At 50.4% G+C, this 1,128,706-nt stretch overlaps 42 protein-coding genes and 9 pseudogenes across 51 annotated transcripts; 26 read left to right on the top strand and 25 right to left on the bottom strand.

Annotated features, from left to right (window-relative positions):
- The first annotated feature begins 10,977 nt into the window (after positions 1 to 10,977).
- LOC311216478 (olfactory receptor 14C36-like) lies at positions 10,978 to 11,906 on the top strand (annotated as a pseudogene). Its single transcript has one exon. The product of its transcript is annotated as an olfactory receptor 14C36-like (transcript).
- A 9,427-nt stretch (positions 11,907 to 21,333) lies between these two features.
- On the bottom strand, positions 21,334 to 29,938 carry LOC311216477 (antigen WC1.1-like; the record flags this gene model as incomplete). The annotated part of the gene is made up of 12 exons (XM_084298010.1): positions 21,334 to 21,353; positions 21,998 to 22,150; positions 22,854 to 22,949; positions 23,619 to 23,759; positions 24,429 to 24,784; positions 25,313 to 25,670; positions 25,796 to 26,110; positions 26,191 to 26,517; positions 26,626 to 26,931; positions 27,167 to 27,475; positions 28,996 to 29,093; positions 29,586 to 29,938. The coding sequence occupies 12 exons, from the start codon at positions 29,936 to 29,938 to the stop codon at positions 21,334 to 21,336; spliced, it is 2,832 nt and encodes a 943-aa protein (XP_084154136.1).
- Positions 29,939 to 30,029: 91 nt separating this feature from the next.
- Positions 30,030 to 33,976, bottom strand: LOC311216476 (scavenger receptor cysteine-rich type 1 protein M130-like; the record flags this gene model as incomplete). Its single annotated transcript, XM_084298009.1, has 6 exons — positions 30,030 to 30,385; positions 30,466 to 30,792; positions 30,901 to 31,206; positions 31,442 to 31,750; positions 32,986 to 33,368; positions 33,969 to 33,976. The coding sequence occupies 6 exons, from the start codon at positions 33,974 to 33,976 to the stop codon at positions 30,030 to 30,032; spliced, it is 1,689 nt and encodes a 562-aa protein (XP_084154135.1).
- A 28,677-nt stretch (positions 33,977 to 62,653) lies between these two features.
- On the bottom strand, positions 62,654 to 63,601 carry LOC311216571 (olfactory receptor 6E1-like; the record flags this gene model as incomplete). The annotated part of the gene is made up of 1 exon (XM_084298104.1): positions 62,654 to 63,601. One exon carries the CDS (start codon positions 63,599 to 63,601, stop codon positions 62,654 to 62,656), a length of 948 nt encoding a protein of 315 aa, XP_084154230.1.
- Positions 63,602 to 73,052: 9,451 nt separating this feature from the next.
- On the bottom strand, positions 73,053 to 88,726 carry LOC311216475 (olfactory receptor 14C36-like; annotated as a pseudogene). The gene is made up of 2 exons: positions 88,478 to 88,726; positions 73,053 to 73,773 (listed from the first exon to the last, which is right to left on the bottom strand). The product of its transcript is annotated as an olfactory receptor 14C36-like (transcript).
- A 20,678-nt stretch (positions 88,727 to 109,404) lies between these two features.
- Positions 109,405 to 114,832, top strand: LOC311216474 (olfactory receptor 14J1-like; the record flags this gene model as incomplete). The annotated part of the gene is made up of 2 exons (XM_084298008.1): positions 109,405 to 109,574; positions 114,067 to 114,832. 2 exons carry the CDS (start codon positions 109,405 to 109,407, stop codon positions 114,830 to 114,832), a joined length of 936 nt encoding a protein of 311 aa, XP_084154134.1.
- Positions 114,833 to 123,437: 8,605 nt separating this feature from the next.
- On the top strand, positions 123,438 to 124,370 carry LOC311216582 (olfactory receptor 14C36-like; the record flags this gene model as incomplete). The annotated part of the gene is made up of 1 exon (XM_084298115.1): positions 123,438 to 124,370. The coding sequence occupies one exon, from the start codon at positions 123,438 to 123,440 to the stop codon at positions 124,368 to 124,370; it is 933 nt and encodes a 310-aa protein (XP_084154241.1).
- A 6,001-nt stretch (positions 124,371 to 130,371) lies between these two features.
- On the top strand, positions 130,372 to 131,334 carry LOC311216473 (olfactory receptor 14A16-like; the record flags this gene model as incomplete). The annotated part of the gene is made up of 1 exon (XM_084298007.1): positions 130,372 to 131,334. The coding sequence occupies one exon, from the start codon at positions 130,372 to 130,374 to the stop codon at positions 131,332 to 131,334; it is 963 nt and encodes a 320-aa protein (XP_084154133.1).
- Positions 131,335 to 141,150: 9,816 nt separating this feature from the next.
- On the top strand, positions 141,151 to 147,344 carry LOC311216472 (scavenger receptor cysteine-rich type 1 protein M130-like; the record flags this gene model as incomplete). Its single annotated transcript, XM_084298006.1, has 10 exons — positions 141,151 to 141,340; positions 141,742 to 142,056; positions 142,165 to 142,491; positions 142,572 to 142,886; positions 143,012 to 143,326; positions 143,945 to 144,253; positions 144,921 to 145,061; positions 145,719 to 145,814; positions 146,532 to 146,684; positions 147,325 to 147,344. The coding sequence occupies 10 exons, from the start codon at positions 141,151 to 141,153 to the stop codon at positions 147,342 to 147,344; spliced, it is 2,181 nt and encodes a 726-aa protein (XP_084154132.1).
- Positions 147,345 to 220,072: 72,728 nt separating this feature from the next.
- On the bottom strand, positions 220,073 to 221,089 carry LOC311216471 (olfactory receptor 14C36-like; annotated as a pseudogene). The gene has a single exon. The product of its transcript is annotated as an olfactory receptor 14C36-like (transcript).
- Positions 221,090 to 245,686: 24,597 nt separating this feature from the next.
- LOC311216470 (olfactory receptor 14A16-like) lies at positions 245,687 to 246,643 on the bottom strand (the record flags this gene model as incomplete). The annotated part of the gene is made up of 1 exon (XM_084298005.1): positions 245,687 to 246,643. One exon carries the CDS (start codon positions 246,641 to 246,643, stop codon positions 245,687 to 245,689), a length of 957 nt encoding a protein of 318 aa, XP_084154131.1.
- Positions 246,644 to 265,321: 18,678 nt separating this feature from the next.
- Positions 265,322 to 294,041, bottom strand: LOC311216469 (scavenger receptor cysteine-rich type 1 protein M130-like; the record flags this gene model as incomplete). Its single annotated transcript, XM_084298004.1, has 20 exons — positions 265,322 to 265,326; positions 265,861 to 265,953; positions 266,820 to 266,972; positions 267,676 to 267,771; positions 268,444 to 268,584; positions 268,853 to 268,888; positions 269,252 to 269,560; positions 270,171 to 270,485; positions 270,611 to 270,925; positions 271,006 to 271,332; positions 271,441 to 271,755; positions 271,986 to 272,294; positions 274,432 to 274,746; positions 274,872 to 275,186; positions 275,267 to 275,593; positions 275,702 to 276,016; positions 276,247 to 276,390; positions 277,422 to 277,547; positions 285,720 to 285,863; positions 293,963 to 294,041. The coding sequence occupies 20 exons, from the start codon at positions 294,039 to 294,041 to the stop codon at positions 265,322 to 265,324; spliced, it is 4,179 nt and encodes a 1,392-aa protein (XP_084154130.1).
- A 4,639-nt stretch (positions 294,042 to 298,680) lies between these two features.
- On the top strand, positions 298,681 to 299,637 carry LOC311216468 (olfactory receptor 14C36-like; the record flags this gene model as incomplete). The annotated part of the gene is made up of 1 exon (XM_084298003.1): positions 298,681 to 299,637. One exon carries the CDS (start codon positions 298,681 to 298,683, stop codon positions 299,635 to 299,637), a length of 957 nt encoding a protein of 318 aa, XP_084154129.1.
- A 25,831-nt stretch (positions 299,638 to 325,468) lies between these two features.
- On the bottom strand, positions 325,469 to 326,404 carry LOC311216467 (olfactory receptor 14A16-like; the record flags this gene model as incomplete). Its single annotated transcript, XM_084298002.1, has 1 exon — positions 325,469 to 326,404. The coding sequence occupies one exon, from the start codon at positions 326,402 to 326,404 to the stop codon at positions 325,469 to 325,471; it is 936 nt and encodes a 311-aa protein (XP_084154128.1).
- A 13,401-nt stretch (positions 326,405 to 339,805) lies between these two features.
- Positions 339,806 to 345,248, bottom strand: LOC311216466 (antigen WC1.1-like; the record flags this gene model as incomplete). Its single annotated transcript, XM_084298001.1, has 9 exons — positions 339,806 to 340,062; positions 340,292 to 340,444; positions 341,148 to 341,243; positions 341,907 to 342,047; positions 342,715 to 343,155; positions 343,633 to 343,947; positions 344,073 to 344,387; positions 344,468 to 344,794; positions 344,903 to 345,248. 9 exons carry the CDS (start codon positions 345,246 to 345,248, stop codon positions 339,806 to 339,808), a joined length of 2,391 nt encoding a protein of 796 aa, XP_084154127.1.
- Positions 345,249 to 354,955: 9,707 nt separating this feature from the next.
- LOC311216465 (olfactory receptor 14C36-like) lies at positions 354,956 to 355,907 on the bottom strand (annotated as a pseudogene). Its single transcript has one exon. The product of its transcript is annotated as an olfactory receptor 14C36-like (transcript).
- Positions 355,908 to 380,222: 24,315 nt separating this feature from the next.
- Positions 380,223 to 385,623, top strand: LOC311216464 (olfactory receptor 14J1-like; the record flags this gene model as incomplete). Its single annotated transcript, XM_084298000.1, has 2 exons — positions 380,223 to 380,516; positions 384,982 to 385,623. The coding sequence occupies 2 exons, from the start codon at positions 380,223 to 380,225 to the stop codon at positions 385,621 to 385,623; spliced, it is 936 nt and encodes a 311-aa protein (XP_084154126.1).
- Positions 385,624 to 394,557: 8,934 nt separating this feature from the next.
- LOC311216463 (olfactory receptor 14C36-like) lies at positions 394,558 to 397,784 on the top strand (the record flags this gene model as incomplete). The annotated part of the gene is made up of 3 exons (XM_084297999.1): positions 394,558 to 395,341; positions 396,338 to 396,493; positions 397,744 to 397,784. 3 exons carry the CDS (start codon positions 394,558 to 394,560, stop codon positions 397,782 to 397,784), a joined length of 981 nt encoding a protein of 326 aa, XP_084154125.1.
- A 14,362-nt stretch (positions 397,785 to 412,146) lies between these two features.
- LOC311216462 (olfactory receptor 14C36-like) lies at positions 412,147 to 425,189 on the top strand (the record flags this gene model as incomplete). The annotated part of the gene is made up of 2 exons (XM_084297998.1): positions 412,147 to 412,440; positions 424,536 to 425,189. The coding sequence occupies 2 exons, from the start codon at positions 412,147 to 412,149 to the stop codon at positions 425,187 to 425,189; spliced, it is 948 nt and encodes a 315-aa protein (XP_084154124.1).
- Positions 425,190 to 435,928: 10,739 nt separating this feature from the next.
- LOC311216461 (antigen WC1.1-like) lies at positions 435,929 to 441,369 on the bottom strand (the record flags this gene model as incomplete). The annotated part of the gene is made up of 9 exons (XM_084297997.1): positions 435,929 to 436,185; positions 436,415 to 436,567; positions 437,272 to 437,367; positions 438,031 to 438,171; positions 438,836 to 439,276; positions 439,754 to 440,068; positions 440,194 to 440,508; positions 440,589 to 440,915; positions 441,024 to 441,369. The coding sequence occupies 9 exons, from the start codon at positions 441,367 to 441,369 to the stop codon at positions 435,929 to 435,931; spliced, it is 2,391 nt and encodes a 796-aa protein (XP_084154123.1).
- A 9,707-nt stretch (positions 441,370 to 451,076) lies between these two features.
- LOC311216460 (olfactory receptor 14C36-like) lies at positions 451,077 to 452,028 on the bottom strand (annotated as a pseudogene). The gene has a single exon. The product of its transcript is annotated as an olfactory receptor 14C36-like (transcript).
- A 24,320-nt stretch (positions 452,029 to 476,348) lies between these two features.
- Positions 476,349 to 483,701, top strand: LOC311216459 (olfactory receptor 14A16-like; the record flags this gene model as incomplete). Its single annotated transcript, XM_084297996.1, has 4 exons — positions 476,349 to 476,642; positions 481,118 to 481,717; positions 482,410 to 482,548; positions 483,670 to 483,701. 4 exons carry the CDS (start codon positions 476,349 to 476,351, stop codon positions 483,699 to 483,701), a joined length of 1,065 nt encoding a protein of 354 aa, XP_084154122.1.
- Positions 483,702 to 491,055: 7,354 nt separating this feature from the next.
- Positions 491,056 to 491,988, top strand: LOC311216580 (olfactory receptor 14C36-like; the record flags this gene model as incomplete). The annotated part of the gene is made up of 1 exon (XM_084298113.1): positions 491,056 to 491,988. The coding sequence occupies one exon, from the start codon at positions 491,056 to 491,058 to the stop codon at positions 491,986 to 491,988; it is 933 nt and encodes a 310-aa protein (XP_084154239.1).
- An 11,145-nt stretch (positions 491,989 to 503,133) lies between these two features.
- LOC311216458 (olfactory receptor 14A16-like) lies at positions 503,134 to 504,093 on the top strand (the record flags this gene model as incomplete). Its single annotated transcript, XM_084297995.1, has 1 exon — positions 503,134 to 504,093. The coding sequence occupies one exon, from the start codon at positions 503,134 to 503,136 to the stop codon at positions 504,091 to 504,093; it is 960 nt and encodes a 319-aa protein (XP_084154121.1).
- A 16,512-nt stretch (positions 504,094 to 520,605) lies between these two features.
- Positions 520,606 to 1,088,965, top strand: LOC311216457 (antigen WC1.1-like; the record flags this gene model as incomplete). The annotated part of the gene is made up of 12 exons (XM_084297994.1): positions 520,606 to 520,609; positions 520,869 to 520,924; positions 523,738 to 524,000; positions 1,083,375 to 1,083,685; positions 1,083,794 to 1,084,120; positions 1,084,201 to 1,084,515; positions 1,084,641 to 1,084,955; positions 1,085,442 to 1,085,882; positions 1,086,548 to 1,086,688; positions 1,087,353 to 1,087,448; positions 1,088,153 to 1,088,305; positions 1,088,946 to 1,088,965. 12 exons carry the CDS (start codon positions 520,606 to 520,608, stop codon positions 1,088,963 to 1,088,965), a joined length of 2,442 nt encoding a protein of 813 aa, XP_084154120.1.
- Positions 565,254 to 566,186, top strand: LOC311216648 (olfactory receptor 14A16-like; the record flags this gene model as incomplete). Its single annotated transcript, XM_084298176.1, has 1 exon — positions 565,254 to 566,186. The coding sequence occupies one exon, from the start codon at positions 565,254 to 565,256 to the stop codon at positions 566,184 to 566,186; it is 933 nt and encodes a 310-aa protein (XP_084154302.1).
- On the top strand, positions 567,969 to 568,912 carry LOC311216647 (olfactory receptor 14C36-like; annotated as a pseudogene). The gene has a single exon. The product of its transcript is annotated as an olfactory receptor 14C36-like (transcript).
- On the top strand, positions 578,156 to 579,115 carry LOC311216646 (olfactory receptor 14C36-like; the record flags this gene model as incomplete). The annotated part of the gene is made up of 1 exon (XM_084298175.1): positions 578,156 to 579,115. One exon carries the CDS (start codon positions 578,156 to 578,158, stop codon positions 579,113 to 579,115), a length of 960 nt encoding a protein of 319 aa, XP_084154301.1.
- On the bottom strand, positions 587,315 to 601,521 carry LOC311216645 (olfactory receptor 14J1-like; the record flags this gene model as incomplete). The annotated part of the gene is made up of 2 exons (XM_084298174.1): positions 587,315 to 587,817; positions 601,080 to 601,521. 2 exons carry the CDS (start codon positions 601,519 to 601,521, stop codon positions 587,315 to 587,317), a joined length of 945 nt encoding a protein of 314 aa, XP_084154300.1.
- On the bottom strand, positions 623,565 to 624,524 carry LOC311216644 (olfactory receptor 14A16-like; the record flags this gene model as incomplete). The annotated part of the gene is made up of 1 exon (XM_084298173.1): positions 623,565 to 624,524. The coding sequence occupies one exon, from the start codon at positions 624,522 to 624,524 to the stop codon at positions 623,565 to 623,567; it is 960 nt and encodes a 319-aa protein (XP_084154299.1).
- On the top strand, positions 631,413 to 632,357 carry LOC311216643 (olfactory receptor 14C36-like; the record flags this gene model as incomplete). The annotated part of the gene is made up of 1 exon (XM_084298172.1): positions 631,413 to 632,357. The coding sequence occupies one exon, from the start codon at positions 631,413 to 631,415 to the stop codon at positions 632,355 to 632,357; it is 945 nt and encodes a 314-aa protein (XP_084154298.1).
- LOC311216642 (olfactory receptor 14I1-like) lies at positions 641,330 to 642,262 on the top strand (the record flags this gene model as incomplete). Its single annotated transcript, XM_084298171.1, has 2 exons — positions 641,330 to 641,623; positions 641,984 to 642,262. 2 exons carry the CDS (start codon positions 641,330 to 641,332, stop codon positions 642,260 to 642,262), a joined length of 573 nt encoding a protein of 190 aa, XP_084154297.1.
- Positions 649,148 to 650,122, top strand: LOC311216641 (olfactory receptor 14I1-like; the record flags this gene model as incomplete). Its single annotated transcript, XM_084298170.1, has 1 exon — positions 649,148 to 650,122. The coding sequence occupies one exon, from the start codon at positions 649,148 to 649,150 to the stop codon at positions 650,120 to 650,122; it is 975 nt and encodes a 324-aa protein (XP_084154296.1).
- Positions 697,359 to 698,306, bottom strand: LOC311216576 (olfactory receptor 6E1-like; the record flags this gene model as incomplete). Its single annotated transcript, XM_084298109.1, has 1 exon — positions 697,359 to 698,306. One exon carries the CDS (start codon positions 698,304 to 698,306, stop codon positions 697,359 to 697,361), a length of 948 nt encoding a protein of 315 aa, XP_084154235.1.
- On the bottom strand, positions 722,789 to 787,959 carry LOC311216638 (antigen WC1.1-like; the record flags this gene model as incomplete). Its single annotated transcript, XM_084298168.1, has 11 exons — positions 722,789 to 722,886; positions 723,511 to 723,663; positions 724,368 to 724,463; positions 725,127 to 725,267; positions 725,933 to 726,373; positions 726,851 to 727,165; positions 727,291 to 727,605; positions 727,686 to 728,012; positions 728,121 to 728,435; positions 728,837 to 728,974; positions 787,902 to 787,959. 11 exons carry the CDS (start codon positions 787,957 to 787,959, stop codon positions 722,789 to 722,791), a joined length of 2,397 nt encoding a protein of 798 aa, XP_084154294.1.
- Positions 795,606 to 796,568, bottom strand: LOC311216637 (olfactory receptor 14C36-like; the record flags this gene model as incomplete). Its single annotated transcript, XM_084298167.1, has 1 exon — positions 795,606 to 796,568. One exon carries the CDS (start codon positions 796,566 to 796,568, stop codon positions 795,606 to 795,608), a length of 963 nt encoding a protein of 320 aa, XP_084154293.1.
- Positions 828,071 to 829,003, top strand: LOC311216636 (olfactory receptor 14A16-like; the record flags this gene model as incomplete). The annotated part of the gene is made up of 1 exon (XM_084298166.1): positions 828,071 to 829,003. The coding sequence occupies one exon, from the start codon at positions 828,071 to 828,073 to the stop codon at positions 829,001 to 829,003; it is 933 nt and encodes a 310-aa protein (XP_084154292.1).
- Positions 837,680 to 838,644, top strand: LOC311216635 (olfactory receptor 14A16-like; annotated as a pseudogene). Its single transcript has one exon. The product of its transcript is annotated as an olfactory receptor 14A16-like (transcript).
- LOC311216634 (olfactory receptor 14C36-like) lies at positions 840,465 to 841,407 on the top strand (annotated as a pseudogene). The gene has a single exon. The product of its transcript is annotated as an olfactory receptor 14C36-like (transcript).
- Positions 850,659 to 851,618, top strand: LOC311216633 (olfactory receptor 14C36-like; the record flags this gene model as incomplete). The annotated part of the gene is made up of 1 exon (XM_084298165.1): positions 850,659 to 851,618. The coding sequence occupies one exon, from the start codon at positions 850,659 to 850,661 to the stop codon at positions 851,616 to 851,618; it is 960 nt and encodes a 319-aa protein (XP_084154291.1).
- LOC311216632 (olfactory receptor 14A16-like) lies at positions 858,771 to 859,706 on the bottom strand (the record flags this gene model as incomplete). The annotated part of the gene is made up of 1 exon (XM_084298164.1): positions 858,771 to 859,706. One exon carries the CDS (start codon positions 859,704 to 859,706, stop codon positions 858,771 to 858,773), a length of 936 nt encoding a protein of 311 aa, XP_084154290.1.
- On the top strand, positions 874,096 to 875,043 carry LOC311216631 (olfactory receptor 14A16-like; the record flags this gene model as incomplete). Its single annotated transcript, XM_084298163.1, has 1 exon — positions 874,096 to 875,043. One exon carries the CDS (start codon positions 874,096 to 874,098, stop codon positions 875,041 to 875,043), a length of 948 nt encoding a protein of 315 aa, XP_084154289.1.
- On the bottom strand, positions 886,890 to 892,169 carry LOC311216630 (scavenger receptor cysteine-rich type 1 protein M130-like; the record flags this gene model as incomplete). Its single annotated transcript, XM_084298162.1, has 9 exons — positions 886,890 to 886,987; positions 887,607 to 887,759; positions 888,464 to 888,559; positions 889,220 to 889,360; positions 889,803 to 890,117; positions 890,444 to 890,758; positions 890,839 to 891,156; positions 891,265 to 891,570; positions 891,980 to 892,169. 9 exons carry the CDS (start codon positions 892,167 to 892,169, stop codon positions 886,890 to 886,892), a joined length of 1,932 nt encoding a protein of 643 aa, XP_084154288.1.
- Positions 902,546 to 903,508, bottom strand: LOC311216629 (olfactory receptor 14A16-like; the record flags this gene model as incomplete). Its single annotated transcript, XM_084298161.1, has 1 exon — positions 902,546 to 903,508. One exon carries the CDS (start codon positions 903,506 to 903,508, stop codon positions 902,546 to 902,548), a length of 963 nt encoding a protein of 320 aa, XP_084154287.1.
- On the bottom strand, positions 911,552 to 913,359 carry LOC311216628 (olfactory receptor 14A16-like; annotated as a pseudogene). Its single transcript has 3 exons — positions 912,722 to 913,359; positions 911,882 to 912,137; positions 911,552 to 911,569 (listed from the first exon to the last, which is right to left on the bottom strand). The product of its transcript is annotated as an olfactory receptor 14A16-like (transcript).
- Positions 937,522 to 938,469, bottom strand: LOC311216575 (olfactory receptor 6E1-like; the record flags this gene model as incomplete). The annotated part of the gene is made up of 1 exon (XM_084298108.1): positions 937,522 to 938,469. The coding sequence occupies one exon, from the start codon at positions 938,467 to 938,469 to the stop codon at positions 937,522 to 937,524; it is 948 nt and encodes a 315-aa protein (XP_084154234.1).
- On the bottom strand, positions 947,475 to 948,452 carry LOC311216627 (olfactory receptor 14C36-like; the record flags this gene model as incomplete). Its single annotated transcript, XM_084298160.1, has 1 exon — positions 947,475 to 948,452. The coding sequence occupies one exon, from the start codon at positions 948,450 to 948,452 to the stop codon at positions 947,475 to 947,477; it is 978 nt and encodes a 325-aa protein (XP_084154286.1).
- Positions 979,308 to 980,243, bottom strand: LOC311216626 (olfactory receptor 14A16-like; the record flags this gene model as incomplete). The annotated part of the gene is made up of 1 exon (XM_084298159.1): positions 979,308 to 980,243. The coding sequence occupies one exon, from the start codon at positions 980,241 to 980,243 to the stop codon at positions 979,308 to 979,310; it is 936 nt and encodes a 311-aa protein (XP_084154285.1).
- LOC311216625 (olfactory receptor 14A16-like) lies at positions 993,821 to 994,531 on the top strand (the record flags this gene model as incomplete). Its single annotated transcript, XM_084298158.1, has 1 exon — positions 993,821 to 994,531. One exon carries the CDS (start codon positions 993,821 to 993,823, stop codon positions 994,529 to 994,531), a length of 711 nt encoding a protein of 236 aa, XP_084154284.1.
- On the bottom strand, positions 1,006,425 to 1,012,103 carry LOC311216624 (scavenger receptor cysteine-rich type 1 protein M130-like; the record flags this gene model as incomplete). Its single annotated transcript, XM_084298157.1, has 9 exons — positions 1,006,425 to 1,006,522; positions 1,007,147 to 1,007,299; positions 1,008,004 to 1,008,099; positions 1,008,764 to 1,008,904; positions 1,009,570 to 1,010,010; positions 1,010,488 to 1,010,802; positions 1,010,928 to 1,011,242; positions 1,011,323 to 1,011,649; positions 1,011,758 to 1,012,103. The coding sequence occupies 9 exons, from the start codon at positions 1,012,101 to 1,012,103 to the stop codon at positions 1,006,425 to 1,006,427; spliced, it is 2,232 nt and encodes a 743-aa protein (XP_084154283.1).
- On the top strand, positions 1,065,342 to 1,066,031 carry LOC311216623 (olfactory receptor 14J1-like; the record flags this gene model as incomplete). The annotated part of the gene is made up of 1 exon (XM_084298156.1): positions 1,065,342 to 1,066,031. The coding sequence occupies one exon, from the start codon at positions 1,065,342 to 1,065,344 to the stop codon at positions 1,066,029 to 1,066,031; it is 690 nt and encodes a 229-aa protein (XP_084154282.1).
- Positions 1,088,966 to 1,128,706: the final 39,741 nt, after the last annotated feature.

Below are 1,128,706 nucleotides of genomic sequence, written 5' to 3'. Positions count from 1 at the left end.
TGGTGAGGTGACTTGTGTCTGGTTGGCTGACAGGCTGCAAGGAGCCTGATGAGTTGGGATGCCTACTTTAGGAGTGGTTTCCGCCGAGATGGAGGTTTTTTTTGTGGTAGGAAAAGGCAGGAGAAAAAACTTCCACAGAGTGCACCTTGGAAGGTTGGCTCTGGCCATGAGGAGGAAGAAATGTCCCTCAAATGGTCATGTTGTGGTGCCAGAGGTCACCCAAAGAGTGTGTTTAATCAGACCCTAGCTTTGTGTTTCAAGGACCAAGTGGTGAGGGTTGATGAGACATCGGTGAAATGATGGAAATGCTGGGAGGAGAGCAGGGTGGTGAACAGAGATAGGTGTCTGAAGACTTCAAGGAAATAAGACAAAGTGTTGGACAGAATGGGAAAGCCTGCAGAGGAGAAGCAGAGGGTGCTTTTAAAAATGAAAGACCCCAACAAGGGTCCCCTTTGCTAGAACTTATGAGGAGATATTTTATATTCACTGTGATGAGGCTTCATTGATTCCTTTCAACCCCGTGCAGCACCTCAGAGCTGTCATACCACTGTTCTTGTGGCATCACACTGCCCACCACATCCCCCAGACCCCAGGAAGAACCTTGAACTGGATGTGGGGGTGCAGGATCTCCCCTCCAGTGGCTGGGGTCAGGCCTTGGCTCTTCTGCTTCACCAAAACCAACCAAGACTTTTCTCAGCACATTGCTTTGCCTGTCTGCAATCATGGCCTCCAATTGTCTGCCCTAACAAGTCCCTGAGGAGAATCTCTTGGTAACGGCCCTCAGTGGGGCCCATTAACACTCCAAGTCACTTCAACTTCTCCTTCTGACTTTACTTGATCAAGCGGTTACGCATTGGGTGCTGCCATGTTCTGCCTGCTGCTGCGCCCAGGCCCGCTGTCCCGCGGGCCTCCGCTCACCCACCGCCGCCACTGCTTTCCCCCCCGCCAACCTCCACCCCTGGGCGGCCCCCCCTCAGCCCGCCGGCCCCTCTGCTGGTGCTGCGGGCCACTGCCAGCAGCTCGGCCAAGGATGTGGGTCGATCCCCTGAAAAGGCGGACACAGATCTCAGCAGTGAAAACAAGAAACTCAATAAATGTCAGCAGCTGAAAAAAGTTTTCAAAGAGTGTGGTGTTGTAGGGGTCTCATTCCATGTTGGAATTTCATTAGTATTTCTAGGAATCTTTTACCTGACTGTATCAAGTGGTGTGACATAATTATTTGCCATTATATCACAGAATAAAAACAGAATGGATGACATTCTGTTTTGTAGGCCAGAATGCTTCCAGGATTCAGATCTAAAGTTTATTCAGAATACGCTAGAAGCAAAACAGTTGAAGTTAGCCCCAGAGAAGGTTCAACGGAAACAGCCATGGCTATACTTAGGATGGAAAATATCAGACTTTACCATTCGTCCACAGAAAGTTGATATATCTACAGTGTAACTTAATTTGACAGATGCACAAACGTTCCTGGGTAACATTCAGTGGGGTTGCCACATTGTATGGATTACTAATGACGACTTAGCTATATTATTACATCTATTGTGAGGAAGAAGTGCAGAGCAGGAGGTTAAACTAACAAATGAGCAAGGGCAGGCTCTTTCACAAATAGTTGCTAAGGTTGCAGCTGGCGCTGCTTACAGATGTATAGCATAAGTTGCACTCTCCTTACTAGTTAGCAATCATGTGTCTTGGTCAGTGGCAAAAAGAAAAGGGGGAGAGTAAGTTGCGACACAGACAGAAACAGTATCAGGAGGTTGCCACTGACACTAACAGCACTGGTAATAGGAATAGCATAAGTGAAACAGGAGATAGCAAGAGTGGAATGATAGGACAGGATTTTTGAGTCCTGGAGTGGATTTTCTGGCTGATTCAGCCAAAAACGAGTGCTCAAACATGGGCAGAAGCTATTGCAGAGTTAGTACGTAAGGGTCGTTCTCGGAGTATTGAGATCAGCAGGCAGGAATCAGGAGACATTAGTCTGCCAATGACTCAGGATCTTTTGGAATGGTGTTTACAGTAGTCCATACCGCTACAAGAAGCTGTGTTAGGTTATCCGGGATTGGTGCATTCCTGAACTTCAAAGGGGCCTCTCTGGCAAGTTATAAGATCATATAAATGGCAGGTAGTACCACGACTCTCATCCCGACCAGTGGTGGGCCGCACTGTATACACTGATACAGGTGCAACAAGTAGGAAGGCTGCGTGTGTGTGGTACAAGAATGGGAGTTGGGAAAAATACTTAATTCAGGGCAGACAGGGGATTCATTACAAACACTGGAATTGTCAGTAGTTGTTTGGGCTTGTCGGTGCTGGATGCATGAGCCGATCAATATCGTCTCAAACTCTCTGTATGTTGTCAACATGGTAAGCCGGATAGAGGATGTCTTGATATGGCAAACTAAGAGGGACATATTGTTGTCATTATTTCTGCAGCTGTGAGATGCCATTCAGGGGAGAACTTCACCTTATTGTGTTATCCATATACATAGTCATCAGTTCTCGATTGGGTTAGCGGAAGGTAATGCACAAGCAGATAAGTTGGTGAGTATGGTCACAGTGGGGCCAGAGAGTGATTTTGCACGTGCGCGAGTGTCGCACGAAATGTTCCATCAGAATGCAAAGGGTCTTCGGAGGTTGTTTGGACTTACCTGGACAGAGGTGAAAGGCATAGTAAGAGCGTGCCCTTCTTGTAGTCACCATGGACCAGGGTTAGGTTTGGGTATTAATCCATGGGGTGTTAAGGCACTAATGTATGGCAAATGGATGTAACACATGTAATGGAATTTGGTACTAAAAGGTATGTGCATGTGAGTATTGATACTTTTTCAAGATTCATGCAGGGCAACTGTGCAGGGGGGAGAAAGAGCACTCCATGTGTGTACACATCTGACGGTATGTTTTGCCATTATGGGAGGGCCACAGCAGGTCAAAACGGACAATGGTCCAGCGTATGTTAGTGAAGAAGTTAGAAAATTTATGAAAATGTGGGGAGCAAAGCATATCACATGTATTCCATATTCTCCCATGGGCCAAGCAATTGTCAAACAATCACATCAGGTTTTAAAGGAACAATTAGTGAAATTAAAAGAAATCAAGGACATGGGTGTGAGGACTTTGAGGGAATGTGCTGTTTGAACCTTTCTGATCATAGTGAGTCAATTCACAAATCCATTACTTTCCTGAAGGAACACATGAGAAAGATTCAACACGATATTAGTCCTTTCGATCAATGGCTCACTGATTTGTTTGGGATGATACCTAGATAGTTACAGGGATTAATCAGAGGGATTAAGGCTTCTGTTTATTGTGGTGTTAATCATCATTGCGTGTTGTATTGTAGTAAATGTGGTTAAAAGGTTACTTGCAAAAATGTTACATCAGGCTTGAATTGCTCAAAAAGAAAAGGGGAATTGTTGAGGGATTTTTGAAACAGCAAGGAGGCCGTGACTTGCTGCAGCTGAGCAAACCAAGGTACCAGGACAACTACGAGAAGTTGCCATAACGATGTTCTTCTATCGCCCGATTGAGGAATTAAAAAAATTGTTGCAAGCAGCTGGCACTGCTTCAAGGACAAGATCTACGTGACTGCTAATCACAAAGGGGGTTGTTTTCTTGCAGGTGGGGTTATTTTCTTGTAGTTGTATGTTTGAGTGATTTAACCATATGATTTCACCACATTGGTGTATGTCATGTCTTCGGCCATCCTTCCTGCAACACTTCTGTTGGAGTCTGACAGCAGCAGCGGTGGGTATGCCTGTGGGAGGTGTGCACAGGCTGAAGAATTGCTCGGCCCAGTGGCGAAGCTTTGGGAGGAGGTGAACAGGCTGAGGAGCATCAGGGAGGCAGAGAGGGAAGTTGACTGGTGGAAGCATACTCTACCCTCCCTGAGGCAGACTCATGAGCCAGCCACAACACAAGTAACAAAGGTTCCTCTATCCCACCAGGCAGCCACCACACAAAAGACAAAAGTTCCCCCATCTTGCCAGGCAAGGAGGGGACCTAGGCCAAGGGGGGGAATGGAAGCAGGTTCCTGCTTGGGGTGGTAGGCGAGCCTTCTCCCTGCCCACCTTTCCTTCCTGACTACCCCTTTGTAACAGCTATGAAGCTCTAGAACATGGCAGTCAAAACAACGATGTAGACAAAAGCCCATCCCAGTTGGAAGGGGTGCCTAAGGGAAGGCAACCTACCCCTTGCAGGACTACATCTTCTGTCAAGAAAGAAAGAAGGCTTATCATCATGGGGACTCCCTTCTGAAAGGGACAGAGGGCCTGATATGCCATCCAGACCCAACCCACAGGGAAGTCTGCTGCCTCCCTGTGGCTTAGGTAAAAGGTATTGCCAGGAAAGTCACTCACCTGGTACAGCTGTCTGACTACTACCCACTACTGCTTTTTTTTTCAGGCTGGTAATAACGATGTAGCAAGGAGAAGTATGAGATCAATCCAAAGGGACTTTAGGGCTTAGGAGAGACTGGTTAAAGGATATGGGGCACAGGTCATATTTGCCTCTTCCTTCCAATAGGAGGAAAATATGTTGACAGGCAGACTCGGCTCATCAATACGTGGCTCCGAGACTGGTGCCACCAGCAGAACTTTGGGTTTGTTCATCACGGGAAGGTCTATGCAACACCAAGCCTCCTGGCATGAGACGGGATGCACCTTTCTCAGAGGGGGAAAAGGATTTTTGCCCAGGAATTATTAGGGCTGATAGACAGGGCTTTAAACTAGAGTCAAAAGGGGAAAGGGATAAAACCAGGCATGTCAGTGATAAAATAAGGGATGGAGTGCCAGAATTAGAAGGAATGTGTGCTAGTGAGGTCCTTCGGGCTTCTCCACCAGGTTCTGCATGCTATGAGGTGCATTTGAAGTGTTTCTACACAAATTCACACAATATGAGGAATAAACTGGATGATCTAGAATTCTTGGCCCAATTCTGGAGCAATGATATCATCAGCATAAGCGAAACCTGGTGGGATGAGTCCTGTGAATGGTGTGTTGCAATAGATGGTTACAGGCTCCTCAGTAGGGACAGGCAGGGCAGGCAAGGCGGTGGGGTGGTGCTGTATGTAAAGGAAAGGCTGGACTGCATGGAGCTTGCAGTTGATGATGGCAATGTTGAGATCCTCTGGGTTAGGATTAAGGGAAAAACAAAGAGGATGTCATTGTGGGAGTCTATTACAGATAACCCAGCCAGGATGACAACACTAATTATTCTTTGAGGAACTAAGAAATACATTGAGATTGATTGCCCTTGTCCTTATAAAGGACTTCAGCTTGCTTTGTTTTCTCCCTTTCTTCATAGGGAAGATGCTTCAGGCTCCATATCATCTTTGTGGCCCTCCGCTGGATTCTTTCCAGGAGATCCCTGTCTTTTTTTTTGTACCGCGGAACCCAGAACTGCACACAGGATATCAGAAGTCAATAAGAAGCATAGAATCACAGAATTTCTAGGTTGGAAGAGACCTCAAGATCATCGAGTCCAACCTCTGACCTAACACTAACAGTCCCCACTAAACCATATCCCTAAGCTCTACATCTAAACGTCTTTTAAAGACTTCCAGGGATGGTGACTCCACCACTTCCCTAGGCAGCCTGGCTCACTGGCTCGAGGTGCTCGCATAACCCTCACCTGGCGACGTGAAGAGAAATCTGAGGTCACAGGTTCGAGACGCAGCATGGGGGTGCAATGTCCCTCCTTACTAAAAGGACTGTGGTGGTTTTACTCAGGTGGGCAGCCGAGCTCCACCACAACCGCTCTCTCACTCCCCCTCTCCTCAAAGAGGAAGGGGGAGAAAATACAACACAGAGAACTCGAGGTTTGAGATGAGAAAGGTTTAATTAAAGGGAAAGGGAATGGGGAGGAAAAACAGAAACAAAAGAAATAATCAGTCCGCGCGGAAGCACAGAGAGAGAGAAAAAAATTATTCTCTACTTCCCATCAGCGAGCAGTGTTCGGCCACATCCTGGGAAGCAGGGCCTCAAACGCGTAGTGGTTGTTCAGGAGGAACAGCCCCCTCCCCCACGAGAGCCTCCCTTTTTATTGCTGAGTGTGACATCAGGTGTTATGGAATATCCCTTTGGTTGGTTTAGGTCAGCTGCCCCGGCAATGTCCCCTCCCCATCACTTGCCCACCCCCAGATTGCTGGCTCTTGGGGGCTTGGAAGGAGTCCTGATGCTGTGCCAGCACTACGCAGCAATAGACACAACACTGGAGTGATATCAGTGCTGTTCCAGCTACGAGTGCAGAGTACAGCACTGTGCGGGCTGCTGCAGGGAAAAGGTGACTCCAGCTCAGACAGACCCAACACAAGTGTCTAACAACCCTTTCGGTAAAGAAGTTCTTCCTAAGATCCAGCCTAAAACTCCCCTGGCGCAACTTAAGCCCATTCCCCCTCATCCTGTCACCAGGCACGTGGGAGAACAGACCAAGCTCCACCTATCTACAGCCTCCCTTGAGGTACCTGTAGAGAGCGATAAGGTCGCCCCTGAGCCTCCTCTTCTCCAGGCTGAACAAGCCCAGCTCCCTCAGCCGCTCCTCGTAGGACTTGTTCTCCAGGCCCCTCACCAGCTTCGTCGCCCTTCTCTGCACCCACTCAAGCACCTCGATGTCCTTCTTGTAGTGAGGGGCCCAAAACTGAACACAGTACTCGAGGTGCGGCCTCACCAGAGCCAAGTACAGGGGGACAATCACCTCCCTAGCCCTGCTGGTCACACTGTTCCTGATACAAGCCAGGATGCTGTTGGCCTTCTTGGCCACCTGAGCACACTACTGGCTCATATTCAGCCGACTATCAACCATCACTCCCACGTCCTTCTCTGCCTGGCAGCTCTCCAACCATTCCTCTCCCAGCCTGTAGCTCTGCTTGGGGTTATTGCATCCCAGGTGGAGGACCTGGCACTTGGCCTTGTTGAACTTCATGCAGTTGACCTCAGCTCATCGGTGCAGCCTATCCAGATCCTCCTGCAGAGCTTTCCTACCCTCAAGCAGATCAACACACGCGCCTAGCTTGGTGTCATCTGCAAACTTACTGAGGGTGCACTTGATGCCCTCGTCCAGATCATCGATGAAGATATTAAAGAGGACAGGCCCCAGCACCGAGCCCTGGGGAACACCACTAGTGACTGGCCTCCAACTGGACTTGACTCCATTCACCACGACTCTTTGGGCCCGGCTATCCAGCCAGTTTCTAACCCAACGAAGCGTGCGCCAGTCCAAGCCAAGAGCAGCCAGTTTCTTGAGGAGAATGCTGTGGGAGACGGTGTCAAAAGCCTTGCTGAAGTCAAGGTATTTCCTAACATTCTGCACACCATCAATAAAAGAAAAAACTTTTTTTTTTTTTTCAGTGTTGCTTAATTAACTCAATAAACACATATTTTTTACTTAGTTCTCAGCTCAGCCTCAACTTTGTCTTCCAAACAAAGACTTCTGTAACATCTGCTGTCTTCCAAGACTTGGTCACATGTTAAAGAAAAGATGAAAACAAAACAAACACTCTTCAAGACAGCTGTTGCACAGGGTTCTCCAGGGATGAGGTGTTTTAGTGCAGGGGGTAACTGGCTTTGAGAAGGTTTAGAAACAGTCATAGAGTGTGTCTACACAGCATCAAGGGTTTCTGATTCTAATACCGCCCCTCATGACATGTAGGTTGGAAGTGTGCAGGACATTGCGATGGGACACAGCCAGGAGAGCTAACTCAGAGTGATCAAATTGATGTTCCTCATCATCCAGCACCCCCTGCAACCTACCACCTGACTACCAAAAGCATGCCATGCACACCAAATACATGTCCTGTGAAGAGCAGCTGAGAGAGTTGGGATTAGCCTGAAGAAAAGAAGACTCCAGGAAGCATTATTGTGGTCTTCCAATACACAAATGGGCCTACGCACGTGTGTAGTGACTAGACTAGACAAGACTAGACTAGAACAGAATGGTTCAGTTGGAAGAGACCTTCAAAGGTTGTCTGGTCCAACTACCTGATCTCTCCAGGGCTAAACAAAAGTTACAGCATATCAATGAGGGCAATGTCCAAATGCTTCTTGAACACTGACAGGCTGGGAAAAAAAAAAAAAACAGGTCTCAAGGAAGCCTATTCCAGTGTCTGACCACCCTCACAGTACAGACAACTTTCCCACTCTCCAGTCTGGACCTCCCTGGTGCATCTGTGTGCCGTTGCACACTTTCTCTGATCATTTACCAGTGAGAAGAGGTCATCATCTCCCTCTCCACTTGCCCTCCTAAGACAGTGGCTGAGAAAAATGAGGTTGCTCCTCAGCTTTCTTTTCTCCACACTAGACAACCCAAGTGTCCTCAGACTCTCCTTATAGGACATCCCCTTTTACCAGTATTCCCTGTTTTCCCTTGGTTTCTCAACTGACAAGAAACCTGGTCAGATAAACTCGCTGGAAGAAACATCCTCTCATACTCTCACCAGTCAGTGTGACTGACCACGTCTGGCTCCCTCACTGCCTCCTTTATCACTTGTTTGTCAGGTTTGTGTCCCCAGATGTGTTGTGCTTTATCCCCAGGAGGTAGCCAAGCACCACACAGCCACTCTCTCCCTCCCTACTCTTAAGAGAACAGGGGGAGACACATAGGATAAATATCTGGAGAGATTGTATCAGGGAGTGTAGTGATAGGACAAGGGGCAGTGCTTTTAAGCTAAAAGAGAGCAGATTTAGATTAGATCTAAAGAAGAGATTCTTCACGCAGCGGGTGGTGAGGCTCTAGAACAGGTTGCCCAGAGAAGTGGTGGATGCCTCATCGCTGGTAATGTCTAAGGTCAGGTTGGATGGGACCTTGAGCAAACTGGTCTAGTGGGACGAGACTCTGCCCATTTCACGGGGACTGGAACTAGACCTTAAGGTTCTTTCCAACCCCAAATATTCTATGATTCTATGAGCTTGCTGGGTTGTGTAGTCTGTGTATACAGAGGGATTTCATTTGCAGTGAAAAAGATTTGTTCTCCGGAATATTAACAGGTGCTTGAAAGAAATGGAGTAAAATTTGTGGGTGTCTTAACTAATAAAAGGACAAGAAAAGATGATTCCCATATCAAACATTTATTTTGATTTAAGAGAAAAGATAGCACTGGAAATAGGTGTCTCTCCCTAGCTGACAGCAGGAAGAACAGTGATTGCATTGGTTTCATTCCGAGCTGATTCCCCTGGAGGACCAGGGACTTTCCAAGAGCTCCCTGCGCTGTTCACAGTAGAGGCAGTGAAAGGTCACTGCGTAACATAGCCAGGGCAGTTTCCAAATGTGAGTCACAGGAGAGAGCAGGGTAATACATCTGGATTACATTAAGGTATCCTCCTAGCCTCTGGACAGCAAACAAAGAAGGAGGTGCCTTGGTTGGCTCAGTTGTAACCTTTCCATCAGCAGGGAGAAGGAAGATCCATCCCTGTCCTTGCAGGAGTGTCCTGCCTAAAAACAGGGCATGGAAAGGTGATCCTTAGACCTCATCCATTTTCTGAATAAGGAAGGACAGTGCTGAAAATGAGATTCCTTCAGCAGCTGATGGAAGGAACATCAGGGATTACTTCAGTGTGTTTCAAAGCTGATTCCCCTGGAGGCCCAGGGACATCTCAAGGGACATGAGAGAGGGGAGAGACAGAGAGGCATTAGACTGGAGCTGTGCTGCTGAGCTGGGCCAGGCTCCTGGGCCCAAGGGCAGCTCCTGGCAAGCGGGCAGCACTGCAGAGAGACGGCTCTGCCCAGGAGCTGCTCCTCTGCACAGCGCAGCAGGGCTGGGGGCACTGCCTACAGGGGACAAGGGCAGCTGAGAGAAGGGAGGGAGATGTTAAAGGCAGTGTGGAAGGGGGGATGCTGAGAGCTCACTGCAGGAGAAATCTTCAGAGCCCTGAACAGGGTAAGTCTGTGGCTGCAGGGCAACATAGCAGTTGTTCCTGTGCCATCTCCAGATTTGCTGGCAAATCCCACAGCCTATGGGATCTTTCAGGAGAACTCTTTGGATATTTATCTTTGGAGAATTCTCTTTGGATAACTCTCAGAGTTTCTTTGGATAACAGAAGAATGACAAGCTCCAGAGCAGGGATTACCTACCAAAGCTATCAGTGGGACAGGACATGAGGGTTCCTTCTCACAGGACTGGCTGCAGGCTGTGCAAACAGGGTGCAAGCAAGGGTGCCCAGGGCTGTGGTGCAGAGCAGGGTCCCTGCTGTGCCCCAGGGGCTGTGTTCCAGGGCAGAGCCTCTCCCACCTGCGAGGCTCTGCACTCAGCCTGCCTGGGGAGCTACCCAGGACACTGTGGGGAGAAGCTGTGGCTGGAAGGACCAGAAGGCCAGGGCTGGACAGGTTCCTGCTGCTGGCATGGGGCTGCTACATGGGCCAGGCTCCTCATATCTCCCCAGCACCCCCAGGGCATTTCTGGGGGAGATTCTTGAAAGGGAAGAACAACACCTGCCATAACTGAAGGGATGGCACTCTCTGAGGTCTCATTTTTCAACTTCCTGCTTTGGACTGCAGTCAGGGAGATGATAATGGTGTTGTTAGGATTGTAGAAGGGACCTAAACTCATAGAGCATTATGGTTAAAACAGATTTGTAGGTCTTTGAGGAAACTCATATATTCACTCCACACCATTTAACCTACAGGCAGCACCAGCGCAACCTTCTTTGTTTCTTGTGGGATTGGTGGATGTCCCTTTCATCACTTGTAAATAGGGAGATGCCTCTGGCCAGTGGATACCTGACATGGACCCCTGGTGTTCTTTACCAGCAGCACTGATTACTGCTGAGATTACAGAGGATCTTCATGGTCTCTGTGGCATCCTTAGGCAGAGAGATGCAGAAATCCAGGCAGGAGCAAGTCTTCTTGAGATGAAGATGCAGTGAGGATACAGCCTTGGTGAGGATGTTTTCTATGAAATAAGGTTTAGTTTTTGCTCAGAAAAGTCTCTCTAACATGTCACTGTCTATTCCTCCATGGACAGGCAACCATGCCCTGAGGCAGCAAATGTCCAACAGCAGCTTCCCCACAGAGTTCCTCCTCCTGCCATTCGCAGACACACGCGAGCTGCAGCTCCTGCACTTCGCGCTCTTCCTGGGCATCTACCTGGCTGCCCTCCTGGGCAACGGCCTCATCCTCACAGCCATAGCCTGCGACCACCGCCCCCACACCCCCATGTACTTCTTCCTCCTCAACCTTGCCCTCCTTGATCTGGGCTGCATCTCCACCACTGTTCCCAAAGCCACGGTCAATTCCCTGTGGGACACCAGGACCATTTCCTCCTATGGATGTGCTGCTCAGATTTCTTTTTCTTTTTCATTTCAGCAGAGTTTTCTCTTCTCACCATCATGGCCTATGACCGCTACATTGCCATCTGCAACCCCCTGCACTACGGGACCATAATGGACAGCAGAACTTGTGTCAACATGGCAGAAGCTGCCTGGGGTAGTACTTTTCTCTACGCTCTGTTGCACACTGCCAATACCTTTTCCCTCCCCCTCTGCCAAGGCAATGCCCTGGACCAGTTCTTCTGTGAACTTCCCCAGATCCTCAAGCTCTGCTGCTCAGATGCCTACCTCAGAGAAGTTGGGCTTCTTGTGGTTAGTGCCTGCTTAGCATTTGGATATTTTATTTATGTTGTGCTTTCTTATGTGCAGATCTTCAGGGCAGTGCTGAGGATCCCCTCACAGCAGGGACGACACAAAGCCTTTTCCACATGCCTCCCTCACCTGGCTGTTGTCTCCCTGTTTCTCAGCACTGCCATATTTGCCTATCTGAAGCCCCCCTCTGTATCCTCCTCCTCCCTGAATCTTTTGCTGGCAGTTTTATATTCAGTGGTGCCTCCAGCAGTGAACCCCCTCATCTACAGCATGAGGAACAAGGAGCTCAAGGATGCAGTGTGCAAATTGGTAACTGGATATTTTCAGAACCAATAAACTGCTGTTCTGCCTCTGCATATCACTTATAATGTAGCTCATTACAGGCCTAGAAGTTGGAAATTTGTGTGTGGTTGTGTTGCATTAACTTATATTTGATTTATTTGTGATAGTGTTTCTGTTGAACACAGAAAATGTCATTATTCATTCCCTTCCATTTCAGTATCTACCTGTCCATGTGATTCTGAGACATAGAGTAAACGAGAAGCCAGGCTCTCTGTGTATTTCAATAAAAGAAAGAACCCTGCTGTGATTTGCTTGCCTGAGATCCTTCCTCAGAGACCTGTGGTGGAGCTGCAGGGGCACATGGATGTGTGGAAAGGTGGAGGGAAAATGAGCCCTGGCACAGCAGCACTGCCAGGGAGCCCCAGGAGTTATTTATTTTATTTTATTTTATTTTATTTTATTTTATTTTATTTTATTTTATTTTATTTTATTTTATTTTATTTTATTTTATTTTATTTTATTTTATTCATTTTTTTTTCCAAGCTACTCTCTTTCACCTCCCACATTTTTTTCGGAGTCCTTCTGTTACTGTGAGGACTGATTCTTCTTGTTGCTGAAGAGAGTAAGCAGAGCATGGAACATACAGAACTAGTCTGTCCAACGTGGAGGCACCCGGGTGCTAAAGCATTCAAGATGCTAAATCAGGGCAAGGAGAGCTCTGCAACTCCAGGAAACACAGCAGGCATAGGGAAAACAATCTGTTGGATTAGTTGTTATACCTCTGGTAAAATTTCATAGACTGAATACAGTGAACCACCCTGTTATAAATGAAGTCTCAACTCTGAATTTAATAACATAAAAGAATATTTATAAAAGGCAAGTAAATAGCGCTGGGTGCACAGGGAGTCTATGCTCTACCAACACACACACGCACCCGTCGAACTTTCCAAATATATATAGGACATTGCTGTTACATATTTACAAGAAACCCGAGTACACCTATACATATGGATATCCTATCCCCGCTTCATATTATAATTCTCTTTGTGGTGGTCTTTGTGGGTGAAAGGCTCATGGTTTCCCCATCACCATTAGCAACCTTTTGTTCCAGAATGCAGGAGTGGCTTCGACTGTCTCCCTTTTCTTCTGCACATGCTCTGCCCACCACAAGGTTCCCGAAAGCAACAAAACGTGATTGCTTTTCCCGCGTTTCGTTAACCCTTGAAATCACACTAATAATATTATTATCATATAACATTAAACAATAAATGTTAACAGTTCTAACCAGCAACCCCCCCAGCAACTTCCGTGCCTTAACAGAGGGGAAAACAAGCAATCCCAGATGGCAGGGTGTCACCTCAATCACCCTTCTTTGTTTCCTCTAAACTCTTTCCATTCCTGATGACCTCATCATTAAGAGTCTGATGTTATCACCAACCACTAGGCTTTCCAATCCCCATTGCTACATTCCCAAATCTCCCCCTTCTTTATTAATATCAATCATTTTTCTGACATGAATTACCACTCCATATATAACAACCCCAAAACATCTAATGACATTGGAAATGAGTTGGACTTGATGATCCTTGTGGGTTCCTCCTTGTCAGGCTATTCCATTAGTCTCTGACTCTGAAGAAGGTGATCTGTCTGTGTGTACCCTCCACGGCCAAAATCCACTTGTGTGGGAGGCAGTCAGTGGCAGTGCCCCCCATCAGCTGGCTCTGCCTTCCCTGCCTGATCAGTACAGCCCTGCAGAGTGCCCCCAGGGCCCCACACACCACAGCCCCCTCGCTCTGCAGAGCAACACCGCCAGCTGGGGGGGCTGTGGGCAGCATGGGCAGAGGCTGCAGGAATGGCTGCTCAGGCCAGCCCAGACGTACTGGACTGGGACAAGGCTGTGCGGGACATGGGGTGTCCCGGGAGCAGAGCAGGGTGCTGTGTGTTTACAGTGGTTCTGCCTGAGGAGCCCCAGGGGCAGCAGTGTGGTGCTGTGCTGTGCTGGGGAGCGGGGCTTGCCTAGGGGGCTGCAGGCTGTCTGAGAAGGTGGTGCGGTGGGGTTTACATCCTGCAGATGGCAGCAGCAGGGACACTGCTACTGACGTCCTCTTCTCCATGTCCTGTTTGTGTGCCATCCCAGCATGGGCTGTTCTGCTGGTCTGGTCTGGGATGGGCTGGGGAGAGGACAGGGAGGTGTGGAGAGCTCAGGAGGGTTTGGGCTGGGGTGGCCTCCTGAGAGGACAGCAAATGTCCAATAGCAGCTTCCCCAATGAGTTCCTCCTCCTGTTGTTATATATGGAGTGGTAATTCGTGTTGAGAAAATGGTTGATATTAATAAAGAAGGGGGAGATTTGGGAACGTGGCCATGGGGGTTGGAAAGCCCCATGGTTGAGATAACATTAGACTCTTAATGACGAGGCCATCAAGAATATAAAAGAGTATAGAGGGAACAAAGGAGGGTGGTTCAGGAGACTCCATGCGGTCTCTGGTTTCTTGTTCTCCAGATGGTTGTCTTGTTCTCCAGCCCTTAAAGCATGGATGTTTCTGGGTGTTTGCTGTTGTTGTTACATTCAAAGTTGTTTGACCAATGAAAAGTTGTTTTGAAAAGAACTGCTGTGGAGAGAAGGGTATAAGAGGGGAGCCTGCCCTCAAGATAAAAAAAAAAAAAAAAAAAAAAAAAAAAAAAGGAAACACAATGAAGTTACATCATCAATAAAGAAGCAGAAAAAGAAGTGAAGAGGAACAGGCTGGCAGAGTGGAGACCAGGATGGGAACAGGCATTTTGATTGCCTCATGAAGATAGGTTTGGCCAGACTCAGCAAACCGCTCAGAGAAGCTCGTCGCTGGAAATAGGCGCACTGGAGCTGGAGAGAAGCTCGAGCTGAGAGAAGTGGACCTGTGCACACAACTGCCTCTCGCTGGTAAGCAGTTGCGCATTATGGGGAATCATACGTCCTTAGGAACAAAGACTGTCCTGGTAACCTTACAGTTCATTCTCCTTATTAACATTGGACAGTTTATGAGCCTGAAATATGGGACCAAACTGAGGTCAAGGTGTGGGACTCTGCAACTAAAAATGACAACGTTGCAGTGGGATTGCTTGGCACCTGGCAAGCAATCTCTGAGGCCTTAAAGAGCCATGTGGAGCCACAGTCACAAACGTGTGGCTTGCCAGATAGTGAGGGAGCTGCGGGCTCCTTTACTGATCCAACTGCTATGCCACAGGCCACTCTGCTGCTGCAGCCATCGAAGGCCTTTGCTATTATGCCCCCTGCTGACCTGGATGTGCCTTTTGACCCAGGCCTCATTGGCCTTGCAAAGGAGATGGATATGTTTTTCTTCGATCCGGGAAGAACGGGATACAAAAGGCCTGAAGACTGAGTTGCTTGACAACTTAACACGAGACATATTGTTCAGAAGCAATGGAAAATAGACACTTGCTAGTAATCAAGTAAAGGAATGGAAAATGGAGACTGTTAAGTCATGGAACTTAAAGCATTGTTTGTTACCTTTCCTGAGTGTATGTATGTATAGGCATACTCAGGTTTAGTATGTAAAGCAATGTTCTGTATATTTAGAATGTTTGATGTTCGTGTGTGAATGTTGGTGGAGCGTAGACTCCCTGCACACCCAGTGCTGTTTACTTGTCTTTTATACCTTTTAGAAATATTTGTTTTATAAATATTACAAAATTCAGATTGAGTTGAGACCTCATTTATAACACTGCCATTCACAGACACACGCGAGCTGCAGCTCCTGCACTTTGGGCTCTTCCCAGGCATCCACCTGGCTGCCCTCCTGGGCAACAGCCTCATCCTCACAGCTGTAGCCTGAAACCACCGCCCCCACACTCCCATGTACTTCTTCCTCCTCAACCTCGCACTCCTCGACCTGGGCTGCATCTCCACCACTGCCCCCAAAGCCATGGCTAATTCCCTGTGGGACACCAGGATCATTTCCTATGCAGGTTGTGCTACCCAGGTCTTTTTCTTTGTTATGTTTGTAGCAGCAGTTTTCTCTTCTCACCATCATGGCCTATGACTGCTACATTGCCATCTGCAAACCCCTGCACTATGGGACAATAATGGACAGCAAAGCTTGTGTCAACATGGCAGCAGCTGCCTGGGGTAGTACTTTTCTCAATGGTGTGCTGCACACGGCCATATACCTTTTCCCTTCCCCTCTGCCAAGGCAGTGCCCATGGCCAGATCTTCTGTGAAATTCCCCAGATCCTCAATTCTCTTGCTCAGATGTCTTGATCTGGGAAACTGAGCTTGTTGTTTTTACTCCTTGTTCACTTTTTGGGTGTTTCTTTTTCATTCTTTACTCTTATATGCAGATCTTCAGAGCTGTAAAGAGGATGCCCTCTGAGCAGGATCGACACAAAGCCTTTTCCACGTGCCTCCCTCACCTGGCTGTGGTTTCCCTGTTCATCTGTACTGGATTATTTGCCTACCTAAAACCTCCATCCATGTCCTCCTCCTCCCTGAATCTTTGGCTGGCAGTTCAGTACTTAGTTGTACCTCCAGCAGTGAACCCCCTCATCTACAGCATGAGGAACCAGGAGCTGAAGGATGCCATGTGGAAAGTGATGACTGGACATTTTTCTGTAGCAATAAACTGCCCATCTTTTACATATAGCTAAGGTAACTTCTTACAGCTGCAGACCAAATATATTTTGTGTTTCTTTTTTTTTTTTTTTTTTTTTTTTTGTTAATTTTATGTTTTAAAATTCATTTCCTTTATTCACGATGGAATAAGAAATGTATTTTTTCATACTCTTCCATTTCAGTATCTACCTGTCTCTTGTGACATAGAAACTTGGTGTGAAGGAGCCAGGCTCTCTGTGCATTTGCAAGATAGAAAGGACGTGGCAACGAATCGTTGCCTGAGATCCTCCCTCAGAGACCTGTGGTGGAGTTGCAGGGGCACTTGGCTGTGTGCAGAGGTGCAGGGAAACAGAATCCTGGCACAGCAGCAATGCCTGAGAGCCAAACAGCTTGGTCTGCCCAGAAGTGCTTTCCTTCACCACCCACATTCTCCTATGGAGCCCTTGTGTTGCTGTGAGGACTGATTGCTCTTGTTGCTTGCTCACCGTGCTGCTGTGTGGCAGTCCTGTGTCCACAGGCAGGGACAGGCCAGTGGCACTTCTCTAACACAAACAGCTCCGTACTAGCATCTCCAGCATAAAAGGGGATCTGCTGAGGGCAGTATCTTAAGGCTCAGGTCTTCTCCAAGAGCTGTTGTCATGGATATTGCAAAGGAGTAGACTTGAAGGAGGCTCCTTGCTTAGCTTATTTCTCTTCTATGAGTCTCTGACTCTGAAGAAGGCCAGCTATCTGTGCGCACCCTCCATGGCCAAGGAACCACTTGTGTGGGAGGCAGTCAGTGGCAGTGCCCCCCACCAGCTGGCTCTGCCTTCCCAGCCTGACCAACACGGCCCTGCAGAGTGCCCCCACAGCCCTGCGCACCACAGCCCCCTCACTCTGCAGAGCAGCACCACCAGCTGGGGGGCTGTGGGCAGCACGGGCAGGGACTGCAGGAATGGCTGCTCAGGCCAGCCCAGATGTGCTGGCCTGGGACAAGGCTGTGTGGGACATGGGGTGTCCTGGGAGCAGAGCAGGGTGCTGTGTGTGCAGTGGTGGTGCCTGAGGAGCCCCAGGGCCAGCAGTGTCATGCTGTGCTGCGCTGGGGAGTGGGGCTAGCGTACAGGGTTGCAGAATGCCTGTGGGAAGGGAATTTCCTGCAAATTGCAGCAGCAGGGACACTGCGACTGACCTCCCCTTCTCCATTTGCTGCTTTGGGGCCTTCCCAGCCTGGTCTGCTGGACTGGGCTGGGCTGGGAAAAGGAGAAGTAGGTGTGGAGAGCTGGGGATGGGCTGAGCTGGGCTGGCCTCCTGGGAGAGACAGGGAGGACCAGCAGATCAGGGGCTGGGCTGGGCTCTTCTCTGGACACCCTGGCAGATGCTGTCCCAGGGGGTCCTAGATCAGCCCCGTGCAACCACCGTTCACAGCACTGGGCTCCAACCCCAGCTCACACAGGCGGTTTCTTTCTTTCTGTGAGAAGAATCCAGAAGTTGTCCCATCTTATATAAGGGGCCTGCTGCTGGTCAGAGCTGAGCCAATAAGCAATGTTGTCTGTGCTTCTCTGAGAGAATATTTAAGGAAATAGTTAAGGAAAGGGAAAATAACTAACTAACTAACTAACTAACTAACTAACTAAATAAATAAATAAATAAATGCTGCTACATGGCAGCTGGGAGAGAGAGGAGTGATAAATAGCCAGGCAGAGGCCAAGTGAAGGAGGGGAAGGAGGTGCTCCAGGTGCCAGAGCAGAAGCTCTCTTGCCACCTGTGTTGAGGACCGTGGTGGAGCAGGCTGTCCCCCTGCAGCCCACGGAGTACCACGGTGGAGCAGATCTCCATGCTGCAGTCCATGGAGGAGACCACAGTGGAGCAGGTGGACCTGCACTGATGGAGGCTGCGGCCCATGGAGAACCCCCACCAGAGCAGATTCCAGGACAGAGCTGTAGCCCATGGAGAGTACCCCACACAGGAACAGGTGACCTGGCAGGAGCTGCTTCCCACGGGGGACCAGGTTGGAGCAGTTTGCTCATGATGAATGGAACCTATGGTTCGGAGCCATATCTGGAGCAGTTCTTGAAGAGCTGCTGCCTGTGAGAAGCCCACTTAGGATCAGTTCAGGAAGGACGGCATCCCATGGAAGGGACCCAACCTTAGAGCATGGGCAGAGAGTGACTGAGAAGGAGCAGTGGAGACAAAGTGCTACAGACTGCCCATAAGCCCCATACCCCATTCCTCTGTGCCACCTAAGTGGAGGAGATAAAAGAGGGTGGATGGGGGGAAGGCGTTTGGGGTTTCTTTCCTTTGTTTCTCACTTTTCTAGCTTGTTAGTAGTAGACAGTAAATTTTAATATTTTCCTAATCTGAGTCTGTTTTGCCCATGTTGATAATTATTAAGTGATCTCCCTGTCCTTATCTTAACCTTTGAGCCGGTTTCATCATATTTTCTCCTCCTTTCCCTTAGAGGAGGGGGAGTGATAGAGCAGCTGTGATGAAGCTCAGACGCCCACCTGTATAAAACCACCATAGAAGGCTGCAGAAAGTGGAAGCAAGGATAGGTAACCTGAGAGGAATGCAGAGACATCACCTGAGCAGCCAGGGATCAAGTCTGGAAAGCTAAGGCTATGGTAAAATTGAATCTAGATAGGAAGTTCAAGGGCAACAAGAAGGGCTTCTATAAGTACGTCAGTGATAAAAGGAAGACTAGGGAAAACATGGACCCTCTCCAGAAGGAAACAGGAGACCTGGTTACCCAGGATGTGGAGAAGGCTGAGGTACTCAATGACTTCTTTGCCTCATTCTTCACTGGAATAGCTCCAGTTACACCATCCAAGTCCCAGAAGGCAAAGGCAGGGACTGGGAGAGAGAAGAACCACCTACTGTAGAAGATCAACTTTGGGAGTATCTGAGGAAACAGAAGGTGCACAAGTCTATGGGACTAGGTGAGATGAATCCCAGAGTCTTGAGGGAACTGGCAGATGAAGTTGCAAAGCCACTACTCATCATATTTGAAAAGTGGTGGCTGTGCAGTGAAGTTTCTACTGATTGTAACACAGAGAACATAACCCCGACTTTTTAAAAGGGAATAAAAGTAGGCCCAGGGAAGTCTATCCCAGTCAGACCCACCTCTGAGCCCAACAAGATCATGGAACAGATCCTCCTGGAAACTTTGCTAAGGCACATGACAAATAAAGAGGTGATTGGTGACAGCCAACACTTCTTCACTAAGGGCAGAGCGTGCCTAACATATCTGTAGGCCTACTGCAATGGTGTTACGGTGTTTGTGGGTAAGAGAAAAGTAACTGACATCATCTACCTGATTCGTGCAAAGTATTTGACACATCCCATGTGGCATTCCTGTCTCTAAATTGAAGAGACATGGATTTGACAGATGGACCACTCAGTGGATATAAGAAATTGTCTGGATGGTCACACTCAAAGGATTGTGGTCAACAGATCAATGTCCAAGTGGAGATCTGTTACGAATGGTGTTCTTCAGGGCTTGGTACTGGGACCGGCACTATTTCACATCTTTGTTGGTGACATGGGCAGTGGGATCGAGTGCACCCTCAGCGAGTTTGCTGATGACAGCAAGCAGTGTGGTGAGGTTGACGTGCTGGAGGGAAGGTGTGTCATCTAGTGGGGCCATGACAGGCTTGAGAGGTGGGCCTGTGTGAAACTCATGAACTTCAACAAGGCTGAGTGTAAAGTCCCACACATGGGTTGAAGCAGTCCTATGCATAAATACAAGCTGGGTGGAGAAGGGAGTGAGAGCAGCCTTGAGGAGAGGGTCCTGGGAGTATGGTGCTTCAAAAACTCAACGTGTGTAGGCAATATGCACTTGTAGCCCTGAAAGCAAAATCCTGGGCTGCATAAACATAAACACAATAAACATAGCCAGAAGGTCAGGGGAGATGATTCTCACTTTCTCTTCTGCTCTTGTGAGACCCCACTTAAAATAGGGTGTTCACCTCTGGGATCCCCAACGTGAGAAAGACATGGACCCATTGGAGCAAGTCCAGAGGAGGGCCACAAAAATGATAAGAGGGTTGGAGCATCTCTCCTATGAAGAGGGAGAAGAGGGGGAATTAAGAACAGAAGGCCCTGGGAAGAACGTAGAGCAACCTTCCAGTAGCTCCAGAGGGCATAAAGGAAAGCTGGAGAGAAAGAATTTATTAGAGGATGTAGTAATAGGACAAGGGGAAATAGCTTTAAACTCAAAGAAGGTAGATTGAGATCAGATATTCAGAAGAAATCATTTACTCTGAGGGTGGTGAGGCACTGGAGGAGGTTGCCCAGAAAGGTTGTTGGATGGTGTCCCATCCCTAGAAGCATTCAAGGCCAGGCTGGATGGGGCTTTGAGCAACCTGATTTTGAGGAAAGTGTCCCTGACACAGCCAGGACAGCTGACCCAAATGGATCAAACAGACGTTCCAGGCCATCCAGCACTCCCTGCAGCCCACCACCCTACTACCAAAAGCATCTCTAAGCCTGCAGCGGAGGCACCTGCTGGGAAAGAGCTGGGGAGGACCTAGCAGCAGGATCAGGGAGGGCAGTATGGGTACAAAGTCCTGCCCAGGGGTCCAACACTTCTTGCCACTCGGATCCTGCAGGAGAGGTTGCTCTGTCGTTGAGTGCTGGGCAGGAATCCTTGGGTTCCACGGGGGCCCAAGGCTGTAGAAGATGGGCTCTACCAGCGAGTGCATCATGGGGCATCACACAGAGCCACTTTTGCTGGAAACTGCCTGTGGCTGGCAGGACAGAAATGTCTCTGTCAGTAGGAATAGTGTCTAGGCACTGGGGGTTCTGGCAGCCCCACAGCCTGATCCCAACCCTGTTGGACCCAAGAAATGACCATTCCCCACTATTGCATCTTTGAGCTCTACTCCAATTGGTTAGCCTCAGAGAGACACCCCGACACCTGGGCGAGGAAGCACTGGATCTGGGACAAAGGCCCCCCAGAGGGTTTTAATATAAACATTTGCCAACACAAAGCACAAGAACAGGGGAATACCAAGAGGGGAAATACCCATGTGTGTCTGCTGCCTGCTGGAAAAGGGAGACCGTTCCCTGGCACTCACAGCTCTCCCAGTGGCACTGAGCTCTCCTCCCTCCCGGCTGCACCCAGCTGCTCGGCAGGGCTGGGCTCTGCTGGCCTGGGGCTCTGGGACCCTTGTGCATGGGGCTCCAGTGACGCATCCTCGGTGTCCTCATGGGGACATGCCAGAGACACCTCTTCAGCATCGTCATAGCACATGTGTACCAGAAAAGGGGACAAGGTGTCTCCCTCAGCTCCAGGGTCCCCAGCACTTCTCTGGGAGTGCAGGCTTCCCCCTGTAAGCATCAAGGCAGGCTGTTGTGGTTTGGCCTGTGGGGTGCTCCTCAGGGCTGTACAACACCCTCCCCCTCCTCACCAGCCCTGAGACATTCAGCACATCCTCCAGCCCCCCAAAATAGCTCAGGACAGGTTTTCCATGTCGGGAGATCAGGCTCTCAATACAGCACAGACCCATCTGGCCCTGGGGTTGGCACCTAGGAAGTGGCAGTGCTGCATTGCCCTCTCACCTGTGGCTGCATCCTTGGGCCCATCTCTTTCCTCTGGTGTCCTGGACACTTCCCAGTCCCTCTGCCTAGGGACAGAATCCTCACCAGGGTCAGAAACCTCCCCTGCATCGTCGTAGCCATCTGCTGAGTCACCTCCAGGCAGGGCAGGGACATCTGAAAGGAGAGGGAAGGTGGTGGAGTGAGAAGAGATATTCTACAGAGCAGAGGATGGAAGGGTGTGTGGGGACACAGGGCTGACATGCTGCTGGTGTCAGGGCCAAAGCAAAGCCCTTGTCCTTCCAGCTCTGATGGTGGCACTCAGTGGCACTGTAGTCTGTCTGTCTGAAGGGAGGAGAGATGGAGCCCTTCCTCTCCGTCCCCTTCCGATCCCTGCGGCTGGCCCCAGACCATCCTCCTCCTCTCTGTGCCTGGGGTAGGGCTACAGTTGGGTCAGGGACCCCTCTGAAAAGGAACCTGCAGAGAGCTGCAGTGGGTGCTGTGGGATGAGCCCTGCTGCCCTGACTGGTAGTCAGCACTGCTGGGGATGGGCACCCACAGAGCTGGGACAGAGTGGGGAGGAGACCACCCCTGCTACCCTGGGATGAGCCCATCTCATAGGGGCTCCCAGAGCTGCCCTGGGACAGCCACTTCACTCAGCTTTTGGCTGTTCCCAGGGTGCAGGGCCAGGCAGAGAGGGGCTGTCCCCTCTGGGATGGGCAGAGCTGGTGGGGAGGAAGCTCCTCTGTGGGGGCCAACACCTGGATGCTCTCCCACAGAGCCCATGGCCCAAGCAGTTCAGAGACCATAGGCAGGAGCTGCAGGGCACAACCCTGGTCTGGGGCAGGGAGAAAGTGCTCCTCCAGGGACATACACCCACCTGAGAGACTGAACCTTGCCTGCTTCTCCCACGCCAGGCTGTAAGCAATCTCCTCGTACACGGCCTCAGGGAAGGGCTCCCCAGCTCTCCCGGAGCCTGGGAACAGAGGCAGGGCTGGTCTGGGCATGGGCAGAGAGGGACAGGACCCCACTGGGCTCCCCCAGCCCCATTCCCTGGCCCATCACAGGGCTGTCCCCACAGCACAGCCCCACTGTGTTGTGTTGGCACTGCAGCCACATCCCCAGGGAAGGCAGCATCCCAATGGGATGGTCTGGGGCAGAGTCAGCCTTGCACCATCCCTTTGGAGACAGCCCTTGTGCCCCTTTGGTCCCCAAGTCACGTCTCAGTGCAGACCCTGCACCAATTCCCACATTTCTCCTCCCCATGGAGCTGCTCCATCTCTGCCCCACACATCAATAGCACAGCCCACGCCCTGCTGGGGGGTGGCTGTCACTATGGTGACGGACTCCGCTGCCCCATGCTCCTCCTGCCAGTGCTGCCCAGAGCACTGCCAGCAGTGCATCCTCCCCTTCTCACCCAGCCCAGCTCTCACATTTCTCTCCTCACCCCAGAACTGATGCCCCAGGGTCTGGGCTCTCTCCACCCCTTGATGTTGGTGCCCCATGGTCTGTCAGTCAGTGGGGCAGCACATGGGGCAGGAGGCAGCACACAGCTCTGTTTCTGTGCTCCAGAACACCAACACCCCCAGCACCCCCAGCCCTGCCAGGAGGCATCTCCCCCCAGGACCACTGGGGAAGGACCCACCTCTGCGCCGAGCCCTGGCGCTTCGCACCTGCCCAGCCAGGAGGGCCAGGAGCAGGCAGAGGAGGGCCCCCAGGATGATGCAGATGACGACAGGCACCGAGAGTCTCTCACTGCTGGTGGTCGGACGGCTCCGTGGGGGATCTGCATGGGCAGGAACATGGCAGGGGCAGCATCAGACAAGGGAGAGGCTGGGGGCAAGACATGCCACTCCTGACCACACAAGGCAGCAGGGGGTGGGGGGCACAGGGCTGGGTAATGGGGTAGCTCCCACCCTGCTCCCACCCCAACTCCCCCTATCACAGACTTCTGCCAGCTCCCTCAATTTCACAGCCCAGCAAGGAGCCCCTTTCCCTGGCTGTGGGTCACAGCTTGTCCATGGACAGACCCAGCCCCAGGGGAAGGACAGCTTACCTGCTTGTGGGGGGAGTATTGCTGTCCTGGGTGCAGCTGCAGGGGAGCAGAAGGAGAGCTGGGCTGAGAGGCTGGGGCTGTGGCACCAGGCAGCCTCCCTGGCAGATGGCCCCAGCATGTGCCACCTGAATTGTCCCTCCTGTGGGGCTGGGCAGGGTGGCAGGGACAGGGCCCAGCACCACTGCTCTGGGCTGCTCACAGGACAGTGCAGGCAGCCCAGGGGATGTGCTGGCACATCCAGCCCCACTGAGGCTGCTCCCCACCCAACACCAGCCTCCCACTCTGCAGGAACCTCCTTGACTGTGAAAACTCTGGGGCTGTGCAAGTATCCAGCAGGGCAGACACCCAAGCCAGCTCCTTGCCAAGCCCCCAGCCATGTCTCCCAGCCCCACTGCTCACCTGAGCAATGCACAGCCGCATCTGCCTTATGCTGGCAGGCACCGCTGTCCCCTGGCTGGGCCCAGCAGTCCTGCAGAGACAGCTCCGTCCCCCTGCACTCCATCAGCCACATGGGGCCCGTCCCCTCTCCAGCAGCAGCCTGGCCCAGGGCATAGACTGCGGGGCCACAGCTCAGCTGCCTGCACGCCACCTCGGCGTCCCGCATGTCCCAGGCATTGTCACACAGCGTCCCCCAGGTGCCGCGGTGCCAGATCTCCACTCTGCCCGAGCAGCCGTCCTTGCCTCCCACAGCGCGGATCTTCTCCCTGTCTGGGGAGGCAGCGATGTCCCATGGCACCGGGACAGCTGGGACAGCCCTGCCAGGTAAGGGGGGCACGTGCAGGGGCAGCTCCCTACCTGTGCAGCTGGTGGAGTTGGGGCATGCAGCCACCTGCGGCCTTTCTGTCCATGTCCCAAAGGAAAGAGAAGTTGAGCTGAAAAGGGCTGCTCTAGGGGTTGTGAAGAAGACAGCAGGGCTGACCTCTGCTTGCATGTCCCCATGCTGACTGGGTAAGAGCAGGAGCAGGCTCCTGTTCATTCAGGGGACATGCATGGCACTGTGGCGGGGACCTGAATGTGCATTCCCACAGGGTCCCTCATTCACAGAGCAGCAGTCCCCTGTCCATGGAGGGGAAAATCCTGACCCTGCCCAGCATGGTCTCCTCTGAGACCTCTCCTGGAAAAGCGTATGCCTCTCCAGCGCAGATAGCAGCCCGTCTGTTCACTCCTACTGGAATGCATGGGTGGCTCTGAGAGCTGAAGTCACCTTTGTGCCACCAGCAGCAATAGGGTCTAATGCAGGAAGTCAAAGCCCCTCTGGGTTCCTTCTCTGCATTTCACCATACCCAGTGGGGAACAGGACCTGGTGCCTTGATGGCTCAGTTTTACCTTTGCAGGTGATGTGGGTCTCTTCTCGGAGGTCAGTACACGACTGTGGATGCCAGGGAGCAGAGGGACACTGCCAGAAGGAGCTGTTGCTCTTCCCACACTCCACGTGATCCAACCACGCGATGCCAGACAGCTTGGCATAATTAGAACGTGTTTCCAGTTCCCCTTCCTTCCCGCAGCCCAGCTCCTTGCACACCAGTGACACCGTCTCGGTGGTCATGGAGTTGGAGCAAATGCTGCCCCACGTCCCGTTGTAGAAAATCTGCAGGCGCCCGGAGCAGCCGTCGCTGTTCTCCAGCCTCAGGGCCATGAACTCTGGAAGGAGGAAAGGCCCCAGGGACATCCTTAGATGTTAGTCACAGATGGCCTTGGCCCTACCTGGCTCTACCCTCGCCCCAGCCTCACTGGCCCCAACGCTCAGCTCCACTCCCAGCACAGACCTGAACAGATGACTCCCGCGTCCTCCTTGTGCCTACAGTCCTGCTGCCCCCAGGCCTTGGCAGGGCAGTCCCAGAGAGCAGCTTCGGCCCCGGAGCAGTTGACGCCATCCAGCCAGATCTGCCCGGAGCCCTCCCCAAACCGAGCAGAGCCGGCTGCCTCCAGGGCCCCTCCGCAGCCCAGCTGGTGGCAAACGACGGCGGCGTCGGCCAGGTCCCAGGCGTCGTCGCAGACGGTGCCCCAGCGCCCCTGGTAGTAGATCTCCACTCTCCCGGCACAGCGCCCGGCCCCGTCCACCAGCCGCACCTGCCGGCTCCCTGCAGCGGCGAGAACCCTGGCCGTCAGGGGCTGGCTGCCTTCCCAGCCCCACACCTGGGGGACGTGCAGCACCACTCACCCTGGCACACGACCCCCACGTCCTCCATGATCCCTGCTGCCGGTGTGCTCTGAGGCAGGGAGGTGTTGCAGAGGCTCAGGTCAGCCTCGTGCCCTGCACACCGCACCCCACGCAGCCCCACGGGGCCCAGCCCTCGCTCGGCCCTCACGGGGGTGTAGGCTGCCTCTGCCTCTCCGCACTGCAGCTGCCGGCACACCACGCTGGCCTCCTGCATGTCCCACTGCTCATCCAGGACTCTGCCCCACGTCCCGTGCTGGAAGACCTCCACGCGCCCATCGCACCGGCTCCCTCCGCCCACCAACCGTACGGACACTTGGCGAGCCGGGCCTGGTGAGAGGAGAAATTCAGCCAGGCACTGCCGTGGGGTGCAAAGCTGTGGGTGGCCGTGTCACACACCAGGGGCAAATGGACTTTGCAGCACTGCCCAGCACTCACCTGAGCAAATGACAGCAGCAGCGTTCTCCTGGGAGCACGGCGAGGCCCCCAGGGCAGTCACCGGGCACTGCCCCAGGTGGGCTTCAGTCCCGTCACAGTGGAACGAGTCTCTCCAGACGGGGCCGGTTCCTCTCCCAAAATGCCCTCCTCCAGGAATGGACTCAGCAAAGCCACAGCCGAGGTGCCGACAGAGAACGTGGGCGTCCGAGAGGTCCCAGCGGGAGGCACACAGGGTCCCCCAGCTCCCCAGCACCTCCACCTCCACCCTGCCCTCACACGCTGTGCTGCCATTCACCAGCCTGAATCCTGTGTACTCAAGGACAAAGGAGGGTGAGAGAGGCCACATTTGTGCTCTTGGTCCCACAGGAGCTGCAGGAGAGGCCAAAGGGACAGCGTGCCTGTCTCCTGCAGCACTCTAATTTTGGGGATGCAGACCACCACCTCACCCCACCTGTCTCCCAGCCAGCACAGCCCAGTGCCCACCCTGCTCTCCTTCCCCCACCACAACCCCAGTGGCCATCATTCCACCCCAAGTCCTTACGTGTGCAGGTGACATGAGTGCCATTGCTGTGGGTGCAGGCCTTGTCCTTGGGGGCCCCCCAGGGGCAGAAGAGGATGGTGGATTCATTCCCCACACACTGCAGCTCTCTGTCCCAGACAGGACCGGCCCCTTCTCCCACGTGAGCTGCCCCATGGACAGACAGGGCTGTGCCACACTGCAGCTCCCTGCACACCACCTCGGCAGCTTTGGCACCAAAGTGGGAGTGACAGACAGCTTTCCACTGGTCCCTGTCGTAGACCTCCACACTTCCTGAGCAGGGGCTGTCCCCTCCGACCAGCCGCACAAATCCTGGAGCAACCAAGGAGACCTGTGAGTTCCCAGAGCCCTCTGGCACTTCTGTGCCCACCTCCCACCTCATCCCTGAGGTGGCCACATGCAGAGCCCCAGAGCCAGCCCAGCAGCTCTCCATGGGTGCTGATGGCAGAAAGAGGTCAGGGCCCCACTGCAGCTCCTCATAAACCACCCCAGCCCCCAAGGGTGCCCTCTCTCCCAGCCCCCAGCCACAGGCACCACTCAGAAAAACTGCTGCTCCCCAGAGTTCCTGGGCTGCCCAGCCCCAGACCCAGCACTACAGCACCGGCCGCACGTGGGCCCAGGGAAATGGGCCCAGGCACTGGGGGCTATTGCAGCTGGCTCTGCCCCACCCGGCTCAGACCAGGCTGAGGAACCCTTGGAGCTGCCAGAAAAGCCCCCTGTTCCCAGGGGTGCTGGGGCTCTTGGGGAGCTGCTCTTAGATGGGGCACATCTGGGGAGCAGGTAAAGGGGGGTCTTCAGGCAGGGACAAAGTGTGGTGCTGGGCATGCTCGACCCCAGCCACCAGCCACACATGGAGCAAAAGAGCAGGCAGAGAGCAGCCCTGGGTTGACACGAGCTCCTGGTGTGAGGGCAGGTAGAGGGGAGAGCCAGGAGGTGCTGGCACAGCCCCTGGGGCACAGAGCAGGCAGGAGAGGCTGGGCAGCGGGTCAGCATTGCCTGGGGGGGCTGTGTCCCTGGGTTCTGTCTCTCATTAGATGTCCCTGGCTCAGGAACAAGGTGCTGCTTGCCATCCTGCTCCTCTCTGCAAGCCCAGTGCTCCTGCCCTCTGAGCAGCCCCTCTGCTTTGGCTGACATTCTCTTGTCTGCTGGGGGTACAACCCCAAAATCCTGGGCCATTGCACACCCTTCCCTGAGGCTGCTGGTGGCTGGGGGAGCTGCTCTAGATTCCCCTGGCATAGGGACCAGCCTGCCAGACAGGGCCTGGGCAAATGGGAGGAGAAAGATGGGAACCAGCCAGCACAATGGGGAAGGGTGAGGGCTTTCCTCTCCTAGCACGAGCCACCTCCCCAGGCTTGGCTGCTCCAGCTTCAGGGCCAGGCTGGGTGTGCCCCCAGGGACAAGGGCCACCAGCAGCAACAGACCCAGCTCAGAGTGCAACTTGACACACACAGCCATGTTCTAGTGTCCACTTGTTGCTTCCTGAGGTCACAGCCAGGTCCTTTAAAAAAGTCCTGGACCCAGAGGAAGGGAACAAGTTCAGTCCTTACCTGAACATGTCACTCCAGCGTCCTCACTGTGATAGCAGCCTGTTTGACCCCATCCCCTGTGGGTGCAGTCAGACAGGGCAGACTCAGTGCCATTACATTCAACTTCATCCATCCAAATGGAACCAGATCCTTGCCCAAAGTGCGCTTTCTTAAGAGATTTGAGAGCAATCCCACAGCCCAGCTGCCTACAAACCACTGCAGCATCCGTCATGTCCCAGCGGTCATCGCAAACGGTCCCCCACTGGCCCTGATGTTTCACCTCCACTCTTCCAGCACAGCGCTTACCGCCATCCACCAGCCTCACGTCCACAGCCCCTTCAAACACCAGCACAGGAAGGGTCAGGAGAGCTTTGAGCCCCACAATGTGGGTCTGCGAGTGCCCACTGCGCACACAGAGTCACAGGCCCCAGGGTGGGAGCCCTGTCCCCACAGACTGTCACCGGGGTGTTTCAGGGGGTCATTCTTCTGGCCATGGGCTGCACTGGTCTGGGGGTGCCCAACTCCAGCCCTCCTGGGCCATTTGCTGCCCCACAGCCCTCATAACCCCCTCTTCCCACCCCAGTGGCCCCCTGCCCATGCCCATGCCCACCTACACACCACCCCCAGTCCTGCACAGGGTTCCCACTCCTCCCCTGACCAGCACCCTCTCCAAAGCCCTGTGACTCTAGCCCCATATTCTTCCTGTCCATCACCTGCCCTAGGCGCCTCTTGAATGCACCAAAACCCCAGGAGCTGATGGCAGCCTGGCCGTTGACTGCTGCTGGTGGACATGGGTGGCTCTGAGAGCTGAAGTCACCTTTGTGCCACCAGCAGCAACAGGGTCTAATGCAGGAAGTCAAAGCCCCTCTGGGTTCCTTCTCTGCATTTCACCATACCCAGTGGGGAACAGGACCTGGTGCCTTGGTGGCTCAGATTTACCATTGCAGGTGATGTGGGTCTCTTCTCGGAGGTCAGTACACGACTGTGGATGCCAGGGAGCTGAGGGACACTGCCAGAAGGAGCTGTTGCTCTTCCCACACTCCACACGATCCAGCCACGCGATGCCAGACAGCTTGTCATAATTAGAACGTGTTTCCAGTTCCCCTTCCTTCCCGCAGCCCAGCTCCTTGCACACCAGTGACACCGTCTCGGTGGTCATGGAGTTGGAGCAAATGCTGCCCCACGTCCCGTTGTAGAAAATCTGCAGGCGCCCGGAGCAGCCGTCGCTGTTCTCCAGCCTCAGGGCCATGAACTCTGGAAGGAGGAAAGGCCGCAGGGACGTCCTTGGATGTCAGCCACAGATGGCCTTGGCCCTAACTGGCTCTGCCCTTACCGCAGCCTCACTGGCCCCAGCTCCCAGAAACACACTCCCAGCACAGACCTGAGCAGATGACTCCCGCGTCCTCCTTGTGCCTACAGTCCTGCTGCCCCCAGGCCTTGGCAGGGCAGTCCCAGAGAGCAGCTTCGGCCCCGGAGCAGTTGACGCCATCCAGCCAGATCTGCCCGGAGCCCTCCCCAAACCGAGCAGAGCCGGCTGCCTCCAGGGCCCCTCCGCAGCCCAGCTGGTGGCAAACGACGGCGGCGTCGGCCAGGTCCCAGGCGTCGTCGCAGACGGTGCCCCAGCGCCCCTGGTAGTAGATCTCCACTCTCCCGGCACAGCGCCCGGCCCCGTCCGCCAGCCGCACCTGCCGGCTCCCTGCAGCGGCGAGAACCCTGGCCGTCAGGGGCTGGCTGCCTTCCCAGCCCCACACCTGGGGGACGTGCAGCACCACTCACCCTGGCACACGACCCCCACGTCCTCCATGATCCCTGCTGCCGGTGTGCTCTGAGGCAGGGAGGTGTTGCAGAGGCTCAGGTCAGCCTCGTGCCCTGCACACCGCACCCCACGCAGCCCCACGGGGCCCAGCCCTCGCTCGGCCCTCACGGGGGTGTAGGCTGCCTCTGCCTCTCCGCACTGCAGCTGCCGGCACACCACGCTGGCCTCCTGCATGTCCCACTGCTCATCCAGGACTCTGCCCCACGTCCCGTGCTGGAAGACCTCCACGCGCCCATCGCACCGGCTCCCTCCGCCCACCAACCGTACGGACACTTGGCGAGCCGGGCCTGGTGAGAGGAGAAATTCAGCCAGGCACTGCCGTGGGGTGCAAAGCTGTGGGTGGCCGTGTCACACACCAGGGGCAAATGGACTTTGCAGCACTGCCCAGCACTCACCTGAGCAAATGACAGCAGCAGCGTTCTCCTGGGAGCACGGCGAGGCCCCCAGGGCAGTCACCGGGCACTGCCCCAGGTGGGCTTCAGTCCCGTCACAGTGGAACGAGTCTCTCCAGACGGGGCCGGTTCCTCTCCCAAAATGCCCTCCTCCAGGAATGGACTCAGCAAAGCCACAGCCGAGGTGCCGACAGAGAACGTGGGCGTCCGAGAGGTCCCAGCGGGAGGCACACAGGGTCCCCCAGCTCCCCAGCACCTCCACCTCCACCCTGCCCTCACACGCTGTGCTGCCATTCACCAGCCTGAATCCTGTGTACTCAAGGACAAAGGAGGGTGAGAGAGGCCACATTTGTGCTCTTGGTCCCACAGGAGCTGCAGGAGAGGCCAAAGGGACAGCGTGCCTGTCTCCTGCAGCACTCTAATTTTGGGGATGCAGACCACCACCTCACCCCACCTGTCTCCCAGCCAGCACAGCCCAGTGCCCACCCTGCTCTCCTTCCCCCACCACAACCCCAGTGGCCATCATTCCACCCCAAGTCCTTACGTGTGCAGGTGACATGAGTGCCATTGCTGTGGGTGCAGGCCTTGTCCTTGGGGGCCCCCCAGGGGCAGAAGAGGATGGTGGATTCATTCCCCACACACTGCAGCTCTCTGTCCCAGACAGGACCGGCCCCTTCTCCCACGTGAGCTGCCCCATGGACAGACAGGGCTGTGCCACACTGCAGCTCCCTGCACACCACCTCGGCAGCTTTGGCACCAAAGTGGGAGTGACAGACAGCTTTCCACTGGTCCCTGTCGTAGACCTCCACACTTCCTGAGCAGGGGCTGTCCCCTCCGACCAGCCGCACAAATCCTGGAGCAACCAAGGAGACCTGTGAGTTCCCAGAGCCCTCTGGCACTTCTGTGCCCACCTCCCACCTCATCCCTGAGGTGGCCACATGCAGAGCCCCAGAGCCAGCCCAGCAGCTCTCCATGGGTGCTGATGGCAGAAAGAGGTCAGGGCCCCACTGCAGCTCCTCATAAACCACCCCAGCCCCCAAGGGTGCCCTCTCTCCCAGCCCCCAGCCACAGGCACCACTCAGAAAAACTGCTGCTCCCCAGAGTTCCTGGGCTGCCCAGCCCCAGACCCAGCACTACAGCACCGGCCGCACGTGGGCCCAGGGAAATGGGCCCAGGCACTGGGGGCTATTGCAGCTGGCTCTGCCCCACCCGGCTCAGACCAGGCTGAGGAACCCTTGGAGCTGCCAGAAAAGCCCCCTGTTCCCAGGGGTGCTGGGGCTCTTGGGGAGCTGCTCTTAGATGGGGCACATCTGGGGAGCAGGTAAAGGGGGGTCTTCAGGCAGGGACAAAGTGTGGTGCTGGGCATGCTCGACCCCAGCCACCAGCCACACATGGAGCAAAAGAGCAGGCAGAGAGCAGCCCTGGGTTGACACGAGCTCCTGGTGTGAGGGCAGGTAGAGGGGAGAGCCAGGAGGTGCTGGCACAGCCCCTGGGGCACAGAGCAGGCAGGAGAGGCTGGGCAGCGGGTCAGCATTGCCTGGGGGGGCTGTGTCCCTGGGTTCTGTCTCTCATTAGATGTCCCTGGCTCAGGAACAAGGTGCTGCTTGCCATCCTGCTCCTCTCTGCAAGCCCAGTGCTCCTGCCCTCTGAGCAGCCCCTCTGCTTTGGCTGACATTCTCTTGTCTGCTGGGGGTACAACCCCAAAATCCTGGGCCATTGCACACCCTTCCCTGAGGCTGCTGGTGGCTGGGGGAGCTGCTCTAGATTCCCCTGGCATAGGGACCAGCCTGCCAGACAGGGCCTGGGCAAATGGGAGGAGAAAGATGGGAACCAGCCAGCACAATGGGGAAGGGTGAGGGCTTTCCTCTCCTAGCACGAGCCACCTCCCCAGGCTTGGCTGCTCCAGCTTCAGGGCCAGGCTGGGTGTGCCCCCAGGGACAAGGGCCACCAGCAGCAACAGACCCAGCTCAGAGTGCAACTTGACACACACAGCCATGTTCTAGTGTCCACTTGTTGCTTCCTGAGGTCACAGCCAGGTCCTTTAAAAAAGTCCTGGACCCAGAGGAAGGGAACAAGTTCAGTCCTTACCTGAACATGTCACTCCAGCATCCCGCCTGTGACCGCAGTAAGGTAACTTCCGTTTAAAAGTCTTGCAGTTAGATAGGGCAGACTCCATGCCTTTACACCCAATAGTATCCACCCAAATCAAACCAGATCCTTTCCCAAAGTATTCTTTCTGGTGGGCTTCGAGAGCAATCCCACAGCCCAGCTGCCTACAAACCACTGCAGCATCGGACATGTCCCAGGAGGCACCACACACAGTCATCCACTGTCCTCGGCGTTTCACCTCCACTCTCCCAGAACAGCGCTTGCCACCATCTGACAGCCTCACCTCTTCAGCCCCTTCAAACACCAACATGGGAAGGATCAGGAGAGCTTTGAGCCCCACAATGTGGGTCTGCAAGTGCCCACTGCGCACACAGACTCAAAGGCCCCAGGGTGGAAGCCCTATCCCCATAGGCTGCCCCTTGGTCAGTTGGGACCCAGTCCCTCTCCTCCCCATGGGCTATGCTGGGATGAGGGTACCACGCTCCAGCCCTCCTGGGATATTTGCTGTCCTACAGCCCTCAGCACCTCCTCCCACCCTAGTGGCTCCCTCTCCCTGCTAATGACCACCCCCACACAACCCCCAGCCCTGCAGAGGGCTGCCTCTCCTCCACAGCCCAGTGTCCCTCAAATATCCCCCTGCCCTTGAGCATCTTCCATTGCCCATTGTCTGCCACAGGCACCTCCCAAACCCACCGTCAAACACAGGACCTCCTGTGTGCCTACAGAGCACAGAGTTGTTCACAAGGATATCAACAGTCCACATCCCTTCCCCGTCCCTGCTGTCAGACCTGTGCCTCTCCCACAAAGATAGACACAGGTTAAATCATTGGGCTGGGAGATTGAGAACATTGTCCCTCTCATTTCAGTGGTGCCTGGAAAACAACCTCAATCCCAGAGGGATCCCGATGACCCCACTGCTGCCCACTGGCCCAAAGCTGTGAAACAGACAAGCTGGCACTTACCTCTGCATGGCTTAACCAAGAGGAGCAGACACAGAACCCAAGGGGACAGGAGTCCCTCTGTCCCCATCCTGAGGCTCCTGTCCTGACAGCACGACCCTGCTGCTGGAGCTCCTGGGGACCCACAGTGCAATGGCAATGATGGGAGGGCAATATATCTGAGCAGATGCTGTCCCAGCTGCAGGAGGAGCCAATCGAAGCAGCAGGCACCTTTTTAGACGTTATCGGCACTTATCTCCCCTCCGACGCAGCCCAGCTCTCCAATGAACTTCTCCAGCGCTCTTCATGACCATATATGAGGGACGGCTCCGCTGCGGCTCTCACGTCACTGCGGTGGGAGATCATCGTGGGGTAGGGCTGGGTGTGGGGGCAGCTGGCTCTGACACCCCTTGCAGCCTGCTGTGGGAGCACGGAGCATCTCCTAAGCTGTAGCATCCAAGAGCCCAAGGTGCGATTGTCCAGCCGTCCCTGCGCCATGGGATCCAGGGGACTGGTCCTGCAGCAGGGCTGTGTCAGGCTGTGAAGGGACCAGCCTCTGCCCCTGCTACAGCCCCCACTGTGCTGGCAGCAGCAGCTGGGAAAGGCCCTTGGGCAGGGCCAGAGCCCCATTATGGGGGTGCTGGCTGTCCCGTCCCTCCCCAGGGAGCCTCGTGTGGGGTCCCGGCAGCAGCCAGAGCTGGTCCAGGGCCTGCCCTGGCAGCAGAGCTGCAGCCCAGAGCCTCAGGCGTCTCCCTGGCTCTCAGCGTGTCACCCAGGGGCCGTTATTCCCCGCGGCGGGTCAGGAGCTGGAGCCTGCCTGCCACTGCAGGTGCACAAACCGCAGCCCACGTGACATGGCGCCCGGGCAGGAAGACGGTGGTTTCCTCCTGGCCCCGTGCCCAGGCATGGCCCTGCAGTGCCTCCCAGCTTCCTCACAGCTCCAAGCCTGGCAGGGTTCAGGAAGTGTTGGGACAATGCTCTCAGACACGTAGTTTAATATATATATATAAATTATTTTTAATAAAATATATATTTTTATAAATGTATACAACATATATATTTTAGATACACATATTAATTATCATATATTAGATTATATATTATATATGTATTATTATGTATTACGTATTATATAGCATATTATGTATATTAAATATATATTATAGATTATATAATTTTATATGATATATATTTATATTACATACTGTATAATGTTATATTATACAGTATCATATTATACAGTATTATATTATACAGTATATTTTATTATATTAATTATAACGTATTACATTATATTACATATTTTATTTTATTTTATTACATTTTATTACATTTTATTACATTTTATTATTTTTATACATACAATATATAAAATGTTCATTTTTTACAAGTTTATATTATATTTTTAATATTTTTAATATATATTTATAGGTTTCATAGATTTTTTTTAATTTTTTTGTCTGGTTGCTGGAGTTGGACTCACTGATCTTCAGTTCTTTCCAATGGGGGATATTTCATTATTCTGTCCAACCCAGCTCCAGGTGATGCCATAGCATCCTCACCTGCCATGGGCCTGCTCCTGGCCTGTAGTCAGGCAGCAATGACCTCACAAACACCTACACAAGTTCTTGGCCTGTTTCAGCCCTGCCAGTTCCTCAGGCACCAGTGACCTCACAGCTACCTGTACAATCCGTGGACCTTGCCCTGACCTATCAGCTAATTGATCACCAGTGACCTCCCCACAGACCCACAAAAGCCACGTGCTTATTCCTGGCCTCCTGGCTTCTCAGGCACCAGGGTCCTCCCAGCATCTAGCACAGGCCATGTTTGCTCTCAGCCAGTTAGTTACACAGGCACCACTGGCATCCAAATGACATCCACAGGCCAGGGGTCTGCTCTTGGCCTGTAAGCTGATCCCAAAACAGAGACCTCATAAGAACCTACACAATCCATGGCCATTCTGGTATGAGTGACCTGATAATCACAGACACACAGCTGAGGCCTGCTCCTGGCCTATCAACTCCTCAGCTGACCATGACCTCATAGGCACATGTTGCCTAATGGAAGGTGTCCCTGCCTGCAGCAGGGGGTGTGGACTAGATGGTCACTAGGGTTCTTACAACCCAAACCATTCTATGATTCTGTGATTCTCTGATATCCGTGCAGCTGATTCATACTCGCCATGGAAGTAGTCAGGCTCCAGTGACCTCCCAAGAACTTATCTGGCCATGCACCTGCTCCTGGCCTATTGGCTACTCAGCCAAGAGTGGCATCAAAAGTCCATTCCCCAGGCATGGGTCTCCTTCCTGCCTGTCATCTTCTCAGGCTCCGGTGACCTCACAAGCTCTTACGAGAGCTGTGGGCCTGCTGCTGGTCTGTCAGCTCCACAGGCACCACTGACCTGAGCACCACATAGACACCTGTTTGGTTTCCGTTCCCAATGAAGTAGTGTGATGCACCAGTAGACAGGTGCCTGGGGTTTCTGTTGGATTTCAGGAGAAATCAAGCATGGGGTGCCATATCTGACATGACATCATAAGCTCCCAAAGACCCACACGAGCCATGTGCTTATTCCTGGCCCGCAAGCTTCTCAGGCACAAGGGTCCTCACAGTATCTAGCACAGGCCATCCTTGCTCTCAGCCTGTCAGCTACTCAGGCACCACTGTTATCACAGGAATATTCACCTGCCATGGGCGTGCTCGTGGCCTATCAGATCTTCAGCTGACAGTGACCTCGTAAGCACATATGAGCTATTGGAACATGTCCTTGCCTATGATGGGGTTGTGTGTGGGGCTGTGGTGGAACTACATGATCGTTAAGGTCCCTTCCAACACAAAACATTCTATAATTCTGTGCCATGTACAAAGGGAACAGCCACTTCCCTGGTCCTGGCCACTCTGGTTCTGATGCAGGCCAGGATGCCATTGGCCTTCCTGGCCACGTAGTTACACCACTGGCTCACATTCAGCTGGCTGTAAACGAGCACTCCCAGGTGCTTTTCTGCTGGACAGCTTTCCAGTCGTTCTTCCCCAACCCTATGCTGCTGCATGGGGTTGTTATGACTCAAGGGCAGGACCCAACACTAACCATTGTTGAATGTCATGTGATTGGACTCAGTCCATCAATCTAGCCTTTCCAGATCCCTCTGCAAAGCTTTCCTATTCTCCAGAAGATCAACTGTCCCAGCTAACTTGTTATCATCTGCAAATGTACTGAGGGTACACTTGTTCTTCTCATTCAGATCATCCATCAAAATAGTAAACAAACTGGATCCAGTACAGAGGCCTGGGGAATGCCACTGATACTATCCACCAACTGGATTGATCTCTCTTCACGCAGACTCTGTGAGCATGGCCTTGAGACAGTTCTTCAAGCAGCAAACTGTACACTTGTCCAAGCCATGAGAGGCCAGGTGGGTTGTCATTCTGCAGGATTGCTGCTGCTGAGTCCACACTGCGAAGATGTAACTCCTTCTGTTATGTTTTGTTTGTTTGTTTGTTTGTTTGTTTGTTTTGTTTTGTTTTCTAATGCCCTGTGCTCAGTCCTTTCAAACCAACTAAGCATGAATCTGGGGCTTGTGATGAGCTGGTACTCATCTCGTGTTCCATATACTTGCTAGCATGTGTCATTGTTCTTGAGTTTGCACAACAGTGGCATTCTTGCACTCCCTTTTATCTCTGTGTGCTTGAGTCTTCAGCACCAATGGTAGTTCAGGAAGACTGGGAGGAGTGGCTGCAGGGAAAGCATGAGGTTGGATCTGTCATGGTGGGACCTAGGTCAGCATTCAGAGGGCAGTGATTCAAGCTGTGACACAGCCAGGAGTTCCACACTTTGAGGAAATCCCAAAGGTAGCTCCTTCCTGAAGGGCTATGCCATCCTGAATCCTGTTCTTGCAAGTGCAGCATCTGTCAGAGTTGACATAAGTTCGTCTTCAGAAGAAAGGCCCCATCCCCAGAGGCTGCCTAGAGCTCTCCACAGTTCTGATGTAGAGTCTTCTCCCGAGGGGCCTCTCCAAGGGCTGCAGCTTCTTCAGGCCACATCCACCTGCTCCAACACGGGGTCTTCCATCAGCTGCAGCTTGGAGATCTGCTCCAACATGGTACACTACAGGGGAACTTCTTCTCTAGCACCTGGAGCACCACCTCACCCTCTTTCTTTACTGACCTTGGTGTCTGCGGGGTTGTTTCTCTCACATTTTCTCACTCTTCTCTCCCAGCTATTCCTTCATGTCATTTTTTCCCCTTCCTTGAAAATGCTCTCACAGAAGTGCAACCAGCATCACTCATGGCTGAGCATTGGCCAGCAGCATGTCTATATTGGAGCCAGCTGGAACTGGCACTTCCCTAACAAGGGGCAACTTATGGACGCCTTACAGAGACCACCCTTGCAGCCCCCCCACTACAAAACCCTTTCCATGTAAGCCCAGTACAACTTCCAACCTGCAAAGTAAAAACAGAGCCCAGACAAGCACCAGCAGACCCATGAGCTGGCAATGGCAAGGCACTGCTGCTGCTTTGGGGCTGCTAGCAGATGAAAACCCTGGCAGAACTGCTCAGAGATTTTTTATTATTATTTTTTTTGTCTCTGTCTTCCATGGATGAGATAAAACAAGGAGGATGTTGGCAGGGGATGAGCTATTCCACACTTGTGCTTAGGTGGGAGATTAGAAACCAGCCCAGGTGTTTTCACCAAACCAAACACACACATATACATCCCAGAGCAACAGGGACCACACTATCATGGCGCAGCTCTGCACACCCATGCATTTCCCTACAGGACACACTGGGTGACACACACACTGGTGATTCCAGGACCAAGGGGACTCCTCACAGATATTCCAGCTTGGCTCAGGGCATGTGCTTACCCTACTCTGAGCTGGAAAGCTCCCCAAAGTGTTCAGTGCAGTATTTCCAGCCTGTGGAATTCAAGTAATAGTCATACAAGCTTTGAGAATGTGTCCCGACACACACCTGTACAGTCATGGGCTTCCTGCTGCCTCCTGAGAGCCTGAGGCACAGCTGACCTCATCAGAGCATCCCCACCCATCTCCTCCTTGAGTACTGTGACCTGACCACATCCATGTCACCTCACCTGCCTCCTCCAAGACTAAGAGATTGCTGTAGGATCTCTCAAGCCCTGCCCAGCCTCATGAGGTCAAACAGCTTCAGTTAAGTGTCTAGACTACAGGAATGCAGGATCTGGGGATTAGGTGTTCAGGTTAGGCTTTAGGGATTAGATCTTGCCTTCCAGGGTTAGTGTTTGGGCAGAATATTAGAGGGAGGCCTCTGCTTTCTGCTTTGGGTTCTAGTCTGTGTCTAGTTGTCCTGGTTTCAGTTAGAACAGAATTAATTTTCTTCCTAGTAACTGGTAGAATGCTATGTTTTGGCTTAGGATGAGAAGAGTGCTGATAACACCTCGATGTTTTAATTGCTGCAGAGCAGTGCTTATACTAAGCCAAGGACACCTCAGCTTCTTACTCACTCCTGTCAATGAGCAGGCTGGGGGTGCAGTAAGAGCTGGGAGGGGACAGACCCAGGACAGGTGACCCAAACTAGCCAAAGGGGTATTCCATACCATCTGACGTCATGATAAATAATATATAGGGGTGGCTAGCCGGGGGAGGGGCGCCAGACTGCTCGGGGTTAGGCTGGGCATCGGTCAGCAGGTGATGAGCAATTTCATTGTGCATCACTTGTTTGTACACATTATTATTAGTAGTACTATTATCATAATTGTATTATTATTATTATTATTATTATTATTATTATTATTATTATTATTATTATTATTATTATTATTATTATTATTATTATTATTATTTTATTGTCTTATTAAACTGTCTTTATCTCAACTCAAGGGCTTCACTTTCCATTTCTCTCCCCCGTCCCAGAGAGGGAGGGGGGAGGGTGAGCGAACGGCTGCGTGGTGTTTAGCTGCTGACAGGGTTAAACCACAACACTAGTGTAGAGACTATGTTATCTGTTGGGATTTTCATCAGAGCTCTGTTGAGGAAGTTAAGGCTGGAATGTTAAGGCTGGAATTCAATGATAGGGTCAAAAGGCTGAGGAATAGGGTGAGAATTGAGCTGAGTGTATGGTAAGGCCTTATGGATTTAGGATTTGCTAACCCATGACAGGTGAGGTTTGGGGTTAGGAGTAAGAGTAGTGGATTCCTTATAGAGAGAGGGATAACATTTAGATGTAGGGGTAGGGCTTACGGTTACTGCTTCAAAATATTGCCAGGGCTTGACATGGATGTTTTCCTAGTAAGTATTGCAGCAACACAGCCTTGCCTGATCCCCTCTCACCTCTTCCAGATCTTTCCTTTCTGTTAGCCTAGTCCCTCTTATCTCCCCCAGATTTCCTACCTTTATTCACCCAGCTTTCCCTTGGCCTCCCCAAATGTGTCACCCTGTCGGGGGCAGCTTTCTGAAGGCCTTTATGACCTCAAAGGCTCTGCCTCCCTGCTGTTGGCCAGACAGGGGATGGGACAGAAGTGACCTCACAGCCAGGATCCACAGGGTCACAAGGAGCTGTTGTGCTCAGGAGGCCTCTTTCCAGCCCACCCAGGAGCACCAGGTGCATGCCCTTCACAGTCCCTTGGGTACTCTGCCTGCCAACCAGCTCATGCTTCAGAAGGTCTTCTACATGTCCAGACTCACATTTCCTCATTCAGTCTTTAGCAACTCCATTGCATCCTAAAGGAAATGCCCACCCATGTGTGGAAAAGTGATTCAAGAACTGAATATATACTTTAGGAAAACATATATTTTAGGCAAACTCTGCAGAGAAAGAGCTGGTGTGACAGTTAACGATGACTAGGATTGCTTTATTCAGATGGTATTCTAGGGGACCGTACCGCCAATGGGAAGTGAACTTTAGACTCTCTCTGTCCCACTGGAATTTATGGCACCCTTAGGGAACAGCTTATGGCACTTGGGCTCATTCAGGTTCATCTCACCACACCCACACCGGATGCAGTCTCATATGGACAAGGGAAATATGGACTCCTGATGTAGTCATTTAGTGTCCATATCCAAAGGAAGAAACCATCTGTGTGAGCTGGGGCGAGAGCCCAGTGCTGGGAATGGTGGTTGCAAGGGGCTGCTCTTGGACCATTGGCCTGAGGCAGCATCTGCCAGGGTGTCCAGAGAACAAGGTCCAAGCCCAGCCCCTGCTCTGCTGGTCCTCCCTGACTCTCCCAGGAAGACAGCCTTTCATGCTGTGGATACAGGCCGGTGAAGTCAAAATCTCATGGGTGCTGGGCACGAACAGGCAGGAATGGAATCATCTCTCCCTGCCTAAAATATGGTCCTGGGACTCCTATCTTATCTGCCTGAGCCCACAGAGAAACAAGCAAAGCCAGAAGCCTCTTTCAAGTCTATTCCTTTGAAATATCCATGAGAGCATCTTTGGCAGAGAAGCTGAGCTTTCAGGCACTGCCCTGAGCAGATCCCCTTTTATACTGGAGATGCTGGTACAGAGCCAGCTGTGTTACAGAAGTGCCCCTGGCCTGTCCCTGCCTGTGGATACAGGACTGCCCCACAACAGCACAGTGAGCAAGCGACAAGAGCAATCAGTCCTCGCAGCAACACAGGAGCTCCGTAGGAGAGTGTGGGAGGTGAAATGGAGAGCTGATTTGGACAGACCAAGCCTTGGGGCTCCCTGGCAGTGCTGCTCTGCCAGGACTCTTTTCCCCTCAACCTCTGCACACAGCCAAGTGTCAGCACCTTTCTCTGAGGAAGCATCTCAGGCAAGCAAGTCACTGCAGGAACCATCTTTTTATTTAAATACACGTTCAATATTTAATTGCCCATTAAATGCACCTCTTTTATACCAAGTCTCAGAGTCACGTGAGACATTACATAGTGAACTGGATGGGGAAGAAAAAGGATTTTTTTTTTAATTTTTTAAAATATATCACTACATAAGTAAATCAAAAAGAAAAAGAAAGAAAATAAAAGAAAAAACACATAAGATATGTCCTGGCCTTCAATGAGTTACATTATAAGTGATATGCAATGGGCATGCAGTTATTTGCTTCTCAGAAACCTCCAGTCACCACTTTCCACACTGCATCCTTAAGCTCCTGCTTCCTCATGCTGTAGATGAGGGGGCTCACTGCTGGAGGCACCACCGAATAAAGGAATGCCAACAAAAGGTTGAGGGAGGAGGAGAACATGGAGGGGGGCTTCAGGTAGGTAAATGTGCCACTGCTGATGAACAGTGAGACCATGGCCAGGTGAGGGAGTGTACTGGGTCTGGCTGGAATGTTAACTTTCCCGGCAGCAGCCCATACAGTGCCGTACTCTGTACTTGTAGCTGGAACAGCAGTGTTATCACACCAGTGTTGTGTCTACTGCTGAGCAGCAGTGGGCCTTTCTCTAACCCTCCTAGGGGGTGGGCAAAAAGTGAGGAGAGAAACATCACTAGGGCAGCTGACCTAAACCAATCAAAGGGATATTCCATACCATGTGATGTCACACTCAGCAATAAAAGGTGGAAACAGGAAGAAGAGGGGAGGGGTGGGCTCTCGTTGGGAAAACGTTGGTCCTCCTCTCGAACACCGGCTGCGTGCGTTGAGGCCTTGCTTCAAGGACGTGGTCAACCATCGCTCATTTGTGGGAAGTAGAGAGTAATTTCTTTCCTCTGCACTTCCATATAGCCTTCATTTATTTTGTTTGTTTGTTTTCCTCCCTTCTTTTTATTTTTCCCTTTTCCCCTTTCCCCTTTTATTTCCCCTTAGTTAAATTGTTTAGTTCATGGTAGTCTTTATTTAATTATTATAATTATTTCCCTTTAATTAAATTATCCTTATCTCAACCCGTGAGTTGTTCTTTGCTTTACTTCTCCCCCTCCTCATCTAAAGGAGGGGGAGTGAGAGAGCGGTTGTGGGGTTTAGCTGCCCAGCACGGTAAAACCACCACAGGGAGGCATGTGGAAAAGGCTTTCTGCCGTCCTTGATGGGAGGGGATCTTCAGCACAGCCCTGAATACCTGCTCATAGGACACCACAAGGAAAACAAAACACCCAGATAATAAACAGACACTAACCACAATAAGTCCAACTTCTCTGAGGTAGGCATCTGAGCAGGAGAGCTTGAGGATCTGGGGTATTTCACAGATAAGTCCCTGGGCCTCCAGGGGAATCAACTTTGAAACAGACTGAAGTAATCACTGATGTTCCCTCCCACTACTTCAGAAGGAAATTTTTCCAGCACTGTTATTCCTCATACAGAAAAACTATGAGGTCCAAGAATCACTTTTCCATGTCCTGGTTTTAGGCAGAACACCCAGGCAAGGACAGGGAGGGACCTGCCTTCCCCCTGCTGAGAGAAGTGTTTCAGCTGAATAAAACAAGGCATCTACTTCTTTATTTGCTGTCCAGAGGCTACAAGGGGACTCAGCTTCCTCTCCCGTGCCTCAAACAACCCACACGAGTTGGGATTCCTCTTGACCTGGTTCAGGTGGGCACAAACCAGGCAGCTGCATGTCAGCTGCCCGTCTCAGCTCCCAGCATATTGAATAGAGACAGAGAGCAGAAGGGAGCTGTTCAGATGCAGACACTGGGTGACATTGGAGGTGCCAGGGTGACATTTGAGTGAAGTGCCAAATTCCTCTGGGCCATAAGCAGAGATTTTATTGATGCATGTCCATTATAATATAGCTCTAGCCATTGTTCAATAGCAAAGAAATGAAAGGCAAGCTATGACTTGGTTGCCATCACTGAAAGGTGGTTGGACCACTCCCATGACTAGAGTACTGCAATGTCTGGCTATAAGCTCTTCAGAAGGGACAGGCAGCACAGAAGGAGTGGTGGCATGGCTCTATATATTAGAAAGTGTTTTAATGTTGTGAAACTCAAGGCTGAGAATGATAATGTTGAGTCCCTGTGGGTTAGAGTCAGCGGGAAGGCCAACAAGGCAGGCATCCTGGTGGGGATATTTTATAGACTGTCAAACCATGATGAGGTGATGGATAAGGAATTCTACAGGCAGCTGGGAAAAGTTGCAAAATCATCAGCGCTTGTTCTCATGGGGAACTTCAACTTCCCAGACATATCCTGGAAATGCAATATAACCCGGAGAAAGCAGTCTAGGAGATTTCTGGAGAGTGTGGAAGATAGCTTCCTGACGCAGTTGGTTAGAGAGCCTACCTGGGGAGGTGCCCCGTTAGACCTTCTCTTCACAAACAGAGAAGGACTGGTGGGAGATGTGGTAGCTGAGAGCTGTCTTGGGCATAGTGACCAAGAAACATTACAGTTCTCTGTTCTTGGTGAAGTCAGGAGAGGGATCAGTAAAACCACAGTCTTGGACTTCCGGAGGGCAGACCTTGAGCTCTTCAGGACACTGGTTGTCAGAGTCCCTTGGGAGACAGTTCTGAAGGGCAAAGGAGTCCAGGAAAGCTGGGCAGTCTTGAAGAAGGAAATCTTAAAGGCTCAGGAGCAGTCTGTCCTTATGTGCCCAAAGACGAGCCAATGTGGAAGAAGAGTGGCTTGGCTGAACAGAGAGTTGAGGCTTGAGCTTAGGAAGAAAAAGAGGGTTTAGGACATTTGAAAAGAGGGCAGGCCTTTCAGGAGGGCTATCAGGATGTCATGAGGCTGCGCAGGGACAAAATTAGAAAGGCCAAAGCTCATCTGGAGCTCACTCTGGCTACTGCTGTTAAGGATAACAGAAAATGTTTTTATAAATACAGAAACACAAAAAGGAGGACTAAGGAGAATCTCCATCCTTTACCGGATGTGGGAGGAAACTTAGTGACAAGAGATGAGGAAAAGACTGATGTACTTAATGCCTTCTTTGCCTGAGACTTTAGCAGCAAGACCGGTTGTTCTCTAGATACCCAGTACCCGGAGCTGGTGGAAGGAGATGGGGAGCAGAATGGGGCAATCATAATCCATGTGGAAATGGTTGGTGACCTGCTACAGCACTTGGATGTACACAAGTTGATGGGGCTGGATGGGATCCACCTGATGGTACTGAGAGAACTGGTGGAAGAGCTGACCAAGCCATTTTCCATCATTTATCAGCAGTCCTGGCTATCAGAGGAGGTTCCAGTTGACTGGCGGCTAGCAAACTCGACGCCCATCTACAAGAAGGGCTGGAGGGTGGACCTGGGAATCTATAGGTCCGTCAGTCTGACCTTGGAGCTGGGGAAGCTCATGGAGCAGATTATCTTGAGTGTCATCACATGGCATTTGCAGGGTAACCAGTCAATCAGGCCCAGTCAGCATGGGTTTATGAAAGGCAGGTCCTGCTTGACGAACCTGATCTCCTTCTGTGACAAATTGATGCACTTGGTGGATGAAGGAAAGGCTGTGGATGTGGTCTACCTTGACTTCAGTAAGTCTTTTGACACTATTTCCCACAGCATTCTCCTGAAGAAACTGGCTGCTCTTGGCTTGCACTGGTGTATGCTTTGTTGCGTTAGAAACTGGCTCGATAGCTGGGCCCAAAAAATCATGGTGAATGGAGGACTCCACTAGCTTCCAGTTGGAAGCTGGTCACTAGTGGAGTCCCCCAGGGCTCTGTACTAGGGCCAATTCTCTTCAATATCTTTATCGATGATCTGAATGAGGGGATTGAGTGCACCCTCAGTAAGTTTGCAGATGACACCAAGTTAGGTGTGTGTGTCAATCTGCTCAAGGGTAGGAAGGCTCTGCAGGAGGATCTGGATAGGCTGGACCAACGGGCTGAGGCCAACTGGATGAAGTTCAAGGTCAAGTGCTGGGTCCTGCACGTGGGGCACAACAACCCCAAGCAGAGCTGCAAACTGGGAGATGAGTGGTTGGAAAGCTGCCAGGCAGAGAAGGACCTGGAAGTATTGGTGGATAGTTGGCTGAATATGAGGCAGCAGTGTGCTCAGGTGGCCAAGAAGGCTAACAGCATCCTGGCTTGTATAAGAAGTGGTGTGGCCTGCTGGACTGGGGAAGTGATTGTCCCCAGTCGTCTCTGGTGAGGCCAAACACTCAAGTACTGTGTTCAGTTTTGGGTCCCTCACTACAAGAAGGACATGGAGGTACTCGATCATGTCCAGAGAAGGGCGATGAAGCTGGTGAGGTGTCTGGAGAACAAGTCCTACAAGAAGCAGCTGAGGGAGCTGGGATTGTTTAGCCTGGAGCAGAGGAGGCTCAGAGGCGACCTTATTGCACTGTTCAGGTATCTTAAAGGAGACTGTAGCAAGGTGGGCGTTGGTCTATTCTCCCATGTGCCTGGAGACAGGACAAGGGGGAATGGGCTAAAGTTGTGCAGGGGAGGTTTAGGTTGGATGTTAGGAAAAAATTCTTTACTGAGAGGGTTGATAGGCATTGGAATGGGCTGCCCAGGGAAGTGGTTGAGTAACCATCCGTGGAGGTTTTAAAAGTCATTCAGATGTAGAGCTTAGTGATACAGTTTAGTGGAAGACATTTTAGTGTTAGGTCAGAGGTTGGACTAGGTGATCTTGGAGGAATCCTCTAACCTAGATGATTCTGTGATTCTGTGGTTCTGTGATAATGTCAGTTATTACAGGAATGGTCAGTATTCGGTGTGTCTGTGTATGTCTATTACAACCTTTCCCTATTTTTAATTCAGCTGATTTTGCACATTATAATTGTATTATTCATCCCATTTCCATTTTAGTATCTACTTGTTGAGCATAGTTCAAAGACCCTGCACACAACGAGCCAGGCTCTCTGTGAATACAAACAAAATAAAGGAGCCTGCACTAACTTCTTTGACATCCTTCCTCTGAGACCTACTCTGGATCTGCAGGGGCAGTGCCTATGTGCAGGGGTGCTGAGGAAAAGAGCCCCATCCCAGCAGCACGGCCAGGGAGCACCAGTGCTTGGTGCATGCAGAGCTGCCACTGCCGCCCTCTCCTGCTGAGCCCTGCTGGTGGGGTCAGGCCCGGCTGCTCCTGGAGCTTGGTGCCAGTGCTGCTGTGGGGCTGTGCTGGGACTGCAGGCAGGGACAGGAAGTAGGCACGGCAGTGGCACTGCTGGCCTCCACTGTGTTATAAGTTGCCCCTTTAATTAATTTTCAGAGAGCATCTCATTAATAATAGAAAGGAATTTATTGAGTAAGCCACAGCAAGCAAAACAGCGCTGGGCGGCCGGGGAGTCTCGGCTCCGCCAACGGCGCGCGCAGTCACAGAATACACCAGGATGTGCTGCATAATCCTGAAATCACCAAGATATAAAAAGGGACCGTGGGGGGGGGTGAGGTGCGCGCCGTTGGTGGAGCCGAGACTCCCCGGCCGCCCAGCGCTGTTTTGCTTGCTGTTGCTTACTCAATAAATTCCTTTCTATTATTAATGTGATGCTCTCTGAAAATTAATTAAGGGGGCAACTTATAACAAATTTGGTGCCGTGACTTGGATGAAGGCAATCTGATTGAAAGACCTTCGGAGGGGGCGCCCCGCTGATTTCAGCGGCCTTCGCTAGGATTACTTTCATTCAAATCCTTCACCGACGAACCCTAAATTCGGCAGCAAGCAAATAAAGCCGGCAACCCCTAGTAATCTTTGTGCACGAAGACCGAACGAAGACTCAGGAGTGAGTAAGTATAGGCCGGTGATCCGTTCGGTTGGGGTTGGGTATCCTGGAGCGTGTCGTTGTGAGACGTCCAATTGCGGATGAAGCGAGTGCGGACCCCTCGGTAGTGTGGTTCCCACATCCCGCGAGGGACTGGGCCACGAAAAGGGGGAAGCGATTTGTGTGTGTGTGAAGGCGCTCCAGAAGATGGGACAGAAGAAGAGTAAGCCTTCTGGTCCCATGGGCGGGGTAACGTCTGATGTTAGGTTACCCCGGGATTAATGATTAAAAATTGGGAAGATTCCCCTTTTAGGCGGGGAAGGAATAATGTAAAAATGATACATTATTGTGTTGAAGTTTGGGGTGGTAAACAGATTTGAGAAGACCACCTTTACTGGCCTGTATTTGGGTCCTTTGAAGATTGGGTTTGCCAGGCCCTAAATATTCATGTAAACTCAAAGGAACCTTTTAGTTTGGAAGAAAGTGAATATGCACATTTGTGGATCAGCTCGGAAACTCAAGCCAATTTATATCCTCTAAAAGAAAAAGGAGGGGATGGGAGGCACAAGATAAACCAAGAATTAGAGATCCCAGCCCCACTGCCTCCCTATATTCCACCACCCCCACATGCAGCCCCTCCGACTCCCGGGCTTCTTTATCTGCAACCCAGGGAGATGCCAATAACAACTCTGATTCTAGCACTCAGGGACCAGTGACTAGGAATATGTAGCCGTCCCCATTAACTCCGGGGACGTCCGAGATTTTAAGAAAAGGACAGGAGGAGGGTAAGCGAGATTTAACGGCAACTGGCATAATGTTTCCAGCTGCTGAGGAATAATTCTAACTGGAATAATAACTGTACATTGTATATTGTATATATAAAAGCCCGGGCATTTTTGTTAAAGTGTTCTTTTATACAGAGAAGAAAAATGATTATATATAGCGAGCTCTCTACTACCCATTTTTCTGCATTGTTAAGGAAATTTATTGCCTGTCTCAAATAAATTTTAGCTTAGGGATATGGTTTAGTGGGGACTGCTAGCGTTAGGTCAGAGGTTGGACTCGATGATCTTGAGGTCTCTTCCAACCTAGAAATTCTGTGATTCTGTGATATGTTAATATGTAAATAGGTAAATTTAAGTACTGCCATTGAGGTGTATGTCTAAGGGAACAAAATTTGCCCAGGCATATTATCGGCTCATCAGGTTTAAATGTCCTCAGTGTAATTGTCTACAGGCAGTTAATTTACAGTGGTCTGGTTTTACTTGTGTATCTGCATATTGTGGATTTTGGAGGGATTGGGATTGACTAGTAAAGAGCTTCTAGGAAAACGGTGGAATATTAACCACTGTAGATTACAATAGGAAAAGTTCAAAGCAAAGAAATCCCGTGGAAAAGCCTCCTAGGATGTATACTAACACATTGGAGGGATATAGTGGGGTGAGAGGGTACAGAGAGTAAAAGAACCCTTATCAAATATTGTAATCAGTGGTGGCCACTTTATAAACTAAAGGATGAAGTGGAGTGGCCCCTAAATGGAACTACTAATTATAACACCATATTACAGTCAATGTTGTTTTTGTGGAAAGAAGGAAAACAGGATGAAATGTTGTATATTGATGTTGTTTCAGCATCTTGGAGGGAAAAGGTACGGAATTAAGTTGGCCCCTGACTGAGCCTTTGATGTCAGCATTGGAAAAGTAAAGGCTAGAGAAAGATAAAGGAAGTGTTAAAAGGTTTGTTGAAAGTGTTAAAGGTATTCGAAGTTGAATGAGCAGGGAAAGGTGATGTAGGCATTATCTAAGTAACAGTCTAGAAGTTTTGGTATATTTGCATATTTGCTGTGGTGTTTGGTCAGTTTCCCAAGCATCGGGGAGGGGGGAACAGCTTGCTCCACCAGGGGCCTCTCCACCGGCCGCAGGGGGGCTTCGGCTCCAGCGCCTGGAGCGCCTCCTCCCCCTCCTTCTGCACTGACTTTGGTGTCTGCGGGGGGGTTTCTCGCTCTCCCAGCCGCTGTTGAGCAGCAGGTTTTTGTTTGTTTCTTTGTTTGTTTGTTTTCGTGGATGTGCTCTCACAGAGGCACGGACTGTGTTGCTATGGCTTGGCTCTGGGCAGCAGTGAGCCCCTTTAGGGCCAGATGAAATTGTCCCTTATCTACCACGGGGAGGTTTCTGTTTTTGTTTTGTTTTGCTTTGTTTTGTTTTTTCACGGGGGCTGCCACTGCAGTTTCCCACCCCCACACCCCTCACACCCCCCGAACCTTGCCATCAAACCCATTACACTGGGGCAGCTAAGTCATTACTGACTTGTAAAGTATCAGGGATTAAATTAACTAATGAAACCCTAAATGTGATGGGGGTAGAAGGGACTGGGATAACAGTGCCAATTTTGGGGGATACCAAGCTGAGACCAGGGGATAAAATGATCACTGGGCAATTATTGTATGTATCCAAGGCGGATACTAACTTGTTGGGAAGGGATTTGATGATTAAATTGGGCATTCAAATAGTAAATTGTTAGACTCGAATAACAGTGTTATGAATGGAGTGCTCTCTGGCCCTGAGAGCAAACATACATGTATATTCACCTCTGACTGGAAAGACCCTGAAATGGGGGCGGAAGCAACAATATAGGTGGACAATTTTACCTCAGGGGTTTACAGGGCCACCTATCTATTTGGGTAAATTCTAAAAAAGATTTTGGAGCAATTACAACCTCCCAAGGAGGTATTATTGTTACAAATATGTGGATCATTTTAAGGAAAATCGATACTCCCTGATGGGAGAGAAATGCTGAATAAAGTGATAATGAGGCAAATATTAACTGTTTTACATCAGAAGAGTCATTGGGAGGTGCAAGCAATGTGTGATGTTGTTCTAAGAAAGCATGTCTGTGTAGAAATATATACTTTAGGGAAGCACAGATGCAGAGGATGTACTATATGTCAAAGGGTAAATAAAAAGGTCATCTGTAACCTATCTAGAGGGGGACGGGAGCCAGGGCTTTGACCTTTCCAAAGTATACAGGTAGACTTTACTGAGTTACTTGTTTGTCCTAATTGACCACGTGACTGAATGGGTGTAAAGCTTTACTGCAAGAATTAAAGCAGGCGTTAGAGATTGAGTAGGATTTTCACAGCCCCTGGCACCCCTCCTCTTCTGGAAAGGTAGAGCGAATGAATGGTGAAATTAAGAAACAACTAACAAAACTTGTGCTGGAAACTAAGGCTTCTTGGGTAAAATGCTTACCTCTTGCACTGTTAAACATATGGACACAGCCCAGAACTGATGTAGGAATTTCTCCTTTTGAAATGCTATATGGTATGCCCTATGACTTGGAATTGCCACTTGATCACCCTCAATTCTAATTAAGACTTGGAAAGAGACTTTTTTTTTAACACCACGATGGGGAAGGCCCCTATGTTGTTTTGCTTACTACAGAAACAGTCGTCCAGACTGCAGAGAAAGGATGGACGCATGCCAGCCATGTTAAAGGACCCATCTGTGACGAGAAGTGGGAGATCGCTCCAGGAAACAAAGACCTGGAGCTCACATTGCGACGAATTCGATAGGTACCGTGGGTTAAGGTAGAGGCTCTCCCCTGAAGAACACTGCTGCTGCCAAGAAGAACCGATACCTTGTAGTTCGCTGCAACCGAACTGACAAGCAAGGCAGAGAAGTGAAAACGGTGGGGGACGGAGGGGCCGACAATTTAGATGGGCTCCGACCACCTCTTATGATACATGGGAGTCAGTATCATCGTTTTGGTCAGCTATGGGTCTGCGCATCCCCACCAGCCTTTTAAATGGAGCTTAATCAGATGGGAGGATCAATTCATCATCCAGCAAACAATGACAGCGGGTGCTCCCAGTTTCCGCATCACGTTATGTGACCTGGAGTCAGTGCAGCCATGCTTTAACCAATCAGGATTTTATTTCTGCCCAAGTTCTAACCCAGGAAAGGTGTACTGTAATTATCCAAACGCATATTATTGTGCATACTGGGGGTGTGAAACCATTGCTACGGACTGGACACTCGGGGCTGGTCGGAATAAATTCTTACAAGTGGGATATGGGCCACAAGGTTGTAACTGACAAGTGGATCCCCGTTACAGGTGGCAAGGGCATGGTATAGGGTATACAGGAACCTTCCATGAAATAAAGAAATTTGCAAGGTTCTATATATAAATATAACAAACTTGGACGATACTAGCTGGGTACTAGGAAAAATGTCAGATTTTACGAACAAGGAACAGATAGGGGAGGACTCATACTAATAAAAAGAAGGATGCTGATAGGCTCAGGCAGTAGGACCAAATGAGGTATTGTCAGAAAGTGTCCAGGGAATCCAGCCTGCGGAAAATACTACAGTGCCAACCCTCAGCAGCCCTATGAGCTCAGGTAAAGCCAAGAATGATAACGTAGCTGAGAATAACATATGGGGGGGGGTCATGAATGCTAGCTACCAATTATTAAACAAAACAAACCCAAATGTAACAAAACACTGTTGATTATGATTTAGTATAAGGCCTTCATATTATGATGCTATCAGGGATCCTGGGGAGCCCACCCGCACAAACAAGAACAGCCCTCTACATTGCAGTTGGGGAAAAGACATAAGGGTAACACTAACACAAGTCACTGGAGGTGGTAGGTGTGTGGGCACGGTTCCTAGTGGGAAGTGTCACCTATGTAATATCATGGAGAATGGAAAACAATCAACCGAGTGGCTAATCCCAGCCAACAACGCTAGGTGGGTTTGTTTGTGAGTGGGCGTAACTCCTTGTCTATCACTAAAACTCTTTAATGCGTCTCGTGATTTTTTGTATACAGGTGATAATTATACCAAGGATTCTATACCACCCTGAGGATTGTATGTATACCCAGCACACAGTGGCAAGTTATCATCTGGAAAGACGGGAACCATTCACGGCTCTAACTTTGGCCACCCTAATAATCCTGGGAGGAGCTGGAGTGGGGACCAGGGTAGCCTCATTGGTTAAACAAAATCAAGAATTTACTTCCTTACACATTGCTGTGGACGAGGACCTGACCCGAATTGAACAATCCATCTCGGCCCTGGAAAATCTATCAGGTCACTTCAGAGGTAGTGTTACAAAATCGTAGGGGATTAGATTTGGTATTTTTCAACAGGATGGGCTGTTTGCAGCCCTGAAAGAGGAATGCTGTGTATGCTGATCACACTGGAGTGGTAAGAGATACAATGGCAAGACCCAGGGAAGGGTTAAAAAAAAAAAAAAAGGAAACGGGAGAATGAAGCCTGACAGAGCTGGTACAAATCTTGGTTTAATTATTCACCTTGGCTTACTACTTTATTATCAACAATAGCAGGACCTTTGTTGTTATTAATAATAGCACTAACTTTTGGACCATGTATTTTTAATAAATTGATTGCGATTGTAAAGGGATGTTTAGAAACGGCACATCTAATGCTCATACATGCCAAATACGAGCCAATAAGTACCAACAAAGGAATCAAGGAAACATTCGTTCTTAGTAGCCAGGCATTGCAGAGATTCAATGAACAAAATGAGTAACTAAAAGAAAAAGGAGGGATTGTAATACACAATAAATGTTTGTTCATTGTCTTTTGTATTATAAAAACAAGGAGTTCTGTTTGAGGAACGGGAGTTGTGAAAACTCCCTGCTGAAGTAAGGAGCTGTATAATGCTTTGCTAGACACTATGAAAATTCTTTTGCTTAATGTAACAAAATAGAGAACCCCCTCCCCTTCTCTCCTTCTGCATCTCAGTAGCCTCTTTTGTTAAAAAAACACTGCTGCAAAGTTCATGTAACCATCTCCTGATAAGTTGTTAAACTAGTGTATCAACATCTTGCCTTCCTGTCTCACGCTGGGCCAACATGACCAAATAAAGAAAGAAGTTGAGCCACAACGCTGAGGAAGACTACGGCCTTCATCTTCATGACCACCAGAGGGACAGAGACGACCCCCTAGCAACAGTGCGCGCAGTCGCAGAATACACCAGGATGTGCTGCATAATCCTGAAATCACCAAGATATAAAAAGGGACCCTGGAAGGGGTGAGGTGCGTGCCGTTGGTGGAGCCGAGACTCCCCGGCCGCCCAGCGCTGTTTTGCTTGCTGTTGCTTACTCAATAAATTCCTTTCTATTATTAATGCAATGCTCTCTGAAAATTAATTAAGGGGGCAACTTATAACACACTGCAGCACTTCCCTCCTAAGAGGGGATCTCCTCCGGGCACTGCCTGAAAGCTGAGGCCTTCCTGCAGAGTTGCTGTCAAGAACAAGCCCAAGGAAGAGACTCCAAAGAGGCTCCATGCTTTGTTGCTTTCCACAAGGGCTTGGTGTGGTGAGAGCAGAGTCCCAGCATGGACTTTTAGGGATCTGGGGCTGGTTCACAAGTTCCCTGTTAGTTGTTAGTGGCCATGAAGCTGATGAATATTTCTAATTCCTAGACACTCGGGCTCCACAGAACATGATGGCACTGATGGCAGATGAGATTCCTTTCCTTTCCTTTCCTTTCCTTTCCTTTCCTTTCCTTTCCTTTCCTTTCCTTTCCTTTCCTTTCCTTTCCTTTCCTTTCCTTTCCTTTCCTTTCCTTTCCTTTCCTTTCCTTTCCTTTCCTTTCCTTTCCTTTCCTTTCCTTTCCTTTCCTTTCCTTTCCTTTCCTTTCCTTTCCTTTCCTTTCCTTTCCTTTCCTTTCCTTTCCTTTCCTTTCCTTTCCTTTCCTTCTTTCTTTCTTTTTTCTCTCTCTCTCTCTCTCTCTCTTTTTTTTTTTTTTTTTTTTTTTTTTTTTTTTTTTTCTTGCCAGGAGCTTCCAGGAGACCCTGGTGATCTGCAGGGGCAATATGAGCCTGGAAGACAATCGCAGAGCATGAGCCTGTCCAAGGTGGACTGACCAACTGACTAGAGCTCAAGCGCTCAATCTGGTGTGAGCAGACAGAAAAGAGCTCTGCAGCCACATGGCATGTAAAGGAGGCTGACGAGTGACTTGTTGCAGCCCTGGGGCAATGGCAGTGACCCCCTGAGCTGGGTCTATCAGCCGGTACAGCATGGCCTGCAGAGTGCCCCCATGCCTTGGGCACCACAGCCCCCTCACTCTGCAGAGCAGCACCGCCAGCTGGGGCTGAGGTACGAGCTGGGGCTGGGAGGGCGCTTCCCCTGGGTGTCTTCTAGGCCAGCTTCAGGCACATGGCTTCTGGACATGAGCGTGATCTTCACTGTGCACAAGGAGCTGAGAGACTGCCAACAGGCACAGGGCTGGAACGTTGCCTGCAAGGTCCCTCCTGCCCAAGTACCACACAGGAGTGGCATGGAACTGGCTCCTGTGCGTCAGAGAGGCTGGAAGTCCAGCAGCAGTGCCATGGGCTGGAAGGATCACAACGAGCTCACTTCAGCTTGGGCAGATTCTTGCCCAAGAAGGGGGTATTTTGTAGCTATGGTATTAAAAGGGCACGTGCCACAGAAGCTCTAAGTTCAGTAGGAAGCAAATGGCTGTTAAACAGCCTGTGAGTTGACTTCTTTCTGAAGCAGCTGACAGGTCATCCCTTGACTCCTGGCTGGGATCTGTGCCTTTAGGTTCACCTCTGGTGGTCTCCATGACAGGCCAGAAGATGCAGCTGCTTTGCACATAGTTTGTGAGATCCTCTCTTCCTAAGTCCCTGGCAGGCCCCATAAAGGAAGAGGTCTCGAAGAGGTTTTGTCACATCAGAGGTTTCAGCTTTTGCCTAATTCATCCTTCTGGGCTGCTTTCAGTTTTTGATACAGAGGGGGCCACTGCCTCCGAGATGCCTGGGGGATCACAAAGCCTTCATGAGGGCAAGGAAAAAGTTACCCTGGGTCCATAGGAGCCATTCTGGAACCAAAACATGTAGGCAGGAAGCGCACTTTTGTGGTGTTGCAGAGCTGCTGGGCACATTGCACGGGGTGCTCCGACAGCCTTTGTGTCCTTCTCCATGCTGCCTTAGGAGCTGCTTCTTTCTCAGGATCACAGTAGCCAACAGAGGTGAGACAGATACTCTGAGTTCATGAAAGCCATCAGAAAGCTGCCACTAAGAAGATGACTGATATGGGGAAGGCAGGAGGAGCCTGGCCAGGAGAGATGTGAGATTTGGGGGAGGAAAGAAGAGCTTGGATAGCAGAAGGTAATGATTTTGGAGAAGTAAGAATATTCAGGTAATGTTGATCCCACCATAAAGCTGACTTAAAGCAGTCATGTGAGGCCCTTACCCTTTTTTAACCTGTTCCATTAATACCTAAATCTAAATGCCACCCTACACGCTGACAGGAATCCACTGCTCTAATTTTGACCACAATATCCCTTGAATCCAAAACTAGCCCATAACCCCTTTCCATTACCTTTCCTGTCTTGCTCACCCTGATTCCTTCCCTTAACACAAAGCATGTTCCACACTAGCACTGTGTTGAACTTCAAGTTGGTGATGGCAAAGTTGAGAGCCTCTGAGTAAGGATTAAGGAATGAACAAATAAAGGGAGATTGTTGTGGGAGTCCAGTTGGAGGAATGTGACTGTGGAAGTGACTGTGAGGTCACTTCTGTCTCTGCAGTTGATAGGAGAGCAGCAGGAACATGTCACGGAAAGGGACTGTGAGGTCACTTCTGTCTGAAGTATCTGAAAGGTCACACTTCTACCTTGGATCTGTACTTTTCAGCTGACATCTGCCAGTGGTCCTGGTAGGCCAGCAGAAGGCACCTGTTTGGAATGCTGACTGTGGGATCCCCTCTGCCCACATACCCAGGAGGACCCAGACAGGAAGAAGGCCCGCATATGGGCTGTCCCTTCTACTTGAGTCCATGACTGGACAGCAGCAGGCACAAGTCTTGGTTGTGTCTACAGAAAAAGCTGTAAGGTCAGCAGATGGACCATGGCTTAGAAGATGCTGGTGAGGTGACTGCTGTCTGGTTAGTTGACAGGCCACAAGAAGGCCGTTGGGTTGGGATGCCTACTTTAGGAGTGGTTTCCACCCTGATGGAGCTTTCTTTGGTAGTAGAAAAGAGCAGGAGAGTAAAACCTGCCAGAAAATGCACCTTAGAAGGTTAGCACTGGCCATGAAGAAGACAAAATGTCCGTCAAAGAGTTGTGCTGTGGTGCTAGAGGTCACCCAAAGAGTGTCTTTGATCAGCCCATGGCTTTGTGTTTGAAGGAACAGCTGGTGAGGGTTGATGAGACATTGGTGAAACCAGAGAAATGCCAGGATGTGAGTAAGGTGGTGAACAGAGATGGGTGTCTGCAGCCTTCAGGGAAATAGGACAAAGTGTGGGGCAGCACAGGGAAGTCTGGAGGCAACAAGGAGGTGGGTGCTGGAAAGAAGAGAAGGCACCAGCAGCCCTGACTTTTTTGTCTCCTTCGATACAGCTTATGAGGAGATGAGATACAGTCATTGCAAGGGGGCTCATTGCTTTCTTGAGACCCTGTGCAGAGGCAGGGAGGTGTCATACCATTGTTCTTCTTGAGGCATCACACTGCCCACCATAGCCCACAGACCCCAAGCAAGAGCCCAGAGCCAGACATGGGAGTGCAGGACATTCCCTTCCAGTAGCTGGAGTCAGGACCTGGCCCTTTTACTTCAGCACAACAAACCCAGACTTTTCTCAGCACAGTGCTTTGCCTATCTGTAATCATGGCCTCCAATTATCTGCCCTAACAAGTCCCTGAGGAGGACCTCTTGGTAACGGCCCTCAGTGGGGCCCATTAATACTCCAAGTCACTTCAACTTTTCCTTCTGACGTTACTTGCTCAAGCAATTGCATCATTCTCCTGTCATTACCTCAGGTTCACAGACAGCACCAAAATCCACCATGGAACTCATTAAAATGCAGAAACACCTAAGGAACCGTGTCTTCCATAGTTTTATTCAAGTCTTCAAGACTGGGACAACTAATTGGGGAGCTTTCATAGTGTAGTTAAGGAAGATGATTTCAGAAAGCACCTAATAAAAATCTTTTCTCATTTTAAAGGGTGAATTTTGTTGCATTTCAGTTTTGAGCATCTTTCTTCAATTGATATTAACCCAGGACTTCTCCTATGCAGACACCCACAGGAAGGAAAAGCAGACTCTTGAGGTCTGACAGTGCATGGACAACCTTGCTCCTCACCACCCCAACCCTGACACTTCTCTCATTGACCACCTGGTGCTTGCATCACTTTTCCTTAGACCACGCTTCTGCACTGAAGTCTGCAGCTGGATGTTAGAACCCCTTTGCAACAGCTCCCACCTGCTTTCCTTAGAGATCTGGCTGCACACAGGCACACAAGGGTTTTTCCTTCTTTTAAAACAAACAACAAGAAAACATGCAGCAATTTTCCAAACAGCAAAGCAAGCTCCTCATCTTGTATGTCTCCAGTCAGGTTTATCTTCCCAAAAGGATGACTGTAAATTAAGTATTTTATACCGATTGATAGGAAATTATAGGTATTAAGATTAGTATTATTCCATATGATTTTAATTCAATGATAAATGATGAGGATCTTGCTACAGAAACAATTAGGCAGACTGCTAATCGATGGGCAAGCTTGAACTCAATGAAGCTCAAAGCAGTATCTGGGTCAGCGAGAGCAGTCTGAATGATCAAAGAGTAAGGGGAGGGCAAAGCAGGAGAACCAGGGGAAGTGCATAGGTCCAGACAGGCATCTGGAAAGGGGACATTCAACAGGGTTTGTTTATTCAGGATGGGTGGAAGTACGTGGAAGATGAGGGAGTACACCATGATGGAGAAAGCGATGACAATGCAAGTACAGGTGAACATAAGTACTCTCCTGTGATGAATAGAGATCCTGAAAATTCACCTGAAGAAGGATATAGGTCACTGGTGAAGGAAGTGTCTTTTTGTGCCATCACCAACATGGATTACAAAAACACTTCCACATGTAATGGTAATACATCCCACCCCATGTATACCATCCTGTGGGGAAGCAGAGAGGGAGATGACAGCCAAGGGACACATTTGGGTTGGGAAGTTGCATCCCAGCAGAGACAAGGAGTCAAGGCAGTGGGGTGGGGGAGGCCAGGAGAGGCAGCCCAAGGAGTGGTGCTGCTTGTGAGGACACATTTGTGCTGCCAGCCTGAGTGGGCAGCGGCTGTCTGGAGGCGAGGGGAGGCCAGGAAGCGCATGTTAAGAGGTCTCCTGCCAGTAGAGACTAGGTCAGGGCCGAGGCCAAGAGGCGAGGCAGGCCCAGGGCAGGGGTTTGCAAGGGCCGTGATGAGCTCCTTGCCGGGCTGGGGTCAGCCATGGCTCAGGAAATGGAGGACCCTGAGTGGTGCTGCTGTGCAGAGCCAGGGGACTGTGGTTCCTGAGGACCCCCAGAGGATTCTGCCCTGCCTATTTTTCTCTGGGTGGTCAGCAGACCCAACTCCATGGGGACGGAAGAGCTGCCAACGCTCTCCAGGACAGGTAAGATCGCCCCAACCCACGCCCACCACTGTCCACAGTAAGCAGGAAGGTGACACGATCAGGCTAGCATGGGAGTGACCACTCCATCGGGACGATGGGACATGGACAGCCTTGATGAGTCTTTGGAGACCCTCGGGCACCCAGGTAAGCACTGCCCATGGTTACAGGGGGATGCTGCTCTGTTTGGTGCTTTTCCTCTTTCAGACAGAAACATCTCTAGCGATGAGACCAGACCATGGCACACTGCTGGCCTCTCTCGCTTTGAGAACTCAGCCAGAAAAGATGCCAACGCTTTACAAGAAATAAGATAGCCCCAAGCCATTCCCCACCACGGTGTCACCAGGCTAAGTTGGAATACGACACATTTAAGCTACAAGGAACATCTCCTGGACATCAGGAAGATACGAGATGGACAGCCTTGGTGTGCGGCTGGGAGAACCTCAGTGAATCGCTACAGACCCTTGAGCACAGAAGTAGGGGCAGCCTGTGCTCTCAGGGAGATGCTGCTCCATTTTGTGCTTTTCCTTTTGCAGACAGATTTACACAGCGATGGGAGCAAATTACAGCACACTCCTGGCCACTCTCCCCTTGAGAAATCATCTGGAAGGAAGAGCTCCCAACGCAGTCCAGGATAGGTAAGATCCCCCCAACCTACATCCCCGATGGTCCACAGCAAGCAGGAAGTTGACAGAATGGGGGCAGGACGGCAGTGAATGCTGCATCAAGAAAACAGGACACAGACAGCCTCGGTGAGTCGCTAGATACTCTTGAGCAGAGAGGCAGGGGCTGCCCATGGTTGCAAGGAGGTGCTGCTCCTTTTCACAGAATCACAGAATTTCTAGGTTGGAAGAGACCTCAAGATCATCGAGTCCAACCTCTGACCTAACGCTAACAGTCCCCACTAAACCATATCCCTAAGCTCTACATCTAAACGTCTTTTAAAGACTTCCAGGGATGGTGACTCCACCACTTCCCTGGGCAGCCTATTCCAGTGTCTAACAACCCTTTCAGTAAAGAAGTTCTTCCTAACACCTAACCTAAAACTCCCCTGGTGCAACTTTAGCCCATTCCCCCTTGTCCTGTCACCAGGCACATGGGAGAACAGGCCAACCCCCACCTCGCTACAACCTCCTTTAAGGTATCTGTAAAGAGCAATAAGGTCGCCCCTGAGCCTCCTTTTCTCCAGGCTGAACAAGCCCAGCTCCCTCAGCCACTCCTCGTAGGACTTGTTCTCCAGGCCCCTCACCAGCTTCGTCGCCCTTCTCTGCACCCGCTCAAGCACCTCGATGTCCTTCTTGTAGTGAGGGGCCCAAAACTGAACACAGTACTCGAGGTGCGGCCTCACCAGAGCTGAGTACAGGGGGACGATCACCTCCCTAGCCCTCCTGGTCACACTGTTTCTGATACAAGCCAGGATGCTGTTGGCCTTCTTTAATATCTTCCTTAATGATCAGGCATTGGAATGGGTTGCCTAGGGAAGTGGTGGTGTCACCGTCCCTGGGGGGGTTTTAAGGAGAGGTTGGACCTGGCACTTAGTGACATGATTTAGTGGGTGACATTGGTAGTATTGGCATCTTTGGACCAGATGACCTTGGAGGTCTATCCAAACTTAATTATTCTATGATTCTATTCTGCTCAGTTGCTGTACATGTATGAGCTTCAGGGAGTTAAAAAACTGCCACCTCTCCCAGAACTCTCATGAACTCCTTTACAGTATTTTTCTTTCTATGGTCTGTTTTTCTAAGACTTTTCTTGTGCAGATAGCCCTTAGATGCAGCATGGTCATGGCAGGCATTTCTTCTGCACTATGGGCCTGTGTCTTGGTTGTGGAGAAACTTTCCCAAGAGGTCCACCAACTCAAAGAGCATATACTTTCCTCGCTCTACATGTATGAACCAGTACCTCAGCTGTTAGGAGTAAGCATGCCTCTGCTCAAGAAAGGGGTATGGTGGGTCCACACAACATACCACTCTGTGGTTTTACCCATGTGACCATGAAGGAGACATGAGAAAATGGGCTGGGAAAACTACCTCAACCCTAGAGGCATGGGTATGTAAGTTACAAGGAAAAACAATTGCAAAAGGGGGTGGAGGGGGGGGGGGGGGGGAGCCGGGGAATGGCTCTTCCAGGAAAATTGCTGCTCCAATTTCCATGAATACTCTGACCAGAACTAGAGGTGCTCTGCCTCCAATCGGGTGGAGGGACAACTGTGTTTATTGGACTGTGTGGGTTCAATGGTCTGACACATCAGACCAACAGAAGTTTAAGGCTCTTGTAGACACCAGCGCACAGTGTACTGTGATGCTATCCACCTATAAAAGGGCAGAACTCATTTTCATTTCTGGATTGACAGGGAAATCCTGACAGTTAACTGTATTAGAGGCTGAAGCAGAGCTACATTAAGATGATGACATTAAACAGCTGTTTACCTTGCCTGGTTTCTTGGAGAATCCTTCTGTTGTGGGGTTGCTGAGGGTCAAAGAGCAGCAGATGCTGATCATTACCCCAGTGGTGCACAGGGAGCAATATTGCACTAACTGAGACTCCCTGATTCAAATTCATGAGTTGGTTTATTGACTGGAGAGACAAGAAGTGATCAGCAAGACTTGCTCACCCTTTAATAGTCCCATATGGCTAGTGTGAATTCTTGACAAAAAGTGGAGACTAACAGTGGACTATCATGGCCTGAATGAAATCATGCCAGTACTGAGTGCTGCAGTGCTGGACGTGGTAGAACTCCAATATGAACTAGAATCAAAGCCAGACAAGAGTTATGCCATGACTGATATCACGAATGTGTTTTTCTCAATCCCTTTAGCAGCAGAGTGCAGTCCACAATGACACAGGACACGGGTGAATGCAGGCAGGCACACTCAGCATTCACACAAACACGAACAGCACCAGTAGCATTATCCTGATTGCCTCTTTGGCTGAGCAAGATGGAGGCCCATTAGTGAGAAATGTAAAGTGCTGGTGTGTGCAAATGCATGTGCAATGTATGTGTGCAAGGTAGATCCCTCCAGCAGTTGGGATCAGATACTCAGCTTGCCCAGGACAAGTTCCTGGCTCCCAGTCTGCCCAGATGAAGACAGTTGGACATATGAGCCCCCATAGGCGCAGCCCCACTGTAGCTGCTGGCACACACCACCCCAATCTAACACACACTCACAAGGGCACAGGCACACACACATTAAGTCCACACACTCCCATCTCTCCTGTTACTGACTACAATGACACATGGGCCCTCTGATGCCCTGGTTCTAGTCCAGCTGCTGCACTTACCCCTATGTATGACCATCAGGTGACCTACAGCCCTTGGCAGCAATCCCATTAGTCCAAATGGTGATGTGGAGAGCTGCTGCCAGTGATGCATCTGGATTGGTTTCTGCCTGGACAGTGGGGTGACATCCCTCCCAAGACAGTCCTGGAAGGAGCTGGGACAAGATCTTGGTTCCACAGGAGCCAGTGACTTGGATTCCCACCTGCCATTGTGCTTTGTGCTCCTCTGGGTTCATGGAGATGGGCTTTTGTTGAGCTGAGGACTCTCCTGTGATGGGCCTGGAAGCAGTCAGAGCAGGGCATGAACTGAATTATTCATCCTGACATCATTTCCTTAGGCATTTATTTTGTTTGCAGATGTGCTTCTTATCACACAGCCTAATATAATCCAGCAAGAACATAATCCTCTGGAGGCATCTGCATGTGGAGGTCATATATGTATGATTGTGGTATTACATAAGATATGACAGCAGAGAACTCAAGTTGCTCTTCAGAAATGCATCACGGTTAGGGGAAAAGCTGTGCTGTTGCACGGGCCATGGCTTCCTTCAGGGCCAGCATCACGGCCTTGTTTCTAAGACTGTAGATGAATGGGTTTAAGAATGGGTACAGGACAGTGTTCAGCAAAGCTACAATGCTGTTGGTCTCCAAAGAAACATGTCCTGACGAGGGTGCGTAGAGAGCAATGCAGCTGCCATAGGCAATGGCCAAGGTGGTGAGATGGGAAGAGCACGTAGCAAAAGCTTTTCTCCTCGCAGAGGCTGCTGGCATTTGTAGAATACAGAAAAAGATACACGTGTAAGATGTCAGAGTTAAACACAAGGAAGACAGCACAATAAACAATATGAAAACTGATTCTGTTTTCCAAAGCAGGGTGACATCAGAGCAGGACAGTTGGAATAAGGGGGTGTTGTCACAAAAAAAATGCTGGATCTTGTTCAAACCACAGAAAGTGAGCTGGGAGAGCAGCACTAGGCGGTAAATCAAGAGTATGAAGCCCGTGACCCAAACAGCAGCAACCAGGTGGATACAGAGCTGATGCTTCATGATGGCAGCATAGCGCAAAGGCTGGCAGATGGCAACATAATGGTCAAAGGACATGACAACAAGGAGAACAAACTCTGTACCACCCAGGGCAAAATAGAAGGAGGACTGGGCAAAGCAGCTGCCTACTGAGATTGTTTTCCTGCCAAAGCTCAGAATCACTAACAGTTTGGTGCTTGTGGAGGATGTAAACCAGATTTCCAAGAATGCCAGATTGCCAATGAAATAGTACATGGGGGTTTGCAGGCGGTTATCCACACACACCAGGAAAATGATGGCTGCATTCCCCATCACTGTTGTCAGGTACATGAGTAGAAGGACCAGGCAGAGAAATAACTGTAGCCTTTGATCAAGCCTTGAGAAACCTGTGAAGATTAATTCAGAAACAACAGTTCCATTGCCTGTTCCCATGCCCAATTTCCATTCATCCTGCTGAGGCAGGAACATGGCAAAAGTACAGGTACAATAATTTCATGGTCTGGACAGGAGGCTATCTCCTTCCTTCTCTCTTTCCTTGCTTGCAGGCTTCCAATACAACAGAGAGAGGGACTTTTGTGTTTCACATATCAAGAAGAGCCCTCAGGGAATTTCTTGTTTTCTTTCCACCTTTGTCCATCAACCACAAATGATTCTTTCTCAAGAAAAATGGACCAATAAGGGGTTGTTAGCGATTGCACCCTGTTCCTGGGAAAGTCCACATTCACTCAGAACAATTGCAAACATCCATCATAACCATATTTTAAAAGGAAATCTCATGTCCTGAACAAATACATAGGTGCTAAACCATCAGTTCAAATATGTACATTGAAAGTTATTCTCTCTCCTCTTCAGTACTTGCCTTTTTGGACTAGCAGCAGCTGAGGATCCCTTGATTTCAAACTGAGAAAACTTCAAGTACCTCTTTTGTAATGCCCTGCTTTCTTCTACATCATCTTCCTTTGCTTCTTTAGGAAAGAGGGAATACCAGTAGTAAGTGTAGTTTGCCTTTTTTAGTACTGTAAATTAAGGCCAAAATTCATTGTGGTCCCGCCAGATCAGTGGAAAGGGATCTGTCACACAATCTCATCTGACCTCATTCTGTGTGGAAATGCAGTTGTTTCCAAACAGTTGCTCTTCTATCTTACCATCAAACATCCTCACCTAAATGCCTTATGTTTCCGAGAGGTGTAAAAATCTTGTCATCTTTAAAAGTTTAAGGACAGTCCTTGTTGTACGAGGAGGAAGCGCCTAAAAAGAAAAAAGAAAAAAAAAAAAAAAAAAAAGCAAAGTGCCATGTACTACTGTGTAGGTTTATATTTCAATTGTCTAAAAGTCACATCCTTCAGGTTGAGCAATTTAACTTACCCCCGTCCTGTCAATGCTGAGATAGAGAAGAGCATCTGAAAGAGATTCCTCACCTTTGTTTGTCATGACAGTTCTAGGCTGGGACGACCCAGCCACGAGCACTTTCTCTTGTCTCCATTGACTGCTGGGGGAGCCTCGGGAGAACAAGTTATTACAGGCACCAGGAATGAAGTAGGTGAAACTCATTACTGAAGTCTCAAGTCTCTGATGATTTTAGTAAATTATTCTCTTCTGTAAATCAAAGTACTCCTCAAACAGGAAAACAAACAAACAAACAAACAAACAAAAACTTATTCAAGAAAGAAAGACAGACATTTTCTCCTTCATCTTTCCCTGTGTGTTTAGAAATAGAAAGGATCAGAGCAGATGACTACAAAAAGAGAACACCTCAAAATGCAAGGGTGGAGGAGGAGGAGATGATGGATTTGAGGCAGAAAAGTAGTTTCTCAGTGGGCTGTATTGTACCCTCAGGACCTGTCCCAGGGCAGAATGGGTGCACTTAGGCAGGAAAATGGGAAGCTCAGAAGTGGAGAGTACAACCATGTTTACGTGGACATTTCAGCCTGGGGTTTGGGCTGCTCTTAGACCCCAGATAACCTGCCTTGGTCTTTGCCTCTAGACTGGCAAAGGGGAATCTGTGCACTGGCTTCATCTGGAAAACTTCTTCAGATTAAACCATTGGCTGTAATTGTTTTAGCTGAAGATTGGCCCAGTCACCAACAGCAATATGTTGTGGTTTAGACCTGACAGGCAGCTAAGCACTGAGGGGATCTGGTCAAGGACCTTTTCCCCTACAACAAGGATATTTTTTACCCGTGGGAGGTAGTGATGGGAAACAAGTCTGGTCAGCCACATTAATCATAAGATCACAAAAACATAGAAAGATTTGGTCTCAAAGGTACCTAAAACATCACCTAGTTTCAACAGCCCTGCAGTAGGTAGGGGTACATTGCATCAGACCAGGTTGATCAAACCCCATTAAACCTGGTCTTGAGGAATTCCAGGAATGGGGCACCCACAGCTTCTCTGGTCAACCAGTTACAGTACCTCACCGCCCTCAGAGAAATCAATTTCTTCTTAATATCCACTCTAAAACTAATCTCTTTTAGTTTAAAAGCTACCGCTGTCTTGAATGGAAATGCAGGACAGGGAGACCCACTGGGCACAGTTGTTTGTGCTGCTGCTGCTAAGGACAAGAGATATGCATCCCAGTCTGTCTCAGGAGCCTCACACTGAAATGTAGGTGCACAGGGTTCACGTGCAAGCCTGATACATGAACTCCTCATTCTGGTAGAGATAGTCAAGGAAGAGGAACACTCTTTTGTAAGCACCCAGGAAAGAAGTGCACAGCATCTGTCCCAGTCCATGTCTTTTCTACCTTGTGCAGCTACTGAAACGGGGGACAGTCACCTTAAAGGTCTATGTCATGCTTTTCTGATCCATGCAGAATTATCAGATACCCAAAGGAATCAGAAATGACCCCAGAAACCAATGTTTGGGTTATCTCATCTATTTTTATTCACAGGCCCTCATCTGCATGGTACCTCTCCTCCAGCTGGATCCCTTCCTTCACATCTAATTCCTTTGCCCCCAGTGGGCTGCATCACCTCAGTACTTTGGCAACTTGGTTGTCCATGTTGCACCTGGGCTATTGCTCATGGTGGGGGTTAAGAGAATCTCCTTTCCTCTTCTTGTCTCACACCTGGCTTTCTCGTCTGGAAGAAATCTCAGCTTATGAGCTACAGACTTCAGAAAAATGTTGTCTCTGTGAAACTCCAGAGAAATATCCTCATCAATCAAAGTGTTCATCAAGCAAGGATCAGTGTGGGTTGTGTTTGCTGGAAGTTGAGAAGCAGACAGTCCTGGAATTGTGATCATTGTTGGGCTAAAGCAGCCCTGTGTTTCAATTCTCTTCTGTGCTGAGGAAGGATGCTGCCAGCTGACACTGAGCAAACCAGAACCTTGGTAAGGAAGCCTCTGAGACATGGGTAGAGAAAGGAGTAAAAGTTTTATTCATTCACCCCTGAATTTTGATAGAGGGAACTTGATTTGATTAAGGTACTCATTAAAGGTGCTGTTTATATTTTTTGTGTGTGAAGGTATTGTTTGATATGTTACAAGAAAGATGCATGATATTGTTCAATATACAAGAAAAACATGGTAATATATATATGGTAATATACATAGGCTAAATGTAGTAATATATGTATCATGTATAGTTCTTTAAGTTATAGGATGTTCTAAGGAAAGTAGGAGGGATTTGGGACAAGGGAACTACAAGATGCAACTGCAGACTTGAGTGGAGAAGTCTGATGTCAGGAGAAGTGATGCAAGTCCTAGGGGATCAATGAGAGAAATGGTGCAATCTGGGGAGGTGAGGAGCAAGGTTGTCTCCACAGAGTCAAACTTCTCCTACCTGTCCAGACCTCCTTAAGAGACCTCTAGGCCTTTCTGTGTCTTAATAAGCCCCAAAGTGTAGTTGATGCTAAGTCTATCAACTTCAGCTCCTGAGAGCAGACTGATGAAAACTCTCAGAAATTCAAAGTCAGAAGCCAAACCCCAGAGTTCTTCAAAGCATTGATTGGTCGCAATGAGGGCCATTTCTGAAAAAGCCCCATGGACACCTTAGAGCACTGTGGTGGCAATTGGAGGCCATGATCAGAGGTAGGCCAAGGCCCTGTGCAGGTGGCTCTGAGGCTGAGAAAATGCTGGCATCCTTCACACAGGCATCCACACCCATCAGCTTTCATGGGGCCTGTCAGATGACCAGACACAAGGAACCTCACCATGATCTTCCAGGCTGTGTGACCTTCCTGATGGACTTTCAGCTCCTCAGATAGACACAACCAAGCCACACGACTGTCTCTCTCCAGTCATGTACTCAGGCACAAGACATTTGACAACCCACTGCCAAGGCTGCTTCTGAATGGGCCTTTCAGGTACTTGGGCAGAGGACATCACAGAAGCACCAGGTGCCTTCTGCTGGCCTGTGAGAGATGCTGGGAGATGTGAGCCTACAAGTCCATCTGGCAGTCCTGAGGTGAAGGTTGACCTGGCAGCTACTTCCGAAAGATGGGACCTCCCAGTCCCTTGCCCAGCCATGCTCCTGATGCTGGCCTCTCAGCTCCAGAGGCAGAAGTGAGATCACAGTCCCCACCAAAACCAATTGCTTCCTGCTGAAGTCAGAGTTTCTAAGGCACAATTGACACCCTATAAGAACATCCAAACCCGGCACCCTCCTTGACGCCTGGCACCTAGCAAGATAAAGGCAAGGTCGTTTTCATCTTCCAAGGCCATATACCTCCTAATGGCCTTTCAGCTTCTCTGATGGACAGAAGACCCCTGTGTGCAATCTCTGTTAGGTACTAGGTCAGGACTGACCTTGAAATAAATATTTACACTAGCTTCATGTCAGCATCTCCTCAGTTACTTATGACAGCTAAAATGATAAAAGTATACACTGGCCATGTTATTGAAGGTGGCACATGATATCCTCAGTCAGAAGTGCCCTGACACCCACCTGCATGGCCATGGGCCTCCTGCTGCCTCTAGAGATCCCTAGGCACAGCTGACCTGAGCAGTTCATCCCCACCAGTCTCTGGTTAGGGTTTTATTATGTGCTTTGTTATGGGACAAGGGTTGGTGTTAAGGCTGGCAATTTAATGCTAGCGATTAAGGGCTAGGGATGAGTGTGAACAATTGGTTAAGACTAATGGTAATAGGTGATGTGTTTGGGGGTTTAAGATAAAGGTAGGATTTGAAGTTGGGGATTAGAGCAGTGGATTCTTTCCATGGTGAAGCATAGTAATTAGGGTAGCACTAGGTTTTAATGTTCCTGGTTACAAATGTTACGAGGGCATAACATTAATATTTTCCCTGTGAGTATTGCAGAACCATCAGCCTTACCTGAACCATTGTCACTTCTTCAAAATCTTTCCTTTCCATTAGCCAAGCCAATCTTCTCTCCCCCAAATCTCCTAGCTGTATTCTCCCAGATTTCCCCTGACCTCCCTAAATGTGTCACCCTTTTGGGGGCAGCTTTCTGATGGCCTTTTATGACCTCAGAGGCTCTTCCTTCCTGCTGTTGGCCAGCCAGGTTCTGGGACAGAAGTGACCTCACAGCCAGCATCCACAGGGCTACAAGGAGCTGTTGTGTTCAGGAGGCCTCTTCCCCTCACAGCCAGGAGCACTGGGTGCAGGGGATGCCCTGCACAATCCCTCAGGTACTCTGCCTGCCAACCAGCTCATGCTTCAGAAGGCCTCCCACATGTCCAGACTCACGTTTCCCAATGCTGCCTTTAGCAAGTCCAGGTCATACTGAAAGAAATGACCACCTCTTTGTGGAAAAGTGAATCAAGAACTGTATATATAGTTTAGGAAAAAAGTCGAGAACTCTGCAGAGAAGGAGTTGGTGTGAAAGTCATAGAATCATAGAATCATAGAATCATAGAATCATAGCATCATAGAATCATAGAATGGCCATGTGTTGAAAAGGACCTTAAAGATCATCTAGGTTCAGCACTGCTGCTCTGGGCAGGGTTGGCAACCACTAGAGCTCGCTGCCCAGAGCCGCATCCAGCCTGGCCTTGAATGCCTCCAGGGATGGGACATCCACAGCCTCCCTGCGCAACCTGTTCCAGTGCCTCACCACCCTCTGAGTGAAAAACTTTCGCTTACTTCCTAACCTAAATCTCCCCTGCCTTAGTTTAAGGCATTCCTTAAACTCATCACTTAGTTAAAAGAGATGAAGAAAAGGCGGAGGTGCTCAATGCCTTCTTTGCCTCAGTCTTTAGCGGCAATACCGGTTGTTCTCTGGATACCCAGTACCCTGAGCTGGTGGAAGGGGATGGGGAGCAGGATGTGGCCCTCACTATCTATGAAGAACTGGCTGGTGACCTGCTACGGCACTTGGATGTGCACAAGTCGATGGGGCCGGATGGGATCCACCCAAGGGTACTGAGAGAACTGGCAGAGGAGCTGGCCAAGCCACTATCCATCATTTATCAGCAGTCCTGGCGATTGGGGGAGGTCCCAGTTGACTGGCAGCTAGCAAACGTGACGCCCATCTACAAGAAGGGCCGGAGGGCAGACCCGGGAAACTACAGGCCTGTCAGTTTGACCTCAGTGCCAGGGAAGCTCATGGAGCAGATCCTCCTGAGAGTCATCACGCAGCACTTGCAGGGCAAGCAGGTGATCAGACCCAGTCAGAATGTGTTTATGAAAGGCAGATCCTGCTTGACGAACCTGATCTCCTCCTATGACAAAGTGACGCGCTGGGTGGATGAGGGAAAGGCTGTGGATGTGGTCTACCTTGACTTCAGTAAGGCTTTTGACACCGTCTCCCACGGCATTCTCCTCAAGAAACTGGCTGCTCTTGGCTTGGACTGGCACACACTCTTCGTTGGGTTAGAAACTGGCTGGATAGCCGGGCCCAAAGAGTCGTGGTGAATGGAGTCAAGTCCAGTTGGAGGCCAGTTACTAGTGGTGTCCCCCAGGGCTCGGTGCTGGGGCCGGTCCTCTTTAATATCTTCATCGATGATCTGGATGAGGGCATTGAGTGCACCCTCAGTAAGTTCGCAGATGACACTAAGTTAGGTGCGTGTATCGATCTGCTTGAGGGTAGGAAAGCTCTGCAGGAGGATCTGGATAGGCTGCACCAATGGGCTGAGGTCAACTGCATGAAGTTTAACAAGGCCAAGTGCCGGGTCCTGCACCTGGGGCGCAATAACCCCAAGCAGAGCTACAGGCTGGGAGGGGAATGGTTGGAGAGCTGCCAGGCAGAGAAGGACCTGGGAGTGATGGTGGATAGTCGGCTGAATATGAGCCAGCAGTGTGCTCAGGTGGCCAAGAAGGCCAACGGCATCCTGGCTTGTATCAGGAACAGTGTGACCAGCAGGGCTAGGGAGGTGATCGTCCCCCTGTACTCAGCTCTGGTGAGGCCGCACCTCGAGTACTGTGTTCAGTTTTGGGCCCCTCGCTACAAGAAGGACATCGAGGTGCTTGAGCGGGTGCAGAGAAGGTCGACGAAGCTGGTGAGGGGCCTGGAGAACAAGTCCTACGAGGAGTGGCTGAGGGAGCTGGGCTTGTTCAGCCTGGAGAAGAGGAGGCTCAGGGGCGACCTTATAGCTCTCTATAGGTACCTCAAGGGAGGCTGTAGCGAGGTGGGGGTTGGCCTGTTCTCCCATGTGCCTGGTGACAGGACAAGGGGGAATGGGCTAAAGTTGCACCAGGGGAGTTTTAGGTTAGGTGTTAGGAAGAACTTCTTTACTGAAAGGGTTGTTAGGCATTGGAACAGGCTGCCCAGGGAAGTGGTGGAGTCACCATCCCTGGAAGTCTTCAAAAGACGTTTAGATGTAGAGCTTAGGGATATGGTTTAGTGGGGACTGCTAGCGTTAGGTCAGAGGTTGGACTCGATGATCTTGAGGTCTCTTCCAACCTAGAAATTCTGTGATTCTGTGATTCTCCCTTGTCCTATCACTATCAACACATGTAAACAGTTGTTTCCCCTCATGTTTATATGCACCATTTATGTACTGGAAGGCTGCAATGAGGTCTCCCCAGAGCTTTCTCTTCTCCAAGCTAAACAAGCCCAGTTCCCTCAACTTTCTGCATAGGAGAGGTACTCCAGCACTCTGATCATCTTTGTGGCTCTCCTCTGGACGCCTTCCAAGAGCTCCACATCCTTCTTGTGCTGGGGGCCCCAGGCCTGCACGCAGTATTCCAGGTGGGGTCTGACAAGAGCAGAGTAGTGGAGGACAATCACCTCCCTCTCCCTGCTGGACTCCCCTTTTTTTTTAATGCTGCCCAGGACATAGTTGGCCTTTTGGGCTGCAAGCACGCACTGCCGGCTCATGTCCATCTTCTCATCCATCAGGACCCCCATGTCCTTCTCCACAGGACTGCACTCAACTTCTTCTTCTCCCAGTCTATATGAATACCTAGGATTGCCCCAGCCCAAGTACAACACCTTTTACTTGGCCTTCTTGAACCTCATTAGGTTCCTATGAGCCCACTTCTCCAGCCTGTCCAGGTCCCTTTGGATGGCATCCCTTCGGTCTATTGTATTGACTGCACCACTCAGCTTGGTGTCATCTGCAAACTTGCTGAGGGTGCACTCGATTCCGTCATCTATGTCGTTGATAAAGATGTTGAAAAACACTGGGCCCAAGACTGGCCCCTGAGGGACACCACTTGTGACTGCATGTCATGATGACTAGCATTGCTTTATTCAGCTGGTTTTCCAGAGGGCCATACCTCCAATGGGAAGTGACCCTGAGACTCTGTCTGTCCCACTGGATATGATGGCACCCTTAGGTAACAGCTTGTGGCACTTGGGCTCATTCAGGTTCGTCTCACCACACCCACACCATGTGTACTCTCATATGGACAAGGCAAACATGGACTCCTAATGCAGTCATTTGGTGTCCATAGCTGGAGGAACAAACCACCTGTGAGAGCTGGGGCGAGAGCTCAGTGCTGGCAATGGTGGTTGTGAGGGGCTGCTCTGGGACCGTTGTCCTGGGGCAGGATCTCCCAGGGTGTCCAGGGTGTTTCCCAAGGGTCCAGACCAACCCCTGCTCTGCTGGTCCTCCCTGTCTCTGCTAGGAGGACAACACAGCCCAGACCCTCCCCAGTGCTCCAAAATTCCCTGACCTCTTCACAGCCTAACCCAGCCCAGCAGAACAACCCAGGCTGGGCTGGCCCCACAGCAGCAAATGAAGTAGGGGAGGTCAGTGGTCGTGTCTCTGATGCTGCAATTAACCTTCCCTCCTTTCCCTCCTGCTTCCAACCCTTTTATCTCCCCCAGGTATTCTGCAGCCTTCCAGGCCAGTCCCGCTCCCCAGCAAAGCACACCCAAACTCTGCTGGCCCTGAGGCTTCTCAGACAGCACCACTGCACACACACAGCACCCTGCTCTGCTTCCAGGACACCCCATGTCCCACACAGTCTTTCCCCAGCCCAGCACGTCTGCGCTGGCCTGAGCAGCCATTTTTACAGCCCCTGCCCATGCTGCCCACAGCCCCCGAGCCGGCAGTGCTGCTTTGTAGAGTAAGGGAGCTGTGGTGCTTGGGGCTGTGGGGGCACTCTGCAGGGCTGTGCTGGTCAGGCTGGGAAGGCAGAGCCAGCTGGTTGGGGGCACTGCCTCTGGCTGCCTCCCACACAAGTGGTTTTTGGCCATAGAAGGTGCGCACAGATAGATGGCCTTCTTCAGAATCAGAGACTTATGGACTGGCCCGATCTGGAAAGGACCTACAAGGATCATAAAGTTCACCTTTTTTTTTTTTTTTTTTTTTTTGGACTGATTCACGAAATGCAGTCTATGAAATTTCACCGATTGGGTAACTAATAATTAATGGACCCCTTTCGTATTGCCTGATGTTGCAGAGCTCTGCATTGTCTATGGAACACAAATAATGATCTTCTTTCTTTCTGGACCGCATTATCATCAGTAAATCAAAGTAAAAATAAAAGGAAAACAAAATGAAAAAAATATCTTGGTCTGTAATGAATTACATTATCAGTGATATGCAGAAGACAAGCACTTTATTGCTTGTGAAAAATGCTCAGACATCACTTTCCACACTGCATCCTTGAGCTCCTGGTTCCTCATGCTGTAGATGAGCGGGTTCACTGCTGGAGGCACCACCGAGTACAGAACTGCCAGCAAAAGATAGCAAAAGATTCAGGGATGGGGATGACATAGAGGGAGGTTTCAGATAAGTAAATGTGCCAGTGCTGATGAACATGGAGACTACAGCCAGGTGAGGGAGGCACGTGGAAAAGGTTTTGTGTCGGCCCTGCTCTGAGGCAATCCTCAGCACAGCCCTGAAAATCTGCACATAGGAGTAAAGAATGAAAAGGAAACACACAAAAAGTGAACAAGCAGTAAAAACAACAAAACCAGTTTTCCGGAGAGTGGCATCTGAGCAGGAGAGCTTGAGGATCTGGGGAATTTCACAGAAGAACTGGTCCAAGGCATTGCCTTGGCAGAGGGGGAGGGAAAAGGTATTGGCAGTGTGCAGCACAGCATAGACAAAAGTGCTGCCCGAGGCAGCTGCTGCCATGTTGAGACAAGTTCTGCTGGTCATTATTGTCCCGTAATGCAGGGGTTTGCAGATGGCAATGTAGCGGTCATAGGCCATGATGGTGAGAAGAGAAAACTCTGCTGGAATAAAGACAGCAAACATAAAGACTTGGACAGCACATCCCGATGAGGAGATGGTCTTGGTGTCCCAGAGGGAATTGGCCATGGCTTTGGGGACAGTCGTAGAGATGCAGGCAAGGTCAAAGAGTGCAAGGTTGAGGAGGAAGAAGTACATGGGGGTATGGAGGCAGTGGTCGTAAGCTATGGCTGTGAGGATGAGGCCATTGCCCAGGAGGGCAGCCAGGTAGATGCCCAGGAAGAGCCCAAAGTGCAGGAGCTGCAGCTCGCGTGTGTCTGCAAATGCCAACAGGAGGAACTCTGTGGGGAAGCTGCTGTTGGACATTTGATGCCTCAGGGCATGGTTGACTGTCCATGGAGGAAAAGACAGTGACATGTTAGAGAGACTTTTCTGAGCAAAACCTAAACCATACTTCACAGAAAACATCTTCACTGAGACTGCATCTTCACTGTATCTTCATCTGGAGAAGACTTGCTCCTGCCTAGGGCTCTATATTTCTCTGCCTCAGGGTGCCACAGACACCATTCAGATCCTCTTTGGGCTCAGCAGGAGTCAGTACTGCCTTTCAGTATATGGTAAAGAGCAGCAGAGATGGATCTCAGGCTCCCACTGACCAGAGGAATCTTCCTATTTGCAGGTGCTGAGAAGGACATCCAACAATCCGACAAGAAACAATGAAGGTGTTAGTGGTGTTTTCTGTCAGCTAAAGGTTGTGGGGTGAAATTGTGATGTTCCTCAAAGACTTAAAAATCCATTTCACTGTAATGCTCTGTGAGGTTCAGTCCCTTCTACAATCCTGACAACACCATTATCATCCCCCTGACTGTCCTCCAAAGCAGGAAGTTGAAAGCAGAGACCTCAGAGACTGCCTTCCCTTCAGGTACAGCAGGTGTTGGTCTTTCCCTTTTAAGAATCTCCCCCAAAGACGGCCAGCAGGACCTTACCCTGATGGGGGGATCCCTCCTCCCACAGCTTCTCCCCGCAGCACCCTGGGCAGCTCCCTGGGCAGGCTGAGTGCTGAGCATGGCAGGCAGCAGAGGCCCTGCCCTGGCACATAGCCCCTGGGGCACAGCAGGGACCCTGCTCTGCACCACAGCCCTGGCCACCCCTGCCTGCACCCTGGCTGCACAGCCTGCAGCCAGCCCTGTGAGAAGGAACCCTCATATCCTTTCCCTCTGACAGCTTTGGCAGGTAATCCCTGCTCTGGAGTTTGTCATTCTCCTCTTATCCAAAGAAACACTGAGAGTCTTCCTGAAAGATCCCATAGGCTGTGGGATTTGCCAGCAATTCTGGAGATGGTACCAGGAACAACAGCTGCACTACCCTGCAGCCACAGACTTACCCTGTTCAGGGCTCTGAAGATTTCTCCCACTATGAGTTCTCAGTGTCCCCCCTCCACACTGCCTTTAACATCTCCCTCCCTTTTCTCAGCCGCCCTTGTCCTCTGCAGGCAGTGCCCCCAGCCCTGCTGTGCTGTGCAGAGGAGCTGCTCCTGGGCAGAGCTGTCTCTCTGCAGTGCTGCCCGCTTGCCAGGAGCTCCCATTGGGCCCAGGAGCCCAACCCAGCTCATCAGCACAGGGAGATCTTCCCTTGGGCCTCCAGGGGAATTGACTCTGAAACTTACTGATGCAATCACTGATGGTCCTTCTGTCAGCTAGAGAGAGGCACCTACTTACAGTGTTATCTTTTCTCCTAGTTCAAAGTATGAGGTCTTTATGGTAATCATTGTTTTGAATTTAATTCATGGTAACCCCCACAAATTGCCAGGCATTTGCATCCCATCTCTTCCAAGCATTGGTTGATATGCAGGTGGAAGGAAACGTTTTCACAGCAACTGAAATCATTTTCACAGCAACTGAAATCCTCCTGTCTACACCAACTGCGTCATTTATTTTCTTCCCCACTTCTTAACATATTTTCCTTATCTCAACTCACTAGGCCTAAGACATATATATATGTATTTGCAGTTCTCTCCCCCATCCTCCTCACAGGAGGTGGGGAGGTGAATGAACTCTTGTGGTGCTTATCTGCCTGCCAGGTCCAGACACACCACAGGGAAACTCAACAAGCAGAAAACCCCTTGAATAAGTGTAAGCACTGTTCAGTAATAACCAAAATGTTGGTGTGTTATCACTGCTCTTTCCATCACAAATCTAAATAATAGCATCATAAGAACATCTGTGAAGTAAATTAACTCTATTCCAGCCAAAACACACACACCAACAACCTAAAACAAAGGTAGGCATAATTCAATATAAAATACATGACATTCCTCTGCAGAGCATGAGGGTAATTCTGCCTCTACTGATGTCCACTTCAAAGCTTTCAACCTATGGAAATTATATTTGTTTATCTTTCTTATTCCAAAGCAGATCCCAAGACCCGCAAAATTCCCCCTGATGCCAGAAGGGACGAGCGTGATCTTTTCTAACATGCCACAACTTTCACTCAGTTGCCCAGACTTCTCTTTCTAGTCAAAGGAGAGAAATCAGATGTCTCATCTGAGATGCCTTGGACTACCCCACTTCTTCACTACCTTCGTCCTTCAGAAAGGTTCCTGTAAGTGCAAGGTCATATTCCCCAGTCTTATTGGAGGGCTTCAGCTGCCCCAAGAGGGCAGAGTCTCTCTCTGGGTGGGCAACTGAATCAAGTATGCCAAATGTAGGCCAAAAAGTTGGCTGTTCAGTAACAGCACATCTGGGAAGCAGTAGCCCTTTCTGTTTAGATAACTGAATCAACCCCTACATGAAGATGTTAGGCAAAAGTGGAACCATATGGAATAATATGGAATAAGAAAAGACATTGTTGTGATTGATGTGTAAGAAGTCTTCATCTTCACAGTTTTGAAGGTTGTCTACAAAATCATTCTCGTGACTTCTTTCATAGGCTGTGGAGATGTAGTAGCAGATGATGACACTTTCCCTCTATGCAAAAATGCATTTCCTCCCAATACTTTGAATGGAGAAACTGTTCCAATAGCATGTTTGTACTGGCATATTTCACACCTACATTTCATATCTAAATGGATCTGGGAGCAATAAAGTCTTGTGAGGTTGTATGGATCCTGCCTTTACTTCTTTGCTCTGAAGCAATGGCTAGCAGTTTCCTCCTATCATCTCTGTTTATGACACAGACAAATTTTATGGGATATCCAATAGCATAACACCATAGCTTTTCAAAAACCAGACCCCAGATTCTACACAGAGGCCCAGTGCTTCTCGAAGTGGATCACTGCTTGTGCCACCACATCTGTGAGCTGCAACTGCCTCAGGCAGAAAGCGTCCTCTGCAGAGGGAGATCGTCACTTCCACTGCTCATACGGCCCGCAATATCATTGGACTGCTTTGCTGGTGGCTACTGTTTTGTTCAATGTAAGCTAAGGCTCACCTGGGAGTTTTCTGCAGAGTTTTCTGCAACATTTTCTGCATCTGCTTGAGGGTAGGAAAGCTCTGCAGGAGGATCTGGATAGGCTGCACCGATGGGCTGAGGTCAACTGCATGAAGTTTAACAAGGCCAAGTGCCGGGTCCTGCACCTGGGGCGCAATAACCCCAAGCAGAGCTACAGGCTGGGAGAGGAATGGTTGGAAAGCTGCCAGGCAGAGAAGGACCTGGGAGTGATGGTGGATAGTCGGCTGAATATGAGCCAGCAGTGTGCTCAGGTGGCCAAGAAGGCCAACGGCATCCTGGCTTGTATCAGGAACAGTGTGACCAGCAGGGCTAGGGAGGTGATCGTCCCCCTGTACTCAGCTCTGGTGAGGCCGCACCTCGAGTACTGTGTTCAGTTTTGGGCCCCTCGCTACAAGAAGGACATCGAGGTGCTTGAGCGGGTGCAGAGAAGGGCGACGAAGCTGGTGAGGGGCCTGGAGAACAAGTCCTATGAGGAGCGGCTGAGGGAGCTGGGCTTGTTCAGCCTGGAGAAGAGGAGGCTCAGGGGTGACCTTATCGCTCTTTTTAGGTACCCCAAGGGAGGCTGTAGCGAGGTGGGGGTTGGCCTGTTCTCCCACGTGCCTGGTGACAGGACGAGGGGGAATGGGCTTAAGTTGAGCCAGGGGAGTTTTAGGTTAGATGTTAGGAAGAACTTCTTCACTGAAAGGGTTGTGAGGCACTGGAACAGGCTGCCCAGGGAAGTGGTGGAGTCACCATCCCTGGAAGTCTTCAAAAAACGTTTAGATGTAGAGCTTAGGGATATGGTTTAGTGGGGACTGTTAGCGTTAGGTCAGAGGTTGGACTCGATGACCTTGAGGTCTCTTCCAACCTAGAAAATTCTGTGATTCTGTGATATGGGGGTTTGCAAGCGGTTATCCATACACACCAGGAAAATAATGGCTGCATTCCCCATCACTGTTGTCAGGTACATGAGTAGAAGGACCAGGCAGAGAAATAACTGTAGCTTCTGATCAAGCCCTGAGAAGCCTTTAAGGATGAATTCAGTAACGACAGTTCCATTGCCTACTCTCATGCCCAATTTCCATTCATCCTGCTGGGGCAGGAACATGGCAAATATACAAGTCCAATAATTTCATGGCCTAGACAGAAGGCTATCTCCTTCCTTCTCTATTTTCTTCTTGACGGCTTCCTATACAATAGAGACTGACTTTTCTGTTTTACATATCAGGCAGAATCCTCTGAGAATTTCTTGTCTTCTTTCCAACTTTGTCCATCAGCCACAAATGATTCTCAAGAACACAAGACTAACAAGGTGTTGTTAGCGATTGCACCCTGTTCCTGGGAAAGTCCATGTTCACTCAGAACAATTGCAAACATCCATCATAACAATGTTTTAAAAGGAAATCTCATGTCCTGAACAAATACTTTCTATTACATAGGAGCTAAACCATCAGTTCAAATATGTACATTGAAAGTTATTCTCTCTCCTCTTCAGTACTTGCCTTTTTGGACTAGCAGCAGCTGAGGATCCCTTGATTTCAAACTGAGAAAACTTCAAGTACCTCTTTTGTAATGTCCTGCTTTCTTCTACATCATCTCCCTTTGCTTCTTTAGGAATGAGGGAATACCAGTAGTAAGTGTAGTTTGCCTTTTTTAGTACTGTAAATTAAGGCCAAAATTCATTGTGGTCCCACCAGATCAGTGGAAATGGATCTGTCACACAATCTCATCTAACCTCATTCTGTGTGGAAATGCAGTTGTTTCTGTAGTTGCTCTTCTGTCTTACTATCAAACGTCCTCACCTAAATGCCTTATGTTTCTGAGAGGTGTAAAAATCTTGTCATCTTTAAAAGTTTAAGGACAGTCCTTGTTGTATGAAGAATAAATGTCTAAAAAAAGCAAAGTGCCAAGTACTACTGTGTAGGTTTATATTTCAGTTGTCTAGAAGTCACATCCTTCAGGTTGAGAAATTTAACTTACTCCCATCCTGTCAACTCTGAGAGAGAGAGAGAGAGTCTGAAAGAGATTCCTCACCTTTGTTTGTCATGACAGTTCTAGGCTGGGACGACCCAGCCATGAGCACTTTCTCTTGTCTCCACTGACTGTTGGGGGAGCCTCGGGAGAACAAGTTCTCAGAGGCACCAGGAGTGAAGTAGATTAAACTCATTACTCAAGTTTCTGATGATTTTAGTAAATTACTCCCTTCTGTAAATCAAACTACTCCTCTAACAGGAAAATAAGCAAAACTAAAACAAAAACCACAAGAGAAACTTGTTCAGCAAAGACAGACATTTTCTCCTTCACCTTTCCCTATGTGTTTAGACATAGAAAGGATCAGAACAGATGACTGCAAAAAGAGAACAACTCTAAATCCAAAGGTGGGGAAGGAGATGATGGATTCAAGGCAGTGAAGTAGTTTCTGTGTGGGCTGTATTGTCCCCTCAGGACTTGTCCCAGAGCAGAATGGGTGCACTTAGGCAGTAAAATGGGAAACTCAGAAGTGGGGAGTACAACCATGTTTGCATCGACATTTCAGCCTGGGGTTTGGGCTGGTCTTAGACTCCAAATGCCCTGCCTTGCTCTTTGCCTCTAGACTGGCAAAGAGGAATCTGTGCACTGGCTTCATCTGGAAAACTTCTTCAGATTAAACCATTGGCTGTAATTGTTTTAGCTGAAGATTGGCCTGGTCACCAACAGCAATATGTTGTGGTTTAGACCTGACAGGCAGCTAAGCACTGAGGGGATCTGGTCAAGGACCATTTCCTCTGCAACGAGGGTAAATAATCATGGGAGGCAGTGATGGGAAACAAGTCTGGTCAGTCACATTAATCATAAGATCACAAAAACATAGAAAGATTTGGTTTCAAAGGCACCTTAAACATCACCTAGTTCCAACTGCCCTGCCGTAGCCAGGGGCACCTTCCACCAGACCAGGTTGCTCAAACCCCATTAAGCCTGGCCTTGAACACTTCCAGGGATGGGGCACCCACAATTTCTCTGATCAATCTGTTACAGTGCCTCACCACCCTCAGAGAAATCAATTTCTTCTGAATATCCAGTCTAAAACTACCCTCTCTTAGTTTAAAAGCTACCTCTGTTCTGAATGGAAATGCAGAAAGGGAAGACACACTGGGCACAGTTGTTTGTGCTGCTTCTTCTGCTGCTAAGGACAAGAGTTATGCATCCCAGTCTGTCTCGGGAGCCTCACACTGAAATGTAGGTGCACGGGGTTCACATCCAATCCTGATATATGACCTCCTCATCCTTGTGGAGATGGTCAAAGAAGAGGAGCAGTCATTTGTAAGCACCCAGGAAAGAAGTGCACAGCATCTGTCCCAGTCCTTGTCTTTTATACTTCCTGCAGCTATGGAAATGGGGGACAGTCACCTTAGAGGCCTATATCGTGCTTTTCTGATCCATGCAGAATTTTCAGATAACCAAGGGCATCAGAAATGGCCCCAGAAACTCATGTCTGGGATATCCCATCTATTTTTATTCACAAGCTCTCATCTGCATGGTATCTCTCCTCCAGCTGGACCCCTCTCTTCACATCTAATTCCTTTTCCAAGGAGCCCCCAGTGGGCTGCAGCAGCTCAGTACTTTGGCAACTTGGTTGTCCATGTTGCACCTGGACTATTGCCCATGGTGGGGGTTGGGAGAATTTCCTTTCCTCTTCTTGTCTCACACCTGGCTTTCTCATCTGGAAGAAATCTCAGCTGATGGCTTCAGAAGAATTTTGTCTCTCTGTGAAACTCCAGAGAAATATCCTCATCAATCAAAGTGTTCATCGAGCAAGGATCTGTGTGGGTTGTGTTTGTTGAAAGTTGAGAAGCAGACAGTCCTGGAATTGTGATCACTGGTGGGCTAAAGCAGCCCTGTGTTTCAGTTCTCCTCTGTGCTGAGGAAGGACGCTGCCATCTGACACTGAGCAAACCAGAACCTTGGTAAGGAAGCCTCTGAGACATGGGGTAGAGAAAGGAGTAAAAGTTTTATTTAATCACACCTGGAATTTGATTGAAAGCACTTGATTTGATTAAGGTATGCATTAAAGGTGATGTTTATATTTTTTGTGTGTTTTTGGGGTATTGTTTGATATGTTACAAGAAAGATGCATGATATTGTTCAATATACAAGAAAAACATGTTAATATATATATGCTAATATATATAGGGTCAACATGGTAATATATATATTATGTTTATTCCTTGATCTTATAGGACATTCTAAGGAAAGTAAGAGGGATTTGGGACAAGGGAACTACAAGATGCAACGACAGACTTCAGTGGAGAAGTCTGATGTCAGGAGAAGTAATGCAAGTCCTAGGAGATCAATGAGAGAAATGGTGCAAGATTGGGAGTTGATGGTCAAGATTGTCTGTACAGTGTCAAACTTCTACCTCTCCAGACCTCCTTAAGAGACTCTTAGGCCTTTCTGTGTCTTAATAAGCCCAAGGTATAGTTGCTTACAAGTTTATCAGCTTCAGCACCTTAGAGCAGACTGATGAGATCTCTCAGAAAGCCAAAGTCAGAAGCCAAACCCCAAAGTCCTTCAAAGCACTGATTGGTCCCAATAAGGGCCATTTCTGAAAAAGCCCCATGGACACCTTAGAGCAGGCAAATGGAGGCCATCATTACAGGTAGGCCAAGGCCCTGTGCAGGTGGCTCTGAGCCTGAGAAAATGCTGGCTTTGTTTCATCAGGCAGAAAGGCCAAGGCCTCCTGCCAGCCCTGGGCAGAGAGGTCCTGTCCCTCACGTGTTGCTCCGGTCACTTCCTTGGGCAGTGGGTTGCGGGGTATGCAGTGCCAAGTAACACACATTGGTGTGACGCCTCCTGGCCTCCTTCAGGAGGTGCAAAGAGGAAATAAGGATCCAGTTGTATTGTTTTCTCACAGTACAGCATCTCCTCCAGGACCTTGGTGGCAGAGAAACCTGCCGTAGCCAAGGGGACAAGAACTTGGCTTTATTTCATAGAATCATAGAATATCCCGAGTTGGAAGGGACCCATAAGGATCATCAAGTCCCGCTCCTGGCACTGCACAGGTCTAACCAACAGTTTAGACCATGTGAGTAAGTACACAGTACAATCTCTTCTTAAATTCAGACAGGCTTGGTGCAGTGACTACTTCACTGTGGAGCCTGTTCCAGTGTGCAACCACCCTCTCGGTGAAGAACCTCTTTCTGATGTCTAGCCTAAACTTCCCCTGCCTCAGCTTAACACCATTCCTGCGGGTCCCATCACTGGTGTTTACAGATAATAGGTCACCTGCCTCTCCACTCCCCCTCGTGAGGAAGGTGTAGACAGCAATGAGGTACCCCCTCAGCCTCCTCCTCTCCAGGCTGAACAGGCCCAGTGACCTCAGCTGCTCCTCATATGTCTTCCCTCTAGGCCCTTCACCATCTTTGTCACCCTCCTCTGGACGCTCTCCAACAGTTTAATGTCCTTTTTGTACTGTGGTGCAAAAACTGCACACAGTACTTGAGGTGAGGCTGCACCAGCACAGAGCAGTATGGAATTTGCAAGGTCTAGCCTTGCCTGTGCCCACTGTCCATCTCCACCACTGTCTTTCCTATGCTGTCCCACACCTGTCCCTGTTTCCCTTCAGGGAAACAGATTCTCTTTGAGTTGGTGGAACTCTTCAGAAAGTTTCTCCACAGCTGAGACGCAGGCCTGTAAGGAAGAGGAGAGACTTCCTTCATACTGCCGAAGTTGTTTAGCTACTTCGTCCGCTGTGGGTTCCTCATCATCTTTCCAGGCCATTATTGCCAATGAACTGGCATATGATGATGGTGCACTCTGTACAAACTTCCGCCACATGGGTCATGTACACCTGACTTCATCTGGATCTTTGGATGTTTGTCTGAGGTCTGAATCCTCATAAATCACTTCCCTTACGGCTAATTCCCTCAGGTACTGGATTCCCTTCTCCACAGTGGTCCACTTGCCTGGTAGACATAAAAGTTCTTCCTTGAAGGGATACCTTTCCCTCACAGCTGAGAGGAGACGCCTCCAGAGGCTGTGAGATTGTGCTCCATCTGCAATTGCTTTGTTAATGCCTGTGTCTCTAGCAAGGGATCCCAGTTGTCTGGCTTCCCTGCTGTCTAATTCCACACAATTGGCTCCAGTGTCCCAGCATCAGAGCAGCCAGGTGACAAGCTGCTCACCTATACAGCGACCAAAATCTTTTCGCACATCTTGTAGCTCACGCTTGTATAGGTTTTGGGTAGTTACTGTTGATTTTTCGGCATCCTCATCTTCCTCCTCCCTGAATGCAAACATTCATCTGGCTTTCCCATGTTGCTCCCATGTTGACATTTCCGTGGCTTCATTGATGTCTGTACCTGCTCCAATTGTGTCCTAAAAAACAAATCCCTGGACTCATAACAGATTCCCTTCAGGTAACTTCTGACATAGCACATCCCTTCCACTACCTTATCTTCCCTCTCTTCCCCACCCCACCACCCAAAGCTTCCCTTTGAGGCAGGTTTTTTCTCAGATGCTTTTTCCCATGACCAAGGAAAGTTCCAACAACTCAGAAACCATCCTTCACACAGGCATCCACACCCATCGGCCTTCCTGGGGCCTGTCAGCTGACCAGACACAAGAAACCTCACCATGATCTTCCAGGCCATGTGGCCTTCCTGATGGTCTTTCAGCTCCTCAGATAGACACAACTAAGCTGCATGCCTGCTGCACCCCAGTCATGTACTTAGGCACAAGACATTTGACAACCCACAGCCAAGGCAGTTTCTGCATGGGCCTTTCAGGTACTTGGGCAGAGGGCATCACACAAGCACCATGCCGGACAGGTGCCTTCTGCTGGCTTGTGAGAGACACTGGGAGATGTGAGCCTAAAAGCCCATTTGGAGCCAGGAGATAAGGGTTGACCTGGTAGCTACTTCAGAAATATGGGACCTCCAAGTGCCTTGCCCAGCTGTGCTCCTGCTGCTGGCCTCTCAGCTCCAGAGGCAGAAGTGGCCTCACAGTACCCACCAAAACCGATTGCTTCCTGCTGCAGTCAGAGTTTCTAAGGCACAATCGACACTCTATAAGAACATCCAAACCCAGCACCCTCCTTGAGGCCCAGCACCTAAGAAATGAAAGCAAGGTCGCCGTCATCCTCCAAGTCCATGCACCTCCTGATGGGCTTTCAGCTTCTCTGATGTACAGCAGACACCTGTGTGCAAGCTCTGTTAGGTACTAGGGTAGGACTGACCTTGAAATAAATATTTACACTAGTTTCATGTCAGTGCCTCCTCTGTTACATATGACAGCCACAATGATACAAGTATACACCAGCCATGTTTCTGAAGGTGGCACATCATGGCCTCAGTCAGAAGTGCCCTGACACCCACCTGCAGAGCCATGGGCCTCCTGCTGCCTCCTGAGATCCTGAGGCACAGCTGACCTCAGCAGAAAATCCCCATCCATCTCCTCTTTGAGCCCTATGACCTGAGCAGATCCATGTCACCTCCTCCAAGACCAAGCAATCGCTGCAGGACCTCTCAAGCCATTCTTAGCCTCATGGGGTGAAACCGCTTCAGTTTTGTGATAAGAGTGCAGGAATGAGGGATTTGAGGTTTTAGTTGCTCAGGTCAGGGTTTAGGAATTAGATCTTATCTTCTAGGTTAGGGGTTGAGCAGTGTCTTAGAGGGAGGCTTCGGTGTAGTGCTTTGGGTAGACAGTCAGTGTTTAGGGTATGAGCTAGATCTCTGGTTAGGGTTACATTATGTGCTTTGTTACAGGACAAGGGTTGGTGTTAAGGATGGCAATTTAATGCTAGCGATTAAGGGCTAGGGATGAGGGTAATCTATTGGTTAACACTAATGGTAGTGGGTGATGTGCTTGGGACTCTTTGATAAAGGTAGGATTTGAATTTGGGGATTAGAGCAGTGGATTCCTTCCATGGTGAAGAATAGTAATTAGGGTAACACTAGGCTTTAATGTTCCTGGTTAGAAATATTACCAAGGCATAACCTGAATATTTTCCCAATGAGTATAGCAGAACCATCAGCCTTACCTGAACAATAGTCACTTCTTCAAAATCTTTCCTTTCTGTTAGCCAAGCTAATTTTCTCTCCCCCAACTCTCCCACCTTTATTCTTCCAGATTTCCCCTGACCTCCCCAAATGCGTCACCCTGTTGGAGGCAGCTTTTTGATGGCCTTTATGACCTCAAAGTCTCTGCCTCCCTGCTGTTGGCCAGACAGGTATGGGACAGAACTGACATCACAGCCAGCATCCACAGGGCTACAAGGAGCTGTTGTGCTCAGGAGGCCTCTTCCCAGCCCCTCTCCTCTTCCCCACCCCCCCCCCCCCAAAGGAGCAGTGGGTGCAGGGGATGCCCTGAACAATCCCTCAAGTTTGTTCATGATCTGGTAGGCCTGCCTACCAGCTCATGCTTCAGAAGGTCTTCCCCACATCGAAAGTCATGCTGCCTCTAGTTCCTGCAGGGAATCCTGAAGGGAATGGCTATCTCTGTGTGGAAAAGTGAATGAAGAACTGAATATATATTTTAGGAAAATGTTGAGAACTCTTCAGAGAAGGAGTTAGTGTGAAAGTTATAATGACTACCATTGCTTTAGTTAGCTGGTTTACTAGGGGACCACAGCTCTAAAGAGAAGTGACCTTGAGACTCTGTCTGTCCCATTGCACATGATGAAACCCTTCGGAAAGAGCTGATGGCACTTGGGCTCACTCAGGTTCATCTCACCACACGCACACCATGGGCAGTCTCAGATGGACAAGGCAAACATGGACTCCTGATGTAGTCATTTAGTGTCAATAGCTGGAGGAACAATAAACTCTGTGAGGTGGGAGGAGAGCCCAGTGCTGGGAGTGGTGGTTGTGAGGGGCAGCTCTGGGACCATTGTCCTGGGGCAGGATCTCCCAGGGTGTCCAGAGAAGAAGGGCCCAGACAAGCCCCTGCTCTGCTGGTCCTCCCTGACTCTTGTAGGAGGCCAACCCAGCCCAGCCCCTCCCTAGCTCTCCACACCTCCCTGTGCATCAAATGGAGGAGTGGAGGTCAGTGACAGTGTCTCTGCTGTTGCCATCTGCAGGAGATTCCCCTCCCACAGGCATCCTGCAGACCCCCAGCCCAGCCCCACTCCCCAGCACAGCACAGCACCACACTGCTGGCCCTGGGGCTCCTCAGGCAGCAACACTGCACACACTCAGCGCCCTGCTCTGCTCCTGGGACACCCCATGTCCCACACAGCCTTGCCCCAGCCCAGCATGTCTGGGCTGGCCTGAGCAGCCATTCCTGCAGCTCCTGCCGATGCTGCCCACAGCCCCCCACCTGGCGGTGCTGCTCTGCAGAGCGAGGGGACTGTGGTGTGCGGGGCCATGGGGGCACTCTGCAGGGCCATGCTGGTCAGGCTGGGAAGGCAGAGCCAGCTGGTGGGAGGCACTGCCACTGACTGTCTGCCACACAAATGGTTCTTTGACCATGGAGGGTGCACACAGATAGCTGGCCTTCTTCAGAGTCAGAGACTCATAGAAGAGAAATAAACAAAGCAAGGAGCCTCCTTTGAGTCCGTCCCTTTGCAATATCCATGAGAGCAGGTCTGGGAGAAGTGCTGATCCTTCAGGCACTGCCCTCAGCAGATCCCCTTTTATGCTGGAGATGCTGGTACGGAGCCAGCTGTGTTAGAGAAGTGCCCCTGGCCTGCCCTACCTGTGGACACAGGACTGCCCCACAGCAGCACAGTGAGCAAGTGACAAGAGCAATCAGTCCTCACAGCAACACGAGATCTCTGAAGGAGAATGTTGAAGGTTAAAGAGAGTATCTCAGGAAAGACCAAACCCTGGAACAACCTGACACAGTGCTGCTGTGCCAGAACTCTTTTTCCTTTCATCTCTGCACACAGTCAAGTGCCAGTGCAGCTTTCACACGGGTCTCCAAGAAAGGATCCCAGGCAAGCAAGACACTTCAGAATCTATTCCTTTATTTAAAGACTCAGAGATCCTGGATCCTCATTTAACCAGAGGCTGAAATCATAGGAGAAAGGTAGATAATGAAATGGAAGGGGATGAACAATCAAATTTCTTCATATTGTATTGTGTTAAATTATGAGTGAGATACAGAAGAAGACAGGCAGTCTATGGCTTGTCTTAGCAAAAAAATACTCAGTCATCAGTTTCCACACTGCATCCTTCAGCTCCTGGTTCCTCATGCTGTAGATGAAGGGGTTCACTGCTGCAGGCACCACTGAGTACAGAACTGCCAGAAAAAGATTCAGGGATGAGGAAGACATACTGAGTGGTTTCAGGTAGGAAAATATAGCAGTGCTGATGAACAGGGAAACCACAACCAAATGAGGGAGGCATGTGGAAAAGGCTTTGTGTCGGCCCTGCTGTGAAGGGATACTCAGCACTGCTCTGAAGATCTGCGCATAAGACAGCACAATGGAAATGAAACAAACAAATAATAAACAAGCACTAACCACAATAAGTTTAGCCTCTTTGATGTAAGCATCTGAACAGGAGAGCTTGAGGATCTGGGGAATTTCACAGAAGAACTGGTCCAGGGCATTTCCCTGGCAGAGGGGCAGTGAAAATGTATTGGCAGTGTGCAGCAGAGAATAAAGAAAAGCACTGCCCCAGTGTCCTGGTTTCAGTTAGCACAGAATTAATTTTCTTCCTAGTAGCTGGTGGAATGCTGTGTTTTGGCTTAAAATGAGAAGAGTGCTGATAACACCCCGATGCTTTAATTGTTGCAGAGCAGTGCTTATACTAAGCCAAGGACATCTCAGCCTTTGCTCTGTCCTGCCAACGGGCAGGCTGGGGGGTGCAGTAAGAGCTGGGAGGGGACAGACCCAGGACAGGTGACCCAAACTAGCCAAAGGGGTATTCCATACCATCTGACGTCATGCTAAACAATATATAGGGGTGGCTAGCCGGGGGGAGGGGGCCGGACTGCTCGGGGTTAGGCTGGGCATCGGTCAGCGGGTGGTGAGCAATTGCATTGTGCATCACTTGTTTGTACATACTATTATTACTTTCGTATTATCCCCATTGTATCATCATTATTATTATTGTTATTATTATTTTTGTTATTTTTTTTTTCCTGTCTTATTAAACTGTCTTTATCTCAACTCACGGGCTTCACTTTCCATTTCTCTCCCCCGTCCCAGAGAGGGAGGGGGGAGGGTGAGCGAACGGCTGCGTGGTGTTTAGCTGCCGGTCGGGTTAAACCACGACACCCAGGTAGCTGCTGTCATGTTGACACAAGTTCTGCTGTCCATTATTGTCCCGTAGTGCAGGGGTTTGCAGATGGCAATGTAGCGGTCATAGGCCATGAAGGTGAGAAGAAAAAACTCTCCTGTGACAAAAGCAACAAACATAAAGACCTGAATAGCACAGCCTGCATAGGTAATGGTTGTTGTGTCCCACACAGAATTGGCCATGGCTTTGGGAACAGTGGTGGAGATGGAGCCCAGGTCGAGGAGGGCGAGGTTGAGAAGGAAGAAGTACATGGGGGTGTGGAGGTGGCGGTTGCAGGCTATGGCTGTGAGGATGAGGCCGTTGCCCAGGAGGGCAGCCAGGTAGATGCCCAGGAAGAGCCCGAAGTGCAGGAGCTGCAGCTCGCGTGTGTCTGCAAATGGCAGGAGGAGGAACTCTGTGGGGAAGGTGCTGTTCGACATTTAATGCCTCAGGATTTGCAGACCTGCTCTAGGAGAATAAAAAAGTGACAAATTAAGTAGACATCTCTGAGCAAAACCCAGTCCTCCTCTCACAGAAATTACTTTTCCCTGAGCTGAATGAGGAATGTGTCAGCTCCTTCTCCAACTCTCCCAACTGGATGACAGTGTGCCTGACAGTTTAAAATGAAGCTTGGGCAACTTGTTCCCAAGAAGACACCCTCAGGGCAGGGCCCAGCAGTCCATGTCAGAACACAACCTTACACCCACCTGCACCCCTGACAAAGAGAGTAGGAGAGCCACTAACAGCTTTATAAATAAGAAAGAATACTAAAAATCCCCAAACAGTTGACAGAGAAAAAGGCTGATGGGCATGCAGGGAAGCCTTCAGTTTACCAAGGTTGCATGCCACCTATGGAAGTGACACTGCACAGCAGGTACTCTTAGCCTCCTCATTGTGTATCACCTTGCAGGACACATGTTCCTCTCCTGTTCTGGAGGTCCAGCTGAGGAGGAGGTGGCTCATGCCCTAAGGCCCCTGAGGGCAGAGGCTGTGCTGGGTGGCAGAGGAGAGCAGGGGGTTGCTGCAGAGAAGGTGCCCACACTGCAGGCCTGGCAGGGAGTGTCTGAATCCTCCCTCCCTTGGTGTTTCAGGCAGCAGCTCCCTCTCCATCCCTGCCCAGGTCTCTGCTGCCTGGAGCTGTCTCTGCTGGCAGCTGCTTCCCTGTCCCCACATCTCCTCCCTGCCATGGCTCACAGACAACATTCCACCCGCTGTGTGCTCAACTCTGTCTTGCAGACACCACCTGTTCCTGTATAATTTTCAGGAATATCTCCATGTGTTCACTGGTTATGGAGTAGCTCGTACCTATCAAGAGCTAAGAAGAACTTGGCTCTCAGGGTCTTCATCAAACTGTAGAAATAAATTCCCATCTCCCACTGCCACCCAGGAAAGCAAGAGGAGAGAAGTCGAAATGCAAACACCTTCCCTTCAAGAATTCCTTGCTCTGATCTTCCTCCTGAGGAGTCTCCTCCAAAATGCCCTCAGGGTGCTCTGGAGCCTGACTCATAGAGCAGCATCTGGACAGGAGGAGAGTCCTGCTGAGTTATGAGGTTCCTCATAGACCTACAGATCTCTTTCCGTGTAATGATCTTGGAGCTTGTTTTACTAATACAAACCTGAGAACTTCATTATCATTCCCCTGACTGCCTTTCAAGGAAGAAAAGTTAAAGCACAGACTCCAAAGAGTGTCTTCCCTTCAGGTAGTCCCTGCCTTGGTTTTCACTGTCAAGAATATCCCTAAATATGCAGTGAGGGTTCTGTGAAGCTGTGAGCAGCCTGCCCCAGGCAGAAGCATCTGGACACCAGCAGGACCCTGCCCTACCCTGTCCTGCCAGGGGACCCCTTCCACCCACAGCTTCTTCCCGCAGCACCCTGGGCAGCTCCCCAGGCAGGCTGAGTGCTGAGCCTGGCAGGTAGCAGAGGCCCTGCCCCAGCACACAGCCCCTGGGGCACAGCAGGGACCCTGCTCTGCACCACAGCCCTGGGCACCCCTGACTTCACCCTGACTGCACAGCGTGCAGCCGGCCCCATATGAATGAACCCTCATGTCCTGTACTTCTGACAGTTTTCACAGGTGAGCCCGGCTCTGGATCTTGTTCTTCTCCTCTTATTCAAAGAAGCTCTGAGAGTCCTCCTGAAAGATTCCATAGGCTGTGGGTTTTTCCAGCAAATCTGGAGATGGCACTAGGAACAACAGCTGTGTTGCCCTGCAGCCAGAGACTTACCCTGTTCAGGGCTGTGAAGATTTCTCCCACAGTCAGCTCTCAGCATCCCCCCTCCACTCTGCCTTTAACATCTCCCTCCCTTCTCTCACTGCCCTTGTCCCCTGCAGGCAGTGCCCCCAGCCCTGCTGCGCTGTGCAGAGGAGCTGCTCCTGGGCAGAGCTGTCTCTCTGCAGTGCTGCCCACTTGCCAGGAGCTCTCCTTGGGCCCAGGAGCCCGGCCCAGTTCAGCAGCATAGCTCCAGCCCTAGGCTTTGCTGCCTCTTTACTTCTTGTTTCCCTTGAGATGTCCCTCGTGCTCCAGGGCTGACACCTCCTGCAAGGCAACAGTCACCTCTGCAGAACATACTTTGAAGTCAACTGAAATAATGAAGTCATCTGAAATAATTACCAAATATCCCTTTGAAACAGCAGAGAGAGGCTGAGTACAGAACTATGGTTAGTCCTAAGAGAGTTTGATTGTCACTGAGAGGTGCAAACAATCCCTCTGGAAAACTCTGTTTATGGCCAATAACAGATAGGACACACAGGCAGGGATGGGAAGGTGCTAGCTACCCTTGTGCGGGGCAATGATCCATGTGAAGCATCTCATCCCCAGCTGGACACTCTTGATCCATGTGGTGATCCTTGTGTGATGAAGCTCCCCTCACACGCCCCACCAACCCATGGGAGCTTGTTCAGTTGGTTCAGTTCAGTGTGACCTCTATGTGAGTGAGCAGCTGGAGTGCATGGAGCCCTGCTTGGGGATGAGTGAGGATCTGACAGTGAGCTGATTGGTCAGGAGAAAGGGAGGGTAGGGACAGGGGACATTATAGTGGGAGTCTGCTGCAGGCTACCTGATCAGCAAGACCAGTAGATGAGGCCCTCTGTAAACACATAGAAGCAGCTTCACATTCAAAAGCCCTGGTCCTCAGGGGGGACCAACCACCCTGGTATCTGCTGGAGGGACAGCACAGCAGGGCATAGTCAATCCAGGACGGTCCTGTTATGCATTAATGATACCTTCCTTCTTCCACTGATAGCAGAGAGAAGTGCTATGCTGGACCTCGTTCTCAGCAACAAGGAGGGGCTGGTGGGGAATGTGAAGCTCAAGGGCAGCCTGGGATGCAGTGGCTGTCAAATGGTGCAGTTTAGGATGCTAAGTGCAGCAAGGAGGGAGCACAGCAGGCTCACTACCCTGGACTTCAGGAAAGAAGACTTGGCCTCGTTGGACATCTCTTTTGCAGAGTCCCATGGGACAAAGCCCTTCAGGAAAGAGGGACCAAAGAGGATAAAGCTGCTTGGTCTTCATGGATCACCTCTTCCAAGCTGTGGTGGTTTTACTTGGGTGGGCAGCTGAGCTCCAACACAACCACTCTATCACTCCCCCTTCCTCAAAGGGAAAGGGGAAGAAAATACAATGCAAAGGGCTCAAAGGTTGAGAGAAGGACAGGAAGACTGCTCAAAAGCTATTGTGATGGGCAAAACAGACTCAGAGTAGGGAGATAGTCTGTAAAATTTATTGCCTATTAGTAGCAAGCTAAAGATATGAGAAACAAAGTAAAGAAAGCCCAGAACACTTTCCCTCATCTACCATCTTCCACCTCCTCCTCCCAAGCAGCAGAGGGGAACAGGGGAAGGGGGTCTGTGGTCAGTCTATAGCACTTTGTTTCTGATCTTCTTGGTCACTCTCTTCCCCTGCTCCAACGTGGGGTCCCTCCCATGGGATCACATCTTTCCCGAACTGATCCTGTGTGGGCTTCCTACAGGCAGCAACTCTTCAAGAACTGCTCCAGATATGGGTCCGTACCACGGGGTCCATCCCTCAGGTGCACACTGCTCCAACCTGGGTCTGCCACGGGCAGCAGCTCCTGCCAGGTCACCTGCTCCTGTGTGGGCTCTTCTCCATTGGCTACAGCTCTGGGCCAGAATCTACTCTGGTGGGGTTCCTCCACAGGCTGCAGCCTTCTTCAGTGCAGGTCCACCTGCTCCACCATGGTCTCCTTCATGGCCATTTCTCTAAGGAGGGAGTTGGTGCAAGGGATCTACAAGGTGCAGCTGCAGACTTCTGTGGAGAAGTCTGATGTCAGGAGAAGTGATGCAAATCCTGGTGGGACAATGACAGAAATAGTGGGGTTGGAAGGTGAGGAGCAAAGTTGTCCATAAAGGGTCAGACTTCTCCTACCTGTCCAGACCTCCTTAAGAGATGCTCGGGGCTTGCTGTGTCTTAATAAACCCCAAAGTATAGCTTCTGCAAAGTCCAACAACTTCAGCTCCTGAAAGGAGACTGATGAGTTAATTAGAGGTCATGATTACAGGCTGGCCAAGGCACTTTGGAGGTGGCTCTGAGGCTGAGAGAATGCTGGCTTTGGTTCATCAAGCATAAAGACTTGTCGTGGTTTAACCCGGCTGGCAGCTAAACACCACACAGCCGTTCGCTCACCCTCCCCCCTCCCTCTCTGGGACGGGGGAGAGAAATGGAAAGTGAAGCCCGTGAGTTGAGATAAAGACAGTTTAATAAGACAGGAAAATAATAATAATAATAATAATAATACAATGATGATAATAGTACTACTACTAATAATATGTACAAACAAGTGATGCACAATGCAATTGCTCACCACTCGCTGACCGATGTCACACGGGGATGCTGCTCTGTTTGTTCTTTCTCTTATTAAAGCCAGAAACACACAGCGATGGGAAGCAGACGACGGCACAATTGTGGCAACTCTCCCTTTGAGAAGTCATCTGGAAGGAACATTCAGCGCTATCCAGGACAAGTAAGATGACCCCAACCCACAGCCACCAGCCTCGAACAGCAAGCAGGAAGGTGACATGATCGGGTGAGAATGGGAGTGACCGCTCCATGAGGATGATGGGACAGGGACGGCCTCAGTGGGTCACTTGAGACCCTTGGGCACAGAGACAGAGGTGGCAGGGGTCACAGAGGGATGCTGCTCTGTTTGGTGCTTCTTCTCTTTCAGCCAGAATCCAGCAGCGATTGGACCAGACCAAGGCACAATCCTGGCCGCTCTCCCGTTCAGCAGTCAGCTGGAATAAGAGCTGCCAACGCTCTCCAGGACAGGTAAGATTGCCCCAAACCACACCCGCCGGGTTCTATTAGCAAGCAGGACGGTGACACGACCAGGCTAGGATGGGAGTGACTGCTCCATCAGGACGAGACACAGACGGCCTTGGTGACTCGCTGGAGACCCTCGGGCACAGAGGCAGGGGCTGCCCGTGTTCACAGAGGGATGCTGCTCTTTTGGTGCTTCTCTTTTGCAGCCAGAATCACACAGCGATGGCACCAAAACACAGCACACTCCAGGCCACTCTCCCCTTGAGATATCAGCTGGAATAAGAGCTGCCAACACTCTGCAGAACAGGTAGTATCCCCCCAACCCACACCCACCAGGTTCTAACAGCAAGGAGGACAGTGACATGATCGGGGAAGGACGGGAGTGGCCGCTGTATGAGGACACTGGTATAATGACAGCCTTGGTGAGTCGCTGGAGACCCTCGGGCACTGAAGTAGGGGCAGCCTGTGCTCTCAGTGGGATGCTGCTCCGTTTCGTGCTTCTCCTTTTGCAGCCAGATTCACACCGCGATGGGACCAAAACACAGCAGACGCCTGGCCACTCTCCCCTTGAGAAGTCAGCTGGAAGGAAGAGCTCCCAACACTCTACCTGACAGGTAAGATCGCCCCAAGCTACACCCCCGATGGTCCACAGCAGGCAGGAAGCTGTCAGAATGGGGGCAGGACGGCAGTGAATGATGCATGAGGATGATGGGACACAGACAGCATCGGTGAGTCGGTCGATACTCTTGAGCAGTGTCGTGGTTTAACCCGACCGGCAGCTAAACACCACGCAGCCGTTCGCTCACCCTTCCCCCTCCCTCTCTGGGACGGGGGAGAGAAATGGAAAGTGAAGCCCGTGAGTTGAGATAAAGACAGTTTAATAAGACAGGAAAAAAAAATAACAAAAATAATAATAACAATAATAATAATGATGATACAATGGGGATAATACGAAAGTAATAATAGTATGTACAAACAAGTGATGCACAATGCAATTGCTCACCACCCGCTGACCGATGCCCAGCCTAACCCCGAGCAGTCCGGCCCCCTCCCCCCGGCTAGCCACCCCTATATATTGTTTAGCATGACGTCAGATGGTATGGAATACCCCTTTGGCTAGTTTGGGTCACCTGTCCTGGGTCTGTCCCCTCCCAGCTCTTACTGCACCCCCCAGCCTGCCCGTTGGCAGGACAGAGCAAAGGCTGAGATGTCCTTGGCTTAGTATAAGCACTGCTCTGCAACAATTAAAGCATCGGGGTGTTATCAGCACTCTTCTCATTCTAAGCCAAAACACAGCATTCCACCAGCTACTAGGAAGAAAATTAATTCTGTGCTAACTGAAACCAGGACATCTATCCACCCCTTATTCCATACCATTTATGTCATGCTCAGGTTACACTCTTTTCCATACATTCTAATTAGTCACCTATAGTAATCATGGTAGTGATAACATACAGTATAATATACTATTTAACATGGTGCAATTCAGTTCATGGGCTATTCTCACCCAGTATTAAATCTCCTTGAGGTACACACCGGACCTCTCCGTTCTTTTGCATCACCCACCAAGTATATCCAGGTCCCTGAGCGAAAACAATTCCACGAATAGGTTTGCCTTTTCCTGAGGCAGGAGTAGCCCAGACTGTTTTACCCAGCATATTTTTTACATGCACTACAGGAACTTTATCCCCATCTACAGTACGTAACAGGTTTGATTGGGCAGGTCCAGCTCGGTTGGTAGATCCCCTAGTATTGACTAACCAGGTGGCCTTTGCCAAATGCGTATCCCAGTTTTTGAACGTCCCAGCGCCCATTGCTTTCAAGGTAGTCTTTAACAGGCCATTGTATCGTTCAACTTTCCCGGAGGCTGGTGCATGATAGGGGATGTGATACACCCATTCAATACCATGTTCTTTGGCCCAAGTGTCTATAAGGTTGTTTCGGAAGTGAGTCCCATTATCTGATTCTATTCTTTCTGGGGTGCCATGTCGCCATAGGACTTGCTTTTCAAGGCCCAGGATGGTGTTCCGGGCGGTAGCATGAGGCACAGGATATGTTTCCAGCCATCCGGTGGTTGCTTCCACCATTGTAAGTACGTGGCGCTTGCCATTGCGAGTTTGAGGGAGTGTGATGTAATCAATCTGCCAGGCCTCTCCATATTTATATTTCAGCCATCGTCCTCCATACCAAAGAGGCTTTGACCGTTTGGCTTGCTTGATTGCAGCACATGTTTCACAGTCATGAATAACCTGTGCTATAGCGTCCATGGTCAAGTCCACCCCTCGATCACGAGCCCATCTGTATGTTGCATCTCTACCTTGATGGCCTGAGGTGTCATGGGCCCATCGGGCTATAAATAATTCACCTTTATGCTGCCAATCCAGGTCCACCTGAGCTACTTCAATCTTAGCAGCCTGATCCACCTGCTGGTTGTTTTGATGTTCTTCAGTAGCCCGATTCTTGGGCACATGAGCATCTACGTGGCGTACTTTCACAGCCGGGTTCTCTACCCGAGCAGCAATATCTTGCCACAATGCAGCAGCCCAGATGGGTTTGCCCCTACGCTGCCAGTTGTTTTGCTTCCATTGCTGTAACCATCCCCACAGGGCATTTGCTACCATCCATGAATCGGTGTAGAGATAGAGAACTGGCCATTTTTCTCGTTCAGCAATGTCTAAAGCCAACTGAATGGCCTTCACTTCTGCAAACTGACTCGATTCACCTTCTCCCTCAGCAGCTTCTGCAACTCGTCGCGTAGGACTCCATACAGCAGCCTTCCATCTCCGATGCTTCCCCACAATACGACAGGACCCATCAGTGAACAGGGCATATTTCTTTTCATTTTCTGGTAACTGGTTGTACAGTGGGGCTTCTTCAGCACGACCCACCTCCTCCTCTGATGATATCCCAAAGTATTTACCTTCTGGCCAGTCCATAATCACTTCCAATATTCCTGGGTGACTGGGGTTTCCTATTCGAGCCCGCTGAGTAATCAGTGCAACCCACTTGCTCCATGTAGCATCAGTTGCATGATGCGTAGAAGAGACCCTTCCCTTGAACATCCAGCCTAGTACCGGCAATCGGGGTGCTAGGAGGAGCTGCGCTTCAGTACCGACCACCTCTGAAGCAGATCGAACTCCTTCATATGCTGCCAATATCTCCTTTTCAGTTGGAGTATAGCGGGCCTCAGACCCTCTGTATCCCCGACTCCAAAACCCCAGGGGCCGACCTCGAGTTTCCCCAGGTTCTTTCTGCCACAGGCTCCAGGTGGGGCCGTTCTCCCCGGCTGCAGTGTAGAGCACATTCTTTACATCTGGTCCTGTTCGAACTGGCCCAAGGGCTACTGCATGGACTATTTCCTGCTTGATTTGTTCAAAGGCTTGTCGTTGTTCAGGGCCCCATTCAAACTCATTCTTCTTACGGGTTACTTGGTAGAGTGGGTTTACAATCAGACTGTAATTTGGGATGTGCATTCTCCAAAACCCCACAACACCTAGGAAAGTCTGTGTTTCTTTTTTGTTAGTTGGTGGAGACATAGCTGTTATTTTGTTGATCACATCCATTGGGATTTGACGACGTCCATCTTGCCATTTTATTCCTAAAAACTGGATCTCTCGTGCAGGTCCTTTGACTTTATTTTGTTTTATGGCAAAACCGGCTTTCAGAAGGATTTGGACTATTTTCTTCCCTTTCTCAAAAACTTCCTCTGCTGTGTCACCCCACACAATAATGTCATCGATGTACTGCAGGTGTTCAGGAGCTTCCCCCTGCTCCAGTGCAGACTGGATCAGTCCATGGCAAATGGTAGGGCTGTGTTTCCACCCCTGGGGCAGTCGATTCCAAGTATATTGGACTCCCCTCCAAGTGAAAGCAAACTGTGGCCTGCACTCTGCTGCTAGAGGGATGGAGAAAAATGCATTAGCGATATCAATTGTGGCGTACCACTTGGCTGCCTTCGATTCAAGTTCGTACTGAAGTTCCAGCATGTCCAGCACTGCAGCACTCAGTGGTGGTGTCACTTCGTTCAGGCCACGATAGTCCACTGTTAGTCTCCACTCGCCATTAGACTTTCGCACTGGCCATATGGGACTATTGAAAGGTGAATGAGTCTTGCTGATCACTCCTTGGCTCTCCAATTGACGAATTAGCTTATGGATGGGAATCAGGGAGTCTCGGTTAGTGTGATATTGCCGCCGGTGCACAGTTGTGGTAGCGATTGGCACTCGCTGTTCTTCGACCCTCAGCAACCCCACAACAGAGGGGTCCTCTGAGAGACCAGGCAAGGTAGATAATTGTTTAATGCCTTCTGTCTCTAAGGCAGCTATACCAAAAGCCCACCGGAACCCTTTTGGGTCCTTGCAATATCCTCTTCTAAGATAGTCTATGCCAAGGATACATGGAGCATCCGAGCCAGTCACAATGCGGTGCTTTTCCCACTCATTCCCAGTCAGACTCACTTCAGCCTCCAATACAGTCAACTGCTGAGATCCGCCTGTCACTCCACAAATATAGATGGGCTCTGGTCCTTTATAGCTCGATGGCATTATAGTGCATTGTGCACCGGTGTCTACTAAAGCCTTATACTTCTGTGCGCGTGATGTGCCAGGCCATCGAATCCACACAGTCCAATAAACTCGATTGTCCCTTTCCTCCCCCTGGCTGGAGGCAGGGCTCCCCTAATCCTGGTCAGAATCTTCTTCATTTCTGTGTTTGAAGGACTGTCTGCTGGAAGTTGGAGCAGCAAACTTTTCAGAGAATCCCTTTTTCTTGATTGTTTTCTTTTGCAACTCACGTACCCGTGCCTCTAGGGTCGCAGTAGATTTTCCATCCCATTTTCTCATGTCCTCTCCATGGTCTCGTAAGTAAAACCACAGGGTGGCACGGGGTGAGTACCCACCATATCGTCTTCCTTGTGTGGATGAACGCCTACCCCTGATAGCTGAGACACTGCTCTGTACAGGTGCGGAGGAGAATAATCTCTCTTCAAGTTGGTGAACATTTTCAGAAAGTTTCTCCCAAGTGTTCTCTTTTGGTCGGTGGACACTGGTTGGTTCAGGTGGGGAGGATGATAGATTCTCTTCAAGTTGGTGAACCTTTTCAGAAAGTTTCTCCACAGCTGAGACGCAGGCCTGTAAGGAAGAAGAGAGACTTTCTTCGTACTGCCAGAGTTGTTTAGCCGCTTCATCCACTGTGGGTTCCTCATCCTCTTTCCAGGCCATTATTGCCAATGAGCTGGCATATGATGATGGTGCACTCCGTACAAACTTCCGCCACATGGGTCGTGTACACCTGACTTCATCTGGATCTTTGGATGTTTGTCTGAGGTCTGGATCCTCATAAATCACTTCCCGTACGGCTAATTCCCTCAGGTACTGGATTCCCTTCTCCATAGTGGTCCACTTGCCTGGTAGACATAAAAGTTCTTCCTTGAAGGGATACCTTTCCCTCACAGCTGAGAGGAGACGCCTCCAGAGGCTGTGAGATTGTGCTCCATCTGCAATTGCTTTGTCAATGCCTGCGTCTCTAGCAAGGGATCCCAGTTGCTTGGCTTCCCTGCCGTCTAATTCCACACAATTGGCTCCAGAGTCCCAGCATCGGAGCAGCCAGGTGACAAGCTGCTCACCTATACAGCGACCAAAATCTTTTCGCACATCTCGTAACTCACGCTCGTTTAGGCTTCGGGTAGTTACTGTTGATTTTTCGGCATCCTCATCTTCCTCCTCCTGAATCCTTGATGGCCCAGTGTCGTCGTCGTCTCCGTCGTCTCTATACCTAGATTTGGCAGAAGACTCTCTGCGTTCTAAACGACCTGAATCTCTATACCATTTTTTCACCTTCTCTACAGGGGCAGCTTGCACTGCTACTGCTCGTTTCTCTGACCTTGTTACAGGGTCTGCCACAGAGGTTGGAATACCCTCCGCAGGGTCAACTTGCACTGCTACAGCTCGTTTCTCTGACCTTGTTACAGGGTCTGCCACAGAGGTTGGAATACCCTCTGCAGGGTCAACTTGCACTGCTACAGCTCGTTTCTCTGACCCCGTTACAGGGTCTGCCACAGAGGTTGGAATACCCTCTGCAGGGTCAACTTGCACTGCTACAGCTCTTTTCTCTGACCCAGCCACAGGAGCCGGAGCGGCTGCAGGAGCTGGAGCAGCTGCAGGAACCGGAGCTGGAGTGGCTGCAGGAACTGGGACTGAAGCGGCTGCAGGAGCTGGGACTGGAGCAGCTGCAGGAGCTGGGGCTGGAGCGGCTGCAGGAGCTGGGACTGAAGCGGCTGCAGGAGCTGGGACTGGAGCAGCTGCAGGAGCTGGGGCTGGAGCGGCTGCAGGAGCTGGGACTGAAGCGGCTGCAGGAGCTGGAACTGGAGCGGCTGCAGGAGCTGGAACTGGAGTGGCTGCAGGAGCTGGAACTGGAGCATCTGCAGGAACTGGGACTGGAGCGGCTGCAGGAGCTGGAACTGGAGCGGCTGCAGGAGCTGGAACTGGAGTGGCTGCAGAAGCTGGGACTGGAGCGGCTGCAGAGTCCACCGTAAGGGTCACAGTGGCCGTTGGATCTGTCACAGGGCTTGGAGTGGCCGCAGGGTCTGTCATTAAGTTGATAGCAGTATCAATGGCAGCTCGATAAGCATGAGCCAGGCCCCAGCATGTTACAATGATTTGTGTTACTTTGGAACTGCCAGAATCATGACACCTTTTTCTCAAGCATTCTGCCAGTTTTTGAGGATTTTGCAGTTGTTCAGGGGTGAATTTCCAAAACACTGGGGGTGCCAACTGCTCTAGATGCCTGCCCATATCCTCCCATACTCCCTGCCACCCACAACTATACTGCCTCCGGGCAGATCTCCGGATGAGCTTCCTAAGTAGTTGTTTAACTTTAAGCAGAACCTGAAGTGCATTCAGGAGGCAGAACAACAAGACGATGCTGGTCTGAGTATCCCAAGGATATTCAATATCTTGGAGAGCTATTGTAGCAAGCTCGGAGGGTAAGAGGGTGGTGAAGGAGGAAGGCAGAGTGATCCAGGAGGATACAGGGGTGGTGAAGGAGAAAGGGAGAGTAATCAAGTAAGAAAAAATATCTTCCCCTTTCCCCTCCACAGATTGACTCCCTAATGGAAAAAAACAATAGGTATAATTGCTAATAGTTTCCAAGATACAGTTTCCAAAATACAGAGTCGACGATGTTACTGAGTACAAATACCAAGTTAGAGTCATGACCAGATATCTCATCGTCTCATAAGCCATTGCTACAACACTCAGTACCATAATGATCTGAAACCAGGGCCCGGAGAGGATAAACAACATGACAGAGAGCACATACGGAAAATAATGTGCTATAATACTCAATTTGGAAAACAGGCGCAGCAGAGTCGAGATTAAAGCAATCAGCATTATGACAAGTGACTATTAAGCAGGTCTAATACTTACACCAATTTTAGTTTAACACACTGTGGTCAGATCTGCCGTTATCTCAACCTTTCGGGCCCCACGTTGGGCGCCAAAAAGACTGTCGTGGTTTAACCCGGCTGGCAGCTAAATACCACGCAGCCGTTCGCTCACCCTCCCCCCTCCCTCTCTGGGACGGGGGAGAGAAATGGAAAGTGAAGCCCGTGAGTTGAGATAAAGACAGTTTAATAAGACAGGAAAATAATAATAACAAAATAATAATAACAATAATAACAATAATGTTACAATGGTGATAATAGGAAAATAATAATAATATGTACAAACAAGTGATGCACAATGCAATTGCTCACCACCCGCTGACCGATGCCCAGCCTAACCCCGAGCAGTCCGGCCCCCTCCCCCCGGCTAGCCACCCCTATATATTGTTTAGCATGACGTCAGATGGTATGGAATACCCCTTTGGCTAGTTCGGGTCACCTGTCCTGGGTCTGTCCCCTCCCAGCTCTTACTGCACCCCCAGCCTGCCCGTTGGCAGGACAGAGCAATAAGCTGAGATGTCCTTGGCTTGGTATAAGCACTGCTCTGCAACAATTAAAACATCGGGGTGTTATCAGCACTCTTCTCATTCTAAGCCAAAACACAGCATTCCACCAGCTACTAGGAAGAAAATTAATTCTGTTCTAACTGAAACCAGGACAGCCGGGGACTGCTGGCACTTGATGGCCGAAAGATTTTTCCGTTTAGGTGAGGACGAAGCTATGTGTTCATCTAACCATTGGGACAGTTTCTCCACAGCTGAAATGCAGCCCCGTACTGGGGGAGAGAGATTTTCTTCATATTTATGAAGCTGGTTGGACACGGTATCTACAGTTGGCCCCATCCCCTCGTCCCAACCCATGACTGCCAGTGTGCTGGCATGTGTTGGGGGTGCAGCTCGTACAAACTTCCGCCACATGGACGCTGTGCATTGCACTTCATCGGGGTCTTTAGGTGCCTGGGCGTTGCTTAAATCACTATAAAGCATCTCCAGCACAGCTAATTCCCGCAGCTGCTGGAGGCCCTTGTCCATAGTGGTCCATTTGTTTACTTGGTAGACAATATCCTCTTTGTGGGGATACCTTTCTTTCACAGCTGTTAGGATTCGCCTCCAGAGGCTGATAACTTGTGCCTCTCTTCCAATTACTCTATCAATGAGTCTTTCTCTAGAAAGGGATCCCAGCTGCTTGGCTTCGTTGCCTTCTAGCTGTTGGGTATTGGCCCCACTATCCCAGCATCGAAGCAGCCAAGTGAGGATGTGCTCACCTGGATGGCGACTGAAGTCTTTCCATATTTCTCGCAGCTCACTCAGAGATAGAGACCGAGTAGTTTCTGATTCATCTATGATTTCAGTCTCTTCTTCGCGATGTTGCTGTGATAACGCTGCTTTAGAGCCACTTGCCTTTTCCTCTTCTCCCTCATCCGTAGAAGGAGCTTCTTCCCTTACTAAACGACCTGATCTCCGTTTCCACTGTTTCGTCTTTACTACAGGGGCGACTGATACCATAGATGGTCGGTCCTCTAGGGTGGTCACAGTGTGTGCTGTCTCATTATCAAATTCAGGAACCTCCCTATCCCCTTGAGGGTGCTGGGCAATGTTAATTGACATCTGATAGGCGTAAGCCAGACCCCAGCAGAGTGCAGCCAGCTGGTGGAGTTCTCTAGTATTGCCAGGGTCAGGGCATACGTCTTTCAAACATTCCACCAGTTTTCTTGGATTTTGTACTTGTTCAGGGGTGAAATTTAGAACCATTGGAGGAGAAAACCGTGATAGGTACCTGCCCAAATCCCCCCACACACCTTGCCACCCACAACTTTGTCTGGGGACAGGTCCTTGAATAATATTCTTAATAAATTGCTTTACTTTGGGGAAGATGACAAACACTAGACCTAGTGATAGGAGGATAATATCTGACCAGGGGTATCCAAGATACTGAAAGGCTGCTGTAATTAGCCCACAGGGAGAAAAGTAGAAGGCACTGTAATTCCTAATATTTTCAATAAGATAATCTCCAGGAGACCAGGAGGATAACAATGCCGGGTTTGAATACCAAACAAAACTGAAGGCCAGTATGTTACAGCACAACATGATAAAAAAAAACAAGCACAGACTTCAACACTTTCTCCGATCGGATGTAAAGGAAAAAAGAAAACAGAGAGTGGGCTATATACAACATATCCACACAGAAAAGTATTACCAGAAAACCGAGCATTATGACTACCAATATGTTAGTTGTAAATACTTCAATCAGTGCTATTGTTATCTCAACCCTCGAGCCCCACGTTGGGCGCCAAAAAGGACTGTGGTGGTTTTACTCAGGTGGGCAGCCGAGCTCCACCACAACCGCTCTCTCACTCCCCCTCTCCTCAAAGAGGAAGGGGGAGAAAATACAACACAGAGAACTCGAGGTTTGAGATAAGAAAGGTTTAATTAAAGGGAAAGGGAATGGGAGGAAAAAAAACAGAGACAAAAGAAGCAATCAGTCCGCGCGGAAGCACAGAGAGAGGAAAAATTATTCTCTACTTCCCATCAGCGAGCAGTGTTCGGCCACGTCCTGGGAAGCAGGGCCTCAAACGCGTAGTGGTTGTTCAGGAGGAACAGCCCCCTCCCCCACGAGAGCCCCCCCTTCTATTGCTGAGTGTGACATCAGGTGTTATGGAATATCCCTTTGGTTGGTTTAGGTCAGCTGCCCCAGCAATGTCCCCTCCCCATCACTTGCCCACCCCCAGTCTGCTGGCTCTTGGGGGCTTGGAAGGAGTCCTGATGCTGTGCCAGCACTATGCAGCAATAGACACAACACTGGAGTGATATCAGTGCTGTTCCAGCTACGAGTGCAGAGTACAGCACTGTGTGGGCTGCTGCAGGGAAAAGGTGACTCCAGCTCAGACAGACCCAACACACCCTCCCTTCTCTCAGTCGCCCTTGTACCCTGCAGACAGTGCCCCCAGCCCTGCTGCGCTGTGCAGAGGAGCTGCTCCTGGGCAGAGCTGTCTCTCTGCAGTGCTGCCCGCTTGCCAGGAGCTCCCCTTGGGCCCAGGAGCCCGGCCCAGCACAGGGAGCACAGGGAGCTCTTGCCAAGTCCCTGGGCCTCCAGGGGAATCAGCTTTGAAACAGACTGAAGCAATCCCTGATGCTCCTTCTGTCCATTTCCAGCAGTGTTTTTCCTCATATCAGAAAAAAAATTTGAAGTACAAGAATCTCTTGTCCATGTTCTGGATTTAGGCAGGACACCCAGGCAAGGGCAGGGATGGATCACCCTTCCTTCTGCTTAGGGAAGGGTTTCAGCTGAGTCAAATAAGGCATCTCATTCTTTGCAGTCCAGAGGCTACAAGGGGCCTCAGCACACTCCTATGTCTCATACAAGCCCACAGGAGTTGGAATTCCTATTGCTTTATTTCAGGTTGGTACAAACCAGGCATCTGCATGTAAGCTGCTTATCTCAGCTCTCAGAACATTTAATGGAGACAGAGACCAGGAGAGAGCATTTCAGATGAAGACCCCTGGTGATCTTGGAGGTGCCAGAGCTGGTCAAGGACATATCTAGCTATCTCCACACTCTGATGAATTAATTCTCAGAGTCAGAAAACATCTGGGGACACCATTTTTAAGTGTAGGGAGATTTTCATAGGGAAATGTGAGCAGATGCCTACATTTAGGACCATTGAATCTTTTACTGCTCATTAGTATTTTTCTGAGCAGCAGACAAAATTGAGTCATGTACCATTGTCCTGGTTTCAGTTAGGATAGAGTTATTTTTCTTTCTAGTAGCTGGTAGAATGTTATGTTTTGGCTTAGGATGAGAAGAGTGCTGATAACACCCCAATGTTTTAATTGTTGCAGAGCAGTGCTTACATCAAGACAAGGATGTCTCAGCTGCTTGCTCTGTCCTGCCAATGGGCAGGCTGGGGGTGCAGTAAGAGCTGGGAGGGGACAGACCCAGGACAGGTGACCCAAACTAGCCAAAGGGGTATTCCATCCCTTCTGACATCATGCTAAACACTATATAGGGGTGGCTAGCTGGGGGAGGATCAGCCAGGTCTCTCGGAAGTCTGTTCCAGTGTTTGACCAACCTCACAGTAAAGAAGTGTTTCCCAATGTCCAGTGTCTCCCTTGTGCAGCCCTGTGCTGTTCCCACACATCCTGACAGTTACCAGGGAGAAAAGATCATCACCTCCAACACCAATTCCCTTTCTCAGGAGCTTGTTGTCCAGAGTAATGAGGTCACCTCTCAGCCTACTTTTCTCCAGACTAGACAACCCAAGTGTCCTCAGGCTCTCCTCACAGGGCATACCTTCCAGCCCTTTGACCTATTATTTTTTATTTTTTTCCCCTATATGTGGTGGTTATACTCAGCTGGACAGCTGAGCTCCACCACATCTGGTCTCTCAATCCCCCTCCTCAAAGGGAAAGGGGGAGAAAATACAATGAAAAAAGGCTAAAGTGTTATGGTAAGGACAGAAATATCACTCAGCAATTATTGTCACGGCCAAAACAAGCCAAACAGACTTTTCCTCAGGGAAGCCTGGTAACCAGTGCCCACTATCTCATGTATGCCAAATCTTCAGAGCAGAGACAGGCCAGAGTAAACAGAAGATGGGAATTTAACCATGAAAAGGGCTGCCAACAGAGTGAGCAAACCTTGCTGTTTGCAAGGACAAATAGAAAGAGAACTGGGATGGGCAGCCCTGGCAAGAAATGGGTTTGCTTTCAGTCTATCTCTGCAGCCCCGGAGGGCCATTGGTGGAGGTTACACTGTTCTTCAAGAATCACAATGTATTGCTGACAGGCACACTCTGGAAATAGTTGGTCTGTTCCTTGACAGATACACCAAGGGATAAGTAAAGGAGGGAGGAGAGAAAAAACAGGAATTTGAGAGTGTAGGCACGTGAGCGGACTGCCCTACATCTACTAAATTAGGAGGCTCTGTCAATTCCCTTGAGGGTAGAGAGGCCTTACAGAGAGATCTTGATAGACCAGAAGACTGGTCAGTCACCTACCGTATGAAAATTAACAGAACTAATGTCAGATTCTGCACCTGGAGCAGTATATTTCTGGATGTGACTGGAGGACACGTGCTTGGAGCATAACCCTGCAGAAAAAGATCTGGGGGTTGTGGTTCATGGTAAGTTCAGGAAGAGTTAACAATGTTCCCTGCAGTGACCAGGAGATGGTGGAGTTGATCCTGTGGGAGGACAACATAGCTCAGAAAAAGCAAGAAACATTACTTGCAAAGGCAAATGCCGTATTTCCTAATGTTCCTCACACCATCAATAAAAGAAAAACACACTTTTTTTATGTGTTGTTTAAATAGCTCAATAAACACATATTTTTGACTTATTTCTCAGCTCAGCCTCAACTTTGCCTTCCAAACAAAGCCTTTTGTAGCATCGTCCATCTTCTAAGATTTGATCATATGTTAAAGGAAAGATGAAAGCAAAATAAACACTCTTCAAAAAAGCTGTTGGACAGGGGTTCTCCAGGGCAGAGGTATTTTAGTGCAGGGGGTAACTGGCTTTGAGAGGGTTTAGAAACAGTCATGGTGTGTGTCCACACAGCATCAAGGATTTCTGTTTCTCATAATACCCCCAACGCCATTTATGTTGGAGGTGTGTAGAATATTGTGATGGGACACATCCAAGAGAGCTAACCCAAAGTGATCAAACTGAAGTTCCTCACCATCCAGCACCCCACTGCAGCCTACTACCTGACTACCAAAACATTCAATTCACACCAAATACATGTCCTGTGAAGGGCAGCTGAGAGAGTTGGGATTGCTTAGTCTTGATTAGACAAGACTCCATGAGAAATTATTGTAGCCTTCCAAAAAAAGGGGACTTGCCAATGTGTGTAGTGTTGAGAGAAGAGGTAAGGCAAGAAGAGGCGAAAGGAGACGCGAGGCAAGGCGAGGCGAGGTGAGGCGAGGCGAGGAGAGGACAGAGAAGGGCGACAAAGCTGGTGAGGGGTCTGGAGAACAAGTCTTACGAGGAGCAGCTAAGGGAGCTGGGCTTGTTCAGCCTGGAGAAAAGGAGGCTCAGGGGCGACCTTATCGCTCTCTATAAGTACATTAAAGGAGGCTGAAACGAGGTGGGGGTTGGTCTATTCTCCCATGTGCCTGGTGACAGGACGAGGGGTAATGGGCTAAAGTTGCACCAGGGGTGTTTTAGGTTGGATATTAGGAAGAACTTCTTTACCGAAAGGGTTGTTAGACATTGGAACAGGCTGCCCAGGGGAGTGGTGGAGTCACCATCCCTGGAGGTCTTTAAAAGACATTTAGATGTAGAGCTTAGTGATATGGTTTAGTGGAGGACTTGTTAGTGTTAGGACAGAGGTTGGACTAGGTGATCTTGAGGTCTCTTCCAACCTAGATAATTCTGTAATTCTGTGATTCTGTGAAAAGTTACAGAATATTAATGAGGGCAATGTCCAAATGCTTCTTGAACACTGACAGACCTGGGGCAACAACCAGGTCTCAAGGAAACCTGTTCCAGTGTTTGATCACCCTCAGAGCACAAAAAAATTTTCCCTGCTGTCCAGTCTGAACACCCCCCAGTGCATCTATGTGCCATTCCTACATATTCTCTGACCAGTTTGCAGGGAGAAAAGATCATCACCTGCCTCTCCACTTGCCCTTCTCAGGAAGTTGCTGAGAGCAATGAGGTTGCCCTTCAGCTTTCTTTTCTCCAGACTAGACAACCCAAGTTTCCTCAGTCTCTCCTCATAGGACATCCTCTTTTCCCAGTATTCCCTCTTTTCCCTTGGTTTTCCAACTGACAAGGTTTCTGGTCAGATAACCTTGCTGGAAGAAATATATTCTCTCTCCCATGCTCTCACCAGTCAGTGTGACTGACCAGGTCTGGCTCCCTCACTGCCTACTTTAACACTTCTAGGTCAGGTTTTGTCCTCAGATGTGGTGTGTCCCAGGAGGCTCTCTCCCTCCCCATTCTTAACAGAACAGGGAGAGAAAAATGCGAGCAAGATGTGGAGAGACTCTACCAGGGAGTGTAGTGGTAAGACAAGGAGCAGTGCTTTTAAGCTAAAAGAGAGCAGATTTAGATCAGATCTATAGAAGAAATTCTTCAAAGGCAGGTGGAGAGACACTGGAACAGGTTGCCCAGAGAAGTGGTGGGTGCCTCATCTGTGGTAGTGTCCAAGGTCAGGTTGGATGTGACCTTGAGCAAACTGGTCTAGTGGGACTAGACTCTGCCCATTTCATGGGGACTAGAACTAGACCTTAAGGTTCTTTCCAACCTCAAACATTCTATGATTCTATGAGCTTGCTGGGTTGTGTAGTCTGTGTAGACAGAAGGATACCATTTGCTGTGAAGAAGATTGCTTCTCCTGAATATTTACAGGTTCTCAAAAGAGATGGAATAAAATTTGTTGTCCTAACTAATAACAGGACAAAAAAAGGTGATTCCCACAATGAACACATATTTTGATTTAGGGGAAAAGATAGCACTGGAAATAGATGTCTCTTCCTAGTGGAGAGAAGGAAGAACAGTGATTGCATCAGTCTGATTCAAAGTTAATTCCCATGGAGGTCCTGGGACTTGTCAAGAGCTCCCTGTGCTGCTTAGCTGGGCCGGGCTCTTGGGCCCAAGGGGAGATGCTGGCAAGTGGCAAGATGCTGAAGAGAGACAGCTCTACCCAGGAGCAGCTCCTCTGCACAGCGCAGCAGGGCAGGGGGCACTGCCTGCAGGGGACAAGGGCGGCTGAGAGAAGGGAGGGAGATGTTAAAGGCAGTGTGGAGGGGGGATGCTGAGAGCTCACTGTGGGAGAAATCTTCACTGTGAGCTCCTTCCAGACTGCAATCCCTCCCATAGCAGATCTGCTTTACCTGATGGAGAAGTGCAGAAATCCTATGGGCAGGGAAAGGCTTTTGGGGAGGTGAAAGGAACTCCTGGGCTAGCACTGGGGTGGTGAGACCTTGCTTAGGTTCAGGTACCTGGAGGCAGTGTGAGGCACTCAGAGGTGTTTGGTTTCTACTCAGGGGGACACAGGACATTAATCCCCCTCCTTCTGCATCCAACTGTCTTGGAATTGGGGGTGCAGATGCTGACAAACTTTGCTGTTTTCAGAGGGATTTCACCTGGGAGATCTTGAATATCAGATCTGGCCTCTGCATCCCTTCTGTTCCCAGGTACCACAAAATCAGAGCATGACCAACACCTGGGGAGTCTATGGGAAGAGGCCCTGCTCCTCGTGGCATGCTCATTCATCAGAAAACAGAATTCCAAGGAAGGGAACTGCATCAAGGTCCTGCCAAAAGGGACTAAGGATCAGAATGTTTTGAGGGGGAGTCTATGAGGAATTGCTTTGACTTTTTCTGCAGAGAAGTCTGTTCTAACTTTTCCCTGTGTTTTCCTCCTGGGACAGTCATCAAGGCCCACAGGGAGAAAATGTCCAACAGCAGCTTCCCCACAGAGTTCCTCCTCCTGCCATTTGCAGACTCACGCGAGCTGCAGCTCCTGCACTTCGGGCTCTTCCTGGGCATCTACCTGGCTGCCCTCCTGGGCAACGGCCTCATCCTCACCGCCATAGCCTGCAACCACCACCTCCACACCCCCATGTACTTTTTCCTCCTCAACCTCGCCCTCCTCGACCTGGGCACTATTACCACCACACTCCCCAAAGCCATGGCCAACTCCCTGTGGGACACCAGGACCATCTCCTACTTGGGATGTGCTGCACAGGTCTTTCTACTTGTTTTTTTGATTGGAGGAGAGTATTTACTTCTCATTGTCATGGCCTATGACCGCTACGTTGCCATCTGCAAACCCCTGCACTACAGGACCCTTATAAATGGCAAAACTTGTGTCAAAATGGTAGCAGCTGCCTGGGGCAGTAGTGCTCTTAATGCCATGGTACACTCTACCAATACCTTTTCCCTCCCTCTCTGTCAAGGCAATGTCTTGGACCAGTTCTTCTGTGAAGTTCCCCAGATTGTCAAGCTGTCTTGCTCAGATGCCTACCTCAGGGAAGTTGGGTTTCTTGTGGTTACTGCATGTTTCCTCTTTGCTTGTTTTGTTTTCCTTGTCATGACCTATGTGCAGATCTTCAGGGCTGTGCTGAGTATCTCATCTGAGCCTGGACAGCACAAAGCCTTTTCCACGTGCCTCCCTCACCTGGCCGTGGTCTCACTGTTTATCAGCACTGCCTTTTTAGCTTACCTGAAGCCCCCCTCCATGTCCTCCTCCTCCCTGAATCTTTTGCTGGCAGTTCTGTACTCGGTGGTGCCTCCAGCAGTGAACCCCCTCATCTACAGCATGAGGAACAAGGAGCTCAAGGATGCAGTAAGGAAACTGATTTGGGGGATGTTTTTCAGTACTCTTAAGGATCCCTTCACTCTCCAATAATGAATCCCAGTACATCACCTTCCAAGCTTTTGTTTTGGTTGCTCTTATTATAATAATTATTATTTTCTTATTAACATTAGAACAGCTTGTGGTACTTGCATTCCTACATAAATATTTGTATTCTCCCTACTGCTAAGATTGAATAAAACCTGCTCTGTCCTATATGGAGGCTGTATAAATGTGCATCTAACACTGCGAGTGAGTCAGTGAAGACTCTCTTATAGCATCTCTGTAATAAAATGGCATCACCCCAGTGCAGTGCCTGAAGGCTGGGATTTCTTTCCCAAACCAGTGCCGAGAAAAGCCCCCTAAAATTGTTACTGTATTCCTTTGGTTCAGGAAGGCATGGCTCGTTGTCACATTATGACTTCTGAGAGACCTAGGGCCAGATATAAGACTCACGCATGGGTGTCTGCTGACAGCAGAGGCAGATCCCATTGGGCCCAAGAGCCCGGCCCAGCACAGGGAGCACAGGGAGCTCTTGACAGGTCCCTGGGCCTCAAGGGGAATCGACTTTGAAACAAACTGAAGCAATCCCTGATGCTCCTTCCCTCTACAGGATAAAGAAACTCTTTTCCAGTACTGTCATTCCTCATACAGGAAAAGTATGCAGTCCAGGAATCACCTTTCTGTGCCCTGGTTTTAGGCAGGACACACAAGGACAGAGAGGGATCTCCATTCCCCCTCCTGAGGGAAGAGTTTCAGATGAACCAAGCAAGGCATCTTATTCTTTGCAGTCCAGAAGCTAGGAGGGGGCTCTGCTGTCTCCCATGCCTCACACAAGCCCACAGGAGTTGGGATTCACAGAATCACAGAAACGTCTATGTTGGAAGAGACCTCCAAGATCACCAACTCCCACCTGTGACCTAACATTAACAAGTCCTCCACTAAACCATATCCCTAAGCTCTACATTGAAATGTTTTTAAAATGTTTTATTTTAATGTTTTTAATGTTTTTTAAATACCTCCAGGGATGGCGACTCCACTACTTCCCCACTCAGCCCATTCCAATGCCTAACAACCCTTTCAGTAAAGAACTTTTTCCTAATATCCAACCTAATATCCAACTGGCAGAAGAGCTGACTAAGCTACTCTGCATCATTTATCAACAGTCCTGGCTATCAGGGGAGGTCCCAGATGGCTGGCAGCTAGCAAATGTGACACCCATCTACAAGAAGGGCTGGAGGGTAGACCCGGGAAACTATAGACCCGTTAGTTTGACTTCAGTGACAGGAAAGCTCATGGAACACATTTTCTTGAGTGTCATCACGCGGCACTTAGAGAGCAACCAAGCAATTAGGTCCAGTCAGTATGGATTTATGAAAGGCAGATCTTGCTTGATGAACCTGATCTCCTTCTATGACAAAGTGTTGTGATTAGTGGATGAGGGAAAGGCAGTGGCTGTGGCCTACCTTGACGTCAGTAAGGCTTTTGACACCGTTTCCCACAGCATTCTCCTGAGGAAACTGGCTGCTTATGGCGTTGGCTGTCATACGCTTTGTTGGGTTAAAAGTTTTCTGGGTAGCCACGCCCAGAAAAAGAGTCAAAAGAGTCATGGTAAATGGAGTTAAATCCAGTCAGAGGCTGGTCACTAATGGCGCCCCCAGCGCCCAGTACTAGGGCCATTTTTATCAATGATCTGGATGAGGGGATCGAGTGTACCCTCAGTAAGTTTGCAGATGATACCAGGTTAGGTGCATGTGTTGATCTGTTCGAGGATAGGAAGGCTCTGCAGGAGGATCTGGATAGGCTGGACCAGTGGGCTGAGGTCAACTGGATGAAGTTCAACAAGGCCAAGTGCCGGGTCCTCCACCTGGAGCACAACAACCCCAAGCAGCATTACAGGCTGGGGGAAGAGTGGGTGGAAAGCTGCCTGGCAGAGAAGGACCTGGGAGTATTGGTGGATAGTCGGCTGAATATGAGCCAGCAGTGTGCTCAGGTGGCCAAGAAGGCCAACAGTATCCTGGCTTGTATCAGAAACAGTGTGGCCAGCAGGACTAGGGAAATGATTGTACTCGGCTCTGGTGAGGTCACACCTTGAGTACTGTGTTCAGTTTTGGGCCCCTCACTACAGGAAGGACATGGAGGTGCTTGAGCGAGTCCAGCGAAGGGAAATGAAGTTGGTGAGGGGTCTGGAGAACAAGTGTTACGAGGAACGGCTGAGGGAGCTGGTGTTGTTTTGCCTGGAGAAGAGGAGGCTCGGGGGTGACCTTATATCTCTCTACAGATACCTTGAAGGAGGCTGTAGCGAGGTGGCATTTGGTCTATTCTCCCTTGTGCCTGGTGATAGGATGAAGGGGAATGTACAAAAGTTGCACCAGGGGAGGTTTAGTTTGGATATTAGGAAAAAATTCTTTATTGAAGGAGTTGTTAGGCATTGGAATGGGCTGCCCAATTAAGTGGTTGAGTCACCATTCCTGGAGGTCTTTAAAAGTCGTTCAGAGGTAGAACTTAGGGATATGGTTTAGTGGAGGACTGGTTAGTGTTAGGTTGGAGTTTGGACTCGGTGATCTTGGAGGTCTCTTCCAACCTAAATGATTCTGTGATTCTCTGATTCTGTGAAAAGCTTGTGTGTTGAGATAAAGACTGTTTAATAAGACAGAAAAGGAAGAGAAATTATTATTATTATTATTATTATTATTATTATTATTATTATTATTATTATTATTATTATTATTATTACTACTACTACTACTACTATTATATCCTCCCACAATCCCTGCCACTCCTAACTCTCCTGCCTCTGGACAGATCTCTGGATGACATTCTTAAATATTTGTCTGATGTTAAACAAAAGCTGAAACACATTCATGAGACATAACAATAGGAACATGCTGGTTTGACAATTCCAACGATATTCAAAGCTTTGGAGAGCTATTGTGAGTATCCTGGAGCAGCCCCTCCCTGGCCTCTCCCCTCTGGGGCTGTGGGGTACGCATGGCCAGCACAGCAGGCAGAGACCAGATGAGGAAAAGCTCCCAAGCTCCTTTTGGCTGAGAGCTTCTCCTGGAGACAAGGTGAGGATTCGGTCCAGCTGCACTCGGACTGGGGCTTCTCTGCTCTAAGCTGTCTCCAGTTTCTTCTCAGGAAAACGCCTGAGTGTGATTGTGCTGCAGCTCACAGAGGGGTAATACAGGGCAGCTGAGAGCAGGACTGGTTGGCAGGTCTGCTCTGCTCAGTCTTCACCAAGGCACAGTCCTGTTGCCTCCTGGAACCCACAGGGTTTCACTAGGAGTGTACATGAACTGTCAGGCCATTCAGCCGTCTCATACATCTCCTAAGCATTATAAGGGCAACTCTGATAAAATAAACCAATAAAATATCTGCAGCTCTGCTCATCATTCAGATGAGGTGTTTGCAACAGCACTGCAAAGCTCATGTCTTATTTGTGGACTGAACATGAGTTTCCCTTACTCTCCTCTTTCATTTCCAGTTTTTCTCATTTAATTCTGCTTTAACTTTTTTTTTTTTTTTTTTTTTTTTTTTTTTTTCCTTCCTCTCCTCTTCAACAGACAACTGGGTCCAATGTCAGAAAATGTCCAACATCAGCTCTGTGAGTGACTTCCTCCTCCTGGCATTTGCAGACACACGCGAACTGTAGCTCTTGCACTTCGGGCTCTTCCTGGGCATCTACCTGGCTGCCCTCCTGGGCAATGGCCTCATCCTCACTGCCATAGCCTGTGACCACCGCCTCCACACCCCCATGTACTTCTTCCTCCTCAACCTCGCCCTCCTTGACCTGGGCACTATTACCACCACTGTTCCCAAAGCCATGGCCAATTCTCTCTGGGACACCAGGGCCATCTCCTATGAAGGATGTGCTGCACAGGTCTTGCTTTTTCTTTTCTTTCTCACAGCAGAGTATTCCATGCTTACTGTCATGGCCTATGACCGCTACATTGCCATCTGTAAACCCCTGCACTATGGGAGCCTCCTGGGCAGCAGAGCTTGTGCCCAGATGGCAGCAGCTGCCTGGGGCAGTGGCTTTCTCAATGCTGTCCTGCACATGGCCACTACATTTTCCCTGCCCCTCTGCCAAGGTAATGCCCTGGACCAGTTCTTCTGTGAAGTCTCCCAGATCCTCAAGCTCTCCTGTTCAGATGCCTACCTCAGAAAAGTTGGGGCTCTTGCGTTTAGTTTTTCTTTAGCATTTGGGTGTTTTGTTTTCATTGTGGTGTCCTATGTGCAGATCTTCAGGGCTGTGCTGAGGATGCCCTCTGAGCAGGGCCGACACAAAGCCTTTTCCATGTGCCTTCCTCACCTGGCTGTGGTCTCCCTCTTTGTCAGCACAGCCTTTTTTGCCTACCTGAAGCCACCCTCCATCTCTTCCTCATCCCTGGACCTCGTGGTGTCACTTCTGTACTCGGTGGTACCTCCAGCAGTGAACCCCCTCATCTACAGCATGAGGAACCAGGAGCTCAAAGATGCAGTGAGAAAACTGTTTCTATATGTGCTTCTCAAGCATAAGTAATGATACCATAATTGTGATTAGTATCATATCGTTTTTCTCATTAGCAACATTACCATAATATAACCATTAATAATAACCCTGTCAAGATATTTGAGAAACTGACGTGCCAATAAAGAATCCATCAGAAATTCATCGATCTCATCTGCCATCTCTTCCCATCCCCTCTGGAGCTGGGAGAGCAGCCCCAGTACACAGGAGGGGCTCAGGGCCAAGAGCCCAGCTGCCACACGAAGGAGCAGCCCTGCTGGCCCTTGGGGCTACCCCTCACTGCCCGCTGGGCTCTGCCTCCCTGCTGCATTCAGGTCAGGGCTGCTGCTTCCCTGGAGCCATGGCCATGGCCAGCAGCAGGATGTGGCCTTTTCACTGCTGCTCTCTTTTGGCTTCCACATTGTTCCTCTGTGCTCTTGCATTTCTCTTAGCCCTCAGATCTCATGCACCTTGGTGACAGTCCTATTGTCTCTGCAGTGGCATCCCTGTGGCTGCAGGCAGCAGCAGGCAATGTGCAGCCACAGCTGGCCTCCCTGCTAGCACCACAGTAACAAAAGGGCTTAGGGCAAACCCAGAAGCCTGGACACCTCTTCCAAAGTTGCTGTAAGACATACAGCCAGGGAGTTACTCCCTGCTTCCCTGTTTTCTGTGATTTTTCCCAGAATGAAGGACACAGGCTGAAAGTCCCAGCATGGTCTGTGAGGAACCAAGGGCTGGACCAAGATCCCCCTTTGTGGTGGCACATGCCCAAGCAGACAGCAACTGGTCTTGGAATCATCTACATTGGAATGTGTCCCTGCAGTGGGGCAGATAGCCAATGCCTTCCTGGAGAGGAATCTGGAGCTGCCAGATGGAAGGGGAACCCAGGGAAAATGTGCTTATTGGATAGTGATTAGAATCTCATAAAAGGAGTGACCAGGAAGTGTCTGGGAAAGGAAAAGGAAAATGTGAGGTGTCCAGGGGCTAAGGAAGACTCTGCAATTCCTGCTGAGGTGGTGAAGAGCCAGCAGGTGAAGGCCCATAAGAGTAATTGAGGACACCCTCCTTGAAGACTCATGGGCCAGGTCTGGTACAGCACTCCCCTGCCCTTTGTGCCCTTAGAGACATCCCATGGCCTTACCAAGCATGGCCCTATAGTTCTGAGCCATCAGGGCAGGTGGAAAGGGGCTCAGCAGCAGAGATCCCCATGGAGTTGGGGCTGATGACCACCTGGAGCAGAATGGGTGCGGCAGAGTCTTCTGGAAGACCCTGGGCACCACAGCCCCCTGGATCTGCAGAGCAGAATCACCAGCTCAGGACGCTCCATTTCCTGAGCCATGGCTGGTCCCAGCCCGGGGGCTGCTGGGGAGGCCCAGAGCCGCCTTTGTCCCAGCAGCTGTGGTACCTTGCAAAGGGCTGGGGCTGTGGTGGCCATGCCCAGAGCCCTACAGCAGGCTGCAGTGGGAACTGCCCTGGGGCTAGCCCATACTGGGCTGATAGGCTGGGATGCTGGGGTGGGCTGGGAAGATGGCAGGGTGGTAGGGGGAGGTGGGCAGGGGCTAGGCTGCGATAGGCAGTGCCCGGCAGAGGGCAACAGCAGCATCAGGGAGTGGTGGGAGCATGCAGGGGAGGGCTCCCAGCAGGGCTTGGTGCTGCAGAGCCAGGGATGTGCAAAGGGAGCCCAGAGCTGGAGGGGCAGGGGAGAAGAGGCCGCTCTAGGCCTTTGCTGGCCTGGGCAGAGCAGGAAGGGGGCCCAGGGCATTCGTCCCCTCACCATGGCCTGCCAGAACCTGCAAGGTGGTCATGGAGCGTCCAGGGCCAGGCTCTGCACTGTGGCAGTGAGTCCTGCCTGTCCTCGTCCTGACACACTCCGTGCGGTGGCTGTAGCAGAGGAGACCCCTAGCCAGTCCCTGCATGAGCCTCTGCCCCCCGCTTTGCCCCAGCCCTCTCCAGCACCTTCCTTGCTGCTCTCTGATGCACACCAGGACCTCCCAGTGCATGCCAGCCAGCACATCTGCTGAGGGCCAGTGCAGCTGCTGCAGGGGCAGGAAGCTCAGCATGGCACATGCAGTCACCTGGGCCTGGGCCTGCCTATCCCCTTGGCCTCGGCCCCAGCCTTGTCTCTGCTGGCAGGAGCTCTCTTGGCATGCACTTCCTGGCCTCCCCTCACCTGCACACAGCTGCTGCCCACTCAGGCTGCTGGCACAAACATGTCCTCACAAGCAGCACCACCCTGTTATAAATGGCTCAGGATTCAAATTAGGATTAAATAAAAAAATAGGATTTATTAAAAGAATATAAAGGAATAGAGGTAAGCAAACAGCGCTGGGTGCACCGGGAGTCTCCGCTCCACCAGGATGCACACCAGTTACATCAAGCAGCTGATTTTTATGCTTCTAGACTAATACATATTCATTACTACTTCTAAAAAAATAGATTATTATAATTAGCTTCCGGGGTCCAGTCCCTCCTACTGGAGCATGCGCAGTCTCCTCTGGGGGTCTCTTCTGGGGGTCTCTAGGGGTCTTTCATGATGAAGGCTCGTAGTCTTCCTCTCCCCCTTTGTACTTACTTGGCACCATGCCAAGTTTATAGAACATTCTCTGCAGGTCTTGTCTCCCAGCCGTCCTTCAGCTTCTTTTTCCTTCCTCTTAATCTCTCGGCCCCCCTAACCAGATACCAAAGATCCGCATAGTATCCCATAACAGTCACTAGTTGTTATCAGTTGTTCTGAAACTCCCAGACGTCAAACACAAACAGCTTTCTTATTTGACGCTTCACGAGTAATTAAAACATTCTTCCCCAGCCATTCACGGACACATCTACAGCAGTGTTAAATTAATCTCGAAGAAGACAGGAAAAAAGGCTGTAACTGTTAGAAATAGAAGTCCGGAATAACAAAAGCAAACAGGTTCATAAATTCGAGGAGTGTTTTCTGAAGACGTGATAAATTGACTAGAATGAGGGGGAGACTGGGACACACTGCATCTGTGGTTCAAGAATTAAATTGCCAGTGCAGGGCCCAGAGGCAGACAGGATTCAAACAGAGTTGTTCTTTATGGACACGAATTGTTAAAACATTCCTCACAACCCCTTGGGCTGCTTCTCCTGGCCTCCCCCACCCCACTGCCTTGACTCCTTGTCTCTGCTGGGCCCCCTCATTGACACCCAAATTTGTCCCTTGGTTGTTGGCTCCATCTGTCCTGCCCCACAGGATGGTATATATGGGGTGGGACATGTTACTGTTACATGTGGAAGTGTTTATGTAATCCTAATTCGTGATGGCACAAAACCACAGTTCCTTCACCAGTGATCTACATCCTTCTTCAGGTGAATTTTCAGGATCTATATTCATCACAGGAGAAGAAATACTGATGGTCATGAGCACTTGCATTTCATTTCTTTCTCCATCATGGTGTACTCCCTCATCTTCCAGGCACTTCCACCCATCTTGAATAAACAATCCCTGTTGAATGTCCCCTTTCCAGCTGCCTGTCTGGACCTATGCACTTCCCATGGTTCTCCTGCTTTGCCCTCCCCTTACTCTTTGATCATTCAGACCACTCTCACTGACCCAGTTGCTGCTTTGAGCTTCATTGAGTTCAAGCTTGCCCATCGATTAGCAGTTCTGCCTAATTGTTTCTGTAGCAAGCTCCTCATCATTTATCATTGAATTAAGATCATACGGAATAATAGTAATCTTAATACCTATAATTTCTTATCAATGAGTATAAAGAACTTAATCTACAGTCATCCTTTTGTGAGGATAAGCCAGTGAGGTAAACCTGACTGGAGACATACAAGATGAGGAGCTTGCTTTGCTGTTTGGAAAATTGCTGCATATTTTCCTGTTGATTGTTTTAAAATAAGGAAAAAACCTTCTGTGTGCAGCCAGGTTTCTAAGGAAAACAGGTGGGAGCTGGTGCAAAGGGGCTGTAACATCCAGCTGCAGACTTCAGTGCAGAAGTGTGGTGTAAGGAAAAGTGATGAAAACGCCAGGTGGCCAATGAGAGAAATGTCAGGGTTGGGGTGGTGAGGAGCAAGGTTGTCCATGCACTGTCAGACCTCAGTAGTCTGCTTTCCCTCCCTATGGACGTCTCCATAGGTTAAGCGCTGGATTAATATCAATTGAAGAAAGATGCTCAAAACTGAAATGCCATAAAATTCACCCTTTAAAATGAGAAAAGATTTGTATTAGGTGCTTTTTGAAATCTTCCTCCTTAACTACACTATGAAAGCTCTCCAATTAGTTCTCCAAGTCTTGAAGACTTAAATAAAACTATGGAAGACATATGTTTGCTTAGGTGTTTCTGCATTTTAGTGAGTTCCATGGTGGATTTTGGTGCTTAGTCCGTGAATGTCAGATACTGAGAGAAGAATGATGCAACTGCTTGAGCAAGTAAAGTCAGAAGGAGAAGCTGAAGTGACTTGGAGTATTAATGGGCCCCACTGAGGGCCGTTACCAAGAGATTCTCCTCAGAGACTTGTTAGGGCAGATAATTGGAGGCCATGATTACAGATAGGCAAAGCACTGTGCTGAAAAAAGTCTGGGTTTGTTGTGCTGAAGTAAAAGGGCCAGGTCCTGACTCCAGCCACTGGAAGGGAATGTCCTGCACTCCCATGTGATTCTGTGATTCTGTAATAGAGGAAAGGTAATGGAAAGGGTTGTGGACTAATCTTGGCTTCAAGGGATATTGTTGTAAAAAATTAGAGCGTTGGATTCCTGTCAAGGTGTGGAGTGGCATTTAGATTTAGGTATTAATGTAACAGGTTAAAACAGGGTAAGGCCCTTACATGACTGCTTTAAGTCAGCTTTATGGTGGGATCAACATTACCTGAATATTCTTGCCTCTTCAAAATTGTTAGCGTCTGCTGTCCAAGCTCCTCTTTCCTTCCCCAGATCTCACATCTCTCCTGGCCAGTCTCCTTCTGCCTTTCTTGTAAAGAAGTTTTTCCCAATATTCAACCGAAACCTCCTCTGGTGCAACTTTAACCTATTCCCCCTTGTCCTATAAAAGGCCATGTTGGAGAATAGACCAATGTCCACCTTGTCACAGCCTCCTTTAAGGTATCTATAGAGAGACATATGGTCGCCCCTGAGCTTCCTCTTCTCCAGGCTGAACAATCCCAGCTCCCTCAACCGCTCCTTGTAGGACTTGTTCTCCAGACCCCTCACCAGCTTCATAGCCCTTCTCTGGACTCGCTCAATCACCTCGCTGTCCTTCTTGTAGCGAGGGACCCAAAACTGAACACAGTACTCGAGGTGCGGCCTCACCAGAGCTGAGTACAGGGGGACAATCACTTCCCTAGCCCTGCTGGCCATACTGCTTCTTATACAAGCCAGGATGCTGTTGGTGTTCTTGGCTACCTGAGCACACTGCTGGCTCATATTCAGCCGACTACCCACCAATACTCCCAGGTCCTTCTCTGCCAGAAAGCTTTCCAACCACTCATCTCCCAGCCTGTAGCTCTGCTTGGGGTTATTGCTCCCCAGGTGCAAGACCCGGCACATGGCCTTGTTGAACATCATACAGTTGGCCTTAGCCCATGCATCCAGCCTATCCCGATACTTCTGCAGAGCCTTCCAAGTGCTGCATGATGACACTCAAGATAACCTGTTCCATGAGCTTCCCTGGTACTGAAGTCAAACTAACAGGCCCATCGTTTCCTGGGTCCACCCTCCAACCCTCATTGTAGATGGGTGTCACATTTGCTAGCCACCAGTTGACTGGGACCTCCACGGGTAGCCAGGACTGTTGATAAATGATGGAAAGTGTCTTGGTCAGCTCTTCCACCAGTATCCTCATGTGGATCCCATCTGACCCCACTGACTTGTGTACATCTAAGTGCTGTAGCAGGTCTCCAACCATGTCCTCATGGATTATGAGGCCCACATTCTGCTCCCCATCTCCTTCCACCAGATCAGGGGGATGGGTACCTGGAGAACAACTGGTCTTGCTGCTAAAGACTGAGGCAAAGAAGGCATTAAGCACCTCAGCCTTTTCCTCATCTCTTGTCACTAAGTTTCCTCCTGTATCCAGTAAAGGATGGAGATTCTCCTTAGTCCTCCTTTTTGTATTTTTGTATTTATAAAAAAACATTCTGTTATCTTTAACATCAGTAGCGAGAGTGAGCTCCAGATGAGCTTTGGCCTTTCTAATTTTGTTCTTGCACATCCTCAAAAGATCCTTATAGTCCTCCTGAGTGGCCTGCCAAAGGGTTTAGGCCTGAGTGCCCTTTCCAAAGGTCCTAAACCCTCTTTTTTCTTCCTAAGCTCTAGACACAACTGTCTGTTCAGCTCTCTGTTCTTCCACACTGGCTGGACTTTGGGCACGTGGGGATGGACAGTCTGCTCCTGAGACTTGAAGATTTCCTTCTTGAAGAATGTCCAGCCTTTCTGGACTCGTCTGCCCTTCAGAACTGCCTCTGAAGGGACTCTGCCAACCAGTGTCCTGAACAGCTCAAAGTCTGCTTGTAGAATGCCTCATCTGTCTCCTCATCCTGGTTTGGCGGTCAATAAGATATCCCCACCAGGATGCCTGCCTTGTTGGCCTTCCTACTGACCCTGACCCATAGGGACTCAACAATATCATTCCCAGATTGAAGTTCTGCAACATCAAAACGCTCTCTAATATAGAGAGCCACACCACCACCCCTTCTATTCTGTGTGTCTCTTCTGAAGAGCCCATAACCACTCATTGCAGCACTCCAGTCATGGAAGTGGTCCCACCGCATTCCAGTGATGGGAACCAGGTCACAGAGTGCCTTTTATTTCTTTGCTATTGAGTAATGGCTACAGTTATATTATATTGTACATGCAATAATAAAATCTCTGTTTATGGCCCAGAGGAATTAGGCACTTCAAATGTCACTCAGAGGTCACTCTGATATCTCCAATATCACCTGGTGTCTGCATCTGAACAACTCCCTTCTGCTCTCTGTCTCCATTCAATATCCTGGGAGCTGAGACAGGCAGCTGATATGCAGCTGCCTAGTTTGTGCCCACCTGAACCAGGTCAAGAGGAATCCCAACTCGTGTGGGTTGTGTGAGGCACGGGAGAGGCAGCTGAGCCCCATTCTAGCCTCTGGACAGCAAATAAAGAAGTAGATGCCTTGTTTTACTCAGTTGAAACACTTTTCTCAGCAGGGGGAAGGCAGGTCCCTCCCTGTCCTTGCCTGGGTGTTCTGCCTAAAACCAGGACAGGGAAAAGTGATTCTTGGACCTCATAGTTTTTCTGTATGAGGAATAACAGTGCTGGAATAGTTTCCTTCTGAAGTAGTGGGAGGGAACTGAAGTGATTACTTCAGTTGATTCCCCTGGAGGCCCAGGGACTTGTCAAGAGCTCCCAGTGCTGATGAGCTGGGCCGGGCTCCTGGGTCCAAGGGCAGCTCCTGGCAAGTGGGCAGCACTGCAGAGAGACAGCTCTGCCCAGGAGCAGCTCCTCTGCACAGCACAGCAGGGCTGGGGGCACTGCCTGCAGGGGACAAGGGCAGCTGAGAGATGGGAGGGAGATGTTAAAGGCAGTGTGGAGGGGGGATGCTGAGAGCTCACTGCGGGAGAAATCTTCAGAGCCCTGAACAGGGTAAGTCTCTGGCTGCAGGGCAGCACAGCTGTTGTTCCTGGTGCCATCTGCAGATTTGATGGCAAATCCCTCAACCTATGGGAGCTTTTGGGAGGACTCTCAGTGTTTGGATAAGAGGAGAACAACAAGCTCCGGAACAGTGATTATCTGCCATAAATTACTGAAGGACAGGACATGATGTTTCTTTCTCACAGGGCTGGCTGCAGCCAGGTTGCAGTCAGGGGTGTCCAGGGCTGTGGTGCAGAACAGGGTCCCTACTGTGCCCCAGGAGCTGTGTGCTGGGGGAGAGCCTCTGCTGCCTGCCAGCCTCAGCACTCAGCCTGACTGGGGAGCTGCCCAGGGCACTGCAGGGAGAAGCTGTGGGTGGAAGGAGCACCCATTCCCCTGGCAGGCAGGGCAGGGTCCTGCTGTTGCCCAGACGCTGCTTCCTGGGGTAGGCAGCTCTCAGCTCTACAGCACCCCCAGGGCATCTCTGGGCGTGATTCTTGACAAGATGGACCAACTCGTGCACTACCTGCATGGAAGGCACTCTCTAGAGTTTCTGCTCTCATTTTCCTGCCCTGAAGAGCAGTCAGGAGAACACTAATGGAGTTGTCTGGTTGTGTCAGTCAGTGAGGCTGTTAGATTATTCCACTGAAAGAGATCTGTAGGTCTGTGAGGAATCTCACAGTTTTTCTCCACACTCTATAACCCTACATAGTTCATTGTTTTGTGACAGATTTTTAGATGTCCTTCTCAACACCTAAAACACTGAGACACCTGTGTCCAGTGGGCACCTGAAATCCATCCCCACTGGTTTTCAGCAGACGCTGTAGGGCAGTACTGACTCTGGCTGAGCCCACACAGGATCTGTCTGGTCCCTCTACACCCCTAGGAAATAAAACTGAGAGCTAGATGCAGGAGCACATCTTCCTCAAAGGGAAGGAATAGTCTGCCTTGCTGAGGAGGTTTCGATGAAACATAACATATAACTATAGGTATTGCACAGAAAAATATCTCTAACTTGTTCCGTGTCTTTTCCACCACTGACAGCCATCCATGCTCTGAGGCAGCAAATGTCCAACAGCAGCTTCCTCACAGAGTTCCTTCTCCTGCCATTCGCAGACACACGTGAGCTGCAGCTCCTGCACTTCGCGCTCTTCCTGGGCATCTACCTGGCTGCCCTCCTGGGCAACGGCCTCATCCTCACAGCCATAGCCTGCGACCAACACCTCCATACCCCCATGTACTTCTTCCTCTTCAACCTTGCCCTCCTCGACCTGGGCACTATTACCACCACTGTTCCCAAAGCCATGGCCAATTCCCTGTGGGACACCAGGGCCATTTCCTATGCAGGCTGTGCTACCCAGGTCTTTTTCTTTGCTGTCTTTGTCACAGCGGAATTTTACCTACTCACAATCATGTCCTATGACCGCTACGTTGCCATCTGCAAACCCCTGCACTATGGGACAATAATGACCAACAGAACTTGTGCCAACATGGCAGCAGCTGCCTGGGGCAGTACTTTTCTCTACGCTGTGCTGCACACGGCCAATACATTTTCCCTTCCCCTCTGCCAAGGCAATGCCCTGGACCAGTTCTTCTGTGAAATTCCCCAGATCCTCACGCTCTCCTGCTCAGATGCCTACCTCAGAGAAGTTGGGCTTCTTATGCTTAGTGTCGCTGTAGCATCTGGCTGTTTTGTTTTCCTTGTGCTGTCCTATGTGCAGATCTTCAGGGCTGTGCTGAAGATCCCCTCACAACAGGGACGGCACAAAGCCTTTTCCACATGCCTTCCTCACCTGGCCGTGGTCTCCTTATTCATCAGCAGTGGCACATTTGCCTACCTGAAGCCTCCTTCTATGTCCTCCTCCTCCCTGAATCTTTTGCTGGCAGTTCTGTACTCAGTGGTGCCTCCAGCAGTGAACCCCCTCATCTACAGCATGAGGAACCAGGAGCTGAAGGATGCAGTGTGGAAAGTGATGACTGGAGTGTGTCAGAAACAATAAATGGCCTGTTTTCTTCTGCATATCACTCATAATATAACTCATTATATTCCCAAATGTTTGTTTTCTTTGAGTGTGCCTTGCTGTTTTTTCCTTTTTCTTTTTTTTTTTTTTTCTTTTTCCTTACTTATGGAAAAGACATAACATTTTTCCTCCCCTTCATTTTCATATTTGCCTGCTTGAGTGACTCCAAGACTTGGTGGAAACAATGAGCCAGGCTCTCTGTATGTTTAAATAAAAGAAAGGACCCTGTAGTTACTTTCTTGCCTGAGATCCTTCCTCAGACACCTGTGGTGGAACTGCAGGGGCACTTGGCTGTGTGCAGAGGTGGAGGGGAGAAGAGTCCTGGCACAGCAGCATTACCAGGGAGCCTGACGGTTTGGTCTGTCCTGAGGTGCTCTCTTTCACCTCCCACACTCTCCTTCAGAGCCCTTCTGTTGCTGTGAGTTCTGATTGCTCTTGTTGCTTGCTCATTGTGCTGCTGTGGGGAAGTCCTTTGTCCACAGGCCAGGGTCTCTAACACAGCTGGCTCCGTACCAGCACAGCCAGCATGAAAGGGGGTCTGGCACTGAGGGCAGTGCCTGAAGGCTCAGCTCTTCTCCCACATCTCTTCTCATGGATATTGCAAAGGAACCGACTCAAAGGAGGCTCCGTGCTTTGCTTGTTTCTCTGTGGGCTCAAGGCGACGAGATCAGCTGATCACCAAGGATGAATCCTTCCTTTTAGGCAGGAAGGGCTGATTTCAGAATTGCCAGCTGGTGTCTGGCACCCATAGAGATGGTGACTTCACTTGCCTGTATCCACAGCATGCAATAGGTGTGAAGGTGGGCAGGTGTCTTTCTGGAGGGAAGTGGAAGTCACCAGGAGAGCCCAGGGGATTGGCAGGGACAGTGTGTGCCAGGGAGTCAACAGGGCATGGAGCCCACAGAGCATGAGCATGTCCAAGGTGGAGGCACCCAGAGGTAAGATGCTAAACCTGGGATGGAACAGGCAAAGGAGAGCTCTGCAACTGCAGGGAACACAGCAAGCATAGAGAAGGCAGTCTGCTGAATTAGTTGTTAAACCTCTGGTGAAATCTCAAAGACTAAATTGAATGAATCACCCCAAAATGTCTCTGCCATTGGAAATGAGTTGGACTCTATGAGCTTTGTGTGTCTCTTCTACAAGGGGAAGGCGAGGAGGTGAGGTAATTTGCAGATGTCAGCAGCAGGGACACTGCCACTGCCCTCCACTTTTCCACTTGCTGCTTTGGGGGCATTCCAGCCTGGGCTGTTCTGCTGGGCTGGACTGGGTTGGGGAGAGGACAGGGAGGTGTGGAGAGCTGGGGAGGGTCTGGGCTGTGCTGGTCTCCTGGCAAAGACAAGGAGGAGCAGCAGAGCAGGGGCTGGAATGAGCCCTTGTTCTCTGGACACCCTGGCAGATGCTGCCCCAGGACAATGGTCCCAGAGCAGCCCCTCACAACCACCTTTCCCAGCACTGGGCTCTTGACCCAGCTCACACAGGTGGTTTGTTTCTACATGGAAGGACACCAAATGATTACATCAGGAATCCACGTTTGCCTTGTCCATATGACACTGCCCATAGTATTGGTGCAGTGAGATGAGCCTGAGTGAACACAAGTGCCAGAAACTACTCCCTAAGGTTGCTATCATGTGCAGTGGGACAGACAGAGTCTCAAGGTCCCCTCTCTTTAGAGGTATGGTCTCCTAGGAAACCAGCTAAATAAAGCAAAATTAGACATCATGACTTTCACACCAACTCCTTCTCTGTAGAGTTCTCACCATTTTCCTAAAATTCATTTCTTGATTCACTTTTCCACACAGATATGGGCATTTCCTTTAGGATGCACTGGTGTTGCTAAATGCTACATGGGGAAACATGAGGGACTGTGCAGGGCATCCCCTGCACCCACTGCTCCTTTGGGGGGAGGACGTAGGCTGGGAAGAGACCTCCTGAGCACATCTACTCCTTGTAGCCCTGTGGATGCTGGCTGTGAGGTCACTTCTGTCCCAGCCCCTGGCTGACCAACAGCAGGGAGGCAGAGCCTCTGGGGTCATAAAGGCCATTAGAAAGCTGCCCCCGGCAGGATGACACGTATGGGAGGCCAGGGGAAAGCCAGGAAAATAAAGTGGCAGGTTTGGTGGAGAGAAGACTGAAGTGGCTAAGAGAAAGGAAAGATTTGGAAGAGAGAAAAGGGTTTCAGGTAAGGGTGCTGGTGCTGGAAAATATTCAAGTTAGCAATATTTCTAACTTGCAACCTTAGGACATACATGTAGTCCTACCCGAAATGCCATCCCTCACCCTGAACAAATCCACTGCTCTAATCCCCAACATCAAATCCTACCTTGAACTCAAAGTCCAAACACATCTCCTGTTACCATTAGTCTTAACCTATTGATCACCCTAATCTCAGGCCTTTAATTTCTATTATTAAATTCACAGTTTTAATAGCAGACCTCATCCCCGAACAAAGCAGATAATAAAACCGTAACCAAAAATCTAGCCCATACCTTAAACAGTGACTGGCTACCCAAAGCGGAACACCAAAGCCTCCCTCTAAGACTCTGCCAAATCCATAAACCTGGAAAGCAAGATCTAATCCCTAGACCCTAACCTGAAGACCTAACTCCCAAATCCCTGCACTCTGATCATGTAATCAAATCAGGTTGGCCCCAAGAGGCTGATATAGATCTGGCCAGGTCAGAGGGCTCAAGGAGATGGGTGGGGATGTTCTTCTGAGGTAGGTCACCTGTGCCTCAGGATCTCAAGAGGAGGCCCATGGCTGGGCAGGTGGGTGTTGGAGTATTGTGCCTAAGGGCCTGATAGGCCGCCTTCAGGCACATGGCTGGTGTATCATAGAATCATAGAATATCCTGAGTTGGAAGGGACCCATAAGGATCATCGAGCTCAACTACTGGCACCACACAAGTCTACCCAAAAATTCAGACCGTATGACTGAGAGCACTGTCCAAACCCTTCTCAAACTTCAGCAGGCTTGGTGCTGTGACTATGTCCGTGGGGAGCCTGTTCCAGTGGGCGACTACTGAAAATAATAAAATAATAAACAAAGAAAATAATTCGGCGCCTGCTCCTCCACTCTCCCTCGTGAGGAAGCTGTAGACCACGATGAGGTCTCCCCTCAGCCTCCTCTTTTCCAGGCTGAACAGGCCAAGTGCCCTCAGCCGCTCCTCATACGTCTACCCCTTAGGCCCTTCATCATCTTTGTAGTCCTTCTCTGGACGCTCTCCAACAGTTCCACAAAGAAACCCATGTGAGCCTCACCCATAACCTAGATCTCCCCTCTTTTACTTTAAAACCATTCTCCCTTCTCCTGTCATTAAGTGATTGAGAAAAAAAAAATGCCCTCCATCTTTTTAATAAGCTCTCTTTAAGTACTGAAAATTTGCAACGAGGTCACCCCGGAGCCTTCTCATCTCCAGGCTGAACATCCCCAGCTGTCCCCCAGGAGTCAGTACTGGGTCCAGTCTTGTTCAACTTATTCATCCTAGACAATGCAACAGAGTGCAACCTTAGCAAATGTGCTGGATACAAAACTGGGAGGAGGGGCTGATACTCCAGAAGTCTGTGCCGCCATTCGGAGGGACCTCGGTAGACTGTAGAGCAAGGCAGTGAGGAACCTCATTAAGTTCAAGAAAGGTAAGTGCAAGGTCCTTCTCCTAGGAGGAATAACCCCATGCACCAGTAGAGGTTGGGCGGTGACCTGTTATAAAGCAGCTCTGCAGAGAAGGACAAGGCAGTCCTGGTAGACAGCATGTTAGCCATGAGTCAGCAATGTTCCCTTGCACCAGCAATGTTCCCTTGGCCAAGAAGGCCAACGGTATCCTGGGGTGCATTTCAAAGAGTGTTGCCAGCAGGTCAAGAGAGGTGATCCTCCCCCTCTACTCAGCCCTGGTGAGGCCTCAACTGGAGCATTGTGTCCAGTTCTGGGCCTCCCAGTACATGGAACATGGAACTGTCCCAGTACAGGGACATGGAACTACTGAAGAGTCCAGAGGAGGGCTACAAAGACGATGAGGAGACTGCAGTATCTCTTATACAAGGATAGGCTGAGAGAGCGGGGCTTGTTTAGCTTGGAAGAAGAAGTCAGAGAGGGGATGTCCCTTAGAGGGGGATGAGAGAGATATGTTATAGGGGAGTTTTATATATCTTTTTAGCTAAAGGTAAAGATCCCATGTTAGGGAAAAGGCAAAAAGGAAGGCAATATTTTTAGGAGACATACCCTGACAAAATGCTAATACTTACATTTCCAGTCTCTGAAGTTCTCATGGAATCTATCTTATACAACGTCTGGCACCTCAGAAGTGCTGTACTTGAGAAGAAGTTAAGAGAAATCCCAACTTTTTGTATTGAAAGTTCTGGGCCCCATTTGAGCCTTAAGACAACAAACTCAGGATGAGATGTCTCAACTGAGTCCTTGTGATCTCTTGCCTCAGCTTGGGAAAATGGGATTCCTGCCAGTCACAGTCTGGGTGTTCTGCCTAAAAGTGGAAGAGGACAAGGTGATTCTTTGATGCAACTCCTCCTGATAGGAGAAATGACACTGCTGAAAGTAAGTATCACTCCTCGTCTGACGGAGGGATCATAGGGGATTGCATCAGCCTGTTTCAAAGTTGGTTCCCTGAAGGCCCAGTGACAGACATCTCAAGGGACACAAGAGAGGGCAGGGAAAGTGAGGCCTTGGGATGGAGCTTTGCGGCTGAGCTGGGCTGGGCTCCTGGGTCCAAGGGCAGCTCCTGGCAAGCGGGCAGTGCTGCAGGGAGACAGCTCTGCCCAGGAGCAGCTCCTCTGCACAGCACAGCAGCAGGGCTGGGGGCACTGCCTGCAGGGGACAAGGGCAACTGAGAGAAGGGAAGGAGATGTTAAAGGCAGTGTGGAGGCGGGATGCTGAGAGCTGATTGTGGGAGAAATCTTCACAGCCCTGAACAGGGTAAGTCTCTGTCTGCAGGGCAATGCAGATGCAAGTATCCTGGGGGTCTCTTCTACAGTTGTCAGTTCCATGGCTGGTAGTCCCGAGGGATGTGTGGCTCTAAACTACAGTAATATAGGTTTCCTGGCTTATATACTGGCTTCTCCAGTGCAGAGGATGGGGCTGTTTCCTGGATCAATGATTTCCTGCCTAAACTGTCAGAGGGGCAGGACATGAGGTTTCCTTCTCACAGGGCTGGTGGCAGGCTGTGAAGCCAGGTTGCAGGCAGGGTGCCCAGGGCTGTGGTGCCGAGCAGGGTCCATGCTGTGTCCCAGGGGAGTGTGCTGGGGCAGGGCCTCTGCTGCCTGCCAGGCTCAGCACTCAGCCTGCAGAGGAGCTGCCCAGGGAGCTGTGGGCTGAAGCTGTGGCTGGTAGGAGCAGGGCAGGGTCCTGCTGGTGTCCAGAGGCTGCTGCCTTGTTCAGACTGCTCACAGATCCACAGCACCCCAGGGGCAACCTTAGGCGAGAACAAAAGGTAAGGCTAGCACATGCACTAACGGAAGGGAAGGAAATCTCTGGTGTTTCTCATTTCTTTTACCTGCCTTGAAGGAGAGTCATGGGGCATGATAATGGAGTTGTCAGGCTGTGTCCTTCACTGAGGCTTTCAGAGCATGACACTGAAAGAGAACTGTAGGTCGATGAAGAGCCTCAGAATTTCTCTTCATACCCCTCTCCTTACAGAGAACACCAACACCACCTTTAGTGTTCCTCATGGGATTGCTGGATGTCCTGCATGGAACCTGAAAATAGAGGTGCCTCTGGCCACTGGGCACCACAGATTCATCCCAGTGCTCTTCACCGGATATTGTAGGGTAGTACTGACTTCTGCTGAGCCCTCAGAGGATCTGCCTGGACATTGAGGCACCTCAGAGAGAATAAAACAGAGCTCATAAGGAAGACACAGTGTATCTTGTTGAGGAGGAATCTCTGAAACACAGTAGCAGTTTTACTCAGACAAGTCTCACTAATGTGACTATTTTTCCTCCAGGGAAAGGCATCCATACCCAGAGGCAGCAAATGTCCAACAGCAGCTTCCCCACTGAGTTCCTCCTCCTGCCATTTGCAGCCACACGTGAGCTGCAGCTCCTGCACTTCGGCCTCTTCCTGGGCATCTACCTGGCTGCCCTCCTGGGCAATGGCCTCATCCTCACAGCTGTAGCCTGCAACCACCACCTCCACACCCCCATGTACTTCTTCCTCCTCAACCTCGCCCTCCTTGACCTAGGCACTATTACCACCACTGTCCCCAAAGCCATGGCCAATTCCCTCTGGGACATCAGGGCCATTTCCTATGCCAGCTGTGCTACCCAGGTCTTTTTCTTTGTTGTCTTTGTCACAGCAGAATTTTACCTACTCACGATCATGGCCTATGACCGCTACATTGCCATTTGCAAACCCCTGCACTATGGGACAATAATGACCAGCAGGACTTGTGTCAACATGGCAGCAGCTGCCTGGGGCTGTACTTTTCTCTATGCTGTGCTGCACACTGCCAGTACCTTTTCCCTACCCCTATGCCAAGGCAATGCCCTGGACCAGTTCTTCTGTGAAATCCCCCAGATCCTCAGTCTCTCCTGCTCAGGTGCCTACCTCAGAGAAGTTGGGCTTCTTGTGATTAGTGTCTGTTTATTATTTGGTTGTTTTGTTTTCCTTGTGCTGTCCTATGTGCAGATCTTCAGAGTTGTGCTGAGGATCCCCTCCCATCAAGGACGGCACAAAGCCTTTTCCACATGCCTCCCTCACCTAGCTGTGGTTTCTCTGTTCATAAGCACTGCCACATTTGCGTACCTGAAACCCCCCTCCGTGTCCTCCTCCTCCCTGAATCTTTTGCTGGCAGTTCTGTACTCGGTGGTGCCTCCTGCAGTGAACCCCCTCATCTACAGCATGAGGAACCAGGAGCTGAAGGATGCAGTGTGGAAAGTGATGACTGGAGGTTTTTCAGAAGCAAATAACTGCATATCCATTGCATATCACTCATAATGTAACTCATTAAAGGCTAAGGAAGATCTTTTTTTTTTTTTTTTTTTTTTTTTTTTTTTTTTGCTTTTTGCTTTAATTATGTAGTGATATATTTAAAAAAAATAAAAAAATCATTTTTCTTCCCCTTCCAGTTCACTACTGAATGTCTCATGTGACTCTGAGACTTGGTATAAAAGAGGTGTATTTAATAGGCAATTAAATGTTTAATGTGTATTTAAATAAAAAGATGGTTCCTGCAGTGTCTTGCTTGCCTGAGATGCTTCCTCAGAGAAAGGTGGCGGCACTTGGCTGTGTGCAAATTGAGGGGAAAAGAGTCCTGGCACAGCAGCAATGCCAGGGATCCCCAGGGCTTGGTTTGTCCAAATCAGCTCTCCATTTCACCTCCCACACTCTCCTATGGAGCTCTTGTGTTGCTGCAAGGACTGATTGCACTTGTTACTTGCTCATTGTGCTGCTGCAGGGAGTCCTGTGTCTACAGGCAGGGACAGGCCAGCGGCACTTCTCTAACACAGCTTGCTCCATACCAGCATCTCCAGTATAAAAGGGGATCTGCTCAGGGCAGTGCCTGAAAGCCCAGCTCTTCTCCCAAAGATGCTCTCATGGATATTTCAAAGGAATGGACTTGAAAGAGGCTCCTGGCTTTGCTTGTTTCTCTGTGGGCTCAGGCAGATAAGATAGGAGTCCCAGGATCATATTTTAGGCAGGAAGAGATGATTCCATTCCTGCCTGTTAGTGCCCAGCACCCATGAGATTTTGACTTCACTGGCCTGTATCCACAGCATGAAAAGCTGTCTTCCTGGGAGAGTCAGGGAGGACCAGCAGAGCAGGGGCTGGGCTTGGACCTTGTTCGCTGGACACCCTGGCAGATGCTGCCTCAGGCCAATGGTCCAAGAGCAGCCCCTTGCAACCACCATTCCCATCACTGGGCTCTCGCTGCAGCTCACACAGATGGTTTCTTCCTTTGGATATGGACACTAAATGACTACATCACGAGTCCATGTTTCCCTTGTCCATATGAGACTGCATCCAGTGTGGGTGTGGTGAGATGAACCTGAATGAGACCAAGTGCCATAAGCTGTTCCCTAAGGGTGCCATAAATTCCAGTGGGACAGAGAGTCTAAAGTTCACTTCCCATTGGAGGTACGGTCCCCTAGAATACCATCTGAATAAAGCAATCCTAGTCATCATAACTGTCACATCAACTCCTTCTCTGCAGAATTTGCCTAAAATATATGTTTTCCCAAAGTATATATTCAGTTCTTGAATCACTTTTCCACACATGGGTGGGCATTTCCTTTAGGATGCAATGGAGTTGCTAAAGGCTGCATGAGGAAACGTGAGTCTGGACATGTAGAAGACCTTCTGAAGCATGAGCTGGTTGGCAGGCAGAGTACCCGAGGGACTGTGAAGGGCATGCATCTGGTGCTCCTGGGTGGGCTAGAAAGAGGCCTCCTGAGCACAACACCTCCTTGTGACCCTTGTGGATGCTGGTTGTGAGGTCACTTCTGTCCCAGCCCCTGTCTGGACAACAGCAGGAAGGCAGAGCCTCTGAGGTCACTAAGGCCTTCAGGAAGCTGCCCCCAACAGGATGACACATTTGGGGAGGCCAGAGGAAAGCTGAGAAAATAAAGGTGGGAGATTTGGGGGAGAGAAGAGGGACTTGGCTAACAGAAAGGAAAGATCTGGAAGAGGTGAGAGGGGATCAGGCAAGGCTGTGCTGCTGCAACACTTACTAGGAAAACATCCATGTCCAGCCCTGGCAATATTTCTAAGCAGTAACCGTAAGCCCTACCCTAACACCTAAATGCTATCCCTCTCTCTGCAAGGAATCCACTACTCTTACTCTTAACCCCAAATCTCACCTGGCGTGGGTTAGCCAAGTCCCAAATCCATAAGGCCTTACCATACACTCTTAGCTCAATTCTCACCCTATTCCTCAGCCTTTCATCCCTAGCATTGAATTCCAGCCTTAACATGATTCCTCAACAGAGCCCTGAAGAAAATGCCAACATAACATAACATAGTCTCTACACTAGACACAGACTAGAAGCCAACGCAGTAAACACAGGCCTCCCTCTAATACTCTGCCCAACCACTGACCCTGGAAGGCAAGATTTAATCCCTAAACCCTAACCTGAACACCTAAGCCCCAAATCCTGCATTCCTGTGGTCTAGTCACCTAACTGAAGCAGTTTGGCCTCATGAAGCTGAGCAGGGCTTGAGAGGTCCTACAGCAATCCCTTGGTCTTGGAGGAGGCAGGTGAGGTGACCCTGGTGGATGTGGTCAGCTCACAGGACTCAAGGAGGAGATGGGTGGGGATGCTCTGCTGAGGTTAGCTGTGCCTCAGGCTCTCAGGTGGCAGCAGGAGGCCCATGGCTGTGCAGGTGGGTGTTGGGGCACATTCTCAAAGCTTGTTTGACTATTACTTGAACTCCATAGGCTGGAAATACTGCACTGAGCACTTTGGGGAGCTTTCCAGCCCAGAGCAGGTTTAGCACATGCCCTGAGCCAAGCTGCAATATCTCTGAGGAGTCCCATTCGTCCTGGAATCACCAGTGTGTGTGTCACCCCATGTGTCCTGTCAGGAAATGCATGGGTGTGCAGAGCTGGGCCATGATAGTGTGGTCCCTGTTGCTCTGCGATGTGTGTGTGTGTTGGGTTTGGTGCAAACACCTGGGCTGGTTTCTAACCTCCCCCCTAAACACAAGTGTGGAATAGCTCACCCCCTACCAAAACCCTCCTTGTTTTATCTCATCCATGGAGGGAAGAGCCAAAAAAAAATATCTCTGAGCAATTTTCCCAAGGTTTTCGTCTGCTAGCAGCCCCAAAGCAACAGCAGTGTCTTGCCCTTGCCGGCTCATGGGTCTGCTGGTGCTTGTCTGGGCTCTGCTTTTACCTTGCAGGTGGGAGGTTGTATTGGGCTTACATGGAAAGGGTTTTGTAGCGGGGGGGGCTGCAAGGGTGATCTCTGTGAGGTGTCCATAATTTGCCCCTTGTTAGGGAAGTGCAAGTTCCACATGGCTCCAAAATGGACACACTGCTGGCCAATGCTCAGCCAATGAGTGATGCTGAGCATTTTCAAGGAAGGGGAAAAAATGACGTGAAAGAATAGCTGGGAGAGAAATGTGAGAAAATGTGAGAGAAACAACCAAGGTCAGTGAAGAAAGAGGGTGTGGTGGTGCTACAGGTGCTGGAGAAGAAGTTCCCCTGTGGTGCACCATGTTGGAGCAGATCTCCATGCTGCAGCTGATGGCAGACCCCTTGTTGGAGCAGGTGGATGTGGCCTGAAGGAGGCTGCAGCCCTTGGAGAGACCCCTCGGGAGAAAACTCCACATCAGAACTATGGAGAGCTCTAGACAGCCTCTGGGGATGGGGCCTTTCTTCTGAAGACAAACTTATGTCAACTGTTTGACAGATGCTGCACTTGCAAGAACAGGACTCAGGATGGCATAGCCCTTCAGGAAGGAGCTACCTTTGGGATTCCCTCAAAGTGTGGAACTCCTGGCTGTGTCACAGCTTGAGTCACTGCACTGTGAATGCTGACCTAGGTCCCACCATTACAGATCCAACCTCATGCTTTCCCTGCAGCCACTCCTCACAGTCCTCCTGAACTACCATTGGTGCTGAAGACTCAAGCACACAGAGATAAAAGAAAGTGCAAGAATGCCACTGTTGTGCAAACTCAGGGACAATGATACATGCTAGCAAGTAACTGGAACAGGAGCTGAGCACCAGCTCATCACAAGCACCAGCTTCATGCTTAGTTGGTTTGAAAGGACTGAGCACAGGGCATTAGAAAAAAAAATAATAAAATAAAATAAAATAAAATAAAATAAAATAAAATAAAATAAAATAAAATAAAATAAAATAAAATAAAATAAAATAAAATAATAAAATAAAATAAAATAAAATAAAATAAAATAAAATAAAATAAAATAAAATAAAATAAAATAAAAAAGTGTTACATCTTCTCAGTGTGGACTCAGCAGCAGCAACTCTGCAGAATGACAACCCATCTGGCCGCTGATAGCTTGGACAAGTGTGCAGTTTGCTGCTTGAAGAACTGTCTCAAGGCCATGCTCAAAGAGTCTGCGTGAAGAGAGATCAGTCCAGTTGGTGGATGTTACCGGTGGCATTTTCCAGGCCTCTGTACTGGGTCCAGTTTTGTTTACTATTTTGATAAATGATCTGACTGAGAAGAACAAGTGCACCCTCAGTATATTTGCATATGATAACATGTTAGCTGGGACAGTTGATCTTCTGGAGAATAGGAAAGCTTTGCAGAGGGATCTGGAAAGGCTGGATTGATGGACTGAGTCCAATCACATGACATTCAACAAAGTGTTGGGTCCTACCCTTGAGTTATAACAACTCCATGCAGCAGCATAGGCTTGGCGAAGAGTGGCTGGAAAGCTGCCCAGCAGAAAAGCACCTGGGAGTGTTGGTTGACAGCCAGCTGAACGTGAGCCAGTGGTGAACCCAGGAGGCCAAGAAGGCCAATGGCATCCTGGCCTGCATCAGAACCAGGGTGGACAGCAGGACCAGGGAAGTGACTGTTCCCTTTCTACATGGCACAGAAATATAGAATATTTTGTGTTGGAAGGGACCTTAACGATCATGTAGTTCCACCACAGACCCACACACCACCTCCTAATAGGCAGGGACACGTTCCAATAGATCATATGTGCTTACGAGGTCACTGTTGGCTGAAGATAGGCCACGAGCAGGCCCATGGCAGGTGAATGTTCCTGTGATGCCAGTGGTGCCTGCATAGCTGACAGGCTGAGAGCAAGGATGGCCTGTGCTAGACGCTGTGAGGACCCTGGTGCCTGAGAAGATTGTGGGCCAGGAATAAGCACATGGCTCGTGTGGGTCTTTTGGAGCTTATGATGTCATGTCAGCGATGGCACCCCATGCTTGATTACTCCTGGAATCCACCACCAAAAACCCCAGGCACCTGTCTACTGGTGCATCACACTTGTTCATAGGTGAGCAGGTAGCAAATAGGTGTCTATGTGGTGCTCAGGTCAGTGGTGCCTGTGGAGCTGACAGACCAGCAGCAGGCCCACAGCTCTCATAAGTGCTTGTGAGGGCACTGTTGCCTGAGAAGATGACAGACAGGATGGAAACCCATGCCTGGGGAATGTACTTCTGATGCTACTCTTGGCTGAGTAGCTGATAGGGCAGGAGCAGGTGCATGGCCATATAAGTTCTTGGGAGGTCACTGGAGCCTGACTACTTCCATGGCGAGTATGCATCGGATGCAAGGATATCAGAGAATCACAGTCATAGAATGGTTTGGGTTGTAAGAACCCTAGTGACCACCTAGTCCACATCCCTCTGCTACAGGCAGGGACACCTTCCATTAGGCAGCATGTGCCTATGAGGTCATGGTCAGCTGAGGAGTTGATAGGCCAGGAGCAGGCCCCTGGCCTGTGGATGTCATTTGGATGCCAGTGGTGCCTGTGTAACTAACTGGCTGAGAGCAAACATGGCCTGTGCTAGATGCTGGGAGGACCCTGGTGCCTGAGAAGCCAGGAGGCCAGGAATAAGCACATGGCTTGTGTGGGTCTGTGGGGAGGTCACTGGTGATCAATTAGCTGATAGGTCAGGGCAAGGCCCACGGATTGTACAGGTACCTGTGAGGTCACTGGTGCCTGAGGAGGTGGCAGGCCTGGAACAGGCCAAGAACTTGTGTAGGTGTTTGTGAGGTCATTGCTGCCTGACTACAGGCCAGGAGCAGGCCCATGGCAGTTGAAGATGCTATGGCATCACCTGGAGCTGAGTTGGAGAGAATAATGAAATATCTCACGTAGGAAAGAATCAAAGATCAGTGAGTCCAACTCCAGCCACCAGACAAAAAAAAAACTTACATTTATCTAAAAAAACTCTAAAAACTATAAATATATAATAAAAATATTAACATACATATTTATAAAATAAAATTTATACATAATATGTACAAAATAATATAATAAAAATAAAATAATATAGTAATATAAAATAAAATAAAAAATAAAAATAAAAATAAAAATAAAAAATATTATATAATACAATATAATTAATATAATAAAATATACCATAAAATATAGCATAATACTCTATAATATCATACTGTATGGAATATAAATATCACATAAAATAATATCATATAATGCATGTATTATATATAATATATTATATAATATGCAATATAAAATAACAAATATTTAATATTAATATATGATGTAATGTAATATATCCTAATATAATATAATAATGTGTATGTAAACTGTATATTTTGTATATATTTATAAAAAATATATATTCTTTTAAAAATAAAAAATATGTATATATATACTTATGTGTCTTTGTATATATATATATTGTCCAACACTTCTTGGACTGTGCCAGGCTTGGAGCTGTGAAGAGGCACCGCAGGGCCATGCCTGGGCACGGGGCCAGGAGGAAACCACCGTCTTCCTGCCCGGGCGCCATGTCACGTGGGCTGCGGTTTGTGCACCTGCAGTGGCAGGCAGGCTCCAGCTCCCGACCCGCCGCGAGGAATAACGGCCCCTGGGTGACACGCTGAGAGCCAGGGAGACGCCTGAGGCTCTGGGCTGCAGCTCTGCTGCCAGGGCAGACCCTGGACCAGCTCTGGCTGCTGCCGGGACCCCACAGGAGGCTCCCTGAGGAGGGACGGGACAGGCAGCACCCCCATAATGGAGCTCTGGCCGTACCCAAGGGCCTTTCCCAGCTGCTGCTGCCAGCACAGAGGGGGGCTGTAGCAGGGGCAGGGGCTGGTCCCTTCCCAGCCTGACACAGCCCTGCTGCAGGACCAGTCCCCTGGATCCCATGGCGCAGAGACAGCCGGACAATCGCACCTTGGGCTCTTGGATGCTACAGCTTAGGAGATGCTCCGTGCTCCCACAGCAGGCTGCAAGGGGTGTCAGAGCCAGCTGCCCCCACACCCAGCCCTACCCCACGATGATGTCCCACCGCAGTGACGTGAGAGCCGCAGCGGAGCCGTCCCTCATATATGGTCATGAAGAGCGCTGGAGAAGTTCATTGGAGAGCTGGGCTGCGTCGGAGGGGAGATAAGTGCCGATAACGTCTAAAAAGGTGCTTACTGCTTTGATTGGCTCCTCCTGCAGCTGGGACAGCATCTGCACAGATATATTGCCCTCCCATCATCTCCATTTCCTTGTGGGTCCCCAGGAACTCCAGCAGCAGGGCCTTGCTGTCAGGACAGGAGCCTCAGGATGGGGACAGAGGGACTCCTGTCCCCTTGGGTGCTGTGGCTGCTCCTCTGGGTGCAGCCTTGCAGAGGTAAGTGGCACCTGCTTTCTTCAACACATTGGGGCCAGTGGGCAGCTGTGCGGTCATTGGGATCCCTCTGGGAGTGGGGTTGCTTTGCAGGCACCACTGAAATGAGAGGCAGAAGGTGCTCGGTCCCTCATCCCTGTGTTTTAATCTGTGCCTGTCTGGGTGGGAGAGGGTAATCCATTTTCACATCTCCCATGTTTTTGGCAGCCCACACCTGGCTTCATTTCTAGACTCCTTGTCCTTGGGTACCTTTTTGCGACCCCTTGTTCCCCAGCTCGGTGTCTCTGGGTCTGGAGAAGGCCCAGACAGTGAATGGCCCTCAGTGATCTCCAGGGCACAGCCAATGTCTGGGATGTCCCGGAGGGGTTGTGTGCTGTTCCCTGCCCCTGGGATCTGGGGAAATACGGACTCCAGGAGTGCAGGTTGTGTCCCAGTAACAGAAGGGACTGGAGCATCTGCACCCAGAAGTGGTAGAGAAGTGTCCTTCCTGGGGCCCTGGCTAAGCACAGGGACTGGTCTGACAGCAGGGACGGAGAAGGGACGCAGTTTGTTGGTATCCTTGTGATCAACTCAGTGCCCTGTGGGCACCCTAGAGATCCTGGGTGGGAAAGTGTTATTGGGAGGTGCCTGTGGCAGGCAATGAGCAATGGAAGCTGCTCAGGGGCATGGGTCTGTCTGTGGGACACTGGACTGGGGAGGAGTGGGAGCCCTGAGGAGGGCTGGGGGCTGTGTGGGGGTGGGTGGGGGCAGGGGGCCACTGGGGTGGGAGGAGGTGTTGAGGGCTGTGGGGCAGCGAATGGCCCAGAGGTCTAGAGCTGGGTATCCCCAGCCAGCATAGCCCATGGGGAGTGGAGAGACACCCTCACACACTGCCCCAGGGACCGCACGTGGGGCAGGGCTCCCACCCTGGGGCCTGTGACTCTTCCTGGGCAGGGGTCTCTCACAGACCCCCAGTGTGGGGCTTGAAGGTCTCCTGACCCTTCCTGTGTTGGTGTTTGAAGGGGCTGCGGAGGTGAGGCTGGCGGATGGTGGCAGTCGCTGTGCTGGGAGAGTGGAGGTGAAACACCAGGACCAGTGGGGGACCGTGTGTGATGACTACTGGGACATGTCCGATGCTGCAGTGGTTTGTAGGCAGCTGGGCTGTGGGGTTGCCCTTGAAGCTCCTCGGAATGCACACTTTGGGCCAGGATCTGGTTCCATTTGGATGGCTGAAGTTAAATGTAATGGCATGGAGTCTGCCCTGTCTGACTGCACACACGATGGATGGGGTCCAACATACTGCTATCACGATGAGGACGCTGGAGTGATATGTTCAGGTAAGGATTGAACTTGTTCCCTATCTCTGGGACCAGGACAGTGAAAGGGACCTGGCTGTGAGCTCAGGAAGCAACAAGTGGACACCAGAACATGGCTCTGTGTGTCAAGTTGCACTCTGAGCTGGGTCTGTCACTGCTGGTGTCCCTTGTCCCTGGGGAAAGCCCAGTGGGAGCACACTGAGCCTGGCCCTGAAGCTGGAGCAGCCAAGCCTGGGGAGGTGCCTGGGGCTGGGAGAGGAAAGCCCTCACCCTTCCCCACTGTGTTGCCTGGTTCCCATCTTTCTCCTCCCATTCACCCAGGCCCTGTCTGGCAGGCTGGTCCCTATGCCAGGGGAATCTAGAGCAGCTCCCCCAGCCACCAGCAGCCTCAGGGAAGGGCGTGCAATGGCCCAGGACTTTTGGGTTGTACCCCCAGCAGCCAAGAGAACGTCGGCCAAAGCAGAGGGGCTGCTCAGAGTGCAGGAGCACTGGGCTTGAGCAGAGGAGCAGGGTGGCAAGTGACACCTTGTTCATGTCCTGGGGTCACCCCATGAGAGCCAAAGCCTGGAGACATGGCCCCTCCAGGCAGTGCTGACCCACTGCTCAGGCTCTCCTGCGTGCCCTGTGGCCCAGGAGCTGTGCCAGCACCTCCTGGCTCTCCTCTCTGCCTGCCCTCACACCGGGAGCTCGTGTCAGCCCAGGGCTGCTCTCTGCCTGCTTTCCTGACCCATGCATGGTAGCTGGCTGGGGACGTGCATGCCCAGCACCACACTGTCCCTACCGGAGGACCCCCCTTTGTGGAGGATCCCCTGATGTGCCCCATCTAGCAGGAGCTCCCCAAGAGCCCCAGCATTCCCTGGGAACAAGGGAGCTTTTTGGCAGACCAAAGATTTCTTCTAACTGGCCTGAGCCTTGTGGGGCAGAGCAGGCTGAAGTAGCCCCGAGTTCCTGGGCCTGTTTCCCCGGGCCCACGTGCTGCGGGTGTTGCTGTGCTGGGTCTGGGGCCAGGCAGCCCAGGGACTCCAGGCAGCAGCAGTTTGAGCGGTTCCTGCGGCTGGGGGCTGGGAGAGAGGGCAGCCCATGGGTACTGGGCTGGATTCTGAGGATCAGCAGCAGGGCCCTGACCTCTTTGTGCCATCAGCACCCACGGAGAGCTGCTGGGCTGGCCGTGGGGCTCTGCATGTGGCCACCTCAGGGATGAGGTGGGAGGTGGGCATGGAAGTGCCAGAGGGCTCTGGGAACTCACAGGTCTCCTTGGTTGCTCCAGGATTTGTGCGGCTGGTTGGAGGGGACAGCCCCTGCTCAGGAAGTCTGGAGATCTACGACAGGGACCAGTGGAAAGCTGTCTGTCACTCCCACTTTGGTGCCAAAGCTGCCGAGGTGGTGTGCAGGGAGCTGCAGTGTGGCACAGCCCTGTCTGTCCATGGGGCAGCTCAGCTGGGAGAAGGGGCTGGTCCTGTCTGGGACAGAGAGCTGCAGTGTGTGGGGAATGAATCCGTCCTCTCCTTCTGCCCCACGGAGACTCCCAAGGAAAAGGCCTGCACCCACAGCAATGGCACTCATGTCACCTGCACACGTAAGGACTTGGGGTGGGAGGGTGGGATGATGGACACTGGGGTTGTGGTGGGGGCAGGGTGGGCACTGGGCTGTGCTGGGTGGGGGACAGGTGGGGTGAGGTGGTGGTCTGCAGCCCTAAAATTAGAGTGCTGCAGGAGGAGAAAGGCACGCTGTCCCTTTGGCCTCTCCTGCAGCTCCTGTGGGAACAAGAGCACAAATGTGGCCTCTCTCACCATCCTTTGTCCCCAGAGTACACAGGGTTCAGGCTGGTGAACGGCAGCACAGCGTGTGAGGGCAGGGTGGAGGTGGAGGTGCTGGGGACATGGGGGACCCTCTGTGCCTCCCGCTGGGACCTCTCCGACGCCCAAGTTCTCTGTCGGCACCTCGGCTGTGGCTTTGCTGAGTCCATTCCTGGAGGAGGGCATTTTGGGAGAGGAACCGGCCCCGAATGGAGAGACTCGTTCCACTGTGACGGGACTGAAGCCCACCTGGGGCAGTGCCCGGTGACTGCCCTGGGGGCCTCGCCGTGCTCCCAGGAGAACGCTGCTGCTGTCATTTGCTCAGGTGAGTGCTGGGCAGTGCTGTAAAGTCCATTTGCCCCTGGTGTGTGACATGGCCACCCACAGCTGGGGACCCCACTGCAGCACCAAGCTCAATTTCTGCTCTTACCAGTCCCGGTTCACCATATGTCTGTACGGTTGGTGGGCGGAAGAAGTGGGTGTGACGGGCGCGTGGAGGTCTTCCAGCACGGGACATGGGGCAGAGTCCTGGATGAGCAGTGGGACATGCAGGAGGCCAGCGTGGTGTGCCGGCAGCTGCAGTGCGGAGAGGCAGAGGCAGCCTACACCCCCGTGAGGGCTGAGCGAGGACCAGGACCTGTGGGGCTGCGTGGGGTGCGGTGTGCAGGGCACGAGGCTAACCTGAGCCTCTGCAACACCTCCCTGCCTCAGAGCATGCCAACAGCAGGGATCATGGAGGACGTGGGGGTCGTGTGCCGGGGTGAGTGGTGCTGCACATCCCCCAGGTTTGTGGCTGGGAGGGCAGCCAGCCCCTGAGGGTTGGGGTTCTCCCTGCTGCAGGGAGCCGGCGGGTCCGGCTGGTGGACGGGGCCGGGCGCTGTGCAGGGAGAGTGGAGATCTACTACCAGGGGCGCTGGGGCACCGTCTGCGATGACGCCTGGGACCTGGCCGACGCCGCCGTTGTTTGCCGCCAGCTGGGCTGCGGAGGGGCCCTGGAGGCAGCCGGCTCTGCTCGGTTTGGGGAGGGCTCCGGGCAGATCTGGCTGGATGGCGTCAACTGCTCCGGGGCCGAAGCTGCTCTCTGGGACTGCCCTGCCGAGGCCTGGGGGCAGCACGACTGCAGGCACAAGGAGGACGCGGGAGTCATCTGTTCAGGTCTGTGCTGGGAGTGGGGAGGGGAGCTGGGGCGTTGGAATATGGGGTGAGGGTAGAGCCAGTTAGAGCCAAGGCCATCAGTGGCTGACATCCAAGGACGTCCCTGGGGCCTTTCCTCCTTCCAGAGTTCATGGCCCTGAGGCTGGAGAACAGCGACGGCTGCTCCGGGCGCCTGCAGGTTTTCTACAACGGGACGTGGGGCAGCGTTTGCTCCAACTCCATGACCACCGAGACGGTGTCACTGGTGTGCAAGGAGCTGGGCTGTGGGAATGAAGGGGAACTGGAAACAGATTCTAGCTATGCCGAGCTGTCTGGCACTGCGTGGCTGGATCGCGTGGAGTGTGGGAAGAGAAACAGCTCCTTCTGGCAGTGTCCCTCTGCTTCTTGGCATCTGCAGTCGTGTACTGACCGCCGAGAAGAGGCCAACATCACCTGCAATGGTAAATCTGAGCCATCAAGGCACCAGGTCCTGTTGCCCACTGGGCATGGTGAAATGCAGAGAAGGAACCCAGAGGGGCTTTGACTTCCTGCTTTAGACCCTGTTGCTGCTGGTGGCACAAAGGTGACTTCAGCTCTCAGAGCCACCCATGTCCACCAGCAGCAGTCAACAGCAGGGCTCCCAGCAGCTCCTTGGGGGATGCAGAGGCAACTGCAGGCAAGGTCTGAGAGGAGACCATGCAGGGCTTTCAGGAGTCCCCCCTCCTGGGACAGCCTCCTGCTGCTCTGTGAACCAGGGACCCTGTGGGGCCGAGCACTTGGGCCCCCCCTGCAGTGCCGTGTGTGTCCCCTGAGTGAACAGGGTTCTGCTGCTGCCCTGACCCAGGGAGCATGGGGACGTGTGAGCAGAGGTCAGCTCTGCTCTCTTTTGCACGACCTCAGAACAACCCTTTTCAGCCCAACTTCTCTTTCCTTTGGGACATGGACAGAAAGGCCGCAGGTGGCTGCATGCCCCAACTCCACCAGCTGCACAGGTAGGGAGCTGCCCCTGCGCGTGCCCCCCTCACCTGGCAGGGCTCTCCCAGCTGTCCCGGTGCCACGGGAGGTCTCTGCCTCCCCAGACAGGGAGAAGATCCGTGCTGTGGGAGGCAAGGATGGCTGCTCGGGCAGAGTGGAGATCTGGCACCGCGGCACCTGGGGGACGCTGTGTGACAATGCCTGGGACATGCGGGACGCCGAGGTGGCGTGCAGGCAGCTGGGCTGTGGCCCCGCGGTCTATGCCCTGGGCCAGGCTGTTGCTGGAGAGGGGACGGGCCCCATGTGGCTGATGGAGTGCAGGGGGACGGAGCTGTCTCTGCAGGACTGCTGGGCCCAGCCAGGGGACAGCGGTGCCTGCCAGCATAAGGCAGATGCGGCTGTGCATTGCTCAGGTGAGCAGTGGGGCTGGGAGACATGGCTGGGGGCTTGGCAAGGAGCTGGCTTGGGCGTCTGCCCTGCTGGATCCTGGCATGGCCCCGCTGCTGGCCTGAGCAAGGGTGTTTCTGAAGGGTGGGGGGCTGGTGTTGGGTGGGGAGCAGCCTCAGTGGGGCTGGATGTGCCAGCACATCCCCTGGGCTGCCAGCACTGTCCTGTGAGCAGCCCAGAGCAGTGGTGCTGGGCCCTGTCCTTGCCACCCTGCCCAGCCCCAAAGGAGGGACAATTCAGGTGGCACATGCTGGGGTCATTTGCCAGGGAGGCTGCCTGGTGCCACAGCCCCAGCCTCTCAGCCCAGCTCCTCTGCTCCCCTGCAGCTGCACCCAGGACAGCAACACCCCCCTTGCAAGCAGGTAAGCTGTCCTTCCCCAGGGCTGGGGCTGTCCATGTCCACGCTGTGACCCACAGCCAGGGGAAGGGGCTCCTTGCTGGGCTGTGAGACTCCCAGAAAGCCGAAGCAGCTGGGAGAAGTCTGTGATGGACCCAGCAGGGTGGGAGCTGCCCCATCACCCAGCCCTATCCGTCCCCCCAACCCCTGCTGCCTTGTGTGGTCAGGAGTGGCATGTCCTGCCCCCAGCCTCTCCCTTGTCTGATGCTGCCCCTGCCATGTTCCTGCCCATGCAGATCCCCCACGGGGTCGTCTGACCACCAGCAGCGATAGAATCTCGGTGCCTGTCGTCATCTGCATCATCCTGGGGGCCCTCCTCTGCCTGCTCCTGGCCCTCCTGGCTGGGCAGGTGCGAAGCGCCAGGGCTCGGCGCAGAGGTGGGTCCTTCCCCAGTGGTCCTGGGGGTAGATGCCTCCTGGCAGGGCTGGGGGTGCTGGGGGTGTTGGTGTTCTGGGGCACAGAAACAGAGCTGTGTGCTGCCTCCTGCCCCATGTGCTGCCCCACTGACTGACAGACCATGGGGCACCAAAATCAAGGGGTGGAGAGAGCCCAGAGCCTGAGGCATCAGTTCTGGGGTGAGAAGAGAAATGTGAGAGCTGGGCTGGGTGAGAAGGGGAGGATGCACTGCTGGCAGTGCTCTGGGCAGCACTGGCAGGAGGAGCATGGGGCAGTGGAGTCCATCACCGTTGTATCAGCCACCCCTAAGCAGAGCACGGGTTGTGCTATTGATGTGTGGGGCAGAGATGGAGCAGCTCCATGGGGAGGAGAAATGAGGGAACTGGTGCAGGGTCTGCACTGGGATATGACCTGGGGACCAAAGGGGCATAAAGGCTGTCTCCAAATGCGAGGCTGACTCTGTCCCAGACCATCTCCATTTGGGATGCTGCCCTCCCTGGGGATGTGGCTGCAGTGCCAACACAACACAGCGGGGCTGTGCTGTGGGGACAGCCCTGTGCTGGCCTAGGGAATGGGGTGAGGGAGCCCAGTGGGGTCCTCTCTGCCCATCCCCAGATCAGCCCTGCCTCTGTCCCCAGGCTCTGGGAGAGCTGGGGAGCCCTTCCCTGAGGCCGTGTACGAGGAGATCGCTTACAGCCTGGCGTGGGAGAAGCAGGCGAGGTTCAGTCTCTCAGGTAGGTGCAGGTAACCTGTGGGGGCACATCTGCTGTGTTCATTCTCCCTGTCTCAGACCAGGGCTGTGCCCTGCAGCTCCTGCCCATGGTCCCTGAAATGGTTGGACCATTGGGTCTGGGGGAGAGCATCCAGGTGTTGGCCCCCACAGAGGAGCTTCCTTCACACCAGCTCTGCCCATCCCAGAGGGGACAACCCCACTCTGCTTGTCCCTGCACCTTATTGAGAGCCAAGGGCTAAGCAAAGGGCTGTCCCAGGGCAGCTCTGGGAACATCTCTTGGAAGTGCCTTGTCCCAAGGGAACTGGTCTCCTCCCCATGCGCCCCCAGCTCTGTGGGTGCCCATCCCCAGCAGTGCTGACCACCAGTCAGGGCAGCAGGGCTCATCCCACAGCACCCACTGCAGCTCTCTGCAGCCTCCTTTTCAGAGGGGTCCCTGACCCAGCTGCAGCCCTACCCCAGGCACATGAGGAGGAGGATGGTCTGTGGCCAGACCCAGGTATAAGAGGTGGTGAGGGGGGGAAGGGCTCCATTTCTCCTCCCTGCAGACAGACCAGATGAACAGCAGTGCCACCGAGTATTATCAACAGAGCTGGAAGCATGAAGGCTCTGCTGTGACCCTGACACCAGCAGCACGTCAGCCCTGTGTCCCACACACCCTCCCATCCTCTGCTCTGCAGGACATCTCTTCTCATTGCCACCACCTTCCCTCTCCTTTCAGATGTCCCTGTCCTGCCCGGAGGTTACCCAGCAGATGGCTATGATGATGCTGGGGAGGTTTCTGACCCTGGAGAGGATCCTGTGCCTGGGCAGGGGGACTGGGAAGTGCCCAGGACACCAGAGGAAGGAGATGGGCGCAGGGATGCAGTCACAGGTGAGAGGGCAATGCAGCACTGCCACTTCCTAGGTGCCAACCCCAGGCCTAGGAGAATCCATGCCATATTGAAAGCCTGACCATCCATGGAGAACCTGTCCTGGGATATTTTGTGGGGGCTGGGAGAATGGGACAAATGTCTCAGGCTGGTGAAGACGAGGAAGGTGATAAACAGCCCCGAGGGGCACCCCACAGGCCCCACCACAACAGCCTGCCTTGATGTTTACAGGGGGAAGCCTGCGCTCCCAGAGAAGTGCTGGGGTCCCTGGAGCTGATGGACACACCTCATCACCTTTCCTGGGGAGCACGGGCTATGACGATGTTGAAGAGGTGTCTCTGGCATGTCCCCATGAGGACACCCAGGATGTGACACCGCAGCCCCATGCACAAGAGTTCCAGAGCCCCAGGCCAGCAGAGCCCAGCCCTGCTGAGCAGCTGGGTGCAGCCGGGAGGAAGGAGAGCTCAGTGCCACTGGGAGAGCCGTGAGTGCCAGGGAATGGTCTCCCTTTTCCAGCAGTCAGCAGACGCACATGGGTATTTGCCCTCTTGGTATTCCCCTGTTTTTATGCTGTCTGTTGGTATTTCCTCATATTAAAACCCTCTGGGGGCTTTGCCCCACGTCCAGTGCTTCCCTGCCCAGGTGTCAGGGTGTCTCCCTGAGGCTGATGGAGGGGAGAAGAGCTCAAAGATGCAGCGGTTGGGAAGGGACACATCTTAGAGCCAGCAGGATCAGGGTCTGGCTTTGGGGCTGACAGAGCCCCTGGTCTCTGGACACTATTCCTACTGACAGAGACATTTCTGTCCTGCCAGCCACAGACAGTTTCCAGACAAAGTGGATCTTTGGGAAGGCCCAGAAGACACTCACTGGCAGTGCCCACCCTCTGCTGCCTTGGGCCCCCATGGAGCCTAAGGATGCCTGCCCAGCACCCACAGGCAGGGAAAGATCAGGTAAAAGAGCTGAACAGGGAGATGTCTTGGACCCTTGGGCAGGACTTGGCACCAGCTCCTGCTGGTGGGTCCCCACAGCCTTCCAGCTCTTCCCCAGCAGGCTCCTCTGCTGCAGGCTGGGAGGTGCTTTTGGTAGTGGGATGGTGGGCTGGAACACCTCTTGGAGCATCTATTTAATCCCTTTGGGTCATCTCTCATGGCTGTGTATAGTCTTCTCTGGGTGAAGAACTGGCTGGAGGGCCATGCCCAGTGTGTTGTGGTTAATGGAGTTAAGTCCAGTTGGTGTCCCTTTACAAGTGGCATCGCCCAGGGGTTGGTACTGGGGCCTATCTTGTTTAATACCTTTACTAATGACCTAGATGAGGGGATTGAGTGTACCCTCAGTAAGTTTGCAGACGATGGCCTGAGCAGCCATTCCTGCAGCCCCTGCCCATGCTGCCCACAACCCCCCAGGTGGTGGTGCTGCTCTGCAGAGCAAGGGGGCTGTGGTGTGTGGAGCAGTGGGGGCACTCTGCAAGGCCGTGCTGGTCAGGCTGGGAAGGCAGAGCCAGCTGGTGGGGGGCACTGCCACTGACTGCCTCCCACACAAGTGGTTCCTTGGCCATGGATAGCCGGCACAGATAGCTGGACTTCTTCAGAGTCAGAGACTCATGGAATAGCCCGAGCTGGAAGGGACCCACAAGGATCATCGAGTCCAACTCACTTCCAATGTCAGGATATGTTTTGGGGTGATTCACTGTATTCAATCTATGAAATTTCACCAGAGGTATAACAACCAATTCAACAGAGAGCTTTCCCTATGCCTGCAGTGTTCCCTGGAGTTGCAGAGCTCTGCTTTTCCTTTTCCCACCCAGATTTAGCACCTCAGGGTGGCTCCACCTGGGACGTGCCCGTGCTCTATGGGCTCCACGTGCTATTGACTCCCTGGCACACACTGTCCCTGCCGAGTGCTTGGGCTCTCCTGGCAGCTCCCTCTTTCCTCCTGAAAGAAGCCTGTCTGCCATCATCCCTCTCATCCACTGTGTACAGAGGCAGGTGAATTCACCATCTCTGTGGGTGCTGTCCAAGAACAGGGAACAATCACAGGTTCAGCCTGGCAATGCTGCACCCTGGCAATGCTGCTGTGGCAGGACCCTTCTCCCCTCCACCTCTGCAATCTGCCACATGCCCCTGAAGCTCCACCACAGGTCTACAAGGAAGGGTATCAGGCAAGTAATTCAATGCATGGTCCTTTCTTTTGTTAAAATACTCAGAAAGCCTGACCCACCATTTATACAAAAACTTGGAGTCACATGAGACAGATACATACAGTGTAGGAAGGTATGAACAATGGTATTTCTTTGTGGGAAACACTATGAGGAGTAAAGCAAAGTAAAAAAGGAAAAAAAAATAAACAAATAGAAAGATTTCTGGGTATGTATACAGTTAAAATTAAGAACACAGACAGTTTATTCCTTCTGAAAAATCTCCAGTCATCACTTTCCATACTACATCCTTGAGCTCCCGATTCCTCATGCTGTAGATGAGGGGGTTCACTGCTGGAGGCACCACCGAGTCCAGAACTGTCAGCAAAAGATTAAGGGAGAAAGAGGACATAGACGGGGGCTTCAGGTAGGCAAAAAAGGCAGTGCTGAGAAACAGGGAGACCACAGCCAGGTGAGGGAGGCATGTGGAAAAGGCTTTGTGTCATCCTTTGTGTCATTCCCCTAGAAAGGGGCTTAGCTGCCTCCCCGTGCCTCACAGAATCCCACTGGAGTTGGGATTCCTCTTCCTTGGTTCAGGTGGGCACAAACCAGGCAGCTCTATGTAAGCTGCTTGTCTCAGCTCCCAGCACACTGAATGCAGACAGAGGCAGGAGGGAGCTGTTCAGAGGCAGACACCAGGTGATATTGGAGATGGCAGAGTGACATCTGAGTGACATTTGAAGTGCCTAATTCCTCTGGGCCATAAACAGAGATTTTATTATTGCAGGTACAATATAATATAACTGTAGCCATTGCTCAATAGCAAAGAAATAAAAGAAATAAAAGGCATGCTGTGACCTGGTTGCCATCACTGGAACGTGGTGGGACCACTCCCATGACTGGAGTGCTGCAATGACTGGTTATGGGCTCTTCAGAAGAGACAGACAGAACAGAAGGGGTGGTGGTGTGGCTCTTTATATTAGGGAGTGTTTTGACATTGCAGAACTGGAATCTGGGAATGATAATATTGAGTCCCTATAGGTGAGGGTCAGAGGGAAGGCCAACAAGGCAGGCATCCTGGTGGGGATATCTTATTGACCGCCAAACCAGGATGAGGAGACAGATGAGGCATTCTACAAGCAGACTTTGAGCTGGTCAGGACACTGGTTGGCAGAGTGCCTTGGGAGGCAGTTCTGAAGGACAGAGGAGTCCAGAAAGGTTGAGCACTCTTCAAGAAGGAAATCTTCAAGGCTCAGGAGCAATCTGTCCATCCCCACTGTCGTGGTTTAACCCGGCCAGCAGCTAAACACCACGCAGCCGTTCGCTCACCCTCCTCCTCCCTCTCTGGGACGGGGGAGAGAAATGGAAAGTGAAGCCCGTGAGTTGAGATAAAGACAGTTCAATAAGACAGGAAAATAATGACAATAATAATAATAATAATAATAATAATAATAATAATAATAATAATACAATGGTGATAATAGTACTACTACTAATAATATGTACAAACAAGTGAAGCACAATGCAATTGCTCACCACCTGCTGACCAATGCCCAGCCTAACCCCGAGTAGTCCTGCCCCCTCCACCCAGCTAGCCACCCCTATATATTGTTTAGCATGACGTCAGATGGTATGGAATACCCCTTTGGCTAGTTTGGGTCACCTGTCCTGGGTCTGTCCCCTCCCAGCTCTTACTGCACCCCCAGCCTGCCCGTTGGCAAGACAGAGCAAAAGGCTGAGATGTCCTTGGCTTGGTGTAAGCACTGCTCTGCAACAATTAAAACATCGGGGTGTTATCAGCACTCTTCTCATCCTAAGCCAAAACACAGCATTCCACCAGCTACTAGGAAGAAAATTCTGTTCTAACTGAAACCAGGACACCCACGTACCCAAAGATGAGCCAGCATGGAAGAAGACTGGCTTGGCTGAACAGAAAGTTGTGGCTAGAGCTTAGGAAGAAAAAGAGGGTTTAGGACCTTTGGAAAAGAGGGCAGGCCACTCAGGAGGACTATAAGGACCTTGTGAGGATCTCCAGGGACAAAATTAGAAAGGCCAAAGCTCATCTGGAGCTCACTCTCACTGCTGCTGTTAAAGATAACAGAAAATGTTTTTATAAATACAGAAACACAAAAAGGAGGACTAAGGAGAATCTCCATCCTTTACTGGATGTGGGGGGAAACTTAGTGACAAGAGATGAGGAAAAGGTTGAGTTGCTTAATGCCTTCTTTGCCTCAGTCTTTAGCGGCAAGACCAGTTGTTCTCCAGGTACCCATCCCCCTGATCTGGTGGAAGGGGATGGGGAGCAGAATGTGGGCCTCATATTCCATGAGGACATGGTTGGAGACCTGCTACAGCACTTAGATGTACACAAGTCAGTAGGGCTGGATGGGATCCACCTGAGGCATCCCACCCCTCATCCTCCTGTAGCGAGGTGGGCATTGGTCTATTCTCCAACGTGCCCTTTTATAGGACAAGGGAGAATAGGCTAAAGTTGTGCCAGAGGAGGTTTAGGTTGGATATTGGCAAAAACTTCTTTAGAACGAAGGCAAGAGGAGCCTGGCCAGGAGAGATGTGAGATTTGGGGGAGGAAAGAAGAGCTTGGATAGCAGAAGCTAACTATTTTGAAGAGGTAAGAATATTCAGGTAATGTTGATCCCACCATAAAGCTGACTTGAAGCAGTCATGTGAGGCCATTACCCTATTTTAACCTCTTACATTAATACCTAAATCTAAATGCCACTCCACACCCTGACAGGAATCCACCACTCTAATTTTTGACCATGATATCCCTTGAAGCCAAAATTAGTCCATAACCCCTTTCCATTACCTTTCCTCTCTTGCTCATCCTCATCCCTGCCCTTAACAATACCACTAAAATGCTCTATTTATCCCTAGTCTTCTTGCAGATCTAAAAAAAACCCTCAAAGAGCTTGCCCATACCCTAACCACAGACCTGACACCACAAGCAGAACACCAAACCGTCCCACTAAACATCTGCTTAATCTCTCACCCAGAAAGGTTTGCCATAGTCCCTAATGCCATACATGAATAAGTATCATCCAAAGCCTATCTTCCTGTGCATTAACCTTCTCACCTTTAACCCTTTTCCTAATCCTAAACATAGGTTCTTGTTCCCTTGGGTCAGGTCAGGAACGGTGAGATTGCTGTGCAGTCACATGGCATTCAAAGATGAATGTGAGGGGCCATGGATTTGATCAGCTTGTAGGCCACAAGGAGGAGATGGGTGGGAATGCTCTGATGAGCTCAGCTCTATCTCAGGATCTCCCAAACCAGCAGGAGGAACTGGCCTGTGAAAGGGACTGTGAGGTCACTTCTGTCTGAAGCAGCTGACAGGTCACACTTATACTCGGGAACTTTAGTTTTCAGCTGACATCTGCCAGTGGTCCTGGTAGACCAGCAGAAGACACTGGGTTGGCATGCTGACTGTGGGATCCCCTCTGCCTACATTCCCAGGAGGACCCAGACAGAAAAAGGCTCAGATATGGGTTGTCCTGTCTCTTCTGCTTGAGTCCATGACTGGACAGCAGCAGGCACAAGGCTTGGGTGTGTCTGCAGAAAAGTCTGTAAGGTCAGCAGCCGGACCATGGCTTGGAAGATCCTGGTGAGGTGACTGCTGTCTGGTTAGTTGACAGGATGCAAGAAGGATGACAGGTTGCGATGCCTACTTCAGGAGTGGTTTCCACCCTGATGGAGCTTTCTTTGGTAGTAGGAAAGAGCAGGAGAGAAAAACCTGCCAGAAAGTGCACCTTGGAAGGTTGGCACTGGCCATGAAGAAGACAAAATGTCCCTCAAAGAGTTGTGCTGTGGTGCTAGAGGTCACCCAAAGAGTGTCTTTGATCAGACCATGGGTTTGTGTTTGAAGGAACAGCTGTTGAGGGTTGACGAGACATTGGTGAAACCACGGAAATGCCAGGATGAAAGCAAGGTGAAGAACAGAGATGGGTGTCTGCAGGTTTCCAGGAAATAGGGCAAAGTGTGGGGCAACATAGGAAAGTCTGGAGAGGACAAAGAGGTGGGTGCTGTCAAGAAGAGAAGGCCCCAGCAGCCCTGATATTATTGTCCCCTTGGATAGAGCTTCTGAGGAGATGAGATACAGTCATTGCCAGGGTCTCATTGCTTTCTTAGACCCTGTGCAGAGGCAGGGAGGTGTTATACCATTGTTCTTCTTGAGGCATCACACTGCCCACCACAGAATCACAGAATCACAGAATTTTCTAGGTTGGAAGAGACCTCAAGGTCATCGAATCCAACCTCTGACCTAACGCTAACAGTCCCCGCTAAACCATTTCCCTAAGCTCTACATCTAAACGTCTTTTGAAGACTTCCAGGGATGGTGACTCCACCACTTCCCTGGGCAGCCTGTTCCAGTGTCTAACAACCCGTTCAGTGAAGAAGTTCTTCCTAACACCTAACCTAAAACTCCCCTGGCTCAACTTTAGCCCATTCCCCCTCATCCTGTCACCAGGCACGTGGGAGAACAGGCCAACCCCCACCTCGCTACAGCCTCCCTTGAGGTACCTATAGAGAGCGATAAGGTCACCCCTGAGCCTCCTCTTCTCCAGGCTGAACAAGCCCAGCTCCCTCAGCCGCTCCTCGTAGGACTTGTTCTCCAGGCCCCTCACCAGCTTCGTCGCCCTTCTCTGCACCCGCTCAAGCACCTCGATGTCCTTCTTGTAGCGAGGGGCCCAAAACTGAACACAGTACTCGAGGTGCGGCCTCACCAGAGCTGAGTACAGGGGGACGATCACCTCCCTAGCCCTGCTGGCCACACTGTTCCTGATACAAGCCAGGATGCCGTTGGCCTTCTTGGCCACCTGAGCACACTGCTGGCTCATATTCAGCCGACTATCCACCATCACTCCCAGGTCCTTCTCTGCCTGGCAGCTCTCCAACCATTCCTCACCCAGCCTGTAGCACTGCTTGGGGTTATTGCGCCCCAGGTGCAGGACCCGGCACTTGGCCTTGTTGAACTTCATGCAGTTGGCCTCAGCCCATCGGTGCAGCCTGTCCAGATCCTCCTGCAGAGCCTTCCTACCCTCGAGCAGATCGACACACGCACCTAACTTGGTGTCATCTGCGAACTTACTGAGGGTGCACTCGATGCCCTCGTCCAGATCATCGATGAAGATATTAAAGAGGACCGGCCCCAGCACCGAGCCCTGGGGAACACCACTAGTGACTGGCCTCCAACTGGACTTGGCTCCATTCACCACGACTCTTTGGGCCCGGCTATCCAGCCAGTTTCTAACCCAACGAAGCGTGCGCCGGTCAAAGCCAAGAGCATCCAGTTTCTTGAGGAGAATGCTGTGGGAGACGGTTTCAAAAGCCTTGCTGAAGTCAAGGTAGACCACATCCACAGCCTTTCCCTCATCCACCCAGCGCGTCACTCTGTCATAGAAGGAGATCAGGTTCGTCAGGCATGACCTGCCTTTCATAAAGCCATGCTGACTGGGCCTGATCACCTGCTTGCCCTGCAAGTGCTGCGTGATGACTCTCAGGAGGATCTGCTCCATGAGCTTTCCTGGCACTGAGGTCAAACTGACAGGCCTGTAGTTTCCCGGGTCTGCCCTCCGGCCCTTCTTGTAGATGGGCGTCACGTTTGCTAGCCGCCAGTCGATTGGGACCTCCCCCGATAGCCAGGACTGCTGATAAATGATGGATAGTGGCTTGGCCAGCTCCTCTGCCAGTTCTCTCAGTACCCTTGGGTGGATCCCATCCGGCCCCATCGACTTGTGCACATCTAAGTGCCGTAGCAGGTCACCAACCAGTTCTTCATGGATAATGAAGCCACACCCCACAAATCCCCAGCAGGAGCCCAGAGCCAGACATGGGAGTGCAGGACATTCCCTTCTAGTGGCTGGAGTCAGGACCTGGCCCTTTTACTTCAGCACAACAAACCCAGACTTTTCTCAGCATAGTGCTTTGCCTATCTGTAATCATGGCCTCCAATTATCTGCCCTAATGAGTCCCTGAGGAGAATCTTTTGGTAACGGCCCTCAGTGGGAGCCATTAATACTCCAAGTCACTTCAACTTTTCCTTCTGACTTTACTTGCTCAAGCAATTGCATCATTCTCCTCTCAGTACCTGAGTTTCACAGACTGAGCACCAAAATCCACCATGGAACTCATTACAGTGCAGAAACTCCTAAGCAAACACATGTCTTCCATAGTGTTATTCAAGTCTTCAAGACTTGGAGAACTAATTGGAGAGATTTCATGGTGTAGTTAAGGAGGAAGATTTCAAAAAACACCTAATAAACATCTCTTCTAATTTTAAAGGATGATTTTTGTTGCATTTCAGTTTTGAGCACCTTTCTTCAATTTATATTAATCCAGGGCTTCTCCTGTGAAAAAAAGGTGGAAAAGCAGACACTTGAGGTTTGACAGTGCATAGACAACCTTGCTCCTCACAACCCCAACCCTGACACTTCTCTCACTGCCCACCTGGCTCTTGCATCCCTTTCCCTTACACCAGACATCTGCACTGAAGTCTGCAGCTCGATGTTACAGCCCCCTTGCACCAGCTCCCACCTGCTTTCCTTAGAGACCTGGCTGCACACAGGCACAGAAGGGTTTTTCCTTATTTTAAAACAATCAACAGGAAAACATGCAGCAATTTTCCAAACAGCAAAGCAAGCTCCTCATCTTGTATGTCTCCAGTCAGGCTTACCTCACTGGTTTTAAAATTAAGTAAATTTAGTGTTTTATACTAATTAATAGGAAAGTATAGGTATTAAGATTACTATTATTCCATAAGATTTTAATTCAATGATAAATGATGAGGAGCTTGCTACAGAAACAATTAGACAGACTGCTAATCGATGGGCAAGCTTGAACTCAATGAAGCTCAAAGCAGAAACTGGGTCAGTGAGAGTGGTCTGAATGATCAAAGAGTAAGGGGAGGAAGAAGCAGGAGAACCATGGGAAGTGCATAGGTCATGACAGGCATCTGGAAAGGGGACATTCAATATGGATAGTTTATTCAAGATGGGTGGAAGTGCCTGGAAGATGAGACAGTACACCATGATGGACAAAGAGATGACAATGCAAGTACAAGTCACCTTCAGTATTTCTTCTCCTGTGATGAATAGAGATCCTGAAAATTTACCTGAAGAAGGATGTAGATCACTGCTGAAGGAAGTGTCTTTTTGTACCATCACCAATGCAGATTACAAAAATACTTCCTCACATCATGGTAATATGTCCCACCCCATCTTTACCATCCTGTGGGTCAAGGTAGAGGGAGCTGACAGCCAAGGGACATATTTGGGTGACAAAGAGGGGACCCAGCAGAGACAAGGAGTCCAGGCAGTGGGGTGGGGGAGGCCAGGAGAAGCAGCCCAAGGGGTGCTGCTGCTTGTGAGGACACGTTTGTGGCAGCAGCCTGATTGGACAGCAGCTCTGTGGAGGCGAGGGGAGTCCAGGGAGCACATGCCAAGAGCGCTCCTGCCAGCAGAGACAAGGCCGGGGCTGAGGCTAAGGGGAGAGGCAGGCCCAGGGCAGGGGGCTGCAGGGGCCATGCTGAGTTCCCTGCCCCTGCAGCAGCCGCACTGGCCCTCAGCAGATGTGCTGGCCGGCAGACACAGGGAGGTCCTGGCATGCATCAGAGAGCCACAAAGAGGACACTGGAGAGGGCTGGGGTGATGTGGTTGTCACTGTCCCATGAAAGGGCTGTCTGGGGGTCCCCTCTGCTACAGCTACCGCATGGAGCATGGCAGGAGGAGGGCACGCAGGGCGTGTGACCACACTGCAGAGCCTGACCCTGGACTCTCCATGACTGCCTTGCAGGTCCTGGCAGGCTGCGGTGAGGGGACGAGTGAGCGCCCTGGGCCCTCTTCCTGCTCTGCCCAGGCCAGCAAGGGCCCAGAACGGCCTCCTCTCCCCTGCCCCTGCAGCTTTGGGCTCCCTTCATGCAAGCCCTGGCTCTGCAGCACCAAGCCCTGCTGGGAGCGCTCCCCTAAATGCTGCCACCACTCCCTGATGCTGCTGTTGCCCTGTGCCAGGCACTGCCCAGCCCAGCCCAGCACCTGCCCACCTCTCCCTATTTCGATGCCCTCTCCGCAGCCCAGTGCAGCCCAGTCCTGCCCATCCCAGCCCAACAGCCCAGGCTGGGCTGGCCCCAGGGCAGTGCCCACCACAGGCTGCTGCAGGGCTCTGGGCATGGCCACCACAGCTGCAGCCTCTCGCAAGGCACCACAGCTGCTGGGACAAAGGTGGCTCTGGGCCTCCCCAGCAACCCCAGGGCTGGGGCTCTTAGTTGCCCAGTTAAGTTGCCCCCTTAATTAATTTTCAGAGAGCATTGTATTAATCATAGAAAGGAATTTATTGAGTAAGCAACAGCAAGCAAAACAGCCTTGGGCGGCCGGGGATTCTCGGCTCTGACAATGGCGCGCACCTCACCCCCGCCAGGGTCCCTTTTTATATCTTGGTTATTCCGGGATTATGCAGCACATCCTGGTATGTTCTGCGACTGCGCACACTGTTGCTAGGGGGTCGTCTCTGTCCCTCTGGTGGTCGTGAAAATGAAGGCCGTAGTCTTCCTCAGCGTTGTGGTTCAACTTCTTTTTTTATTTGGTCATGTTGGCCCAGCATGATACAGGAAGGCAGGATGTTGAGACACTAGTTCAACAGCTTATCAGGAGATGGTTACATGATGGTTACAACAGTGTCTTTGAACAAAAGAGGCAACTGAGATGCAGAAAGAGAGAAGGGGAGGGGGTTCTATTTTTTTGTTACATTGAGCAAAAGAATTTTCATAGTGTCTAGCCAAGCATTATACAGCTTCTTACTTCAGCAGGGAGCTTTTGCAACTCACGCTCCTCAAACAGAACTCCTTGTTTTTATAATCTAAAAGACAATGAACAAACATTTATGGTGTATTACAATGGGCACCCCCTGCCTTTCTGCTCACCTGTATCTAGCAAATCACTGAGGCTGTCCATGTCCCGTCGTCCTCATGGAGCAGTCACTCCCGTCCTGGCCTGATCGTGTCACCTTCCTGCTTACTGTGGACAGTGGTGGGTATGGGTTGTGGCAAACTTACCTGTCCTAGAGAGCATTGACAGCTCTTATTCCAACTGACTTCTTAAGGTGAGAGCAGCCAGGATTGTGCTGTGGTCTGGTCCAATCGCCGTTTGATTCTGGCTGAAAGAAGCACCAAATGGAGCAGCATCCCTCTGTCAACACGGGCAGCCCCAGTCACTGTGCCCGAGGGTCTCCAGCAACTCACCAAGGCCGACCTTGTCCCATCATCCTCATGGAGCACTCACTGCCCTCCTGGCCCGAGCGTGTCACCGTCCTGCTTGCTGATAGAGGCTGGTGGGTGTGGGCTGGGGAGATCTTACCTGTCCTGGAGAGCATTGGCAGCTCTTCCGTGCAGCTGAGTGCTTGAGGGCAGAGAGGCCAGGATTGTGCCGTTTCTGGCTGAAAAAGGAAAAGCACCAAACAGAGCAGCATCCCCCTGTAACCATGGGCAGCGCTTGCCTGAGTGCCCAAGGGTCTCCAGCGACTCACCGAGGCTGTCCCTGTCCCGTCATCCTCATGCAGCGGTCACTCCCATCCTGACCCAATCGTGTCACCGTCCTGCTTGCAGTTAGAGCCTGGTGGGTGTGGGTTGGGGTAATCCTACCTGTCCTGGAGAGCGTTGGCAGCTCTTCCTCCCAGAAGTCTTCTCAAGGGGAGAGAGGCCAGGATTGTGCCGTGGTCTCATCCCATCGCTGTGTGTGTCTGGCTTTAATAACAGACAGAGCAAACGGAGCAGCACCCCTGTGTGACCACAGGATGACCCTGCCTCTGTTCCTGAGCTTCTTGAGCATCTCACCAAATCTGACCACCTTCCATCGTCCTGTTGGAGTGCTCACTGCCATCCTGGACCAATCGAATCACCTTCCTGTTTGCTGTGGCCTTGGTGAGTGTGGTTTGGGGTGATCTTACCACTCTGAAGAGCATTGGAAGTTCTTCCTTCCAGCTGACTTCTCAAGGGGAGAGAGGCCTGGATTGTGCTGTGGTTTGGTCCCATCGCTGTGTGAATCTGGCTGCAAAAGAGAAGCACCAAATGGAGCAGCATCCCCCTGAGAGCACAGGCTGCCCCTACTTCTGTGCCCGAGGGTCTCCAGTGACTCACCGAGGCTGTCATTGTTCCGTCGTCCTGATGCAGCGACCACTCCCATCCTACCCCGATCATGTCACTGTCCTTCTTGCTGTTAGAACCTGGTGGGTGTGGGTTGGGGCAATCTTACCTGTCCTGGAGAGCGTTGGCAGCTCTGATTCCAGCTGATTTCTCAAGGGGAGAGTGGCCAGGAGTGTGCTGTGTTTTTGTGCCATCGCTGTGTGATTCTGGCTGTAAAATAGAAGCACCAAATGGAGCAGCATCCCTCTGTGAGTATGGACATCCCCTGCCTCTCTGCCCGAGGGTCTCCAGCTACTCACTGAAGCTGTCAATTTTCCGTCATCCTGATGGAGCAGTCACTCCCGTCCTACCCCGATCATGTCACTGTCCTGCTTGCTAATGGAACCTGGTGAGTGTGGGTTGGTGCAATCTTACCTGTCATGGAGAGCGTTGGGAGCTCTTCCTTACAGCTGACTTCTCACGGGGAGAGCGGCCAGGATTATACCGTTGTCTGGTTCCATCGCTGTGCGTTTCTGGCTGAAAGAGAAGCACCACGAGACAGAGCAGCATCCCTCTGTTAACACGGGCAGCCCCTGCCTCTGTGCCCGAGGGTCTCTAGCAACTCACCAAAGCTGTCCCTGTCCCATTGTCCTCATGGAGCGGTCACTGCCCTCCTGGCCCGAGCGTGTCACCTTCCTGCTTGCTGTTAGTGCCTGGTGGGTGTGGGTTGGGGAGATCTTACCTGTCCTGGAGAGCGCTGGAACTTCCTTCCACCTGACTTCTCAATGGGAGAGAGGCCAGGATTGTGCCTTGGTCTCATCCCATCTCTCTGTGTGTCTGGCTTTAATAACAGACAGAACAAACGGAGCAGCATCCCTCTGTGACCATAGGCAGTGACCTGACTCTGTGCCCAAGGGTCTACCAGGTCTCACCAAAGCTGTCCCTGTCCCATCGTCCTGATGGAGCAGTCACTGCTGTCCTACCCCGATCGTGTCACCTTCCTGCTTGCAGTTAGAGCCTTGCGGGTGTGGGTTCGGGCGATCCTACCTGTCCTGGAAAGCGTTGGCAGCTCTTCCTTCCAGTTCAGTGGTCGAGGGCAGAGAGGCTAGGAGTTTGCTATGGTCTGGTCTCATCGCTGTGTGTGTCTGGCTGCAAAAGAGAAGCACCAAATGGAGCAGCATCCCCCTGAGAGCACAGGCTGCCCCTACTTCTGTGCCCGAGGGTCTCCAGTGACTCACCGAGGCTGTCATTGTTCCGTCGTCCTGATGCAGCGACCACTCCCATCCTACCCCGATCATGTCACTGTCCTTCTTGCTGTTAGAACCTGGTGGGTGTGGGTTGGGGCAATCTTACCTGTCCTGGAGAGCATTGGCAGCTCTTCCTTACAGCTGACTTCTCACGGGGAGAGCAGCCAGGATTGTGCCGTGGTCTTGTTCCATCGCTGTGCGTTTCTGGCTGAAAGAGAAGCACCACGAGACAGAGCAGCATCCCTCTCTGAACACGAGTATCCCCTGCTTCTGTGCCCGAGGGTCTCCAGTGACTCACCGAGGCTGTCCCTGTCGCATCATCCTCATGGAGCCGTCACTGCCCTCCTGGCCCGATCATGTCACCATCCTCCTTCCTGTTACAGCCTGGTGGGTGTGGGTTTGGGAAATCTTACCTGTCCTGGAGATAGTTGGCAGATTTTCCTTCCAGCTGAGCGGTCGAGGCCAGAGAGGCTAGGAGTTTGCCGTGGTCTGGTCTTGTCGCTGTGTGTGTCTGTTTCTGGATTGTGCTGTTTCTGGCTGAAAGTGGGAAAGCACCAAACAGAACAACAACCCCCTGCAACCATGGCAGTCCCTGCGTCTCTGCTCAAGATTATCTAGCGACTCACCAAGGCTGTCAGTGTCCGTTTGTCCTCATGGAGCGGTCACTGCACTCCTTGCCTGAGCGTGTCACCATACTGCTTTCATTTAAAGGCTTCTGGGCATAGGTTGATGAGGTCTTACCTGTCCTGGAGAGTGCTGGAAGTTCCTTCCAGCTGACGTCTCAAGGGGAGAGAGGCCAGGATTGTGCCTTGGTCTGGTCTCATCGCTGTGTGTGTCTGGCTGAAAGAGAAGAAGCACAAAACAAAGCAGCACCTCCCTGTGACCATGGGCAGCCCCTGCCTCTCTGCTCAAGAGTATCTAGCGACTCACCGAGGCTGTCTGTGTCCTGTCGTCCTCATGGAGAGGTCACTGCCATCCTGGCCCAAGCGTGTCATCATCCTGCTTGCTGTTACAGCATGCTGGGCATAGGTTGGGGAGATCTTACCTGAACTAGAGAGTGTTGGCAGCTCTTATTCCAGCTGCTTTCTCACGGGGAGAGTGGCCAGGAGTGTGCTGTGTTTTTGTGCCATCACTGTGTGATTCTGGCTGAAAGAGAAGAAGCCCCAAACACAGAAGCATCCCTCTCTAAGCTTGGGAAGCCCCTGTCTCTGTGCCCGAGGGTCTCCAGCGACTCACGGAGGCTGTCGGTGTTCCGTCAACCTGATGGAGCGGTCACTCCCGTCCTAACCAGATCGTGTCACCGTCCTGCGTGCCACCGAACCTGCTGGGTGTGGGTTGGGGCAATCTTACCTGTCCTGGAGAGCATTGGCAGCTCTTCCTTACAGCTGTCTTCTCAAGGGGAGAGCGGCCAGGATTTTGACATGGTCTGGTCCAATCGCCATGTGATTCTGGCTAAAAAAGAAGAACCAACAAATGGAGAAGCATCCCCCCGAGAGCACAGGCTGCCCCTACTTCTGTGCCTGAGGGTCTCCAGCGACTCACCGAGGCTGTCATTGTTCCGTCATCCTGATACAGAGGACACTACCGTCCTACCCCGATCATGTCACCGTCCTCCTTGCTGTTAGAACGTGCTGGGTGTGGGTTGGGGCAAAATTACCTGTCCTGGAGATGGTTGACACCTTTTCCAGCTGACTTCTCAATGCGAGAGAGTCCAGGAGTGTGCCATGGCTTCATTCCAGCACTGTCAGTGTCTCCAGCTGTAATAGAGGAGGCGACAAACCGAGCAGCCACCCCCTCTCAGCACTGGAAGCCATTCCTTCCTCCTTGCACGAGACTCTCCCAGCCTTACACCAAGGCTGTCCATCTCGCATCTTCCTGATGCCCAGGAGATGTTTGTTTGTTGTAGCTTAAATGTGCCATATTCCCACTTAGCGTAGTGACACCATGGTGGGGAATGGCTTGGGGCTGTCTTATCTGTCCTGGAGAGCGTTGGCATCTTTTCTGGCTGAGTTCCCAAAGCGAGAGAGGCCAGCAGTGTGCCATGGTCCGGTCTCATGGCTAGGGACGTTTCTGTCTGAAAGAGGAAAAGCACCAAACAGAGCAGCATCCCCCTGTAACCATGGGCAGCACTTGCCTGAGTACCCAAGGGTCTACCAGGACCCACCAAGGTTGTCCCTGTCCCATCGTCCTGATGGAGCAGTCAGTGCTGTCCTACCCTGATCGTGTCACCTTCCTGCTTGCATTTAGAGCCTTGTGGGTGTGAGTTGGGGTGATCCTACCTGTCCTGGAGAGCGTTGGCAGCTCTTCCTTCCAGCTGAGCAGTCGAGGGCAGAGAGGCTAGGAGTTTGCCGTGGTCTGGTCTCATCTCTGTGTGTGTCTGGCTGAAAGAGAAGAAGCACAAAACAAAGCAGCACCTCCCTGTGACCATGGGCCGCCCCTGCCTCTCAGCTCAAGAGTATCTAGCGACTCACCGAGCCTGTCTGCGTCCCGTCTTCCTGATCAAGCATTCACTGCCGTCCTGCCCCCATTCTGTCAGCTTCCTGCTTGCTGTGGATGATCGGGGATGTGGGTTGGGGTGATCTTACCTGTCCTGGAGAGGGTTGGCAGCTCTTATTCCAGGTGATTTCTCAAGGGGAGAGTGGCCAGGAGTGTGCTGTGGTTTGCTCCCATTGCTGTGTGAATCTGGCTGCAAAAGAGAAGCACCAAACGGAGCAGCATCCCTCCATGACCATGGGCAGCCCCTGCCTCTCTATCCGAGGCTCTACCACGACTCACCGAGACTGTCATTGCTCCATCATCCTGATCCAGTGGTCACTCCCGTCCTACCCCAATCATGTCACCATCCTGCTTGCTAATAGAACCTGGTGTGTGTGGCCTGGGGAAATCTTGCCTGTCCTGGAGAGCATTGGCAGCTCTTATTCCAGCTGATTTCTCAAGGGGAGTGTGGCCTGGATTGTGCTGTGGTTTGGTGTCAATGGCTGTGTGATTCTGGCTGCAAAAGAGAAGCACCAGAAGGAGCAGCATCCCCCTGTGACCATGGGCAGCCCCTACCTCTGTGCCCGAGGGTCTCCAGCGAGTCTCCAAGGCTGTCTGTGTCTCGTTGTCCTGATGGAGCGGCCACTCCCGTCCTACCCCGATCATGTCACCATCCTTCTTGCTGTTAGAACCTGGTGGGTGTGGGTTGGGGCAATCTTACCTGTCCTGGAGAGTGCTGGCAGCTCTTCCTTACAGCTGACTTCTCAAGGGGATGGCAGCCAGGATTGTGCCGTGGTCTGGTTCCATCGCTGTGCATTTCTGGCTAAATCAGAAGCACCACGAGACAGAGCAGCATCCCTCTCTGAACACGAGCATCCCCTACTTCCGTGCCTGAGGGTCTCCAGTGTCTCACCAAAGCTGTCCCTGTCCCATTGTCCTCATGGAGTGGTCACTGCCCTCCTGGCTCTATCATGTCACCGTCCTCCTTCCTGTTAGAGCCTGGTTGTGTGGGTTTGGGAAATCTTACCTGTCCTGGAGAGCGTTGGCAGATTTTCCTTCCAGCTGAGCGGTCGAGGCCAGAGAGGCTAAGAGTTTGCCGTGGTCTGGTCTTGTCGCTGTGTGTGTCTGGCTGAAAGAGAAGAAACACAAAACAAAGCAGCACCTCCCTGTGACCATGGGCAGCCCCTGCCTCTCAGCTCAAGAGTATCTAGCGACTCACCGATGCTGTCTGTGTCCCGTCTTCCTGATGCAGCATTCACTGCCATCCTGCCCCCATTCTGACAGCTTCCTGCTTGCTGTGGACCATCGAGGGTGTGGGTTGGGGTGATCTTGCCTGTGCTAGAGAGCATTGGCAGCTCTTCCTCCCAGCTGACTTTTCAAGGGGAGAGCGGCCAGGATTGTGCCGTGGTCTGGTCCAATCGCTGTGTGATTCTGGCTGAAAGAAAAGAAGCACCAAACGGAGCAGCGTCCCTCTGTCTACACGGGCAACCCTTGCCTCTGTACCCGAGGGTCTCTAGCTACTCACCGAGGCTTTCCGTGTTCCGTCGTCGCCATGGAGCGGTCACTGCCATCCTAGTCTGATCGTGTCACCTTCCTGATTTCTGTGGACAGTGGTGGATGAGATTTGGGACGATGATACTCGTCCTGGAGAGTGCTGGATGTTCCTTCCTGATGTCTTCTCAAAGGGAGAGTCTCCAGGATTGTGCCGTCGTCAGATTCCTATCGCTGTGTGTGTCTGGCTTTAATAAGAGAAAGAACAAATGGAGCAGCATCCCCGTGTGACCAGGGGCTGACCCTGCCTCTGTGCCTAACGGACCCGAGCGTCTCACCACGTCAATCCGTCTCCCGCCATCCTGATGGAGCGGTCACTCCCATCCTGGCCCAAGCGTGTCACTGTCCTGCTTGCTATGAGGCCGTTGTTGGGTGTGGGTTGGGGCGAAATTACCTGTCCTGGAGATTGTGGACACCTTTTCCAGCTGACTTCTCAATGCGAGAGAGTCCAGGAGTGTGCCATGGCTTCATTCCAGCACTCTCAGTGTCTCCAGCTGTAATAGAGGAGGCAACAAACCGAGCAGCCACCCCCTCTCAGCACTGGAAGCCATTCCTTCCTCCTTGCACGAGGCTCTCCCAGCCTCACACCAAGGCTGTCCATCTCCCATCTTCCTGATGTCCAGGAGATGTTCCTTGTAGCTTAAATGTGTCATATTTCCACTTAGCGTGGTGACGCCGTGGTGGGGAATGGCTTGGGGCTGTCTTATCTGTCCTGGAGAGCGTTGGCATGTTTTCTGGCTGAGTTCTCAAAGCGAGAGAGGCCAGCAGTGTGCCATGGTCCGGTCTCATGGCTAGGGATGTTTCTGTCTGAAAGAGGAAAAGCACCAAACAGAGCAGCATCCCCCTGTAACCATGGGCAGCACTTGCCTGAGTGCCCAAGGGTCTCCGGTGACTCACCGAGGCTGTCCGTGTCCCATCATGCTCATGCAGCGGTCACTCCCATCCTAACCCGATCATTTCACTGTCCTGCTTGCAGTTAGTACCTGGTGGGTGTGCGTTAGGGCTATCTTACCTGTCCTGGCGAGCATTGGCAGCTCTTTCGTCCAGCTGATTGCTCGAGGGCAGAGAGGACAGGATTGTGCTGTTTCTAGCTGAAAGAGGAAAACACCAAACAGAGCAGCAACCCCCTGTGACCATGGGCAGCCCCTGCCTCTCTGCTCAAGAGTATCTAGTGTCTCACCGAGGCTGTCCGTGTCCTCTCGTCCTCATGGAGCGCTCACTGCCATCCTGGCCCGAGTGTGTCACCGTCCTCCTTGCTCTTACAGCCTGCTGGGCATAGGTTGGGGCGATCTTACCTGTCCTGGAGAGCACTGGAAGTTCCTTCCAGATAACTTCTCAAGGGGAGAGAGGCCAGGACTGTGCCGTGTTCTCGTCCCATCGCTGTATGTGTCTGACTTTAATAAAAGAGATAACAAACGGAGCAGCACCCCCGTGTGACCACAGGATGACCCTGCCTCAGTGCCCGAGGTTCTCGAGCATCTTACCAAGTCTGACCACCTCCCATCATCCTGTTGGAGTGCTCACTGCCGTAAAGACCAATCGAATCATATTACTGTTTGCTGTGGACCTTGGTGAGTGTGGTTTGGGGTGATCTTACCTCTCCTGAAGAGCATGGCAAGTTCTTCCTTCCAGCTGACTTCTCAAGGGGAGAGAGGCCTGGATTGTGCTGTGGTTTGGTCCCATCGCTGTGTGAATCTGGCTGCAAAAGAGAAGCACCAAATGGAGCAGCATCCCCCTGAGAGCACAGGCTGCCCCTACTTCTGTGCCCGAGGGTCTCCAGTGACTCACCGAGGCTGTCATTGTTCCGTCGTCCTGATGCAGCGACCACTCCCATCCTACCCCGATCATGTCACCGTCCTTCTTGCTGTTAGAACCTGGTGGGTGTGGGTTGGGGCAATCTTACCTGTCCTGGAGAGCATTGGCAGCTCTTCCTTACAGCTGACTTCTCACGGGGAGAGCGGCCAGGATTGTGCCGTGGTCTTGTTCCATCGCTGTGCGTTTCTGGCTGAAAGAGAAGCACCACGAGACAGAGCAGCATCCCTCTCTGAACACGAGTATCCCCTGCTTCTGTGCCCGAGGGTCTCCAGTGACTCACCGAGGCTGTCCCTGTCCCATCGTCCTCATGGAGCCGTCACTGCCCTCCTGGCCCGATCATGTCACCATCCTCCTTCCTGTTACAGCCTGGTGGGTGTGGGTTTGGGAAATCTTACCTGTCCTGGAGATAGTTGGCAGATTTTCCTTCCAGCTGAGCGGTCGAGGCCAGAGAGGCTAGGAGTTTGCCGTGGTCTGGTCTTGTCGCTGTGTGTGTCTTTTTCTGGATTGTGCTGTTTCTGGCTGAAAGTGGGAAAGCACCAAACAGAACAACAACCCCCTGCAACCATGGCAGTCCCTGCGTCTCTGCTCAAGATTATCTAGCGACTCACCAAGGCTGTCAGTGTCCGTTTGTCCTCATGGAGCGGTCACTGCACTCCTTGCCTGAGCGTGTCACCATACTGCTTTCATTTAAAGGCTTCTGGGCATAGGTTGATGAGGTCTTACCTGTCCTGGAGAGTGCTGGAAGTTCCTTCCAGCTGACGTCTCAAGGGGAGAGAGGCCAGGATTGTGCCTTGGTCTGGTCTCATCGCTGTGTGTGTCTGGCTGAAAGAGAAGAAGCACAAAACAAAGCAGCACCTCCCTGTGACCATGGGCAGCCCCTGCCTCTCTGCTCAAGAGTATCTAGCGACTCACCGAGGCTGTCTGTGTCCTGTCGTCCTCATGGAGAGGTCACTGCCATCCTGGCCCAAGCGTGTCATCATCCTGCTTGCTGTTACAGCATGCTGGGCATAGGTTGGGGAGATCTTACCTGAACTAGAGAGTGTTGGCAGCTCTTATTCCAGCTGCTTTCTCACGGGGAGAGTGGCCAGGAGTGTGCTGTGTTTTTGTGCCATCACTGTGTGATTCTGGCTGAAAGAGAAGAAGCCCCAAACACAGAAGCATCCCTCTCTAAGCTTGGGAAGCCCCTGTCTCTGTGCCCGAGGGTCTCCAGCGACTCACGGAGGCTGTCGGTGTTCCGTCAACCTGATGGAGCGGTCACTCCCGTCCTAACCAGATCGTGTCACCGTCCTGCGTGCCACCGAACCTGCTGGGTGTGGGTTGGGGCAATCTTACCTGTCCTGGAGAGCATTGGCAGCTCTTCCTTACAGCTGTCTTCTCAAGGGGAGAGCGGCCAGGATTTTGACATGGTCTGGTCCAATCGCCATGTGATTCTGGCTAAAAAAGAAGAACCAACAAATGGAGAAGCATCCCCCCGAGAGCACAGGCTGCCCCTACTTCTGTGCCTGAGGGTCTCCAGCGACTCACCGAGGCTGTCATTGTTCCGTCATCCTGATACAGAGGACACTACCGTCCTACCCCGATCATGTCACCGTCCTCCTTGCTGTTAGAACGTGCTGGGTGTGGGTTGGGGCAAAATTACCTGTCCTGGAGATTGTGGACACCTTTTCCAGCTGACTTCTCAATGCGAGAGAGTCCAGGAGTGTGCCATGGCTTCATTCCAGCACTCTCAGTGTCTCCAGCTGTAATAGAGGAGGCAACAAACCGAGCAGCCACCCCCTCTCAGCACTGGAAGCCATTCCTTCCTCCTTGCACGAGGCTCTCCCAGCCTCACACCAAGGCTGTCCATCTCCCATCTTCCTGATGTCCAGGAGATGTTCCTTGTAGCTTAAATGTGTCATATTTCCACTTAGCGTGGTGACGCCGTGGTGGGGAATGGCTTGGGGCTGTCTTATCTGTCCTGGAGAGCGTTGGCATGTTTTCTGGCTGAGTTCTCAAAGCGAGAGAGGCCAGCAGTGTGCCATGGTCCGGTCTCATGGCTAGGGATGTTTCTGTCTGAAAGAGGAAAAGCACCAAACAGAGCAGCATCCCCCTGTAACCATGGGCAGCACTTGCCTGAGTGCCCAAGGGTCTCCGGTGACTCACCGAGGCTGTCCGTGTCCCATCATGCTCATGCAGCGGTCACTCCCATCCTAACCCGATCATTTCACTGTCCTGCTTGCAGTTAGTACCTGGTGGGTGTGCGTTAGGGCTATCTTACCTGTCCTGGCGAGCATTGGCAGCTCTTTCGTCCAGCTGATTGCTCGAGGGCAGAGAGGACAGGATTGTGCTGTTTCTAGCTGAAAGAGGAAAACACCAAACAGAGCAGCAACCCCCTGTGACCATGGGCAGCCCCTGCCTCTCTGCTCAAGAGTATCTAGTGTCTCACCGAGGCTGTCCGTGTCCTCTCGTCCTCATGGAGCGCTCACTGCCATCCTGGCCCGAGTGTGTCACCATCCTCCTTGCTCTTACAGCCTGCTGGGCATAGGTTGGGGCGATCTTACCTGTCCTGGAGAGCACTGGAAGTTCCTTCCAGATAACTTCTCAAGGGGAGAGAGGCCAGGACTGTGCCGTGTTCTCGTCCCATCGCTGTATGTGTCTGACTTTAATAAAAGAGATAACAAACGGAGCAGCACCCCCGTGTGACCACAGGATGACCCTGCCTCAGTGCCCGAGGTTCTCGAGCATCTTACCAAGTCTGACCACCTCCCATCATCCTGTTGGAGTGCTCACTGCCGTAAAGACCAATCGAATCATATTACTGTTTGCTGTGGACCTTGGTGAGTGTGGTTTGGGGTGATCTTACCTCTCCTGAAGAGCATGGCAAGTTCTTCCTTCCAGCTGACTTCTCAAGGGGAGAGAGGCCTGGATTGTGCTGTGGTTTGGTCCCATCGCTGTGTGAATCTGGCTGCAAAAGAGAAGCACCAAATGGAGCAGCATCCCCCTGAGAGCACAGGCTGCCCCTACTTCTGTGCCCGAGGGTCTCCAGTGACTCACCGAGGCTGTCATTGTTCCGTCGTCCTGATGCAGCGACCACTCCCATCCTACCCCGATCATGTCACCGTCCTTCTTGCTGTTAGAACCTGGTGGGTGTGGGTTGGGGCAATCTTACCTGTCCTGGAGAGCATTGGCAGCTCTTCCTTACAGCTGACTTCTCACGGGGAGAGCGGCCAGGATTGTGCCGTGGTCTTGTTCCATCGCTGTGCGTTTCTGGCTGAAAGAGAAGCACCACGAGACAGAGCAGCATCCCTCTCTGAACACGAGTATCCCCTGCTTCTGTGCCCGAGGGTCTCCAGTGACTCACCGAGGCTGTCCCTGTCCCATCGTCCTCATGGAGCCGTCACTGCCCTCCTGGCCCGATCATGTCACCATCCTCCTTCCTGTTACAGCCTGGTGGGTGTGGGTTTGGGAAATCTTACCTGTCCTGGAGATAGTTGGCAGATTTTCCTTCCAGCTGAGCGGTCGAGGCCAGAGAGGCTAGGAGTTTGCCGTGGTCTGGTCTTGTCGCTGTGTGTGTCTTTTTCTGGATTGTGCTGTTTCTGGCTGAAAGTGGGAAAGCACCAAACAGAACAACAACCCCCTGCAACCATGGCAGTCCCTGCGTCTCTGCTCAAGATTATCTAGCGACTCACCAAGGCTGTCAGTGTCCGTTTGTCCTCATGGAGCGGTCACTGCACTCCTTGCCTGAGCGTGTCACCATACTGCTTTCATTTAAAGGCTTCTGGGCATAGGTTGATGAGGTCTTACCTGTCCTGGAGAGTGCTGGAAGTTCCTTCCAGCTGACGTCTCAAGGGGAGAGAGGCCAGGATTGTGCCTTGGTCTGGTCTCATCGCTGTGTGTGTCTGGCTGAAAGAGAAGAAGCACAAAACAAAGCAGCACCTCCCTGTGACCATGGGCAGCCCCTGCCTCTCTGCTCAAGAGTATCTAGCGACTCACCGAGGCTGTCTGTGTCCTGTCATCCTCATGGAGAGGTCACTGCCATCCTGGCCCAAGCGTGTCATCATCCTGCTTGCTGTTACAGCATGCTGGGCATAGGTTGGGGAGATCTTACCTGAACTAGAGAGTGTTGGCAGCTCTTATTCCAGCTGCTTTCTCACGGGGAGAGTGGCCAGGAGTGTGCTGTGTTTTTGTGCCATCACTGTGTGATTCTGGCTGAAAGAGAAGAAGCCCCAAACACAGAAGCATCCCTCTCTAAGCTTGGGAAGCCCCTGTCTCTGTGCCCGAGGGTCTCCAGCGACTCACGGAGGCTGTCGGTGTTCCGTCAACCTGATGGAGCGGTCACTCCCGTCCTAACCAGATCGTGTCACCGTCCTGCGTGCCACCGAACCTGCTGGGTGTGGGTTGGGGCAATCTTACCTGTCCTGGAGAGCATTGGCAGCTCTTCCTTACAGCTGTCTTCTCAAGGGGAGAGCGGCCAGGATTTTGACATGGTCTGGTCCAATCGCCATGTGATTCTGGCTAAAAAAGAAGAACCAACAAATGGAGAAGCATCCCCCCGAGAGCACAGGCTGCCCCTACTTCTGTGCCTGAGGGTCTCCAGCGACTCACCGAGGCTGTCATTGTTCCGTCATCCTGATACAGAGGACACTACCGTCCTACCCCGATCATGTCACCGTCCTCCTTGCTGTTAGAACGTGCTGGGTGTGGGTTGGGGCAAAATTACCTGTCCTGGAGATGGTTGACACCTTTTCCAGCTGACTTCTCAATGCGAGAGAGTCCAGGAGTGTGCCATGGCTTCATTCCAGCACTGTCAGTGTCTCCAGCTGTAATAGAGGAGGCGACAAACCGAGCAGCCACCCCCTCTCAGCACTGGAAGCCATTCCTTCCTCCTTGCACGAGACTCTCCCAGCCTTACACCAAGGCTGTCCATCTCGCATCTTCCTGATGCCCAGGAGATGTTTGTTTGTTGTAGCTTAAATGTGCCATATTCCCACTTAGCGTAGTGACACCATGGTGGGGAATGGCTTGGGGCTGTCTTATCTGTCCTGGAGAGCGTTGGCATCTTTTCTGGCTGAGTTCCCAAAGCGAGAGAGGCCAGCAGTGTGCCATGGTCCGGTCTCATGGCTAGGGACGTTTCTGTCTGAAAGAGGAAAAGCACCAAACAGAGCAGCATCCCCCTGTAACCATGGGCAGCACTTGCCTGAGTACCCAAGGGTCTACCAGGACCCACCAAGGTTGTCCCTGTCCCATCGTCCTGATGGAGCAGTCAGTGCTGTCCTACCCTGATCGTGTCACCTTCCTGCTTGCATTTAGAGCCTTGTGGGTGTGAGTTGGGGTGATCCTACCTGTCCTGGAGAGCGTTGGCAGCTCTTCCTTCCAGCTGAGCAGTCGAGGGCAGAGAGGCTAGGAGTTTGCCGTGGTCTGGTCTCATCTCTGTGTGTGTCTGGCTGAAAGAGAAGAAACACAAAACAAAGCAGCACCTCCCTGTGACCATGGGCCGCCCCTGCCTCTCAGCTCAAGAGTATCTAGCGACTCACCGAGCCTGTCTGCGTCCCGTCTTCCTGATCAAGCATTCACTGCCGTCCTGCCCCCATTCTGTCAGCTTCCTGCTTGCTGTGGATGATCGGGGATGTGGGTTGGGGTGATCTTACCTGTCCTGGAGAGGGTTGGCAGCTCTTATTCCAGGTGATTTCTCAAGGGGAGAGTGGCCAGGAGTGTGCTGTGGTTTGCTCCCATTGCTGTGTGAATCTGGCTGCAAAAGAGAAGCACCAAACGGAGCAGCATCCCTCCATGACCATGGGCAGCCCCTGCCTCTCTATCCGAGGCTCTACCACGACTCACCGAGACTGTCATTGCTCCATCATCCTGATCCAGTGGTCACTCCCGTCCTACCCCAATCATGTCACCATCCTGCTTGCTAATAGAACCTGGTGTGTGTGGCCTGGGGAAATCTTGCCTGTCCTGGAGAGCATTGGCAGCTCTTATTCCAGCTGATTTCTCAAGGGGAGTGTGGCCTGGATTGTGCTGTGGTTTGGTGTCAATGGCTGTGTGATTCTGGCTGCAAAAGAGAAGCACCAGAAGGAGCAGCATCCCCCTGTGACCATGGGCAGCCCCTACCTCTGTGCCCGAGGGTCTCCAGCGAGTCTCCAAGGCTGTCTGTGTCTCGTTGTCCTGATGGAGCGGCCACTCCCGTCCTACCCCGATCATGTCACCATCCTTCTTGCTGTTAGAACCTGGTGGGTGTGGGTTGGGGCAATCTTACCTGTCCTGGAGAGCATTGGCAGCTCTTCCTTACAGCTGACTTCTCAAGGGGATGGCAGCCAGGATTGTGCCGTGGTCTGGTTCCATCGCTGTGCATTTCTGGCTAAATCAGAAGCACCACGAGACAGAGCAGCATCCCTCTCTGAACACGAGCATCCCCTACTTCCGTGCCTGAGGGTCTCCAGTGTCTCACCAAAGCTGTCCCTGTCCCATTGTCCTCATGGAGTGGTCACTGCCCTCCTGGCTCTATCATGTCACCGTCCTCCTTCCTGTTAGAGCCTGGTTGTGTGGGTTTGGGAAATCTTACCTGTCCTGGAGAGCGTTGGCAGATTTTCCTTCCAGCTGAGCGGTCGAGGCCAGAGAGGCTAGGAGTTTGCCGTGGTCTGGTCTTGTCGCTGTGTGTGTCTGGCTGAAAGAGAAGAAACACAAAACAAAGCAGCACCTCCCTGTGACCATGGACAGCCCCTGCCTCTCAGCTCAAGAGTATCTAGCGACTCACCGATGCTGTCTGTGTCCCGTCTTCCTGATGCAGCATTCACTGCCATCCTGCCCCCATTCTGACAGCTTCCTGCTTGCTGTGGACCATCGAGGGTGTGGGTTGGGGTGATCTTGCCTGTGCTAGAGAGCATTGGCAGCTCTTCCTCCCAGCTGACTTTTCAAGGGGAGAGCGGCCAGGATTGTGCCGTGGTCTGGTCCAATCGCTGTGTGATTCTGGCTGAAAGAAAAGAAGCACCAAACGGAGCAGCGTCCCTCTGTCTACACGGGCAACCCTTGCCTCTGTACCCGAGGGTCTCTAGCTACTCACCGAGGCTTTCCGTGTTCCGTCGTCGCCATGGAGCGGTCACTGCCATCCTAGTCTGATCGTGTCACCTTCCTGATTTCTGTGGACAGTGGTGGATGAGATTTGGGACGATGATACTCGTCCTGGAGAGTGCTGGATGTTCCTTCCTGATGTCTTCTCAAAGGGAGAGTCTCCAGGATTGTGCCGTCGTCAGCTTCCTATCGCTGTGTGTGTCTGGCTTTAATAAGAGAAAGAACAAATGGAGCAGCATCCCCGTGTGACCAGGGGCTGACCCTGCCTCTGTGCCTAACGGACCCGAGCGTCTCACCACGTCAATCCGTCTCCCGCCATCCTGATGGAGCGGTCACTCCCATCCTGGCCCAAGCGTGTCACTGTCCTGCTTGCTATGAGGCCGTTGTTGGGTGTGGGTTGGGGCGAAATTACCTGTCCTGGAGATTGTGGACACCTTTTCCAGCTGACTTCTCAATGCGAGAGAGTCCAGGAGTGTGCCATGGCTTCATTCCAGCACTCTCAGTGTCTCCAGCTGTAATAGAGGAGGCAACAAACCGAGCAGCCACCCCCTCTCAGCACTGGAAGCCATTCCTTCCTCCTTGCACGAGGCTCTCCCAGCCTCACACCAAGGCTGTCCATCTCCCATCTTCCTGATGTCCAGGAGATGTTCCTTGTAGCTTAAATGTGTCATATTTCCACTTAGCGTGGTGACGCCGTGGTGGGGAATGGCTTGGGGCTGTCTTATCTGTCCTGGAGAGCGTTGGCATGTTTTCTGGCTGAGTTCTCAAAGCGAGAGAGGCCAGCAGTGTGCCATGGTCCGGTCTCATGGCTAGGGATGTTTCTGTCTGAAAGAGGAAAAGCACCAAACAGAGCAGCATCCCCCTGTAACCATGGGCAGCACTTGCCTGAGTGCCCAAGGGTCTCCGGTGACTCACCGAGGCTGTCCGTGTCCCATCATGCTCATGCAGCGGTCACTCCCATCCTAACCCGATCATTTCACTGTCCTGCTTGCAGTTAGTACCTGGTGGGTGTGCGTTAGGGCTATCTTACCTGTCCTGGCGAGCATTGGCAGCTCTTTCGTCCAGCTGATTGCTCGAGGGCAGAGAGGACAGGATTGTGCTGTTTCTAGCTGAAAGAGGAAAACACCAAACAGAGCAGCAACCCCCTGTGACCATGGGCAGCCCCTGCCTCTCTGCTCAAGAGTATCTAGTGTCTCACCGAGGCTGTCCGTGTCCTCTCGTCCTCATGGAGCGCTCACTGCCATCCTGGCCCGAGTGTGTCACCGTCCTCCTTGCTCTTACAGCCTGCTGGGCATAGGTTGGGGCGATCTTACCTGTCCTGGAGAGCACTGGAAGTTCCTTCCAGATAACTTCTCAAGGGGAGAGAGGCCAGGACTGTGCCGTGTTCTCGTCCCATCGCTGTATGTGTCTGACTTTAATAAAAGAGATAACAAACGGAGCAGCACCCCCGTGTGACCACAGGATGACCCTGCCTCAGTGCCCGAGGTTCTCGAGCATCTTACCAAGTCTGACCACCTCCCATCATCCTGTTGGAGTGCTCACTGCCGTAAAGACCAATCGAATCATATTACCGTTTGCTGTGGACCTTGGTGAGTGTGGTTTGGGGTGATCTTACCTCTCCTGAAGAGCATGGCAAGTTCTTCCTTCCAGCTGACTTCTCAAGGGGAGAGAGGCCTGGATTGTGCTGTGGTTTGGTCCCATCGCTGTGTGAATCTGGCTGCAAAAGAGAAGCACCAAATGGAGCAGCATCCCCCTGAGAGCACAGGCTGCCCCTACTTCTGTGCCCGAGGGTCTCCAGTGACTCACCGAGGCTGTCATTGTTCCGTCGTCCTGATGCAGCGACCACTCCCATCCTACCCCGATCATGTCACCGTCCTTCTTGCTGTTAGAACCTGGTGGGTGTGGGTTGGGGCAATCTTACCTGTCCTGGAGAGCATTGGCAGCTCTTCCTTACAGCTGACTTCTCACGGGGAGAGCGGCCAGGATTGTGCCGTGGTCTTGTTCCATCGCTGTGCGTTTCTGGCTGAAAGAGAAGCACCACGAGACAGAGCAGCATCCCTCTCTGAACACGAGTATCCCCTGCTTCTGTGCCCGAGGGTCTCCAGTGACTCACCGAGGCTGTCCCTGTCCCATCGTCCTCATGGAGCCGTCACTGCCCTCCTGGCCCGATCATGTCACCATCCTCCTTCCTGTTACAGCCTGGTGGGTGTGGGTTTGGGAAATCTTACCTGTCCTGGAGATAGTTGGCAGATTTTCCTTCCAGCTGAGCGGTCGAGGCCAGAGAGGCTAGGAGTTTGCCGTGGTCTGGTCTTGTCGCTGTGTGTGTCTTTTTCTGGATTGTGCTGTTTCTGGCTGAAAGTGGGAAAGCACCAAACAGAACAACAACCCCCTGCAACCATGGCAGTCCCTGCGTCTCTGCTCAAGATTATCTAGCGACTCACCAAGGCTGTCAGTGTCCGTTTGTCCTCATGGAGCGGTCACTGCACTCCTTGCCTGAGCGTGTCACCATACTGCTTTCATTTAAAGGCTTCTGGGCATAGGTTGATGAGGTCTTACCTGTCCTGGAGAGTGCTGGAAGTTCCTTCCAGCTGACGTCTCAAGGGGAGAGAGGCCAGGATTGTGCCTTGGTCTGGTCTCATCGCTGTGTGTGTCTGGCTGAAAGAGAAGAAGCACAAAACAAAGCAGCACCTCCCTGTGACCATGGGCAGCCCCTGCCCCTCTGCTCAAGAGTATCTAGCGACTCACCGAGGCTGTCTGTGTCCTGTCGTCCTCATGGAGAGGTCACTGCCATCCTGGCCCAAGCGTGTCATCATCCTGCTTGCTGTTACAGCATGCTGGGCATAGGTTGGGGAGATCTTACCTGAACTAGAGAGTGTTGGCAGCTCTTATTCCAGCTGCTTTCTCACGGGGAGAGTGGCCAGGAGTGTGCTGTGTTTTTGTGCCATCACTGTGTGATTCTGGCTGAAAGAGAAGAAGCCCCAAACACAGAAGCATCCCTCTCTAAGCTTGGGAAGCCCCTGTCTCTGTGCCCGAGGGTCTCCAGCGACTCACGGAGGCTGTCGGTGTTCCGTCAACCTGATGGAGCGGTCACTCCCGTCCTAACCAGATCGTGTCACCGTCCTGCGTGCCACCGAACCTGCTGGGTGTGGGTTGGGGCAATCTTACCTGTCCTGGAGAGCATTGGCAGCTCTTCCTTACAGCTGTCTTCTCAAGGGGAGAGCGGCCAGGATTTTGACATGGTCTGGTCCAATCGCCATGTGATTCTGGCTAAAAAAGAAGAACCAACAAATGGAGAAGCATCCCCCTGAGAGCACAGGCTGCCCCTACTTCTGTGCCTGAGGGTCTCCAGCGACTCACCGAGGCTGTCATTGTTCCGTCATCCTGATACAGAGGACACTACCGTCCTACCCCGATCATGTCACCGTCCTCCTTGCTGTTAGAACGTGCTGGGTGTGGGTTGGGGCAAAATTACCTGTCCTGGAGATGGTTGACACCTTTTCCAGCTGACTTCTCAATGCGAGAGAGTCCAGGAGTGTGCCATGGCTTCATTCCAGCACTGTCAGTGTCTCCAGCTGTAATAGAGGAGGCGACAAACCGAGCAGCCACCCCCTCTCAGCACTGGAAGCCATTCCTTCCTCCTTGCACGAGACTCTCCCAGCCTTACACCAAGGCTGTCCATCTCGCATCTTCCTGATGCCCAGGAGATGTTTGTTTGTTGTAGCTTAAATGTGCCATATTCCCACTTAGCGTAGTGACACCATGGTGGGGAATGGCTTGGGGCTGTCTTATCTGTCCTGGAGAGCGTTGGCATCTTTTCTGGCTGAGTTCCCAAAGCGAGAGAGGCCAGCAGTGTGCCATGGTCCGGTCTCATGGCTAGGGACGTTTCTGTCTGAAAGAGGAAAAGCACCAAACAGAGCAGCATCCCCCTGTAACCATGGGCAGCACTTGCCTGAGTACCCAAGGGTCTACCAGGACCCACCAAGGTTGTCCCTGTCCCATCGTCCTGATGGAGCAGTCAGTGCTGTCCTACCCTGATCGTGTCACCTTCCTGCTTGCATTTAGAGCCTTGTGGGTGTGAGTTGGGGTGATCCTACCTGTCCTGGAGAGCGTTGGCAGCTCTTCCTTCCAGCTGAGCAGTCGAGGGCAGAGAGGCTAGGAGTTTGCCGTGGTCTGGTCTCATCTCTGTGTGTGTCTGGCTGAAAGAGAAGAAACACAAAACAAAGCAGCACCTCCCTGTGACCATGGACAGCCCCTGCCTCTCAGCTCAAGAGCATCTAGCGACTCATCGAGGCTGCCTGTGGCCCGACTTCCTCATGCAGAATTCACTGCCATCCTGCCCCCATTCTGTCAGCTTCCTGCATGCTGTGAACCATCGGGGGTGTAGGTTGGGGCGATCTTACCTGTCCTGGAGAGGGTTGACAGCTCTTATTCCAGCTGATTTCTCAAGGGGAGAGTGGCCAGGAGTGTGCTGTGGTTTGGTGCCATTGCTGTGTGAATCTGGCTTCAAAAGAGAAGCACCAAAAGGAGCAGCATCCCTCTGTGACCACGGGCAGCCCGTGCCTCTCTGCCTGAGGGTCTCCAGCGAGGCACCAAGGCCGTCTGTGTCTCGTTGTCCTGATGGAGTGGTCACTCCCGTCCTAGCCTGATCGTGTCACCGTCCTGCTTGCTAATAGAACCCAGCGGGTATGGGTTGGGGCAATCTTACCTGTCCTGGAGAGCATTGGCAGCTCTTATTCCAGCTGACTGCTCAACGGAGAGCGGCCAGGATTGTGCCTTGGTCTGGTCCAATCGCTGCTGGATTCTGGCTGAAAGAGAAGAAGCACCAAACAGAGCAGCATCCTGCTGTCAACACGAGCAGCCCCTGCTTCTGTGCCTAAGGGTCTCCAGTTACTCACCGAGGCTGTCCGTGTCCCGGCATCCTCATGCAGCGGTCTTAGCCCTCCTGGCCCGATCATGTCACCGTCTTCCTTGCTCTTACAGCCTGCTGGGCGTAGGTTGGGGTGATATTACCTGTCCTGGAGAGCGCTGGAAGTTCCTTCCAGATGACTTCTCAAGGGGAGAGAGGCCAGGATTGTGCCATGCTCTCGTCCCATCGCTGTGTGTGTCTGGCTTTAATATCAGAAAGAGCAAACGGAGCAGCACCCCCGTGTGACCACAGGATGACCCTGTCTCTGTGCCCGAGGTTCTCGAGCATTTTACCAAGTCTGACTCCTGCCATCATCCTGTTGGAGTGCTCACTGCCATCCTGGACCAATCGAATCACCTTCCTGTTTGCTGTGGACCTTGGTGACTGTGGTTTGGGGTGATCTTACCTCTCCAGAAGAGCATGGCAAGTTCTTCCTTCCAGCTGACTTCTCAAGGGGAGAGAGGCCAGGAGTGTGCCGTGGTCTGGAGTCAATTCTGTGTGTGTCTGGCTTTAATAAGAGAAGGAAAAAGAGGAGCAGCATCCCTCCATGACCATGGGCAGACCCTGCCTGTCTGCCCAAGGCTCTACCACGACTCACCGAGGCTGATATTGCTCCATCATCCTGATCCAGTGGTCACTCCCATCCTACCCCGATCATGTCACCATCCTTCTTGCTGTTAGAACCTGGTGGGTGTGGGTTTGGGAGATCTTACCTGTCCAGGAGAGCGTTGGCAGCTCTTCCTTACAGCTGACTTCTCAAGGGAGAGAGGCCAGGATTGTGCCGTGGTCTGGTTCCATCGCTGTGTGTGTCTGGCTTTAATAAGAGAAAGAACAAATGGAGCAGCATCCCCGTGTGACCAGGGGCTGACCCTGCCTCTGTGCCCAACAACCTCGAGCGTCTCACCACGTCAATCCGTCTCCTGTCATCCTGACCGAGTGGTCCCTCCCATCCTGGCCCAAGTATGTCACTGTCCTGCTTGCAAAGAGACCATGCTGGGGTTTGGGTTGGGGCGAAATTACCTGTCCTGGAGATCATTGACACCTTTCCCAGCTGACTTCTCAATGCGAGAGAGTCCAGGAGTTTGCCATGGCTTCTCAAGAGGAGAGCGGCCAGGTTGTGCCGTCGTTTTTTTCCATCGCTGTGTGATTCTGGCTGCAAAAGAGAAGCACCAACTGGAGAAGCATCCCTCTGTGAACACGGGCAGCCCCTGCCTCTCTGCTCAAGAGTATCTAGCGACTCACCGAAGATGTCTGTGTCCCGACTTCCTGATGAAGCATTCATTGCCGTCCTGCCCCAACTCTGTCAGCTTCCTGCTTCCTGTGCACCATCAGGGGTGAGGGTTGGAGCGATCTTACCTGTCCTGGAGAGCGTTGGCATCTCTTCCTCCAGATGAGTGCTCGAGGTCAGAGAGGCCAGAAGTTTGCCATGAGAGCACAGGCTGCCCCTACTTCTGTGCCCGAGGGTCTCCAGTGACTCACCGAGGCTGTCATTGTTCCATCGTCCTGATGCAGCGACCACTCCCATCCTACCCCGATCATGTCACCATCCTTCTTGCTGTTAGAACCTGGTGGGTGTGGGTTGGGGCAATCTTACCTGTCCTGGAGAGTGCTGGCAGCTCTTCCTTACAGCTGACTTCTCAAGGGGATGGCAGCCAGGATTGTGCCGTGGTCTGGTTCCATCGCTGTGCATTTCTGGCTAAATCAGAAGCACCACGAGACAGAGCAGCATCCCTCTCTGAACACGAGCATCCCCTACTTCTGTGCCCGAGGGTCTCCAGCGTCTCGCCGAGGCTGTCCCTGTCCCATCATCCTCATGGAGCGGTCACTGCCCTCCTGGCCCGATCATGTCACCATCCTCCTTCCTGTTACAGCCTGGTGGGTGTGGGTTTGGGAAATCTTACCTGTCCTGGAGATAGTTGGCAGATTTTCCTTCCAGCTGAGCGGTCGAGGCCAGAGAGGCTAGGAGTTTGCCGTGGTCTGGTCTTGTCGCTGTGTGTGTCTGTTTCTGGATTGTGCTGTTTCTGGCTGAAAGTGGGAAAGCACCAAACAGAACAACAACCCCCTGCAACCATGGCAGTCCCTGCGCCTCTGCTCAAGATTATCTAGCGACTCACCAAGGCTGTCAGTGTCTGTTTATCCTCATGGAGCGGTCACTGCACTCCTTGCCTGAGCGTGTCACCATACTGCTTTCATTTAAAGGCTTCTGGGCGTAGGTTGATGAGGTCTTACCTGTCCTGGAGAGTGCTGGAAGTTCCTTCCAGCTGACTTCTCAAGGGGAGAGTGGCCAGGAGTGTGCTGTGTTTTTGTGCCATCGCTGTGTGATTCTGGCTGCAAAAGAGAAGCACCAAACGGAGCAGCATCCCTCTGTGAGCACGGGCAGCCCGTGCCTCTCTGCCTGAGGGTCTCCAGCGAGGCACCAAGGCCGTCTGTGTTTCGTTGTCCTGATGGAGTGGTCACTCCCATCCTAGCCTGATCGTGTCACCGTCCTGCTTGCTGTTAGAACCCGGCGGGTATGGGTTGTGGCAATCTTACCTGTCCTGGAGAGCGTTGGCAGCTCTTCCTCGCAGATGAGCGGTCGAGGGCAGAGAAGCCAGAAGTTTGCTGTGGCCTTGTCTCGTCACTGTGTGTGTCTGGCTGAAAGAGAAGAGGCACCAAATGGAGCAGCACCTCCCTGTGACCACGGGCAGTCCCTGCCTCTCTGCTCAAGCATTCACTGTCAGCTTCCTGCTTGCTGTGGACCATCAAGGGTGTGGGTTGGGGCGATCTTGCCTGTGCTGGACTGCGTTGGGAACTCTTCCTTCCAGCTGACTTCTCAAGAGAAGAGAGGCCAGGACTGTGATGTATTCTGGAGTCAATTCTCTGTGTGTCTGGCTTTAATAAGAGAAGGAAAAAGAGGAGCAGCATCCCTTCATGACCATGGGAAGACCCTGCCTCTCTGCCCGAGGCTCTACCACGACTCACCGAGGCTGTCATTGCTCCATCATCCTGATCCAGTGGTCACTCCCGTCCTACCCCGATCATGTCACCATCCTGCTTGCTCTTAGAACCTGGTGGATGTGGGTTGGGGCGATCTTCCCTGTCATCCCTTCCCTTCCCTTTTAGCAAGAAATTGCTGTGCATTTCTTGCTAAAAGAGAATCACCACAAGACAGAGCAGCATTCCTCTCTGAACACAAGCATCCCCTGCCTCTGGGCCTGAGTGTCTCTAGTGACTCACCAAGGCCGTCCCTGTCCCATCGTCCACATGGAGCGGTCACTGCCCTCCTGGTTCAAGCGTGACACCATGGTGGGGAATGGCTTGGGGCTGTCTTATCTGTCCTGTAGAGCGTTGGCATCTTTTCTGGCTGAGTTCCCAAAGCGAGAGAGGCCAGCAGTGTGCCATGGTCCGGTCTCATCGCTAGGGATGTTTCTGTCTGAAAGACGAAAAGCACCAAATGGAGCAGCATCCCCCTGTAACCATGGGCAGCGCTTCCCTGAGTGCCCAAGGGTCTTCTCACCGAGCCTATCCGTGTCCCATCATCCTCATGCAGTGGTCACTGCCATCCTGACCTGATCCTGTTACCATCCTGCTTGCAGTTAGAGCCTGGCGGGTGTGGGCTGGGGCGATCTTACCTGTCCTGGAGAGCACTGGGAGCTCTTCCTTACACCTGACTTCTCAAGGGGAGAGTATCCAGGATTATACCGTTGTCTGCTTCCATGCTGTGCATTTCTGGCTGAAAGAGAAGCACCACGAGACAGAGCAGCATCCCTCTGTGAACACGAGCAGCTCCTGCCTCTGTGCTCAAGGGTCTCTAGTAACTCACCGAGGCTTTCCGTGTTCCGTCGTTTCCATGGAGCGGTCACTGCCATCCTAGCCAGATGGTGTCACATTCCTGCTTTCTGTGAGCAGTGGTGGATGCGGGTTGGGGAGATCTGTGTGTGTCTGGCTTTAAAAGAGAAGGAAAAAGAGGAGCAACATCCCTCCATGACTACGGGCAGCCCCTGTCTGTCTGCCCGAGGCTCTACCACGACTCACCAAGGCTGTCCGTGTTCCATCATCCTGATCCAGGGGTCACTGCCCATCCTACCCCGATCGTTTCACTGTCCTGCTTGCTGTTAGAGCCTGGTGGGTGTGGGTTGGGGAAATCTTACCTGTCCTGGAGAGTGTTGGCAGCTCTTCCTCCCAGATGAGTCATGAAGTGCAGAGAGGCCAGAAGTTTGCCGTGGTCTGGTCTTGTCACTGTGTGTGTCTGGATGAAAGAGAAGAAACACAAAACAAAGCAGCACCTCCCTGTGACCATGGGCAGCCCCTGCCTCTCTGCTCAAGAGTATCTAGCGACTCACTGAGGCTGTCTGTGTTCCGTCTTCCTGATGCAGCATTCACTGCCGTCCTGCCCCCATTCTGTCAGCATGCTGTGGACCATCGGGGGTGTAGGTTGGAGCGATCTTACCTGTCCTGGAGAGCGTTGGCATCTCTTCCTCCAGATTAGTGCTCGAGGTCAGAGAGGCCAGAAGTTTGCCATGAGAGCACAGGCTGCCCCTACTTCTGTGCCCGAGGGTCTCCAGCGACTCACCAAGGCTGTCATTGTTCCATCATCCTGATACAGAGACCACTCCCATCCTACCCCGATCATGTCACCGTCCTCCTTGCTGTTAGAACATGGTGGGTGTGGGCTGGGACAATCTTACCTTTCCTGGAGAGCATTGGCAGCTCTTCCTCCCAAATGACTTCTAAAGGGGAGAGCAGCCAGGATTGTGCCATGGTCTGGTCCAATCGCCGTGTGATTCTGGCTGATAGAGAATAAGCACCAAACAGAGCAGCATCCCTCTGTGAACAGGGCAGCCCCTTCCTCTGTGCCCAAGGGTCTCTAGCGACTCACCAAAGCTGTCCCTGTCCCATCGTCCTCATGATGCACTCCTGGCTCGAGCATGTCACCTTCCTGCTTACTGTTATGGGTGGTGGGTGTGGGTTAGGGCGATCTTACCTGTCCTGGAGAGTGCTGGATGTTCCTTCCAGATGTCTTCTCAAAGGGAGAGTCGCCACGATTGTGCCATCATCTGCTTCGCATCACTGTGTGTGTCTGTCTTTAATAAGAGAAAGAAAAAACAGAGCAGCATCCACGTGTGACCAGGGGCTGACCCTGCCTCTGAGCCCGACGGACTCGAGCGTCTCACCATGTCAATCCATCTCCCGTCATCCTGATGGAGCGGTCACTCCCATCCCGGCCCAAGCGTGTCACTGTCCTGCTTGCTATGAGGCCGTTGTTGGGTGTGGGTTGGGGCAAAATTACCTGTCCTGGAGATTGTTGACACCTTTTCCAGCTGACTTCTCAATGCGAGAGAGTCCAGGAGTGTGCCATGGCTTCATTCCAGCACTGTCAGTGTCTCCAGCTCTAATAGAGGAGGCGACAAACCGAGCAGCCACCCCCTCTCAGCACTGGAAGCCATTCCTTCCTCCTTGCACGAGGCTCTCCCAGCCTCACACCAAGGCTGTCCATCTCCCATCTTTCTGATGCCCGGGAAATGTTCCTTGTAGATTAAATGTGTCATATTCCCACTTAGCGTGGTGACACCGTGGTGGGGAATGGCATGGGACTGTCTTATCTGTCCTGGAGAGCGTTGGCATCTTTTCTGGCTGTGTTCTCAAAGCGAGAGAGGCCAGCAGTGTGCCATGGCCCGGTCTCATCGCTAGGGATGTTTCTGTCTGAAAGAGGAAAAGCACCAAACGGAGCAGCATCCCCCTCTAACCATGGGCATCCCCTGCCTGAGTGCCCAAGGGTCTCCAGCGACTCACCGATGCTGTCCGTGTCCCCTCATCCTCATGCAGCAATCACTCCCTTCCTGACCCGATCGTGTCACCGTCCTGCTTGAAGAGAGAGGAGAAAGAAGATGACTCCCTCTGGTTGAGTTTGTGTCTGGAGCGGACACTTGAGCGGGAGGAGCAGGCAGCCGAGCAGCCTCCCCGTCAGCACGGGCAGCCGGTACAGGCCTGCCCAACCGCCCAACCGCCCTTGGGGCCAGCATTCCGCAGCCATGGCCGTCCCCAATGCTTTGTGTTGTGCCAGCCTGGGCTTTGCTCTGCCCTTGCCCCTCAGGGTGCAGCAGCCTGGGGGTTGCCATGTTCTTCAGCTTGCTCTCTGGAAAAAGGCATGTGTGGCTAGAAGCATGCCTGCTGTTGTAATCCAGTTACATTTAACTGGAGTTAAAGCCACTTGGAGGCCGGTCACTAAACGAGTCCCCCAGGGCTCAGGACTAGGGCCAGTACTCTTTAATATCTTTATCGATGATCTGAATGAGGGGATCGAGTGCACCCTCAGTAAGTTTGCAGATGACACCAGGTTAGGGGTGTGTGCCTTTGCCTGAGTGTCCAAGGGTCTCCAGTGACTCACCGAGGCTGTCCATGTCCCATCATCCTCATGCAGCGGTCTCTCCCGTCTTGACCCGATCATGTCACCATCCTGCTTGCAATTACAGCCTGGTGGGTTGGGTTGGGGCGATCTTGCCTGTCCTGAAGAGCATTGGCAGCTCTTCCATCCAGCTGAGTGCTCGAGGGCAGAGACGATTGTGCCTTTTCTGGCTGAAAGAGGAAAAGCACCAAACAGCATCCCCCTAAAACCAGAGGCTGCCTCTACTTCTGTGTCCGACGGTCTCCAGTGACTCATCGAGGCTGTCATTGTTCCGTCAACCTGACACAGCGACCACTCCCATTCTACCCCGATCATGTCACCGTCCTCCTTGCTGTTAGAGCCTGGTGGGGGTGGGTTGGGGCACTCTTACCTGTCCTGGAGAGCATTGGCAGCTCTTATTCCAGCTGACTTCTGCAGGGGAGCACAGTCAAGGTTTTGCCATGGTCTCATCCAATCGTCGTGTGATTCTGGCTGAAAGAGAAGAAGCACCAAATGGAACAGTATCTCTCTGTCAACACGGGCAGCCCCTGACTCTGTGCCTGAGTGTCTCCAGGTACTCACTGAAGCTGTCCATGTCCCATCATCCTCATGGAGCGGTTACTGCCCTCCTGGCCCGAGAGTGTGTACTGGGTCTGGCTGGGATGTTAACTTTCCCGGCAGCAGCCCATACAGTGCTGTACTCTGCACTTGTAGCTGAAACAGCAGTGTTATCACACCTGTGTTGTGTCTACTGCTGAGCAGTGCTGGCACAGCATTGGGACTCTCTCTAACCCTCCTAGGAGGTGGGCAAAAAGTGAGAAGAGAAACATCAGCAGGTCAGCTGACCTAAACCAACCAAAGGGATATTCCATACCATATGATGTCGCACTCAGCAATAAAAGGTGGAAACAGGGAGAAGAGGGGAGGGGTGGGCTCTCGTTGTGAAAACGTCGGTCCTCCTCCTGAACACCGGCTACGTGCATTGAGGCCCTGCTTCAAGGACGTGGTCAATCATCGCTCATTTGTGGGAAGTAGAGAGTAATTTCTTTCCTCTGCACTTCTATATAGACTTCATTTGTTTTATTTGTTTGTTTTACTTCCTTTTTTTTTTTTTTATTTTCCTTTTCCACCTCCCTTTTCCCCTTTCCCGTTTTATTTCCCTTTAGTTAAATTGTTTAGTTCATAATAATCTTTCTTTATTATTATTATTTCCCTTTAATTAAATTATCCTTATCTCAACCTGTGAGTTGTTCTTTGCTTTACTTTTTCCCCTCCTCATATAAAGGGGGGGAGTGAGAGAGTGGTTGTGGTGTTTAGCTGCCCAGCACGGTAAAACCACCACAGAGTTTCACCTTCCTGCTTGCTGTTAGAGCCTGGTGGGTGTGGGTTGGGGCGATCTTACCTGTCCTGGAGAGCATTGGCAGCTCTTCCTTCCAGCTGAGCGGTCAAGGCCAGAGAGGCTAGGAGTTTGCCTTGGCCTGTTCTCATCACTATGTGTGTCTGCCTGAAAGAGAAGCACAAAACAAAGCTGCACCTCCCTGTGAGCATGGCAGCCCCTGCCTCTCTGCTCAAGAGTATCTAGTGACTCACCAAGGCCGTCCCTGTCCCATCATCCTCATGGAGCAGTCACTGCCATCCAGGCCCGAGCATGTCACCATTCTGCTTACTGTTACAGACTGCTGGGCGTAGGTTGGGGGAGATCTTACCTGTCCTAGAGAGCACTGGAAGTTCCTTCCAGATGAATTCTCAAGGGGAGAGAGGCCAGGATTGTGCCATGGTCTCGTCCCATCAGTGTGCGTCTGGCTTTAATAACAGACAGAACAAACGGAGCAGCACCCCCGTTTGACCACAGGATGAACCTGCCTCTGTGCCCGAGGTTCTAGAGCATTTTACCAAGTCTGACCACCTCCCATAATTCCTGTTTGAGTGCAAACTGCCATCCTGGACCAATCGAATCACCTTCCTGTTAGCTGTGGACCTTGCTGAGAGTGGTTTGGGGTGATCTTACCTCTCCTGAAGAGCATGGCAAGTTCTTCCTTCCAGCTGCGTTCTCAAACGCAAAGAAGACAGGACTCTTCCGTGGTCTGGAATCAATTCTGCGTGTGTCTGACTTTAATAAGAAAAGGAAAAAGAGGAGCAGCATCCCTCCATGACCACGAGCAGACCCTGCCTCTCTGCCCGAGGGTCTACGGCGACTCACCGAGGCTGTCTGTCTTCCGTCATCCTGATCCAGCGGTCACAACCGTCCTACCCTGATCGTGTCACCATCCTGTTTGCAGTTAGAGCCTGGTGGCTGTGGGTTGGGGCGATCTTACCTGTCCAGGAGAGCGTTGGCAGCTCTTCCTCCCAGATGAGTGGTCGAGGGCAGAGAGGCTAGAAGTTTGCCATGGTCTGGTCTCATCGCTGTGTGATTCTGGCTGAAAGAGAAGAAGCACAAAACAAAGCAGCACCTCCCTGTGACCACGGGCAGCCCCTGCCTCTCTGCTCAAGAGAATCTAGCGACTCACCGAGCCTGTCTGTGTCCCGTCTTCCTCATGCAGCATTCACTGCCGTCCTGCCCCCGTTCTGTCAGCTTCCTGAAAGCTGTGGACCATCGGGGCTTTAGGTTGGGGGGTTCTTACCCTCATGGAGCGTGCTGGGAGCTCTTCCTTCCAGCAGATTTCTCAAGGGGAGAGTGGCCTGGAGTGTGCTGTGGTTTGGTGCCATGGCTGTGTGAATCTGGCTGCAAAAAGAGAAGCACCAAATGGAGCAGCATCCCCCTGAGACCACCGGCAGCCTGTGCCCTACTTCTGTGTCCAAAGGGTCTCCAACGAATCACCAAATCTGTCATTGTTCTGTCATCCTGATGCAGCGACCACTCCCGTCCTACCCCGATCATGTCACCATCCTCCTTGCTGTTAGAACCCTGTGGGTGTGGTTTGGGGCGATCTTACTGTGTCCTGGAGAGCGTTGGCAGCTCTTCCTTCCAGCTGAGTGCTCGAGGGCAGAGAGGCCAGGATTGTGCCATTTCTGGCTGAAAGAGGAAAAGCACCAAAGGGAGCAGCATCCCCCTGTGACCGTGGGCAGCCCCTGCCTCTCTGCTTAAGAGTATCTAGCAACTCACCGACGCTGTCTGTATCCCTTTTCCTGATGCAGCATTCACTTCTGTCCTGCCCCAGTTCTGTCAGCTTCCTGCATGGACCATCGGGGGTGTGGGTTGGGGTGATCTTACCTGTCCTGTAGAGTGCTTGGAGGTCTTTAAAGCAGATTTCTCAAGAGGAGTGTAGCCAGGAGCATGCTGTGGTTTGGTCCCATCGCTGTGTGAATCTGGCTGTAAAAGGAGAATCACCAAATGCAGCAGCATCCCTCTGTGAACATGGGCAGCACCTGCCTCTGTGCCCGAGGGTCTCCATTGACTCACTGAGTCTGTCCCTGTCCCATCATCCTCATGGAGCGGTTACTGCCCTCCTGGCCCGAGCGTGTCACCTTCCTGCTTAATGTTAGAAGCTGGTGAGTGTGGGTTGGGACATTCTTACTGGTCCTGGAGAGCATTGGCACCTCTTCCTCCCAGATGAGTGGTCGGGGGAAAAAAGGCCAGAAGTTTGCCGTGGCCTTGTCTTGTCGTTGTGTGTGTCTGGCTGAAAGAGAAGAAGAACCAAATGGAGCAGCAAAACCCTGTGGCCATGGGCCGCCCCTGCCTCTGTGCCTGAGGGTCTCCAGCGACTCACCGAGGCCGTCCCTGTCTCCTCATCCTCATGCAGCGGTCACTCCCGTCCTGACCCGATCGTGTCACCGTCCTGCTTGAAGAGAGAGGAAAAAGAAGATGACTCCCTCTGGTTGAGGTTGTGTCTGGAGTGGACACTTGAGCGGGAGGAGCAGGCAGCCGAGCAGCCTCCCCGTCAGCACGGGCAGCCGGTACAGGCCTGCCCAACCGCCCAACCGCCCTTGGGGCCAGCATTCCGCAGCCATGGCCGTCCCCAGCGCTTTGTGTTGTGCCAGCCTGGGCTTTGCTCTGCCCTTGCCCCTCAGGGTGCAGCACTCTGTTGGTTGCCATGTTCTTCAGCTTTCTCTCTGGAAAAAGGCATGTGTGGCTAGAAGCATGCCTGCTGTTGTAATCCAGTTACATTTAACTGGAGTTAAAGCCACTTGGAGGCCGGTCACTAAACGAGTCCCCCAGGGCTCAGGACTAGGGCCAGTCCTCTCTAATATCTTCATCGATGATCTGAATGAGGGCATCGAGTGCACCCTCAGTAAGTTTGCAGATGACACCAAGTTAGGTGCGTGTGTCGATCTGCTCCAGGGTAGGAAGGCTCTGCAGGAGGATCTGGATAGGCTGCACCGATGGGCTGAGGCCAACTGCATGAAGTTCAACAAGGCCAAGTGCCGGGTCCTGCACCTGGGGCACAACAACCCCAAGCAGAGCTACAGGCTGGGAGATGAGTGGTTGGAAAGCTGCCTGGCAGAGAAGGACCTGGGAGTATTGGAGGATAGTCGGCTGAATATGAGCCAGCAGTGTGCTCAGGTGGCCAAGAAGGCCAACAGCATCCTGGCTGGTATCAGAAGCAGTGTGGCCAGCAGGACTAGGGAAGTGATTGTCCACCTGTACTCGGCTCTCGAGATTCTTTTCTGAAGGGGAAGCCACAGTATCTCTTATCAAGTGTTCAGAAATTGTACTGATACAGAACGGATCATTTCCACATCAACTCTTAGAAATACGAAAAATCCTGCAAAGAAGCAATTGACATGATTATGCTTTTAGTGCTGCACAAGCTAACAGTAGTCAAGTAATCTTTGGCACTGATGCTATGGTATTTTGCAAGTTAAAGTCCTAAGTTAGGTAAATGCATGTTTTTAAACACAGTTTTCTTAGTGTAATCATGTTTGCACTCTCTATTACTCATCTTTTACGTCTGTATTCTTAATCTATTTCTACAATCGTTTTGTGTAATTTTGTTTAGTTTCTTCTCCTACATGCATTCACTTGCATTCTGAATGACCTTTTTCCTCTCTTATGCTGTCATACACTTTTTCCTCTCTTGGACTGTTTCTTCATTGCTCTGCTGATCTAGACATAGTTCTTCAATATCTCAATTTGTTCTTATTTCAGCCCACAAATAATTAGATTCCATTTACTTCTGAGCAAGATATATCTCACTGCAGAAAGAAAGGAGTTCTCCAAGTAGCAAATAGATTACACAAGAGCTAGCAAGGTCCACCCTATCTATCAGTCACTCCTGAACTAACTAGTGATGCACTGCTTCCCATGCTCGCTATCCCATGATACAGCAAAATAGAACCACTTCCACGCATCAAAGGCTCATCTCCTACAAACAGGGATCAGTGTTATTTATGGTTCATGTGTTCAGTCATGTGTCAAACACGAACATCTAGATTCCAAGATCTGTGTCCACGCTGATGGGTTCACACGGCACTCTCAGTCTTACCATCTGTTCCATAAATCCTGAGAGCTCTCTGAAGTATGAGGCCCTCACCCTCAGACTTCGAAGTATATTCCAATCTGGATAAACACATATTGCCTAAATCCACCTCTCTGCACTGTGTAGTTTTACTGTGATATAATATGGTTATTTTATTATTATTATTATTTTTCTTAATGGAAGGCTTAGAAGCAGGTGTTTTACTGACAGGAAGAATGAAAAGACGTCCCAGGTTTTCATTCCCTCTACAGCAGGTCAATCTTCATCAGCTGGCAGAATCATAAGAGCTCATGCAGCTCACAGAACTGCAGTGAAATATGTCTCCGGTTAGCTAGACAAGAGAAGGTTGGTGTGCAGATGTTATAGGTAAATATATCAAAAGCAGTGGGAAGCAATAGCTGTAAAATAAGGCAACTGGAGAGGAACAGCTGACAATAGGACATAGTGAAAGTGAGAAAGGAGGAAAGGAAGAGCGAAGCTATAAATCTGAGTTACGGAAGAATCACTTTTTCTTCAGGCTTTATTCAACTAAGAAACACATAGTTTTGAACTGCGCTTTTCACAGATTAGGAAAAGTGGTAAATCTATCATTTAATCAGCCATTTGGATAGTTAAGGTGCTGCCCTGTGTTTAGGCAGAAGCAGCTGGAGTGAAGATTAGACTGGTTCAAAACAGAACAGGGTGTAATTATTTCAGCCCTCTGAGCCCAGATTTCTACTTTCCAAGGGCAGCTGCAAGATAGCTAGAGAGCAGCTCTCTGCCATTTACAGGTAGATAAGTGATTGTTTTCCATTTCCAAAATTCGATTTATTTTTGATTAATAAGCATCCAAACTCTTCTGTATCACCCTATCTCTCTTAAGAGAAGGCTTAACAACCCTTAAAATTACGCCAAAAAGTAATGTTTTTAATGCCATGGAATCTTGTGCAATCTTTATGACTTCTCTACGGCTTTCTTCCTGCCTTCTCTGTTTTTATTTTGATAGTTGCCTGAATATTTACCTGGGTGAGTTACGTTGCCCTACTAGCATTAGCAAGATTTGATTATGTGCTTAAAATTTGATTCGGATTTTGTATCTGTCCCATTTTTCTGTGATCAATACCCACTTGTTTTGAAATACTGTTGTTGATGTTTATGAAAAGACTTATATATTGACAAATGGTACTCCACTGTGTCTAAGGACTTCCAGAATGCGTCAGCCTATGTTTCTTGAATAATGTTTTTATTTTAGACTATTAGAAAGCTCTATAGCACATTATCATTCATTAATGGAAACAGCATCCAGGTGCATTTTATTAAATAAATATTTTGTTTATTGTATTTATTTGAGTCATATATCAAAATTCTGGAACCTATAATGTTACAATGCACACATGCTACTTGATCTCCGCCTACTATATTTTACCACCAGCAGTTATTGGCATGAATACTGCACCAAAAATACAAAAGAGTTGCATGAACTCTATCATACAGGAAAATTAAATATTATATTTTCTATTTTAGAAGTGTATCTGATTTTAAGCGGCACTTAGGCACTCACTCTAAGAATTTTTTAGTAGGAAGAGTGTGTGCTGTAAAGCTTTAATAGGATGTAAAATGCTTCATTAAGCATTATCTAACATGTCTAAAACAAAATGCAGACTAAAGACGTGGTACTTTGGATGTTATTATAATTTCCCCTAGCATCATATGTAGAATTACAATCCCAAGTGATTAATTTCCACACTTAAATGTCAGCAGAAAATGAAGCTCTAAGTTTGATTTTAGAATATAAATATACTGCGGTAGTGGAGAATAATTAAGGGCTTGATGTTCTCGTGTACTTTCTTGCAGATGGTTGGAGTCCTGTTAACTGAACCCTAGGCTCCACATGGGAGAATAGGTCTGCCCAGGCAGACTGTAGTGCTCATGTCTAAGGCCTTCAAATGCACTGGTGTTCAGACCTTTAGGACTGCCTTTGTCACTATTTCATAATTCTTTGGGGATAAGGAACAGAGTTTAAAAAAAGACTGGATTTAGAGACATGGCATTTTTCAGGCTCAAGACTGGCGAACTATCCCTGATTAAACTGGTGTTTTTCAGAACTATTTTCCAACTTTTTTGCCATTTGACTTACTCGTTGTTGGAGAAAAATGTGTGAATGGTAATCCTGTCTAATAAGCAATAAAATGAGAAGAGATAATGTGTTATTCAGACTCTCAAAAACAAATCTGAAAGTTGTTTTTTTGTTTGTTTGTTTGTTTGTTTTTTTCCTTGATGTTTTGTCTCAGTGCTAAGATGCTTGAAACAGGGTCTAATCACATTCCCTGCATGGGTATGATCTCCCATGTTTCTGTTCAGATTTTTTAAAATCATATCACAGAATCACAGAATCACAGAATTTCTAGGTTGGAAGAGACCTCAAGGTCATCGAGTCCAACCTCCAACCTAACGCTAACAGCCCTCCACTAAACCATATCCCTAAGCTAACAAGGGTCATTGCAAACATCTACTGACAGTATCCATTTAGAACATTTCTCAGATCTTTCCTGTACTGATAATTATTTGGCAGGGACCAGTACTTGCTACTACAAGACTGTTGTATACTAGGGTGAGACTACTATCAACGGAAGGAGAAATTTGTTGGATTATCGGAAATCCAGAGGAAACCAGCTGTGAGGCCTACCATTGAACACTGCTCTGTGAATGCCAAGCAACATCTAAAATGTTAAAAATAGGCTTCAGTCCTTAGAACCATAGGCTTTCAAACCTCAACGTTTGTTCTAATTGTCTTGGTGTGAGAAAGCTACTGATACTCTCATTTCTTGAGTAGTTCCAGGAAGAGAAAGTCTGAGCCTCTTGCTGTGTCATGGGTTTACGTGGCAAGGTTTTGGTGTTAGGGGGCCACAGGCGTGGCTTCTGTGAGAAGGATCTAGAAGCTGCCCCATGTTTGGCAAGGGCCCCACTGCTGGCCAGAGCTGAGCCAGTAAGTGATGTTGTTTTGCGCCTCTGTGAGAGCAGATTTAAGAAAAAATAAAAATAAAACACAGCACTGTGCCACACAGCAGCTGGGAGAGTGAGAGGAGTGAGGAATGGCCTTGCAGGCGCCAAGGTCAGTGAGGAAGGAGGGGGAGAGGTGCTCCAGGCGCCGGAGCAGAAGTCCCCTGCGGCCTGTGGCGAGGCCCATGGTGAAGCAGGCTGTCCCCCTGCAGCCCATGGAGTACCACGGTGGAGCAGGGTTCCACGCTGCAGCCTGTGGAGGAGCCCACGCAGGAGCAGGTGACCTGGTAGGAGCTGCTGCCCGTGGGGGACCTGTGCTGGAGCAGTCTGCTCCTGAGGGATGGAGCCCATGGTATGAAGCCATGTGGGAGCAGTTCTGGAAGAGCTGCTGCCTGTGGGAAGCCCACGCCAGGTCAGTTCAGCAAGGCCTGCATCCTGTGGGAGGGACCCCACAGCACAGGGGACAAGAGGGATTGAGAAGGAGCGGTGGAGAAGCGCTATAGACTGACCATAACCCCCATTCCCCTACTCCCCTGCGCTACTCAGGGGGAGGAGGTGGAAGAGGGTGGATGGGGGGGGATAGGTGCTTTTGGTTTTTTTCCTTTGTTTCTCGCTTTTCTAGCTGCTTAGGAATAGGCAATCAATCTTACTGCTGAGTCTGTTTTGCCAGTCACAATAATTACTGCACATTCTCCCTGTCCTTATCTCAACCCTTGAGCCCTTTTGATTGTATTTTCTCCCTGTTCCTCTTTCAGGAGGGGGAGTGAGAGAGCGGTTGTGGTGGAGCTCGGCTGCCCACCCGAGTAAAACCACCACACTGTGTAAGGAGAAAAGCAAGGCAGAGTACACATACCCACACTTCAGGTGACATAGCAATCCAGCTGGCCATACTGTGACCTGTGATGTTTATGCATGTATCTACTCCTTGCTATTTTTCTCCTAAAATACTGTTCCTTTCAGGGAAAGGATTACAAACTGCTTTTTCTCTTTAATCATCAACTTGGTGATGGGCTTAAGACCTTGAGAAGCTACTTAGAGAACCAAAATTTTATATCAAAGTTTGACTTAAAAGTTGGACATGCAAAATCTACAGATCCAAAGGCAGATGCAGGGATAAAACTGTATGGAAACTGATGTTTAGATCAATAAAACTCACACATGCTTTGTTGTTGTTATTACTAAAAGTCCATGCAATGGCCAGTTGTACAAATTGTCAACTGTCAATTGTAGAAAACGGGAGAACAGCTAAAACTGAGCCATACAACGAAGTAAACTTCTGAACAATAAATGCAATTACTTTTTATAAAATGAACTTTTCTATTTTATTTTATTTTATTTTATTTTATTTTATTTTATTTTATTTTATTTTATTTTATTTTATTTATTAAGAAATAGCTTCCTGAGTCCAATCTCTGTTATCCAAAATATGGTCTTGAATCTAGGTTCCTCACATTGGTGTGAGTGTCTGCCTGTAATGTGCTGTGGAGGTTGGCTATTAGGCTTTGTGCATGGCAGCAAGGTCATTTGTGAACCTCTTTCACTGGAAACAGGGAAATGTCAGAGAAGCTATTTATACATGTAGCATTTCTCTCTTCACACCTAGTCTCTACTTTTCATCTGCAGTCCCTTCTCATCTGCTCACATTTTTCTTCCAGCACCAGTAGCAAAACAGATGGGCTCACAGGTCATGGGGAATTTATGGGAAATGCTGTTTCAAACGTGTTACTGGCCACAAGATCCTTCTTTTCCTCTTGTTCAGTGAATGGGACTAGATAAAGCACTACACTTCCCTGATAAAATTGCAGTTTTTTTTTTTTGTTGTTATTGTTTGTTTTTTTTTTTTTTCTGGCTTCATCCCTGATGAATTACTTGTATTTTGAAAATATGTTCTTAAATATATCTCAGATTTTTCCCTGCATTTCCTGTGGTGAAGCTTGATTCTTTTGGGCTACTTTTAATTTATTTAATGTTCAGTAAGGGTCTGATTTTATGTAACATGCAAGTGCAACTTACCCCCCCAGTCTTAATGGCATTGCAACCACATGTACTGCACTATACATTTATTGTAATACTCCTCCCAGCTTTCACTGTATTCATCGTGTCTAGTTTATTTCTAGTCACTATATCCACATTACCCTTTACCTGTGGCCTGAGTGGCTTTTGAGCATATGCCATAAGGAAGCAATCCTGTTATTACTCTTATAATCATGCTTGCCTGGTAATTTTTCCCACTAACATTTTCCTAGGAAATGTCTAGGTAATTGAACTCCTCCACTGGATCATTACGCTGGATTCGATACAGACTTCCTTCATCTGTAAAAACGTTTCCTGATATGCTTTCTCATCCTCTCCTGAAAGTCTCTGGCAAGGTCCAAGGACTAACTTTTTCCATATCTCATTCTTCAGTTTACTTCCAATAGTCCCTGTAGTGTCAGCCAAAATCCTAGTGTCATTTATTTCTGTTTATTCAGTATTCTCCCTGTATGCAAATTACTCCCTCCCTCATTACTTTTGTTTTACCTCACCCATCCGCAAACTTTACACCTTGGTAATTTTATCTCCCACTTGATAGCATGATTTAACCGTCTCTGTCATTCCAATGTAATCATAATTTTCCCTCAACATACGTTTCTAATACAGCAATCTTGTTACATACATGTATGTTTCTAGCATTTGTAAAACACATTCATCCTGTTCTTTGTCCTTTATGGTCACTTTTTTTTTTTTTTTGAATGTGTAGAAAGAAAGGGTTTCCACATTGACTTAATTTACAAATTCAGTGCCCCTTTCTCTAAGCGTTAAAGTCCTTATCTTTTTTGTCTATGTGAACTCTGGCTTCTGAGCAATAAAAGAAAATTAAGACTCTTTAAATTACTTTTCTCATCTCAGTCTGAAAGTGTTTCTGCAAAGTCAGTCTCTTTTGATTTTGAAGGGTTGTTAAGCCTTCTCTTTAGGGAAGAGACCTCAAACTTCTCTTCACAGAGGATTTTGAACCAGTATAGCAGTAGTTAGCCTATAAGATCAATCCTTTGCTTCCTTTATTCAGATTGCCCTTTGAAAGTTTCATAAAAGGTAGGCCCATGTGATTAGTTCTTTCTTTGTCCAGCAGACACTCATGCTGTCAGTCCTCTCTGGGTGCCAATACCTTCAGTGTGGACTAAAATTCCTGGAAGCTTTCTGACACCCTTTCAGTATTTTGAACTTTTGTCTGGTTGAGAATTGGAATATTGATTTACTTGTCTGGGTTGCTTATACCACGTGTCGTCGTTCCCCCCCTTTTTATTTTCTTCATTGTTCTCCTTTTCTGACAGAGATAGGGTGATACAGAAGAGTTTGGATGCTTATTAATCAAAAATAAATCGAATTTTGGAAATGGAAAACAATCACTTATCTACGTGTAAATGGCAGAGAGCTGCTCTCTAGCTATCTTGCAGCTGCCCATGGGAAGTAGAAATCTGGGCTCAGAGGGCTGAAATAACTCCACCCTGTTCTGTTTTGAACCAGTCTAATCTTCACTCCAGCTGCTTCTGCCTAAACACAGGGCAGCACCTTAACTATCCAAATGGCTGACTAATTTATAGATTTACCACTTTTCCTAATCTGTGAAAAGCGCAGTTCAAAACTATGTGTTTCTTAGTTGAATAAAGCCTGAAGAAAAAGTGATTCTTCCGTAACTCAGATTTATAGCTTCGCTCTTCCTTTCCTCCTTTCTCACTTTCACTATGTTCTATTGTCAACTGTTCCTCTCCAGTTGCCTTATTTTACAGCTATTGCTTCTCACTTCTTTTGATATATTTACCTATAACCCATGTCTACATCTGCACACCAACCTTCTCTTGTCTAGCTAACCGGAGACATATTTCACTGCAGTTCTGTGAGCTGCATGAGCTCTTATGATTCTGCCAGCTGATGAAGATTGACCTGCTGTAGAGGGAATGAAAACCTGGGGCGTCTTTTCATTCTTCCTGTCAGTAAAACACCTGCTTCTAAGCCTTCCATCAAGAGAAATAATAATAAAAAAAATCCACCATATTATATTACAGTAAAACTACACAGTGCAGGGAGATTGATTTAGGCAATATGTGTTTATCCAGTTTGGAATACTTCGAAGTCTGAGGGTGAGGGCCTCATACTTCAAAGAGCTCTAAGGTTTTATGGAACAGATGGTAAGACTGAGAGTGCCGTGTGAACCCATCAGCGTGGACACAGATCTTGGAATCTAGATGTTCGTGTTTGACACATGACTGAACACATGAACCATAAATAACACTGATCCCTGTTTGTAGGAGATGAGCCTTTGATGAGTGGAAGTGGTTCTATTTTGCTGTATCATGGGATAGCGAGCATGGGAAGCAGTGCATCACTAGTTAGTTCAGAAGTGACTGATAGATAGGGTGGACCTTGCTAGCGCTTGTGTAATCTATTTGCTACTTGGAGAACTCCTTTCTTTCTGCAGTGAGATATATCTTCCTCAGAAGTAAATGGAATCTAATTATTTGTGGGCTGAAATAAGAACAAATTGAGATATTGAAGAACTATGTCTAGATCAGCAGAGCAATGAAGAAACAGTCCAAGAGAGGAAAAAGTGTATGACAGCATAAGAGAGGAAAAAGGTAATTCAGAATGCAAGTGAATGCATGTAGGAGAAGAAACTAAACAAAATTACACAAAACGATTGTAGAAATAGATTAAGAATACAGATGTAAAAGATGAGTAACAGAGAGTGCAAACATGATTACACCAAGAAAACTGTGTTTAAAAACATGCATTTACCTAACTTAGGACTTTAACTTGCAAAATACCATGGCATCAGTGCCAAAGATTACTTGACTACTGTTAGCTTGTGCAGCACGAAAAGCATAATCATGTCAATTGCTTGTTTGCAGGATTTTTAGTATTTCTAAGAGTTGATGTGGAAATGATCCGTTCTGTATCAGTACAATTTCTGAACACTTGATAAGAGATACTGTGGCTTCCCCTTCAGAAAAGAATCTCGAGGGCCGAGTACAGGTGGACAGTCACTTCCCTAGCCCTGCTGGCCACACTGCTTCTTATTCCAGCCAGGATGCTGTTGGCCTTCTTGGCCACCTGAGCACACTGCTGGCTCATATTCAGCCGACTATCCTCCAATACTCCCAGGTCCTTTTCTGCCTGGCAGCTCTCCAACCACTCATCTCCCAGCCTGTAGCTCTGCTTGGGGTTGTTGTGCCCCAGGTGCAGGACCCGGCACTTGGCCTTGTTGAACTTCATGCAGTTGACCTCAGCCCATCGGTGCAGCCTATCCAGATCCTCCTGCAGAGCCTCCCTACCCTCGAGCAGATCGACACACGCACCTAACTTGGTGTCATCTGCAAACTGACTGAGGGTGCACTCGATGCCCTCGTCCAGATCATCGATGAAGATATTAAAGAGGACTGGCCCTAGTCCTGAGCCCTGGGGGACTCCACTAGTGACCGGCCTCCAAGTGGCTTTAACTCCAGTTAAATGTAACTGGATTACAACAGCAGGCATGCTTCTAGCCACACATGCCTTTTTCCAGAGAGCAAGCTGAAGCACATGGCAACCCGCAGGCTGCTGCACCCTGAGGGGCAAGGGCAGAGCAAAGCCCAGGCTGGCACAACACAAAGCGTTGGGGACGGCCATGGCTGCGGAATGCTGGCCCCAAGGGCGGTTGGGCGGTTGGGCAGGCCTGTACCGGCTGCCCGTGCTGACGGGGAGGCTGCTCGGCTGCCTGCTCCTCCCGCTCAAGTGTCCGCTCCAGACACAACCTCAACCAGAGGGAGTCAGCTTCTTTTTCCTCTATAACTGCAAGCAGGATGGTGACACGATCAGGGTAGGATCTCCATCACACGATAGGACAGGGACAGCCTCGGTGAGTCCTGGTAGACCCTAGGGCACAGAGGCAGGGGCTGCCCGTCTTGACGGAGGGATGCTGCTCCGTTTGGTGCTTCTTCTCTTTCAGCCAAAATCACAGGGAGTGTGGACCAGACCACGGCACAATCCTGGCCGCTCTCCCCTTGAGATGTCAGTTTTAAGGAAGAGCTGCCAACGCTCTTCAGGACAGGTAAGATCGCCCCAACCGACATCCAGCAGCCTCTAACAGCAAGCAGGAAGGTGACACGCTCGGGCCAGGAGGGCAGTGACCACTCCATGAGGACGATGGGACAAGGACGGCCTCGGTGACTCGCTGGAGACCGTCGGGCACAGAGGCAGGGGCTTCCCGTGCTCACAGAGGGATACTGCTCTGTTTGGGGCTTCTTCTCTTTCAGCCAGAATCACACAGCGATGGCACAAAACCACAGCACACTCCTGGCCACTGTCCCCTTTAGAAATTACCTTGAATAAGAGCTGCCAACCCTCTCCAGGACAGGTATGATCGCCGCAATCCACACCCCTGATGGTCTACAGCAAGCAGGAAGCTGACAGAATAGGGGCAGGACGGCAGCGAATGCTGCATGAGGAAGACGGGACACAGGCAGCCTCGGTGTGTCGCTAGATTCTCTTGAGCAGAGAGGCAGGGGCAGTCCATGGTCACAGGGAGGTGCTGCTTTGTTTTGTGCTTCTTCTCTTTCAGCCAGAATCACACAGCGATGAGACCAGACCATGGCAAACTTCTAGCCTCCCTGCCCTCAACCACTCCTCTGGGAGGAAGAGCTGCCAACGCTCTCCAGGACCGGTATGATCGCCCCAACGCACATCCACCAGGCTCTAACAGCAAGCAGAAAGGTGACACGATCGCAGTAGGATGGGAGTGACCCCTGGATCAGGATGATGAAACATGGACAGCCTCGGTGAGTCGCGGTAGAGCCTCGGGCAGAGAGGCAGGGGCTGCCCGTGTTCCCAGAGGGATGCTGCTCTCTTTGGAGCTTCTTCTCTTTCAGACAGATTCACACGGCGAGTGGACCTGACCATGGCACAATCCTGGCTGCTCTACCCTTGAGATGTCAGCTGTAAGGAAGAGTTGCCAACACTCTCCAGGACAGGTAAGATCGCCCCAGCCCACAGCACCAGGTTCTATTAGCAAGCAGGACGGTGACATGATCGGGGTAGGACGGGAGTGGCCTCTGTATCAGGATGACAGAACAATGCCAGCGTCGGTGAGTCCCTGGAGACCCTCGGGCACCGAAGTAGGGGCTGCCCGTGCTCACAGAGGGATGCTGCTTAGTTTGGTGCTTCTGTTTTGCAGCCAGATTCACACAGCGATGGGACCAAACCACAGCACGCTCCTGGCCACTCTCCCCTTCAGAACTCAGGTGGAAGGAAGAAATTCCAATGCTCTTCTGGAAAGGTAAGATCACCCCAAACCACACTCACCAAGGTCCACAGCAAACAGGAAGGTGATTCGATTGGTCCAGGACGGCAGTGAGCACTCCAACAGGATGATGGGAGGTGGTCAGACTTGGTGAGATGCTCGAGAACCTCGGGCACAGAGGCAGGGTCATCCTGTGGTCACACGGGGGTGCTGCTCCGTTTGTCCTTTCTCTTATTAAAGCCAGACACACACAGCAATGGGACGAGAGCACGGCACAATCCTGGCCTCTCTCCCCTTGAGAAGTCAGCTGGAAGGAACTTCCAGCACACTCCAGGACAGGAAAGATCACCCCAACGCACACCCACCAGGCTCTAACAGCAAGCAGGAAGGTGACATGATCGGGTCAGGATGGCAGTGACCTCTCCATGAGGAAGACAGGATACAGACCACCTCGGTGAGTCGCTAGATACTTGATCAGAGAGGCAGGGGCTGCCCATGGTCACAGGCGGTTGCTGCTCCGTTTGGTGTTTCTTCTCTTTCAGCCAGACACATAAAGCGAAGAGACAAGAGCACGACAAACTCCTAGCCTCTCTGCCCTCAACCACTCATCTGGGAGGAAGAGCTGCCAACGCTCTCCAGGACAGGTAAGATTGCCCCAATGCACACCCACCAGCCTCTAATAGCAAGCAGGACAGTGAAATGATTGAGTTAGGACGGGCGTGACCGCTGCATGAGCATGACGGGACACGGACAGCCTTGGTGAGTCGCTGGAGACCCTTGGGCACTCAGGCAAGTGCTGCCCATGGTTACAGGGGGATGCTGCTCCCTTTGGTGGTTTTCCTCTTTCAGACAGAAACGTCCCTAGCGATGAGACCGGACCATGGCACACTGCTGGCCTCTCTCGCTTTGGGAACTCAGCCAGAAAAGATGCCAACGCTCTCCAGGACAGATAAGACAGCCCCAAGCCATTCCCCACCACAGTGTCACCACGCTAAGTGGGAATATGGCACATTTAAGCTACAAGGAACATCTCCTGGACATGAGGAAGATGCGAGATGGACAGCCTTGGTGTGAGGCTGGGAGAGCCTCGTGCAAGGAGGAAGGAATGGCTTCCAGTGCTGAGAGGGGGTGGCTGCTCGGTTTGTCGCCTCCTCTATTACAGCTGGAGACACTGACAGTGCTGGAATGAAGCCATGGCACACTCCTGGACAGTCTCGCATTGAGAAGTCAGCTGGAAAAGGTGTCCACAATCTCCAGGACAGGTAATTTCGCCCCAACCCACACCCAAAAACGGCCTCATAGCAAGCAGGACAGTGACACGCTTGGGCCAGGATGGGAGTGACCGCTCCATCAGGATGGCGGGAGGCGGATTGACGTGGTGAGACGCTCGAGGTTGTTGGGCACAGAGGCAGGGTCAGCCCCTGCTCACACGGGGATGCTGCTCTGTTTTTTCTTTCTCTTATTAAAGCCAGACACACACAGCGATGGGAAGCTGATGACGGCACAATCGTGGCGACTCTCCCTTTGAGAAGACATCTGGAAGGAACATCCAGCACTCTCCAGGACGAGTATCATCGTCCCAAATCTCATCCACCACTGTCCACAGAAATCAGGAAAGTGACATGATCAGACTAGGATGGCAGTGACAGCTCCATGGAGACGACGGAACACGGAAAGCCTCAGTGAGTTGCTGGAGACCCTCGGGTACAGAGGCAAGGGTTGCCCGTGTAGACAGAGGGATGCTGCTCCGTTTGGTGCTTCTTTTCTTTCAGCCAGAATCACACAGTGATTGGACCAGACCAAGGCACAATCCTGGCCGCTCTCCCCTTGAGAAGTCAGCTGGGAGGAAGAGCTGCCAACGCTCTCTAGCACAGGAAAGATCACCCCAAGCTACACCCCCGATGGTCCACAGCAAGCAGGAAGTAAACAGAATGGGGGCAGGATGGGAGTGATCACTGCATGAGGATGATGGGACACAGACAGCATCGGTGAGTCGCTAGATACTCTTGAGCAGAGTGGCAGGGGCTGCCCATTGTCACAGGGAGGTGCTGCTTTGTTTTGTGCTTCTTCTCTTTCAGTCAGACACACAGCGATGAGACCAGACCACGGCAAACTCCTAGCCTCTCTGCCCTCAACCACTGAGCTGGAAGGAATAGTTGCCAACGCTCTCCAGGACAGGTAAGACCACCCCAACGCACACCCACCATGTTCTAACAGCAAGGAGGACGGTGACATGATCGGGGTAGGAAGGGAGTGGTCTCTGTATCAGGATGATGGAACAATGACAGCCTCGGTGAGTCGCTGGAGACCGTCGGGCACAGAAGTAGGGGCAGCCTGTGCTCTCAGGGGGATGCTTCTCCATTTGTTGGTTCTTCTTTTTCAGCCAGAATCACATGGCGATTGGACCAGACCATGTCAAAATCCTGGCCGCTCTCCCCTTGAGAAGACAGCTGTAAGGAAGATCTACCAATGCTCTCCGGGACAGGTAAGATTGCCCCAACCCACACCCAGCGGGTTCTATTAGCAAGCAGGACGGTGACAGGATCTGGTTAGGACGGGAGTGACCACTGCATCAGGTTGACGGGACACCGACAGCCTCGGTGACTCACTGGAGACCCTCGGGCACAGACGAAGGGGCTTCCCGTGCTTAGAGAGGGATGCTGCTCTGTTTGGGGCTTCTTCTCTTTCAGCCAGAATCACACAGCGATGGCACAAAACCACAGCACACTCCAGGTCAATCTCCGCATGAGAAATCAGCTGGAATAAGAGCTGCCAACCCTCTCCAGGACAGGTAAGATTGCCCCAACCTACACCCCAGCATGGTCTCATAGCAAGCAGGACAGTGACACGCTTGGGCCAGGACGGGAGTGACCGCTCCATCAGGATGACGGTAGATGGATTGACGTGGTGAGACGCTCGAGTCCGTTGGGCACAGAGGCTGGGTCAGCCCCGGGTCACACGTGGATGCTGCTGCGTTTGTTCTTTCTCTTATTAAAGCCAGAATCACACAGCGATGGGAAGCAGACGACGGCACAATCGTGGCAACTCTCCCTTTGAGAAGTCATCTGGAAGGAACATTCAGCGCTATCCAGGACAAGTAAGATGACCCCAACCCACATCCACCAGCCTCGAACAGCAAGCAGGAAGGTGACATGATCAGGTGAGGATGGGAGTGACCGCTCCATGAGGATGATGGGACAGGGACAGCCTCAGTGGGTCACTTGAGACCCTTGGGCACAGAGACAGGGGTGGCAGGGGTCACAGAGGGATGCTGCTCTGTTTGGTGCTTCTTCTCTTTCAGCCAGAATCCAGCAGCGATTGTACCAGACCAAGGCACAATCCTGGCCGCTCTCCCGTTGAGCAGTCAGCTGGAATAAGAGCTGCCAACGCTCTCCAGGACAGATAAGATTGCCCCAACCCACACCCGCCGGGTTCTATTAGCAAGCAGGACAGTGACACGACCAGGCTAGGACGGGAGTGACTGCTCCATCAGGACTAGACACAGACGGCCTTGGTGACTCGCTGGAGACCCTCGGGCACAGAGGCAGGGGCTGCCCGTGTTCACAGAGGGATGCTGCTCTTTTGGTGCTTCTCTTTTGCAGCCAGAATCACACAGCGATGGCACCAAACCACAGCACACTCCAGGCCACTCTCCCCTTGAGAAATCAGCTGGAATAAGAGCTGCCAACACTCTGCCGAACAGGTAGTATCCCCCCAACCCACACCCACCAGGTTCTAACAGCAAGGAGGACAGTGACGTGACCGGGGAAGGACGGGAGTGGCTGCTGTATGAGGACACTGGTATAATGACAGCCTTGGTGAGTCGCTGGAGACCCTCGGGCACTGAAGTAGGGGCAGCCTGTGCTCTCAGTGGGATGCTGCTCCGTTTCGTGCTTCTCCTTTTGCAGCCAGATTCACACCACGATGGGACCAAAACACAGCAGACACCTGGCCACTCTCCCCTTGAGAAGTCAGCTGGAAGGAAGAGCTCCCAACACTCTACCTGACAGGTAAGATCGCCCCAAGCTACACCCCCGATGGTCCACAGCAAGCAGGAAGCTGTCAGAATGGGGGCAGGACAGGAGTGATCGCTGCATGAGGAAGACGGGACACAGACAGCCTCGGTGAGTCGCTAGATACTCTTGAGCTGAGAGGCAGGGGCTGCCCATGGTCACAGAGAGGTGCTGCTTTGTTTTGTGCTTCTTCTCTTTCAGCCAGACACACACAGTGATGAGACAAGACCAAGACACAATCCTGGCCTCTCTCCCCTTGAGAAGTCAGCTGGAAGGAACTTCCAGCACTCTCCAGGACAGGTAAGACCTCATCAACCTATGCCCAGAAGCCTTTAAATGAAAGCAGTATGGAGACACGCTCAGGCAAGGAGTGCAGTGACCGCTCCATGAGGACAAAGGGACACTGACAGCTTTGGTGAGTCGCTAGATAATCTTGAGCAGAGACGCAGGGGCTGCCATGGTCGCAGGGGGTTGCTGTTCTGTTTGGTGCTTTCCCACTTTCAGCCAGAAACAGCACAATCCAGAAACAGACACACACAGCGACAAGACCAGACAACGGCAAACTCCTAGCCTCTCTGGCCTCGACCGCTCAGCTGGAAGGAAAATCTGCCAACGCTCTACAGGACAGGTAAGATTTCCCAAACCCACACCCACCAGGCTGTAACAGGAAGGAGGATGGTGACATGATCGAGCCAGGAGGGCAGTGACCGCTCCATGAGGACGATGGGACAGGGACAGCCTGGGTGAGTCGCTGGAGACCCTTGGGCACAGAGGCAGGGGATACTCGTGTTCAGAGAGGGATGCTGCTCTGTCTCGTGGTGCTTCTGATTTAGCCAGAAATGCACAGCGATGGAGCCAGACCACGGCACAATCCTGGCCGCCATCCCCTTGAGAAGACAGCTGTAAGGAAGGGCTACCAGCGCTCTCCAGGACAGGTAAGATTGCCCCAAACCACATCCACCAGGCACTAACAGCAAGGAGGACGGTGACATGATCGGGGTAGGACGGGAGTGGTCTCTGCATCAGGACGATGGAACAATGACAGCCTCGGTGAGTCACAGGAGACCCTCGGGCACAGAAGTAGGGGCAGCCTGTGCTCAAAAAGGGATGCTGCTCCATTTGGTGCTTCTCTTTTGCAGCCAGATTCACACAGCGATGGGAGCAAACCACAGCACAATCCAGACCACTCTCCCCTTGAGAAATCAGCTGGAATGAGCTGCCAATGCTCTCCGGGACAGGCAAGATTTCCCCAGGCCACACACACCAGGTTCTATTAGCAAGCAGGATGGTGACATGATCGGGGTAGGACGGGAGTGACCACTGGATCAGGATGATGGAGCAATGACAGTCTCGGTGAGTCGTGGTAGAGCCTCGGATAGAGAGGCAGGGGCTGCCCATGGTCATGGAGGGATGCTGCTCCTCTTTTTCCTTCTCTTATTAAAGCCAGACACACACAGAATTGACTCCAGACCATGGCACACTCCTGGCCTCTCTCCCCTTGAGAAGTCAGCTGGAAGGAAGAACTTGTCATGCTCTTCAGGAGAGGTAAGATCACCCCAAACCACACTCACCAAGGTCCACAGCAAACAGGAATATGATTTGATTGGTCTTTACGGCAGTGAGCACTCCGACAGGATGATGGGAAGTGGTCAGACTTGGTGAGATGCTCGAAAACCTCGGGCACAGAGGCAGGGTCATGCTGTGGTCACACGGGGGTGCTGCTCCGTTTGTTCTCTCTTTTATTAAAGTCAGACACATACAGCGATGGGACGAGAACACGGCACAGTCCTGGCCTCTCTTCCGTTGAGAAGTCAGCTGGAAGGAACTTCCAGCGCTCTCCAGGACAGGTAAGATCGCCCCAAGCAATGCCCAGCAGGCTGTAAGAGCAAGGAAGACGGTGACATGATCGGGCCAGGATGGGAGTGACCGCTGCATGAGGACGAGAGGACACAGACAGCCTCGGTGAGACGCTAGATACTCTTGAGCAGAGAGGCAGGGGCTGCCCATGGTCACAGGGGGTTGCTGCTCTGTTTGGTGTTTTTCCTCTTTCAGCTAGAAACAGCACAATCCTGGCCTCTCTGCCCTTGAGCAATCACCCTTGAGCAATCAGCTGGACGAAAGAGCTGCCAATGCTCTCCAGGACAGGTAAGATAGCCCTAATGCACACCCACCAGGTACTAACTGCAAGCAGGACAGTGAAATGATCGGGTCAGGACGGGAGTGACCACTGCATGAGCATGATGGGACACGGACAGCCTCGGTGAGTCGCTGGAGACCCTTGGGCACTCAGGCAAGTGCTGCCCATGGTTACAGGGGGATGCTGCTCCGTTTGGTGCTTTTCCTCTTTCAGACAGAAACATCCCTAGCCATGAGACCGGACCATGGCAAACTTCTGGCCTCTCTGACCTCGAGCACTCATCTGGAGGAAGAGATGCCAACACTCTCCAGGACAGGTAAGATCGCCCTAACGTACACCCACCAGGTTCTGTTAGCACGCAGGATGGTGACATGATCAGGGTAGGATAGGAATGGCCACTGTATCAGGATGACGGAACATTGACAGCCTCGATGAGTCGCTGGAGACCCTCGGGCACAGAAGTAGGGGCAGCCTGTGCTCTCAGGGGGATGCCACTCCATTTTGTACTTCTCTTTTTGCAGCTAGATTCACACAGAGATGGGAGCAAACCACAGCACACTCATGGCCACTCTCCCCTTGAGAAATCAGCTGGAAGGAAGGGCTCCCAGCGCTCTTCAGGACAGGTAAGATCGCTCCAACCCTCACCCCTGATGGCGCACAGGAAGCAGGAAGCTGACAGAGTTGGGGCAGGATGGCAATGAATGCTTCATCAGGAAGTCGGGACACAGACAGCCTCGGTGAGTCGCTAGATACTTCTTAGCAGAGAGGCAGGGGCTGCCCGTGTTCACAGAGGGATGCTTCTCCAGTTGGTGCTTCTCTTTTGCAGCCAGAATCACACAGCGATGGAAAAAAACGACGGCACAACCTGGCCGCTCTCCTCTTGAGAATCCATGGCAGACTCCTGGACTCTCTCGCATTGAGAAGTCAGCTGGAAAAGGTGTCAGTGATCTCCAGGACAGGTAATTTCGCCTCAACCCAAACCCCAGCATGGTCTCTTTGCAAGCAGGACAGTGGCACACTTGGGCCAGGACGGGAGTGACCGCTCAGTCAGGATGACAGGAGACAGATTGACGTGGTGAGACGCTCGAGGTTGTTGGGCACAGAGGCAAGGTCAGCCCCTGGTCACACGGGGATGCTGCTCTGTTTGTTCTTTCTCTTATTAAAGCCAGACACACACAGCGATGGGAAGCAGACGATGGCACAATCGTGGCGACTCTCCCCTTGAGAAGTCATGTGGAATGAACATCTAGCACTCTCCAAGATAGGTAAGATCGCCCTAACCCACACCCACCAGCCCATAACAGCAAGCAGGAAGCTGACATGATCGGGGTAGGACGGTAGTGTCTTCTGTATCAGGATGACAGAACAATGACAGCTTCGGTGAGTCGCTTCAGACCCTCGGGCACAGAGGTAGGGGCTGCCCGTGTTGACAGAGGGATGCTGCTCTGTTTGGTGCTTCTTCTCTTTCAGCCAAAATCACACGGAGTGTTTACCAGACCACGGCACAATCCTGGCCACTCTCCCGCTGAGATGTCAGTTGTAAGGAAGAGCTGCCAACGCTCTTCAGGACAGGTAAGATTGCCCCAACCCACACCCACCAAGCTCTAACAGCAAGCAGGACGGTGACACGATCGCAGTAGGATGGGAGTGACCGCTGGATCAGGATGATGGAACACGGACAGCCTCGGCGAGTCGCAGTAGAGCCTCGGGCAGAGAGGCAGGGACTGCCTGTATTCACAGAGGGATGCTGCTCTATTTGGAGCTTCTTCTCTTTCAGACAGAATCATACGGCGAGTGGACCAGACCACGGCACAAGCTTGACCGCTCTCCCCTTGAGAAGTCATCTTTGAGGAAGAGCTGCCAATGCTCTCCAGGACAGGGAAGATTGCCCCAACCCACACCCACCAGGCACTAACAGCAAGGAGGACGGTGACATGATCGGGGTAGGACGGGAGTGGTCACTGCATCAGGATGACAGAACAATGACAGCCTCGGTGAGTTGCTGGAGACCCTCAGGCACAGGGGCAGGGGCTGCCCATGTTCACAGAGGAATGCTGCTCCGTTTGGTGCTTCTTCTCTTTCAGCCAGAATCCAACAGCGATTGGACCAGACCAAGGCACAATCCTGGCCGCTCTCCCGTTGAGCAGTCAGCTGGAATAAGAGCTGCCAATGCTCTCCAGGAAAGGTAAGATTGCCCCAACCCACACCCACCAGGTTCTAACAGCAAGAAGGATGGTGACATGATCGGGCTAGGACGGGAGTGACCGCTGAATCAGGACAACGAGACACAGACAGCCTTGGTGACTCGCTGGAGACCCTCGGGCAGAGAGGCAGGGGCTGCCCGTGCTCAAAAAGGGATGCTGCTCCTTTTGGTGCTTCTCTTTTGCAGCCAGAATCACACAGCCATTGGCACCAAACCACAGCACAATCCAGGCCACTCTCCCCTTGAGAAATCAGCTGGAATGAGCTGCCAATGCTCCCCAGGACAGGCAAGATTTCCCCAGGCCACACACACCAGGTTCTATTAGCAAGCAGGATGGTGACATGATCGGGGTAGGACGGGAGTGACCACTGGATCAGGATGATGGAGCAATGACAGCCTTGGTGAGTCGTGGTAGAGCCTCGGATAGAGAGGCAGGGGCTGCCCATGGTCATGGAGGGATGCTGCTCCTCTTTTTCCTTCTCTTATTAAAGCCAGACACACACAGAATTGACTCCAGACCATGACACTATCCTGGTCTCTCTCCCCTTGAGAAGTCAGCTGGAAGGAAGAACTTGCCATGCTCTTCTGGAGAGGTAAGATCACCCCAAACCACACTCACCAAGGTCCACAGCAAACAGGAAGGTGATTCGATTGGTCCAGGATGGCAGTGAGCACTCCAACAGGATGATGAGAGGTGGACAGACTTGGTAAGATGCTCGAGAACCTCGGGCACAGAGGCAGGGTCATCCTGTGGTCACATGGGGGTGCTGCTCCGTTTGTTCTCTCTTTTATTAAAGTCAGACACATACAGCGATGGGACGAGAACACGGCACAGTCCTGGCCTCTCTTCCGTTGAGAAGTCATCTGGAAGGAACTTCCAGTGCTCTCCAGGACAGGTAAGATCGCCCCAACCTACGCCCAGCAGGCTGTAAGAGCAAGCAGTATGGTGACACGCTCGGGCCAGGATGGGAGTGACCGCTGCATGAGTATGACAGAACAATGACAGCCTCAGTGAGTCGCTAGAGACCCTCGAGCACAGATGCAGGGGCTGCTCGTGTTCACAGAGCCATGCTGCTCTGTCTCTTGGTGCTTCTCTTTCAGCCAGAAACGCACAGCGATGGAACCAGACCATAGCACAACCTTGCTGCTGTCCCTTTGAAAATTCAGCTGTAAGCAAGATCTGCTAACGCTCTCCAGGACAGGTAAGATTACCCTAAACTACACCTATAATGGTCCACAGCAAGCAGGAAGCTGACAGAATGGGGGCAAGATGGCAGTGAATGCTGCATCACGAAGACGGGACACCGACAGCCTCGGTGAGTCGGTAGAAACTCTTGAGCTGAGAGGCAGGGGCTGACCATGGTCACAGGGGGTTGCTGCTCCATTTGGTGCTTCTCTTTTACAGCCAGAATCACACAGCAATGGGACCAAACCACTGCACACTCCTGGCCACTCTCCCCTTGTTAAGTCAGCTGGAATGAGAGCTGCCAACCCTCTCCAGGACAGGTAAGATCGCCCCAATCCATTCCCCGATGGTCCACAGCAAGCAGGAAGCTGACAGAATGGGGGCAGGACGGCAATGAATGCTTGATCAGGAAGACGGGACACAGACATCCTCGGTGAGTTGCTAGATACTCTTGAGCAGAGAGGCAGGGGCTGCCCATGGTCACAGGGAGGTGCTGCTTTGTTTTGTGCTTCTTCTCTTTCAGCCAGACACACACAGGATCGACTCCAGAGCACTCTGCCCTTGAGAAGTCAGCTGGAAGGAACTTCCAGCGCTCTCTAGGACAGTTAAGATCTCCCCAGCCAACACTCTGCAGGCTGTAACAGCAAGCAGGATGGTGACACGCACGGGCTATGAAGGCAGTGACCGCTCCATGAGGATGACTGGTCACAGCATCAGTGAGTCGCTAGAGCAGAGAGGAAGAGGGTTTATGAACAAACCATAAATGTTTGTTCATTGTCTTTTGTATTATAAAAAACAAGGAGTTCTGTTTGAGGAGCGGGAGTTGCGAAAGCTCCCTGCTGAAGTAAGGAGCTCTATAATGCTTGGCTAGAGACTATGAAAATTCTTTTGCTTAATGTAACAAAAGAAGAGAACCCCCTTTCCTTCTCTCTTTCTGCATCTCAGTTGCCTCTTTTGTTCAAAGACACTGTTGCAAAGCTCATGTAACCACCTCCTGATAAGTTGCTAAACTAGTGTCTCAACATCCTGCCTTCCTGTATCATGCTGGACCAACATGACCAAACAAAAAAAAAAAAAAAAGAAGTTGAACCACAACGCCGAGGAAGACTAAGGCCTTCATCTTCACGACCACCAGAGGGACAGAGATGACCCCCTAGCAACAGTGCGTGCGGTTGCAGAACATACCAGGATGCGCTGCGTAATCCTGGAATTACCAAGATATAAAAAGGGACCCTGGCGGGGGTGAGGTGTGCGCCGTTGGCGGAGCAGAGACTCCCTGGCCGCCCAGCGCTGTTTTGCTTTCTGCTTGCTTACTCAATAAATTCCTTTCTATGATTAATACAATGCTCTCTGACAATTAATTAAGGGGGCAATTTATAACATTGGTGAAGAAGAATGCAGCCTAATGTCCGTCCATTTCCTGAGCCATGGCTGGCCCCAGTGTGGGGGCTGCTGAGGAAGCCCAGACTTGCATTTGTCCCAGCAGCTGTGGTGCCAGCAAATAGTAGCTGTCCTTTTACTGGCCTGGGAGTGTCCCAAAGGTGCTGGGACTGATGGCAAATGTCATCCTGGAGGGGAATCTGGAGCTGCCCTGTGCCTTGTGCTGGCCTGGGGACTGGGGCTGGCCCTGCGGGACACAGGCACTCTGTGCTGGGGATCTCCCAGGCAAGAGACCAGGACTCCTACAGCTTCACGGACCTCCATTTCCTGAGCCATGGCTGCCCCCAGCCCTGGGGTTGCTGGGGAGGCCCAGAGCCACCTTTGTCCCAGCAGCTCTGGTGCCTTGCGAGAGGCTGCAGCTGTGGTGGCCATGCCCAGAGCCCTGCAGCAGCCTGTGGTGGGCACCGCCCTGGGGCCAGTACAGACTGGGCTGTTGGGCTGGGATGGGCTGGGATGGGGAGAGGGCTGGGAGGTGGGGGGAGGTGTGCAGGGGCTGGGCTGGGCTGGGCAGTGCCCGGCACAGGGCAACAGCAGCATCAGGGAGCGGTGGCAGCATTTAGGGGAGGGCTCCCAGCAGGGCTCGGTGCTGCAGAGCCAGGGCTGCACAAAGGGAGCCCAGAGCTGCAGGGGCAGGGGAGAGGAGGCCGCTCTGGGCCCTTGCTGTCCCGGGCAGAGCAGGAAGAGGGCCCAGGGCATTCGTCCCCTCACCATGACCTGCCAGGACCTGCAAGGCAGTCATGGAGTGTCTAGAGCCAGGCTCTGCACTGTGGCCACAAGCCCTGCGTGCCCTCCTCCTGCCATGCTCCATGTGGTGGCTGCAGCAGAGGGGACCCCAGGCCAACCCCTGCCTGGGGCTGTGCCACCTGCCTCACCCCAGCCCTCTCCAGCACCTTCCTTGATGCTCTCTGATGCATGCCAGGACCTCCCTGTGCCTGCCGGCCAGCACATCTGCTGAGGGCCAGTGCGGCTGCTGCAGGGGCAGGGAACTCAGCATGGCCCTTGCAGCCCCCTGCCCTGGGCCTGCCTCTCCCCTTGGCCTCAGCCCCGGCCTTGTCTCTGCTGGCAGGAGGGCTCTTGGCATGTGCTCCCTGGCCTCCCCTCGCCTCCAGACAGCTGCTGCCCACTCAGGCTGCTGCCACAAACGTCCTCACAAGCAGCAGCACCCCTTGGGCTGCTTCTCCTGGCCTCCCCCACCCCACTGCCTGGAGTCCTTGTCTCTGCTGGGTCCCCTCTTTGTCACCCAAACGTGTCCCTTGGCTGTCAGCTCCCTCTGCCCTGCCCCACAGGATGACAAGAATTGGGTGGGACATATTACCATGGCGTGTGGAAATATTTTGTAATCTGCATTGGTGATGGCACAAAAAGACACTTCCTTCACCAGTGACCTATATCCTTCTTCATTTGAATTTTCAGGATCTCTATTTATCACAAGAGAAGAAGTACTGATGGTCACCTGTACTTGCATTGTCTTCGCTCTGTCCATCATGTTGTACTCCCTCATCTTGCAGGCACTTCCACCCATCTTGAATAAACAATCCCTGTTGAATGTCCCCTTTCTAGCTGCCTGTCTGGACCTATGCACTTCCCCTGGTTCTCCTGTTTTGCCCCCCCTTACTGTTTGATCATTCAGACCACTCTCACTGACCCAGTTGCTGCTTTGAACTTCATTGAGTTCAAGCTTGCCCATCGATTAGCAGTCTGCCTAATGGTTTCTGTAGCAAGCTCCTCATCATTTATCACTGAATTAAGGTCATATGGAATATTACCAATCTTAATACCTATAATTTCTTATCAGTCAATAGAAAATACTTAATTTACAGTCATGCTTTTGGGAAGGTAAACCTGACTGGAGACATACAAGATGAGGAGCTTGCTTTGCTGTTTGGAAAATTGCTGCATGTTTTCTTGTTGTTCATTGTAAAATAAGAAAAAACCCTTGTGTGCTTGTGTGCAGCCAGGTCTCTAAGGAAAGCAGGTGGGAGCTGGTGCAAGGGGGCTGTAACATCCAGCTGCAGACTTCAGTGCAGAAGTGTGGTGTAAGGAAAGGTGATGCAAGAGCCAGGTGGCCAATGAGAGAAATGTCAGGGTTGGGGGGGTGAGGAGCAAGGTTGTCCATGTACTGTCAGACCTCTACTTTTCCTCCCTATGAATGTCTGCATAGGAGAAGCCCTGGATTAATATCAATTGAAGAAAGATGCTCAAAACTGAAATGCAATAAAATTCATCCTTTAAAATGAGAATAGATATTTATTAGGTGCTTTTTGAAATCTTCCTCCTTAACTGCACCATGAAAACTCCCCAATTAGCTGTCCAAGTCTTGAAGACTTGAAAAAAACTATGGAAGACATATGGTTCTTTAGTTGTTTCTGCATTTTAATGAGTTCCATAGTGGATTTTGGTGCTCAGTCTGTGAACGTCAGGTACTGAGAGGAGAATGATGCAACTACTTGAGAAAGTAAATTCAGAAGGAAAAGTTGAAGTGACTTGGAGTATTAATGGGCCCCACTGAGGGCTGTTACCAGGAGATTCTCCTCAGGGACTTGTTAGGACAGATAATTGGAGGCCATGATTGCAGATAGGGAAAGCACTGTGCTGAGAAAAGTCTGGGTTTGTTGTGCTGAAGTAAAAGGGCCAGGTCCTGATTCCAGCCACTAGAAGGGAATGTCCTGCACTCCCGTGTCTGGCTCTGGGCTCTTTCTGGGGGTTTGTGGGGTGTGGTGGGCAGTGTGATGCCATAAGAAGAACAGTGGTATGACACCTTCCTGCCTCTGCACAGGGTCTCAAGAAAGCAATGAGCCCCCTTGCAATGACTGTATCTCATCTCCTCAGAAGCTCTATCCAAGGGGACAAAAAAGTCAGGGCTGCTGTGGCCTTCTCTTCTTGCCAGTGCCCACCTCTTTGTCCTCTCCAGACTTTCCTATGTTGCCCCACACTTTGCCCTATTTCCTTCAAATCTGCAGACACCCTTCTCTGTTCACCACCTTGCTCACATTCTGGCATTTCCGTGGTTTCACCAATGTCTCATTAACCCTCACCAGCTGTTCCTTGAAACACAAAACTGATCAAAGTGTCTGATCAAAGACACTCTTTGGGTGACCTCTAGCACCACAGCACAACTCTTTGAGGGACATTTTGTCTTCCTCATGGCCAATGCCAACCTTCCAAGGTGCATTTTCTGGCAGGTTTTTCTCTCCTGCTCTTTCCTACTAATAAAGAAAGTTCCATCAGGGTGGAAACCACTCCTAAAGTAGGCATCCCAACCCATTGGCCTTCTTGTGGCCTGTCAGCCAACCAGACAGAAGTCACCTCACCAGCATCTTCCAAGCCGTGGTCCGGCTGCTGACCTTACAGACTTTTTTGCAGACACACCCAAGCCTTGTGCCTGCTGCTGTCCAGTTATGGACTCAAACAGAAGGGACAGGACAACCCACATTCAGGCCTTCTTTCTGTCTGGGTCCTCCTGGGTATGTGGGCAGAGGGGATCCCACAGTAATATGCCAACCAGGTGCCTTCTGCTGACCTACCAGGACCACTGGCAGATGTCAGCTGAAAAGTACAGATCCCAGGTAGAAGTGTGACCTGTCAGCTACTTCAGACAGAAGTGACCTCAGAGCCCCTTTCTGTGACACGTTCTTGTTGCTGCCCTATCAACTGCAGAGGCAGAAGTGACTTCACAGCCACTGCCACAGGCCAATTCCTCCTGCTGGTTCAGGAGATCCTGAGGCAGAACTGAGCTCATCAGAGCATTCCCACCCATCTCCTCCTTGTGGCCTACAAGCTGATCAAATCCATGGCCCTTCACATTCATTTTGAATGCCATGTGACTGCACAGCAATCTCATGGTTACTGACCTGCTCCAAGGGAACAAGAACCTAAACTTAAGGGTTAGGAAAAGGGTTAAAGGTGAGAAGGTTAATGCACAGGAAGACAGGCTTTGGAAGTTAGTTGTTCATGAATGGCATTAGGGACTGTGGTAAACCTTTCTGGGTGAGAGATTAAGCAGATGTTTAGTGGGAGGGTTTGGTGTTCTGCTTGTGGTGTCAGGTCTGTGGTTAGGGTATGGGCAAGCTGTTTGTTTGAGGGTTTTGTTTAGGTCTACAAGAATACCAGGGTTAAATAGAGCATTTTAATGCTATTGTTAAGTGCAGGGATCAGGGTGAGCAAGAGAGGAAAGGTAATGGAAAGGGGTTATGGACTAATTTTGGCTAATTTTGGAAAAATTAGAGCAGTGGATTCCTGTAAGGGTGTAGAGTGGCACTGAGATTTGGATATTAATATAACAGATTAAAAAAGGGTAATGGTCTCACATGACTGCTTTAAGTCAGCTTTATGGTGGGATCAGCATTACCTGAATATTCTTACTTCTCCAAAATCGTTACCTTCTGTTATCCAAGCTCCTCTTTCTTCCCCCAAATCTCACATCTCTCCTGGCCAGGTTCCCCCTGCCTTCCCCATATCAGTCATCTTCTTAGGGGCAGCTTTCTGATGGCTTTCATGAACTCAGAGTATCTGTCTCACCTCTGTTGGCCACTCTGTTCCTGAGAAAGAAGCAGCTCCTAAGGCAGCATGGAGAAGGACACAAAGGCTGTCGGAGCACCCCGTGCAATGTGCCCAGCAGCTCTGCAACACCACAAAAGTGTGCTTCCTGCCTACATGTTTTGGTTCCAGAATGGTTCCTATGGACCCAGGGTAACTTTTCCCTTCACTCATGAAGGCTTTGTGTTCCCCCAGCCATCTTGGAGGCAGTGGCCTCCTCTGTGTCAAAAACTGAAAGCAGCCCTGAAGGATGAATTAGGCAAAAGCTGAAACCTCTGACACAACAACACCTCTTCAAGACCTCTTCCTCTATGGGGCCTGCCAGGGACTTAGGAAGAGAGGATCTCACAAACTATGTGCAGAGCAGGTGCATCTGCTGGCTTGTCATGGAGACCCGCAGATGTCAGCCTAAAGGCACAGATCCCAGCCAGGAGTCAAGGGATGACCTGTCAGCTGCTTCAGAAAGAAGTCAACTCTGAGGCTGTTTAACAGCCATTCACTGCCTACTGGACTTAGAGCTTCTGAGGTACACTGCCCTCGTAATGCCACACGTACAAAACAGCCTGTTCTTGGAGTAGAATCTGCCCAAGGTGAAGTTAGCTGGTTGTGATTCTTCAAGCCCATGGCATTGCTGCTGGACTCCCAGCCTCTCTGATGCACAGGATCCAGTTCCATGCCACTCCTGTGTGGTGCTAGGGCAGGAGGGAGCTTGCAGGCAATGTTCCAGCCCCCGTCTGTTGGTGCTCTCTCAGCTCCTTGTGCAGAGTGAAGATCACGTTATTATTCAGAAGCCATGTGCCTGAAGCTGGCCTAGAAGACACTCAGGGGAAGTGCCCTCCCAGCCCCAGCCCCAGCTCCAGCCACAGCTGGGGGTGCTGCTCTGTAGAGCAAGGGGCCTGTAGTGCCCAGAGTATGGGGGCACTATGCAAGGTCATGCTGGGCAGTCTGGGAGGCAGACCCAGCTCAGGGGGTCACTGCCATTGCCCCAGGGCTGTAACAAATCACTTGCCAGTCTCCTTCGGTGGGGCTGCTGTGTGCCCGGGGGCTGCAGAGCTCTCCTCTGCCTGCTCACACCAGATTGAGCACTTGAGCCCTAGTCAGTCCGCCTTGGACAGGCTGATGCTCTGTGGTTGTCTCCCAGGCTCATATTGTCCGTGCAGATCACCTGGGCTCTCCTGGAAGCTCCTGGCTCCCTCCAGGAAAAAAAAAAATAAATAATAATAATAATAAAAAAAAAAAGGAAAAAAAAAAACTCATGTACCATCAGCACCATCATGTTCCGTGGAGCCTGAGTGTCTAGGAAATAGAAATATTCATCAGGTGCATGGCCACTAGCAACTAACAGGGAACTGCCTGTCCCTGCCTGCAGTCCCAGCACAGCCCCACAGCAGCACTGGCACCAAGCTCCAGGAGCAGCCAGGCCTGACCCCACCAGCAGGGCTCAGCAGGAGAGGGCGGCAGTGGCAAGAGAGCAGCTCTGCATGTACCAACCACTTGTGCTCCCTGGCCGTGCTGCTGGCATGGGGCTCTTTTCCTCAGCACCCCTGCACACAGGCACTGCCCCTGCAGATCCAGACTAGGTCTCAGAGGAAGGATGTCAAAGAAGGCAGTGCAAGCTCCTTTCTTTTGTTTATATTCACAGAGAGCCTGGCTCCTTGTGTGCAGGGTTTTTGAACTATGCTCAACAAGTAGATACTGAAATGGAAATGGGATGAATAATACAATTTTAATGTGCAAAATTAGCTGAATTAAAAATAAGAAAAAGTTGTAATAAACATACACACACACACACAGAATACTGACCATTCCTGTAATAACTGACATTATCACAGAACCATAGAATCACAGAATCATCATCAACACGTGCACCTAATTTGGTGTCATCTGCAAACTTACTGAGGGTGCACTCGATTCCCTCATTCAGAGCTTTGATAAAGATATTAAAGAGAATTGACCCTAATACTGAGCCCTGGGGGATGGCACTAGTGACCAGCCTCCAACTAGATTTAACTCCATTCATCACAAGTCTTTGGGCCTGGCTACCCAGACAGTTTTTAACCCAATGAAGAGTACACCAGTCCAAGCCATAAGCAGCAAGTTTCTTGAGAATTCTTCAGGAAACAGTGTGGAAAGCCTTACTGAAGTCAAGGTAGACCATATCCACAGCCTTTCCCTCATCCACTAGGCACGTCGCATTGTCAAAGAAAGTGACCTTTCTATTAGTGACCAAAGAACCTGGTCGTTCTCAAACCTTTAACTAAGTCACTGTTTCTATTGTCGCAGATTCTGTTGGAACCATTCTGTTACATTGGTTGATGATTACATGTTGATTCAATGCACTTACAAACCTTACCATCTAACTTTGCTATTTACCTTCAAAGTATAAAATAAATCATAAATGTCTGCTGCATTCAAGTTGTATAAAGTCTAATTTGTGACAACCCCCAGGAGCTAGAGAAAGCCCCTCGGGCACATGCCTGGAGTGCTCCTTCTGCAAGCAGCACTCCATCCCCTGGGAGTTTGCCCGAGCAGAGAGTCACCCAAAGACTTGCTTTCAGGAGACTTTGCAGTCCTCTCCTGCTCTGCACATCCCTTTCCAACAGGTTAGCAGCTGGTCCCAAGACAGTAGGAAACAGCCCTTCCTGCCTTGGTCATTTGCAAAGCCAGCTTCCCCAGCAATGGAAATGTAGCAAGTCTGTTGACAACACCGAGCTGTGTGGTGCCGTTGACACGCTGGAGGGAAGGGATGCCATCCAGGGGGAACTTAACAGGCTTGAGAGGTGGGCCTGTGCAAATGTCATGAAGTTCATCAAGGCCAAGTGCAAGGTCCTGCTCCTGGCTCAGGGCAATCCCAAACATCAGTACTGAGTGGACAATGAGCAGATTGAGAGCAGCCCTGCAGAGAAGGATTTGAGAGTACTGGTGGATGAAAAGCTTGACATGAGCCATCAGTGTGTACTTACAGCCCAGAAAGCCAACCAAATCCTGGGATGCATCAAAAGCAATGTGACCAGCAGGCTGAGGCTCTACTCTGCTCTCAAGAGACCCCATCTGGAGTACTGCATCCAGCTCTGTGGCTCAAGCACAACAGATGTGTTAGACTTAGGACAGGACTTCTGGTGTGAGTCCAGAGAACGGCCCCAGAAATGATCAGAGGGCTGGAACGCCTCTCCCATGAAGACAAGCTGAGAGGGTCATTCTGGAATGAATTTCAATGTTTCTGAAAACTTTTCTGTAGTTTTCTTGCACCCATTTTACTGCAGGTTCCCACGGAGCAGAGATTCATTTTGGAAATTACCCCACTCACCAGGTAACCTTGAGGACCATGGATTACAAACACCAGCTTCAAAGGCCTCAAAACATAGGATTTTCATGCACTCTGACTGCGCTGTCCTGCGCCTACTTCCCTGAATCAGAACGGACCTCTGCAGTAGTCCACTACCATCATCTTCTCTAAGCACGGATAGTTTTACAGGCAGATGATGTTAGTCAGTGCTTTCTGCAGCTGGGTTTTGAAAATTTCTGGGCCCATGACCCAGTGTTGATCCACTGTCTTGGTGTCTGTTCCCCCAGTATAGACACTGATGCCAGAAGGAGGATGGAGCTGGTCAAATTTCAAAGATCAGCTCCCCTTGGACAGTGGGGAATGGCGGTCCCTGTGCTCCCCACATGTGATCCCCAAGCTTTGGTACTGATTTGCAAAGCAAATGGTCTGTGTTCTGTGGGATAAATCTGCATGGCCGTGTTAGTCAGAGTGGGAAGCAGACTCAGCCAGGTCCGGATCACTGGGCTGGACCAGACAGAGGTACTTCATGAAGGGGAAAATGATTAACTCCCTAGCTCCCCTTCCCTCTGTCTTGCAAGTGCCCACTCTCTTCTCTCAGACTGCAGAGTCACAGGTTCCCTGTGAATACCTGGCTTTAGTTCTTTCCCTGTGACTGAGCCCATAGTGGGAGATCTCTCACTTTCTGAAGGGCTGCAGTCACTGCCCACACCAGGCTTCGCTGTCCCTGGAGGTACCCTGGGCTCTGCAGGCAGCTTCAGATTCCCCTCCTGACATCATCATCTACATGTGGGAACAGCCCTGCCTACATAATACAGTGACCATTCGCTGCCTCTGCTGTGAGCAGACACCCGTGGGTGAGTATTAAATCTAGCCCTTGGTGTCTGACAGGTCACAATGCAACAATAAGCCATTCCCTCCATAACCAAATCAGGAACAGACTCTTGTAGGGAGCAATTCTTTGGGCCTTTTCTTAGCACTGATTTGGGAAGGAAAGCCCAGCATCCAGGCATGGCATTGGGGTAATTCCGTTTTATTACAGAGATGTCATGAGAGAGTCTTCACTGACTCAGTGTTAGACACACATTTATACAGCCTCCATATTGGACAAAACAGGTTCATTCATTCCTATTCATTGGGGGGTGGGGAATCCAAACTCTTCTGTAGGAATGCAAGAAACACAAGCACACAAAATGACCAAAAAATAAATTAATTAATTTTAATTTTATTTTTAATTTTAATATTAATATTAATTTCAACTTAAATTTTAATTTTAACAATTTGAACAACCAAGACACAAGTCGGTAAGGGGATGTACTGGGGTTTGTTGTTGGTACTGGAGACTGAAGGGATTTTTGCGAGTACTGAAAAACATCCCCCAAATCAGTTTCCTAACTGCAACCTTCAGCTCCTGGTTCCTCATGCTGTAGATGAGGGGGTTCACTGCTGGAGGCACCACCGAGTACAGAACTGCCAGCAAAAGATTCAGGGAGGAGGAGGATACAGAGGGGGGCTTCAGATAGGCAAATGTGGCAGTGCTGAGAAACAGGGAGACAACAGCCAGGTGAGGGAGGCATGTGGAAAAGGCTTTGTGCCGTCCCTGCTGTGAGGGGATCCTCAGCACAGTCTTGAAGATCTGCACATAGGACAGCACAAGGAAAACAAAACACTCAAATAATAATCAGACACTAACCACAAGAAGCCAAACTTCTCTGAGGTAGGCATCAGAGCAGGAGAGCTTGAGGATCTGGGGAATTTCACAGAAGAACTGGTCCAGGGCATTGCCTTGGCAGAGGGGGACGGAAAAGCTATTGGCAGTGTGCAGCACAGCATAAATAAAAGTGCTGCCCCAGGCATCTGCTGCCATGTTGACACAAGTTCTGCTGTTCATTATTGTCCCGTAGTGCAGGGGTTTGCAGATGGCCACGTAGCGGTCATAGGCCATGATGATGAGAAGAGAAAACTCTGCTGCAACAAAGAGAATGAAGAAGAAGATCTGGGCAGCACAACCTGCATAGGAAATGGCCCTGGTGTCCCACAGGGAATTGGCCATGGATTTGGGGACAGTGGTGGAGATGGAGCCCATGTCGATAAGGGCGAGGTTGAGGAGGAAGAAGTACATGGGGGTGTGGAGGTGGTGGTCGCAGACTACGGCTGTGAGGATAAGGCCGTTGCCCAGAAGAGCAGCCAGGTAGATGCCCAGGAAGAGCGCGAAGTGCAGGAGCTGCAGCCCACGTGTTTCTGCGAATGGCAGGAGGAGGAACTCTGTTGGGAAGCTCCTGTTGGACATTTGCTGCCTCAGGGAATGGTTGGCTGTCCATGGAGGAAAAGAAGATGCATTACATAGACTTCTCTGATCAAGAAGTAAGCCATATTTCATAGAAAACATCCTCACCAAGACTGTATCCTCACTCCATCTTCTTCTGAAGAAGACTTTCTCCTGCCCAGAGCTCTGGGTTTCTCTGCCAAAGAGTGCTTCAGGGAAAAGGAGATACTCTGTAGGCTCAGCAGGAGTCCGTACTGCCTTACAGTATTTGGTAAAGAGCACCAGGGACAGATCTCAGGCATCCAGTGGCCAGAGGCATCTTCCTATTTCAAGTGCTGAGAAGGACATCCAACAATCCTACAAGAAACAACAAAGGTTGTGCTGGTGCTGTCTGTAGGCTAAAGGGTGCGGAGTGAAGTTGTGAGGTTCCTCAAAGACCTACACATCTCTTTCAGTGTAATGCTCTGTGAGTTTCAGACCTTTCTGCAATCCTGACAACACCATTATCATACCCCTGACTGCCCTCCAAAACATGAATTTGAAAGCAGAGATCTCAAAGAGTGCCTTCTCTTCAGGTACTACAGGTGTTCCCTTTCAAGAATGTCCCCTAGAGATGCATTGGGGGTGCTTTGGAGCTCTAAGCAGCCTGCCCGAGGCAGCAGCCCCCTGCCAGCAACAGGACCCTGCCCGGCCCTGCCCGGCTGGGGGAGCTCCTTCTACTGACAATTTCTCCCCGCAGTGCCCTGGGCAGCTCCCCAGGCAGGCTGAGTGCTGAGCCTGGCAGGCAGCAGAGGCCCTGCCCCGGCACACAGCCCCTGGGGCAAAGCAGGGACCCTGCTCTGCACCACAGCCCTGGCCAGTCCTGCCTGCACAGCCTGCAGCCAGCCCCTCTAGAAGGAGCCATCACGTCCTGTCCCTCTGACAGCTTTGGTAGGTAATCCCTGCTCTGGAACTTGTCATTCTCCTCTTATTCAAAAAAACTCTGAGAGTTCTTCTGAAAGCTCCCATAGGCTGTGGGATTTGCCACCAAATCTGGAGATGGCACCAGGAACAACAGCTGTGCTGCCCTGTAGCCAGAGACTTACCCTGTTCAGGGCTGTGAAGATTTCTCCCACAGTGAGCTCTCAGCATCCCTCCTCCACACTGCCTTTAACATCTCCCTCCCTTCTCTCAGCCACCCTTGTCCCCTGCAGGCAGTGCCCCCAGCCCTGCTGTGCTGTGCAGAGGAGCTTCTCCTGGATAGAGCTGTCCCTCTGCATCACTGCCCTCTTGCCAGGAGCTCCCCTTGGTCCTAGGAGCCCGGCCCAGCTCATCAGCACAGGTCCTTGCCAAGTCCCTGGGCCTCCAGGGGAATTGACTCTGAAACTGATGCAATAACTGATGGTGATTTCTATCAGCTAGAGAGAGACACCTACTTCCAGTGCTATCTTTTCTCCTAGTTCAAAGGAAGAGTTCATTATGGGAATCATCTTCTCCTGTCCTGTTAGAGAGGACCCCCACAAATTGCCAGGCAGATGCATCCCATCTCTTCCAAGTACTTGTTGTTATGCAGGGGGAAGAAAGATTTTCACAGCAACTGAAATCCTTCTGTCTACAGCAGCTGCAACACCAATTGTTGGCCTGCAGGCTCATACAATCATCGATTCTTCTCATCTTTCTCCTTTTGTTCTGTTAAGAAGACGAGGTGTGGGGTGATGGGTGTGTGTGTGTGTGTGTGTTGGGGGAGGGGGTTAGGGTAGGGGGAACCAGTCCTTGCCAGTCACGCTGATGTTTCTTCCAGTGAGGTTATCTGATCAGGGACATTGTCAGCTGTGAAACCAATGGAAGGGGGCAATGCCACTGGTGTATGGGGATGTCCTGTGGCAACAGACTGAGGACCCCTTGGCCATCTGGTCTGGATAAAAGAAGGCTGAGGTGTGACCTCATTTCTCTCAACAGGTTCCTGAGGAAGGGAAGAGGAGAGGCAGGTTCCAGTCTCTTCTGCCTGGTAACTGATGACAGGACTCGTGAGAATGGCACATAGCTGCACCAGGAAAAGTTCACATGGGGCATTACGTAATAAATCTGTACCTTGTTAGTGCTCAAACACTGGAACAGAATTCCTAGAGACTTGGTTGATGCCCCAGGCCTGTCAGTGTTCAAGATACCTTTGGAAATTGCCTTTATTAATATGCTGTAAATTTTGTTTAGCCCTGAAGAAGTCAGGCAGTTGGACTAGATGATCTTTGAAGGTCCCTTCCAACTGAACTATTCCAGTCTAGTCTAGTCTAGTCTAGTCACTGCAGACGTGGGTAGGCCCATGTATTGGAAGGCCACAACAATGCCTCCTGGAGACTTCTCTTCTTCAGGCTAAGCAATCCCAACTCTCTCAGACTCTCTTCACAGGAGGTGCTTTCGGTGTTCATGGAATGCTTTTTGGTAGAGGGGGAATCATGAAACGTTTTGAGTTGGAAAGGACTATTAAAGTTCAGCTCTCCTATCTACCATGGGATTCCACTAAACCAGGATGCTCAAAGCCCCATGCACCTGGTTTTGAATACTTCCAGAGATGGGGCACCAACCCACAAGTTCTATGGGCAACCTGTTCCAGGGTCTCAACACCCTCAGAGTAAACAATTTCTTCCTTATATCTAAACTAAATCTACCCTCTTCCAGTTTAAAGCAATTACCCCTTGTCCTGTCACTACATTCCCTGATAAAGTGTCTCACCTCAGCTTTCCTGTAGCCCTCCTGTGGGTACTGGAAGGTTGCTGTAAGGTATCCCCAGAGCCTTCCCTTTTCCAGACTGACTACAAATAAATAAATAAATAAATAAATAAATAAATAAATAAATAAATAAATTCTCCCAGACTCTCTCTTCATAGCAGACATGCCTCAGTCCTCTAACCATTTTTGTGGCCCTCCTGTAAATGTGCTCGACTATGTCCATATGCCTATTGTGCACAATCACCTCCTTCATCTTGCTGGCAGTACTGTTGGTGCTGCCACTCCCATTAGATGCTGGGGGCAAGAGGTGGTGGGGAACTGTGTGGCACAGTGCTCTGAAGACAGGGATGGAGAAATGAATACACAGATAGATGCAGGCTGTGACTGCTCTTGTGGCACCAGGAAGGGAGGGTGGGAGCTGACTGGGGTTTGTCAAGGCCGACATTGTGGAAAAATCAAGACCAAGAGAGAAGTGAAGATCCCCTCTCACACCTCAAGAAAGCTGGACGCAGTGTGACTGTTCCTAAACTCTCTCAAATCTCGTTTCCCTCTGCATTAAAACACCTCTGCCCTGGGAAACCCCTGTACAACAGCTGTCTACAAGAGTGTTTGGTTTGTTTTAATCTTTCCTTTAACATAGAACAAAATCTTAGAAGACAGAATAGGCTACAAAAGACTTTGTTTGGAAGACAAAGTTGAGGCTGAGCTGAGACATAAATAAAAAATATGCATTTATTGTACTATTTAGACAACACTAAAACTAGTTTTTGTTTGTTTGTTTGTTTGTTTGTTTTCCTCACTGCTCTAGCTTGTTAGTAATAGGCAATATTTTTTTTGATCTTCATATACTGAGTCTGTCATAATGATGATTTTTGAGCAATCTCCTTCTTCTTATCTTAACCCTTGAGCTAATTTCATTGTATTTTCTTCCCCTTCCCCTTCGAGGAACGGGGGCCAAAGAGCCGTTGTGGTGGACCTCAGATGTCCAGTTGGGTAAAACTGCCACATGTATTTATTCATTAATTTTCTTTCCCACTTCCTTTCTTACTACATTTTCCTTATCCCAACTCACAAGTCCTTGCGTATATATATATATGCATATATACATTTATTTATATTTACAGTTGTCTCCCCTGTCCCACAGGAGGTGAGGAGGTAAATGAACAGCTGTGTGGAGCTTGTCTGCCTGCCAGGTGTAGCCACACCACAGGGAAGCCTGAGAAGCAGAAAACCCCTAGACTAAATGTAAGAACCACTTAGCAATAACAAAAATGTTGGTGTGTTATCACTATTATTTCCATCACAAATGCAAAACGTAGCATCATGGGAACCTCTGTAAAGTAAATTAACTCTATCAGAGCCAAAACACACACACACCAACAACCAAAAACAAAGGTAGGCATAATTCAATATAAAAGACATGACATTCCTCTGCAGAACATGATGGTAGTTCTGCCTCCACTGATGTCCACTTCAAAGTGGAAAGCTTTCAACCTATGGAAATTATGTTTGTTTATCTTTCTCATTCCAAAGCAGATCCCAAGACCCCCAAAATACACCCTGATACCAGAAGGGATGATCATCATCTTTTCTAACATGAAACAACTTTCATTCATTTGCCCAGACTTCCCTTTCTTGTCAAAGGAGAGAAATCAGATGTCTCAACTCAGATGCCTTGGACTAACCTGCTTCTGCACCACCTTCAACTTTCAGAAAGGTTCCTGTAGGTGCAAGGTCACATTCCCCAGCCCCATTGGAGGGTTTCAGCTACCCCAAGAGGGCAGAGTCTCTCTCTGAATCAAGTATGGCAAATGTATGCCAAAAAGTTGGCTGTTCAGTAACAGCACATCTGGGAAGCCATGGCCCTCTCTGTTTAGATAACTGCCTCAACCCCTGCATGATGTTAGGCAAAAGTTGAACCATATGGAATAATATGGAATAAGAAAGGACATTGTTGTGATTGGTGTATAAGAAGTCTTCATCTTCACAATTTTGAAGGTTGTCTACAAAACCATTCTCATGACTTCTTTCATAGACTGTGGAGACGTAGTAGCAAATGATGACACTTTCCCTTTATGCGAATATAAATTTACCCTGCCATTTCAAAAAATGCATTTCCTCCCAACACTTTGAATGGAGAAACTGTTCCAATGACATGTTTGTATTGGCATATTTCACACCTACATTCCATATCTAAATGGATCTGGGAGCAATAAAGTCTTGAGAGGTTGGATGGATCCTGCCTTTCCTTCTTTGCTCTGAAGCAATGGCTACAGCTGCTAGCAGTTTCCTCCTATCATCCCTGTTTATGACACAGACAAATTTTATGGGGTATCCAATAGCATTACACCATAGCATTTCAAAAACCAGACCCCAGATCATACACAGAGGCCTGGTGCTTCTCAAAGTGGATCACTGCTTGTGCCACCACATCTGTGAGCTGCAACTGCCTCGGGCAGAAAGCGTCCTCTGCAGAGGGAGATTATCAATTCTGCTGCTCATACAGCCTGGAATATCATTAGACTGCTTTGAAGGTGGCTCCTGTTTTGTCCAATGTAAACTAAAGCCCACCTGGGAGGTTTCTGCAGAGTTACTATCCATCTGTAACATTTTTAGCCGTGATCTGAGTGCAGGAATGAAATGCATCCTCAGCAAGTTTTCAGATGAACTGAACTGAGACATGCTACTGACTTCCTGGAGGGATGAGAAGCCTTGAAGAGAGGTCTAGATAGATTGGAGCATTAGGTGATCAGCAATGACGTGAATCACAGAATGGTTTAGGTTGGAAGGGACCCCTAAAGATAATCCAGTCCAATCCCTCTGCCTAGCAGGATCACCTAGACAATGCCAGGTGCTGCACCTGGGATAAACTAATGCTGGACACAGGTCCAGCACAGACTGGGAGACAAGTGGCTAGAGAGAATCTCAGCAGAAAGGGCTCTGGGGGTGCTGCTTGACAGCAGGCTCAACATCAGCCACCAGGGTGCCCTGGCAGCCAAGAAGGCAAACTGCATCTTAGGATGCATTAAGCGCAGAATTCCCACATGGTCAAAAGAAGTAAGTCTTCTGCTATATTGAGCATTGGTGCAGCCTCCCCTTGAATCATGCATACAGTTCTGGGCTCCACAATAGAAGAAAGATGTGGAGTTTGGCTTCCCAGAGACATGGTTGATGCCCCAGGCCTGTCAGCGTTCAACAGGCAGTTGTACATTGCCCTCATACGTAGTCTCTAACTTTTGGTTAGCCCTCAAGAGGTCTGGCAGCTGAACTGGATGACTTTTGAAGGTCCCTTCCAACTGAACTATTCTGTTTCATTTGACTGAATTTGTTGCTATCCATTTAGATTCTATTATATAAAGCTCTACTGTCCCTAACCTGTGTCATGGTACGGCAGTTGTCCACTTCAGGGGCACAACTTGGGATCTGTCCTTGCTGAATATCAGGGAGTTTCAATTGGTCTCTCCTGCCTAAAAGTGGAAGAGGACAAGGGGATTCTTTGATGAATCTTCTCCCAGTAGGAGAAATGACACTGCTGTGTCTTTCCATATGGGGAATGTCTCTCCCCAGCTCAGAGAGGGAACATCAGGGATTGCTTCAGCCTGATTCAAAATCATTTCCCTGGAGTTCCCTCGTGTCAAGAGCTCCCTGTGCTGCTGAGCTGGGCCGGGCTCCTGAGCCCAATGGGAGCTGCTGGCAAGCACGCAGCACTGCAGAGAGACAGCTCTGCCCAGGAGCAGCTCCTCTGCACAGCACAGCAGGGCTGGGGGCACTGCCTGCAGGGGACAAGGGCGGCTGAGAGAAGGGAGGGAGATGTTAAAGGCAGTGTGGAGGAGGGATGCTGAGAGACGATATTTTTTTTTCTCCCTGGTAACTGACAGGGTGTGTGGGAATGGCACATAGGGGATGGTCAGACTGAACATTGGGAAAGATTTCGGTACTGTGAGGGTGGTCAACTACTGGAAGAGGTTTCCCAGAGACATGGTTGATGCCCCAGGCCTGTCAGCATTCAACAAAGGGAGAAATCTTCGCAGCTCTAACATGGAGCTCTAACATGGTAAGTGTCTGTGAGAGAGCAGGCAGATGCAGAATCCTAGAGGGTTCTTCTATAGCTGCCACTTCCCATGGCCGATAGGACATGTCACAGGGGCTGTGCGGGCTTCTCTACTGTGGAGGACAGGGATGTTCCCTGGATTAATGATTACCTACATAAGCTGTCAGAGGGATAGAACATGAGGGTTCCTTCTCACAGAGCTGGCTGCAGGCTGTGCAGTGGTGGTGCCCAGGGCTGTGGTGCAGAGCAGGGTCCCCGCTGTGCCCCAGGGGCTGTGTGCCGGGGCAGGGCCTCTGCCGCTTACCAGGCTCAGCACTCAGCCTACAGGGTGCTGACTGGGGTACTGCGGGGAGAAGCTGTGGGTGGAAGGGGTCCCCCCAGCAGGGCAGGAAAGGGTCCTGCTGGTGGGAGTCTGCTTCCTGGGTGTCCTGGTTTCAATTAGGATAGAGTTAATTTTCCTCCTAGTAGCTGGTAGGGTGTTGTGTTTCGGCTTAGGATGAGAAGAGTGGTGATAACATGCTGATGTTTTAATTGTTGCAGAGCAGTGCTTACACTAAGCCAAGGACTTTTCAGCTTCTCACTCTGTCCTGCCAGCAGGCAGGCTGGGCATGCATCAGGAGCTGCTCGGGGACAGACCGAGGACAGCTGACCCAAACTAGTCAAAGGGGTATTTCATCCCATCTGACATCATGCTGAACAATATATAGGGGTGGCTAGTGGGGGTGGGAGGGCTGGCTGCTCGGGGACAGGCTGAGCATCAGTCAACGGGTGGTGAGCAATTACATTGTGCATCGCTTGTTTCATACACATTATTATTCACACTATTATTGTCATTATTATTATTATTAATTATTTTCTGTCTTAATAAACTGTCTTTATCTCAACTCACAGGCTTCATTTTCCTGTTTCTCTCCCCCATCCCAGAGTGGGAGGGGGGAGGATGAGCGAACAGTGATGCTTAGCTGCCACCTGGGTTAAACCATAACACTGGAGCCGGCTGCTCACAGCTCAACAGAACCCCCAGGACATCTCTGGGGTTGGTTATTGATAGGGAAGACCAAGGCAGAGAATACCTGTAGGGAAGGCACTCTCAGAACTCTGCTTTCACTTTCCTGCCGTGAGGGACAATTATGGAGATTACAAGGGACTTACCAGGTTTTTAGAAGGGACTGAAGATCCTAGAACATTACAGTGAAATAGATTTGTATGTCTGTGAAGAACCTCCTAATTTCCCCTAACACCTGTACAGATTGCACAGGCTATGTCGGCAAAATGGGCAACTGAAATCCATTTCTGGTGCCCTTTACGAGACAGTACTGACTGCTCCTAAGTCCACCAAGGATTTGCCTGGTCCCTATTGTACTCTTCGACAGCAAAACCCAGAGTTCCAGGAAGGAGCACATCCTCCTCACAAGGAAGTGACACTGTGTCTTCCTGAGGAGCTTTCTTTGAAATATAACTTACGCTCAGAGAAGTCTAACTTGTCTCTCTCTTTTCTTCCATGGACAGCCAACCATACCCTGAGGCAGCAAATGTCCAACAGCAGCTTCCCCACTGAATTCCTCCTCCTGCCATTTGCAGACACTTGGGAGCTGCAGCTCCTGCACTTCGCGCTCTTCCTGGGCATCTACCTGGCTGCCCTCCTGGGCAACGGCCTCATCCTCACAGCCATAGCCTGCGACCACCGCCTCCACACCCCCATTTACTTTTTCCTCCTCAACCTCGCCCTCCTCGACCTGGGCACTATTACCACCACTGTTCCCAAAGCCATGGCCAATTCCCTGTGGGACACCAGGACCATTTCCTATGCAGGTTGTGCTGCCCAGCTCTTTATGTTTGTTGCATTTATTACAGTAGAGTTTTATCTTCTCACCATCATGGCCTATGATCATTACGTTGCAATCTGTACTATGTACAATCTGCACTATGGGACAATAATGGGCAGCAGAACTTGTGTCAACATGGCAGCAGCTGCCTGGGGCAGCACTTTTCTCTATGCTGTGCTGCACACTGCCAATACCTTTTCCCTACCCCATTGCAAAGGCAATGCCCTAGACTAGTTCTTCTGTGAAATTCCCCAGATCCTCAAGCTCTTCTGCTCTGATGCCTACCTCAGAGAAGCTGCGTTCATTATCTTTTGCTTTTGTTCAGGTGTTGCGTGTTTTGTTTTCCTTGTGCTGTCCTATGTGCAGATCTTCAGGGCTGTGCTGAGGATGCCCTCAGAGCAGGGCTGGCACAAAGCCTTTTCCACGTGCCTCCCTCACCTCGCCGTGGTCTCCGTGTTCATCAGCAATATCATGTTTGCCTATTTGAAGCCCCGCTCCATCTCTTCCTCCTCCCTGAATCTTTTGCTGGCGGTTTTGTACTCGGTGTTGCCTCCAGCAGTTAACCCTCTCATCTACAGCATGAGGAACAAGGAGCTCAAGGATGTTGTTAGGAAACTGATTTGGGGGATGTTTTTCAATACTCAGAAAGTTTCTTTCCCTCTCCATAAATGAAAATTGTGTAACCCATTCTTTGGCTTCTTGCATCTTTGGCTTCTTGCATTTCTGCATAAGTGTTGGGATTCCTCCCACTGCAATTAATGAGTGAAACTACACTGTTTTATATGGATGCTTTATACATACTCATGTAACAGTAAGTCAGTGAAGACTCTCTGTCCTGGTTTCAGTTAGAACAGAATTTTTTTCCTAGTAGCTGGTGGAATGCTGTGTTTTGGCTTGGGATGAGAAGAGTGTTGATAACACCCCGATGTTTTAATTGTTGCAGAGCAGTGCTTATACCAAGCCAAGGACACGTCAGCCTTTTGCTCTGTCCTGCCAACAGGCAGGCTGGGGGTGCAGTAAGAGCTGGGAGGGGACAGACCCAGGACAGGTGACCCAAACTAGCCAAAGGGGTATTCCATACCATCTGACGTCATGCCAAACAATATATAGGGGTGGCTAGCCGGGGGGAGGGGGCCGGACTGCTCGGGGTTAGGCTGGGCATCGGTCAGTGGGTGGTAAGCAATTGCATTTTGCATCACTTGTTTGTACATATTATTGGTAGTAGTACTATTATCACCATTGTATTATTATTATTATTGTTGTTGTTGTTGTTGCTGTTATTGTTGTTGTTGTTGTTGTTGTTGTTATTTTCCTGTCTTATTAAACTATCTTTATCTCAACTTACGGGCTTCACTTTCCATTTCTCTCCCCCATCCCAGAGAGGGAGGGGGAGAGTGAGCAAATGGCTGCGTGGTGTTTAGCTGCCGGTCAGGTTAAACCACGACACTCTCTCATAGCACCTTTGTAATAAACAAGATAATCATGGGATATCACAGCACTGGGGTATGATTCTTTGTTGTTTTTGGTGAACTCCACCACAACCTCTCTCTCACTCACCCTCCTCAGAAGGGGAGGGGAGGAAGAAAGTATGCTGGGAAAAAGAAAAGAAAAAATAAAAAAGAAAAAAGAAAAAAAGAAAAAAAAAAAAGAGGGGAGGCGAGGGGAGGCGAGGGGAGGCGAGGGGAGGCGAGGGGAGGCGAGGGGAGGCGAGGAGAGGCGAGGCGAGGAGAGGCAGGGAAGGGAAGGGAAGGGAAGGGAAGGGAAGGGAAGGGAAGGGAAGGGAAGGGAAGGGAAGGGAAGGGAAGGGAAGGGAAGGGAAGGGAAGGGAAGGGAAGGGAAGGGAAGGGAAGGGAAGGGAAGGGAAGGGAAGGGAAGGGAAGGGAAGGGAAGGGAAGGGAAGGGAAGGGAAGGGAAGGGAAGGGAAGGGAAGGGAAGGGAAGGGAAGGGAAGGGAAGGGAAGGGAAGGGAAGGGAAGGGAAGGGAAGGGAAGGGAAGGGAAGGGAAGAGAAGAGAAGAGAAGAGAAGAGAAGAGAAGAGAAGAGAAGAGAAGAGAAGAGAAGAGAAGAGAAGAGAAGAGAAGAGAAGAGAAGAGAAGAGAAGAGAAGAGAAGAGAAGAAAAGAAAAGAAAAGAAAAGAAAAGAAAAGAAAAGAAAAGAAAAGAAAAGAAAAGAAAAGAAAAGAAAAGAAAAGAAAAGAAAAGAAAAGAAAACATGGGTTGAGATAAGCGTAATTTAATTGATGGGAAAAGGAAGAGGGAAAAATAAAACAAAACAGCAACAACAAGCAAACAAGCAAAGGCCGTGTGGAAGCATAGAACGAGAGGAAAGAAATTAGTCTCTACTTCCCATCAACAAGTGATGCTTGACCATGTCCTTGAAGCAGGGCCTCATGTCCTTGAAGCAAGGCCTCATAGGCAAGGGCCTATGTCCTTGAAGCAGGACATAGGATATCAGAAGTCAAGAAGGTGGGGCACAAGGCCAGCTTGGCTGACCAGGGATCTTCCTCTGGAGCTTAGGCATAAAAAGAAATTGTATGGGTGCTGGAAACATGGTCAGGCAATGTGGAAGAACTACAGGGACGCTGTTCATGTTTTTAGGGAGAAAATGCATGCAGCCAAAGCCTGGAGCTTCAAAGAGTTGAAGCTGGCCACATCTGTGGGTGACAATAAAAAGTTTTCTTTTAAATATGTGAACAGAAAAAGGAGGACTAGAGAAAACATATATCCATTACTTGATGGGGAAGGTCACCTCACAGACAAGGACATAGGCAAAGCAGAGATGTTTAATGCCTTCTTTGCCTCCGTCTTTAATGCCGAGGGTGGGTTTCAGGACCCCTGGGTGCTGTGAGGATCATAACAGTAGGAATGATAAACTCCCAACTGACCTTGAATGTGTGTGCGATTTGCTGCGCCACATGGATCCATACAAGTCTATTGGTCCGGACAGTGCTCAGAAAGCTGGCTGACATTATCACAGGACCTCTCTCAATTAATTTTCAACAGTATTGGGAATATGGAGAGGTCCTAGTTGGCAAATGTTGTGCCAGTTTCAAGAAGAACAAGAAGACACTGCTAACTAGGGGCCTGTCAGTTTCACATCAGTGTCTGGTAAAATTATGGAGAAGACTGTCCTTGTAGATACTGAAGTGCACTTGGGGGACAATGCAGTCATTGGTCCAAGTCAACATGGGTTCATGAGGGCTAGGTCCTCTTTGACAAATTTGATTTCCTCTTATGATAAGATCACCCATTTAGTCGATCAAGGGAAACTAGCTGATGTGATCTTTTTGGATTTCAGTAAAGCTTTTGACACAGTTTCACAGAGGATACTACTGGACAAAATGTCCAGCATATAGCTGGACAAAAATATCATACATGTTGCAGGAAGAACGGCTGAAAACACAACACACACTACTGTGGTCAGATCATGCAGCCCTTTATTACCCGAATAGCCTGAATTTTATAGTAAACTTAACAGGGATAGTTAAGTTTACTTAACTTGTGTGGATAGTGTCTCACACAAGATTATTGGTCAAAAGCACTCAGACAAACAACTACACGAAAACAACCCCACCTGCAAGAAAATTGTGAATAGCAGTCACGTAGATCCCGTCCTTGAAGCCAGCTGCTGGCAACAATACTTTTCTAAATTCCTCAATTGGGCGATGTGGGAACTTCTCATAGTCATCCTGGTAGCTTGGTTTGCTCAGCTGCAGCAAGCCATGGGATCTTTGCTGTTTCAAAAATCCCTCAACACATACATTGGGTGAATATCCAGTTGATGGGTAGGCTCCATTTTAGGGCCAGTCCTCTTCAATGTCTTTATAAATGATTTGGAGGTAGGACTAGGTATTTTGAGCAAATTTGCTGATGACACCAAACTTGGAGGAGTTGTGGAGTCAGCTGAGGGTGGAAAGTCCTTGCAGAGAGATCTGAACAGATTGGAGAGCTGGGCAATCACCAACCGCATGAAGTGTAACAAGAGCAAGTACCAGGTACTGCACCTGGGATGGGGCAACCCTGGCTCTACATATAGACTGGGGGACGAGAAGCTGGAGAGCAGCCCCACAGAGGGATCTGGGGGTTGTGGTTGATAGCAAGCTGAATTTGAACCAGCAGTGTGCCCTGGCAGCCAGAAGGGCCAACCGTATCTGGTGGTGAATCAAGCATGACATTGCTAGTCAGTCGAGGGACTAGATTGTTCTGCTCTACTCTGTGCTAGTCTGGCCTCACCTCGAGTACTGTGTGCAGTTCTGGGAACCACAGTAAAAAAAGGATGTAAAACTATCGGAGAGTGTCCTGAGGAGGGCAATGAAGATGGTGAAGGTCCTAGAGGGGAAGACATATGAGGAGCGGCTGAGGTCATTTGGCCTGTTCAGCCTGGAGAAGAGGAGGCTGAGGGGGCACCTCATCACAGTCAACAACTTCCTCACAAGGGGGAGTGGAGGGGCAAGTGCTGACCTATTCTCCTTAATCACCAGTGATAGGACCCAGGGGAATGGATACCGTCCAGTTGGACTCTGGACGAAGACGACTGATTCGTAAGATACCGTCCGGTTGGGTAAAGGTACGGTTGCCCGTGTTTGTGTGTGAGAGTGTAACTGAGGCTTCTAAAGTCTGCGTAGAAGTCTTTTTGTTTTCTCACTGGTTCTAATCTCCTGTCGGGGGGGCTGGGCTGGTGAAGAGAGGGATACGTGGGTGGGTGATAGGTCCTAAACCCCCTGCAAGACACTCTCACTGGGGGCAACCAAGGGCTGTGGGAATTGCCACTAGTAAAATTCCCGGATGGGTCAGATAAAATCGAAGACCAAGGACCAGAAAGGGAGCAAATTACCAGATATATGACCAAAAAGTCCATTATGAATAATTAGAGATTGGAACAATAGGGACCCCAGAAAATTAAAGAGTAAATTAAAAATGATCCAGTATTTTATGATAGAATGACCAAAAGAACCCTTAAGACCCCATGTATTTTGATCCACGGAGGACGGGGTCTGTCAGGCTTTGAACATTAATAGTAGAATACCTGTGGATCCGGAAAAGAGCAAGCTGAAACATTGGAATTAGAAATTAGAGAGCAATTGATTAAGAATGAATATGTGCTACATTTGTGCCTGTGCTGCACTTATACCACCAGATAACAGGAGCCTCTCGGACCCCGAGAACCAGATCAAAAACAACCTCATGGTTCAGACTTTAATCAAGGGGTCTGAGATAAGGAGGACTGTTCACAAAGGGACAGGTTAGGAATATGTATATGTATAGGAATGTTCATGTATATGTAACTCTTTACTAAAGCAATTTGCCACGTTAGGCGTGCACGACTCTGGTGGGACTACCTGCCCCGTGCTGCATGGAACTGAGTAAACATACCTACTTTACAATCTTACTGATTGTGGAGTCAGCTTTCTGTGAGTCATTTTGGAGAGCCAGGCAGGAGACACTCTGCTCGGCTGCAGGATCGGCTGCAGCGCGGACGCCCCTAGGTGCACCCTGAGCGTTTTGCTCGGAGGGGACTCCACTCTCAGCTGCTCACCGCAGGAGCAAAGATCTCCTGAAACTGCAGACAAACGGTATGTTTTCAGCTGCTGGAGGGATACTAACTGGAGTGTTAATAATTGTATGTGTTTTTATGTATGTATTTTGTGTTGAAAGTATTTGTGTAAGGGTTTGAAACAAAGTGTTACAAGTCACTTCACGAAGAACACAGTCAGAGACAATACTTGTTTGGTTGGTTATCATTCTAAGTTATATTCCTGTGGTATGAATGAGATGTGCTGGAGGCCTCCGTGTGCGATTGTGCTGTGTGAGTGAGACGCAGCGTTGCTGCAAAGCGAGTGCAGAGTTCCGATCCATGGTTCCGTACTCTCTGCAAGGGGAGTGGGCAGAGACGAATGAAGTGCTTGACAGACTGAAAAGAAGTGCTGTTTTATCCAAGTTTTGAGTGGTGGTGCCTGGTGTATCTTGTGTATCTTGTGTATCCTATTTTTTTTGCTCTTAAATGTTTTGACCGTGACAAGAAAAAGGCAGGAGCATGATATGACATGCTTCCTGCAACATATGAGGCCCACACAGGCCGAGACCTGGACTCGCTGAGACCTGAACAGGCCGAGAGACCGGAGCAGCGCCGAGAGACTGGAGCGGCGCTGGGAGACCAGAGAAACTACGGAGGGACTACCGCTGGACGGAGAGAGCCCTGGGACGCTGCAGAGCCACTGCCGGCTCTGAGAGACACAGAATAGACCTGACAGAAGCTGCAAAACGCGGGGAAATTGAAGTAATTGCGGAACATCCGAGATCGAGTTGCTACGGGAGATCAGAGGCGTCAGTAGACACCGGCAGTCGACTCTCACCATGAGGCGAGTCGGCACAGAGCAGAGGGGCGGACATCAGGACCCTGCAGCCTGTCTGACGTAACCATGGAGGCAGCGGCAGCAGCGGCTGTGCTGCTTCACTCTAGCATTCTTTTTATAAAAGGTTTATCTTGCAATGCAGAAAAAGACTATTAGTCCCCAGATTGGTGTTATAACCATTACTAATGACGACTTAGCTCTATTGCAGGGCAGGAGTGCAGAGACGCAGATTACACTGCCAAATGACCACCGGCAGGCTCTTTCACAAACCTAAGGTTGCAGCTGGCACTGCCTGCAGCCGTATAGCAGACGTTACACTCTCTTTCCTAACTAGTAATCATGTGTCTCATCCAGTTGTGGTGAATGGTCAGTGGCAAAAAGAAAAGGAGGATGCCACTGACACTAACAGCATGGGTAATAGGAGTAGTATAAGTGACACAGGTGACAGTGCGGGGCGCTCTGCCTGCTGCTCGCCTTCACCTGCCTGTGCACTGCTGCCGACGGTGCGAGAGTAAAATGTGAAGACTGCTCAGATGGCAGTGATGAGAGTGCTTGTGTAGAAGATGTGTGCTGAATCTGACTTTGTGTGCAACAGTGGTCACTGTGTGCTAAACAGATGGCAGTGTGATGGGGACCCGGATTGTGAAGATGGGTCTGACGAAAGTGCTGAGCTGTGTCATATGAGAACAGTGTCATGGAAATGTGATGGTGAAAAAAGACTGTGACAGAGGAGAAGATGAAGAGAATTGTGGCGATGTGACAGAGATCCTTATTGTAAGGATGGAAGTGATGAAATTAACTGCCCTTCCTGGACCTGCAGGCCAGACCAGTTCAGATGTGAAGATGGGAACTGTGTCCATAGGAGTAGGCAGTGCAGTGGTGTGAGAGACTGTCTGGATGGCACTGATGAAGCAAACTGTAACAATGTTATTCAGTGCTCTGGACCTGGCAAATTCAAGTGCAGAAGTGGAGAATGCATAGATATCAATAAAGTGTGTAACCAGCAGAGAGACTGCAAGGACTGGGGTGATGAGCCCCTGAAGGAATGCATCATAAATGAGTGTGACTGTCCAGCTGGGTTTGAGTTTATAGACAAGAGAAACTGTGGAGACATTGATGAATGTCAAAACCCTGGTATCTGTAGTCAAATCTGTATCAACCTGAAAGGCTATCAGATGAATCCTGCTACAGGAACCTGGAAAGGGCCATACGGCAAAGCAAATTAGATAACTGTTATTTAACTTGTCAGAAGATAAAAAAGAAAGTGTTTCAACAAGCAGCCACGAGAGGAAAGAATCACTGAACCTCCGATGTGAGGGACTGTACCTTGTTTTACTGACTACTGAAACAGCTGTGAGAACCGCAGAAAGGGACCCATGCATCCAGAATAAAAGGACCAGTAACAACTGAAACTTGGAGGGTTGAGTCCACTCCTGGGGAACTGAAATTAAAGCTAAAGAAGAACTAATATCCTGGCAACGAGGCTCTGCATGAATTAAGGATGCCAAGTAAAGGGGACAAGCCTGAAGGGAGGAAAGGGAGAAGGCAAGACCGGGGCAGGACCCTCCACTGCGGTGTGTATGGTCTACCGAGGGAGGCAACCCCTATGGGTATTGACTGCCGAGTGAGAGGGCCTCGACCGGACTTCTCCCACACTAAGATCAGGTTGTCCAGGTTGTCCTGAGAAAATAACATAAGATCCTTTTTAAACCTATATAAAATTGTGATTCGTTTTCCAGGAGCTGGATCACCCTGACAGGCCGAACGGTAACACAAGCCTGAAGTGACCCTGAAAGCGGGCCTAACTCCTTGACTGAAGGCGTTTGCCTAATATGATCCAGATACGTGGGACACGTATCTGACAGACAGATCCTGGGACTATAGGACCCCAGTATATATACTTAATAGAATAATTAGGTTATTAGCTGTAATAGAAATAGTTATAAATGATGAGAACTGATCTAAATGAGTTATAAAGATGAGAACTGCTTTGTATCAAAATTGCCTAGCTTTGGATTATTTACTAGCACAAGAAGGAGAAGTCTGTGGAAAATTTAGCTTTAGTAATTGCTGTTTAAAGATTGATAAAAACGGTGTTTCTTCCTAGTAGCTGATAGAATGTTATGTTCTGGTTTAGGATGAGAAGAATGTTAATAATATGCTGATGTTTTAATTGTTTTTAATTGTTACAGAGCAGTGCTTACACCAAGCCAAGGACCAAGCCAAATTCAGCTTCTCACTGTCCTGCCAGCAGGCAGGCTGGGAGGAGGGCCGGACTGCTCGGGGTTAGGTTGGGCATCGGACAGCAGGTGGTGAGCAATTGCATTATGCATCACTTGTTTCCTACACATTATTACTAGTAGTACTATTATCATCATTATTGTTATTATTATTGTTATTATTTTCTTGTTTTTATCTCAACTCACAGGCTTCACTTTCCCATTTCTCTCTCCCATCCCAGAGAAGGAGGGGGGAGGTGAGCGAGCAAACACAAACCTGGAAGGATATGGAATGGGATTTATTTTCATGGCTGCCTGGTGGACCATGGGTTAAAAGAGTGTTATTTTTATTGTCATGTGGTGTAATTATGTTATTGTATATACCTTGTATGATACCTTGCCTTAAGTTATTAATACACCGGGTGATAAATAGTACATTTGTAATAACTTCATTAAAAAAGGAAGGGGATATGTCAATTATGATGTTTAAGAATTGGACCCTCCAAGAACGGACTGATGAAATCCAGTTATTAACAACAGAAGTGACACGAATTGTTGATATTAAAAAGAAGATAAGGGATTGTGAGGAATGTTTTAACAATTCGTGTCCATAAAGAACAATTCTGTTTGAATCCTGTCTGCCTCTGGGCCCTGCACTGGCAATTTAATTCTTGAACCACAGATGCAGTGTGTCCCAGTCTCCCCCTCATTCTAGTCAATTTATCACTTCTTAAATTTATGAACCTGTTTGCTTTTGTTATTCCGGACTTCTATTTCTAACACTGCTATAGATGTGTCTGTGAATGGCTGGGGAAGAATGTTTTAATTACTCGTGTGTCTGGGAGTTTCAGAACAACTGATAACAACTAGTGACTGTTATGGGATACTATGTGGATCTTTGGTATCTGGTTAGGGGGGGCCGAGAGATAAAGAGGAAGGAGAAAGAAGCTGAAGGGCGGCTGGGAGACAAGACTTGAAGAAGATGTTCCGTAAACTTGGTATGGTGCCCAGTAAGTACAAAGGTGGAGAGGAAGACTACGAGCCTTCAGCATGAAAGACCCCTAGAGACCCCCAGAAGAGACCCCAGAGGAGACTGCGCATGCTCCAGTAGGAGGGACTGCACCCCGGAAGCTAATTTTAATAATCTATTTTTTTTAGAAGTAGTAATGAATATGTATTAGTCTAGGAGCATAAAAATCAGCTGCTTGATGTAACTGGTGTGCGTCCTGGTGGAGCGGAGACTCCCGGTGCACCCAGCGCTGTTTGCTTACCTCTATTCCTTTATATTCTTTCAATAAATCCTATTTTTTTATTTAATCCTAATTTGAATCCTGAGCCATTTATAACAGTGTTAAGCTGAGGCAGGGGAGGTTTAAGCTAGACATCAGGAAGAGGTTCTTTACTGACAGGTGGTTGCACACTGGAACAGGCTCCCCAGGGAAGTAGTCACTGCACCAAGCCTGTCTGAATTTAAGAAGAGATTGGACTGTGCACTTAGTCACATGGTCTAAACTTTTGGGTTGACCTGTGTTGTGCCAGGAGTTGGACTCAATGATCCTTATGGATCCCTTCCAACTCGAGATATTATATGATTCTCTGATTCTGCGATCCCTCTTTGCGAGACTGCTCTTCAGCCTCTCATCCCGTACGTAGTCTGTACGCATAGCCAGGGTTGCCCCATCCTAGGTGCAGGACTCAGCACTTGCTCTTGTTAAACTTCAGGAGATGTTTACAATACTAATGCAGGAGAGATGGGATCACTTTTCTTAAGAGCTCTGAAAGTTATAGGCAGGTCTTAATTAAGTGTGAACTCTCTTTCCCTTCAGTTTTCCATCTTAATTTGAGGTTTTGACCACCTCATTGAATATCTCAACCTTTTGGAAGAGCTTTGATGCTTGAGGACAAGGTGTCTTTATAGTTTTTAATTCCCTTCTATCTTTTTCATAACTATGCTCTCATGTCTCCTATCTGTTTCTCAGCGCCGTGGGTTTGACCTGTACAGCAGGACAGTTGGCATTAGTAACCAGGAAGAAGTGATTTGAGGATCAGGTGTTCAGGTTAGGGTTTAGGGATTAGATCTGGCCTCCAGGGTTAGGGATTGAGCAAGGTCTTAGAGGGAGGCTTTCGTGTTCTGCTTTGAGCTGACAAATTATTGTCAGGGATTAAGGACTAGGGATTAGCAAAAGGAATAGGTTAAGACTAATAGTAACAGGTAATGTGTCTGGGGTTTGACTTCCAGGTAGCAGAGGAGGCTGGGGATTAAAGCAGTGGGTTCCTTTCTGGGTGAGAGGGGCCATTTAGGATAGCACCAGGATCTAAGGTTCCTGGTTAGAAATATTACCAGTGGTCTAACATGAATGTTTTCCCAGTGAGTGTTGCAGCAGCAGCAGCCTTACCTGAACCTCTCTCACCTCTTCTGAACCTTTCCTTTCTGTTATCAAGACCCTCTTCTCTCCCCCAAATCTCCCACCTTTATTCTCCCAACCTTCCCCTGGCCTCCCCAAATGTGTCACCCTGTTGGGGGCAGCTTTCTGATGGCCTTTATGACCTCAGAGGCTCTGCCTCCCTGCTGTTGGCCAGCGAGGGGCTGGGACACAAGTGACCTCACAGCTAGCATCCACAGGGCTACAAGGAGCTGTTGTGCTCAGGAGACCTCTTCCCAGCCCACCCAGGAGCACTGGGTACAGGGGATGCCCTGCACGATCCTTCAGGTACTCTGCCTGTCAACCATTTCCTGCTTCAGAAGGCCTCCCAGACATCTAGACTCACATTTTTCCTGACAATTTTTCAGAAACCTCAGGGCATCCTGAAGGGAATGTCCACCTCTATGTGGACAAGTGAATCAAGACCTGAATGTATATTTTAGGAAAATGTTGAGAAAACTGAAGAGAAGATTGGTATAGTTTGTGTGATAGTCCTGACATCTATCCTTCCTTTATTCAGGTGTTTTCCCATAGTTTATAGCACATGCTCTCTCAGGATCATTTACCACAGCAATACTATGGGGAATCTCATATGGACAAGAGAATCACATCCTTCTGATGTCATCCTTTGGTGTCCATTCCTGAAGAAACAAACCACCTGTGTGATCGGGGGTGAGAGCCCAGTGCTGGGAATGGTCATTGCAAGGGGTGGCTCTGGGACAAATGCCCTTGGAAAAAATCTGCCTGGGTGTCCAGACAAGAAGGACTCAGACCAGCCCTTGCTGTGCTGGTTCTCCCCGTCTCTTTCAGGGGGCCACCCCAGCCCAAACCCTCCCCAGCTCTCCACACCTCCCTGTCCTCTCCCCTGCCCAGCCCAGCAGAACAGCCCATGCTGGGATGGCACACAAACAGGAAATGGAGAAGGGGAGGTCAGTAGCAGTGTCCCTGCTGCTGCCATCTGCAGGATGTAAACCCCACCACTCCACCTTCTCATCCTGCAGCCCCCCAGTCCAGCCCCACTCCCCAGCACAGCACAGCACCACACTGCTGCCCCTGGGACTCCTCAGGCAGCACCACTGCAAACACACAGTGCCAGCTCTGCTCCCAGGACACCTCATGTCCCGCACAGCCTTGCCCCAGCCCAGCATGTCTGGGCTGGCCTGAGCAGCCATTCCTGCAGCCCCTTCCCATGCTGCCCACAGCCCCCCAGCTGGTGGTGCTGCTTTGCAGAGCGAGGGCTGTGGTGCACAGGGCCATGGGGGCACTCTGCAGGGCCGTGCTGGTCAGGCTGGGAAGGCAGAACCAGCTGGTGGGGGGCACTGCCACTGAGTGCCTCCCACACAAGTGGTTCCTTGGCCATGGAGGCTGCGCACAGATAGCTGCCCTTCTTCAGAGTCAGAGACTCATGGAATAGTCTGAGCTGGACAGGACCCACAAGGATCATCAAGTCCAACTCATTTCCAATGTTGGGAGCTGTTTTTCGCTGTATTCAGTATATGAAATTCAACCAGAGGAATAACAATAAATCCAGGAGATTGTTTTCCCTATGCCAGCCGTGTTTCCTGGAGTTTCAGAGCTCTCCTTGCCTGGGAAAAAAAAAATAATAATAAAATAAAATAAATAAATTTGGCAGTGCTGCTGCGCAGGACTCTTTTTCCCTCCACCTTTCCACACATCCAAGTGCCCCTGCAGCTCCACCACAGGTCTCTGAGGAAGGATCTCAGGCAAGCAAATCACAGCAGGGTTCTTTCTTTTATTTAAATACACAGAGAGCCTAGCTTCTCGTTTACTCCATGTCTCAGAGTCACACGGACAGGTAGATACTGAAATGGAAGGGGATGAATAATGATACCTTTGTGTGCAACACTATCACACATGAGTCAAAGATAAGATAATGCAACACAACAACACACACATTTCCAACTTCTAGGCCTGTGATGAGCTACATTATAAATGATATGCAGAGGAAGAACAGCAGTTTATTGGTTCTGAAAATATCCAGTTACCAAATTTCACACTGCATCCTTGAGCTCCTTGTTCCTCATGCTGTAGATGAGGGGGTTCACTGCTGGAGGCACCACTGAATACACAACTGCCAGCAAAAGATTCAGGGAGGAGGAGGATACAGAGGGGGGCTTCAGATAGGCAAATAATCCAGTGCTGATGAACAGGGAGACCACAGCCAGGTGAGGGAGGCATGTGGAAAAGGCTTTGTGTCGTCCCTGCTGTGAGGGGATCCTCAGCCCTGCCCTGAAAATCTGCACATAGAACAGCACAAGGAAAACAAAACATCCAAATGGCACTAACCACTAGAAGCCCAACTTCTCTGAGGTAGGCATCTGAGCAGGACAGCTTGAGGATCTGGGGAACTTCACGGAAGAACTGGTCCAGGGCATTGCCTTGGCAGAAGGGAAGGGAAAAGGTATTGGCAGTGTGCAGCACAGCATAGACAAAAGTAATGCCCCAGGCAGCTGCTGCAGTGATTACACAAGTTCTGCTGTCCATTATGGTCCCATAGTGCAGGGGTATGCAGATGGCAACGTAGCGGTCAGAGGCCATGATGATTAGAAGAAAAAACTCTGCTGAAATGAAAAAGAAAAAGAATAAAATCTGAGCAACACATCCATAGGAGGAGATGGCTGTGGTGTCCCACAGGGAGTTGGCCATGGCTTTAGGAACAGTGGTGGAGATGGAGCCCACGTCGAGGAGGGCGAGGTTGAGGAGGAAGAAGTACATGGGGGTGTGGAGGTGATGGTCGCAGGCTATGGCTGTGAGGATGAGGCTGTTGCCCAGAAGAGCAGCCAGGTAGATGCCCAGGAAGAGCGCGAAGTGCAGGAGCTGAAGCTCACGTGTGTCTGCGAATGGCAGGAGGAGGAACTCTGTTGGGAAGCTCCTGTTGGACATTTGTGGCCTCTGGGCATGGTTGCCTGTCCATGGAGGAATAGACAGTGACATGTTAGAGAGACTTTTCTAAGCAAAAACTAAACCTTATTTCAAAGAAAACATCCTTAACAAGGCTGTATCCTCACTGCATCTTCATCTGAAGAAGACTTGCTCCTGCCTGAAGCTCTGCATCTCTCTGCCTAAGGATGCCACATAGACCATGAAGATCCTCTGTAGTCTCAGCAGTAATCAGTGCTGCTGGTAAAGAACACCAGGGGTGCATCTCAGGTATCCAATGGCCAGAGGCATCTCCCTATTTAAAAGTGCTGAGAAGGACATCCAACAATCCCACAAGAATCAATGAAGGTTGTGCTGGTGCTACCTACAGGTTAAACCTCACAACAGGTTAAATGGCGTGGAGTAAATATATGAGCTTCCTCAAAGACCTACAAATCTCTTTTAACTGTAATGCTCTATGAGTTTAGGTCCCTTCTACAATCCTAACAACACCATTATCATCTCCCTGACTGCCATCCAAAGCAGGAAGTTGAAAAATGAGACCTCAGAGAGTGCCATCCTGTCAGTTATGGCAGGTGTTGTTCTTCCCTTTCAAGAATCTCCCCCAGAAATGCCCTGGCCATGCTGGGGAGATATGAAGAGACTGGCCCATGTAGCAGCCCCCTGCCGGCAGCAGGACCCTGCCTGGCCCTGGCCTTCTGGTCCTTCCACCCACAGCTTCTCCCCGCAGTGCCCTGGGCAACTCCCCGTGCAGGCTGAGTGCTGAGCCTCGCAGGCAGCAGAGGCCCTGCCCTGGTACACAGCCACTGAGGCACAGCAGGGACCCTGCTCTGCACCACAGCCCTGGCCACCCCTGCCTGAAACCTGGCTGCATAGCCTGCAGCTGGTCCTGTGAGAAGAAACCCTCATGCCCTGTCCTCTGACAGCTTTGGTAAGTAATTCCTGCTCTGGAGCTTGTCATTTTTCTGTTATCCAAAGATACTCTGAGAGTTCTCCTGAAAGATCCCATATGGTATGGGATTTGACAGCAAATCTGGAGATGGTACCAGAAACAACAGCTGTGTTGCCCTGCAGCCACAGACTTACCCTGTTCAGTGCTCTGAAGATTTCTCCCTCACTGAGCTCTCATCATCCCCCCTCCACACTGCCGTTAATATCTCTCTCCCTTCTCTCAGTCACCCTTGTCCCCTGCAGGCAGTGCCCCCAGCCCTGCTGTGCTGTGCAGAGGAGCAGCTTCTGGGCAGAGCTGTCTCTCTGCAGTGCTGCCCGCTTGCCAGGAGCTCCCCTTGGGTCCAGGAGCCCAACCCAGTTCAGCAGCACAGCTCCAGCCTAATGCCTCTCTGTCTCTCCCCTCTCTCATGTCCCTTGAGATGTCCCTGGGCCTCCAGGGGAATCAGCTTTGAAACACACTGAAGTAATCACTGATGTTCCTTCCTTCAGCTGCTGAATGAATCTCATTTCCAGCACCATTCTTCCTCATTCAGAAAATGGATGAGGTCCAAGGATCACCTTTCCATGCCCTGTTTTTAGGCAGGACACTCCTGCAAGGACAGGGATGGATCTTCCTTCTCCCTGCTGAGGGAAAGGTTTCAACTGAGCCAACCAAGGCACCTCCTTCTTTGTTTGCTGTCCAGAGGCTAGAAGGGGTCTCTGCTCTCTCCCATGCCTCACATTTGGAAACTGCCCTGGCTATGTTACGCAGTGACCATTCGCTGCCTCCACTGTAAGCAGACACCCATGGGTGAGTCTTAAATCCAGCCCTCGGTCTCTGACAGGTCACAATGTGACAATGAGCCATGCCTTCCTGAACTGAAGCTTGAACAGACTCTCGTGGGGAGCAATTCTTTGGGCATATTCTTGGCACTGGTTTGGGAAGGAAAGCCCAGGCTTCGGGCATTGTACTGGGGTAATTCAATTTTATTACAGACACCTTATGAGAGAGTCTTCATTGACTCACAGTGTTAGATGCACATTTATATAGCCTCCATATGAGATGGATCAGTTTCATTCATTGATAGCAGAGAGGGGAATCCAAATATTTATGTAGAAATGTAAGGAACACCAACAGTCATAATGACAATAAGGAAAAAATAATAATAATGAGAATAACGAAAAGACAAGCTTGGAAGATGTACTGGCATTCATTATTGGAGAGTGAAGGTATCTTTATTAGTGCTGCAAAACCTCCCCCAAATCAGTTTCCTAACTGCATCCTTGAGTTCCTTGTTTCTCATGCTGTAGATGAGGGGGTTCACTGCTGGAGGCACCACTGAATACAAAACTGCCAGCAAAAGATTCAGGGAGGAGGAGGACATGGAAGGGGGCTTCAGGTAAGCTAAAAATGCAGTGCTGATAAACAGGGAGACCACGGCCAGGTGAGGGAGGCATGTAGAAAAGGCTTTGTCCCGTCCCTGCTCAGAGGTCATCCTCAGCACAGCCCTGAAGATTTGCACATAGGACAGGACAAGGAAAACAAAACATGTAAAGAAAAAACATGCTGTAACCACAAGAAGCCCAACTTCCCTGAGGTAGGCATTTGAGCAAGAGAGCTTGAGGATCTGGGGAACTTCACAGAAGAACTGGTCCAGGGCATTGCCTGGGCAGAGGGGAAGGGAAAAGGTATTGGCAGTGTGTATCATGGCATTGAGAAAGCCACTGCCCCAGGCAGCTGCTGCCATGTTGAAACAAGTTCTTCCAGTTATGAGTGTCCCATAGCGCAGGGGATTACAGATGGCAACATAGCGGTCATAGGCCATGAGAATAAGAAGTAAGTACTCTCCTCCAATGAAAAAAACAAAGATAATGACCTGTGCAGCACATCCAGAGTAGGAGATGGTCCTAGTGTACCACAGGGAATTGGCCATGGCTTTGGGAACAGTGGTGGTAATAGTGCCCAGGTCAAGGAGGGCGAGGTTGAGGAGGAAGAAGTACATGGGGGTGTGGAGGTGGTGGTCGCAGGCTATGGCGGTGAGGATGAGGCCGTTGCCCAGGAGGGCAGCCAGGTAGATGCCCAGGAAGAGCGCGAAGTGCAGGAGCTGCAGCTCGCGCGTGTCTGCGAATGGCAGGAGGAGAAACTCATTGGGGAAGCTGCTGTTGGACATTTGTTGCCTGTGGGCCCTGATGACTGTCCCAGGAGAAAAAGAAAGAGAAAATTTAGAACAGACTTCTCTGCAGAAAAAGTCAAAGCCATTCCTCATAGACTCCCTCTCACAACACTCTGGTCATTAGTCCTTTTTGGCAGGACCTTGTTGCAGTTCCCTCCTTGGAGTTCTGTTTTATGATGAATGAGTGTGCCACAAGGAGCAGGGCCTCTTCCCATAGACTCCCCAGGTGTTGGTCATGCTCTAATTCTGTGGTACCTAGGAGCAGAGGGGATGCAGAGGCCAGATCTGATATTCAGAATCTTCCAGATGAAATCCCTCTGAAAACAGCAAAGTTTGTCAGCATCTACAACCCCAATTCAAAGACAGTTGGGTGTAGAACGAGGGGTATTATAGTCCTGTGTCCCCCTGAGAAGAAATCAGATACCTCTGAGAGCACAGGCAGATCCTTTGCAAATGACTGAGTGCCTCATCCTGCCTCCAGGTACTCTCAGCACCCCTCTGCTAGCCAAGGAGTTCCTTTCACCACCTTGACAGCGTTTCCCTGCCCATAACTTTTCTGCACTTCTCCATCAGGTAAAGCAGAGCTGCTATGGGAGGGATTGCAGTCTGAAAGGAGCTCACAGCTTGGAAGGACATTTCAAGGACTTATCGAGTGTCCTAATGAGGATATATCTAGTGAAGGATATATCTAGAGTCAGATCTTTTCCCACCCCCGCTATCTGCATTGCCAAAGTCCCACAGGTTAGAGGAATGCTGGGACACCACAGCCCCATGGACACATCCATGGGATGGGAGCCACAAGGTTAGTGCCTGACTCTGAAGCTGAAACTGCCAACCCCAGAGGGCCAGACAACAATGACAGGAGCAGCACAGACAGCTGGAGAAATGAGAAGAAATACAATGATTTGGTAGGGGAGAGAGGTAAGGAGATAAAAGCTGGGTACTCAGGCAAGGCTTCCCCTTTCCTAGCTGGACTGGGAAGGAGAGGGCGGTTGCTCAGAGGAAGGGATCTGCACTGCATGACATGGCATGAGGTGCCTCTATTGCCCTGACACAGGATTCTGGTCAAATATTTCCTTAGTGCCTGCCCTTGTCTCTGCTGCTTGGAGCTCTCCCTGCTGCTTCTCTGTCCCCATGTCTGTGCCCTGCCATGGCTCACTGACCCCACGCCCTGTGCTGTTTTCTCAGCTCTGCCTTGCAGACACTACCAGGAGCAGGGAACAGCCCAGGGGCACTGCCAGGTGTTGTGGTTTAGCCCTGCAGGCAGCTCAGCACCACTCAGCTATTCAGTGTCACTTTCCCACAGTGGGATGGGGGAAAGAATCAGAAACAACTAAACAAATAAACAAATAAAATACAATGAGGGTCAAGATCAGGACAGTTAAGAGGGAAGTAAAGGGAAAACAAAAACAAAAGCAACAAAAAAATATTAACATTGTCCCTGAGCAAATGTAACAACCCAAGAGAACCCCTCTGTTTTCAGTGCTGATCATGATGTGATATGCTATGGAATATTCCTTTGGCCAGTTTGGGTCAGCTGTCCTGGCTCTGTCCCCTCAGAGCTTTTTGTGTACCCCTGGCCTGCTCACTGGGAGGGCAGCAACAGAAGCTGAAAATTCTTGTCTCTGTGTAAACACTGCTCAGCACAATGTTATCAACATTCTTGCCATCCTAAATCCAAAGCACAGCACCATAACAGCTCCTAAGAAGGAAATTTACTCTATCCTAGCTAAGACCAGGACATTATGCTTGCAGTCAGCTCACTCATACCATGATGAAACTGGGAAGGTAATATTATTCTTACCTGCAAGTGGATGGGTGCTGAGGTTCTCAAAAACCTCAGTGTGATGCTTAGGGAAACTGAGCCCTTACTCTAAACCTGTAAAATGTATTTCCATTCCCATCAGCATGAGCAAACAAAAAAGCAGAAAAGAAAGATTCAGAAAAACACAGACTTGAGCTGGAAATGTCTGCCTTGATCATATACGTGAACAGTCCCCTCTAGAGGTATCAGGGCTGTGTTGTGGAGCTGTGAGAAGCCAGACACAGGCAAAAGCTTCTGGGCACCAGCAGGACACTGCCCAGTCCTGCCCTGCCTTGGGGGTTCCTTCCACCCGCAGCTTCTCCCTGCAGCACCCTGGGCAACTCCCCGTGCAGGCTGAGTGCTGAGCCTGGCAGGCAGCAGAGACCCTGCCCCAGCACACAACCCCTAGGGCACAGCAAGGCCCCTGCTCTGCACCACAGCCCTGGCCACCCCTGCTTGCACCCTGCCTGCACAGCCTGCAGCTAGCCCTGTGAGAAGTAACCCTCAAGTCGTGTCCCTCTGACAGCTTTGGTAGGTAATCCCTGCTCTGGAGCTTGTCATTCTTCTGTTATCTAAAGAAACTCTGAGAGCTCTCCTGAAAGCTCCTGTAGTCTGTGGGATTTGTCAGCAAATCCGGAGATGGCACCAGCCAGAGACTTACCCTGTTCAGGGCTGTGAAGATTTCTCCCACAGTGAGCTCTCAGCATCCCCCCTCCACACTGCCTTTAACATCTCCCTCCCTTTTCTCAGCTGCCGTTGTCCCCTGCAGGCAGTGCCCCCAGCCCTGCTGCGCTGTGCAGAGGAGCTGCTCCTGGGCAGAGCTGTCTCTCTGCAGTGTTGCCCTCTTCCCAGGAGCTCCCCTTGGGCCCAGCAGCCCGGCCCAGCTCAGCAGCAAAGCTCCAGCCCAAGGCCTCACAGTCTCTGCCCTCTCTCATGTCCCTTGAGATGTCTTTGGGTCTCCAGGGGAATCAACTTTGAATCACACTGAAGCAATCTCTGATGTTCCCTCCCTTAGCAGAGAAGCAACACTTAGTGCCAGCAATGTTATTTCTCCTACTGGGAGAAGTTTCATCAAAGAATCCCCTTGTCCTCTTCCACTTTTAGGCAGGACACCCAGACCGTGACTGTCAAGAATCACATTTTCCCAAGCTGAGGGCAATGACCACAGTGAGTCAATTAATGCATCTCATTCTCAGTTTGATGTCCCAGGCCTGAAACGGGGCACAGAACCTTCCTTATCAGCCACAAACCCACACATGGGTGATGTGATTTCTCTCACCTCTGTTTGGGTATGCACAAAATACTCTAGCCTAAGCTCCTGTGCTACTAAGCACAGTAATTACAAGAGATAGAGAAGAGCAGTGCGTTGTTCAAATGCAAACACCATTTGACATTTGAGGTGCCAGAGGATGTCCAGGTTAGCAGTCATTAGGACTTCAGAGATTGGGAATATAGGTATTGGCATTTTGTCAGTGCATACTGCCTAAAATTGTTGCCTTCCTTTGTGCCTTGTCACTAACCTGGGAGCAGTCCCTTGGCAGTTAGCTAAATCATATAAAACTCCCCTATAGCATCTCTCTCTCCTCCCCAAAACTGGGAGAAAATTAATGGAGAAAGATTTATTATCACTTATTTTGAAGTGACGTAAGAGTTATCTGCAGACAAACATGCACAGACATGCAAAAGCATTGGACAGATTGTGGTGGGAATAGCTGAGGGCTCTGGCGTGGTTGGGACCTCCACCAACAGAACTGAGGTCCTTGTCCTCTCAGCTATCTAGGGCTGCCATCCCTTCCACTGAGGACCACAAGAGGACACCAGCCCAGGGCTTTATTGCCTCCTCACCCCTGCACAGAACTTGTGAGGCATCCAACCACTGTTCTGCACTTGTGTGCTGCTCACCTGGGATCCCTACTAAAAGTCTTTTATTTCCTTTCTCACACCCCTTGGGATCTGGGACCCATCAATTTCAGGGTCATGACAGCCAGGGCTGACACAGATCATCACATCCCTGACCAGCTCTTTCTGGCATGCAGGTATCAGATCCAGTTTTGTATTACCTCTGTTGGACTATCTGGAAGCTAGACAAGGAAGCTATCCCAAGACACTCCAGAAACCACCTGGACTGTTTGCACGCAGCTCTGTTCCCCTTCTGGAAAATGGCAGGGACAATAAAAAACCCTCAAGGAGACCCAGACTCTTACTCTAAGAGACTTCTTCGGGGTTCTTAACAATGACTATGTCCACTTCCTTGCCCTGGCTGCAGGTTATTTTCTCCCACCATGATAGCACCCTTAGTGACCCCTTCTCTGATTGGCACCCACAAGTGCTCAGAGAACTTTTCACAGGTCACATAGAGGAGCTCCGTATATCCAAGCAGCTTCCATGAGGAAATCTAACTCTGGATCATTCCAGTCTGACTGTCCTAAAGTCTGTATCCACCCATTGCAGCATTCCAAGCTGCATGACTTGTCCCACCATGCCTTGGCAGTGACTTCATGAACATCAAAAAGCACAGACTGCAGCTTCTTCTGATCTGTGCTCCTGGTTGAGGGCGTCGATACATTTTTGGGTTGTCATACCTCAGCTGTGGGATCATGTCAAACTATGCTTGGTGTCTCCATTGACAATGAGAAACAAAACAAATAGCAAGCCCGCATCCCTGGTCTTTGGCATCTTCAGCCATCTGCTTGGAAGGGTCCTACGGGATAAGGCTCTGGAGAGAAGAGCAGTCCAAGAAAGGTGGTTAATATTCCAGGATCACCTCCTCCAACATCAAGAGCAGTCCATTCTAAGAGAGAGGAAGTCAGGTAAAATTACAAGAGGCCTGCATGGATGAATCAGGAGGTCCTGGCAAAACTCCAACACAGAAAAGAAGCACAGCGACAGTGGAAACAAGAACAGATAACCTGAGAGGAATACAGAGGCTTTGCCCAAGCACGTAGTGATGAGTATTGGAAAGCTAAAGCCCAACTCTGATGGAATTTGGCCAAGGATGTCACAGGCAGTAAGAAGGGCCTCTAGAAGTATACAGGTGGCAAAAGAAACACATGGGACTATGTGGACCCACTGTTGAATGAAGCTCAGGATCTGTTGACACAGGACAGGGAAAAGGCTGAAGTGCTGAATTCCTTCTTCACGTCAGTCAGTATAGGCAAGAATGGCATTTGGGAAAACCAGGCCACAGAGAATGGGGGAAGGACAGGGGCAAGGAAGATGGTGGGAGTGGGTCAGGTCAGGGCACACTTGACCTAATGGGATATACAAGCCTATTGGACATGATGAGAATTACCCGTGAGAGCAGAGGGAGCTGGCTGATGTCCTTACAAGGCCTCTCCTAGCTGCAAGAAGCATTACTTGCAAAGACAAATGCCATATTTCCTAACATTCTGCACACCTCCAATAAAATAAAAATCTTTTTTTTTTCTTTTTTTTTTTTTTTTTTTTCCCAGTGTTCCTTAATTAACTCAATAAACGCATACTTTGTACTTATTTCTCAGCTCAGCCTCAACTTTGTCTTCCAAAGAAAGACTTCTGTAACATCTGCTGTCTTCCAAGACTCGGTCACATGTTAAAGGAAAGATGAAAACAAAACAAACACTCTTCAAGACAGCTGTTGTACAGGGTTCTCCAGGGATGAGGTGTTTTAGTGCAGGGGGTAACTGGCTTTGAGAAGGTTTAGAAACAGTCATGGAGTGTGTCTACACAGCATCAAGGGTTTCTGATTCTAATACTGCCCCTCATGACATGTAGGTTGGAAGTGTGCAGGACATTGCGATGGGACACAGCCAGGAGAGCTAACCCAGAGTGATCAAATTGATGTTCCTCATCATCCAGCACCCCCTGCAACCTACCACCTGACTACCAAAAGCATGCCATGCACACCAAATACATGTCCTGTGAAGAGCAGCTGAGAGAGTTGGGATTAGCCTGAAGAAAAGAAGACTCCAGGAAGCATTATTGTGGTCTTCCAATACACAAATGGGCCTATGCACGTGTGTAGTGACTAGACTAGACAAGACTAGACTAGAACAGAATAGTTCAGTTGGAAGAGACCTTCAAAGGTTGTCTGGTCCAACTACCTGATCTCTCCAGGGCTAAACAAAAGTTACAGCATATCGATGAGGGCAATGTCCAAATGCTTCTTGAACACTGACAGGCTGGGAAAAAAAAAAAAAAAAAAAAAAAAAAGCAGGTCTCAAGGAAGCCTATTCCAGTGTCTGACCACCCTCACAGTGCAGACAACTTTCCCACTCTCCAGTCTGGACCTCCCTGGTGCATCTATGTGCCATTGCACACTTTCTCTGATCATTTACCAGTGAGAAGAGGTCATCACCTCCCTCTCCACTTGCCCTCCTAAGACAGTGGCTGAGAAAAATGAGGTTGCTCCTCAGCTTTCTTTTCTCCAGACTAGACAACCCAAGTGTCCTCAGCCTCTCCTTATAGGACATCCCCTTTTACCAGTATTCCCTGTTTTCCCTTGGTTTCTCAACTGACAAGAAACCTGGTCAGATAAACTCGCTGGAAGAAACATCCTCTCTCATACTCTCACCACTCAGTGTGACTGACCAGGTCTGGCTCCCTCACTGCCTCCTTTATCACTTGTTTGTCAGGTTTGTGTCCCCAGATGTGTTGTGCTTTATCCCCAGGAGGTAGCCAAGCACCGCACAGACACTCTCTCCCTCCCTACTCTTAAGAGAACAGGGGGAGACACATAGGATAAATATCTGGAGAGACAGTATCAGGGAGTGTAGTGATAGGACAAGGGGCAGTGCTTTTAAGCTAAAAGAGAGCAGATTTAGATCAGATCTAAAGAAGAAATTCTTCACGCAGTGGGTGGTGAGGCTCTAGAACAGGTTGCCCAGAGAAGTGGTGGGTGCCTCATTGCTGGTAATGTCCAAGGTCAGGTTGGATGGGACCTTGAGCACTACTGGTCTAGTGGGAGATGACTCTGCCCATTTCACAGGGACTGGAACTAGACCTTAAGGTTTTTTCCAACCCCAAATATTCTATGATTCTATGAGCTTGTTGGGTTGTGTAGTCTGTGTAGACAGAGGGATTTCATTTGCAGTGAAAAAGATTAATTGTCCGGAATATTAACAGGTGCTTGAAAGAAATGGAATAAAATTTGTGGGTGTCCGAACTAATAAAAGGACAAGAAAAGATGATTCCCATATCAAACATTTATTTTGATTTAAGAGAAAAGATAGCACTGGAAATAGGTGTCTCTCCCTAGCTGACAGCAGGAAGAACAGTGATTGCATCGGTTTGATTCCAAGTTGATTCCCCTGGAGGACCAGGGACTTGCCAAGAGCTCCCAGTGCTGTCCACAGTAGAGGCAGTGAATGGTCACTGCGTAACATAGCCAGGGCAGTTTCCAAATGTGAGGCATGGGAGAGAGCAGGGTAATACATCTGGATTACATTAAGGTATCCTTCTAGCCTCTGGACAGCAAACAAAGAAGGAGGTGCCTTGGTTGGCTCAGTTGAAACCTTTCCCTCAGCAGGGAGAAGGAAGATCCATCCCTGTCCTTGCAGGAGTGTCCTGCCTAAAACCAGGGCATTAAAAGGTGATCCTTGGACCTCATTCATTTTCTGAATAAGGACGGACAGTGCTGGAAATGAGATTCATTCAGCAGCTGAGGGAAGGAACATCAGTGATTACTTCAGTGTGTTTCAAAGCTGATTCCCATGGAGGCCCAGGGACATCTCAAGGGACATGAGAGAGGGGAGAGACAGAGAGGCATTAGGCTGGAGCTGTGCTGCTGAACTGGGCCGGGCTTCTCAGCCCAAGGGGAGCTCCTGGCAAGCGGGCAGCACTGCAGAGAGACAGCTCTGCCCAGGAGCAGCTCCTCTGCACAGTGCAGCAGGGCTGGGGGCACTGCCTGCAGGGGACAACGGAGGCTGAGAGAAGGGAGGGTGATATTAAAGGCAGTGTGGAGGGGGGATGCTGAGAGCTCACTGCAGGAGAAATCTTCACAGCCCTGAACAGGGTAAGTCTGTGGCTGCAGGGTAACGCAGCTGTTGTTCCTGTGCCATCTCCAGATTTGGTGGCAAATCCCACAGCCTATGGGATCTTTCAGGAGAACTCTTTGGATATTTATCTTTGGAGAATTCTCTTTGGATAACAGAAGAATGACAAGCTCCAGAGCAGGGATTACGTACCAAAGCTATCAGTGGGACAGGACATGAGGGTTCCTTCTCACAGGACCGGCTGCAGGCTGTGCAAGCAGGGTGCAAGCAAGGGTGCCCAGGGCTGTGGTGCAGAGCAGGGTCCCTGCTGTGCCCCAGGGGCTGTGTTCCGGGGCAGGGCCTCTCCCACCTGCGAGGCTCTGCACTCAGCCTGCCCAGGGAGCTGCCCAGGGTGCTGTGGGGAGAAGCTGTGGCTGGAAGGACCAGAAGGCCAGGGCCAGACAGAGTCCTGCTGCTAGCAGGGGGCTGCTACATGGGCCAGGCTCCTCATATCTCCCCAGCACCCCCAGGGCATTTCTGGGGGAGATTCTTGAAAGGGAAGAACACCTGCCATAACTGAAGGGATGGCACTCTCTGAGGTCTCATTTTTCAACTTCCTGCTTTGGACGGCAGTCAGGGAGATGATAATGGTGTTGTTAGGATTGTAGAAGGGACCTAAACTCATAGAGCATTACAGTTAAAAGAGATTTGTAGGTCTTTGAGGAAACTCATATATTCACTCCACACCATTTAACCTACAGCCAGCACCAACACAACCTTCTTTGTTTCTTGTGGGATTGTTGGATGTCCCTTTCATCACTTGTAAATAGGGAGATGCCTCTGGCCAGTGGATGCCTGAGATGCACCCCTGGTGTTCTTTACCAGCAGCACTGATTATTGCTGAGATTACAGAGGATCTTCATGGTCTCTGTGGCATCCTTAGGCAGAGAGATGCAGAGCTCCAGGCAGGAGCAAGTCTTCTTGAGATGAAGATGCAGTGAGGATACAGCCTTGGTGAGGATGTTTTCTTTGAAATAAGGTTTAGTTTTTGCTTAGAAAAGTCTCTCTAACATGTCACTGTCTATTCCTCCATGGACAGGCAACCATGCCCTGAGGCAGCAAATGTCCAACAGGAGCTTCCCAACAGAGTTCCTCCTCCTGCCATTCGCAGACACACGCGAGCTGCAGCTCCTGCACTTCGCGCTCTTCCTGGGCATCTACCTGGCTGCCCTCCTGGGCAACGGCCTCATCCTCACAGCCATAGCCTGTGACCACCGCCTCCACACCCCCATGTACTTCTTCCTCCTCAACCTCACACTCCTCAACCTGGGCTCCATCTCCACCACTGTTCCCAAAGCCATGGTCAACTCCCTGTGGGACACCAGGGCCATTTCCTCCTATGGATTTGCTACTCAGGTTTTTTTCTTTTTCATTTCAGCAGAGTTTTCTCTTCTCACCATCATGGCCTTTGACTGCTACATTGCCATCTGCAAACCCCTGCACTACAGGACCATAATGGACAGCAGAACTTGTGTCAACATGGCAGAAGGTGCCTGGGGCAGTACTTTTCTCTATGCTGTGCTGCACACTGCCAATACCTTTACCCTCCCCCTCTGCCAAGGCAATGCCCTGGACCAGTTCTTCTGTGAAATTCCCCATGTGATAAATTAGTAGGGGGTTTGTTCATTGTCCTTGAGAATTCAAAGAATCTACTGAGGAAGATACCACACACCCACCACAAGACATCCTGTTTTGCCCTCACCTGAACACAAGCACAACGCGTGATCATCAGAGGAAGAATAACGACCCCCAACAACAGACTGCGCAATCTCAGAACAGGTCTCGACAAGTCAACAGGTCGACAAGTCTCGACAAGCCGGAACTTCAATGCTATAAAACAGCAACACTGGAAAGGGGAAGTTGCGTGCCGTGGTGGAGCGGAGACTCCCCAGCCGCCCAGCGCTGTTTTGCTTGTGTCTGCTTACTTGATTAATAAAATAATTTCAATAGACCAGTAAATTGTGTGGTCTAACTTATAACACCCAGATCCTCAAGCTGTCCTGCTCAGATGCCTACCTCAGAGAAGTTGGGCTTCTTGTGGTTAGTGACTGCTTAGCATTTGGATGTTTTCTTTATGTTGTGCTCTCTTATGTGCAGATCTTCAGGGCAGGGCTGAGGATCCCCTCACAGCAAGGACGACACAAAGCCTTTTCCACATGCCTCCCTTACCTGGCTGTTGTCTCCCTGTTTCTCAGCACTGCCACATTTGCCTATCTGAAGCCCCCCCTCTGTATCCTCCTCCTCCTTGAATCTTTTGCTAGCAGTTTTATATTCAGTGGTGCCTCCAGCAGTGAATCCCCTCATCTACAGCATGAGGAACAAGGAGCTCAAGAATGCAGTGTGTGAAGTGATAACTGGATATTTTCAGAACCAATAAACTACTGTTCTTCCTCTGCATATCACTTATAATGTAGCTCATCACAGGTTCAGAAGCTGGAAATTTGTGTGGTTGTGTTGCATTATCTTATCTTTGATTTATTTGTGATAGTGTTGAACACAAAAAATGTCATTATTCATCCCCTTCCATTTCAGTATCTACCTGTCCGTGTGATTCTGAGACATGGAGTAAACGAGAAGCCAGGCTCTTTGTGTATTTCAATAAAAGAAAGAACCCTGCTGTGATTTGCTTGCCTGAGATCCTTCCTCAGAGACCTGTGGTGGAGCTGCAGGGGCACTTGGATGTGTGGAAAGGTGGAGGGAAAAAGAGCCCTGGCACAGCAGCACTGCCAGGAAGCCCCAGGATTTATTTATTTTATTTTATTTTATTTTATTTTATTTTATTTTATTTTATTTTATTTTATTCATATTTTTTTTCCAAGCTGCTCTCTTTCACCTCCCGCATTCCTCTTCGGAGTCCTTGTGTTACTGTGAGGACTGATTCTTCTTGTTGCTCAGGAGAGTAAGCAGAGCATGGAACATACAGAACGAGTCTGTCCAATGTGGAGGCACCCAGGTGCTAAAGCATTCAAGATGCTAAATCAGGGCAAGGAGAGGTCTGCAACTCCAGGAAACACAGCAGGCATAGGGAAAACAATCTGTTGGATTAGTTGTTATACCTCTGGTAAAATTTCGTAGACTGAATACAGTGAACCACCCTGTTATAAATGAAGTCTCAACTTCGAATTTAGTAACATAAAAGAATATTTATAAAAGGCAAGTAAACAGCGCTGGGTGCACGGGGAGTCTATGCTCTACCAACATATACACGCACCCGTCGAACTTTCCAAATATATATAGGACATTGCTGTTACATATTTACAAGAAACCCAAGTACACCTATACATACGGATATCCTATCCCCGCTTCATATTATAATTCTCTTTGTGGTGGTCTTTGTGGGTGAAAGGCTCACGGTTTCCCCATCACCATTAGCAACCTTTTGTTCCAGAATGCAGGAGCGGCTTCGACTGTCTCCCTTTTCTTCTGGACATGCTCTGCCCACCACAAGGTTCCCGAAAGCAACAAAATGTGATTGCTTTTCCCGCATTTCATTAACCCTTGAAATCACACTAATAATATTATTATCATATAACATTAAACAATAAATGTTAACAGTTCTAACCAGCAACCCCCCCAGCAACTTCCGTGCCTTAACAGAGGGGAAAACAAGCAATCCCAGATGGCAGGGTGTCACCTCAATCACCCTTCTTTGTTTCCTCTAAACTCTTTACATTCCTGATGACCTCATCATTAAGAGTCTGATGTTATCACCAACCACTAGGCTTTCCAACCCCCATTGCTACATTCCCAAATCTCCCCCTTCTTTATTAATATCAACCATTTTTCTGACATGAATTAACACTCCATATATAACAACCCCAAAACATCTAATGACATTGGAAATGAGTTGGACTTGATGATCCTTGTGGGTTCCTCCTTGTCAGGCTATTCCGTTAGTCTCTGACTCTGAAGAAGGTGATCTGTCTGTGTGTACCCTCCACGGCCAAAAACCACTTGTGAGGGAGGCAGTCAGTGGCAGTGATCCCCACCAGCTGGCTCTGCCTTCCCAGCCTGACCAGCACGGCCCTGCAGAGTGCCCCCATGGCCCCACACACCACAGCCCCCTCGCTCTGCAGAGCAACACCGCCAGCTGGGGGGGCTGTGGGCAGCATGGGCAGAGGCTGCAGGAATGGCTGCTCAGGCCAGCCCAGACGTGCTGGACTGGGACAAGGCTGTGCGGGACATGGGGTGTCCCAGGAGCAGAGCAGGGTGCTGTGTGTTTGCAGTGGTTCTGCTTGAGGAGCCCCAGGGGCAGCAGTGTGGTGCTGTGCTGTGCTGGGGAGCGGGGCTGGCCTAGGGGGCTGCAGGCTGTCTGAGAAGGTGGTGCGGTGGGGTTTACATCCTGCAGATGGCAGCAGCAGGGACACTGCTAGTGACGTCCTCTTCTCCATTTCCTGTTTGTGTGCCATCCCAGCCTAGGCTGTTCTGCTTGTCTGGTCTGGGATGGGCTGTGGAGAGGACAGGGAGGTGTGGAGAGCTCAGGAGGGTTTGGGCTGGGGTGGCCTCCTGAGAGGACAGCAAATGTCCAATAGCAGCTTCCCCAACGAGTTCCTCCTCCTGTTGTTATATATGGAGTGGTAATTCGTGTTGAGAATATGGTTGATATTAATAAAGAAGGGGGAGATTTGGGAATGTGGCCATGGGGGTTGGAAAGCCCCATGGTTGAGATAACATTAGACTCTTAATGACGAGGCCATCAAGAATATAAAAGAGTATAGAGGGAACAAAGGAGGGTGGTTCAGGAGACTCCATGCAGTCTCCGGTTTCTTGTTCTCCAGATGGTTCTCTTGTTCTCCAGCCCTTAAGGCATGGATGTTTCTGGGTGTTTGCTGTTGTTGTTACATTCAAAGTTGTTTGACCAATGAAAAGTTGTTTTGAAAAGAACTGCTGTGGAGGGAAGGGTATAAGAGGGGAGCCTGCCCTCAAGATAAAAAAAAAAAAAAAAAAAAAAAAAAAAAAGGCAACACAATGAAGTTACATCATCAATAAAGAAGCAGAAAAAGAAGTGAAGAGGAACAGGCTGGCAGAATGGAGACCAGGATGGGAACAGGCATTTTGATTGCCTCATGAAGATAGGTTTGGCCAGACTCAGCAAACCGCTCAGAGAAGCTCGTCTCTGGAAATAGGCACACTGGAGCTGGAGAGAAGCTCAAGCTGAGAGAAGTGGACCTGTGCACACAACTGCCTCTCGCTGGTAAGCAGTTGCGCATTATGGGGAATCATACGTCCTTAGGAACAAAGACTGTCCTGGTAAACTTACAGCTTATTCTCCTTATTAACAATTGGACAGTTTATGAGCCTGAAATATGGGACCAAACTGCGGTCAAGGTGTGGGACTCTGCAACTAAAAATGACAATGTTGCAGTAGGATTGTTTGGCACCTGGCGAGCAATCTCTGAGGCCTTAAAGAGCCATGTGGAGCCACAGTCACAAACGTGTGACTTGCCAGATAGTGAGGGAGCTGCGGGCTCCTTTACTGATCCAACTGCTATGCCACGGGCCCCTCTGCTGCTGCAGCCATCGAAGGCCTTTGCTATTATGCCCCCTGCTGACCTGGACGTGCCTTTTGACCCAGGCCTCATTGGCCTTGCAAAGGAGATGGATATGTTTTTCTTCAATCTGGGAAGAACGGGATACAAAAGGCCTGAAGACTGAGTTGCTTGACAACTTAACGCAAGACATATTGTTCAGAAGCAATGGAAAATGGAGACTTGCTAGTAATCAAGTAAAGGAATGGAAAATGGAGACTGTTAAGTCATGGAACTTAAAGCATTGTTTGTTACCTTTCCTGAGTGTACGTATGTATAGACATACTCAGGTTTAGTATCTAAAGCAATGTTCTGTATATTTAGAATGTTTGATGTTCGTGCGTGAATGTTGGTGGAGCGTAGACTCCCCGCACACCCAGTGCTGTTTACTTGCCTTTTATACCTTTTAGAAATATTTGTTTTATAAATATTACAAAATTCAGATTGAGTTGAGACCTCATTTATAACACTGCCATTTGCAGACACACGCGAGCTGCAGCTCCTGCACTTTGGGCTCTTCCTAGGCATCCACCTGGCTGCCCTCCTGGGCAACAGCCTCATCCTCACAGCCGTAGCCTGCAACCACCGCCCCCACACCCCCATGTACTTCTTCCTCCTCAACCTCGCACTCCTCAACCTGGGCTCCATCTCCACCACTGTCCCCAAAGCCATGGCTAATTCCCTGTGGGACACCAGGATCATTTCCTATGCAGGCTGTGCTACCCAGGTCTTTTTCTTTGTTATGTTTGTAGCAGCAGAGTTTTCTCTTCTCACCATCATGGCCTATGACTGCTACATTGCCATCTGCAAACCCCTGCACTATGGGACAATAATGGACAGCAAAGCTTGTGTCAACATGGCAGCAGCTGCCTGGGGTAGTACTTTTCTCAATGCTGTGCTGCAATCTGCCAATACCTTTTCCCTTCCCCTCTGCCAAGGCAATGCCCTGGGCCAGTTCTTTTGTGAAATTCCCCAGATCCTCAATTCTCTTGCTCAGATGTCTTGATCCGGGAAACTGAGCTTGTTGTTTTTACTCCTTGTTCACTTTTTGGGTGTTTCTTTTTCATTCTTTACTCCTATATGCAGATCTTCAGAGCTGTAAAGAGGATGCCCTCTGAGCAGGGTCGACACAAAGCCTTTTCCACGTGCCTCCCTCACCTGGCTGTGGTTTCCCTGTTCATCTGTACTGGATTATTTGCCTACCTAAAACCCCCCTCCATGTTCTCCTCCTCCCTGAATCTTTGGCTGGCAGTTCAGTACTTAGTTGTACCTCCAGCAGTGAACCCCCTCACCTACAGCATGAGGAACATGGAACTGAAGGTTTCCATGTGGAAAGTGATGACTGGACATTTTTCTGTAGCAATAAACTGCCCATCTTTTACATATAGCTAAGGTAACTTCTTACAGCTGCAAAGACCCAATATTTTATTTTATTTTATTTTTTTATGTTTTAAAATTCATTTCCTTTATTCATGATAGAATAAGAAATGTATTTTTTCATCCCCTTCCATTTCAATATCTACTTGTCTCTTGTGACATAGAAACTTGGTGTGAAGGAGCCAGGCTCTCTGTGCATTTGCATTATAGAAAGGACGTAGCAATGAATCGTTGCCTGAGATCCTCCCTCAAAGACCTGTGATGGAGTTGCAGGGGTACTTGTCTGTGTGCAGAGGTGCACGGAAAGAGAATCTTGGCACAGCAGCAATGCCTGGGAGCCTAACAGCTTGGTCTGCCCAGAAGTGCTTTCCTTCACCACCCACGTTCTCCTACAGAGCCCTTGTGTTGCTGTGAGGACTGATTGTTCTTGTCGCTTGCTCACTGTTCTGCTGTGTGGCAGTCCTGTGTCCACAGACAGGGACAGGCCAGTGGCACTTCTCTAACACAGACGGCTCCATACCAGCATCTCCAGCATAAAAGGGGATCTGCTGAGGGCAGTGCCTTAAGACTCAGATCTTCTCCTAGAGCTGTTGTCATGGATATTGCAAAGGAGTAGACTTGAAGGAGGCTCCCTGCTTAGCTTATTTCTCTTCTATGAGTCTCTGACTCTGAAGAAGACCGGTTATCTGTGCCGGCTATCCATGGCCAAGGAACCACTTGTGTGGGAGGCAGTCAGTGACAGTGCCCCCCACCAGCTGGCTCTGCCTTCCCAGCCTGACCAACACGGCCCTGCAGAGTGCCCCCACAGCCCCACGCACAACAGTCCCTCACTCTGCAGAGCAGCACCACCAGCTGGGGGGCTGTGGGCAGCATGGGCAGGGGCTGCAGGAATGGCTGCTCAGGTCAGCCCAGGCGAGCTGGGCTGGGGCAAGGCTATGTGGGACATGGGGTGTCCCGGGAGCAGAGCAGGGTGCTGTGTGTTTGCAGTGGTGGTGCCTGAGGAGCCCCAGGGCCATCAGTGTCATGCTGTGCTGTGCTGGGGAGCGGGGCTAGCCTACACAGTTGCAGGATGCCTATGGGAGGAGAATCTCCTGCAGATGGCTGCAGCAGGGACACTGCCACTGACCTCCACTCCTCCATTTGCTGCTTTGGGGCCTTCCCAGCCTGGGCTGCTGGGCTGGGCTGGGGAAAGGAGAAGGAAGTGTGGAGAGCTGGGGATGGGTTGCGCTGGACTGGCCTCCTGGGAGAGACAGGGAGGACCAGCAGAGCATGGTCTGGGCTGGGCTCTTCTCTGGACACCCTGGCAGATGCTGCCCCAGGGGGTCCTACATCAGTCCCGTGCAACCACCGTTCACAGCACCGGACTCCAACCCCAGCTCACACAGGCGGTTTCTTTCTTTCTGTGAGAAGAATCCAGAAGTTGTCCCATCTTATATAAGGGGCCTGCTGCTGGTCAGAGCTAAGCCAATAAGCAATGTTGTCTGTGCTTCTCTGAGAGAATATTTAAGGAAAGGGAAATAAAATAAATAAATAAATAAATAAATAAATAAATAAATAAATAAATGCTGCTACATGGCAGCTGGGAGAGAGAGGAGTGATAAATAGCCATGCAGTGGCCAAGTGAAGGAGGGGAAGGAGGTGCTCCAGGTGCCAGAGCAGAAGCTCTCTTGCTGCCTGTGTTGAGGACCGTGGTGGAGTAGGTAGTCCCCTTGCAGCCCATGGAGTACAAGGGTGGAGCAGATCTCCATGCTGCAGTCCATGGAGGAGACCACGGTGGAGCAGATGGACCTGCACTGATGGAGGCTGCGGTCTGTGGAGAACCCCACCAGAGTAGATTCCAGGATGGAGCTGTAGCCCATGGAGAGGAGCCCACACGGGAGCAGGCGACCTGGCAGGAGCTGCTGCCCACGGGGGACAAGGTTGGAGCAGTTTGCTCATGATGAATGGAACCCGTGTTTCGGAGCCATATCTGGAGCAGTTCTTGAAGAGCTGCTGCCTGTGGGAAGCCCACTCAGGATCAGTTCAGGAAGGATGGCATCCCATGGAAGGGACCCAAACATAGAGCATGGGCAGAGAATGACTGAGAAGGAGCGGTGGAGACGAAGTGCTATAGATGGCCCACAATCCCCATTCCCCCATTCCTCTGTGCTGCCTAAGTGGAGGAGATAAAAGAGGGTGGATGTGGGGAAGGTGTTTGGGGTTTCTTTCCTTTGTTCCTCACTTTTCTAGCTTGTTAGTAGTAGACAGTAAATTTTAATATCTTCCTAATCTGAGTCTGTTTTGCCCATGATGATAATTATTAAGCGATCTCCATGTCCTTATCTCAACATTTGAACTGGTTTCATCATATTTTCTCCTCCTTTCCCTTAGAGGAGGGGGAGTGATAGAGCAGCTGTGATGAAGCTCAGATGCCCACCTGTATAAAACCACCATAGAAGGCTGCAGAAAGTGGAAGCAAGGGCAGCTAACCTGAGAGGAATGCAGAGACATCACCTGAGCAGCCAGGGATCAAGTCTGGAAAGCTAAGGCTATGGTAAAATTGAATCTAGATAGGAAGTTCAAGGGCAACAAGAAGGGCTTCTATAAGTACGTCAGTGATAAAAGGAAGACTAGGGAAAACATGGACCCTCTCCAGAAGGAAACAGGAGACCTGGTTACCCGGGATGTGGAGAAGGCTGAGGTACTCAATGACTTCTTTGCCTCATTCTTCACTGGAATAGCTCCAGCTACACCATCCAAGTCCCAGAAGGCAAAGGCAGAGACTGGGAGAGAGAAGAACCACCTACTGTAGAAGATCAGTTTTGGGAGTATCTGAGGAAACAGAAGGTGCACAAGTCCACGGGACTAGGTGAGATGAATCCCAGAGTCTTGAGGGAACTGGCAGATGAAGTTGCAAAGCCACTACTCGTCATATTTGAAAAGTGGTGGCTGTGCAGTGAAGTTTCTACTGATTGTAACACAGAGAACATAACCCCCACTTTTTAAAAGGGAATAAAAGTAGGCCCAGGGACGTCTAGCCCAGTCAGACCCACCTCTGAGCCCAACAAGATCATGGAACAGATTCTCCTGGAAACTCGGCTAAGGCATATGACAAATAAAGAGGTGATTGGTGACAGCCAACATGTCTTCACTAAGGGCAGAGCGTGCCTGACATATCTGTAGGCCTACTGCAATGGTGTTACGGTGTTTGTGGGTAAGAGAAAAGTAACTGACATCATCTACCTGATTTCTGCAAAGTATTTGACACATCCCATGTGGCATTCCTGTCTCTAAATTGGAGATACATGGATCTGACAGATGGACCACTCAGTGGATATAAGAAATTGTCTGGATGGTCGCACTCAAAGGATTGTGGTCAACAGATCAATGTCCAAGTGGCGATCTGTTACCAATGGTGTTCTTCAGGGCTTGGTACTGGGACCGGCACTATTTCACATCTTTGTTGGTGACATGGGCAGTGGGATTGAGTGCATCCTCAGCGAGTTTGCTGATGACAGCAAGCAGTGTGGTGAGGTTGGTGTGCTGGAGGGAAGGGGTGTCATCTAGTGGGGCCATGACAGGCTTGAGAGGTGGGCCTGTGTGAAACTCATGAACTTCAACAAGGCTGAGTGTAAAGTCCCACACATGGGTTGAAGCAGTCCTATGCATAAATACAAGCTGGGTGGAGAAGGGAGTGAGAGCAGCCTTGAGGAGAGGGTCCTGGGAGTATGGTGCTTCAAAAACTCAACGTGTGTAGGCAATATGCACTTGTAGCCCTGAAAGCAAAATCCTGGGCTGCATCAGAATGAACATCGCCAGCAGGTCAGGGGAGATGATTCTCACTTTCTCTTCCTATCTTGTGAGACCCCACTTAACATAGTGTGTTCACCTCTGGGATCCCCAACGTGAGAAAGACATGGACCCATTGGAGCAAGTCCAGAGGAGGGCCACAAAAATGATAAGAGGGCTGGAGCATCTATCCTATGAAGAGGGAGAAGATGGGGAATTAAGAACAGAAGGCCCTAGGAAGAACGTAAAGCAACCTTCCAGTAGCTCCAGAGGGCATAAAGGAAAGCTGGAGAGAAAGAATTTATTAGAGGATGTAGTAATAGGACAAGGGGAAAAAGCTTTAAACTCAAAGAAGGTAGATTGAGATTAGATATTCAGAAGAAATCATTTACTCTGAGGGTGGTGAGGCACTGGAGGAGGTTGCCCAGAAAGATTGTTGGATGGTGTCCCATCCCTAGAAGCATTCAAGGCCAGGCTGGATGGGGCTTTGAGCAACCTGATTTTGAGGAAAGTGTCCCTGACACAGTTAGGACAGCTGACACAAATGGATCAAACAGATGTTCCAGACCATCCAGCACCCCCTGCAGCCCACCACCCTACTACCAAAAACATCTCTCAGCCTGCAACAGAGGCGCCTGCTGGGGAAGAGCTGGGGAGGACCTACCAGCAGGATCAGGGAGGGCAGTATGGGTACTAAGTCCTGCCCAGGGGTCCAACACTTCTCACCACTCTGATCCTGCAGGAGAGGTTCTTCTGTCTGTGGGTTCTGGACAGTCATCCCTGGGTTCCACGGGGGCCCAAGGCTGTAGAAGATGGGTGCTACCAGCGAGTGCATCATGGAACATCACATAGAGCCACTTTTGCTGGAAACTGCCTGTGGCTGGCAGGATGGAAATGTCAGTAGGAATAGTGTCTAGGCACTGGGGGTTGTGGCAGCCCCCCAGCCTGATCCCAACCCTCTTGGTCCCAAGAAATGACCATTCCCCACTATTGCATCTTTGAGCTCTACTCCAATTGGTTAGCCTCAGAGAGAGACCCCGACACCTGGGCAGGGAAACACTGGACCTGGGGCAAAGCCCCCAGAATGTTTTAATATAAACATTTGCCAACACAAAGCACAAAAACAGGGAATACCAAGAGGGGAAATACCCATGTGTGTCTGCAGACTGCTGGAAAAGGGAGACCGTTCCCTGGCACTCACGGCTCTCCCAGTGGCACTGAGCTCTCCTCCTTCCTGGTTGCAACCAGCTGCTCGGCAGGTCTGGGCTCTGCTGGCCTGGAGCTCTGGGACACTTGTGCAGGTGGCTCTGGTGTCACATCCTGGGTGTCCTCATGGGGACATGCCAGAGACACCTCTTCAGCATCGTCATAGCACATGTGTACCAGAAAAGGGGACAAGGTGTCTCCCTCAGCTCCAGGGTGCCCAGCACTTCTCCGGGAGCGCAGGCTTCCCTCTGTAAGCATCAAGGCAGGCTGCTGTGGTTGGGCCTGTGGGGTGCTCCTCAGGGCTGTACAACACCTTCCCCCTCCGCACCAGCCTGAGACACTCGGCCCATTCTCCCAGCCCCCCAAAATATCTCAGGACAGGTTCTCCATGTCAGGAGATCAGGCTCTAAATATTTCATGGATTCTCCTGGCCCTGGAATTGGCACCTAGGAAGTGGCAGTGCTGCATTGCCCTCTCACCTGTGGCTGTATTCCTGGGCCCATCTCCTTCCTCTGGTGTCCTGGGCACTTCCCAGTCCCCCTGCCCAGGGAAAGGATGCTCCCCAGGGTCAGAAACCTCCTCAGCATCATCGTAGCCATCCACTGGGTCACCTCCAGGCAGGACAGGGACATCTGAAAGGAGAGGAGAGGTGGTGGCAGTGAGAAGAGACGTTCTGCAGAGCAGAGGGTGGGAGGGTGTGTGGGGACACAGGGCTGACATGCTGCTGGTGTCAGGGCCAAAGCAGAGCCCTCGTCCTTCCAGCTCTGATGGTGGCACTCAGTGGCACTGCTGTCTGTCTGTCTTCTGGGAGGAGAGATAGAGCCCTTCCTCTCCCTCCCCCTCCAATCCCTGGGGCTGGCCCCAGACCATCCTCCTCCTCTCTGTGCCTGGGGTAGGGCTTCAGCTGGGGCAGGGACCTCTCTGAAAAGGAGCCTGCAGAGAGCTGCAGTGGGTGCTGTGGGATGAGCCCTGCTGCCCCATCTTGTGGTCAGCACTGCTGGGGATGGGCAACCACAGCACTGGGTCAGAGTGGGGGGGAGACCACCCCTGCTACCCTGGGATGAGCCCATCCCATAGGGGCTCCCAGAGCTGCCCTGGGACAGCCCCTTCGCTCAGCCCTTGGATGTCCCCAGGGTGCAGGGCCAGGCAGAGAGGGGCTGTCCCCTCTGGGATGGGCAGAGCTGGTGTGGAGGAAGCTCCTCTGTGGGGGCCAACACCTGGATCTCTCCCACAGATCCCATGGTCCAACCATTTCAGGGACCATTGGCAGGAGTTGCAGGGGACAGCCCTGGTCTGGGGTAGGGAGAAAGATCCCCTTCATGAACATACACCCACCTGAGAGACTGAACCTCGCCTGCTTCTCCCACGCCAGGCTGTAAGCGATCTCCTCGTACACGGCCTCAGGGAAGGGCTCCCCAGCTCTCCCAGAGCCTGGGGACAGAGGCAGAGCTGGTCTGGGCATGGGCAGAGAGGGACAGGACCCCACTGGGCTCCCCCAGCCCCATTCCCTAGGCCAGCACAGGGCTGTCCCCACAGCACAGCCCCACAGTGTTGTGTTGGCACTGAGGCCACATCACCAGGGAGGGCAGCATCCCCATGGAGATGGTCTGGGGCAGCATCAGCCTTGCACCATCCCTTTGGAAACAGCCCTTGTGCCCCTTTGGTCCCTGGCTCACATCCCAGTGCAGACCCTGCACCAGTTCCCTCATTTCCCTTCCCCATGGAGCTGCTCCATCTCTGCCCCACATATCAAAAGCACAGACCGTGTCCTGTTGGGGGGTGGCTGACACCACAGTGATGGACCCCGCTGCCCCATGCTCCTCCTGCCAGAGCTGCTCAGAGGACTGCCAGCAGTACATCCTCCCCGTCTCACCCAGCCCAGCTCTCATATTTCTCTCCTCACCCCAGAACTAATGCCCCAGGGTCTGGGCTCTCTCCACCCCTTGATGTTGGTGCCCCCATGGTCTGTCAATCAGTGGGGCAGCACATGGGGCAGGAGGAAGCATACAGCTCTGTTTCTGTGCCCCAGAACACCAACACCCCCAGCACCCCCATCCCTGCCAGGAGGCATCTCCCCCCCAGGACCACTGGGGAAGGACCCACCTCTGCGCCGAGCCCTGGCACTTCGCACCTGCCCAGCCAGGAGGGCCAGGAGCAGGCAGAGGAGGGCCCCCAGGATGATGCAGATGACGACAGGCACCGAGAGTCTCTCTCTGCTGGTGGTCGGACGGCCCCGTGGGGGATCTGCATGGGCAGGAACATGGCAGGGGCAGCATCAGACAAGGGAGAGGCTGGGGGCAGGACATGCCACTCCTGACCACACAAGGCAGCAGGGGCTGTGAGGGACAGGGCTGGGTGATGGGGCAGCTCCCACCCTGCTGGGTACATCACAGACTTCTCCCATCTCCTTCAATTTCCTGGGAGTCTCACAGCCCAGCAAGGAGCCCCTTCACCTGGCTGTAGATCACAGCTTCTCTGTGGGCAGACCCAGCCCTGGGGAAGGACAGCTTACCTGCTTGTGGGGGGGATGTTGTTGTCCTGGGTACAGCTGCAGGGGAGCAGAAGGAGAGCTGGGCTGAGAGGCTGGGGCTGTGGCACCAGGCAGCCTCTCTGGCAAATGACCCCAAAATTTGCCACCTGAATTGTCTCTTCTTTGGGGCTAGGCAGGGTGGCAGGGACAGGGCCCAGCACCACTGCTCTGGGCTGCTCACAAGACAGTGCAGGCAGCCCAGGGGATGTGCTGGCACATCCAGCCCCACTGAGGCTACTCCCCACCCACCACCAGCCCCCCACCCTTCAGAAACACCCTTGCTCAGGCCAGCACTGGGGCCATGCCAGGATCCAGCAGGGCAGACGCCCAAGCCAGCTCCTTGCCAAGACACCAGCGATGTCTCCCAGCCCCACTGCTCACCTGAGCAATGCACAGCCGCATCTGCCTTATGCTGGCAGGCACCGCTGTCCCCTGGCTGGGCCCAGCAGTCCTGCAGAGACAGCTCCGTCCCCCTGCACTCCATCAGCCACATGGGGCCCGTCCCCTCTCCAGCAGCAGCCTGGCCCAGGGCATAGACCGCGGGGCCACAGCCCAGCTGCCTGCATGCCACCTCGGCATCCCGCATGTCCCAGGCATTGTCACACAGCGTCCCCCAGGTGCCGCGGTGCCAGATCTCCACTCTGCCCGAGCAGCCGTCCTTGCCTCCCACAGCACGGATCTTCTCCCTGTCTGAGGAAGCAGCGACCTCCCATGGTACCAGGCCAACTGGGACAGCCCTGCCAGGTGAGGGGGGCACGCGCAGGGGCAGCTCCCTACCTGTGCACCTCGTGGAGTTGGGGCATGCAGCTACCTGTGTCCTTTCTGTCCATGTCCCAAAGGAAAGAGAAGTTGGGCTGAAAAGGGCTGCTCTAGGGGTTGTGCAGAAGAGAGCAGGGCTGACCTCTGCTTGCATGTGCCCCTGCTGCCTGGGTCAGGGCAGCAGCAGAACCCCATTCATTCATGGAACACACACGGATAGATCTGAGTGTGCATCCCCACAGGGTCCCTGATTCACAGAGCAGTAGGAGGCTGTCCATAGAGGGGAAACTCCTGCCAATGCCCACATAGCCTCCTCTGAGACCTCTCCTGGAGATGGCTCTGCCTCTCCCAGAGGCAGATGGCAGCCCAGCTGTTGAGAGCTGCTGGTATGCATACGTGGCTCCAAGAGCTGAAGTCACTTTTGTGCCACTCACAGCAACAGGGTCTAATGCAGGAAGTCAAAGCCCGTCTGGGTTCCTTCTCTGCATTTCACCATGTCCAGTGGGGAAAAGGACCTGGTGCCTTGATGGCTCAGATTTACCATTGCAGGTGATATTGGCCTCTTCTCGGCGGTCATCACACGACTGCGGATGCCAGGGAGCAGAGGGACACTGCCAGAAGGAGCTGTTGCTCTTCCCACACTCCACGTGATCCAGCCATGCGGTGCCAGACAGCTCGGCATAGTTAGAATCTGTTTCCAGTTCCCCTTCATTCCCACAGCCCAGCTCCTTGCACACCAGTGACACCGTCTCGGTGGTCATGGAGTTGGAGCAAACGCTGCCCCACGTCCCGTTGTAGAAAACCTGCAGGCGCCCGGAGCAGCCATCGCTGTTCTCCAGCCTCAGGGCCATGAACTCTGGAAGGAGGAAAGATCCCAGGGACGTCCTTGGCTGTCAGCCACTGATGGCCTTGGCCCTACCTGGCTCTGCCCTCACCCCAGCCTCACTGGCCCCAGGTCCCAGCCCCACTCCCAGCACAGACCTGAACAGATGACTCCCACGTCCTCCTTGTGCCTGCAGTTGTGCTGCCCCCAGGCCTCGGCAGGGCAGTCCCAGAGAGCAGCTTCGGCCCCGGAGCAGTTGACGCCATCCAGCCAGATCTGCCCGGAGCCCTCCCCAAACCGAGCAGAGCCGGCTGCCTCCAGGGCCCCTCCGCAGCCCAGCTGGCGGCAAACGACGGCGGCGTCGGCCAGGTCCCAGGCGTCGTCGCAGACGGTGCCCCAGCGCCCCTGGTAGTAGATCTCCACTCTCCCGGCACAGCGCCCGGCCCCGTCCGCCAGCCGGACCCGCCGGCTCCCTGCAGCAGGGAGAACCCTGACCCTCAGGGACTGGCTGCCCTCCCAGCCCCACACCTGGGGGACGTGCAGCACCACTCACCCCGGCACACGGCCCCCACGTCCTCCATGATCCCTGCTGCTGGTATGCTCTCAGGTAAGGAGGTGTTGCAGAGGCTCAGGTCCGCCTCGTGCCCTGCACACCGCACCCCACGCAGCCCCACAGGTCCTCGTCCTCGCTCGGCCTTCACGGGGGTGTAGGCTGCCTCTGCCTCTCCGCACTGCAGCTGCCGGCACACCACGCTGGCCTCCTGCATGTCCCACTGCTCATCCAGGACTCTGCCCCACGTCCCGTGCTGGAAGACCTCCACGCGCCCGTCGCACTGGCTCCCTCCACCCACCAGCCGCAGGGGCATGGGGTGAGTTAGGCCTATTGAGAGGAGTAATTCAGCCAGGCACTGCCATGGGGTGCAAAGCTGTGGGTGGCCGTGTCACACACCAGGGGCAAATGGACTTTGCAGCACTGCCCAGCACTCACCTGAGCAAATGACAGCAGCAACATTCTCCTGGGAGCACGGCGAGGCCCCCAGGGCAGTCACCGGGCACTGCCCCAGGTGGGCTTCAGTCCCGTCACAGTGGAACGAATCTCTCCAGACGGGGCCGGTTCCTCTCCCAAAATGCCCTCCTCCAGGAATGGACTCAGCAAAGCCACAGCCGAGGTGCCGACAGAGAACGTGGGCGTCCGACAGGTCCCAGCGGGAGGCACACAGGGTGCCCCATGTCCCCAGCACGTCGACCTCCACCCTGCCCTCACATGCTGTGCTGCCGTTCACCAGCCTGAACCCTGTGTACTCTGGGGACAAAGGAGGGTGAGAGAGGCCACATTTGTGCTCTTGCTCCCACAGGAGCTGCAGGAGAGGCCAAAGGGACAGCGTGCCTTTCTCCTCCTGCAGCACTCTCATTTTAGGGCTGCAGACCACCACCTCACCCCACCTGTCCCCCACCCAGCACAGCCCAGTGCCCACCCTGCTCTCCTGCTCCCACCACAACCCCCATCAGCATTATTACATCTCAAGTCCTTACGTGTGCAGGTGACATGAATGCCATTGCTGTGGGTGCAGGCCTTGTCCTTGGGGGCCCCCCAGGGGCAGTAAAGGATGGTGGATTCATTCCCCACACACTGCAGCTCTCTGTCCCAGACAGGACCGGCCCCTTCTCCCAGCTGAGCTGCCCCATGGACAGACAGGGCTGTGCCACACTGCAGCTCGCTGCACACCACCTCGGCAGCTTTGGCACCAAAGTGGGAGTGACAGACAGCTTTCCACTGGTCCCTGTCATAGACCTCCAGATTTCCTGAGCAGGGGCTGTTTCCTCCAACCAGCCGCACAAATCCTGGAGCAACCAAGGAGACCTGTGAGTTCCCAGAGCCCTCTGGCACTTCCATGCCCACCTCCCACCTCATCCCTGAGGTGGCCACATGCAGAGCCCCACGGCCAGCCCAGCAGCTCTTCGTGGGTGCTGACGGCACAAAGAGTTCAGTGCCCCCCTGCTGATCCTCAGAAACCTGCCCAGACTCATGGGCTGCCCTCTCTCCCAGCCCCCAGCCACAGGCACTGCTCAGAAAAACTGCTGCTGCTTAGAGTCCCTGGGCTGCCCGGTCCCAGACCCATCAATGAAGCACCTATAGCTCGTGGGCCCAGGGAAATGGGTCCAGGCACTGGGGGCTGCTGCAGCTGGCTCTGCCCTGCTGGGCTCAGGCCACGCTGAGGAACCCCTTGGAGCTGCCAGAAAGCCCCCGGTGCTGCTGTTACATGGAGCACATCTGGGGAGCAGGTAAAGGGGGGTCCTCAGGTAGGGACAAAGTGTGGTGCTGGGCATGGACGACCCCAGCCACCACCACACATGGAGCAAAAGAGCAGGCAGAGAGCAGCCCTGGGCTGACATGAGCTCCCGGTATGAGGGCAGGCACCGAGGAGACCCAGGAGGTGCTGGCACAGCCCCTGCGGCACAGGGCAGGTAGGAGAGGCTGGGCAGCAGGTCAGCATGGCCTGGAGGGGCCATGTCCCTGGGGGCTGGCTCTCATGGGGTGACCCCGGGATAGGAACAGGGTGCTGCTTGCCACCCTGCTTCTCTGCCCAAGCCCAGTGCTCCTGCCCTCTGAGCAGCCCCTCTGCTTTGGCCGAGGTTCTCTTGTCTGCTGGGGTTACAACCCAAAAGTCCTGGGCCATTGCACGCCCTTCCCTGAGGCTGCTGGTGGCTGGGGGAGCTGCTCTAGATTCCCCTGGCATAGGGACCAGCCTGCCAGACAGGGCCTGTGTGAATGGAGGAGAAAAATGGGAACCAGGCAGCACAATGTGTAAGGGTGAGGGGTTTCCCCTCCCAGCTCCGGGCACCTCCCCAGGGTTGGCTGCTCCAGCTTCAGGGCCAGGCTCAGTGTGCTCCCACTGGGCTTTCTCCAGGGACAAGGGACACCAGCAGTGACAGACCCAGCTCAGAATGCAACTTGACACACAGAGCCATGTTCTGGTGTCCACTTGTTGCTTCCTGAGCTCACAGCCAGGTCCCTTAAAAGTGTCCTCATCCCAAAGGTAGGGAAGAAGTTCAGTCCTTACCTGAGCATGTCACTCCAGCATCCTCCGTGTTATCGCAGTCTGTTTGACCCCATCCGTTGTGCATGCAGTCAGACAGGGCAGACTCAGTGCCATTACAGTGAACGTTATCCATCCAAATGGAACCAGATCCTTTCCCAAAGTGTGCTAATTGAAGAGCTTCAAGAGCAACCCCACAGCCCAGCTGCCTACAAACCACTGCAGCATCGAAGATGTCCCAGGAGTCATCACACACGGTCCCCCACTGGCCATGATATTTCACCTCCACTCTCCCAGCACAGCGCCTGTCACCATCCGCCAGCCTCACCTCTGCAGCCCCTTCAAACACCAACATGAGAAGGGTGAGGAGAGCTGCGAGCCGCACAATGTGGGTCTGTGAGTGCTTCCTGCCTAGGCAGAGTCACCGTCCCCAGGGTGGGAGCCCTGTTCCCAGAGACTGTCACTGAGGTGTTGAGGGGGTCCTTCCTCTGCCCATGTGCTGCACTGGTCTGGGGGTGCCCAATTCCAGGCCTACTGGGACATTTGCTGCCCCACAGTCCTCATAACAAACTTTTCCCACCCCAGTAGCCCCCTGCCCCTGCCCATGCCCACCCACACACCACCCCCAGTCCTGCACAGGGCTCCCACTCCTCCCCTGACCAGAACCCTCTCCAAAGCCCCATGACTCTAGCCCCATACTTCTTCCTATCCATCACTTTCCCCAGGCACCTCTCAAAGGCACCAAAACCCAGGAGCTGATGGCAGCCTGGCCGTTGACTGATGCTGGTGGACGTGGGTGGCTCTGAGAGCTGAAGTCACCTTTGTGCCACCAGCAGCAATAGGGTCTAATGCAGGAAGTCAAAGCCCCTCTGAGTTCCTTCTCTGCATTTCACCATACCCAGTGGGGAAGTGGACCTGGTGCCTTGATGGCTCAGATTTACCATTGCAGGTGATGTGGGTCTCTTCTCGGAGGTCATCACATGACTGAGGATTCCAGGGATGAGAAGGACACTGCCAGAAGGAGCTGTTGCTCTTCCCACACTCCACGTGATCCAGCCACGTGATACCAGACAGCTTGGCATAGTTTAAGAATATTTCCCAATCCCCTTCATTCCCGCAGCCCAGCTCCTTGCACACCAGTGACACCGTCTCGGTGGTCATCGAATTGAAGCAAACGCTGCCCCACGTCCCGTTGTAGAAAACCTGCAGGCGCCCGGAGCAGCCATCGCTGTTCTCCAGCCTCAGGGCCATGAACTCTGGAAGGAGGAAAGATCCCAGGGACGTCCTTGGCTGTCAGCCACTGATGGCCTTGGCCCTACCTGGCTCTGCCCTCACCCCAGCCTCACTGGCCCCAGGTCCCAGCCCCACTCCCAGCACAGACCTGAACAGATGACTCCCACGTCCTCCTTGTGCCTGCAGTTGTGCTGCCCCCAGGCCTCGGCAGGGCAGTCCCAGAGAGCAGCTTCGGCCCCGGAGCAGTTGACGCCATCCAGCCAGATCTGCCCGGAGCCCTCCCCAAACCGAGCAGAGCCGGCTGCCTCCAGGGCCCCTCCGCAGCCCAGCTGGCGGCAAACGACGGCGGCGTCGGCCAGGTCCCAGGCGTCGTCGCAGACGGTGCCCCAGTGCCCCTGGTAGTAGATCTCCACTCTCCCGGCACAGCGCCCAGCCCCGTCCACCAGCCGGACCCGCCGGCTCCCTGCAGCAGGGAGAACCCTGACCCTCAGGGACTGGCTGCCCTCCCAGCCCCACACCTGGGGGACGTGCAGCACCACTCACCCCGGCACACGGCCCCCACGTCCTCCATGATCCCTGCTGCTGGTATGCTCTCAGGTAAGGAGGTGTTGCAGAGGCTCAGGTCCGCCTCGTGCCCTGCACACCGCACCCCACGCAGCCCCACAGGTCCTCGTCCTCGCTCGGCCTTCACGGGGGTGTAGGCTGCCTCTGCCTCTCCGCACTGCAGCTGCCGGCACACCACGCTGGCCTCCTGCATGTCCCACTGCTCATCCAGGACTCTGCCCCACGTCCCGTGCTGGAAGACCTCCACGCGCCCGTCGCACTGGCTCCCTCCACCCACCAGCCGCAGGGGCATGGGGTGAGTTAGGCCTATTGAGAGGAGTAATTCAGCCAGGCACTGCCATGGGGTGCAAAGCTGTGGGTGGCCGTGTCACACACCAGGGGCAAATGGACTTTGCAGCACTGCCCAGCACTCACCTGAGCAAATGACAGCAGCAACATTCTCCTGGGAGCACGGCGAGGCCCCCAGGGCAGTCACCGGGCACTGCCCCAGGTGGGCTTCAGTCCCGTCACAGTGGAACGAATCTCTCCAGACGGGGCCGGTTCCTCTCCCAAAATGCCCTCCTCCAGGAATGGACTCAGCAAAGCCACAGCCGAGGTGCCGACAGAGAACGTGGGCGTCCGACAGGTCCCAGCGGGAGGCACACAGGGTGCCCCATGTCCCCAGCACGTCGACCTCCACCCTGCCCTCACATGCTGTGCTGCCGTTCACCAGCCTGAACCCTGTGTACTCTGGGGACAAAGGAGGGTGAGAGAGGCCACATTTGTGCTCTTGCTCCCACAGGAGCTGCAGGAGAGGCCAAAGGGACAGCGTGCCTTTCTCCTCCTGCAGCACTCTCATTTTAGGGCTGCAGACCACCACCTCACCCCACCTGTCCCCCACCCAGCACAGCCCAGTGCCCACCCTGCTCTCCTGCTCCCACCACAACCCCCATCAGCATTATTACATCTCAAGTCCTTACGTGTGCAGGTGACATGAGTGCCATTGCTGTGGGTGCAGGCCTTGTCCTTGGGGGCCCCCCAGGGGCAGAAGAGGATGGTGGATTCATTCCCCACACACTGCAGCTCTCTGTCCCAGACAGGACCAGCCCCTTCTCCCAGCTGAGCTGCCCCATGGACAGACAGGGCTGTGCCACACTGCAGCTCCCTGCACACCACCTCGGCAGCTTTGGCACCAAAGTGGGAGTGACAGACAGCTTTCCACTGGTCCCTGTCGTGGACCTCCACACTTCCTGAGCAGGGGCTGTCCCCTCCGACCAGCCGGACAAATCCTGGAGCAACCAAGGAGACCTGTGAGTTCCCAGATCAGGCAGAGAGCAGCCCTGGACTGACACGAGCTCCCGGTATGAGGGCAGGCACCGAGGAGACCCAGGAGGTGCTGGCACAGCCCCTGCGGCACAGGGCAGGTAGGAGAGGCTGGGCAGCAGGTCAGCATGGCCTGGAGGGGCCATGTCCCTGGGGGCTGGCTCTCATGGGGTGACCCCGGGACAGAAACAAGGTGCTGCCTGCCACCCTGCTCCTCTGCCCAAGCCCAGTGCTCCTGCCCTCTGAGCAGCCCCTCTGCTTTGGCCGAGGTTCTCTTGTCTGCTGGGGTTACAACCCAAAAGTCCTGGGCCATTGCACGCCCTTCCCTGAGGCTGCTGGTGGCTGGGGGAGCTGCTCTAGATTCCCCTGGCATAGGGACCAGCCTGCCAGGCTGGGCCTGAGTGAATGGGATGACAAAGATGGAAACCAGGCAACACAATGGGGAAGGGTGGAAGCTTTCCTCTCCCAGCACCTCCCCAGGGTTGGCTGCTCCAGCTTCAAGGTCATGCTTGTTGTTGGCACCTGGGCTGTGCTTTTCCCAGGGACATGTGACAGACTGAGCTCAGAAGTGCCCTGACCCATGAGCTGTTACCCTTTTCCCTTGTCCCAGTCTCAAAAAGTGGGTAATAGGCTTAACCCATACCTGAACATATCACTCCAGCATCCAGATTGTGAGAACAGTAGGATTCACCACGTCCTGCATGACTGCAGTCAGACAGGGCAGACTCCTTGCCATTACACGCAACAGCAACCATCCAAATGGGCCCAGATCCTGGCCCAAAGTGTGCTTTGTGAAGAGCTTCAAGAGCAACCCCACAGCCCAGCTGCCTACAAACCACTGCAGCATCGGACATGTCCCAGTTGTAATGGCACACGGTCCCCCACTCGTCATGGAGTTTCACCTCCACTCTCCCAGCACAGCGCCCGTCACCATCTGCTAGCCTCACCTCCGCAGACCCTTCAAACGCCAACACAGGAAGGGTCAGGAGAGCTTCCAGCCCCATACTGTGGGTCTGTGAGAACCCCCTCCCCAGGCAGAATCACAGGCCCCAGGGTGGGAGCTCTGTCCCCATAGGCTTTCCCAGGGGCAGTGTGGGGTCCCTGTTTTCTCCATGGGCTATGCTGGGATGAGGGTACTCAGCTCTAGCCCTCCTGAGCCATTCGCTGCCCCACAGCCCTCAGCACCTCCTCCCACCCCAGTGGACCCCTGCCCTCGCCCATGCCCACCCCCACACAGCCCCCAGCCCTGCACAGGGCTCCCGCTCCTCCCCAGCCCAGTGTCCCCCATACAGCCCCATGCCCCTGAGCAGCTTCCATCGCCTATTGTCTGCCACAGGCACCTCCTAAAACCACTGTCCAACCCAGGAACTCTAGGGTGACCACAGGGCACTGAATTGATCACAAGGATCCCAAAAAACTTTCCTCGTCCCTGCTGTCAGATCAGTCCCTGTGCTTGGACAGAGCCCCAGGAAGGACACCTCTCTACCACTTCTGGGTGCAGACACCCCAGTCCCCTTCTGATAATGGGACACAACCTGCCCTCTTGGAGTCAGTGTTTCCCCAGATCCCAGGGGCAGGGAACAGCACACAAGCCCTCTGGGGCACCCCAGACAGTGGCTGTGCCCTGGAGATCACTGAGGGCCACTCTCACTGTCTGGGACTCTTCCAGATGAAAAGGTACAGTGCTGGGGAAGAAGGGCTCACAAAAGGGTCCCCAAGGACAAGGAGTCTAGAAATGATGCCAGGCATGGGTTGCCATAATCATGGGAGCTGTGGAAATGGATTACCCCCTCCCACCCAGACAGGCACAGATTAAAACACAGGGCTGAGGGACTGAGAACCTTCTGCCTCTCATTTCAGTGGTGCCTGAAAACCACCCCACTCCCAGAGTGATACCATTGATCCCACTGCTGCCCACTGGCCCCAGGCTGTGGAACAGAGAAGCTGGCACTTACCTCTGCAAGGCTGCACCCAGAGGAACAGCCACAGCACCCAAGGGAAAAGGAGTCCCTCTGTCCCCATCCTGAGGCTCCTGCCCTGACAGCAATGCCCTGCTGCTGGAGCTCCTGGGGATCCACGAGGCAGTGGATGTGGTGGGAGGGCAATATATCTGTGCAGATGCTGTCCCAGCTGCAGGAGGAGCCAATCGAAGCAGCAGGCACCTTTTTAGACATTATCGGCACTTATCTCCCCTCCGACGCAGCCCAGCTCTCCAATGAACTTCTCCAGTGCTCTTCATGACCATATATGAGGGACGGCTCCGCTGCGGCTCTCACGTCACTGCGGTGGGACATCATCGTGGGGTAGGGCTGGGTGTGGGGGCAGATGGCTCTGACACCCCTTGCAGCCTGCTGTGGGAGCACGGAGCATCTCCTAAGCTGTAGCATCCAAGAGCCCAAGGTGTGATTGTCCGGCCGTCTCTGAGCCATGGGATCCAGGGGACTGGTCCTGCAGCGGGGCTGTGTTAGTCTAGGAAGAGACCAGCCCCTGCCCCTGCTACAGCCCCCGCTATGCTGGCAGCAGCAGCTGGGAAAGGCCCTTGGGCAGGGCCAGAGCCCCATTATGGGGGTGCTGCCTGTCCCGTCCCTCCCCAGGGAGCCTCCTGTGGGGTCCCGGCAGCAGCCAGAGCTGGTCCAGGGCCTGCCCTGGCAGCAGAGCTGCAGCCCAGAGCCTCAGGCGTCTCCCTGGCTCTCAGCGTGTCACCCAGGGGCCGTTATTCCCCGCGGCGGGTCGGGAGCTGGAGCCTGCCTGCCACTGCAGGTGCACAAACCGCAGCCCACGTGACATGGCGCCCGGGCAGGAAGACGGTGGTTTCCTCCTGGCCCCGTGCCCAGGCATGGCCCTGCGGTGCCTCCCAGCCTCCTCACAGCTCCAAGCATGGAAGAGTCCAAGAAGTGTTGGGACAATGTTCTCAGACGTATAGTTTATTATATATATATATATATATATATACACACATATATATATACACACACATATATATACATATAATATTTTTAATGGATCACAAATTTTTATAAATACATACAAAAGTATATATTTTACTTATACACTATTATGTTATATTATTATGTATTTCATTAGATTACATATTATTAATAATATTTTATATATTATTATATTTATAAAAATATATAAATAGATTTTATATTATATATATTTATATATATATTTATATATTTTTATATATAATAATATTTTATATATTATTTATATATAATAATATTATTTATACATAATAATATAAATAATAATATTTGATATTTTATATATTTAAATAATATTTTATATTTTAATATTTTATATTTCATATTATGTGTTATGTATATTACCAATAATATATATCATATTACATTATGTTATTTGATATATCTTTATATTACATACAGTATTCTAGTATATTATATAGTATTATGTTATATTATACAGTATATTATATAATAATAATTATTTTATATATTTTATTTTATTTTATTTTATTTTATTTTATTTTATTTTATTTTATTTTATTTTATTACCTTAATTTTATACACATTACATATATATAATCTTTATTTTATATATGTATTATACTTTTAAATATTTTTTTATTTATTTATAGCTTTTATAATTATTAAATATATATATATATTTTTTTTTGGTCTGGTGGCTGGAGTTGGACTCTCTGATCTTCAGTTCTTTCCAACTCGGGATATTTCATTATTCTGACCAATCCAGCTCCAGGTGATGCCATAGCATCTTCACCTGCCATGGGCTTGCTCCTGGCCTGTAGTCAGGCAGCAATGACCTCACAAACACCTACACAACTCTTGGTCTGCCAGCTCCTCAGGCACCAGTGGCCTCACAGGTACAATGCATGGGTCTTGCCCTGACCTATCAGCTAATTGATCACCAATGACCTCCCCACAGACCTACACAAGCCATGTGCTTATTCCTGGCCTCCTGGCTTCTCAGGCACCAGGGTCCTCTCAGCATCTAGCACAGGCCATGTTTGCTCTCGGCCTGTCAGCTACTCAGGCACCACTGGCATCGCAGGAACATTCACCTGCCATGGGCCTGCTCGTGGCCTATCAGATCTTCAGCTGACAGTGACCTCATAAGCACAGATGATCTATTGGAAGATGTCGGAGTCCCTGCCCATGACAGGGGGTGGGTGCTCATGATCAGCTGGCTGTTGACCAACATCCCCAGGTGCTTTTCTTCTGGACAGCTTTCCAGCCACTCTTCCCCAAGCCTATGCTGCATAGGATTGATATGATCCAAGTGAAGGAGCTGGCACTTAATCATTGTTGAATGTCATGTGATTGGACTCAGTCCATCAATCTGGCCTTTCCAGATGCCTCTTAAATGCTTTCCTTCCTCAAGAAGATCAACTGTCCCAACTAACTTGTTATCATCTGCAAATGTACTAAGGGTGTACTTGATCCTCTCAGTCAGATCATCCATCAAAATAGTAAACAAAGCTGGACCCAGTACAGAGGCCTGGGGAATGCCACCCACGACCATCCACCAACTGGATTGATCTCTCTTCACTCAGACTCTTTGAGCATGGCCATCCAGACAGTTCTTCAGCCAGCAAACTGTACACCTGTCCAAGCCATGAGCAGATGGATAGGTTGTCATTCTGCAGGGCTGCTGCTACTGAGTCCACACTGAGAAGATGTAGCTCCTTGTATTAGGCTTTTTGTGATGCCCTGTGCTCAGTCCTTTCAAATCAACTAAGCATGAATTTGGTGCTTGTGATGAGCTGGTTCTCAGCTCTTGTTCTAGTTACTTGCTAGCATGTATCATTGTTGTTGAGTTTATACAGCACTGGCATTCTTGCATTCCCTTTTGTCTCTGTTTGCTTGAGTCTGCATTGTCAATGGTCGTTCAGGAATACTGGAGGGGTGGCTGCGGGGAAGCATGAGGTTGCATCCGTCATGGTGGGACCTCGGTCAGCATTCACAGTGCAGTGACTCAACTGTGACACAGACAGGAATTCTATCCTTTGAGGGAATCCCAAAGGTAATTCCTTCTTGAAGGGTGATGCCATCCTGAGTCGTGTCCTTGCCTGTGCAGCATCTGTCAAATGGCTGATATAAGTTTCTCCTCAGAAGAAAGTCCCTATCATGAGGGGCTGTCTAGAGCTGGGCTCCTCTCCACAGTTCTGACACAGAGTCTTCTCTTGCAGGGGCTCTCCAAGGGCTGCATCCTCCTTCAGGCCACATCCACCTGCTCCCACATGGGGTCTTCCATCAGCTGCAGTGTGGAGATCCGCTCCAACATGGTGCACCACAGGTCTCACGGAGAACTTCTCCAGCACCTGGAGCACCACCTCACCCTCTTTCTTCACTGACCTTGCTGTCTGCAGGGTTGTTTTCTCTCACAGTTTCTCAATCTTCTCTCCCAGCTATTCCCTCACGTCATTTTCAACCCCTTTCTTTAAAAAAGTTCTCACAGATGTACAAACAGCATTACTCATTGGCTGAGTTTGGCCAGCAGCATGTCCCTTTTGGAGCCAGCTGGAAGTGGCTCTTCTCTAAGAAGGGGCAGCTTCTGGACTCTCCTCACAGACACCTGCTCTGCAGCTGCCCCTGCTAAAAAACCCTTTCCGTGTAAGTCCAATACAACCTCCCACCCACAAAGTAAAAACAGAGCCCAGACAAGCAGCAGCAGACCCATGAGCTGGCAATGGCAAGGCACATCAAGGCCTTCTAGCAGAGGCAAACCCTGGGAGAACTGCTCTGAGTTTTTTTGGCTCTGCCCTCCATGGATGAGATCAAACAAGGAGGGTTTTGGCAGGGGTTGAGCTATTCCTCACTTGTGCTTAGGTGGGAGGTTAGAAACCAGCCCAGGTGTTTGTACCAAACCCAACACACACACACATATCCCAGAGCAACAGGGACTGCACTACCACAGGCCACCTCTGCACACCTGTGCATTTCCCTACAGGACACATTGGGTGACACACACCTTGGACATTCCAGGATGAAGGGGCCTCTGCAGAGATACTGGAGCTTGGCTCAGGGCATGTGCTAACCCTGCTCTGGGCTGGAAAGATTCCCAAAGTGCTCAGTGCAGTATTTCCAGCCTGTAGAATTCAAGTAATAGTCAAACAAGCTTTGAGAATGTGCCCCGACACATACCTGTACAGCCATGGGCCTCCTGCTGCCTCCTCACACCCTGAATAACAGCTAACCTCAGCAGAGCATCCCCACCCATCTCCTCTTTGAGTCCTGTGACCTGACCACATCCATGTCACCTCACCTGCCTCCTCCAAGACCAAGCGATTGCTGCAGGACCTCTCAAACCCTGCCCAGCCTCATGAGTTCAAACAGCTTCAGTTAGGTGTCTAGACCACAGGAATACAGGATTTGGGGATTAGGTGTTCAGGTTAGGGTTTAGGGATTAGATCTAGGCTTCCAGGGTTAGTGTTTGGGCAGCGTATCAGAGGGAGGCCTGTGTTTACTGCTTTGGGTAGTAAACACAGTCTGTGTGTAGTGTAGAGACTATGTTATTTGTTGGGATTTTCTTCAGGGCTCTGTTGAGGAATCATATCATCAGTGCTAAGGATGAAAGGCTGAGGAATAGGTTGAGAAATGAGCTAAGAGTGTATGGTAAGGCCTTATGGGTTTGGGACTTGGCTAACCAATGCCAGGTGAGGTTTGAGGTAAGTAGTGGATTCCTTGCAGAGAGAGGGATAGCATTTAGATGTAGGGGTAAGTAGGGCTTACGGTTACTGCTTCAAAATATTGCCAGGGCTTGACATGGATGTTTTCCTAGTAAGTGTTGCAGCTCAAAGTCTTACCTGAGCCCCTCTCACCTCTTCCAAATCTTTCCTTTCTGTTAGCCAAACCCCTCTTGTCTCCACCAGATTTCCCACCTTTATTCACCCAGCATTCCCCTGGCCTCCCCAAATGTGTCACCCTGTTGGGGGCAGCTTTCTGATGGCCTTTATGACCTCGGAGGCTCTGCCTCCCTGCTGTTGTCCAGACAGGGGCTGGGACAGAAGTGACCTCACAGCCAGCATCTACAAGGCTACAAGGAGCTGCTGTGCTCAGGAGGCCTCTTCCCAGCCCACTCCCCCCAGGAGCACTGGGTGCAGGGGATTGTGCCCTGCACAATCCCGCAGGTACTCTGCCTGCCAACCAGTTCCTGCTTCAGAAGGCCTGCCACACATCCAGACTCATGTTTCTCCCTTTGGACCTTCAGCTCCTCCAGGATTGCTTTAGAGGAAATTGCCACCTTTGTATGGACAAGTGAGTCAAGCACTGAATGTGTGTTTAAGAGAAACATCAAGAACTTGTCAGAAAAATGTTGTAAGAGCTGAAAAATTGCTTCAGGTCCATTCTCAGGGGACAGAATCCTCTAAGGGAAATGAAACCAAGAAACCGTTTGTCCCAGAGGAAATGATGGCACCCATAGTTTATAGTCTATGGCACTTGTGCTCACATAGGTCCATCTCACTGCACCAATACTATTGTCAGTCTCATATGGACAAGGGAAACAAGGATTTCTGATTTAGCCATTTGGTGTCCTTCCATGTAGAAACAAACCACCTGTGTGAGCTGGGAGAAGAGCCCAGTGCTGGGAAAGGTGGTTGTGAGGGGCCGCTTTCGGACCACTGCCCTGGGGCAGCATCTGCCAGGGTGTCAAGAGAACAAGGGCCCACCCCAGCCCCTGCTCTGCTGCTCCTCCCTGTCTCTCTCAGTAGGCCAGCCCAGCCCAGCCCCTTCCCAGCTCTCTACACCTCCCTGTCCTCTCCCCAGCCCAGCCTAGCAGAGCAGCTCAGGCTAGTCTGGCCCCAAAGCTGCAAATGAAGCCGGGGAGATCAGTGGCAGTGTCTCTGCTGCAGGAGATGCCCTGCCACTCCCCTCCACCCCCCCCCCCAGCTTGGCCCTGGGGCTCCTCAGGCAGCACCACTGCACACACTCAATGCCCTGCTCTGCTCCTGGGACATCCCATGTCCCACACAGCCTTGCCCCAGCCCAGCACATCTGGGCTGGCCTTAGCAGCCATTCCTGCAGACCCTGCCCATGCTGCCCACAGCCGCTGAGCTGGCGGTGCTGCTCTGCAAAGTGAGGGGCTGTGGTGTGTGGGGCCTTGCATTGAACTTGTGTGATTACCTTTTATTGCACAGATGCTATGAGAAAGTCTTCACTGACTCACTTAAAGTGTTGTTGCACATTTATACAGCCTCCATATGAGACAGAACAGTTTCACTCATTCGTAGTAGTGGGGGGAATTAAAATATTTATGTAGGAATGCAATGAGCACAAGCAGTCATAATGACAATAAAAAAGGAAAGGAAATGAAAGGGAAAGGGAAGGGAAGGGAAGGGAAGGGAAGGGAAGGGAAGGGAAGGGAAGGGAAGGGAAGGGAAGGGAAGGGAAGGGAAGGGAAGGGAAGGGAAGGGAAGGGAAGGGAAGGGAAGGGAAGGGAAGGGATAAACATAAGCCTAGAAGGGGATGTACTAGGATTCATTATTAGAGAGTGAAGGGATCTTTATGAGTATTGAAAAATATCCCACATACTTGTTTCCTAACCGCAACCTTGAGCTCCTTGTTCTTCATGCTGTAGATGAGGGGGTTCACTGCTGGAGGCAGCACTGCCAGCAAAAGGTTGAGAAATGGCAAAGAGATGGAGGGGGACTTCAGGTAGGTAAATATAGCAGTGCTGAGAAACAGGCAGACAACAGCCAGGTGAGGGAGGCACGTGGAAAAGGCTTTGTGCCGGCCATGCTGTGAGGGGATCCTCAGCACAACCCTGAAGATCTGCATATAGGACAGCACAAGGAAAATAAAACAGCCAGATGCTAAAACAGCACTAACCACAAGAAGCCCAATTTCCTGGAGGTAGGCATCAGTGCAGGAGAGCTTGAGGATCTGGGGAATTTCACGGAAGAACTGGTCCAGGACATTGCCTTGGCAGAGGGGGAGGGAAAAGGTATTGGCAGTGTGCAGCACAGCATAGAGAAATGTACTGCCCCAGGCAGCTGCTACCATATTGACACAAGTTCTGCTGTCCATTACTGTCCCATAGTGCAGGGGTTTGCAGATGGCAATGTAGCGGTCATAAGCCATGATGGTGAGAAGATAAAACTCTGCTGAAAGAAAAAAGAAAAAGAAAAATACCTGAGCAGCACAACCTGCGTAGGAAATGGCCGTGATGTCCCACAGGGAATTGGCCATGGCTTTGGGAACAGTTGTGGTAATAGTGCCCAGGTCAATGAGAGAGAGGTTGAGGAGGAAGAAGTACATGGGGGTGTGGAGGTGGTGGTTGCAGGCTACGGCTGTGAGGATGAGGCCGTTGCCCAGGAGGGCAGCAAGGTAGATGCCCAGGAAGAGCCCGAAGTGCAGGAGCTGCAGCTGGCGTGTGTCTGCAAATGGCAGGAGGAGGAACTCAGTGGGGAAGCTGCTGTTGGACATTTGCTGCCTCTGGGCATGGTTGGCTGTCCATGTTGGAAAAGATATAGACAATTAGGACAGGGTTTTTGAGCAAAACCCACTTCATTTCTCACAGACCCTTTGCACACCCACTTTCATTCTCCCCATCTCAGGATGGTATAGTTATAGCTACCCAGCTGGCAATATGCTCTGTGTTAGTTGAGTGCACTGTGAGAAACCTGGAGGCTTCCTCACAGAAAGCCCCCCACTTCTGGGGAGGTTCCTGTTGGTGGATGGCCTGAGATCTGAGAAGGGAATTTGTAGCTTTGTCCATGTGGCACTAATCTCCAAGCCCAGCATTCAGCATTTCTGTTGGCACCCATGGCCATCTGCCCCTGAGACAAGATCACTGGGAGGGATTCTTCTGCTTACAATCATAGAATCATTAAGGTTGGAAAAAACCTCCAACATCATCTGGCCCAACCATTCTCTTATCACCAATATCACCCACTAAACTATGGCCTTAAGTATTACATCCAAGTTTTCCTTAAACACCCCCAGGGACGGTGACTCCAACACCTCCCTGGCAAGCCATTCCAATGCCTGACCACTCTTTCTGGGAAAAACATTGCTCCTAATTTCCAAACTGAACCTCCCTGGTGCAACTTGAGGCGATTCCCCCTTGTCCTACTGCTGGTTATCTGTGCGAAGCGGCTGACCCTCAGCACCCCACAACTTCCTTCCAGGTAGTTGTAGAGTCCTTTCTCTTCACCTTCTTCAGTGACCAGGTGACAGAGCCAGTAACCACTGAGACAAAGCCTGTTCTCACCTCAGCCTGTCCTCTGCTCTTTCTCTCCAGGCATGAGAATTGGAGAGGGCAGGCTGGAGGAAACAAGAGTCACTGTGCTGTGTGCCCTTGGTGAATTGTACACATTGTACAGAAAGGCTGTGCAGTAGCTTCATGCTCATTCTTCAGAAGATGGGCTGTGACACGGGGTCATACTGATGCCACTCCATAGGGCTTAGCTTCTCCCACTACACCTGTGCAATGTTCTCAAAGGGGTAACCATCCTTGTCTTCGGGCCGATGTGAAGTGCCCTAAGGATCAGTACTTGCGAAGGCAGAGCCAGATCATTTCTCAGTCCTCTTGACTGCCCTGCCAGGAGCTCCACAGGTTAGAAGGGCCCTTTGGCACCTTGTTCCCCTGCAGACACCTCCTGAACACCAGTGTCTGATCCTCAGCTGAACTCCTCCCCACCACTCCAAGGAGCTGACACACCCAAGAGCCCCAGCTGAAGAGAAAGTCTGAAACAGGCAGAGGGAGAAGGACAAGCAGCATGACCGAGAGAGGGGAGGGGAGAGACAGATGAGCAAGCAGAAAGGGGTTGCCCTGCCAAGCCATGCCTGCTGCCTGCCAGGCAGCACCATGGCAGAGCAGTGGCTCTCAGCCCATTGCTGAGCACTGGGACAGGGCACATAACAGGAAAGGAAGATCTGCCTTCTTCTGGGGCTCTGGCTACACAGGAGGCAGCTGCTACCCAGGACCCCCCAGCCCAGAGGGCAGTGGCTCTGCTGGGTGGGAGAGGAGAGCTGAGGGGGGTTGCTCAGGGACGGAACCTGCACTGCAGGGGATGGCAGGAGGTGCCTATATGTCCTCTGCAGCAGGGTTTCCCTTTGCAGTTCCCTCTCCCTGCTGATCTCTGCTGCCTGCAGCCGTTCCTGCCAGGAGCTGCTTCTCTGTCGCCACATCTGTGCCCTGCCAGTGCTCCCAGAACCCATCCCATCTGCTGTGCTCAGCTCTGCCCTGCACCCTCTCAGTGTGTGCATGTGCTGAACAGCAGGTCACAAAAGCCCTGATGAAACTGGGAAGGTGGTGCTGCTGCATTATGAAGGACTCTTGGTACTGAATGCTCTTTCTGAGGTTCCTCATAAAATCTGGGGTGACATGAAATCTCTACTCTGTACAGCTCTGTTTCCATTCCCATCCTGACGAACCAAAGCGAGGTGAAAGCACAGCTTCAGGAAAGCCTCAGACTTGACCTTCCTTTTAAGAGTCTGCTCTGACATGGTCTGGGGGTGCCATGGAGCTGTGAGCTGCCTAACCCAGGCAGAAGTCTGAAGGCATCAGCAGGACCCTGCCATGCCCTTCCCTGCCCAGGGGCCTCTTTCCACACGCAGCTTCTTCCCGCAGCACCCTGGGCAGCTTCCCAGGCAAGCTGAGTGCTGAGCCTGGCAGGCGGCAGAGGCCCTGCCCCAGCACACAGCCCCTGGGGCACAGCAGGGACCCTGCTCTGCACCACAGCCCTGGCCACCCCTGCCTGCACCCTGCCTGCACAGCCTTCAGCCAGCCCCATATGAATGAACCCCCATGTCCTGTACTTCTGACAGCTGTGCCTGGTTAACCCTGCTCTGGAGTATGTCATTTATACAGTAGAGACAATAGAGTCCTTCTGAAAGATCCCATAGGCTGTGGGAAATGTCAGCAAATCTGGAGATGGCACCAGGAACAACAGCTTCATTGCCCTGCAGCCAGAGACTTACCCTGTTCAGGGCTGTGAAGATTTCTCCCGCAGTGAGCTCTCAGCATCCCCCCTCCACACTGCCTTTAACATCTCCCTCCCTTCTCTCAGCCACCCTTGTCCCCTGCAGGCAGTGCCCCCAGCCCTGCTGCGCTGTGCAGAGGAGCTGCTCCTGGGCAGAGCTATCTCTCTGTCTCGCTGCCTGCTTGCCAGGAGCTCCCCTTGGGCTCAGGAGCCCAGCCCAACTCAGCAGCACAGGGAGCTCTTGACAAGTCCTTGGACCTCCAGAGGAATCAACTTTGAAACAGGCTGATGCAATCACTGATTTTTTTTCTCTCAGCTGGGAATGATCACTTATTTCCAGTAGTGTGTTTTCCCCTAATTTGAAAGAAGGGTTTGGCGTGAGAGTACTCTTTTCTTGTCCCATTATGAGATCAGACACCCACAAAGTGACAGGGAGGCTGCATCCCATCTCTTCCAAATGTTTGTTGATATTAAGTGGGAAATTTTTTGACATAAACTGAAATCCCTCTGTGCACATAAGCTACACAACCAATTGCTGACCTGCAGGATCATTGTATGCTAGAATCCTTTGGGTCTGAATGGACCTTAAAGACCATCTAGTCTCAACCCCCGTGCCATGGGCAGGGAAACTTCTCCTAGGCCAGGTTGCTCAAGGTTCCGTCCACCCTGATCTTTGGCCAGTTTGGTTAGGCTTTGGAACAGGTTGTTCAGGGACGTGGTGAACTCACCTTCCCTGGGGATGTTTAAGGAAAGCTTCATGCCTGGGACACTGTTTTGAGCGTAATATCGATGGTTGGGTGATGGTTGATTTGGAGGTCTTTTCTAACCTTAATGGTTCTATGATTCTATGAATTGTAGGCCTCCAGGATCTAAGAACCATAGAATGCTTTGGGTTAAGGACATTAAAGACCATCTAGTTCCAGCCCCCTTTCCACGGGTAGGGGCTAATCCCACGAGATCGGGTTTTTCAAGCTCTCATCCACCTTTATGTTGAACACTACCAGGGAGGGGGCACCTACAACTTCTTTGTGTAGTCTTTTCCAGTGTCTCACCACCCTTTGTGTGAATAATTTCTTCCTTAGATCTGATCTAAATCTACTCTCTTTTAATTTAAAACTTGTTGTCCTAGCACTACACTCCCTGAAAAAGGGTCTTTCCAGCTCTCTCCTATTTTTCTCCATCTGTTCTGCTAAGGAGGGTGAGGGCGAGAGTGGCTGTGGGGAGCTTGGTTACCTCCTGGGGATAAAGCACAACACATCCAGAGACACAAACATGACCAACAAGTGATAAAGAAGGCAGTGAAGGGAACCAAACATGGTCAGTCACACTGGCTGGTGAGAACATGCGAGAGAGAGAAAACACTTCTTGCAGTCAGGGTATCTGATCAGGGACCTTGTCAGTTGGGAAACCAAGGGAAAATGGGAAATGCTGGTAAAAGGACATGTCCTATGAGGACAGCCTGAGGACCCTTTGGCCATCTAGTCTGGAGAAAAGAAGGCTGAGGACTGACCTCATTGCTCTCAACAACTTCCTGAGGGGGAGAAGTGTTGAAGGAGGGGATGATCTCTTCTCTCTTGTAACTGATCACACAACATGTGGGAATGGCACATAGATGCACCAGGGGACATTCAGATGGGGCATTAGGAAATTTTTCTGTACTTTGAGGGTGATCAAACACTGGAACAGGCTTCCTAGAGACCTGGTTGATGCCCCATGTCTGTCAGTGCTCAAGAGGCATTTGGACAATACCCTCATACATAGTCTCTAATTTTTGTTTAACCCTTAAGAGGTCAGGAAGTTGGACTAGATGACCTTTGAAGGTCCCTTCCAACTGAACTATTCTGTTCTAATCACTACAGACTTGGCTAAGCCCCATTTGTGTATTGGAAGGCCACAATAATGTCTACTGGAGTCTTCTCAAGGCTAAGCAATCCTAACTTTCTCAGGCTGCCTTCACTGGAGGTGCCCTTCTTGTGCATGGCATACTTTTGTTAGCGGTGTAGTGGGCTGCAGGGAGTGCTTCAGTTAGTTGTCCTTGCTGTGCCAAAGAATCATAAAATGGCTTAGGTTGAATGGAACCTAAAAGATCTTCTTGTTCCGATGTCCGTGCCTTAAGCAGGCATGCCACCTACTAGATCAGGTTGCCCAGGGCCTTCTCCGGTTTGGCCTTGAACACCTCCAGGGACGGGGGATCCATAGTTTCTTTGCACAACCTCTTCCAGTGACTCACTATCCATGCAGTCAAGAATTTCCTCCTAACATCTAGTCTAAATCTATCCTCAGTTACTTGAAGACCTTTCCCCTTGTCCTATCATTATCAACTCGAGTAAAGAGTCCATCTCCATCCTTTTTTAAGAGCCCTTTAAGAACTGAAGGGACACAATGAGGTCTCCTCAGAGCCTTCTCTTCTCCAGGCTGAACATCCCCAGCTCTCTCAGCCTTTTTTCATAGGAGAGGAGCTCCAACCCTCTGATCATCTTTGTGGCCCTCCTCTGAACTTGCTCTAACAGGTCCACATCTTTCTTGTGCTGGGGTCCCCAAACCTGAATGGAGTACTCCAGGCGGGACCTCACGAGGGCAGAGTAGAAGGGGACAATCACCTTACTCGGTCTGCTGGCCATTCCTCTTTTGATGCAGCCCACGATGCAAACTTCACAATGTTTTGCACACCCCCAACCTACATGTCATGGGGAGCAGGATGAGAAACGGAAACCCTTGATGCTGTGCAGACATGGTTCATCGATATGTGAGTATCTAATATTTAATCTAAATCTACCCTTTTTTACTTGAAAGCTTTTGCCCCTTGTCCTATCACTACATTCCCTGGTAATGAGTCCTTCCCCAAGTTTCCTGTAGGCTCCCTTTATGTACAGGAAGGTTGCTGTAAGGTATCCCCAAAGCCTTCTCTTTTCCAGTAAATAATAATGATAATGATAATGATAATGATAGTCGTCATCATCATCATCATAGTTCTCCCAGTCTCCTCTCTTAGCAGACGTGCTCTAGGTCATTTTTGTGGTCCTCCTCTGGTCCTGCTCTACTAAGTCCATGTGTCTACTGAGGTGAGCTGAGACATGAATAAAAAGATAGGCATTTATTTAACTATTTAAGCAACACTAGCGAAATCTGTTTTTGTCTTTTATTGGTGGTATGAAGAACATTGCAAATGGCTACACATCTGCCTGTCAATGGCAAATGGTGAATAATAAAATAATAAGTTCTGTTCTTTGTTTGTTTGTTGGTTGGTTGTTTTGTTGTTGTCGTTGCTTGTGTGCACATCTAGCTGTTAAACTGTCTTTTTTCCAGCCCACTTTTTTTTTTTTTTTCACTTTTACCTTCAGTTCTTTTCAAAACACCCCACTAGGTAGGAGGAATGAGCTCGTAGCCCTGTGGTGCTTAGCTGCCTACCAGGTTTAATCCACCACAAAACTTTACTGAAGTCAAAGTGTATCGATATCCACTGCTCTGCCCTCTTCTGCCAGGCCTGTTATTTCATCAGGGGCATTTCATGTCCCAGTTGGTCAAGAGTGACTTCCCCTACATGAAGATATCACAACTGCTCGTGATGATATTATTGTTGCTCCTGTGCCTGGAATAGGGTTCCAGGATGAGCTGGTCCATCACCTTTCCTGGGATGGAGTGGAGCCTAAGCAGCCTGCACTTCCCTGGGCCCTCCTCCTTGCCATTCTTGCAGCAAAGATGGACATTTGCTTTCCTCCAGTCTTGGGGCACTTCTGCTATTCACCAGGATTGATCCAAGATGACCAAGGATGGCCTTGAAAGGACATCAGCCAGCTCCTTCCACTCTCATGGGTGAATCCCCTCAGGTCCAATAGAATCACAGAATCTTAGAATGGTTTGGCTTGGAACGGATTTTATACATCATCCAATTACAACCCCCCTGCCATGGGTAGGGACACCTTCCACTAGATCAGGTTGCTCAAAGCCCCATCCAATCTGGTCTTGACCAATTCCAGGGATGAGGCATCCACAACTTCTCTGGGCAATCTGTTCCAGTGCTTCACCCTCCTCAGAGCAAAACATTTCCTCCTTAAATCTAATTGAATCCTACCCTTCTTTAGGTTAAAACCATTAGTCCTTGTCCTATCACTATACTCCCTGACAAGGAGTCCCTTCCCAGCTTTTTGTAGGCTTCCTTTGGGTATTGGAGGGCTGCTATACAGTCACCCTGGAGACCTCTCTCCTCCAGGCTGAACAACCCCAACTCCCTCCCAGCTCTCCTCTCCAATAGGAGAGGTGCTTGAGACTCTTAATCATCTTTGTGTCCCTCCTCTGCACTCATTCTAATACTTCCATGTCCTTCTTGTGCTGGGGACCCCAGAGATGAATGCAGGACCCCAAGTGAGTTCTCACAAAAGCAGAGCAGAGGGGGAGAATCACCTTCCTTCACCTGCTGGCCATGCTTTTGTTATAAATGGCTCAGGATTCAAATTAGGATTAAATAAAAAAAAATAGGATTTATTAAAAGAATATAAAGGAATAGAGGTAAGCAAACAGCACTGGGTGCACCGGCAGTCTCCGCTCCACCAGGACGCACACCAGTTACATCAAGCAGCTGATTTTTATGCTCCTAGACTAATAAATATTCATTACTACTTCTAAAAAAAAATAGATTATTATAATTAGCTTCCGGGGTGCAGTCCCTCCTACTGGAGCATGCGCAATCTCCTCTGGGGTCTCTTCTGGGGGTCTCTAGGGGTCTTTCATGCTGAAGGCTCATAGTCTTCCTCTCCCCCTTTGTACTTACTGGGCACCATACCAAGTTTATAGAACATCCTCTTCAAGTCTTGTCTCCCAGCCGTCCTTCAGCTTCTTTCTCCTTCCTCTTTATCTCTCGGCCCCCCCTAACCAGATACCAAAGATCCACATAGTATCCCATAACAGTCACTAGTTGTTATCAGTTGTTCTGAAACTCCCAGACACACGAGTAATTAAAACATTCTTCCCCAGCCATTCACAGACACATCTATAGCAGTGTTAGAAATAGAAGTCCGGAATAACAAAAGCAAACAGGTTCATAAATTTAAGAAGTGATAAATTGACTAGAATGAGGGGGAGACTGGGACACACTGCATCTGTGGTTCAAGAATTAAATTGCCAGTGCAGGGCCCAGAGGCAGACAGGATTCAAACAGAATTGTTCTTTATGGACACGAATTGTTAAAACATTCCTCACACTTTCTTTGATGTAGCCCAGGATAATGTTGTTTTTCTGTGCTGCAGGCACACATTGCTGGCTCATGTTGAGCTTCTCATCCACCAGCACCCCCATGTCCTTCTCCTCAGGGCTACTTTCGATCCTTTCTCTACCCAGCCTGTAAATATGTTTGGGATTGCCCCAGTCCAGATTCAGGACCTTGCACTTGGCCTGGCTGAACTTCATGAGGTTCACACAGGTCCACCTCTCAAGTCTGTCAAAGTCCTTCTGGATGGCTTCCCTACCCTCCAGCATGTTGACTTCTCCACATAGCTTGCTGTCATGAACAAACTTGCTGAAGGTGCATTTGATCCCACTGGCCATGTCACCAACAAAGATGTTAAACAGTGCCAGTCCAATACTGACCTGTGAGGAACACCACTCGTTACTGATCTCCACTTGGACATTGAGTCATTGACTGCAACTCTTTGAATGCAACTATCCAGCTAATGCCTTACCCACTGAGTGGTCCACTCGTCAAATCATCGTCCAATTTAGAGACAAGGATATCATGGGGGACAGCATCAAATGATTTCCACAGTTCCAGGTAGATGATGTTAGTCCTTCCTCTATTCGCCAGTTCTGTAACCCTTTTGTAGAAGTCCAGATGATTTGTCAGATATCACAGATTTGTCAGGCAATCCATAGACTTGTATATATCCCATTTTGTCAAGTATGCCCTGACCTGATCCACTCCCTCCAAGTGCCCATGCCCCAGACCTTCCTACGTTCTCTGTGACCTGGGATTCCTGAAGGTCAGTCTTGCCAGTAATAACTGAGGTGAAGAAGGAATTCAGTACCTCAACTTTTTCCCTGTCTCATTTCAACTGGTATTGGGCCTCATTCAGCAGTGGGTCCACATTTTCTGGAGCCTTCCTTTTGCCACCTATATACTTTCAGAAGCCCTTCTTACTGCCTTTGAAATCCTTGGCCAAGTTCAATTACAGGTAGGTTATAGCTTTCCTAAACTCACAGGATTCTTCCATGCAGATAGGTGAGGAGGCCAAAGACGGCTCTCCTGATGGCCAAGATTTTGAGCTTGCTATTTGTGAGCTATACTACCCTCCCCTCTGAATCAGCTCCACCATCTCATGGTCGCTGAAGGAAACCATGATGCAATTAGACAAATATGACCTAACTGCTCTCATGGAAACGTGGTGGGACGGTTCACACAAGTGGAAGCACTGAGGGTTACAAGCTCTTCAGAAGAGATAGACAGCGAAGAAGGGGAGGGAGTATTGCCCTGTATGTTAGGGAAAGGATTGATTGCAAAGAGATGCCTCTGAGAAACAGCCATGGACAGGTCGAGAGCTTGTAGGCAAAAGTTAAAGACCGCACCAATAAAGGACACCTTCTGGTTAGGGTGTTCTCCAGGTTACCTGATCAAGAAGAGCTTGTGGATGAGGCCTTCATGCTTCAACTACAAGAAGTGCCATGCTCACATGCTCTCATCCTGATGGGAGAATTCAGCTACTCGGGTGTCTGATGGAAAAGCTACAAAACATACTGTAAGCAATTCAGGAGACACATAGAGAGTGTTGAGGACAAGTTCCCAGTCCAGGTATACAGAGCAACTAGAGAAGTGTTACTGGCACTGGTGCTCACTAGTGCTGACAAACTCATGAAAGAGGTTAAGATTGGAGGCAGTCTGGGCTGCAGTGACAATGTCCTAGTTAAGTTTGTGATCTCAAGGAATGTGGGCCTGGCGAAGAACAAAGTCAGGACCTTGAACTTCTGAAGAGCCAACTTCAAGCTACTTAAAGACCTTGTGGACGAGATCCCCTGGAATACTGTCCTTAGGGACAAAGAAGCTGAACAGAGCTGGCAACTCTTTAAGAATGTTCTCCTTAGAGCATAGGAACTCTCCATCCTCCTGCATAAGAAAGTGGGCAGGGAGGGCAGACAACTGGGGCATCTGAGCAAGGACCCGATGGTCAAACTGAGGCACAAGAAGGAAATGCACAGGCAGTGGAAATGGAGACACGTGGCCAGGGAGGAGTACAGGGATGCAGTCTGGATATACAGGGATGGGATCAGGAAAGCCAAGACACAGACAGAACTGAGCTTGGCAAGGGATGCAAAGAATGACAGGAAGGGATTCTAGAGGTACCTTGGCCAGAAAAGAAAGGCGAAGGAAAGTGTGTCCCTTCTGACGGATGAGAAGGGTGAACTGGTAATAGCAGATATGGAGAAGGTTAAGGTACTCAACAATATCTTTGCCTTGGTCTTCACTGCCAGTCAGGCTTCCCGAGTCTGAACTTTTGTTTCCTTGAACCTGTAAATGGAGGCTGAGGGAGTCAAGTCTCACCCTCTGTAAGTGAAGAGCGAGTTTGAGACCACCTGATGAAAGTAAAGACATACAAGTCTATGGGGCCTGATGACTTGCACCCCAGGGTCCTGAAGGAACTGGCTGATGCAGTGGCCAAGATTCTTTCCATCATATTTAAAAAGGTCTGGCAGTCAGGTGACTGGGAAAAGGGAAACATCATTCCCATTTTTAAAAATGGTAGAAAAAATACACTGGGAACTACAGACTGATGAGCACCACCTCTGTGCCTGACAAGATCTTGGGAAAGATCCTCCTGGAAGCAATATCAAGGCAGGTGCAAGAAAAAGAGAAACAAAGGCGTGATCCAAGACAACCAGAATGGCTTCACTAAAGGTAAATTGTGCCTGACCAATCTGCTGGTTTTCTATAATGAACTGACTGCATCAGTTGACAAGGGAAGACTGACTGATGCCATGGACTTCTGTAAGGCATTTGACATGGTCCCACATGACATCCTGGTCTCCAAATCGGTCCAAATGTCTGGACCAGAAACTTATCCTCAACATGCTCTAGGAGTTTCTTGAATTGCTTGAGCGTTGGACCGCTCAGTGGGTAAGGAATTGGCTTGAAGGTCACACCAAGAGAGTGGTGGTTATTTAACTCCATCTCCAAGTTGGAGGCAGGTGAAGAGAGGTTTACCTCGGGGGTCTCTCCAGGGACTGGGACTATTGAAAATCTTTATCAATGAAATGGACAGTGGGATTGAGTGCACCATCAGCAAGTTTGCAGATGACATCAAGCTGAGAGTGCAGCTGATTGAACAGAAGGAAGAGAAGCCACTCAAAGGGACCTGGACAAGCTTGAGAAGTGGGCCCAATGTTCACATAATGATGTTCAACAAGTCCAAATGCAAGATTCTGCACCTGGACCAGGGCAATCTCAGCCATGAGTACAGACTGGGAGAAGAAATCATTGAGAGCAGCTCTGCAGAGAAAGGTCACTCACAGAACTAATACTTTTTCAGATATGAGGTACGATAGTGCTGGAAAAGAGTTTCCTTCCTCAGTGGAGGGAAAAAATATTAGTGAATGTTTCAGTCTGCTTCAGGCTGGATTCCCCTGGAGCCCCAGGGACTTCTCAAGAGCTCCCTGTGCTGCTGAGCTGTGCTGGGCTCCTGGGCCCAATGGGAGCTCCTGGCAAGCGGGCAGCACTGCAGAGAGACAGCTCTGCCCAGGAGCAGCTCCTCTGCACAGCGCAGCAGGGCTGGGGGCACTGCCTGCAGGGGACAAAGGTGGCTGAGAGAAGGGAGGGAGATGTTAAAGGCAGTGTGGAGGGGGGATGCTGAGAGCTCACTGCGGGAGAAATCTTCACAGTCCCTGAACAGGGTAAGTCTCTGGTTGCAGGGCAGCACAACTGTTGTTCCTGGTGCCATCTCCAGATTTGCTGGCAAATCCCACAGCCTGTGGAGCTTTCAGGGCGACTCTCAGAGCTTCTTTGAAATAGATGAGAATAACAAGGTCCAAAGCAGGGATTCCCTGCCACAGCTCTCAGAGGGACAGGACATGAGGGTTCGTTCTTAAAGGGCTGGCTGCAGGCTGTGCAGCCAGGGTGCAGGCAGGGGTGTCCAGGGCTGTGGTGCAGAGCAGGGTCCCTGCTGTGCCCCAGGGGCTGTGCACTGAGGCAGGGCCTCTGCTGCCTGCCAGGCTCAGCAGTCAGCCTGCCCAGGGTGCTGTGGGGAGAAGCTGTGTGTGGAAGGAGCCCCCTGGCAGGACAGGATCCTGCTGCTGGCTGGAGGCTGCTGCCTGGGGCAGCCTGCTCACGGCACCACAGCACTTCCAGGGCACTTCGGAGTAGACTCCATGAGAGAAAAATCAGAGCAAGGTATTCTTGAAGAGAAGCATTGTGTGCTTTGATATTTCTCCTCTTGCTTTGCTGGGTGGCCTTGGGAAATGGGAGTTTATTTCTACATTACTATGAAGGCACTGAGACCCCAGTTCTTGTTACCTCTTTTTACAATAGAAAAACTCCCAGTTTTTCTGGGACACAGAAAACACAGGGAGTTGTCCCTGAAAATCTGCCTGCAGGTGTCTGCAGGCAGAGCTGAGCACACAGTGGGTGGGACGGGGTCTGTTAGCAATGGCAGGGAGGAGATGTGGGGACAGGGAAGGAGATGCCAGCAGGGACAGCTCCAGGTAGCAGAGACCTGGGCAGGGAGCGAGAGGGAGCTGCTGCCTGAAACACCAAGGGAGGGGGGATTCAGGTACTCCCTTCCAGGCCTGCAGTGCAGGCACCTTCTCTGCAGCAACCCCCTGCTCTCCTCTGCCACCCAGCACAGCCTCTGCCCTCAGGGGCTTTAGGGCATGAGCCACCTCCTCCTCAGCTGGACCTCCAGAAGAAGAGAGGAGCCTGTGTCTTGCAAAGTGATACATAACGATGAGGCTAAGAGTACCTGCCCTGCAGTGTCACTTTTATAGCTGAAATGCAAGCTCAGAGAATGGTGATTTCTGTGAAAGAAGCAGGGGATTTTTTTCAGAGAAGTTTCGGTAACTCGTCTCTGTTTTTCTTTGTTTGTTTGCTTGTTTTTGTTTGTTTGTTTTTGTTTTGTTTTGTTTTGTTTTTTTGTTTGGTTGGTTTTTATTTTGTTTTGTTTTGTTTGTTTTTTGCTTTTTTTTTTTTTTGTCCCAGAGGCAGCAAATGTCCAACAGCACCGTCCCCACAGAGTTCCTCCTCCTGCCATTCGCAGACACACGTGAGCTGCAGCTCCTGCACTTTGGGCTCTTCCTGGGCATCTACCTGGCTGCCCTCCTGGGCAACGGCCCCATCCTCACAGCCATAGCCTGCAACCACCGCATCCACACCCCCATGTACTTCTTCCTCTTCAACCTTGCCCTCCTTGACCTGGGCTCCATCTCCACCACTGTTCCCAAAGCCATGGCCAACTACCTCTGGGACACCAGGATCATTTCCTATGCAGGTTGTTCCACCCAGGTCTTTATGTTTGTTGTCTTTGTCACAGCAGAGTTTTCTCTTCTCATCATCATGGCCTATGACCGCTACATTGCCATCTGCAAACCCCTGCACTACAGGACAATAATGGACAGCAGAACTTGTGTCAACATGATAGCAGCTGTCTGGGGCAGTGGCTTTCTCAATGCTGTCCTGCATACTGCTAATACCTTTTCCCTATCATTCTGCCAAGGCAATGCTGTGGACCAGTTCTTCTGTGAAATTCCCCAGATCCTCAAGTTCTCCTGCTCAGACACCTACCTAAGAGAAGTTCAGCTTCTTGTGGTATGTGCCTGTTTATTTTTTGTGTGTTTTGTTTTCCTTGTGCTGTCCTATGTGCAGATCTTCAGAGCAGTGCTGAGGATCCCATCTGAGCAGGGCCGTCACAAAGCCTTTTCCATGTGTTTCCCTCACCTGGCTGTCGTCTCCCTGTTTCTTATTACTGTCACATTTGCCTACCTGAAGCCTCCCTCCATCTTTTCCTCATCCCAAAATCTTTTGTTGGCAGTTCTGTACTCAGTAGTGCCTCCAGCAGTGAACCCCCTCATCTACAGCATGAGGAACCAGGAACTGAAGGATGCAGTTTGGAAAATGATGATCTGGATTTTTTTCAGTACTCATAAAGACCCCTTCACTCTTCAGTAATGAGCCCCAGTACATCCCCTTCCAGGACTGTGTTTTGGTTTTTCTTATTCTTATTCTTCTTATTGTTATCATCACCGTCATCATCATCATCATCACTATGAGTTCTTGTGCGCCTTGCATTCCTACATGTGTTTGCATTTCTCCCATCCCTCCTTCCACTCCACTCCCCGCTATAAATGAATGAACCTATTCTGTCTCATATGGAGGCTGTATAAATGTGCATCTAACATTGTGAGTCAGTGAAGACTCTCTCATGACATCTCTGTAATAAAACAGAATTACCCCAGTGCAATGCCTGAAGTCTGGGCTTTCCTTCCCAAACCACTGCCAAGAATAGGCCCAAATGATTGTTCCCCACAAGGATCTGTTCCTGTTTCAGTTCTGGAGGGAATGGCTCATTTTTGCATTGTGACCTGTCAGAGACCAAGGCCTAGATTTAACACTCATCCATGGGTCTCTACTGACAGCAGAGGCAGCAAATGGTCACTGCATTACATAGCCAGGGCTGTTCCCACATGTGACCCGTAGGTGATGAACTTGAGGAGGGGAATCTGGATCTGCCTGCAGAGGCCAAAGTACCTCCAGGGACAGCAGAGCCTGTGACTGCAGCCCTTCAGAAAGTGAGAGATCTCCCACTGTGAGCTCAGCCACAGGGATAGAACTAAAGCCAGGTATTCACTGGGAACCTGTGACTCTGCAGTCTCAGAGAAGAGAGTGGGCATCCAGCAGGCAGAGAGGAGGTGTCGTGGTTTAACCCGGCCGGCAGCTAAACACCACGCAGCCGTTCGCTCACCCTCCCCCTCCCTCTCTGGGACGGGGGAGAGAAATGGAAAGTGAAGCCCATGAGTTGAGATAAAGACAGTTTAATTAAGACAGGAAAATAATAATGATAATAATAACAATAACAATAATAATAATAATAATAATAATAATAATGCAATGATGATAATAGTACTACTAATAATAATATGTACAAACAAGTGATGCACAATGCAATTGCTCACCACCCGCTGACCGATGCCCAGCCTAACCCCGAGCAGTCCACCCAGCTAGCCACCCCTATATATTGTTTAGCATGACGTCAGATGGTATGGAATACCCCTTTGGCTAGTTTGGGTAATCTGTCCTGGGTCTGTCCCCTCCCAGCTCTTACTGCACCCCCAGCCTGCCTGTTGGCAGGACAGAGCAAAAGTCTGAGATGTCCTTGGCTTGGTATAAGCACTGCTCTGCAACAATTAAAACATCGGGGTGTTATCAGCACTCTTCTCATCCTAAGCCAAAACACAGCATTCCACCAGCTACTAGGAAGAAAATTAATTCTGTTCTAACTGAAACCAGGACATCCGTCTTCCTGATTCAGCATTCACTGCCGTTCTGCCCCCATTCTGTCAGTTTCCTGCCTCCTGTGGACCATCAGGGTTGTAGCTTGGGGTGATCTTACCTGTCCTGGAGAGGGTTGGCAGCTCTTATTCCAGGTGGTTTCTCAAGGGGAGAGTGGCCAGCAGTGTGCTGTGGTTTACTCCCATCGCTGTTGGATTCTGGCTGAAAGAGAAGAAGCACCAGACGGAGCAGCATCCCTCTGTGACCCCTGCCACCCCTGTCTCTGTGCCCGAGGGTCTCAAGTGACCCACTGAGGCCGTCCCTGTCCCATCATCCTCATGGAGCGGTCACTCCCATCCTCACCCGATCATGTCACCTTCCTGCTTGCTGTTCGAGGCTGGTGGATGTGGGTTGGGGTCATCTTACTTGTCCTAGATAGCGCTGAATGTTCCTTCCAGATGACTTCTCAAGGGGAGAGTCACCACGATTGTGCCATCGTCTGCTTCCCATAGCTGTGTGTGTCTGGCTTTAATTAGAGAAAGAACAAACAGAGCAGCATCCACGTGTGACCAGGGGCTGACCCTGCCTCTGTGCACAACAGATTTGAGCATCTCACCACGTCAATCCGTCTCCCGTCATCCTGATGGAGCGGTCACTCCCATCCTGGCCCAAGCGTGTCACTGTCCTGCTTGCTATGAGACCATGCTGGGGTGTAGGTTGGGGAAATCTTACCTGTCCTGGAGAGCGTTGGCAGCTCTTATTCCAGCTGACTGCTCAATGGGAGAGCGGCCAGGATTGTGCCTTGGTCTGGTCCACACTCCATGTGATTTTGGCTGAAAGAGAAGAAGCACCAAACAGAGCAGCATCCCCCTGCAACCATAGGCAGCGCTTGCCTAAGTGCCCAAGTGTCTCCAGTGACTCACCGAGGCTGTCCTTGTCCCGTCATCCTCATGCAGTGGTCACTCTTGTCCTGACTTGAACTTGTCACCACCCTGCTTGCTGTTAGAGGCTGGTGGGTGTGCATTGGGGCAATCTTACCTGTCCTGGAGAACGTTGGCAGCTCTTCGTCCCAGATGAGTGGTTGAGGGCAGAGAGGCCAGAAGTTTGCCGTGGTCTGGTCTCATCGCTGTGTGTGTCTGGCTGAAAGAGGAGAAGCACAAAACAAAGCAGCACCTCCCTGTGACCATGGGCAGCCCCTGCCTCTCTGCACAAGAGTATCTAGCAACTCACCAAGCCTGTCTGTGTTCCGTCTTCCTGATGCAGCATTCACTGTCAGCTTCCTGCTTGCTGTGGACCATCAAGGGTGTGGGTTAGGGTGATCTTTCCTGTGCTGGACTGCTTTGGGAGCTCTTTCTTCCAGCTGATTTTTGAAGGGGAGAGTGGCCAGGAGTGTGCTGTGTTTTTGTGTCATTTCTGTGTGATTCTGGCTGCAAAAGAGAAGCACCAAACGGAGCAGCATCCCTCTGTACGTACGGGCAGACACTGCCTCTCTGCCTGAGGGTCTTCAGCTACTCACCAAGGCTCTCCGTGTCCTGTCATTCTGATGGAGCGGTCACTCCCGTCTTACCCCGATCATGTCATCTTCCTGCTTGCTAATAGAACCTGGTGGGTGTGGGTTGGGGCAATCTTCCGTGTCCTGGAGAGCGTTTGCAGTTCTTATTCCAGCTGACTTCTCAAGGGGAGAGCGGCCAGGATTGTGCTGTGTTTTGGTCCCATCACTGTGTGATTCTTGCTGCAAAAGAGAAGCACCAAATGGAGCAGCAACCCCCTGTGACCACGGGCAGCCCCTGCCTGAGTGCTCGAGGGTCTCTAGTGACTCACCGAGGCTGTCCGTGTCCCGTCATCCTCATGGAGCGGTCACTGCCCTCCTGGCCTGAGCGTGTCACCTTCCTGCTTTCTGTGGACAGTGGTGGATGTGGGTTGGGGCCATCGTACTTGTCCTGGAGAGCACTGGAAATTCCTTCCACATGACTTCTTAAAGGGAGAGTCGCCATGATATTGCCGTGATCTGGTCCCATTGCTGTTTGTGTCTGGCTTTAATAAGCGAAAGAACAAACAGAGCAGCATCCCTGTGTGACCAGGGGCTAACCTTGTCTCTGTGCTCAAGACTATCTAGCAACTCACCGAGGCTGTCTGTGTCCCGTCTTCCTCATGCAGCATTCACTGCCATCCTGCCCCCATTCTGTCAGCTTCCTGCTTCCTGTGGACCATCAGGGGTGTAGCTTGGGGCGATCTTACCTGTCAGGTAGAGTGTTGGGAGCTCTTCCTTCCTGCTGAGTTCTCAAGGGGAGAGTGGCCAGGAGTGTGCTGTGCTTTGGTGCCAACGCTGCGTGTGTCTGGCTGCAAAAGAAGAAGCACCAAACGGAGCAGCATCCCCCTGAGACCACAGGCTGCCCCTACTTCAGTGCCCGAGGGTCTCCAGTGACTCACCGAGGCTGTCATTGTTCCATCATCCTGATGCAGCGACCACTCCCGTCCTACCCCAATCATGTCACCATCCTTCTTGCTGTTAGAACCTGGTGGGTGTGGGTTGGGGAAATCTTACCTGTCCTGGAGAGCGTTGGCAGCTCTTCCTCCCAGATGAGTCATGGAGGGCAGAGAGGCCAGAAGTTTGCTGTGGTCTGGTCTCGTTGCTGTGTGTGTCTGGCTGAAAGAGAAGAAGCACAAAACAAAGCAGCACCTCCCTGTGACCACGGGCAGCCCCTGCCTCTCTGCACAAGAGTATCTAGCGACTCACCGAGGAAGTCTGTGTCCCGTCTTCCTGATTCAGCATTCACTGCCATCCTGCCCCCATTCTGTCAGCTTCCAGCTTGCTGTGGACCATCGGGGGTGTGGATTGGGGCGATCTTACCTGTCCTGGAGAGGGTTGGCAGCTCTTATTCCAGGTGGTTTCTCAAGGGGAGAGTGGCCAGGAGTGTGCTGTGGTTTGGTGCCATCGCTGTGTGATTCTGGCTGCAAAAGAGAAGCACCAAACGGAGCAGCATCCCTCTGTGACCACGGGCAGCCCGTGTCTCTCTGCCTGAGGGTCTCCAGCGACTCACGGAGGCTGTCTGTGTCTCGTTGTCCTGATGGAGCTGTCACTCCCATCCTAGCCTGATCGTGTCACCATCCTGCTTGCTAATAGAACCCAGCGGGTATGGGTTGAGGCAATCTTACCTGTTCTGGAGAGCGTTGGCAGCTCTTATTCCAGCTGAGTGCTCAATGGGAGAGCGGCCAGGATTGTGCCTTGGTCTGGTCCAATCGCTGTTGGATTCTGGCTGAAAGAGAAGAAGCACCAAACAGAGCAGCATCCCTCTGTGACCCCGGCCACCCCTGCCTCTGTGCCCGAGGGTCTCAAGTGACCCACTGAGGCCGTCCCTGTCCCATCATCCTCATGCAGCGGTCACTCCCATCCTCACCCGATCATGTCACCTTCCTGCTTGCTGTTCGAGGCTGGTGGATGTGGGTTGGGGTCATCTTACTCGTCCTGGATAGCGCTGAATGTTCCTTCCACATGTCTTCTCAAAGGGAGAGTCGCCACAATTGTGCCGTCTTCTGCTTCCCATCGCTGTGTGTGTGGCTTTAATAAGTGAAAGAAAATGTGCAGCAGCATCCCTGTGCGAGCAGGGGCTGACCTTGCCTCTGTGCCCAACAACGTGGTGTCTCACCACATCAATCTGTCTCCCGTCATCCTGATGGAGCCGTCACTCCCGTCCTGGCCCAAGCGTGTCACTGTCCTGCTTGCAGTTAGAGCTTTGTGGGTGTGGATTGGGGCAATCTTACCTGTCCTGAAGAGCGTTGGCAGCTCTTCCTTACAACTGACACCTCAGGGAGAGAGCGGCCAGGATTGTGCCGTGGTCTGGTCCACACTCCGTGTGATTTTCTCTGAAAGAGAAGAAGCACCTAACAGAGCAGCATCCCTCTGTCAACACGAGCAGCCCCTGCTTCTGTGCCTAAGGGTCTCCAGTTACTCACCGAGGCTGTCCGTGTCCCATCACCCTATTGCAGCGGTCATTGCCCTCCTGGCCCGATCATGTCACTGTCCTCCTTGCTCTTACAGCCTGCTGGGAGTAGCTTGGGGCGATCTTACCTGTCCTGGAGAGTGCTGGAAGTTCCTTCCAGATGACTTTTCAAGGGGAAAGAGGCCAGGACTGTGCCGTGCTCTCGTCCCATTGCTGTGTGTGTCTGGCTTTAATATCAGAAAGAGCAAACGGAGCAGCACCCCCGTGTGACCACAGGATGACCCTGCCTCTGTGCCCGAGGTTCTCGAGCATCTTACCAAGTCTGACCACCTCCCATCATCCTGTTGGAGTGCTCACTGCCATCCTGTACCAATCGAATCACCTTCCTGTTTGCTGTGGACCTTGGTGAGTGTGGTTTGGGGTGATCTTACCTCTCCTGAAGAGCATGGCAAGTTCTTCCTTCCAGCTGACTTCTCAAGGGCTGAGAGGCCAGGAGTGTGCCGTGGTCTGGAGTCAATTCTGTGTGTGTCTGGCTTTAATAAGAGAAGGAAAAAGAGGAGCAGCATCCCTCCATGACCATGGGCAGACCCTGCCTGTCTGCCCAAGGCTCTACCACGACTCACCGAGGCTGTCATTGCTCCATCATCCTGATCCAGTGGTCACTCCCGTCCTACCCCGATCATGTCACCATCCTGCTTGCTGTTAGAACCTGGTGGGTGTGGGTTTGGGAGATCTTGCCTGTCCTGGAGAGCATTGGCAGCTCATTCCAGCTGATTTCTCAAGGGGAGAGTGGCCTGGATTGTGCTGTGGTTTGGTCCCATCACTGTGTGAATCTGGCTGCAAAAGAGAAGCACCAAATGGAGCAGCATCCCCCTGAGAGCACAGGCTGCCCCTACTTCTGTGCCTGAGGGTCTCCAGTGACTCACGGAGGCTGTCATTGTTCCATCATCCTGATGCAGAGACCACTCCCGTCCTACCCCGATCATGTCACCATCCTTCTTGCTGTTAGAACCTGGTGGGTGTGGTTTGGGGCAATCTTACCTGTCCCCGAGAGCGCTGGAAGTTCCTTCCACCTGACTTCTCAATGGGAGAGAGGCCAGGATTGTGCCGTGGTCTGGTTCCATCGCTGTGCATTTCTAGCTAAATGAGAAGCACCACGAGACAGAGCAGCATCCCTCTCTGAACACGAGCATCTTCTGCCTCTGTGTCCGAGGGTCTCCAGTTACTCACCGAGGCTGTCCCTGTCCCATCGTCCTCATGGAGCCGTCACTGCCCTCCTGGCCTGATCATGTCACCGTCCTCCTTCCTGTTACAGCCTGGTGGGTGTGGGTTTGGGAAATCTTACCTGTCCTGGAGATAGTTGGCAGATTTTCCTTCCAGCTGAGCGGTGGAGGCCAGAGAGGGTAGGAGTTTGCCGTGGTCTGGTCTTGTCGCTGTGTGTGTCTGTTTCTGGATTGTGCTGTTTCTGGCTGAAAGTGGGAAAGCACCAAACAGAACAACAACCCCCTGCAACCATGGCAGTCCCTGCGTCTCTGCTCATGATTATATAGCCACTCACCAAGGCTGTCAGTGTCCGTTTGTCCTCATGGAGCGGTCACTGCACTCCTTGCCTGAGCGTGTCTCCATACTGCTTTCATTTAAAGGCTTCTGGGCATAGGTTGATGAGGTCTTACCTGTCCTGGAGAGTGCTGGAAGTTCCTTCCACCTGACTTCTCAAGGGGAGAGAGGCCAGCAGTGTGCCTTGGTCTGGTCTCATCGCTGTGTGTGTCTGGTTGAAAGAGAAGAAGCACAAAACAAAGCAACACCTCCCTATGACCATGGGCAGCCCCTGCCACTCTGCTCAAGAGTATCTAGTGACTCACTGAGGCTGTCTGTGTCCTGTCGTCCTCATGGAGAGGTCACTGCCATCCTGGCCCAAGCGTGTCATCATCCTGCTTGCTGTTACAGCATGCTGGGCATAGGTTGGGGAGATCTTACCTGAACTAGAGAGTGTTGGCAGCTCTTATTCCAGTTGCTTTCTCACGGGGAGAGTGGCCAGGAGTGTGCTGTGTTTTTGTGCCATCACTGTGTGATTCTGGCTGAAAGAGAAGAAGCCCCAAACACAGAAGCATCCCTCTCTAAGCTTGGGAAGCCCCTGTCTCAGTGCCCGAGGGTCTCCAGCGACTCACGGAGGCTGTCGGTGTTCCGTCAACCTGATGGAGCGGTCACTCCCGTCCTAACCAGATCGTGTCACCGTCCTGCGTGCCACCGAACCTGCTGGGTGTGGGTTGGGGCAATCTTACCTGTCCTGGAGAGCGTTGGCAGCTCTTCCTTCCAGCTGAGTGGTCAAGGCCAGAGAGGCTAGGAGTTTGCTGTGGTCTGGTCTAATCGCTGTGTGTATCTGACTGAAAGAGAAGAAGCACAAAACAAAGCAGCACCTCCCTGTGACCATGGACAGCCCCTGCCTCTCTGCTCAAGAGTATCTAGCGACTTACCGATGCTGTCTGTGTCCCATCATCCTCATGCAGCATTCGCTGCCATCCTGCCCCCATTCTGTCAGCTTCCTGCTTGTTGTGGATGATCGGGGGTGTGGGTTGGGGTGATCTTACCTCTCCTGGAGAGGGTTGGCAGCTCTTATTCCAGGTGATTTCTCAAGGGGAGAGTGGCCAGGAGTGTGCTGTGGTTTGGTGCCATCGCTGTGTGAATCTGGCTGCAAAAGAGAAGCACCAAACGGAGCAGCATCCCCCTGAGACCACAGGCTGCCCCTACTTCTGTGTCCGAGGATCTCCGCCTACTCACCGAGGCTGTCATTGTTCCATCATCCTGAAACAGAGGACACTACCATCCTACCCCGATCATGTCACCTTCCAGCTTGCTGTTAGAGGCTGGTGGATGTGGGTTGGGGTGATCTTACCTGTCCTAGGGAGCGTTGGCAGCTCTTCCTCCTAGATGAGTGGTCAAGGGCAGAGACGGCAGGATTGTGCCGTTTCTGGCTGAAAGAGGAAAAGCACCAAACGGAGCAGCAATGCCCAGCCTGCTGGGTGTAGGTTGGGGAGATCTTAACTGTCCTGGAGAGCACTGGAAGTTCCTTCCAGATGACTTCTCAAGGGGAGAGAGGCCAGGATTGTGCAGTGGTCTCGTCCCATCACTGTATGTGTCTGACTTTAATAAAAGACAAAACAAATGGAGGAGCACCCCCATGTGATCACGGGCAGCCCCTGCCTCTCTGCTCAAGAGTATCTAGTGACTCACTGAGGCTGTCTGTGTCCCGTCGTCCTGATGGAGCTCTCACTCCCGTCCTAGCCTGATCGTGTCACCGTCCTGCTTACTGTGGACAGTGGTGGGTGTGGATTTGGGCAATCTTACCTGTCCTGGAGTGCATTGGCAGCACTTATTCAAGCAGACTTCTAAAGGGGAGAGCGGCCAGGATTTTGACATGGTCTGGTCAAATCGCCGTGTGATTCTGGCTGAAAAAGAAGAATCAACAAACAGACAAGCATCCCTCTTAGACCACAGGATGCCCCTACTTCTGTGCCCGACAGTCTCCAGTGACTCACCGAGGCTGTCATTGTTCCATCATCCTGATACAGCGGCCACTCCCGTCCTACCCCGATCATGTCACTGTCCTGCTTGCTGTTAGAACCTGGTGGGTGTGGGTTGGGGCAATCTTACCTGTCCTGGAGAGCGTTGGCAGCTCTTCCTCCCAGCTGACTTCTCAAGGGGAGAGCGGCCAGGATTGTGCCATGGTCTGGTCCAATCGCTGTGTGATTCTGGCTGATAGAGAAGAAGCTCTAAAAGAAGCAGCATCCCTCTGTGAACACGGGCAGCCCCCGCCTCTCTGCCCGAGGCTCTACCATGACTCACCGAGGCTGTCCGTGTTCCATCATACTGATCCAGGGGTCACTCCCATCCTACTGCGATCATGTCACCTTCCTGCTTGCTATTCGAGGCTGGTGGGTGTGGGCCGGGGTGATCTTACCTGTCCTGGAGAGCATTGGCAGCTCTTATTCCAGCTGACTGCTCAACGGGAGAGCGGCCAGGATTGTGCCTTGGTCTGGTCCAATCGCTGTGTGACTCTGGCTGAAAGAGAAGAAGCACCAAACGGAGCAGCATCCCTCTGTCTACACGGGTAACCCTTGCCTCTGTACCCGAGGGTCTCTAGCTATTCACCGAGGCTTTCCGTGTTCCGTCGTCTCCATGGAGCGGTCACTGCCGTCCTAGTCCGATCGTGTCACCTTCCTGATTTCTGTGGACAGTGGTGGATGAGGTTTGGGGTGATGTTACTTGTCCTGGAGAGTGCTGGAAGTTCCTTCCAAATGTCTTCTCAAAGGGAGAGTCGCCACGATTGTGCCGTCGTCTGCTTCCCATCGCTGTGTGTGTCTGGCTTTAATAAGAGAAAGAACAAACAAAGCAGCATCCTCTTGTGACCAGGGGCTGACCCTGCCTCTGTGCCCAACAACCTCGAGTTTCTCACCACGTCAATCCGTCTCCCAGCATCCTGATGGAGTGGTCACTCCTGTCCTAACCCAAGCGTGTCACTGTCCTGCTTGCTATGACACATCTGTGGGGTGTGGGTAGGGGCGGAATTACCTGTCCTGGAGATTGTGGACACCTTTTCCAGCTGACTTCTCAATGCGAGAGAGTCCAGGAGTGTGCCATGGCTTCATTCCAGCACTGTCAGTGTCTCCAGCTCTAATAGAGGAGGTGACAAACCGAGCAGCCACCCCCTCTCAGCACTGGAAGCCATTCCTTCCTCCTTGCACGAGGCTCTCCCAGCCTCACACCAAGGCTGTCCATCTCGCATCTTCCTGATGCCCAGGAAATGTTCCTTGTAGCTTAAATGTGCCATATTCCCACTTAGCGTAGTGACACCATGGTGGGGAATGGCTTGGGGCTGTCTTATGTGTCCTGGAGAGCGTTGGCATCTTTTCTTGCTGAGATCTCAAAGCGAGAGAGGCCAGCAGTGTGCCATGGTCCGGTCTCATTGCTAGGGATGTTTCTGTCTGAAAGAGGAAAAGCACCAAACGGAGCAGCATCCCCCTGTAACCATGGCAGCACTTGCCTCTGTTCCTGAGGGTCTCCAGCGACTCACCGAGGCCGTCCCTGTCCCCTCATCCTCATGCAGTGGTCACTCCTGTCCTGACCCGATCGTGTCACCGTCCTGCTTGCAGTTAGAGCCTGGCGGGTGTGGGCTGGGGTGATCTTACCTGTCCTGGAGAGCATTAGGAGCACTACCTTACACCTGACTTCTCAAGGGGAGAGTGGCCAGGATTATACCGTTTTCTGGTTCCATGCTGTGCATTTCTGGCTGAAAGAGAAGCACCACAAGACAGAGCAGCATCCCTCTGTGAACACGGGCAGCCCCTACTTCTGTGCCCGACGGTCTCTAGCGACTCACTGTTCCATCATCCTCATGGAGCGGTCACTGCCCTCCTGGCCTGAACATGTCACCGTCCTTCTTGCTGTTAGTGGCTGGTGGGTGTGGGCTGGGGCGATCTTACCTTTCCTGGAGAGCATTGGCAGCTCTTCCTTCCAGCTGAGTGCTCGAGGGCAGAGAGGCCAGGATTGTGCTGTTTCTGGCTGAAAGTGGGAAAGCACCAAACAGAACAGCAACCCCCTACGACCATGGCAGCCCCTGCATCTCTGCCCGAGGCTCTATCGCGACTCACCGAGACTGTCATTGCTCCATCATCCTGATCCAGGGGTCACTCCCGTCCTATCACGATCATGTCACCGTCCTGCTTGTGAATAGAACCTGGTGTGTGTGGCCTGGGACAATCTTGCCTGCCCTGGAGAGCATTGGCAGCTCTTATTCCAGCTGACTGCTCAACAGGAGAGCAGCCTGGATTGTGTCGTGTTCTGGTCCACACTTCGTGTGATTTTGGCTGAAAGAGAAGAAGCACCAAACAGAGCAGCATCCCTCTGTGAGAATGGGCAGCCCCTGCCTCTGTGCCCAAGTGTCTCCAGCAACTCACCAAGGCTGTCATTGTTCTGTCATCCTGATGCAGCGACCACTCCCGTCCCACCCCGATCATGTCACCATCCTTCTTGCTGTTAGAACCTGGTGGGTGTGGGTTGGGGCAATCTTACCTGTCCTGGAGAGCATTGGCAGCTCTTCCCCCCAGTTGACTTCTAAAGGGGAGAGAGGCCAGGATTGTGCTGTGGTTTGGTCCCATCGCTGTGTGAATCTGGCTGCAAAAGGAGAAGCACCAAACGGAGCAGCACCTCCCTGTGACCACGGGCAGCCCCTGCCTCTCTGCTCGAGAGTATCTAGTGACTCACCGAGGCTGTCCGTGTCCCGTCATCTTGATGGAGCGCTCACTCCTGTCCTAGCCTGATCATGTCACCGTCCTGCTTACTTTGGACAGTGGTGGGTGTGGATTTTTGCAATCGTACCTGTCCTGGAGTGCGATGGCAGCTCTTATTCAAGAAGATTTCTCAAGGAGTGAGCGGACAGGATTGTGCCGTGGTTTGGTCCAATCGCTGTGTGATTCTGGCTGAAAAAGAAGAACCAACAAATGGAACAGCAACCCCCTGCGACCATGGCAGCCCCTGCCTCTCTGCTCAAGAGTATCTAGCGACTCACCGATGCTGTCTGTGGCCAGTCTTCTTCATGCAGCATTTACTGCTGTCCTGCCCCCATTCTGTCAACCTCCTTCTTGTTGTGGACGATCGGGGGTGTAGGCTGGGGAGGATCTTACCTGTCCTGGACTGCATTGGGAGCTCTTCCTTCCAGGTGATTTCTGAAGGGGAGAGTGGCCAGAAGTGTGCTGTGGTTTGGTCCCATTGCTGTATAAATCTGGCTGCAAAAGGAAAAGCATGAAACGGAGCAGCATTCCCCATAGACCACAGGCTGCCCCTACTTCTGCGACCGAGGGTCTCTAGCGACTCACCGAGGTTCTCCCAGCCTCACACCAAGGCTGTCTATCTCCCATCTTCCAGATGTTCCTTGTAGCTTAAATGTGCCATATTCCCACTTAGCGTGGTGACACCATGGTGGGGAATGGCTTGGGGCTGTCTTATCTGTCCTGTAGAGCATTGGCATCTTTTCTGGCTGAGTTCCCAAAGCGAGAGAGGCCAGCAGTGTGCCATGGTCCGGTCTCATTGGTAGGGATGTTTCTGTCTGAAAGAGGAAAAGCACGAAACGGAGCAGCATCCCCCTCCATGATCATGAGCATCCCCTGCCTCTGTGCCCAAGGGTCTCCAGCGACTCACCGAGGCCGTCCCTGCCCCCTCATCCTCATGCAGCGGTCACTCCCTTCCTGACCCTATCGTGTCACCATCCTGCTTGAAGAGAGAGGAAAAAGAAGCTGACTCCCTCTGGTTGAGGTTGTGTCTGGAGCGGACACTTGAGCGGGAGGAGCAGGCAGCCGAGCAGCCTCCCCGTCAGCACGGGCAGCCGGTACAGGCCTGCCCAACCGCCCAACCGCCCTTGGGGCCAGCATTCCGCAGCCATGGCCGTCCCCAACGCTTTGTGTTGTGCCAGCCTGGGCTTTGCTCTGCCCTTGCCCCTCAGGGTGCAGCAGCCTGGGGGTTGCCATGTGCTTCAGCTTGCTCTCTGGAAAAAGGCATGTGTGGCTAGAAGCATGCCTGCTGTTGTAATCCAGTTACATTTAACTGCAGTTAAAGCCAGTTGGAGGCCGGTCACTAGTGGAGTCCCCCAGGGCTCAGGACTAGGGCCAGTCCTCTTTAATATCTTTATCGATGATCTGAATGAGGGGATCGAGTGCACCCTCAGTGATTTTGCAGATGACACCAGGTTAGGGGTGTGTGTCGATCTGCTCGAGGGTAGGGAGGCTCTGCAGGAGGATCTGGATAGGCTGCACCGATGGGCTGAGGCCAACTGCATGAAGTTCAACAAGGCCAAGTGCCGGGTCCTGCACCTGGGGCACAACAACCCCAAGCAGAGCTACAGGCTGGGAGATGAGTGGTTGGAGAGCTGCAAGGTGGAGAAGGACCTGGGAGTATTGGTGGATAGTTGGCTGAATATGAGCCAGCAGTGTGCTCAGGTGGCCAAGAAGGCCAACAGCATCCTGGCTGGTATAAGAAGCAGTGTGGCCGGCAGGGCTAGGGAAGTGATTGTCCCCCTGTACTCGGCCCTCGAGATTCGTTTCTGATGGGGAAGCCACTGTATCTCTTGTCAAGTGTTCAGAAATTGCACTGATACAGAACGGATCATTTCCATATCAACTCTTAGAAATACAAAAAATCCTGCAAATAAGCAATTGACATGATTATGCTTTTAGTGCTGCACAAGCTAACAGTAGTCAAGTAATCTTTGGCACTGATGCCATGTTATTTTGCAAGTTAAAGTACTAAGTTAGGTAAATGCATGTTTTTAAACAGATTTCTTGGTGTAATCATGTTTTCACTCTCTATTACTTATCTTTTACGTCTATATTCTTAATCTATTTCTACAATCGTTTTGCGTAATTTTGTTTAGTTTCTTCTCCTACATGCATTCACTTGCATTCTGAATGACCTTTTTCCTCTCTTATGCTGTCATACACTTTTTCCTCTCTTGGACTTTTTCTTCATTGCTCTGCTGATCTAGACATAGTTCTTTCTATATCTCCATTTGTTCTCATTTCAGCCCACAAATAATTAGATTCCATTTACTTCTGAGCAAGATATATCTCACTGCAGAAAGAAAGGAGTTCTCCAAGTAGCAAACAGATTACACAAGAGCTAGCAAGGTCCACCCTATCTATCAGTCACTCCTGAACTAACTAGTGATGCACTGCTTCCCATGCTCGCTATCCCATGATACAGCAAAATAGAACCACTTCCACGCATCAAAGGCTCATCTCCTACAAACAGGGATCAGTGTTATTTATGGTTCATGTGTTCAGTCATGTGTCAAACACGAACATCTAGATTCCAAGATCTGTGTCCACGCTGATGGGTTCACACGGCACTCTCAGTCTTACCATCTGTTCCATAAATCCTGAGAGCTCTTTGAAGTATGAGGCCCTCACCCTCAGACTTCGAAGTATATTCCAATCTGGATAAACACATATTGCCTAAATCCATCTCTCTGCACTGTGTAGTTTTACTGTGATATAATATGGTTATTTTATTATTATTGTTATTTTTCTTAATGGAAGGCTTAGAAGCAGGTGTTTTACTGATAGGAAGAATGAAAAGACGTCCCAGTTTTTCATTCCCTCTACAGCAGGTCAATCTTCATCAGCTGGCAGAATCATAAGAGCTCATGCAGCTCACAGAACTGCAGTGAAATATGTCTCCAGTTAGCTAGACAAGAGAAGGTTGGTGTGCAGATGTAGACATGGGTTATAGGTAAATATATCAAAAGCAGTGGAAGCAATAGCTGTAAAATAAGGCAACTGGAGAGGAACAGCTGACAATAGGACATAGTGAAAGTGAGAAAGGAGGAAAGGAAGAGCGAAGCTATAAATCTGAGTTATGGAAGAATCACCTTTTCTTCAGGCTTTATTCAACTAAGAAACACATATTTTTGAAATGTTCTTTTCACAGATTAGGAGAAGTGGTAAATCTATCATTTAATCAGCCATTTGGATAGTTAAGGTGCTGCCCCATGTTTAGGAAGAAGCAGCTGGAGTGAAGATTAGACTGGTTCAAAACAGAACAGGGTGTAATTATTTCAGCCCTCTGAGCCCAGATTTGTACCTCCCATGGGCAGCTGCAAGATAGCTAGAGAGCAGCTCTCTGCCATTTACAGGTAGATAAGTGATTGTTTTACATTTCCAAAATTAGATTTATTTTTGATTAATAAGCATCCAAACTCTTCTGTATCACCCTATCTCTGTCAGAAAAGGAGAACAATGAAGAAAATAAAAAGGGGGTGGGGGGAACGACGACACGTGGTATAAGCAGGCCAGACAAGTAAATCAATATTCCAATTCTCAACCAGACAAAAGTTCAAAATACTGAAAGGGTGTCAGAAAGCTTCCAGGAATTTCAGTCCACACTGAAGGTATTGGCACCCAGAGAGGACTGACAGCATGAGTGACTGCTTGACAAAGCAATTACTAATCATGTGGGTCTACCATTCAAGTAACTTTCAAAGGGCAATCTGAATAAAGGAGGCAAAAGATTGATCTTATAGGATAACTACTGGTATGCTGGTTCAAAATCCTCTGTGAAGAGAAGTTTGAGGTCTCTTACATAAAGAGAAGGCTTAACGACCCTTCAAAATCAAAAGAGATTGTCTCTGTAGAAACACTTTCAGACTGAGATGAGAAAAGTAATTTAAAGAGTCTTAATTTTCTTGTACTGCTCAGAAGCCAGAGTTCACATAGACAAAAAAGATAAGGACTTTAACGCTTAGAGAAAGGGGCACTGAATTTGTAAATTAAGTCAATGTGGAAACCCTTTCTTTCTACACATTCAAAAAAAAAAAAAAAAAAAGTGACCATAAAGGACAAAGAACAGGATGAATGTGTTTTACAAATGCTAGAAACATACATGTATGTAACAAGATTGCTGTATTAGAAACACGTGTTGAGGGAAAATTATGATTACATTGGAATGACAGAGACTTGGTTATATCAAGCTATCAACTGGGAGATAAAATTACCAAGGGATAAAGTTTGCGGATGGGTGAGGTAAAACAAAAGTAATGAGGGAGGCAGTAATTTGCGTACAGGGAGAATACTGAATAAACAGAAATAAATGACACTAGGATTTTGGCTGACACAACCGGGACTGTTTGAAGTAAACAGAAGAATGAGATATGGAAAAAGTTAGTCCTTGGACCTTGCCAGAGACTTTCAGGAGAGGATGAGAAAGCATATCAGGAAACGTTTTTACAGATGAAGGAAGTCTGTATCGAATCCAGCGTAATGATCCAGTGGAGGAGTTCAATTACCTAGACGTTTCCTAGGAAAATGTTAGTGGGAAAAACTATCAAGCAAGCATTAATATAAGAGTAATACAGGATTGCTTCCTTACGGAATATGCTCAAAAGCCACTCAGGCCACAGGAGAAGGGTAATGTGGATATAGTGACTAGAAATAAACTAGACACAATGAATACAATGAAAGCTGGGAGGAGTATTACAATAAATGTATAGTGCAGTACATGTGGTTGCAATGCCATTAAGACTGGGGGGGTAAGTTGCACTTGCATGTTAAATAAAATCAGACCCTTACTGAACATTAAATAAATTAAAAGTAGCCAAAAAGAATCAAGCTTCACCAAAGGAAATGCAGGGAAAAATCCGAGGTATATTTAAGAATATATTTTCAAAATACAAGTAATTCATCAGGGATGAAGCCAGAAAAAAATAAATAAATAAATAAATAAACCTGCAATTTTATCAGGGAAGTGTAGTGCTTTATCTAGTCCCATTCACTGAACAATAGGAAAAGAAGCATCTTGTGGCCAGTAACACACGTTTGAAACAGCATAAATTCCACATGACCTCTGAGCCCATCCGTCTTGTTACTGGTGCTGGAAGAAAAATGTGAGTAGATGAGAAGGGACTGCAGATGAAAAGTAGAGAGTAGGTGTGAAGAGAGAAATGATACATGTTTAAGTAGTTTCTCTGACATTAAGTAGTTTCTCCCTGTTTGCAGTGAATGAGGTTCACAAATGACCTTGCTGCCATGCACAAAGCCTAATAGCAAACCTCCACAGCACTTTACAGGCAGACACTCACACCAATGTGAGGAACCTAGATTCAAGACCATATTTTGGCTAACAGAGATTGGACTCATGAAGCTATTTCTCAATAAATAAATAAATAAATAAATAAAATAAAATTTAAAAGTTCATTTTATAAAAAGTAATTGCATTTATTATTCAGAAGTTTACTTCCTTGTATGGCTCAGTTTTAGCTGCTCTCCAGTTTTCTACAATTGACAGTTGACAATTTGTACAACTGGCCATTGCACGGACTTTTAATAATAACAACAACAAAGTATCTGTGAGTTTTATTGATCTAAAAGTCAGTTTCCATACAGTTTTATCGCTGCATCTGCCTTTTGATCTGTAGATTTTGCATGTCCAACTTTTAAGTCAAAGTTTGATATAAAATTTTGTTTCTCTAAGTAGCTTCTCAAGGTCTCAAGCTCATCACCAAATTGACGATTAAAGAGAAAAAGCAGTTTGTAATCCTTTCCCTGAAAGGAACAGTATTTTAGGGGAAAAATAGCAAGGAGTAGATACATGCATAAACATCACAGGTCACAGTACGGCCACCTGGATTGCTATGTCACCTAAGTGTGGGTATGTGTACTCTGCCTTGCTTTTCTCCTTACACAGTGTGGTGGTTGTACTCGGGTGGTAGCCGAGCTCCACCACAACTGCTCTCTCACTCCCCCTACTCAAAGAGGAACAAAGAGAAAATACAATCAAAAGGGCTCAAGGGTTGAGATAAGGACAGGGAGAATGCGCAGTAATTATTGTGACTGGCAAAACAGACTCAGCAGTAAGATTGATTGCCTATTCCTAAGCAGCTAGAAAAGCGAGAAACGAAGGAAACCAAAAGCACCTATCCCCCCCAGCCACCCTCTTCCACCTCCTCCCCCTGAGTAGCGCAGGGGAGTGGGGGAATGGGGTTTATGGTCAGTCTATAGCGCTTCTCCACCGCTCCTTCTCAATCCCTCTTGTCCCCTGTGCTGTGGGGTCCCTCCCACAGGATGCAGGCCTTGCTGAACTGACCTGGCGTGGGCTTCCCACAGGCAGCAGCTCTTCCAGAACTGCTCCCACATGGCTTCATACCATGGGCTCCATCCCTCAGGAGCAGACTGCTCCAGCACAGGTCCCCCACGGGCAGCAGCTCCTACCAGGTCACCTGCTCCTGCGTGGGCTCCTCCACGGGCTGCAGCGTGGAACCCTGCTCCACCGTGGTACTCCATGGGCTGCAGGGGGACAGCCTGCTTCACCATGGGCCTCACCACAGGCCGCAGGGGACTTCTGCTCCATGCCTGGAGCACCTCTCCCCCTCCTTCTTCACTGACCTTGGCACCTGCAAGGCTCTTCCTCTCTCCTCACTCTCCCAGCTGCTGTGTGGCGCAGTGTTGTGGTTTTTTTCTTAAATCTGCTCTCACAGAGGCGCAAAACAACATCACTTACTGGCTCAGCTCTGGCCAGCAGTGGGGCCCTTGCCAAACATGGGGCAGCTTCTAGATCCTTCTCACAGAAGCCACGCCTGTGGCCCCCTAACACCAAAACCTTGCCACGTAAACCCATGACACGGCAAGAGGCTCAGACTTTAAATTCCTGGAACTACTCAAGAAATGAGAGTATCAGTAGCTTTCTCACACCAAGACAATTCGAACAAACGTTGAGGTTTGAAAGCCTGTTGCTCTAAGGATTGAAGCCTCTTTTTAACATTTTAGATGTTGTTTGGCATTCATAGAGCAGTGTTCAATGGTAGGCCTCACAGCTGGTTTCCTCTGGATTTCCGATAATCCAACAAATTTCTCCTTCCGTTGATAGCAGTCTCACCCTAGTATGCAACAGTCTCGTAGTAGCAAGTACTGGTCCCTGCCAAATAATTATCAGTACAGGAAAGATCTGAGAAACGTTCTAAATGGATACTGTCAGTAGATGTTTGCAATGAATTTAAAAAATCTGAACAGAAACATTGAAGATCATACCCATGCAGGGAATGTGATTAGACCCTGTTTCAAGCATCTTAGCACCACTGAGACCAAACATCAAGGAAAAAAAAAAATAAAAAAAATAAAAAAAAAAACTAAAAAAAAAAAACAACCTTTCAGATTTGTTTTTGAGAGTCTGAATAACACATTATCTCTTCTCATTTTGTTGCTTATTAGACAGTATTGCCATTCACATATTTTTCTCCAACAATGAGAAAGTCAAATGGCAAAAAGGTTGGAAAATAGTTCTGAAAAACACCAGTTTAATCAGGGATAGTTCACCGGTCTTGAGCCTGAAAAAATGCCACGTCTCCAAATCCAGTCTTTTTTTTAAACTCTGTTCCTTATCCCCAAAGAATTATGAACTAGTGACAAAGGCAGTCCTGAAGGTCTGAACACCAGTGCATTTGAAAGCCTGAGACATGAGCGCTACAGTCTGCCTGGGCAGACCTATTCTCCCATGTGGAGCCTATGGTTCAGTTAACAGGACTCCAACCATCTGCAAGAAAGTACACGAGAACATCAAGCCCTTAATTATTCTCCACTACCACAGTATATTTATATTCTGAAATCAAACTTAGAGCTTCATTTTCTGCTTACATTTAAGTGTGAAAATTAATCACTTGGGATTGTAATTCTACATATGAAGCTAGGGGAAATTATAATAACATCCAAAGTACCACATCTTTAGTCTGCATTTTGCTTTAGACATGTTAGATAATGCTTAGTGAAGCATTTTACATCCTATTAAAGCTTTACAGCACACACTCTTCCTACTAAAAAATTCTTAGAGTGAGTGCCTAAGTGCTGCTTAAAATCAGATACGCTTCTAAAATAGAAAACATAATATTTAATTTTCCTGTATGATAGAGTTCATGCAACTCTTTTGTATTTTTGGTGCAGTATTCATGGCAATAACTGCTGGTGGTAAAATATAGTAGGTAGAGATCAAGTAGCACGTGTGCATTGTAACATTATAGGTTCCAGAATTTTGACATATGACTCAAATAAATACAATAAACACAATATTTATTTAATATAATGCACCTGGATGCTATTTCCATTAATGAATGATAATGTGCTATAGAGCTTTCTAATAGTCTAAAATAAAAACATTATTCAAGACACATAGGCTGAAGCATTCTGGAAGTCCTTAGACACAGTGGAGTACCATTTGTCAATAAAGAAGTCTTTTCATAAACATTAACAACAGTATTTCAAAACAAGTGGGTATTGATCACAAAATCTGAATCAACTTTTAAGCACACAATCAAATCTTGCTAATGCTAGTAGGGCAACGTAACTCACCCAGGTAAATATTCAGGCAACTATAAAAATAAAAACAGAGAAGGCAGGAAGAAAGCCATAGACATGTCATAAAGATTGCACAAGATTCCATGGCTTTAAAATCTTTTTTTTTTTCAGTAATTTTAATTTCTGTATTAGAATTTACCATGAGGAAAAAAAAGCGTTGAGTCACCTGACCCAAACAGTTCATTCCAGAAATATCTTCAGCAACTGTGATTTGATCAAATTTGAACTAACTATTGGAAGTGTTGAAAGCCCCATCCTTAACACTAGATAAACTTACTGACGAATTCCAAGTGCTTGATCCAAACACTAATTTTGTTGGAGAACAGTTCCAACCTTAGAACAGTTTTTCTACCTCCGTTCTTGTAAAAAGATGCATTGAAACTTTCCGGACGCTTCAGCTATAGGTATATATAGGTATACCAACCTAGTATGTTTCAGCCTAAATTATTGATATTTTAAGATACTAAAACAAGGTTCTTACAGTATGGTGATAACCATAGATGTAATTGTGACCATATGTGTCTATTCTACTGGGAGAAATAAACTGTAAAAGTTTACTACTATCTTTGCCACAGCTGTAATAATAAATGGTAAAAATCATCATCTAAGCATCAAAAAGTTCTCTTGATAAAGTTCTCTTGATTTAAAGATCAAAGCCAAAATTTCCTTAAGTGGTATGTTCTTTATTGCAGCGCTGGATGCACGGGGGATCCTTCCACCTATCATGCATGTTCGAAGTGACAAACTATCTCGTATTTATACAGCGAAACAATGAATATTCAATTAGCACCTATACATATTCATTACCTAACCCCACCTACCCTCGTTTCGTATGCTAATTAGCTTATCAGTCCTTGCGCTTGCGCAAAGCCTTCCAAGAGTTGTGGGCCAGGGTCTCCAGGATGTGGGCAGTGGTCTTTGGGAGGAAGGCCGTAGGTCTTCCTTGTAATGCACTTTCTTAATCAGTTGTTTTCCAAGCTGTAAAAATCAAACAAAATCACAGAATCACAGAATTTCTAGGTTGGAAGAGACCTCAAGATCATCGAGTCCAACCTCTGACCTAACGCTAGCAGTCCCAACTAAACCATATCCCTAAGCTCTACATCTAAACGTCTTTTAAAGACTTCCAGGGACGGTGACTCCACCACTTCCCTGGGCAGCCTGTTCCAATGCCTAACAACCCTTTCAGTAAAGAAGTTCTTCCTAACATCTAACCTAAAACTCCCCTGGCGCAACTTAAGCCCATTCCCCCTTGTCCTGTCACCAGGCACATGGGAGAACAGACCAACCCCCACCTCGCTACAGGCTCCCTTGAGGTACCTATAGAGAGTGATAAGGTCACCCCTGAGCCTCCTCTTCTCCAGGCTGAACAAGCCCAGCTCCCTCAGCCGCTCCTCGTAGGATTTGTTCTCCAGGCCCCTCACCAGCTTCGTCGCCCTTCTCTGGACCTGCTCAAGCACCTCGATGTCCTTCTTGTAGCGAGGGGCCCAAAACTGAACACAGTACTCGAGGTGCGGCCTCACCAGAGCTGAGTACAGGGGGACGATCACCTCCCTAGCCCTGCTGGCCACACTGTTCCTGATACAAGCAAGGATGCCGTTGGCATTCTTGGCCACCTGAGCACACTGCTGGCTCATATTCAGCCAACTATCCACCAATACTCCCAGGTCCTTCTCTGCCTGGCAGCTCTCCAACCACTCATCTCCCAGCCTGTAGCTCTGCTTGGGGTTATTGCGCCCCAGGTGCAGGACCCGGCACTTGGCCTTGTTGAACTTCATGCAGTTGACCTCAGCCCATCGGTGCAGCCTATCCAGATCCTCCTGCAGAGCTTTCCTACCCTCGAGCAGATCGACACACTCACCTAACTTGGTGTCATCTGCGAACTTACTGAGGGTTCACTCGATCCCCTCATCCAGATCATCGATGAAGATATTAAAGAGGACCGGCCCCAGCACCGAGCCCTGGGGGACTCCACTAGTGACTGGCCTCCAACTGGACTTGACTCCATTCACCACGACTCTTTGGGCCCGGCTATCCAGCCAGTTTCTAACCCAACGAAGCGTGCGCCAGTCCAAGCCAAGAGCAGCCAGTTTCTTGAGGAGAACGCTGTGTGAGACGGTGTCAAAAGCCCTGCTGAAGTCAAGGTAGACCACATCCACAGCCTTTCCCTCGTCCACCCAGCGCGTCACTTTGTCATAGAAGGAGATCAGGTTCGTCAAGCAGGATCTGCCTTTCATAAACCCATGCTGACTGGGCCTGATCGCCTGCTTGCCCTGCAAGTGCTGCGTGATGACTCTCAGGAGGATCTGCTCCATGAGCTTCCCTGGCACTGAGGTCAAACTGACAGGCCTGTAGTTTCCCGGGTCTGCACTCCGGCCCTTCTTGTAGATGGGCGTCACGTTTGCTAGCCGCCAGTCAACTGGGACCTCCCCCGATTGCCAGGACTGCTGATAAATAATGGACAGTGGCTTGGCCAGCTCCTCTGCCAGTTCTCTCAGTACCCTTGGGTGGATCCCATCCAGCCCCATTGACTTGTGCACATCCAAGTGCCGTAGCAGGTCACCAACCAGTTCTTCATGGATAGTGAGGGCCACATCCTGCTCCCCATCCCCTTCCACCAGCTCAGGGTACTGAGTATCCAGAGAACAACCGGTATTGCCACTAAAGACTGAGGCAAAGAAGGCATAAAGCACCTCCGCCTTTTCCTCATCTCTTGTAACTAAGTTTCCCCCCACATCCAGTAAAGGATGGAGATTCTCCTTAGTACTCCTTTTTGTGTTGATGTATTTATAGAAATGTTTTTTGTTTTCTTTAACGGCAGTAGCCAGATTGAACTCCAGATGAGCTTTGGCTTTCCTAATTTTGTCCCTGCACAGCCTTAGTCCTCCCTAGTGGCCTGCCCACTTTTCCAAAGATTATAAACCCTCTTTTTTCTACTAAACTCAGGCCACAATTCTCTGTTGAGCCAGGCTGGTCTTCTTCCCTGCCAGCTCGTCTTCGGGCACATGGGGACAGACCGTTCTGTGCCATTAAGATTTCCCTCTTGAAGAGCGCCCAGCCTTCCTGGACCCCTCTGCCCTTCAGAACCGCCTCCCAAGGGACTCCACCAACCAGTGTCCTGAGCAGCTCAAAGTCAGCCCTCCAAAAGTCCAATACAGCGGTTTTACTGGTCCCCTTCCTGGCCTCGCCAAGAATAGTGAACTCCACCATTGTGTGGTCACTCTGCCCAAGACAGCTCCCGACAATCACATCCTCCACCAGTCCTTCTCTGTTTGTGAAGAGAAGGTCTAGCGGGGCACCACCCCTGGTAGGTTCACTAACCAGCTGCGTCAGGAAGCTATCTTCCACGCTCTCCAGAAACCTCCTAGACTGCTTTCTCAGGGCTGTGTTGTGCTTCCAGGATATGTCAGGGAAGTTGAAGTCCCCCACGAGTACAAGAGCTGAAGATTTTGCAACTTCTGTCAGCTGCCTGTACAATTCTTCATCCGTCTCCTCATCCTGGTTCGGCGGTCTATAGCAGACCCCGACCAGGACACTAGCCTTGTTGTCCCTGGCGATCCTAACCCAAAGGGACTCGACCTTGTCATTCCCAGCCTCGAGTTCTACAACCTCGAAAGACTCTGTAATACAGAGAGCCACACCACCACCCCTTCTGTGCTGCCTGTCCCTTCTAAAGAGCTTATAGCCAGGCATTGCAGTACTCCAGTCATGAGACTGGTCCCACCACGTCTCCGTGATGGCAACCAAGTCGTAGCCTGCCTGTTGCACGATGGCTTCCAGCTCCTCCTGTTTGTTACCCATGCTGCGTGCATTGGTGTAGATGCACTTCAGCTGGGCCATTGCCTTATCCTCCGGCCTTGCCATTGTTAACCCTGGCACAGCCCCAACAATCCTAGCTTCAGCCCCATCCCCCTTCCTACCTAGTTTAAAGCCCTCTCAATGAGCCCTGCCAGCTCCTGGCCCTCCTTTCATGAAGGTCAACAAGGGCACGTGCAGGGTCCTGCCCTGCAGAGGAATAACCCCAAGCACCAGTACAGACCACTGAAACTGGCCACCCACAGAGGTTTCGGAGTCTCTTTCCTCGGAGATACTCTAAGCATGTATAGATGCAGTCCTGGAAATCCTGCTCCTGCTAATGATGCTTGAAGGGCTTTGACTGGACTCTTCCAGTCCTAATTATTGGGTGATTCTGTAATGACAAACAGCTTTACTGAGAATTTTTCTGTGGGACACCATGCTAGTTTGGTTCCTGGAGCCCACGTAGCAGAGCCTCGGGTTGTAAGGGTTTTTAGGGTTAGGGCTTTAGGATTTTTAGGGTTAGGATTGTAAGGGATTTTAGGGTTAGGGTTGGAAGGGTTTTTAGGGTTAGGGCTTTAGGGTTTTTAGGGGGCAGAGCCAAGTAGCCTGCCTCTCTTGCTGAGTCTACGCCCAGCACTGCAGCCAGCAGGATGGGGTTGTGCCTGTGTGATCCCATTCCCTCCCGCTCCTGCCCTTCCTGGCCCATTTCCTCCTGGGTACCAGCTCATGAAGGCATTTTCAGCGGGTCAAAGCATGTCACCTCCTCACAGGAGCTTCTTTCCTGGGCCAGGCTACAGCACCTTTGAGTCGCAGACCTCTCATCAGCACTGACTTCTTGCGCGAGCTGCTGGAAATTGTCTAAGAAGCAAGGAAAGCCCAGACGGGTTTTGTTTCCCTCTGGAGGAGGGGAACAAATTTTTTCCTGCCGGAGGTTATGGGACTGTGGCTCTGTGCTGGGGTGCCGAGGACCTGCTGAGCCTGCTTGCTGTCACTTTGCTTTACCTTCTTTGATCCCGTTGGAAAACTTGCCACCACCCAGAGGAACAGCACGGTTGTGGGAAGCAACACAACCTGACCACCTGCAGCCCCTTCTCCAGGGACATCCGTGCGATGTGTGGCTGTTGTAGGAGTTCAGGGCAACCACAGGGAATTTCAAGTGGCTCAGACCATGTCCTTAGATCCCAGCTATGGCTCTTCATTGAAGGGGACGTGAGTCATTCCTCAGGCTCCCTTCCCTGCAACCTCTGTGTCTCTGCTGCCTGTCATTGGACTACAGAGCCCTAATTAGCCCAGGTAGTTTTCCACTTAGCCCTTTGGGTGACGATCTGAAGCTGCATTTGCTGCCCACCCCTAGAAACGGGCTGTCTGTGAATAATCCCTGTGCTCTCCTGGGTTCAGACATCAGCATCTGACACGAGTCCTGTCACATGCTGGACACCCCTGAGCAGATATGTCCTGACCAGTCCCATCTCCAGTGGCTCTGGGCACCCACAGATGAGAGCTGAATCCATCCCAAAATTCCCTATAAAATCACCCGATGATCTCATCCGCACATGGAGAACACAAGGTTAACAGCAGGCCCTGTTAGGGTGCAATTTCTTGAGCGTATTCTTGACTCCATCAAATGGAAAAAAGTCTCGAACTTCAGACACAGCACTGAAGACATCCCCTTTTATTACAGAGAGGTGGAAAAGGAGTACAGCTCTGACATAAATACATTTAAAGATGGCGTCTGGGACAGAGGGACTGGGCTTGTGCCTCTGGAGGAGTGAGACAAATCCAGACATTCATGCCCAAACAGGGTAGTCAGAGAAAAATGTCCAAAGCACAAGAAAACAAACAAACAAACTGCAACAACAACAAAAAATGTGCATAAATATGGGTGGCTTAGTCCTGCTGAAGTACTGCCAACAGAATCAGTTTTTTCAGGGAATCCTTCAGCTCCTGGTTCCTCATGCTGTAGATGAAGGGATTCAGCGTTGGAGGCACCACCGAGTACAGGACTGCCACCACCTGATCCAGGGATGAGGAGGAGATGGAGTGGGGTCTCAGGTAGGCAACTGTGCCAGTGCTGATGAACAGGGAGACCACAGCCAGGTGAGGGAGGCACGTGGAAAAGGCTTTGTGCTGGCCCTGCTCAGAGGGCATCCTCAGCACAGCCCTGAAGATTTGCACATAGGACAGCACAATGAGAACAAAACACCCCAAAGCTAAACAAAGACTAACTGCAATGACCCAAAGTTCCCTGAGGTAGGCATCCGAGCAAGAGAGCCTGAGGATCTGGGGGACTTCACAGAAGAACTGGTCCAGGGCATTGCCTTGGCAGAGTGGTATGGAAAATGTATTGGCCGTGTGCAGCAGGGAATAGAAAAAACTTCCGCCCCAGGCAGCTGCTGCTGTTTTCATACAAGCTCTACTGCTCATAAAGGTCCCGTAGTGCAGGGGCTTGCAGATGGCAACGTAGCGGTCATAGGCCATGACGGTGAGAAGGGAATATTCTGCTCCAAGCAAGAAGAAGAGAAAAAAGACTTGGGCAACGCATCCTGAATAGGAGATGGTCCTGGTGTCCCAGAGGGAATTGGCCACGGCTTTGGGAACAGTGGTGGAGATGGACCCCAGGTCGAGGAGGGCGAGGTTGAGGAGGAAGAAGTACATGGGGGTGTGGATGCAGTGGTCGCAGGCTACGGCTGTGAGGATGAGGCCGTTGCCCAGGAGGGCAGCCAGGTAGATGCCCAGGAAGAGCCCGAAGTGCAGGAGCTGCAGCTTGCGTGTGTCTGCGAATGGCAGGAGGAGGAACTCTGTGGGGAAGCTGCTGTTGGACATTTGCTGGCTTTGGGTGTATTAGTCTGTCCATTGAGAAATTTAAAGAGGAATTTTAGATAGTGTTTTCTGAGCAAAACCTAAACCAAATTTCCCTGAAACCTTCTCAGCAAGAATCACAGTCTTTTCCCTGTGAAGAATACATGCTACGGCTTGTAAAATATTTAGTTTTTATTTTTATTTTATTTTTTTCCCTAGGGATACAATAATCATCAGGTTAATCCTCTGTGTCCTCTGTGGGCTTCGGAAGTGTCAGTACTACCCTGCTGTATATAGTAAAGAATATCAGGGACTGATCCATTACAATTCTCCTTACTGTCCTTCATGGCAGCAAAACAGAAGCATAGACTCCTGAGAGTGCCTTTCATTTAGATAGTGTAGGCGTTGGTGCTCCCCATCAAGAATCTCCCCCAAAGATGTCCTGGGGGTGCTGTGGACCTCTTAGCAGCCTGCCCCAGGCAGCAGCCTCTGGGCACCAGCAGGACCCTGCCTGTCCTGCCTGTTTCAGGGGGCTCCGTCCACCCACAGCTTCTCCCCGCAGTGTCCTTGGCAGTTCCCTGGGCAGGCTGAGTGCTGAGGCTGGCAGGCGGCAGAGGCCCTGCCCTGGCACACAGCCCCTGGGGCACAGCAGGGACCCTGCTCTGCACCACAGCCCTGGACACCCCTGCCTGCACCCTGGCTGCACAGCCTGCAGCCAGCCCTGTGAGAAGGAATCCTCGTCTCCTGTCCCTCTGACAGCTTTGGCAGGTAGTCCCTGCTCTGGAACTTGTTCTTCTCCTATCTTAGGAACTCTTAAGTGTCCTCCAGAAAGATCCCATGTGCTGTGGGGTGTGCCAGCAAATCTGCAGATGGCGCCAGGAACAACAGCTGTGTTGCCCTGCAGCCAGAGACTTACCCTGTTCAGGGCTGTGAAGATTTCTCTCGCAGTGAGCTCTCAGCATCCCCCCTCCACATTGACTTTAACGTCTCCCTCCCTTCTCTCAGCCGCCCTTGTCCCCTGCAGGCAGTGCCCCCAGCCCTGCTGCGCTGTGCAGAGGAGCTGCTCCTGGGCAGAGCTCTCTCTCTGCAGCGCTGCTTGCTTTCCAGGAGCTCCCCTTGGTCCCGGGAGCCCAGCCCAGCTCAACAGCACAGGGAGCTCTTGACAAGTCCCTGGGCCTCCAGGGGAAACAACTTTGAATCAAACTGATGTAATCACTGCTCTTCCTTCTGTCAGCTAGAGAGAGACACCTACTTCCAGTTATATTTTTTCTCCTAAACCAAAATAAGAGTTCATTATGGGAATCATTTTTCCTGTCCTTTTATTATTTAGGGCACCCACAAATTGACTGAGAGCTGTATTCTGTTTCTTCCAAGCACTTGTTAACGTTGAGGAGAAGGAATCTTTTTCACAGCAAATGAAATCCCTCTGTCTACACAGACTACGCAACCAATTGTTGGCCAGCAAGCTCATGGAATCATAGGATGTTTGGGGTTGGAAGGGACCTTAAGGTCTAGTTCCAGTCACTCTTAAATGGGCAGAGTCACTTCCCTCTAGACCAGTTTGCTCAAGGTTTCATCCAACCTGACATTGGACTCTACCAGGAGAGAGGCATCCACCACTTCTCTGGGCAACCTCTTCCAGTGTCTCACCACCCACTGCGTGAAGAGTTTCTTCTTTATATCTGATCTAAATCTACTCTTTTCTAGCTGAAAATCACTGCCCCTTGTCCTATCATTACACTCCCTGATAGAGTTTCTCCAGATATTTCTCCAATCTTTCTCTCCCTGTTCTGTTAAGAGAGAGGAGGGAGAGAGTGGATGTGTGGTGCTTGGCTACCTCCTGGGGATAAAGCACAACACATCTGGGGCACAAACCTAACCAACAGGTGATAAAGGAGGCAGTGAAGGCAGCCAGACCTGGTCAGTCACACTGACTGGTGAGAGCATGGGAGAGAGAGAAAATGCTTCTTCCAGAGAGGTTATCTGACCAGGAATCTTGTCGGTTGGGAAACCAAGGGAAAACAGGGAATACTAGTAAAAGGGGATGTCCTATGATGAGAGGCTGAAGAAACTTGGCTTGTCTAGTGTGGAGAAAAGAAGGCTGAGGAGTGACCTCATTGCTTTCAGCCACTGTCTTAGGAGGGCAAGTGGAGAGGGAGCTGATGACCTCTTCTCACTGGTAACTGATCAGAGAAAGTGTGGGAATGGCACATAGATGCACCAGGGGAGGTCCAGATTGGAGAGTAGGAAAAATTTCTGTACTGTGAGGGTGGTCAAACACTGGAATAGGATTCCTTGAGACCTGCTTGTAGTTCTAGGCCTGTCAATGTTCAAGAAGCATTTGGACATTGCCCTCATTGACATGCTGTAACTTTTGTTTAGTTCTGAAGAGGTCAGGTAGTTGGACTAGATGATCTTTGAAGGTCTCTTCCAACTAAACTACTCTGTTCTAGTCTAGTCTAGTCAGTCTAGTCACTACACATGTGGGTAGGCCCCATTTATGTATTGGAAGACCACAATAATGTCTCCTGGAGTCTTCTTTTCTTCAAGGTAATCCCGTCTCTCTCAGCTGCTCTTCACAGGTGTATTTGGTGTGCACGGCATGCTTTTGGTAGTCAGGTGGTAGGCTGCAGGGGGTTGCTGGATGGTGAAGAACATCAGTTTGAACACTTTGGGTTAGTTCTCCTGGCTGTGTCCCATCACCATGTCCTGCACAATTCCAACCTACATGGCATGGGGTACAGTATGAGAAACAGAAACCCTTGATGCTTCGTAGACACTCTCCATGACTGTTTCTAATCACTCTCAAAAACATTTACCCTCTGCACTAACACACCTTATCCGTGGAGAACACCAGTGCAACAGCTGTCTGGAAGAGTGTTTTGTTTTCATCTTTCCTTTAACATGTGACCGAGTCTTAGAAGACGGAAGAGGCTACAAAAGTCTTTGTTTGGAAGGCAAAGTTGAGGCTAAATGAGTCTGGAAAAAAAAAAAAAAAAGTCCGAGACATAAATAAAAAGATATGCATTTATTGAGCTATTTAAAAAACACTAAATTTTTTTTTTGTTGTTTTACTGATGGTGTGGAGAATGTTAGGAAACATGGCATTTGCCTTTGCAAGTAATACTTCTTGGAGCTAGGATGGACATTCTGCTACTCACCAGGAATGATCCAAGATGACCAAGAGTGGCCTCGCAAGGACATCAGGGAGCTCTCTCTGCTGTCATGGGTGAATCCCGCCAGGTCCCATAGATATGTGTATCCCATTTGGTCAAGTATGCCCTGACCTGATCCACTCCCACCAAGTGTACATCTTCCTTCCAGACTCTCCCCATTCTTCATGACTTGGGATTCCTGAAGGGCAGTCTTGCCAGTACTGACTGACGTGAAAAAGGAATTCAACACCTCTTGTCTTTTCCCTGTCCTGTATCAACAGATCCTGGGCCTCATTCAGCAGTGGGTCCACATATTCCAGAACCTTTCTTTTGTCACCTGTGTACTTCTAGAAGCTCTTTTTACTGCCTTAGACATCCTTGTCCTAATTCCACTGGAGTTGTGCTTTAGTTTTCCGATATTCTTCCTTACATGCTCAGACAAGGCCTTTGTATTCCTCTCAGGGTATCTGTTCTTGTTTCCACCTTGTCTATGCTTCTTTTCTGCGCTGGAGTTTGGTGAGAAGCTTCTGGTTCATCCATGCAGGCCTCTTGCTGTTTTTACCTGAGTTTGTTTTTCTTGGGTTGGACTGCCCTTGATGTTGGAGGGGGTGGTCCTGGAATATTAACCACCTTTCTTGGACTGCTCTTCAATACAGGGCCTTACTCCAAAGGACTCTTCCAAGCAGATATTGAAGGGGCCAAAGATGGCTCTCCTGAAGAGCTATGCTGCCCTCCCGCAGGATCAATTCCACCATGGTCCCTGCAGGGAACATTGTTAACTTATCCTGAGCTTACCATGAACCACAGCCCCCAGATCCCTTTTTTTCAGAGGTATGCTCCATCCACTTGTCCCTCAGTCTATATGTACATTCAGGAATACATGGTCTGATGTACAGAATCTGGCATTAGTTCTTATTGAATTTTATATTGTAGCGACTGACCAATGTTCTGATCTATCAAGTTGTCTCTGTAAGGCCCCTCTACCCTCAAGGCAATTGATAGAGCTTCCTAATTTACTAGATGTAGGGCAGTCCACTCATGTGCCTAAGCTCTCAAACACCTTTTAGAAAGTACTGTCTCTAAATTACCACTTCTCCATTAATCTACTCCCAATTATGGGGAGGAGAGAGATATGTTAAAGGGGAGGTTTATATTATTAAGAAGGTTTATATTATTAAAAATTTATATTATTATCATTTACAAGAAGGGCCGGAGGGCAGACCCAGGAAACTACAGGCCTGTCAGTTTGACCTCAGTACCAGGGAAGCTCATGGAGCAGATCCTCCTGAGAGTCATCACGCAGCACTTGCAGGGCAAGCAGGCGATCAGGCCCAGTCAGCATGGGTTTATGAAAGGCAGATCCTGCTTGATGAACCTGATCTCCTTCTATGACAAAGTGACGCGCTGGGTGGACGAGGGAAAGGCTGTGGATGTGGTCTACCTTGACTTCAGCAAGGCTTTTGACACCGTCTCCCACAGCATTCTCCTCAAGAAACTGGCTGCTCTTGGCTTGGACTGGCGCACGCTTCATTGGGTTAGAAACTGGCTGGATAGCCGGGCCCAAAGAGTCGTGGTGAATGCAGTCAAGTCCAGTTGGAGGCCAGTCACTAGTGGCCTCCCCCAGGGCTCGGTGCTGGGGCCGGTCCTCTTTAATATCTTCATCAATGATCTGGACAAGGGCATTGTGTGCACCTTGTAGTGGGTTTACATGGCAAGGTTTTGGTAGCAGGGAGCCATAGGGGTGGTTTCTGTGAGAAAGATCTAGAAGCTGCCCCATGTTTGGGAAGGGCCCCATTGTTTTCCAGATCCGAGCCAATAAGCGATGTTGTTTTGCGCCTCTGTGAGAGCATATTTAAGACAGGGAAAAAACGCTGCTCTAGACAGCAGCCGGGAGTGAGAGAACAGCCTTGCAGGTGCCAAGGTCAGTGTAGAGGGAGGGGGAGAGGTGCTCCAGGCGCCGGAGCAGAAGTCCCCTGCGGCCTGTGGTGAGGCCCATGGTGAAGCAGGCTGTCCCCCTGCAGCCCATGGAGTACCACGGTGGAGCAGGGTTCCATGCTGCAGCCCGTGGAGGAGACCACGGTGGAGCAGGTGGCCCTGCACCGACAGAGGCTGCCGCCTGTGGAAGACCCCTGCCGGAGCAGATTCCGGGCCGGACCTGTAGCCCATGGAGAGGAGCCCACGCAGGAGCAGGTGACCTGGCAGGAGCTGCTGCCCGTAAGGGAGCCAGGTTGGAGCAGTTTTCTCCTGAGGGATGGACCCCGTGGTACGGACCCATATCTGGAGCAGTTCTGGAAGAGCTGCTGCCTATGGGAAGCCCACGCTGGATCAGTTCATCAAGGACTGCATCCCGTGGGTGGGACCCCACAGCACAGGGGACAAGAGTGACCGAGAAGGAGCGGCAGAGAAGAAGTGCTGTAGACTGACCATAACCCCCATTCCCCCGTTCCCCTGCGCCGCTCGGGGGGAGGAGGTGGAAGAGGGTGGATGGGGGGGAAGGTGCTTTTGGTTTGCTTTTTCCTTTGTTTTCTTACTTCTCTCGCTTGTTAGTAATAGGCAATAAATCTTACTATCTCCTTATGCCGAGTCTGTTTTGCCCGTTACAATAATTACTGAGTGATTTTCTCGTCCTTATCTCAACCCTTGAGCCACTTTTCACATATTTTCTCCCCATTCCTCTTTGGGGAGGGGGAGTAAGAGAGCAGCTGTGGTGGAGCTCGGCTGCCCACTCGAGCGGAACCACGACACACCCTCAGTAAGTTCGCAGATGACACCAAGTTAGGTGCGTGTGTCAATCTGCTTGAGGGTAGGAAAGCTCTGCAGGAGGATCTGGATAGGCTGCACCGATGGGCTGAGGTCAACTGCATGAAGTTCAACAAGGCCAAGTGCCGGGTCCTGCACCTGGGGCGCAATAACCCCAAGCAGAGCTACAGGCTGGGAGATGAGTGGTTGGAGAGCTGCCAGGCAGAGAAGGACCTGGGAGTGATGGTGGATAGTCAGCTGAATATGAGCCAGCAGCGTGCTCAGGTGGCCAAGAAGGCCAACAGCATCCTTGCTTGTATCAGGAACAGTGTGACCAGCAGGGCTAGGGAGGTGATTGTCCCCCTGTACTCGGCTCTGGTGAGGCCGCACCTCGAGTACTGTGTTCAGTTTTGGGCCCCTCGCTACAAGAAGGACATCGAGGTGCTTGAGTGGGTGCAGAGAAGGGCGACAAAGCTGGTGAGGGGCCTGGAGAACAAGTCCTACGAGGAGCGGCTGAGGGAGCTGGGCTTGTTCAGCCTGGAGAAGAGGAGGCTCAGGGGTGACCTTATCACTCTCTATAGGTACCTCAAGGGAGCCTGTAGCGAGGTGGGGGTTGGTCTGTTCTCCCATGTGCCTGGTGACAGGACGAGGGGGAATGGGCTTAAGTTGCACCAGGGGAGTTTTAGGTTAGATGTTAGGAAGAACTTCCTCACTGAAAGGGTTGTTAGGCATTGGAACAGGCTGCCCAGGGAAGTGGTGGAGTCACCATCGCTGGAAGTCTTCAAAAGACGTTTAGATGTAGAGCCTAGGGATATGGTTTAGTAGGGACTGCTAGCGTTAGGTCAGAGGTTGGACTCGATGATCTTGAGGTCTCTTCCAACCTAGAAATTCTGTGATTCTGTGATCATTTATCATTGAATTAAAATCATATGGAATAATACTAATCTTAATACCTATAATTTCTTATCAATCAGTATAAAATACTTAATTTACAGTCATGCTTTTGTGAGGATAAACCAGTGAGGTAAGCCTGACTGGAGACATACAAGATGAGGAGCTTGCTTTGCTGTTTGGAAAATTGCTGCATGTTTCCCTGTTGACTGTCTTAAAATAAGGAGAAACCCTTCTGTGTGCAGCCAGGTTTCTAAGGAAAGCAGGTGGGAGCTTGTGCAAAGGGGCTGTAACATCCAGCTGCAGACTTCAGTGCAGAAGTGTGGAGTAAAAAAAAGTGATGCAAGCACCAGGTGGCCAATGAAAGAAGTGTCAGGGTTGGGGTGGTGAGGAGCAAGGTTGCCCATGCACTGTCAGTCCTCAAGAGTCTACTTTTCCTCTGTATGGATGTCTCCACAGGAGAAGTCCAGGATTAATATCAATTGAAGAAAGATGCTCAAAACTGAAATGCAACAAAATTCACCTTTTCAAATGATAAAGGATTTGTATTAAGTGCTTTTTGAAATCTTCCTCCTTAACTATACAATGAAAGCTCTCCAATTAGCTGTTCAAGTCTTGAGGATATGAGTAACACTATGGAAGACATACGGTTCCTCAGGAGTTTCTGCCTTTTAATGAGTTCCATGGTGGATTTTGGTGCTCAGTCTGTGAACATCAGGTACTGAGAGGAGAATGATGCAACTACTTGAGAACATAAAGTCAGAAGGAAAAGTTGAAGTGACTTGGAGTATTAATGGGCCCCACTGAGGGCTGTTACCAAGAGATTCTCCTCAGGGACTTGTTAGGGCAGATAATTGGAGGCCATGATTACAGATAGGCAAAGCACTGTGCTGAGAAAAGTCTGGGTTTGTTGTGCTGAAGTAAAAGGGCCAGGTCCTGACTCCAGCCACTGGAAGGGAATTTCCTGCACTCCCGTGTCTGGCTCTGGGCTCTTTCTGGGGGTTTGTGGGGTGTGGTGGGCAGTGTGATGCCATAAGAAGAACAGTGGTATGACACCTTCCTGCCTCTGCACAGGGTCTTAAGAAAGCAATGAGCCCCCTTGCAATGACTGTATCTCATCTCCTCAGAAGCTCTATCCAAGGGGACAAAAAAGTCAGGGCTGCTGTGGCCTTCTCTTCTTGCCAGTGCCCAACTCTTTGTCCTCTCCAGACTTCCCTGTGCTGCCCCACACTTTGCCCTATTTCCCTGAAGGTTGCAGACACCCATCTCTGTTCACCACCTTGCTCTCATTCTGGCATTTCCATGGTTTCACCAATGTCTCATCAACCCTCACCAGCTGTTCCTTCAAACACAAAGCCATGGTCTGATCAAAGACACCCTTTGGGTGACCTCTAGCACCACAGCACAACTCTTTTTTTGGGACATTTCTTCATCTTCATGGCCAGTGCCAACCTTCCAAGGTGCACTTTCTGGCAAGTTTTTCTCTCCTGCTCTTTCCTACTACCAAAAAAAGCTCCATCAGGGTGGAAACCACTCCTGAAGTAGGCATCGCAACCTGTCATCCTTCTTGCAGTCTGTCAACTAACCAGACAGCAGTCACCTCACCAGGATCTTCTAAGCCATGGTCTGGCTGCTGACCTTACAGACTTTTTTGCAGACACACCCAAGCCTTGTGCCTGCTGCTGTCCAGTCATGGACTCAAACAGAAGGGACAGGACAACCCACATTCAGGCCTTCTTTCTCTCTGGGTCCTCCTTGGTATGTGGGCAGAGGGGATCCCACAGTCAGCATGCCAAACAGGTGCCTTCTGCTGGTCTACCAGGACCACTGGCAGTTATCAGCTGAAAAGTACAGATCCAGGGTATAAGTGTGACTTGTCAGCTACTTCAGACAGAAGTGACCTCACAGTCCCTTTCACATGCCAGTTCCTCCTGCTATTTTGGGAGATCCTGAGGTAGAGCTGAGCTCATCAGAGCATTCCCACCCATCTCCTCCTTGTGGCCTACAAGCTGATCAAATCCATGGCCCTTCACATTAATCTTTGAATGCCATGTGACTGCACAGCAATCTCATGGTTCCTGACCTGCCCCAAGAGAACAAGAACCTATGTTAAGGGTTAGGAAAAGGGTTAAAGTTGAGAAGGTTAATGCACAGGAAGACAGGCTTTGGAAGTTAGTTGTTCATGTATGGCATTAGGGACTATGGCAATCCTTTCTGGGTGAGAGATTAAGCAGATGTTTAGTGGGAGGGTTTGGTGTTCTGCTTGTGGTGTCAGGTCTGTGGTTAGGGTATGGGCAAGTTGTTTGGTTGAGGGTTTTGTTTAGGTCTGCAAGAAGACTAGGGATAAATAGAGCATTTTAGTGGTATTGTTAAGGGCAGGGATGAGGGTGAGCAAGAGAGGAAAGGTAATGGAAAGGGGTTATGGACTAATTTTGGCTTCAGGGGATATTGTGGTCAAAAATTAGAGTGGTGGATTCCTGCCAGGGTGAGGAGTGGCATTTAGATTTAGGTATTAATGTAAGAGGTTAAAATAGGGTAAGGGCCTCACATGGCTGCTTCAAGTCAGCTTTATGGTGGGATCAACATTACCTGAATATTCTTACCTCTTCAAAATACCTAACTTCTGCTGTCCAAGCTCCTCTTTCCTCCCCCAAATCTCACATCTCTCCTGGCCAGGCTCCTCCTGCCTTCGTCGTAAAGAAGTGTTTACCAAAATCCAACCTAAACCTCCTCTGGAACAAGTTTAGCCTATTACCCCTTGTCCTATAAAAGGGCACGTGGGAGAATAGACTACTGCCCACCTCTCTACTGGAGGATGAGGGTTGGGATCCCTCAGGTGGATCCCATCCAGCCATACTGACTTGTGTACATCTAAGTGCTGTAGCAGGTCTCCAACCATGTCCTCATGGAATATGAGGGCCACATTCTGCTCCCCATCCCTTCCACCAATCAAAGGGATGGGTACCCAGAGAACAACTGGTCTTGCCGCTAAAGACTGAGGCAAAGATGGTATTAAGCACCTCAGCCTTTTCTTCATCTCTTGTTACTAAGTTTCCTCCTGTATCCAGTAAAGGGTGAAGATTCTCTTTAGTCCTCCTTTTTGTGTTTCTGTATGTATAAAAACATTTTGTTATCTTTAACAGCAGTAGCGAGAGTGAGCGCCAGATGAGCTTTGGCCTTTCTCATTTTGTCCCTGCACAGCCTCATGACATCCTTATAGTCTTCCTGAGTGGCCTACCCTCTTTTCCAAAGGTCCTAAACCCTCTGTTTCTTCCTAAGCTCTAGCCACAACTCTCTGTTCAGCCAGGCCAGTCTTCTTCCATGCTGGCTCATCTTTGGGCATGTGGGGATGGAAAGTCTGCTCCTGAGCCTTGAAGATTTCCTTCTTGAAGAGTGCTCAACCTTTCTGGACCCCTCTGCCTTTCAGAACTGCCTCCCAAGGCACTCTGCTAACCAGTGTCCTGACCAGCTCAAAGTCTGCTTGTAGAATGCCTCATCTGTCTCCTCATCCTGGTTTGGCGGTCAATAAGATATCCCCACCACGATGCCTGCCTCGTTGGCCTTCCCTCTGACCCTAACCTATAGGTACCCAACAATATCATTCCAAGATTGAAGTTCTGCAACATCAAAACACTCCCTAATATAGAGAGCCACACCACCACCCCTTCTGTCCTGTCTGTCTCTTCTGAAGAGCCCATAACCAGTCATTGCAGCACTCCGGTCATGGGAGTGGTCCCACCACGTTCCAGTGATGGCAACCAGGTCACAGCATGCCTTTTATTTCTTTTATTTCTTTTTTATTTATTTTATTTATTTATTTATTATTTTATTTTTATTTTATTTATTCATTGCTATTGAGCAATGGCTACAGTTATATTATATTGTACATGCAATAATAAAATCTCTGTTTATGGCCCAGAAGAATTAGGCACTTCAAATATCACTCAGATGTCACTCTGCCATCTCCAATATCACCTGGTGTCTGCCTCTGAACAGCTCCCTCTTGGTCTCTTTCTCCATTCAAAGTGCTGAAAGCTGAGACAAGCAGCTTACATGCTGCCTGGTTTGTACCCACCTGAACCAAGGCAAGAGGAATCCCAACTCCAGTGGGATTCTGTGAGGCACGGGGAGGCAGCTAAGCCCCCTTCTAGCCTCTGAACTGCAAACAAAATATGAGATGCCTGGTTTGACTCAGCTGAAACTACAGGACAATAATGGACAGCAGAAATCGTGTGTACATGGCTGCAGCTGCCTGGGGCAGTGGTTTTCTCTATGCTGTGCTGCACACTGCCAATAGCTTTTCCTTCCCCCTCTGCCAAGGCAATGCTTTGGATCACTTCTTCTGTGAAATTCCCCAGATCCTCAATCTCTCCTGCTCAAATGCCTACCTCAGAGAAGTTGGGCTTCTTGTGCCTAGTGTGTGTTGAGCCTTTGGGTGTTTTGTTTTCCTTGTGCTTTCTTACGTGCAGATCTTCAGGGCCATGCTGAGGATCCCCTCACAGCAGGGACGACCCAAAGCCTTTTCCACATGCCTCCCTCACCTGGCTGTTGCCTCCCTGTTTCTCAGCACTGCCTTTTTTGCCTACCTGAAACCCCCCTCTATGTCCTCCTCCTCCCTGAATCTTTTGCTGGCAGCTCTGTACTCGGTGGTGCCTCCAGCAGTGAACCCCCTCATCTACAGCATGAGGAATCAGGAGCTCAAGGATGTAGTATGGAAAGTGATGACTGAATGTTTTTCAGAAGGAATAAATTGCATATGGTCTTAATGTTAACTGTATACAGACCCAGAAATCTTTTTATTTTTTTTTCTATTTTTTTCTTTTTTACTTTGCTTTACTCCTCATAGTCTTTCCCACAAAGAAATACCATTGTTCATACCTTCCTACACTGTATGTACCTGTCTCACATGACTCCAAGTCTTTGTATAAATTGTGGGTCAGGCTTTCTTTGTATTTCAATAAAAGAAAGGACCATACATTGACTTACTTGCCTGATACCCTTCCTTGTAGACCTGTGGTGGAGCTTCAGGGACACATGGCAGAGGTGGAGGGGAGAAGGATCCTGCCACAGCAGCATTGCCAGGCTGCACCTGTGATTGTTCCCTGTTCTTGGACAGCACCCACAGAGACAGTGAATTCACCTGCCTCTGTACACAGTGGGTGAGAGGGATAATGGCAGACAGGCTTCTTTCAGGAGGAAAGAGGGAGCTGCCAGGAGAGCCCAAGCACTCGGCAGGGACAGTGTGTGCCAGGGAGTCAGTAGCACGTGGAGCCCATAGAGCATGGTCACGTCCCAGGTGGAGCCACCCTGAGGTGCTAAATCTGGGTGGGAAAAGGAAAAGCAGAGCTCTGCAACTCCAGGGAACACAGCAGGCATAGGGAAAGCTCTCTGTTGAATTGGTTGTTATACCTCAGATGAAATTTCATGGACTGAATACAGTGAATCACCCCAAAACATATCCTGACATTGGAAGTGAGTTGGACTCGATGATCCTTGTGGGTCCCTTCCAGCTCGGGCTATTCCATGAGTCTCTGACTCTGAAGAAGGCCGGCTATCTGTGCCGGCTATCCATGGCCAAGGAACCACTTGTGTGGGAGGCAGTCAGTGGCAGTGCCCCCCACCAGCTGGCTCTGCCTTCCCAGCCTGACCAGCACGGCCCTGCAGAGTGCCCCCACGGCTCCACACACCACAGCCCCCTTGCTCTGCAGAGCAGCACCACCAGCTGGGGGCTGTGGGCAGCATGGGCAGAGGCTGCGGGAATGGCTGCTCAGGCCATTGTCTGCAAACTTACTGAGGGTACACTCAATCCCCTCATCTAGGCCATTAATAAAGGTATTAAACAAGATAGGCCCCAGTACCAACCCCTGGGCGATGCCACTTGTAACAGGACGCCAACTGGACTTAACTCCATTAACCACAACCCTCTGGGCATGGCCCTCCAGCCAGTTCTTCACCCAGAGAAGACTATACACAGCCATGAGAGATGACCCAAAGGGATTAAATAGATGCTCCAAGAGGTGTTCCAGCCCACCATCCCACTACCAAAAACACCTCCCAGCCTGCAGCAGAGGAGCCTGCTGGGGAAGACCTGGAGGGCTGTGGGGACCCACCAGCAGGAGCTGGTGCCAAGTCCTGCCCAAGGGTCCAAGACATCTCCCCGTTCACCTCTTTTACCTGATCTTTCCCTGCCTGTGGGTGCTGGGAAGACATCCTTGGGCTTCATGGGGGCCCAAGGCAGCAGAAGGTGGGCACTGCAAGGGAGTGTCTCATGGGACTTCCCAGAGATCCACTTTGCCTGGAAACTGCCTGTGGCTGTCAGGACGGAAATGTCTCTGTCAGTAGGAATAGTGTCCAGGGACCAGGGGCTCTGTCAGCCCCAAAGCCAGACCCCGATCCTGCTGGCTCTAAGATGTGTCCCTTCCCAGCCATTGCATCTTTGAGCTCCTCTCCACTCCATCAGCCTCAGGGAGATGTCCAGAAACATGGTCAGGGAAGACTGGATCTGGGGCAAAGCCCCCAGAGGGTTTTAATATGAACAAATTCCAACATGCAGCATAAAAACAGGGGAATACCAAGAAGGCAAATACCCATGTGCGTCTGCTGACTGCTGGAAAAGGGAGACCAGACCATTCCCTGATGCTCACGGCTCTCCCAGTGGCACTGAGCTCTCCTCCCTCCCGGCTGCACCCAGTTGCTCAGCAGGGCTGGGCTCTGCTGGCCTGGGGCTCTGGAACTCTTGTGCAGGGGGCTCTGGTGTCACATCCTGGGTGTCCTCATGGGGACATGCCAGAGACACCTCTTCAACATCGTCATAGCCCGTGCTCCCCAGGAAAGGTGACAAGGTGTCTCCCTCAGCTCCAGGGTCCCCAGCACTTCTCCGGGAGCGCAGGCTTCCCCCTGTAAGCATCAAGGCAGGCTGCTGTGGTTGGGCCTGTGGGGTGCCCTTCGGGGCTGTTTATCACCTTCCTCGTCCTCACCAGCCTGAGACATTCAGCCCATTCTCCAAGCCCCCACAAAATATCCCAGGACAGGTTCTCCATGGATGGTCAGGCTTTCAATATGGCATGGATTCTCCTAGGCCTGGGGTTGGCACCTAGGAAGTGGCAGTGCTGCATTGCCCTCTCACCTGTGGCTGCATCCCTGCGCCCATCTCCTTCCTCTGGTGTCCTGGGCACTTCCCAGTCCCCCTGCCCAGGGACAGGATCCTCCCCAGGGTCAGAAACCTCCCCAGCATCATCATAGCCATCTGCTGGGTAACCTCCGGGCAGGACAGGGACATCTGAAAGGAGAGGGAAGGTGGTGGCAATGAGAAGAGATGTCCTGCAGAGCAGAGGATGGGAGGGTGTGTGGGACACAGGGCTGACATGCTGCTGGTGTCAGGGTCACAGCAGAGCCTTCATGCTTCCAGCTCTGTTGATAATACTCGGTGGCACTGCTGTCCATCTGGTCTGTCTGCAGGGAGGAGAAATGGAGCCCTTCCTCCCCTCACCACCTCTTATCCCTGGGTCTGGCCACAGACCATCCTCCTCCTCATGTGCCTGGGGTAGGGCTGCATCTGGGTCAGGGACCCCTCTGAAAAGGAGGCTGCAGAGAGCTGCAGTGGGTGCTGTGGGATGAGCCCTGCTGCCCTGACTGGTGGTCAGCACTGCTGGGGATGGGCACCCACAGAGCTGGGGGTGCATGGGGAGGAGACCAGTTCCTTGGAAAGAGACAATTCTCAGAGGGACTCCAACAGCTGCCCTGGGAAAGCCCTTCACTTAGTCCTTGATTCAGGGACAAGCAAAGAGGGGCTATCCGCTCTGGGATGGGCAGAGCTGGTGGGGAAGAAGCTCCTTTTTGGGGCTCAGCACCTGGATGCTCTCCCAAAATCCCCACAGCCCAGCGATTTTGAGGACCATGGGCAGGAGCTGCAGGGCACAGCCCTGGTCTGGGGCAGGGAGAAAGGGCCCCGCAGATGTGCCTCCACAGGGACCTGCACCCACCTGAGAGACTGAACCTCGGCTGCTTCTCCCACGCCAGGCTGTAAGCGATCTCCTCGTACACGGCCTCAGGGAAGGGCTCCCCAGCTCTCCCAGAGCCTGGGGACAGAGGCAGGGCTGGTCTGGGGATGGGCAGAGAGGACCCCACTGGGCTCCCTCACCCCATTCCCTAGGCCAGCACAGGGCTGTCCCCACAGCACAGCCCCGCTGTGTTGTGTTGGCACTGCAGCCACATCCCCAGGGAGGGCAGCATCCCCATGGAGATGGTCTGGGACAGAGTCAGCCTCGCACCATCCCTTTGGAGACAGCCCTTGTGCCCCTTTGGTCCCCAGGTCATATCCCAGTGCAGACCCTGCACCAATTTCCCCATTTCTCCTCCCCATGGAGCTGCTCCATCTCTGCCCCACACATCAATAGCACAACCCGTGCTCTGCTGGGGGGTGGCTGATACAACGGTGATGGACTCCACTGCCCCATGCTCCTCCTGCCAGAGCTGCCCAGAGCACTGCCAGCAGTGCATCCTCCCCTTCTCACCCAGCCCAGCTCTCACATTTCTCTTCTCACCCCAGAACTGATGCCTCCGGCTCTGGGCTCTCTCCACCCCTTGATTTTGGTGCCCCATGGTCTGTCAGTCAGTGGGGCTGCACATGGGGCAGGAGGCAGCACACAGCTCTGTTTCTGTGCCCCAGAACACCAACACCCCCAGCACCCCCAGCCCTGCCAGGAGGCATCTACCCCCAGGACCACTGGGGAAGGACCCACCTCTGCGCCGAGCCCTGGCGCTTCGCACCTGCCCAGCCAGGAGGGCCAGGAGCAGGCAGAGGAGGGCCCCCAGGATGATGCAGATGACGACAGGCACCGAGAGTCTGTCGCTGCTGGCGGTCGGACGGCCCCGTGGGGGATCTGCATGGGCAGAAACATGGCAGGGGCAGCATCAGACAAGGGAGAGGCTGGGGGCAGGACATGCCACTCCTGACCACACAAGGCAGCAGGGGTTGGGGGGGCGGATAGGGCTGGGTGATGGGGCAGCTCCCACCCTGCTGGGTCCATCACAGACTTCTCCCAGCTGCTTCGGCTTTCTGGGAGTCTCACAGCCCAGCAAGGAGCCCCTTCCCCTGGCTGTGGGTCACAGCGTGGACATGGACAGCCCCAGCCCTGGGGAAGGACAGCTTACCTGCTTGCAAGGGGGGTGTTGCTGTCCTGGGTGCAGCTGCAGGGGAGCAGAGGAGCTGGGCTGAGAGGCTGGGGCTGTGGCACCAGGCAGCCTCCCTGGCAAATGACCCCAGCATGTGCCACCTGAATTGTCCCTCCTTTGGGGCTGGGCAGGGTGGCAAGGACAGGGCCCAGCACCACTGCTCTGGGCTGCTCACAGGACAGTGCAGGCAGCCCAGGGGATGTGCTGGCACATCCAGCCCCACAGAGGCTGCTCCCCACCCAACACCACCCCCCCACTCTGCAGGAACCTCCTTGACTGTGAAAACTCTGGGGCTGTGCAAGTATCCAGCAGGGCAGACACCCAAGCCAGCTCCTTGCCAAGCCCCCAGCCATGTCTCCCAGCCCCACTGCTCACCTGAGCAATGCACAGCCGCATCTGCCTTATGCTGGCAGGCACCGCTGTCCCCTGGCTGGGCCCAGCAGTCCTGCAGAGACAGCTCCGTCCCCCTGCACTCCATCAGCCACATGGGGCCCGTCCCCTCTCCAGCAACAGCCTGGCCCAGGGCATAGACCGCGGGGCCACAGCCCAGCTGCCTGCACGCCACCTCGGCATCCCGCATGTCCCAGGCATTGTCACACAGCGTCCCCCAGGTGCCGCGGTGCCAGATCTCCACTCTGCCCGTGCAGCTGTCCTTGCCTCCCACAGCGCGGATCTTCTCCCTGTCTGAGGAGGCAGAGACCTCCCATGGCACCAGGACAGCTGGGACAGCCCTGCCAGGTGAGGGGGGCATGTGCAGGGGCAGCTCTTTACCTGTGCACCTGGTGGAGTTGGGGCATGCAGCCACCTGCGTCCTTTCTGTCCATGTCCAAAAGGAAAGAGAAGTTGGGCTGAAAAGGGCTTCTCTGGGGGTCATGCAGAAGAAAGCAGGGCTGACCTCTGCTTGCACGTCCCCATGCTGGGTCAGGGCAGCAGCAGGTCCTCATTCATTCCTCCCACACATCACTGCACGGGGGACCCGAGTGCTTGGCCCCACAAGGTCCCTGGTTCACAGAGCAGCAGGAGGCTGTCCCAGGAGGGGCAACTTCTTAAAGCCCTGCATGGTCTCCTCTGAGACCTTGCCTGGAGTTGCCTCTGCATCCCCCAGGGAGCTGCTGGCAGCCCTGCTGTTGACTGCTGCTGGTGGACATGGGTGGCTCTGAGAGCTGAAGTCACCTTTGTACCACTAGCAGCAACAGGGTCTAATGCAGAAAGTTGGAACCTCTGGGTTCCTTCTCTGCATTTCACCATGTCCAGTGGGGAGCAGGACCTGGTGCCTTGATGGCTCAGTTTTACCTTTGCAGGTGATGTGGGTCTCTTCTCGGAGGTCAGTACACGACTGTGGATGCCAGGGATCAGAGGGACACTGCCAGAAGGAGCTGTTGCTCTTCCCACACTCCACGCGATCCAGCCACGCAATGCCAGACAGCTTGGCATAATTAGAACGTGTTTCCCGTTCCCCTTCCTTCCCGCAGCCCAGCTCCTTGCACACCAGTGACACCGTCTCGGTGGTCATGGAGTTGGAGCAAACGCTGCCCCACGTCCCGTTGTAGAAAACCTGCAGGCGCCCAGAGCAGCCATCGCTGTTCTCCAGCCTCAAGGCCATGAACTCTGGAAGGAGGAAAGGCCCCAGGGACGTCCTTGGTTGTCAGCCACTGAAGGCCTTGGCCCTAACTGGCTCTGCCCTCACCCTGGTCTCACTGGCCACAGCTCCCAGCCCCACTCCCAGCACAGACCTGAACAGATAACTCCCGCGTCCTCCTTGTGCCTGCAGTCGTGCTGCCCCCAGGCCTCAGCAGGGCAGTCCCAGAGAGCAGCTTCGGCCCCGGAGCAGTTGACGCCATCCAGCCAGATCTGCCCGGAGCCCTCCCCAAACCGAGCAGAGCCGGCTGCCTCCAGGGCCCCTCCGCAGCCCAGCTGGCGGCAAACGACGGCGGCGTCGGCCAGGTCCCAGGCGTCATCGCAGACGGTGCCCCAGCGCCCCTGGTAGTAGATCTCCACTCTCCCGGCACAGCGCCCGGCCCCGTCCACCAGCCGGACCCGCCGGCTCCCTGCAGCGGGGAGAACCCCAACGCTCAGGGGCTGGCTGCCCTCCCAGCCTGACACCTGGGGGACGTGCAGCACCACTCACCCCGGCACACGACCCCCACGTCCTCCTTGATTCCTGTTGCAGGGTGGCTCTGAGGCAGGGAGGTGTTGCAGAGGCTCAGGTCAGCCTCGTGCCCTGCACACCGCACCCCACGCAGCCCCACAGGTCCTTGTCCTCGCTCGGCCCTCACGGGGGTGTAGGCTGCCTCTGCCTCTCCGCACTGCAGCTGCCGGCACACCACGCTGGCCTCCTGCATGTCCCACTGCTCATCCAGGACTCTGCCCCACGTCCCGTGCTGGAAGACCTCCACGCGCCCGTCGCACCGGCTCTCTCCACCCACCAGCCGTACAGACATGTTGCGAGCCGGGCCTGATGAGAGCAGAAATTCAGCCTGGTGCTGCAATGGGGTCCAAAACTTTGTGTGGCCGTGTCACATACCAGGGGCAAATGGACTCTGCAGCACTGCCCAGCACTCACCTGAGCAAATGACAGCAGCAGCGTTCTCCTGGGAGCACGGCGAGGCCCCCAGGGCAGTCACCGGGCACTGCCCCAGGTGGGCTTCAGTCCCGTCACAGTGGAACGAGTCTCTCCAGACGGGGCCGGTTCCTCTCCCAAAATGCCCTCCTCCAGGAATGGACTCAGCAAAGCCACAGCCGAGGTGCCGACAGAGAACGTGGGCGTCCGAGAGGTCCCAGCGGGAGGCACAGAGGGTGCCCCATGTCCCCAGCACCTCCACCTCCACCCTGCCCTCACACGCTTTGCTGCCGTTCACCAGCCTGAACCCTGTGTACTCAAGGACAAAGGAGGGTGAGAGAGGCCACATTTGCGCTCTTGCTCTCACAGGAGCTGCAGGAGTGGCCAAAGAGACAGCGTGCCTTTCTCCTCCTGCAGCACTCTCATTTTAGGGCTGCAGACCACCACCTCACCCCACCTGTCCCCCACCCAGCACAGCCCAGTGCCCACCCTGCCCCCACCACAACCCCAGTGTCCATCATCCCACTCTCCCACCCCAAGTCCTTACGTGTGCAGGTGACATGAGTGCCATTGCTGTGGGTGCAGGGCTGGTCCCTGGTGGCCGCCGTGGGGCAGAAGGAGAGGACGGATTCATTCCCCACACACTGCAGCTCTCTGTCCCAGACAGGACCGGCCCCTTCTCCCAGCTGAGCTGCCCCATGGACAGACAGGGCTGTGCCACACTGCAGCTCCCTGCAGACCACCTCGGCAGCTTTGGCACCAAAGTGGGAGTGACAGACAGCTTTCCACTGGTCCCTGTCGTAGACCTCCACACTTCCTGAGCAGGGGCTGTCCCCTCCGACCAGCCGGACAAATCCTGGAGCAACCAAGGAGACCTGTGAGTTCCCAGAGCCCTCTGGCAATTCTGTGCCCACCTCCCACCTCATCCCTAAGGCAGCCGCATGCAGAGCCCCATGGCCAGCCCTGCAGCTCTCAGTGGGTACTGATGGCAAAAACATGTCAGGGCTCCCCTGCTGTTCCTCAGAAAACTGCTGAGCACCCATGGGCTGCCCTCTCTCCCAGCCCCCAGCCACAGGCACTGCTCAAACTGTTGCTGCCCGGAGTCCCTGGGCTGCCCAGCCCCAGACCCAGCACAGCAGCACCCGCAGCACGTGGGCAAAGGGAAACAGGCTCAGGAACTCGGGGCTACTTCAGCCTGCTCTGCCCCACAAGGCTCAGGCCAGTTAGAAGAAATCCTTGGAACTGCCCAAAAGCCCCCCTGTTCCCAGGGAATGCTGGGGCTCTTGGGGAGCTCCTGCTAGATGGGGCACATCGGGGGATCCTCTGCAAAGGGGGGTCCTCCGGTAGGGACAGTGTGGTGCTGGACATGCACGTCCCCAGCCAGCTACCATGCATGGGTCAGGAAAGCAGGCAGAGAGCAGCCCTGGGCTGACACGAGCTCCCGGTGTGAGGGCAGGCAGAGAGGAGAGCCAGGAGGTGCTGGCACAGCCCCTGTGGCACAGGGCACGCAGGAGAGCCTGAGCAGTGGGTCAGCACTGCCTGGAGGGGCTGTGTCTCTGGGGGCTGGCTCTCATGGGGTGACCCCAGGACATGAACAAGGTGCCACTTGCCACCCTGCTTGTCTGCCCAAGCCCAGTGCTCCTGCCCTCTGAGCAGCCCCTCTGCTTTGGCTGAGGTTCTCTTGTCTGCTGGGGGTACAACCCAAAAGTCCTGGGCCATTGCACGCCCTTCCCTGAGGCTGCTGTTGGCTGGGGGAGCTGCTCTAGATTCCCCTGGCATAGGGACCAGCCTGCCAGACAGGGCCTGGGCGAATGGGAGGAGAAAGATGGGAACCAGGCAGCACAATGGGGAAGATTGAGGGCTTTCCTCTCCCAGCCCCAGGCATCTCCCTAGGCTTGGCTACTCCAGCTTCATGGCCAGGCTGGATGTGCCCCCACTGGGCTTTCCCCAGGGACAAGGGACACCAGCAGTGACAGACCCAGCTCAGAGTGCAACTTGACACACAGAGCCATGTTCTGGTGTCCACTTGCTGCTTCCTGAGGTCACAGCCAGGTCCCTTAGAAGTGTCCTCGTCCCAGAAGTAGGGAACAAGTTCAGTCCTTACCTGAGCATGTCACTCCAGCATCCCAGCTGTGATAGCAATATGTTTGACCCCATCCACTGTGTGTGCAGTCAGACAGGGCAGACTCGGTGCCACGACAGCCAACATAACTCATCCAAATGTGCCCAGATCCCGGCCCAAAGTGTGCATTCTGATGAGCTTTGAGAGCAACCCCACAGCCCAGCTGCCTACAAACCACTGCAGCATCGGACATGTCCCAGTTGTGATGGCACACGGTCCCCCACTGGTCCTGGTGTTTCACCTCCACTCTCCCAGCACAGCGACTGCCGCCATCCGCCAGCCTCACCTCCGCAGCCCCTTCAAACACCAACACAGGAAGGGTCAGGAGAGTTTTAAGCCCCACATTGCATGTCCGTGAGGACCCCCTCCCCAGGCAGACTCCCAGTTCCCAGGGTGGGATCCCTGTCCCCATAGGCTGTCTCAGGGGCAGTGGGGGGTTCCTCCTCTCCCCATGGGCTATGCTGGGCTGGGGATACCCAGCTCTAGCCCTCCTGGGCCATTTGCTGCCCCACAGCCCTCACCACCTCCTTCCACCCCAGCGGACCCCTGCCCCCACCCATGCCCACCCCCACACAGCCCCCAGCCCTGCATGGGGCTCCCACTCTTCCCCATCCCAGTGTCCCCCAAACAGACCCATGCCCCTGAGCAGCTTCCATTGCCCATTGTCTGCCACAGGCACCTCCCAAACCCACTGTCTGGGTTGACCACAAAAATATCGACAGCCCACATTCCTTCCCAATCCCTGTTGTCAGACAGGCCCCTGTGCTTGACCAGGGCCCCCAAGAAGAACACCTCTTGGTGCAGATGCCCCAGTCCCCTTCTGTTAATGGGACACAACCTGCCCTCCTGGAGTCTGTGTTTCCCTAGATCCCAGGGGCAGGGAACAGCACACAACCCCCCTGGGGCACCCCAGACATTGGCTGTGCCCTGGAGATCACTGAGGGCCATTCACTGTCTGGGCCTTCTCCAGACCCAGAGACACCGAGCTGGGGAACAAGGGGTCGCAAAAAGGTACCCAAGGACAAGGTGTCTAGAAATGAAGCCAGGTGTGGGCTGCCAAAAACATGGGAGATGTGAAAATGGATTACCCCCTCCCACCCAGACAGGCACAGATTAAAGAACAGAGCTGAGAGACTGAGCACCTTCTGCCTCTCACATGAGTGGTGCCTGAAAACAACCCCACTCCCAGAGAGATCCCAATGGTCCCACTGCTGCCCATTGTCCCAAGGTTGTTGAAAACAGAAGCTGGCACTTACCTCTGCATGGCTGCACCCAGAGGAACAGCCACAGCACCCAAGGGAAAAGGAGTCCCTCTGTCCCCATCCTGAGGCTCCTGTCCTGACAGCACAGCCCTGATGCTGCAGCTCCTGGGGACCCACAGTGAAACGGTGATGATGGGAGGGCAATATATCTGTGCAGATGCTGTCCCAGCTGCAGGAGGAGCCAATCGAAGCAGCAGGCACCTTTTTAGACGTTATCGGCACTTATCTCCCCTCCGACGCAGCCCAGCTCTCCAATGAACTTCTCCAGCGCTCCTCATGACCATATATGAGGGACGGCTCCGCTGCGGCTCTCACGTCACTGCGGTGGGAGATCATCGTGGGGTAGGGCTGGGTGTGGGGGCAGCTGGCCCTGACACCCCTTGCAGCCTGCTGTGGGAGCACGGAGCATCTCCTAAGCTGTAGCATCCAAGAGCCCAAGGTGCGATTGTCCGGCCGTCTCTGAGCCATGGGATCCACAGGGCTGGTCCTGCAGCAGGGCTGTCAGGCTGGGAAGGGACCAGCCCCTGCCCCTGCTACAGCCCCCTCTGTGCTGGCAGCAGCAGCTGGGAAAGGCCCTTGGGCAGGGCCAGAGCCCCATGCTGGGAGCGCTGGCTGTCCCGTCCCTCCCCAGGGAGCTTCCTGTGGGGTCCCGGCAGCAGCCAGAGCTGGTCCAGGGCCTGCCCTGGCAGCAGAGCTGCAGCCCAGAGCCTCAGGCGTCTCCCTGGCTCTCAGCGTGTCACCCAGGGGCCGTTATTCCCCGCGGCGGGTCGGGAGCTGGAGCCTGCCTGCCACTGCAGGTGCACAAACCGCAGCCCACGTGACATGGCGCCCGGGCAGGAAGACGGTGGTTTCCTCCTGGCCCCGTGCCCAGGCATGGCCCTGCGGTGCCTCCCAGCCTCCTCACAGCTCCAAGCCTGGCACAGTCCAAGAAGTGTTGGGACAATGCTCTCAGATGTACAGTTTATTATATATATATATAAATATAAATACACACATATATATACATTTTATATTTTTAATAGAACACATGCTTTTATGAATATATACAATATATATATATTACTTATACATTATTATATTTTTTATATTTTATTAGATTAAATATTATTCTTATATATTTCATGTATTATTATATAGTTCATATTATAATATATAATTACCGATATTATATTATAGATTATATTATATTTTTATTTGATAAATATTTTTATTACATAAAGTATTCCAGTATATTATACTGTATTATGTTATATTATACAGTATAATATATTATATTAATTATATTATATATTTTATCTTATTTTATTTTATTTTTCATTAAATTAATTTTACATGTATTATACACATGTAAAAGGTTTATTTTTTATAAATCTATACATTATATATTTTAGTATTTTTAAAATATATTTACAGTTTGTATAGTTTTTTAGATACATATATAATTTATTTTATTGTCTGGTTGCTGGAGTTTGACTCACTGATCCTTGATTCTTTACAACTCGGGCTATTTCATGATTCTGCCCAATACAGCTCCAGGTGATGCCATAGCATCTTCACCTGCCATGGGCCTGCTCCTGGCCTATATTCAGACAGCAATGACCTCACAAACACCTACACAAGTTCTTGGCCTGTTCCAGGCCTGCCACCTCCTCAGGCACCAGTGACCTCACAGGTACCTGTACAATCCGTGGGCCTTGCCCTGACCTATCAGCTAATTGATCACCAGTGACCTCCCCACAGACCCACACAAGCTATGTGCTTATTCCTGGCCTCCTGGCTTCTCAGGCACCAGGGTCCTCCCAGCATCTAGCACAGGCCACCCTTGCTCTCAGCCAGTTAGTTACACAGGCACCACTGGCATCCAAATGACATCCACAGGCCAGGGGACTGCTCCTGGCCTATCAACTCCTCATCTGACCATGACCTCATAGGCACATGTTGCCTAATGGAAGGTGTCCCTGCCTGTAGCAGAGGGATGTGGACTAGATGGTCACTAGAATTCCTACAACCCAAACCATTCTATGACTCTGTGATTCTCTGATATCCGTGCAGCTGATGCATACTCGCCATGGAAGTAGTCAGGCTCCAGTGACCTCCCAAGAACTTATATGGCCATGCACCTGCTCCTGCCCTATTGGCTACTCAGCCAGGAGTGGCATCACAGGTACATTTCCCAGGCATGGGTCTCCTTCCTGCCTGTCATCTTCTCAGGCTCCTGTGACCTCACAAGCTCTTACGAGAGCTGTGGGCCTGCTGCTGGTCTGTCAGCTCCACAGGCACCACTGACCTGAGCACCACATAGACACCTGTTTGGTTTCTGTTCCCAATGAAGTAGTGTGATGCACCAGTAGACAGGTGCCTGGGGTTTCTGTTGTATTTCAGGAATAATCAAGCATGGGGTGCCATCGCTGACATGACATCATAAGCTCCCAAAGACCCACACAAGCCATATGCTTATTCCTGGCCTACTGGCTTCTCAGGCACCAGGGTCCTCACAACACCTAGCACAGGCCACCCTTGCTCTCAGCCTGTCAGCTACTCAGGCACCACTGTTATCACAGGAATATTCACCTGCCATGGGCCTGCTCATGGCCTATCAGATCTTCAGCTGACAGTGACCTCATAAACACAGATAATCTACTGGAAGATGCTAGTGTCCCTGTCCAAGACGGACGGTGGCTGCTCATGTTCAGCTGGCTGTTGACCAACATCCCCAGGTGCTTTTCTTCTGGACAGCTTTCCAGCCACTCTTCCCCAAGCCTATGCTACTGCATGGGGTTGTTATGATCCAAGTGCAGAAGCATTGTTGAATGTCATGTGATTGGACTCAGTCCATCAATCTAGCCTTTCCAGATCCCTCTGCAAAGCTTTCCTACCCTCAAGCAGATCAACTGTCCCACCTAACTTCTTGTCATTTGCAGATATACTGAGGGTGTACTTGATCCTCTCATTCGGATCATAGATCTAAATATTAAATAAAACTGGACCCAATCCCAAGCCCTGGGGAATGTCACTGATGACTAAGCTGAACATCTGGTCAACTGACACCAACTGGACTGAACTCCCTTCACTCCTTCACTCTTTGAGTATGGCCATTTAGAAAGTTCTTCAACCAGCAAACTGTACACTTGTCCAAGCCATGAGCGTCCAGATGGGTTGTCATTCTGCAGGGCTACTTCTGGTGAGGCTGAGTGAATACTAAGATGTAGCTCCTTCTTTTATGCTTTTTCTAATGCCCTGTTCTCAGTCCTTTCAAACCAACTAAGCATGAATCTGGTGCTTGTGATGAGCTGGTGCTCAGGTCGTGTTCCAGTTACTTGCTATATCATGTATCATTGTTGTTGAGTTTGTACAGCACTGGCATTCTCGCACTCCCTTGTATCTCTGTTTGCTTGAGTCTGCGGTGTCAATGGTAGTTCAGGAAGACTGGGAGGGGAGTGGCTTCAGGGGAAGCACGAGGTTGCTTCTGTCACAGTGGGACTTTGGTCTGCCTGCACAGTTCAGTGGCTCAAGCTGTGACACAGCCAGGAGTTCCACACTTCAAGGGAATCCCAAAGGTAGTTCCTTCCTGAAGGGCGATGCCATCCTGAGTCCTGTCCTTGCCTGTGCAACATCTATCAAAGTGTCGATACAAGTTTGTCCTCATAAGAAAGGCCCCATCACAATGGGCTGCCTAGAGCTGGGCTCCTCTCTACAGTTCTGACCTGGAGTCTTCTCCTGCAGGGCCTCTCCGTGGACTGCATCCTCCTTCAGGCCACATCCACCTGCTCCCACGTGGGGTCTTCCATCAGTTGCCATGTGGAGATCTGCTCCAACATGGTGCACCATGGGCTGCAGGGAAACTTCTGCTCTGCCACCTGGAGCACTTCCACACCCTATTTCTTCATTGACCTTGGTGTCTGCAGGGTTGTTTCTCTCAGCTTCATGAGGCCAAACTGCTTCAGTTAAGTGACTAAACCAAAAGAATGCAGGATTTGGGGATTAGGTGTTCAGGTTAGGGTTTAGGGATTAGATCTTGCCTTCCAGGGTTAGTGGTTGGGCAGAGTATTAGAGGGAGGCCTGTGTTTACTGCTTTGGGTTCTAGTCTGTGTCTAGTGTAGAGACTATGTTATGTTACATTGGGATTTTCTTCAGGGCTCTGTTGAGGAATTATGTTAGGGCTGGAATTCAATGCTAGGGATGAAAGGCCGAGGAATAGGGTAAGAAATGAGCTAAGAGTGTATGGTAAGGCCTTATGGATTTGGGACTTGGCTAACCCATGCCAGGTGAGGTTTGAGGTTGGGGTAAGAGTAGTGGATTCCTTGCAGAGAGAGGGATAGCATTTAGATGTAGGGGTAAGTAGGGCTTACGGTTACTGCTTCAAAATATTTCCAGGGCTTGACCTGGATGTTTTCCTAGTAAGTGTTGCAGCAGCACAGCCTTGCCTGAACCCCTCTCACCTCTTCCAGATCTTTCCTTTCTGTTAGCCAAGTCCCTCTTCTCTCCCCCAAATCTCCCACCTTTATTCTCTCAGCTTTCCCCTGGTCTCCCCAAATGTGTCACCCTGTTGGGGGCAGCTTTCTGAAGGCCTTTACGACCTCAGAGGCTCTGCCTCCCTGCTGTTGGCCAGCCAGGTGCTGGGACAGAAGTTACCTCACAGCCAGCATCCACAGGGCTACAAGGAACTGTTGTGCTCAGCAGGCCTCTTCCCAGCCCATCCAGGAATAGCCGGTGTAGGGGATGCCCTGCACAATCCCTCAGGTACCCTGTGGGCTGAGCAACTCATGCTTCAGAACACCTGCCACATGTCTGGACTCACATTTCCCTGGGAGTTCTTCAGCTCCTTCAGGGCATCCTGAAGGAAATGACCACCTCAATATGCAAAAAAATTATCAAGTACTGAGTGCACATGTTAGGGAAGTGTTCAAAACTCTCTGTGGTAGGTGGGAAAGTCTTCATGTCTAGATTTGTTTCATTCAAGTGCATTCCCAGGGCACATTGCCATCAAAGGAAAGTGACCTTGCGTCACTGTCTGTCCCACAGTATACTCCTAGGGAATATCTTATGGAACTTCTGCTCACTGGTAGTCATCTCTCCATGCCCACATCTTGTGCACTCTCATATGGAGAATAAAGACATGGACTCCTGATACATTAATTCGATATCCCTCAGAGGAGGAAATATAAACCACTTGTGTAAGCTGTGGCAAGAGCCCAGTCTGGGAATGGTGGTTGCAAGGAGCTGTTCTGGGACCATTGCCCTGAGGCAGCATTTCCCAGAGTGTCCAGAGAACAGTGGTCCATCCCAGCCCCTGCTCTGATGGTCCTCCCTGTCTCACCCAGGAGGCCAGCTCAGCCCAGACCCTCCAAAGCTCTCCACACCTCCATCTCCTATCCTCTCCCAACCCAGCCCAGAAGAGCATCCCAGGCTGGGCCGACCCCAAAGCATCAAATGGAGAAGTGGAGGTCAGTCGCAGTGTCCCTGCTGCTGCCATCTGCAGGAGATTCCCCTCCCACAGGCATCCTGCAGCCCCCCAGGCCAGCCCCACTCCCCAGCACAGCACAGCACCACACTGCTGGCCCTGGGGCTCCTCAAGCAACACCATTGCGCACCCAAAGTGCCCTGCTCTGCTCCCAGGACACCCCATGTCCCACACAGCCTTGCCCCAGCCCAGCACGTCTGGGCTGGCCTGAGCAGCCATTCCTGCAGCCCCTTCCCATGCTGCCCACAGCCCCCAGCTGGTGGTGCTGCTCTGCAGAGCAAGGGGGCTGTGGTGCGTGGGGCTGTGGGGGCACTCTGCAGGGCCGTGCTGGTCAGGCTGGGAAGGCAGAGCCAGCTGGTGGGGGGCACTGCCACTGACTGCCTCCCACACAAGTGGTTCCTTGGCCATGGATAGCCGGCACAGATGGCCGGCCTTCTTCAGAGCCAGAGACTCATGGAATAGCCCGAGCTGGAAGGGACCCACAAGGATCATTGAGTCAAACACATCTCCAATGTCAGGATATGTTTTGGGGTGATTCACTGTATTCAGTCCATGAAATTTCACCAGAGGTATAACAACCAATTCAAAAGAGAGCTTTCCCTATGCCTGCTGTGTTCCCTGGAGTTGCAGAGCTCTGCTTTTCCTTTTCCCACCCAGATTTAGCACCTCAGGGTGGCTCCACCTGGGACGTGCCCGTGCTCTATGGGTTCCATGTGCTACTGACTCCTGGGCACACACTGTCCCTGCCAAGTGCTTGGGGTCTCCAGGAAGCTCCCGCTTTCCTCCAGAAAGATGCCTGCCTGCCATCATCCCTCTCGCCTATTGTGTACAGAGGCAGGTGAATTCACTGTCTCTGTGGTGCTATCCAAGAATAGGGAACAATCACAGGTACACCCTGGCAGTGCTGCTGTGGCAGGATTCTTCTCCCCTCCACCTCTGCCATGTGTCCCTGAAGCTCCACCACAGGTCTACAAGGAAGGGTATCAGGCAAGTAAGTCAATGTATGGTCCTTTCTTTTATTAAAATACACAGAAAGCCTGACCCACCATTTATACAAAGACTTGGAGTCATGTGAGACAGGTACATACAGTGTAGGAAGGTATGACCAACGATGTTTCTTTGTGGGGAACACTATGAGAACTAAAGCAAAGTAAAAAAGAAAAAAAAATAGAAAGAAATAAAAAGATTTCTGGGTCTGTATACAGTTAACATTAAGAACACAGGCAGTTTATTCCTTCTGAAAAACCTCCATTCATCACTTTCCACATGGCTTCCTTCAGCTCCTGATTCCTCATGCTGTAGATGAGGGGGTTCAATGCTGGAGGCACCACCGAGTACAGAACTGCCAGCAGAAGATTAAGGGAGGAGAAGGACATAGAGGGGGGGTTTCAGGTAGGCAAAAAAGGCAGTGCTGATGAACAGGGAGACCACGGCCAGGTGAGGGAGGCATGTGGAAAAAGCTTTGTGCCGGCCCTGCTGTGAGGGGATCCTCAGCACGGCCCTGAAGATCTGCAGGTAAGAAAGCACAAGGAAAACAAAACACCCAAAGGCTCAACACACACTAGGCACAATAAGCCCAACTTCTCTGAGGTAGGCATTTGAGTAGGAGAGCTTGAGGATCTGGGGAATTTCACAGAAGAACTGGTCCAGGGCATTGCCTTGGCAGAGGGGGAGGGAAAAGGTATTGGCAGTGTGCAGCACAGCATACAGAAAGCCACTTCCCCAGGCAGCTGCTGCCATGTTGACACAAGTTTTGCTGGCCATTATGGTCCCGTAGTGCAGGGGTTTGCAGATGGCAATGTAGCGGTCATAGGCCATGATGATGAGAAGAGAAAACTCTGCTGAGATGAAAAAGAAAAAGAATAAAACTTGTATAGCACATTCCGAGTAGGAGATGGTCCTGGTGTCCCAGAGGGAATTGGCCATAGCTTTGGGAACAGTGGTGGAGATGTATCCCAGGTCTAGGAGGGTGAGGTTGAGGAGGAAGAAGTACATGGGGGTGTGGAGGCAGTGGTCGCAGGCTATGGCTGTGAGGATGAGGCCGTTGCCCAGGAGGGCAGCCAGGTAGATGTCCAGAAAGAGCGCGAAGTGCAGGAGCTGCAGCTTGCGTGTGTCTGCGAATGGCAGGAGGAGGAACTCTGTGGGGAAGCTGCTGTTGGACATTTGCTGCCTCAGGGAATGGTTGGCTGTCCATGGAGGAAAAGACTGTGTCAACTTAGAAAAACTTCTCTGCACAAAACCTCATTTGTGTTTCACAGAAACCCTCCCCACAAGACGTACTGTCTATTCCCTATGAGCTCTGTTTCTTTCTGTCTAAGGGTGCCTAAGGGATCAGGTGGATCATCTGTGTGATCAGCATGATTCAGTACTGTGCTACGGTATGTGGTAAAGTGCATTGCACACGGATATCAGATGCCCACAGTCCAAAGGCATGCTCTTTGAGCTTCTGCCCCTTCTAATAACCTGACAAGTCTTATCATCATTATCATCCCCATGATTCACCCTCATGGCAGGCATGAAAGCAGAGAGTCCAGAGAGTGCCTTCCCTTCAGGTAGCTTCTGCCTTGGACTTCCCTGACAAGAATCTCCCCACAAAATTCCCTGGGGGTGCTGTGGAGCTCTGAGGAGCCTTCCCCAGGCAAGAGCCTTTGGGCACCAGCAGGACCCTGCCCTACCCTGTTCTGTAAGGGGGCTCCTTCCACCCACAGCTTCTCCCCATAACACCCTGGGCAGCTCCCTGAGCAGGCTGAGTGCTGAGCCTGGCAGGCAACAGAGGCCCTGCCCCAGCACACAGCCCCTGGGGCATGGCAGAAACCCTGCTCTGTACCACAGTCCTGGCCACCCCTGCCTGCACCCTGGCTGCACAGCCTGCAGCTGGCCCTTAAAGAAGGAACCCTCATGTCCTGTCCCTCTGACAGTTTGGGCAGGCAATCCCTGCTCTAGAGCTTGTCATACTCCTCTGCAATATAGAAATTCTGAGAGTGCTCCTGAAAAAATCCATAGGCTCTGGGATTTGCCAGCAAATCTGGACATGGAATCAGGAACAACAGCTGTGTTGCCCTGCAGCCAGAGACTTACCCGGTTCAGTGCTCTGAAGATTTCTCCCGCAGTGAGCTCTCAGCATCCCCCCTCCACACTGCCTTTAACATCTCCCTCCCTTCTCTCAGCCGCCCTTGTCCCCTGCAGGCAGTGTCCCCAGCCCTGCTGTGCTGTGCAGAGGAGCTGCTCCTGGGCAGAGCTGTCTCTCTGCAGTGCTGCCCGCTTGCCAGGAGCTCCCCTTGGTCCCAGGAGCCCAGGAGCCCAGCTCAGCAGCACTGGGAGCTCTTGACAAGTCCCTGGGCCTCCAGAGGAATCAACTTTGAAAAACACTAAAGTAATCATTTATGTTCCTTCCTTCCATTATAGAGGGAGAACTGTCCTTTTTCATTTCAGAATAGGTATGATGTCCAAGGATCACCTTTCCATGTCCTGGTTTTGGGCAAAACACTCACCCAAGGGTCTCCCTCCCCCTGCTGAGGGAAGGGTTTCAACTGAGTCAAACCAACCATCTCATACTTTTTTTTATCTCTTTTAGCAGTTCAGAGGCTAGAAGGGGGCTTATCTTCCTCTCCCATGCCTCACAGAATCCCACTGGAGTTGGGATTCCTCTTGCCTTGGTTCAGGTGGGAACAAACCAGGCAGCATGTAAGCTGCTTGTCTCAGCTCCCAGCACTTTGAATAGAGAAAGAGACCAAGAGGGAGCTGTTCAGAGGCAGACACCAGGTGACATTGGAGATGGCAGAGTGACATCTGAGTGATATTTGAAGTGCCTAATTCTTCTGGGCCATAAACAGAGATTTTATTATTGCATGTACAATATAATATAACTGTATTTCATTGCTCAATAGCAAAGAAATAAAAGAAATAAAATAATTAAAAGGCATGCTGTGACCTGGTTGCCATCACTGGAACATGGTGGGACCACTCCCATGACTGGAGTGCTGCAATGAATGGTTATGGGCTCTTCAGAAGAGACAGACAGAACAGAAGGGGTGGTGGTGTGGCTCTCTATATTAGGGAGTGTTTTGATGTTGCAGAACTTCAATCTGGGAATGATATTGTTGAGTCCCTATGGGTCAGGGTCAGTAGGAAGGCCAACAAGGCAGACATCCTGGTGGGGATATCTTATTGACCGCCAAACCAGGATGAGGAGACAGATGAGGCATTCTACAAGCAGACTTTGAGCTGTTCAGGACACTGGTTGGCAGAGTGCCTTGGGAGGCAGTTCTTAAGGGCAGAGGAGTCCAGAAAGACTGGACTCTCTTCAAGAAGGAAATCTTCAAGGCTCAGGAGCAGACTGTCCATCCCCACATGCCCAAAGTCCAGCCAGTATGGAAGAACAGAGAGCAGAACAGACAGTTGTGGCTAGAGCTTAGGAAGAAAAAGAGGATTTATGACCTTTGGAAAAGAGGGCAGGCCACTCAGGACGACTATAAGGATCTTATGAGGATGTGCAGAAACAAAATTAGAAAGGCCAAAGCTCATCTGGAGCTCACTCTGGCTACTGCTGTTAAAGATAACAGAAAATGTTTTTATAAATACAGAAACACAAAAAGGAGGACTAAAGAGAATCTCCATCCTTTACTGGATGTGGGGGGAAACTTAGTGACAAGAGATGAGGAAAAGACTGAGGTGCTTAATGCCTTCTTTGCCTCAGTCTTTAGCAGCAAGACCAGTTGTTCTCTGGGTACTCATCCCCCTGATCTGGTGGAAGGGGGATGATCTGGTGGAACTAGCTGCTGTGCGTCAGAGAGGCTGGGAGTCCAGCAGCAGTGCCATGGGCTGGAAGGATCACAACGAGCTCACTTCCACCTGGGCAGATTCTGGCCCAAGAAGGGAGTGTTTTATAAGTATGGTATTACGAGGGCAGTGATGCCTCAGAAATTTCAGTAAGTTCACAGTGTCCAGTAGGAAGCAAATGGCTGTTAAACAGCCTGTGAGTTGACTTCTTTCTGAAGCAGCTGACAGGTCATCCCTTGACTCCTGGCTGGGATCTGTGCCTTTAGGCTCACCTCTGGTGGTCTCCATGATAGGCCAGCAGATGCACCTGCTTTACAAATAGTCTGTGAGATCCTTTCTTCCTAAGTACCTGATAGGACCCATAGAGGAAGAGGTCTTGAAGAGGTGTTGTCATGTCAGAGGTTTTTGCTTTTGGCTCATTCATTCTTCAGGGCTGATTTCAAATTTCTACACAGAGGAGGCCACTGCCTCTCAGATGTCTGGGGGAACACAAAGCCTTCATGAGGGCAGGGAAAAAGTTACCCTGGGTCCATAGGAACCATTCTGGAACCAAAACATGTAGGCAGGAAGCACACTTTTGTGGTGTTGCAGAGCTGCTGGGCACATTACACGGGGTGCTCTGACAGCCTTTGTGTCCTTCTCCATGCTGCCTTAGGAGCTGCTTCTTTCTCGGGAACAGAGTAGCCAACAGAGGTGAGACAGATACTCTCAAGTTCATGAAAGCCATCAGAAAGCTGCCACTAAGAAGATGACTGATATGGGGAAGGCAGGAGGAGCCTGGCCAGGAGAGATGTGAGATTTGGGAGAGGAAAGAAGAGCTTGGATAGCAGAAGGTAACGATTTTGGAGAGGTAAGACTATTCAGGTAATGTTGATCCCACCATAAAGCTGACTTAAAGCAGTCATGTGAGGCCCTTACCCTTTTTTAACCTGTTACATTAATACCTACATCTAAATGCCACTCTACACACTGACAGGAATCCACTGCTCTAATTTTGACCACAATATCCCTTGAAGCCAAAATTAGTCCATAACCCCTTTCCATTATCTTTCCTCTCTTGCTCACCCTGATTCCTTCCCTTAACACAAAGCATGTTCCACACTAGCACTGTGTTGAACTTCAAGTTGGTGATGGCAAAGTTGAGAGCCTTTGAGTAAGGATTAAAGGATGTACAAATAAAGGGATGTCGTTGTGGGAGTCCAGCTGGAGGAATGTGACTGTGGAAGTGACTGTGAGGTCACTTCTGTCTCTGCAGTTGATAGGAGAGCAGCAGGAACATGTCACGGAAAGGGACTGTGAGGTCACTTCTGTCTGAAGTATCTGAAAGGTTACACTTCTACCTTGGATCTGTACTTTTTGGCTGACATCTGACAGTGGTCCTGGAAGGTCATCAGAAGGCACCTGTTTGGCATGCTGACTGTGGGATCTCCTGTGCCCACATACCAAGAAGGATCCAGGCAAAGAAGACCCGCATATGGGTTGTCCTGTCCCTTCTACTTGAGTCCATGACTGGACAGCAGCAGGCACAAGGCTTGGGTGTGTCTACAGAAAAAGCTGTAAGGTCAGCAGCTGGACCATGGCTTAGAAGATGCTGGTGAGGTGACTGCTGTCTGGTTAGTTGACAGGCCACAAGAAGGCCAGTGGGTTGGGATGCCTACTTTAGGAGTGGTTTCCACCCTGATGGAGCTTTCTTTGGTGGTAGGAAAGAGCAGGAGAGAAAAACCAGCCAGAAAATGAACCTTGGAAGGTTAGCACTGGCCATGAAGAAGACAAAATGTCCCAAAAAAAGAGTTGTGCTGTGGTGCTAGAGGTCACCCAAAGAGTATCTTTGATCAGCCCATGGCTTTGTGTTTGAAGGAACAGCTGGTGAGGGTTGACGAGACATCGGTGAAACCAGAGAAATGCCAGGATGTGAGCAAGGTGGTGAACAGAGATAGGTCTGCAGCCATCAGGGAAATAGGACAAAGTGTGGGGCAGCACAGGGAAGTCTGGAGGTGACAAGTAGGTGGGTGCTGGCAAGAAGAGAAGGCCACAGCAGCCCTGACTTTTTTTTCCCCTTGGATAGAGCTTCTGAGGAGATGAGATACAGTCATTGCAAGGGTCTCATTGCTTTCTTAGACCCTGTGCAGAGGCAGGGAGGTGTCATACCATTGTTCTTCTTGGGGCATCACACTGCCCACCACACCCCACAGACCCCAAACAAGAGCCCAGAGCCAGACACGGGAGTGCAGGACATTCCCTTCTAGTGGCTGGAGTCAGGACCTGGCCCTTTTACTTCAGCACAATAAACCCAGACTTTTCTCAGCACAGTGCTTTGCCTATCTGTAATCATGGCCTCCAATTATCTGCCCTAACAAGTCCCTGAGGAGAATCTCCTGGTAACGGCCCTAAGTGGGGCCCATTAATACTCCAAGTCACTTCAACTTTTCCTTCTGACTTTACTTGCTCAAGCAATTGCATCATTCTCCTCTCATTACCTCAGGTTCATAGACTAAGCACCAAAATCCACCATGGAACTCATTACAATGCAGAAACAACTAAAGAACCATGTCTTCCATTGTTTTATTCAAGTCTTCAAGATTAGGACAACTAATTGGAGAGCTTTCATAGTGTAGTTAAGGAGAAAGATTTCAAAAAGCACCTAATACAAGTCTTTTCTCATTTTAAAGGATGATTTTTGTTGCATTTCAGTTTTGAGCATCTTTCTTCAATGGATATTAATCCAAGGCTTCTCCTATGGAGATGTCCATAGGGAGGAAAAGCAGAGTCTTGAGGTCTGACAGTGCATGGACAACCTTGCTCCTCACCACCCCAACCCTGACACTTCTCTCATTGGCCACCTGGTGCTTGCATCACTTTTCCTTACTCCACACTTCTGCACTGAAGTCTGCAGCTGGATGTTACAGCCCCTTTGCACCAGCTCCCACCTGCTTTCCTTAGAGACCTGGCTGCACACAGAAGGGTTTTTCCGTATTATAAAACAGGCAGGAATAAACGCAGCAATTTCTGAAACAGCAAAACAAGTTCTTCATCTTATCTTCAGTTAGGTTTACCTTCCCAAAAGCATGACTGTAAATTAAGTATTTTCTACTGACTGATAGGAAATTTTAGGTTTTAAGATTACTATTATTCCGTATGATCTTAATTCAATGATAAATGATGAGGAGCTTGCTACAGAAACAATTAAGCAGACTGCTAATCGATGGGCAAGCTTGAAGTCAATGAAGCTCAAAGCAGCAACTGGGTCAGTGAGAGCAGTCTGAACGATCAAAGAGTAAGGGGAGGACGAAGCAGGAGAACCATGGGAAATGCATAGGTCCAGACAGACAGCTAGAAAGGAGACATTCAATATGGATAGTTTATTCAAGAGGGGTGGAAGTGCCTGGAAGATGAGGGAGTACACCATGATGGAGAAAGCAATGAAATGCAAGTGCTGGTGACCATCAGTATTTCTTCTCCTGTGATGAATAGAGATCCTGAAAATTCACCTGAAGAAGGATGTAGATCACTGGTGAAGGAAGTGTCTTTTTGTGCCATCACCAATGCAGATTACAAAAATACTTCCACACTCCATGGCAATATGTCCCACCCAAATCTTGTCATCCTGTGGGGCAGGGGATAGGGAGCTGACAGCCAAGGGACACATTTGGGTGACAAAGAGGGGCCCAGCAGAGACAAGGAGTCAAGGCAGTGGGGTGGGGGAGGCCAGGAGAAGCAGCCCAAGGGGTGCTGCTGCTTGTGAGGACACGTTTGTGGCAGCAGCCTGAGTGGGCAGCAGCTCTGTGGAGGCGAGGGGAGGCCAGGGAGCACATGCCAAGAGCCCTCCTGCCAGCAGAGACAAGGCCGGGGCTGAGGCCAAGGGGAGAGGCAGGTCCAGGGCAGGGGGCTGCAGGGGCCATGCTGAGTTCCCTGCCCCTGCAGCAGCCGCACTGGCCCTCAGGAGATGTGCTGGCCGGTAGGCACAAGGAGGTCCTGGCATGCATCAGAGAGCAGCAAGGAAGGTGCTGGAGAGGGCTGGGGTGAGGCAGGTGGCAGAGTCCCATGCAGGGGCTGTCTCGGGGTCCCCTCTGCTGCAGCCACCGCATGGAGCATGGCAGGAGGAGGGCACGCAGGGCTTGTGGCCACAGTGCAGAGCCTGGCCCTGGACACTACATGACCACCTTGCAAGTCCTGGCAGGCTGCGGTGAGGGGACAAATGCCCTGGGCCCTCTTCCTGCTCTGCCCAGGCCAGCAAGGGCCCAGAGCGACCTCCTCTCCCCTGCCCCTGCTGCTCTGGGCTCCCTTTGTGCAGCCCTGGCTCTGCAGCACCAAGCCCTGCTGGGAGCCCTCCCCTAAATGCTGCCACCGCTCCCTCATGCTGCTGTTGCCCTGTACCGGGCACTGCCCAGCCCCTGCACACCTCTCCCCACTTCGATCCCCTCTCCCCAGTCCAGCACAGCCCAGTCCAGCCCATCCCAGCCCAACAGCCCAGTCTGGGCTGGCCCCAGGGCAGTGCCCACCACAGGCTGCTGCAGGGCTCTGGGCATGGCCACCACAGCTGCAGCCTCTCGCAAGGCACCACAGCTGCTGGGACAAAGGTGGCTCTGGGCCTCCCCAGCAACCCCAGGGCTGGGGGCAGCCATGGCTCGGGAAATGGACGGACATTAGGCTGTAGGAGTCCTGGTCTCTTGCCTGGGAGATCCCCAGCACAGAGTGCCTGTGTCCCGCAGTGCCAGCCCCACTCCCCAGGCCAGCACAAGGCACAGGGCAGCTCCAGATTCCCCTGCAGGATGACATTTGCCATCAGTCCCAGCACCTTTGGGACACTCCCAGGCCAGTAAAAGGACAGCTACTATTTGCTGGCACCACAGCTGCTGGGACAAATGCAACTCTGGGCTTCCTCAGCAGCCCCCACGCTGGGGCCAGCCATGGCTCAGGAAATGGACGGACATTAGGCTGCATTCTTCTTCACCAATGTTATAAGTTGCCCCCTTAATTAATTTTCAGAGAGCATTGTATTAATTATAGAAAGGAATTTATTGAGTAAGCAAGCAGAAAGCAAAACAGCGCTGGGCGGCCAGGGAGTCTCTGCTCCTCCAACGGTGTGCACATCACCCCCGCCAGGGTCCCTTTTTTTATCTTGGTAATTCTGGGATTACACAGCACATCCTGGTATGTTCTGTGACTGCACGCACTATTGCTAGGGGGTCACCTCTGTCCCTCTGGTGGTCATGAAGATGAAGGCCGTAGTCTTCCTCAGCATTGTGGTTCAACTTATGTTTTTTTTTTTTTTATTTGGTCATGTTGGCCCAGCATGAGACAGGAAGGCAGGATGTTGATACACTAGTTTAACAACTTAACAAGAGATGGTTACATGAGCTTTGCAACAGTGTCTTTGAACAAAAGAGGCAACTGAGATGCAGAAAGAGAGAAGGAAAGGGGGTTCTCTTTTTTTGTTACATTAAGCAAAGTAATTTTCATAGTGTGTAGCCAAGCATTATACTGCTCCTTACTTCAGCAGGGAGCTTTCGCAACTCCCGCTCCTCAAACAGAACTCCTTGTTTTTTATAATACAAAAGACAGTGAACAAACATTTATGGCTTGTTCATAAACCCTCTTCCTCTCTGCTCAAGTGTATCTAGTGACTCACTTAGGCTGTCCGTGTCCTGTCATCCTCATGGAACGGTCACTCCCGTCCTAGCCTGATCCTGTCACCTTCCTGCTTACTGTGGACAGTGGTGGGGGTGGGTTGGGTTTAACCCGTGGATGTCGTGGTTTAACCCGGCTGGCAGCTAAATACCACGCAGCCGTTCGCTCACCCTCCCCCCTCCCTCACTGGGACGGGGGAGAGAAATGGAAAGTGAAGCCCGTGAGTTGAGATAAAGACAGTTCAATAAGACAGGAAAATAATAATAACAAAATAATAATAATAATAATAACAATAATGTTACAATGGTGATAATAGGAAAGTAATAATAATATGTACAAACAAGTGATGCACAATGCAATTGCTCACCACCCGCTGACCGATGCCCAGCTTAACCCCGAGCAGTCCGGCCGCCCTCCCCCCGGCTAGCCACCCCTATATATTGTTTAGCATGACGTCAGATGGTATGGAATACCCCTTTGGCTAGTTCGGGTCACCTGTCCTGGGTCTGTCCCCTCCCAGCTCTTACTGCACCCTCAGCCTGCCTGTTGGCAGGACAGAGCAAAAGGCTGAGATGTCCTTGGCTTGGTATAAGCACTGCTCTGCAACAATTAAAACATCGGGGTGTTATCAGCACTCTTCTCATCCTAAGCCAAAACACAGCATTCCACCAGCTACTAGGAAGAAAATTAATTCTGTTCTAACTGAAACCAGGACATCTATCCACCCCTTATTCCATACCATTTATGTCATGCTCAGGTTACACTCTTTTCCACACATTCTAATTAGTCACCTACAGTAGTCATAGTAGTGATAACATGCAGTATTATATAGTAATTAACATGGTACAATTCAGTTCATGGGCTACTCTCACCCAGTATTAAATCTCCTTGAGGTACACACCGGACCTCTCCGTTCTTTTGCATCACCCACCAAGCGTATCCAGGTCCCTGAGCGAAAACAATTCCACGAATGGGTTTGCCTTTTCCTGAGGCAGGAGTAGCCCAGACTGTTTTACCCAGCATATTTCTTACATGCACTACAGGAACTTTATCCCCATCTACAGTACGTAACAGGTTTGATTGGGCAGGTCCAGCTCGGTTGGCAGATCCCCTAGTATTGACTAACCAGGTGGCCTTTGCCAAATGCGTATCCCAGTTTTTGAACGTCCCAGCGCCCATTGCTTTCAAGGTAGTCTTTAACAGTCCGTTGTATCGTTCAACTTTCCCGGAGGCTGGTGCATGATAGGGGATGTGATACACCCACTCAATACCATGTTCTTTGGCCCAAGTGTCTATAAGGTTGTTTCGGAAATGAGTTCCATTGTCTGACTCTATTCTTTCTGGGGTACCATGTCGCCATAGGACTTGCTTTTCAAGGCCCAGGATAGTGTTCCGGGCGGTGGCATGAGGCACAGGATATGTTTCCAGCCATCCGGTGGTTGCTTCCACCATTGTAAGTACGTGGCGCTTGCCATTGCGAGTTTGAGGGAGTGTGATGTAATCAATCTGCCAGGCCTCTCCATATTTATATTTCAGCCATTGTCCTCCATACCAAAGAGGCTTTGACCGTTCGGCTTGCTTGATTGCAGGGCATGTTTCACAGTCATGAATAACCTGTGCTATAGCGTCCATGGTCAGGTCCACCCCTCGATCACGAGCCCATCTGTATGTTGCATCTCTACCTTGATGGCCTGAGGTGTCATGGGCCCATCGGGCTATAAATAATTCACCTTTATGCTGCCAATCCAGGTCCACCTGAGCTACTTCAATCTTAGCAGCCTGATCCACCTGCTGGTTGTTTTGATGTTCTTCAGTAGCCCGATTCTTGGGCACATGAGCATCTACGTGACGTACTTTCACAGCCACGTTCTCTACCCGAGCAGCAATGTCTTGCCACAAAGCAGCAGCCCAGATGGGTTTGCCCCTACGCCACCAGTTGTTTTGCTTCCATTGCTGTAACCATCCCCACAGGGCATTTGCTACCATCCATGAATCGGTGTAGAGATAGAGAACTGGCCATTTTTCTCGTTCAGCAATGTCTAAAGCCAGCTGAATGGCCTTCACTTCTGCAAACTGACTCGATTCACCTTCTCCCTCAGCAGCTTCTGCAACTCGTCGTGTAGGGCTCCATACAGCAGCCTTCCATCTCCGATGCTTCCCCACGATACGACAGGACCCATCAGTGAACAGGGCATATTTCTTTTCATTCTCTGGTAACTGGTTGTACAGTGGGGCTTCTTCAGCACGACCCACCTCCTCCTCGGATGATATCCCAAAGTATTTACCTTCTGGCCAGTCCATAATCACTTCCAATATTCCTGGGCGACTGGGGTTTCCTATTCGAGCCCGCTGAGTAATCAGTGCAACCCACTTGCTCCACGTAGCATCAGTTGCATGATGCGTAGAAGAGACCCTTCCTTTGAACATCCAGCCTAGTACCGGCAATCAGGGTGCTAGGAGGAGCTGCGCTTCAGTACCGACCACCTCCGAAGCAGATCGAACTCCTTCATATGCTGCCAATATCTCCTTTTCAGTTGGAGTATAGCGGGCCTCAGACCCTCTGAATCCCCGGCTCCAAAACCCTAGGGGTCGACCTCGAGTTTCCCCAGGTTCTTTCTGCCAGAGGCTCCAGGTGGGGCCGTTCTCCCCGGCTGCAGTGTAGAGCACTTTCTTTACATCTGGTCCTGTTCGAACTGGCCCAAGGGCTACTGCATGGACTATTTCCTGCTTGATTTGTTCAAACGCTTGTCGTTGTTCAGGGCCCCATTCAAACTCATTCTTCTTACGGGTTACTTGGTAGAACGGGTTTACAATCAGACTGTAACTTGGGATGTGCATTCTCCAAAACCCCACAACACCTAGGAAAGTCTGTGTTTCTTTTTTGTTAGTTGGTGGAGACATAGCTGTTATTTTGTTGATCACATCCATTGGGATTTGACGACGTCCATCTTGCCATTTTATTCCTAAAAACTGGATCTCTCGTGCAGGTCCTTTGACTTTATTTTGTTTTATGGCAAAACCGGCTTTCAGAAGGATTTGGACTATTTTCTTCCCTTTCTCAAAAACTTCCTCTGCTATGTCACCCCACACAATAATGTCATCGACGTACTGCAAGTGTTCAGGAGCTTCCCCCTGCTCTAGTGCAGACTGGATCAGCCCATGGCAAATGGTAGGGCTGTGTTTCCAGCCCTGGGGCAGCCGATTCCAAGTATATTGGACTCCCCTCCAAGTGAAGGCAAATTGTGGCCTGCACTCTGCTGCTAGAGGGATGGAGAAAAATGCATTAGCGATATCAATTGTGGCATACCACTTGGCTGCCTTCGATTCAAGTTCGTACTGAAGTTCCAGCATGTCCGGCACTGCAGCACTCAGTGGTGGCGTGACTTCGTTCAGGCCACGATAGTCCACTGTTAGTCTCCACTCGCCATTAGACTTTCGCACTGGCCATATGGGACTATTGAAAGGTGAATGAGTCTTGCTGATCACTCCTTGGCTCTCCAATTGACGAATTAGCTTATGGATGGGAATCAGGGAGTCTCGGTTAGTGCGATATTGCCGCCGGTGCACAGTTGTGGTAGCGATTGGCACTCGCTGTTCTTCGACCCTCAGCAACCCCACAACAGAGGGGTCCTCTGAGAGACCAGGCAAGGTAGATAATTGTTTAATGCCTTCTGTCTCTAAGGCAGCTATACCAAAAGCCCACCGGAACCCTTTTGGGTCCTTGCAATATCCTCTTCTAAGATAGTCTATGCCAAGGATACATGGAGCATCCGAGCCAGTCACAATGCGGTGCTTTTCCCACTCATTCCCAGTCAGACTCACTTCAGCCTCCAATACAGTCAACTGCTGAGATCCGCCTGTCACTCCACAAATATAGATGGGCTCTGGTCCTTTATAGCTCGATGGCATTATAGTGCATTGTGCACCGGTGTCTACTAAAGCCTTATACTTCTGTGCGTCTGACGTGCCAGGCCATCGAATCCACACAGTCCAATAAACTCGATTGTCCCTTTCCTCCCCCTGGCTGGAGGCAGGGCTCCCCTAATCCTGGTCAGAATCTTCTTCATTTCTGTGTTTGAAGGACTGTCTGCTGGAAGTTGGAGCAGCAAACTTTTCAGAGAATCCCTTTTTCTTGATTGTTTTCTTTTGCAACTCACGTACCCGTGCCTCTAGGGTCGCAGTAGATTTTCCATCCCATTTTCTCATGTCCTCTCCATGGTCTCGTAAGTAAAACCACAGGGTGGCACGGGGTGAGTACCCACCATATCGTCTTCCTTGTGTGGATGAACGACTACCCCTGATAGCTGAGACACTGCTCTGTACAGGTGCGGAGGAGAATAATCTCTCTTCAAGTTGGTGAACCTTTTCAGAAAGTTTCTCCCAAGTGTTCTCTTTTGGTCGGTGGACACTGGTTGGTTCAGGTGGGGAGGATGATAGATTCTCTTCAAGTTGGTGAACCTTTTCAGAAAGTTTCTCCACAGCTGAGACGCAGGCCTGTAAGGAAGAAGAGAGACTTTCTTCGTACTGCCGGAGTTGTTTAGCCGCTTCATCCACTGTGGATTCCTCATCCTCTTTCCAGGACATTATTGCCAATGAACTGGCATATGATGATGGTGCACTCCGTACAAACTTCCGCCACATGGGTCGTGTACACCTGACTTCATCTGGATCTTTGGATGTTTGTCTGAGGTCTGGATCCTCATAAATCACTTCCCGTACGGCTAATTCCCTCAGGTACTGGATTCCCTTCTCCATAGTGGTCCACTTGCCTGGTAGACATAAAAGTTCTTCCTTGAAGGGATACCTTTCCCTCACAGCTGAGAGGAGACGCCTCCAGAGGCTGTGAGATTGTGCTCCATCTGCAATTGCTTTGTCAATGCCTGCGTCTCTAGCAAGGGATCCCAGTTGCTTCGCTTCCCTGCCGTCTAATTCCACACAATTGGCTCCAGAGTCCCAGCATCGGAGCAGCCAGGTGACAAGCTGCTCACCTATACAGCGACCAAAATCTTTTCGCACATCTCGTAACTCACGCTCGTTTAGGCTTCGGGTAGTTACTGTTGATTTTTCGGCATCCTCATCTTCCTCCTCCTGAATCCTTGATGGCCCAGTGTCGTCGTCGTCTCCGTCGTCTCTATACCTAGATTTGGCAGAAGACTCTCTGCGTTCTAAACGACCTGAATCTCTATACCATTTTTTCACCTTCTCTACAGGGGCAGCTTGCACTGCTACTGCTCGTTTCTCTGACCTTGTTACAGGGTCTGCCACAGAGGTTGGAATACCCTCCGCAGGGTCAACTTGCACTGCTACAGCTCGTTTCTCTGACCTTGTTACAGGGTCTGCCACAGAGGTTGGAATACCCTCTGCAGGGTCAACTTGCACTGCTACAGCTCGTTTCTCTGACCCCGTTACAGGGTCTGCCACAGAGGTTGGAATACCCTCTGCAGGGTCAACTTGCACTGCTACAGCTCTTTTCTCTGACCCAGCCACAGGAGCTGGAGCGGCTGCAGGAGCTGGAGCAGCTGCAGGAACCGGAGCTGGAGTGGCTGCAGGAACTGGGACTGAAGCGGCTGCAGGAGCTGGGACTGGAGCAGCTGCAGGAGCTGGGGCTGGAGCGGCTGCAGGAGCTGGGACTGAAGCGGCTGCAGGAGCTGGGACTGGAGCAGCTGCAGGAGCTGGGGCTGGAGCGGCTGCAGGAGCTGGGACTGAAGCGGCTGCAGGAGCTGGAACTGGAGCGGCTGCAGGAGCTGGAACTGGAGTGGCTGCAGGAGCTGGAACTGGAGCATCTGCAGGAACTGGGACTGGAGTGGCTGCAGGAGCTGGAACTGGAGCATCTGCAGGAACTGGGACTGGAGCGGCTGCAGGAGCTGGAACTGGAGCGGCTGCAGGAGCTGGAACTGGAGTGGCTGCAGAAGCTGGGACTGGAGCGGCTGCAGAGTCCACCGTAGGGGTCACAGTGGCCGTTGGATCTGTCACAGGGCTTGGAGTGGCCGCAGGGTCTGTCATTAAGTTGATAGCAGTATCAATGGCAGCTCGATAAGCATGAGCCAGGCCCCAGCATGTTACAATGATTTGTGTTACTTTGGAACTGCCAGAATCATGACACCTTTTTCTCAAGCATTCTGCCAGTTTTTGAGGATTTTGCAGTTGTTCAGGGGTGAATTTCCAAAACACTGGGGGTGCCAACTGCTCTAGATGCCTGCCCATATCCTCCCATACTCCCTGCCACCCACAACTATACTGCCTCCGGGCAGATCTCCGGATGAGCTTCCTAAGTAGTTGTTTAACTTTAAGCAGAACCTGAAGTGCATTCAGGAGGCAGAACAACAAGACGATGCTGGTCTGAGTATCCCAAGGATATTCAATATCTTGGAGAGCTATTGTAGCAAGCTCGGAGGGTAAGAGGGTGGTGAAGGAGGAAGGCAGAGTGATCCAGGAGGATACAGGGGTGGTGAAGGAGAAAGGGAGAGTAATCAAGTAAGAAAAAATATCTTCCCCTTTCCCCTCCACAGATTGACTCCCTAATGGAAAAAAACAATAGGTATAATTGCTAATAGTTTCCAAGATACAGTTTCCAAAATACAGAGTCGACGATGTTACTGAGTACAAATACCAAGTTAGAGTCATGACCAGATATCTCATCGTCTCATAAGCCATTGCTACAACACTCAGTACCATAATAATCTGAAACCAGGGCCCGGAGAGGATAAACAACATGACAGAGAGCACATACGGAAAATAATGTGCTATAATACTCAATTTGGAAAACAGGCGCAGCAGAGTCGAGATTAAAGCAATCAGCATTATGACAAGTGACTATTAAGCAGGTCTAATACTTACACCAATTTTAGTTTAACACACTGTGGTCAGATCTGCCGTTATCTCAACCTTTCGGGCCCCACGTTGGGCGCCAAAAAGACTGTCGTGGTTTAACCCGGCTGGCAGCTAAATACCACGCAGCCGTTCGCTCACCCTCCCCCCTCCCTCTCTGGGACGGGGGAGAGAAATGGAAAGTGAAGCCCGTGAGTTGAGATAAAGACAGTTTAATAAGACAGGAAAATAATAATAACAAAATAATAATAACAATAATAACAATAATGTTACAATGGTGATAATAGGAAAATAATAATAATATGTACAAACAAGTGATGCACAATGCAATTGCTCACCACCCGCTGACCGATGCCCAGCCTAACCCCGAGCAGTCCGGCCCCCTCCCCCCGGCTAGCCACCCCTATATATTGTTTAGCATGACGTCAGATGGTATGGAATACCCCTTTGGCTAGTTCGGGTCACCTGTCCTGGGTCTGTCCCCTCCCAGCTCTTACTGCACCCCCAGCCTGCCTGTTGGCAGGACAGAGCAAGAAGCTGAGATGTCCTTGGCTTGGTATAAGCACTGCTCTGCAACAATTAAAACATCGGGGTGTTATCAGCACTCTTCTCATCCTAAGCCAAAACACAGCATTCCACCAGCTACTAGGAAGAAAATTAATTCTGTTCTAACTGAAACCAGGACAGCCGGGGACTGCTGGCGCTTGATGGCCGAAAGATTTTTCCGTTTAGGTGTGGACGAAGCTATGTGTTCATCTAACCATTGGGACAGTTTCTCCACAGCTGAAATGCAGCCCCGTACTGGGGGAGAGAGATTTTCTTCATATTTATGAAGCTGGTTGGACACGGTATCTACAGTTGGCCCCATCCCCTCGTCCCAACCCATGACTGCCAGTGTGCTGGCATGTGTTGGGGGTGCAGCTCGTACAAACTTCCGCCACATGGACGCTGTGCATTGCACTTCATCGGGGTCTTTAGGTGCCTGGGCGTTGCTTAAATCACTATAAAGCATCTCCAGCACAGCTAATTCCCACAGCTGCTGGAGGCCCTTGTCCATAGTGGTCCATTTGTTTACTTGGTAGACAATATCCTCTTTGTGGGGATACCTTTCTTTCACAGCTGTTAGGATTCGCCTCCAGAGGCTGATAACTTGTGCCTCTCTTCCAATTACTCTATCAATGAGTCTTTCTCTAGAAAGGGATCCCAGCTGCTTGGCTTCGTTGCCTTCTAGCTGTTGGGTATTGGCCCCACTATCCCAGCATCGAAGCAGCCAAGTGAGGATGTGCTCACCTGGATGGCGACTGAAGTCTTTCCATATGCATGGAAAGACATATGAACTGCATGAAGTTCAACAAAGCCAAGTGCCGGGTCCTGCACCTGGGGCGCAATAACCCCAAGCAGAGCTACAGACTGGGAGAGGAATGGTTGGAGAGCTGCCAGGCAGAGAAGGACCTGGGAGTGATGGTGGATAGTCAGCTGAATATGAGCCAGCAGTGTGCTCAGGTGGCCAAGAAGGCCAACGGCATCCTGGCTTGTATCAGGAACAGCGTGACCAGCAGGGCGAGGGAGGTGATCGTCCCCCTGTACTCAGCTCTGGTGAGGCCGCACCTCGAGTACTGTGTTCAGTTTTGGGCCCCTCGCTACAAGAAGGACATCGAGGTGCTTGAGCGGGTGCAGAGAAGGGCGACGAAGCTGGTGAGGGGCCTGGAGAACAAGTCCTACGAGGAGCGGCTGAGGGAGCTGGGCTTGTTCAGCCTGGAGAAGAGGAGGCTCAGGGGTGACCTTATCGCTCTCTATAGGTACCTCAAGGGAGGCTGTAGCGAGGTGGGGGTTGGCCTGTTCTCCCACGTGCCTGGTGACAGGACGAGGGGGAATGGGCTTAATTTGAGCCAGGGGAGTTTTAGGTTAGATGTTAGGAAGAATTTCTTCACTGAAAGGGTTGTTAGACATTGGAACAGGCTGCCCAGGGAAGTGGTGGAGTCACCATCCCTGGAAGTCTTCAAAAGACGTTTAGATGTAGAGCTTAGGGATATGGTTTAGTGGAGGGCTGTTAGCGTTAGGTTGGAGGTTGGACTCGATGACCTTGAGGTCTCTTCCAACCTAGAAATTCTGTGATTCTGTGATTCTGTGATATTTCTCGCAGCTCACTCAGAGATAGAGACCGAGTAGTTTCTGATTCATCTATGATTTCAGTCTCTTCTTCGCGATGTTGCCGTGATAACGCTGCTTTAGAGCCACTTGCCTTTTCCTCTTCTCCCTCATCCGTAGAAGGAGCTTCTTCCCTTACTAAACGACCTGATCTCCGTTTCCACTGTTTCGTCTTTACTACAGGGGCGACTGATACCATAGATGGTCGGTCCTCTAGGGTGGTCACAGTGTGTGCTGTCTCATTATCAAATTCAGGAACCTCCCTATCCCCTTGAGGGTGCTGGGCAATGTTAATTGACATCTGATAGGTGTAAGCCAGACCCCAGCAGAGTGCAGCCAGCTGGTGGAGTTCTCTAGTATTGCCAGGGTCAGGGCATACGTCTTTCAAACATTCCACCAGTTTTCTTGGATTTTGTACTTGTTCAGGGGTGAAATTTAGAACCATTGGAGGAGAAAACCGTGATAGGTACCTGCCCAAATCCCCCCACACACCTTGCCACCCACAACTTTGTCTGGGGACAGGTCCTTGAATAATATTCTTAATAAATTGCTTTACTTTGGGGAAGATGACAAACACTAGACCTAGTGATAGGAGGATAATATCTGACCAGGGGTATCCAAGATACTGAAAGGCTGCTGTAATTAGCCCACAGGGAGAAAAGTAGAAGGCACTGTAATTCCTAATATTTTCAATAAGATAATCTCCAGGAGACCAGGAGGATAACAATGCCGGGTTTGAATACCAAACAAAACTGAAGGCCAGTATGTTACAGCACAACATGATAAAAAAAAACAAGCACAGACTTCAACACTTTCTCCGATCGGATGTAAAGGAAAAAAGAAAACAGAGAGTGGGCTATATACAACATATCCACACAGAAAAGTATTACCAGAAAACCGAGCATTATGACTACCAATATGTTAGTTGTAAATACTTCAATCAGTGCTATTGTAATCTCAACCCTCGAGCCCCACGTTGGGCGCCAAAAAGGACTGTGGTGGTTTTACTCAGGTGGGCAGCCGAGCTCCACCACAACCGCTCTCTCACTCCCCCTCTCCTCAAAGAGGAAGGGGGAGAAAATACAACACAGAGAACTCGAGGTTTGAGATAAGAAAGGTTTAATTAAAGGGAAAGGGAATGGGAGGAAAAAAAACAGAGACAAAAGAAGCAATCAGTCCGCGCGGAAGCACAGAGAGAGGAAAAATTATTCTCTACTTCCCATCAGCGAGCAGTGTTCGGCCACGTCCTGGGAAGCAGGGCCTCAAACGCGTAGTGGTTGTTCAGGAGGAACAGCCCCCTCCCCCACGAGAGCCCTCCCTTCTATTGCTGAGTGTGACATCAGGTGTTATGGAATATCCCTTTGGTTGGTTTAGGTCAGCTGCCCCAGCAATGTCCCCTCCCCATCACTTGCCCACCCCCAGTCTGCTGGCTCTTGGGGGCTTGGAAGGAGTCCTGATGCTGTGCCAGCACTATGCAGCAATAGACACAACACTGGAGTGATATCAGTGCTGTTCCAGCTACGAGTGCAGAGTACAGCACTGTGTGGGCTGCTGCAGGGAAAAGGTGACTCCAGCTCAGACAGACCCAACACACCCTCCCTTCTCTCAGTCGCCCTTGTACCCTGCAGACAGTGCCCCCAGCCCTGCTGCTGTGCTGTGCAGAGGAGCTGCTCCTGGGCAGAGCTGTCTCTCTGCAGTGCTGCCCGCTTGCCAGGAGCTCCCCTTGGGCCCAGGAGCCCGGCCCAGCACAGGGAGCACAGGGAGCTCTTGCCAAGTCCCTGGGCCTCCAGGGGAATCAGCTTTGAAACAGACTGAAGCAATCCCTGATGCTCCTTCTGTCCATTTCCAGCAGTGTTTTTCCTCATATCAGAAAAAAAATTTGAAGTACAAGAATCTCTTGTCCATGTTCTGGATTTAGGCAGGACACCCAGGCAAGGGCAGGGATGGATCACCCTTCCTTCTGCTTAGGGAAGGGTTTCAGCTGAGTCAAATAAGGCATCTCATTCTTTGCAGTCCAGAGGCTACAAGGGGCCTCAGCACACTCCTATGTCTCATACAAGCCCACAGGAGTTGGAATTCCTATTGCTTTATTTCAGGTTGGTACAAACCAGGCATCTGCATGTAAGCTGCTTATCTCAGCTCTCAGAACATTTAATGGAGACAGAGACCAGGAGAGAGCATTTCAGATGAAGACCCCTGGTGATCTTGGAGGTGCCAGAGCTGGTCAAGGACATATCTAGCTATCTCCACACTCTGATGAATTAATTCTCAGAGTCAGAAAACATCTGGGGACACCATTTTTAAGTGTAGGGAGATTTTCATAGGGAAATGTGAGCAGATGCCTACATTTAGGACCATTGAATCTTTTACTGCTCATTAGTGTTTTTCTGAGCAGCAGACAAAATTGAGTCATGTACCATTGTCCTGGTTTCAGTTAGGATAGAGTTATTTTTCTTTCTAGTAGCTGGTAGAATGTTATGTTTTGGCTTAGGATGAGAAGAGTGCTGATAACACCCCAATGTTTTAATTGTTGCAGAGCAGTGCTTACATCAAGACAAGGATGTCTCAGCTGCTTGCTCCGTCCTGCCAATGGGCAGGCTGGGGGTGCAGTAAGAGCTGGGAGGGGACAGACCCAGGACAGGTGACCCAAACTAGCCAAAGGGGTATTCCATCCCTTCTGACATCATGCTAAACACTATATAGGGGTGGCTAGCTGGGGGAGGATCAGCCAGGTCTCTCGGAAGTCTGTTCCAGTGTTTGACCAACCTCACAGTAAAGAAGTGTTTCCCAATGTCCAGTGTCTCCCTTGTGCAGCCCTGTGCTGTTCCCACACATCCTGACAGTTACCAGGGAGAAAAGATCATCACCTCCAACACCAATTCCCTTTCTCAGGAGCTTGTTGTCCAGAGTAATGAGGTCACCTCTCAGCCTACTTTTCTCCAGACTAGACAACCCAAGTGTCCTCAGGCTCTCCTCACAGGGCATACCTTCCAGCCCTTTGACCTATTATTTTTTATTTTTTTCCCCTATATGTGGTGGTTATACTCAGCTGGACAGCTGAGCTCCACCACATCTGGTCTCTCAATCCCCCTCCTCAAAGGGAAAGGGGGAGAAAATACAATGAAAAAAGGCTAAAGTGTTATGGTAAGGACAGAAATATCACTCAGCAATTATTGTCACGGCCAAAACAAGCCAAACAGACTTTTCCTCAGGGAAGCCTGGTAACCAGTGCCCACTATCTCATGTATGCCAAATCTTCAGAGCAGAGACAGGCCAGAGTAAACAGAAGATGGGAATTTAACCATGAAAAGGGCTGCCAACAGAGTGAGCAAACCTTGCTGTTTGCAAGGACAAATAGAAAGAGAACTGGGATGGGCAGCCCTGGCAAGAAATGGGTTTGCTTTCAGTCTATCTCTGCAGCCCCGGAGGGCCATTGGTGGAGGTTACACTGTTCTTCAAGAATCACAATGTATTGCTGACAGGCACACTCTGGAAATAGTTGGTCTGTTCCTTGACAGATACACCAAGGGATAAGTAAAGGAGGGAGGAGAGAAAAAACAGGAATTTGAGAGTGTAGGCACGTGAGCGGACTGCCCTACATCTACTAAATTAGGAGGCTCTGTCAATTCCCTTGAGGGTAGAGAGGCCTTACAGAGAGATCTTGATAGACCAGAAGACTGGTCAGTCACCTACCGTATGAAAATTAACAGAACTAATGTCAGATTCTGCACCTGGAGCAGTATATTTCTGGATGTGACTGGAGGACACGTGCTTGGAGCATAACCCTGCAGAAAAAGATCTGGGGGTTGTGGTTCATGGTAAGTTCAGGAAGAGTTAACAATGTTCCCTGCAGTGACCAGGAGATGGTGGAGTTGATCCTGTGGGAGGACAACATAGCTCAGAAAAAGCAAGAAACATTACTTGCAAAGGCAAATGCCGTATTTCCTAATGTTCCTCACACCATCAATAAAAGAAAAACACACTTTTTTTATGTGTTGTTTAAATAGCTCAATAAACACATATTTTTTACTTATTTCTCAGCTCAGCCTCAACTTTGCCTTCCAAACAAAGCCTTTTGTAGCATCGTCCATCTTCTAAGATTTGATCATATGTTAAAGGAAAGATGAAAGCAAAATAAACACTCTTCAAAAAAGCTGTTGGACAGGGGTTCTCCAGGGCAGAGGTATTTTAGTGCAGGGGGTAACTGGCTTTGAGAGGGTTTAGAAACAGTCATGGTGTGTGTCCACACAGCATCAAGGGTTTCTGTTTCTCATAATACCCCCAACGCCATTTATGTTGGAGGTGTGTAGAATATTGTGATGGGACACATCCAAGAGAGCTAACCCAAAGTGATCAAACTGAAGTTCCTCACCATCCAGCACCCCACTGCAGCCTACTACCTGACTACCAAAACATTCAATTCACACCAAATACATGTCCTGTGAAGGGCAGCTGAGAGAGTTGGGATTGCTTAGTCTTGATTAGACAAGACTCCATGAGAAATTATTGTAGCCTTCCAAAAAAAGGGGACTTGCCAATGTGTGTAGTGTTGAGAGAAGAGGTAAGGCAAGAAGAGGCGAAAGGAGACGCGAGGCAAGGCGAGGCGAGGTGAGGCGAGGCGAGGAGAGGACAGAGAAGGGCGACAAAGCTGGTGAGGGGTCTGGAGAACAAGTCTTACGAGGAGCAGCTAAGGGAGCTGGGCTTGTTCAGCCTGGAGAAAAGGAGGCTCAGGGGCGACCTTATCGCTCTCTATAAGTACATTAAAGGAGGCTGAAACGAGGTGGGGGTTGGTCTATTCTCCCATGTGCCTGGTGACAGGACGAGGGGTAATGGGCTAAAGTTGCACCAGGGGTGTTTTAGGTTGGATATTAGGAAGAACTTCTTTACCGAAAGGGTTGTTAGACATTGGAACAGGCTGCCCAGGGGAGTGGTGGAGTCACCATCCCTGGAGGTCTTTAAAAGACATTTAGATGTAGAGCTTAGTGATATGGTTTAGTGGAGGACTTGTTAGTGTTAGGACAGAGGTTGGACTAGGTGATCTTGAGGTCTCTTCCAACCTAGATAATTCTGTAATTCTGTGATTCTGTGAAAAGTTACAGAATATTAATGAGGGCAATGTCCAAATGCTTCTTGAACACTGACAGACCTGGGGCAACAACCAGGTCTCAAGGAAACCTGTTCCAGTGTTTGATCACCCTCAGAGCACAAAAAAATTTTCCCTGCTGTCCAGTCTGAACACCCCCCAGTGCATCTATGTGCCATTCCTACATATTCTCTGACCAGTTTGCAGGGAGAAAAGATCATCACCTGCCTCTCCACTTGCCCTTCTCAGGAAGTTGCTGAGAGCAATGAGGTTGCCCTTCAGCTTTCTTTTCTCCAGACTAGACAACCCAAGTTTCCTCAGCCTCTCCTCATAGGACATCCTCTTTTCCCAGTATTCCCTCTTTTCCCTTGGTTTTCCAACTGACAAGGTTTCTGGTCAGATAACCTTGCTGGAAGAAATATATTCTCTCTCCCATGCTCTCACCAGTCAGTGTGACTGACCAGGTCTGGCTCCCTCACTGCCTACTTTAACACTTCTAGGTCAGGTTTTGTCCTCAGACGTGGTGTGTCCCAGGAGGCTCTCTCCCTCCCCATTCTTAACAGAACAGGGAGAGAAAAATGCGAGCAAGATGTGGAGAGACTCTACCAGGGAGTGTAGTGGTAAGACAAGGAGCAGTGCTTTTAAGCTAAAAGAGAGCAGATTTAGATCAGATCTATAGAAGAAATTCTTCAAAGGCAGGTGGAGAGACACTGGAACAGGTTGCCCAGAGAAGTGGTGGGTGCCTCATCTGTGGTAGTGTCCAAGGTCAGGTTGGATGTGACCTTGAGCAAACTGGTCTAGTGGGACTAGACTCTGCCCATTTCATGGGGACTAGAACTAGACCTTAAGGTTCTTTCCAACCTCAAACATTCTATGATTCTATGAGCTTGCTGGGTTGTGTAGTCTGTGTAGACAGAAGGATACCATTTGCTGTGAAGAAGATTGCTTCTCCTGAATATTTACAGGTTCTCAGAAGAGATGGAATAAAATTTGTTGTCCTAACTAATAACAGGACAAAAAAAGGTGATTCCCACAATGAACACATATTTTGATTTAGGGGAAAAGATAGCACTGGAAATAGATGTCTCTTCCTAGTGGAGAGAAGGAAGAACAGTGATTGCATCAGTCTGATTCAAAGTTAATTCCCATGGAGGTCCTGGGACTTGTCAAGAGCTCCCTGTGCTGCTTAGCTGGGCCGGGCTTTTGGGCCCAAGGGGAGATGCTGGCAAGTGGCAAGATGCTGAAGAGAGACAGCTCTACCCAGGAGCAGCTCCTCTGCACAGCGCAGCAGGGCAGGGGGCACTGCCTGCAGGGGACAAGGGCGGCTGAGAGAAGGGAGGGAGATGTTAAAGGCAGTGTGGAGGGGGGATGCTGAGAGCTCACTGTGGGAGAAATCTTCACTGTGAGCTCCTTCCAGACTGCAATCCCTCCCATAGCAGATCTGCTTTACCTGATGGAGAAGTGCAGAAATCCTATGGGCAGGGAAAGGCTTTTGGGGAGGTGAAAGGAACTCCTGGGCTAGCACTGGGGTGGTGAGACCTTGCTTAGGTTCAGGTACCTGGAGGCAGTGTGAGGCACTCAGAGGTGTTTGGTTTCTACTCAGGGGGACACAGGACATTAATCCCCCTCCTTCTGCATCCAACTGTCTTGGAATTGGGGGTGCAGATGCTGACAAACTTTGCTGTTTTCAGAGGGATTTCACCTGGGAGATCTTGAATATCAGATCTGGCCTCTGCATCCCTTCTGTTCCCAGGTACCACAAAATCAGAGCATGACCAACACCTGGGGAGTCTATGGGAAGAGGCCCTGCTCCTCGTGGCATGCTCATTCATCAGAAAACAGAATTCCAAGGAAGGGAACTGCATCAAGGTCCTGCCAAAAGGGACTAAGGATCAGAATGTTTTGAGGGGGAGTCTATGAGGAATTGCTTTGACTTTTTCTGCAGAGAAGTCTGTTCTAACTTTTCCCTGTGTTTTCCTCCTGGGACAGTCATCAAGGCCCACAGGGAGAAAATGTCCAACAGCAGCTTCCCCACAGAGTTCCTCCTCCTGCCATTTGCAGACTCACGCGAGCTGCAGCTCCTGCACTTCGGGCTCTTCCTGGGCATCTACCTGGCTGCCCTCCTGGGCAACGGCCTCATCCTCACCGCCATAGCCTGCAACCACCGCCTCCACACCCCCATGTACTTTTTCCTCCTCAACCTCGCCCTCCTCGACCTGGGCACTATTACCACCACACTCCCCAAAGCCATGGCCAACTCCCTGTGGGACACCAGGACCATCTCCTACTTGGGATGTGCTGCACAGGTCTTTCTACTTGTTTTTTTGATTGGAGGAGAGTATTTACTTCTCATTGTCATGGCCTATGACCGCTACGTTGCCATCTGCAAACCCCTGCACTACGGGACCCTTATAAATGGCAAAACTTGTGTCAAAATGGTAGCAGCTGCCTGGGGCAGTAGTGCTCTTAATGCCATGGTACACTCTACCAATACCTTTTCCCTCCCTCTCTGTCAAGGCAATGTCTTGGACCAGTTCTTCTGTGAAGTTCCCCAGATTGTCAAGCTGTCTTGCTCAGATGCCTACCTCAGGGAAGTTGGGTTTCTTGTGGTTACTGCATGTTTCCTCTTTGCTTGTTTTGTTTTCCTTGTCATGACCTATGTGCAGATCTTCAGGGCTGTGCTGAGTATCTCATCTGAGCCTGGACAGCACAAAGCCTTTTCCACGTGCCTCCCTCACCTGGCCGTGGTCTCACTGTTTATCAGCACTGCCTTTTTAGCTTACCTGAAGCCCCCCTCCATGTCCTCCTCCTCCCTGAATCTTTTGCTGGCAGTTCTGTACTCGGTGGTGCCTCCAGCAGTGAACCCCCTCATCTACAGCATGAGGAACAAGGAGCTCAAGGATGCAGTAAGGAAACTGATTTGGGGGATGTTTTTCAGTACTCTTAAGGATCCCTTCACTCTCCAATAATGAATCCCAGTACATCACCTTCCAAGCTTTTGTTTTGGTTGCTCTTATTATAATAATTATTATTTTCTTATTAACATTAGAACAGCTTGTGGTACTTGCATTCCTACATAAATATTTGTATTCTCCCTACTGCTAAGATCGAATAAAACCTGCTCTGTCCTATATGGAGGCTGTATAAATGTGCATCTAACACTGCGAGTGAGTCTGTGAAGACTCTCTTATAGCATCTCTGTAATAAAATGGCATCACCCCAGTGCAGTGCCTGAAGGCTGGGATTTCTTTCCCAAACCAGTGCCGAGAAAAGCCCCCTAAAATTGTTACTGTATTCCTTTGGTTCAGGAAGGCATGGCTCGTTGTCACATTATGACTTCTGAGAGACCTAGGGCCAGATATAAGACTCACGCATGGGTGTCTGCTGACAGCAGAGGCAGATCCCATCGGGCCCAAGAGCCCGGCCCAGCACAGGGAGCACAGGGAGCTCTTGACAGGTCCCTGGGCCTCAAGGGGAATCGACTTTGAAACAAACTGAAGCAATCCCTGATGCTCCTTCCCTCTACAGGATAAAGAAACTCTTTTCCAGTACTGTCATTCCTCATACAGGAAAAGTATGCAGTCCAGGAATCACCTTTCTGTGCCCTGGTTTTAGGCAGGACACACAAGGACAGAGAGGGATCTCCATTCCCCCTCCTGAGGGAAGAGTTTCAGATGAACCAAGCAAGGCATCTTATTCTTTGCAGTCCAGAAGCTAGGAGGGGGCTCTGCTGTCTCCCATGCCTCACACAAGCCCACAGGAGTTGGGATTCACAGAATCACAGAAACGTCTATGTTGGAAGAGACCTCCAAGATCACCAACTCCCACCTGTGACCTAACATTAACAAGTCCTCCACTAAACCATATCCCTAAGCTCTACATTGAAATGTTTTTAAAATGTTTTATTTTAATGTTTTTAATGTTTTTTAAATACCTCCAGGGATGGCGACTCCACTACTTCCCCACTCAGCCCATTCCAATGCCTAACAACCCTTTCAGTAAAGAACTTTTTCCTAATATCCAACCTAATATCCAACTGGCAGAAGAGCTGACTAAGCTACTCTGCATCATTTATCAACAGTCCTGGCTATCAGGGGAGGTCCCAGATGGCTGGCAGCTAGCAAATGTGACACCCATCTACAAGAAGGGCTGGAGGGTAGACCCGGGAAACTATAGACCCGTTAGTTTGACTTCAGTGACAGGAAAGCTCATGGAACACATTTTCTTGAGTGTCATCACGCGGCACTTAGAGAGCAACCAAGCAATTAGGTCCAGTCAGTATGGATTTATGAAAGGCAGATCTTGCTTGATGAACCTGATCTCCTTCTATGACAAAGTGTTGTGATTAGTGGATGAGGGAAAGGCAGTGGCTGTGGCCTACCTTGACGTCAGTAAGGCTTTTGACACCGTTTCCCACAGCATTCTCCTGAGGAAACTGGCTGCTTATGGCGTTGGCTGTCATACGCTTTGTTGGGTTAAAAGTTTTCTGGGTAGCCACGCCCAGAAAAAGAGTCAAAAGAGTCATGGTAAATGGAGTTAAATCCAGTCAGAGGCTGGTCACTAATGGCGCCCCCAGCGCCCAGTACTAGGGCCATTTTTATCAATGATCTGGATGAGGGGATCGAGTGTACCCTCAGTAAGTTTGCAGATGATACCAGGTTAGGTGCATGTGTTGATCTGTTCGAGGATAGGAAGGCTCTGCAGGAGGATCTGGATAGGCTGGACCAGTGGGCTGAGGTCAACTGGATGAAGTTCAACAAGGCCAAGTGCCGGGTCCTCCACCTGGAGCACAACAACCCCAAGCAGCATTACAGGCTGGGGGAAGAGTGGGTGGAAAGCTGCCTGGCAGAGAAGGACCTGGGAGTATTGGTGGATAGTCGGCTGAATATGAGCCAGCAGTGTGCTCAGGTGGCCAAGAAGGCCAACAGTATCCTGGCTTGTATCAGAAACAGTGTGGCCAGCAGGACTAGGGAAATGATTGTACTCGGCTCTGGTGAGGTCACACCTTGAGTACTGTGTTCAGTTTTGGGCCCCTCACTACAGGAAGGACATGGAGGTGCTTGAGCGAGTCCAGCGAAGGGAAATGAAGTTGGTGAGGGGTCTGGAGAACAAGTGTTACGAGGAACGGCTGAGGGAGCTGGTGTTGTTTTGCCTGGAGAAGAGGAGGCTCGGGGGTGACCTTATATCTCTCTACAGATACCTTGAAGGAGGCTGTAGCGAGGTGGCATTTGGTCTATTCTCCCTTGTGCCTGGTGATAGGATGAAGGGGAATGTACAAAAGTTGCACCAGGGGAGGTTTAGTTTGGATATTAGGAAAAAATTCTTTATTGAAAGAGTTGTTAGGCATTGGAATGGGCTGCCCAATTAAGTGGTTGAGTCACCATTCCTGGAGGTCTTTAAAAGTCGTTCAGAGGTAGAACTTAGGGATATGGTTTAGTGGAGGACTGGTTAGTGTTAGGTTGGAGTTTGGACTCGGTGATCTTGGAGGTCTCTTCCAACCTAAATGATTCTGTGATTCTCTGATTCTGTGAAAAGCTTGTGTGTTGAGATAAAGACTGTTTAATAAGACAGAAAAGGAAGATAAATTATTATTATTATTATTATTATTATTATTATTATTATTATTATTATTATTACTACTACTACTACTATTATATCCTCCCACAATCCCTGCCACTCCTAACTCTCCTGCCTCTGGACAGATCTCTGGATGACATTCTTAAATATTTGTCTGATGTTAAACAAAAGCTGAAACACATTCATGAGACATAACAATAGGAACATGCTGGTTTGACAATTCCAACGATATTCAAAGCTTTGGAGAGCTATTGTGAGTATCCTGGAGCAGCCCCTCCCTGGCCTCTCCCCTCTGGGGCTGTGGGGTATGCATGGCCAGCACAGCAGGCAGAGACCAGATGAGGAAAAGCTCCCAAGCTCCTTTTGGCTGAGAGCTTCTCCTGGAGACAAGGTGAGGATTCGGTCCAGCTGCACTCGGACTGGGGCTTCTCTGCTCTAAGCTGTCTCCAGTTTCTTCTCAGGAAAACGCCTGAGTGGGATTGTGCTGCAGCTCACAGAGGGGTAATACAGGGCAGCTGAGAGCAGGACTGGTTGGCAGGTCTGCTCTGCTCAGTCTTCACCAAGGCACAGTCCTGTTGCCTCCTGGAACCCACAGGGTTTCACTAGGAGTGTACATGAACTGTCAGGCCATTCAGCCGTCTCATACATCTCCTAAGCATTATAAGGGCAACTCTGATAAAATAAACCAATAAAATATCTGCAGCTCTGCTCATCATTCAGATGAGGTGTTTGCAACAGCACTGCAAAGCTCATGTCTTATTTGTGGACTGAACATGAGTTTCCCTTACTCTCCTCTTTCATTTCCAGTTTTTCTCATTTAATTCTGCTTTAACTTTTTTTTTTTTTTTTTTTTTTTCCTTCCTCTCCTCTTCAACAGACAACTGGGTCCAATGTCAGAAAATGTCCAACATCAGCTCTGTGAGTGACTTCCTCCTCCTGGCATTTGCAGACACACGCGAACTGTAGCTCTTGCACTTCGGGCTCTTCCTGGGCATCTACCTGGCTGCCCTCCTGGGCAATGGCCTCATCCTCACAGCCATAGCCTGTGACCACCGCCTCCACACCCCCATGTACTTCTTCCTCCTCAACCTCGCCCTCCTTGACCTGGGCACTATTACCACCACTGTTCCCAAAGCCATGGCCAATTCTCTCTGGGACACCAGGGCCATCTCCTATGAAGGATGTGCTGCACAGGCCTTGCTTTTTCTTTTCTTTCTCACAGCAGTGTATTCCATGCTTACTGTCATGGCCTATGACCGCTACATTGCCATCTGTAAACCCCTGCACTACGGGAGCCTCCTGGGCAGCAGAGCTTGTGCCCAGATGGCAGCAGCTGCCTGGGGCAGTGGCTTTCTCAATGCTGTCCTGCACATGGCCACTACATTTTCCCTGCCCCTCTGCCAAGGTAATGCCCTGGACCAGTTCTTCTGTGAAGTCTCCCAGATCCTCAAGCTCTCCTGTTCAGATGCCTACCTCAGAAAAGTTGGGGCTCTTGCGTTTAGTTTTTCTTTAGCATTTGGGTGTTTTGTTTTCATTGTGGTGTCCTATGTGCAGATCTTCAGGGCTGTGCTGAGGATGCCCTCTGAGCAGGGCCGACACAAAGCCTTTTCCATGTGCCTTCCTCACCTGGCTGTGGTCTCCCTCTTTGTCAGCACAGCCTTTTTTGCCTACCTGAAGCCACCCTCCATCTCTTCCTCATCCCTGGACCTCGTGGTGTCACTTCTGTACTCGGTGGTACCTCCAGCAGTGAACCCCCTCATCTACAGCATGAGGAACCAGGAGCTCAAAGATGCAGTGAGAAAACTGTTTCTATATGTGCTTCTCAAGCATAAGTAATGATACCATAATTGTGATTAGTATCATATCGTTTTTCTCATTAGCAACATTACCATAATATAACCATTAATAATAACCCTGTCAAGATATTTGAGAAACTGACGTGCCAATAAAGAATCCATCAGAAATTCATCGATCTCATCTGCCATCTCTTCCCATCCCCTCTGGAGCTGGGAGAGCAGCCCCAGTACACAGGAGGGGCTCAGGGCCAAGAGCCCAGCTGCCACACGAAGGAGCAGCCCCGCTGGCCCTTGGGGCTACCCCTCACTGCCCGCTGGGCTCTGCCTCCCTGCTGCATTCAGGTCAGGGCTGCTGCTTCCCTGGAACCATGGCCATGGCCAGCAGCAGGATGTGGCCTTTTCACTGCTGCTCTCTTTTGGCTTCCACATTGTTCCTCTGTGCTCTTGCATTTCTCTTAGCCCTCAGATCTCATGCACCTTGGTGACAGTCCTGTTGTCTCTGCAGTGGCATCCCTGTGGCTGCAGGCAGCAGCAGGCAATGTGCAGCCACAGCTGGCCTCCCTGCTAGCACCACAGTAACAAAAGGGCTTAGGGCAAACCCAGAAGCCTGGACACCTCTTCCAAAGTTGCTGTAAGACATACAGCCAGGGAGTTACTCCCTGCTTCCCTGTTTTCTGGGATTTTTCCCAGAATGAAGGACACAGGCTGAAAGTCCCAGCATGGTCTGTGAGGAACCAAGGGCTGGACCAAGATCCCCCTTTGTGGTGGCACATGCCCAAGCAGACAGCAACTGGTCTTGGAATCATCTACATTGGAATGTGTCCCTGCAGTGGGGCAGATAGCCAATGCCTTCCTGGAGAGGAATCTGGAGCTGCCAGATGGAAGGGGAACCCAGGGAAAATGTGCTTATTGGATAGTGATTAGAATCTCATAAAAGGAGTGACCAGGAAGTGTCTGGGAAAGGAAAAGGAAAATGTGAGGTGTCCAGGGGCTAAGGAAGACTCTGCAATTCCTGCTGAGGTGGTGAAGAGCCAGCAGGTGAAGGCCCATAAGAGTAATTGAGGACACCCTCCTTGAAGACTCATGGGCCAGGTCTGGTACAGCACTCCCCTGCCCTTTGTGCCCTTAGAGACATCCCATGGCCTTACCAAGCATGGCCCTATAGTTCTGAGCCATCAGGGCAGGTGGAAAGGGGCTCAGCAGCAGAGATCCCCATGGAGTTGGGGCTGCTGACCACCTGGAGCAGAATGGGTGCGGCAGAGTCTTCTGGAAGACCCTGGGCACCACAGCCCCCTGGATCTGCAGAGCAGAATCACCAGCTCAGGACCCTCCATTTCCTGAGCCATGGCTGGTCCCAGCCCGGGGGCTGCTGGGGAGGCCCAGAGCCGCCTTTGTCCCAGCAGCTGTGGTGCCTTGCAAAGGGCTGGGGCTGTGGTGGCCATGCCCAGAGCCCTACAGCAGGCTGCGGTGGGAACTGCCCTGGGGCTAGCCCATACTGGGCTGATGGGCTGGGATGCTGGGGTGGGCTGGGAAGATGGCAGGGTGGTGGGGGGAGGTGGGCAGGGGCTAGGCTGCGATAGGCAGTGCCCGGCAGAGGGCAACAGCAGCATCAGGGAGTGGTGGGAGCATGCAGGGGAGGGCTCCCAGCAGGGCTTGGTGCTGCAGAGCCAGGGATGTGCAAAGGGAGCCCAGAGCTGGAGGGGCAGGGGAGAAGAGGCCGCTCTAGGCCTTTGCTGGCCTGGGCAGAGCAGGAAGGGGGCCCAGGGCATTCGTCCCCTCACCATGGCCTGCCAGAACCTGCAAGGTGGTCATGGAGCGTCCAGGGCCAGGCTCTGCACTGTGGCAGTGAGTCCTGCCTGTCCTCGTCCTGACACACTCCGTGCGGTGGCTGTAGCAGAGGAGACCCCTAGCCAGTCCCTGCATGAGCCTCTGCCCCCCGCTTTGCCCCAGCCCTCTCCAGCACCTTCCTTGCTGCTCTCTGATGCACACCAGGACCTCCCAGTGCATGCCAGCCAGCACATCTGCTGAGGGCCAGTGCAGCTGCTGCAGGGGCAGGAAGCTCAGCATGGCACATGCAGTCACCTGGGCCTGGGCCTGCCTATCCCCTTGGCCTCGGCCCCAGCCTTGTCTCTGCTGGCAGGAGCTCTCTTGGCATGCACTTCCTGGCCTCCCCTCACCTGCACACAGCTGCTGCCCACTCAGGCTGCTGGCACAAACATGTCCTCACAAGCAGCACCACCCTGTTATAAATGGCTCAGGATTCAAATTAGGATTAAATAAAAAAAATAGGATTTATTAAAAGAATATAAAGGAATAGAGGTAAGCAAACAGCGCTGGGTGCACCGGGAGTCTCTGCTCCACCAGGACGCACACCAGTTACATCAAGCAGCTGATTTTTATGCTCCTAAACTAATACATATTCATTACTACTTCTAAAAAAATAGATTATTATAATTAGCTTCCGGGGTCCAGTCCTTCCTACTGGAGCATGCACAGTCTCCTCTGGGGGTCTCTTCTGGGGGTCTCTAGGGGTCTTTCATGATGAAGGCTCGTAGTCTTCCTCTCCCCCTTTGTACTTACTTGGCACCATGCCAAGTTTATAGAACATTCTCTGCAGGTCTTGTCTCCCAGCCATCCTTCAGCTTCTTTTTCCTTCCTCTTAATCTCTCAGCCCCCCTAACCAGATACCAAAGATCCGCATAGTATCCCATAACAGTCACTAGTTGTTATCAGTTGTTCTGAAACTCCCAGACATCAAACACAAACAGCTTTCTTATTTGACGCTTCACGAGTAATTAAAACATTCTTCCCCACATTCACAGACACATCTATAGCAGTGTTAAGTTAATCTCGAAGAAGACAGGAAAAAAGGCTGTAACTGTTAGAAATAGAAGTCCAGAATAACAAAAGCAAAGAGGCTCATAAATTTAAGGAGTGTTTTCTGAAGACGTGATAAATTGACTAGAATGAGGGGGAGACTGGGACACACTACATCTGTGGTTCAAGAATTAAATTGCCAGTGCAGGGCCCAGAAGCAGACAGGATTCAAACAGAATTGTTCTTTATGGACACAAATTGTTAAAACATTCCTCACAACCCCTTGGGCTGCTTCTCCTGGCCTTCCCCACCCCACTGCCTTGACTCCTTGTGTCTGCTGGGCCACCTCATTGACACCCAAATTTGTCCCTTGGTTGTTGGCTCCATCTGTCCTACCCCACAGGATGGTATATATGGGGTGGGACATGTTACTGTTACATGTGGAAGTGTTTATGTAATCCTAATTCGTGATGGCACAAAACCACAGTTCCTTCACCAGTGATCTACGTCCCTCTTCAGGTGAATTTTCAGGATCTCTATTCATCACAGGAGAAGAAATACTGATGGTCATGAGCACTTGCATTTCATTGCTTTCTCCATCATGGTGTACTCCCTCATCTTCCAGGCACTTCCACCCATCTTGAATAAACAATCCCTGTTGAATGTCCCCTTTCCAGCTGCCTGTCTGGACCTATGCACTTCCCATGGTTCTCCTGCTTTGCCCTCCCCTTACTCTTTGATCATTCAGACCACTCTCACTGACCCAGTTTCTGCTTTGAGCTTCATTGAGTTCAAGCTTGCCCATCGATTAGCAGTTCTGCCTAATTGTTTCTGTAGCAAGCTCCTCATCATTTATCATTGAATTAAGATCATATGGAATAATATTAATCAGAATGGTGGATAGTCGGCTGAATATGAGCCAGCAGTGTGCTCAGGTGGCCAAGAAGGCCAACGGCATCCTGGCTTGTATCAGGAACAGTGTGACCAGCAGGGCTAGGGAGGTGATCGTCCCCCTGTACTCAGCTCTGGTGAGGCCGCACCTCGAGTACTGTGTTCAGTTTTGGGTCCCTCACTACAAGAAGGACATGGAGGTGCTTGAGCGGGTCCAGAGATGGGCGACGAAGCTGGTGAGGGGTCTGGAGAACAAGTCCTACAAGGAGCAGTTGAGGAAGCTGGGATTGTTCAGCCTGGAGAAGAGGAGGCTCAGGGGCGACCTTATCGCTCTTTATAGGTACCTCAAGGGAGGCTGTAGCGAGGTGGGGGTTGGCCTGTTCTCCCACGTGCCTGGTGACAGGACGAGGGGGAATGGGCTTAAGTTGAGCCAGGGGAGTTTTAGGTTAGATGTTAGGAAGAACTTCTTCACTGAAAGGGTTGTGAGGCACTGGAACAGGCTGCCCAGGGAAGTGGTGGAGTCACCATCCCTGGAAGTCTTCAAAAGACGTTTAGATGTAGAGCTTAGGGAAATGGTTTAGTGGGGACTGTTAGCGTTAGGTCAGAGGTTGGACTCGATGATCTTGAGGTCTCTTCCAACCTAGAAATTCTGTGATTCTGTGATTCTGTGATTCTGTGAATACCTATAATTTCTTATCAATCAGTATAAAAAACTTAATCTACAGTCATCCTTTTGTGAGGATAAGCCAGTGAGGTAAACCTGACTGGAGACATACAAGATGAGGAGCTTGCTTTGCTGTTTGGAAAATTGCTGCATGTTTTCCTGTTGATTGTTTTAAAATAAGGAAAAAACCTTCTGTGTGCAGCCAGGTTTCTAAGGAAAACAGGTGGGAGCTGGTGCAAGGGGTTCTAACATCCAGCTGCAGATGTCAGTGCAGAAGTCTTGTGTAAGGGAAAGTGATACAAGCGCCAGGTGGCCAATGAGAGAAATGTCAGGGTTGGGGTGGTGAGGAGCAAGGTTGTCCGTACATGATGCAATTGCTTGAGCAAGTAAAGTCAGAAGGAGAAGTTGAAGTGACTTGGAGTATTAATGGGCCCCACTGAGGGCCATTACCAAGAGATTCTCCTCAGGGACTTGTTAGGGCAGATAATTGGAGGCCATGATTACAGATAGGCAAAGCACTGTGCTGAAAAAAGTCTGGGTTTGTTGTGCTGAAGTAAAAGGGCCAGGTCCTGACTCCAGCCACTAGAAGGGAATGTCCTGCACTCCCATGTGATTCTGTGATTCTGTAATAGAGGAAAGGTAATGGAAAGGGTTATGGACTAATTTTGGCTTCAAGGGATATTTTTGTAAAAAATTAGAGCGGTGGATTCCTGTCAGGGTGTGGAGTGGCATTTAGAATTAGGTATTAATGTAACAGGTTAAAACAGGGTAAGGCCCTTACATGACTGCTTTAAGTCAGCTTTATGGTGGGATCAACATTACCTGAATATTCTTACCTCTTCAAAATTGTTAGCTTCTGCTGTCCAAGCTCCTCTTTCCTTCCCCAGATCTCACATCTCTCCTGGCCAGTCTCCTTCTGCCTTCCTTGTAAAAAAGTTTTTCCCAATATTCAACCTAAACTTCCTCTAGTGCAACTTTAACCTATTCCCCCTTGTCCTATAAAAGGCCATGTTGGAGAATAGACCAATGTCCACCTTGTCACAGCCTCCTTTAAGGTATCTATAGAGAGCGATAAGGTCGCCCCTGAGCCTCCTCTTCTCCAGGCTGAACAATCCCAGCTTCCTCAACTGCTCCTTGTAGGACTTGTTCTCCAGACCCCTCACCAGCTTCATCGCCCTTCTCTGGACTCGCTCAATCGCCTCCATGTCCTTCTTGTAGCGAGGGACCCAAAACTGAACACAGTACTCGAGGTGCGGCCTCACCAGAGCCGAGTACAGGGGGACGATCACCTCCCTAGCCCTGCTGGCCACACTGCTTCTTATACAAGCCAGGATGCTGTTGGCGTTCTTGGCCACCTGAGCACACTGCTGGCTCATATTCAGCCGACTACCCACCAATACTCCCAGGTCCTTCTCTGTCAGGCAGCTTTCCAACCACTCATCTCCCAGCCTGTAGCTCTGCTTGGGGTTATTGCTCCTCAGGTGCAAGACCTGGCACATGGCCTTGTTGAACATCATACAGTTGGCCTTAGCCCATGCATCCAGCCTATCCAGATACTTCTGCAGAGCCTTCCAAGTGCTGCATGATGACACTCAAGATAACCTGTTCCATGAGCTTCCCTGGTACTGAAGTCAAACTAACAGGCCCATCATTTCCTGGGTCCACCCTCCAACCCTCATTGTAGATGGGTGTCACATTTGCTAGCCACCAGTTGACTGGGACCTCCCCAGGTAGCCAGGACTGTTGATAAATGATGGAAAGTGTCTTGGTCAGCTCTTCCACCAGTATCCTCATGTGGATCCCATCTGACTCCACTGACTTGTGTACATCTAAGTGCTGTAGCAGGTCTCCAACCATGTCCTCATGGATTATGAGGGCCACATTCTGCTCCCCATCCTCTTCCACCAGATCAGGGGGATGGGTACCTGGAGAACAACTGGTCTTGCCACTAAAGACTGAGGCAAAGATGGCATTAAGCACCTCAGCCTTTTCCTCATCTCTTGTCACTAAGTTTCCTCCTGTATCCAGTAAAGGATGGAGATTCTCCTTAGTCCTCCTTTTTGTGTTTTTGTATTTATAAAAAACATTCTGTTATCTTTAACATCAGTAGCGAATGAGCTCCAGATGAGCTTTGGCCTTTCTAATTTTGTTCTTGCTCATCCTCATAAGATCCTTTTAGTCCTCCTGAGTGGCCTGCCAAAGGGTTTAGGCCTGAATGGCCTTTCCAAAGGTCCTAAACCCCCCTTTTTCTTCCTAAGCTCTAGCCACAACTCTCTGTTCAGCTCTGTGTTCTTCCACACTGGCTGGACTTTGGGCACGTGGGGATGGACAGTCTGCTCCTGAGCCTTGAAGATTTCCTTCTTGAAGAGAGTCCAGCCTTTCTGGACTCGTCTGCCCTTCAGACCTGCCACCCAAGGGACTCTGCCAACCAGTGTCCTGAACAGCTCAAAGTCTGCTTGTAGAATGCCTCATCTGTCTCCTCATCCTGGTTTGGCGGTCAATAAGATATCCCCACCAGGATGCCTGCCTTGTTGGCCTTCCTACTGACCCTGACCCATAGGGACTCAATATTATCATTCCCAGATTGAAGTTCTGCAACATCAAAATGCTCTCTAATATAGAGAGCCACACCACCACCCCTTCTGTTCTGTGTGTCTCTTCTGAAGAGCCCATAACCAGTCATTGCAGCACTCCAGTCATGGAAGTGGTCCCACCGCATTCCAGTGATGGGAACCAGGTCACAGAGTGCCTTTTATTTCTTTTATTTCTTTGCTATTGAGCAATGGCTACAGTTATATTATATTATACATGCAATAATAAAATCTCTGTTTATGGCCCAGAGGAATTAGGCACTTCAAATGTCACTCAGAGGTCACTCTGATATCTCCAATATCACCTGGTGTCTGCATCTGAACAACTCCCTTCTGCTCTCTGTCTCCATTCAATATCCTGGGAGCTGAGACAGGCAGCTGACATGCAGCTGCCTGGTTTGTGCCCACCTGAACCAGGTCAAGAGGAATCCCAACTCGTGTGGGTTGTGTGTGGAATGGGAGAGGAAGCTGAGCCCCATTCTAGCCTCTGGACAGCAAATAAAGAAGTAGATGCCTTGTTTTACTCAGTTGAAACACTTCCGTCAGCAGGGGGAAGGCAGGTCCCTCCCTGTCCTTGCCTGGGTGTTCTGCCTAAAACCAGGACAGGGAAAAGTGATTCTTGGACCTCATAGTTTTTCTGTATGAGGAATAACAGTGCTGAAAAAGTTTCCTTCTGAAGTAGTGGGAGGGAACATGAGTGATTACTTGTCTGTTTCAAAGTTGATTCCCCTGGAGGCCCAGGGACTTGGCAAGAGCTCCCAGTGCTGATGAGCTGGGCCGGGCTCCTGGGCCCAAGGGGAGCTCCTGGCAAGAGGGCAGCACTGCAGAGAGACAGCTCTGCCCAGGAGCAGCTCCTCTGCACAGCACAGCAGCAGGGCTGAGGGCACTGCCTGCAGGGAACAAGGGCAGCTGAGAGAAGGGAGGGAGATGTTAAAGGCAGAGTGGAGGGGGGATGCTGAGAGCTCACTGCAGGAGAAATCTTCACAGCCCTGAACAGGGTAAGTCTCTGGCTGCAGGGCAACACAGCTGTTGTTCCTGGTGCCATCCCCAGATTTGCTGGCAAATCCCTCAACCTATGGGAGCTTTCAGGAGGACGCTTAATGTTTGGATAAGAGGAGAACGACAAGCTCCGGAACAGTGATTATCTGCCATAAATTACTGAAGAACAGGACATGAAGTTTCTTTCTCAGATGTCTGGCTGCAGCCAGGTTGCAGGCAGGGGTGTCCAGGGCTGTGGTGCAGAGCAGGGTCCCTACTGTGCCCCAGGGGCTGTGTGCTGCGGCAGGGCCTCTGCTGCCTGCCAGGCTCAGCACTCAGCCTGCCTGGGGAGCTGCCCAGGGTGCTGCGGGGAGAAGCTGTGGGTGGAAGGAGCACCCCCTCCCCTGGCAGGGCAGGCAGGGCAGGGTCCTGCTGTTGCCCAGAGGCTGCTTCTTGGGGTAGGCAGCTCTCAGCTCTACAGCACCCCCAGGTCATCTCTGGGGGTGATTCTTGACAAGATGGGCCAACTCGTGCACTACCTGCATGGAAGGCACTCTCTAGAGTCTCTGCTCTCATTTTCCTGCCCTGAAGAGCAGTCAGGAGAACGCTAATGGAGTTGTCTGGTTGTGTCACTCACTGAGGCTGTTAGATTATTCCACTGAAAGAGATCTGTAGGTCTGTGAGGAATCTAACAGTTTTTCTCCACACTTCCTTGTTTTGTGACAGGTTTTTGTATGTCCTTCTCAGCACCTAAAATACTAAGACACCTGTGTCCAGTGGGCACCTGAAATCCATCCCCAGTGGTTTTCAGCAGATGCTGTAGGGCAGTACTGACTCTGGCTGAGCCCACAGAGGACCTGTCTGGTCCCTCGACACCCATAGGAACTAAAACTGAGTGCTAGAGGCAGAAGCACATCTTCCTCAAAGGGAAGGAGTAGTCTGTCTTGCTGAGCAGGTTGTGATGAAACATAATATATAGCTATAGGTAATGCACAGAGAAATTTCTCTAACTTGTTCTGTGTCTTTTCCACCAATGACAGCCATCCATGCTCTGAGGCAGCAAATGTCCAACAGCACCGTCCCCACAGAGTTCCTCCTCCTGCCATTCGCAGACACACGCAAGCTGCAGCTCCTGCACTTCGCGCTCTTCCTGGGCATCTACCTGGCTGCCCTCCTGGGCAACGGCCTCATCCTCACAGCCATAGCCTGCAACCACCGCATCCACACCCCCATGTACTTCTTCCTCCTCAACCTCGCCCTCCTCGACCTGGGCACTATTACCACCACTGTTCCCAAAGACATGGCCAACTCCCTCTGGGACACCACGGCCATTTCCTACGCAGGTTGTTCTGCTCAGGTTTTTTTCTTTTTCTTTTTCATCTCAGCAGAGTTTTCTATTCTCACCATCATGGCCTATGACCGCTACATCGCCATCTGCAAACCCCTTCACTACAGAACAGTAATGAAGAGCAGAGCTTCTGTGAACATGGCAGCAGCTGCCTATGGCAGTACTTTACTCTATGCAGTACTGCACACTGCCAATACCTTTTCCCTCCCTCTCTGCCAAGGCAATGTCCTGGACCAGTTCTTCTGTGATATTCCCCAGATCCTCACGCTCTCCTGCTCACATGCCTACCTCAGAGAAGTTGGGCTTATTGTGGTTAGTGCTGTTTTAGCATCTGGCTGTTTTGTTTTTCTTGTGCTGTCCTATGTGCAGATCTTCAGGGCTGTGCTGAAGATCCCCTCACAGCAGGGACGGCACAAAGCCTTTTCCACGTGCCTCCCTCACCTGGCCGTGGTCTCCCTGTTCATCAGCAGTGGCACATTTGCCCACCTGAAGCCTCCTTCTATGTCGTCCTCATCCCTGAATCTTTTGCTGGCAGTTCTATACTCAGTGGTGCCTCCAGCAGTGGACCCCCTCATCTACAGCATGAGGAACCAGGAACTGAAGGATGCAGTGTGGAAAGTGATGACTGGAGTGTGTCAGAAACAATAAATGGTCTGTTTTCTTCTACATATCACTCATAATGTAACACATTATAAGCCCAAATGTTCGTTTTCTCTGAGTGTGCCTTGTTCTTTTATTCTTTTTTCCTTTTTTTTTTTTTTTTTTTTTTTTCCCTTACTTATGATTGTGTCCACAAAGGCACAAAGACATAACATTTTTCCTCCCCTTCATTTCAGTATCTGCCTGCTTGAGTGAATCCAAGACTTGGTGGAAACAATGAGCCAGGCTCTCTGTATGTTTAAATAAAAGAAAGGACCCTGCAGTGACTTTCTTGCCTGAGATCCTTCCTCAGACACCTGTGGGGGAACTGCAGGGGCACTTGGCTGTGTGCAGAGGTGGAGGGGAGAAGAGTCCTGGCACAGCAGCATTACCAGAGAGCCCGAGGGCTTGGTCTGTCCTGAGGTGCTCTCTTTCACCTCCCACACTCTCCTTCAGAGCCCTTCTGTTGCTGTGAGTTCTGATTGCTCTTGTTGCTTGCTCATTGTGCTGCTGTGGGGAAGTCCTTTGTCCACAGGCCAGGGTCTCTAACACAGCTGGCTCCGTACTAGCACCTCCAGCATAAATGAGGATCTGTTGAGGGCAGTGCCTGAAGGCTCAGCTCTTCTCCCACATCTCATCTCATGGATATTGCAAAGGAACCAACTTAAAGGAGGCTCCTTGCTTTGCTTGTTTCTCTGTGGGCTCAGGGAGACGAGATCAGCTGATCACCAAGGATCAGCTTTTAGGCAGGAAGGGCTGATTTCAGAATTGCCAGCTGGTGTCTGGCACTCATAGAGATGGTGACTTCACTTGCCTGTATCCACAGCATACAATAGGTGTGAAGGTGGGCAGGTGTCTTTCTGGAGGGTAGTGGAAGTCACCAGGAGAGCCCAGGGGATTGGCAGGGACAGTGTGTGCCAGGGAGTCAACAGGGCATGGAGCCCACAGAGCATGAGCATGTCCAAGGTGGAGTCACCCAGAGGTAAGGTGCTAAACCTGGGATGGAATAGGCAAAGGAGAGCTCTGCAACTCCAGGGAACACAGCAAGCATAGAGAAAGCAGTCTGCTGAATTAGTTGTTAAACCTCTGGTGAAATTTCAAAGACTAGATCGAATGAATCACCCCAAAACATCTCTGACATTGGAAACGAGTTGGACTCAATGAGGCTTGTGTGTCTCTTCTACAAGGGGAAGGCGAGGAGGTGAGGTAATTTGCAGATGTCAGCAGCAGGGACACTGCCACTGCCCTCCACTTTTCCACTTGCTGCTTTGGGGGCATTGCAGCCTGGGCTGGCTGCTGGGCTGGGCTGGGGAGAGGACAGGGAGGTGTGGAGAGCTGGGGAGGGTCTGGGCTGTGCTGGTCTCCTGGCAAAGACAAGGAGGAGCAGCAGAGCAGGGGCTGGGCTGGGCCCTTGTTCTCTGGAAACCCTGACAGATGCTGCCCCAGGACAATGGTCCCAGAGCAGCTCCTCACAAAGACCATTCCCAGCACTGGGCTCTTGATCCAGCTCACACAGGTGGTTTGTTTCTACATGGAAGGACACCAAATGACTACATCAGGAATCCACATTTGCCTTGTCCATACGAGACTGCCCATAGTATTGGTGCAGTGAGATGAACCTGAGTGAACACAAGTGCCAGAAACTATTCCCTACGGCTGCTATCATGTGCAGTGGGACAGACAGAGTCTCAAGGTCCCTTCTCTTTAGAGGTATGGTCTCCTGGGAAACCAGCTAAATAAAGCAAAATTAGACATCATGACTTTCACACCAACTCCTTCTCTGTAGTGTTCTCAACCTTTTCCTAAAATTCATTTCTTGATTCACTTTTCCACACAGAGATGGGCATTTCCTTCAGGATGCACTGGTGTTGATAAATGCTACATGGGAAAACATGAGGGATTGTGCAGGGCATCCCCTGCACCCACTGCTCCTGGGGGAGGTGAGCTGGGAAGAGGCCTCCCGAGCACAACAGCTCCCTGTAGCCCTGTGGATGCTGGCTGTGAACTCACTTCTGTCCCAGCCCCTGGCTGACCAACAGCAGGGAGGCAGAGCCTGCGACCACCGCCTCCACACCCCCATGTACTTCTTCCCACTCAACCGTGCCCTCCTTGACCTGGGCTGCATCTCCAACACTGTCCCCAAAGCCGTGGCCAACTCCCTCTGGGACATCAGGGCCATTTCCTATGCAGGCTGTGCTACCCAGGTCTTTTTCTTTGTTGTCTTTGTCACAGCAGAATTTTACCTACTCACGATCATGGCCTATGACCGCTAACGTTGCCATCTGCAAACCCCTGCACTACAGGACAATAATGACCAGCAGGACTTGTGCCAACATGGCAGCAGCTGCCTGGGGCAGTACTTTTCTCTATGCTGTGCTGCACACTGCCAATACCTTTTCCCTTCCCTTCTGCCAAGGCAATGTCCTGGACCAGTTCTTCTGTGAAATCCCCCAGATCCTCAAGCTCTGTTGCTCAGATGCCTACCTCAGAGAAGTTGGGCTTCTTGTGATTAGTGCCTGTTTATTATTTGGTGGTTTTCTTTTCCTTGTGGTGTCCTATGTGCAGATCTTCAGGTCAGTGCTGAAGATCCCCTAGGAGCAAGGCAGGCACAAAGCCGTTTCCACGTGCCTCCCTCACCTGGCTGTTGTCTGCCTGTTTCTCAGCACTGCTATATTTCCCTACCTAAAGCCCCCCTCCATCTCTTCCCCATTCCTTGATCTTTTGCTGGCAGTTCTGTACTCGGTGGTGCCTCCAGCAGTGAACCCCCTCATCCACAGCATGAGGAATCAGGTGCTGAAGGATGCAGTGTGGAAAGTGATGACTGGAGGCTTTTGAGAAGCAAATAACTGCATGTTCATTGCATATCACTCATAATGTAACTCATTAAAGGCCAGGACATATCTTGTGTGTTTTTTCTTTTTTCTTTTTTTCTTTTTATTTTTGCTTTACTTATGTAGTGATATATCTAAAAATAAATAAATAAATAAATAAATCCTTTTTCTTCTCCTTCCAGTTTGCTACCTAATCTCTCATGTCACTTCTAGACTTGGTATAAAAGAGGTATATTTAATGGACAATTAAATATTGAATGTGTATTTAAATAAAAAGATGGTTCCTGCAGTGACTTGCTTGCCTGAGATGCTTCCTCAGAGAAAGGTGGCGGCACTTGGCTGTGTGCAGAGGTTGAGGGGAAAAATAGTCCTGGCACAGCAGCAATGCCAGGGAGCCCCAGGGCTTGGTCTGTCCAAATCAGCTCTCCATTTCACCTCCTGCACTCTCCTACGGAGCTCTTGTGTTGCTATGAGGACTGATTGCACGTGTTACTTGCTCATCGTGCTGCTGTGTGCACAGGCAGGGACAGGCCAGGGGCACTTCTCTGACACAGCTGGCTCTATATCAGCATCTCCAGCATAAAAGGGGATCTGCTCAGGGCAGTGCCTAGGAATCTACTACTCTTACTCCTAACCTCACCTGGGGTGGGTTAGCAAATCCTAAATCCATAAGGCCTTACCATACACTCTTAGTTCAATTCCCACCCTATTCCTCAGCCTTTAGACCCTATTATTGAATTCAAGCCTTAACATGATTCCTCAACAGAGCCCTGAAGAAAATCCCAACAGATAACATAGTCTCCACACTAGACACAGACTAGAAGCCAACTCAGTAAACACAGGCCTCCCTCTAATACTCTGCCCAAACACTAACCCTGGAAGGCTAGATCAAATCCCTAAACCCTAACCTGAACAGCTAAGCCCCAAATCCTGCATTCCTGTGGTCTAGTCACCTAACTGAAGCAGTTTGGCCTCATGAAGCTGAGCAGGGCATGAGAGGTCCTGCAGCAATCCCTTGGTCTTGGAGGAGGCAGGTGAGGTGACATGGATGTGGTCAGGTCACAGGACTCAAAGAGGAGATGGGTGGGGATGTTCTGCTGAGGTCAGCTGTGCCTCAGGCTCTCAGGAGGCAGCAGGAGGCCCATGGCTGTGCAGGTGGCTGTCAGGGCACATTCTCAAAGCTTGTTTGACTATTACTTGAACTCCACAGGCTGGAAATACTGCACTGAGCACTTTGGGGAGCTTTGCAGCTCAGAGCAGGGTTAGCACATGCCCTGAGCCAAGCTGCAATATCTCTGAGGAGTCCCCTTGGTCCTGGAATCACCAGCGTGTGTGTCACCCAATGTGTCCTGTCAGGAAATGCATGGGTGTGCAGAGCTGGGCCATGATAGTGTGGTCCCTGTTGCTCTGCGATGTGTGTGTGTGTTGGGTTTGGTGCAAACACCTGGGCTTGTTTCTAATCTCCCACGTAAGCACAAGTGTGGAATAGCTCACCCCCTGCCAAAACCCTCCTTGTTTTATCTCATCCATGGAGGGCAGAGCCAAAAAAAAAAGCTCTGAGCAATTTTCCCAGCGTTTTCATCTGCTAGCAGCCCCAAAACAGCAGCAGTGTCTTGCCATTGCTGGCTCATGGGTCTGCTGGTGCTTGTCTGGGCTCTGCTTTTACCTTGCAGGTGGGAGGTTGTATTGGGCTTACATGGAATTGGTAGGGCACAGGGATAAGTGTTTTCAGATTCTAAAGGGGGTTAGGCAAAATTCTCTGAAATTGTCTTTCTCACAGGGGAGATGCTGTCTGTTTCTCTAACTGGAAAGCTCTTCAAGACTTGAAGGAGGATGTACAGCCGCTGGGGTGGGTTTCAACCTCCCTCAATTTACTTATGTTTAGTTATAAACACCTAATCCCCACTCACTCCCAGGGAGCCACTCAGCCTGTCTATTTTCCAGGACAATCCTGCTATATTATTAAGCTGGAACAGAGCTTCCCTTTGCAGCTCTCTGTGGAGCCTCCATGTGCCTGACATTACTGGCATGGTGGCTCAGCTTGAGCTGGAGGACTGAAGCATGCTTTCTTCCCTTGTTCAAATTCAAGTGCTTGTGAGGAATGCTTTACATGTGCTTGATGCCTGAGTACAGCCTTGGGCTCCTGTCTCCTGGTAGGACGGTCACATGGAAGTGGGCAGGATCTTTAATTCTCTCACAGATGGATTTTGTTGTAGGCCTTGCAATGGGACATGGTCAGAATAGAGGCGTCTCTTTGCTTTTACTTAGCTTAGATAGATGAAAGAAAGGAACATTTTCACAGCCTACTTTGGGTATGAGAGCCTAGGAAACATTTAGATGAAGTAGGATGTACTTCAAGGAATGTAAGCAGGCCTAGAAAGTGACCTATTGACTGGACTAGCTATGTGCAGCTTATGAGTGTTGTAGCTGTTTACATGCCAGCTTCAATCAGGCTCATGAGGCTTCATCTATTTTAACATTTCTTGTGCACACCAGAGCCTCATCTGAACCGGGAACCACAATACCATCCTCCCTCCTCCTCCTCTTTTCTAAACACTAGCCCAATATTTCTTAATGAGGATAATTTTTTTCCCCTTTTCCTTTTCCTCCTGTTCTCATGTATATTTATGAAACACACAAACAAAACAAACCTATCCCTTACCAAATCATTTAACAAAACAAAATATATTTTTATCCTTCAGTTCTGATCTGCTCAAGCTGGTACTATAATTATGATGATTGACTGTGCATTGACATAAGTTGATCTGTTTTCCGTTTTGGAAAGAAAATGCTACTGACTGGAGCATTTTTTTTATTTTTTTTTCTACTCTTGCAAGAACAGCTTATTTAAAGAAGCATAACAGCTCTTTCTCTGAGCATTTAATGAGAGGCAGTCAGTTGAATCACTTCAATCAGCCTGAAGCTCTGATTCCTGAACTTTGCATGGAAGTCCTTCATTGCATTTTTGCTTGAATTTGAGGGCAGTGTCACCGCAGATGAAGACACTGAATGAAGAACAGTAATGCAAGCATACAAAGGGAAGATACAATGAAATGGCTTCTGGAGACTGACTGGTCAAAGACTCATACAAATGTTCTGCACTAGAAATCAGTTTTGACAGAGAAATTAAACCTGAAAACACCTTCACTCTGTCTTCATTAGAGCCCAGTCACAACATTTATTTATTTTTATTTATTTATTTATTTATTTATTTATTTATTTATTTTTGAGATGAAACCTCAATAGGATCCTCATTAAACTGTCTGGTTGTTTTTTCCTTCCTCTGCTGCAGCTGGCACTGACCTCCACTGGACACAGGATATGAGACCGGATGAATCAACAGTTTGACTGTGGTATTGTGGTGGTTGTTATAAAGTCGTTGCCTCCATGATTATCCCCTTATGGCTCAAGAGATGTTCATTCCCACATTAATGAAAGGTAATATGGCTGAGAAGCCTGTTTATTCTAATGAGTCTGTTTATTATTGAAGTGTTTTAGAGCTCCCTTCTGAGCTCTACTTTTGAAGGCTTAATTCTATAACTAGATATAACTATGTATGGGCAGATTCAACTTTCAGGATTTGGATGCACTATACCAGATCACGTCCTTGATAAAGGTGGAATTATTTCTATGAACTAAAACAGGAGGAGGCTATCACAGTTTATCACTTCAATATAGGCCTTATGTGCTACATAGCCTTGTGCCAGCTCTTTGCCTCTGGCTAAATTGCACTTCAAGCCCTGAGGCAAATATGCAAATTGAAAGCTACCTTGAGAGTCAGGGTTGGAGAATGTTCTGCTTGACTGGGGATAAAATAAAACTTAAATAACATCTTTGGATTTGGTTAAAAATGAGCTGGTTAAGCAGCACTGGGTGCTTTATCATAAGAAATGACAGTATTTGCTGTAAGTGGTGCCTAAAAAAGACATGAAACTACTTGATCTAATTGGAACCATTTCATAATATGTTCATTTTAAACATGGGCAGCAAATTCTATCGGTATGGCAAGAGCACTTTATCAAGAGAACTTTGTGATGCTTAGATGATGATTTCTACCATTTATTATTACAGCTGTGGCAAAGATAGTGGTAAACTTTTACAGTTTATTTCTCCCAGCAGAATAGACACATATGGTCACAATTACATGTATGGTTATCACCATACCGTAAGAACCTTGTTTTAGTATCTTAAAATATCAATAATTTAGGCTGAAACATACTAGGTGGGTATACCTATATATACCTATAGCTGAAGTGTCCGGAAAGTTTCAATGCATTTTTTGACAAGAACGGAGGTAGAAAAACTGTTCTAAGGTTGGAACTGTTCTCCAACAAAATCAGTGTTTGGATCAAGCACTTGGAATTCGTCAGCAAGTTTATCTAGTGTTAAGGATGGGGCTTTCAACACTTCCATTAGTTACTTCAAATTTGATCAAATCACAGTTGCTGAAGATATTTCTGGAATGGACTGTTTGGATCAGATGACTCAATTTTTTTTCTTTTTTTTTCTTTTTTTTTCTCATCGTAAATATTAATATAGAAATTAAAATTATGGCAAAAAAAAAAAAAGTTTTTAATGCCATGGAATCTTGTGCAATCTTTATGACTTCTCTACGGCTTTCTTCCTGCCTTCTCTGTTTTTATTTTTATAGTTGCCTGAATATTTACCTGGGTGAGTTACGTTGCCCTACTAGCATTAGCAAGATTTGATTATGTGCTTAAAAGTTGATTCCGATTTTCTATCTGTCCCATTTTTCAGTGATCAATACCCACTTGTTTTGAAATACTGTTGTTAATGTTTATGAAAAGACTTATTTATTGACAAATGGTACTCCTCTGTGTCTAAGGACTTCCAGAATGCTTCAGCCTATGTGTCTTGAATAATGTTTTTCTTTTACACTATTAAAAAGCTCTATAGCACATTATCATTCATTAATGGAAATAGCATCCAGGTGCATTATAATAAATAAATATTTTGTTTATTGTATTTATTTGAGTCATATATCAAAATTCTGGAACCTATAATGTTACAATGCACACATGCTACTTGATCTCCACCTACTATATTTTACCACCAGCAGTTATTGCCATGAATACTGCATCAAATATGCAAAAGAGTTGCATGAACTCTATCATACAAGAAAATTATATATTATGTTTTCTATTTTAGAAGTGTATCTGATTTTAAGCAGCACTTACACACTCACTTTAAGAATATTTTAGTACAAAGAGTGTGTGCTGTAAAGCTTTAATAGGATGTAAAATGCTTCATTAAGCATTATCTAACATGTCTAAAGCAAAATGCAGACTAAAGATGTGGTACTTTGGATGTTATTATAATTTCCCCTAGCATCATATGTAGAATTACAATGCCAAGTGATTAATTTCCACACTTAAATGTCAGCAGAAAATGAAGTTCTAAGTTTGATTTCAGAATATAAATATACTGCGGTAGTGGAGAATAATTAAGGGCTTGATGTTCTCGTGTACTTTCTTGCAGATGGTTGGAGTCCTGTTAACTGAACCATAGGCTCCACATGGGAGAATAGGTCTGCCCAGGCAGACTGTAGTGCTCATGTCTCAGGCTTTCAAATGCACTGGTGTTCAGACCTTTCAGACTGCCTTTGTCACTATTTCATAATTCTTTGGGGATAAGGAACAGAGTTTAAAAAAGACTGGATTTGGAGACGTGGCATTTTTCAGGCTCAAGACTGGCAAACTATCCCTGATTAAACTGGTGTTTTTCAGAACTATTTTCCAACCTTTTTGCCATTTGACTTTCTCATTGTTGGAGCAAAATGTGTGAATGGCAATTTTTTTTTTTGTTTTTTGTTTTGTTTTGTTTTTTTTCCTTGATGTTTGGTCTCAGTGCTAAGATGCTTGAAACAGGGTCTAATCACATTCTCTGCATGGGTATGATCTTCAATGTTTTTGTTCAGATTTTTTAAAATCATTGCAAACATCTACTGACGGTATCCATTTAGAACGTTTCTCAGATCTTTCCCGTACTGATAATTATTTGGCAGGGACCAGTACTTGCTACTACAAGACTGTTGTATACTAGGGTGAGACTGCTATCAACGGAAGGAGAAATTTGTTGGATTATCGGAAATCCAGAGGAAACCAGCTGTGAGGCCTACCATTGAACACTGCTCTATGAATGCCAAGCAACATAGAAAATGTTAAAAATAGGCTTCAATCCTTAGAGCAACAGGCTTTCAAACCTCAACGTTTGTTCTAATTGTCTTGGTGTGAGAAAGCTACTGATACTCTCATTTCTTGAGTAGTTCCAGGAAGAGAAAGCCTGAGCCTCTTGCCGTGTCATGGGTTTACGTGGCAAGGTTTTGGTGTTAGGGGGCCACAGGCGTGGCTTCTGTGAGAAGGATCTAGAAGCTGCCCCATGTTTGGCAAGGGCCCCACTGCTGGCCAGAGCTGAGCCAGTAAGTGATGTTGTTTTGCGCCTCTGTGAGAGAAGATTTAAGAAAAAAAAAACACAACACTGTGCCACACAGCAGCTGGGAGAGTGAGAGGAGTGAGGAACAGCCTTGCGGGTGCCAAGGTCAGTGAAGAAGGACGGGGAGAGGTGCTCCAGGCACAGAGCAGAAGTCCCCTGCGGCCTGTGGTGAGGCCCATGGTGAAGCAGGCTGTCCCCCTGCAGCCCATGGAGTACCACGGTGGAGCAGGGTTCCACGCTGCAGCCCGTGGAGGAGCCCACGCAGGAGCAGGTGACCTGGATGGAGCTGCTGCCCGTGGGGGACCTGTGCTGGAGCAGTCTGCTCCTGAGGGATGGAGCCCATGGTATGAAGCCATGTGGGAGCAGTTCTGGAAGAGCTGCTGCCTGTGGGAAGCCCACGCCAGGTCAGTTCAGCAAGGCCTGCATCCTGTGGGAGGGACCCCACAGCACAGGGGACAAGAGGGATTGAGAAGGAGCGGTGGAGAAGCGCTATAGACTGACCATAACCCCCATTCCCCCACTCCCCTGCGCTACTCAGGGGGAGGAGGTGGAAGAGGGTGGATGGGGGGGGATAGGTGCTTTTGGTTCCTTTCCTTTGTTTCTCGCTTTTCTAGCTGCTTAGGAATAGGCAATCCATCTTACTGCTGAGTCTGCTTTGCCAGTCACAATAATTACTGCGTGTTCTCCCTGTCCTTATCTCAACCCTTGAGCCCTTTTTATTGTATTTTCTCCCTGTTCCTCTTTGAGGAGGGGGAGTGAGAGAGCGGTTGTGGCAGAGCTCGGCTACCACCCGAGTAAAACCACCACAGTGTGTAAGGAGAAAAGCAAGGCAGAGTACACATACCCACAGGTCAGGTCACATAGCAATCCAGGTGGCCATACTGTGACCCGTGTTGTTTATGCATGTATCTACTCCTTGCTATTTTTCCCCTAGAATATTGTTTATTTCAGGGAAAGGATTACATACTGCTTTTTCTCTTTAATCATCAACTTGGTGATGAGCTTGAGACCTTGAGAAGCTACTTAGAGAACCAAAATTTTATATCAAACTATGACTTAAAAGTTGGACATGCAAAATCTACAGATCCAAAGGCAGATGCAGGGATAAAAGTGTATGGAAACTGACGTTTAGATCAACAAAACTCATACATACTTTGTTATTGTTATTATTACAAGTCCATGCAATGGCCAGTTGTACAAACAGTCAACTGTCAATTATAGAAAACTGGAGAGCAGCTAAAACTGAGCCATACAAGGAAGTAAACTTCTGAATAGTAAATGCAATTGCTTTTTATAAAATGAACTTTTTTATTTTATTTTATTTATTTATTTATTAAGAAAATGAGCTTCATGAGTCCAATCTCTGTTAGCCAAAATATGGTCTTGAATCTAGATTCCTCACATTGGCGTGAGTGTCTGCCTGTAAAGTGCTGTGGAGGTTTGCTATTAGGCTTTGTGCGTGGCAGCAAGGTCATTTGTGAACCTCATTCACTGGAAACAGGGACATGTCATAGAAACTATTTAAACACGTATCATTTCTCTCTTCACACCTACTCTCTATTTTTCATCTGCAGTCCCTTCTCATCTACTCACATTTTTCTTCCAGCACCAGTAGCAAAACAGATGGGCTCACAGGTCATGGGGAATTTATGGGAAATGCTGTTTCAAACGTGTTACTGGCCACAAGATGCTTCTTTTCCTATTGTTCAGTGAATGGGACTAGATAAAGCACTACACTTCCCTGGTACAATTGCAGTTTTTTTTTCTGGCTTCATCCCTGATGAATTACTTGTATTTTGAAAATATGTTCTTAAATATATCTCATTTTTTTCCCTGCATTTCCTTTGGTGAAGCTTGATTCTTTTGGGCTACTTTTAATTTATTTAATGTTCAGTGAGGGTCTGATTTTATTTAACATGCAAGTGCAACTTACCCCCCCAGTCTTAATGGCATTGCAACCACATGTACTGCACTATATATTTATTGTAATACTCCTCCCAGCTTTCACTGTATTCATCGTGTCTAGTTTATTTCTAGTCACTATATCTACATTACCCTTTTCCTGTGGCCTGAGTGGCTTTTGAGCATATTCCGTAAGGAAGCAATCCTGTATTACTCTTATAATCATGCTTGCTTGGTAGTTTTTCCCACTAACATTTTCCTAGGAAATGTCTAGGTAATTGAACTCCTCCACTGGATCATTACGCTGGATTCGATACAGACTTCCTTCATGTGTAAAAACGTTTCCTGATATGCTTTCTCATCCTCTCCTGAAAGTCTGCGGCAAGGTCCAAGGAATAACTTTTTCCATATCTCATTCTTCTGTTTACTTCCAATAGTCCCTGTTATGTCAGCCAAAATCCTAGTGTCATTTATTTCTGTTTATTCACTATTCTCCCTGTACGCAAATTACTCCCTCCCTCATTACTTTTGTTTTACCTCACCCATCCGCAAACTGTATACCTTGGTAATTTTATCTCCCAGTTGATAGCTTGATTTAACCAAGTCTCTGTCATTCCAATGTAATCATAATTTTCCCTCAACATATGTTTCTAATACAGCTATCTTGGAGTCACCATCCCTGGAAGTCTTCAAAAGACGTTTAGATGTAGAGCTTAGGGAAATGGTTTAGTGGGGACTGTTAGCGTTAGGTCAGAGGTTGGACTCGATGATCTTGAGGTCTCTTCCAACCTAGAAATTCTGTGATTCTGTGATTCTGTGATTCTGTGAATACCTATAATTTCTTATCAATCAGTATAAAAAACTTAATCTACAGTCATCCTTTTGTGAGGATAAGCCAGTGAGGTAAACCTGACTGGAGACATACAAGATGAGGAGCTTGCTTTGCTGTTTGGAAAATTGCTGCATGTTTTCCTGTTGATTGTTTTAAAATAAGGAAAAAACCTTCTGTGTGCAGCCAGGTTTCTAAGGAAAACAGGTGGGAGCTGGTGCAAGGGGTTCTAACATCCAGCTGCAGATGTCAGTGCAGAAGTCTTGTGTAAGGGAAAGTGATACAAGCGCCAGGTGGCCAATGAGAGAAATGTCAGGGTTGGGGTGGTGAGGAGCAAGGTTGTCCGTACATGATGCAATTGCTTGAGCAAGTAAAGTCAGAAGGAGAAGTTGAAGTGACTTGGAGTATTAATGGGCCCCACTGAGGGCCATTACCAAGAGATTCTCCTCAGGGACTTGTTAGGGCAGATAATTGGAGGCCATGATTACAGATAGGCAAAGCACTGTGCTGAAAAAAGTCTGGGTTTGTTGTGCTGAAGTAAAAGGGCCAGGTCCTGACTCCAGCCACTAGAAGGGAATGTCCTGCACTCCCATGTGATTCTGTGATTCTGTAATAGAGGAAAGGTAATGGAAAGGGTTATGGACTAATTTTGGCTTCAAGGGATATTTTTGTAAAAAATTAGAGCGGTGGATTCCTGTCAGGGTGTGGAGTGGCATTTAGAATTAGGTATTAATGTAACAGGTTAAAACAGGGTAAGGCCCTTACATGACTGCTTTAAGTCAGCTTTATGGTGGGATCAACATTACCTGAATATTCTTACCTCTTCAAAATTGTTAGCTTCTGCTGTCCAAGCTCCTCTTTCCTTCCCCAGATCTCACATCTCTCCTGGCCAGTCTCCTTCTGCCTTCCTTGTAAAAAAGTTTTTCCCAATATTCAACCTAAACTTCCTCTAGTGCAACTTTAACCTATTCCCCCTTGTCCTATAAAAGGCCATGTTGGAGAATAGACCAATGTCCACCTTGTCACAGCCTCCTTTAAGGTATCTATAGAGAGCGATAAGGTCGCCCCTGAGCCTCCTCTTCTCCAGGCTGAACAATCCCAGCTTCCTCAACTGCTCCTTGTAGGACTTGTTCTCCAGACCCCTCACCAGCTTCATCGCCCTTCTCTGGACTCGCTCAATCGCCTCCATGTCCTTCTTGTAGCGAGGGACCCAAAACTGAACACAGTACTCGAGGTGCGGCCTCACCAGAGCCGAGTACAGGGGGACGATCACCTCCCTAGCCCTGCTGGCCACACTGCTTCTTATACAAGCCAGGATGCTGTTGGCGTTCTTGGCCACCTGAGCACACTGCTGGCTCATATTCAGCCGACTACCCACCAATACTCCCAGGTCCTTCTCTGTCAGGCAGCTTTCCAACCACTCATCTCCCAGCCTGTAGCTCTGCTTGGGGTTATTGCTCCTCAGGTGCAAGACCTGGCACATGGCCTTGTTGAACATCATACAGTTGGCCTTAGCCCATGCATCCAGCCTATCCAGATACTTCTGCAGAGCCTTCCAAGTGCTGCATGATGACACTCAAGATAACCTGTTCCATGAGCTTCCCTGGTACTGAAGTCAAACTAACAGGCCCATCATTTCCTGGGTCCACCCTCCAACCCTCATTGTAGATGGGTGTCACATTTGCTAGCCACCAGTTGACTGGGACCTCCCCAGGTAGCCAGGACTGTTGATAAATGATGGAAAGTGTCTTGGTCAGCTCTTCCACCAGTATCCTCATGTGGATCCCATCTGACTCCACTGACTTGTGTACATCTAAGTGCTGTAGCAGGTCTCCAACCATGTCCTCATGGATTATGAGGGCCACATTCTGCTCCCCATCCTCTTCCACCAGATCAGGGGGATGGGTACCTGGAGAACAACTGGTCTTGCCACTAAAGACTGAGGCAAAGATGGCATTAAGCACCTCAGCCTTTTCCTCATCTCTTGTCACTAAGTTTCCTCCTGTATCCAGTAAAGGATGGAGATTCTCCTTAGTCCTCCTTTTTGTGTTTTTGTATTTATAAAAAACATTCTGTTATCTTTAACATCAGTAGCGAATGAGCTCCAGATGAGCTTTGGCCTTTCTAATTTTGTTCTTGCTCATCCTCATAAGATCCTTTTAGTCCTCCTGAGTGGCCTGCCAAAGGGTTTAGGCCTGAATGGCCTTTCCAAAGGTCCTAAACCCCCTTTTTTCTTCCTAAGCTCTAGCCACAACTGTCTGTTCAGCTCTGTGTTCTTCCACACTGGCTGGACTTTGGGCACGTGGGGATGGACAGTCTGCTCCTGAGCCTTGAAGATTTCCTTCTTGAAGAGTGCTCAACCTTTCTGGACCCCTCTGCCTTTCAGAACTGCCTCCCAAGGCACTCTGCCAACCAGTGTCCTGACCAGCTCAAAGTCTGCTTGTAGAATGCCTCATCTGTCTCCTCATCCTGGTTTGGCGGTCAATAAGATATCCCCACCAGGATGCCTGCCTTGTTGGCCTTCCTACTGACCCTGACCCATAGGGACTCAATATTATCATTCCCAGATTGAAGTTCTGCAACATCAAAATGCTCTCTAATATAGAGAGCCACACCACCACCCCTTCTGTTCTGTGTGTCTCTTCTGAAGAGCCCATAACCAGTCATTGCAGCACTCCAGTCATGGAAGTGGTCCCACCGCATTCCAGTGATGGGAACCAGGTCACAGAGTGCCTTTTATTTCTTTTATTTCTTTGCTATTGAGCAATGGCTACAGTTATATTATATTATACATGCAATAATAAAATCTCTGTTTATGGCCCAGAGGAATTAGGCACTTCAAATGTCACTCAGAGGTCACTCTGATATCTCCAATATCACCTGGTGTCTGCATCTGAACAACTCCCTTCTGCTCTCTGTCTCCATTCAATATCCTGGGAGCTGAGACAGGCAGCTGACATGCAGCTGCCTGGTTTGTGCCCACCTGAACCAGGTCAAGAGGAATCCCAACTCGTGTGGGTTGTGTGTGGAATGGGAGAGGAAGCTGAGCCCCATTCTAGCCTCTGGACAGCAAATAAAGAAGTAGATGCCTTGTTTTACTCAGTTGAAACACTTCCGTCAGCAGGGGGAAGGCAGGTCCCTCCCTGTCCTTGCCTGGGTGTTCTGCCTAAAACCAGGACAGGGAAAAGTGATTCTTGGACCTCATAGTTTTTCTGTATGAGGAATAACAGTGCTGGAATAGTTTCCTTCTGAAGTAGTGGGAGGGAACATCAGTGATTACTTCAGTTGATTCCCCTGGAGGCCCAGGGACTTGGCAAGAGCTCCCTGTGCTGATGAGCTGGGCCGGGCTCCTGGGCCCAAGGGGAGCTCCTGGCAAGAGGGCAGCACTGCAGAGAGACAGCTCTGCCCAGGAGCAGCTCCTCTGCACAGCACAGCAGGGCTGGGGGCACTGCCTGCAGGGGACAAGGGTGGCTGAGAGAAGGGAGGGAGATGTTAAAGGCAGTGTGGAGGGGGGATGCTGAGAGCTCACTGCAGGAGAAATCTTCACAGCCCTGAACAGGGTAAGTCTGTGGCTGCAGGGCAGCACAGCTGTTGTTCCTGGTGCCATCTCCAGATTTGCTGGCAAATCCCTCAACCTATGGGAGCTTTCAGGAGGACGCTTAATGTTTGGATAAGAGGAGAACGACAAGCTCCGGAACAGTGATTATCTGCCATAAATTACTGAAGGACAGGACATGAAGTTTCTTTCTCAGATGTCTGGCTGCAGCCAGGTTGCAGGCAGGGGTGTCCAGGGCTGTGGTGCAGAGCAGGGTCCCTACTGTGCCCCAGGGGCTGTGTGCTGCGGCAGGGCCTCTGCTGCCTGCCAGGCTCAGCACTCAGCCTGCCTGGGGAGCTGCCCAGGGTGCTGCGGGGAGAAGCTGTGGGTGGAAGGAGCACCCCCTCCCCTGGCAGGGCAGGCAGGGCAGGGTCCTGCTGTTGCCCAGAGGCTGCTTCTTGGGGTAGGCAGCTCTCAGCTCTACAGCACCCCCAGGGCATCTCTGACGGTGATTCTTGACAAGATGGACCAACTCGTGCACTACCTGCATGGAAGACACTCTCTAGAGTCTCTGCTCTCATTTTCCTGACCTGAAGAGCAGTCAGGAGAATGCTAATGGAGTTGTCTGCTTGTGTCAGTCAGTGAGGCTGTTAGATTATTCCACTGAAAGAGATCTGTAGGTCTGTGAGGAATCTCACAGTTTTCCTCCACACTCTATAACCCTACATAGTTCATTGTTTTGTGACAGATTTTTAGATGTCCTTCTCAGCACCTAAAACACTGAGACACCTGTGTCCAGTGGGCACCTGAAATCCATCCCCACTGGTTTTCAGCAGACGCTGTAGGGCAGTACTGACTCTGGCTGAGCCCACAGAGGATCTGTCTGGTCCCTCTACACCCTTAGGAAATAAAACTGAGCGCTAGATGCAGGAGCACGTCTTCCTCAAAGGGAAGGAATAGTCTGCCTTGCTGAGCAGGTTTCGATGAAACATAACATGTAACTATAGGTATTGCTCAGAGAAATATCTCTAACTTGTTCCGTGTCTTTTCCACCACTGACAGCCATCCTTGCTCTGAGGCAGCAAATGTCCAACAGCAGCTTCCCCACAGAGTTCCTCCTCCTGCCATTCGCAGACACACGTGAGCTGCAGCTCCTGCACTTCGCGCTCTTCCTGGGCATCTACCTGGCTGCCCTCCTGGGCAACGGCCTCATCCTCACAGCTGGAACCTGCGACCACCGCATCCACACCCCCATGTACTTCTTCCTCCTCAATCTCGCCCTCCTCGACCTGGGCACTATTACCACCACTGTTCCCAAAGCCATGGCCAATTCCCTGTGGGACACCACAGCCATTTCCTACGCAGGTTGTGCTGCTCAGGTTTTTTTCTGTTTCTTTTTCCTTTCAGCAGAGTTTTCTATTCTCACCATCATGGCTTACAACCGCTACATTGCCATCTGCAAACCCCTGCACTACAGAACAATAATGGACAGCAGAGCTTGTGTCAACATGGCAGCAGCTACCTGGGGCAGTGGTTTTCTCTATGCTGTGCTGCACACTGCCAATATATTTTCCCTACCCCTCTGCCAAGGCAATGCCCTGGACCAGTTCTTCTGTGAAATACCCCAGATCCTCAAGCTTTCCTGCTCAGATGCCTACCTCAGAGAAGTTGGGCTTCTTATGCTTAGTGTCGCTGTAGCATCTCGGTGTTTTGTTTTCCTTGTGCTGTCCTATGTGCAGATCTTCAGGGCTGTGCTGAAGATCCCCTCACAACAGGGACGGCACAAAGCCTTTTCCACATGCCTCCCTCACCTGGCCGTTGTCTCCCTGTTCATCAGCAGTGGCACATTTGTCTATCTGAAGCCTCCTTCTATGTCCTCCTCCTCCCTGAATCTTTTGCTGGCAGTTCTGTACTCGGTGTTGCCTCCAGCAGTGAACCCCCTCATCTACAGCATGAGGAACCAGGAGCTGAAGGATGCAGTGTGGAAAGTGATGACTGGAGTGTGTCAGAAACAATAAATGGTCTGTTTTCTTCTACATATCACTCATAATGTAACACATTATAAGCCCAAATGTTCGTTTTCTCTGAGTGTGCCTTGTTCTTTTATTCTTTTTTCCTTTTTTTTTTTTTTTTTTTTTTTTTTCCCTTACTTATGATTGTGTCCACAAAGGCACAAAGACATAACATTTTTCCTCCCCTTCATTTCAGTATCTGCCTGCTTGAGTGAATCCAAGACTTGGTGGAAACAATGAGCCAGGCTCTCTGTATGTTTAAATAAAAGAAAGGACCCTGCAGTGACTTTCTTGCCTGAGATCCTTCCTCAGACACCTGTGGGGGAACTGCAGGGGCACTTGGCTGTGTGCAGAGGTGGAGGGGAGAAGAGTCCTGGCACAGCAGCATTACCAGAGAGCCCGAGGGCTTGGTCTGTCCTGAGGTGCTCTCTTTCACCTCCCACACTCTCCTTCAGAGCCCTTCTGTTGCTGTGAGTTCTGATTGCTCTTGTTGCTTGCTCATTGTGCTGCTGTGGGGAAGTCCTTTGTCCACAGGCCAGGGTCTCTAACACAGCTGGCTCCGTACCAGCACCTCCAGCATGAAAGGGGATCTGGCACTGAGGGCAGTGCCTGAAGGCTCAGCTCTTCTCCCACATCTCATCTCATGGATATTGCAAAGGAACGGACTCAAAGGAGGCTCCTCGCTTTGCTTGTTTCTCTGTGGGCTCAGGGCGACGAGATCAGCTGATCACCAAGGATCAGCTATTAGGCAGGGAGGGCTGATTTTGGAATTGCCAGCTGGTGTCTGGCACCCATAGAGATGGTGACTTCACTTGCCTGTATCCACAGCATGCAATAGGTGTGAAAGTGGGCAGGTGTCAGGGAAGTGCAAGTCACCAGGATCCTTCCTCAGACACCTGTGGGGGAACTGCAGGGGCACTTGGCTGTGTTCAGAGGTGGAGGAGAGAAGAGTCCTGGCACAGCAGCACTGCCAGGGAGCCCCAGGTCTTGGTTTGTCCAAATCAGCTCTCCATTTCACCTCCCACACTCTCCTACGGAGCTCTTGTGTTGCTGTGAGGACTGATTGCACTTGTTACTTGCTCATTGTGCTGCTGTGTGCACAGGCAGGGAGAGGCCAGGGGCACTTCTCTAACACAGCTGGCTCCATACCAGCATCTCCAGTATAAAAGGGGATCTGCTCAGGGCAGTGCCTGAAAGCTCAGCTCCTCTCCCAAAGATGCTCTCATGAATATTTCAAAGGAATAGACTTGAAAGAGGTTCCTGGCTTTGCTTGTTTCTCTGTGGACTCAGGCAGATAAGAGAGGAGTCCCAGGATCATATTTTAGGCAGGGAGGGATGATTCCATTCCTGCCTGTTGGTGCCCAGCACCCATGAGATTTTGACTTCACCGGCCTGTATCCACAGCATGAAAGGCTGTCTTCCTGGGAGAGTCAGGGAGGACCAGCAGAGCAGGGGCTGGGCTTGGACCTTGTTCTCTGGACACCCTGGCAGATGCTGCCTCAGGCCAATGGTCCAAGAGCAGCCCCTTGCAACCACTGTTCCCAGCACTGGGCTCTCGCCCCAGCTCACACAGATGGTTTCTTCCTCTGGATATGGACACTAAATGACTACATCAGGAGTCCATGTTTCCGTTGTCCATATGAGACTGCATCTGGTGTGGGTGTGGTGAGATGAACCTGAATGAGCCCAAGTGCCATAAGCTCTTCCCTAAGGGAGCCAGCCATGAATTCCAGTGGGACAGAGAGAGTCTAAAGTTCACTTCCCATTGGAGGTACGGTCCCCTAGAATACCATCTGAATAAAGCAATCCTAGTCATCATAACTGTCACACCAACTCCTTCTCTGCAGAATTTGCCTAAAATATATGTTTTCCCAAAGTATATATAAAGTTCTTGAATCACTTTTCCACACATGGGTGGGCATTTCCTTTAGGATGCAATGGAGATGCTAAAGGCTGCATGAGGAAACGTGAGTCTGGACATGTAGAAGACCTTCTGAAGCATGAGCTGGTTGGCAGGCAGAGTACCCGAGGGACTGTGAACGGCATGCATCTGGTGCTCCTGGGTGGGCTAGAAAGAGGCTTCCTGAGCACAACAGCTCCTTGTGTCCCTTTGGATGCTGGCTGTGAGGTCACTTCTGTCCCAGCCCCTGTCTGGACAACAGCAGGGAGGCAGAGCCTCTGAGATCACAAAGGCTTTCAGGAAGCTGCCCCCAAAAGGGTGACTCCTTTGGGGAGGCCAGGGGAAATCTGGGTGAATAAAGGTGGGAAATTTGGGGGAGAGAAGAGGGATTTGGCTAAGAGAAAGGAAAGATCTGGAAGAGGTGAGAGGGGTTCAGGCAAGGCTGTGCTGCTGCAACACTTACTAGGAAAACATCCATGTCAAGCCCTGGCAATATTTCTAAGCAGTAACTGTAAGCCTTACCGCTACAGCTAAATGCTATCCCTCTCTCTGCAAGGAATCCACTACTCTTACTCCTAACCCCAAATCTCACCTGGCGTGGGTGTCGAGTTAAGGGGTGTAGCTGATTAACCGTTACGGGCCCGGTCAGATTCAGGGTACTGAACCAGTTGGACATTCACCAAAAACACATTAACCGTCTGGGGGTCCAGACAGACATTCACCATCAATGCATTAACAGTCTGGGGGTCCGTTCAGACATTCACCAAAAACGCATTAACCGTCTGGGGGTCCGTTTGGACATTCACCAAAAATGCATTAACCGTCTGGGGGTCTGGTTAGATTCAGAACACTGGACTATCATGGATAACCACCCTCACCCTCGTTGCATTAATGAGAGCTATTACAATGCAATCAAGTATGGTTTATTACAGCAACAGATAATCAGGTTCTTTTGGATTGCCGGTGATAGGGACTGTCTGCAAAAGCAAGCTAGTATGCATGAAATACACAGGTGTTATAGGTGTTACAGATGTTACAGGTGTTATAGGTGTTGTAGGTGTTACAGATGTTACAGGTGTTATAGATGTTATAGATGTTACAGGTGTTACAGGTGTCACAGGTGCGCAGCCTAGAAATAAACGCGTTAAAAGGATCAAAGACTCTATAGAGATTTATAAGCAAGTATTCAGATGTCACCCAAAGGTGTCCCAATGGGGGGGGGAAGAGAGGCTCAGCCCGTTGACTGATCCCAGGAGTCAGGAGGTCCTAAGGATGTTGTATTCCCTCGGGATGGTATCTCCCCTGACGGTGGTATCTTCCCTAACATCCCCTCTCTCTTGGGCCAATTTATATTATTTTCTATGTTTTAGGTGGAGCTTGAGTGGCTCTAGTCAAGCATATCTTAGTTATGATTGGTGTAAAGTTTTCCCGTCTCCGTTTAAAGTAATAGGCTCCGAGAAATTCAGAGTGCATGCTCAGTGAGGGGTGGTTGCACCTTGGAGGCGGGTAGCTTTTGGGATGGAGGTGTGTTTTGGTATTATAATGATATTATAATGAGCAAAAAGTACACTAGGGTCCAGCATTTGTCAAAACATGACAGGTCTTTGGCTTAGGGTGGCAAAAAGTGCAGCTTTGTGCACAAGAACAATTGAGGCCCCACCTGATTACAGAGCCTAGCCGTGGTGTCTCCACTCCACTCTATGCTCCGTGCTGTTCCTTGGAGCTGGTACACCAAGTTTCCCCAGCGCGATAGCATCTAAGGTTGGGAGCCCAGGAAACGCTCAGTTATGCCCTACCCGGAAAGCCTCTTCAGTGCTGTACCTTTTCCTTAAAAATGTGAATGTTAGTTTTATTTTCCTAGTTACTTCAGGCATTTACACCACAGGCAGTCCACTCATGTGCCTAAGCTCTCAAACACCTTTTAGAAAGTACTGTCTCTAAATTACCACTTCTCCATTAATCTACTCCCACTTTTGGGGAGGAGAGAGATATGTTACAGGGGAGGTTTATATTATTTAGCTAAATGACAAGGGACAGCTCGCAGGTGAGTGACAAGGCACAAATGGAGGCCACATTTTTAGGCAGTCTGCACTGACAAAACTCTAATACCTACATTCCCAGTCTCTGAAGTCCTAACTTAAAGCATTACCGCTAAGACAGACACCTTTGTGCACCTCAAATGTCAAGTGGTGTTTACATTTGAACAACTCACTGCTCTTCTCTATCTCCTGTAATTACTGTGGGAGTTTAGCCTATATTATTTTTTACATATCTGAGCAGAGGTGAAAGAAATCCCAAATTGTGTGGGTTTGTGGCTGATAAGGAAGGTTCTGGGCCCCATTACAGGCCTAGGACATCAAACTCAGAATGAGATGCATCAGTTGACTCCCTGTGATCACTTCCCTCAGCTTGGGACAATGTGATCCCTGCCAGTCACATTCTGGGTGTCCTGCCTAAAAGTGGAAGAAGACAAGGTGATTCTTTGATGAATCTTCTCCCAGTAGGAGAAATGACACTGCTGGAAGTAAGTGTCTCTCCCCAGCTCAGAGAGGGAACATCAGGGATTGCTTCAGCCTGATTCAAAATCATTTTCCTGGAGTTCCCTCGTGTCAAGAGCTCCCTATGCTGCTAAGCTGGGCCTGGCTCCTGGGACCAAGGCGAGCTCCTGGCAAGCGGGCAGCACTGCAGAGAGACAGCTCTGCCCAGGAGCAGCTCCTCTGCACAGCGCAGCAGGGCTGGGGGCACTGCTTGCAGGGGACAAGGGTGGCTGAGAGAAGGAAGGGAGATGTTAAAGGCAGCGTGGAGGGGGGGATGCTGAGAGCTAATGTCGTCTACCTGTAAAGCTATCACTGCTCAGAGAAGACGATGGTAGTGGACACCTCTAGAGGTCCCTTCTGACTCAGGGGAGAAAGGGCTGGACTGTGCAGTCAGAGTGTATGACAATCCTGTGTTTTGAGGCCTTTATGGTGTTTGTAATCCCTGCTTCTCAAGGTTACCCAGTGAGTGGGGTAATTCTCAAAACAATGTTCTTCCCCAAGGGAACCTGGAGTACAGCTGGTACAAGAATACTACTGAAAACTTCCCAGAAACTCTACCAGGCATTCCAGAATAAAGAAATCACAAACTTGTGATCACAAATAAGGAGATCGGTTCCAGGGCAGATGTGTTCTGTAGCGGAGAGGGCATTGATGCAGGCAAGGCTCTTTCCTGCACTGAGGCCACTCGGGAGCCACCGGGAGCCAGAAAGGACAGCAGGAAGAGGTTCTTCACCAAGAGGGTGGTTGCACACTGGAACAGGCTCCCCAGGGTCGTAGTCACTGCACCAAGCCTGTCTGAATTTAAAAAGCGATTGGACTGTGCACTTAGTCACATGGTCTACACTTCTGGGCAGACCTGTGCGGTGCAAGGAGTGGGACTTGATGATCCTTCCAACTCGGGATATTCTATGATTCTATGATTCTATGACTTCCTTCTGAAAGAGACAGAGGGTCTGATATGCCGACTGGACCCAGCCCACTGGGAAGTCTGCTGCCTCCCTGTGGCTTGGGTAAAAGGCATTGCCAGGAAAGTCACTCGCCTGGTACAGCTTTCTGACTACCAGCCTTTACTTTTTTTTCAGGCTGGTAATAAGTAGCAAGGAGAAGTCCAAGAGCAATCAAAAGGGACTTTAGGACTTTGGGGTGACTGGTTAAAGAATCAGGGGCACAGGTTGTGTTTGCCTCTGTCCTTCTGATAGGAGGGATCAGTGTTGACAAACACACTCACCATATTAATTTGTGGCTTCGGGACCAGTGCAACTGGCAGAACTTTGTGTTTGTTGATCATGGGAAGGTCTATGTGACACTGGGCCTACTGGCATCAGATGGGATGCGCCCCTCTCAGAGGGGGAGAAGGATTTTTGCCCAGGAGTTAGCGGGGCTGATAGACAGGGCTTTAAACTAGAGTTGAAGGGGGAAAGGGATAAAATAAGGCCCGCCGGTGATAAGCTAAGTGATGGAGTGCAAAACCTTGTCAGATGTCAAGTGGAAATATCACAAGGCTGACACAAGCAGGTCCAGGAGTTTCCTAAAGCACCGCGATGATAACTTCTTGGTGCAAGTGTTAAGGGAGACAACTAGGAAAGGTGCCCTCCTAGATCTGTTGCTGGAGTACACAGAGAGTGTTGTGGGGGCTGTGGAAATTGGTGGCTGTCTTGGTCATAGTGACCATGAAGTGGTTGAGCTTAAAATTTTTGTGACAAGAGAAAAACTGCTACCAAAACTTCAGCCCTGGATATGGGGAGAGCAGACTTCAGGCTGCTCAGAGGACTAGTTAGCAAGGTCCCCTGGGAAACTGCTTTTGAAGGTGTCGGCATCCATCAGTGCTGGTCAGTCTTTAAACACTGCATCCTAAAAACACAGATAGTCAAGAAGGTGGGGAAGAAGGCCAGCTTGGCTGACCAGGGATCTTATTCTGGAGCAGAGGGATGAAAAGAAAGTGTATGGCTGTTGGAAGCAAGGTCAGGCAAAGTGGAAGGACTACAGGGATGCTGTTCACATTTGTAGGGAGAAGATTCCTGTGGCCAAAGCCCAATTAGAGTTGAAGCTGGCCACATCTGTGGGTGACAATAAAAAGTTTTCTTTTAAATATCTGAATAGAAAAAGGAGGACCAGAGAAAATATAGATCCTCTACTTGATGGGGAAGGTCACCTCACAGACAAGGACATAGGAAAAGCAAAGATGTTTAATGCCTTCTTTGCCTCCATCTTCAATGCCGAGGATGGGCTTCAGGACCCTGGGTGCCCTGAGCTGGAGAACCGTGACAGTGGGAAAGATGAACGCCCAACTGACCCTCAAAGTGTGTGTGATTTGCTGCTACACCTGGATCCATTCAAGTCCATGGGTGTCCTGGTTTCAGTTAGGACAGAATTAATTTTCCTCCTAGTAGCTGGTAGAATGCTATGTTTTGGCTTAGGATGAGAAGAGTGCTGAGAACACCCCAATGTTTTAATTGTGGCAGAGCAGTGCTTATACCAAGCCAAGGACATCTCAGCTTCTTGCTCTGTCCTGCCAATGGGCAGGCTGGGGGTGCAGCAAGAGCTGGGAGGGGACAGATCCAGGACAGGTGACCCAAACTAGCCAAAAGGGGTATGCCATACTATCTGACGTCATGCTAAACAATATATAGGGGTGGCTAGCTGGGGGAAGGGGTGGGACTGCTCGGGGTTAGGCTGGGCATCGGTCAGCAGGCGGTGAGCAGGTGCATTGTGCATCACTTGTTTGTACACATTATTAGTAGTAGTGCTATTATCATCATTGTTATTATTATTATTATTGTTATAATTATTTTTCTTGTCTTATTAAACTGTCTTTATCTCAACTCATGGGCTTCACTTTCCGTTTCTCTCCCCCATCCCAGAGAGGGAAGGGGGAGGGTGAGCGAATGGCTGCGTGGTGTTTAGCTGCTGGCCGGGTTAAACCACGACAATGGATCCGGATGGGATTCATCCCAGAGTGCTCAGAGAGCTGGCTGACATTATCACAGGGCCTCTCTCAATTATTATAAGAGTCGTGGGAATGTGGAGAGGTCCCAGTTGTCAAATGTCGTGCCAGTTTCAAGAAGGACAAGAAAGAAGACCCTGGGAACTACAGGCCTGTTAGTCTCATGTCAGTGCCTGGTAAAAGTATGGAGAAGATTGTTCTGGTAGCTAATGAAGTGTGCTTGGGGGACAATGCAGTCATTGGTCCCAGTCAACATGGGTTCATGAGAGGTAGGTCCTGTTTGACAAAAATGATTTCCTTTTATGATAAGATCACCCATCTAATTGATCAAGGGAAACCAGCTGATGTGATCTTTTTGGATTTCAGTAAAGCTTTTGTCACAGTTTCACATATGATCCTACTGGACAAAATGTCCAGCATATAGCTGGACAAAAATATCATACCTTGGGTGAATAACTGGCTGACGGGTAGCACTCAAAGGGTTGTGGTAAATGGCTCCGCATCAGGTTGGCAGCCAGTCACCAGTGGGGTCCCTCAAGGCTTCGTTTTAGGGCCAGTTCAATTAAATGTTTGTATAAACAATTTGGATGTAGGACTAGAAGGTGTTTATAGCTAATTTGATTATGATACTAAACTGGGAGGAGTTGTTGACTCTGTTGAGGGTGAAAATGCCTTGCAGAGAGATCTGGACAGATTAGAGAGATGGGTGATCACCAGCTGCATGAAGTTTAAGAAGACCAAGTGCCGAGTCCTGCTGGTCACTAAAAAGAATAGATCAGCACCTGCCCCTCCACTCCCCCTCGTGAGGAAGCTGTAGACTACGATGGGGTCTCCCGTCAGCCTCTTCTTTCCCAGGCTGAACAGTCCAAGTGACCTCTTCCGCTCCTCATACATCTTCCCCTCTAGGCCCTTCACCATCTTCGTTGCCCTCCTCTGGACACTCTCCAACAGTTTCATGTCCTTTTTGTACTGTGGTGCCCAGAACACACACAGTACTCGAGGCGAGGCCACACCAGCGCAGAGTAGAGCAGGACAGTCACTTCCCTCAACCAACTAGCAAAGCCATGCTTGATGCACCCCAGGATACGGTTGGTTCTCCTGCCTGCCAGGGGACTCTACTGGCTCATATTCAGCTTGCTGTCAACCACAACCCCCAGATCTCTCTCTGTGGGGCTGCTCTCCAGCGTCTCGTCCCCCAGTCTGTAAGCATAGCCAGGGTTGCCCCATCCCAGCTACAGGACCCAGCACTTTCTCTTTTAAAACTTCATGCAGTTGGTGATTGCCCAGCTCTCCAATCTATCTCTGCAAGGCTTTTCCACCTTCAATGGAGTCAACAACTCCTCCAAGTTTAGTATCATCAGCAAATTAGCTCAAAACACCTTCTAGTCCTACATCCACATTGTTTATAAAAACATTTGGGTAGACCTGTGTGGAGCTAGGAGTTGGATTCAATGATCATTATGTGTCGCTTTTAACTTGGGATAGTCTATGATTCTATAGTAATATTCATAGTTATGAATATAAATATACATAACTATGGGCATATATATAGGAAAAAAAAAATCCGTGATTAATTTCTGGCAATTTCCAAATGCCTCTTGAACACTGACAGGCATGGGGCATCAGCCAGGTCTCTAGGGAGCCTGTTCCACATTTAACCACCCTCACAGTACAAAATTTTTTCCTGATGTCCCATCTGAACGTCCTCTTGTGCAGCTTTGTGCCATTCCCATACCTTCTGTGGTCAGTTACCAAGGAGAAAAGATCATCACCTCTCTCACCACTTCCCCCACTCAGGAAGATGTTGAGGACAATGAGGTCACCCCTCAGCCTTCTTTTCTCCAGACTAGACAACCCAAGTGTCTTCAGCCTCTTCTCATACCCTTTAACCAGCATTCCCCCTTTTCTATTGGTTTCCAGACCAACAAATCCCTGATCAGATAATCTCACTGGAAAAAATATTTTCTCTCTCTCCCGTGCTATCTTCAGTCAGTGTGATTGACCATGTCTGGTTCCCTCACTGCCTCCTTTATCAATTGTCAGTCAGGTTTGTGTCCTCAGATGTTTTGTGGTTTATCCCCAGCTGTTAGCGAAGCACAACGCAGCCACTGTCTTCCTGACTCTCCTTAACAGAACCGGGGGAGAAAAATAGGAGAAAGATAGGGATAGAATCTTTATCAGGGATTGTAGCTCTAGGAAAGGGGCAATCCCTTTAAACTACAAGACAGTCCATTTACATTAAATCTAAAGAAGAAAATCTTCACTGGGAGGTTGGTGAGGGACTGGAACAGGTTGCCGAGAGAAGTGTTGGATGCCCCCTCCCTGATAGTGTCCAGGGCCAGGATGGATGGGACCTTGAGCAACACTAGTAGGATTTGTTCCTGCCCATGGCAGGGGGGACTGGAACTTGATGGTCTTTGGGGTCCCTTTAACCCAAAGCATTGTATGTTTCTATGACTCTGTGGGCTGACAAGAGGTTTTGTAGCATATGTAGACAGAGAGATTTGAGTTTCTGTGGAAAAGTCGTGTCATCTCTTCCCCCACACACACTCCACAGCATCCCAGCAATATCTACAAGTGCTTGGAAGAGGTGGTATTCACCCTGCCTTTCACGTTGAGGGTGTCTGGTCACATAATGGGACAAGAATAGATGATTCTCCTGCCAACATCTTCTATGGAATTAGGAGCAAAGACAGCACTGGAAATAAATCCCGATCAAAACTTCAGAGAAGTGATTGTATCCCAAAAGACTGCTTGAGTGTGATTCAAAGTTGATTTCCCTGGAGGCCCAGGGACTTGTCAAGAGCTCCCTGTGCTGATGAGCTGGGCCGGGCTCCTGGGCCCAAGGGGAGCTCCTGGCAAGTGGGCAGCACTGCAGAGAGACAGCTCTGCCCAGGAGCAGCTCCTCTGCACAGCACAGCAGGGCTGGGGGCACAGCCTGCAGGGGACAAGGGCAGCTGAGAGAAGGGAGGGAGATGTTAAAGGCAGTGTGGAGGGGGGATGCTGAGAGCTCACTGCAGGAGAAATCTTCACAGCCCTGAACAGGGTAAGTCTCTGGCTGCAGGGCAACACAGCTGTTGTTCCTGGTGCCATCTCCAGATTTGCTGGAAAAACCCGCAGCCTATGGGAGCTTTCAGGAGGACTCAGGGCTCAGGAGGAGTTTTTTTGGATAAGAGGAAAATGACAAATTCCAGAGCAGGGATTACCTTCCAAAGCTGTCAGAGGGACAAAACACGAGGTTTCCTTCTTGTGGGGCCAGCTGCAAGTTGTGCAGCTGGGCGTTTAGACGGGGTGTCCAGGGCTGTGGTGCAGAGCAGGGTCCCTGCTGTGCCCCAGGGGCTGTGTGCCGGGACAGGGCCTCTGCTGCCTGCCAGGCTCAGCACTCAGCCTGCCTGGGGAGCTGCCCAGGACACTGTGGGGAGAAGCTGTGGGAGGAAGGAGGCCACCCAGAAGAGTAGGGGGGAGTCTTTCTGCTTCCCAGAGCCTGCTACCTGGGGCAGGTACCTGTCTCAGAGACCACCACCAGTCCCTGGTGGTCTTTATCATGTACCTACAGGGCAGTACTGACCCTTCCAGAGAGCAAAGTTGACTAACCTGATCTCTTAGGCATTCTTAGGCAACCAAATCAAAAGCTCCAGGCAGAAGCATGTATTCTTCCCTGGAAAAGGCAGTGTGTCTTGTTGAGGATGTTTCAATGAGATATGGCTTAGGTTTTGCTCAGAAAACACTATCTAACTTGCCTCTTTAAATTCCTCCATAAATAGGCTGCTATGCCCAGAAGCAGCAAATGTCCAACAGCAGCTTCCCCACTGAGTTCCTCCTCCTGGCATTTGCAGACACACGCCAGCTGCAGCTCCTGCACTTTGGGCTCTTCCTGGGCATCTACCTGGCTGCCCTCCTGGGCAACGGCCTTATCTTCACCGCCGTAGCCTGTGACCACCGCCTCCACACCCCCATGTACTTCTTCCTCCTCAACCTTGCCCTCCTTGACCTGGGATCCATCTCTACCACTGTTCCCAAAGCCATGGCCAATTCCCTGTGGGACACCAGGGCCATTTCCTTCTTCGGTTGTGCTACCCAGGTCTTTATGTTTGTCACATTTGTCACAGCAGAGTTTTCTCTTCTCACCATCATGGCCTATGACCGCTACATTGCCATCTGCAAACCCCTGCACTATGGGACAATAATGGACAGCAGAACTTGTGTCAACATGGCAGCAGCTGCCTGGGGCAGTACTTTTCTCTATGCTGTGCTGCACACTGCCAATACCTTTTCCCTTCCCCTCTGCCAAGGCAATGCCCTGGACCAGTTCTTCTGTGAAATTCCCCAGATCCTCAAGCTCTCCTGCACTGATGCCTATATCAAAGAGGCTAGGCTTATTGTGGTTAGTGCCTCTTTATTATTTGTGTGTTTTGTCTTCCTTGTGCTGTCCTATGTGCAGATCTTCAGGGTTGTGCTGAGGATCCCCTCACAGCAGGGCCGACATAAAGCTTTTTCCACATGCCTCCCTCACCTGGCCGTAGTCTCCCTTTTCACCAGCACTGCCATATTTGCCTACCTGAAGCCTCCCTCCATGTCCTCCTCCTCCCTGAATCTTTTGCTGGCAGTTCTGTATTCGGTGGTGAGTCCAACAGTGAACCCCCTCATCTACAGCATGAGGAACCAGGAGCTGAAAGATGCGGTGTGGAAAGTGATGAATGAGTGTTTTTCAGAAGGAATAAACTGCCTGTCTTAGAATCATAGAAACATAGAACTGCCTGGGTTAGAAGAGACCTCAAAGATCATCTAGTTCCAACCCCCCCACCCTGGGCAAGTATGCCACCCACTAGATCAAGTTTGCCAGGGCCCCATCCACCCAGGCCTTGTAGACCTCCAAGGATGGGGCATCCAGAAGTTCTGTGGGCAACCTCTTACAGTGCCTCACCACCCTCTGAGTGAAGAAGTTTAAAACCATTCCCCCTTGTCCTGTCATTATTTGATTGAGCAAAGAGTTGTTCTCCATCTTTTCTTATGCCCCCTTTAATTACTGAGAAGATGCAATCATCACAGACAGCCCCTCGTAACCACCGTTCCCTGCACTGGGCTTTTGCTCCAGCTCAGACAGGTGGTTTGTAGGCAATGAATTCACCCTAAAGCCTTCTCTTCTGCAGGCTAAACCAACCCAACTCTCTCAGCCTTCCTTCAGAGGAGGGGTGCTCCAGCTCCTTGATCATCTTTGTGGCCCTCCTCTGGACCTGTTTTAACAGATCAACATCCTTCTTGTGCTGGGGCGCCAAACCTGGATTCAGTACTCCAAGTGGGGCCTCACAATAGCAGAGTAGAGGGGAACAATCACCTCCCTCGACCTTCTACCCACTCATCCTTTGATGAATCCCGGGATGCAGTTGGCCTTCTGGGATGCAAGCTCGCACTGATGGCTCATGTTGAACAGTTCATGTCCATGAGAACAAGAATCTTCTCTGCAGGGCTGCTCTCAATGCGTTCTTCTTCCAGACTGTCCTCGTGTCCAATTGCCCTGAGACAGGTGTAACGCCTTGCACTTGGACTTGCTGAACATCTTCAGTTTCTCATGGACCCACTTCACAAGCTAGTCCAGGTCCCGTTGGATGGCATTCCCTCCCTTCTATTGCATCAACTGCACCACTGAGTTTAGTGTCACCTGCAAACTTGCAGAGGATGCTCTCGAACCCACTGTCTAGTTCTTTTTCTGCATATCATTCATAATGTAACTCATTAAAGGCCAGATGCAGGTTTGTTTGTTTTTTATTTTGTTTGAGGATATATTTTTCTTTATATTGCTTGTGAAATTATTGTCCACAAAGAAATGTCTTTGTTCATATTCTTTCATTTAAGTATCTACATGTCCCATGTGACTCCCGGACTTGGTGTAAACAAGGAGGCAGGCTCTCTGTGTATTTAAATTAAAAAAAACGACCCTGCAGTGATATGCTTGCCCGAGATCCTCCCTCAGAGACCTGCAGTGAAGCTGCAGGGGCACTTGGCTGTGTGCAGGGGTGGAGGGAAGAAGTGTCCTGGTACAGCAGCACTGCCAAGGAGCTCCAGAGCTTCTTCTTTCCCAAGCTGCTCTCCCTTTCACCTCGTACTCTCCTACAGAGCCCTTGTGTTGCTGCGAGGACTCATTGCTCTTGTCTCTTGCTCACCGTGCTGCTCTGGGGCAGTTCTGTGTCCACAGGCAGGGACAGGCCAGGGGCACTTCTCTAACACAGCTGGCTCCGTACCAGCATCTGCAGCATAAAAGGATCTGCTGAGGGCAGTGCCTGAAGGCTCAGCTCTTCTCCCAAAGCTACTCCCATGGATATTGCAAAGTAAAGATAACTTTTTGAAGTATAGATATAGTGCTAAATCTGGGTGGGAACAGGCAAAGGAGAGCTCTGCAACTGCAGGGAACACAGCAGCTACAGGGAAAGCAGTCTGCTGCATTGTCATACCTCAGTTGACATTTTGTAGACTGAATACAGTGAATCACCCCAAAACATCCAATGACATTGGAAATAAGTTGGATGCAATGATCCTTGTGGGTCTCTTCCATCTTGGCTATTCCGTGAGTCTCTGACTCTGAAGGAGGCCAGCTATCTGTGTGCACCCTCCATGGCCAAAGAACCACTTGTGTGCGAGGCAGTCAGTACCAGTGCCCCCCACCAGCTGGCTCTGCCTTCCCAGCCTGACCAGCACGGCCCTGCAGAGTGCCCCCACAGCCCCGCTTACCACAGACCCCTCGCTCTGCAGAGCAGCACCGCCAGCTGGGGGGCTATGGGCAGCATGGGCAGGGGCTGCAGGAATGGCTGCTCAGGCCAGCCCAGATGTGCTGGGCTGGGGCAAGGCTGTGTGGGACATGGGGTGTCCCAGGAGCAGAGCAGGGCTCTGTGTGTGTGCAGTGGTGGTGCCTGAGGAGCCCCAGGGGCAGCAGTGTGGTGCTGTTCTGGGGAATAAGGCTGGCCTGGGTGGTTGCAGGCTTCCCTGGTGAGTAGTGTCCTGGGGTATCTCCTGCAGATGGCAGCAGCAGGGACACTGCACTGACCCCCCACTTCTCCATTTGCGGCTTTGTTGCCATCCCAGCCTAGGCTGCTCTGCTGGGCCAGGCTGGGCTGGGCTGGGCTTAGCTGGGGACACTAGAGGCAGGTGTGGAGAGCTGGGGAGGGTCTGGGATGTGCTGGCCTCCTAGGAGGCACTGGGAGGACCAACAGGGTGGACACTGCCACTGTCCATTTCCACATGCCTCCCTCACCTGGCTCTGGTCCCCCTGTTTGTGAGCACTGGCTCATTTGCCTACCTGAAGTTCCTTTCATTCTCCACCCCATCCACGCACCTGCTGGTGGCAGTTCTATACTCATCCCTGAAACTTTTGCTGGTGGTTCAGTACTCAGTGGTGCCTCCAGCAGTGACCTCCCTCATCTACTTCATAAGGAACCAGGAGCTCAAGGGTAAAGTGAGGAAACTCTTTGAATACATGCTTTAAGCAAGTATTTGCAGACATTCTTCTTCTACATTAATCATGTGCCTACAATAGTTTCAGGACACTGACGTTTTCTGAAATAAACTGTTAGGACAATTTTCTTTAATTTTTATTTATTTATTAATACAGTCTAAAGCTGGTGAATTTGACTTACTTTTATTCTTAGTGTCTGCTATGTTTTTCTTTTTTTTGTTGTTTTTTTAAGTTTTGACCCAATGCTCTAATGTACTTATAGAACTGGGCTTCTTGTGCAGATAATGCCAATAAAGAAGAGAGCAGAATTTTACTGGTCTCATGTCCCATCTCCTCCCATCTCTTCTGCACCTGGGGGAGCAGCCCCAGCATGCACAAAGAGCTCAGACCAAGAGCCCAGCTGCCACATGGAGGAGCAGCCCCAGTGGCCTTTGGGGCTGTCCCTCACTGCCCACTGGGCTCTGCCTCTCTGCGGCCTGCACGTCGGGGCTGCTGCTTCCCTGGAGCCATGGCCATGGCCAGCAGCAGGAAATGGCTGTTTCCCTGCTGCTCTCTTTTGGCTTCCACTTTGTTCTCTTGTTCCTTTGCATTTCTCTTAGCCCTCAGATCTCGTGTACTTTGGTGACAGTCCTGATGTCTCCACAGTGGCATCTCTGCCACATCTCTGCACTCGTCTTCCAAAGATAGTGTCAGAAATACAACCCAGGACACCTTCCCTGGACAGGCCTGTTACTTTTCTGGGCTTCACCATGGATCAGAGTCCCCTAGAGATCACTAAAAGACTGTGAGATGTCTTCTTGGTTGCACATAGCCTAGCAAATAGTAGCTGGCCTTTCACTGGCCTGGGAGTGTCCCAGATGTGCTGGGACTGATGGCAAATGGTATCCTGGAGGGGAATCTGGAGCTGCCCTGTGCCTGGGCCAGGTCTCTTGTGCTGGCCTGGGGACTGGGGCTGGACCTGCGGGACACAGGCACTGTGTGCTGGGGATCTCCCAGGCAAGAGACCAGGAGTCCTACAGCTTCATGGACCTCCATTTCCAGAGCCATGGCTGGCCCCAAAGGATCTACATCCTTCAGGTGAATTTTCAGGATCTATATTCATCATAGGAGAAGAAATACTGATGTTCACCTGTACTTGCATTGTCAACGCTTTCTCCATCATGGTGTACACCCTCATCTTCCAGGTACTTTCACCCATCTCGAATAAACAATCCCTGTTGAATGTCCCCTTTCCAGATGCCTGTCTGGACCTATGCACTTCCCATGATTCTCCTGCTTTGTCCTCCCCTTACTCTTTGATCATTCAGACTACTCTCACTGACCCAGTTGCTGCTTTGAGCTTCACTGAGTTCAAGGTTGCCCATCGATTAGCAGTCTGCCTAATGGTTTCTGTAGCAAGCTCCTCATCATTTATCATGGAATTAAGATCATATGGAATCATACTAATCTGAATACCTATAAATCTGACTGGAGACATATAAGATGAGGTGCTTGCTTTACTGTTTGGAAAATTGCTGCATGTTTACTTGTTGTTTGTTTTAAAATAAGGAAAAACCCTTCTGTATGTAGACAGGTCTCTAAGGAAAGCAGGTGGGAGCTGGTGCAAAGGGGCTGTAACAGCCAGCTGCAGACTTCAGTGTAGAAGTGTGGTGTAAGAAAAAGTGATGCAAGCACCAGGTGGCCAATGAGAGAAGTGTCAGGGTTGGGGTGGTGAGGAGCAAGGTTGCCCATGCACTGTCAGGCCTCAAGACTCTGCTTTTCCTCCCTATGGACGTCTCCATAGGGGAAGCCCTGGGTTAATATCAATCGAAGAAAGATGCTCAAAACTGAAATGCAACAAAATTCATCCTTTAAAATGAGAAGAGACTTTTATTAGGTGCTTTTTGAAATCTTCCTCCTCAACTACACTATGAAAGCTCCCCAATTAGTTGTCCAAGTCTTGAAGACTTGAATAAAACTATGGAAGACATGGTTCCTTAGGTGTTTCTGCATTTTAATGAGTTCCATGGTGGATTTTGGTGCTCAGTCTGTGAACATCAGGTACTGAGAGGAGAATGATGCAACTACTTGAGAACATAAAGTCAGAAGGAAAAGTTGAAGTGACTTGGTGTATTAATGGGCCCCACTGAGGGCTGTTACCAGGAGATTCTCCTCGGGGACTTGTTAGGACAGATAATTGGAGGCCATGATTACAGATAGGCAAAGCACTGTGCTGAGAAAAGTCTGGGTTTATTGTGCTGAAGTAAAAGGGCCAGGTCGTGATTCCAGCCACTAGAAGGGAATGTCCTGCACTCCCGTGTCTGGCTCTGGGCTCTTTCTGGGGGTTTATGGGGTGTGGTGGGCAGTGTAATGCCATAAGAAGAACAGTGGTATGACACCTTCCTGCCTCTGCACAGGGTCTCAAGAAAGCAATGAGCCCCCTTGCAATGATGGTATTTCATCTCCTCAGAAGCTCTATCCAAGGGGACAAAAAAGTCAGGGCTGTTGTGGCCTTCTGTTCTTGCCAGTGCCCACCACTTTGTCCTCTCCAGACTTTCCTATGTTGCCCCACACTTTGCCCTATTTCCTTCAAATCTGCAGACACCCTTCTCTGTTCACCACCTTGCTCTCATCCTAGCATTTCCGTGGTTTCACCAATGTCTCATTAACCCTCACCAGCTGTTCCTTGAAACACAAAACTGATCAAAGTGTCTGATCAAAGACACTCTTTGGGTGACCTCTAGCACCACAGTACAACTCTTTTTTTGGGACATTTTGTCTTCTTCATAGCCAATGCCAACCTTCCAAGGTGCATTTTCTGGCAGGTTTTTCTCTCCTGCTCTTTCCTACCAATAAAGAAAGTGCCACCTGGGTGGAAACCAGTCCTAAAGTAGGCATCCCAACCCATTGGCCTTCTTGCGGCCTGTCAGCCAACCAGACAGATGTCACCTCACGAGCATCTTCCAAGCCATGGGCCTGCTGCTGGCCTTGCAGCTTCTTGTTTAGACACACCCAAGCCTTGTGCCTCCTGCTGTCCAGTTATGGACTCAAACAGAAGGGACAGGACAACCCACATTCAGGCCTTCTTTCTGTCTGGGTCCTCCTGGGTATGTAGGCAGAGGGGATCCCACAGTAATATGCCAACCAGGTGCCTTCTGCTGGCCTTCCAGGACCACTGGCAGATGTCAGCCAAAAAGTACAGATCCAAGGTATAAGTGTAACCTTTCAGATACTTCAGACAGAAGTGACCTCACAGTCCCTTTCTGTGACACGTTCCTGCTGCTGCCCTATCAACTGCAGAGACAGAAGTGACCTCACAGTCCCTTTCACAGGCCAGTTCCTCCTGCTGGTTTGGGAGATCCTGAGGTAGAGCTGAGCTCATCAGAGCATTCCCACCCATCTCCTCCTTGTGGCCTACAAGCTGATCAAATCCATGGCCCCTCACGTTCATCTTTGAATGCAATGTGACTGCACAGGAATCTCATGGTTCCTGACCTGCCCCAAGAGAACAAGAACCTATGTTAAGGGTTAGGAAAAGGGTTAAAGGTGAGCAGGTTAATGCACAGGAAGACAGGCTTTGGAAGTTAGTTGTTCATGTTATGACATTAGGGACTATGGCAAACCTTTCTGGGTGAGAGATTAAGCAGATGTTTAGTGGGACGGTTTGGTGTTCTGCTTGTGGTGTCAGGTCTGTGGTTAGGGTATGGGCAAGCTCTTTGAGGGTTTTGTTTAGATCTGCAAGAAGACTAGGGATAAATAGAGCATTTTAGTGGTATTGTTAAGGGCAGGGATGAGGGTGAGCAAGAGAGGAAAGGTAATGGAAAGGGGTTATGGACTAATTTTGGCTTCAGGGGATATTGTGGTCAAAAATTAGAGCGGTGGATTCCTGCCAGGGTGTGGAGTGGCATTTAGATTTAGGTATTAATGTAAGAGGTTAAAATAGGGTAAGGGCCTCACATGGCTGCTTCAAGTCAGCTTTATGGTGGGATCAACATTTCCTGAATATTCTTACCTCTTCAAAATAGCTAGCTTCTGCTGTCCAAGCTCCTCTTTCCTCCCCCAAATCTTACATCTCTCCTGGCCAGGCTCCTCCTGCCTTCGTCGTAAAGAAGTGTTTACTAAAATCCAACCTAAACCTCCTCTGGAACAAGTTTAGCCTATTACCCCTTTTCCTATAAAAGGGCACGTGGGAGAATAGACTACTGCCCACCTCTCTACTGGAGGATGAGGGTTGGGATCCCTCAGGTGGATCCCATCCAGCCCTACTGACTTGTGTACATCTAAGTGCTGTAGCAGATCTCCAACCATGTCCTCATGGAATATGAGGCCCACATTCTGCTCCCCATCCCTTCCACCAATCAGGGGGATGGGTACCCAGAGAACAACTGGTCTTGCCGCTAAAGTCTGAGGCAAAGATGGTATTAAGCACCTCAGCCTTTTCTTCATCTCTTGTCACTAAGTTTCCTCCTGTATCCAGTAAAGGATGAAGATTCTCTTTAGTCCTCCTTTTTGTGTTTCTGTATGTATAAAAACATTTTGTTATCTTTAACAGCAGTAGCGAGAGTGAGCACCAGATGAGCTTTGGCCTTTCTAATTTTGTCCCTGCACAGCCTCATGACATCCTTATAGTCTTCCTGAATGGCCTGCCCTCTTTTCCAAAGGTCCTAAACCCTCTTTTTCTTCCTAAGCTCTAGCCACAACTCTCTGTTCAGCCAGGCCAGTCTTCTTCCATGCTGGCTCATCTTTGGGCACGTGGGGATGGAAAGTCTGCTCCTGAGCCTTGAAGATTTCCTTCTTGAAGAGTGCTCAATCTTTCTGGACCCCTCTGCCTTTCAGAACTGCCTCCCAAGGCACTCTGCCAACCAGTGTCCTGACCAGCTCAAAGTCTGCTTGTAGAATGCCTCATCTGTCTCCTCATCCTGGTTTGGCGGTCAATAAGATATCCCCACCACGATGCCTGCCTCGTTGGCCTTCCCGCTGACCCTAACCTATAGGTACCCAACAATATCATTCCCAGATTGAAGTTCTGCAACATCAAAACACTCCCTAATATAGAGAGCCACACCACCACCCCTTCTTTTCTGTCTGTCTCTTCTGAAGAGCCCATAACCAGTCATTGCAGCACTCCAGTCATGGGAGTGGTCCCACCACGTTCCAGTGATGGCAACCAGGTCACAGCATGCCTTTTATTTCTTTTATTTCTTTTTTATTTATTTTATTTATTTATTTATTATTTTATTTTTATTTTATTTATTCATTGCTATTGAGCAATGGCTACATTTATATTATATTGTACATGCAATAATAAAATCTCTGTTTATGGCCCAGAAGAATTAGGCACTTCAAATATCACTCAGATGTCACTCTGCCATCTCCAATATCACCTGGTGTCTGCCTCTGAACAGCTCCCTCTTGGTCTCTTTCTCCATTCAAAGTGCTGAGAGCTGAGACAAGCAGCTTCCATGCTGCCTGGTTTGTGCCCACCTGAACCAAGGCAAGAGGAATCCCAACTCCAGTGGGATTCTGTGAGGCACGGGGAGGCAGCTAAGCCCCCTTCTAGCCTCTGAACTGCAAACAAAATATGAGATGCCTGGTTTGACTCAGCTGAAACTACGGGACAATAATGGACAGCAGAAATCGTGTGTACATGGCTGCAGCTGCCTGGGACAGTGGTTTTTTCTATGCTGTGCTGCACACTGCCAATACCTTTTCCCTCCCCCTCTGCCAAGGCAATGCCTTGGATCACTTCTTCTGTGAAATTCCCCAGATCCTCAATCTCTCCTGCTCAAATGCCTACCTCAGAGAAGTTGGGCTTATTGTGCCTAGTGTGTGTTTAGCCTTTGGGTGTTTTGTTTTCCTTGTGCTTTCTTACGTGCAGATCTTCAGGGCCATGCTGAGGATCCCCTCACAGCAGAGATGAAACAGAGCCTTTTCCACATGCCTCCCTCACCTGGCTGTTGCCTCCCTGTTTCACAGCACTGCCTTTTTTGCCTACCTGAAACCCCCCTCTATGTCCTTCTCCTCCCTTAATCTTTTGCTGGCAGCTCTGTACTCGGTGGTGCCTCCAGCAGTGAACCCCCTCATCTACAGCATGAGGAATCAGGAGCTCAAGGATGTAGTATGGAAAGTGATGACTGGATGTTTTTCAGAAGGAATAAATTGCATATGGTCTTAATGTTAACTGTATACAGACCCAGAAATCTTTTTATTTTTTTTTCTATTTTTTTCTTTTTTACTTTGCTTTACTCCTCATAGTGTTTCCCACAAAGAAATACCATTGTTCATACCTTCCTACACTGTATGTACCTGTCTCACATGACTCCAAGTTTTTGTATAAATGGTGGGTCAGGCTTTCTTTGTATTTCAATAAAAGAAAGGACCATGCATTGACTTACTTGCCTGATACCCTTCCTTGTAGACCTGTGGTGGAGCTTCAGGGACACATGGCAGAGGTGGAGGGGAGAAGGATCCTGCCACAGCAGCATTGCCAGGCTGCACCTGTGATTGTTCTCTATTCTTGGATAGCACCACAGAGACAGTGAACTCACCTGCCTCTGTACACAGTGGGTGAGAGGGATAATGGCAGACAGGCTTCTTTCAGGAGGAAAGAGGGAGCTGCCAGGAGAGCCCAAGCACTCGGCAGGGACAGTGTGTGCCAGGGAGTCAGTAGCACGTGGAGCCCATAGAGCATGGTCACATCCCAGGTGGAGCCACCCTGAGGTGCTAAATCTGGGTGGGAGCAGGAAAAGCAGAGCTCTGCTACTCCAGGGAACACAGCAGGCATAGGGAAAGCTCTCTGTTGAATTGGTTGTTATACCTCAGATGAAATTTCATGGACTGAATACAGTGAATCACCCCAAAACATATCCTGACATTGGAGATGTGTTTGACTCGATGATCCTTGTGGGTCCCTTCCAGCTCGGGCTATTCCATGAGTCTCTGACTCTGAAGAAGGCCGGCCATCTGTGCCGGCTATCCATGGCCAAGGAACCACTTGTGTGGGAGGCAGTCAGTGGCAGTGCCCCCCACCAGCTGGCTCTGCCTTCCCAGCCTGACCAGCACAGCCCTGCAGAGTGCCCCCACGGCTCCACACACCACAGCCCCCTTGCTCTGCAGAGCAGCACCACCAGCTGGGGGCTGTGGGCAGCATGGGCAGGGGCTGCAGGAATGGCTGCTCAAGCCATCGTCTGCAAACTTACTGAGGGTACACTCAATCCCCTCATCTAGGCCATTAATAAAGGTATTAAACAAGATAGGCCCCAGTACCAACCCCTGGGCGATGCCACTTGTAACAGGACGCCAACTGGACTTAACTCCATTAACCACAACACACTGGGCATGGCCCTCCAGCCAGTTCTTCACCCAGAGAAGACTATACACAGCCATGAGAGATGACCCAAAGGGATTAAATAGATGCTCCAAGAGGTGTTCCAGCCCACCATCCCACTACCAAAAGCACCTCCCAGCCTGCAGCAGAGGAGCCTGCTGGGGAAGACCTGGAGGGCTGTGGGGACCCACCAGCAGGAGCTGGTGCCAAGTCCTGCCCAAGGGTCCAAGACATCTCCCCGTTCACCTCTTTTACCTGATCTTTCCCTGCCTGTGGGTGCTGGGAAGACATCCTTGGGCTTCATGGGGGCCCAAGGCAGCAGAAGGTGGGCACTGCAAGGGAGTGTCTCATGGGACTTCCCAGAGATCCACTTTGCCTGGAAACTGCCTGTGGCTGTCAGGACGGAAATGTCTCTGTCAGTAGGAATAGTGTCCAGGGACCAGGGGCTCTGTCAGCCCCAAAGCCAGACCCCGATCCTGCTGGCTCTAAGATGTGTCCCTTCCCAGCCATTGCATCTTTGAGCTCCTCTCCACTCCATCAGCCTCAGGGAGATGTCCAGAAACATGGTCAGGGAAGACTGGATCTGGGGCAAAGCCCCCAGAGGGTTTTAATATGAACAAATACCAACATGCAGCATAAAAACAGGGGAATACCAAGAAGGCAAATACCCATGTGCGTCTGCTGACTGCTGGAAAAGGGAGACCAGACCATTCCCTGATGCTCACGGCTCTCCCAGTGGCACTGAGCTCTCCTCCCTCCCGGCTGCACCCAGTTGCTCAGCAGGGCTGGGCTCTGCTGGCCTGGGGCTCTGGAACTCTTGTGCAGGGGGCTCTGGTGTCACATCCTGGGTGTCCTCATGGGGACATGCCAGAGACACCTCTTCAACATCGTCATAGCCCGTGCTCCCCAGGAAAGGTGACAAGGTGTCTCCCTCAGCTCCAGGGTCCCCAGCACTTCTCCGGGAGCGCAGGCTTCCCCCTATAAGCATCAAGGCAGGCTGCTGTGGTTGGGCCTGTGGGGTGCCCTTCGGGGCTGTTTATCACCTTCCTCGTCCTCACCAGCCTGAGACATTCAGCCCATTCTCCAAGCCCCCACAAAATATCCCAGGACAGGTTCTCCATGGATGGTCAGGCTTTCAATATGGCATGGATTCTCCTAGGCCTGGGGTTGGCACCTAGGAAGTGGCAGTGCTGCATTGCCCTCTCACCTGTGGCTGCATCCCTGCGCCCATCTCCTTCCTCTGGTGTCCTGGGCACTTCCCAGTCCCCCTGCCCAGGGACAGGATCCTCCCCAGGGTCAGAAACCTCCCCAGCATCATCATAGCCATCTGCTGGGTAACCTCCGGGCAGGACAGGGACATCTGAAAGGAGAGGGAAGGTGGTGGCAATGAGAAGAGATGTCCTGCAGAGCAGAGGATGGGAGGGTGTGTGGGGACACAGGGCTGACATGCTGCTGGTGTCAGGGTCACAGCAGAGCCTTCATGCTTCCAGCTCTGTTGATAATACTCGGTGGCACTGCTGTCCATCTGGTCTGTCTGCAGGGAGGAGAAATGGAGCCCTTCCCCCCCTCACCACCTCTTATCCCTGGGTCTGGCCACAGACCATCCTCCTCCTCATGTGCCTGGGGTAGGGCTGCATCTGGGTCAGGGACCCCTCTGAAAAGGAGGCTGCAGAGAGCTGCAGTGGGTGCTGTGGGATGAGCCCTGCTGCCCTGACTGGTGGTCAGCACTGCTGGGGATGGGCACCCACAGAGCTGGGGGTGCATGGGGAGGAGACCAGTTCCTTGGAAAGAGACAATTCTCAGAGGGACTCCAACAGCTGCCCTGGGAAAGCCCTTCACTTAGTCCTTGATTCAGGGACAAGCAAAGAGGGGCTATCCGCTCTGGGATGGGCAGAGCTGGTGGGGAAGAAGCTCCTTTTTGGGGCTCAGCACCTGGATGCTCTCCCAAAATCCCCACAGCCCAGCGATTTTGAGGACCATGGGCAGGAGCTGCAGGGCACAGCCCTGGTCTGGGGCAGGGAGAAAGGGCCCCGCAGATGTGCCTCCACAGGGACCTGCACCCACCTGAGAGACTGAACCTCGGCTGCTTCTCCCACGCCAGGCTGTAAGCGATCTCCTCGTACACGGCCTCAGGGAAGGGCTCCCCAGCTCTCCCAGAGCCTGGGGACAGAGGCAGGGCTGGTCTGGGGATGGGCAGAGAGGACCCCACTGGGCTCCCTCACCCCATTCCCTAGGCCAGCACAGGGCTGTCCCCACAGCACAGCCCCGCTGTGTTGTGTTGGCACTGCAGCCACATCCCCAGGGAGGGCAGCATCCCCATGGAGATGGTCTGGGACAGAGTCAGCCTCGCACCATCCCTTTGGAGACAGCCCTTGTGCCCCTTTGGTCCCCAGGTCATATCCCAGTGCAGACCCTGCACCAATTTCCCCATTTCTCCTCCCCATGGAGCTGCTCCATCTCTGCCCCACACATCAATAGCACAACCCGTGCTCTGCTGGGGGGTGGCTGATACAACGGTGATGGACTCCACTGCCCCATGCTCCTCCTGCCAGAGCTGCCCAGAGCACTGCCAGCAGTGCATCCTCCCCTTCTCACCCAGCCCAGCTCTCACATTTCTCTTCTCACCCCAGAACTGATGCCTCCGGCTCTGGGCTCTCTCCACCCCTTGATTTTGGTGCCCCATGGTCTGTCAGTCAGTGGGGCTGCACATGGGGCAGGAGGCAGCACACAGCTCTGTTTCTGTGCCCCAGAACACCAACACCCCCAGCACCCCCAGCCCTGCCAGGAGGCATCTACCCCCAGGACCACTGGGGAAGGACCCACCTCTGCGCCGAGCCCTGGCGCTTCGCACCTGCCCAGCCAGGAGGGCCAGGAGCAGGCAGAGGAGGGCCCCCAGGATGATGCAGATGACGACAGGCACCGAGAGTCTGTCGCTGCTGGCGGTCGGACGGCCCCGTGGGGGATCTGCATGGGCAGAAACATGGCAGGGGCAGCATCAGACAAGGGAGAGGCTGGGGGCAGGACATGCCACTCCTGACCACACAAGGCAACAGGGTCTTGGGGGGACAGGGCTGGGTGATGGGGCAGCTCCCACCCTGCTGGGTCCATCACAGACTTCTCCCAGCTGCTTCGGCTTTCTGGGAGTCTCACAGCCCAGCAAGGAGCCCCTTCCCCTGGCTGTGGGTCACAGCGTGGACATGGACAGCCCCAGCCCTGGGGAAGGACAGCTTACCTGCTTGCAAGGGGGGTGTTGCTGTCCTGGGTGCAGCTGCAGGGGAGCAGAGGAGCTGGGCTGAGAGGCTGGGGCTGTGGCACCAGGCAGCCTCCCTGGCAAATGACCCCAGCATGTGCCACCTGAATTGTCCCTCCTTTGGGGCTGGGCAGGGTGGCAAGGACAGGGCCCAGCACCACTGCTCTGGGCTGCTCACAGGACAGTGCAGGCAGCCCAGGGGATGTGCTGGCACATCCAGCCCCACAGAGGCTGCTCCCCACCCAACACCACCCCCCCACTCTGCAGGAACCTCCTTGACTGTGAAAACTCTGGGGCTGTGCAAGTATCCAGCAGGGCAGACACCCAAGCCAGCTCCTTGCCAAGACACCAGCCATGTCTCCCAGCCCCACTGCTCACCTGAGCAATGCACAGCCGCATCTGCCTTATGCTGGCAGGCACCGCTGTCCCCTGGCTGGGCCCAGCAGTCCTGCAGAGACAGCTCCGTCCCCCTGCACTCCATCAGCCACATGGGGCCCGTCCCCTCTCCAGCAACAGCCTGGCCCAGGGCATAGACCGCGGGGCCACAGCCCAGCTGCCTGCACGCCACCTCGGCATCCCGCATGTCCCAGGCATTGTCACACAGCGTCCCCCAGGTGCCGCGGTGCCAGATCTCCACTCTGCCCGTGCAGCTGTCCTTGCCTCCCACAGCGCGGATCTTCTCCCTGTCTGAGGAGGCAGAGACCTCCCATGGCACCAGGACAGCTGGGACAGCCCTGCCAGGTGAGGGGGGCATGTGCAGGGGCAGCTCTTTACCTGTGCACCTGGTGGAGTTGGGGCATGCAGCCACCTGCGTCCTTTCTGTCCATGTCCAAAAGGAAAGAGAAGTTGGGCTGAAAAGGGCTTCTCTGGGGGTCATGCAGAAGAAAGCAGGGCTGACCTCTGCTTGCACGTCCCCATGCTGGGTCAGGGCAGCAGCAGGTCCTCATTCATTCCTCCCACACATCACTGCACGGGGGACCCGAGTGCTTGGCCCCACAAGGTCCCTGGTTCACAGAGCAGCAGGAGGCTGTCCCAGGAGGGGCAACTTCTTAAAGCCCTGCATGGTCTCCTCTGAGACCTTGCCTGGAGTTGCCTCTGCATCCCCCAGGGAGCTGCTGGCAGCCCTGCTGTTGACTGCTGCTGGTGGACATGGGTGGCTCTGAGAGCTGAAGTCACCTTTGTACCACTAGCAGCAACAGGGTCTAATGCAGAAAGTTGGAACCTCTGGGTTCCTTCTCTGCATTTCACCATGTCCAGTGGGGAGCAGGACCTGGTGCCTTGATGGCTCAGTTTTACCTTTGCAGGTGATGTGGGTCTCTTCTCGGAGGTCAGTACACGACTGTGGATGCCAGGGATCAGAGGGACACTGCCAGAAGGAGCTGTTGCTCTTCCCACACTCCACGCGATCCAGCCACGCAATGCCAGACAGCTTGGCATAATTAGAACGTGTTTCCCGTTCCCCTTCCTTCCCGCAGCCCAGCTCCTTGCACACCAGTGACACCGTCTCGGTGGTCATGGAGTTGGAGCAAACGCTGCCCCACGTCCCGTTGTAGAAAACCTGCAGGCGCCCAGAGCAGCCATCGCTGTTCTCCAGCCTCAAGGCCATGAACTCTGGAAGGAGGAAAGGCCCCAGGGACGTCCTTGGTTGTCAGCCACTGAAGGCCTTGGCCCTAACTGGCTCTGCCCTCACCCTGGTCTCACTGGCCACAGCTCCCAGCCCCACTCCCAGCACAGACCTGAACAGATAACTCCCGCGTCCTCCTTGTGCCTGCAGTCGTGCTGCCCCCAGGCCTCAGCAGGGCAGTCCCAGAGAGCAGCTTCGGCCCCGGAGCAGTTGACGCCATCCAGCCAGATCTGCCCGGAGCCCTCCCCAAACCGAGCAGAGCCGGCTGCCTCCAGGGCCCCTCCGCAGCCCAGCTGGCGGCAAACGACGGCGGCGTCGGCCAGGTCCCAGGCGTCATCGCAGACGGTGCCCCAGCGCCCCTGGTAGTAGATCTCCACTCTCCCGGCACAGCGCCCGGCCCCGTCCACCAGCCGGACCCGCCGGCTCCCTGCAGCGGGGAGAACCCCAACGCTCAGGGGCTGGCTGCCCTCCCAGCCTGACACCTGGGGGACGTGCAGCACCACTCACCCCGGCACACGACCCCCACGTCCTCCTTGATTCCTGTTGCAGGGTGGCTCTGAGGCAGGGAGGTGTTGCAGAGGCTCAGGTCAGCCTCGTGCCCTGCACACCGCACCCCACGCAGCCCCACAGGTCCTTGTCCTCGCTCGGCCCTCACGGGGGTGTAGGCTGCCTCTGCCTCTCCGCACTGCAGCTGCCGGCACACCACGCTGGCCTCCTGCATGTCCCACTGCTCATCCAGGACTCTGCCCCACGTCCCGTGCTGGAAGACCTCCACGCGCCCGTCGCACCGGCTCTCTCCACCCACCAGCCGTACAGACATGTTGCGAGCCGGGCCTGATGAGAGCAGAAATTCAGCCTGGTGCTGCAATGGGGTCCAAAACTTTGTGTGGCCGTGTCACATACCAGGGGCAAATGGACTCTGCAGCACTGCCCAGCACTCACCTGAGCAAATGACAGCAGCAGCGTTCTCCTGGGAGCACGGCGAGGCCCCCAGGGCAGTCACCGGGCACTGCCCCAGGTGGGCTTCAGTCCCGTCACAGTGGAACGAGTCTCTCCAGACGGGGCCGGTTCCTCTCCCAAAATGCCCTCCTCCAGGAATGGACTCAGCAAAGCCACAGCCGAGGTGCCGACAGAGAACGTGGGCGTCCGAGAGGTCCCAGCGGGAGGCACAGAGGGTGCCCCATGTCCCCAGCACGTCGACCTCCACCCTGCCCTCACACGCTTTGCTGCCGTTCACCAGCCTGAACCCTGTGTACTCAAGGACAAAGGAGGGTGAGAGAGGCCACATTTGCGCTCTTGCTCTCACAGGAGCTGCAGGAGTGGCCAAAGAGACAGCGTGCCTTTCTCCTCCTGCAGCACTCTCATTTTAGGGCTGCAGACCACCACCTCACCCCACCTGTCCCCCACCCAGCACAGCCCAGTGCCCACCCTGCCCCCACCACAACCCCAGTGTCCATCATCCCACTCTCCCACCCCAAGTCCTTACGTGTGCAGGTGACATGAGTGCCATTGCTGTGGGTGCAGGGCTGGTCCCTGGTGGCCGCCGTGGGGCAGAAGGAGAGGACGGATTCATTCCCCACACACTGCAGCTCTCTGTCCCAGACAGGACCGGCCCCTTCTCCCAGCTGAGCTGCCCCATGGACAGACAGGGCTGTGCCACACTGCAGCTCCCTGCAGACCACCTCGGCAGCTTTGGCACCAAAGTGGGAGTGACAGACAGCTTTCCACTGGTCCCCGTCGTGGACCTCCAGACTTCCTGAGCAGGGGCTGTCCCCTCCGACCAGCCGGACAAATCCTGGAGCAACCAAGGAGACCTGTGAGTTCCCAGAGCCCTCTGGCAATTCTGTGCCCACCTCCCACCTCATCCCTAAGGCAGCCGCATGCAGAGCCCCATGGCCAGCCCTGCAGCTCTCAGTGGGTACTGATGGCAAAAACATGTCAGGGCTCCCCTGCTGTTCCTCAGAAAACTGCTGAGCACCCATGGGCTGCCCTCTCTCCCAGCCCCCAGCCACAGGCACTGCTCAAACTGTTGCTGCCCGGAGTCCCTGGGCTGCCCAGCCCCAGACCCAGCACAGCAGCACCCGCAGCACGTGGGCAAAGGGAAACAGGCTCAGGAACTCGGGGCTACTTCAGCCTGCTCTGCCCCACAAGGCTCAGGCCAGTTAGAAGAAATCCTTGGAACTGCCCAAAAGCCCCCCTGTTCCCAGGGAATGCTGGGGCTCTTGGGGAGCTCCTGCTAGATGGGGCACATCGGGGGATCCTCTGCAAAGGGGGGTCCTCCGGTAGGGACAGTGTGGTGCTGGACATGCACGTCCCCAGCCAGCTACCATGCATGGGTCAGGAAAGCAGGCAGAGAGCAGCCCTGGGCTGACACGAGCTCCCGGTGTGAGGGCAGGCAGAGAGGAGAGCCAGGAGGTGCTGGCACAGCCCCTGTGGCACAGGGCACGCAGGAGAGCCTGAGCAGTGGGTCAGCACTGCCTGGAGGGGCTGTGTCTCTGGGGGCTGGCTCTCATGGGGTGACCCCAGGACATGAACAAGGTGCCACTTGCCACCCTGCTTGTCTGCCCAAGCCCAGTGCTCCTGCCCTCTGAGCAGCCCCTCTGCTTTGGCTGAGGTTCTCTTGTCTGCTGGGGGTACAACCCAAAAGTCCTGGGCCATTGCACGCCCTTCCCTGAGGCTGCTGTTGGCTGGGGGAGCTGCTCTAGATTCCCCTGGCATAGGGACCAGCCTGCCAGACAGGGCCTGGGCGAATGGGAGGAGAAAGATGGGAACCAGGCAGCACAATGGGGAAGATTGAGGGCTTTCCTCTCCCAGCCCCAGGCATCTCCCTAGGCTTGGCTACTCCAGCTTCATGGCCAGGCTGGATGTGCCCCCACTGGGCTTTCCCCAGGGACAAGGGACACCAGCAGTGACAGACCCAGCTCAGAGTGCAACTTGACACACAGAGCCATGTTCTGGTGTCCACTTGCTGCTTCCTGAGGTCACAGCCAGGTCCCTTAGAAGTGTCCTCGTCCCAGAAGTAGGGAACAAGTTCAGTCCTTACCTGAGCATGTCACTCCAGCATCCCAGCTGTGATAGCAATATGTTTGACCCCATCCACTGTGTGTGCAGTCAGACAGGGCAGACTCGGTGCCACGACAGCCAACATAACTCATCCAAATGTGCCCAGATCCCGGCCCAAAGTGTGCATTCTGATGAGCTTTGAGAGCAACCCCACAGCCCAGCTGCCTACAAACCACTGCAGCATCGGACATGTCCCAGTTGTGATGGCACACGGTCCCCCACTGGTCCTGGTGTTTCACCTCCACTCTCCCAGCACAGCGACTGCCGCCATCCGCCAGCCTCACCTCCGCAGCCCCTTCAAACACCAACACAGGAAGGGTCAGGAGAGTTTTAAGCCCCACATTGCATGTCCGTGAGGACCCCCTCCCCAGGCAGACTCCCAGTTCCCAGGGTGGGATCCCTGTCCCCATAGGCTGTCTCAGGGGCAGTGGGGGGTTCCTCCTCTCCCCATGGGCTATGCTGGGCTGGGGATACCCAGCTCTAGCCCTCCTGGGCCATTTGCTGCCCCACAGCCCTCACCACCTCCTTCCACCCCAGCGGACCCCTGCCCCCACCCATGCCCACCCCCACACAGCCCCCAGCCCTGCATGGGGCTCCCACTCTTCCCCATCCCAGTGTCCCCCAAACAGACCCATGCCCCTGAGCAGCTTCCATTGCCCATTGTCTGCCACAGGCACCTCCCAAACCCACTGTCTGGGTTGACCACAAAAATATCGACAGCCCACATTCCTTCCCAATCCCTGTTGTCAGACAGGCCCCTGTGCTTGACCAGGGCCCCCAAGAAGAACACCTCTTGGTGCAGATGCCCCAGTCCCCTTCTGTTAATGGGACACAACCTGCCCTCCTGGAGTCCGTGTTTCCCTAGATCCCAGGGGCAGGGAACAGCACACAACCCCCCTGGGGCACCCCAGACATTGGCTGTGCCCTGGAGATCACTGAGGGCCATTCACTGTCTGGGCCTTCTCCAGACCCAGAGACACCGAGCTGGGGAACAAGGGGTCGCAAAAAGGTACCCAAGGACAAGGAGTCTAGAAATGAAGCCAGGTGTGGGCTGCCAAAAACATGGGAGATGTGAAAATGGATTACCCCCTCCCACCCAGACAGGCACAGATTAAAGAACAGAGCTGAGAGACTGAGCACCTTCTGCCTCTCACATGAGTGGTGCCTGAAAACAACCCCACTCCCAGAGAGATCCCAATGGTCCCACTGCTGCCCATTGTCCCAAGGTTGTTGAAAACAGAAGCTGGCACTTACCTCTGCATGGCTGCACCCAGAGGAACAGCCACAGCACCCAAGGGAAAAGGAGTCCCTCTGTCCCCATCCTGAGGCTCCTGTCCTGACAGCACAGCCCTGATGCTGCAGCTCCTGGGGACCCACAGTGAAACGGTGATGATGGGAGGGCAATATATCTGTGCAGATGCTGTCCCAGCTGCAGGAGGAGCCAATCGAAGCAGCAGGCACCTTTTTAGACGTTATCGGCACTTATCTCCCCTCCGACGCAGCCCAGCTCTCCAATGAACTTCTCCAGCGCTCCTCATGACCATATATGAGGGACGGCTCCGCTGCGGCTCTCACGTCACTGCGGTGGGAGATCATCGTGGGGTAGGGCTGGGTGTGGGGGCAGCTGGCCCTGACACCCCTTGCAGCCTGCTGTGGGAGCACGGAGCATCTCCTAAGCTGTAGCATCCAAGAGCCCAAGGTGCGATTGTCCGGCCGTCTCTGAGCCATGGGATCCACAGGGCTGGTCCTGCAGCAGGGCTGTCAGGCTGGGAAGGGACCAGCCCCTGCCCCTGCTACAGCCCCCTCTGTGCTGGCAGCAGCAGCTGGGAAAGGCCCTTGGGCAGGGCCAGAGCCCCATGCTGGGAGCGCTGGCTGTCCCGTCCCTCCCCAGGGAGCTTCCTGTGGGGTCCCGGCAGCAGCCAGAGCTGGTCCAGGGCCTGCCCTGGCAGCAGAGCTGCAGCCCAGAGCCTCAGGCGTCTCCCTGGCTCTCAGCGTGTCACCCAGGGGCCGTTATTCCCCGCGGCGGGTCGGGAGCTGGAGCCTGCCTGCCACTGCAGGTGCACAAACCGCAGCCCACGTGACATGGCGCCCAGGCAGGAAGACGGTGGTTTCCTCCTGGCCCCGTGCCCAGGCATGGCCCTGCGGTGCCTCCCAGCCTCCTCACAGCTCCAAGCCTGGCACAGTCCAAGAAGTGTTGGGACAATGCTCTCAGATGTACAGTTTATTATATATATATATAAATATAAATACACACATATATATACATTTTATATTTTTAATAGAACACATGCTTTTATGAATATATACAATATATATATATTACTTATACATTATTATATTTTTTATATTTTATTAGATTAAATATTATTCTTATATATTTCATGTATTATTATATAGTTCATATTATAATATATAATTACCAATATTATATTATAGATTATATTATATTTTTATTTGATAAATATTTTTATTACATAAAGTATTCCAGTATATTATACTGTATTATGTTATATTATACAGTATAATATATTATATTAATTATATTATATATTTTATCTTATTTTATTTTATTTTTCATTAAATTAATTTTACATGTATTATACACATGTAAAAGGTTTATTTTTTATAAATCTATACATTATATATTTTAGTATTTTTAAAATATATTTACAGTTTGTATAGTTTTTTAGATACATATATAATTTATTTTATTGTCTGGTTGCTGGAGTTTGACTCACTGATCCTTGATTCTTTCCAACTCGGGCTATTTCATGATTCTGCCCAATACAGCTCCAGGTGATGCCATAGCATCTTCACCTGCCATGGGCCTGCTCCTGGCCTATATTCAGACAGCAATGACCTCACAAACACCTACACAAGTTCTTGGCCTGTTCCAGGCCTGCCACCTCCTCAGGCACCAGTGACCTCACAGGTACCTGTACAATCCGTGGGCCTTGCCCTGACCTATCAGCTAATTGATCACCAGTGACCTCCCCACAGACCCACACAAGCTATGTGCTTATTCCTGGCCTCCTGGCTTCTCAGGCACCAGGGTCCTCCCAGCATCTAGCACAGGCCACCCTTGCTCTCAGCCAGTTAGTTACACAGGCACCACTGGCATCCAAATGACATCCACAGGCCAGGGGACTGCTCCTGGCCTATCAACTCCTCATCTGACCATGACCTCATAGGCACATGTTGCCTAATGGAAGGTGTCCCTGCCTGTAGCAGAGGGATGTGGACTAGATGGTCACTAGAATTCCTACAACCCAAACCATTCTATGACTCTGTGATTCTCTGATATCCGTGCAGCTGATGCATACTCGCCATGGAAGTAGTCAGGCTCCAGTGACCTCCCAAGAACTTATATGGCCATGCACCTGCTCCTGCCCTATTGGCTACTCAGCCAGGAGTGGCATCACAGGTACATTTCCCAGGCATGGGTCTCCTTCCTGCCTGTCATCTTCTCAGGCTCCTGTGACCTCACAAGCTCTTACGAGAGCTGTGGGCCTGCTGCTGGTCTGTCAGCTCCACAGGCACCACTGACCTGAGCACCACATAGACACCTGTTTGGTTTCTGTTCCCAATGAAGTAGTGTGATGCACCAGTAGACAGGTGCCTGGGGTTTCTGTTGTATTTCAGGAATAATCAAGCATGGGGTGCCATCGCTGACATGACATCATAAGCTCCCAAAGACCCACACAAGACATATGCTTATTCCTGGCCTACTGGCTTCTCAGGCACCAGGGTCCTCACAACACCTAGCACAGGCCACCCTTGCTCTCAGCCTGTCAGCTACTCAGGCACCACTGTTATCACAGGAATATTCACCTGCCATGGGCCTGCTCATGGCCTATCAGATCTTCAGCTGACAGTGACCTCATAAACACAGATAATCTACTGGAAGATGCTAGTGTCCCTGTCCAAGACGGACGGTGGCTGCTCATGTTCAGCTGGCTGTTGACCAACATCCCCAGGTGCTTTTCTTCTGGACAGCTTTCCAGCCACTCTTCCCCAAGCCTATGCTACTGCATGGGGTTGTTATGATCCAAGTGCAGAAGCATTGTTGAATGTCATGTGATTGGACTCAGTCCATCAATCTAGCCTTTCCAGATCCCTCTGCAAAGCTTTCCCACCCTCAAGCAGATCAACTGTCCCACCTAACTTCTTGTCATTTGCAGATATACTGAGGGTGTACTTGATCCTCTCATTCGGATCATAGATCTAAATATTAAATAAAACTGGACCCAATCCCAAGCCCTGGGGAATGTCACTGATGACTAAGCTGAACATCTGGTCAACTGACACCAACTGGACTGAACTCCCTTCACTCCTTCACTCTTTGAGTATGGCCATTTAGAAAGTTCTTCAACCAGCAAACTGTACACTTGTCCAAGCCATGAGCGTCCAGATGGGTTGTCATTCTGCAGGGCTACTTCTGGTGAGGCTGAGTGAATACTAAGATGTAGCTCCTTCTTTTATGCTTTTTCTAATGCCCTGTTCTCAGTCCTTTCAAACCAACTAAGCATGAATCTGGTGCTTGTGATGAGCTGGTGCTCAGGTCGTGTTCCAGTTACTTGCTATATCATGTATCATTGTTGTTGAGTTTGTACAGCACTGGCATTCTCGCACTCCCTTGTATCTCTGTTTGCTTGAGTCTGCGGTGTCAATGGTAGTTCAGGAAGACTGGGAGGGGAGTGGCTTCAGGGGAAGCACGAGGTTGCTTCTGTCACAGTGGGACTTTGGTCTGCCTGCACAGTTCAGTGGCTCAAGCTGTGACACAGCCAGGAGTTCCACACTTCAAGGGAATCCCAAAGGTAGTTCCTTCCTGAAGGGCGATGCCATCCTGAGTCCTGTCCTTGCCTGTGCAACATCTATCAAAGTGTCGATACAAGTTTGTCCTCATAAGAAAGGCCCCATCACAATGGGCTGCCTAGAGCTGGGCTCCTCTCTACAGTTCTGACCTGGAGTCTTCTCCTGCAGGGCCTCTCCGTGGACTGCATCCTCCTTCAGGCCACATCCACCTGCTCCCACGTGGGGTCTTCCATCAGTTGCCATGTGGAGATCTGCTCCAACATGGTGCACCATGGGCTGCAGGGCAACTTCTGCTCTGCCACCTGGAGCACTTCCACACCCTATTTCTTCATTGACCTTGGTGTCTGCAGGGTTGTTTCTCTCAGCTTCATGAGGCCAAACTGCTTCAGTTAAGTGACTAAACCAAAAGAATGCAGGATTTGGGGATTAGGTGTTCAGGTTAGGGTTTAGGGATTAGATCTTGCCTTCCAGGGTTAGTGGTTGGGCAGAGTATTAGAGGGAGGCCTGTGTTTACTGCTTTGGGTTCTAGTCTGTGTCTAGTGTAGAGACTATGTTATGTTACATTGGGATTTTCTTCAGGGCTCTGTTGAGGAATTATGTTAGGGCTGGAATTCAATGCTAGGGATGAAAGGCCGAGGAATAGGGTAAGAAATGAGCTAAGAGTGTATGGTAAGGCCTTATGGATTTGGGACTTGGCTAACCCATGCCAGGTGAGGTTTGAGGTTGGGGTAAGAGTAGTGGATTCCTTGCAGAGAGAGGGATAGCATTTAGATGTAGGGGTAAGTAGGGCTTACGGTTACTGCTTCAAAATATTTCCAGGGCTTGACCTGGATGTTTTCCTAGTAAGTGTTGCAGCAGCACAGCCTTGCCTGAACCCCTCTCACCTCTTCCAGATCTTTCCTTTCTGTTAGCCAAGTCCCTCTTCTCTCCCCCAAATCTCCCACCTTTATTCTCTCAGCTTTCCCCTGGTCTCCCCAAATGTGTCACCCTGTTGGGGGCAGCTTTCTGAAGGCCTTTACGACCTCAGAGGCTCTGCCTCCCTGCTGTTGGCCAGCCAGGTGCTGGGACAGAAGTTACCTCACAGCCAGCATCCACAGGGCTACAAGGAACTGTTGTGCTCAGCAGGCCTCTTCCCAGCCCATCCAGGAATAGCCGGTGTAGGGGATGCCCTGCACAATCCCTCAGGTACCCTGTGGGCTGAGCAACTCATGCTTCAGAACACCTCCCACATGTCTGGACTCACATTTCCCTGGGAGTTCTTCAGCTCCTTCAGGGCATCCTGAAGGAAATGACCACCTCAATATGCAAAAAAATTATCAAGTACTGAGTGCACATGTTAGGGAAGTGTTCAAAACTCTCTGTGGTAGGTGGGAAAGTCTTCATGTCTAGATTTGTTTCATTCAAGTGCATTCCCAGGGCACATTGCCATCAAAGGAAAGTGACCTTGCGTCACTGTCTGTCCCACAGTATACTCCTAGGGAATATCTTATGGAACTTCTGCTCACTGGTAGTCATCTCTCCATGCCCACATCTTGTGCACTCTCATATGGAGAATAAAGACATGGACTCCTGATACATTAATTCGATATCCCTCAGAGGAGGAAATATAAACCACTTGTGTAAGCTGTGGCAAGAGCCCAGTCTGGGAATGGTGGTTGCAAGGAGCTGTTCTGGGACCATTGCCCTGAGGCAGCATTTCCCAGAGTGTCCAGAGAACAGTGGTCCATCCCAGCCCCTGCTCTGATGGTCCTCCCTGTCTCACCCAGGAGGCCAGCTCAGCCCAGACCCTCCAAAGCTCTCCACACCTCCATCTCCTATCCTCTCCCAACCCAGCCCAGAAGAGCATCCCAGGCTGGGCCGACCCCAAAGCATCAAATGGAGAAGTGGAGGTCAGTCGCAGTGTCCCTGCTGCTGCCATCTGCAGGAGATTCCCCTCCCACAGGCATCCTGCAGCCCCCCAGGCCAGCCCCACTCCCCAGCACAGCACAGCACCACACTGCTGGCCCTGGGGCTCCTCAAGCAACACCATTGCGCACCCAAAGTGCCCTGCTCTGCTCCCAGGACACCCCATGTCCCACACAGCCTTGCCCCAGCCCAGCACGTCTGGGCTGGCCTGAGCAGCCATTCCTGCAGCCCCTTCCCATGCTGCCCACAGCCCCCAGCTGGTGGTGCTGCTCTGCAGAGCAAGGGGGCTGTGGTGCGTGGGGCTGTGGGGGCACTCTGCAGGGCCGTGCTGGTCAGGCTGGGAAGGCAGAGCCAGCTGGTGGGGGGCACTGCCACTGACTGCCTCCCACACAAGTGGTTCCTTGGCCATGGATAGCCGGCACAGATAGCCGGCCTTCTTCAGAGCCAGAGACTCATGGAATAGCCCGAGCTGGAAGGGACCCACAAGGATCATTGAGTCAAACACATCTCCAATGTCAGGATATGTTTTGGGGTGATTCACTGTATTCAGTCCATGAAATTTCACCAGAGGTATAACAACCAATTCAAAAGAGAGCTTTCCCTATGCCTGCTGTGTTCCCTGGAGTTGCAGAGCTCTGCTTTTCCTTTTCCCACCCAGATTTAGCACCTCAGGGTGGCTCCACCTGGGACGTGCCCGTGCTCTATGGGTTCCATGTGCTACTGACTCCTGGGCACACACTGTCCCTGCCAAGTGCTTGGGGTCTCCAGGAAGCTCCCGCTTTCCTCCAGAAAGATGCCTGCCTGCCATCATCCCTCTCGCCTATTGTGTACAGAGGCAGGTGAATTCACTGTCTCTGTGGTGCTATCCAAGAATAGGGAACAATCACAGGTACACCCTGGCAGTGCTGCTGTGGCAGGATTCTTCTCCCCTCCACCTCTGCCATGTGTCCCTGAAGCTCCACCACAGGTCTACAAGGAAGGGTATCAGGCAAGTAAGTCAATGTATGGTCCTTTCTTTTATTAAAATACACAGAAAGCCTGACCCACCATTTATACAAAGACTTGGAGTCATGTGAGACAGGTACATACAGTGTAGGAAGGTATGACCAACGATGTTTCTTTGTGGGGAACACTATGAGAACTAAAGCAAAGTAAAAAAGAAAAAAAAATAGAAAGAAATAAAAAGATTTCTGGGTCTGTATACAGTTAACATTAAGAACACAGGCAGTTTATTCCTTCTGAAAAACCTCCATTCATCACTTTCCACATGGCTTCCTTCAGCTCCTGATTCCTCATGCTGTAGATGAGGGGGTTCAATGCTGGAGGCACCACCGAGTACAGAACTGCCAGCAGAAGATTAAGGGAGGAGAAGGACATAGAGGGGGGGTTTCAGGTAGGCAAAAAAGGCAGTGCTGATGAACAGGGAGACCACGGCCAGGTGAGGGAGGCATGTGGAAAAAGCTTTGTGCCGGCCCTGCTGTGAGGGGATCCTCAGCACGGCCCTGAAGATCTGCAGGTAAGAAAGCACAAGGAAAACAAAACACCCAAAGGCTCAACACACACTAGGCACAATAAGCCCAACTTCTCTGAGGTAGGCATCTGAGCAGGAGAGCTTGAGGATCTGGGGAATTTCACAGAAGAACTGGTCCAGGGCATTGCCTTGGCAGAGGGGGAGGGAAAAGGTATTGGCAGTGTGCAGCACAGCATACAGAAAGCCACTTCCCCAGGCAGCTGCTGCCATGTTGACACAAGTTTTGCTGGCCTTTATGGTCCCGTAGTGCAGGGGTTTGCAGATGGCAATGTAGCGGTCATAGGCCATGATGATGAGAAGAGAAAACTCTGCTGAGATGAAAAAGAAAAAGAATAAAACTTGTATAGCACATTCCGAGTAGGAGATGGTCCTGGTGTCCCAGAGGGAATTGGCCATAGCTTTGGGAACAGTGGTGGAGATGTATCCCAGGTCTAGGAGGGTGAGGTTGAGGAGGAAGAAGTACATGGGGGTGTGGAGGCAGTGGTCGCAGGCTATGGCTGTGAGGATGAGGCCGTTGCCCAGGAGGGCAGCCAGGTAGATGCCCAGAAAGAGCGCGAAGTGCAGGAGCTGCAGCTTGCGTGTGTCTGCGAATGGCAGGAGGAGGAACTCTGTGGGGAAGCTGCTGTTGGACATTTGCTGCCTCAGGGAATGGTTGGCTGTCCATGGAGGAAAAGACTGTGTCAACTTAGAAAAACTTCTCTGCACAAAACCTCATTTGTGTTTCACAGAAACCCTCCCCACAAGACGTACTGTCTATTCCCTATGAGCTCTGTTTCTTTCTGTCTAAGGGTGCCTAAGGGATCAGGTGGATCATCTGTGTGATCAGCATGATTCAGTACTGTGCTACGGTATGTGGTAAAGTGCATTGCACACGGATATCAGATGCCCACAGTCCAAAGGCATGCTCTTTGAGCTTCTGCCCCTTCTAATAACCTGACAAGTCTTATCATCATTATCATCCCCATGATTCACCCTCATGGCAGGCATGAAAGCAGAGAGTCCAGAGAGTGCCTTCCCTTCAGGTAGCTTCTGCCTTGGACTTCCCTGACAAGAATCTCCCCACAAAATTCCCTGGGGGTGCTGTGGAGCTCTGAGGAGCCTTCCCCAGGCAAGAGCCTTTGGGCACCAGCAGGACCCTGCCCTACCCTGTTCTGTAAGGGGGCTCCTTCCACCCACAGCTTCTCCCCATAACACCCTGGGCAGCTCCCTGAGCAGGCTGAGTGCTGAGCCTGGCAGGCAACAGAGGCCCTGCCCCAGCACACAGCCCCTGGGGCATGGCAGAAACCCTGCTCTGTACCACAGTCCTGGCCACCCCTGCCTGCACCCTGGCTGCACAGCCTGCAGCTGGCCCTTAAAGAAGGAACCCTCATGTCCTGTCCCTCTGACAGTTTGGGCAGGCAATCCCTGCTCTAGAGCTTGTCATACTCCTCTGCAATATAGAAACTCTGAGAGTGCTCCTGAAAAAATCCATAGGCTCTGGGATTTGCCAGCAAATCTGGACATGGAATCAGAAACAACAGCTGTGTTGCCCTGCAGCCACAGACTTACCCGGTTCAGTGCTCTGAAGATTTCTCCCGCAGTGAGCTCTCAGCATCCCCCCTCCACACTGCCTTTAACATCTCCCTCCCTTCTCTCAGCCACCCTTGTCCCCTGCAGGCAGTGCCCTCAGCCCTGCTGCTGTGCTGTGCAGAGGAGCTGCTCCTGGGCAGAGCTGTCTCTCTGCAGTGCTGCCCGCTTGCCAGGAGCTCCCCTTGGTCCCAGGAGCCCAGGAGCCCAGCTCAGCAGCACTGGGAGCTCTTGACAAGTCCCTGGGCCTCCAGAGGAATCAACTTTGAAAAACACTAAAGTAATCATTTATGTTCCTTCCTTCCATTATAGAGGGAGAACTGTCCTTTTTCATTTCAGAATAGGTATGATGTCCAAGGATCACCTTTCCATGTCCTGGTTTTGGGCAAAACACTCACCCAAGGGTCTCCCTCCCCCTGCTGAGGGAAGGGTTTCAACTGAGTCAAACCAACCATCTCATACTTTTTTTTATCTCTTTTAGCAGTTCAGAGGCTAGAAGGGGGCTTATCTTCCTCTCCCATGCCTCACAGAATCCCACTGGAGTTGGGATTCCTCTTGCCTTGGTTCAGGTGGGAACAAACCAGGCAGCATGTAAGCTGCTTGTCTCAGCTCCCAGCACTTTGAATAGAGAAAGAGACCAAGAGGGAGCTGTTCAGAGGCAGACACCAGGTGACATTGGAGATGGCAGAGTGACATCTGAGTGATATTTGAAGTGCCTAATTCTTCTGGGCCATAAACAGAGATTTTATTATTGCATGTACAATATAATATAACTGTATTTCATTGCTCAATAGCAAAGAAATAAAAGAAATAAAATAATTAAAAGGCATGCTGTGACCTGGTTGCCATCACTGGAACATGGTGGGACCACTCCCATGACTGGAGTGCTGCAATGAATGGTTATGGGCTCTTCAGAAGAGACAGACAGAACAGAAGGGGTGGTGGTGTGGCTCTCTATATTAGGGAGTGTTTTGATGTTGCAGAACTTCAATCTGGGAATGATATTGTTGAGTCCCTATGGGTCAGGGTCAGTAGGAAGGCCAACAAGGCAGACATCCTGGTGGGGATATCTTATTGACCGCCAAACCAGGATGAGGAGACAGATGAGGCATTCTACAAGCAGACTTTGAGCTGTTCAGGACACTGGTTGGCAGAGTGCCTTGGGAGGCAGTTCTTAAGGGCAGAGGAGTCCAGAAAGACTGGACTCTCTTCAAGAAGGAAATCTTCAAGGCTCAGGAGCAGACTGTCCATCCCCACATGCCCAAAGTCCAGCCAGTATGGAAGAACAGAGAGCAGAACAGACAGTTGTGGCTAGAGCTTAGGAAGAAAAAGAGGATTTATGACCTTTGGAAAAGAGGGCAGGCCACTCAGGACGACTATAAGGATCTTATGAGGATGTGCAGAAACAAAATTAGAAAGGCCAAAGCTCATCTGGAGCTCACTCTGGCTACTGCTGTTAAAGATAACAGAAAATGTTTTTATAAATACAGAAACACAAAAAGGAGGACTAAAGAGAATCTCCATCCTTTACTGGATGTGGGGGGAAACTTAGTGACAAGAGATGAGGAAAAGACTGAGGTGCTTAATGCCTTCTTTGCCTCAGTCTTTAGCAGCAAGACCAGTTGTTCTCTGGGTACTCATCCCCCTGATCTGGTGGAAGGGGGATGATCTGGTGGAACTAGCTGCTGTGCGTCAGAGAGGCTGGGAGTCCAGCAGCAGTGCCATGGGCTGGAAGGATCACAACGAGCTCACTTCCACCTGGGCAGATTCTGGCCCAAGAAGGGAGTGTTTTATAAGTATGGTATTACGAGGGCAGTGATGCCTCAGAAATTTCAGTAAGTTCACAGTGTCCAGTAGGAAGCAAATGGCTGTTAAACAGCCTGTGAGTTGACTTCTTTCTGAAGCAGCTGACAGGTCATCCCTTGACTCCTGGCTGGGATCTGTGCCTTTAGGCTCACCTCTGGTGGTCTCCATGATAGGCCAGCAGATGCACCTGCTTTACAAATAGTCTGTGAGATCCTTTCTTCCTAAGTACCTGATAGGACCCATAGAGGAAGAGGTCTTGAAGAGGTGTTGTCATGTCAGAGGTTTTTGCTTTTGGCTCATTCATTCTTCAGGGCTGATTTCAAATTTCTACACAGAGGAGGCCACTGCCTCTCAGATGTCTGGGGGAACACAAAGCCTTCATGAGGGCAGGGAAAAAGTTACCCTGGGTCCATAGGAACCATTCTGGAACCAAAACATGTAGGCAGGAAGCACACTTTTGTGGTGTTGCAGAGCTGCTGGGCACATTACACGGGGTGCTCTGACAGCCTTTGTGTCCTTCTCCATGCTGCCTTAGGAGCTGCTTCTTTCTCGGGAACAGAGTAGCCAACAGAGGTGAGACAGATACTCTCAAGTTCATGAAAGCCATCAGAAAGCTGCCACTAAGAAGATGACTGATATGGGGAAGGCAGGAGGAGCCTGGCCAGGAGAGATGTGAGATTTGGGAGAGGAAAGAAGAGCTTGGATAGCAGAAGGTAACGATTTTGGAGAGGTAAGACTATTCAGGTAATGTTGATCCCACCATAAAGCTGACTTAAAGCAGTCATGTGAGGCCCTTACCCTTTTTTAACCTGTTACATTAATACCTACATCTAAATGCCACTCTACACACTGACAGGAATCCACTGCTCTAATTTTGACCACAATATCCCTTGAAGCCAAAATTAGTCCATAACCCCTTTCCATTATCTTTCCTCTCTTGCTCACCCTGATTCCTTCCCTTAACACAAAGCATGTTCCACACTAGCACTGTGTTGAACTTCAAGTTGGTGATGGCAAAGTTGAGAGCCTTTGAGTAAGGATTAAAGGATGTACAAATAAAGGGATGTCGTTGTGGGAGTCCAGCTGGAGGAATGTGACTGTGGAAGTGACTGTGAGGTCACTTCTGTCTCTGCAGTTGATAGGAGAGCAGCAGGAACATGTCACGGAAAGGGACTGTGAGGTCACTTCTGTCTGAAGTATCTGAAAGGTTACACTTCTACCTTGGATCTGTACTTTTTGGCTGACATCTGACAGTGGTCCTGGAAGGTCATCAGAAGGCACCTGTTTGGCATGCTGACTGTGGGATCTCCTGTGCCCACATACCAAGAAGGATCCAGGCAAAGAAGACCCGCATATGGGTTGTCCTGTCCCTTCTACTTGAGTCCATGACTGGACAGCAGCAGGCACAAGGCTTGGGTGTGTCTACAGAAAAAGCTGTAAGGTCAGCAGCTGGACCATGGCTTAGAAGATGCTGGTGAGGTGACTGCTGTCTGGTTAGTTGACAGGCCACAAGAAGGCCAGTGGGTTGGGATGCCTACTTTAGGAGTGGTTTCCACCCTGATGGAGCTTTCTTTGGTGGTAGGAAAGAGCAGGAGAGAAAAACCAGCCAGAAAATGAACCTTGGAAGGTTAGCACTGGCCATGAAGAAGACAAAATGTCCCAAAAAAAGAGTTGTGCTGTGGTGCTAGAGGTCACCCAAAGAGTATCTTTGATCAGCCCATGGCTTTGTGTTTGAAGGAACAGCTGGTGAGGGTTGACGAGACATCGGTGAAACCAGAGAAATGCCAGGATGTGAGCAAGGTGGTGAACAGAGATGGGTCTGCAGCCATCAGGGAAATAGGACAAAGTGTGGGGCAGCACAGGGAAGTCTGGAGGTGACAAGTAGGTGGGTGCTGGCAAGAAGAGAAGGCCACAGCAGCCCTGACTTTTTTTTCCCCTTGGATAGAGCTTCTGAGGAGATGAGATACAGTCATTGCAAGGGTCTCATTGCTTTCTTAGACCCTGTGCAGAGGCAGGGAGGTGTCATACCATTGTTCTTCTTGGGGCATCACACTGCCCACCACACCCCACAGACCCCAAACAAGAGCCCAGAGCCAGACACGGGAGTGCAGGACATTCCCTTCCAGTGGCTGGAGTCAGGACCTGGCCCTTTTACTTCAGCACAATAAACCCAGACTTTTCTCAGCACAGTGCTTTGCCTATCTGTAATCATGGCCTCCAATTATCTGCCCTAACAAGTCCCTGAGGAGAATCTCCTGGTAACGGCCCTAAGTGGGGCCCATTAATACTCCAAGTCACTTCAACTTTTCCTTCTGACTTTACTTGCTCAAGCAATTGCATCATTCTCCTCTCATTACCTCAGGTTCATAGACTAAGCACCAAAATCCACCATGGAACTCATTACAATGCAGAAACAACTAAAGAACCATGTCTTCCATTGTTTTATTCAAGTCTTCAAGATTAGGACAACTAATTGGAGAGCTTTCATAGTGTAGTTAAGGAGAAAGATTTCAAAAAGCACCTAATACAAGTCTTTTCTCATTTTAAAGGATGATTTTTGTTGCATTTCAGTTTTGAGCATCTTTCTTCAATGGATATTAATCCAAGGCTTCTCCTATGGAGATGTCCATAGGGAGGAAAAGCAGAGTCTTGAGGTCTGACAGTGCATGGACAACCTTGCTCCTCACCACCCCAACCCTGACACTTCTCTCATTGGCCACCTGGTGCTTGCATCACTTTTCCTTACTCCACACTTCTGCACTGAAGTCTGCAGCTGGATGTTACAGCCCCTTTGCACCAGCTCCCACCTGCTTTCCTTAGAGACCTGGCTGCACACAGAAGGGTTTTTCCGTATTATAAAACAGGCAGGAATAAACACGCAGCAATTTCTGAAACAGCAAAACAAGTTCTTCATCTTATCTTCAGTTAGGTTTACCTTCCCAAAAGCATGACTGTAAATTAAGTATTTTCTACTGACTGATAGGAAATTTTAGGTTTTAAGATTACTATTATTCCGTATGATCTTAATTCAATGATAAATGATGAGGAGCTTGCTACAGAAACAATTAAGCAGACTGCTAATCGATGGGCAAGCTTGAAGTCAATGAAGCTCAAAGCAGCAACTGGGTCAGTGAGAGCAGTCTGAACGATCAAAGAGTAAGGGGAGGACGAAGCAGGAGAACCATGGGAAATGCATAGGTCCAGACAGACAGCTAGAAAGGAGACATTCAATATGGATAGTTTATTCAAGAGGGGTGGAAGTGCCTGGAAGATGAGGGAGTACACCATGATGGAGAAAGCAATGAAATGCAAGTGCTGGTGACCATCAGTATTTCTTCTCCTGTGATGAATAGAGATCCTGAAAATTCACCTGAAGAAGGATGTAGATCACTGGTGAAGGAAGTGTCTTTTTGTGCCATCACCAATGCAGATTACAAAAATACTTCCACACTCCATGGCAATATGTCCCACCCAAATCTTGTCATCCTGTGGGGCAGGGGATAGGGAGCTGACAGCCAAGGGACACATTTGGGTGACAAAGAGGGGCCCAGCAGAGACAAGGAGTCAAGGCAGTGGGGTGGGGGAGGCCAGGAGAAGCAGCCCAAGGGGTGCTGCTGCTTGTGAGGACACGTTTGTGCCAGCAGCCTGAGTGGGCAGCAGCTCTGTGGAGGCGAGGGGAGGCCAGGGAGCACATTCCAAGAGCCCTCCTGCCAGCAGAGACAAGGCCGGGGCTGAGGCCAAGGGGAGAGGCAGGTCCAGGGCAGGGGGCTGCAAGGGCCATGCTGAGTTCCCTGCCCCTGCAGCAGCCGCACTGGCCCTCAGGAGATGTGCTGGCCGGTAGGCACAAGGAGGTCCTGGCATGCATCAGAGAGCAGCAAGGAAGGTGCTGGAGAGGGCTGGGGTGAGGCAGGTGGCAGAGTCCCATGCAGGGGCTGTCTCGGGGTCCCCTCTGCTGCAGCCACCGCATGGAGCATGGCAGGAGGAGGGCACGCAGGGCTTGTGGCCACAGTGCAGAGCCTGGCCCTGGACACTACATGACCACCTTGCAAGTCCTGGCAGGCTGCGGTGAGGGGACAAATGCCCTGGGCCCTCTTCCTGCTCTGCCCAGGCCAGCAAGGGCCCAGAGCGACCTCCTCTCCCCTGCCCCTGCTGCTCTGGGCTCCCTTTGTGCAGCCCTGGCTCTGCAGCACCAAGCCCTGCTGGGAGCCCTCCCCTAAATGCTGCCACCGCTCCCTCATGCTGCTGTTGCCCTGTACCGGGCACTGCCCAGCCCCTGCACACCTCTCCCCACTTCGATCCCCTCTCCCCAGTCCAGCACAGCCCAGTCCAGCCCATCCCAGCCCAACAGCCCAGTCTGGGCTGGCCCCAGGGCAGTGCCCACCACAGGCTGCTGCAGGGCTCTGGGCATGGCCACCACAGCTGCAGCCTCTCGCAAGGCACCACAGCTGCTGGGACAAAGGTGGCTCTGGGCCTCCCCAGCAACCCCAGGGCTGGGGGCAGCCATGGCTCGGGAAATGGACGGACATTAGGCTGTAGGAGTCCTGGTCTCTTGCCTGGGAGATCCCCAGCACAGAGTGCCTGTGTCCCGCAGTGCCAGCCCCACTCCCCAGGCCAGCACAAGGCACAGGGCAGCTCCAGATTCCCCTGCAGGATGACATTTGCCATCAGTCCCAGCACCTTTGGGACACTCCCAGGCCAGTAAAAGGACAGCTACTATTTGCTGGCACCACAGCTGCTGGGACAAATGCAACTCTGGGCTTCCTCAGCAGCCCCCACGCTGGGGCCAGCCATGGCTCAGGAAATGGACGGACATTAGGCTGCATTCTTCTTCACCAATGTTATAAGTTGCCCCCTTAATTAATTTTCAGAGAGCATTGTATTAATTATAGAAAGGAATTTATTGAGTAAGCAAGCAGAAAGCAAAACAGCGCTGGGCGGCCAGGGAGTCTCTGCTCCTCCAACGGTGTGCACATCACCCCCGCCAGGGTCCCTTTTTTTATCTTGGTAATTCTGGGATTACACAGCACATCCTGGTATGTTCTGTGACTGCACGCACTATTGCTAGGGGGTCACCTCTGTCCCTCTGGTGGTCATGAAGATGAAGGCCGTAGTCTTCCTCAGCATTGTGGTTCAACTTGTGTTTTTTTTTTTTTTATTTGGTCATGTTGGCCCAGCATGAGACAGGAAGGCAGGATGTTGATACACTAGTTTAACAACTTAACAAGAGATGGTTACATGAGCTTTGCAACAGTGTCTTTGAACAAAAGAGGCAACTGAGATGCAGAAAGAGAGAAGGAAAGGGGGTTCTCTTTTTTTGTTACATTAAGCAAAGTAATTTTCATAGTGTGTAGCCAAGCATTATACTGCTCCTTACTTCAGCAGGGAGCTTTCGCAACTCCCGCTCCTCAAACAGAACTCCTTGTTTTTTATAATACAAAAGACAGTGAACAAACATTTATGGCTTGTTCATAAACCCTCTTCCTCTCTGCTCAAGTGTATCTAGTGACTCACTTAGGCTGTCCGTGTCCTGTCATCCTCATGGAACGGTCACTCCCGTCCTAGCCTGATCCTGTCACCTTCCTGCTTACTGTGGACAGTGGTGGGGGTGGGTTGGGTTTAACCCGTGGATGTCGTGGTTTAACCCGGCTGGCAGCTAAACACCACGCAGCCGTTCGCTCACCCTCCCCCCTCCCTCACTGGGACGGGGGAGAGAAATGGAAAGTGAAGCCCGTGAGTTGAGATAAAGACAGTTCAATAAGACAGGAAAATAATAATAACAAAATAATAATAATAATAATAACAATAATGTTACAATGGTGATAATAGGAAAGTAATAATAATATGTACAAACAAGTGATGCACAATGCAATTGCTCACCACCCGCTGACCGATGCCCAGCTTAACCCCGAGCAGTCCGGCCGCCCTCCCCCCGGCTAGCCACCCCTATATATTGTTTAGCATGACGTCAGATGGTATGGAATACCCCTTTGGCTAGTTCGGGTCACCTGTCCTGGGTCTGTCCCCTCCCAGCTCTTACTGCACCCTCAGCCTGCCTGTTGGCAGGACAGAGCAAAAGGCTGAGATGTCCTTGGCTTGGTATAAGCACTGCTCTGCAACAATTAAAACATCGGGGTGTTATCAGCACTCTTCTCATCCTAAGCCAAAACACAGCATTCCACCAGCTACTAGGAAGAAAATTAATTCTGTTCTAACTGAAACCAGGACATCTATCCACCCCTTATTCCATACCATTTATGTCATGCTCAGGTTACACTCTTTTCCACACATTCTAATTAGTCACCTACAGTAGTCATAGTAGTGATAACATGCAGTATTATATAGTAATTAACATGGTACAATTCAGTTCATGGGCTACTCTCACCCAGTATTAAATCTCCTTGAGGTACACACCGGACCTCTCCGTTCTTTTGCATCACCCACCAAGCGTATCCAGGTCCCTGAGCGAAAACAATTCCACGAATGGGTTTGCCTTTTCCTGAGGCAGGAGTAGCCCAGACTGTTTTACCCAGCATATTTCTTACATGCACTACAGGAACTTTATCCCCATCTACAGTACGTAACAGGTTTGATTGGGCAGGTCCAGCTCGGTTGGCAGATCCCCTAGTATTGACTAACCAGGTGGCCTTTGCCAAATGCGTATCCCAGTTTTTGAACGTCCCAGCGCCCATTGCTTTCAAGGTAGTCTTTAACAGTCCGTTGTATCGTTCAACTTTCCCGGAGGCTGGTGCATGATAGGGGATGTGATACACCCACTCAATACCATGTTCTTTGGCCCAAGTGTCTATAAGGTTGTTTCGGAAATGAGTTCCATTGTCTGACTCTATTCTTTCTGGGGTACCATGTCGCCATAGGACTTGCTTTTCAAGGCCCAGGATAGTGTTCCGGGCGGTGGCATGAGGCACAGGATATGTTTCCAGCCATCCGGTGGTTGCTTCCACCATTGTAAGTACGTGGCGCTTGCCATTGCGAGTTTGAGGGAGTGTGATGTAATCAATCTGCCAGGCCTCTCCATATTTATATTTCAGCCATTGTCCTCCATACCAAAGAGGCTTTGACCGTTCGGCTTGCTTGATTGCAGGGCATGTTTCACAGTCATGAATAACCTGTGCTATAGCGTCCATGGTCAGGTCCACCCCTCGATCACGAGCCCATCTGTATGTTGCATCTCTACCTTGATGGCCTGAGGTGTCATGGGCCCATCGGGCTATAAATAATTCACCTTTATGCTGCCAATCCAGGTCCACCTGAGCTACTTCAATCTTAGCAGCCTGATCCACCTGCTGGTTGTTTTGATGTTCTTCAGTAGCCCGATTCTTGGGCACATGAGCATCTACGTGACGTACTTTCACAGCCACGTTCTCTACCCGAGCAGCAATGTCTTGCCACAAAGCAGCAGCCCAGATGGGTTTGCCCCTACGCTGCCAGTTGTTTTGCTTCCATTGCTGTAACCATCCCCACAGGGCATTTGCTACCATCCATGAATCGGTGTAGAGATAGAGAACTGGCCATTTTTCTCGTTCAGCAATGTCTAAAGCCAGCTGAATGGCCTTCACTTCTGCAAACTGACTCGATTCACCTTCTCCCTCAGCAGCTTCTGCAACTCGTCGTGTAGGGCTCCATACAGCAGCCTTCCATCTCCGATGCTTCCCCACGATACGACAGGACCCATCAGTGAACAGGGCATATTTCTTTTCATTCTCTGGTAACTGGTTGTACAGTGGGGCTTCTTCAGCACGACCCACCTCCTCCTCGGATGATATCCCAAAGTATTTACCTTCTGGCCAGTCCATAATCACTTCCAATATTCCTGGGCGACTGGGGTTTCCTATTCGAGCCCGCTGAGTAATCAGTGCAACCCACTTGCTCCACGTAGCATCAGTTGCATGATGCGTAGAAGAGACCCTTCCTTTGAACATCCAGCCTAGTACCGGCAATCAGGGTGCTAGGAGGAGCTGCGCTTCAGTACCGACCACCTCCGAAGCAGATCGAACTCCTTCATATGCTGCCAATATCTCCTTTTCAGTTGGAGTATAGCGGGCCTCAGACCCTCTGAATCCCCGGCTCCAAAACCCTAGGGGTCGACCTCGAGTTTCCCCAGGTTCTTTCTGCCAGAGGCTCCAGGTGGGGCCGTTCTCCCCGGCTGCAGTGTAGAGCACTTTCTTTACATCTGGTCCTGTTCGAACTGGCCCAAGGGCTACTGCATGGACTATTTCCTGCTTGATTTGTTCAAACGCTTGTCGTTGTTCAGGGCCCCATTCAAACTCATTCTTCTTACGGGTTACTTGGTAGAACGGGTTTACAATCAGACTGTAACTTGGGATGTGCATTCTCCAAAACCCCACAACACCTAGGAAAGTCTGTGTTTCTTTTTTGTTAGTTGGTGGAGACATAGCTGTTATTTTGTTGATCACATCCATTGGGATTTGACGACGTCCATCTTGCCATTTTATTCCTAAAAACTGGATCTCTCGTGCAGGTCCTTTGACTTTATTTTGTTTTATGGCAAAACCGGCTTTCAGAAGGATTTGGACTATTTTCTTCCCTTTCTCAAAAACTTCCTCTGCTATGTCACCCCACACAATAATGTCATCGACGTACTGCAAGTGTTCAGGAGCTTCCCCCTGCTCTAGTGCAGACTGGATCAGCCCATGGCAAATGGTAGGGCTGTGTTTCCAGCCCTGGGGCAGCCGATTCCAAGTATATTGGACTCCCCTCCAAGTGAAGGCAAATTGTGGCCTGCACTCTGCTGCTAGAGGGATGGAGAAAAATGCATTAGCGATATCAATTGTGGCATACCACTTGGCTGCCTTCGATTCAAGTTCGTACTGAAGTTCCAGCATGTCCGGCACTGCAGCACTCAGTGGTGGCGTGACTTCGTTCAGGCCACGATAGTCCACTGTTAGTCTCCACTCGCCATTAGACTTTCGCACTGGCCATATGGGACTATTGAAAGGTGAATGAGTCTTGCTGATCACTCCTTGGCTCTCCAATTGACGAATTAGCTTATGGATGGGAATCAGGGAGTCTCGGTTAGTGCGATATTGCCGCCGGTGCACAGTTGTGGTAGCGATTGGCACTCGCTGTTCTTCGACCCTCAGCAACCCCACAACAGAGGGGTCCTCTGAGAGACCAGGCAAGGTAGATAATTGTTTAATGCCTTCTGTCTCTAAGGCAGCTATACCAAAAGCCCACCGGAACCCTTTTGGGTCCTTGCAATATCCTCTTCTAAGATAGTCTATGCCAAGGATACATGGAGCATCCGAGCCAGTCACAATGCGGTGCTTTTCCCACTCATTCCCAGTCAGACTCACTTCAGCCTCCAATACAGTCAACTGCTGAGATCCGCCTGTCACTCCACAAATATAGATGGGCTCTGGTCCTTTATAGCTCGATGGCATTATAGTGCATTGTGCACCGGTGTCTACTAAAGCCTTATACTTCTGTGCGTCTGACGTGCCAGGCCATCGAATCCACACAGTCCAATAAACTCGATTGTCCCTTTCCTCCCCCTGGCTGGAGGCAGGGCTCCCCTAATCCTGGTCAGAATCTTCTTCATTTCTGTGTTTGAAGGACTGTCTGCTGGAAGTTGGAGCAGCAAACTTTTCAGAGAATCCCTTTTTCTTGATTGTTTTCTTTTGCAACTCACGTACCCGTGCCTCTAGGGTCGCAGTAGATTTTCCATCCCATTTTCTCATGTCCTCTCCATGGTCTCGTAAGTAAAACCACAGGGTGGCACGGGGTGAGTACCCACCATATCGTCTTCCTTGTGTGGATGAACGACTACCCCTGATAGCTGAGACACTGCTCTGTACAGGTGCGGAGGAGAATAATCTCTCTTCAAGTTGGTGAACCTTTTCAGAAAGTTTCTCCCAAGTGTTCTCTTTTGGTCGGTGGACACTGGTTGGTTCAGGTGGGGAGGATGATAGATTCTCTTCAAGTTGGTGAACCTTTTCAGAAAGTTTCTCCACAGCTGAGACGCAGGCCTGTAAGGAAGAAGAGAGACTTTCTTCGTACTGCCGGAGTTGTTTAGCCGCTTCATCCACTGTGGATTCCTCATCCTCTTTCCAGGACATTATTGCCAATGAACTGGCATATGATGATGGTGCACTCCGTACAAACTTCCGCCACATGGGTCGTGTACACCTGACTTCATCTGGATCTTTGGATGTTTGTCTGAGGTCTGGATCCTCATAAATCACTTCCCGTACGGCTAATTCCCTCAGGTACTGGATTCCCTTCTCCATAGTGGTCCACTTGCCTGGTAGACATAAAAGTTCTTCCTTGAAGGGATACCTTTCCCTCACAGCTGAGAGGAGACGCCTCCAGAGGCTGTGAGATTGTGCTCCATCTGCAATTGCTTTGTCAATGCCTGCGTCTCTAGCAAGGGATCCCAGTTGCTTGGCTTCCCTGCCGTCTAATTCCACACAATTGGCTCCAGAGTCCCAGCATCGGAGCAGCCAGGTGACAAGCTGCTCACCTATACAGCGACCAAAATCTTTTCGCACATCTCGTAACTCACGCTCGTTTAGGCTTCGGGTAGTTACTGTTGATTTTTCGGCATCCTCATCTTCCTCCTCCTGAATCCTTGATGGCCCAGTGTCGTCGTCGTCTCCGTCGTCTCTATACCTAGATTTGGCAGAAGACTCTCTGCGTTCTAAACGACCTGAATCTCTATACCATTTTTTCACCTTCTCTACAGGGGCAGCTTGCACTGCTACTGCTCGTTTCTCTGACCTTGTTACAGGGTCTGCCACAGAGGTTGGAATACCCTCCGCAGGGTCAACTTGCACTGCTACAGCTCGTTTCTCTGACCTTGTTACAGGGTCTGCCACAGAGGTTGGAATACCCTCTGCAGGGTCAACTTGCACTGCTACAGCTCGTTTCTCTGACCCCGTTACAGGGTCTGCCACAGAGGTTGGAATACCCTCTGCAGGGTCAACTTGCACTGCTACAGCTCTTTTCTCTGACCCAGCCACAGGAGCTGGAGCGGCTGCAGGAGCTGGAGCAGCTGCAGGAACCGGAGCTGGAGTGGCTGCAGGAACTGGGACTGAAGCGGCTGCAGGAGCTGGGACTGGAGCAGCTGCAGGAGCTGGGGCTGGAGCGGCTGCAGGAGCTGGGACTGAAGCGGCTGCAGGAGCTGGGACTGGAGCAGCTGCAGGAGCTGGGGCTGGAGCGGCTGCAGGAGCTGGGACTGAAGCGGCTGCAGGAGCTGGAACTGGAGCGGCTGCAGGAGCTGGAACTGGAGTGGCTGCAGGAGCTGGAACTGGAGCATCTGCAGGAACTGGGACTGGAGTGGCTGCAGGAGCTGGAACTGGAGCATCTGCAGGAACTGGGACTGGAGCGGCTGCAGGAGCTGGAACTGGAGCGGCTGCAGGAGCTGGAACTGGAGTGGCTGCAGAAGCTGGGACTGGAGCGGCTGCAGAGTCCACCGTAGGGGTCACAGTGGCCGTTGGATCTGTCACAGGGCTTGGAGTGGCCGCAGGGTCTGTCATTAAGTTGATAGCAGTATCAATGGCAGCTCGATAAGCATGAGCCAGGCCCCAGCATGTTACAATGATTTGTGTTACTTTGGAACTGCCAGAATCATGACACCTTTTTCTCAAGCATTCTGCCAGTTTTTGAGGATTTTGCAGTTGTTCAGGGGTGAATTTCCAAAACACTGGGGGTGCCAACTGCTCTAGATGCCTGCCCATATCCTCCCATACTCCCTGCCACCCACAACTATACTGCCTCCGGGCAGATCTCCGGATGAGCTTCCTAAGTAGTTGTTTAACTTTAAGCAGAACCTGAAGTGCATTCAGGAGGCAGAACAACAAGACGATGCTGGTCTGAGTATCCCAAGGATATTCAATATCTTGGAGAGCTATTGTAGCAAGCTCGGAGGGTAAGAGGGTGGTGAAGGAGGAAGGCAGAGTGATCCAGGAGGATACAGGGGTGGTGAAGGAGAAAGGGAGAGTAATCAAGTAAGAAAAAATATCTTCCCCTTTCCCCTCCACAGATTGACTCCCTAATGGAAAAAAACAATAGGTATAATTGCTAATAGTTTCCAAGATACAGTTTCCAAAATACAGAGTCGACGATGTTACTGAGTACAAATACCAAGTTAGAGTCATGACCAGATATCTCATCGTCTCATAAGCCATTGCTACAACACTCAGTACCATAATAATCTGAAACCAGGGCCCGGAGAGGATAAACAACATGACAGAGAGCACATACGGAAAATAATGTGCTATAATACTCAATTTGGAAAACAGGCGCAGCAGAGTCGAGATTAAAGCAATCAGCATTATGACAAGTGACTATTAAGCAGGTCTAATACTTACACCAATTTTAGTTTAACACACTGTGGTCAGATCTGCCGTTATCTCAACCTTTCGGGCCCCACGTTGGGCGCCAAAAAGACTGTCGTGGTTTAACCCGGCTGGCAGCTAAATACCACGCAGCCGTTCGCTCACCCTCCCCCCTCCCTCTCTGGGACGGGGGAGAGAAATGGAAAGTGAAGCCCGTGAGTTGAGATAAAGACAGTTTAATAAGACAGGAAAATAATAATAACAAAATAATAATAACAATAATAACAATAATGTTACAATGGTGATAATAGGAAAATAATAATAATATGTACAAACAAGTGATGCACAATGCAATTGCTCACCACCCGCTGACCGATGCCCAGCCTAACCCCGAGCAGTCCGGCCCCCTCCCCCCGGCTAGCCACCCCTATATATTGTTTAGCATGACGTCAGATGGTATGGAATACCCCTTTGGCTAGTTCGGGTCACCTGTCCTGGGTCTGTCCCCTCCCAGCTCTTACTGCACCCCCAGCCTGCCTGTTGGCAGGACAGAGCAAGAAGCTGAGATGTCCTTGGCTTGGTATAAGCACTGCTCTGCAACAATTAAAACATCGGGGTGTTATCAGCACTCTTCTCATCCTAAGCCAAAACACAGCATTCCACCAGCTACTAGGAAGAAAATTAATTCTGTTCTAACTGAAACCAGGACAGCCGGGGACTGCTGGCGCTTGATGGCCGAAAGATTTTTCCGTTTAGGTGTGGACGAAGCTATGTGTTCATCTAACCATTGGGACAGTTTCTCCACAGCTGAAATGCAGCCCCGTACTGGGGGAGAGAGATTTTCTTCATATTTATGAAGCTGGTTGGACACGGTATCTACAGTTGGCCCCATCCCCTCGTCCCAACCCATGACTGCCAGTGTGCTGGCATGTGTTGGGGGTGCAGCTCGTACAAACTTCCGCCACATGGACGCTGTGCATTGCACTTCATCGGGGTCTTTAGGTGCCTGGGCGTTGCTTAAATCACTATAAAGCATCTCCAGCACAGCTAATTCCCACAGCTGCTGGAGGCCCTTGTCCATAGTGGTCCATTTGTTTACTTGGTAGACAATATCCTCTTTGTGGGGATACCTTTCTTTCACAGCTGTTAGGATTCGCCTCCAGAGGCTGATAACTTGTGCCTCTCTTCCAATTACTCTATCAATGAGTCTTTCTCTAGAAAGGGATCCCAGCTGCTTGGCTTCGTTGCCTTCTAGCTGTTGGGTATTGGCCCCACTATCCCAGCATCGAAGCAGCCAAGTGAGGATGTGCTCACCTGGATGGCGACTGAAGTCTTTCCATATGCATGGAAAGACATATGAACTGCATGAAGTTCAACAAAGCCAAGTGCCGGGTCCTGCACCTGGGGCGCAATAACCCCAAGCAGAGCTACAGACTGGGAGAGGAATGGTTGGAGAGCTGCCAGGCAGAGAAGGACCTGGGAGTGATGGTGGATAGTCAGCTGAATATGAGCCAGCAGTGTGCTCAGGTGGCCAAGAAGGCCAACGGCATCCTGGCTTGTATCAGGAACAGCGTGACCAGCAGGGCGAGGGAGGTGATCGTCCCCCTGTACTCAGCTCTGGTGAGGCCGCACCTCGAGTACTGTGTTCAGTTTTGGGCCCCTCGCTACAAGAAGGACATCGAGGTGCTTGAGCGGGTGCAGAGAAGGGCGACGAAGCTGGTGAGGGGCCTGGAGAACAAGTCCTACGAGGAGCGGCTGAGGGAGCTGGGCTTGTTCAGCCTGGAGAAGAGGAGGCTCAGGGGTGACCTTATCGCTCTCTATAGGTACCTCAAGGGAGGCTGTAGCGAGGTGGGGGTTGGCCTGTTCTCCCACGTGCCTGGTGACAGGACGAGGGGGAATGGGCTTAATTTGAGCCAGGGGAGTTTTAGGTTAGATGTTAGGAAGAATTTCTTCACTGAAAGGGTTGTTAGACATTGGAACAGGCTGCCCAGGGAAGTGGTGGAGTCACCATCCCTGGAAGTCTTCAAAAGACGTTTAGATGTAGAGCTTAGGGATATGGTTTAGTGGAGGGCTGTTAGCGTTAGGTTGGAGGTTGGACTCGATGACCTTGAGGTCTCTTCCAACCTAGAAATTCTGTGATTCTGTGATTCTGTGATATTTCTCGCAGCTCACTCAGAGATAGAGACCGAGTAGTTTCTGATTCATCTATGATTTCAGTCTCTTCTTCGCGATGTTGCCGTGATAACGCTGCTTTAGAGCCACTTGCCTTTTCCTCTTCTCCCTCATCCGTAGAAGGAGCTTCTTCCCTTACTAAACGACCTGATCTCCGTTTCCACTGTTTCGTCTTTACTACAGGGGCGACTGATACCATAGATGGTCGGTCCTCTAGGGTGGTCACAGTGTGTGCTGTCTCATTATCAAATTCAGGAACCTCCCTATCCCCTTGAGGGTGCTGGGCAATGTTAATTGACATCTGATAGGTGTAAGCCAGACCCCAGCAGAGTGCAGCCAGCTGGTGGAGTTCTCTAGTATTGCCAGGGTCAGGGCATACGTCTTTCAAACATTCCACCAGTTTTCTTGGATTTTGTACTTGTTCAGGGGTGAAATTTAGAACCATTGGAGGAGAAAACCGTGATAGGTACCTGCCCAAATCCCCCCACACACCTTGCCACCCACAACTTTGTCTGGGGACAGGTCCTTGAATAATATTCTTAATAAATTGCTTTACTTTGGGGAAGATGACAAACACTAGACCTAGTGATAGGAGGATAATATCTGACCAGGGGTATCCAAGATACTGAAAGGCTGCTGTAATTAGCCCACAGGGAGAAAAGTAGAAGGCACTGTAATTCCTAATATTTTCAATAAGATAATCTCCAGGAGACCAGGAGGATAACAATGCCGGGTTTGAATACCAAACAAAACTGAAGGCCAGTATGTTACAGCACAACATGATAAAAAAAAACAAGCACAGACTTCAACACTTTCTCCGATCGGATGTAAAGGAAAAAAGAAAACAGAGAGTGGGCTATATACAACATATCCACACAGAAAAGTATTACCAGAAAACCGAGCATTATGACTACCAATATGTTAGTTGTAAATACTTCAATCAGTGCTATTGTAATCTCAACCCTCGAGCCCCACGTTGGGCGCCAAAAAGGACTGTGGTGGTTTTACTCAGGTGGGCAGCCGAGCTCCACCACAACCGCTCTCTCACTCCCCCTCTCCTCAAAGAGGAAGGGGGAGAAAATACAACACAGAGAACTCGAGGTTTGAGATAAGAAAGGTTTAATTAAAGGGAAAGGGAATGGGAGGAAAAAAAACAGAGACAAAAGAAGCAATCAGTCCGCGCGGAAGCACAGAGAGAGGAAAAATTATTCTCTACTTCCCATCAGCGAGCAGTGTTCGGCCACGTCCTGGGAAGCAGGGCCTCAAACGCGTAGTGGTTGTTCAGGAGGAACAGCCCCCTCCCCCACGAGAGCCCTCCCTTCTATTGCTGAGTGTGACATCAGGTGTTATGGAATATCCCTTTGGTTGGTTTAGGTCAGCTGCCCCAGCAATGTCCCCTCCCCATCACTTGCCCACCCCCAGTCTGCTGGCTCTTGGGGGCTTGGAAGGAGTCCTGATGCTGTGCCAGCACTATGCAGCAATAGACACAACACTGGAGTGATATCAGTGCTGTTCCAGCTACGAGTGCAGAGTACAGCACTGTGTGGGCTGCTGCAGGGAAAAGGTGACTCCAGCTCAGACAGACCCAACACACCCTCCCTTCTCTCAGTCGCCCTTGTACCCTGCAGACAGTGCCCCCAGCCCTGCTGCTGTGCTGTGCAGAGGAGCTGCTCCTGGGCAGAGCTGTCTCTCTGCAGTGCTGCCTGCTTGCCAGGAGCTCCCCTTGGGCCCAGGAGCCCGGCCCAGCACAGGGAGCACAGGGAGCTCTTGCCAAGTCCCTGGGCCTCCAGGGGAATCAGCTTTGAAACAGACTGAAGCAATCCCTGATGCTCCTTCTGTCCATTTCCAGCAGTGTTTTTCCTCATATCAGAAAAAAAATTTGAAGTACAAGAATCTCTTGTCCATGTTCTGGATTTAGGCAGGACACCCAGGCAAGGGCAGGGATGGATCACCCTTCCTTCTGCTTAGGGAAGGGTTTCAGCTGAGTCAAATAAGGCATCTCATTCTTTGCAGTCCAGAGGCTACAAGGGGCCTCAGCACACTCCTATGTCTCATACAAGCCCACAGGAGTTGGAATTCCTATTGCTTTATTTCAGGTTGGTACAAACCAGGCATCTGCATGTAAGCTGCTTATCTCAGCTCTCAGAACATTTAATGGAGACAGAGACCAGGAGAGAGCATTTCAGATGAAGACCCCTGGTGATCTTGGAGGTGCCAGAGCTGGTCAAGGACATATCTAGCTATCTCCACACTCTGATGAATTAATTCTCAGAGTCAGAAAACATCTGGGGACACCATTTTTAAGTGTAGGGAGATTTTCATAGGGAAATGTGAGCAGATGCCTACATTTAGGACCATTGAATCTTTTACTGCTCATTAGTGTTTTTCTGAGCAGCAGACAAAATTGAGTCATGTACCATTGTCCTGGTTTCAGTTAGGATAGAGTTATTTTTCTTTCTAGTAGCTGGTAGAATGTTATGTTTTGGCTTAGGATGAGAAGAGTGCTGATAACACCCCAATGTTTTAATTGTTGCAGAGCAGTGCTTACATCAAGACAAGGATGTCTCAGCTGCTTGCTCCGTCCTGCCAATGGGCAGGCTGGGGGTGCAGTAAGAGCTGGGAGGGGACAGACCCAGGACAGGTGACCCAAACTAGCCAAAGGGGTATTCCATCCCTTCTGACATCATGCTAAACACTATATAGGGGTGGCTAGCTGGGGGAGGATCAGCCAGGTCTCTCGGAAGTCTGTTCCAGTGTTTGACCAACCTCACAGTAAAGAAGTGTTTCCCAATGTCCAGTGTCTCCCTTGTGCAGCCCTGTGCTGTTCCCACACATCCTGACAGTTACCAGGGAGAAAAGATCATCACCTCCAACACCAATTCCCTTTCTCAGGAGCTTGTTGTCCAGAGTAATGAGGTCACCTCTCAGCCTACTTTTCTCCAGACTAGACAACCCAAGTGTCCTCAGGCTCTCCTCACAGGGCATACCTTCCAGCCCTTTGACCTATTATTTTTTATTTTTTTCCCCTATATGTGGTGGTTATACTCAGCTGGACAGCTGAGCTCCACCACATCTGGTCTCTCAATCCCCCTCCTCAAAGGGAAAGGGGGAGAAAATACAATGAAAAAAGGCTAAAGTGTTATGGTAAGGACAGAAATATCACTCAGCAATTATTGTCACGGCCAAAACAAGCCAAACAGACTTTTCCTCAGGGAAGCCTGGTAACCAGTGCCCACTATCTCATGTATGCCAAATCTTCAGAGCAGAGACAGGCCAGAGTAAACAGAAGATGGGAATTTAACCATGAAAAGGGCTGCCAACAGAGTGAGCAAACCTTGCTGTTTGCAAGGACAAATAGAAAGAGAACTGGGATGGGCAGCCCTGGCAAGAAATGGGTTTGCTTTCAGTCTATCTCTGCAGCCCCGGAGGGCCATTGGTGGAGGTTACACTGTTCTTCAAGAATCACAATGTATTGCTGACAGGCACACTCTGGAAATAGTTGGTCTGTTCCTTGACAGATACACCAAGGGATAAGTAAAGGAGGGAGGAGAGAAAAAACAGGAATTTGAGAGTGTAGGCACGTGAGCGGACTGCCCTACATCTACTAAATTAGGAGGCTCTGTCAATTCCCTTGAGGGTAGAGAGGCCTTACAGAGAGATCTTGATAGACCAGAAGACTGGTCAGTCACCTACCGTATGAAAATTAACAGAACTAATGTCAGATTCTGCACCTGGAGCAGTATATTTCTGGATGTGACTGGAGGACACGTGCTTGGAGCATAACCCTGCAGAAAAAGATCTGGGGGTTGTGGTTCATGGTAAGTTCAGGAAGAGTTAACAATGTTCCCTGCAGTGACCAGGAGATGGTGGAGTTGATCCTGTGGGAGGACAACATAGCTCAGAAAAAGCAAGAAACATTACTTGCAAAGGCAAATGCCGTATTTCCTAATGTTCCTCACACCATCAATAAAAGAAAAACACACTTTTTTTATGTGTTGTTTAAATAGCTCAATAAACACATATTTTTTACTTATTTCTCAGCTCAGCCTCAACTTTGCCTTCCAAACAAAGCCTTTTGTAGCATCGTCCATCTTCTAAGATTTGATCATATGTTAAAGGAAAGATGAAAGCAAAATAAACACTCTTCAAAAAAGCTGTTGGACAGGGGTTCTCCAGGGCAGAGGTATTTTAGTGCAGGGGGTAACTGGCTTTGAGAGGGTTTAGAAACAGTCATGGTGTGTGTCCACACAGCATCAAGGGTTTCTGTTTCTCATAATACCCCCAACGCCATTTATGTTGGAGGTGTGTAGAATATTGTGATGGGACACATCCAAGAGAGCTAACCCAAAGTGATCAAACTGAAGTTCCTCACCATCCAGCACCCCACTGCAGCCTACTACCTGACTACCAAAACATTCAATTCACACCAAATACATGTCCTGTGAAGGGCAGCTGAGAGAGTTGGGATTGCTTAGTCTTGATTAGACAAGACTCCATGAGAAATTATTGTAGCCTTCCAAAAAAAGGGGACTTGCCAATGTGTGTAGTGTTGAGAGAAGAGGTAAGGCAAGAAGAGGCGAAAGGAGACGCGAGGCAAGGCGAGGCGAGGTGAGGCGAGGCGAGGAGAGGACAGAGAAGGGCGACAAAGCTGGTGAGGGGTCTGGAGAACAAGTCTTACGAGGAGCAGCTAAGGGAGCTGGGCTTGTTCAGCCTGGAGAAAAGGAGGCTCAGGGGCGACCTTATCGCTCTCTATAAGTACATTAAAGGAGGCTGAAACGAGGTGGGGGTTGGTCTATTCTCCCATGTGCCTGGTGACAGGACGAGGGGTAATGGGCTAAAGTTGCACCAGGGGTGTTTTAGGTTGGATATTAGGAAGAACTTCTTTACCGAAAGGGTTGTTAGACATTGGAACAGGCTGCCCAGGGGAGTGGTGGAGTCACCATCCCTGGAGGTCTTTAAAAGACATTTAGATGTAGAGCTTAGTGATATGGTTTAGTGGAGGACTTGTTAGTGTTAGGACAGAGGTTGGACTAGGTGATCTTGAGGTCTCTTCCAACCTAGATAATTCTGTAATTCTGTGATTCTGTGAAAAGTTACAGAATATTAATGAGGGCAATGTCCAAATGCTTCTTGAACACTGACAGACCTGGGGCAACAACCAGGTCTCAAGGAAACCTGTTCCAGTGTTTGATCACCCTCAGAGCACAAAAAAATTTTCCCTGCTGTCCAGTCTGAACACCCCCCAGTGCATCTATGTGCCATTCCTACATATTCTCTGACCAGTTTGCAGGGAGAAAAGATCATCACCTGCCTCTCCACTTGCCCTTCTCAGGAAGTTGCTGAGAGCAATGAGGTTGCCCTTCAGCTTTCTTTTCTCCAGACTAGACAACCCAAGTTTCCTCAGCCTCTCCTCATAGGACATCCTCTTTTCCCAGTATTCCCTCTTTTCCCTTGGTTTTCCAACTGACAAGGTTTCTGGTCAGATAACCTTGCTGGAAGAAATATATTCTCTCTCCCATGCTCTCACCAGTCAGTGTGACTGACCAGGTCTGGCTCCCTCACTGCCTACTTTAACACTTCTAGGTCAGGTTTTGTCCTCAGACGTGGTGTGTCCCAGGAGGCTCTCTCCCTCCCCATTCTTAACAGAACAGGGAGAGAAAAATGCGAGCAAGATGTGGAGAGACTCTACCAGGGAGTGTAGTGGTAAGACAAGGAGCAGTGCTTTTAAGCTAAAAGAGAGCAGATTTAGATCAGATCTATAGAAGAAATTCTTCAAAGGCAGGTGGAGAGACACTGGAACAGGTTGCCCAGAGAAGTGGTGGGTGCCTCATCTGTGGTAGTGTCCAAGGTCAGGTTGGATGTGACCTTGAGCAAACTGGTCTAGTGGGACTAGACTCTGCCCATTTCATGGGGACTAGAACTAGACCTTAAGGTTCTTTCCAACCTCAAACATTCTATGATTCTATGAGCTTGCTGGGTTGTGTAGTCTGTGTAGACAGAAGGATACCATTTGCTGTGAAGAAGATTGCTTCTCCTGAATATTTACAGGTTCTCAGAAGAGATGGAATAAAATTTGTTGTCCTAACTAATAACAGGACAAAAAAAGGTGATTCCCACAATGAACACATATTTTGATTTAGGGGAAAAGATAGCACTGGAAATAGATGTCTCTTCCTAGTGGAGAGAAGGAAGAACAGTGATTGCATCAGTCTGATTCAAAGTTAATTCCCATGGAGGTCCTGGGACTTGTCAAGAGCTCCCTGTGCTGCTTAGCTGGGCCGGGCTCTTGGGCCCAAGGGGAGATGCTGGCAAGTGGCAAGATGCTGAAGAGAGACAGCTCTACCCAGGAGCAGCTCCTCTGCACAGCGCAGCAGGGCAGGGGGCACTGCCTGCAGGGGACAAGGGCGGCTGAGAGAAGGGAGGGAGATGTTAAAGGCAGTGTGGAGGGGGGATGCTGAGAGCTCACTGTGGGAGAAATCTTCACTGTGAGCTCCTTCCAGACTGCAATCCCTCCCATAGCAGATCTGCTTTACCTGATGGAGAAGTGCAGAAATCCTATGGGCAGGGAAAGGCTTTTGGGGAGGTGAAAGGAACTCCTGGGCTAGCACTGGGGTGGTGAGACCTTGCTTAGGTTCAGGTACCTGGAGGCAGTGTGAGGCACTCAGAGGTGTTTGGTTTCTACTCAGGGGGACACAGGACATTAATCCCCCTCCTTCTGCATCCAACTGTCTTGGAATTGGGGGTGCAGATGCTGACAAACTTTGCTGTTTTCAGAGGGATTTCACCTGGGAGATCTTGAATATCAGATCTGGCCTCTGCATCCCTTCTGTTCCCAGGTACCACAAAATCAGAGCATGACCAACACCTGGGGAGTCTATGGGAAGAGGCCCTGCTCCTCGTGGCATGCTCATTCATCAGAAAACAGAATTCCAAGGAAGGGAACTGCATCAAGGTCCTGCCAAAAGGGACTAAGGATCAGAATGTTTTGAGGGGGAGTCTATGAGGAATTGCTTTGACTTTTTCTGCAGAGAAGTCTGTTCTAACTTTTCCCTGTGTTTTCCTCCTGGGACAGTCATCAAGGCCCACAGGGAGAAAATGTCCAACAGCAGCTTCCCCACAGAGTTCCTCCTCCTGCCATTTGCAGACTCACGCGAGCTGCAGCTCCTGCACTTCGGGCTCTTCCTGGGCATCTACCTGGCTGCCCTCCTGGGCAACGGCCTCATCCTCACCGCCATAGCCTGCAACCACCGCCTCCACACCCCCATGTACTTTTTCCTCCTCAACCTCGCCCTCCTCGACCTGGGCACTATTACCACCACACTCCCCAAAGCCATGGCCAACTCCCTGTGGGACACCAGGACCATCTCCTACTTGGGATGTGCTGCACAGGTCTTTCTACTTGTTTTTTTGATTGGAGGAGAGTATTTACTTCTCATTGTCATGGCCTATGACCGCTACGTTGCCATCTGCAAACCCCTGCACTACGGGACCCTTATAAATGGCAAAACTTGTGTCAAAATGGTAGCAGCTGCCTGGGGCAGTAGTGCTCTTAATGCCATGGTACACTCTACCAATACCTTTTCCCTCCCTCTCTGTCAAGGCAATGTCTTGGACCAGTTCTTCTGTGAAGTTCCCCAGATTGTCAAGCTGTCTTGCTCAGATGCCTACCTCAGGGAAGTTGGGTTTCTTGTGGTTACTGCATGTTTCCTCTTTGCTTGTTTTGTTTTCCTTGTCATGACCTATGTGCAGATCTTCAGGGCTGTGCTGAGTATCTCATCTGAGCCTGGACAGCACAAAGCCTTTTCCACGTGCCTCCCTCACCTGGCCGTGGTCTCACTGTTTATCAGCACTGCCTTTTTAGCTTACCTGAAGCCCCCCTCCATGTCCTCCTCCTCCCTGAATCTTTTGCTGGCAGTTCTGTACTCGGTGGTGCCTCCAGCAGTGAACCCCCTCATCTACAGCATGAGGAACAAGGAGCTCAAGGATGCAGTAAGGAAACTGATTTGGGGGATGTTTTTCAGTACTCTTAAGGATCCCTTCACTCTCCAATAATGAATCCCAGTACATCACCTTCCAAGCTTTTGTTTTGGTTGCTCTTATTATAATAATTATTATTTTCTTATTAACATTAGAACAGCTTGTGGTACTTGCATTCCTACATAAATATTTGTATTCTCCCTACTGCTAAGATCGAATAAAACCTGCTCTGTCCTATATGGAGGCTGTATAAATGTGCATCTAACACTGCGAGTGAGTCAGTGAAGACTCTCTTATAGCATCTCTGTAATAAAATGGCATCACCCCAGTGCAGTGCCTGAAGGCTGGGATTTCTTTCCCAAACCAGTGCCGAGAAAAGCCCCCTAAAATTGTTACTGTATTCCTTTGGTTCAGGAAGGCATGGCTCGTTGTCACATTATGACTTCTGAGAGACCTAGGGCCAGATATAAGACTCACGCATGGGTGTCTGCTGACAGCAGAGGCAGATCCCATTGGGCCCAAGAGCCCGGCCCAGCACAGGGAGCACAGGGAGCTCTTGACAGGTCCCTGGGCCTCAAGGGGAATCGACTTTGAAACAAACTGAAGCAATCCCTGATGCTCCTTCCCTCTACAGGATAAAGAAACTCTTTTCCAGTACTGTCATTCCTCATACAGGAAAAGTATGCAGTCCAGGAATCACCTTTCTGTGCCCTGGTTTTAGGCAGGACACACAAGGACAGAGAGGGATCTCCATTCCCCCTCCTGAGGGAAGAGTTTCAGATGAACCAAGCAAGGCATCTTATTCTTTGCAGTCCAGAAGCTAGGAGGGGGCTCTGCTGTCTCCCATGCCTCACACAAGCCCACAGGAGTTGGGATTCACAGAATCACAGAAACGTCTATGTTGGAAGAGACCTCCAAGATCACCAACTCCCACCTGTGACCTAACATTAACAAGTCCTCCACTAAACCATATCCCTAAGCTCTACATTGAAATGTTTTTAAAATGTTTTATTTTAATGTTTTTAATGTTTTTTAAATACCTCCAGGGATGGCGACTCCACTACTTCCCCACTCAGCCCATTCCAATGCCTAACAACCCTTTCAGTAAAGAACTTTTTCCTAATATCCAACCTAATATCCAACTGGCAGAAGAGCTGACTAAGCTACTCTGCATCATTTATCAACAGTCCTGGCTATCAGGGGAGGTCCCAGATGGCTGGCAGCTAGCAAATGTGACACCCATCTACAAGAAGGGCTGGAGGGTAGACCCGGGAAACTATAGACCCGTTAGTTTGACTTCAGTGACAGGAAAGCTCATGGAACACATTTTCTTGAGTGTCATCACGCGGCACTTAGAGAGCAACCAAGCAATTAGGTCCAGTCAGTATGGATTTATGAAAGGCAGATCTTGCTTGATGAACCTGATCTCCTTCTATGACAAAGTGTTGTGATTAGTGGATGAGGGAAAGGCAGTGGCTGTGGCCTACCTTGACGTCAGTAAGGCTTTTGACACCGTTTCCCACAGCATTCTCCTGAGGAAACTGGCTGCTTATGGTGTTGGCTGTCATACGCTTTGTTGGGTTAAAAGTTTTCTGGGTAGCCACGCCCAGAAAAAGAGTCAAAAGAGTCATGGTAAATGGAGTTAAATCCAGTCAGAGGCTGGTCACTAATGGCGCCCCCAGCGCCCAGTACTAGGGCCATTTTTATCAATGATCTGGATGAGGGGATCGAGTGTACCCTCAGTAAGTTTGCAGATGATACCAGGTTAGGTGCATGTGTTGATCTGTTCGAGGATAGGAAGGCTCTGCAGGAGGATCTGGATAGGCTGGACCAGTGGGCTGAGGTCAACTGGATGAAGTTCAACAAGGCCAAGTGCCGGGTCCTCCACCTGGAGCACAACAACCCCAAGCAGCATTACAGGCTGGGGGAAGAGTGGGTGGAAAGCTGCCTGGCAGAGAAGGACCTGGGAGTATTGGTGGATAGTCGGCTGAATATGAGCCAGCAGTGTGCTCAGGTGGCCAAGAAGGCCAACAGTATCCTGGCTGGTATCAGAAACAGTGTGGCCAGCAGGACTAGGGAAATGATTGTACTCGGCTCTGGTGAGGTCACACCTTGAGTACTGTGTTCAGTTTTGGGCCCCTCACTACAGGAAGGACATGGAGGTGCTTGAGCGAGTCCAGCGAAGGGAAATGAAGTTGGTGAGGGGTCTGGAGAACAAGTGTTACGAGGAACGGCTGAGGGAGCTGGTGTTGTTTTGCCTGGAGAAGAGGAGGCTCGGGGGTGACCTTATATCTCTCTACAGATACCTTGAAGGAGGCTGTAGCGAGGTGGCATTTGGTCTATTCTCCCTTGTGCCTGGTGATAGGATGAAGGGGAATGTACAAAAGTTGCACCAGGGGAGGTTTAGTTTGGATATTAGGAAAAAATTCTTTATTGAAAGAGTTGTTAGGCATTGGAATGGGCTGCCCAATTAAGTGGTTGAGTCACCATTCCTGGAGGTCTTTAAAAGTCGTTCAGAGGTAGAACTTAGGGATATGGTTTAGTGGAGGACTGGTTAGTGTTAGGTTGGAGTTTGGACTCGGTGATCTTGGAGGTCTCTTCCAACCTAAATGATTCTGTGATTCTCTGATTCTGTGAAAAGCTTGTGTGTTGAGATAAAGACTGTTTAATAAGACAGAAAAGGAAGATAAATTATTATTATTATTATTATTATTATTATTATTATTATTATTATTATTACTACTACTACTACTATTATATCCTCCCACAATCCCTGCCACTCCTAACTCTCCTGCCTCTGGACAGATCTCTGGATGACATTCTTAAATATTTGTCTGATGTTAAACAAAAGCTGAAACACATTCATGAGACATAACAATAGGAACATGCTGGTTTGACAATTCCAACGATATTCAAAGCTTTGGAGAGCTATTGTGAGTATCCTGGAGCAGCCCCTCCCTGGCCTCTCCCCTCTGGGGCTGTGGGGTACGCATGGCCAGCACAGCAGGCAGAGACCAGATGAGGAAAAGCTCCCAAGCTCCTTTTGGCTGAGAGCTTCTCCTGGAGACAAGGTGAGGATTCGGTCCAGCTGCACTCGGACTGGGGCTTCTCTGCTCTAAGCTGTCTCCAGTTTCTTCTCAGGAAAACGCCTGAGTGGGATTGTGCTGCAGCTCACAGAGGGGTAATACAGGGCAGCTGAGAGCAGGACTGGTTGGCAGGTCTGCTCTGCTCAGTCTTCACCAAGGCACAGTCCTGTTGCCTCCTGGAACCCACAGGGTTTCACTAGGAGTGTACATGAACTGTCAGGCCATTCAGCCGTCTCATACATCTCCTAAGCATTATAAGGGCAACTCTGATAAAATAAACCAATAAAATATCTGCAGCTCTGCTCATCATTCAGATGAGGTGTTTGCAACAGCACTGCAAAGCTCATGTCTTATTTGTGGACTGAACATGAGTTTCCCTTACTCTCCTCTTTCATTTCCAGTTTTTCTCATTTAATTCTGCTTTAACTTTTTTTTTTTTTTTTTTTTTTTTTTTTTTTTTTTTCCTTCCTCTCCTCTTCAACAGACAACTGGGTCCAATGTCAGAAAATGTCCAACATCAGCTCTGTGAGTGACTTCCTCCTCCTGGCATTTGCAGACACACGCGAACTGTAGCTCTTGCACTTCGGGCTCTTCCTGGGCATCTACCTGGCTGCCCTCCTGGGCAATGGCCTCATCCTCACTGCCATAGCCTGTGACCACCGCCTCCACACCCCCATGTACTTCTTCCTCCTCAACCTCGCACTCCTTGACCTGGGCACTATTACCACCACTGTTCCCAAAGCCATGGCCAATTCTCTCTGGGACACCAGGGCCATCTCCTATGAAGGATGTGCTGCACAGGTCTTGCTTTTTCTTTTCTTTCTCACAGCAGAGTATTCCATGCTTACTGTCATGGCCTATGACCGCTACATTGCCATCTGTAAACCCCTGCACTACGGGAGCCTCCTGGGCAGCAGAGCTTGTGCCCAGATGGCAGCAGCTGCCTGGGGCAGTGGCTTTCTCAATGCTGTCCTGCACATGGCCACTACATTTTCCCTGCCCCTCTGCCAAGGTAATGCCCTGGACCAGTTCTTCTGTGAAGTCTCCCAGATCCTCAAGCTCTCCTGTTCAGATGCCTACCTCAGAAAAGTTGGGGCTCTTGCGTTTAGTTTTTCTTTAGCATTTGGGTGTTTTGTTTTCATTGTGGTGTCCTATGTGCAGATCTTCAGGGCTGTGCTGAGGATGCCCTCTGAGCAGGGCCGACACAAAGCCTTTTCCATGTGCCTTCCTCACCTGGCTGTGGTCTCCCTCTTTGTCAGCACAGCCTTTTTTGCCTACCTGAAGCCACCCTCCATCTCTTCCTCATCCCTGGACCTCGTGGTGTCACTTCTGTACTCGGTGGTACCTCCAGCAGTGAACCCCCTCATCTACAGCATGAGGAACCAGGAGCTCAAAGATGCAGTGAGAAAACTGTTTCTATATGTGCTTCTCAAGCATAAGTAATGATACCATAATTGTGATTAGTATCATATTGTTTTTCTCATTAGCAACATTACCATAATATAACCATTAATAATAACCCTGTCAAGATATTTGAGAAACTGACGTGCCAATAAAGAATCCATCAGAAATTCATCGATCTCATCTGCCATCTCTTCCCATCCCCTCTGGAGCTGGGAGAGCAGCCCCAGTACACAGGAGGGGCTCAGGGCCAAGAGCCCAGCTGCCACACGAAGGAGCAGCCCTGCTGGCCCTTGGGGCTACCCCTCACTGCCCGTTGGGCTCTGCCTCCCTGCTGCATTCAGGTCAGGGCTGCTGCTTCCCTGGAGCCATGGCCATGGCCAGCAGCAGGATGTGGCCTTTTCACTGCTGCTCTCTTTTGGCTTCCACATTGTTCCTCTGTGCTCTTGCATTTCTCTTAGCCCTCAGATCTCATGCACCTTGGTGACAGTCCTATTGTCTCTGCAGTGGCATCCCTGTGGCTGCAGGCAGCAGCAGGCAATGTGCAGCCACAGCTGGCCTCCCTGCTAGCACCACAGTAACAAAAGGGCTTAGGGCAAACCCAGAAGCCTGGACACCTCTTCCAAAGTTGCTGTAAGACATACAGCCAGGGAGTTACTCCCTGCTTCCCTGTTTTCTGGGATTTTTCCCAGAATGAAGGACACAGGCTGAAAGTCCCAGCATGGTCTGTGAGGAACCAAGGGCTGGACCAAGATCCCCCTTTGTGGTGGCACATGCCCAAGCAGACAGCAACTGGTCTTGGAATCATCTACATTGGAATGTGTCCCTGCAGTGGGGCAGATAGCCAATGCCTTCCTGGAGAGGAATCTGGAGCTGCCAGATGGAAGGGGAACCCAGGGAAAATGTGCTTATTGGATAGTGATTAGAATCTCATAAAAGGAGTGACCAGGAAGTGTCTGGGAAAGGAAAAGGAAAATGTGAGGTGTCCAGGGGCTAAGGAAGACTCTGCAATTCCTGCTGAGGTGGTGAAGAGCCAGCAGGTGAAGGCCCATAAGAGTAATTGAGGACACCCTCCTTGAAGACTCATGGGCCAGGTCTGGTACAGCACTCCCCTGCCCTTTGTGCCCTTAGAGACATCCCATGGCCTTACCAAGCATGGCCCTATAGTTCTGAGCCATCAGGGCAGGTGGAAAGGGGCTCAGCAGCAGAGATCCCCATGGAGTTGGGGCTGCTGACCACCTGGAGCAGAATGGGTGCGGCAGAGTCTTCTGGAAGACCCTGGGCACCACAGCCCCCTGGATCTGCAGAGCAGAATCACCAGCTCAGGACGCTCCATTTCCTGAGCCATGGCTGGTCCCAGCCCGGGGGCTGCTGGGGAGGCCCAGAGCCGCCTTTGTCCCAGCAGCTGTGGTGCCTTGCAAAGGGCTGGGGCTGTGGTGGCCATGCCCAGAGCCCTACAGCAGGCTGCGGTGGGCACTGCCCTGGGGCTAGCCCATACTGGGCTGATAGGCTGGGATGCTGGGGTGGGCTGGGAAGATGGCAGGGTGGTAGGGGGAGGTGGGCAGGGGCTAGGCTGCGATAGGCAGTGCCCGGCAGAGGGCAACAGCAGCATCAGGGAGTGGTGGGAGCATGCAGGGGAGGGCTCCCAGCAGGGCTTGGTGCTGCAGAGCCAGGGATGTGCAAAGGGAGCCCAGAGCTGGAGGGGCAGGGGAGAAGAGGCCGCTCTAGGCCTTTGCTGGCCTGGGCAGAGCAGGAAGGGGGCCCAGGGCATTCGTCCCCTCACCATGGCCTGCCAGAACCTGCAAGGTGGTCATGGAGCGTCCAGGGCCAGGCTCTGCACTGTGGCAGTGAGTCCTGCCTGTCCTCGTCCTGACACACTCCGTGCGGTGGCTGTAGCAGAGGAGACCCCTAGCCAGTCCCTGCATGAGCCTCTGCCCCCCGCTTTGCCCCAGACCTCTCCAGCACCTTCCTTGCTGCTCTCTGATGCACACCAGGACCTCCCAGTGCATGCCAGCCAGCACATCTGCTGAGGGCCAGTGCAGCTGCTGCAGGGGCAGGAAGCTCAGCATGGCACATGCAGTCACCTGGGCCTGGGCCTGCCTATCCCCTTGGCCTCGGCCCCAGCCTTGTCTCTGCTGGCAGGAGCTCTCTTGGCATGCACTTCCTGGCCTCCCCTCACCTGCACACAGCTGCTGCCCACTCAGGCTGCTGGCACAAACATGTCCTCACAAGCAGCACCACCCTGTTATAAATGGCTCAGGATTCAAATTAGGATTAAATAAAAAAAATAGGATTTATTAAAAGAATATAAAGGAATAGAGGTAAGCAAACAGCGCTGGGTGCACCGGGAGTCTCTGCTCCACCAGGACGCACACCAGTTACATCAAGCAGCTGATTTTTATGCTCCTAAACTAATACATATTCATTACTACTTCTAAAAAAATAGATTATTATAATTAGCTTCTGGGGTCCAGTCCCTCCTACTGGAGCATGCTCAGTCTCCTCTGGGGGTCTCTTCTGGGGGTCTCTAGGGGTCTTTCATGATGAAGGCTCGTAGTCTTCCTCTCCCCCTTTGTACTTACTTGGCACCATGCCAAGTTTATAGAACATTCTCTGCAGGTCTTGTCTCCCAGCCATCCTTCAGCTTCTTTTTCCTTCCTCTTAATCTCTCAGCCCCCCTAACCAGATACCAAAGATCCGCATAGTATCCCATAACAGTCACTAGTTGTTATCAGTTGTTCTGAAACTCCCAGACATCAAACACAAACAGCTTTCTTATTTGACGCTTCACGAGTAATTAAAACATTCTTCCCCACATTCACAGACACATCTATAGCAGTGTTAAGTTAATCTCGAAGAAGACAGGAAAAAAAAGGCTGTAACTGTTAGAAATAGAAGTCCGGAATAACAAAAGCAAACAAGTTCATAAATTTAAGGAGTATTTTCTGAAGACTTGATAAATTGACTAGAATGAGGGGGAGACTGGGACACACTGCATCTGTGGTTCAAGAATTAAATTGCCAGTGCAGGGCCCAGAAGCAGACAGGATTCAAACAGAATTGTTCTTTATGGACACAAATTGTTAAAACATTCCTCACAACCCCTTGGGCTGCTTCTCCTGGCCTTCCCCACCCCACTGCCTTGACTCCTTGTGTCTGCTGGGCCACCTCATTGACACCCAAATTTGTCCCTTGGTTGTTGGCTCCATCTGTCCTACCCCACAGGATGGTATATATGGGGTGGGACATGTTACTGTTACATGTGGAAGTGTTTATGTAATCCTAATTCGTGATGGCACAAAACCACAGTTCCTTCACCAGTGATCTACATCCCTCTTCAGGTGAATTTTCAGGATCTCTATTCATCACAGGAGAAGAAATACTGATGGTCATGAGCACTTGCATTTCATTGCTTTCTCCATCATGGTATACTCCCTCATCTTCCAGGCACTTCCACCCATCTTGAATAAACAATCCCTGTTGAATGTCCCCTTTCCAGATGCCTGTCTGGACCTATGCACTTCCCACGGTTCTCCTGCTTTGCCCTCCCCTTACTCTTTGATCATTCAGACTGCTCTCACTGACCCAGTTTCTGCTTTGAGCTTCATTGAGTTCAAGCTTGCCCATCGATTAGCAGTTCTGCCTAATTGTTTCTGTAGCAAGCTCCTCATCATTTATCATTGAATTAAGATCATATGGAATAATATTAATCAGAATGGTGGATAGTTGGCTGAATATGAGCCAGCAGTGTGCTCAGGTGGCCAAGAAGGCCAACGGCATCCTGGCTTGTATCAGGAACAGTGTGACCAGCAGGGCTAGGGAGGTGATCGTCCCCCTGTACTCAGCTCTGGTGAGGCCGCACCTCGAGTACTGTGTTCAGTTTTGGGTCCCTCACTACAAGAAGGACATGGAGGTGCTTGAGCGGGTCCAGAGATGGGCGACGAAGCTGGTGAGGGGTCTGGAGAACAAGTCCTACAAGGAGTGGCTGAGGAAGCTGGGATTGTTCAGCCTGGAGAAGAGGAGGCTCAGGGGCGACCTTATCGCTCTTTATAGGTACCTCAAGGGAGGCTGTAGCGAGGTGGGGGTTGGCCTGTTCTCCCACGTGCCTGGTGACAGGACGAGGGGGAATGGGCTTAAGTTGAGCCAGGGGAGTTTTAGGTTAGATGTTAGGAAGAACTTCTTCACTGAAAGGGTTGTGAGGCACTGGAACAGGCTGCCCAGGGAAGTGGTGGAGTCACCATCCCTGGAAGTCTTCAAAAGACGTTTAGATGTAGAGCTTAGGGAAATGGTTTAGTGGGGACTGTTAGCGTTAGGTCAGAGGTTGGACTCGATGATCTTGAGGTCTCTTCCAACCTAGAAATTCTGTGATTCTGTGATTCTGTGATTCTGTGAATACCTATAATTTCTTATCAATCAGTATAAAAAACTTAATCTACAGTCATCCTTTTTTGAGGATAAGCCAGTGAGGTAAACCTGACTGGAGACATACAAGATGAGGAGCTTGCTTTGCTGTTTGGAAAATTGCTGCATGTTTTCCTGTTGATTGTTTTAAAATAAGGAAAAAACCTTCTGTGTGCAGCCAGGTTTCTAAGGAAAACAGGTGGGAGCTGGTGCAAGGGGTTCTAACATCCAGCTGCAGATGTCAGTGCAGAAGTCTTGTGTAAGGGAAAGTGATGCAAGCGCCAGGTGGCCAATGAGAGAAATGTCAGGGTTGGGGTGGTGAGGAGCAAGGTTGTCCGTACATTGTCAGACCTCAAAAGGCTGCTTTCCCTCCCTATGGATGTCTCCATAGGTTAAGCGCTGGATTAATATCAATTGAAGAAAGATGCTCAAAACTGAAATGCCATAAAATTCACCCTTTAAAATGAGAAAAGATTTGTATTAGGTGCTTTTTGAAATCTTCCTCCTTAACTACACCATGAAAGCTCTCCAATTAGTTCTCCAAGTCTTGAAGACTTGAATAAAACTATGGAAGACATATGTTTGCTTAGGTGTTTCTGCATTTTAATGAGTTCCATGGTGGATTTTGGTGCTCAGTCCGTGAATGTCAGATACTGAGAGAAGAATGATGCAATTGCTTGAGCAAGTAAAGTCAGAAGGAGAAGTTGAAGTGACTTGGAGTATTAATGGGCCCCACTGAGGGCCATTACCAAGAGATTCTCCTCAGGGACTTGTTAGGGCAGATAATTGGAGGCCATGATTACAGATAGGCAAAGCACTGTGCTGAAAAAAGTCTGGGTTTGTTGTGCTGAAGTAAAAGGGCCAGGTCCTGACTCCAGCCACTAGAAGGGAATGTCCTGCACTCCCATGTGATTCTGTGATTCTGTAATAGAGGAAAGGTAATGGAAAGGGTTATGGACTAATTTTGGCTTCAAGGGATATTTTTGTAAAAAATTAGAGCGGTGGATTCCTGTCAGGGTGTGGAGTGGCATTTAGAATTAGGTATTAATGTAACAGGTTAAAACAGGGTAAGGCCCTTACATGACTGCTTTAAGTCAGCTTTATGGTGGGATCAACATTACCTGAATATTCTTACCTCTTCAAAATTGTTAGCTTCTGCTGTCCAAGCTCCTCTTTCCTTCCCCAGATCTCACATCTCTCCTGGCCAGTCTCCTTCTGCCTTCCTTGTAAAAAAGTTTTTCCCAATATTCAACCTAAACCTCCTCTAGTGCAACTTTAACCTATTCCCCCTTGTCCTATAAAAGGCCATGTTGGAGAATAGACCAATGTCCACCTTGTCACAGCCTCCTTTAAGGTATCTATAGAGAGCGATAAGGTCGCCCCTGAGCCTCCTCTTCTCCAGGCTGAACAATCCCAGCTTCCTCAACTGCTCCTTGTAGGACTTGTTCTCCAGACCCCTCACCAGCTTCATCGCCCTTCTCTGGACTCGCTCAATCACCTCCATGTCCTTCTTGTAGCGAGGGGCCCAAAACTGAACACAGTACTCGAGGTGCGGCCTCACCAGAGCCGAGTACAGGGGGACGATCACCTCCCTAGCCCTACTGGCCACACTGCTTCTTATACAAGCCAGGATGCTGTTGGCGTTCTTGGCCACCTGAGCACACTGCTGGCTCATATTCAGCCAACTACCCACCAATACTCCCAGGTCCTTCTCTGTCAGGCAGCTTTCCAACCACTCATCTCCCAGCCTGTAGCTCTGCTTGGGGTTATTGCTCCTCAGGTGCAAGACCTGGCACATGGCCTTGTTGAACATCATACAGTTGGCCTTAGCCCATGCATCCAGCCTATCCAGATACTTCTGCAGAGCCTTCCAAGTGCTGCATGATGACACTCAAGAAAACCTGTTCCATGAGCTTCCCTGGTACTGAAGTCAAACTAACAGGCCCATCATTTCCTGGGTCCACCCTCCAACCCTCATTGTAGATGGGTGTCACATTTGCTAGCCACCAGTTGACAGGGACCTCCCCAGGTAGCCAGGACTGTTGATAAATGATGGAAAGTGTCTTGGTCAGCTCTTCCACCAGTATCCTCATGTGGATCCCATCTGACTCCACTGACTTGTGTACATCTAAGTGCTGTAGCAGGTCTCCAACCATGTCCTCATGGATTATGAGGGCCACATTCTGCTCCCCATCCTCTTCCACCAGATCAGGGGGATGGGTACCTGGAGAACAACTGGTCTTGCCACTAAAGACTGAGGCAAAGATGGCATTAAGCACCTCAGCCTTTTCCTCATCTCTTGTCACTAAGTTTCCTCCTGTATCCAGTAAAGGATGGAGATTCTCCTTAGTCCTCCTTTTTGTGTTTTTGTATTTATAAAAAACATTCTGTTATCTTTAACATCAGTAGCGAGTGAGCTCCAGATGAGCTTTGGCCTTTCTAATTTTGTTCTTGCTCATCCTCATAAGATCCTTTTAGTCCTCCTGAGTGGCCTGCCAAAGGGTTTAGGCCTGAATGGCCTTTCCAAAGGTCCTAAACCCCCTTTTTTCTTCCTAAGCTCTAGCCACAACTGTCTGTTCAGCTCTGTGTTCTTCCACACTGGCTGGACTTTGGGCACGTGGGGATGGACAGTCTGCTCCTGAGCCTTGAAGATTTCCTTCTTGAAGAGTGCTCAACCTTTCTGGACCCCTCTGCCTTTCAGAACTGCCTCCCAAGGCACTCTGCCAACCAGTGTCCTGACCAGCTCAAAGTCTGCTTGTAGAATGCCTCATCTGTCTCCTCATCCTGGTTTGGCGGTCAATAAGATATCCCCACCAGGATGCCTGCCTTGTTGGCCTTCCTACTGACCCTGACCCATAGGGACTCAACAATATCATTCCCAGATTGAAGTTCTGCAACATCAAAATGCTCTCTAATATAGAGAGCCACACCACCACCCCTTCTATTCTGTGTGTCTCTTCTGAAGAGCCCATAACCACTCATTGCAGCACTCCAGTCATGGAAGTGGTCCCACCGCATTCCAGTGATGGGAACCAGGTCACAGAGTGCCTTTTATTTCTTTTATTTCTTTGCTATTGAGTAATGGCTACAGTTATATTATATTATACATGCAATAATAAAATCTCTGTTTATGGCCCAGAGGAATTAGGCACTTCAAATGTCACTCAGAGGTCACTCTGATATCTCCAATGTCACCTGGTGTCTGCATCTGAACAACTCCCTTCTGCTCTCTGTCTCCATTCAATATGCTGGGAGCTGAGACAGGCAGCTGACATGCAGCTGCCTGGTTTGTGCCCACCTGAACCAGGTCAAGAGGAATCCCAACTCGTGTGGGTTGTGTGTGGAATGGGAGAGGAAGCTGAGCCCCATTCTAGCCTCTGGACAGCAAATAAAGAAGTAGATGCCTTGTTTTACTCAGTTGAAACACTTCCGTCAGCAGGGGGAAGGCAGGTCCCTCCCTGTCCTTGCCTGGGTGTTCTGCCTAAAACCAGGACAGGGAAAAGTGATTCTTGGACCTCATAGTTTTTCTGTATGAGGAATAACAGTGCTGGAATAGTTTCCTTCTGAAGTAGTGGGAGGGAACATCAGTGATTACTTCAGTTGATTCCCCTGGAGGCCCAGGGACTTGGCAAGAGCTCCCTGTGCTGATGAGCTGGGCCGGGCTCCTGGGCCCAACGGGAGCTCCTGGCAAATGGGAAGCACTGCAGAGAGACAGCTCTGCCCAGGAGCAGCTCCTCTGCACAGCACAGTAGCAGGGCTGGGGGCACTGCCTGCAGGGGACAAGGGCAGCTGAGAGAAGGGAGGGAGATGTTAAAGGCAGTGTGGAGGGGGGATGCTGAGAGCTCACTGCAGGAGAAATCTTCACAGCCCTGAACAGGGTAAGTCTGTGGCTGCAGGGCAGCACAGCTGTTGTTCCTGGTGCCATCTCCAGATTTGCTGGCAAATCCCTCAACCTATGGGAGCTTTCAGGAGGACTCTCAGTGTTTGGATAAGAGGAGAACAACAAGCTCCGGAACAGTGATTATCTGCCATAAATAACTGAAGGACAGGACATGATGTTTCTTTCTCACAGGGCTGGCTGCAGCCAGGTTGCAGTCAGGGGTGTCCAGAGCTGTGGTGCAGAGCAGGGTCCCTACTGTGCCCCAGGGGCTGTGTGCTGCGGCAGGGCCTCTGCTGCCTGCCAGGCTCAGCACTCAGCCTGCCTGGGGAGCTGCCCAGGGTGCTGCGGGGAGAAGCTGTGAGTGGAAGGAGCACCCCCTCCCCTGGCAGGGCAGGCAGGGCAGGGTCCTGCTGTTGCCCAGAGGCTGCTTCTTGGGGTAGGCAGCTCTCAGCTCTACAGCACCCCCAGGGCATCTCTGACGGTGATTCTTGACAAGATGGACCAACTCGTGCACTACCTGCATGGAAGGCACTCTCTAGAGTCTCTGCTCTCATTTTCCTGACCTGAAGAGCAGTCAGGAGAATGCTAATGGAGTTGTCTGCTTGTGTCAGTCAGTGAGGCTGTTAGATTATTCCACTGAAAGAGATCTGTAGGTCTGTGAGGAATCTCACAGTTTTCCTCCACACTCTATAACCCTACATAGTTCATTGTTTTGTGACAGATTTTTAGATGTCCTTCTCAGCACCTAAAACACTGAGACACCTGTGTCCAGTGGGCACCTGAAATCCATCCCCACTGGTTTTCAGCAGACGCTGTAGGGCAGTACTGACTCTGGCTGAGCCCACAGAGGATCTGTCTGGTCCCTCTACACCCTTAGGAAATAAAACTGAGCGCTAGATGCAGGAGCACGTCTTCCTCAAAGGGAAGGAATAGTCTGCCTTGCTGAGCAGGTTTCGATGAAACATAACATGTAACTATAGGTATTGCTCAGAGAAATATCTCTAACTTGTTCCGTGTCTTTTCCACCACTGACAGCCATCCTTGCTCTGAGGCAGCAAATGTCCAACAGCAGCTTCCCCACAGAGTTCCTCCTCCTGCCATTCGCAGACACTCGCGAGCTGCAGCTCCTGCACTTTGCGCTCTTCCTGGGCATCTACCTGGCTGCCCTCCTGGGCAATGGCCTCATCCTCACAGCCATAGCCTGTGATCACCACCTCCACACCCCCATGTACTTCTTCCTCCTCAACCTCTCTCTCATTGACCTGGGCACTATTACCACCACTGTTCCCAAAGCCATGGCCAATTCCCTGTGGGACACCACAGCCATTTCCTACGCAGGTTGTGCTGCTCAGGTTTTTTTCTGTTTCTTTTTCCTTTCAGCAGAGTTTTCTATTCTCACCATCATGGCCTATGACCGCTACATTGCCATCTGCAAACCCCTGCACTACAGAACAATAATGGACAGCAGAGCTTGTGTCAACATGGCAGCAGCTACCTGGGGCAGTGGTTTTCTCTATGCTGTGCTGCACACTGCCAATACATTTTCCCTACCCCTCTGCCAAGGCAATGCCCTGGACCAGTTCTTCTGTGAAATACCCCAGATCCTCAAGCTTTCCTGCTCAGATGCCTACCTCAGAGAAGTTGGGCTTCTTATGCTTAGTGTCGCTGTAGCATCTCGGTGTTTTGTTTTCCTTGTGCTGTCCTATGTGCAGATCTTCAGGGCTGTGCTGAAGATCCCCTCACAACAGGGACGGCACAAAGCCTTTTCCACATGCCTCCCTCACCTGGCCGTGGTCTCCCTGTTCATCAGCAGTGGCACATTTGTCTATCTGAAGCCTCCTTCTATGTCCTCCTCCTCCCTGAATCTTTTGCTGGCAGTTCTGTACTCGGTGTTGCCTCCAGCAGTGAACCCCCTCATCTACAGCATGAGGAACCAGGAGCTGAAGGATGCAGTGTGGAAAGTGATGACTGGAGTGTGTCAGAAACAATAAATGGCCTGTTTACTTCTGCATATCACTCATAATGTAACTCATTATATTCCCAAATGTTTGTTTTCTATGAGTGTGCCTTGCTGTTTTTTCTTTTTCTGTTTTTTTTTTTTTTTTTTTTTTTTTTCTTTTTCTTTACTTATGGAAAAGACATAACATTTTTCCTCCCCTTCGTTTTCATATTTGCCTGCTTGAGTGACTCCAAGACTTGGTGGAAACAATGAGCCAGGCTCTCTGTATGTTTAAATAAAAGAAAGGACCCTGCAGTGACTTTCTTGCCTGAGATCCTTCCTCAGACACCTGTGGGGGAACTGCAGGGGCACTTGGCTGTGTGCAGAGGTGGAGGAGATAAGAGTCCTGGCACAGCAGCATTGCCAGGGAGCCTGAGGGCTTGGTCTGTCCTGAGGTGCTCTCTTTCACCTCCCACACTCTCCTTCAGAGCCCTTCTGTTGCTGTGAGTTCTGATTGCTCTTGTTGCTTGCTCATTGTGCTGCTGTGGGGAAGTCCTTTGTCCACAGGCCAGGGTCTCTAACACAGCTGGCTCCGTACCAGCACCTCCAGCATGAAAGGGGATCTGGCACTGAGGGCAGTGCCTGAAGGCTAAGCTCTTCTCCCACGTCTCATCTCATGGATATTGCAAAGGAACGGACTCAAAGGAGGCTCCTTGCTTTGCTTGTTTCTCTGTGGGCTCAGGGCGACGAGATCAGCTGATCACCAAGGATCAGCTATTAGGCAGGGAGGGCTGATTTTGGAATTGCCAGCTGGTGTCTGGCACCCATAGAGATGGTGACTTCACTTGCCTGTATCCACAGCATGCAATAGGTGTGAAAGTGGGCAGGTGTCAGGGAAGTGCAAGTCACCAGGATCCTTCCTCAGACACCTGTGGGGGAACTGCAGGGGCACTTGGCTGTGTTCAGAGGTGGAGGAGAGAAGAGTCCTGGCACAGCAGCACTGCCAGGGAGCCCCAGGTCTTGGTTTGTCCAAATCAGCTCTCCATTTCACCTCCCACACTCTCCTACGGAGCTCTTGTGTTGCTGTGAGGACTGATTGCACTTGTTACTTGCTCATTGTGCTGCTGTGTGCACAGGCAGGGAGAGGCCAGGGGCACTTCTCTAACACAGCTGGCTCCATACCAGCATCTCCAGTATAAAAGGGGATCTGCTCAGGGCAGTGCCTGAAAGCTCAGCTCCTCTCCCAAAGATGCTCTCATGAATATTTCAAAGGAATAGACTTGAAAGAGGTTCCTGGCTTTGCTTGTTTCTCTGTGGACTCAGGCAGATAAGAGAGGAGTCCCAGGATCATATTTTAGGCAGGGAGGGATGATTCCATTCCTGCCTGTTGGTGCCCAGCACCCATGAGATTTTGACTTCACCGGCCTGTATCCACAGCATGAAAGGCTGTCTTCCTGGGAGAGTCAGGGAGGACCAGCAGAGCAGGGGCTGGGCTTGGACCTTGTTCTCTGGACACCCTGGCAGATGCTGCCTCAGGCCAATGGTCCAAGAGCAGCCCCTTGCAACCACTGTTCCCAGCACTGGGCTCTCACCCCAGCTCACACAGATGGTTTCTTCCTCTGGATATGGACACTAAATGACTACATCAGGAGTCCATGTTTCCCTTGTCCATATGAGACTGGATCCAGTGTGGGTGTGGTGAGATGAACCTGAATGAGCCCAAGTGCCACAAGCTCTTCCCTAAGGGAGCCAGCCATGAATTCCAGTGGGACAGAGAGAGTCTAAAGTTCACTTCCCATTGGAGGTACGGTCCCCTAGAATACCATCTGAATAAAGCAATCCTAGTCATCATAACTGTCACACCAACTCCTTCTCTGCAGAATTTGCCTAAAATATATGTTTTCCCAAAGTATATATAAAGTTCTTGAATCACTTTTCCACACATGGGTGGGCATGTCCTTTAGGATGCAATGGAGATGCTAAAGGCTGCATGAGGAAACGTGAGTCTGGACATGTAGAAGACCTTCTGAAGCATGAGCTGGTTGGCAGGCAGAGTACCCGAGGGACTGTGAACGGCATGCATCTGGTGCTCCTGGGTGGGCTAGAAAGAGGCTTCCTGAGCACAACAGCTCCTTGTGTCCCTTTGGATGCTGGCTGTGAGGTCACTTCTGTCCCAGCCCCTGTCTGGACAACAGCAGGGAGGCAGAGCCTCTGAGATCACAAAGGCTTTCAGGAAGCTGCCCCCAACAGGGTGACTCCTTTGGGGAGGCCAGGGGAAATCTGGGTGAATAAAGGTGGGAAATTTGGGGGAGAGAAGAGGGATTTGGCTAAGAGAAAGGAAAGATCTGGAAGAGGTGAGAGGGGTTCAGGCAAGGCTGTGAGCTGCAACACTTACTAGGAAAACATCCATGTCAAGCCCTGGCAATATTTCTAAGCAGTAACTGTAAGCCTTACCGCTACAGCTAAATGCTATCCCTCTCTCTGCAAGGAATCCACTACTCTTACTCCTAACCCCAAATCTCACCTGGCGTGGGTGTCGAGTTAAGGGGTGTAGCTGATTAACCGTTACGGGCCCGGTCAGATTCAGGGTACTGAACCAGTTGGACATTCACCAAAAACACATTAACCGTCTGGGGGTCCAGACAGACATTCACCATCAATGCATTAACAGTCTGGGGGTCCGTTCAGACATTCACCAAAAACGCATTAACCGTCTGGGGGTCCGTTTGGACATTCACCAAAAATGCATTAACCGTCTGGGGGTCTGGTTAGATTCAGAACACTGGACTATCATGGATAACCACCCTCACCCTCGTTGCATTAATGAGAGCTATTACAATGCAATCAAGTATGGTTTATTACAGCAACAGATAATCAGGTTCTTTTGGATTGCCGGTGATAGGGACTGTCTGCAAAAGCAAGCTAGTATGCATGAAATACACAGGTGTTATAGGTGTTACAGATGTTACAGGTGTTATAGGTGTTGTAGGTGTTACAGATGTTACAGGTGTTATAGATGTTATAGATGTTACAGGTGTTACAGGTGTCACAGGTGCGCAGCCTAGAAATAAACGCGTTAAAAGGATCAAAGACTCTATAGAGATTTATAAGCAAGTATTCAGATGTCACCCAAAGGCGTCCCAATGAGGGGGGAAGAGAGGCTCAGCCCGTTGACTGATCCCAGGAGTCAGGAGGTCCTAAGGATGTTGTATTTCCTCGGGATGGTATCTCCCCTGACGGTGGTATCTTCCCTAACATCCCCTCTCTCTTGGGCCAATTTATATTATTTTCTATGTTTTAGGTGGAGCTTGAGTGGCTCTAGTCGAGCATATCTTAGTTATGATTGGTGTAAAGTTTTCCCGTCTCCGTTTAAAGTAATAGGCTCCGAGAAATTCAGAGTGCATGCTCAGTGAGGGGTGGTTGCACCTTGGAGGCGGGTAGCTTTTGGGATGGAGGTGTGTTTTGGTATTATAATGATATTATAATGAGCAAAAAGTACACTAGGGTCCAGCATTTGTCAAAACATGAGAGGTCTTTGGCTTAGGGTGGCAAAAAGTGCAGCTTTGTGCACAAGAACAATCGAGGCCCCACCTGATTACAGAGCCTAGCCGTGGTGTCTCCACTCCACTCTACGCTCCGTGCTGTTCCTTGGAGCTGGCACACCAAGTTTCCCCAGCGCGATAGCATCTAAGGTTGGGAGCCCAGGAAACGCTCAGTTATGCCCTACCCGGAAAGCCTCTTCAATGCTGTACCTTTTCCTTAAAAATGTGAATGTTAGTTTTATTTTCCTAGTTACTTCAGGCATTTACACCACAGGCAGTCCACTCATGTGCCTAAGTTCTCAAACACCTTTTAGAAAGTACTGTCTCTAAATTACCACTTCTCCATTAATCTACTCCCACTTTTGGGGAGGAGAGAGATATGTTACAGGGGAGGTTTATATTATTTAGCTAAATGACAAGGGACAGCTCGCAGGTGAGTGACAAGGCACAAATGGAGGCCACATTTTTAGGCAGTCTGCACTGACAAAACTCTAATACCTACATTCCCAGTCTCTGAAGTCCTAACTTAAAGCATTACCGCTAAGACAGACACCTTTGTGCACCTCAAATGTCAAGTGGTGTTTACATTTGAACAACTCACTGCTCTTCTCTATCTCCTGTAATTACTGTGGGAGTTTAGCCTATATTATTTTTTACATATCTGAGCAGAGGTGAAAGAAATCCCAAATTGTGTGGGTTTGTGGCTGATAAGGAAGGTTCTGGGCCCCATTACAGGCCTAGGACATCAAACTCAGAATGAGATGCATCAGTTGACTCCCTGTGATCACTTCCCTCAGCTTGGGACAATGTGATCCCTGCCAGTCACATTCTGGGTGTCCTGCCTAAAAGTGGAAGAAGACAAGGTGATTCTTTGATGAATCTTCTCCCAGTAGGAGAAATGACACTGCTGGAAGTAAGTGTCTCTCCCCAGCTCAGAGAGGGAACATCAGGGATTGTTTCAGCCTGATTCAAAATCATTTTCCTGGAGTTCCCTCGTGTCAAGAGCTCCCTATGCTGCTAAGCTGGGCCTGGCTCCTGGGACCAAGGCGAGCTCCTGGCAAGCGGGCAGCACTGCAGAGAGACAGCTCTGCCCAGGAGCAGCTCCTCTGCACAGCGCAGCAGGGCTGGGGGCACTGCTTGCAGGGGACAAGGGTGGCTGAGAGAAGGAAGGGAGATGTTAAAGGCAGCGTGGAGGGGGGGATGCTGAGAGCTAATGTCGTCTACCTGTAAAGCTATCACTGCTCAGAGAAGACGATGGTAGTGGACACCTCTAGAGGTCCCTTCTGACTCAGGGGAGAAAGGGCTGGACTGTGCAGTCAGAGTGTATGACAATCCTGTGTTTTGAGGCCTTTATGGTGTTTGTAATCCCTGCTTCTCAAGGTTACCCAGTGAGTGGGGTAATTCTCAAAACAATGTTCTTCCCCAAGGGAACCTGGAGTACAGCTGGTACAAGAATACTACTGAAAACTTCCCAGAAACTCTACCAGGCATTCCAGAATAAAGAAATCACAAACTTGTGATCACAAATAAGGAGATCGGTTCCAGGGCAGATGTGTTATGTAGCGGAGAGGGCATTGAGGCAGGCAAGGCTCTTTCCTGCACTGAGGCCACTCGGGAGCCACCAGGAGCCAGAAAGGACAGCAGGAAGAGGTTCTTCACCAAGAGGGTGGTTGCACACTGGAACAGGCTCCCCAGGGGCGTAGTCACTGCACCAAGCCTGTCTGAATTTAAAAAGCGATTGGACTGTGCACTTAGTCACATGGTCTACACTTCTGGGCAGACCTGTGCGGTGCAAGGAGTGGGACTTGATGATCCTTCCAACTCGGGATATTCTATGATTCTATGACTTCCTTCTGAAAGAGACAGAGGGTCTGATATGCCGACTGGACCCAGCCCACTGGGAAGTCTGCTGCCTCCCTGTGGCTTGGGTAAAAGGCATTGCCAGGAAAGTCACTCGCCTGGTACAGCTTTCTGACTACCAGCCTTTACTTTTTTTTCAGGCTGGTAATAAGTAGCAAGGAGAAGTCCAAGAGCAATCAAAAGGGACTTTAGGACTTTGGGGTGACTGGTTAAAGAATCAGGGGCACAGGTTGTGTTTGCCTCTGTCCTTCTGATAGGAGGGATCAGTGTTGACAAACACACTCACCATATTAATTTGTGGCTTCGGGACCAGTGCAACTGGCAGAACTTTGTGTTTGTTGATCATGGGAAGGTCTATGTGACACTGGGCCTACTGGCATCAGATGGGATGCGCCCCTCTCAGAGGGGGAGAAGGATTTTTGCCCAGGAGTTAGCGGGGCTGATAGACAGGGCTTTAAACCGGAGTTGAAGGGGGAAAGAGATAAAATAAGGCCCGCCGGTGATAAGCTAAGTGATGGAGTGCAAAACCTTGTCAGATGTCAAGTGGAAATATCACAAGGCTGACACAAGCAGGTCCAGGAGGTTCCTAAAGCACCGCGATGATAACTTCTTGGTGCAAGTGTTAAGGGAGACAACTAGGAAAGGTGCCCTCCTAGATCTGTTGCTGGAGTACACGGAGAGTGTTGTGGGGGCTGTGGAAATTGGTGGCTGTCTTGGTCATAGTGACCATGAAGTGGTTGAGCTTAAAATTTTTGTGACAGGAGAAAAACTGCTACCAAAACTTCAGCCCTGGATATGGGGAGAGCAGACTTCAGGCTGCTCAGAGGACTAGTTAGCAAGGTCCCCTGGGAAACTGCTTTTGAAGGTGTCGGCATCCATCAGTGCTGGTCAGTCTTTAAACACTGCATCCTAAAAACACAGGTAGTCAAGAAGGTGGGGAAGAAGGCCAGCTTGGCTGACCAGGGATCTTATTCTGGAGCAGAGGGATGAAAAGAAAGTGTATGGCTGTTGGAAGCAAGGTCAGGCAAAGTGGAAGGACTACAGGGATGCTGTTCGCGTTTGTAGGGAGAAGATTCCTGTGGCCAAAGCCCACTTAGAATTGAAGCTGGCCACATCTGTGGGTGACAATAAAAAGTTTTCTTTTAAATATCTGAATAGAAAAAGGAGGACCAGAGAAAATATAGATCCTCTACTTGATGGGGAAGGTCACCTCACAGACAAGGACATAGGAAAAGCAAAGATGTTTAATGCCTTATTTGCCTCCATCTTCAATGCCGAGGATGGGCTTCAGGACCCTGGGTGCCCTGAGCTGGAGAACCGTGACAGTGGGAAAGATGAACGCCCAACTGACCCTCAAAGTGTGTGTGATTTGCTGCTACACCTGGATCCATTCAAGTCCATGGGTGTCCTGGTTTCAGTTAGGACAGAGTTAATTTTCCTCCTAGTAGCTGGTAGAATGCTATGTTTTGGCTTAGGATGAGAAGAGTGCTGATAACACCCCGATGTTTTAATTGTTGCAGAGCAGTGCTTATACCAAGCCAAGGACATCTCAGCTTCTTGCTCTGTCCTGCCAATGGGCAGGCTGGGGGTGCAGCAAGAGCTGGGAGGGGACAGACCCAGGACAGCTGACCCAAACTAGCCAAAGGGGTATTCCATACCATCTGACGTCATGCTAAACAATATATAGGGGTGGCTAGCCAGGGGGAAGGGGTGGGACTGCTCGGGGTTAGGCTGGGCATTGGTCAGCAGGTGGTGAGCAGGTGCATTGTGCATCACTTGTTTGTACACATTATTATTAGTAGTACTATTATCATCATTGTTATTATTATTATTGTTGTTATTATTATTTTCCTGTCTTATTAAACTGTCTTTATCTCAACTCATGGGCTTCACTTTCCGTTTCTCTCCCCCATCCCAGAGAGGGAAGGGGGAGGGTGAGCGAATGGCTGCGTGGTGTTTAGCTGCTGGCCGGGTTAAACCACGACAATGGATCCGGATGGGATTCATCCCAGAGTGCTCAGAGAGCTGGCTGACATTATCACAGGGCCTCTCTCAATTATTATAAGAGTCGTGGGAATGTGGAGAGGTCCCAGTTGTCAAATGTCGTGCCAGTTTCAAGAAGGACAAGAAAGAAGACCCTGGTAACTACAGGCCTGTTAGTCTCATGTCAGTGCCTGGTAAAAGTATGGAGAAGATTGTTCTGGTAGCTAATGAAGTGTGCTTGGGGGACAATGCAGTCATTGGTCCCAGTCAACATGGGTTCATGAGAGGTAGGTCCTGTTTGACAAAAATGATTTCCTTTTATGATAAGATCACCCATCTAATTGATCAAGGGAAACCAGCTGATGTGATCTTTTTGGATTTCAGTAAAGCTTTTGTCACAGTTTCACATATGATCCTACTGGACAAAATGTCCAGCATATAGCTGGACAAAAATATCATACCTTGGGTGAATAACTGGCTGACGGGTAGCACTCAAAGGGTTGTGGTAAATGGCTCCGCATCAGGTTGGCAGCCAGTCACCAGTGGGGTCCCTCAAGGCTTCGTTTTAGGGCCAGTTCAATTAAATGTTTGCATAAACAATTTGGATGTATGACTAGAAGGTGTTTATAGCTAATTTGATTATGATACTAAACTGGGAGGAGTTGTTGACTCTGTTGAGGGTGAAAATGCCTTGCAGAGAGATCTGGACAGATCAGGGAGATGGGTGATCACCAACTGCATGAAGTTTAAGAAGACCAAGTGCCGGGTCCTGCTGGTCACTAAAAAGAATAGATCAGCACCTGCCCCTCCACTCCCCCTCGTGAGGAGGCTGTAGACTACGATGGGGTCTCCCGTCAGCCTCTTCTTTCCCAGGCTGAACAGTCCAAGTGACCTCTTCCGCTCCTCATACATCTTCCCCTCTAGGCCCTTCACCATCTTCGTTGCCCTCCTCTGGACACTCTTCTATAGTTTCATGTCCTTTTTGTACTGTGGTGCCCAGAACTGCACACAGTACTCGAGGCGAGGCCACACCAGCGCAGAGTAGAGCAGGACAGTCACTTCCCTCAACCAACTAGCAAAGCCATGCTTGACGCACCCCAGGATACGGTTGGTTCTCCTGCCTGCCAGGGCACACTACTGGCTTATGTTCAGCTTGCTGTCAACCACAACCCCCAGATCTCTCTCTGTGGGGCTGCTCTGCAGCGTCTCATCCCCCAGTCTGTAAGCATAGCCAGGGTTGCCCCATCCCAGCTACAGGACCCAGCACTTTCTCTTTTAAAACTTCATGCAGTTTGTGATTGCCCAGCTCTCCAATCTATCTCTGCAAGGCTTTTCCACCTTCAATGGAGTCAACAACTCCTCCAAGTTTAGTATCATCAGCAAATTAGCTCAAAACACCTTCTAGTCCTACATCCACATTGTTTATAAAAACATTTGGGTAGACCCATGTGGAGCTAGGAGTTGGACTCAATGATCATTATGTGTCCCTTTTAACTTCGGATAGTCTATGATTCTATAGTAATATTCAGAGTTATGAATATAAATATACATAGCTATGGGCATATATACAGGAAAAAAAAAAAATCCCTGATCAATTTCTGGCAATTTCCAAATGCCTCTTGAACACTGACAGGCATGGGGCATCAGCCAGGTCTCTAGGGAGCCTGTTCCACATTTAACCACCCTCACAGTACAAAATTTTTTCCTGATGTCCCATCTGAACGTCCTCTTGTGCAGCTTTGTGCCATTCCCATACCTTCTGTGGTCAGTTACCAAGGAGAAAAGATCATCACCTCCCTCACCACTTCCCCCACTCAGGAAGATGTTGAGGACAATGAGGTCACCCCTCAGCCTTCTTTTCTCCAGACTAGACAACCCAAGTGTCTTCAGCCTCTTCTCATACCCTTTAACCAGCATTCCCCCTTTTCTATTGGTTTCCAGACCAACAAGTCCCTGATCAGATAATCTCACTGGAATAAATATTTTCTCTCTCTCCCGTGCTATCTTCAGTCAGTGTGATTGACCATGTCTGGTTCCCTCACTGCCTCCTTTATCGATTGTCAGTCAGGTTTATGTCCTCAGATGTTTTGTGGTTTATCCCCAGCTGTTAGCGAAGCACAACGCAGCCACTGTCTTCCTGACTCTCCTTAACAGAACCGGGGGAGAAAAATAGGAGAAAGATAGGGATAGAATCTTTATCAGGGATTGTAGCTCTAGGAAAGGGGCAATCCCTTTAAACTACAAGACAGTACATTTACATTAAATCTAAAGAAGAAAATCTTCACTGGGAGGTTGGTGAGGGACTGGAACAGGTTGCCGAGAGAAGTGTTGGATGCCCCCTCCCTGATAGTGTCCAGGGTCAGGATGGATGGGACCTTGAGCAACACTAGTAGGATTTGTTCCTGCCCATGGCAGGGGGGACTGGAACTTGATGGTCTTTGGGGTCCCTTTAACCCAAAGCATTGTATGTTTCTATGACTCTGTGGGCTGACAAGTGGTTTTGTAGCATATGTAGAGAGAGAGATTTGAGTTTCTGTGGAAAAGTCGTGTCATCTCTTCCCCCACACACACTCCACAGCATCCCAGCAATATCTCCAAGTGCTTGGAAGAGGTGGTATTCACCCTGCCTTTCACGTTGAGGGTGTCTGGTCACATAATGAGACAAGAACAGATGATTCTCCTGCCAACATCTTCTATGGAATTAGGAGCAAAGACAGCACTGGAAATAAATCCCGATCAAAACTTTAGAGAAGTGATTGTATCCCAAAAGACTGCTTGAGTGTGATTCAAAGTTGATTTCCCTGGAGGCCCAGGGACTTGTCAAGAGCTCCCTGTGCTGATGAGCTGGGCTCCTGGGCTCCTGGGCCCAAGGGGAGCTCATAGCAAGCGGGCAGCACTGCAGAGAGACAGCTCTGCCCAGGAGCAGCTCCTCTGCACAGCACAGCAGCAGGGCTGGGGGCACTGCCTGCAGGGGACAAGGGCAGTGAGAAAAGGGAGGGAGATGTTAAAGGCAGTGTGGAGGGGGGATGCTGAGAGCTCACTGCAGGAGAAATCTTCACAGCCCTGAACAGGGTAAGTCTGTGGCTGCAGGGCAGCACAGCTGTTGTTCCTGGTGCCATCTGCAGATTTGCTGGAAAAACCCGCAGCCTATGGGAGCTTTCAGGAGGACTCAGGGCTCAGGAGGAGTTTTTTTGGATAAGAGGAAAATGACAAATTCCAGAGCAGGGATTACCTTCCAAAGCTGTCAGAGGGACAAAACATGAGGTTTCCTTCTTGTGGGGCCAGCTGCAAGTTGTGCAGCTGGGCGTTTAGACGGGGTGTCCAGGGCTGTGGTGCAGAGCAGGGTCCCTGCTGTGCCCCAGGGGCTGTGTGCTGGGGCAGGGCCTCTGCTGCCTGCCAGGCTCAGCACTCAGCCTGCCTGGGGAGCTGCCCAGGGCACTGTGGGGAGAAGCTGTGGGAGGAAGGAGGCCACCCAGAAGAGTAGGGGGGAGTCTTTCTGCTTCCCAGAGCCTGCTACCTGGGGCAGGTACCTGTCTCAGAGACCACCACCAGTCCCTGGTGGTCTTTATCATGTACCTACAGGGCAGTACTGACCCTTCCAGAGAGCAAAGTTGACTAACCTGGTCTCTTAGGCATTCTTAGGCAACCAAATCAAAAGCTCCAGGCAGAAGCATGTATTCTTCCCTGGAAAGGCAGTGTGTCTTGTTGAGGATGTTTCAATGAGATATGGCTTAGGTTTTGCTCAGAAAACACTATCTAACTTGCCTCTTTAAATTCCTCCATAAATAGGCTGCTATGCCCAGAAGCAGCAAATGTCCAACAGCAGCTTCCCCACTGAGTTCCTCCTCCTGCCATTCGCAGACACACGCCAGCTGCAGCTCCTGCACTTCGCGCTCTTCCTGGGCATCTACCTGGCTGCCCTCCTGGGCAACGGCCTCATCCTCACAGCCATAGCCTGCGACCACCGCCTCCAAACCCCCATGTACTTCTTCCTCCTCAACCTCGCCCTCATCGACCTGGGGTCCATCTCCACCACTGTTCCCAAAGCTATGGCCAATTCCCTGTGGGACACCAGGGCCATTTCCTTCTTCGGTTGTGCTACCCAGGTCTTTATGTTTGTCACATTTGTCGCAGCAGAGTTTTCTCTTCTCACCATCATGGCTTATGACCGCTACATTGCCATCTGCAAACCCCTGCACTACAGGACAATAATGGACAGCAGAGCTTGTGTCAACATGGCAGCAGCTGCCTGGGGCAGTACTTTTCTCTATGCTGTGCTGCACACTGCCAATACCTTTTCCCTTCCCCTCTGCCAAGGCAATGCCCATGGCCAGTTCTTCTGTGAAATTCCCCAGATCCTCAAGCTCTCCTGCACTGATGCCTATATCAAAGAGGCTAGGCTTATTGTGGTTAGTGCCTCTTTATTATTTGTGTGTTTTGTTTTCCTTGTGCTGTCCTATGTGCAGATCTTCAGGGTTGTGCTGAGGATCCCCTCACAGCAGGGCCGACATAAAGCTTTTTCCACATGCCTCCCTCACCTGGCCGTAGTCTCCCTTTTCTCCAGCACTGCCATATTTGCCTACCTGAAGCCCCCCTCCATGTCCTCCTCCTCCCTGAATCTTTTGCTGGCAGTTCTGTACTCGGTGGTGAGTCCAACAGTGAACCCCCTCATCTACAGCATGAGGAACCAGGAGCTGAAAGATGCGGTGTGGAAAGTGATGAATGAGTGTTTTTCAGAAGGAATAAACTGCCTTAGAATCATAGAAACATAGAACTGCCTGGTTTAGAAGAGACCTCAAAGATCATCTAGTTCCAACCCCCCCACCCTGGGCAAGTATGCCACCCACTAGATCAAGTTTGCCAGGGCCCCATCCACCCAGGCCTTGTAGACCTCCAAGGATGGGGCATCCAGAAGTTCTGTGGGCAACCTCTTACAGTGCCTCACCACCCTCTGAGTGAAGAATTTCCTTCTAACCTCTAATCAAAATCTCTGCTCTTTTAGTTTAAAACCATTCCCCCTTGTCCTGTCATTATTTGATTGAGCAAAGAGTTGTTCTCCATCTTTTCTTATGCCCCCTTTAATTACTGAGAAGATGCAATCATCACAGACAGCCCCTCGTAACCACCGTTCCCTGCACTGGGCTTTTGCTCCAGCTCAGACAGGTGGTTTGTAGGCAATGAATTCACCCTAAAGCCTTCTCTTCTGCAGGCTAAACCAACCCAACTCTCTCAGCCTTCCTTCAGAGGAGGGGTGCTCCAGCTCCTTGATCATCTTTGTGGCCCTCCTCTGGACCTGTTTTAACAGATCAACATCCTTCTTGTGCTGGGGCGCCAAACCTGGATTCAGTACTCCAAGTGGGCCTCACAATAGCAGAGTAGAGGGGAACAATCACCTCCCTTGACCTTCCAGCCTCTCATCCTTTGATGAATCCCGGGATGCAGTTGGCTTTCTAAGATGCAAGCTCGCACTGATGGCTCATGTTAAACAGTTCATGTCCACGAGAACAAGAATCTTCTCTGCAGGGCTGCACCTGTGCGGTGTCAAGAGTTGGACTTGATGATCCTTAAGGGTCCCTTCCAACTCAGGATATTCTATGATTCTCAATGCGTTCTTCTTCCAGTCTGTCCTCGTGTCCGATTGCCCTGAGACAGGTGTAACGCCTTGCACTTGCACTTGCTGAACATCTTCAGTTTCTCATGGACCCACTTCACAAGCTAGTTCAGGTCCCTTGGAAGGCATCCCTTCCTTCTATTGCATCAACTGCACCACTGAGTTTAGTGTCACCTGCAAACTTGCAGAGGATGCACTCAAACCCACTGTCTAGTTCTTTTTCTGCATATCATTCATAATGTAACTCATTAAAGGCCCAGATACAGGCTTGTTTGTTTTTTATTTTGTTTGAGTATATATTTTTCTTTATATTGCTTGTGAAATTATTGTCCACAAAGAAATATCTTTGTTCATATTCTTTCATTTAAGTACCTACATGTGACTCCCGGACTTGGTGTAAACAAGGAGGCAGGCTCTCTGTGTATTTAAATAAAAGAAACGACCCTGCAGTGATATGCTTGCCCGAGATCCTCCCTCAGAGACCTGCAGTGAAGCTGCAGGGGCACTTGGCTGTGTGCAGGGGTGGAGGGAAGAAGTGTCCTGGTACAGCAGCACTGCCAAGGAGCCCCAGAGCTTCTTCTTTCCCAAGCTGCTCTCCCTTTCACCTAGTACTCTCCTACAGAGCCCTTGTGTTGCTGCGAGGACTCATTGCTCTTGTCTCTTGCTCACCGTGCTGCTCTGGGGCAGTTCTGTGTCCACAGGCAGGGACAGGCCAGGGGCACTTCTCTAACACAGCTGGCTCCGTACCAGCATCTGCAGCATAAAAGGATCTGCTGAGGGCAGTGCCTGAAGGCTCAGCTCTTCTCCCAAAGCTACTCCCATGGATATTGCAAAGTAAAGATAACTTTTTGAAGTATAGATATAGTGCTAAATCTGGGTGGGAACAGGCAAAGGAGAGCTCTGCAACTGCAGGGAACACAGCCGGTACAGGGAAAGCAGTCTGCTGCATTGTCATACCTCAGTTGACATTTTGTAGACTGAATACAGTGAATCACCCCAAAACATCTAATGATATTGGAAATAAGTTGGATGCAATGATCCTTGTGGGTCTCTTCCATCTTGGCTATTCCGTGAGTCTCTGACTCTGAAGGAGGCCAGCTATCTGTGTGCACCCTCCATGGCCAAAGAACCACTTGTGTGGGAGGCAGTCAGTGGCAGTGCCCCCCACCAGCTGGTTCTGCCTTCCCAGCCTGACCAGCACGGCCCTGCAGAGTGCCCCACAGCCCCGCGCACCACAGTCCCCTCACTCTGCAGAGCAGCACCGCCAGCTGGGGGGCTATGGTCAGCATGGGCAGGGGCTGCAGGAATGGCTGCTCAGGCCAGCCCAGATGTGCTGGGCTGGGGCAAGGCTGTGTGGGACATGGGGTGTCCTGGGAGCAGAGCAGGGCTCTGTGTGTGTGCAGTGGTGGTGCCTGAGGAGCCCCAGGGCCAGCAGTGTGGTGCTGTTCTGGGGAATAAGGCTGGCCTGGGTGGTTGCAGGCTTCCCTGGTGAGTAGTGTCCTGGGGTATCTCCTGCAGATGGCAGCAGCAGGGACACTGCACTGACCCCCCACTTCTCCATTTGATGCTTTGTTGCCATCCCAGCCTAGGCTGCTCTGCTGGGCCAGGCTGGGCTGGGCTGGGCTTAGCTGGGGAGACTAGAGGCAGGTGTGGAGAGCTGGGGAGGGTCTGGGATGTGCTGGCCTCCTAGGAGACACTGGGAGGACCAACAGGGTGGACACTGCCACTGTCCATTTCCACGTGCCTCCCTCACCTGGCTCTGGTCCCCCTGTTTGTGAGCACTGGCTCCTTTGCCTACCTGAAGTTCCCTTCATTCTCCACCCCATCCACGCACCTGCTGGTGGCAGTTCTATACTCATCCCTGAAACTTTTGCTGGTGGTTCAGTACTCAGTGGTGCCTCCAGCAGTGACCTCCCTCATCTACTTCATAAGGAACCAGGAGCTCAAGGGTAAAGTGAGGAAACTCTTTGAATACATGCTTCAAGCAAGTATTTGCAGATATTCTTCTTCTACATTAATCATGTGCCTACAATCGTTTCAGGACACTGATGTTTTCTGAAATAAACTGTTAGGACAATTGTCTTTAATTTTATTTATTTATTAATACTGTCTAAAGCTGGTGAATTTGACTTTTATTCTTAGTGTCTCCTATGTTTTTTATTTTTTAAGTTTTGACCCAATGCTCTAATGTACTTATAGAACTGGGCTTCTTGTGCAGATAATGCCAATAAAGAAGAGAGCAGAATTTTACTGGTCTCATGTCCCATCTCCTCCCACCTCTTCTGCACCTGGGGGAGCAGCCCCAGCATGCACGAAGAGCTCAGACAGAGAGCCCAGCTGCCACATGGAGGAGCAGCCCCAGTGGCCTTTGGGGCTGTCCCTCACTGCCCACTGGGCTCTGCCTCTCTGCGGCCTGCACGTCGGGGCTGCTGCTTCCCTGGAGCCATGGCCATGGCCAGCAGCAGGAAATGGCTGTTTCCCTGCTGCTCTCTTTTGGCTTCCACTTTGTTCTCTTGTTCCTTTGCATTTCTCTTAGCCCTCAGATCTCGTGTACTTTGGTGACAGTCCTGATGTCTCCACAGTGGCATCTCTGCCACATCTCTGCACTCGTCTTCCAAAGATAGTGTCAGAAATACAACCCAGGACACCTTCCCTGGACAGGCCTGTTACTTTTCTGGGCTTCACCATGGATCAGAGTCCCCTAGAGATCACTGAAAGACTGTGAGATGTCTTCTTGGTTGCACATAGCCTAGCAAATAGTAGCTGGCCTTTTACTAGCCTGGGAGTGTCCCAGATGTGCTGGGACTGATGGCAAATGTCATCCTGGAGGGGAATCTGGAGCTGCCCTGTGCCTGGGCCAGGTCTCTTGTGCTGGCCTGGGGACTGGGGCTGGACCTGTGGGACACAGGCACTCTGTGCTGGGGATCTCCCAGGCAAGAGACCAGGAGTCCTACAGCTTCATGGACCTCCATTTCCAGAGCCATGGCTGGCCCCAAAGGATCTACATCCTTCAGGTGAATTTTCAGGATCTATATTCATCATAGGAGAAGAAATACTGATGTTCACCTGTACTTGCATTGTCATCGCTTTCTCCATCATGGTGTACACCCTCATCTTCCATGTACTTCCACCCATCTCGAATAAACAATCCCTGTTGAATGTCCCCTTTCCAGATGCCTGTCTGGACCTATGCACTTCCCATGGTTCTCCTGCTTTGTCCTCCCCTTACTCTTTGATCATTCAGACTGCTCTCACTGACCCAGTTGCTGCTTTGAGCTTCATTGAGTTCAAGCTTGCCCATCGATTAGCAGTCTGCCTAATGGTTTCTGTAGCAAGCTCCTCATCATTTATCATTGAATTAAGATCATATGGAATCATACTAATCTGAATACCTATAAATCTGACTGGAGACATATAAGATGAGGTGCTTGCTTTGCTGTTTGGAAAATTGCTGCATGTTTTCTTGTTGATTGTTTTAAAATAAGGAAAAACCCTTCTGTGTGTAGACAGGTCTCTAAGGAAAGCAGGTGGGAGCTGGTGCAAAGGGGCTGTAACAGCCAGCTGCAGACTTCAGTGCAGAAGTGTGGTGTAAGGGAAAGTGATACAAGCACCAGGTGGCCAATGAGAGAAATGTCAGGGTTGGGGTGGTGAGGAGCAAGGTTGCCCATGCACTGTCAGGCCTCAAGACTCTGCTTTTCCTCCCTATGGACGTCTCCATAGGGGAGGCCCTGGGTTAATATCAATTGAAGAAAGATGCTCAATACTGAAATGCAACAATATTCATCCTTCCAAATGAGAAAAGATTTGTATTAGGTGCTTTTTGAAATCTTCCTCCTCAACTACACTATGAAAGCTCCCCAATTAGTTGTCCAAGTCTCAAAGACTTGAATAAAACTATGGAAGACATATGGTTCCCTAGGTGTTTCTGCATTTTAATGAGTTCCATTGTGGATTTTGGTGCTCAGTCTGTGAACATCAGGTACTGAGAGGAGAATGATGCAATTGCTTGAGCAAGTAAAGTCAGAAGGAAAAGTTGAAGTGACTTGGAGTATTAATGGGCCCCACTGAGGGCCGTTACCAAGAGATTCTCCTCAGGGACTTGTTAGGACAGATAATTGGAGGCCATGATTACAGATAGGCAAAGCACAGTGCTGAGAAAAGTCTGGGTTTGTTGTGCTGCAGTAAAAGGGCCAGGTCCTGATTCCAGCCACTAGAAGGGAATGTCCTGCACTCCTGTGTCTGGCTCTGGGCTCTTGCTTGGGGTTTGTGGGGTGTGGTGGGCAGTGTGATGCCATAAGAAGAACAGTGGTATGACACCTTCCTTCCTCTGCACAGGGTCTCAAGAAAGCAATGAGCCCCCTTGCAATGATGATATTTCATCTCCTCAGAAGCTCTATCCAAGGGGACAAAAAAGTCAGGGCTGCTGTGGCCTTCTCTTCTTGCCAGTGCCCACTTCTTTGTCCTCTCCAGACTTTCCTATGTTGCCCCACACTTTGCCCTATTTCCTTCAAATCTGCAGACACCCATCTCTGTTAACCACCTTGCTCTCATCCTAGCATTTCCGTGGTTTCACCAATGTCTCATTAACCCTCACCAGCTGTTCCTTGAAACACAAAACTGATCAAAGTGTCTGATCAAAGACACTCTTTGGGTGACCTCTAGCACCACAGCACAACTCTTTGAGGGACATTTTGTCTTCTTCATGGCCAATGCCAACCTTCCAAGGTGCATTTTCTGGCAGGTTTTTCTCTCCTGCTCTTTCCTACTAATAAAGAAAGTTCCACCTGGGTGGAAACCAGTCCTAAAGTAGGCATCCCAACCCATTGGCTTTCTTGCGGCCTGTCAGCCAACCAGACAGAAGTCACCTCACGAGCATCTTCCAAGCCATGGGCCTGCTGCTGGCCTTGCAGCTTCTTGTTTAGACACAGCCAAGCCTTGTGCCTGCTGCTGTCCAGTTGTGTACTCAAACAGAAGGGACAGGACAACCCACATTCAGGCCTTCTTTCTGTCTGGGTCCTCCTGGGTATGTGGGCAGAGGGGATCCCACAGTAATATGCCAACCAGGTGCCTTCTGCTGACCTACCAGGACCATTGGCAGATGTCAGCTGAAAAGTACAGATCCCAGGTAGAAGTGTGACCTGTCATCTATTTCAGACAGAGGTGACCTCAGAGCCCCTTTCTGTGACATGTTCTTGTTGCTGCCCTATCAACTGCAGAGACAGAAGTGACTTCACAGCCACTGCCACAGGCCAATTCCTCCTGCTGGTTCAGGAGATCCTGAGGCAGAACTGAGCTCATCAGAGCATTCCCACCCATCTCCTCCTTGTGGCCTACAAGCTGATCAAATCCATGGCCCTTCACATTCATTTTGAATGCCATGTGACTTCACAGCAATCTCATGGTTCCTGCCCTGCCACAAGGGAACAAGAACCTATGTTAAGGGTTAGGAAAAGGGTTAAAGGTGAGAAGGCTAATGCACAGGAAGACAGGCTTTGAAAGTTAGTTGTTCATGAATGGCATTAGGGACTATGGCAAACATTTCTGGGTGAGAGATTAAGCAGATGTTTAGTGGGAGGGTTTGGTGTTCTACTTGTGGTGTCAGGTCTGTGGTTAGGGTATGGGCAAGCTCTTTGAAGGTTTTATTTGGGTCTGCAAGAAGGCTAGGGTTAAATAGAGCATTTTAATGCTAGTGTTAAGGGCAGGGATGAGGGTGCGCAAGAGAGGAAAGGGGTTATGGACTAATTTTGGCTAAGGATATAGTGGTCAAAAATTAGAGCAGTGGATTCCTGTCAGGGTGCAGAGAGGCATTTAGATTTAAATATTAATATAACAGGTTAAAATAGGGTAAGGGCCCTTACATGACTATTTTAAGTTAGCTTTAAGGTGGACTCGACTTTACGTGAATATACTTACCTCTCCAAAATTGTTAGCTTCTGCTATCCAAGCTCTTCTTTCCTCCCCCAAATCTCACATTTCTCCTGGCCAGGCTCCTCCTGCCTTCCCTGTAAAGAAGTTTTTGCCAATATCCAACCTAAACCTCCTCTGGCACAACTTTAGCCTATTCCCTCTTGTCCTATAAAAGGGCACATGGGAGAATAGACTAATGCTCACCTTGCTACAGCCTCCTTTAAAGTACCTATAGAGGGAGATATGGTTGCCCCTGAGCCTCCACTTCTCCAGACTGAACAAACCCAGTTCCCTCAGCCGCTCCTCATAAGACTTGTTCTCCACACCCCTCACCTGATTCATCGACCTACTCTGGATTTGCTCGAGCACCTTGATGTCCTTCTTGTAGTGAGGAGCCCAAAACTGAACACAGTACTCAAGCTGCGGCCTCACCAGAGCCGAGTATAGGGGGATGATCACCTCCCTAGACCTGCTAACCACACTGCTTCTTATTCCAGCCAGGATGCTGTTGGCCTTCTTGGCCACCTGAGCACACTGCTGGCTCATATTCAGCCGACTACCCACCAATACTCCCAGGTCCTTCTCCTCCTGGCAGCTTTCCAACCATTCCTCTCCCAGCCTGTAGCTCTGCTTGGGGTTGTTGTGCCCCAGGTGCAGGACACAGCACTTGGCCTTGTTGAACTTCATTCAGCTGACCTCAGCCCATCGGTGCAGCCTATCCAGATCCTCCTGCAGAGCCCTCCTACCCTCGAGCAGATAGACATATGCACCTAACTTGGTGTGGTCTGCAAACTTACTGAGGGTGCACTCAATCCCCTCATCCAGATCATCGATAAAGATACTAAAGAGGACTGGCCCTAGTCCTGAGCCCTGGGGGACTCCACTAGTGACCTGCCTCCAACTGCTGCTCACTAGCAGAGTTTTCCATTCACCACAACTCTTTGGGCCCAGCTACCCAGTCAGTTTTTAATCCAATGAAATATACACCAGTCTAAGCCATGAGCAGCCAGTTTCTCCAGGAAAATGCTGTGGGAAATGGTGTCAAAAGCTGTACAGAAGTCAAGATAGACCACATCCACAGCCTTTCCCTCATCCACTGAGTGTGTCACTTCGTTATAGAAGGAGATTGGGTTTGTCAGTGAGGACCTGCCTTTCATAAACCCATGCTGACTGGGCCTGATTGCCTGGTTGTCCTCCAAGTGCTGCATGATGACACTCAAGATAACCTGTTCCAGGAGCTTCCCTGGTACTGAAGTCAAACTAACAGGCCCATCGTTTCCTGGGTCCACCCTCCAACCCTCATTGTAGATGGGCATCACATTTGCTAGCCACCAGTTGACAGGGACCTCCCTGGGTAGCCAGGACTGTTGATATATGATGGAAAGTGTCTTGGTCAGCTCTTCCACCAGTTCTCTCAGTATCCTCATGTGGATCCCATCTAGCCCTACTGTCTTGTGTACATCTAAGTGCTGTAGCAGGTCTCCAACCATGTCCTCATGGATTATGAGGGCCACATTCTGCTCCCCATCCCTTCCACCAATCAGGGGGATGGGTACCTGGACAACAACTGGTCTTGCCGCTAAAGACTGAGGCAAAGATGGTATTAAGCACCTCAGCCTTTTCTGCATCTCTTGTCACTAAGTTTCCTCCTGTATCCAGTAAAGGATATCCTCCTGTATCCAGTAAAGGATTCTCCTTAGTCCTCCTTTTTGTGTTTCTGTATTTATAAAAACATTTTGTTATCTTGAAGAGCAGTAGCAAGAGTGAGCTCCAGATGTGAGCTTTGGTCTTTCTAATTTTGTCCCTGCAGATCCTGACAAGGTCCTTATAGCCCTCCTGAGTGGCCTGCCCTCTTTTCCAAAGGTCATAAACCCTCTTTTTCTTCCTAAGCTCTTGCCACAACTCTCTGTTCTGCTCTCTGTTCTTCCATACTGGCTGGACTTTGGGCACGTGGGGATGGACAGTCTGCTCCTGAGCCTGTAAGATTTCCTTCTTGAAGAGTGTCCAGCCTTTCTGGACTCATCTGCCCTTCAGAACTGCCTCCCAAGGGACTCTGCCAACCAGTGTCCTGAACAGCTCAAAGTCTGCTTGTAGAACGCCTCATCTGTCTCCTCATCCTGGTTTGGCGGTCAATAAGATATCCCCACCAGGATGCCTGCCTTGTTGGCCTTCCTACTGACCCTGACCCATAGGGACTCAACAATATCATTCCCAGATTGAAGTTCTGCAACATCAAAACGCTCTCTAATATAGAGACCCACACCACCACCCCTTCTGTTCTGTGTATCTCTTCTGAAGAGCCCATAACCATTCATTGCAGCACTCCAGTCATGGGAGTGGTCCCACCACGTTCCAGTGATGGCAACCAGGTCACAGCATGCCTTTTATTTCTTTTATTTCTTTGCTATTGAGCAATGGTGTCCTGGTTTCAGTTAGAACAGAATTAATTTTCTTCCTAGTAGCTGGTGGAATGCTGTGTTTTGGCTTAGAATGAGAAGAGTGCTGATAACACCCCGATGCTTTAATTGTTGCAGAGCAGTGCTTATACTAAGCCAAGGACATCTCAGCCTTTGCTCTGTCCTGCCAACGGGCAGGCTGGGGGTGCAGTAAGAGCTGGGAGGGGACAGACCCAGGACAGGTGACCCGAACTAGCCAAAGGGGTATTCCATACCATCTGACGTCATGCTAAACAATATATAGGGGTGGCTAGCCGGGGGGAGGGGGCCGGACTGCTCGGGGTTAAGCTGGGCATCGGTCAGCGGGTGGTGAGCAATTGCATTGTGCATCACTTGTTTGTACATATTATTAGTAGTAGTACTATTATCATCATTGTATTATTATTATTATTATTATTATTATTATTATTATTATTATTATTATTATTATTATTTTCCTGTCTTATTAAACTGTCTTTATCTCAACTCACGGGCTTCACTTTCCATTTCTCTCCCCCGTCCCAGAGAGGGAGGGGGGAGGGTGAGCGAACGGCTGCGTGGTGTTTAGCTGCCAGCCGGGTTAAACCACGACAAATGGCTACAGTTATATTATATTGTACATGCAATAATAAAATCTCTATTTATGGCCCAGAGGAATTAGGCACTTCAAATGTCACTCAGATGTCACTCTGCCATCTCCAATATCACCTGGTATCTGCCTCTGAAGAGCTTCCTCTTGGTCTCTTTCTCTATTCAAAGTGCTGAGAGCTGAGACAAGCAGCTTCCATGCTGCCTGGTTTGTGCCCACCTGAACCAAGGCAAGAGGAATCCCAACTCCAGTGGGATTCTGTGAGGCACGGGGAGGCAGCTAAGCTCCCTTCAAGCCTCTGAACTGCAAACAAAATATGAGATACCTGGTTTGACTCAGCTGAAACTACGGGACAATAATGGACAGAAGAAATCGTGTGCTAATGGCTGCAGCTGCCTGGGACAGTGGCTTTCTGTATGCTGTGTTGCACACTGCCAATAGCTTTTCCTTCCCCCTCTGCCAAGGCAATGCCTTGGACCAGTTCTTCTGTGAAATTCCCCAGATCCTCAAGATCTCCTGCTCAAATGCCTGCCTCAGAGAAGTTGGGCTTCTTGTGCCTAGTGTGTGTTGAGCCTTTGGGTGTTTTGTTTTCCTTGTGCTTTCTTACGTGCAGATCTTCAGGGCCATGCTGAGGATCCCCTCACAGCAGGGACGACCCAAAGCCTTTTCCACATGCCTCCCTCACCTGGCTGTTGCCTCCCTGTTTCTCAGCACTGCCTTTTTTGCCTACCTGAAACCCCCCTCTATGTCCTCCTCCTCCCTGAATCTTTTTCTGGCAGTTCTGTACTCGGTGGTGCCTCCAGCAGTGAACCCCCTCATCTACAGCATGAGGAATCAAGAGCTGAAGGAAGCCATGTGGAAAGTGATTGTGAGGAATGTTTTAACAATTCGTGTCCATAAAGAACAATTCTGTTTGAATCCTGTCTGCCTCTGGGCCCTGCACTGGCAATTTAATTCTTGAACCACAGATGCAGTGTGTCCCAGTCTCCCCCTCATTCTAGTCAATTTATCAAGTCTTCAGAAAATACTCCTTAAATTTATGAACTTGTTTGCTTTTGTTATTCCGGACTTCTATTTCTAACAGTTACAGCCTTTTTTTTCCTGTCTTCTTCGAGATTAACTTAACACTGCTATAGATGTGACTGTGAATGGCTGGGGAAGAATGTTTTAATTACTCGTGAAGCGTCAATAAGAAAGCTGTTTGTGTTTGATGTCTGGGAGTTTCAGAACAACTGATAACAACTAGTGACTGTCATGGGATACTATGCGGATCTTTGGTATCTGGCCAGGGGGCCAAGAGATTAAGAGGAAGGAAAAAGAAGCTGAAGGATGGCTGGGAGACAAGACCTGCAGAAAATGTTCTATAAACTTGGTATGGTGTCAAGTGAGTACAAAGGGGAGAGGAAGACTACGAGCCTTCAGCATGAAAGACCCCTAGAGACCCCCAGAGGAGACTGATGCGCATGCTCCAGTAGGAGGGACTGGACCCCGGAAGCTAATTATAATAATTTATTTTTTTAGAAGTAGTAATGAATATGTATTAGTCTAGGAGCATAAAAATCAGCTGCTTGATGTAACTGGTGTGCGTCCTGGTGGAGCGGACACTCCCAGTGCACCCAGCGTTGTTTTCTTACCTCTATTCCTTTATATTCTTTTAATAAATCCTATTTTTTTTTTAATTTAATCCTAATTTGAATCCTGAGCCATTTATAACATGATGAAGGGAGGTTTTTCAGAAGGAATAAACTGCCTGTGTTCTTAATGTTAACTGTATACAGACCCAGAAATCTTTTTATTTGTTTCTATTTTTTTTTCTCACCCTATTCTTCAGCCTTTCATCCCTAGCATTGAATTCCAGCCTTAACATGACTCCTCAACAGAGCCCTGAAGAAAATCCCAATGTAACATAACATCGTCTCTACACTAGACACAGACTAGAAGCCAACGCAGTAAACACAGGCCTCCTTCTAATACTCTGCCCAACCACTAACCCTGGAAGGCAAGATCTAATCCCTAAACCCTAACCTGAACACCTAATCCCCAAATCCTGCATTCTTTTGGTTTAGTCACTTAACTGAAGCAGTTTGGCCTCATGAAGCTGAGAGAAACAACCCTGCAGACACCAAGGTCAATGAAGAAATAGGGTGTGGAAGTGCTCCAGGTGGCAGAGCAGAAGTTTCCCTGCAGCCCATGGTGCACCATGTTGGAGCAGATCTCCACATGGCAGCTGATGGAAGACCCCATGTGGGAGCAGGTGAATGTGGCCTGAAGGAGGATGCAGTCCAGGGAGAGGCTCTGCAGGAGAAGACTCCAGGTCAGAACTGTAGAGAGGAGCCCAGCTCTAGGCAGCCCATTGTGATGGGGCCTTTCTTATGAGGACAAACGTATATTGACCCTTTGATAGATGCTGCACAGGCAAGGACAGGACTCAGGATGGCATCGCCCTTCAGGAAGGAACTACCTTTGCAATTCCCTTGAAGTGTGGAACTCCTGGCTGTGTCACAGCTTGAGCCACTGAACTGTGCAGGCAGACCAAAGTCCCACTGTGACAGAAGCAACCTCGTGCTTCCCCTGAAGCCACTCCCCTCCCAGTCTTCCTGAACTACCATTGACACCGCAGACTCAAGCAAACAGAGATACAAGGGAGTGCGAGAATGCCAGTGCTGTACAAACTCAGGGACAATGATACATGATATAGCAAGTAACTGGAACACGAGCTGAGCACCAGCTCATCACGAGCACCAGCTCATCACAAGCACCAGATTCATGCTTAGTTGGTTTGAAAGGACCGAGAACAGGGCATTAGAAAAAGCCTAAAAGAAGGAGCTACATCTTAGTATGCACTCAGCCTCACCAGAAGTAGCCCTGCAGAATGACAACCTGTCTGACCGCTCATGGCTTGGACAAGTGTACAGTTTGCTGGTTGAAGAACTTTCTAAATGGCCATGCTCAAAGAGTGAAGGAGTGAAGGGAGTTCAGTCCAGTTGGTGTCAGTTTTCCAGATGTCCAGTTTAGTCATCAGTGACATTCCCCAGGGCTTGGGATTGGGTCCAGTTTTATTTAATATTTAGATCTATGATCCGAATGAGAGGATCAAGTACACCCTCAGTATATTTGCAGATGACAAGATGTTAGGTGAGACAGTTGATCTGCTTGAGGGTAGGAAAGCTTTGCAGAGGGATCTGGAAAGGCTAGATTGATGGACTGAGTCCAGTCACATGACATTCAACAGTGCTTCTGCACTTGGATCATAACAAGCCCATGCAGTAGCATAGGCTTGGGGAAGAGTGACTGGAAAGCTGTCCAGAAGAAAAGCACCTGGGGATGTTGGTCAACAGCCAGCTGGACATGAGCAGCCACCACCCATCATGGACAGGGACTCTGACATCTTCCAATAGATCATCTGTGCTTATGAGGTCACTGTCAGCTGAAGATCTGATAGGCCACGAGCAGGCCCATGGCAGGTGAATATTCCTGTGATAACAGTGGTGCCTGAGTCGCTGACAGGCTGAGAGCAAGGGTGGCCTGTGCTAAGTGCTGTGAGGACCGTGATGCCTGAGAAGTCAGTAGGCCAGGAATAAGCACATGGCTAGTGTGGGTCTTTGGGAGCTTATGATGTCATGTCAGCGATGGCACCCCATGCTTGATTATTCCTGAAATACAACAGAAACCCCAGGCACCTGTCTACTGGTGCATCACACTACTTCATTGGGAACAGAAACCAAACAGGTGTCTATGTGGTGCTCAGGTCAGTGGTGCCTGTGGAGCTGACAGACCAGCAGCAGGCCCACAGCTCTCGTAAGAGCTTGTGAGTTCACCGGAGCCTGAGAAGATGACAGGCAGGAAGGAGACCCATGCCTGGGAAATGTACCTGTGATGCCACTCCTGGCTGAGTAGCCAATAGGGCAGGAGCAGGTGCATGGCCATATAAGTTCTTGGGAGGTCACTGGAGCCTGACTACTTCCATGGCGAGTATGCATCAGCTGCACGGATATCAGAGAATCACAGAGTCATAGAATGGTTTGGGTTGTAGGAATTCTAGTGACCATCTAGTCCACATCCCTCTGCTACAGGCAGGGACACCTTCCATTAGGCAACATGTGCCTATGAGGTCATGGTCAGATGAGGAGTTGATAGGCCAGGAGCAGTCCCCTGGCCTGTGGATGTCATTTGGATGCCAGTGGTGCCTGTGTAAGTAACTGGCTGAGAGCAAGGGTGGCCTGTGCTAGATGCTGGGAGGACCCTGATGCCTGAGAAGCCAGTAGGCCAGGAATAAGCACATGGCTTGTGTGGGTCTGTGGGGAGCTCATTGGTGATCAAGTAGCTGATAGGTCAGGGCAAGGCCCACGGATTGTACAGGTACCTGTGAGGTCACTGGTGCCTGAGGAGGTGGCAGGCCTGGAACAGGCCAAGAACTTGTGTAGGTGTTTGTGAGGTCATTGCTGTCTGAATATAGGCCAGGAGCAGGCCCATGGCATGTGAAGATGCTATGGCATCACCTGGAGCTGAGTTGGGCAGAATCATGAAATAGCCCGAGTTGGAAAGAATCAAGGATCAGTGAGTCAAACTCCAGCCACCAGACAATAAAATAAATTATATATGTATCTAAAAAACTATACAAACTGTAAATATATTTTAAAAATAGTAAAATATGTAATGTATATATTTATAAAAAATAAACCTTTTACATATGTAAAATACATGTAAAATTAATGTAATGAAAAATAAAATAAAATAAGATAAAATATATAATATAATTAATATAATATATTATACTGTATAATATAACATAATACCGTATAATATACTGGAATACTTTATGTAATATAAATATTTATCAAATAAAAATATAATACAATCTATAATATAATATCGGTAATTATATATTATATAATATGAACTATATAATAATACATAAAATATATAAGAATAATATTTAATCTAATAAAAAATATAAAAATATAATAATGTATAAGTAATATATATATAGTATATATTCATAAAAATGTGTGTTCTATTAAAAATATAAAATGTATATATATATGTGTGTATTTATATTTATATATATATATAATAAACTGTACATCTGAGAGCATTGTCCAACACTTCTTGGACTGTGCCAGGCTTGGAGCTGTGAGGAGGCTGGGAGGCACCGCAGGGCCATGCCTGGGCACAGGGCCAGGAGGAAACCACCGTCTTCCTGCCCGGGCGCCATGTCACGTGGGCTGCGGTTTGTGCACCTGCAGTGGCAGGCAGGCTCCAGCTCCCGACCCGCCGCGGGGAATAACGGCCCCTGGGTGACACGCTGAGAGCCAGGGAGACGCCTGAGGCTCTGGGCTGCAGCTCTGCTGCCAGGGCAGGCCCTGGACCAGCTCTGGCTGCTGCCGGGACCCCACAGGAGGCTCCCTGGGGAGGGACGGGACAGCTAGCACCCCCATAATGGGGCTCTGGCCCTGCCCAAGGGCCTTTCCCAGCTGCTGCTGCCAGCACAGCGGGGGCTGTAGCAGGGGCAGGGGCTGGTCTCTTCCCAGCCTGACACAGCCCCGCTGCAGGACCAGTCCCCTGGATCCCATGGCTCAGAGACGGCCGGACAATCACACCTTGGGCTCTTGGATGCTACAGCTTAGGAGATGCTCCGTGCTCCCACAGCAGGCTGCAAGGGGTGTCAGAGCCATCTGCCCCCACACCCAGCCCTACCCCACGATGATCTCCCACCGCAGTGACGTGAGACCCGCAGCGGAGCCGTCCCTCATATATGGTCATGAAGAGCGCTGGAGAAGTTCATTGGAGAGCTGGGCTGCGTCGGAGGGGAGATAAGTGCCGATAACGTCTAAAAAGGTGCCTGCTGCTTCGATTGGCTCCTCCTGCAGCTGGGACAGCATCTGCACAGATATATTGACCTCCCAACATCGTCATTGCCTCGTGGGTCCCCAGGAGCTCCACCAGCAGGGCATTGCTGTCAGGACAGGAGCCTCAGGATGGGGACAGAGGGACTCCTGTCCCCTTGGGTGCTGTGGCTGTTCCTCTGGGTGCAGCCTTGCAGAGGTAAGTGCCAGCTTCTCTGTTCCACAGCCTTGGGACAATGGGCAGCAGTGGGGCCATTGGGATCTCTCTGGGAGTGGGGTTGTTTTCAGGCACCACTGATATGAGAGGCAGAAGGTCCTCAGTCTCTCAGCTCTGTTCTTTAATCTGTGCCTGTCTGGGTGGGAGGGGTAATCCATTTTCATATCTCCCATGTTTTTGGCAGCCCAAGCCTGACTTCATTTCTAGACACCTTGTCCTTGGGTACCCTTTTGTGACCCCTTGTTCCCCAGCACTGTGCCTCTGGATCTGGAGGAGTCTCAGACAGTGAGAGCAGCCCTCAGTGAGCTCCAGGGCACAGCCAATGTCTGGGATGCCCCAGGGGGGTTGTGTGCTGTTCCCTGCCCCTGGGATCTGGGGAAGCACTGACTCCAGGAGGGCAGGTTGTGTCCCATTAACAGAAGGGGACTGGCGCATCTGCACCGAGAGGTGCTCTTCTTGGGGGCCCTGGTCAAGCACAGGGGCCAGTCTGACAGCAGGGATTGGGAAGGAATGTGGGCTGTCGATATTTTTGTGGTCAACCCAGACAGTGGGTTTGGGAGGTGCCTGTGGCAGACAATGGGCAATGGAAGCTGCTCAGGGGCATGGGTCTGTTTGGGGGACACTGGGATGGGGAGGAGAGGGAGACCTGTGCAGGGCTGGGGGTTGTGTGGGGGTGGGCATGGGTGGGGGCAGGGGTCCGCAGGGGTGGGAGGAGGTGGTGAGGGCTGTGGGGCAGCAAATGGCCCAGGAGGGCTAGAGCTGGGTACCCCCAGCCCAGCATAGCCCATGGGGAGAGGAGGAACCCCCCACTGCCCCTGAGACAGCCTATGGGGACAGGGATCCCACCCTGGGACCTGTGACTCTGCCTGGGGAGGGGTTCCTCACGGACATGCAATGTGGGGCTCAAAACTCTCCTGACCCTTCCTGTGTTGGTGTTTGAAGGGGCTGCGGAGGTGAGGCTGGTGGATGGCGGCAGTCGCTGTGCTGGGAGAGTGGAGGTGAAACTTCATGACGAGTGGGGGACCGTGTGTAGCAATTCGTGGGACAAGGATGATGCTGCAGTGGTTTGCAGGCAGCTGGGCTGCGGGGTTGCTCTTGGAGCTCCCCATAATGGACACTTTGGGGCAGGATTTGGCCGCATTTGGCTGGCAAGAGTTTTCTGTTCTGGCAACGAGTCTGCCCTATCTGACTGCACTGCTATAGGATACGGTGAAACCTACTGTTCTCACAGTTTGGATGCTGGAGCGATATGTTCAGGTAAGAGTTAAGCCTATTCACCACATTTTGGGACTGGGACAGGGGAAATCAGTAACAGCTCAAGGGGCAGGTCACTGCTGAGCTTAGTCTGTCACTGCAGTTGTCCCATGTCCCTGGGAAAAGCCCAGTGGGAGCAAAGCCCAGGTGATCAAACCCATCCTTCCCCTTGAGCTGGAGCAGCCAACCCTGGATGTGTTCCTGGTGCCGTGAGAGGAAAGATACTACACTTCCCCACTGTGCTGCCTGGTTCCCATCTTTCTCCTCCATTCACCCAGGCCCTGTCTGGCAGGCTGGTCCCTATGCCAGGGGAATCTAGAGCAGCTCCCCCAGCCACCAGCAGCCTCAGGGAAGGGCGTGCAATGGCCCAGGACTTTTGGGTTGTACCCCCAGCAGACAAGAGAATGTCGGCCAAAGCAGAAAGGCTGCTCAGAGGGCAGGAGCACTGGGCTTGGGCAGAGGAGCAGAGTGGCAAGTGACACCTTGTTCCTGTCCCGGGGTCACCCCATGAAAGCCATACCCTGGAGACACGGCCCCTCCAGGAAGTGCTGAACCACTGCTGAGCCTCTCCTGCCTGCCCTGTGCCCCAGGGGCTGTGCCAGCACCTCCTGGCTCTCCTTGGTGCCTGCCCTCATACAGGGAGCTTGTGTCAACCCAGGGCTGCTCTCTGCCTGCTCTCCTGCTCTCTTCCCAGCTGGTGGCTGAGGACTGACATTCCTGGCACCACACTGAGGACCCCCTTTGTCTGCTCCCCAGATGTGCCCGATTTAACAGCAGCTCCCCAAGAGCACCAGCAGCCACTGGGAACAGGGGCCTTTTCTGATAGCTCCAAGGATTTCTTTTAACTGGCCTTAGCCTGGCAGGGCAGAGCAGACTGCAGCAGCCCCCAGTGCCTGAGCACATTTCCCTGGGCCCACATGCTGCGCATGTTTCAGTGCAGGCAGCCCAGGGGCTGGGCTGGATTCTGAGGAGCAGCAGAGGGGCCCTAACCCCTTTGTGCCATCAGCACATACTGAGAGCTTCTGGGCTGGCCGTGGGGCTCTGCATGTGGCCACCTCAGGGATGAGGTGGGAGGTGGGCATGGAAGTGCCAGAGGGCTCTGGGAACTCACAGGTCTCCTTGGTTGCTCCAGGATTTGTGCGGCTGGTCGGAGGGGACAGCCCCTGCTCAGGAAGTGTGGAGGTCTACGACAGGGACCAGTGGAAAGCTGTCTGTCACTCCCACTTTGGTGCCAAAGCTGCCGAGGTGGTGTGCAGGGAGCTGCAGTGTGGCACAGCCCTGTCTGTCCATGGGGCAGCTCAGCTGGGAGAAGGGGCCGGTCCTGTCTGGGACAGAGAGCTGCAGTGTGTGGGGAATGAATCCATCCTCTCCTTCTGTCCCATGGAGACTCCCAAGGAAAAGGCCTGCACCCAAAGCAATGGCACTCATGTCACCTGCACACGTAAGGACTTGGGGTGGAATGATGGCCACTGGGGTTGTGGTGGGGGAAGGAGAGCAGGGTGGGCACTGGGCTGTGCTGGGTGGGGGACAGGTGGGGTGAGGTGGTGGTCTGCAGCCCTAAAATTAGAGTGCTGCAGGAGGAGAAAGGCACGCTGTCCCTTCGGCCTCTCCTGCAGATCCTGTGGGAACAAGAGCACAAATGTGGCCTCTCTCACCCTCCTTTGTCCCCAGAGTACACAGGGTTCAGGCTGGTGAACGGCAGCACAGCGTGTGAGGGCAGGGTGGAGATGGAGGTGCTGGGGACATGGGGGACCCTGTGTGCCTCCCGCTGGGACCTCTCGGACGCCCACGTTCTCTGTCGGCACCTCAGCTGTGGCTTTGCTGAGTCCATTCCTGGAGGAGGGCATTTTGGGAGAGGAACCGGCCCCGTCTGGAGAGACTCGTTCCACTGTGACGGGACTGAAGCCCACCTGGGGCAGTGCGCGGTGACTGCCCTGGGGGCCTCGCCGTGCTCCCAGGAGAACGCTGCTGCTGTCATTTGCTCAGGTGAGTGCTGGGCAGTGCTGCAGAGTCCATTTGCCCCTGGTATGTGACACGGCCACACAAAGTTTTGGACCCCATGGCAGCACCAGGCTGAATTTCTGCTCTCATCAGGCCCGGCTCGCAACATGTCTGTACGGTTGGTGGGTGGAGAGAGCTGGTGCGACGGGCGCGTGGAGGTCTTCCAGCACGGGACGTGGGGCAGAGTCCTGGATGAGCAGTGGGACATGCAGGAGGCCAGCGTGGTGTGCCGGCAGCTGCAGTGCGGAGAGGCAGAGGCAGCCTACACCCCCCTGAGGGCCGAGCGAGGACAAGGACCTGTGGGGCTGCGTGGGGTGCGGTGTGCAGGGCACGAGGCTGACCTGAGCCTCTGCAACACCTCCCTGCCTCAGAGCATGCCAACAGCAGGGATCATGGAGGACGTGGGGGTCGTGTGCCAGGGTGAGTGGTGCTGCACATCCCACAGGTTTGTGGCTGGGAGGGCAGCCAGCCACTGACAGCCGGGGTTCTCCCTGCTGCAGGGAGCCGGCGGGTCCGGCTGGCGGACGGGGCCGGGCGCTGTGCCGGGAGAGTGGAGATCTACTACCAGGGGCGCTGGGGCACCGTCTGTGATGACGCCTGGGACCTGGCCGACGCCGCCGTCGTTTGCCGCCAGCTGGGCTGCGGAGGGGCCCTGGAGGCAGCCGGCTCTGCTCGGTTTGGGGAGGGCTCCGGGCAGATCTGGCTGGATGGCGTCAACTGCTCTGGGGCCGAAGCTGCTCTCTGGGACTGCCCTGCCAAGGCCTGGGGGCAGCACGACTGCAGGCACAAGGAGGACGCGGGAGTCATCTGCTCAGGTCTGTGCTGGGAGTGGGGAGGGGAGCTGGGGCGTTGGAATATGGGGTGAGGGTAGAGCCAGTTAGGGCCAAGGCCTTCAGTGGCTGACAACCAAGGACGTCCCTGGGGCCTTTCCTCCTTCCAGAGTTCATGGCCCTGAGGCTGGAGAACAACGACGGCTGCTCTGGGCGCCTGCAGGTTTTCTACAACGGGACGTGGGGCAGCGTTTGCTCCAACTCCATCACCACCGAGACGGTGTCACTGGTGTGCAAGGAGCTGGGCTGTGGGAATGAAGGGGAACTGGAAACAGATTCTAGCTATGCTGAGCTGTCTGGCACCGCGTGGCTGGATCGCGTGGAGTGTGGGAAGAGAAACAGCTCCTTCTGGCAGTGTCCCTCTGCTTCTTGGCATCCGCAGTCGTGTACTGACCGCCGAGAAGAGGCCAACATCACCTGCAATGGTAAATCTGAGCCATCAAGGCACCAGGTCCTGTTGCCCACTGGGCATGGTGAAATGCAGAGAAGGAACCCAGAGAGGCTTTGACTTCCTGCTTTAGACCCTGTTGCTGCTGGTGGCACAAAGGTGACTTCAGCTCTCAGAGCCACCCATGTCCACCAGCAGCAAACAGCCGGGCTGCCAGCAGCTCCCTGGGGGATGCAGAGGCAACTGCAGGCAAGGTCTGAGAGGAGACCATGCAGGGCTTTCAGGAGTCCCCCCTCCTGGGACAGCCTCCTGCTGCTCTGTGAACCAGGGACCCTGTGGGGCCGAGCACTTGGTTCCCCCCTGCAGTGCCGTGTGTGTCCCCTGAGTGAACAGGGTTCTGCTGCTGCCCTGACCCAGGCAGCATGGGGACGTGTGAGCAGAGGTCAGCTCTGCTCTCTTCTGCATGACCTCAGAACAACCCTTTTCAGCCCAACTTCTCTTTCCTTTGGGACATGGACAGAAAGGCCGCAGGTGGCTGCATGCCCCAACTCCACCAGCTGCACAGGTAGGGAGCTGCCCCTGCACATGCCCCCCTCACCTGGCAGGGCTCCCCCAGTTGTCCTGGTGCCATGGGACATCGCTGCCTCCCCAGACAGGGAGAAGATCCGTACCGTGGGAGGCAAGGATGGCTGCTCGGGCAGAGTGGAGATCTGGCACCGCGGCACCTGGGGGACACTGTGTGACAATGCCTGGGACATGCGGGATGCCGAGGTGGCGTGCAGGCAGCTGGGCTGTGGCCCCGCGGTCTATGCCCTGGGCCAGGCTGCTGCTGGAGAGGGGACGGGCCCCATGTGGCTGATGGAGTGCAGGGGGACGGAGCTGTCTCTGCAGGACTGCTGGGCCCAGCCAGGGGACAGCGGTGCCTGCCAGCATAAGGCAGATGCGGCTGTGCATTGCTCAGGTGAGCAGTGGGGCTGGGAGACATGGCTGGTGTCTTGGCAAGGAGCTGGCTTGGGTGTCTGCCCTGCTGGATACTTGCACAGCCCCAGAGTTTTCACAGTCAAGGAGGTTCCTGCAGAGTGGGGGGGTGGTGTTGGGTGGGGAGCAGCCTCTGTGGGGCTGGATGTGCCAGCACATCCCCTGGGCTGCCTGCACTGTCCTGTGAGCAGCCCAGAGCAGTGGAGCTGGGCCCTGTCCTTGCCACCCTGCCCAGCCCCAAAGGAGGGACAATTCAGGTGGCACATGCTGGGGTCATTTGCCAGGGAGGCTGCCTGGTGCCACAGCCCCAGCCTCTCAGCCCAGCTCCTCTGCTCCCCTGCAGCTGCACCCAGGACAGCAACACCCCCCTTGCAAGCAGGTAAGCTGTCCTTCCCCAGGGCTGGGGCTGTCCATGTCCACGCTGTGACCCACAGCCAGGGGAAGGGGCTCCTTGCTGGGCTGTGAGACTCCCAGAAAGCCGAAGCAGCTGGGAGAAGTCTGTGATGGACCCAGCAGGGTGGGAGCTGCCCCATCACCCAGCCCTATCCGCCCCCCCAACCCCTGCTGCCTTGTGTGGTCAGGAGTGGCATGTCCTGCCCCCAGCCTCTCCCTTGTCTGATGCTGCCCCTGCCATGTTCCTGCCCATGCAGATCCCCCACAGGGCCGTCTGACCACCAGCAGCGATAGAATCTCGGTGCCTGTCGTCATCTGCATCATCCTGGGGGCCCTCCTCTGCCTGCTCCTGGCCCTCCTGGCTGGGCAGGTGCAAAGCGCCAGGGCTCGGCGCAGAGGTGGGTCCTTCCCCAGTGGTCCTGGGGGTAGATGCCTCCTGGCAGGGCTGGGGGTGCTGGGGGTGTTGGTGTTCTGGGGCACAGAAACAGAGCCGTGTGCTGCCTCCTGCCCCATGTGCTGCCCCACTGACTGACAGACCATGGGGCACCAAAATCAAGGGGTGGAGAGAGCCCAGAGCCTGAGGCATCAGTTCTGGGGTGAGAAGAGAAATGTGAGAGCTGGGCTGGGTGAGAAGGGGAGGATGCACTGCTGGCAGTGCTCTGGGCAGCACTGGCAGGAGGAGCATGGGGCAGTGGAGTCCATCACCGTTGTATCAGCCACCCCCCAGCAGAGCACAGGTTGTGCTATTGATGTGTGGGGCAGAGATGGAGCAGCTCCATGGGGAGGAGAAATGGGGAAATTGGTGCAGGGTCTGCACTGGGATATGACCTGGGGACCAAAGGGGCATAAAGTCTGTCTCCAAATGCGAGGCTGACTCTGTCCCAGACCATCTCCATTTGGGATGCTGCCCTCCCTGGGGATGTGGCCTCAGTGCCAACACAACACAGTGGGGCTGTGCTGTGGGGACAGCCCTGTGCTGGCCTAGGGAATGGGGTGAGGGAGCCCAGTGGGGTCCTCTCTGCCCATCCCCAGATCAGCCCTGCCTCTGTCCCCAGGCTCTGGGAGAGCTGGGGAGCCCTTCCCTGAGGCCGTGTACGAGGAGATCGCTTACAGCCTGGCGTGGGAGAAGCAGGCGAGGTTCAGTCTCTCAGGTAGGTGCAGGTAACCTGTGGGGGCACATCTGCTGTGTTCATTCTCCCTGTCTCAGACCAGGGCTGTGCCCTGCAGCTCCTGCCCATGGTCCCTGAAATGGTTGGACCATTGGGTCTGGGGGAGAGCATCCAGGTGTTGGCCCCCACAGAGGAGCTTCCTTCACACCAGCTCTGCCCATCCCAGAGGGGACAACCCCACTCTGCTTGTCCCTGCACCTTATCGAGAGCCAAGGGCTAAGCAAAGGGCTGTCCCAGGGCAGCTCTGGGAACATCTCTTGGAAGTGCCTTGTCCCAAGGGAACTGGTCTCCTCCCCATGCGCCCCCAGCTCTGTGGGTGCCCATCCCCAGCAGTGCTGACCACCAGTCAGGGCAGCAGGGCTCATCCCACAGCACCCACTGCAGCTCTCTGCAGCCTCCTTTTCAGAGGGGTCCCTGACCCAGCTGCAGCCCTACCCCAGGCACATGAGGAGGAGGATGGTCTGTGGCCAGACCCAGGTATAAGAGGTGGTGAGGGGGGGAAGGGCTCCATTTCTCCTCCCTGCAGACAGACCAGATGAACAGCAGTGCCACCGAGTATTATCAACAGAGCTGGAAGCATGAAGGCTCTGCTGTGACCCTGACACCAGCAGCACGTCAGCCCTGTGTCCCACACACCCTCCCATCCTCTGCTCTGCAGGACATCTCTTCTCATTGCCACCACCTTCCCTCTCCTTTCAGATGTCCCTGTCCTGCCCGGAGGTTACCCAGCAGATGGCTATGATGATGCTGGGGAGGTTTCTGACCCTGGAGAGGATCCTGTGCCTGGGCAGGGGGACTGGGAAGTGCCCAGGACACCAGAGGAAGGAGATGGGCGCAGGGATGCAGTCACAGGTGAGAGGGCAATGCAGCACTGCCACTTCCTAGGTGCCAACCCCAGGCCTAGGAGAATCCATGCCATATTGAAAGCCTGACCATCCATGGAGAACCTGTCCTGGGATATTTTGTGGGGGCTGGGAGAATGGGACAAATGTCTCAGGCTGGTGAAGACGAGGAAGGTGATAAACAGCCCCGAGGGGCACCCCACAGGCCCCACCACAACAGCCTGCCTTGATGTTTACAGGGGGAAGCCTGCGCTCCCAGAGAAGTGCTGGGGTCCCTGGAGCTGATGGACACACCTCATCACCTTTCCTGGGGAGCACGGGCTATGACGATGTTGAAGAGGTGTCTCTGGCATGTCCCCATGAGGACACCCAGGATGTGACACCAGAGCCCCATGCACAAGAGTTCCAGAGCCCCAGGCCAGCAGAGCCCAGCCCTGCTGAGCAGCTGGGTGCAGCCGGGAGGAAGGAGAGCTCAGTGCCACTGGGAGAGCCGTGAGTGCCAGGGAATGGTCTCCCTTTTCCAGCAGTCAGCAGACGCACATGGGTATTTGCCCTCTTGGTATTCCCCTGTTTTTATGCTGTGTGTTGGTATTTCCTCATATTAAAACCCTCTGGGGGCTTTGCCCCACGTCCAGTGCTTCCCTGCCCAGGTGTCAGGGTGTCTCCCTGAGGCTGATGGAGGGGAGAAGAGCTCAAAGATGCAGCGGTTGGGAAGGGACACATCTTAGAGCCAGCAGGATCAGGGTCTGGCTTTGGGGCTGACAGAGCCCCTGGTCTCTGGACACTATTCCTACTGACAGAGACATTTCTGTCCTGCCAGCCACAGACAGTTTCCAGACAAAGTGGATCTTTGGGAAGGCCCAGAAGACACTCACTGGCAGTGCCCACCCTCTGCTGCCTTGGGCCCCCATGGAGCCTAAGGATGCCTGCCCAGCACCCACAGGCAGGGAAAGATCAGGTAAAAGAGCTGAACAGGGAGATGTCTTGGACCCTTGGGCAGGACTTGGCACCAGCTCCTGCTGGTGGGTCCCCACAGCCTTCCAGCTCTTCCCCAGCAGGCTCCTCTGCTGCAGGCTGGGAGGTGCTTTTGGTAGTGGGATGGTGGGCTGGAACACCTACTGGAGCATCTATTTAATCCCTTTGGGTCATCTCTCATGGCTGTGTATAGTCTTCTCTGGGTGAAGAACTGGCTGGAGGGCCATGCCCAGTGTGTTGTGGTTAATGGAGTTAAGTCCAGTTGGTGTCCCTTTACAAGTGGCATCGCCCAGGGGTTGGTACTGGGGCCTATCTTGTTTAATACCTTTACTAATGACCTAGATGAGGGGATTGAGTGTACCCTCAGTAAGTTTGCAGACGATGGCCTGAGCAGCCATTCCTGCAGCCCCTGCCCATGCTGCCCACAACCCCCCAGGTGGTGGTGCTGCTCTGCAGAGCAAGGGGGCTGTGGTGTGTGGAGCAGTGGGGGCACTCTGCAAGGCCGTGCTGGTCAGGCTGGGAAGGCAGAGCCAGCTGGTGGGGGGCACTGCCACTGACTGCCTCCCACACAAGTGGTTCCTTGGCCATGGATAGCCGGCACAGATAGCTGGACTTCTTCAGAGTCAGAGACTCATGGAATATTCTGAGCTGGAAAGGACCCACAAGGATCATCGAGTCCAACTCACTTCCAATGTCAGGATATGTTTTGGGGTGATTCACTGTATTCAATCTATGAAATTTCACCAGAGGTATAACAACCAATTCAACAGAGAGCTTTCCCTATGCCTGCAGTGTTCCCTGGAGTTGCAGAGCTCTGCTTTTCCTTTTCCCACCCAGATTTAGCACCTCAGGGTGGCTCCACCTGGGACGTGCCCGTGCTCTATGGGCTCCACGTGCTATTGACTCCCTGGCACACACTGTCCCTGCCGAGTGCTTGGGCTCTCCTGGCAGCTCCCTCTTTCCTCCTGAAAGAAGCCTGTCTGCCATCATCCCTCTCATCCACTGTGTACAGAGGCAGGTGAATTCACCATCTCTGTGGGTGCTGTCCAAGAACAGGGAACAATCACAGGTTCAGCCTGGCAATGCTGCACCCTGGCAATGCTGCTGTGGCAGGACCCTTCTCCCCTCCACCTCTGCAATCTGCCACATGCCCCTGAAGCTCCACCACAGGTCTACAAGGAAGGGTATCAGGCAAGTAATTCAATGCATGGTCCTTTCTTTTGTTAAAATACTCAGAAAGCCTGACCCACCATTTATACAAAAACTTGGAGTCACATGAGACAGATACATACAGTGTAGGAAGGTATGAACAATGGTATTTCTTTGTGGGAAACACTATGAGGAGTAAAGCAAAGTAAAAAAGGAAAAAAAAAATAAACAAATAGAAAGATTTCTGGGTCTGTATACAGTTAACATTAAGAACACAGACAGTTTATTCCTTCTGAAAAATCTCCAGTCATCACTTTCCATACTACATCCTTGAGCTCCCAATTCCTCATGCTGTAGATGAGGGGGTTCACTGCTGGAGGCACCACCAAGTCCAGAACTGTCAGCAAAAGATTAAGGGAGGAAGAGGACATAGACGGGGGCTTCAGGTAGGCAAAAAAGGCAGTGCTGAGAAACAGGGAGACCACAGCCAGGTGAGGGAGGCATGTGGAAAAGGCTTTGTGTCATCCTTTGTGTCATTCCCCTAGAAAGGGGCTTAGCTGCCTCCCCGTGCCTCACAGAATCCCACTGGAGTTGGGATTCCTCTTCCTTGGTTCAGGTGGGCACAAACCAGGCAGCTCTATGTAAGCTGCTTGTCTCAGCTTTCAGCACTTTGAATGGAGACAGAGGCCAAAAGGGAGCTGTTCAGAGGCAGACACCAGGTGATATTGGAGATGGCAGAGTGACATCTGAGTGACATTTGAAGTGCCTAATTCTTATGGGCCATAAACAGAGATTTTATTATTGCAGGTACAATATAATATAACTGTAGCCATTGCTCAATAGCAAAGAAATAAAAGAAATAAAAGGCATGCTGTGACCTGGTTGCCATCACTGGAACATGGTGGGACCACTCCCATGACTGGAGTGCTGCAATGACTGGTTATGGGCTCTTCAGAAGAGACAGACAGGACAGAAGGGGTGGTGGTGTGGCTCTTTATATTAGGGAGTGTTTTGACATTGCAGAACTTCAATCTGGGAATGATAATATTGAGTCCCTATAGGTGAGGGTCAGAGGGAAGGCCAACAAGGCAGGCATCCTGGTGGGGATATCTTATTGACCGCCAAACCAGGATGAGGAGACAGATGAGGCATTCTACAAGCAGACTTTGACCTGGTCAGGACACTGGTTGGCAGAGTGCCTTGGGAGGCAGTTCTGAAGGACAGAGGAGTCCAGAAAGGTTGAGCACTCTTCAAGAAGGAAATCTTCAAGGCTCAGGAGCAATCTGTCCATCCCCACTGTCGTGGTTTAACCCGGCCAGCAGCTAAACACCACGCAGCCGTTCACTCACCCTCCCCCTCCCTCTCTGGGACGGGGGAGAGAAATGGAAAGTGAAGCCCGTGAGTTGAGATAAAGACAGTTCAATAAGACAGGAAAATAATGACAATAATAATAATAATAATAATAATAATAATAATAATAATAATACAATGGTGATAATAGTACTACTACTAATAATATGTACAAACAAGTGAAGCACAATGCAATTGCTCACCACCTGCTGACCAATGCCCAGCCTAACCCCGAGTAGTCCTGCCCCCTCCACCCAGCTAGCCACCCCTATATATTGTTTAGCATGACGTCAGATGGTATGGAATACCCCTTTGGCTAGTTTGGGTCACCTGTCCTGGGTCTGTCCCCTCCCAGCTCTTACTGCACCCCCAGCCTGCCCGTTGGCAAGACAGAGCAAAAGGCTGAGATGTCCTTGGCTTGGTGTAAGCACTGCTCTGCAACAATTAAAACATCGGGGTGTTATCAGCACTCTTCTCATCCTAAGCCAAAACACAGCATTCCACCAGCTACTAGGAAGACAATTCTGTTCTAACTGAAACCAGGACACCCACGTACCCAAAGATGAGCCAGCATGGAAGAAGACTGGCTTGGCTGAACAGAAAGTTGTGGCTAGAGCTTAGGAAGAAAAAGAGGGTTTAGGACCTTTGGAAAAGAGGGCAGGCCACTCAGGAGGACTATAAGGACCTTGTGAGGATCTCCAGGGACAAAATTAGAAAGGCCAAAGCTCATCTGGAGCTCACTCTCACTGCTGCTGTTAAAGATAACAGAAAATGTTTTTATAAATACAGAAACACAAAAAGGAGGACTAAGGAGAATCTCCATCCTTTACTGGATGTGGGGGGAAACTTAGTGACAAGAGATGAGGAAAAGGTTGAGTTGCTTAATGCCTTCTTTGCCTCAGTCTTTAGCGGCAAGACCAGTTGTTCTCCAGGTACCCATCCCCCTGATCTGGTGGAAGGGGATGGGGAGCAGAATGTGGGCCTCATATTCCATGAGGACATGGTTGGAGACCTGCTACAGCACTTAGATGTACACAAGTCAGTAGGGCTGGATGGGATCCACCTGAGGCATCCCACCCCTCATCCTCCTGTAGCGAGGTGGGCATTGGTCTATTCTCCAACGTGCCCTTTTATAGGACAAGGGAGAATAGGCTAAAGTTGTGCCAGAGGAGGTTTAGGTTGGATATTGGCAAAAACTTCTTTAGAACGAAGGCAAGAGGAGCCTGGCCAGGAGAGATGTGAGATTTGGGGGAGGAAAGAAGAGCTTGGACAGCAGAAGCTAACTATTTTGAAGAGGTAAGAATATTCAGGTAATGTTGATCCCACCATAAAGCTGACTTGAAGCAGTCATGTGAGGCCATTACCCTATTTTAACCTCTTACATTAATACCTAAATCTAAATGCCACTCCACACCCTGACAGGAATCCACCACTCTAATTTTTGACCATGATATCCCTTGAAGCCAAAATTAGTCCATAACCCCTTTCCATTACCTTTCCTCTCTTGCTCATCCTCATCCCTGCCCTTAACAATACCACTAAAATGCTCTATTTATCCCTAGTCTTCTTGCAGATCTAAAAAAAACCCTCAAAGAGCTTGCCCATACCCTAACCACAGACCTGACACCACAAGCAGAACACCAAACCGTCCCACTAAACATCTGCTTAATCTCTCACCCAGAAAGGTTTGCCATAGTCCCTAATGCCATACATGAATAAGTATCATCCAAAGCCTATCTTCCTGTGCATTAACCTTCTCAACTTTAACCCTTTTCCTAATCCTAAACATAGGTTCTTGTTCCCTTGGGTCAGGTCAGGAACGGTGAGATTGCTGTGCAGTCACATGGCATTCAAAGATGAATGTGAGGGGCCATGGATTTGATCAGCTTGTAGGCCACAAGGAGGAGATGGGTGGGAATGCTCTGATGAGCTCAGCTCTATCTCAGGATCTCCCAAACCAGCAGGAGGAACTGGCCTGTGAAAGGGACTGTGAGGTCACTTCTGTCTGAAGCAGCTGACAGGTCACACTTATACTCGGGAACTCTAGTTTTCAGCTGACATCTGCCAGTGGTCCTGGTAGACCAGCAGAAGACACTGGGTTGGCATGCTGACTGTGGGATCCCCTCTGCCTACATTCCCAGGAGGACCCAGACAGAAAAAGGCTCAGATATGGGTTGTCCTGTCTCTTCTGCTTGAGTCCATGACTGGACAGCAGCAGGCACAAGGCTTGGGTGTGTCTGCAGAAAAGTCTGTAAGGTCAGCAGCCGGACCATGGCTTGGAAGATCCTGGTGAGGTGACTTCTGCCTGGTTAGTTGACAGGATGCAAGAAGGATGACAGGTTGCGATGCCTACTTTAGGAGTGGTTTCCACCCTGATGGAGCTTTCTTTGGTAGTAGGAAAGAGCAGGAGAGAAAAACCTGCCAGAAAGTGCACCTTGGAAGGTTGGCACTGGCCATGAAGAAGACAAAATGTCCCTCAAAGAGTTGTGCTGTGGTGCTAGAGGTCACCCAAAGAGTGTCTTTGATCAGACCATGGGTTTGTGTTTGAAGGAACAGCTGTTGAGGGTTGACGAGACATTGGTGAAACCATGGAAATGCCAGGATGAAAGCAAGATGAAGAACAGAGATGGGTGTCTGCAGGTTTCCAGGAAATAGGGCAAAGTGTGGGGCAACATAGGAAAGTCTGGAGAGGACAAAGAGGTGGGTGCTGTCAAGAAGAGAAGGCCCCAGCAGCCCTGATATTATTGTCCCCTTGGATAGAGCTTCTGAGGAGATGAGATACAGTCATTGCCAGGGTCTCATTGCTTTCTTAGACCCTGTGCAGAGGCAGGGAGGTGTTATACCATTGTTCTTCTTGAGGCATCACACTGCCCACCACAGAATCACAGAATCACAGAATTTTCTAGGTTGGAAGAGACCTCAAGGTCATCGAATCCAACCTCTGACCTAACGCTAACAGTCCCCGCTAAACCATTTCCCTAAGCTCTACATCTAAACGTCTTTTGAAGACTTCCAGGGATGGTGACTCCACCACTTCCCTGGGCAGCCTGTTCCAGTGTCTAACAACCCGTTCAGTGAAGAAGTTCTTCCTAACACCTAACCTAAAACTCCCCTGGCTCAACTTAAGCCCATTCCCCCTCATCCTGTCACCAGGCACGTGGGAGAACAGGCCAACCCCCACCTCGCTACAGCCTCCCTTGAGGTACCTATAAAGAGCAATAAGGTCACCCCTGAGCCTCCTCTTCAGGCTGAACAAGCCCAGCTCCCTCAGCCGCTCCTCGTAGGACTTGTTCTCCAGGCCCCTCACCAGCTTCGTCGCCCTTCTCTGCACCCGCTCAAGCACCTCGATGTCCTTCTTGTAGCGAGGGGCCCAAAACTGAACACAGTACTCGAGGTGCGGCCTCACCAGAGCTGAGTACAGGGGGACGATCACCTCCCTAGCCCTGCTGGCCACACTGTTCCTGATACAAGCCAGGATGCCGTTGGCCTTCTTGGCCACCTGAGCACACTGCTGGCTCATATTCAGCCGACTATCCACCATCACTCCCAGGTCCTTCTCCGCCTGGCAGCTCTCCAACCATTCCTCACCCAGCCTGTAGCACTGCTTGGGGTTATTGCGCCCCAGGTGCAGGACCCGGCACTTGGCCTTGTTGAACTTCATGCAGTTGGCCTCAGCCCATCGGTGCAGCCTGTCCAGATCCTCCTGCAGAGCCTTCCTACCCTCGAGCAGATCGACACACGCACCTAACTTGGTGTCATCTGCGAACTTACTGAGGGTGCACTCGATGCCCTCGTCCAGATCATCGATGAAGATATTAAAGAGGACCGGCCCCAGCACCGAGCCCTGGGGAACACCACTAGTGACTGGCCTCCAACTGGACTTGGCTCCATTCACCACGACTCTTTGGGCCCGGCTATCCAGCCAGTTTCTAACCCAACGAAGCGTGCGCCAGTCAAAGCCAAGAGCATCCAGTTTCTTGAGGAGAATGCTGTGGGAGACGGTTTCAAAAGCCTTGCTGAAGTCAAGGTAGACCACATCCACAGCCTTTCCCTCATCCACCCAGCGCGTCACTCTGTCATAGAAGGAGATCAGGTTCGTCAGGCATGACCTGCCTTTCATAAAGCCATGCTGACTGGGCCTGATCGCCTGCTTGCCCTGCAAGTGCTGCGTGATGACTCTCAGGAGGATCTGCTCCATGAGCTTTCCTGGCACTGAGGTCAAACTGACAGGCCTGTAGTTTCCCGGGTCTGCCCTCCGGCCCTTCTTGTAGATGGGCGTCACGTTTGCTAGCCGCCAGTCGATTGGGACCTCCCCCGATAGCCAGGACTGCTGATAAATGATGGATAGTGGCTTGGCCAGCTCCTCTGCCAATTCTCTCAGTACCCTTGGGTGGATCCCATCCGGCCCCATCGACTTGTGCACATCTAAGTGCCGTAGCAGGTCACCAACCAGTTCTTCATGGATAATGAAGCCACATCCCACAAATCCCCAGCAGGAGCCCAGAGCCAGACATGGGAGTGCAGGACATTCCCTTCTAGTGGCTGGAGTCAGGACCTGGCCCTTTTACTTCAGCACAACAAACCCAGACTTTTCTCAGCATAGTGCTTTGCCTATCTGTAATCATGGCCTCCAATTATCTGCCCTAATGAGTCCCTGAGGAGAATCTTTTGGTAACGGCCCTCAGTGGGAGCCATTAATACTCCAAGTCACTTCAACTTTTCCTTCTGACTTTACTTGCTCAAGCAATTGCATCATTCTCCTCTCAGTACCTGAGTTTCACAGACTGAGCACCAAAATCCACCATGGAACTCATTACAGTGCAGAAACTCCTAAGCAAACACATGTCTTCCATAGTGTTATTCAAGTCTTCAAGACTTGGAGAACTAATTGGAGAGATTTCATGGTGTAGTTAAGGAGGAAGATTTCAAAAAACACCTAATAAACATCTCTTCTAATTTTAAAGGATGATTTTTGTTGCATTTCAGTTTTGAGCACCTTTCTTCAATTTATATTAATCCAGGGCTTCTCCTGTGAAAAAAAGGTGGAAAAGCAGACACTTGAGGTTTGACAGTGCATAGACAACCTTGCTCCTCACAACCCCAACCCTGACACTTCTCTCACTGCCCACCTGGTGCTTGCATCCCTTTCCCTTACACCAGACATCTGCACTGAAGTCTGCAGCTGGATGTTACAGCCCCCTTGCACCAGCTCCCACCTGCTTTCCTTAGAGACCTGGCTGCACACAGGCACAGAAGGGTTTTTCCTTATTTTAAAACAATCAACAGGAAAACATGCAGCAATTTTCCAAACAGCAAAGCAAGCTCCTCATCTTGTATGTCTCCAGTCAGGCTTACCTCACTGGTTTTAAAATTAAGTAAATTTAGTGTTTTATACTAATCAATAGGAAAGTATAGGTATTAAGATTACTATTATTCCATAAGATTTTAATTCAATGATAAATGATGAGGAGCTTGCTACAGAAACAATTAGACAGACTGCTAATCGATGGGCAAGCTTGAACTCAATGAAGCTCAAAGCAGAAACTGGGTCAGTGAGAGAAATCTGAATGATCAAAGAGTAAGGGGAGGGCAAAGCAGGAGAACCATGGGAAGTGCATAGGTCATGACAGGCATCTGGAAAGGGGACATTCAATATAGATAGTTTATTCTAGAGGGGTGGAAGTGCCTGGAAGATGAGACAGTACACCATGATGGACAAAGAGATGACAATGCAAGTACAAGTGACCTTCAGTATTTCTTCTCCTGTGATGAATAGAGATCCTGAAAATTTACCTGAAGAAGGATGTAGATCACTGGTGAAGGAAGTGTCTTTTTGTGCCATCACCAATGCAGATTACAAAAATACTTCCTCACATCATGGTAATATGTCCCACCCCATCTTTACCATCCTGTGGGTCAAAGTAGAGGGAGCTGTCAGCCAAGGGACACATTTGGGTGACAAAGAGGGGACCCAGCAGAGACAAGGAGTCCAGGCAGTGGGGTGGGGGAGGCCAGGAGAAGCAGCCCAAGGGGTGGTGCTGCTTGTGAGGACACGTTTGTGGCAGCAGCCTGAGTGGACAGCAGCTCTGTGGAGGCGAGGGGAGTCCAGGGAGCACATGCCAAGAGTGCTTCTGCCAGCAGAGACAAGGCCGGGGCTGAGGCTAAGGGGAGAGGCAGGCCCAGGGCAGGGGGCTGCAGGGGCCATGCTGAGTTCCCTGCCCCTGCAGCAGCCGCACTGGCCCTCAGCAGATGTGCTGGCCGGCAGACACAGGGAGGTCCTGGCATGCATCAGAGAGCCACAAAGAGGACACTGGAGAGGGCTGGGGTGATGTGGTTGTCACTGTCCCATGAAAGGGCTGTCTGGGGGTCCCCTCTGCTACAGCTACCGCATGGAGCATGGCAGGAGGAGGGCACGCAGGGCGTGTGACCACACTGCAGAGCCTGACCCTGGACTCTCCATGACTGCCTTGCAGGTCCTGGCAGGCTGCGGTGAGGGGACGAGTGAGCGCCCTGGGCCCTCTTCCTGCTCTGCCCAGGCCAGCAAGGGCCCAGAACGGCCTCCTCTCCCCTGCCCCTGCAGCTTTGGGCTCCCTTCATGCAAGCCCTGGCTCTGCAGCACCAAGCCCTGCTGGGAGCGCTCCCCTAAATGCTGCCACCACTCCCTGATGCTGCTGTTGCCCTGTGCCAGGCACTGCCCAGCCCAGCCCAGCACCTGCCCACCTCTCCCTATTTCGATGCCCTCTCCGCAGCCCAGTGCAGCCCAGTCCTGCCCATCCCAGCCCAACAGCCCAGGCTGGGCTGGCCCCAGGGCAGTGCCCACCACAGGCTGCTGCAGGGCTCTGGGCATGGCCACCACAGCTGCAGCCTCTCGCAAGGCACCACAGCTGCTGGGACAAAGGTGGCTCTGGGCCTCCCCAGCAACCCCAGGGCTGGGGCTCTTAGTTGCCCAGTTAAGTTGCCCCCTTAATTAATTTTCAGAGAGCATTGTATTAATCATAGAAAGGAATTTATTGAGTAAGCAACAGCAAGCAAAACAGCCTTGGGCGGCCGGGGATTCTCGGCTCTGACAATGGCGCGCACCTCACCCCCGCCAGGGTCCCTTTTTATATCTTGGTTATTCCGGGATTATGCAGCACATCCTGGTATGTTCTGCGACTGCGCACACTGTTGCTAGGGGGTCGTCTCTGTCCCTCTGGTGGTCGTGAAAATGAAGGCCGTAGTCTTCCTCAGCGTTGTGGTTCAACTTCTTTTTTTATTTGGTCATGTTGGCCCAGCATGATACAGGAAGGCAGGATGTTGAGACACTAGTTTAACAGCTTATCAGGAGATGGTTACATGATGGTTACAACAGTGTCTTTGAACAAAAGAGGCAACTGAGATGCAGAAAGAGAGAAGGGGAGGGGGTTCTATTTTTTTGTTACATTGAGCAAAAGAATTTTCATAGTGTCTAGCCAAGCATTATACAGCTTCTTACTTCAGCAGGGAGCTTTTGCAACTCACGCTCCTCAAACAGAACTCCTTGTTTTTATAATCTAAAAGACAATGAACAAACATTTATGGTGTATTACAATGGGCACCCCCTGCCTTTCTGCTCACCTGTATCTAGCAAATCACTGAGGCTGTCCATGTCCCGTCGTCCTCATGGCGCGGTCACTCCCGTCCTGGCCTGATCGTGTCACCTTCCTGCTTACTGTGGACAGTGGTGGGTATGGGTTGTGGCAAACTTACCTGTCCTAGAGAGCATTGACAGCTCTTATTCCAACTGACTTCTTAAGGTGAGAGCAGCCAGGATTGTGCTGTGGTCTGGTCCAATTGCCGTTTGATTCTGGCTGAAAGAAGCACCAAATGGAGCAGCATCCCTCTGTCAACACGGGCAGCCCCAGTCACTGTGCCCGAGGGTCTCCAGCAACTCACCAAGGCCGACCTTGTCCCATCATCCTCATGGAGCACTCACTGCCCTCCAGGCCCGAGCGTGTCACCGTCCTGCTTGCTGATAGAGGCTGGTGGGTGTGGGCTGGGGAGATCTTACCTGTCCTGGAGAGCATTGGCAGCTCTTCCGTGCAGCTGAGTGCTTGAGGGCAGAGAGGCCAGGATTGTGCCGTTTCTGGCTGAAAAAGGAAAAGCACCAAACAGAGCAGCATCCCCCTGTAACCATGGGCAGCGCTTGCCTGAGTGCCCAAGGGTCTCCAGCGACTCACCGAGGCTGTCCGTGTCCCGTCATCCTCATGCAGCGGTCACTCCCATCCTGACCCAATCGTGTCACCGTCCTGCTTGCAGTTAGAGCCTGGTGGGTGTGGGTTGGGGTAATCTTACCTGTCCTGGAGAGCGTTGGCAGCTCTTCCTCCCAGAAGTCTTCTCAAGGGGAGAGAGGCCAGGATTGTGCCGTGGTCTCATCCCATCGCTGTGTGTGTCTGGCTTTAATAACAGACAGAGCAAACGGAGCAGCACCCCTGTGTGACCACAGGATGACCCTGCCTCTGTTCCTGAGCTTCTTGAGCATCTCACCAAATCTGACCACCTTCCATCGTCCTGTTGGAGTGCTCACTGCCATCCTGGACCAATCGAATCACCTTCCTGTTTGCTGTGGACCTTGGTGAGTGTGGTTTGGGGTGATCTTACCACTCTGAAGAGCATTGGAAGTTCTTCCTTCCAGCTGAGTTCTCAAGGGGAGAGTGGCCAGCAGTGTGCTGTGGTTTGCTCCCATCGCTGTGTGAATCTGGCTGCAAAAGGAGAAGCACCAAACTAAGCAGCATCCCTCTGTGATCACGGGCAGCCCCTACTTCTGTGCCCGAGGGTCTCCAGTGACTCACCAAGGCTGTCATTGTTCGGTCATCCTCATGCAGCGACCACTCCCATCCTACCCCGATCATGTCACCATCCTCCTTGCTGTTAGAATCTGGTGGGTGTGGGTTGGGGCAATCTTACCTGTCATGGAGAGCATTGGCAGCTCTGATTCCAGCTGATTTCTCAAGGGGAGAGTGGCCAGGAGTGTGCTGCGGTTTGTTGTCATCGCTGTGTGATTCTGGCTGTAAAATAGAAGCACCAAATGGAGCAGCATCCCTCTGTGAGTATGGACATCCCCTGCCTCTCTGCCCGAGGGTCTCCAGCTACTCACTGAAGCTGTCAATTTTCCGTCATCCTGATGGAGCAGTCACTCCCGTCCTACCCCGATCATGTCACTGTCCTGCTTGCTAATGGAACCTGGTGAGTGTGGGTTGGTGCAATCTTACCTGTCATGGAGAGCGTTGGGAGCTCTTCCTTACAGCTGACTTCTCACGGGGAGAGCGGCCAGGATTATACCGTTGTCTGGTTCCATCGCTGTGCGTTTCTGGCTGAAAGAGAAGCACCACGAGACAGAGCAGCATCCCTCTGTTAACACGGGCAGCCCCTGCCTCTGTGCCCGAGGGTCTCTAGCAACTCACCAAAGCTGTCCCTGTCCCATTGTCCTCATGGAGCGGTCACTGCCCTCCTGGCCCGAGCGTGTCACCTTCCTGCTTGCTGTTAGTGCCTGGTGGGTGTGGGTTGGGGAGATCTTACCTGTCCTGGAGAGCGCTGGAACTTCCTTCCACCTGACTTCTCAATGGGAGAGAGGCCAGGATTGTGCCTTGGTCTCATCCCATCTCTCTGTGTGTCTGGCTTTAATAACAGACAGAACAAACGGAGCAGCATCCCTCTGTGACCATAGGCAGTGACCTGACTCTGTGCCCAAGGGTCTACCAGGTCTCACCAAAGCTGTCCCTGTCCCATCGTCCTGATGGAGCAGTCACTGCTGTCCTACCCCGATCGTGTCACCTTCCTGCTTGCAGTTAGAGCCTTGTGGGTGTGGGTTGGGGCGATCCTACCTGTCCTGGAAAGCGTTGGCAGCTCTTCCTTCCAGTTCAGTGGTCGAGGGCAGAGAGGCTAGGAGTTTGCTGTGGTCTGGTCTAATCGCTGTGTGTGTCTGACTGAAAGAGAAGAAGCACAAAACAAAGCAGCACCTCCCTGTGACCATGGGCAGCCCCTGCCTCTCTGCTCAAGAGTATCTAGCGACTCACCGATGCTGTCTGTGTCCCGTCTTCCTGATCCAGCATTCACTGCCATCCTGCCCCCATTCTGACAGCTTCCTGCTTGCTGTGGACCATCGAGGGTGTGGGTTGGGGTGATCTTGCCTGTGCTAGAGAGCATTGGCAGCTCTTCCTCCCAGCTGACTTTTCAAGGGGAGAGCGGCCAGGATTGTGCCGTGGTCTGGTCCAATCGCTGTGTGATTCTGGCTGAAAGAGAAGAAGCACCAAACGGAGCAGCGTCCCTCTGTCTACACGGGCAACCCTTGCCTCTGTACCCGAGGGTCTCTAGCTACTCACCGAGGCTTTCCGTGTTCCGTCGTCTCCATGGAGTGGTCACTGCCATCCTAGTCTGATCGTGTCACCTTCCTGATTTCTGTGGACAGTGGTGGATGAGGTTTCGGGCGATGATACTCGTCCTGGAGAGTGCTGGATGTTCCTTCCAGATGTCTTCTCAAAAGGATAGTTGTCAGGATTGTGCCGTCGTCAGCTTCCCATCGCTGTGTGTGTCTGGCTTTAATAAGAGAAAGAACAAACGGAGCAGCATCCCCGTGTGAGCAGGGGCTGACCCTGCCTCTGTGCCTAACGGACCCGAGCGTCTCACCACGTCAATCCGTCTCCCGCCATCCTGATGGAGCGGTCACTCCCATCCTGGCCCAAGCGTGTCACTGTCCTGCTTGCTATGAGGCCGTTGTTGGGTGTGGGTTGGGGCGAAATTACCTGTCCTGGAGATTGTGGACACCTTTTCCAGCTGACTTCTCAATGCGAGAGAGTCCAGGAGTGTGCCATGGCTTCATTCCAGCACTGTCAGTGTCTCCAGCTGTAATAGAGGAGGCAACAAACCGAGCAGCCACCCCCTCTCAGCACTGGAAGCCATTCCTTCCTCCTTGCACGAGGCTCTCCCAGCCTCACACCAAGGCTGTCCATCTCCCATCTTCCTGATGTCCAGGAGATGTTCCTTGTAGCTTAAATGTGTCATATTTCCACTTAGCGTGGTGACGCCGTGGTGGGGAATGGCTTGGGGCTGTCTTATCTGTCCTGGAGAGCGTTGGCATGTTTTCTGGCTGAGTTCTCAAAGCGAGAGAGGCCAGCAGTGTGCCATGGTCCGGTCTCATGGCTAGGGATGTTTCTGTCTGAAAGAGGAAAAGCACCAAACAGAGCAGCATCCCCCTGTAACCATGGGCAGCACTTGCCTGAGTGCCCAAGGGTCTCCGGTGACTCACCGAGGCTGTCCGTGTCCCATCATGCTCATGCAGCGGTCACTCCCATCCTAACCCGATCATTTCACTGTCCTGCTTGCAGTTAGTACCTGGTGGGTGTGCATTAGGGCTATCTTACCTGTCCTGGCGAGCATTGGCAGCTCTTTCGTCCAGGTGATTGCTCGAGGGCAGAGAGGACAGGATTGTGCTGTTTCTAGCTGAAAGAGGAAAACACCAAACAGAGCAGCAACCCCCTGTGACCATGGGCAGCGCTTGCCTGAGTGCCCAAGGGTCTCCAGCGACTCACCGAGGCTGTCCGTGTCCTCTCGTCCTCATGGAGCGCTCACTGCCATCCTGGCCCGAGTGTGTCACCGTCCTCCTTGCTCTTACAGCCTGCTGGGCATAGGTTGGGGCGATCTTACCTGTCCTGGAGAGCACTGGAAGTTCCTTCCAGATAACTTCTCAAGGGGAGAGAGGCCAGGACTGTGCCGTGTTCTCGTCCCATCGCTGTATGTGTCTGACTTTAATAAAAGAGAGAACAAACGGAGCAGCACCCCCGTGTGACCACAGGATGACCCTGCCTCAGTGCCCGAGGTTCTCGAGCATCTTACCAAGTCTGACCACCTCCCATCATCCTGTTGGAGTGCTCACTGCCATCCTGGACCAATCGAATCACCTTCCTGTTTGCTGTGGACCTTGGTGAGTGTGGTTTGGGGTGATCTTACCTCTCCTGAAGAGCATGGCAAGTTCTTCCTTCCAGCTGACTTCTCAAGGGGAGAGAGGCCTGGATTGTGCTGTGGTTTGGTCCCATCGCTGTGTGAATCTGGCTGCAAAAGAGAAGCACCAAATGGAGCAGCATCCCCCTGAGAGCACAGGCTGCCCCTACTTCTGTGCCCGAGGGTCTCCAGTGACTCACCGAGGCTGTCATTGTTCCATCGTCCTGATGCAGCGACCACTCCCATCCTACCCCGATCATGTCACCGTCCTCCTTGCTGTTAGAGCCTGGTGGGTGTGGGTTGGGGCAATCTTACCTGTCCTGGAGAGTGCTGGCAGCTCTTCCTTACAGCTGACTTCTCAAGGGGATGGCAGCCAGGATTGTGCCGTGGTCTGGTTCCATCGCTGTGCATTTCTGGCTAAATCAGAAGCACCACGAGACAGAGCAGCATCCCTCTCTGAACACGAGCATCCCCTACTTCTGTGCCCGAGGGTCTCCAGCGTCTCACCGAGGCTGTCCCTGTCCCATCATCCTCATGGAGCGGTCACTGCCCTCCTGGCCCGATCATGTCACCCTCCTCCTTCCTGTTACAGCCTGGTGGGTGTGGGTTTGGGAAATCTTACCTGTCCTGTAGAGCGTTGGCAGATTTTCCTTCCAGCTGAGCGGTCGAGGCCAGAGAGGCTAGGAGTTTGCCGTGGTCTGGTCTTGTCGCTGTGTGTGTCTGTTTCTGGATTGTGCTGTTTCTGGCTGAAAGCGGGAAAGCACCAAACAGAACAACAACCCCCTGCAACCATGGCAGTCCCTGCGCCTCTGCTCAAGATTATCTAGCGACTCACCAAGGCTGTCAGTGTCTGTTTATCCTCATGGAGCGGTCACTGCACTCCTTGCCTGAGCGTGTCACCATACTGCTTTCATTTAAAGGCTTCTGGGCGTAGGTTGATGAGGTCTTACCTGTCCTGGAGAGTGCTGGAAGTTCCTTCCAGCTGACTTCTCAAGGGGAGAGTGGCCAGGAGTGTGCTGTGTTTTTGTGCCATCGCTGTGTGATTCTGGCTGCAAAAGAGAAGCACCAAAAGGAGCAGCATCCCTCTGTGAGCACGGGCAGCCCGTGCCTCTCTGCCTGAGGGTCTCCAGCGAGGCACCAAGGCCGTCTGTGTCTCATTGTCCTGATGGAGTGGTCACTCCCGTCCTAGCCTGATCGTGTCACCGTCCTGCTTGCTGTTAGAACCCGGCGGGTATGGGTTGTGGCAATCTTACCTGTCCTGGAGAGCATTGGCAGCTCTTCCTCCCAGATGAGCGGTCGAGGGCAGAGAGGCCAGAAGTTTGCTGTGGCCTTCTCTCGTCACTGTGTGTGTCTGGCTGAAAGAGAAGAGGCACCAAATGGAGCAGCACCTCCCTGTGACCACGGGCAGTCCCTGCCTCTCTGCTCAAGCATTCACTGTCAGCTTCCTGCTTGCTGTGGACCATCAAGGGTGTGGGTTGGGGCGATCTTGCCTGTGCTGGACTGCATTGGGAACTCTTCCTTCCGGCTGACTTCTCAAGAGAAGAGAGGCCAGGACTGTGATGTATTCTGGAGTCAATTCTGTGTGTGTCTGGCTTTAATAAGAGAAGGAAAAAGAGGAGCAGCATCCCTTCATGACCATGGGCAGACCCTGCCTCTCTGCCCGAGGCTCTACCACGACTCACCGAGGCTGTCATTGCTCCATCATCCTGATCCAGTGGTCACTCCCGTCCTACCCCGATCATGTCACCATCCTGCTTGCTCTTAGAACCTGGTGGATGTGGGTTGGGGCGATCTTCCCTGTCATCCCTTCCCTTTCCTTTTAGCAAGAAATTGCTATGCATTTCTTGCTAAAAGAGAATCACCACAAGACAGAGCAGCATTCCTCTCTGAACACGAGCATCCCCTGCCTCTGTGCCTGAGTGTCTCTAGTGACTCACCAAGGCCGTCCCTGTCCCATCGTCCACATGGAGCGCCCTCCTGTTTCAAGCGTGACACCATGGTGGGGAATGGCTTGGGGCTGTCTTATCTGTCCTGTAGAGCATTGGCATCTTTTCTGGCTGAGTTCCCAAAGCGAGAGAGGCCAGCAGTGTGCCATGGTCCGGTCTCATCGCTAGGGATGTTTCTGTCTGAAAGACGAAAAGCACCAAATGGAGCAGCATCCCCCTGTAACCATGGGCAGCGCTTCCCTGAGTGCCCAAGGGTCTTCTCACCGAGCCTATCCGTGTCCCGTCATTCTCATGCAGTGGTCACTGCCATCCTGACCTGATCCTGTTACCATCCTGCTTGCAGTTAGAGCCTGGCGGGTGTGGGCTGGGGCGATCTTACCTGTCCTGGAGACCATTGGGAGCTCTTCCTTACTCCTGACTTCTCAAGGGGAGAGTATCCAGGATTATACCGTTGTCTGCTTCCATGCTGTGCATTTCTGGCTGAAAGAGAAGCACCACGAGACAGAGCAGCATCCCTCTGTGAACACGAGCAGCTCCTGCCTCTGTGCTCAAGGGTCTCTAGTAACTCACCGAGGCTTTCCGTGTTCCGTCGTTTCCATGGAGCGGTCACTGCCATCCTAGCCAGATGGTGTCACATTCCTGCTTTCTGTGAGCAGTGGTGGATGCGGGTTGGGGAGATCTGTGTGTGTCTGGCTTTAAAAGAGAAGGAAAAAGAGGAGCAACATCCCTCCATGACTACGGGCAGCCCCTGTCTGTCTGCCCGAGGCTCTACCGCGACTCACCGAGGCTGTCCGTGTTCCATCATCCTGATCCAGGGGTCACTGCCCATCCTACCCCGATCGTTTCACTGTCCTGCTTGCTGTTAGAGCCTGGTGGGTGTGGGTTGGGGAAATCTTACCTGTCCTGGAGAGCATTGGCAGCTCTTCCTCCCAGATGAGTCATGAAGTGCAGAGAGGCCAGAAGTTTGCCGTGGTCTGCTCTTGTCACTGTGTGTGTCTGGATGAAAGAGAAGAAACACAAAACAAAGCAGCACCTCCCTGTGACCATGGGCAGCCCCTGCCTCTCAGCTCAAGAGCATCTAGCGTCTCATCAAGCATGTCTGTGTCCCGTCTTCCTGATGCAGCATTCACTGCCGTCCTGCCCCCATTCTGTCAGCATGCTGTGGACCATCGGGGGTGTAGGTTGGGGCGATCTTACCTGTCCTGAAGAGGGTTGACAGCTCTTATTCCAGCTGATTTCTCAAGGGGAGAGTGGCCAGGAGTGTGCTGTGGTTTGGTGCCATCGCAGTGTGATTCTGGCTGCAAAAGAGAAGCACCAAAAGGAGCAGCATCCCCCTGTGAGCATGGTCAGCCCCTGTCTCTCTGCCCGAGGGTCTCCAGCGAGTCACCAAGGCCATCTGTGTCTCGTTGTCCTGATGGAGTGGTCACTCCCGTCCTAGCCTGATCGTGTCACCGTCCTGCTTGCTGTTAGAACCCGGCGGGTGTGGGTTGGGGCAATCTTACCTGTCCTGGAGAGCGTTGGCAGCTCTTATTCCAGCTGACTGCTCAACGGGAGAGCGGACAGGATTGTGCCTTGGTCTGGTCCAATCGCTGTTGGATTCTGGCTGAAAGAGAAGAAGCACCAAACAGAGCAGCATCCCTCTGTGACCCCGGCCACCCCTGCCTCTCTGCCCGAGGGTCTCAAGTGACCCACTGAGGCCGTCCCTGTCCCATCATCCTCATGGAGCGGTCACTCCCATCCTCACCCAATCATGTCACCTTCCTGCTTGCTGTTCGAGGCTGGTGGATGTGGGTTGGGGTCATCTTACTTGTCCTGGATAGCGCTGAATGTTCCTTCCAGATGACTTCTCAAGGGGAGAGTCGCCACGATTGTGCCGTCGTCTGCCTCGCATCACTGTGTGTGTCTGGCTTTAATAAGTGAAAGAAAAAATGCAGCAGCATCCCCGTGTGACCAGGGGCTGACCCTGCCTCTGTGCCCAACGGACTCGAGTGTCTCACCACGTCCTGACCCGATCGTGTCACCGTCCTGCTTGAAGAGAGAGGAAAAAGAAGCTGACTCCCTCTGGTTGAGGTTGTCTATGGAGCGGACACTTGAGCGGGAGGAGCAGGCAGCCGAGCAGCCTCCCCGTCAGCACGGGCAGCCGGTACAGGCCTGCCCAACCGCCCAACCGCCCTTGGGGCCAGCATTCCGCAGCCATGGCCGTCCCCAACGCTTTGTGTTGTGCCAGCCTGGGCTTTGCTCTGCCCTTGCCCCTCAGGGTGCAGCAGCCTGGGGGTTGCCATGTTCTTCAGCTTGCTCTCTGGAAAAAGGCATGTGTGGCTAGAAGCATGCCTGCTGTTGTAATCCAGTTACATTTAACTGGAGCTAAAGCCAGTTGGAGGCCAGTCACTAGTGGAGTCCCCCAGGGCTCAGGAATAGGGCCAGTCCTCTTTAATATCTTTATCGATGATCTGAATGAGGGGATCGAGTGCACCCTCAGTAAGTTTGCAGATGACACCAGGTTAGGGGTGTGTGTCGATCTGCTCGAGGGTAGGGAGGCTCTGCAGGAGGATCTGGATAGGCTGCACCGATGGGCTGAGGCCAACTGCATGAAGTTCAACAAGGCCAAGTGCCGGGTCCTGCACCTGGGGCACAACAACCCCAAGCAGAGCTACAGGCTGGGAGATGAGTGGTTTGAAAGCTGCCTGGCAGACAAGGACCTGTGAGTATTGGTTGATAGTCGGCTGAATATGAGCCATCAGTGTGCTCAGGTGGCCAAGAAGGCCAACAGCATCCTGGCTGGTATCAGAAGCAGTGTGGCCAGCAGGGCTAGGGAAGTGATTGTCCCCCTGTACTCGGCTCTCGAGATTCTTTTCTGAAGGGGAAGCCACAGTATCTCTTTTCAAGTGTTCAGAAATTGTACTGATACAGAACGGATCATTTCCATATCAACTCTTAGAAATACGAAAAATCCTGCAAAGAAGCAATTGACATGACTATGCTTTCAGTGCTGCACAAGCTAACAGTAGTCAAGTAATCTTTGGCACTGATGCCATGGTATTTTGCAAGTTAAAGTACTAAGTTAGGTAAATGCATGTTTTTAAACACAGTTTTCTTGGTGTAATCATGTTTTCACTCTCTATTACTTATCTTTTATGTCTATATTCTTAATCTATTTCTACAATCGTTTTGTGTAATTTTGTTTAGTTTCTTCTCCTACATGCATTCACTTGCATTCTGAATTACCTTTTTCCTCGCTTATGATGTGATACACTTTTTCCTCTCTTGGACTGTTTCTTCATTGCTCTGCTGATCTAGACATAGTTCTTTCTATATCTCCATTTGTTCTTATTTCAGCCCACAAATAATTAGATTCCATTTAGTTCTGAGCAAGATATATCTCACTGCAGAAAGAAAGGAGTTCTCCAAGTAGCAAACAGATTACACAAGAGCTAGCAAGGTCCACCCTACCTATCAGTCACTTCTGAACTAACTAGTGATGCACTGCTTCCCATGCTCGCTATCCCATGATACAGCAAAATAGAACCACTTCCACGCATCAAAGGCTCATATCCTACAAACAGGGATCAGTGTTATTTATGGTTCATGTGTTCAGTCATGTGTCAAACACGAACATCTAGATTCCAAGATCTGTGTCCACGCTGATGGGTTCACATGGCACTCTCAGACTTTTCCATAAATCCTTAGAGCTCTTTGAAGTATGAGGCCCTCACCCTCAGACTTCGAAGTATATTCCAAACTGGATAAACACATATTGCCTAAATCAATCTCCCTGCACTGTGTAGTTTTACTGTAATATAATATGGTGGATTTTTTATATTATTATTATTTTTCTTAATGGAAGGCTTAGAAGCAGGTGTTTTACTGACAGGAAGAATGAAAAGACGTCCCAGTTTTTCATTCCCTCTACAGCAGGACAATCTTCATCAGCTGGCAGAATCATAAGAGCTCACGCAGCTCACAGAACTGCAGTGAAATATGTCTCCGGTTAGCTAGACAAGAGAAGGTTGGTGTGCAGATGTAGACATGGGTTATAGGTAAATATATCAAAAGCAGTGGAAGCAATAGCTGTAAAATAAGGCAACTGGAGAGGAACAGCTGACAATAGGACATAGTGAAAGTGAGAAAGGAGGAAAGGAAGAGCGAAGCTATAAATCTGAGTTATGGAAGAATCACCTTTTCTTCAGTCTTTATTCAACTAAGAAACACATATTTTTGAAATGTTCTTTTCACAGATTAGGAAAAGTAGTAATTTAATCAGCCATTTGGATAGTTAAGGTGCTGCCCTGTGTTTAGGCAGAAGCAGCTGGAGTGAAGATTAGACTGGTTCAAAACAGAACAGGGTGGAGTTATTTCAGCCCTCTGAGCCCAGATTTGTACCTCCCATGGGCAGCTGCAAGATAGCTAGAGAGCAGCTCTCTGCCATTTACACGTAGATAAGTGATTGTTTTCCATTTCCAAAATTCGATTTATTTTTGATTAATAAGCATCCAAACTCTTCTGTATCACCCTATCTCTGTCAGAAAAGGAGAACAATGAAGAAAAAAAAAAGTGGGGGGGAGGGCGGGACGACACATGGTATAAGCAAGCCAGACAAGTAAATCAATATTCCAATTCTCAACCAGACAAAAGTTCAAAATACTGAAAGGGTGTCAGAAAGCTTCCAGGAATCTTAGTCCACACTGAAGGTATTGGCACCCAGAGAGGACTGACAGCATGAGTGTCTGCTTGACAAAGAAAGAACTAATCATGTGGGTCTACCATTTAAGTAACTTTCAAAGGGCAATCTGAATAAAGGAGGCAAAGGATTGATCTGATAGGCTAACTACTGGTATGCTGGTTCAAAATCCTATGTGAAGAGAAGTTTGAGGTCTCTTACATAAAGAGAAGGGTTAACGACCCTTCAAAATCAAAAGAGATTGACTTTGCAGAAACACTTTCAGACTGAGATGAGAAAAGTAATTTAAAGAGTCTTAATTTTCTTGTATTGCTCAGAAGCCAGAGTTCACATAGACAAAAAAGATAACGACTTTAACGCTTAGAGAAAGGGGCACTGAATTTGTAAATTAAGTCAATGTGGAAACCCTTTCTTTCTACACATTCAAAAAAAAAAAAAAAAAAAGTGACCATAAAGGACAAAGAACAGGATGAATGTGTTTTACAAATGCTAGAAACATACATGTATGTAACAAGATTGCTGTATTAGAAACATGTGTTGAGGGAAAATTATGATTACATTGGAATGACAGAGACGGTTAAATCAAGCTATCAACTGGGAGATAAAATTACCAAGGTATAAAGTTTGCGGATGGGTGAGGTAAAACAAAAGTAATGAGGGAGGGAGTAATTTGCGTACAGGGAGAATACTGAATAAACAGAAATAAATGACACTAGGATTTTGGCTGACACAACAGGGACTATTGGAAGCAAACGGAAGAATGAGATATGGAAAAAGTTAGTCCTTGGACCTTGCCAGAGACTTTCAGGAGAGGATGAGAAAGCATATCAGGAAACGTTTTTACAGATGAAGGAAGTCTGTATCGAATCCAGCGTAATGATCCAGTGGAGGAGTTCAATTACCTAGACATTTCCTAGGAAAATGTTAGTGGGAAAAACTATCAAGCAAGCATGATTATAAGAGTAATACAGGATTGCTTCCTTACAGAATATGCTCAAAAGCCACTCAGGCCACAGGAGAAGGGTATTGTGGATATAGTGACTAGAAATAAACTAGACACGATGAATACAATGAAAGCTGGGAGGAGTATTATAATAATTATATAGTGCAGTACATGTGGTTGCAATGCCATTAAAACTGGGGGAGGGGCAAGTTGCACTTGCATGTTAAATAAAATCAGACCCTCACTGAACATTAAATAAATTAAAGGTAGCCCAAAAGAATCAAGCTTCACCAAAGGAAACGCAGGGAAATATCCGAGGTATATTTAAGAATATATTTTCAAAATACAAGTAATTCATCAGGGATGAAGCCAGAAAAAAAAAAAAAAAAAAGCAAAAAAAACCTGCAATTTTATCAGGGAAGTGTAGTGTTTTATGTAGTCCCATTCACTGAACAATAGGAAAAGAAACATCTTGTGGCCAGTAACACACGTTTGAAACAGCATAAATTCCACATGACCTCTGAGCCCATCCGTCTTGCTACTGGTGCTGGAAGAAAAATGTGAGTAGATGAGAAGGGACTGCAGATGAAAAGTAGAGAGTAGGTGTGAAGAGAGAAATGATACATGTTTAAGTAGTTTCTCTGACATTTCCCTGTTTGCAGTGAATGAGGTTCACAAATGACCTTGCTGCCATGCACAAAGCCTAATAGCCAAACTCCACAGCACTTTACAGGCAGACACTCACACCAATGTGAGGAACCTAGATTCAAGATCATATTTTGGCTAACAGAGATTGGACTCAGGAAGCTATTTCTCAAAAAATAAATAAATAAATAAATAAAATAAAATTTAAAAGTTCATTTTATAAAAAGTAATTGCATTTATTATTCAGAAGTTTACTTCCTTGTATGGCTCAGTTTTAGCTGCTCTCCAGTTTTCTACAATTGACAGTTGACAATTTGTACAACTGGCCATTGCACGGACTTTTAATAATAACAACAACAAAGTATCTGTGAGTTTTATTGATCTAAAAGTCAGTTTCCATACAGTTTTATCGCTGCATCTGCCTTTTGATCTGTAGATTTTGCATGTCCAACTTTTAAGTCAAAGTTTGATATAAAATTTTGGTTCTCTAAGTAGCTTCTCAAGGTCTCAAGCTCATCACCAAATTGACGATTAAAGAGAAAAAGCAGTATGTAATCCTTTCCCTGAAAGGAACAGTATTTTAGGGGAAAAATAGCAAGGAGTAGATACATGCATAAACAACACGGGTCACACTGTGGCCACCTGGATTGCTATGTCACCTAAGTGTGGGTATGTGTACTCTGCCTTGCTTTTCTCCTTACACAGTGTGGTGGTTGTACTCGGGTGGTAGCCGAGCTCCACCACAACTGCTCTCTCACTCCCCCTCCTCAAAGAGGAACACAGAGAAAATATAATCAAAAGGGCTCAAAGGTTGAGATAAGGACAGGGAGAATGCGCAGTAATTATTGTGACTGGCAAATTTGTATTTTGTATTTTGTATATTGTAACTGGGGTTATGGTCAGTCTATAGCGCTTCTCCACCGCTCCTTCTCAATCCCTCTTGTCCCCTGTGCTGTGGGGTCCCTCCCACAGGATGCAGGCCTTGCTGAACTGACCTGGCGTGGGCTTCCCACAGGCAGCAGCTCTTCCAGAACTGCTCCCACATGGCTTCATACCATGGGGTCCGTCCCTCAGGAGCAGACTGCTCCAGCACAGGTCCCCCACGGGCAGCAGCTCCTACCAGGTCACCTGCTCCTGCGTGGGCTCCTCCACGGGCTGCAGCGTGGAACCCTGCTCCACCGTGGTACTCCATGGGCTGCAGGGGGACAGCCTGCTTCACCATGGGCCTCACCACAGGCCGCAGGGGACTTCTGCTCCATGCCTGGAGCACCTCTCCCCCTCCTTCTTCACTGACCTTGGCACCTGCAAGGCTCTTCCTCTCTCCTCACTCTCCCAGCTGCTGTGTGGCGCAGTGTTGTGTCTTTTTTTTTCTTAAATCTGCTCTCACAGAGGCGCAAAACAACATCACTTACTGGCTCAGCTCTGGCCAGCAGTGGGGCCCTTGCCAAACATGGGGCAGCTTCTAGATCCTTCTCACAGAAGCCACGCCTGTGGCCCCCTAACACCAAAACCTTGCCACGTAAACCCATGACACAGCAAGAGGCTCAGACTTTAAATTCCTGGAACTACTCAAGAAATGAGAGTATCAGTAGCTTTCTCACACCAAGACAATTCGAACAAATGTTGAGGTTTGAAAGCCTGTTGCTCTAAGGATTGAAGCCTATTTTTAACATTTTAGATGTTGTTTGGCATTCATAGAGCAGTGTTCAATGGTAGGCCTCACAGCTGTTTTCCTCTGGATTTCCGATAATCCAACAAATTTCTCCTTCCGTTGATAGCAGTCTCACCCTAGTATACAACAGTCTTGTAGTAGCAAGTCCTGGTCCCTGCCAAATAATTATCAGTACAGGAAAGATCTGAGAAACGTTCTAAATGGATACTGTCAGTATATGTTTGCAATGATTTTAAAAAATCTGAACAGAAACACTGAAGATCATACCCATGCAGGGAATGTGATTAGACCCTGTTTCAAGCATCTTAGCACTGAGACAAAACATCAAGGAAAAGAAAAAAAAAAAGAAAAAAAAAAACAACCTTTCAGATTTGTTTTTGAGAGTCTGAATAACACATTATCTCTTCTCATTTTATTGCTTATTAGACAGTATTGCCATTCACAAATTTTGCTCCAACAATGAGAAAGTCAAATGGCAAAAAGGTTGGAAAATAGTCCTGGAAAACACCAGTTTAATCAGGGATAGTTCGCCACTCTTGAGCCTGAAAAATGCCACGTCTCCAAATCCAGTCTTTTTTTTAAACTCTGTTCCTTATCCCCAAAGAATTATGAACTAGTGACAAAGGCAGTCCTAAAGGTCTGAACACCAGTGCATTTGAAAGCCTGAGACATGAGCACTACAGTCTGCCTGGGCAGACCTATTCTCCCATGTGGAGCCTATGGTTCAGTTAACAGGACTCCAACCATCTGCAAGAAAGTACACGAGAACATCAAGCCCTTAATTATTCTCCACTACCGCAGTATATTTATATTCTGAAATCAAACTTAGAACTTCATTTTCTGCTGACATTTAAGTGTGGAAATTAATCACTTGGGATTGTAATTCTACATATGATGCTAGGGGAAATTATAATAACATCCAAAGTACCACATCTTTAGTCTGCATTTTGCTTTAGACATGTTAGATAATGCTTAATGAAGCATTTTACATCCTATTAAAGCTTTACAGCACACACTCTTCGTACTAAAATATTCTTAGAGTGAGTGCCTAAGTGCTGCTTAAAATCAGATACACTTCTAAAATAGAAAACATAATATATAATTTTCTTGTATGATAGAGTTCATGCAACTCTTTTGCATAATTGATGCAGTATTCATGGCAATAACTGCTGGTGGTAAAATATAGTAGGTGGAGATCAAGTAGCATGTGTGCATTGTAACATTATAGGTTCCAGAATTTTGATATATGACTCAAATAAATACAATAAACAAAATATTTATTTATTATAATGCACCTGAATGCTATTTCCATTAATGAATGATAATGTACTATAGAGCTTTCTAATAGTCTAAAATAAAAACATTATTCAAGACACATAGGCTGAAGCATTCTGGAAGTCCTTAGACACAGAGGAGTACCATTTGTCAACAAATAAGTCTTTTCATAAACATTAACAACAGTATTTCAAAACAAGTGGGTATTGATCACTGAAAAATGGGACAGATAGAAAATCGGAATCAACTTTTAAGCACACAATCAAATCTTGCTAATGCTAGTAGGGCAACATAACTCACCCAGGTAAATATTCAGGCAACTATAAAAACAAAAACAGAGAAGGCAGGAAGAAAGCCGTAGAGAAGTCATAAAGATTGCACAAGATTCCATGGCATTAAAAACTTTTTTTTTTTTTTTTTGCCATAATTTTAATTTCTATATTAATATTTACGATGAGAAAAAAAAAAAGAAAAAAAAAAGAAAAAAAAAAAGCATTGAGTCATCTGATCCAAACAGTCCATTCCAGAAATATCTTCAGCAACTGTGATTTGATCAAATGTGAACTAACTAATGGAAGTGTTGAAAGCCCCATCCTTAACACTAGATAAACTTGCTGACGAATTCCAAGTGCTTGATCCAAACACTAATTTTGTTGGAGAACAGTTCCAACCTTAGAACAGTTTTTCTACCTCCGTTCTTGTCAAAAGATGCATTGAAACTTTCCAAACACTTCAGCTATAGGTATATATAGGTATACCCACCTAGTATGTTTCAGACTAAATTACTGATATTTTAAGATACTAAAACAAGGTTCTTACAGTATGGTGATAACCATACATGTAATTGTGACCATATGTGTCTATTCTACTGGGAGAAATAAACTGTAAAAGTTTACCACTATCTTTGCCACAGCTGTAATAATAAATGGTAGAAATCATCATCTAAGCATCACAAAGTTCTCTTGATAAAGTGCTCTGGCCATACCGATAGAATTTGCTGCCCATGTTTAAAATGAACATATTATGAAATGGTTCCAATAAGATCAAGTAGTTTCATGTCTTTTTTAGGCATCCCTTACAGCAAATACTGCCATTTCTTATGATAAAGCAGCCAGTGCTGCTTAACCAGCTCATTTTTAACCAAATCCAAAGATGTTATTTAAGTTTTATTTTATCCCCAGTCAAGTAGAACATTCTCCAACCCTGACTCTCAAGGTAGCTTTCAATTTGCATATTTGCCTCAGGGCTTGAAGTGCAATTTAGCCAGAGGCAAAGAGCTGGCACAAGGCTATGTAACACATAAGGCCTATATTGAAGTGATAAACTGCGATAGCCTTCTCCTGTTTTAGTTCATAGAAGTATTTCCACCTTTATCAAGGACGTGACCCCGTATAGTGCATCCAAATCCTGGAAGTTGAATCTGCCCATACATAGTTATATCTAGTTATAGAATTAAGCCTTCAAAAGTAGAGCTCAGAAGGGAGCTCTAAAACACTTCAATAATAAACAGACTCATTAGAATAAACAGGCTTCTCAGCCATATTACCTTTTATTGATGTGGGAATGAACATCTCTTGAGCCATAAGGGGATAATCATGGAGGCGACTACCTTAGAAGCACCACCACAGTACCACAGTCAAACTGTTGATTCATCCGGTCTCATATCCTGCCTCCAGTGGAAGTCAGTGCCAACTGCAGCAGAGGAAGGCAAAAACAACCAGACAGCTTAATGAAGATCCTATTGAGGTTTCATCTCAAAAAAAAAAAAAAAAAAAAAAAAAAAAAATTGTAACTGGGCTCTAATGAAGACAGAGTGAAGGTGTTTTCAAGTTTAATTTCTCTGTCAAAACTGTTTTCTAGTGCAGAACATTTGTATGAGTCTTTGACCAGTCAGTCTCCAGAAGCCATTTCATTGTATCTCCCCTTTGTATGCTTGCATTACTGTTCTTCATTCCGTGTCTTCATCTGTGGTTACACTGCCCTCAAATTCAAGCAAAAATGCAATGAAGGACTTCTATGCAAAGTTCAGGAATCAGAGCTTCAGGCTGATGGAAGTGATTCAACTGGCTGCCTCTCATTAAATGCTCAGAGAAAGAGCTGTTATGCTTCTTTAAATAAGCTGTTCTTGCAAGAGTATAACAAAATAATAATAATAATAATAATAATAATAATAATAATAATAATAATAATAATAAATGCTCCAGTCATTAGCATTTTCTTTCCAAAAAGGAAAGCAGATCAACTTATGTCAAGGCACAGTCAATCATCATAATAATAGTACCAGCTTGAGTAGATCAGAACTGAAGGATAAAAATATATTTTGTTTTGTTAAATGATTTGGTAAGGGATAGGTTTGTTTTGTTTGTTTGTTTCATAAATATACATGAGAACAGGAGGAAGAGGAAAAGGAAAAAAATATATATCCTCATTAAGAAATATTGGGCTAATGTTTAGAAAAGAGGAGGAGGAGGGAGGATGGTATTTCAGTTCCCAGTTCAGATGAGGCTCTGGTGTGCACAAGAAATGTTAAAATAGATGAAGCCTCATGAGCCTGATTGAAGCTGGCATGTAAACAGCTACAACGCTCATAAGCTGCACATAGCTCGTCCTGTCAATAGGTCACTTTCTAGGCCTGCTTACATTACTTGAAGTACATCCTACTTCATCTAAATGTTTCCTAGGCTCTCATACCCAAAGTAGGCTGTGAAAATGTTCCTTTCTTTCATCTATCTAAGCTGGCTAAGTAAAAGCAAAGAGACACCTCTATTCCAACCATGTCCCATTGCAAGGCCTACAACAAAATCCATCTGTGAGAGAATTAAAGATCCTGCCCACTTCCATGTGACCGTCCTACCAGGAGACAGGAGCCCAAGGCTGTACTCAAGCATCAACCACATGTAAAGCATTCCTCACAAGCACTTCAATTTGAACAAGGGAAGAAAGCATGCTTCAGTCCTCCAGCTCAAGCTGAGCCACCATGCCAGTAACGTCAGGCACATGGAGGCTCCACAGAGAGCTGCAAAGGGAAGCTCTGTTCCAGCTTAATAATATAGCAGGATTGTCCTGGAAAATAGACAGGCTGAGTGGCTCCCTGGGAGTGAGTGGGGATTAGGTGTTTATAATTAAACATAAGTAAATTTAGGGAGGTTGAAACCCACCCTAGAGGCTGTACATGCTCCTTCAAGTCTTGAAGAGCCTTCCAGGTAGAGAAACAGACAGCATCTCCCCTGTGAGAAAGACAATTTCAGAGAATTTTGCCTAACCCCCTTTAGAATCTGAAAACACTTATCACTGTGCCCTACCAATTCCGTGTAAGCCCAATACAATGTCCCACCTGCAAGGTAAAAGCAGAGCCCAGACAAGCACCAGCAGACCCATGAGCCAGCAATGGCAACACACTGCTGCTGCTTTGGGGCTGCTAGCAGATGAAAACCCTGGGAAAATTGCTCAGAATTTTATTTTTTGGCACTTCCCTCCATGGAAAAGAAAAAACAAGGAGGGTTTTGGCAGGGAGTGAGCTATTCCACACTTGTGCTTAGGTGGGAGATTAGAAACAAGCCCAGGTGTTTGCACCAAACCCAACACACACACACATCCCAGAGCAACAGGGACCACACTATCACGGCCCAGCTCTGCACACCCATGCATTTCCTGACAGGACACATTGGGTGACACACACGCTGGTGATTCCAGGACCAGGGGGACTCCTCAAAGATATTCCAGCTTGGCTCAGGGCATGTGCTAACCCTGCTCTGAGCTGGAAAGCTCCCCAAAGTGCTCAGTGCAGTATTTCCAGCCTGTGGAGTTCAAGTAATAGTCAAACAAGCTTTGAGAATGTGCCCCAACACCGACCTGCACAGCCATGGAACTCCTGCTGCCACCTGAAAGCCTGAGACACAGCTGACCTCAGCAGAGCATCCTCTCCCATCTCCTCTTTGAGTCCTGTGACCTGCCCACATCCATGTCACCTCACCTGCCTCCTCCAAGACCAAGGGATTGCTGCAGGACCTTTCATGCCCTGCTCAGCTTCATGAGGCCAAACTGCTTCAGTTAGGTGACTAGACCACAGGATTGCAGGATTTGGGGCTTAGGTGTTCAGGTTAGGGTTTAGGGATTAGATCTTGCCTTCCAGGGTTAGTGGTTGGGCAGAGTATTAGAGGGAGGCCTGTGTTTACTGCGTTGGCTTCTAGTCTGTGTCTAGTGTAGAGACTATGTTATGTTATGTTGGCATTTTCTTCAGGGCTCTGTTGAGGAATCATGTTAAGGCTGGAATTCAGTGCTAGGGATGAAAGGCTGAGGAATAGGGTGGGAATTGAGCTAAGGGTGTACAGTAAGGCCTTATGGATTTGGGACTTGGCTAACCCACGCCAGGTGAGATTTGGGGTTGAGTAAGAGTAGTGGATTCCTTGCAGAGAGAGGGATAGCATTTAGATGTAGGGGTAGGGCTTACAGTTACTGCTTAGAAATATTGCCAGGGCTTGACCTGGATGTTTTCCTAGTAAGTGTTGCAGCAGCACAGCCTTGCCTGAACCCCTCTCACCTCTTCCAGATCTTTCCTTTCTGTTAGCCAAGTCCCCCTTCTCTCCCCCAAATTTCCCACCTTTATTCACCCAGATTTCCCCTGGCCTCCCCAAAGGAGTCACCCTTTTGGGGGCAGCTTCCTGAAAGCCTTTGTGATCTCAGAGGCTCTGCCTCCCTGCTGTTGTCCAGACAGGTGCTGGGACAGAAGTGACCTCACAGCCAGCATCCACAAGGGTCACAAGGAGGTGTTGTGCTCAGGAAGCCTCTTTCTAGCCCCCCCAGGAGTACCAGATGCATGCCCTTCACAGTCCCTCGGGTACTCTGCCTGCCAACCAGCTCATGCTTCAGAAGGTCTTCTACATTTCCAGGCTCACGTTTCCTCATGCAGCCTTTAGCAACTCCATTGCATCCTAAAGGAAATGCCCACCCATGTGTGGAAAAGTGATTCAAGAACTTTATATATACTTTGGGAAAACATATATTTTAGGCAAATTCTGCAGAGAAGGAGTTGATGTGACAGTTATGATGGCTAGGATTGCTTTATTCAGATGGTATTTAATATCTTCATCGATGATCTGGACGAGGGCACTGAGTGCACCCTCAGTAAGTTTGCAGATGACACCAAGTTAGGTGCGTGTGTCGATCTGCTTGAGGGTAGGAAAGCTCTGCAGGAAGATCTGGATAGGCTGCACCGATGGGCTGAGGTCAACTGTGTTATAAATGGCTCAGGATTCAAATTAGGATTAAATAAAAAAATAGGATTTATTGAAAGAATATAAAGGAATAGAGGTAAGCAAACAACGCTGGGTGCACCGGGAGTTTCCGCTCCACCAGGACACACACCAGTTACATCAAGCAGCTGATTTTTATGCTCCTAGACTAATACATATTCATTACTACTTTTAAAAAAATAGATTATTAAAATTAGCTTCCGGGGTGCAGTCCCTCCTACTGGAGCATGCGCAGTCTCCTCTGGGGTCTCTTCTGGGGATCTCTAGGGGTCTTTCATGCTGAAGGCTCGTAGTCTTCCTCTCCCCCTTTGTACTTACTGGGCACCATACCAAGTTTATAGAACATCCTCTTCAAGTCTTGTCTCCCAGCCGTCCTTCAGCTTCTTTCTCCTTCCTCTTTATCTCTCGGCCCCCCCTAACCAGATACCAAAGATCCACATAGTATCCCATAACAGTCACTAGTTGTTATCAGTTGTTCTGAAACTCCCAGACACACGAGTAATTAAAACATTCTTCCCCAGCCATTCACAGACACATCTATAGCAGTGTTAGAAATAGAAGTCCGGAATAACAAAAGCAAACAGGTTCATAAATTTAAGAAGTGATAAATTGACTAGAATGAGGGGGAGACTGGGACACACTGCATCTGTGGTTCAAGAATTAAATTGCCAGTGCAGGGCCCAGAGGCAGACAGGATTCAAACAGAATTGTTCTTTATGGACACGAATTGTTAAAACATTCCTCACAATCCCTTATCTTATTTTTAACATCATCAATTCGTGTCACTTCTGTTGTTAATAACTGGATTTCATCAGTCCGTTCTTGGAGGGTCCAATTCTGAAGCATCATAATTGACATATCCCCTTCCTTTTTTAATGAAGTTATTACCAATGTACAATTTATCACCCGGTGTATTAATAATGTAAGACAAGGTATCATACAAGGTACAAATAATAACGTAATTACACCACATGACCTGCTGGCAGGACAGTGAGAAGCTGAATTTGGCTTGGTCCTTGGCTTGGTGTAAGCACTGCTCTGTAACAATTAAAAACAATTAAAACATCAGCATATTATTAACATTCTTCTCATCCTAAACCAGAACATAGCATTCTATCAGCTACTAGGAAGAAACACCCTTTTTATCAATCTTTAAACAGCAATTACTAAAGCTAATTTTTCCACAGACTTCTCCTTCTTGTGCTAGTAAATAATCCAAAGCTAGGCAATTTTGATACAAAGCAGTTCTCATCTTTATAACTCATTTAGATCAGTTCTCATCATTTATAACTATTTCTATTACAGCTAATAACCTAATTATTCTATTAAGTATATATACTGGGGTCCTATAGTCCCAGGATCTGTCTTCTGCCCACGTAGCTGGATTATAATAGGCAAACGCCTTCAGTCAAGGAGTTAGGCCTGCTTTCAGGGTCAATTCAGGCTTGTGTTACCGTTCGGCCTGTCAGGGTGATCCAGCTCCTGGAAAATGAATCACAATTTTATTTATGTTTAAAAAAGAGGTTTTTTTATGTTATTTTCTCGGGACAACCTGATCTTAGTGTGGGAGAAGTCCGGTCGAGGCTCTCTCACTCGGCAGTCAATACCCATAGGGGTTGCCTCCCTCGGTAGACCATACACACCGCAGTGGAGGGTCCTGCCCTGGTCTTGCCTTCTCCCTTTTCTCCCTTTAGGCTTGTCCCCTTTATTTGGCATCCTTAATTCATGCAGAGCCTTGTTGCCAGAATATTAGTTCTTCCTTAGCTTGAGTTTCAGTTTCCCAGGAGCGGACTCAACCCTCCAAGTTTCAGTAGTTACTGGTCCTTTTATTCTGGATGCGTGGGTCCCTTTCTGCGGTTCTCACAGCTGTTTCAGTAGTCAGTAAAACAAGGTGCAGTCCCTCACATTGGGGGTTCAGTGATTCTTCCCTCCCATGGCTGCTTGTTGAAACACTTTCTTTTTTATCTTCTGACAAGTTAAGCAATGTATTTTATGTAATTTGCTTTGCCGTAGCAGGATTCATCTGATAGCCGTGGCTACATTCACATTTGTAGCCACCTTTCAGGTTGATACAGATTTGACTACAGATACCAGGGTTTTGGCATTCATCACTATCTCCACAGTTTCCCAGCTGGACAGTCACATTCATTTATGTTGCATTCCTTCAGGGGCTCATCACCCCAGTCCTTGCAGTCTCTCTGCTGGTTACACACTTTATTGATATCTATGCATTCTCCACTTCTGCACTTGAATTTGCCAGGTCCAGAGCACTGAATAACATTGTTACAGTTTGCTTCATCAGTGCTATCCAGACAGTCTCTCACACCACTGCACTGCCTACTCCTATGGACACGGTTCCCATCTTCACATCTGAACTAGTCTGGTCCACAGGTCCAAGAAGGGCAGTTAATTTCATCACTTCCATCCTTGCAATAAGGATCTCTGTCACATCACCACTTCTTGTAGATACATTCACCTGAGCTGCACTGCACCTCACTCACAGAACTCTTCACCGGAGGTGCAGGCTGGGGTCCACACTGCTCCAAAGATTCATCCGAGTGGTTGGAGCAGTCACCTTGACCATTGCAGACAAAGCTTTTGGAAATACATTGTCCACTGCTGCATGTGAACTCTGCTGCACTACAAGTCACATTGCCACAATTCTCTTCATCTTCTCCACTGTCACAGTCTTTTTCACCATCCCATTTCCATGACACTGTTCTCATATGACACAGCCCAGCACTCTCATCAGACCCATTTTCACAGTCTGGATCCCCATCACACTGCCATCTGTTTGGCACACACCGACCACTGTTGCACACAAAGTCAGATTCAGCACACGTCTTCTTCACACAAGCACTCTCATCACTGCCATCTGAGCAGTCTTCACATTTTGCTCTAGCACCGTTGGCAGCAGTGCACAGGCAGGCGAAGGCGAGCAGCAGGCAGAGCGCCCCGCACCATCACCTGTGTCACTTATACTACTCCTATTACCCGTGCTGTTAGTGTCAGTGGCATTCTCCTGGTACCGTTTCTGTCTTTGTCGCCCCTTACTCTCCCCCTTTTCTTTTTGCCACTGACCATTCACCACAAATGGATGAGACACATGATTACTAGTTAGGAAAGAGAGTGTTAACATCTGCTATACGGCTGCAGGCAGTGCCAGCTGCAACCTTAAATGCGGTTTGTGAAAATCATTAGTAATGTGGTTCGTCATTAGTAATAGTTATAACACCGATCTGAGGACGAATAGTCTTTTTTCATTGCAAGATAAACCTCTTATGAAAAGAATGCTAGAGTGAAGCAGCACAGCTCAGCACAGCTGCCACTGCCTCCATGGTTATGTCAGACAGGCTGCAGGGTCCTGATGTCCGCCCCTCTGCTCTGTGCCGACTCGCCACACGGTGAGGGTCGGCTGCCGGTGTCCACTGATGCCTCTGGTCTCCCGTAGCAACTCGATCTCTCGGCGCCGCTCTGGGCTCCTGGCCTGTTGGGGTCTCAGCCTGTTCGGATCCTGGATGGGACCTTGAGCACTTCTGGTCTAGTGGGAGGTGACTCTGCCAATTTCACGGGAACTGGAACTAGAGCTTAAGGTCTTTTCTAACCAAAATGACTCTATGAGCTTGCTGGGTTGTGGAGTCTGTGTAGACAGAGGGATTTCATTTGCAGTGAAAAAGATTAGTTCTCTGGAATATCAACAGGTGCTTGAAAGAAATGCAATAAAATTTGTGGGTGTCCTAACTAATAAAAGGACAAGAAAAGATGATTCCCATAACAAACACGTATTTTGATTTAAGAGAAAAGGTAGCACTGGAAATAGGTGTCTCTCGCTAGCTGACAGCAGGAAGAACAGTGATTGCATTGGTTTGATTCCAAGTTGATTCCCCTGGAGGCCCAGGGGCTTGTCAAGAGCTCCCAGTGCTGTCCACAGTAGAGGCAGTGAATGGTCACTGTGTAACATAGCCAGGGCAGTTTCCAAATGTGAGGCATGGGAGAGAGCAGAGACCCCTTCTAGCCTCTGGACAGCAAACAAAGAAGGAGGTACCTTGGTTGGCTCAGTTGTAACCTTTCCATCAGCAGGGAGAAGGAAGATCCATCCCTGTCCTTGCAGGAGTGTCCTGCCTAAAAACAGGGCATAGAAAGGTGATCCTTGGACATCATCCATTTTCTTAATAAGGAAGGATGGAGCTGGAAATGAGATTCCTTCAGCAGCTGAAGGAAGGAACATCAGTAATTACTTCAGTGTGTTTCAAAGGTGGTTCCCCTGGAGGCCCAGGGACATCTCAAAAGACATAAGAGAGGGGAGAGACAGAGAGGTGTTGGGCTGGAGCTGTGCTGCTGAGCTGGGCTGGGCTCCTGGGCCCAAGGGGAGCTCCTGGCAAGCGGGCAGCACTGCAGAGAGATAGCTCTGCCCAGGAGCAGCTCCTCTGCACAGCGCAGCAGGGCTGGGGGCACTGCCTGCAGGGGACAAGGGCAACTGAGAGAAGGGAGGGAGATGTTAAAGGCAGTGTGGAGGGGGGATGCTGAGAGCTCACTGCAGGAGAAATCTTCAGAGCCCTGAACAGGGTAAGTCTCTCTCTGCAGGGCAATGCAGCTGTTGTTCCTGGTGCCATCTTCAGATTTGATGGCAGATCCAACAGCCTATGGGATCTTTCAGGAGAACTCTCAGAGTTTCTTTGGATAACAGAAGAATGTCAAGCTCCAGAGCAGGGATTACCTACCAAAGCTGTCAGAGGGACAGGACTTGAGGGTTCCTTCTCTTGGGGCTGGCTTCAGGCTGTGCAAGCAGGGTGCAGGCAGGGGTGCCCAGGGCTGTGGTGCAGATCAGGGTCCCTGCTGTGCCTCAGCAGCTGTGTGCTGGGGCAGGGCCTCTGCTGCCTGAGAGGCTCAGCACTCAGCCTACCTGATAAGCTACCCACGACACTGCGGGGAGAAGCTGTGGCTGGAAGGACCAAAAAGCCAGGGCAGAGCAGGGTCCTGCTGCCGGCAGGGGGCTGCTACATGGGCCAGGCTCCTCATATCTCCCCAGCACCCCCAGGGCATTTCTGGGGGAGATTCTTGAAAGGGAAGAACAACACCTGCCGTAACTGAAGGGATGGCACTCTCTGAGGTCTCATTTTTTAATTTCCTGCTTTGGATGACAGTCAGGGAGATGATAATGGTGTTGTTAAGATTGTAGAAGGGACCTAAACTCATAGAGCATTACAGTTAAAAGAGATGTGTAGGTCTTTGAGGAACCTCACAACTTCACTCCGCACCCTTTAGCCTACAGACAGCACCAGCACAACCTTCATTGTTTCTTGTGGGATTGGTGGATGTCCTTCTCAGCACTTGTAAATAGGGAGATACCTCTGGCCATTGGATGCCTGAGATGCACCCCTGGTGTTCTTTACCAGCAGCACTGATTACTGCTGAGATTACAGAGGATCTTCATGGTCTCTGTGGCATCTTTAGGCAGACAGATGCAGAAATCCAGGCAGGAGCAAGTCTTCTTCAGATGAAGATGCAGTGAGGATACAGCCTTGTTAAGGATATTTTCTTTGAAATAAGGTTTGTTTTTGCTCAGAAAAGTCTCTCTAACATGTCACTGTCTATTACTCCATGGACAGGCAACCATGCCCTGAGGCAGCAAATGTCCAACAGCACCTCCCCAACAGAGTTCCTTCTCCTGGCATTCGCAGACACACGCGAGCTGCAGCTCCTGCACTTCGCGCTCTTCCTGGGCATCTACCTGGCTGCCCTCCTGGGCAATGGCCTCATCCTCACTGCTGTAGCCTGTGACCACCGCCTCCACACCCCCATGTACTTCTTCCTCCTCAACCTCGCCCTCCTCGACCTGGGCTGCATCTCCACCACTGTTCCCAAAGCCATGGACAATTCCCTGTGGGATACCAGGGCCATTTCCTCCTATGGATGTGCTGCTCAGATTTTATTCTTTGTCTTTTTCATTTCAGCAGAGTTTTCTCTTCTCACCATCATGGCTTATGACCGCTATGTTGCCATCTGCAAACCCCTGCACTACGGGACCATAATGGACAGCAGAACTTGTGTCAACATGGCAGAAGCTGCCTGGGGCATTACTTTTCTCTATGCTGTGCTGCACACTGCCAATACCTTTTCCCTTCCCCTCTGCCAAGGTAATGCCCTGGACCAGTTCTTCTGTGAAATTCCCCAGATCCTCAAGCTGTCTTGCTCTGATGCCTACCTCAGAGAAGTTGGGCTTCTTGTGGTTAGTGCCTGCTTAGCATTTGGATGTTTTCTTTATGTTGTGCTGTCCTATGTGCAGATCTTCAGGGCCGTGCTGAGGATGCCCTCACAGCAGGGACGGCACAAAGCCTTTTCCACATGCCTCCCTCACCTGGCCGTGGTCTCCCTGTTCATCAGCACTGGATTATTTGACTATCTGAAGCCCCCCTCTGTATCCTTCTCCTCCCTGAATCTTTTGCTGGCAGTTTTGTATTCAGTGGTGCCTCCAGCAGTGAACCCCCTCATCTACAGCATGAGGAACAAGGAGCTCAAGGATGCAGTGTGCAAATTGGTAACTGGATATTTTCAGAACCAATAAACTGCCATTCTTCCTCTGCATATCATTTATAATGTAGCTCATTACAAGCCTAGAAGTTGGAAATTTGTGTGTGGTTGTGTTGCATTATCTTATCTTTGATTTATATGTGATGGTGTTGCACACAAAGGTATCATTGTTCATCCCCTTCCATTTCAGTATCTACCTGTCTGTGTGACTCTGAGACATGGAATAAATGAGAAGCCAAGCTCTGTGTATTTAAATAAAAGAAAGAACCCTGCTGTGATTTGCTTGCCTGAGATTCTTCCTCAGAGACCTGTGGTGGAGCTGCAGGGCCACTTGGATGTGTGCAAAGGTGGAGGGAAAGAGTCCTGGCACAGCAGCACTGCCAGGGAGTCCCAGGATTTATTTTATTTTATTTTATTTTATTTTATTTTATTTTATTTTATTTTATTTTATTTTATTTTATTTTATTTTATTTTGTTTTGTTTTGTTTTGTTTTGTTTTATTTCATTTTTATTTATTTTATTACTTTATTTTATTTTTTTTCCCAAGCTTCCCTCTTTCACCTCCCACATTCTTCTTCAGAGCCCTTGTGTTACTGTGAGGACTGATTCTTCTTGTTGCTCAGGAGAGGCAGGAGAGCATGGAACATACAGAACATGAGTCTGTCCAACGTGGAGGCAACCAGGTGCTAAAGCATTCAAGGTGCTAAATCAGCGCAAGGAGAGCTCTGCAACTCCAGGAAACATGGCAGGCATAGGGAAAACAATCTCCTGGATTTATTGTTATTCCTCTGGTTGAATTTCATGTACTGAATACAGTGAAAAACAGCTCCCAACATTGGAAATGAGTTGGACTTGATGCTTCTTGTGGGTCCTGTCCAGCTCAGACTATTCCATAAGTCTCTGACTCTGAAGAAGGGCAGCTATCTGTGCGCAGCCCCCATGGCCAAGGAACCACTTGTGTGGGAGGCACTCAGTGGCAGTGCCCCCCACCAGCTGGCTCTGCCTTCCCAGCCTGACCAGCATGGCCCTGCAGAGTGCCCCCACGGCCCTGTGCACCACAGCCCTCGCTCTGCAAAGCAGCACCACCAGCTGGGGGGCTGTGGGCAGCATGGGAAGGGGCTGCAGGAATGGCTGCTCAGGCCAGCCCAGACGTGCTGGGCTGGCGCAAGGCTGTGTGGGACATGGGGTGTCCTGGGAGCAGAGCAGGGCGCTGAGTGTGTGCAGTGTTGCTGCCTGAGGAGCCCCAGGGCCATCAGTGTCATGCTGTGCTGTGCTGGGGAGTGGGGCTGGACTGGGGGGCTGCAGGATGTCTGAGAAGGTGGAGTGGCGGGGTTTACATCCTGCAGATGGCAGCAGCAGGGACACTGCTACTGACCTCCCCTTCTCCATTTCCTGTTTGTGTGGCATCCCAGCATGGGCTGTTCTGCTAGGCTGGGCTGGGCTGTGCTGGGGAGAGGAAAGGAGGTGTGGAGAGCTGGGGAGGGTTTGGGCTGGGGTGGCCTACTGAGAGGACAGCAAATGTCCAACAGCAGCTTCCCCAACTTGTTCCTCCTCTTGCCATTCGCAGACACACGCGAGCTGCAGATCCTGCAGGAAGGACTCCTCTAGAGCCTGAAGCAGCCCCTGCTCCCAGTGCCTCCCTCAGCCAACACCAGCTGCAGCTTGAGCAGGAGAGCTGCAGAACAGTTCTCGTGCTAAGAGAGAGGCTCAGTTTGGGGGTGCAATATGACTTGCATTAGGTTTTCCTCAGAGAAGTCTGTTCTAACTTTGTTTTGCTTTCTCCTCTTCAACAGACAGCCTTGTCCAAAGTCAGAGAATGCCCAACAGCAGCTTCCCCAATGAGTTCCTCCTCCTGCCATTCGCAGACACACGTGAGCTGCAGCTCCTGCACTTCGGGCTCTTCCTGGGCATCTACCTGGCTGCCCTCCTGGGCAATGGCCTCATCCTCACTGCTGTAGCCTGTGACCACCGCCTCCACACCCCCATGTACTTCTTCCTCCTCAACCTCGCCCTCCTTGACCTGGGCACTATTACTACCACCATTCCCAAAGCCAAGGCCAACTCCCTATGGGATACCACAGCCATTTCCTACACAGGTTGTGCTGCTCAGTTTTTTTTATTTTTCTTTTTTTTTCAGCAGAGTTTTATCTTCTCACCATCATGGCCTACGACCGCTACGTTGCCATCTGCAAACCCCTGCACAATGGGAACCTCCTGGGCAGCAGAGCTTGTGCCCAGATGGCAGCAGCTGCCTGGGGCAGTGGCTTTCTCTATGCTATCTGGCACAAGGCCACTACATTTTCCCTGCCCCTCTGCCAAGGCAATGCTGTGGACCAGTTCTTCTGTGAAATCCCCCAGATCCTCAAGCTCTCCTGCTCTCACGCCTATCTCAGGGAAGGTCAGCTTCTCATCTTTAGTGCCTGTTTAACCATTGTATGTTTTGTCTTCATTGTGGTGTCCTATGTGCAGATCTTCAGGGCCGTGCTGAGGATGCCCTCTGAGCAGGGCCGGCACAAAGCCTTTTCCACATGCCTCCCTCACCTGGCCGTGATCTCCCTGTTTCTCAGCACTGTCATGTTTGCCCACCTGAAGCCCTCCTCGATCTCTTCCGCATACCTGGACTTGTTGGTGTCATTTCTGTACTCGGTGGTGCCTCCAGTAATGAACCCCCTCATCTACAGCATGAGGAACCAGGAGCTCAAGGATGCCTTGAAGAAACTGGTGCATTGTTGTGTTTCAGAAACAAGAAATTTCCCTTAATCTTCTGCATAAGAGTGATAATGTAAAGCATTTCAGGCACAAGATGAATTCTGGTGTCTTTTTGGACATTTTTAATAGTCTGCAGAGCAGCACCGTCTTGGGGCTGTATGGAATGGGAGTTGCATGGTGAAGGGGTGCAGCTCTGTCTGTCCAGGCCAGCACAGATGCACTCAGCTGCAAATTGTCCCCTGGGAGATTGTATGTCTCAGGAGAAGAGCAACTCCCTGTTTGTGTGCAGTGGAGATATGGGGAGAGAAACCCTTTGCTACTGGTGCCAGCAGCCACATTGTATGCACACAGGAAAGATGAACACAAAGGAGCACAAAGGCCATCAGTTATTCCCATATATTTCATGAAGGCCAGTGGGGCAAGATAGTGTCACGAGGCCGAGTAACATCTCCTGGGAAGCCACCTGAGTGCAGTCCTGGGATGTGATTCCTTGAACCGAGGTCCATGTGCCCATTCCTCATGCCTTGGGGCATCTCAGAAGAGGGCAGAGCAGGAGAAAGCAATGCAGGGCTGAGGTGCCTTCCAGCCTCTGGCAGTGGCTACAGGACCAAGAGGGACATTGCAAGCACTGCAGTGCACTGCACGTGGTGTGCAAGTCAGGGACTGTATGACATGTGGAAAAGAGGGTGGGCCACTCAGGAAGACTATAAGGATGTTGTGAGGCTGTGCAAGGGCAAAATTAGAAAGGTCAAAGCTCACCTGGAGCTTAATCTGGCTACTGCTGTTAAGAATAACAGAAAGTGTTTTTATAAATACATAAACATGAAAAGAAGGACTAAGGAGAATCTCCATCCTTTGCTGGATGTGGGGGGAAACTTAGTGACAAGAGATGAGGAAAAGATGAGGTGCTTAATGCCTTCTTTGCCTCAATATTTAGTGGCAAGACCAGTTGTTCTCTGGATACCAAGTACCCTGAGCTGGTGGGAGGGGATAGGCAGCAGAATGTGGCCCTCATAATCCACAAGGAAATGGTTGGCGGACTGCTACAGCACTTACATGTACGCAAATTGATGGGGCCGAATGGGATCCACCCAAGGGTACTGAGAGAACTGGCAGAAGAGCTGGCCAAGCCACTTTCCATCATTTATCAGCAGTCCTGGCTATGAGGGGAGGTCCCAGTCAACTGGCGACTAGCAAATGAGATGCCCACCTACAAAATGGCTGGAAGGAGGATCTTGGAACGACAAGCCTGTCAGTCTGAACTCGGTACTGGGGAAGCTCAAGGAAGCTCGTGCCATCACACGGCACTTGCAGGGCATCCAGGCAATCATGCCCAGCCAGCATGGGTTTATGAAAGGCAGGTCCTGCTTAACACACCTGTTCTCATTCTATGACAAAGTGACACACTTAGTGGATGAGGGAAAGGCTGTGGCTGTGGCCTATCTTGACTTCAGTAAGACTTTCAACACTATTTCCCACAGCATTCTCCTCGAGAAACTCACTGCTCATGGCTTGGTCTCATGTACGCTTTGTTGGGTTAGAAACTGGCTGGATAGCTGGGCCCAAAGAGTTGTGGTGAATTGAGTTAAATCCAGTTGGAGGCCAGTCACTAGAGGAGTCCCCCAGGGACTGGGGCCAATTCTCTTTAATATCTTTATCGATGATCTGGATGAGGGGATTGAGTGAACCCTCAGTAAATTTGCAGACCACACCAAGTTAGGTGCATATGTCTATCTGCTCGAGGGTAGGAGGGCTCTGCAGGAGGATCTGGATAGGCTGGACCGATGGGCTGAGGTCAGCTGAATGAAGTTCAACAAGACCAAGTGCTGTGTCCTGCACCTGGGGCACAACAACCCCAAGCAACGCTACAGGCTGGGAGATGAATGGTTGGAAAGCTGCCTGGCAGAGAAGGACCTGGGAGTATTGGTGGATAGTTGGCTGAATATGAGCCAGCAGTGTGCTCAAGTGGCCAGGAAGGCCAACAGCATCCTGGCTTCTATAAGAAGCAGTGTGGCCAGCAGGTCTAGGGAAGTGATCGTCCCCCTGTACTCGGCTCTGGTGAGGCCGCACCTCGAGTACTGTGTTCAGTTTTGGGCCCCTCACTAGAAGAAGGACATTGATGTGCTCAAGCAAGTCCAGAGAAGGGCGATGAAGCTGGTGAGGGGTCTGGAGAACAAGTCTTATGAGGAGTGGCCGAGGGAGCTTGGGTTGTTTAGCCTGGGGAAAAGGAGGCTCAGGGGTGACCTTATCACTCTCTACAGATACCTTAAAGGAGACTGTAGCGAGGTGGGGGTTGGTCTATTCTCCCATGTGCCTGGTGACAGGACGAGGGGGAATGGGCTAAAGTTGCACCAGGGGAGGTTTAGTTTGGATATTAGGAAGAACTTCTTTACTGAAAGGTTTGTTAAGCATTGGAATGGGCTGCCAAGGAAGTGGTTGAGTCACTATCCCTTGAGGTCTTTGAAAGATGGTTAGATGTAGAGCTTAGGGATATGGTTTAGTGGAGGACTTGTCAGTGCTAGGTCAGAGATTGGACTAGGTGGTCTTGGAGGTCCCTCCCAAACTAGATGACTCTGTGATTCTGTGACTCATGTCTCTCAACAGCCCCATGTGTATGAGGAACCGGTTCAGACATAAGCACCTCGCACAGCCCTGGCGTTGCTCTTTGTGCCTCCAGAAACAACCCCCAGTGTCCCTGTGAGATTTTTTCTCACCCCTTTACAGGTTCATTGCAGATGCCACTCTCTGCTATGTCACACTACCCTGCCTTTCTGGACTGGGCTGTCAAGCATTTGGATCAGCAAGATTTCTGGGGACTTGAAAATGAATTCAATTTAATTGAATTAAATTCTTTAATTCAGTGACTCTTTCCCTTGGAGTGCTCTTCAAAGACAGAATAAGGGGAGGGGAAAAAAAAAAAAGAAAAAGAAAAAAAAAAGCATTAGCAATGTTGGGAAATGTATTTTGGTAAGTGTGTGCATAAAACTATTCATCAAGAAAGCATGATTTTTTTATTGCACTTGTCCATGGTGCTGTCAATAGAAAACTGGGAAAATAAATAATGAACATTCATAGAAAAAAGCTGGTGGTGCTGGCAAGCTCTTTCAGCTGTTACATCGAGTCCTTTTCTGTACAGGTTTCAACTGTTTCCTCAATCTACTTTCATGGCTGGTTTCAGTTTTCCAGTCAGAGGTGGCCACTACCTACAGGATGTCCTGGGGTAGCCAAGGCACCCAGGTGGGACAAGTGACACAGGACCTAGGGGAGTCCTTCTGGAGCAAAAACTGGGGGGCAGGAACTGGGGCTGGGCCTCTCAGGGGCTGTGCAGGGGCAGCTTGGGTCCCCCATGGGGAGCAGCTCCTGCCAGGTCACCTGCTCCTGCGTGGGCTCCTCTCCAAGGGCTACAGGTCTGGCCTGGAATCTGCTCTGGAGAGGGTCCTCCACAGGCCACAGCCTCCATCAGTGCAGGTCCACCTGCTCCACCGTGGTACTCCATGGATTGTAGGGGGACAGCCTGCTTCACGATGGTCCTCACCACAGGCCACAGGGGACTTTTGCTCCAGGACATGGAGCACCTCTCCCCCTCCTTCTTCACTGATCTTGGTGCCTGTAGGGCAGTTTCGCACTCCTCTCTCTCTCCCAGCTGCTGTTCTGTATTTTTTTTTTTTTTTTTCCCTGTCTTAAATATGCTCTCACAGAGGCACAAACAATGTCACTTATCGGCCCAGCCCTGGCCAGCAGCAAGGCCCTTATCTAACATGGGACAGCTTCTGGATTCTTCTCACAGAAGCCACCCCAATGGCCCCCCACTACCAAAACCTTGCCACATAAATCCACCACATGCAGTCACATGGCATTCAAAGATGAATGCGAGGGACCATGGACCTTATCAGCTTGTGGGCCACAAGGAGGAGATGGGTGGGAATGCTCTGATGAGCTCAGCTCTGCCTCAGGATCTCCTGCCCCAGCAGGAGGAATGTGACTGTGGCAGTGACTGTGAGGTCACTTCTGTCTCTGCAGTTGATAGGGCAGCAGCAGGAACATGTCACAGAAAGGGACTGTGAGGTCACTTCTGTCTGAAGTAGTTGACAGGCCACACTTCTACCTGGGATCTGTACTTTTCAGCTGACATCTGCCAGTGGTCCTGGAAGGCCAGCAGAAGGCACCTGGTTGGCACGCTGACTGTGGGATCCCCTCTGCCTACATAACAAGAAGGAACCAGACAGAAGAAGGCCCAGATATGGGTTGTCCTGTCCCTTCTACTTGAGTCTATGACTGGACAGCAGCAGGCACAAGGCTTGGTTGGCATGCTGACTTTGGGATCCCCTCTGCCTACATACCCAGGAGGACCCAGACAGAAAGAAGGCCCACATATGGGTTGTCCTGTCCCTTCTGTTTGAGTCCAGGACTGGACAGCAGGAGACTCAAGGCTTGGGTGTGTCTAAACAAGAAGCTGCAAGGCCAGCAGAAGGACCTTGGTTTGGAAGATGCTGGTGAGGTGACTTCTATCTGGTTGGCTGACAGGCCACAAGAAGGCCAGTGGATTGGGATGCCTACTTTAGGACTGCTTTCCACCCAGGTGGAACTTTCTTTGGTGGTAGGAAAGAGCAGGAGAGGAAAACTGCCAGAAATTGCACCTTGGAAGGTTGGCACTGGCCACAAAGAGGAAAAAATGTCTCTCAAAGTATACTGCTGTGGTGCCAGAGATCACCCAAAGAGTGTCTGTAATCAAACCCTTGTGTTTCAAGGAACAGCTGGTGAAGGTTGATGAGACATTGGTGAAATGATGGAAATGCCAGGGTGAGAGCAATGTGAAGAACAGAGATGGGTGTCTGTAGGCTTCCAGGAAATAGGAAAAAGTGTGGGACAGCATAGGAAAGCCTGCAGAGGAGAAGGTGGAGGTTGCTGGCAAGAATGGAAGGCCCCAAAAGCCCTGATGTTTTTGTCCCTTATCTAGAGCTTATGAGGTGATGAGATGTAGTCATTGCAGTGAGGCCTCCTTGCTTCTTTGCAACCCTTGCAGACGCAGGGAGGTGTCATACCACTGTTCTTCTCATGGCATCACACTGCTTAGAACATCCCACAGACCCCAGGAAGAGCCTTGAGATGGATGTGGGGGTGCAGGATCTCCCCTCCCAGTGGCTGGAATCAGGCCTTGGCTCTTCTGCTTCACCAAAACCAACCAAGACTTTTCTCAGCACAGTGCTTTGCCTGTCTGCAATCATGGTCTCCAATTATCTGCCCTAACAAGTCCCTGAGGAGAATCTCTTGGCAACAGCCCTCAGTGGGGCCCATTAATACTCCAAGTCACTTCAACTTTTCCTTCTGACTTTACTTGCTCAAGCGGTTACATCACTCTTCTCTCAGTACCTGAGCTTCATAGACTCAGCACCATAATACACCATGGAACTCATTAAAATGAAGAAACTTCTAACAGCTCTTCCATACTTTTCTTCAAGCCTTCACACCTTGTGCAGCTAATTGCAGAGCTTGCATGATGTAATTAAGGAAGAAGATTTCAAAAAGCACCTAATACAAATCTTTTATTGCTTTAAAGGCTGAATTTTGCTGCATTTCAGTTTTGAGCATCATTCTCCTATTGGTATTCATCCAGGGTGATTTCTTTAGAGACCTGCATTGGGAGGATAAGCAGAGTCTGAAGGTCCAATACCTCCACTGCCAGCAGTGGTCTTTGTCCCTGTAGCTGCAGCCCAGCCCAGCACGTGAAAACCTTTCTAAGACAAGTCAAGGATTCCTTGGGAAAATAAATAAATAAATGAAATGAAATGAAATGAAATGAAATGAAATGAAATGAAATGAAATGAAATGAAATGAAATGAAATAAATGAAATTGAAATGACCATTGGAATCTGAGAAATTCAGCCTGAATCTTTGTAGATACCTGGACATCCATGGTCTCTCTTGGGTCTTCTGTGGAAAACTCAGGATGAGTTTTCCACAGAAAATATATCTTCAAGTGGCTGTTGCTGTACCCATGAGCTTGGCTGCTTTTGGGAAATTGTCCCCTTCCAGCCACAGAAAACTAAATTGAGTAAGGTGAAAAGACCTGCCCAGTCAATAGAGTAGAGCAAAGTCATGCTTCCTGTGCTATAGATGCAGAAGGCAAAAGAACTGCATTGTGCCTCAATGGACGTGTAACCCAGGTCATGCAACTTTACCTTAGTACTGACAAGTCCATCCCTAAACCACGCTACTAAGTTCTACATCTACACATTGGCTCTCCAGCCGATGAACCAGCTCATGGATGGCAATCAGGGAGTCTCAGTTAGCGTGACGCTGCCTCAGGTGCACCACCATGGTAGCCAGTGGCACCTGCTGTTCTTCAACCCTCAGCAAACCCACAACAGAAGGATTCTGTGGAAGGTCAAGCAAGGTAGACAACTCTTTAATGTCCTCTGTCTCCAAGGCTGCTATGCCAAAGCCCCACCTGTGCTCTTTTGGAACTTTGAAGTACCCATTCCTGAAGAAGACTATGTCTTGGATACACAGCCTCTGGGCCAGTCCCAGTGGGGAGCTTTTGCCATTCCTTCCCAGTTCGACTCACTTCAGCCTCCAGTTAACTCTTGGGACCCACCTGTCACTTCAGAAATACAGGTGGGTTCTACCTCTTTATAGCTTGATGGCATTAAGGTACACTGTGCACCGGCGTCCAGTAGAGCCTGATACATCTGTGGGTCTGATGTGCCAGGCCATTAAATATACACAGTCCAGTAAACCCGATTGTCCCTTTCCTCCCTGCCTCCCCCTGGCTGGAAGCAGGACCCCTCTAGTCCTGCTCATAGTATTCATTACTGTGTCTGGTAGATGGCCCACCGGAAACACGTCCCACCATGGCACTGTCATACTACGGGGCAGGGGAGAGGGAGCTGCCAAGGGATGCAGGAGATGGTGCCCAATTCAGTGCAGGAGATGGGGCCCAGCAGAGACAAGGAGTCAAGGCAGTGGGGTGGGGGAGGCCAGGAGAAGCAGCCCATGGGGTGGTGCTGCTTGTGAAAACACATTTGTGCCAGCATCCTGAGTGGGCAGCAGCTGTCTGGAGGTAAGGGGAGGCTACGGAGCACATGCCAAGAGCGCTCCTGCCAGCAGAGACAAGGCCGGGGCTGAAGCCAAGGGGAGAGGCAGGCCCAGGGCAGGGGGCCTGTAAGGGCCATGCTGAGTTCCCTGCCCCTGTAGCAGCCACACTGGCCCTCAGCAGATGTGCTGGCTGGCACACACTGGGAGATACTGGTGTGCATCAGAGAGCATCAAGGAAGGCGCTGGAGAGAGCTGGGGTGAGGCAGGTGGCAAAGCCCCATGCAGGGTTGGCTGGGGTCCAGAATCACACCACCTGGAATCTCTGGCAGAAAGTACCAAGGGAGGTGGGAGGTTGACCCCTAGGATTGAGGAGTCAGGGTTAGTAAGTACCTAAGACCTACTTCAACTGGGAAAGTGATATTGGTAGCATACAAAGGGGTTTGAGCTGCTTTGGAAGTGGTTTGTGTTGACACACAGCTCCTCTGGGCACCGACTTGCCTCTTTTGGGCTGGATGTTTCAAGGGAATGTCTCCTCTACGCATCATGTGCCTGATGCTCCATGGAGCAAGTGGGTCACACTGATTTCACAGCAGGCTCCAATAGGAAACCCCAGTCTTGGAATTTTGGAAGTGATCAAGGACTGACCAAAGAACAGCGACTTGGAAATATTGCTACAGGAGGAGGTGACACATATTGAAGAGATGTCATTGTCTAATAAACTCCCAGAAAATGGGAAGCAGCATGCACTGGTCACTGATGGGTCTGGTTATATTATGGGAAAGCCATCCCTATAAAACATCTATTGGGTTCAGTCAGTCCATGACTTTGGTCTCCAACTGTCATCACATTACTTCAGGGCAGCACACGTGGTGTATGATGTTGGATTGCTTTATGCTGAAGCCAGCTCTCGTTTCATCACTGCTGAGCTTGTCCAGTGTTGTCAACACTGCCCCTTACTTGATTCCTCAAAATTCATTCATTAATATGAGCCCTTCTGCTTGGTGAACCACATGCAGTTTTCCTACACGAGTGTCACCTTCACTTTCCCTCTGTCTGCTTGTCCTCGCTGCCTTCAATATTCTGCTCTAACGAGCTCCAAGGAAGTCTGTGTCAGTGCTGGCCCTCGGGGGACACTCCAGGAAACTTGCATCTGACTTGGACTTCTTGAGAGATTTCTTCGATTGTCTCTGAGTGCCTGAGGTTCATGGGCTCATCACCAAAGCCCCCAGAGGGGTGATTACAATGACTTGGGCTGGGCCTGTGCTGTTGATCTGGGCTGGGCTCCTGGGACAGGGAGGGCTCTTGGCAAGAGGTTCCTGGTTCAGAGAGACAGCTCTGCCCAGAAGCAGTTCCTCTGCACAACACAGCAGGGCTGGGGGCTCTGACCACAGGTGGCACAGGGAGAGGATAGAAGGAGAGAGGGCTTGGAGGCAGTTGGGAGTGGATTGGGAGGATGCTGAGAGCTGACTGCAGGAGAAATCTGCACAGCCCTTGACAAGGTAAGGCTCTGGCTGCAGGGCCATGTAGCTGCAGGTCCTGGAAGGGTCTCCTGCTGGGCCTTGTTCCTGGGAGGGAAGTGGGCAATGGAGTAGGCTTTGAGATTCCTGCTGGGTTGCACTGTGAGGTGAGGAAGTCTGGCAGAAGCCCCTTGGAGTGCCCTAAGGCAGGTGCCCCCAGTCATCCCAGAACACCCTGCCCTGGCTGGCCATGCCGAGCTCTCTGTCAGCTGCCCCATAGCTCCTGCAGCCATGGAGGTGCCCCTTGGCAGGGCCCTGTTGGTGGCAGAGTGCTGCAGGGCAGCGCTGAGCACAGCCGCGTGGGATGGGGTCTGTGAGCACAGGCAGGGTGAAAGAAGACTTTGGCCAAGAACAGCAGGAGCTGAGTGTCCAAGCCTCCTCCAGACACTACAGAGTTGCAGCTGGGAATCTGGGACAACTCGGTGGTCAGATGAGTTGTTTGCAAGGCTCGTTCATCTGACAAGTGGACTGAACTTGAGGTTGCTCCATGTTCCTGCTTCCCTCCTGCTTCATAACAGGAACACCTCCTCTGGAGCCCACAGTAGCCCCTGCTCCCAGTGCCATTCTCATCCAGCACCAGCCACAGCTCAAGCAAGAGAGCTGAAGACAGGTTCTCCTGCAAAGAGAAAGGCTGGTCTGGGGGACTATTCTAAGACTTGCAATAGGTGTTCCTTGGAGAAGTCTGTTCTAACTTTGTCCTGCCTTCTTCTCTTCAACAGACAGCCATGTCCAATGTCAGCAAATGTCCAACAGCAGCTTCCCCAATGAGTTCCTCCTCCTGCCATTTGCAGACACACGTGAGCTGCAGCTCCTGCACTTTGGGCTCTTCCTGGGCATCTACCTGGCTGCCCTCCTGGGCAACGGCCTCATCCTCACAGCCGTAGCCTGCGACCACCGCCTCCACACCCCCATGTACTTCTTTCTCTTCAACCTTGCCCTCCTTGACCTAGGCTCCATCTCCACCACTCTCCCCAAAGCCATGGCCAATTCCCTATGGGACACCAGGGCCATTTCCTTCTTTGGCTGTGTTACCCAGGTCTTTATGTTTGTTGCATTTGTCTCAGCAGAGTTTTATCTTCTCATCATCATGGCTTATGACCGCTACGTTGCCATCTGCAAACCCCTGCACTATGGGACAATAATGACCAGCAGAACTTGTGTCAACATGGCAGCAGCTGCCTGGGGCAGTACTTTTCTCTATGCTGTGCTGCACACTGCCAATACCTTTTCCCTTCCCCTCTGCCAAGGTAATGCCCTGGACCAGTTCTTCTGTGAAATCCCCCAGGTCCTCAGGCTCTCCTGCTCTGATGCCTACCTCAGAGAAGTTGCCTTCCTCATCTTTTGCTTTTGCTCAGGTAGTGCATTTTTTGCTTTTCTGTTGCTGTCCTATGTGCAGATCTTCAAAGCTGTGCTGAGGATCCCCTCACAGCAGGGACAGAACAAAGCCTTTTCCACGTGCCTCCCTCACCTGGCCATTGTCTCCCTGTTCATCAGTAATATCATGTTTGCTTATCTGAAACCCCCCTCTATTTCCTCCTCATCCCTTGATCTTTTGCTGGCAGTTCTGTACTCGGTGGTGCCTCCAGCAGTGAACCCCCTCATCTACAGCATGAGGAACAAGGAGCTGAAGGATGCTGTTAGGAAACTGATTTGGGGGATGTTTTTCAGTACTCAGAAAGTTTTTTTCACTCTCCAGAAGTGAAAATTGTGCATCTCATTCCAACACTTTTTTTTTTTTTTTTTTTTTGCTTCTTTGTTTGTTTTTATCATTATTAATAAAATTGCTTTTTCCTTATTGTCATCGTGACTGCTTTTGCTCCTTGCATTCTTACATAAGTGTTTGGATTCCTCCCACTACAATGAATGACTGAAACTGCTCTGTATCATATAAATGCTTTATACATATACAAGTAACTGTGAGTCAGTGAAGGCTCTCATAACACTTTTGGTAATAAACAGGATAACTCATGTACACTGCCTGAAGGCTGGAATTTCCTAGCCAAGCCAGTGTCAAGAATAGGCCCAAAGAATTGCTCCCTACAAGAGTCTGTTCCGGCTTTGGTTCAGGATGGAATGGCTCATTGTTGAGACTCACCTGTGGGTGGGTGTCTGCTCACAGCAGAGGCAGCGCATGGTCACTGCATTATGTAGCCAGGGCTATTCCCACATGTGGCCCGTAGGTGGTGTCCTTCAAGAGGGGAATCTGGAGCTACCTGCAGAGCCCAGGATACCTCCAGGGACAGTGGAGCATGGCATGAGCATTGACTGCAGCCCCTCTGAAAGTAAGAGATCTCCCACTGTGTGCTCAGTCACAAGGAAAGAAGTAAACCCAGGTATTCACAGGGAAACTGCTACTCTGCAGTCTCAGAGAAGAAAGTCTCTGAGCCCAGCCCTGAGCTCTACAATATCAAAACACTCTCTAATATCAGGCACCACACCACTGACCCTCCTTCATTGCCTGTCCCTTCTGAAGAACTTATGGTCATTCTTAGCAGCACCCCAAGAAATATAATACACATAGAAAATGAGGAGGTGATTGGTGACAGCCAGCATGTCTTGACTAAGGGCTTATCATGCCTGACAAATGATGGCCTTCTATGATAAAGTTACAGCATTGGTGGATAGGGGAAGAGCAACTGACATAATCTACCGGAACTTGTACAATGCATTTGACAATGCCCCCCATGATATTCTCATCTCTAAACTGGAGAGACATGGATTTGATGGGTGGACCACAGATTTGATGGGTGGAACTATAGACCCGTTAGTTCGACCTCAGTGCTAGGGAAGCTCATGGGGTAGATTAGCTTGAGTGTCATCATGCAACAATTACAGGGCAACCAGGTGATCAGGCCCAGCCAGCATGGGTTTATGAAAGGCAGGTCCTGACTGACGAACCTGATGAGGGAAAGGCTGTGGATGTGGTCTACCTTGACTTCAGCAAGGCTTTTGACACCATTTCCCACAACATTCTCCTCAAGAAACTGGCTTCTTATGGCTTGGACTAGTGTACGCTTCATTGGGTTAAAAACTGGCTGGATAGCCAGACCCAAAGAGTCATGGTAAATGGAGTCAAATCCAGCTGGAGGCCGGTCACTAGTGGCGTCCCCCAGGGCTCAGTACTGGGCCAAGTCCTCTTTAAGATCTTTATGGATGATCTGGATGAGGGGATTGAGTGCACCCTCAGTAAGTTCGCAGATGACACCAAGTTAGGTGCATATGTCTATGTGCTTGAGGGTAGGAAGGCTCTGCAGGAGGATCTGGATAGGCTGCACCAATGGGCTGAGGCCAAATGTATGAAGTTCAACAAGGCCAAGTGCTGTGTCCTGCACCTAGGGCACAACAACCCCAAGCAGAGCTACAGGCTGGGAGATGAGTGGTTGGAAAGCTGCCTGGCAGAGAAGGACCTGGGAGTATTGGTGGATAGTCGGCTGAATATGAGCCAGCAGTGTGCTCAGGTGGCCAAGAAGGCCAACAGCATCTTGGCTTGTATAAGAAGCAGTGTGGCCAGCAGGTCTAGGGAAGTGATTGTCCCCCTGTACTCGGCTCTGGTGAGGCCACACCTCGAGTACTGTGTTCAGTTTTGGGCTCCTCGCTACAAGAACGACATCGAGGTTCTTGAGAGAGTCCAGAGAAGGTCAACAAAGCTGGTGAGGGATCTGGAGAACAAGTCTTACGAGGAGCAGCTGAGGGAGCTGGGCTTGTTCAGCCTGGAGAAAAGGAGGCTCAGGGGCAACCTTATCGCTCTCTAGAGGTACCTTAAAGGAGGCTGTAGTGAGGTGGGGGTTGGCCTGTTCTCCCACGTGCCTGGTGACAGGACGAGGGGGAATGGGCTAAAGTCGCACCAGGGGAGTTTTAGTTTGGATATTAAGAAGAACATCTTTACCAGAAGGGTTGTTAGGCATTGGAACGGGCTGCCCAGAGAAGTGGTGGAGTCACCATCCCTGGAGGTCTTCAAAAGAGGTTTAGATGTTGAACTTAGTGATATGATTTAGTGAAGGACTTGTTAGTGTCAGAGGTGGACTAGGTGATCTTGGAGGTCTCTTCCAACCTAGATGATTCTGTGATTCTGTGGTTCTCTGACCACTCGCTGGGTAAGGATTTGGCTTGATGATCATACTGAAACAGTTGCAGTCATTGTATCAACATCGAACTGGTGATCAGTAAAGAGTGTTAGTCTTTAGGGTTAAGTATTGGGACCAGCACTGTTTAACACATTTGTTGGTTACATGGACATCGGGATTGAGTGCACCCTCCTCACCAAGCTGTGCGGTGCAGTTCACATGATGGGGATAAAAGAAACCTTCCAGAGGGACCTTGACAGGCTTCAGAGGTGGGCCTGTGCAAAACTCATGAAGTTAAACGAGGCAAAGTTCAAGGTCCCACATGTCCTTGGGGTAATCCCAAGGACAAATACAGGCTGGGCAGAGAATAGATTGAAAGAAGCCCTGAGGAGAAGAATGTGGGGGTATTGGTGGAGCTCACCATGAGCTGGCAGTGCGTGCTTGCAGCCCAGGAAGCCAATCGTATCCTGGGCTACATCTACAGAAGCATAGCCAGCAGGGCAGGGGAGGGGTTCTCCCCCTCCACTCTCTTCTCATGAGACCCCACCCAGAATACTTTGTTAGGTCTGGGGGCCCCAGCTGTAGTGGGTTTACGTGGCAAGGTTTTGGTAGCAGGGAGCCATAGGGGTGGTTTCTGTGAGAAAGATCTAGAAGCTGCCCCATGTTTGGGAAGGGCCCCATTGTTTTCCAGATCCGAGCCAATAAGCGATGTTGTTTTGCGCCTCTGTGAGAGCATATTTAAGACAGGGAAAAAACGCTGCGCCACACAGCAGCCGGGAGAGTCAGTGGAGCGAGAGAACAGCCTTGCACCAAGGTCAGTGTAGAAGGAGGGGGAGAGGTGCTCCAGGCGCCGGAGCAGAAGTCCCCTGTGGCCTGTGGTGAGGACCATGGTGAAGCAGGATGTCCCCCTGCAGCCCATGGAGTACCACGGTGGAGCAGGGTTCCATGCTGCAGCCCGTGGAGGAGACCACGGTGGAGCAGGTGGCCCTGCACCGACGGAGGCTGCCGCCTGTGGAAGACCCCTGCCGGAGCAGATTCTGGGCCGGACCTGTAGCCCGTGGAGAGGAGCCCACGCAGGAGCAGGTGATCTGGCAGGAGCTGCTGCCCGTAGGGGAGCCAGGTTGGAGCAGTTTTCTCCTGAGGGATGGACCCCGTGGTACGGACCCATATCTGGAGCAGTTCTGGAAGAGCTGCTGCCTGTGGGAAGCCCACGCCGGATCAGTTCATCAAGGACTGCATCCCGTGGGTGGGACCCCACAGCACAGGGGACGAGAGTGACCGAGAAGGAGCGGCAGAGAAGAAGTGCTGTAGACTGACCATAACCCCCATTCCCCGTTCCCCTGCGCCGCTCGGGGGGAGGAGGTGGAAGAGGGTGGATGGGGGGGGAAGGTGCTTTTGTTTTTTTTTTTCCTTTGTTTTCTCACTTCTCTCGCTTGTTAGTTGTAGGCAATAAATCTTACTATCTCCTTATGCCGAGTCTGTTTTGCCCGTTACAATAATTATTGCGTGATTTTCTCGTCCTTATCTCAATCCTTGAGCCCTTTTCACATATTTTCTCCCCATTCCTCTTTGAGGAGGGGGAGTGAGAGAGCGGCTGTGGTGGAGCTCGGCTGCCCACTCGAGCGGAACCACGACACCAGCACAAGAAGGAAGTGGGAGTGTTACAAATTCACTCAGTCCCAAAGTAAGATTAAATAAAAAATAGGATTTATTAAAAGAATAGAGGTAACCAAACAGCGCTGGGTGCACCGGGAGTCTCCGCTCCACCAGGATGCACACCAGTTACATCAAGTAGCTGATTTTTATGCTCCTAGACTAATACATATTCATTACTACTTTTTAAAAAATAGGTTATTATAATTACCTTCCGGGGTCCAGTTCCTCCTACTGGAGCATGCGCATCAGTCTCCGGTGGCCCCTCTGGGGGTCTCTAGGGGTCTTTCATGCTGAAGGCTCATAGTCTTCCTCTCCAAGTTTTTTTCTTGTCCTTCCCCTTTGTACTTCTTGGCAGCGTGTCAAGTTTACGGCATCCCCTGCAGGTCTTGTCTCCCAGCCGTCTTTCAGCTTCTTTTTTTTCTTCTTCTTAATCTCTTGGCCACCTGGCCAGATATCAGAGGCTTACATAGTATCCCATAACAGTCACTAGTTGTTATCAGTTGTTCTGAAACCCCCAGACATCAAAGACTTCATACAAACACAAATAGCTTTCTTATTGACACTTCACGAGTAATTAAAACATTCCTCACCAGCCATTCACAGGGACAGTCACACCTATAGCAGTGTTAAGTCAATCTAGAAGAAGACAAAAAAAAAAAAAGGCTGTAACTGTCAGAAATAGAAGTTTGGAATAACAAAAGCAAACAGGTTCATAGATTTGAGGAATATTTTCTGACACAAATTCCTTTGCAAGGTACAAGAACTATATACATTAACCATTCTGTTTTTCTTAGACTTGTGGTTATACAAAGGTATGTAAGACAGAAGGTCACATTCATCATACCATGAGGCCCTAGCACTGTTCCATACTGACACGAATCAGATGAACATATATAACAGGAGTATTAGAATGAGTCCAGAGGAGGGCCACAAAGATGATCACAGGGCTCAAGGTCCTTTCCTATGAAGGCAGGCTGAGAGAGTTGTGGTTGTCCAGCTTGCAGAAGGGAAGGCCCTGAGGAGACCTTCTAGCAGCCTTCCAATACCTAAAGGGGGCTGTCCTGGTTTCAGTTAGGATAGAGTTGCTTTTCTTCCTAGTAGCTGGTGGAATGCTGTCTTTTGGCTTGGGATGAGAGGAGTACTGATAACATGCTGATGTTTGAATTGTTGCAGAGTAGTGCTTACACCAAGCCAAGGACGTTTCAGCTTCTCACTCTATTCTGCCAATGGGCAGGCTGGGGGTGCAGCAAGAGCTGGGAGAGGCCAGAGCAGCTGACCCAAACTGGCCAAAGGGGTATTCCATACTATTTGACGTCATGCTAAACAGTATTTAGGGGTGGCTAGCCAGGGGGAGGAGGGCCGGACTGCTCGGGGTTAGGCTGGGCATCGGTCAGCGGGTGGTGAGCAAGTGCATTGTGCATCACTTGTTTTGTACACATTATTAGTACTAGTACTATTATCATCATTATTGTTATTGTTGTTATTATTATTATTATTATATTCTCTGTCTTAATAAACTGTCTTTATCTCAACTCACAGGCTTCAATTTCCATTTCTCTCCCCCATCCTAGAGAGGGAGGGAGGAGGGTGAGTGAACGGCTGTGTGGTGTTTAGCTGCTGACTGGGTTAAACCACAACAGGGGCCTACAGAAAATCTATGGAGAGACTCTTTGTCAGGGAGTGTAGTTATAGGACAAGGAGGAATAGCTTTAACCTAAAAGATGGTAGCATTAGATTAGGTATAAGGAATAAATACTTTGCTCTGAGGATGGTGGGACAGTGGAACAGAGAAGTTGTGGAGGTGTTCAATTCCTGGAGGTGTTCAAGGCCAGATTGTATGGGGTGTTGAGCAATCTGGTCTGGTAAGAGATGTCCCTTTTAATAGCAGGGAAGCTGGAAATGGATGAAATTTAAAGTTCCTTCTGAGCCAAACCATTCTATGATTCAATCATTCTATGATCATCTAGTTCCATCCGCCCCTGACATGGGCAGGGACACCTTCTCTTCCACTAGTGGAAGTTGCTCAGAGCCCTGTCCAAGCTGAACTTCAACGCTTTAAGGGAGGGGGGCATCCCCAACTTCTACAGGCAACCTGGTCCTGTATCTAGCTACCATCATAGTAAAGAATTTCTACCTTATAGGAGATCAAAATCTACCCTCTTTTAGTTTAAAAATGTTACCTCTTGTCCTGTCACTATACATTCTGTTAAAGCATCTCTCCACAACTTTTCAGTACACCCCCTTTATGTGTTGCAAGGCCGCAGTAAGGTCTCCTCAGAGGCCTTTCTTCTCTCCTCTGAAGAACCCCAGCTCTCCCAGGCTTTCTTGGTAGGACAGGTTTTCCAGTCTGTGATTATTTTTGTGACCTTCTCTCATAGGTCTACCTCTTTCTTACACTAGGGCCCTAAAGCAGGATGCAGGTGGAGTCTCACACAGGTGGAGAAGAGGAGGATAATCACTTCCCCAGACCTGCCACCTGTGGTATTATGATGTAGTCCAGGATATGATGGGCTTTTTGGGCTTCAGGTGAATATTGCCATCTTATATCCAAGTTTCCGTCTACCAGTATCCCCAAGTCCTTCTCTACGGGTCTGCTCTCAAACCAGTCATCACCCCGTCTGCATTGATGCTGGGGAATGTCCTGACCCAGGAGCAGGACCTTGTGCTTGGCCTTGTTGAACTGCAGGATGTTCTCCTGAGCCCACTCCTCAAGGCTGCCCAGGTTCCTCTGCATGGTGTCCCTTCCCTTTACCATATCAACTGCACTGTTGTCTGTCTCAGATCTCCTCCCTGTCTTCCATGAACCTTAGCATGCTTTCCAGGAGGTTCTGCTCCACGATCGTCCCAGTCACAGAGGTGAGGCTGACCAGTCTGTAGATCCCTGGGTTGATATTTTTAGCCATTTTAAAAATAGGTGTTATATTTTCAGGCTTTTGCGGACATTATCTGACCCTGACAACTCTTCCAATATGACGGATAGTGGCTTAGGAACTTCATCTGCCCAGTTCCTCAGAACCCTGGCATGCACCTGATTGGGTTTCGTGGAGTCGTGCACCTTCAGGTTCCTCATGTAGTTTCAAACCTTTTCTCTCTCTACAAGGAAATGGACTTCATTTCCCCCATCTCTGCCTTGACATTCTGTGACTGGGGAGGTGTGGAATGGGCTGGTGAGAAAGTCCAAAAAGGTGCTGAGTACCTTAGCCTTTTCCATGTCATTTGTAACCAGGTTCCTTGTGATGCTTTTTACAGAGTGTACAATTTCTTTGCTGCCTTATGTATCTACAGAAACCCTTCTTGTTATTCTTTGCATCCCTAGCCAAGTTTCTCTCTAGCTGTGCATTGGCTTTCCTGATCCCATCCCTGAACTCCTGGGCCATTTCTCTATAATTTTCCCAGTTTGTTTGTCCCTACCTACATTGCGTTTGCTCTTCCTTTCCATGCTTTAGTTTGATTATGACATCCCGACTCAGCCACGTTGGTCTCCTGCCTCCCTTGTCTTATTTCTTCACTACCCCAGGAAACCTTGGCAGTGCACTCAGGATACCTCTTTGGTTCCAGAGATGCTAGTAGGGAGGCCAGGTCTTCTACAGCATTCAAAGCATTTGTGACAGATTCAGTGATGATTGGATGAAGCCTCAAGTATTGTAAACCCAAGGGATAAACTGTTAGTACGATTCTCTACAGGAAAAGACAAACTCTGAGAACTGTGCAGAGAAGAGGAAACAAGTTCTTGATGGTACAAGGTTTCTTGTGGTCAATTTCTCAGTGACTTCTGGAACTCATAGTTTCTCATACTGCAGGTGAGGGAGTTCAATGTTAGAGATGTCACCGAGTACAGAACTGCCAGCACTCCGTCTGATGATGGGAAGCAGATGGAGAGGACCTTCAGGGAGGAAAAATGAGGTGCTGGAGGCATATGGAAAATGCTTTGCATTGATGCCAGGGCTCTGCACTGAAAAAAATAATCCTCTTTTAATGAATAGAATAAACACAGGAGTCCACCTGTCATGTGACAATAGACACATTTGCAGAAGGCCTCTAATTCAGTCTGACTGTATTCTTGTCCCTTCTGAAGCAGAATGAATGCAAGTACTTGTGTACAAACATGGTTACAGAATGCCCCAAAGCTCAACACTAGTCTGAGGTCAATTCGAGATTACTTGTGAAGAGAGACAGATAGATTATTCTTTCTTAGTTACCACCAGCAGGATCAGTTTCTTCAGTGCCCCTTTTAACTCCTGGTTCCTCATGCTGTAGATGACGGGGTTCACTGCTGGAGACACCACCGAGTACAGAACTGTCACCACCATATCCAAGGATGGGAAAGAGATGGAGGGGGGCTTCAGGTAGGCAAACATTATTGTGCTGATAAAGAGGGAAACCACGGCCAGGTGAGGGAGGCATGTGGAAAAGGCTTTGTACCGTCCCTGCTCTGAGGGGATCCTCAGCACAGCCCTGAAGATCTGCACATAGGACAGCACAATGAAAACAAAACATGCAAAGAGTAAACACGCTGTAACCACAATAAGCCCACCTTCTCTGAGGTAGGCATCTGTGCAGGAGAGCTTGAGGATCTGGGGAATTTCACAGAAGAACTGGTCCAGGGCATTGCCTTGGCAGAGTGGGAGGGAAAAGGTATTGGCAGTGTGCAGCACAGCATTGAGAAAGCCACTGCCCCAGGCAGCTGCTGCCATGTTGACATAAGTTCTGCCACCTATGAGTGTCTCCTAGTGCAGGGGATTACAGATGGCAACATAACGGTCATAGGCCATGACAGTGAGAAGTAAATATTCTCCTCCAATCAAAAACACAAGCAGGAAGACCTGTGCAGCACATCCAGAGTAGGAAATGGCCCTAGTGTCCCACAGGGAGTTGGCCATGGCTTTGGGGAGAGTGGTGGAGATGGATCCCAAGTCAAAGATGGAGAGGTTGAAGAGGAAGAAGTACATGGGGGTGTGAAGGTGACAGTCGCAGGCTATGGCTGTGAGGATGAGGCCGTTGCCCAGAAGGGCAGCCAGGTAGATGCCCAGGAAGAGCCCGAAGTGCAGGAGCTGCAGCTTGCGTGTGTCTGCGAATGGCAGGAGGAGGAACTCAGTGGGTAAGCTGCTGTTGGACATTTTCTCCCTGTGGGCCCTGATGACTGTCCCAAGAGAAAAAGACAGTTGAAGAGTTAGAACAGTCTTCTCTGCACAAAACCAAAGCCATTTCTCATAGATTCTCCCCCACAATACGCCTATCCTCTGTCCTTTTTGGCAAGACCTTGCTGCAGTTCTCTGCCAGGACCTCTGTTTTCTGCTGTCTGAGTATGCCATGAGGGGTAGGACCTCCGTCCATACACTCCCAAGGAGTAGCTCATTCTCTAATTCTGTGGTACCTGGGAGCAGGGGGGATGCAGGTCCAATATTCAGGAGCTCTCAGGCAAAATCCCTCTGAACACTGAAGGGCTTGTCAGCATCTGTACCCAGGAGTGCTGGAACGCCACAGCCCTATGAATATATGGGTGTGGTAGAAGCCACGAGGTTAGTGCTTGACTGCAGCTGAAACTGCTGTCCCCAGAGGGTCAGACAACAATGGCAAGAGACAGACAGGTGGAGAAAAGAAGTGAAAAGAAGCGAAAAGAAGCGAAGAGAGAAGCGAAGCGAAGCGAAGCGAAGCGAAGCGAAGCGAAGAGAAAAGAAAAGAAAAGAAAAGAAAAGAAAAGAAAAGAAAAGAAAAGAAAAGAAAAGAAAAGAAAAGAAAAGAAAAGAAAAGAAAAGAAAAGAAAAGAAAAGATGGTCTAGGAGAGAGAGGCAATGAAGCATTCAATCTGAGCATTCAAGCAAGGCTTCCTTTTTCCTAGATGAATTGGGGATTGGCAAGGAGAGGTGAAGGGAGGGCGGTGGTGGCGGTTGCTCAGAGGTAGGGATCTGCACTGGATGACATGGCAGGAGGTTTGCCTGTATTGCCCAGACACAGGATTTTACTTAAATATTTCCTCTTAGTGCCTACCCCTGTCTCTGTGCTTGGAGCTGTCCCTGCTGGGAGCTGCTTCTCTGTCCCTAAGTCTGTGCCCTACCTTGGCTCACAGACCCCATGCCCTGTGCTGTGTGCTCAGCTCTGCCCTGCAGACACCTCCAGGGCAGGGAACAGCCCAGGAGCATCACCACTTGTTGTGGTTTAGCCCTGCAGGCAGCACAGCACCATTCGGTGTCACTTCCCCACAGCACCATTCGGTGTCACTTCCCCACAGTGGGATGGGGGAAAGAATCAGAAAAAAAGTAAAGCACATGGGTCAAGTTCAGGAAGGTTTAATAGCAAAGTAAAGGGGAAAAAATGAAACAAGGAAAAGAAAACATGAGACAAGTGATAGACAGTGGAGATGCACACCACCAGCTGTCTGATGCCCAGCCAGACCCCAAGCAACGGTAGCACCCACAAAGAACTCCCCTAGTTTTAGTGCTGATCATGGTGTGATATGGTATGCACTATGTCTTTGTCGACTTTTGGTCAGCTGTCCTGCTTCTGTCCCCTCACATCTTCTTGGGCTCCCCCAACCTCCTTGCTGGCAGGGCTGCAGGAGAAGCTGAAAAGTCCTTGATTCAGTGTAAGCACTGCTCAGCAGTGTGTTACCAGCATTCTTCTCGTCCTAAATCCAAAGCACAGCACCATAACAGCTACTGGGAAAGAAATTAACTCTATCCGAGCCAAGACCAGCACACTATGTTTGCAGGCACCTCACACAATCCCTGATAACATCAGAAGGGGGACGTTATCCTTATCTACAGGCTGACGGTTGCTGAGGTTCCTTGTAAACCTCATGGTGACACTTTAGGAATCTGAGCCCTTCCTCTAAACCTGACATCTGTATCTGCTGAGTGCTGAGCCTGGCAGGTGGCAGAGGCCCTGCCCCTGCACACAGCCCCTGGGGCACAGCAGGGACCGTGCTCTGCACCACAGCCCTGGGCACCCCTGCCGGCACCCTGCCAGCACAGCCTGCAGCCGGCCCCATATGAATGAACCCTCATGTCCTGTACTTCTGACAACTGTGTCTGGTTTACCCTGCTCTGGAGCTTGTCATTCTTCTCTACAGTAGAGGAAGTAGAGAGTCCTCCTGAAATATCCTATAGGCTGTGCAATTTGCCAGCAAATCTGGAGATGGAACCAGGAACAGCAGCTGCACTGCCTCACTGCAGCCAGAGACTTACCATGTTAGAGCTGTGAAGATTTCTTCCGCAGTGAGCTCTCAGCATCCCCCCTCCACACTGCCTTTAACATCTCCATCCCTTCTCTCAGCCACTCTTGTCCCCTGCAGGCAGTGCCCCCAGCCCTGTTGCTGCACTGTGCAGAGGAGCTGCTCCTGGGCAGAGCTGTCTCTCTGCAGCGCTGCCCTCTTGCCAGGAGCTCCCCTTGGCCCCAGGAGCCCAGCCCAGTTCAGCAGCACAGCTCCAGACCAAGGCTTTGCTGCCTCTTTACTTCTTGTCTCCCTTCAGATGTCCCTGGGGCTCCAGGGCTGACACCTCCTGCAACAGTTACTTTTGCAGAACATACTTTGAAGTCAACTGAGATAATTACCAAATGTCCCTTTAAAACAGCAGAGAGAGACTGATTACAGAATTACGGCTAGTCCTTGGAGAGTTTTATTGTCACTAAAAGGTGCAAAAGTTCCCTCTGGAAAACTCTGTTCATGGCCAATAACAAATAGGACACACAGGCAGGAATAGGAAGGTGCTAGCTACTCTTGTGGTATGCACTAATCCATCTGAGGCATCTCATCCCCAGCTGGAAACCCTTGATCCATGTGATGAGCCTTTTGTGATGAAGAACCCCTCACACTATCCACAAACCCACGGGAGCATGTTCAGTTGGATCCGTTCAGTGTGGCCTCTATGTGTGTGAGCAGCTGGAGTGCATGGAGCTCTGCCTGGGGATGAGTGAGGATCTGACAGTGAGCTGATGGGTCAGGAGTAAAGGGAGGGTAGGGACAGGGGACATTATAGTGGGAGTCTGCTGCAGGCCACCTGATCAGCAAAACCAGCACATGAGGCCCTCTATACTCAGACAGAAGTAGCCTCACATTCAAAAGCCCTGGTCCTCAGGGGGGACTTCAACCACCCTGGTATCTGTTGGAGGGACAGCACAGCAGGGCATAGTCAATCCGGGAAGGTCCTGTTATGCATTAATGATACCTTCCTTCTCCCATTGATAGTGGAAAGAAGTGCTATGGTGGACCTCGTTCTCAGCAACATGGAGGGGCTGGTGGGGAATCACAGAATCACAGAATTTCTAGGTTGGAAGAGACCTCAAGATCATCGAGTCCAACCTCTGACCTAGCACTAACAGTCCTCCACTAAACCATATCCCTAAGCTCTACATCTAAACTTCTTTTAAAGACCTCCAGGGATGGTGACTCCACCACTTCCCTGGGCAGCCTGTTCCAGTGTCTAACAACCCTTTCGGTAAAGAAGTTCTTCCTAACATCCAACCTAAAACTCCCGTGGCGCAACTTTAGCTCATTCCCGCTTGTCCTGTCACCAGGCACGCGGGAGAATAGACCAACCCCCACCTCACTACAGCCTCCTTTAAGGTACCTATAGAGAGCAATAAAGTCGCCCCTGAGCCTCCTCTTCTCCAGGCTGAACAAGCCCAGCTCCCTCAGCCGCTCCTCGTAGGACTTGTTCTCCAGACCCGTCACCAGCTTCATCACCCTTCTCTGAACTCGCTCAAGCACCTCGATGTCCTTCTTGTAGTGAGGGGCCCAAAACTGAACACAGTACTCGAGGTGTGGCCTCACCAGAGCCGAGTACAGGGGGACAATCACTTCCCTAGCCCTGCTGGCCACACAAGCCAGGATGCTGTTGGCCTTCTTGGCCACCTGAGCACACTGCTGGCTCATATTCAGCCAACTATCCACCAATACTCCCAGGTCCTTCTCTGCCAGGCAGCTTTCCAACCACTCATCTCCCAGCCGGTAGCTCCACTTGAGGTTATTGTGCTCCAGGTGAAGGACCCGGCACTTGGCCTTGTTGAACTTCATGCAGTTGACCTCAGCCCATCAGTCCAGCCTATCCAGATCCTCCTGCAAAGCCTTCCTACCCTCACGCACATGACTGAGAATTTGCTTGAGAAAGTGAATCTCAAGGCCAACCTGGGCTGCAGTGACTGTAAAATGGTGAAGGTTAGGATCCTAAATTCAGCAAAGAGGGAGCACAGCAATCTCACTACCCTGGACTTCAGGAGAGCAGACTTTCGCTTCTTGGGGCATCTCCTTTGTGGAGTCCCATGGGACAGAGCCCTTCAGGAAAGAGGGTCCAAGGAGGATAAAGCTGCTTAGTCTTCAGGGATCACCTCTTCCAAGCTGTGGTGTTTTTACTTGGGTGGGCAGCTGAGCTCCAACACAACTGCTCTATCCTTCCCCCTTCTTCAAAGAGGAAAGGGGGAGAAAATACAATGCAAAGAGCTCAAGGGTTGACATAAGGATAGGGAGATCACTCAGCAATTATTGTGATTGTTAAAACAGACTCAGAGTAGGGAGATAGATAGTAAAATTTACTGCCTATTACTAACAAGCTAGAGAGGTGAGAAACAATGTAAAGAAACCCCAAAGCACTTTTCCCCATCCACCCTCTTCCACCTCCTCCCCCCAGGCAGCACAGGTGAACAGGGAAAGGGGGCTGTGGTCAGTCTATAGTGCTTCATCTCTGCTGCTCTCTTCCCCTGCTCCAACGTGGGGTCCTTCCAACAGGATGCTGTCCTTCCCAAACTGATCCTGAGTGGGCTTCACACAAGCAGCAGCTCTTCAAGAACTGCTCCAGATATGGGTCCGTACCACAAAGTCTATCCCTCAGGAGCACTCTGCTCTAATCTGGGTCCCCCACAGTTAGCAGCTTCTGCCAGGTCACCTGCTCCTGCTTGGGCTCCTCTCCACAGCCTACTGCTCCGTCCTGGTATCTGCTCTGACAGGGGTCTTCCACAGGCCGCAGCCTCCTTCAGTGCAGGTTCACCTGCTCCACCATGGTCTCCTCCATAGGCTGAAGCATGGAGACCTGATCCATCGTGCTATATATGGGGCTGCAGGGGACAACCTGCTCCACCACGGTCCTCAACACAGGCTGCAAGAGAATTTCTGCAGAGGGGGGAGAACACCCTCCCCCTCCTTCTTTACCACCTTTGGCCTCTGCAAGGCTGTTTCTCACTCCTCTCTCTCCCAGCTGCTTTTGAGCAGCAGTTTTCTTTTTTCTTCTTCTTTTTTTTTTTTTTTTTCTTTTCTTTTCTTTTCTTTTCTTTTCTTTTCTTTTCTTTTCTTTTCTTTTTTTTTTTTTTTTTCCTCTTTCTTAAGTATGATCTCAGAAAGGCGCAAACAACATCAGTTATCGTCTTGGCTCTGGACAGTGGCAAGCCCCTTATCTAACATGGGACAGCTTCTGTATTCTTCTAACAGAAGCTACTCCTGAAGCCCCCCACTAAAAAACCTTTGCCATGTTAACCCACTACACCTTCTTTTTTGTAATTGACTTTGGTCAGTTTCTCCTTGATCATCCATGCAGATCACCTGTCATTTTTGACTGACTTCCTCTTTGCTGGGATGCATCATTCCTGAGCTAGGAGGAGGTGATCCTTGAAGAATAGCCAGCATTCCTGGACCCTTTTATCTCCAGGGCTTTGTCCCACGATGCTCTACAAAACAGATCAATGAAGGGGTCATAATCCGTCCAGGGTTGGGAGCTTACTCTGTGCCCTCTGTCCTGCTTGACAGATGGTGAACACCACCAGTTCATGGTCACTGCAGCTAAGGCTGCCCTTTGGATTCACATTCCACACCAGCCTCTCATTGCTGCTGAGAATGAGGTCCAGCATAGCACTAGATACTTCAGAGTAAATGAAATCTATCTAAATGAACTGGGTCCAGCCAGACCCAGTATACTGGGTAAAATCTTGAGATGCAGCCAGAGGAGCACAACTGGAGCTGGAATGTAGAAAGCCTCAGCTCTTCTGAGACAGTGGGGCCTGTCTTGTTGGAGGCTGAAGGGAGCAGAGGAATCCATACCTCCTTACAGACATGATTCCTCTTTCTAGCATGGGAGGTGCATAGGGGCCTCTCCTAGTAGCCCAGGGCAGCACGTCCATGACTCCTCCCGCATGTTGGACTTCCACTGCAGGAGAAGCATTTCATCTGCCTCTGCCCTAGCTGAAAATGCATAACAGGACACCCCAGTGGACATTTTTGTTTGTGTTGCTGCTGCTAAGGACAAGAGATATGCATCCCAGTCTAACTTGGGAGCCTCACACTGAAACGTAGGTGCAAGGGGTCTATGTCCAAGCCTGATACGTGGACTCCTTATCTTGGTGGTGATGTTCAAGGAAGAGAAGCATTCTTTTGTCTGTACCCTGCAAGGCAGTGCATAGCAGCTGTCCCAGTCTATGTCTTTTGTACCTCCTGTAGCCACTGCCAATGGAGGACAGTCACCTTTGTGAGGAATGTTTTAACAATTCGTGTCCATAAAGAACAATTCTGTTTGAATCCTGTCTGCCTCTGGGCCCTGCACTGGCAATTCAATTCTTGAACCACAGATGCAGTGTGTCCCAGTCTCCCCCTCATTCTAGTCAATTTATCACTTCTTAAATTTATGAACCTGTTTGCTTTTGTTATTCCGGACTTCTATTTCTAACACTGCTATAGATGTGTCTGTGAATGACTGGGGAAGAGTGTTTTAATTACTCATGAAGCTGTTTGTGTTTGATGTCTGGGAGTTTCAGAACAACTGATAACAACTAGTGACTGTTATGGGATACTATGTGGATCTTTGGTATCTGGTTAGAGGGGCCGAGAGATTAAGAGGAAGGAAAAAGAAGCTGAAGGACGGCTGGGAGACAAGACTTGCAGAGAATGTTCTATAAACTTGGCATGGTGCCCAGTAAGTACAAAGGGGGAGAGGAAGACTACGAGCCTTCAGCATGAAAGACCCCTAGAAACCCCCAGAAGAGACCCCAGAGGAGACTGCGCATGCTCCAGTAGGAGGGACTGCACCCCGGAAGCTAATTTTAATAATCTATTTTTTTTAGAATTAGTAATGAATATGTATTAGTCTAGGAGCATAAAAATCAGCTGCTTGATGTAACTGGTGTGTGCGTCCTGGTGGAGCGGAGACTCCCAGTGCACCCAGCGCTGTTTGCTTACCTCTATTCCTTTATATTCTTTCAATAAATCCTATTTTTTTATTTAATCCTAATTTGAATCCTGAGCCATTTATAACACCTTGAAGGCCTATGCCATGCTCTTCAGATCCATGCAGAGTTTTCAGATACCCAGAAGTATCAGAAATGGCCCCGGAAACCAATATCTAGGTTAACCCATTGTTTTTATTCACAGCCTGTCATCCACATCGTATATATCCTATAATTGTGATCCCTGGTAGGCTAAAGCAGCCCTGTGTTTCAATTCTCTTCTCCTGTGTTGAGCAAGGATGCTGCCAGCTGGCACTGAGCAAACCAGGATCTTTGTAAGGAAGCCTCAGAAACCTAGGGTATAAAAAGGATTGAAAGCTTTTTTTTTTTTTTTTTTTTTTTTTTTTTATCATCCCTGGAGATTTCATTTCACTTAATTGCTTTGATTAAGGTACTCATTCATGGTGCCAATTTATTCCTTCAATGTGAGAATGTTGTTTGATATGTTACACCAAGTGTTTATGATAGTCTTCAGTATATTAGAATCACAGAATCACAGAATCACAGAATTTCTAGGTTGGAAGAGACCTCAAGATCATCGAGTCCAACCTCTGACCTAACGCTAGTAGTCCCCACTAAACCATATTCCTAAGCTCTACATCTAAACGTCTTTTGAAGACTTCCAGGGATGGTGACTCCACCACTTCCCTGGGCAGCCTGTTCCAATGCCTAACAACCCTTTCATTAAAGAAGTTCTTCCTAACATCTAACCTAAAACTCCCCTGGCTCAACTTAAGCCCATTCCCCCTCGTCCTGTCACCAGGCACATGGGAGAACAGACCAACCCCCACCTCACTACAGCCTCCCTTGAGGTACCTATAGAGAGCGATAAAGTCGCCCCTGAGCCTCCTCTTCTCCAGGCTGAACAAGCCCAGCTCCCTCAGCCGCTCCTCGTAGGACTTGTTCCCCAGGCCCCTCACCAGCTTCGTCGCCCTTCTCTGGACCCGCTCAAGCACCTCAATGTCCTTCTTGTAGTGAGGGGCCCAAAACTGAACACAGTACTCGAGGTGCGGCCTCACCAGAGCTGAGTACAGGGGGACAATCACCTCCCTAGCCCTGCTGGTCACACTGTTTCTGATACAAGCCAGGATGCCGTTGGCCTTCTTGGCTACCTGAGCACACTGCTGGCTCATATTCAGCCGACTATCAACCATCACTCCCAGGTCCTTCTCAGCCTGGCATCTTTCCAACCACTCATCTCCCAGCCTGTAGCTCTGCTTGGGGTTATCACGCCCCAGGTGCAGGACCCGGCACTTGGCCTTGTTGAACTTCATGCAGTTGACCTCAGCCCATCGGTGCAGCCTATCCAGATCCTCCTGCAGAGCCTTCCTACCCTCAAGCAGATCGACACACACACCTAACTTGGTGTCATCTGCGAACTTACTGAGGGTGCACTCGATGCCCTCATCCAGATCATAGATGAAGATATTAAAGAGGACCGGCCCCAGCACCGAGCCCTGGGGAACGCCACTAGTGACTGGCCTCCAACTGGGCTTGACTCCATTTACCACGACTCTTTGGGCCCGGCTATCCAGCCAGTTTCTAACCCAACGAAGCGTGCGCCAGTCCAAGCCAAGAGCAGCCAGTTTCTTGAGGAGAATGCTGTGGGAGATGGTGTCAAAAGCCTTGCTGAAGTCAAGGTAGACCACATCCACAGCCTTTCCCTCGTCCACCCAGCGCGTCACTTTGTCATAGAAGGAGATCAGGTTCGTCAAGCAGGATCTGCCTTCCATAAACCCATGCTGACTGGGCCTGATCGCCTGCTTCCCCTGCAAGTGCTGCGTGATGACTCTCAGGAGGATCTGCTCCATGAGCTTCCCTGGCACTGAGGTCAATCGGACAGGCCTGTAGTTTCCTGGGTCAGTCCTCCGGCCCTTCTTGTAGATGGGCGTCACATTTGCTAGCCGCCAGTCAACTGGGACCTCCCCCGATCGCCAGGACTGTTGATAAATGATGGAAAGCGGCTTGGCCAGCTCCTCTGCCAGTTCTCTCAGTACCCTTGGGTGGATCCCATCCAGCCCCATCGACTTGTGCACATCTAAGTGCCGTAGCAGGTCACCAACCAGTTCTTCATGGATAGTGAGGGCCACATCCTGTTCCCCATCCCCTTCCACCAGCTCAGGGTACTGGGTATCCAGAGAACAACCGGTATTGCCACTAAAGACTGAGGCAAAGAAGGCATTGAGCACCTCCGCCTTTTCCTCATCTCTTGTAACTAAGTTTCCCCCCGCATCCAGTAAAGGATGGAGATTCTCCTTAGTCCTCCTTTTTGTGTTGATGTATTTATAGAAACGTTTTTTGTTATCTTTAACGGCAGTAGCCAGATTGAGCTCCAGATGAGCTTTGGCCTTCCTAATTTTGTCCCTGCACAGCCTCGCTACATCCTTAAAGTCCTCCCTAGTGGCCTGCCCACTTTTTCAAAGCTTATAAACCCTCTTTTTTCTCCTAAGATCAAGCCACAATTCTCTGTTGAGCCAGGCTGGTCTTCTTCCCCGCCAGCTCGTCTTTGGGCACGTGGGGACAGACCGTTCCTGCGCCATTAAGATTTCCCTCTTGAAGAGCGCCTAGCCTTCCTGGACCCCTCTGCCCTTCAGAACCGCCTCCCAAGGGACTCTACCAACCAGTGTCCTGAGCAGCTCAAAGTCAGCCCTCCGAAAGTCCCATAAAGCGGTTTTACTGGTCGCCTTCCTGGCCTCGCCAAGAATAGTGAACTCCACCATTTCGTGGTCACTCTGCCCAAGACAGCTCCCGACAATCACATCCTCCACCAGTCCTTCTCTGTTTGTGAAGAGAAGTTCTAGCAGGGCACCACCCCTGGTAGGTTCACTAACCAGCTGCGTCAGGAAGCTATCTTCCACGCTCTCCAGAAACCTCCTAGACTGCTTTCTCAGGGCTGTCTTGTGCTTCCAGGATATGTCAGGGAAGTTGAAGTCCCCCACGAGTACAAGAGCTGAAGATTTTGCAACTTCTGTCAGCTGCCTGTAGAATTCTTCATCCATCTCCTCATCCTGGTTCGGCGGTCTATAGCAGACCCCGACCAGGACACTAGTCTTGTTGTCCCTGGCGATCCTAACCCAAAGGGACTTGACCTTGTCATTCCCAGTTTCGAGTTCTACAACCTCAAAAGACTCTCTAATATAGAGAGCCACACCACCACCCCTTCTGTGCTGCCTGTCCCTTCTAAAGAGCTTATAGCCAGGCATTGCAGTACTCCAGTCATGAGACTGGTCCCACCACATCTCCGTGATGGCAACCAAGTCGTAGCCTGCCTGCTGCACGATGGCTTCCAGCTCCTCCTGTTTGTTATCCATGCTGCGTGCATTGGTGTAGATGCACTTCAGCTGGGCCATTGCCTTATCCTCTGGCCTTGCCATTGTTCCCCCTGGCACAGCCCCAACAATCCTAGCTTCAGCCCCATCCCCCTTCCTACCTAGTTTAAAGCCCTCTCAATGAGCCCTGCCAGCTCCTGGCCCTCCTTTCATGAAGGTCAACAAGGGCACGTGCAGGGTCCTGCCCTGCAGAGGAGTAACCCCAAGCACCAGTACAGACCACTGAAACTGGCCACCCACAGAGGTTTCGGAGTCTCTTTCCTCGGAGATACTCAAAGCATGTATAGATACAGTCCTGGAAATCCTGCTCCTGCTAATGATGCTTGAAGGGCTTCGACTGGACTCTTCCAGTCCTAATTATTAGGTGATTCTGTAATGACAAACAGCTTTACTGAGAATTTTTCTGTGGGACACCATGCTAGTTTGGTTCCTGGAGCCCACGTAGCAGAGCCTCGGGTTGTAAGGGTTTTTAGGGTTAGGGCTTTAGGATTTTTAGGGTTAGGATTGTAAGGGATTTTAGGGTTAGGGTTGGAAGGGTTTTTAGGGTTAGGGCTTTAGGGTTTTTAGGGTTAGGGTTGGAAGGGATTTTAGGGTTAGGGCTTTAGGGTTTTTAGGGGGCAGAGCCAAGTAGCCTGCCTCTCTTGCTGAGTCTACGCCCAGCACTGCAGCCAGCAGGATGGGGTTGTGCCTGTGTGATCCCATTCCCTCCCGCTCCTGCCCTTCCTGGCCCATTTCCTCCTGGGTACCAGCTCATGAAGGCATTTTCAGCGGGTCAAAGCATGTCACCTCCTCCTGCTGCACAGGAGCTGCTCTCCTGGGCCAGGCTAAAGCACCTTTGAGTCACAGACCTCTCATCAGCACTGACTTCTTGCGTGAGCTGCTGGAAATTGTCTAAGAAGCAAGGAAAGCCCAGACGGGTTTTGTTTCCCTCTGGAGGAGGGGAACAAATTTTTTTCCTGCCGGAGGTTATGGGACTGTGGCTCTGTGCTGGGGTGCCGAGGACCTGCTGAGCCTGCTTGCTGTCACTTTGCTTTACCTTCTTTGATCCCGTTGGAAAACTTGCCACCACCCAGAGGAACAGCACGGTTGTGGGAAGCAACACAACCTGACCACCTGCAGCCCCTTCTCCAGGGACATCCGTGCGATCTGTGGCTGTTGTAGGAGTTCAGGGCAACCACAGGGAATTTCAAGTGGCTCAGACCATGTCCTTAGATCCCAGCTATGGTTCTTCATTGAAGGGGACATGAGTCATTCCTCAGGCTCCCTTCCCTGCAACCTCTGTGTCTCTGCTGCCTGTCATTGGACTACAGAGCCCTAATTAGCCCAGGTAGTTTTCCACTTAGCCCTTTGGGTGACGATCTGAAGCTGCATTTTCTGCCCACCCCTACAAACGGGCTGTCTGTGAATAATCCCTGTGCTCTCCTGGGTTCAGACATCAGCATCTGACACGAGTCTTGTCACATGCTGGACACCCCTGAGCAGATATGTCCTGACCAGTCCCATCTCCAGTGGCTCTGGGCACCCACAGGTGAGAGCTGAATCCATCCCAAAATTCCCTATAAAATCACCCGATGATCTCATCCGCACATGGAGAACACAAGGTTAACAGCAGGCCCTGTTAGGGTGCAATTTCTTGAGTGTATTCTTGACTCCATCAAATGGAAAAAAGTCTCAAACTTCAGACACAGCACTGAAGACATCCCCTTTTATTACAGAGAGGTGGAAAAGGAGTCCAGCTCTGACATAAATACATTTAAAGGTGGCTTCTGGGACAAAAGGAATTGGGCTTGTGCCTCTGGAGGAGTGAGACAAATCCAGACATTCATGCCCAAACAGGGTAGTCAGAGAAAAATGTCCAAAGCACAAGAAAACAAACAAACAAACTGCAACAACAACAAAAAATGTGCATAAATATGGGTGGCTTAGTCCTGCTGAAGTACTGCCAACAGAATCAGTTTTTTCAGGGAATCCTTCAGCTCCTGGTTCCTCATGCTGTAGATGAAGGGATTCAGCGTTGGAGGCACCACCGAGTACAGGACTGCCACCACCTGATCCAGGGATGAGGAGGAGATGGAGTGGGGTCTCAGGTAGGCAACTGTGCCAGTGCTGATGAACAGGGAGACCACAGCCAGGTGAGGGAGGCACGTGGAAAAGGCTTTGTGCTGGCCCTGCTCAGAGGGCATCCTCAGCACAGCCCTGAAGATTTGCACATAGGACAGCACAATGAGAACAAAACACCCCAAAGCTAAACAAAGACTAACTGCAATGACCCAAAGTTCCCTGAGGTAGGCATCCGAGCAAGAGAGCCTGAGGATCTGGGGGACTTCACAGAAGAACTGGTCCAGGGCATTGCCTTGGCAGAGTGGTATGGAAAATGTATTGGCCGTGTGCAGCAGGGAATAGAAAAAACTTCCACCCCAGGCAGCTGCTGCTGTTTTCATACAAGCTCTACTGCTCATAAAGGTCCCGTAGTGCAGGGGCTTGCAGATGGCAACGTAGCGGTCATAGGCCATGACGGTGAGAAGGGAATATTCTGCTCCAAGCAAGAAGAAGAGAAAAAAGACTTGGGCAACGCATCCTGAATAGGAGATGGTCCTGGTGTCCCACAGGGAATTGGCCACGGCTTTGGGAACAGTGGTGGAGATGGACCCCAGGTCGAGGAGGGCGAGGTTGAGGAGGAAGAAGTACATGGGGGTGTGGAGGCGGTGGTCGCTGGCTATGGCTGTGAGGATGAGGCCGTTGCCCAGGAGGGCAGCCAGGTAGATGCCCAGGAAGAGCCCGAAGTGCAGGAGCTGCAGCTTGCGTGTGTCTGCGAATGGCAGGAGGAGGAACTCATTGGGGAAGCTGCTGTTGGACATTTGCTGGTGTTATAAATGGCTCAGGATTCAAATTAGGATTAAAATAAAAATAGGATTTATTGAAAGAATATAAAGGAATAGAGGTAAGCAAACAGCGCTGGGTGCACCGGGAGTCTCCGCTCCACCAGGACGCACACCAGTTACATCAAGCAGCTGATTTTTATGCTCCTAGACTAATACATATTCATTACTACTTCTAAAAAAATAGATTATTAAAATTAGCTTCCGGGGTGCAGTCCCTCCTACTGGAGCATGCGCAGTCTCCTCTGGGGTCTCTTCTGGGGGTCTCTAGGGGTCTTCCATGCTGAAGGCTCGCAGTCTTCCTCTTCCCCTTTGTACTTACTGGGCACCATCCCAAGTTTACAGAACACCTTCTTCAAAACACCTTCTTCAAATCTTGTCTCCCAGCCGCTTTTCAGCTTCTTTCTCGGCCCCCCCCTAACCAGATACCAAAGATCCACATAGTATCCCATAACAGTCACTAGTTGTTATCAGTTGTTCTGAAACTCCCAGACACACGGGTAATTAAAACATTCTTCCCCAGCCATTCACAGACACATCTATAGCAGTGTTAGAAATAGAAGTCCGGAATAACAAAAGCAAACAGGTTCATAAATTTAAGAAGTGATAAATTGGCTAGAATGAGGAATGAGGGGGAGACTGGGACACACTGCAGCTGTGGTTCAAGCATTGAATTGCCAGTGCAGGGCCCAGAGGCAGACAGGATTCAAACATTTCAAACAGAATTGTTCTTTATGGACACGAATTGTTAAAACATTCCTCACACTGGCTTTGGGTGTATTAGTCTGTCCATTGAGAAATTTAAAGAGGAATTTTAGATAGTGTTTTCTGAGCAAAACCTAAACCAAATTTCCCTGAAACCTTCTCAGCAAGAATCACTGTCTTTTCCCTGTGAAGAATACATGCTACGGCTTGTAAAATATTTAGTTTTTATTTTTATTTTATTTTTTTCCCTAGGGATACAATAATTATCAGGTTAATCCTCTGTGTCCTCTGTGGGCTTCGGAAGTGTCAGTACTACCCTGCTGTATATAGTAAAGAATATCAGGGACTGATCCATTACAATTCTCCTTACTGTCCTTCATGGCAGCAAAACAGAAGCATAGACTCCTGAGAGTGCCTTTCATTTAGATAGTGCAGGCATTGGTGCTCCCCATTAAGAATTTCCCCCAAAGATGGCCTGGGGGTGCTGTGGACCTCTTAGCAGCCTGCCCCAGGCAGCAGGCTCTGGGCACCAGCAGGACCCTGCCTGTCCTGCCTGTTTCAGGGGGCTCCGTCCACCCACAGCTTCTCCCCGCAGTGTCCTGGGCAGTTCCCCGGGCAGGCTGAGTGCTGAGGCTGGCAGGCGGCAGAGACCCTGCCCTGGCACACAGCCCCTGGGGCACAGCAGGGACCCTGCTCTGCACCACAGCCCTGGACACCCCTGCCTGTACCCCGGCTGCACAGCCTGCAGCCAGCCCTGTGAGAAGGAATCCTCGTCTCCTGTCCCTCTGACAGCTTTGGCAGGTAGTCCCTGCTCTGGAACTTGTTCTTCTCCTATCTTAGGAACTCTTAAGTGTCCTCCAGAAAGATCCCATGTGCTGTGGGGTGTGCCAGCAAATCTGCAGATGGCACCAGGAACAACAGCTGTGTTGCCCTGCAGCCACAGACTTACCCTGTTCAGGGCTGTGAAGATTTCTCTCGCAGTGAGCTCTCAGCATCCCCCCTCCACATTGACTTTAACGTCTCCCTCCCTTCTCTCAGCCGCCCTTGTCCCCTGCAGGCAGTGCCCCCAGCCCTGCTGTGCTGTGCAGAGGAGCTGCTCCTGGGCAGAGCTGTCTCTCTGCAGTGCTGCCCGCTTTCCAGGAGCTCCCCTTGGTCCCAGGAGCCCAGCCCAGCTCAGCAGCACAGGGAGCTCTTGACAAGTCCCTGGGCCTCCAGGGGAAACAACTTTGAATCAAACTGATGTAATCACTGCTCTTCCTTCTGTCAGCTAGAGAGAGACACCTACTTCCAGTTATATTTTTTCTCCTGAATCAAAGTAAGAGTTCATTATGGGAATCATTTTTCCTGTCCTTTTATTAGTTAGGACACCCACAAATTGACTGAGAGCTGTATTCTGTTTCTTCCAAGCACTTGTTAAGATTGAGGAGAAGGAATCTTTTTCACAGCAAATGAAATCCCTCTGTCTACACAGACTACACAACCAATTGTTGGCCAGCAAGCTCATGGAATCATAGGATGTTTGGGGTTGGAAGGGACCTTAAGGTCTAGTTCCAGTCACTCTTAAATGGGCAGAGTCACTTCCCTCTAGACCAGTTTGCTCAAGGTTTCATCCAACCTGACATTGGACTCTACCAGGAGAGAGGCATCCACCACTTCTCTGGGCAACCTCTTCCAGTGTCTCACCACCCACTGCGTGAAGAGTTTCTTCTTTATATCTGATCTAAATCTACTCTTTTCTAGCTTAAAAGCACTGCCCCTTGTCCTATCATTACACTCCCTGATAGAGTTTCTCCAGATATTTCTCCAATCTTTCTCTCCCTGTTCTGTTAAGAGAGAGGAGGGAGAGAGTGGCTGTCTGGTGCTTGGCTACCTCCTGGGGATAAAGCACAACACATCTGGGGCACAAACCTAACCAACAAGTGGTAAAGGATGCAGTGAAGGGAGCCAGACCTGGTCAGTCACACTGACTGGTGAGAGCATGGGAGAGAGAGAAAATGCTTTTTCCAGCGAGGTTATCTGACCAGGAATCTTGTCAGTTGGGAAACCAAGGGAAAACAGTGAATACTAGTAAAAGGGAATGTCCAATGACGAGAGGCTGAAGAAACTTGGGTTGTCTAGTGTGGAGAAAAGAAGGCTGAGGAGCGACCTCATTGCTTTCAGCCACTGTCTTAGGAGGGCAAGTGGAGAGGGAGCTGATGACCTCTTCTCACTGGTAACTGATCAGAGAAAGTGTGGGAATGGCACATAGATGCACCAGGGGAGGTCCAGACTGGAGAGTAGGAAAAATTTCTGTACTGTGAGGGTGGTCAAACACTGGAATAGGATTCCTTGAGACCTGCTTGTAGTTCTAGGCCTGTCAATGTTCAAGAAGCATTTGGACATTGCCCTCATTGACATGCTGTAACTTTTGTTTAGCTCTGAAGAGGTCAGGTAGTTGGACTAGATGATCTTTGAAGGTCTTTTCCAACTAAACTACTCTGTTCTAGTCTAGTCTAGTCTAGTCTAGTCACTACGCATGTGGGTAGGCCCCATTTATGTATTGGAAGACCACAATAATATCTCCTGGAGTCTTCTTTTCTTCAGGTAATCGCATCTCTCTCAGCTGCTCTTCACAGATGTATTTGGTGTGCACGGCATGCTTTTGGTAGTCAGGTGGTAGGCTGCAGGGGGTTGCTGGATGGTGAAGAACATCAGTTTGAACACTTTGGGTTAGCTCTCCTGGCTGTGTCCCATCACAATGTCCTGCACAATTCCAACCTACATGGCATGGGGTACAGTATGACAAACAGAAACCCTTGATGCTTTGTAGACACTCTCCACGACTGTTTCTAAACACTCTCATAAACATTTACCCTCTGCACTCACACACCTTATCCCTGGAGAACCCCAGTGCAACAGCTGTCTGGAAGAGTGTTTTGTTTTCATCTTTCCTTTAATATGTGACCGAGTCTTAGAAGACGGAAGAGGCTACAAAAGTCTTTGTTTGGAAGGCAAAGTTGAGGCTAAATGAGTCTGGAAAAAAAAAAAAAAAGTCTGAGACATAAATAAAAAGATATGCATTTATTGAGCTATTTAAACAACACTAATTTTTTTTTTGTTTGTTTTACTGATGGTGTGGAGAATGTTAGGAAACATGGCATTTGCCTTTGCAAGTAATACTTCTTGGAGCTAGGATGGACATTCTGCTACTCACCAGGAATGATCCAAGATAACCAAGAGTGGCCTCGCAGGGACATCAGGGAGCTCTCTCTGCTGTCATGGGTGAATCCCGTCAGGTCCCATAGATATGTGTATCCCATTTGGTCAAGTATGCCCTGACCTGATCCACTCCCACCAAGTGTACATCTTCCTTCCAGACTCTCCCCATTCTTCGTGACTAGGGATTCCTGAAGGGCAGTCTTGCCAGTACTGACTGACGTGAAAAAGGAATTCAACACCTCTTGTCTTTTCCCTGTCCTGTATCAACAGATCCTGGGCCTCATTCAGCAGTGGGTCCACATATTCCAGAACCTTTCTTTTGTCACCTGTGTACTTCTAGAAGCTCTTTTTACTGCCTTAGACATCCTTGTCCTAATTCCACTGGAGTTGTGCTTTAGTTTTCCGATATGCTTACATGCTTCCTTACATGCTCAGACAAGGCCTTTGTATTCCTCTCAGGGTATCTGTTCTTTTTTCCACCTTGTCTATGCTTCTTTTCTGCGCTGGAGTTTGGTGAGAAGCTTCTGGTTCATCCATGCAGGCCTCTTGCTGTTTTTACCTGAGTTTGTTTTTCTTGGGTTGGACTGCCCTTGATGTTGGAGGGGGTGGTCCTGGAATATTAACCACCTTTCTTGGACTGCTCTTCAATACAGGGCCTTACTCCAAAGGACTCTTCCAAGTAGATATTGAAGGGGCCAAAGATGGCTCTCCTGAAGAGCTATGCTGCCCTCCCGCAGGATCAACTCCACCATGGTCCATGCGGGGAACATTGTTAACTTATCCTGAGCTTACCATGAACCACAGCCCCCAGATCCCTTTTTTTCAGAGGTATGCTCCATCCACTTGTCCCTCAGTCTATATGTACATTCAGGAATACATGGTCTGATGTACAGAATCTGGCATTAGTTCTTATTGAATTTTATATTGTAGCGACTGACCAATGTTCTGATCTATCAAGATGTTTCTGTAAGGCCCCTCTACCCTCAAGGCAATTGATAGAGCTTCCTAATTTACTAAATGTAGGGCAGTGTCGCGTTAAGGGGTGTAGCTGATTAACCGTTATGGGCCCGGTCGGATTCAGAGTACTGAACCAGTTGGACATTCACCAAAAACACGTTAACCATCTGGGGGTCCGTTTGGACATTCACCAAAAATGCATTAACCGCCTGGGGGTCTGGTTAGATTCAGAACACTGAACTATCACGGATAACCACCCTCACCCTCGTTGCACTCAATGAGAGTTATCACAATGCAATCAAGTATGGTTTATTACAGCAACAGATAATCAGGTTCTTTTGGATTGCCGGCGATAGTGACTGTCTGCAAAAGCAAGCTAGTATGCATAAAATACACAGGTGTTATAGGTGTTGTAGGTGTTACAGATGTTACAGGTGTTATAGATGTTTATAGATGTTACAGATGTTACAGAGGTTATAGGTGTTGCAGGTGTTACAGATGTTACAGGTGTTTACAGGTGTCACAGGTGTGCAGCCTAGAAATAAACGCGTTAAAAGGATCAAAGACTCTATAGAGATTTATAAGCAAGTATTTAGATCTCACCCAAAGGCGTCCCAATGGGGGGGGAAGAGAGGCTCAGCCCGTCGACTGATCCCAGGAGTCAGGAGGTCCTAAGGATGTTGTCCTCAGGATGGTGTCTCCCCTGACGGTGGTATCTTCCTTAACATCCCCTCTCTCTTGGGCCAATTTATATTATTTTCTATCTTTTAGGTGGAGCTTGAGTGGCTCTAGTCAAGCATATCTTAGTTATGATTGGTGTAAAGTTTTCCCGTCTCCGTTTAAAGTAATAGGCTCCGAGGAATTCAGAGCGCATGCTCAGTGAGGGGTGGTCGCACCTTGGAGGCGGGTAGCTCTTGGGATGGAGGTGTGTTTTGGTATTATAATGATATTATAATGAGCAAAAAGTACACTAGGGTCCAGCATTTGTCAAAACATGACAGGTCTTTGGCTTAGGGTGGCAAAAAGTGCAGCTTTGTGCACAAGAACAATCGAGGTCCCATCTGATTACAGAGCCTAGCTGTGGTGTCTCCACTCCACTCTATGCTCCGTGCTGTTCCTTAGAGCTAGCACACCAAGTTTCCCCAGCGCGATAGCATCTAAGGCTGGGAGCCTAGGGAACGCTCAGATAAAGCAGTTATGCACTACCCTGAAAGCCTCTTCAATGCTGTACCTTTTCCTTAAAAATGTGAATGTTAGTTTTATCTTCCTAGTTACTTCAGGCATTTACACCACAGCCCAGGTGAACACATCCTCACTTGGCTGCTCCGATGCTGGGATGCTGGGGCCAGTAGCCTACAATTAGAAGGCAATGAAGCCAAGCAGCTGGGATCCCTCTCTAGAGAAAGGGTAATCAACAAAGTAATCAGGAGAGGAGCACAGGCCCTCAGCCTCTGGAGACGACTCCTGGCAGCTATCAAAGAAAGATATCCCCATGAGGAAGATATTGTATATCACATAGGCAAGTGGACCACTGTGGATAAAGGTCTCCAGCATCTGCGGGAATTAGCTGTGCGGGAGATGATTTATAGTGATTTGGACAATGCCCAGACACCTCAAGACCCCGATGAAGTCCAGTGCACAACATCCATGTGGCGTAAATTTGTGCGGAGTGCACCATCAGCACATGCCAGTACCCTGGCAGCAATTCGCTGGGAGGAGGGGATGGGACCAACAATGTATGATGTCTCCTGCCAGCTTCAACAATATGAAGACAATCTCTCTGCTCCGCTACAGTCCTGTGTCTCATCTGTGGAGAAACTGTCTAAAGGACTTGACAAGCTCGTGGAGAAAGTATATTCCCCCTCATCTAGACAGAGTGATACTTCAGCCACTAAGAATCAGCATTCGCCTGCTCAAGAGAGAGAGTACCCAAGACGTACACCACGTGGCACCTTGTGGTTTTGTCTGCGTGACCATGGGGAAGATATGAGGAAATGGGATGGTGTACCTACTTCAACCCTAGCTGCTCGGGTACGTGAACTGAAAGGAAATACAGCAGCAAGAAGAGGGGCTCCTAAGAGAAATGCTGCTCCAGTTTCTATTGGGCAGTACCCCAGAGGCAGTAGAAGAGCTGATATTATTCTTGACCATGATGAAGGGACCTCTACCTCTCATTTGCAAGAATTAAGTGGCAGACACTCCAGCCAGGACTAGAGGGGCCCTGCCTCTGGCCAGGTAGAGGAGAGGGATAACCGGATTTATTGGACTGTGTGGATCCGATGGCCTGGCACATCAGAACCACAAGAATACAAAGCTTTAGTGGACACTGGCGCACAATGCACCTTAATGCCATCAGGCTACCAAGGGACAGAACTCACCTGTATCTCTGGAGTGACAGGGGGATCCCAACAACTATCTGTACTGGAAGCTGAAGTGAGTCTAACTGGGAATGAGTGGCAAAAGCATCCCATTGTGACTGGCCCAGAGGCTCCGTGTATCCTTGGCATAGACTATCTCAAGAGAGGGTACTTCAAGGATCCAAAAGGATACCGGTGGGCTTTTGGCATAGCTGCTTTGAGCACAGAGAAGATTAGGCAGCTGTCTACCCTGCCTGGCCTTTCAGAAGGCCCTTCTGCTGTAGGATTGCTGAAGGTTGAAGAACAACAGGTACCAATTGCTACTACAACGGTGCACCGACGGCAATATCGCACCAACCGAGACTCCCTGATTCCCATCCATGAGTTGGTTCACCAACTGGAGAGTCAGGGAGTAATCAGCAAGACTCGCTCACCCTTTAATAGTCCTATATGGCCAGTACGAAAGTCTAATGGCGAGTGGAGGCTAACAGTGGACTATCGAGGCCTGAATGAAGTCACGCCACCACTGAGTGCTGCAGTGCCGGACATGCTGGAACTTCAGTACGAACTAGAGTCAAAGGCAGCCAAGTGGTACGCCACAATTGATATTGCTAATGCATTTTTCTCCATCCCTTTGGCAGCAGCATGCAGGCCGCAGTTTGCCTTCACTTGGAGGGGCATCCAATACACCTGGAATCGGCTGCCCCAGGGGTGGAAACACAGCCCTACCATTTGCCATGGACTGATCCAGTCTGCACTGGAGCAAGGGGGAGCTCCTGAGCACCTTCAGTACATTGACGACATCCTCGTGTGGGGCAACACAGCAGAAGAAGTTTTTGAGAAAGGGAAGAAAATAATCCAAATTCTCCTGAAAGCTGGTTTTGCCATTAAAAAGAGCAAGGTCAAGGGGCCTACACAGGAAATCCAGTTCTTGGGGGTAAAATGGTAGGATGGACGTCGCCATATTCCAATGGATGTGATCAATAAAATAACAGCAATGTCTCCGCCAACTAGCAAAAAGGAAACGCAAGCTTTCCTAGGCCTCGTGGGATTCTGGAGAATGCATGTGCCAGGCTATAGTCAGCTTGTGAGTCCTCTATATCGAGTGACTCGAAAGAGAAACTATTTTGAGTGGGGCCCTGAGCAACAACAGGCATTTGAACAAATCAAACAAGAAATAGCTCGTGCAGTAGCCCTTGGGCCTGTCCGTACTGGACCAGCTGTGCAAAATATACTGTACACTGCAGCTGGGGAGCATGGGCTCACCTGGAGCCTTTGGCAGAAAACCCCAGAAGAAACTCGAGGTCGACCTCTGGGCTTCTGGAGTCGGGGCTATCGAGGATCAGAAGCCAATTACACCCCAACTGAAAAAGAAATACTCACAGCATATGAGGGTGTTCGAGCTGCTTCAGAAGTTGTGGGTACAGAGGCACAGCTCCTCTTGGCACCGCGGCTACCTGTGTTACATTGGATGTTCAAAGAGAAAATTCCCACTACACACCATGCAACTGATGCTACATGGAGTAAGTGGATAGCGTTAATTACACAGCGGGCTCGAATGGGAAAACCCAATCGCCCAGGAATCCTGGAAGAGATTATGGACTGGCCGGAAGGCAGAGATTTCGGAGTGCCAACAGAAGAGGTAACCCGTGCTGAAGAGGCACCACCATACAATGAGTTGCCAGAAGACAGAAAGCAGTATGCGTTGTTTACCGACGGATCCTGCCGTGTGATAGGGAGCCATCGGAAATGGAAAGCTGCTGTGTGGAATCCCATACGACGAGTTGTGGAAGCCATGGAAGGGGAAGGTGAGTCGAGTCAGTATGCAGAAGTAAAAGCCATACAACTAGCCCTAGATATCGCCGAAAGAGAAAATTGGCCAGTATTGTATCTTTACACTGACTCATGGATGGTGGCAAATGCTCTGTGGGGGTGGCTGCAGCAATGGAAAGAGAGCAACTGGCAGCGCAGAGGTAAGCCTTTCTGGGCTGCTACCCTGTGGCAAGATATTGCTGCCCGGGTAGAAAACCTGGATGTTAAAGTACGTCATGTAGATGCCCACATGCCCAAGAGTCACACTACTGAAGAACATCAGAACAACAAAGAAGTGGATCGAGCTTCGAAAATTGAAGTGGCTCAGGTGGACCTAGACTGGGAACGTAAGGGTGAGCTGTTTGTAGCTCGATGGGCCCATGAAACATCAGGACATCCGGGGAGAGATGCCACTTACAGATGGGCTCGTGATCGAGGGGTGGACTTGACCATTGAGGCCATCACACAGGTTACCCATGAGTGTGAGACTTGTGCTGCAATCAAGAAAGCCATGAAGGTAAAATCTCCCTGGAACAGGGGGAGATGGCTAGGGTTTCAATATGGTGAGGCCTGGCAAATTGACTATATCGGACCACTCCCAAAAACTCGCCAAGGCAAACGGTACATACTCACCATGGCAGAAGCAACTACTGGGTGTCTGGAAACATACCCTGTAAACCATGCCATGGCCCGAAACACTATCTTGGGCCTGGAAAGACAAGTATTGTGGCGTCATGGTACACCAGAGAGAATTGAGTCTGACAATGGGAGTCATTTCCGAAACAATCTTGTTACCTCCTGGGCAAAAAGGCATGGTATTGAGTGGGTGTACCACATCCCTTATCACCCACAAGCCTCTGGGAAGGTTGAGAGATACAATGGACTGTTAAAGACTATGTTACGAGCATTAGGTGCTGGGACGTGGAAACAATGGGACACAAATCTACCAGAAGCCACTTGGCTAGTTAACAATAGGGGGTCTGACAGCCGTGCTGGTCCTGCCGAAACAAAACCCCTACACACTGTGAAAGGAGCTAAGGTTCCCGTAGTGCATATAGGAAGGTGGATGGGGAAGGCAGTGTGGGTTGCTCCTGCCTCGGGAAAAGGCAAACCCACTCGTGGGATTGTCTTCGCCCAAGGACCAGGGTATACCTGGTGGGTCATGCAAAAGAATGGGGATATCAAGTGTGTGCCTCAAGGAGATTTGACATTGAGAGAAAACTAATCTATAATCTAAGTTATATGTTGTAGGAAGATGCTGTAGGATCAACAACAGGTCAACTTTGCAAGGAGCCGGGCAGTGCAACAAGGACTTGAGCTAAGCTGGTGCTAGTGTCCAGACATCCAACTCCGCCTGCCTTGAGTGGCCACTTTGGCAGATGAAGACCTAATCATCAACAGTTCTTATGAACATTTTCCAAGAAAGACCTATGGAATGAAAAGATACACCTGCCTATTAATCCTGTCCTGTTAAATCCTTGTCCTGTTAAAGGACAAGGGATAATGATGAGAATGCTTGTATGCTAAAGTATGGGGATCTGAGTGTGACACAAATGTTATGGAATAAGGGGTGGAGGTTGTACTGGGTCTGGCTGGAATGTTAACTTTCCCGGCAGCAGCCCATTCAGTGCCGTACTCTGTACTTGTAGCTAGAACAGCAGTGGCACAGCATTGGGCCTTTCTCTAACCCTCCTAGGGGGTGGGCAAAAAGTGAGGAGAGAAACATCACTAGGGCAGCTGACCTAAACCAATCAAAGGGATATTCCATACCATGTGGTGTCACACTCAGCAATAAAAGGTGGAAACAGGAAGAAGAGGGGAGGGGTGGGCTCTCGTTGAGAAGACGTCGGTCCTCCTCTCAAACACCGGCTGCGTGCGTTGAGGCCTTGCTTCAAGGACGTGGTCAATCATCGCTCATTTGTGGGAAGTAGAGAGTAATTTCTTTCCTCTGCACTTCCATATAGCTTTCATTTATTTTGTTTGTTTGTTTTCCTCCCTTTTTCCCCTTTCCCTTTTATTTCCCCTTAGTTAAATTGTTTAGTTCATGGTAGTCTTTATTTAATTATTCTAATTATTTCCCTTTAATTAAATTATCCTTATCTCAACCCGTGAGTTGTTCTTTGCTTTACTTCTCCCCCTCCTCACCTAAAGGAGGGGGAGTGAGAGAGCGGTTGTGGGGTTTAGCTGCCCAGCATGGTAAAACCACCACAGCTCTTCAGGACACTGGTTGGCAGAGTCTCTTGGGAGGCAGTTCTGAAGGGCAGAGGAGTCCAGGAAAGCTGGGCACTCTTGAAGAAGGAAATCTTAAAGGGTCAGGAGCAGTCTGTCCTCATGTGCCAAAAGGCGAGACAACGTGGAAGAAGACTGGCCTGGCTGAACAGAGAGTTGCTGCTAGAGTTTAGGAAGAAAAAGAGGGTTTAGGACATTTGAAAAGAGGGCAGGCCTCTCAGGAGGGCTATCAGGATGTCATGAGGCTGTGCAGGGACAAAATGAGAAAGGCCAAAGCTCATCTGGATCTTACTCTGGCTACGGCTGTTAAAGATATCAGAAAATGTTTTTATAAATACAGAAACACAAAAAGGAGGACTAAGGAGAATCTCCATCCTTTACCGGATACAGGAGGAAACTTAGTGACAAGAGATGAGGAACAGACTGAGGTGCCTAATGCCTTCTTTGCCTCAGTCTTTAGCAGCAAGACCAGTTGTTCTATGGATACCCATCCCCCTGATCTGGGGGAAGAGGGATGATCTGGTGGAACTAGCTGCTGTGTGTCAGAGAGGCTGGGAGTCCAGCAGCAGTGCCATGGGCTGGAAGGATCACAACCAGCTCACTTCTACCTGGGCAGATTCTGGCCCAAGAAGGGAGTGTTTTATAAGTATGGTATTACGAGGGCAGTGGTGCCTCAGAAACTTCAGTAAGTCCAGAAAGTCCAGTAGGAAGCAAATGGCTGTTAAACAGCCCGTGAGTTGACTTCTTTCTGAAGCAGCTGACAGGTCATCCCTTGACTCCTGGCTGGGATCTGTGCCTTTAGGCTCACCTCTGGTGGTCTCCATGACAAGCCAGCAGATGCACCTGCTTTGCACATAGTTTGTGAGATCCTCTCTTCCTAAGTCCCTGGCAGGCCCCATAGAGGAAGAGGTCTTGAAGAGGTGTTGTCATGTCAGAGGTTTCAGCTTTTGCCTAATTCATCCTTCAGGACTGCTTTCAGTTTTTGACACAGAGGGGGCCACTGCCTCCGAGATGTCTGGGGGAACACAAAGCCTTCATGAGGGCAGGGAAAAAGTTACCCTGGGTCCATAGGAGCCATTCTAGAACCAAAACATGTAGGCAGGAAGCGCACTTTTGTGGTGTTGCAGAGCTGCTGGGCACATTGCACGGGGTGTTCTGACAGCCTTTGTGTCCTTCTCCATGCTGCCTTAGGAGCTGCTTCTTTCTCAGGAACAGAGTAGCCAACAGAGGTGAGGCAGATACTCTGAGTTCATGAAAGCCATCAGAAAGCTGCCACTAAGAAGATGACTGATACGGGGAAGGCAGGAGGAGCCTGGCCAGGAGAGATGTGAGATTTGGGAGAGGAAAGAAGAGCTTGGATAGCAGAAGGTAATGATTTTGGAGAGGTAAGACTATTCAGGTAATGTTGATCCCACCATAAAGCTGAGTTAAACCAGTCATGTGAGGCCCTTACCCTTTTTTAACCTGTTATATTAATACCTAAATCTAAATGCCACTCTACATGCTGACAGGAATCCACTGCTCTAATTTTGACCACAATATCCCTTGAAGCCAAAATTAGTCCATAACCCCTTTCCATTACCTTTCCTCTCTTGCTCACCCTGATTCCTTCCCTTAACACAAACCATGTTCCACACTAGCACTGTGTTGAACTTCAAGCTGGTGATGGCAAAGTAGAGAGCCTCTGAGTAAGGATTAAGGGATGAACAAATAAAGGGAGGTTGTTGTGGGAGTCCAGCTGGAGGAATGTGACTGTGGAAGTGACTGTGAGGTCACTTCTGTCTCTGCAGTTGATAGGACAGCAGCAGGAACATCTCAAGGAAAGGGACTGTGAAGTCACTTCTGTCTGAAGTATCTGAAAGGTCACACTTATACCTTGGATCTGTACTTTTTGGCTGACATCTGCCAGTGGTCCTAGTAGGCCAGCAGAAGGCACCTGATTGGCATGCTGACTGTGGGATCCCCTCTGTCCACATACCCAGGAGGACCCAGACAGGAAGAAGGCCCGCATGTGGGTTGTCCTGTCCGTTCTACTTGAGTCCATGACTGGACAGCAGCAGGCACAAGGCTTGGTTGTGTCTACAGAAAAAGGTGTAAGGTCAGCAGCTGAACCATGGCATAGAAGATGCTGGTGAGGTGACTGCTGTCTGGTTAGTTGACAGGCCACAAGAAGGCCGATGGGTTGGGAAGCCTACTTTAGGAGTGGTTTCCACCCTGATGGAGCTTTCTTTGGTAGTAGGAAAGAGCAGGAGAGGAAAACCTGCCAGAAAGTGCACCTTGGAAGGTTGGCACTAGCCATGAAGAAGACAAAATGTCCCTCAAAGAGTTGTGCTGTGGTGCTAGAGGTCACCCAAAGAGTGTCTTTGATCAGCCCATGGGTTTGTGTTTGAAGGAACAGCTGTTGAGGGTTGACGAGACATTGGTGAAACCATGGAAATGCCAGGATGTGAGCAAGATGGTGAACAGAGATGGGTCTGCAGCCTTCAGGGAAATAGGACAAAGTGTAGGGCAGCACAGGGAAGTCTGGAGGCAACAACGAGGTGGGTGCTGGAAAGAAGAGAAGGCCCCAGCAGCCCTGACTTTTTTGTCCCCTTCGATAGAGCTTCTGAAGAGATGAGGTACAGTCATTGCAAGGGGGCTCATTGCTTTCTTGAGACCCTGTGCAGAGGCAGGGAGGTGTCATACCATTGTTCTTCTGGAGGCATCACCCTGCCCACCATATCCCACAGACCCCAAGCAAGAGCCCAGAGCCAGATATGGGAGTGCAGGACATTTCCCTTCTAGTGGCTGGAGTCAGGACCTGGCCCTTTTACTTCAGCACAGCAAACCCAGACTTTTCTCAGCACAGTGCTTTGCCTATCTGTTATCACGGCCTCCAATTATCTGCCCTAACAAGTCTCTGAGGAGAAAATCTTGGTAACGGCCCTCAGTGGGGCCCATTAATACTCCAAGTCACTTCAACCTTTCCTTCTGACTTTACTTGCTCAAGCAATTGCATCATTCTCCTCTCAGTATCTGACATTCACAGACTGAGCACCAAAATCCACCATGGAACTCATTAAAAGGCAGAAACACCTAAGGAACCATATGTCTTCCATAGTTTTATTTAAGTCTTCAGGACTAGGACAACTAATTGGGGAGCTTTCATAGTGTAGTTAAGGAGGATGATTTCAGAGAGCACCTAATACAAATCTTTTCTCATTTTAAAGGGTGAATTTTGTTGCATTTCAGTTTTGAGCATCTTTATTCAATTGATATTAACCCAGAGCTTCTCTATGCAGACACCCAGAGGAAGGAAAATCAGACTCTTGAGGCCTGACAGTGCATGGACAACCTTGCTCCTCACCACCCCAACCCTGACACTTCTCTCACTGGCCACCTGGTGCTTGCATCACTTTTCCTTTACACCACACTTCTGCACTGGTCTGCAGCCTCATTTTGCTGAGGCGATTGGCTCCGGGGCAGACGTGTTCTGCAGTGGAGCAGGGGACCGAGGCGGACAGGGCTTTTTGTCTGGCATCGAGGCCACTCGGGGGAGCCGCCGGGACCGACAGTCCTCGCAAGGGAGGCTGACGAGGCGCGGGCGGAGCCAGCAGCGCCCCCTCCCAGGCTGTTTAAAAGTTGCCCCTAGGGAGCGCGAGCGACCAGGAGCGCGGTGAACAGGACGGGCAAACAGGGTGTGGCGCGTCGAAGGGCGTGGCACGGCAGTTGGCACGGGCAGGGCGAGCGGGGGGCCCATCGTCGCTCTGTTGCAGCTGCCTCTCCCTTCAGTGCTTGTAAGCTGCTTGCGTAGAACCTGACCATGGTATCAACCAGGCAGAAAACCGTGGCCTCCGCATCTTGTGCGGCATCTCCAGCCACGGTCACCAGTGTGGCTACTCAGATGGAGGGCTCGGGGAAACACGCAGCCGTCCAGGTCCTGGGCTGCAGAGTGTGCCCCAGCCTTCTGTCGGTCTCCGACAGCAGTGGTGGGTATGCCTGTGGGAGGTGTGCCCAGGTTGAAGAACTGTTCAGCCAGGTAGCGGAGCTCCGGGAGGAGGTGAACAGGCTCAGGAGCATCAGGGAATCAGAGATGGAAATTGACTGGTGGAGGTGCACTCTACCCTCTCTGAGGCAGGCTCACGAGCCTGCCACAGCACAGGCGTCTCCTGTTATGCAGAAGACGGAGGTTTCCTCCGCCTGCCAGGCAGAGGGAGGAGACCTAGATCAAGGGGGGGAATGGAGGCAGGTGCCTATTCGGGGTGGTAGGCGAGCCCTCTCTCTGCCCACCTCACCTTCTCATCTACCCTTAAATAATCGATATGAAGGACTAGAACAAGACAATCTGAATGACAAAGTAGATAAAAACCTGTCCCAGTTGGAGGGGGTGCCTAAGACAAGGCGACCTACACGTCGCATTGCCACATCATCCTTCAAAAAAGAAAGAAGGGCTATTGTTATGGGGGGCTCCCTTCTGAAAGGGACAGAGGGACCGATATGCCGACCGGACCCAACCCGCAGAGAAGTCTGCTGCCTCCCTGGGGCTCGGGTGAGAGACTTTGCCAAGAAAGTCAAGCGCCTGGTACGGCCCACTGACTACTACCCGCTACTGGTCTTTCAGGCTGGTAGCGATGAAGTAGCAACGAGAAGTCCGAAGGCGATCAAAAGAGACTTTAGGGATTTGGGGCGACTACTTCGAGGATCAGGGGCACAGGTTGTGTTTGCCTCTGTCCTTCCGATAGGGGGGATCGAAGCTGAAAGGCGTGCTGTTCACATAAACTCATGGCTTCGAGACTGGTGTGACCGGCAGAACTTTGGGTTCTTTGATCACGGGAAGGTCTATGCTATACCGGGCCTGATGGCACCGGATGGGATGCGCCTCTCTCGGAGAGGGGTAAGGATCTTTGGTCAGGAGTTGGCAGGGCTGATAGATAGGGCTTTAAACTAGAGTCGAAGGGGGAAGGGGCTAAAACCAGGCACGCCGGTGAAGACCTAAGGGATGGTACGCTAGAATCAGAGGGTCTGTGTGCCAGTGAGGTCCTTCGGTCAGATCCACAAGGTGCTGAGTGTAAGGAGACGCACTTGAAATGCTTTTACACAAACGCACACAGTATGAGGAATAAAATAGATGAGCTAGAAGTCCTGGCCCAGTCCCGCAACTACGACATCATCGGCATAAGCGAAACCTGGTGGGATGAGTCCTGTGACTGGGGTGTTGCGATAGATGGTTGCAGGCTCTTCAGGAGGGACAGGCAGAGTAGGCAAGGTGGTAGGGTGGCGATGTATGTGAAGCAGGGGCTGGACTGTGTGGAACTTCAGGTCGGCGATGGCAAAGTTGAGAGCCTCTGGGTAAGGATCAAGGGACGAACGAATAAAGGGGATGTCGTTGTGGGAGTCTATTACAGACCGCCTGGCCAGGACGATAGCGCCGATAAATTATTCTTTACAGAACTAAGAGAGGCCTCAAGATTAACTCCCCTTGTCCTTATGGGGGACTTCAACTTGCCAGACGTTAACTGGGAGTGCCACACGGCTGACACGAGCAAGTCCAGGAGGTTCATGAAGCACCTAGATGATAACTTCTTGGTGCAGGTGCTAACGGAGCCAACTAGGAAAGGTGCCCTCCTAGACCTGTTGCTAGAAAACAGAGAGGGTCTGGTGGGAGATGTGGTGATTAGTGGCCGCCTTGGTCATAGCGACCATGAAGTGGTTGAGTTCAAAATTTACGGTGACAGAAGGAAAAGTGCCACCAAAACCTCATCCCTAGATATGGGGAAAGCGGACTTCAGGCTGCTCAGGGAACTAGTCAGCAAGGTCCCCTGGGAAACTGCTCTTGAAGGCCTCGATGTCCACCAGTGCTGGTCACTCTTTAAGCAATGCCTCCTAGAAGCACAAGATCAGGCAATTCCTAAATATCGCAAGTCAGGCAGGCGGGGAAGGAGGCCGGCGTGGCTGACCAGGAACATTCTAATGGAGATTAGGCGGAAACAGAGAGTGTTTCGCTACTGGAAGGAGGGCCAGGCGTCATGGAAAGAATACAGGGATGCTGTTTGTATTTGTAGGGAGAAAATTCGTGTGGCCAAAGCACACCTAGAGTTGAAGCTGGCTGTGTCTGTGAGAGAAAATAAAAAGGTTTTTTTTAGATATGTGAATGGAAAAAGGAGAACTAAAGAATACATAGGGCCGCTCCTTGATAGGGAAGGTCTCCTCACAGACAATGACATAGGCAAAGCAGAGACGCTTAACGCCTTCTTTGCCTCTGTCTTCAATGCCGATGATGGGCTTCGGGACCCAGGGTGTCCTGAGCTGGAGGGCCGGGACGGTGGGGATGACAAACTCCCAACTGACCCTGAACGTGTGCAGGATTTGCTACTCCACCTGGATCCCTACAAGTCCATGGGTCCGGATGGGATTCATCCCCGGGTGCTGAAAGAGCTGGCGGACGTCATCGCGGAACCCCTTTCAATTATTTTTCAACGATCCTGGGAATTTGGAGAGGTCCCGGTAGACTGGAAGCTGGCAAATGTTGTGCCGATTTTCAAGAAGGGTCAGAAAGAAGACCCTAGCAATTACAGGCCTGTCAGTCTCACGTCAGTGCCTGGTAAAATCATGGAGAAGATGGTTCTCGAACTTATTGAGGCGCACCTGGGGGACAAAGCAGTCATTGGTCCCAGCCAGCATGTGTTTTTGAAGGGTAGGTCCTGCCTATCTAACCTGATTTCCTTTTATGATAAGATCACCCGTATGGTGGACCAAGGGAAACCAGCTGATGTGATTTTTTTGGACTTCAGCAAGGCTTTTGACGAGGTTTCCCATAGGATTCTACTGGACAAGATGTCCACCATACAGCTAAATAAAAACATCATACAATGGGTGAGCAATTGGCTAACAGGCAGGGGCCAAAGGGTTATGGTAAATGGGGCTGCGTCAGGCTGGCGGGCGGTCACCAGTGGGGTCCCTCAAGGCTCCATTTTAGGGCCGGTACTTTTCAATATTTTTATAAACGATCTGGATGTAGGATTAGAAGGTATTTTGAGCAAGTTTGCTGATGACACCAAACATGGAGGAGTTGTGGACTCGAATGAGGGTGGAAAGGCCTTACAGAGGGATCTGGACAGGTTGGAGAGCTGGGCGATCACCAACCGCATGAAGTTCAATAAGAGCAAGTGGCGGGTCCTGCACCTGGGACGGGGAAACCCTGGCTGCACGTACAGACTGGGCGATGAGACGCTGGAGAGCAGCCTAGAAGAGAGGGATCTGGGGGTCGTGGTAGACAGCAAGTTGAATATGAGCCAGCGGTGTGCCCTGGCAGCCAGGAGGGCCAACCGTGTCCTGGGGTGCATCAAGCACGGCATCACTAGTAGGTCAAGGGAGGTGATTGTCCCGCTCTACTCTGCGTTGGTGTGGCCTCACCTCGAGTACTGTGTGCAGTTCTGGGCACCACGGTATAAAAAGGACATGAAACTGTTGGAGAGTGTCCAGAGGAGGGCTACGAAGATGGTGAAAGGCCTGGAGGGGAAGACGTACGAAGAACGGCTGAGGTCTCTGGGCCTGTTCAGCCTGGAGAAGAGGAGGCTGAGGGGAGACCTCATCACAGTCTACAACTTCCTCGTAAGGGGGAGTCGAGAGGCAGGAGACCTTTTCTCCATTAACACTAGTGACAGGACCCGCGGGAACGGGGTTAAGCTGAGGCAGGGGAAATTTAGGCTTGACATCAGGAGGGGGTTCTTCACAGAGAGGGTGGTTGCACACTGGAACAGGCTCCCCAGGGAAGTGGTCACTGCACCGAGCCTGTCTGAATTTAAGAAGAGATTGGACTGTGCACTTAGTCACATGGTCTGAACTTTTGGGTAGACCTGTGCGGTGTCAAGAGTTGGACTTGATGATCCTTAAGGGTCCCTTCCAACTCAGGATATTCTATGATTCTATGATTCTATGATTACTTGATGGGGAAGGTCACCTCACAGACAAGGACATAGGCAAAGCAGAGACATTTAATGCCTTCTTTGCCTCCATCTTCAATGCTGAGGGTGGGTTTCAGGACCCCCGGGTGCTGTGAGGACCATAACAGTAGGAGTGATTAACTCCCAACTGACCTTGAATGTGTGTGCGATTTGCTGCGCCACAGGGATCCATACAAGTCTATTGGTCCGGTCAGGATTCATCCCAGAGTGCTCAGAGAGCTGGCTGACATTATAACAGGACGTCTCTCAATTATTTTTCAACAGTCTTGGGAATTTGTAGAGGTCCCAGTTGGCAAATGTTGTGCCAGTTTCAAGAAGGACAAGAAAGAAGACCCTGGTAACTACAGGCCTGTTAGTCTCATGTCAGTGCCTGGTAAAGTATGGAGAAGATTGTTCTGGTAGCTATTGAAGTGTGCTTGGGGGACAGTGCAGTCATTGGTCCCAGTCAACATGGGTTCATGAGAGGTAGGTCCTCTTTACATCCTTAAAGGATGTAAAACTATTGGAGAGTGTCCGGAGGAGGGCAATGAAGATGGCGAAGGTCCTAGAGGGGAAGACATATGAGGAGCGGCTGAGGTCATTTGGCCTGTTCAGCCTGAAGAACAGGAGGCTGAGGGGGGACCTCATCACAGTCAACAACTTCCTCACAAGGGGGAGTGGAGGGGCAGGTGCTGACCTATTCTCCTTAATCACCAGTGATAGGACCCACAGGAATGGTGTTAAGCTGAGGCAGGGGAGGTTTAAGCTAGACATCAGGAAGAGGTTCTTTACCAACAGGTGGTTGCACACTGGAACAGGCTCCCCAGGGAAGTAGTCACTGCACCAAGCCTGTCTGAATTTAAGAAGTGTTTGGACTGTGCATTTGGTCACATGGTCTAAACTTTTGGGTAGACCTGTGTTGTGCCAGGAGTTGGACTCAATGATCCTTATGGATCCCTTCCAACTTGGGATATTCTATGATTCTCTGATTCTACGATCCCTCTTTGCAAGACTGCTCTTCAGCTTCTCATCCCGTAGTCTGTACGCATAGCCAGGGTTGCCCCATCCCAGGTGCAGGACTCAGCACTTGCTCTTGTTAAACTTCAGGAAATGTTTACAATACTAATGCAGGAGAGATGGGATCACTTTTCTTAAGAGCTCTGAAAGTTATAGTCAGGTCTTAATTAAGTCTAAACTGTCGCTCTTTCTCTTCAGTTTTCCATCTTAATTTGAGGTTTTGACCACCTCATTGAATATCTCAACCTTTTGGAAGAGCTTTGAAGCTTGGAGACAAGGTGTCTTTATAGTTTTTAATCCCCTTCTATCTTTTTCATAACTATGCTCTCAGGGCTCCTATCTGTTTCTCAGCGCCGTGGGTTTGACCTGTACAGCAGGGCAGTTGGCATTAGTAACCAGGAACAAGTGATTTGAGGATCAGGTGTTCAGGTTAGGGTTTAGGGATTAGATCTGGCCTCCAGGGTTAGAGATTGAGCAGGGTCTTAGAAAGAGGCTTTCGTGTTCTGCTTTGAGCTGACAAATTATTGTCAGGGATTAAGGACTAGGGATTAGCAAAAGGAATAGGTTAAGACTAATAGTAACAGGTAATGTGTCTGGGGTTTGACTTCAAGGTAGGTTTGGAGGTTGGGGATTAGAGCAGTGGGTTCCTTTCTGGGTGAGAGGGGCCATTTAGGATAGCACTAGAATCTAAGGTTCCTGGTTAGAAATATTACCAGTGGTCTAACATGAATGATTTCCCAGTGAGTGTTGCAGCAGCAGCAGCCATACCTCAGAATCTCTCACCTCTTCTGAACCTTTCCTTTCTGTCATCAAGACCCTCTTCTCTCCCCCAAATCTCCCATGTTTATTCTCCCAACTTTTCCCTGGTCTCCACAAAGAAGTCACCCTCTTGGGGGTAGCTTTCTGATGGTCTTTATTACCTCAGAGCCTCTGCCTCCTTGCTGTTGGCCAGCCATGGGTTGGGACACAAGTGACCTCACAGCCAGCATCCACAGGACTACAAGGAGCTGTTGTGTTCAGGAGGCCTCTTCCCAGCCCACCCAGGAGCACTGGGTGCAGGGAATGCCCTGCACAATCCTTCAGGTACTCTGCCTGCCAACCAGCTCATGCTTCAGAAGGCCTCCAGATGTTTAGACTCACATTTTTCCTGACAATTCTTCAGAAACCTCAGGGCATCCTGAAGGGGCTGTCCACCCCTATGTGGACAAGTGAATCAAGACCCGAATATATGTTTTAGGAAAATGTTGAGAAAACTGAAGAGATTGGTGTAGAATGTGTGACAGTCCTGACCTCCAACCTTCCTTTATTTAGGTGTTTTCCCACAGTTTATAGCACATGCTCTCTCAGGATCATTTACCACAGCAATACTATAGGAAATCTCATATGGACAAGAGAATCACAGCCTTCTGATGTCATCCTTTGGTGTCCATTCCTGAAGAAACAAACCGCCTGTGTGATCGGGGTGAGAACCCAGTGCTGGGAATGGTCATTGCAAGGGGTGGCTCTGGGACGAATACCCTGGGAAAGCATCTGACTGGGTGTCCAGACACGAAGGACACAGACCAGCCCCTTCTGTGCTGGTCGTCCCATTCTCTCCCAGGAGGCCAGCCCAGCCCAGACTCAATCCAGTCTACGAAATTTCACTGGTTGAATAACTAATAATCTTGATGACGCCCTTCCCATTGCCTCGTGTTGCAGAGCTCTGCATTGTCTGTGGAACACAATCGTATTTCGTTCTGGATTACTTTATCATCAGTAAAGCAATGTAAAAAGAAAAGGAAAATGAACAAAACAAAAATATATTGGTCCATAGTAAGTTGCATTATCAGAGATATGCAGAAAACAGACATTTTATTGCTTCTGAAAAACACCCAGAAATAACTTTCCACACTGCATCCTTGAGCTCTTGGTTCCTCATGCTGTAGATGAGGGGGTTCACTGCTGGAGGCACCACTGAGTACAGAACTGCCAACAAAAGATTCAGGAATGAGGAGGACATGGAGGGGGGCTTCAGGTAGGAAAACATGCCAGTGCTGATGTACAGGAAGACCATGACCAGGTGAGGGAGGCATGTGGAAAAGGCTTTGTGCCTGCCCTGCTGCGAGGGGATCCTCAGCACTGACCTGAAGATCTGCACATAGGACACCACAAGGAAAACAAAACACCCTAAAAGTGAACACGCAGTAACGACAATAAGTCCAGTTTCCTGGAGGTAGGCATCTGAGCAGGAGAGTTTGAGGATCTGAGGAACTTCACAGAAAAACTGGTCCAGGGCATTGCCTTGGCAGAGGGGAAGGGAAAAGGTATTGGCTGTGTGCAGCACAGCATTGACAAAACCACAACCCCAGGCAGCTGCTGCCATGCTGACACAAGTTCTGCTGTCCATTATTGTCCCATAGTGCAGGGGTTTGCAGATGGCAATGTAGCGGTCATAAGCCATGATTGTGAGAAGATAGAACTCTGCTGGAACAAATGCAACAAACATAAAGACCTGTGCAGCACATCCCAGTAAGGAGATGGTATTGGTGTCCCAGAGGGAGTTGGCCATGGATTTGGGGACAGTAATGGAGATGGATCCCATGTCAATGAGGGCAAGGTTGAGGAGGAAGAAGTACATGGGGGTGTGGAGGTGGTGGTTGCAGGCTACGGCTGTGAGGATGAGGCCGTTGCCCAGGAGGGCTGCCAGGTAGATGCCCAGGAAGAGCCCGAAGTGCAGGAGCTGCAGCTGGCGTGTGTCTGCAAATGGCAGGAGGAGGAACTCTGTGGGGAAGCTGCTGTTGGACATTTGTTGCATCTGGGCATGGTTGCCTGCCCATGGAGGAATAGACAGTGACAAGTTAGAGAGAGTTTTCTGAGCAAAACCTAATCCATATTTCACAGAACCCTCCTCACCAAAACTGCATCCTCAACATATCTTCATCTGAAGAAGATTTGCTCCTGTCTTGAGCCCTAGGTTTCTCTGACTAAGGGTGCCACAGAGACCATGCAGATCCTCTGTATACTCAGCAGGAGTCAGTAGTGCCATACAGTACATGGTAAAGAGTACCAGGGATGGATCTCAGGTGTCCACTACCCAGAGACATCTCCCTATTTACAGGTGCTGAGAAGGACATCCAACAATCCCACAAGAAACAATGAAGGTTGTGTTGGTGCTGTCTGTAGGCTAAAAAGTGTGGAGTGAAATTGTGAGGTTCCTCAAAGACCTAGAGGTTCCTTTCATTGTAATGCTCTATGAGTTTCAGTCCTTTCTACAAACCTGACAACACCATTATCATCCCGACTTCCCTCCAAATGCAGGAAGAGTAAAGCAGAGACGTCAGATAGTGCCTTTCCTTCAGGTACAGGAGGTGTTGTTCTTCCCTTTCAAGAATCTCCCCTGAAGATTTCCTGTGGGTGCTGTGGATCTCTGAGCAGCCTGCTCCAGACAGCAGCCTCTGGGCATCAGCAGGACCCTGACGTGTTCTGCCCTGCCTTGGGGGTTCCTTCCACCCACAGCTTCTCCCCGCAGCACCCTGGGCAGTTCCCCGGGCAGGCAGAGTGCTGAGGCTGGTAGGTGGCAGAGACCCTGACCTGCCACACAGTCCCTGGGGCACAGCAGGGACCCTGCTCTGCACCACAGCCCTGGCCACCCCTGCCTGCACCCTGGCTGCACAGCCGGCAGCCAGCCCTGTGAGAAGGAACCCTCGTCTCCTGTCCCTCTGACAGTTTAGGGACGTAATCCCTGCTCTGAAAGTTTTCACTCCCCTCTTACACAAAGAAACTCTGAGAGTCCTTCTTAAAGCTCCCATAGGCTGTGGGATTTGACAGCAAATCTGCAGATGGCACCAGGAACAACAGCTGTGCTGCCTTGCAGCCAGAGACTTACCCTGTTCAGGGCTCTGAAGATTTCTCCCGCAGTGAGCTCTCAGCATCCCCCCTCCACACTGCCTTTAACATCTCCCTCTCTTCTCTCAGCCGCCCTTGTCCCCTGCAGGCAGTGCCCCCAGCCCTGCTGTGCTGTGCAGAGGAGCTGCTCCTGGGCAGAGCTCTCTCTCTGCAGCACAGGGAGCTCTTGACAAGTCCCCGGGCCTCCAGGGGAATCAACATGGAAACACACTGAAGTAAACATTTATGTTGCTTCCGTCCGGTGGAGAGGGAGCACTGTCCTTCTTCATTTCAGAAGAGGTATGATGTCCAAGAATCACTTTTCCATGTCCTGGTTTTAGGCAGAACACCCAGGCAAGGACAGGGAGTTATCTGCCTTCCCCCTGTTGAGGAAAAGGTTTCAGCTGAGTCAAACCAAGCAACTCATACCTTGTTTGCAGTTCAGAGGCTAGAAGGGGGCTTAGCTGACTCTCCCATGCCTTACAGAAGACCACAGGAGTTGGGATTCCTCTTGCCTAAGTTCAGGTGGGCACAAACCAGGCAGCTCTATGTAAGCTGCTTGTCTCAGCTCCCAGCATATTGAATGGAGACAGAGGCCAGGAGGGAGCTGTTCAGATACAGATACTGGGTGACATTGGAGGTGCCATGGTGACATTTGAGTGATGTTTCAAGTGCCAAATTCCTCTGGGCCATAAACAAAGATTTTATTGATGCACGTCCAACATAATATAGCTCTAGCCATTGCTCAACAGCAAAGAAATAAAAGGCAAGCTATGACTTGGCTGCCATCATGGAAAGGTGCTGGGACCACTCCCATGACTAGTGTGCTGCAATGACTGGCTTCAGGCTCTTCAGAAGGGACAGGGAGCACAGAACAAGTGGTAGCACGGCTCTCTATATTAGAGAGGGTTTTGGTGTTGTAGAACTCAAGACTAAGAATGATAACGTTGAGTCCCAGTGGGATAGGGTCAGTGGGAAGGCCATCCTGCTGGGGTCTCTTACAGATCGCCAAACCAGGATGAGGAGATGGATGAGGCATTCTACAAGCAGCTGGCAAAAGTTGCGCAATCACCAGCACTTGTTCTTGTGGGGGACTTGAACTTCACAGACATATCCTGGAAATACAATATGGCTCAGAGTAAGCAGTCTAGGAGGTTCCTGGAGAGCATGGAAGATAGCTTCCTGACTCATCTGGTTAGTGAGCCTACCAGGGGAGGTGCCCTGCTAGACCTTCTGTTCACAAACAAGAGAAGGACTGGTGGGAGATGTGTGGTCAGGAGCTGTCTTGGGCAGGGTGACCATGAAATGGTAGAGTTCTCCATTCTTGGCAAAGTCAGAAGGGGGATCAGTAAAACTGTTTTCTTGGACTTCCGGAGGGCAGACTCTGAGCTGTTCAGGACACTGGTTGGCAGAGTCTGTTGGGAGGCTGTTCTGAAGGGCAGAGGAGTCCAGGAAGACTGGGCACTCTTCAAGAAGGAAATCTTAACAGCTCAGAAGCAGTCTGTCAGAACATGCCCAAAGACAAGCCGGTGTGGAAGAAGACTGGCTTGGCTGAACAGAGAGTTGTGGCTAGAGCTCAGGGAGAAAAAGAGAGTTTGGGACATTTGGAAAAGAGGACAGGCCACTCAGGAGGAGGCTCAGTATTAGGGCCAGTTCTCTTTAATATCTTTACCGATGCAGTCTGTATCAGTCCATGGCAAATGGCAGGACTGTGTTTCCACCCATGGGGCAGTTGATTCCAGGTGTATAGGACACCCCTGAAGTGAAAGCGAACTGCGGCCTTCACAGTACTCTCAAAGGGATGGATAGAAATGCATTAGTGATATCCATTGTGGCATACTACAAGGGAAAGGAGATATGTTCTCTTTATGATGTAGGACCTCTTGGAAAAGTTTCTCCCTTGCCTTCTCTTGGAGTTGGTGAGCCCCTTGAGAAAGTTTCTCCACAGACAAGACAGAAACCCATAGAAAGGAAGAGAGACTTTCTTCATACTGCTGGAGTTGACTAGCCAATTCATCCACCATAGGTTTCACCTGACTTTCAGCATTGTTTCTCTTGTTTAGAGGAGCAACTGATACTGGCATAGGCTGGTTCTCTGGCCCAGACATGGGTCCATCACATTGGCTGGATTAGCTGCAGGGCCTGTCACAGATGGAGTGTCACAGGAGCCGGAGTGGCTGCAGGGTTTGTTACAGGGTTGGAGTCGCTGATGGGCCTGTCACAAGAGTTGTTGTGGCTACAGGGCCTGTTGCAGGTGTTGCAGTGCCTACAGAACCCATCGCAGGAGTTGCTGTGGCTGAAGTGCCTTTCAAAGGAGTTGTAGTGGCTGCCGGGACTGTCACAGTAGTTGGAGTGGCTGCAGGACCTTTGGCATGTGTTGGAGTGGTTGCAGGGCATAACACAGGGGTTGAAGTGGCATTAATTGAGGCTCAGTAAGCAGAGGTCAACTCCCAGCATGTTGGTTTGTGCCTCTTTGGAATGGCGGTGGTGATCACACTACTTTTTCAAGGGTTTCTCTAGATTTTTTGGATTCTGCACTTGTTCAGGGGTGAATTTCCAAAGCATTGGAGGTGTTCACTGCTATAGGTACCTGCCCATATCCTCCCTCAATCCCTGCCACTCCTAACTCTCCTGCCTCTGGACAGATCTCTGGATGGCATTCTTAAATAATTGTCTGATATTAAACAAAAGCTGAAACACATTAATGAAACATAACAAGAGGAACATGCTGGTTTGACGGTCCCAAAGATACTCAAAGCTTTGCAGAGCTATTGGGAGTATCCTGGAAGAGAAGGGGAAGATGAAGGAGACACGGAGAGTTAACAAGTGGGGAAAAGCGTCCCCCTCTTGTCCTCTCCATGTCCCTGTCTACCAGTTCTGGGGGCTGAGTATCAGGAGAACAACTGGTGCTGCTGCTAAAGACTGAGGGAAAGAAAGCATTAAATACCTCAACCTTTACCTCATCTCTTGTCACTATGTTTACCCCACCTACAATAAAGGATGAAGATTTTCCTTAATCCTTCTTTAAAGTATTTCTATAAACAGTTTTGATTGTCTTTGACAGTAATAGATGGATTGAGCTCCAGCTGGGCTTTGACACTTCTAATTTTCGTCCCTGCACTGTATCATAACATTTAGGATACAGCTCTGGACAAAATGACAACACGCATGACAAGGAAGCACAGAAAAGGTGGAACCTGGCAGCCTGCAATCCCTTACCCTTCTGAGACTGTGTTGCAATTCCATTCAGCTGGTTACCTCTGTATTATCCAAACTTGCCAACAACTCCTGATGCTTCTCTCTTGACAGAGATAGCACAATCACAGGAAGGTTGAACCGTCTGCCTGCAGACATTAACAGCTGACAGAATGGAGCGTCAGTGTGGGAGAGCCGTGAGAAACTGCATGAATATGCCTACAGAAATCTCTTGACATTTACAAGGAGAAGAGTCTAGTCCTGCACCAGTGGAAGAGGAGCCCCACACATCAGGGCAGCCTGGGACCCTGCTGAGTGAGCAGTGCCCAGGAGGAAGAGGAGGGCCTGGGCACCACCATGGATGCCATACGACCAGTGGTGCCTGCTCACCATGAACCAGGCAAGATTCCTACAGAGCTGCCTTACAAGGAGCATGGCCACCAAGAAAATCTCAATTACCAGACTCATCTCAGATCCGGTGAGACACTGCATGGAAGAGGGTCTACAGCCAGCAGGGAAAGAGGTGGAGGTGTGAGAGTCCCAAGGACTGCATGGTGTGGAATGGAACAAGGGCTGTGGCAAGGCTGAAAGTCCAAAGACGACCAAGTTCTTTGTGTCCATGGCTATGGCTGTTGTCAGTGTCACTGAGGCCTATGAGGAGACAGCTTATCACTAAAGTGCCAGGGCCTCATTGCCTCCTGACACCCAGCCATGAACCAGGCAGAGGTCATACACTGTCCTGCACTTGGCAATGCACATCCCTATCTCCTACTGTCCCGGAAAGAGCCCTGAGCAATGTGTAAAGAGAAAGGATCTCCCTTCCCAGAGGCCAGGGATCAAAGCTCAGCCTTTTTGCTTGGTGAAACATATTCAGTTTTTTTCCAAAGATCAGTGTCCATTTCACATTGCCTTTGTCTCCTTGACCTCATTGCCTCCAATGTTTGGTTCTAATGAGCTCCAAGGGAGGCTATGTCAGTCCTGGCCCTCGGGGGGAAACTCCAGAAAACTTGCATCTGACTTGGACTTCTTGAGAGAGTTCTTCACTTTTCACTCAGTGTCTGAGGTTCATGAGCTCATCACCAAAGCCACCAGAGGGGTGATTCCACTGCCTTGGGCTGGGCTTCTGCTGCTGAGCTGGGTCAGGCTCCTGGGATAGAGAGAGCTCCTGGTAGAGGACAGAAAGACAGCTCTGCCCAGGAGCAGCTCCTCTGCACAGTGCAGCAGGGCTGGGGGCTCTCACTGCAGTTGACGCACTGAGAGGACAGAAGGAGAGAGGGGATGAAGGCAGATGGGAGTGGGAAGATGCTGAGAGCTGCCTGCAGGAAAAACCTGCACAGCCCTTGACAAGGTAAATCTCTAGCTGCAGGGCCATGACGCTGCAGGTCCTAGAAGGGTCTCCTGCTGGGTCTTGTTTCAGGGAGGGCAGTGGGCAATGCAGTAGGCTTTGAGATTGCTGCTGGGTTGCACTGCGAGGTGAGGAAGTCTGGCAGAAGCCCCGTGGAGTGCCCCCCTCAGCCTAAACCAGGTGCCCCCCTCAGCCCAGAACACCCAGCCCTGGCTGGCCATGCCGGGCTCTCTGTCAGCTGCCCTGTAGCTCCTGCAGCCATGGAGGTGCCCCTTGGCAGGGCCCTGTTGGTGACAGGGTTCTGCAGGGCAGCGCTGAGCACAGCTGCGTGGGATGGGGTCTGTGTGCACAGGCAGGGGGAAAGAAGAGGTGGGCGCAGAGCAGCAGCTCCCGGCAGGGACAGCTGCAGGCAGCGGAGAGAGGGGGATTCGGCCAGAAGGAGCTGTTGCTAGAAATGCCATGGCAGGGGGGATTCGGGCACCTCACGGCCATGCCCTGCAGTGCAGACGCCTTCCTCTGGAGCAGCCCCTCCCTGGCCTCCTCTCCCCCCTGCAACCCATGGGCTGTGGGACATGCAGGGCCAGCACAGCAGGCAGAGCCCAGATGAGGAGAAACTCCCAAGCTCCTTCTGACCCTGTACCAAAGTGCCCCAAGGAGAAGACACCTCCATGCTAAGGTCATGTTTGTGTTGCTGGATGGCTGTATGTGGGCACCTGGAGTGAGGCCTCTGCACCCCTAGCTAGGAGGGAAGGGCTGAGTTTGTGGTCTGGCACCCAGAGACAAGGTGAGGATTCTGCCAAGCTGCATTTGGACTGGGACTTCTCTGCTCTCAGCTGCCTCCAGTTTCTTCTCAGGGAAACACCTGAGCATGATGGTAGTCCTAATCATTACAGGGGTAACTACTAGAAAATAAAGCAAAGAAAATCCTACTTTGCTCTGCACTGTGGTCGGAGATGTTTGCAAGAGTACTGCAAAGCTCAATGATCTGAGAGGCGGACTGAACCTGAGTTTCCCCTATGTTCCTTTTTCCCTTGTGCTGCACAGTAGGAAGGACTCCTCTAGAGCCCAAAGCAGCCCCTGCTCCCAGTGCCTCCCTCAGCCAACACCAGCTGCAGCTCGAGCAAGAGAGCTGCAGAACAGTTCTCGTGCTAAGAGAGAGGCTCAGTTTGGGGGTGCTATAAGACTTGCATTAGGTTTTCCTCAGAGAATTCTGTTCTAACTTTGTTTTGCCTTCTCCTCTTCAACAGACAGCCTTGTCAAAGTCAGAGAATGCCCAACAGCAGCTCTGTGAGCGAGTTCCTCCTCCTGCCATTTGCAGACACACGCGAGCTGCAACTCCTGCACTTCGCGCTCTTCCTGGGCATCTACCTGGCTGCCCTCCTGGGCAACGGCCTCATCCTCACCGCTGTAGCCTGCGACCACCGCCTCCAAACCCCCATGTACTTCTTCCTCCTCAACCTCGCCTTCCTCGATCTGGGCTCCATCTCTACTAGTGTCCCCAAAGCCATGGCCGACTCCCTCTGGGACACCAGGACCATTTCCTCTCAAGGATGTGCTGCACAGGTCTTACTGTTTGCCTTCTTTCTCACAGCAGAGTATTCCATTCTTACTGTCATGGCCTATGACCGCTACATTGCCATCTGCAGACCCCTGCACTACGAGAGCCTCCTGAGCAGCAGAGCTTGTGCCCAGATGGCAGCAGCTTCCTGGGGCAGTGGCTTTCTCAATGCTGTCCTGCACACGGCCAATACATTTTCACTGCCCCTCTGCCAAGGCAATGCCCTGGACCAGTTCTTCTGTGAAATCCCACAGATCCTCAAGCTCTCCTGCTCAGATGCCTACCTCAGGGAAGTCTGGACACTTCTGTTTAGTATTTCCTTAGCATTAGTTTGCTTTGTCTTCATTGTGCTGTCCTATGTGCAGATCTTCAGGGCCGTGCTGAGGATGCCCTCTGAGCAGGGCCGGCACAAAGCCTTTTCCACGTGCCTCCCTCACCTGGCCGTGGTCTCCCTGTTTCTCAGTACCATCATGTTTGCCTACCTGAAACCCCTCTCACTCTCCTCCCCAACTCTAAATCTCGTGGTGTCATTTCTGTACTCGGTGGTGCCTCCAGCAGTGAACCCCCTCATCTACAGCATGAGGAATAAGGTGCTCAAGGATGCAGTCTGGAAATTCTTGGAATACATGCTTCTTCAAATCAATAATGTGCTTTAAAGTTCCTACTTTATTTCAGAAACTGAGGAAAATCTTTTGTTTTCTCTATTACTCCTTTATTTTCTCTTATTGTGTTTTTCTTCCATTTCTTGCTTTGATCTAGAGAAGCTTATTCTTAGCCTCCTACCTGTTATTTTGTTCTTTACTTTGAGACAATCATCATCTGGAGCTATGATCGGGTCTCTTCTATAGATACAGATAAAAAAGAAGCCACGAGAACTTCATTGGTCTCAGCTCCTGTTTGTTTCCACCTGCTCTGGAGCTGGGGGAATAGCCCCAGCATGCAGGAGGGGCTCAGGGCTAAAAGCCCAGCTGCCACATGAAGGAGTGTTGTGGTTTAACCCAGTCGACAGCTAAACACCACACAGCCTTTCGCTCACCCTTCCCCCTCCCTCTCTGTGAAGGAGGGGTGAAATGGGAAAGTGGATCCTGTGGGTTGAGATAAAGACAGGTTATTAAGACAGTAAAATAATAATTATAATAGTAATAACAATAGTGCTACTAGTAGTAATGTGTACGAAACAAGCGATGCATAATGCAATTGCTCACCACCTGCTGATTGATGCCCAGCCTAACCCCGAGCAGCCCACTCCCCACCCCCGCTAGCCACCCCTATATATTGTTCAGCATGATGTCAGATGGGATGGAATACCCCTTTGGCTAGTTTGGGCCAGCTGTCCAGGGTCTGTCCTCTCCCAGCTCCTGCTGCACCCCCAGCCTGCCCACTGGCAGGACAGAGTGAGAAGCTGAAAAGTCCTTGGCTTGGTGTAAGCACTGCTCTGCAACAATTAAAACATCAGCATGTTATCAGCACTCTTCTCATCCTAAGCCAAAACATAGCATCCTACCAGCTACTAGGAGGAAAATGAACTCTATCCTAACTGAAACCAGGACAAGGAGTGAGCCCTGGTGGCCCTTGGGCTGCCCCTCACTGCCTGCTGGGCTCTGCCTCTCTGCTCTCTTTGGGTCAGGGCTGCTGCTTCCCTGGAGCCATGACTGCAGCAGAACAAGGCCTTTTCACTGCTGCTCTCATTTTACTTCCACAGTCTCCACTCTTTCCTTGCCAATTTTGTTAGCCCACAGATCTCGTGTACCTTGGTGACAGTCCTTTGCCTGTGGCAGTCCTGTGACTGTAGGCAGCAGAAGGGAATGTGCCAGTGACAGAGCTGGGCTCCCTGCTAGCGTGACAGTAAAAAAAGGGGCTTCAGAAGGCAAACCCAGAAGCCTGGACACCTCTTCCAGTGCTGCTGTTAGGAGCAGAGCCTAGGGGTTGCTCCCTGCTCCTTGTTTTCTGGGCAAGTTCATGGAATGAAGGACACCGGCTTAAAGTCCCAGGGTGGTCTGACAGCAACCAAGTCCTGCACCATTTATGGTGGCATTTGCCCAATTAGACAACAACTGTTTTTGGACTCATCTACATAGCACTGTGCCCCCTGCAGTAGGGCCGATGGCTGATGTCTGCCTGGAGAGGAATCTGGAGCTGCCAGGAGATGTCAGGGGAACTCAGGGACAGTGTGTTCCATGTGTAGTGACTAGAACCGCATCTGAGTGACCATCAAAAGAAGGGTCTGGTAAAGTTGAATCTGAGGAGTCCATGGGCTATGGGGGCTCTGCAATGCCATGAGAAGAAGTGAACTGCCAGCAGGCAAAGGCCCATAAGATGCAGATTAATTGAGGACACCCTCTTTGGAGACTCATGGGCAAGGTCTGGTGCAGCACTTGCCTGCCCTTTGTGACCTTAGAGACAACCCATAATGCTGCAAGTACTGCCCTGTGCTGCTGAGACACTAGGGCAGATGGAAAGGGGCTCAGCAGCAGAGAGCAGCATGGAGTTGGGTCTGCTGATCACCCAGAGAAAAACAGGCAGGGCAGAATCCTCCGGGGGTCCTCAGGAACCACAGCCCCCTGGCTGTGCACAGCAGCACCACTCAGGGTCCTCCATTTCCTGAGCCGTGGCTGACCCCAGCCCGGCAGGGAGCTCATCATGGCCCTTGCAGCCCCCTGCCCTGGGCCTGCCTCGCCTCTTGGCCTCGGCCCTGACCTTGTCTCTACTGGCAGGAGACCTCTTAACATGCGCTTGCTGGCCTCCCCTCGCCTCCAGACAGCTGCTGCCCACTCAGGCTGCTGGCACAAATGTGTCCTCACAAGCAGCACCACTCCTTGGGCTGCCTCTCCTGGCCTCCCCCACCCCACTGCCTTGACTCCTTGTCTCTGCTGGGCTGCACCTTCCCAACCGAAATGTGTTCCTTGGCTGTCATCTCCCTCTCTGCTTCCCCACAGGATGGTATATATGGGGTGGGATGTATTACCATTACATGTGGAAGTGTTTTTGTAATCCACGTTGGTGATGGCACAAAAAGACACTTCCTTCACCAATGACCTATACCCTTCTTCAGGTGAATTTTCAGGATCTCTATTCATCACAGGAGAGTACTTATGTTCACCTGTACTTGCATTGTCATCACTTTCTCCATCATGGTGTACTCCCTCATCTTCAACGTACTTCCACCCATCCTGAATAAACAATCCCTGTTGAATGTCCCCTTTCCAGCTGCCTGTCTGGACCTATGCACTTCCCATGGTTCTCCTGCTTTGCCCTCCCCTTACTCTTTGATCATTCAGACTGCTCTCGCTGACCCAGATACTGCTTTGAGCTTCATTGAGTTCAAGCTTACCCATCGATTAGCAGTCTGCCTAATTGTTTCTGTAGCAAGCTCCTCATCATTTATCATTGAATTAAAATCATATGGAATAATACTAATCTTAATACCTATAATTTCCTATCAATCGGTATAAAATACTTAATTTACAGTCATGCTTTTGGGAAGGTAAACCTGACTGGAGACATACAAGATGAGGAGCTTGCTTTGCTGTTTTGAAAATTGCTGCATGTTTTCTTGTTGTTTGTTTTAAAATAAGGAAAAACCCTTCTGTGCCTGTGTGCAGCCAGATCTCTGAGGAAAGCAGGTGGGAGCTGATGCAAAGGGGTTCTAACGTCCAGCTGCAGACCAGTGCAGAAGTGTGGTGTAAGGAAAAGTGATGCAAGCACCAGGTGGCCAATGAGAGAAGTGTCAGGGTTGGGGTGGTGAGGAGCAAGGTTGCCCATGCACTGTCAGACCTCAAGAGTCTGATTTTCCTTCCTCTGTGTGTCTGCATAGGAGAAGCCCTGGGTTAATATCAATTGAATAAAGATGTTCAAAACTGAAATGCAACAAAAATCATCCTTTAAAATGAGAAAAGATTTTTTTTAGTTGTTTTCTGAAATCATCCTCATTAACTACAGCATGAAAGCTCCCCAATTAGTTGTCCTAGTCTTGAAGACTTGAATAAAACTATGGAAGACATGCTTCTTTATTTTTTTCTGCATTTTAATGAGTTCCATGGTGGATTTTGGTGCTCAGTCCATGAATGTCATGTACGGAGAGAAGAATGATGCAATTTCTTGAGAAAGTAAAGTCAGAAGGAAAGGTTGAAGTGACTTGGGGTATTAATGGGCCCCACTGAGGGCCGTTACCAAGAGATTCTCCTCAGGGACTTGTTAGGGCAGATAATTGGAGGCCATGATTACAGATAGGCAAAGCACTGTGCTGAGAAAAGTTTGGGTTTGTTGTGCTGAAGTAAAAGGGCCAGGTCCTGACTCCAGCCACTGGAAGGGAATGTCCTGCACTCCCATGTCTGGCTCTGGGCTCTTGCTTGGGGTCTGTGGGATGTGGTGGGCAGTGTGATGCCTCAAGAAGAACAATGGTATGACACCTTCCTGCCTCTGCACAGGGTCTCAAGAAAGCAATGAACCCCCTTGCAATGACGATATCTCATCTCCTCAGAAGCTCTGTCCAAGGGGACAAAAAAGTCAGGGCTGCTGGGGCCTTCTCTTCTTGCCAGCACCCATCTCCTTTTCACCTCCAGACTTCCCTGTGCTGCCCCACACTTTGTCCTATTTCCCTGAAGGCTTCAGACCCATCTCTGTTCACCACCTTGCTCACATCCTGGCATTTCTCTGGTTTCACCGATGTGTCGTCAACCCTCACCAGCTGTTCCTTCAAACACAAAGCCATGGACTGATCAAAGATACTCTTTGGGTGACCTCTAGCACCACAGCACAACCCTTTGAGGGACATTTATTCTTCTTCATGGCCAGTGCTAACCTTCCAAGGTGCATTTTCTGGCAGGTTTTACTCTTCTGCTCTTTCCTACTACCAAAGAAAGCTCCATCAGGGTGGAAACCACTCCTAAAGTAGGCATCCCAACCCAACGGCCTTCTTGTGGCCTGTCAACTAACCAGACAGCAGTCACCTCACCAGCATCTTCTAAGCCATGGTCCAGCTGCTGACCTTACAGCTTTTTCTGTAGACACACCCAAGCCTTGTGCCTGCTGCTGTCCAGTCATGGACTCAAGCAGAAGGGACAGGACAACCCATATATGGGCCTTCTTTCTGCCTGGATCCGTCTGGGTATGTGGGCAGAGGGGATCCCACAGTCAGCATGCCAAACAGGTACCTTCTGCTGGCCTACCAGGACCACTGGCAGATGTCAGCTGAAAAGTACAGATCCCAGGTATAAGTGTGACCTGTCAGCTGCTTCAGAAAGAAGTGACCTCACAGTCCCTTTCCGTGACATGTTCCTGCTGCTGCCCTATCAACTGCAGAGACAGAAGTGACCTCACAGTCACTTCCACAGTCACATTCCTCCACCTGGACTCCTACAAAGACATCCCTTTATTTGTTCATCCCTTAATCCTTACTCAGAGGCTCTCAACTTTGCCATCACCAACTTGAAGTTCAACACAGTGCTAGTGTGGAACATGGTTTGTGTTAAGGGAAGGAATCAGGGTGAGCAAGAGAGGAAAGGGGATATGGACTAATTTTGGATTCAAGGGATATTGTGGTCAAAATTAGAGCAGTGGATTCCTGTCAGCGTGTAGAGTGGCATTTAGATTTAGGTATTAATGTAACAGGTTAAAAAAGGGTAAGGGCCTCACATGACTGGTTTAACTCAGCTTTATGGTGGGATCAACATTACCTGAATAGTCTTACCTCTCCAAAATCGTTACCTTCTGCTATCCAAGCCCTTCTTTCCTCCCCCAAATCTCACATCTCTCCTGGCCAGGCTCCTCCTGCCTTCCCCATATCAGTCATCTTCTTAGAAGCAGCTTTCTGATGGCTTTCATGAACTCAGAGTATCTGCCTCACCTCTCTTGGCTACTCTGTTCCTGAGAAAGAAGCAGCTCCTAAGGCAGCATTGAGAAGGACACAAAGGCTGTCAGAGCACCCCGTGCAATGTGCCCAGCAGCTCTGCAACACCACAAAAGTGCGCTTCCTGCCTACATGTTTTGGTTCTAGAATGGCTCCTATGGACCCAGAATAACTTTTTCCCTGCCCTCATGAAGGCTTTGTGTTCCCCCAGACATCTTGGAGGCAGTGGCCCCCTCTGTGTCAAAAACTGAAAGCAGTCCTGAAGGATGAATTAGGCAAAAGCTGAAACTTCTGACATGACAACACCTCTTCAAGACCTCTTCCTCTATGGGGCCTGCCAGGGACTTAGGAAGAGAGGATCTCACGAACTATGTGCAGAGCAGGTGCATCTGCTGGTTTGTCATGGAGACCACCAGAGGTGAGATTAAAGGCACAGATCCCAGCCAGAAGTCAAGGGATGACCTGTCAGCTCCTTCAGAAAGAAGTCAACTCACGGGCTGTTTAACAGCCATTTGCTTCCTACTGGACTTTCTGGGCTTATTGAAGTTTCTGAGGCACCACTGCCCTCGTAATACCATACTTATAAAACACTCCCTTCTTGGGCCAGAATCTGCCCAGGTTGAAGTGAGCTGGTTGTGATCCTTCCAGCCCATGGAACTGCTGCTGGACTCCCAGCCTCTTTGATGCACAGCAGCTAGTTCCACCAGATCATCCCCCTTCCACCAGATCAGGGGGATGAGTACCCAGAGAACAACTGGTCTTGCTGCTAAAGTCTCAGGCAAAGAAGGCATTAAGCACCTCAGTCTTTTCCTCATCTCTTGTCACTTCGTTTCCTCCCACATCTGGTAAAGGATGGAGATTCTCCTTAGTCCTCCTTTTTGTGTTTCTGTATTTATAAAAACATTTTCTGTTATCTTTAACAGCAGTAGCCAGAGTGAGCTCCAGATGAGCTTTGGCCTTTCTCATTTTGTCCCTGCACAGCCACCATGACATCCTGATAGCCCTCCTGAGAGGCCTACCCTCTTTTCAAATGTCCTAAACCCTCTTTTTCTTCCCAAACTCTGGCAGCAACTCTCTGTTCAGCCAAGCCACTCTTCTTCCACCCTGGCTCATCTTTAGGCATGTGGAGATAGACTGCTCCTGAGCCTGTAAGATTTCCTTCTTCAAGAGTGCCCAGCTTTCCTGGACTCCTCTGCCCTTCAGAACTGCCTCCCAAGAGACTCTGCCAACCAGTGTCCTGAAGAGCTCAAGGTCTGCCCTCTGGGAGTCTAAGACTGTGGTTTTACTGATCCCCCTCCTGACTTCACCAAGAATGGAGAACTCTAACATTTTGCGGTCACTCTGCCCAAGCCAGCTCCCAACCGCAACATCTCCCACCAGTCCTTCTCTGTTTGTGAAGAGAAGGTCTAGCAGGGCACCTCCCCTGGTAGCCTCACTAACTAGCTGCGTCAGGAAGCTATCTTCCACACTCTCCAGAAACCTCCTGGACTGCTTCCTCTGAGTTGTATTGCATTTCCAGGATATGTCTGTGAAGTTGAAGTCCCCCATGAGAACAAGTGCTAATGATTTTGCAACTTTTGCCAGCTGCCTGTAGAATTCCTCATCCGTCACCTCATCGTGGTTTGACAGTCTATGGAATATCCGCACCAGGATGCCTGCCTTGTTGGCCTTCCTGCTGACCCTGTCCCACAGGGATTCAACATTATCATTCTCAGCTTTGAGTTTCACAACATCAAAACTCTTTCTTATATAGAGAATCACGCCACCTGTGCTGCTTGTCCCTTCCTGTCCCTTCTGAAGAGCTTATAGCCAGACATCGCAGTACTCCAGTCATGGGAGTGGTCCCACCATGTTTCAGTGATGGCAACCAACTCATAGCTTGCCTTTTGTTTCTTTGCTATTGAACAGTGGCTATAGCTGTTTATAATGGACGTGCATCAATAAAATCTCTGCTAATGACCCAGAGGAATTTGGCACTTGAAACATCACTCAAATGTCACCCTGGCACCTCCAATGTCACCCGATGTCTGCATCTGAACAGCTCCCTCCTGGCCTCTGTCTCCATTCAATATGCTGGGAGCTGAGACAGGCAGCTGACATGCAGCTGCCTGGTTTGTGCCCACCTGAACCAGGTCAAGAGGAATCCCAACTCGTGTGGGTTGTGTGTGGAATGGGAGAGGAAGCTGAGCCCCATTCTAGCCTCTGGACAGCAAATAAAGAAGTAGATGCCTTGTTTTACTCAGCTGAAACACTTCTCTCAGCAGGGGGAAGGCAGGTCCCTCCCTGCCCTTGCCTGGGTGTTCTGCCTAAAACCAGGACATGGAAAAGTGATTCTTGGACCTCATAGTTTTTCTGTATGAGTAATAACAGTGCTGGAAAAAGGTTTCTTTCTGAAATAGCGGGAGGAAACATCAGTGATTACTGCAGTCTGTTTCAAAGTTGATTCCCCTGGAGACCCAGGGACTTGTCAAGAGCTCCCTGTGCTGCTGAGCTGGGCTGGGCTCCTGGGCCCAAGGGCAGCTCCTGGCAAGCAGGCAGCACTGCAGAGAGACAGCTCTGCCCAGGAGCAGCTCCTCTGCACAGCACAGCAGGGCTGGGGGCACTGCCTGCAGGGGACAAGGGCGGCTGAGAGAAGGGAGGGAGATGTTAAAGGCAGTGTGGAGGGGGGATGCTGAGAGCTCACTGCAGGAGAAATCTTCAGAGCCCTGAACAGGGTAAGTCTGTGGCTGCAGGGCAACGCAGCTGTTGTTCCTGGTGCCATCTCCAGATTTGCTGGCAAATCCCACAGCCTATGGGAGCTTTCAGGAGGACTCTCAGTGTTTGGATTAGAGGAAAAAAACAAGCTCTGGAACAGTGATCATCTGCCATTAATAACTGAAGGACAGGACATGATGGTTCTTTCTCACAGGGCTGGCCCCAGGCTGTGCAGCCCGGGTGCAGCCAGGGGTGTCCAGGGCTGTGGTGCAGAGCAGGGTCCCTGCTGTGCCCCAGGGGCTGTGTGCCAGGGCAGGGCCTCTGCTGCCCGCCAGGCTCAGCACTCAGCCTGCCTGGGGAGCTGCCCAAGGTGCCGCAGGGAGAAGCTGTGGGTGGAAGGAGGACCCACAGAAGGACAGGGCAGGGCAGGGTCCTGCTGCTGTTGCCCAGAGGCTGCTGCCTGGGGTAGGCAGCTCTCAGCTCTACAGCACCCCCAGGGCATCTCTGGGGGTGATTCTTGACAAGATGGACCAACTCCTGTACTACCTGCATGGAAGGCACTCTCTAGAGTCTCTGCTCTCATTTTCCTGCCCTGAAGAGCAGTCAGGAGAACGCTAATGGAATTGTCTGCTTGTGTCAGTTACTGAAGCTGTTAGATTATTCCACTGAAAGAGATCTGTAGGTCTGTGAGGAATCTCACAGTTTTCCTTCACACTCTATAATCTATATACTTCATTATTTTGTGACAGATTTTTGGATGTCCTTCTCAGCACCTAAAATACTGAGAAACCTGTGTCCAGTGGGCACCTGAGATCCATCCCCAGTGGTTTTCAGCAGACGCTGTAGGGCAGTACTGACTCTGGCTGAGCCCACAGAGGACCTGTCTGGTCCCTCTACACCCATAGGAACTAAAACTGAGCACTAGAGGCAGGAGCACATCTTCCTCAAAGGGAAGTAGTAGTCTGTCTTGCTGAGCAGGTTTTGATGAAACATAATATATAGCTATAGGTATTGCACAGAGAAATTTCTCTAACTTGTTCTGTGTCTTTTCCACCATTGACAGCCATCCATGCCCAGAGGCAGCAAATGTCCAACAGCAGCTTCCCCACAGAGTTCCTCCTCCTGCCATTCGCAGACACACGTGAGCTGCAGCTCCTGCACTTCGCGCTCTTCCTGGGCATCTACCTGGCTGCCCTCCTGGGCAACGGCCTCATCATCACAGCCGTAGCCTGCGACCACCACCTCCACACCCCCATGTACTTTTTCCTCCTCAACCTCGCCCTCCTCGACCTGGGCACTATTACCACCACTGTTCCCAAAGCCATGGCCAATTCCCTGTGGGACACCAGGGCCATTTCCTCCTATGGATGTGCTGCTCAGATTTTTTTCTTTTTCTTTTTCCTTTCAGCAGAGTTTTCTATTCTCACCATCATGGCTTACGACCACTACGTTGCCATCTGCAAACCCCTGCACTACAGAACAGTAATGAACAGCAGAACTTGTGTCAACGTGGCAGCAGCTGCCTGGGGCATTATTTTTCTCTATGCTGTGTTGCACACTGCCAATACCTTTTCCCTCCCCCTCTGCCAAGGAAATGCCCTGGACCAGTTTTTCTGTGATATTCCCCAGATCCTCAAGCTCTCCTGCTCAGATGCCTACCTCGGAGAAGTTGGGCTTCTTATGCTTAGTGTCACTGTAGCATCAGGGTGTTTTGTTTTCCTTGTGTTGTCCTATATGCAGATCTTCAGGGCTGTGCTGAAGATCCCCTCACAACAGGGACGGCACAAAGCCTTTTCCACATGCCTCCCTCACCTGGTTGTGGTCTCCCTGTTCATCAGCAGTGGCACATTTGCCTACCTGAAGCCTCCTTCTACGTCCTCCTCTTCTCTGAATCTTTTGCTGGCAGTTCTGTACTCAGTGGTGCCTCCAGCAGTGAACCCCCTCGTCTACAGCATGAGGAGCCAGGAGCTGAAGGATGCAGTGTGGAAAGTGATGACTGGAGTGTGTCAGAAGCAATAAATGGCCTGTTTTCTTCTGCATATCACTCATAATGTAACTCATTATATTCCCAAATGTTTATTTTCTGTAACTGTGCCTTGCTGGTTTTTTTGTTTGTTTGTTTGTTTTCCTTACTTATGATTGTGTCTGCAAAGGCACAAAGACATAACATTTTTCCTTCCTGTCACTTCAGTATCTACCTGCCTTGGGTGACTCCAAGACTTGGTGGAAACAATGAGCCAGGCTCTCTGTATATTTCAATAAAAGAAAGGACCCTGCAGTGACTTTCTTGCCTGAGATCCTTCCTCAGACACCTGTGATGGAACTGCAGAGGCACTTGGCTGTGTGCATAGGTGGAGGGGCGAAGAGTTCTGGCACAACAGCATTACCAGAGAGCCCGAGGGCTTGGTCTGTCCTGAGCTGCTCTCTTTCACCTCCCACACTCTCCTTCAGAGCCCTTCTCTTGCTGTGAGTTCTGATTGCTCTTGTTGCTTGCTCATTGTGCTGCTGTGGGGAAGTCCTTTGTCCACAGGCCAGGGTCTCTAACACAGCTGGCTCCGTACCAGCACCTCCAGCATGAAAGGGGATCTGGCACTGAGGGCAGTGCCTGAAGGCTCAGCTCTTCTCCCACATCTCATCTCACGGATATTGCAAAGGAATGGACTCTAAGGAGGCTCCTTGCTTTGCTTGTTTCTCTGTGGGCTCAGGGCGACGGGATCGGCTGATCACCAAGGATCAGCTTTTAGGCAGGGAAGGCTGATTTTGGAATTGCCAGCTGGTGTCTGGCACCCATAGAGATGGTGACTTCACTTGCCTGTATCCACAGCATGCAATAGGTGTGAAGGCGGGCAGGTGTCTTTCTGGAGGGAAGTGGAAGTCACCAGGAGAGCCCAGGGGATTGGCAGGGACAGTGTGTGCCAGGGAGTCAACAGGACATGGAGCCCACAGAGCATGAGCATGTCCAAGGTGGAGCCACCCAGAGGTAAGGTGCTAAACCTGGGATGGAACAGGCAAAGGAGAGCTCTGCAACTCCAGGGAACACAGCAAGCATAGAGAAAGCAGTCTGCTGAATTAGTTGTTAAACCTCTGGTGAAATTTCAAAGACTAGATGGTATGAATCACCCCAAAACATCTCTGACATTGGAAATGAGTTGGACTCAATGAGCTTTGTGTGTCTCTTCTACGAGGGGAAGGCGAGGAGTTGAGGTAATTTGCAGATGTCAGCAGCAGGGACAGTGCCACTGCCCTCCACTTTTCCACTTGCTGCTGTTAGGAATGTTTTAACAATTTGTGTCCATAAAGAACAGTCCTGTCTGTCTCTGGGCCCTGCACTGGCAATTTAATTCTTGAACCACAGATGCAGTGTGTCCCAGTCTCCCCCTCATTCTAGTCAATTTATCAAGTCTTCAGAAAATACTCCTCAAATTTATGAACCTGTTTGCTTTTGTTATTCCGGACTTCTATTTCTAACAGTTACAGCCTTTTTTTCCGTCTTCTTCGAGATTAACTAAACACAGCTATAGGTGTGAGTGTCCCTGTGAATGGCTGGTGAAGAATGTTTTAATTACTGGTGAAGTGTCAATAAGAAAGCTATTTGTGTTTGTATGAAGTCTTTGATGTCTGGGGGTTTCAGAACAACTGATAACAACTAGTGATTGTTATGGGATACTATGCAGGCCCCTGATATCTGGCCAGGTGGCCAAGAGATTAAGAAGAAGAAAAAAAAAAGCTGAAGGATGGCTGGGAGACAAGACCTGCAGGAGATGTTCTATAAACTTGATACGGTGCCAAAGGAGTACAAAGGGGAAGGACGAGAAAAAAACTTGGAGAGGAAGACTACGAGACTTCAGCATGAAAGACCCCTAGAGACCACCAGAGGGACCACCAGAGACTGATGCGCATGCTCCAGTAGGACGGACTGGATCCCGGAAGCTAATTATAATAACCTGTTTTTTTTAGAAGTAGTAATGAATATGTATTAATCTAGGAGCATAAAAATCAGCTGCTAGATGTAACTGGTGTGCGTCCTGGTGGAGCGGAGACTCCCGGTGCACCCAGCGCTGTTTGCTTACCTCTATTCTTTTATATTCTTTTAATAAATCCTATTTTTTATTTAATCCTAATTTGAAGATTGAGCCATTTCTAACACTGCTTTGGGGCCATTCCAGCCTGGGCTGCTCTGCTGGGCTGGGCTGGGCTGGGGAGAGGACGGGGAGGTGCGGAGAGCTGGGGAGGGTCTGGGCTGTGCTGGTCTCCTGGCAAAGACAAGGAGGAGCAGCAGAGCAGGGGCTGGGCTGGGCCCTTGTTCTCTGGACACCCTGGCAGATGCTGCCCCAGGGCAATGGTCCCAGAGCAGCCCCTCACAACCACCTTTCCCAGCACTGGGCTCTTGGCCCAGCTCACACAGGTGGTTTGGAAGGACATGGAAGGACACCAAATGATTACATCAGGAATCCACGTTTGCCTTGTCCATATGAGACGGCCCATAGTATCGGTGCAGTGAGATGAACCTGAGTGAACACAAGTGCCAGAAACTACTCCCTAAGGTTGCTATCATGTGCAGTGGGACAGACAGAGTCTCAAGGTCCCTTCTCTTTAGAGGTATGGTCTCCTGGGAAACCAGCTAAATAAAGCAAATCAAGACAACATGACTTTCACACCAACTCCTTCTCTGTAGAGTTCTCACCATTTTCCTAAAATTCATTTCTTGATTCACTTTTCCACACAGAGATGGGCATTTCCTTCAGGATGCACTGGTGTTGCTAAATGCTACATGGGAAAACATGAGGGACTGTGCAGGGCATCCCCTGCACCCACTGCTCCTGGGGGGGGAGGACGTAGGCTGGGAAGAGACCTCCTGAGCACAACAGCTCCTTGTAGCCTTGTGGATGCTGGCTGTGAGATCACTTCTGTCCCAGCCCCTGGCTGGCCAACAGCAGGGAGGCAGAGCCTCTGGGGTCATAAAGGCCATTAGAAAGCTGCCCCCGGCAGGATGACACGTATGGGAGGCCAGGGGAAAGCCAGGAAAATAAAGTGGCAGATTGGTGGAGAGAAGACCGAAGTGGCTAAGAGAAAGGAAAGATTTGGAAGAGAGAAAAGGGTTTCAGGTAAGGGTGCTGATGCTGGAAAATATTCAAGTTTGGCAATATTTCTAACTTGCAACCTTAGGACATACATGTAGTCCTACCCGAAATGCCATCCCTCACCCTGAACAAATCCACTGCTCTAATCCCCAGCATCAAATCCTACCTTGAACTCAAACTCCAAACACATCTCCTGTTACCATTAGTCTTAACCTATTGATCACCCTAATCTCAGGCCTTTAATTTCTATTATTAAATTCACAGTTTTAATAGCAGCCCTCATCCCCAAACAAAGCAGATAATAAAACCGTAACCAAAAATCAAGCCCATACCTTAAACAGTGACTGGCTACCCAAAGCAGAACACCAAAGCCTCCCTCTAAGACTCTGACAAATCCCTAAACCTGGAAAGCAAGATCTAATCCCTAGACCCTAACCTGAAGACCTAACTCCCAAATCCCTGCACTCTGATCATGTAATCAAATCAGGTTGGCCCCAAGAGGCTGATATAGATCTGGCCAGGTCAGAGGGCTCAAGGAGATGGGTGGGGATGTTCTTCTGAGGTAGGTCACCTGTGCCTCAGGATCTCAAGAGGAGGCCCATGGCTGTGCAGGTGGGTGTTGGAGTATTGTGCCTAAGGGCCTGATAGGCCGCCTTCAGGCACATGGCTGGTGTATCATAGAATCACAGAATATCCTGAGTTGGAAGGGACCCATAAGGATCATCGAGCTCAACTACTGGCACCACACAAGTCTACCCAAAAATTCAGACCATATGACTGAGAGCACTGTCCAAACCCTTCTTAAACTTCAGCAGGCTTGGTGCTGTGACTATGTCCGTGGGGAGCCTGTTCCAGTGGGTGACCACTGAAAATAATAAAATAATAAAAAAAGAAAATAATTCGGCGCCTGCCCCTCCACTCTCCCTCGTGAGGAAGCTGTAGACCACGATGAGGTCTCCCCTCAGCCTCCTCTTTTCCAGGCTGAACAGGCCAAGTGCCCTCAGCCGCTCCTCATACGTCTACCCCTTAGGCCCTTCATCATCTTTGTAGTCCTTCTCTGGACGCTCTCCAACAGTTCCACAAAGAAACCCATGTGAGCCTCACCCATAACCTAGATCTCCCCGCTTTTACTTTAAAACCATTCTCCCTTCTCCTGTCATTAAGTGATTGAGAAAAAAAAAATGCCCTCCATCTTTTTAATAAGCTCTCTTTAAGTACTGAAAATTTGCAATGAGGTCACCCCGGAGCCTTCTCATCTCCAGGCTGAACATCCCCAGCTGTCCCCCAGGAGTCTGTACTGGGTCCAGTCTTGTTCAACTTATTCATCCTAGACAATGCAACAGAGTGCAACCTTAGCAAATGTGCTGAAGATACAAAACTGGGAGGAGGGGCTGATACTCCAGAAGTCTGTGCCGCCATTCGGAGGGACCTCGGTAGACTGTAGAGCAAGGCAGTGAGGAACCTCATTAAGTTCAAGAAAGGCAAGTGCAAGGTCCTTCTCCTAGGAGGAATAACCCCATGCACCAGTAGAGGTTGGGCGGTGACCTGTTATAAAGCAGCTCTGCAGAGAAGGACAAGGCAGTCCTGGTAGACAGCATGTTAGCCATGAGTCAGCAATGTTCCCTTGCACCAGCAATGTTCCCTTGGCCAAGAAGGCCAACGGTATCCTGGGGTGCATTTCAAAGAGTGTTGCCAGCAGGTCAAGAGAGGTGATCCACTCCCTCTACTCAGCCCTGGTGAGGCCTCAACTGGAGCATTGTGTCCAGTTCTGGGCCTCCCAGTACATGGAACATGGAACTGTCCCAGTACAGGGACATGGAACTACTGAAGAGTCCAGAGGAGGGCTACAAAGACGATGAGGAGACTGCAGTATCTCTTATACAAGGATAGGCTGAGAGAGCGGGGCTTGTTTAGCTTGGAGAAGAGAAGTCAGAGAGGGGATGTCCCTTAGAGGGGGATGAGAGAGATATGTTCTAGGGGAGTTTTATATATTTTTTTAGCTAAAGGTAAAGATCCCATGTTAGGGTAAAGGCAAAAAGGAAGGCAATATTTTTAGGAGGCATACCCTGACAAAATGCTAATACTTACATTTCCAGTCTCTGAAGTTCTCATGGAATCTATCTTATACAACGTCTGGCACCTCAGAAGTGCTGTACTTGAGAAGAAGTTAAGAGAAATCCCAACTTCTTGTACTGAAAGTTCTGGGCCCCATTTGAGCCTTAAGACAACAAACTCAGGATGAGATGTCTCAACTGAGTCCTTGTGATCTCTTGCCTCAGCTTGGGAAAATGGGATTCCTGCCAGTCACAGTCTGGGTGTTCTGCCTAAAAGTGGAAGAGGACAAGGTGATTCTTTGATGCAACTCCTCCTGATAGGAGAAATGACACTGCTGAAAGTAAGTGTCACTCCTCATCTGGCGGAGGGATCATAGGGGATTGCGTCAGCCTGTTTCAAAGTTGGTTCCCTGAAGGCCCAGTGACAGACATCTCAAGGGACACAAGAGAGGGCAGGGAAAGTGAGGCCTTGGGATGGAGCTCTGCAGCTGAGCTGGGCTGGGCTCCTGGGCCCAAGGGCAGCTCCTGGCAAGCGGGCAGTGCTGCAGGGAGACAGCTCTGCCCAGGAGCAGCTCCTCTACATAGTGCAGGGCTGGGGGCACTGCCTGCAGGGGACAAGGGCAACTGAGAGAAGGGAAGGAGATGTTAAAGGCAGTGTGGAGGCGGGATGCTGAGAGCTCACTGCGGGAGAAATCTTCACAGCCCTGAACAGGGTAAGTCTCTGTCTGCAGGGCAATGCAGATGCAAGTATCCTAGGGCTCTCTTCTACAGTTGTCAGTTCCATGGCTGGTAGTCCTGAGGGATGTGTGGCTCTAAACTACAGTAATATAGGTTTCCTGGCTTATATACTGGCTTCTCCAGTGCAGAGGATGGGGCTGTTTCCTGGATCAATGATTTCCTGCCTAAGCTGTCACAGGGGCAGGACATGAAGTTTCCTTCTCACAGGGCTGGTGGCAGGCTGTGAAGCCAGGTTGCAGGCAGGGTGCCCAGGGCTGTGGTGCCGAGCAGGGTCCATGCTGTGCCCCAGGGGAGTGTGCTGGGGCAGAGCCTCTGCTGCCTGCCAGGCTCAGCACTCAGCCTGCAGAGGAGCTGCCCAGGGAGCTGTGGGCTGAAGCTGTGGCTGGTAGGAGCAGGGCAGGGTCCTGCTGGTGTCCAGAGGCTGCTGCCTTGTTCAGACTGCTCACAGATCCACAGCACCCCAGGGGCAACCTTAGGTGAGAACAAAAGGAAAGGCCAGCACATGCACTAACGGAAGGGAAGGAAATCTCTGGTGTTTCTCATTTCTTTTACCTGCCTTGAAGGAGAGTCATGGGGCATGATAATGGAGTTGTCAGGCTGTGTCCTTCACTGAGGCTTTCAGAGCATGACACTGAAAGAGAACTGTAGGTCGATGAAGAGCCTCAGAATTTCTCTTCACACTCCTCTCCTTACAGAGAACACCAGCACCACCTTTAGTGTTCCTCATGGGATTGCTGGATGTCCTGCTTGGAACCTGAAAACAGAGGTGCCTCTGGCCACTGGGCACCACAGATTCATCCCAGCGCCCTTCACCAGATGTTGTAGGGTGGTACTGACTTCTGCTAAGCCCTCAGAGGATCTTCCTGGACATTGAGGCACCTCAGAGAGAATGAAACAGAGCTCATAAGGAAGACACAGTGTATCTTGTTGAGGAGGAATCTCTGAAACACAATAGCAGTTTTACTCAGACAAGTCTCACTAATGTGACTATTTTTCCTCCAGTGAAAGGCATCCATACCCAGAGGCAGCAAATGTCCAACAGCACCTTCCCCACAGAGTTCCTCCTCCTGCCATTTGCAGACACACGCGAGCTGCAGCTCCTGCACTTCGGGCTCTTCCTGGGCATCTACCTGGCTGCCCTCCTGGGCAACGGCCTCATCGTCACAGCCATAGCCTGCAACCACCACCTCCACACCCCCATGTACTTCTTCCTCCTCAACCTCGCCCTCCTCGACCTGTGTTCCATCTCCACCACTGTCCCCAAAGCCATGGCCAACTCCCTGTGGGACATCAGGGCCATTTCCTATGCAGGTTGTGCTACCCAGGTCTTTTTCTTTGCTGTCTTTGTCGCAGCAGAGTTTTCTCTTCTCATAATCATGGCCTATGACCGCTACATTGCCATCTGCAAACCCCTGCACTACAGGACAATAATGACCAGCAGAACTTGTGTCAACATGGCAGCAGCTGCCTGGGGCAGTACTTTTCTCTATGCTGTGCTGCACACTGCCAATACCTTTTCCCTCCCCCTCTGCCAAGGCAATGCCCTGGACCAGTTCTTCTGTGAAATTTCCCAGATCCTCAAGTTCTCCTGCTCAGATGCCTACCTCAGAGAAGTTGGGCTTATTGTGGTTAGTGTCTGTTTATTATTTGGTTGTTTTGTTTTCCTTGTGCTGACCTATGTGCAGATCTTCAGGGTCGTGCTGAGGATCCCCTCACAGCAGGGCCGGCACAAAGCCTTTTCCACATGCCTCCCTCACCTAGCTGTGGTCTCTCTGTTCATAAGCACTGCCACATTTGCCTACTTGAAACCCCCCTCCATGTCCTCCTCATCCAGGAATCTTTTGCTGGCAGTTCTGTACTCGGTGGTGCCTCCAGCAGTGAACCCCCTCATCTACAGCATGAGGAACCAGGAGCTGAAGGATGCAGTGTGGAAAGTGATGACTGGAGTTTTTGAGAAGCAAATAACTGCATGTCCATTTCATATCACCCTTAATGTAACTCATTAAAGGCCAAGGAAGATCTTGTTGTTTTCTTTTTTTCGTTTTTCTTTTTTTTTTTCTTTTATCTTTTTTTTTTTCTTTTTGTCTTTATTTTTTTTTCTTTTTGCTTTACTTATGTGGTGATATATTTTAAAAAATAAAAAAATCCTTTTATTTCCTCTTCCAGTTCGCTACTGAATGTCTCATGTGACTCTGAGACTTGGTATAAAAGAGGTGTATTTAATGGGAAATTAAATATTTAATGTGTATTTAAATAAAAAGATGGTTCCTGCAGTGACTTGCTTGCCTGAGATGCTTCCTCAGAGAAAGGTGGCGGCACTTGGCTGTGTGCAGAGATTGAGGGGAAAAGACTCCTGGCACAGCAGCAATGCCAGGGAGCCCCAGGGCTTGGTCTGTCCAAATCAGCTCTCCATTTCACCTCCCACACTCTCCTACGGAGCTCTTGTGTTGCTGCAAGGACTGATTGCACTTGTTACTTGCTCATCGTGCTGCTGTGTGCACAGGCAGGGACAGGCCAGGGGCACTTCTCTGACACAGCTTGCTATATACCAGCATCTCCAGTATAAAAGGGGATCTGCTCAGGGCAGTGCCTGAAAGCCCTGCTCTTCTGCCAGAAATGCTCTCATGGATATTTCAAAGGAATAGTCTTGAAAGAGGCTCCTGGCTTTGCTTGTTTCTCTGTGGGCTCACGCAGATAAGATAGGAGTCCCAGGATCATATTTTAGGCAGGGAGGGATGATTCCATTCCTGCCTGTTAGTGCCCAGCACCCATGAGATTTTGACTTCACCAGCCTGTATCCACAGCATGAAAGGCTGTCTTCCTGGGAGAGTCAGGGAGGACCAGCAGAGCAGGGGCTGGAATGAGCCCTTGTTCTCTGGACACCCTGGCAGATGCTGCCTCAGGCCAGTGGTCCAAGAGCAGCCCCTTGCAACCACCATTCCCAGCACTGGGCTCTCGCCCCAGCTCGCACAGATGGTTTCTTCCTTTGGATATGGACACTAAATGACTACATCAGGAGTCCATGTTTCCCTTGTCCATATGAGACTGCATCCGGTGTGGGTGTGGTGAGATGAACCTGAATGAGACCAAGTGCCATAAGCTGTTCCCTAAGGGAGCCAGCCATGAATTCCAGTGGGACAGAGAGAGTCTAAAGTTCACTTCCCATTGGAGGTACAGTCCCCTAGAATACCATCTGAATAAAGCAATCCTAGCCATCATAACTGTCACATCAACTCCTTCTCTGCAGAATTTGCCTAAAATATGTTTTCCCAAAGTATATATAAAGTTCTTGAATCACTTTTCACACATGGGTGGGCATTTCCTTTAGGATGCAATGGAGTTGCTAAAGGCTGCATGAGGAAACGTGAGTCTGGACATGTAGAAGACCTTCTGAAGCATGAGCTGGTTGGCAGGCAGAGTACCCGAGGGACTGTGAAGGGCATGCATCTGGTGCTCCTGGGTGGGATGGAAAGAGGCTTCCTGAGCACAACAGCTCCTTGTGTCCCTTTGGATGCTGGCTGTGAGGTCACTACTGTCCCATCCCCTGTCTGGACAACAGCAGGGAGGCAGAGCCTCTGAGGTCACAAAGGCTTTCAGGAAGCTGCCCCCAACAGGGTGACACACTTGGGAAGGCCAGGGGAAATCTGGGTGAATAAAGGTGGGAAATTTGGGGGAGAGAAGAGGGACTTGGCTAACAGAAAGGAAAGATCTGGAAGAGGTGAGAGGGGTTCAGGCAAGGCTGTGCTGCTGCAACACTTACTAGGAAAACGTCCATGTCAAGCCCTGGCAATATTTCTAAGCAGTAACTGTAAGCCCTACCCCTACATCTAAATGCTATCCCTCTCTCTGCAAGGAATCCACTACTCTTACTCCTAACCCCAAATCTCACCTGGCGTGGGTTAGCCAAGTCCCAAACCCATAAGGCCTTATCGTACACTCTTAGGTCAATTCTCACCCTATTCCTCAGCCTTTCATCCCTAGCACTGAATTCCAGCCTTAACATGATTCCTCAACAGAGCCCTGAAGAAAATCCCAACAGATAACAGCGTCTCCACACTAGACACAGACTAGAACCCAAAGCAGTAAACACACGCCTCCCTCTAATACTCTGCCCAACCACTAACCCTGGAAGGCAAAATCTAATCCCTAAACCCTAACCTGAACACCTAAGCCCCAAACCCTGCATTCCTGTGGTCTAGTCACCTAGCTTAAGCAGTTTGGCCTCATGAAGCTGAGCAGGGCATGAGAGGTCCTACAGCAATCACTTGGTCTTGGAGGAGGCAGGTGAGGTGACATGGATGTGGTCAGGTCACAGGACTCAAAGAGGAGATGGGTGGGGATGCTCTGCTGGGGTCAGCTTTGCCTCAGGCTCTCAGGAGGCAGCAGGAGGCCCATGGCTGTACAGGTGGCTGTCAGGGCGCATTCTCAAAGCTTCTTTGACTATTACTTGAACTCCACAGGCTGGAAATACTGCACTTTGGGGAGCTTTCCAGCTCAGAGTAGGGTAAGCACATGCCCTGAGCCAAGCTGGAATATCTGTGAGGAGTCCCACTGGTCCTGGAATCACCAGCGTGTGTGTCACCCAATGTGTCCTGTCAGGAAATGCATGGGTGTGCAGAGCTGGGCCATGATAGTGTGGTCCCTGTTGTTCTGGGATGTGTGCGTGCGTTGGGTCTGGTGCAAACACCTGGGCTTGTTTCTAATCTCCCACCTAAGCACAAGTGTGGAATAGCTCACCCCCTGCCAAAACCCTCCTTGTTCTATCTCTTCCATGGAGGGCAGAGCCAAAAAAAAAAGCTCTGAGCAATTTTCCCAGGGTTTTCATCTGCTAGCAGCCCCAAAGCAGCAGCAGTGTCTTGCCATTGCCGGCTCAAGGGTCTGCTGGTGCTTGTCTGGGCTCTGCTTTTACCTTGCAGGTGGGAGGTTGTATTGGGCTTACATGGAATTGGTAGGGCACAGTGATAAGCATTTTCAGATTCTAAAGGGGGTTAGGCAAAATTCTCTGAAATTGTCTTTCTCACAGGGGAGATGCTGTCTGTTTCTCTAACTGGAAAGCTCTTCAAGACTTGAAGGAGGATGTACAGCCGCTGGGGTGGGTTTCAACCTCCCTCAATTTACTTATGTTTAGTTATAAACACCTAATCCCCACTCACTCCCAGGGAGCCACTCAGCCTGTCTATTTTCCAGGACAATCCTGCTATATTATTAAGCTGGAACAGAGCTTCCCTTTGCAGCTCTCTGTGGAGCCTCCATGTGCCTGACATTACTGGCATGGTGGCTCAGCTTGAGCTGGAGGACTGAAGCATGCTTTCTTCCCTTGTTCAAATTGAAGTGCTTGTGAGGAATGCTTTCCATGTGGTTGATGCTTGAGTACAGCCTTGGGCTCCTGTCTCCTGGTAGGACGGTCACATGGAAGTGGGCAGGATCTTTAATTCTCTCACAGATGGATTTAGTTGTAGGCCTTGCAATGGGACATGGTCGGAATAGAGGTGTCTCTTTGCTTTTACTTAGCCAGCTTAGATAGATGAAAGAAAGGAACATTTTCACAGCCTACTTTGGGTATGAGAGCCTAGGAAACATTTAGATGAAGTAGGAAGTACTTCAAGTTATGTAAGCAGGCCTAGAAAGTGACCTATTGACTGGACTAGCTATGTGCAGCTTATGAGCGTTGTAGCTGTTTACATGCCAGCTTCAATCAGGCTCATGAGGCTTCATCTATTTTAACATTTCTTGCGCACACCAGAGCCTCATCTGAACTGGGAACCACTTCACCATCCTCCCTCCTCCTCCTCTTTTCTAAACACTAGCCCAATATTTCTTAATGAGGATAATTTTTTCCCCTTTTCCTTTTCCTCCTGTTCTCATGTATATTTATGAAACACACAAACAAAACAAACCTATCCCTTACCAAATCATTTAACAAAACAAAATATATTTTTATCCTTCAGTTCTGATCTGCTGAAGCTGGTACTATAATTATGATGATTGACTGTGCATTGACATAAGTTGATCTGTTTTCCTTTTTGGAAAGAAAATACTAATGACTGGAGCATGTTGTTGTTGTTGTTGTTGTTGTTCTACTCTTGCAAGAACAGCTTATTTAAAGAAGCATAACAGCTCTTTCTCTGAGCATTTAATGAGAGGCAGCCAGTTGAATCACTTCCATCAGCCTGAAGCTCTGATTCCTGAACTTTGCATGGAAGTCCTTCATTGCATTTTTGCTTGAATTTGAGGGCAGTGTCACCGCAGATGAAGACACTGAATGAAGAACAGTAATGCAAGCATACAAAGGGGAGATACAATGAAATGGCTTCTGGAGACTGACTGGTCAAAGACTCATACAAATGTTCTGCACTAGAAATCAGTTTTGACAGAGAAATTAAACCTGAAAACACCTTCACTCTGTCTTCATTAGAGCCCAGTCAAAATATTTATTTATTTATATATTTTTATTTATTTATTTATTTATTTATTTATTTATTTTTAAGATGAAACCTCAATAGGATCCTCATTAAACTGTCTGGTTGTTTTTGCCTTCCTCTGCTGCAGCTGGCACTGACCTCCACTGGACACAGGATATGAGACTGGATGAATCAACAGTTTGACTGTGGTATTGTGGTGGTGCTTATAAGGTAATCGCCTCCATGATTATCCCCTTATGGCTCAAGAGATGTTCATTCCCACATCAATAAATGTAATATGGCTGAGAAGCCTGTTTATTCTAATTAGTCTGTTTATTATTGAAGTGTTTGAGAACTCCCTTCTGAGCTCTACTTTTGAAGGCTTAATTCTATAACTAGATATAACTATGTATGGGCAGATTCAACTTTCAGGATTTGGATGCACTATACCGGGTCACGTCCTTGAGAAAGGTGGAATTACTTCTGTGAACTAAAACAGGAGGAGGCTATCACAGTTTATCACTTCAATATAGGCCTTATGTGCTACATAGCCTTGTGCCAGCTCTTTGCCTCTGGCTAAATTGCACTTCAAGCCCTGAGGCAAATACGCAAATTGAAAGCTACCTTGAGAGTCAGGGTTGGAGAATGTTCTACTTGACTGGGGATAAAATAAAACTTAAATAACATCTTTGGATTTGGTTAAAAATGAGCTGGTTAAGCAGCACTGGCTGCTTTATCATAAGAAATGGCAGTATTTGCTGTAAGGGATGCCTAAAAAAGACATGAAACTACTTGATCTTATTGGAACCATTTCATAATATGTTCATTTTAAACATGGGCAGCAAATTCTATCGGTATGGCAAGAGCACTTTATCAAGAGAACTTTGTGATGCTTAGATGATGATTTCTACCATTTATTATTACAGCTGTGGCAAAGATAGTGGTAAACTTTTACAGTTTATTTCTCCCAGCAGAATAGACACATATGGTCACAATTACATGTATGGTTATTACCATACTGTAAGAAGCTTGTTTTAGTATCTTAAAATATCAATAATTTAGGCTGAAACATACTAGGTGGGTATACCTATATATACCTATAGCTGAAGTGTTTGGAAAGTTTCAATGCATCTTTTTACAAGAACGGAGGTAGAAAAACTGTTCTAAGGTTGGAACTGTTCTCCAACAAAATTAGTGTTTGGATCAAGCACTTGGAATTCATCAGCAAGTTTATATAGTGTTAAGGATGGGGCTTTCAACACTTTCATTATTTACTTCAAATTTGATCAAATCACAGTTGCTGAAGATATTTCTGGAATGGACTGTTTGGATCAGATGACTCAATGCTTTTTTTTTTTTTCCTTTTTTTTTTTTTTTCTCATCGTTAATATTAATATAGAAATTAAAATTATGGCAAAAAAAAAAAAAAAAGTTTTTAATGCCATGGAATCTTGTGCAATCTTCATGACATGTCTATGGCTTTCTTCCTGCCTTCTCTGTTTTTATTTTTATAGTTGCCTGAATATTTACCTGGGTGAGTTACGTTGCCCTACTAGCATTAGCAAGATTTGATTATGTGCTTAAAAGTTGATTCCGATTTTCTGTCTGTCCCATTTTTCAGTGATCAATACCCACGTGTTTTGAAATACTGTTGTTAATGTTTATGAAAAGACTTATTTGTTGACAAATGGTACTCCTCTGTGTCTAAGGACTTCCAGAATGCTTCAGCCTATGTGTCTTGAATAATGCTTTTATTTTAGAATATTAGAAAGCTCTATAGCACATTATCATTCATTAATGGAAACAGCATCCAGGTGCATTATATTAAATAAATATTGTGTTTATTGTATTTATTTGAGTCATATATCAAAATTCTGGAACCTATAATGTTACAATGCTCACATGCTACTTGATCTCCACCTACTATATTTTACCACCAGCAGTTATTGCTATGAATACTGCACCAAATATGCAAAAGAGTTGCATGAACTCTATCATACAAGAAAATTATATATTATGTTTTCTATTTTAGAAGTGTATCTGATTTTAAGCGGCACTTAGGCACTCACTCTAAGAATTTTTTAATAGGAAGAGTGTGTGCTGTAAAGCTTTAATAGGATGTAAAATGCTTCATTAAGCATTATCTAACATGTCTAAAGCAAAATGCAGACTAAAGATGTGGTACTTTGGATGTTATTATAATTTCCCCTAGCATCATATGTAGAATTACAATGCCAAGTGATTAATTTCCACACTTAAATGTAAGCAGAAAATGAAGCTCTAAGTTTGATTTCAGAATATAAATATACTGCGGTAGTGGAGAATAATTAAGGGCTTGATGTTCTCTTGTACTTTCTTGCAGATGGTTGGAGTCCTGTTAACTGAACCATACGCTCCACATGGGAGAATAGGTCTGCCCAGGCAGACTGTAGTGCTCATGTCTCAGGCTTTCAAATGCACTGGTGTTCAGACCTTTCGGACTGCCTTTGTCACTATTTCATAATTCTTTGGGGATAAGGAACAGAGTTTAAAAAAGACTGGATTTGGGGACATGGCATTTTTCAGGCTCAAGACTGGCGAACTATCCCTGATTAAACTGGTGTTTTTCAGAACTATTTTCCAACCTTTTTGCCATTTGATTTTCTCATTGTTGGAGCAAAATGTGTGAATGGCAATCCTGTCTAATAAGCAATAAAATGAGAAGAGATAATGTGTTATTCAGACTCTCAAAAACAAATCTGAAAGTTGTTTTTTTGTTTGTTTGTTTGTTTGTTTGTTTGTTTTTTTCTTGATGTTTTGTCTCAGTGCTAAGATGCTTGAAACAGGATCTAATCACATTCCCTGCATGGGTATGATCTCCCATGTTTCTGTTCAGATTTTTTAAAATCATTGCAAACATCTACTGACAGTATCCATTTAGAATGTTTCTCAGATCTTTCCTGTACTGATAATTATTTGGCAGGGACCAGGACTTGCTGCTACAAGACTGTTGTATACTAGGGTGAGACTGCTATCAACGGAAGGAGAAATTTGTTGGATTATCGGAAATCCAGAGGAAACCAGCTGTGAGGCCTACCATTGAACACTGCTTTGTGAATGCCAAGCAACATAGAAAATGTTAAAAATAGGCTTCAATACTTAGAGCAACAGGCTTTCAAACCTCAACGTTTGTTCTAATTGTCTTGGTGTGCGAAAGCTACTGATACTCTCATTTCTTGAGTAGTTCCAGGAATTTAAAGTCTGAGCCACTTGCTGTGTCATGGGTTTACGTGGCAAGGTTTTGGTGTTAGGGGGCCACAGGCGTGGCTTCTGTGAGAAGGATCTAGAAGCTGCCCCATGTTTGGCAAGGGCCCCACTGCTGGCCAGAGCTCAGCCAGTAAGTGATGTTGTTTTGTGCTTCTGTGAGAGCAGATTTAAGAAAAAAAAAAAAAAAAAAAAAACACAACACTGCACCACACAGCAGCTGGGAGAGTGAGAGGAGTGAGGAACAGCCTTGCAGGTGCCAAGGTCAGTGAGGAAGGAGGGGGAGAGGTGCTCCAGGCACAGAGCAGAAGTCCCCTGCGGCCTGTGGTGAGGCCCATGGTGAAGCAGGCTGTCCCCCTGCAGCCCATGGAGTACCACGGTGGAGCAGGGTTCCACGCTGCAGCCCGTGGAGGAGCCCACGCAGGAGCAGGTGACCTGGTAGGAGCTGCTGCCCGTGGGGGACCTGTGCTGGAGCAGTCTGCTCCTGAGGGATGGAGCCCATGGTATGAAGCCATGTGGGAGCAGTTCTGGAAGAGCTGCTGCCTGTGGGAAGCCCACGCCAGGTCAGTTCAGCAAGGCCTGCATCCTGTGGGAGGGACCCCACAGCACAGGGGACAAGAGTGATTGAGAAGGAGCGGTGGAGAAGCGCTATAGACTGACCATAACCCCAGTTACAATATACAAAATACAAAATACAAATTTGCCAGTCACAATAATTACTGCGCATTCTCCCTGTCCTTATCTCAACCCTTGAGCCCTTTTGATTGTATTTTCTCCCTGTTCCTCTTTGAGGAGGGGGAGTGAGAGAGCGGTTGTGGTGGAGCTCGGCTGCCCACCCGAGTAAAACCACCACACTGTGTAAGGAGAAGAGCAAGGCAGAGTACACATACCCACACTTCAGGTGACATAGCAATCCAGGTGGCCATACTGTGACCTGTGATGTTTATGCATGTATCTACTCCTTGCTATTTTTCCCCTAAAATACTGTTCCTTTCATGGAAAGGATTACATACTGCTTTTTCTCTTTAATCATCAAGTTGGTGATGAGCTTGAGACCTTCAGAAGCTACTTAGAGAACCAAAATTTTATATAAAATTTTGACTTAAAAGTTGGACATGCAAAATCTGCAGATCCAAAGGCAGATGCAGGGATAAAACTGTATGGAAACTGACTTTTAGATCAATAAAACTCACACATGCTTTGTTGTTGTTATTATTAAAAGTCCATGCAATGGCCAGTTGTACAAATTGTCAACTGTCAATTGTAGAAAACTGGAGAGCAGCTAAAACTGAGCCATACAAGGAAGTAAACTTCTGAATAATAAATGCAATTACTTATTTTATAAAATGAACCATTTTATTTTATTTTATTTTATTTTATTTTATTTTATTTTATTTTATTTTATTTTATTTTAATTTATTTATTTATTAAGAAATAGCTTCCAGAGTTCAATCTCTGTTAGCCAAAATGTGATCTTGAATCTAGGTTCCTCACATTGGCGTGAGTGTCTGCCTGTAATGTGCTGTGGAGGTTGGCTATTAGGCTTTGTGCGTGGCAGCAAGGTCATTTGTGAACCTCATTCACTGGAAGCAGGGAAATGTCAGAGAAACTATTTAAACACGTATCATTTCTCTCTTCACACCTAGTCTCTACTTTTCATCTGCAGTCCCTTCTCATCTACTCACATTTTTCTTCCAGCACAAGTAGCAAAACAGATGGGCTCACAGGTCATGGGGAATTTATGGGAAATGCTGTTTCAAACGTGTTACTGGCTACAAGATGCTTCTTTTCCTATTGTTCAGTGAATGGGACTAGATAAAGCACTACACTTCCCTGATAAAATTGCGTTTCTTTTTTCTGGCTTCATCCCCGATGAATTACTTGTATTTTGAAAATACCTGCATTTCCTTTGGTGAGGCTTGATTCTTTTGGGCTACTTTTAATTTATTTAACGTTCAGTGAGGGTCTGATTTTATTTAACAAGCAAGTGCAACTTACCCCCCCAGTCTTAATGGCATTGCAACCACATGCACTGCACTATACATTTATTGTAATACTCCTCCCAGCTTTCATTGTATTCATCGTGTCTAGTTTATTTCTAGTCACTATATCCACATTACCCTTTTCCTGTGGCCTGAGTGGCTTTTGAGCATGTTCTGTAAGGAAGCAATCCTATATTAGTCTTATAATCATGCTTGCTTGGTAGTTTTTCCCACTAACATTTTCCTAGGAAACGTCTAGGTAATTGAACTCCTCCACTGGATCAGTACGCTGGATTTGATACAGACTTCCTTCATCTGTAAAAACGTTTCCTGATATGCTTTCTCATCCTCTTCTGAAAGTCTCTGGCAAGGTCCAAGGACTAACTTTTTCCATATCTAATTCTTCTGTTTACTTCAAACAGTCCCTGTTGTGTCAGCCAAAATCCTAGTGTCATTTATTTCTGTTTATTCAGTATTCTCCCTGTACGCAAATTACTCCCTCCCTCATTACTTTTGTTTTACCTCACCCATCCGCAAACTTTATACCTTGGTAATTTTATCTCCCAGTTGATAGTTTGAATTAACCAAGTCTCTGTCATTCCAATGTAATCATAATTTTCCCTCAACACATGTTTCTAATACAGCAATCTTGTTACATATGTTTCTAGCATTTGTAAAACACATTCATCCTGTTCTTTGTCCTTTATGGTCACTTTTTTTTTTTTGGAATGTGTAGAAAGAAAGGGTTTCCACATTGACTTAATTTACAAATTCAGTGCCCCTTTCTCTAAGCGTTAATGTCCGTATCTTTTTTTGTCTATGTCAACTCTGGCTTCTGAGTAATACAAGAAAATTAAGGCTCTTTAAATTACTTTTCTCATCTCAGTCTGAAAGTGTTTCTACAGAGAAAATGTCTTTTGATTTTGAAGGGTTGTTAAGCCTTCTCTTTAGGGAAGAGACCTCAAACTTCTCTTCACAGAGGATTTTGAACCAGTATACCAGTAGTTAGCCTATAAGATCAATCCTTTGCCTCCTTTATTCAGATTGCCCTTTGAAAGTTACTTAAATGGTAGACCCACATGATTAGTAATTTCTTTGTCCAGCAGACACTCATGCTGTCAGTCCTCTCTGGGTGCCAATACCTTCAGTGTGCACTAAGATTCCTGGAAGCTTTCTGACACCCTTTCAGTATTTTGAACTTTTGTCTGGTTGAGAATTGGAATATTGATTTACTTGTCTGGTTTGCTTATACCACGTGTTGTCCCCTCCACCCCCTCCCCCTTTTTTTTCTTCATTGTTCTCCTTTTCTGATAGAGATAGGGTGATACAGAAGAGTTTGGATGCTTATTAATCAAAAATAAATCGAATTTTGGAAATGGAAAACAATCACTTATCTACCTGTAAATGGCAGAGAGCTGCTCTCTCGCTATGTTGCAGCTGCCCATGGAAAGTACAAATCTGGGCTCAGAGGGCTGAAATAACTCCACCCTGTTCTGTTTTGAACCAGTCTAATCTTCACTCCAGCTGCTTCTGCCTAAACACAGGGCAGCACCTTAACTATCCAAATGGCTGATTAAATGATAGATTTACCACTTTTCCTAATCTATGAAAAGCGCAGTTCAAAACTATGTGTTTCTTAGTTGAATAAAGCCAGAGGAAAAAGTGATTCTTCCGTGACTCAGATTTATAGCTTCGCTCTTCCTTTCCTCCTTTCTCACTTTCACTATGTCCTATTGTCAGCTGTTCCTCTCCAGTTGCCCTATTTTACAGCTATTGCTTCCCACTTCTTTTGATATACATGTATTTACCTATAACCCATGTCTATATCTGCACACCAACCTTCTCTTGTCTAGCTAACCGGAGACATATTTCACTGCAGTTCTGTGAGCTGCATGAGCTATTATGATTCTGCCAGCTGATGAAGACTGACCTGCTGTAGAGGGAATGAAAACCTGGGACGTCTTTTCATTCTTCCTGTCAGTAAAACACCTGCTTCTAAGCCTTCCATTAAGAGAAATAATAATAAAAAAAACCACCATATTATATTACAGTAAAACTACACAGTGCAGAGAGATGGATTTAGGCAATATGTGTTTATCCAGATGGGAATACTTCGAAGTCTGAGAGTGAGGGCCTCATACTTCAAAGGGCTCTAAGGATTTATGGAAAAGTCTGAGAGTGCCGTGTGAATCCATCAGCATGGACACAGATTTTGGAATCTAGATGTTCGTGTTTGACACATGAATGAACACATGAACCATAAATAACACTGATCCCTGTTTGTAGGAGATGAGCCTTTGATGAGTGGAAGTGGTTCTATTTTGCTGTATCCTGGGATAGAGAGCATGGGAAGCAGTGCATCACTAGTTAGTTCAGGAGTGACTGATAGATAGGGTGGACCTTGCTAGCTCTTGTGTAATCTATTTGCTACTTGGAGAAGTTTCTTTCTGCAGTGAGATATATCTTCCTCAGAACTAAATGGAATCTAATTATTTGTGGGCTGAAATAAGAACAAATTGAGATATTGAAGAACTATGTCTAGATCAGCAGAGCAATGAAGAAAAAGTCCAAGAGAGGAAAAAGTGTATGACAGCATAAGAGAGGAAAAAGGTAATTCAGAATGCAAGTGAATGCATGTAGGAGAAGAAACTAAACAAAATTACACACCACGATTGTAGAAATAGATTAAGAATACAGATGTAAAAGATAAGTAATAGAGAGTGAAAACATGATTATACCAAGAAAACTGTGTTTAAAAACATGCATTTACCTAACTTAGTACTTGCAAACTACCATGGCATCAGTGCCAAAGATTACTTGACTACTGTTAGCTTGTGCAGCACTAAAAGCATAATCATGTCAATTGCTTGTTTGCATGATTTTTCATATTTCTAAGAGTTGACATGGAAATGATCCGTTCTGTATCAGTACAATTTCTGAACACTTGAAAAGAGATACTGTGGCTTCCCCTTCAGAAAAGAATCTCGAGAGCCGAGTACAGGGGGACAATCACTTCCCTAGCCCTGCTGGCCACACTGCTTCTTATTCCAGCCAGGATGCTGTTGGCCTTCTTGGCCACCTGAGCACACTGCTGGCTCATATTCAGCCAACTATCAACCATCACTCCCAGGTCCTTCTCCGCCTGGCAGCTCTCCAACCACTCATCTCCCAGCCTGTAGCTCTGCTTGGGGTTGTTGTGCCCCAGGTGCAGGACCCGGCACTTGGCCTTGTTGAACTTCATGCAGCTGGCCTCAGCCCATCGGTGTAGCCTATCCAGATCCTCCTGCAGAGCCTTCCTACCCTCGAGCAGATCGACACACGCACCTAACTTGGTGTCATCTGCAAACTGACTGAGGGTGCACTCCATAACCTCATTCAGATCATCGATAAAGATATTAAAGAGGACTGGCCCTAGTCCTGAGCCCTGGGGGACTGCACTAGTGACCGGCCTCCAACTGGCTTTAGCTCCAGTTAAATGTAACTGGATTACAACAGCAGGCATGCTTCTAGCCACAGGTGCCTTTTTCCAGAGAGCAAGCTGAAGCACATGGCAACCCACAGGCTGCTGCACCCTGAGGGGCAAGGGCAGAGCAAAGCCCAGGCTGGCACAACACAAAGCGTTGGGGACGGCCATGGCTGCGGAATGCTGGCCCCAAGGGCGGTTGGGCGGTTGGGCAGGCCTGTACCGGCTGCCCGTGCTGACGGGGAGGCTGCTCGGCTGCCTGCTCCTCCCGCTCAAGTGTCGGCTCCAGACACAACCTCAACCAGAGGGAGTCAGCTTCTTTTTCCTCTCTCTTCAAGCAGGACGGTGACACGATCGGGTCAGGACGGGAGAGACGGCTGCATGAGGATGAGGGGACAGGGACGGCCTCGGTGAGTCGTTGGAGACCCTTGGGTACTCAGGCAGGGGATGCCCGTGGTTAGAGGGGGATGCTGCTCCGTTTGGTGCTTTTCCTTTCAGACAGAAACATCCCTAGCGATGAGACCGGACCGTGGCACACTGCTGGCCTCTCTCGCTTTGGGAACTCAGCCAGAAAACATGCCAATGCTCTCCAGGACAGATAAGACAGCCCCAAGCCATTCCCCACCACGGTGTCACTACGCTAAGTGGGAATACGGCACATTTAAGCTACAACAAGTAAACATCTCCTGGGCATCAGGAAGATGGGAGATGGACAGCCTTGGTGTGAGGCTGGGAGAGCCTCGTGCAAGGAGGAAGGAATGGCTTCCAGTGCTGAGAGGGGGTGGCTGCTCGGTTTGTCGCCTCCTCTATTAGAGCTGGAGACACTGACAGTGCTGGAATGAAGCCATGGCACACTCCTGGACTCTCTCGCATTGAGAAATCATCTGGAAAAGGTGTCCACAATCTTTGGACAGGTAATTTCGCCCCAACCCACACCCAACAACGGCCTCATAGCAAGCAGGACAGTGACACACTTGGGCCAGGATGGGAGTGACTGCTCCATCAGGATGGCGGGAGACGGATTGACGTGGTGAGACGCTCGGGTCCGTTAGGCACAGAGGCAGGGTCAGCCCCTGGTCACACGGGGATGCTGCTCCGTTTGTTCTTTCTCTTATTAAAGCCAGACACACACAGCGATGGGAAGCTGACGACGGCACAATCCTGGCAACTCTCCCTTTGAGAAGACATCTGGAAGGAACATCCAGCACTCTCCAGGACGAGTATCATCGCCCGAAACCTCATCCACCACTGTCCACAGAAATCAGGAAGGTGACACGATCAGACTAGGATGGCAGTGACCACTCCATGGAGACGACGGAACACGGAAAGCCTCGGTGAGTAGCTAGAGACCCTCGGGTACAGAGGCAAGGGTTGCCCGTGTAGACAGAGGGACGCTGCTCCGTTTGGTGCTTCTTCTCTTTCAGCCAGAATCACACAGCGATTGGACCAGACCACGGCACAATCCTGGCCGCTCTCCCCTTGAAAAGTCAGCTGGGAGGAAGAGCTGCCAATGCTCTCTAGCACAGGCAAGATCACCCCAACCCACACCCTCGATGGTCCACAGCAAGCAGGAAGCTGTCAGAATGGGGGCAGGATGGCAGTGAATGCTGGATCAGGAAGACGGGACACAGACAGCATTGGTGAGTCGCTAGATACTCTTGAGCTGAGAGGCAGGGGCTGCCCATGGTCACAGGGAGGTGCTGCTTTGTTTTGTGCTTCTTCTCTTTCAGTCAGACACACACAGCAATGAGACAAGACCACGGCAAACTCCTAGCCTCTCTGCCCTCGACCACTCATCTGGGAGGAATAGCTGCCAACGCTCTCCAGGACAGGTAATATCACCCCAACTCACACCCACAAGGCACTAACAGCAAGCAGGAAGGTGACACGATCGGGGTAGGACAGCAGTGACTGCTCCATCAGGACGATGGGACAGGGACAGCCTCGATGAGTCCTGGTAGACCCTTGGGCACAGAGTCAGGTCACTGCCTATGGTCACAGAGGGATGCTGCTCCGTGTGTTCTGTCTGTTATTAAAGCCAGACACACAGAGAGATGGGATGAGACCAAGGCACAATCCTGGCCTCTCTCGCATTGAGAAGTCAGGTCAAGTGGAAGGAAGTTCCAGCGCTCTCCAGGACAGGTAAGATCTCCCCAACCCACACCCACCAGGCACTAACAGCAAGCAGGACGGTGACATGATCAGGATAAGACGGGAGTGGTCACTGTATCAGGATGACGGAACAATGACAGCTTTGGTGAGTCGCTGGAGACTGTCGGGCACAGAGGCAAGGGCAGCCTGTGGTCTCAGGAGGATGCTGCTCTGTCTCGTGGTGCTTCTCTTTCAGCCAGAAACGCACAGCGATGGAACCAGACCATGGCACAATCCTGGCTGCTCTCCCCTTGAGAAGACAGCTGTAAGGAAGATCTGCCAACGCTCTCCAGGACAGGTAAGAGCGCCCCAACCCACACCCAGCAGGTTCTATTTGCAAGCAGGACGGTGACACGATCTGGTTAGGACGGGAGTGACCGCTCCATCAGGTTGACGGAACACCGACTGCCTTGGTGAGTCGCTGGAGACCCTCGGGCACAGAGACAGGGGCTTCCCAAGCTTAGAGAGGGATGCTTCTGTGTTTGGGGCTTCTTCTCTTTCAGCCAGAATCACACAGCGATGGCACAAAAACACAGCACACTCCTGGCCACTCTCCCCTTGAGAAGTCAGCTGGAAGGAACTTCCAGCACTCTCCAGGACAGGTAAGACCTCATCAACCTATGCCCAGAAGCCTTTAAATGAAAGCAGTATGGAGACACGCTCAGGCAAGGAGTGCAGTGACCGCTCCATGAGGACAAACGGACACTGACAGCCTTGGTGAGTCGCTAGATAATCATGAGCAGAGACGCAGGGACTGCCATGGTTGCAGGGGGTTGTTGTTCTGTTTGGTGCTTTCCCACTTTCAGCCAGAAACAGCACAATCCAGAAACAGACACACACAGCGACAAGACCAGACCACGGCAAACTCCTAGCCTCTCTGGCCTCGACCGCTCAGCTGGAAGGAAAATCTGCCAACTATCTCCAGGACAGGTAAGATTTCCCAAACCCACACCCACCAGGCTGTAACAGGAAGGAGGAGGGTGACATGATCGGGCCAGGAGGGCAGTGACCGCTCCATGAGGACGATGGGACAGGGACAGCCTCGGTGAGTAACTGGAGACCCTCGGACACGTAGGCAGAAGATGCTCGTGTTCAGAGAGGGATGCTGCTCTGTCTCGTGGTGCTTCTCATTTAGCTAGAAATGCACAGCGATGGAACCAGACCACGGCACAATCCTGGCCGCCCTCCCCTTGAGAAGTCAGCTGTAAGGAAGGGCTACCAGCGCTCTCCAGGACAGGTAAGATCGCCCCAACCCACACCCACCAGGTTCTAACAGCAAGAAGGATGGTGACATGATCGGGGTAGGACGGGAGTGGTCGCTGCATTAGGACAACGGAACAATGACAGCCTCGGTGAGTCACTGGAGACCCTCGGGCACAGAAGTAGGGGCAGCCTGTTGTCTCAGGGGGATGCTGCTCCATTTGGTGCTTCTCTTTTGCAGCCAGATTCACACAGCGATGGGAGCAAACCACAGCACAATCCAGGCCACTCTCCCCTTCAGAAATCAGCTGGAATGAGCTGCCAATGCTCTCCAGAAGAGGCAAGATTTCCCCAGGCCACACACACCAGGTTCTATTAGCAAGCAGGATGGTGACATGATCGGGGTAGGACGGGAGTGACCACTGCATGAGCATGATGGGACACGGATAGCCTCGGTGAGTCACTGGAGACCCTTGGGCACTCAGGCAAGTGCTGCCCATGGTTACAGGGGGATGCTGCTCCGTTTGGTGCTTTTCCTCTTTCAGACAGAAACATACGTAGCCATTAGACCGGACCATGGCAAACTTCTGGCCTCTCTGACCTCGAGCACTCATCTGGAGGAAGAGATGCCAACGCTCTCCAGGACAGGTAAGATTGCCCTAATGCACACCCACCAAGTTCTATTAGCACGCAGGATGGTGACATGATCAGGGTAGGATAGGAGTGGCCACTGTATCAGGATGACAGAACATTGACAGCCTCGATGAGTTGCTGGAGACCCTCGGGCACAGAAGTAGGGGTAGCCTGTGCTCTCAGGGGGATGCCACTCCGTTTTGTACTTCTCTTTTTGCAGCTAGATTCACACAGAGATGGGAGCAAACCACAGCACACTCGTGGCCACTCTGCCCTTGAGAAATCAGCTGGAAGGAAGGGCTACCAGTGCTCTCCAGGACAGGTAAGATTGCTCCAACCCTCACCCCTGATGGTACACAGGAAGCAGGAAGCTGACAGAGTTGGGGCAGGACGGCAATGAATGCTTCATCAGGAAGTCGGGACACAGACATCCTCGGTGAGTCGCTAGATACTCTTGAGCAGAGACGCAGGGGCTGCCCGTGTTCACAGAGAGATGCTTCTCCAGTTGGTGCTTCTCTTTTGCAGCCAGAATCACACAGCGATGGAAAAAAACGATGGCACAACCTGGCCACTCTCCTCTTGAGAAGGCATGGCAGACTCCTGGACCCTCTCGCATTGAGAAGTCAGCTGGAAAAGGTGTCAATGATCTCCAGGACAGGTAATTTCGCCTCAACCCAAACCCCAGCATGGTCTCTTTGCAAGCAGGACAGTGACACACTTGGGCCAGGATGGGAGGGACCGCTCGGTCAGGATGACAGGAGACGGATTGACGTGGTGAGACGCTCGAGGTTGTTGGGCACAGAGGCAGGGTCAGCCCCTGGTCACACGGGGATGCTGCTCCATTTGTTCTTTCTCTTATTAAAGCCAGACACACACAGCGATGGAACCAGACCACGGCACAATCCTGGCCTCTCTCCCTTGAGAAGTCAGCTGTAAGGAAGAGCTGCCAACGCTCTCCTGGACAGGTAAGATCTCCCAAACCCACACCCACCAGGCCCACCAGGTTCTAAGAGCAAGAAGGATGGTGACATGATCGGGGTAGGATGGGAGTGACCACTAGATCAGGATGATGGAGCAATATCAGCCTCGGTGAGTCGTGGTAAAGCCTCGGGCAGACAGGCAGGAGCTGCCCATGGTCATGGAGGGATGCTGCTCCTCTTTTTCCTTCTCTTATTAAAGCCAGACACACACAGAATTGACTCCAGACCACGGCACACTCCTGGCCGCTCTCCCCTTGAGAAGTCAGCTGGAAGGAAGAACTTGCCATGCTCTTCTGGAGAGGTAAGATCACCCCAAACCACACTCACCAAGGTCCACAGCAAACAGGAAGGTGATTCGATTGGTCCAGGATGGCAGTGAGCACTCCAACAGGATGATGGCAGGAGTCAGACTTGGTAAAATGCTCGAGAACCTCGGGCACAGAGACAGGGTCATCCTGTGGTCACACGGGGGTGCGGCTCCGTTTGTTCTTTCTGATATTAAAGCCAGACACACACAGCAATGGGACGAGAGCACGGCACAGTCCTGGCCTCTCTCCCCTTGAGAAGTTATCTGGAAGGAACTTCCAGTGCTCTCCAGGACAGGTAAGATCGCCCCAACCTACGCCCAGCAGGCTGTAAGAGCAAGGAGGACGGTGACACACTGGGGCCAGGATGGCAGTGAGCGCTCCATGAGGACGAGAGGACATGGACAGCCTCGGTGAGACGCTAGATACACTTGAGCAGAGAGGCAGGGGCTGCCCATGGTCACAGAGGGATGCTGCTCCGTTTGTTCTGTCTGTTATTAAAGCCAGACACACAGAGAGATGGGATGAGACCAAGGCACAATCCTGGCCTCTCTCGCATTGAGAAGTCAGGTCAAGTGGAAGGAAGTTCCAGCGCTCTCCAGGACAGGTAAGATCTCCCCAACCCACACCCACCAGGCACTAACAGCAAGCAGGACGGTGACATGATCAGGATAAGACGGGAGTGGTCACTGTATCAGGATGACGGAACAATGACAGCTTTGGTGAGTCGCTGGAGACTGTCGGGCACAGAGGAAAGGGCAGCCTGTGGTCTCAGGAGGATGCTGCTCTGTCTCGTGGTGCTTCTCTTTCAGCCAGAAACGCACAGCGATGGAACCAGACCATGGCACAATCCTGGCTGCTCTCCCCTTGAGAAGACAGCTGTAAGGAAGATCTGCCAACGCTCTCCAGGACAGGTAAGAGCGCCCCAACCCACACCCAGCAGGTTCTATTTGCAAGCAGGACGGTGACACGATCTGGTTAGGACGGGAGTGACCGCTCCATCAGGTTGACGGAACACCGACAGCCTTGGTGAGTCGCTGGAGACCCTCGGGCACAGAGACAGGGGCTTCCCAAGCTTAGAGAGGGATGCTTCTGTGTTTGGGGCTTCTTCTCTTTCAGCCAGAATCACACAGCGATGGCACAAAAACACAGCACACTCCTGGCCACTCTCCCCTTGAGAAGTCAGCTGGAAGGAACTTCCAGCACTCTCCAGGACAGGTAAGACCTCATCAACCTATGCCCAGAAGCCTTTAAATGAAAGCAGTATGGAGACACGCTCAGGCAAGGAGTGCAGTGACCGCTCCATGAGGACAAACGGACACTGACAGCCTTGGTGAGTCGCTAGATAATCATGAGCAGAGACGCAGGGACTGCCATGGTTGCAGGGGGTTGTTGTTCTGTTTGGTGCTTTCCCACTTTCAGCCAGAAACAGCACAATCCAGAAACAGACACACACAGCGACAAGACCAGACCACGGCAAACTCCTAGCCTCTCTGGCCTTGACCGCTCAGCTGGAAGGAAAATCTGCCAACTATCTCCAGGACAGGTAAGATTTCCCAAACCCACACCCACCAGGCTGTAACAGGAAGGAGGAGGGTGACATGATCGGGCCAGGAGGGCAGTGACCGCTCCATGAGGACGATGGGACAGGGACAGCCTCGGTGAGTAACTGGAGACCCTCGGACACGTAGGCAGAAGATGCTCGTGTTCAGAGAGGGATGCTGCTCTGTCTCGTGGTGCTTCTCATTTAGCTAGAAATGCACAGCGATGGAACCAGACCACGGCACAATCCTGGCCGCCCTCCCCTTGAGAAGTCAGCTGTAAGGAAGGGCTACCAGCGCTCTCCAGGACAGGTAAGATCGCCCCAACCCACACCCACCAGGTTCTAACAGCAAGAAGGATGGTGACATGATCGGGGTAGGACGGGAGTGGTCGCTGCATTAGGACAACGGAACAATGACAGCCTCGGTGAGTCACTGGAGACCCTCGGGCACAGAAGTAGGGGCAGCCTGTTGTCTCAGGGGGATGCTGCTCCATTTGGTGCTTCTCTTTTGCAGCCAGATTCACACAGCGATGGGAGCAAACCACAGCACAATCCAGGCCACTCTCCCCTTCAGAAATCAGCTGGAATGAGCTGCCAATGCTCTCCAGAAGAGGCAAGATTTCCCCAGGCCACACACACCAGGTTCTATTAGCAAGCAGGATGGTGACATGATCGGGGTAGGACGGGAGTGACCACTGCATGAGCATGATGGGACACGGATAGCCTCGGTGAGTCACTGGAGACCCTTGGGCACTCAGGCAAGTGCTGCCCATGGTTACAGGGGGATGCTGCTCCGTTTGGTGCTTTTCCTCTTTCAGACAGAAACATACGTAGCCATTAGACCGGACCATGGCAAACTTCTGGCCTCTCTGACCTCGAGCACTCATCTGGAGGAAGAGATGCCAACGCTCTCCAGGACAGGTAAGATTGCCCTAATGCACACCCACCAAGTTCTATTAGCACGCAGGATGGTGACATGATCAGGGTAGGATAGGAGTGGCCACTGTATCAGGATGACAGAACATTGACAGCCTCGATGAGTTGCTGGAGACCCTCGGGCACAGAAGTAGGGGTAGCCTGTGCTCTCAGGGGGATGCCACTCCGTTTTGTACTTCTCTTTTTGCAGCTAGATTCACACAGAGATGGGAGCAAACCACAGCACACTCGTGGCCACTCTGCCCTTGAGAAATCAGCTGGAAGGAAGGGCTACCAGTGCTCTCCAGGACAGGTAAGATTGCTCCAACCCTCACCCCTGATGGTACACAGGAAGCAGGAAGCTGACAGAGTTGGGGCAGGACGGCAATGAATGCTTCATCAGGAAGTCGGGACACAGACATCCTCGGTGAGTCGCTAGATACTCTTGAGCAGAGACGCAGGGGCTGCCCGTGTTCACAGAGAGATGCTTCTCCAGTTGGTGCTTCTCTTTTGCAGCCAGAATCACACAGCGATGGAAAAAAACGATGGCACAACCTGGCCACTCTCCTCTTGAGAAGGCATGGCAGACTCCTGGACCCTCTCGCATTGAGAAGTCAGCTGGAAAAGGTGTCAATGATCTCCAGGACAGGTAATTTCGCCTCAACCCAAACCCCAGCATGGTCTCTTTGCAAGCAGGACAGTGACACACTTGGGCCAGGATGGGAGGGACCGCTCGGTCAGGATGACAGGAGACGGATTGACGTGGTGAGACGCTCGAGGTTGTTGGGCACAGAGGCAGGGTCAGCCCCTGGTCACACGGGGATGCTGCTCCATTTGTTCTTTCTCTTATTAAAGCCAGACACACACAGCGATGGAACCAGACCACGGCACAATCCTGGCCTCTCTCCCTTGAGAAGTCAGCTGTAAGGAAGAGCTGCCAACGCTCTCCTGGACAGGTAAGATCTCCCAAACCCACACCCACCAGGTTCTAAGAGCAAGAAGGATGGTGACATGATCGGGGTAGGATGGGAGTGACCACTGGATCAGGATGATGGAGCAATATCAGCCTCGGTGAGTCGTGGTAAAGCCTCGGGCAGACAGGCAGGAGCTGCCCATGGTCATGGAGGGATGCTGCTCCTCTTTTTCCTTCTCTTATTAAAGCCAGACACACACAGAATTGACTCCAGACCACGGCACACTCCTGGCCGCTCTCCCCTTGAGAAGTCAGCTGGAAGGAAGAACTTGCCATGCTCTTCTGGAGAGGTAAGATCACCCCAAACCACACTCACCAAGGTCCACAGCAAACAGGAAGGTGATTCGATTGGTCCAGGATGGCAGTGAGCACTCCAACAGGATGATGGCAGGAGTCAGACTTGGTAAAATGCTCGAGAACCTCGGGCACAGAGACAGGGTCATCCTGTGGTCACACGGGGGTGCGGCTCCGTTTGTTCTTTCTGATATTAAAGCCAGACACACACAGCAATGGGACGAGAGCACGGCACAGTCCTGGCCTCTCTCCCCTTGAGAAGTTATCTGGAAGGAACTTCCAGTGCTCTCCAGGACAGGTAAGATCGCCCCAACCTACGCCCAGCAGGCTGTAAGAGCAAGGAGGACGGTGACACACTGGGGCCAGGATGGCAGTGAGCGCTCCATGAGGACGAGAGGACATGGACAGCCTCGGTGAGACGCTAGATACACTTGAGCAGAGAGGCAGGGGCTGCCCATGGTCACAGAGGGATGCTGCTCCGTTTGTTCTGTCTGTTATTAAAGCCAGACACACAGAGAGATGGGATGAGACCAAGGCACAATCCTGGCCTCTCTCGCATTGAGAAGTCAGGTCAAGTGGAAGGAAGTTCCAGCGCTCTCCAGGACAGGTAAGATCTCCCCAACCCACACCCACCAGGCACTAACAGCAAGCAGGACGGTGACATGATCAGGATAAGACGGGAGTGGTCACTGTATCAGGATGACGGAACAATGACAGCTTTGGTGAGTCGCTGGAGACTGTCGGGCACAGAGGCAAGGGCAGCCTGTGGTCTCAGGAGGATGCTGCTCTGTCTCGTGGTGCTTCTCTTTCAGCCAGAAACGCACAGCGATGGAACCAGACCATGGCACAATCCTGGCTGCTCTCCCCTTGAGAAGACAGCTGTAAGGAAGATCTGCCAACGCTCTCCAGGACAGGTAAGAGCGCCCCAACCCACACCCAGCAGGTTCTATTTGCAAGCAGGACGGTGACACGATCTGGTTAGGACGGGAGTGACCGCTCCATCAGGTTGACGGAACACCGACAGCCTTGGTGAGTCGCTGGAGACCCTCGGGCACAGAGACAGGGGCTTCCCAAGCTTAGAGAGGGATGCTTCTGTGTTTGGGGCTTCTTCTCTTTCAGCCAGAATCACACAGCGATGGCACAAAAACACAGCACACTCCTGGCCACTCTCCCCTTGAGAAGTCAGCTGGAAGGAACTTCCAGCACTCTCCAGGACAGGTAAGACCTCATCAACCTATGCCCAGAAGCCTTTAAATGAAAGCAGTATGGAGACACGCTCAGGCAAGGAGTGCAGTGACCGCTCCATGAGGACAAACGGACACTGACAGCCTTGGTGAGTCGCTAGATAATCATGAGCAGAGACGCAGGGACTGCCATGGTTGCAGGGGGTTGTTGTTCTGTTTGGTGCTTTCCCACTTTCAGCCAGAAACAGCACAATCCAGAAACAGACACACACAGCGACAAGACCAGACCACGGCAAACTCCTAGCCTCTCTGGCCTCGACCGCTCAGCTGGAAGGAAAATCTGCCAACTATCTCCAGGACAGGTAAGATTTCCCAAACCCACACCCACCAGGCTGTAACAGGAAGGAGGAGGGTGACATGATCGGGCCAGGAGGGCAGTGACCGCTCCATGAGGACGATGGGACAGGGACAGCCTCGGTGAGTAACTGGAGACCCTCGGACACGTAGGCAGAAGATGCTCGTGTTCAGAGAGGGATGCTGCTCTGTCTCGTGGTGCTTCTCATTTAGCTAGAAATGCACAGCGATGGAACCAGACCACGGCACAATCCTGGCCGCCCTCCCCTTGAGAAGTCAGCTGTAAGGAAGGGCTACCAGCGCTCTCCAGGACAGGTAAGATCGCCCCAACCCACACCCACCAGGTTCTAACAGCAAGAAGGATGGTGACATGATCGGGGTAGGACGGGAGTGGTCGCTGCATTAGGACAACGGAACAATGACAGCCTCGGTGAGTCACTGGAGACCCTCGGGCACAGAAGTAGGGGCAGCCTGTTGTCTCAGGGGGATGCTGCTCCATTTGGTGCTTCTCTTTTGCAGCCAGATTCACACAGCGATGGGAGCAAACCACAGCACAATCCAGGCCACTCTCCCCTTCAGAAATCAGCTGGAATGAGCTGCCAATGCTCTCCAGAAGAGGCAAGATTTCCCCAGGCCACACACACCAGGTTCTATTAGCAAGCAGGATGGTGACATGATCGGGGTAGGACGGGAGTGACCACTGCATGAGCATGATGGGACACGGATAGCCTCGGTGAGTCACTGGAGACCCTTGGGCACTCAGGCAAGTGCTGCCCATGGTTACAGGGGGATGCTGCTCCGTTTGGTGCTTTTCCTCTTTCAGACAGAAACATACGTAGCCATTAGACCGGACCATGGCAAACTTCTGGCCTCTCTGACCTCGAGCACTCATCTGGAGGAAGAGATGCCAACGCTCTCCAGGACAGGTAAGATTGCCCTAATGCACACCCACCAAGTTCTATTAGCACGCAGGATGGTGACATGATCAGGGTAGGATAGGAGTGGCCACTGTATCAGGATGACAGAACATTGACAGCCTCGATGAGTTGCTGGAGACCCTCGGGCACAGAAGTAGGGGTAGCCTGTGCTCTCAGGGGGATGCCACTCCGTTTTGTACTTCTCTTTTTGCAGCTAGATTCACACAGAGATGGGAGCAAACCACAGCACACTCGTGGCCACTCTGCCCTTGAGAAATCAGCTGGAAGGAAGGGCTACCAGTGCTCTCCAGGACAGGTAAGATTGCTCCAACCCTCACCCCTGATGGTACACAGGAAGCAGGAAGCTGACAGAGTTGGGGCAGGACGGCAATGAATGCTTCATCAGGAAGTCGGGACACAGACATCCTCGGTGAGTCGCTAGATACTCTTGAGCAGAGACGCAGGGGCTGCCCGTGTTCACAGAGAGATGCTTCTCCAGTTGGTGCTTCTCTTTTGCAGCCAGAATCACACAGCGATGGAAAAAAACGACGGCACAACCTGGCCACTCTCCTCTTGAGAAGGCATGGCAGACTCCTGGACCCTCTCGCATTGAGAAGTCAGCTGGAAAAGGTGTCAATGATCTCCAGGACAGGTAATTTCGCCTCAACCCAAACCCCAGCATGGTCTCTTTGCAAGCAGGACAGTGACACACTTGGGCCAGGATGGGAGGGACCGCTCGGTCAGGATGACAGGAGACGGATTGACGTGGTGAGACGCTCGAGGTTGTTGGGCACAGAGGCAGGGTCAGCCCCTGGTCACACGGGGATGCTGCTCCATTTGTTCTTTCTCTTATTAAAGCCAGACACACACAGCGATGGAACCAGACCACGGCACAATCCTGGCCTCTCTCCCTTGAGAAGTCAGCTGTAAGGAAGAGCTGCCAACGCTCTCCTGGACAGGTAAGATCTCCCAAACCCACACCCACCAGGTTCTAAGAGCAAGAAGGATGGTGACATGATCGGGGTAGGATGGGAGTGACCACTGGATCAGGATGATGGAGCAATATCAGCCTCGGTGAGTCGTGGTAAAGCCTCGGGCAGACAGGCAGGAGCTGCCCATGGTCATGGAGGGATGCTGCTCCTCTTTTTCCTTCTCTTATTAAAGCCAGACACACACAGAATTGACTCCAGACCACGGCACACTCCTGGCCGCTCTCCCCTTGAGAAGTCAGCTGGAAGGAAGAACTTGCCATGCTCTTCTGGAGAGGTAAGATCACCCCAAACCACACTCACCAAGGTCCACAGCAAACAGGAAGGTGATTCGATTGGTCCAGGATGGCAGTGAGCACTCCAACAGGATGATGGCAGGAGTCAGACTTGGTAAAATGCTCGAGAACCTCGGGCACAGAGACAGGGTCATCCTGTGGTCACACGGGGGTGCGGCTCCGTTTGTTCTTTCTGATATTAAAGCCAGACACACACAGCAATGGGACGAGAGCACGGCACAGTCCTGGCCTCTCTCCCCTTGAGAAGTTATCTGGAAGGAACTTCCAGTGCTCTCCAGGACAGGTAAGATCGCCCCAACCTACGCCCAGCAGGCTGTAAGAGCAAGGAGGACGGTGACACACTGGGGCCAGGATGGCAGTGAGCGCTCCATGAGGACGAGAGGACATGGACAGCCTCGGTGAGACGCTAGATACACTTGAGCAGAGAGGCAGGGGCTGCCCATGGTCACAGAGGGATGCTGCTCCGTTTGTTCTGTCTGTTATTAAAGCCAGACACACAGAGAGATGGGATGAGACCAAGGCACAATCCTGGCCTCTCTCGCATTGAGAAGTCAGGTCAAGTGGAAGGAAGTTCCAGCGCTCTCCAGGACAGGTAAGATCTCCCCAACCCACACCCACCAGGCACTAACAGCAAGCAGGACGGTGACATGATCAGGATAAGACGGGAGTGGTCACTGTATCAGGATGACGGAACAATGACAGCTTTGGTGAGTCGCTGGAGACTGTCGGGCACAGAGGCAAGGGCAGCCTGTGGTCTCAGGAGGATGCTGCTCTGTCTCGTGGTGCTTCTCTTTCAGCCAGAAACGCACAGCGATGGAACCAGACCATGGCACAATCCTGGCTGCTCTCCCCTTGAGAAGACAGCTGTAAGGAAGATCTGCCAACGCTCTCCAGGACAGGTAAGAGCGCCCCAACCCACACCCAGCAGGTTCTATTTGCAAGCAGGACGGTGACACGATCTGGTTAGGACGGGAGTGACCGCTCCATCAGGTTGACGGAACACCGACAGCCTTGGTGAGTCGCTGGAGACCCTCGGGCACAGAGACAGGGGCTTCCCAAGCTTAGAGAGGGATGCTTCTGTGTTTGGGGCTTCTTCTCTTTCAGCCAGAATCACACAGCGATGGCACAAAAACACAGCACACTCCTGGCCACTCTCCCCTTGAGAAGTCAGCTGGAAGGAACTTCCAGCACTCTCCAGGACAGGTAAGACCTCATCAACCTATGCCCAGAAGCCTTTAAATGAAAGCAGTATGGAGACACGCTCAGGCAAGGAGTGCAGTGACCGCTCCATGAGGACAAACGGACACTGACAGCCTTGGTGAGTCGCTAGATAATCATGAGCAGAGACGCAGGGACTGCCATGGTTGCAGGGGGTTGTTGTTCTGTTTGGTGCTTTCCCACTTTCAGCCAGAAACAGCACAATCCAGAAACAGACACACACAGCGACAAGACCAGACCACGGCAAACTCCTAGCCTCTCTGGCCTCGACCGCTCAGCTGGAAGGAAAATCTGCCAACTATCTCCAGGACAGGTAAGATTTCCCAAACCCACACCCACCAGGCTGTAACAGGAAGGAGGAGGGTGACATGATCGGGCCAGGAGGGCAGTGACCGCTCCATGAGGACGATGGGACAGGGACAGCCTCGGTGAGTAACTGGAGACCCTCGGACACGTAGGCAGAAGATGCTCGTGTTCAGAGAGGGATGCTGCTCTGTCTCGTGGTGCTTCTCATTTAGCTAGAAATGCACAGCGATGGAACCAGACCACGGCACAATCCTGGCCGCCCTCCCCTTGAGAAGTCAGCTGTAAGGAAGGGCTACCAGCGCTCTCCAGGACAGGTAAGATCGCCCCAACCCACACCCACCAGGTTCTAACAGCAAGAAGGATGGTGACATGATCGGGGTAGGACGGGAGTGGTCGCTGCATTAGGACAACGGAACAATGACAGCCTCGGTGAGTCACTGGAGACCCTCGGGCACAGAAGTAGGGGCAGCCTGTTGTCTCAGGGGGATGCTGCTCCATTTGGTGCTTCTCTTTTGCAGCCAGATTCACACAGCGATGGGAGCAAACCACAGCACAATCCAGGCCACTCTCCCCTTCAGAAATCAGCTGGAATGAGCTGCCAATGCTCTCCAGAAGAGGCAAGATTTCCCCAGGCCACACACACCAGGTTCTATTAGCAAGCAGGATGGTGACATGATCGGGGTAGGACGGGAGTGACCACTGCATGAGCATGATGGGACACGGATAGCCTCGGTGAGTCACTGGAGACCCTTGGGCACTCAGGCAAGTGCTGCCCATGGTTACAGGGGGATGCTGCTCCGTTTGGTGCTTTTCCTCTTTCAGACAGAAACATACGTAGCCATTAGACCGGACCATGGCAAACTTCTGGCCTCTCTGACCTCGAGCACTCATCTGGAGGAAGAGATGCCAACGCTCTCCAGGACAGGTAAGATTGCCCTAATGCACACCCACCAAGTTCTATTAGCACGCAGGATGGTGACATGATCAGGGTAGGATAGGAGTGGCCACTGTATCAGGATGACAGAACATTGACAGCCTCGATGAGTTGCTGGAGACCCTCGGGCACAGAAGTAGGGGTAGCCTGTGCTCTCAGGGGGATGCCACTCCGTTTTGTACTTCTCTTTTTGCAGCTAGATTCACACAGAGATGGGAGCAAACCACAGCACACTCGTGGCCACTCTGCCCTTGAGAAATCAGCTGGAAGGAAGGGCTACCAGTGCTCTCCAGGACAGGTAAGATTGCTCCAACCCTCACCCCTGATGGTACACAGGAAGCAGGAAGCTGACAGAGTTGGGGCAGGACGGCAATGAATGCTTCATCAGGAAGTCGGGACACAGACATCCTCGGTGAGTCGCTAGATACTCTTGAGCAGAGACGCAGGGGCTGCCCGTGTTCACAGAGAGATGCTTCTCCAGTTGGTGCTTCTCTTTTGCAGCCAGAATCACACAGCGATGGAAAAAAACGACGGCACAACCTGGCCACTCTCCTCTTGAGAAGGCATGGCAGACTCCTGGACCCTCTCGCATTGAGAAGTCAGCTGGAAAAGGTGTCAATGATCTCCAGGACAGGTAATTTCGCCTCAACCCAAACCCCAGCATGGTCTCTTTGCAAGCAGGACAGTGACACACTTGGGCCAGGATGGGAGGGACCGCTCGGTCAGGATGACAGGAGACGGATTGACGTGGTGAGACGCTCGAGGTTGTTGGGCACAGAGGCAGGGTCAGCCCCTGGTCACACGGGGATGCTGCTCCATTTGTTCTTTCTCTTATTAAAGCCAGACACACACAGCGATGGAACCAGACCACGGCACAATCCTGGCCTCTCTCCCTTGAGAAGTCAGCTGTAAGGAAGAGCTGCCAACGCTCTCCTGGACAGGTAAGATCTCCCAAACCCACACCCACCAGGTTCTAAGAGCAAGAAGGATGGTGACATGATCGGGGTAGGATGGGAGTGACCACTGGATCAGGATGATGGAGCAATATCAGCCTCGGTGAGTCGTGGTAAAGCCTCGGGCAGACAGGCAGGAGCTGCCCATGGTCATGGAGGGATGCTGCTCCTCTTTTTCCTTCTCTTATTAAAGCCAGACACACACAGAATTGACTCCAGACCACGGCACACTCCTGGCCGCTCTCCCCTTGAGAAGTCAGCTGGAAGGAAGAACTTGCCATGCTCTTCTGGAGAGGTAAGATCACCCCAAACCACACTCACCAAGGTCCACAGCAAACAGGAAGGTGATTCGATTGGTCCAGGATGGCAGTGAGCACTCCAACAGGATGATGGCAGGAGTCAGACTTGGTAAAATGCTCGAGAACCTCGGGCACAGAGACAGGGTCATCCTGTGGTCACACGGGGGTGCGGCTCCGTTTGTTCTTTCTGATATTAAAGCCAGACACACACAGCAATGGGACGAGAGCACGGCACAGTCCTGGCCTCTCTCCCCTTGAGAAGTTATCTGGAAGGAACTTCCAGTGCTCTCCAGGACAGGTAAGATCGCCCCAACCTACGCCCAGCAGGCTGTAAGAGCAAGGAGGACGGTGACACACTGGGGCCAGGATGGCAGTGAGCGCTCCATGAGGACGAGAGGACATGGACAGCCTCGGTGAGACGCTAGATACACTTGAGCAGAGAGGCAGGGGCTGCCCATGGTCACAGAGGGATGCTGCTCCGTTTGTTCTGTCTGTTATTAAAGCCAGACACACAGAGAGATGGGATGAGACCAAGGCACAATCCTGGCCTCTCTCGCATTGAGAAGTCAGGTCAAGTGGAAGGAAGTTCCAGCGCTCTCCAGGACAGGTAAGATCTCCCCAACCCACACCCACCAGGCACTAACAGCAAGCAGGACGGTGACATGATCAGGATAAGACGGGAGTGGTCACTGTATCAGGATGACGGAACAATGACAGCTTTGGTGAGTCGCTGGAGACTGTCGGGCACAGAGGCAAGGGCAGCCTGTGGTCTCAGGAGGATGCTGCTCTGTCTCGTGGTGCTTCTCTTTCAGCCAGAAACGCACAGCGATGGAACCAGACCATGGCACAATCCTGGCTGCTCTCCCCTTGAGAAGACAGCTGTAAGGAAGATCTGCCAACGCTCTCCAGGACAGGTAAGAGCGCCCCAACCCACACCCAGCAGGTTCTATTTGCAAGCAGGACGGTGACACGATCTGGTTAGGACGGGAGTGACCGCTCCATCAGGTTGACGGAACACCGACAGCCTTGGTGAGTCGCTGGAGACCCTCGGGCACAGAGACAGGGGCTTCCCAAGCTTAGAGAGGGATGCTTCTGTGTTTGGGGCTTCTTCTCTTTCAGCCAGAATCACACAGCGATGGCACAAAAACACAGCACACTCCTGGCCACTCTCCCCTTGAGAAGTCAGCTGGAAGGAACTTCCAGCACTCTCCAGGACAGGTAAGACCTCATCAACCTATGCCCAGAAGCCTTTAAATGAAAGCAGTATGGAGACACGCTCAGGCAAGGAGTGCAGTGACCGCTCCATGAGGACAAACGGACACTGACAGCCTTGGTGAGTCGCTAGATAATCATGAGCAGAGACGCAGGGACTGCCATGGTTGCAGGGGGTTGTTGTTCTGTTTGGTGCTTTCCCACTTTCAGCCAGAAACAGCACAATCCAGAAACAGACACACACAGCGACAAGACCAGACCACGGCAAACTCCTAGCCTCTCTGGCCTCGACCGCTCAGCTGGAAGGAAAATCTGCCAACTATCTCCAGGACAGGTAAGATTTCCCAAACCCACACCCACCAGGCTGTAACAGGAAGGAGGAGGGTGACATGATCGGGCCAGGAGGGCAGTGACCGCTCCATGAGGACGATGGGACAGGGACAGCCTCGGTGAGTAACTGGAGACCCTCGGACACGTAGGCAGAAGATGCTCGTGTTCAGAGAGGGATGCTGCTCTGTCTCGTGGTGCTTCTCATTTAGCTAGAAATGCACAGCGATGGAACCAGACCACGGCACAATCCTGGCCGCCCTCCCCTTGAGAAGTCAGCTGTAAGGAAGGGCTACCAGCGCTCTCCAGGACAGGTAAGATCGCCCCAACCCACACCCACCAGGTTCTAACAGCAAGAAGGATGGTGACATGATCGGGGTAGGACGGGAGTGGTCGCTGCATTAGGACAACGGAACAATGACAGCCTCGGTGAGTCACTGGAGACCCTCGGGCACAGAAGTAGGGGCAGCCTGTTGTCTCAGGGGGATGCTGCTCCATTTGGTGCTTCTCTTTTGCAGCCAGATTCACACAGCGATGGGAGCAAACCACAGCACAATCCAGGCCACTCTCCCCTTCAGAAATCAGCTGGAATGAGCTGCCAATGCTCTCCAGAAGAGGCAAGATTTCCCCAGGCCACACACACCAGGTTCTATTAGCAAGCAGGATGGTGACATGATCGGGGTAGGACGGGAGTGACCACTGCATGAGCATGATGGGACACGGATAGCCTCGGTGAGTCACTGGAGACCCTTGGGCACTCAGGCAAGTGCTGCCCATGGTTACAGGGGGATGCTGCTCCGTTTGGTGCTTTTCCTCTTTCAGACAGAAACATACGTAGCCATTAGACCGGACCATGGCAAACTTCTGGCCTCTCTGACCTCGAGCACTCATCTGGAGGAAGAGATGCCAACGCTCTCCAGGACAGGTAAGATTGCCCTAATGCACACCCACCAAGTTCTATTAGCACGCAGGATGGTGACATGATCAGGGTAGGATAGGAGTGGCCACTGTATCAGGATGACAGAACATTGACAGCCTCGATGAGTTGCTGGAGACCCTCGGGCACAGAAGTAGGGGTAGCCTGTGCTCTCAGGGGGATGCCACTCCGTTTTGTACTTCTCTTTTTGCAGCTAGATTCACACAGAGATGGGAGCAAACCACAGCACACTCGTGGCCACTCTGCCCTTGAGAAATCAGCTGGAAGGAAGGGCTACCAGTGCTCTCCAGGACAGGTAAGATTGCTCCAACCCTCACCCCTGATGGTACACAGGAAGCAGGAAGCTGACAGAGTTGGGGCAGGACGGCAATGAATGCTTCATCAGGAAGTCGGGACACAGACATCCTCGGTGAGTCGCTAGATACTCTTGAGCAGAGACGCAGGGGCTGCCCGTGTTCACAGAGAGATGCTTCTCCAGTTGGTGCTTCTCTTTTGCAGCCAGAATCACACAGCGATGGAAAAAAACGACGGCACAACCTGGCCACTCTCCTCTTGAGAAGGCATGGCAGACTCCTGGACCCTCTCGCATTGAGAAGTCAGCTGGAAAAGGTGTCAATGATCTCCAGGACAGGTAATTTCGCCTCAACCCAAACCCCAGCATGGTCTCTTTGCAAGCAGGACAGTGACACACTTGGGCCAGGATGGGAGGGACCGCTCGGTCAGGATGACAGGAGACGGATTGACGTGGTGAGACGCTCGAGGTTGTTGGGCACAGAGGCAGGGTCAGCCCCTGGTCACACGGGGATGCTGCTCCATTTGTTCTTTCTCTTATTAAAGCCAGACACACACAGCGATGGAACCAGACCACGGCACAATCCTGGCCTCTCTCCCTTGAGAAGTCAGCTGTAAGGAAGAGCTGCCAACGCTCTCCTGGACAGGTAAGATCTCCCAAACCCACACCCACCAGGTTCTAAGAGCAAGAAGGATGGTGACATGATCGGGGTAGGATGGGAGTGACCACTGGATCAGGATGATGGAGCAATATCAGCCTCGGTGAGTCGTGGTAAAGCCTCGGGCAGACAGGCAGGAGCTGCCCATGGTCATGGAGGGATGCTGCTCCTCTTTTTCCTTCTCTTATTAAAGCCAGACACACACAGAATTGACTCCAGACCACGGCACACTCCTGGCCGCTCTCCCCTTGAGAAGTCAGCTGGAAGGAAGAACTTGCCATGCTCTTCTGGAGAGGTAAGATCACCCCAAACCACACTCACCAAGGTCCACAGCAAACAGGAAGGTGATTCGATTGGTCCAGGATGGCAGTGAGCACTCCAACAGGATGATGGCAGGAGTCAGACTTGGTAAAATGCTCGAGAACCTCGGGCACAGAGACAGGGTCATCCTGTGGTCACACGGGGGTGCGGCTCCGTTTGTTCTTTCTGATATTAAAGCCAGACACACACAGCAATGGGACGAGAGCACGGCACAGTCCTGGCCTCTCTCCCCTTGAGAAGTTATCTGGAAGGAACTTCCAGTGCTCTCCAGGACAGGTAAGATCGCCCCAACCTACGCCCAGCAGGCTGTAAGAGCAAGGAGGACGGTGACACACTGGGGCCAGGATGGCAGTGAGCGCTCCATGAGGACGAGAGGACATGGACAGCCTCGGTGAGACGCTAGATACACTTGAGCAGAGAGGCAGGGGCTGCCCATGGTCACAGAGGGATGCTGCTCCGTTTGTTCTGTCTGTTATTAAAGCCAGACACACAGAGAGATGGGATGAGACCAAGGCACAATCCTGGCCTCTCTCGCATTGAGAAGTCAGGTCAAGTGGAAGGAAGTTCCAGCGCTCTCCAGGACAGGTAAGATCTCCCCAACCCACACCCACCAGGCACTAACAGCAAGCAGGACGGTGACATGATCAGGATAAGACGGGAGTGGTCACTGTATCAGGATGACGGAACAATGACAGCTTTGGTGAGTCGCTGGAGACTGTCGGGCACAGAGGCAAGGGCAGCCTGTGGTCTCAGGAGGATGCTGCTCTGTCTCGTGGTGCTTCTCTTTCAGCCAGAAACGCACAGCGATGGAACCAGACCATGGCACAATCCTGGCTGCTCTCCCCTTGAGAAGACAGCTGTAAGGAAGATCTGCCAACGCTCTCCAGGACAGGTAAGAGCGCCCCAACCCACACCCAGCAGGTTCTATTTGCAAGCAGGACGGTGACACGATCTGGTTAGGACGGGAGTGACCGCTCCTTCAGGTTGACGGAACACCGACAGCCTTGGTGAGTCGCTGGAGACCCTCGGGCACAGAGACAGGGGCTTCCCAAGCTTAGAGAGGGATGCTTCTGTGTTTGGGGCTTCTTCTCTTTCAGCCAGAATCACACAGCGATGGCACAAAACCACAGCACACTCCTGGCCACTCTCCCCATGAGAAAGCAGCTGGAATAAGAGCTGCCAACGCTCTCTAGTTCAGGTAAGATCTCCCCAACCTACGCCCAGCATGCTGTAACAGCAAGCAGGATGATGACACGCTTGGGCCAGGATGGCAGTGACCTCTCCATGAGGACGACAGGACACAGACAGCCTCGGTGAGTTGGTAGATACTCTTGAGCAGAGAGGCAGGGGCTGCCCGTGGTCACAGGGAGGTGTTGCTTTGTTTTGTCCTTCTTCTCTTTCAACCAGACACACACAGCGATGAGACCAGACCAAGGCACACTCCTGGCCTCTCTCCCCTTGAGAAGTTAGCTGGAAGGAACTTCCAGCACTCTCCAGGACAAGTAAGACCTCATCAACCTACGCCCAGAAGCCTTTAAATGAAAGCAGTATGGTGACACGCTCAGGCAAGGAGTGCAGTGACCGCTCCATGAGGACAAACGGACACTGACAGCCTTGGTGAGTCGCTAGATAATCTTGAGCAGAGACGCAGGGACTGCCATGGTTGCAGGGGGTTGTTGTTCTGTTTGGTGCTTTCCCACTTTCAGCCAGAAACAGCACAATCCAGGAACAGACACACACGGCGACAAGACCAGACCACGGCAAACTCCTAGCCTCTCTGGCCTCGACCGCTCAGCTGGAAGGAAAATCTGCCAATGCTCTACAGGACAGGTAAGATTTCCCAAACCCACACCCACCAGGCTGTAACAGGAAGGAGGATGGTGACATGATCAGGCCAGGAGGGCAGTGACCACTCCATGAGGACGATGGGACAGGGACAGCCTCGGTGAGTAACTGGAGACCCTTGGACACGTAGGCAGAAGATGCTCGTGTTCAGAGAGGGATGCTGCTCTGTCTCGTGGTGCTTCTCATTTAGCCAGAAATGCACAGCGATGGAACCAGAGCACGGCACAATCCTGGCCACCCTCCCCTTGAGAAGACAGCTGTAAGGAAGGGCTACCAGCGCTCTCCAGGACAGGTAAGATTGCCCCAACCCACACCCAGCAGGTTCTAACAGCAAGAAGGATGGTGACATGATCGGGGTAGGACGGGAGTGGTCGCTGCATCAGGACGATGGAACAATGACAGCCTCGGTGAGTCACTGGAGACCCTCGGGCACAGAAGTAGGGGCAGCCTGTGCTCTCAGGGGGATGCTGCTCCATTTGGTGCTTCTCTTTTGCAGCCAGATTCACACAGTGATGGGACCAAACCACAGCACAATCCAGACCACTCTCCCCTTGAGAAATCAGCTGGAATGAGCTGCCAATGCTCTCCAGGACCGGCAAGATTTCCCCAGGCCACACACACCAGGTTCTATTAGCAAGCAGGATGGTGACATGATCGGGGTAGGACGGGAGTGACCACTGGATCAGGATGATGGAACAATGACAGTCTCGGTGAGTCGTGGTAGAGCCTCGGGCAGACAGGCAGGGGCTGCCCATGGTCATGGAGGGATGCTGCTCCTCTTTTTCCTTCTCTTATTAAAGCCAGACACACACAGAATTGACTCCAGACCACGGCACACTCCTGGCCTCTCTCCCCTTGAGAATTCATCTGGAAGGAACTTCCAGCGCTCTCCAGGACAGGTAAGATCGCCCCAACCTACGCCCAGCAGGCTGTAAGAGCAAGGAGGACGGTGACATGATCGGGCCAGGAGGGCAATGACCGCTGCATGAGGATGACGGGACACGGACAGCCTCGGTGAGTAACTGGAGACCCTTAGACACAGAAGCAGGGGCTGCCCGTGTTGCCAGAGGGATGCTGCTCCGTTTGGTGCTTCTTCTCTTTCAGCCAAAATCACACGGAGTGTGGACCAGACCACGGCACAATCCTGGCCGCTCTCCCCCTGAGATGTCAGTTGTAAGGAAGAGCTGCCAACACTCTCCAGGACAGGTAAGATTGCCCCAACCCACACCCACCAAGCTCTAACTGCAAGCAGGACAGTGACACGCTTGGGCCAGGACAGGAGTGACCACTCCATCAGGATGACGGGAGACAGATTGACGTGGTGAGACACTCGAGGTTGTTGGGCACAGAGGCAAGGTCAGCCCCTGCTCGCACAGGGATGCTGCTGCATTTTTTCTTTCATTAATTAAAGCCACACACACAGCGATGGGAAGCAGAAGATGGCACAATTGTGGCGACTCTCCCTTTGAGAAGTCATCTGGAAGGAACATTCAGCGCTATCCAGGACAAGTAAGATGACCCCAACCCACATGCACCAGCCTCGAACAGCAAGCAGGAAGGTGACATGATCGGGTGAGGATGAGAGTCACCGCTCCATGAGGATGATGGGACAGGGATGGCCTCAGTGGGTCACTTGAGACCCTTGGGCACAGAGGCAGGGGTGGCCGGGGTCACAGAGGGATGCTGCTCTGTTTGGTGCTTCTTCTCTTTCAGCCAGAATCCAACAGCGATTGGTCCAGACCAAGGCACAATCCTGGCCGCTCTCCCGTTGAGCAGTCAGGTGGAATAAGAGCTGCCAACGCTCTCCAGGACAGGTAAGATTGCCTCAACCCATACCCGCTGGGTTCTATTAGCAAGCAGGACAGTGACACAATCAGGCTAGGATGGGAGTGACTGCTCCATCAGGACAACGAGACACAGACAGCCTTGGTGACTCACTGGAGACCCTCAGGCAGAGAGGCACGGGCTGCCCGTGCTCACAGAGGGATGCTGCTCCTTTTGGTGCTTCTCTTTTGCAGCCAGAATCACACAGCGGTGGGACCAAACCACAGCACACTCCTGGCCACTCTCCCCTTGAGAAACCACCTGGAATAAGAGCTGCCAACCCTCTCCAGGACAGGTAAGATCGCCCCAGCCCACACCCCCGATGGTTCACAGCATGCAGGAAGCTGACAGAATGGGGGCAGGACGGCAGTGAATGCTGCATGAGGAAGACGGGACACAGACAGCCTCGGTGAGTCGCTAGATACTCTTGAGCAGAGAGGCAGGGGCTGCCCATGGTCACAGGGAGGTCCTGCTTTGTTTTGTGTTTCTTCTCTTTCAGCCAGACACACACAGAGATGAGACCAGACCACGGCAAACTTCTAGCCTCTCTGCCCTCGACCGCTCAACTGGAAGGAAAATCTGCCAACGCTCTACAGGACAGGTAAGATTTCCCTAACCCACACCCACCAGGCTGTAACAGGAAGGAGGATGGTGACATGATCAGGCCAGGAGGGCAGTGACCACTCCATGAGGACGATGGGACAGGGACAGCTTTGGTGAGTCGCTGGAGACCCTTGGGCACAGAAGTAGGGGATGCTCGTGTTCAGAGAGGAATGCTGCTCTGTCTCGTGGTGCTTCTCATTTAGCCAGAAATGCACAGCGATGGAACCAGACCACGGCACAATCCTGGCCACCCTCCCCTTGAGAAGTCAGCTGTAAGGAAGAGCTACCAGCACTGTCCAGGACAGGTAAGATTGTCCCAACCCACACCCACCAGGTTCTAACAGCAAGAAGGATGGTGACATGATCGGGGTAGGACGGGAGTGACCACTGGATCAGGATGATGGAGCAATGACAGCCTCAGTGAGTTGTGGTAGAGCCTCGGGCAGTGAGGCAGGGGCTGCCCATGGTCATGGAGGAATGCTGCTCCTCTTTTTCCTTCTCTTTTAAAGCCAGATACACACAGAATTGACTCCAGACCACGGCACACTCCTGGCCTCTCTCCCCTTGAGAAGTCAGCTGGAAGGATCTTCCAGCGTGCGCCAGGACAGGTAAGATCTCCCCAACCTACACCCAGCAGGCTGTAACAGTAAGCAGGATGGTGACACTCTTGTGCTAAGATGGCAGTGATAGCTCCATGAGGACGACGGTACACAGACAGACTCGGTGAGTCTCTAGAGACCGTTGATCACAGAGGCAGGGGCTGCCCGTGTTGACAGAGGGATGCTGCTCCTTTTGGTGCTTCTCTTTTGCAGCCAGAATCACACAGCCATTGGCACAAAAACACAGCACACTCCAGGCCACTCTCCCCTTGAGAAATCAGCTGGAATAAGAGCTGCCAACGCTCTGCAGAACAGGTAGTATCCCCCCAACCCACAGCCACCAGGTTCTAACAGCAAGGAGGACGGTGTCATTATCGGGGTAGGACGGGAGTGGTCGCTGTATGAAGACGACAGGATAATGACAGCCTCGGTGAGTTGCTGGAGACCCTCGGGCACTGAAGTAGGGGCAGCCTGTGGTCTCAGAGGGATGCTGCTCCGTTTTGTGCTTCTCCTTTTGCAGCCAGATTCACACAGCGATGGGAGCAAACCACAGCACACTCCTGGCCACTCTCCCCTTCAGAAATCAGCTGGAAGGAAGAGCTGCCAACCCTCTCCAGGACAGGTAAGATCGCCCCAAGCTACACCCCCGATGGTCCACAGCAAGCATGAAGCTGACAGAATGGGGGCAGGATGGCAGTGAATGCTGCATGAGGAAGACGGGACACAGACAGGCTCGGTGAGTCGCTAGATGCTCTTGAGCTGAGAGGCAAGGGCTGCCCATGGTCACAGGGAGGTGCTGCTTTGTTTTGTGTTTCTTCTCTTTCAGCCAGACATACACAGAGATGAGACCAGACCACGGCAAACTTCTGGCCTGTCTGCCCTCGACCACTCTTCTGGGAGGAAGAGCTGCCAATGCTCTCCAGGACCGGTAAGATTTCCCCAAACCACACCCCAGCATGGTCTCGTAGCAAGCAGGACAGTGACACGCTTGGGCCAGGATGGGAGTGACCGCTCAGTCAGGATGACAGGAGACGGATTGACATGGTGAGACGCTCGAGGTTGTTGGGCACAGAGGCAGGGTCAGCCCCTGGTCACATGGGGATGCTGATCTGTTTTTTCTTTCTCTTATTAAAGTCAGACACACACAGCGATGGGAAGCAGACAACGGCACAATTGTGGCGACTCTCCCTTTGAGAAGACATCTGGAAGGAACTTCCAGCGCTCTCCAGTAAGAGTAAGATCTCCCCAACCCACATCCACCACTGTTCACAGAAAGCAGGAATGTGACACCATCAGGCTAGGATGGCAGTGACCACTCCATGGAAACGACGGAACACGGAAAGCCTCGGTGGGTCACTAGAGACCCTTGGTCACAGAGGCAGGAGCTGCCCGTGTTCACAGAGGGATGCTGCTCTGTCTTGTGGTGCTTCTCTTTCAGCCAGAAATGCACAGCATGGAACCAGACAACGGTATAATCCTGGCCACACTCCCCTTTAGAAGTCAGGTGTAAGGAAAAGCTCCCAATGCTCTCCAGGACAGGTAATATCGCCCCAGCCCACACCAGCCATGCTCTTACTGCAAGCAGGATGGTAACAGGATTGGGTCAGGACATGCGTGACCGCTGGATCAGGATGATGGGATACAGACAGCCTCGGTGAGTCGCTGGAGACCCTTGGACACTCAGGCAAGCGCTGCCCATGGTTACAGGGGGATGCTGCTCCATTTGGTGCTTTTCCTCTTTTGGACAGAAACATACCTAGCAATGAGACCGGACCATGGCACACTGCTGGCCTCTCTTGCTTTGAGAACTCAGCCAGAAAAGATGCCAACACTCTACAGCACAGTTAAGACAGCCACAAGCCATTCTCCACCACGGTGTCACCACGCTAAGTGGGAATATGACACATTTAAGCTACAAGGAAGATCTCCTGGATATCAGGAAGATGCAAGATGGACAGCCTTGGTGTGAGGCTGGGAGAGCCTGGTGCAAGGAGGAAGGAATGGCTTCCAGTGCTGAGAGGGGGTGGCTGCTCGGTTCATCGCCTCCTCTGTTACAGCTGGAGACACTGACAGTGCTGGAATGAAGCTACACCCCCAATGGTCCACAGCAAGCAGGAAGCTGACAGAATAGGGGCAGGATGGCAGTGAATGGTGCATCAGGAAGACAGAACACAGACATCCTCGGTGAGTTGCTAGATACTCTTGAGCGGAGAGGCAGGGGCTGCCCATGGTCACAGGGAGGTCCTGCTTTTTTTGTGCTTCTTCTCTTTCAGCCAGACACACACAGCTGTGAGACCAGACCACGGCAAACTTCTAGCCTCTCTGCCCTTGACCACTCAGCTGGAAGGAAGAGCTGCCAACACTCTCCAGGACAGGTAAGATTGCTCCAGCCACACCTACCAGGCTCTAACAGCAAGCAGGAAGGTGACAAGTTCAAGTCAGGACAAGAGTGACTACTGCATGAGGATTACGGGACAGGGACAGCCTCGGTGAGTCACTGGAGACCCTTGGGCACTCAGGCAAGCGCTGCCCATGGTTACAGGGGGATGCTGCTCCGTTTGTTGCTTTTCCTTTTTCAGCCAGAAATGAAAAAGGCCTCGAGCCTCTGGCCTCGAGCACTCAGCTGGACAGTAGAGCTGCCAATGCTCTCAAGGGCATGTACATGTAAGATCGCCCCAACCGACATCCACCTGCCTCTAACAGCAGGCAGGAAGGTGACACGATGAGGCCAGGAGGGCAGTGACCGCTCCATGAGGACGATGGGACACGGACGGCCTTGGTGAGTCGCGGTAGAGCCTCGGGCAGAGAGGCAGGGGCTGCCCATGTTCACAGAGGGATGCTGCTCCATTTGGAGCTTCTTCTATTTCAGCCAGAATCACACGGCGATTGGACCAGTCCACGGCACACTCCTGGCTGCTCTCACCTTGAGAAGTCAGCTGGAAGGAAGAGCTGCCAATGCTCTCCAGGACGGGTAAGATTGCCCCAAACCATAGCCACCACTGTCCACACTAAGCAGGAAGGTGACACGATCAGGCTAGGACAGGAGTGACTGCTCCATGAGGACGATTGGACACGGACAGCCTCGGTGAGTCGCTAGATACACTTGAGCAGAGAGGAAGAGGGTTTATGAACAAGCCATAAATGTTTGTTCATTGTCTTTTGTATTATAAAAAACAAGGAGTTCTGTTTGAGGAGTGGGAGTTGCGAAAGCTCCCTGCTGAAGTAAGGAGCTCTATAATGCTTGGCTAGACAGTATGAAAATTCTTTTGCTTAATGTAACAGAAGAAGAGAACCCCCTCCCCTTCTCTCTTTCTGCATCTCAGTTGCCTCTTTTGTTCAAAGACACTGTTGCAAAGCTCATGTAACCATCTCCTGATAAGTTGTTAAACTAGTGTCTCAACATCCTGCCTTCCTGTCTCATGCTGGGCCAACATGACCAAATAAAAAAAAAAAAAAGAAGTTGAACCACAACGCCGAGGAAGACTATGGCCTTCATCTTCACGACCACCAGAGGGACAGAGATGACCCCCTAGCAACAGTGCGCGCAGTCGCAGAACATACCAGGATGTGCTGCGTAATCCTGGAATTACCAAGATATAAAAAGGGACCCTGGCGGAGGTGATGTGCGCGCCGTTGGAGGAGCAGAGACTCCCCGGCCGCCCAGTGCTGTTTTGCTTTCTGCTTGCTTACTCAATAAATTCCTTTCTATGATTAACACGGTGCTCTCTGAAAATTAATTAAGGGGGCAACTTATAACATTGGTGAAGAAGAATGCAGCCTAATGTCCGTCCATTTCCTGAGCCATGGCTGGCCGCAGCATGGGGGCTGCTGAGGAAGCCCAGAGTTGCATTTGTCCCAGCAGCTGTGGTGCCAGCAAATAGTAGCTGTCCTTTTACTGGCCTGGGAGTGTCCGAAAGGGGCTGGGACTGATGGCAAATGTCATCCTGCAGGGGAATCTGGAGGTGTCCTGTGCCTGGGCCAGGCCTCCTGTGCTGGCCTGGGGACTGGGGCTGGCCCTGCGGGACACAGGCACTCGGTGCTGGGGATCTCCCAGACAAGAGACCAGGACTCCTACAGCTTCACGGACCTCCATTTCCCAAGCCATGACTGTCCCCAGCCCTGGGGCTGCTGGGGAGGCCCAGAGCCACCTTTGTCCCAGCAGCTGTGGTGCCTTGCGAGAGGCTGCAGCTGTGGTGGCCATGCCCAGAGCCCTGCAGCAGCCTGCGGTGGGCACTGCCCTGGGGCCAGCCCAGCCTGGGCTGTTGGGCTGGGCTGGACTGGGGAGAGGGCATCGAAGTGGGGAGAGGTGGGCAGGGGCTGGGCTGGGCTGGGCAGTGCCTGGCAGAGGGCAACAGAAGCATGAGGGAGCGGTGGCAGCATTTAGGGGAGGGCTCCCAGCAGGGCTTGGTGCTGCAGAGCCAGGGCTGCACAAAGGGAGCCCAGAGCAGTAGGGGCAGGGAACTCAGCATGGCCCTTGCAGCCCCCTGCCCTGGTCCTGCCTCTCCCCTTGGCCTCAGCCCCGGCCTTGTCTCTGCTGGCAGGAGGGCTCTTGGCATGCACTTCCTGGCCTCCCCTCACCTCCACAGAGCTGCTGCCCACTCAGGCTGCTGCCACAAACGTGTCCTCACAAGCAGCAGCACCCCTTGGGCTGCTCCTCCTGGCCTCCCCCACCCCACTGCCTGGACTCCTTGTCTCTGCTGAGTCCCGTCTTTGTCACCCAAATGTGTCCCTTGGCTGTCAGCTCCCTCTGCCCTGCCCCACAGGATGACAAGAATTGGGTGGGACATATTACCATGGCGTGTGGAAGTATTTTTGTAATCTGCATTGGTGATGGCACAAAAAGACACTTCCTTCACCAGTTATCTATGTCCTTCTTCAGGTGAATTTTCAGGATCTCTATTCATCACAGGAGAAGAAATACTGATGGTCACCTGTACTTGCATTTCATTGCTTTCTCCATCATGGTGTACTCCCTCATCTTCCAGGCACTTCCACCCCTCTAGAATAAACTATCCATATTGAATGTCTCCTTTCTAGCTGCCTGTCTGGACCTATGCACTTTCCACTGTTCTCCTGTTTTGCCCCCCCTTACTCTTTGATCATTCAGACCACTCTCACTGACCCAGTTGCTGCTTTGAGCTTCATTGAATTCAAGCTTGCCCATCAGTTAGCAGTCTGCCTAATTGTTTCTGTAGCAAGCTTCTCATCATTTATGATTGAATTAAGATCATATGGAATATTACCAATCTTAAAACCTATAATTTCTCATCAGTCAATATAAAATACTTAATTTACAGTCATGCTTTTGGGAAGGTAAACCTGACTGGAGACGTACAAGATGAGGAGCTTGCTTTGCTGTTTGGAAAATTGCTGCATGTTTTCTTGTTGTTTGTTTTATAATAAGGAAAAACCCTTCTGTGCTTGTGTGCAGACAGGTCTCTGAGGAAAGCAGATGGGTGCTGGTGCAAAGGGGCTGTAACATCCAGCTGCAGACTTCAGTGCAGTTGTGTGGTGTAAGGGAAAGTGATGCAAGCGCCAGGTGGCCAATGAGAGAAGTGTCAGGGTTGGGGTGGTGAGGAGCAAGGTTGTCCATGCGCTGTCAGGCCTCAAGAGTCTGCTTTTCCTCCCTATGTCCATCTCCATAGGGGAAGCCCTGGGTTCTCTGAGCCTCTTTGTTTTGGTCAGACAAAAGCAGAAAGGTCAAGTCTTTACCCCAGCCTGGAGGAGAGATCATGCACCCCCATATCTCACTCAGGGCTCTTCCTGGGTTCTGTGGGGTAGTGGGAGATTCCCATAATATCATGTGAAGGACAATGGTATGACACCTCCCAGCATTTGCACACAGTTGAACGGAGAATACATGGTCCCAATGCCATGAGTATAATTTGTCTCCTCATAAGCCATGGCTGCGGTCACAAAGATGTCAGTGCTACTGCAGCCTTCCATTTTTGCCAGAGCACTCTGCCTTCTCCTCTGCAGGCTTTCCTATGCTGTCCCACTCCTCTCTAAAAGCTGCAGACAGCCACTTCTCTTCTCCACCTTGCTCTCACTCTGCTATTCCCATGATTTCACTGATGCCTCTCCATTCTTGCCAGCTGTCCCTTCAAACACAAGGGCAGGGGCTGATCCAAACTACCTGTGTGTGATCTCTGGACCCACAAAACCAGTTCCAGTGCCTCACTTCCAAGCCAAGAACTTCATCTGAATATCTAATCTAAATCTACCCTCTTTCAGTTTAAAAGCATTCCCCTTGTCCTATCACTGCACACTCTGAGAAAATATCTCTCCCCTGCTTTCCTGTTGCCCCCCCTTAAGTAGTGGATGGATTCTATGAAATCTCCTCAGAGCCTTCTCTTCTCCAGGCTGAACAACCCCAATTCCTCAGCCTGTTTTAATAAGTGAGGTGCTCTAGCCCCTTGATCATCTTTGCGGTCCTCATATGGACTTGCTTTAATAGCTTCATGTCATTGTTATATTGGGAGCCACAGAGCTGAATGCAGTACTCCAGGTGAGGTCTTGGGAGAGCAGAGTGGAGGGGGAGAATCACCTTACCCGTTCTCCTCCCAGCCTGAATTTGTGCTTGGGATTGCCGTGGCCCAGATCCAGGACCAGATGATGGTTGGACCAGGTAATCACAGAAACATAGAATCATCTAGATTGGAAGAGACCTCCACGATCAACGAATCCAACCTCCAACCTAATACTAACAAGTCCTCCACTAAACCACATTGCTAAGTTCTACATCTAAACGTCTTTTAAAGACCTCCAGGGATGGTGACTGAACCACTTCCCTGGGCAGCCCATTCCAATGCCTAACAACCCTTTTGGTAAAGAAGTTCTTCCTAATATCCAACCTAAAACTCCCCTGGCACAACTTTAGTTCATCCCCCCTCATCCTGTCACCAGGCACGTGGGAGAATAGTCCAATCCCCACCTTGCTGCAGCCTCTATTAAGGTATTTACAGAGAGCTTATTATACTTATTAGGTTCATGTTGTCCCAAATCTCAACCTTGTCCAGATCCTTTGGATGCCATCCTTTTCTTCTATTGTATCAACTGCAACATTCAGCTTGGTGTCATCTGCAAACTTGTTGAGGGTGTACTTGATCCCACTGTCTAGATCATTGATAAAGATAATCAACAGTACTAGTCTCAGCACAGACTCCCCAAGGTGCACCACTTGTCACCGGCCTCCACTGTGCTCAAGAAAGGGGTGGGTACACACCACACGTCACCCAATGGTTTTACTTGCATGACCATGGAGAAGACATGAGAAAATGGGATAGGAAAACTACCTTGACCCTAGAGGTATGGACATGTGAATTTCAAGGAGAAACAATGGTCAAAGAGGGGCCTTCTGAGAAAATTGCTGCTCCAGTTTCCAGTAGGCAGTCCCTGAGACACAGTAACAAATACTGTGACCAGGGCTAGAGGGGCGCTGCTTCCAGCCAGCTTGAGGGAAGAGACAGTTGGGTTTATTGGACTGTGTGGATTTGATGGCCTGGAACTTCAGACACACAAGAGTGAAAGGCTCAAGTGGACACTGGTACAAAGTGTACTGTAATGCCATCAAACCACAAAGGGGCAAGTCCATTTGTATTTCTGCAGTGACAGGGGGATCCCAACCGGTAACAGTATTGGAGGTAATTGGGACTGGCCTGGAGGCTCTGTACATCCTTGGCATAGACTACTGCAGGAGAGGGTACTTCCAAGAGCCAAAAGTTTTCGGGGTGGGGGGGTTGGCATATCTGCCTTGGAGACAGAGGACATCAAACAGCTGTCTGCCTTGATCTGGTCTCTCACAGGACCCTTCTGTTGTGGATTTGTTGGGGGTCAGAGAAGAGCAGGTGCTGATGGCCACCCCAATGGTGCACCTGAGGCAGTATCACACTAACTGAGACTTCCTGATTCCTATCCATGATCTGGCTCATCAAGTGGAGAGCCAAGGGGTGAACAGCAAGACTCTCTCACCCTTTAATAGTCCCATATGGCCAGTGGACTCTCGTGGCCTGAATGAAGTCATGCCACTTCTGAGTGCTGCAGTGCTGGACATGGTAGAACTTCAATATGAACTAGAGTCAAGGCAGCCAAGCGGTATGCCACAACTGATATTACTGACATGCTTTTCTCCAGCCCTTTGGCATCAGCGTGCAGACCACAACTTGCTTTCCCTTGAAGGGCTGTCCAGTCCACCTGGAATCGACTGCTCCAGGGGTGGAAATACAGCCCTTCCATTTGCCATGGAAGGGCTGTGCTTTATTTATTTATTTATTTATTTATTTATTTATTTATTTATTTATTTATCTATTCAGTACTTTCTTCTCTTAATCTGTCTACTTGGCAGTAGAAGATTTCACCTGTATTGGTGATATTCTACACTTCAGAGACTGATCATTCTCTGGATGGGGATGTTAGTAACAGCAGAATATAGTGACTTTTTATTCCTCACTCAATTCCTGCATTTAAGAAGCTTAGAACTTTTCAAGTTATGAAAGTTCAGTGAAATTAAAAATATTAAAATGACTTCCCTCCCTCCCCCCCCCCCTTTTTTTTTTCAATCTGCGGTTGCCCTTTTGCCTTTCCACTCCTTTCAGCCTTTCCACATCTATGTCACACACAGAGATGTTTTTGTGCCCTGCAGGCACATACCTCTATTCAACCAAGAGCCCACTCCAGAATCCTAAGAGACCTGAAGCTGCTGCAGCTCCATGCCCCTGGGTCCAACAAGAGCAAGGCAGAGTGCGTACACCCAGCAGGCACACACACAAGCCCACACAGACAACACGTAGGCATCAATACATGGCTGGACATAGGTGAATGCAGGCATGCACACTCAGTGTTCACACAAGCACAAACAGCGGAAATGGCCTTATCCTGATCCCCTCTCTGGCTGAGCAGGACAGAGGCCCATTAGTAGGAAATGTAAAGTGGTGGTGTCTGTGTGTGAATGTGTGCATGTGTGTGTGTGTGTGCAAGGTAGTTCTCTCCAGCAGCTGTGATCAGACACTCAGCCTGCCCAGGACAAGTCCCTGGCTCCCAGTCTCTCCAGTTGAAGGCACTTGGACATATGCTCTTCAAAAATGCATCACGATTAGGGGAAAAGCTGTGCTGATGCAAGGGCCATAACTTCCTTCAGGGCCAGCATCACGGCCTTGTTTCTAAGACTGTAGATGAATGGGTTTAAGAATGGGTACAGGACAGTGTTCAGCAAAGCTACAATGCTGTTGGTCTCCAAAGAAACATGTCCTGAGGAGTGTGCATAGAGAGCTATGCAGCTTCCATAGACAACGGCCAAGGTGGTGAGATGGGAGGAACATGTAGCAAAAGCTTTTCTCCTTGCAGAGGCTGCTGGCATTTGTAGAATACAGAAAAAGATGTGCGTGTAAGATGCCAGAGTTAAACACAAGGAAGACAGCACAATAAACGATATGAAAAACGAGTCTATTTTCCAAAGCAGGGTGATGTCAGAGCAAGACAGTTGAAATAAGGGGGTGCTGTCACAAAAAAAGTGCTGGATCTTGTTCGAACCACAGAAAGTGAGCTTGGAGAGCAGCACCAGGCGGTAAATCGAGAATATGAAGCCCATGACCCAAACAGCAGCAACCAGCTGGATGCAGAGCTGATGCTTCATGATGGCAGCATAGCGCAAAGGCTGGCAGATGGCAATGTAACGGTCAAAGGACATGACCACAAGGAGAGCTAATTCTGCACCACCCAGGGCAAAATAGAAGGAGGACTGGGCAAAGCAGCCGCCTACTGAGATTGTTCTCCTGCCAGAGCTCAGAATAACCAAGAGTTTGGTGCTTGTGGAGGACGTAAACCAGATTTCCAGGAATGCCAAATTGCCAATGAAAAAGTACATGGGGGTTTGTAGGCGGCTATCCACACACACCAGGAAAATGATGGCTGCATTCCCCATCACTGTAGTCAGGTACATGAGTAGAAGGACCATGCAGAAAAATAGCTGTAACCTTTGTTCAAGCTCTGTGAAGCCTGAGAGGATGAATTCAGAAATGACAGTTCCATTGCCTACTCCCATGCCCAATTTCCATTCATCCTGCTGAGGCAGGAACATGGCAAAACCAAGTAAAATAATTTCATGGTGTGGATGCAAGGTTATCTCCTTCCTTCTCTCTTTCCTTGCTTGCAGGCTTCCTATACAACAGAGAGAGGAGACTCTGTTGGACCTTCCTCACACTCTGACCTTTCCATTTCACATATCATGCAGAGTCAACAGGGAATTTCTTGTCTTCTTTCCAACCTTGTCCATCAGCCACAAATGATTCTTTCTCAAGAACACAGGACTAATAACGGGTTGTTAGCGATTGCACCCTGTTCCCGGGAAGGTCCTCATTTACTCAGAACAATTGCAAACACCCGTTGTAACAATGTTTCAAAAGGAAATCTCATCTTCTGCACAAGTATTTTCTATTATGTAGATGCTAAACCATGAATTCAAATATGTATATTGAAAGTTATTCTCTCTCCTCTTCAGTACTTGCCTTTTTGGACTACCAGCAGCTGAGGATCCCCTGGTTTATTTCAAGAGAAAGAAATTTCAGGTCTTTCTTTTGTAGTGCTGTGATTTCTTCTTTGTCATCTTCCCTTATTTCTTGAGGAAAGAAGGAAAATGGGGACCGAGTGTAGCTTGCCTCTTTCAGTACTGTAAAGTAAGGCCAAAATTCATTACGGTCCCACCAGGTCAGTAGAAACAGATCTATCACAATCTCATCTGACTTCTTTCTGCACTAAAAAGCAAATATATCCAGAATTGCTCTTTGTTCTTACTATCAGACATTCTCAACTAAATGCCTTGTTTTTCTGAGCGGTGGAAAAATCTTGTCCTCTTCAAAAGCTTAAGGATAGTCCTTGTAGTACAAAGAGGAAGTGCCTAAAAAAAGCAAAGTACCAAGTACTACTGTGTAGGTTTATATTTCACTTGTCTAAAAGTCACATCCTTCAGGTTGAGCTATTTGACTTACTCCCATCCCGTCAATGCTGAGAGAGAGAAGAGCATCTGAAAGAGATCCCTCACCTTTATTTTGCATGGCAGTTCTAGGCTGGGATGACCCAGACACGAGCACTTTTTCTTGCCTTCATTGATTGTTGGGGGATCCTCAGGAGAACAAGTTCTCACAGGCACCAGGAGTGAAGTAGGTTAAACTCATTACTCAAGTCTCTGATGATTGTAGTAAATTACTCTCCTCTGTAAATCAAACTACTCCTCTAACAGGAAAACAAACAAAACTAAAACAAAAACCACAAGAGAAACTTGTTCAGCAAAGACAGGAATTTACTCCTTCACCTTTCCCTATGTGTTTAGACATAGAAAGGATCAGAACAGATGACCACAAAAAGCGACCACTTCAAAATGCAAGGGTGGGGGAGGAGATGATGGGTTTGAAGCAGTGAAGTAGTTTCTCCATGGGCTGTGTTGTCCTCTCTGGACCTGTCCCAGGACGGAATGGGTGCACTTAGGCAGGAAAATGGGAAGCTCAGAAGTGGGGAGTTTTAAGGACTTTTAACATGGGGCTTGGGCTGGTCTTAGACTCCAAGTGCCCTGCCTTGCTCTTTGCCTCTAGACTGGCAAAGAGGAATCTGTGCACTGGCTTCATCTGGAAAACTTGTTGAGATTAACCCATTAGCTGTAATAGTTTTAGCAGAAGCTCAAGCCCAGTCACCAACGGCAATATGTTGTGGTTTAGCCCTGACAATCAGCTAAGCACTGAGGGGATCTGATCCAAGACTTTTTCCCATGCAATGAGGAAAAATAAGAATGGGAGGCAGTGACGGGAAACAAGTCTGGTCAGTCACATTAATCATAAGATCACAAGAACATAGAAAGATTTAGTTTCAAAGGCACCTTAAAGATCAACCAGTTCCAACTGCCCTGCCATAGTCAGGGGCACCTTCCACCAGACCAGGTTGCTCAAAGCCCCATTAAGCCTGGCCTTGAATACTTCCAGGGGTGGGACACCTACAGCTCCTCTGGTCAATCTGTTCCAGTGCCTCACACTCTCAGAGAATACTATTTCCTCTGAATATCCAATCTAAATCTACCCTCTTCTAGTTTAAAAGCTACCTCTCTTCTGAATGGAAATGCAGGATGGGGAGACCCAGTGGGCACAGTTGTTTTTGCTGGTGCTGCTAAGGACAAGAGATATAAATCCCAACTTGTCTCAGGAGCCTCACATTGAAATGTAGGTGCACGGGGTTCACATCCAAGCCTGATACATGAACTCCTCATTCTGGTGGAGATGGTCAAGGAAGGGGAACACTGTTTTGCAAGCACCCAGCAGAGAAGAGAACAGAAGCTGTCCCAGTCCATGTCTTTTCTATCTCCTGCAGCAAGTGTTATTGGGGGACAGTCACCTTAAAGGCCTATGTCATATTTTCTGATCCATGCAGAATTTTCAGATAACCAAAGGCATCAGAAATGGCCCCAGAAACCAATATCCGGATTATCTCACCTAGTTTTATTCACAGACTCTCATCTGCATGGTATCTCTTCTCCAGCTGGACCCCTCTCTTCACATCTAATTCCTTTTCCAAGGAGTCCCCAGTGGGCTGCAGCAGCTCAGTACTTTGGCAACTTGGTTATATATGTTGCACTTGGGCTATTGCCCATGGTGGGGGTTAAGAGAAGCTCCTTTCCTCTTCTTGTCTCACACCTGGCTTTCTCATCTGGAAGAAATCTCAGCTGATGAGCTACAGGCTTCAGAAAAGTTATGTCTCTCTGTGAAACTCCAGAGAAATATCCTCATCAATCAAAGTGTTCATGGAGCAAGGATCTGTGTGGGTTGTGTTTGCTGAAAGCTGAGAATCAGACCACTGTAAAACTGTGATCTCTGGTGGGCTAAAGCAGCCCTGTGTTTCAGTTCTCCTCTGCGCTGAGGAAGGATGCTGCCAGCTGGCACTGAGAAAACCAGAACCTTTGTAGGTTCTTTGTATATTATAGGACATTCTAAGGAAACTAGGAGGGATTTGGGACAAGGGAACTACAAGGTGCAACTGCAGACTTGAGTGGAGAAATCTGATGTCAGAAGTGATGCACGTCCTAGGGGATCAATGAGAGAAATGGTGTGAGCTGGGGAGGTGAGGAGCAAGGTTGTCTCTACAGTGTCCAACTTCTCCTACCTGTCCAGACCCCTTTAAGAGACTCTTAGGCCTTTCTGTGTCTTAATAAGTCCCAAGGTGTAGTTGCTGCTAAGTCTATCGACTTCAGCTTCTGAGAACAGACTGATGAAATGTCATGATGAATATCATGATGACAGCCAAAGACAGAAGCCAAACATGAAGTTCTTGAAAGCATTGATTGGTTCCAATGAGGGCCATTTCTGACAAAGCTCCATGGACTCCTTAGAGCAGGCAACCGGAGGCCATGATTACAGGTAGGCCAAGGCCCTGTGCAGGTGGCTCTGAGGCTGAGAAAGTGCTGGGTTTGTTTCATCAAGCAGAAAGGCCAAGGCCTGCTGCCAGCCCTGGGCAGAGAGCTTCTGTCTCTCACAAAGGAGCTCCGGGCACTTCCTCAGACAGTGGGATGTGGTATGCAGTGCCAAGTGAAAGACAGAGGTGTGACACCTCCAGGCCTCTGTCAGGAGGTACAAAAAGGAGAGGAGCCCCAGTTGTATTGTCATGTTAGTGAACCACATCTCCTCCTAGGCCTTGGTGGAAGAGACCTGCCATAGCCAAGGACAAGACCTTGGTTTTCTTGGCTAAGCTTTGCCTTGTCAGTGCCCTTGTCCTTCTCCACTGCTGGCTATCCTATACTGTTCAACACCTGTCTCTGTTTCCCTGCAGGCTGCAAACATTCATCTGGCTTTCCCACCTGGCACTCACATAGGAATTTCTGTGCATTCATTGATGTCTGTACCCTGTCCAGCTGTGCCTGAAACACAAACCCATGGACTGAGAATGGATTTCATCCAGGATACCTCTGACACTATAACACATCCCCTCCACTAAAGTATCTTCCTTCTCATGTCCACCTCCCACCATCAAAGCTTCACTTTGAGTCAGGTTTCCTCTTCCATGCTGTTTCCCATGAGCAAGGAAAGTTCCAACATCTCAGAAACCATCCTTCACACAGGGATCCACACTCATCAACATTCCCATGGCCTGTCAGCTGACCAGACACAAGGAACCTCACCATGATCTTCCAGACTATGTGGCCTTCCTGATGGACTTTCACCTCCTTAGATAGACACAACCAAGCCACATACCTGCTGCTCTCTGCTCATGTACTCAGGCACAAGACACTTGAAAACCCACAGCCAAGGCAGGTTCTGCATGGGCCTTTCAGGAATTTGGGCAGAGGGCATCACGCAAGCACCATGCCAGCCAGGTGCTTTCTGCTGGCCTGTGAGAGACGCTGGGAGATGAGAGCCTGATGGACCATCCGCCAGCCAGAAGGGAAAGGTTGACCTGGCAGCTACTTCAGAAAGATGAGACTTCCCAGTCCCTGGCCCAGCTATGCTCCTGCTGCTGGCCTATCAGCTCCAGAGGCAGAAGTGATTTCACAGTCCCCACCAAAGGTAAATGCTTCCTACAGGAGAGAGAGTTTCTAAGGCACAATTGACACCCTATAGGAACATACAAAGCTGGCACCCTCCTTGATGCCCAGCACCTAACAAGACAAAGGAAAAGTCCTTGTCATCCTCCAAGGCCATACATATCCAGATGGCCTTTCAATTTCTCAAGAGATTGGACAAACCTATGCGCAAGCTCTGTTAGGTACTAGGGCAGGACGTTGAAATAAAAATTTACACTAGCTGCATGTCAGCAGCTCCTCAGTTCCTTATGGCGTCTAAAATGACACCCTCATAGACCAGCCATGTACTTGAAGAGGGCCTATCAGGCCATCAGGCACAAGTGCCCTGACACCCACCTGCACAGCCATGGGCCTCCTGCTGCCTCCTGAGATCCTGAGGCACAGCTAACCTCAGCAGAGCATCCCCACCCATGTCCTCCTTGATCCCTATGCCCTGACCAGATCCACGTCAGCCTCATGGGGCCAAACCAATTTGATTACATGATCAGAGTGCAGGGATTTAGGGGTTAGGTTTTCAGGTTCGGGTCTAGGGATTAGGTCTTGCCTTGCAGTTTTAGGGATTCAGCAGAGTCTTAGAGCTTTGGTGTTCTGCTTTGGGTAACAAGTCAGTGTTTAGGGTATGGGCTAGATTTTTGGTCAGGGTTTTATTATCCGCTTTGTTCTGGGATGAGGGCAGGTATTAAAACTGGCAATATAGTGATAGGAATTAAGGGCCTGGGATTTGGATGAACAATATGTAAAGACCAATGGTAACAGCAAATGTGTTTGGAGTTTGAGTTTGAGGTATGATCTGATGTTGGAGATTAGAACAGTGGATTCCTTTCAGGCTGAGGCACAGCATTTAAGGTAGGACTAGGTTCTCAGAGTACAAATTTGAAATATTGACTAACATGAATGTTTTGCAGTATCAGCACCCTTATGAGAACCATTTTTCCCTCTTCCAAATCTTTCCTTAATGTTAGCGAAGTCAATCTTCTCTTCCCCTGGTCTCCCACCTTTATTCTCCCAGCTTTCCCCTGGCCTCCCCAAATGTGTCACCCTGTTGGGGGCAGCTTTCTGATGGCCTTTAGGACCTCAGAGGTTCTGCCTCCCTGCTATTGGCCAGCCAGGGGCTGGGACAGAAGTGACCTCACAGCCAGCATCCACAGGGCTACAAGAAGCTGTTGTGCTCAGGATGCCTCTTTCCAGCACACCCAGGAGCACCAGGTGCAGGTGATGCCCTGCACCATCCCTCAGGTATTCTGCCTGCCAACCAGCTCACGCTTCAAAAGGTTGTCCACACATCCAAAGTCATGGTTCTTCATGCAGCCTTTAGCAACTCCTGGGCATCCTGAAGGAAATGGTCACCTCTGTGTGGAATAGTGAAACAAGAACTGAATATATATTTTAAGAAAATGTTGAGAACTCTGCAGAGAAGAAGTTGCTGTGAAAGTCCTGATGAGTAGCATTGGTCATATCCGTACCCAGTGAACAAGGACACAGTCCAGACTGCTCTGTGGTTCCCCCTTGTCGCTTCCAGGACGCAAGCCCAGCCCAGACCCTCCCCAGCTTTCCACACCTCCATCTCCTCTCCCAAGCCCAGCCCAGCAGAAGAGCCCAGACTGTGCTGGTCCCAAAGCAGCAAATGGAGAAGTGGAGGTCAGTGGGGTGCCAACAGATAGCCAGCCTTCTTGACAGTCAGAGACTCATGGAATAGCCTGAGATGGAAAGGACCCACAAGGATCATCGAGTCAAACACATCTCCAATGTCAGGAGATGATTTGGGGTGATTCACTCAATCTAGTCTACGAAATTTCACTGGTTGAATAACTAATAATTTTCCCGACCCCTTCCCATTGCCTCATGTTGCAGGGCTCTAGCAATGTAAAAAGAAGAGAAAAACGAAACAAAACAAAAATATCTTGGTCTTTAGTGAGTTTCATTATCAGCGATATGCAGAAGACAGACATTTTATTGCTTCAGAAAAACACTCAGACGTAACTTTCCACACTGCATCCTTGAGTTCCTGGTTCCTCATGCTGTAGATGAGGGGGTTCACTGCTGGAGGCACCACTGAGTACAGGACTGCCAACAAAAGATTCAGGAATGAGGAGGACATGGACGGGGGCTTCAGGTAGGAAAATGTGCCGGTGCTGATGTACAGGAAGACCATGACCAGGTGAGGGAGGCATGTGGAAAAAGCTTTGTGCCTGCCCTGCTGTGAGGGGATCCTCAGCACAGCCCTGAAGATCGGCACATAGGACAGCACAATAAAAATAAAACACCCCAGAAGTGAACATGCAGTAACCACAATAAGTCCAATTTCCTGGAGGTAGGCATCTGAGCAGAATAGCTTGAGGATCTGGGGAATTTCACAGAAGAACTGGTCCAAGACATTGCCTTGGCAGAGGGGAAGGGAAAAGGTATTGGCAGTGTGCAGCACAACATTGAGAAAACCACTGCCCCAGGCAGCTGCTGCCATGTTGACACAAGTTCTGCTGTCCATTATTGTCCTGTAGTGCAGGGGTTTGCAGATGGCAATGTAGCGGTCATAAGCCATGATGGTGAGAAGATAAAACTCTGCTGGAACAAATGCAACAAACATAAAGACCTGGGTAGCACAACCCAAATACGGAATGGTCCTGGTATCCCACAGGCAATTAGCCATGGCTTTGGGAACAGTGGTGGTAATAGTGCCTAGGTCGATGAGAGAGAGGTTGAGGAGGAAGAAGTACATGGGGGTGTGGAGGCGGTGGTTGCAGGCTATGGCGGTGAGGATGAGGCCGTTGCCCAGGAGGGCAGCCAGGTAGATGCCCAGGAAGAGCGCGAAGTGCAGGAGCTGCAGCTGGCGTGTGTCTGCAAATGGCAGGAGGAGGAACTCTGTGGGGAAGCTGCTGTTGGACATTTGCTGGCTTTGGCTGTGTTAGTCTGTCCATTGAGAAATTTAAAGAGGAATTTTAGATAGTGTTTTCTGAGCAAAACCTAAAACAAATTTCCCTGAAACCTTCTCAGCAAGAATCACTGTCTTTTCCCTGTGAAGAATACATGCTACGGCTTGTAAAATATTTAGTTTTTATTTTTATTTTATTTTTCCCTAGGGATACAATAATTATCAGGTTAATCCTCTGTGTCCTCTGTGGGCTTCGGAAGTGTCAGTACTACCCTGCTGTATATAGTAAAAATATCAGGGACTGATCCATTACCATTCTCCTTACTGTCCTTCATGGCAGCAAAACAGAAACATAGACTCCTGAGAGTGCCTTTCATTTAGATAGTGCAGGCGTTGGTGCTCCCCATTAAGAATTTCCCCCAAAGATGTCCTGGGGGTGCTGTGGACCTCTTAGCAGCCTGCCCCAGGCAGCAGGCTCTGGGCACCAGCAGGACCCTGCCCTGTCCTGCGTGTTTCAGGGGGCTCCTTCCAATTGCAGCTTCTCCCCGCAGTGTCCTGGGCAGTTCCCCAGGCAGGCTGAGTGCTGAGGCTGGCAGGCGGCAGAGACCCTGCCCTGGCACACAGCCCCTGGGGCACAGCAGGGACCCTGCTCTGCACCACAGCCCTGGACACCCCTGCCTGTACCCCGGCTGCACAGCCTGCAGCCAGCCTTGCGGGAAGGAACCCTCATGTCCTGTCCCTCTGACAGCTTTGGCAGGTAGTCCCTGCTCTGGAACTTGTTCTTCTCCTATCTTAGGAACTCTTAGGTGTCCTCCAGAAAGATCCCATGTGCTGTGGGGTGTGCCAGCAAATCTGCAGGTGGCACCAGGAACAACAGCTGTGTTGCCCTGCAGCCACAGACTTACCCTGTTCAGGGCTGTGAAGATTTCTCTCGCAGTCAGCTCTCAGCATCCCCCCTCCACATTGACTTTAACATCTCCCTCCCTTCTCTCAGCTGCCCTTGTCCCCTGCAGGCAGTGCCCCCAGCCCTGCTGTGCTGTGCAGAGGAGCTGCTCCTGGGCAGAGCTGTCTCTCTTCAGTGCTGCCCGCTTGCCAGGAGCTCCCCTTGTGCCCAGGAGCCCAGCCCAGCTCAACAGCACAGGGAGCTCTTGACAAGTCCCTGGGCCTCCAGGGGAAACAACTTTGAATCAAACTGATGTAATCACTGCTCTTCCTTCTGTCAGCTAGAGAGGGACACCTACTTCCAGTTATATTTTTTCTCCTAAATCAAAATAAGAGTTCATTATGGGAATCATTTTTCCTGTCCTTTTATTAGTTAGGGCACCCACAAATTGACTGAGAGCTGTATTCTGTTTCTTCCAAGCACTTGTTAACATTGAGGAGAAGGAATCTTTTTCACAGCAAATGAAATCCCTCTGTCTACACAGACTACACAACCAGTTGTTGGCCAGCAAGCTCATGGAATCATAGGATGTTTGGGGTTGGAAGGGACCTTAAGGTCTAGTTCCAGTCACTCTTAAATGGGCAGAGTCACTTCCCTCTAGACCAGTTTGCTCCAGCTTTCATCCAACCAGACATTGGACTCTACCAGGAGAGAGGCATCCACCACTTCTCTGGGCAACCTCTTCCAGTGTCTCACCACCCACTGCGTGAAGAGTTTCTTCTTTATATCTGATCTAAATCTACTCTTTTCTAGCTTAAAAGCACTGCCCCTTGTCCTATCATTACACTCCCTGATAGAGTTTCTCCAGATATTTCTCCAATCTTTCTCTCCCTGTTCTGTTAAGAGAGAGGAGGGAGAGAGTGGCTGTGTGGTGCTTGGCTACCTCCTGGGGATAAAGCACAACACATCTGGGGCACAAACCTAACCAACAGGTGATAAAGGAGGCAGTGAAGGGAGCCAGACCTGGTCAGTCACACTGACTGGTGAGAGCATGGGAGAGAGAGAAAATGCTTTTTCCAGCGAGGTTATCTGACCAGGAATCTTGTCAGTTGGGAAACCAAGGGAAAACAGGGAATACTAGTAAAAGGGAATGTCCAATGACGAGAGGCTGAAGAAACTTGGGTTGTCTAGTGTGGAGAAAAGAAGGCTGAGGAGCGACCTCATTGCTTTCAGCCACTGTCTTAGGAGGGCAAGTGGAGAGGGAGCTGATGACCTCTTCTCACTGGGAACTGATCAGAGAAAGTGTGGGAATGGCACATAGATGCACCAGGGGAGGTCCAGATTGGAGAGTAGGAAAAATTTCTGTACTGTGAGGGTGGTCAAACACTGGAATAGGATTCCTTGAGACCTGCTTGTAGTTCTAGGCCTGTCAATGTTCAAGAAGCATTTGGACATTGCCCTCATTGACATGCTGTAACTTTTGTTTAGTTCTGAAGAGGTCAGGTAGTTGGACTAGATGATCTTTGAAGGTCTCTTCCAACTAAACTACTCTGTTCTAGTCTAGTCTAGTCTAGTCTAGTCATTACACATGTGGGTAGGCCCCATTTATGTATTGGAAGACCACAATAATATCTCCTGGAGTCTTCTTTTCTTCAAGGTAATCCCATCTCTCTCAGCTGCTCTTCACAGGTGTATTTGGTGTGCACGGCATGCTTTTGGTAGTCAGGTGGTAGGCTGCAGGGGGTTGCTGGATGGTGAAGAACATCAGTTTGAACACTTTGGGTTAGCTCTCCTGGCTGTGTCCCATCACCATGTCCTGCACAATTCCAACCTACATGGCATGGGGTACAGTATGAGAAACAGAAACCCTTGATGCTTTGTAGACACTCTCCATGACTGTTTCTAAACACTCTCAAAAACATTTACCCTCTGCACTAACACACCTTATCCCTGGAGAACCCCAGTGCAACAGCTGTCTGGAAGAGTGTTTTGTTTTCATCTTTCCTTTAATATGTGACCGAGTCTTAGAAGACGGAAGAGGCTACAAAAGTCTTTGTTTGGAAGGCAAAGTTGAGGCTAAATGAGTCTGGAAAAAAAAAAAAAAAAAGTCTGAGACATAAATAAAAAGATATGCATTTATTGAGCTATTTAAACAACACTAATTTTTTTTTGTTTGTTTTACTGATGGTGTGGAGAATGTTAGGAAACATGGCATTTGCCTTTGCAAGTAATACTTCTTGGAGCTAGGATGGACATTCTGCTACTCACCAGGAATGATCCAAGATGACCAAGAGTGGCCTCGCAAGGACATCAGGGAGCTCTCTCTGCTGTCATGGGTGAATCCCGTCAGGTCCCATAGATATGTATATCCCATTTGGTCAAGTATGCCCTGACCTGATCCACTCCCACCAAGTGTACATCTTCCTTCCAGACTCTCCCCATTCTTCGTGACTAGGGATTCCTGAAGGGCAGTCTTGCCAGTACTGACTGACGTGAAAAAGGAATTCAACACCTCTTGTCTTTTCCCTGTCCTGTATCAACAGATCCTGGGCCTCATTCAGCAGTGGGTCCACATATTCTAGGACCTTTCTTTTGTCACCTGTGTACTTCCAGAAGCTCTTTTTACTGCCTTAGACATCCTTGTCCTAATTCCACTGGAGTTGTGCTTTAGTTTTCCGATATGCTTACATGCTTCCTTACATGCTCCCACAAGGCCTCTGTATTCCTCTCAGGGTATCTGTTCTTGTTTCCACCTTCTCTATACTTCTTTTCTGCGCTGGAGTTTGGTGAGAAGCTTCTGGTTCATCCATGCAGGCCTCTTGCTGTTTTTACCTGAGTTTGTTTTTCTTGGGTTGGACTGCCCTTGATGTTGGAGGGGGTGGTCCTGGAATATTAACCACCTTTCTTGGACTGCTCTTCAATACAGGGCCTTACTCCAAAGGACTCTTCCAAGCAGATATTGAAGGGGCCAAAGATGGCTCTCCTGAAGAGCTATGCTGCCCTCCCGCAGGATCAACTCCACCATGGTCCATGCGGGGAACATTGTTAACTTATCCTGAGCTTACCATGAACCACAGCCCCCAGATCCCTTTTTTTCAGAGTTATGCTCCATCCACTTGTCCCTCAGTCTATATGTACATTCAGGAATACATGGTCTGATGTATAGAATCTGGCATTAGTTCTTATTGAATTTTATATTGTAGGCGACTGACCAATGTTCTAATCTACCAAGATGTCTCTGTAAGGCCCCTCTACCCTCAAGGCAATTGATAGAGCTTCCTAATTTACTAGATGTAGGGCAGTCCACTCATGTGCCTAAGCTCTCAAACACCTTTTAGAAAGTACTGTCTCTAAATTACCACTTCTCCATTAATCTACTCCCAATTTTGGGGAGGAGAGAGATATGTTAAAGGGGAGGTTTATATTATTTAGCTAAATGACAAGGGACAGCTCGCAGGTGAGTGACAAGGCACAAATGGAGGCCACATTTTTAGGCAGTCTACACTGACAAAACTCTAGTACCTACATTCCCAGTCTCTGAAGTCCTAACTTAAAGGATTACCACTAAAACAGACATCTTTGTGCACCTCAAATGTCAAATGGTGTTTACATTTGAACAACTCACTGCTCTTCTCTGTCTCCTGTAATTACTGTGGGAGTTTAGCCTATATTATTTTTTGCATATCTGAGCAGAGGTGAAAGAAATCCCAAATTGTGTGGGTTTGTGGCTGATAAGGAAGGTTCTGGGCCCCATTGCAGGCCTAGGACATCAAACTCAGAATGAGATGCATCAATTGACTCCCTGTGATCACTTCCCTCAGCTTGGGAAAATGTGATCCCTGCCAGTCACATTCTGGGTGTCCTGCCTAAAAGTGGAAGAAGACAAGGTGATTCTTTGATGAATCTCCAGTAGGAGAAATGACACTGCTGGAAGTAAGTGTCTCTCCCCAGCTCAGAGAGGGAACATCAGGGATTGCTTCAGCCTGATTCAAAATCATTTCCCTGGAGTTCCCTCGTGTCAAGAGCTCCCTATGCTGCTAAGCTGGGCCGGGCTCCTGGGACCAAGGCGAGCTCCTGGCAAGCGGGCAGCACTGCAGAGAGACAGCTCTGCCCAGGAGCAGCTCCTCTGCACAGCACAGCAGGGCTGGGGGCACTGCCTGCAGGGGACAAGGGCGGCTGAGAGAAGGGAGGGAGATGTTAAAGGCAGCGTGGAGGGGGGGGTGCTGAGAGCTAATGTCGTCTACCTGTAAAGCTATCACTGCTCAGAGAAGATGATGGTAGTGGACACCTCTAGAGGTCCCTTCTGACTCAGGGGAGAAGGGGCTGGACTGTACAGTCAGAGTGTATGACAATCTTGTGTTTTGAGGCCTTTATGGTGTTTGTAATCCCTGCTTCTCAAGGTTACCCAGTGAGTGGGGTAATTCTCAAAACAATGTTCTTCCCCAAGGGAACCTGGAGTACAGCTGGTACAAGAATACTACTGAAAACTTCCCAGAAACTCTACCAGGCATTCCAGAATAAAGAAATCACAAACTTGTGATCACAAATAAGGAGATCGGTTCCAGGGCAGATGTGTTCTGTAGCGGAGAGGGCATTGATGCAGGCAAGGCTCTTTCCTGCACTGAGGCCACTCGGGAGCCACCAGGAGCCAGAAAGGACAGCAGGAAGAGGTTCTTCACCAAGAGGGTGGTTGCACACTGGAACAGGCTCCCCAGGGGCGTAGTCACTGCACCAAGCCTGTCTGAATTTAAAAAGCGATTGGACTGTGCACTTAGTCACATGGTCTACACTTCTGGGCAGACCTGTGCGGTGCAAGGAGTGGAACTTGATGATCCTTATGGGTCCCTTCCAACTCGGGATATTCTATGATTCTATGATTCTATGACTTCCTTCTGAAAGAGACAGAGGGTCTGATATGCCGACTGGACCCAGCCCACTGGGAAGTCTGCTGCCTCCCTGTGGCTTGGGTAAAAGGCATTGCCAGGAAAGTCACTCGCCTGGTACAGCTTTCTGACTACCAGCCTTTACTTTTTTTTCAGGCTGGTAATAAGTAGCAAGGAGAAGTCCAAGAGCAATCAAAAGGGACTTTAGGACTTTGGGGTGACTGGTTAAAGAATCAGGGGCACAGGTTGTGTTTGCCTCTGTCCTTCTGATAGGAGGGATCAGTGTTGACAAACACACTCACCATATTAATTTGTGGCTTCGGGACCAGTGCAACTGGCAGAACTTGGTGTTTGTTGATCATGGGAAGGTCTATGTGACACTGGGCCTACTGGCATCAGATGGGATGCGCCCCTCTCAAAGGGGGAGAAGGATTTTTGCCCAGGAGTTAGCGGGGCTGATAGACAGGGCTTTAAACCAGAGTTGAAGGGGGAAAGGGATAAAATAAGGCCCGCCGGTGATAAGCTAAGTGATGGAGTGCAAAACCTTGTCAGATGTCAAGTGGAAATATCACAAGGCTGACACAAGCAGGTCCAGGAGGTTCCTAAAGCACCGCGATGATAACTTCTTGGTGCAAGTGTTAAGGGAGACAACTAGGAAAGGTGCCCTCCTAGATCTGTTGCTGGAGTATACAGAGAGTGTTGTGGGGGCTGTGGGAATTGGTGGCTGTCTTGGTCATAGTGACCATGAAGTGGTTGAGCTTAAAATTTTTGTGACAGGAGGAAAACTGCTGCCAAAACTTCAGCCCTGGATACGGGGAGAGCAGACTTCAGGCTGCTCAGAGGACTAGTTAGCAAGGTCCCCTGGGAAACTGCTTTTGAAGGTGTCGGCATCCATCAGTGCTGGTCAGTCTTTAAACACTGCATCCTAAAAACACAGATAGTCAAGAAGGTGGGGAAGAAGGCCAGCTTGGCTGACCAGGGATCTTATTCTGGAGCAGAGGGATGAAAAGAAAGTGTATGGCTGTTGGAAGCAAGGTCAGGCAAAGTGGAAGGACTACAGGGATGCTGTTCGCGTTTGTAGGGAGAAGATTCCTGTGGCCAAAGCCCACTTAGAGTTGAAGCTGGCCACATCTGTGGGTGACAATAAAAAGTTTTCTTTTAAATATCTGAATAGAAAAAGGAGGACCAAAGAAAATATAGATCCTCTACTTGATGGGGAAGGTCACCTCACAGACAAGGACATAGGAAAAGCAAAGATGTTTAATGCCTTCTTTGCCTCTGTCTTCAATGCCGAGGATGGGCTTCAGGACCCTGGGTGCCCTGAGCTGGAGAACCGTGACAGTGGGAATGATAAACACCCAACTGACCCTCAAAGTGTGTGTGATTTGCTGCTACACCTGGATCCATTCAAGTCCATGGGTGTCCTGGTTTCAGTTAGGACAGAGTTAATTTTCCTCCTAGTAGCTGGTAGAATGCTATGTCTTGGCTTAGGATGAGAAGAGTGCTGATAACACCCTGATGTTTTAATTGTTGCAGAGCAGTGCTTATACTAAGCCAAGGACATCTCAGTTTCTTGCTCTGTCCTGCCAACGGGCAGGCTGGGGGTGCAGCAAGAGCTGGGAGGGGACAGACCCAGGACAGGTGACCCGAACTAGCCAAAGGGGTATTCCATACTATCTGACGTCATGCTAAACAACATATAGGGGTGGCTAGCTGGGGGAGGGGGCTGGACTGCTCGGGGTTAGGCTGGGCATGGGTCAGCAGGTGGTGAGCAATTGCATTGTGCATCACTTGTTTGTACACATTATTAGTAGTAGTGCTATTATCATCATTGTTATTATTATTATTATTGTTATTATTATTTTTCTTGTCTTATTAAACTGTCTTTATCTCAACTCACGGGCTTCACTTTCCGTTTCTCTCCCCCATCCCAGAGAGGGAAGGAAGAGGGTGAGCGAATGGCTGTGTGGTGTTTAGCTGCTGGCCGGGTTAAACCACGACAATGGGTCTGGATGGGATTCATCCCAGAGTGCTCAGAGAGCTGGCTGACATTATCACAGGGCCTCTCTCAATTATTATAAGAGTCTTGGGAATGTGGAGAGGTCCCAGTTGGCAAATGTCGTGCCAGTTTCAAGAAGGACAAGAAAGAAGACCCTGGTAACTACAGGCCTGTTAGTCTCATGTCAGTGCCTGGTAAAAGTATGGAGAAGATTGTTCTGGTAGCTCTTGAAGTGTGCTTGGGGGACAATGCAGTCATTGGTCCCAGTCAACATGGGTTCATGAGAGGTAGGTCCTGTTTGACAAAAATGATTTCCTTTTATGATAAGATCACCCATCTAATTGATCAAGGGAAACCAGCTGATGTGATCTTTTTGGATTTCAGTAAAGCTTTTGTCACAGTTTCACATATGATCCTACTGGACAAAATGTCCAGCATATAGCTGGACAAAAATATCATACCTTGGGTGAATAACTGGCTGATGGGTATCACTCAAAGGGTTGTGGTAAATGGCTCCACATCAGGTTGGCAGCCAGTCACCAGTGGGGTCCCTGAAGGCTTCGTTTTAGGGCCAGTTCAATTAAATGTTTGTATAAACAATTTGGATGTAGGACTAGAAGGTGTTTATAGCTAATTTGATTATGATACTAAACTGGGAGGAGTTGTTGACTCTGTTGAGGGTGAAAATGCCTTGCAGAGAGATCTGGACAGATTAGGCAGATGGGTGATCACCAACTGCATGAAGTTTAAGAAGACCAAGTGCCGGGTCCTGCTGGTCACTAAAAAGAATAGATCAGCACCTGCCCCTCCACTCCCCCTCGTGAGGAGGCTGTAGAGTACGATGGGGTCTCCCGTCAGCCTCTTCTTTCCCAGGCTGAACAGTCCAAGTGACCTTTTCCACTCCTCATACATCTTCCCCTCTAGGCCCTTCACCATCTTCATTGCCCTCCTCCGGACTCTCTTCTATAGTTTCATGTCCTTTTTGTACTGTGGTGCCCAGAACTGCACACAGTACTCGAGGAGAGGCCACATCAGCGCAGAGTAGAGCAGGACAGTCACTTCCCTCAACCAACTAGCAAAGCCATGCTTGATGCACCCCAGGATACGGTTGGTTCTCCTGCCTGCCAGGGCACACTACTGGCTCATATTCAGCTTGCTGTCAACCACAACCCCCAGATCTCTCTCTGTGGGGCTGCTCTCCAGCGTCTCGTCCCCCAGTCTGTAAGCATAGCCAGGGTTGCCCCATCCCAGCTACAGGACCCAGCACTTTCTCTTTTAAAACTTCTGCACTGGTGCGGCCTCACCTCGAGTACTGTGTGCAGTTCTGGGCACCACAGTATAAAAAGGACATGAAACTGTTGGAGAGTGTCCAGAGGAGGGCTACGAAGATGGTGAAAGGCCTGGAGGGGAAGACGTACGAAGAACGGCTGAGGTCACTGGGCCTGTTCAGCCTGGAGAAGAGGAGGCTGAGGGGAGACCTCATCACAGTCTACAACTTCCTCGTAAGGGGTTGTCGAGGGAACTAGTCAGCAAGGTCCCCTGGGAAACTGCTCTTGAAGGCCTCGATGTCCACCAGTGCTGGTCACTCTTTAAGCGATGCCTCCTAGAAGCACAAAATCAGGCAATTCCAAAATATCGCAAGTCAGGCAGGCGGGGAAGGAGGCCGGCGTGGCTGACCAGGAATGTTCTAATGGAGATTAGGCGGAAACAGAGAGTGTTTCGCTACTGGAAGGAGGGCCAGGCGTCATGGAAAGAATACAGGGATGCTGTTCGTGTTTGTAGGGAGAAAGTTCGAGTGGCCAAAGCACAGCTAGAGTTGAAGCTGGCTGTGTCTGTGAGAGAAAATAAAAAGGGTTTTTTTAGATATGTGAATGGAAAAAGGAGAACTAAAGAATACATAGGGCCGCTCCTTGATAGGGAAGGTCTCCTCACAGACAATGACATAGGCAAAGCAGAGACGCTTAACGCCTTCTTTGCCTCTGTCTTCAATGCCGATGATGGGCTTCGGGACCCAGGGTGTCCTGAGCTGGAGGGCCGGGACGGTGGGGATGACAAACTCCCAACTGACCCTGAACGTGTGCAGGATTTGCTACTCCACCTGGATCCCTACAAGTCCATGGGTCCGGATGGGATTCATCCCCGGGTGCTGAAAGAGCTGGCGGACGTCATCGCGGAACCCCTTTCAATTATTTTTCAACGATCCTGGGAATTTGGAGAGGTCCCGGTAGACTGGAAGCTGGCAAATGTTGTGCCGATTTTCAAGAAGGGTCAGAAAGAAGACCCTAGCAATTACAGGCCTGTCAGTCTCACGTCAGTGCCTGGTAAAGTCATGGAGAAGTTGGTTCTCGGTCTTATTGAGGCGCACCTGGGGGACAAAGCAGTCATTGGTCCCAGCCAGCATGGGTTTGTGAAGGGTAGGTCCTGCCTAACTAACCTGATTTCCTTTTATGATAAGATCACCCGTATGGTGGACCAAGGGAAACCAGCTGATGTGATTTTTTTGGACTTCAGCAAGGCTTTTGACACGGTTTCCCATAGGATCCTACTGGACAAAATGTCCACCATACAGCTAAATAAAAACATCATACGATGGGTGAGCAATTGGCTAACGGGCAGGGCCCAAAGGGTTATGGTAAATGGGGCTGCGTCAGGCTGGCGGACGGTCACCAGTGGGGTCCCTCAAGGCTCCATTTTAGGGCCGGTACTTTTCAATAATTTTATAAACGATCTGGATGTAGGAATAGAGGGTATTTTGAGTAAGTTTGCTGATGACACCAAACTTGGAGGAGTTGTGGACTCAAATGAGGGCGTAAAGGCCTTACAGAGGGATCTGGACAGGTTGGAGAGCTGGGCGATCACCAACCGCATGAAGTTCAATAAGAGCAAGTGCCGGGTCCTGCACCTGGGACGGGGAAACCCTGGCTGCATGTACAGACTGGGCGATGAGACGCTGGAGAGCAGCCTAGAAGAGAGGGATCTGGGGGTCGTGGTAGACAGCAAGTTGAATATGAGCCAGCAATGTGCCCTGGCAGCCAGGAGGGCCAATCGTGTCCTGGGGTGCATCAAGCACGGCATCACTAGTAGGTCAAGGGAGGTGATTGTCCCGCTCTACTCTGCGCTGGTGCGGCCTCACCTCGAGTGCTGTGTGCAGTTCTGGGCACCACAGTATAAAAAGGACATGAAACTGTTGGAAAGTGTCCAGAGGAGGGCTATGAAGATGGTGAAAGCCTGGAGGGGAAGACGTACGAGGAACGGCTGAGGTCACTGGGCCTGTTCAGCCTGGAGAAGAGGAGGCTGAGGGGAGACCTCATCACAGTCTACAACTTCCTCGTAAGGGGGTGTCGAGAGGCAGGAGACCTTTTCTCCATTAACACTAGTGACAGGACCCGCGGGAACGGGGTTAAGCTGAGGCAGGGGAAATTTAGGCTGGACGTCAGGAGGGGGTTCTTCACAGAGAGGGTGGTTGCACACTGGAACAGGCTCCCCAGGGAAGTGGTCACTGCACCGAGCCTGTCTGAATTTAAGGAGAGATTGGACTGTGAACTTAGGCACATGGTCTGAACTTTTGGGTAGACCTGTGCGGTGTCAAGAGTTGGACTTGATGATCCTTAAGGGTCCCTTCCAACTCAGGATATTCTATGATTCTATGATTCTATGACTTGGAGTACTAATGGGCCCCTCTGAGGGCTGTTACCAAGAGATTCTCCTCAGGGACTTGTTAGGGCAGATAACTGGGGGCCATGATTACAGATAGGCAAAGCACTGTGCTGAGAAAAGTCTGGGTTTGTTGTGCTGAAGTAAAAGGGCCAGGTCCTGACTCCAGCTACTGGGTGGGGAGATCCTGCACCCCCACGACTTGCTCAGGGCTCTTTCTGGGGGTTTGTGGGATGTGGTGGGCAGTGTGATGTCATGAGAAGAGCAATGGTATGACACCTCCCTGCCTCTGCACAGGGTCTCAAGAAAGCAATGAGCCCCCTTGCAATGACTGTATCTCATCTCCTCAGAAGCTCTATCGAAGGGGACAAAAATGTCAGGGCTGCTGGTGCCTTCTCTTCTTGCCAGTGCCCAACTCTTTGTCCTCTCCAGACTTCCCTGTGCTGCCCCACACTTTGCCCTATTTCCCTGAAGGCTGCAGACACCCATCTCTGTTCACCACCTTGCTCTCATTCTGGCATTTCCATGGTTTCACCAATGTCTCATCAACCCTCACCAGCTGTTCCTTCAAACACAAAGCCATGGGCTGATCAAAGACACCCTTTGGGTGACCTCTAGCACCACAGCATAACCCTTTGAGGGACATTTCTTCCTCTTCATGTCCAGTGCCAACCTTCCAAGGTGCACTTTCTGGCAGGTTTTTCTCTCCTGCTCTTTCCTACTACCAAAGAAAGCTCCATCAGTGTGGAAACCACTCCTGAAGTAGGCATCGCAACCTGTCATCCTTCTTGCAGTCTGTCAACTAACCAGACAGCAGTCACCTCACCAGGATCTTCCAAGCCATGGTCCGGCTGCTGACCTCACAGACTTTTTTGCAGACACACCCAAGCCTTGTGCCTGCTGCTGTCCAGTCATGGACTCAAACAGAAGGGACAGGACAACCCACATTCAGGCCTTCTTTCTCTCTGGGTCCTCCTGGGTATGTGGGCAGAGGGGATCCCACAGTCAGCATGCCAACCCAGTGTCTCCTGCTGGTCTACCAGGACCACTGGCAGATGTCAGCTGAAAACTAGAGTTCCCGAGTATAAGTGTGACCTGTCAGCTGCTTCAGACAGAAGTGACCTCACAGTCCCTTTCTGTGACACGTTCCTGCTGCTGCCCTATCAACTGCAGAGACAGAAGTGACCTCACAGTCCCTTTCACAGGCCAATTCCTCCTGCTGGTTTGGGAGATCCTGAGATAGAGCTGAGCTCATCAGAGCATTCCCACCCATCTCCTCCTTGTGGCCTACAAGCTGATCAAATCCATGGCCCCTCACATTCATCTTTGAATGCCATGTGACTGCACAGCAATCCCATGGTTCCTGACCTGCCCCAAGAGAACAAGAACCTATGTTAAGGGTTAGGAAAAGGGTTAAAGGTGAGCAGGTTAATGCACAGGAAGACAGGCTTTGGAAGTTAGTTGTTCATGTATGGCATTAGGGACTATGGCAATCCTTTCTGGGTGAGAGATTAAGCAGATGTTTAGTGGGAGGGTTTGGTGTTCTGCTTGTGGTGTCAGGTCTGTGGTTAGGGTCTGGGCAAGTTGTTTGGTTGAGGGTTTTGTTTAGGTCTGCAAGAAGACTAGGGATAAATAGAGCATTTTAGTGGTATTGTTAAGGGCAGGGATGAGGGTGAGCAAGAGAGGAAAGGTAATGGAAAGGGGTTATGGACTAATTTTGGCTTCAGGGGATATTGTGGTCAAAAATTAGAGCAGTGGATTCCTGTCAGGGTGTGGAGTGGCATTTAGATTTAGGTATTAATTTAAGAGGTTAAAATAGGGTAAGGACCTCACATGGCTGCTTCAAGTCAGCTTTATGGTGGGATCAACATTTCCTGAATATTCTTACCTCTTCAAAATAGCTAGCTTCTGCTGTCCAAGCTCCTCTTTTTTCCCCCAAATCTTACATCTCTCCTGGCCAGGCTCCTCCTGCCTTCGTCGTAAAGAAGTGTTTATCAAAATCCAACCTAAACCTCCTCTGGAACAAGTTTAGCCTATTACCTCTTGTCCTATAAAAGGGCACGTTGGAGAATAGACCAATGCCCACCTCTCTACTGGAGGATGAGGTTTGGGATCCCTCAGGTGGATCCCATCCAGCCCTACTGACTTGTGTACATCTAAGTGCTGTAGCAGGTGTCCAACCATGTCCTCATGGAATATGAGGGCCACATTCTGCTCCCCATCCCTTCCACCAATCAGGGGGATGGGTACCCAGAGAACAACTGGTCTTGCCGCTAAAGACTGAGGCAAAGATGGTATTAAGCACCTCAGCCTTTTCTTCATCTCTTGTCACTAAGTTTCCTCCTGTATCCAGTAAAGGATGAAGATTCTCTTTAGTCCTCCTTTTTGTGTTTCTGTATGTATAAAAACATTTTGTTATCTTTAACAGCAGTAGCGAGAGTGAGCTCCAGATGAGCTTTGGCCTTTCTAATTTTATCCCTGCACAGCCTCATGACATCCTTATAGTCTTCCTGAGTGGCCTACCCTCTTTTCCAAAGGTCCTAAACCCTCTTTTTCTTCCTAAGCTCTAGCCACAACTCTCTGTTCAGCCAGGCCAGTCTTCTTCCATGCTGGCTCATCTTTGGGCACGTGGGGATGGAAAGTCTGCTCCTGAGCCTTGAAGATTTCCTTCTTGAAGAGTGCTCAATCTTTCTGGACCCCTCTGCCTTTCAGAACTGCCTCCCAAGGCACTCTGCCAACCAGTGTCCTGACCAGGTCAAAGTCTGCTTGTAGAACGCCTCATCTGTCTCCTCATCCTGGTTTGGCGGTCAATAAGATATCCCCACTAGGATGCCTGCCTCGTTGGCCTTCCCGCTGACCCTAACCTATAGGTACCCAACAATATCATTCCCAGATTGAAGTTCTGCAACATCAAAACACTCCCTAATATAGAGAGCCACACCACCACCCCTTCTGTTCTGTCTGTCTCTTCTGAAGAGCCCATAACCAGTCATTGCAACACTCCAGTCATGGGAGTGGTCCCACCACGTTCCAGTGATGGCAACCAGGTCACAGCATGCCTTTTATTTCTTTTATTTCTTTTTTATTTTTTTTATTTATTTATTTATTTTATTTTTATTTTATTTATTCATTGCTATTGAGCAATGGCTACATTTATATTATATTGTACATGCAATAATAAAATCTCTGTTTATGGCCCAGAAGAATTAGGCACTTCAAATATCACTCAGATGTCACTCTCCCATCTCCAATATCACCTGGTGTCTGCCTCTGAACAGCTCCCTCTTGGTCTCTTTCTCCATTCAAAGTGCTGAGAGCTGAGACAAGCAGCTTACATGCTGCCTGGTTTGTGCCCACCTGAACCAAGGCAAGAGGAATCCCAACTCCAGTGGGATTCTGTGAGGCACGGGGAGGCAGCTAAGCCCCCTTCTAGCCTCTGAACTGCAAACAAAATATGAGATGCCTGGTTTGACTCAGCTGAAACTACGGGACAATAATGGACAGCAGAAATCGTGTGTACATGGCTGCAGCTGCCTGGGGCAGTGGCTTTCTCTATGCTGTGTTGCACACTGCCAATAGCTTTTCCTTCCCCCTCTGCCAAGGCAATGTCTTGGATCACTTCTTCTGTGAAATTCCCCAGATCCTCAAGCTCTCCTACTCAAATGCCTACCTCAGAGAAGTTGGGCTTCTTGTGCCTAGTGTGTGTTTAGCCTTTGGGTGTTTTGTTTTCCTTGTGCTTTCTTACATGCAGATCTTCAGGGCCATGCTGAGGATCCCCTCACAGCAGAGATGAAACAGAGCCTTTTCCACATGCCTCCCTCACCTGGCTGTTGCCTCCCTGTTTCTCAGCACTGCCTTTTTTGCCTACCTGAACCCCCCCTCTATGTCCTTCTCCTCCCTTAATCTTTTGCTGGCAGCTCTGTACTCGGTGGTGCCTCCAGCAGTGAACCCCCTCATCTACAGCATGAGGAATCAGGAGCTCAAGGATGTAGTATGGAAAGTGATGACTGGATGTTTTTCAGAAGGAATAAACTGCATATGGTCTTAATGTTAACTGTATACAGGCCCAGAAATCTTTTTATTTTTTTTTCTATTTTTTTCTTTTTTACTTTGCTTTACTCCTCATAGTGTTTCCCACAAAGAAATATCATTGTTCATACCTTCCTACACTGTATGTACCTGTCTCACATGACTCCAAGTCTTTGTATAAATTGTGGGTCAGGCTTTCTTTGTATTTCAATAAAAGAAAGGACCATGCATTGACTTACTTGCCTGATACCCTTCCTTGTAGACCTGTGGTGGAGCTTCAGGGACACATGGCAGAGGTGGAGGGGAGAAGGGTCCTGCCACAGCAGCACTGCCAGGCTGCACCTGTGATTGTTCCCTGTTCTTGGACAGCACCCACAGAGACAGTGAATTCACCTGCCTCTGTACACAGTAGGTGAGAGGGATAATGGCAGGCATCTTTCTGGAGGAAAGCGGGAGCTGTCAGGAGAGCCCAAGCGCTTGGCAGGGACAGTGTGTGCCCAGGAGTCAGTAGCACGTGGAGCCCATAGAGCACGGGTACGTCCCAGGTGGAGACACCCTGAGGTGCTAAATCTGGGTGGGAAAAGGAAAAGCAGAGCTCTGCTACTCCAGGGAACACAGCAGGCATAGGGAAAGCTCTCTGTTGAATTGGTTGTTATACCTCTGGTGAAATTTCATGGACTGAATACAGTGAATCACCCCAAAACATATCCTGACATTGGAAGTGAGTTGGACTCGATGATCCTTGTGGGTCCCTTCCAGCTCAGAATATTCCATGAGTCTCTGACTCTCAAGAAGGCCGGCTATCTGTGCCAGCTATCCATGGCCAAGGAAACACTTGTGTGGGAGGCAGTCAGTGGCAGTGCCCCCAACCAGCTGGCTCTGCCTTCCCAGCCTGACCAGCACGGCCCTGCAGAGTGCCCCCACGGCTCCACACACCACAGCCCCCTTGCTCTGCAGAGCAGCACCACCAGCTGGGGGCTGTGGGCAGCACGGGCAGGGGCTGCAGGAATGGCTGCTCAGGCCATCATCTGCAAACTTACTGAGGGTACACTCAATCCCCTCATCTAGGTCATTAATAAAGGTATTAAACAAGATAGGCCCCAGTACCAACCCCTGGGCGATGCCACTTGTAAAGGGACACCAACTGGACTTAACTCCATTAACCACAACCCGCTGGGCATGGCCCTCCAGCCAGTTCTTCACCCAGAGAAGACTATACACAGCCATGAGAGATGACCCAAAGGGATTAAATAGATGCTCCAAGAGGTGTTCCAGCCCACCATCCCACTACCAAAAGCACCTCCCAGCCTGCAGCAGAGGAGCCTGCTGGGGAAGAGCTGGAAGGCTGTGGGGACCCACCAGCAGGAGCTGGTGCCAAGTCCTGCCCAAGGGTCCAAGACATCGCCCTGTTCAGCTCTTTTACCTGATCTTTCCCTGCCTGTGGGTGCTGGGAAGACATCCTTGGGCTTCATGGGGGCCCAAGGCAGCAGAAGGTGGGCACTGCAAGGAAGTGTCTCATGGGACTTCCCAGAGATCCACTTTGCCTGGAAACTGCCTGTGGCTGTCAGGACGGAAATGTCTCTGTCAGTAGGAATAGTGTCCAGGGACCAGGGGCTCTGTCAGCCCCAAAGCCAGACCCCGATCCTGCTGGCTCTAAGATGTGTCCCTTCCCAGCCATCGCATCTTTGAGCTCCTCTCCACTCCATCAGCCTCAGGGAGATGTCCAGAAACATGGTCAGGGAAGACTGGATCTGGGGCAAAGCCCCCAGAGGGTTTTAATATGAACAAATACCAACATGCAGCATAAAAACAGGGGAATACCAAGAAGGCAAATACCCATGTGCATCTGCTGACTGCTGGAAAAGGGAGACCAGACAATTCCCTGGCACTCACGGCTCTCCCAGTGGCACTGAGCTCTCCTCCCTCCCAGCTGCACCCAGCTGCTCAGCAGGGCTGGGCTCTGCTGGCCTGGGGCTCTGGAACTCTTGTGCATGGGGCTCTGGTGTCACATCCTGGGTGTCCTCATGGGGACATGCCAGAGACACCTCTTCAACATCGTCATAGCCCGTGGTCCCCAGGAAAGGTGACGAGGTGTCTCCCTCAGCTCCAGGGACCCCAGCACTTCTCCGGGAGCGCAGGCTTCCCCCTGTAAGCATCAAGGCAGGCTGTTGTGGTTGGGCCTGTGGGGTGCCCTTCGGGGCTGTTTATCACCTTCCTCGTCCTCACCAGCCTGAGACATTCAGCCCATTCTCCAAGCCCCCACAAAATATCCCAGGACAGGTTCTCCATGGATGGTCAGGCTTTCAATATGCCATGGATTCTCCTACGCCTGGGGTTGGCACCTAGGAAGTGGCAGTGCTGCATTGCCCTCTCACCTGTGGCTGCATCCCTGCGCCCATCTCCTTCCTCTGGTGTCCTGGGCACTTCCCAGTCCCCCTGCCCAGGGACAGGATCCTCCCCAGGGTCAGAAACCTCCCCAGCATCATCATAGCCATCTGCTGGGTAACCTCCGGGCAGGACAGGGACATCTGAAAGGAGAGGGAAGGTGGTGGCAATGAGAAGAGATGTCCTGCAGAGCAGAGGATGGGAGGGTGTGTGGGGACACAGGGCTGACATGCTGCTGGTGTCAGGGTCACAGCAGAGCCTTCATGCTTCCAGCTCTGTTGATAATACTCGGTGGCACTGCTGTCCATCTGGTCTGTCTGCAGGGAGGAGAAATGGAGCCCTTCCTCCCCTCACCACCTCTTATACCTGGGTCTGGCCACAAACCATCCTCCTCCTCATGTGCCTGGGGTAGGGCTGCAGCTGGGTCAGGGACCCCTCTGAAAAGGAGGCTGCAGAGAGCTGCAGTGGGTGCTGTGGGATGAGCCCTGCTGCCCTGACTGGTGGTCAGCACTGCTGGGGATGGGCACCCACAGAGCTGGGGGTGCATGGGGAGGAGACCAGTTCCTTGGAAAGAGACAATTCTCAGAGGGACTCCAACAGCTGCCCTGGGAAAGCCCTTCACTTAGTCCTTGATTCAGGGACAAGCAAAGAGGGGCTATCCGTTCTGGGATGGGCAGAGCCGGTGGGGAAGAAGCTCCTTTTTGGGGCTCAGCACCTGGATGCTCTCCCAAAATCCCCACAGCCCAGCGATTTTGGGGACCATGGGCAGGAGCTGCAGGACACAGCCCTGGTCTGGGACAGGGAGAAAGGGCCCCGCAGATGTGCCTCCACAGGGACCTGCACCCACCTGAGAGACTGAACCTCGGCTGCTTCTCCCACGCCAGGCTGTAAGCGATCTCCTCGTACACGGCCTCAGCGAAGGGCTCCCCAGCTCTCCCGGAGCCTGGGGACAGAGGCAGGGCTGGTCTGGGGATGGGCAGAGAGGACCCCACTGGGCTCCCTCACCCCATTCCCTAGGCCAGCACAGGGCTGTCCCCACAGCACAGCCCCGCTGTGTTGTGTTGGCACTGCAGCCACATCCCCAGGGAGGGCAGCATCCCCATGGAGATGGTCTGGGACAGAGTCAGCCTCGCACCATCCCTTTGGAGACAGCCCTTGTGCCCCTTTGGTCCCCAGGTCACATCCCAGTGCAGACCCTGCACCAATTTCCCCATTTCTCCTCCCCATGGAGCTGCTCCATCTCTGCCCCACACATCAAAAGCACAACCCGTGCTCTGCTGGGGGGTGGCTGATACAACGGTGATGGACTCCACTGCCCCATGCTCCTCCTGCCAGTGCTGCCCAGAGCACTGCCAGCAGTGCATCCTCCCCTTCTCACCCAGCCCAGCTCTCACATTTCTCTTCTCACCCCAGAACTGATGCCTCAGGCTCTGGGCTCTCTCCACCCCTTGATTTTGGTGCCCCATGGTCTGTCAGTCAGTGGGGCAGCACATGGGGCAGGAGGCAGCACACGGCTCTGTTTCTGTGCCCCAGAACACCAACACCCCCAGCACCCCCAGCCCTGCCAGGAGGCATCTACCCCCAGGACCACTGGGGAAGGACCCACCTCTGCGCCGAGCCCTGGCGCTTCGCACCTGCCCAGCCAGGAGGGCCAGGAGCAGGCAGAGGAGGGCCCCCAGGATGATGCAGATGATGACAGGCACCGAGATTCTATCGCTGCTGGTGGTTGGACGGCCCCGTGGGGGATCTGCATGGGCAGGAACATGGCAGGGGCAGCATCAGACAAGGGAGAGGCTGGGGGCAGGACATGCCACTCCTGACCACACAAGGCAGCAGGGTCTGGGGGGAACAGGGCTGGGTAATGGGGCAGCTCCCACCCTGCTGGGTCCATCACAGACTTCTCCCAGCTGCTTCGGCTTTCTGGGAGTCTCACAGCCCAGCAAGGAGCCCCTTCCCCTGGCTGTGGGTCACAGCGTGGACATGGACAGACACAGCCCCAGGGGAAGGACAGCTTACCTGCTTGTGGGGGGGATGTTGCTGTCCTGGGTGCAGCTGCAGGGGAGCAGAGGAGCTGGGCTGAGAGGCTGGGGCTGTGGCACCAGGCAGCCTCCCTGGCAAATGACCCCAGCATGTGCCACCTGAATTGTCCCTCCTTTGGGGCTGGGCAGGGTGGCAAGGACAGGGTCCAGCACCACTGCTCTGGGCTGCTCACAGGACAGTGCAGGCAGCCCAGGGGATGTGCTGGGACATCCAGCCCCACAGAGGCTGCTCCCCACCCACCACCACCCCCCCACTCTGCAGGAACCTCCTTGACTGTGAAAACTCTGGGGCTGTGCAAGTATCCAGCAGGGCAGACGCCCAAGCCAGCTCCTTGCCAAGCCCCCAGCCATGTCTCCCAGCCCCACTGCTCACCTGAGCAATGCACAGCCGCATCTGCCTTATGCTGGCAGGCACCGCTGTCCCCTGGCTGGGCCCAGCAGTCCTGCAGAGACAGCTCCGTCCCCCTGCACTCCATCAGCCACATGGGGCCCGTCCCCTCTCCAGCAGCAGCCTGGCCCAGGGCATAGACCGCGGGGCCACAGCCCAGCTGCCTGCACGCCACCTCGGCGTCCCGCATGTCCCAGGCATTGTCACACAGTGTCCCCCAGGTGCCGCGGTGCCAGATCTCCACTCTGCCCGAGCAGCCATCCTTGCCTCCCACAGCGCGGATCTTCTCCCTGTCTGGGGAGGCAGAGACCTCCCATGGCACCAGGACAGCTGGGACAGCCCTGCCAGGTGAGGGGGGCACGCGCAGGGGCAGCTCCCTACCTGTGCAGCTGGTGGAGTTGGGGCATGCAGCCACCTGCGTCCTTTCTGTCCATGTCCAAAAGGAAAGAGAAGTTGGGCTGAAAAGGGCTTCTCTGGGGGTCATGCAGAAGAAAGCAGGGCTGACCTCTGCTTGCACGTCCCCATGCTGGGTCAGGGCAGCAGCAGGTCCTCATTCATTCCTCCCACACATCACTGCACGGGGGACCCGAGTGCTCGGCCCCACAAGGTCCCTGGTTCACAGAGCAGCAGGAGGCTGTCCCAGGAGGGGCAACTTCTTAAAGCCCTGCATGGTCTCCTCTGAGACCTTGCCTGGAGTTGCCTCTGCATCCCCCAGGGAGCTGCTGGCAGCCCAGCTGTTGACTGCTGCTGGTGGACATGGGTGGCTCTGAGAGCTGAAGTCACCTTTGTACCACTAGCAGCAACAGGGTCTAATGCAGAAAGTTGGAACCTCTGGGTTCCTTCTCTGCATTTCACCATGTCCAGTGGGGAGCAGGACCTGGTGCCTTGATGGCTCAGTTTTACCTTTGCAGGTGATGTGGGTCTCTTCTCGGAGGTCAGTACACGACTGTGGATGCCAGGGATCAGAGGGACACTGCCAGAAGGAGCTGTTGCTCTTCCCACACTCCACGCGATCCAGCCACGCAATGCCAGACAGCTTGGCATAATTAGAACGTGTTTCCAGTTCCCCTTCCTTCCCGCAGCCCAGCTCCTTGCACACCAGTGACACCGTCTCGGTGGTCATGGAGTTGGAGCAAACGCTGCCCCACGTCCCGTTGTAGAAAACCTGCAGGCGCCCAGAGCAGCCATCGCTGTTCTCCAGCCTCAGGGCCATGAACTCTGGAAGGAGGAAAGGCCCCAGGGACATCCTTGGTTGTCAGCCACTGAAGGCCTTGGCCCTAACTGGCTCTGCCCTCACCCTGGTCTCACTGGCCACAGCTCCCAGCCCCACTCCCAGCACAGACCTGAACAGATGACTCCCGCGTCCTCCTTGTGCCTGCAGTCGTGCTGCCCCCAGGCCTCGGCAGGGCAGTCCCAGAGAGCAGCTTCGGCCCCGGAGCAGTTGACGCCATCCAGCCAGATCTGCCCGGAGCCTTCCCCAAACCGAGCAGAGCCGGCTGCCTCCAGGGCCCCTCCGCAGCCCAGCTGGCGGCAAACGACGGCGGCGTCGGCCAGGTCCCAGGCGTCATCGCAGACGGTGCCCCAGCGCCCCTGGTAGTAGATCTCCACTCTCCCGGCACAGCGCCCGGCCCCGTCCACCAGCCGCACCCGCCGGCTCCCTGCAGCGGGGAGAACCCCAACGCTCAGGGGCTTGCTGCCCTCCCAGCCCCACACCTGGGGGACGTGCAGCACCACTCACCCCGGCACACGACCCCCACGTCCTCCATGATTCCTGTTGCAGGGTGGCTCTGAGGCAGGGAGGTGTTGCAGAGGCTCAGGTTAGCCTCGTGCCCTGCACACCGCACCCCACGCAGCCCCACAGGTCCTGGTCCTCGCTCCGCCCTCACGGGGGTGTAGGCTGCCTCTGCCTCTCCGCACTGCAGCTGCCGGCACACCACGCTGGCCTCCTGCATGTCCCACTGCTCATCCAGGACTCTGCCCCACGTCCCGTGCTGGAAGACCTCCACGCGCCCGTCGCACCAGCTCTCTCCACCCACCAGCCGTACAGACATGTTGCGAGCCGGGCCTGATGAGAGCAGAAATTCAGCCTGGTGCTGCAATGGGGTCCAAAACTTTGTGTGGCCGTGTCACACACCAGGGACAAATGGACTTTGCAGCACTGCCCAGCACTCACCTGAGCAAATGACAGCAGCAGCGTTCTCCTGGGAGCACGGCGAGGCCCCCAGGGCAGTCACCGGGCACTGCCCCAGGTGGGCTTCAGTCCCGTCACAGTGGAACGAGTCTCTCCAGACGGGGCCGGTTCCTCTCCCAAAATGCCCTCCTCCAGGAATGGACTCAGCAAAGCCACAGCCGAGGTGCCGACAGAGAACGTGGGCGTCCGAGAGGTCCCAGCGGGAGGCACAGAGGGTGCCCCATGTCCCCAGCACCTCCACCTCCACCCTGCCCTCACACGCTGTGCTGCCGTTCACCAGCCTGAACCCTGTGTACTCTGGGGACAAAGGAGGGTGAGAGAGGCCACATTTGTGCTCTTGTTCCCACAGGAGCTGCAGGAGAGGCCAAAGAGACAACGTGCATTTCTCCTCCTGCAGCACTCTAATTTTAGGGCTGCAGACCACCACCTCACCCCACCTGTCTCCCAACCAGCACAGCCCAGTGCCCACCCTGCTCTCCTTCCCCCACCACAACCCCAGTGGCCATCATTCCACCCCAAGTCCTTACGTGTGCAGGTGACATGAATGCCATTGCTGTGGGTGCAGGCCTTGTCCTTGGGGGCCCCCCAGGGGCAGTAAAGGATGGTGGATTCATTCCCCACACACTGCAGCTCTCTGTCCCAGACAGGACCGGCCCCTTCTCCCAGCTGAGCTGCCCCATGGACAGACAGGGCTGTGCCACACTGCAGCTCCCTGCACACCACCTCGGCAGCTTTGGCACCAAAGTGGGAGTGACAGACAGCTTTCCACTGGTCCCTGTCGTGGACCTCCAGACTTCCTGAGCAGGGGCTGTCCCCTCCGACCAGCCGGACAAATCCTGGAGCAACCAAGGAGACCTGTGAGTTCCCAAAGCCCTCTGGCAATTCTGTGCCCACCTCCTACCTCATCCCTGAGGTGGCCACATGCAGAGCCCCACGGCCAGCCCTGCAGCTCTCAGTGGGTACTGATGGCAAAAACATGTCAGGGCTCCCCTGCTGTTCCTCAGAAAACTGCTGAGCACCCATGGGCTGCCCTCTCTCCCAGCCCCCAGCCACAGGCACTGCTCAAACTGTTGCTGCCCGGAGTCCCTGGGCTGCCCAGCCCCAGACCCAGCACAGCAGCACCCGCAGCACGTGGGCCCAGGGAAACAGGCTCAGGAACTCGGGGCTACTTCAGCCTGCTCTGCCCCACAAGGCTCAGGCCAGTTAGAAGAAATCCTTGGAACTGCCAAAAAGCCCCCCTGTTCCCAGGGAATGCTGGGGCTCTTGGGGAGCTCCTGCTAGATGGGGCACATCGGGGGATCCTCTGCAAAGGGGGGTCCTCCGGTAGGGACAGTGTGGTGCTGGACATGCATGTCCCCAGCCACCTACCATGCATGGGTCAGGAAAGCAGGCAGAGAGCAGCCCTGGGCTGACACGAGCTCCCGGTGTGAGGGCAGGCAGAGAGGAGAGCCAGGAGGTGCTGGCACAGCCCCTGGGGTACAGGGCACGCAGGAGAGCCTGAGCAGTGGGTCAGCACTGCCTGGAGGGCCTGTGTCTCTGGGGGCTGGCTCTCATGGGGTGACCCCAGGACAGGAACAAGGTGCCACTTGCCACCCTGCTTGTCTGCCCAAGCCCAGTGCTCCTGCCCTCTGAGCAGCCCCTCTGCTTTGGCTGAGGTTCTCGTGTCTGCTGGGGGTACAACCCCAAAAGTCCTGGGCCATTGCACGCCCTTCCCTGAGGCTGCTGGTGGCTGGGGGAGCTGCTCTAGATTCCCCTGGCATAGGGACCAGCCTGCCAGACAGGGCCTGGGCAAATGGGAGGAGAAAGATGGGAACCAGGCAGCACAATGGGGAAGATTGAGGGCTTTCCTCTCCCAGCCCCAGGCATCTCCCTAGGCTTGGCTACTCCAGCTTCACGGCCAGGCTGGATGTGCCCCCACTGGGCTTTCCCCAGGGACAAGGGACACCAGCAGTGACAGACCCAGCTCAGAGTGCAACTTGACACACAGAGCCATGTTCTGGTGTCCACTTGCTGCTTCCTGAGGTCACAGCCAGGTCCCTTAGAAGTGTCCTCGTCCCAGAAGTAGGGAACAAGTTCAGTCCTTACCAGAGCATGTCACTCCAGCATCCCAGCTGTGAATGCAGTATGCTTTACCCCATCCTGCATGTGTGCAGTCCGACAGGGCAGACTCGGTGCCACGACAGTGAAAATTATTCATCCAAATGCGCCCAGATCCCAGCCCGAAGTGTGCATTCCGATGAGCTTTGAGAGCAACCCCACAGCCCAGCTGCCTACAAACCACTGCAGCATCGGACATGTCCCAGTTGCCATGGCACACGGTCCCCCACTGGCCCTGATGTTTCACCTCCACTCTCCCAGCACAGCGACTGCCGCCATCCGCCAGCCTCACCTCCGCAGCCCCTTCAAACACCAACACAGGAAGGGTCAGGAGAGTTTTGAGTCCCACATTGCATGTCCGTGAGGAACCCCTCCCCAGCCAGAGTCACAGGTCCCAGGGTGGGATCCCTGTCCCCATAGGCTATCTCAGGGGCAGTGGGGGGTTCCTCCTCTCCCCATGGGCTATGCTGGGCTGGGGATACCCAGCTCTAGCCCTCCTGGGCCATTTGCTGCCCCACAGCCCTCACCACCTCCTCCCACCCCAGCGGACCCCTGCCCCCACCCATGCCCACCCCCACACAGCCCCCAGCCCTGCATGGGGCTCCCACTCTTCCCCATCCCAGTGTCCCCCAAACAGACCCATGCCCCTGAGCAGCTTCCATTGCCCATTGTCTGCCACAGGCACCTCCCAAACCCACTGTCTGGGTTGACCGCAAAAATATCGACAGCCCACATTCCTTCCCAATCCCTGCTGTCAGACAGGCCCCTGTGCTTGACCAGGGCCCCCAAGAAGAACACCTCTTGGTGCAGATGCCCCAGTCCCCTTCTGTTAATGGGACACAAGCTGCCCTCCTGGAGTCCGTGTTTCCCCAGATCCCATGGGCAGGGAACAGCACACAACCCCCCTGGGGCACCCCAGACATTGGCTGTGCCCTGGAGATCACTGAGGGCCATTCACTGTCTGGGCCTTCTCCAGACCCAGAGACACCGAGCTGGGGAACAAGGGGTCGCAAAAGGGTACCCAAGGACAAGGTGTCTAGAAATGAAGCCAGGTGTGGGCTGCCAAAAACATGGGAGATGTGAAAATGGATTACCCCCTCCCACCCAGACAGGCACAGATTAAAGAACAGAGCTGAGAGACTGAGCACCTTCTGCCTCTCACATGAGTGGTGCCTGAAAACAACCCCACTCCCAGAGAGATCCCAATGACCCCACTGCTGCCCATTGTCCCAAGGCTGTGGAACAGAGAAGCTGGCACTTACCTCTGCATGGCTGCACCCAGAGGAACAGCCACAGCACCCAAGGGAAAAGGATTCCCTCTGTCCCCATCCTGAGGCTCCTGTCCTGACAGCACAGCCCTGCTGCTGGAGCTTCTGGGGACCCACGAGGCAGTGGATGTGGTGGGAGGGCAATATATCTGTGCAGATGCTGTCCCAGCTGCAGGAGGAGCCAATCGAAGCAGCAGGCACCTTTTTAGACGTTATCGGCACTTATCTCCCCTCCGACGCAGCCCAGCTCTCCAATGAACTTCTCCAGTGCTCTTCATGACCATATATGAGGGACGGCTCCGCTGCGGCTCTCACGTCACTGCGGTGGGACATCATCGTGGGGTAGGGCTGGGTGTTGGGGGCAGATGGCTCTGACACCCCTTGCAGCCTGCTGTGGGAGCACGGAGCATCTCCTAAGCTGTAGCATCCAAGAGCCCAAGGTGTGATTGTCCGGCCGTCTCTGAGCCATGGGATCCACGGGGCTGGTCCTGCAGCAGGGCTGTCAGGCTGGGAAGAGACCAGCCCCTGCCCCTGATACACCCCCCCTCTGTGCTGGCAGCAGCAGCTGGGAAAGGCCCTTGGGCAGGGCCAGAGCCCCGTTATGGGGGTGCTGGCTGTCCCGTCCCTCCCCAGGGAGCCTCCTGTGGGGTCCCGGCAGCAGCCAGAGCTGGTCCAGGGCCTGCCCTGGCAGCAGAGCTGCAGCCCAGAGCCTCAGGCGTCTCCCTGGCTCTCAGCGTGTCACCCAGGGGCCGTTATTCCCCGCGGCGGGTCGGGAGCTGGAGCCTGCCTGCCACTGCAGGTGCACAAACCGCAGCCCACGTGACATGGCGCCCGGGCAGGAAGACGGTGGTTTCCTCCTGGCCCCGTGCCCAGGCATGGCCCTGCAGTGCCTCCCAGCCTCCTCACAGCTCCAAGCCTGGCACAGTCCAAGAAGTGTTGGGACAATGCTCTCAGATGTACAGTTTATTATATATATATATAAATATAAATACACACATATATATATACATTTTATATTTTTAATAGAACACACATTTTTATGAATATATACAATATATATATATTACTTATACATTATTATATTTTTATATATTTCATTAGATTAAATATTATTCTTATATATTTCATGTTTTATTATATAGTTCATATTATAATATATAATTACCGATATTATATTATAGATTATATTATATTTTTATTTGATAAATATTTTTATTACATAAAGTATTCCAGTATATTATACTGTATTATGTTATATTATACAGTATATTATATTAATTATATTATATATTTTATCTTATTTTATTTTATTTTTCATTAAATTAATTTTACATGTATTATACATATGTAAAAGGTTTATTTTTTATAAATCTATACATTATATATTTTAGTATTTTTAAAATATATTTACAGTTTGTATAGTTTTTTAGATACATATATAATTTATTTTATTGTCTGGTGGCTGGAGTTGGACTCACTGATCTTTGATTCTTTCCAACGTGGGATATTTCATTATTCTCTCCAACTCAGCTCCAGGTGATGCCATAGCATCTTCACCTGCCATGGGCCTGCTCCTGGCCTATATTCAGACAGCAATGACCTCACAAACACCTACACAAGTTCTTGGCCTGTTCCAGGCCTGCCACCTCCTCAGGCACCAGTGACCTCACAGGTACCTGTACAATCCGTGGGCCTTGCCCTGACCTATCAGCTAATTGATCACCAGTGACCTCCCCACAGACCCACACAAGCCATGTGCTTATTCCTGGCCTCCTGGCTTCTCAGGCATCAGGGTCCTCCCAGCATCTAGCACAGGCCACCCTTGCTCTCAGCCAGTTAGTTACACAGGCACCACTGGCATCCAAATGACATCCACAGGCCAGGGGACTGCTCCTGGCCTATCAACTCCTCAGCTGACCATGACCTCATAGGCACATGCTGCCTAATGGAAGGTGTCCCTGCCTGTAGCAGAGGGATGTGGACTAGATGGTCACTAGAATTCCTACAACCCAAACCATTCTATGACTCTGTGATTCTCTGATATCCTTGCAGCTGATGCATACTCGCCATGGAAGTAGTCAGGCTCCAGTGACCTCCCAAGAACTTATACAGCCATGCACCTGCTCCTGCCCTATTGGCTACTCAGCCAAGAGTGGCATCACAGGTACATTTCCCAGGCATGGGTCTCCTTCCTGCCTGTCATCTTCTCAGGCTCCTGTGACCTCACAAGCTCTTACGAGAGCTGTGGGCCTGCTGCTGGTCTGTCAGCTCCACAGGCACCACTGACCTGAGCACCACATAGACACCTGTTTGGTTTCTGTTCCCAATGAAGTAGTGTGATGCACCAGTAGACAGGTGCCTGGGGTTTCTGTCGGATTTCAGGAATAATCAAGCATGGGGTGCCATCGCTGACATGACATCATAAGCTCCCAAAGACCCACACAAGCCGTATGCTTATTCCTGGCCTACTGGCTTCTCAGGCACCAGGGTCCTCACAACACCTAGCACAGGCCACCCTTGCTCTCAGCCTGTCAGCTATGCAGGCACCACTGTTATCACAGGAATATTCACCTGCCATGGGCCTGCTCATGGCCTATCAGATCTTCAGCTGACAGTGACCTCATAAACACAGATAATCTATTGGAAGATGCTAGTGTCCCTGTCCAAGACGGACGGTGGCTGCTCATGTTCAGCCGGCTGTTGACCAACATCCCCAGGTGCTTTTCTTCTGGACAGCTTTCCAGCCACTCTTCCCTAAGCCTATGCTACTGCATGGGGTTGTTATGATCCAAGTGCAGAAGCATTGTTGAATGTCATGTGATTGGACTCAGTCCATCAATCTAGCCTTTCCACATCCCTCTGCAAAGCTTTCCTACCCTCAAGCAGATCAACTGTCCCACCTAACTTCTCGTCATCTGCAGATATACTGAGGGTGTACTTGATCCTCTCATTCGGATCATAGATCTAAATATTAAATAAAACTGGACCCAATCCCAAGCCCTGGGGAATGTCACTGATGACTAAACTGGACATCTGGTCAACTGACACCAACTGGACTGAACTCCCTTCACTCCCTCACTCTTTGAGCATGGCCATTTAGAAAGTTCTTCAACCAGCAAACTGTACACTTGTCCAAGCCATGAGCGGTCAGACGGGTTGTCATTCTGCAGGGCTACTTCTGGTGAGGCTGAGTGCATACTAAGATGTAGCTCCTTCTTTTAGGCTTTTTCTAATGCCCTGTTCTCGGTCCTTTCAAACCAACTAAGCATGAATCTGGTGCTTGTGATGAGCTGGTGCTCGTGATGAGCTGGTGCTCAGCTCGTGTTCCAGTTACTTGCTATATCATGTATCATTGTCATTGAATTTGTACAGCACTGGCATTCTTGCACTCCCTTTTACCTCTGTTTGCTTGAGTCTGCGGTGTCAATGGTAGTTCAGGAAGACTGGGAGGGGAGTGGCTTCAGGGGAAGCACGAGGTTGCTTCTGTCACAGTGGGACTTTGGTCTGCCTGCACAGTTCAGTGGCTCTAGCTGTGACACAGCCAGGAGTTCCACACTTCAAGGGAATCCCAAAGGTAGTTCCTTCCTGAAGGGCGATGCCATCCTGAGTCCTGTCCTTGCCTGTGCAACATCTATCAAAGTGTCGATACAAGTTTGTCCTCATAAGAAAGGCCCCATCACAATGGGCTGCCTAGAGCTGGGCTCCTCTCCACAGTTCTGACCTGGAGTCTTCTCCTGCAGGGCCTCTCCGTGGACTGCATCCTCCTTCAGGCCACATCCACCTGCTCCCACATGGGGTCTTCCATCAGTTGCCATGTGGAGATCTGCTCCAACATGGTGCACCATGGGCTGCAGGGCAAATTCTGCTCTATCACCTGGAGCACTTCCACACCCTATTTCTTCATTGACCTTGGTGTCTGCAGGGTTGTTTCTCTCAGCTTCATGAGGCCAAACTGCTTCAGTTAAGTGACTAAACCAAAAGAATGCAGGATTTGGGGATTAGGTGTTCAGGTTAGGCTTTAGGGATTAGATCTTGCCTTCCAGGGTTAGTGGTTGGGCAGAGTATTAGAGGGAGGCCTGTGTTTACTGCTTTGGGTTCTAGTCTGTGTCTAGTGTAGAGACTATGTTGTGTTACATTGGGATTTTCTTCAGGGCTCTGTTGAGGAATTATGTTAAGGCTGGAATTCAATGCTAGGGATGAAAGGCCGAGGAATAGGGTAAGAAATGAGCTAAGAGTGTATGGTAAGGCCTTATGGATTTGGGACTTGGCTAACCCATGCCAGGTGAGGTTTGAGGTTGGGGTAAGAGTAGTGGATTCCTTGCAGAGAGAGGGATAGCATTTAGATGTAGGGGTAAGTAGGGCTTATGGTTACTGCTTCAAAATATTGCCAGGGCTTGACCTGGATGTTTTCCTAGTAAGTGTTGCAGCAGCACAGCCTTGCCTGAACCCCTCTCACCTCTTCCAGATCTTTCCTTTCTGTTAGCCAAGTCCCTCTTCTGTCCCCCAAATCTCCCACCTTTATTCTCTCAGCTTTCCCCTGGTCTCCCCAAATGTGTCACCCTGTTGGGGGCAGCTTTCTGAAGGCCTTTATGACCTCAGAGGCTCTGCCTCCCTGCTGTTGGCCAGCCAGGTGCTGGGACAGAAGTTACCTCACAGCCAGCATCCACAGGGCTACAAGGAGGTGTTGTGCTCAGCAGGCCTCTTCCCAGCCCATCCAGGAATAGCCGGTGTAGGGGATGCCCTGCACAATCCCTCAGGTACCCTGTGGGCAGAGCAACTCATGCTTCAGAACACCTCCCACATGTCTGGACTCACATTTCCCTGGGAGTTCTTCAGCTCCTTCAGGGCATCCTGAAGGAAATGACCACCTCAATATGCAAAAAAATTATCAAGTACTGAGTGCACATGTTAGGGAAGTGTTCAAAACTCTCTGTGGTAGGTGGGAAAGTCTTCATGTCTAGATTTGTTTCATTCAAGTGCATTCCCAGGGCACATTGCCATTAAAAGGAAGGTGACCTTGCGTCACTGTCTGTCCCACAGTATACTCCTAGGGAATATCTTATGGAACTTCTGCTCACTGGTAGTCATCTCTCCACGCCCACATCTTGTGCACTGTCATATGGAGAATAAAGACATGGACTCCTGATACACTAATTCATTATCCCTCAGAGGAGGAAATATCAACCACTTGTGTGAGCTGTGGCAAGAGCCCAGTCTGGGAATGGTGGTTGCAAGGAGTTGTTCTGGGACCATTGCCCTGAGGCAGCATTTCCCAGAGTGTCCAGAGAACAGTGGTCCATCCCAGCCGGTTCTCTGCTGGTTCTCCCTGTCTCACCCAGGAGGCCAGCTAAGCCCAGACCCTCCCAAGCTCTCCACACCTCCATCTCCTATCCCCAACCCAGCCCAGCCCAGAAGAGCAGCCCATGCTGGGCAGACCCCAAAGTATCAAATGGAGAAGTGGAGGGCAGTGGCAGTATCTCTGCTGCTGCCATCTGCAGGAGATTCCCCTCCCACAGGCATCCTTCGGCTCCCCAGGCCAGCCCCAATCCCCAGCACAGCACAGCAACACACTGCTGCCCCTGGGGCTCTTCAGGCACCACCACTGCAAACACACAGAGCTCTGCTCTGCTCCCAGGACACCCCATGTCCCACACAGCCTTGCCCCAGCCCAGCGCGTCTGGGATGGTCTGAGTAGCCATTCCTGCAGCCCCTGCCCATGCTGCCCACAGCCCCCAGCTGGTGGTGCTGCTCTGCAGAGCAAGGGGGCTGTGGTGCGTGGGGCTGTGGGGGCACTCTGCAGGGCCGTGCTGGTCAGGCTGGGAAGGCAGAGCCAGCTGGTAGGGGGCACTGCCACTGAGTGCCTCCCACACAAGTGGTTCCTTGGCCATGGATAGCTGGCACAGATAGCTGGCCTTCTTGAGAGTCAGAGACTCATGGAATATTCTGAGCTGGAAGGGACCCACAAGGATCATCGAGTCCAACTCACTTCCAATGTCAGGATATGTTTTGGGGTGATTCACTGTATTCAGTCCATGAAATTTCACCAGAGGTATAACAACCAATTCAAAAGAGAGCTTTCCCTATGCCTGCAGTGTTCCCTGGAGTAGCAGAGCTCTGCTTTTCCTGCTCCCACCCAGATTTAGCACCTCAGGGTGGCTCCACCTGGGACGTGCCCGTGCTCTATGGGCTCCACGTGCTATTGACTCCCTGGCACACACTGTCCCTGCCGAGTGCTTGGGCTCTCCTGGCAGCTCCCTCTTTCTTCCTGAAAGAAGCCTGTCTGCCATCATCCCTCTCATCCACTATGAACAGAGGCAGGTGAATTCACCATCTCTGTGGGTGCTGTCCAAGAACAGGGAACAATCACAGGTTCAGCCTGGCAATGCTGCACCCTGGCAATGCTGCTGTGGCAGGACCCTTCTCCCCTCCACCTCTGCAATCTGCCACGTGCCCCTGAAGCTCCACCACAGGTCTACAAGGAAGGGTATCAGGCAAGTAATTCAATGCATGGTCCTTTCTTTTGTTAAAATACTCAGAAAGCCTGACCCACCATTTATACAAAAACTTGGAGTCACATGAGACAGATACATACAGTGTAGGAAGGTATGAACAATGGTATTTCTTTCTGGGAAACACTATGAGAAGTAAAGCAAAGTAAAAAAGGAAAAAAAAATAAACAAATAGAAAGATTTCTGGGTCTGTATACAGTTAACATTAAGAACACAGACAGTTTATTCCTTCTGAAAAATCTCCAGTCATCACTTTCCATACTACATCCTTGAGCTCCCGATTCCTCATGCTGTAGATGAGGGGGTTCACTGCTGGAGGCACCACCGAGTCCAGAACTGTCAGCAAAAGATTAAGGGAGGAAGAGGACATAGACGGGGGCTTCAGGTAGGCAAAAAAGGCAGTGCTGAGAAACAGGGAGACCACAGCCAGGTGAGGGAGGCATGTGGAAAAGGCTTTGTGTCATCCTTTGTGTCATTCCCCTAGAAAGGGGCTTAGCTGCCTCCCCGTGCCTCACAGAATCCCACTGGAGTTGGGATTCCTCTTCCTTGGTTCAGGTGGGCACAAACCAGGCAGCATGTAAGCTGCTTGTCTCAGCTTTCAGCACTTTGAATGGAGACAGAGGCCAAAAGGGAGCTGTTCAGAGGCAGACACCAGGTGATATTGGAGATGGCAGAGTGACATCTGAGTGACATTTGAAGTGCCAAATTCCTCTGGGCCATAAACAGAGATTTTATTATTGCAGGTACAATGTAATATAACTGTAGCCATTGCTCAATAGCAAAGAAATAAAAGAAATAAAAGGCATGCTGTGACCTGGTTGCCATCACTGGAACGTGGTGGGACCACTCCCATGACTGGAGTGCTGCAATGAATGGTTATGGGCTCTTCAGAAGAGACAGACAGAACAGAAGGGGTGGTGGTGTGGCTCTTTATATTAGGGAGTGTTTTGACATTGCAGAACTCGAATCTGGGAATGATAATATTGAGTCCCTATAGGTGAGGGTCAGAGGGAAGGCCAACGAGGCAGGCATCCTAGTGGGGATATCTTATTGACCGCCAAACCAGGATGAGGAGACAGATGAGGCGTTCTACAAGCAGACTTTGACCTGGTCAGGACACTGGTTGGCAGAGTGCCTTGGGAGGCAGTTCTGAAGGACAGAGGAGTCCAGAAAGGTTGAGCACTCTTCAAGAAGGAAATCTTCAAGGCTCAGGAGCAATCTGTCCATCCCCACTGTCGTGGTTTAACCCGGCCAGCGGCTAAACACCACGCAGCCGTTCGCTCACCCTCCCCCTCCCTCTCTGGGATGGGGGAGAGAAATGGAAAGTGAAGCCCGTGAGTTGAGATAAAGACAGTTCAATAAGACAGGAAAATAATGACAATAATAATAATAATAATAATAATAATAATAATAATAATAATAATAATAATAATAATAATACAATGGTGATAATAGTACTACTACTAATAATATGTACAAACAAGTGATGCACAATGCAATTGCTCACCACCCGCTGACTGATGCCCAGCCTAACCCCGAGTAGTCCTGCCCCCTCCACCCAGCTAGCCACCCCTATATATTGTTTAGCATGACGTCAGATGGTATGGAATACCCCTTTGGCTAGTTTGGGTCACCTGTCCTGGGTCTGTCCCCTCCCAGCTCTTACTGCACCCCCAGCCTGCCTGTTGGCAAGACAGAGCAAAAGGCTGAGGTGTCCTTGGCTTGGTATAAGCACTGCTCTGCAACAATTAAAACATCGGGGTGTTATCAGCACTCTTCTCATCCTAAGCCAAAACACAGCATTCCACCAGCTACTAGGAAGAAAATTCTGTTCTAACTGAAACCAGGACACCCACGTACCCAAAGATGAGCCAGCATGGAAGAAGACTGGCTTGGCTGAACAGAAAGTTGTGGCTAGAGCTTAGGAAGAAAAAGAGGGTTTAGGACCTTTGGAAAAGAGGGTAGGCCACTCAGGAGGACTATAAGAACCTTGTGAGGATCTCCAGGGACAAAATTAGAAAGGCCAAAGCTCATCTGGAGCTCACTCTCACTGCTGCTGTTAAAGATAACAGAAAATGTTTTTATAAATACATCAACACGAAAAGGAGGACTAAGGAGAATCTCCATCCTTTACTGGATGTGGGGGGAAACTTAGTGACAAGAGATGAGGAAAAGGCTGAGTTGCTTAATGCCTTCTTTGCCTCAGTCTTTAGTGGCAAGACCAGTAGTTCTCGGGGTACCCATCCCCCTGATCTGGTGGAAAGGGATGGGGAGCAGAATGTGGGCCTCATAATCCATGAGGACATGGTTGGTGACCTGCTACAGCACTTAGATGTACACAAGTCAGTAGGGCTGGATGGGATCCACCTGAGGCATCCCACCCCTCATCCTCCTGTAGCGAGGTGGGCATTGGTCTATTCTCCAACGTGCCCTTTTATAGGACAAGGGAGAATAGGCTAAAGTTGTGCCAGAGGAGGTTTAGGTTGGATATTGGCAAAAACTTCTTTAGAACAAAGGCAAGAGGAGCCTGGCCAGGAGAGATGTGAGATTTGGGGGAGGAAAGAAGAGCTTGGATAGCAGAAGCTAACTATTTTGAAGAGGTAAGAATATTCAGGTAATGTTGATCCCACCATAAAGCTGACTTGAAGCAGTCATGTGAGGCCATTACCCTATTTTAACCTCTTACATTAATACCTAAATCTAAATGCCACTCCACACCCTGACAGTAATCCACCGCTCTAAGTTTTGACCATGATATCCCTTGAAGCCAAAATTAGTCCATAACCCCTTTCCATTACCTTTCCTCTCTTGCTCATCCTCATCCCTGCCCTTAACAATACCACTAAAATGCTCTATTTATCCCTAGTCTTCTTGCAGATCTAAAAAAACCCTCAAAGAGCTTGCCCATACCCTAACCACAGACCTGACACCACAAGCAGAACACCAAACCGTCCCACTAAACATCTGCTTAATCTCTCACCCAGAAAGGTTTGCCATAGTCCCTAATGCCATAAATGAATAAGTATCATCCAAAGCCTATCTTCCTGTGCATTAACCTTCTCACCTTTAACCCTTTTCCTAATCCTAAACATAGGTTCTTGTTCCCTTGGGTCAGGTCAGGAACCGTGAGATTGCTGTGCAGTCACATGGCATTCAAAGATGAATGTGAGGGGCCATGGATTTGATCAGCTTGTAGGTCACAAGGAGGAGATGGGTGGGAATGCTCTGATGAGCTCAGCTCTATCTCAGGATCTCCCAAACCAGCAGGAGGAATTGGCCTGTGAAAGGGACTGTGAGGTCACTTCTGTCTGAAGCAGCTGACAGGTCACACTTATACTCGGGAACTCTAGTTTTCAGCTGACATCTGCCAGTGGTCCTGGTAGGCCAGCAGAAGACACCTGTTTGGCATGCTGACTGTGGGATCCCCTCTGCCTACATTCCCAGGAGGACCCAGAGAGAAAAAGGCTCAGATATGGGTTGTTCTGTCTCTTCTGCTTGAGTCCATGACTGGACAGCAGCAGGCACAAGGCTTGGGTGTGTCTGCAGAAAAGTCTGTAAGGTCAGCAGCCAGACCATGGCTTGGAAGATCCTGGTGAGGTGACTTCTGTCTGGTTAGTTGACAGGATGCAAGAAGGATGACAGGTTGTGATGCCTACTTCAGGAGTGGTTTCCACCCTGATGGAGCTTTCTTTGGTAGTAGGAAAGAGCAGGAGAGAAAAACCTGCCAGAAAGTGCACCTTGGAAGGTTGGCACTGGCCATGAAGAAGACAAAATGTCTGTCAAAGAGTTGTGCTGTGGTGCTAGAGGTCACCCAAAGAGTGTCTTTGATCAGACCATGGGTTTGTGTTTGAAGGAACAGCTGGTGAGGGTTGACGAGACATTGGTGAAACCACGGAAATGCCAGGATGAAAGCAAGGTGAAGAACAGAGATGGGTGTCTGCGGGTTTCCAGGAAATAGGGCAAAGTGTGGGGCAACATAGGAAAGTCTGGAGAGGCCAAAGAGGTGGGTGCTGGCAAGAAGAGAAGGCCCCAGCAGCCCTGATATTTTTGTCCCCTTGGATAGAGCTTCTGAGGAGATGAGATACAGTCATTGCAAGGGTCTCATTGCTTTCTTAGACCCTGTGCAGAGGCAGGGAGGTGTCATACCATTGTTCTTCTTGAGGCATCACACTGCCCACCACACCCCACAAATCCCCAGCAGGAGCCCAGAGCCAGACACGGGAGTGCGGGACATTCCCTTCCAGTGGCTGGAGTCAGGACCTGGCCCTTTTACTTCAGCACAACAAACCCAGACTTTTCTCAGCACAGTGCTTTGCCTATCTGTAATCATGGCCTCCAATTATCTGCCCTAATGAGTCCCTGAGGAGAATCTTTTGGTAACGGCACTCAGTGGGACCCATTAATACTCCAAGTCACTTCAACTTTTCCTTCTGACTTTACTTTCTCAAGCAATTGCATCATTCTCCTCTCAGTACTTGAGTTTCACAGACTAAGCACCAAAATCCACCATGGAACTCATTACAGTGCAGAAACTCCTAAGCAAACATATGTCTTCCATAGTGTTATTCAAGTCTTCAAGACTTGGAGAACTAATTGGAGAGATTTCATGGTGTAGTTAAGGAGGAAGATTTCAAAAAACACCTAATAAACATCTCTTCTAATTTTAAAGGATGATTTTTGTTGCATTTCAGTTTTGAGCACCTTTCTTCAATTTATATTAATCCAGGGCTTCTCCTGTGAAAAAAAGGTGGAAAAGCAGACACTTGAGGTTTGACAGTGCATAGACAACCTTGCTCCTCACAACCCCAACCCTGACACTTCTCTCACTGCCCACCTGGCTCTTGCATCCCTTTCCCTTACACCAGACATCTGCACTGAAGTCTGCAGCTCGATGTTACAGCCCCCTTGCACCAGCTCCCACCTGCTTTCCTTAGAGACCTGGCTGCACACAGGCACAGAAGGGTTTTTCCTTATTTTAAAACAATCAACAAGAAAACATGCAGCAATTTTCCAAACAGCAAAGCAAGCTCCTCATCTTGTATGTCTCCAGTCAGGCTTACCTCACTGGTTTTAAAATTAAGTAAATTTAGTGTTTTATACTAATTAATAGGAAAGTATAGGTATTCAGATTAGTATGATTCCATAAGATTTTAATTCAATGATAAATGATGAGGAGCTTGCTACAGAAACAATTAGGCAGACTGCTAATCGATGGGCAAGCTTGAACTCAATGAAGCTCAAAGCAGAAACTGGGTCAGTGAGAGAAATCTGAATGATCAAAGAGTAAGGGGAGGACGAAGCAGGAGAACCATGGGAAGTGCATAGGTCCAGACAGGCATCTGGAAAGGGGACATTCAATATAGATAGTTTATTCAAGATGGGTGGAAGTGCCTGGAAGATGAGACAGTACACCATGATGGACAAAGAGATGACAATGCAAGTACAAGTCACCTTCAGTATTTCTTCTCCTGTGATGAATAGAGATCCTGAAAATTTACCTGAAGAAGGATGTAGATCACTGCTGAAGGAAGTGTCTTTTTGTACCATCACCAATGCAGATTACAAAAATACTTCCTCACATCATGGTAATATGTCCCACCCCATCTTTACCATCCTGTGGGTCAAGGTAGAGGGAGCTGTCAGCCAAGGGACATATTTGGGTGACAAAGAGGGGACCCAGCAGAGACAAGGAGTCCAGGCAGTGGGGTGGGGGAGGCCAGGAGAAGCAGCCCAAGGGGTGCTGCTGCTTGTGAGGACACGTTTGTGCCAGCAGCCTGAGTGGACAGCAGCTCTGTGGAGGCGAGGGGAGTCCAGGGAGCACATGCCAAGAGTGCTTCTGCCAGCAGAGACAAGGCCGGGGCTGAGGCCAAGGGGAGAGGCAGGCCCAGGGCACAGGGCTGCAGGGGCCATGCTGAGTTCCCTGCCCCTGCATCAGCCGCACTGGCCCTCAGCAGATGTGCTGGCCGGCACACAATGGGAGGTCCTGTTGTGCATCAGAGAGCCACAAAGAGGACACTGGAGAGGGCTGGGGTGATGTGGTTGTCACTGTCCCATGAAAGGGCTGTCTGGGGGTCCCCTCTGCTACAGCTACCGCATGGAGCATGGCAGGAGGAGGGCACGCAGGGCGTGTGACCACACTGCAGAGCCTGACCCTGGACTCTACATGACTGCCTTGCAGGTCCTGGCAGGCTGCGGTGAGGGGACGAGTGAGCGCCCTGGGCCCTCTTCCTGCTCTGCCCAGGCCAGCAAGGGCCCAGAACGGCCTCCTCTCCCCTGCCCCTGCAGCTTTGGGCTCCCTTCATGCAAGCCCTGGCTCTGCAGCACCAAGCCCTGCTGGGAGCGCTCCCCTAAATGCTGCCACCACTCCCTCATGCTGCTGTTGCCCTGTGCCAGGCACTGCCCAGCCCAGCCCAGCACCTGCCCACCTCTCCCTATTTCGATGCCCTCTCCGCAGCCCAGTGCAGCCCAGTCCTGCCCATCCCAGCCCAACAGCCCAGGCTGGGCTGGCCCCAGGGCAGTGCCCACCACAGGCTGCTGCAGGGCTCTGGGCATGGCCACCACAGCTGCAGCCTCTCACAAGGCACCACAGCTGCTGGGACAAAGGTGGCTCTGGGCCTCCCCAGCAACCCCAGGGCTGGGGCTCTTAGTTGCCCAGTTAAGTTGCCCCCTTAATTAATTGTCAGAGAGCATTGTATTAATCATAGAAAGGAATTTATTGAGTAAGCAACAGCAAGCAAAACAGCCTTGGGCGGCCGGGGATTCTCGGCTCTGACAATGGCGCGCACCTCACCCCCGCCAGGGTCCCTTTTTATATCTTGGTTATTCCGGGATTACGCAGCACATCCTGGTATGTTCTGCGACTGCGCACACTGTTGCTGGGGGGTCGTCTCTGTCCCTCTGGTGGTCGTGAAAATGAAGGCCGTAGTCTTCCTCCGCGTTGTGGTTCAACTTCTTTTTTTATTTGGTCATGTTGGCCCAGCATGATACAGGAAGGCAGGATGTTGAGACACTAGTTTAACAGCTTATCAGGAGATGGTTACATGATGGTTACAACAGTGTCTTTGAACAAAAGAGGCAACTGAGATGCAGAAAGAGAGAAGGGGAGGGGGTTCTATTTTTTTGTTACATTGAGCAAAAGAATTTTCATAGTGTCTAGCCAAGCATTATACAGCTTCTTACTTCAGCAGGGAGCTTTTGCAACTCACGCTCCTCAAACAGAACTCCTTGTTTTTATAATCTAAAAGACAATGAACAAACATTTATGGTGTATTACAATGGGCACCCCCTGCCTTTCTGCTCACGTGTATCTAGCAAATCACTGAGGCTGTCCATGTCCCGTCGTCCTCATGGAGCGGTCACTCCCATCCTGGCCTGATCGTGTCACCTTCCTGCTTACTGTGGACAGTGGTGGGTATGGGTTGTGGCAAACTTACCTGTCCTAGAGAGCATTGACAGCTCTTATTCCAACTGACTTCTTAAGGTGAGAGCAGCCAGGATTGTGCTGTGGTCTGGTCCAATCGCCGTTTGATTCTGGCTGAAAGAAGCACCAAATGGAGCAGCATCCCTCTGTCAACACGGGCAGCCCCAGTCACTGTGCCCGAGGGTCTCCAGCAACTCACCAAGGCCGACCTTGTCCCATCATCCTCATGGAGCACTCACTGCCCTCCTGGCCCGAGCGTGTCACCGTCCTGCTTGCTGATAGAGGCTGGTGGGTGTGGGCTGGGGTGATCTTACCTGTCCTGGAGAGCATTGGCAGCTCTTCCTTACAGCTGACTTCTCAAGGGGAGAGTGGCCAGAATTGTGCCGTGGTCTGGTTCCATCGCTGTGCATTTCAGGCTGAAACAGAAGCACCAAGAGACAGAGCAGCATCTGTCTGTGAACATGGGCAGCCCCTGCCTCTGTGCCTGAGGGTCTCCAGCTACTCATCGAGACTGTCCGTGTCCTGTCGTCCTCATGGAGCGCTCACTCCCATCCTAGCCTGATTGTGTCACCTTCCTGCTTCCTGTGGACAGTGGTGGGTGTGGGTTGGGGCAATCTTACCTGTCATGGAGAGCGTTGGGAGCTCTTCCTTACAGCTGATTTCTCAAGGGGAGAGCGGCCAGGATTATACCGTTGTTTGGTTCCATCGCTGTGCATTTCTGGCTGAAAGAGAAGCACCACGAGACAGAGCAGCATCCCTCTGTTAACATGGGCAGCCCCTGCCTCTGTGCCCGAGGGTCTCTAGCAACTCACCAAAGCTGTCCCTGTCCCATTGTCCTCATGGAGCGGTCACTGCCCTCCTGGCCCGAGCGTGTCACCTTCCTGCTTGCTGTTAGTGCCTGGTGGGTGTGGGTTGGGGAGATCTTACCTGTCCTGGAGAGCGCTGGAACTTCCTTCCACCTGACTTCTCAATGGGAGAGAGGCCAGGATTGTGCCTTGGTCTCATCCCATCTCTCTGTGTGTCTGGCTTTAATAACAGACAGAACAAACGGAGCAGCATCCCTCTGTGACCATAGGCAGTGACCTGACTCCGTGCCCAAGGGTCTACCAGGACTCACCGAGGCTGTCCCTGTCCCATCGTCCTGATGGAGCAGTCACTGCTGTCCTACCCCGATCGTGTCACCTTCCTGCTTGCAGTTAGAGCCTTGCGGGTGTGGGTTGGGGTGATCCTACCTGTCCTGGAAAGCGTTGGCAGCTCTTCCTTCCAGTTCAGTGGTCGAGGGCAGAGAGGCTAGGAGTTTGCTGTGGTCTGGTCTAATCGCTGTGTGTGTCTGACTGAAAGAGAAGAAACACAAAACAAAGCAGCACCTCCCTGTGACCATGGGCAGCCCCTGCCTCTCAGCTCAAGAGTATCTAGCGACTCACCGATGCTGTCTGTGTCCCGTCTTCCTGATGCAGCATTCACTGCCATCCTGCCCCCATTCTGACAGCTTCCTGCTTGCTGTGGACCATCGAGGGTGTGGGTTGGGGTGATCTTGCCTGTGCTAGAGAGCATTGGCAGCTCTTCCTCCCAGTTGACTTTTCAAGGGGAGAGCGGCCAGGATTGTGCCGTGGTCTGGTCCAATCGCTGTGTGATTCTGGCTGAAAGAAAAGAAGCACCAAACGGAGCAGCATCCCTCTGTCTACACGGGCAACCCTTGCCTCTGTACCCGAGGGTCTCCAGCTACTCACCGAGGCTTTCCGTGTTCCGTCGTCTCCATGGAGCGGTCACTGCCATCCTAGTCTGATCGTGTCACCTTCCTGATTTCTGTGGACAGTGGTGGATGAGGTTTGGGGTGATGATACTCGTCCTGGAGAGTGCTGGATGTTCCTTCCTGATGTCTTCTCAAAAGGATAGTCATCAAGATTGTGCCGTCGTCAGCTTCCCATCGCTGTGTGTGTCTGGCTTTAATAAGAGAAAGAACAAACGGAGCAGCATCCCCGTGTGACCAGGGGCTGACCCTGCCTCTGTGCCTAACGGACCCGAGCGTCTCACCACGTCAATCCGTCTCCCGCCATCCTGATGGAGCGGTCACTCCCATCCTGGCCCAAGCGTGTCAATTTCCTGCTTGCTATGAGGCCGTTGTTGGGTGTGGGTTGGGGCGAAATTACCTGTCCTGGAGATCGTTGACACCTTTTCCAGCTGACTTCTCAATGCGAGAGAGTCCAGGAGTGTGCCATGGCTTCATTCCAGCACTGTCAGTGTCTCCAGCTCTAATAGAGGAGGCGACAAACCGAGCAGCCACCCCCTCTCAGCACTGGAAGCCATTCCTTCCTCCTTGCATGAGGCTCTCCCAGCCTCACACCAAGGCTGTCCATCTCCCATCTTCCTGATGCCCAGGAGATGTTTGTTTGTTGTAGCTTAAATGTGTCATATTCCCACTTAGCGTAGTGACACCATGGTGGGGAATGGCTTGGGGCTGTCTTATCTGTCCTGGAGAGCGTTGGCATGTTTTCTGGCTGAGTTGCCAAAGCGAGAGAGGCCAGCAGTGTGCCATGGTCCGGTCTCATCGCTAGGGACGTTTCTGTCTGAAAAAGGAAAAGCACCAAACAGAGCAGCATCCCCCTGTAACCATGGGCAGCACTTGCCTGAGTACCCAAGGGTCTACCAGGACCCACCAAGGTTGTCCCTGTCCCATCGTCCAGATGGAGCAGTCAGTGCTGTCCTACCCTGATCGTGTCACCTTCCTGCTTGCATTTAGAGCCTTGTGGGTGTGAGTTGGGGTGATCCTACCTGTTCTGGAGAGCGTTGGCAGCTCTTCCTTCCAGCTGAGCAGTCGAGGGCAGAGAGGCTAGGAGTTTGTCGTGGTCTGGTCTCATCATGGTGTATGTCTGGCTGAAAGAGAAGAAACACAAAACAAAGCAGCACCTCCCTGTGACCATGGGCCACCCCTGCCTCTCAGCTCAAGAGTATCTAGCGACTCACCGATGCTGTCTGCGTCCCGTCTTCCTGATCAAGCATTCGCTGCCGTCCTGCCCCCATTCTTTCAGCTTCCTGCTTGCTGTGGATGATCGGGGATGTGGGTTGGGGTGATCTTACCTGTCCTGGAGAGGGTTGGCAGCTCTTATTCCAGGTGATTTCTCAAGGGGAGAGTGGCCAGGAGTGTGCTGTGGTTTGCTCCCATTGCTGTGTGAATCTGGCTGCAAAAGAGAAGCACCAAACGGAGCAGCATCCCTCCATGACCATGGGCAGCCCCTGCCTCTCTATCCGAGGCTCTACCACGACTCACCGAGACTGTCATTGCTCCATCATCCTGATCCAGTGGTCACTCCCGTCCTACCCCGATCATGTCACCATCCTGCTTGCTAATAGAACCTGGTGTGTGTGGCCTGGGGAAATCTTGCCTGTCATGGAGAGCATTGGCAGCTCTTATTCCAGCTGATTTCTCAAGAGGAGTGTGGCCTGGATTGTGCTGTGGTTTGGTGTCAATGGCTGTGTGATTCTGGCTGCAAAAGAGAAGCACCAGAAGGAGCAGCATCCCCCTGTGACCATGGGCAGCCCCTACCTCTGTGCCCGAGGGTCTCCAGCGAGTCTCCAAGGCTGTCTGTGTCTCGTTGTCCTGATGGAGCGGCCACTCCCGTCCTACCCCGATCATGTCACCATCCTTCTTGCTGTTAGAACATGGTGGGTGTGGGTTGGGGCAATCTTACCTGTCCTGGAGAGTGCTGGCAGCTCTTCCTTACAGCTGTCTTCTCAAGGGCATGGCAGCCAGGATTGTGCCGTGGTCTGGTTCCATCACTGTGCATTTCTGGCTAAATGAGAAGCACCACGAGACAGAGCAGCATCCCTCTCTGAACACGAGCATCCCCTACTTCTGTGCCTGAGGGTCTCCAGCGTCTCACCAAAGCTGTCCCTGTCCCATTGTCCTCATGGAGTGGTCACTGCCCTCCTGGCTCTATCATGTCACCGTCCTCCTTCCTGTTAGAGCCTGGTTGTGTGGGTTTGGGAAATCTTACCTGTCCTGGAGAGCGTTGGCAGATTTTCCTTCCAGCTGAGCAGTCGAGGCCAGAGAGGCTAGGAGTTTGCCGTGGTCTGGTCTTGTCGCTGTGTGTGTCTGGCTGAAAGAGAAGAAACACAAAACAAAGCAGCACCTCCCTGTGACCATGGGCAGCCCCTGCCTCTCAGCTCAAGAGCATCTAGCGACTCATCGAGGCTGCCTGTGGCCCGACTTCCTCATGCAGCATTCACTGCCGTCCTGCCCCCATTCTGTCAGCTTCCTGCATGCTGTGAACCATCGGGGGTGTGGGTTGGGGTGATCTTACCTGTCCTGGAGAGGGTTGGCAGCTCTTATTCCAGGTGGTTTCTCAAGGGGAGAGTGGCCAGGAGTGTGCTGTGGTTTGCTCCCATTGCTGTGTGAATCTGGCTGCAAAAGAGAAGCACCAAAAGGAGCAGCATCCCTCTGTGAGCACGGGCAGCCCGTGCCTCTCTGACTGAGGGTCTCCAGCGAGGCACCAAGGCCGTCTGTGTCTCGTTGTCCTGATGGAGTGGTCACTCCCGTCCTAGCCTGATCGTGTCACCGTCCTGCTTGCTAATAGAACCCAGCGGGTATGGGTTGGGGCAATCTTACCTGTCCTGGAGAGCATTGGCAGCTCTTATTCCAGCTGACTGCTCAACGGGAGAGCGGCCAGGATTGTGCCTTGGTCTGGTCCAATCGCTTCTGGATTCTGGCTGAAAGAGAAGAAGCACCAAACAGAGCAGCATCCCGCTGTCAACACGAGCAGCCCCTGCTTCTGTGCCTAAGGGTCTCCAGTTACTCACCGAGGCTGTCCGTGTCCCGTCATCCTCATGCAGCGGTCATTGCCCTCCTGGCCCGATCATGTCACCGTCTTCCTTGCTCTTACAGCCTGCTGGGCGTAGGTCGGGGCGATCTTACCTGTCCTGGAGAGCGCTGGAAGTTCCTTCCAGATGACTTCTCAAGGGGAGAGAGGCCAGGACTGTGCCATGCTCTCGTCCCATCGCTGTGTGTGTCTGGCTTTAATATCAGAAAGAGCAAACGGAGCAGCACCCCCGTGTGACCACAGGATGAGCCTGTCTCTGTGCCCGAGGTTCTTGAGCATTTTACCAAGTCTGACTCCTGCCATCATCCTGTTGGAGTGCTCACTGCCATCCTGGACCAATCGAATCACCTTCCTGTTTGCTGTGGACCTTGGTGAGTGTGGTTTGGGGTGATCTTACCTCTCCAGAAGAGCATGGCAAGTTCTTCCTTCCAGCTGACTTCTCAAGGGGAGAGCGGCCAGGAGTGTGCCGTGGTCTGGAGTCAATTCTGTGTGTCTGGCTTTAATAAGAGAAGGAAAAAGAGGAGCAGCATCCCTCCATGACCATGGGCAGCTCCTGCCTGTCTGCCCGAGGCTCTACCACGACTCACCGAGACTGTCATTGCTCCATCATCCTGATCCAGTGGTCACTCCCATCCTACCCCGATCATGTCACCATCCTTCTTGCTCTTAGAACCTGGTGGGTGTGGGTTTGGGAGATCTTACCTGTCCAGGAGAGCGTTGGCAGCTCTTCCTTACAGCTGACTTCTCAAGGGAGAGAGGCCAGGATTGTGCTGTGGTCTGGTTCCATCGCTGTGTGTGTCTGGCTTTAATAAGAGAAAGAACAAATGGAGCAGCATCCCCGTGTGACCAGGGGCTGACCCTGCCTCTGTGCCCAACAACCTCGAGCGTCTCACCACGTCAATCCGTCTCCTGTCATCCTGACCGAGCGGTCCCTCCCATCCTGGCCCAAGTATGTCACTGTCCTGCTTGCAAAGAGACCATGCTGGGGTTTGGGTTGAGGCGAAATTACCTGTCCTGGAGATCATTGACACCTTTCCCAGCTGACTTCTCAATGCGAGAGAGTCCAGGAGTTTGCCATGGCTTCTCAAGAGGAGAGCGGCCAGGTTGTGCCGTCGTTTTTTTCCATCGCTGTGTGATTCTGGCTGCAAAAGAGAAGCACCAACTGGAGAAGCATCTCTCTGTGAACACGGGCAGCCCCTGCGTCTCTGCTCAAGAGTATCTAGCGACTCACCGAGGATGTCTGTGTCCCGACTTCCTGATGAAGCATTCATTGCCGTCCTGCCCCAACTCTGTCAGCTTCCTGCTTCCTGTGCACCATCAGGGGTGAGGGTTGGAGCGATCTTACCTGTCCTGGAGAGCATTGGCATCTCTTCCTCCAGATGAGTGCTCGAGGTCAGAGAGGCCAGAAGTTTGCCATGAGAGCACAGGCTGCCCCTACTTCTGTGCCCGAGGGTCTCCAGTGACTCACCGAGGCTGTCATTGTTCCATCGTCCTGATGCAGCGACCACTCCCATCCTACCCTGATCATGTCACCATCCTTCTTGCTGTTAGAACCTGGTGGGTGTGGGTTGGGGCAATCTTACCTGTCCTGGAGAGTGCTGGCAGCTCTTCCTTACAGCTGACTTCTCAAGGGGATGGCAGCCAGGATTGTGCCGTGGTCTGGTTCCATCGCTGTGCATTTCTGGCTAAATCAGAAGCACCACGAGACAGAGCAGCATCCCTCTCTGAACATGAGTATCCCCTGCCTCTGTGCCCGAGGGTCTCCAGCGTCTCACCGAGGCTGTCCCTGTCCCATCATCCTCATGGAGCGGTCACTGCCCTCCTGGCCCGATCATGTCACCATCCTCCTTCCTGTTACAGCCTGGTGGGTGTGGGTTTGGGAAATCTTACCTGTCCTGTAGAGCGTTGGCAGATTTTCCTTCCAGCTGAGCGGTCGAGGCCAGAGAGGCTAGGAGTTTGCCATGGTCTGGTCTTGTCGCTGTGTGTGTCTGTTTCTGGATTGTGCTGTTTCTGGCTGAAAGTGGGAAAGCACCAAACAGAACAACAACCCCCTGCAACCATGGCAGTCCCTGCGCCTCTGCTCAAGATTATCTAGCGACTCACCAAGGCTGTCAGTGTCCGTTTGTCCTCATGGAGCGGTCACTGCACTCCTTGCCTGAGCGTGTCTCCATACTGCTTTCATTTAAAGGCTTCTGGGCATAGGTTGATGAGGTCTTACCTGTCCTGGAGAGTGCTGGAAGTTCCTTCCAGCTGACTTCTCAAGGGGAGAGTGGCCAGGAGTGTGCTGTGGTTTGGTGCCATCGCTGTGTGATTCTGGCTGCAAAAGAGAAGCACCAAACGGAGCAGCATCCCTCTGTGAGCACGGGCAGCCCGTGCCTCTCTGACTGAGGGTCTCCAGCGAGGCACCAAGGCCGTCTGTGTCTCGTTGTCCTGATGGAGTGGTCACTCCCGTCCTAGCCTGATCGTGTCACCGTCCTGCTTGCTAATAGAACCCAGCGGGTATGGGTTGGGGCAATCTTACCTGTCCTGGAGAGCGTTGGCAGCTCTTCCTCGCAGATGAGCGGTCGAGGGCAGAGAGGCCAGAAGTTTGCTGTGGCCTTGTCTCGTCACTGTGTGTGTCTGGCTGAAAGAGAAGAGGCACCAAATGGAGCAGCACCTCCCTGTGACCACGGGCAGTCCCTGCCTCTCTGCTCAAGCATTCACTGTCAGCTTCCTGCTTGCTGTGGACCATCAAGGGTGTGGGTTGGGGCGATCTTGCCTGTGCTGGACTGCGTTGGGAACTCTTCCTTCCAGCTGACTTCTCAAGAGAAGAGAGGCCAGGACTGTGATGTATTCTGGAGTCAATTCTGTGTGTGTCTGGCTTTAATAAGAGAAGGAAAAAGAGGAGCAGCATCCCTTCATGACCATGGGAAGACCCTGCCTCTCTGCCCGAGGCTCTACCACGACTCACCGAGGCTGTCATTGCTCCATCATCCTGATCCAGTGGTCACTCCCGTCCTACCCCGATCATGTCACCATCCTGCTTGCTCTTAGAACCTGGTGGATGTGGGTTGGGGCGATCTTCCCTGTCATCCCTTCCCTTCCCTTTTAGCAAGAAATTGCTGTGCATTTCTTGCTAAAAGAGAATCACCACAAGACAGAGCAGCATTCCTCTCTGAACACGAGCATCCCCTGCCTCTGTGCCTGAGTGTCTCTAGTGACTCACCAAGGCCGTCCCTGTCCCATCGTCCACATGGAGCGCCCTCCTGTTTCAAGCGTGACACCATGGTGGGGAATGGCTTGGGGCTGTCTTATCTGTCCTGTAGAGCATTGGCATCTTTTCTGGCTGAGTTCCCAAAGCGAGAGAGGCCAGCAGTGTGCCATGGTCCGGTCTCATCGCTAGGGATGTTTCTGTCTGAAAGACGAAAAGCACCAAATGGAGCAGCATCCCCCTGTAACCATGGGCAGCGCTTCCCTGAGTGCCCAAGGGTCTTCTCACCGAGCCTATCCGTGTCCCATCATCCTCATGCAGTGGTCACTGCCATCCTGACCTGATCCTGTTACCATCCTGCTTGCAGTTAGAGCCTGGCGGGTGTGGGCTGGGGCGATCTTACCTGTCCTGGAGAGCACTGGGAGCTCTTCCTTACACCTGACTTCTCAAGGGGAGAGTATCCAGGATTATACCGTTGTCTGCTTCCATGCTGTGCATTTCTGGCTGAAAGAGAAGCACCACGAGACAGAGCAGCATCCCTCTGTGAACACGAGCAGCTCCTGCCTCTGTGCTCAAGGGTCTCTAGTAACTCACCGAGGCTTTCCGTGTTCCGTCGTTTCCATGGAGCGGTCACTGCCATCCTAGCCAGATGGTGTCACATTCCTGCTTTCTGTGAGCAGTGGTGGATGCGGGTTGGGGAGATCTGTGTGTGTCTGGCTTTAAAAGAGAAGGAAAAAGAGGAGCAACATCCCTCCATGACTACGGGCAGCCCCTGTCTGTCTGCCCGAGGCTCTACCGCGACTCACCGAGGCTGTCCGTGTTCCATCATCCTGATCCAGGGGTCACTGCCCATCCTACCCCGATCGTTTCACTGTCCTGCTTGCTGTTAGAGCCTGGTGGGTGTGGGTTGGGGAAATCTTACCTGTCCTGGAGAGTGTTGGCAGCTCTTCCTCCCAGATGAGTCATGAAGTGCAGAGAGGCCAGAAGTTTGCCGTGGTCTGGTCTTGTCACTGTGTGTGTCTGGATGAAAGAGAAGAAACACAAAACAAAGCAGCACCTCCCTGTGACCATGGGCAGCCCCTGCCTCTCTGCTCAAGAGTATCTAGCGACTCACTGAGGCTGTCTGTGTTCCGTCTTCCTGATGCAGCATTCACTGCCGTCCTGCCCCCATTCTGTCAGCATGCTGTGGACCATCGGGGGTGTAGGTTGGGGCGATCTTACCTGTCCTGGAGAGGGTTGACAGCTCTTATTCCAGCTGATTTCTCAAGGGGAGAGTGGCCAGGAGTGTGCTGTGGTTTGGTGCCATTGCTGTGTGAATCTGGCTGCAAAAGAGAAGCACCAAAAGGAGCAGCATCCCTCTGTGAGCACGGTCAGCCCCTGTCTCTCTGCCCGAGGGTCTCCAGCGAGTCACCAAGGCCACCTGTGTCTCGTTGTCCTGATGGAGCGGTCACTCTCTTACTAGCCTGATCATGTCACCGTCCTGCTTGCTGTTAGAACCCGGCGGGTGTGGGTTGGGGCAATCTTACCTGTCCTGGAGAGCGTTGGCAGCTCTTATTCCAGCTGACTGCTCAACGGGAGAGTGGACAGGATTGTGCCCTGGTCTGGTCCAATGGCTGTTGGATTCTGGCTGAAAGAGAAGAAGCACCAAACAGAGCAGCATCCCTCTGTGACCCCTGCCACCCCTGCCTCTCTGCCCGAGGGTCTCAAGTGACCCACTGAGGCCGTCCCTGTCCCATCATCCTCATGGAGCGGTCACTCCCATCCTCACCCGATCATGTCACCTTCCTGCTTGCTGTTCGAGGCTGGTGGCTGTGGGTTGGGGTCATCTTACTTGTCCTGGATAGCGCTGAATGTTCCTTCCAGATGACTTCTCAAGGGGAGAGTCGCCACGATTGTGCCGTCGTCTGCCTCCCATCGCTGTGTGTGTCTGGCTTTAATAAGTGAAAGAAAAAATGCAGCAGCATCCCCGTGTGACCAGGGGCTGACCCTGCCTCTGTGCCCAACGGACTCGAGCGTCTCACCACGTCAATCAGTCTCACGTCATCCTGATGGAGCGCTCACTCTTGTCCTGGCCCAAGCGTGTCACTGTCCTGCTTGCTATGAGACAATGCTGCGGTGTAGGTTGGGGAAATCTTACCTGTCCTGGAGAGCGTTGGCAGCTCTTATTCCAGCAGACTTCTTAACGGGAGAGCGGCCAGGATTGTGCCTTGGTCTGGTCCACACTCCGTGTGATTTTGTCTGAAAGAGAAGAAGCACCAAACAGAGCAGCATCCCTCTGTGAACACAGGCAGCCCCTGCCTCTGTGCCTGAGGGTCTCCAGTTACTCACCGAGGCTGTCCGTGTCCCGTTATCCTCGTGCAGCAGTCACTACCCTCCTGACCCGAGCGTGTAACCGTCCTGCTTGCTATTAGAGGCTGGTGGGTGTGGTTTGGGGCAATCTTACCTGTCCTGGAGAGCGTTGGCAGCTCTTCCTCCCAGATGAGTGGTCAAGGGCAGAGAGGGCAGAAGTTTGCCGTGCTCGTCTCGTCACTGTGTGTGTCTGGCTGAAAGAGAAGAAACACCAAACGGAGCAGAAACCCCCTGTGGCCATGGGCAGCCCCTGCCTCTCTGCTCGAGTATCTAGCGACTCACCGAGGTGGTCTGTATCCTGTCTTCCTCATGGAGAGGTCACTGCCCTCCTGACCCGATCATGTCACCTTCCTGCTTGCTGTTCGAGGCTGGTGGGTGTGGGTTGGGGCGATCTTACCTGTCCTGGAGAGCGCTGGAAGTTCCTTCCAGATGACTTCTCAAGGGGAGAGAGGCCAGGACTGTACTGTGCTCCCGTCCCATGGCTGTATGAATCTGGCTGCAAAACAGAAGCACCAAACTAAGCAGCATCCCTCTGTGAGCACAGGCAGCCCCTACTTCTGTGCCTGAGGGTCTCCAGCGACTCACCGAGGCTGTCATTATACTGGTGTCTTCATACAGCGGCCACTCCTGTCCTTCCCCGATCATGTCACTGTCCTGCTTGCTAATAGAACCTGGTGCTGTGGGTTTGGGCAATCTTACCTGTCCTGGAGAGCATTGGCAGCTCTTCCTTACAGCTGACATCTCAAGGGTAGAGCAGCCAGGATTGTGCCGTGGTTTGGTCCACTCGCCGTGTGATTCTGGCTGAAAGAGAAGAAGCTCCAAATAGAGCAGCATCCCTCTGTGAACATGGGCAGCCCCTGCCTCTCTGCCCGAGGCTCTACCGCGACTCACCGAGGCTGTCCGTGTTCCATCATACTGATCCAGGGGTCACTCCCATCCTACTGTGATCATGTCACCTTCCTGCTTGCTGTTCGAGGCTGGTGGGTGTGGGTTGGGGCGATCTTACCTTTCCTGGAGAGCCTTGGCAGCTCTTCCTTCCAGCTACTGCTCGAGGGCAGAGAGGCCAGGATTGTGCTGTTTCTGGCTGAAGGTGGGAAAGTACCAAATGGAACAGCAACCCCCTGCGACCATGGCAGCCCCTGCGTCTCTGCTCAAGATTATCTAGCGACTCACCGAGACTGTCCATGTCCTGTCGTCCTCATGGAGCGGTCATTGCCATCCTGGCCCAAGCGTGTCACCATCCTGCTTGCTGTTACAGCCTGCTGGGCGTAGGTTGGGGCGATCTTACCTGTCCTGGAGAGGGTTGGCAGCTCTTATTCCAGCTGATTTCTCAAGGGGAGATTGACCTGGAGCGTGCTGTGGTTTTGTGCCATCGCTGTGTGATTCTGGCTGAAAGAGAAGAAGCCCCAAACAGAGCAGCATCCCTCTCTAAGCACGGGAAGCCCCTGTCTCTGTGCCCGAGGGTCTCCAGTGAGTCACCGAGGCTGTCGGTGTCCCGTCAACCTGATGGAGCGGTCACTCCCGTCCTAACCAGATCGTGTCACCGTCCTGCTTGCTAATAGAACCCGCTGGGTGTGGGTTGGGGCAATCTTACCTGTCCCGGAGAGCATTGGTAGATCTTCCTTACAGCTGTCTTCTCAAGGGGAGAGCGGCCAGGATTTTGACATGGTCTGGTCCAATCGCCATGTGATTCTGGCTGAAAAAGAAGAACCAACAAATGGAGAAGCATCCCCCTGAGAGCACAGGCTGCCCCTACTTCTGTGCCCGACGGTCTCCAGCAACTCACCGAGGCTGTCATTGTTCCATCATTCTGATACAGAGACCACTCCCATCCTACCCCGATCATGTCACCGTCCTCCTTGCTGTTAGAACATGGTGGGTGTGGGCTGGGACAATCTTACCTTTCCTGGAGAGCATTGGCAGCTCTTCCTCCCAAATGACTTCTAAAGGGGAGAGCAGCCAGGATTGTGCCATGGTCTGGTCCAATCGCCGTGTGATTCTGGCTGATAGAGAAGAAGCACCAAACAGAGCAGCATCCCTCTGTGAACAGGGCAGCCCCTTCCTCTGTGCCCAAGGGTCTCTAGCGACTCACCAAAGCTGTCCCTGTCCCATCGTCCTCATGATGCACTCCTGGCTCGAGCATGTCACCTTCCTGCTTACTGTTATGGGTGGTGGGTGTGGGTTAGGGCGATCTTACCTGTCCTGGAGAGTGCTGGATGTTCCTTCCAGATGTCTTCTCAAAGGGAGAGTCGCCACGATTGTGCCATCATCTGCTTCGCATCACTGTGTGTGTCTGTCTTTAATAAGAGAAAGAAAAAACAGAGCAGCATCCACGTGTGACCAGGGGCTGACCCTGCCTCTGTGCCCGACGGACTCGAGCGTCTCACCACGTCAATCCATCTCCCGTCATCCTGATGGAGCGGTCACTCCCGTCCTGGCCCAAGCATGTCACTGTCCTGCTTGCTATGACACTGTTGTTGGGTGTGGGTTGGGGCAGAATTACCTGTCCTGGAGATTGTTGACGCCTTTTCCAGCTGACTTCTCAATGCGAGAGAGTCCAGGAGTGTGCCATGGCTTCATTCCAGCACTGTCAGTGTCTCCAGCTCTAATAGAGGAGGCAACAAACCGAGCAGCCACCCCCTCTCAGCACTGGAAGCCATTCCTTCCTCCTTGCACGAGGCTCTCCCAGCCTCACACCAAGGCTGTCCATCTCCCATCTTTCTGATGCCCGGGAAATGTTCCTTGTAGATTAAATGTGCCATATTCCCACTTAGCGTAGTGACACCGTGGTGGGGAATGGCTTGGGGCTGTCTTAGCTGTCCTGTAGAGCGCTGGCATCTTTTCTGGCTGTGTTCTCAAAGCGAGAGAGGCCAGCAGTGTGCCATGGCCCGGTCTCATCGCTAGGGATGTTTCTGTCTGAAAGAGGAAAAGCACCAAACGGAGCAGCATCCCCCTCTAACCATGGGCATCCCCTGCCTGAGTGCCCAAGGGTCTCCAGCGACTCACCGATGCTGTCCGTGTCCCCTCATCCTCATGCAGCAATCACTCCCTTCCTGACCCGATCGTGTCACCGTCCTGCTTGAAGAGAGAGGAAAAAGAAGCTGACTCCCTCTGGTTGAGTTTGTGTCTGGAGCGGACACTTGAGCGGGAGGAGCAGGCAGCCGAGCAGCCTCCCCGTCAGCACGGGCAGCCGGTCCAGGCCTGCCCAACCGCCCAACCGCCCTTGGGGCCAGCATTCCGCAGCCATGGCCGTCCCCAACGCTTTGTGTTGTGCCAGCCTGGGCTTTGCTCTGCCCTTGCCCCTCAGGGTGCAGCAGCCTGTGGGTTGCCATGTTCTTCAGCTTGCTCTCTGGAAAAAGGCATGTGTGGCTAGAAGCATGCCTGCTGTTGTAATCCAGTTACATTTAACTGCAGTTAAAGCCACTTGGAGGCCGGTCACTAGTGGAGTCCCCCAGGGCTCAGGACTAGGGCCAGTTCTCTTTAATATCTTTATCGATGATCTGAATGAGGGGATCGAGTGCACCCTCAGTAAGTTTGCAGATGACACCAGGTTAGGGGTGTGTGCCTTTGCCTGAGTGTCCAAGGGTCTCCAGTGACTCACCGAGGCTGTCCATGTCCCATCATCCTCATGCAGCGGTCTCTCCCGTCTTGACCCGATCATGTCACCATCCTGCTTGCAATTACAGCCTGGTGGGTTGGGTTGGGGCGATCTTGCCTGTCCTGAAGAGCGTTGGCAGCTCTTCCATCCAGCTGAGTGCTCGAGGGCAGAGACGCCAAGATTGTGCCTTTTCTGGCTGAAAGAGGAAAAGCACCAAACAGCATCCCCCTAAAACCAGAGGCTGCCTCTACTTCTGTGTCCGACGGTCTCCAGTGACTCATCGAGGCTGTCATTGTTCCGTCAACCTGACACAGCGACCACTCCCATTCTACCCCGATCATGTCACCGTCCTCCTTGCTGTTAGAGCCTGATGGGGGTGGGTTGGGGCACTCTTACCTGTCCTGGAGAACATTGGCAGCTCTTATTCCAGCTGACTTCTGCAGGGGAGCACAGTCAAGGTTTTGCCATGGTCTCATCCAATCGTCGTGTGATTCTGGCTGAAAGAGAAGAAGCACCAAATGGAACAGTATCTCTCTGTCAACACGGGCAGCCCCTGACTCTGTGCCTGAGTGTCTCCAGGTACTCACTGAAGCTGTCCATGTCCCATCATCCTCATGGAGCGGTTACTGCCCTCCTGGCCCGAGAGTGTGTACTGGGTCTGGCTGGGATGTTAACTTTCCCGGCAGCAGCCCATACAGTGCTGTACTCTGCACTTGTAGCTGAAACAGCAGTGTTATCACACCTGTGTTGTGTCTACTGCTGAGCAGTGCTGGCACAGCATTGGGACTCTCTCTAACCCTCCTAGGAGGTGGGCAAAAAGTGAGAAGAGAAACATCAGCAGGTCAGCTGACCTAAACCAACCAAAGGGATATTCCATACCATATGATGTCGCACTCAGCAATAAAAGGTGGAAACAGGGAGAAGAGGGGAGGGGTGGGCTCTCGTTGTGAAAACGTCGGTCCTCCTCCTGAACACCGGCTACGTGCATTGAGGCCCTGCTTCAAGGACGTGGTCAATCATCGCTCATTTGTGGGAAGTAGAGAGTAATTTCTTTCCTCTGCACTTCTACATAGACTTCATTTGTTTTATTTGTTTGTTTTACTTCCTTTTTTTTTTTTATTTTCCTTTTCCACCTCCCTTTTCCCCTTTCCCGTTTTATTTCCCTTTAGTTAAATTGTTTAGTTCATAATAATCTTTCTTTATTATTATTATTTCCCTTTAATTAAATTATCCTTATCTCAACCTGTGAGTTGTTCTTTGCTTTACTTTTTCCCCTCCTCATATAAAGGGGGGGAGTGAGAGAGCGGTTGTGGTGTTTAGCTGCCCAGCACGGTAAAACCACCACAGAGTTTCACCTTCCTGCTTGCTGTTAGAGCCTGGTGGGTGTGGGTTGGGGCGATCTTACCTGTCCTGGAGAGCATTGGCAGCTCTTCCTTCCAGCTGAGCGGTCAAGGCCAGAGAGGCTAGGAGTTTGCCTTGGCCTGTTCTCATCACTATGTGTGTCTGCCTGAAAGAGAAGCACAAAACAAAGCTGCACCTCCCTGTGAGCATGGCAGCCCCTGCCTCTCTGCTCAAGAGTATCTAGTGACTCACCAAGGCCGTCCCTGTCCCATCATCCTCATGGAGCAGTCACTGCCATCCAGGCCCGAGCATGTCACCATTCTGCTTACTGTTACAGACTGCTGGGCGTAGGTTGGGGGAGATCTTACCTGTCCTAGAGAGCGCTGGAAGTTCCTTCCAGATGAATTCTCAAGGGGAGAGAGGCCAGGATTGTGCCATGGTCTCATCCCATCAGTGTGTGTCTGGCTTTAATAACAGACAGAACAAACGGAGCAGCACCCCCGTTTGACCACAGGATGAACCTGCCTCTGTGCCCGAGGTTCTAGAGCATTTTACCAAGTCTGACCACCTCCCATAATTCCTGTTTGAGTGCAAACTGCCATCCTGGACCAATCGAATCACCTTCCTGTTAGCTGTGGACCTTGCTGAGAGTGGTTTGGGGTGATCTTACCTCTCCTGAAGAGCATGGCAAGTTCTTCCTTCCAGCTGCGTTCTCAAACGCAAAGAAGACAGGACTCTTCCGTGGTCTGGAATCAATTCTGCGTGTGTCTGACTTTAACAAGATAAGGAAAAAGAGGAGCAGCATCCCTCCATGACCACGAGCAGACCCTGCCTCTCTGCCCGAGGGTCTACGGTGACTCACCGAGGCTGTCTGTCTTCCGTCATCCTGATCCAGCGGTCACAACCGTCCTACCCTGATCGTGTCACCATCCTGTTTGCAGTTAGAGCCTGGTGGGTGTGGGTTGGGGCGATCTTACCTGTCCTGGAGAGCGTTGGCAGCTCTTCCTCCCAGATGAGTGGTCGAGGACAGAGAGGCTAGAAGTTTGCCATGGTCTGGTCTCATCGCTGTGTGATTCTGGCTGAAAGAGAAGAAACACAAAACAAAGCAGCACCTCCCTGTGACCACGGGCAGCCCCTGCCTCTCTGCTCAAGAGAATCTAGCGACTCACCGAGCCTGTCTGTGTCCTGTCTTCCTCATGCAGCATTCACTGCCGTCCTGCCCCCATTCTGTCAGCTTCCTGAAAGCTGTGGACCATCGGGGCTTTAGGTTGGGGGGTTCTTACCCTCATGGAGCGTGCTGGGAGCTCTTCCTTCCAGCAGATTTCTCAAGGGGAGAGTGGCCTGGAGTGTGCTGTGGTTTGGTGCCATGGCTGTGTGAATCTGGCTGCAAAAAGAGAAGCACCAAATGGAGCAGCATCCCCCTGAGACCACAGGCAGCCTGTGCCCTACTTCTGTGTCCAAAGGGTCTCCAACGAATCACCAAATCTGTCATTGTTCTGTCATCCTGATGCAGCGACCACTCCCGTCCTACCCCGATCATGTCACCATCCTCCTTGCTGTTAGAACCCTGTGGGTGTGGTTTGGGGCGATCTTACTGTGTCCTGGAGAGCGTTGGCAGCTCTTCCTTCCAGCTGAGTGCTCGAGGGCAGAGAGGCCAGGATTGTGCCAATTCTGGCTGAAAGAGGAAAAGCACCAAAGGGAGCAGCATCCCCCTGTGACCGTGGGCAGCCCCTGCCTCTCTGCTTAAGAGTATCTAGCAACTCACCGACGCTGTCTGTATCCCGTTTTCCTGATGCAGCATTCACTGCTGTCCTGCCCCAGTTCTGTCAGCTTCCTGCATGGACCATCGGGGGTGTGGGTTGGGGCGATCTTACCTGTCCTGTAGAGTGCTTGGAGGTCTTTAAAGCAGATTTCTCAAGAGGAGTGTAGCCAGGAGCATGCTGTGGTTTGGTCCCATCGCTGTGTGAATCTGGCTGTAAAAGGAGAATCACCAAATGCAGCAGCATCCCTCTGTGAACATGGGCAGCCCCTGCCTCTGTGCCCGAGGGTCTCCATTGACTCACTGAGTCTGTCCCTGTCCCATCATCCTCATGGAGCGGTTACTGCCCTCCTGGCCCGAGCGTGTCACCTTCCTGCTTAATGTTAGAAGCTGGTGAGTGTGGGTTGGGACATTCTTACTAGTCCTGGAGAGCATTGGCAGCTCTTCCTCCCAGATGAGTGGTCGGGGGAAAAAAGGCCAGAAGTTTGCCGTGGCCTTGTCTTGTCGTTGTGTGTGTCTGGCTGAAAGAGAAGAAGAACCAAATGGAGCAGTAAAACCCTGTGGCCATGGGCCGCCCCTGCCTCTGTGCCTGAGGGTCTCCAGTGACTCACCGAGGCCGTCCCTGTCTCCTCATCCTCATGCAGCGGTCACTCCCGTCCTGACCCGATCGTGTCACCATCCTGCTTGAAGAGAGAGGAAAAAGAAGCTGACTCCCTCTGGTTGAGGTTGTCTATGGAGCGGACACGTGAGCGGGAGGAGCAGGCAGCCGAGCAGCCTCCCTGTCAGCACGGGCAGCCGGTACAGGCCTGCCCAACCGCCCAACCGCCCTTGGGGCCAGCATTCCGCAGCCATGGCCGTCCCCAACGCTTTGTGTTGTGCCAGCCTGGGCTTTGCTCTGCCCTTGCCCCTCAGGGTGCAGCAGCCTGTGGGTTGCCATGTTCTTCAGCTTGCTCTCTGGAAAAAGGCATGTGTGGCTAGAAGCATGCCTGCTGTTGTAATCCAGTTACATTTAACTGGAGCTAAAGCCACTTGGAGGCCGGTCACTAAACGAGTCCCCCAGGGCTCAGGACTAGGGCCAGTCCTCTCTAATATCTTTATCGATGATCTGAATGAGGGGATCGAGTGCACCCTCAGTAAGTTTGCAGATGACACCAAGTTAGGTGCGTGTGTCGATCTGCTCGAGGGTAGGAAGGCTCTGCAGGAGGATCTGGATAGGCTGCACCGATGGGCTGAGGCCAACTGCATGAAGTTCAACAAGGCCAAGTGCCGGGTCCTGCACCTGGGGCACAACAACCCCAAGCAGAGCTACAGGCTGGGAGATGAGTGGTTGGAAAGCTGCCTGGCAGAGAAGGACCTGGGAGTATTGGAGGATAGTCGGCTGAATATGAGCCAGCAGTGTGCTCAGGTGGCCAGGAAGGCCAACAGCATCCTGGCTGGAATAAGAAGCAGTGTGGCCAGCAGGGCTAGGGAAGTGATTGTCCCCCTGTACTCGGCTCTCGAGATTCTTTTCTGAAGGGGAAGCCACAGTATCTCTTGTCAAGTGTTCAGAAATTGCACTGATACAGAACGGATCATTTCCACATCAACTCTTAGAAATACGAAAAATCCTGCAAACAAGCAATTGACATGATTATGCTTTTAGTGCTGCACAAGCTAACAGTAGTCAAGTAATCTTTGGCACTGATGCCATGGTATTTTGCAAGTGAAAGTCCTAAGTTAGGTAAATGCATGTTTTTAAACACAGTTTTCTTGGTGTAATCATGTTTGCACTCTCTATTACTCATCTTTTACGTCTGTATTCTTAATCTATTTCTACAATCGTTTTGTGTAATTTTGTTTCGTTTATTCTCCTACATGCATTCACTTGCATTCTGAATGACCTTTTTCCTCTCTTATGCTGTCATACACTTTTTCCTCTCTTGGACTTTTTCTTCATTGCTCTGCTGATCTAGACATAGTTCTTCAATATCTCAATTTGTTCTTATTTCAGCCCACAAATAATTAGATTCCATTTACTTCTGAGCAAGATATATCTCACTGCAGAAAGAAAGGAGTTCTCCAAGTAGCAAACAGATTACACAAGAGCTAGCAAGGTCCACCCTATCTATCAGTCACTCCTGAACTAACTAGTGATGCACTGCTTCCCATGCTCGCTATCCCATGATACAGCAAAATAGAACCACTTCCACTCATCAAAGGCTCATCTCCTACAAACAGGGATCAGTGTTATTTATGGTTCATGTGTTCAGTCATGTGTCAAACACGAACATCTAGATTCCAAGATCTGTGTCCACGCTGATGGGTTCACACGGCACTCTCAGTCTTACCATCTGTTCCATAAATCCTGAGAGCTCTTTGAAGTATGAGGCCCTCACCCTCAGACTTCGAAGTATATTCCCATCTGGATAAACACATATTGCCTAAATCCATCTCTCTGCACTGTGTAGTTTTACTGTAATATAATATGGTGGATTTTTTATATTATTATTATTTTTCTTAATGGAAGGCTTAGAAGCAGGTGTTTTACTGACAGGAAGAATGAAAAGACCTCCCAGTTTTTCATTCCCTCTACAGCAGATCAATCTTCATCAGCTGGCAGAATCATAAGAGCTCATGCAGCTCACAGAACTGCAGTGAAATATGTCTCCGGTTAGCTAGACAAGAGAAGGTTGGTGTGCAGATGTAGACATGGGTTATAGGTAAATATATCAAAAGCAGTGGGAAGCAATAGCTGTAAAATAAGGCAACTGGAGAGGAACAGCTGACAATAGGACATAGTGAAAGTGAGAAAGGAGGAAAGGAAGAGCGAAGCTATAAATCTGAGTTACGGAAGAATCACTTTTTCTTCAGGCTTTATTCAACTAAGAAACACATAGTTTTGAACTGCGCTTTTCACAGATTAGGAAAAGTGGTAAATCTATCATTTAATCAGCCATTTGGATAGTTAAGGTGCTGCCCTGTGTTTAGGCAGAAGCAGCTGGAGTGAAGATTAGACTGGTTCAAAACAGAACAGGGTGTAATTATTTCAGCCCTCTGAGCCCAGATTTCTACTTCCCATGGGCAGCTGCAAGATAGCTAGAGAGCAGCTCTCTGCCATTTGCATGTAGATAAGTGATTGTTTTCCATTTCCAAAATTCGATTTATTTTTGATTAATAAGCATCCAAACTCTTCTGTATCACCCTATCTCTCTTAAGAGAAGGCTTAACAAGCCTTAAAATTACGCCAAAAAGTAATGTTTTTAATGCCATGGAATCTTGTGCAATCTTTATGACTTCTCTACGGCTTTCTTTCTGCCTTCTCTGTTTTTATTTTGATAGTTGCCTGAATATTTACCTGGGTGAGTTACGTTGCCCTACTAGCATTAGCAAGATTTGATTATGTGCTTAAAAGTTGATTCGGATTTTGTATCTGTCCCATTTTTCTGTGATCAATACCCACTTGTTTTGAAATACTGTTGTTGATGTTTACGAAAAGACTTATATATTGACAAATGGTACTCCACTGTGTCTAAGGACTTCCAGAATGCGTCAGCCTATGTTTCTTGAATAATGTTTTTATTTTAGACTATTAGAAAGCTCTATAGCACATTATCATTCATTAATGGAAACAGCATCCAGGTGCATTTTATTAAATAAATATTTTGTTTATTGTATTTATTTGAGTCATATATCAAAATTCTGGAACCTATAATGTTACAATGCACACATGCTACTTGATCTCCGCCTACTATATTTTACCACCAGCAGTTATTGCCATGAATACTGCACCAAAAATACAAAAGAGTTGCATGAACTCTATCATACAGGAAAATTAAATATTATATTTTCTATTTTAGAAGTGTATCTGATTTTAAGCGGTACTTAGGCACTCACTCTAAGAATTTTTTAGTAGGAAGAGTGTGTGCTGTAAAGCTTTAATAGGATGTAAAATGCTTCATTAAGCATTATCTAACATGTCTAAACCAAAATGCAGACTAAAGATGTGGTACTTTGGATGTTATTATAATTTCCCCTAGCATCATATGTAGAATTACAATCCCAAGTGATTAATTTCCACACTTAAATGTCAGCAGAAAATGAAGCTCTAAGTTTGATTTTAGAATATAAATATACTGCGGTAGTGGAGAATAATTAAGGGCTTGATGTTCTCGTGTATTTTCTTGCAGATGGTTGGAGTCCTGTTAACTGAACCCTAGGCTCCACATGGGAGAATAGGTCTGCCCAGGCAGACTGTAGTGCTCATGTCTAAGGCCTTCAAATGCACTGGTGTTCAGACCTTTCGGACTGCCTTTGTCACTATTTCATAATTCTTTGGGGATAAGGAACAGAGTTTAAAAAAAGACTGGATTTAGAGACATGGCATTTTTCAGGCTCAAGACTGGCGAACTATCCCTGATTAAACTGGTGTTTTTCAGAACTATTTTCCAACCTTTTTGCCATTTGACTTACTCGTTGTTGGAGAAAAATGTGTGAATGGTAATCCTGTCTAATAAGCAATAAAATGAGAAGAGATAATGTGTTATTCAGACTCTCAAAAACAAATCTGAAAGTTGTTTTTTTTGTTTGTTTGTTTGTTTGTTTGTTTTTTTCCTTGATGTTTTGTCTCAGTGCTAAGATGCTTGAAACAGGGTCTAATCACATTCCCTGCATGGGTATGATCTCCCATGTTTCTGTTCAGATTTTTTAAAATCATTGCAAACATCTACTGACAGTATCCATTTAGAACATTTCTCAGATCTTTCCTGTACTGATAATTATTTGGCAGGGACCAGTACTTGCGACTACAAGACTGTTGTATACTAGGGTGAGACTACTATCAACGGAAGGAGAAATTTGTTGGATTATCGGAAATCCAGAGGAAACCAGCTGTGAGGCCTACCATTGAACACTGCTCTGTGAATGCCAAGCAACATCTAAAATGTTAAAAATAGGCTTCAGTCCTTAGAACCATAGGCTTTCAAACCTCAACGTTTGTTCTAATTGTCTTGGTGTGCGAAAGCTACTGATACTCTCATTTCTTGAGTAGTTCCAGGAAGAGAAAGCCTGAGCCTCTTGCTGTGTCATGGGTTTACGTGGCAAGGTTTTGGTATCAGGGGGCCACAGGCGTGGCTTCTGTGAGAAGGATCTAGAAGCTGCCCCATGTTTGGCAAGGGCCCCACTGCTGGCCAGAGCTGAGCCAGTAAGTGATGTTGTTTTGGGCCTCTGTGAGAGCAGATTTAAGAAAAAAACAAAACACAACACTGCGCCACACAGCAGCTGGGAGAGTGAGGAGTGAGGAACAGCCTTGCAGGCACCAAGGTCAGTGAGGAAGGAGGGGGAGAGGTGCTCCAGGCACAGAGCAGAAGTCCCCTGCGGCCTGTGGTGAGGCCCATGGTGAAGCAGGCTGTCCCCCTGCAGCCCATGGAGTACCACGGTGGAGCAGGGTTCCACGCTGCAGCCCGTGGAGGAGCCCACGCAGGAGCAGGTGACCTGGATGGAGCTGCTGCCCGTGGGGGACCTGTGCTGGAGCAGTCTGCTCCTGAGGGATGGAGCCCATGGTATGAAGCCATGTGGGAGCAGTTCTGGAAGAGCTGCTGCCTGTGGGAAGCCCACGCCAGGTCAGTTCAGCAAGGCCTGCATCCTGTGGGAGGGACCCCACAGCACAGGGGACAAGAGGGATTGAGAAGGAGCGGTGGAGAAGCGCTATAGACTGACCATAACCCCCATTCCCCCACTCCCCTGCGCTACTTGGGGGGAGGAGGTGGAAGAGGGTGGATGGGGGGGATAGGTGCTTTTGGTTTCTTTCCTTTGTTTCTCGCTTTTCTAGCTGCTTAGGAATAGGCAATCAATCTGACTGTCTCCCTATGCTGAGTCTGTTTTGACAGTCACAATAATTACTGCGCATTCTCCCTGTCCTTATCTCAACCTTTGAGCCCTTTTGATTGTATTTTCTCCGTGTTCCTCTTTCAGGAGGGGGAGTGAGAGAGCGGTTGTGGTGGAACTCGGCTGCCCACCCGAGTAAAACCACCACACTGTGTAAGGAGAAAAGCAAGGCAGAGTACACATACCCACACTTCAGGTGACATAGCAATCCAGGTGGCCGTACTGTGACCCGTGATGTTTATTCATGTATCTACTCCTTAGTGTTTTTCCCCTAAAACACTGTTCCTTTCAGGGAAAGGATTACATACTGCTTTTTCTCTTTAATCATCAACTTGGTGATTAGTTTAGGTTTAACCTGACTTAACTACTGCATGTGTGAATATTTTTGTGTGGCTAAATTTCCAAATAATAAATGCAATTACTTTTTATAAAATGAACTTTTTTTTTTTTTTTTTTTAATATCTTCCTCAGAGAATTGAGTCCAATCTCTGTTAGCCAAAATATGGTCTTGAATCTAGGTTCCTCACATTGGTGTGAGTGTCTGCCTGTAATGTGCTGTGGAGGTTGGCTATTAGGCTTTGTGCGTGGCAGCAAGGTCATTTGTGAACCTCATTCACTGCAAACAGGGAAATGTCAGAGAAACTATTGAAACGTACCATTTCTCTCTTCACACCTAGTCTCTACTTTTCATCTGCAGTCCCTTCTCATCTACTCACATTTTTCTTCCAGCACCAGTAGCAAAACAGATGGGCTCACAGGTCATGTGGAATTTATGCTGTTACAAACGTGTGTTACTGGCTACAAGATGCTTCTTTTCCTATTGTTCAGTGAATGGGACTAGATAAAACACTACACTTCCCTGATACAATTGCAGGTTTATTTATTTATTTATTTATTTATTTTCTGGCTTCATCCCTGATGAATTACTTGTATTTTGAAAATATATTCTTAAATATACCTCGGATTTTTCCCTGCGTTTCCTTTGGTGAAGCTTGATTCTTTTTGGCTACTTTTAATTTATTTAATGTTCAGTAAGGGTCTGATTTTATTTAACATGCAAGTGCAACTTACCCCCCCAGTCTTAATGGCATTGCAACCACATGTACTGCACTATACATTTATTGTAATACTCCTCCCAGCTTTCACTGTATTCATCGTGTCTAGTTTATTTCTAGTCACTATATCCACATTACCCTTTTCCTGTGGCCTGAGTGGCTTTTGAGCATATTCCATAAGGAAGCAATCCTTTTTTACTCTTATAATCATGCTTGCTTAATAGTTTTTCCCACTAACGTTTTCCTAGGAAATGTCTAGGTAATTGAACTCCTCCACTGGATCATTACGCTGGATTCGATACAGACTTCCTTCATCTGTAAAAACGTTTCCTGATATGCTTTTTCATCCTCTCCTGAAAGTCTGCGGCAAGGTCCAAGGACTAACTTTTTCCATATCTCATTCTTCTGTTTACTTCAAACAGTCCCGGTTGTGTCAGCCAAAATCCTAGTGTCATTTATTTCTGTTTATTCAGTATTCTCCCTGTACGCAAATTACTCCCTCCCTCATTACTTTTGTTTTACCTCACCCATCCGCAAACTTTATCCCTTGGTAATTTTATCTCCCAGTTGATAGCTTGATATAACCAAGTCTCTGTCATTCCAATGTAATCATAATTTTCCCTCAACATATGTTTCTAATACAGCTATCTTGTTACATATGTTTCTAGCATTTGTAAAACACATTCATCCTGTTCTTTGTCCTTTTTGTTCACCTTTTTTTTTTTGAATGTGTAGAAAGAAAGGGTTTCCACATTGACTTAATTTACAAATTCAGTGCCCCTTTCTCTAAGCGTTAAAGTCCTTATCTTTTTTGTCTATGTCAACTCTGGCTTCTGAGCAATAAAAGAAAATTAAGACTCTTTAAATTACTTTTCTCATCTCAGTCTGAAAGTGTTTCTACAGAGACAATCTCTTTTGATTTTGAAGGGTCGTTAAGCCTTCTCTTTAGGGAAGAGACCTCAAACTTCTCTTCACAGAGGATTTTGAACCAGTATACCAGTTGTTAGCCTATAAGATCAATCCTTTGCCTCCTTTATTCAGATTGCCCTTTGAAAGTTACTTAAATGGTAGACCCACATGATTAGTAATTTCTTTGTCAAGCAGTCACTCATGCTGTCAGTCCTCTCTGGGTGCCAATACCTTCAGTGTGGACTAAAATTCCTGGAAGCTTTCTGACACCCTTTCAGTATTTTGAACTTTTGTCTGGTTGAGAATTGGAATATTGATTTACTTGTCTGGGTTGCTTATACCACGTGTCGTCATTCCCCCCCTTTTTTTCTTCATTGTTCTCCTTTTCTGACAGAGATAGGGTGATACAGAAGAGTTTGGATGCTTATTAATCAAAAATAAATCTAATTTTGGAAATGGAAAACAATCACTTATCTATCTGTAAATGGCAGAGAGCTGCTCTCTAGCTATCTTGCAGCTGCCCTTGGAAAGTAAAAATCTGGGCTCAGAGGGCTGAAATAATTACACCCTGTTCTGTTTTGAACCAGTCTAATCTTCACTCCAGCTGCTTCTGCCTAAACACAGGGCAGCACCTTAACTATCCAAATGGCTGATTAAATGATAGATTTACCACTTTTCCTAATCTGTGAAAAGCGCAGTTCAAAACTATGTGTTTCTTAGTTGAATAAAGCCTGAAGAAAAAGTGATTCTTCCGTAACTCAGATTTATAGCTTCGCTCTTCCTTTCCTCCTTTCTCACTTTCACTATGTCCTATTGTCAGCTGTTCCTCTCCAGTTGCCTTATTTTACAGCTATTGCTTCCCACTGCTTTTGATATATTTACCTATAACCCATGTCTACATCTGCACACCAACCTTCTCTTGTCTAGCTAACCGGAGACATATTTCACTGCAGTTCTGTGAGCTGCATGAGCTCTTATGATTCTGCCAGCTGATGAAGATTGATCTGCTGTAGAGGGAATGAAAAACTGGGAGGTCTTTTCATTCTTCCTGTCAGTAAAACACCTGCTTTTAAGCCTTCCATTAAGAAAAATAATAATAATAATAATAATCCACCATATTATATTACAGTAAAACTACACAGTGCAGGGAGATTGATTTAGGCAATATGTGTTTATCCAGATGGGAATATACTTTGAAGTCTGAGGGGTGAGGGCCTCATACTTTAAAGAGCTCTAAGGATTTATGGAACAGATGGTAAGACTGAGAGTGCCGTGTGAACCCATCAGCGTGGACACAAATCTTGGAATCTAGATGTTCGTGTTTGACACATGACTGAACACATGAACCATAAATAACACTGATCCCTGTTTGTAGGAGATGAGCCTTTGATGCGTGGAAGTGGTTCTATTTTGCTGTATCATGGGATAGCGAGCATGGGAAGCAGTGCATCACTAGTTAGTTCAGGAGTGACTGATAGATAGGGTGGACCTTGCTAGCGCTTGTGTAATCTATTTGCTACTTGGAGAACTCCTTTCTTTCTGCAGTGAGATATATCTTGCTCAGAAGTAAATGGAATCTAATTATTTGTGGGCTGAAAAAAGGACAAATTGAGATATTGAAGAACTATGTCTAGATCAGCGGAGCAATGAAGAAAAAGTCCAAGAGAGGAAAAAGTGTATGACAGCATAAGAGAGGAAAAAGGTAATTCAGAATGCAAGTGAATGCATGTAGGAGAAGAAACTAAACAAAATTACAAAAGCGATTGTAGAAATAGATTAAGAATATAGACGTAAAAGATGAGTAATAGAGAGTGCAAACATGATTACACCAAGAAAACTGTGTTTAAAAACATGCATTTACCTAACTTAGGACTTTAACTTGCAAAATACCATGGCATCAGTGCCAAAGATTACTTGACTACTGTTAGCTTGTGCAGCACTAAAAGCATAATCATGTCAATTGCCGAGTACAGAGCCGAGTACAGGTGGACAGTCACTTCCCTAGCCCTGCTGGCCACACTGCTTCTGATACCAGCCAGGATGCTGTTGGCCTTCTTGGCCACCTGAGCACACTGCTGGCTCATATTCAGCCAACTATCAACCAATATTCCCAGGTCCTTTTCTGCCCGGCAGCTTTCCAACCACTCATCTCCCAGCCTGTAGCTCTGCTTGGGGTTGTTGTGCCCCAGGTGCAGGACCCGGCACTTGGCCTTGTTGAACTTCATGCAGTTGGCCTCAGCCCATCGGTGCAGCCTATCCAGATCCTCCTGCAGAGCCTCCCTACCCTCGAGCAGATCGACACACGCACCTAACCTGGTGTCATCTGCAAAATCACTGAGGGTGCACTCGATCCCCTCATTCAGATCATCGATAAAGATATTAGAGAGGACTGGCCCTAGTCCTGAGCCCTGGGGGACTCCACTAGTGACCGGCCTCCAAGTGGCTTTAACTGCAGTTAAATGTAACTGGATTACAACAGCAGGCATGCTTCTAGCCACACATGCCTTTTTCCAGAGAGGGAAAGCTGAAGAACATGGCAGCCCACAGGCTGCTGCACCCTGAGGGGCAAGGGCAGAGCAAAGCCCAGGCTGGCACAACACAAAGAGTTGGGGACGGCCATGGCTGCGGAATGCTGGCCCCAAGGGCGGTTGGGCGGTTGGGCAGGCCTGTAGCGGCTGCCCGTGCTGACGGGGAGGCTGCTCGGCTGCCTGCTCCTCCCGCTCAAGTGTCGGCTCCAGACACAACCTCAACCAGAGGGAGTCAGCTTCTTTTTCCTCTATAACTGCAAGCAGGATGGTGACACGATCAGGGTAGGATCTCCATCACACGATGGGACAGGGACAGCCTCGGTGAGTCCTTGTAGACCCTAGGGCACAGAGGCAGGGGCTGCCCGTCTTGACGGAGGGATGCTGCTCCGTTTGGTGCTTCTTCTCTTTCAGCCAAAATCACACAGAGTGTGGACCAGACCATGGCACAATCCTGGCCGCTCTCCCCTTGAGATGTCAGTTTTAAGGAAGAGCTGCCAACGCTCTTCAGGACAGGTAAGATCGCCCCAACCGACATCCAGCAGCCTCTAACAGCAAGCAGGAAGGTGACACGCTCGGGCCAGGAGGGCAGTGACCACTCCATGAGGACGATGGGACAAGGACGGCCTCGGTGACTCGCTGGAGACCCTCGGGCACAGAGGCAGGGGCTTCCCGTGCTCACAGAGGGATACTGCTCTGTTTGGGGCTTCTTCTCTTTCAACCAGAATCACACAGCAATGGCACAAAACCACAGCACACTCCTGGCCACTGTCCCCTTTAGAAATTACCTTGAATAAGAGCTGCCAACCCTCTCCAGGACAGGTAAGATCGCTGCAATCCACACCCCTGATGGTCTACAGCAAGCAGGAAGCTGACAGAATAGGGGCAGGACGGCAGTGAATGCTGCATCAGGAAGACGGGACACAGGCAGCCTCGGTGTGTCGCTAGATGCTCTAGAACTGAGAGGCAGGGGCAGTCCATGGTCACAGGGAAGTGCTGCTTTGTTTTGTGTTTCTTCTCTTTCAGCCAGACACACACAGCGATGAGACCAGATCACGGCAAACTCCTAGCCTCTCTGCCCTCAACCACTCCTCTGGGAGGAAGAGCTGCCAACGCTCTCCAGGACAGGTATGATCGCCCCAACGCACATCCACCAGGCTCTAACAGCAAGCAGAAAGGTGACACGATCGCAGTAGGATGGGAGTGACCCCTGGATCAGAATGATGAAACATGGACAGCCTCGGTGAGTCGCAGTAGAGCCTCGGGCAGAGAGGCAGGGGCTGCCCGTGTTCCCAGAGGGATGCTGCTCTCTTTGGAGCTTCTTCTCTTTCAGACAGATTCACATGGCGAGTGGACCTGACCATGGCACAATCCTGGCTGCTCTACCCTTGAGATGTCAGCTGTAAGGAAGAGTTGCCAACACTCTCCAGGACAGGTAAGATCACCCCAACCCACAGCACCAGGTTCTATTAGCAAGCAGGACGGTGACATGATCGGGGTAGGACGGGAGTGGCCTCTGTATCAGGATGACAGAACAATGACAGCGTCGGTGAGTCCCTGGAGACCCTCGGGCACCGAAGTAGGGGCTTCCCGTGCTCACAGAGGGATGCTGCTTAGTTTGGGGCTTCTTCTCTTTCAGCCAGAATCACACAGCGATGGCACAAAACCACAGCACACTCCAGGCCAATCTCCGCTTGAGAAATCAGCTGGAATAAGAGCTGCCAACCCTCTCCAGGACAGGTAAGATTGCCCCAACCTACACCCCAGCATGGTCTCATAGCAAGCAGGACAGTGACACGCTTGGGCCAGGACGGGAGTGACCGCTCCATCAGGATGACGGGAGATGGATTGACGTGGTGAGACGCTCGAGTCCGTTGGGCACAGAGGCTGGGTCATCCCCGGGTCACACGTGGATGCTGCTCTGTTTGTTCTTTCTCTTATTAAAGCCAGAAACACACAGCGATGGGAAGCAGACGACGGCACAATTGTGGCAACTCTCCCTTTGAGAAGTCATCTGGAAGGAACATTCAGCGCTATCCAGGACAAGTAAGATGACCCCAACCCACATCCACCAGCCTCGAACAGCAAGCAGGAAGGTGACATGATCGGGTGAGGATGGGAGTGACCGCTCCATGAGGATGATGGGACAGGGACAGCCTCAGTGGGTAACTTGAGACCCTTGGGCACAGAGACAGGGGTGGCAGGGGTCACAGAGGGATGCTGCTCTGTTTGGTGCTTCTTCTCTTTCAGCCAGAATCCAGCAGCGATTGGACCAGACCAAGGCACAATCCTGTCCGCTCTCCCGTTGAGCAGTCAGCTGGAATAAGAGCTGCCAACGCTCTCCAGGACAGGTAAGATTGCCCCAACCCACACCCGCCGGGTTCTATTAGCAAGCAGGACGGTGACACGACCAGGCTAGGACGGGAGTGACTGCTCCATCAGGACAACAAGACACAGACGGCCTTGGTGACTCGTTGGAGACCCTCGGGCACAGAGGCAGGGGTTGCCCATGGTCACAGAGGGATGCTGCTCTTTTGGTGCTTCTCTTTTGCAGCCAGATTCACACAGCGATGGGACCAAACCACAGCACGCTCCAGGCCACTCTCCCCTTCAGAACTCAGCTGGAAGGAAGAAATTCCAATGCTCTTCTGGAAAGGTAAGATCACCCCAAACCACACTCACCAAGGTCCACAGCAAACAGGAAGGTGATTCGATTGGTCCAGGACGGCAGTGAGCACTCCAACAGGATGATGGGAAGTGGTCAGACTTGGTGAGATGCTCGAGAACCTCGGGCACAGAGACAGGGTCATCCTGTGGTCACACGGGGGTGCTGCTCCGTTTGTCCTTTCTCTTATTAAAGCCAGACACACACAGCAATGGGACGAGAGCACGGCACAATCCTGGCCTCTCTTCCGTTGAGAAGTCATCTGGAAGGAACTTCCAGTGCTCTCCAGGACAGGAAAGATCACCCCAACGCACACCCACCAGGCTCTAACAGCAAGCAGGAAGGTGACATGATCGGGTCAGGATGGCAGTGACCTCTCCATGAGGAAGACAGGATACAGACCACCTCGGTGAGTGGCTCGATACTTGATCAGAGAGGCAGGGGCTGCCCATGGCCACAGGCGGTTGCTGCTCCGTTTGGTGTTTCTTCTCTTTCAGCCAGACACATACAGCGAAGAGACAAGAGCACGGCAAACTTCTGGCCTCTCTGCCCTCAACCACTCATCTGGGAGGAAGAGCTGCCAACGCTCTCCAGGACAGGTATGATCGCCACAACCCACAGCCACCAGCCTCTAACAGCAAGCAGGATGGTGAAATGATTGAGTTAGGACGGGTGTGACCGCTGCATGAGCATGACGGGACACAGAAAGCCTTGGTGAGTCGCTGGAGACCCTTGGGCACAGAGGCAAGCGCTGCCCATGGTTACAGGGGGATGCTGCTCCGTTTGGTGGTTTTCCTCTTTCAGACAGAAACATCCCTAGCGATGAGACCGGACCATGGCACACTGCTGGCCTCTCTCGCTTTGGGAACTCAGCCAGAAAAGATGCCAACGCTCTCCAGGACAGATAAGACAGCCCCAAGCCATTCCCCACCACAGTGTCACCACGCTAAGTGGGAATATGACACATTTAAGCTACAAGGAACATCTCCTGGACATGAGGAAGATGCGAGATGGACAGCCTTGGTGTGAGGCTGGGAGAGCCTCGTGCAAGGAGGAAGGAATGGCTTCCAGTGCTGAGAGGGGGTGGCTGCTCGGTTTGTCGCCTCCTCTATTAGAGCTGGAGACACTGACAGTGCTGGAATGAAGCCATGGCACACTCCTGGACTCTCTCGCATTGAGAAGTCAGCTGGAAAAGGTGTCCACAATCCCCAGGACAGGTAATTTCGCCCCAACCCACACCCAACAACGGCCTCATAGCAAGCAGGACAGTGACACGCTTGGGCCAGGATGGGAGTGACCGCTCCATCAGGATGGCGGGAGACGGCTTGACGTGGTGAGACGCTCGAGGTTGTTGGGCACAGAGGCAGGGTCATCCCCGGGTCACACGTGGATGCTGCTCTGGTTTTTCTTTCTCTTATTAAAGCCAGACACACACAGCGATGGGAAGCTGACGACGGCACAATCCTGGAGACTCTCCCTTTGAGAAGACATCTGGAAGGAACATCCAGCACTCTCCAGGACGAGTATCATCGCCCCAAACCTCATCCACCACTGTCCACAGAAATCAGGAAAGTGACATGATCAGACTAGGATGGCAGTGACCGCTCCATGGAGACGACGGAACATGGAAAGCCTCAGTGAGTTGCTGGAGACCCTCGGGTACAGAGGCATGGGCTGCCCGTGTAGACAGAGGGATGCTGCTCCGTTTGGTGCTTCTTTTCTTTCAGCCAGAATCACACAGCGATTGGACCAGACCACGGCACAATCCTGGCCGCTCTCCCCTTGAAAAGTCAGCTGGGAGGAAGAGCTGCCAATGCTCTCTAGGACAGGTAAGATCACCCCAACCTACACCCCCGATGGTCCACAGCAAGCAGGAAGTAAACAGAATGGGGGCAGGATGGGAGTGATCACTGCATGAGGATGATGGGACACAGACAGCATCGGTGAGTAGCTAGATACTCTTGAGCAGAGAGGCAGGGGCTGCCCATTGTCACAGGGAGGTACTGCTTTGTTTTGTGCTTCTTCTCTTTCAGTCAGACACACAGCGATGAGACCAGACCACGGCAAACTCCTAGCCTCTCCGCCCTCAACCACTGAGGTGGAAGGAATAGTTGCCAACGCTCTCCAGGACAGGTAAGATCACCCCAACGCACACCCACCATGTTCTAACAGCAAGGAGGACGGTGACATGATCGGGGTAGGAAGGGAGTGGTCTCTGTATCAGGATGATGGAACAATGACAGCCTCGGTGAGTCGCTGGAGACCGTCGGGCACAGAAGTGGGGGCAGCCTGTGCTCTCAGGGGGATGCTTCTCCATTTGTTGGTTCTTCTTTTTCAGCCAGAATCACATGGCGATTGGACCAGACCATGTCAAAATCCTGGACGCTCTCCCCTTGAGAAGACAGCTGTAAGGAAGATCTACCAATGCTCTCCGGGACAGGTAAGATTGCCCCAACCCACACCCAGCAGGTTCTATTTGCAAGCAGGACGGTGACACGATCTGGTTAGGACGGGAGTGACCGCTCCATCAGGTTGACGGGACACTGACAGCCTCGGTGACTCACTGGAGACCCTCGGGCACAGAGACAGGGGCTTCCCGTGCTTAGAGAGGGATGCTGCTCTGTTTGGGGCTTCTTCTCTTTCAGCCAGAATCACACAGCGATGGCACAAAACCACAGCACGCTCCAGGTCAATCTCCGCATGAGAAATCAGCTGGAATAAGAGCTGCCAACCCTCTCCAGGACAGGTAAGATTGCCCCAACCTACACCCCAGCATGGTCTCATAGCAAGCAGGACAGTGACACGCTTGGGCCAGGACGGGAGTGACCGCTCCATCAGGATGACGGTAGATGGATTGACGTGGTGAGACGCTTGAGTCCGTTGGGCACAGAGGCAGGGTCAGCCCCTGCTCACACAGGGATGCTGCTCTGTTTGTTCTTTCTCTTATTAAAGCCAGAAACACACAGCGATGGGAAGCAGACGACGGCACAATTGTGGCAACTCTCCCTTTGAGAAGTCATCTGGAAGGAACATTCAGCGCTATCCAGGACAAGTAAGATGACCCCAACCCACAGCCACCAGCCTCGAACAGCAAGCAGGAAGGTGACATGATCGGGTGAGGATGGGAGTGACCGCTCCATGAGGATGATGGGACAGGGACAGCCTCAGTGGGTCACTTGAGACCCTTGGGCACAGAGACAGAGGTGGCAGGGGTCACAGAGGGATGCTGCTCTGTTTGGTGCTTCTTCTCTTTCAGCCAGAATCCAGCAGTGATTGTACCAGACCAAGGCACAATCCTGTCCGCTCTCCCGTTGAGCAGTCAGCTGGAATAAGAGCTGCCAACGCTCTCCAGGACAGGTAAGATTGCCCCAACCCACACCCGCCGGGTTCTATTAGCAAGCAGGACGGTGACACGACCAGGCTAGGACGGGAGTGACTGCTCCATCAGGACAACAAGACACAGACGGCCTTGGTGACTCGTTGGAGACCCTCGGGCACAGAGGCAGGGGCTGCCCGTGTTCACAGAGGGATGCTGCTCCTTTTGGTGCTTCTCTTTTGCAGCCAGAATCACACAGCGATGGCACCAAACCACAGCACACTCCAGGCCACTCTCCCCTTGAGAAATCAGCTGGAATAAGAGCTGCCAACACTCTGCAGAACAGGTAGTATCCCCCCAACCAACACCCACCAGGTTCTAACAGCAAGGAGGACAGTGACATGATCGGGGAAGGACGGGAGTGGCCGCTGTATGAGGACACTGGTATAATGACAGCCTTGGTGAGTCACTGGAGACCCTCGGGCACTGAAGTAGGGGCAGCCTGTGCTCTCAGTGGGATGCTGCTCCGTTTCGTGCTTCTCCTTTTGCAGCCAGATTCACACCGCGATGGGACCAAAACACAGCAGACGCCTGGCCACTCTCCCCTTGAGAAGTCAGCTGGAAGGAAGAGCTCCCAACACTCTACCTGACAGGTAAGATCGCCCCAAGCTACACCCCCGATGGTCCACAGCAGGCAGGAAGCTGTCAGAATGGGGGCAGGACGGCAGTGAATGATGCATGAGGATGATGGGACACAGACAGCATCGGTGAGTCGGTCGATACTCTTGAGCAGAGAGGCAGGGGCTGCCCATGGTCACAGGGAGGTGCTGCTTTGTTTTGTGCTTCCTCTCTTTCAGCCAGACACACACAGTGATGAGACCAGACCAAGACACAATCCTGGCCTCTCTCCCCTTGAGAAGTCAGCTGGAAGGAACTTCCAGCACTCTCCAGGACAGGTAAGACCTCATCAACCTACGCCCAGAAGCCTTTAAATGAAAGCAGTATGGAGACACGCTCAGGCAAGGAGTGCAGTGACCGCTCCATGAGGACAAACGGACACTGACAGCCTTGGTGAGTCGCTAGATAATCTTGAGCAGAGACGCAGGGGCTGCCATGGTCGCAGGGGGTTGCTGTTCTGTTTGGTGCTTTCCCACTTTCAGCCAGAAACAGCACAATCCAGAAACAGACACACACAGCGACAAGACCAGACCACGGCAAACTCCTAGCCTCTCTGGCCTCGACCGCTCAGCTGGAAGGAAAATCTGCCAACTATCTCCAGGACAGGTAAGATTTCCCAAACCCACACCCACCAGGCTGTAACAGGAAGGAGGATGGTGACATGATCGGGCCAGGAGGGCAGTGACCGCTCCATGAGGACGATGGGACAGGGACAGCCTCGGTGAGTCGCTGGAGACCCTCGGGCACAGAGGCAGGGGATACTCATGTTCAGAGAGGGATGCTGCTCTGTCTCGTGGTGCTTCTCATTTAGCCAGAAATGCACAGCGATGGAGCCAGACCACGGCACAATCCTGGCCGCCATCCCCTTGAGAAGACAGCTGTAAGGAAGGGCTACCAGCGCTCTCCAGGACAGGTAAGATTGCCCCAAACCACATCCACCAGGCACTAACAGCAAGGAGGACGGTGACATGATCGGGGTAGGACGGGAGTCGTCTCTGCATCAGGACGATGGAACAATGACAGCCTCGGTGAGTCACAGGAGACCCCCGGGCACAGAAGTAGGGGCAGCCTGTGCTCTCAGGGGGATGCTGCTTAGTTTGGTGCTTCTCTTTTGCAGCCAGATTCACACAGCCATTGGCACCAAACCACAGCACAATCCAGGCCACTCTCCCCTTGAGAAATCAGCTGGAATGAGCTGCCAATGCTCTCCAGGACAGGCAAGATTTCCCCAGGCCACACACACCAGGTTCTAAGAGCAAGAAGGATGGTGACATGATCGGGGTAGGACGGGAGTGACCACTGGATCAGGATGATGGAGCAATGACAGTCTCGGTGAGTCGTGGTAGAGCCTCGGGCAGTGAGGCAGGGGCTGCCCATGGTCATGGAGGGATGCTGCTCCTCTTTTTCCTTCTCTTATTAAAGCCAGACACACAGAGAATTGACTCCAGACCATGGCACAGTCCTGGCCTCTCTCCCCTTGAGAAGTCAGCTGGAAGGAAGAACTTGCCATGCTCTTCAGGAGAGGTAAGATCACCCCAAACCACACTCACCAAGGTCCACAGCAAACAGGAATATGATTTGATTGGTCTTTACGGCAGTGAGCACTCCAACAGGATGATGGGAGGTGGTCAGACTTGGTGAGATGCTCGAAAACCTCGGGCACAGAGGCAGGGTCATGCTGTGGTCACACGGGGGTGCTGCTCCGTTTGTTCTTTCTGATATTAAAGCCAGACACACACAGCGATGGGACGAGAGCACGGCACAGTCCTGGCCTCTCTCCCCTTGAGAAGTCATCTGGATGGAACTTCCAGCGCTCTCCAGGACAGGTAAGATCGCCCCAAGCAATGCCCAGCAGGCTGTAAGAGCAAGGAGGACGGTGACACACTGGGGCCAGGATGGCAGTGAGCGCTCCATGAGGACGAGAGGACACGGACAGACTCGGTGAGACGCTAGATACTCTTGAGCAGAGAGGCAGGGGCTGCCCATGGTCACAGGGGGTTGCTGCTCTGTTTGGTGTTTTTCCTCTTTCATCTAGAAACAGCACAATCCTGGCCTCTCTGCCCTTGAGCAATCACCCTTGAGCAATCAGCTGGACGAAAGAGCTGCCAATGCTCTCCAGGACAGGTAAGATAGCCCTAATGCGCACCCACCAGGTACTAACTGCAAGCAGGACAGTGAAATGATCGGGTTAGGACGGGAGTGACCGCTGCATGAGCATGATGGGACACGGACAGCCTCGGTGAGTCGCTGGAGACCCTCGGGCACTCAGGCAAGTGCTGCCCATGGTTACAGGGGGATGCTGCTCCGTTTGGTGCTTTTCCTCTTTCAGACAGAAACATACCTAGCCATTAGACCGGACCATGGCAAACTTCTGGCCTCTCTGACCTCGAGCACTCATCTGGAGGAAGAGATGCCAACACTCTCCAGGACAGGTAAGATCGCCCTAACGTACACCCACCAGGTTCTGTTAGCACGCAGGATGGTGACATGATCAGGGTAGGATAGGAATGGCCACTGTATCAGGATGACAGAACATTGACAGCCTCGATGAGTCGCTGGAGACCCTCGGGCACAGAAGTAGGGGTAGCCTGTGCTCTCAGGGGGATGCCACTCCATTTTGTACTTCTCTTTTTGCAGCTAGATTCACACAGAGATGGGAGCAAACCACAGCACACTCATGGCCACTCTCCCCTTGAGAAATCAGCTGGAAGGAAGGGCTCCCAGCGCTCTTCAGGACAGGTAAGATCGCTCCAACCCTCACCCCTGATGGCGCACAGGAAGCAGGAAGCTGACAGAGTTGGGGCAGGATGGCAATGAATGCTTCATCAGGAAGTCGGGACACAGACAGCCTCGGTGAGTCGCTAGATACTTCTTAGCAGAGAGGCAGGGGCTGCCCGTGTTCACAGAGAGATGCTTCTCCAGTTGGTGCTTCTCTTTTGCAGCCAGAATCACACAGCGATGGAAAAAAACGACGGCACAACCTGGCCGCTCTCCTCTTGAGAATCCATGGCAGACTCCTGGACTCTCTCGCATTGAGAAGTCAGCTGGAAAAGGTGTCAGTGATCTCCAGGACAGGTAATTTCGCCTCAACCCAAACCCCAGCATGGTCTCTTTGCAAGCAGGACAGTGGCACACTTGGGCCAGGACGGGAGTGACTGCTCAGTCAGGATGACAGGAGACAGATTGACGTGGTGAGACGCTCGAGGTTGTTGGGCACAGAGGCAAGGTCAGCCCCTGGTCACACGGGGATGCTGCTCCATTTGTTCTTTCTCTTATTAAAGCCAGACACACACAGCGATGGGAAGCAGACGATGGCACAATCGTGGCGACTCTCCCCTTGAGAAGACAGCTGGAATGAACATCTAGCGCTCTCCAGGATAGGTAAGATCGCACTAACCCACACCCACCAGCCCATAACAGCAAGCAGGAAGCTGACATGATCGGGGTAGGACGGTAGTGTCTTCTGTATCAGGATGACAGAACAATGACAGCTTCGGTGAGTCGCTTCAGACCCTCGGGCACAGAGGTAGGGGCTGCCCGTGTTGACAGAGGGATGCTGCTCTGTTTGGTGCTTCTTCTCTTTCAGCCAAAATCACACGGAGTGTTTACCAGACCACGGCACAATCCTGGCCACTCTCCCGCTGAGATGTCAGTTGTAAGGAAGAGCTGCCAACGCTCTTCAGGTCAGGTAAGATCGCCCCAACCCACACCCACAAAGCTCTAACTGCAAGCAGGACGGTGACACGATCGCAGTAGGATGGGAGTGACCCCTGGATCAGGATGATGGAACACGGACAGCCTCGGCGAGTCGCAGTAGAGCCTCGGGCAGAGAGGCAGGGACTGCCTGTATTCACAGAGGGATGCTGCTCTATTTGGAGCTTCTTCTCTTTCAGATAGAATCATACGGCGAGTGGACCAGACCACGGCACAAGCTTGACCGCTCTCCCCTTGAGAAGTCATCTTTGAGGAAGAGCTGCCAATGCTCTCCAGGACAGGGAAGATTGCCCCAACCCACACGCACCAGGCACTAACAGCAAGGAGGACGGTGACATGATCGGGGTAGGACGGGAGTGGTCACTGCATCAGGACGATGGAACAATGACAGCCTCGGTGAGTTGCTGGAGACCCTCAGGCACAGAGGCAGGGGTTGCCCATGTTCACAGAGGGATGCTGCTCCGTTTGGTGCTTCTTCTCTTTCAGCCAGAATCCAGCAGCGATTGGACCAGACCAAGGCACAATCCTGTCCGCTCTCCCGTTGAGCAGTCAGCTGGAATAAGAGCTGCCAACGCTCTCCAGGAAAGGTAAGATTGCCCCAACCCACACCCACCAGGTTCTAACAGCAAGAAGGATGGTGACATGATCAGGCTAGGACGGGAGTGACCGCTGAATCAGGACAACGAGAAACAGATGGCCTTGGTGACTCGCTGGAGACCCTCGGGCAGAGAGGCAGGGGCTGCCCGTGCTCAAAAAGGGATGCTGCTCCTTTTGGTGCTTCTCTTTTGCAGCCAGAATCACACAGCCATTGGCACCAAACCACAGCACAATCCAGGCCAGTCTCCCCTTGAGAAATCAGCTGGAATAAGAGCTGCCAGTGCTCCCCAGGACAGGCAAGATTTCCCCAGGCCACACACACCAGGTTCTATTAGCAAGCAGGATGGTGACATGATCGGGGTAGGACGGGAGTGACCACTGGATCAGGATGATGGAGCAATGACAGCCTTGGTGAGTCGTGGTAAAGCCTCGGGCAGACAGGCAGGGGCTGCCCATGGTCATGGAGGGATGCTGCTCCTCTTTTTCCTTCTCTTATTAAAGCCAGACACACACAGAATTGACTCCAGACCATGGCACAGTCCTGGCCTCTCTCCCCTTGAGAAGTCAGCTGGAAGGAAGAACTTGCCATGCTCTTCTGGAGAGGTAAGATCACCCCAAACCACACTCACCAAGGTCCACAGCAAACAGGAAAATGATTCGATTGGTCCAGGATGGCAGTGAGCACTCCAACAGGATGATGAGAGGTGGACAGACTTGGTGAGATGCTCGAGAACCTCGGGCACAGAGGCAGGGTCATCCTGTGGTCACATGGGGGTGCTGCTCCGTTTGTTCTCTCTTTTATTAAAGTCAGACACATACAGCGATGGGACGAGAACACGGCACAGTCCTGGCCTCTCTTCCGTTGAGAAGTCATCTGGAAGGAACTTCCAGTGCTCTCCAGGACAGGTAAGATCGCCCCAACCTACGCCCAGCAGGCTGTAAGAGCAAGCAGTATGGTGACACGCTCGGGCCAGGATGGGAGTGACCGCTGCATGAGTATGACAGAACAATGACAGCCTCAGTGAGTCGCTAGAGACCCTCGAGCACAGAGGCAGGGGCTGCTCGTGTTCACAGAGCCATGCTGCTCTGTCTCTTGGTGCTTCTCTTTCAGCCAGAAACGCACAGCGATGGAACCAGACCATAGCACAACCTTGCTGCTGTCCCTTTGAAAATTCAGCTGTAAGCAAGATCTGCTAACGCTCTCCAGGACAGGTAAGATTACCCTAAACTACACCTATAATGGTCCACAGCAAGCAGGAAGCTGACAGAATGGGGGCAAGATGGCAGTGAAGGCTGCATCACGAAGACGGGACACCGACAGCCTCGGTGAGTCGGTAGAAACTCTTGAGCAGAGAGGCAGGGGCTGACCATGGTCACAGGGGGTTGCTGCTCCATTTGGTGCTTCTCTTTTACAGCCAGAATCACACAGCAATGGGACCAAACCGCTGCACACTCCTGGCCACTCTCCCCTTGTTAAGTCAGCTGGAATGAGAGCTGCCAACCCTCTCCAGGACAGGTAAGATCGCCCCAATCCACTCCCCCGATGGTCCACAGCAAGCAGGAAGCTGACAGAATGGGGGCAGGACGGCAATGAATGCTTGATCAGGAAGACGGGACACAGACAGCCTCGGTGAGTTGCTAGATACTCTTGAGCAGAGAGGCAGGGGCTGCCCATGGTCACAGGGAGGTGCTGCTTTGTTTTGTGTTTCTTCTCTTTCAGCCAGACACACACAGGATCGACTCCAGAGCACTCTGCCCTTGAGAAGTCAGCTGGAAGGAACTTCCAGCGCTCTCTAGGACAGTTAAGATCTCCCCAGCCAACACTCTGCAGGCTGTAACAGCAAGCAGGATGGTGACACGCACGGGCTATGAAGGCAGTGACCGCTCCATGAGGATGACGGGTCACAGCATCAGTGAGTCGCTAGAGCAGAGAGGAAGGGGGTTTATGAACAAACCATAAATGTTTGTTCATTGTCTTTTGTATTATAAAAAACAAGGAGTTCTGTTTGAGGAGCGGGAGTTGCGAAAGCTCCCTGCTGAAGTAAGGAGCTCTATAATGCTTGGCTAGAGACTATGAAAATTCTTTTGCTTAATGTAACAAAAGAAGAGAACCCCCTTTCCTTCTCTCTTTCTGCATCTCAGTTGCCTCTTTTGTTCAAAGACACTGTTGCAAAGCTCATGTATCCATTTCCTGATAAGTTGCTAAACTAGTGTCTCAATATCCTGCCTTCCTGCCTCATGCTGGGCCAACATGACCAAATAAAAAAAAAAAAGAAGAAGTTGAACCACAACGCCGAGGAAGACTATGACCTTCATCTTCACGACCACCAGAGGGACAGAGACGACCCCCTAGCAACAGTGCGCGCAGTCGCAGAACATACCAGGATGTGCTGCATAATTCTGGAATTACCAAGATATAAAAAGGGACCCTGGCGGGGGTGAGGTGCGCGCCGTTGCTGGAGCAGAGACTCCCTGGCCGCCCAGTGCTGTTTTGCTTGCTTGTTGCTTACTCAATAGATTCCTTTATAGGATTAATACAATGCTCTCTGACAATTAATTAAGGGGGCAACTTATAACATTGGTGAAGAAGAATGCAGCCTAATGTCCGTCCATTTCCTGAGCCATGGCTGGCCCCAGCGTGGGGGCTGCTGAGGAAGCCCAGAGTTGCATTTGTCCCAGCAGCTGTGGTGCCAGCAAATAGTAGCTGTCCTTTTACTGGCCTGGGAGTGTCCCAAAGGTGCTGGGACAGATGGCAAATGTCATCCTGCAGGGGAATCTGGAGCTGCCCTGTGCCTGGGGCAGGCCTCTTGTGCTGGCCTGGGGACTGGGGCTGGCCCTGCGGGACACAGGCACTCTGTGCTGGGGATCTCCCAGGCAAGAGACCAGGACTCCTACAGCTTCACGGACCTCCATTTCGCGAGCCATGGCTGCCCCCAGCCCTGGGGTTGCTGGGGAGGCCCAGAGGCACCTTTGTCCCAGCAGCTGTGGTGCCTTGCGAGAGGCTGCAGCTGTGGTGGCCATGCCCAGAGCCCTGCAGCAGCCTGTGGTGGGCACCGCCCTGGGGCCAGTACAGACTGGGCTGTTGGGCTGGGATGGGCTGGGATGGGGAGACGGCTGGGAGGTGGGGGGAGGTGTGCAGGGGCTGGGCTGGGCTGGGCAGTGCCCGGCACAGGGCAACAGCAGCATCAGGGAGCGGTGGCAGCATTTAGGGGAGGGCTCCCAGCAGGGCTTGGTGCTGCAGAGCCAGGGCTGCACAAAGGGAGCCCAGAGCTGCAGGGGCAGGGGAGAGGAGGCCGCTCTGGGCCCTTGCTGTCCCGGGCAGAGCAGGAAGAGGGCCCAGGGCATTCGTCCCCTCACCATGACCTGCCAGGACCTGCAAGGCAGTCATGGAGTGTCTAGAGCCAGGCTCTGCACTGTGGCCACAAGCCCTGCGTGCCCTCCTCCTGCCATGCTCCATGTGGTGGCTGTAGCAGAGGGGACCCCCAGACAGCCCTTTCATGGGACAGTGACAACCACATCACCCCAGCCCTCTCCAGTGTCCTCTTTGTGGCTCTCTGATGCACAACAGGACCTCCCATTGTGTGCCGGCCAGCACATCTGCTGAGGGCCAGTGCGGCTGCTGCAGGGGCAGGGAACTCAGCATGGCCCCTGCAGCCCCGTGCTCTGGGCCTGCCTCTCCCCTTGGCCTCAGCCCGGGCCTTGTCTCTGCTGGCAGGATGGATCTTGGCATTTTCTCCCTGGCCTCCTCTCGCCTCCACAGAGCTGCTGCCCACTCAGGCTGCTGGCACAAACGTGTCCTCACAAGCAGCAACACCCCTTGGGCTGCTTCTCCTGGCCTCCCCCACCCCACTGCCTGGAGTCCTTGTCTCTGCTGGGTCCCCTCTTTGTCACCCAAACGTGTCCCTTTGCTGTCAGCTCCCTCTGCCCTGCCCCACAGGATGACAAGAATTGGGTGGGACATATTACCATGGCGTGTGGAAATATTTTGTAATCTGCATTGGTGATGGCACAAAAAGACACTTCCTTCACCAGTGACCTATATCCTTCTTCATTTGAATTTTCAGGATCTCTATTTATCACAAGAGAAGAAGTACTGATGGTCACCTGTACTTGCATTGTCTTCGCTTTGTCCATCATGTTGTACTCCCTCATCTTGCAGGCACTTCCACCCAACTTGAATAAACAATCCCTGTTGAATGTCCCCTTTCTAGCTGCCTGTCTGGACCTATGCACTTCCCCTGGTTCTCCTGTTTTGCCCCCCCTTACTGTTTGATCATTCAGACCACTCTCACTGACCCAGTTGCTGCTTTGAACTTCATTGAGTTCAAGCTTGCCCATCGATTAGCAGTCTGCCTAATGGTTTCTGTAGCAAGCTCCTCATCATTTATCACTGAATTAAGGTCATATGGAATATTACCAATCTTAATACCTATAATTTCTTATCAGTCAATAGAAAATACTTAATTTACAGTCATGCTTTTGGGAAGGTAAACCTGACTGGAGACATACAAGATGAGGAGCTTGCTTTGCTGTTTGGAAAATTGCTGCATGTTTTCTTGTTGTTCATTGTAAAATAAGAAAAAACCCTTGTGTGCTTGTGTGCAGCCAGGTCTCTAAGGAAAGCAGGTGGGAGCTGGTGCAAGGGGGCTGTAACATCCAGCTGCAGACTTCAGTGCAGAAGTGTGGTGTAAGGAAAAGTGATGCAAGAGCCAGGTGGCCAATGAGAGAAATGTCAGGGTTGGGGGGGTGAGGAGCAAGGTTGTCCATGTACTGTCAGACCTCTACTTTTCCTCCCTATGAATGTCTGCATAGGAGAAGCCCTGGATTAATATCAATTGAAGAAAGATGCTCGAAACTGAAATGCAACAAAATTCATCCTTTAAAATGAGAATAGATATTTATTGGGTGCTTTTTGAAATCTTCCTCCTTAACTGCACCATGAAAGCTCCCCAATTAGCTGTCCAAGTCTTGAAGACTTGAATAAAACTATGGAAGACATATGGTTCTTTAGGTGTTTCTGCCTTTTAATGAGTTCCATAGTGGATTTTGGTGCTCAGTCTGTGAACGTCAGGTACTGATAGGAGAATGATGCAACTACTTGAGAAAGTAAATTCAGAAGGAAAAGTTGAAGTGACTTGGAGTATTAATGGGCCCCACTGAGGGCTGTTACAAGGAGATTCTCCTCAGGGACTTGTTAGGACAGATAATTGGAGGCCATGATTGCAGATAGGGAAAGCACTGTGCTGAGAAAAGTCTGGGTTTGTTGTGCTGAAGTAAAAGGGCCAGGTCCTGATTCCAGCCACTAGAAGGGAATGTCCTGCACTCCCGTGTCTGGCTCTGGGCTCTTGCTGGGGTCTGTGGGATATGGTGGGCAGTGTGATGCCATAAGAAGAACAGTGGTATGACACCTCCCTGCCTCTGCACAGGGTCTCAAGAAAGCAATGAGCCCCCTTGCAATGACTGTATCTCATCTCCTCAGAAGCTCTATCCAAGGGGACAAAAAAGTCAGGGCTGCTGTGGCCTTCTCTTCTTGCCAGTGCCCACCTCTTTGTCCTCTCCAGACTTTCCTATGTTGCCCCACACTTTGCCCTGTTTCCTTCAAATCTGCAGACACCCATCTCTGTTCACCACCTTGCTCACATTCTGGCATTTCCGTGGTTTCACCAATGTCTCATTAACCCTCACCAGCTGTTCCTTGAAACACAAAACTGATCAAAGTGTCTGATCAAAGACACTCTTTGGGTGACCTCTAGCACCACAGCACAGCTCTTTGAGGGACATTTTGTCTTCCTCATGGCCAATGCCAACCTTCCAAGGTGCATTTTCTGGCAGGTTTTTCTCTCCTGCTCTTTCCTACTAATAAAGAAAGTTCCACCTGGGTGGAAACCAGTCCTAAAGTAGGCATCCCAACCCATTGGCCTTCTTGTGGCCTGTCAGCCAACCAGACAGAAGTCACCTCACCAGCATCTTCCAAGCCGTGGTCCGGCTGCTGACCTTACAGACTTTTTTGCAGACACACCCAAGCCTTGTGCCTGCTGCTGTCCAGTCATGGACTCAAACAGAAGGGACAGGACAACCCACTTTCAGGCCTTCTTTCTGTCTGGGTCCTCCTGGGTATGTGGGCAGAGTGGATCCCACAGTAATATGCCAACCAGGTGCCTTCTGCTGACCTACCAGGACCACTGGCCGATGTCAGCTGAAAAGTACAGATCCCAGGTAGAAGTGTGACCTGTCAGCTACTTCAGACAGAAGTGACCTCAGAGCCCCTTTCTGTGACACGTTCTTGTTGCTGCCCTATCAACTGCAGAGACAGAAGTGACTTCACAGCCACTGCCACAGGCCAATTCCTCCTGCTGGTTCACGAGATCCTGAGGCAGAACTGAGCTCATCAGAGCATTCCCACCCATCTCCTCCTTGTGGCCTACAAGCTGATCAAATCCATGGCCCCTCACATTCATTTTGAATGCCATGTGACTGCACAGCAATCTCACGGTTCCTGACCTGCCCCAGGAGAACAGGAACCTAAAGTTAAGGGTTAGGAAAAGGGTTAAAGGTGAGAAGGTTAATGCACAGGAAGACAGGCTTTGGAAGTTAGTTGTTCATGAATGGCATTAGGGACTGTGGTAAACCTTTCTGGGTGAGAGATTAAGCAGATGTTTAGTGGGAGGGTTTGGTGTTCTGCTTGTGGTGTCAGGTCTGTGGTTAGGGTATGGGCAAGCTGTTTGTTTGAGGGTTTTGTTTAGGTCTACAAGAATACCAGGGTTAAATAGAGCATTTTAATGCTATTGTTAAGTGCAGGGATCAGGGTGAGCAAGAGAGGAAAGGTAATGGAAAGGGGTTATGGACTAATTTTGGCTAATTTTGGAAAAATTAGAGCAGTGGATTCCTGTAAGGGTGTAGAGTGGCACTGAGATTTGGATATTAATATAACAGATTAAAAAAGGGTAATGGTCTCACATGACTGCTTTAAGTCAGCTTTATGGTGGGATCAGCATTACCTGAATATTCTTACTTCTCCAAAATCGTTACCTTCTGTTATCCAAGCTCCTCTTTCTTCCCCCAAATCTCACATCTCTCCTGGCCAGGTTCCCCCTGCCTTCCCCATATCAGTCATCTTCTTAGGGGCAGCTTTCTGATGGCTTTCATGAACTCAGAGTATCTGTCTCACCTCTGTTGGCCACTCTGTTCCCGAGAAAGAAGCAGCTCCTAAGGCAGCATGGAGAAGGACACAAAGGCTGTCGGAGCACCCCGTGCAATGTGCCCAGCAGCTCTGCAACACCACAAAAGTGTGCTTCCTGCCTACATGTTTTGGTTCCAGAATGGTTCCTATGGACCCAGGGTAACTTTTCCCTTCACTCATGAAGGCTTTGTGATCCCCCAGACATCTTGGAGGCAGTGGCCTCCTCTGTGTCAAAAACTGAAAGCAGTCCTGAAGGATGAATTAGGCAAAAGCTGAAACCTCTGACACGACAACACCTCTTCAAGACCTCTTCCTCTATGGGGCCTGCCAGGGACTTAGGAAGAGAGGATCTCACAAACTATGTGCAGAGCAGGTGCATCTGCTGGCTTGTCATGGAGACCCGCAGATGTCAGCCTAAAGGCACAGATCCCAGCCAGGAGTCAAGGGATGACCTGTCAGCTGCTTCAGAAAGAAGTCAACTCTGAGGCTGTTTAACAGCCATTCACTGCCTACTGGACTTAGAGCTTCTGAGGTACACTGCCCTCGTAATGCCACACATACAAAACAGCCTGTTCTTGGAGTAGAATCTGCCCAAGGTGAAGTTAGCTGGTTGTGATTCTTCAAGCCCATGGCATTGCTGCTGGACTCCCAGCCTCTCTGATGCACAGGATCCAGTTCCATGCCACTCCTGTGTGGTGCTAGGGCAGGAGGGAGCTTGCAGGCAATGTTCCAGCCCCCGTCTGTTGGTGCTCTCTCAGCTCCTTGTGCAGAGTGAAGATCACGTTATTATTCAGAAGCTATGTGCCTGAAGCTGGCCTAGAAGACACTCAGGGGAAGTGCCCTCCCAGCCCCAGCCCCAGCTCCAGCCACAGCTGGGGGTGCTGCTCTGTAGAGCAAGGGGCCTGTAGTGCCCAGAGTATGGGGGCACTATGCAAGGTCATGCTGGGCAGTCTGGGAGGCAGACCCAGCTCAGGGGGTCACTGCCATTGCCCCAGGGCTGTAACAAATCACTTGCCAGTCTCCTTCGGTGGGGCTGCTGTGTGCCCGGGGGCTGCAGAGCTCTCCTCTGCCTGCTCACACCAGATTGAGCACTTGAGCCCTAGTCAGTCCGCCTTGGACAGGCTGATGCTCTGTGGTTGTCTCCCAGGCTCATATTGTCCGTGCAGATCACCTGGGCTCTCCTGGAAGCTCCTGGCTCCCTCCAGGAAAAAAAAAAAAAATAATAATAATAATAAAAAAAAAAAGGAAAAAAAAAAACTCATGTACCATCAGCACCATCATGTTCCGTGGAGCCTGAGTGTCTAGGAAATAGAAATATTCATCAGGTGCATGGCCACTAGCAACTAACAGGGAACTGCCTGTCCCTGCCTGCAGTCCCAGCACAGCCCCACAGCAGCACTGGCACCAAGCTCCAGGAGCAGCCAGGCCTGACCCCACCAGCAGGGCTCAGCAGGAGAGGGCGGCAGTGGCAAGAGAGCAGCTCTGCATGTACCAACCACTTGTGCTCCCTGGCCGTGCTGCTGGCGTGGGGCTCTTTTCCTCAGCACCCCTGCACACAGGCACTGCCCCTGCAGATCCAGACTAGGTCTCAGAGGAAGGATGTCAAAGAAGGCAGTGCAAGCTCCTTTCTTTTGTTTATATTCACAGAGAGCCTGGCTCGTTGTGTGCAGGGTTTTTGAACTATGCTCAACAAGTAGATACTGAAATGGAAATGGGATGAATAATACAATTTTAATGTGCAAAATTAGCTGAATTAAAAATAAGAAAAAGTTGTAATAAACATACACACACACACACAGAATACTGACCATTCCTGTAATAACTGACATTATCACAGAACCATAGAATCACAGAATCATCATCAACACGTGCACCTAATTTGGTGTCATCTGCAAACTTACTGAGGGTGCACTCGATTCCCTCATTCAGAGCTTTGATAAAGATATTAAAGAGAACTGGCCCTAATACTGAGCCCTGGGGGATGGCACTAGTGACCAGCCTCCAACTAGATTTAACTCCATTCATCACAAGTCTTTGGGCCTGGCTACCCAGACAGTTTTTAACCCAATGAAGAGTACACCAGTCCAAGCCATAAGCAGCAAGTTTCTTGAGGAGAATTCTGCAGGAAACAGTGTGGAAAGCCTTACTGAAGTCAAGGTAGACCATATCCACAGCCTTTCCCTCATCCACTAGGCACGTCGCATTGTCAAAGAAAGTGACCTTTCTATTAGTGACCAAAGAACCTGGTCGTTCTCAAACCTTTAACTAAGTCACTGTTTCTATTGTCGCAGATTCTGTTGGAACCATTCTGTTACATTGGTTGATGATTACATGTTGATTCAATGCACTTACAAACCTTACCATCTAACTTTGCTATTTACCTTCAAAGTATAAAATAAATCATAAATGTCTGCTGCATTCAAGTTGTATAAAGTCTAATTTGTGACAACCCCCAGGAGCTAGAGAAAGCCCCTCGGGCACATGCCTGGAGTGCTCCTTCTGCAAGCAGCACTCCATCCCCTGGGAGTTTGCCCGAGCAGAGAGTCACCCAAAGACTTGCTTTCAGGAGACTTTGCAGTCCTCTCCTGCTCTGCACATCCCTTTCCAACAGGTTAGCAGCTGGTCCCAAGACAGTAGGAAACAGCCCTTCCTGCCTTGGTCATTTGCAAAGCCAGCTTCCCCAGCAATGGAAATGTAGCAAGTCTGTTGACAACACCGAGCTGTGTGGTGCCGTTGACACGCTGGAGGGAAGGGATGCCATCCAGGGGGAACTTAACAGGCTTGAGAGGTGGGCCTGTGCAAATGTCATGAAGTTCATCAAGGCCAAGTGCAAGGTCCTGCTCCTGGCTCAGGGCAATCCCAAACATCAGTACTGAGTGGACAATGAGCATATTGAGAGCAGCCCTGCAGAGAAGGATTTGAGAGTACTGGTGGATGAGAAGCTTGACATGAGCCATCAGTGTGTACTTACAGCCCAGAAAGCCAACCAAATCCTGGGATGCATCAAAAGCAATGTGACCAGCAGGCTGAGGCTCTACTCTGCTCTCAAGAGACCCCATCTGGAGTACTGCATCCAGCTCTGTGGCTCAAGCACAATAGATGTGTTAGACTTAGGACAGGACTTCTGGTGTGAGTCCAGAGAACGGCCCCAGAAATGATCAGAGGGCTGGAACGCCTCTCCCATGAAGACAAGCTGAGAGGGTCATTCTGGAATGAATTTCAATGTTTCTGAAAACTTTTCTGTAGTTTTCTTGCACCCATTTTACTCCAGGTTCCCACGGGGCAGAGATTCATTTTGGAAATTACCCCACTCACCAGGTAACCTTGAGGACCATGGATTACAAACACCAGCTTCAAAGGCCTCAAAACATAGGATTTTCATGCACTCTGACTGCGCTGTCCTGCGCCTACTTCCCTGAATCAGAACGGACCTCTGCAGTAGTCCACTACCATCACCTTCTCTAAGCACGGATAGTTTTACAGGCAGATGATGTTAGTCAGTGCTTTCTGCAGCTGGGTTTTGAAAATTTCTGGGCCCATGACCCAGTGTTGATCCACTGTCTTGGTGTCTGTTCCCCCAGTATAGACACTGATGCCAGAAGGAGGATGGAGCTGGTCAAATTTCAAAGATCAGCTCCCCTTGGACAGTGGGGAATGGCGGTCCCTGTGCTCCCCACATGTGATCCCCAAGCTTTGGTACTGATTTGCAAAACAAATGGTCTGTGTTCTGTGGGATAAATCTGCATGGCCGTGTTAGTCAGAGTGGGAAGCAGACTCAGCCAGGTCCGGATCACTGGGCTGGACCAGACAGAGGTACTTCATGAAGGGGAAAATGATTAACTCCCTAGCTCCCCTTCCCTCTGTCTTGCAAGTGCCCACTCTCTTCTCTCAGACTGCAGAGTCACAGGTTCCCTGTGAATACCTGGCTTTAGTTCTTTCCCTGTGACTGAGCCCATAGTGGGAGATCTCTCACTTTCTGAAGGGCTGCAGTCACTGCCCACACCAGGCTTCGCTGTCCCTGGAGGTACCCTGGGCTCTGCAGACAGCTCCAGATTCCCCTCCTGACATCATCATCTACATGTGGGAACAGCCCTGCCTACATAATACAGTGACCATTCGCTGCCTCTGCTGTGAGCAGACACCCGTGGGTGAGTATTAAATCTAGCCCTTGGTGTCTGACAGGTCACAATGCAACAATGAGCCATTCCCTCCATAACCAAATCAGGAACAGACTCTTGTAGGGAGCAATTCTTTGGGCCTTTTCTTAGCACTGATTTGGGAAGGAAAGCCCAGACTTCAGGCATGGCATTGGGGTAATTCCGTTTTATTACAGAGATGTCATGAGAGAGTCTTCACTGACTCAGTGTTAGACACACATTTATACAGCCTCCATATTGGACAAAACAGGTTCATTCATTCCTATTCATTGGGGGGTGGGGAATCCAAACTCTTCTGTAGGAATGCAAGAAACACAAGCACACAAAATGACCAAAAAATAAATTAATTAATTTTAATTTTATTTTTAATTTTAATATTAATATTAATTTCAACTTAAATTTTAATTTTAACAATTTGAACAACCAAGACACAAGTCGGTAAGGGGATGTACTGGGGTTTGTTATTGGTACTGGAGACTGAAGGGATTTTTGCGAGTACTGAAAAACATCCCCCAAATCAGTTTCCTAACTGCAACCTTCAGCTCCTGGTTCCTCATGCTGTAGATGAGGGGGTTCACTGCTGGAGGCACCACCGAGTACAGAACTGCCAGCAAAAGATTCAGGGAGGAGGAGGATACAGAGGGGGGCTTCAGATAGGCAAATGTGGCAGTGCTGAGAAACAGGGAGACAACAGCCAGGTGAGGGAGGCATGTGGAAAAGGCTTTGTGCCGTCCCTGCTGTGAGGGGATCCTCAGCACAGTCTTGAAGATCTGCACATAGGACAGCACAAGGAAAACAAAACACTCAAATAATAAACAGACACTAACCACAAGAAGCCAAACTTCTCTGAGGTAGGCATCAGAGCAGGAGAGCTTGAGGATCTGGGGAATTTCACAGAAGAACTGGTCCAGGGCATTGCCTTGGCAGAGGGGGACGGAAAAGCTATTGGCAGTGTGCAGCACAGCATAAATAAAAGTGCTGCCCCAGGCATCTGCTGCCATGTTGACACAAGTTCTGCTGTTCATTATTGTCCCGTAGTGCAGGGGTTTGCAGATGGCCACGTAGCGGTCATAGGCCATGATGATGAGAAGAGAAAACTCTGCTGCAACGAAGAGAACGAAGAAGAAGATCTGGGCAGCACAACCTGCATAGGAAATGGCCCTGGTGTCCCACAGGGAATTGGCCATGGATTTGGGGACAGTGGTGGAGATGGAGCCCATGTCGATAAGGGCGAGGTTGAGGAGGAAGAAGTACATGGGTGTGTGGAGGTGGTGGTCGCAGGCTACGGCTGTGAGGATAAGGCCGTTGCCCAGAAGAGCAGCCAGGTAGATGCCCAGGAAGAGCGCGAAGTGCAGGAGCTGCAGCCCACGTGTGTCTGCGAATGGCAGGAGGAGGAACTCTGTTGGGAAGCTCCTGTTGGACATTTGCTGCCTCAGGGAATGGTTGGCTGTCCATGGAGGAAAAGAAGATGCGTTACATAGACTTCTCTGATCAAGAAGTAAGCCATATTTCATAGAAAACATCCTCACCAAGACTGTATCCTCACTCCATCTTCTTCTGAAGAAGACTTTCTCCTGCCCAGAGCTCTGGGTTTCTCTGCCAAAGAGTGCTTCAGGGAAAAGGAGATACTCTGTAGGCTCAGCAGGAGTCCGTACTGCCTTACAGTATTTGGTAAAGAGCACCAGGGACAGATCTCAGGCATCCAGTGGCCAGAGGCATCTTCCTATTTCAAGTGCTGAGAAGGACATCCAACAATCCTACAAGAAACAACAAAGGTTGTGCTGGTGCTCTCTGTAGGCTAAAGGGTGCGGAGTGAAGTTGTGAGGTTCCTCAAAGACCTACACATCTCTTTCAGTGTAATGCTCTGTGAGTTTCAGACCTTTCTGCAATCCTGACAACACCATTATCATACCCCTGACTGCCCTCCAAAACATGAATTTGAAAGCAGAGATCTCAAAGAGTGCCTTCTCTTCAGGTACTACAGGTGTTCCCTTTCAAGAATGTCCCCTAGAGATGCATTGGGGGTGCTTTGGAGCTCTAAGCAGCCTGCCCGAGGCAGCAGCCCCCTGCCAGCAACAGGACCCTGCCCGGCCCTGCCCGGCTGGGGGAGTTCCTTCTACTGACAATTTCTCCCCGCAGTGCCCTGGGCAGCTCCCCAGGCAGGCTGAGTGCTGAGCCTGGCAGGCAGCAGAGGCCCTGCCCCGGCACACAGCCCCTGGGGCAAAGCATGGACCCTGCTCTGCACCACAGCCCTGGCCAGTCCTGCCTGCACAGCCTGCAGCCAGCCCCTCTAGAAGGAGCCATCACGTCCTGTCCCTCTGACAGCTTTGGTAGGTAATCCCTGCTCTGGAACTTGTCATTCTCCTCTTATTCAAAAAAACTCTGAGAGTTCTTCTGAAAGCTCCCATAGGCTGTGGGATTTGCCAGCAAATCTGGAGATGGCACCAGGAACAACAGCTGTTCTGCCCTGCAGCCACAGACTTACCCTGTTCAGGGCTGTGAAGATTTCTCCCACAGTGAGCTCTCAGCATCCCTCCTCCACACTGCCTTTAACATCTCCCTCCCTTCTCTCAGCCACCCTTGTCCCCTGCAGGCAGTGCCCCCAGCCCTGCTGTGCTGTGCAGAGGAGCTTCTCCTGGATAGAGCTGTCCCTCTGCATCACTGCCCGCTTGCCAGGAGCTCCCCTTGGTCCTAGGAGCCCGGCCCAGCTCATCAGCACAGGTCCTTGACAAGTCCCTGGGCCTCCAGGGGAATTGACTCTGAAACTGATGCAATAACTGATGGTGATTTCTATCAGCTAGAGAGAGACACCTACTTCCAGTGCTATCTTTTCTCCTAGTTCAAAGGAAGAGTTCATTATGGGAATCATCTTCTCCTGTCCTGTTAGAGAGGACCCCCACAAATTGCCAGGCAGATGCATCCCATCTCTTCCAAGTACTTGTTGTTATGCAGGGGGAAGAAAGATTTTCACAGCAACTGAAATCCTTCTGTCTACAGCAGCTGCAACACCAATTGTTGGCCTGCAGGCTCATACAATCATCGATTCTTCTCATCTTTCTCCTTTTGTTCTGTTAAGAAGACGAGGTGTGGGGTGACGGGTGTGTGTGTGTGTGTGTGTTGGGGGAGGGGGTTAGGGTAGGGGGAACCAGTCCTTGCCAGTCACGCTGATGTTTCTTCCAGTGAGGTTATCTGATCAGGGACATTGTCAGCTGTGAAACCAATGGAAGGGGGCAATGCCACTGGTGTATGGGGATGTCCTGTGGCAACAGACTGAGGACCCCTTGGCCATCTGGTCTGGAGAAAAGAAGGCTGAGGTGTGACCTCATTGCTCTCAACAGGTTCCTGAGGAAGGGAAGAGGAGAGGCAGGTTCCGGTCTCTTCTGCCTGGTAACTGATGACAGGACTCGTGAGAATGGCACATAGCTGCACCAGGAAAAGTTCACATGGGGCATTACGTAATAAATCTGTACCTTGTTAGTGCTCAAACACTGGAACAGAATTCCTAGAGACTTGGTTGATGCCCCAGGCCTGTCAGTGTTCAAGATACCTTTGGAAATTGCCTTTATTAATATGCTGTAAATTTTGTTTAGCCCTGAAGAAGTCAGGCAGTTGGACTAGATGATCTTTGAAGGTCCCTTCCAACTGAACTATTCCAGTCTAGTCTAGTCTAGTCTAGTCACTGCAGACGTGGGTAGGCCCATGTATTGGAAGGCCACAACAATGCCTCCTGGAGACTTCTCTTCTTCAGGCTAAGCAATCCCAACTCTCTCAGACTCTCTTCACAGGAGGTGCTTTCGGTGTTCATGGAATGCTTTTTGGTAGAGGGGGAATCATGAAATGTTTTGAGTTGGAAAGGACTATTAAAGTTCAGCTCTCCTATCTACCATGGGATTCCACTAAACCAGGATGCTCAAAGCCCCATGCACCTGGTTTTGAACACTTCCAGAGATGGGGCACCAACCCACAAGTTCTATGGGCAACCTGTTCCAGGGTCTCAACACCCTCAGAGTAAACAATTTCTTCCTTATATCTAAACTAAATCTACCCTCTTCCAGTTTAAAGCAATTACCCCTTGTCCTGTCACTACATTCCCTGATAAAGTGTCTCACCTCAGCTTTCCTGTAGCCCTCCTGTGGGTACTGGAAGGTTGCTGTAAGGTATCCCCAGAGCCTTCCCTTTTCCAGACTGACTACAAATAAATAAATAAATAAATAAATAAATAAATAAATAAATTCTCCCAGACTCTCTCTTCATAGCAGACATGCCTCAGTCCTCTAACCATTTTTGTGGCCCTCCTGTAAATGTGCTCGACTATGTCCATATGCCTATTGTGCACAATCACCTCCTTCATCTTGCTGGCAGTACTGTTGGTGCTGCCACTCCCATTAGATGCTGGGGGCAAGAGGTGGTGGGGAACTGTGTGGCACAGTGCTCTGAAGACAGGGATGGAGAAATGAATGCACAGATAGATGCAGGCTGTGACTGCTCTTGTGGCACCAGGAAGGGAGGGTGGGAGCTGACTGGGGTTTGTCAAGGCCGACATTGTGGAAAAATCAAGACCAAGAGAGAAGTGAAGATCCCCTCTCACACCTCAAGAAAGCTGGACGCAGTGTGACTGTTCCTAAACTCTCTCAAATCTCGTTTCCCTCTGCATTAAAACACCTCTGCCCTGGGAAACCCCTGTACAACAGCTGTCTACAAGAGTGTTTGGTTTGTTTTAATCTTTCCTTTAACATAGAACAAAATCTTAGAAGACAGAATAGGCTACAAAAGACTTTGTTTGGAAGACAAAGTTGAGGCTGAGCTGAGACATAAATAAAAAATATGCATTTATTGTACTATTTAGACAACACTAAAACTAGTTTTTGTTTGTTTGTTTGTTTGTTTTCCTCACTGCTCTAGCTTGTTAGTAATAGGCAATATTTTTTTTGATCTTCATATACTGAGTCTGTCATAATGATGATTTTTGAGCAATCTCCTTCTTCTTATCTTAACCCTTGAGCTAATTTCATTGTATTTTCTTCCCCTTCCCCTTCGAGGAACGGGGGCCAAAGAGCCGTTGTGGTGGACCTCAGATGTCCAGTTGGGTAAAACTGCCACATGTATTTATTCATTAATTTTCTTTCCCACTTCCTTTCTTACTACATTTTCCTTATCCCAACTCACAAGTCCTTGCGTATATATATATATGCATATATACATTTATTTATATTTACAGTTGTCTCCCCTGTCCCACAGGAGGTGAGGAGGTAAATGAACAGCTGTGTGGAGCTTGTCTGCCTGCCAGGTGTAGCCACACCACAGGGAAGCCTGAGAAGCAGAAAACCCCTAGACTAAATGTAAGAACCACTTAGCAATAACAAAAATGTTGGTGTGTTATCACTATTATTTCCATCACAAATGCAAAACGTAGCATCATGGGAACCTCTGTAAAGTAAATTAACTCTATCAGAGCCAAAACACACACACACCAACAACCAAAAACAAAGGTAGGCATAATTCAATATAAAAGACATGACATTCCTCTGCAGAACATGATGGTAATTCTGCCTCCACTGATGTCCACTTCAAAGTGGAAAGCTTTCAACCTATGGAAATTATGTTTGTTTATCTTTCTCATTCCAAAGCAGATCCCAAGACCCCCAAAATACACCCTGATACCAGAAGGGATGATCATCATCTTTTCTAACATGAAACAACTTTCATTCATTTGCCCAGACTTCCCTTTCTTGTCAAAGGAGAGAAATCAGATGTCTCAACTCAGATGCCTTGGACTAACCTGCTTCTGCACCGCCTTCAATTTTCAGAAAGGTTCCTGTAGGTGCAAGGTCACATTCCCCAGCCCCATTGGAGGGTTTCAGCTACCCCAAGAGGGCAGAGTCTCTCTCTGAATCAAGTATGGCAAATGTATGCCAAAAAGTTGGCTGTTCAGTAACAGCACATCTGGGAAGCTGTGGCCCTCTCTGTTTAGATAACTGAATCAACCCCTGCATGATGTTAGGCAAAAGTTGAACCATATGGAATAATATGGAATAAGAAAGGACATTGTTGTGATTGGTGTATAAGAAGTCTTCATCTTCACAATTTTGAAGGTTGTCTACAAAACCATTCTCATGACTTCTTTCATAGACTGTGGAGACGTAGTAGCAAATGATGACACTTTCCCTTTATGCGAATATAAATTTACCCTGCCATTTCAAAAAATGCATTTCCTCCCAACACTTTGAATGGAGAAACTGTTCCAATGACATGTTTGTATTGGCATATTTCACACCTACATTCCATATCTAAATGGATCTGGGAGCAATAAAGTCTTGAGAGGTTGGATGGATCCTGCCTTTCCTTCTTTGCTCTGAAGCAATGGCTACAGCTGCTAGCAGTTTCCTCCTATCATCCCTGTTTATGACACAGACAAATTTTATGGGGTATCCAATAGCATTACACCATAGCATTTCAAAAACCAGACCCCAGATCATACACAGAGGCCTGGTGCTTCTCAAAGTGGATCACTGCTTGTGCCACCACATCTGTGAGCTGCAACTGCCTCGGGCAGAAAGCGTCCTCTGCAGAGGGAGATTATCAATTCTGCTGCTCATACAGCCTGGAATATCATTAGACTGCTTTGAAGGTGGCTCCTGTTTTGTCCAATGTAAACTAAAGCCCACCTGGGAGGTTTCTGCAGAGTTACTATCCATCTGTAATATTTTTAGCCGTGATCTGAGTGCAGGAATGAAATGCATCCTCAGCAAGTTTTCAGATGAACTGAACTGAGACATGCTACTGACTTCCTGGAGGGATGAGAAGCCTTGAAGAGAGGTCTAGATAGATTGGAGCATTAGGTGATCAGCAATGACGTGAATCACAGAATGGTTTAGGTTGGAAGGGACCACTAAAGATAATCCAGTCCAATCCCTCTGCCTAGCAGGATCACCTAGACAATGCCAGGTGCTGCACCTGGGATAAACTAATGCTGGACACAGGTCCAGCACAGACTGGGAGACAAGTGGCTAGAGAGAATCTCAGCAGAAAGGGCTCTGGGGGTGCTGCTTGACAGCAGGCTCAACATCAGCCACCAGGGTGCCCTGGCAGCCAAGAAGGCAAACTGCATCTTAGGATGCATTAAGCGCAGAATTCCCACATGGTCAAAAGAAGTAAGTCTTCTGCTATATTGAGCATTGGTGCAGCCTCCCCTTGAATCATGCATACAGTTCTGGGCTCCACAATAGAAGAAAGATGTGGAGTTTGGCTTCCCAGAGACATGGTTGATGCCCCAGGCCTGTCAGCGTTCAACAGGCAGTTGTACATTGCCCTCATACATAGTCTCTAACTTTTGGTTAGCCCTCAAGAGGTCTGGCAGCTGAACTGGATGACTTTTGAAGGTCCCTTCCAACTGAACTATTCTGTTTCATTTGACTGAATTTGTTGCTATCCATTTAGATTCTATTATATAAAGCTCTACTGTCCCTAACCTGTGTCATGGTACGGCAGTTGTCCACTTCAGGGGCACAACTTGGGATCTGTCCTTGCTGAATATCAGGGAGTTTCAATTGGTCTCTCCTGCCTAAAAGTGGAAGAGGACAAGGGGATTCTTTGATGAATCTTCTCCCAGTAGGAGAAATGACACTGCTGTGTCTTTCCATATGGGGAATGTCTCTCCCCAGCTGAGAGAGGGAACATCAGGGATTGCTTCAGCCTGATTCAAAATCATTTCCCTGGAGTTCCCTCGTGTCAAGAGCTCCCTGTGCTGCTGAGCTGGGCCGGGCTCCTGAGCCCAATGGGAGCTGCTGGCAAGCACGCAGCACTGCAGAGAGACAGCTCTGCCCAGGAGCACCTCCTCTGCACAGCACAGCAGGGCTGGGGGCACTGCCTGCAGGAGACAAGGGCGGCTGAGAGAAGGGAGGGAGATGTTAAAGGCAGTGTGGAGGAGGGATGCTGAGAGACGATATTTTTTTTTCTCCCTGGTAACTGACAGGGTGTGTGGGAATGGCACATAGGGGATGGTCAGACTGAACATTGGGAAAGATTTCGGTACTGTGAGGGTGGTCAACTACTGGAAGAGGTTTCCCAGAGACATGGTTGATGCCCCAGGCCTGTCAGCATTCAACAAAGGGAGAAATCTTCGCAGCTCTAACATGGAGCTCTAACATGGTAAGTGTCTGTGAGAGAGCAGGCAGATGCAGAATCCTAGAGGGTTCTTCTATAGCTGCCACTTCCCATGGCCGATAGGACATGTCACAGGGGCTGTGCGGGCTTCTCTACTGTGGAGGACAGGGATGTTCCCTGGATTAATGATTACCTACATAAGCTGTCAGAGGGATAGAACATGAGGGTTCCTTCTCACAGAGCTGGCTGCAGGCTGTGCAGTGGTGGTGCCCAGGGCTGTGGTGCAGAGCAGGGTCCCCGCTGTGCCCCAGGGGCTGTGTGCCGGGGCAGGGCCTCTGCCGCTTACCAGGCTCAGCACTCAGCCTACAGGGTGCTGACTGGGGTACTGTGGGGAGAAGCTGTGGGTGGAAGGGGTCCCCCCAGCAGGGCAGGAAAGGGTCCTGCTGGTGGGAGTCTGCTTCCTGGGTGTCCTGGTTTCAATTAGGATAGAGTTAATTTTCCTCCTAGTAGCTGGTAGGGTGTTGTGTTTCGGCTTAGGATGAGAAGAGTGGTGATAACATGCTGATGTTTTAATTGTTGCAGAGCAGTGCTTACACTAAGCCAAGGACTTTTCAGCTTCTCACTCTGTCCTGCCAGCAGGCAGGCTGGGCATGCATCAGGAGCTGCTCGGGGACAGACCCAGCACAGCTGACCCAAACTAGTCAAAGGGGTATTTCATCCCATCTGACATCATGCTGAACAATATATAGGGGTGGCTAGTGGGGGTGGGAGGGCTGGCTGCTCGGGGACAGGCTGAGCATCAGTCAACGGGTGGTGAGCAATTACATTGTGCATCGCTTGTTTCATACACATTATTATTCACACTATTATTGTCATTATTATTATTATTAATTATTTTCTGTCTTAATAAGCTGTCTTTATCTCAACTCACAGGCTTCATTTTCCTGTTTCTCTCCCCCATCCCAGAGTGGGAGGGGGGAGGATGAGCGAACAGTGATGCTTAGCTGCCACCTGGGTTAAACCATAACACTGGAGCCGGCTGCTCACAGCTCAACAGAACCCCCAGGACATCTCTGGGGTTGGTTATTGATAGGGAAGACCAAGGCAGAGAATACCTGTAGGGAAGGCACTCTCAGAACTCTGCTTTCACTTTCCTGCCGTGAGGGACAATTATGGAGATTACAAGGGACTTACCAGGTTTTTAGAAGGGACTGAAGATCCTAGAACATTACAGTGAAATAGATTTGTATGTCTGTGAAGAACCTCCTAATTTCCCCTAACACCTGTACAGATTGCACAGGCTATGTCGGCAAAATGGGCAACTGAAATCCATTTCTGGTGCCCTTTACGAGACAGTACTGACTGCTCCTAAGTCCACCAAGGATTTGCCTGGTCCCTATTGTACTCTTCGACAGCAAAACCCAGAGTTCCAGGAAGGAGCACATCCTCCTCACAAGGAAGTGACACTGTGTCTTCCTGAGGAGCTTTCTTTGAAATATAACTTACGCTCAGAGAAGTCTAACTTGTCTCTCTCTTTTCTTCCATGGACAGCCAACCATACCCTGAGGCAGCAAATGTCCAACAGCAGCTTCCCCACTGAATTCCTCCTCCTGCCATTTGCAGACACTTGGGAGCTGCAGCTCCTGCACTTCGCGCTCTTCCTGGGCATCTACCTGGCTGCCCTCCTGGGCAACGGCCTCATCCTCACAGCCATAGCCTGCGACCACCGCCTCCACACCCCCATTTACTTTTTCCTCCTCAACCTCGCCCTCCTCGACCTGGGCACTATTACCACCACTGTTCCCAAAGCCATGGCCAATTCCCTGTGGGACACCAGGACCATTTCCTATGCAGGTTGTGCTGCCCAGCTCTTTATGTTTGTTGCATTTATTACAGTAGAGTTTTATCTTCTCACCATCATGGCCTATGATCGTTACGTTGCAATCTGTACTATGTACAATCTGCACTATGGGACAATAATGGGCAGCAGAACTTGTGTCAACATGGCAGCAGCTGCCTGGGGCAGCACTTTTCTCTATGCTGTGCTGCACACTGCCAATACCTTTTCCCTACCCCATTGCAAAGGCAATGCCCTAGACTAGTTCTTCTGTGAAATTCCCCAGATCCTCAAGCTCTTCTGCTCTGATGCCTACCTCAGAGAAGCTGCGTTCATTATCTTTTGCTTTTGTTCAGGTGTTGCGTGTTTTGTTTTCCTTGTGCTGTCCTATGTGCAGATCTTCAGGGCTGTGCTGAGGATGCCCTCAGAGCAGGGCTGGCACAAAGCCTTTTCCACGTGCCTCCCTCACCTCGCCGTGGTCTCCGTGTTCATCAGCAATATCATGTTTGCCTATTTGAAGCCCCGCTCCATCTCTTCCTCCTCCCTGAATCTTTTGCTGGCGGTTTTGTACTCGGTGTTGCCTCCAGCAGTTAACCCTCTCATCTACAGCATGAGGAACAAGGAGCTCAAGGATGTTGTTAGGAAACTGATTTGGGGGATGTTTTTCAATACTCAGAAAGTTTCTTTCCCTCTCCATAAATGAAAATTGTGTATCCCATTCTTTGGCTTCTTGCATCTTTGGCTTCTTGCATTTCTGCATAAGTGTTGGGATTCCTCCCACTGCAATTAATGAGTGAAACTACACTGTTTTATATGGATGCTTTATACATATTCATGTAACAGTAAGTCAGTGAAGACTCTCTGTCCTGGTTTCAGTTAGAACAGAATTTTTTTCCTAGTAGCTGGCTGAATGCTGTGTTTTGGCTTAGGATGAGAAGAGTGTTGATAACACCCCGATGTTTTAATTGTTGCAGAGCAGTGCTTATACCAAGCCAAGGACACGTCAGCCTTTTGCTCTGTCCTGCCAACAGGCAGGCTGGGGGTGCAGTAAGAGCTGGGAGGGGACAGACCCAGGACAGGTGACCCAAACTAGCCAAAGAGGTATTCCATACCATCTGACGTCATGCCAAACAATATATAGGGGTGGCTAGCCGGGGGGAGGGGGCCGGACTGCTCGGGGTTAGGCTGGGCATCGGTCAGTGGGTGGTAAGCAATTGCATTTTGCATCACTTGTTTGTACATATTATTGGTAGTAGTACTATTATCACCATTGTATTATTATTATTATTGTTGTTGTTGTTGCTGTTATTGTTGTTGTTGTTGTTGTTGTTGTTATTTTCCTGTCTTATTAAACTATCTTTATCTCAACTTACGGGCTTCACTTTCCATTTCTCTCCCCCATCCCAGAGAGGGAGGGGGAGAGTGAGCAAATGGCTGCGTGGTGTTTAGCTGCCGGTCAGGTTAAACCACGACACTCTCTCATAGCACCTTTGTAATAAACAAGATAATCATGGGATATCACAGCACTGGGGTATGATTCTTTGTTGTTCTTGGTGAACTCCACCACAACCTCTCTCTCACTCACCCTCCTCAGAAGGGGAGGGGAGGAAGAAAGTATGCTGGGAAAAAGAAAAGAAAAAAGAAAAAAGAAAAAAGAAAAAAAGAAAAAAAAAAAAAGAGGGGAGGCGAGGGGAGGCGAGGGGAGGCGAGGGGAGGCGAGGAGAGGCGAGGAGAGGCGAGGCGAGGAGAGGCAGGGAAGGGAAGGGAAGGGAAGGGAAGGGAAGGGAAGGGAAGGGAAGGGAAGGGAAGGGAAGGGAAGGGAAGGGAAGGGAAGGGAAGGGAAGGGAAGGGAAGGGAAGGGAAGGGAAGGGAAGGGAAGGGAAGGGAAGGGAAGGGAAGGGAAGGGAAGGGAAGGGAAGGGAAGGGAAGGGAAGGGAAGGGAAGGGAAGGGAAGGGAAGGGAAGGGAAGGGAAGGGAAGGGAAGGGAAGGGAAGGGAAGGGAAGGGAAGGGAAGGGAAGGGAAGGGAAGGGAAGGGAAGGGAAGGGAAGGGAAGGGAAGGGAAGGGAAGGGAAGGGAAGGGAAGGGAAGGGAAGGGAAGGGAAGGGAAGGGAAGGGAAGGGAAGGGAAGGGAAGGGAAGGGAAGGGAAGGGAAGGGAAGGGAAGGGAAGGGAAGAGAAGAGAAGAGAAGAGAAGAGAAGAGAAGAGAAGAGAAGAGAAGAGAAGAGAAGAGAAGAGAAGAGAAGAGAAGAGAAGAGAAGAGAAGAGAAGAGAAGAGAAGAGAAGAGAAGAGAAGAGAAGAGAAGAAAAGAAAAGAAAAGAAAAGAAAAGAAAAGAAAAGAAAAGAAAAGAAAAGAAAAGAAAAGAAAAGAAAAGAAAAGAAAAGAAAAGAAAAGAAAAGAAAAGAAAAGAAAAGAAAAGAAAAGAAAACATGGGTTGAGATAAGCGTAATTTAATTGATGGGAAAAGGAAGAGGGAAAAATAAAACAAAACAGCAACAACAAGCAAACAAGCAAAGGCCGTGTGGAAGCATAGAACGAGAGGAAAGAAATTAGTCTCTACTTCCCATCAACAAGTGATGCTTGACCATGTCCTTGAAGCAGGGCCTCATGTCCTTGAAGCAAGGCCTCATAGGCAAGGGCCTATGTCCTTGAAGCAGGACATAGGATATCAGAAGTCAAGAAGGTGGGGCACAAGGCCAGCTTGGCTGACCAGGGATCTTCCTCTGGAGCTTAGGCATAAAAAGAAATTGTATGGGTGCTGGAAACATGGTCAGGCAATGTGGAAGAACTACAGGGACGCTGTTCATGTTTTTAGGGAGAAAATGCATGCAGCCAAAGCCTGGAGCTTCAAAGAGTTGAAGCTGGCCACATCTGTGGGTGACAATAAAAAGTTTTCTTTTAAATATGTGAACAGAAAAAGGAGGACTAGAGAAAACATATATCCATTACTTGATGGGGAAGGTCACCTCACAGACAAGGACATAGGCAAAGCAGAGATGTTTAATGCCTTCTTTGCCTCCGTCTTTAATGCCGAGGGTGGGTTTCAGGACCCCTGGGTGCTGTGAGGATCATAACAGTAGGAATGATAAACTCCCAACTGACCTTGAATGTGTGTGTGATTTGCTGCGCCACATGGATCCATACAAGTCTATTGGTCCGGACAGTGCTCAGAGAGCTGGCTGACATTATCACAGGACCTCTCTCAATTAATTTTCAACAGTATTGGGAATATGGAGAGGTCCTAGTTGGCAAATGTTGTGCCAGTTTCAAGAAGAACAAGAAGACACTGCTAACTAGGGGCCTGTCAGTTTCACATCAGTGTCTGGTAAAATTATGGAGAAGACTGTCCTTGTAGATACTGAAGTGCACTTGGGGGACAATGCAGTCATTGGTCCAAGTCAACATGGGTTCATGAGGGCTAGGTCCTCTTTGACAAATTTGATTTCCTCTTATGATAAGATCACCCATTTAGTCGATCAAGGGAAACTAGCTGATGTGATCTTTTTGGATTTCAGTAAAGCTTTTGACACAGTTTCACAGAGGATACTACTGGACAAAATGTCCAGCATATAGCTGGACAAAAATATCATACATGTTGCAGGAAGAACGGCTGAAAACACAACACACACTACTGTGGTCAGATCATGCAGCCCTTTATTACCCGAATAGCCTGAATTTTATAGTAAACTTAACAGGGATAGTTAAGTTTACTTAACTTGTGTGGATAGTGTCTCACGCAAGATTATTGGTCAAAAGCACTCAGACAAACAACTACACGAAAACAACCCCACCTGCAAGAAAATTGTGAATAGCAGTCACGTAGATCCCGTCCTTGAAGCCAGCTGCTGGCAACAATACTTTTCTAAATTCCTCAATTGGGCGATGTGGGAACTTCTCATAGTCATCCTGGTAGCTTGGTTTGCTCAGCTGCAGCAAGCCATGGGATCTTTGCTGTTTCAAAAATCCCTCAACACATACATTGGGTGAATATCCAGTTGATGGGTAGGCTCCATTTTAGGGCCAGTCCTCTTCAATGTCTTTATAAATGATTTGGAGGTAGGACTAGGTATTTTGAGCAAATTTGCTGATGACACCAAACTTGGAGGAGTTGTGGAGTCAGCTGAGGGTGGAAAGTCCTTGCAGAGAGATCTGAACAGATTGGAGAGCTGGGCAATCACCAACCGCATGAAGTGTAACAAGAGCAAGTACCAGGTACTGCACCTGGGATGGGGCAACCCTGGCTCTACATATAGACTGGGGGACGAGAAGCTGGAGAGCAGCCCCACAGAGGGATCTGGGGGTTGTGGTTGATAGCAAGCTGAATTTGAACCAGCAGTGTGCCCTGGCAGCCAGAAGGGCCAACCGTATCTGGTGGTGAATCAAGCATGACATTGCTAGTCAGTCGAGGGACTAGATTGTTCTGCTCTACTCTGTGCTAGTCTGGCCTCACCTCGAGTACTGTGTGCAGTTCTGGGAACCACAGTAAAAAAAGGATGTAAAACTATCGGAGAGTGTCCTGAGGAGGGCAATGAAGATGGTGAAGGTCCTAGAGGGGAAGACATATGAGGAGCGGCTGAGGTCATTTGGCCTGTTCAGCCTGGAGAAGAGGAGGCTGAGGGGGCACCTCATCACAGTCAACAACTTCCTCACAAGGGGGAGTGGAGGGGCAAGTGCTGACCTATTCTCCTTAATCACCAGTGATAGGACCCAGGGGAATGGATACCGTCCAGTTGGACTCTGGACGAAGACGACTGATTCGTAAGATACCGTCCGGTTGGGTAAAGGTACGGTTGCCCGTGTTTGTGTGTGAGAGTGTAACTGAGGCTTCTAAAGTCTGCGTAGAAGTCTTTTTGTTTTCTCACTGGTTCTAATCTCCTGTCGGGGGGGCTGGGCTGGTGAAGAGAGGGATACGTGGGTGGGTGATAGGTCCTAAACCCCCTGCAAGACACTCTCACTGGGGGCAACCAAGGGCTGTGGGAATTGCCACTAGTAAAATTCCCGGATGGGTCAGATAAAATCGAAGACCAAGGACCAGAAAGGGAGCAAATTACCAGATATATGACCAAAAAGTCCATTATGAATAATTAGAGATTGGAACAATAGGGACCCCAGAAAATTAAAGAGTAAATTAAAAATGATCCAGTATTTTATGATAGAATGACCAAAAGAACCCTTAAGACCCCATGTATTTTGATCCACGGAGGACGGGGTCTGTCAGGCTTTGAACATTAATAGTAGAATACCTGTGGATCCGGAAAAGAGCAAGCTGAAACATTGGAATTAGAAATTAGAGAGCAATTGATTAAGAACGAGTATGTGCTACATTTGTGCCTGTGCTGCACTTATACCACCAGATAACAGGAGCCTCTCGGACCCCGAGAACCAGATCAAAAACAACCTCATGGTTCAGACTTTAATCAAGGGGTCTGAGATAAGGAGGACTGTTCACAAAGGGACAGGTTAGGAATATGTATATGTATAGGAATGTTCATGTATATGTAACTCTTTACTAAAGCAATTTGCCACGTTAGGCGTGCACGACTCTGGTGGGACTACCTGCCCCGTGCTGCATGGAACTGAGTAAACATACCTACTTTACAATCTTACTGATTGTGGAGTCAGCTTTCTGTGAGTCATTTTGGAGAGCCAGGCAGGAGACACTCTGCTCGGCTCCAGGATCGGCTGCAGCGCGGACGCCCCTAGGTGCACCCTGAGTGTTTTGCTCGGAGGGGACTCCACTCTCAGCTGCTCACCGCAGGAGCAAAGATCTCCTGAAACTGCAGACAAACGGTATGTTTTCAGCTGCTGGAGGGATACTAACTGGAGTGTTAATAATTGTATGTGTTTTTATGTATGTATTTTGTGTTGAAAGTATTTGTGTAAGGGTTTGAAACAAAGTGCTACAAGTCACTTCACGAAGAACACAGTCAGAGACAATACTTGTTTGGTTGGTTATCATTCTAAGTTATATTCCTGTGGTATGAATGAGATGTGCTGGAGGCCTCCGTGTGCGATTGTGCTGTGTGAGTGAGACGCAGCGTTGCTGCAAAGCGAGTGCAGAGTTCCGATCCATGGTTCCGTACTCTCTGCAAGGGGAGTGGGCAGAGACGAATGAAGTGCTTGACAGACTGAAAAGAAGTGCTGTTTTATCCAAGTTTTGAGTGGTGGTGCCTGGTGTATCTTGTGTATCTTGTGTATCCTATTTTTTTTGCTCTTAAATGTTTTGACCGTGACAAGAAAAAGGCAGGAGCATGATATGACATGCTTCCTGCAACGTATGAGGCCCACACAGGCCGAGACCTGGACTCGCTGAGACCTGAACAGGCCGAGAGACCGGAGCAGCGCCGAGAGACTGGAGCGGCGCTGGGAGACCAGAGAAACTACGGAGGGACTACCGCTGGACGGAGAGAGCCCTGGGACGCTGCAGAGCCACTGCCGGCTCTGAGAGACACAGAATAGACCTGACAGAAGCTGCAAAACGCGGGGAAATTGAAGTAATTGCGGAACATCCGAGATCGAGTTGCTACGGGAGACCAGAGGCGTCAGTGGACACCGGCAGTCGACTCTCACCATGAGGCGAGTCGGCGCAGAGCAGAGGGGCGGACATCAGGACCCTGCAGCCTGTCTGACGTAACCATGGAGGCAGCGGCAGCAGCAGCTGTGCTGCTTCACTCTAGCATTCTTTTTATAAAAGGTTTATCTTGCAATGCAGAAAAAGACTATTAGTCCCCAGATTGGTGTTATAACCATTACTAATGACGACTTAGCTCTATTGCAGGGCAGGAGTGCAGAGACGCAGATTACACTGCCAAATGACCACCGGCAGGCTCTTTCACAAACCTAAGGTTGCAGCTGGCACTGCCTGCAGCCGTATAGCAGACGTTACACTCTCTTTCCTAACTAGTAATCATGTGTCTCATCCAGTTGTGGTGAATGGTCAGTGGCAAAAAGAAAAGGAGGATGCCACTGACACTAACAGCATGGGTAATAGGAGTAGTATAAGTGACACAGGTGACAGTGCGGGGCGCTCTGCCTGCTGCTCGCCTTCACCTGCCTGTGCACTGCTGCCGACGGTGCTAGAGTAAAATGTGAAGACTGCTCAGATGGCAGTGATGAGAGTGCTTGTGTAGAAGATGTGTGCTGAATCTGACTTTGTGTGCAACAGTGGTCACTGTGTGCTAAACAGATGGCAGTGTGATGGGGACCCGGATTGTGAAGATGGGTCTGACGAAAGTGCTGAGCTGTGTCATATGAGAACAGTGTCATGGAAATGTGATGGTGAAAAAAGACTGTGACAGAGGAGAAGATGAAGAGAATTGTGGCGATGTGACAGAGATCCTTATTGTAAGGATGGAAGTGATGAAATTAACTGCCCTTCCTGGACCTGCAGGCCAGACCAGTTCAGATGTGAAGATGGGAACTGTGTCCATAGGAGTAGGCAGTGCAGTGGTGTGAGAGACTGTCTGGATGGCACTGATGAAGCAAACTGTAACAATGTTATTCAGTGCTCTGGACCTGGCAAATTCAAGTGCAGAAGTGGAGAATGCATAGATATCAATAAAGTGTGTAACCAGCAGAGAGACTGCAAGGACTGGGGTGATGAGCCCCTGAAGGAATGCATCATAAATGAGTGTGACTGTCCAGCTGGGTTTGAGTTTATAGACAAGAGAAACTGTGGAGACATTGATGAATGTCAAAACCCTGGTATCTGTAGTCAAATCTGTATCAACCTGAAAGGCTATCAGATGAATCCTGCTACAGGAACCTGGAAAGGGCCATACGGCAAAGCAAATTAGATAACTGTTATTTAACTTGTCAGAAGATAAAAAAGAAAGTGTTTCAACAAGCAGCCACGAGAGGAAAGAATCACTGAACCCCTGATGTGAGGGACTGTACCTTGTTTTACTGACTACTGAAACAGCTGTGAGAACCGCAGAAAGGGACCCATGCATCCAGAATAAAAGGACCAGTAACAACTGAAACTTGGAGGGTTGAGTCCGCTCCTGGGGAACTGAAATTAAAGCTAAGGAAGAACTAATATCCTGGCAACGAGGCTCTGCATGAATTAAGGATGCCAAGTAAAGGGGACAAGCCTGAAGGGAGGAAAGGGAGAAGGCAAGACCGGGGCAGGACCCTCCACTGCGGTGTGTATGGTCTACCGAGGGAGGCAACCCCTATGGGTATTGACTGCCGAGTGAGAGGGCCTCGACCGGACTTCTCCCACACTAAGATCAGGTTGTCCAGGTTGTCCTGAGAAAATAACATAAGATCCTTTTTAAACCTATATAAAATTGTGATTCGTTTTCCAGGAGCTGGATCACCCTGACAGGCCGAACGGTAACACAAGCCTGAAGTGACCCTGAAAGCGGGCCTAACTCCTTGACTGAAGGCGTTTGCCTATTATGATCCAGCTACGTGGGCAGAAGACAGATCCTGGGACTATAGGACCCCAGTATATATACTTAATAGAATAATTAGGTTATTAGCTGTAATAGAAATAGTTATAAATGATGAGAACTGATCTAAATGAGTTATAAAGATGAGAACTGCTTTGTATCAAAATTGCCTAGCTTTGGATTATTTACTAGCACAAGAAGGAGAAGTCTGTGGAAAATTTAGCTTTAGTAATTGCTGTTTAAAGATTGATAAAAACGGTGTTTCTTCCTAGTAGCTGATAGAATGTTATGTTCTGGTTTAGGATGAGAAGAATGTTAATAATATGCTGATGTTTTAATTGTTTTTAATTGTTACAGAGCAGTGCTTACACCAAGCCAAGGACCAAGCCAAATTCAGCTTCTCACTGTCCTGCCAGCAGGCAGGCTGGGAGGAGGGCCGGACTGCACGGGGTTAGGTTGGGCATCGGACAGCAGGTGGTGAGCAATTGCATTATGCATCACTTGTTTCCTACACATTATTACTAGTAGTACTATTATCATCATTATTGTTATTATTATTGTTATTATTTTCTTGTTTTTATCTCAACTCACAGGCTTCACTTTCCCATTTCTCTCTCCCATCCCAGAGAAGGAGGGGGGAGGTGAGCGAGCAAACACAAACCTGGAAGGATATGGAATGGGATTTATTTTCATGGCTGCCTGGTGGACCATGGGTTAAAAGAGTGTTATTTTTATTGTCATGTGGTGTAATTATGTTATTGTATATACCTTGTATGATACCTTGCCTTACGTTATTAATACACCGGGTGATAAATAGTACATTTGTAATAACTTCATTAAAAAAGGAAGGGGATATGTCAATTATGATGTTTAAGAATTGGACCCTCCAAGAACGGACTGATGAAATCCAGTTATTAACAACAGAAGTGACACAAATTGTTGATATTAAAAAGAAGATAAGGGATTGTGAGGAATGTTTTAACAATTCGTGTCCATAAAGAACAATTCTGTTTGAATCCTGTCTGCCTCTGGGCCCTGCACTGGCAATTTAATTCTTGAACCACAGATGCAGTGTGTCCCAGTCTCCCCCTCATTCTAGTCAATTTATCACTTCTTAAATTTATGAACCTGTTTGCTTTTGTTATTCCGGACTTCTATTTCTAACACTGCTATAGATGTGTCTGTGAATGGCTGGGGAAGAATGTTTTAATTACTCGTGTGTCTGGGAGTTTCAGAACAACTGATAACAACTAGTGACTGTTATGGGATACTATGTGGATCTTTGGTATCTGGTTAGGGGGGGCCGAGAGATAAAGAGGAAGGAGAAAGAAGCTGAAGGGCGGCTGGGAGACAAGACTTGAAGAAGATGTTCCGTAAACTTGGTATGGTGCCCAGTAAGTACAAAGGTGGAGAGGAAGACTACGAGCCTTCAGCATGAAAGACCCCTAGAGACCCCCAGAAGAGACCCCAGAGGAGACTGCGCATGCTCCAGTAGGAGGGACTGCACCCCGGAAGCTAATTTTAATAATCTATTTTTTTTAGAAGTAGTAATGAATATGTATTAGTCTAGGAGCATAAAAATCAGCTGCTTGATGTAACTGGTGTGCGTCCTGGTGGAGCGGAGACTCCCGGTGCACCCAGCGCTGTTTGCTTACCTCTATTCCTTTATATTCTTTCAATAAATCCTATTTTTTTATTTAATCCTAATTTGAATCCTGAGCCATTTATAACAGTGTTAAGCTGAGGCAGGGGAGGTTTAAGCTAGACATCAGGAAGAGGTTCTTTACTGACAGGTGGTTGCACACTGGAACAGGCTCCCCAGGGAAGTAGTCACTGCACCAAGCCTGTCTGAATTTAAGAAGATTGGACTGTGCACTTAGTCACATGGTCTAAACTTTTGGGTTGACCTGTGTTGTGCCAGGAGTTGGACTCAATGATCCTTATGGATCCCTTCCAACTCGAGATATTATATGATTCTCTGATTCTGCGATCCCTCTTTGCGAGACTGCTCTTCAGCCTCTCATCCCGTACGTAGTCTGTACGCATAGCCAGGGTTGCCCCATCCTAGGTGCAGGACTCAGCACTTGCTCTTGTTAAACTTCAGGAGATGTTTACAATACTAATGCAGGAGAGATGGGATCACTTTTCTTAAGAGCTCTGAAAGTTATAGGCAGGTCTTAATTAAGTGTGAACTCTCTTTCCCTTCAGTTTTCCATCTTAATTTGAGGTTTTGACCACCTCATTGAATATCTCAACCTTTTGGAAGAGCTTTGATGCTTGAGGACAAGGTGTCTTTATAGTTTTTAATTCCCTTCTATCTTTTTCATAACTATGCTCTCATGGCTCCTATCTGTTTCTCAGCGCCGTGGGTTTGACCTGTACAGCAGGACAGTTGGCATTAGTAACCAGGAAGAAGTGATTTGAGGATCAGGTGTTCAGGTTAGGGTTTAGGGATTAGATCTGGCCTCCAGGGTTAGGGATTGAGCAAGGTCTTAGAGGGAGGCTTTCGTGTTCTGCTTTGAGCTGACAAATTATTGTCAGGGATTAAGGACTAGGGATTAGCAAAAGGAATAGGTTAAGACTAATAGTAACAGGTAATGTGTCTGGGGTTTGACTTCCAGGTAGCAGAGGAGGCTGGGGATTAGAGCAGTGGGTTCCTTTCTGGGTGAGAGGGGCCATTTAGGATAGCACCAGGATCTAAGGTTCCTGGTTAGAAATATTACCAGTGGTCTAACATGAATGTTTTCCCAGTGAGTGTTGCAGCAGCAGCAGCCTTACCTGAACCTCTCTCACCTCTTCTGAACCTTTCCTTTCTGTTATCAAGACCCTCTTCTCTCCCCCAAATCTCCCACCTTTATTCTCTCAGCTTTCCCCTGGTCTCCCCAAATGTGTCACCCTGTTGGGGGCAGCTTTCTGAAGGCCTTTATGACCTCAGAGGCTCTGCCTCCCTGCTGTTGGCCAGCGAGGGGCTGGGACACAAGTGACCTCACAGCTAGCATCCACAGGGCTACAAGGAGCTGTTGTGCTCAGGAGACCTCTTCCCAGCCCACCCAGGAGCACTGGGTACAGGGGATGCCCTGCACGATCCTTCAGGTACTCTGCCTGTCAACCATTTCCTGCTTCAGAAGGCCTCCCAGACATCTAGACTCACATTTTTCCTGACAATTTTTCAGAAACCTCAGGGCATCCTGAAGGGAATGTCCACCTCTATGTGGACAAGTGAATCAAGACCTGAATGTATATTTTAGGAAAATGTTGAGAAAACTGAAGAGAAGATTGGTATAGTTTGTGTGATAGTCCTGACATCTATCCTTCCTTTATTCAGGTGTTTTCCCATAGTTTATAGCACATGCTCTCTCAGGATCATTTACCACAGCAATACTATGGGGAATCTCATATGGACAAGAGAATCACATCCTTCTGATGTCATCCTTTGGTGTCCATTCCTGAAGAAACAAACCACCTGTGTGATCGGGGGTGAGAGCCCAGTGCTAGGAATGGTCATTGCAAGGGGTGGCTCTGGGACAAATGCCCTTGGAAAAAATCTGCCTGGGTGTCCAGACAAGAAGGACTCAGACCAGCCCTTGCTGTGCTGGTTCTCCCCGTCTCTTTCAGGGGGCCACCCCAGCCCAAACCCTCCCCAGCTCTCCACACCTCCCTGTCCTCTCCCCTGCCCAGCCCAGCAGAACAGCCCATGCTGGGATGGCACACAAACAGGAAATGGAGAAGGGGAGGTCAGTAGCAGTGTCCCTGCTGCTGCCATCTGCAGGATGTAAACCCCACCACTCCACCTTCTCATCCTGCAGCCCCCCAGTCCAGCCCCACTCCCCAGCACAGCACAGCACCACACTGCTGCCCCTGGGACTCCTCAGGCAGCACCACTGCAAACACACAATGCCAGCTCTGCTCCCAGGACACCTCATGTCCCGCACAGCCTTGCCCCAGCCCAGCATGTCTGGGCTGGCCTGAGCAGCCATTCCTGCAGCCCCTTCCCATGCTGTCCACAGCCCCCCAGCTGGTGGTGCTGCTTTGCAGAGCGAGGGCTGTGGTGCACAGGGCCATGGGGGCACTCTGCAGGGCCGTGCTGGTCAGGCTGGGAAGGCAGAGCCAGCTGGTGGGGGGCACTGCCACTGAGTGCCTCCCACACAAGTGGTTCCTTGGCCATGGAGGCTGCGCACAGATAGCTGCCCTTCTTCAGAGTCAGAGACTCATGGAATAGTCTGAGCTGGACAGGACCCACAAGGATCATCAAGTCCAACTCATTTCCAATGTTGGGAGCTGTTTTTCGCTGTATTCAGTATATGAAATTCAACCAGAGGAATAACAATAAATCCAGGAGATTGTTTTCCCTATGCCAGCCGTGTTTCCTGGAGTTTCAGAGCTCTCCTTGCCTGGGAAAAAAAAATAATAATAAAATAAAATAAATAAATTTGGCAGTGCTGCTGCACAGGACTCTTTTTCCCTCCACCTTTCCACACATCCAAGTGCCCCTGCAGCTCCACCACAGGTCTCTGAGGAAGGATCTCAGGCAAGCAAATCACAGCAGGGTTCTTTCTTTTATTTAAATACACAGAGAGCCTAGCTTCTCGTTTACTCCATGTCTCAGAGTCACACGGACAGGTAGATACTGAAATGGAAGGGGATGAATAATGATACCTTTGTGTGCAACACTATCACACATGAGTCAAAGATAAGATAATGCAACACAACAACACACACATTTCCAACTTCTAGGCCTGTGATGAGCTACATTATAAATGATATGCAGAGGAAGAACAGCAGTTTATTGGTTCTGAAAATATCCAGTTACCAAATTTCACACTGCATCCTTGAGCTCCTTGTTCCTCATGCTGTAGATGAGGGGGTTCACTGCTGGAGGCACCACTGAATACACAACTGCCAGCAAAAGATTCAGGGAGGAGGAGGATACAGAGGGGGGCTTCAGATAGGCAAATAATCCAGTGCTGATGAACAGGGAGACCACAGCCAGGTGAGGGAGGCATGTGGAAAAGGCTTTGTGTCGTCCCTGCTGTGAGGGGATCCTCAGCCCTGCCCTGAAAATCTGCACATAGAACAGCACAAGGAAAACAAAACATCCAAATGGCACTAACCACTAGAAGCCCAACTTCTCTGAGGTAGGCATCTGAGCAGGACAGCTTGAGGATCTGGGGAACTTCACGGAAGAACTGGTCCAGGGCATTGCCTTGGCAGAAGGGAAGGGAAAAGGTATTGGCAGTGTGCAGCACAGCATAGACAAAAGTAATGCCCCAGGCAGCTGCTGCAGTGATTACACAAGTTCTGCTGTCCATTATGGTCCCATAGTGCAGGGGTATGCAGATGGCAACGTAGCGGTCAGAGGCCATGATGATTAGAAGAAAAAACTCTGCTGAAATGAAAAAGAAAAAGAATAAAATCTGAGCAACACATCCATAGGAGGAGATGGCTGTGGTGTCCCACAGGGAGTTGGCCATGGCTTTAGGAACAGTGGTGGAGATGGAGCCCACGTCGAGGAGGGCGAGGTTGAGGAGGAAGAAGTACATGGGGGTGTGGAGGTGATGGTCGCAGGCTATGGCTGTGAGGATGAGGCTGTTGCCCAGAAGAGCAGCCAGGTAGATGCCCAGGAAGAGCGCGAAGTGCAGGAGCTGAAGCTCGCGCATGTCTGCGAATGGCAGGAGGAGAAACTCATTGGGGAAGCTGCTGTTGGACATTTGTTGCCTGTGGGCCCTGATGACTGTCCCAGGAGAAAAAGAAAGAGAAAATTTAGAACAGACTTCTCTGCAGAAAAAGTCAAAGCCATTCCTCATAGACTCCCTCTCACAACACTCTGGTCATTAGTCCTTTTTGGCAGGACCTTGTTGCAGTTCCCTCCTTGGAGTTCTGTTTTATGATGAATGAGTGTGCCACAAGGAGCAGGGCCTCTTCCCATAGACTCCCCAGGTGTTGGTCATGCTCTAATTCTGTGGTACCTAGGAGCAGAGGGGATGCAGAGGCCAGATCTGATATTCAGAATCTTCCAGATGAAATCCCTCTGAAAACAGCAAAGTTTGTCAGCATCTACAACCCCAATTCAAAGACAGTTGGGTGTAGAACGAGGGGTATTATAGTCCTGTGTCCCCCTGAGAAGAAATCAGATACCTCTGAGAGCACAGGCAGATCCTCTGCAAATGACTGAGTGCCTCATCCTGCCTCCAGGTACTCTCAGCACCCCTCTGCTAGCCAAGGAGTTCCTTTCACCACCTTGACAGCGTTTCCCTGCCCATAACTTTTCTGCACTTCTCCATCAGGTAAAGCAGAGCTGCTATGGGAGGGATTGCAGTCTGAAAGGAGCTCACAGCTTGGAAGGACATTTCAAGGACTTATCGAGTGTCCTAATGAGGATATATCTAGTGAAGGATATATCTAGAGTCAGATCTTTTCCCACCCCCGCTATCTGCATTGCCAAAGTCCCACAGGTTAGAGGAATGCTGGGACACCACAGCCCCATGGACACATCCATGGGATGGGAGCCACAAGGTTAGTGCCTGACTCTGAAGCTGAAACTGCCAACCCCAGAGGGCCAGACAACAATGACAGGAGCAGCACAGACAGCTGGAGAAATGAGAAGAAATACAATGATTTGGTAGGGGAGAGAGGTAAGGAGATAAAAGCTGGGTACTCAGGCAAGGCTTCCCCTTTCCTAGCTGGACTGGGAAGGAGAGGGCGGTTGCTCAGAGGAAGGGATCTGCACTGCATGACATGGCATGAGGTGCCTCTATTGCCCTGACACAGGATTCTGGTCAAATATTTCCTTAGTGCCTGCCCTTGTCTCTGCTGCTTGGAGCTCTCCCTGCTGCTTCTCTGTCCCCATGTCTGTGCCCTGCCATGGCTCACTGACCCCACGCCCTGTGCTGTTTTCTCAGCTCTGCCTTGCAGACACTACCAGGAGCAGGGAACAGCCCAGGGGCACTGCCAGGTGTTGTGGTTTAGCCCTGCAGGCAGCTCAGCACCACTCAGCTATTCAGTGTCACTTTCCCACAGTGGGATGGGGGAAAGAATCAGAAACAACTAAACAAATAAACAAATAAAATACAATGAGGGTCAAGATCAGGACAGTTAAGAGGGAAGTAAAGGGAAAACAAAAACAAAAGCAACAAAAAAATATTAACATTGTCCCTGAGCAAATGTAACAACCCAAGAGAACCCCTCTGTTTTCAGTGCTGATCATGATGTGATATGCTATGGAATATTCCTTTGGCCAGTTTGGGTCAGCTGTCCTGGCTCTGTCCCCTCAGAGCTTTTTGTGTACCCCTGGCCTGCTCACTGGGAGGGCAGCAACAGAAGCTGAAAATTCTTGTCTCTGTGTAAACACTGCTCAGCACAATGTTATCAACATTCTTGCCATCCTAAATCCAAAGCACAGCACCATAACAGCTCCTAAGAAGGAAATTTACTCTATCCTAGCTAAGACCAGGACATTATGCTTGCAGTCAGCTCACTCATACCATGATGAAACTGGGAAGGTAATATTATTCTTACCTGCAAGTGGATGGGTGCTGAGGTTCTCAAAAACCTCAGTGTGATGCTTAGGGAAACTGAGCCCTTACTCTAAACCTGTAAAATGTATTTCCATTCCCATCAGCATGAGCAAACAAAAAAGCAGAAAAGAAAGATTCAGAAAAACACAGACTTGAGCTGGAAATGTCTGCCTTGATCATATACGTGAACAGTCCCCTCTAGAGGTATCAGGGCTGTGTTGTGGAGCTGTGAGAAGCCAGACACAGGCAAAAGCTTCTGGGCACCAGCAGGACACTGCCCAGTCCTGCCCTGCCTTGGGGGTTCCTTCCACCCGCAGCTTCTCCCTGCAGCACCCTGGGCAACTCCCCGGGCAGGCTGAGTGCTGAGCCTGGCAGGCAGCAGAGACCCTGCCCCAGCACACAACCCCTAGGGCACAGCAAGGCCCCTGCTCTGCACCACAGCCCTGGCCACCCCTGCTTGCACCCTGCCTGCACAGCCTGCAGCTAGCCCTGTGAGAAGTAACCCTCAAGTCGTGTCCCTCTGACAGCTTTGGTAGGTAATCCCTGCTCTGGAGCTTGTCATTCTTCTGTTATCTAAAGAAACTCTGAGAGCTCTCCTGAAAGCTCCTGTAGGCTGTGGGATTTGTCAGCAAATCCGGAGATGGCACCAGCCAGAGACTTACCCTGTTCAGGGCTGTGAAGATTTCTCCCACAGTGAGCTCTCAGCATACCCCCTCCACACTGCCTTTAACATCTCCCTCCCTTTTCTCAGCTGCCGTTGTCCCCTGCAGGCAGTGCCCCCAGCCCTGCTGCGCTGTGCAGAGGAGGTGCTCCTGGGCAGAGCTGTCTCTCTGCAGTGTTGCCCTCTTCCCAGGAGCTCCCCTTGGGCCCAGGAGCCCGGCCCAGCTCAGCAGCAAAGCTCCAGCCCAAGGCCTCACAGTCTCTGCCCTCTCTCATGTCCCTTGAGATGTCTTTGGGTCTCCAGGGGAATCAACCTTGAATCACACTGAAGCAATCTCTGATGTTCCCTCCCTTAGCAGAGAAGCAACACTTAGTGCCAGCAATGTTATTTCTCCTACTGGGAGAAGTTTCATCAAAGAATCCCCTTGTCCTCTTCCACTTTTAGGCAGGACACCCAGACCGTGACTGTCAAGAATCACATTTTCCCAAGCTGAGGGCAATGACCACAGTGAGTCAATTAATGCATCTCATTCTCAGTTTGATGTCCCAGGCCTGAAACGGGCACAGAACCTTCCTTATCAGCCACAAACCCACACATGGGTGATGTGATTTCTCTCACCTCTGTTTGGGTATGCACAAAATACTCTAGCCTAAGCTCCTGTGCTACTAAGCACAGTAATTACAAGAGATAGAGAAGAGCAGTGCGTTGTTCAAATGCAAACACCATTTGACATTTGAGGTGCCAGAGGATGTCCAGGTTAGCAGTCATTAGGACTTCAGAGATTGGGAATATAGGTATTGGCATTTTGTCAGTGCATACTGCCTAAAATTGTTGCCTTCCTTTGTGCCTTGTCACTAACCTGGGAGCAGTCCCTTGGCAGTTAGCTAAATCATATAAAACTCCCCTATAGCATCTCTCTCTCCTCCCCAAAACTGGGAGAAAATTAATGGAGAAAGATTTATTATCACTTATTTTGAAGTGACGTAAGAGTTATCTGCAGACAAACATGCACAGACATGCAAAAGCATTGGACAGATTGTGGTGGGAATAGCTGAGGGCTCTGGCGTGGTTAGGACCTCCACCAACAGAACTGAGGTCCTTGTCCTCTCAGCTATCTAGGGCTGCCATCCCTTCCACTGAGGACCACAAGAGGACACCAGCCCAGGGCTTTATTGCCTCCTCACCCCTGCACAGAACTTGTGAGGCATCCAACCACTGTTCTGCACTTGTGTGCTGCTCACCTGGGATCCCTACTAAAAGTCTTTTATTTCCTTTCTCACACCCCTTGGGATCTGGGACCCATCAATTTCAGGGTCATGACAGCCAGGGCTGACACAGATCATCACATCCCTGACCAGCTCTTTCTGGCATGCAGGTATCAGATCCAGTTTTGTATTACCTCTGTTGGACTATCTGGAAGCTAGACAAGGAAGCTATCCCAAGACACTCCAGAAACCACCTGGACTGTTTGCACGCAGCTCTGTTCCCCTTCTGGAAAATGGCAGGGACAATAAAAAACCCTCAAGGAGACCCAGACTCTTACTCTAAGAGACTTCTTCGGGGTTCTTAACAATGACTATGTCCACTTCCTTGCCCTGGCTGCAGGTTATTTTCTCCCACCATGATAGCACCCTTAGTGACCCCTTCTCTGATTGGCACCCACAAGTGCTCAGAGAACTTTTCACAGGTCACATAGAGGAGCTCCGTATATCCAAGCAGCTTCCATGAGGAAATCTAACTCTGGATCATTCCAGTCTGACTGTCCTAAAGTCTGTATCCACCCATTGCAGCATTCCAAGCTGCATGACTTGTCCCACCATGCCTTGGCAGTGACTTCATGAACATCAAAAAGCACAGACTGCAGCTTCTTCTGATCTGTGCTCCTGGTTGAGGGCGTCGATACATTTTTGGGTTGTCATACCTCAGCTGTGGGATCATGTCAAACTATGCTTGGTGTCTCCATTGACAATGAGAAACAAAACAAATAGCAAGCCCGCATCCCTGGTCTTTGGCATCTTCAGCCATCTGCTTGGAAGGGTCCTACGGGATAAGGCTCTGGAGAGAAGAGCAGTCCAAGAAAGGTGGTTAATATTCCAGGATCACCTCCTCCAACATCAAGAGCAGTCCATTCTAAGAGAGAGGAAGTCAGGTAAAATTACAAGAGGCCTGCATGGATGAATCAGGAGGTCCTGGCAAAACTCCAACACAGAAAAGAAGCACAGCGACAGTGGAAACAAGAACAGATAACCTGAGAGGAATACAGAGGCTTTGCCCAAGCACGTAGTGATGAGTATTGGAAAGCTAAAGCCCAACTCTGATGGAATTTGGCCAAGGATGTCACAGGCAGTAAGAAGGGCCTCTAGAAGTATACAGGTGGCAAAAGAAACACATGGGACTATGTGGACCCACTGTTGAATGAAGCTCAGGATCTGTTGACACAGGACAGGGAAAAGGCTGAAGTGCTGAATTCCTTCTTCACGTCAGTCAGTATAGGCAAGAATGGCATTTGGGAAAACCAGGCCACAGAGAATGGGGGAAGGACAGGGGCAAGGAAGATGGTGGGAGTGGGTCAGGTCAGGGCATACTTGACCTAATGGGATATACAAGCCTATTGGACATGATGAGAATTACCCGTGAGAGCAGAGGGAGCTGGCTGATGTCCTTACAAGGCCTCTCCTAGCTGCAAGAAGCATTACTTGCAAAGACAAATGCCATATTTCCTAACATTCTGCACACCTCCAATAAAATAAAAATCTTTTTTTTTTTTTTTTTTTTTTTTTTTTTTTTTTTCCCAGTGTTCCTTAATTAACTCAATAAACGCATACTTTGTACTTATTTCTCAGCTCAGCCTCAACTTTGTCTTCCAAAGAAAGACTTCTGTAACATCTGCTGTCTTCCAAGACTCGGTCACATGTTAAAGGAAAGATGAAAACAAAACAAACACTCTTCAAGACAGCTGTTGTACAGGGTTCTCCAGGGATGAGGTGTTTTAGTGCAGGGGGTAACTGGCTTTGAGAAGGTTTAGAAACAGTCATGGAGTGTGTCTACACAGCATCAAGGGTTTCTGGTTCTAATACTGCCCCTCATGCCATGTAGGTTGGAAGTGTGCAGGACATTGCGATGGGACACAGCCAGGAGAGCTAACCCAGAGTGATCAAATTGATGTTCCTCATCATCCAGCACCCCCTGCAACCTACCACCTGACTACCAAAAGCATGCCATGCACACCAAATACATGTCCTGTGAAGAGCAGCTGAGAGAGTTGGGATTAGCCTGAAGAAAAGAAGACTCCAGGAAGCATTATTGTGGTCTTCCAATACACAAATGGGCCTACGCACGTGTGTAGTGACTAGACTAGACAAGACTAGACTAGAACAGAATAGTTCAGTTGGAAGAGACCTTCAAAGGTTGTCTGGTCCAACTACCTGATCTCTCCAGGGCTAAACAAAAGTTACAGCATATCGATGAGGGCAATGTCCAAATGCTTCTTGAACACTGACAGGCTGGGAAAAAAAAAAAAAAAAAAAAAAAAAAGCAGGTCTCAAGGAAGCCTATTCCAGTGTCTGACCACCCTCACAGTGCAGACAACTTTCCCACTCTCCAGTCTGGACCTCCCTGGTGCATCTATGTGCCATTGCACACTTTCTCTGATCATTTACCAGTGAGAAGAGGTCATCACCTCCCTCTCCACTTGCCCTCCTAAGACAGTGGCTGAGAAAAATGAGGTTGCTCCTCAGCTTTCTTTTCTCCAGACTAGACAACCCAAGTGTCCTCAGCCTCTCCTTATAGGACATCCCCTTTTACCAGTATTCCCTGTTTTCCCTTGGTTTCTCAACTGACAAGAAACCTGGTCAGATAAACTCGCTGGAAGAAACATCCTCTCTCATACTCTCACCACTCAGTGTGACTGACCAGGTCTGGCTCCCTCACTGCCTCCTTTATCACTTGTTTGTCAGGTTTGTGTCCCCAGATGTGTTGTGCTTTATCCCCAGGAGGTAGCCAAGCACCGCACAGACACTCTCTCCCTCCCTACTCTTAAGAGAACAGGGGGAGACACATAGGATAAATATCTGGAGAGACTGTATCAGGGAGTGTAGTGATAGGACAAGGGGCAGTGCTTTTAAGCTAAAAGAGAGCAGATTTAGATCAGATCTAAAGAAGAAATTCTTCACGCAGTGGGTGGTGAGGCTCTAGAACAGGTTGCCCAGAGAAGTGGTGGGTGCCTCATTGCTGGTAATGTCCAAGGTCAGGTTGGATGGGACCTTGAGAACTACTGGTCTAGTGGGAGATGACTCTGCCCATTTCACAGGGACTGGAACTAGACCTTAAGGTTTTTTCCAACCCCAAATATTCTATGATTCTATGAGCTTGTTGGGTTGTGTAGTCTGTGTAGACAGAGGGATTTCATTTGCAGTGAAAAAGATTAATTGTCCGGAATATTAACAGGTGCTTGAAAGAAATGGAATAAAATTTGTGGGTGTCCGAACTAATAAAAGGACAAGAAAAGATGATTCCCATATCAAACATTTATTTTGATTTAAGAGAAAAGATAGCACTGGAAATAGGTGTCTCTCCCTAGCTGACAGCAGGAAGAACAGTGATTGCATCGGTTTGATTCCAAGTTGATTCCCCTGGAGGACCAGGGACTTGCCAAGAGCTCCCTGCGCTGTTCACAGTAGAGGCAGTGAATGGTCACTGCGTAACATAGCCAGGGCAGTTTCCAAATGTGAGGCATGGGAGAGAGCAGGGTAATACATCTGGATTACATTAAGGTATCCTTCTAGCCTCTGGACAGCAAACAAAGAAGGAGGTGCCTTGGTTGGCTCAGTTGAAACCTTTCCCTCAGCAGGAGAAGGAAGATCCATCCCTGTCCTTGCAGGAGTGTCCTGCCTAAAACCAGGGCATTAAAAGGTGATCCTTGGACCTCATTCATTTTCTGAATAAGGACGGACAGTGCTGGAAATGAGATTCATTCAGCAGCTGAGGGAAGGAACATCAGTGATTACTTCAGTGTGTTTCAAAGCTGATTCCCATGGAGGCCCAAAGACATCTCAAGGGACATGAGAGAGGGGAGAGACAGAGAGGCATTAGGCTGGAGCTGTGCTGCTGAACTGGGCCGGGCTTCTCAGCCCAAGGGGAGCTCCTGGCAAGCGGGCAGCACTGCAGAGAGACAGCTCTGCCCAGGAGCAGCTCCTCTGCACAGTGCAGCAGGGCTGGGGGCACTGCCTGCAGGGGACAACGGAGGCTGAGAGAAGGGAGGGTGATATTAAAGGCAGTGTGGAGGGGGGATGCTGAGAGCTCACTGCAGGAGAAATCTTCACAGCCCTGAACAGGGTAAGTCTGTGGCTGCAGGGTAACGCAGCTGTTGTTCCTGTGCCATCTCCAGATTTGGTGGCAAATCCCACAGCCTATGGGATCTTTCAGGAGAACTCTTTGGATATTTATCTTTGGAGAATTCTCTTTGGATAACAGAAGAATGACAAGCTCCAGAGCAGGGATTACGTACCAAAGCTATCAGTGGGACAGGACATGAGGGTTCCTTCTCACAGGACCGGCTGCAGGCTGTGCAAGCAGGGTGCAAGCAAGGGTGCCCAGGGCTGTGGTGCAGAGCAGGGTCCCTGCTGTGCCCCAGGGGCTGTGTTCCAGGGCAGAGCCTCTCCCACCTGCGAGGCTCTGCACTCAGCCTGCCCAGGGAGCTGCCCAGGGTGCTGTGGGGAGAAGCTGTGGGTGGAAGGACCAGAAGGCCAGGGCCAGACAGAGTCCTGCTGCTAGCAGGGGGCTGCTACATGGGCCAGGCTCCTCATATCTCCCCAGCACCCCCAGGGCATTTCTGGGGGAGATTCTTGAAAGGGAAGAACACCTGCCATAACTGAAGGGATGGCACTCTCTGAGGTCTCATTTTTCAACTTCCTGCTTTGGACGGCAGTCAGGGAGATGATAATGGTGTTGTTAGGATTGTAGAAGGGACCTAAACTCATAGAGCATTACAGTTAAAAGAGATTTGTAGGTCTTTGAGGAAACTCATATATTCACTCCACACCATTTAACCTACAGGCAGCACCAACACAACCTTCTTTGTTTCTTGTGGGATTGTTGGATGTCCCTTTCATCACTTGTAAATAGGGAGATGCCTCTGGCCAGTGGATGCCTGAGATGCACCCCTGGTGTTCTTTACCAGCAGCACTGATTACTGCTGAGATTACAGAGGATCTTCATGGTCTCTGTGGCATCCTTAGGCAGAGAGATGCAGAGCTCCAGGCAGGAGCAAGTCTTCTTGAGATGAAGATGCAGTGAGGATACAGCCTTGTTAAGGATGTTTTCTTTGAAATAAGGTTTAGCTTTTGCTTAGAAAAGTCTCTCTAACATGTCACTGTCTATTCCTCCATGGACAGGCAACCATGCCCTGAGGCAGCAAATGTCCAACAGCACCTTCCCAACAGAGTTCCATCTCCTGCCATTCGCAGACACACGCAAGCTGCAGCTCCTGCACTTTGGGCTCTTCCTGGGCATCTACCTGGCTGCTCTTCTGGGCAACGGCCTCATCCTCACAGCCATAGCCTGCGACCACCGCCTCCACACCCCCATGTACTTCTTCCTCCTCAACCTCGCCATCCTCGACCTGGGCTGCATCTCCACCACTGTTCCCAAAGCCATGGTCAATTCCCTGTGGGACACCAGGGCCATTTCCTCCTATGGATGTGCTGCTCAGATTTTTTTCTTTTTCTTTTTCATTTCAGCAGAGTTTTCTCTTCTCACCATCATGGCCTTTGACTGCTACATTGCCATCTGCAAACCCCTGCACTACAGGACCATAATGGACAGCAGAACTTGTGTCAACATGGCAGAAGGTGCCTGGGGCATTACTTTTGTCTATGCTGTGCTGCACACTGCCAATACCTTTTCCCTCCCCCTCTGCCAAGGCAATGCCCTAGACCAGTTCTTCTGTGAAGTTCCCCAGATCCTCAAGCTCTCCTGCTCAGATGCCTACCTCAGAGAAGTTGGGCTTCTTGTGGTTAGTGCCTGCTTAGCATTTGGATGTTTTCTTTATGTTGTGCTTTCTTACGTGCAGATCTTCAGGGCAGTGCTGAGGATCCCCTCACAGCAGGGACGACACAAAGCCTTTTCCACATGCCTCCCTCACCTGGCTGTTGTCTCCCTGTTTCTCAGCACTGCCACATTTGCCTATCTGAAGCCCCCCTCTGTATCCTCCTCCTCCCTGAATCTTTTGCTGGCAGTTTTATATTCAGTGGTGCCTCCAGCAGTGAACCCCCTCATCTACAGCATGAGGAACAAGGAGCTCAAGGATGCAGTGTGCGAATTGGTAACTGGATATTTTCAGAACCAATAAACTGCCATTCTTCCTCTGCATATCAATTATAATGTAGCTCATTACAAGCCTAGAAGTTGGAAATTTGTGTGTGGTTGTGTTGCATTATCTTATCTTTGATTTATTTGTGATGGTGTTGAACACAGAAAATATCATTATTCATCCTCTTCCATTTCAGTATCTACCTGTTCTTGTGATTCTGAGACATGGAGTAAACGAGAAGCCAGGCTCTCTGTGTATTTAAATAAAAGAAAGAACCCTGCTGTGATTTGCTTGCCTGAGATCCTTCCTCAGAGACCTGTGGTGGAGCTGCAGGGACACATGGATGTGTGCATAGGTGGAGGGAAAATGAGCCCTGGCACAGCAGCACTTCCAGGGAACCCCAGGAGTTATTTATTTTATTGTATTGTATTGTATTGTACTGTATTGTATTGTATTCATTTTTTTTTTCAAGCTACTCTCTTTCAACTCCCACATTTTTTTCGGAGTCCTTGTGTTACTGTGAGGACTGATTCTTCTTGTTGCTCAGGAGAGTAAGCAGAGCATGGAACATACAGAACGAGTCTGTCCAATGTGGAGGCACCCGGGTGCTAAAGCATTCAAGATGCTAAATCAGAGCAAGGAGAGCTCTGCAACTCCAGGAAACACAGCAGGCATAGGGAAAACAATCTGTTGGATTAGTTGTTATACCTCTGGTAAAATTTCATAGACTGAATACAGTGAACCACCCTGTTATAAATGAAGTCTCAACTCTGAATTTAGTAACATAAAAGAATATTTATAAAAGGCAAGTAAACAGCGCTGGGTGCGCAGGGAGTCTATGCTCTACCAACACACACACGCACCCGTCGAACTTTCCAAATATATATAGGACATTGCTGTTACATATTTACAAGAAACCCAAGTACACCTATACATACGGATATCCTATCCCTGCTTCATATTATAATTCTCTTTGTGGTGGTCTTTGTGGGTGAAAGGCTCACAGTTTCCCCATCACCATTAGCAACCTTTTGTTCCAGAATGCAGGAGCGGCTTCGACTGTCTCCCTCTTCTTCTGCACATGCTCTGCCCACCACAAGGTTCCCGAAAGCAACAAAACGTGATTGCTTTTCCCGCATTTTGTTAACCCTTGAAATCACACTAATAATATTATTATCATATAACATTAAACAATAAATGTTAACAGTTCTAACCAGCAACCCCCCCAGCAACTTCCGTGCCTTAATAGAGGGGAAAACAAGCAATCCCAGATGGCAGGGTGTCACCTCAATCACCCTTCTTTGTTTCCTCTAAACTCTTTACATTCCTGATGACCTCATCGTTAAGAGTCTGATGTTACCACCAACCACTAGGCTTTCCAACCCCCATTGCTACATTCCCAAATCTCCCCCTTCTTTATTAATATCAACCATTTTTCTGACATGAATTACCACTCCATATATAACAACCCCAAAACATCTAATGACATTGGAAATGAGTTGGACTTGATGATCCTTGTGGGTTCCTCCTTGTCAGGCTATTCCGTTAGTCTCTGACTCTGAAGAAGGTCATCTGTCTGTGTGTACCCTCCACGGCCAAAATCCACTTGTGTGGGAGGCAGTCAGTGGCAGTGCCCCCCACCAGCTGGCTCTGCCTTCCCAGCCTGACCAGCACGGCCCTGCAGAGTGCCCCCACAGCCCCACGCACAACAGTCCCTCACTCTGCAGAGCAACACCGCCAGCTGGGGGGGCTGTGGGCAGCATGGGCAGAGGCTGCAGGAATGGCTGCTCAGGCCAGCCCAGACGTACTGGACTGGGACAAGGCTGTGCGGGACATGGGGTGTCCCGGGAGCAGAGCAGGGTGCTGTGTGTTTGCAGTGGTGGTGCCTGAGGAGTCCCAGGGGCAGCAGTGTGGTGCTGTGCTGTGCTGGGGAGCGGGGCTGGCCTAGGGGGCTGCAGGCTGTCTGAGAAGGTGGAGTGGCGGGGTTTACATCCTGCAGATGGCAGCAGCAGGGACACTGCTACTGACCTCCCCTTCTCCATTTCCTGTTTGTGTGCCATCCCAGCATGGGCTGTTCTGCTGGTCTGGTCTGGGATGGGCTGGGGAGAGGACAGGGAGGTGTGGAGAGCTGAGGAGGGTTTGGGCTAGGGTGGCCTCCTGAGAGGACAGCAAATGTCCAATAGCAGCTTCTCCAACGAGTTCCTCCTCCTGTTGTTATATATGGAGTGGTAATTCGTGTTGAGAAAATGGTTGATATTAATAAAGAAGGGGGAGATTTGGGAATGTGGCCATGGGGGTTGGAAAGCCCCATGGTTGAGATAACATTAGACTCTTAATGACGAGGCCATCAAGAATATAAAAGAGTATAGAGGGAACAAAGGAGGGTGGTTCAGGAGACTCCATGCAGTCTCTGGTTTCTTGTTCTCCAGATGGTTCTCTTGTTCTCCAGCCCTTAAGGCATGGATGTTTCTGGGTGTTTGCTGTTGTTGTTACATTCAAAGTTGTTTGACCAATGAAAAGTTGTTTTGAAAAGAACTGCTGTGGAGAGAAGGGTATAAGAGGGGAGTCTGCCCTCAAGATAAAAAAAAAAAAAAAAAAAAAAAAAAAGGCAACACAATGAAGTTACATCATCAATAAAGAAACAGAAAAAGAAGTGAAGAGGAACAGGCTGGCAGAATGGAGACCAGGATGGGAACAGGCATTTTGATTGCCTCATGAAGATAGGTTTGGCCAAACTCAGCAAACCGCTGTTATAAATGGCTCAGGATTCAAATTAGGATTAAATAAAAACAATAGGATTTATTGAAAGAATATAAAGGAATAGAGGTAAGCAAACAGCGCTGGGTGCACCTGGAGTCTCCGCTCCACCAGGACGCACACCAGTTACATCAAGCAGCTGATTTTTATGCTCCTAGACTAATACATATTCATTACTACTTCTAAAAAAATAGATTATTAAAATTAGCTTCCGGGGTGCAGTCCCTCCTACTGGAGCATGCGCAGTCTCCTCTGGGGTCTCTTCTGGGGGTCTCTAGGGGTCTTTCATGCTGAAGGCTCGTAGTCTTCCTCTCCCCCTTTGTACTTACTGGGCACCATACCAAGTTTATGGAACATCTTCTTCAAGTCTTGTCTCCCAGCCGCCCTTCAGCTTCTTTCTCCTTCCTCTTTATCTCTCGGCCCTAACCAGATACCAAAGATCCACATAGTATCCCATAACAGTCACTAGTTGTTATCAGTTGTTCTGAAACTCCCAGACACACGAGTAATTAAAACATTCTTCCCCAGCCATTCACAGACACATCTATAGCAGTGTTAGAAATAGAAGTCCGGAATAACAAAAGCAAACAGGTTCATAAATTTAAGAAGTGATAAATTGACTAGAATGAGGGGGAGACTGGGACACACTGCATCTGTGGTTCAAGAATTAAATTGCCAGTGCAGGGCCCAGAGGCAGACAGGATTCAAACAGAATTGTTCTTTATGGACACGAATTGTTAAAACATTCCTCACAATCCCTTATCTTCTTTTTAATATCAACAATTCGTGTCACTTCTGTTGTTAATAGCTGAATTTCATCAGTCCGTTCTTGGAGGGTCCAATTCTTAAACATCATAATTGACATATCCCCTTCCCTTTTTAATGAAGTTATTACCAATGTACTATTTATCACCCGGTGTATTTATAACGTAAGGCAAGGTATCATACAAGGTATATACAATAACATAATTACACCACATGACAATAAAAATAACACTCTTTTAACCCATGGTCCACCAGGCAGCCATGAAAATAAATCCCATTCCATATCCTTCCAGGTTTGTGTTTGCTCGCTCACCTCCCCCCTCCTTCTCTGGGATGGGAGAGAGAAATGGGAAAGTGAAGCCTGTGAGTTGAGATAAAAACAAGAAAATAATAACAATAATAATAACAATAATGATGATAATAGTACTACTAGTAATAATGTGTACGAAACAAGTGATGCACAATGCAATTGCTCACCACCTGCTGTCTGATGCCCAACCTAACCCCGAGCAGTCCGGCCCTCCTCCCAGCCTGCCTGCTGACAGGACAGTGAGAAGCTGAATTTGGCTTGGTCCTTGGCTTGGTGTAAGCACTGCTCTGTAACAATTAAAAACAATTAAAACATCAGCATATTATTAACATTCTTCTCATCCTAAACCAGAACATAGCATTCTATCAGCTACTAGGAAGAAACACCCTTTTTATCAATCTTTAAACAGCAATTACTAAAGCTAATTTTTCCACAGACTTCTCCTTCTTGTGCTAGTAAATAATCCAAAGCTAGGCAATTTTGATACAAAGCAGTTCTCATCTTTATAACTCATTTAGATCAGTTCTCATCATTTATAACTATTTCTATTACAGCTAATAACCTAATTATTCTATTAAGTATATATACTGGGGTCCTATAGTCCCAGGATCTGTCTTCTGCCCACGTAGCTGGATTATAATAGGCAAACGCCTTCAGTCAAGGAGTTAAGCCTGCTTTCAGGGTCAATTCAGGCTTGTGTTACCGTTCGGCCTGTCAGGGTGATCCAGCTCCTGGAAAACGAATCACAATTTTATTTACGTTTAAAAAAGAGTTTTTTTTATGTTATTTTCTTGGGACAACCTGATCTTAGTGTGGGAGAAGTCCGGTCGAGGCCCTCTCACTCGGCAGTCAATACCCATAGGGGTTGCCTCCCTCGGTAGACCATACACACCGCAGTGGAGGGTCCTGCCCCGGTCTTGCCTTCTCCGTTTTCTCCCTTTAGGCTTGTCCCCTTTATTTGGCATCCTTAATTCATGCAGAGCCTTGTTGCCAGAATATTAGTTCTTCCTTAGTTTGAGTTTCAGTTTCCCAGGAGCGGACTCAACCCTCCAAGTTTCAGTAGTTACTGGTCCTTTTATTCTGGATGCGTGGGTCCCTTTCTGCGGTTCTCACAGCTGTTTCAGTAGTCAGTAAAACAAGGTACAGTCCCTCACATCAGGGGTTCAGTGATTCTTCCCTCCCATGGCTGCTTGTTGAAACACTTTCTTTTTTATCTTCTGACAAGTTAAGCGACGGTTATGTAATTTGCTTTGCTGTAGCAGGATTCATCTGATAGCCGTGGCTACATTCACATTTGTAGCCACCTTTCAGGTTGATACAGATTTGACTACAGATACCAGGGTTTTGGCATTCATCACTATCTCCACAGTTTCCCAGCTGGACAGCCACATTCATTTATGTTGCATTCCTTCAGGGGCTCATCACCCCAGTCCTTGCAGTCTCTCTGCTGGTTACACACTTTATTGATATCTATGCATTCTCCACTTCTGCACTTGAATTTGCCAGGTCCAGAGCACTGAATAACATTGTTACAGTTTGCTTCATCAGTGCTATCCAGACAGTCTCTCACACCACTGCACTGCCTACTCCTATGGACACCATTCCCATCTTCACATCTGAACTAGTCTGGTCCACAGGTCCAAGAAGGGCAGTTAATTTCATCACTTCCATCCTTGCAATAAGGATCTCTGTCACATCACCACTTCTTGTAGATACATTCACCTGAGCTGCACTGCACCTCACTCACAGAACACTTCACCGGAGGTGCAGGCTGGGGGCCACACTGCTCCAAAGATTCATCCGAGTGGTTGGAGCAGTCACCTTGACCATTGCAGACAAAGCTTTTGGAAATACATTGTCCACTGCTGCATGTGAACTCTGCTGCACTACAAGTCACATTGCCACAATTCTCTTCATCTTCTCCACTGTCACAGTCTTTTTCACCATCACATTTCCATGACACTGTTCTCATATGACACAGCCCAGCACTCTCATCAGACCCATTTTCACAGTCTGGATCCCCATCACACTGCCATCTGTTTGGCACACACTGACCACTGTTGCACACAAAGTCAGATTCAGCACACGTCTTCTTCACACAAGCACTCTCATCACTGCCGTCTGAGCAGTCTTCACATTTTGCTCTAGCACCGTTGGCAGCAGTGCACAGGCAGGCGAAGGCGAGCAGCAGGCAGAGCGCCCCGCACCATCACCTGTGTCACTTATACTACTCCTATTACCCGTGCTGTTAGTGTCAGTGGCATCCTCCTGGTACCGTTTCTGTCTTTGTTGCCCCTTACTCTCCCCCTTTTCTTTTTGCCACTGACCATTCACCACAAATGGATGAGACACATGATTACTAGTTAGGAAAGAGAGTGTAACGTCTGCTATACGGCTGCAGGCAGTGCCAGCTGCAACCTTAAATGCGGTTTGTGAAAATCGTTAGTAATGTGTTTCGTCATTAGTAATAGTTATAACACCGATCTGAGGACGAATAGTCTTTTTTCATTGCAAGATAAACCTCTTATGAAAAGAATGCTAGAGTGAAGCAGCACAGCTCAGCACAGCTGCCACTGCCTCCATGGTTATGTCAGACAGGCTGCAGGGTCCTGATGTCCGCCCCTCTGCTCTGTGCCGACTCGCCACATGGTGAGGGTCGGCTGCCGGTGTCCACTGACGCCTCTGGTCTCCCGTAGCAACTCGATCTCTCGGCGCCGCTCCGGGCTCCCGGCCTGTTGGGGTCTCAGCCTGTTCGGATCCTGGATGGGACCTTGAGCACTTCTGGTCTAGTGGGAGGTGACTCTGCCAATTTCACGGGGACTGGAACTAGAGCTTAAGGTCTTTCCTAACCACAAACATTCTATGACTCTATGAGCTTGCTGGGTTGTGTAGTCTGTGTAGACAGAGGGATTTCATTTGCAGTGAAAAAGATTAGTTCTCTGGAATATCAACAGGTGCTTGAAAGAAATGCAATAAAATTCGTGGGTGTCCTAACTAATAAAAGGACAAGAAAAGATGATTCCCATAACAAACACGTATTTTGATTTAAGAGAAAAGGTGGCACTGGAAATAGGTGTCTCTCGCTAGCTGACAGCAGGAAGAACAGTGATTGCATCGGTTTGATTCCAAGTTGATTCCCCTGGAGGCCCAGGGGCTTGTCAAGAGCTCCCAGTGCTGTTCACAGTAGAGGCAGTGAATGGTCACTGTGTAACATAGCCAGGGCAGTTTCCAAATGTGAGGCATGGGAGAGAGCAGAGACCCCTTCTAGCCTCTGGACAGCAAACAAAGAAGGAGGTGCCTTGGTTGGCTCAGTTGTAACTTTTCCATCAGCAGGGAGAAGGAAGATCCATCCCTGTCCTTGCAGGAGTGTCCTGCCTAAAAACAGGGCATGGAAAGGTGATCCTTGGACCTCATCCATTTTCTGAATAAGGAAGGATGGAGCTGGAAATGAGATTCCTTCAGCAGCTGAAGGAAGGAACATCAGTAATTACTTCAGTGTGTTTCAAAGGTGGTTCCCCTGGAGGCCCAGGGAGATCTCAAAAGACATAAGAGAGGGGAGAGACAGAGAGGTGTTGGGCTGGAGCTGTGCTGCTGAGCTGGGCCGGGCTCCTGGGCCCAAGGGGAGCTCCTGGCAAGCGGGCAGCACTGCAGAGAGACAGCTCTGCCCAGAAGCTGCTCCTCTGCACAGCACAGCAGGGCTGGGGGCACTGCCTGCAGGGGACAAGGGCAGTGAGAGAAGGGAGGGAGATGTTAAAGGCAGTGTGGAGGGGGGATGCTGAGAGCTCACTGCAGGAGAAATCTTCAGAGCCCTGAACAGGGTAAGTCTCTCTCTGCAGGGCAATGCAGCTGTTGTTCCTGGTGCCATCTTCAGATTTGATGGCAGATCCAACAGCCTATGGGATCTTTCAGGAGAACTCTCAGAGTTTCTTTGGATAACAGAAGAATGTCAAGCTCCAGAGCAGGGATTACCTACCAAAGCTGTCAGAGGGACAGGACTTGAGGGTTCCTTCTCTTGGGGCTGGTTCAGGCTGTGCAAGCAGGGTGCAGGCAGGGGTGCCCAGGGCTGTGGTGCAGATCAGGGTCCCTGCTGTGCCTCAGCGGCTGTGTGCTGGGGCAGGGCCTCTGCTGCCTGAGAGGCTCAGCACTCAGCCTGCCCGGGGAGCTACCCAGGACACTGCGGGGAGAAGCTGTGGCTGGAAGGACCAAAAAGCCAGGGCAGAGCAGGGTCCTGCTGCCGGCAGGGGGCTGCTACATGGGCCAGGCTCCTCATATCTCCCCAGCACCCCCAGGGCATTTCTGGGGGAGATTCTTGAAAGGGAAGAACAACACCTGCCATAACTGACAAGATGGCACTCTCTGAGGTCTCATTTTTTAATTTCCTGCTTTGGATGACAGTCAGGGAGATGATAATTGTGTTGTTAGGACTGTAGAAGGGACCTAAACTCATAGAGCATTACAGTTAAAAGAGATGTGTAGGTCTTTGAGGAACCTCACAACTTCACTCCGCACCCTTTAGCCTACAGACAGCACCAGCACAACCTTCATTGTTTCTTGTGGGATTGGTGGATGTCCTTCTCAGCACTTGTAAATAGGGAGATACCTCTGGCCAGTGGATACCTGAGATGGACCCCTGGTGTTCTTTACTAGCAGCACTGATTACTGCTGAGATTACAGAGGATCTTCATGGTCTCTGTGGCATCTTTAGGCAGACAGATGCAGAGCTCCAGGCAGGAGCAAGTCTTCTTGAGATGAAGATGCAGTGAGGATACAGCCTTGTTAAGGATATTTTCTTTGAAATAAGGTTTGTTTTTGCTCAGAAAAGTCTCTCTAACATGTCACTGTCTATTACTCCATGGACAGGCAACCATGCCCTGAGGCAGCAAATGTCCAACAGGAGCTTCCCAACAGAGTTCCTTCTCCTGCCATTCGCAGACACACGCAAGCTGCAGCTCCTGCACTTCGCGCTCTTCCTGGGCATCTACCTGGCTGCCCTCCTGGGCAATGGCCTCATCCTCACTGCTGTAGCCTGTGACCACCGCCTCCACACCCCCATGTACTTCTTCCTCCTCAACCTCGCCATCCTCGACCTGGGCTGCATCTCCACCACTGTTCCCAAAGCTATGGCCAATTCCCTGTGGGACACCAGGGCCATTTCCTCCTATGGATGTGCTGCTCAGATTTTATTCTTTGTCTTTTTCATTTCAGCAGAGTTTTCTCTTCTCACCATCATGGCTTATGACCGCTATGTTGCCATCTGCAAACCCCTGCACTACGGGACAATAATGACCAGCAGGACTTGTGTCAACATGGCAGAAGCTGCCTGGGGCAGTACTTTTCTCTATGCTGTGCTGCACACTGCCAATACCTTTTCCCTTCCCCTCTGCCAAGGCAATGCCCTGGACCAGTTCTTCTGTGAAATTCCCCAGATCCTCAAGCTGTCTTGCTCTGATGCCTACCTCAGAGAAGTTGGGCTTCTTGTGGTTAGTGCCTGCTTAGCATTTGGATGTTTTCTTTATGTTGTGCTCTCCTATGTGCAGATCTTCAGGGCCGTGCTGAGGATGCCCTCTGAGCAGGGCCGGCACAAAGCCTTTTCCACATGCCTCCCTCACCTGGCCGTGGTCTCCCTGTTCATCAGCACTGGATTATTTGACTATCTGAAGCCCCTCTCTGTATCGTCCTCCTCCCTGAATCTTTTGCTGGCAGTTTTGTATTCAGTGGTGCCTCCAGCAGTGAACCCCCTCATCTACAGCATGAGGAACAAGGAGCTCAAGGATGCAGTGTGCGAATTGGTAACTGGATATTTTCAGAACCAATAAACTGCCATTCTTCCTCTGCATATCATTTATAATGTAGCTCATTACAGGCCTAGAAGTTGGAAATTTGTGTGTGGTTGTGTAGCATTATCTTATCTTTGATTTATATGTGATGGTGTTGCACACAAAGGTATCATTATTCATCCCCTTCCATTTCAGTATCTACCTGTCTGTGTGACTCTGAGACATGGAATAAATGAGAATCCAAGCTCTGTGTATTTAAATAAAAGAAAGAACCCTGCTGTGATTTGCTTGCCTGAGATTCTTCCTCAGAGACCTGTGGTGGAGCTGCAGGGGCACTTGGATGTGTGCAAAGGTGGAAGGAAAGAGTCCTGGCACAGCAGCACTGCCAGGGAGTCCCAGGATTTATTTTATTTTATTTCATTTTATTTCATTTTATTTTATTTTATTTTATTTTATTTTATTTTATTTTATTTTATTTTATTTTATTTTATTTTATTTTATTTTATTTTATTTTATTTTATTTTATTTTATTTTATTTCATTTCATTTTATTTTATTTTGTTTTGTTTTATTTTATTTTATTTTTATTTATTTTATTATTTTATTTTATTTTTTTTCCCAAGCTTCCCTCTTTCACCTCCCACATTCTTCTTCAGAGCCCTTGTGTTACTGTGAGGACTGATTCTTCTTGTTGCTCAGGAGAGGCAGGAGAGCATGGAACATACAGAACATGAGTCTGTCCAACGTGGAGGCAACTAGGTGCTAAAGCATTCAAGGTGCTAAATCAGCGCAAGGAGAGCTCTGCAACTCCAGGAAACATGGCAGGCATAGGGAAAACAATCTCCTGGATTTATTGTTATTCCTCTGGTTGAATTTCATGTACTGAATACAGTGAAAAACAGCTCCCAACATTGGAAATGAGTTGGACTTGATGCTTCTTGTGGGTCCTGTCCAGCTCAGACTATTCCATGAGTCTCTGACTCTGAAGAAGGGCAGCTATCTGTGCGCAGCCCCCATGGCCAAGGAACCACTTGTGTGGGAGGCACTCAGTGGCAGTGCCCCCCACCAGCTGGCTCTGCCTTCCCAGCCTGACCAGCATGGCCCTGCAGATTGCCCCCATGGCCCTGTGCACCACAGCCCTCGCTCTGCAAAGCAGCACCACCAGCTGGGGGGCTGTGGGCAGCATGGGAAGGGGCTGCAGGAATGGCTGCTCAGGCCAGCCCAGACGTGCTGGGCTGGCGCAAGGCTGTGCGGGACATGGGGTGTCCTGGGAGCAGAGCAGGGCTCTGTGTGTGTGCAATGGTGCTGCCTGAGGAGCCCCAGGGCCAGCAGTGTCATGCTGTGCTGTGCTGGGGAGTGGGGCTGGACTGGGGGGCTGCAGGATGTCTGAGAAGGTGGAGTGGCGGGGTTTACATCCTGCAGATGGCAGCAGCAGGGACACTGCTACTGACCTCCCCTTCTCCATTTCCTGTTTGTGTGCCATCCCAGCATGGGCTGTTCTGCTAGGCTGGGCTGGGCTGTGCTGGGGAGAGGAAAGGAGGTGTGGAGAGCTGGGGAGGGTTTGGGCTGGGGTGGCCTCCTGAGAGGACAGCAAATGTCCAACAGCAGCTTCCCCAACTTGTTCCTCCTCTTGCCATTCGCAGACACACGCGAGCTGCAGATCCTGCAGGAAGGACTCCTCTAGAGCCTGAAGCAGCCCCTGCTCCCAGTGCCTCCCTCAGCCAACACCAGCTGCAGCTTGAGCAGGAGAGCTGCAGAACAGTTCTCGTGCTAAGGGAGAGGCTCAGTTTGGGGGTGCAATATGACTTGCATTAGGTTTTCCTCAGAGAAGTCTGTTCTAACTTTGTTTTGCCTTCTTCTCTTCAACAGACAGCCTTGTCCAAAGTCAGAGAATGCCCAACAGCAGCTTCCCCAATGAGTTCCTCCTGCTGCCATTCACAGACACGCACGAGCTGCAGCTCCTGCACTTCGGGCTCTTCCTGGGCATCTACCTGGCTGCCCTCCTGGGCAATGGCCTCATCCTCACTGCTGTAGCTTGTGACCACCGCCTCCACACCCCCATGTACTTCTTCCTCCTCAACCTCGCCCTCCTTGACCTGGGCACTATTACTACCACCATTCCCAAAGCCAAGGCCAACTCCCTATGGGATACCACAGCCATTTCCTACACAGGTTGTGCTGCTCAGTTTTTTTTATTTTTCTTTTTTTTCAGCAGAGTTTTATCTTCTCACCATCATGGCCTACGACCGCTACGTTGCCATCTACAAACCCCTGCACTATGGGAACCTCCTGGGCAGCAGAGCTTGTGCCCAGATGGCAGCAGCTGCCTGGGGCAGTGGCTTTCTCTATGCTATCTGGCACAAGGCCACTACATTTTCCCTGCCCCTCTGCCAAGGCAATGCCCTGGACCAGTTCTTCTGTGAAATCCCCCAGATCTTCAAGCTCTCCTGCTCTCACGCCTATCTCAGGGAAGGTCAGCTTCTCATCTTTAGTGCCTGTTTAACCATTGTATGTTTTGTCTTCATTGTGGTGTCCTATGTGCAGATCTTCAGGGCCGTGCTGAGGATGCCCTCTGAGCAGGGCCGGCACAAAGCCTTTTCCACATGCCTCCCTCACCTGGCCGTGGTCTCCCTGTTTCTCAGCACTGTCATGTTTGCCCACCTGAAGCCCTCCTCGATCTCTTCCACATACCTGGACTTGTTGGTGTCATTTCTGTACTCGGTGGTGCCTCCAGTAGTGAACCCCCTCATCTACAGCATGAGGAACCAGGGGCTCAAGGATGCCTTGAGGAAACTGGTGCATTGTTGTGTTTCAGAAACAAGAAATTTCCCTTAATCTTCTGCATAAGAGTGATAATGTAAAGCATTTCAGGCACAAGATGAATTCTGGTGTCTTTTTGGATATTTTTAATAGTCTGCAGAGCAGCACCGTCTCAGGGCTGTATGGAATGGGAGTTGCATGGTGAAGGGGTGCAGCTCTGTCTGTCCAGGCCAGCACAGATGCACTCAGCTGCAAATTGTCCCCTGGGAGATTGTATGTCTCAGGAGAAGAGCAACTCCCTGTTTGTGTGCAGTGGAGATATGGGGAGAGAAACCCTTTGCTACTGGTGCCAGCAGCCACATTGTATGCACACAGGAAAGATGAACACAAAGGAGCACAAAGGCCATCAGTTATTCCCATATATTTCATGAAGGCCAGTGGGGCAAGATAGTGTCACGAGGCCAAGTAACATCTCCTGGGAAGCCACCTGAGTGCAGTCCTGGGATGTGATTCCTTGAACCGAGGTCCGTGTGCCCATTCCTCATGCCTTGGGGCATCTCAGAGGAGGGCAGAGCAGGAGAAAGCAATGCAGGGCTGAGGTGCCTTCCAGCCTCTGGCAGTGGCTACAGGACCAAGAGGGACATTGCAAGCACTGCAGTGCACTGCACGTGGTGTGCAAGTCAGGGACTGTATGACATTTGGAAAAGAGGGTGGGCCACTCAGGAAGACTATAAGGATGTTGTGAGGCTGTGCAAGGACAAAATTAGAAAGGTCAAAGCTCACCTGGAGCTTAATCTGGCTACTGCTGTTAAGAATAACGGAAAATGTTTTTATAAATACATAAACATGAAAAGAAGGACTAAGGAGAATCTCCATCCTTTGCTGGATGTGGGGGGAAACTTAGTGACAAGAGATGAGGAAAAGATGAGGTGCTTAATGCCTTCTTTGCCTCAATATTTAGTGGCAAGACCAGTTGTTCTCTGGATACCAAGTACCCTGAGCTGGTGGGAGGGGATAGGCAGCAGAATGTGGCCCTCATAATCCACAAGGAAATGGTTGGCGGACTGCTACAGCACTTACATGTACGCAAATCGATGGGGCCGAATGGGATCCACCCAAGGGTACTGAGAGAACTGGCAGAAGAGCTGGCCAAGCCACTTTCCATCATTTATCAGCAGTCCTGGCTATGAGGGGAGGTCCCAGTCAACTGGCGACTAGCAAATGAGATGCCCACCTACAAAATGGCTGGAAGGAGGATCTTGGAACGACAAGCCTGTCAGTCTGAACTCGGTACTGGGGAAGCTCAAGGAAGCTCGTGCCATCACACGGCACTTGCAGGGCATCCAGGCAATCATGCCCTGCCAGCATGGGTTTATGAAAGGCAGGTCCTGCTTAACACACCTGTTCTCATTCTATGACAAAGTGACACACTTAGTGGATGAGGGAAAGGCTGTGGCTGTGGCCTATCTTGACTTCAGTAAGACTTTCAACACTGTTTCCCACAGCATTCTCCTCGAGAAACTCACTGCTCATGGCTTGGTCTCATGTACGCTTTGTTGGGTTAGAAACTGGCTGGATAGCTGGGCCCAAAGAGTTGTGGTGAATTGAGTTAAATCCAGTTGGAGGCCAGTCACTAGAGGAGTCCCCCAGGGACTGGGGCCAATTCTCTTTAATATCTTTATCGATGATCTGGATGAGGGGATTGAGTGAACCCTCAGTAAATTTGCAGACCACACCAAGTTAAGTGCATATGTCTATCTGGTCGAGGGTAGGAGGGCTCTGCAGGAGGATCTGGATAGGCTGGACCGATGGGCTGAGGTCAGCTGAATGAAGTTCAACAAGACCAAGTGCTGGGTCCTGCACCTGGGGCACAACAACCCCAAGCAACGCTACAGGCTGGGAGATGAATGGTTGGAAAGATGCCAGGTGGAGAAGGACCTGGGAGTATTGGTGGATAGTTGGCTGAATATGAGCCAGCAGTGTGCTCAAGTGGCCAGGAAGGCCAACAGCATCCTGGCTTCTATAAGAAGCAGTGTGGCCAGCAGGTCTAGGGAAGTGATCGTCCCCCTGTACTCGGCTCTGGTGAGGCCGCACCTCGAGTACTGTGTTCAGTTTTGGGCCCCTCACTAGAAGAAGGACATTGATGTGCTCAAGCAAGTCCAGAGAAGGGCGATGAAGCTGGTGAGGGGTCTGGAGAACAAGTCTTATGAGGAGTGGCCAAGGGAGCTTGGGTTGTTTAGCCTGGGGAAAAGGAGGCTCAGGGGTGACCTTATCACTCTCTACAGATACCTTAAAGGAGACTGTAGCGAGGTGGGGGTTGGTCTGTTCTCCCATGTGCCTGGTGACAGGACGAGGGGGAATGGGCTAGAGTTGCACCAGGGGAGGTTTAGTTTGGATATTAGGAAGAACTTCTTTACTGAAAGGTTTGTTAGGCATTGGAATGGGCTGCCAAGGAAGTGGTTGAGTCACTATCCCTTGAGGTCTTTGAAAGATGGTTAGATGTAGAGCTTAGTGATATGGTTTAGTGCAGGACTTGTCAGTGCTAGGTCAGAGGTTGGACTAGGTGGTCTTGGAGGTCTCTCCCAACCTAGATGATTCTGTGATTCTGTGACTCATGACTCTCAACAGCCCCATGTGTATGAGGAACCGATTCAGACATAAGCACCTCACACAGCCCTGGCATTGCTCTTTGTGCCTCCAGAAACAACCCCCAGTGTCCCTGTAAGTTTTTTTTCTCACCCCTTTACAGGTTCATTGCAGATGCCACTCTCTGCTATGTCACACTACCCTGCCTTTCTGCACTGGGCTGTCAAGCATTTGGATCAGCAAGATTTCTGGGGACTTGAAAATGAATTCAATTTAATTGAATTAAATTCTTTAATTCAGTGACTCTTTCCCTTGGAGTGCTCTTCAAAGACAGAATAAGGGGAGGGAAAAAAAAAGAAAAAGAAAAAGAAAAAGAAAAAGAAAAAGAAAAAGAAAAAGAAAAAGAAAAAGAAAAAGAAAAAGAAAAAGAAAAAGAAAAAGAAAAAGAAAAAGAAAAAGAAAAAGAAAAAGAAAAAGAAGCATTAGCAATGTTGGGAAATGTATTTTGGTAAGTGTGTGCATAAAACTATTCATCAAGAAAGCACGATTTTTTTATTGCATTTGTCCATGGTGCTGTCAATAGAAAACTGGGAAAATAAATAATGAACATTCATAGAAAAAAAGCTGGTGGTGCTGGCAAACTCTTTCAGCTGTTACATCAAGTCCTTTTCTGTACAGGTTTCAACTGTTTCCTCAATCTACTTTCATGGCTGGTTTCAGTTTTCCAGTCAGAGGTGGCCACTACCTCCAGGATGTCCTGGGGTAGCCAAGGCACCCAGGTGGGACAAGTGACACAGGACCTAGGGGAGTCCTTCTGGAGCAAAAACTGGGGGGCAGAAACTGGGGCTGGGCCTCTCAGGGGCTGTGCAGGGGCTGCTTGGGTCCCCCATGGGGAGCAGCTCCTGCCAGGTCACCTGCTCCTGCGTGGGCTCCTCTCCAAGGCCTACAGGTCTGGCCCGGAATCTGCTCTGGAGAGGGTCCTCCACAGGCCACAGCCTCCATCACTGCAGGTCCACCTGCTCCACCGTGGTACTCCATGGATTGTAGGGGGACAGCCTGCTTCACGATGGTCCTCACCACAGGCCACAGGGGACTTTTGCTCCAGGACATGGAGCACCTCTCCCCCTCCTTCTTCACTGATCTTGGTGCCTGTAAGGCAGTTTCGCACTCCTCTCTCTCTCCCAGCTGCTGTTCTGTTTTTTGTTTTTTTTTTTTTTTTTCCCTGTCTTAAATATGCTCTCACAGAGGCACAAACAATGTCACTTATCGGCCCAGCCCTGGCCAGCAGCAAGGCCCTTATCTAACATGGGACAGCTTCTGGATTCTTCTCACAGAAGCCACCCCAATGGCCCCCCACTACCAAAACCTTGCCACATAAATCCACCACATGCAGTCACATGGCATTCAAAGATGAATGCGAGGGACCATGGACCTTATCAGCTTGTGGGCCACAAGGAGGAGATGGGTGGGAATGCTCTGATGAGCTCAGCTCTGCCTCAGGATCTCCTGCCCCAGCAGGAGGAATGTGACTGTGGCAGTGACTGTGAGGTCACTTCTGTCTCTGCAGTTGATAGGGCAGCAGCAGCAACGTGTCACAGAAATGGACTGTGAGGTCACTTCTGTCTGAAGTAGTTGACAGGCCACACTTCTACCTAGGTTCTGTACTTTTCAGCTGACATCTGCTAGTGGTCCTGGTAGGCCAGCAGAAGGCACCTGGTTGGCATGCTGACTGTGGGATCCCCTCTGCCTACATAATGAGAAGGACCCAGACAGAAAGAAGGCCCAGATATGGGTTGTCCTGTCCCTGCTGTTTGAGTCCACGAATGGACAGCAGGAGGCACAAGGCTTGGGTGTGTCTAAACAAGAAGCTGCAAGGCCAGCAGAAGGACCGTGGTTTGGAAGATGCTGGTGAGGTGACTTCTATCTGGTTGGCTGACAGGCCGCAAGAAGGCCAATGGGTTGGGATGCCTACTTTAGGACTGGTTTCCACCCAGGTGGAACTTTCTTTGGTGGTAGGAAAGAGCAGGAGAAGAAAACTGCCAGAAATTGCACCTTGGAAGGTTGGCACTGGCCACAAAGAGGAAAAAATGTCTCTCAAAGTATACTGCTGTGGTGCCAGAGGTCACCCAAACTGTCTGTAATCAAACCCTGGCTTTGTGTTTGAAGGAACAGCTGGTGAAGGTTGATGAGACATTGGTGAAATGATGGAAATGCCAGGGTGAGAGCAAGGTGAAGAACAGAGATGGGTGTCTGTAGGCTTCCAGGAAATAGGACAAAATGTGGGACAGCATAGGAAAGCTTGCAGAGGAGAAGGTGGAGGTTGCTGGCAAGAATGGAAGGCCCCAAAAGCCCTGACGTTTTTGTCCCTTATCTAGAGCTTATGAGGTGATGAGATGTAGTCTCAGTGAGGCCTCCTTGATTCTTTGCAACCCTTGCAGAGGCAGGGAGGTGTCATACCACTGTTCTTCTCATGGCATCACACTGCTTAGAACATCCCACAGACCCCAGGAAGAGCCTTGAGATGGATATGGGGGTGCAGGATCTCCCTTCCCAGTGGCTGGAGTCAGGCCTTGGCTCTTCTGCTTCACCAAAACCAACCAAGACTTTTCTCAGCACAGTGCTTTGCCTGTCTGCAATCATGGTCTCCAATTATCTGCCCTAACAAGTCCCTGAGGAGAATCTCTTGGTAACAGCCCTCAGTGGGGCCCATTAATACTCCAAGTCACTTCAACTTTTCCTTCTGACTTTACTTGCTCAAGTGGTTACATCACTCTTCTCTCAGTACCTGAGCTTCATAGACTCAGCACCATAATACACCATGGAACTCATTAAAATAAAGAAACTTCTAACATTTCTTCCATAGTTTTCTTCAAGCCTTCACACCTTGTGCAGCTAATTGCAGAACTTGCATGATGTAATTAAGGAAGAAGATTTCAAAAAGCACCTAATACAAATCTTTTATTGCTTTAAAGGCTGAATTTTGCTGCATTTCAGTTTTGAGCATCATTCTCCTATTGGTATTTATCCAGGGTGATTTCTTTAGAGACCTGCATTGGGAGGAAAAGCAGAGTCTGAAGGTCCGATACCTCCACTGCCAGCAGTGGTCTTTGTCCCTGTAGCTGCAGCCCAGCCCAGCACATGAAACCTTTTCTAAGACAAGTCAGGGATTCCTTGGGAAAATAAATAAATAAATGAAATGAAATGAAATGAAATGAAGTGAAATAAAATAAAATAAAATAAAATAAAATAAAATAAAATAAAATAAAATAAAATAAAATAAATAAAATTGAAATGACCATTGGAGTCTGAGAAATTCAACCTGAATCTTTGTAGATACCTGGACATCCATGGTCTCTCTTGGGTCTTCTGTGGAAAACTCAGGATGAAAACTAAAGAAAATATATCTTCAAGTGGCTGTAGCTGTACCCATGAGTTTGGCTGCTTTTGGGAAACCGTCCCCTTCCAGCCACAGAAAACTAAATTGAGTAATGTGAAAAGACCTGCCCAGTCAATAGAGTAGAGCAAAGTCATGCTTCCTGTGCTATAGATGCAGAAGGCAAAAGAACTGCATTGTGCCTCAATGGACGTGTAACCCAGGTCATGCAACTTTACCTTAGTACTGACAAGTCCATCCCTAAACCACGCTACTAAGTTCTACATCTACACATTGGCTCTCCAGCCGATGAACCAGCTCATGGATGGCAATCAGGGAGTCTCAGTTAGGGTGACGCTGCCTCAGGTGCACCACCATGGTAGCCAGTGGCACCTGCTGTTCTTCAACCCTCAGCAAACCCACAACAGAAGGATTCTGTGGAAGGTCAAGCAAGGTAGACAACTCTTTAATGTCCTCCATCTCCAAGGCTGCTATGCCAAAGCCCCACCCGTGCTCTTTTGGAACTTTGAAGTACCCATTCCTGAAGAAGACTATGTCTTGGATGCACATAGCCTCTGGGCCAATCTCGATGGGGAGCTTTTGCCATTCCTTCCCAGTTCGACTCACTTCAGCCTCCAAGACAGTTAACTCTTGGGACCCACCTGTCACTTCAGAAATACAGGTGGGTTCTACCTCTTTATAGCTTGATGGCATTAAGGTACACTGTGCACCGGCGTCCAGTAGAGCCTGATACATCTGTGGGTCTGATGTGCCAGGCCATTAAATATACACAGTCCTGTAAACCCGGTTGTCCCTTTCCTCCCTGCCTCCCCCTGGCTGGAAGCAGGACCCCTCTAGTCCTGCTCATAGTGTTCATTACTGTGTCTGGTGGACAGCCCACTGGAAACACATCTCACCATGGCACTGTCATACTACAGGGCAGGGGAGAGGGAGCTGACAGCCAAGGGATGCAGGAGATGGTGCCCAATTCAGTGCAGGAGATGGGGCCCAGCAGAGACAAGGAGTCAAGGCAGTGGGGTGGGGGAGGCCAGGAGAAGCAGCCCATGGGGTGGTGCTGCTTGTGAAAACACATTTGTGCCAGCATCCTGAGTGGGCAGCAGCTGTCTGGAGGTAAGGGGAGGCTACGGAGCACATGCCAAGAGCGCTCCTGCCAGCAGAGACAAGGCCGGGGCTGAAGCCAAGGGGAGAGGCAGGCCCAGGGCAGGGGGGCTGTAAGGGCCATGCTGAGTTCCCTGCCCCTGTAGCAGCCACACTGGCCCTCAGCAGATGTGCTGGCTGGCACACACTGGGAGATCCTGTTGTGCATCAGAGAGAATCAAGGAAGGCGCTGGAGAGAGCTGGGGTGAGGCAGGTGGCAGAGCCCCATGAAGGGCTGGCTGGGGTCCAGAATCACACCACCTGGAATCTCTGGCAGAAAGTACCAAGGGAGGTGGGAGGTTGACCCCTAGGATTGAGGAGTCAGGGTTAGTAAGTACCTAAGACCTACTTCAACTGGGAAAGTGATATTGGTAGCATACAAAGGGGTTTGAGCTGCTTTGGAAGTGGTTTGTGTTGACACACAGCTCCTCTGGGCACCGACTTGCCTCTTTTGGGCTGGATGTTTCAAGGGAATGTCTCCTCTACGCATCATGTGCCTGATGCTCCATGGAGCAAGTGGGTCGCACTGATTTCACAGCAGGCTCCAATAGGAAACCCCAGTCTTGAAATTTTGGAAGTGACTAAGGACTGACCAAAGAACAGCGACTTGGAAATATTGCTACAGGAGGAGGTGACACATATTGAAGAGATGTCATTGTCTAATAAACTCCCAGAAAATGGGAAGCAGCATGTACTGGTCACTGATGGGTCTAGTTATATTATGGGAAAGCCATCCCTATAAAACATCTAATGGGTTCAGTCAGACCATGACTTTGGTCTCCAACTGTCATCACATTACTTCAGGGCAGCACACGTGGTGTATGATGTTGGATTGCTTTATGCTGAAGCCAGCTCTCGTTTCATCACTGCTGAGCTTGTCCAGTGTTGTCAACACTGCCCCTTACTTGATTCCTCAAAATTCATTCATTAATATGAGCCCTTCTGCTTGGTGAACCACATGCAGTTTTCCTACACATGAGTGTCACCTTCACTTTCCCTCTGTCTGCTTGTCCTCGCTGCCTTCAATATTCTGCTCTAACGAGCTCCAAGGAAGCCTGTGTCAATGCTGGCCCTCGGGGGACACTCCAGGAAACTTGCATCTGACTTGGACTTCTTGAGAGATTTCTTCGATTGTCTCTGAGTGCCTGAGGTTCATGGGCTCATCACCAAAGCCCCCAGAGGGGTGATTACAATGACTTGGGCTGGGCCTGTGCTGTTGATCTGGGCTGGGCTCCTGGGACAGGGAGGGCTCTTGGCAAGAGGTTCCTGGTTCAGAGAGACAGCTCTGCCCAGAAGCAGTTCCTCTGCACAACACAGCAGGGCTGGGGGCTCTGACCACAGGTGGCACAGGGAGAGGATAGAAGGAGAGAGGGCTTGGAGGCAGTTGGGAGTGGATTGGGAGGATGCTGAGAGCTGATGGCAGGAGAAATCTGCACAGCCCTTGACAAGGTAAGTCTCTGGCTGCAGGGCCATGTAGCTGCAGGTCCTGGAAGGGTCTCCTGCTGGGCCTTGTTCCTGGGAGGGAAGTGGGCAATGGAGTAGGCTTTGAGATTCCTGCTGGGTTGCACTGTGAGGTGAGGAAGTCTGGCAGAAGCCCCTTGGAGTGCCCTAAGGCAGGTGCCCCCAGTCATCCCAGAACACCCAGCCCTGGCTGGCCATGCCGAGCTCTCTGTCAGCTGCCCCATAGCTCCTGCAGCCATGGAGGTGCCCCTTGGCAGGGCCCTGTTGGTGGCAGAGTGCTGCAGGGCAGCGCTGAGCACAGCCGCGTGGGATGGGGTCTGTGAGCACAGGCAGGGTGAAAGAAGACTTTGGCCAAGAACAGCAGGAGCTGAGTGTCCAAGCCTCCTCCAGACACTACAGAGTTGCAGCTGGGAATCTGGGACAACTCGGTGGTCAGATGAGTTGTTTGCAAGGCTCGTTCATCTGACAAGTGGACTGAACTTGAGGTTGCTCCATGTTCCTGCTTCCCTCCTGCTTCATAACAGGAACACCTCCTCTGGAGCCCACAGTAGCCCCTGCTCCCAGTGCCATTCTCATCCAGCACCAGCCACAGCTCAAGCAAGAGAGCTGAAGACAGGTTCTCCTGCAAAGAGAAAGGCTGGTCTGGGGGACTATTCTAAGACTTGCAATAGGTGTTCCTTGGAGAAGTCTGTTCTAACTTTGTCCTGCCTTCTTCTCTTCAACAGACAGCCATGTCCAATGTCAGCAAATGTCCAACAGCAGCTTCCCCACAGAGTTCCTCCTCCTGCCATTCGCAGACACACGTCAGCTGCAGCTCCTGCACTTCGCGCTCTTCCTGGGCATCTACCTGGCTGCCCTTCTGGGCAACGGCCTCATCCTCACAGCCGTAGCCTGCGACCACCGCCTCCACACCCCCATGTACTTCTTTCTCTTCAACCTTGCCCTCCTTGACCTAGGCTCCATCTCCACCACTCTCCCCAAAGCCATGGCCAATTCCCTATGGGACACCAGGGCCATTTCCTTCTTTGGCTGTGTTACCCAGGTCTTTATGTTTGTTGCATTTGTCTCAGCAGAGTTTTATCTTCTCATCATCATGGCTTATGACCGCTACGTTGCCATCTGCAAACCCCTGCACTACGGGACAATAATGACCAGCAGAACTTGTGTCAACATGGCAGCAGCTGCCTGGGGCAGTACTTTTCTCTATGCTGTGCTGCACACTGCCAATACCTTTTCCCTTCCCCTCTGCCAAGGTAATGCCCTGGACCAGTTCTTCTGTGAAATCCCCCAGATCCTCAGGCTCTCCTGCTCTGATGCCTACCTCAGAGAAGTTGCCTTCCTCATCTTTTGCTTTTGCTCAGGTAGTGCATTTTTTGCTTTTCTGTTGCTGTCCTATGTGCAGATCTTCAAAGCCGTGCTGAGGATCCCCTCACAGCAGGGACAGAACAAAGCCTTTTCCACGTGCCTCCCTCACCTGGCCATTGTCTCCCTGTTCATCAGTAATATCATGTTTGCTTATCTGAAACCCCCCTCTATTTCCTCCTCATCCCTTGATCTTTTGCTGGCAGTTCTGTACTCAGTGGTGCCTCCAGCAGTGAACCCCCTCATCTACAGCATGAGGAACAAGGAGCTGAAGGATGCTGTTAGGAAACTGATTTGGGGGATGTTTTTCAGTACTCATAAAGTTTTTTTCACTCTCCAGAAGTGAAAATTGTGCATCTCATTCCAACACTTTTTTTTTTTTTTTTTTTTGCTTCTTTGTTTGTTTTTATCATTATTAATAAAATTGCTTTTTCCTTATTGTCATCGTGACTGCTTTTGCTCCTTGCATTCTTACATAAGTGTTTGGATTCCTCCCACTACAATGAATGACTGAAACTGCTCTGTATCATATAAATGCTTTATACATATACAAGTAACTGTGAGTCAGTGAAGGCTCTCATAACACTTTTGGTAATAAACAGGATAACTCATGTACACTGCCTGAAGGCTGGAATTTCCTAGCCAAGCCAGTGTCAAGAATAGGCCCAAAGAATTGCTCCCTACAAGAGTCTGTTCCGGCTTTGGTTCAGGATGGAATGGCTCATTGTTGAGACTCACCTGTGGGTGGGTGTCTGCTCACAGCAGAGGCAGCGCATGGTCACTGCATTATGTAGCCAGGGCTATTCCCACATGTGGCCCGTAGGTGGTGTCCTTCAAGAGGGGAATCTGGAGCTACCTGCAGAGCCCAGGATACCTCCAGGGACAGTGGAGCATGGCATGAGCATTGACTGCAGCCCCTCTGAAAGTAAGAGATCTCCCACTGTGTGCTCAGTCACAAGGAAAGAAGTAAACCCAGGTATTCACAGGGAAACTGCTACTCTGCAGTCTCAGAGAAGAAAGTCTCTGAGCCCAGCCCTGAGCTCTACAATATCAAAACACTCTCTAATATCAGGCACCACACCACTGACCCTCCTTCATTGCCTGTCCCTTCTGAAGAACTTATGGTCATTCTTAGCAGCACCCCAAGAAATATAATACACATAGAAAATGAGGAGGTGATTGGTGACAGCCAGCATGTCTTGACTAAGGGCTTATCATGCCTGACAAATGATGGCCTTCTATGATAAAGTTACAGCATTGGTGGATAGGGGAAGAGCAACTGACATAATCTACCGGAACTTGTACAATGCATTTGACAATGCCCCCCATGATATTCTCATCTCTAAACTGGAGAGACATGGATTTGATGGGTGGACCACAGATTTGATGGGTGGAACTATAGACCCGTTAGTTCGACCTCAGTGCTAGGGAAGCTCATGGAGTAGCTTAGCTTGAGTGTCATCATGCAACAATTACAGGGCAACCAGGTGATCAGGCCCAGCCAGCATGGGTTTATGAAAGGCAGGTCCTGACTGACGAACCTGATGAGGGAAAGGCTGTGGATGTGGTCTACCTTGACTTCAGCAAGGCTTTTGACACCATTTCCCACAACATTCTCCTCAAGAAACTGGCTTCTTATGGCTTGGACTAGTGTACGCTTCATTGGGTTAAAAACTGGCTGGATAGCCAGACCCAAAGAGTCATGGTAAATGGAGTCAAATCCAGCTGGAGGCCGGTCACTAGTGGCGTCCCCCAGGGCTCAGTACTGGGCCAAGTCCTCTTTAAGATCTTTATGGATGATCTGGATGAGGGGATTGAGTGCACCCTCAGTAAGTTCGCAGATGACACCAAGTTAGGTGCATATGTCTATGTGCTTGAGGGTAGGAAGGCTCTGCAGGAGGATCTGGATAGGCTGCACCAATGGGCTGAGGCCAAATGTATGAAGTTCCACAAGGCCAAGTGCTGTGTCCTGCACCTAGGGCACAACAACCCCAAGCAGAGCTACAGGCTGGGAGATGAGTGGTTGGAAAGCTGCCTGGCAGAGAAGGACCTGGGAGTATTGGTGGATAGTTGGCTGAATATGAGCCAGCAGTGTGCTCAGGTGGCCAAGAAGGCCAACAGCATCCTGGCTTGTATAAGAAGCAGTGTGGCCAGCAGGTCTAGGGAAGTGATTGTCCCCCTGTACTCGGCTCTGGTGAGGCCGCACCTTGAGTAGTGTGTTCAGTTTTGGGCTCCTCGCTACAAGAACGACATCGAGGTTCTTGAGAGAGTCCAGAGAAGGTCAACAAAGCTGGTGAGGGATCTGGAGAACAAGTCTTACGAGGAGCAGCTGAGGGAGCTGGGCTTGTTCAGCCTGGAGAAAAGGAGGCTCAGGGGCAACCTTATCGCTCTCTAGAGGTACCTTAAAGGAGGCTGTAGTGAGGTGGGGGTTGGCCTGTTCTCCCACGTGCCTGGTGACAGGACGAGGGGGAATGGGCTAAAGTTGCACCAGGGGAGTTTTAGTTTGGATATTAAGAAGAACATCTTTACCAGAAGGGTTGTTAGGCATTGGAACGGGCTGCCCAGAGAAGTGGTGGAGTCACCATCCCTGGAGGTCTTCAAAAGAGGTTTAGATGTTGAACTTAGTGATATGATTTAGTGAAGGACTTGTTAGTGTCAGAGGTGGACTAGGTGATCTTGGAGGTCTCTTCCAACCTAGATGATTCTGTGATTCTGTGGTTCTGTGACCACTCGCTGGGTAAGGATTTGGCTTGATGATCATACTGAAACAGTTGCAGTCATTGTATCAACATCGAACTGGTGATCAGTAAAGAGTGTTAGTCTTTAGGGTTAAGTATTGGGACCAGCACTGTTTAACACATTTGTTGGTTACATGGACATCGGGATTGAGTGCACCCTCCTCAGGTTTGCTGATGACACCAAGCTGTGCGGTGCAGTTCACATGATGGGGATAAAAGAAACCTTCCAGAGGGACCTTGACAGGCTTCAGAGGTGGGCCTGTGCAAAACTCATGAAGTTAAACGAGGCAAAGTTCAAGGTCCCACATGTCCTTGGGGTAATCCCAAGGACAAATACAGGCTGGGCAGAGAATAGATTGAAAGAAGCCCTGAGGAGAAGAATGTGGGGGTGTTGGTGGAGCTCACCATGAGCTGGCAGTGCGTGCTTGCAGCCCAGGAAGCCAATCGTATCCTGGGCTACATCTACAGAAGCATAGCCAGCAGGGCAGGGGAGGGGTTCTCCCCCTCCACTCTCTTCTCATGAGACCCCACCCAGAATACTTTGTTAGGTCTGGGGGCCCCAGCACAAGAAGGAAGTGGGAGTGTTACAAATTCACTCAGTCCCAAAGTAAGATTAAATAAAAAATAGGATTTATTAAAAGAATAGAGGTAACCAAACAGCGCTGGGTGCACCGGGAGTCTCCGCTCCACCAGGATGCACACCAGTTACATCAAGTAGCTGATTTTTATGCTCCTAGACTAATACATATTCATTACTACTTTTTAAAAAATAGGTTATTATAATTACCTTCTGGGGTCCAGTTCCTCCTACTGGAGCATGCGCATCAGTCTCCGGTGGCCCCTCTGGGGGTCTCTAGGGGTCTTTCATGCTGAAGGCTCATAGTCTTCCTCTCCAAGTTTTTTTCTTGTCCTTCCCCTTTGTACTTCTTGGCAGCGTGTCAAGTTTACGGCATCCCCTGCAGGTCTTGTCTCCCAGCCGTCTTTCAGCTTCTTTTTTTTCTTCTTCTTAATCTCTTGGCCACCTGGCCAGATATCAGAGGCTTACATAGTATCCCATAACAGTCACTAGTTGTTATCAGTTGTTCTGAAACCCCCAGACATCAAAGACTTCATACAAACACAAATAGCTTTCTTATTGACACTTCACGAGTAATTAAAACATTCCTCACCAGCCATTCAAAGGGACAGTCACACCTATAGCAGTGTTAAGTCAATCTAGAAGAAGACAAAAAAAAAAAAAAGGCTGTAACTGTCAGAAATAGAAGTTTGGAATAACAAAAGCAAACAGGTTCATAGATTTGAGGAACATTTTCTGACACAAATTCCTTTGCAAGGTACAAGAACTATATACATTAACCATTCTGTTTTTCTTAGACTTGTGGTTATACAAAGGTATGTAAGACAGAAGGTCACATTCATCATACCATGAGGCCCTAGCACTGTTCCATACTGACACGAATCAGATGAACATATATAACAGGAGTATTAGAATGAGTCCAGAGGAGGGCCACAAAGATGATCACAGGGCTCAAGGTCCTTTCCTATGAAGGCAGGCTGAGAGAGTTGTGGTTGTCCAGCTTGCAGAAGGGAAGGCCCTGAGGAGACCTTCTAGCAGCCTTCCAATACCTAAAGGGGGCTGTCCTGGTTTCAGTTAGGATAGAGTTGCTTTTCTTCCTAGTAGCTGGTGGAATGCTGTCTTTTGGCTTGGGATGAGAGGAGTACTGATAACATGCTGATGTTTGAATTGTTGCAGAGAGTGCTTACACCAAGCCAAGGACGTTTCAGCTTCTCACTCTATCCTGCCAATGGGCAGGCTGGGGGTGCAGCAAGAGCTGGGAGAGGCCAGAGCAGCTGGCCCAAACTGGCCAAAGGGGTATTCCATACTATTTGACGTCATGCTAAACAGTATTTAGGGGTGGCTAGCCAGGGGGAGGAGGGCCGGACTGCTCGGGGTTAGGCTGGGCATCGGTCAGCGGGTGGTGAGCAAGTGCATTGTGCATCACTTGTTTTGTACACATTATTAGTACTAGTACTATTATCATCATTATTGTTATTGTTGTTATTATTATTATTATTATATTCTCTGTCTTAATAAACTGTCTTTATCTCAACTCACAGGCTTCAATTTCCATTTCTCTCCCCCATCCTAGAGAGGGAGGGGGGAGGGTGAGTGAACGGCTGTGTGGTGTTTAGCTGCTGACTGGGTTAAACCACAACAGGGGCCTACAGAAAATCTATGGAGAGACTCTTTGTCAGGGAGTGTAGTTATAGGACAAGGAGGAATAGCTTTAACCTAAAAGATGGTAGCATTAGATTAGGTATAAGGAATAAATACTTTGCTCTGAGGATGGTGGGACAGTGGAACAGAGAAGTTGTGGAGGTGTTCAATTCCTGGAGGTGTTCAAGGCCAGATTGTATGGGGTGTTGAGCAATCTGGTCTGGTAAGAGATGTCCCTTTTAATAGCAGGGAAGCTGGAAATGGATGAAATTTAAAGTTCCTTCTGAGCCAAACCATTCTATGATTCAATCATTCTATGATCATCTAGTTCCATCCGCCCCTGACATGGGCAGGGACACCTTCTCTTCCACTAGTGGAAGTTGCTCAGAGCCCTGTCCAAGCCGAGCTTCAACGCTTTAAGGGAGGGGGGCATCCCCAACTTCTACAGGCAACCTGGTCCTGTATCTAGCTACCATCATAGTAAAGAATTTCTACCTTATAGGAGATCAAAATCTACCCTCTTTTAGTTTAAAAATGTTACCTCTTGTCCTGTCACTATACATTCTGTTAAAGCATCTCTCCACAACTTTTCAGTACACCCCCTTTATGTGTTGCAAAGCCGCAGTAAGGTCTCCTCAGAGGCCTTTCTTTTCTCCTCTGAAGAACCCCAGCTCTCCCAGGCTTTCTTGGTAGGACAGGTTTTCCAGTCTGTGATTATTTTTGTGACCTTCTCTCATAGGTCTACCTCTTTCTTACACTAGGGCCCTAAAGCAGGATGCAGGTGGAGTCTCACACAGGTGGAGAAGAGGAGGATAATCACTTCCCCAGACCTGCCACCTGTGGTATTATGATGTAGTCCAGGATATGATGGGCTTTTTGGGCTTCAGGTGAATATTGCCATCTTATATCCAAGTTTCCGTCTACCAGTATCCCCAAGTCCTTCTCTACGGGTCTGCTCTCAAACCAGTCATCACCCCGTCTGCATTGATGCTGGGGAATGTCCTGACCCAGGAGCAGGACCTTGTGCTTGGCCTTGTTGAACTGCAGGATGTTCTCCTGAGCCCACTCCTCAAGGCTGCCCAGGTTCCTCTGCATGGTGTCCCTTCCCTTTACCATATCAACTGCACTGTTGTCTGTCTCAGATCTCCTCCCTGTCTTCCATGAACCTTAGCATGCTTTCCAGGAGGTTCTGCTCCACGATCGTCCCAGTCACAGAGGTGAGGCTGACCAGTCTGTAGATCCCTGGGTTGATATTTTTAGCCATTTTAAAAATAGGTGTTATATTTTCAGGCTTTTGCGGACATTATCTGACCCTGACAACTCTTCCAATATGACGGATAGTGGCTTAGGAACTTCATCTGCCCAGTTCCTCAGAACCCTGGCATGCACCTGATTGGGTTTCGTGGAGTCGTGCACCTTCAGGTTCCTCATGTAGTTTCAAACCTTTTCTCTCTCTACAAGGAAATGGACTTCATTTCCCCCATCTCTGCCTTGACATTCTGTGACTGGGGAGGTGTGGAATGGGCTGGTGAGAAAGTCCAAAAAGGTGCTGAGTACCTTAGCCTTTTCCATGTCATTTGTAACCAGGTTCCTTGTGATGCTTTTTACAGAGTGTACAATTTCTTTGCTGCCTTATGTATCTACAGAAACCCTTCTTGTTATTCTTTGCATCCCTAGCCAAGTTTCTCTCTAGCTGTGCCTTGGCTTTCCTGATCCCATCCCTGAACTCCTGGGCCATTTCTCTATAATTTTCCCAGTTTGTTTGTCCCTACCTACATTGCGTTTGCTCTTCCTTTCCATGCTTTAGTTTGATTATGACATCCCAATTCAGCCACGTTGGTCTCCTGCCTCCCTTGTCTTATTTCTTCACTACCCCAGGAAACCTTGGCAGTGCACTCAGGATACCTCTTTGGTTCCAGAGATGCTAGTAGGGAGGCCAGGTCTTCTACAGCATTCAAAGCATTTGTGACAGATTCAGTGATGATTGGATGAAGCCTCAAGTATTGTAAACCCAAGGGATAACCTGTTAGTACGATTCTCTACAGGAAAAGACAAACTCTGAGAACTGTGCAGAGAAGAGGAAACAAGTTCTTGATGGTACAAGGTTTCTTGTGGTCAATTTCTCAGTGACTTCTGGAACTCATAGTTTCTCATACTGCAGGTGAGGGAGTTCAATGTTAGAGATGTCACCGAGTACAGAACTGCCAGCACTCCGTCTGATGATGGGAAGCAGATGGAGAGGACCTTCAGGGAGGAAAAATGAGGTGCTGGAGGCATATGGAAAATGCTTTGCGTTGATGCCAGGGCTCTGCACTGAAAAAAATAATCCTCTTTTAATGAATAGAATAAACACAGGAGGCCACCTGTCATGTGACAATAGACACATTTGCAAAAGGCCTCTAATTCAGTCTGACTGTATTCTTGTCCCTTCTGAAGCAGAATGAATGCAAGTACTTGTGTACAAACATGGTTACAGAATGCCCCAAAGCTCAACACTAGTCTGAGCTCAATTCGAGATTACTCGTGAAGAGAGACAGATAGATTATTCTTTCTTAGTTACCGCCAGCAGGATCAGTTTCTTCAGTGCCCCTTTTAACTCCTGGTTCCTCATGCTGTAGATGACGGGGTTCACTGCTGGAGACACCACCGAGTACAGAACTGTCACCACCATATCCAAGGATGGGAAAGAGATGGAGGGGGGCTTCAGGTAGGCAAACATTATTGTGCTGATAAAGAGGGAAACCACGGCCAGGTGAGGGAGGCATGTGGAAAAGGCTTTGTACCGTCCCTGCTCTGAGGGGATCCTCAGCACAGCCCTGAAGATCTGCACATAGGACAGCACAAGGAAAACAAAACATGCAAAGAGTAAACACGCTGTAACCACAATAAGCCCACCTTCTCTGAGGTAGGCATCTGTGCAGGAGAGCTTGAGGATCTGGGGAATTTCACAGAAGAACTGGTCCAGGGCATTGCCTTGGCAGAGTGGGAGGGAAAAGGTATTGGCAGTGTGCAGCACAGCATTGAGAAAGCCACTGCCCCAGGCAGCTGCTGCCATGTTGACATAAGTTCTGCCACCTATGAGTGTCTCATAGTGCAGGGGATTACAGATGGCAACATAACGGTCATAGGCCATGACAGTGAGAAGTAAATATTCTCCTCCAATCAAAAACACAAGCAGGAAGACCTGTGCAGCACATCCAGAGTAGGAAATGGCCCTAGTGTCCCAAAGGGAGTTGGCCATGGCTTTGGGGAGAGTGGTGGAGATGGATCCCAAGTCAAAGATGGAGACGTTGAAGAGGAAGAAGTACATGGGGGTGTGAAGGTGTTGGTCGCAGGCTATGGCTGTGAGGATGAGGCCGTTGCCCAGAAGGGCAGCCAGGTAGATGCCCAGGAAGAGCCCGAAGTGCAGGAGCTGCAGCTCGCGCATATCTGCGAATGGCAGGAGGAGAAACTCTGTGGGGAAGCTGCTGTTGGACATTTTCTCCCTGTGGGCCCTGATGACTGTCCCAAGAGAAAAAGACAGTTGAAGAGTTAGAACAGTCTTCTCTGCACAAAACCAAAGCCATTTCTCATAGATTCTCCCCCACAATACGCCTATCCTCTGTCCTTTTTGGCAAGACCTTGCTGCAGTTCTCTGCCAGGACCTCTGTTTTCTGCTGTCTGAGTATGCCATGAGGGGTAGGACCTCCGTCCATACACTCCCAAGGAGTAGCTCATTCTCTAATTCTGTGGTACCTGGGAGCAGGGGGGATGCAGGTCCAATATTCAGGAGCTCTCAGGCAAAATCCCTCTGAACACTGAAGGGCTTGTCAGCATCTGTACCCAGGAGTGCTGGAACGCCACAGCCCTATGAATATATGGGTGTGGTAGAAGCCACGGGGTTAGTGCTTGACTGCAGCTGAAACTGCTGTCCCCAGAGGGTCAGACAACAATGGCAAGAGACAGACAGGTGGAGAAGAGAAGAGAAGAGAAGAGAAGAGAAGAGAAGAGAAGAGAAGAGAAGAGAAGAGAAGAGAAGAGAAGAGAAGAGAAGAGAAGAGAAGAGAAGAGAAGAGAAGAGAAGAGAAGAGAAGAGAAGAGAAGAGAAGAGAAGAGAAGAGAAGAGAAGAGAAGAGAAGAGAAGAGAAGAGAAGAGAAGAAGAGAAGAGAAAAGAGAAGAGAAGAGAAGAGAAGAGAAGAGAAGAGAAGAGAAGAGAAGAGAAGAGAAGAGAAGAGAAGAGAAGAGAAGAGAAGAGAAGAGAAGAGAAGAGAAGAGAAGAGAAGAGAAGAGAAAGAAAAGAAAAAAGAAAAGAAAAGAAAAGAAAAGAAAAGAAAAGAAAAGAAAAGAAAAGAAAAGAAAAGAAAAGAAAAGAAAAGAAAAGAAAAGAAAAGAAAAGATGGTCTAGGAGAGAAAGGCAATGAAGCATTCAATCTGAGCATTCAAGCAAGGCTTCCTTTTTCCTAGATGAATTGGGGATTGGCAAGGAGAGGTGAAGGGAGGGCGGTGGTGGCGGTTGCTCAGAGGTAGGGATCTGCACTGGATGACATGGCAGGAGGTTTGCCTGTATTGCCCAGACACAGGATTTTGCTTAAATATTTCCTCTTAGTGCCTACCCCTGTCTCTGTGCTTGGAGCTGTCCCTGCTGGGAGCTGCTTCTCTGTCCCTAAGTCTGTGCCCTACCTTGGCTCACAGACCCCATGCCCTGTGCTGTGTGCTCAGCTCTGCCCTGCAGACACCTCCAGGGCGGGGAACAGCCCAGGAGCATCACCACTTGTTGTGGTTTAGCCCTGCAGGCAGCACAGCACCATTCGGTGTCACTTCCCCACAGTGGGATGGGGGAAAGAATCAGAAAAAAAGTAAAGCACATGGGTCAAGTTCAGGAAGGTTTAATAGGAAAGTAAAGGGGAAAAAATGAAACAAGGAAAAGAAAACATGAGACAAGTGATAGACAGTGGAGATGCACACCACCAGCTGTCTGATGCCCAGCCAGAACCCAAGCAATGGTAGCACCCACAAAGAACTCCCCTAGTTTTAGTGCTGATCATGGTGTGATATGGTATGCACTATGTCTTTGTCGACTTTTGGTCAGCTGTCCTGCTTCTGTCCCATCACATCTTCTCGGGCTCCCCCAACCTCCTTGCTGGCAGGGCTGCAGGAGAAGCTGAAAAGTCCTTGATTCAGTGTAAGCACTGCTCAGCAGTGTGTTACCAGCATTCTTCTCGTCCTAAATCCAAAGCACAGCACCATAACAGCTACTGGGAAAGAAATTAACTCTATCCGAGCCAAGACCAGCACACTATGTTTGCAGGCACCTCACACAATCCCTGATAACATCAGAAGGGGGACGTTATCCTTATCTACAGGCTGACGGTTGCTGAGGTTCCTTGTAAACCTCATGGTGACACTTTAGGAATCTGAGCCCTTCCTCTAAACCTGACATCTGTATCTGCTGAGTGCTGAGCCTGGCAGGTGGCAGAGGCCCTGCCCCTGCACACAGCCCCTGGGGCACAGCAGGGACCGTGCTCTGCACCACAGCCCTGGGCACCCCTGCCGGCACCCTGCCAGCACAGCCTGCAGCCGGCCCCATATGAATGAACCCTCATGTCCTGTACTTCTGACAACTGTGTCTGGTTTACCCTGCTCTGGAGCTTGTCATTCTTCTCTACAGTAGAGGAAGTAGAGAGTCCTCCTGAAATATCCTATAGGCTGTGCAATTTGCCAGCAAATCTGGAGATGGAACCAGGAACAGCAGCTGCACTGCCTCACTGCAGCCAGAGACTTACCATGTTAGAGCTGTGAAGATTTCTTCCGCAGTGAGCTCTCAGCATCCCCCCTCCACACTGCCTTTAACATCTCCCTCCCTTCTCTCAGCCACTCTTGTCCCCTGCAGGCAGTGCCCCCAGCCCTGTTGCTGCACTGTGCAGAGGAGCTGCTCCTGGGCAGAGCTGTCTCTCTGCAGCGCTGCCCTCTTGCCAGGAGCTCCCCTTGGCCCCAGGAGCCCAGCCCAGTTCAGCAGCACAGCTCCAGACCAAGGCTTTGCTGCCTCTTTACTTCTTGTCTCCCTTGAGATGTCCCTGGGGCTCCAGGGCTGACACCTCCTGCAACAGTTACTTTTGCAGAACTTACTTTGAAGTCAACTGAGATAATTACCAAATGTCCCTTTGAAACAGCAGAGAGAGACTGATTACAGAATTACGGCTAGTCCTTGGAGAGTTTTATTGTCACTGAAAGGTGCAAAAGTTCCCTCTGGAAAACTCTGTTCATGGCCAATAACAAATAGGACACACAGGCAGGAATAGGAAGGTGCTAGCTACTCTTGTGGTATGCACTAATCCATCTGAGGCATCTCATCCCCAGCTGGAAACCCTTGATCCATGTGATGAGCCTTTTGTGATGAAGAACCCCTCACACTATCCACAAACCCATGGGAGCATGTTCAGTTGGATCCGTTCAGTGTGGCCTCTATGTGTGTGAGCAGCTGGAGTGCATGGAGCTCTGCCTGGGGATGAGTGAGGATCTGACAGTGAGCTGATGGGTCAGGAGTAAAGGGAGGGTAGGGACAGGGGACATTATAGTGGGAGTCTGCTGCAGGCCACCTGATCAGCAAGACCAGCACATGACGCCCTCTATACTCAGACAGAAGTAGCCTCACATTCAAAAGCCCTGGTCCTCAGGGGGGACTTCAACCACCCTGGTATCTGTTGGAGGGACAGCACAGCAGGGCATAGTCAATCCAGGAAGGTCCTGTTATGCATTAATGATACCTTCCTTCTCCCATTGATAGTGGAAAGAAGTGCTATGGTGGACCTCGTTCTCAGCAACATGGAGGGGCTGGTGGGGAATCACAGAATCACAGAATTTCTAGGTTGGAAGAGACCTCAAGATCATCGAGTCCAACCTCTGACCTAACGCTAGTAGTCCCCACTAAACCATATTCCTAAGCTCTACATCTAAACTTCTTTTAAAGACCTCCAGGGATGGTGACTCCACCACTTCCCTGGGCAGCCTGTTCCAATGCCTAACAACCCTTTCATTAAAGAAGTTCTTCCTAACATCTAACCTAAAACTCCCCTGGCTCAACTTAAGCCCATTCCCCCTCGTCCTGTCACCAGGCACATGGGAGAACAGACCAACCCCCACCTCACTACAGCCTCCCTTGAGGTACCTGTAGAGAGCGATAAAGTCGCCCCTGAGCCTCCTCTTCTCCAGGCTGAACAAGCCCAGCTCCCTCAGCCGCTCCTCATAGGACTTGTTCTCCAGACCCGTCACCAGCTTCATCGCCCTTCTCTGAACTCGCTCAAGCACCTCGATGTCCTTCTTGTAGTGAGGGGCCCAAAACTGAACACAGTACTCGAGGTGCGGCCTCACCAGAGCCAAGTACAGGGGGACAATCACCTCCCTAGCCCTGCTGGTCACACTGTTTCTGATACAAGCCAGGATGCCGTTGGCCTTCTTGGCCACCTGAGCACACTGCTGGCTCATATTCAGCCGACTATCAACCATCACTCCCAGGTCCTTCTCAGCCTGGCATCTTTCCAACCACTCATCTCCCAGCCTGTAGCTCTGCTTGGGGTTATCACGCCCCAGGTGCAGGACCCGGCACTTGGCCTTGTTGAACTTCATGCAGTTGACCTCAGCCCATCGGTGCAGCCTATCCAGATCCTCCTGCAGAGCCTTCCTACCCTCAAGCAGATCGACACACACACCTAACTTGGTGTCATCTGCGAACTTACTGAGGGTGCACTCGATGCCCTCATCCAGATCATAGATGGAGATATTAAAGAGGACCGGCCCCAGCACTGAGCCCTGGGGAACGCCACTAGTGACTGGCCTCCAACTGGACTTGGCTCCATTCACCACGACTCTTTGGGCCCGGCTATCCAGCCAGTTTCTAACCCAACGAAGCGTGCGCCAGTCCAAGTCAAGAGCAGCCAGTTTCTTGAGGAGAATACTGTGGGAGATGGTGTCAAAAGCCTTGCTGAAGTCAAGGTAGACCACATCCACAGCCTTTCCCTCGTCCACCCAGCGCGTCACTTTGTCATAGAAGGAGATCAGGTTCGTCAAGCAGGATCTGCCTTCCATAAACGCATGCTGACTGGGCCTGATCGCCTGCTTGCCCTGCAAGTGCTGCGTGATGACTCTCAGGAGGATCTGCTCCATGAGCTTCCCTGGCACTGAGGTCAATCTGACAGGCCTGTAGTTTCCTGGGTCAGTCCTCCGGCCCTTCTTGTAGATGGGCGTCACATTTGCTAGCTGCCAGTCAACTGGGACCTCCCCCGATCGCCAGGACTGTTGATAAATGATGGAAAGCGGCTTGGCCAGCTCCTCTGTCAGTTCTCTCAGTACCCTTGGGTGGATCCCATCCGGCCCCATCGACTTGTGCACATCTAAGTGCCGTAGCAGGTCACCAACCAGTTCTTCATGGATAATGAGGGCCACATCCTGCTCCCCATCCCCTTCCACCAGCTCAGGGTACTGAGTATCCAGAGAACATCCGGTATTGCCGCTAAAGACTGAGGCAAAGAAGGCATTGAGCACTTCCGCCTTTTCCTCATCTCTTGTAACTAAGTTTCCCCCCGCATCCAGTAAAGGATGGAGATTCTCCTTAGTCCTCCTTTTTGTGTTGATGTATTTATAGAAACGTTTTTTGTTATCTTTAACGGCAGTAGCCAGATTGAGCTCCAGATGAGCTTTGGCCTTCCTAATTTTGTCCCTGCACAGCCTCGCTACATCCTTAAAGTCCTCCCTAGTGGCCTGCCCACTTTTTCAAAGCTTATAAACCCTCTTTTTTCTCCTAAGATCAAGCCACAATTCTCTGTTGAGCCAGGCTGGTCTTCTTCCCCACCAGCTCGTCTTTGGGCACGTGGGGACAGACCGTTCCTGCGCCATTAAGATTTCCCTCTTGAAGAGCGCCTAGCCTTCCTGGACCCCTCTGCCCTTCAGAACCGCCTCCCAAGGGACTCTACCAACCAGTGTCCTGAGCAGCTCAAAGTCAGCCCTCCGAAAGTCCCATAAAGCGGTTTTACTGGTCGCCTTCCTGGCCTCGCCAAGAATAGTGAACTCCACCATTTCGTGGTCACTCTGCCCAAGACAGCTCCCGACAATCACATCCTCCACCAGTCCTTCTCTGTTTGTGAAGAGAAGTTCTAGCAGGGCACCACCCCTGGTAGGTTTACTAACCAGCTGCGTCAGGAAGCTATCTTCCACGCTCTCCAGAAACCTCCTAGACTGCTTTCTCAGGGCTGTCTTGTGCTTCCAGGATATGTCAGGGAAGTTGAAGTCCCCCACGAGTACAAGAGGTGAAGATTTTGCAACTTCTGTCAGCTGCCTGTAGAATTCTTCATCCATCTCCTCATCCTGGTTCGGCGGTCTATAGCAGACCCCGACCAGGACACTAGCCTTGTTGTCCCTGCCGATCCTAACCCAAAGGGACTTGACCTTGTCATTCCCAGTTTCGAGTTCTACAACCTCAAAAGACTCTCTAATATAGAGAGCCACACCACCACCCCTTCTGTGCTGCCTGTCCCTTCTAAAGAGCTTATAGCCAGGCATTGCAGTACTCCAGTCATGAGACTGGTCCCACCACATCTCCGTGATGGCAACCAAGTCGTAGCCTGCCTGCTGCACGATGGCTTCCAGCTCCTCCTGTTTGTTATCCATGCTGCGTGCATTGGTGTAGATGCACTTCAGCTGGGCCATTGCCTTATCCTCTGGCCTTGCCATTGTTCCCCCTGGCACAGCCCCAACAATCCTAGCTTCAGCCCCATCCCCCTTCCTACCTAGTTTAAAGCCCTCTCAATGAGCCCTGCCAGCTCCTGGCCCTCCTTTCATGAAGGTCAACAAGGGCACGTGCAGGGTCCTGCCCTGCAGAGGAGTAACCCCAAGCACCAGTACAGACCACTGAAACTGGCCACCCACAGAGGTTTCGGAGTCTCTTTCCTCGGAGATACTCAAAGCATGTATAGATGCAGTCCTGGAAATCCTGCTCCTGCTAATGATGCTTGAAGGGCTTGGACTGGACTCTTCCAGTCCTAATTATTGGGTGATTCTGTAATGACAAACAGCTTTACTGAGAATTTTTCTGTGGGACACCATGCTAGTTTGGTTCCTGGAGCCCACGTAGCAGAGCCTCGGGTTGTAAGGGTTTTTAGGGTTAGGGCTTTAGGATTTTTAGGGTTAGGATTGTAAGGGATTTTAGGGTTAGGGTTGGAAGGGTTTTTAGGGTTAGGGCTTTAGCGTTTTTAGGGTTAGGGTTGTAAGGGATTTTAGGGTTAGGGCTTTAGGGTTTTTAGGGGGCAGAGCCAAGTAGCCTGCCTCTCTTGCTGAGTCTACGCCCAGCACTGCAGCCAGCAGGATGGGGTTGTGCCTGTGTGATCCCATTCCCTCCCGCTCCTGCCCTTCCTGGCCCATTTCCTCCTGGGTACCAGCTCATGAAGGCATTTTCAGCGGGTCAAAGCATGTCACCTCCTCACAGGAGCTTCTTTCCTGGGCCAGGCTAAAGCACCTTTGAGTCGCAGACCTCTCATCAGCACTGACTTCTTGCGCAAGCTGCTGGAAATTGTCTAAGAAGCAAGGAAAGCCCAGACGGGTTTTGTTTCCCTCTGGAGGAGGGGAACAAATTTTTTTCCTGCCGGAGGTTATGGGACTGTGGCTCTGTGCTGGGGTGCCGAGGACCTGCTGAGCCTGCTTGCTGTCACTTTGCTTTACCATCTTTGATCCCGTTGGAAAACTTGCTACCACCCAGAGGAACAGCACGGTTGTGGGAAGCAACACAACCTGACCACCTGCAGCCCCTTCTCCAGGGACATCCGTGCGATGTGTGGCTGTTGTAGGAGTTCAGGGCAACCACAGGGAATTTCAAGTGGCTCAGACCATGTCCTTAGATCCCAGCTATGGCTCTTCATTGAAGGGGACGTGAGTCATTCCTCAGGCTCCCTTCCCTGCAACCTCTGTGTCTCTGCTGCCTGTCATTGGACTACAGAGCCCTAATTAGCCCAGGTAGTTTTCCACTTAGCCCTTTGGGTGACGATCTGAAGCTGCATTTGCTGCCCACCCCTAGAAACGGGCTGTCTGTGAATAATCCCTGTGCTCTCCTGGGTTCAGACATCAGCATCTGACACGAGTCCTGTCACATGCTGGACACCCCTGAGCAGATATGTCCTGACCAGTCCCATCTCCAGTGGCTCTGGGCACCCACAGATGAGAGCTGAATCCATCCCCAAATTCCCTATAAAATCACCCGATGATCTCATCCGCACGTGGAGAACACAAGGTTAACAGCAGGCCCGGTTAGGGTGCAATTTCTTGAGCGTATTCTTGACTCCATCAAATGGAAAAAAGTCTCAAACTTCAGACACAGCACTGAAGACATCCCCTTTTATTACAGAGAGGTGGAAAAGGAGTACAGCTCTGACATAAATACATTTAAAGATGGCTTCTGGGACAAAGGGACTGGGCTTGTGCCTCTGGAGGAGTGAGACAAATCCAGACATTCATGCCCAAACAGGGTAGTCAGAGAAAAATGTCCAAAGCACAAGAAAACAAACAAACAAACTGCAACAACAACAAAAAATGTGCATAAATATGGGTGGCTTAGTCCTGCTGAAGTACTGCCAACAGAATCAGTTTTTTCAGGGAATCCTTCAGCTCCTGGTTCCTCATGCTGTAGATGAAGGGATTCAGCATTGGAGGCACCACTGAGTACAGGACTGCCACCACCTGATCCAGGGATGAGGAGGAGATGGAGTGGGGTCTCAGGTAGGCAACTGTGCCAGTGCTGATGAACAGGGAGACCACAGACAGGTGAGGGAAGCACGTGGAAAAGGCTTTGTGCTGGCCCTGCTCAGAGGGCATCCTCAGCACAGCCCTGAAGATTTGCACATAGGACAGCACAATGAGAACAAAACACCCCAAAGCTAAACAAAGACTAACTGCAATGACGGAAGAGGCTACAAAAGTCTTTGTTTGGAAGGCAAAGTTGAGGCTAAATGAGTCTGGAAAAAAAAAAAAAGTCTGAGACATAAATAAAAAGATATGCATTTATTGAGCTATTTAAACAACACTAATTTTTTTTTTTTTGTTTTACTGATGGTGTGGAGAATGTTAGGAAACATGGCATTTGCCTTTGCAAGTAATACTTCTTGGAGCTAGGATGGACATTCTGCTACTCACCAGGAATGATCCAAGATGACCAGGAGTGGCCTCGCAAGGACATCAGGGAGCTCTCTCTGCTGTCATGGGTGAATCCCGTCAGGTCCCATAGATATGTGTATCCCATTTGGTCAAGTATGCCCTGACCTGATCCACTCCCACCAAGTGTACATCTTCCTTCCAGACTCTCCCCATTCTTCGTGACTAGGGATTCCTGAAAGGCAGTCTTGCCAGTACTGACTGACGTGAAAAAGGAATTCAGCACCTCTTGTCTTTTCCCTGTCCTGTATCAACAGATCCTGGGCCTCATTCAGCAGTGGGTCCACATATTCTAGGACCTTTCTTTTGTCACCTGTGTACTTCTAGAAGCTCTTTTTACTGCCTTAGACATCCTTGTCCTAATTCCACTGGAGTTGTGCTTTAGTTTTCCGATATGCTTACATGCTTCCTTACATGCTCAGACAAGGCCTTTGTATTCCTCTCAGGGTATCTGTTCTTTTTTCCACCTTGTCTATGCTTCTTTTCTGCGCTGGAGTTTGGTGAGAAGCTTCTGGTTCATCCATGCAGGCCTCTTGCTGTTTTTACCTGACTTTGTTTTTCTTGGGTTGGACTGCCCTTGATGTTGGAGGGGGTGGTCCTGGAATATTAACCACCTTTCTTGGACTGCTCTTCAATACAGGGCCTTACTCCAAAGGACTCTTCCAAGCAGATATTGAAGGGGCCAAAGATGGCTCTCCTGAAGAGCTATGCTGCCCTCCCGCAGGATCAACTCCACCATGGTCCATGCAGGGAACATTGTTAACTTATCCTGAGCTTACCATGAACCACAGCTCCCAGATCCCTTTTTTTCAGAGTTATGCTCCATCCACTTGTCCCTCAGTCTATATGTACATTCAGGAATACATGGTCTGATGTATAGAATCTGGCATTAGTTCTTATTGAATTGTATATTGTAGGCGACTGACCAACGTTCTGATCTATCAAGATGTCTCTGTAAGGCCCGTCTACCCTCAAGGCAATTGGTAGAACTTCCTAATTTACTAGATGTAGGGCAGTCCACTCATGTGCCTAAGCTCTCAAACACCTTTTAGAAAGTACTGTCTCTAAATTACCACTTCTCCATTAATCTACTCCCAATTTTGGGGAGGAGAGAGATATGTTAAAGGGGAGGTTTATATTATTTAGCTAAATGACAAGGGACAGCTCCCAGGTGAGTGACAAGGCACAAAGGGAGGCCACATTTTTAGGCAGTCTGCACTGACAAAACTCTAATACCTGCATTCCCAGTCTCTGAAGTCCTAACTTAAAGGATTACTGCTAAGACAGATGTCTTTGTGCACCTCAAATGTCAAATGGTGTTCACATTTGAACAACTCACTGCTCTTCTCTATCTCCTGTAATTACTGTGAGAGTAATTATACTAAGGAGAGTAATAAGCCAAGTTATACTATGTAGTATATAGTTATACTATACTTATACTAAGCCATAATTATACTATTAATTATACTAAGCCAAGGACGTCTCAGCTTCTTGCTCTGTCCTGCCAACGGGCAGGCTGGGGGTGCAGCAAGAGCTGGGAGGGGACAGACCCAGGACAGCTGACCCAAACTAGCCAAAGGGGCATGCCATACTATCTGATGTCATGCTAAACAATATATAGGGGTGGCTAGCCGGGGGGAGGGGGCCGGACTGCTTGGGGTTAGGCTGGGCATTGGTCAGCGGGTGGTAAGCAATTGCATTGTGCATCACTTGTTTGTACACATTATTAATAGTAGTAGTACTATTATCATCATTGTTATTATTAAACTGTCTTTATCTCAACTCACGGGCTTCACTTTCCATTTCTCTCCCCCATCTCAGAGAGGGAAGGGGGAAGGTGAGCGAATGGCTGTGTGGTGTTTAGCTGCTGGCAGGGTTAAACCACGACAATGGGTCCGGATGGGATTCATCCCAGAGTGCTCAGAGAGCTGGCTGACATTATCACAGGGCCTCTCTCAATTATTATAAGAGTCGTGGGAATGTGGAGAGGTCCCAGTTGGCAAATGTCGTGCCAGTTTCAAGAAGGACAAGAAAGAAGACCCTGGTAACTACAGGCCTGTTAGTCTCATGTCAGTGCCTGGTAAAAGTATGGAGAAGATTGTTCTGGTAGCTATTGAAGTGTGCTTGGGGGACAATGCAGTCATTGGTCCCAGTCAACATGGGTTCACGAGAGGTAGGTCCTGTTTGACAAAACTGATTTCCTTTTATGATAAGATCACCCATCTAATTGATCAAGGGAAACCAGCTGATGTGATCTTTTTGGATTTCAGTAAAGCTTTTGTCACAGTTTCACATATGATCCTACTGGACAAAATGTCCAGCATATAGCTGGACAAAAATGTCATACCTTGGGTGAATAACTGGCTGATGGGTAGCACTCAAAGGGTTGTGGTAAATGGCTCCACATCAGGTTGGCAGCCAGTCACCAGCGGGGTCCCTCAAGGCTTTGTTTTAGGGCCAGTTCAATTAAATGTTTGTATAAACAATTTGGATGTAGGACTAGAAGGTGTTTATAGCTAATTTGATTATGATACTAAACTGGGAGGAGTTGTTGACTCTGTTGAGGGTGAAAATGCCTTGCAGAGAGATCTGGACAGATTAGGGAGATGGGTGATCACCAACTGCATGAAGTTTAAGAAGACCAAGTGCCGGGTCCTGCTGGTCACTAAAAAGAATAGATCAGCACCTGCCCCTCCACTCCCCCTCGTGAGGAAGCTGTAGACTACAATGGGGTCTCCCGTCAGCCTCTTCTTTCCCAGGCTGAACAGTCCAAGTGACCTCTTCCGCTCCTCATACATCTTCCCCTCTAGGCCCTTCACCATCTTCGTTGCCCTCCTCTGGACACTCTTCTATAGTTTCATGTCCTTTTTGTACCGTGGTGCCCAGAACTGCACACAGTACTCGAGGCGAGGCCACACCAGCGCAGAGTAGAGCAGGACAGTCACTTCCCTCAACCAACTAGCAAAGCCATGCTTGATGCACCCCAGGATACGATTGGTTCTCCTGCCTGCCAGGGCACTCTACTGGCTCATATTCAGCTTGCTGTCAACCACAACCCCCAGATCTCTCTCTGTGGGGCTGCTCTGCAGCGTCTCGTCCCCCAGGCTGTAAGCATAGCCAGGGTTGCCCCATCCCAGCTACAGGACCCAGCACTTTCTCTTTTAAAACTTCATGCAGTTGGTGATTGCCCAGCTCTCCAATCTATCTCTGCAAGGCTTTTCCACCTTCAATGGAGTCAACAACTCCTCCAAGTTTAGTATCATCAGCAAATTAGCTCAAAACACCTTCTAGTCCTACATCCACATTGTTTATAAAAACATTTGGGTAGACCCATGTGGAGCTAGGAGTTGGACTCAATGATCATTATGTGTCCCTTTTAACTTCGGATAGTCTATGATTCTATAGTAATATTCAGAGTTATGAATATAAATATACATAGTTATGGGCCTATATATAGGAAAAAAAAATAATCCCTGATCAATTTCTGGCAATTTCCAAATGCCTCTTGAACACTGACAGGCATGGGGCATCAGCCAGGTCTCTAAGGAGCCTGTTCCACATTTAACCACCCTCACAGTACAAAATTTTTTCCTGATGTCCCATCTGAACGTCCTCTTGTGCAGCTTTGTGCCATTCCCATACCTTCTGTGGTCAGTTACCAAGGAGAAAAGATCATCACCTCCCTCACCACTTCCCCCACTCAGGAAGATGTTGAGGACAATGAGGTCACCCCTCAGCCTTCTTTTCTCCAGACTAGACAACCCAAGCGTCTTCAGCCTCTTCTCATACCCTTTAACCAGCATTCCCCCTTTTCCATTGGTTTCCAGACCAACAAGTCCCTGATCAGATAATCTCACTGGAATAAATATTTTCTCTCTCTCCCGTGCTATCTTCAGTCAGTGTGATTGACCATGTCTGGTTCCCTCACTGCCTCCTTTATCAATTGTCAGTCAGGTTTGTGTCCTCAGATGTTTTGTGGTTTATCCCCAGCTGTTAGCGAAGCACAACGCAGCCACTGTCTTCCTGACTCTCCTTAACAGAACCGGGGAGAAAAATAGGAGAAAGATAGGGATAGAATCTTTATCAGGGATTGTAGCTCTAGGAAAGGGGCAATCCCTTTAAACTACAAGACAGTACATTTACATTAAATCTAAAGAAGAAAATCTTCACTGGGAGGTTGGTGAGGGACTGGAACAGGTTGCCGAGAGAAGTGTTGGATGCCCCCTCCCTGATAGTGTCCAGGGCCAGGATGGATGGGACCTTGAGCAACACTAGTAGGATTTGTTCCTGCCCATGGCAGGGGGGACTGGAACTTGATGGTCTTTGGGGTCCCTTTAACCCAAAGCATTGTATGTTTCTATGACTCTGTGGGCTGACAAGTGGTTTTGTAGCATATGTAGACAGAGAGATTTGAGTTTCTGTGGAAAAGTCGTGTCATCTCTTCCCCCACACACACTCCACAGCATCCCAGCAATATCTACAAGTGCTTGGAAGAGGTGGTATTCACCCTGCCTTTCACGTTGAGGGTGTCTGGTCACATAATGGGACAAGAACAGATGATTCTCCTGCCAACATCTTCTATGGAATTAGGAGCAAAGACAGCACTGGAAATAAATCCTGATCAAAACTTTAGAGAAGTGATTGTATCCCAAAAGACTGCTTGAGTGTGATTCAAAGTTGATTTCCCTGGAGGCCCAGGGACTTGTCAAGAGCTCCCTGTGCTGATGAGCTGGGCTCCTGGGCTCCTGGGTCCAACGGGAGCTCATAGCAAGCGGGCAGCACTGCAGAGAGACAGCTCTGCCCAGGAGCAGCTCCTCTGCACAGCACAGCAGCAGGGCTGAGGGCACTGCCTGCAGGGGACAAGGGCAGTGAGAAAAGGGAGGGAGATGTTAAAGGCAGTGTGGAGGGGGGATGCTGAGAGCTGATTGTGGGAGAAATCCTCACAGCCCTGAACAGGGTAAGTCTCTGGCTACAGGACAATGCAGCTGTTGTTCCTGGTGCCATCTGCAGATTTGCTGGCAAATCCCACAGCCTATGGGAGCTTTCAGGAGGACTCAGGATTCAGGAGGAGTTTTTTTGGATAAGAGGAAAATGACAAATTCCAGAGCAGGGATTACCTTCCAAAGCTGTCAGAGGAATAAAACATGAGGTTTCCTTCTTGTGGGGCCAGCTGCAAGTTGTGCAGCCGGGCGTTTAGACGGGGTGTCCAGGGCTGTGGTGCAGAGCAGGGTCCCTGCTGTGCCCCAGGGGCTGTGTGCCGGGGCAGGGCCTCTGCTGCCTTCCAAGCTCAGCACTCAGCCTGCCTGGGGATCTGCCCAGGACACTGCGGGGAGAAGCTGTGGGAGGAAGGAGGCCACCCAGAAGAGTAGGGGGGAGTCTTTCTGCTTCCCAGAGCCTGCTACCTGGGGCAGGTACCTGTCTCAGAGACCACCACCAGTCCCTGGTGGTCTTTATCATGTACCTACAGGGCAGTACTGACCCTTCCAGAGAGCAAAGTTGACTAACCTGATCTCTTAGGCATTCTTAGGCAACCAAATCAAAAGCTCCAGGCAGAAGCATGTATTCTTCCCTGGAAAAGGCAGTGTGTCTTGTTGAGGATGTTTCAATGAGATATGGCTTAGGTTTTGCTCAGAAAACACTATCTAACTTGCCTCTTTAAATTCCTCCATAAATAGGCTGCTATGCCCAGAAGCAGCAAATGTCCAACAGCAGCTTCTCCACAGAGTTCCTCCTCCTGCCATTTGCAGACACACATGAGCTGCAGCTCCTGCACTTTGGGCTCTTCCTGGGCATCTACCTGGCTGCCCTCCTGGGCAACGACCTCATCCTCACAGCCATAGCCTGCGACCACCACCTCCACACCCCCATGTACTTCTTCCTCCTCAACCTCGCCCTCATTGACCTGGGGTCCATCTCCACCACTGTTCCCAAAGCTATGGCCAATTCCCTGTGGGACACCAGGGCCATTTCCTTCTTCGGTTGTGCTACCCAGGTCTTTATGTTTGTCACATTTGTCACAGCAGAGTTTTCTCTTCTCACCGTCATGGCTTATGACCGCTACATTGCCATCTGCAAACCCCTGCACTATGGAACAATAATGGACAACAGAACTTGTGTCAACATGGCAGCAGCTGCCTGGGGCAGTACTTTTCTCTATGCTGTGCTGCACACTGCCAATACCTTTTCCCTTCCCCTCTGCCAAGGCAATGCCCTGGACCAGTTCTTCTGTGAAATTCCCCAGATCCTCAAGCTCTCCTGCACTGATGCCTATATCAAAGAGGCTAGGCTTATTGTGGTTAGTGCCTCTTTATTATTTGTGTGTTTTGTTTTCCTTGTGCTGTCCTATGTGCAGATCTTCAGGGTTGTGCTGAGGATCCCCTCACAGCAGGGCCGACATAAAGCTTTTTCCACATGCCTCCCTCACCTGGCCGTAGTCTCCCTTTTCTCCAGCACTGCCATATTTGCCTACCTGAAGCCCCCCTCCATGTCCTCCTCCTCCCTGAATCTTTTGCTGGCGGTTCTGTACTCGGTGGTGAGTCCAACAGTGAACCCCCTCATCTACAGCATGAGGAACCAGGAGCTGAAAGATGCAGTGTGGAAAGTGATGAATGAGTGTTTTTCAGAAGGAATAAACTGCCTGTCTTAGAATCATAGAAACATAGAACTGCCTGGTTTAGAAGAGACCTCAAAGATCATCTAGTTCCAACCCCCCCCGCCATGGGCAATTATGTCACCCACTAGATCAAGTTTGCCAGGGCCCCATCCACCCAGGCCTTGTAGACCTCCAAGGATGGGGCATCCAGAAGTTCTGTGGGCAACCTCTTACAGTGCCTCACCGCCCTCTGAGTGAAGAATTTCCTTCTAACCTCTAATCAAAATCTCTGCTCTTTTAGTTTAAAACCATTCCCCCTTGTCCTGTCATTATTTGATTGAGCAAAGAGTTGTTCTCCATCTTTTCTTATGCCCCCTTTAATTACTGAGAAGATGCAATCATCACAGACAGCCCCTCGTAACCACCGTTCCCTGCACTGGGCTTTTGCTCCAGCTCAGACAGGTGGTTTGTAGGCAATGAATTCACCCTAAAGCCTTCTCTTCTGCAGGCTAAACCAACCCAACTCTCTCAGCCTTCCTTCATAGGAGGGGTGCTCCAGCTCCTTGATCATCTTTGTGGCCCTCCTCTGGACCTGTTTTAACAGATCAACATCCTTCTTGTGCTGGGGCGCCAAACCTGGATTCAGTACTCCAAGTGGGGCCTCACAATAGCAGAGTAGAGGGGAACAATCACCTCCCTCGACCTTCTAGCCACTCATCCTTTGATGAATGCCGGGATGCAGTTGGCCTTCTGGGATGCAAGCTCGCACTGATGGCTCATGTTGAACAGTTCATGTCCACGAGAACAAGAATCTTCTTTGCAGGGCTGCTCTCAATGCGTTCTTCTTCCAGTCTGTCCTCGTGTCCAATTGCCCTGAGACAGGTGTAACGCCTTGCACTTGGACTTGCTGAACATCTTCAGTTTCTCATGGACCCACTTCACAAGCTAGTTCAGATCCCTTTGGATGGCATTCCCTCCCTTCTATTGCATCAACTGCACCACTGAGTTTAGTGTCACCTGCAAACTTGCAGAGGATGCTCTCGAACCCACTGTCTAGTTATTTTTCTGCATATCATTCATAATGTAACTCATTAAAGGCCCAGATGCAGGTTTGTTTGTTTTTTATTTTGTTTGAGTGTATATTTTTCTTTATATTGCTTGTGAAATTATTGTCCACAAAGAAATATCTTTGTTCATATTCTTTCATTTAAGTATCTACATGTCCCATGTGACTCCCAGACTTAGTGTAAACAAGGAGGCAGGCTCTCTGTGTATTTAAATAAAAGAAACGACCCTGCAGTGATATGCTTGCCCGCGATCCTCCCTCAGAGACCTGCAGTGAAGCTGCAGGGGCACTTGGCTGTGTGCAGGGGTGGAGGGAAGAAGTGTCCTGGTACAGCAGCACTGCCAAGGAGCCCCAGAGCTTCTTCTTTCCCAAGCTGCTCTCCCTTTCACCTAGTACTCTCCTACAGAGCCCTTGTGTTGCTGCAAGGACTCATTGCTCTTGTCTCTTGCTCACCGTGCTGCTCTGGGGCAGTTCTGTGTCCACAGGCAGGGACAGGCCAGGGGCACTTCTCTAATACAGCTGGCTCCGTACCAGCATCTGCAGCATAGAAGGATCTGCTGAGGGCAGTGCCTGAAGGCTCAGATATTCTCCCAAAGCTACTCCCATGGATATTGCAAAGTAAAGATAACTTTTTGAAGTATAGATATAGTGCTAAATCTGGGTGGGAACAGGCAAAGGAGAGCTCTGCAACTGCAGGGAACACAGCCGGTACAGGGAAAGCAGTCTGCTGCATTGTCATACCTCAATTGACATTTTGTAGACTGAATACAGTGAATCACCCCAAAACATCTAATGACATTGGAAATAAGTTGGATGCAATGATCCTTGTGGGTCTCTTCCATCTTGGCTATTCCGTGAGTCTCTGACTCTGAAGAAGTCCGGCTATCTGTACGCACCCTCCATGGCCAAAGAACCACTTGTGTGGGAGGCAGTCAGTGGCAGTGCCCCCATCCAGCTGGCTCTGCCTTCCCAGCCTGACCAGCACGGCCCTGCAGAGTGCCCCACAGCCCCATGCACCACAGTCCCCTAGCTCTACAGAGCAGCACTGCCAGCTGGGGGGCTGTGGTCAGCATGGGCAGGGGCTGCAGGAATGGCTGCTCAGGCCAGCCCAGACGTGCTGGCCTGGGACAAGACTGTGTGGGACATGGGGTGTCCTGGGAGCAGAGCAGGGCTCTGTGTGTGTGCAGTGGTGGTGCCTGAGGAGCCCCAGGGCCAGCAGTGTGGTGCTGTGCTGGGGAATAAGGCTGGCCTGGGTGGTTGCAGGCTCCCCTGGTGAGTAGTGTCCTGGGGTATCTCCTGCAGATGGCAGCAGCAGGGACACTGCACTGACCCCCCACTTCTCCATTTGCTGCTTTGTTGCCATCCCAGCCTAGGCTGCTCTGCTGGGCCAGGCTGGGCTGGGCTGGGCTTAGCTGGGGAGACTAGAGGCAGGTGTGGAGAGCTGGGGAGGGTCTGGGATGTGCTGGCCTCCTAGGAGACACTGGGAGGACCAACAGGGTGGACACTGCCACTGTCCATTTCCACGTGCCTCCCTCACCTGGCTCTGGTCCCCCTGTTTGTGAGCACTGGCTCCTTTGCCTACCTGAAGTTCCCTTCATTCTCCACCCCATCCACGCACCTGCTGGTGGCAGTTCTATACTCATCCCTGAATCTTTTGCTGGCGGTTCAGTACTCAGTGGTGCCTCCAGCAGTGACCTCCCTCATCTACTTCATAAGGAACCAGGAGCTCAGGGATGCAGTGAGGAAACTCTTTGAATACATGCTTCAAGCAAGTCTTTGCAGACATTCTTCTTCTACATTAATCATGTGCCTACAATCGTTTCAGGACACTGACGTTTTCTGAAATTAACTGTTAGGACAATTTTCTTTAATTTTTATTTATTTATTAATACAGTCTAAAGCTGGTGAATTTGACTTACTTTTATTCTTAGTGTCTGCTATGTTTTTCTTTTTTTTGTTGTTTTTTTAAGTTTTGACCCAATGCTCTAATGTACTTATAGAACTGGGCTTCTTGTGCAGATAATGCCAATAAAGAAGAGAGCAGAATTTTACTGGTCTCATGTCCCATCTCCTCCCATCTCTTCTGCACCTGAGGGAGCAGCCCCAGCATGCACGAAGAGCTCAGACCGAGAGCCCAGCTGCCACATGGAGGAGCAGCCCCAGTGGCCTTTGGGGCTGCCCCTCACTGCCCACAGGGCTCTGCCTCTCTGCTGCCTGCAGGTCGGGGCTTCTGCTTCCCTGGAGCCATGGCCATGGCCAGCAGCAGGAAATGGCTGTTTCCCTGCTGCTCTCTTTTGGCTTCCACTTTGTTCTCTTGTTCTTTTGCATTTCTCTTAGCCCTCAGATCTTGTGTACTTTGGTGACAGTCCTGATGTCTCCACAGTGGCATCTCTGCCACATCTCTGCACTCATCTTCCAAAGATAGTGTCAGAAATACAACTCAGGACACCTTCTCTGGACAGGCCTGTTACTTTTCTGGGCTTCACCATGGATCAGAGTCCCCTAGAGATCACTGAAAGACTGTGAGATGTCTTCTTGGTTGCACATAGCCTAGCAAATAGTAGCTGGCCTTTTACTAGCCTGGGAGTGTCCCAAAGGTGCTGGGACTGATGGCAAATGGTATCCTGGAGGGGAATCTGGAGCTGCCCTGTGCCTGGGCCAGGTCTCTTGTGCTGGCCTGGGGACTGGGGCTGGACCTGTGGGACACAGGCACTCTGTGCTGGGGATCTCCCAGGCAAGAGACCAGGAGTCCTACATCTTCATGGACCTCCATTTCCAGAGCCATGGCTGGCCCCAAAGGATCTACATCCTTCAGGTGAATTTTCAGGATCTCTATTCATCACAGGAGAAGAAATACTGATGTTCACCTGTACTTGCATTGTCATCGCTTTCTCCATCATGGTGTACACCCTCATCTTCCAGGTACTTCCACCCATCTCGAATAAACAATCCCTGTTGAATGTCCCCTTTCCAGATGCCTGTCTGGACCTATGCACTTCCCATGGTTCTCCTGCTTTGTCCTCCCCTTACTCTTTGATCATTCAGACTGCTCTCACTGACCCAGTTGCTGCTTTGAGCTTCATTGAGTTCAAGGTTGCCCATCGATTAGCAGTCTGCCTAATGGTTTCTGTAGCAAGCTCCTCATCATTTATCATTGAATTAAGATCATATGGAATCATACTAATCTTAATACCTATAAATCTGACTGGAGACATATAAGATGAGGTGCTTGCTTTGCTGTTTGGAAAATTGCTGCATGTTTTCTTGTTGATTGTTTTAAAATAAGGAAAAACCCTTCTGTGTGCAGCCAGGTCTCTAAGGAAAGCCGGTGGGAGCTGGTGCAAAGGGGCTGTAACATCCAGCTGCAGACTTCAGTGCAGAATTGTAGTGTAAGAAAAAGTGATACAAGCACCAGGTGGCCAATGACAGAAATGTCAGGGTTGGGGTGGTGAGGACCAAGGTTGCCCATGCACTGTCAGGCCTCAAGACTCTGCTTTTCCTCCCTATGGATGTCTCCATAGGGGAAGCCCTGGATTAATATCAATTGAAGAAAGATGCTCAATACTGAAATGCAACAATATTCATCCTTCCAAATGAGAAAAGATTTGTATTAGGTGCTTTTTGAAATCTTCCTCCTTAAATACAGCATGAAAGCTCCCCAATTAGTTGTCCAAGTCTTGAAGACTTGAATAAAACTATGGAAGACATATGGTTCCTTAGGTGTTTCTGCCTTTTAATGAGTTCCATGGTGGATTTTGGTGCTCAGTCTGTGAACATCAGGTACTGAGAGGAGAATGATGCAACTACTTGAGAACATAAAGTCAGAAGGAAAAGTTGAAGTGACTTGGAGTATTAATGGGCCCCACTGAGGGCTGTTACCAAGAGATTCTCCTCAGGGACTTGTTAGGACAGATAATTGGAGGCCATGATTACAGATAGGCAAAGCACAGTGCTGAGAAAAGTCTGGGTTTGTTGTGCTGAAATAAAAGGGCCAGGTCCTGACTCCAGCCACTGGAAGGGAATGTCCTGCACTCCCGTGTCTGGCTCTGGGCTCTTGCCTGGGGTCTGTGGGATTTATGGTGGGCAGTGTGATGCCTCAAGAAGGACAATGGTATGACACCTTCCTGCCTCTGCACAGGGTCTCAAGAAAGCAATGAGCCCCCTTGCAATGACTGTATCTCATCTCCTCAGAAGCTCTATCCAAAGGGACAAAAAAGTCAGGGCTGCTGGGGCCTTCTCTTCTTGACAGTGCCCACCACTTTGTCCTCTCCAGACTTTCCTATGTTGCCCCACACTTTGTCCTATTTCCTTCAAATCTGCAGACACCCATCTCTGTTAACCACCTTGCTCTCATCCTAGCATTTCCGTGGTTTCACCGATGTCTCATTAACCCTCACCAGCTGTTCCTTGAAACACAAAACTGATCAAAGTGTCTGATCAAAGACACTCTTTGGGTGACCTCTAGCACCACAGTACAACTCTTTTTTTGGGACATTTTGTCTTCTTCATGGCCAATGCCAACCTTCCAAGGTGCATTTTCTGGCAGGTTTTTCACTCCTGCTCTTTCCTACTAATAAAGAAAGTTCCACCTGGGTGGAAACCAGTCCTAAAGTAGGCATCCCAACCCATTGGCCTTCTTGCGGCCTGTCAGCCAACCAGACAGATGTCACCTCACGAGCATCTTCCAAGCCATGGGCCTGCTTCTGGCCTTGCAGCTTCTTGTTTAGACATACCCAAGCCTTGTGCCTCCTGCTGTCCAGTTGTGTACTCAGACAGAAGGGACAGGACAACCCACATTCAGGCCTTCTTTCTGTCTGGGTCCTCCTGGGTATGTAGGCAGAGGGGATCCCACAGTCAGCATGCCAACCAGGTGCCTTCTGCTGGCCTTCCAGGACCACTGTCAGATGTCAGCCAAAAAGTACAGATCCAAGGTATAAGTGTAACCTTTCAGATACTTCAGACAGAAGTGACCTCACAGTCCCTTTCTGTGACACGTTCCTGCTGCTGCCCTATCAACTGCAGAGACAGAAATGACCTCACAGTCCCTTTCACAGGCCAGTTCCTCCTGCTGGTTTGGGAGATCCTGTGGTAGAGCTGAGCTCATCAGAGCATTCCCACCCATCTCCTCCTTGTGGCCTACAAGCTGATCAAATCCATGGCCCCTCACGTTCATCTTTGAATGCAATGTGACTGCACAGGAATCTCATGGTTACTGACCTGCCCCAAGAGAACAAGAACCTATGTTAAGGGTTAGGAAAAGGGTTAAAGGTGAGCAGGTTAATGCACAGGAAGACAGGCTTTGGAAGTTAGTTGTTCATGTTATGGCATTAGGGACTATGGCAAAGCTTTCTGGGTGAGAGATTAAGCAGATGTTTAGTGGGACGGTTTGTTGTTCTGCTTGTGGTGTCAGGTCTGTGGTTAGGGTATGGGCAAGTTGTTTGATTGAAGGTTTTGTTTAGGTCTGCAAGAAGACTAGGGATAAATAGAGCATTTTAGTGGTATTGTTAAGGGCAGGGATGAGGGTGAGCAAGAGAGGAAAGGTAATGGAAAGGGGTTATGGACTAATTTTGGCTTCAGGGGATATTGTGGTCAAAAATTAGAGCGGTGGATTCCTGCCAGGATGTGGAGTGGCATTTAGATTTAGGTATTAATGTAAGAGGTTAAAATAGGGTAAGGGCCTCGCATGGCTGCTTCAAGTCAGCTTTATGGTGGGATCAACATTTCCTGAATATTCTTACCTCTTCAAAATAGCTAGCTTCTGCTGTCCAAGCTCCTCTTTCCTCCCCCAAATCTTACATCTCTCCTGGCCAGGCTCCTCCTGCCTTCGTCGTAAAGAAGTGTTTACCAAAATCCAACCTAAACCTCCTCTGGAACAAGTTTAGCCTATTCCCCCTTGTCCTATAAAAGGGCACGTGGGAGAATAGACTACTGCCCACCTCTCTACTGGAGGATGAGGGGTGGGATGCCTCAGGTGAATCCCATCCAGCCCTACTGACTTGTGTACATCTAAGTGCTGTAGCAGGTGTCCAACCATGTCCTCATGGAATATGAGGGCCACATTCTGCTCCCCATCCCTTCCACCAATCAGGGGGATGGGTATCCAGAGAACTTCCACTTGCAGGGCAAGCAGGCGATCAGGCCCAGTCAGCATGGCTTTATGAAAGGCAGGTCCTGCTTGACGAACCTGATCTCCTTCTATGACAGAGTGACGCGCTGGGTGGATGAGGGAAAGGCTGTGGATGTGGTCTACCTTGACTTCAGCAAGGCTTTTGACACCGTCTCCCACAGCATTCTCCTCAAGAAACTGGCTGCTCTTGGCTTGGACTGGCGCACTCTTCGTTGGGTTAGAAACTGGCTGGAAAGCTGGGCCCAAAGAGTCGTGGTGAATGGAGCCAAGTCCAGTTGGAGGCCAGTGACTAGTGGCGTCCCCCAGGGCTCGGTGCTGGGGCCGGTCCTCTTTAATATCTTCATTGATGATCTGGATGAGGGCATCGAGTGCACCCTCAGTAAGTTCGCAGATGACACCAAGTTAGGTGTGTGTGTCGATCTGCTTGAGGGTAGGAAAGCTCTGCAGGAGGATCTGGATAGGCTGCACCGATGGGCTGAGGTCAACTGCATGAAGTTCAACAAGGCCAAGTGCCGGGTCCTCCACCTGGGGCGCAATAACCCCAAGCAGAGCTACCGGCTGGGAGATGAGTGGTTGGAGAGCTGCCAGGCAGAGAAGGACCTGGGAGTGATGGTGGATAGTCGGCTGAATATGAGCCAGCAGTGTGCTCAGGTGGCCAAGAAGGCCAACGGCATCCTGGCTTGTATCAGGAACAGCGTGACCAGCAGGGCTAGGGAGGTGATCGTCCCCCTGTACTCAGCTCTGGTGAGGCCGCACCTCAAGTACTGTGTTCAGTTTTGGGCCCCTCGCTACAAGAAGGACATCGAGGTGCTTGAGCGGGTCCAGAGAAGGGCGACGAAGCTGGTGAGGGGCCTGGAGATCAAGTCCTACGAGGAGCGGCTGAGGGAGCTCGGCTTGTTCAGCCTGGAGAAGAGGAGGCTCAGGGGCGACCTTATCGCTCTCTATGGGTACCTCAAGAGAGGCTGTAGCGAGGTGGGGGTTGGCCTGTTCTCCCACGTGCCTGGTGACAGGACGAGGGGGAATGGGCTTAAGTTGAGCCAGGGGAGTTTTAGGTTAGATGTTAGGAAGAACTTCTTCACTGAAAGGGTTGTGAGGCACTGGAACAGGCTGCCCAGGGAAGTGGTGGAGTCACCATCCCTGGAAGTCTTCAAAAGACGTTTAGATGTAGAGCTTAGGGAAATGGTTTAGTGGGGACTGTTAGCGTTAGGTCAGAGGTTGGACTCAATGATCTTGAGGTCTCTTCCAACCTAGAAAATTCTGTGATTCTGTGATTCTGTGAGAACAACTGGTCTTGCTGCTAAAGACTGAGGCAAAGATGGTATTAAGCACCTCAGCCTTTTCTTCATCTCTTGTCACTAAGTTTCCTCCTGTATCCAGTAAAGGATGAAGATTCTCTTTAGTCCTCCTTTTTGTGTTTCTGTATGTATAAAAACATTTTGTTATCTTTAACAACAGTAGCGAGAGTGAGTGCCAGATGAGCTTTGGCCTTTCTAATTTTGTCCCTGCACAGCCTCATGACATCCTTATAGTCTTCCTGAGTGGCCTACCCTCTTTTCCAAAGGTCATAAACCCTCTTTTTCTTCCTAAGCTCTAGCCACAACTCTCTGTTCAGCCAGGCCAGTCTTCTTCCATGCTGGCTCATCTTTGGGCACGTGGGGATGGAAAGTCTGCTCCTGAGCCTTGAAGATTTCCTTCTTGAAGAGTGCTCAACCTTTGTGGACCCCTCTGCCCTTCAGAACTGCCTCCCAAGGCACTCTGCCAACCAGTGTCCTGACCAGCTCAAAATCTGCTTGTAGAATGCCTCATCTGTCTCCTCATCCTGATTTGGCGGTCAATAAGATATCCCCACCAGGATGCCTGCCTCGTTGGCCTTCCCGCTGACCCTAACCTATAGGTACCCAACAATATCATTCCAAGATTGAAGTTCTGCAACATCAAAACACTCCCTAATATAGAGACCCACACCACCACCCTTTCTGTCCTGTCTGTCTCTTCTGAAGAGCCCATAACCAGTCATTGCAGCACTCCGGTCATGGGATTGGTCCCACCACGTTCCAGTGATGGCAACCAGGTCACAGCATGCCTTTTATTTCTTTTATTTCTTTTTTATTTATTTTATTCATTTATTTATTATTTTATTTTTATTTTATTTATTCATTGCTATTGAGCAATGGCTACATTTATATTATATTGTACATGCAATAATAAAATCTCTGTTTATGGCCCAGAAGAATTAGGCACTTCAAATGTCACTCAGATGTCACTCTGCCATCTCCAATATCACCTGGTGTCTGCCTCTGAACAGCTTCCTCTTGGTCTCTTTCTCCATCCAAAGTGCTGAGAGCTGAGACAAGCAGCTTCCATGCTGCCTGGTTTGTGCCCACCTGAACCAAGGCAAGAGGAATCCCAACTCCAGTGGGATTCTGTGAGGCACGGGGAGGCAGCTAAGCCCCCTTCTAGCCTCTGAACTGCAAACAAAATATGAGATGCCTGGTTTGACTCAGCTGAAACTACGGGACAATAATGGACAGCAGAAATCGTGTGTACATGGCTGCAGCTGCCTGGGGCAGTGGCTTTCTCTATGCTGTGTTGCACACTGCCAATAGCTTTTCCTTCCCCCTCTGCCAAGGCAATGTCTTGGATCACTTCTTCTGTGAAATTCCCCAGATCCTCAAGCTCTCCTACTCAAATGCCTACCTCAGAGAAGTTGGGCTTATTGTGCCTAGTGTGTGTTTAGCCTTTGGGTGTTTTGTTTTCCTTGTGCTTTCTTACATGCAGATCTTCAGGGCCATGCTGAGGATCCCCTCACAGCAGAGATGAAACAGAGCCTTTTCCACATGCCTCCCTCACCTGGCTGTTGCCTCCCTGTTTCTCAGCACTGCCTTTTTTGCCTACCTGAAACCCCCCTCTATGTCCTTCTCCTCCCTTAATCTTTTTCTGGCAGCTCTGTACTCGGTGGTGCCTCCAGCAGTGAACCCCCTCATCTACAGCATGAGGAATCAGGAGCTGAAGGATGTAGTATGGAAAGTGATGACTGGATGTTTTTCAGAAGGAATAAATTGCATATGGTCTTAATGTTAACTGTATACAGACCCAGAAATCTTTTTGTTTTTTTTTCTATTTTTTTCTTTTTTACTTTGCTTTACTCCTCATAGTGTTTCCCACAAAGAAATATCATTGTTCATACCTTCCTACACTGTATGTACCTGTCTCACATGACTCCAAGTCTTTGTATAAATTGTGGGTCAGGCTTTCTTTGTATTTCAATAAAAGAAAGGACCATGCATTGGCTTACTTGCCTGATACCCTTCCTTGTAGACCTGTGGTGGAGCTTCAGGGACACATGGCAGAGGTGGAGGGGAGAAGGGTCCTGCCACAGCAGCATTGCCAGGCTGCACCTGTGATTGTTCCCTGTTCTTGGACAGCACCCACAGAGACAGTGAATTCACCTGCCTCTGTACACAGTGGGTGAGAGGGATAATGGCAGACAGGCTTCTTTCAGGAGGAAAGAGGGAGCTGCCAGGAGAGCCCAAGCACTCGGCAGGGACAGTGTGTGCCCAGGAGTCAGTAGCACATGGAACCCATAGAGCACAGGCATGTCCCAGGTGGAGCCACCCTGAGGTGCTAAATCTGGGTGGGAAAAGCAGAGCTCTGCTACTCCAGGGAACACTGCAGGCATAGGGAAAGCTCTCTGTTGAATTGGTTGTTATACCTCAGATGAAATTTCATGGACTGAATACAGTGAATCACCCCAAAACATATCCTGACATTGGAAGTGAGCTGGACTCAATGATCCTTGTGGGTCCCTTCCAGCTCAGAATATTCCATGAGTCTCTGACTCTGAAGAAGGCCAGCTATCTGTGCCGGCTATCCATGGCCAAGGAACCACTTGTGTGGGAGGCAGTCAGTGGCAGTGTCCCCCACCAGCTGGCTCTGCTTTCCCAGCCTGACCAGCACGGCCCTGCAGAGTGCCCCCACGGCTCCACACACCACAGCCCCCTTGCTCTGCAGAGCAGCACCACCAGCTGGGGGCTGTGGGCAGCACGGGCAGGGGCTGCAGGAATGGCTGCTCAGGCCATCGTCTGCAAACTTACTGAGGGTACACTCAATCCCCTCATCTAGGTCATTAATAAAGGTATTAAACAAGATAGGCCCCAGTACCAACCCCTGGGCGATGCCACTTGTAAAGGGACACCAACTGGACTTAACTCCATTAACCACAACCCTCTGGGCATGGCCCTCCAGCCAGTTCTTCACCCAGAGAAGACTATACACAGCCATGAGAGATGACCCAAAGGGATTAAATAGATGCTCCAATAGGTGTTCCAGCCCACCATCCCACTACCAAAAGCACCTCCCAGCCTGCAGCAGAGGAGCCTGCTGGGGAAGAGCTGGAAGGCTGTGGGGACCCACCAGCAGGAGCTGGTGCCAAGTCCTGCCCAAGGGTCCAAGACATCGCCCTGTTCAGCTCTTTTACCCAATCTTTCCCTGCCTGTGGGTGCTGGGAAGACATCCTTGGGCTTCATGGGGGCCCAAGGCAGCAGAAGGTGGGCACTGCAAGGGAGTGTCTCATGGGACTTCCCAGAGATCCACTTTGCCTGGAAACTGCCTGTGGCTGGCAGGACGGAAATGTCTCTGTCAGTAGGAATAGTGTCCAGGGACCAGGGGCTCTGTCAGCCCCAAAGCCAGACCCCGATCCTGCTGGCTCTAAGATGTGTCCCTTCCCAGCCATTGCATCTTTGAGCTCCTCTCCACTCCATCAGCCTCAGGGAGATGTCCAGAAACATGGTCAGGGAAGACTGGATCTGGGGCAAAGCCCCCAGAGGGTTTTAATATGAGGAAATACCAACATGCAGCATAAAAACGGGGGAATACCAAGAAGGCAAATACCCATGTGCGTCTGCTGACTGCTGGAAAAGGGAGACCATTTCCTGGCACTCATGGCTCTCCCAGTGGCACTGAGCTCTCCTCCCTCCTGGCTGCACCCAGCTGCTCAGCAGGGCTGGGCTCTGCTGGCCTGGGGCTCTGGAACTCTTGTGCATGGGGCTCTGGTGTCACATCCTGGGTGTCCTCATGGGGACATGCCAGAGACACCTCTTCAACATCGTCATAGCCCGTGGTCCCCAGGAAAGGTGACGAGGTGTCTCCCTCAGCTCCAGGGTCCCCAGCACTTCTCCGGGAGCGCAGGCTTCCCCCTGTAAGCATCAAGGCAGGCTGCTGTGGTTGGGCCTGTGGGGTGCCCTTCGGGGCTGTTTATCACCTTCCTCGTCCTCACCAGCCTGAGACATTTGTCCCATTCTCCCAGCCCTCACAAAATGTCCCAGGACAGGTTCTCCATGGACGGTCAGGCTTTCAATATGGCATGGATTCTCCTACGCCTGGGGTTGGCAGCTAGGAAGTGGCTGTGCTGCATTGCCCTCTCACCTGTGGCTGCATCCCTGTGCCCGTCTCCTTCCTCTGGTGTCCTGGGCACTTCCCAGTCCCCCTGCCCAGGGACAGGATCCTCCCCAGGGTCAGAAACCTCCCCAGCATCATCATAGCCATCTGCTGGGTAACCTCCGGGCAGGACAGGGACATCTGAAAGGAGAGGGAAGGTGGTGGCAATGAGAAGAGATGTCCTGCAGAGCAGAGGATGGGAGGGTGTGTGGGGACACAGGGCTGACATGCTGCTGGTGTCAGGGTCACAGCAGAGCCTTCATGCTTCCAGCTCTGTTGATAATACTCGGTGGCACTGCTGTTCATCTGGTCTGTCTGCAGGGAGGAGAAATGGAGCCCTTCCTCCCCTCACCACCTCTTATCCCTGGGTCTGGCCCCAGACCATCCTCCTCCTCATGTGCCTGGGGCAGGGCTGCAGCTGGGTCAGGGACCCATCTGAAAAGGAGGCTGCAGAGAGCTGCAGTGGGTGCTGTGGGATGAGCCCTGCTGCCCTGACTGGTGGTCAGCACTGCTGGGGATGGGCACCCACAGAGCTGGGGGTGCATGGGGAGGAGACCAGTTCCTTGGAAAGAGACAATTCTCAGAGGAACTCCAACAGCTGCCCTGGGAAAGCCCTTCACTTAGTCCTTGATTCAGGGACAAGCAAAGAGGGGCTATCCGCTCTGGGATGGGCAGAGCTGGTGGGGAAGAAGCTCCTTTTTGGGGCTCAGCACCTGCATGCTCTCCCAAAATCCCCACAGCCCAGCGATTTTGGGGACCATGGGCAGGAGCTGCAGGACACAGCCCTGGTCTGGGGCAGGGAGAAAGGGCCCCGCAGATGTGCCTCCACAGGGACCTGCACCCACCTGAGAGACTGAACCTCGGCTGCTTCTCCCACGCCAGGCTGTAAGCGATCTCCTCATACACGGCCTCAGGGAAAGGCTCCCCAGCTCTCCCGGAGCCTGGGGACAGAGGCAGGGCTGGTCTGGGAATGGGCAGAGAGGGACAGGACCCCACTGGGTTCCCTCAGCCCCATTCCCTAGGCCAGCACAGGGCTGTCCCCACAGCACAGCCCCACTGTGTTGTGTTGGCACTGCAACCACATCCCCAGGGAGGGCAGCATCCCCATGGAGATGGTCTGGGGCAGCCTCACACCATCCCTTTGGAGACAGCCCTTGTGCCCCTTTGGTCCCTGGGTCACATCCCACTGCAGACCCTACACCAGTTCCCTCATTCCTCCTCCCCATGGAGCTGCTCCATCTCTGCCCCACACATCAATAGCACAGCCCGTGCCCTGTTGGAGGGTGGCTGACACCACAGTGATGGATTCTGCTGCCCCATGCTCCTCCTGCCAGTGCTGCCCAGAGCACTGCCAGCAGTGCATCCTCCCCGTCTCACCCAGCCCAGCTCTCACATTTCTCTTCTCACCCCAGAACTGATGCCTCAGGCTCTGGGCTCTCTCCACCCCTTGATGTTGGTGCCCCATGGTCTGTCAGTCAGTGGGGCAGCACATGGGGCAGGAGGCAGCACACAGCTCTGCCTGTACCCATCTCCAACACCCCCAGCACCCCCAGCCCTGCCAGGAGTCATCTCCCCTCCAGGACCACTGGGGAAGGACCCACCTCTGCGCTGAGCCCTGGCGCTTCGCACCTGCCCAGCCAGGAGGGCCAGGAGCACCCAGAGGAGGGCCCCCAGGATGATGCAGATGATGACAGGCACCGAGAGTCTCTCGCTGATGGTGGTCGGACGGCCCCGTGGGGGATCTGCATGAACAGGAACATGGCAGGGGCAGTGTCAGACAGAGGTTGGGGGCAGGACATGCCACTCCTGACCACACAAGGCAACAGGGGCTGGGGACGACATGGCTGGGTGATGGGGCAGCTCCCACCCTGCTGGGTACATCACAGACTTCCACCAGCTCCCACATATTCCCTCGAGTCTCACAGCCCAGCATGTAGCCCCCTCCTCCCGACTGGTCTTCTCTGAGACCCCGCCTGGAGGTGCCTCTGCATCCCCCAGGGGCTGCTGGCAGCCTGACCAGGTACTGCTGGTGGGCATGGGTAGCTTTGAAAGCTGAAGTCACCTTTGTTCCTCCAGCAGCTACAAGGTCTAATGCAGAAAGTCAAAGCTTCTCTGGGTTCCTTCTCTGCATTTCACCTTGTCCAGTGGGGAACAGGACCTGGTGCCTTGATGGCTCAGATTTACCATTGCAGGTGATGTGGGTCTCTTCTCGGAGGTCAGTACACGACTGCGGATGCCAGGGAGCAGAGGGACACTGCCAGAAGGAGCTGTTGCTCTTCCCACACTCCACGCGATCCAGCCACGCAATGCCAGACAGCTTGGCATAATTAGAACGCATTTCCAGTTCCCCTTCATTCCCGCAGCCCAGCTCCTTGCACACCAGTGACACCGTCTCGGTGGTCATGGAGTTGGAGCAAACGCTTCCCCACTTCCCATTGTAGAAAATCTGCAGGCGCCCAGAGCAGCCGTCGCTGTTCTCCAGCCTCAGGGCCGTGAACTCTGGAAGGAGGAAAGGCCCCAGACAGAACAGGCTGGTCTGGGGCTGGTGGTACAGAGGCTCCTCTGCACCCCAGGTGCTCAGGAATTCGGAGGCACAGCCAGCAAATCTCTTTTGCATCTGGGGGCAGAGAGGTCTCTGAAATACTCCTTTGCCCTCCCCACTCACTGTCAGGGTGGATGGGCTCCCAAGAGTCTGTGTGAGGTTTTCCCCAGGATGGGCTTGGGCAGGGGACCCAAGGCAGCCAGGGACATCACCGGCCTTGCCCAGCTCTGCCCTCACCCTAGTCTCTGAGGCTCCAGCTCCCAGCCCCACTCCCAGCACAGACCTGAACAGATGACTCCCGCGTCCTCCTTGTGCCCGCAGTCGTGCTGCCCCCAGGCCTCGGCAGGGCAGTCCCAGAGAGCAGCTTCGGCCCCGGAGCAGTTGACGCCATCCAGCCAGATCTGCCCGGAGCCCTCCCCAAACCGAGCAGAGCCGGCTGCCTCCAGGGCCCCTCCGCAGCCCAGCTGGCGGCAAACGACGGCGGCGTCGGCCAGGTCCCAGGCGTCGTCGCAGACGGTGCCCCAGCGTCCCTGGTAGTAGATCTCCACTCTCCCGGCACAGCGCCCGGCCCTGTCCACCAGCCGCACCCGCTGGCTCCCTGCAGCAGGGAGAACCCCAACGCTCAGGGGCTGGCTGCCTTCCCAGCCTGACACCTGGGGGACGTGCAGCACCACTCACCCCGGCACACGACCCCCACGTCCTCCATGATTCCTGTTGCAGGGTGGCTCTGAGGCAGGGAGGTGTTGCAGAGGCTCAGGTTAGCCTCGTGCCCTGCACACCGCACCCCACGCAGCCCCACAGGTCCTGGTCCTCGCTCGGCCCTCACGGGGGTGTAGGCTGCCTCTGCCTCTCCGCACTGCAGCTGCCGGCACACCACGCTGGCCTCCTGCATGTCCCACTGCTCATCCAGGACTCTGCCCCACGTCCCGTGCTGGAAGACCTCCACGCGCCCATCGCACCGGCTCCCTCCGCCCACCAGCCGCAGGGACTTGGGGCCTGGCGAGAGGAGAAATTCAGCCTGGCACTGCCGTGGGGTCCCCAGCTGTGGGTGGCCGTGTCACACACCAGGGGCAAATGGACTTTGCAGCACTGCCCAGCACTCACCTGAGCAAATGACAGCAGCAACATTCTCCTGGGAGCACGGCGAGGCCCCCAGGGCAGTCACCGGGCACTGCCCCAGGTGGGCTTCAGTCCCGTCACAGTGGAACGAGTCTCTCCAGACAGGGCCGGTTCCTCTCCCAAAATGCCCTCCTCCAGGAATGGACTCAGCAAAGCCACAGCCGAGGTGCCGACAGAGAACGTGGGCGTCCGAGAGGTCCCAGCGGGAGGCACAGAGGGTGCCCCATGTCCCCAGCACCTCCACCTCCACCCTGCCCTCACACGCTGTGCTGCCGTTCACCAGCCTGAACCCTGTGTACACAAGGACAAAGGAGGGTGAGAGAGGCCACATTTGTGCTCTTGCTCCCACAGGAGCTGCAGGAGTGGCCAAAGAGACAGCGTGCCTTTCTCCTCCTGCAGCACTCTAATTTTAGGGCTGCAGACCACCACCTCTCCTCACATCTCCCCCACCCAGCACAGCGTAGTGCCCACACTGCTCTCCAGCTCCAACCACAGCCCCCATGGCCATCATCCCACTCAAAGTCCTTACGTGTGCAGGTGACATGAGTGCCATTGCTGTGGGTGCAGGCCTTGTCCTTGGGGGCCCCCGTGGGGCAGAAGGAGAGGACGGATTCATTCCCCACACACTGCAGCTCTCTGTCCCAGACAGGACCGGCCCCTTCTCCCAGCTGAGCTGCCCCATGGACAGACAGGGCTGTGCCACACTGCAGCTCCCTGCACACCACCTCGGCAGCTTTGGCACCAAAGTGGGAGTGACAGACAGCTTTCCACTGGTCCCTGTCATAGACCTCCAGACTTCCTGAGCAAGGGCTGTCCCCTCCGACCAGCCGGACAAATCCTGGAGCAACCAAGGAGACCTGTGAGTTCCCAGAGCCCTCTGGCACTTCCATGCCCACCTCCCACCTCATCCCTAAGGTGGCCACATGCAGAGCCCCACGGCCAGCCCAGCAGCTCTCAGGGTGTGCTGATGGCACGAAGAGGTCAGGGCCCCCCTGCTGCTTCTCAGAAACCAGCCCAGCACCCATGTCCTCTTTTCCAAGCCCCCAGCCGCAGGAACCGCTCCAACTGCTGCTGCCCGGAGTCCCTGGGCTGCCTGGCCCCAGACCCAGCACTGCAGCACCTGCAGCACGTGGGCCCAGGGAAACAGGCCCAGGAACTCAGGGCTACTTCAACCTGCTCTGCCCCACAAGGCTCAGGCCAGTTAGAAGAAATCCTTGGAGCTGCCAAAAAGCCCCTTTTTCCCAGGGGCTGCTGGGGCTCTTGGGGAGCTGCTGTTACATGGGGCACATCTGGGGAGCAGGTTAAGGAGGGGGTGTCCTCAGGGAGGGATAGTGTGGTGCCAGGCATGCACGTCCCCAGCCACCAGCCAGACAGAGGGCAGGAGAGCAGGCAGAGAGCAGCCCTGGGTTGACACAAGCTCCTGGTGTGAGGGCAGGCAGAGAGGAGAGCCAGGAGGTGCTGGCACAGCCCCTGCGGCACAGGGCAGGTAGGAGAGGCTGGGCAGTGGGTCAGCACTGCCTGGAGGGCCTGTGTCTCTGGGGGCTGGCTCTCATGGGGTGACCCCAGGACAGGAACAAGGTGTCACTTGCCACCCTGCTTGTCTGCCCAAGCCCAGTGCTCCTGCCCTCTGAGCAGCCCCTCTGCTTTGGCTGAGGTTCTCTTGTCTGCTGGGGGTACAACCCCAAAAGTCCTGGGCCATTGCACGCCCTTCCCTGAGGCTGCTGGTGGCTGGGGGAGCTGCTCTAGATTCCCCTGGCATAGGGACCAGCCTGCCAGACAGGGCCTGGGTGAATGGAGGAGAAAGATGGGAACCAGCCAGCACAGTGGGGAAGGGTGGGGGCTTTCCTCTACCAGCCCCAGGCACCTCCCCAGGGTTGGCTGCTCCAGCTTCAGGGCCAGGCTCAGTGTGCTCCCACAGGGCTTTCCCCAGGGACAAGGGACACCAGCAGTGTACAAGTGTCCCTTGTACTCCAGCTCAGAGTAAAACTTGACACAAAGAGCCATGTTCTGGTGTCCACTTGTTGATTCCTGAGCTCACAGCCAGGTCCTTTAGAAGTGTCCTCGTCCCAGAAGTAGGGAACAAGTTCAGTCCTTACCTGAGCATGTCACTCCAGCATCCCAGCTGTGTAAGCAATATGTTTGACCCCATCCACTGTGTGTGCAGTCAGACAGGGCAGACTCGGTGCCATTACATTCAACATCAGCCATCCAAATGCGCCCAGATCCCGGCCCAAAGTGTGCATTCCGATGAGCTTTGAGAGCAACCCCACAGCCCAGCTGCCTACAAACCACTGCAGCATCAGTCATGTCCCAGGAGAAATGACACACGGTCCCCCACTGGTCCTGGTGTTTCACCTCCACTCTCCCAGCACAGCGACTGCCGCCATCCACCAGCCTCACCTCCGCAGCCCCTTCAAACACCAACACAGGAAGGGTCAGGAGAGTTTTGAGCCCCACATTGCATGTCCGTGAGGAACCCCTCCCCAGCCAGAGTCACAGGTCCCAGGGTGGGATTCCTGTCCCCATAGGCTGTCTCAGGGGCAGTGGGGGGTTCCTCCTCTCCCCATGGGCTATGCTTAGCTGGGGGTACCCAGCTCTAGCCCTCCTGAGCCATTTGCTGCCCCACAGCCCTCACCACCTCCTCCCACCCCAGTGGCCCCCTGCCCTGCCCATGCCCACCCACACACAACCCCCAGCCCTGCACAGGGCTCCCACTCCTCCCCATCCCAGTGTCCCCCAAACAGACCCATGCCCCTGAGCAGCTTCCATTGCCCATTTTCTGCCACACGCACCTCCCAAACCCACTGTCTGGGTTGACCACAAGGATACCAACTGCCCACGTCCCTTCCCCATCCCTGCTGTCAGACTGGCCCCTGTGCTTGACCAGGGCCCCCAAGAAGAGCACCTCTTGGTGCAGATGCCCCAGTCCCCTTCTGTTAATGGGACACAACCTGCCCTCCTGGAGTCAGTGCTTCCCCAGATCCCAGGGGCAGGGAAAAGCACACAACCCCCCTGGGGCATCCCAGACATTGGCTGTGCCCTGGAGCTCACTGAGGGCTGCTCTCACTGTCTGAGACTCCTCCAGATCCAGAGGCACAGTGCTGGGGAACAAGGGGTCACAAAAGGGTACCCAAGGACAAGGTGTCTAGAAATGAAGTCAGGCTTGGGCTGCCAAAAACATGGGAGATATGAAAATGGATTACCCCTCCCACCCAGACAGGCACAGATTAAAGAACAGAGCTGAGAGACTGAGAACCTTCTGCCTCTCATATCAGTGGTGCCTGAAAACAACCCCACTCCCAGAGAGATCCCAATGACCCCACTGCTGCCCATTGTCCCAAGGCTGTGGAACAGAGAAGCTGGCACTTACCTCTGCAAGGCTTCACCCAGAGGAACAGCCACAGCACCCAAGGGAAAAGGAGTCCCTCTGTCCCCATCCTGAGGCTCCTGTCCTGACAGCACAGCCCTGCTGCTGGAGCTTCTGGGGACCCACGAGGCAGTGGATGTGGTGGGAGGGCAATATATCTGTGCAAATGCTGTCCCAGCTGCAGGAGGAGCCAATCGAAGCAGCAAGCACCTTTTTAGACATTATCGGCACTTATCTCCCCTCCGACGCAGCCCAGCTCTCCAATGAACTTCTCCAGCGCTCTTCATGACCATATATGAGGGACGGCTCCACTGCGGCTCTCACGTCACTGCGGTGGGACATCATCGTGGGGTAGGGCTGGGTGTGGGGGCAGATGGCTCTGACACCCCTTGCAGCCTGCTGTGGGAGCACGGAGCATCTCCTAAGCTGTAGCATCCAAGAGCCCAAGGTGTAATTGTCCGGCCATCTCTGCGCCATGGGATCCACGGGGCTGGTCCTGCAGCGAGGCTGTGTCAGGCTGTGAAGGGACCAGCACCTGCCCCTGCTACAGCCCCCGCTGTGCTGGCAGCAGCAGCTGGGAAAGGCCCTTGGGCAGGGCCAGAGCCCCATTATGGGGGTGCTGCCTGTCCCGTCCCTCCCCAGGGAGCCTCCTGTGGGGTCCTGGCAGCAGCCAGAGCTGGTCCAGGGCCTGCCCTGGCAGCAGAGCTGCAGCCCAGAGCCTCAGGCGTCTCCCTGGCTCTCAGCGTTTCACCCAGGGGCCGTTATTCCCCGCGGCGGGTCGGGAGCTGGAGCCTGCCTGCCACTGCAGGTGCACAAACCGCAGCCCACGTGACATGGCGCCCGGGCAGGAAGACGGTGGTTTCCTCCTGGCCCCGTGCCCAGGCATGGCCCTGCGGTGCCTCCCAGCCTCCTCACAGCTCCAAGCATGGCAGGGTTCAGGAAGTGTTGGGACAATGCTCTCAGAAGTATAGTTTCATATATATATATATATATATATAATTTTAAATAAATAAATATATATCATAAATACATATAAATATATATATTTTACTAATATATCATATCATATCATATTTCATATATTGTTATATATTATAATATAATATTATATATAGTATTATATATAGTATGATATATAATGTAATATATAATATAATATATAATATAATATATCATAATATATAATATATAATATATAATATATAATACATTGTATATTATATAATTATATATATAATATATAATATAATATAATATACATAATATAATATAATATAATATAATATAATATAATATAATATAATATAATATAATATATAGAATATAGAATATAGAATTGTCCTGGTTTCAGTTATAACAGAATTTTCTTCCTAGTAGCTGGTGGAATGCTGTGTTTTGGCATAGGATGAGAAGAGTGCTGATAACACCCCGATGTTTTAATTGTTGCAGAGCAGTGCTTATACCAAGCCAAGGACATCTCAGCTTCTTGCTCTGTCCTGCCAACGGGCAGGCTGGGGGTGCAGTAAGAGCTGGGAGGGGACAGACCCAGGACAGGTGACCCAAACTAACCAAAGGGGTATTCCATACCATCTGACGTCATCCTAAAAAATATATAGGGGTGGCTAGCCGGGGGAGGGGGCCAGACTGCTCAGGGTTAGGCTGGGCATCGGTCAGCGGGTGGTGAGCAGGTGCATTGTGCATCACTTGTTTATACATATTATTAGTAGTAGTACTATTATCACCATTGTATTATTGTTATTATTGTTAGTATTATTTTCCTGTCCTATTAAACTGTCTTTATCTCAACTCACGGGCTTCACTTTCCATTTCTCTCCCCCGTCCCAGAGAGGGAGAGGGAGGGTGAGCGAACGGCTGTGTGGTGTTTAGCTGCCAGCCGGGTTAAACCACGACTATAATATGTAATATATAATATATTTTTTATTTTTATTTTTATTTTATTTAAATAATATATAATATATTGCATTAAATATAATGTTATGAGTTTTTATACATATACATATAATGTTTAATATATGTATATTTATAAATATACACATAAATCATATTTTAATATTTTTGATATAAATATTTTATAGGTTTTTAGATACATATAATTTATTTTTATTCTGAAGGCTGAAGTTGGACTCACTGATCTTCAATTATTTCCAGCAAAGGATATTTCAAAATTCTGTTCAACCCAGCTCCAGGTGACCCCATAGTATCTTCACTTGCCATGGGCCTGTTTCTGGCCTGTATTCAGACAGCAATGACCTCACAAACACCTACACAATTCTTGGTCTGCCAGCTCCTCAGGCACCAGTGGCCTCACAGGTACAATGCATGGGCCTTGCCCTGACCTATCAGCTAATTGATCACCAGTGACCTCCCCACAGACCTACACAAGCCATGTGCTTATTCCTGGCCTCCTGGCTTCTCAGGCACCAGGGTCCTCCCAGCATCTAGCACAGGCCATGTTTGCTCTCGGCCTGTCAGCTACTCAGGCACCACTGGCATCGCAAGAACATTCACCTGCCATGGGCCTGCTCATGGTCTATCAGATCTTCATCTGACAGTGACCTCATAAGCACAGATGATCTATTGAAAGATGATAGTGTCCCTGTCCATGATGGTTGGTGGCTGCTCATGTTCAGCTGGCTGTTGACCAACATCCCCAGGTGCTTTTCTTCTGGACAGCTTTCCAGCCACTCTTCCCCAAGCCAATGCTACTGCATGGGGTTGTTATGATCCAAGTGCAGAAGCATTGTTGAATGTCATGTGATTGGACTCAGTCCATCAATCTAGCCTTTCCAGATGCCTCTGAAAAGCTTTCCTTCCTCAAGAAGATCAACTGTCCCAACTAACTTGTTATCATCTGCAAATGTACTAAGGGTGCACTTGATCCTCTCAGTCAGATCATCCATCAAAATAGTAAACAAAGCTGGACCCAGTACAGAGGCCTGGGGAATACCACCCATGACCATCCACCAACTGGATTGATCTCTCTTCACTCAGACTCTTTGAGCATGGCCATCCAGACAGTTCTTCAGCCAGCAAACTGTACACCTGTCCAAGCCATGAGCAGACGGATGGGTTGTCATTCTGCAGGGCTGCTGCTGCTGAGTCCACACTGAGAAGATGTAGCTCCTATTAGGCTTTTTGTGATGCCCTGTGCTCAGTCCTTTCAAACCAAGTAAGCATGAATTTGGTGCTTGTGATGAGCTGGTTCTCAGCTCATGTTCCAGTTACTTGCTAGCATGTATCATTGTTGTTGAGTTTGTACAGCACTGGCATTCTTGCATTCCCTTTTGTCTCTGTTTGCTTGAGTCTGCATTGTCAGTGGTAGTTCAGGAATACTGGAGGGGTGGCTGCGGGGAAGCATGAGGTTGCATCTGTCACGGTGGGACCTCGGTCAGCATTCACAGTGCAGTGACTCAAGCTGTGACACAGACAGGAATTCTATCCTTTGAGGGAATCCCAAAGGTAATTCCTTCTTGAAGGGTGATGCCATCCTGAGTCATGTCTTTACCTGTGCAGCATCTGTCAAATGGCTGATATAAGTTTCTCCTCAAAAGAAAGTCCCTATCATGAGGGGCTGTCTAGAGCTGGGCTCCTCTCCACAGTTCTGACACAGAGTTTTCTCTTGCAGGGGCCCTCCAAGGGCTGCAGCCTCCTTCAGGCCACATCCACCTGCTCCCACATGGGGTCTTCCATCAGCTGCAGTGTGGAGATCTGCTCCAACATGGTGCACCACAGGTCTCATGGAGAACTTCTCCAGTACCTGGAGCACCACCTCACCCTCTTTCTTCACTGACCTTGGTGTCTGCAGGGTTGTTTTCTCTCACAGTTTCTCAATCTTCTCTCCCAGCTATTCCCTCATGTCATTTTCAACCCCTTTCTTTAAAAAGCTCTCATAGATGTACAAACAGCATTACTCATTGGCTGAGTTTGGCCAGCAGCATGTCCCTTTTGGAGCCAGCTGGAAGTGGCTCTTCTCTAAGAAGGGGCAGCTTCTGGACTCTCCTCACAGACACCAGCCCTGCAGCTGCCCCCTGCTACAAAACCCTTTCCATGGAAGTCCAATACAACCTCCCACCCACAAAGTAAAAACAGAGCCCAGACAAGCAGCAGCAGACCCATGAGCAGGCAATGGCAAGGCACATCAAGGCCTTCTAGCAGAGGCAAACCCTGGGAGAACTGCTCTGAGTTTTTTTGGCTCTGCCCTCCATGGATGAGATCAAACAAGGAGGGTTTTGGCAGGGGTTGAGCTATTTCACACTTGTGCTTATGTGGGAGGTTAGAAACCAGCCCAGGTGTTTGTACAAAACCCAACACACCCACACACATCCCAGAGCAACAGGGACTGCACTACCACAGGCCACCTCTGCACACCTGTGCATTTCCCTACAGGACACATTGGGTGACACACGCCTTGGGCATTCCAGGACCAAGGGGCCTCTGCAGAGATACTGTAGCTTGGCTCAGGGCATGTGCTAACCCTGCTCTGGGCTGGAAAGATTCCCAAAGTTCTCAGTGCGGTATTTCCAGCCTGTGGAGTTTAAGTAATAGTCAAACAAGCTTTGAGAATGTGCCCCAACACCCACCTGCACAGCCATGGGCCTCCTGCTGCCTCCTGAGAGCCTGAGACACAGCTGACCTCAGCAGAGCATCCCCACCCATCTCCTCTTTGAGTCCTATGACCTGACCACATCCATGTCACCTCACCTGCTTCCTCCAAGACCAAGTGATTGCTGCAGGACCTCTCAAGCCCTGCCCAGCCCCATAAGGTCAAACTGCTTCAGTTAGGTGTCTAGACCACAGGAATGCAGGATTTGGGGATTAGGTGTTCAGGTTAGGCTTTAGGAATTAGATCTTGCCTTCCAGGGTTAGTGGTTGGGCAGAGTATTAGAGGGAGGCCTGTGTTTACTGCGTTGGCTTCTAGTCTGTGTGTAGTGTAGAGACTATGTTATTTGTTGGGATTTTCTTCAGGGCTCTGTTGAGGAATCATGTCATGGAGTTCAGTGCTAAGGATGAAAGGCTGAGGAATAGGGTGAGAATTGAGCTAAGAGTGTATGGTAATGCCTTATGGATTTGGGACTTGGCTAACCCACGCCAGGTGAGGTTTGAGGTTGGGGTAAGAGTAGTGGATTCCTTGCAGAGAGAGGGATAGCATTTAGATGTAGGGGTAGGGCTTTGTGGTGGTTTTACTCAGGTGGGCAGCTGAGCTCCACCACAACCGCTCTCTCACTCCCCCTCTCCTCAAAGAGGAAGGGGGAGAAAATACAACACAGAGAACTCGAGGTTTGAGACAAGAAAGGTTTAATTAAAGGGAAAGGGAATGGGAGGAAAAAAACAGAGACAAAAGAAGCAATCAGTCCACGCGGAAGCACAGAGAGAGGAAAAATTATTCTCTACTTCCCATCAGCGAGCGGTGTTCGGCCACGTCCTGAGAAGCAGGGCCCCAAACGCGTAGTGGTTGTTCAGGAGGAACAGCCCCCTCCCCCACGAGAGCCCCCCCTTTTATTGCTGAGTGTGACATCAGGTGTTATGGAATATCCCTTTGGTTGGTTTAGGTCAGCTGCCCCGGCAATGTCCCCTCCCCATCACTTGCCCACCCCCAGTCTGCTGGCTCTTGGGGGCTTGGAAGGAGTCCTGATGCTGTGCCAGCACTATGCAGCAATAGACACAACACTGGAGTGATATCAGTGCTGTTCCAGCTACGAGTGCAGAGTACAGCACTGTGTGGGCTGCTGCAGGGAAAAGGTGACTCCAGCTCAGACAGACCCAACACAGGCTTACAGTTACTGCTTAGAAATATTGCCAGGGCTTGGCCTGGATGTTTTCCTAGTAAGTGTTGCAGCTCACAGCCTTACCTGAACCCCTCTCACCTCTTCCAGATCTTTCCTTTCTCTTAGCCAAGACCCTCTTGTCTCCACCAGATTTCCCACCTTAATTCTCCCAGCTTTCCCCTGTCCTCGCAATATACGTCACCCTGTTGGGGGCAGCTTTCTGAGGGCCTTTGTGACCTCAGAGGCTCTGCCTCCCTGCTGTTGGCCAGCCATGTGCTGGGACAGAAGTGACCTCACAGCCAGCATCCACAGGGCTACAAGGAGCTGTTGTGCTCAGGAGGCCAGCCCACCCCAAGAGCAGTGGGTGCAGGGGATGCCCTGCACAATCCCTCAGGTTCTCACTTCAGTGCCTGGTAAAATTGTGGAGAAGATTGTTCTAGGAGCTATTGAAAAACACATAAAGGACAATGAAGTCATTGGTCAGAGCCAATATGGGTTCACTAGGGGAAGCTCATAACTAATAAACCTAATTTCCTTTTCCACAAGGTCACCAAGCTAATTGACTAAAGGAATCCAGTCAATGTAATCTTCCTGGATTTCAGTACAAATTTCACTACTGTGTCTCACAGTAACCTTCTGGACAAAATGACCAGAATACAGTTAGAGAAAAATGTAATAAGATGGGTGAACAATTGGCCAATGGGTCAGGCCCAGAAGGTTCTTGCAAATGAGGTTATATCAGGCTGGTGGCCAGTCACTAGTGGGGTTCCACAGGACTCCATTTTATGACCAGTCGTCTTCATTTTTTTAATAAATGATTTGGATGAAGGACTTGAAGTTTTTTGAGCATGTTCAGGAATGACACCAAATTGGGTGGAGCTGTTGACTCTATTGAGGATGGTGAGGCCTTGAAGAAAGATCTGGACAATTTAGAGAGCTGTGCAATCACCAACCACATGAAGTTTAAGAAGAGCAAGTGTCGGATTCTGCACCTGGGAAGGGGCAACTCTGGTTATATGTACCAACTTGGGGACAAGATGCTGGAAAGCAGCTCCACAGAAAAGGATCTGGGGATTTTGATCAACAGCAATCTGACCAAGAGCCAGCAGTGTCCCTTGGTTGCCAGGAGGGCCAACTGCATCCTTGGGTGCATTAAGAACAGCATTGCCAGACGCTCAAGGGAAGTGGTTGTCTCGCTCTACTCTGTGGCTAGAACCTAGAGCTGGGAAAGGTGGTTGCGAGGAACTGCTCTGGGACCAGTGCCCTGGGGCATCATCTGCCAGGCTGTCCCCTGTTCTGCTGGTCCTCTCTGTCTCTGCCCAGAGGCCAGCCCAGCCTATCCCCTCCCCAGCTCTCCAAATCTCCCTGTTATCTTCCCAGCCCAGCAATCTCTATGGGTGCTGGAAACCAACAAGCAAGAGCAGAATCATCCATCACTACCTTAATGCTGATCCTGGGACTCAGATCTCACCCTCATGTGCCCACAGAGAAACAAAGTAAGGAGAATCACTCAAGTCTATTCCTTAGTAATATCCATGACTGCACCTTTGGGAGAAGAGCTGAGCCTTCAGGCACTGCCCTCAGCAGATCCCCTTTTATGCTGGAGATGCTGGTGCAGAGCCAGCTGTGCTAGAGAAGTGCCCCTGGCCTGTCCCTGCCCGTAGACACTGGACTGCCCCACAGCAGCACGGTGAGAGCAATCATCCTCACAGCAACACAAGGGTTTAGAAGGGAAGTGAAGGAGAACAGCTCGGGAAAGACCAAGCTGCTTGGCTCCCAGGCATTGCTGCTCTGCCAGGACCCTTTTTCCCGCCACCTCTGCACACAGCCAAGTGCCCCTGCAGCTCCACAGTGGTCTCAAAAGAAGGATCTCAGGAGAACAAGTCACTGTAGGGACGTTCCTTTTATTAAAAGATTCAGAAAGCCTGCATCGTTCTTTACACCAAGTCTCTGAGTCACATGAAACAGATAGACACTGAAATGGAAGGTGACGAACAATCATATTTCTTTATTAATAACTTTATCACAAAGAATGCAAAGAAAAGAAAAAAATAATATATAAATAAATCAATAAACAGAGAAAAAATAACATCTGGGCCAGAAATGTGTTACGTTATGAGTGATCTGCAGAAGACAGGAAGTATGTTGCTTCTGAAAAGCATCCAGTCATCACTTTCCATACTGCTTCCTTCAGCTCCATGTTCCTCATGCTGTAGATGAGGGGGTTCACTGCTGGAGGCACCACCGAGTACAGAACTGCCAGCAGAAGATTAAGACAGGAGGAAGATGTGAAAGGGGGCTTCAAGTAGGCAAAAAAGACAGTGCTGATGAATAGGGAGACCACGGCAAGGTGAGGGAGGCATGTGGAAAAGGCTTTGTGCTGGCCCTGCTCTGCGCACATCCTCAGCACAGCCCTGAAGATCTGCACGTAGGACAGCACAAGGAAAACAAAACACCCAAATGCTATTAATACACTCAGCATAAGAAGCCCAACTTCTCTGAGGTAGGCATGTGAGCAGGAGAGCTTGAGGATCTGGGGAATCTCACAGAAGAACTGGTCCAGGACATTACCTTGGCAGAGGGGCAGTGTAAAGGTATTGGCAGTGTGCAGCACAGCATAGAGAAAAGTACTGTCCCAGGCAGCTGCTGCCATGTTGACACAAGTCCTGCTGGTCATTATTGTCCCATAGTGCAGGGGTTTGCAGATGGCAATGTAGCGGTCATAGGCCATGATCGTGAGTAGGTAAATTTCCGCTGTGATAAAGACAGTAAATATAAAGACCTGGGTGGCACAACCTGTATAGGAAATGGTCCTGGTGTCCCAGAGGGAGTCGGCCATGGCTTTGGGAACAGTGGTGGTAATAGTGCCCATGTTGATGAGGGAGAGGTTGAGGAGGAAGAAGTACATGGGGGTGTGGAGGCAGTTATTGCAAGTTACAGCGGTGAGGATGAGGCCGTTGCCCAGGAGGGCAGCCAGGTAGATGCCCAGGAAGAGCCCGAAGTGCAGGAGCTGCAGCTCGCGTGTTTCTGCAAATGCCAAGAGGAGGAACTCTGTGGGGAAGCTGCTGTTGGACATTTGCTTCCTCAGGGCCTGGTTGCCTGTCCTTTGGAGGAAAAGACAGAGACATGTTAGAGAGACTTCTCTGAAGAAAACTTCCACCATGTACCACTGAAACCTCCTCAAAAAGACTCACTGCCTCTTCACTGTGATCTCTGTATTTTTTCTGTCCAAGCATGCCTTGGTGATGAGGCATATTTATGTGTTTTCAGGAGGAATCCATACTGCTTTACAGTATCATGTAAAGTGTACCAGAGACGGATCTCTGGTGCCCACTGGCCAGAGACATTTCCCTGTTTGCAGGTGCTGAACAGGACATCCAATAGTCTTTCAGGAAACAGTGAATGTGGTGTTGGTGCTGCCCATAGGCTAAAGGGTGTGGAGTGAAATTGTGAGCTTCCTCAAAGACCTGCAGATCAGTGTAATGGTCTGTGAGCTTCAGTCTCTGACACAAACCTGACAACTCCATTATCATCCCTCTGGTTGCCCTTCAAAGTAGGAAAGCGAGACTAGAGAACCCAAAGAGTGCCTTCCCTTCAGATACTGCAGATGTTGATTTTCCCTGTCAAGAATGTCCCCCAGAGATGCCCCTAAGGGTGCTATGGAACTGTGAGCAGCCTGCCCCAGCAAGCAGCCTCTGGGCACCAGCAGGACCCTGCTCTGCCTTGCTTGAGGGACTCCTTAAACCGATAGGTTCTCCCCGCAGTATCCTGGGCAGTTCCCTGGGAAGGCTGAGTGCTGAGCCTGGCAGGCGGCAGATGCCCTGCCCCGGCACACAGCCCCTGGGGCACAGCAGGGACCCTGCTCTGCACCACAGCCCTGGACACCCCTGCCTGCACCCCGGCTGCGAAGCCTGCAGCCAGCCCCAAAAGAAGAAACCATCATCCCCTATCCCTGTGACAGCTTTGAAAAGTAATCCCTACTCTGGAACTTCTCATTCTTCTCCTATCCAAAGAAACTCTGAGAGTCCTCCTGAAAGATCCCATAGGCTGTGGGAATTGCTAGCAAATCTGGAGATGGCACCAGGAACAACAGCTGCACTGCCCTGAAGCCAGAGACTTACCCTGTTCAGGGCTGTGAAGATTTCTCTTGCAGTCAGCTCTCAGCATCCCCCCTCCACACTGCCTTTAACATCTCCCTCCCTTCTCTCACTGCCCTTGTCCCCTGCAGGCAGTGCCCCCAGCCCTGCTGCTGTGCTGTGCAGAGGAGCTGCTCCTGGGCAGAGCTGTCTCCCTGCAGCGCTGCCCGCTTGCCAGGAGCTCCCCTTGGGCCCATGAGCCTGGCCCAGCTCAGCAGCACAGGGAGCGCTTGATAATTCCCTGGGCCTCCAGGGGAATCAGCTTTGAAAAACACTAAAGTAATCATTTATGTTCCTTCCCTCTACTGAAGAGGGACCACTTTCCTTCCTCATTTCAGAATAGGTATGATGTCCAAGGATCACCTTTCCATGTCCTGGTTTTGGGCAGAACACCCACCCAAGGATTTCCCTCCCCCTGCTAAGGGAAGGGTTTCTGCTGAGTCAAACCAGGCATCTCATATTTTGTTTGCAGTTCAGAGGCTAGAAGGGGGCTTATCTTCCTCTCCCATGCCTCACAGATGCTCACAGGAGTTGGGATTCCTCTTGCCTTGGTTCAGGTGGGTACAAACCAGGCAGCATGTAAGCTGCTTGTCTCAGCTCCCAGCACTTTGAATGGAGAAAGAGACCAAAAGGGAGCTGTTCAGAGGCAGACACCAGGTGATATTGGAGATGGCAGAGTGACATCTGAGTGACATTTGAAGTGCCTAATTCCTCTGGGCCATAAACAGAGATTTTATTATTGCAGGTACAATATAATATAACTGTAGCCATTACTCAATAGCAAAGAAATAAAAGAAATAAAAGGCATGCTGTGACCTGGTTGCCATCACTGGAACGTGGTGGGACCACTCCCATGACTGGAGTGCTGCAATGAATGGTTATGGGCTCTTCAGAAGAGACAGACAGAACAGAAGGGGTGGTGGTGTGGCTCTCTATATTAGAGAGCGTTTTGATGTTGCAGAACTTCAATCTGGGAATGATATTGTTGAGTCCCTATGGGTCACGGTCAGAGGGAAAGCCAACAAGGCAGGCATCCTGGTGGGGATATTTTATCGACTGCCAAACCAGGATGAGGAGACAGATGAGGCATTCTACAAGCAGACTTCGAGCTGTTCAGGACACTGGTTGGCAGAGTCTCTTGGGAGGCAGTTCTGAAGGGCAGACGAGTCCAGAAAGGCTGGACTCTCTTCAAGAAGGAAATCTTACAGGCTCAGGAGCAGACTTTCCATCCCCACATGCCCAAAGTCCAGCCAGTATGGAAGAACAGAGAGCTGAACAGAGAGTTGTGGCTAGAGCTTAGGAAGAAAAAGAAAGTTTAGGACCTTTGGAAAAGAGGGCAGGCCACTCAGGAGGGCTATAAGGACCTTGTCAGGATCTGCAGGGACAAAATTAGAAAGACCAAAGCTTACATCTGGAGCTCACTCTTGCTACTGCTCTTCAAGATAACAAAATGTTTTTATAAATACAGAAACACAAAAAGGAGGACTAAAGAGAATCTCCATCCTTTACCGGATACAGGAGGAAACTTAGTGACAAGAGATGAGGAAAAGGCTGAGGTGCTTAGTACCTTCTTTGCCTCAGTCTTTAGCGGCAAGACCAGTTGTTGTCCAGGTACCCATCCCCCTGATTGGTGGAAGGGATGGGGAACAGAATGTGGCCTTCATAATCCATGAGGACATGGTTGGAGACCTGCTACAGCACTTAGATGTACACAAGTCAGAAGGGCTAGATGGGATCCACATGAGGATACTCAGAGAACTGGTGGAAGAGCTGACCAAGACACTTTCCATCATTTATCAACAGTCCTGGCTACCCGGGGAGGTCCCTGTCAACTGGTGTCCAGCAAATGTGACACCCATCTACAATGAGGGTTGGAGGGTGGACCCAGGAAACGATGGGCCTGTTAGTTTGACTTCAGTACCAGGGAAGCTCATGGAACAGGTTTTCTTGAGTGTCATCACGCAGCACTTGGAAGGCTCTGCAGGAGTATCTGGATAGGCTGGATGCATGGGCTAAGGCCAACTGCATGAAGTTCAACAAGGCCAAGTGCCAGGTCCTGCACCTGGGGCGCAATAACCCCAAGCAGAGCTACAGGCTGGGAGATGAGTGGTTAGAAAGCTGCCTGGCAGAGAAGGACCTGGGAGTGATGGTTGATAGTCGGCTGAATATGAGCCAGCAGTGTGCTCAGGTGGCCAAGAAGGCCAACGGCATCCTGGCTTGTATAAGAAACAGTGTGGCCAGCAGGTCTAGGGAAGTGATCGTCCCCCTGTACTCAGCTCTGGTGAGGCCGCACCTCGAGTACTGTGTTCAGTTTTGGGCCCCTCACTACAAGAAGGACGTGGAGGTGCTCGAACGAGTCCAGAGAAGGGTGACGAAGCTGGTGAGGGGCCTGGAGAACAAGTCCTACGAGGAGCGGCTGAGGGAGCTGGGCTTGTTCAGCCTGGAGAAGAGGAGGCTCAGGGGCGACCATATATCTCTCTATAGGTACTTTAAAGGAGGCTGTAGCAAGGTGAGCATTCGTCTATTCTCCCATGTGCCCTTTTATAGGACAAGGGGGAATAGGCTAAAGTTGCACTAGAGGAGGTTTAGGTTGGATATTGGCAAAAACTTCTTTAAGGGGAAGGCAGGAGGAGCCTGGCCAGGAGAGATGTGAGATTTGGGGGAGGAAAGAAGAGCTTGGATAGCAGAAGCTAACAATTTTGGAGAGGTAAGTATATTCATGTAAAGTCGAGTCCACCTTAAAGCTGACTTAAAACAGCCATGTAAGGCCCTTACCCTATATTAACCTCTTACATTAATACCTAAATCTAAATGTCACTCCACACCCTGACAGGAATCCACTGCTCTAATTTTTGACCACAATATACCTTGAAGCCAAAATTAGTCCATAACCCCTTTCCATTACCTTTCCTCTCTTGCTCACCCTCATCCCTGCAATTAACACTAGCATTAAAATACTCTATTTAACCCTAGTCTTCTTGCAGACCTAAACAAAACCCTCAAACAAAGAGCTTGCCCATACCCTAACCACAGACCTGACACCACAAGCAGAACACCAAACCCTCCCACTAAACATCTGCTTAATCTCTCACCCAGAAAGGTTCGCCATACTCCCTAATGCCATTCATGAACAACTATCATCCAAAGCCTGTCTTCCTGTGCATTAACCTTCTCACCTTTAACCCTTTTCCTAACCCTTAACATAGGTTCTTGTTCCCTTGGGGCAGGTCAGGAACCGTGAGATTGCTATGCAGTCACATGCATTCAAAGATGAACATGAGGGGCCATGGATTTGATCAGCTTGTAGGCCACAAGGAGGAGATGGGTGGGAATGCTCTGATGAGCTCAGCTCTACCTCAGGATCTCCCGAACAAGCAGGAGGAATTTGCCTGTGAAAGGGGATGTGAGGTCACTTCTGTCTCTGCAGTTGATAGGGCAGCAGCAGGAACGTGTCACAGAAAGGGACTGTGAGGTCACTTCTGTCTGAAGCAGCTAACAGGTCACACAGAAACCTGGGAACTAGTGGTTTTCAGCTGAAACCCGGGAACTGTAGTTTTCAGCTGACATCTGCCAGTGGTCCTGGTAGACCAGCAGAAGGTACCTGGTTGGCATGCTGACTGTGGGATCCCCTCTGCCTACATACCCAGGAGGACCCAGACAGAAAGAAGGCCCACATATGGGTTGTCCTGTCCCTTCTGCTTGAGTCCATGACTGGACAGCAGCAGGCACAAGGTTTGGGTGTGTCTACAGAAAAGTCTGTAAGGTCAGCAGCCGGACCATGGCTTGGAAGATCATGGTGAGGTGACTTCTGTCTGGTTAGTTGACAGACTGCAAGAAGGATGACAGGTTGCGATGCCTACTTCAGGAGTGGTTTCCACACTGATGGAGCTTTCTTTGGTAGTAGGAAGCCTGCTAGAAAGTAGGAAAACCTGCTAGAAAGTGCACCTTGGAAGGTTGGCACTGGTCATGAAGAAGACAAAACGTCTGTCAAAGAGTTGTGCTGTGGTGCTAGAGGTCACCCAAAGAGTGTCTTTGATCAGACCATGGCTTTGTGTTTGAAGGAACAGCTGGTGAGGGTTGACGAGACATTGGTGAAACCACAGAAATGCCAGGATGAGAGCAAGGTGGTGAACATAGATGGGTGTCTGCAGTCTTCCAGGAAATAGGACAAAATGTGGGGCAGCATAGGAAAGTTTAGAGAGGACAAGAAGGTGGGTGCTGTCAAGAAGAGAAGGCCCCAGCAGCCCTGACTTTTTTGTCCCCTTGGATAGAGCTTCTGAGGAGATGAAATATAGTCATTGCAAGGGGGCTTATTGCTTTCTTGAGACCCTGTTCAGAGGCAGGGAGGTGTCATACCATTGTTCTTCTTGAGGCATCACACTGCCCACCATATCCCACAGACCCCAGCAAGAGCCCAGAGCCAGACATGGGGGTGCAGAACATTCCCTTCTAGTGGCTGGAGTCAGGACCTGGCCCTTTTACTTCAGCACAGCAAACCCAGACTTTTCTCAGCACAGTGCTTTGCCTATCTGTAATCATGGCCTCCAATTATCTGCCCTAACAAGGCCCTGAGGAGAATCTCTTGGTAACGGCCCTCAGTGGGGCCCATTAACACTCCAAGTCACTTCAACTTTTCCTTCTGACTTTACTTTCTCAAGCAATTTCATCATTCTCCTCTCATTACCTGATGTTCACAGACTGAGCACCAAAATCCACCATGGAACTCATTAAAATGCAGAAACAACTAAAGAACCATGTCTTCCATAGTTTTATTCAAGTCTTCAAGATTAGGACAACTACTTGGGGAGCTTTCACGCTGTAGTTAAGGAGGAAGATTTCAAGAAGCACCCAATAAATGTCTCCTCTCATTTTAAAGAGTGAATTTTATTGCATTTCAGTTTTGAGCATCTTTCTTCAATTGATATTAATCCAGGGCTTCTCCAATGGAGACATCCGTAGGGAGGGAAAGCAGCCTTTTGAGGCCTGACAATGTACGGACAACCTTGCTCCTCACCACCCCAACCCTGACATTTCTTTCACTGGCCACCTGGCGCTTGCATCACTTTTTTTTACTCCACACTTCTGCACTGAAGTCTGCAGCTGGATGTTAAAACCCCTTTGCATCAGCTCCCACCTGCTTTCCTTAGAGACCTGGCTGCACACAGAAGAGTTTTTCCTTATTATAAAACAGGCAGGAATAAACAAGGAACAATTTTCTAAACAGCAAAGCAAGCTCCTCATCTTACATGTCTCCAGTCAGATTTATCTTCCCAAAAGCATGACTGTAAATTATTAGTCAGTATGTTATACTGACTGATAGGAAATTCTAGGTATTAAGATTACTATTATTCTGTATGATGTTAATTCAGTGATAAAAGATGAGGAGCTTGCTACAGAAACAATTAGGCAGACTGCTAATTGATGGGGAAGCTTGAAATCAATGAATCTCAAAGCAGCAACTGGGTGAGTGAGAGTAGTCTGAATGATCAAAGAGTAAGGGGAGGAAGAAGCAGGAGAACCATGGGAAGTGCATAGGTCCAGACAGGCATCTGGAAAGGGGACATTCAAAAGGGATTGTTTATTCAAGAGGGGTGGAAGTGTCTGGAAGATGAGGGAGTACACCATGATGGAGAAAGAAATGAAATGCAAGTGCTGGTGACCATCAGTATTTCTTCTCCTGTGATGAATAGAGATCCTGAAAATTCACCTGAAGAAGGATGTAGATCACTGGTGAAGGAAGTGTCTTTTTGTGCCATCACCACTGCAGATTACAAAATACTTCCACACTCCATGGTAATATGTCCCACCCCATCTTTACCATCCAGTGGGGCAGGGGAGAGGGAGCTGACAGCCAAGGGACACATTTGGATGACAAGGAGGGGACCCAGCAGAGACAAGGAGTCAAGGCAGTGGGGTGGGGGAGGCCAGGAGAAGCAGCCCAAGGGGTGGTGCTGCTTGTGAGGACACGTTTGTGCCAGCAGCCTGAGTGGGCAGCAGCTCTGTGGAGGTGAGGGGAGGCCAGGGAGCACATGCCAAGAGCCCTCCTGCCAGCAGAGACAAGGCCGGGGCTGAGGCCAAGTGGAGAGGCAGGCCCAGGGCAGGGGGCTGCAAGGGCCATGCTGAGTTCCCTGACCCTGCAGCAGCTGCACAGGCACTCAGCAGATGTGCTGGCTGGCATGCATGGGGAGGTCCTGGTGTGCATCAGAGAGCAGCAAGGAGGACACTGGAGAGGGCCGCAGTTATGTGGTTGGCAGTGTCCCATTAAAGGGCTGTCTGGGGGTCCCCTCTGCTGCCGCCACCACATGGAGCATGCCAGGAGGAGGGCACGCAGGACTTGCGACCACAGTGCAGAGCCTGGCCCTGGATGCTCCATGTCTGCCTTGCAGGTCCTGGCAGGCCATGGTGAGGGGATGAATGCCCTGGGACCTCTTCCTGCTCTGCCCAGGCCAGCAAGGGTCCAGAGCGGCCTCCTCTCCCCTGCCTCTGCAGCTCTGGGCTCCCTTTGCGCAGCCCTGGCTCTGCAGCACCAAGCCCTACTGAGAGCCCTCCCCTAAATGCTGCCACCGCTCCCTGGTGCTGCTGTTGCCCTGTTCCGGGCACTGCCCAGCCCAGCCCCTGCCCACCTCTCCCCACTTCAATGCCCTCTCCCCAGCCCACCACAGCCCAGCACAGCCCAGTCCAGCCCCGCCCAGCCCAACAGCCCAGTTTGGGCTGGCCCCAGAGCAATGCCCACCACAGGCTGCTGCAGGGCTCTGGGCATGGCCACCACAGCTGCAGCCTCTCGCAAGGCACCACAGCTGCTGGGACAAAGGTGGCTCTGGGCCTCCCCAGCAACCCCAGGGCTGGGGCCAGCCATGGTTCAGGAAATGAAGATACATTAGGCTGCATTCTTCTTTACCACTGGTGAGGGGCAGCCCCAGAAGGCACTTGGGCCTCTTCACAAAGTGGCAGCTGGGCTCTTGGCCCTGAGTCCCTCCTCCATGCTAGGGCTGCTCCACCTGCTGCAGAGGAGATGAGAAGAGACAGGCCCTGAGACCATTTAATATCTCATGGCTTCTTTATTGACTTCCTCTGCACAGGAAGATTGGTTCTTAAAGTACCGCAGATGACTGAGTCAAAATAAAAATCAACAGGTAGGAAGATAAGAAGAAACTTCTTTAAATAAAAATAATACTATCAGATGTTTGAAAAAGTAATAATAAAGACAATTTCAAAATATTTTCCTAACATTTTTTGAAAAACCCTGTTACTACTTTTAACATGAGGGCTTATAACTGATGCTTAAGAACAATTTATGCAAGTAATTTCCTTACTGCATTCTTCAGTTCCTGGTTCCTCATGCTATAGATGAGGGGGTTCACTGCTGGAGGTACCACTGAGTACAGAAATGACACCAGAAGGTCCATGGATGGGGAGGAGATAGAAGGTGGCTTCAGGTAGGCAAACATGCCAGTGCTCAGAAAGAGGGAGACCACGGCCAGGTGAGGGAGGCACATGGAAAAGGCTTTGTGCCGGCCCTGCTCAGAGGGCATCTTCAGCAAAGCCCTGAAGATTTGCACATAGGACAGCACAATGAATCACAGAATCACAGAATTTCTAGGTTGGAAGAGACCTCAAGATCATCGAGTCCAACCTCTGACCTAACACTAACAGTCCCCACTAAACCATATCCCTAAGCTCTACATCTAAACGTCTTTTGAAGACTTCCAGGGATGGTGACTCCACCACTTCCCTGGGCAGCCTGTTCCAATGCCTCACAACCCTTTCAGTAAAGAAGTTCTTCCTAACATCTAACCTAAAACTCCCCTGGGGCAACTTAAGCCCATTCCCCCTCGTCCTGTCACCAGGCACGTGGGAGAACAGACCAACCCCCACCTCGCTACAGCCTCCCTTGAGGTACCTATAGAGAGCGATAAGGTCACCCCTGAGCCTCCTCTTCTCCAGGCTGAACAAGCCCAGCTCCCTCAGCCGCTCCTCGTAGGACTTGTTCTCCAGGCCCCTCAGCAGCTTTGTCGCCCTTCTCTGGACCCGCTCAAGCACCTCGATGTCCTTCTTGTAGCGAGGGGCCCAAAACTGAACACAGTACTCGAGGTGCGGCCTCACCAGAGCCGAGTACAGGGGGACGATCACCTCCCTAGCCCTGCTGGTCACACTAAATGAAAACAAAACAACCAAATGTTAAAGAAAGACTAAAGACAAGTAGTCCAACTTCCCTGAGGTAGGCATGTGAACAAGAGAGCTTGAGGATCTGGGGAATTTGACAGAAGAACTGGTCCACAGCATTGCCTGGGCAGAGGGGCAGGGAAAATGTATGGGCAGTGTGCAGGACAGCATTGAGAAATCCACTGCCCCAGGCAGCTGCTGCCATCTGGGCACAAGCTCTGCTGCCCAGGAGGCTCCCGTAGTGCAGGGGCTTGCAGATGGCAACGTAGCGGTCGTAGGCCATGACCGTGAGGAGGGAAAACTCTGCTCCAAGCAAGAAGAATAAAAAGAAGATCTGAGCAGCACATCCTTCATATGAGATGGCCCTGGTGTCCCACAGGGAGTTGGCCATGGCTTTGGGGACAGTGGTAGTAATAGTGCCCAGGTCCAGGAGGGTGAGGTTGAGGAGGAAGAAGTACATGGGGGTGTGGAGGCAGTGGTCGCAGGCTATGGAGGTGAGGATGAGGCCGTTGCCTAGGAGGGCAGCCAGGTAGATGCTCAGGAAGAGCCCGAAGTGCAGGAGCTGCAGCTCGTGCTTGTCTGCAAATGGCAGGAGGAGAAACTCACTCACTGAGCTGATGTTGGACATGGAGGCCTTTCCAAACATGAAAAAATCATTAATAAATTGAAAAAAATAATAAAATAATACATTAAATACATTAAAAAATCAAAAGCTTTAATAACGAAGACATACCAGAGAAAAACTTGTTCCATTTTTCGTATAACTCCCCCTGAAAACAATTTTCCCCTTTCAGACAGATGTTTAACAGGTCACTTTCATATGCTCTGCTTGATGCTGCCTGAGGGTGTCCCTGGTAACAGGGGACTCTGCTGTGGGCAATGCAGGAATAAGTCCTGCCCCATAGCCAGAGGTAAAGAGGAACATGGGGTAATCTCAGACTCAATCACCTCATGATAAAGAACTTTTGTGTTGTTTGTATTGTTATTTTGTATTTCCTTATTGTTACTGATAATTCACCCAACTGCACGGCAGGGCTGTGGGGATTTATTTCTTGTTTTCTGTCTAGCTGCCCACCCCACTCCTGAGGACTTTTTCTAAGGCATAAATCCCGTGCAGTTCAAGTGAAACCTTGTGGATCCTCAGACACAAGGGATGGTGCCTTTAGTGCAATGTCCTTTAGATAGAACAGACAAGACTGGTCTCATTTGACCTGTGCCTCATTTGACACTTTGTGGTGCAAGACAGTTGCATTCAGAGAATCATATAGGCATAGAATGAATATCCTGACATGGAAAGGACCGACACAGATAACCAAATCCCACCCCCGAATTGGTACATGAACACCCAAAAATCTGTCCATATGCCTGAGGGGGTTGTCCAAATGTTTGTTGAATTCTGGCAGCCTGTGACCACTTCCCTGTGGTGCCTGTTCCAGTGCCTACAAAACCATGACAATGCTGGGAGAAAAGGAATCCAGGTTCAAAGGGCACATCTCCAGACCCTGTCCCTGTCCCTGTACCCCCTAACCAGCCAAGCACACTGAGGGCTCACTCTATGTGCATCTGAAAGCCCCATCCCCTACCAGCCTGGAAACAAGAACAGCAGCATCACGGCCAGGTGGAGAAGCCAGCAGGAATGCCAGCGTCTTACTGCCAGGGGAGGCAAGGCCGGGGAGGGACAGACGGACACTCAGCAGACCCTTCTCTGCTGCAGCTCTGCCTGAAGAGGAGTCAGCTCCTGCTGGGGACACCAGGGGCTTAGGGCAGAGGCTGTGCTGGTGGGACAGGAGAGCAGGGCCCCTCCCTCACACAGCATTTCTGGCAGCAGCTCCCTCTCACTGCCTGCCCATGTCCCTGCTGGGAGCTGGTTCTGCGTCCACGTTTCCTCCCTGTCCGTGTCCTGCAGACCCCATCTCACAAGCTGTGTGCTCAGATTCACTCAGATTCCCCTCCACTGCAGGAATCTGAATGCGGAGAATCCAGAAAAGCCTTTCCTTTCAAGTAAGCCAAGCCCCAGGTGAACAGGACTCCACTCCAAATTAAAGCAAACTGTCCTGCATGCTGTTGGCAAAGGAGTGGAGAAAAATGTTTTAGGGATATCAATCGTGGCATAGCAGTAGGCTGCCTTTGACTCCAGTTTGTATTGATGGGGGAGGGAGATATCATTTGGGATGCTGGGGATAAGGTATGGGATGACATTTCATCTCACTCACCCCAGCTGAACATTAGAGCCGACAAAGGATGCCCAGAGCCTAGAGAGAGAACAGAGCTTAACAGGAGAGCTACCGTAGGCCCACATGGATGAGTTAAAGTTGCCCCATCCAGAAAGGCAGATGCATTGGGAGCCCAACTCAAATGTTTCTATGTAAATGCATACAGCATGGGGAATAAGGGGAACTGGAGGTGTGAGTGCAGTTGCAGGGTTATGATCTCGTTGCAGTGACTGAAAGATGGCGGGACATCTCCCATGAACAGGAATGTGGCCATGGACAGCTCTGTGATTTTAGTGAGGGCAGGCCAGGAAGTTAAGGTGGTGTAGTTGCTCTTTTTGTGAGTGAGCAACTGGAACCTATGCAGCTCTGCCTAGGAGGGGACAAAGTGCAAGTCGAGAGTCTATGGGTGAGGATTAAAGGGCAGGCCAACTGGGGTGATGGTGTGGTGGGTGTTTATTACAGGCCACCAGATCAGGAAGAGGAAGTGGATGAGGCCTTCTGCAGGCAGCTGCAAGTTGCCTTGCGTTCTCAGGCCCTGCTTCTTATGGGGGACTTTATCCATGCAAATATTTGCTGAGGAGACAACACAGCTCAGAAAACATGGTCCAGGTGGTTGCTACAGACCACTGCAGATAACTTCTTGATGCAGGAAGAAAGTAAGCCAACAAGGAGAAGGGTGCTGTTGGACCTGGTGCTAACAAAAAGAGATGGTCTAATTGGAAACATGAAGGTTGAGGGCAGTCTTGGCTACAGTGATTATGAGATGCTGGAGTTCAAGATCCTGCAAGGAGGGATCAGGGCAAAAGAAGGACTGCAAGCCTGGATTTCAAGAGAGTTAACTTTGACCTCTTCAGGGACCTAATTGGAAGAATCCCCTGGGCCAGGGCCTGAGAGGGAAAGGGGGTCCAGGAGAGCTGGCTGATATTCAAACACCACTTCCTCCAAGCTCAGGGTTGGTGCATCCTTACAAGAAAGAAGTCGAGCAAGGGGGGCAGGAGACCTGCATGGATGGGCAAGGAGCTCTTGGGAAAACTTAAACAGAAGAAGAAAGCGTACATGATGTGGAAGAAGGCACAGACAACTTGAGTGGAATTTAGGAACATTGTCAGAGAATGCAGGAGTGCAATGAGGATGGCCAAGGCCCAGTTAGAATGAAATTTAGCAAGAGACATCAAGTATAACAAGAATGGATTCTTCAAACACATCAGCAGCAAAAGGAAGACTGAGGGAAGGTGGGTACCTTGGTGATGGTGGATACACAGAAGGCAGAGTTACTGAATGCCTTCATTGCTTTGGTCTTCACTGCTAAGGCTGGAACCCAAGCACTACTGAGCCTGGAAACAACAGGGAAAACCTGGAGGGTAGAAGACTTTCCCCAAGTTGAAGGGGATTGGGTTAGAGGTTATTTAGACAAGTTGGACACCCAGAAATCTATGGGCCCCAATGGGATGCAACCGAGGGTGCTGAGGGAACTGTCAAACATTATTGCTAAGTCTCTCTCTATCATCTTCAAAAGGTCTTGGATAAGCACATGGAGGAAAAGAAGGTGATCAGAAGCAGTCAACATAAATTCAAGGGGAAGTTGTGTTTGACCAACCCGATAGCCTTCTACATTGAGACTAATGGCTGGCAGGATGAGGGGAGAACAGTGGATGTTGTCTACCTTGACTTCAGCAAGACTTTAGACACTGTTTTCCATAACATCCTCCTGGGCAAGCTCTTGGATTGTGGGATCCATGAGCGCACAGTGGGGTGGATCAAGAACTGGCTGAATGGCAGAGCTCTGTGTTGTGCTCAACAGTGCCCCCAGGGGTCAGTACTGGGTCCAGTGCTATTCAACTTATTAATCAGTGACCTAGATGAACGGGCAGAGTGCACCCTCAGCAAGTTGGTGGGCAATACAAAGCTTGTCAAAGTGGCTGGCACATCAGAGGCCTGTGCGGCCACTCAGAGGGACCTGGACAGGCTGGAGAGCTGGGCAGAGAGGAACCTCACTGAGGTTCAACAGGAGCTAGTGCAGGGTCCTGCACCTGGGGAGGAACAACCTCAGGCACCAGTACAGGTTGGGGGCTGACCTGCTGGAGTGCAGCTTTGTGGAGAGGGACATGGGAGTCATGGTGGAGAAGTTAACCGTGAGCCAGCAATGTGCCCTTGTGGCCAAGAAGGCCAATGAGGTCCTAGCTTGCATCAAGAGAAGTGTGGACAGCAGGTCGAGGGAGGTGATCCTCCTCCTCTGCTCAACCCTGGTGAGGCCACAAGTGGAATATTGTGTCCAGTTCTGGGCTCCCCAGTACAAGAGGGATATAGAACTATGGTGGTTTTACCATGCTGGGCAGCTAAACCCCACAACCGCTCTCTCACTCCCCCTCCTTTAGATGAGGAGGGGGAGAAGTAAAGCAAAGAACAACTCATGGCTTGAGATAAGGATAATTTAATTAAAGGGAAATAATAATAACAATTAAATAAAGACTACCATGAACTAAACAATTTAACTAAGGGGAAATAAAAAGGGAAAGGGGAAAAGGGAGGGGAAAGGGAAAAATAAAAAGAAGGGAGGAAAACAAACAAACAAAATAAATGAAGGCTATATGGAAGTGCAGAGGAAAGAAATTACTCTCTACTTCCCACAAATGAGCGATGATTGACCACGTCCTTGAAGCAAGGCCTCAATGCATGCAGCCGGTGTTCAAGAGGAGGACCGGCATTTTCCCAACGAGAGCCCACCCCTCCCCTCTTCTTCCTGTTTCCACCTTTTATTGCTGAGTGTGACATCACATGGTATGGAATATCCCTTTGATTGGTTTAGGTCAGCTGCCCTAGTGATGCCCCTCACTTTTTGCCCACCCCCTAGGAGGGTTAGAGAAAGGCCCAATGCTGTGCCACTGCTGCTCAGCAGTAGACACAACACTGGTGTGATAACACTGCTGTTCCAGCTACAAGTACAGAGTACGGCACTGTATGGGCTGCTGCCGGGAAAGTTAACATTCCAGCCAGACCCAGTACAAGAACTTCTAGACAGGGTCCAGTGTAGAACCACGAAGATGATTAAGGTATTGTAACATCTGTCCTGTGAGGAAAGTCTAAATAAGCTTGGTCAGTTTAGCCTAGAGAAGAGGAGATTGAGAAGGGATCTTATCAACCTTTAGAAATACTTGATGGGACGATGTAAAGTGGATGGGGCCAAGCTCTTCTCAGTGGTGGTGAGTGATAGGACAAGGGGTAATGGGTGTAAATTGAATGACAGGAGATTTCATTGTCATATGAGGAAGAACTTCTTTACAGTTCAGGTGAAAGAGCACTGCAACAGACTGCCCGAGTAGGCTATGGAGTCTCCTTCTTTGGAGATATTCAAAATCCACCTGGATGTGATCCTGTGTAACATGCTCTAGGTGAGCCTGCTGGAGCAGGGGCGTTGGAATAGATGATCTCTGGAGGGCCCTTCAACCATTCAGTAATTCTGTGAAATAAATAAAAACATGTTGTGTTGTTGTCAGTGTGTAAGAAGTCTTCATTTTCAGAATTTTGTAGATTGTCTAGAAGATCTCATGATTTTTTTCATAGGTCTGGGACATGTCCCAGCAAGATGAGGACACTCCCTTTATGCAAATATAAATTTATATAGATATTTCCAAAAATGCATATCCTCCCAATAACTTAAATGGAAATATTATATCTCCCAAACATACTTATATTGGCACATTTCACATCTACATTTCATATCTAAATGGATTTGGGAGAAATAAAGTCTTTAGAGGTTGAATAGATCCTGCCTTTACTTCTTTGCCATTGGCCTACAGCTGGTAGCAGTTTCCTCATACCACCTCTGTTTATGACCCAGAGAAATCTGACACCACAAATGTCATTCAATGTCACTCTGGTACCTCCAATGTCACCAGGGATCTGCATCTGAACAGCTCCCTCCTGCCCTCCACCTCCATTCAATGTGCTGGGAGCTGAGACACGCAGCTGACATGCAGATGTCTGGTGTGCACCCATCTAAACCACGGCAAGAGGAAATGGCTGTGGAATTCCATGAGGCATGGGGGAGGCATCTAAGCCCCCTCTAGCCTCTGGACTGCAAAAAAAAAAAAAAAAGGAGATGCCTTGTTTGATTCAGATGGAACACTTCCCTCAGCAGGGGGAAGGCAGATCTCTCCCTGTCCTTGTGTGGGTGCCCTGCCTAAAACCAGGACATGAAAAGGTGCTTCTTGGACCTCATATTTTTTCTGATATGAGGAATGACAGTGCTGGAAATCAGTTTCCTTCCCCAGTGCAGGGAAGGAACATCAGTGACTGCTTCAGTCAGATTCCAAGTCCGTTCCCCTGGAGGCTCAGGGACTTGTCAAGAGCTCCCTGTGCTGCTGAGCTGGGCTCCTGGGCCCAAGGGGAGCTCCTGGAAAGCGGGCAGCACTGCAGAGAGACAGCTCTGCCCAGGAGCAGCTCCTCTGCACAGCACAGCAGGGCTGGGGGCACTGCCTGCAGGGGACAAGGGTGACTGAGAGAAGGGAGGGAGATGTTAAAGGCAGTGTGGAGGGGGGGATGCTGAGAGCTCACTGCAGGAGAGATCTTCAGAGCCCTGAATAGGGTAAGTCTGTGGCTGCAGGGCAGCATAGCTGTTGTTCCTGGTGCCATCTCCAGATTTGCTGGCAAATCCCACAGCCTGTAGGAGCTTTCAGGAGGACTCTCAGAGCTTCTTTGGAGAAGAAAATGACAAGCTCCAGGGCAGGGACTACCTACCAAAGCTGTCAGAGGGACAGGACACGAGGGTTCTGTTTCATGGGGCTGGCTGTAGGCTGTGTAGCCACGGTGCAGGCAGGGGTGGCCAGGGCTGTGGTGCAGAGCAGGGTCCCTGCTGTGCCCCAGGGGCTGTGTGCTGGGGCAGGGTCTCTGATGCCTTCCAGGCTCAGCACTCAGCCTGCCTGGGGAGCTGCCCAGGGCACTGCGGGGAGAAGCGGTGGGTGGAAGTTTATACCTCCAGTACTGTGTCCAGTTCAGCACTCCCCCATACAAGAGAGACATAGAACTACTGGAACAAGTTCAGAAGAGGGCTACTAAAATGAGATTATTAGATGACTGTAGCTCCTGTTGTATGAGGACTGGGTGAGAGAGCTGTGCCTCTTTAGCTTTGAAAATAGAAGAATGAAGGGAAACCTCATAAATGTATATGAATATCTGAGGGAAGGGTGTTGAGAGCGTGGAGCAAGTTTCTTTTCATTTGTGCCCAAAGACAGCACGAGAGACAATGGGCACAAACTGAAGCACAGGAAGCTCCAGCTGAATATCAGGGAGTACTTCTTTACTGTGAGGGTGACAGAGCCCTGGAATGGGTTGCCCAAAGAGGTTGTGGAATCTCCTCCTCTGAAGATATTCAAAACCTGCCTGGGTACCATTCTGTGCAATGTGCCTTAGGTGATCCTGCTTGGTGGGGGGATTGGACTAGATGATCTTCAGAGGTCCATTCTAACCCTGGACATTGTGTGATTGTGTGAAGGAGGTCTCCCGACATGGCAGGACCTTGCTGCTGCCCAGAGGTTGCTGCCTAAGGCAGGCTGCTCACAGCTCCACAGCACCCCAGGGCATCTCGGGGGGAGATTCTTGACAGGGAAGACCAAGGCAGGAGCTTCCTGAAGGGAAAGCACTCTCTAGGATCTCTGCTTTCACTTTCCTGCTAAGTGGACAATCACCGGGATCGTAATGGAATTGTCAGGTTTGTATCAGTGACTGAACCTCAGAGATCATTACACTGAAATAGAATTGCGAGTCTGTGAGGAACCTTCTAATTTCCCTTCACAGCTCTTAGCCTACAGACAGCACCAAAAACATTTTCATTGTTTCTTGTGGGATTGTGGGATATCCTGCTCAACACTTGCAAATAGGGAGATGCCTCTGGCTAGTGGGCACCTGAGATACGTCTCTGGTGCTCTTTACCAGACACTGTAGGAAAGTACAAACTCCTGCTGAGCCCAGAGAGGATCTGCCCAATCTCTGAGACAACGTTAAACTCAAAAACAAAACAAAACAAAACAAAACACAAACAACCAAACAAAAAAAAACAGATCTCACAGGGAAGAGGCAGCGTGTCTTGTTGAGCAGCTTTCTGTGAAGAATGGTAGAGGTTTTGCTTGGATAAGTCTCTAACTTGTCTCTGTCTTTTCCTCCACGGATAGGCAACCATGTGCAGAGGCAGCAAATGTCCAACAGCAGCTTCCTCACAGAGTTCCTCCTCCTGCCATTTGCAGACACACGCGAGCTGCAGGTCCTGCACTTCGGTCTCTTCCTGGGCATTTACGTGACTGCCCTCCTGGGCAATGGCCTCATCCTCACCGCCGTAGCCTGTGACCACCGCCTCCACACCCCCATGTACTTCTTCCTCCTCAACCTCTCCCTCATCGACCTGGGCTCCATCTCCACCACTGTCCCCAAAGCCATGGCCAACTCCCTGTGGGACACCAAGACCATTCCCAATGCAGGTTGTGCTACCCAGGTGTTTATGTTTGCCTTCTTTCTCACAACAGAGTTTTATCTTCTTACCATCATGGCTCATGACCGCTATATAGCCATCTGCAAACCCCTGCACTATGGGACAATAATGGACAGCAGAACCTGTGCCAAAATGACAGCAGCTGCCTGGGGCAGTGGTGTTCTCTATGCTGTGCTGCACACTGCCAATACCTTTTCCCTCCCCCTCTGCCAAGGTAATGTCCTGGACCAGTTCTTCTGTGAGATTCCCCAGATCCTCAAGCTCTCCTGCTCAGGTGCCTACCCCAGAGAGATTGGCCTTGTTGTGTTCAGTTCCTGTTTATTTTTTGGGTGTTTTGTTTTCATTCTTTTCTCCTACGTACAGATCTTCAGGGTCGTGACTAGGATTTCCTTGCAGCAGGGATGGCACAAAGCATTTTACACATGCCTCCCTCACGTGGCTGTGGTCTCCCTGTTTCTCAGCACTGCCTTTTTAGCCTACATGAAGCCCCCCTCCATGTCCTCCTCCTCCCTGAATCTTTTGTTGGCAGTTCTGTATTCGGTGTTGCCTCCATCAGTGAACCCCCTCATCTACAGCATGAGGAACAAGGAGCTCAAGGATGCAGTTTGGAAACTGATGACTCAAGGTTTTTCAGAACCAATGAAATGCCTGCCTTCTTTGGTATATCAGTCATAATATAACTCAATACAGGACCAGATATAATTCTTTTTCTTTGTTTTTCTTTACTTCTAGTATAGTTGTCCACAAATAAATGTTTTTCAAACCCTTCCATTTCGGTATCTACCTTGTGTGTCTCCAAGACTTGGTATAAGTAAGGTGTATTTATAGTGTGTTTGAGATGTATTTGAATAAAAGACCCTGCTGTGACTTGCTTGCTTGAGATCCTTCCTCAGAGACATGTGGTGGAGCTGCAGGGGGACTTGGCTGTGTTCAGAGGTGGAAGGGGAGAAGAGTCCCGGCACAGCAACACTGCCAGAGAGCCCCAGGGCTTGGTCTTTCCTGAGCTGCTCCCCTTCCACACTCTCATTCGGAGTCTTTGTGTTATCGTGAGGACTGATTGCTCTTGTCACTTGCTCACTGTGCTGCTGTGTGGCAGTCATGTGTCCAAAGGCAGGGCAGGCCAGAGGCACTTCTCTAACACAGCTGGCTCCGTACCAGCATCTCCAGCATAAAGGGGGATCGGCTGAGGGCAGTACCTGAAGGCTCAGCTTTTCTCCCAAAGCTGGTCTTACGGATATTTCAAAGGGACAGACTTGGACAAGGCTCCTTGCTTTGTTTATTTCTCTTCTATTAATCTCTGACTCTGAAGAAGGCCAGGTACCTGTGCACATCCTCCATAGCCAAAGAACCACTCGTGTGGGAGGCAGTCAGCGGCAGTGTCCCCCTCGAGCTAGCTTTGCTTTCCCAGCCTGACCATCACAGCCATGCAGAGTGCCCCCATGGCCCCACGGAACACAGCCCCCTTACTCTGCAGAGCAGCACTGCCAGCTCAGGGAATGTGGGCAGCATGGACAGGGGCTGCAGGAATGACTCCTCAGGTCAGCCCAGACGTGCTGGGCTGGGGCAAGGCTGTGTGGGACATGGGGTGTCTCAGGAGCAGAGCAGGGCTCTGTGTGTGTGCAGTGGTGCTGCCTGAGGAGCCCCAGGGCCAGCAGTGTGGTGCTGTGCTGTGCTGGGGAGTGAGGCTAGGCTGGGGGGCTGCAGGCTCCCTGTGAGAGGGAAAAGGTTTGGAGGCAGGGTGGAAAGGAGGGAGAGGAAATTGCAGTAGAAGAGAGGCAACCATTCATCTCCTGTTCTCCATTTGCTGCTTTGGAGCCATCCCAGCCTGAGCTGTTCTGCTGGGATGGGCTGGGCTGTGAAAAGGTCAGGGAATTTTGGAGAGCTGGGGAGGGTCTGGACTGGGCTGGCCACCTGGTAGGAAAAGGGAGGACCAGAAGTGCAGAGGCTGGGCACTTGTTCTCTGGACACCCTGGCAGATGCTGCCCCAGGACAATGGTCCCAGAGCAGCCCCTCACAACCACCATCGCGAGCACTAGGCTCTCGCCCTAGCTCACACTGGTGGTTTGTTCCTCCAGCTACGAACACTAAATGACTACATCTGAAGTCCATGTTTGTCTTGTCCATCTGAGACAGCCTATGGTGTGGGCGTGGTGAGATGAACTTGAATGAGCCCAAGTGCCATCAGCTGTTTCTTAAGGGTGCCATCATATCCAGTGGGACAGACAGAGTCTCAAGGTCAATTCCCATTTGGAGGTATGGTCCTCTTGAAAACCAGCTAAATAAAGCAATGCATCGTGAAAAAAACAGCTGAATAAAGCAATGCAGTCACAAGTGGTGCCCCTCAGGGGCCGGTCTTGGGCCCGATGTTTTTCAACATCTTTATCAATGACATAGATGATGGAATTGAGTGCACCCTCAGCAAGTTTGCAGATGACACCAAGCTGAGTGGTACAGTCAAAGCAGTGGAAGGAAGGGATGCCATCCAAAGGGACCTGGACAGGCTGGAGAAGTGGGCCTATGGGAACCTAATGAGGTTCAAGAAGGCCAAGTGCAAGGTGTTGTACTTGGGCTGGGGCAATCCCCAGTATTTATATCGTCTGAGAGAAGAAGAACTTGAGAGCAGACCTGCATAGAAGGACCTGGGGGTCCTGCTGGATGAGAAGATGGACATGAGCCAGAAGTGCATGCTTGCAGCCCGGAAGGCCAGCTATGTCCTGGGCTGCATTAAAAAAGGGGAGTCCAGCAGGGAGAGGGAGGTGATTGTCTCCCTCTACTCTGCTCTTGTCAGACCGCACCTGGAATCCTGTGTGCAGGCCTGGGACCCCCAGCACAAGAAGGATGTGGAGCTCTTGGAAGGCGTCCAGAGGAGGACCACGAAGATGATCAGAGGGCTGGAGCACCTCTCCTATGCAGAAAGCACCTCTCCTATGCCTCATTGCAGTCTTCCAGTACATAAAGGGCATGTATAAACAGGAGGGGGAACGCCTGTTTACATGTGTTGATAGTGATAGGACAAGGGGGAATGGTTTTAAACTAAGGCAGGGGAGATTTAGGTTAGAAATTAGAAGACGGTTTTTCAGTCAGAGGGTGGTGAGGCACTGGAACAGGTTGTCCAGGGAGGCTGTGGATGCCCCATCTCTGGAGGCATTCAAGGCCAGGCTGGATGCAGCTTTGGGCAGCCTGCTCTAGTGGTTGGCAACCCTGCCCAGAGCAGCAGTGCTGAAACTAGATGATCTTTAAGGTCCTTTTCAACCCAGGCCATTCTAGAATTCTATGATTCTATGACTTTCACACCAAGTCCTTCTCTGCAGAGTTCTCGACTTTTTCCTAAACTATATATACAGTTCTTGATTCACTTTTCCACAAAGAGGTGGTCATTTCTTTCAGTATGACCTGGACTTGCTAAAGCCAGCATTGGGAAACGTGAGTCTGGACATGTGGGAGGCCTTCTGAAGCATGAGCTGGTTGGCAGGCAGAGTACCTGAGGGATTATGCAGGGCATCCCCTGCACCCAGTGCTCCTGGCTGTGAGGGGAAGAGGCCTCCTGAACACAACAGCTCCTTGTAGCCCTGTGCATGCTGGCTGTGAGGTCACTTCTGTCCCAGAACCTGGCTGGCCAACAGCAGGAAGGAAGAGCCTCTGAGGTCATAAAGGCCTTCAGAAAGCTGCCCCCAACAGGGTGATACATTTGGGGAGGTCAGGGGAAATCTGGGAGAATAAAGCTAGGAGATTTGTGGGAAAGAAGATTGGCTTGGCTAATAGAAAGGAAAGATTTTGAAGAGGTGAGAGGGGTTCAGGTAAGGCTGATGCTGCAACAACACTTACTAGGAAAACTTTCACATCAAACCCTGGCAATATTTCTAACCAGGAACATTAAAACCTAGTGATACCCTAATTGCTATGCTTCACCATGGAAGGAATCTAATCCCTTACGTCAAAACCTACCTTTATATTAAACCCCAAACACATCAGCTGTTACGGTTAATCTTAATCTATTGCTTTTACTAATCCCTAGCCCTTAATCGCTTACATTAAATTGCCATCCTTAACACCAACCCTCATCCCATAACAAAGCACATAATGAAACCCTAACCAAAGATCTAGCTCATACCATAAACATTGACTGTCTACCCAAAGCAGAACTCAGAAGCATCCCTCTAAAACGCTGCTCAATCCCTAACCTGGAAGGCAAAATCTAATCCCTAAACCCTAACCTGAACACCTGATCCTCACATACCTTGTTCTTGCACTCTTATCACAAAATTGAAGTGGTTTCACTCCATGAGGCTATGAAGGGTTTGAGAGGTCCTGCAGCAATTGCTTGGTCTTGGAGGAGGTGACATGGATCTGCTCAGGTCATAGGGCTCAAGGAGGAGATGGGTGGGGATGCTCTGCTGAGGTCAGCTGTGCCTCAGGATCTCAGGAGGCAGCAGGAGGCCCATGGCTGTGCAGGTGGGTGTCGGGGAACTTCTGCCTGAGGGCCTGATGTGCCACCTTCAGGCACATGGCTGGTGTATGCTTGTGGCATTTAAGTTGTCATAAGGAACTAAGGAGCCGCAGACATGCAGCTAGTGTCAATATTTATTTCAAAGTCATTCCTAACCTAGTACCTAACAGAGCTTGCATGTAGTAGTCTGCTCTCCATCAGAAAAGCTGAAAGGCCATCAGGAGCTCTATGGCCTTGGATGATGACAACGACCTTGCTTTTATTGCACTAGGTGCTGGGCGTCAAGGAGGGTGCCAGTTTTGGATGTCCTTATAGGGTGTCCAGTCTCAGGGGTTTTAGGGCATGAGCCACCTCCTCCTCAGCTGGACTTCCAGAAGAGAGAAGCCCGTGTCCTGCAAGGTGATGCAGAAGAATGAGACTAAGAGTACCTGCTGTGCAGTGTCACTTCCAAAGGTGGCATGCAAGCTTTATAAACTGAACACTTCCATGCATGCCCATCTGCCTTTCTCCATGTCAGCAGGTTGGAGCATTGTGGTATTCTTTCTTATTTCTCCACCTGTGTGTGGGTCTCTTAATCTCGTTGTCAGGGGTGCAGGTGGGTGTAAGCTTCTGTTCTGACATGGATTGCTGGGCCCTGCCCTGAGGGCATCTTTTTGGGAACAAGGTGCACAAGCTTCATTTTAAACTGTCAGACACACTGTCATCCAGTTGGGAGTGTTGGAGATGAGCTGACTCATTCCTCATTCAGTTCAGGGAAGGGTAAATTCTGAGGGAGAAGGCGTGAATTTTGCTCAGAGAAATCTCTCTAACTTGTCTCTCTTTTTTTTCCTCCATGGATAGCCAGTCCTGCCCTGAGGCAACAAATGTCCAACAGCAGCTTCCCCACTGAGTTCCTCCTCCTGCCATTCGCAGACACACGCGAGCTGCAGCTCCTGCACTTTGCGCTCTTCCTGGGCATCTACCTTGCTGCCCTCCTGGGCAACGGCCTCATCCTCACAGCCATAGCCTGCGACCACCGCCTCCACACCCCCATTTACTTTTTCCTCCTCAACCTCTCTCTCCTTGACCTGGGCACTATTACCACCACTGTTCCCAAAGCCATGGCTAATTGCCTGTGTGATACTATGACCATTTCCTATGCAGGTTGTGCTACCCAAGCCTTTTCTTTATTGTCTTTGTCACAGCAGAGTTTTATCTTCTCACCATCATGGCCTATGACCGCTACATTGCCATCTGCAAACCCCTGCACTATGGGACAATAATGGACAGCAGAACTTGTGTCAACATGACAGCAGCTACCTGGGGCAGTACTTTCCTTTATGCTGTGCTGCATATGGCCAATGCATTTTCACTGCCCCTCTGCCAGGGAAATCTCCTGGACCAGTTCTTCTGTGAACTTCCCCAGATTCTCAAGCTCTCCTGCTCAGATGCCTACCTCAGAGAGGCTGTACTTCTTGTGGTTAGTGCTATTTTAGGATTTGTGTGTTTTATTTTCCTTCTGCTGTCCTATGTGCTGATCTTCAGGGCAGTGCTGAGGATCCCCTCGCAGCAGGGCCGGTACAAAGCCTTTTCCACATGCCTCCCTCACCTGGTTGTGATCTCCCTGTTCATCAGCACCAGCATATTTGCCTACCTGAAGCCCCCTTCCATCTCTTCTCCATTCCTCAACCTTTTGCTGGCCGTTCTGTACTCCGTGGTGCCCCCAGCTCTGAACCCCCTCATCTACAGCATGCAAAACAAGGAGCTCAAGTGTGCAGTTAGGAGACAGATTTGGGGAATGTTTTCCAGTACTTATAAAGATTCCTTCACTCTCCAATAATGAATACAAGTACATCCCCTCCTTCCAAGCTTGTGTTGTCTTCGTACTCTTTTTTTTTTTTTTTTTTGGGGGGGGGGGTGTGGGTCATTACTACTGCTTCTGTTCCTTGCATTTGTACATAAATATTTGGATTCCCTCCACTGCTGTGAACGAACAAACTTATTCAGTTCCATTAGCACGTCGTAGAGATGTGCATCTAACACTGTGAGTCAGAGCAGACTCTCTGATGACATCTTGGAATTATCCCAGTGCAATGTCTGAAGCCTGGAACTTCCTTCCCCCCAAAAAAAGTGTCAAGAATAGGCCCAAAGAATTGCTCCCCACAAGGATCTGTTCCTGCTTCAGTTCAGGAGGGAATGGCTCAGTTTTGCATTGTGACCTGTCAGAGACCAAGGACTAGATTTAAGACTCACCCATGGGTGTCTGCTCACAGCAGAGGCAGCGAATGCTCACTGCACTACATAGCCAGGGTTCTGTCCATGTGTGACCCATAGGTGATGTCCTTCAGGAGGGGAATCTGGAACTGCCTGCAGAGCCCAGGACTCCTCCAGGGACAGCAGAGCCTGGTGTGGGCAGTGACTGCAGCCCCTCTGAAAGTGAGAGATCTCCCACTGTGAGCTCAGCCACAGGGAAAGAACTAAAGCCAGGTATTCACAGGGAACCTGTGACTCTGCAATCTCAGGGAAGAGAGTAGGCTCCCAGCAAGCAGAGGGAAGGGAAGGTGGGGAGTGATTCAATTCCCCCTTCGTGAAGTACCTTTGTCCGAAATACCTCTGTACAGCCTGTTTGTTCTGCATAGCAGTACCAATAGCTTGGGGACCACATGTGGGGAGCGTGGGGATGGCCATTCCCCACTGCCCAAGGGGAGCCAATCTTTGAAATTTGATCACCTCCATCTTCCCGCTGGCATCAGTGTCTGTACTGGGGGAACAGTTACTGTGGATCAACACTGGGTCATGGGCCCAGAGATTTCAATACCCAGCTGCAGAAAAGACTGACTAACCTGATCTACCTATAAAGCTATCGCTGCTCAGAGATGATGGTATTGGACACCTCCAGAGGTCCCTCCTGACTCCCTCAGATGGGACTCTTCAGACAGAAGGCCAAGTCTGTGGCTGCCTTATGTGGGCTGGGCTTTCCTGAAGCTGTACTTTCAGGTTTCTTTGGTTCATCAGGATAGGAATGGAAACAGAACTGTACAGAGTACAGAAGATTTGGAGTTTCTGTCACATCAATTTTTATGAGGAACCTCAAAAAGTGCCTTCAGCACTCTCAGTCTTTCATAATGCAGCAGCATCACCTTCCCAGTTTCATCAGGGCTTGTGTGACCTGCTCTTCTGCACCTGCACACACAGAGAGGGTTCAGGACAGAGCTGAGCAGACAGCAGATGGGGTGGGGTGTGTGAGCACTGGCAGGGCACAGACTTGGGGACAGAAAAGGAGCTCCTGGAAGGGACTCCTGCAGGCAGCAGAAATGGGCAGGGAGAAAGGGAATTTCTCTTCACAAACAGAGAAGGACTGGTGGAGGATGTGATTGTCGGGAGCTGTCTTGGGCAGAGTGACCATGAAATGGTGGAGTTCACTATTCTTGGTGAGGCCAGGAAGAGGACCAGTAAAACCACTTTATGGGACTTCCGGAGTGCTGACTTAGTGCAGCTGAGGACACTGGTTGGTAGAGTCCCTTGGGAGGAGGTTCTGAAGGGCAGAGGGGTCCAGGAAGGCTGGGCGCTCTTCAAGAGGGAAATCTTAATGGCACAGGAACGGTCTGTCCCCACGTGCCCAAAGACGAGCTGGCGGGGAAGAAGACCAGCCTGGCTCAACAGAGAATTGTGGCTTGAGCTTAGGAGAAAAAAGAGGGTTTATAATCTTTGGAAAAGTGGGCAGGCCACTAGGGAGGACTATAAGGATGTTGCGAGGTTCTGCAGTGACAAAATTAGAAAGGCCAAAGCTCATCTGTAGCTCAATCTGGCTACTGCCATTAAAGATAATAAAATATGTTTTTATAAATACATCAACACAAAAAGGAGGACTAAGGAGAATCTCCATCCTTTACTGGATGCGGGGGGAAACTTAGTGACAAGAGATGAGGAAAAGGCGGAGGTGTTTAATGCCTTCTTCGCCTCAGTCTTTAGCGGCAATACCGGTTGTTCTCTGGATACCCAGTACCCTGAGCTGGTGGAAGGGGATGGGGAGCAGGATGTGGCCTTCACTATCCACGAAGAACTGGTTGGTGACCTGGTACGGCACTTGGATGTGCACAAGTCGATAGGGCTGGATGGGATCCACCCAAGGGTACTGAGAGAACTGGCAGAGGAGCTGGCCAAGCCCCTATCCATCATTTATCAGCAGTCCTGGCTATTGGGGGAGGTCCCAGTTGACTGGCGGCTAGCAAACATGACGCCCATCTACAAGAAGGGCCAGAGGACTGACCCGGGAAACTACAGACCTGTCAGTTTGACCTCAGTGCCAGGGAAGCTCATGGAGCAGATTATCTTAAGAGTCATCATGCAGCACTTGCAGGGCAAGCAGGCGATCAGGCCGAGGCCGCATAGGTTTATGAAAGGCAGGTCCTGCTTGAGGAACCTGATCTCCTTCTATGACAAAGTGACGCGCTGGGTGGAGTGCTGAGAACTGAGTGCACCCTCAGTAAGTTTGCAGATGACACCAAGCTAGGTGCGTGTGTCGATCTGTTCGAGGGTAGGAAGGCTCTGCAGGAGGATCTGGATAGGCTGCACCGATGGGCTGAGGTCAACTGCATGAAGTTCAACAAGGCCAAGTGTCGGGTCCTCCACCTGGGGCACAACAACCCCAAGCAGAGCTACAGGCTGGGAGAGGAATGGTTGGAGAGCTGCCAGGCAGAGAAGGACCTGGGAGTGATGGTTGATAGTTGGCTGAATATGAGCCAGCAGTGTGCTCAGGTGGCCAAGAAGGCCAACGGCATCCTGGCTTGTATCAGAAACAGTGTGACCAGCAGGGCTAGGGAAGTGATCGTCCCCCTGTACTCGGCTCTGGTGAGGCCGCACCTCGAGTACTGTGTTCAGTTTTGGGCCCCTCGCTACAAGAAGGACATCGAGGTGCTTGAGCGGGTCCAGAGAAGGGCGACGAAGCTGGTGAGGGGCCTGGAGATCAAGTCCTACGAGGAGCGGCTGAGGGAGCTGGGCTTGTTCAGCCTGGAGAAAAGGAGGCTCATGGGCAACCTTATTGCTCTCTACAGATACCTTAAAGGAGGCTGTAGCGAGGTGGGGGTTGGTCTATTCTCCCACGTGCCTGGTGACAGGACGAGGGGGAATGGGCTTAAGTTGAGCCAGAGGAGTTTTAGGTTAGATGTTAGGAAGAACTTCTTTACCGAAAGGGTTGTGAGGCATTGGAACAGGCTGCCCAGGGAAGTGGTGGAGTCACCATCCCTGGAAGTCTTCAAAAGACGTTTAGATGTAGAGCTTAGGGATATGGTTTAGTGGGGACTGTTAGTGTTAGGTCAGAGGTTGGACTCGATGATCTTGAGGTCTCTTCCAACCTAGAAATTCTGTTATTCTGTGATTCTGTGAAAAAGGAAACCCCCCTCAGCTTTCCCTCCCACCGAGCAGAGCCTCTGCCCTCTGGGCTTGGGTGTCCTGGGTAGGAGCTGCCTCCTGGGTCGCCAGAGCCCCAGAAGAAGGAAGGTCTGCCTCTCCTGCCATGTGCCCTGTCCAACTGCCTGGCAAAGGGCTGAGAGCCACTGCTCTGCCATGGTGCTGCCTGGCAGCCAGCATGCACAGCTGGGCTGGTTGACCCCTTTCTGCTTGCTCATCTGTCTCTCCCTCCCCTCTCTCGGTCATGCTTCTTGTCCTCTTCCCTCCACCTCTCTGTATTGTTTGTTCTCATGCACTGGAGGTCTTGGATATGCAAGTAATTTGGGACAGCCAGCTGGGGGTCAGCAGAGGAGCAGATGCTGGCACTCAGGCAGAGAATTGTGTTCCTTACAGTGCACTCACCCAGCACAGGGCAGAGTGCCAGCTGGGGAGCAGGAAGTATGCTATCCTGAGAAGGTAAGAATGGAAGTTAGTGTGCAGGAGCTCCATGAGAAACAGAGTGGATTTTGCTCGGATACCCTGTCCTGATTATGCATTTTCCTCCATGGACAGGCAACCATGCCCAGAGGCAGCAAATGTCCAACAGCAGCTTCACCATCAAATTCCTCCTCCTGCCATTCGCAGACACACGCGAGCTGCAGCTCCTGCACTTCGCGCTCTTCCTGGGCATCTACCTGGCTGCCCTCCCGGGGAACGGCCTCATCCTCACAGCCGTAGCCTGTGATCACCACCTCCACACCCCCATGTACGTCTTCCTCCTCAACCTCTCTCTCCTTGACCTGGGCACTATTACCACCACTGTTCCCAAAGCCATAGCCAATTTCCTCTGGGAAACCAGGAATATCTCCTACTCAGGATGTATTGCCCAGGTCTTTTTCTTTCTGTTCATGATTGGAGGAGAGTATTGTCTTCTCACCGTCATGGCCTATGACCTCTATGTTGCCATCTGCAAACCCCTGCACTATGGGACAATAATGGACAGCAGAACTTGTGTCAACATGGCAGCAGCTACCTGGGGCAGTGGCTTTCTCAATGCCATGGTGCACACTGCCAGTACATTTTCCCTTCTTCTTTGCCAAGGCAATGCCCTGGACCTGTTCTTCTGTGAAATCCCCCAGATCCTCAAGCTCTCCTGCTCAGATGCCTACGTCAGGGAATTTGGACTTGTTCTGATTAGTCTCCCTTTAGCTTCAGGGTGTTTTATTTTTATTCTTTTCTCCTATGTGCAGATCATCAGATCAGTGCTGAGGATACCATCCAAGCAGGAACAGCACAAAGCTTTTTCCACGTTTCCCTCACCTGGCTATGGTCTCCATCTTTTCCAGAACTGCCATGTTTGCCTACCTGAAGCCCCCTTCCATCTCCTCCCCATCCCTGAACCTGGTGGTGACAGTGCTGTACTCAGTGGTGCCTCCAGCAGTGAACCCCGTCATCTACAGCATGAGGAACCAGGAGCTCAAGGATGCACTGAAGAAGCTGAGTCAATCAGTAGTCCTTCAGCAGCAGTAAGCTGCCCATGTCTCTTCACAAGGGATTTCCAGTTCATCTCAGGAAACTGGTGGTCTTTGTGCATTTTTTTCTGTGATAATCTTGTTTGTCTGCCTTCACTCGACTTCTGTAGAGTGGCCTAAACCCACTCTTTTTGACCCAGAGGCCCTTGTACCTGTATCTATTGTTAAGGTACAACTGGCTTCCCCTGTCACATCTCTTTAATAAAAGGGTGTTTCCACAGTGCTGGTGCCTGGATGTTGGGTTCTTCTTCCAATGTTGTGGTCAGGAACAGGCTGAAGAAATTGTTTTATTATCAGGTGGAGGTCATTGCTCTATGAAATTGCTGTCAATGGCTCTATGTCCAGGTGGAGGCTGGTGAGGAGTAGTGTCCCTCAGGGCCTGTCTTGGGACCAGCACTGTTTAATATTATTATCAGTGATGTAGACAGTGGGATCAAGTGCACCCTCAGCAACTTTGCCAATGACACCAATCTGAGTGGTGCTGTTGATACAACAAAAGGAAGGGATGATATCTGTTTGGACCTGAGCAAGTTTGAGAAGTGGGCCCATGTGAATTTAAAGAGGTTCGACAAGTCCAAGTGCACTGCACCTGGGCCAGGGCAATCCCAGACATGAGGACAGACTGGGAGAAGAAGTCCTTGAGAGCAGCCCTGCTGAGAAGGACTTGTGGGTTCTGGTGGACAAAAAGTTTGACATGAGCCAGCAGTGCATACTTGCAGCCCAGAAGCCAACTGCACCCCAGGCTCCATCAACAGAGGAGTGTCCAGCAGGATGAGGGAGGTGATTGTGCCCCTCTGCTCTGCCCTTGTGAGGCCTCATTTGGAGTGTGGGCTCCCCAGCACAAGAAGGAAGTTGATCTGTTAAAGTGGGTCCGGAGGAGGGCCACATAGCTGATCAGACAGCTGGAGCACATCTCCAGTGAAGAAAGGCTGAGAGAGCTGGAAAATAAGGACCCTTATTTTCTTCATCCTGAAGAAAATAAGGGTCCTGGGAGACCTCAATGCAGCTTTTCAGTGCTTAAAGGAGTCTTATAAATAAGATAAAGAGTAACTTTTTGCTTGGGCCAATAATGACAGGACAAGAGAGAATGGCTTTAAACCAGGCCCCTCACTCTGCAGAGTATCACCACCAGCTCTGGGCACCGCAGGGACCACAGGAAGGGGACAGGAGTGGCAGTTCCTGTCCTGCCAGAGGAAAACTCAGATGTTGTCTGAGTTGTGTGGCCATGCTGGGTGAGGACTCACAGCAGGGCATTTGTGGTGCAGAGCCAGAGCTCGTGGAGAGGAGTAACATGCAAGTGCAGGAGGCAGGTGGTCACTCTGGGCCATTGGTGGAATGATTGGCATGGGAAGGTGGCCCAGGACATTCGTCATCCCCAGCCTCTAGCGATGGCTGTTCCTAGTACTGGCTGCTCACTCGGATTTATGGCTGGGGTTTGCTGCCAGCCCACCCCCATCCTCACCTTCAGCTCCCTGCCTGTGTGGGGGAATGGCCAACCCTGTCCAATCTCTTCCCTGGACCAGACACCTTCAGACCTCAGAGCAGGGATGTCTGTGAAACCCCCATGGGACATGGTCAGGGCAAGGCAGGCATCAGGTGCAGGGGGAAGGGGAGAGCTATAGAGAAAGGGAAGCAAGGGTTGCATTGGGGATCATGCTTGGGGACCATTACCCACCCTGACCACACCCTTCCTGTGCTGTGCCTGAACAGTGGGGCCATGGGACCATGTGTGGGACAGAAAGGACAGGCTGGTGCAGGGATAGAGTCCAAGTTAGTGAGAAGTGTCTATCTGCCAGAGGGTATGAAGGCCCCTGAGAGTGACCTGGACAGGATGGATCAAAGGGCAGAGGCCAATGGGATGAGGTTCAACTTGGCTAAGTGCATCCTCATGCAACGCTACAGGCTTGTGGCAGAGTGTCTGGAAAGCTGTGCAGAGGAAAAAGATCTGGGGGTGTTTGTTGATGCTCACCTGAACATGAGCCAGCAGTCTTCCCAGGTGGCCAAGAAGGCCAATGGCATTCTGCCTTGTGTCAGGAATAGTGCAGCCAGCAGGACCAGGGAGGTGATCATGATACTCTGCTCTGCTGAGGCTGCACCTTGAGTACTGTGTTCAGTTTTGGGCCCCTCACTACAAGAAGGACATTGAGGCCCTGCAAAATATCCAGAGAAGGGCTACGAAGCTGGTGAAGGGTCTGGAACACAATTCTAATGAGGAGCAGCTGAGGGAACTGGGGTTGTTTAGTCTGCAGAAGAGGAGGCTCAGGGGAGACCTTATTGCTCTCTCTAGCTACCAAAAGGAAGTTGTGCGGAGCTGGGGGTCAGCCTCTTCTTGCAGATAACTACTGATAGGATTAGAGGGAATGGCCTCAGGTTGCTCCAGGGAGGTTTAGTTTGGAAATTAGAAGACATTTCTTCTCAGAAAGAGTAGTCAGGCATTGGAATGGATTGCCCAAGGAAGCAGTAGTGTCACTGTCCCTGGGGGGGTTTTGAGGAGAGGTTGGACCTGGCGCTTAGGGACATGATTTAGTGGGTGACATTGGTAGTAGGGGCATGGTTGGACCAGATGACCTTGGAGGTCTCTCCTCCAATGATTCTATTGATTCTATTTTGCCCAGTTGCTGTATGAGCTTCAGGGAGTTAGAAACTTGCCCCATCTCCCAGAGCTCTCATGAACTTCTTTACAGTATTTATCTTTCTATGGTCTGTTTTTCTAAGACTTTTCTTGTGCCCTAATGGAAAGTAGATCCCCTTAGATGCAGCATGGTCATGGCAGGCATTTCTTCTGCACTATGGGCCTGTGTCTTGGTTGTAAAGAAACTTTCCCAAGAGGTCCACAAACTCAAAGAGCATATACCTTCCTCCCTCTACGTGTACGAACCAGTACCTCAGCTTTTAGGAGTAAACATGCCTCTGCACAAGAAAGGGGATATGGTGGGTCCACACAACATACCACTCTGTGGTTTTACCCACATGACCATGGAGGGGACATGAGAAAATGGGATGGGAAATCTACCTCAACCCTAGAGGCATGGGTATATAAGTTACAAGGAAAAACAATTGCAAAAGGGGGTGGAGGGGGTGGGGCGGGGAATGGCCCTTCCAGGAAAATTGCTGCTCCAATTTCCATGAATACTCTGACTAGAATTAGAGGTGCTCTGCCTCCAATCAGGTGGAGGAACAACTGAGTTTATTGGACTGTGTGGGTTTGATGGCCTGACACATCAGATCCGCAGAAGTATGAGGCTCTAGTGGACACCAGTGCAAGGTGTACTGCAATGTCATCCAGCTATAAAGGGGCAGAACTCATTTTTATCTCTGGAGTGACAGGGGAATCCTGACAGTTAACTGTATTGGAGGCTGAAGTGCAGCCTCTTTAAGACAGTGAGATTAAACAGCTCTTTGCCTTGCTCAGTCTCTTGGAGGACCCTTCTTTTGTGGGGTTGCTGAGGGTCAAAGAGCAGCAGATGCTGATCACTATCCCAGTGGTGCACAGGGAGCAATACTGCACTAACTGAGACTCCATGATTAACATTCATGAACTGGTTTATTGACTGGAGAGACAAGAAGTGATCAGCAAGACTTGCTCACTCTTTAATGGTCCCATATGGCTAGTGTGAATGGTTGACGAAAAGTGGAGACTAGCATTGGACTATCGTGGCCTGAATGAAATCATGCCACTACTGAGTGCTGCAGTGCTGGACGTGGTAGAACTCCAATATGAACTAGAATCAAAGCCATACAAGAGGTATACCACGACTGATATCACTAATGTGTTTTTCTCAATCCCTTTAGCAGCAGAGTGCAGTCCACAATGACACAGGACACAGGTGAAAGCAGGCAGGCACACTCAGCATTCACACAAACACAAACAGCAGCAGCAGCATTATCCGGATCCCCTGTCTGGCTGAGCAAGACGGAGGCCCATTATTGGGAAATGTAAAGTGCTTGTGTGCGCAAATGCATGTGCATGTGTGTGTGTGCAAGGTAGATCCCTGCAGTAGTTGGGATCAGATACTCAGCCTGCCCAGAACAAATTCCTGGCTCCCAGTCTGTGCAGTCAAAGACAGTTGGACATATGAACCCCTATGGATGCAGCCCCACTCGAGCTGCTGGCACACACCACCCCAATCTAACACACACTCACAAAGACACAGGCACACACACATAAGTCAACACACTCCCATCTCTCCTGTTGCTGACTACAATGACACATGGGCCCTCTGATGCCCTGGTTCTAGTCCAGCTGCTGCATTTACCCCTATGTGCTATCACCAAGTGACCTACAGCCCTTGGCAACAATCCCCTTAGTCCAAATGGTGATGCGGAGAGCTGCTGCCAGTGATGCATCTGGATGGGTTTCCGCCTGGACACTGGGGTGACAGCCCTCCCAAGGCAGTCCTGGAAGGAGCTGGGACAAGATCTTGGTTCCACAGGAGCCTGTGACTTGGGTTCCCACCTGCCATTGTGCTTTGTGCTCTTCTGGGCTCATGGAGATGGGCTTTTGTTGAGCTGAGGACTCTCCTGTGATGGGCCTGGAATCAGTCAGAGCAGGGCATGAACTGAATTACTCATCCTGCCATCACTTCCTTGGGCCTTCATTTTGTGTGCAGATGAACACAGCCTAACACAATCCAGCAAGAACATAAACCCCTGGAAGCATCTGAATGTGGAGGTCACATACATACGGAGGTGGTATTACATAAGATATGACAGCAGATAACTGAAATTGCTCTTCAGAAATGCATCACAGTTAGGGGAAAAGCTGTGCTGTTGCACAGGCCATGGCTTCCTTCAGGGCCAGCATCACGGCCTTGTTTCTAAGACTGTAGATGAATGGGTTTAAGAATGGGTACAGGACAGTGTTCGGCAAAGCTACAATGCTGTTGGTCTTCAAAGAAACGTGATCTGAGGAGGGTGCGTAGAGAGCAATGCAGCTTCCATAGGCAATGGCCAAGGTGGTGAGATGGGAGGAACATGTAGCAAAAGCTTTTCTCCTTGCAGAGGCTGCTGGCATTTGTAGAATACAGAAGAAGATGCTTGTGTAAGATGCCAGAGTCAGACACAGGGAAGACAGCACAATAAACAATATGAAAACTGATTCTGTTTTCCAAAGCAGGGTGACGTCAGAGCAGGACAGTTGGAATAAGGGGGTGGTGTCACAAAAAACATGCTGGATCTTGTTCGAACCACAGAAAGTGAGCTTGGAAAGCAGCACCAGGCGGTAAATCAAGAATGTGAAGCCCATGACCCAAACAGCAGCAACCAGCTGGATACAGAGCTGATGCTTCATGATGGCAGCATAGCGCAAAGGCTGGCAGATGGCAACATAACGGTCAAAGGACATGACAACAAGGAGAACAAACTCTGCAGCACCCAGGGCAAAATAGAAGGAGGACTGGGCAAAGCAGCCACCTACTGAGATTGTTCTCCTGCCAGAGCTCAGAATCACCAAGAGTTTGGTGCTTGTGCAGGATGTAAACCAGATTTCCAGGAATGCCAGATTGCCAATGAAATAGTACATGGGGGTTTGCAGGCGGTTATCCATACACACCAGGAAAATAATGGCTGCATTCCCCATCACTGTTGTCAGGTACATGAGTAGAAGGACCAGGAAGAGAAATAACTGTAGCTTCTGATCAAGCCCTGAGAAGCCTTTAAGGATGAATTCAGTAACGACAGTTCCATTGCCTACTCTCATGCCCAATTTCCATTCATCCTGCTGGGGCAGGAACATGGCAAATATACAAGTCCAATAATTTCATGGCCTGGACAGAAGGCTATCTCCTTCCTTCTCTATTTTCTTCTTGACGGCTTCCTATACAATAGAGACTGACTTTTCTGTTTTACATATCAGGCAGAATCCTCTGAGAATTTCTTGTCTTCTTTCCAACTTTGTCCATCAGCCACAAATGATTCTCAAGAACACAAGACTAACAAGGTGTTGTTAGCGATTGCACCCTGTTCCTGGGAAAGTCCATGTTCACTCAGAACAATTGCAAACATCCATCATAACAATGTTTTAAAAGGAAATCTCATGTCCTGAACAAATACTTTCTATTACATAGGAGATAAACCATCAGTTCAAATATATACATTGAAAGTTATTCTCTCTCCTCTTCAGTACTTGCCTTTTTGGACTAGCAGCAGCTGAGGATCCCTTGATTTCAAATTAAGAGAATTTCAAGTACCTCTTTTGTAATGTCCTGCTTTCTTCTACATCATCTTCCTTTGCTTCTTTAGGAATGAGGGAATACCAGTAGTAAGTGTAGTTTGCCTTTTTTAGTACTGTAAAGGCCAAAATTCATTGTGGTCCCACCGGATCAGTGGAAATGGATCTGTCACACAATCTCATCTGACCTCATTCTGTGTGGAAATGCAGTTGTTTCTGCAGTTGGTCTTCTCTCTTACTATCAAACGTCCTCACCTAAATGCCTTATGTTTCTGAGAGGTGTAAAAATCTTGTCATCTTTAAAAGTTTAAGGACAGTCCTTGTTGTATGAAGAATAAATGTCTAAAAAAAGCAAAGTGCCAAGTACTACTGTGTAGGTTTATATTTCACTTGACTAAAAGTCACATCCTTCAGGTTGAGAAATTTAACTTACTCCCATCCTGTCAACTCTGAGAGAGACAGAGAGAGTCTGAAAGAGATTCCTCACCTTCATTTGTCATGACAGTTCTAGCCTGGGATGACCCAGCCATGAGCACTTTCTCTTGTCTCCACTGACTGTTGGGGGAGCCTCGGGAGAACAAGTTCTCACAGGCACCAGGAGTGAAGTAGATTAAACTCATTACTCAAGTCTCTGATGATTTTAGTAAATTAGTCCCTTCTGTAAATCAAACTACTCCTCTAACAGGAAAATAAGCAAAACTAAAACAAAAACCACAAGAGAAACTTGTTCAGCAAAGATAGACATTTTCTCCTTCACCTTTCCCTATGTGTTTAGACAGAAAGGATCAGAGAAGATGACTGCAAAAAGAGAACAACTCCTCAAAATCCAAAGGTGGGGGAGGAGATGATGGATTCAAGGCAGTGAAGTAGTTTCTGTGTGGGCTGTATTGTCCCCTCAGGACTTGTCCCAGAGCAGAATGGGTGCACTTAGGCAGGAAAATGGGAAACTCAGAAGTGGGGAGTACAACCATGTTTGCATGGACATTTCAGTCTGGGGTTTGGGCTGGTCTTAGACTCCAAATGCCCTGCCTTGCTCTTTGCCTCTAGACTGGCAAAGAGGAATCTGTGCACTGGCTTCATCTGGAAAACTTGTTCAGATTTATCCATTGGCTGTAATTGTTTTAGCTGAATATTGGCCCGGTCACCAACAGCAATATGTTGTGGTTTAGACCTGACAGGCAACTAAGCACTGAGGGGATCTGGTCAAGGACCGTTTCCCCTGCAACGAGGGTAAATAATCATGGGAGGCAGTGATGGGAAACAAGTCTGGTCAGTCACATTAATCATAAGATCACAAAAACATAGAAAGATTTGGTTTCAAAGGCACCTTAAACATCACCTAGTTCCAACTGCCCTGCCATAGCCAGGGGCACCTTCCACCAGACCAGGTTGCTCAAACCCCATTAAGCCTGGCCTTGAACACTTCCAGGGATGGGGCACCCACAATTTCTCTGGTCAATCTGTTACAGTGCCTCACCACCCTCAGAGAAATCAATTTCTTCTGAATATCCAGTCTAAAACTACCCTCTCTTAGTTTAAAAGCTACCTCTGTTCTGAATGGAAATGCAGAAAGGGAAGACACACTGGGCACAGTTGTTTGTGCTGCTGCTTCTGCTGCTAAGGACAAGAGTTATGCATCCCAGTCTGTCTCGGGAGCCTCACACTGAAATGTAGGTGCACGGGGTTCACATCCAATCCTGATATATGACTTCCTCATCCTTGTGGAGATGGTCAAAGAAGAGGAGCAGTCATTTGTAAGCACCCAGCAAAGAAGTGCACAGCATCTGTCCCAGTCCGTGTCTTTTATACTTCCTGCAGCTACGGAAATGGGGGACAGTCACCTTAGAGGCCTATATCGTGCTTTTCTGATCCATGCAGAGTTTTCAGATAACCAAGGGCATCAGAAATGGCCCCAGAAACTCATGTCTGGGATATCCCATCTATTTTTATTCACAAGCTCTCATCTGCATGGTATCTCTCCTCCAGCTGGACCCCTCTCTTCACATCTAATTCCTTTTCCAAGGAGCCCCCAGTGGGCTGCATCAGCTCAGTACTTTGGCAACTTGGTTGTCCATGTTGCACCTGGACTATTGCCCATGGTGGGGATTGGGAGAATTTCCTTTCCTCTTCTTGTCTCACACCTGGCTTTCTCATCTGGAAGAAATCTCAGCTGATGGCTTCAGAAGAATTTTGTCTCTCTGTGAAACTCCAGAGAAATATCCTCATCAATCAAAGTGTTCATCGAGCAAGGATCTGTGTGGGTTGTGTTTGTTGAAAGTTGAGAAGCAGACAGTCCTGGAATTGTGATCACTGGTGGGCTAAAGCAGCCCTGTGTTTCAGTTCTCCTCTGTGCTGAGGAAGGATGCTGCCAGCTGACACTGAGCTAACCAGAACCTTGGTAAAGAAGCCTCTGAGACATGGGGTAGAGAAAGGAGTAAAAGTTTTATTTAATCACACCTGGAATTTGATCGAAGGCACTTGATTTGATTAAGGTATGCATTAAAGGTGATGTTTATATTTTTTGTGTGTTTTTGGGGTATTGTTTGATATGTTACAAGAAAGATGCATGATATTGTTCAATATACAAGAAAAACATGTTAATATATATATGCTAATATATATAGGGTAAACAGTGTAATATATATATTATGTTTATTCCTTGATCTTATAGGACATTCTAAGGAAAGTAAGAGGGATTTGGGACAAGGGAACTACAAGATGCAACGACAGACTTCAGTGAAGTCTGATGTCAGGAGAAGTAATGCAAGTCCTAGGACTTGCATGAGACAAATGGTGCAAGATTGGGAGTTGATGGTCAAGATTGTCTGTACAGTGTCAAACTTCTACCTCTCCAGACCTCCTTAAGAGACTCTTAGGCCTTTCTGTGTCTTAATAAGCCCAAGGTATAGTTGCTGACAAGTTTATCAGCTTCAGCCCCTTAGAGCAGACTGATGAGATCTCTCAGAAAGCCAAAGTCAGAAGCCAAACCCCAAAGTCCTTCAAAGCACTGATTGGTCCCAATAAGGGCCATTTCTGAAAAAGCCCCATGGACACCTTAGAGCAGGCAAATGGAGTCCATCATTACACGTAGGCCAAGGCCCTGTGTAGGTGGCTCTGAGCCTGAGAAAATGCTGGCTTTGTTTCATCAGGCAGAAAGGCCAAGGCCTGCTGCCAGCCCTGGGCAGAGAGGTTCTGTCCCTCACGTGTTGCTCCGGTCACTTCCTTGGGCAGTGGGTTGCAGGGTATGCAGTGCCAAGTAACACACATCGGTGTGACGCCTCCTGGCCTCCTTCAGGAGGTGCAAAGAGGAAATAAGGATCCAGTTGTGTTGTTTTCTCACAGTACAGCATCTCCTCCAGGACCTTGGTGGCAGAGAAACCTGCCGTAGCCAAGGGGACAAGAACTTGGCTTTATTTCATAGAATCATAGAATATCCCGAGTTGGAAGGGACCCATAAGGATCATCAAGTCCCACTCCTGGCACTGCACAGGTCTAACCAACAGTTTAGACCATGTGAGTAAGTACACAGTACAATCTCTTCTTAAATTCAGACAGGCTTGGTGCAGTGACTACTTCACTGTGGAGCCTGTTCCAGTGTGCAACCACCCTCTCGGTGAAGAACCTCTTTCTGATGTCTAGCCTAAACTTCCCCTGCCTCAGCTTAACACCATTCCTGCGGGTCCCATCACTGGTGTTTACAGATAATAGGTCACCTGCCTCTCCACTCCCCCTCGTGAGGAAGGTGTAGACAGCAATGAGGTGCCCCCTCTCCAGGCTGAACAGGCCCAGTGACCTCAGCTGCTCCTCATATGTCTTCCCTCCAGGCCCTTCACCATCTTTGTCGCCCTCCTCTGGACACTCTCCAACAGTTTAATGTCCTTCTTGTACTGTGGTGCAAAAACTGCACACAGTACTTGAAGTGAGGCCGCACCAGCACAGAGTAGTATGGAATTTGCAAGGTCTAGCCTTGCCTGTGCCCACTGTCCATCTCCACCACTGTCTTTCCTATGCTGTCCCACACCTGTCCCTGTTTCCCTTCGGGGAAACAGATTCTCTTTGAGTTGGTGGAACTCTTCAGAAAGTTTCTCCACAGCTGAGATGCAGGCCTGTAAGGAAGAGGAGAGACTTTCTTCATACTGCCGAAGTTGTTTAGCTACTTCGTCCGCTGTGGGTTCCTCATCATCTTTCCAGGCCATTATTGCCAATGAGCTGGCATATGATGATGGTGCACTCCGTACAAACTTCCGCCACATGGGTCATGTACACCTGACTTCATCTGGATCTTTGGATGTTTGTCTGAGGTCTGAATCCTCATAAATCACTTCCCGTATGGCTAATTCCCTCAGGTACTGGATTCCCTTCTCCACAGTGGTCCACTTGCCTGGTAGACATAAAAGTTCTTCCTTGAAGGGATACCTTTCCCTCACAGCTGAGAGGAGACGCCTCCAGAGGCTGTGATATTGTGCTCCATCTGCAATTGCTTTGTTAATGCCTGTGTCTCTAGCAAGGGATCCCAGTTGTCTGGCTTCCCTGCTGTCTAATTCCACACAATTGGCTCCAGTGTCCCAGCATCAGAGCAGCCAGGTGACAAGCTGCTCACCTATACAGCGACGAAAATCTTTTCACACATCTCGTAGCTCACGCTTGTATAGGTTTTGGGTAGTTACTGTTGATTTTTCGGCATCCTCAGCTTCCTCCTCCCTGAATGCAAACATTCATCTGGCTTTCCCATGTTGCTCCCATGTTGACATTTCCGTGCCTTCATTGATGTCTGTACCTGCTCCAATTGTGTCCTAAAAAACAAATCCCTGGACTCATAACAGATTCCCTTCATGTAACTTCTGACATAGCACATCCCTTCCACTACCTTATCTTCCCTCTCTTCCCCACCCCACCACCCAAAGCTTCCCTTTGAGGCAGGTTTTTTCGCAGATGCTTTTTCCCATGACCAAGGAAAGTTCCAACAACTCAGAAACCATCCTTCACACAGGCATCCACACCCATCGGCCTTACTGGGGCCTGTCAGCTGACCAGACACAAGAAACCTCACCATGATCTTCCAGGCCATGTGGCCTTCCTGATGGTCTTTCAGCTCCTCAGATAGACACAACTAAGCTGCATGCCTGCTGCACCCCAGTCATGTACTTAGGCACAAGACATTTGACAACCCACAGCCAAGGCAGTTTCTGCATGGGCCTTTCAGGTATTTGGGCAGAGGGCATCACACAAGCACCATGCCAGACAGGTGCCTTCTGCTGGCCTGTGAGAGACACTGGGAGATGTGAGCCTAAAAGCCCATTTGGAGCCAGGAGATAAGGGTTGACCTGGTAGCTACTTCAGAAATATGGGACCTCCAAGTGCCTTGCCCAGCTGTGCTCCTGCTGCTGGCCTCTCAGCTCCAGAGGCAGAAGTGGCCTCACAGTACCCACCAAAACCGATTGCTTCCTGCTGCAGTCAGAGTTTCTAAGGCACAGTCGACACTCTATAAGAACATCCAAACCCAGCACCCTCCTTGAGGCCCAGCACCTAAGAAATGAAAGCAAGGTCACCGTCATCCTCCAAGTCCATGCACCTCCTGATGGGCTTTCAGCTTCTCTGATGTACAGCAGACACCTGTGTGCAAGCTCTGTTAGGTACTAGGGTAGGACTGACCTTGAAATAAATATTTACACTAGTTTCATGTCAGTGCCTCCTCTGTTACATATGACAGCCACGATGATACAAGTATACACCAGCCATGTTTCTGAAGGTGGCACATCATGTCCTCAGTCAGAAGTGCCCTGACACCCACCTGCAGAGCCATGGGCCTCCTGCTGCCTCCTGAGATCCTGAGGCACAGCTGACCTCAGCAGAAAATCCCCATCCATCTCCTCTTTGAGCCCTATGACTTGAGCAGATCCATGTCACCTCCTCCAAGACCAAGCAATCGCTGCAGGACCTCTCAAGCCCTTCTTAGCCTCATGGGGTGAAACCGCTTCAGTTTTGTGATAAGAGTGCAGGAATGAGGGATTTGAGGTTTTAGTTGCTCAGGTCAGGGTTTAGGAATTAGATCTTACCTTCTAGGTTAGGGGCTGAGCAGTGTCTTAGAGGGAAGCTTCGGTGTAGTGCTTTGGGTAGACAGTCAGTGTTTAGGGTATGAGCTAGATCTCTGGTTAGGGTTACATTATGTGCTTTGTTACAGGACAAGGGTTGGTGTTAAGGATGGCAATTTAATGCTAGCGATTAAGGGCTAGGGATGAGGGTAATCTATTGGTTAACACTAATGGTAGTGGGTGATGTGCTTGGGACTCTTTGATAAAGGTAGGATTTGAATTTGGGGATTAGAGCAGTGGATTCCTTCCATGGTGAAGAATAGTAATTAGGGTAACACTAGGCTTTAATGTTCCTGGTTAGAAATATTACCAAGGCATAACCTGAATATTTTCCCAATGAGTATAGCAGAACCATCAGCCTTACCTGAACAATAGTCACTTCTTCAAAATCTTTCCTTTCTGTTAGCCAAGCTAATTTTCTCTCCCCCAACTCTCCCACCTTTATTCTTCCAGATTTCCCCTGACCTCCCCAAATGCGTCACCCTGTTGGAGGCAGCTTTTTGATGGCCTTTATGACCTCGGAGTCTCTGCCTCCCTGCTGTTGGCCAGACAGGTATGGGACAGAACTGACATCACAGCCAGCATCCACAGGGCTGCAAGGAGCTGTTGTGCTCAGGAGGCCTCTTCCCAGCCCCTCTCCTCCTCCCCCCCCCCCCCCCCTTCCCCAAAGGAGCAGTGGGTGCAGGGGATGCCCTGAACAATCCCTCAAGTTTGTTCATGATCTGGTAGGCCTGCCTACCAGCTCATGCTTCAGAAGGTCTTCCCCACATCGAAAGTCATGCTGCCTTTAGTTCCTGCAGGGAACCCTGAAGGGAATGGCTATCTCTGTGTGGAAAAGTGAATGAAGAAATGGCTATCTCTGTGTGGAAAAGTGAATGAAGAACTGAATATATATTTTAGGAAAATGTTGAGAACTCTTCAGAGAAGGAGTTAGTGTGAAAGTTATAATGACTACCATTGCTTTAGTTAGCTGGTTTCCTAGGGGACCACAGCTCTAAAGAGAAGTGACCTTGAGACTCTGTCTGTCCCATTGCACATGATGGAACCCTTCGGAAAGAGCTGATGGCACTTGGGCTCACTCAGGTTCATCTCACCACACGCACACCATGGGCAGTCTCAGATGGACAAGGCAAACATGGACTCCTGATGTAGTCATTTAGTGTCAATAGCTGGAGGAACAATAAACTCTGTGAGGTGGGAGAGCCCAGTGCTGGGAGTGGTGGTTGTGAGGGGCAGCTCTGGGACCATTGTCCTGGGGCAGGATCTCCCAGGGTGTCCAGAGAAGAAGGGCCCAGACAAGCCCCTGCTCTGCTGGTCCTCCCTGACTCTTGTAGGAGGCCAACCCAGCCCAGCCCCTCCCTAGCTCTCCACACCTCCCTGTGCATCAAATGGAGGAGTGGAGGTCAGTGACAGTGTCTCTGCTGTTGCCATCTGCAGGAGATTCCCCTCCCACAGGCATCCTGCAGACCCCCAGCCCAGCCCCACTCCCCAGCACAGCACAGCACCACACTGCTGGCCCTGGGGCTCCTCAGGCAGCAACACTGCACACACTCAGTGCCCTGCTCTGCTCCTGGGACACCCCATGTCCCACACAGCCTTGCCCCAGCCCAGCACGTCTGGGCTGGCCTGAGCAGCCATTCCTGCAGCTCCTGCCCATGCTGCCCACAGCCCCCCACCTGGCGGTGCTGCTCTGCAGAGCGAGGGGACTGTGGTGTGCGGGGCCATGGGGGCACTCTGCAGGGCCATGCTGGTCAGGCTGGGAAGGCAGAGCCAGCTGGTGGGAGGCACTGCCACTGACTGTCTGCCACACAAATGGTTCTTTGACCATGGAGGGTGCACACAGATAGCTGGCCTTCTTCAGAGTCAGAGACTCATAGAAGAGAAATAAACAAAGCAAGGAGCCTCCTTTGAGTCCGCCCCTTTGCAATATCCATGAGAGCAGGTCAGGGAGAAGTGCTGATCCTTCAGGCATTGCCCTCAGCAGATCCCCTTTTATGCTGGAGATGCTGGTATGGAGCCAGCTGTGTTAGAGAAGTGCCCCTGGCCTGCCCTACCTGTGGACACAGGACTGCTCCACAGCAGCACAGTGAGCAAGTGACAAGAGCAATCAGTCCTCACAGCAACACGAGATCTCTGAAGGAGAATGTTGAAGATTAAAGAGAGTATCTCAGGAAAGACCAAACCCTGGAACAACCTGACACAGTGCTGCTGTGCCAGAACTCTTTTTCCTTTCATCTCTGCACACAGTCAAGTGCCAGTGCAGCTTTCACACGGGTCTCCAAGAAAGGATCCCAGGCAAGCAAGACACTTCAGAATCTATTCCTTTATTTAAAGACTCAGAGATCCTGGATCCTCATTTAACCAGAGGCTGAAATCATAGGGGAAAGGTAGATAATGAAATGGAAGGGGATGAACAATCAAATTTCTTCATATTGTATTGTGTTAAATTATGAGTGAGATACAGAAGAAGACAGGCAGTCTATGGCTTGTCTTAGCAAAAAAATACTCAGTCATCAGTTTCCACACTGCATCCTTCAGCTCCTGGTTCCTCATGCTGTAGATGAAGGGGTTCACTGCTGCAGGCACCACTGAGTACAGAACTGCCAGAAAAAGATTCAGGGATGAGGAAGACATACTGAGTGGTTTCAGGTAGGAAAATATAGCAGTGCTGATGAACAGGGAAACCACAACCAAATGAGGGAGGCATGTGGAAAAGGCTTTGTGTCGGCCCTGCTGTGAAGGGATACTCAGCACTGCTCTGAAGATCTGCACATAAGACAGCACAATGGAAATGAAACAAACAAATAATAAACAAGCACTAACCACAATAAGTTTAGCCTCTTTGATGTAAGCATCTGAACAGGAGAGCTTGAGGATCTGGGGAATTTCACAGAAGAACTGGTCCAGGGCATTTCCCTGGCAGAGGGGCAGTGAAAATGTATTGGCAGTGTGCAGCAGAGAATAAAAAAAAGCACTGCCCCAGGTAGCTGCTGTCATGTTGACACAAGTTCTGCTGTCCATTATTGTCCCGTAGTGCAGGGGTTTGCAGATGGCAATGTAGCGGTCATAGGCCATGAAGGTGAGAAGAAAAAACTCTCCTGTGACAAAAGCAACAAACATAAAGACCTGAATAGCACAGCCTGCATAGGTAATGGTTGTTGTGTCCCACACAGAATTGGCCATGGCTTTGGGAACAGTGGTGGAGATGGAGCCCAGGTCGAGGAGGGTGAGGTTGAGGAGGAAGAAGTACATGGGGGTGTGGAGGCGGTGGTCACAGACTACGGTAGTGAGGATGAGGCTGTTGCCCAGGAGGGCAGCCAGGTAGATGCCCAGGAAGAGCCCGAAGTGCAGGAGCTGCAGCTCACGTGTGTCTGCAAATGGCAGGAGGAGGAACTCTGTGGGGAAGCTGCTGTTGGACATTTGTTGCCTCAGGGCAGGACTGGCTATCCATGGAGGAAAAAAAAGAGAGACAAGTTAGAGAGATTTCTCTGAGCAAAATTCACACCTTCTCCCTCAGAATTTACCCTTCCCTGAACTGAATGAGGAATGAGTCAGCTCATCTCCAACACTCCCAACTGGATGACAGCGTGTCTGACAGTTTAAAATGAAGCTTGGGCTCCTTGTTCCCAAAAAGATGCCCTCAGGGCAGGGCCCAGCAATCCATGTCAGAACAGAAGCTTACACCCACCTGCACCCCTGACAACGAGATTAAGAAACCCCCACACAGGAGGACAAATAAGAAAGAATACCACAATGCTCCAACCTGCTGACACGGAGAAAGGCAGATGGGCATGCAGGGAAGCCTTCAGTTTACCAAGGTTGCATGCCACCTATGGAAGTGACACTGCACAGCAGGTACTCTTAGCCTCCTCATTGTGTATCACCTTGCAGGACACATGTTCCTCTCCTGTTCTGGAGGTCCAGCTGAGGAGGAGGTGGCTCATGCCCTAAGGCCCCTGAGGGCAGAGGCTGTGCTGGGTGGCAGAGGAGAGCAGGGGGTTGCTGCAGAGAAGGTGCCCACACTGCAGGCCTGGCAGGGAGTGTCTGAATCCTCCCTCCCTTGGTGTTTCAGGCAGCAGCTCCCTCTCCATCCCTGCCCAGGTCTCTGCTGCCTGGAGCTGTCTCTGCTGGCAGCTGCTTCCCTGTCCCCACATCTCCTCCCTGCCATGGCTCACAGACAACATTCCACCCGCTGTGTGCTCAACTCTGTCTTGCAGACACCACCTGTTCCTGTATAATTTTCAGGAATATCTCCATGTGTTCACTGGTTATGGAGTAGCTCGTACCTATCAAGAGCTAAGAAGAACTGGGCTCTCAGGGGCTTCATCAAACTGTAGAAATAAATTCCCATCTCCCACTGCCACCCAGGAAAGCAAGAGGAGAGAAGTCGAAATGCAAACACCTTCCCTTCAAGAATTCCTTGCTCTGATCTTCCTCCTGAGGAGTCTCCTCCAAAATGCCCTCGGGGTGCCCTGGAGCCTGACTCATAGAGCAGCATCTGGACAGGAGGAGAGTCCTGCTGAGTTATGAGGTTCCTCATAGACCTACAGATCTCTTTCCGTGTAATGATCTTGGAGCTTGTTTTACTAATACAAACCTGAGAACTTCATTATCATTCCCCTGACTGCCTTTCAAGGAAGAAAAGTTAAAGCACAGACTCCAAAGAGTGTCTTCCCTTCAGGTAGTCCCTGCCTTGGTTTTCACTGTCAAGAATATCCCTAAATATGCAGTGAGGGTTCTGTGAAGCTGTGAGCAGCCTGCCCCAGGCAGAAGCATCTGGACACCAGCAGGACCCTGCCCTACCCTGTCCTGCCAGGGGACCCCTTCCACCCACAGCTTCTTCCCGCAGCACCCTGGGCAGCTCCCCAGGCAGGCTGAGTGCTGAGCCTGGCAGGTAGCAGAGGCCCTGCCCCAGCACACAGCCCCTGGGGCACAGCAGGGACCCTGCTCTGCACCACAGCCCTGGGCACCCCTGACTTCACCCTGTCTGCACAGCGTGCAGCCGGCCCCATATGAATGAACCCTCATGTCCTGTACTTCTGACAGTTTTCACAGGTGAGCCCGGCTCTGGATCTTGTTCTTCTCCTCTTATTCAAAGAAGCTCTGAGAGTCCTCCTCAAAGATTCCATAGGCTGTGGGTTTTTCCAGCAAATCTGGAGATGGCACTAGGAACAACAGCTGTGTTGCCCTGCAGCCAGAGACTTACCCTGTTCAGAGCTGTGAACATTTCTCCCGCAGTCAGCTCTCAGCATCCCCCCTCCACTCTGCCTTTAACATCTCCCTCCCTTCTCTCACTGCCCTTGTCCCCTGCAGGCAGTGCCCCCAGCCCTGCTGCGCTGTGCAGAGGAGCTGCTCCTGGGCAGAGCTGTCTCTCTGCAGTGCTGCCCACTTGCCAGGAGCTCTCCTTGTGCCCAGGAGCCCGGCCCAGTTCAGCAGCATAGCTCCAGCCCTAGGCTTTGCTGCCTCTTTACTTCTTGTCTCCCTTGAGATGTCCCTCGTGCTCCAGGGCTGACACCTCCTGCAAGGCAACAGTCACCTCTGCAGAACATACTTTGAAGTCAACTGAAATAATGAAGTCATCTGAAATAATTACCAAATATCCCTTTGAAACAGCAGAGAGAGGCTGAGTACAGAACTATGGTTAGTCCTAAGAGAGTTTGATTGTCACTGAGAGGTGCAAACAATCCCTCTGGAAAACTCTGTTTATGGCCAATAACAGATAGGACACACAGGCAGGGATGGGAAGGTGCTAGCTACCCTTGTGCGGGGCAATGATCCATGTGAAGCATCTCATCCCCAGCTGGACACTCTTGATCCATGTGGTGATCCTTGTGTGATGAAGCTCCCCTCACACGCCCCACCAACCCATGGGAGCTTGTTCAGTTGCTTCAGTTCAGTGTGGCCTCTATGTGAGTGAGCAGCTGGAGTGCATGGAGCCCTGCTTGGGGATGAGCAAGGATCTCACAGTGAGCTGATTGGTCAGGAGAAAGGGAGGGTAGGGACAGGGAACATTATAGTGGGAGTCTGCTGCAGGCTACCTGATCAGCAAGACCAGCAGGTGAGGCCCTCTGTAAACACATAGAAGCAGCCTCACATTCAAAAGCCCTGGTCCTCAGGGGGGACCAACCACCCTGGTATCTGCTGGAGGGACAGCACAGCAGGGCATAGTCAATCCAGGACGGTCCTGTTATGCATTAATGATACCTTCCTTCTTCCACTGATAGCAGAGAGAAGTGCTATGCTGGACCTCGTTCTCAGCAACAAGGAGGGGCTGGTGGGGAATGTGAAGCTCAAGGGCAGCCTGGGCTGCAGTGGCTGTCAAATGGTGCAGTTTAGGACGCTAAGTGCAGCAAGGAGGGAGCACAGCAGGCTCACTACCCTGGACTTCAGGAAAGAAGACTTGGCCTCGTTGGACATCTCCTTTGCAGAGTCCCATGGGACAAAGCCCTTCAGGAAAGAGGGACCAAAGAGGATAAAGCTGCTTGGTCTTCATGGATCACCTCTTCCAAGCTGTGGTGGTTTTACTTGGGTGGGCAGCTGAGCTCCAACACAACCACTCTATCACTCCCCCTTCCTCAAAGGGAAGGGGGAAGAAAATACAATGCAAAGGGCTCAAAGGTTGAGAGAAGGACAGGAAGACTGCTCGAAAGCTATTGTGATGGGCAAAACAGACTCAGAGTAGGGAGATAGACTGTAAAATTTATTGCCTATTAGTAGCAAGCTAAAGATATGAGAAACAAAGTAAAGAAAGCCCAGAACACTTTCCCTCATCTACCATCTTCCACCTCCTCCTCCCAAGCAGCACAGGGGAACAGGGGAAGGGGGTCTGTGGTCAGTCTATAGCACTTTGTTTCTGATCTTCTTGGTCACTCTCTTCCCCTGCTCCAAAGTGGGGTCCCTCCCATGGGATCACATCTTTCCCGAACTGATCCTGTGTGGGCTTCCTACAGGCAGCAACTCTTCAAGAACTGCTCCAGATATGGGTCCGTACCACGGGGTCCATCCCTCAGGAGCACACTGCTCCAACCTGGGTCTGCCACGGGCAGCAGCTCCTGCCAGGTCACCTGCTCTTGTGTGGGCTCTTCTCCATTGGCTACAGCTCTGGGCCAGAATCTACTCTGGTGGGGTTCCTCCACAGGCTGCAGCCTTCTTCAGTGCAGGTCCACCTGCTCCACCATGGTCTCCTTCATGGCCATTTCTCTAAGGAGGGAGTTGGTGCAAGGGATCTACAAGGTGCAACTGCAGACTTCTGTGGAGAAGTCTGATGTCAGGAGAAGTGATGCAAATCCTGGTGGGACAATGACAGAAATAGTGGGGTTGGAAGGTGAGGAGCAAAGTTGTCCATAAAGGGTCAGACTTCTCCTACCTGTCCAGACCTCCTTAAGAGACGCTCGGGGCTTGCTGTGTCTTAATAAACCCCAAAGTATAGCTTCTGCAAAGTCCAACAACTTCAGCTCCTGAAAGGAGACTGATGAGTTAATTAGAGGTCATGATTACAGGCTGGCCAAGGCACTTTGGAGGTGGCTCTGAGGCTGAGAGAATGCTGGCTTTGGTTCATCGAGCATAAAGACTTGTCGTGGTTTAACCCGGCTGGCAGCTAAACACCACACAGCCGTTCGCTCACCCTCCCCCCTCCCTCTCTGGGACGGGGGAGAGAAATGGAAAGTGAAGCCCGTGAGTTGAGATAAAGACAGTTTAATAAGACAGGAAAATAATAATAATAATAATAATAATACAATGATGATAATAGTACTACTACTAATAATATGTACAAACAAGTGATGCACAATGCAATTGCTCACCACTCGCTGACTGATGCCCAGCTTAACCCCGAGCAGTCCGGCCCCCCTCCCCCCGGCTAGCCACCCCTATATATTGTTTAGCATGACGTCAGATGGTATGGAATACCCCTTTGGCTAGTTCGGGTCACCTGTCCTGGGTCTGTCCCCTCCCAGCTCTTACTGCACCCCCAGCCTGCCTGTTGGCAGGACAGAGCGAAAGGCTGAGATGTCCTTGGCTTGGTATAAGCACTGCTCTGCAACAATTAAAACATCGGGGTGTTATCAGCACTCTTCTCATCCTAAGCCAAAACACAGCATTCCACCAGCTACTAGGAAGAAAATTAATTCTGTTCTAACTGAAACCAGGACATCTATCCACCCCTTATTCCATACCATTTATGTCATGCTCAGGTTACACTCTTTTCCATACATTCTAATTAGTTACCTATAGTAGTCATGGTAGTGGTAACATACAGTATTATATAGTAATTAACATGGTACAATTCAGTTCATGGGCTATTCTCACCCAGTATTAAATCTCCTTGAGGTACACACCGGACCTCTCCGTTCTTCTGCATCACCCACCAGGTGTATCCAGGTCCCTGAGCGAAAACAATTCCACGAATGGGTTTGCCTTTTCCTGAGGCAGGAGTAGCCCAGACTGTTTTACCCAGCATATTTTTTACATGCACTACAGGAACTTTATCCCCATCTACAGTACATAACAGGTTTGATTGGGCAGGTCCAGCTCGGTTGGCAGATCCCCTAGTATTGACTAGCCAGGTGGCCTTTGCCAAATGCGTATCCCAGTTTTTGAATGTCCCAGCGCCCATTGCTTTCAATGTAGTCTTTAACAGTCCATTGTATCGTTCAACTTTCCCGGAGGCTGGTGCATGATAGGGGATGTGGTACACCCACTCAATACCATGTTCTTTGGCCCAAGTGTCTATAAGGTTGTTTCGGAAATGAGTTCCATTGTCTGACTCTATTCTTTCTGGGGTACCATGTCGCCATAGGACTTGCTTTTCAAGGCCCAGGATAGTGTTCCGGGCGGTGGCATGAGGCACAGGATATGTTTCCAGCCATCCGGTGGTTGCTTCCACCATTGTAAGTACGTGGCGCTTGCCATTGCGAGTTTGAGGGAGTGTGATGTAATCAATCTGCCAGGCCTCTCCATATTTCTATTTCAGCCATCGTCCTCCATACCAAAGAGGCTTTGACCGTTTGGCTTGCTTGATTGCAGCGCATGTTTCAGAGTCATGAATAACCTGTGCTATAGCGTCCATGGTCAGGTCCACCCCTCAATCACGAGCCCATCTGTATGTTGCATCTCTACCTTGATGGCCTGAGGTGTCATGGGCCCATCGGGCTATAAATAATTCACCTTTATGCTGCCAATCCAGATCCACCTGAGCTACTTCAATCTTAGCAGCCTGATCCACCTGCTGGTTGTTCTGATGTTCTTCAGTAGCCCGATTCTTGGGCACATGAGCATCTACGTGACGTACTTTCACAGCCAGGTCTCTACCCGAGCAGCAATATCTTGCCACAATGCAGCAGCCCAGATGGGTTTGCCCCTACGCTGCCAGTTGTTTTGCTTCCATTGCTGTAACCATCCCCACAGGGCATTTGCTACCATCCATGAATCGGTGTAGAGATAGAGAACTGGCCATTTTTCTCGTTCAGCAATGTCTAAAGCCAGCTGAATGGCCTTCACTTCTGCAAACTGACTCGATTCACCTTCTCCCTCAGCAGCTTCTGCAACTCGTCGTGTAGGACTCCATACAGCAGCCTTCCATTTCCGATGCTTCCCCACAATACGACAGGACCCATCAGTGAACAGGGCATATTTCTTTTCATTTTCTGGTAACTGGTTGTACAGTGGGGCTTCTTCAGCACGACCCACCTCCTCCTCGGATGATATCCCAAAGTATTTACCTTCTGGCCAGTCCATAATCACTTCCAATATTCCTGGGCGACTGGGGTTTCCTATTCGAGCCCGCTGAGTAATCAGTGCAACCCACTTGCTCCATGTAGCATCAGTTGCATGATGCGTAGAAGAGACCCTTCCTTTGAACATCCAGCCTAGTACCGGCAATCGGGGTGCTAGGAGGAGCTGCGCTTCAGTACCGACCACCTCTGAAGCAGATCGAACTCCTTCATATGCTGCCAATATTTCCTTTTCAGTTGGAGTATAGCGGGCCTCAGACCCTCTGTATCCCCGGCTCCAAAACCCCAGGGGCCGACCTCGAGTTTCCCCAGGTTCTTTCTGCCAGAGGCTCCAGGTGGGGCCGTTCTCCCCGGCTGCAGTGTAGAGCACATTCTTTACATCTGGTCCTGTTCGAACTGGCCCAAGGGCTACTGCATGGACTATTTCCTGCTTGATTTGTTCAAACGCTTGTCGTTGTTCAGGGCCCCATTCAAACTCATTCTTCTTACGGGTTACTTGGTAGAGCGGGTTTACAATCAGACTGTAATTTGGGATGTGCATTCTCCAAAACCCCACAACACCTAGGAAAGTCTGTGTTTCTTTTTTGTTAGTTGGTGGAGACATAGCTGTTATTTTGTTGATCACATCCATTGGGATTTGACGACGTCCATCTTGCCATTTTATTCCTAAAAACTGGATCTCTCGTGCAGGTCCTTTGACTTTATTTTGTTTTATGGCAAAACCGGCCTTCAGAAGGATTTGGACTATTTTCTTCCCTTTCTCAAAAACTTCCTCTGCTGTGTCACCCCACACAATAATGTCATCGATGTACTGCAGGTGTTCAGGAGCTTCCCCCTGCTCCAGTGCAGACTGGATCAGTCCATGGCAAATGGTAGGGCTGTGTTTCCACCCCTGGGGCAGTCGATTCCAAGTATATTGGACTCCCCTCCAAGTGAAAGCAAACTGTGGCCTGCACTCTGCTGCTAGAGGGATGGAGAAAAATGCATTAGCGATATCAATTGTGGCGTACCACTTGGCTGCCTTCGATTCAAGTTCGTACTGAAGTTCCAGCATGTCCGGCACTGCAGCACTCAGTGGTGGCGTCACTTCGTTCAGGCCACAATAGTCCACTGTTAGTCTCCACTCGCCATTAGACTTTCGCACTGGCCATATGGGACTATTGAAAGGTGAATGAGTCTTGCTGATCACTCCTTGGCTCTCCAATTGACGAATTAGCTTATGGATGGGAATCAGGGAGTCTCGGTTAGTGCGATATTGCCGCCGGTGCACAGTTGTGGTAGCGATTGGCACTCGCTGTTCTTCGACCCTCAGCAACCCCACAACAGAGGGGTCCTCTGAGAGACCAGGCAAGGTAGATAATTGTTTAATGCCTTCTGTCTCTAAGGCAGCTATACCAAAAGCCCACCGGAACCCTTTTGGGTCCTTGCAATACCCTCTTCTAAGATAGTCTATGCCAAGGATACATGGAGCATCCGAGCCAGTCACAATGCGGTGCTTTTCCCACTCATTCCCAGTCAGACTCACTTCAGCCTCCAATACAGTCAACTGCTGAGATCCGCCTGTCACTCCACAAATATAGATGGGCTCTGGTCCTTTATAGCTCGATGGCATTATAGTGCATTGTGCACCGGTGTCTACTAAAGCCTTATACTTCTGTGCGTCTGACGTGCCAGGCCATCGAATCCACACAGTCCAATAAACTCGATTGTCCCTTTCCTCCCCCTGGCTGGAGGCAGGGCTCCCCTAATCCTGGTCAGAATCTTCTTCATTTCTGTGTTTGAAGGACTGTCTGCTGGAAGTTGGAGCAGCAAACTTTTCAGAGAATCCCTTTTTCTTGATTGTTTTCTTTTGCAACTCACGTACCCGTGCCTCTAGGGTCGCAGTAGATTTTCCATCCCATTTTCTCATGTCCTCTCCATGGTCTCGTAAGTAAAACCACAGGGTGGCACGGGGTGAGTACCCACCATATCGTCTTCCTTGTGTGGATGAACGACTACCCCTGATAGCTGAGACACTGCTCTGTACAGGTGCGGAGGAGAATAATCTCTCTTCAAGTTGGTGAACCTTTTCAGAAAGTTTCTCCCAAGTGTTCTCTTTTGGTCGGTGGACACTGGTTGGTTCAGGTGGGGAGGATGATAGATTCTCTTCAAGTTGGTGAACCTTTTCAGAAAGTTTCTCCACAGCTGAGACGCAGGCCTGTAAGGAAGAAGAGAGACTTTCTTCGTACTGCCGGAGTTGTTTAGCCGCTTCATCCACTGTGGGTTCCTCATCCTCTTTCCAGGCCATTATTGCCAATGAGCTGGCATATGATGATGGTGCACTCCGTACAAACTTCCGCCACATGGGTCGTGTACACCTGACTTCATCTGGATCTTTGGATGTTTGTCTGAGGTCTGGATCCTCATAAATCACTTCCCGTACGGCTAATTCCCTCAGGTACTGGATTCCCTTCTCCATAGTGGTCCACTTGCCTGGTAGACATAAAAGTTCTTCCTTGAAGGGATACCTTTCCCTCACACCTGAGAGGAGACGCCTCCAGAGGCTGTGAGATTGTGCTCCATCTGCAATTGCTTTGTCAATGCCTGCGTCTCTAGCAAGGGATCCCAGTCGCTTGGCTTCCCTGCCGTCTAATTCCACACAATTGGCTCCAGAGTCCCAGCATCGGAGCAGCCAGGTGACAAGCTGCTCACCTATACAGCGACCAAAATCTTTTCGCACATCTCGTAACTCACGCTCGTTTAGGCTTCGGGTAGTTACTGTTGATTTTTCGGCATCCTCATCTTCCTCCTCCTGAATCCTTGATGGCCCAGTGTCGTCGTCGTCTCCGTCGTCTCTATACCTAGATTTGGCAGAAGACTCTCTGCGTTCTAAACGACCTGAATCTCTATACCATTTTTTCACCTTCTCTACAGGGGCAGCTTGCACTGCTACTGCTCGTTTCTCTGACCTTGTTACAGGGTCTGCCACAGAGGTTGGAATACCCTCTGCAGGGTCGACTTGCACTGCTACAGCTCGTTTCTCTGACCTTGTTACAGGGTCTGCCACAGAGGTTGGAATACCCTCTGCAGGGTCAACTTGCACTGCTACAGCTCGTTTCTCTGACCCCGTTACAGGGTCTGCCACAGGGGTTGGAATACCCTCTGCAGGGTCAACTTGCACTGCTACAGCTCGTTTCTCTGACCTTGTTACAGGGTCTGCCACAGAGGTTGGAATACCCTCTGCAGAGTCAACTTGCACTGCTACAGCTCTTTTCTCTGACCCAGCCACAGGAGCTGGAGCGGCTGCAGGAGCTGGAGCAGCTGCAGGAACTGGAGCTGGAGTGGCTGCAGGAACTGGAGTTGGAGCAGTTGCAGGAGCTGGAACTGGAGCGGCTGCAGGAGCTGGAACTGGAGCAGCTGCAGGAGCTGGGACTGGAGCAGCTGCAGGAGCTGGGGCTGGAGCGACTACAGGAGCTGGAACTGGAGCATCTGCAGGAGCTGGAACTGGAGCATCTGCAGGAGCTGGGACTGGAGTGGCTGCAGGAGCTGGGACTGGAGTGGCTGCAGGAACTGGGACTGGAGCAGCTGCAGAGTCCACCGTAGGGGTCACAGTGGCCGTTGGATCTGTCACGGGGCTTGGAGTGGCCGCAGGGTCTGTCACTAAGTTGATAGCAGTATCAATGGCAGCTCGATAGGCATGAGCCAGGCCCCAGCATGTTACAATGATTTGTGTTACTTTGGAACTGCCAGAATCATGACACCTTTTTCTCAAGCATTCTGTCAGTTTTTGAGGATTTTGCAGTTGTTCAGGGGTGAATTTCCAAAACACTGGGGGTGCCAACTGCTCTAGATGCCTGCCCATATCCTCCCATACTCCCTGCCACCCACAACTATACTGCCTCCGGGCAGATCTCCGGATGAGCTTCCTAAGTAGTTGTTTAACTTTAAGCAGAACCTGAAGTGCATTCAGGAGGCAGAACAACAAGACTATGCTGGTCTGAGTATCCCAAGGATATTCAATATCTTGGAGAGCTATTGTAGCAAGCTCGGAGGGTAAGAGGGTGGTGAAGGAGGAAGGCATAGTGATCCAGGAGGATACAGGGGTGGTGAAAGAGAAAGGGAGAGTAGTCAAGTAAGAAAAAATATCTTCCCCTTTCCCCTCCACAGATTGACTCCCTAATGGAAAAAAACAATAGGTATAATTGCTAATAGTTTCCAAGATACAGTTTCCAAAATACAGAGTCGACGATGTTACTGAGTACAAATACCAAGTTAGAGTCATGACCAGATATCTCATCGTCTCATAAGCCATTGCTACAACACTCAGTACCATAATGATCTGAAACCAGGGCCCGGAGAGGATAAACAACATGACAGAGAGCAAATACGGAAAATAATGTACTATAATACTCAATTCGGAAAACAGGCGCAGCAGAGTTGAGATTAAAGCAATCAGCATTATGACAAGTGACTATTAAGCAGGTCTAATACTTACACCAATTTTAGTTTAACACACTGTGGTCAGATCTGCCGTTATCTCAACCTTTCGGGCCCCACGTTGGGCGCCAAAAAGACTGTCGTGGTTTAACCCGGCTGGCAGCTAAACACCACGCAGCCGTTCGCTCACCCTCCCCCCTCCCTCTCTGGGACGGGGGAGAGAAATGGAAAGTGAAGCCCGTGAGTTGAGATAAAGACAGTTTAATAAGACAGGAAAATAATAATAACAAAATAATAATAACAATAATAACAATAATGTTACAATGGTGATAATAGGAAAGTAATAATAATATGTACAAACAAGTGATGCACAATGCAATTGCTCACCACTCGCTGACCGATGCCCAGCTTAACCCCGAGCAGTCCGGCCCCCTCCCCCCGGCTAGCCACCCCTATATATTGTTTAGCATGACGTCAGATGGTATGGAATACCTCTTTGGCTAGTTTGGGTCACCTGTCCTGGGTCTGTCCCCTCCCAGCTCTTGCTGCACCCCCAGCCTGCCTGTTGGCAGGACAGAGCGAAAGGCTGAGATGTCCTTGGCTTGGTATAAGCAGTGCTCTGCAACAATTAAAACATCGGGGTGTTATCAGCACTCTTCTCATCCTAAGCCAAAACACAGCATTCCACCAGCTACTAGGAAGAAAATTAATTCTGTTCTAACTGAAACCAGGACACTTGGTAATTCCAGGATTATGCAGCACATCCTGGTATGTTCTGAGACTGCGCGCACTGTTGCTAGGGGGTCATCTATGTCCCTGTGGTGGTCATGAAGATGAAGGCCGTAGTCTTCCTCAGCGTTGTGGTTCAACTTCATTTTTTTTTTTGGTCATGTTGTCCCAGCATGAGACAGGAACGCAGGATGTTGATACACTAGTTTAACAACTTATCAGGAGATGGTTACATGAGCTTTGCAACAGTGTCTTTGAACAAAAGAGGCAACTGAGATGCAGAACGAGAGAAGGAAAGGGGGTTCTCTTTTTTGTTACATTAAGCAAAAGAATTTTCATAGTGTCTAGCCAAGCATTATACAGCTCCTTACTTCAGCAGGGAGCTTTCGCAACTCCCGCTCCTCAAACAGGACTCCTTGTTTTTATAATACAAAAGACAATGAACAAGCATTTATGGTGTATTACAATGGGCACCCCCTTCCTCTCTGCTCAAGTGTATCTAGCAACTCACCGAGGCTGTCCGTGTCCCGTCCTCCTCCTGGAGCGGTCACTCCCAAACTAGCCTGATCGTGTCACCTTCCTGCTTACTTTGGACAGTGGTGGTTGTGGGTTGGGGTGTTCTTACCTGTCCTGGAGAGCATTGGTAGCTCTTATTCCAGCTGACTTCTCAAGGGGAGAGCGGCCAGGATTGTGCCATGGTCTGGTCCAATCGCTGTGTGATTCTGGGTGAAAGCAAAGCAGCACTAAACGGAGCAGCATCCCTCTGTGAACACGAACAGCCCCTGCCTCTGTGCCCGAGGGTCTCCAGGCCCTCCTGGCCCAAGCGTGTCACCTTCCTGCTTTCTGTTAGAGGCTGGTGGATGTGGGTTGGGGCGATCTTACCTGTCCTGAAGAGTGTTGGCAGATCTTCCTTACTGCTGACTTCTTGTTATATATGTTCATCTGATTCGTGTCAGTATGGAACAGTGCTAGGGCCGCATGGTATGATGAATGTGACCTTCTGTCTTACATACCCTTGTATAACCACAAGTCTAAGAAAAACAGAGTGGTTAATGTATATAATTCTTGTATCTTGCAAAGGAATGTTTTAGCAATTCGTGTTAATAGAGAGCTTGAAGGGAAATGTATTTGTAGGTTTTTCCTTGAAGTCTCTGATATCTGCGGGGGTTCAGAATAACTGCTAACTATTATGACTATTGCATGGGACACTATGTAATTTTCTGATATCTGGCCAGGAGATTAAGGAGACGGAGAGAGCTGAAGAACAACTAAATGATAAAGCTTGCAGGGGACATTGCACAAATCTCTGACATACAGCCAAGTTGGACAAAGAAGGACAAGAGGGAGGAAGACTATGAACCTTAAGCACGAGTAACCCCTAGAGACCCCCAGAGGGACGACCGGAGACTGATATGCATGCTCCAGTAGGAGGGTTTGGATTCCAAAAACTAATTATAATAAACCTGTTTTTTTTTTGAAGTAGTAATGAATATGTATTAGCCCAGGAGCATAAAAATCATCTGCTTGATGTAACTGGTGTGCGTCTTGGTGGAGCAGAGATTCCCAGCACACACACTGCTGTTTGCTCACCTCTATGCCTTTTAATAAATTGTAAACTTTGATTATAGTCCTATTTTGAAGACTGAGCCACTTATTACATTCAAAAGGAAAGAGCGGCAAGCTTGTGCCATGGACTGGTTCCATCGCTGTGCGTTTCTGGCTGAAAGAGAAGCACCATGAGACAGAGCAGCATCCCTAAGTGGGCACGGGCAGCCCCTGCCTCTGTGCCCCAGGGTCTCCAGCGACTCACCAAAGCTGTCCCTGTCCCATCGTCCTCATGGAGCTGTCACTGCCCTCCTGGCCCGATCATGTCAAATTCCTGCTTGCTGTTACAGGCTGGTGGGTGTGGGTTGGGGCGATCTTACCTGTCCTGGAGAGTGTTGGCAGCTCTTCTGTCCAGCTGAGTGCAAGAGGGCAGAAAGGCCAGGATTGCGCCGCTTCTGGCTGAAAGAGAAGAAGCACCAAATGGAGCAGCACCTCCCTGTGACCATGGGCAGACCTTACCTCTCTGCTCAAGAGTATCTAGCGACTCACCGAGGCTGTCCATGTCCTGTCATCCTCATGGAGCTGTCACACATGTCCTAGCCTGATAGTGTCACCTTCCTGCTTACTGTAGACAATGGTGGGTGCAAGTTGGGGCGATTTTACCTGTCCTGGAGAGCCTTGGCAACTCTATTCCAGCTGACCAACCTAGAAAATTCTGTGATTCTGTGTGATTTCTCAAGGGGAGAGTGGCCAGGAGTGTGCTGTGTTTTGGTGCCATCGCTGTGTGATTCTGGCTGCAAAACAGAAGCACCAAATGGAGCAGCATCCCCCTGTAACCACGGGCAGTGCTTCCCTGAGTGCCCAAGGGTCTCCAGTGACTCACCGAGGCTGTCCATGTCCCATCGTCCTCATGGAGTGGTCACTGCCATCCTGGCCCGAGTGTGTCACCATCCATCTTGCTGTTACAGCCTTCTGGGTGTAGGTTGGGGTGATCTTACCTCTCCTGAAGAGCACTGGAAATTCCTTCCAGCTGACTTCTCAAGGGGAGAGAAGCCAGGATATTGCCGTGGTCTGGAGTCAATTCTGTGTGTGTCTGGCTTTAATAGGAGAAGGAAAAAGAAGAGCAGCATCCCTCCATGACCATGGGCAGCCCCTGCCTCTCTGCTCAAGAGTATCTATCGACTCACCGAAGCTGTCCGTGTCCCGTCTTCCTGATGCAGCATTCACTACCGTCCTGCCCCAGTTCTCTCAGCTTCCTGCTTGCTGTGGACCATTGGGGGTGTGGGTTGGGGCGATCTTACCTGTCCTGTAGAACCCTGGGAGCTTATCCTTCCAGCTGACTTCTCAAGGGGAGAGAGGCCAGGAGTGTGCTATGGTTTTGTCCCATTGCTGTGTAAATCTGGCTGCAAAAGGAGAAGCACCAAACGGAGCAGCATCCCCCTGAGACCACAGGCTGCCCCTACTGCAGTGCCCGAGGGTCTCCAGCGACTCACCAAGGCTGTCATTGTTCCGTCATCCTGATACAGCGGCCACTCCCGTCCTACCCTGATCATGTCACCATTCTTCTTGCTGTTAGAGCCTGGTGGCTGTGGGTTGGGGCGATCCTACCTGCCCTGGAGAGAGTTGGCAGCTCTTCCTTCCAGCTGACTTCACAAGGGGAGAGCGGCAAGGTTGTGCCGTGGTCTGTTTCCATCGCTGTATGTTTCTGGCTGAAAGAGAAGCACCACGAGACAGAGCAGCATCCCTACGTGACCACGGGCAGACCCTGCCTCTGTGCCCGAGGGTCTCCAGCGACTCACCGAGGCTTTCTGTATTCCGTCGTCTCCATGCAGTGGTCATTGCCATCCTAGCCCGAGCATGTCACCCTCCTGCTTTCTGTGGACTGTGTTTTGTGTGGGTTGGGGCGATCTTACCTGTCCTGGAGAGCGTGGGCAGCTCTTCTGTCCAGCTGAGTGCTCGAGGGCAGAGAGGCCAGGATGGTGTCATTTCTGGCTGAAAGAGGAAAAGCACCAAATGGAACAGCAACCCCCTGTGACCACAGGTTTACCCTGCCTGTGTGCCCGAGGTTCTCGAGAATCTCACCAAGTCTGAGCGCCTCCCATCATCCTGCGGGAGTGCTCACTGCCATCCTGGACCAATCGAATCACCTTCCTGTTTGCTATGGACATTGGTGAGTGGGCTTTGGGCTGATCTTAGCACTCGTGAAGAGGATAGGAAGTTCGTCCTTCCAGCTGAGTTCTGAAGGGGAGAGTGGCCAGGAGTGCGCTGTGGTTTGGTCCCTTCGCTGTGTTAATCTGGCTACAAAAGGAGAAGCACCAAAAGGAGTGGCATCCCCCTGAGACCACAGGCTGCCCCTACTTCTGTGCCCAACGGTCTCCAGCGACTCACCGAAGCTGTCATTGTTCTGTCATCCTGATACAGCGGCCACGCTCGTCCTACCCCAATCGTGTCACCATCCTCCTGGCTGTTAGAACCTGGTGGGTGTGGGTTGGGGCGATCTTACTTGCCCTGGAGAGTGTTGGCAGCTCTTTCTCCCAGATGAGTGGTTGAGGCCAGAGAGGCCAGAAGTTTGTCGTGGTCTGGTCTCATCACTGTGTGTGTCTGGCTGAAAGAGAAGAAACACCAAAAGGAGCAGCACCTCCCTGTGACCACGGGCAGCCCCTGCCTCTCTGCTCAGGAGTATCTAGTGACTCACCGAGGCTGTCTGTGTCCCGTCGTCCTGATGGAGCTCTCACTTCTGTCCTAGCTTGATCGTGTCACCTTCCTTCTTACTGTAGACATTGGTGGGTGTGGGTTGGGGCGTTCTTACCTGTCCTGGAGAGCATTGGAAGCTCTTTCTTACAGCTGACTTCTCAAGGGGAGAACGCCAAGATTGTGCCGTGGTCTGGTCCAATCGACATGTGATTTTGGCTTAAAGAGAAGCACCAAATGGAGCAGCATCCCTTTTTGAGCACGGGCAGCCCCTGCCTCTGTGCCTGAGGATCTCCAGCGACTCACTGAGGCTGTCATTGTTCTGTCATCCTGATGCAGCGACCACTCCCGTCCTACCCTGATCATGTCACCATTCTTCTTGCTGTTAGAACCTGGTGGGTGTGGGCTGGGGCAATCTTACCTGTCCTGAAGAGCGTTGGCAGCTCTTATTCCAGCTGACTTCTCAAGGGGAGAGCAGCCAGGATTGTGTCGTGGTCTGGTTCCATCGCTGTGCGTTTCTGGCTAAAAGAGAAGCACCACGAGACAGAGCAGCATCCCTCTGTGAACACGAGCATCCCCTGCCTCTGTGCCTGAGGGTCTCCAGTGACTCACTGAAGCAATCCCTGTCCCGTCGTCCTCATGGAGCGGTCACTGCACTCCTGGCCCGATCATGTCACCTTCCTACTTAATGTTAGAGGCTGGTGAATGTGGGTTGGGGTAATCTTACCTGTCCTGGAGAGCGTTGGCAGCTCTTCCTCCCAGATGAGTGGTCGAGGTCAGAGAGGCCAGAAGTTTGCCGTGGCCTTGTCTTGTTGCTGTGTGTGTCTGGCTGAAAGAGAAGAAGAACCAAACGTAGCAGCAAACCACTGTGGCCATGGGCAGCCCCTGCCTCTGTGCCTGAGGGTCTCCAGCAACTCACCGAAGCTTTCCATGTTCCGTCGTCTCCATGGAGCAGTCACTGCCATCTTATCCTGATCGTGTCACCTTCCTGATTTCTGTGGACAGTGGTGGATGAGTTTTGGGGCGATGTTACTTGTCCTGGAGAGTGCTGGAAGTTCCTTTCAGATGTCTTCTCAAAGGGAGAGTCGCCACGATTGTGCCGTCGTCTGCTTCCCATCGCTGTGTGTGTCTGGCTTTAATAAGAGAAAGAAAAAACAGAGCAGCATCCCCGTGTGACCAGGGGCTGACCCTGCCTCTCTGCCCAACAACCTCGAGCGTCTCACCACGTCAATCCGTCTCCCGTCATCCTGATGGAGCGGTCACTCCCATCCTGGCCCAAGTGTGTCACTGTCCTGCTTGCTATGACACCGTTGTTGGGTGTGGTTTGGGGCTAAATTACCTGTCCTGGAGATTGTTGACACCTTTTCCAGCTGACTTCTCAATGCCAGACTGTCCAGGAGTGTGCCATGGCTTCATTCCAGCACTGTCAGTGTCTCCAGCTGTAATAGAGGAGGCGACAAACCGAGCAGCCACCCCTCTCAGCACTGGAAGCCATTCCTTCCTCCTTGCACGAGGCTCTCCCAGCCTCACACCAAGGCTGTCCATCTCGCATCTTCCTGATGTCCAGGAGATGTTTCTTTGTTGTAGCTTAAATGTGTCATATTCCCACTTAGCGTGGTGATGCCATGGTGGGGAATGGCTTGGGGCTGTCTTATCTGTCCTGTAGAGCGTTGGCATCTTTTCTGGCTGAGTTCTCAAAGCAAGAGAGGCCAGCAGTGTGCCATGATCCGGTCTCATCGCTAGGGATGTTTCTGTCTGAAAGAGGAAAAGCACCAAGTGGAGCAGCATCCCCCTCTAACCATGGGCATCCCCTGCCTGAGTGCCCAAGGGTCTCCAGCGACTCACCGAGGCCGTCCCTGTCCCCTCATCCTCATGCGGCGGTCACTCGTGTCCTGACCCGATCGTGTCACCGTCCTGCTTGAAGAGAGAGGAGAAAGAAGCTGACTCCCTCTGGTTGAGGTTGTCTATGGAGCGGACACTTGAGCGGGAGGAGCAGGCAGCCGAGCAGCCTCCCCGTCAGCACGGGCAGCCGGTACAGGCCTGCCCAACCGCCCAACCGCCCGTGGGGCCAGCATTCCGCAGCCATGGCCGTCCCCAACGCTTTGTGTTGTGCCAGCCTGGGCTTTGCTCTGCCCTTGCCCCTCAGGGTGCAGCAGCCTGGGGGTTGCCATGTTCTTCAGCTTTCTTTCTGGAAAAAGGCACGTGTGGCTAGAAGCATGCCTGCTGTTGTAATCCAGTTACATTTAACTGGAGTTAAAGCCACTTGGAGGCCGGTCACTAGTGGAGTCCCCCAGGGCTCAGGACTAGGGCCAGTTCTCTTTAATATCTTTATCGATGATCTGAATGAGGGGATCGAGTGTACCCTCAGTAAGTTTGCAGATGACACCAGGTTAGGGGTGTGTGTCGATCTGCTCGAGGGTAGGAAGGCTCTGCAGGAGGATCTGGATAGGCTGCACCGATGGGCTGAGGCCAACTGCATGAAGTTCAACAAGGCCAAGTGCCAGGTCCTGCACCTGGGACACAACAGCCCAAAAAAGCGCTACAGGCTGGGAGATGAGTGGTTGGAAAGCTGCCAGGCGGAGAAGGATCTGGGAGTATTGGAGGATAGTCGGCTGAATATGAGCCAGCAGTGTGCTCAGGTGGCCAGGAAGGCCAACAGCATCCTGGCTGGTATCAGAAGCAGTGTGGCCAGCAGGGCTAGGGAAGTGATTGTCCCCCTGTACTCGGCTCTCGAGGCTCTTTTCTGAAGGTGAAGCCACAGTATCTCTTTTCAAGTGTTCAGAAATTGTACTGATACAGAACGGATCATTTCCATATCAACTCTTAGAAATATGACAAATCATGCAAATAAGCAATTGACATGATTATGCTTTTAGTGCTGCACAAGCTAACAGTCGTCAAGTAATCTTTGGCACTGATGCCATGGTATTTTGCAAGTTAAAGTACTAAGTTAGGTAAATGCATGTTTTTAGACACAGTTTTCTTGGTGTAATCATGTATTCACTCTCTATTACTTATCTTTTACGTCTGTATTCTTAATCTATTTCTACAATCGTTTTGTGTAATTTTGTTTAGTTTCTTCTCCTACATGCATTCACTTGCATTCTGAATGACCTTTTTCCTCTCTTATGCTGTCATACACTTTTTCCTCTCTTGGACTTTTTCTTCATTGCTCTGCTGATCTAGACATAGTTCTTTCTATATCTCCATTTGTTCTTATTTCAGCCCACAAATAATTAGATTCCATTTAGTTCTGAGCAAGATATATCTCACTGCAGAAAGAAAGGAGTTCTCCAAGTAGCAAACAGATTACACAAGAGCTAGCAAGGTCCACCCTACCTATCAGTCACTTCTGAACTAACTAGTGATGCACTGCTTCCCATGCTCGCTATCCCATGATACAGCAAAATAGAACCACTTCCACTCATCAAAGGCTCATCTCCTACAAACAGGGATCAGTGTTATTTATGGTTCATGTGTTCAGTCATGTGTCAAACAGGAACATCTAGATTCCAAGATCTGTGTCCACGCTGATGGGTTCACATGGCACTCTCAGACTTTTCCATAAATCCTTAGAGCTCTTTGAAGTATGAGGCCCTCACCCTCAGACTTCGAAGTATATTCCAAACTGGATAAACACATATTGCCTAAATCAATCTCCCTGCACTGTGTAGTTTTACTGTAATATAATATGGTGGATTTTTTTTATTATTATTATTTTTCTTAATGGAAGGCTTAGAAGCAGGTGTTTTACTGACAGGAAGAATGAAAAGACGTCCCAGGTTTTCATTCCCTCTACAGCAGGTCAATCTTCATCAGCTGGCAGAATCATAAGAGCTCACGCAGCTCACAGAACTGCAGTGAAATATGTCTCCGGTTAGCTAGACAAGAGAAGGTTGGTGTGCAGATGTAGACATGGGTTATAGGTAAATACATGTATATCAAAAGAAGTGGGAAGAAATAGCTGTAAAATAAGGCAACTGGAGAGGAACAGCTGACAATAGGACATAGTGAAAGTGAGAAAGGAGGAAAGGAAGAGCGAAGCTATAAATCTGAGTTATGGAAGAATCACCTTTTCTTCAGGCTTTATTCAACTAAGAAACACATATTTTTGAAATGTTCTTTTCACAGATTAGGAAAAGTAGTAATTTAATCAGCCATTTGGATAGTTAAGGTGCTGCCCTGTGTTTAGGCAGAAGCAGCTGGAGTGAAGATTAGACTGGTTCAAAACAGAACAGGGTGTAATTATTTCAGCCCTCTGAGCCCAGATTTGTACCTCCCATGGGCAGCTGCAAGATAGCTAGAGAGCAGCTCTCTGCCATTTACAGGTAGATAAGTGATTGTTTTACATTTCCAAAATTCGATTTATTTTTGATTAATAAGCATCCAGACTCTTCTGTATCACCCTATCTCTGTCAGAAAAGGAGAACAATGAAGAAAATAAAAAGCGGGGGAACGACGACACGTGGTATAAGCAACCCAGACAAGTAAATCAATATTCCAATTCTCAACCAGACAAAAGTTCAAAATACTGAAAGGGTGTCAGAAAGCTTCCAGGAAGTTTAGTCCACACTGAAGGTATTGGCACCCAGAGAGGACTGACAGCATGAGTGTCTGCTTGACAAAGAAAGAACTAATCATGTGGGTCTACCATTCAAGTAACTTTCAAAGGGCAATCTGAATAAAGGAGGCAAAGGATTGATCTTATAGGCTAACTACTGGTATGCTGGTTCAAAATCCTATGTGAAGAGAAGTTTGAGGTCTCTTACCTAAAGAGAAGGGTTAACGACCCTTCAAAATCAAAAGAGATTCACTTTGCAGAAACACTTTCAGACTGAGATGAGAAAAGTAATTTAAAGAGTCTTAATTTTCTTGTATTGCTCAGAAGCCAGAGTTCACATAGACAAAAAAGATAAGGACTTTAACGCTTAGAGAAAGGGGCACTGAATTTGTAAATTAAGTCAATGTGGAAACCCTTTCTTTCTACACATTCAAAAAAAAAAAAAAAAAAGTGACCATAAAGGACAAAGAACAGGATGAATGTGTTTTACAAATGCTAGAAACATACATGTATGTAACAAGATTGCTGTATTAGAAACATGTGTTGAGGGAAAATTATGATTACATTGGAATGACAGAGACTTGGTTAAATCAAGCTATCAACTGGGAGATAAAATTACCAAGGTATAAAGTTTGCAGATGGGTGAGGTAAAACAAAAGTAATGAGGGAGGGAGTAATTTGCGTACAGGGAGAATAGTGAATAAACAGAAATAAATGACACTAGGATTTTGGCTGACACAACAGGGACTATTGGAAGCAAACGGAAGAATGAGATATGGAAAAAGTTAGTCCTTGGACCTTGCCACAGACTTTCAGGAGAGGATGAGAAAGCATATCAGGAAACGTTTTTACAGATGAAGGAAGTCTGTATCGAATCCAGCGTAATGATCCAGTGGAGGAGTTCAATTACCTAGACATTTCCTAGGAAAATGTTAGTGGGAAAAACTACCAAGCAAGCATGATTATAAGAGTAATACAGGATTGCTTCCTTACGGAATATGCTCAAAAGCCACTCAGGCCACAGGAGAAGGGTATTGTGGATATAGTGACTAGAAATAAACTAGACACGATGAATACAATGAAAGCTGGGAGGAGTATTATAATAATTATATAGTGCAGTACATGTGGTTGCAATGCCATTAAAACTGGGGGAGGGGCAAGTTGCACTTGCATGTTAAATAAAATCAGACCCTCACTGAACATTAAATAAATTAAAGGTAGCCCAAAAGAATCAAGCTTCACCAAAGGAAACGCAGGGAAATATCCGAGGTATATTTAAGAATATATTTTCAAAATACAAGTAATTCATCAGGGATGAAGCCAGAAAAAAAAAAAAAAAAAAAAAAGCAAAAAAACCCTGCAATTTTATCAGGGAAGTGTAGTGTTTTATGTAGTCCCATTCACTGAACAATAGGAAAAGAAACATCTTGTGGCCAGTAACACACGTTTGAAACAGCATAAATTCCCCATGACCTCTGAGCCCATCCGTCTTGCTACTGGTGCTGGAAGAAAAATGTGAGTAGATGAGAAGGGACTGCAGATGAAAAGTAGAGAGTAGGTGTGAAGAGAGAAATGATACATGTTTAAGTAGTTTCTCTGACATTTCCCTGTTTGCAGTGAATGAGGTTCACAAATGACCTTGCTGCCATGCACAAAGCCTAATAGCCAAACTCCACAGCACTTTACAGGCAGACACTCACACCAATGTGAGGAACCTAGATTCAAGATCATATTTTGGCTAACAGAGATTGGACTCAGGAAGCTATTTCTCAAAAAATAAATAAATAAATAAATAAAATAAAATTTAAAAGTTCATTTTATAAAAAGTAATTGCATTTATTGTTCAGAAGTTTACTTCGTTGTATGGCTCAGTTTTAGCTGTTCTCCCGTTTTCTACAATTGACAGTTGACAATTTGTACAACTGGCCATTGCACGGACTTTTAATAATAACAACAACAAAGTATCTGTGAGTTTTACTGATCTAAAAGTCAGTTTCCATACAGTTTTATCGCTGCATCTGCCTTTTGATCTGTAGATTTTGCATGTCCAACTTTTAAGTCAAAGTTTGATATAAAATTTTGGTTCTCTAAGTAGCTTCTCAAGGTCTCAAGCTCATCACCAAATTGACGATTAAAGAGAAAAAGCAGTTTGTAATCCTTTCCCTGAAAGGAACAGTATTTTAGGGGAAAAATAGCAAGGAGTAGATACATGCATAAACATCACAGGTCACAGTACGGCCACCTGGATTGCTATGTCACCTGAAGTGTGGGTATGTGTACTCTGCCTTGCTTTTCTCCTTACACAGTGTGGTGGTTGTACTCGGGTGGTAGCCGAGCTCCACCACAACTGCTCTCTCACTCCCCCTCCTCAAAGAGGAACACAGAGAAAATACAATCAAAAGGGCTCAAAGGTTGAGATAAGGACAGGGAGAATGCGCAGTAATTATTGTGACTGGCAAATTTGTATTTTGTATTTTGTATATTGTAACTGGGGTTATGGTCAGTCTATAGCGCTTCTCCACCGCTCCTTCTCAATCCCTCTTGTCCCCTGTGCTGTGGGGTCCCTCCCACAGGATGCAGGCCTTGCTGAACTGACCTGGCGTGGGCTTCCCACAGGCAGCAGCTCTTCCAGAACTGCTCCCACATGGCTTCATACCATGGGCTCCATCCCTCAGGAGCAGACTGCTCCAGCACAGGTCCCCCACGGGCAGCAGCTCCTACCAGGTCACCTGCTCCTGCGTGGGCTCCTCCACGGGCTGCAGCGTGGAACCCTGCTCCACCGTGGTACTCCATGGGCTGCAGGGGGACAGCCTGCTTCACCACGGGCCTCACCACAGGCCGCAGGGGACTTCTGCTCCATGCCTGGAGCACCTCTCCCCCTCCTTCTTCACTGACCTTGGCACCTGCAAGGCTCTTCCTCTCTCCTCACTCTCCCAGCTGCTGTGTGGCGCAGTGTTGTGTCTTTTTTTTTCTTAAATCTGCTCTCACAGAGGCCCAAAACAACATCACTTACTGGCTCAGCTCTGGCCAGCAGTGGGGCCCTTGCCAAACATGGGGCAGCTTCTAGATCCTTCTCACAGAAGCCACGCCTGTGGCCCCCTAACACCAAAACCTTGCCACGTAAACCCATGACACAGCAAGAGGCTCAGACTTTCTCTTCCTGGAACTACTCAAGAAATGAGAGTATTCTCATTTCTTGAGTAGTGAAAAGTGAGCTTTCGCACACCAAGACAATTCGAACAAATGTTGAGGTTTGAAAGCCTGTTGCTCTAAGGATTGAAGCCTATTTTTAACATTTTAGATGTTGTTTGGCATTCATAGAGCAGTGTTCAATGGTAGGCCTCACAGCTGGTTTCCTCTGGATTTCCGATAATCCAACAAATTTCTCCTTCCGTTGATAGCAGTCTCACCCTAGTATGCAACAGTCTCGTAGTAGCAAGTACTGGTCCCTGCCAAATAATTATCAGTACAGGAAAGATCTGAGAAACGTTCTAAATGGATACTGTCAGTAGATGTTTGCAATGATTTTAAAAAATCTGAACAGAAACATTGAAGATCATACCCATGCAGGGAATGTGATTAGACCCTGTTTCAAGCATCTTAGCACCACTGAGACCAAACATCAAGGAAAAAAAAAAAAAAAAAATAAAAAAAAAAAAACAACCTTTCAGATTTGTTTTTGAGAGTCTGAATAACACATTATCTCTTCTCATTTTGTTGCTTATTAGACAGTATTGCCATTCACATATTTTTCTCCAACAATGAGAAAGTCAAATGGCAAAAAGGTTGGAAAATAGTTCTGAAAAACACCAGTTTAATCAGGGATAGTTCACCGGTCTTGAGCCTGAAAAAATGCCGTGTCTCCAAATCCAGTCTTTTTTTAAAACTCTGTTCCTTATCCCCAAAGAATTATGAACTAGTGACAAAGGCAGTCCTGAAGGTCTGAACACCAGTGCATTTGAAAGCCTGAGACATGAGCACTACAGTCTGCCTGGGCAGACCTATTCTCCCATGTGGAGACTATGGTTCAGTTAACAGGACTCCAACCATCTGCAAGAAAGTACACGAGAACATCAAGCCCTTAATTATTCTCCACTACCGCAGTATATTTATATTCTGAAATCAAACTTAGAGCTTCATTTTCTGCTTACATTTAAGTGTGGAAATTAATCACTTGGGATTGTAATTCTACATATGATGCTAGGGGAAATTATAAAAACATCCAAAGTACCACATCTTTAGTCTGCATTTTGCTTTAGACATGTTAGATAATGCTTAGTGAAGCATTTTACATCCTATTAAAGCTTTACAGCACACACTCTTCCTACTAAAAAATTCTTAGAGTGAGTGCCTAAGTGCTGCTTAAAATCAGATACACTTCTAAAATAGAAAATATAATATTTAATTTTCCTGTATGATAGAGTTCATGCAACTCTTTTGTATTTTTGGTGCAGTATTCATGGCAATAACTGCTGGTGGTAAAATATAGTAGGTAGAGATCAAGTAGCACGTGTGCATTGTAACATTATAGGTTCCAGAATTTTGACATATGACTCAAATAAATACAATAAACACAATATTTATTTAATATAATGCACCTGGATGCTATTTCCATTAATGAATGATAATGTGCTCTAGAGCTTTCTAATATTCTAAAATAAAAACATTATTCAAGACACATAGGCTGAAGCATTCTGGAAGTCCTTAGACACAGTGGAGTACCATTTGTCAATAAATAAGTCTTTTCATAAACATTAACAACAGTATTTCAAAACAAGTGGGTATTGATCACAAAATCTGAATCAACTTTTAAGCACACAATCAAATCTTGCTAATGCTAGTAGGGCAACGTAACTCACCCAGGTAAATATTCAGGCAACTATAAAAATAAAAACAGAGAAGGCAGGAAGAAAGCCATAGAGAAGTCATAAAGATTGCACAAGATTCCATGGCTTTAAAATCTTTTTTTTTCAGTAATTTTAATTTCTGTATTAGAATTTACCATGAGGAAAAAAAAGCGTTGAGTCACCTGACCCAAACAGTTCATTCCAGAAATATCTTCAGCAACTGTGATTTGATCAAATTTGAACTAACTATTGGAAGTGTTGAAAGCCCCATCCTTAACACTAGATAAACTTACTGACGAATTCCAAGTGCTTGATCCAAACACTAATTTTGTTGGAGAACAGTTCCAACCTTAGAACAGTTTTTCTACCTCCGTTCTTGTAAAAAGATGCACTGAAACTTTCCGGACACTTCAGCTATAGGTATATATAGGTATACCAACCTAGTATGTTTCAGCCTAAATTATTGATATTTTAAGATACCAAAACAAGGTTCTTACGGTATGGTGATAACCATAGATGTAATTGTGACCATATGTGTCTATTCTACTGGGAGAAATAAACTGTAAAAGTTTACTACTATCTTTGCCACAGCTGTAATAATAAATGGTAAAAATCATCATCTAAGCATCAAAAAGTTCTCTTGATAAAGTTCTCTTGATTTAAAGATCAAAGCCAAAATTTCCTTAAGTGGTATATTCTTTATTGCAGCGCTGGATGCACGGGGGATCCTTCCACCTATCGTGCATGTTCGAAGTGACAAACTATCTCGTATTTATACAGCGAAACAATGAATATTCAATTAGCACCTATACATATTCATTACCTAACCCCACCTACCCTCGCTTCGTATGCTAATTAGCTTATCAGTCCTTGCGCTTGCGCAAAGCCTTCCAAGAGTTGTGGGCCAGGGTCTCCAGGATGTGGGCAGTGGTCTTTGGGAGGAAGGCCGTAGGTCTTCCTTGTAATGCACTTTCTTAATCAGTTGTTTTCCAAGCTGTAAAAATCACACAAAATCACAGAATCACAGAATTTCTAGGTTGGAAGAGACCTCAAGATCATCGAGTCCAACCTCTGACCTAACGCTAACAGTCCCAACTAAACCATATCCCTAAGCTCTACATCTAAACGTCTTTTAAAGACTTCCAGGGACGGTGACTCCACCACTTCCCTGGGCAGCCTGTTCCAATGCCTAACAACCCTTTCAGTAAAGAAGTTCTTCCTAACATCTAACCTAAAACTCCCCTGGCGCAACTTAAGCCCATTCCCCCTTGTCCTGTCACCAGGCACATGGGAGAACAGACCAACCCCCACCTCGCTACAGCCTCCCTTGAGGTACCTATAGAGAGCGATAAGGTCACCCCTGAGCCTCCTCTTCTCCAGGCTGAACAAGCCCAGCTCCCTCAGCCGCTCCTCGTAGGACTTGTTCTCCAGGCCCCTCACCAGCTTCGTCGCCCTTCTCTGCACCCGCTCAAGCACCTCGATGTCCTTCTTGTAGCGAGGGGCCCAAAACTGAACACAGTACTCGAGGTGCGGCCTCACCAGAGCTGAGTACAGGGGGACGATCACCTCCCTAGCCCTGCTGGCCACACTGTTCCTGATACAAGCCAGGATGCCGTTGGCCTTCTTGGCCACCTGAGCACACTGCTGGCTCATATTCAGCCGACTATCCACCAATACTCCCAGGTCCTTCTCTGCCTGGCAGCTCTCCAACCACTCATCTCCCAGCCTGTAGCTCTGCTTGGGGTTATTGCGCCCCAGGTGCAGGACCCAGCACTTGGCCTTGTTGAACTTCATGCAGTTGACCTCAGCCCATTGGTGCAGCCTATCCAGATCCTCCTGCAGAGCCTTCCTACCCTCAAGCAGATCGACACACGCACCTAACTTGGTGTCATCTGCGAACTTACTGAGGGTGCACTCGATGCCCTCATCCAGATCATCGATGAAGATATTAAAGAGGACAGGCCCCAGCACTGAGCCCTGGGGGACTCCACTAGTGACTGGCCTCCAACTGGACTTGACTCCATTCACCACGACTCTTTGGGCCCGGCTATCCAGCCAGTTTCTAACCCAACGAAGCGTGCGCCAGTCCAAGCCAAGAGCAGCCAGTTTCTTGAGGAGAACGCTGTGTGAGACGGTGTCAAAAGCCCTGCTGAAGTCAAGGTAGACCACATCCACAGCCTTTCCCTCGTCCACCCAGTGCGTCACTTTGTCATAGAAGGAGATCAGGTTCGTCAAGCAGGATCTGCCTTTCATAAACCCATGCTGACTGGGCCTGATCGCCTGCTTGCCCTGCAAGTGCTGCGTGATGACTCTCAGGAGGATCTGCTCCATGAGCTTCCCTGGTACTGAGGTCAAACTGACAGGCCTGTAGTTTCCTGGGTCTGCACTCCGGCCCTTCTTGTAGATGGGCGTCACGTTTGCTAGCCGCCAGTCAACTGGGACCTCCCCCGATAGCCAGGACTGCTGATAAATAATGGACAGTGGCTTGGCCAGCTCCTCTGCCAGTTCTCTCAGTACCCTTGGGTGGATCCCATCCGGCCCCATCGACTTGTGCACATCCAAGTGCCGTAGCAGGTCACCAACCAGTTCTTCATGGATAGTGAGGGCCACATCCTGCTCCCCATCCCCTTCCACCAGCTCAGGGTACCGAGTATCCAGAGAACAACCGGTATTGTCACTAAAGACTGAGGCAAAGAAGGCATTGAGCACTTCCGCCTTTTCCTCATCTCTTGTAACTAAGTTTCCCCCCAAATCCAGTAAAGGATGGAGATTCTCCTTAGTCCTCCTTTTTGTGTTGATGTATTTATAGAAATGTTTTTTGTTTTCTTTAACGGCAGTAGCCAGATTGAACTCCAGATGAGCTTTGGCTTTCCTAATTTTGTCCCTGCACAGCCTTAGTCCTCCCTAGTGGCCTGCCCACTTTTCCAAAGATTATAAACCCTCTTTTTTCTCCTAAACTCAGGCCACAATTCTCTGTTGAGCCAGGCTGGTCTTCTTCCCTGCCAGCTCGTCTTTGGGCACGTGGGGACAGACCGTTCTGTGCCATTAAGATTTCCCTCTTGAAGAGCGCCCAGCCTTCCTGGACCCCTCTGCCCTTCAGAACCGCCTCCCAAGGGACTCCACCAACCAGTGTCCTGAGCAGCTCAAAGTCAGCCCTCCAAAAGTCCAATACAGCGGTTTTACTGGTCCCCTTCCTGGCCTCACCAAGAATAGAGAACTCCACCATTTTGTGGTCACTCTGCCCAAGACAGCTCCCGACAATCACATCCTCCACCAGTCCTTCTCTGTTTGTGAAGAGAAGTTCTAGCAGGGCACCACCCCTGGTAGGTTCACTAACCAGCTGCGTCAGGAAGCTATCTTCCACGCTCTCCAGAAACCTCCTAGACTGCTTTCTCAGGGCTGTGTTGTGCTTCCAGGATATGTCAGGGAAGTTGAAGTCCCCCACGAGTACAAGAGCTGAAGATTTTGCAACTTCTGTCAGCTGCCTGTAGAATTCTTCATCCGTCTTCTCATCCTGGTTCGGCGGTCTATAGCAGACCCCGACCAGGACACTAGCCTTGTTGTCCCTGGCGATCCTAACCCAAAGGGACTCGACCTTGTCATTCCCAGCCTCGAGTTCTACAACCTCGAAAGACTCTCTAATACAGAGAGCCACACCACCACCCCTTCTGTGCTGCCTGTCCCTTCTGAAGAGCTTATAGCCAGGCATTGCAGACGTGGTGGGACCAGTCATGAGACTGGTCCCACCACGTCTCCGTGATGGCAACCAAGTCGTAGCCTGCCTGCTGCATGATGGCTTCCAGCTCCTCCTGTTTGTTACCCATGCTGCGTGCATTGGTGTAGATGCACTTCAGCTGGGCCATTGCCTTATCCTCTGGCCTTGCCATTGTTAACCCTGGCACAGCCCCAACAATCCTAGCTTCAGCCCCATCCCCCTTCCTACCTAGTTTAAAGCCCTCTCAATGAGCCCTGCCAGCTCCTGGCCCTCCTTTCATGAAGGTCAACAAGGGCACGTGCAGGGTCCTGCCCTGCAGAGGAATAACCCCAAGCACCAGTACAGACCACTGAAACTGGCCACCCACAGAGGTTTCGGAGTCTCTTTCCTCGGAGATACTCAAAGCATGTATAGATGCAGTCCTGGAAATCCTGCTCCTGCTAATGATGCTTGAAGGGCTTGGACTGGACTCTTCCAGTCCTAATTATTGGGTGATTCTGTAATGACAAACAGCTTTACTGAGAATTTTTCTGTGGGACACCATGCTAGTTTGGTTCCTGGAGCCCACGTAGCAGAGCCTCGGGTTGTAAGGGTTTTTAGGGTTAGGGCTTTAGGATTTTTAGGGTTAGGATTGTAAGGGATTTTAGGGTTAGGGTTGGAAGGGTTTTTAGGGTTAGGGCTTTAGGGTTTTTAGGGTTAGGGTTGTAAGGGATTTTAGGGTTAGGGCTTTAGGGTTTTTAGGGGGCAGAGCCAAGTAGCCTGCCTCTCTTGCTGAGTCTACGCCCAGCACTGCAGCCAGCAGGATGGGGTTGTGCCTGTGTGATCCCGTTCCCTCCCGCTCCTGCCCTTCCTGGCCCATTTCCTCCTGGGTACCAGCTCATGAAGGCATTTTCAGCGGGTCAAAGCATGTCACCTCCTCACAGGAGCTTCTTTCCTGGGCCAGGCTACAGCACCTTTGAGTCGCAGACCTCTCATCAGCACTGACTTCTTGCGCGAGCTGCTGGAAATTGTCTAAGAAGCAAGGAAAGCCCAGACGGGTTTTGTTTCCCTCTGGAGGAGCAGAACAAATTTTTTCCTGCCGGAGGTTATGGGACTGTGGCTCTGTGCTGGGGTGCCGAGGACCTGTTGAGCCTGCTTGCTGTCACTTTGCTTTACCTTCTTTGATCCCGTTGGAAAACTTGCCACTACCCAGAGGAACAGCACGGTTGTGGGAAGCAACACAACCTGACCACCTGCAGCCCCTTCTCCAGGGACATCCGTGCGATCTGTGGCTGTTGTAGGAGTTCAGGGCAACCACAGGGAATTTCAAGTGGCTCAGACCATGTCCTTAGATCCCAGCTATGGTTCTTCATTGAAGGGGACGTGAGTCATTCCTCAGGCTCCCTTCCCTGCAACCTCTGTGTCTCTGCTGCCTGTCATTGGACTACAGAGCCCTAATTAGCCCAGGTAGTTTTCCACTTAGCCCTTTGGGTGACGATCTGAAGCTGCATTTGCTGCCCACCCCTAGAAACGGGCTGTCTGTGAATAATCCCTGTGCTCTCCTGGGTTCAGACATCAGCATCTGACACGAGTCTTGTCACATGCTGGACACCCCTGAGCAGATATATCCTGACCAGTCCCATCTCCAGTGGCTCTGGGCACCCACAGGTGAGAGCTGAATCCATCCCAAAATTCCCTATAAAATCACCCGATGATCTCATCCGCACATGGAGAACACAAGGTTAACAGCAGGCCCTGTTAGGGTGCAATTTCTTGAGCGTATTCTCGACTCCATCAAATGGAAAAAAGTCTCAAACTTCAGACACAGCACTGAAGACATCCCCTTTTATTACAGAGAGGTGGAAAAGGAGTACAGCTCTGACATAAATACATTTAAAGATGGCTTCTGGGACAGAGGGACTGGGCTTGTGCCTCTGGAGGAGTGAGACAAATCCAGACATTCATGCCCAAACAGGGTAGTCAGAGAAAAATGTCCAAAGCACAAGAAAACAAACAAACAAACTGCAACAACAACAAAAAATGTGCATAAATATGGGTGGCTTAGTCCTGCTGAAGTACTGCCAACAGAATCAGTTTTTTCAGGGAATCCTTCAGCTCCTGGTTCCTCATGCTGTAGATGAAGGGATTCAGCGTTGGAGGCACCACCGAGTACAGGACTGCCACCACCTGATCCAGGGATGAGGAGGAGATGGAGTGGGGTCTCAGGTAGGCAACTGTGCCAGTGCTGATGAACAGGGAGACCACAGCCAGGTGAGGGAGGCACGTGGAAAAGGCTTTGTGCTGGCCCTGCTCAGAGGGCATCCTCAGCACAGCCCTGAAGATTTGCACATAGGACAGCACAATGAGAACAAAACACCCCAAAGCTAAACAAAGACTAACTGCAATGACCCAAAGTTCCCTGAGGTAGGCATCCGAGCAAGAGAGCCTGAGGATCTGGGGGACTTCACAGAAGAACTGGTCCAGGGCATTGCCTTGGCAGAGTGGTATGGAAAATGTATTGGCCGTGTGCAGCAGGGAATAGAAAAAACTTCCGCCCCAGGCAGCTGCTGCTGTTTTCATACAAGCTCTACTGCTCATAAAGGTCCCGTAGTGCAGGGGCTTGCAGATGGCAATGTAGCGGTCATAGGCCATGACGGTGAGAAGGGAATATTCTGCTCCAAGCAAGAAGAAGAGAAAAAAGACTTGGGCAACGCATCCTGAATAGGAGATGGTCCTGGTGTCCCACAGGGAATTGGCCACGGCTTTGGGAACAGTGGTGGAGATGGACCCCAGGTCGAGGAGGGCGAGGTTGAGGAGGAAGAAGTACATGGGGGTGTGGAGGCGGTGGTCGCAGGCTACGGCTGTGAAAATGAGGCCGTTGCCCAGGAGGGCAGCCAGGTAGATGCCCAGGAAGAGCCCAAAGTGCAGGAGCTGCAGCTTGCGTGTGTCTGCAAATGGCAGGAGGAGGAACTCTGTGGGGAAGCTGCTGTTGGACATTTGCTGGCTTTGGGTGTATTAGTCTGTCCATTGAGAAATTTAAAGAGGAATTTTAGATAGTGTTTTCTGAGCAAAACCTAAACCAAATTTCCCTGAAACCTTCTCAGCAAGAATCACAGTCTTTTCCCTGTGAAGAATACATGCTACATCTTGTAAAATATTTAGTTTTTATTTTTATTTTATTTTTTTCCCTAGGGATACGATAATTATCAGGTTAATCCTCTGTGTCCTCTGTGGGCTTTGGAAGTGTCAGTACTACCCTGCTGTATATAGTAAAGAATATCAGGGACTGATCCATTACAATTCTCCTTACTGTCCTTCATGGCAGCAAAACAGAAGCATAGACTCCTGAGAGTGCCTTTCATTTAGGTAGTGCAGGTGCTGGTGTTCCCCATCAAGAATCTCCCCCAAAGATGGCCTGGGGGTGCTGTGGACCTCTTAGCAGCCTGCCCCAGGCAGCAGCCTCTGGGCACCAGCAGGACCCTGCCTGTCCTGCCTGTTTCAGGGGGCTCCGTCCACCCACAGCTTCTCCCCGCAGTGCCCTGAGCAGTTCCCCGGGCAGGCTGAGTGCTGAGGCTGGCAGGCGGCAGAGGCCTTGCCCTGGCACACAGCCCCTGGGGCACAGCAGGGACCCTGCTCTGCACCACAGCCCTGGACACCCCTGCCTGCACCCCGGCTGCACAGCCTGCAGCCAGCCTTGCGGGAAGGAACCCTCATGTCCTGTCCCTCTGACAGCTTTGGCAGGTAGTCCCTGCTCTGGAACTTGTTCTTCTCCTATCTTAGGAACTCTTAAGTGTCCTCCAGAAAGATCCCATGTGCTGTGGGGTGTGCCAGCAAATCTGCAGATGGCACCAGGAACAACAGCTGCATTGCCCTGCAGCCACAGACTTACCCTGTTCAGGGCTGTGAAGATTTCTCTCGCAGTGAGCTCTCAGCATCCCCCCTCCACATTGACTTTAACGTCTCCCTCCCTTCTCTCAGCCACCCTTGTCCCCTGCAGGCAGTGCCCCCAGCCCTACCGTGCTGTGCAGAGGAGCTGCTCCTGGGCAGAGCTGTCTCTCTGCAGTGCTGCCCGCTTTCCAGGAGCTCCCCTTGGTCCCAGGAGCCCAGCCCAGCTCAACAGCACAGAGAGCTCTTGACAAGTCCCTGGGCCTCCAGGGGAAACAACTTTGAATCAAACTGATGTAATCACTGCTCTTCCTTCTGTCAGCTAGAGAGAGACACCTACTTCTAGTTATATTTTTTCTCCTAAATCAAAGTAAGAGTTCATTATGGGAATCATTTTTCCTGTCCTTTTATTAGTTAGGACACCCACAAATTGACTGAGAGCTGTATTCTGTTTCTTCCAAGCACTTGTTAAGATTGAGGAGAAGGAATCTTTTTCACAGCAAATGAAATCCCTCTGTCTACACAGACTACACAACCAATTGTTGGCCAGCAAGCTCATGGAATCTTAGGATGTTTGGGGTTGGAAGGGACCTTAAGGTCTAGTTCCAGTCACTCTTAAATGGGCGGAGTCACTTCCCTCTAGACCAGTTTGCTCAACGTTTCATCCAACCTGACATTGGACTCTACCAGGAGAGAGGCATCCACCACTTCTCTGGGCAACCTCTTCCAGTGTCTCACCACCCACTGCGTGAAGAGTTTCTTCTTTATATCTGATCTAAATCTACTCTTTTCTAGCTTAAAATCACTGCCCCTTGTCCTATCATTACACTCCCTGATAGAGTTTCTCCAGATATTTCTCCAATCTTTCTCTCCTTGTTCTGTTAAGAGAGAGGAGGGAGAGAGTGGATGTGTGGTGCTTGGCTACCTCCTGGGGATAAAGCACAACACATCTGGGGCACAAACCTAACCAACAAGTGATAAAGGAGGCAGTGAAGGCAGCCAGACCTGCTCAGTCACACTGACTGGTGAGAGCATGGGGGAGAGAGAAAATGCTTCTTCCAGCGAGGTTATCTGACCAGGAATCTTGTCAGTTGGGAAACCAAGGGAAAACGGGGAATACTAGTAAAAGGGGATGTCCTATGACGAGAGGCTGAAGAAACTTGGCTTGTCTAGTCTGGAGAAAAGAAGGCTGAGGAGCGACCTCATTGCTTTCAGCCACTGGAGGGCAAGTGGAGAGGGAGCTGATGACCTCTTCTCACTGGGAACCGACCAGAGAAAGCGTGGGAATGGCACATAGATGCACCAGGGGAGGTCCAGACTGGAGAGTAGGAAAAATTTCTGTACTGTGAGGGTGGTCAAACACTGGAATAGGATTCCTTGAGACCTGCTTGTAGTTCTAGGCCTGTCAATGTTCAAGAAGCATTTGGACATTGCCCTCATTGACATGCTGTAACTTTTGTTTAGTTCTGAAGAGGTCAGGTAGTTGGACTAGATGATCTTTGAAGGTCTCTTCCAACTAAACTACTCTGTTCTAGTCTAGTCTAGTCAGTCTAGTCACTACACATGTGGGTAGGCCCCATTTATGTATTGGAAGACCACAATAATATCTCCTGGAGTCTTCTTTTCTTCAAGGTAATCCCATCTCTCTCAGCTGCTCTTCACAGGTGTATTTGGTGTGCACGGCATGCTTTTGGTAGTCAGGTGGTAGGCTGCAGGGGGTTGCTGGATGGTGAAGAACATCAGTTTGAACACTTTGGGTTAGCTCTCCTGGCTGTGTCCCATCACCATGTCCTGCACAATTCCAACCTACATGGCATGGGGTACAGTATGAGAAACAGAAACCCTTGATGCTTTGTAGACACTCTCCATGACTGTTTCTAAACACTCTCAAAAACATTTACCCTCTGCACTCACACACCTTATCCGTGGAGAACCCCAGTGCAACAGCTGTCTGGAAGAGTGTTTTGTTTTCATCTTTCCTTTAACATGTGACTGAGTCTTAGAAGACGGAAGAGGCTACAAAAGTCTTTGTTTGGAAGGCAAAGTTGAGGCTAAATGAGTCTGGAAAAAAAAAAAAAAAAGTCTGAGACATAAATAAAAAGATATGCATTTATTGAGCTATTTAAACAACACTAATTTTTTTTTTGTTGTTTTACTGATGGTGTGGAGAATGTTAGGAAACATGGCATTTGCCTTTGCAAGTAATACTTCTTGGAGCTAGGATGGACATTCTGCTACTCACCAGGAATGATCCAAGATGACCAAGAGTGGCCTCGCAAGGACATCAGGGAGCTCTCTCTGCTGTCATGGGTGAATCCCGTCAGGTCCCATAGATATGTGTATCCCATTTGGTCAAGTATGCCCTGACCTGATCCACTCCCACCAAGTGTACATCTTCCTTCCAGACTCTCCCCATTCTTCGTGACTAGGGATTCCTGAAGGGCAGTCTTGCCAGTACTGACTGACGTGAAAAAGGAATTCAACACCTCTTGTCTTTTCCCTGTCCTGTATCAACAGATCCTGGGCCTCATTCAGCAGTGGGTCCACATATTCCAGAACCTTTCTTTTGTCACCTGTGTACTTCTAGAAGCTCTTTTTACTGCCTTAGACATCCTTGTCCTAATTCCACTGGAGTTGTGCTTTAGTTTTCCGATATGCTTACATGCTTCCTTACATGCTCAGACAAGGCCTTTGTATTCCTCTCAGGGTATCTGTTCTTGTTTCCACCTTGTCTATGCTTCTTTTCTGCACTGGAGTTTGGTGAGAAGCTTCTGGTTCATCCATGCAGGCCTCTTGCTGTTTTTACCTGAGTTTGTTTTTCTTGGGTTGGACTGCCCTTGATGTTGGAGGGGGTGGTCCTGGAATATTAACCACCTTTCTTGGACTGCTCTTCAATACAGGGCCTTACTCCAAAGGACTCTTCCAAGCAGATATTGAAGGGGCCAAAGATGGCTCTCCTGAAGAGCTATGCTGCCCTCCCGCAGGATCAACTCCACCATGGTCCCTGCAGGGAACATTGTTAACTTATCCTGAGCTTACCATGAACCACAGCCCCCAGATCCCTTTTTTTCAGAGTTATGCTCCATCCACTTGTCCCTCAGTCTATATGTACATTCAGGAATACATGGTCTGATGTATAGAATCTGGCATTAGTTCTTATTGAATTTTATATTGTAGTGACTGACCAACGTTCTGATCTATCAAGATGTCTCTGTAAGGCCCCTCTACCCTCAAGGCAATTGATAGAGTTTCCTAATTTACTAGATGTAGGGCAGTGTCGCGTTAAGGGGTGTAGCTGATTAACTGTTACGGGCCCGGTCGGATTCAGAGTACTGAACCAGTTGGACATTCACCGAAAACACGTTAACTGTCTGGGGGTCCTGTCATACATTCACCATCAACGCATTAACGGTCTGGGGGTCCGTTCAGACATTCACCAAAAACGCATTAACCATCTGGGGGTCTGTTCAGACATTCACCAAAACCGCATTAACCGTCTGGGGGTCTGGTTAGATTCAGAACACTGAACTATCATGGATAACCACCCTCACCCTAGTTGCATTAATGAGAGCTATCACAATGCAATCAAGTATGGTTTATTACAGCAACAGATAATCAGGTTCTTTTGGATTGCCGGTGATAGGGACTGTCTGCAAAAGCAAGCTAGTATGCATGAAATACACAGGTGTTATAGGTGTTACAGATGTTACAAGTGTTATAGATGTTATAGATGTTATAGATGTTACAGGTGTTACAGGTGTCACAGGTGCACAGCCTAGAAATAAACACGTTAAAAGGATCAAAGACTCTGGAGAGATTTATAAGCAAGTATTCAGATCTCACCCAAAGGCGTCCCAATGGGGGGGGGAAGAGAGGCTCAGCCCGTCGACTGATCCCAGGAGTCAGGAGGTCCTAAGGATGTTGTATTTCCTCGGGATGGTATCTCCCCTGATGGTGGTATCTTCCCTAACATCCCCTCTCTCTTGGGCCAATTTATATTATTTTCTATCTTTTAGGTGGAGCTTGAGTGGCTCTAGTCAAGCATATCTTAGTTATGATTGGTGTAAAGTTTTCCCGTCTCCATTTAAAGTAATAGGCTCTGAGAAATTCAGAGCGCATGCTCAGTGAGGGGTGGTCGCACCTTGGAGGCGGGTAGCTTTTGGGATGGAGGTGTGTTTTGGTATTATAATGATATTATAATGAGCAAAAAGTACACTAGGGTACAGCATTTGTCAAAACATGACAGGTCTTTGGCTTAGGGTGGCAAAAAGTGCAGCTTTGTGCACAAGAACAATCGAGGCCCCACCTGATTACAGAGCCTAGCCGTAGTGTCTCCACTCCACTCTACGCTCCGTGCTGTTCCTTGGAGCTGGCACACCAAGTTTCCCCAGCGCGATAGCATCTAAGGTTGGGAGCCCAGGAAACGCTCAGTTATGCCCTACCCGGAAAGCCTCTTCAATGCTGTACCTTTTCCTTAAAAATGTGAATGTTAGTTTTATTTTCCTAGTTACTTCAGGCATTTACACCACAGGCAGTCCACTCATGTGCCTAAGTTCTCAAACACCTTTTAGAAAGTACTGTCTCTAAATTACCACTTCTCCATTAATCTACTCCCACTTTTGGGGAGGAGAGAGATATGTTAAAGGGGAGGTTTATATTATTTAGCTAAATGACAAGGGACAGCTTGCAGGTGAGTGACAAGGCACAAATGGAGGCCACATTTTTAGGCAGTCTGCACTGACAAAACTCTAATACCTACATTCCCAGTCTCTGAAGTCCTAACTTAAAGCATTACCGCTAAGACAGACACCTTTGTGCACCTCAAATGTCAAGTGGTGTTTACATTTGAACAACTCACTGCTCTTCTCTATCTCCTGTAATTACTGTGGGAGTTTAGCCTATATTATTTTTTACATATCTGAGCAGAGGTGAAAGAAATCCCAAATTGTGTGGGTTTGTGGCTGATAAGGAAGGTTCTGGGCCCCATTACAGGCCTAGGACATCAAACTCAGAATGAGATGCATCAGTTGACTCCCTGTGATCACTTCCCTCAGCTTGGGACAATGTGATCCCTGCCAGTCACATTCTGGGTGTCCTGCCTAAAAGTGGAAGAAGACAAGGTGATTCTTTGATGAATCTTCTCCCAGTAGGAGAAATGACACTGCTGGAAGTAAGTGTCTCTCCCCAGCTCAGAGAGGGAACATCAGGGATTGCTTCAGCCTGATTCAAAATCATTTTCCTGGAGTTCCCTCGTGTCAAGAGCTCCCTATGCTGCTAAGCTGGGCCTGGCTCCTGGGACCAAGGCGAGCTCCTGGCAAGCGGGCAGCACTGCAGAGAGACAGCTCTGCCCAGGAGCAGCTCCTCTGCACAGCGCAGCAGGGCTGGGGGCACTGCTTGCAGGGGACAAGGGTGGCTGAGAGAAGGAAGGGAGATGTTAAAGGCAGCGTGGAGGGGGGGATGCTGAGAGCTAATGTCGTCTACCTGTAAAGCTATCACTGCTCAGAGAAGACGATGGTAGTGGACACCTCTAGAGGTCCCTTCTGACTCAGGGGAGAAAGGGCTGGACTGTGCAGTCAGAGTGTATGACAATCCTGTGTTTTGAGGCCTTTCTGGTGTTTGTAATCCCTGCTTCTCAAGGTTACCCAGTGAGTGGGGTAATTCTCAAAACAATGTTCTTCCCCAAGGGAACCTGGAGTACAGCTGGTACAAGAATACTACTGAAAACTTCCCAGAAACTCTACCAGGCATTCCAGAATAAAGAAATCACAAACTTGTGATCACAAATAAGGAGATCGGTTCCAGGGCAGATGTGTTATGTAGCGGAGAGGGCATTGAGGCAGGCAAGGCTCTTTCCTGCACTGAGGCCACTCGGGAGCCACCAGGAGCCAGAAAGGACAGCAGGAAGAGGTTCTTCACCAAGAGGGTGGTTGCACACTGGAACAGGCTCCCCAGGGGCGTAGTCACTGCACCAAGCCTGTCTGAATTTAAAAAGCGATTGGACTGTGCACTTAGTCACATGGTCTACACTTCTGGGCAGACCTGTGCGGTGCAAGGAGTGGGACTTGATGATCCTTCCAACTCGGGATATTCTATGATTCTATGATTCTATGACTTCCTTCTGAAAGAGACAGAGGGTCTGATATGCCGACTGGACCCAGCCCACTGGGAAGTCTGCTGCCTCCCTGTGGCTTGGGTAAAAGGCATTGCCAGGAAAGTCACTCGCCTGGTACAGCTTTCTGACTACCAGCCTTTACTTTTTTTTCAGGCTGGTAATAAGTAGCAAGGAGAAGTCCAAGAGCAATCAAAAGGGACTTTAGGACTTTGGGGTGACTGGTTAAAGAATCAGGGGCACAGGTTGTGTTTGCCTCTGTCCTTCTGATAGGAGGGATCAGTGTTGACAAACACACTCACCATATTAATTTGTGGCTTCGGGACCAGTGCAACTGGCAGAACTTTGTGTTTGTTGATCATGGGAAGGTCTATGTGACACTGGGCCTACTGGCATCAGATGGGATGCGCCCCTCTCAGAGGGGGAGAAGGATTTTTGCCCAGGAGTTAGTGGAGCTGATAGACAGGGCTTTAAACCGGAGTTGAAGGGGGAAAGAGATAAAATAAGGCCCGCCGGTGATAAGCTAAGTGATGGAGTGCAAAACCTTGTCAGATGTCAAGTGGAAATATCACAAGGCTGACACAAGCAGGTCCAGGAGTTTCCTAAAGCACCGCGATGATAACTTCTTGGTGCAAGTGTTAAGGGAGACAACTAGGAAAGGTGCCCTCCTAGATCTGTTGCTGGAGTACACGGAGAGTGTTGTGGGGGCTGTGGAAATTGGTGGCTGTCTTGGTCATAGTGACCATGAAGTGGTTGAGCTTAAAATTTTTGTGACAGGAGAAAAACTGCTACCAAAACTTCAGCCCTGGATATGGGGAGAGCAGACTTCAGGCTGCTCAGAGGACTAGTTAGCAAGGTCCCCTGGGAAACTGCTTTTGAAGGTGTCGGCATCCATCAGTGCTGGTCAGTCTTTAAACACTGCATCCTAAAAACACAGGTAGTCAAGAAGGTGGGGAAGAAGGCCAGCTTGGCTGACCAGGGATCTTATTCTGGAGCAGAGGGATGAAAAGAAAGTGTATGGCTGTTGGAAGCAAGGTCAGGCAAAGTGGAAGGACTACAGGGATGCTGTTCGCGTTTGTAGGGAGAAGATTCCTGTGGCCAAAGCCCACTTAGAATTGAAGCTGGCCACATCTGTGGGTGACAATAAAAAGTTTTCTTTTAAATATCTGAATAGAAAAAGGAGGACCAGAGAAAATATAGATCCTCTACTTGATGGGGAAGGTCACCTCACAGACAAGGACATAGGAAAAGCAAAGATGTTTAATGCCTTCTTTGCCTCCATCTTCAATGCCGAGGATGGGCTTCAGGACCCTGGGTGCCCTGAGCTGGAGAACCGTGACAGTGGGAATGATAAACGCCCAACTGACCCTCAAAGTGTGTGTGATTTGCTGCTACACCTGGATCCATTCAAGTCCATGGGTGTCCTGGTTTCAGTTAGGACAGAGTTAATTTTCCTCCTAGTAGCTGGTAGAATGCTATGTTTTGGCTTAGGATGAGAAGAGTGCTGATAACACCCCGATGTTTTAATTGTTGCAGAGCAGTGCTTATACTAAGCCAAGGACATCTCAGCTTCTTGCTCTGTCCTGCCAATGGGCAGGCTGGGGGTGCAGCAAGAGCTGGGAGGGGACAGACCCAGGACAGGTGACCCAAACTAGCCAGAGGGGTATGCCATACTATCTGACGTCATGCTGAACACTATATAGGGGTGGCTAGCCGGGGGAAGGGGTGGGACTGCTCGGGGTTAGGCTGGGCATGGGTCAGCAGGTGGTGAGCAATTGCATTGTGCATCACTTGTTTGTACACATTATTAGTAGTAGTGCTATTATCATCATTGTTATTATTATTATTATTGTTATTATTATTTTTCTTGTCTTATTAAACTGTCTTTATCTCAACTCACGGGCTTCACTTTCCGTTTCTCTCCCCCATCCCAGAGAGGGAAGGGGGAGGGTGAGCGAATGGCTGTGTGGTGTTTAGCTGCTGGCCGGGTTAAACCACGACAATGGGTCTGGATGGGATTCATCCCAGAGTGCTCAGAGAGCTGGCTGACATTATCACAGGGCCTCTCTCAATTATTATAAGAGTCTTGGGAATGTGGAGAGGTCCCAGTTGGCAAATGTCGTGCCAGTTTCAAGAAGGACAAGAAAGAAGACCCTGGTAACTACAGGCCTGTTAGTCTCATGTCAGTGCCTGGTAAAAGTATGGAGAAGATTGTTCTGGTAGCTATTGAATTGTGCTTGGGGGACAATGCAGTCAGTGGTCCCAGTCAACATGGGTTCATGAGAGGTAGGTCCTGTTTGACAAAATTGATTTCCTTTTATGATAAGATCACCCAGCTAATTGATCAAGGGAAACCAGCTGATGTGATCTTTTTGGATTTCAGTAAAGCTTTTGTCACAGTTTCACATATGATCCTACTGGACAAAATGTCCAGCATATAGCTGGACAAAAATGTCATACCTTGGGTGAATAACTGGCTGATGGGTAGCACTCAAAGGGTTGTGGTAAATGGCTCCGCATCAGGTTGGCAGCCAGTCACCAGTGGGGTCCCTCAAGGCTTCGTTTTAGGGCCAGTTCAATTAAATGTTTGTATAAACAATTTGGATGTAGGACTAGAAGGTGTTTATAGCTAATTTGATTATGATACTAAACTGGGAGGAGTTGTTGACTCTGTTGAGGGTGAAAATGCCTTGCAGAGAGATCTGGACAGATTAGGGAGATGGGTGATCACCAACTGCATGAAGTTTAAGAAGACCAAGTGCCGGGTCCTGCTGGTCACTAAAAAGAATAGATCAGCACCTGCCCCTCCACTCCCCCTCGTGAGGAAGCTGTAGACTACGATGGGGTCTCCCGTCAGCCTCTTCTTTCCCAGGCTGAACAGTCCAAGTGACCTTTTCCGCTCCTCATATATCTTCCCCTCTAGGCCCTTCACCATCTTCGTTGCCCTCCTCTGGATACTCTTCTATAGTTTCATGTCCTTTTTGTACTGTGGTGCCCAGAACTGCACACAGTACTCGAGGAGAGGCCACATCAGCGCAGAGTAGAGCAGGACAGTCACTTCCCTCAACCAACTAGCAAAGCCATGCTTGACGCACCCCAGGATACAGTTGGTTCTCCTGCCTGCCAGGGCACACTACTGGCTCATATTCAGCTTGCTGTCAACCACAACCCCCAGATCTCTCTCTGTGGGGCTGCTCTGCAGCGTCTCGTCCCCCAGTCTGTAAGCATAGGCAGGGTTGCCCCATCCCAGCTACAGGACCCAGCACTTTCTCTTTTAAAACTTCTGCACTGGTGCGGCCTCACCTCGAGTACTGTGTGCAGTTCTGGGCACCACAGTATAAAAAGGACATGAAACTGTTGGAGAGTGTCCAGAGGAGGGCTACGAAGATGGTGAAAGGCCTGGAGGGGAAGACGTACGAGGAACGGCTGAGGTCACTGGGCCTGTTCAGCCTGGAGAAGAGGAGGCTGAGGGGAGACCTCATCACAGTCTACAACTTCCTCGTAAGGGGTTGTCGAGAGGCAGGAGACCTTTTCTCCATTAACACCAATGACAGGACCCGCGGGAACGGGGTTAAGCTGAGGCAGGGGAAATTTAGACTTGACATCAGGAGGGGGTTCTTCACAGAGAGGGTGGTTGCACACTGGAACAGGCTCCCCAGGGAAGTGATCACTGCACCGAGCCTGTCTGAATTTAAGAAGAGATTGGACTGTGCACTTAGGCACATGGTCTGAACTTTTGGGTAGACCTGTGCGGTGTCAAGAGTTGGACTTGATGATCCTTAAGGGTCCCTTCCAACTCAGGATATTCTATGATTCTATGGTTCTATGATTCATGCAGTTGGTGATTGCCCAGCTCTCCAATCTATCTCTGAAAGGCTTTTCCACCTTCAATGGAGTCAACAACTCCTCCAAGTTTAGTATCATTAGCAAATTAGCTCAAAACACCTTCTAGTCCTACATCCACATTGTTTATAAAAACATTTGGGTAGACCCATGTGGAGCTAGGAGTTGGACTCAATGATCATTATGTGTCCCTTTTAACTTGGGATAGTCTATGATTCTATAGTAATATTCATAGTTATGAATGTAAATATACATAACTATGGGCATATATATAGGAAAAAAAAAAAATCCGTGATTAATTTCTGGCAATTTCCAAATGCCTCTTGAACACTGACAGGCATGGGGCATCAGTCAGGTCTCTAGGGAGCCTGTTCCACATTTAACCACCCTCACAGTACAAAATTTTTTCCTGATGTCCCATCTGAACGTCCTCTTGTGCAGCTTTGTGCCATTCCCATACCTTCTGTGGTCAGTTACCAAGGAGAAAAGATCATCACCTCCCTCACCACTTCCCCCACTCAGGAAGATGTTGAGGACAATGAGGTCACCCCTCAGCCTTCTTTTCTCCAGACTAGACAACCCAAGTGTCTTCAGCCTCTTCTCATACCCTTTAACCAGCATTCCCCCTTTTCTATTGGTTTCCAGACCAACAAGTCCCTGATCAGATAATCTCACTGGAATAAATATTTTCTCTCTCTCCCGTGCTATCTTCAGTCAGTGTGATTGACCATGTCTTGTTCCCTCACTGCCTCCTTTATCAATTGTCAGTCAGGTTTGTGTCCTCAGATGTTTTGTGGTTTATCCACAGCTGTTAGCGAAGCACAACGCAGCCACTGTCTTCCTGACTCTCCTTAACAGAACCGGGGGAGAAAAATAGGAGAAAGATAGGGATAGAATCTTTATCAGGGATTGTAGCTCTAGGAAAGGGGCAATCCCTTTAAACTACAAGACAGTACATTTACATTAAATCTAAAGAAGAAAATCTTCACTGGGAGGTTGGTGAGGGACTGGAACAGGTTGCTGAGAGAAGTGTTGGATGCCCCCTCCCTGATAGTGTCCAGGGCCAGGATGGATGGGACCTTGAGCAACACTAGTAGGATTTGTTCCTGCCCATGGCAGGGGGGACTGGAACCTGATGGTCTTTGGGGTCCCTTTAACCCAAAGCATTGTATGTTTCTTGACTCTGTGGGCTGACAAGTGGTTTTGTAGCATATGTAGACAGAGAGATTTGAGTTTCTGTGGAAAAGTCGTGTCATCTCTTCCCCCACACACACTCCACAGCATCCCACCAATATCTCCAAGTGCTTGGAAGAGGTGGTATTCACCCTGCCTTTCACGTTAAGGGTGTCTGGTCACATAATGGGACAAGAATAGACGATTCTCCTGCCAACATCTTCTATGGAATTAGGAGCAAAGACAGCACTGGAAATAAATCCCGATCAAAACTTTAGAGAAGTGATTGTATCCCAAAAGACTGCTTGAGTGTGATTCAAAGTTGATTCCCCTGGAGGCGCAGGGACTTGTCAAGAGCTCCCTGTGCTGATGAGCTGGGCCGGGCTCCTGGGCCCAAGGGGAGCTCCTGGCAAGCGGGCAGCACTGCAGAGAGACAGCTCTGCCCAGGAGCAGCTCCTTTGCACAGCACAGCAGGGCTGGGGGCACTGCCTGCAGGGGACAAGGGCAGTGAGAGAAGGGAGGGAGATGTTAAAGGCAGCGTGGAGGGGGGATGCTGAGAGTTCACTGCAGGAGAAATCTTCACAGCCCTGAACAGGGTAAGTCTCTGGCTGCAGGGCAGCACAGCTGTTGTTCCTGATGCCGTCTTCAGATTTGCTGGCAAATCCCACAGCCTGTAGGAGCTTTCAGGAGGACTCTCAGAGTTTCTTTGGAGAAGAAAATGACAAGCTCCAGGGCAGGGACTAGCTGCCAAAGCTGTCAGAGGGACAGGACACGAGGGTTCTGTTTCATATGGGGCTGGCTTTAGGCTGTGTAGCCACGGTGCAGTCAGGGGTGGCCAGGGCTGTGGTGCAGAGCAGGGTCCCTGCTGTGCCCCAGGGGCTGTGTGCCAGGGCAGGGCCTCTGTTGCCTGCCAGGCTCAGCACTCAGCCTGCCTGGGGAGCTGCCCAGGACACTGCGGGGAGAAGCTGTGGGAGGAAGGAGGCCACCCAGAAGAGTAGGGGGGAGTCTTTCTGCTTCCCAGAGCCTGCTGCCTGAGGCAGGTACCTGTCTCAGAGACCACCACCAGTCCCTGGTGGTCTTTATCATGTACCTACAGGGCAGTACTGACCCTTCCAGAGAGCAAAGTTGACTAACCTGATCTCTTAGGCATTCTTAGGCAGCCAAATCAAAAGCTCCAGGCAGAAGCATGTATTCTTCCCTGGAAAAGGCAGTGTGTCTTGTTGAGGATGTTTCAATGAGATATGGCTTAGGTTTTGCTCAGAAAACACTATCTAACTTGCATCTTTAAATTCCTCCATAAATAGGCTGCTATGCCCAGAAGCAGCAAATGTCCAACAGCAGCTTCCCCACAGAGTTCCTCCTCCTGCCATTTGCAGACACACATGAGCTGCAGCTCCTGCACTTTGGGCTCTTCCTGGGCATCTACCTGGCTGCCCTCCTGGGCAACGACCTCATCCTCACAGCCATAGCCTGCGACCACCACCTCCACACCCCCATGTACTTCTTCCTCCTCAACCTCGCCCTCATTGACCTGGGGTCCATCTCCACCACTGTTCCCAAAGCTATGGCCAATTCCCTGTGGGACACCAGGGCCATTTCCTTCTTCGGTTGTGCTACCCAGGTCTTTATGTTTGTCACATTTGTCACAGCAGAGTTTTCTCTTCTCACCGTCATGGCTTATGACCGCTACATTGCCATCTGCAAACCCCTGCACTATGGAACAATAATGGACAACAGAACTTGTGTCAACATGGCAGCAGCTGCCTGGGGCAGTACTTTTCTCTATGCTGTGCTGCACACTGCCAATACCTTTTCCCTTCCCCTCTGCCAAGGCAATGCCCTGGACCAGTTCTTCTGTGAAATTCCCCAGATCCTCAAGCTCTCCTGCACTGATGCCTATATCAAAGAGGCTAGGCTTATTGTGGTTAGTGCCTCTTTATTATTTGTGTGTTTTGTTTTCCTTGTGCTGTCCTATGTGCAGATCTTCAGGGTTGTGCTGAGGATCCCCTCACAGCAGGGCCGACATAAAGCTTTTTCCACATGCCTCCCTCACCTGGCCGTAGTCTCCCTTTTCTCCAGCACTGCCATATTTGCCTACCTGAAGCCCCCCTCCATGTCCTCCTCCTCCCTGAATCTTTTGCTGGCGGTTCTGTACTCGGTGGTGAGTCCAACAGTGAACCCCCTCATCTACAGCATGAGGAACCAGGAGCTGAAAGATGCAGTGTGGAAAGTGATGAATGAGTGTTTTTCAGAAGGAATAAACTGCCTGTCTTAGAATCATAGAAACATAGAACTGCCTGGTTTAGAAGAGACCTCAAAGATCATCTAGTTCCAACCTCCCCCGCCATGGGCAATTATGTCACCCACTAGATCAAGTTTGCCAGGGCCCCATCCACCCAGGCCTTGTAGACCTCCAAGGATGGGGCATCCAGAAGTTCTGTGGGCAACCTCTTACAGTGCCTCACCGCCCTCTGAGTGAAGAATTTCCTTCTAACCTCTAATCAAAATCTCTGCTCTTTTAGTTTAAAACCATTCCCCCTTGTCCTGTCATTATTTGATTGAGCAAAGAGTTGTTCTCCATCTTTTCTTATGCCCCCTTTAATTACTGAGAAGATGCAATCATCACAGACAGCCCCTCGTAACCACCGTTCCCTGCACTGGGCTTTTGCTCCAGCTCAGACAGGTGGTTTGTAGGCAATGAATTCACCCTAAAGCCTTCTCTTCTGCAGGCTAAACCAACCCAGCTCTCTCAGCCTTCCTTCATAGGAGGGGTGCTCCAGCTCCTTGATCATCTTTGTGGCCCTCCTCTGGACCTGTTTTAACAGATCAACATCCTTCTTGTGCTGGGGCGCCAAACCTGGATTCAGTACTCCAAGTGGGGCCTCACAATAGCAGAGTAGAGGGGAACAATCACCTCCCTCGACCTTCTAGCCACTCATCCTTTGATGAATCCCGGGATGCAGTTGGCCTTCTGGGATGCAAGCTCGCACTGATGACTCATGTTGAACAGTTCATGTCCACGAGAACAAGAATCTTCTTTGCAGGGTTGCTCTCAATGCGTTCTTCTTCCAGTCTGTCCTCGTGTCCAATTGCCCTGAGACAGGTGTAACGCCTTGCACTTGGACTTGCTGAACATCTTCAGTTTCTCATGGACCCACTTCACAAGCTAGTTCAGATCCCTTTGGATGGCATTCCCTCCCTTCTATTGCATCAACTGCACCACTGAGTTTAGTGTCACCTGCAAACTTGCAGAGGATGCTCTCGAACCCACTGTCTAGTTATTTTTCTGCATATCATTCATAATGTAACTCATTAAAGGCCCAGATGCAGGTTTGTTTGTTTTTTATTTTGTTTGAGTGTATATTTTTCTTAATATTGCTTGTGAAATTATTGTCCACAAAGAAATATCTTTGTTCATATTCTTTCATTTAAGTATCTACATGTCCCATGTGACTCCCGGACTTAGTGTAAACAAGGAGGCAGGCTCTCTGTGTATTTAAATAAAAGAAACGACCCTGCAGTGATATGCTTGCCCGCGATCCTCCCTCAGAGACCTGCAGTGAAGCTGCAGGGGCACTTGGCTGTGTGCAGGGGTGGAGGGAAGAAGTGTCCTGGTACAGCAGCACTGCCAAGGAGCCCCAGAGCTTCTTCTTTCCCAAGCTGCTCTCCCTTTCACCTAGTACTCTCCTACAGAGCCCTTGTGTTGCTGCGAGGACTCATTGCTCTTGTCTCTTGCTCACCGTGCTGCTCTGGGGCAGTTCTGTGTCCACAGGCAGGGACAGGCCAGGGGCACTTCTCTAATACAGCTGGCTCCGTACCAGCATCTGCAGCATAGAAGGATCTGCTGAGGGCAGTGCCTGAAGGCTCAGATATTCTCCCAAAGCTACTCCCATGGATATTGCAAAGTAAAGATAACTTTTTGAAGTATAGATATAGTGCTAAATCTGGGTGGGAACAGGCAAAGGAGAGCTCTGCAACTGCAGGGAACACAGCCGGTACAGGGAAAGCAGTCTGCTGCATTGTCATACCTCAGTTGACATTTTGTAGACTGAATACAGTGAATCACCCCAAAACATCTAATGACATTGGAAATAAGTTGGATGCAATGATCCTTGTGGGTCTCTTCCATCTTGGCTATTCCGTGAGTCTCTGACTCTGAACAAGTCCGGCTATCTGTACGCACCCTCCATGGCCAAAGAACCACTTGTGTGGGAGGCAATCAGTGGCAGTGCCCCCATCCAGCTGGCTCTGCCTTCCCAGCCTGACCAGCACGGCCCTGCAGAGTGCCCCACAGCCCCATGCACCACAGCCCCCTAGCTCTACAGAGCAGCAACGCCAGCTGGGGGGCTGTGGGCAGCATGGGCAGGGGCTGCAGGAATGGCTGCTCAGGCCAGCCCAGACGTGCTGGCCTGGGACAAGACTGTGTGGGACATGGGGTGTCCTGGGAGCAGAGCAGGGCTCTGTGTGTGTGCAGTGGTGGTGCCTGAGGAGCCCCAGGGCCAGCAGTGTGGTGCTGTTCTGGGGAATAAGGCTGGCCTGGGTGGTGGCAGGCTTCCCTGGTGAGTAGTGTCCTGGGGTATCTCCTGCAGATGGCAGCAGCAGGGACACTGCAAGGACCCCCCACTTCTCCGTTTGCTGCTTTGTTGCCATCCCAGCCTAGGCTGCTCTGCTGGGCCAGGCTGGGCTGGGCTTAGCTGGGGAGACTAGAGGCAGGTGTGGAGAGCTGGGGAGGGTCTGGGATGTGCTGGCCTCCTAGGAGACACTGGGAGGACCAACAGGGTGGACACTGCCACTGTCCATTTCCACGTGCCTACCCCTGTTTGTGAGCACTGGCTCGTTTGCCTTCCTGAAGTTCCCTTCATTCTCCACCCCATCCACGGACCTGCTGGTGGCAGTTCTATACTCATCCCTGAAACTTTTGCTGGTGGTTCAGTACTCAGTGGTGCCTCCAGCATCTACTGGTACCTCCCTCATCTACTTCATAAGGAACCAGGAGCTCAGGGATGCAGTGAGGAAACTCTTTGGATACATGCTTCAAGCAAGTATTTGCAGACATTCTTCTTCTACATTAATCATGTGCCTACAATCGTTTCAGGACACTGACGTTTTCTGAAATAAACTGTTACGACAATTGTCTTTAATTTTATTTATTTATTAATACTGTCTAAAGCTGGTGAATTACTTTTATTCTTAGTGTCTGCTATGTTTTTTTTTGTTTTGTTTTGTTTTGTTTTTAAGTTTTGACCCAATGCTCTAATGTACTTATAGAACTGGGCTTCTTGTGCAGATAATGCCAATAAAGAAGAGAGCAGAATTTTACTGGTCTCATGTCCCATCTCCTCCCATCTCTTCTGCACCTGGGGGAGCAGCCCCAGCATGCACGAGGAGCTTAGGACCAAGAGCCCAGCTGCCACATGGAGGAGCAGCCCCAGTGGCCTTTGGGGCTGCCCTTCACTGCCCACTGGGCTCTGCCTCTCTGCCGCTTGCAGGTCGGGGCTGCTGCTTCCCTGGAGCCATGGCCATGGCCAGCAGCAGGAAATGGCTGTTTCCCTGCTGCTCTCTTTTGGCCTCCACTTTGTTCTCTTGTTCCTTTGCATTTCTCTTAGCCCTCAGATCTCGTGTACTTTGGTGACAGTCCTGATGTCTCCACAGTGGCATCTCTGCCACATCTCTGCACTCGTCTTCCAAAGATAGTGTCAGAAATACAACCCAGGACACCTTCCCTGGACAGGCCTGTTACTTTTCTGGGCTTCACCATGGATCAGAGTCCCCTAGAGATCACTGAAAGACTGTGAGATGTCTTCTTGGTTGCACATAGCCTAGCAAATAGTAGCTGGCCTTTCACTGGCCTGGGAGTGTCCCGGATGTGCTGGGACTGGAGGGGAATCTGGAGCTGCCCTGTGCCTGGGCCAGGTCTCTTGTGCTGGCCTAGGGACTGGGGCTGGACCTGTGGGACACAGGCACTCTGTGCTGGGGATCTCCCAGGCAAGAGACCAGGAGTCCTACAGCTTCATGGACCTCCATTTCCTGAGCCATGGCTGGCCCCAAAGGATCTACATCCTTCAGGTGAATTTTCAGGATCTATATTCATCACAGGAGAAGAAATACTGATGTTCACCTGTACTTGCATTGTCATCGCTTTCTCCATCATGGTGTACACCCTCATCTTCCAGGTACTTCCACCCATCTCGAATAAACAATCCCTGTTGAATGTCCCCTTTCCAGATGCCTGTCTGGACCTATGCACTTCCCATGGTTCTCCTGCTTTGTCCTCCCCTTACTCTTTGATCATTCAGACCGCTCTCACTGACCCAGTTGCTGCTTTGAGCTTCATTGAGTTCAAACTTGCCCATCGATTAGCAGTCTGCTTAATGGTTTCTGTAGCAAGCTCCTCATCAGTTATCATGGAATTAAGATCATATGGAATCATACTAATCTTAATACCTATAAATCTGACTGGAGACGTATAAGATGAGGTGCTTGCTTTGCTGTTTGGAAAATTGCTGCATGTTTTCTTGCTGTTTGTTTTAAAATAAGGAAAAACCCTTCTGTGTGTAGACAGGTCTCTAAGGAAAGCAGGTGGGAGCTGGTGCAAAGGGGCTGTAACATCCAGCTGCAGACTTCAGTGTAGAAGTGTGGTGTAAGGGAAAGTGATACAAGCACCAGGTGGCCAATGGGAGAAATGTCAGGGTTGGGGTGGTGACGAGCAAGGTTGCCCATGCACTGTCAGGCCTCAAGACTCTGCTTTTCCTCCCTATGGACATCTCCATAGGGGAGGCCCTGGGTTAATATCAAATGAAGAAAGATGCTCAATACTGAAATGCAGCAGTATTCATCCTTCCAAAAGAGAAAAGATTTGTACTAGGTGCTTTTTGAAATCTTCCTCCTCAACTACACTATGAAAGCTCCCCAATTATCATAGAATCATAGAATCATAGAATATCCTGAGTTGGAAGGGACCCTTAAGGATCATCAAGTCCAACTCTTGACACCGCACAGGTCTACCCAAAAGTTCAGACCATGTGCCTAAGTGCACAGTCCAATCTCTTCTTAAATTCAGACAGGCTCGGTGCAGTGACCACTTCCCTGGGGAGCCTGTTCCAGTGTGCAACCACCCTCTCTGTGAAGAACCCCCTCCTGACGTCCAGCCTAAATTTCCCCTGCCTCAGCTTAACCCCGTTCCCACGGGTCCTGTCACTAGCGTTAATGGAGAAAAGGTCTCCTGCCTCTCGACACCCCCTTACGAGGAATTAGTTGTCAAAGTCTTGAAGACTTGAATAAAACTATGGAAGGCATATGGTTCCTTAGGTGTTTCTGCCTTTTAATGAGTTCCATGGTGGATTTTGGTGCTCAGTCTGTGAACATCAGGTACTGAGAGAAGAATGATGCAACCACTTGAGAACATAAAGTCAGAAGGAAAAGTCAAAGTGACTTGGAGTATTAATGGGCCCCACTGAGGGCTGTTACCAGGAGATTCTCCTCAGGGACTTGTTAGGACAGATAATTGGAGGCCATGATTACAGATAGGCAAAGCACAGTGCTGAGAAAAGTCTGGGTTTGTTGTGCTGCAGTAAAAGGGCCAGGTCCTGACTCCAGCCACTAGAAGGGAATGTCCTGCACTCCCGTGTCTGGCTCTGGGCTCTTTCTGGGGGTTTGTGGGGTGTGGTGGGCAGTGTGATGCCATAAGATGAACAGTGGTATGACACCTTCCTGCCTCTGCACAGGGTCTCAAGAAAGCAATGAGCCCCCTTGCAATGACTGTATCTCATCTCCTCAGAAGCTCTATCCAAGGGGACAAAAATGTCAGGGCTGCTGGTGCCTTCTCTTCTTGCCAGTGCCCACCACTTTGTCCTCTCCAGACTTTCCTATGTTGCCCCACACTTTGCCCTATTTCCTTCAAATCTGCAGACACCCATCTCTGTTAACCACCTTGCTCTCATCCTAGCATTTCCGTGGTTTCACCAATGTCTCATTAACCCTCACCAGCTGTTCCTTGAAATACAAAACTGATCAAAGTGACTGATCAAAGACACTCTTTGGGTGACCTCTAGCACCACAGCACAACTCTTTTTTTGGGACATTTTGTCTTCTTCATGGCCAATGCCAACCTTCCAAGGTGCATTTTCTGGCAGGTTTTTCTCTCCTGCTCTTTCCTACTACCAAAGAAAGTTCCACCTGGGTGGAAACCAGTCCTAAAGTAGGCTTCCCAATCCATTGACCTTCTTGCGGCCTGTCAGCCAACCAGACAGAAGTCACCTCACGAGCATCTTCCAAGCCATGGGCCTGCTGCTGGCCTTGCAGCTTCTTGTTTAGACACACCCAAGCCTTGTGCCTCCTGCTGTCCAGTTGTGTACTCAAACAGAAGGGACAGGACAACCCACATTCAGGTCTTCTTTCTGTCTGGGTCCTCCTGGGTATGTGGGCAGAGTGGATCCCACAGTAATATGCCAACCAGGTGCCTTCTGCTGACCTACCAGGACCATTGGCAGATGTCAGCTGAAAAGTACAGATCCCAGGTAGAAGTGTGACCTGTCAGCTATTTCAGACAGAAGTGACCTCAGAGCCCTTTTCTGTGACATGCTCCTGCTGCTGCCCTATCAACTGCAGAGACAGAAGTGACTTCACAGTCACTGCCACAGGCCAATTCCTCCTGCTGGTTCAGGAGATCCTGAGGCAGAACTGAGCTCATCAGAGCATTCCCACCCATCTCCTCCTTCTGGCCTACAAGCTGATCAAATCCATGGCCCTTCACATTCATTTTGAATGCCATGTGACTGCACAGCAATCTCACGGTTCCTGCCCTGCCACAAGAGAACAAGAACCTAAAGTTAAGGGTTAGGAAAAGGGTTAAAGGTGAGAAGGTTAATGCACAGGAAGACAGGCTTTGGAAGTTAGTTGTTCATGTATGGCATTAGAGACTATGGTGAACCTTTCTGGGTGAGAGATTAAGCAGATGTTTAGTGGGACGGTTTGGTGTTCTGCTTGTGGTGTCAGGTCTGTGGTTAGGGTATGGGCAAGCTCTTTGAAGGTTTTATTTGGGTCTGCAAGAAGGCTAGGCTTAAATAGAGCATTTTAATGCTAGTGTTAAGGGCAGGGATGAGGGTGAGCAAGAGAGGAAAGGGGTTATGGACTAATTTTGGCTAAGGATATAGTGGTCAAAAATTAGAGCAGTGGATTCCTGTCAGGGTGCAGAGTGGCATTTAGATTTAAATATTAATATAACAGGTTAAAATAGGGTAAGGGCCTCACATGACTATTTTAAGTTAGCTTTAAGGTGGACTCGACTTTACGTGAATATACTTACCTCTCCAAAATTGTTAGCTTCTGCTATCCAAGCTCTTCTTTCCTCCCCCAGATCTCACATCTCTCCTGGCCAGGCTCCTCCTGCCTTCCCCGTAAAGAAGTTTTTGCCAATATCCAACCTAAACCTCCTCTGGCACAACTTTAGCCTATTCCCTCTTGTCCTATAAAAGGGCACATGGGAGAATAAACTAATGCTCACCTTGCTACAGCCTCCTTTAAAGTACCTATAGAGGGAGATATGGTTGCCCCTGAGCCTCCACTTCTCCAGACTGAACAAACCCAGTTCCCTCAGCCGCTCCTCATAAGACTTGTTCTCCACACCCCTCACCTGATTCATTGACCTACTCTGGATTTGCTCGAGCACCTTGATGTCCTTCTTGTAGCGAGGAGCCCAAAACTGAACACAGTACTCGAGGTGCGGCCTCAACAGAGCTGAGTACAAGCCAGGATGCCGTTGGCCTTCTTGGCCACCTGAGCACACTGCTGGCTCATATTCAGCCGACTACCCACCAATACTCCCAGGTCCTTCTCTGCCAGGCAGCTTTCCAACCACTCATCTCCCAGCCTGTAGCTCTGCTTGGGGTTGTTGTGTCCCAGGTGCAGGACCTGGTACTTGGCCTTGTTAAACTTCATGCAGTTGGCCTCAGCCCATCAGTGCAGCCTATCCAGATCCTCCTGCAGAGCCTTCCTACCCTCAATCAGGTAGACATATGCACCTAACTTGGTGTGGTCTGCAAACTTACTGAGGGTGCACTCGATCCCCTCATCCAGATCATCGATAAAGATACTAAAAAGGACTGGCCCTAGTCCTGAGCCCTGGGGGACTCCACTAGTGACCGGTCTCCAACTGCTGCTCACTAGCAGAGTTTTCCATTCACCACAACTCTTTGGGCCCAGCTACCCAGTCAGTTTTTAATCCAATGAAATATACACCAGTCTAAGCCATGAGCAGCCAGTTTCTCCAGGAAAATGCTGTGGGAAATGGTGTCAAAAGCTGTACAGAAGTCAAGATAGACCACATCCACAGCCTTTCCCTCATCCACTGAGTGTGTCACTTTGTTATAGAAGGAGATTGGGTTTGTCAGTGAGGACCTGCCTTTCATAAACCCATGCTGACTGGGCCTGATTGCCTGGTTGTCCTCCAAGTGCTGCATGATGACACTCAAGATAACCTGTTCCATGAGCTTCCCTGGTACTGAAGTCAAACTAACAGGCCCATCGTTTCCTGGGTCCACCCTCCAACCCTCATTGTAGATGGGTGTCACATTTGCTAGCCACCAGTTGACAGGGACCTCCCCGGGTAGCCAGGACTGTTGATAAATGATGGAAAGTGTCTTGGTCAGCTCTTCTCTCAGTATCCTCATGTGGATCCCATCTAGCCCTACTGTCTTGTGTATATCTAAGTGCTGTAGCAGGCCTCTAACCATGTCCTCATGGATTATGAGGGCCACATTCTGCTCCCCATCCATTCCACCGATCAGGGGGATGGGTACCTGGACAACAACTGGTCTTGCCGCTAAAGACTGAGGCAAAGAAGGCATTAAGCACCTCAGCCTTTTCCTCATCTCTTGTCACTTCGTTTCCTCCCCCATCCGGTAAAGGATGGAGATTCTCCTTAGTCCTCCTTTTTGTGTTTCTGTATTTATAAAAACATTTTGTTATCTTGAAGAGCAGTAGCAAGAGTGAGCTCCAGATGTGAGCTTTGGTCTTTCTAATTTTGTCCCTGGAGATCCTCACAAGGTCCTTACAGCCCTCCTGAGTGGCCTGCCCTCTTTTCCAAAGGTCATAAACCCTCTTTTTCTTCCTAAGCTCTAGCCACAACTCTCTGTTCTGCTCTCTGTTCTTCCATACTGGCTCATCTTTGGGCACGTGGGGATGGACAGTCTGCTCCTGAGCCTGTAAGATTTCCTTCTTGAAGAGTGTCCAGCCTTTCTGGACTCGTCTGCCCTTCAGAACTGCCTCCCAAGGCACTCTGCCAACCAGTGTCCTGACCAGCTCAAAGTCTGCTTGTAGAACGCCTCATCTGTCTCATGGCGGTCAATAAGATATCCCCACCAGGATGCCTGCCTCGTTGGCCTTCCTACTGACCCTGACCCATAGGGACTCAACAATATCATTCCGAGATTGAAGTTCTACAACATCAAAACACTCCCTAATATAGAGAGCCACACCACCACCCCTTCTGTTCTGTCTGTCTCTTCTGAAGAGCCCATAACCATTCATTACAGCACTCCAGTCATGGGAGTGGTCCCACCACGTTCCAGTGATGGCAACCAGGTCACAGCATGCCTTTTATTTCTTTTATTTCTTTGCTATTGAGCAATGGCTACAGTTATATTATATTGTACATGCAATAATAAAATCTCTGTTTATGGCCCAGAGGAATTTGGCACTTCAAATGTCACTCAGATGTCACTCTGCCATCTCCAATATCACCTGGTGTCTGCCTCTGAAGAGCTTCCTCTTGGTCTCTTTCTCCATCCAAAGTGCTGAGAGCTGAGACAAGCAGCTTACATGCTGCCTGGTTTGTGCCCACCTGAACCAAGGCAAGAGGAATCCCAACTCCAGTGGGATTCTGTGAGGCATGGGGAGGCAGCTAAGCCCCCTTCTAGCCTCTGAACTGCAAACAAAATATGAGATGCCTGGTTTGACTCAGCTGAAACTACGGGACAATAATGGACAGCAGAAATCGTGTGTACATGGCTGCAGCTGCCTGGGGCAGTGGCTTTCTCTATGCTGTGTTGCACACTGCCAATAGCTTTTCCTTCCCCCTCTGCCAAGGCAATGTCTTGGATCACTTCTTCTGTGAAATTCCCCAGATCCTCAAGCTCTCCTACTCAAATGCCTACCTCAGAGAAGTTGGGCTTATTGTGCCTAGTGTGTGTTTAGCCTTTGGGTGTTTTGTTTTCCTTGTGCTTTCTTACGTGCAGATCTTCAGGGCCATGCTGAGGATCCCCTCACAGCAGGGACGACCCAAAGCCTTTTCCACATGCCTCCCTCACCTGGCTGTTGCCTCCCTGTTTCTCAGCACTGCCTTTTTTGCCTACATGAAACCCCCCTCTATGTCCTTCTCATCCCTTAATCTTTTGCTGGCAGCTCTGTACTCGGTGGTGCCTCCAGCAGTGAACCCCCTCATCTACAGCATGAGGAATCAGGAGCTCAAGGATGTAGTATGGAAAGTGATGACTGAATGTTTTTCAGAAGGAATAAATTGCATATGGTCTTAATGTTAACTGTATACAGACCTAGAAGTCTTTTTATTTTTTTTTCTATTTTTTTCTTTTTTACTTTGCTTTACTCCTCATAGTGTTTCCCACAAAGAAATACCATTGTTCATACCTTCCTACACTGTATGTACCTGTCTCACATGACTCCAAGTCTTTGTATAAATTGTGGGTCAGGCTTTCTTTGTATTTCAATAAAAGAAAGGACCATGCATTGACTTACTTGCCTGATACCCTTCCTTGTAGACCTGTGGTGGAGCTTCAGGGACACATGGCAGAGGTGGAGGGGAGAAGGATCCTGCCACAGCAGCATTGCCAGGCTACACCTGTGATTGTTCCCTGTTCTTGGACAGCACCCACAGAGACAGTGAATTCACCTGCCTCTGTACACAGTGGGTGAGAGGGATAATGGCAGACAGGCTTCTTTCAGGAGGAAAGCGGGAGCTGCCAGGAGAGCCCAAGCACTCGGCAGGGACAGTGTGTGCCAGGGAGTCAATAGCACGTGGAGCCCATAGAGCATGGGCACGTCCCAGGTGGAGCCACCCTGAGGTGCTAAATCTGGGTGGGAGCAGGAAAAGCAGAGCTCTGCAACTCCAGGGAACACAGCAGGCATAGGGAAAGCTCTCTGTTGAATTGGTTGTTATACCTCAGATGAAATTTCATGGACTGAATACAGTGAATCACCCCAAAACATATCCTGACATTGGAAGTGAGCTGGACTCGATGATCCTTGTGGGTCCCTTCCAGCTCAGAATATTCCATGAGTCTCTGACTCTGAAGAAGTCCAGCTATCTGTGCTGACTATCCATGGCCAAGGAACCACTTGTGTGGGAGGCAGTCAGTGGCAGTGCCTCCCACCAGCTGGCTCTGCCTTCCCAGCCTGACCAGCACGGCCCTGCAGAGTGCCCCTATGGCCCTGTGCACCACAGCCCCCTTGCTCTGCAGAGCAGCACCACCAGCTGGGGGCTGTGGGCAGCACGGGCAGGGGCTGCAGGAATGGCTGCTCAGGCCATCGTCTGCAAACTTACTGAGGGTACACTCAATCCCCTCATCTAGGCCATTAATAAAGGTATTAAACAAGATAGGCCCCAGTACCAACCCCTGGGCGATGCCACTTGTAAAGGGACACCAACTGGACTTAACTCCATTAACCACAACACACTGGGCATGGCCCTCCAGCCAGTTCTTCACCCAGAGAAGACTATACACAGCCATGAGAGATGACCCAAAGGGATTAAATACATGCTCCAAGAGGTGTTCCAGCCCACCATCCCACTACCAAAAGCACCTCCCAGCCTGCAGCAGAGGAGCCTGCTGGGGAAGAGCTGGAAGGCTGTGGGGACCCACCAGCAGGAGCTGGTGCCAAGTCCTGCCCAAGGGTCCAAGACATCTCCCCGTTCACCTCTTTTACCTGATCTTTCCCTGCCTGTGGGTGCTGGGAAGACATCCTTGGGCTTCATGGGGGCCCAAGGCAGCAGAAGGTGGGCACTGCAAGGAAGTGTCTCATGGGACTTCCCAGAGATCCACTTTGCCTGGAAACTGCCTGTGGCTGGCAGGACGGAAATGTCTCTGTCAGTAGGAATAGTGTCCAGGGACCAGGGGCTCTGTCAGCCCCAAAGCCAGACCCCGATCCTGCTGGCTCTAAGATGTGTCCCTTCCCAGCCATCGCATCTTTGAGCTCCTCTCCACTCCATCAGCCTCAGGGAGATGTCCAGAAACATGGTCAGGGAAGACTGGATCTGGGGCAAAGCCCCCAGAGGGTTTTAATATGAACAAATACCAACATGCAGCATAAAAACAGGGGAATACCAAGAAGGCAAATACCCATGTGCATCTGCTGACTGCTGGAAAAGGGAGACCAGACAATTCCCTGGCACTCACGGCTCTCCCAGTGGCACTGAGCTCTCCTCCCTCCCAGCTGCACCCAGCTGCTCAGCAGGGCTGGGCTCTGCTGGCCTGGGGCTCTGGAACTCTTGTGCATGGGGCTCTGGTGTCACATCCTGGGTGTCCTCATGGGGACATGCCAGAGACACCTCTTCAACATCGTCATAGCCCGTGGTCCCCAGGAAAGGTGACGAGGTGTCTCCCTCAGCTCCAGGGACCCCAGCACTTCTCCGGGAGCGCAGGCTTCCCCCTGTAAGCATCAAGGCAGGCTGCTGTGGTGGGGCCTGTGGGGTGCCCTTCGGGGCTGTTTATCACCTTCCTCGTCCTCACCAGCCTGAGACATTCAGCCCATTCTCCAAGCCCCCACAAAATATCCCAGGACAGGTTCTCCATGGATGGTCAGGCTTTCAATATGCCATGGATTCTCCTACGCCTGGGGTTGGCACCTAGGAAGTGGCAGTGCTGCATTGCCCTCTCACCTGTGGCTGCATCCCTGTGCCCATCTCCTTCCTCTGGTGTCCTGGGCACTTCCCAGTCCCCCTGCCCAGGGACAGGATCCTCCCCAGGGTCAGAAACCTCCCCAGCATCATCATAGCCATCTGCTGGGTAACCTCCGGGCAGGACAGGGACATCTGAAAGGAGAGGGAAGGTGGTGGCAATGAGAAGAGATGTCCTGCAGAGCAGAGGATGGGAGGGTGTGTGGGGACACAGGGCTGACATGCTGCTGGTGTCAGGGTCACAGCAGAGCCTTCATGCTTCCAGCTCTGTTGATAATACTCGGTGGCACTGCTGTTCATCTGGTCTGTCTGCAGGGAGGAGAAATGGAGCCCTTCCTCCCCTCACCACCTCTTATACCTGGGTCTGGCCACAGACCATCCTCCTCCTCATGTGCCTGGGGTAGGGCTGCAGCTGGGTCAGGGACCCCTCTGAAAAGGAGCCTGCAGAGAGCTGCAGTGGGTGCTGTGGGATGAGCCCTGCTGCCCTGACTGGTGGTCAGCACTGCTGGGGATGGGCACCCACAGAGCTGGGGGTGCATGGGGAGGAGACCAGTTCCTTGGAAAGAGACAATTCTCAGAGGGACTCCAACAGTTGCCCTGGGAAAGCCCTTCACTTAGTCCTTGATTCAGGGACAAGCAAAGAGGGGCTATCCGTTCTGGGATGGGCAGAGCCGGTGGGGAAGAAGCTCCTTTTTGGGGCTCAGCACCTGCATGCTCTCCCAAAATCCCCACAGCCCAGCGATTTTGGGGACCATGGGCAGGAGCTGCAGGACACAGCCCTGGTCTGGGGCAGGGAGAAAGGGCCCCGCAGATGTGCCTCCACAGGGACCTGCACCCACCTGAGAGACTGAACCTCGGCTGCTTCTCCCACGCCAGGCTGTAAGCGATCTCCTCGTACACGGCCTCAGCGAAGGGCTCCCCAGCTCTCCCAGAGCCTGGGGACAGAGGCAGGGCTGGTCTGGGGATGGGCAGAGAGGACCCCACTGGGCTCCCTCACCCCATTCCCTAGGCCAGCACAGGGCTGTCCCCACAGCACAGCCCCGCTGTGTTGTGTTGGCACTGCAGCCACATCCCCAGGGAGGGCAGCATCCCCATGGAGATGGTCTGGGACAGAGTCAGCCTCGCACCATCCCTTTGGAGACAGCCCTTGTGCCCCTTTGGTCCCCAGGTCACATCCCAGTGCAGACCCTGCACCAATTTCCCCATTTCTCCTCCCCATGGAGCTGCTCCATCTCTGCCCCACACATCAAAAGCACAACCCGTGCTCTGCTGGGGGGTGGCTGACACCACGGTGATGGACTCCACTGCCCCATGCTCCTCCTGCCAGTGCTGCCCAGAGCACTGCCAGCAGTGCATCCTCCCCGTCTCACCCAGCCCAGCTCTCACATTTCTCTTCTCACCCCAGAACTGATGCCTCAGGCTCTGGGCTCTCTCCACCCCTTGATGTTGGTGCCCCATGGTCTGTCAGTCAGTGGGGCTGCACATGGGTCAGGAGGCAGCACACAGCTCTGTTTCTGTGCCCCAGAACACCAACACCCCCAGCACCCCCAGCCCTGCCAGGAGGCATCTCCCCTCCAGGACCACTGGGGAAGGACCCACCTCTGCGCCGAGCCCTGGCGCTTCGCACCTGCCCAGCCAGGAGGGCCAGGAGCAGGCAGAGGAGGGCCCCCAGGATGATGCAGATGATGACAGGCACCGAGATTCTATTGCTGCTGGTGGTTGGACGGCCCCGCGGGGGATCTGCATGGGCAGGAACATGGCAGGGGCAGCATCAGACAAGGGAGAGGCTGGGGGCAGGACATGCCACTCCTGACCACACAAGGCAGCAGGGGTTGGGGGGGACAGGGCTGGGTAATGGGGCAGCTCCCACCCTGCTGGGTCCATCACAGACTTCTCCCAGCTGCTTCGGCTTTCTGGGAGTCTCACAGCCCAGCAAGGAGCCCCTTCCCCTGGCTGTGGGTCACAGCGTGGACATGGACAGACACAGCCCCAGGGGAAGGACAGCTTACCTGCTTGTGGGGGGGATGTTGCTGTCCTGGGTGCAGCTGCAGGGGAGCAGAGGAGATGTGCTGAGAGGCTGGGACTGTGGCACCAGGCAGCCTCTCTGGCAAATGACCCCAAAATTTGCCACCTGAATTGTCCCTCCTTTGGGGCTAGGCAGGGTGGCAGGGACAGGGTCCAGCTCCACTGCTCTGGGCTGCTCACAGGACAGTGCTGGCAGCCCAGGGGATGTGCTGGCACATCCAGCCCCACTGAGGCTGCTCCCCACCCAACACCAGCCTCCCACTCTGCAGAAACACCCTTGCTCAGGCCAGCAGCGGGGCCATGCCAGGATCCAGCAGGGCAGACACCCAAGCCAGCTCCTTGCCAAGCCCCGAGCCATGTCTCCCAGCCCCACTGCTCACCTGAGCAATGCACAGCCGCATCTGCCTTATGCTGGCAGGCACCGCTGTTCCCTGGCTGGGCCCAGCAGTCCTGCAGAGACAGCTCCGTCCCCCTGCACTCCATCAGCCACATGGGGCCCGTCCCCTCTCCAGCAGCAGCCTGGCCCAGGGCATAGACCGCGGGGCCACAGCCCAGCTGCCTGCACGCCACCTCGGCGTCCCGCATGTCCCAGGCATTGTCACACAGCGTCCCCCAGGTGCCGCGGTGCCAGATCTCCACTCTGCCCGAGCAGCCATCCTTGCCTCCCACAGCGCGGATCTTCTCCCTGTCTGGGGAGGCAGCAATGTCCCATGGCACCAGGACAGCTGGGACAGCCCTGCCAGGTGAGGGGGGCATGTGCAGGGGCAGCTCTTTACCTGTGCACCTGGTGGAGTTGGGGCATGCAGCCACCTGCGTCCTTTCTGTCCATGTCCAAAAGGAAAGAGAAGTTGGGCTGAAAAGGGCTTCTCTGGGGGTCATGCAGAAGAAAGCAGGGCTGACCTCTGCTTGCACGTCCCCATGCTGGGTCAGGGCAGCAGCAGGTCCTCATTCATTCCTCCCACACATCACTGCACGGGGGACCCGAGTGCTTGGCCCCACAAGGTCCCTGGTTCACAGAGCAGCAGGAGGCTGTCCCAGGAGGGGCAACTTCTTAAAGCCCTGCATGGTCTCCTCTGAGACCTTGCCTGGAGTTGCCTCTGCATCCCCCAGGGAGCTGCTGGCAGCCCTGCTGTTGACTGCTGCTGGTGGACATGGGTGGCTCTGAGAGCTGAAGTCACCTTTGTACCACTAGCAGCAACAGGGTCTAATGCAGAAAGTTGGAACCTCTGGGTTCCTTCTCTGCATTTCACCATGTCCAGTGGGGAGCAGGACCTGGTGCCTTGATGGCTCAGTTTTACCTTTGCAGGTGATGTGGGTCTCTTCTCGGAGGTCAGTACACGACTGTGGATGCCAGGGATCAGAGGGACACTGCCAGAAGGAGCTGTTGCTCTTCCCACACTCCACGCGATCCAGCCACGCAATGCCAGACAGCTTGGCATAATTAGAACGTGTTTCCCGTTCCCCTTCCTTCCCGCAGCCCAGGTCCTTGCACACCAGTGACACCGTCTCGGTGGTCATGGAGTTGGAGCAAACGCTGCCCCACGTCCCGTTGTAGAAAACCTGCAGGCGCCCAGAGCAGCCATCGCTGTTCTCCAGCCTCAGGGCCATGAACTCTGGAAGGAGGAAAGGCCCCAGGGACGTCCTTGGTTGTCAGCCACTGAAGGCCTTGGCCCTAACTGGCTCTGCCCTCACCCCAGCCTCACTGGCCACAGCTCCCAGCCCCACTCCCAGCACAGACCTGAACAGATGACTCCCGCGTCCTCCTTGTGCCTGCAGTCGTGCTGCCCCCAGGCCTCGGCAGGGCAGTCCCAGAGAGCAGCTTCGGCCCCGGAGCAGTTGACGCCATCCAGCCAGATCTGCCCGGAGCCCTCCCCAAACCGAGCAGAGCCGGCTGCCTCCAGGGCCCCTCCGCAGCCCAGCTGGCGGCAAACGACGGCGGCGTCGGCCAGGTCCCAGGCGTCATCGCAGACGGTGCCCCAGCGCCCCTGGTAGTAGATCTCCACTCTCCCGGCACAGCGCCCGGCCCCATCCGCCAGCCGGACCTGCCGGCTCCCTGCAGCAGGGAGAACCCCGGCTGTCAGTGGCTTGCTGCCCTCCCAGCCCCACACCTGGGGGACGTGCAGCACCACTCACCCTGGCACACGACCCCCACGTCCTCCATGATCCCTGCTGCTGGTATGCTCTCAGGCAGGGAGGTGTTGCAGAGGCTCAGGTCAGCCTCGTGCCCTGTACACCGCACCCCACGCAGCCCCACAGGGCCTCGTCCTCGCTCGGCCCTCACGGGGGTGTAGGCTGCCTCTGCCTCTCCGCACTGCAGCTGCCGGCACACCACGCTGGCCTCCTGCATGTCCCACTGCTCATCCAGGACTCTGCCCCACGTCCCGTGCTGGAAGACCTCCACGCGCCCGTCGCACCAGCTCTCTCCACCCACCAGCCGTACAGACATGTTGCGAGCCGGGCCTGATGAGAACAGAAATTCAGCCTGGTGCTGCAATGGGGTCCAAAACTTTGTGTGGCCGTGTCACATACCAGGGGCAAATGGACTCTGCAGCACTGCCCAGCACTCACCTGAGCAAATGACAGCAGCAGCGTTCTCCTGGGAGCACGGCGAGGCCCCCAGGGCAGTCACCGGGCACTGCCCCAGGTGGGCTTCAGTCCCGTCACAGTGGAACGAGTCTCTCCAGACGGGGCCGGTTCCTCTCCCAAAATGCCCTCCTCCAGGAATGGACTCAGCAAAGCCACAGCCGAGGTGCCGACAGAGAACGTGGGCGTCCGACAGGTCCCAGCGGGAGGCACAGAGGGTGCCCCATGTCCCCAGCACGTCGACCTCCACCCTGCCCTCACACGCTTTGCTGCCGTTCACCATCCTGAACCCTGTGTACTCAAGGACAAAGGAGGGTGAGAGAGGCCACATTTGCGCTCTTGCTCCCACAGGAGCTGCAGGAGTGGCCAAAGAGACAGCGTGCCTTTCTCCTCCTGCAGCACTCTAATTTTAGGGCTGCAGACCACCACCTCACCCCACCTGTCCCCCACCCAGCACAGCCCAGTGCCCACCCTGCCCCCACCACAACCCCAGTGTCCATCATCCCACTCTCCCACCCCAAGTCCTTACGTGTGCAGGTGACATGAGTGCCATTGCTGTGGGTGCAGGCCTTGTCCTTGGAGGCCCCCCAGGGGCAGAAGAGGATGGTGGATTCATTCCCCACACACTGCAGCTCTCTGTCCCAGACAGGACCGGCCCCTTCTCCCAGCTGAGCTGCCCCATGGACAGACAGGGCTGTGCCACACTGCAGCTCCCTGCACACCACCTCGGCAGCTTTGGCACCAAAGTGGGAGTGACAGACAGCTTTCCACTGGTCCCTGTCATGGACCTCCACACTTCCTGAGCAGGGGCTGTCCCCTCCGACCAGCCGGACAAATCCTGGAGCAACCAAGGAGACCTGTGAGTTCCCAGAGCCCTCTGGCAATTCTGTGCCCACCTCCCACCTCATCCCTAAGGCAGCCGCATGCAGAGCCCCATGGCCAGCCCTGCAGCTCTCAGTGGGTACTGATGGCAAAAACATGTCAGGGCTCCCCTGCTGTTCCTCAGAAAACTGCTGAGCACCCATGGGCTGCCCTCTCTCCCAGCCCCCAGCCACAGGCACTGCTCAAACTGTTGCTGCCCGGAGTCCCTGGGCTGCCCAGCCCCAGACCCAGCACAGCAGCACCCGCAGCACGTGGGCCCAGGGAAACAGGCTCAGGAACTCGGGGCTACTTCAGCCTGCTCTGCCCCACAAGGCTCAGGCCAGTTAGAAGAAATCCTTGGAACTGCCAAAAAGCCCCCCTGTTCCCAGGGAATGCTGGGGCTCTTGGGGAGCTCCTGCTAGATGGGGCACATCGGGGGATCCTCTGCAAAGGGGGGTCCTCCGGTAGGGACAGTGTGGTGCTGGACATGCATGTCCCCAGCCACCTACCATGCATGGGTCAGGAAAGCAGGCAGAGAGCAGCCCTGGGCTGACACGAGCTCCCGGTGTGAGGGCAGGCAGAGAGGAGAGCCAGGAGGTGCTGGCACAGCCCCTGTGGCACAGGGCACGCAGGAGAGCCTGAGCAGTGGGTCAGCACTGCCTGGAGGGCCTGTGTCTCTGGGGGCTGGCTCTCATGGGGTGACCCCAGGACAGGAACAAGGTGCCACTTGCCACCCTGCTTGTCTGCCCAAGCCCAGTGCTCCTGCCCTCTGAGCAGCCCCTCTGCTTTGGCTGAGGTTCTCTTGTCTGCTGGGGGTACAACCCAAAAGTCCTGGGCCATTGCACGCCCTTCCCTGAGGCTGCTGTTGGCTGGGGGAGCTGCTCTAGATTCCCCTGGCATAGGGACCAGCCTGCCAGACAGGGCCTGGGCGAATGGGAGGAGAAAGATGGGAACCAGGCAGCACAATGGGGAAGATTGAGGGCTTTCCTCTCCCAGCCCCAGGCATCTCCCTAGGCTTGGCTACTCCAGCTTCACGGCCAGGCTGGATGTGCCCCCACTGGGCTGTCACCAGGGACAAGGGACACCAGCAGTGACAGACCCAGCTCAGAGTGCAACTTGACACACAGAGCCATGTTCTGGTGTCCACTTGTTGATTCCTGAGATCACAGCCAGGTCCCTTAGAAGTGTCCTCGTCCCAGAAGTAGGGAACAAGTTCAGTCCTTACCTGAGCATGTCACTCCAGCATCCCAGCTGTGAACGCAGAGTGTTTGACCCCAGCCATTGTGTGTGCAGTCAGACAGGGCAGACTCCATGCCATTACATTCAACATCATCCATCCAAATGGAACCAGATCCTGGCCCAAAGTGTGCATTCTGATGAGCTTTGAGAGCAACCCCACAGCCCAGCTGCCTACAAACCACTGCAGCATCAGTCATGTCCCAGGAGAAATGACACACGGTCCCCCACTGGCCCTGATGTTTCACCTCCACTCTCCCAGCACAGCGACTGCCGCCATCCACCAGCCTCACCTCCGCAGCCCCTTCAAACACCAACACAGGAAGGGTCAGGAGAGTTTTAAGCCCCACATTGCATGTCCGTGAGGACCCCCTCCCCAGGCAGACTCCCAGTTCCCAGGGTGGGATCCCTGTCCCCATAGGCTATCTCAGGGGCAGTGGGGGGTTCCTCCTCTCCCCATGGGCTATGCTGGGCTGGGGATACCCAGCTCTAGCCCTCCTGGGCCATTTGCTGCCCCACAGCCCTCACCACCTCCTTCCACCCCAGCGGACCCCTGCCCCCACCCATGCCCACCCCCACACAGCCCCCAGCCCTGCATGGGGCTCCCTCTCTTCCCCATCCCAGTGTCCCCCAAACAGACCCATGCCCCTGAGCAGCTTCCATTGCCCATTGTCTGCCACAGGCACCTCCCAAACCCACTGTCTGGGTTGACCACAAAAATATCGACAGCCCACATTCCTTCCCAATCCCTGCTGTCAGACAGGCCCCTGTGCTTGACCAGGGCCCCCAAGAAGAACACCTCTTGGTGCAGATGCCCCAGTCCCCTTCTGTTAATGGGACACAACCTGCCCTCCTGGAGTCCGTGTTTCCCCAGATCCCAGGGGCAGGGAACAGCACACAACCCCCCTGGGGCACCCCAGACATTGGCTGTGCCCTGGAGATCACTGAGGGCCATTCACTGTCTGGGCCTTCTCCAGACCCAGAGACACCGAGCTGGGGAACAAGGGGTCGCAAAAGGGTACCCAAGGACAAGGTGTCTAGAAATGAAGCCAGGTGTGGGCTGCCAAAAACATGGGAGATGTGAAAATGGATTACCACCTCCCACCCAGACAGGCACAGATTAAAGAACAGAGCTGAGAGACTGAGCACCTTCTGCCTCTCACATGAGTGGTGCCTGAAAACAACCCCACTCCCAGAGAGATCCCAATGGTCCCACTGCTGCCCATTGTCCCAAGGTTGTTGAAAACAGAAGCTGGCACTTACCTCTGCATGGCTGCACCCAGAGGAACAGCCACAGCACCCAAGGGAAAAGGAGTCCCTCTGTCCCCATCCTGAGGCTCCTGTCCTGACAGCAATGCCCTGCTGCTGGAGCTCCTGGGGACCCACAGTGAAATGGAGATGATGGGAGGGCAATATATCTGTGCAGATGCTGTCCCAGCTGCAGGAGGAGCCAATCGAAGCAGCAGGCACCTTTTTAGACGTTATCGGCACTTATCTGCCCTCCGATGCAGCCCAGCTCTCCAATGAACTTCTCCAGCGCTCTTCATGACCATATATGAGGGACGGCTCCGCTGCGGCTCTCACGTCACTGCGGTGGGACATCATCGTGGGGTAGGGCTGGGTGTGGGGGCAGATGGCTCTGACACCCCTTGCAGCCTGCTGTGGGAGCACGGAGCATCTCCTAAGCTGTAGCATCCAAGAGCCCAAGGTGTGATTGTCCGGCCATCTCTGAGCCATGGGATCCACAGGGCTGGTCCTGCAGCAGGGCTGTCAGGCTGGGAAGAGACCAGCCCCTGCCCCTGCTACAGCCCCCTCTGTGCTGGCAGCAGCAGCTGGGAAAGACCCTTGGGCAGGGCCAGAGCCCCGTTATGGGGGTGCTGCCTGTCCCGTCCCTCCCCAGGGAGCCTCCTGTGGGGTCCCGGCAGCAGCCAGAGCTGGTCCAGGGCCTGCCCTGGCAGCAGAGCTGCAGCCCAGAGCCTCAGGCGTCTCCCTGGCTCTCAGCGTGTCACCCAGGGGCCGTTATTCCCCGCGGCGGGTCGGGAGCTGGAGCCTGCCTGCCACTGCAGGTGCACAAACCGCAGCCCACGTGACATGGCGCCCGGGCAGGAAGACGGTGGTTTCCTCCTGGCCCCGTGCCCAGGCATGGCCCTGCGGTGCCTCCCAGCCTCCTCACAGCTCCAAGCCTGGCAGAGTCCAAGAAGTGTTGGGACAATGCTCTCAGATGTACAGTTTATTATATATATATATAAATATAAATACACACATATATATATACATTTTATATTTTTAATAGAAGACACATTTTTATGAATATATACAATATATATATATTACTTATACATTATTATATTTTTATATATTTCATTAGATTAAATATTATTCTTATATATTTCATGTATTATTATATAGTTCATATTATAATATATAATTACCGATATTATATTATAGATTATATTATATTTTTATTTGATAAATATTTTTATTACATAAAGTATTCCAGTATATTATACTGTATTATGTTATATTATACAGTATAATATATTATATTAATTATATTATATATTTTATCTTATTTTATTTTATTTTTCATTAAATTAATTTTACATGTATTATACATATGTAAAAGGTTTATTTTTTATAAATCTATACATTATATATTTTAGTATTTTTAAAATATATTTACAGTTTGTATAGTTTTTTAGATACATATATAATTTATTTTATTGTCTGGTGGCTGGAGTTTGACTCACTGATCCTTGATTCTTTCCAACTCGGGCTATTTCATGATTCTGCCCAGTACAGCTCCAGGTGATGCCATAGCATCTTCACCTGCCATGGGCCTGCTCCTGGCCTATATTCAGACAGCAATGACCTCACAAACACCTACACAAGTTCTTGGCATGTTCCAGGCCTGCCACCTCCTCAGGCACCAGTGACCTCACAGGTACCTGTACAATCCATGGGCCTTGCCCTGACCTATCAGCTAATTGATCACCAGTGACCTCCCCACAGACCCACACAAGCCATGTGCTTATTCCTGGCCTCCTGGCTTCTCAGGCACCAGGGTCCTCCCAGCACCTAGCACAGGCCATGTTTGCTCTCAGCCAGTTAGTTACACAGGCACCACTGGCATCCAAATGACATCCACAGGCCAGGGGCCTGCTCCTGGCCTATCAACTCCTCAGCTGACCATGACCTCATAGGCACATGCTGCCTAATGGAAGGTGTCCCTGCCTGTAGCAGAGGGATGTGGACTAGATGGTCACTAGGGTTCTTACAACCCAAACCATCCTATGACTCTGTGATTCTCTGATATCCTTGCAGCTGATGCATACTCGCCATGGAAGTAGTCAGGCTCCAGTGACCTCCCAAGAACTTATACAGCCATGCACCTGCTCCTGCCCTATTGGCTACTCAGCCAAGAGTGGCATCACAGGTACATTTCCCAGGCATGGGTCTCCTTCCTGCCTGTCATCTTCTCAGGCTCCTGTGACCTCACAAGCTCTTACGAGAGCTGTGGGCCTGCTGCTGGTCTGCCAGCTCCACAGGCACCACTGACCTGAGCACCACATAGACACCTGTTTGGTTTCTGTTCCCAATGAAGTAGTGTGATGCACCAGTAGACAGGTGCCTGGGGTTTCTGTCGGATTTCAGGAATAATCAAGCATGGGGTGCCATCGCTGACATGACATCATAAGCTCCCAAAGACCCACACAAGCCATATGCTTATTCCTGGCCTACTGGCTTCTCAGGCACCAGGGTCCTCACAGCATCTAGCACAGGCCACCCTTGCTCTCAGCCTGTCAGCTACTCAGGCACCACTGTTATCACAGGAATATTCACCTGCCATGGGCCTGCTCGTGGCCTATCAGATCTTCAGCTGACAGTGACCTCATAAGCACAGATGATCTATTGGAAGATGTCAGTGTCCCTGTCCATGATGGGCGGTGGCTGCTCATGTTCAGCTGGCTGTTGACCAACATCCCCAGGTGCTTTTCTTCTGGACAGCTTTCCAGCCACTCTTCCCCAAGCCTATGCTACTGCATGGGGTTGTTATGATCCAAGTGCAGAAGCATTGTTGAATGTCATGTGATTGGACTCAGTCCATCAATCTAGCCTTTCCACATCCCTCTGCAAAGCTTTCCTACCCTCAAGCAGATCAACTGTCCCACCTAACTTCTTGTCATCTGCAAATATACTGAGGGTGTACTTGATCCTCTCATTCGGATCATAGATCTAAATATTAAATAAAACTGAACCCAATCCCAAGCCCTGGGGAATGTCACTGATGACTAAGCTGAACATCTGGTCAACTGACACCAACTGGACTGAACTCCCTTCACTCCTTCACTCTTTGAGCATGGCCATTTAGAAAGTTCTTCAACCAGCAAACTGTACACTTGTCCAAGCCATGAGCGTCCAGATGGGTTGTCATTCTGCAGGGCTACTTCTGGTGAGGCTGAGTGAATACTAAGATGTAGCTCCTTCTTTTAGGCTTTTTCTAATGCCCTGTTCTCAGTCCTTTCAAACCAACTAAGCATGAATCTGGTGCTTGTGATGAGCTGGTGCTCAGGTCGTGTTCCAGTTACTTGCTATATCATGTATCATTGTCCCTGAGTTTGTACAGCACTGGCATTCTCACACTCCCTTTTACCTCTGTTTGCTTGAGTCTGCGGTGTCAATGGTAGTTCAGGAAGACTGGGAGGGGAGTGGCTTCAGGGGAAGCACGAGGTTGCTTCTGTCACAGTGGGACTTTGGTCTGCCTGCACAGTTCAGTGGCTCTAGCTGTGACACAGCCAGGAGTTCCACACTTCAAGGGAATCCCAAAGGTAGTTCCTTCCTGAAGGGCGATGCCATCCTGAGTCCTGTCCTTGCCTGTGCAACATCTATCAAAGTGTCGATACAAGTTTGTCCTCATAAGAAAGGCCCCATCACAATGGGCTGCCTAGAGCTGGGCTCCTCTCTACAGTTCTGACCTGGAGTCTTCTCCTGCAGGGCCTCTCCGTGGACTGCATCCTCCTTCAGGCCACATCCACCTGCTCCCACGTGGGGTCTTCCATCAGTTGCCATGTGGAGATCTGCTCCAACATGGTGCACCATGGGCTGCAGGGCAACTTCTGCTCTGCCACCTGGAGCACTTCCACACCCTATTTCTTCATTGACCTTGGTGTCTGCAGGGTTGTTTCTCTCAGCTTCATGAGGCCAAACTGCTTCAGTTAAGTGACTAAACCAAAAGAATGCAGGATTTGGGGATTAGGTGTTCAGGTTAGGCTTTAGGGATTAGATCTTGCCTTCCAGGGTTAGTGGTTGGGCAGAGTATTAGAGGGAGGCCTGTGTTTACTGCTTTGGGTTCTAGTCTGTGTCTAGTGTAGAGACTATGTTATGTTACATTGGGATTTTCTTCAGGGCTCTGTTGAGGAATCATGTTAAGGCTGGAATTCAATGCTAGGGATGAAAGGCTGAGGAATAGGGTAAGAAATGAGCTAAGAGTGTATGGTAAGGCCTTATGGATTTGGGACTTGGCTAACCCATGCCAGGTGAGGTTTGAGGTTGGGGTAAAAGTAGTGGATTCCTTGCAGAGAGAGGGATAGCATTTAGATGTAGGGGTAAGTAGGGCTTACGGTTACTGCTTCAAAATATTGCCAGGGCTTGACCTGGATGTTTTCCTAGTAAGTGTTGCAGCAGCACAGCCTTGCCTGAACCCCTCTCACCTCTTCCAGATCTTTCCTTTCTGTTAGCCAAGTCCCTCTTCTCTCCCCCAAATCTCCCACCTTTATTCTCTCAGCTTTCCCCTGGTCTCCCCAAATGTGTCACCCTGTTGGGGGCAGCTTTCTGAAGGCCTTTATGACCTCAGAGGCTCTTCCTCCCTGCTGTTGGCCAGCCAGGTGCTGGGACAGAAGTTACCTCACAGCCAGCATCCACAGGGCTACAAGGAGCTGTTGTGCTCAGCAGGCCTCTTCCCAGCCCATCCAGGAATACCCGGTGTAGGGGATGCCCTGCACAATCCCTCAGGTACCCTGTGGGCTGAGCAACTCATGCTTCAGAACACCTCCCACATGTCTGGACTCACATTTCCCTGGGAGTTCTTCAGCTCCTTCAGGGCATCCTGAAGGAAATGACCACCTCAATATGCAAAAAAATTATCAAGTACTGAGTGCACATGTTAGGGAAGTGTTCAAAACTCTCTGTGGTAGGTGAGAAAGTCTTCATGTCTAGATTTGTTTCATTCAAGTGCATTCCCAGGGCACATTGCCATTAAAAGGAAGGTGACCTTGCGTCACTGCCTGTCCCACAGTATAGTCCTAGGGAATATCTTATGGAACTTCTGCTCACTGGTAGTCATCTCTCCACGCCCACATCTTGTGCACTGTCATATGGAGAATAAAGACATGGACTCCTGATACACTAATTCATTATCCCTCAGAGGAGGAAATATCAACCACTTGTGTGAGCTGTGGCAAGAGCCCCGTCTGGGAATGGTGGTTGCAAGGAGTTGTTCTGGGACCATTGCCCTGAGGCAGCATTTCCCAGAGTGTCCAGAGAACAGTGGTCCATCCCAGCCGGTTCTCTGCTGGTTCTCCCTGTCTCACCCAGGAGGCCAGCTCAGCCCAGACCCTCCCAAGCTCTCCAAACCTCCATCTCCTATCCCCAACCCAGCCCAGCCCAGAAGAGCAGCCCATGCTGGGCAGACCCCAAAGTATCAAATGGAGAAGTGGAGGGCAGTGGCAGTATCTCTGCTGCTGCCATCTGCAGGAGATTCCCCTCCCACAGGCATCCTGCAGCTCCCCAGGCCAGCCCCAATCCCCAGCACAGCACAGCACCACACTGCTGGCCCTGGGGCTCTTCAGGCACCACCACTGCAAACACACAGAGCTCTGCTCTGCTCCCAGGACACCCCATGTCCCACACAGCCTTGCCCCAGCCCAGCACGTCTGGGATGGTCTGAGTAGCCATTCCTGCAGCCCCTTCCCATGCTGCCCACAGCCCCCAGCTGGTGGTGCTGCCCTGCAGAGCAAGGGGGCTGTGGTGCGTGGGGCTGTGGGGGCACTCTGCAGGGCCGTGCTGGTCAGGCTGGGAAGGCAGAGGCAGCTGGTAGGGGGCACTGCCACTGACTGCCTCCCACACAAGTGGTTCCTTGGCCATGGATAGCTGGCACAGATAGCCGGCCTTCTTGAGAGTCAGAGACTCATGGAATAGCCCGAGCTGGAAGGGACCCACAAGGATCATCGAGTCCAACTCACTTCCAATGTCAGGATATGTTTTGGGGTGATTCACTGTATTCAATCTATGAAATTTCACCAGAGGTATAACAACCAATTCAACAGAGAACTTTCCCTATGCCTGCAGTGTTCCCTGGAGTAGCAGAGCTCTGCTTTTCCTGCTCCCACCCAGATTTAGCACCTCAGGGTGGCTCCACCTGGGACGTGCCCGTGCTCTATGGGCTCCAAGTGCTATTGACTCCCTGGCACACACTGTCCCTGCCGAGTGCTTGGGCTCTCCTGGCAGCTCCCTCTTTCCTCCTGAAAGAAGCCTGTCTGCCATTATCCCTCTCACCCACTGTGTACAGAGGCAGGTGAATTCACCATCTCTGTGGGTGCTGTCCAAGAACAGGGAACAATCACAGGTTCAGCCTGGCAATGCTGCACCCTGGCAATGCTGCTGTGGCAGGACCCTTCTCCCCTCCACCTCTGCAATCTGCCACGTGCCCCTGAAGCTCCACCACAGGTCTACAAGGAAGGGTATCAGGCAAGTAATTCAATGCATGGTCCTTTCTTTTGTTAAAATACTCAGAAAGCCTGACCCACCATTTATACAAAAACTTGGAGTCACATGAGACAGATACATACAGTGTAGGAAGGTATGAACAATGGTATTTCTTTGTGGGAAACACTATGAGAAGTAAAGCAAAGTAAAAAAGGAAAAAAAAAATAAACAAATAGAAAGATTTCTGGGTATGTATACAGTTAACATTAAGAACACAGACAGTTTATTCCTTCTGAAAAATCTCCAGTCATCACTTTCCATACTACATCCTTGAGCTCCTGATTCCTCATGCTGTAGATGAGGGGGTTCACTGCTGGAGGCACTACCGAGTCCAGAACTGTCAGCAAAAGATTAAGGGAGGAAGAGGACATAGACGGGGGCTTCAGGGAGGCAAAAAAGGCAGTGCTGAGAAACAGGGAGACCACAGCCAGGTGAGGGAGGCATGTGGAAAAGGCTTTGTGTCATCCTTTGTGTCATTCCCCTAGAAAGGGGCTTAGCTGCCTCCCCGTGCCTCACAGAATCCCACTGGAGTTGGGATTCCTCTTCCTTGGTTCAGGTGGGCACAAACCAGGCAGCATGTAAGCTGCTTGTCTCAGCTTTCAGCACTTTGAATGGAGACAGAGGCCAAAAGGGAGCTGTTCAGAGGCAGACACCAGGTGATATTGGAGATGGCAGAGTGACATCTGAGTGACATTTGAAGTGCCAAATTCCTCTGGGCCATAAACAGAGATTTTATTATTGCATGTACAATGTAATATAACTGTAGCCATTGCTCAATAGCAAAGAAATAAAAGAAATAAAAGGCATGCTGTGACCTGGTTGCCATCACTGGAACGTGGTGGGACCACTCCCATGACTGGAGTGCTGCAATGACTGGTTATGGGCTCTTCAGAAGAGACAGACAGAACAGAAGGGGTGGTGGTGTGGCTCTTTATATTAGGGAGTGTTTTGACATTGCAGAACTCGAATCTGGGAATGATAATATTGAGTCCCTATAGGTGAGGGTCAGAGGGAAGGCCAACAAGGCAGGCATCCTGGTGGGGATATCTTATTGACCGCCAAACCAGGATGAGGAGACAGATGAGGCGTTCTACAAGCAGACTTTGAGCTGGTCAGGACACTGGTTGGCAGAGTGCCTTGGGAGGCAGTTCTGAAGGACAGAGGAGTCCAGAAAGGTTGAGCACTCTTCAAGAAGGAAATCTTCAAGGCTCAGGAGCAATCTGTCCATCCCCACTGTCGTGGTTTAACCCGGCCAGCAGCTAAACACCACGCAGCCGTTCGCTCACCCTCCCCCTCCCTCTCTGGGACGGGGGAGAGAAATGGAAAGTGAAGCCCGTGAGTTGAGATAAAGACAGTTCAATAAGACAGGAAAATAATGACAATAATAATAACAATAACAACAACAATAATAATAATAATAATAATAATAATAATAATAATACAATGGTGATAATAGTACTACTACTAATAATATGTACAAACAAGTGATGCACAATGCAATTGCTCACCACCCGCTGACTGATGCCCAGCCTAACCCCGAGTAGTCCTGCCCCCTCCACCCAGCTAGCCACCCCTATATATTGTTTAGCATGACGTCAGATGGTATGGAATACCCCTTTGGCTAGTTTGGGTCACCTGTCCTGGGTCTGTCCCCTCCCAGCTCTTACTGCACCCCCAGCCTGCCTGTTGGCAAGACAGAGCGAAAGGCTGAGATGTCCTTGGCTTGGTATAAGCACTGCTCTGCAACAATTAAAACATCGGGGTGTTATCAGCACTCTTCTCATCCTAAGCCAAAACACAGCATTCCACCAGCTACTAGGAAGAAAATTCTGTTCTAACTGAAACCAGGACACCCACGTACCCAAAGATGAGCCAGCATGGAAGAAGACTGGCTTGGCTGAACAGAAAGTTGTGGCTAGAGCTTAGGAAGAAAAAGAGGGTTTAGGACCTTTGGAAAAGAGGGTAGGCCACTCAGGAGGACTATAAGAACCTTGTGAGGATCTCCAGGGACAAAATTAGAAAGGCCAACGCTCATCTGGAGCTCACTCTCACTGCTGCTGTTAAAGATAACAGAAAATGTTTTTATAAATACAGAAACACAAAAAGGAGGACTAAGGAGAATCTCCATCCTTTACTGGATGTGGGGGGAAACTTAGTGACAAGAGATGAGGAAAAGGCTGAGTTGCTTAATGCCTTCTTTGCCTCAGTCTTTAGTGGCAAGACCAGTAGTTCTCGGGGTACCCATCCCCCTGATCTGGTGGAAGGGGATGGGGAGCAGAATGTGGGCCTCATAATCCATGAGGACATGGTTGGTGACCTGCTACAGCACTTAGATGTACACAAGTCAGTAGGGCTGGATGGGATCCACCTGAGGCATCCCACCCCTCATCCTCCTGTAGCGAGGTGGGCATTGGTCTATTCTCCAACGTGCCCTTTTATAGGACAAGGGAGAATAGGCTAAAGTTGTGCCAGAGGAGGTTTAGGTTGGATATTGGCAAAAACTTCTTTAGAACGAAGGCAAGAGGAGCCTGGCCAGCAGAGATGTGAGATTTGGGGGAGGAAAGAAGAGCTTGGATAGCAGAAGCTAACTATTTTGAAGAGGTAAGAATATTCAGGTAATGTTGATCCCACCATAAAGCTGACTTGAAGCAGTCATGTGAGGCCATTACCCTATTTTAACCTCTTACATTAATACCTAAATCTAAATGCCACTCCACACCCTGACAGGAATCCACCACTCTAATTTTTGACCATGATATCCCTTGAAGCCAAAATTAGTCCATAACCCCTTTCCATTACCTCTCCTCTCTTGCTCATCCTCATCCCTGCCCTTAACAATACCACTAAAAGGCTCTATTTATCCCTAGTCTTCTTGCAGATCTAAAAAAACCCTCAAAGAGCTTGCCCATACCCTAACCACAGACCTGACACCACAAGCAGAACACCAAACCGTCCCACTAAACATCTGCTTAATCTCTCACCCAGAAAGGTTTGCCATAGTCCCTAATGCCATAAATGAATAAGTATCATCCAAAGCCTATCTTCCTGTGCATTAACCTTCTCACCTTTAACCCTTTTCCTAATCCTAAACATAGGTTCTTGTTCCCTTGGGGCAGGTCAGGAACCGTGAGATTGCTGTGCAGTCACATGGCATTCAAAGATGAATGTGAGGGGCCATGGATTTGATCAGCTTGTAGGTCACAAGGAGGAGATGGGTGGGAATGCTCTGATGAGCTCAGCTCTATCTCAGGATCTCCCAAACCAGCAGGAGGAATTGGCCTGTGAAAGGGACTGTGAGGTCACTTCTGTCTGAAGCAGCTGACAGGTCACACTTATACTCGGGAACTCTAGTTTTCAGCTGACATCTGCCAGTGGTCCTGGTAGACCAGCAGAAGACACTGGGTTGGCATGCTGACTGTGGGATCCCCTCTGCCTACATTCCCAGGAGGACCCAGACAGAAAAAGGCTCAGATATGGGTTGTCCTGTCTCTTCTGCTTGAGTCCATGACTGGACAGCAGCAGGCACAAGGCTTGGGTGTGTCTGCAGAAAAGTCTGTAAGGTCAGCAGCCAGACCATGGCTTGGAAGATCCTGGTGAGGTGACTTCTGTCTGGTTAGTTGACAGGATGCAAGAAGGATGACAGGTTGTGATGCCTACTTCAGGAGTGGTTTCCACCCTGATGGAGCTTTCTTTGGTAGTAGGAAAGAGCAGGAGAGAAAAACCTGCCAGAAAATGCACCTTGGAAGGTTGGCACTGGCCATGAAGAAGACAAAATGTCTGTCAAAGACTTGTGCTGTGGTGCTAGAGGTCACCCAAAGAGTGTCTTTGATCAGACCATGGGTTTGTGTTTGAAGGAACAGCTGGTGAGGGTTGACGAGACATTGGTGAAACCACGGAAATGCCAGGATGAAAGCAAGGTGAAGAACAGAGATGGGTGTCTGCAGGTTTCCAGGAAATAGGGCAAAGTGTGGGGCAACATAGGAAAGTCTGGAGAGGCCAAAGAGGTGGGTGCTGGCAAGAAGAGAAGGCCCCAGCAGCCCTGATATTTTTGTCCCCTTGGATAGAGCTTCTGAGGAGATGAGATACAGTCATTGCAAGGGTCTCATTGCTTTCTTAGACCCTGTGCAGAGGCAGGGAGGTGTCATACCATTGTTCTTCTTGAGGCATCACACTGCCCACCACACCCCACAAATCCCCAGCAGGAGCCCAGAGCCAGACATGGGAGTGCAGGACATTCCCTTCCAGTGGCTGGAGTCAGGACCTGGCCCTTTTACTTCAGCACAACAAACCCAGACTTTTCTCAGCACAGTGCTTTGCCTATCTGTAATCATGGCCTCCAATTATCTGCCCTAATGAGTCCCTGAGGAGAATTTTTTGGTAACGGCACTCAGTGGGACCCATTAATACTCCAAGTCACTTCAACTTTTCCTTCTGACTTTACTTGCTCAAGCAATTGCATCATTCTCCTCTCAGTACTTGAGTTTCACAGACTGAGCACCAAAATCCACCATGGAACTCATTACAGTGCAGAAACTCCTAAGCAAACATATGTCTTCCATAGTGTTATTCAAGTCTTCAAGACTTGGAGAACTAATTGGAGAGATTTCATGGTGTAGTTAAGGAGGAAGATTTCAAAAAACACCTAATAAACATCTCTTCTAATTTTAAAGGATGATTTTTGTTGCATTTCAGTTTTGAGCACCTTTCTTCAATTGATATTAATCCAGGGCTTCTCCTGTGAAAAAAAGGTGGAAAAGCAGACACTTGAGGTTTGACAGTGCATAGACAACCTTGCTCCTCACAACCCCAACCCTGACACTTCTCTCACTGCCCACCTGGCTCTTGCATCCCTTTCCCTTACACCAGACATCTGCACTGAAGTCTGCAGCTCGATGTTACAGCCCCCTTGCACCAGCTCCCACCTGCTTTCCTTAGAGACCTGGCTGCACACAGGCACAGAAGGGTTTTTCCTTATTTTAAAACAATCAACAGGAAAACATGCAGCAATTTTCCAAACAGCAAAGCAAGCTCCTCATCTTGTATGTCTCCAGTCAGGCTTACCTCACTGGTTTTAAAATTAAGTAAATTTAGTGTTTTATACTAATTAATAGGAAAGTATAGGTATTCAGATTAGTATGATTCCATAAGATTTTAATTCAATGATAAATGATGAGGAGCTTGCTACAGAAACAATTAGACAGACTGCTAATCGATGGGCAAGCTTGAACTCAATGAAGCTCAAAGCAGAAACTGGGTCAGTGAGAGAAATCTGAATGATCAAACAGTAAGGGGAGGACAAAGCAGGAGAACCATGGGAAGTGCATAGGTCATGACAGGCATCTGGAAAGGGGACATTCAATATAGATAGTTTATTCAAGATGGGTGGAAGTGCCTGGAAGATGAGACAGTACACCATGATGGACAAAGAGATGACAATGCAAGTACAAGTCACCTTCAGTATTTCTTCTCCTGTGATGAATAGAGATCCTGAAAATTTACCTGAAGAAGGATGTAGATCACTGCTGAAGGAAGTGTCTTTTTGTGCCATCACCAATGCAGATTACAAAAATACTTCCTCACATCATGGTAATATGTCCCACCCCATCTTTACCATCCTGTGGGTCAAGGTAGAGGGAGCTGTCAGCCAAGGGACATATTTGGGTGACAAAGAGGGGACCCAGCAGAGACAAGGAGTCCAGGCAGTGGGGTGGGGGAGGCCAGGAGAAGCAGCCCAAGGGGTGCTGCTGCTTGTGAGGACACGTTTGTGCCAGCAGCCTGAGTGGACAGCAGCTCTGTGGAGGCGAGGGGAGTCCAGGGAGCACATGCCAAGAGCCCTCCTGCCAGCACAGACAAGGCCGGGGCTGAGGCCAAGAGGAGAGGCAGGCCCAGGGCACGGGGCTGCAGGGGCCATGCTGAGTTCCCTGCCCCTGCATCAGCCGCACTGGCCCTCAGCAGATGTGCTGGCCGGCACACAATGGGAGGTCCTGTTGTGCATCAGAGAGCCACAAAGAGGACACTGGAGAGGGCTGGGGTGATGTGGTTGTCACTGTCCCATGAAAGGGCTGTCTGGGGGTCCCCTCTGCTACAGCTACCGCATGGAGCATGGCAGGAGGAGGGCACGCAGGGCGTGTGACCACACTGCAGAGCCTGACCCTGGACTCTACATGACTGCCTTGCAGGTCCTGGCAGGCTGCGGTGAGGGGACGAGTGAGCGCCCTGGGCCCTCTTCCTGCTCTGCCCAGGCCAGCAAGGGCCCAGAACGGCCTCCTCTCCCCTGCCCCTGCAGCTTTGGGCTCCCTTCATGCAAGCCCTGGCTCTGCAGCACCAAGCCCTGCTGGGAGCGCTCCCCTAAATGCTGCCACCGCTCCCTCATGCTGCTGTTGCCCTGTGCCAGGCACTGCCCAGCCCAGCCCAGCCCCTGCCCACCTCTCCCTATTTCGATGCCCTCTCCGCAGCCCAGTGCAGCCCAGTCCTGCCCATCCCAGCCCAACAGCCCAGGCTGGGCTGGCCCCAGGGCAGTGCCCACCACAGGCTGCTGCAGGGCTCTGGGCATGGCCACCACAGCTGCAGCCTCTCACAAGGCACCACAGCTGCTGGGACAAAGGTGGCTCTGGGCCTCCCCAGCAACCCCAGGGCTGGGGCTCTTAGTTGCCCAGTTAAGTTGCCCCCTTAATTAATTTTCAGAGAGCATTGTATTAATCATAGAAAGGAATTTATTGAGTAAGCAACAGCAAGCAAAAAAGCCTTGGGCGGCCGGGGATTCTCGGCTCTGACAATGGCGCGCACCTCACCCCCGCCAGGGTCCCTTTTTATATCTTGGTTATTCCGGGATTACGCAGCACATCCTGGTATGTTCTGCGACTGCGCACACTGTTGCTGGGGGGTCGTCTCTGTCCCTCTGGTGGTCGTGAAAATGAAGGCCGTAGTCTTCCTCAGCGTTGTGGTTCAACTTCTTTTTTTATTTGGTCATGTTGGCCCAGCATGAGACAGGAAGGCAGGATGTTGAGACACTAGTTTAACAGCTTATCAGGAGATGGTTACATGAGCTTTGCAACAGTGTCTTTGAACAAAAGAGGCAACTGAGATGCAGAAAGAGAGAAGGGGAGGGGGTTCTATTTTTTTGTTACATTGAGCAAAAGAATTTTCATAGTGTCTAGCCAAGCATTATACAGCTTCTTACTTCAGCAGGGAGCTTTTGCAACTCACGCTCCTCAAACAGAACTCCTTGTTTTTATAATCTAAAAGACAATGAACAAACATTTATGGTGTATTACAATGGGCACCCCCTGCCTTTCTGCTCACGTGTATCTAGCAAATCACTGAGGCTGTCCATGTCCCGTCGTCCTCATGGAGCGGTCACTCCCGTCCTGGCCTGATCGTGTCAACTTCCTGCTTACTGTGGACAGTGGTGGGTATGGGTTGTGGCAAACTTACCTGTCCTAGAGAGCATTGACAGCTCTTATTCCAACTGACTTCTTAAGGTGAGAGCAGCCAGGATTGTGCTGTGGTCTGGTCCAATCGCCGTTTGATTCTGGCTGAAAGAAGCACCAAATGGAGCAGCATCCCTCTGTCAACACGGGCAGCCCCAGTCACTGTGCCCGAGGGTCTCCAGCAACTCACCAAGGCCGACCTTGTCCCATCATCCTCATGGAGCACTCACTGCCCTCCTGGCCCGAGCGTGTCACCGTCCTGCTTGCTGATAGAGGCTGGTGGGTGTGGGCTGGGGAGATCTTACCTGTCCTGGAGAGCATTGGCAGCTCTTCTGTGCAGCTGAGTGCTTGAGGGCAGAGAGGCCAGGATTGTGCCATTTCTGGCTGAAAAAGGAAAAGCACCAAACAGAGCAGCATCCCCCTGTAACCATGGGAAGTGCTTGCCTGAGTGCCCAAGTGTCTCCAGCGACTCACCGAGGCTGTCCGTGTCCCGTCATCCTCATGCAGCGGTCACTCCCATCCTGACCCAATCGTGTCACCGTCCTGCTTGCAGTTAGAGCCTGGTGGGTGTGGGTTGGGGTAATCTTACCTGTCCTGGAGAGCATTGGCAGCTCTTCCTCCCAGAAGTCTTCTCAAGGGGAGAGAGGCCAGGATTGTGCCGTGGTCTCATCCCATCGCTATGTGTGTCTGGCTTTAATAACAGACAGAGCAAATGGAGCAGCACCCCCGTGTGACCACAGGATGACCCTGCCTCTGTGCCTGAGCTTCTTGAGCATCTCACCAAGTCTGACCACCTCCCATCATCCTGTTGGAGTGCTCACTGCCATCCTGGACCAATCGAATCACCTTCCTGTTTGCTGTGGCCTTGGTGAGTGTGGTTTGGGGTAATCTTATCACTCCGAAGAGCATTGGAAGTTCTTCCTTCCAGCTGAGTTCTCAAGGGGAGAGTGGCCAGCAGTGTGCTGTGGTTTGGTCCCATCGCTGTGTGAATCTGGCTGCAAAAGGAGAAGCACCAAATGGAACAGCATCCCTCTGTGAGCACGGGCAGCCCCTACTTCTGTGCCCGAGAGTCTCCAGTGACTCACCAAGGCTGTCATTGTTCGGTCATCCTCATGCAGCGACCACTCCCATCCTACCCCGATCATGTCACCGTCCTCCTTGCTGTTAGAATCTGGTGGGTGTGGATTGGGGCAATCTTACCTGTCCTGGAGAGTGTTGGCAGCTCTTCCTTACAGCTGACTTCTCAAGGGGAGAGCGGCCAGAATTGTGCCGTGGTCTGGTTCCATCGCTGTGCATTTCAGGCTGAAACAGAAGCACCAAGAGACAGAGCAGCATCTGTCTGTGAACATGGGCAGCCCCTGCCTCTGTGCCTGAGGGTCTCCAGCTACTCATCGAGACTGTCCGTGTCCTGTCGTCCTCATGGAGCGCTCACTCCCGTCCTAGCCTGATTGTGTCACCTTCCTGCTTCCTGTGGACAGTGGTGGGTGTGGGTTGGGGCAATCTTACCTGTCATGGAGAGCGTTGGCAGCTCTGATTCCAGCTGATTTCTCAAGGGGAGAGTGGCCAGGAGTGTGCTGCGGTTTGTTGTCATCGCTGTGTGATTCTGGCTGTAAAATAGAAGCACCAAATGGAGCAGCATCCCTCTGTGAGTATGGACATCCCCTGCCTCTCTGCCCGAGGGTCTCCAGCTACTCACTGAAGCTGTCAATTTTCCGTCATCCTGATGGAGCAGTCACTCCCGTCCTACCCCGATCATGTCACTGTCCGGCTTGCTAATGGAACCTGGTGGGTGTGGGTTGGGGCATTCTTACCTGTCATGGAGAGCGTTGGGAGCTCTTCCTTACAGCTGATTTCTCAAGGGGAGAGCGGCCAGGATTATACCGTTGTCTGGTTCCATCGCTGTGCGTTTCTGGCTGAAAGAGAAGCACCACGAGATAGAGCAGCATCCCTCTGTTAACATGGGCAGCCCCTGCCTCTGTGCCCGAGGGTCTCTAGCAACTCACCAAAGCTGTCCCTGTCCCATTGTCCTCATGGAGCGGTCACTGCCCTCCTGGCCCGAGCGTGTCACCTTCCTGCTTGCTGTTAGTGCCTGGTGGGTGTGGGTTGGGGAGATCTTACCTGTCCTGGAGAGCGCTGGAACTTCCTTCCACCTGACTTCTCAATGGGAGAGAGGCCAGGATTGTGCCTTGGTCTCATCCCATCTCTCTGTGTGTCTGGCTTTAATAACAGACAGAACAAATGGAGCAGCATCCCTCTGTGACCATAGGCAGTGACCTGACTCTGTGCCCAAGGGTCTACCAGGACTCACCGAGGCTGTCCCTGTCCCATCGTCCTGATGGAGCAGTCACTGCTGTCCTACCCCGATCGTGTCACCTTCCTGCTTGCAGTTAGAGCCTTGCGGGTGTGGGTTGGGGTGATCCTACCTGTCCTGGAGAGCGTTGGCAGCTCTTCCTTCCAGTTCAGTGGTCGAGGGCAGAGAGGCTAGGAGTTTGCTGTGGTCTGGTCTAATCGCTGTGTGTGTCTGACTGAAAGAGAAGAAGCACAAAACAAAGCAGCACCTCCCTGTGACCATGGGCAGCCCCTGCCTCTCAGCTCAAGAGTATCTAGCGACTCACCGATGCTGTCTGTGTCCCGTCTTCCTGATGCAGCATTCACTGCCATCCTGCCCCCATTCTGACAGCTTCCTGCTTGCTGTGGACCATCGAGGGTGTGGGTTGGGGTGATCTTGCCTGTGCTAGAGAGCATTGGCAGCTCTTCCTCCCAGCTGACTTTTCAAGGGGAGAGCGGCCAGGATTGTGCCGTGGTCTGGTCCAATCGCTGTGTGATTCTGGCTGAAAGAGAAGAAGCACCAAACGGAGCAGCGTCCCTCTGTCTACACGGGCAACCCTTGCCTCTGTACCCGAGGGTCTCTAGCTACTCACCGAGGCTTGCCGTGTTCCGTCGTCTCCATGGAGCGGTCACTGCCATCCTAGTCTGATCGTGTCACCTTCCTGATTTCTGTGGACAGTGGTGGATGAGGTTTGGGGCGATGTTACTTGTCCTGGAGAGTGCTGGATGTTCCTTCCAGATGTCTTCTCAAAAGGATAGTCGTCAGGATTGTGCCGTCGTCAGCTTCCCATCGCTGTGTGTGTCTGGCTTTAATAAGAGAAAGAACAAACGGAGCAGCATCCACGTGTGACCAGGGGCTGACCCTGCCTCTGTGCCTAACGGACCCGAGCGTCTCACCACGTCAATCCGTCTCCCGCCATCCTGATGGAGCGGTCACTCCCATCCTGGCCCAAGCGTGTCACTGTCCTGCTTGCTATGAGGCCGTTGTTGGGTGTGGGTTGGGGCGAAATTACCTGTCCTGGAGATTGTGGACACCTTTTCCAGCTGACTTCTCAATGCGAGACAGTCCAGGAGTGTGCCATGGCTTCATTCCAGCACTGTCAGTGTCTCCAGCTGTAATAGAGGAGGCAACAAACCGAGCAGCCACCCCCTCTCAGCACTGGAAGCCATTCCTTCCTCCTTGCACGAGGCTCTCCCAGCCTCACACCAAGGCTGTCCATCTCCCATCTTCCTGATGTCCAGGAGATGTTCCTTGTAGCTTAAATGTGTCATATTTCCACTTAGCGTGGTGACGCCGTGGTGGGGAATGGCTTGGGGCTGTCTTATCTGTCCTGGAGAGCGTTGGCATGTTTTCTGGCTGAGTTCTCAAAGCGAGAGAGGCCAGCAGTGTGCCATGGTCCGGTCTCATGGCTAGGGATGTTTCTGTCTGAAAGAGGAAAAGCACCAAACAGAGCAGCATCCCCCTGTAACCATGGGCAGCACTTGCCTGAGTGCCCAAGGGTCTCCGGTGACTCACCGAGGCTGTCCGTGTCCCATCATGCTCATGCAGCGGTCACTCCCATCCTAACCCGATCATTTCACTGTCCTGCTTGCAGTTAGTACCTGGTGGGTGTGCATTAGGGCTATCTTACCTGTCCTGGCGAGCATTGGCAGCTCTTTCGTCCAGCTGATTGCTCGAGGGCAGAGAGGACAGGATTGTGCTGTTTCTAGCTGAAAGAGGAAAACACCAAACAGAGCAGCAACCCCCTGTGACCATGGGCAGCCCCTGCCTCTCTGCTCAAGAGTATCTAGTGTCTCACCGAGGCTGTCCGTGTCCTCTCGTCCTCATGGAGCACTCACTGCCATCCTGGCCCGAGTGTGTCACCGTCCTCCTTGCTCTTACAGCCTGCTGGGCATAGGTTGGGGCGATCTTACCTGTCCTGGAGAGCACTGGAAGTTCCTTCCAGATAACTTCTCAAGGGGAGAGAGGCCAGGACTGTGCCGTGTTCTCGTCCCATCGCTGTACGTGTCTGACTTTAATAAAAGAGATAACAAACGGAGCAGCACCCCCGTGTGACCACAGGATGACCCTGCCTCAGTGCCCGAGGTTCTCGAGCATCTTACCAAGTCTGACCACCTCCCATCATCCTGTTGGAGTGCTCACTGCCGTAAAGACCAATCGAATCATATTACTGTTTGCTGTGGACCTTGGTGAGTGTGGTTTGGGGTGATCTTACCTCTCCTGAAGAGCATGGCAAGTTCTTCCTTCCAGCTGACTTCTCAAGGGGAGAGAGGCCTGGATTGTGCTGTGGTTTGGTCCCATCGCTGTGTGAATCTGGCTGCAAAAGAGAAGCACCAAATGGAGCAGCATCCCCCTGAGAGCACAGGCTGCCCCTACTTCTGTGCCCGAGGGTCTCCAGTGACTCACCGAGGCTGTCATTGTTCCATCGTCCTGATGCAGCGACCACTCCCATCCTACCCCGATCATGTCACCGTCCTCCTTGCTGTTAGAGCCTGGTGGGTGTGGGTTGGGGCAATCTTACCTGTCCTGGAGAGTGCTGGCAGCTCTTCCTTACAGCTGACTTCTCAAGGGGATGGCAGCCAGGATTGTGCCGTGGTCTGGTTCCATCGCTGTGCATTTCTGGCTAAATCAGAAGCACCACGAGACAGAGCAGCATCCCTCTCTGAACACGAGCATCCCCTACTTCTGTGCCCGAGGGTCTCCAGCATCTCACCGAGGCTGTCCCTGTCCCATCATCCTCATGGAGCGGTCACTGCCCTCCTGGCCCGATCATGTCACCGTTCTCCTTCCTGTTACAGCCTGGTGGGTGTGGGTTTGGGAAATCTTACCTGTCCTGTAGAGCGTTGGCAGATTTTCCTTCCAGCTGAGCGGTCGAGGCCAGAGAGGCTAGGAGTTTGCCGTGGTCTGGTCTTGTCGCTGTGTGTGTCTGTTTCTGGATTGTGCTGTTTCTGGCTGAAAGTGGGAAAGCACCAAACAGAACAACAACCCCCTGCAACCATGGCAGTCCCTGCGCCTCTGCTCAAGATTATCTAGCGACTCACCAAGGCTGTCAGTGTCTGTTTATCCTCATGGAGCGGTCACTGCACTCCTTGCCTGAGCGTGTCACCATACTGCTTTCATTTAAAGGCTTCTGGGCGTAGGTTGATGAGGTCTTACCTGTCCTGGAGAGTGCTGGAAGTTCCTTCCAGCTGACTTCTCAAGGGGAGAGTGGCCAGGAGTGTGCTGTGTTTTTGTGCCATCGCTGTGTGATTCTGGCTGCAAAAGAGAAGCACCAAAAGGAGCAGCATCCCTCTGTGAGCACGGGCAGCCCGTGCCTCTCTGACTGAGGGTCTCCAGCGAGGCACCAAGGCCGTCTGTGTCTCATTGTCCTGATGGAGTGGTCACTCCCGTCCTAGCCTGATCGTGTCACCGTCCTGCTTGCTGTTAGAACCCGGCGGGTATGGGTTGTGGCAATCTTACCTGTCCTGGAGAGCATTGGCAGCTCTTCCTCCCAGATGAGCGGTCGAGGGCAGAGAGGCCAGAAGTTTGCTGTGGCCTTCTCTCGTCACTGTGTGTGTCTGGCTGAAAGAGAAGAGGCACCAAATGGAGCAGCACCTCCCTGTGACCACGGGCAGTCCCTGCCTCTCTGCTCAAGCATTCACTGTCAGCTTCCTGCTTGCTGTGGACCATCAAGGGTGTGGGTTGGGGCGATCTTGCCTGTGCTGGACTGCATTGGGAACTCTTCCTTCCGGCTGACTTCTCAAGAGAAGAGAGGCCAGGACTGTGATGTATTCTGGAGTCAATTCTGTGTGTGTCTGGCTTTAATAAGAGAAGGAAAAAGAGGAGCAGCATCCCTTCATGACCATGGGCAGACCCTGCCTCTCTGCCCGAGGCTCTACCACGACTCACCGAGGCTGTCATTGCTCCATCATCCTGATCCAGTGGTCACTCCCGTCCTACCCCGATCATGTCACCATCCTGCTTGCTCTTAGAACCTGGTGGATGTGGGTTGGGGCGATCTTCCCTGTCATCCCTTCCCTTTCCTTTTAGCAAGAAATTGCTATGCATTTCTTGCTAAAAGAGAATCACCACAAGACAGAGCAGCATTCCTCTCTGAACACGAGCATCCCCTGCCTCTGTGCCTGAGTGTCTCTAGTGACTCACCAAGGCCGTCCCTGTCCCATCGTCCACATGGAGCGCCCTCCTGTTTCAAGCGTGACACCATGGTGGGGAATGGCTTGGGGCTGTCTTATCTGTCCTGTAGAGCATTGGCATCTTTTCTGGCTGAGTTCCCAAAGCGAGAGAGGCCAGCAGTGTGCCATGGTCCGGTCTCATCGCTAGGGATGTTTCTGTCTGAAAGACGAAAAGCACCAAATGGAGCAGCATCCCCCTGTAACCATGGGCAGCGCTTCCCTGAGTGCCCAAGGGTCTTCTCACCGAGCCTATCCGTGTCCCGTCATTCTCATGCAGTGGTCACTGCCATCCTGACCTGATCCTGTTACCATCCTGCTTGCAGTTAGAGCCTGGCGGGTGTGGGCTGGGGCGATCTTACCTGTCCTGGAGACCATTGGGAGCTCTTCCTTACTCCTGACTTCTCAAGGGGAGAGTATCCAGGATTATACCGTTGTCTGCTTCCATGCTGTGCATTTCTGGCTGAAAGAGAAGCACCACGAGACAGAGCAGCATCCCTCTGTGAACACGAGCAGCTCCTGCCTCTGTGCTCAAGGGTCTCTAGTAACTCACCGAGGCTTTCCGTGTTCCGTCGTTTCCATGGAGCGGTCACTGCCATCCTAGCCAGATGGTGTCACATTCCTGCTTTCTGTGAGCAGTGGTGGATGCGGGTTGGGGAGATCTGTGTGTGTCTGGCTTTAAAAGAGAAGGAAAAAGAGGAGCAACATCCCTCCATGACTACGGGCAGCCCCTGTCTGTCTGCCCGAGGCTCTACCGCGACTCACCGAGGCTGTCCGTGTTCCATCATCCTGATCCAGGGGTCACTGCCCATCCTACCCCGATCGTTTCACTGTCCTGCTTGCTGTTAGAGCCTGGTGGGTGTGGGTTGGGGAAATCTTACCTGTCCTGGAGAGCATTGGCAGCTCTTCCTCCCAGATGAGTCATGAAGTGCAGAGAGGCCAGAAGTTTGCCGTGGTCTGCTCTTGTCACTGTGTGTGTCTGGATGAAAGAGAAGAAACACAAAACAAAGCAGCACCTCCCTGTGACCATGGGCAGCCCCTGCCTCTCAGCTCAAGAGCATCTAGCGTCTCATCAAGCATGTCTGTGTCCCGTCTTCCTGATGCAGCATTCACTGCCGTCCTGCCCCCATTCTGTCAGCATGCTGTGGACCATCGGGGGTGTAGGTTGGGGCGATCTTACCTGTCCTGAAGAGGGTTGACAGCTCTTATTCCAGCTGATTTCTCAAGGGGAGAGTGGCCAGGAGTGTGCTGTGGTTTGGTGCCATCGCAGTGTGATTCTGGCTGCAAAAGAGAAGCACCAAAAGGAGCAGCATCCCCCTGTGAGCATGGTCAGCCCCTGTCTCTCTGCCCGAGGGTCTCCAGCGAGTCACCAAGGCCATCTGTGTCTCGTTGTCCTGATGGAGTGGTCACTCCCGTCCTAGCCTGATCGTGTCACCGTCCTGCTTGCTGTTAGAACCCGGCGGGTGTGGGTTGGGGCAATCTTACCTGTCCTGGAGAGCGTTGGCAGCTCTTATTCCAGCTGACTGCTCAACGGGAGAGCGGACAGGATTGTGCCTTGGTCTGGTCCAATCGCTGTTGGATTCTGGCTGAAAGAGAAGAAGCACCAAACAGAGCAGCATCCCTCTGTGACCCCGGCCACCCCTGCCTCTCTGCCCGAGGGTCTCAAGTGACCCACTGAGGCCGTCCCTGTCCCATCATCCTCATGGAGCGGTCACTCCCATCCTCACCCAATCATGTCACCTTCCTGCTTGCTGTTCGAGGCTGGTGGATGTGGGTTGGGGTCATCTTACTTGTCCTGGATAGCGCTGAATGTTCCTTCCAGATGACTTCTCAAGGGGAGAGTCGCCACGATTGTGCCGTCGTCTGCCTCGCATCACTGTGTGTGTCTGGCTTTAATAAGTGAAAGAAAAAATGCAGCAGCATCCCCGTGTGACCAGGGGCTGACCCTGCCTCTGTGCCCAACGGACTCGAGTGTCTCACCACGTCCTGACCCGATCGTGTCACCGTCCTGCTTGAAGAGAGAGGAAAAAGAAGCTGACTCCCTCTGGTTGAGGTTGTCTATGGAGCGGACACTTGAGCGGGAGGAGCAGGCAGCCGAGCAGCCTCCCCGTCAGCACGGGCAGCCGGTACAGGCCTGCCCAACCGCCCAACCGCCCTTGGGGCCAGCATTCCGCAGCCATGGCCGTCCCCAACGCTTTGTGTTGTGCCAGCCTGGGCTTTGCTCTGCCCTTGCCCCTCAGGGTGCAGCAGCCTGGGGGTTGCCATGTTCTTCAGCTTGCTCTCTGGAAAAAGGCATGTGTGGCTAGAAGCATGCCTGCTGTTGTAATCCAGTTACATTTAACTGGAGCTAAAGCCAGTTGGAGGCCAGTCACTAGTGGAGTCCCCCAGGGCTCAGGACTAGGGCCAGTCCTCTTTAATATCTTTATCGATGATCTGAATGAGGGGATCGAGTGCACCCTCAGTAAGTTTGCAGATGACACCAGGTTAGGGGTGTGTGTCGATCTGCTCGAGGGTAGGGAGGCTCTGCAGGAGGATCTGGATAGGCTGCACCGATGGGCTGAGGCCAACTGCATGAAGTTCAACAAGGCCAAGTGCCGGGTCCTGCACCTGGGGCACAACAACCCCAAGCAGAGCTACAGGCTGGGAGATGAGTGGTTTGAAAGCTGCCTGGCAGACAAGGACCTGTGAGTATTGGTTGATAGTCGGCTGAATATGAGCCAGCAGTGTGCTCAGGTGGCCAAGAAGGCCAACAGCATCCTGGCTGGTATCAGAAGCAGTGTGGCCAGCAGGGCTAGGGAAGTGATTGTCCCCCTGTACTCGGCTCTCGAGATTCTTTTCTGAAGGGGAAGCCACAGTATCTCTTTTCAAGTGTTCAGAAATTGTACTGATACAGAACGGATCATTTCCATATCAACTCTTAGAAATACGAAAAATCCTGCAAAGAAGCAATTGACATGACTATGCTTTCAGTGCTGCACAAGCTAACAGTAGTCAAGTAATCTTTGGCACTGATGCCATGGTATTTTGCAAGTTAAAGTACTAAGTTAGGTAAATGCATGTTTTTAAACACAGTTTTCTTGGTGTAATCATGTTTTCACTCTCTATTACTTATCTTTTATGTCTATATTCTTAATCTATTTCTACAATCGTTTTGTGTAATTTTGTTTAGTTTCTTCTCCTACATGCATTCACTTGCATTCTGAATTACCTTTTTCCTCGCTTATGATGTGATACACTTTTTCCTCTCTTGGACTGTTTCTTCATTGCTCTGCTGATCTAGACATAGTTCTTTCTATATCTCCATTTGTTCTTATTTCAGCCCACAAATAATTAGATTCCATTTAGTTCTGAGCAAGATATATCTCACTGCAGAAAGAAAGGAGTTCTCCAAGTAGCAAACAGATTACACAAGAGCTAGCAAGGTCCACCCTACCTATCAGTCACTTCTGAACTAACTAGTGATGCACTGCTTCCCATGCTCGCTATCCCATGATACAGCAAAATAGAACCACTTCCACGCATCAAAGGCTCATATCCTACAAACAGGGATCAGTGTTATTTATGGTTCATGTGTTCAGTCATGTGTCAAACACGAACATCTAGATTCCAAGATCTGTGTCCACGCTGATGGGTTCACATGGCACTCTCAGACTTTTCCATAAATCCTTAGAGCTCTTTGAAGTATGAGGCCCTCACCCTCAGACTTCGAAGTATATTCCAAACTGGATAAACACATATTGCCTAAATCAATCTCCCTGCACTGTGTAGTTTTACTGTAATATAATATGGTGGATTTTTTATATTATTATTATTTTTCTTAATGGAAGGCTTAGAAGCAGGTGTTTTACTGACAGGAAGAATGAAAAGACGTCCCAGGTTTTCATTCCCTCTACAGCAGGACAATCTTCATCAGCTGGCAGAATCATAAGAGCTCACGCAGCTCACAGAACTGCAGTGAAATATGTCTCCGGTTAGCTAGACAAGAGAAGGTTGGTGTGCAGATGTAGACATGGGTTATAGGTAAATATATCAAAAGCAGTGGAAGCAATAGCTGTAAAATAAGGCAACTGGAGAGGAACAGCTGACAATAGGACATAGTGAAAGTGAGAAAGGAGGAAAGGAAGAGCGAAGCTATAAATCTGAGTTATGGAAGAATCACCTTTTCTTCAGTCTTTATTCAACTAAGAAACACATATTTTTGAAATGTTCTTTTCACAGATTAGGAAAAGTAGTAATTTAATCAGCCATTTGGATAGTTAAGGTGCTGCCCTGTGTTTAGGCAGAAGCAGCTGGAGTGAAGATTAGACTGGTTCAAAACAGAACAGGGTGGAGTTATTTCAGCCCTCTGAGCCCAGATTTGTACCTCCCATGGGCAGCTGCAAGATAGCTAGAGAGCAGCTCTCTGCCATTTACACGTAGATAAGTGATTGTTTTCCATTTCCAAAATTCGATTTATTTTTGATTAATAAGCATCCAAACTCTTCTGTATCACCCTATCTCTGTCAGAAAAGGAGAACAATGAAGAAAAAAAAAAGTGGGGGGGAGGGCGGGACGACACATGGTATAAGCAAGCCAGACAAGTAAATCAATATTCCAATTCTCAACCAGACAAAAGTTCAAAATACTGAAAGGGTGTCAGAAAGCTTCCAGGAATCTTAGTCCACACTGAAGGTATTGGCACCCAGAGAGGACTGACAGCATGAGTGTCTGCTTGACAAAGAAAGAACTAATCATGTGGGTCTACCATTTAAGTAACTTTCAAAGGGCAATCTGAATAAAGGAGGCAAAGGATTGATCTGATAGGCTAACTACTGGTATGCTGGTTCAAAATCCTATGTGAAGAGAAGTTTGAGGTCTCTTACATAAAGAGAAGGGTTAACGACCCTTCAAAATCAAAAGAGATTGACTTTGCAGAAACACTTTCAGACTGAGATGAGAAAAGTAATTTAAAGAGTCTTAATTTTCTTGTATTGCTCAGAAGCCAGAGTTCACATAGACAAAAAAGATAACGACTTTAACGCTTAGAGAAAGGGGCACTGAATTTGTAAATTAAGTCAATGTGGAAACCCTTTCTTTCTACACATTCAAAAAAAAAAAAAAAAAAAGTGACCATAAAGGACAAAGAACAGGATGAATGTGTTTTACAAATGCTAGAAACATACATGTATGTAACAAGATTGCTGTATTAGAAACATGTGTTGAGGGAAAATTATGATTACATTGGAATGACAGAGACGGTTAAATCAAGCTATCAACTGGGAGATAAAATTACCAAGGTATAAAGTTTGCGGATGGGTGAGGTAAAACAAAAGTAATGAGGGAGGGAGTAATTTGCGTACAGGGAGAATACTGAATAAACAGAAATAAATGACACTAGGATTTTGGCTGACACAACAGGGACTATTGGAAGCAAACGGAAGAATGAGATATGGAAAAAGTTAGTCCTTGGACCTTGCCAGAGACTTTCAGGAGAGGATGAGAAAGCATATCAGGAAACGTTTTTACAGATGAAGGAAGTCTGTATCGAATCCAGCGTAATGATCCAGTGGAGGAGTTCAATTACCTAGACATTTCCTAGGAAAATGTTAGTGGGAAAAACTATCAAGCAAGCATGATTATAAGAGTAATACAGGATTGCTTCCTTACAGAATATGCTCAAAAGCCACTCAGGCCACAGGAGAAGGGTATTGTGGATATAGTGACTAGAAATAAACTAGACACGATGAATACAATGAAAGCTGGGAGGAGTATTAAAATAATTATATAGTGCAGTACATGTGGTTGCAATGCCATTAAAACTGGGGGAGGGGCAAGTTGCACTTGCATGTTAAATAAAATCAGACCCTCACTGAACATTAAATAAATTAAAGGTAGCCCAAAAGAATCAAGCTTCACCAAAGGAAACGCAGGGAAATATCCGAGGTATATTTAAGAATATATTTTCAAAATACAAGTAATTCATCAGGGATGAAGCCAGAAAAAAAAAAAAAAAAAAGCAAAAAAAACCTGCAATTTTATCAGGGAAGTGTAGTGTTTTATGTAGTCCCATTCACTGAACAATAGGAAAAGAAACATCTTGTGGCCAGTAACACACGTTTGAAACAGCATAAATTCCACATGACCTCTGAGCCCATCCGTCTTGCTACTGGTGCTGGAAGAAAAATGTGAGTAGATGAGAAGGGACTGCAGATGAAAAGTAGAGAGTAGGTGTGAAGAGAGAAATGATACATGTTTAAGTAGTTTCTCTGACATTTCCCTGTTTGCAGTGAATGAGGTTCACAAATGACCTTGCTGCCATGCACAAAGCCTAATAGCCAAACTCCACAGCACTTTACAGGCAGACACTCACACCAATGTGAGGAACCTAGATTCAAGATCATATTTTGGCTAACAGAGATTGGACTCAGGAAGCTATTTCTCAAAAAATAAATAAATAAATAAATAAAATAAAATTTAAAAGTTCATTTTATAAAAAGTAATTGCATTTATTATTCAGAAGTTTACTTCCTTGTATGGCTCAGTTTTAGCTGCTCTCCAGTTTTCTACAATTGACAGTTGACAATTTGTACAACTGGCCATTGCACGGACTTTTAATAATAACAACAACAAAGTATCTGTGAGTTTTATTGATCTAAAAGTCAGTTTCCATACAGTTTTATCGCTGCATCTGCCTTTTGATCTGTAGATTTTGCATGTCCAACTTTTAAGTCAAAGTTTGATATAAAATTTTGGTTCTCTAAGTAGCTTCTCAAGGTCTCAAGCTCATCACCAAATTGACGATTAAAGAGAAAAAGCAGTATGTAATCCTTTCCCTGAAAGGAACAGTATTTTAGGGGAAAAATAGCAAGGAGTAGATACATGCATAAACAACACGGGTCACACTGTGGCCACCTGGATTGCTATGTCACCTAAGTGTGGGTATGTGTACTCTGCCTTGCTTTTCTCCTTACACAGTGTGGTGGTTGTACTCGGGTGGTAGCCGAGCTCCACCACAACTGCTCTCTCACTCCCCCTCCTCAAAGAGGAACACAGAGAAAATATAATCAAAAGGGCTCAAAGGTTGAGATAAGGACAGGGAGAATGCGCAGTAATTATTGTGACTGGCAAATTTGTATTTTGTATTTTGTATATTGTAACTGGGGTTATGGTCAGTCTATAGCGCTTCTCCACCGCTCCTTCTCAATCCCTCTTGTCCCCTGTGCTGTGGGGTCCCTCCCACAGGATGCAGGCCTTGCTGAACTGACCTGGCGTGGGCTTCCCACAGGCAGCAGCTCTTCCAGAACTGCTCCCACATGGCTTCATACCATGGGGTCCGTCCCTCAGGAGCAGACTGCTCCAGCACAGGTCCCCCACGGGCAGCAGCTCCTACCAGGTCACCTGCTCCTGCGTGGGCTCCTCCACGGGCTGCAGCGTGGAACCCTGCTCCACCGTGGTACTCCATGGGCTGCAGGGGGACAGCCTGCTTCACCATGGGCCTCACCACAGGCCGCAGGGGACTTCTGCTCCATGCCTGGAGCACCTCTCCCCCTCCTTCTTCACTGACCTTGGCACCTGCAAGGCTCTTCCTCTCTCCTCACTCTCCCAGCTGCTGTGTGGCGCAGTGTTGTGTCTTTTTTTTTCTTAAATCTGCTCTCACAGAGGCGCAAAACAACATCACTTACTGGCTCAGCTCTGGCCAGCAGTGGGGCCCTTGCCAAACATGGGGCAGCTTCTAGATCCTTCTCACAGAAGCCACGCCTGTGGCCCCCTAACACCAAAACCTTGCCACGTAAACCCATGACACAGCAAGAGGCTCAGACTTTCTCTTCCTGGAACTACTCAAGAAATGAGAGTATGAGTAGCTTTCTCACACCAAGACAATTCGAACAAATGTTGAGGTTTGAAAGCCTGTTGCTCTAAGGATTGAAGCCTATTTTTAACATTTTAGATGTTGTTTGGCATTCATAGAGCAGTGTTCAATGGTAGGCCTCACAGCTGTTTTCCTCTGGATTTCCGATAATCCAACAAATTTCTCCTTCCGTTGATAGCAGTCTCACCCTAGTATACAACAGTCTTGTAGTAGCAAGTCCTGGTCCCTGCCAAATAATTATCAGTACAGGAAAGATCTGAGAAACGTTCTAAATGGATACTGTCAGTATATGTTTGCAATGATTTTAAAAAATCTGAACAGAAACACTGAAGATCATACCCATGCAGGGAATGTGATTAGATCCTGTTTCAAGCATCTTAGCACTGAGACAAAACATCAAGGAAAAGAAAAAAAAAAAGAAAAAAAAAAACAACCTTTCAGATTTGTTTTTGAGAGTCTGAATAACACATTATCTCTTCTCATTTTATTGCTTATTAGACAGTATTGCCATTCACAAATTTTGCTCCAACAATGAGAAAGTCAAATGGCAAAAAGGTTGGAAAATAGTCCTGGAAAACACCAGTTTAATCAGGGATAGTTCGCCACTCTTGAGCCTGAAAAATGCCACGTCTCCAAATCCAGTCTTTTTTTTAAACTCTGTTCCTTATCCCCAAAGAATTATGAACTAGTGACAAAGGCAGTCCTAAAGGTCTGAACACCAGTGCATTTGAAAGCCTGAGACATGAGCACTACAGTCTGCCTGGGCAGACCTATTCTCCCATGTGGAGCCTATGGTTCAGTTAACAGGACTCCAACCATCTGCAAGAAAGTACACGAGAACATCAAGCCCTTAATTATTCTCCACTACCGCAGTATATTTATATTCTGAAATCAAACTTAGAACTTCATTTTCTGCTGACATTTAAGTGTGGAAATTAATCACTTGGGATTGTAATTCTACATATGATGCTAGGGGAAATTATAATAACATCCAAAGTACCACATCTTTAGTCTGCATTTTGCTTTAGACATGTTAGATAATGCTTAATGAAGCATTTTACATCCTATTAAAGCTTTACAGCACACACTCTTCGTACTAAAATATTCTTAGAGTGAGTGCCTAAGTGCTGCTTAAAATCAGATACACTTCTAAAATAGAAAACATAATATATAATTTTCTTGTATGATAGAGTTCATGCAACTCTTTTGCATAATTGATGCAGTATTCATGGCAATAACTGCTGGTGGTAAAATATAGTAGGTGGAGATCAAGTAGCATGTGTGCATTGTAACATTATAGGTTCCAGAATTTTGATATATGACTCAAATAAATACAATAAACAAAATATTTATTTATTATAATGCACCTGAATGCTATTTCCATTAATGAATGATAATGTACTATAGAGCTTTCTAATAGTCTAAAATAAAAACATTATTCAAGACACATAGGCTGAAGCATTCTGGAAGTCCTTAGACACAGAGGAGTACCATTTGTCAACAAATAAGTCTTTTCATAAACATTAACAACAGTATTTCAAAACAAGTGGGTATTGATCACTGAAAAATGGGACAGATAGAAAATCGGAATCAACTTTTAAGCACACAATCAAATCTTGCTAATGCTAGTAGGGCAACATAACTCACCCAGGTAAATATTCAGGCAACTATAAAAACAAAAACAGAGAAGGCAGGAAGAAAGCCGTAGAGAAGTCATAAAGATTGCACAAGATTCCATGGCATTAAAAACTTTTTTTTTTTTTTTGCCATAATTTTAATTTCTATATTAATATTTACGATGAGAAAAAAAAAAAGAAAAAAAAAAGAAAAAAAAAAAGCATTGAGTCATCTGATCCAAACAGTCCATTCCAGAAATATCTTCAGCAACTGTGATTTGATCAAATGTGAACTAACTAATGGAAGTGTTGAAAGCCCCATCCTTAACACTAGATAAACTTGCTGACGAATTCCAAGTGCTTGATCCAAACACTAATTTTGTTGGAGAACAGTTCCAACCTTAGAACAGTTTTTCTACCTCCGTTCTTGTCAAAAGATGCATTGAAACTTTCCAAACACTTCAGCTATAGGTATATATAGGTATACCCACCTAGTATGTTTCAGACTAAATTACTAATATTTTAAGATACTAAAACAAGGTTCTTACAGTATGGTGATAACCATACATGTAATTGTGACCATATGTGTCTATTCTACTGGGAGAAATAAACTGTAAAAGTTTACCACTATCTTTGCCACAGCTGTAATAATAAATGGTAGAAATCATCATCTAAGCATCACAAAGTTCTCTTGATAAAGTGCTCTGGCCATACCGATAGAATTTGCTGCCCATGTTTAAAATGAACATATTATGAAATGGTTCCAATAAGATCAAGTAGTTTCATGTCTTTTTTAGGCATCCCTTACAGCAAATACTGCCATTTCTTATGATAAAGCAGCCAGTGCTGCTTAACCAGCTCATTTTTAACCAAATCCAAAGATGTTATTTAAGTTTTATTTTATCCCCAGTCAAGTAGAACATTCTCCAACCCTGACTCTCAAGGTAGCTTTCAATTTGCATATTTGCCTCAGGGCTTGAAGTGCAATTTAGCCAGAGGCAAAGAGCTGGCACAAGGCTATGTAACACATAAGGCCTATATTGAAGTGATAAACTGCGATAGCCTTCTCCTGTTTTAGTTCATAGAAGTATTTCCACCTTTATCAAGGACGTGACCCCGTATAGTGCATCCAAATCCTGGAAGTTGAATCTGCCCATACATAGTTATATCTAGTTATAGAATTAAGCCTTCAAAAGTAGAGCTCAGAAGGGAGCTCTAAAACACTTCAATAATAAACAGACTCATTAGAATAAACAGGCTTCTCAGCCATATTACCTTTTATTGATGTGGGAATGAACATCTCTTGAGCCATAAGGGGATAATCATGGAGGCGACTACCTTAGAAGCACCACCACAGTACCACAGTCAAACTGTTGATTCATCCGGTCTCATATCCTGCCTCCAGTGGAAGTCAGTGCCAACTGCAGCAGAGGAAGGCAAAAACAACCAGACAGCTTAATGAAGATCCTATTGAGGTTTCATCTCAAAAAAAAAAAAAAAAAAAAAAAAAAAAAAAATTGTAACTGGGCTCTAATGAAGACAGAGTGAAGGTGTTTTCAAGTTTAATTTCTCTGTCAAAACTGTTTTCTAGTGCAGAACATTTGTATGAGTCTTTGACCAGTCAGTCTCCAGAAGCCATTTCATTGTATCTCCCCTTTGTATGCTTGCATTACTGTTCTTCATTCCGTGTCTTCATCTGTGGTTACACTGCCCTCAAATTCAAGCAAAAATGCAATGAAGGACTTCTATGCAAAGTTCAGGAATCAGAGCTTCAGGCTGATGGAAGTGATTCAACTGGCTGCCTCTCATTAAATGCTCAGAGAAAGAGCTGTTATGCTTCTTTAAATAAGCTGTTCTTGCAAGAGTATAACAAAATAATAATAATAATAATAATAATAATAATAATAATAAATGCTCCAGTCATTAGCATTTTCTTTCCAAAAAGGAAAGCAGATCAACTTATGTCAAGGCACAGTCAATCATCATAATAATAGTACCAGCTTGAGTAGATCAGAACTGAAGGATAAAAATATATTTTGTTTTGTTAAATGATTTGGTAAGGGATAGGTTTGTTTTGTTTGTTTGTTTCATAAATATACATGAGAACAGGAGGAAGAGGAAAAGGAAAAAAATATATATCCTCATTAAGAAATATTGGGCTAGTGTTTAGAAAAGAGGAGGAGGAGGGAGGATGGTATTTCAGTTCCCAGTTCAGATGAGGCTCTGGTGTGCACAAGAAATGTTAAAATAGATGAAGCCTCATGAGCCTGATTGAAGCTGGCATGTAAACAGCTACAACGCTCATAAGCTGCACATAGCTCGTCCTGTCAATAGGTCACTTTCTAGGCCTGCTTACATTACTTGAAGTACATCCTACTTCATCTAAATGTTTCCTAGGCTCTCATACCCAAAGTAGGCTGTGAAAATGTTCCTTTCTTTCATCTATCTAAGCTGGCTAAGTAAAAGCAAAGAGACACCTCTATTCCAACCATGTCCCATTGCAAGGCCTACAACAAAATCCATCTGTGAGAGAATTAAAGATCCTGCCCACTTCCATGTGACCGTCCTACCAGGAGACAGGAGCCCAAGGCTGTGCTCAAGCATCAACCACATGTAAAGCATTCCTCACAAGCACTTCAATTTGAACAAGGGAAGAAAGCATGCTTCAGTCCTCCAGCTCAAGCTGAGCCACCATGCCAGTAACGTCAGGCACATGGAGGCTCCACAGAGAGCTGCAAAGGGAAGCTCTGTTCCAGCTTAATAATATAGCAGGATTGTCCTGGAAAATAGACAGGCTGAGTGGCTCCCTGGGAGTGAGTGGGGATTAGGTGTTTATAATTAAACATAAGTAAATTTAGGGAGGTTGAAACCCACCCTAGAGGCTGTACATGCTCCTTCAAGTCTTGAAGAGCCTTCCAGGTAGAGAAACAGACAGCATCTCCCCTGTGAGAAAGACAATTTCAGAGAATTTTGCCTAACCCCCTTTAGAATCTGAAAACACTTATCACTGTGCCCTACCAATTCCATGTAAGCCCAATACAATGTCCCACCTGCAAGGTAAAAGCAGAGCCCAGACAAGCACCAGCAGACCCATGAGCCAGCAATGGCAAGACACTGCTGCTGCTTTGGGGCTGCTAGCAGATGAAAACCCTGGGAAAATTGCTCAGAATTTTATTTTTTGGCACTTCCCTCCATGGAAAAGAAAAAACAAGGAGGGTTTTGGCAGGGAGTGAGCTATTCCACACTTGTGCTTAGGTGGGAGATTAGAAACAAGCCCAGGTGTTTGCACCAAACCCAACACACACACACATCCCAGAGCAACAGGGACCACACTATCACGGCCCAGCTCTGCACACCCATGCATTTCCTGACAGGACACATTGGGTGACACACACGCTGGTGATTCCAGGACCAGGGGGACTCCTCAAAGATATTCCAGCTTGGCTCAGGGCATGTGCTAACCCTGCTCTGAGCTGGAAAGCTCCCCAAAGTGCTCAGTGCAGTATTTCCAGCCTGTGGAGTTCAAGTAATAGTCAAACAAGCTTTGAGAATGTGCCCCAACACCCACCTGCACAGCCATGGAACTCCTGCTGCCACCTGAAAGCCTGAGACACAGCTGACCTCAGCAGAGCATCCTCTCCCATCTCCTCTTTGAGTCCTGTGACCTGCCCACATCCATGTCACCTCACCTGCCTCCTCCAAGACCAAGGGATTGCTGCAGGACCTTTCATGCCCTGCTCAGCTTCATGAGGCCAAACTGCTTCAGTTAGGTGACTAGACCACAGGATTGCAGGATTTGGGGCTTAGGTGTTCAGGTTAGGGTTTAGGGATTAGATCTTGCCTTCCAGGGTTAGTGGTTGGGCAGAGTATTAGAGGGAGGCCTGTGTTTATTGCGTTGGCTTCTAGTCTGTGTCTAGTGTGGAGGCTATGTTATCTGTTGAGATTTTCTTCAGGGCTCTGTTGAGGAATCATGTTAAGGCTGGAATTCAGTGCTAGGGATGAAAGGCTGAGGAATAGGGTGGGAATTGAGCTAAGGGTGTACAGTAAGGCCTTATGGATTTGGGACTTGGCTAACCCACGCCAGGTGAGATTTGGGGTTGAGTAAGAGTAGTGGATTCCTTGCAGAGAGAGGGATAGCATTTAGATGTAGGGGTAGGGCTTACAGTTACTGCTTAGAAATATTGCCAGGGCTTGACATGGATGTTTTCCTAGTAAGTGTTGCAGCAGCACAGCCTTGCCTGAACCCCTCTCACCTCTTCCAGATCTTTCCTTTCTGTTAGCCAAGTCCCCCTTCTCTCCCCCAAATTTCCCACCTTTATTCACCCAGATTTCCCCTGGCCTCCCCAAAGGAGTCACCCTTTTGGGGGCAGCTTCCTGAAAGCCTTTGTGATCTCAGAGGCTCTGCCTCCCTGCTGTTGTCCAGACAGGTGCTGGGACAGAAGTGACCTCACAGCCAGCATCCACAAGGGTCACAAGGAGGTGTTGTGCTCAGGAAGCCTCTTTCTAGCCCCCCCAGGAGTACCAGATGCATGCCCTTCACAGTCCCTCGGGTACTCTGCCTGCCAACCAGCTCATGCTTCAGAAGGTCTTCTACATTTCCAGGCTCACGTTTCCTCATGCAGCCTTTAGCAACTCCATTGCATCCTAAAGGAAATGCCCACCCATGTGTGGAAAAGTGATTCAAGAACTTTATATATACTTTGGGAAAACATATATTTTAGGCAAATTCTGCAGAGAAGGAGTTGATGTGACAGTTATGATGGCTAGGATTGCTTTATTCAGATGGTATTTAATATCTTCATCGATGATCTGGACGAGGGCACTGAGTGCACCCTCAGTAAGTTTGCAGATGACACCAAGTTAGGTGCGTGTGTCGATCTGCTTGAGGGTAGGAAAGCTCTGCAGGAAGATCTGGATAGGCTGCACCGATGGGCTGAGGTCAACTGTGTTATAAATGGCTCAGGATTCAAATTAGGATTAAATAAAAAAATAGGATTTATTGAAAGAATATAAAGGAATAGAGGTAAGCAAACAACGCTGGGTGCACCGGGAGTTTCCGCTCCACCAGGACACACACCAGTTACATCAAGCAGCTGATTTTTATGCTCCTAGACTAATACATATTCATTACTACTTTTAAAAAAATAGATTATTAAAATTAGCTTCCGGGGTGCAGTCCCTCCTACTGGAGCATGCGCAGTCTCCTCTGGGGTCTCTTCTGGGGATCTCTAGGGGTCTTTCATGCTGAAGGCTCGTAGTCTTCCTCTCCCCCTTTGTACTTACTGGGCACCATACCAAGTTTATAGAACATCCTCTTCAAGTCTTGTCTCCCAGCCGTCCTTCAGCTTCTTTCTCCTTCCTCTTTCTCTCTCGGCCCCCCCTAACCAGATACCAAAGATCCACATAGTATCCCATAACAGTCACTAGTTGTTATCAGTTGTTCTGAAACTCCCAGACACACGAGTAATTAAAACATTCTTCCCCAGCCATTCAAAGACACATCTATAGCAGTGTTAGAAATAGAAGTCCGGAATAACAAAAGCAAACAGGTTCATAAATTTAAGAAGTGATAAATTGACTAGAATGAGGGGGAGACTGGGACACACTGCATCTGTGGTTCAAGAATTAAATTGCCAGTGCAGGGCCCAGAGGCAGACAGGATTCAAACAGAATTGTTCTTTATGGACACGAATTGTTAAAACATTCCTCACAATCCCTTATCTTATTTTTAACATCATCAATTCGTGTCACTTCTGTTGTTAATAACTGGATTTCATCAGTCCGTTCTTGGAGGGTCCAATTCTTAAACATCATAATTGACATATCCCCTTCCTTTTTTAATGAAGTTATTACCAATGTACAATTTATCACCCGGTGTATTAATAATGTAAGACAAGGTATCATACAAGGTACAAATAATAACGTAATTACACCACATGACAATAAAAATAACACTCTTTTAACCCATGGTCCACCAGGCAGCCATGAAAATAAATCCCATTCCATATCCTTCCAGGTTTGTGTTTGCTCGCTCACCTCCCCCCTCCTTCTCTGGGATGGGAGAGAGAAATGGGAAAGTGAAGCCTCTGAGTTGAGATAAAAACGAGAAAATAATAACAATAATGATGATAATAGTACTACTAGTAATAATGTGTACGAAACAAGTGATGCACAATGCAATTGCTCATCACCTGCTGTCCGATGCCCAACCTAACCCCGAGCAGTCCGGCCCTCCTCCCAGCCTGCCTGCTGACAGGACAGTGAGAAGCTGAATTTGGCTTGGTCCTTGGCTTGGTGTAAGCACTGCTCTGTAACAATTAAAAACAATTAAAACATCAGCATATTATTAACATTCTTCTCATCCTAAACCAGAACATAGCATTCTATCAGCTACTAGGAAGAAACACCCTTTTTATCAATCTTTAAACAGCAATTACTAAAGCTAATTTTTCCACAGACTTCTCCTTCTTGTGCTAGTAAATAATCCAAAGCTAGGCAATTTTGATACAAAGCAGTTCTCATCTTTATAACTCATTTAGATCAGTTCTCATCATTTATAACTATTTCTATTACAGCTAATAACCTAATTATTCTATTAAGTATATATACTGGGGTCCTATAGTCCCAGGATCTGTCTTCTGCCCACGTAGCTGGATTATAATAGGCAAACGCCTTCAGTCAAGGAGTTAGGCCTGCTTTCAGGGTCAATTCAGGCTTGTGTTACCGTTTGGCCTGTCAGGGTGATCCAGCTCCTGGAAAATGAATCACAATTTTATTTACGTTTAAAAAAGAGCTTTTTTTTTATGTTATTTTCTCGGGACAACCTGATCTTAGTGTGGGAGAAGTCCGGTCGAGGCTCTCTCACTCGGCAGTCAATACCCATAGGGGTTGCCTCCCTCGGTAGACCATACACACCGCAGTGGAGGGTCCTGCCCTGGTCTTGCCTTCTCCCTTTTCTCCCTTTAGGCTTGTCCCCTTTATTTGGCATCCTTAATTCATGCAGAGCCTTGTTGCCAGAATATTAGTTCTTCCTTAGCTTGAGTTTCAGTTTCCCAGGAGCGGACTCAACCCTCCAAGTTTCAGTAGTTACTGGTCCTTTTATTCTGGATGCGTGGGTCCCTTTCTGCAGTTCTCACAGCTGTTTCAGTAGTCAGTAAAACAAGGTACAGTCCCTCACATCGGGGGTTCAGTGATTCTTCCCTCCCATGGCTGCTTGTTGAAACACTTTCTTTTTTATCTTCTGACAAGTTAAATAACAGTTATCTAATTTGCTTTGCTGTATGGCCCTTTCCAGGTTCCTGTAGCAGGATTCATCTGATAGCCACGGCTACATTCACATTTGTAGCCACCTTTCAGGTTGATACAGATTTGACTACAGATACCAGGGTTTTGGCATTCATCAATACCTCCACAGTTTCTCTTGTTTACAAACTCAAACTCAGCTGGACAGTCACATTCATTTATGTTGCATTCCTTCAGGGGCTCATCACCCCAGTCCTTGCAGTCTCTCTGCTGGTTACACACTTTATTGATATCTATGCATTCTCCACTTCTGCACTTGAATTTGCCAGGTCCAGAGCACTGAATAACATTGTTTCATCAGTGCCATCCAGACAGTCTCTCACACCACTGCACTGCCTACTCCTATGGACACAGTTCCCATCTTCACATCTGAACTGGTCTGGCCTGCAGGTCCAGGAAGGGCAGTTAATTTCATCACTTCCATCCTTACAATAAGGATCTCTGTCACATCGCCACTTCTTGTAGATACATTCTTGTAGATACAAGTCACATTGTCAGGCGAAGGTGAGCAGCAGGCAGAGCGCTCCGCACCGTCACCTGTGTCACTTATACTACTCCTATTACCCATGCTGTTAGTGTCAGTGGCATCCTCCTTTTCTTTTTGCCACTGACCATTCCCCACAAATGGATGAGACACATGATTACTAGTTAGGAAAGAGAGTGTAACGTCTGCTATACGGCTGCAGGCAGTGCCAGCTGCAACCTTAGGTTTGTGAAAGAGCCTGCCCGTGGTCATTTGGCAGTGTAATCTGCGTCTCTGCACTCCTGCCCTGCAATAGAGCTAAGTCGTCATTAGTAATGGTTATAACACCAATCTGGGGACTAATAGTCCTTTTTGCATTGCAAGATAAACCTTTTATAAAAAGAATGCTAGAGTGAAGCAGCACAGCCGCTGCTGCCGCTGCCTCCATGGTTACGTCAGACAGGCTGCAGGGTCCTGATGTCCGCCCCTCTGCTCTGCGCCGACTCGCCTCACGGTGAGAGTCGACTGCCGGTGTCCACTGACGCCTCTGATCTCTCGTAGCAACTCGATCTCGGATGTTCCGCAATTACTTCAATTTCCCCGCGTTTTGCAGCTTCTGTCAGGTCTATTCTTTGTCTCTCAGAGCCGTCCGTGGCTCTGCAGTGTCCCAGGGCTCTCTCCATCCAGCGGTAGTCCCTCCGTAGTGTCTCAGGTCTCCCAGTGCCGCTCCAGTCTCTCGGCCTGTTCAGGTCTCAGCGAGTCCAGGTCTCGGCCTGTGCGGGCCTCATATGTTGCAGGAAGCACAGCCGAAAGCACCAGTAGAGTCAGATCATGCTCCTGCCTTGTTCTTGTCACAGTCAAAACATTTAAGAGCAAAAATAGGATACACGAGATACACAAGATACACCGGGCCCATATATTAGGCACTACCACTCAAACTTGGATAAAACAGCACTTCTTTTCAGTCTGTCAAGCACTTCGTTCATCTCTGCCCACTCCCCTTGCGGAGAGTACAGAACCACGGGTCGGAACTCTGCACTCGCTTTGCAGCAACGCTGCGTCTCACTCACACAGCACAATCTACAGGAATATAATTTAGAATGATAACCAACCAAACCAACCAAACAACTATTGTCTCTGACTGTGTTCTTCGTGAAGTGACTTGTAACACTTTGTTTCAAACCCTTACACTTACACAAATACTTTCAACACAAAATACATACATAAAAACACATACAATTATTAACACTCCAGTTAGTATCCCTCCAGCAGCTGAAAACATACCGTTTGTCTGCAGTTTCGGGAGATCTTTGCTCCTGTGGTGAGCAGCCGAGAGTGGAGTCCCCTCCGAGCAAAACGCTCAGGGTGCACCTAGGGGTGTCCACGCTGCAGCCGATCCCACAGCCGAGCAGAGTGTCTCCTGCCTGGCTCACCAAAATGACTCACAGAAAGCTGACTCCACAATCCGTAAGATTGTAAAGTAGGTATGTTTACTCAGTTCCATGCAGCACGGGGCGGGTAGTCCCACCAAAGTCGTACACGCCTAACATGGCAAATTGCTTTAGTAAAGAGTTACATATACATAAACATTCCTATACATATACATATTCCTAACCTGTCCCTTTGTGAACAGTCCTCCTTATCTCAGACCCCTTGATTAAAATCTGAACCATGAGGTTGTTTTTGATCTGGTTCTCGGGGTCCGAGAGGCTCCTGTTATCTGGTGGTATAAGTGCAGGCACAAATGCAGCACATATTCATTCTTAATCAATTGCTCTCTAATTTCTAATTCCATTGTTTCAGCTTGCTCTTTTCCGGATCCACAGGTATTCTACTATTAATGTTTAAAGCCTGACAGACCCCGTCCTCCGTGGATCAAAATACATGGGGTCTTAAGGGTTCTTTTGGTCATTCTATCATATAATACTGGATCATTTTCAATTTACTCTTTAATTTTCTGGGGCCCCTATTGTTCCAATTTCTAATCATTATTCATAATGGACTTTTTGGTCATATATCTGGTAATTTGCTCCCTTTCTGGTCCTTGGTCTTCGATTTTATCTGACCCATCCGGGAATTTTACTAGTGGCAATTCCCACAGCCCTTGGTTGCCCCCAGTGAGAGTGTCTTGCAGGGGGTTTAGGACCTATCACCCACCCACGTATCACTCCATTCACCAGCCCAGCCCCCCCCCGACAGGAGATTAGAACTGGTGAGAAAACAAAAAGACCTCCACGCTGACTTTAGAAGTCTCAGTTACACTCTCACACACAAACACGGGCAACCGTACCTTTACCCAACCGGACGGTATCTTACGAATCAGTCGTCTTCGTCCAGAGTCCAACCGGACGGTATCCACAAGCGTCTTCGTCTGGGATTGAACCAGACGGTATCCAAACGACTGTCGTCTTCATCCGGTTCGATTCCGGACACCGGAATCCAACCGAATGGTATCCAAACGACCCTGTCGTCTTCATCCGGATCTTCGCGCGCAGAATTACGGGCACAAAAACACAGCCGGCAAGGGAGCTCAAAAAAAATCAAATTCTTTGCTTACCTTTATTCAGGTTCAAGATGGCATTAGTCCCGATCTGAGTCAAACAGGAGCCACCAAATGGTGGGGCGCCCCTCCTAGATTAAATCAGAATTCAGGAACTATAGCCATCCCGGACGAGCCCCCAAATTGTTATAAATGGCTCAGGATTCAAATTAGGATTAAAATAAAAATAGGATTTATTGAAAGAATATAAAGGAATAGAGGTAAGCAAACAGCGCTGGGTGCACCGGGAGTCTCCGCTCCACCAGGACGCACACCAGTTACATCAAGCAGCTGATTTTTATGCTCCTAGACTAATACATATTCATTACTACTTCTAAAAAAATAGATTATTAAAATTAGCTTCCGGGGTGCAGTCCCTCCTACTGGAGCATGCGCAGTCTCCTCTGGGGTCTCTTCTGGGGGTCTCTAGGGGTCTTCCATGCTGAAGGCTCGCAGTCTTCCTCTTCCCCTTTGTACTTACTGGGCACCATCCCAAGTTTACAGAACACCTTCTTCAAAACACCTTCTTCAAATCTTGTCTCCCAGCCGCTTTTCAGCTTCTTTCTCGGCCCCCCCCTAACCAGATACCAAAGATCCACATAGTATCCCATAACAGTCACTAGTTGTTATCAGTTGTTCTGAAACTCCCAGACACACGGGTAATTAAAACATTCTTCCCCAGCCATTCACAGACACATCTATAGCAGTGTTAGAAATAGAAGTCCGGAATAACAAAAGCAAACAGGTTCATAAATTTAAGAAGTGATAAATTGGCTAGAATGAGGAATGAGGGGGAGACTGGGACACACTGCAGCTGTGGTTCAAGCATTGAATTGCCAGTGCAGGGCCCAGAGGCAGACAGGATTCAAACATTTCAAACAGAATTGTTCTTTATGGACACGAATTGTTAAAACATTCCTCACACTGGCTTTGGGTGTATTAGTCTGTCCATTGAGAAATTTAAAGAGGAATTTTAGATAGTGTTTTCTGAGCAAAACCTAAACCAAATTTCCCTGAAACCTTCTCAGCAAGAATCACAGTCTTTTCCCTGTGAAGAATACATGCTACGGCTTGTAAAATATTTAGTTTTTATTTTTATTTTATTTTTTTCCCTAGGGACACAATAATTATCAGGTTAATCCTCTGTGTCCTCTGTGGGCTTCGGAAGTGTCAGTACTACCCTGCTGTATATAGTAAAGAATATCAGGGACTGATCCATTACAATTCTCCTTACTGTCCTTCATGGCAGCAAAACAGAAGCATAGACTCCTGAGAGTGCCTTTCATTTAGATAGTGCAGGCGTTGGTGCTCCCCATCAAGAATTTCCCCCAAAGATGGCCTGGGGGTGCTGTGGACCTCTTAGCAGCCTGCCCCAGGCAGCAGCCTCTGGGCACCAGCAGGACCCTGCCTGTCCTGCCTGTTTCAGGGGGCTCTGTCCACCCACAGCTTCTCCCCGCAGTGTCCTGGGCAGTTCCCCGGGCAGGCTGAGTGCTGAGGCTGGCAGGCGGCAGAGACCCTGCCCTGGCACACAGCCCCTGGGGCACAGCAGGGACCCTGCTCTGCACCACAGCCCTGGACACCCCTGCCTGTACCCCGGCTGCACAGCCTGCAGCCAGCCCTGTGAGAAGGAATCCTCGTCTCCTGTCCCTCCGACAGCTTTGGCAGGTAGTCCCTGCTCTGGAACTTGTTCTTCTCCTATCTTAGGAACTCTTAAGTGTCCTCCAGAAAGATCCCATGTGCTGTGGGGTGTGCCAGCAAATCTGCAGATGGCACCAGGAACAACAGCTGTGTTGCCCTGCAGCCACAGACTTACCCTGTTCAGGGCTGTGAAGATTTCTCTCGCAGTGAGCTCTCAGCATCCCCCCTCCACATTGACTTTAACGTCTCCCTCCCTTCTCTCAGCCGCCCTTGTCCCCTGCAGGCAGTGCCCCCAGCCCTACCGTGCTGTGCAGAGGAGCTGCTCCTGGGCAGAGCTGTCTCTCTGCAGTGCTGCCCGCTTGCCAGGAGCTCCCCTTGGTCCCAGGAGCCCAGCCCAGCTCAGCAGCACAGGGAGGTCTTGACAAGTCCCTGGGCCTCCAGGGGAAACAACTTTGAATCAAACTGATGTAATCACTGTTCTTCCTTCTGTCAGCTAGAGAGAGACACCTACTTCTAGTTATATTTTTTCTCCTGAATCAAAGTAAGAGTTCATTATGGGAATCATTTTTCCTGTCCTTTTATTAGTTAGGACACCCACAAATTGACTGAGAGCTGTATTCTGTTTCTTCCAAGCACTTGTTAAGATTGAGGAGAAGGAATCTTTTTCACAGCAAATGAAATCCCTCTGTCTACACAGACTACACAACCAATTGTTGGCCAGCAAGCTCATGGAATCATAGGATGTTTGGGGTTGGAAGGGACCTTAAGGTCTAGTTCCAGTCACTCTTAAATGGGCAGAGTCACTTCCCTCTAGACCAGTTTGCTCAAGGTTTCATCCAACCTGACATTGGACTCTACCAGGAGAGAGGCATCCACCACTTCTCTGGGCAACCTCTTCCAGTGTCTCACCACCCACTGCGTGAAGAGTTTCTTCTTTATATCTGATCTAAATCTACTCTTTTCTAGCTTAAAAGCACTGCCCCTTGTCCTATCATTACACTCCCTGATAGAGTTTCTCCAGATATTTCTCCAATCTTTCTCTCCCTGTTCTGTTAAGAGAGAGGAGGGAGAGAGTGGATGTGTGGTGCTTGGCTACCTCCTGGGGATAAAGCACAACACATCTGGGGCACAAACCTAACCAACAAGTGATAAAGGAGGCAGTGAAGGCAGCCAGACCTGGTCAGTCACACTGACTGGTGAGAGCATGGGAGAGAGAGAAAATGCTTCCTCCAGCGAGGTTATCTGACCAGGAATCTTGTCGGTTGGGAAACCAAGGGAAAACAGGGAATACTAGTAAAAGGGGATGTCCTATGATGAGAGGCTGAAGAAACTTGGGTTGTTTAGTCTGGAGAAAAGAAGGCTGAGGAGCGACCTCATTGCTTTCAGCCACTGTCTTAGGAGGGCAAGTGGAGAGGGAGCTGATGACCTCTTCTCACTGGTAACTGATCAGAGAAAGTGTGGGAATGGCACATAGATGCACCAGGGGAGGTCCAGACTGGAGAGTAGGAAAAATTTCTGTACTGTGAGGGTGGTCAAACACTGGAATAGGATTCCTTGAGACCTGCTTGTAGTTCTAGGCCTGTCAATGTTCAAGAAGCATTTGGACATTGCCCTCATTGACATGCTGTAACTTTTGTTTAGTTCTGAAGAGGTCAGGTAGTTGGACTAGATGATCTTTGAAGGTCTCTTCCAACTAAACTACTCTGTTCTAGTCTAGTCTAGTCAGTCTAGTCACTACACATGTGGGTAGGCCCCATTTATGTATTGGAAGACCACAATAATGTCTCCTGGAGTCTTCTTTTCTTCAAGGTAATCCCATCTCTCTCAGCTGCTCTTCACAGGTGTATTTGGTGTGCACGGCATGCTTTTGGTAGTCAGGTGGTAGGCTGCAGGGGGTTGCTGGATGGTGAAGAACATCAGTTTGAACACTTTGGGTTAGCTCTCCTGGCTGTGTCCCATCACCATGTCCTGCACAATTCCAACCTACATGGCATGGGGTACAGTATGAGAAACAGAAACCCTTGATGCTTTGTAGACACTCTCCATGACTGTTTCTAAACACTCTCATAAACATTTACCCTCTGCACTCACACACCTTATCCCTGGAGAACCCCAGTGCAACAGCTGTCTGGAAGAGTGTTTTGTTCTCATCTTTCCTTTAACATGTGACCGAGTCTTAGAAGACGGAAGAGGCTACAAAAGTCTTTGTTTGGAAGGCAAAGTTGAGGCTAAATGAGTCTGGAAAAAAAAAAAAAAAAAGTCTGAGACATAAATAAAAAGATATGCATTTATTGAGCTATTTAAACAACACTAAACTTTTTTTTTGTTTGTTTTACTGATGGTGTGGAGAATGTTAGGAAACATGGCATTTGCCTTTGCAAGTAATACTTCTTGGAGCTAGGATGGACATTCTGCTACTCACCAGGAATGATCCAAGATAACCAAGAGTGGCCTCGCAAGGACATCAGGGAGCTCTCTCTGCTGTCATGGGTGAATCCCGTCAGGTCCCATAGATATGTATATCCCATTTGGTCAAGTATGCCCTGACCTGATCCACTCCCACCAAGTGTACATCTTCCTTCCAGACTCTCCCCATTCTTCGTGACTAGGGATTCCTGAAGGGCAGTCTTGCCAGTACTGACTGACGTGAAAAAGGAATTCAACACCTCTTGTCTTTTCCCTGTCCTGTATCAACAGATCCTGGGCCTCATTCAGCAGTGGGTCCACATATTCCAGAACCTTTCTTTTGTCACCTGTGTACTTCTAGAAGCTCTTTTTACTGCCTTAGACATCCTTGTCCTAATTCCACTGGAGTTGTGCTTTAGTTTTCCGATATGCTTACATGCTTCCTTACATGCTCCCACAAGGCCTCTGTATTCCTCTCAGGGTATCTGTTCTTGTTTCCACCTTCTCTATGCTTCTTTTCTGCGCTGGAGTTTGGTGAGAAGCTTCTGGTTCATCCATGCAGGCCTCTTGCTGTTTTTACCTGAGTTTGTTTTTCTTGGGTTGGACTGCCCTTGATGTTGGAGGGGGTGGTCCTGGAATATTAACCACCTTTCTTGGACTGCTCTTCAATACAGGGCCTTACTCCAAAGGACTCTTCCAAGCAGATATTGAAGGGGCCAAAGATGGCTCTCCTGAAGAGCTATGCTGCCCTCCCGCAGGATCAACTCCACCATGGTCCATGCGGGGAACATTGTTAACTTATCCTGAGCTTACCATGAACCACAGCCCCCAGATCCCTTTTTTTCAGAGTTATGCTCCATCCACTTGTCCCTCAGTCTATACGTACATTCAGGAATACATGGTCTGATGTACAGAATCTGGCATTAGTTCTTATTGAATTGTATATTGTAGGCGACTGACCAATGTTCTAATCTATCAAGATGTCTCTGTAAGGCCCCTCTACCCTCAAGGCAATTGATAGAGCTTCCTAATTTACTAGATGTAGGGCAGTCCACTCATGTGCCTAAGCTCTCAAACACCTTTTAGAAAGTACTGTCTCTAAATTACCACTTCTCCATTAATCTACTCCCAATTTTGGGGAGGAGAGAGACATGTTAAAGGGGAGGTTTATATTATTTAGCTAAATGACAAGGGACAGCTCCCAGGTGAGTGACAAGGCACAAAGGGAGGCCACATTTTTAGGCAGTCTGCACTGACAAAACTCTAATACCTGCATTCCCAGTCTCTGAAGTCCTAACTTAAAGGATTACTGCTAAGACAGACATCTTTGTGCACCTCAAATGTCAAATGGTGTTCACATTTGAACAACTCACTGCTCTTCTCTATCTCCTGTAATTACTGTGAGAGTAATTATACTAAGGAGAGTAATAAGCCAAGTTATACTATGTAGTATATAGTTATACTATACTTATACTAAGCCATAATTATACTATTAATTATACTAAGCCAAGGACGTCTCAGCTTCTTGCTCTGTCCTGCCAAGGGGCAGGCTGGGGGTGCAGCAAGAGCTGGGAGGGGACAGACCCAGGACAGCTGACCCAAACTAGCCAAAGTGGCATGCCATACTATCTGATGTCATGCTAAACAATATATAGGGGTGGCTAGCCGGGGGGAGGGGGCCGGACTGCTTGGGGTTAGGCTGGGCATTGGTCAGCGGGTGGTAAGCAATTGCATTGTGCATCACTTGTTTGTACACATTATTAATAGTAGTAGTACTATTATCATCATTGTTATTATTAAACTGTCTTTATCTCAACTCACGGGCTTCACTTTCCATTTCTCTCCCCCATCCCAGAGAGGGAAGGAAGAGGGTGAGCGAAAGGCTGTGTGGTGTTTAGCTGCTGGCAGGGTTAAACCACGACAATGGGTCCGGATGGGATTCATCCCAGAGTGCTCAGAGAGCTGGCTGACATTATCACAGGGCCTCTCTCAATTATTATAAGAGTCGTGGGAATGTGGAGAGGTCCCAGTTGGCAAATGTCGTGCCAGTTTCAAGAAGGACAAGAAAGAAGACCCTGATAACTACAGGCCTGTTAGTCTCATGTCAGTGCCTGGTAAAAGTATGGAGAAGATTGTTCTGGTAGCTATTGAAGTGTGCTTGGGGGACAATGCAGTCATTGGTCCCAGTCAACATGGGTTCATGAGAGGTAGGTCCTGGTTGACAAAATTGATTTCCTTTTATGATAAGATCACCCATCTAATTGATCAAGGGAAACCAGCTGATGTGATCTTTTTGGATTTCAGTAAAGCTTTTGTCACAGTTTCACATATGATCCTACTGGACAAAATGTCCAGCATATAGCTGGACAAAAATATCATACCTTGGGTGAATAACTGGCTGACGGGTAGCACTCAAAGGGTTGTGGTAAATGGCTCCGCATCAGGTTGGCAGCCAGTCACCAGTGGGGTCCCTCAAGGCTTCGTTTTAGGGCCAGTTCAATTAAATGTTTGTATAAACAATTTGGATGTAGGACTAGAAGGTGTTTATAGCTAATTTGATTATGATACTAAACTGGGAGGAGTTGTTGACTCTGTTGAGGGTGAAAATGCCTTGCAGAGAGATCTGGACAGATTAGGGAGATGGGTGATCACCAACTGCATGAAGTTTAAGAAGACCAAGTGCCGGGTCCTGCTGGTCACTAAAAAGAATAGATCAGCACCTGCCCCTCCACTCCCCCTCGTGAGGAAGCTGTAGACTACGATGGGGTCTCCCGTCAGCCTCTTCTTTCCCAGGCTGAACAGTCCAGTTGACCTCTTCCACTCCTCATACATCTTCCCCTCTAGGCCCTTCACCATCTTTGTTGCCCTCCTCTGGACACTCTTCTATAGTTTCATGTCCTTTTTGTACTGTGGTGCCCAGAACTGCACACAGTACTCGAGGAGAGGCCACATCAGCGCAGAGTAGAGCAGGACAGTCACTTCCCTCAACCAACTAGCAAAGCCATGCTTGACGCACCCCAGGATACGATTGGTTCTCCTGCCTGCCAGGGCACACTACTGGCTCATATTCAGCTTGCTGTCAACCACAACCCCCAGATATCTCTCTGTGGGGCTGCGCTCCAGCGTCTCATCCCCCAGTTTGTAAGCATAGCCAGGGTTGCCCCATCCCAGCTACAGGACTCAGAACTTTCTCTTTTAAAACTTCATGCAGTTGGTGATTGCCCAGCTCTCCAATCTATCTCTGCAAGGCTTTTCCACCTTCAATGGAGTCAACAACTCCTCCAAGTTTAGTATCATCAGCAAATTAGCTCAAAACACCTTCTAGTCCTACATCCACATTGTTTATAAAAACATTTGGGTAGACCCATGTGGAGCTAGGAGTTGGACTCAATGATCATTATGTGTCCCTTTTAACTTCGGATAGTCTATGATTCTATAGTAATATTCAGAGTTATGAATATAAATATACATAGCTATGGGCCTATATATAGGAAAAAAAAAAAAATCCCTGATCAATTTCTGGCAATTTCCAAATGCCTCTTGAACACTGGCAGGCACGGGGCATCAGCCAGGTCTCTAAGGAGCCTGTTCCACATTTAACCACCCTCACAGTACAAAATTTTTTCCTGATGTCCCATCTGAAAGTCCTCTTGTGCAGCTTTGTGCCATTCCCATACCTTCTGTGGTCAGTTACCAAGGAGAAAAGCTCATCACCTCCCTCATCACTTCCCCCACTCAGGAAGATGTTGAGGACAATGAGGTCACCCCTCAGCCTTCTTTTCTCCAGACTAGACAACCCAAGTGTTTTCAGCCTCTTCTCATACCCTTTAACCAGCATTCCCCCTTTTCTATTGGTTTCCAGACCAACAAGTCTCTGACCAGATAATCTCACTGGAATAAATATTTTCTCTCTCTCCCGTGCTATCTTCAGTCAGTGTGATTGACCATGTCTTGTTCCCTCACTGCCTCCTTTATCAATTGTCAGTCAGGTTTGTGTCCTCAGATGTTTTGTGGTTTATCCACAGCTGTTAGCGAAGCACAACGCAGCCACTGTCTTCCTGACTCTCCTTAACAGAACCGGGGGAGAAAAATAGGAGAAAGATAGGGATAGAATCTTTATCAGGGATTGTAGCTCTAGGAAAGGGGCAACATCTTTAACTACAAGACAGTACATTTACATTAAATCTAAAGAAGAAAATCTTCACTGGGAGGTTGGTGAGGGACTGGAACAGGTTGCCGAGAGAAGTGTTGGATGCCCCCTCCCTGGTAGTGTCCAGGGCCAGGATGGATGGGACCTTGAGCAACACTAGTAGGATTTGTTCCTGCCCATGGCAGGGGGGACTGGAACTTGATGGTCTTTGGGGTCCCTTTAACCCAAAGCATTGTATGTTTCTATGACTCTGTGGGCTGACAAGTGGTTTTGTAGCATATGTAGACAGAGAGATTTGAGTTTCTGTGGAAAAGTCGTGTCATCTCTTCCCCCACACACACTCCACAGCATCCCACCAATATCTCCAAGTGCTTGGAAGAGGTGGTATTCACCCTGCCTTTCACGTTGAGGGTGTCTGATCACATAATGAGACAAGAACAAATGATTCTCCTGCCAACATCTTCTATGGAATTAGGAGCAAAGACAGCACTGGAAATAAATCCCGATCAAAACTTTAGAGAAGTGATTGTATCCCAAAAGACTGCTTGAGTGTGATTCAAAGTTGATTCCCCTGGAGGCCCAGGGACTTGTCAAGAGCTCCCTGTGCTGCTGAGCTGGGCCGGGCTCCTGGGCCCAAGGGGAGCTCCTGGCAAGCGGGCAGCACTGCAGAGAGACAGCTCTGCCCAGGAGCAGCTCCTCTGCACAGCACAGCAGCAGGGCTGAGGGCACTGCCTGCAGGGGACAAGGGCAGTGAGAGAAGGGAGGGAGATGTTAAAGGCAGAGTGGAGTGGGGATGCTGAGAGCTGACTGCAGGAGAAATCTTCACAGCCCTGAACAGAGTAAGTCTCTGGCTACAGGGCAATGCAGCTGTTGTTCCTGGTGCCATCTGCAGATTTGCTGGCAAATCCCACAGCCTATGGGAGCTTTCAGGAGGACTCAGGATTCAGGAGGAGTTTTTTTGGATAAGAGGAAAATGACAAATTCCAGAGCAGGGATTACCTTCCAAAGCTGTCAGAGGAATAAAACATGACGTTTCCTTCTTGTGGGGCCAGCTGCAAGTTGTGCAGCCGGGCATTTAGACGGGGTGTCCAGGGCTGTGGTGCAGAGCAGGGTCCCTGCTGTGCCCCAGGGGCTGTGTGCCAGGGAAGGGTCTCTGCCGCCTGCCAGCCTCAGCACTCAGCCTGCCTGGGGAGCTGCCCAGGACACTGCGGGGAGAAGCTGTGGGAGGAAGGAGGCCACCCAGAAGAGTAGGGGGGAGTCTTTCTGCTTCCCAGAGCCTGCTACCTGGGGCAGGTACCTGTCTCAGAGACCACCACCAGTCCCTGGTGGTCTTTATCATGTACCTACAGGGCAGTACTGACCCTTCCAGAGAGCAAAGTTGACTAACCTGATCTCTTAGGCATTCTTAGGCAACCAAATGAAAAGCTCCAGGCAGAAGCATGTATTCTTCCCTGGAAAAGGCAGTGTGTCTTGTTGAGGATGTTTCAATGAGATATGGCTTAGGTTTTGCTCAGAAAACACTATCTAACTTGCCTCTTTAAATTCCTCCATAAATAGGCTGCTATGCCCAGAAGCAGCAAATGTCCAACAGCAGCTTCCCCACTGAGTTCCTCCTCCTGCCATTTGCAGACACACACGAGCTGCAGCTCCTGCACTTCGCGCTCTTCCTGGGCATCTACCTGGCTGCCCTCCTGGGCAACGGCCTCATCCTCACAGCCATAGCCTGCAACCACCGCCTCCACACCCCCATGTACTTCTTCCTCCTCAACCTCGCCCTCATCGACCTGGGGTCCATCTCCACCACTGTTCCCAAAGCTATGGCCAATTCCCTGTGGGACACCAGGGCCATTTCCTTCTTCGGTTGTGCTACCCAGGTCTTTATGTTTGTCACATTTGTCGCAGCAGAGTTTTCTCTTCTCACCATCATGGCCTATGACCGCTACATTGCCATCTGCAAACCCCTGCACTACAGGACAATAATGGACAGCAGAGCTTGTGTCAACATGGCAGCAGCTGCCTGGGGCAGTACTTTTCTCTATGCTGTGCTGCACACTGCCAATACCTTTTCCCTTCCCCTCTGCCAAGGCAATGCCCTGGACCAGTTCTTCTGTGAAATTCCCCAGATCCTCAAGCTCTCCTGCACTGATGCCTATATCAAAGAGGCTAGGCTTATTGTGGTTAGTGCCTCTTTATTATTTGTGTGTTTTGTTTTCCTTGTGCTGTCCTATGTGCAGATCTTCAGGGTTGTGCTGAGGATCCCCTCACAGCAGGGCCGACATAAAGCTTTTTCCACATGCCTCCCTCACCTGGCCGTTGTCTCCCTTTTCACCAGCACTGCCATATTTGCCTACCTGAAGCCCCCCTCCATGTCCTCCTCCTCCCTGAATCTTTTGCTGGCAGTTCTGTATTCGGTGGTGAGTCCAACAGTGAACCCCCTCATCTACAGCATGAGGAACCAGGAGCTGAAAGATGCGGTGTGGAAAGTGATGAATGAGTGTTTTTCATAAGGAATAAACTGCCTGTCTTAGAATCATAGAAACATAGAACTGCCTGGTTTAGAAGAGACCTCAAAGATCATCTAGTTCCAACCCCCCCCGCCATGGGCAATTATGTCACCCACTAGATCAACTTTGCCAGGGCCCCATCCACCCAGGCCTTGTAGACCTCCAAGGATGGGGCATCCAGAAGTTCTGTGGGCAACCTCTTACAGTGCCTCACTGCCCTCTGAGTGAAGAATTTCCTTCTAACCTCTAATCAAAATCTCTGCTCTTTTAGTTTAAAACCATTCCCCCTTGTCCTGTCATTATTTGATTGAGCAAAGAGTTTTTCTCCATCTTTTCTTATGCCCCCTTTAATTACTGAGAAGATGCAATCATCACAGACAGCCCCTCGTAACCACCGTTCCCTGCACTGGGCTTTTGCTCCAGCTCAGACAGGTGGTTTGTAGGCAATGAATTCACCCTAAAGCCTTCTCTTCTGCAGGCTAAACCAACCCAACTCTCTCAGCCTTCCTTCATAGGAGGGGTGCTCCAGCTCCTTGATCATCTTTGTGGCCCTCCTCTGGACCTGTTTTAACAGATCAACATCCTTCTTGTGCTGGGGCGCCAAACCTGGATTCAGTACTCCAAGTGGGCCTCACAATAGCAGAGTAGAGGGGAACAATCACCTCCCTCGACCTTCTAGCCACTCATCCTTTGATGAATCCCGGGATGCAGTTGGCCTTCTGGGATGCAAGCTCACTCTGACGGCTCATGTTGAACAGTTCATGTCCACGAGAACAAGAATCTTCTCTGCAGAGCTGCTCTCAATGCGTTCTTCTTCCAGTCTGTCCTCATGTCTGCGATTGCCCTGAGACAGGTGTAACGCCTTGCACTTGGACTTGCTGAACATCTTCAGTTTCTCATGGACCCACTTCACAAGCTAGTTCAGATCCCTTTGGATGGCATCCCTTCTTTCTATTGCATCAACTGCACCACTGAGTTTAGTGTCACCTGCAAACTTGCAGAGGATGCTCTCGAACCCACTGTCTAGTTCTTTTTCTGCATATCATTCATAATGTAACTCATTAAAGGCCCAGATGCAGGTTTGTTTTTTTATTTTGTTTGAGTATATATTTTTCTTTATATTGCTTGTGAAATTATTGTCCACAAAGAAATGTCTTTGTTCATATTCTTTCATTTAAGTATCTACATGTCCCATGTGACTCCCGGACTTGGTGTAAACAAGGAGGCAGGCTCTCTGTGTATTTAAATTAAAAAAAACGACCCTGCAGTGATATGCTTGCCCGAGATCCTCCCTCAGAGACCTGCAGTGAAGCTGCAGGGGCACTTGGCTGTGTGCAGGGGTGGAGGGAAGAAGTGTCCTGGTACAGCAGCACTGCCAAGGAGCTCCAGAGCTTCTTCTTTCCCAAGTTGCTCTCCCTTTCACCTAGTACTCTCCTACAGAGCCCTTGTGTTGCTGCGAGGACTCATTGCTCTTGTCTCTTGCTCACCGTGCTGCTCTGGGGCAGTTCTGTGTCCACAGGCAGGGACAGGCCAGGGGCACTTCTCTAACACAGCTGGCTCCGTACCAGCATCTGCAGCATAAAAGGATCTGCTGAGGGCAGTGCCTGAAGGCTCAGCTCTTCTCCCAAAGCTACTCCCACGGATATTGCAAAGTAAAGATAACTTTTTGAAGTATAGATATAGTGCTAAATCTGGGTGGGAACAGGCAAAGGAGAGCTCTGCAACTGCAGGGAACACAGCCGGTACAGGGAAAGCAGTCTGCTGCATTGTCATACCTCAGTTGAAATTTTGTAGACTGAATACAGTGAATCACCCCAAAACATCTAATGACATTGGAAATAAGTTGGATGCAATGATCCTTGTGGGTCTCTTCCATCTTGGCTATTCCGTGAGTCTCTGACTCTGAAGGAGGCCAGCTATCTGTGTGCACCCTCCATGGCCAAAGAACCACTTGTGTGGGAGGCACTCAGTACCAGTGCCCCCCACCAGCTGGCTCTGCCTTCCCAGCCTGACCAGCACGGCCCTGCAGAGTGCCCCACAGCCCCATGCACCACAGTCCCCTAGCTCTACAGAGCAGCACCGCCAGCTGGGGGGCTATGGGCAGCATGGGCAGGGGCTGCAGGAATGGCTGCTCAGGCCAGCCCAGACGTGCTGGCCTGGGACAAGACTGTGTGGGACATGGGGTGTCCTGGGAGCAGAGCAGGGCTCTGTGTGTGTGCAGTGGTGGTGCCTGAGGAGCCCCAGGGCCAGCAGTGTGGTGCTGTTCTGGGGAATAAGGCTGGCCTGGGTGGTGGCAGGCTTCCCTGGTGAGTAGTGTCCTGGGGTATCTCCTGCAGATGGCAGCAGCAGGGACACTGCACTGACCCCCCACTTCTCCATTTGCTGCTTTGTTGCCATCCCAGCCTAGGCTGCTCTGCTGGGCCAGGCTGGGCTGGGCTGGGCTTAGCTGGGGAGACTAGAGGCAGGTGTGGAGAGCTGGGGAGGGTCTGGGATGTGCTGGCCTCCTAGGAGGCACTGGGAGGACCAACAGGGTGGACACTGCCACTGTCCATTTCCACGTGCCTCCTTCACCTGGCTCTGGTCCCCCTGTTTGTGAGCACTGGCTCGTTTGCCTACCTGAAGTTCCCTTCATTCTCCACCCCATCCACGGACCTGCTGGTGGCAGTTCTATACTCATCCCTGAAACTTTTGCTGGTGGTTCAGTACTCAGTGGTGCCTCCAGCAGTGACCTCCCTCATCTACTTCATAAGGAACCAGGAGCTCAGGGATGCAGTGAGGAAACTCTTTGGATACATGCTTCAAGCAAGTATTTGCAGACATTCTTCTTCTACATTAATCATGTGCCTACAATCGTTTCAGGACACTGACGTTTTCTGAAATAAACTGTTACGACAATTGTCTTTAATTTTATTTATTTATTAATACCGTCTAAAGCTGGTGAATTACTTTTATTCTTAGTGTCTGCTATGTTTTTTTTTTGTTTTGTTTTGTTTTGTTTTTAAGTTTTGACCCAATGCTCTAATGTACTTATAGAACTGGGCTTCTTGTGCAGATAATGCCAATAAAGAAGAGAGCAGAATTTTACTGGTCTCATGTCCCATCTCCTCCCATCTCTTCTGCACCTGGGGGAGCAGCCCTAGCATGCACGAAGAGCTTAGGACCAAGAGCCCAGCTGCCACATGGAGGAGCAGCCCCAGTGGCCTTTGGGGCTGCCCTTCACTGCCCACTGGGCTCTGCCTCTCTGCTGCTTGCAGGTCGGGGCTGCTGCTTCCCTGGAGCCATGGCCATGGCCAGCAGCAGGAAATGGCTGTTTCCCTGCTGCTCTCTTTTGGCTTCCACTTTGTTCTCTTGTTCCTTTGCATTTCTCTTAGCCCTCAGATCACGAGTATCTAGGTGACAGTCCTGATGTCTCCACAGTGGCATCTCTGCCATATCTTTGCACTCATCTTCCAAAGATAGTGTGAGAAATACAACCCAGGACACCTTCCCTGGACAGGCCTGTTACTTTTCTGGGCTTCACCATGGATCAGAGTCCCCTAGAGATCACTGAAAGACTGTGAGATGTCCTCTTGGTTGCACATAGCCTAGCAAATAGTAGCTGGCCTTTCACTGGCCTGGGAGTGTCCCAAAGGTGCTGGGACTGATGGCAAATGGTATCCTGGAGGGGAATCTGGAGCTGCCCTGTGCCTGGGCCAGGTCTCTTGTGCTGGCCTGGGGACTGGGGCTGGGCCTGTGGGACACAGGCACTCTGTGCTGGGGATCTCCCAGGCAAGAGACCAGGAGTCCTACAGCTTCATGGACCTCCATTTCCAGAGCCATGGCTGGCCCCAAAGGATCTACATCCTTCAGGTGAATTTTCAGGATCTCTATTCATCACAGGAGAAGAAATACTGATGTTCACCTGTACTTGCATTGTCATCGCTTTCTCCATCATGGTGTACACCCTCATCTTCCAGGTACTTCCACCCATCTCGAATAAACAATCCCTGTTGAATGTCCCCTTTCCAGATGCCTGTCTGGACCTATGCACTTCCCATGGTTCTCCTGCTTCGTCCTCCCCTTACTCTTTGATCATTCAGACCGCTCTCACTGACCCAGTTGCTGCTTTAAGCTTCATTGAGTTCAAGCTTGCCCATCGATTAGCAGTGTGCCTAATTGTTTCTGTAGCAAGCTCCTCATCATTTATCATTGAATTAAGATCATATGGAATCATACTAATCTGAATACCTATAAATCTGACTGGAGACATATAAGATGAGGTGCTTGCTTTGCTGTTTGGAAAATTGCTGCATGTTTTCTTGTTGATTGTTTTAAAATAAGGAAAAACCCTTCTGTGTGTAGACAGGTCTCTAAGGAAAGCAGGTGGGAGCTGGTGCAAAGGGGCTGTAACATCCAGCTGCAGACTTCAGTGTAGAAGTGTGGTGTAAGGGAAAGTGATACAAGCACCAGGTGGCCAATGGGAGAAATGTCAGGGTTGGAGTGGTGAGGAGCAAGGTTGCCCATGCACTGTCAGACCTCAAGACTCTGCTTTTCCTCCCTATGGACGTCTCCATAGGGGAGGCCCTGGGTTAATATCAATTGAAGAAAGATGCTCAATACTGAAATGCAACAATATTCATCCTTCCAAAAGAGAAAAGATTTGTACTAGGTGCTTTTTGAAATCTTCCTCCTCAACTACACTATGAAAGCTCCCCAATTATCATAGAATCATAGAATCATAGAATATCCTAAGCTGGAAGGGACCCTTAAGGATCATCAAGTCCAACTCTTGACACCGCACAGGTCTACCCAAAAGTTCAGACCATGTGACTAAGTGCACAGTCCAATCTCTTCTTAAATTCAGACAGGCTCGGTGCAGTGACCACTTCCCTGGGGAGCCTATTCCAGTGTGCAACCACCCTCTCTGTGAAGAACCCCCTCCTGATGTCAAGCCTAAATTTCCCCTGCCTCAGCTTAACCCCGTTCCCGCAGGTCCTGTCACTAGCGTTAATGGAGAAAAGGTCTCCTGCCTCTCGACACCCCCTTACGAGGAATTAGTTGTCAAAGTCTTGAAGACTTGAAAAAAACTATGGAAGGCATATGGTTCCTTAGGTGTTTCTGCCTTTTAATGAGTTCCATGGTGGATTTTGGTGCTCAGTCTGTGAACATCAGGTACTGAGAGGAGAATGATGCAACTACTTGAGATCATAAAGTCAGAAGGAAAAGTTGAAGTGACTTGGAGTATTAATGGGCCCCATTGAAGGCCGTTACCAAGAGATTCTCCTCAGGGACTTGTTAGGGCAGATAATTGGAGGCCATGATTACAGATAGGCAAAGCACTGTGCTGAGAAAAGTCTGGGTTTGTTGTGCTGAAGTAAAAGGGCCAGGTCCTGACTCCAGCCACTAGAAGGGAATTTCCTGCACTCCCGTGTCTGGCTCTGGGCTCTTTCTGGGGGTTTGTGGGGTGTGGTGGGCAGTGTGGTCAGGCTGCTGGTGCCTTCTCTTCTTGCCAGTGCCCACCACTTTGTCCTCTCCAGACTTTCCTATGTTGCCCCACACTTTGCCCTATTTCCTTCAAATCTGCAGACACCCATCTCTGTTCACCACCTTGCTCTCATCCTAGCATTTCCGTGGTTTCACCAATGTCTCATTAACCCTCACCAGCTGTTCCTTGAAACACAAAACTGATCAAAGTGTCTGATCAAAGACACTCTTTGGGTGACCTCTAGCACCACAGCACAACTCTTTTTTTGGGACATTTTGTCTTCTTCATGGCCAATGCCAACCTTCCAAGGTGCATTTTCTGGCAGGTTTTTCTCTCCTGCTCTTTCCTACTACCAAAGAAAGTTCCACCTGGGTGGAAACCACTCCTAAAGTAGGCTTCCCAACCCATTGGCCTTCTTGCGGCCTGTCAGCCAACCAGAAAGAAGTCACCTCACGAGCATCTTCCAAGCCATGGGCCTGCTGCTGGCCTTGCAGCTTCTTGTTTAGACACAGCCAAGCCTTGTGCCTGCTGCTGTCCAGTTGTGTACTCAAACAGAAGGGACAGGACAACCCACATTCAGGCCTTCTTTCTGTCTGGGTCCTCCTGGGTATGTAGGCAGAGGGGATCCCACAGTAATATGCCAACCAGGTGCCTTCTGCTGGCCTTCCAGGACCACTGTCAGATGTCAGCTGAAAACTACAGATCCAAGGTATAAGTGTAACCTTTCAGATACTTCAGACAGAAGTGACCTCACAGTCCCTTTCTGTGACACGTTCCTGCTGCTGCCCTATCAACTGCAGAGACAGAAGTGACTTCACAGTTCCTTTCACAGGCCAGTTCCTCCTGCTGGTTTGGGAGATCCTGAGGTAGAGCTGAGCTCATCAGAGCATTCCCACCCATCTCCTCCTTGTGGCCTACAAGCTGATCAAATCCATGGCCCCTCACGTTCATCTTTGAATGCCATGTGACTGCACAGCAATCTCACGGTTCCTGACCTGCCCCAAGAGAACAAGAACCTATGTTAAGGGTTAGGAAAAGGGTTAAAGGTGAGCAGGTTAATGCACAGGAAGACAGGCTTTGGAAGTTAGTTGTTCATGTTATGGCATTAGGGACTATGGCAAACCTTTCTGGGTGAGAGATTAAGCAGATGTTTAGTGGGACGGTTTGGTGTTCTGCTTGTGGTGTCAGGTCTGTGGTTAGGGTATGGGCAAGTTGTTTGGTTGAAGGTTTTGTTTAGGTCTGCAAGAAGACTAGGGATAAATAGAGCATTTTAGTGGTATTGTTAAGGGCAGGGATGAGGGTGAGCAAGAGAGGAAAGGTAATGGAAACGGGTTATGGACTAATTTTGGCTTCAGGGGATATTGTGTTCAAAAACTAGAGCGGTGGATTCCTGCCAGGGTATGGAGTGGCATTTAGATTTAGGTATTAATGTATGAGGTTAAAATAGGGTAAGGGCCTCACATGGCTGCTTCAAGTCAGCTTTATGGTGGGATCAACATTTCCTGAATATTCTTACCTCTTCAAAATAGCTAGCTTCTGCTGTCCAAGCTCCTCTTTCCTCCCCCAAATCTCACATCTCTCCTGGCCAGGCTCCTCCTGCCTTCGTCGTAAAGAAGTGTTTACCAAAATCCAACCTAAACCTCCTCTGGAAAAAGTTTAGCCTATTACCCTGTCGTGGTTTAACCTGGCTGGCAGCTAAACACCACGCAGCCGTTCGCTCACCCTCCCCCCTCCCTCTCTGGGATGGGGGAGAGAAATGGAAAGTGAAGCCCGTGAGTTGAGATAAAGACAGTTTAATAAGACAGGAAAATAATAATAATAATAATAATAATACAATGATGATAATAATACTACTACTAATAATATGTACAAACAAGTGATGCACAATGCAATTGCTCACCACCCGCTGACCGATGCCCAGCTTAACCCCGAGCAGTCCGGCCCCCTCCCCCAGCTAGCCACCCCTATATATTGTTTAGCATGACGTCAAATGGTATGGAATACCCCTTTGGCTAGTTCGGGTCACCTGTCCTGGGTCTGTCCCCTCCCAGCTCTTACTGCACCCCCAGCCTGCCTGTTGGCAGGACAGAGCGAAAGGCTGAGATGTCCTTGGCTTGGTATAAGCACTGCTCTGCAACAATTAAAACATTGGGGTGTTATCAGCACTCTTCTCATCCTAAGCCAAAACACAGCATTCCACCAGCTACTAGGAAGAAAATTAATTCTGTTCTAACTGAAACCAGGACATACCCCTTGTCCTATAAAAGGGCACGTGGGAGAATAGACTACTGCCCACCTCTCTACTGGAGGATGAGGGTTGGGATCCCTCAGGTGGATCCCATCCAGCCATACTGACTTGTGTACATCTAAGTGCTGTAGCAGGTCTCCAACCATGTCCTCATGGAATATGAGGGCCACATTCTGCTCCCCATCCCTTCCACCAATCAGGAGGATGGGTACCCAGAGAACAACTGGTCTTGCCGCTAAAGACTGAGGCAAAGATGGTATTAAGCACCTCAGCCTTTTCTTCACCTCTTGTCGCTAAGTTTCCTCCTGTATCCAGTAAAGGATGAAGATTCTCTTTAGTCCTCCTTTTTGTGTTTCTGTATGTATAAAAACATTTTGTTATCTTTAACAGCAGTAGTGAGAGTGAGCGCCAGATGAGCTTTGGCCTTTCTAATTTTGTCCCTACACAGCCTCATGACATCCTTATAGTCTTCCTGAGTGGCCTACCCTCTTTTCCAAAGGTCCTAAACCCTCTTTTTCTTCCTAAGCTCTAGCCACAACTCTCTGTTCAGCCAGGCCAGTCTTCTTCCATGCTGGCTCATCTTTGGGCACGTGGGGATGGAAAGTCTGCTCCTGAGCCTTGAAGATTTCCTTCTTGAAGAGTGCTCAACCTTTCTGGACCCCTCTGCCCTTCAGAACTGCCTCCCAAGGCACTCTGCCAACCAGTGTCCTGAACAGCTCGAAGTCTGCTTGTAGAACGCCTCATCTGTCTCCTCATCCTGGTTTGGCGGTCAATAAGATATCCCCACCAGGATGCCTGCCTTGTTGGCCTTCCCTCTGACCCTGACCCATAGGGACTCAACAATATCATTCCAAGATTGAAGTTCTGCAACATCAAAACACTCCCTAATATAGAGAGCCACACCACCACCCCTTCTGTCCTGTCTGTCTCTTCTGAAGAGCCCATAACCATTCATTGCAGCACTCCGGTCATGGGAGTGGTCCCACCACGTTCCAGTGATGGCAACCAGGTCACAGCATGCCTTTTATTTCTTTTATTTCTTTTTTATTTCTTTTATTTATTTATTTATTATTTTATTTTTATTTTATTTATTCATTGCTATTGAGCAATGGCTACATTTATATTATATTGTACATGCAATAATAAAATCTCTGTTTATGGCCCAGAAGAATTAGGCACTTCAAATATCACTCAGATGTCACTCTGCCACCTCCAATATCACCTGGTGTCTGCCTCTGAACAGCTCCCTCTTGGTCTCTTTCTCCATTCAAAGTGCTGAGAGCTGAGACAAGCAGCTTACATGCTGCCTGGTTTGTGCCCACCTGAACCAAGGCAAGAGGAATCCCAACTCCAGTGGGATTCTGTGAGGCACGGGGAGGCAGCTAAGCCCCCTTCTAGCCTCTGAACTGCAAACAAAATATGAGATGCCTGGTTTGACTCAGCTGAAACTACGGGACAATAATGGACAGCAGAAATCGTGTGTACATGGCTGCCTGGGGCAGTGGCTTTCTCTATGCTGTGTTGCACACTGCCAATAGCTTTTCCTTCCCCCTCTGCCAAGGCAATGCCTTGGACCAGTTCTTCTGTGAAATTCCCCAGATCCTCAAGATCTCCTGCTCAAATGCCTACCTCAGAGAAGTTGGGCTTCTTGTGCCTAGTGTGTGTTGAGCCTTTGGGTGTTTTGTTTTCCTTGTGCTTTCTTACGTGCAGATCTTCAGGGCCATGCTGAGGATCCCCTCACAGCAGGGACGACCCAAAGCCTTTTCCACATGCCTCCCTCACCTGGCTGTTGCCTCCCTGTTTCTCAACACTGCCTTTTTTGCCTACCTGAAACCCCCCTCTATGTCCTCCTCCTCCCTGAATCTTTTTCTGGCAGTTCTGTACTCGGTGGTGCCTCCAGCATTGAACCCCCTCATCTACAGCATGAGGAATCAGGAGCTGAAGGAAGCCATGTGGAAAGTGATTGTGAGGAATGTTTTAACAATTCGTGTCCATAAAGAACAACTCTGTTTGAATCCTGTCTGCCTCTGGGCCCTGCACTGGCAATTTAATTCTTGAACCACAGATGCATTGTGTCCCAGTCTCCCCCTCATTCTAGTCAATTTATCAAGTCTTCAGAAAATACTCCTTAAATTTATGAACCTGTTTGCTTTTGTTATTCCGGACTTCTATTTCTAACATTTACAGCCTTTTTTTTCCTGTCTTCTTCGAGATTAACTTAACACTGCTATAGATGTGTCTGTGAATGGCTGGGGAAGAATGTTTTAATTACTCGTGAAGCGTCAATAAGAAAGCTGTTTGTGTTTGATGTCTGTGAGTTTCAGAACAACTGATAATAACTAGTGACTGTTATGGGATACTATGCGGATCTGGTTAGGGGGGCCAAGAGATTAAGAGGAAGGAAAAAGAAGCTGAAGGATGGCTGGGAGACAAGACCTGCATAAAATGTTCTATAAATTTGGTATGGTGTCAAGTGAATACAAAGGGGAGAGGAAGACTACGAGCCTTCAGCATGAAAGACCCCTAGAGACCCCCAGGGGACTGATGCGCATGCTCCAGTAGGAGGGACTGGACCCCGGAAGCTAATTATAATAATTTATTTTTTTAGAAGTAGTAATGAATATGTATTAGTCTAGGAGCATAAAAATCAGCTGCTTGATGTAACTGGTGTGCGTCCTGGTGGAGCGGACACTCCCAGTGCACCCAGCGTTGTTTTCTTACCTCTATTACTTTATATTCTTTTAATAAATCCTATTTTTTTTTTATTTAATCCTAATTTGAATCCTGAGCCATTTATAACATGATGAAGGGAAGTTTTTCAGAAGGAATAAACTGCCTGTGTTCTTAATGTTAACTGTATACAGACCCAGAAAACTTTTTATTTGTTTCTATTTTTTTTTTCTCACCCTATTCTTCAGCCTTTCATCCCTAGCATTGAATTCCAGCCTTAACATGACTCCTCAACAGAGCCCTGAAGAAAATCCCAACGTAACATAACATAGTCTCTACACTAGACACAGACTAGAAGCCAACGCAGTAAACACAGACCTCCCTCTAATACTCTGCCCAACCACTAACCCTGGAAGGCAAGATCTAATCCCTAAAGCCTAACCTGAACACCTAATCCCCAAATCCTGCATTCTTTTGGTTTAGTCACTTAACTGAAGCAGTTTGGCCTCATGAAGCTGAGAGAAACAACCCTGCAGACACCAAGGTCAATGAAGAAATAGGGTGTGGAAGTGCTCCAGGTGGCAGAGCAGAAGTTTCCCTGCAGCCCATGGTGCACCATGTTGGAGCAGATCTCCACATGGCAGCTGATGGAAGACCCCATGTGGGAGCAGGTGAATGTGGCCTGAAGGAGGATGCAGTCCAGGGAGAGGCCCTGCAGGAGAAGACTCCAGGTCAGAACTGTGGAGAGGAGCCCAGCTCTAGGCAGCCCATTGTGATGGGGCCTTTCTTCTGAGGACAAACATATATTGACCCTTTGATAGATGCTGCACAGGCAAGGACAGGACTCAGGATGGCATCGCCCTTCAGGAAGGAACTACCTTTGGGATTCCCTTGAAGTGTGGAACTCCTGGCTGTGTCACAGCTTGAGCCACTGAACTGTGCAGGCAGACCAAAGTCCCACTGTGACAGAAGCAACCTCGTGCTTCCCCTGAAGCCACTCCCCTCCCAGTCTTCCTGAACTACCATTGACACCGCAGACTCAAGCAAACAGAGATACAAGGGAGTGCGAGAATGCCAGTGCTGTACAAACTCAGGGACAATGATACATGATATAGCAAGTAACTGGAACATGACCTGAGCACCAGCTCATCACAAGCACCAGATTCATGCTTAGTTGGTTTGAAAGGACTGAGAACAGGACATTAGAAAAAGCATAAATCTTAGTATTCACTCAGCCTCACCAGAAGTAGCCCTGCAGAATGACAACCCATCTGGCCGCTCATGGCTTGGACAAGTGTACAGTTTGCTGGTTGAAAAACTTTCTAAATGGCCATGCTCAAAGAGGGAGGGAGTGAAGGGAGTTCAGTCCAGTTGGTGTCAGTTGACCAGATGTTCAGCTTAGTCATCAGTGACATTCCCCAGGGCTTGGGATTGGGTCCAGTTCTATTTAATATTTAGATCTACGATCCGAATGAGAGGATCAAGTACACCCTCAGTATATCTGCAGATGACAAGAAGTTAGGTGGGACAGTTGATCTGCTTGAGGGTAGGAAAGCTTTGCAGAGGGATGTGGAAAAGCTAGATTGATGGACTGAGTCCAATCACATGACATTCAACAATGCTTCTGCACTTGGATCATAACAATCCCATGCAGTAGCATAGGCTTGGGGAAGAGTGGCTGGAAAGCTGTCCAGAAGAAAAGCACCTGGGGATGTTGGTCAACAGCCAGCTGAACATGAGCAGCCACCGCCCATCATGGACAGGGACTCTGACATCTTCCAATAGATCATCTGTGCTTATGAGGTCACTGTCAGCTGAAGATCGGATAGGCCACGAGCAGGCCCATGGCAGGTGAATATTCCTGTGATAACAGTGGTGCCTGAGTAGCTGGCTGGCTGAGAGCAAGGGTGGCCTGTGCTAGGCGCTGTGAGGACCGTGATGCCTGAGAAGCCAGTAGGCCAGGAATAAGCATATGGCTTGTGTGGGTCTTTGGGAGCTTATGATGTCATGTCAGCGATGGCACCCCATGCTTGATTATTCCTGAAATACAACAGAAACCCCAGGCACCTGTCTACTGGTGCATCACACTACTTCATTGGGAACAGAAACCAAACAGGTGTCTATGTGGTGCTCAGGTCAGGGGTGTCTGTGAAGCTGACAGACCAGCAGCAGGCCCACAGCTCTCATAAGAGCTTGTGAGGTCACCGGAGCCTGAGAAGATGACAGGCAGGAAGGAGACCCATGCCTGGGGAATGTACTTGTGATACCACTCTTGGCTGAGTAGCTGACAGGGCAGGAGCAGGTGCATGGCTGTATAAGTTCTTGGGAGGTCACTGGAGCCTGACTACTTCCATGGCGAGTATGCATCAGATGCAAGGATATCAGAGAATCACAGTCATAGAATGGTTTGGGTTGTAAGAACCCTAGTGACCATCTAGTCCACATCCCTCTGCTACAGGCAGGGACACCTTCCATTAGGCAACATGTGCTTCTGAGGTCATGGTCAACGGAGGAGTTGATAGGCCACGAGCAGTCCCCTGGCCTATGGATGTCATTTGGATGCCAGTGGTGCCTGTGTAACTAACTGGCTGAGAGCAAACATGGCCTGTGCTAGATGCTGGGAGGACCCTGGTGCCTGAGAAGCCAGGAGGCCAGGAATAAGCACATGGCTTGTGTGGGTCTGTGGGGAGGTCACTGGTGATCAATTAGCTGATAGGTCAGGGCAAGGCCCATGGATTGTACAGGTACCTGTGAGGTCACTGGTGCCTGAGGAGCTGGCAGGGCTGGAACATGCCAAGAACTTGTGTAGGTGTTTGTGAGGTCATTGCTGTCTGAATATAGGCCAGGAGCAGGCCCATGGCAGGTGAAGATGCTATGGCATCACCTGGAGCTGAGTTGGAGAGAATAATGAAATATCCCACGTTGGAAAGAATCAAAGATCAGTGAGTCCAACTCCAGCCACGGGACAAAAAAATATCTTATTTATTTATCCAAAAAACTATAAAAAATATAAATATATATTAAAAATATTTGAAAATATAATATATATAATAAACTATATATATAATATATACCAAATTAATGTAATGTAATGTAATGTAATGTAATGTAATGTAATGTAATAAAATAAAATAAAATAAAATAAAATAATATAAAATAAAATAAATGTTATATAATATACTGTATAATATAACATAATATGATATAATATACTAGAATACTATATGTAAAATAAAGATATATAAAATAATAATATAATAATATAATATAATATAATCTATAATATTGGCAATATACATAATATAATGTATAATATGAAATATATATAATATATAATATATAATATATAATATTAATATGTAATCTAATGAAACATATAATCAAATAATATAGTAATGTGTAAGTAAAATATATATTTTGTATATGTTTATAAAAATTTGTATTTTATTTACAACATAAAATGTATATATATGTGTGTGTATATATACAGAGAGAGAGAGAAAATTATACGTCTGAGAGCATTGTCCAAACACATCTTGGACTGTGCCAGGCTTGGAGCTGTGAGGAGGCTGGGAGGCACCGCAGGGCCATGCCTGGGCACGGGGCCAGGAGGAAACCACCGTCTTCCTGCCCGGGCGCCATGTCACGTGGGCTGCGGTTTGTGCACCTGCAGTGGCAGGCAGGCTCCAGCTCCCGACCCGCCGCGGGGAATAACGGCCCCTGGGTGACACGCTGAGAGCCAGGGAGACGCCTGAGGCTCTGGGCTGCAGCTCTGCTGCCAGGGCAGGCCCTGGACCAGCTCTGGCTGCTGCCGGGACCCCACAGGAGGCTCCCTGGGGAGGGACGGGACAGCTAGCACCCCCATAATGGGGCTCTGGCCCTGCCCAAGGGCCTTTCCCAGCTGCTGCTGCCAGCACAGCGGGGGCTGTAGCAGGGGCAGGGGCTGGTCCCTTCCCAGCCTGACACAGCCCCGCTGCAGGACCAGTCCCCTGGATCCCATGGCACAGGGACGGCCGGACAATCGCACCTTGGGCTCTTGGCTGCTACAGCTTAGGAGATGCTCCGTGTTCCCACAGCAGGCTGCAAGGGGTGTCAGAGCCATCTGCCCCCACACCCAGCCCTACCCCACGATGATGTCCCACCGCAGTGACGTGAGACCTGCAGCGGAGCCGTCCCTCATATATGGTCATGAAGAGCGCTGGAGAAGTTCATTGGAGAGCTGGGCTGCGTCAGAGGGGAGATAAGTGCCGATAACTTCTAAAAAGGTGCCTGCTGCTTCGATTGGCTCCTCCTGCAGCTGGGACAGCATCTGCACAGATATATTGCCCTCCCATCATTGCCATTGCCCCGTGGGTCCCCAGGAGCTCCAGCAGCAGGGCCTTGCTGTCAGGACAGGAGCCTCAGGATGGGGACAGAGGGGCTCCTGTCCCCTTGGGTGCTGTGGCTGCTCCTCTGGGTGCATCCATGCAGAGGTAAGTGGCAGCTGCTTTCTTAAACAGCCTGGGACCAGTAGGCAGCAACAGGGTCATTGGGATCCCTCTGGGAGTGGGGTTGTTTTCAGGTACCACTGAAATGAGAGGCAGAAGTTACAGGCAGGGGCAGATTGCCACCGGGATAGCAGGAGGGGGTTATAAAAACTGTGGGGCAGCGAATAGCCCTGGAGTGCTGGAGCTGGGCACCTCCAACCCAGCACAGCCCATGGGGAGAAGAAGGACCCCACCACCACCCCAGGGAGAGCACATGGGGACAGGGCTCCCACCCTGGGGCCTGTGATTCTGCCTGGGCAGGAGGCACTCACAGACCCACATTGTGGGGCTCAAAGCTCTCCTGACCCTTCCTGTGTTGCTCTTTGAAGGGGCTGCGGAGGTGAGGCTGGCAGATGGCGGCAGTCGCTGTGCTGGGAGAGTGGAGGTGAAACTCCATGACGAGTGGGGGACCGTGTGTGGTCATTCGTGGGACAAGAATGATGCTGCAGTGGTTTGTAGGCAGCTGGGCTGTGGTGTTGCCCTTGAAGCTCCTCAGTATTCATACTTTGGACCAGGATCTGGCCCGCTTTCGATGATAGATGTTTTCTGTTCTGGCAATGAATATGCCCTTTCTGACTGCACACATAAAAGATGGTCTGAATCCATCTGTTCACACAACGTGGATGCTGGAGTGATATGTTCAGGTAAGGGCTCAGTTACTTCCCCACCTTTTGGGTATTGTGCAGGAGGAGGGACCTGGCTATGTCTTCAGCATGCAACAAGTGAATGCCAGACTATGGCCATCCGCATTGCAGAGCTGGCCCTGTCACTGCTGGTGTTCCCTCTCCCTGGTGAAAGCCCAGTGAGAGCCCAGCCCAGCTGACCAGAACCAGCTCGGTCCTGCAGTTGGAGCAGCCAACCCTGGGGAGGTTCCTGGTGCTCGGAGAGGAAAGCCCCCACCCTTTCCCACTGTGTTGCCTGGTTCCCAACTTTCTCCTCCCATCCAACCAGGCCCTGTCTGGCAGGCTGGTCCCTATGCCAGGGGAATCTAGAGCAGCTCCCCCAGCCACCAGCAGCCTCAGGGAAGGGCGTGCAATGGCCCAGGACTTTTGGGGTTGTACCCCCAGCAGACAAGAGAACCTCAGCCAAAGCAGAGGGGCTGCTCAGAGGGCAGGAGCGCTGGGCTTGTGCAGAGGAGCAGGGTGGCAAGTGGCACCTTGTTTCTGTCCCAGGGTCACCCTATGAGAGCCAGCCCCCAGGGACACGGCCCCTCCAGGCTGTGCTGACCAGCAGCCCAGCGTCTCCTGTCTTCCTTGTGCCCCAGGGGCTGTGCCAGAACCTCCTGGCTCTCCTCGGTGCCTGCCCTCATACCGGGAGCTTGTGTCAACCCAGGGCTGCTCTCTGCCTGCTCTCCTGCCCTCTGTCTGTCTGGTGGCTGGGGACGTGCATGCCTGGCACCACACTATCCCTCCCTGAGGACACCCCCCCCTTAACCTGCTCACCAGATGTGCCCCATGTAACAGCAGCTCCCCAAGAGCCCCAGCAGCCCCTGGGAAAAAGGGGCTTTTTGGCAGCTCCAAGGATTTCTTCTAACTGGCCTGAGCCTTGTGGGGCAGAGCAGGTTGAAGTAGCCCTGAGTTCCTGGGCCTGTTTCCCTGGGCCCATGTGCTGCAGGTGCTGCAGTGCTGGGTCTGGGGCCAGGCAGCCCAGGGACTCTGGGCAGCAGCAGTTTGAGCGGTGCCTGTGGCTGGGGGCTTGGAAAAGAGGACATGGGTGCTGGGCTGGTTTCTGAGAAGCAGCAGGGGGGCCCTGACCTCTTTGTGCCATCAGCAGCCCCTGAGACCTGCTGGGCTGGCTGTGGGGCTCTGCATGTGGCCACCTTAGGGCTGAGGTGGGAGGTGGGCATAGAAGTGCCAGAGGGCTCTGGGAACTCACAGGTCTCCTTGGTTGCTCCAGGATTTGTCCGGCTGGTCGGAGGGGACAGCCCCTGCTCAGGAAGTGTGGAGGTCCACGACAGGGACCAGTGGAAAGCTGTCTGTCACTCCCACTTTGGTGCCAAAGCTGCTGAGGTGGTGTGCAGGGAGCTGCAGTGTGGCACAGCCCTGTCTGTCCATGGGGCAGCTCAGCTGGGAGAAGGGGCCGGTCCTGTCTGGGACAGAGAGCTGCGGTGTGTGGGGAATGAATCCACCATCCTCTTCTGCCCCTGGGGGGCCCCCAAGGACAAGGCCTGCACCCACAGCAATGGCACTTATGTCACCTGCACACGTAAGGACTTGGAGTGGGATGATGGCCATGGGGGCTGTGGTTGGAGCTGGAGAGCAGTGTGGGCACTGGGCTGTGCTGGGTGGGGGAGATGTGAGGAGAGGTGGTGGTCTGCAGCCCTAAAATGAGAGTGCTGCAGGAGGAGAAAGGCACGCTGTCTCTTTGGCCACTCCTGCAGCTCCTGTGGAAGCAAGAGCACAAATGTGGCCTCTCTCACCATCCTTTGTCCTTGTGTACACAGGGTTCAGGCTGGTGAACGGCAGCACAGCGTGTGAGGGCAGGGTGGAGGTGGAGGTGCTGGGGACATGGGGGACCCTCTGTGCCTCCCGCTGGGACCTCTCGGACGCCCAAGTTCTCTGTCGGCACCTCGGCTGTGGCTTTGCTGAGTCCATTCCTGGAGGAGGGCATTTTGGGAGAGGAACCGGCCCCGTCTGGAGAGACTCGTTCCACTGTGACGGGACTGAAGCCCACCTGGGGCAGTGCCCGGTGACTGCCCTGGGGGCCTCACCGTGCTCCCAGGAGAACGCTGCTGCTGTCATTTGCTCAGGTGAGTGCTGGGCAGTGCTGCAAAGTCCATTTGCCCCTGGTGTGTGACACGGCCACCCACAGCTTTGCACCCCATGGCAGTGCCTGGCTGAATTACTCCTCTCACTAGGCCTAACTCACCCCATGCCCCTGCGGCTGGTGGGCGGAGGGAGCCGGTGTGACGGGTGCGTGGAGGTCTTCCAGCACGGGACGTGGGGCAGAGTCCTGGATGAGCAGTGGGACATGCAGGAGGCCAGCGTGGTGTGCCGGCAGCTGCAGTGCGGAGAGGCAGAGGCAGCCTACACCCCCGTGAGGGCTGAGCGAGGACCAGGACCTGTGGGGCTGCATGGGGTGCGGTGTACAGGGCACGAGGCTAACCTGAGCCTCTGCAACACCTCCCTGCCCGAGAGCACACCGGCAGCAGGGGTCATGGAGGACGTGGGGGTCGTGTGCCGGGGTGAGTGGTGCTGCACGTCCCCCAGGTATGAGGCTGGGAGGGCAGCCAGCCCCTGACAGCCGCAGTTCTCCCCGCTGCAGGGAGCCGGCGGGTGCGGCTGGTGGACGGGGCCGGGCGCTGTGCTGGGAGAGTGGAGATCTACTACCAGGGGCGCTGGGGCACCGTCTGCGATGACGCCTGGGACCTGGCCGACGCCGCCGTCGTTTGCCGCCAGCTGGGCTGCGGAGGGGCCCTGGAGGCAGCCGGCTCTGCTCGGTTTGGGGAGGGCTCCGGGCAGATCTGGCTGGATGGCGTCAACTGCTCCGGGGCCGAAGCTGCTCTCTGGGACTGCCCTGCCGAGGCCTGGGGGCAGCACGACTGCAGGCACAAGGAGGACGCGGGAGTCATCTGCTCAGGTCTGTGCTGGGAGTGGGGCTGGGAGCTGGGGCCAGTGAGGCCGGCACGAGGGTAGACCCAGGTAGGGCCAAGGCCATCAGCGGCTGACATCCAAGGATGTCCCTGGGGCCTCTCCTCCTTCCAGAGTTCATGGCCCTGAGGCTGGAGAACAGCGATGGCTGCTCCGGGCGCCTGCAGGTTTTCTACAACGGGACGTGGGGCAGCGTTTGCTCCAACTCCATGACCACCGAGACGGTGTCACTGGTGTGCAAGGAGCTGGGCTGTGGGAATGAAGGGGAACTGGAAACAGATTCTAGCTATGCTGAGCTGTCTGGCACCGCGTGGCTGGATCGCGTGGAGTGTGGGAAGAGAAACAGCTCCTTCTGGCAGTGTCCCTCTGCTTCTTGGCATCCGCAGTCGTGTACTGACCGCCGAGAAGAGGCCAACATCACCTGCAATGGTAAATCTGAGCCATCAAGGCACCAGGTCCTGTTCCCCACTGGGCATGGTGAAATGCAGAGAAGGAACCCAGAGGGGCTTTGGCTTCCTGCATTAGACCCTGTTGCTGCTGGTGGCACAAAGGTGACTTCAGCTCTCAGAGCCACCCATGTCCACCAGCAGCAGTCAACAGCAGGGCTCCCAGCAGCTCCCTGGGGGATGCAGAGGCAACTGCAGGCAAGGTCTGAGAGGAGACCATGCAGGGCTTTCAGGAGTCCCCCCTCCTGGGACAGCCTCCTGCTGCTCTGTGAACCAGGGACCCTGTGGGGCCGAGCACTTGGTTCCCCCCTGCAGTGCCGTGTGTGTCCCCTGAGTGAACAGGGTTCTGCTGCTGCCCTGACCCAGGGAGCATGGGGACGTGTGAGCAGAGGTCAGCCCTGCTCTCTTCTGCACGACCTCAGAACAACCCTTTTCAGCCCAACTTCTCTTTCCTTTGGGACATGGACAGAAAGGCCGCAGGTGGCTGCATGCCCCAACTCCACCAGCTGCACAGGTAGGGAGCTGCCCCTGCGCGTGCCCCCCTCACCTGGCAGGGCTGTCCCAGCTGTCCTGGTGCCGTGGGACATTGCTGCCTCCCCAGACAGGGAGAAGATCCGCGCTGTGGGAGGCAAGGATGGCTGCTCGGGCAGAGTGGAGATCTGGCACCGCGGCACCTGGGGGACGCTGTGTGACAATGCCTGGGACATGCGGGACGCCGAGGTGGCGTGCAGGCAGCTGGGCTGTGGCCCCGCGGTCTATGCCCTGGGCCAGGCTGCTGCTGGAGAGGGGACGGGCCCCATGTGGCTGATGGAGTGCAGGGGGACGGAGCTGTCTCTGCAGGACTGCTGGGCCCAGCCAGGGGACAGCGGTGCCTGCCAGCATAAGGCAGATGCGGCTGTGCATTGCTCAGGTGAGCAGTGGGGCTGGGAGACATGGCTGGGGGCTTGGCAAGGAGCTGGCTTGGGTGTCTGCCCTGCTGGATCCTGGCATGGCCCCAGTGCTGGCCTGAGCAAGGGTGTCCCTGCAGAGTGGGAGGCTGGTGTTGGGTGGGGAGCAGCCTCTGTGGGGCTGGATGTGCCAGCACATCCCCTGGGCTGCCAGCACTGTCCTGTGAGCAGCCCAGAGCAGTGGTGCTGGGCCCTGTCCCTGCCACCCTGCCTAGCCCCAAAGGAGGGACAATTCAGGTGGCAAATTTTGGGGTCATTTGCCAGAGAGGCTGCCTGGTGCCACAACCCCAGCCTCTCAGCCCATCTCCTCTGCTCCCCTGCAGCTGCACCCAGGACAGCAACATCCCCCCCACAAGCAGGTAAGCTGTCCTTCCCCTGGGGCTGTGTCTGTCCATGTTCACGCTGTGACCCACAGCCAGGGGAAGGGGCTCCTTGCTGGGCTGTGAGACTCCCAGAAAGCCGAAGCAGCTGGGAGAAGTCTGTGATGGACCCAGCAGGGTGGGAGCTGCCCCATTACCCAGCCCTGTCCCCCCCAGACCCTGCTGCCTTGTGTGGTCAGGAGTGGCATGTCCTGCCCCCAACCTCTCCCTTGTCTGATGCTGCCCCTGCCATGTTCCTGCCCATGCAGATCCCCCACGGGGCCGTCCGACCACCAGCAGCGAGAGACTCTCGGTGCCTGTCATCCTCTGCATCATCTTGGGGGCCCTCCTCTGCCTGCTCCTGGCCCTCCTGGCTGGGCAGGTGCGAAGCGCCAGGGCTCGGCGCAGAGGTGGGTCCTTCCCCAGTGGTCCTGGGGGGCAGATGCCTCCTGGCAGGGCTGGGGGTGCTGGGGGTGTTGGTGTTCTGGGGCACAGAAACAGAGCCGTGTGCTGCCTCCTGCCCCATGTGCAGCCCCACTGACTGACAGACCATGGGGCACCAACATCAAGGGGTGGAGAGAGCCCAGAGCCTGAGGCATCAGTTCTGGGGTGAGGAGAGAAATGTGAGAGCTGGGCTGGGTGAGACGGGGAGGATGTACTGCTGGCGGTGCTCTGGGCAGCTCTGGCAGGAGGAGCATGGGGCAGCAGGATCCATCACTGTGGTGTCAGCCACCCCCCAACAGGGCACGGGCTGTGCTATTGATGTGTGGGGCAGAGATGGAGCAGCTCCATGGGGAGGAGAAATGGGGAAATTGGTGCAGGGTCTGCACTGGGACATGACCTGGGGACCAAAGGGGCATAAAGTCTGTCTCCAAATGCGAGGCTGATGCTGTCCCAGACCATCTCCATGGGGATGCTGCCCTCCCTGGGGATGTGGCCTCAGTGCCAACACAACACAGTGGGGCTGTGCTGTGGGGACAGCCCTGTGCTGGCCTAGGGAATGGGGCTGAGGGAGCCCAGTGGGGTCCTGTCCCTCTCTGCCCATGCCCAGACCAGCCCTGCCTCTGTCCCCAGGGTCCGGGAGAGCTGGGGAGCCCTTCGCTGAGGCCGTGTACGAGGAGATCGCTTACAGCCTGGCGTGGGAGAAGCAGGCGAGGTTCAGTCTCTCAGGTGGGTGCAGGTCCCTGTGGAGGCACATCTGCGGGGCCCTTTCTCCCTGCCCCAGACCAGGGCTGTGTCCTGCAGCTCCTGCCCATGGTGCCCAAAATCGCTGGGCTGTGGGGATTTTGGGAGAGCATCCAGGTGCTGAGCCCCAAAGAGGAGTTTCCTCCACACCGGCTCTGCCCATCCCAGAGGGGATAGCTCCTCTCTGCCTGGCCCTGAACCAAGGACTAAGTGAAGGGCTTTCCCAGGGCAGCTGTTGGAGTCCCTCTGAGAATTGTCTCTTTCCAAGGAACTGGTCTCCTCCCCATGCACCCCCAGCTCTGTGGGTGCCCATCCCCAGCAGTGCTGACCACCAGTCAGGGCAGCAGGGCTCATCCCACAGCACCCACTGCAGCTCTCTGAAGGCTTCTTTTCAGAGGGGTCCCTGACCCAGCTGCAGCCCTACCCCAGGCACATGAGGAGGAGGATGGTCTGTGGCCAGACCCAGGGATAAGAGGTGGTGAGGGGAGGAAGGGCTCCATTTCTCCTCCCTGCAGACAGACCAGATGAACAGCAGTGCCACCGAGTATTATCAACAGAGCTGGAAGCATGAAGGCTCTGCTGTGACCCTGACACCAGCAGCATGTCAGCCCTGTGTCCTCACACACCCTCCCATCGTCTGCTCTGCAGGACATTTCTTCTCATTGCCACCACCTTCCCTCTCCTTTCAGATGTCCCTGTCCTGCCCGGAGGTTACCCAGCAGATGGCTATGATGATGCTGGGGAGGTTTCTGACCCTGGAGAGGATCCTGTGCCTGGGCAGGGGGACTGGGAAGTGCCCAGGACACCAGAGGAAGGAGATGGGCGCAGGGATGCAGTCACAGGTGAGAGGGCAATGCAGCACTGCCACTTCCTAGGTGCCAACCCCAGGCCTAGGAGAATCCATGCCATATTGAAAGCCTGACCATCCATGGAGAACCTGTCCTGGGATATTTTGTGGGGGCTGGGAGAATGGGACAAATGTCTCAGGCTGGTGAAGACGAGGAAGGTGATAAACAGCCCCGAGGGGCACCCCACAGGCCCCACCACAACAGCCTGCCTTGATGTTTACAGGCGGAAGCCTGCGCTCCCAGAGAAGTGCTGGGGTCCCTGGAGCTGATGGACACACCTCATCACCTTTCCTGGGGAGCACGGGCTATGACGATGTTGAAGAGGTGTCTCTGGCATGTCCCCATGAGGACACCCAGGATGTGACACCGCAGCCCCCTGCACAAGAGTTCCAGAGCCCCAGGCCAGCAGAGCCCAGCCCTGCTGAGCAGCTGGGTGCAGCCGGGAGGAAGGAGAGCTCAGTGCCACTGGGAGAGCCGTGAGTGCCAGGGAATGGTCTCCCTTTTCCAGCAGTCAGCAGACGCACATGGGTATTTGCCCTCTTGGTATTCCCCTGTTTTTATGCTGTCTGTTGGTATTTCCTCATATTAAAACCCTCTGGGGGCTTTGCCCCACGTCCAGTGCTTCCCTGCCCAGGTGTCAGGGTGTCTCCCTGAGGCTGATGGAGGGGAGAAGAGCTCAAAGATGCAGCGGTTGGGAAGGGACACATCTTAGAGCCAGCAGGATCAGGGTCTGGCTTTGGGGCTGACAGAGCCCCTGGTCTCTGGACACTATTCCTACTGACAGAGACATTTCTGTCCTGCCAGCCACAGACAGTTTCCAGACAAAGTGGATCTTTGGGAAGGCCCAGAAGACACTCACTGGCAGTGCCCACCCTCTGCTGCCTTGGGCCCCCATGGAGCCTAAGGATGCCTGCCCAGCACCCACAGGCAGGGAAAGATCAGGTAAAAGAGCTGAACAGGGAGATGTCTTGGACCCTTGGGCAGGACTTGGCACCAGCTCCTGCTGGTGGGTCCCCACAGCCTTCCAGCTCTTCCCCAGCAGGCTCCTCTGCTGCAGGCTGGGAGGTGCTTTTGGTAGTGGGATGGTGGGCTGGAACACCTATTGGAGCATCTATTTAATCCCTTTGGGTCATCTCTCATGGCTGTGTATAGTCTTCTCTGGGTGAAGAACTGGCTGGAGGGCCATGCCCAGTGTGTTGTGGTTAATGGAGTTAAGTCCAGTTGGTGTCCCTTTACAAGTGGCATCGCCCAGGGGTTGGTACTGGGGCCTATCTTGTTTAATACCTTTACTAATGACCTAGATGAGGGGATTGAGTGTACCCTCAGTAAGTTTGCAGACGATGGCCTGAGCAGCCATTCCTGCAGCCCCTGCCCATGCTGCCCACAACCCCCCAGGTGGTGGTGCTGCTCTGCAGAGCAAGGGGGCTGTGGTGTGTGGAGCAGTGGGGGCACTCTGCAAGGCCGTGCTGGTCAGGCTGGGAAGGCAGAGCCAGCTGGTGGGGGGCACTGCCACTGACTGCCTCCCACACAAGTGGTTCCTTGGCCATGGATAGCCGGCACAGATAGCTGGACTTCTTCAGAGTCAGAGACTCATGGAATAGCCCGAGCTGGAAGGGACCCACAAGGATCATCGAGTCCAACTCACTTCCAATGTCAGGATATGTTTTGGGGTGATTCACTGTATTCAATCTATGAAATTTCACCAGAGGTATAACAACCAATTCAACAGAGAGCTTTCCCTACGCCTGCTGTGTTCCCTGGAGTAGCAGAGCTCTGCTTTTCCTTTTCCCACCCAGATTTAGCACCTCAGGGTGGCTCCACCTGGGACGTGCCCGTGCTCTATGGGCTCCACGTGCTATTGACTCCCTGGCACACACTGTCCCTGCCGAGTGCTTGGGCTCTCCTGGCAGCTCCCTCTTTCCTCCTGAAAGAAGCCTGTCTGCCATCATCCCTCTCATCCACTGTGTACAGAGGCAGGTGAATTCACCATCTCTGTGGGTGCTGTCCAAGAACAGGGAACAATCACAGGTTCAGCCTGGCAATGCTGCACCCTGGCAATGCTGCTGTGGCAGGACCCTTCTCCCCTCCACCTCTGCAATCTGCCACATGCCCCTGAAGCTCCACCACAGGTCTACAAGGAAGGGTATCAGGCAAGTAATTCAATGCATGGTCCTTTCTTTTGTTAAAATACTCAGAAAGCCTGACCCACCATTTATACAAAAACTTGGAGTCACATGAGACAGATACATACAGTGTAGGAAGGTATGAACAATGGTATTTCTTTGTGGGAAACACTATGAGGAGTAAAGCAAAGTAAAAAAGGAAAAAAAAATAAACAAATAGAAAGATTTCTGGGTATGTATACAGTTAAAATTAAGAACACAGACAGTTTATTCCTTCTGAAAAATCTCCAGTCATCACTTTCCATACTACATCCTTGAGCTCCCGATTCCTCATGCTGTAGATGAGGGGGTTCACTGCTGGAGGCACCACCGAGTCCAGAACTGTCAGCAAAAGATTAAGGGAGAAAGAGGACATAGACGGGGGCTTCAGGTAGGCAAAAAAGGCAGTGCTGAGAAACAGGGAGACCACAGCCAGGTGAGGGAGGCATGTGGAAAAGGCTTTGTGTCATCCTTTGTGTCATTCCCCTAGAAAGGGGCTTAGCTGCCTCCCCGTGCCTCACAGAATCCCACTGGAGTTGGGATTCCTCTTCCTTGGTTCAGGTGGGCACAAACCAGGCAGCTCTATGTAAGCTGCTTGTCTCAGCTCTCAGCACTTTGGATGGAGACAGAGGCCAAAAGGGAGCTGTTCAGAGGCAGACACCAGGTGATATTGGAGATGGCAGAGTGACATCTGAGTGACATTTGAAGTGCCAAATTCCTCTGGGCCATAAACAGAGATTTTATTATTGCATGTACAATGTAATATAACTGTAGCCATTGCTCAATAGCAAAGAAATAAAAGAAATAAAAGGCATGCTGTGACCTGGTTGCCATCACTGGAACGTGGTGGGACCACTCCCATGACTGGAGTGCTGCAATGACTGGTTATGGGCTCTTCAGAAGAGACAGACAGAACAGAAGGGGTGGTGGTGTGGGTCTCTATATTAGGGAGTGTTTTGACATTGCAGAACTCGAATCTGGGAATGATAATATTGAGTCCCTATAGGTGAGGGTCAGAGGGAAGGCCAACAAGGCAGGCATCCTGGTGGGGATATCTTATTGACCGCCAAACCAGGATGAGGAGACAGATGAGGCATTCTACAAGCAGACTTTGAGCTGGTCAGGACACTGGTTGGCAGAGTCCCTTGGGAGGCAGTTCTGAAGGACAGAGGGGTCCAGAAAGGTTGAGTACTCTTAAAGAAGGAAATCTTCAAGGCTCAGGAGCAATCTGTCCATCCCCACTGTCGTGGTTTAACCCGGCCAGCAGCTAAACACCACGCAGCCGTTCGCTCACCCTCCCCCTCCCTCTCTGGGACGGGGGAGAGAAATGGAAAGTGAAGCCCGTGAGTTGAGATAAAGACAGTTTAATAAGACAGGAAAATAATAATAACAATATAATAATAATAATAATAATAATAATAATACAATGGTGATAATAGTACTACTACTAATAATATGTACAAACAAGTGATGCACAATGCAATTGCTCACCACCCGCTGACTGATGCCCAGCCTAACCCCGAGTAGTCGTGCCCCCTCCACCCAGCTAGCCACCCCTATATATTGTTTAGCATGATGTCAGATGGTATGGAATACCCCTTTGGCTAGTTTGGGTCACCTGTCCTGGGTCTGTCCCCTCCCAGCTCTTACTGCACCCCCAGCCTGCCTGTTGGCAAGACAGAGCAAAAGGCTGAGGTGTCCTTGGCTTGGTATAAGCACTGCTCTGCAACAATTAAAACATCGGGGTGTTATCAGCACTCTTCTCATCCTAAGCCAAAACACAGCATTCCACCAGCTACTAGGAAGAAAATTCTGTTCTAACTGAAACCAGGACACCCACGTACCCAAAGATGAGCCAGCATGGAAGAAGACTGGCTTGGCTGAACAGAAAGTTGTGGCTAGAGCTTAGGAAGAAAAAGAGGGTTTAGGACCTTTGGAAAAGAGGGTAGGCCACTCAGGAGGACTATAAGGACCTTGTGAGGATCTCCAGGGACAAAATTAGAAAGGCCAAAGCTCATCTGGAGCTCACTCTCACTGCTGCTGTTAAAGATAACAGAAAATGTTTTTTATAAATACAGAAACACAAAAAGGAGGACTAAAGAGAATCTCCATCCTTTACTGGATGTGGGGGGAAACTTAGTGACAAGAGATGAGGAAAAGGCTGAGTTGCTTAATGCCTTCTTTGCCTCAGTCTTTAGCGGCAAGACCAGTAGTTCTCTGGGTACCCATCCCCCTGATCTGGTGGAAGGGGATGGGGAGCAGAATGTGGGCCTCATAATCCATGAGGACATGGTTGGTGACCTGCTACAGCACTTAGATGTACACAAGTCAGTAGGGCTGGATGGGATCCACCTGAGGCATCCCACCCCTCATCCTCCTGTAGCGAGGTGGGCATTGGTCTATTCTCCAACGTGCCCTTTTATAGGACAAGGGAGAATAGGCTAAAGTTGTGCCAGAGGAGGTTTAGGTTGGATATTGGCAAAAACTTCTTTAGAACGAAGGCAAGAGGAGCCTGGCCAGGAGAGATGTGAGATTTGGGGGAGGAAAGAGGAGCTTGGACAGCAGAAGCTAGCTATTTTGAAGAGGTAAGAATATTCAGGAAATGTTGATCCCACCATAAAGCTGACTTGAAGCAGCCATGTGAGGCCCTTACCCTATTTTAACCTCATACATTAATACCTAAATCTAAATGCCACTCCATACCCTGGCAGGAATCCACCGCTCTAGTTTTTGAACACAATATCCCCTGAAGCCAAAATTAGTCCATAACCCGTTTCCATTACCTTTCCTCTCTTGCTCACCCTCATCCCTGCCCTTAACAATACCACTAAAATGCTCTATTTATCCCTAGTCTTCTTGCAGATCTAAACAAAATCCTCAAAGAGCTTGCCCATACCCTAACCACAGACCTGACACCACAAGCAGAACACCAAACCCTCCCACTAAACATCTGCTTAATCTCTCACCCAGAAAGGTTTGCCATAGTCCCTAATGCCATAAATGAATAAGTATCATCCAAAGCCTGTCTTCCTGTGCATTAACCTTCTCACCTTTAACCCTTTTCCTAATCCTAAACATAGGTTCTTGTTCCCTTGGGTCAGGTCAGGAACCGTGAGATTGCTGTGCAGTCACATGGCATTCAAAGATGAATGTGAGGGGCCATGGATTTGATCAGCTTGTAGGCCACAAGGAGGAGATGGGTGGGAATGCTCTGATGAGCTCAGCTCTATCTCAGGATCTCCCAAACCAGCAGGAGGAATTGGCCTGTGAAAGGGACTGTGAGGTCACTTCTGTCTGAAGCAGCTGACAGGTCACACTTATACTCGGGAACTCTAGTTTTCAGCTGACATCTGCCAGTGGTCCTGGTAGACCAGCAGAAGACACTGGGTTGGCATGCTGACTGTGGGATCCCCTCTGCCTACATTCCCAGGAGGACCCAGACAGAAAAAGGCTCAGATATGGGTTGTCCTGTCTCTTCTGCTTGAGTCCATGACTGGACAGCAGGAGGCACAAGGCTTGGGTGTGTCTGCAGAAAAGTCTGTAAGGTCAGCAGCCAGACCACGGCTTGGAAGATCCTGGTGAGGTGACTTCTGTCTGGTTAGTTGACAGACTGCAAGAAGGATGACAGGTTGTGATGCCTACTTCAGGAGTGGTTTCCACCCTGATGGAGCTTTCTTTGGTAGTAGGAAAGAGCAGGAGAGAAAAACCTGCCAGAAAGTGCACCTTGGAAGGTTGGCACTGGCCATGAAGAAGACAAAATGTCCCTCAAAGAGTTGTGCTGTGGTGCTAGAGGTCACCCAAAGAGTGTCTTTGATCAGACCATGGGTTTGTGTTTGAAGGAACAGCTGTTGAGGGTTGACGAGACATTGGTGAAACCACGGAAATGCCAGGATGAAAGCAAGGTGAAGAACAGAGATGGGTGTCTGCAGGTTTCCAGGAAATAGGGCAAAGTGTGGGGCAACATAGGAAAGTCTAGAGAGGACAAAGAGGTGGGTGCTGGCAAGAAGAGAAGGCCCCAGCAGCCCTGATATTTTTGTCCCCTTGGATAGAGCTTCTGAGGAGATGAGATACAGTCATTGCAAGGGTCTCATTGCTTTCTTAGACCCTGTGCAGAGGCAGGGAGGTGTCATACCATTGTTCTTCTTGAGGCATCACACTGCCCACTATATCCCACAGACCCCAAACAAGACCCCAGAGCCAGACATGGGAGTGCAGGACATTCCCTTCCAGTGGCTGGAGTCAGGACCTGGCCCTTTTACTTCAGCACAACAAACCCAGACTTTTCTCAGCACAGTGCTTTGCCTATCTGTAATCATGGCCTCCAATTATCTGCCCTAAGGAGTCCCTGAGGAGAATCTTTTGGTAACGGCACTCAGTGGGACCCATTAATACTCCAAGTCACTTCAACTTTTCCTTCTGACTTTACTTGCTCAAGCAATTGCATCATTCTCCTCTCAGTACTTGAGTTTCACAGACTGAGCACCAAAATCCACCATGGAACTCATTACAGTGCAGAAACTCCTAAGCAAACATATGTCTTCCATAGTGTTATTCAAGTCTTCAAGACTTGGAGAACTAATTGGAGAGATTTCATGGTGTAGTTAAGGAGGAAGATTTCAAAAAACACCTAATAAACATCTCTTCTAATTTTAAAGGATGATTTTTGTTGCATTTCAGTTTTGAGCACCTTTCTTCAATTTATATTAATCCAGGGCTTCTCCTGTGAAAAAAAGGTGGAAAAGCAGACACTTGAGGTTTGACAGTGCATAGACAACCTTGCTCCTCACAACCCCAACCCTGACACTTCTCTCACTGCCCACCTGGCTCTTGCATCCCTTTCCCTTACACCAGACATCTGCACTGAAGTCTGCAGCTGGATGTTACAGCCCCCTTGCACCAGCTCCCACCTGCTTTCCTTAGAGACCTGGCTGCACACAGGCACAGAAGGGTTTTTCCTTATTTTAAAACAATCAACAGGAAAACATGCAGCAATTTTCCAAACAGCAAAGCAAGCTCCTCATCTTGTATGTCTCCAGTCAGGCTTACCTCCCTGGTTTTAAAATTAAGTAAATTTAGTGTTTTATACTAATTAATAGGAAAGTATAGGTATTAAGATTACTATTATTCCATAAGATTTTAATTCAATGATAAATGATGAGGAGCTTGCTACAGAAACAATTAGACAGACTGCTAATCGATGGGCAAGCTTGAACTCAATGAAGCTCAAAGCAGAAACTGGGTCAGTGAGAGAAATCTGAATGATCAAAGAGTAAGGGGAGGAAGAAGCAGGAGGACCATGGGAAGTGCATAGGTCCAGACAGGCATCTGGAAAGGGGACATTCAATATAGATAGTTTATTCAAGATGGGTGGAAGTGCCTGGAAGATGAGACAGTACACCATGATGGACAAAGAGATGACAATGCAAGTACAAGTGACCTTCAGTATTTCTTCTCCTGTGATGAATAGAGATCCTGAAAATTTACCTGAAGAAGGATGTAGATCACTGCTGAAGGAAGTGTCTTTTTGTGCCATCACCAATGCAGATTACAAAAATACTTCCTCACATCATGGTAATATGTCCCACCCCATCTTTACCATCCTGTGGGTCAAGGTAGAGGGAGCTGTCAGCCAAGGGACATATTTGGGTGACAAAGAGGGGACCCAGCAGAGACAAGGAGTCCAGGCAGTGGGGTGGGGGAGGCCAGGAGAAGCAGCCCAAGGGGTGCTGCTGCTTGTGAGGACACGTTTGTGCCAGCAGCCTGAGTGGGCAGCAGCTCTGTGGAGGCGAGGGGAGGCCAGGGAGCACATGCCAAGAGTGCTTCTGCCAGCAGAGACAAGGCCGGGGCTGAGGCCAAGGGGAGAGGCAGGCCCAGGGCAGGGGGCTGCAGGGGCCATGCTGAGTTCCCTGCCCCTGCAGCAGCCGCACTGGCCCTCAGCAGATGTGCTGGCCGGCACACAATGGGAGGTCCTGTTGTGCATCAGAGAGCCACAAAGAGGACACTGGAGAGGGCTGGGGTGATGTGGTTGTCACTGTCCCGTGAAAGGGCTGTCTGGGGGTCCCCTCTGCTACAGCTACCGCATGGAGCATGGCAGGAGGAGGGCACGCAGGGCGTGTGACCACACTGCAGAGCCTGACCCTGGACTCTACATGACTGCCTTGCAGGTCCTGGCAGGCTGCGGTGAGGGGACGAGTGAGCGCCCTGGGCCCTCTTCCTGCTCTGCCCAGGCCAGCAAGGGCCCAGAACGGCCTCCTCTCCCCTGCCCCTGCAGCTTTGGGCTCCCTTCATGCAAGCCCTGGCTCTGCAGCACCAAGCCCTGCTGGGAGCGCTCCCCTAAATGCTGCCACCGCTCCCTCATGCTGCTGTTGCCCTGTGCCAGGCACTGCCCAGCCCAGCCCAGCACCTGCCCACCTCTCCCTATTTCGATGCCCTCTCCGCAGCCCAGTGCAGCCCAGTCCTGCCCATCCCAGCCCAACAGCCCAGGCTGGGCTGGCCCCAGGGCAGTGCCCACCACAGGCTGCTGCAGGGCTCTGGGCATGGCCACCACAGCTGCAGCCTCTCACAAGGCACCACAGCTGCTGGGACAAAGGTGGCTCTGGGCCTCCCCAGCAACCCCAGGGCTGGGGCTCTTAGTTGCCCAGTTAAGTTGCCCCCTTAATTAATTGTCAGAGAGCATTGTATTAATCATAGAAAGGAATTTATTGAGTAAGCAACAGCAAGCAAAACAGCCTTGGGCGGCCGGGGATTCTCGGCTCTGACAATGGCGCGCACCTCACCCCCGCCAGGGTCCCTTTTTATATCTTGGTTATTCCGGGATTACGCAGCACATCCTGGTATGTTCTGCGACTGCGCACACTGTTGCTGGGGGGTCGTCTCTGTCCCTCTGGTGGTCGTGAAAATGAAGGCCGTAGTCTTCCTCCGCGTTGTGGTTCAACTTCTTTTTTTATTTGGTCATGTTGGCCCAGCATGATACAGGAAGGCAGGATGTTGAGACACTAGTTTAACAGCTTATCAGGAGATGGTTACATGATGGTTACAACAGTGTCTTTGAACAAAAGAGGCAACTGAGATGCAGAAAGAGAGAAGGGGAGGGGGTTCTATTTTTTTGTTACATTGAGCAAAAGAATTTTCATAGTGTCTAGCCAAGCATTATACAGCTTCTTACTTCAGCAGGGAGCTTTTGCAACTCACGCTCCTCAAACAGAACTCCTTGTTTTTATAATCTAAAAGACAATGAACAAACATTTATGGTGTATTACAATGGGCACCCCCTGCCTTTCTGCTCACGTGTATCTAGCAAATCACTGAGGCTGTCCATGTCCCGTCGTCCTCATGGAGCGGTCACTCCCATCCTGGCCTGATCGTGTCACCTTCCTGCTTACTGTGGACAGTGGTGGGTATGGGTTGTGGCAAACTTACCTGTCCTAGAGAGCATTGACAGCTCTTATTCCAACTGACTTCTTAAGGTGAGAGCAGCCAGGATTGTGCTGTGGTCTGGTCCAATCGCCGTTTGATTCTGGCTGAAAGAAGCACCAAATGGAGCAGCATCCCTCTGTCAACACGGGCAGCCCCAGTCACTGTGCCCGAGGGTCTCCAGCAACTCACCAAGGCCGACCTTGTCCCATCATCCTCATGGAGCACTCACTGCCCTCCTGGCCCGAGCGTGTCACCGTCCTGCTTTCTGATAGAGGCTGGTGGGTGTGGGCTGGGGTGATCTTACCTGTCCTGGAGAGCATTGGCAGCTCTTCCTTACAGCTGACTTCTCAAGGGGAGAGTGGCCAGAATTGTGCCGTGGTCTGGTTCCATCGCTGTGCATTTCAGGCTGAAACAGAAGCACCAAGAGACAGAGCAGCATCTGTCTGTGAACATGGGCAGCCCCTGCCTCTGTGCCTGAGGGTCTCCAGCTACTCATCGAGACTGTCCGTGTCCTGTCGTCCTCATGGAGCGCTCACTCCCGTCCTAGCCTGATTGTGTCACCTTCCTGCTTCCTGTGGACAGTGGTGGGTGTGGGTTGGGGCAATCTTACCTGTCATGGAGAGCGTTGGGAGCTCTTCCTTACAGCTGATTTCTCAAGGGGAGAGCGGCCAGGATTATACCGTTGTCTGGTTCCATCGCTGTGCGTTTCTGGCTGAAAGAGAAGCACCACGAGACAGAGCAGCATCCCTCTGTTAACATGGGCAGCCCCTGCCTCTGTGCCCGAGGGTCTCTAGCAACTCACCAAAGCTGTCCCTGTCCCATTGTCCTCATGGAGCGGTCACTGCCCTCCTGGCCCGAGCGTGTCACCTTCCTGCTTGCTGTTAGTGCCTGGTGGGTGTGGGTTGGGGAGATCTTACCTGTCCTGGAGAGCGCTGGAACTTCCTTCCACCTGACTTCTCAATGGGAGAGAGGCCAGGATTGTGCCTTGGTCTCATCCCATCTCTCTGTGTGTCTGGCTTTAATAACAGACAGAACAAACGGAGCAGCATCCCTCTGTGACCATAGGCAGTGACCTGACTCCGTGCCCAAGGGTCTACCAGGACTCACCGAGGCTGTCCCTGTCCCATCGTCCTGATGGAGCAGTCACTGCTGTCCTACCCCGATCGTGTCACCTTCCTGCTTGCAGTTAGAGCCTTGCGGGTGTGGGTTGGGGTGATCCTACCTGTCCTGGAAAGCGTTGGCAGCTCTTCCTTCCAGTTCAGTGGTCGAGGGCAGAGAGGCTAGGAGTTTGCTGTGGTCTGGTCTAATCGCTGTGTGTGTCTGACTGAAAGAGAAGAAGCACAAAACAAAGCAGCACCTCCCTGTGACCATGGGCAGCCCCTGCCTCTCAGCTCAAGAGTATCTAGCGACTCACCGATGCTGTCTGTGTCCCGTCTTCCTGATGCAGCATTCACTGCCATCCTGCCCCCATTCTGACAGCTTCCTGCTTGCTGTGGACCATCGAGGGTGTGGGTTGGGGTGATCTTGCCTGTGCTAGAGAGCATTGGCAGCTCTTCCTCCCAGTTGACTTTTCAAGGGGAGAGCGGCCAGGATTGTGCCGTGGTCTGGTCCAATCGCTGTGTGATTCTGGCTGAAAGAAAAGAAGCACCAAACGGAGCAGCATCCCTCTGTCTACACGGGCAACCCTTGCCTCTGTACCCGAGGGTCTCCAGCTACTCACCGAGGCTTTCCGTGTTCCGTCGTCTCCATGGAGCGGTCACTGCCATCCTAGTCTGATCGTGTCACCTTCCTGATTTCTGTGGACAGTGGTGGATGAGGTTTGGGGTGATGATACTCGTCCTGGAGAGTGCTGGATGTTCCTTCCTGATGTCTTCTCAAAAGGATAGTCATCAAGATTGTGCCGTCGTCAGCTTCCCATCGCTGTGTGTGTCTGGCTTTAATAAGAGAAAGAACAAACGGAGCAGCATCCCCGTGTGACCAGGGGCTGACCCTGCCTCTGTGCCTAACGGACCCGAGCGTCTCACCACGTCAATCCGTCTCCCGCCATCCTGATGGAGCGGTCACTCCCATCCTGGCCCAAGCGTGTCAATTTCCTGCTTGCTATGAGGCCGTTGTTGGGTGTGGGTTGGGGCGAAATTACCTGTCCTGGAGATCGTTGACACCTTTTCCAGCTGACTTCTCAATGCGAGAGAGTCCAGGAGTGTGCCATGGCTTCATTCCAGCACTGTCAGTGTCTCCAGCTCTAATAGAGGAGGCGACAAACCGAGCAGCCACCCCCTCTCAGCACTGGAAGCCATTCCTTCCTCCTTGCACGAGGCTCTCCCAGCCTCACACCAAGGCTGTCCATCTCCCATCTTCCTGATGCCCAGGAGATGTTTGTTTGTTGTAGCTTAAATGTGTCATATTCCCACTTAGCGTAGTGACACCATGGTGGGGAATGGCTTGGGGCTGTCTTATCTGTCCTGGAGAGCGTTGGCATGTTTTCTGGCTGAGTTGCCAAAGCGAGAGAGGCCAGCAGTGTGCCATGGTCCGGTCTCATCGCTAGGGACGTTTCTGTCTGAAAAAGGAAAAGCACCAAACAGAGCAGCATCCCCCTGTAACCATGGGCAGCACTTGCCTGAGTACCCAAGGGTCTACCAGGACCCACCAAGGTTGTCCCTGTCCCATCGTCCAGATGGAGCAGTCAGTGCTGTCCTACCCTGATCGTGTCACCTTCCTGCTTGCATTTAGAGCCTTGTGGGTGTGAGTTGGGGTGATCCTACCTGTTCTGGAGAGCGTTGGCAGCTCTTCCTTCCAGCTGAGCAGTCGAGGGCAGAGAGGCTAGGAGTTTGTCGTGGTCTGGTCTCATCATGGTGTATGTCTGGCTGAAAGAGAAGAAACACAAAACAAAGCAGCACCTCCCTGTGACCATGGGCCACCCCTGCCTCTCAGCTCAAGAGTATCTAGCGACTCACCGATGCTGTCTGCGTCCCGTCTTCCTGATCAAGCATTCGCTGCCGTCCTGCCCCCATTCTTTCAGCTTCCTGCTTGCTGTGGATGATCGGGGATGTGGGTTGGGGTGATCTTACCTGTCCTGGAGAGGGTTGACAGCTCTTATTCCAGGTGATTTCTCAAGGGGAGAGTGGCCAGGAGTGTGCTGTGGTTTGCTCCCATTGCTGTGTGAATCTGGCTGCAAAAGAGAAGCACCAAACGGAGCAGCATCCCTCCATGACCATGGGCAGCCCCTGCCTCTCTATCTGAGGCTCTACCACGACTCACCGAGACTGTCATTGCTCCATCATCCTGATCCAGTGGTCACTCCCGTCCTACCCCGATCATGTCACCATCCTGCTTGCTAATAGAACCTGGTGTGTGTGGCCTGGGGAAATCTTGCCTGTCATGGAGAGCATTGGCAGCTCTTATTCCAGCTGATTTCTCAAGAGGAGTGTGGCCTGGATTGTGCTGTGGTTTGGTGTCAATGGCTGTGTGATTCTGGCTGCAAAAGAGAAGCACCAGAAGGAGCAGCATCCCCCTGTGACCATGGGCAGCCCCTACCTCTGTGCCCGAGGGTCTCCAGCGAGTCTCCAAGGCTGTCTGTGTCTCGTTGTCCTGATGGAGCGGCCACTCCCGTCCTACCCCGATCATGTCACCATCCTTCTTGCTGTTAGAACCTGGTGGGTGTGGGTTGGGGCAATCTTACCTGTCCTGGAGAGTGCTGGCAGCTCTTCCTTACAGCTGTCTTCTCAAGGGCATGGCAGCCAGGATTGTGCCGTGGTCTGGTTCCATCACTGTGCATTTCTGGCTAAATGAGAAGCACCACGAGACAGAGCAGCATCCCTCTCTGAACACGAGCATCCCCTACTTCTGTGCCTGAGGGTCTCCAGCGTCTCACCAAAGCTGTCCCTGTCCCATTGTCCTCATGGAGTGGTCACTGCCCTCCTGGCTCTATCATGTCACCGTCCTCCTTCCTGTTAGAGCCTGGTTGTGTGGGTTTGGGAAATCTTACCTGTCCTGGAGAGCGTTGGCAGATTTTCCTTCCAGCTGAGCAGTCGAGGCCAGAGAGGCTAGGAGTTTGCCGTGGTCTGGTCTTGTCGCTGTGTGTGTCTGGCTGAAAGAGAAGAAACACAAAACAAAGCAGCACCTCCCTGTGACCATGGGCCACCCCTGCCTCTCAGCTCAAGAGCATCTAGCGACTCATCGAGGCTGCCTGTGGCCCGACTTCCTCATGCAGCATTCACTGCCGTCCTGCCCCCATTCTGTCAGCTTCCTGCATGCTGTGAACCATCGGGGGTGTGGGTTGGGGTGATCTTACCTGTCCTGGAGAGGGTTGGCAGCTCTTATTCCAGGTGGTTTCTCAAGGGGAGAGTGGCCAGGAGTGTGCTGTGGTTTGCTCCCATTGCTGTGTGAATCTGGCTGCAAAAGAGAAGCACCAAAAGGAGCAGCATCCCTCTGTGAGCACGGGCAGCCCGTGCCTCTCTGACTGAGGGTCTCCAGCGAGGCACCAAGGCCGTCTGTGTCTCGTTGTCCTGATGGAGTGGTCACTCCCGTCCTAGCCTGATCGTGTCACCGTCCTGCTTGCTAATAGAACCCAGCGGGTATGGGTTGGGGCAATCTTACCTGTCCTGGAGAGCATTGGCAGCTCTTATTCCAGCTGACTGCTCAACGGGAGAGCGGCCAGGATTGTGCCTTGGTCTGGTCCAATCGCTTCTGGATTCTGGCTGAAAGAGAAGAAGCACCAAACAGAGCAGCATCCCGCTGTCAACACGAGCAGCCCCTGCTTCTGTGCCTAAGGGTCTCCAGTTACTCACCGAGGCTGTCCGTGTCCCGTCATCCTCATGCAGCGGTCATTGCCCTCCTGGCCCGATCATGTCACCGTCTTCCTTGCTCTTACAGCCTGCTGGGCGTAGGTCGGGGCGATCTTACCTGTCCTGGAGAGCGCTGGAAGTTCCTTCCAGATGACTTCTCAAGGGGAGAGAGGCCAGGACTGTGCCGTGCTCTCGTCCCATCGCTGTGTGTGTCTGGCTTTAATATCAGAAAGAGCAAACGGAGCAGCACCCCCGTGTGACCACAGGATGAGCCTGTCTCTGTGCCTGAGGTTCTTGAGCATTTTACCAAGTCTGACTCCTGCCATCATCCTGTTGGAGTGCTCACTGCCATCCTGGACCAATCGAATCACCTTCCTGTTTGCTGTGGACCTTGGTGAGTGTGGTTTGGGGTGATCTTACCTCTCCAGAAGAGCATGGCAAGTTCTTCCTTCCAGCTGACTTCTCAAGGGGAGAGCGGCCAGGAGTGTGCCGTGGTCTGGAGTCAATTCTGTGTGTCTGGCTTTAATAAGAGAAGGAAAAAGAGGAGCAGCATCCCTCCGTGACCATGGGCAGCTCCTGCCTGTCTGCCCGAGGCTCTACCACGACTCACCGAGACTGTCATTGCTCCATCATCCTGATCCAGTGGTCACTCCCATCCTACCCCGATCATGTCACCATCCTTCTTGCTCTTAGAACCTGGTGGGTGTGGGTTTGGGAGATCTTACCTGTCCAGGAGAGCGTTGGCAGCTCTTCCTTACAGCTGACTTCTCAAGGGAGAGAGGCCAGGATTGTGCCGTGGTCTGGTTCCATCGCTGTGTGTGTCTGGCTTTAATAAGAGAAAGAACAAACGGAGCAGCATCCCCGTGTGACCAGGGGCTGACCCTGCCTCTGTGCCCAACAACCTCGAGCGTCTCACCACGTCAATCCGTCTCCTGTCATCCTGACCGAGCGGTCCCTCCCATCCTGGCCCAAGTATGTCACTGTCCTGCTTGCAAAGAGACCATGCTGGGGTTTGGGTTGAGGCGAAATTACCTGTCCTGGAGATCATTGACACCTTTCCCAGCTGACTTCTCAATGCGAGAGAGTCCAGGAGTTTGCCATGGCTTCTCAAGAGGAGAGTGGCCAGGTTGTGCCGTCGTTTTTTTCCATCGCTGTGTGATTCTGGCTGCAAAAGAGAAGCACCAACTGGAGAAGCATCTCTCTGTGAACACGGGCAGCCCCTGCGTCTCTGCTCAAGAGTATCTAGCGACTCACCGAGGATGTCTGTGTCCCGACTTCCTGATGAAGCATTCATTGCCGTCCTGCCCCAACTCTGTCAGCTTCCTGCTTCCTGTGCACCATCAGGGGTGAGGGTTGGAGCGATCTTACCTGTCCTGGAGAGCATTGGCATCTCTTCCTCCAGATGAGTGCTCGAGGTCAGAGAGGCCAGAAGTTTGCCATGAGAGCACAGGCTGCCCCTACTTCTGTGCCCGAGGGTCTCCAGTGACTCACCGAGGCTGTCATTGTTCCATCGTCCTGATGCAGCGACCACTCCCATCCTACCCTGATCATGTCACCATCCTTCTTGCTGTTAGAACCTGGTGGGTGTGGGTTGGGGCAATCTTACCTGTCCTGGAGAGTGCTGGCAGCTCTTCCTTACAGCTGACTTCTCAAGGGGATGGCAGCCAGGATTGTGCCGTGGTCTGGTTCCATCGCTGTGCATTTCTGGCTAAATCAGAAGCACCACGAGACAGAGCAGCATCCCTCTCTGAACACGAGCATCCCCTACTTCTGTGCCCGAGGGTCTCCAGCGTCTCACCGAGGCTGTCCCTGTCCCATCATCCTCATGGAGCGGTCACTGCCCTCCTGGCCCGATCATGTCACCATCCTCCTTCCTGTTACAGCCTGGTGGGTGTGGGTTTGGGAAGTCTTACCTGTCCTGTAGAGCGTTGGCAGATTTTCCTTCCAGCTGAGCGGTCGAGGCCAGAGAGGCTAGGAGTTTGCCATGGTCTGGTCTTGTCGCTGTGTGTGTCTGTTTCTGGATTGTGCTGTTTCTGGCTGAAAGTGGGAAAGCACCAAACAGAACAACAACCCCCTGCAACCATGGCAGTCCCTGCGCCTCTGCTCAAGATTATCTAGCGACTCACCAAGGCTGTCAGTGTCCGTTTGTCCTCATGGAGCGGTCACTGCACTCCTTGCCTGAGCGTGTCTCCATACTGCTTTCATTTAAAGGCTTCTGGGCATAGGTTGATGAGGTCTTACCTGTCCTGGAGAGTGCTGGAAGTTCCTTCCAGCTGACTTCTCAAGGGGAGAGAGGCCAGGAGTGTGCTGTGGTTTGGTGCCATCGCTGTGTGATTCTGGCTGCAAAAGAGAAGCACCAAACGGAGCAGCATCCCTCTGTGAGCACGGGCAGCCCGTGCCTCTCTGACTGAGGGTCTCCAGCGAGGCACCAAGGCCGTCTGTGTCTCGTTGTCCTGATGGAGTGGTCACTCCCGTCCTAGCCTGATCGTGTCACCGTCCTGCTTGCTAATAGAACCCAGCGGGTATGGGTTGGGGCAATCTTACCTGTCCTGGAGAGCGTTGGCAGCTCTTCCTCGCAGGTGAGCGGTCGAGGGCAGAGAGGCCAGAAGTTTGCTGTGGCCTTGTCTCGTCACTGTGTGTGTCTGGCTGAAAGAGAAGAGGCACCAAATGGAGCAGCACCTCCCTGTGACCACGGGCAGTCCCTGCCTCTCTGCTCAAGCATTCACTGTCAGCTTCCTGCTTGCTGTGGACCATCAAGGGTGTGGGTTGGGGCGATCTTGCCTGTGCTGGACTGCGTTGGGAACTCTTCCTTCCAGCTGACTTCTCAAGAGAAGAGAGGCCAGGACTGTGATGTATTCTGGAGTCAATTCTGTGTGTGTCTGGCTTTAATAAGAGAAGGAAAAAGAGGAGCAGCATCCCTTCATGACCATGGGAAGACCCTGCCTCTCTGCCCGAGGCTCTACCACGACTCAACGAGGCTGTCATTGCTCCATCATCCTGATCCAGTGGTCACTCCCGTCCTACCCCGATCATGTCACCATCCTGCTTGCTCTTAGAACCTGGTGGATGTGGGTTGGGGCGATCTTCCCTGTCATCCCTTCCCTTCCCTTTTAGCAAGAAATTGCTGTGCATTTCTTGCTAAAAGAGAATCACCACAAGACAGAGCAGCATTCCTCTCTGAACACGAGCATCCCCTGCCTCTGTGCCTGAGTGTCTCTAGTGACTCACCAAGGCTGTCCCTGTCCCATCGTCCACATGGAGCGGTCACTGCCCTCCTGGTTCAAGCGTGACACCATGGTGGGGAATGGCTTGGGGCTGTCTTATCTGTCCTGTAGAGCATTGGCATCTTTTCTGGCTGAGTTCCCAAAGCGAGAGAGGCCAGCAGTGTGCCATGGTCCGGTCTCATCGCTAGGGATGTTTCTGTCTGAAAGACGAAAAGCACCAAATGGAGCAGCATCCCCCTGTAACCATGGGCAGCGCTTCCCTGAGTGCCCAAGGGTCTTCTCACCGAGCCTATCCGTGTCCCATCATCCTCATGCAGTGGTCACTGCCATCCTGACCTGATCCTGTTACCATCCTGCTTGCAGTTAGAGCCTGGCGGGTGTGGGCTGGGGCGATCTTACCTGTCCTGGAGAGCACTGGGAGCTCTTCCTTACACCTGACTTCTCAAGGGGAGAGTATCCAGGATTATACCGTTGTCTGCTTCCATGCTGTGCATTTCTGGCTGAAAGAGAAGCACCACGAGACAGAGCAGCATCCCTCTGTGAACACGAGCAGCTCCTGCCTCTGTGCTCAAGGGTCTCTAGTAACTCACCGAGGCTTTCCGTGTTCCGTCGTTTCCATGGAGCGGTCACTGCCATCCTAGCCAGATGGTGTCACATTCCTGCTTTCTGTGAGCAGTGGTGGATGCGGGTTGGGGAGATCTGTGTGTGTCTGGCTTTAAAAGAGAAGGAAAAAGAGGAGCAACATCCCTCCATGACTACGGGCAGCCCCTGTCTGTCTGCCCGAGGCTCTACCGCGACTCACCGAGGCTGTCCGTGTTCCATCATCCTGATCCAGGGGTCACTGCCCATCCTACCCCGATCGTTTCACTGTCCTGCTTGCTGTTAGAGCCTGGTGGGTGTGGGTTGGGGAAATCTTACCTGTCCTGGAGAGTGTTGGCAGCTCTTCCTCCCAGATGAGTCATGAAGTGCAGAGAGGCCAGAAGTTTGCCGTGGTCTGGTCTTGTCACTGTGTGTGTCTGGATGAAAGAGAAGAAACACAAAACAAAGCAGCACCTCCCTGTGACCATGGGCAGCCCCTGCCTCTCTGCTCAAGAGTATCTAGCGACTCACTGAGGCTGTCTGTGTTCCGTCTTCCTGATGCAGCATTCACTGCCGTCCTGCCCCCATTCTGTCAGCATGCTGTGGACCATCGGGGGTGTAGGTTGGGGCGATCTTACCTGTCCTGGAGAGGGTTGACAGCTCTTATTCCAGCTGATTTCTCAAGGGGAGAGTGGCCAGGAGTGTGCTGTGGTTTGGTGCCATTGCTGTGTGAATCTGGCTGCAAAAGAGAAGCACCAAAAGGAGCAGCATCCCTCTGTGAGCATGGTCAGCCCCTGTCTCTCTGCCCGAGGGTCTCCAGCGAGTCACCAAGGCCACCTGTGTCTCGTTGTCCTGATGGAGCGGTCACTCTCTTACTAGCCTGATCATGTCACCGTCCTGCTTGCTGTTAGAACCCGGCGGGTGTGGGTTGGGGCAATCTTACCTGTCCTGGAGAGCGTTGGCAGCTCTTATTCCAGCTGACTGCTCAACGGGAGAGCGGACAGGATTGTGCCCTGGTCTGGTCCAATCGCTGTTGGATTCTGGCTGAAAGAGAAGAAGCACCAAACAGAGCAGCATCCCTCTGTGACCCCTGCCACCCCTGCCTCTCTGCCCGAGGGTCTCAAGTGACCCACTGAGGCCGTCCCTGTCCCATCATCCTCATGGAGCGGTCACTCCCATCCTCACCCGATCATGTCACCTTCCTGCTTGCTGTTCGAGGCTGGTGGCTGTGGGTTGGGGTCATCTTACTTGTCCTGGATAGCGCTGAATGTTCCTTCCAGATGACTTCTCAAGGGGAGAGTCGCCACGATTGTGCCGTCGTCTGCCTCGCATCACTGTGTGTGTCTGGCTTTAATAAGTGAAAGAAAAAATGCAGCAGCATCCCCGTGTGACCAGGGGCTGACCCTGCCTCTGTGCCCAACGGACTCGAGCGTCTCACCACGTCAATCAGTCTCACGTCATCCTGATGGAGCGCTCACTCTTGTCCTGGCCCAAGCGTGTCACTGTCCTGCTTGCTATGAGACAATGCTGCGGTGTAGGTTGGGGAAATCTTACCTGTCCTGGAGAGCGTTGGCAGCTCTTATTCCAGCAGACTTCTTAACGGGAGAGCGGCCAGGATTGTGCCTTGGTCTGGTCCACACTCCGTGTGATTTTGTCTGAAAGAGAAGAAGCACCAAACAGAGCAGCATCCCTCTGTGAACACAGGCAGCCCCTGCCTCTGTGCCTGAGGGTCTCCAGTTACTCACCGATGCTGTCCGTGTCCCGTTATCCTCGTGCAGCAGTCACTACCCTCCTGACCCGAGCGTGTAACCGTCCTGCTTGCTATTAGAGGCTGGTGGGTGTGGTTTGGGGCAATCTTACCTGTCCTGGAGAGCGTTGGCAGCTCTTCCTCCCAGATTAGTGGTCAAGGGCAGAGAGGGCAGAAGTTTGCCGTGCTCGTCTCGTCACTGTGTGTGTCTGGCTGAAAGAGAAGAAACACCAAACGGAGCAGAAACCCCCTGTGGCCATGGGCAGCCCCTGCCTCTCTGCTCGAGTATCTAGCGACTCACCGAGGTGGTCTGTATCCTGTCTTCCTCATGGAGAGGTCACTGCCCTCCTGACCCGATCATGTCACCTTCCTGCTTGCTGTTCGAGGCTGGTGGGTGTGGGTTGGGGCGATCTTACCTGTCCTGGAGAGCGCTGGAAGTTCCTTCCAGATGACTTCTCAAGGGGAGAGAGGCCAGGACTGTACTGTGCTCCCGTCCCATGGCTGTGTGAATCTGGCTGCAAAACAGAAGCACCAAACTAAGCAGCATCCCTCTGTGAGCACAGGCAGCCCCTACTTCTGTGCCTGAGGGTCTCCAGCGACTCACCGAGGCTGTCATTATACTGGTGTCTTCATACAGCGGCCACTCCTGTCCTTCCCCGATCATGTCACTGTCCTGCTTGCTAATAGAACCTGGTGCTGTGGGTTTGGGCAATCTTACCTGTCCTGGAGAGCATTGGCAGCTCTTCCTTACAGCTGACATCTCAAGGGTAGAGCAGCCAGGATTGTGCCGTGGTTTGGTCCACTCGCCGTGTGATTCTGGCTGAAAGAGAAGAAGCTCCAAATAGAGCAGCATCCCTCTGTGAACATGGGCAGCCCCTGCCTCTCTGCCCGAGGCTCTACCGCGACTCACCGAGGCTGTCCGTGTTCCATCATACTGATCCAGGGGTCACTCCCATCCTACTGTGATCATGTCACCTTCCTGCTTGCTGTTCGAGGCTGGTGGGTGTGGGTTGGGGTGATCTTACCTTTCCTGGAGAGCCTTGGCAGCTCTTCCTTCCAGCTACTGCTCGAGGGCAGAGAGGCCAGGATTGTGCTGTTTCTGGCTGAAGGTGGGAAAGTACCAAATGGAACAGCAACCCCCTGCGACCATGGCAGCCCCTGCGTCTCTGCTCAAGATTATCTAGCGACTCACCGAGACTGTCCATGTCCTGTCGTCCTCATGGAGCGGTCATTGCCATCCTGGCCCAAGCGTGTCACCATCCTGCTTGCTGTTACAGCCTGCTGGGCGTAGGTTGGGGCGATCTTACCTGTCCTGGAGAGGGTTGGCAGCTCTTATTCCAGCTGATTTCTCAAGGGGAGATTGACCTGGAGCGTGCTGTGGTTTTGTGCCATCGCTGTGTGATTCTGGCTGAAAGAGAAGAAGCCCCAAACAGAGCAGCATCCCTCTCTAAGCACGGGAAGCCCCTGTCTCTGTGCCCGAGGGTCTCCAGTGAGTCACCGAGGCTGTCGGTGTCCCGTCAACCTGATGGAGCGGTCACTCCCGTCCTAACCAGATCGTGTCACCGTCCTGCTTGCTAATAGAACCCGCTGGGTGTGGGTTGGGGCAATCTTACCTGTCCCGGAGAGCATTGGTAGATCTTCCTTACAGCTGTCTTCTCAAGGGGAGAGCGGCCAGGATTTTGACATGGTCTGGTCCAATCGCCATGTGATTCTGGCTGAAAAAGAAGAACCAACAAATGGAGAAGCATCCCCCTGAGAGCACAGGCTGCCCCTACTTCTGTGCCCGACGGTCTCCAGCAACTCACCGAGGCTGTCATTGTTCCATCATTCTGATACAGAGACCACTCCCATCCTACCCCGATCATGTCACCGTCCTCCTTGCTGTTAGAACATGGTGGGTGTGGGCTGGGACAATCTTACCTTTCCTGGAGAGCATTGGCAGCTCTTCCTCCCAAATGACTTCTAAAGGGGAGAGCAGCCAGGATTGTGCCATGGTCTGGTCCAATCGCCGTGTGATTCTGGCTGATAGAGAAGAAGCACCAAACAGAGCAGCATCCCTCTGTGAACAGGGCAGCCCCTTCCTCTGTGCCCAAGGGTCTCTAGCGACTCACCAAAGCTGTCCCTGTCCCATCGTCCTCATGATGCACTCCTGGCTCGAGCATGTCACCTTCCTGCTTACTGTTATGGGTGGTGGGTGTGGGTTAGGGCGATCTTACCTGTCCTGGAGAGTGCTGGATGTTCCTTCCAGATGTCTTCTCAAAGGGAGAGTCGCCACGATTGTGCCATCATCTGCTTCGCATCACTGTGTGTGTCTGTCTTTAATAAGAGAAAGAACAAACAGAGCAGCATCCACGTGTGACCAGGGGCTGACCCTGCCTCTGTGCCCGACGGACTCGAGCGTCTCACCACGTCAATCCATCTCCCGTCATCCTGATGGAGCGGTCACTCCCGTCCTGGCCCAAGCATGTCACTGTCCTGCTTGCTATGACACTGTTGTTGGGTGTGGGTTGGGGCAGAATTACCTGTCCTGGAGATTGTTGACGCCTTTTCCAGCTGACTTCTCAATGCGAGAGAGTCCAGGAGTGTGCCATGGCTTCATTCCAGCACTGTCAGTGTCTCCAGCTCTAATAGAGGAGGCAACAAACCGAGCAGCCACCCCCTCTCAGCACTGGAAGCCATTCCTTCCTCCTTGCACGAGGCTCTCCCAGCCTCACACCAAGGCTGTCCATCTCCCATCTTTCTGATGCCCGGGAAATGTTCCTTGTAGATTAAATGTGCCATATTCCCACTTAGCGTAGTGACACCGTGGTGGGGAATGGCTGGGGGCTGTCTTAGCTGTCCTGTAGAGCGCTGGCATCTTTTCTGGCTGTGTTCTCAAAGCGAGAGAGGCCAGCAGTGTGCCATGGCCCGGTCTCATCGCTAGGGATGTTTCTGTCTGAAAGAGGAAAAGCACCAAACGGAGCAGCATCCCCCTCTAACCATGGGCATCCCCTGCCTGAGTGCCCAAGGGTCTCCAGCGACTCACCGATGCTGTCCGTGTCCCCTCATCCTCATGCAGCAATCACTCCCTTCCTGACCCGATCGTGTCACCGTCCTGCTTGAAGAGAGAGGAAAAAGAAGCTGACTCCCTCTGGTTGAGTTTGTGTCTGGAGCGGACACTTGAGCGGGAGGAGCAGGCAGCCGAGCAGCCTCCCCGTCAGCACGGGCAGCCGGTCCAGACCTGCCCAACCGCCCAACCGCCCTTGGGGCCAGCATTCCGCAGCCATGGCCGTCCCCAACGCTTTGTGTTGTGCCAGCCTGGGCTTTGCTCTGCCCTTGCCCCTCAGGGTGCAGCAGCCTGGGGGTTGCCATGTGCTTCAGCTTGCTCTCTGGAAAAAGGCATGTGTGGCTAGAAGCATGCCTGCTGTTGTAATCCAGTTACATTTAACTGGAGCTAAAGCCACTTGGAGGCCGGTCACTAGTGGAGTCCCCCAGGGCTCAGGACTAGGGCCAGTTCTCTTTAATATCTTTATCGATGATCTGAATGAGGGGATCGAGTGCACCCTCAGTAAGTTTGCAGATGACACCAGGTTAGGGGTGTGTGCCTTTGCCTGAGTGTCCAAGGGTCTCCAGTGACTCACCGAGGCTGTCCATGTCCCATCATCCTCATGCAGAGGTCTCTCCCGTCTTGACCCGATCATGTCACCATCCTGCTTGCAATTACAGCCTGGTGGGTTGGGTTGGGGCCATCTTGCCTGTCCTGAAGAGCGTTGGCAGCTCTTCCATCCAGCTGAGTGCTCGAGGGCAGAGACGCCAAGATTGTGCCTTTTCTGGCTGAAAGAGGAAAAGCACCAAACAGCATCCCCCTAAAACCAGAGGCTGCCTCTACTTCTGTGTCCGACGGTCTCCAGTGACTCATCGAGGCTGTCATTGTTCCGTCAACCTGACACAGCGACCACTCCCATTCTACCCCGATCATGTCACCGTCCTCCTTGCTGTTAGAGCCTGGTGGGGGTGGGTTGGGGCACTCTTACCTGTCCTGGAGAGCATTGGCAGCTCTTATTCCAGCTGACTTCTGCAGGGGAGCACAGTCAAGGTTTTGCCATGGTCTCATCCAATCGTCGTGTGATTCTGGCTGAAAGAGAAGAAGCACCAAATGGAACAGTATCTCTCTGTCAACACGGGCAGCCCCTGACTCTGTGCCTGAGTGTCTCCAGGTACTCACTGAAGCTGTCCATGTCCCATCATCCTCATGGAGCGGTTACTGCCCTCCTGGCCCGAGAGTGTGTACTGGGTCTGGCTGGGATGTTAACTTTCCCGGCAGCAGCCCATACAGTGCTGTACTCTGCACTTGTAGCTGAAACAGCAGTGTTATCACACCTGTGTTGTGTCTACTGCTGAGCAGTGCTGGCACAGCATTGGGACTCTCTCTAACCCTCCTAGGAGGTGGGCAAAAAGTGAGAAGAGAAACATCAGCAGGTCAGCTGACCTAAACCAACCAAAGGGATATTCCATACCATATGATGTCGCACTCAGCAATAAAAGGTGGAAACAGGGAGAAGAGGGGAGGGGTGGGCTCTCGTTGTGAAAACGTCGGTCCTCCTCCTGAACACCGGCTACGTGCATTGAGGCCCTGCTTCAAGGACGTGGTCAATCATCGCTCATTTGTGGGAAGTAGAGAGTAATTTCTTTCCTCTGCACTTCTACATAGACTTCATTTGTTTTATTTGTTTGTTTTACTTCCTTTTTTTTTTTTTATTTTCCTTTTCCACCTCCCTTTTCCCCTTTCCCGTTTTATTTCCCTTTAGTTAAATTGTTTAGTTCATAATAATCTTTCTTTATTATTATTATTTCCCTTTAATTAAATTATCCTTATCTCAACCTGTGAGTTGTTCTTTGCTTTACTTTTTCCCCTCCTCATATAAAGGGGGGGAGTGAGAGAGCGGTTGTGGTGTTTAGCTGCCCAGCACGGTAAAACCACCACAGAGTTTCACCTTCCTGCTTGCTGTTAGAGCCTGGTGGGTGTGGGTTGGGGCGATCTTACCTGTCCTGGAGAGCATTGGCAGCTCTTCCTTCCAGCTGAGCGGTCAAGGCCAGAGAGGCTAGGAGTTTGCCTTGGCCTGTTCTCATCACTATGTGTGTCTGCCTGAAAGAGAAGCACAAAACAAAGCTGCACCTCCCTGTGAGCATGGCAGCCCCTGCCTCTCTGCTCAAGAGTATCTAGTGACTCACCAAGGCCGTCCCTGTCCCATCATCCTCATGGAGCAGTCACTGCCATCCAGGCCCGAGCATGTCACCATTCTGCTTACTGTTACAGACTGCTGGGCGTAGGTTGGGGGAGATCTTACCTGTCCTAGAGAGCGCTGGAAGTTCCTTCCAGATGAATTCTCAAGGGGAGAGAGGCCAGGATTGTGCCATGGTCTCATCCCATCAGTGTGTGTCTGGCTTTAATAACAGACAGAACAAACGGAGCAGCACCCCCGTTTGACCACAGGATGAACCTGCCTCTGTGCCCGAGGTTCTAGAGCATTTTACCAAGTCTGACCACCTCCCATAATTCCTGTTTGAGTGCAAACTGCCATCCTGGACCAATCGAATCACCTTCCTGTTAGCTGTGGACCTTGCTGAGAGTGGTTTGGGGTGATCTTACCTCTCCTGAAGAGCATGGCAAGTTCTTCCTTCCAGCTGCGTTCTCAAACGCAAAGAAGACAGGACTCTTCCGTGGTCTGGAATCAATTCTGCGTGTGTCTGACTTTAACAAGATAAGGAAAAAGAGGAGCAGCATCCCTCCATGACCACGAGCAGACCCTGCCTCTCTGCCCGAGGGTCTACGGCGACTCACCGAGGCTGTCTGTCTTCCGTCATCCTGATCCAGCGGTCACAACCGTCCTACCCTGATCGTGTCACCATCCTGTTTGCAGTTAGAGCCTGGTGGGTGTGGGTTGGGGCGATCTTACCTGTCCTGGAGAGCGTTGGCAGCTCTTCCTCCCAGATGAGTGGTCGAGGGCAGAGAGGCTAGAAGTTTGCCATGGTCTGGTCTCATCGCTGTGTGATTCTGGCTGAAAGAGAAGAAGCACAAAACAAAGCAGCACCTCCCTGTGACCACGGGCAGCCCCTGCCTCTCTGCTCAAGAGAATCTAGCGACTCACCGAGCCTGTCTGTGTCCTGTCTTCCTCATGCAGCATTCACTGCCGTCCTGCCCCCGTTCTGTCAGCTTCCTGAAAGCTGTGGACCATCGGGGCTTTAGGTTGGGGGGTTCTTACCCTCATGGAGCGTGCTGGGAGCTCTTCCTTCCAGCAGATTTCTCAAGGGGAGAGTGGCCTGGAGTGTGCTGTGGTTTGGTGCCATGGCTCTGTGAATCTGGCTGCAAAAAGAGAAGCACCAAATGGAGCAGCATCCCCCTGAGACCACCGGCAGCCTGTGCCCTACTTCTGTGTCCAAAGGGTCTCCAACGAATCGCCAAATCTGTCATTGTTCTGTCATCCTGATGCAGCGACCACTCCCGTCCTACCCCGATCATGTCACCATCCTCCTTGCTGTTAGAACCCTGTGGGTGTGGTTTGGGGCGATCTTACTGTGTCCTGGAGAGCGTTGGCAGCTCTTCCTTCCAGCTGAGTGCTCGAGGGCAGAGAGGCCAGGATTGTGCCATTTCTGGCTGAAAGAGGAAAAGCACCAAAGGGAGCAGCATCCCCCTGTGACCGTGGGCAGCCCCTGCCTCTCTGCTTAAGAGTATCTAGCAACTCACCGACGCTGTCTGTATCCCTTTTCCTGATGCAGCATTCACTTCTGTCCTGCCCCAGTTCTGTCAGCTTCCTGCATGGACCATCGGGGGTGTGGGTTGGGGCGATCTTACCTGTCCTGTAGAGTGCTTGGAGGTCTTTAAAGCAGATTTCTCAAGAGGAGTGTAGCCAGGAGCATGCTGTGGTTTGGTCCCATCGCTGTGTGAATCTGGCTGTAAAAGGAGAATCACCAAATGCAGCAGCATCCCTCTGTGAACATGGGCAGCCCCTGCCTCTGTGCCCGAGGGTCTCCATTGACTCACTGAGTCTGTCCCTGTCCCATCATCCTCATGGAGCGGTTACTGCCCTCCTGGCCCGAGCGTGTCACCTTCCTGCTTAATGTTAGAAGCTGGTGAGTGTGGGTTGGGACATTCTTACTAGTCCTGGAGAGCATTGGCAGCTCTTCCTCCCAGATGAGTGGTCGGGGGAAAAAAGGCCAGAAGTTTGCCGTGGCCTTGTCTTGTCGTTGTGTGTGTCTGGCTGAAAGAGAAGAAGAACCAAATGGAGCAGTAAAACCCTGTGGCCATGGGCCGCCCCTGCCTCTGTGCCTGAGGGTCTCCAGTGACTCACCGAGGCCGTCCCTGTCTCCTCATCCTCATGCAGCGGTCACTCCCGTCCTGACCCGATCGTGTCACCATCCTGCTTGAAGAGAGAGGAAAAAGAAGCTGACTCCCTCTGGTTGAGGTTGTGTCTGGAGTGGACACTTGAGCGGGAGGAGCAGGCAGCCGAGCAGCCTCCCCGTCAGCACGGGCAGCCGGTACAGGCCTGCCCAACCGCCCAACCGCCCTTGGGGCCAGCATTCCGCAGCCATGGCCGTCCCCAACGCTTTGTGTTGTGCCAGCCTGGGCTTTGCTCTGCCCTTGCCCCTCAGGGTGCAGCAGCCTGGGGGTTGCCATGTTCTTCAGCTTTCTCTCTGGAAAAAGGCATGTGTGGCTAGAAGCATGCCTGCTGTTGTAATCCAGTTACATTTAACTGGAGCTAAAGCCACTTGGAGGCCGGTCACTAAACGAGTCCCCCAGGGCTCAGGACTAGGGCCAGTTCTCTTTAATATCTTTATCGATGATCTGAATGAGGGGATCGAGTGCACCCTCAGTAAGTTTGCAGATGACACCAAGTTAGGTGCGTGTGTCGATCTGCTCGAGGGTAGGAAGGCTCTGCAGGAGGATCTGGATAGGCTGCACCGATGGGCTGAGGCCAACTGCATGAAGTTCAACAAGGCCAAGTGCCGGGTCCTGCACCTGGGGCACAACAACCCCAAGCAGAGCTACAGGCTGGGAGATGAGTGGTTGGAAAGCTGCCTGGCAGAGAAGGACCTGGGAGTATTGGAGGATAGTCGGCTGAATATGAGCCAGCAGTGTGCTCAGGTGGCCAGGAAGGCCAACAGCATCCTGGCTGGAATAAGAAGCAGTGTGGCCAGCAGGGCTAGGGAAGTGATTGTCCCCCTGTACTCGGCTCTCGAGATTCTTTTCTGAAGGGGAAGCCACAGTATCTCTTCTCAAGTGTTCAGAAATTGCACTGATACAGAACGGATCATTTCCACATCAACTCTTAGAAATACGAAAAATCCTGCAAACAAGCAATTGACATGATTATGCTTTTAGTGCTGCACAAGCTAACAGTAGTCAAGTAATCTTTGGCACTGATGCCATGGTATTTTGCAAGTGAAAGTCCTAAGTTAGGTAAATGCATGTTTTTAAACACAGTTTTCTTGGTGTAATCATGTTTGCACTCTCTATTACTCATCTTTTACGTCTGTATTCTTAATCTATTTCTACAATCGTTTTGTGTAATTTTGTTTAGTTTCTTCTCCTACATGCATTCACTTGCATTCTGAATGACCTTTTTCCTCTCTTATGCTGTCATACACTTTTTCCTCTCTTGGACTTTTTCTTCATTGCTCTGCTGATCTAGACATAGTTCTTCAATATCTCAATTTGTTCTTATTTCAGCCCACAAATAATTAGATTCCATTTACTTCTGAGCAAGATATATCTCACTGCAGAAAGAAAGGAGTTCTCCAAGTAGCAAATAGATTACACAAGCGCTAGCAAGGTCCACCCTATCTATCAGTCACTTCTGAACTAACTAGTGATGCACTGCTTCCCATGCTCTCTATCCCATGATACAGCAAAATAGAACCACTTCCACTCATCAAAGGCTCATCTCCTACAAACAGGGATCAGTGTTATTTATGGTTCATGTGTTCAGTCATGTGTCAAACACGAACATCTAGATTCCAAGATCTGTGTCCACGCTGATGGGTTCACACGGCACTCTCAGTCTTACCATCTGTTCCATAAATCCTGAGAGCTCTTTGAAGTATGAGGCCCTCACCCTCAGACTTCGAAGTATATTCCCATCTGGATAAACACATATTGCCTAAATCCATCTCTCTGCACTGTGTAGTTTTACTCTAATATAATATGGTGGATTTTTTATATTATTATTATTTTTCTTAATGGAAGGCTTAGAAGCAGGTGTTTTACTGACAGGAAGAATGAAAAGACGTCCCAGTTTTTCATTCCCTCTACAGCAGGTCAATCTTCATCAGCTGGCAGAATCATAAGAGCTCATGCAGCTCACAGAACTGCAGTGAAATATGTCTCCGGTTAGCTAGACAAGAGAAGGTTGGTGTGCAGATGTAGACATGGGTTATAGGTAAATATATCAAAAGCAGTGGGAAGCAATAGCTGTAAAATAAGGCAACTGGAGAGGAACAGCTGACAATAGGACATAGTGAAAGTGAGAAAGGAGGAAAGGAAGAGCGAAGCTATAAATCTGAGTTACGGAAGAATCACTTTTTCTTCAGGCTTTATTCAACTAAGAAACACATAGTTTTGAACTGCGCTTTTCACAGATTAGGAAAAGTGGTAAATCTATCATTTAATCAGCCATTTGGATAGTTAAGGTGCTGCCCTGTGTTTAGGCAGAAGCAGCTGGAGTGAAGATTAGACTGGTTCAAAACAGAACAGGGTGGAGTTATTTCAGCCCTCTGAGCCCAGATTTGTACCTCCCATGGGCAGCTGCAAGATAGCTAGAGAGCAGCTCTCTGCCATTTACACGTAGATAAGTGATTGTTTTCCATTTCCAAAATTCGATTTATTTTTGATTAATAAGCATCCAAACTCTTCTGTATCACCCTATCTCTGTCAGAAAAGGAGAACAATGAAGAAAAAAAAAGTGGGGGGGAGGGCGGGACGACACATGGTATAAGCAAGCCAGACAAGTAAATCAATATTCCAATTCTCAACCAGACAAAAGTTCAAAATACTGAAAGGGTGTCAGAAAGCTTCCAGGAATCTTAGTCCACACTGAAGGTATTGGCACCCAGAGAGGACTGACAGCAGGAGTGTCTGCTTGACAAAGAAAGAACTAATCATGTGGGTCTACCATTTAAGTAACTTTCAAAGGGCAATCTGAATAAAGGAGGCAAAGGATTGATCTGATAGGCTAACTACTGGTATGCTGGTTCAAAATCCTATGTGAAGAGAAGTTTGAGGTCTCTTACATAAAGAGAAGGGTTAACGACCCTTCAAAATCAAAAGAGATTGACTTTGCAGAAACACTTTCAGACTGAGATGAGAAAAGTAATTTAAAGAGTCTTAATTTTCTTGTATTGCTCAGAAGCCAGAGTTCACATAGACAAAAAAGATAACGACTTTAACGCTTAGAGAAAGGGGCACTGAATTTGTAAATTAAGTCAATGTGGAAACCCTTTCTTTCTACACATTCAAAAAAAAAAAAAAAAAAGTGACCATAAAGGACAAAGAACAGGATGAATGTGTTTTACAAATGCTAGAAACATACATGTATGTAACAAGATTGCTGTATTAGAAACATGTGTTGAGGGAAAATTATGATTACATTGGAATGACAGAGACGGTTAAATCAAGCTATCAACTGGGAGATAAAATTACCAAGGTATAAAGTTTGCGGATGGGTGAGGTAAAACAAAAGTAATGAGGGAGGGAGTAATTTGCGTACAGGGAGAATACTGAATAAACAGAAATAAATGACACTAGGATTTTGGCTGACACAACAGGGACTATTGGAAGCAAACGGAAGAATGAGATATGGAAAAAGTTAGTCCTTGGACCTTGCCAGAGACTTTCAGGAGAGGATGAGAAAGCATATCAGGAAACGTTTTTACAGATGAAGGAAGTCTGTATCGAATCCAGCGTAATGATCCAGTGGAGGAGTTCAATTACCTAGACATTTCCTAGGAAAATGTTAGTGGGAAAAACTATCAAGCAAGCATGATTATAAGAGTAATACAGGATTGCTTCCTTACAGAATATGCTCAAAAGCCACTCAGGCCACAGGAGAAGGGTATTGTGGATATAGTGACTAGAAATAAACTAGACACGATGAATACAATGAAAGCTGGGAGGAGTATTATAATAATTATATAGTGCAGTACATGTGGTTGCAATGCCATTAAAACTGGGGGAGGGGCAAGTTGCACTTGCATGTTAAATAAAATCAGACCCTCACTGAACATTAAATAAATTAAAGGTAGCCCAAAAGAATCAAGCTTCACCAAAGGTAACGCAGGGAAATATCCGAGGTATATTTAAGAATATATTTTCAAAATACAAGTAATTCATCAGGGATGAAGCCAGAAAAAAAAAAAAAAAAAAAGCAAAAAAACCCTGCAATTTTATCAGGGAAGTGTAGTGTTTTATGTAGTCCCATTCACTGAACAATAGGAAAAGAAACATCTTGTGGCCAGTAACACACGTTTGAAACAGCATAAATTCCACATGACCTCTGAGCCCATCCGTCTTGCTACTGGTGCTGGAAGAAAAATGTGAGTAGATGAGAAGGGACTGCAGATGAAAAGTAGAGAGTAGGTGTGAAGAGAGAAATGATACATGTTTAAGTAGTTTCTCTGACATTTCCCTGTTTGCAGTGAATGAGGTTCACAAATGACCTTGCTGCCATGCACAAAGCCTAATAGCCAAACTCCACAGCACTTTACAGGCAGACACTCACACCAATGTGAGGAACCTAGATTCAAGATCATATTTTGGCTAACAGAGATTGGACTCAGGAAGCTATTTCTTAATAAATAAATAAATAAATAAATAAAATAAAATAAAATAAAAAGGTTCATTTTATAAAATAAGTAATTGCATTTATTGTTCAGAAGTTTACTTCCTTGTATGGCTCAGTTTTAGCTGCTCTCCAGTTTTCTACAATTGACAGTTGACAATTTGTACAACTGGCCATTGCACGGACTTTTAATAATAACAACAACAAAGTATCTGTGAGTTTTATTGATCTAAAAGTCAGTTTCCATACAGTTTTATCGCTGCATCTGCCTTTTGATCTGTAGATTTTGCATGTCCAACTTTTAAGTCAAAGTTTGATATAAAATTTTGGTTCTCTAAGTAGCTTCTCAAGGTCTCAAGCTCATCACCAAATTGACGATTAAAGAGAAAAAGCAGTTTGTAATCCTTTCCCTGAAAGGAACAGTATTTTAGGGGAAAAATAGCAAGGAGTAGATACATGCATAAACATCACAGGTCACAGTATGGCCACCTGGATTGCTATGTCACCTAAGTGTGGGTATGTGTACTCTGCCTTGCTTTTCTCCTTACACAGTGTGGTGGTTGTACTCGGGTGGTAGCCGAGCTCCACCACAACTGCTCTCTCACTCCCCCTCCTCAAAGAGGAACACAAAGAAAATATAATCAAAAGGGCTCAAGGGTTGAGATAAGGACAGGGAGAATGTGCAGTAATTATTGTGACTGGCAAAGCAGACTCAGCAGTAAGATTGATTGCCTATTCCTAAGCAGCTAGAAAAGCGAGAAACAAAGGAAAGGAACCAAAAGCACCTATCCCCCCCGTCCACCCTCTTCCACCTCCTCCCCCTGAGTAGCGCAGGGGAGTGGGGGAATGGGGGTTATGGTCAGTCTATAGCGCTTCTCCACCGCTCCTTCTCAATCCCTCTTGTCCCCTGTGCTGTGGGGTCCCTCCCACAGGATGCAGGCCTTGCTGAACTGACCTGGCGTGGGCTTCCCACAGGCAGGAGCTCTTCCAGAACTGCTCCCACATGGCTTCATACCATGGGCTCCATCCCTCAGGAGCAGACTGCTCCAGCACAGGTCCCCCACGGGCAGCAGCTCCATCCAGGTCACCTGCTCCTGCGTGGGCTCCTCCACGGGCTGCAGCGTGGAACCCTGCTCCACCGTGGTACTCCATGGGCTGCAGGGGGACAGCCTGCTTCACCATGGGCCTCACCACAGGCCGCAGGGGACTTCTGCTCCATGCCTGGAGCACCTCTCCCCCTCCTTCTTCACTGACCTTGGCACCTGCAAGGCTCTTCCTCTCTCCTCACTCTCCCGGCTGCTGTGTGGCGCAGTGTTGTGTCTTTTTTTTTCTTAAATCTGCTCTCACAGAGGCGCAAAACAACATCACTTACTGGCTCAGCTCTGGCCAGCAGTGGGGCCCTTGCCAAACATGGGGCAGCTTCTAGATCCTTCTCACAGAAGCCACGCCTGTGGCCCCCTAACACCAAAACCTTGCCACGTAAACCCATGACACGGCAAGAGGCTCAGACTTTCTCTTCCTGGAACTACTCAAGAAATGAGAGTATCAGTAGCTTTCTCACACCAAGACAATTCGAACAAACGTTGAGGTTTGAAAGCCTGTTGCTCTAAGGATTGAAGCCTATTTTTAACATTTTCTATGTTGCTTGGCATTCATAAAGCAGTGTTCAATGGTAGGCCTCACAGCTGGTTTCCTCTGGATTTCCGATAATCCAACAAATTTCTCCTTCCGTTGATAGCAGTCTCACCCTAGTATACAACAGTCTTGTAGTAGCAAGTACTGGTCCCTGCCAAATAATTATCAGTACAGGAAAGATCTGAGAAACGTTCTAAATGGATACCATCAGTAGATGTTTGCAATGATTTTAAAAAATCTGAACAAAAACATTGAAGATCATACCCATGCAGAGAATGTGATTAGACCCTGTTTCAAGCATCTTAGCACTGAGACCAAACATCAAGGAAAAAAAAAACCAAAAACAACCAACCTTTCAGATTTGTTTTTGAGAGTCTGAATAACACATTATCTCTTCTCATTTTATTGATTATTAGACAGTATTGCCATTCACACATTTTGCTCCAACAATGAGAAAGTCAAATGGCAAAAAGGTTGGAAAATAGTTCTGAAAAACACCAGTTTAATCAGGGATAGTTCGCCACTCTTGAGCCTGAAAAATGCCACGTCTCCAAATCCAGTCTTTTTTTTAAACTCTGTTCCTTATCCCCAAAGAATTATGAACTAGTGACAAAGGCAGTCTGAAAGGTCTGAACACCAGTGCATTTGAAAGCCTGAGACATGAGCACTACAGTCTGCCTGGGCAGACCTATTCTCCCATGTGGAGCCTATGGTTCAGTTAACAGGACTCCAACCATCTGCAAGAAAGTACACGAGAACATCAAGCCCTTAATTATTCTCCACTACCGCAGTATATTTATATTCTGAAATCAAACTTAGAGCTTCATTTTCTGCTGACATTTAAGTGTGGAAATTAATCACTTGGGATTGTAATTCTACATATGATGCTAGGGGAAATTATAATAACATCCAAAGTACCACATCTTTAGTCTGCATTTTGCTTTAGACATGTTAGATAATGCTTAATGAAGCATTTTACATCCTATTAAAGCTTTACAGCACACACTCTTTGTACTAAAATATTCTTAGAGTGAGTGCCTAAGCGCCGCTTAAAATCAGATACACTTCTAAAATAGAAAACATAATATATAATTTTCTTGTATGATAGAGTTCATGCAACTCTTTTGCATATTTGATGCAGTATTCATGGCAATAACTGCTGGTGGTAAAATATAGTAGGTGGAGATCAAGTAGCATGTGTGCATTGTAACATTATAGGTTCCAGAATTTTGATATATGACTCAAATAAATACAATAAACAAAATATTTATTTATTATAATGCACCTGGATGCTATTTCCATTAATGAATGATAATGTGCTATAGAGCTTTTTAATAGTGTAAAAGAAAAACATTATTCAAGACACATAGGCTGAAGCATTCTGGAAGTCCTTAGACACAGAGGAGTACCATTTGTCAACAAATAAGTCTTTTCATAAACATTAACAACAGTATTTCAAAACAAGTGGGTATTGATCACTGAAAAATGGGACAGATAGAAAATCGGAATCAACTTTTAAGCACACAATCAAATCTTGCTAATGCTAGTAGGGCAACGTAACTCACCCAGGTAAATATTCAGGCAACTATAAAAATAAAAACAGAGAAGGCAGGAAGAAAGCCGTAGAGAAGTCATAAAGATTGCACAAGATTCCATGGCATTAAAAACTTTTTTTTTTTTTTTTTTGCCATAATTTTAATTTCTATATTAATATTTACGATGAGAAAAAAAAGAAAAAAAAAGAAAAAAAAAAATTGAGTCATCTGATCCAAACAGTCCATTCCAGAAATATCTTCAGCAACTGTGATTTGATCAAATGTGAACTAACTATTGGAAGTGTTGAAAGCCCCATCCTTAACACTAGATAAACTTGCTGACGAATTCCAAGTGCTTGATCCAAACACTAATTTTGTTGGAGAACAGTTGCAACCTTAGAACAGTTTTTCTACCTCCATTCTTGTAAAAAGATGCATTGAAACTTTCCGGACACTTCAGCTATAGGTATATATAGGTATACCAACCTAGTATGTTTCAGCCTAAATTATTGATATTTTAAGATACTAAAACAAGGTTCTTACGGTATGGTGATAACCATAGATGTAATTATGACCATATGTGTCTATTCTACTGGGAGAAATAAACTGTAAAAGTTTACTACTATCTTTGCCACAGCTGTAATAATAAATGGTAAAAATCATCATCTAAGCATCAAAAAGTTCTCTTGATAAAGTTCTCTTGATTTAAAGATCAAAGCCAAAATTTCCTTAAGTGGTATATTCTTTATTGCAGCGCTGGATGCATGGGGGATCCTTCCACCTATCGTGCATGTTCGAAGTGACAAACTATCTCGTATTTATACAGCGAAACAATGAATATTCAATTAGCACCTATACATATTCATTACCTAACCCCACCTACCCTCGCTTCGTATGCTAATTAGCTTATCAGTCCTTGCGCTTGCGCAAAGCCTTCCAAGAGTTGTGGGCCAGGGTCTCCAGGATGTGGGCAGTGGTCTTTGGGAGGAAGGCCGTAGGTCTTCCTTGTAATGCACTTTCTTAATCAGTTGTTTTCCAAGCTGTAAAAATCACACAAAATCACAGAATCACAGAATTTCTAGGTTGGAAGAGACCTCAAGATCATCGAGTCCAACCTCTGACCTAACGCTAACAGTCCCCACTAAACCATATCCCTAAGCTCTACATCTAAACGTCTTTTAAAGACTTCCAGGGATGGTGACTCCACCACTTCCCTGGGCAGCCTGTTCCAATGCCTAACAACCCTTTCAGTAAAGAAGTTCTTCCTAACATCTAACCTAAAACTCCCCTGGCTCAACTTAAGCCCATTCCCCCTTGTCCTGTCACCAGGCACATGGGAGAACAGGCCAACCCCCACCTCGCTACAGGCTCCCTTGAGGTACCTATAGAGAGTGATAAGGTCACCCCTGAGCCTCCTCTTCTCCAGGCTGAACAAGCCCAGCTCCCTCAGCCGCTCCTCGTAGGACTTGTTCTCCAGGCCCCTCACCAGCTTCGTCGCCCTTCTCTGAACCCGCTCAAGCACCTCGATGTCCTTCTTGTAGCGAGGGGCCCAAAACTGAACACAGTACTCGAGGTGCGGCCTCACCAGAGCTGAGTACAGGGGGACGATCACCTCCCTAGCCCTGCTGGCCACACTGTTCCTGATACAAGCCAGGATGCCGTTGGCCTTCTTGGCCACCTGAGCACACTGCTGGCTCATATTCAGCCAACTATCCACCAATACTCCCAGGTCCTTCTGTGCCTGGCAGCTCTCCAACCACTCATCTCCCAGCCTGTAGCTCTGCTTGGGGTTATTGCGCCCCAGGTGCAGGACCCGGCACTTGGCCTTGTTGAACTTCATGCAGTTGACCTCAGCCCATTGGTGCAGCCTATCCAGATCCTCCTGCAGAGCCTTCCTACCCTCGAGCAGATCGACACACTCACCTAACTTGGTGTCATCTGCAAACTTACTGAGGGTGCACTCGATGCCCTCATCCAGATCATCGATGAAGATATTAAAGAGGACCGGCCCCAGCACCGAGCCCTGGGGGACGCCACTAGTGACTGGCCTCCAACTGGACTTGGCTCCATTCACCACGACTCTTTGGGCCCGGCTATCCAGCCAGTTTCTAACCCAATGAAGCGTGCGCCAGTCCAAGTCAAGAGCAGCCAGTTTCTTGAGGAGAATGCTGTGTGAGACGGTGTCAAAAGCCTTGCTGAAGTCAAGGTAGACCACATCCACAGCCTTTCCCTCGTCCACCCAGCGCGTCACTTTGTCATAGAAGGAGATCAGGTTCGTCAAGCAGGATCTGCCTTTCATAAAGCCATGCTGACTGGGCCTGATCGCCTGCTTGCCCTGCAAGTGCTGCGTGATGACTCTCAGGAGGATCTGCTCCATGAGCTTCCCTGGTACTGAGGTCAAACTGACAGGCCTGTAGTTTCCTGGGTCTGCACTCCGGCCCTTCTTGTAGATGGGCGTCACATTTGCTAGCCGCCAGTCAACTGGGACCTCCCCCGATAGCCAGGACTGCTGATAAATAATGGACAGTGGCTTGGCCAGCTCCTCTGCCAGTTCTCTCAGTACCCTTGGGTGGATCCCATCCGGCCCCATCGACTTGTGCACATCCAAGTGCCGTAGCAGGTCACCAACCAGTTCTTCATGGATAGTGAGGGCCACATCCTGCTCCCCATCCCCTTCCACCAGCTCAGGGTACTGAGTATCCAGAGAACAACCGGTATTGCCACTAAAGACTGAGGCAAAGAAGGCATTGAGCACTTCCGCCTTTTCCTCATCTCTTGTAACTAAGTTTCCCCCCACATCCAGTAAAGGATGGAGATTCTCCTTATTATTCTCTTCTTAGGTCCTCCTTTTTGTGTTGATGTATTTATAGAAATGTTTTTTGTTTTCTTTAACGGCAGTAGCCAGATTGAGCTCCAGATGAGCTTTGGCCTTCCTAATTTTGTCCCTGCACAGCCTTAGTCCTCCCTAGTGGCCTGCCCACTTTTCCAAAGATTATAAACCCTCTTTTTTCTCCTAAACTCAGGCCACAATTCTCTGTTGAGCCAGGCTGGTCTTCTTCCCTGCCAGCTCGTCTTTGGGCACGTGGGGACAGACCGTTCTGTGCCATTAAGATTTCCCTCTTGAAGAGCGCCCAGCCTTCCTGGACCCCTCTGCCCTCCAGAACCGCCTCCCAAGGGACTCCACCAACTAGTGTCCTGAGCAGCTCAAAGTCAGCCCTCCGAAAGTCCAATACAGCGGTTTTACTGGTCCCCTTCCTGGCCTCGCCAAGAATAGTGAACTCCACCATTGCGTGGTCACTCTGCCCAAGACAGCTCCCGACAATCACATCCTCCACCAGTCCTTCTCTGTTTGTGAAGAGAAGTTCTAGCAGGGCACCACCCCTGGTAGGTTCACTAACCAGCTGCGTCAGGAAGCTATCTTCCACGCTCTCCAGAAACCTCCTAGACTGCTTTCTCAGGGCTGTCTTGTGCTTCCAGGATATGTCAGGGAAGTTGAAGTCCCCCACGAGTACAAGAGCTGAAGATTTTGCAACTTCTGTCAGCTGCCTGTAGAATTCTTCATCCGTCTCCTCATCCTGGTTCGGCGGTCTATAGCAGACCCCGACCAGGACACTAGCCTTGTTGTCCCTGGCAATCCTAACCCAAAGGGACTCGACCTTGTCATTCCCAGCCTCGAGTTCTACAACCTCAAAAGACTCTCTAATACAGAGAGCCACACCACCACCCCTTCTGTGCTGCCTGTCCCTTCTAAAGAGCTTATAGCCAGGCATTGCAGTACTCCAGTCATGAGACTGATCCCACCACGTCTCCGTGATGGCAACCAAGTCGTAGCCTGCCTGCTGCACGATGGCTTCCAGCTCCGCCTGTTTGTTACCCATGCTGCATGCATTGCTGTAGATGCACTTCAGCTGGGCCATTGCCTTATCCTCTGGCCTTGCCATTGTTCCCCCTGGCGCAGCCCCAACAATCCTAGCTTCAGCCCCATCCCCCTTCCTACCTAGTTTAAAGCCCTCTCACTGAGCCCTGCCAGCTCCTGGCCCTCCTTTCATGAAGGTCAACAAGGGCACGTGCAGGATCCTGCCCTGCAGAGGAATAACCCCAAGCACCAGTACAGACCACTGAAACTGGCCACCCACAGAGGTTTCGGAGTCTCTTTCCTCGGAGATACTCAAAGCATGTATAGATGCAGTCCTGGAAATCCTGCTCCTGCTAATGATGCTTGAAGGGCTTGGACTGGACTCTTCCAGTCCTAATTATTGGGTGATTCTGTAATGACAAACAGCTTTACTGAGAATTTTTCTGTGGGACACCATGCTAGTTTGGTTCCTGGAGCCCACGTAGCAGAGCCTCGGGTTGTAAGGGTTTTTAGGGTTAGGGCTTTAGGATTTTTAGGGTTAGGATTGTAAGGGATTTTAGGGTTAGGGTTGGAAGGGTTTTTAGGGTTAGGGCTTTAGGGTTTTTAGGGTTAGGGTTGTAAGGGATTTTAGGGTTAGGGCTTTAGGGTTTTTAGGGGGCAGAGCCAAGTAGCCTGCCTCTCTTGCTGAGTCTACGCCCAGCACTGCAGCCAGCAGGATGGGGTTGTGCCTGTGTGATCCCATTCCCTCCCGCTCCTGCCCTTCCTGGCCCATTTCCTCCTGGGTACCAGCTCATGAAGGCATTTTCAGCGGGTCAAAGCATGTCACCTCCTCACAGGAGCTTCTTTCCTGGGCCAGGCTAAAGCACCTTTGAGTCGCAGACCTCTCATCAGCACTGACTTCTTGCGCAAGCTGCTGGAAATTGTCTAAGAAGCAAGGAAAGCCCAGACGGGTTTTGTTTCCCTCTGGAGGAGGGGAACAAATTTTTTTCCTGCCGGAGGTTATGGGACTGTGGCTCTGTGCTGGGGTGCCGAGGACCTGCTGAGCCTGCTTGCTGTCACTTTGCTTTACCTTCTTTGATCCCGTTGGAAAACTTGCTACCACCCAGAGGAACAGCACGGTTGTGGGAAGCAACACAACCTGACCACCTGCAGCCCCTTCTCCAGGGACATCCGTGCGATCTGTGGCTGTTGTAGGAGTTCAGGGCAACCACAGGGAATTTCAAGTGGCTCAGACCATGTCCTTAGATCCCAGCTATGGTTCTTCATTGAAGGGGACGTGAGTCATTCCTCAGGCTCCCTTCCCTGCAACCTCTGTGTCTCTGCTGCCTCTCATTGGACTACAGAGCCCTAATTAGCCCAGGTAGTTTTCCACTTAGCCCTTTGGGTGACGATCTGAAGCTGCATTTGCTGCCCACCCCTAGAAACGGGCTGTCTGTGAATAATCCCTGTGCTCTCCTGGGTTCAGACATCAGCATCTGACACGAGTCCTGTCACATGCTGGACACCCCTGAGCAGATATGTCCTGACCAGTCCCATCTCCAGTGGCTCTGGGCACCCACAGATGAGAGCTGAATCCATCCCCAAATTCCGATGATCTCATCCGCACATGGAGAACACAAGGTTAACAGCAGGCCCTGTTAGGGT

The sequence above is a fragment of the Netta rufina genome (assembly GCF_964035555.1).
Source record: "Netta rufina genome assembly, chromosome: 18".
NCBI lineage: Eukaryota > Metazoa > Chordata > Aves > Anseriformes > Anatidae > Netta > Netta rufina.
This window is presented reverse-complemented; position numbering and strand designations above follow the sequence as displayed.